This window comes from Falco rusticolus, chromosome 9, assembly GCF_015220075.1.
Source record: "Falco rusticolus isolate bFalRus1 chromosome 9, bFalRus1.pri, whole genome shotgun sequence".
Classification (NCBI taxonomy): Eukaryota; Metazoa; Chordata; class Aves; order Falconiformes; family Falconidae; genus Falco; species Falco rusticolus.
The window spans coordinates 38,456,627-39,400,780 of record NC_051195.1 but is presented as its reverse complement, the minus strand read 5'-3'; the positions used below and the strand labels follow the sequence as shown (position 1 = coordinate 39,400,780).

Here is a 944,154-nt window from a genome sequence, read left to right as displayed (position 1 = left end):
CCAGACACCGCACCCATGACCGGTCACCATACCCACATTCCTTGAGCAGACACATACAATCACAATCGATACTCAGGAAAAAATGCTTATTGGCACATTTTCTATTAGCTTCTCTTACTGAGAAACAAATTGGTTTAATTTTGTCACACTAGACTCTGCAAGCACATGAGCTTGCTATGAGCTGCAATACAAAGAAACCCTTATATTTATGCATCAGTGTCCTTACCTTCCTCACTCCCAACCCACACACCAAAACCAGAGAGTAGAACAGGACCACAGATCCCCAATATAAACATACACCCCAAGTCAGGGGCATTGCTGTATTTAATTCTTCCCTAATTGCCAGTGCACTTGTCTGTGCTAAATTTCAACCCAATCTCAGGACTAAGAAACCCAAGCACCTTCTCAAGGTAAAACACATACGGGACATAGAAAGCACAAGCAGAGCTGCAATACAGAACTGATTTTAAAAAGGAGCCTCAAATGGCTGATATCTCTGAATTTGGCAAGGGAAAAAAAAACCACAGCAGATTTTTGTTACCTTTTTGGACAGCACAACACATCCTGTTATAATACCTCTATGTACACACAACACTTCTGTTTCATTAGTTGCTAGAGGACCACGCAGCAGGTAGGACCTCACTGGTAGATCTGGTCAAAAATTAAAAAGAAACCAAATTAATTCAAGCCCTATCTACTCTGATTTCTAGTTTAGCCTGACTAGTAAACTAGTGCAGTAACCAGGACTACAGACAGTAAGGGCTTTTAGGCTTCTTTTCCAATGTAAGCTGGAACCTGAAGAACTCAAGGTGAAGCACAGACTTTTAGTGCTTCCAACACTCCTCTCAGAGCAGCAGCTCTGAGAGGAAAACTCAAAGCTTCCAAGTTCTAATCAGCTGTTCTGCCTTGCTCAACACTTCCTTGTGTAACAAGCAAACAGGTGATTTCAATCAGAAACTGTCATTTCCAAGGGGGTATGTGAAAATTTCTGATTTGCAGATTACTGGAAGCCATGTTTTTATTCTGAGTTGGGATAAACTTGAGCTAAGACTTCCTATAAACCAGAAACACTGCAAGTGAATAATGCTTAGGAATAAACACTGCTTGTAATTTGGTTTTGTAGAGCATCAGTGTTTGGGGCATTGCAAATGGCTTCTTCAGGGTAGCACTCAAAAATCCCACAAACACACCACAAAAGTTAACCTCAGCAATTTAGGTTTTACTGAAGTGTTTCGCAATGTCAAGAGATGAACTAGGGAGAAAAACTGTGATAAATGATACGGGCATCATTTAAAAGACAGTGTCCTGGGTTTATAGGCCACTAGTTCTGATAACAGAATGAACAATACGATTTGAGGTCAAATCAGACCAAAAAAAAAATACTTTCCTCCCATTATAGAGAATAACATGCCTGCTCCTTGAGCCACCAACTTTTTTCATGGCTTTTTCTAGCCAATGATCAGCATGTCTTTCTTGTGATTTTGTCTATGCTTATAGACAACTGGTTTCTGGTTTCAGATTATTCTTAGTCCCTCTGTGAATATACAGTTTCTTGTAGTTACATTAAAGCAAGCACATCTAGCTTCTGCTAGATGGAACCTAAATAGCTTATTTTATGTCCTAGACCCCTGACTGTTAAATGCAGAGTCTTAGCCAAACTTGTAGGAGTTCTTTAAAATCAGGTATTGGAGGTTCATTCCCACTTTTCACAGAGACTGAACAATTCTTGATATATAGCCTGTCAGCTGCTGCATCCCACAGCATGTTGCTATGGTTTCATTAACTTGAAGCTGAAGCCAATATCCCCATTCTTTAGAGCAACCCACTAAGGCTTGTTTAAATATAGGATGGAGAAAGCAACTTCTTCTACCAGACCTCAGTCTGGACCAGTGAGCAAATCAAAGCTCAAATGTCCCCCAAGCGCAGCTCCAGCCAAGTCACACAAACCAAGCAGTCTGCAGTGCAGTGATCTTGTTCCAGATGTGGTCAAACTGACTCCTAGGAAATACTGGGAAAGAGATTTTTCTGGCAGTGCCCTTTTCCGAGGTGCACTCTTGGTTAACACAGTGCTGCCATATATTTAGTACAAAGTCAGTTTTCTAAGGACAGTCAGATGCTCCTAATCAAGTTGAGATTTTCAATGGCTTCCCTGAGTCCCAGCTTCCCAAGAGCTTTGCCTGCTATCACCATGCTCATAGCACCTCATTAGAGCAATATCAGGATAACAATTCACCAGAATTGTGACAAGTCCAAGTCAGTGCTTTTGGAACCACCTTTGTCCAGTAAGATACTGAAACCAATGTAAACCAACACCTTCCAAAGGATATCTCCTGTTCATTATGAGTACTTTTTGGCCACTAATGTTACCTTAATTTGTTATATATCACATCACAGCATGGCATGCTTCTGAGAAAGTGTATGCTAGCTATTCTTAAGAGCAAATGGCACCTTTTTTTTTTTTTTTTAAGCAATCTATCTTTCTCCCACTACTATTCTCCACTGTAACCCTGGCTTTCAGATGTTGGGAGTTACAGTTACCGAATGAGATTACCTGTTCCTTGGATTCAGCCACACTGGAGCTTCTGCAAAGGAGCATCAGTCGTATTGTGTTATTTCCATGGGCACAGCCTTCACAGAAGCAGTTAAGGCAAAGCTCCTTCTGAACTTTGCCCAGGGAGGAAACCCAATGTCAAAGCCACCATAAATAAAGCAAGCCACATACCGAAACACACACCTACTTCTTTGAATTTGGAGATTTATGAACAGAGTTGGTATCCTTGCCACTTGCTCTTCTCTCTGCCTCAAGCTCTAGAAAATGTTAATTTCATAAGACACCCTGGTATCAATTACACCAGATAGATGGCCTACTCCTGACATGCATCAAAGTCAATGAGATAAGAATCTGTACCACCCTCTACTGCAGCATAACCAGCTTTTATTTAGCTTTTCCCTTGAGCACTGACGCTTGGCATTTCTTAACTTGAACAAAGCCATCTAGACTGACTGTTTCCAAAAGAGCAATTAGCTGTTTATATCCTGGTGATATCTGTGATTACTGTCTGACTTAAGAACCCAGGGCTTCACTTCTCGTTTTGGATCAGGCATCTCTGTACCCCAGGAAAGCTGTTTAGCTTGTTTGTCCTCACCTCCTATCACTGCCAGGATCTGGAGAATGACCAAGTACTTAAGCTGCAGTTTCATAGAAACTCACAGAACAACATCATCAGGCTGTATGTTTCCAACAACCTGAACCAATCCAACTGCTGGCCTCCACGGGCCTGCCCTGTCCTTGCCTCAGAATCCCACACACCTTCTTTGCATTAACAGAAAAGACACCAAGAAAGTTACTAACTTTCTCACCAGATCTGAGAGCAAAGACAGCATTATATGAGGACAGATAAAGGCCAGAACCAGAAAATGGGAAGGAAAGGAGGCCTGTGTGGCCAACTAGATCAACCTCAGTCATCACAGGAGCACAGCTTTTACAATTCTCAAATCTCACTAGCATCTGAAAGTTGGTGGGGTTTTTTTTTGCAAGCTCAAGTATAACATGCAGCATGGAAAGTGTGAATGGAAGGCCACAGCAGAGCCTCTTGATCCAAACAGGTTTTGCTATTCAAGCTGAACAGAGTCCATTAGGAAAGGACAAGATTAGACTCTTCAGCTATTATGAACTGATGAAAGTCTATTGTTGACTACAGCAGTACTCACAGCAAGAAATGGATTAATCCCCAGAAGCTGAAGTGGCAGACTGACAAGACAGGTCCTCTAGCTGGCAGAGCACTAGGACAGAAGGGATGCAGCTTGCCCACACAGCAAGTCAGAAGCAGAGCTAGCTAGCTGCCCTTCCCTTTTCCTGTACCCTCTTTCAACAATTTTAGCCATTCAGTGTAGTGCTTTCTAGGCTAAGCATCTGTTAGAGCTTATTTTGGCTCAGCTTCAGGTCTCAGTCTTGTTCTTGGGAAGGTGTTTTGCCAAACGAAATAGCAACCTTCTGGCTCCAGTGCTTGTGAGCAGATATTTAAAATATTGTTTTTGTCAAGGACAACTTCTTTTGATGGGCTGCGAAAGAGCTGAATTCAACTTGAGACATTATTACAAACCATTACGATCCCTGGAAGCTCTGGCTTGCATTTGATTACAGGGCAATGGAAATCAAAGATTTAATTTTAATGGAGCAGTCCTGAGCCTTTGCAAAAGTTCTACCCAAAACCCAGAAGAACAACTCCTGTGGCAACACAAACTGCACATACCACTTCAAACAATTAAGTACCATGCTCTATTTGCATAGCATGTGTCCTGTAATTTTACTTCAGTTGACAAAATAGATGTATTTAGCAACAATTAAGATACATTAAAATCAGTATTGTTATGAAACAATGATCAGAATTATGTCTTAGGAAAGGCTTGCTATTACACAGGAAATAAAATTCTAGTTCCCTTGCTGAACAAAGATGATAAAGGCTGAACACTACCTTACAAAAGCACTTTTAAAAACTGGACTATGCTACAAGTCATCTACATGGGCAGTCATGTTTGCTTTAAGCACTTCAGTTGCAACAGAATATTGAACTACAGTTTTCGCTTGAAGGCATGCTGTTCCCGTACTATTGGCATGCAACACAACAGCATAGAGAACTTCCATGAGAAAGCAGACTGAAAAAAGTATAGAAAAGTTTGCAAAGGAATAAGGAGAGGGGCAAGAAGTGTTCCAGCCTAACAAAGGCTTCTGCAAAGCTCTGGCTAGCATGCAGTCTCATCATCTCTGGAGAGCTCTGTTAGAGGATTCAGGCATCCGAGGGTAACAAGCACATTAAGGTGAAGCTTTGCCCACTTGCTGTATCCAACCATCAGCAGCTCTACAATTCTTAACCAACACTTTATAGATTACTGTGAGCCTTTGTATACCTGTAAAAAAGTACAAGGCTCCCACAGGACGGAGACATATGTTCCACACACTACCTTTTTCCCCACAGCCCTTGGACTTGCTGTAGGTGGTGGCGTGACTGATCATTTGACTACCATCTGTCCAACATCTGCTTTTTAGGGAAACCACTCTGCAAATATAATTAGCTGGCTCTAGGCTACCATTATTAATAATGAATACCCTGCTGTATATTGAAGCTATCACTAATGCTATTCCCTTAAAAAGATTTAGCATACTGACTCAGAGCCTGGGATCTCTGCTGGGGATGTTGTTCATTCCCATGTGCTTGGCCTTTCGTGAAGTTACATGCCTGCATTGCAAACATCGCCATACAGTGAGAGCTGTGGTACCTGAGCAGGTTAGCTTGGGTATGGAAATAGTACAGCTGACTGAGCACAGAAATGAAGTGGCCCCCCTGTGAAGGGCATATTAGCCCAGGAAGGCTACTGTACTAACGTGGTTTTAGGGCTTCTTGTACCTTAACTATTTTGAGCGTGTCTGCATTGCAATGTATTTGCCAACGTATTTGTTCTAACATATATAACACAAACATATGTATGTTTTTTAATTACTATTTTCTTCTTGACAGTGATGCTATATTGCCATCAGCTTTCAACACTCACATAGCCTAACGATTCCCAAAACTGTGAAAGTGAGTGAAAGCTTTTGCATATTGACAAAACAATATTTGCTTGATACAGTATTCCTATAGTCATACTTTTATTTTGTAACATGACTTAAAAACATAATACAAAACTCTAAAAGCGGATACTACCACTTAACTTTAGCACTACAGTAGCTTGTTGTAAAAGAAAAAGAAACAAAACCCAACGCCAAAAACAGCAACTATTGCAAGACTTGCAAAAAAATGATGTGTTTGGCATCACACTTCTGGTGGCAATACAGTAGCATGGCATCTGACACAAGAGAAAGAGTTCAGGGCTCAGAACAGCCATGGACAGAACTGCAGGTGCTTCAGTCATTTTAATGCCATGGGATTGCTACAAACTATATTTAGGATTCTTTCCTGTCCCCTAAAGGCATAAGTAAGCTCAGCCAAACCACCGACTATTCCTGATTTCTATCTGAAATGCATACTCTTTGGAGCTATATATCCTTTTGTGCCTGTATAGCTCCATCTGAACAGAAATAATAATCCAGATCCCAGACTCAAGAAGGCTACTGAAGCTTTCAGGTGCCATGACCCAAATTCTGCTTGCAAAGTGAGTTTCTTGCAGGCTCCCTCTAAATTCATAAATATAGTTCTGTGTCCAATAGCATGCTTCTATTTAACATTTTCTGCACTTAAAACCATAATCCTTTGTTAATTTTGGGAATATTTGGAAGATATTAAAAGCAAATTAAAACCCCCAGAAAGCAGTTGGGCATCCCTGAAGTTGATTGTTTATATGAATAAGCCATAAAACAAGATCGACCATGGTAATAACTCCCAATGATGACTTGAAAAAATTGAAAGCAGACCAGGAAGCTTAAATCTAAATGTGTTTTCTATTGATCTTTGCTCCTCAATGTGTTTAACGGTCAGCTGTTTCAGAAATCCTCTGGGGTTCTACTAGTTAGTTTCAAACAGGGAAACAGCAAACAGTACCACAGAGAGCAAGACGCTTTGCTTTTCAAGACAGTGAATTCAAACACTGCTGAAAGGTTGCAGACTGCCAGTCTCAGGAATGTTCTACAGAAGAAATACAGAGAAGCTTTTTTCACTCCCTCAATTTATCTACCACAATACAACTCCCAGGACAGAACGTCCAAGATCTAACAAACTAAAATAATTGCCTCCATGATTCTCCTGCAAAGCAAGGCGGTGTTGTTATCCGTACCTTACTCTGATGCAGAAAGGCTCTAGGCTATATTCAGATGACCAATATTTCACCCATGTCCCTACGTTTAGTGTTTCCTACAGACTAGTATCCAATACAGAACTCAGTGAAGGGACTGAGGTAAAATTTGACTCAGTTCCACTGGGCACAATGTACATTAACCTCTACCACTCTGAGAACATATGTTTCTAAGTCCAGTGCTCCAGACTCATTTTGCTGGAGAGATGCTGTGCAGCTCTTCAAATGAGTCTCTATCTTCTGTTCTCCTGTTTCTTATCAGTTCTTCAATTCTAAGAACTAAAAATGTTTTTTAAAAAAGTAAAAAAATAGAAACAAATGAAGACTTTCCCCAAAAATTAGATTCTTGCAATAAAACATTTTTTTTAGCTATACAGACAAGATTTATTTGAAACCATAGCAGCCAGCATGCTCAGAACAAGATAGGATGCAATAATGAACTCGAGTACAGTGATTAGAGTGCAGAAGCAAGAACAGAAAAGCAGGCTGCTAGCTCAGTCTCCCTTTCATTCCCAAATACTCAGAAATCTGCTAACCCACTGCTGGCCAGCTCTATCACAAGCTGATGCCACCTCAGTTCTTCGTTTCGTGCTTTCATCCTGTTTTCACAGGTTAGGGCTATGTTCAGATGGTTTGCATTAAGCATGTACATTAGATGCTTACATTAGCCATCTAGGCTCTGTAGACTATCCATTCAATCAATACTCAGAGTCACAATTGCCTGAAGAGGGCAACTACGAACAACTATATTAAACTTTAGCAAGGTGACTGACTGGCCTTCTGGAAGTACTTCTCTTACCATTGATCACAGAGAGAACATACAGGCTTTAGGCTCCAAACACGGGCAATCACCCAAGACAGAAGGTAGACTATGGAAATACTACCTATGCTTCTGTCCCTTGGCCAGAAGTTATTAGAAAAGTATCACCCAGTAACTTTTCTGTTACCTAATTTTTAAAATATCAAATGAGGTATAAGAGGAATTAGAACTGAATAGTAAGGCTGCAACATCTACCTATTCTTATCTTTTAAAGCAATTGAGAGACTTCTTACTAGGAAGTCAAAGAAATATCTTCTTCTGGGTAAGTTTCTCTTACCATTCAAAAATCCTTCCTTTCAGAAACAAGGAAGAGATTTGTTTCTCATATTTGCTAAACTGGGACAAGACATAAAAATGCAAAAGATTGTGACTTCCACTGTCTTTAACATAAGATGTACTTATTGAACCTGACCATTATGTTAATGAACTCTACAGAATATCCCAAGGTGTATATAGATGAAGTGTAAGATACTGGTACATTTAAAAATGAGGCAAATTCTGAACTTTTCAGGTCAAATTACACCAGGAAAAAAAAAAAAAAGGCTGTGAACTGGTATCTGCAAACAGAAATCTGACTTTTCAGAGGGGGCTGGAAATCTCACCTGAACAGCCTAATTAATTGTGTTTGTGCACTCCCCTCTCTGCCACAATAACGTTGATCAGAGCTGTAAAGCCTTGTCATTCAGCTGGAGCACAGTCAATTCTCTATTTGTGCAGACCAGTCCAACCAGTCCCATGTAGTACACTCAGCCAATGCTGTATCATGCTTTCTGATGCAGAAAGACAAACTGGCAAACAGAATATAGAAGGTGAATTTATATGTCAGCCCTTGGGGTATTCCAAATCTACAGACAGATTGGTTAGGACAGCATTTAGCAAAACCAGCCCTTGCAAATACTATAGTATAGTCCAAGCTTTTGTGATGAACAGGTTTGATATGAAATGCAATCAAATTTTGCTGCTACACCTGAGGTAGCATCATGAATTCACCTCAGCTAAAGAATTATTTCTGTTTGTTACCGGAAAACAGTATAAAATTATTGTTCTCCTGCTTAGGCTACTCAACCACTTCCTCCCTCTCCAAAGTGTACAGTCTCTGAGTCAGGAAATGCACTCTTCATCTTCCTCTCAAAGCTGTTTCCTCAAAGAGTAAGGTCTTTCCTGCTTTTCCTCAGTAGACTGTGCCTGTCCAATATACAAACCTAGCCACTACAATATCATTAGTCATATTTTGCTGAAGTGGAAACCTGAGATCTAAATGTTAAATGACTTCCCCAAAGTCAGTAGCACAGATAGGAGGAAAATACTCTCTAGTTGTTATCAAACACTTCACACTGAAAGAGCTAAAACACTGCCCAAAGCATGTCTCAGTCATTACTTCAGTTGTGTGGATGACTTGCCTTAACATTGCCCAAGATGCCAGTAACAGAAATGCAATGGGACCTCAGGTGTCTCAGCCTCCTACACAGAAACCGTCCCCTAGATTTTATTACCACTGTTCCTTTTCAGCTCCCATTTCTGTATGTAAATGCTTATCTTCTAACCTTCTCCCTGATTGCCTGCTTATTCATCCAGCACATCATGATGCAGCTGCCTCAAACTGGAAAAAGAACCCAGAGCTGTGAAGGGACAGACAACACTGGCAGACTCTGGTGACGTAAAAATTATATAATCCTTAGAGTTCACAAAAAAACATTTTTGCCATTCTCTCAGTAGCCTTCCCCACACCATCAAATGAAATATGTATTTTCCAGTCTAGCTACTTCACTTTTGCATGCAGATTCCATCTCAAGGCACCAAAGCAAATGTTTGTGCTGAGTGACGTAGCTAACAGTTCCAGTCCCATGGTCTAGCTCAATGCTTCTGGGGACATAGGCAATTTTGGTCTGGGCTCAAATGTATGGAAAGTGGTGATTTTAACCCACGCTGTAAAGGACACCAAGGAAAAGACATGCTTGTTGATAAAAGAAGCTGTAAAGTGATTTTAGAAGAATAAAGGACTGAGAGAAGAGATCATTTTTCCAACAAACAGCACACTGATACATTGTTTGATTACAAATGTTAGAAAATTTTAATATTTGAAATCTGCCTGCACAGAGCTTTCATACTTATCTGTTATCAGTGACATTACACTTCATTTTATTTGGAAGTCGGTAGGTATTCAAGGACACAGCACTGCTCTGTTACAAATGCTTTTAAGTCAAGCACAGTAGCAGCAAGTAACCAAAGGGACACTGTGTTAAAGGCTGCCTGCCAGAGATTACTTATTCAAGTTGATTACATGGAAAGGACAGCAGCACTGCCACACTTCTACCCTATACTCCCTGGGAAAAAAAAAAAAAAAAGCCAGGAGTCATATCTAGGTTTTCTTCAGTTCTCACTGCATGGGGTAGGCAGGAAGAATGTAATATAATATAATGACACAAGGTCTGATCTTGCAAGGTAGCGCGCCCAACTGTCTCACTAGGTCACTGCAAGCACATTCTTAGTTTTAAGTACAAGTAGTATATAAAACGCCTCTCACTTGAAAGCTGACTCTCAACATGATTTCAGTCAAAAGCAGAAAATAATCAGAACCATAGATTAAGAAGCAGGAGTGTCCTGAGAGGCTGGAGTTTGTGCTTTCATCAGAGACCCAAAACACCTTTCGTTACCATATATTTCAATAAAATTTGGGGTTGTACAGCACATTTTAGGATTGCACAGCCGTAACATCCATAAGTAAATCTCTCTGTGACATTATGTGAAACGGCACAGAAGAATTAAGGTAGAATTAGGGTAAAATTAATGAATTCCACCCCACTGATCCTACTTCATTAACTCAAGAAAGAAAATGGCAAGTCAAATACATATAATAAATATTACTGTGAAAAGTACTACGCACAAATTCCCACTTATGCTACTTACTTCGAAGCAGGCAGAGTTAAGTCCCTAATTAATTAGCACTGATTACAAAGGATGTGGTTTGTATTCTTGACTACCTAATTGCTTTAGTATCAGAGGAAAATAAAATTGCGTCTCTTAGCAATGATCAGTAAATCCAATTAAGCACGAAACACTTGCAGGGGCAGCGCCGGCGGGCGGGAGGGCGAGCTCGCGGGTGCCTGTCGCCACCTGGCGGGCAGCGCCGGCTGCAGCCCCGCCGCCACCCCAGGACGCCCAGAGCCGTCGGTGCCGACGGGGAGCCCAGCGCAGCACGTTCTCCGTCTGCGGCCGCGGGTGGGAACACGGAGCCGGGCAGGGGCTCCCGCTGCCCAGAAGGGTCAGCCCAAGGAGACCGCCCGCAGAACACCGGGATGAACGGCCTTTCCCTGGGGCGGGGGGACAGTACCGTCGGTCAGGGCCATCGGCCTGAGGGAAAGCACTGCCGGTGGGGCACCCAGACACGCCAGGTCTGTCTTCTAGCAGCCGCCACAAGCTCTCCCATCACTCAATGGCCAGCAATCTCACAGGACAAGAAGCTTCGCATTTCCCAAACAATCCTATTTCTTGTTATCCTGTTTCTTTTTCTCCATGTCCTATATATTTTTTTATTCTTATTTCATCCTTTTGTTTCCTTTCTTGCATTTTCCCTCCATTTTCAAACCTAAAACCTAGACAACAGTACACTTCAAGCAAGTTGTAAATATTTTACCTGTAATGCAACATAAGAAATATTTTTCCTTAGAGCAAGAGATGATGTTACTTCCAGTAACACAAGCAAGATGAGAAGATAAAGAAATTACACATCACCTGCAAAAATGCAGCTGACATGACAGCAAATGCAATAATAATGACTCAGCCACATGTAAGGACTACAAGAAGAAATTATACAAGAGCAGAGCTAGGAGGTTAATTATATTAATCACCAAAATCAGATGCAAGGAAACGTGTAAAATCAGAAGGCCCTGAGTTACCACGCTGATCCGTGCTCATGTACAGATGTGTCTCCTGTTTCTCCTCTAGGCAGGCAGATGTTACTGTAACAAGGTAGTACCTGAACATCTTAATCATCTCACTAGATGGACACTAAGTTTTCAGCAACAGGCACCATTAATGTGTGTAACTGGTAACTAGTGAACTGGTCCTTTGTGGAACATTAATTATTAAGATCTTTATTTTTCAGTAGCCATTCAGCAAGGAAAAACAGTTTCGTAGCTTGGGCACATCTGCTCCAAGCACTATCACAGGACTGATTTTCTTATCATTAAATTTATGCAAGCTTTGTACTAAGTGGGCTTTGTGTGAGCCAACCATTGATCTTTGACTTTCGAGATACAGGCTATCCATCTTTACTTACTGTATACACACTCTGGCATTCTGTCCAGCAGCTTGACATCAACATATTAAAAGAAGGTTATTGTAGCTGCCAGTTTTGAAGCACAACTGCAGCTCCATATTAAGAAGCCAAATTTTTAAGATGGCAACAAAAAATTATAATGGGCAGGTCTTAAATGCTTTGCTTGCTTCACCTGAATCTGCAGCTGACAACATCAAATTAAGCATCAAGGATAGCTTGATGCAAACAAGAATGAGATCAAACAGCTGTTCTCTAACAAGAATGCCTCACACATTTGACTTCTCAGTGACACATCAAAGCTCCAGGAACAGAAACATTTTAAAAGCTTTATGCAATTTGACCCAGGCACACCTACAAGAAACAAAGGCTGCATGATGAAAGCCCAAGAATAGGAGATCCAGTTTTTACTGGTACCCAGACAAGAAAGTGCCTTTATGAAGAAAACCTGTTTGTACTCCCATGCATTAGCTCTCTTTTGTAGCTTTGACAGGTGTTCCCCATTTCTGTAAAAGAAACAAATTGCTAGCACATGAGTAGAATGTATTATCTTTTTATTGAGCTGCTCCTTATATACTCAGGAGCCTGTTTTCAATGACTGAGTTGAAAGTACTAATCAACTGATGATGTTCACCCCTCAGCTAATGAAGCAGAGAAAACTCCAAATGCCACCAGTCATGATAAAATTGGTTTTTATGTTAAAACAATAACATAATTGGTAATCTAAATGTGGGACAGAGTGTGGCAGGACACCAAAGTGGCTCTATTAAAAAAAAAAAAAGATTACATCTCAGGTAGTAACAACCACTATGCTTTTTTATCTGCTACACCTGGTAAACAGCTACCTGGAAGTGCTCTCAATTATTCAAGCAGCCACCCAATAGACAAAGTGGTGCCAGAGAACTGATGCAGGTTTTGACTGGCATGGTTTCACTGGACTAAGCATTTTATCAGGAGGTGAGAATTCTGGGTATTTCGGTGTTTATGTATGTGCATGCATGTACATACAAATAGTTTACTTGTGGGAAAAGAACAGCTCGAGACCAAAAAAAAACCCCCAAGCACTTCAATGGTACCTGAAACTCTCCCTTAAAGTTTGTCAAGCTACTACTAAAAACTGCAATAAAGAGTTTTGAACCAAGAGACTTAGAGGTAAATCTGTTACTGTATTGCTACAACTGCTAAAATAACAGCTGCAAGCAGATGACCATGAAAATGAAGCTTCAAAAGAATTCACTCTCCTTACCAGTCATCAAAAGCACATGCTTCACTTTAAAAGCATACCTGCCACACCCATGCAGGCTTGCTGCTTGAGAGGGAACACACAAGGCACTACAAGTAATAGGCAAATTAGATCTAGTAAGTCAATTTGTTGGGTAACCATTAAACCCTGGATAGAGATAATCAGCATTTGTTCTCTACATGATACTTGGCACCTGCCTGTCCTTCTGTCCCTCATTGTCAGCAAATACCTGGAAAACAGGGCTAACAGCACCTTCCTGCCTCACAGGGCCAACACCCTGAGGCCTGCAAAGCCCTTGCTTACAGCACTACCGAATAACCTCCTTGCCGTGGTGGCAGCTTGGTGCCAGGCCTGCAAGGCTGCTGTTTACCACACCGCCACACTGCTGTACGGCAGCAGGACCTACCGCTGTGACCAGGGCTGCGCTGCCACCGCCCAAGCACCTCAGCAGCCACCCACGGCAACGCAGGCCTTGAAGCGCAACTGGGAACATGCCAGAGAAACACAGCCAGCTGAGACAGACCCGAGGGTACGGCAACAGCCCCGGGGTGGCAGGACCCGGGCAGCCACTGGGAGCGCCAGCCCTGCTCAGCCGACCTCCAGCACTGCCCGGGCAAGCGCTGGACGCGGCACAGGCAAGCGCACGCTCGGCTTCTTCCTAGTACCCATGGAGAGTAAGTGACAGCGCTGCAGCCAGTAAAAGGGTCTTCCCGCCCTGACTGACAGAAGGGGAGGGCGGTGCCAGCCAGTGAGATAGCAGATAGGCACTGCCGCGGGGGACGATAGAAGCCAATTGAAAAATTTCCCGCCCTCAAGAGGGTGGGAACAAGAGTAGCTCCAGTCGCAGACGATGCGCTCTTTCGCCAATCACAATCCTCGCTCATCGTTCTCCCCGATTGGTTAACATATGGCGGGAGGGCCTTAGCGCACGCTTTTCCCCAATAGGAAGGTAGTATTGTGTGACAGGCGTTCTGCTCAGCCAATTCTTGCCGGCGCGGCACCTAGTCCCCTCTCTCACAAAATGGCGGCGACGGCGCCTGTTCCTGCTCCAGCTCCGGCTCCTCCCGCGGCCGCCCCGGCGCAGAGCCCGACAGCGGCGCCCGCCACACCGGCGCCAAACACCACCCCCGCCGCTGCGCCGCCCCCGCCCGCTGCCCCGGTGCCGCCGCCGCCGGCCGCGCCGCTGTCGGCCGCGCTGTCGGGCCCGTTCCCGGGCGGCCGCGTGGTGCGGCTGCACCCGGTGGTGCTGGCCTCCATCGTGGACAGCTTCGAGCGGCGCAACGAGGGCGCGGCGCGGGTCATCGGGACGCTGCTGGGTAAGAGCCGGCGCCCTGCCCCTCCCGCCGGCAGCCGGGGGGCGAGCGGCCCCCCGCTGCTTGCCCCCTAACCGCGCCGCCCTCCCGCAGGCACCGTGGACAAGCACTCGGTGGAGGTCACCAACTGCTTCTCCGTCCCTCACAACGAGTCTGAGGATGAGGTACGGAGTGCGGGGCTGCCCCGCCGGGCTCCGGCCGAGCCCCCCGGGTCATGCCGCGAGGCCGGGGCGGGGAGGCTCGGCGGGGCCGGGGGCTGCGGGCCCTGAGCGCGGCTTGAGGACTTGTTCCGCCAGGGGCCGGGCATCCCCGTAACCGGCGGCTTCGGCCTGTCCCGTTCCTCAGGTGGCGGTAGATATGGAGTTTGCCAAAAACATGTACGAGCTGCACAAGAAGGTGTCTCCTAGCGAGATCATCTTGGGCTGGTAAGTTCTCCTGCAGGAACACGCAGGCGCTCGGGTTGGTCCCATAAACTCCCTGACATACATAATTCTCCTTGCCAGAGGTGAGAAGCAGGAGCGCTCATGCTTGTGACAGTAAGGGCTCGCAGCTCGTTACAGCCAGCTGTAAAGCTCCTGCAGCTCATAATAGGAGACAGTATTGGAGACTCGCAGGGTTTGGTTTTGTTTGTGTCTAGCAAAAGCATCACAGAACAGCAATGAGTTAGAGGATGCTTGCACAGCTTTGTCAGAAAAACCTAGCCACCTGTAATACAACCTGCACCGTGGATGATAACTGGCCAGAAAGAAGGGAGAACACAGAAGCGTGGTTTCAGGTACTGAAGGCCTCTGGAGGAATCGGCGATACCAGCTTGAGCGTACAGGAGTTCTCTGCTGAGAAAAGGTGGAAGTACTTGTGTGTGGGCTGCGAAGCAAGATCAGTGCAGTGTTACAGGAGCAGAGCCTGTGTCTGAGTGTGGATAGCTTTATTAGTCTTTTCATGCTTCTGTGATCCTACAGAATGGCTTAGTGCTGTTCCTGTGGAGCAGCCTTCCTCAGTAACCTTCTAATGGCACAGCAAAGTGCAGTTCTAATGACAGGAGGTTTTCTGTGTATGTGAGAAGCTAATTGCAGTGCAGCTAAAGGACCTAGATGAACAAGTTATACCTCCTGCAGAGAGATGTTTGATTTGTGGAAGATCTACTTGGTTGGTCCAGGTTTGTTTGGCATGCTTTGATTTAGAAATAAAGAGATGGTCCAGAACATAGTGACAGATAACTGAATCTGATGTCAACTGTACCAGCTCTTTATGGCTGGTATAACACTGGCTCTGTGCATGTTCTGTCCATGGGTGTACTCACCCTTGTGATTCCTACAATTTCAGGACAGCTGGCCATAAAACTACAGATTCCCTAGTTAAAACACTTGAATTTAGCATGCTTCTGCACCTCAGTGTTTGGAAATCAGTGCTTTAGGATACAAACCTGTAAATAACAAATACTGGGCACTTGAGTGTTAGAAGAATGGCTGCTTAGCGTGTGCTCTTTTGAAGGTATGCAACAGGTCACGACATCACGGAACACTCTGTCCTGATCCATGAGTATTACAGCCGGGAAGCACACAATCCAATCCACCTCACTGTGGACACAAGTCTCCAGAATTCACGCATGAGCATTAAAGCCTACGTCAGGTACTCTGGGAGGCTGCATTTCTGGGAGGGGAGCTATCTGATTTACTGAGAGAGACCGTGTCAGGGTAACAAGAAATGTCATGGGCTGCAGTGTCCCATTTTGGACAGTATAGCTGAAAGACAATAGCAAGCCAGGGATCATGGCTTACTTCTCATTGGAATGTCTTGACCACTGGGTGTAAGTTGAAAGACCTATCCTTTCAGAAGTTGGTACCTCATTGGGATGGGGAGGTGTGACTTAATTGTGTTCTGAACATCTTCGTGACATTTCCCAGGATTCATATTGCTAGTATTAATGTCACTACTCTCCATCACACTGAACACTAGCCTGTAGTCACGTAGTCATTGGGCTTTACTACTCAGCAGTTTATTTATACAAGTTGGAGGACTGCTGCAGGTAAAACATAATTGAAACAGCATCTTCTTGATCAGTCTTTCTTCCCCTTGACCCTTTCAATTTTTATCAGTTAATAATGCAGATTAAATATTAAGAAATGAAACTGTTCCACCTCACTGTTCTTCCCAGTACTGACTGAAAAGCTCTTCTCTTGAAGGAAAAAAAGCCGTTCTTTGTAACAGAAGTCTATGGCTTCATAACTGTGCATTTTCAAAAAGGAAGCTGTTCCACGTCATCTTTCTTAAAGCATAAATGGACTTCACATACTTTGAATAATAGGAATAATAAAGGTGTTGAGAGTGTTTTGTACTTGAAATTTTGTCATATTTATGTTTGCTGCTGAAGTGATTTCTCAAAGCATGGAGTATTTCAGGATAGAAGAACACCTGCTCTATAAGCAAGAAGGAACTGTAGCTAAGGAGACAGTACTTGACGCTTCACGCATTCATGCTGACAAATGTCAGACCAGCTAGGAATATTCTTGGATAAAAACGAGCAATTAATAGTATGCCAGGACTGACTTCCTGTCCTCGGTTATCCCTGGTCTTAAGATTGCTGATTTTGGTGAGAATGAGTAACCTGCTCATCTTCACACTTCAGTGCTAACAGAGATCATTGAGTTGTACTTCCTCCCTTAAGTGTGTCCATGCTGAAAACATTTTGTTGTTTGTTTTTTTTGACAGTGCCCCAATGGGAGTCCCTGGTAAAACTATGGGCGTGATGTTCACACCTCTAACAGTGAAATATGTTTATTATGATACAGAGCGGATAGGAGGTGAATGTTTTCTTCTTATTTTGGTTATAAGCTTCATTGTGACACTGCTCAAATGTGTTTGGTTTTGTTTTTTTTTTTTTTACCCTGGTAGAATTATCCTTCTGGGAATTAAGACAGTCTTGTTAAAGCTATCCTAAATTAGTCTGGTTTCTGTGGCAGTCAGGATTTTTTTCACTGATTGATTCTCCTTCTGCTTTCAGTGGATCTTATCATGAAGACTTGTTTTAGCCCTAATCGAGTGATCGGTTTGTCCAGTGACTTGCAGCAGGTGGGGTCAGCATCAGCCCGGATTCAGGATACCCTGACCATGGTGCTGCAGTATGCAGAGGATGTATTGGTAAGGGCAGCTTTTTATGAGCCAGCAGATAAGTTTGATGTAAGCTTGTGCATCTTTTCTTTTTATAAATTCTCCTTCTGAGCCATAAACTTAGTGTTTTACTCAGGTTGACATGTATGTTTCTTACACTTAGTCTGGCAAAGTGGCTGCTGACAACACTGTTGGGCGTTTCCTGATGGACCTTATTAACCAGGTGCCAAAGATCTCACCAGAGGACTTTGAGACAATGTTGAACAGCAATATCAATGTAAGTTCATCATCTGATTTTTTCAGTGTATTGCCAGCAATTTTTAAATTCTGCCATACAGACACAATTTGTCCATGATCAAAACTATCTGTCTTTTTGTACAAACATATTAATAGAAAATAGAGCCCTTTCTTGTCAGTACTTTGATGTTTTAAGAGCTGAAGGTGGATAAAAGAGCTCACCATAATAATCTTGCAAGCAACTGCAAATGAGAGAACAAGTTTTAAAGTATTTAGGATTTATGCAAGTAATCTGAAAGCCAGCACAAACTTTTTTAGAGCAACTGGACAATATGAATTACCAAGCTTAAAGCAGTATGGGTTTCATGGGTAACTGGTGACTTGCCAGCTTCCTTTGCCTGAGCTGAAGTCCTGTCTCCTTGTGTAACACTTAGGACGTTAACAAGGTTTTAGTGTGCTACCTTATTTCTGTAACAGGTTTTCAGAAAGCGAAAGCTGTTTCTGAATGTGGTGTTCACCCACAGTCTGCAAGACCAGAACTAATTTTTATTTTGCTTATACCCTTTGACTTGCCTGGTTAATATGGGTGAACTCGGAGTTAAAATTTCACAAGCAATGTTTCATATTCTGCGAATACCAAAACCTTCTTCCTGTGAGGGAAGCATTCCTCAGAGTAGGACATTCAGGACTAACGGTATTTCTAGTAGCTGATTCTGAACTGATTTACAAGTGTTAAAAATTCAACTCCCTGATAGGCTACCATCTTTTTAAATATTTCTGATCATTGGGGTTTTTTCCCTTCTCAGGACCTACTGATGGTGACCTACTTGGCAAACCTCACACAGTCACAGATTGCTCTCAACGAAAAACTTCTGAGTTTATAAAGAAACTTCTGCCACCTTACACTTCAAAGAATCTGAAGAATGAACAGATACACTTTGCTATGGTGGTTACAAACTTCCTTGGACCGTAATTTAATTACCTAGATGACTTGGTTTACATCTTTACTTCCACTGCCCTGAAAAATCCCTAATGTGGTGTAGGTGGTGAATGGGAATGGCTGCAGTTTAGCTGAGCCCAATATTTTAAAATGGAATATGTGAATCTTTTGTCTCCTGGGTTTATTTACTAATATAACAAAATACAGCTTTATTGTAAGAATGTATGAAATAAAAGTTCCATTGCAGTGGCAAGAATGGCTTCTGTCCAGAAAAGAACTGTTCTTATTTACTGTGTAATGAATTGACTTCTGAAAAAAAGAGGGGATAATATGGCATTGGGAAAGAAAACTAGAATGAATGCAAGTCAGTTCCAGTTCTGCAGACTTCTTTGCAAGTGTTTTTTTTCCGACTATTAAAGCACACTGAAAGCGTGCTGCCTTCTGTTGCACACAGTACAGTTTTCCACGGAGGACTACACAATTGTCACTGGTTTATTAGTGATGTGTGTGTGTCCTTCAGCAGAATACTGGCAGGGAGAGAGTAAATTCAGTTTACATTATGGTACCATTTCTATGCATATCTGAACCTCTGGGAAAGGAAATCAAGGTCAATAGCATAAACCCCTCATAAAGAGGGGGTCAGAGAATTAAACTAGCAACCGAGTTAATGGTTAAACAGGCCTGAAAAGTACTTGTGGCTCAAAAAGCATGGCTGCTGGAGTTTCCATCTTTGCAAAAGAAGAAAAGCACAGCAAAACTATGCTTGATGAAGTTTTGAGCTTAAAAGCTGGGTGTCATCAAAGGAATTTTCTATTTCATGACCTGGTACTGCTGCTAGAATGTGAACAGAAACTTGCCATTTTCTCCCCCAAACCTCCTTCATGTTAAATGAATTCTAGCTGAAAGAAAGCCAATACCGATCTGAGCTGTAACTTTTTACAGTCTCTGCTGATAACACTACCTTTAGGAGTCTTCAGCTATACTGAGGTTTTGTGTAAGAGCGATAGCATCCCTCCTCTACAATGTACCTGTTCCCACCTAATTACTAATAACTGTTTCTGATGCATCACATCTGTTTTGGTAAATTAATTTGACATGTTAGAGAAGCCTGCAAAGTCAGCGTTTCCCCCAGATAATTTCTGTGCTAATTTGCCAGATAAATCCAAGAATGGGACTCAGATTACAAATCTGTGGATCCCCCATGACTCTGCTAAATTCTAAGTTCTAATTGCATGGACAAGGTACATGAAAACTGAAGGTATAGCAAAGATTCTCATCTCTTTGAAAATGTTACTCGTGAGCATTAAGTGTTAAAACTTGGCTCTTGTTTTTTATTAGTCCAAATAAAAATGTTTTGTTTTCCCTTCTTTAAACTTACTACTCATGCAGTCATTTAATTATTTCACAAATTTTGAAGTCAAGGTGTTTCTAAAGTCAGCCTTGAAATGGGTGGATGAAAAAAAGCAAGCAGCAAAGCTGGGCAAGTCTCTCAATTACTGCAAAAAAGTTGCAGGGGGGAAAGCATAATATTCTTTACCTGATTTCACCTCTGCCGTAAACTCTTGCCATTCCCTGTTAGAAAAACTTACAAAATATAAGAAGAAAGACTTAAAATGCTCTACAAGTTGAATAGCTATGCTATTTAATAAGCTGTGGTGTACCAAATGCAAAGTTCTGAGAAGAAAGATTATTTGTGATCATTGACACAGAAAAGATATTGTGGCATTTGCCAGTCCTTGCAAGTACCTGAAGACTAATGTTGATATGTCGCAAGTGCCTGAGGTTGTCTTGCTAGGCAGAAAGATTCACTGCAAAGTGGAGGTGTCAGAAGAGGCCACAAGCTGTAGGTCTGGTCATATGCCAGACAGCAAAGTCACAAATGCTGGGGACTGGAGTAGGAAAAAAAAGTTTGCCTTCAAAAAAACTGGATCTGATCCCAGCCATTCTGTCCCTTTTTACTGGATGAATGGCACATTGTGAACCTTACCTTGACTCTGGAATTTTGAGTGCCTGATTTCAAATTTCAGTGGCCACTCAGAAAGGACAATATTGCAAACACAAATGTAATACATCATTTTGCTTGAATGTAGAACCTGGGGTATTTTATTGCCTATGAGGCATTCCTTCTCTAGAGTTTAACTAGACAAGAATTCCTAAAGATATTTTATTCTAATTGTTCCACTTTACAGAAATCTATCCAAAAACTTGAAGTTTAATAGAAAATCTGGTGGAAAAAAAACTTGGGAGTCAAGGAACATCACGAAGGATTTCAAGCTTTAACTTGCTATTGATTTGTAAGCCACAGATTTCTTAAATTTATTAGAGGACTTTTTGTTTGTCTAGGATACATTGCTCCAAATAACTTTGACAAAATCTAGCTTTAAATAGGCAAGATAGATTGTTCTCTGGGTATGCTTCTATATACACCATATATTATACTTAGTCATACTAGTGTCCTCACTAATATAATAAAAAACTTTGTTCTATCTTCTGTGACATGATCAGCTTTGTTCTTTTCTTAGCTTCTCTGAATGAGTACAACTCCACTGGGCATTACTGTATTACATGTTTATTTCTGGCAATGTGTGTGTTTTCCTGGTAAGCATTAGGTTTTAAAATACCTTGTTTAAATGGCTGTTACCAGCTCCTAGCACTTAAGTATGTAATTGTTTAAGTGATCGTAAGATCTTTTTTGTATCCTGGCTTAGTTGAGCTGATAATGGGTTTTTACCTCAGCATGAAGTTGTCCTCGGAAACTTCTTTTCTTCAATATATATAACAATAATCAGAACAGAGTTTACGGTTACAGTTAATTCTCTCGTTGCCTTTTGGTATACTGTGTACTTAGAAGGTTGGAGGAACATACAAAAGCAGTCCACCTTGCTGCCTTGGACCCTCCTCAGACACATAATCCCAGTCATCCCCAACAAAGGAACCAAGCTTCGGCAAAGCATCGGTGGTACAAAGAGGCAATGAAACCTGGTGTTTTTTCAGTGAGCATGGTGACCCCTGACAACCTGCAGTTTAATCAGTACGCAGACATTATGCCTTGTTCTGACACCTCCCTAGCATAGTAACACTGGGCTTGTTAGCATCTTCGAGCAAGTGCACGTAAAACCCGTAAGCACATGAAAAGCAGTCTGTGTTACTTACTGATTTGGATACTTGCAGGATAAACTATCTTTAACAGAAATGCCTTCTTAAAATTGCAGGAGGGAGCTGGTAATGTTCCACTATTTCTTAACTAATGACAGTCTCAGCAGTAGAAATGCGGTGGTATGCCACAATGGAAATTGCAGATCCCTGATGATAATTAGCTTCCCTGTGCTCTGTTGTGCTGCAAGGCTGCAGATGACATTTAGATGATTCTTCAAGAGATATTAGTGGATTGGCAGTACACAACCGTCACGTTTCCCATGACTGATATCAGGTACTTAGGATCAATGCTGCACTGAAAGTTTTGGTGGTGGTCACTATGACTAGAATAACATCTAAAGGGAATCCTTGCAGACTGTATTGTGTTACTTCACTGGTTAAGCCAAAAAGCAACTGAAATTTGACATTCTAAATTCACGAAACGGAAGAAAAGGGTTAATACTATGTGTTTCTCTGGGTAGGGAAAGAGGTTTGTGCTGCTAATTTGGTGTATTTAATAGATTCTTCATTGTTGCTGCCTTCTCTGGTTCCCTCTGTCCACTACCTTTACCTTAGAAGGGGTTTCCCTGAATCACAAATGCAGTTCTTTCATGTCTTGACCAACCATATCTTAAAATCTGTTTTAAATACACCAACTCCTTTGTCCTTACTAAAGTTCGTATTTCATGCTTTTCCTGGTTATTTATACACAGTCTGTCACAGGTAGCCATCATACTGTAGCCTTCATTTTACTAAGCATATTAAACTTTATCTCCTTCTGATGCACTGTCTATGCTTTGATCACTTAGATGCCCACTTAAAACTTAATTTCAGTCTTTCTTGAACTTGAGCTGATAAAGACTATACCCATATCAGCATATAAATCAAGGCATATAAGAATGCATTAATACTTTCCTGTGACAAATTCCTTGTTTGCCTCTTGGTGTCTGTCATATAGTGACTGAGCATCCTAATCTCTTTCCCCTGCTGTCATTTGCAGCTGAACTCCAATTTGCCAAGAAAATTACTCATTTAAATGCATGACCTGGTACTTTTTAATTAAAAAAAAAATATCTAGATCCAAGTATTTCTCCTGGTTTAGATTATTCTCAGTATTGGTGACACCTGACAGTTTTGTCAGCAGGTATCATTAGCTTATTCCTGGCTTTTGTGCCTACTCAGTTAAGAAAAAACTTGGAATTGATCCCAGACCAACTTAATAGAATTCTACAAATTCCCTACTCAACACAGCTTTTGTTCTTTCTGACAAGTTCTCTATCCTTGCTCATTCCTGCCTTCTGTAGTTCAACTAACTGTGGGTTCTTGTCAAGCCTTCTGTGGACATCCCAGTGGTTTATCCTGAATTCCTCATTTAGAATGTACACTCTATCAAACTGTCCCGGTATGTCCAGTGATTGAGCTCTGATAAACCATATGTTTGGTTGTAAGCCTTGAGAAGTTGAGATAAGACTAATTGTTCTATATTGTTAAGAATAACAACCCTTTTATTTTGCTATCTGAAACTAGATACTTTAAAAAAAAAAATCCTTGCTGCCAGAATTACAATTTCATTTGGTGATTATTTCCGTATACTTGGATCAAGGTCACTAACTCTGTTTTGTTAGTTGAGTCATTGAAGTTTCTTGGCAGAATACTTAAGTCTGCTGCAAGGAGGAAGCAAGTGGTTTGGTGTGTGATTTTGTGATCCTGTGGACATATGCCATCTATATCTGAAATGCATGATTTTAATCCTAAGGATTAAAAAGTTGATGCTGAAAAACATTGGACATGCTGCTCTGTTAAGCAGTATAGCAAAACAACCTGCCGTTCTCCTTCTGTGCTTTGAGGAAGGGTGAAGTTCCTATTTTTAGTGTGGTTCCACACAACAGAACTAGAGACACTTGAGGCAACTTGGTTGTGAGGTTTGCATGAAGTCTTGATGTTTGGACTACAGCGGGTGGAGCCGTAACATGACTCACTGGGTAGTGACTCCTCACTTGAGCAGCTAACCAAACACTTGGCTCTTCCTGAAAGTGAACTGAACTTGCTTTGCTCCTTGTGCACATGAAAGGTTAATTCAATAGCTAACTTCGAAGATCTGCATTTTAATTACTGCAGTCACAAGGCAGTGTAACAGGAAAAGTATTTTTAGTACATAATTTAGACTTGGATCACTGCAGTATCCTCTTGGTTTGTTATACTTTGACCTATGGTTCAAAGCTGACCAGATCTTATTGCTTACAACAAACTGTGGGAAAGTTGTTTTTTTGTTGGTTTTTTTTTTCTTAATTGTATCGCCTGAAACAGAACGTGAAAAGTAACGCTTCGTATTATTTGAGTGGGAAATAATGTTCCAACAAGGATACACAGCACAGAGAAGCAGCAATGAGTGAGCTTCATCACCAACAATAAATTACTGGGGGTGGGGGGAAGAAGTTTTGTTTCAGCTCTATTATATTCTGTGTATTATATATTAAGTTCAGGACTTAGTTAGCATGACTATGTAGTTAAGAGCCAAGTCCCTCCAGACCAGAATTCTGTCCAGTATCACGTCTTAGCAGAAGATGCAAGGGTATTACAAAAAAAAAAAAAAAAAAGAGGAGCAAGAGAGTTTGTCTCCCAACCTCACTAAAGTTGAATTTTTGTTTAGTGAGAAGTTGCTTTGGCTCTGCATGGGGTTTTAGAAGCTTTTCTAATGTGCTGGCTCTAGCTATAGTAACAAGCCAAGGGATTTCCTCAAATATAGGGTGTGAAATTAGAAGACCACAATGGTTCCACTCCATGCTTTAAAACAGTCATGCTAGATATTCTTGTGAACATGCAACGCATTTAACAGATTCTTCAGACATACACTGTTTTGTTAAAATGTTTTCTCTTGTTCTTTTCCCACTTGCTTGTGAAATGAAATTGTTCCTTTCCTGAAGAGCTCAAATGCAAACAGCCCACTAAATGGAAGTGATAAGGAATTGTATATTTAATAAATTTACTTGGTTCCCATGGAAGCAGGGATTTAAATATATACGCCTCCTGAAAGAAATTTGCTTAGCAGAGGTGAAATAAAGTAGACATACATTTGGAGTGTCAGCTGAAGAATGCTGTGAGGACTAAATTCTTAAAGCCGCTCCTGACATGTTCTGGCCAAACAAGGAAGAATAAGCTTGATTTTGCTGAAGACAGGTCATTTATTAAGATTCTTTATGTCGCTTTAGGTGCTTTTAATTTGAAGCGGGCAAGCATGGTAAATTATTACCCACCTATTTTCTGCTGCCTGCACTCAATGCTGCTTTACAGACACATAGAACAGTGGCTGTTGTTTCATCTAGAGCTCGAGTGCTGGGTTACAGGGGAAAAAATGCTTGCATTTCAATGGTCTCTGAAGTGCTAACATGTTTATCATAAAAAAAAGTAGGATGCCAATTTGAATAATCTTAGCTGGTGCATAATATCATAGATGGATCCTTCATAAATTTTATCTTGCTGGTCTGAATCTCTTATGAATAACCACCATGTAAAGGAAGGACTATGTGTATGTGGTGTCTAAGTATAATATGAATAAACATTACAATAGACAAAACCAAAACACTAAGTGCACTTCCCACAATTGCATACAAATAACTATAATTAAGATTTCTTTCTAGAGAAAAGTACATAGTAGTCAGGACAGTCTTACTTTCATGCCGTCTTGGACCTAGAGCCTCCAGCTCCACTGAAGTCTTTTACATCCTTTTTGTGCTACACACTGCTCTGGCGACCTAACCGACTTGGCTGACTACCTGCCACGTACTGCATGATGACCTTCATCTAAAGACCCTGGGTAACAGCCTTGATTTAGAGCTACATGCATTAGGGTGCATCAGCTCCATTGCACTGGGGGTGTAGGGGAACTCCAGTGTGGACTTCTCTCTCCCTTCCTTTCCCAGGTGGGCAGCTAAGGACTCCAGTGGGATGGCGACTACAGTCTCCGGTGGGATGGTGGCCAAGGACTCCGGTGGGATGGCAATTACAGACTGCCATGGGATGGTGGCTAAGGACTCCAGTGGGACGGCAGCTGAGGGCCCCCGTGGGACGGCAACGACAGACTCTGGCGGGATGGTGGCTAAGGACTCCCTTGGGATGGCAGCTACGGACACGCGCGGGCCGGCACCACCTGGCGCCTCCCGTGTGGATTGCCGCCCCTGACAGATCGCCAGCTGGCGGGTCGCTCTGTTTCGGTGGCCCTTGGCGGCCCTGAACTTACCTCTCAGCCGTTTCGCAGGAGAGCCGGGCACACTGCAGCTTTCCTTCAGCGAGCCGGGACAACCCTGCACAGAGAGGAGCGGGGCCGGGGTTAGCAGGGGGGCGCCTCCGGGAGCCTCTGCCCGGCCGCCTCGGCCCCGCCGGCCTCAGGCGCGGGGCCCTGCCCGCGGGGAGCGGGGCCGTGGGCCGGGCCGGGGCGGGCTCGGTGCCGGGGGCGGGGCGGGTGCCGCCCGGCCGCACAGCCTCCATTTTGCGGTGCAGCTGCGGGAGAGAGGCCGGAGGCTCCGCAGGTTTCCCGCAGGTGAGGCAGCCGGGCGGGGGCGAGGGCAGGAGCCGGCCCGCCGCCACTCGCGCGTCCGTCGCCTCAGCCTCAGCCCGCCGCCCCGCCACCTCCCCCCACGCCGCCGCGGCCCGGGGCAGAGCGCCCGGGGCAGGGCTCCCGGGGCCGCGGCCCCCGCCCGGGGCTCGGCAGGTGTCCGGCCGAGGGAGGTGCCGGCCCGCCCCGCAGTGCCGCACCCCCCGGCCGGGGGCCTGCCCTCCCGGTGCGGAGCGGGGGCGAGGTCCCGTTCGCCTCGGGAGGAATACCTGGCTCTGCGGGGCTGGCGGCCGAGGGAGCGCGGGGGGGCGACACAGGGCGGGGCGGCGGGCGGTGGCGGCCCCGCCGGGGCCCTTTAAGGGCTGCGGGGGCGGCCTCGGCTGGGGGCGCAGGTGTGGGCGGGCTGGACCGGGCCGGGCCTCCCCCACCCACCGTGTGAGGGGCCGGGCCGGGGGTCCCCGCGGGGTTCCCCGCGGTTGGCTGCTCCGCGCCCCCGTGCAGTGCGCCCCCGCTGTTACACTGTCAGAGCTACATCTACCCCCCCCCCCCCCCCCAAAAAAAAAGCCCCCCCGAGGCTGCGTGTGGGCCCGCAGCGTTGCGCGGGGTGTTGCGGCCCTCGCGCCCTCAGGGGAGCGGCCCGCGGGGGGGACCGGCAGCTGCTGCGCATCGCCTGCGGGGCTGTGCGGGGAGGGCGGCCTGCCTCCCTGCCTGTCTGCCGGCCTCCCTCCCTGCCTGCCGAGGGGTGCGCACCAGCCCCAGACGGCGGGGGCACGCCTGGCACTGCTGCCAGAGGCGAGCCCACCATCCCCAGTTGGCATCACGGCCATCTAGTTAGAAAAGACCTGACCTAATAGAAGCATCGGTCCTTTACTTGAGCCTTTATTACTCCTAATACTATTTTTTTTACAAAGAAAAAAGGGGAAGAAAAATCAGCTATATGAGCAAATGCAAAGAAAACAATTTTTTTTGTTTCTGTATTTCCAAAGAATGATAAATAGGAATCTAAGTGTTGTTAAGAAGGGGGGTGGTCAAATGAAATACCACCTTTCCCAGTGCCTTGGATCAGAAATGGAATCTTAGAAAAGGAACCAATACAACGAAAGTAAGGAAAGCATTAAACTCTTCACTGGTGCACGTTCACCGGAGGTTAATTTGCTAATCAGTGACACCACACAGCCTTGATGGCTTGTTGCTTGAAAATGCAGGGATACTCATGCCTTACAAAGGTTTTGGCCTGAATGTGTTTGCTTGTAGTTCAGAGATAAAACCAAACATTTAAATTTGTTCTAAATTAAGTATCTTACCAATAAGTCTAAAATTCTGTATATTTTAAGATGGTTAAAATATTTCTGGGTCCCATTTATTGTCCAAATTAACTTTTTATAGCTGTTGAAACAGCTGAGTTGCTGTCACCCGCTGTTGATTTTGCATCATGAAAAACATAGCAAGTTGGAAGTGGAAGTGATACGGTGCACTTCAAATTTTAGAGGCTTTACAATCCTGTCTTCTCAACGGTGTAACTTTAGTTGAATTACACGAAGCTGAAAAGCTGAAGAAGTTTCTACTTGTTTGTTTGGGTTTTTGTAATACTCCGTTTTGCTGACACAGTATTTTCCTCTTAAGCTGAAAGAGTGAAACTGAAATCAGAAGGAAGTGTTCCTGGTCATCTTGTTCCTGAAAGGAGTTACAATTAGTGTTAGAAGTCAGAAATACCAAAAGAAATGTGGTCCTGGAAGCCAAATTTAAAGTGCATTCAAGCAGCAGTTGGTAATATATACTGTATGAGTACTGATTTAATGTGTTTCTTCTTAGGGAAATAAATAGCCATTGGCAGTGTTTGTGATTAAAGCATAGATTTACAAATACACCTCATGTTGTTCTTCCCCCTTTATTTATTTGAAAGTGACAATCCAAGTTATTATCAGTGTGAGGCTGCATGGCTGTGCTTCTCTGTGAGGTGGTTTTGCTCTTATTTGAACTAACCTACACAAAATTTTAACGTTTTCCACATTAAGTCTCAAATGTTTAATTCTGTGACCACCTACTGCCTTAGTGATCCAGCTCTGTAAGAATTCTGCTTTCAGATCCGTTTGGTTTGGCCAGTGACTACCTAGAAATTTGAATAATCATTTGCTGTATTGTGTTAATTTTTTTATTTCCCATGTCCTTTGATTGTACAGCTGAGGTGCGTACTGCCTTAGACACATGCCAAGAGGAACTCCCAGGCCCTGATCAGGGGATCTGGCAGGCTAGTGTTAACATTTTTTAGCATTAGCATTTTTTTTTCCTGCCATTAAATGTTCCGTAACCTGGCTAATGGCTTCAAAACTCCCTGCCCAACAGGCTGGCAACATGATCTCTGTCCTGTTCTGCTCCTACTCCCCAAGCCCCTCTATTAAAAACGGGACTAAAATAAACAGTTACAGGCAGGAAACAGAAATACTCTATATGAATGGTGTAATGCTGGGTGATCGCCTGTTTCCGTCAAATTACCATTTTACACAGGATAGATCGGGTGCTGCTCTCCCTGCAGGAGCTGCCCCTGTGAGCGGAGGAGTGCAGGGCGATGGGAGGCAGGTGCTTGGTGTGGGATGGGGGCTCTGCTCTATCCTGACCCTTCTGTTTCTGTTCTGGCAAAGGGCTCAGCCCCCTCCTGTCGGCATCTCGCAGTGTATCCTGTATTTCCAAGTTCTTTTTGGAGGTTCAGGCCTCTTACCGTGTTGTGTCTATCTGACCCTAAGTAAGACTGCTAGTTAATTACAAAATTGAAGATGCTTCCCTTCTGAATCCTGCTTGCTGTGGTCATGTGTATGGAAAAAAAGGTTTTGTAAGCTTAATAGCTGACAAGCACTTCTGAGTAATTCTAAACCTACTAAACATATTGTTCAAGTGATTTAACAGGTAATTAGCAGGCACATTAACTACTACAAACTCATATGTAATGCATCGACAGTGAAAATACCTTGGTGGTTTTTTTTTTCACCCCCAGAATGTCATACCCGGGTTATCCCCCTTCTGGCGGCTACCCTGCTTTCCCTGGTTACCCTGTAAGTATGGCTCTCGAATGTGTTGCATTCCTGATGTATTTATATTCTGTGAATACCCCTTCTTACTACGCTCTGTGTGTGTGTGTAAATAGTAGCTGTCAGTTCATATACAGTATTCTCTAGAGATTATGGTCTTTGTTTTCATCTATATATCCCTGAGGATGACTTTAAAGTTGTTTCCTAGGAATTCCAAGAAGGAAGTTTAAGATATTTTTTTTCAAATGTTGACTGTTGTTCCAGAAAGATTTTTGATTGATTGTTCTTGTTTCAGTTTATCTTTTCCTTGTGAGTTTGTGTTTGGGTTTTTTTACTATCTCAGCAAATTATTTTTTTAAAGTATCAGTAGTTCTTACATAAATGAGGGTCTTTACATACAGGGTCAGAGGTAATCTCTGAACCAGTGTCTACCAAATATCCTGTGTACCCATATCCCAGGATTTAGAGATGCTGAACAAACTCCAGTGGCCGTTACTGTCAGGAGGAGCTTGGAATGCTTTACTCAAGTAGCCCAGCTTTCGTACGACACCAAGTAAATATTTTTCTGAGGACACTGTATATTGACTTTGACCCCCTATCCTTCAGCTGCAGGACTTTGTTCCACCTTCAGCTCATGACTGAACAGACTAAAAATTCCAATGAAATGTAATGGAAAGCTGGAATGTATCGGGTGTGGCTGGTACCTGCAGTCTTTTCAATTTGAAAATGCCTGCATCGTTTTCAGAGCTAGATGCAACTGTGTGCTTTTATTAGTATGGCACTGATCATGCTGTAATTGTGAGAATTTTATATGGTCCATGTTTTATGCGGTACAGAACTAGATTTAAGCTCAGCCTGGATTCCATTAAGATACTGAAAAGCTATAAAGATATACATATAAATACATGCAATAAATTATCTGATTATTTTGCTTTACAGTTTACCCTTGCTCCGTCTCAAACCAGACTTTCTGAACTGGCGAATTTCTTTTCTCCCCTCAAGGTTCTGCTGAACCCTCATGATCGTAGCTGTAATTTATTTTTAACTACATCTGAAAATATTCCCTTTTCGTTAGCTAGCATCTAAAATATAGCCAACTTCAATGGATTAATTTTGATTAGTTATCAACAGTTCTGGGTTTCCTAGTCTCACTCATGACACCCAAAGTGATAACCAATGCAAAGAAACCCAACATGAAATGAATTTCTTCTGCAATAGTGATAGTTAATCTGAGCTGGGATTTTCAGGATCCTGATTGTGGATTTGTAGTTCTAAATTCCATTAAAAACTTTTTGCTGAGTCTGGCAGAGGAAGGTTAGACTGTACCGCTGGGGAAGAGAATACTACATAGCTTGGGCACAGTAATCTGGGGTAGAAATCTTGGGGCAGCCAAACCCAAGGGGAATGTCTGAGCTAGACTTTACTGCTTTGCAGTTTATTTCTGTTTTCTGTGCTCAAGAATGAATGTGTACTGTATGTAATATGTGAACCATGTTTCTAAAGTTAGTTGGTAAAGATGCTTCGCAGCAAGTGAGTAATGAGTGCATACATTATGCTTCATTATGAAGCTGATTTTAAACACCTGATTTTTAGGATCAAGTATGTGTGACACAACTTGGAGGGTTTTCCCTTGGAGATCCTGGTCGATCAAGTAAATATTTCTAATGTACGTTAATGCTAATAGCAACCTTTGTGGTATGACTGGTAAGCCATACACGTAGCAAAACAAAGGCATATAGGTGTTTGACTTGTTCTTTTTATTTATAACCTGTAATAGGTGTTCAGTCTGACTCAGTGGTCCAGACTTAGTCATTGAACATCTATGCTTTATAACCTGGAACACAAAGGAAATGGAAAAAAAACCCAACACCTCTTATAAGTTCTTACCATGTAACATTTGAAAATACTGGTTGTGCAAGAGAGGCAGAAGTTTCAAAGATAGTAAGCTCTTAAAAGTCCTATAAAAACAGGAGTTGAGCTCCTAATGATTCGCAGAGAGCAAGCCCAAATGAGCTCTCCCCTTACTTGTGCAGGATAGCAGTAGCAGCTTTCCAGTAAAGGACCAGGGCTCCTGGGGCTGACAAGTCGAGTGTCACCCAGCATCACGTGTCCCCGGGGAGGAAGGCTAATGACATGCCAGGCTTTTGCAAAAGCAAAGCCAGCAGGTCAAGGGAAATGATTATTCCTCTGTGCTCACTGCTCACAAGGCCACACCTGGAGTACCCTGTGTCGTTGTGGCCTCCCAGCACAATACATGGACAAACAGGAGCGTATCCAGGGAGGTCTGCCTGCCTGGAGGAGAGGAGGCTAAGTCTTCTGCTGTGTAAGAAGGAGTGATAAAGACATTGGAGCCAGACCCTTGTCAGAGGTACACAGTGGCAGCTGGCAACAACCAGACGTGCTAATTTTAATGTGATTTGAGGAAAACATTTTTCACCATCAGAGTTGTCAGACCATGGAGCAGAGGCCCAGAGAGGCTATGGATTCGCTGTTCCTTGGAGATTCTGAAAATCTGACAAGGCCTTGCACTGACCTCATCTAACTCCAAAGCTGGCCCTCCTTTGAAGGTGGATGGGATCAGAGGCCGTCCAGAGTGTCTTCCACCCTGCAGCACTCCCTGACTCTGTATCAGCATCAGAAAACCCAACCAGAAGGCCCCCATCCAAGCTTCAGGAATTCTGCCGCTGCCACTTCAAGTGCTGAATCTAATTATATAATTTAGGTTTTTATAGACATGGACATTTTGGTAGCTTGAGGGTTTCTACCCTAACGTCCTGTTAGCAGGCGTACAGACATCCTGCTTTTGTGTTTCAGCCGACAGGACAAGAGTCTGTCTATCCGCCAGCTGGTCAATATTCCTATCCCGCTGTTCCTGGAGGATACCCTCCAGCAGGAGGAGGGACCTATCCTGCAGCACCACCAAGTGCTGGGTATCCAGGGGCAGCAGGATATCCTGCCCCAGGGGGATACCCTGCCCCGGGGGGCTACCCTGGAGCTCCCCAGACTGGAGGAATGCCACCTTATCCTGGAGGTAAGATCTTTGGTTAGAGTAGCCCTCGGGAGTGATTTCTGGCGTTGGCATTCCCTGTGCTTGGCAGCAGCGGTAAAGAAAAGCAGCTTTGTTCGGCGATGCGCGCAGGCAGCTGGGCAGGTCGCTGCCTAGCAGTGCGTACCTGCGTGCTGACAGCAGGGCCGGCACGGTTTTGGGCCACTGCACAGACACAGAGAAATTAATCTCTTGCATAGCTCTGCTCAATAACCTGGCTCGTGCTGTGTCAGAAGTCAAGTACAAAACGTTAAGTGTGCTGAACTCTTTATTCTCCTAGCTCCTACAGGCCCTGGCTTTGGTGTGCCTCCCGTGGGCCCCGGCTTTGGCGGCTATCCACAGCCGCCTGCCCAGAGCTATGCTGGAGGTGGACCCGCACAAATTCCAGGTGTGTCATATATGGGAAACCTGAAGCATCCACGGTTGCACCAAGAGATCCCAGGATAGGTAGTAACAAATTAGGCCCTTACCTTTGTTACTTCTAGCTGCTGAGGTTTGTATGCTGCACACCTCCTACCGCCTTTCTTGACAAGACCACTGAAGGGCTGACGAGAACCATCTCTATGGGTGCTGCATCCAAAGGGGGTGGCTGTCACTGATTAATGGTCAGGATGTAGTGGTTTAGGTGCTTATCCTTCTTCAGACTGCAAGTACCTGATAAGAACTGTGAAATCCAGAGTCCACATCCAGTGAGTACCTAGCTGTTTTGGTAATCTCAAAGAAATGGATGCATTTTTCAGATCTGTGTGCTTGTGATGATCCCTGGCACAGTGGGGCAAGTGGAAAGGAGAATGTGCACAGTCACTTAAAAATGCTGCGTTGTTTTTAATGCTTTGAGTGGTCAGCTACCATCAAGGAGATTTTCGTCCTGGAATGTGTCCGTCGTATTGGCAGAAGAGAACCCCCCCTTTTTTTTATGGTTGCTTTGTTAACTCTAGCAAGAACTAAGCTGCTGTTAAAATGATAATGATTGTACATATACATTACAGATAAAAAGAAAATTCCAGTACAAAAAAAATGTAGTTGTAGCTTTTGTATTCACAGAGCTTTTGATCACAAAATGAGATTCCTTCAGTTCTTTTTGCACCAATGAATTCTTAATATTTATCGTTTATATGCTAGTCATTTGAAAGCGTATAAAATGACTTTACAGGAGAGCACAGGACAGGCATTCTTCATTTGCCTGGGGTATCTTGGCTTTTCTCAAGGACAGCAGTGTTTAATAAGGAGAGATCCTTCCAGTTCCCACAGCACTGGTAAACTTAGTATTTTTAGAACTGCCTTGCTAGCGTATGTACCAGAATGCGTTTGTGCTTGCTTCTTCCCATCAGTCCCAAGGGCAGGAAGTTCAGTTACTGATCATGATAGGTATCATTACCTAGGAAACAGGTTTTGTGCAGTTGTAGGTCTGCAAATGGCTTTATTTTCAGATTAGATAGCATTTACGCCCATAAGAGGAGACCTAATTAATTCCTTTTGTCTTGTTCTTTACTTTCAGTAGGGTATCCTGGTGGACAAGCACCATCACCAATGCCTGGTCTGGTATGTGCTGTATCCTCTTCTATAATCAATCTTATGTGGCTTCTGTAGTTTTAATGCTTTTACAACTGGTTACCAACAACTTACAACGTGTTCTGCATCGAGAGTTCCCAGGTACCCGAACAAAATCATAGCTCTGTACCTGTGTGTACTCGCTAATCAAGTATATCTTCATCCATACAATGGGGTAAAAGCATCACCTGGGCATTGGTGGGCCAAAACCCACACAACTAATGTCGCCCTGATTCTGTGTTGGAGAAAAAATACCAAACTGATGGACGACAACTTCTGAAGTAATGGTTCCAAAGTTGTGGGTTTAATTTGAATTCATCTTGTGCAGGATAGCTAGTTACAAATGACTCGTTTATTTTCAGCCTGCAGCAATGGCTCAGGGTACCCAGGGCACAATTCAGGCTGCTCCAAACTTTGATGATAGAAGGGACGCAGAAATCCTACGCAAAGCTATGAAGGGGTTTGGTAAGTAAGCAGTAGAAGCTTAACTTCCCATTGAGCTAACTTCTTAATGCCATTTTGTTATTTTCTTCAATTTTTATTTAACCAGACATTTTTTCTGCCCAAGCTTTTCAAACGTCACGTTTCCAAAATGACTTGCATGTTTTGACAGACCAAGTTACATAGAAAATGTGGTAGACTTAACGGTAGTCCTTTATTATGTAACTGTGCCCAAATGCAAGATTATAAGATGCATATTCTCAGAGAGATTATTATGAATTCTTACTTGAAATTGCTCTTCTGTTTCCAAGGAACTGATGAGCAGGCTATCATAAATGTGGTTGCTAACCGCTCCAATGATCAAAGGCAAAAAATCAAGGCAGCTTTCAAGACTATGTATGGCAAGGTATGTTCACTAGTTCTTTGAATCAGTAAACAAACCCAAACCTTCAGCTGCCGCTTAAGGTGCGCGACAGCAGTTTAGTCCTGGGGGAGCAGTTTGGCCATTTTTAAAATGCACTTCTTCTGGTTGTACTCCTTGTGAGCGGGGCACGGCTGGTATTGATCGCAGTGTTGTCCTGATACCTGGCAGAAGCAGGGGTGGCGGCTGGCCCTGGCCCTGACCGTACGGGAAGCTTCTCTGCTTTAGATGCCTGACAGAAAACAATCAGGCTGAAACTGTCCTTGTATTAGCATCTGAAACGGCCGAGTTTTTTATGCACACAAAGTGCCGAAGTCTGGTTTTTCTTAAGAAACAAACTGAGACAGTGGTTGAGGATTGGTTAGTCAATAAAAGGCCGAGAGAATTTAATTTCCTCCCTCTGTCATTTTTGCAACTTAAAGGGAAATTTTATATTTGTGGCATTTTTCAAGACCTGACTAGGTCCTAATCAGTGAGGAGCTAATGGAGAAGAGCCGAGCTGTCAGTTTTGGACAAAGGGAAGTTCTTTGTAAGAAATAAAACAAAGCTTTACAGGAAAAACAGTGCAAAGGTAGAAATCTATCACAAATTCTAGCTTGATCTTTTTTCAGTGTATAATCTACGTGGCTAATACTCTCCAAAACCCTTTTTGTTATTATAATTGTACAGGATTTAATTAAAGATCTGAAGTCTGAGTTAAGTGGAAATGTAGAAGAACTGATTCTAGCACTCTTCATGCCTACCACCTACTACGATGCCTGGAGTTTACGTCATGCAATGAAGGTACGGTTTTCCTGTGAACAAAATAGTTTAAAACCATCGTAAAATGTTCATCTAAGAAAAAAAGAATACCTGATTCCTGCCTCGTTGAAAAATGCTGTAGCGGCAAACAAGCTTCGGACTGTGGGGCTTAAAACACTTTTCTGCTGCATCCCCCAGTTCCAGGCAATTTCTGCAGGATTAGCAACTCAGAGCAGCTGTCCATCCAGCAGAGGGTGAAATGCTGCAGGACAGAACTCTGTTCTCTGACGCTTCCGCCATGATTTTTGCTAAAACTTAGAAAGGGCCAGGGTGCCGTTAAAACTGTAACCACTGTTTAAATTGAAGGTACGTACCTCTCCTTACTAGGACAAACCGTTGTTACGGGAAGAGCTTTTTGGACTATCCCATTTTTTTCTGAAAGGACAACAATGAAAAAATATTTTCATGAGGTTAGATGATGCAGGTATCTGTGCAAGTATTAAGACTGCATTAGAGATTAGGTGAGCTCGTTGGTTTAAACTTTTTAACTTGGGTAAACTGGCACATCTGGTTTGCCAGAATTTCTTGCTTGTTTGAGCTGCAGCTGCGAGCAGGCGCCGGCTACTGGAAACAAGACACTCGACCCACGTATGTATGCAGACCTTCTACAGAAGACCATCTTAAACGAAGATCTGCCTTTAGTGGAGGCAATAGCCACTCTTGACTAGTTAAAAAAAAAGTTACAATACAACGTGACACTGGAGTGGATCTGTGTGAAGCTTCTGTCTAATCCTTGCCTGAATAGAGATGGCCATGCCAGTAGGATCTCATTGTACACAGAGCTCACAGTGAATTTTTTTTTTGGGGGGAAGGAAGCATCTATAAAAAGTTCCTGCTGGTGCTCCATGTTGAGGAGGTGGCCACATTTGGAACAGGGATCATGCTAGTCCACTAACCAAACCAGAATGTGTGTGTCGCGTTGGCTTTAATGATTACCGTAAGGCTCTGCCTGCCTCCAGTATGTTTCCAGGTTAAGGTTGCCAAGGAATTACCTTCCTAAACCATTTTCTGGATAATTTTGCCTGATGTCACTGTTATGGATGCATAATTTTGGGGTATTTTTTTGAACTGGTGCAGAATTGTATGTTTGAGTATATACAAGACTTGGCGCTTTCACACTGCCAGGGTACTCTTCTCACAATGTAGATCTGTATTAAGTTTTGCAGTAACAGATGACTGCTTAATTTCACAGCTGAAGAACACTGAATAGGTAGTGCTTTGTAGTTATGCCCTCTTTTCCTTTGCCTACAGGGAGCAGGCACTCAGGAGAAAGTGCTGATTGAGATCCTCTGCACAAGGACAAACCAGGAAATACGAGAAATAGTGAAATGCTATAAATCAGAATTTGGGAGGGACATCGAACAAGACATCAGAGCAGACACTTCAGGACACTTTGAACGATTACTTGTATCTATGTGCCAAGTGAGCTTTAGGTTTTTTTGATTATTTTTTGTAAGGTAATGGCGTACAGTCTGACTTTGATGCGTGTAGTCATAATGGCTCCATAAATAGCCTGTCTATGCTTAGCAAGAGCCAGATTTTTAAGAAATTAGCCCTGGGCCATTAATTTATTCCCTAATGACAAGATAAGACACTTCAGTCCCTCCTCAAGGAAGAGATACTTCCTATCTACAAATCTATGATGAATTGTGTGACCTAGTTTAGCACCCTACATTTATCTCAGAACTTGTGTGTAAAGACTTTATTGTGCAGATGTGATCAAGTGGTACGATAAAGCAGGGCTCCATGCTGCTGTTAAAGCAAGATGCTTTTTTATTTTTTGCATACATGAAAATAATTGGGGTGAATCTGGTAGGATAACCTTTGTGGTAGGTAGAACACCTGTGAGAATCCCTGTGAACAAGCCAAGCGGTACCACAGGGCAAAACTTCCCTCCCAAGTTACCCACAGCCTTCCCTCCCCTCACAGAACAGGATTAGGGAGGTGCCGCTATTGAAGTGGATGAACACTGGAGCTTGCTCACCCCATATCATTTACTAGGGATCCTTCCCTGTTGCAGAACAGTAACTTGCCATTCTCCATGTTTAGGAAGAAACATGTACTAATGCAGCTTCCCCCCTTTCTCCCCTCAATCTGCTTATTTGCTGTGCAAACTTCTGGGACGCTTCCCTCTCTCGTTTACCTCTACCTTTGTGAGAGTTCAGCTACGACTATTTGGATTAAAAAGTCAAAATCCACAAGAAAGCAAACCTTTGGAAGCTCATGCTGCTAACTTTTATTTTGATAAATGCAGCAGTTTACAGCAACTGACAACCACATCATTAAATATTATCTTAACCACTACAGATACAACAGTATTTGAGAGCACGTAACGCAGCCTGCTCAGCCAGTATATTTAGCAGTATCCATCCATGCACTGGGCAGCAAAAAAAACCCCAAACAACTGAACCCGAAGCACATACAATGTCACATAAGCCCTACTGACATATTACAACTATGGTAGGTGCTTTCTGGAGACATTCTTACATGAAATTAGTGAATTCTAAATAAAATAGAAGACCTGAGATATTTCAGGTGTGCATATTCAGTAAGATATTTCATGAGTTCGTTTGGGAAGATTCTTTGTAACTTGAAGCCTAGAAACAAATTGAGAGAAAGCTTATGTTATTAAGTAAAATGGAGAATTAAGTACAGTACTTAATTAGAACTGTGAGGTGGTATGTAGGGGTGCAGTTGTCTGAGTCAGTATATCTACAGTTCAAAGCATCCCCACAGCTGGGGTTCTGGACCACTTTGGTATTTGTTGCCTGTAAGAAATACTAAACCAAAGAGGAGTTTCAAAGCAGTGTAATGTGTTTCAAACTGGTGTTACTCCTGCTTCAGGCTTCCAAGATACATGCTTGGGGTCTACACTGCAGGCAGTTAAAGCATAGTCTTCTCTCTAATCTTATTTGACGTGTGTTGTCTTTTGCTTCTAGGGTAATCGGGATGAGACTCAAACTGTGGATTATCAAAAAGCTCAGGAAGATGCTCAGCGTCTGTACCAAGCAGGGGAAGGAAAACTTGGGACTGACGAATCTTGTTTCAATATGGTTCTGGCAAGCAGAAGCTTTCCCCAACTGAAAGCAACAGTTGAGGCATACTCCAGGGTAGGAGTTCTTACACTGACTAAGCTCATTTGAAATCAGTGATTAAGGTTCTAGTTGTTGTTACATTTCATTATTCATATATTAATCTCATTTATTTTGTAGATTGCTAATCGTGATTTATTAAGCAGCATTGACCGAGAGTTTTCTGGAAACGTGGAACGTGGTTTGAAGACTATTTGTAAGTGATAGGTACTTCCCTCCCCTTATCCCTTGGGAATTAAACCTTCTAAACATAATTGAAGAAGAATCCAATTCAACACTGGCCATACGGCAAACGAACACACAATCTGAAACTCTGCTAGCACAAAAGTAACTTCAAGTATTCAGATTATTCACTTTACACTTAATTGGAGAACATAAGCACCCACCCTGAAGTCAGTTTGAAACAAGAGAAGGCTACCCAGACTCTCTGGGAAGGCAGGCAGCCACACACCAAGGGGGGTCGCTGGGTACTGCTGTAGCTGCATGTTTCGGAGCTTTGCAGAATGGTGCGAGTCCCAGCGCAACGGAGCCGTCAGCGGCTGCGCGGCACCTCAGCAGGGGCAGCTGAGCCACCCCCGGTGAGCTCAGAACCATGAACATGAACCTGTGTCAGGCACAGTTCCCTTCCCGCTCCTTCCCCCGAAGAGCTCAGCATTTGCTGTGGGGAACTTCAGCAAAACCCAGGGCCTGTTGTGAATTCACCTTTCCCTGCTGGCTTGCTACAGTAAGGCAGTTCAAAGTAGCACAATTTGCTGATGGTGAGAATCAGAATCAGATTTACTAGTAAGTCTGCAGACACCAGCCCTGCCGGTGCTTACCAAACTGACAGCATTTCTGTAGCCGTAACGGCTAAGCAGAAACTTCCCGCTTATTCTGCTCAAGAGTTTTCCAGGAAAAGTTCAACTCTAAGAATCATGTAAAAGAACAAAGGCTCGTCACCGAGACTGAACAGTCTAACTCAGACAAGATCATTCTCTACCACTAAGTGAGAACATTTTACGGTCGTACTTTTCTTAATGAGATTCTAGCAAAGAACACAAGTAAAATACCTTGTATCCCAGTGCCAAGCTGTCCAAGGGGAATAACTTTTTAAATTACCTGTTTGTGAATTTAAGTCACGTGAATGATTAACTCATTTGGTCAGCTCGAAAATAAGCTGAGCACGACAGAACGGTTCCTGTAATCCACAGTAACCACATCTTCAGTGCCTCCCTCTAGTGAAAACCCCAAACCGATCCTGCCAGGTACCACTACACAGCATACAATACCGGAACTAATCCTAAAAATGTGCTTTATTGCAGTGCAATGTGCTTTAAATCGCCCAGCCTTTTTTGCAGAAAGACTCTACTATTCTATGAAAGGAGCTGGCACAGATGATTCTACCCTCATCAGAATCATAGTCACTCGGAGCGAGGTACGAAACTCTCTCCTCTCTAAGTGTCCCTTGTAGCAGAAAGCTAGCTCCTCGCACCGGCTGGTCCCCTCGTCCCCTCGCAGCTGCAGAAATCACCTATTGCAAGGAGGCTTTTGGGGGGTTCAGACTCAGATGAACGTGGTAATTTGTTCTAAAGCCAGCTTTTATATAGTAATTGCATTACCTCTGGCTAAGGGAGTAACAGTGCTTGTCTTCCTTCTGACCAGGGCTGCCTGTCCACGCACGCCCGAGGGGTCAGCTGGCAGTCAGGGCAGTCCAGTCTCACAAAGCAGGGACCAGCCACTGGACTCCGCTTCGGGGCTGCTGCCCCGTCCTCCGGGGTCCCAGCTGGCTGTGCGGTGCGGAGCCCGTGGGGGAGGAGACGCGGGGTGCCTGGGGGCTGAGGTCACGTGCCCTGTTCAAGTTTTGTGCTTTTTTCTTTCCCTTTGCATAGATTGACCTTGTGCAAATTAAACAGATGTTCACGCAGATGTACCAGAAGACTCTGGCTACTATGATAGCAAGCGACACAAGCGGCGATTACCGGCGCTTGCTGCTGGCTATTGTTGGTCAATAGAAGAAGATTCTCTGCGTCTTTTTGGTGGTTTTTTTTTAAAACAAACTAAAGGACATGTAACATGCTTTATGCAGACACTGACCATCCGTATGTGTAAAAGAATAATTTTAAACTTTGTATAATCAAATATGCCTTCTTGGTGATTCAGGAAGCTTGCTGCACTTACAACTGCCTTAATTTACAACACATAATATTCTTTATTGTATAATAAAAGATATATCTTGTCTATTAACACCTAAGCCTCAGTCCTTTTGACCCAGACTCCCCCATGATTTAACTTTTGTCTCAGCCAAACCTCCAGCACTCAAGTTTCTTGAAACACCTGAACTTAATGGCTGAAAAAACTGCAATGAAAAAAGCCAGTACCTAAATGCTAACGCTGCAGAACACGTGTGCATGGCCGTATGCCGTTGTGACCTAGACAATACAAATGACTACATGGATGTTTTCAAAGGGTTTAAAAGGAGCTTTGAATAGCACATTGGATTTTTCAGAAAGCCCCGGCAAATCTGCCCCTGCCACGAATGTAACAGAAGCTGCAAGCCCAGCAGCTAGCACCGTGCTTCCCGACAGCCCTGAGCGACGCGCTTCCCAGTCCCGTGTGTGTTACAGCGCAGCGGCTCGGCAGCACCAGTGATGGTCCCATCCATCGGGGCCCTCTACCTCAGCTTCCCCTACCCGTGTCCCGGGGCCAGCAGCTGCTTCTGAGCCTTCTCCCCTCCCCACCTGAGAACAGGCTACCGCCACACAGGCCTCTGTTTCCTCCCTTAAAACACCAAAAGCATAAAACGAGCTGTGCAAACTACTTACAGTTTTCCGGGAGGGAGGATGTGGATTTCTTCTCCCCAACAATACAAGAAATAGAGATGGCACCAGACTCCACCTTTCAGAAACAGTACCAAAAAATGAGCGCCTGCTTCCAGAACAAAGGAACCCACCAACACGCCCCCAGTACCCGACTATGTGCTCAGCACAGACACACAGCACGTGAGATCAAGTCAACAACCGCCCAAGTTGTTCTTGTCATTGCAGATCTGCCTTCACACCCAGCAAAAACTACTGCAGGCACCAGATAGCACAAGGGAATCCCCAAGGGAGCAAGCACCGCTGCAGCTGGTACCGCAGCCCGTTCTCTCTAAGTTACAGTGAGGTCTTCCCAAAGATTGTATCTGTGTTTTCTACACGTACACAACTCCAGCTAGTCAGAATACTAATCACAACTAAGAACTGAGTATCAGATTGTGAAAAACACTCTCTTGTGAGGCTGAGAAACTTTCCACTAGTGCTTACAAGGAGGAGGGTACCATCGTAATGTCCATCATGTTAAAATTTCAGTCATCCTTAGTAACGTGCATTTGTTCTGCTCTAACACGATGTTGTATGCAGTGTAAGCTTGTGAGTACGGGGGCGCTTCGTAACAAAACCCACCACAAACTTACCATTTTTTAACTTGTTGTTCTGCACACGAACTTTGGGAGGAGCGTCCGATTAGAATGCATCTGCAACAAAGTAAAATCAAACATTAAAACCCCATCAGCAACAGCGTGCCACTTACTATCTTTTATCTTAATTCTCATGCTGTCCAGCAGCTCGTCCTTACTCCGAGAACACACCGAGGAGCCTAAACCGTGTACCTGTGCTGCCTGTGGAACACGCCACCCCCCCACCACACTGCGCTGGCCTGGAGCGTCAGGCCGCAGGCGGGCGCTGAGCACCACGGTGCTGAGCAGCCTGCTAGGGCCGGCCAGCCCGTGTGTACAGCCCGCTGCAAACCCGCCGTGGCTGCCCCGCTTAACAGATAAAATACCTAGATATTGTCTATTTACAACAGAGAACTCAAAAGCAAAAAAACAAAAAAAAAGAAAAAAAAAAAGAAAAAAGGCAGGAATAACGTATAAATTAAATCACATTCACATCCAACTAGTTTGCTGCAAGCTAGATCTGACCTTCCAGGCTATTTTTGCAATAGCTTTAATTCCAAGACTATTTCTAAACAATTTTCAAGGTCAAATTAGACCTACGTATGCCAAATAAAACCAATACACAATGATAGGAGCCGCAGCCCATGCACAAAATTTATTGTGTGCTACTGTTTATAAAATACTTGAATAGTTCAGAACATGCATAAAATTTCCAACTTAGGGGTATGTACAGATTGTACTTTATGGCAAACAAACAAAGAAAAAAAAAGGGGGGGGAGGGGGAGGAGATGAACTCTAGTGACATAAGTTTCAAGTTGTGTTCCAGGGGATGAGAAGGACACGTAGCAAATGTCAAAATATATAACAAAGTACAGCGGTGATCAGTACAGTCCATTATTTGTGAACAAATTAGCACAGGGCTTCAATTTTTATTTTAACCAAGCAGTCCTGTAGATACCAAAATACATGCAGTCTCAAGTTTACACTTTCACTAACGCCTTAGCAGTTGAACAGAGCGATTGCTTACGCGCCGCTTTGCCTAAACAAAACGTATGTCCGATATAGCTTCAGTTTCCTTTACAGATTTAAAAATAATAAAAAGCTTGCAGCTAGTCAGCCCAGTGATTATTAGCTATTTATGCAACCGTAATACTCACAATAAACTAAAAGTACCCATAACATCTAGGTAACCTATAGATGTACATCATAGGTCTATATATTAAATATTTGCAAAATGAAAACATGCATACACAAAATACAATGCCAAGCTTTACAGACTTGATATGAATCAAAATTTACTTAAACAATGTACAAAGTTCAATTAAAAGTACCTTAAAATTAACACTTCCATATTTTTCTTACTTTTAAAATTAGTATATATATATTTATTTTTTTTAAAATTCAAGGTGGGGAAGAGTCTTGAAAAAGCTGGGCAAAAAAGTTTCTAAATTAAATATTTTTTTTTTTAAATCTGTGTTCAAGTAATAAACATTCCTACATAGAAATCTTCTGATAAGCTGTAACTAAAAAATACAGTGAATAGGATACAGAATTAGCAACATCTAAGGAGTAAACCTGAGGTCAGCATTTTACAGAATGACCAACTGACTTTTTTTTTTTTTGGCATTTTTTCCACCTATTTAAAATACAGTTTTTGCAGCCTCAGATATATTAAGACCATTCTAACCTATCATTTTAAAGACATTTCATGAAACTGATGTCCATTAATAAATAGTTAGCTCTTAGGGTTGTATCTGAAAGTCTGATTTAAAAAAAAAAAACAAACGGACAAACAAGCTACGTCTACCGAAAGAAAAATCCCATCTGTAAACTTAAAAGTGTTGACAACGGTAAGCGTAAGATGCTGGCCGGGGCGGCTTTAGCGGTAACAGCCCGGGTCCTTTCCCTGGTCTCCGGTGAAGCTCCGGCGGCGGCGGTGGGGGCGGCCGCCCTGCAAAGAGAGGGGCTGTTGTCTCAAAAGCGCAACGGTCTTTCTGGGGTGGGATCGAGTCGGATGGTTTTCCATCTCGGATCAAGTAGTCATTCCGAGCGATCCCCCTGGCTATTTCATCTGTTGTCACATCAAAAAGCAGGAGTCTAGGAATTCTCAGGCAAGACACAAGTGAGTAAACGAGAAGCTGACGCGGTCACTGCGCGTTGTTGTTGCCAGTCCCATTGTTTCCATTGGCATTTGCTGTGTTTATAGCACTAATACCATCTTGCTGGAGAGCATCTTTCCTTGGTGGCATTCTCTCATTGATCCTATCCAAACCTTTTGCTTCTTCAAAACTGCAGATTTTATGTTGCGGAGAGAATCCTCGTATTGCTTAACAAAATGCAAATTTGATATGTCAGTAATGGAAAAAGAAGTCGAAAGCATACACTTTTTGCTAACAAACGATGTTTAAAAACAGGTAAGAAACCAGCCAAAGATACTTAGGGCTCTGCATCTGTATTAGTCAAAGCTCCCCTAACCTGCTCTCCTGTTCAACGGCAATCAGGATTTCAGCCTGTATCGGAAAGAGCAACATATGGCAAATATTCTGCAGGTCGGAATCAAGGGGGTTAAGCCCACTTGATTGCTTCTGTGTGGCCAGCTATCAACACCGAGGGCTTCTGCTGCCCGGTGCGTCAGGCTTATCTTAACATCCCCCTTCTCCTCGGCGGAATGTCAGTAAGATCTAAGCAGCACGGCAAGTGCGGCGGAGGCAAAGCAGCAAAGGGCTACAAAAGTCGTAGTAGGTTTACACCCTGCATACGCATCGATGGCCTGATCCTGCAGTTTTCATGCAGGCAAAACTGCGGGATGTGGTTCAAGTTCTGTGCTAATCATGTGGATGATGGAAATGGGACACAACCACAATCACCGAGTTAGCACCATGGTTAACCAATGGCGTCATTTAAATACAGATGTATTTAAAGTAAGTACAGAAAACAGGTAGCGTTTTGCTACTGATTATTTCAATGAATGAGGGCTGTAGTTGAATTTACACCTGAAAATGGTTGACCACATAATAAGACTGAAGTCTTTGGGATGAAATAATTCTTTGGAGACTTAAGTACAGCTTTCCGCTCACAACAACGGGACCTCTTGCACGTGTGTGTGAGCACAGAATATGGCACTTGTTTATATTTTTGGAGATCTGACTTCCTTAATTAAAAAACCAAAGAATACAGTCATTAAATGGTGCTTTGCAACCAAATCTGAAAAGCCCCAAAGGCAGCTCTCGACTGCTACGCTGTTTGTCACTCACTCCATTGAATATTGAGCAAGAGGAAATCAAAGTCTCTCTGGAAAGGCAACAACCTGAAGTGGAATGCTCTGAGCACCAAATAAATTGATGGCATTTTCTCAATACCACTAAGAAAGGATGTATATCCAACTTATTTACCACAGAAGCACTGATAATCCATGGAATTTAATATGCCTCATACTGGCAGGCTGGCGTATATACTGGAAATAAATTTGGTCACCTAATTACGTTCAAAAAATCTACAAAAAAAACCCCATTACGTTTACATTATACGTCTTGCACCAGATGTATTATGAAAAGTTCTAGAAAAAGACGTTCAAGGCCATTAAAATAGACTGTATGAGAAAAGGCATGCATAAACAACCCTCCTTCCACATATAACCCCCCGCAATCAAACAAAACCTTGCAGTTGCAGAAAAAAAAAACACTAAACACTACCATTTTTAAGGACTTCAAGACAACACCACGTATCACAACATGCTATTATACAAAAACCTACTGCATATTTTGGAAAAAAAACCCAAACCAACAAACAAAAAAAGACCAAACCCCCCCCCCAAGAATTTCCCTAAAATATTAAAGATCATCATCCTAAAGCCAGAAATGAATGTTACATGTAAAAGGGATGAATCAAGGCAGTTGATTCATCTCTGCTTGTGCAAGTTGAAAGTCAAACACACCCACACAGAGCACTTTTGAATTCCCTCCCAGACACCACAGATCTCTGCTGGCGGCAGAGACTCTGATCATACCTTTTTCAGCCTCAATTGCCTCTACAGTGGCTGTACAGAAGTGAGCAGATGCATGCAAAATGAATGAGAAAGATGAAGAGTGTAATATCGCATAGCAGAAAAGGCAATGATCAATTTAATATCGTATGCTACGCCAGATTAGATTACAATCGGTTAAAATGATCGTTAAGGGTTTGAGGGGTTGTTTTCCAGTTTAAGTGAAACTTCTCCTAAATTTTACCTAATACAGTTTATCAACTAGAAGTATATCAAAGCAACACTACTTAACTGATGTTATTAACCGTACATTTCTTTAAGTTTTTTTGGGTTGTTTTGGTTTTTGCTTTTTTTTTTTTTAAGACAGCAACAGAAAATTTCAACTGATGTTAAAGTTGCGGTATGGTTTTAAAAAAAATACTATCTGAGACTATATCTGAAGATATATAAAATGCATTAGTGAGCTTCACTAAATTACCAGGAAGGACACTATAAAAATAACACTAGCAGTGTTCTAATAACAAGAAATTATTTTTCTCTTCATGTTTATCTCCCTGAAGTTTAATTAGCACTTCAATTCCTCACCATACTTTAAGCTAAAATGGGCACCTCTGAGAACTGAACCGTGAAATTTAAACCATGAAAGCCAAATCCAGCAAGTCATATTTACGAAGTGTCATAAACTGTTTAGTTGAATCAACCACAAAGTCTGCAGCAGGAAGAGGTCCGGATTTAACACAGTCTTGGTGGGTGAATTACTGTGACTATGAAAAAGTCTAGCTTACTAGTTGTTTTTCAAACTGAGTAACAACGGCTTCTGCTGTAATTTCTGAGGTGGAAGATCCTTCCCAATCGTTTTAGCTCTACAAGTCAAAGCTTTAACATAAGCTTATTAGAGCAGCAAAATCAAAACAACTTTCTGTTAGGGCAGACTTGCTAAACAAACCACTTTGGAACTACGACCTAAACAGCAGCTGAGTTTCAGTAACGGTAACAACTTTTTACCTCCCCTACTATGTGTCATGCCTCTAATACCATAATTTCAGAAAAACTTACAAAAAATACCATTCATAGTGGTAAACCTATTTGTGTAGTGCTTGATAGATACTGTTAACTACTAAAATCGTAACAGTATTCAAGCAAATGTTGGGGAAAATAGCTATATATGAAAATACAGCATCAGGTCAGAACAGAATTCTTTAAAGCGAATTAAGTTTATTACTTATCATTTCCTATCCAACAAAAACCAGACACAACATTTCAATTGCCTAAACTGCACCTACTCTGTGTTGTCATGCATCAATTGTGGGCACTCTGCCTTAACTTCACTGTTGCAAAAAAGCAATTTCCACTGAGATACCCTAAAACAATAAATAAAATGGGATACCTGCATTAAGTGCTACTAAAATAATGTGGAATACTTCAGGGCAATGCAGCATTTTAACTTTTACACACTGCACATTCCACAAGGAAAAAAAAATATTTCCTGCACTTAAATCTATAGAGACAGGGTGATACCAGAAGTAAATCTAAAAGGCACTGGGAAGGATATTATTTATATTTACATTAAGGGAAAGAAACTTTCTCAAATTGTCAAATTTAAACTAGTTTAAGAATTATTTTAGAAAGTCACCAAATACATACTGTCATATGATAATTTGCCATACAAATACAAAACTATGTAAAAAAACCACCTCTTTCCACCATTCCCTGTTACCTGTGATGTCTTTGTTTTCAATCTTTTCCTGAAAAGATCACGAATACTGATTTATCTCTGCAAATTATGTAGCTTGGTCATAAATACAAATTTCAAAATTTACTCCTAGTTCATTCTACTTGTAGTAGTATTATTCCAAAAAGATCTTGGAATATACATCACAGTTAAGAAGAAGGTAATTTTCAACTTGACATAAAAGAACAAACTGACTGGAAAATACAAGCACTTAAAAAAAACCCCACACTGTAAAGACTCAATTTGGAAAACAATTTTGTTGGATTCTCTTTTGCAGGTACATCTAAATGAAAACTCTGTTCCTTGCGACCCCTGGCACACCTCAAATGGCTATGGCATCGCAGGAACCCAACAGGAGTCCTGCAGTCTGCTCAGAGAATTCTCCACTGGGAGCAGATTTTAAGCAACAGGATTCAACGGCATTTCCATCCGCAGCACCAGCTCTCCCCCGGCTTTACCCGGGGGCCTGGGGCGACATAAAATCACCGCCAACTTTCAACATCACACCAAAACCCGACCTTACTGCCCTCCTCTAACTTACAGCAAGGGCAGCAATGAAAGGTAGGAAGTATTTGGCTAGTTCAAGTGTTTTCCATGGAAGTACTTACAATTTTTAATTCAGGCTTGTGTTTAGTATTTTGCTGAATAAGGCTTCAGGTGTTTTGGTTTGGGGGTTTTTGTTTTGTTTGTTAAAGATGTTGAACCATTTGGAAAATAATTTTGTTGGATTCGGTTCACAGAATACTCAGGTCAGAGAGTAAGTCACTAGGAAATTCTACTTAAAGAACAGTACTTAATATGGTATTCAGTATTTCGCCTACTATAATGCAAGCAACGTAAATAACAAAAATCATAAATCTACATTAAAAAAAATTAGAAATATGCAAAAGCCATGATTTCCCAGTCTGTTTTTATCCTAGCACATTAAAGCTATCTAAAAATACGCTATGATTCTTTTTTCCAAAAATACACCCATGTATTTCTGGAAAAAAATTAATCATATATTGACTTCCTCCATAGGCTGTTGTTTAGCACTTTTTTCCAAAATTATCTTTTTTAACTGGCTTGCCTTTGTTTAACCCTTTCACTACAGTTGGTTTGTGTGTCGCCCCCAGGCTGCTGGCCGGCAGTCGGGCTGCTGACGCGTTGCCCACGGGAGCCTGACCGGCGCGGTGCCCCGCTCTGCCTTCCGGCCACGCCAAGAGGTGCAGGGCCAGCTCTGACGGCAGATCTGCACCTGGGGCGGAACAAACCCTGCAAGCGCAGGGGCACCTTCTAAGGGCCAGTACAGAACGTGTTACTGACGTTGAGGGTTATAACAGGCGTGGATGCAAAAACTGCACATGCATTGCCTTAACAGTGACTCTCTCTCCATCTCTCTCTCTCCCCATATATCCATTTGCCCCGACAAAAAAATTTCAGTCTGGCTTTCTAGAGAAATGTAGATCCACACTCCAATTTCTTACAGCTTTCAAAGCTCCTTACAGACTGAACAGCAACCAGAACAACTAGACCTTTTCTCAACACGCCGCTGGAAAACAAGTGCTCCTGAGACTGACACCTGGGAAGCCCAGCACATACTGGACATTTCGTGACTTTTCAGGCAAACAAAAGAATAGAAGACGACAATCATACTGCAATTTATATTATGATAATTTATTTTCTGAAATCTAGAGGCTAGTTTAAGTTATTGATAGTATACTGACCAACACAATGCGATATAATTCAAAAAGTAGTTAAATATTTGTAGTGAGAAATCCTGCTATACCATCAGTGACCATATTTTTGCCAAGAATATGAATTCACTGATATTATGATGGTTTAGAAAAACATCAATAACTGAAATTTTATTTTCTTTTTGGTTTACTTCTAGCTTTGCAATTGAGCATTGTAATTTGAACGCTACTTTTTTAAGACTGAACCGATAAAACTCTTATCAGTAAAAAGGAGCTACTGCAATTTAAGGAGAAGTAACTGTTGGCATGAGTTAATTTGAACCACCAACATGACTAAACCAAATGAGGTACATTAACGTAGTGCATCAAGGAATACTGCCATCAAAAGTTCTAGCCAAGAAAAAAAAAACAAAAAACACACCCACAAAATTCCAAAATGCATTTTGCATGGTTTCCAAATGTCCCACATTTTCAGTAATGGTAGAAAGTCACATATTTTATGTTAACAAAATTTTCTAGTCAGTTTGATCCTCTCTGATATTTTTAATGCAACATGGATAAAAATCTGTTAAATGAGTGAGAGGAATGCAGACTCATTTTTTTAAAGCATAATAAAGTATCTTATTACACGATGAAAATTAAAACTAGAACATATACTTTTGGAATAGCTGGATGGATAAGGAAACATACACTATTTCTTGTTATAGACATTCACAGAACAACCACATACATACACTGGACATATAAACTTACTTGTAGACATTATATGCCCACTGAAAAATGACTTAAAATGTGACATTCACGTTTCAAAGCTATTCAAAACCAGCTTTGATAGCTTAATAGAAAATGTAGTGAAAGGCTTTAAAAAAAAACCTACAGAAAATTTGAAAAATTCAAATAAACAGCCTAAATCACAAAAATGAGAAAAGCAGCTACTCTTGGAAAATAGATTGTGTAAAAAGTGTCATTCATGTATCACAATCTTTCAATAGTTATAAAATTCAGTTGTCCCATACAACAGTATTGTACTTTCTAGTAAAGCCTGAAGATGGCCAATAAAAAGTCTTCGAACAATTTACATTAAGAGCGCTGCCAATACGAAGTCCAGTTTCAGACTGGCATATTTAAGTTATCCACCACTGTGAACTGAAACCTGGACTTCATTCTTTTAATGCATTTGATACAACCTCACAGCATTCTCCCTAAGCCTAGTTAATCATTAATGGGCCTTGTGAAAAATACGATCCAATGATTCAACAAACTAAAAAAAGAAGGAAAACCTTTTACAAAATATTCAATGAACCAGATTACAGGTATATTTTGTATAGAGTTCTTTTTATTTTCATGCAAAAAAAATATATGCACACTTAATAACACCCTTTTATTTTGATTTATTTACAAGCTTTAAATTCAATCCCTTTATTCTCAACTGATTTTATAACAATTACTGGATATTTTTCAAGTACATTATTGTTCAAAATGCACAGACAATGTGCAGCAGCAAATGCAGCAAACCTCAAAAACAAGGTGCTACAACATTGCTTCTACATCAAGAGACAGACAAGTGTCTGGGATAGTGGTTTAATTTTAACACTTATACAGACATACATCTATACCTAGAGAGAGACAGACAGATCTAAGAAAGCAGCTACATCTGCAGAGGAAGGAAACAGCATGTTACAAGGACAATTCAGGGAGGTCAATTATACATAGAACATTTGACAAACAACATAGAGAACAAACTTTGGCATTAATTACCAGGGTACAAAACATAGCACATTTCAGTCTATCAATGGAGTGTCATATGGAACTCTGCAGCCTGTAGCTGTTTGTTAATATTAATATCAACAAGTCTTTGACATCGTCAATGAAAATACTAACACATCTACAATAAAACCATTTTAATGGAAAGCAGACAAGTCATGATGCAAAATTACACTTTCATTTTTGTATCTGTAAAGATCAAATGCCTCAATACCAGATCTATAATAAGGTCACTCCACTTCAGGCATCTGTGCCACCTGAAAAATTGTAAACTAAGGAAGCTCAAAGCCTGAAAAAATATGGCCTGACACCGCTGAACTCATTTGCTTTTAGTTTTATACCCTGGTTAAGTATCCATTTCACATTGCCTGATTAACACATAACACTATGCTTGTATCAGCCGCTAAGACAAGAACTGAAAAGCATAAGAAATTCCCTGCATGCATTATGTGTAGTGTTAGCAAAAGAGTGAGATGTGCCCCAGTCCATCTGAGGCACAGCAAGTTGCATAACATCATTACCACTTTGCAGGGTCTGTCGTCCTCCGGCCAACACTCCACTAGGTAACATGCCAGTGGGAGTCAAACCCTTGAGTGTCAGCACACTTTCGCTCTCCTCCCTGGTGCGAGAAAAAACAGCAACAAAACCTTAAATATCCACTCATGAGAACTTGCATTGAAGTCAAATAAGGGATGGGGAGAGGGAGACCCTGGTTTTGCTGTGCTTTATGCATGTCAAGACTAAACGTAAATTCAAATTCAAACCGCAAGAAAGGGGAAAATATTTCTATTCCATACCAGGCTTTCCTCTGCCTAGGAGTTAAACACTGATTACTTCTGAACCAGATCCTGAGCAATTATTCACGTGCAGGCTCATTAGCTTTGAACACCTGCCTCATGAGGTACTGAACGTATCTCAGTGCTGTAAAACAATCCACAACTTTGTTCAAAGCATCTATGCTTCAGGAAACACCAACTTTAAAAAAATTATCACTATTTGAACAATTATGGTCTGTGGAAAGCTACACAGTTGGCTAAATGCAATCATGAGACCTCTACGTCTAGATAGGTAAGAAGGAGCATTTTCTTATAAATTATTATTTCTTATATTTCTTATAAAAGCTGAAATGAACTGAAATTACCAACATTAATGGAGTGCATCAATACGCCAAACAAGATTCTGGTGCACAATGATCTCTGCATCAAATGATGCACAAAGAAAACGTTTGGCATCCGTTATCCTGGAACAGAGATGTTTTCCTAACATACGTAAGAGGGGGTTTAGGAATTCAGACATCATGCAAGTACCTGAGAACAGAGAAGACTCTTGCCATCTTTCCAATTGCACGAATTTTGTTTCTGATTATTTCCTTCCGTGCGGCAGCTGTACCTACTTTCAATGGAATAAGAGAGAGTCTCAAGCTCGAGTATTTACAGGGTCACCATTTTAAAGCGCATCGAATTCAACACAACTGTTTAAGTCCAGTACTCTTCACAGGAGGCCAGTACCCAAACACTTAAGGGCACAAAGTTATAAAATTATGGCTTCAGAATGCCATCAAAACCACCGTCACCTCTGTGCCCACAAATCACACACAAAAAAAGTTCAGGATGTTCACAGTGATCTCCTAAAGTTAGCAAGATTCTAAATTACCGCCGCTAGAGTGTAGTAACTACCGTAACTCATTTGCCTAAATTTTACGCTTGAAACTCTTCACTGATGTCTGTCTGTATCAAGATGTGGGCATGCAGCCCAATACAGAAGCCAAAGAGCTATTAAGCCAGGAAAAAAAATAATTAAAAAAAAATGTTGCTATTTCTTACACAGCTGTCCAAGAGAAAACAGTAGTTTGCTTGGGTTCATGTCAACTCCCCAAAACTCATCCCCACAAAAAAACCCCCACAAAATAAAATGTCAAAGAATTGCAGTGTCACCTCCCTTACCACTTAAGTCTATGTTTCATAGCATTTTAGGTTTGCATCATTTGCAGAAATTACAACTACCAAAGATCTGGAGTAAATACTGCGTATTCCACAGAGCAGGGAGGTACCATGTGCCAGACAGAAGTGAAGACAAAACTCAGAAAGGAGCTTGCAATGGGGCAGGAGCTCCACCTTTGCTTGCCCTGACGTGATAAAAACAGAAGCTCCTTTCTCCAGCACTAGGTGCTGCTGGCTTGTTTCAATGTATGAAAGCCATCCTTCCCCTCATCCTCCTTCCCTTCTGCCAACTCCTCAATTCCACTAAAACAGTAAAGGCAGGTGAGGAGATACCCAGACTAAAATCCTTACTTCTCCTCCTGCCGTTGGAGAAGGAGAGTATTAATCACACCAAGATAAGAGTAACTTAAGTCATACTTTGAATTCAGCCACAGGGGACTAAAAAGCGAATGAACTCAGACAGCTCTGTTAGGTATTCCAGATCTTCCACGTATTACTGTTCTTCAACCCTGGGAGAAAGGCGCTCAATAAAAAGTTGCCAAACTAGTTTGTAAGAACGTAGGAGAGAGGATCACAGAAGTGGGCACAGGAAAGCTGTATATCCACAGATTTGTTTCCTTGCATTCCAAGAAGCAGCTGTGGAAGAAGCCTTCCTGCACCCCTGCTCCCTCGCTCTCAGCTGCCCCACAAGAGCACACAGGCTCCAGCCCGAGGGTGACCCTCCCCAGAGCCCAGCTGCAGGACCGCCAGGCCGCCTGCTGCACAGGAGCAGACAGCCGTCCCAGCCTGCACCACAGCGAACACAGCACAAAAGATAGGGCACGTAAGGGGAAACAACAACAAAATCACACAAGAAGGAAAATGTACAGTAGTGACAAAGAAAAAAGGGAGCAGGAGACAACCTTTGCATGAACACAATGGAAGAACCTCTGTGTATGACAAACACCTGCCAATCCATTTAAACAGGATGAAAAAGCCAGCAACTACCGAGTAAAGCTTTTTTAGACAAACAAGCAACTTTAATGAATTGCAGACACCAAATTAAAATAAAACAACAAACCTCACACAAAACAAAACAGAGGACTCAGGAAAAACTCTGAATAGGAGACTGAAGCATTCGCTTTTTACTGAGAAGAATTTATTTTAAATTTTAACTTCTAATTTTTAAAGTTCTGGATGTTTTTGCTTTCTCTCTTTGAATGCTATTAAATAACAGCTTGAGGATCTGGAACAAGAAGGGAGACTCGAGTTTTGAAAGCCTAGGGCCGAATGAGGGACTGCCCATCCTTCCCTACAAGTCCCTCAGTTTTCCTCCTACCTATTTGTGGGCTGCACTGATGCAGAGCTGTAACATGCCGGCTGGAAAGATTTCAGGCAGCGCGAGTGCCCGTACCTCACCCTAGAAAGTCCCTGTGCCTTAAAAAGAGAAAGGCTGGTTGGTTTGGGGTGGTTTTGTGGGGTTTTATTATTTGTTGTTTGGTTGGATTTTTTTTGTTTGGGGGTTTTTTATTTGGTTTTGGGTTGGTTTTTTTTTTTTTAATATGATCTTTCATTGCCCCAGCCCTCCAGAAGCAACACAGCCAAGCCAAAAGGCCAAATGTATTACTCCGGGTTGTAGCACTGCACTAACGAGGCCACTGAATCCTGGTTAGTTCAGAGAAGACAGTAAAGTGGCATATACTTGCAGAAGAATGTCCTGATTACACCCTAAACTGGAGGAGATATGACAAAGAACTCTCCCATTCCCGATGTCTGCACAAGAAACTCCGAAATGCTCATACTGTAGTACTTGAAAAAACTCACATAACCTTTGGAAATACCTCTATAATCTAATGCATTCCCAAGTATTAGAGATAATCTCTGGAAGTGACACATTTATACAGAGAGCAAGTTAAGTATTAGGTAAGTAATGGTCAGAAGAATTTTTCCGCACAGAATTATCTACCCTGGGATTTCTGGAAAACAGGGGACAGACCATTCAAGTTAGTAGGCTTCTTTTTATATTTTGTATCCAGCCATCTTCAAAACTGTCCATACAATCAAAAAGTACTTCTTTGACATCTCAGTTGAAGGAAACTAAAAGTACTATACAAACCAGGTTTTGGAACATCATATAAACACACTCCATGCACAACCTTACAAAAAGCTCAGAATAAAAGTATTAAAGAGCAAGACAGACAACTGAACGCTCCCTACACATGCAGGACCGAAGATAAAATTTTAGAAATAGGTAAAAGAATGAATTTCTACAAAAAAAGGAATGGAAGAGAGGAGGAGAAAAATTCATGCACAGAAAGACAGATGTCTTGGAATATGACTTCTGGTAACAAAATACACAAGCCTTTATAAACATCCCATTAAAATGGGTAGTAATAATAATAAAATGCTACATACGTCTCTCAACAGAAAGGTACTTTCTGCATTAATACTTATGCTGCCAGGTTCTATGAAGTCATATTTCAAAACATTCCTACTCTGTCTGGTCTGTACCTTTTTTATTGCCATATATGAGTCGCTCTTCAGATGGAGAGTCCAGAAAAAAAGGAAGTGAACGATGGAGAAAAAGGTGAGTGAGACAAATAAAATAAAGATATTTAACTTGGCAGCGGTAATAAAGAAGGAATGGAGAAGAAATGTGAAAAAATAAAATGGAAAATTGCAACACTTAAAAATGCATTCATCAAACAAGAAGTGGAATTGTTGAGTATATTTTAAAATTTGACAATAAACAAGTGAAAGCTTGAAAGTCAACAGTTAAAAAGAAAGATAGATTCCATTCACATAGAAAGATAAAGCGTAGACAGTACCTAGATGACATTAAGAGATGCATCAATCAAAGAAATTGTTAAAGGAGACAGAAGAATAAAATAATTCATTTTAGGAAACTGTAACTATTGTACTTAAGACAGGGCATAAGCAATCAACTGATGACTGTACTTAACACTGGACAATATAAATCCTAACGTCTCGGAATACCACCTAACCCTACCCTGCAAATGATTGGTATAATTGCTTTATGCTCAATTTAGAAGGATTAATTGAAAGAGAAACATAAGTTTCAGGATCACATTTGAGACTGCTTTCCAGTTTTCACATTTCTGGCAACAATCTAAATGACAGCAAAGTTGAAGTGGCTCATAACCAATGCACTCCAATCTAAAACACACAGCTGCTTAGCACCACGCTATCCTGCTACTGGATTTGAACACAATCATTATCAAACATTAAGAACAGGGTCATGTCTCCAATATCTTTATAAATGATCCCTCAGTGTTCCTCAAAGGCTGCTGAAGCTTCCCTTCCTCCTCCCCTATCACCCAACAATCCACCAAATCAGTTCTGTTACTGGATAAAATGAAGCAAATCTGAGAAACTTTTGGGTGTTACATTGAGCACTGCTGTGAAAACCCAACACCATACAGTGAAACATGCTAGGTCTTCATGCTAAGGTTGCTTCTGAATCACCATGCTACACACACTGCCCCTTCACAATCTACTGCATTGTAGTTCAAAAGATAGAAAGTTGTTATAATTCATTACATAAATATGTATTATACAATGCACACCTACAAGTTCACCTTTATCTTTAAACTCAAACACTGAGACTTAAACTTGTGTTTCATACTTTATGTATAGGGCTTTGCCGTAAGAAATACTGTATCTGACTTTCACCTACATCAACTCTGTATTGAAGAACAGTCATTAAGAGATTTAAGATCTTATAATTTATTCTAATTATTAGCAGTTAGTGTGTTTCAAATTTAAAGTGCCAAGAAATTCTGAGAACATTCCACAAAAAGTTTCAGTTTTAAATAGAAATCAGATATGAGTATTTGCAAAGGATACCATTGCTGCTTCTTGATCACAAACACAAAACCACAATTCCCTTCTCTGCCCCCACCAAAGTGTCATTATCCAAAGAAAAATTAGAAGGCAATTTTCTTCAAATTCCAGGTAATAATACACTTGTCTAAGTTAACGACTGTTTCACAAGCTATTACCATTAAGAAGATTTATAGATCTTAAAGTAACCCCTACCGTCAAATTGATCTTCTCCCTCTGTCATCAGCTCATCGTCAGAGCAAATGCTCAGAACATTCACCAGCATTTCTGTTACTGTATAGGAAAAAGGAAATCTTAATTCATTCCCTGTAGAACTTTAAATATTTCCATGCACACAGGATAGAACTAGTCACCAGCAACTATCCTGAATGAAGTTCTCACATCACAGTCATTGCTCGGTAATCTGGTTTCAAGAATAATGTGTTTTTCTTGATGCGCGCTTTTCTTGATGTCACAGAATTAAAAAAGCTAAGAAAAATAAACAGCTAAACATTGTACCACCTAACAATCAAACACAGCACAGCTTCTTCTCTTACAAGGAGTTCTTTTAAATAAGAATTATCTTCTTGTACATTAGTATTTTTACATTAGTGTAAGTATTTGAACTAGATGTTATGCAAAATTTACTTAAAAATGAAAACACTTTTGACTGCTCAAAACAAGAAAGCTATTGCATTCCTGGCACCTGCAGGCATATACCAGAAGCACCGAAGCAAAAAAAATTATGATACAAATATGGTGCAAGCTACATGTCTTTTTAAACTCCCCTTAAAAATATCAGCATAGTGGATACACAAACTTGTCTCAAAAAGTTTGTATTTTCTTTCTTCAGGAATCTCCCTGTTCTGCCACTCAGTCTTTCCCACGTATATCAGGCTCAACTTCTCCTCCCCACAGAGTTTTCAGAAATATTCCAGGAGTTCATCCAGATGGTTAAACCCCTGTAAATTGCTGTCACTAATTCATCCAACCGCTATCTGCTATGGTGGTATCCTCCATTCTCAGGGAAGGGTTACTCACTAATGGAAAAAAACCCCAACAACCAAACCACCAAGAAATTATCCTGATCGTGATCTGTTCAGTGCAGACCAGACCATACCGACACTACATTCTTCATCAGAAGTGGAAGCATGTATTTGTCCAAAGGCAAGACACAGTACAAGCACCATGATTCCAGCAGCCCTAAGCACCCAGCTGGTCAAGGAGCAACTTCAGTATGAATTATTTGTGTTTAACTGCTCACTAAGGACAATATAAACGAATCTAGAAGCCTAGGTTTATATGACTGTAAATTTATCATGTCAATTATATTTTGCAAATAAATGTAAAGAGCTTTCCAGATCTCTTTTATAAAAAGAGCAGTTCCTGTTATGGCATGATTTTAAACAGACCCAAATAGACTCTAACCTCATTGCTTTTGAACTGAAGACTACTGGGGGGCCCAGTGTCCTAGATTCAGAGTTACCAGCTCTAGAGGGGGGACGAGGGGACTGGGGGGGGGAAGGACCTGTGCTAAATTACCTTTTTTACAAGAAAAACAGAAAAAGTTGCCTTTAATGAAGGTCAATCTGTTGTATCAAAAAGTTACACTTTTATACAAACAAGTCTACATGGTTTATACCTATAACTATACAAGATCAATAACGTATATAACCTAGCATTTTGTAGAATACGAACCATTTTCATATCAACTTCAAATGAAGTTCAAAGGTACTATTTAACAATGCAGGTATACATCCTCAACAGAAATTACAATTTCTATTAACAGCTCTGCTTTATTACATGCAGTTTTGACTATCTTTGACTGAAACAGGTGAAGAAAAAACCAAAACCTGTAGAAGAACTTGTACTTCAGTCTATCCTTTCTCAGAAATGCCAAAAAACCCCTTCAAATCAGTTTAACAACTTTGTCAATCTTCTACCTGATAAAGACAAATACAGGTACCCATTTCCACAAAAATTATGCAGTTTGTCTCTCATTGGTAAATATATTTTTTTTAAAAAAAATTCGAAATCTTCCTCAACATCAGGCTAGGAGAAATAAGAAAGATATTAATCAGTATAAAACTTTTGCCTACCTTTTTCTCCAACAAATGGCAAAGACCATGTGAAAACATCCATAAAATTTGGTAGCCAGTAAGGATGAGGAGAACAATTGAACTGACGAATATTCATCACATTGTTTTCATATTTTAATACAGCAGCTAAAATAAAATTCAGACATTTTTAAAAGAATGTTATAAACTTTCAAACTCCACAAATATAAAGTCAGAGGTTTGGTTTAGCTCTCTTTCATACAATAGACAAAATAATCCCAGAGATAACTCCATTCTCTCTTTCACAGTACTTACAGGACAGATTTCTAGTGAAGAACTTTGGATTTTTATTGCACATGCTGCAGTCTAAGGTACTGTTACATGTCAATACAGTTCTATACTATCCTATTATAGGTCAATAATGCACAAAGATTTTAAGAGGTCCTGAAAAAGGTGTAATTTCAGCAACTGTAAGAAAATCCTAACTCAGAATAGCAGTACACCCAGATTCAGGTTTTAGTCTTCAGACGTGTCTTCCCACGTTGTAAGCCTGGAGTAAAACCATCGCAATCTGGAAGATCAGGGAGAAGGGGAAGAGAAACAAAATAGAAAAACAGAAGCATTCTAAAGCTAAATAAGCGTTGATTGCATTTTTCCGTACTTACGCTTGCACCCTTGCGTTACACTGGCAATAGCTGATGTGAAAAAGGATTCTTAAAATGCGATATCCACAGAGGTGAAAAAATGTAAAAAGCCAGTTGAAGCCATTTTTATTTCTCCTTTGCTTTACAATCAGTGCAAATGACATCTCATCTTTTCCTCTATAATCACTCTACATAATTGGTATGGGTTGGAGGGGTGGTTCTTTGGAGGTGGGTGGGTGAAAATGCAATGTATTTCACATAAAAGAGGTCTTGGGTTTCAACGGAACGCTGTTTCAACATTTGGAGATCATTCATTCATCACATACTTGAAATGCCAAACTTTAATGTCATACTCGAATTTCAGCAGGCTTTATTTTTAATTATTTCTGTTGTTGAACTTTGTTCTCTTCTATGAAAAATATTAATTCACAGCTAAGCTCTTCTCAATTCTGACTTGTAAATCTTTCTCCACGCTACTAAGCATGCTTCTCCCATGCTACTTTATGTTAAGCAGAGGATGGACAGAAATTAATTCTTTCTGGTTTACACCTCCCTAATAATATTTCCACTGGTGATGAGTACTTAGATGAGTACATGCTCTTTCTAGATTTCTCATACATGGCCATTAAGACCTCGTAGCATCACACTCAGACCCTCAGATACCGTGATACACAACACAAGCTACCTTATGCACAGGCTTCTGATCAGTGCTCGCTCCCTTCCTCACGCAGTTCACAAACTAAAGACAACCAGAGGAGTGAAAACTGACAGCACAGGAAAGCCTTGCCTGACTGGAAAACACCAGGTGATACATCTGTAAGTACTAAACAGCAACAACTTCTAGAAAAGAAACTTCTGCCCACACTTGTGCTTCTAGGTACTCTTAGAGGATATCATCATTGATGTCACCTGTCCTTCTTGATAACGTAACGCTCATTAGTGGATTTATTTTTTTGGCATTTAATTTCCTACCCGGCAAAAACCTGTTGATATTGGATGACTTATCTAGTAAGACATTTTTATTTTATTATTGCATGCAGTTATTAATAAGAAGTTCTTACCTTTGTTATTGTAGACGTCCAGGTAATTAGGTGCTGAAAAAATTGTTATTAACGATGGGAACCCTGTAGTTTGGCTTTTCCTGTACATTCTATAACTGCAAAGGCAAACAGATTATTTTACATCTTATAGGAATAAGCAATTTTTATTTTACACTATGAATAATTTCTTGAAGGATACAAAGTACTTACCCTGCATCTTGTGCTTCATGTGCTCTAATGATTGACAACAAATTATTATTTTGCAAAAATTCACAAACTGCTGGATAGCTGTGAAATGAAAAGAGCTATGAGTAAAAGAAAGTCTCTTAAAATATGCAGCAAGAGTCAGCATTGCAACATTAAACAGATCATAGCATGGCCTCACCTATAAAAGTATGAGCAGCCTCTGACCGTATTGTGACTGAAATGCTCTTGTGAATTTTCATTTCCAAAATCTTCTGAAGGATCTGACCACAATAAGTCACACATTGGTCCAAATGCTGGAGGCTCTTTGAATCTATCTAACTGTTTGAGAAAAGGCAACAGCACAAAGACTCTTTGAATATTAAATCAGGAAGTTTTACACATTTGTTAAACTACATATCCATCAATACCAAGCATTTTTAGAATAAATCCCAACCATATCAAAGAGAAGTAGTTTCTGTATATTTTTTCCTCTCCTCCTCACGAAATAAGGCAGAGGCATGCCAAAAGAACCAAACCTGTTAAGAGCAGTAAGATTTATTAGTTGTAAAAAGAAGGGAGATAAATTCCAGACTGATGGATATGTGTAATACATGGTCAAGTTACAGACAAGGAACAAAATGGTCCTTTTTCATGCACATGCTACATCTACCAATCTGGAGACACTACCAGGAATTAGCAAAGAGAAACAGTACAGAAAACAGGAATTATAAAAGAAAGGCATGAATAATTAGCACTGACTAGAAGAGACTAAATGTATCATCCAAAAAAACCAACCAACCCCAAAAAAACCCCAACCTAACCCCCCCCCCGAAATACCCATCTCCGTAATGGATCATTCAACAATGTAATGCAGACTAGCTTAGTCATCTTAGATTTCTTTTAAACAGGCTTTATTTCTCAGCTATAGCCCTGGTGTAACGGGCCACCAGCATTTTGGGAGATGTCTTTGTTTTCTTTTCTCTAGCTGGTTCTTTAGAGGTTTCCACTTGGAAACACCTGCTTTAGCAGCCAGCAACTTTCCTAGTAAGCAGAGTGAAAAGGGGCAGAGGTAAGGAGGACAGCACATTTGTTAACATAAAAGGAAAATGCCCTGCTTAAGTAAGTAACAGTCAATTTCTGATGTCCCAGAAATGAAATTAGATATCCCAGATTCAATGTAAAGTTTCTTTGATCTTTATGTAGCTGGAGTTTGTTCACAAGATGATTTTATCCAAGAAATGTAGGAACAGTTCTTTGATGGACAGTGCATTTATCTCACTTTACCTCCCATACCAAAGAAGATGACTTTGATGATACTAGAGAACACTTAACTCTTCATGACAGGTTCGAAGGGAGGTTTGGTGAGCCCCTGGTGAATTTGAGTCTAACGGTCCATAGGAATCCATTCAAATATGGAACCAGCAGTAGTGCCAAGCTCTCTCATGCCCTGGAAAATCAGAGCTCCCAAGGCTGCCACCTGTAACATAAGTGGAGAGGTCCAGATCTTTACAAATTCCTGCCAGATAATGGCAAGGCAGGTATTAACTGAAGTTGTTGTTGGAATTTATTCATTATTAAAAATCCAGTGGTTTAACATTTCCCACACGGGATGATAAACCCGGTTATGGAATATTTCTTCCAGATTGAAGAAGTCAGTCCATCAACTTCTGCAAGTACCTGAATTTCTGTAGATTAAACCATCAAGTTTCTAAACCTCCAGCAAAAAATTTGGGCCCAAAAGCTAACAGAAGCATTCACACAAGGGAGATTCAACTGTCTGCCGATTGATGTTTCCTGCAATACAGAAGGCTCAAAGTCTAGAAAGCATTTCTAAGAAATTTTCTTGAGTTACTCTTCAAGGATTTTCCTCATGACTTTGGCCAAATGGATAAAGACGTTAGAAATAAAATGTTTTGGTTGCTGCAAGCAACACACTTCTCTCCCAGACTACTTTCTCATAGCATTGGAACAATAATGTAGCCATTTCTTGAAGTAGGTAGGTCAGTTTGCAAAAAATAAAAATAACTTACACACCAAATCAGTGTCTCCTTCACTAGACAGTCTACCAACTGGCACGGTTCTCAAGACATCTCAAAATTTAAGGAAATGTCACTGCAAGCTACTCAACCCAGACTGCATATATCAAATCAGAATAATCAACCTAAGGGTCTCTCTACATCGGGACAGCAATAAAGTTAACAAAGGACATGAGTCAATTCAAAACCCTTATTACTGATTAAGTATTTCTGACTATGCTGTGACTATGGCAACACAGAATCTCAATACAAATCAGCTTAACATATTTCTAAATATGATTCAGGTAACCGAGACAGACAATTGTATTCAGGAATAAGAATCACTGCACCTGGTGTTAAAAACAGAAACAGGTAGTACATTTTTAAATACATACCATAAGAAACTTAAATCTAAATTAATTCCTAGGTATTATGCAGTCAGGGCTACTGAACTGAAGTGCACTGTACCTCCACATGGATGTTCAAATTCTGGAGTAGGAAAACCTTGGAGGTAGATTAAGGTACAGCAAATCAAAACTATTTTCCTTTTAAGGCAAAAGACCTTCAAAGAAGTTTCACATACAGGCACCAGTTTTAATTAATCTGTCCTAATTTTCCTGAGAACTGTCACATAGTAAAACCCTAAAAACAACGTGAAGGCCGGTGAAGAGTGGCAATCACCTTATGTATTACTAAAGGAAAGGAAATTTCAGCAGACCACAGAAAGGAAGCAAGGTGTTATAAAGACAGATTCCCCAGTAGCCACCCCCATGTATTTCAGGGCACTTTACTCATCACACTTTAGTGTCACCAAGAACTGAAAAGCTTGGTCATCTGTTGTAAATGAGGAAGAAAATTCTCTGTCCCCTTTCTTCTGAGTCCCCATAATCTTATCTGGTCAATTCCCTCCTTATAAATCACTAGGCTTAAAACCACATTCCTGTAATTTTGTTTCCGCCGAAGTCTTGGCAGCGTTAATGAAATCAACTAAACGGTATCTCTATGTTGATGGACATGTGTCTGAAAGACACTCTTTACCAACACTGTCAGAACACTTGTGTAAACAAAGTTCAGAGAATAAAAATCAAGATTACTGCAAGTTTCACAGACTTCTATTTTCCCAGAAAGAAAAAGCACTTGCAGCAATCTTTCTGGTTAGGCTTTACTGTCATAGTTATTATGATAGCTGTCCTCTGCTGGAAATAAGTTTATGCCAGCAAAAATAATAATTTGTGTAATTTAATCACCTTCCTGAGTGTCAATAATACTGACAAAAGACTTCATCCAGAACAAACTGCATCTGCACAGAATTCTTCTTTTTTTTCTTAGGCTATTCCTACACTGTTTATAGAGCTGTGGTTTCCCTTCTTATGCCAGATGATTATGCCTACATGCTTGCAGAGACTTCTCCTTAATAAGAACTTCTGCTAATAAACCAGAAGACTTGTAATATTATACAATTGTCTCGACTGTTTACAGAAATCATTTCGCACACTACACTTGTACAAGTATATGATATTTCCTAGATATAAAAAGAGCATTTCACATCACCCATTTAAATGCATTTACATCATTAGTGCATGCCAAGCTCTAATGCAACTGTTGAAGCTGCTGCCAACCCATGAATAGTGCCTTTTCCAAGTTACCAGATGATTCCTTAGAAAACAAAAAGGCCAAAAGATCAGTTCTAATAAGGCTGCCTTAACATTTACAAATGTCAGTTTCATCAGAAAACAATAGACAATGCAGATTTTCATATATATATATAAAAAACATACAGGCTTATATTTCATCCTAACGTAGTCTTGAGCATTACAGAGTACATACGAAAGTACAGGTCAAGATGACAGAAGTACCTTCTAATTAAATTTACTTGACACTTTGAAACCTGATTAGCTGCAAGAGCGAGACTAAAAGAAAAAATAATCACAATCCTATTATGACAATGGCTTTCCAAAGTGTTTTTCCAGACTACTACTCCTTTAACACCACTTTCCAGAGAGCTTTGACCATGTTTCTTTTCATCCACAATGCGAGAAGTGTTAAGGCCCTGTCAGAATGGCCCCCAGTTACTTGCTTTGCTTTCTTACTTCTCTTTCTCTGCACAATGCATAGTTTTATGTACATGTTAGTATTTGCTCTGAAAATGCAATGTGCCTCAATAAGTTTTCCCACTTACACCACTGAGCTTGTAAATGTGCTTCCTCTCTGTTTCTACCATTTTCTTCTTCTCTCACATCATTCTGCTTGGCAGTGTAATATCTGTAAGTGAAATAAGCTGACATTCCAGTCTCTGAAATGGTCCAGAGTCAGTACAAAAAAAAAAAAAAATATCTGGTGAGTTCAGAAATGAGATTCAACTGGACAGCAGCCTATAAATCTGAGGACAGGGAAAGGTAAAAAAGAAAAAATGAGCACAAGTGAAGCTAAGAAAAGGAGAAATACAATAAATGAAAATGGTAAAAAACAAAATGGGCCATCAATAGTTATATACTACAAAACCAAATCAGGAACATACTTTTTCCTTTTCTCTGATATCTAGATCTTTTTTGAAATAGGCCCCCACATGTCGCCTTCCATCTGTGGATAACTTCTTTCTTCCATCCTTACCTATAATCCCACAGCTTTCTTAGAACCACCTGTTTGTATTTGAAGCTGAAATCAACTACACTTCAGCAGTTACTAATCATAAGAGGAATGGTTTTCATTTCCAAATGCAGCAGTCCAGTTGTCAGCTAAGGTAACTAAAATAAGTCCAAAAGGAGTATGCAAAAAGGAAAGCAACTGAGTTTGAAAATTCCCATCTGATACAATCTTCACACATCAGCAGTCCATGAGAGTTGAAACCAAGTTATTAGAAACAGGTACCTCATGTCATCACAACATTATTGCCTTTAAATTCCACACCACCACCAGTGTTTCCACTGTATAGTTTTTAAAACTTGTTTTCATTCTTTACTGATATACTCAGCACATTTACCACAGTGAGAAGCACTCCACAGCTGTTACTCAAATGCCTACCAAATTTGCCATTTTAAACAGCAATCTGAATTTCTAATAAATACTGCCATTTCACACTCTTTCAAAACCAAAATCCACATGATCAAGATAGTAAAAAAAGTCAGTTTTCAAAGAAATATAAGAATAACTGAAATACGACGTTTGATACACCAAACAATTTTAAGACTACAATTAACTTCTACAAGTTTTGTCCCGAAAGCCAGGAGAACACCAGCTCTTACCTAGAAATAAATACAAAGCAGTATTTTGATTGGCTGTGAAGCTCCTTAAATGAACTATTTGTCTCAGGAAACTATGTGGAGTTTTTAAGGGGTTTTTTTGTGTGTGTTTTGTAACGGTCCCAGCTGTCCCAATGAGATCTGCTAATGGAAAATGCACTAGATAATCCAAGAGTTTTTAATTATGATACTGCTTAGCCTACATTTCAGTTCCTGATTTACACTTCCAAAAAAGACAAGAACAGAAAACAACATACTGACAGTTTCACAAAGATGACTTTGTATAGCATCATATAAATATCTGTATTTTCACTTATTTTCTGATACACAAAATACTCACTCTCCTAATGTCATCTAGTGTATTAATTTCTGGTGAAAGTCCACCATGAACACAAAGAAACTGTTGATTTAAGAGAGCAGCAAGAGGGAGACAATCAAAAGCTTCCATACAAGCATCGTAGACTCTTTCGGAGTACTTTATTTTACCTGCAGGAAAGAAAATATACAACATTACTTCTTCCATCTAATACGGATTTCTTAATCTAGTGGAACATAACTACAAGAGCAAATCTCAAATTGAACGCTTAAAAAAACCCCAACTAAAGCAATGAATATTTTGGGGTTTAAATGAGCATTTCCATGCTCCATAACAGCAAGCACATTTCCAAGACAGTCTCTTCCAGAACCATAAACTCCCTTCATTTCTCCTTCTGTTACCACAAGTGTGAAGAAACTACTTTAAAAAAAAAAAATCACAGAATTATTTTGTGTTATACAATTACACAGCACACTTCAGCGTAAAATACTACTGAGAAGTCTGATTTCTCATTTACAGTGAAAAACTAAGAACTGCTTACAGACGACACCACTTTTACCTACATCAGAGGGTTTTTACCAGGGCAAATGATCCATTTATCACTGAACCAATACTTACACAAGCCTCCAAATGGAAGAGCAGCTTACATCACCAAAAGAGTTCTCTTACTAGTACAGCTGAAATCAATTCCACAAATGGCATCTCTCAAGCAAAATGACAGACCATAGATCAGCAGGTTGGAAGCTAATTTTATGTTCTTAGACAGTACTTACATTCTTGCTTAAAGGTAAAATACTCTGTTAGGTGTCTGCATTCATGGTTGCCTCTCAAAAGAAATAATGTGTTTGGGTAGAGAATTTTCAGGACCCATAAGTACAGCACACACTGTTGAAAAACAAAGATATCCAGTAAAATACACTCGTTTATAAGAACTTTAAAAATTATTACCGAGAAATATTGATAAGAATGTTGACAGCTCCAAAAACAAGTACAGCTTACTGTGCCATTTTATAATACAGCACTACCTCCCCCAGTCCAGTTCTGGACGCAAGTTACCCATATTGCTTTTTACTTTTCTTAAGAACAGCTGCAGAGAATGCTGAAAAAATATTTCTATTTACTGGACACTCAATAATAAAACAAACTCAGCAGAATTATACTGCAGAGCACTTTCATCTAGACAAATAATGTATGTGTGCCTAAAACCTGATTTTACAATATGATTCTAAACACTGGCATAAGAAGGAAAGCAGACATTTATTCACAGAGATTGAAAAAAAAAAAACAACCAACCCACAAATCTATTTACATTGAAGTCAGCTATATCATTTCGAGACCATTTTTAAAATCAAGAATGGAATGAGTTAACCTTTTTTTTTTTCCAAAAAAAACCCGTGAAAGCTGGTCATTTATTCAGTGTTCAAGCAGCAAATTCAAAGATTCATAGTAAGTGTCCATATATCATTATTATTGCAACATCAGCAGCAAACAGCATTGACAACAGAGCTATAAACATGCACAATTTTTTCAGTTTAGAGTCTGTTACCACCCAGCAGTCTGGAATGCCCAAAATTTATTTCTTTAATTTCAGATCTGATTTTTGTATTTTCAACTGAGCACAGAAATCTCAAAGCCTCTGTTTTGAACTATACTGAAGTGACCTGCAAGTTGTTATTATTGTTCTCAATCAATACAAGCACCCTGAAGCTATCATTCTTCACAGTTATTTTGCATAGAACAGTAAGTACATGAAGGAAGAAAGAGAACAAAGGAACATTTTAAAAACCACAGCAAACATGGAGAAATACATCAAAAACTTCTATTGTGAAGTTTAGCTAAACTAATTACTGATTTTTTCTTATCTTCTTACTAAAAATATGCAAAATAGTAATTTTTCTAATGATACCACTTGCTTTCCAATTTTTCTATAACTCTAAAATATCCTGATATATTGCAAAGTCCCCAGAGTCTTTAAAACTATTTCCCAGCAGAAACCATAATCAGTTTCTTACAAAACAACTGATTATCATCAAATGAATACATGAATTAATTTAGCAAATTCTAAAATTGTGAACTGTTTTCGTTAAGTCAGTTTGTATGAAAAATTTATAAAAGCTGGCAACCTTGAAAACGTTTATTACAAAAAGTGGCAAAATACTGCCTTCCTTTCAGTGAATGGATACTACATTTGATTAAATTGCTGAGATTTACGTGTTCTCAAGCATGTTACCTATTAAGTAGAAAAATACATTTTTTTTTTTTTTTTACCTTTCCTGTATTGGCATATTTATTTTTTATTATCAAATACAGACAGACTAATGTCGGAGTTCTCTATGTCCTGTTACTTCCAGCGCAGAAAAGAATTTGCACACAGAAAATGAAGGACTCCATCTTGATCCCAGCAACTTGTTACACACAATCACAGTAGCATGCAATTATCCTTCCTATTAGAAGTGATGACATTTTTTAATGAGAAATGTGTTACTAGTAAAATATCAATGCAATTAAAGCTGTTTCAGGACAGACTGAGAAAGAATTTATTAGTGAAAAAATGAAATTGCACTGTTTGTACATGTTTAGAAAATTTCACCTTCACTTTTCTGTGAGAAGTCAAATATTCTCCCAAAAATATATTACATTTCCAATCACTACGAAAAATTTTAAAAGTAACCATATATGAAAACTCCTGGAGGTCAACTTAAAACTTCCTAAAAGTTAATTAAGGCAAAAACTTAAGTAGGAAAAACCAGCTGGTTTTCAGGTACTACATTTTTCCTTCTCAACAGGACCACAAAGCATAGCCCCACCTTCACGCACTGGCAGCAATGCAACTTCATTCAGATAAACTGCCATGTACTTCACTGATGTTCCAACAGCCAGAGTAGAAAAGAGAGCAGATTATCTCAATGAAGACAGACAAGCTTTTTAAGAATCCTGGAGTGATTCTGAAGAGTATATTTAGCGTATCTTTACACATTCCACAAGTATATTTAGCATGCCAAATATTACATTAAAAATTAAATTAAAATCATGTGAGGAAAAGAGAATTGAGACTGTTCTTACTAATATATTCAAGAAAATCCATTGTTCAGAAATTTTTTGTAAGTGTAATGGTTGAAAAGCTTTCACACCATGTTTTGATACATTAACATATAGTGTTGCTATGTAAATGTCCAGGTCTGGGCTCCCCAGTTCAAGAGGTCCCTTCCCACCCTGACCATTCCATGATTCTGTGATCTGTAATCACCAAGAGCAGGCTGAGAAGATCGAATTAATAAACAGGGAATGTCTGTTGAAATTTTTCCTCCTAAATGACTTTGAGGCCATCGCTCTTGCTGCATCTCCCGTTTGTCTACCATCCTTAACAACCCCAGAAGGTACTGTTCATGGCCTTCCCAGTATGTATCTACACATATTAGAAGAATGCAATTTTAATACAGAAATTAAGTATTATATACCATGACTTGCAAAATCCTATTTCAAATGGTATGCCACTCTCTTGGATTCGCTATCTATGAAGAGATCCCAAGCCGAGGCACTCCCAAAGCTGGCACCAGAAAAATAGTTAACTTAGAAATCATAGCTCTGAAACTAATTGATGTGAATAAGTGAGTATCTCTGGTATGTGGCATACTAAAACATGCTGAAAATTAAAAAACAAAAGCAAAAAATTAATTCAAAATACCTAAAAAATTAATGGCAGAAACACAGGTCATCCTTAGGGAATATCTGCAATTGCCCTCAGAATTTTAGTGAATAAAAATATTATCAATTTTTTTAAAATATTTGAATACGTAAGTAAAATGAATCTATGCAGATTAACAGCTACAACAAATTGAAAGAGCTTGCAGTCATGACTCACCTGGTCTCCAAAAACATACAAACACACCTTCCTGCATATTTACCAGAGAAGCAGGATTACGTATAATGCTATAGAATTCAACTTTAAAAAAAAATAAACAACTAAAGGAAGAGGAGGAAAAATGAGTAAGTCTGGTGACTTCAACAGGACAGTCCAAACGGCTGGTCAGTTATCCTCCTGTGAACAGGCCGTTGTCATAGGAGAAAGCACAGCAAGGGAGAATACATTCACATGTTAAATCAGACCTAAAATTTCATTTGAAAACCTCAGTGAAAGTGTGCTTATAGAAAAATTTAGGACAAAACAGATTAATATGTTCAGTTACCTCTATACTAAAATAACCTCTGTCTACATAGTCACCGAGGAAGAGGTATCTTGTGTTAGCAGGTGATCCTCCCACTTCAAACAGCTTCATTAGATCAAAGAACTGGCCATGAATATCACCACACACTGCAAGCAAAAATTTTGTTCAAATTAATTGAAAAAAAATCTAACAGAAAAGTTACTAAGTTATAGTTAAGTAAACAGCCACAAAGTACTTCTAATTAAGTGGAAAGGCAGGTATAAAGCAGGAATAACAGAAATTTGTGAAGCCTCCCCCTTCGCGTTTCATTAAGATGCTGTCCTCACTACCTCTGACAACGCTGATGATAGCCCTACTTGAGTCTAGCAGATTGTGGAATGTTTTTCCCACACAGTTAATGCACTGAGCACTGAGGTCTTAAAAGCTGTCAGTGGCTCTTTACTGTCCTCCCCATCCCCTCTGGTATCTTAGCAAATTCTCCTTGGTATGCACATTTGGAAACACCTGCTGCTTTGCAACAATTTCCTGTGTCCATGTAGGATTGAGAAAAAGCAGGGAGTATGCTTTTGTTTCTGAGTCAGACTAACATACCTTTCAATCTCATCATATCTTCTCTTTGCTCAGTTACTTTTCTCCTTCAAACAACCATGTTCACTATTTCAACAGTGGATTTTTCTTGTGTTTTTAGAATATGAGACAGGATAAGACCAGTGGTCAGCAACCTAAGGCAGAAGTGCCAAAGATAGCAGATGGGAAGACTTTGAAGAGCATACAGCAAAGCCAGGTCATCTCACAATTTAAAAAAAAAAAAAAAAAAAAATTTAAAAATTTATGGAAGAGACAACTGCTCCTAACTTCTCATTCCCACATGAGTTCCCAGCTCAATGGAAGTCAGGAGCTGCCTTCTTGCTTCTGCATTGAGGTATTGCTGATAACAATTAACAGGAATTTGAGAGACTATGTCTTCCATTGATGCAAAATGTCACTCACCAACTGACTAACAGCATCTTTCGACTTCTCAGAGTTTATCAGTGAATTTTTTTGGGGAAAAATATTTGTCTAATTTTGGAAGGAAATAATGGATATGGCACACCACACTCTAAAGGTTGCTATTACTTGGAGCAGACCATTTGTCATCGCAACCTACAAAATGCTAGACTAAACAGAATGTGTCCTCTTTCATGTCACTTTTCTTAAGATTCCTACTCAAACACTGCAAGAACATTCCTTCTTTTTCAGCTGCCAATATACAAGTAGCTCTGGGTAACTACCTGAATAAACAGAAGTATAAAAATTCTAAGCATATGGACAAGGACAACACTGCAGTTTTGAGCTTTATCTGGAGCTACAAAAGACTCAGAGTTCAGACTTAGTGGTTTCCACCACTTCAATCATTCATTTTTTTAAAAAAAGTCAGTAATAATGATGTACTGTTTAAATGCTTTTGTCTACCCCATACTATCAAATTAGAGCAAGCTCATTCCCTAAAAGAAGCTTTTCAGACACTATTTTTAAATAGGTTCATTTAGAACAAAACACATTCAAATGAAAGAAAATCTGATTTGAACACAAAAATCAAATTTATTTTCATTATCCTATATAACATATACGCAATGTGAACTATTTTCTGAGTCTGGATTGATTATAAATAAATGTACTAAAGGACACCACTTCCACCTTTCACCAGGTCAAACAGAAACAGAACTAGTTAAACCATTAAAATACTCAAAAAACCCCCCTAAGTGTTGGTTTTGTATCACAGTGGATCTGGATGGTAAAATAACCTCGCAACGCCTTCCAGTACTACTACCCTCACAAGAACATGGTTTTACATGCAATCGTCAGTCTCACCTACAGAGGAACTACGAAGGTGTGTTTTTCACTCAGAATTCCAGCTCACAGTACTTGCTTCAAACCACAGCAATTAGCTTCTCTTCACATAGATAGATTTCAGGAAAATTCTGAGTTCATTGTTCTCTGGCAGGTAGATGTCTTTATTCCCACTTACAACATTGCAGGAATCAGAAATCCGTATTTCATCAGTATTTAATTACTTTCTATTTTGTCATTTTAATACCAATCATACTATCTTTTTCCAATAGGTTTAGTGCCTTCATTTTGCAAAATAACGTGCAGCCTGTTTTTTCAGACCATTTGAGTACCATCAAGCAAATGCAGTTGTGAGGGATAATTCAGTAAGACTATAACAAATTTTATTTTAGCAATTTATAAGACAAACTCTACCACTGAAAAAATCTGGCTTTCTTAAAATTTAATTATGAGTGATATTATCTGGAAATATTACCTGTAATTGGAGCTTCAACTTCTATCATAGTTTTTTCCCTCCGTAATATTGCAGCACCCTCATTGATGATTCTAAGTGCAATTTCTTCATCTACTCGACCTTCTTTTATCAAATGGTTCTTCAAAATGTCAACTCTTGGTCTTCCATCTGTGTCGAACACCTCTTCAGATGTCAAGCGATGCGTTGGTGGAAAAGGGACAGCTAAAATTTAAAAAGAAGAAACAGCAGTTGCAACAACACTATTTTAAAAATATACTCCATCTAGGATCGGATCTATCATGGAACAGTTGCTATCTAAAGCTGCAGATTTGTCTTTCAGTCAACCAACTTGAAGACGTCATTAAAATCTAGATGGAACAGTGCTATATGTGTATGCATTTAAAAAAAATAACATCTATAATGTGCACATAGAAACTACAAAAGGCACAATAGAATTTGAGGAGTCAAAATTGCCTTTGCAAAGGGACATGACATCCATTCTCTCCAACATACTGCCATTCTCTGTAGACTCAACAAGTATTGGGGATGCAGAAGATCCAATTAATATCCACTCAGACTTACAAAAGGCATTTTAAAATAAACCCATCATCAAAGCCTAAAAAAACCCTTCACCAAACAAAAAAACCACTAAAACAAATCCAAAGCTAGCAAGAAGAGGATACAATACTGTTTAAAGGACTAGAAATAAAAGGACGTAATAGCCAGCACCTGGAAAGGAAGGTGGTCACCAGAGGAGCCCCACTAGAATCTGTGCTTTTTAATAAAGCCATAAATTACACTGAAAAGAAGGTAACTCATGGAGTGATGCAGCCTTCGGTTGACAGTATTGCAGACAATGAAGAATAGGGCAGGCTATGATGAGCTACAGAACTTGTCCATGCTCCTCAGTGGCTCAGCAAAATATGACACATTAAATATTAATAGATGCAAATTAATGAAGGAAATAAGTCCTAACTTTACATAGAAAAATCACAGATTATAAAATTATTATTATTCAGAAGGTCTTTACTATAGTTTTAGGAAAATACAAGTCAAAGAAACCCAGAAAACTGAACGTTAAGAATTGTTAACAAGCAGAAAACAAAAAGATGCAATTATGCCAGGATTCAAGGCACAATAATGGAATTCAAAATGTTAGAATGATTTCTGCTACAGGAGTAACTAAGTAGACTAGGATTCTTCAGCCTAAAACCATGAAGACTAAGGGGGGCTCCAACAGAGGTCTGCGACAGCATTACCGGAGGAGGTGACAGGAAAGCAGCACTGGTGCACTCTCAGTCCCTGAACGGCAGAAAGGGGCAGGACAGACTCTGCCAGCTTCATGTTCTGTACAGCCACTGAGTAAGCAGCAGAACAAGTTCATGCTATCAGAAAACCCTGTAATTTTGGGAGCCTACAACACTGCCATTGTAGGTTGAAATTCCTTCTTTGAGCTTGTCTTCCTTAGTTTCCTCTTGTGCTGCCTCTCAAAAGACTGAAGAGGTAGAGGGTCTCCATATACCACACACAACTTCAGAAATTACTGGAAGTATCAGAAGTCCTTGGATCCTGGCTTATGGTTCAAGAGCTGCCATACGCAACCCATCTCTCCAAAGAGGGGAGCAGATGAGAGGTCTGAGGCTGGGGACCAAAGCAGGCTCAGCAGCAGCCGGCTGCTTGAATGAATTCAAACATCGGCAATTCGGTTACTGCACAAATGAAATGCAGATGTGGGACATGGGAGAGGAGGATACATCCAAACTGCCACTAAGCAGTGCATCAGGGTATCACTGCACGCCGGCAGGATTACAGGAAATAAAACTAAACTGACTCCCCACCCCCCTCCCCTGCAAAAGCATTCTACTATTGAATGAATGAAATAAAAAAGGAGCAAACCCATTCAATTTCTTTCCATTTAAATATTATTTCAAATATGTCTAAAAAGAAAACCTGGAGAAACACACCTATTCAAAGATTAAGAACAACTACTAGTGTGAATACACTTGTAAATGGATTTTCATACTTTATTTTCTTACTCCTCAAAGTTAAACTTTACATTCCAAAAATCAATGCTTAAATACTAAAACATTCACGGACTTCATTTAAATTGACTTCTGAATTACTAGCAACACATTGCGACCCTTCTGTTTTATGCAATAATAAAAAATCTACTAATAAAATAACCGATGCATAAATCACATACATACATTAATTGAAACTGGAGAACTGCCTATTCCTCCTCTTATAAAAGTTTCTAAGTAGGAAGCAGCTGAAAAATGTGCCTTTGCATTACACAGTGTAGAACAAAACTGGCACTTCATTTTTGGACATGAAGTATTTTATTTACATAAAAGAAATGGCACACCTTTCCTTCCAGTCTCCTCTAGTAATGATTCAAGTTTCATTTTTGCTTTATTTTTTTTTAATTTATATTAATGTCTACATAAATTAGTTTTAGGCCATTACTTCCTCCACTTCTTTTAACACGTTATTTGTGGGCCCACAACCACCTTCAGCAATGCAGAGTTGAGCTCATCCGTTTCTGAGACCAGACAATTCATGAATACATCTCCCCTGCTTTGATCGCTGCAAAAGCTTTAGAGATCATACCTTCACAGAACCAAAATCAATCACCTCCAAGACACAGTTTTGCTGTGCTTCATTAGTTCTAGTTTTATTCCCAGATAATTATCTATCTAAGAGGAAAATGACCCTTTTTTGTTTCTGGAGGTTTTCTGGGTAGATGCAGGGTGCGGTAGAGAACAGTCTTTTGACATGACCGGCAGCCGTCCTTCATTCTCCCATGTGCAAGTCATTACTGACTTCTGAGGACTACCAGCGGCTGCAGCACTCAGACGGATGGCATCGACCTCTTCCTTATGACAGTTCAGAAGTATTTCAGGGGTTCTAAGCACATGGCAGACTAAATTTTCTTCTCTTAATAAAGTTCTTATGCCCATGTAATATAGTGCAGATTGGATCTGCACAAAAATTAATTCTATATTAACAAACGACAGCTTTGTCTATCAAGTTACATCTTCTGGGAGGCTATAAAAACAGATGTTTCTGTCCGGTGCCTGGAAAGAACTGTCTCAAATTATTTGAATTAATATACTTACGAAGATTCAAATTAAACTCTGTCTGTCCAGGGGTTATTCGTAGTGTCCAAAAATCACAAGCTTAGTATCAGAAGCAGTTAGGCATCTGTAAATTTATATTTGCCTCATGAAAAACTGAAGTTGTAAAACTAGTTCCTCAGAGTTTAACAAAATCCTTTTCACACAATACATGTATTTTCTTATTGCTCAAGAAGGTTTGGGGTTTTTTGAGAATAAACTTCAGAGAGGGCACAATAAAACACAGCTAAAGATTTTATCTGCATCACCCAGCTGAATAAAACACTAACACTTGCTATAAAACCTGTTTGTTTCTATTTTACACTTTGATTTTTGTCTCAACCATAGTTAACACTGTATTAGAGCTCATACCTTTAAAAAATATTACAAATAACATCTTTTAATAGGTTAAGGATGATAATTTTTGAGGCATGTAGACAATTTCTGCAAACTAATGGGTTTAATTAAACCTCTGATGAAGTAGTAATAGAATGTTACAGCCTAAGGAAAAAGAATTGCGGCATGATGTGTTTCAAGACAGAAATATAATCCATGTTTCAAAGTCGTTGTGCATAACCTGCGCTCTCGGGACTGTAACAGAATGGTAATTAAGAGGAATTACCCTAAGGAAATAACATGGTGTTGGTCATTAAAGGATTCCCTTCCTCCATTCCCAGCAAAGCTAAGCAATAGAAAAACATTTAGAGATGAATCTCTAAAGCAATACACACTGCAGTACAAAATAACAGTCTGTATCTTATTAGTAAAAGAATAGATATTAGTAACAAAGATAACACATAATCATTTACAACAACATGCAAGTTTTTCTGGAACAAACTGCTGCTTGCTAGTCAAAATTAATCAATTTCACTTTTGAAATATATATGGCTGACACAATTTTAACTATATCGATTCAAAAATTTAAACAGTAATGCTGGGGAAAAGAAGAAACAAGCCAGCAGCTTTTGGGATTTGTTAACAAAAAGGTTTTGATAGTTTTTATCACTATTTGTAATTTACATTTACAAAAAGAGTGGGGGTGGGGGGTGGAAATCACCTTTCCTTTATACTGCAGTACTACTTAGAAGAGAGATTATCAAAAGCAAAACCTCTAAACCTAGTTCTACGCTTTCTACAAGCCTCTGGGCACATTTATATCTTACAATAAAGCACACTACAGAGATCCAAAAGATAGCACCAATCTGAATGGATAAATTCAGAGTCCACTGTAAAGTGGTTCAGACGTAGAAAGACTACCTTAGCACGGCACTTTACCCAATAATCCCTGCTGAGAGGAGTATGGCAACTAACACAAACACGCAACTTCCAGACCCAAAGCAGATCTTGCATTGCCTAGTAACTGTGTACAACAGTAGCTGCTAATAAAATCTTAGATGTAGAGACTACAAATTTAACCCATGCTGATACATATGCCCATTTTAATAATCTTGGTTAAATCTGGCTTGTATCAGAGACGCTGTTGGAAGAGGCTCATGAAACAAGATGAGATCAAAGCCTCTAGGCTAATGGTAAGAAAAAGTATCAGGGATCAACCATACAAGGTACAGTACTTCCACAAGCAAAGCATTTTCTGCTCTTAACGCTTTAAAATGTATATAATTCTTTTTCTCTGACAGTGAAAGAAAATAGTCATTTTTCCTCTATAATCAGGAGCCCATGACATGTTCCATGGACCCAGCTTTGGCTGTAAAAGCATGCTCAACATCCCAGATCTCATGCCACGGTTTGGATTTCACAGATAAAAGTCTGCTTCCATTCCTAAGGTTACCAACACAGGCATTGTGTTTGTGAAGAATTTGTTGCTTTGGTGGTAGGTATACATGAAACAGTATATAATGCTTGTCTCCACTAAGTGACACCATATATCAATACAACCGTGGTGTTCTGTGAAATGATAGGCCAGTATCCTTCATTTTGTCAGCAGGTTTATTATGATAGCACAGTTGTCTGCGGTTTTTCTGTCATTTGGTCATGTTTTGTGGGCTCTTGGTTTTGTAAATGCATTGCTGTCTGCATACTGTCACTCAGAAGAATCACAAAGCCTAACACCTAGCACATCTTTCAGTCTGCCCCTGGAGTTTTCACACCTCTGCCAACATGTACACAGAAGAAAGAGATGTAGCACCCGTGACTGCTATGAGGACAGAATACATCCAATTACCCTTCAGTATTTGGCAGAACAGACTTGAAAAGAAAAAGCATAAAGACATCACAGATGGTCTATGGACCAGCAACCTTGAAAATATTAGTCAAGCACAAACACAGAGCAGTGTCTACTTGAATCAAAAAGCTACAATCAATAGCTGTCAAAAGATACGAGTTACTCTATTCATCCCGAACAAGAAAGCGCAGATTCAGAAAAGTCAAATTCTTGTGAATTACGTATTTTTCCTACATGCCACAAACTACCCCTTCACTCTAGTTTCTTTGAATGCATGCTGCCTGCTATATTAACAAGCATTCTAGAAGCAAGGAAAAATGATCCTGAAAACTTAGAAACCCTACAAAAAGAGCAGGCACTATTTATTTTATCCTTACTTACCACGTACTTGCAGTCTTAAAAGTTTCATAGAATTTTAAATGTCAAATGAAACTACTGCTATATCTAGTATGCCACAATGCACTCATCTTTTATCCTGTCTGTGTAATTCTTCAGTTAACTTGGTTATTGCTTTTGGAAGTATCTCTCAGGAAAAATATGTTTACTTGTTTGAAAAGTATTTAAAGATGCCTCTTTCAGTAAAATGGCCATAGTGTGTTAGGCCAAAAGATTATTTGGTGCTTAAACATGCTTCTAGCAATGATGGAATCATAGGTCCTTCCCTCATCATACACTCTTTTTTCCAAACAGGTGGGTTTAAGGCTTTCCTCTAGTGTTTCATCCAGACCATCACATTTATGATCACTGACAGAACTATTTTTCACTATTTTGTCCAGATCCTGAATAGACACTTCCACATTTTTTGCACCCACTGCACCTTATAGCTATGAATTTCACAATGAAGTATTTCACCTTTCATTTATATAAATTTCCAGAAAATCTCATTTAATACTGCATTTTTCTTTTTCACAGGGAGACAAGAATTACAGATGTTTCCTATTCAACTTCTCCATTAAACACCACTCATGATGTAAGCAGTATCTAACTATCCCCTATTCAGCTACCTCTTTTCCTAGTCACAGATTTCTCAGCTTTGTTGCTCCACCCTGCACGAAAGCCACCCTGTGCCTCTGAACATATCTTTACATTGAAGAAAATCAGGAAGGGGACCAAAATTGTGTACTGCTGTTCAAGATGCACATATAACACAAGCTGCATATAATGTCATGATGGTAGATTCTCTTTTTTCTAAACTGATCTTCTAATAATCCCTAAATTCCTATCAGCCTGTTTGACTGCCACTGCACTAACATTTTCAGAATATTATCCATACAGACCTTAACATTTCCTTCCTGTGTTCGCCACCCTCTAAGTTTAAGCAAGAATTGTTCCTTCCCTTGTAGAATCTACTCTGCCTTGATCAGAACAGCGTCTCCCACAACTTCTTTGCCCAGGCTCTCAGTCTAACAAAAGCTTTCTGAAACATCTCTGGAAATTTACTATCCTGAGTAAGTACTACTGTTTGCCATTCACTCTGTTTTTCTAAATAAGTTATCAATTCATTTAAAGAGCACAGATGACAGATGTTAACATTCCTCAACCATGGAAGCTTATTACCTGTTAACATCCTTTCATTCCTAACTCTTGATCCAAAAGAGAGTATTTCCTCTTCTGCTTACTGTAAAGGCTCCGATGAAGGAACCTGATGAATAGTTTTGCCTGGATCAGCCAGCTCACTGGCTCCTCCAAGATACTCTAACAATTTCTCTTCATTTCCATCTATGAAAACTGTTCCAACTCCTCTTTAATACTGTGTTTCCCCAGAGACATAGTCTACTGTTTCTTACAAGTGCTATGAGTCTGCTTAAATTAAACTTACTGATCTACAGTTCTCTAGTTCAATCTAGAGTTTTTAAAAAAATGCTGCTGTGCTCCATCTCTCTGACTCAGAAGATTAGTTATGCCACAGGCTATGGAAAATAAATCCACAATTTTGCGCCCCAAACCCCTATTGAATTATTTTAGAGCCACCAGATAAATAACTTCTGGTCCTGGGATTATTTTTTTTTTAACATCTGTTTTGTTGATATGTTCTGAAACCACTTACATTTCAATGAGACAATTCTTTGGTCCCATTCAGCAATAAGAACTGACTCGTGTGAAAAAGAGTCCATAGTTCTTCACGCAATAAACACACATGTAATTAGTTGCCAGATTTTTCTGCTCTGGCCTTACCTTCCCAAGCCTCAACTGCTAACTGGCCCTAGTGAAATTAAGGCAGGCTTCCATTTTTGGGTGGTGTTTTTTAGGTTTTGTTGTTATTTTAAGATTTGTTCAATCTAACCATCCTCTAAAAAAAAAAAAAAAAAAGCATTCAGGCCAGTCAACCACTAACTTGTCAGAATTGACTTCTACTCCATTGTCATTCCCCAAACAAAACTGTGATTTTTTTAATATATAAATGAATTGGATTAAAGTATGGCCTTTTAATACTCTCTTTACTCTGCTGCTTTTCTGGATCATTTTAGAATCATTTTTGACCAGCAGCACAAAGGCATTCTAAGTGCCTTGCAATATTTTTAAAACAGTCTTCATACTGCCTGTAAGCATTTACCCTTTTACATGGCCTTTTTATTGTGTATTTTTTTTTTCCCCCCACCAGACTTAAACTTAAATACGGCAATGATTTCTTTTTCTCCTACATGGAAATCATTGTTAAAAAGTAGCTATTAGTGTCTTAATTTAGGACCCTGCTCAAGGCTATGAATTACTTCTCTTTGGGATTCTCTGAGGAGTTGTTTCAATGAGCTACCATTTAATATCCAAAATAACCTTTGCCAATCAGACTGCATCATGACTTTTATCCAAACCAAAGGACACTGAAGCCTCCCATTTCCAGAAGAACAGACATCATCTCCAAATTTAGCAAAAAATCCATTAGCTCAGCATGACAAGGTCCTGTGAATACTTCCCAATGCCTGGTAACACCTGTAGTGGGCAAAGCACAATGCCAGGGAGGAAAGAGTACTTCCAAGGACAACTTTGCAGTGTAGCTACTCACAGGTGAGTCAGAGAAGCCCTGGTGCTCTGCCCTCAAAGGAAAGCTAATGAAAGCTCATCTCTGCCATGCCCAGGACCACTCTGTCAAACTGTCTGAGCTTACAAGAACTTCTTTCTGCCCGTAAGTGAAAAACACTTCACTACACAATAGCAAAACAGTTGTTCCAGTAGAAAAGACACAACACATTGACAAAAGTATGAAAGTCGCATGCACTGTGAGAAACACACTGACTGAACACAGCCAATTATCTAAAGAAAAACAGGCAACCCCAAACCCGAAAGAACCAGATACAGCAGTTAAATATGAACAGCAGTTTAAAGAAAAAAATATTTCCCTCCCTTGGTGATTTTGAAAGAACATAATAGAGGAAAACGCTATGTTTCATAAGACAGTAAAATCCTAAGTATCATTCTTCAAGGATGAAGAAGGTGCTTTAGAAAACAGCGTCTCAAGACGACAGGTACATTTTCTCATCTCTATTTAAAAAAAAAAAGCAGTAACAAAAGCCTCATCACAAGACACCTTTTGGGAACCAAAAGCCAAAAAATGACTTTAGATATTTCAATTCCATACTAACCGTTAATTCATAGGAAACTCTATAGGTACAAATTACTTAGGCAATTTAACTAAGCCATGGAAAGAAAATTTGAGCTTTTTACACATTTTAAAAGCAACCCAAGAACTTTGATGGTACAATTCATACTTGGGAAGGCACGCCAGACTAACACAGCTAGACTGTATAGACTGCATATTTAAAGCCATTATTACATTTATTATATATATGTCTAATAGGAACATTACACCTGCCTGATAACCTTTCAGATACTTTTCTAGATATATGTACTTCCCACTAATTGCTAAATATACAGGTCAAAACATAAGGGGGGATACATCCTAATTATTACCCTACCTTATACGAAAATATTAGTTACTGGCGATCCAATGATATCATAATTTTTTTCTTGGGTGAGGATCTCTTGCTGATTTCTGCCAACATATATTATTAGTGGTAAAGGATTCAATTTCTCACGGCCTCTAAAATTTAATGGTTTCTGTTATTTTTTCCCCTCTTCCAGTAATACAGAGGAAGAAAATAAAGCTAAAATAAAAGCATGAGATGACACAATTCAAATACCAGCAAGCATTAAGTCCTGAATTAACATTTCATCCCAAAAGGACCTGGTACGTGGAAAGCATGAAAGCTGAAATATAGACCAATACACGGATACACCAGATAACATCACTACATTTTTCTCTGTGTTTTTTTCTTCAAGAACATGAGATATTATAAATGAAATGCTCGACAAGGAGAGACACAAAGCCTGGGTGCCCAAGGATGTTTCTTCTCAGTAACAGAACCAGCACACAAAAAGTAACATTTTCAGAAGACTTTTACACTTTTTTCCCTCCATAGCAGATCACACTAAACAAAATAAACACGAAAAATTATTGCCTTAAAAAGAAACCCCAAACATTATTCCAGTAAATAACTTCACTAATAATAACCAATTATTAAGTGGATACTGGGGGTGGGGTGGGGGGGGGGGGTGGGGAAGAGGCAGTTTCTACAGTGATTCATCAGCATTACGGAAGTTAAAAGTATAAAACATTATGCAATCATTTCTACTGTTGTCTTAACAGTTCCACCAGCATGCCAAGTCCATACATTTCCAGTACAAAAAATTAAGGCTTCTGGGGCCCCTGGCATGCAATGTCCTCTTAACAAAAGCAGAGGGCCAACCGTAAGAGAGTATGGCCACTATCTGCAATCTGTTCATCATAGGGTAAGTAAATAACATGGTGAGCATTTCTTGGTATGCAAGAGGCATCACATCTGTTTGTGAACAGGAATGTGACAAAGTTGTCACATTTTCACACAGTTTCAACAAACGTATTTATGTCACATAGATACTCCCACTTAGCTATGACAAAACTGCAATCTTACACCTCTGGGGTCGCCATCTAAAAAAATATTTCCAACTGCACTGCACCTAAAGGGGGAGGGGGGAACTAAACCACCCCGTCCTTCATATCGAGAACACAGACAGCTTGGCACAGCTGTCCAGGCTTTCTCCAGATGCCAGTGATTCAGCATGATAGGTATGGACAAGAGAGGCCAACAGAAGGAATAGAAAAACGCTGCTATAGGAACATTTTGCAGGTTGTAACTGTGTCAGATACGGCCATCAAAGCCTGACTACCTATACAATAGTTCTGTATCCTAGGCACCCAGGTTCAAAGGAATACTGTAACCCCGCACTGTAATCCCGTTAGAATTAAGCAAGCCTTAACTATGATTTTAAACAACCAGATGCCTAAGTCACATTTAACAAGCTGAGTTATTAAGTGACAGGAAACAGCAGGTTTTCCAGCGTACTCTGAAGTACCTAATCACTTACCATTAGTTCTCTTGCATTGTGTGAAGAACTTAATTTCTTACAACAAACTGCTGTAACAGTTCAAAAAATTCAGCGAGTCTAAACACTAAAGTAGCACTACCGAGTACAAGTTTCCAGTAGACTTGTTTTAACATTTTCTACTTTTACTCTTGCCATTTGCTCTAACAACTCAACAGGTTAAGCAATCCAAAATGAGTAACAACTCACTGGGAACAAAGCTTTCCAGCTTACTGGAAAACATGCCGATTTCCAAAACAAACTATGGGATTCCAAGGCTTTAATTAGGACCTGCTGAAGACAAAGGCATCCTTTTCATTTCTCAAGACCCTCTGTTATATAAAAAAACCAAATGAACGGATCTCCACCCCTTTGAATTCAGCCAGACCCAGTGTTCCTCGGAAGATCAACCTTAAGAGCAGACATAATTCGCGTACAGCCATGAATTCCAATAGCCCAGGTCTGCTATCGCAAATGTCCACACTGCTATTGCCAACTACAGCTCAAAAGCTTTGAGAGCAAGATAAAATAATCTACAATCTAAGTAAACAAAACCTAATAATTTTTTGGAGTGCTACCTATGCTACCCTCTGAAACACCAGTTTAATGAACATATTTTAGGACACTTTAGTTGTGATAGATTATTCTCCCCTCAAATGCTAGAATGATATGCTTGATGTGCTTCAGAGCAAGTACCTTAATTTTATATTTTGGTTGCTAGACCACCTTAGTTTTTCACAGATATATCTACTTGAAAACGTTTTCCTTCTGAGAAGTATAACGTTCGACTTTTCACGGCTTCCCATGAGATTGTGCTACCACGAGAGGCCACGGAGAAATAGATCAAGGTGAATCTTCCCGGTCAGAGCTGGGAACCCGAGGCCAGCAGCCGGCAGAGAGGGCGGCAGCACCTCCCGCTGCCTCGGCCCCTGCAGTTCCAGGGATCTCCTCTGCGCAAGGGAGGAAAACCCCCGCAGAGGACGAGGCGCGGAGGGGACGGACCCCAGGCGGGGAAGGCGGTGGCCCCCGGCCGGCACCGCCCGGGCACTGCTGCCACCCGCGGCGGGGCGGGCAGCCAGCCCCTCGGCCCCACGGAGCCCCACGGCGGGCAGCCCCTCAGTCCCACGGGGCGGGGGGGGGGGCAGCCCCTCGGCCCCATGGGGGGAAGCTTCTCAGCCCCACGGAGCCCCATGGCGAGCGACCCCTCAGTCCCTCGGGGGGGCGGGGAGCCCCACGGCGGGCGGATCCTCAGTCCCACGGGGGGGCGGCCGCGGTCAGACCCGCAGCCCCCCGGGGCCGGCGGCGGACAAAGCCTCAGCCCCACGGGGGATGGCCAGGGGCAGACCCTCATCCCCGCGGAAGCCCACGACGGGGGCCGGCCGCGGGCAGCCCCTCCTCAGCCGCGCCGCCTTCCCGGGCCCGCTCGGCCTCCCAGCAAAGCCCACCCACGCCGGCGCGGGCACCCCACGCCTCCATGCAGCCCTCCCACGGACACGCCGCTCCCATCCCCACCTGTGGGCAGCCCGCCACCGGGCAGGCACCCGCAGGGCGCCGCTCCCCACGCGTGGGCCGCCTCCACGAGCCGCGGGCGGCCTCCGCCCCGACGGGCAGCCATGTTCGACCCGCAGCCCGGCGGGTCAGGGGGACGCTCACCCTTGACGGCGCGTTCGCTGGTGGCGTGAGGCGGCAGCAGCAGCACCTTGCTCCCCTCCTTGGCGGACATCGCTGGGCGGCTGCCGGGCTCCGGCGGCGGCTGCTGGGCGCGGCGGCGCCTTCGTCCGCCCCCTCCGCCGGCGGGCTGGCGGGGAGAGGGGAGCGTGAGGCGGCCGGCGGCGAGGCGGGGCGGGGGCGGCTAGAGGCCGCGGGCGGCGGCGGCCCAGCGGAACATGGCGGCAGGCGCGGCTCCCAGCTCCTCGCGTAGCGAAGGGACAGTCCGCCTCGGGCCCGGCATGCACCGCGCCGCCACCCCACGAGGGGACTACGGGAGCGTGGCGAAACTCCTGGCTCCGCCGCGATCGCGCGGCGCGGCCGTTAGGGAGCGTGGCGAAACTCCGCTCTCCCCCGCGGCCGGGAGCCGGCAGCGCCCCCGCCCCCGGGCCGGGCCCGGGCCGTGCCGGCGGGGCGGGGGGCGGTGCGGCGGGCGGCCCGGCCCCCAGCGGCCCCCTCAGCGGGCGAGGGCCGGCGGCCACCATGGAGAGCTCCGCGGGGCCGCCCCCCGAGCGGCGGCAGGGCTGGGGGCGCCATTTTGTCGGGCAGAAGGGACGAGCGCGGGTGCCCAGGCCGCCCCCCCCCAGAGCCACCTCAGGGCGAGGCGCCCCTCAGCGCTGGGAGAGGCCCCGCGGCCTCGGCCCACCTGTGAGGCCTGGGTCGGGAGACGGAGGGGGAGAAAGGCGGCCCCCACCCCACGGCAAAGCCTGGGCACTGCTTCGGGCAGGCCGCCCCCAGGGCGAAGGGGGCATAGGAGCATGGAGGGCCCCGACCCCCCCCGGGGCTGCTTGGGGACGCAGCAGGGCAGGACACCGCACACGGGGCCCCCAGCCCCGCCACGGCCCCCCTCGCACACCCACCGTGCACACCTGGCATGCAGCAACAGCCCCAGCCGCATGCCGGGCCTGAGAGCGGGCTTTGCTTTGGCAGAAGGGCTGGTGGTACAACTGTGCTAAACCTAAGCGAACCCGCTCATTCTTTATGACTAGCCCGTATTAAATGACTTATCTCTTTTTCTGTCAAAGTCAGTTCCTGCTTTCCTTTGTACCAGTTGTTAATTTCATCTTCTCACCTTCAGTTTAATATATCCTCAGTTGTGCTGGCACAGGTTGGCTGTAGGACTGCACTGGAGCTGAGATCACAAATTAGCTCGGTTTAAAAACCAAACCCAAACAAAACAACATCCCCCCCCAAAAACACCCCAGACCAGAAACCTCTGTATTTGGCATCACTTACCGATCTGCCAACAAACCCAGTCAGATCTAGCAAACATCTAAATACATACATATAACAACATTTATTAGTGTATCTGAAGAGTTGCTGCTTTGCATCTCAGCTAATAATACAGCTGTGATGCATTATTTGCACTGAGCTGGACAAACTATTTCATACAGTAAATCAGGAATTTAAGAAAGAAAAGCCATTCAGAGGTTATAGTTTCCAGTAAGGTCTTGGTACTTGCAAGGTCCAAGGGAAAAGGATGACAGCTAAGGCAAGCATCTGCCATCTTGAGCGTGAAAAGCTGTTTGGCTCAAGCAAAAATACATTGGAATTGATGGGTTACACAAGAGCTTGGCTTGACCTTGCCTTTTTATTACACAGTCAAGACAGTCCAGGCAAGAAACTTTGAATGAAACATCACTATCAAGACATTCAAGGAAGCAACTGAAAATTTCAAGGGAATTTGAATGATAAACCCTTGGGTAGTTTCTTGTAGAACTCCAGAGTTTTAGAAAAAAAAGAGTTATGTTAATTCCATGTCCACAAGTAAAATGTTTGGGCACACAAAAAGAGAGCTGGGATACATATAGAGTATCATGGAAGAAATCCTGGATGACTGTTTTGGATTTAATCACCAAGTTTTCCAGTAGCAGGAATTACTACTACCTTATACCACATGTTCTGTAAATGTCTGTCATTGTACAACCAATTTAAAGGGCCTGGTTTTTAAATAGAACAAAAGCTCACTTGCTTCAATAGCATGCATGTGTATCCATTCAGAATATGCAGCGAGCATGGCATAGGAAGGGCAGTAAGTAAATGTTGCTGCTATTGACTTAGCATTAGCTTAAAACAGACCTGCTGGAACAAGGAGCAGGGGGGATTAATGCAGCCTCTTATTTAGGATCAAAAGACACTTAGTAATAAATGCAGTTTGAGTATTTGACAGCATGAAACAGCACATAGATCCTTGTATTATGAAGAAATTCATTTGTCCATAGATTTCCAAACACACACGGAGCTTAAGACCTTGCTGAGTGTCGTCAGAAATTCCCTCTTCACCTCACCTGAAGTGCAGTTGCAAGAGAGATGCCTCTTACTCAGTTGCTCACTTCTCTCATGAGCCTGCAGCCAACATGAGTCTTGTCTCCTGGGGTGCGAATTAAAGGGGCTGATGCAGACAGAACTCTGGTTGAGGGAAAAGCATAGCATAATTTTATTTTGCTATGATGCTGTGCCAGAAGGAGACATTATCAGCTTCTAGGCAACATACCTAGTGCCCTGCATGCTGAAACACTTCCAGTGATATTCAGGCATCGCGTGACGAAAAGGCTCACACAGATGAACTCTTGCTGGGTTCCGCCCCTTCCCCCCCCCTCCCCCCCCAATTCATTAGATCGATGTGATAAATGGCGTTGTGTCTGCCTACAAACGACACCTCTTTAAAACATGAAAAATAATTTGTATGGCCATTTTTTGGATAACAACAGCTAGAAAGAGAAGTTAGCTGGCACAGTTATCGTGTGGGTTTGTTGGTTTTTTCCTAACATATTCCATCTTGCCTCATTAAAATACAGAGCACGTGCCTTTGTCTTTAGGACAATACCAAAACCCAATTAGGGAGAGAGAGAACTACAGAACACTACCTAAGCCCTTTAGCTTGTTGAAGCTTTTTCAAGCAGTATTGTCTCTAAATCTACTAGAGACTCTGGAAGGGGCAATTCACACTGCCCCAACATACCTCACGGTGAAAGCAAAGCTGATTGATTCAGTACATCTCGCGTCCAAGGAATCTATTGCTACTCACACCACAAGTAACATCATAATTGTAGGAACTTAGGAACACAATTATGAACAGAAACGTGGCCTTGCAGGTAGAAGTCAGCGTGCCTTTATAATCCTGACAGTTTCCCACAGATCTGCCATAAATGCCAGCCAAATTAAAGTATTTCTGAAAAGCAAAGTCACATTTTTACTTCCTGTTCAGCTTTGCCACCAAGTGGCCATTCCATTCCACACATTGTAATACCGAATTAAAAAAAAAAAAAAAAAAGGAAAAAAAAGGAAAAAACCCAATTCCTATTCTGACTGGATATTTCAAACCCTTAGCTAACAGCTAGCACTGGACGCTCTCTGAATAACTACTTTTGTAGTGGAGAAACAGTTCAGCAAAAGAAGCACATGGAATAATCAAGCCAATTCATCTTACCCTGTACCATGGGGAACAGAGCCATTTGGGATGCTGATGATCCGACTTGCTCCTGCTCCATCTCAAAGCAGTACACACAGAAACTGCATGCAAAAAATGTTTAAACAAGGTGTTATGTTAAAACCTAGACTTTTCTGACACCTCCCTCCCCTGACTGGGTACTGCAAGGTATAGTAGCAACTATATTTTAGTAAATCGTCACCTCAGACAACAAGTGCTGTTTATTAAAGTTCAGACAGAAGTTAGACATAAAAATGACTATGTGAAATTCTGTACCCATCTCATGCAGGAGGTCAGATGATCGGAACAGTCCCTTCTGACTCTTAACAGCAACATATCTTTTAAAACTGGCACAACGCGATGTCCCAGAATCATCTAATTACCCAACAAGAACTTTCTGAAAACTCTAAGAAGGAAATTGAATCACAGGAGAGGGAGATATATTCCAGATCCCATGAGAAAGATGCACAGAGCAAATCTTGCAGAGATAAACCAGGTCTGAGAGGGGAAGACATGCTATAAAGCAGGAGAAGAAGATGAGGAAGACAAAAACTTTTAAGAGGTTGTTCCATTTCACTGACACTAGTGACTGCTTGAAACTGTCCTTTCTGAATTGCCAGGAATGGTATTGTGGTTGGTATAAGCTGTGAGACTGCCTCAGAACAAACCATTTATTATTTTAAATACATTTTGACATATTGCTGTACTGAGTTTCAAATGAATACTTGAAAGCTTTCTGTTAAGAGGACACAAGACTTCCTTGCCGTCCCAAGCCAGTTTGTTACAGCAAACCTTACACTCTGTAACCCAAGGGCATCATTCAGAAAGGTTGAAAGCGTAGACTTAAACCATTATCACCAGCATCACAAAATCATTATCACTGCAACACTCTAGCTGCTGATGTCATCCAGCACTGAGAAGCTGCACCGACTTAAAAAAAGAAAGGGGGAAATAACCAAAGCACACACACACCCCCCAAGACCAAAACCCAAACCAAAATACCAGGTAGATGCTGGTGTAAGTTACAAGCTACTAAGCTACTTTACTATTAGTCTATCCTGTTACACTCCTTTCCCTTATTCCCTGATAACCTCCAAGAACAGGCTGTGGAAGTGCAGACCACATTTAAAAAAATTAGTCAAGGCCACAGTCATTCCTTGCATCATATCACAACGGTAAAAAAAAACAGGCTAAGGCAACCCAGCCTGTACCGCTTAGCCTGATTCTAGAATTTCGAGTGATTTTTTTTCATACAAAAACCTACCAGCCACATCTCTAATTTAAATCTCACACCTCTGGAGTGATGGTACCTCAAATTCTTCCTTAGGTTCCTCAAAACATCGCTCACTTGCTCTGCTTAAAGCTTTCCTTCCCCTGCCCTTATTATCTAGTTCAAACTTTTCCTTCCTTAGCCTTAAGTGATTGCACTTTCTCCTACCATCTGAGACCAAGCAATTCCCTCTCTTCATTTATCTTACTACCTTGATGATATTAATAGACTATGATCCAGTCACCTCTACTCACTCTTAAAAATTGAGTTCACTCTGCTTATTGCTGCCCTCCTTTGTGTTCTCTCTCATTTTCTCACAGCCTCCACGAGCGAGAGACTTAACTGACAAAGTATTCAAGGTAAGCAGGTCTACGTATAGGACCTTCCTAAAAAAAAACAATCTTGTTGCTCTGTAGCAGAAACGATGATGTAAAACAGTGGGGGGGGGGGGGTGTTTTGCTTTTTTTTTTTTTAAAAAAAAAAAAACCCCAGAACTTTGATGAAGCATGCTGATCCACAAATGTGACATTCTACAGATCACAGAAATCCCAGTAAGCGATTTTAAAGCAAACTGTGGGAAGAACAAATGCACAAAAGGCAGAGATACGAAGGCTCGGTTGCTAAAGAGTACATGTGCTCTTTTCTTGCAAACACATCTGGCCATCATTACCAGATAGCAAAAGTGCAACTATGCCTTCAACTTACCTCTCTGCGTCTTTCCCTAAGCTACTGAGACCAAACATCATTAAGTATTAGTAAGAATTAACTGTTCCATTGGGACTGGGCAGCTTAAGAAATGGTTGAACAAAAAATGACCCTCGTAACTGGAAAAACCTAACAAATAACAAATGCAGAAAAGGATATCCCAAAACAATCCCACATAAGAGTTTAAAAGCTTTTCTACTACATATTTTGCCACAGTAACTTAGTATGCAACTTGAAAATTACAAGACCACTGGAGAGATGTGGGCTTTTCCCCCCCATAAACTACGAGGAAGATGTTATGAATTGATTTTCTGGTCTGCACCACTGAGCTCTTCATATCAGCAACATCCTTGTGTTCAAATCTTTAGTTTATTGAGAAAAATCGGTTGAGACACACACACATACCTTCCTCTCCCCCTTCAGATGAGTAAGGTGTCATGAACACCTATTACATCTGCTATATTAAATAGCTTCTTTTAAGCCTCTAAGGGCAGTAATCAAAACCAGTCTACAGCACTGAAATGTTTTTTTAACATCGAGGGTTTTTTTTAATCTATCTGGAGATAAACTAGCTGAACTACCAAAGCAAATGGAAAACTTGGGCATTGTTTCATCTGATTAGCAACAATTAATATATAGGGTCATGAACAATTAGTTATTTCTCCTTAAATGTACTTAAAATTACATGCCTGATTTCTAAAAACTTGTAGCTGACAACGGTAGTATAATGATAACTTACACTTGACTGATATATTTTATACCTTAAATAAAAAAATCACTCTGCACCTTTACAAAAGGTGAAGTTCAGTATGCTGTGCTGGAACCACAGAAATCTGAAAGCTAATTATTTTCAAGAAATAAAACCTGTAGTTCCACAGCAAGCAGAACCCAGAGATTTTTTCAAATTGTATATAAGCTATGATAGTATGTTATACATTTTTTTCTCTCTCCTTGTATCTCACAACCCAACACCTTGTCAGGCAAGAGAAGTACAAATGTGCATTTGTTAGTTAAATCAGCCATACATGCAGCATTCCTGCCAAGTACTTCAAGGTTAGTAAGTCAAGATTTGTAGATCAAAGCAAGTTGCTTGCGTTCAGCTACCTTTTACTCTTCACATAGATACCACACGTTAACATGCTCATGCTTTAACGTGCTGCAAGCTACTTAAGGCGATCTGGAATAGTTTGGTGGTTTTTTTTCGCAATTAGCAGTTCTGTTCTTGGAACTCCCTTAATTGACAGTCATGTAACAATTAACTGGTATAAATTTTGAGTAAATAAACTGGAATGATTGATGACCACAGACTGCCATCAAAACTACTTTATCCAAGTAGTAAAAATTTTAAGCTAAAATTCAACACTATTAAATGACTATTAGATTTATTACTGAAGTGCAGCTTTATTGTACTCACTTTTCTCATGTATTCACATCTAAAATTATTTTGATTAGTGATATATACACACATAAAGGTTCTCAAGGCTGTGATTCACTGGTGAATCATCTGGGGCTGGGCCATCCCAAACTCAAGATAACCCTCCTTCAACAAACCTAATGTAAGTTAGTTTACAAATAGACACTTGATATTCTTATTCATGAGCATATTCAGCACTTACTCACTTAACAAAGAATACTGAAACGATTCTAATTTGATGCCAATAAGGAAGTTTGGGTTTCTTCAGCTGAACTCATCCATTTGCATACGATTCCATAAATATGTTTGCAAACATCATTCAGTGTTCTAAAGTGACTGTATAGCTGGTCTTAGTTTGTATTTTTCCTTTAATTAAATAGCAATCTTAAAAAAATTTCCAAGTTTGTTGTGGTTTTTTTTAAGGATAAAAAAAAATCCTTCAATGAACGAGAAGAATGATGCAGATAGAAAGTAATTCCAGCAGTAGTACAAAAGGATTAAAAAAAAATTTTAATCTAACATGCTTTTTTAAAAACATTTTCTGAAACTTTAAAGGTAACTTCCATCAGCAAGAGTAATGGTGGAAGAACCATCACAAAAGGAGCATTACAGATATCTAACTAGGCTTGAAAATGTTCTGGACTATGCAGTGCTAAAATGCTAGAGACAGTAAGCACAGATGGATGGAAATCTACTTTTGCTTTTTGCCACCCATAGTGCTAAACATGAGACGCCACAGCGGTAGAAGACTCCAGAACTTGAGTGAGGCACTTGTAAAACCCAAGCACAATTTTATCTTTGCCCTAGCTGTCACAAACACTAACTTAACCTACACTGTTTGCCCGGTGTCTGTCTGTTTATACATACAGCTGTGCTATGTAAGCGTTTCTGCAGTTTCCTTTACCATGGCACGAACATTATTAAAGACTCCTGTAAAGCACAGTGCCTACTCTCTGCACCAGTCAATCTTCCCTTCTCAAAAGCTTCAGCAGCAGGCTGGTCCAAGGACCCTCCCTGCACGGGAACCTATCCATTAAAAGGAGGAACGAAAATCCAGACAGACCAATTACTGAGTGTTCTTTGGAAAGACAGCCACATTTGAGTGAAGAGATGCAACGCACACATTTTCTTTCAATTCGCCTTCCTCACTTATCCATCTGTTCCTTCCCATTCCAATCCACCCTCTCTCACCCTTGTCTTTCTCCCACACCCCTACCCTGGCCCTGGCCCCAAATTATAACGGACACAAACCTTGCACAGACTGCCACTTGTCTGGAAACCTGCCTACACGTGACACATCCTACCCCAACCATCACCGGTAAGCCAATTTCAGCAATGAGAGCAATCATGGAAAATATCAGGGAGACTGTTCCTTCCCGCTTCCCAAATTTCACGTTTTAACATAGGTGCAGCTGCCTTTTGTTTAGGAAGGACCAGGCACTTACCTTGCACTTCTGTAGCTCACCTCTCCGAAGCAGCGTGCATTCTGGCCAACGCGCTAGTACTGCACACTCCAGCACACGCTCCATTTGAACAAACAAAGCAGGTCCAAGTATGATTTCTGTAAACAGTGTGCACAAACTCCATTGCCTTCAAGAGAAGGAACTGCACTAGGCAGGTCCTTTTCTATATCCAGAAGGATTGTATTTACACAATTGCTAGAATACCAGGTTAACCTTCCTTTTTTTATTGCTCTGTTTTGCCCCCTACACAGCTGGGTATAAACGTGTATTACAAACACACCGAGAGATCATACAAATATAGGGAATAAAAATTTTCTTTTTAGGAGAACTGAAATTAAATTATTTTAAAATGTAAGTATGAGGGTGTGTGTTTCATTTCACTTAATTCCACCCATTAACCTGCTCTGCAGCCAGCAACAGATACTGCATGAAGAAAGCCCTGCTTATGTTACATCAAATCTTGCAAACTTTATTATAAACTCTTAAGAAGGAACCAAAATAGCTCCTGAATTCCTTGTGGAAGCTCCCTCACTCTTCTTACAGGCAACAGTGAACTTTAATGAGCTATTAAACTAATACATAACTGATTTTTCTAGGGTTTAAATATTCAGTAAGTATCAAAGACATGTTAGCATAGTCAAATGAATTACTAGGTAAATACTAACTTACTAACCTCACCAAGACTTGCAGGCACAAGCTACAGGTGAAGTACAGGTATTTTTCCAGCTTCACATTTCCTCCCATGTTAAATATATTGCTGAATCTACTTGAGTTTGCTTCTATTCCGATATGCTACCATACAGCTTGGCATGGAGATATTTTGGAGGTTATGTCCCAGCTTCTTTTCGGGCCTCTGGCTGAGTTCACTTCATAGCCAGTAATTGATGTACACGGGATATTTACAAACCTGGCAGCTAGAACCGTGGTAATGGAATAAAAACAAGACTGCCCTTTAAAAGAAAAACTGGATACCGCCAGCTATTAAAACGAGTTGCATCAACTCAGGGTTATTCTGCAGAGCCTTATGGAAGTGTACTTCCTCCTTTCCAGTAGCTAGGATTAAAAGAAATAAAAAATAAATGCAAGCATGCACATTTTCTTAATTTTTAAATGTTTCATACTCCAATGTTGATTTTTGAAGTGGTGACTTTGTACTTTATTTTGGAAGATTATTTTTGTAGATAATTGAGTTCAAGACTACTTAAGCTTCACTCAATTTTTTAGAGCTGTAGTAAAGCAAAGTGTCAAATAGTTACCCATGTCCTCATCTGCATCCTGGGGCTACTGTAACTTTCTCTACCTGCTGAAGGCAAGAAAAAGCTGAAAACAAAGAGGGGCCACTTGTGCCCAGATTCCCTTTACTCCAATGGCATTGTTCTACCAACAAGAGAGAGAGAAGAGAGAACTGCAACAGGAATATTTCTGTCCAAATATCCACCTCTGCATTGCAGTCACTTCCTGAAATCATAATTTCTACAGCTAGAAACTTAGCAGTTGGCTATGCTGTGTCCATGTGCAGCCAGAGAGACTAACAATTCCTATCTGCTGGAAAACCATAATTAAATAGTTGGTTCAAGTAAAAATATACTCCATTGTTTTATATTTAGAAAACAAGTAAAAAATTAGTACTGTTGAAAGTTTCATGTTATTAACATTGAAGTAGTCAAAAGTCGGCAGGGCTTTTTTGGAACGAAGGGCTGGAAGAAGAGAGTGTTTTATTGTGGTCACCACTGTTAGTGGGGGCAGTTAAGTACAAAGAAGCACCCAACATAATCCCAAACATAAAACACAATTCAGCACGTCATAGTTACATGAGATTGTAACAACAGCAGACATAACAGAAATTATTTAGAAACAAGAAACTTAGAAATTACATTTATTAAAATGAATGAGACTCAATGAAAAAATTCAATGAGACTGAACAGCAAAAACCGATGAAATTCCATCAAGCACTGAGGTACAAAACATGAAATTAAAACGACGACCCCCAACACCTAGAGCAACAGCCAGAGCAGGTCACCAAGGAGTACCATGCACTAGAGGGCAGCCTGGAGCTTCACCGGCCGGCTGCGCCGGGACCACCGCGCTGCACCCCCCCTCTCACCGTGCGCATTAACGGAACCTTCCACGTGCTACAACAACTCCCAGCCTCCACACCTGAAGGCATTGCAAGAGCAGGAGCGCAGCTCTTACTAAAGTGACACTTCTCACCACGCCACTCATTTCTAACGACACTTTTGTATGAGTCCCATCTGTGTACGCTACCATCCTGCACATATTCCACAGTCTTCCCTCCAACAAAGAAGTCTCAACATCCTTTTCAAAGGTCACTTAATTAATGTCCATTATGATGTTAAAGTTAAGCACAGTAGTGACAAAATGCATCAAATCCAGGGATAAAAATTAGTCCTGCCCTCCAATCTAACTACATATTTATTACATAAACTTTGTTAATGAACTAGAATGAACAATTAACTGACATCTGTTAGCGCATAAGGAAATAAATCAGCAGTTTCAGGCCAACTGATGAGTAAAGCCAAACAGCAAAGAAAGCTCATACGCAGACAGGTAAATAGAACTATTTTCATAGATTTATTTGAAAAATACTTACAAAAAGCAAGTATGTTTGACACTAAAATAGTTAAACTTATTCTGTGTTTACATTGGTGTAATTAAGCGTGCAGCATTAACAGTCTTTTCTGTTTGAAGCATTGTTAGTTTGCCTTAAGGAAGTGGGGAAAATTCTGGTTTACTAATGAACAATGTCTCCCTGCCACTTCCTCAGCAGCAACTACAGCTGTGATCTCCGCCTGAGATCTCAGCACACTGTAAAACTGGGTTTGCTTTACTAACTGCCACCCTGCCAAGTACAGATTTACTGGAACCTGGAAGGTGCGTCAGTTGGGCTTTTTCCCCTAGGAAGGAACAGGAAAGAGGAAGGACAGGAAAAACAAAAGGATTGGGGTTTTATTGTGAAGAATTTACCAAAGCTGCATTTGATGAAAAAGAAGTCCTTAAAAACGTCCTTTTGTTAGTGGCCGTCCTCCTTCAAAACATGCACATACTTCCGAACTTACCCGTAAACCAAATCCCCTGAAGCTCACCATTCCTATAGCACTTTTTTGCTAGGAGAGGCCAGGACTAGAATATCTAAGGTTCCCCATCCAGACAGCAGTTCAGTAGTGTCAGAAATGAAATACAGTGCAATTAGTTTCCACATACTGTATAGCTACATTTTAAGACAAAACTGGCACAGATACTGATGGAAAGAGTTTGCTGTCTCCATGTAATCCACGCTCTGGCAACAGCTATAGTCTGTTTGCAGCGTGGTTTATTAGGGCACACGGAGTGGACAGGATCTCACCAGCCATTATTTTGCATGGTGCCAGCAGCTGCTGCTGCTCGAGCCAGCATATTTCTGTGTGCCTCCGAAGCAGAAGAAAAAGTCCCATCCATCACATGCACTGGCAGCATTCGCCTTCTGCCAGGCTGAGGCGTGTAGCTGTTCTGTCGCCAGTCGTCTTCTGGGGGCATATCGACTCTCCTTGGACCTGGAGCCTTAGCGCAAGAAGGAGGCACAGGACAACCTTGAGAGGCACCAGGATCCCAAGAAGGCTCACGTGGTGTTCTTAAAGTGCTGTAGTCTGTGCTGGCTGGCAGCCTGCAACTGATGGCATACGATTCATGCATCTGATGTTGTAAAGGCTGCTGGAGGAAACCTTCCTGTAAACTCTTGCCTGGCTGGCCAGCATGTTTCCCCCAAAGCGTCGTTCGTTTATCCGGTAACGTGGCTGTTTGCCTGGCAGGGTAGCTCGCGTTCAGCCAACGGCCAGAGACACTCGATGCTCCACCTCCTAAATGCAGATTAACAAGAGGCTTTTGCCCCTGGGAGAGGGTGCCTTTGGGTGCACAAGGGAGACTCCCACAGCTCAGTGCCACACCGGGGTAGTCTTCACCTTGGAAAGCTTCACCCCTGTCAGGCACAACCAAAAGCTTTTGGATGATGTTGTTCTGATCTCCTGAGAAGTGGGAGAAAGAAGAAAAAAAAAAAAAAAAAAAGGTTTGTTTAGTTATATTTTTCCATTTTATCCTCTCAGAACTTTCAGCTGTGGCCAACAGGTGACAGAAGAAAAACTAAATGTCTACTACATCCAGTTACTGTTGACACGCAATTCTGAATAAAAGCTAGCTGTACCCTTTCTAGCATTCACTTCTCTCATTGCATTTCCTCCTTGTCCTACCACAGCTGCTGTCACAGACTTAAGATTTTTTTACTAGCCCCTTGTGTCATCAAGGAGAAGCCCAACAAAATATTTCAAGGCTGACAGACCAAACTGGTTTTGATGGTTGCCACAGGGAAAGTAACTCTCATGCAGGAACTGGTTATTTCCATTGGCACAACTACATGTGTGATAGCTTGTGGAAGACCTCTCATACATGTCAACAAGGTGTTGGATCTAACTGCTACTTTTACACTGAAGAAAACTACTCACAAAAACATCAATACGATTTTACTCAATGTTGTCATAATGTTTCCATAAAGATTATTCCTTTTTGTTACGTCCACTTCGCACAGAATCACAGAACAACTCAAAAGGGCAGAGGAGAACAACAACATGATTCATCCTTCCAGATTTCTCGAGGAATTCGGGCAGATGGTGAAACAACATCATGAAAGACAAAAATCTGAAGAGTTGTTTTTCAGCAGTATTTCTGATCACGAAGGAGGATGAAAAGTCCTGTGATTACCTGACGGTTTACGTGCCTTGCCCACCATGCTGGGCATCAGTACATCATGGGGTAGGTGCTGCACCTGGTTTGGGTTGTGCTGGGGATCAAAGGGAAACACAGGAGGATCATGGGGGAAAGGAAGGGAAGTGGAGCTGGAAGAACGGTGGCTGGTGTCCACTGGCATTTTCCTCATATTTGGTGCTTCCTTTTATAAAATGAGAAAGGAGAAAAGAACATAAAATGATGAGTAAACACAAAGCTGGGTTGAATCAAGCAAAGACAGTGTTGATCCAAGGAAAGGAATGAGTCACTAGAAGAAAAACATGCATCTGTACATGAAAAAGAAACACAAATACAAATTGCATCAATCCAGTAAGGCTCTTATTACAGTGGCGGGCTACTCAGGAGGATCACTTGACAGGAAATATACCAAGGAGAAAAAGCCAAAATGAACACAAACTACACATTGGTTCATAAATGGAATCCAGAGAATGACAGCAAGCCAGCCAGCATGGAACCACCATGCTACACAAGCCATGAAATAAAGAAGGGTATTGCTGATCCTTCCTTCCTGTTTCCTAGGCAGGCTTTACTGAAAGCTCTGATTCCAGACTGAACAGATTTACCTGTTGCAGCTGAAGTATTTACCACCGCTGTACCACTTCCCTCTCTTAGGAGGTACCTATCTCAAAGCAGGGATGGCCGCACGGCATGATAACAAACCATCACCGACCTGAGCCCGGTGACAGATGGCTATGCTCTTGGCTGCTTCTGTAGTGGGAATAAAAACCTCCAGCAGAGAGCGGGAAGGTCTTGGACAGCTAGAGGCTTTTAATTGCTTCTGCCAACACCTCCAGGTATGTGTTAAAGCCCTCAACTAAAAAAGCATGCTGGAGGAGCAAAAGCTGAGAAGCTGACCTATTCTTAGCTAATGGTACACAGCAGAAACAGAATCAAACCAACCAGTCCAAATAACTGATTTTGCAATTGAGACTCTTCTACACTTCCTATGCAGTTAATTTCAAATCAAAACTTAAGCACAGTTTGCAAAAAAATTCAAGCCAAGCCACGCCAAAATTTGCCATTATATCTGGCTGGCTATGTTGCCAAACACTAACAATAATCTGTTACTGTTTTCCTCACTGGCAGTTTTAACTTGTACCTAAAACTACTTAACAGAGATAACAAAGGAAAAAAAAAACCCAATCTGTTTTTAATTACTTCCTGTATGTAACTGACTGCATGTTATGTACCAAGTCTTGAACTGTCTCTTCTTTACGCTTACTTTTACCTTCTAAAAGTGCTACCTGCTGAATATATCCACAAGATAGCAGAAACTTTCACATGGTTAGTGTTGTCTTTTTAAAATTATAGGTGTATAAGAAGCTTTCTTGAAAATACTCTAAGCTGAAGAAACTGTTTATACTGGATGTCTTTGTGTACTGACAAGTGGTATTAGCTCACATGCTTACCAGCTGCAGCAGGTACTACTCTGCAATGACTCTTGAAGAAGATGGCTTTTTTCCTTAAATAAAAGCTCATCCTTCTTCCAGAAAGAGGACAAAAGTTCACAAAGACAAGCTTTCATCACAGCTTATTATTCAGTTGTCTGCCATCTTGTTTGTTAACTACTAAATGCAGACAGAGAAAACAGCAACCCTACACACAGATGATGGCTCTTTGGAAACCTGCACACCATTCTACTTACAAAACTGTGAGAAGAGACCAAGGTCTCTTCTCTGTTTGAGATGACTGTCCCACTGAGGCTGCGAGCAATGCGACGGAAATTCTCTGCACTGTACATTTCCTCCTCTTCTGGTTCCCGGCTACGTTCTCTGGTATATGTGACCTGCAGACAATAGCACACATTTCAGAAAAGCTTCTCCATGATCTTAATTTTGTATAATAATTATAGAGAAGCGATCATTATAAATGTAACAGACTATGTTGCGATGACATTCCATGACCTTTTCTTCATTCAGGTACTACCTCAAAAACCTAAAGCAAATGGGTCTGTTTGGATCCGGTGATTAAAAACATCGCTCGTTATAGTCTTTCTTTAGTAAATATACACTGATTGTGTAAGTGAGATTCACTCTTTTATAGCTATCTAAAGCCAGGACAAAAAGTCTCTACTGGGATGAATCTACCTAAAGGACTGACTGCTGCAACAGGCATCACTGGCCCTGTGTGCAGCTGACAGCCATCCTATAACAAACTACTACAGCCTTCTCATAACCAAAAAAGCCCCACCTAGTATTATCTCATGAGGGCTGGAAGCTTGATAATCTTACCAGGAGAAATGATTATTCCTTCCTTCTTTTCCTCTCTTCTATATAAGCAAGACCATTTAAGCTCCCTTTAATGATGGAAGTACTATAGGAAATGTCATTTCCCCTTGAAAATACTTGTATGTTTTCATGTACAGGCACTGATATGTAACTACCTACCAGTTATTTAAACAGTTTCTCCCCAGAAAAGTAAGAAGAAAAAGCATCTTCTCCCATTCTAAGGAGACTAACTCTCAACTGTAGCAAATACCATATTATCCCCCAACGTCAAAATATGCAGTGACACTGTTAAAAAAACCCCAAAAATAGTCTGTGCCCCCTGCAAGTGGTAACATCAAGAAGCAGTTATGGTAAGTTGTGATACAAGGCAGCTCACATCAGTATGTTCAAAGAGACTAGATCTTACAAGTCTTCAGGGGTATGTTCCTCAAAGTCAGAATTTAGATAATTTGATTGCATGCAAACTGCATGTAGCATAAGTCACTCACTTTTTAGCCAATTAATCCTGAGTTAGACTGCACTTAAAATTCTCTATAACATTAGTATCAATGACCCCAGTACCTTTTTCATAACATATTCCACTTCTCCCATTTTTTTCACTAGCACAGGCCAAGCTCTTCCCACTTTAGCACATCTTAAGCAACAACACATCACCTTGGAGACAGAAGAGACAGTGGATCCACACAGACTGCGCTCGATCTCTGCTGTCGGGGTTTTCGACAGACCCATGCCAGCTGTAGCATACAGCTTCCTCGCATTCAGGTTTGCGGAGACTGGGAAGGAAAATGCTATGGTTAAATTCAATGCTTGATTGCATGTTCTGGCACACATCTGACTCCAGCAGTGACAAGTGGACTGCACACACAGAACAAGAAGCCCTCAGAGATCCTCTGAACATTAACACAGAAGCTAACTCCCAACATTTCAAGGGGAGACAGTCCATCAGGACACTCATGCCTGCTTCGCGCGCCTTTTTGCAGGTTCTGGGGAGCAGTTATTTGCACTATTTAAGAGTTAAACAATTTTAACTGCACACCGGCACTTGCTTGAGGCAGAGGTGAGATAGTTTAGGGGGCCTAAAGGGACAGAAAATCAGCTACAAGGAGCAAGTTACCTAAAGTTACTTGGGATAAACAAGACTCATCAGCTTTAAGTTCCCCACACATTCACCTGCTTGTTCCCACCCAATGCTACAGTTTGTCAGCCATTTGTTGTGCTGGTTAAACAGTTAAAAGTGTTATTTTTAACTAAGATTGCTACCATTACTTCACTTCAGTGCCATCCCCACCAACCAGTTATAATTCTAAAATTTCTCATGGAGTAATAGGCAGCTCAATGGCCTAATCAAAATGCTCACAGGGAATCTCTCTATAAGGGAATAAAGGTGATGTGCTGGTAACGACACCTTTTCTGCATTTCTGGCATTGGAGGATCAGGTCTTTGCTTTAACCTCTGTTGTAAAGCTTCAGGGATGAAACAGAGGCATTTTCACCATGATTCTGAATGCAAAGGTCTGACAAAACCAGTTGATATGGGGCAGAACGCTTAAGCAGCATTTGCAAATGAATAGGTAATCCAAGTTAAAAGTGAGAAAGACCTGTCCTAGACCCACTCTAGTGATTTTCCTCCAGTTCATCACAGTAGATGCACTGGTTCTAACTTTTTGGTTCTATACAGAATTTGCAGAACTTAGGAAGAAACACCTGAATGTCACAGCAAACCAGAAGTAAAGACCTCAAACACAAACTTCACTTCAGAAGAATACCCATATGCCATATCCTTCATCCACGTCATGGGAAAACAGGCAAGAAAAGTGTCAGAATAAGAAACAGGGCATTTGATGACAGAACTCTGAAGGTCCAGCTAACACTAAGGCAACTGGGCTTTATCCTGCTGGATTTCTATAAAGAGCTTCCAAAATCAGTAAGCTAAGCAGGAACACATAAGACCTTCTGATTCAAGTGCATGCAAGAGAGTATCTGACAAGGTTGCGAGTTAAGATCTTGCCTAACTGAAAGAAAACCAAAAGGACAACAAATGGGAAATGGCCACCTTCGGATGTGCCAACTGGTCTGTCCGTGGACTGCAACACAAGAGTTTCAGAGAAAACCTGAGCTGAATAAAAACCTGCTCAAAGAGTTTACTGCCGTATTCAACTCTGGTCACTGGCCAGGCTTTACTTGTCAGGAACGATGGAGGCTCCACCTCCATGGATGCAGGGCAAAGGAAAACCTGCCTTGTGTGTGTATGGCAATATATCTCTCACATATATCTATACCTATAATCACTTTAGTATCCATCAAGTTTCAGGCTGCTTTGTGTTTAACCAGAAAATTCATAACTCTAATGCTGTAGCATGGATTATAAAGAAATGTGCTTCACTTGTGCTAAACAGAGAATCAAGGCTGCCCTATCTCATGCACGAGATTAGATCAGCTTAAGTGGAACCAGACTGCTGTCATCAGACTCTAATTGAATGTCTCTAGCAACAGCTGGATGTTCTCACCAACAGCAACAGAATCTGTTTGTTTTCTTTCAGCACCAGCTAAGCCACAAGGTCTCAAGGATTTTAGTGCATACCATGTCCTCCCAGTGCTGCTTTCACACATAATTTTCCAGAACTTAAAGCAGGCAGTCCTTAGCAAATCACACCTTCAACTCTCACCAATCTGGAAACACTTTTTGAAAGTTATTCCCCTCAGCCAGGTACAGACTACATTCTCAAATACAATACAATCAGTTAAAATTCACAAATGTGGAGAACATTAACTTCAGGCATAGAAACAGTTTAATAAATTCCAAGGGTGATGCAGGACTTTCAAACAGCAAAATTCAGCAGCCTGACCTCAGCAGCTAGCTCCCTACTTGAGAACAGGATCAATTATTTCCGTGTTTCTCTTAACAGATGTTGCTCTCCGTTTGCCAAGACCAACAGCTACCCTGCAGCCTCCCCAGGCAGTGCTACTGCACTGCTTCTCCACCGAGTTAGGACATTTTCAGAGTCCACAACCTGAATCTTTCTGCATCTGTACACAAATTCATGCCCATTTAACTAAACCGACTGGAAAAATGTCTCTTCACCTACATTGGAGTACACAGGCAGGTCAACCAAGAAAAACAGCTGCATCGTTCTTACCTGATTGGTCAAATGGATACCTAGCACTGTCCTGTCTTCCCAAGAAAGGCCTAGCGGCCTGAGATGCCTGCAGACTAGTCTGATAGAGGGATTCCAGTTCTGAGAGCTCCTGTTCTGTGTCTTGATTCCACTGTGGATGCAGATGCACTGGGATCCTGCTCAAGTCATCTCCAACTGCTCTCTGATCAGAAAGGGCTGGACTCCTCCCAGGTACAGGAAGCCATTCAGCATTCTTATTAGCCTTCTGAGAACTGTAATACCTAGTAACATTATCCACCCAACGGTCCACAGGCATAGAGGCAACCATGCTACTAGTAGCTCCATCATCCACCTGTTTCATTCCTCCATCATGACAGTGCCTTTCCAGGTAGGGTGCAGGGTCTGCTATATTCTGTCCACCTCTTCTACACAGTTCTTCACTGTGAGAACAAATACTCTTAGAAGCAACATGTTGGGCACTAAAACCCTCCAAAGAAACTACCCCGTCCCTAATATCCACAGTTGAGTGCAATTTTTCAGAAGACTGGTTTTTGTTTTCTTGGTTTTGATGGATTAGCTGTCTGTAACCAGAGGATGAAGGGTTGATGAAAGATTGTTGTGTTAACTTTGCAGACTTCTCATCCTGACACACTGCAGCAATCCAGCCTTTTTCATGAGTACCTTTTGTCTGGGAGACTGCATGCATTTTCTGAAACTGCTCTGCCAAGGAGCGAACATGTCCCTTTGTACTAAAAGCCTCAGATTTGTAACCTTCTGCTGTGCCACATTCATCCTGTGAGGGTAATAAAATCTCATGGCTGTTTGCTCTGGAGTATTTATTTGTTTTCTGTAAAGGATCCAAGGAGCACTGCTGTGTAGGGGATGAAGTTGAAGGGGTCATTGCATGATAAGCCCCTAAATGATCAATGCTGGGCTGCACTGGAGAGCTTGCAAGTTTGGAACAAGGACTGTGCTGGCTGTCCTTTTCAGGAGATGCTGCTTGTAGTGGATGTGGACAGGGAAACAGTGTAGGCAAAGAGCCAGAGTTTACTGTGTTAGCCTTGGATTTGTACTGAGGTGTGAGAACAGGCGTTATGTTATGAACCTCTTCTAACTTGCTGCTACTGCAGCATTCCCTATAGTCTTTTGGCCCTGCGGCTGTGGTGTCAGCAAATTCCACGCTATGGTGGGCATCACTCTCAGTTCTCGCAGACCTCTCTGCCAACCCTTGCCTATAGGGAAAAGGGGGAACTTGGTCATGAAAATCAGCAGAAGCAGACTGGAAGTTTGGAGAGATCCTGTTGGATGGACTGCTTTCAGAAGGGGGCAAGGAGGAAGACTCTGGATATAATGATGAGTGCAATTCATGGCAGGAAGCAGGTGGGTGGAAGAAAGAACTGGACCCAAATTCCACTTCTTTGTTGGGTTCCAGTGGTACCTCCTGGCTCAGCAGTACTTGGAGCGGGCCAGTCTGTTCACTAAAACACACAGAAGGGTAAATGATTAGCAGTAGTCATTGCTTATGTTTATCCCTAGGGTACAGAACTTGCACTAGGTGACATATACCTCAACACACTTCCCTTTGCTAACTGTATGCTGATGAAGACTTCGTTAATTCTGTAGATACATACATGTTAGTCCTTTCTTCTAACCCTGATTACCTACAATAACTGATCTGAATCCATTTCCTATTTTTTAAAGAGTATTTTGCTACAGTTAGGCTCTATATAAAGTATTCTTGTACAGCAGCCTAGGCACTTTAACCAGCAGACTGAGCGTGTAGGTAGGGATAACTGTAAGAATAGTAAAAATAGCATTTATATAAAATAAAACAACTGTTTCCAACATTAACACCGTAGATACTTTTTTAAATTACTTTGGACACGTTCATGATCTGAACATGAACTGACAATACTTCCATAAGGTCCCCTCTCTCCAGGCAACTTCATGAAGAATGACTTGACAAATGGAAGGAACAGGTCAAAATTTCTGTCATGTCATCTTTGTATTCTGATCTTTGAGATATTTATCCAACACATTAAATAATAGTTACACGTTTAACTTTATTTTGTAATAATCTGTATTTTAAGTATACTTCTAAAAAAATAAAATGTATTCTTTTATATACCTATGCAAGACAATTATATCCTCAGGTCATACATGCCCTTGGCACTTTTCTGCATTTAGTTAGCATTTTAATATGCAGACAGAAAAAGCAGTACCAAGTCCACGTGCCCGTGAGAAAATGACAAGCTACAAACAACTCCAACAGAAACCTTAAGGGAACTGCAACATCATTGCTTTGTTTCCTTCCTGAGATGCACAGAATGAAAGTTATCATGAAGATCTAGTTGATATGTGAAGCAGAATGACCTTCTCTGTGAGTAATCGTAAACTTTGTGCTGCCTACAGTGCTGTTTATATCAAAGCAAGAGTACAGAACTCTGGTTATGAATAGATTCTGTTCATTGGCTGCAATATTAACGTTTGGTGGGATAGAACTTTTTGCAAAAGTAATGTTCTTTTCACAGAGCAGCAGTGATCAAGTTCAGCATTAACAAAATCAGTTTAGAAAAGTTCCTTTCTTTCATTTTCTTAGAATCTGTCAAAATGCATAAACTGGGGCTCTGCACTTCTGTAAAATAAGATATAATGGACTCCTGATTGACAAAAAGATCAGCCCTCATTACATATAATTCTGCTACTGCAGGAAAAGAAAAGAACATTATGAACTATAGCCTGGCAGGTGCCCAAAATAACTGAGTTTTAGTATATAGCTCTATGTGAAATTTTAAAAAAAGGAAAAGAGAAAAAGGATTCTCATCTGATACTCCATCTAAGCTTCTGATAATATAATATGTAAGAAAGGGGAGATGGAAGAAAAGTAACTGTTCAAGAAACAGCCTAGAAATTGGATAAGGATGGTCTAGTGCTAGGAGGGAATGGCATGGGAAGAAGGATTAAGCTGCATGCTGAAGAGGGTAGGAAGAAAGGATCAGTTACAGCAGAGTTAATTATGCTATAGTTAAAGTCAGTATGGAAGAAGGAATCATGAAGAGACACTGAGGCGGCTGCTAATCCAGGCTACAGGATGCTGGCAAGCACAGAAAGAAAATGAAGAATGACAGAGCATCAGGGAGAGTAGTCAAGGTGACAGGATCAGGATCTGGATCCACGAGTTGTACCAGTGCACCACTAGAGAAGTGGACTAGAAAGAAAAGATCAGCATACTTGACACTTTTCAAACTACAGAGCACTAAAACACACTGGGGTTGCTGTTCCCAACATAAAAGCAATTATAATAAGATTTTTACTGTAGTACACACTTTTACTGACAGAGTCCTGAAACTGCTCCTGATCATGAACAATTGCATGTTTCATCCTAACACGTACCCCCTTTTTTAGCCAGGTGGTTGTCTGCTGTATTCTTTCCCTTGGTGCATAAAACATGGATGCTGCCAGGAACTGACTGCTACAGTTCTCTGTCACAGATCACATTTTGAACACGTGCACATCAAACTGTTCTATAAAGACTGGGGCGGGAGGGCTGGGGTGGGAAAGGGGGTAGCTGACCATCTTACAATAGGGTTAAACCTAAAGAAGGAAGGAATAGGGAGCAACACTGTACGATTTTGACTATCCAGGGGAGTATAAATAGTTTGTTATTTCTTTCCAGACCGCACTGCTCATAGACGCAGCTCAGATCTGGGTCTAGGTGATATACTTGGACTACCTTGTAGACTGGGCCATGGTGCCACCCTGCGGTGCGTGGCAGGTTGGCGGCGGCAGCGGCTGCGATGGCTGTTGGTGCTGCATGCGATCCTGGAGGCTCCGGGCTTTTCGGATACTGATTTGCAGCTTCTTATCGACTAGGGCTCTGCTGTGAGTGCTAGCGCTGGCATCATGCATGGCAAGTCTTAGTTTAGCTAAAATGCAAAAGAAAACATAGCAGAAAACAAACAGAAAAAAGGAATAAAATTGAAAAAGAAAAAAAAAAAGAAAAAAGATGCAGCAAGAACATAAAACATGGACCATGCAAATACTGCCACAGAGGAGTTCACAAGGGATGCTATTGTTTCCATTAATGCACATTCAGCTTAGCCAGGTGTCCAAACACATTAATTGAAACTAAACCAAAATAAAGTAAAAAAAAATAAAAATTCTCCATGTTTTAGCCCAACTTCTCAACCCCTTCACAGAGGCTCTTTCCAAACCTACCACAATGATGCTTCATTCTGTCATCTACCTTTCTCCTGTATCCTCCATACCTGGGACTCCCTTTATGTGCAGGAATACCCAGCTGGGATTTGAGATTCAGCGTGTAACTTGCTGGAATGGAAGCTAACAGAGCTATCACAACTGCTGTATGCTGCGCCCCTTATTCTGCAGTCCGTAAGAGCCCATTTCTAAATGCAAATGCACAGGAGCTACCCGCTCTGCCTGCAGCCATTCTATACAGACAGAGGGGAGCATGGGGTGAGAGAGCCAGCCAGTCATAATGGAAAAAGACCGAAAATAAAATGAAATCACATAGCACACATTCTCAAAGGTCACAATGCATTTAAGCACTTCAGTGTCCTAATGCTTTTTTGCTTCATGGAAGTCAGGCACAGCACAGGTCATTTCTGTTAATCCAGAGGACTCGAGAGGGGGCTGCCATTTTCTTCCTGTGCTACAACCTCCGTGAGAAGCAGGGGAGTTTAATGCCCTTCATAATGTGGCCTGAGGATGGGGAAAAATAGTTAAGTGAGGACCAAGTGGCAGGGGGAGTTACCTACTAGGTGCTTGCTGAAACTCACCATTTAGCACCAAAAAAGGCACAGCAGCACCCCAATGCTGTTCCTGCCATAGCGCTGGAGAGAACAACAAAAATGGATGCAAACTTGGAAAAAACAGAGATGAAGAGGAACAGGCCTAAAACCCCCCAAAGGGAATACTTTTAAAAAGGAAAGGTTCTGTCTCCCTGCACGTTCCTAAAGAGCAGCTGAATCCCCGTATTACTACCTGACCATTTAATGCGACTCAATGTTTTAGACTTTTTTTCTATCATATTAGTAAACTGTCAAAAGCGCAATAGCTCAGGTGGTTAGAGTTACTTACATATAGCTTCGTTACAGAGAGCCAAAGCTGCAGCACAATCCCCCTTCTGCTCCTGATTCAGTGACTCTTCAAAGATTGAGTCTGCCTCCTGCATCGACTTCTCAAAGCCATCACTCCTCCCTGCAATGGGCAGCACCCTTCATTTTGGTTTCATTCATTGCAGAACCCTCACTTACCCTCATCCCATTCATGATTGCCAAGTTCTTCCACAGAGTCTTGCAGAGGCTGCACATATCCCAGACCACACCGCCTAACCTTCCCTAAGCAGAAGTATGACTTGAGCACCCTGATGTGCTTGACATCCACACAATAAAACAATGCGAACCAGATATTTTCCCTCAAATTCTGTTTACTTGAGAGTAACTTGTACTTGAGAGAGTTGTACTGGCTTATTGTATTATTTTCAACAGTCTGAATCCGAACAAAAGATGGTACAGACATATCACAGAGTCCGTTCAGATGACTTCTGTCAAGTAGGAATTAATCTAAATTTAGAGCTAAATCTAAACCAAAACATATCAGCAAAATAAATACAGCAGGTCAGGGCTTTCCTTTGTTAGGCCCCCTGCCAAAAATCATGTCTCTTGTTCAGATATCAAATTACTTCCATACAAAATGGAAATAAATCAAAACTGAGATGTCTGTGGAACAAAACTCAGACTTGAGTGTGAGTGTAAATGCCTGCATGAAATACTTCTACAAACACGTGTTCAGTGCATACACTCAACTGCTGAAAGAGACATTCGGAATACAAAACTCAACAGTCTTGCAGCTTTAGCAGGAAAAACACAGGTTTAAGAAGCTGAGAAAAAAGGGACAATTGACAAGATTTCTTTTTGCAACAATTTAGAAAACAGCCCTAGTGAAGAGAAGGATATATTATCCTTGGACACAAAAAAGAAGGATGTAACACTGTGTCCTGGCATCAGAACATCCAGTTCCAAGAGGAGGAAATGCCCATTTGGTGTCACCTATTTGGCACTATGCAAGTTATACACCAAAACATACACATTCAAATGAGGGAGGGAAAAAGAGAAAATAAAACTTGACTTTTTGTTTTGTTTAGGGGTGTGTTGTTTTTTTTAATGGAACATCTCTCTCGTTGTGGTAGAGAACATAAGTATCTTTATCAGCCAACAATAAATGTTTTCTCAACTTGCGGAACATATGCTATGGCCTGGCCTGCTCCCCAACACTCGTGCACAGATGCAAACACAAACTCTCTTATACTGTAAATGCCAAAGAACTCACATGAAAAGCAGATACTGCAGAGAGAAGTGAAAGTTGTTAGAGCAGCGAGTTAATCAAGCAGCACATTCAGTTTCACAATCAAGGCTACTGAAGCTTGTAATCAAGGCCGGTATACTAAAGTTAGCTTTCTTTGCATGAATTTAGCAGTTTACTTGAGGGGAAAATGAGTCACAAGTGTTCTGGAGTTCCGCATATACAAGCAAGCCTTCCAGGCAGTCAAGCAGTCTGTTAATATTAAGCTATTATATTACCTCTCTGACTGGGGTGGAGAAAGATTTAAAAGGAACAAACAAAAACTTTCCCAGATCTCAATTCAATGCCTGTAAACTCCTCAAACATTCTACTGAAGTCTTTTTTGATTAAGCATGAACCTAGTTTACTTCCTTTGTAACAAGGCAAAGCTAAACAATTTTTGCTTCCACCAACTAATACAACAAGATATCAAAGAGGGGTAATGTCTTGGAAAATATGCTATTTTCTTTCGGGTATGAGAAGCAGCCAACACAATATCTTCATGCTCAACAGAGGTTTACTTTTCAATTTTTGCATCACTAACTTTTACGTTACATAAGTAAACACTGACACTAATAAAAAAAGATATCCGTCTACTCTGTACATCAGAATTTTTCACCTGGTTACTGGCAAATCACAGCAGGACCGTAAAGAATAAGTGACTCACTGATGGTCAACAAAGTTATAAAAACATTCCCAGAGTCAGACATTCTCATAGAGATCATATTTTTCAGCTGCCATTGGCACAGTGACATTCTGGCTGCTAAGCAGTTGGCACGGCTGTAGGCTGCAGAGCACAGGCTGTACTGTGCCCAGAGCTGGCACTGCTGGGGGTGCGCCTCTCCTTCCTCTGTCCTGTAGCAGCACACCAGCACCTCAACTCTTACCTACAACACGTCTGAGCAAGCAGCATTGGGTTGCCAGGAGGCCTGGCAATGCAGGAAGCCACAGCAGGTTTCCCCAGTCATGCATGCATTTGTGGGAACAGTGCCTAGGTGTTCACTACACCTGCCCTGCCCACCAACAACCCCCTGTGAAACACTCTACAGGCTTCTGGCTTCACTCTCGACTGGGTCAGTGCACTTCATCCCACCTTCTCCCTGACTCCCCTTACTGCCTGATGGAGATTGAGGGCTAAAACAAAGGTGTTACACGTGAAACCTGTCATTAGGTTCCCTCTGCTGCAACTCCATTGTTCCAATTAAACTGCTGCTGCTGCCATCCCCTGCCAGAAACATGAGTCACGGAAAAGACAATCAAACTTAGGATTTGGCTTCTAAAAATTTTTTTTTCAAATCTTTTTCCTTAAAGAGAAGATATATAAACTAAACCCAGCTCACATTTTCAACTAGATCCAGCTTAGGCCTGCCACAGTACTTGTTCCCACACCTGCACTATGGCTGCACAGCTGGGCAGGGAGAAAGAGTGGGAAGTACAAGGGCAGGAACAAGCAGAACTGTTTAGGGCAGTGATGCTACCAGAAACAATCAGAAACAACACCATGGCCTAAATGAATGCTATGCAGCGAGTGGACCTGAGGTGTCTGAAAGGCACAAACAGCCCTGCTCACTCCAAGATGCTGGTTGAAGACTTACCTACTTCTAGATATCAATGTTGGCAATGGTGCGTAGCACCATAACAATGGAAAGGTGCAAATACATTACACAGACCTCTGCATTACTTTGTTGTCTCATTTAAGAAGGAATTTGGTCAAAATATCAAACACAGGTTTTTTGCATCCTACAGGTTTGAAATTGATAGTCTTTCATTAACTGAAGGTACAGAATTGTAACAGAGCGGAAGAGAGAGACACTTACAAGAGGAAATTCAGTTCAAAGGTTCAGAAAACTTCAGCACTACAGTCTTGCAAAATATACTGCATTCAAAAAGTTACCCTGATTCTGCAGTTCATCTAGATCCATGAACCTGCTGGGACGGGGATTAAAGCCCATTGCTGCCTCCATTTCCTTTTCTCTCTTTCGGCGCAGTTCTTGTTCATGTGCTCTCCTTGCCACCTCCTCTTGCAATTCATCCAGTTCACTTTTTAAAGGGACAAACATCTCCCCACCTTCAAAAAAAAAAAAAAAAGAAAAAAAAACACCCAACCCCCAAAATAATTAAAATCCCCAAACTTTTTTTATAGCAAAATCTCTTAAAGTATCCCTTAAAAACCACAGAAATAATAAAGAGGAATACAATTAACATTAGAAAATAACAGACTGACCAAGCAAAGACCACAGAATTTCAGATCACAAATTTTGCTTTGTTAAATTTTACTTTTAAAACCCTGCACAAGTCACTTGGTTTCCAGCTGCCTTCTCTGTGTCAGTGACTGGTAGAAATGCTCCAGTATTGCTTCAAGCTCCCCTGCACCACAGCCTATCCCTGGATTCACTGACCCAAGAAACAGCAACTGGAACAGAAAGAATCATTGGAAGAGATAACCCTAAACTGATGCTGAAACCTTTAGGCTTCTTACTGTGCTTATAATTTGTAAATAATGCTATGTCAAATTAACCAGATCATTAGCTTTAGTACATAAAAAGGATTCCAGCTGAGATGCTTTTCATCTAACTGCATAAGCAGATGAAAATGGGAAGAAAATAAAGCATATTGATATCCTAGTCAACACAGCAGAAATCAGTCATCATTCTCACTTCAACTATGACCTGCATTCAAGAAGCGTTTCCCCTCCTCCCTTTCCCAGACATTCCCTAGAATAAGGTATTTGCTCAGAATGATACATAATCAGAATGCATATCTGCAGAAAAGCTCAGCATTAGCCCAAACATCCTGTAAATATCCATCCTCATTTCTGACAGTTTTGGATTTTGTATAGCATTATGAGTTTGCCTCAGGACTTGTCAATCCTACTACATTATTATGAGTTATGCTTGGGAATGTACTTTCCACTGATGGTAGAGTACTGAGTTACGGGAAAGAAGAAGAAAAATACTGTTACTTTATCATTTAAGTCCATACCCAAAAAATATGCCAGAGCAACATAATCAAAGGAATATTCCAAGAAAATTTTCTGCAACCACCTTTGGTAAAATCTTGTAATTTATATCTTTTAAAACTGTGTTACATTCCTCAGTGTTTCTTCTCCCTTCCCTCATAATTTCACTGTGAACATAAACATCCAGAAAGTAAAGAACTCCAACACAAATTACCCTGCAAAACCACTGCTGCTGTAAAGTGTATCTTACCATTTCCCACGGGGCTGTTTGCCCAGCTCCCAATTGATGAAGCAGACTCCACTTCCAAGATGCTGCTACTGTGCGACTTTGGGATGTTACGCCAGGCAGGAACCAATCCACCTGCTCGCTTCGTATGAACATCCCTTCAAGAAGAGAGCAATTCTAGTTTACCATTTTACTAATCTCTCCAGAAGAAATTATAGCTACCTTTTTTTTTTTTATCATCACCTAAGTATTTTACTTGCATTTTAAAGGTTTTACCGTAAGAAAAACTTGGGAGAAACAGGGTAATAGAAAGTTAACAAGGGAGAGGATAACAACTCTATTCTCCACAAGAGTATGTAACGCGTATTAAAACTGTGGTCTGATAGCTGTTCTCAACAGATTCTTACAGCTGAAAATCTACTATTCTGGCCACAGTCTCAGCTTGTGATTTCCTGAAGCTTCCTAAGACAAGGAGAGAAACGCATTGTGCTGCCTATTTATTTTTGCATACAAATACTGCAAGTGTCTTACAAGACTTCAATGAATGCCTCAGACTGAAAATGTCCAAGATTTCTATACAAGACCATTGAATTCTCATTTTCTACAAGGCTTCTATCAAGCAATGGTTTAAACGAAACAAAAAGGTCTATGAGCCGTTCAAAGAACAAGCACAAAGTTTGATATTTTAGTTGAGTTTTTAAATCATAGACTAAGGGTAAAACTATTTCAGATGCATCATTTTAATCAACATTTCTCCTCCAACTGAACCCCATTTCTTTTCCTTCTCACTAGCAGTAAGCTATTGATACACTGACAAGAAAAGAAATCAAACTCACTCAGATTCCTATTTCCCTTCTATTTTTTCCCCTGCCCCAGTAAACCTGTACTACAATCTAGGAGCGCCATTTTGCATTTGTTTAAAAAATGTTCTACAACCTTATGTAACTACAAAAAAAGAAATCAAGACTTCAACCACTCCAAAAATGAAGTTTGTTGAAATCTACCTGTGGGTGCTTGAGCTTTCAGACAAGGGCATGTCCAGACTAACTGGGCTGTTGCTGTTGCGCTCACTGCTTTCATAACCAGACTCCATCCTCTGAATTAGACGAGGATGTTGATCCACCGTGTGATACTGGGTGCCCCGCCCTAGCACACCTCGCTTGTATCTGACATTTGACTGGTGTGATCTTGTTTCTTGAACAGCATGTTCCTTCACCTCATTCTCAATAAGCTCTTTACCTGTCAAGACAAAAGAATATAGCTTGGTAGAAGTTCCAAGCTTCAATACCAGCAAATTATCCACACACATTAGCTTCTCAACCATGCTTAAACCAGAAGCACTGTCTTTAATTTAGTGTAAAACTAGCAATACTAAGCAGAAAAAAACCCCAATATTTTCACAGCATTCCTAGTAACATTGAGCAATAATCTATTCAACGAATTTACTTTTTAATCTCTCCCCTTCAGTATAACTTACCGTATTGCCCCCCAGGTAACAATGAAGTCTGGAAAAAAACCACCCCAATCCTTTCCTCCTCATAACAATTTGTATTTGTACAAGATGATTTTACAGCATACCCAACTGTATTTCCAGTTTATATTTGTTATTGCACTCTGTCATATCTACTTCAGATGCTGCACTTTTTACATTATTTATTTTGCCATTTACAATTTCATGAGTCTAATAAAACATTTGTTCACAGAGGACAGGAGAACTTCTTTTTTTTTTTTTTAATTCTTCTTTATGGATTTCACTGCGTCTTCTCACTTGCCTCGTTTGTTCCTCTTGCTTCCTTCCCTGGAGCAGTGTTCTCCATTCACCTTCCCTACACATATCTCTTCATGCTTCTCAACTCTTTTCAGCCTTTAGGTCCTTGTACTCTGTTCATCTCTCTCTCTCTCTCTCCAAATTTCACCATCCTCACTACTACAACTCTACTGCCAGTCACACAAACCTCTTCCTTCTCATCCACAGATTGTCTTTCAAGCACTCTAGGACAGGAGCCCCGTAGCTCCAGTAGCACAACAGCATAAACCCCAGGAACTAGTAAACATTTGCTCTCCACACCCTTCACAGTTTCAGGAGTACCCTCCTTTTGACAGGGAGCAAAGTAATCATTAATGTCCATTGGCAGGGGCAACAAAAGACACCCAAAGATGTTTTTCACAACAGGTTTTATTACCTTCAAAACCAGCAAAGTTGAAGACAAAGTCTCTACATACAAGTTGCATAGCTGCTACAGTGTAAAATGGTCCCAGATGAATCATCGCTGGCTGTCAGGCTTCTACCCTCCCAACAAGAGCTCAGCACTGGCACACGAGGTACCTGCCACACCACAGTCTGAGCCATCATGCAAAAACACCATGATGAGCCAGAGAAAAAAAACAGACCTACACAAAAAGCCATTGAAAGGGATGAACTTTCAGACACTTAGCAGTCTAGCCTTGTGTCCATTTAAGCAACAGAGAGTAATTTGTCCCTTATTATTTCCTTGCATACGAACTTTAGCACACAGAAAGCAAGCTGAAATATCATACACTCAAGAAACACCCACACAAAACCAGCCTTCAAGGATACGACTCATCACTGACCTAAACGTCACGTTCAAAATTTCCTTTCCTACTTTACTCACACAAAACTGGATAGTGGAGTACTAGAAATGCCAAACATTCTGAAATAAATCTTTCTTCTCAAACTCTTACCTGCTTCTTCAGAGAAGGGGCTAAGTTGAGTGTAGCCACAATGTTTCCTCTTGTCTTTACTGAAGATGCTATCTATATTCAGAGACTCTCTTTTGGGTCTCCAGGTTGGCCGGTATCTGCCAGAGGAACTGGATTTAGACTCACTGCTGGTACTCTCCACTTCCCAGTCTCGAGTGTGCGCAGACAGGCTTTTTGAGGGTCTTGTTTCTGCCTGATCCATACTACTCCCTCCACGAGGGGAATTCTGGATGGTTTGAGAAATCTGCTGTGGTCTGCTGTGGATCATATTGCTCACTGTCTCTTTAAATTCCTTCAGCCTGCTGGTACTGCTAGATGGTTTGGAGGTAGTTCTGGGGGCTTGTTTCTCCTTCAAGGTTTCTCCTGCAGTTTACAGAGACAGCAAAAGCCACAAAAATAGCTTCAGATTAAACTGGCAGCCCTACTTTGCAGCATCTTCATGCAGACTTTGAAAAGTAAAATACACACACACATACACCCCCCACCAATAAAATTTTTTAAAAAACAACCAACCAACGCTGCCCAAACAAAGAAAAGAGCAAAGACAGAAAAAATACAGACAAAGATCTAAGGAACAAGGAGGGAAATGCATGTACACACTGAGGACCTTAAAAACATGCAGAAAGAGGTACTGATATTTGAAATAAGGTAACATCATCTCTTGCCTTCACTATGGTATCCTGATGACTGAGCCTCATCTCCTTTTCGCCGAGAGCGGCTAGAACTCCTCTTACGGTCTGCCAGCAAGCTCTTTTTGGAAACATGCCTCTGATTGCACTCACTGTCAGTCAGGTGCCCTGGAAGGACAGAAGAACACAGTAGAGATGACAAGAGCCTTGGGAGCAAGTGTTCTGTGTGCTAAGACCAGCAGGGCTCCCCTGCTCCTTAGGAGCTGTACATGCTCCCACACTAACTGGCAGGTTTGGGTACGTTTTTGTATGCAAAAGTTTTTGGTTTTGTCTTGGGGAGGGTGTTCTGTTTTTAAAGGTCATGAAAGAGCAATACAGCCCTTCCAAGGGCTCTGGTTAATAAGAGCTCATCCACAGGGAGAGGAAAAAGTTGTCTCTGCCTTGTTTTCTAATAGTCTAAGGACACCACTTCCTTGCTATCTGAATACTTTTTCAGTTTTAACGGCCATGAACACAAAACTCCTGAGAACACCTTGCTTGACGTTAGTTTGCTGAATGAAGACTCAAACACATGAATGAGTTACCATGTAATAATAAATCACTGCACATCATCAGCTGCTCTGCACTAACTAGCCATCCACACTCCCTTCGCCTGTAGCAAATACTAAGTAATCTGAGTTAGCTCAGTCTACGGTGAAGAAGCCTCAGTTGGCTCTCAAGGGCTAAGCCAGCTAATTCACATCTGCACAAGCGAAGAGCATACACACAGACCATCAACAGGGATCAGCTGACACACGACAGCGTTCCCTTACTGCAGCTCATGTGTCCGAGTGCTAATACTTTCTCACACACAATTTGTTCCCCATTTCTTCACATCAAATGTGAATTAAGAGTATTTGACATCACAAGGTTTCTGTATTGCCTTTTCATAATTTTATGGTTCTCACACATTCACAGTCCTAAACCTGCAAGCACAAACACACGCATGGCTTTACTCACGTGAGCAGTCCCAAGCAGAGATGCAGGATAAGAAGGGAATTTATGAATAAGCTACAAAGACTTTTCTCTAGCTTTTATATCACCAACTTTCATCTTGCATAGGATGACAGGAAAGGAAAATCCCTACTACCCAATCATGGATTAACAGCCCCCAGACTACATAGCTAGCTGTTCTGAGCCTTCCCTCTTCTCTAGAAATTAACACACAAATCAACAACATTTACAGCAGATTTTACGCATAAAATTGTACTTTCAACAGCTGAAAAAACAATTCACTTCAACTACAATTGCTACGACGATACTACAATAAATGAGTGGGAAGGAATCCAAACTACAAAAAGCAAGCTACACAAGTTTCACATTTCTGTTCATTTGCAAAGTGGAGAGTGATTTTTGTAGCCAAATTCTTCAGAAACAAGAAGATCATATAAAAGAAAAGGAATTAAGGAAGTAAAAGAGAAATGTTGGCAATGAAGACAGATGATGCGTAGCATTTAGGTGACTGAGCATAAGTCAGTGCTTTGGGAGAATTATTTTTCTTCACAGCATGGACTGTCACACATCTTTTAGGGACTGAAAGAACAGTCTTATCTTATACCTTGTAGTGGCTCCCCTCAAGATAAAAGAGGTTTATGTTTCAGCTCAGAGTGTTCAGCTTCTCTAGTTAAACATTTTCCCCCCCCCCGAGTTCTTTCAACCTGATAGGGAGTGCTTGGACAGCATCCTTCAAGTACTGCAACAGAAACAGTTAAAAGATACTTAGTGCTACCAGAACTAGCTTAGGGTCTGCATAGACTCATCAGAGCCCGACTTAGTCTTCTAGGATGAAGGTTGCTAGCTTTGCATAAACATTTTCTCCTCCTTTCATAAATTGCAAATTTTGTCCTATTGTCACTGGATGTTTAAACAGCCATGCAGGAGATGCCAAGAATCCAAAATCTGCAGGACAAAGGCTTTGTTGTCTTTACTTGGACCCTCCCAAACACAAACTAAATCCAACATAATACATGAATATAGGCATTACAATCCCAAGAATATTAGCTGACATTTCACCCTTTTTTTTTTTAAATTCACTAAAATAACAAGCCAGGGTTTCTGTCTGAGTGCCCAATCACATACTTAAAAGGTGTCCCTTGAATTAAACACCTCATCCAGCAAAAGTGGGATGGCTTTGTATGCAAACAGTGATATTCAAAGAAAAAGATTGTTTTCATAGGGGCTGTGTGCGTGTCTAAGACTATGTCAGAGAAGAGAATGAAATCAAACAGGTTAAGATAGACCGCCCCCTACTCCCTCCCACTGAAATCTCAGTTGCATGAATAGGGCAGCCAGAATACGCACATTTTTTCTCAGCAGCACAGGTTGGTAGGAGCAAGAGAGGGCTTATGCAGCCACTCTTCATGCCCCCATTCTGAAGTACCCGGGTGCCTGAGGTCATATGACCCAATGGTGGTCCTTCCCCGGAGAACGATGTGGGATAGGGTCCATAATTTTCTGGGCTGGAGTAGTGGATAAGTGACCATTAAATGAAGAATCCTGCTCTTGCCCAGAACGATTCAGTTGACAGGTCAATGTGGATGGCTTCTTTATAGCCCCACGGATCAGCATTTGATGACTGAGCAGTTGTATGAGTTGGCAGACTGACTTTTTTGGAAAGGTTTTGGGTAGGTAAAAAAAGGGGGAAATGCCCAGACAGGTGGCTAGCTAAGGGGACAGACTGACTAAGGCTAGCTAAGCTAAGGCTGAATTAGGGAAGATGAAGACAACTGAATTTAGGTGAAGAGACGGGCTAAGCTGAAGGGAATAACATAGGATAGATTCAGGAGGAGAAGAAAGAAAAAGAAAAGGACAAAGTCACTAAAAATGACAGAACAAAAGGCTACATGCTGAACTTACTTCATGCTTACATGTTTGCAACCATCCCCCTATCCTCCCTTTTGTGCTGATGGTACTACATGGCAAGTTTTGCAGGGAAGAACCTAATCCAATAAACTCCGTGCCACTTTTGCAGAGTATATAAACAATATTCCACTAGTATTTTGAGTTTTGTCTTCTTTGTACTCTGAAGTTCAACATAAATTTTGTTTCCTCATCACTCAAATTATGCTCAGCTTTCCCTTCTTTCTCACGCTTTACCTAGGACTATGACTGGAACCTACAGCATTATGAATTTGCTAAAACACTGAAAGTATTGTCAGGCTATGTAAAACCATGTATTACAGTTACTTGGACCTCTGATGAAGAGCCTAAGAGTACTAATGAAAAACAACTCAAAACATTTTTTCTGGATTTTGATGTAAAAAGTGTTTGCACCATAGATTGTTTCAAATGAACCAAGCATTCATATATCATCACAATACAAAAGAGCAACTATTCTGCAACTAAAAGGACAAAGTGGTACCATAGCTGTTAACACTCTGGTGCAACAGTTGCTGATTATATCTTCTTAGAAAAGCTACTTAAGGCACAAAAAAGTAACTTTTCAAACAGACTTGGCAGATCATATTTCTGATGCTCCAGAAGTCTAACCCTAACTCATGTACTACTTTTTCAGAAGTGATGTTCGAAGTTACTGTATGCAGACACAGGCTGACTAGGGTCACTGGGCACAAATAACAGAGACCTAAGCCTTCAGACTTCCAGTTAACCTCTTTTCAACTAGAGTGTTCAGGCAGGCTGTTCAGCTGCCTGAAGGAACATCTACACAGATTTGTCTTCAACTGCGGAGTCTCACTTAACTTGCTGGCACAGGCAGGAAATCATCTTACGTTCCTCCCTGGTGCAGTAAATACTACCAACGCCCACTTACATAGAAAGTCCTTAGTGCCCAAGTATGAGAGATTCTGGCGATGATTGCGCCTTTCCCAGGCAGCAGCAACTCCTGCAATGAAGTAACTGCCCGTAGATGAGTAAGCAGCACAGACAACGCTTACCAAACCATACAATGGCACTGTACAGACTCCAACTTACAAAACTGTAGAACGAAGGCATCAGGTAAGATTGTGGATAACAGAAAACAAGCCTGTAAATATTTGCCTGGCTAGATACGAGTCTACAAAAGCCAACAAGACATTTAAAATTATGCTTATTTTTTTGAATGCCAACAGTTCATTACAAACCAAAACCACTTAGGATACTGAACGCACTTCACTATTCTGTTATAAGTTGCATATAGAGAGACTTTTCACGGGAATCCACTGCAGTCATCACATCTAATGACAATGCTCACAGAGGTATAACGGTATCTGCTACCTGTGTCCCTGCTGCTTTGTGAAGCCGCATCATTCTCCACATTGTAGATGACTGTCCCCTGCGAGTCAGAGGAGAAGTGACTGACCACAGACTCATGGTGTGCCTGTTTATAAGGATAGCTGTCTGTAGAGGAATCTGTCCTGGTATCACTCGAGATGGAAGGTTCTCTCCCTAGGGAAGGAAGCAATGTCAAATTTCAATCTTTTGGGGCTATTATAGCAGTCAGGAGAGGCTAAAAAGAGAAAATGGAGGAAATTACATAGAAGTTAACAGAAAAACACGAGTATAAAACCATACACATTCAGACTGCAAGGACATAGTATCTAAAGGGAAAGGTCCTCTCCTTTGGAAGGGGGGACACTGTGATTCCTTCTGCAAACCTTTATTTCTTTCTCTTTGATAACACCAAATTTATCAAATCCTTTTATTATGCAAAATTAAACTACATCCATTGGACTGAAAGTATACATTAATACCACACTGAAGTTATTTTTCATTAATTTTCAACACTGTCGAGTGTAATTAAAATACAAAATACGTTGCTTTAGGGGAATACAAAGTTTAAAAAGTCAAGTACTAAATATTAATATGAGTAACAAGAACATCATAAGTTATAATAAATAACACATTTCCTCTATTATGAATCAAAAGCTTATCTAGTAAAACTTTATACTGAAATTGTATTATCTAAAAAAAAAAATAAATAAAGACAGTCCTTTTTATGTTTAATCACAAACGCTCAGCCTGAGGGTACTTCATGTTTTTGGTGAGAAGAAGTCCTGTAGCTGATGTCCTATTTAAGGATGCCTAACAACTTTCGAAATCACAAACTTCCCCCCACCTCCTCACTGGTTACAAATCTTATTGGTCTAAAGAAATACAAATTACAGCTGTTAAAGGAGATGACAGTCACAGAAAGAAAGGTGAATGGAGGCAACAGGAATCAGTGCTGTGGAACCGAGTACTAGAAAATTGTAAACTGCAGTCTTTATTCAACAGAAAACCAAAACCAGTTGGTTTTGAACTGAGGAGTTGTCTGCACTTAGCTTCACAACATTTTGTACAAGCATCTTTGACAATCTTCCCTCCATAACTTGTAGCATCACATCTCTATGTGATTAGATACATTTATCAGATTCCCTTGTCAAAAGTTCAGATACAATATTGTGATTAACAACTTAAGAATAAGCAATCTCTGTTCATTTTCTGAATCTGAATTATGGGCTGCGAGTATCTGACGACAATAAGGAATCCGGAAAAAGCTGCAGTTACACTTCGTGGGAGACAAAGGGCCATTCTGAAAACGGTATATTAGGGTAGAAAACTCTGGATATCAACAAGCCTAGAAAATAATTCACTTCTTTTGACAGGAAAATGTATACGGTATGATTTCTCATGGCACCTCGACCTACAGTATCTTAGAATTTCTCTCAAGAGCTTGGTATCAATGTTGAACACTGCAGACTACAGGAGTAAGCCCTGAGGACTCACCAAGTGTTTTTGAAATGAAGGAGCAGGTTACTCATTATAGCCCTCTGAATTTTATCTGAAAGGAAACACCTTTTTATATGTATTTTTGTATTCAGCTTCCTGAAGTCATTTTAGGACACAATAATATTAGATACTGCAGACACAATGAGCAGAAGGGTTATCTATGTATTTCCTGGAGATCAACCGGCAGAACAGCAAGGCAAATTTACAGCATGTATCGACCAGAAGCTTGTAGAAGTGCTCACAACTGACATATAGCACTGAGGCACTCCTCTCCTTCCTCCAGACTTCCCTTTTTTTTTTGGAACAGGAAGATAGGTTTATAAATCGCAAGGCATCTTGTCAAGTGAAGGTTATATTACCAGTGTTTTTATTTGCATTTATTTTTAAGAGGAGTTGAAGATTTATTTCATTCCTGGTAGACTGTCAACACATAAATAAGGAGACAGCAGATGTTCTCTACAGATTCACTGACCAGGAAGCATAAAGTTAGCTATGGGCCAGGAAAACCCTAAAATATTCTTGGATTTACAGCTGTATAAATAGGCTAAAATCCTGGAAGAAAGGTGGTATTTCTGGTTTTAGTCTCGCCTGGCTGTTCTTGGCAACTTACAAACTCATCTCTAATCTAGGATATTCTCTGCAAGCATCCAAAAATAGAAACAATCTTCTTTTGCAAAGCCATTAAACTTAAACCCAGATTTTGTTTTCACCCTATCTGGATTGCAATGGCATGTCTTTCTCAACATTTATCTATTCCTCTTTAAATGCGGCCTCAACCCCCTATGGTGTGATTAAATGTCCAAATTTATCCAGAACTTCAGTAAACCAACAGCCTGTTCAGACCACTACTTCCTTGGACATACCTTTCTAATTCAATGGACTACCATGACCACAAAGAACTCAGGAAGCAGTGATGTGTTGAAGGCCTCTGAGCTGTTAAGTGCTACATTTCCATAGCTGTAGATCTTTTCTGATGCAGAACAGACCATGAAAAATGAAGTAGTAAACATGATCTACGGGCATAAGCCTTTGCCAATCCCTTCCCCTTCAGTCTCCCACAAATCAGTTCAGATCTCTTGCGCTGCGCTGCTTTATCTGAGTAAAAGACGAGCCAAAGGCTGAAGATAAACTGCACTGATTCTGTCTCTCTTGTTACTTTTAATAAAACAGTATTTCTTCCCCCTTCCCCTTGCATCCCTTCACCATCCTAGCAAAAGACTCATTTATGAGATTTCCTTAATATTTCTCTCCCCTAACTTCCCTCCTGAGTTTAATTCTGCAGCTTCCTTAATTCTTACATGTTTGTACATCTCTGGTCTCGTTCCCTTCCTCTTAAAACTGCTGATGGCTTTATGAATTCACCCACTGAAGTCATCGGTTATTGTTCCTCTCCACATCCACACCACAGCAAGGCCTTCACTGCCCTCAGCCCCTCCAGTTTCTTTCTCCAAACCCTTCTGGAAAAGATTACTACCCAAACATCAACAGTTTTGGACTGAGAGAGCGGTTCAAAGGTGAAACACTGGAAGTCCTCTTCAGAATTCCAGATCAACTTAAGGACCGCGAAGAAAAACACACCCACAACAGAAGAACTTTCCACAGGCAGCCTTACAGCACCGAGGTGTAAGGCATACGGTCCCGACTGCTTACCCGAGTCTTCGCTGTCATAGCAAGTCCTGCTGTATTGCTGTAAATCCACTTGAGGGGGCAAGTCTTGTGCTGACACTGGAGTTCCTCTTGGATCTGCATACAGCAGCAGCAAAGGCTGATAGTGACCCTTAATGCACTTTGTCACAACATCTTTCCATTTTGGACCAATCTGAATTAACAATAACAATTTAAAAATGCACAATAAAGGTTTTCTGTCATTATTTTCTATAACGAGCTCTCTTTTTTCACCTCGTACTTCTTTCAGAGTTTGATTTTCCAATGACATTCTTTAACTCCTACATCCAGCACCGAACTGAACTCACCAAGAAAGCTCTAGAACCAACTCAACTAAAATCAAGGTATTCACACCATCTTACGGCTAAACAAATTCAAATTCTTGCTAAAAATACAACTACAAAAATAATGCTTCCCTTTCAGATTTTTTTTCCTACAAAAAGCTTTTCATTCTCTTGAAATTTTCTAACTTTGCATCAGTCAGAAAAAAGCATTTGTAAAAAAAATTCTTAATGCATCCATCAGCATAAACAAAATGAACAATAAAAGGCATCAACAGCATGACAGCAAATTCAAGTCAAAGCTAACCACTTTGGTGTGTATTTCTGCTGTTAAAGACCTTCTGCAAGCATTGTGATAGGCCAGGCAACAATTCATATAGTTACATGCACCTCAAAAATCTTCCCCATGTAGTAACACAGGTTTCACCTAATACACTGAGCATCTATTCCAACAGATTTGCTTCATACACAAGTATTCTACTAAAGCACTGCAGTACCTATCCTTGGCAAAGTTTTGCTGCAGAGAAATGTGACTGAACAAATGCAAGGATTAGAGTTTTCCCTTTGAGACTGTGCTTGGCATGACTACAGGAGAAAATTTTCCTCTCTCATCTTTGTGCTTCCATGACTAGAAGGAAAAAAAAAAGGAGAGTGGCGTGAAACAATGCCAAACAAACTAATGGGATGTAATAACAGTGTGCCAAGATGCCAGTACTGGTATCTTCAATGTCAAGGACCTCATGCTTTGTGAAAAGGGGGGGTGGGGGTGAGGGGGGGAAAGCACTAACAGAAGCAACAGAAAATTTGTCGTTGGCAGCAACTGCTAGGGAAGACTGGTATCTAGATACTTCAACAAAGAACAAAAAAAACCCCAGGCACTAAAGAGCTATACCACTTGTCAGCAAGGGAAAGAGTTGCATGTTAGTTGTGTGCACAAGCAAACTGTAGGTTTTCAAACAACAACATAAAAAGCAAGACTGGCAGCCAAGAGAACAGAACTAAGAATAGGGCTTCTGAGATTTCTGGTGTGCTTTTTTGAGAATGCTTTACTGTGCTTAGAAAAAGGAGCAACAGAGTTACGGATCTTGAGTGGAAAACCAGCCAAAATTTCTCAAAATCTGTAGAAAACAGTATGGATCTACACACAAGTAGCTAGCAAATTTCTAACAGATTATTTTCCTAAACATTACTTTCTCACCTCTTTGACATGAGCATCATCAAAGTACATCCACTTGCGGATTTTAGTTTGGAAGAAGAAGGTAGAATAGTGTTTTCCATAGTAACAGATCATTCCCACCAAATACAGCTCTGAGTGTTTTGCTCTGTCATCAGTTACTCTGAAGAAGAGCTTCAAGAAGGGAGATAAGAAAAATGAAAAGGAAAAATTAATAAAATACCCAGAATTTTACATATTGCTTTATGTTTGAAGACTTCAAAGTAATAAAGAGAGGTGTCAGCTTTTTACTTCAAAAGATAGAGAAAACAAGGCAATAAGCACTTAAGTAACCAACCAATGTTAAAGCAAACCCAGAGACAGACCAGGAACAGACTCCTACCGCATCATCAGATGCTCAAGAATCGAATCAGTCCTGGAGACTGGCTGTACTTTAAGGAAGACATTTACAATAACGACATAATACTTTTTCAGAATTTGAAGTGTGGTTCTATTCTGAACATTTGTATTCTGTGTCATACTTGCTGTTACTGTTTCAAACCTGCATTCCTCTTTGCTCTGTAGAAACAAAGCTATTCTGACAGTGAACAGCCACATTTATTCTGACATAAGCAAAGACTAATTTATGACACCACCATAGAAAAGATGAAGATGTCAGTAGGTCAAAAGAGCTAAACATACAGAAAAATTGTTTTCTGGCTATTTAATTGTCTTATTTAAAAACACAGGACTTTTTAGTGCATTACTGCTTTACTATGCAAGGATCGCAGTTTCATAACCACATTTCCATCAACTAGCACTAATTTTGGTACACTGTGCACTGGCCAACACATTTTTTTTATGTGTGTGTATATAAATATATAATTTTAACGTAATACCTTAATGGTACAATAAGACATACCTACAATTTGGTATACCAGTATTTCAGCTCTGAAGTATCAGCTAATGTAGAATAAGTGACTCCTCTAGGGGACAAACCTCTGGATCCCAAACACTACTTAATCTAATCTATCATTCGATCACACAGTGTCAGCCACCATCTCTCAGAGGCTGCTCAGTTATTTGTAACTCTGTTACACCCACACATCTCAATGAAAAGAGGATTTTAAAAAGTTTAAAAAACCCAAAAAACCCAAAAAAAAGCACAACAGCTAACTACATTTTGACTTCAAAAGAAATTGAAAGAGTACAAGTGTATTTTCACAGAAATAGCACAAACCTCGATCCAAAATTTCCTTGCACTTGAAAATATTTTTTGATTCAGGCAAGCTTCATTCTCTGGAGTAATTTTTAATTTTTAGTAATTTCAGAAATTCAATAATACGCAATTACACTAGTACTTTCTCTGGTTTTCTAAAGCATTCAGAAACAGGTCAGATCCTTGGATCTGGCCTCTTTCTATGGACACCGAAAAGATAAAGGTGGCAACTTCTTGTATTTCTCAATACACTACTACAGACTACCGTGAGAAAGACTGTGTTAGTAGGTAGTGTTGAAATACCAAAAACTCACATCTCCCAGTTTAAGGCAAGTGCCCAGACTGTGAATCACATCCTCAGCCAGATCAGAGTGGTCCGAGTCCCAAACCAAGCCAATGGTGATGATCTGTGGAGAGTTCATCAGCACACGACGAATACGGATCTTTTCCCCACAGTTACTCTGAGGATTTAAATAAAGAAAACACTGAATATAATCCTTCTCTTATTATAATATTAGGGTAAGGCACTAACAAGCGTAAGTTTCAAAAGTACAGCTTCCAAAGAGGTGGTGGTGAAACACAGCAGATATAATTGCTCCGTGTCAGGATATGAGCTTCTTATGTCACAGATGAGGAGTGTTATCAGGACTATCTGGTATTCGCAAGCTTTAAAATGAATACTGCTGATTCTTCCTCATGCCACTGATAACGATTAAAAGGTATAGCACAAAATTACGCTTACTTAAAAAAAGATAAGCAAGCATACGTGAAAGATCCCCAAAACATTCTTAGGAATCTGAGGGAAAGCTCACTTTCTTACTTTCTTTTGATCTGAATTTCAGATTAAAAGTTATTTTTATGGAGATTGATGCTTTATATGACGGCATCAGAAAAATCCTCAAGGTGCTGCTTTGCTGTTAAAATTGGGTGGTTGTTCTACAAGGTGCCTGAAGCATCTCATTTTAGACAGGATAGTTAGGTCAGTATTCACATAAATATGAGAGCAGCAGCTGGAAGATGAGGAGAGTAAATGGTGCTCTAGTAACTCATACCAGTTCTTTCATTTCTTATTTCCTGTTTCCCCTCACACTCCCATTTTTTATTTTTTAAATGACTGCCAGTGCTATTGATGGCCAGGATCCCCCTCACTCTCTAGCCAGATTACTTCTCAGAGATAAGCTTGCTTGTGAAGCTGACATTTCTCAGTGGTTGTTCCAATCTATCCTGTTGGAACTGTGGGCATCTTTAAAACATCATGAAAAAAAGCTTACTGTTTGAATTAAGAGATTATGACTGTAATTTTAACACACAGTACTTTTTTTTTTTTTTAGGGGGTTTTGGGGACAACTATGACAAAGTCCCTTTGCAACACTTGCTATACCTCTGTGACAGATCACAAAGGTACCTTTGCAAGATCTCAGAAAAAAACCCCATTTTTGTACTGAGAACAGTTTCTCATCTCTACAGAGACTGGTTTCACAATTGGATATAATCATTTCTGACACTACAGCCAGGGAAGAGGATCATAAAGCATTTATCCCCCCAAAGCAATCTAGAAAATTAGCCAGAATTTCAGTCCCAATTATCAATGAGAGACAAAAAAGAAAGATTCAAAAACCAGAAAGGGATGAGCTTAACAACAAGGCAATGAAGACAGATTTTTTTTTTTTAGTATTTTTTTTTACAGGTAGAGGACTGTGATGTTTCAATGTAGACAGGAAGTTTTAATATTAAAGATGACTATAATCACAAATATTTCGCAAGTGTCATTCAAAGTACAAGCATTCCTGTGGATTACCACACAACAAACATATCTTACTCTCAAATTGTCATTGTCTTCTTTGCTTCAGCTAGCTAACATCAGCATTTTCTGCAACAGGAGGAATACGGCACACTGATAAAGAGCTTCCCTGGCATGACTTATAGGCCACGCTCAGCTAAGCCTCGACAGAAGAACTTCGCAAATAGAACAAGGCAGCAAGTACTGGTAAGCAATTTTATCCAACCAACCATTTCACACTTAAAGGGCAGCTCACCCTGAGAAAGAATGTCCTTCTATTAAGATTTCCCATGCTTTGGATATTAAATAGCTGAACTCAACCTTTAAAATGACAATACAGTATCTTCATTTCTTTTATTCAAATAAGTGAGTCACTATTTGCCAAAAAAAAAAAAATATGTTTTGATGGAGACTTAAAGTGAACGCTTCAGTTGAACTATAGAAAGTTGGGGGGATAAAATGGAAATACTTGCACTGCCCCCAGGGAGCAGGCACATAAACCATTCCTGTTGGAGCCTGTACTGCTTCCCTGAGGACTGCTGAGGCATCTAACAGTAGCATTACATGAAGGAGCAGTTACGCAGCTGTTTCCTGGCCTGCCTATTAATCAATATGTAAAAGAAGTTTGATGATAACTCATTTTGCATATTTATCTAAAGCCCTGGACCTGGACACACTGAAATTAAAAGCCAAAACAAGGTATCAAACTCTTGTTTTAGAAATCTAGCCCTTATGATTTAATTTATTTTAAAAAATATATATAAATATTTACATTAAAAAAAAAAATCTTTATTTTTCTTAACCCAACTGATACACAGACTTAATTCAGCTGAATTTTGTCAGACTTACCGCACAGCAGAATAGAACATTTTTAAGAATAGCAGCCTGTGACTATCAACTTGACATATGCAGTAATTGTTTTTAAGTGGTTAAATGCCAGTCATCACTCACAACTATTGCCTACACTTTCTGGTCAATCTCTCCCACACGCTGAACAGAAAACCTTGCTCCAAACCAATACTCCCTCAAATTTTCTGTGATAACTCCTGCCTTTGGCATAGCTCTTGCAGATATACTGTGTAGCCTAACAAGCCTTTCACCATCAGGATATTCTCTGGCAGTGGAAAGCAGCAGTGCTTTTATCTTCCCCTCCCACCAACATTTTGACTCTATGCTGCAGGTACAGCAGTTTGGTCAACAGTTCAATTTACTCCACTGAAAGGTAGTAATGAAGGTGAATGGAAGCTTATCTAGGCAAAACAACTGATCTTGTACACGATTACAGTGACTGGTACAAAAGTTCCGCTATCTGTGCCAAGCATGGTACTGCTAACAAGATTTTACAAGAAATAAGTACTACTTTTCTCATGCCGTTATTACAGATGAAACACACTACACTCTACAGAAATAATTACTGGAGAAACTGGATGAACTGTGGGAATACTGCTCTAAAAAGTCTAGCTAATCAAAACCACCGTCAACATACAGAAATCTATAAAAAAACCATACAGCCTCCAAATTCTTTGTCATTTCCTTTTCTTTAGGTAAGATGCCAGAACTTTCATCATAGGATAAAAGCAGCACAATTGCAGCTTTATGTAATGCTAGTGTTGGAGACCTCACCCACCCTCAGTGAAGCTGAACAGCAAATCTACGATAGGTGCTTCTAGCAGCAACACAGGCTTGAACAGGAATAGATTGTGTGGCTATTTCCTGGGAGCAATGTAAGCATTTCCAATTTATTCCCCCTCATCACCTTTTTTCAAAGGTTTCAGAGTTAGAAATCACATTTTTAGTTTCCATCCAAACACTGTGTCTATTCTTGTTCTTGCTACTTGCATCTAATCAAAGAAGTGCTCAGTATCAGTCATCTTTCCCTTCCTTCACTGAATAACTGTGCTGAATTAAAACCCAAAGAACATTCTTACCTATCTTCTTCACCATTATGACAAACTAAACCTTGAAAATTCTCATGAGTTAAAAGGTACACATCAGTGTAATCTATTAAGCTTCTTCTGTCCTGTCCTTTCCCCCCAAAAGAAAAACTAAGGATACTAACTGGACAGTTTCGCAGGTCTCCCATAGTGCTGGCATTCTGTAGTAGCTCTCCAAACATATCTGGAGTGGGTTTCTCTCGTCTCTCCAGCATACAAATAGCTTGGTTGCTTCAGTATAGAGAAAGCATAGTAAAAAAAAAGTTTAGTAGTAAAACACAAACCCACATTAAGTAAGTTTAGTTAAATTTTACGAAAAGAACCTTAAAACCCACACCACTTTCTATATTTAATATTGTAGTACAGAAGAATCACATAATTGAGCGTGAATTGCTACACCTTCCATGATAATACTGCAGTAAAACTTAAAAATAGGAATAATTTATAGTTTGGCTTAAAATCTACATCTTAAAAGCAAGCTTTAGCATTTTGATAAATACTTGGATTTCAAAATGCTTTTCTTCAGTAACCACAACCCTAGCGAAGTAGCACAGTAAAGCACTTCCTTAATAATAAAACTAAGGACAAAAAAATAGCACAGTACCCAACTGATTTCACTGTCCAAGTTGAAAGAAAGATGACAGTAAGTACACAAGAACACTAGTGCTCAAAGCATGTTAAAGCTTAAATTGATTTAAAAGGTAAATAAATATATCACTTTTTATTGGTGGTTTTGAAAACCACTGCATGACATCAGATTTACTGAGATATTTAATATAAAATGTTGAGTACCATTAAAATACTTATTTTGCTGTTTTTCTAATAAATCATATTCTGATACACAGTGCCTGTCGGTAACCTAAAGCAAAACTGCAGCTCGATGGAATGGCAGGTAGCAGGCACAAGGGGGAACGCTCTACAATACTCCTGACACACTGGTAAAGTGGCAGCTTTTAACACAGGTCTGCAGGAGAACAGCAACTAGTAGTTTTCAAGACAAATTTTTCAGGTTCTGTAACTACATGTCTCACATGGGTGACAACAAACCATGAGAAATTTTCATCTCAATCAAAATTTCAAGACAGAAGTGAGTAACAGACTCCTGCCTTGATCAGATTTAAGGAGTTTTTAACTGAGCAGCCATCTACTAACAGAAGACTTCTCTAGCATTCACTGAAATGAACTACTACAGAGCTAGAGCTATTGCTCTGTGCACCATCTTCTTTAATGAGGGAGTTCCCCAACAACTAGAAAAAGCAAGAGCTATATATCCATCCAAGAAAAAGGATTTGAGGAACTACCGGCTCGTCAGTCTCGCTCCAGCACCTGGGGCGATGACAGATCAAATCCCCTTGGAAATCATCTCCAGGCATATGAAAGACAAGAAGGTGAGTCAGAGCAGCCAGCATGCCTTTACCAAGGGCAAAGTATGCCTGACCTACTTTATTATCTATCATAAGACGATGGGTTCTGTTGAGGAGGCAAGAGCAGTTAATTATCATTTGGTCCCTAGCAAGGTTTCCAAATCATCTGCAGCATTCCTGTGGCCAAATCAGGAGGTGTGGACTGCACAGGTAGAATACAATGCAGCCAAAAACCCAGATGGACCTTCAGGCTCAGAGGATTCAAACGTAACCAGCAGTCAGTTTAGAGTGCTGTTAACTCAGGATTTAATACCATGGCCGATGCTATTTAAGATTTTCATTAACAATCTGGATGACGAATCAGAACACACCCACATCAAGTTTACAGATGACAACAAACCGGATGGAGCAGTCAATACACAGAAAGGGAGTGCTGCCACCCAGAAGGATCTTGACAGATTGGAGGAATGAGCTGACAGGAAGATCATGAAATTCAGTAAAGGAAAAATACAGAGTCTTGCACCCTGGACAGAGCACACTCAGTGTAGCAGTACTGGCTGGGCAACGAACAGCTGAGGAGCAACATTGCCGAAAGCTGGTAGACAAGCTGAACATTATCCAGACTCTTTGCAGAGGCAAACAGAAAGGACAAGAAGCAAAAGATGCAGAAAGGGAAATGGTGACTGGATACAAGGAAAAAAAAAAATCCACACCAAGTCACTAAGTACTGGAACAGGCAGCCCAGAGAAGTCATGGAATTTCTGTCCTTGAATGCTTTCAAAACTCAGCTGCAGAAAATCCCAAGCAGCCTGATCTAGCTTTGAAGTTAGTCCTGCTTTGAACAGGAGGACAGACTAGGTCCTTTTCAGCATAAATTCTTCTTTATTTTTCTTTTCTTCTTAACTCACCTGCTCACATATTAAGGTCTTTCAAAACTTACACAAGTCCTTGCCATTACAGTTTTCAGATCCAGAATCATAAACAAGCAGACACACTGATCCATGCCTGAACTGCTATCTTCTGCTCCACTAAGCCCTCATGTTCTGTATCATAGTTATCAAAGCCCCACCAACTTTCAACTAACCATGTTCTATCTTGTGAAGGTAAAGATTGAACCACAATACCAGTATGGAGAGGGAAAGGGGGATGAGGGGTGGGGGTGGAGGGGGGGAGAGAGAAGTTCTCTTCCCTGTAAAAATCCCAACTCACCACAGTGAGGTTGTAGAAATATAATGTACCATCTGGATGAAAGGTAACGGGTCAGAGGTGGCACCACAGCTGGTACAAACACACTGAAGAGAAAGAAAACATAATACATTGACACGATTAAACAGGTATGTTTCCACAGGAACACTTCTGTTTGTATCTTTTTTATCATGGCAATGCATGTCTTAGGAATGCAAATTTGAAACTTGAGAACTGATGATTTGTATAAAGCCTGTATCATCACTTCACCTGTTCAAACAAGGTCATCGCAAACTTCTGATGGGAAACACAATGTGGTGCAGTGCAAATATCTTCCTTTGTCTCATCTGCAATGTGGAAGTGGATTCGCATTAACAGGTTTTCCTAGCCAAAGAGAGAAGAAAAAGGAAAAAACCCACCAAAAAAATCATTAGATCATTTCAAATGTAGACAAAAGTTAACATATAAATCACAAAAGCATGTCAGATACAATAATGTAAGTGTTGTTCACAGAGACAGAAGGCTCCCGCAAATTTTTTAAAGTTGCTTAGGAAACAAAAAAGTTGGCATTTCTTTGCTACAAAAGAAAATGGCTACCACTTCTGATTTGAAATGCTGTGTCAGGTAACCATTTACTTTATTTATTAGCACAACTGAAGATTCTGTCAGTGATTATTCTGTTCAATTCTCAAGCACCAATGGATTTGACCAAACATAACAGGCAGAGCAGCTCTGCAGTTTTAAAATCACTGGATTGCCACTAACTTCTCTTCATCTACCCCAAGTAACCCAAATCAATTTCTGTGTTCCAGAAGGGCTTTGAAATACGGCAAATAACCTACATTCTATCAAAAAGGGAGAGAACTAATAAATGAAGAGGCAGACTACATTCTGCATGAAACAAAAGCACTGAACATCTTCTAGGTATTATTTCAGACAGCTCCATCTGTTTCCAAGTTCCCAGGAGTTCCTGTCCTAAGAGTTCCCTCTCCTCCCACTGTTGCCAATGTTAATCTGGGGGTGCCAAAAGTCTACTGATGCCCCTTCCAGCAGCATTCTCTTCACTATCACTATGAGCTGCATATTTGGTTTATAGATCTGCAACAAGCAGGTCAAGATTAATTATTAGGCAAAATAGCTCTGACCTCGTGCAATTTCCCTTGAACTTTACTATCTAAGGTCTTCTGGCATTTAAATTAAATCTCTGCCTTTAGGGCTGAAAAGGTTAACTAAGTGAAAAGCTATGGAATTATCTCTGCCTTAAAGCTTAACACCTCAAAAGGGAGCATGTCCCCACTTTAACCATCCTTGCGCCAGTACAGTTAACCTAACAAACCTGCTGTGGGGACACCTACAGCAGTACGAGATGGGATATTCAGATTAGCTTTCTCAAGGACGAAACTAAACCAAAAGTTCCCATGTTCTACTACATAAAGAACCCCATTTGAGTGTTGTACTGCATAAAAAAAACCTATTCGATATAACTGTGCTCACAGGGGCTGCTGCGTAGGCTGATGTAATTTATTTCACTTTGAGGCTTTATTGCCATCATCTACTTATATTTTAAGTGAGCTCATTAAACTATATAATTTTCCTGTGTTAGTATTCTACAAACACAGGATACGCTGGGTTATTATAAGCCTGTTATCAGTCTGCTTAGTTTAAGAGAACTACAATAGCTATATGCATTTACCCTATTCCTGTGATTTCTTGCAGTGTGAGTGTCAAATTAGGTAGGTGTAGGAAAAGAAAAATTTAACATATAGAAAGGACTCTACTCCAATAGGTGCTTTACCCGAGAGAAGTTTTGCCTTGCAGTAGTAAATCCAATACATTTATATTTTGGTTAAGAATTAACATCTTTGTTAACAAACAAGCAGCATACACAAACACACTTGGGCCACCCTACGGACACCATCATTTCCAAGAAAGGGAGCAGCCAGTAGGTCGGTAAGGCAAAAATACCTCCTAAATAAATGAAAGAAATTTAGGAGACTGAAGAGGGAAAAGGAGGAAATATGGGTAAGAATAAAATCTTAACATAATGGATACAAGAATGAGTTTGAATATAAAAAAGGAAGCACACAGGTAAACCTAGGGATGTAAAATTTGTGTCAGAGCCATCTCCCAATCACACTATTGGGCTAACCAGACTAAAAAAATTCAGAGTGTTTACAAATACAGCAACAGAAATATCTGGAAATGATCTATTTTACTTTTGGTTACCTCAACTTACAAACATGAACAACTGTGTTGGGCTGTGTTTGGTTTATTTATTTTTACTTTCCCTTAGCCAGAGTTTGCAAAAACATGGTTTCAAAATAAAGGGCAAACAAAATGCCCTTTCACCCTTTTGAGGTGATCCTTGAAATGAGAATCCTGGATCATTCCTGCAGTGCAATTTTTATTACAATTCATATCCAAGACACACTTGAGAGTGCAAGCAGTACATACCCAAAGGTAACTGTAAAAATGGGTAACATTAATGTTTCCATTCAAAAATCATTAGTGATGACTCTCAAAGCAAATACTCATTCCCCCCCTGGATCACTTCAAGCTTGCGGATCTCTCCGTGGACTTTCACAGGCTACACATGCATGGAATTTTGGGAGGGGAGAAATGGAAAGACAAAAAAAAAAAGGAAAAAAAAAAAAAAAAAAAAAAGATGTGGGGCATCTCTGCCTGTCAAACCATCTTTCAGTTATACTCACAAAACATTCTGCAGCATCATCCATGATGCCCAGTTGGAAGCGTTGCTCATCCTGAAATGTCTTTGCAAGAGCAGTGCGCAGGGCATCAGAAGGCAATACCTTTTCACTGCTACACTGAAACTGGTTGAAGATACCCTAGTAATAAAACAAAAAGCTAGTTAAGTTACTGTATTTTCAAAACATGACTCAAGTTATCTGAAATCAAACAGCAAACCTTTAACTCACTTTGCTCAAGCAACACACAGATGTTTGTATTGTATTGTACAAGGGCTACAAGAGAAAATCCTGAGAGTTCTTCCTTTGGAATCATACGCAACTTTGTGAATTCCTTCCCTTCCTTTCACATATTCAAAGGAGGATGAGGAGCTTTGGGGTAAATTTCCCCTCAGCATCAATCCCCCTTGGACCTTCCACCAAATTTGATTCCTGAAGCAAATACAATGGACACCAAAACTTCCTCACTTTTTATTTCTATTTCTCCCTCTTCAGTTCACTTTTTCACTCCCAGTTCAGCAGCCTTCCTGTTACACATGCTGCCTTCTTTCCTCTTTCAAGCAACTCTTTCCAAATGTCTTCACCCTTAAATAGCCACAACCTGTTGCTTGCACTCTTTAAAGAATTTACCTTCCAAAAGTCCATGTGGGTATCAGATGATTTTCGGTTTAGCATGCAGAAGGGAAAAGGCATGACATGAATAGCAGTTCCTACGTATGACCAGCTGCTTACCTTTGCCATAAACCTGCATTTTCATAACTGTAATTCACAGGTCATCTGGGTAATCATTTGCAAGGACGAGTAGTTCTATAATGACGCATTATCATCTGAAGCATGGGTTATATGTACAAAAGTTCAGTACGTATTCCCAACTGATTAAAAACCCAGTTTTGTATGTGGGTGTGTGCATGTGAGATAGCCAAGAGCTCTTCTGAACAGATATTTAACTTTCATTTTGCCCTCCTACAAAAACAGGAACATAAATCTGTATGCAAGATCCTCAGCTTAAGTAAGAACTTCTAGCCCTTACTTTCATACAAGACCATTCTGTTGCCATCATCACTCTGCTCTACTTTCTACCTCATTTCCTATACGACCAGCAACCACCTTTATCAGTGTCAATCTCAAAATCCTGCTTGTCATTTCCTAAAAAACTTTTCCTTGCCATTTCCCTAAAGATTGCGGAAAAGCTCCATTCTTACTGCAAGAGAAAGAAGGATCATCTTTAACTGCACCACTTGGCTTTTCTGCCTTCTAAACCTAGTCAAACAAGGAAAAAGCCAGCCTCAAACTGGTTTGCCTGTTTGGTTCTCCTCCACATTTATACTGAGAATCTGTAGCAATGTTGGCTCATGTATCCCTTCCTCCCTTAATTACAGAATGCTTCTCCCCAGCATACTTGGGATCTGTATTAATTGGAAATAAACAATCTAAATCTTTCTCTATTCTTATTTGTTTCTTATCAGGAAATGAGAACGTAAAGGAGAGGACGTTTGCCAAATCACAATCTCAGCTGCTTTGAGGAAGCTGAAAGAGTGCAAAGACAGCTGTCACTGCACAGCCAGCAAACTAGGCTCTCTGCACCCCCCCCCCCCCCCTTTCTGGTCATAGGAATTGTACCTTTTGTAATGTTGACATATTATCTAATAGAGATGTAAAATGCCCATCTCCCTTTGCTGCTGTTTTTATTTTGGTAGTCCTTAAGGTGCTCATTCATGGGTGAGGGCCCACTGTGCTGAAGCCCATAGCTCTTTTCATATTGCCTTTATTAGAGTATAAAATCATGAAGAGGAAAGTAGTGATGAAGAGAAGGCTGTGAGGCAGTAAGTCTCACACTCCATGAATTAGGAACAACGCCTCTCCTCAGTTACCTTGTATATATACCCATACACAAAAAAATAATGACAGAGTCTCTGTACTTAACTACCTTGGTTTCCATTTCTGTCACTCCAATAACTGACCAAGTTTTGTTAGTAAACTTTCTCATTTCAGTGGACCTTAAAAAAAGCAGGGAACCTTAATTCCATCCTGCTTCAGTGCTTTACATTAAATAACTTAAGAGCAATTGAAAACATTGAGAGTGCTTTAGAAATGTGTTTATTCTGGTTATCCTCAATCTCACTTCATAGTTCTGGGAGGAGACAACTCGCCTAAGGCCTGGCACGCAACCTCACTGCAGATAACTGATGGACAGGACCTCGTTTTCTTCAATGACAGCTTAGAAATGGCTCTGCACTCTTGCAGGGGGAAGGAGAGAATCAATGCAGGCTCCAAACTAAGTAAAAGGAGAAGCAAGCAAGCAAACCAAAATTCTTGTTTCAAATCTCCATCTTTAAAGAAATAGTACATTTACTATTACCCATAATGTACCTACTAGTTAACATACAGAGATCAGGAAGGAAAAAGGGATCCTGATGATGATAAGCAATTGTTTTCACAAGATTCTGCATTTTAAATTCTTTTGTATCATGAAATAATTAGAGCCTTGACAATTACACCTAAAAAACTTACATTAAATACAGCAGAAAACTGAAATCTATTGCCACAATCACAGAACAAAAATAAGTCAGTAACACCAATGAATTCCATGAAGAGTTCTAATATGTAAAATCAGGAAGCAGAAGATCCCAACACTATATAACAGAATGCTTCCTAAAATTCATAATGGCATATCACACAATGACTTATTTAGATGGGGGGGTTGTCTTAAAACCAGTGAGTAATTGTGCATTTTAATCTAGTAAAGATCAAATCTTATGTCATTGCACAATGCAGTTTGGAACACAGTGCCTGTAGGAAGTCCCAAAAGCACCTCAAATGGAGTCAAAAGCATTTTGAACACAGTGGGGGTTGTTTTTTGTTGGGGTTCTTGGGGTGGGGCATTTGGGGCTGGTTGGGTTTTTTTTTGAGGGGTTGGGTTGGTTTCCCTTTTCCTGATTTTTCAAGATAGGTTCCTTGCTCACCTTCAGAACAGGTCTTTCTTGTCCCAGCAGGATGGACAGGTGTGGCATTTCCTGCAGTTTCATCACTACATTATCTAAGTCAGATCTCTCTCCTTAATTCCAGGTCTTGCCCTTGAGTGATACTGTTAATCACTAGCATTTGTTCCACATACAGATCTGAAAGCCAGCTGGGCGCAGACCAGGAAAGCACTGCTGATTCTGCCCCAGGAGTTTTCATGACACGCTTTCTCCAAGTGCTTCTGGAACTTTATGAGAACTTTATATATGAAACATTCAAACTTTGTTCTCCTTCAAACACTTCTTCACCTGAATTTTAAGATAGTGAAAACCCCATTAGTGTATTCACACACTGATGATTTCTCTCAAAGGCTACATTCCAAGACAAATGAGCTCAGCAGCAACAGGATGAACAGACACTGCTAAAAGCTTCAAGAACAAGGGAAGTGTCTCTGGTTTTACCAGTTTTTAGTAACTAAAATCAATGATGCAATACTAAAAACAATAACAAACAAACCTTAGCATAAAATCTGAACAATTACTAATATTGTAGCAGCAGCAGCACTGATTTCTACACTGATGAGCTATTCTTGGCGTGTTGGTAAGCTTACAAACCATGACAGAGAACAGCATGAGGACGGGATTTTTCAGACAGCAAGTATGCCTTCTGGTTACACTGCATTCCCGAGGCCTATAATAAAAAAGCAGCCCATCTCCCTCCATATCCTCTTCCTTACAGATCTTTGAAGGTCTGGAAAGGGTAGCAGAGACTGCAGAATTAGTAAGCAGAAGAGTCCTTCAAGAGGAATAAATTGACAAAGTCCACCTAGTTGCATCTACTCCTTCCCCAAGCACCAAGTCAAGATCAACTACAGTTACATAGTTGACCTTTCACCAGCTTGCTCTCAGAGGCATCCAAATCTGGAAATTCCTTAACCATCCAAGGCAATCTATTGTAGGGCCTCACTTGGCTTATTACCATTCAGAAGGCATTTTCCTAGTTTTGTAGATGGAAGCTTCGTGTCCTCTCTACCACAGGTCTGGGCTCCTGACATATGTCAGAACAAAAGCTTGCAGTCTGTGGTCTCCCAAAATAATCTCCTCCAGTTTGGGAAGTATGGGGATCAACAAATTTTCTAGAGCTTCAAAAGAAAACAACTTAAGGTTTGAGATAAGGAACCTTTATCATACTCCAGTTAAATTCATATTCAAGATAAAACCTGGCTTTCCATTTCAGAATGCTGAAATTCACATGCACGATCATAGAACACCAGAAGTATTCCATTTATTTGGGGTAAATCGAAATCTATAATGTGTACCTAGCCATACTGACAAAACAAACCCCAGACTTTATATACATGCACATAAGACTTTTTAGTCAAGCATGTAGAAGCAGGCTGGCATAAGAATAAACTGATGGCTGAAGACAAAACAGGCATCAGCTACTGAATCAGATCAGTGCCCATGCACTGTAAATTTGAGCTGTGTCCTTGGCAGCTTTCTGAGAACTAATTATTCTCTTGCAGCATTGTGCAGAAGTTCCTTCTGGATGGGCACATCACGGCAGCTCTAGTTGTGTGGTATTTCCTTCAAAGAACAAAACATACTTGTCCAAATGCTTTAGTATTCCCTGCATTAACAGTTCATGCATTTTAGCAAAAGCTACATATATTAACATGGCAAATCCTCATCCTTCTCACTGCTCAATATGTCAATATTATTTGTGCTGTCACTCAACTGTTTCTGGGGTTTTGTGTTTTGTTTTACGGGGGTTTTGTTTTTTATTTTTTGTTTAAAAACAACTTTCTCTTCATTTCAATAGCATGCCCTTCTTACTCCATTCCATTTGTTGGACTTTTTTTTTTTTCTTGTCTACAGTATCTATTCTCTCATCTGGAACACGACACTCTTCTGCTAGAGCATCTTGCTCCGTACAACAGCCTGTTTCAATAAAAATTCTGGCTGCTAAAGTCACTTTTCTCCCCTTCAGTCACATAAGCTTCTACACACAGTATTTCCACTAGCTCACATTTCTTCCCCACGTTTCTTCATGTTATATTCACCTTCAAGGGTGCAATAAATTCTAGCTCTATTTGGGTTTGCATCTTTGGGTCTCTTTCTAACCTCCAAGTCTGATAACAATCAATCTAGACTTCCATTTATTCCTTTCTTTTACAGTCTCTCTTCCATTTTTACTTGCGCTATGCTCTAAACATTAACATACGGTCTCCAACAGACTGTAACATCAGGCACCCCGGCTGCTACCAAGGAGTAAATAAAAATACACTTTCCACGAGTTTAGGAGGGTGGCAGGAAAAGAAACCCAAATCACAGCATGCCCACATCAACTAGGTGACAACTTATTAACGGATCTATCAAGATAAAAAAAGGCAATCATTATTTGGAAGCTTCAATTACCAGTTTATTGACTCAAGAAACTATACTTGCTGCTGGTTTATTTGTCAGGCAGTCAACTACAAGTGCCAACCAAAAAAAATATTTAAACAATAAAACTGATTATTTTACATTTTTTTACTACTGTTTTACCCCGAAATACTATCCTGATTTGGAAAAAAAGAACAAAACAAGAGGATGAAATCTTTGCAAGCAACTTGTTGTCTCAACCATATAATGAACTTTTCATAACAAAACCCTCCATTTCAATAAAGTGGCTAATCAGGACCACAAACTAGTCATTCCACTTCTTTCAAGCATTCTTAATACCCTATTGTTGTCACTTTTCACCTTAGACAACAACATCATTTCTACACAGAAAATTCACATTCTTCCTGCTTTTGTTGCACATGACAAAATTACAGAAAAGACCAGCCCTACTGGAATTTATCAATCAATAGAGCATTCTTCTTTGCGAACTACAAAAAACACTCTGTCCTATATCCTGGCACTATGGAGCTCCCAGTACAATCCCTGGAAGGAGAACAAACTCTCTGTGGCATGCTCAGTACAGTGGACGGATTTCCCTCTTCCTGCCCTCTTCCAGCTGTGATAGACAAACACCAAAGTAAAGTCATGCTATAGAAAAAGGAAAACAAAACAGAACACAGTAAACTTCAACATTAATAAAAAATTAAAGTTGTTCCAGTGTTACAGCAGGCAAACCACATAGTGCTAAGGACAGCTTACGCACTGAAAAAAACCCACTTAAATAATGCCACATCTTAAGAAACAGCACTTGGGATTCCAACACAGAGCCGGCAGCTCTCCCTTTTCTTTTTATAGCTGTTGATGCAAGGTTCCCTCAAAATAACCAACAAATGTACGTCTGGAACGATTTCAAGGTTCATTTTGTAGCCACATAAACATAGCCAGGTATCAAGGCAAGTTTTAAAACCACTTCAAGAATTTGTGTGATGGATGTCTTCAATGTGGTACAAAAATAAACTGTGGTTTGATATCAAGTATGACATCACTGTCCTATCATCCCTCATTTTTAAGAGGTAATTTAAAATTACAAGTAATATTTATAGAACTAGCTGAGCATTTACAGTAAATACTGTGCATGACATCAGAATCCCTAGAAACAGTTGCAGCAAGCCAAGAAAGTGTGGAAAAAACACAACTTCTATTCAAAGGCTAAATTTAGCCTAGTGGAGACTATCTTCCTCTAAAGTCAATGGGACAAGAATGCTGCCTTTAGAGCAATGGTTCAAAGCTGGGGAAGAGCACGAATCCCCTCTGCACAGCACAGGAGATCTTGGGTATCCTGTGAAGGGAATTTGGAGTGGAGGGTGGGGGCGCAATGCAATACTTCCCCCCAAGTATTAGCCCTTTTCCAGGCCAGCCTGAAATCTGAACGTGCCAGCATGCTTTGGAGATGAGTAAACACGTCCTGCCTCCACCTTGCTCGCTCTGGACAGGTATTTGGGGCAGATCCACCTGACAGCATGCAAGGCTAATTACCTCTCCCCAGACCCTAATGGGAGATTTTCACATGGTATAGAGCTCCAAATTCTTGTGTTCCCACTGGATCCAGCCATATCTTCTCCCTCATCTTAGCAAAGCCTAAGGCAAGATTCAAGAGAAAAAGGATGTCAAAGAACTGGAGGCTAAGCCAGCATTACCCTGGCAGGACAACAATTAAAGGCTTCCAGATAGAAGGGCTGGGGCAAAGGAAGAGGTGAGCACGGGAGGGAAGGCATGATCCTAATGCACTGGGACACAAAACATGCTCTTGGTGATGCTTGCAGCATTAGATGCATGTTAAGCACATTATCACATCTGTCTTTTACAAGCTCACACATAGCATGTGCCAGACTTTTTTTTTTTTTTTTTGGGGGGGGGGGCCTGAGCAGTTTGAGAACACTGATCCAGAGGGCAGCAGAGAACAAGTAAATACCTTAAACAGCGTGTTTTTTTCCCCCCATCTACTGCCTGCTTAAGTTTTAGGAAGATGAATGTGACCATCTCCACGGTCTGGGGCTATCCTTTATGCATACCTTCATCATGTAGCACCCCTACCTTTTCAGCTGCATGCAAGCAAAACAACCAATATTTCTGGTGTCTGGGGTTTTTTGGGGGGGCAAGGGAAGGTTTGCACCCCCAATTTCACTTACAGTGACACCCTTTATTACTCACCTTTACAATATTATTTGACTTGATTACAACACAAAAATGGGGGTGAATGTTCAAATATTTATGTACACACATCACTTTACACAAGCTAATGAAGGTAGAAACTTGTCACAACATCACCCAGAGAAAAACATGAAATTGTGAGTTGCTTTATAAACATAACGGAACCAGGAATACAACAGTTCTGTAACTTCTAAAAAAATTTCTATATATTTCTATTCCTTGTATAGTTTTTATTAGTATTCCTTGTATAGTCTGTAAACTCTCTAGAACAGGCTTGGGTAGAACACACTGAAGTTTCCCATGAAGAACAGACTGTAGAAAGAGAAAATACTAATGTTTTGGCTTGGATTAAAGCCAGTTGGAATTTGTTTATTTACTTTGTCAAGTATTGGTTACTGCCCATATTCAGAAATACTTGTCCAGATAACTCTTTACTTGTTTGCACATTTCTTCAGACTTTTTCATTGCACACTGAGTTTTGTGAGCTATAGGAATTCTGTACTCAACCAAATGGAAGTTTTCCAAAATGTGCAAAAATGCTAGAGGATCTGGTGCAACGTTACAGCTTTGTTGGAAACTAAGGGTTGTAACACCTTCTGACTAAGCATGGCATTGGTAAGAACTTGAGACAGAAAACAAACCAAAAAAAACCTTGCAGATATCTGGGTGCAAGAAGAGAGAGCAACAACTTTTTTCAAAGACTGCTTAATTTAAAAGATAAGCATATGGCTGCACGCATAAAATTTGTGAAATCTGCCACTCTACCTGTCACTTCCAAGTTTATAATAGCATACTGTACACTTCAGCAAGCCATCAAAACCAAGGATTTTATCAACAAAACTAAACACTCTCTGACCTAATGTCTGCTTTTAATACACATATTCAGAGATCCTGTCATATTCCAGTATTAATGTAGCACTTTCCCCTCTCATACTGGTACTACTAATCCAGATGCCTCTTTGCCCACAGTTCTTCTTTCAATACCAGTTCCACAAAGGTTCATCCTCTTCTTTTTCCTGTATTTTTTCCCCTCCTCTTTTTCAGTACTCTCATTCAGACAAAAAAAAAAAAAAAAGAAAAAAGAAAAAAAAGACTTAACTATTATCTTTATATTAAAACCTCTCAACTCTGCCTCAGAGTCCAGTCCACTTTCATTCACATGGCAGAACCTGTCTGATCTCCCGGTATTTCCTTGCCGTATCTTGCTACTAGGTTAAACACCAGAACAGCAAAAGCTTACATTCATGATAATTTCCTAAATCCTTTTCTTTCCTTTCTCATCTCAGCTACCAAAGATTCACTTGGCAACACTGGAGGGCATGATCCACAAATCAGCTTCAAATTATCTCACTGACCTTTAATGTACTCAAACCAGATCATGCCTATGTCTTGCTACTTCCCTACAAGGAAGGGGATATATTTAATACTCCATCTTCGTCAGGATAGCTGTATTTCTCACTTTGGATGTGCTATCTTGCTCCTAACCCACTGTTACATGCTCTTTTAATGATACTGCTGTAAATACCATCCTGTCTCCTCATTTCAACAGATAAGTCTTGAGACAAATTTCCCTTCAGAGAGAAGCCACTTATCTTCTCTCATGCCTTAACAATCTCCACTTTGCTGTTCTTTTGTAAGGGAAAGCCCCTTAATAACAGCCCAGGAACTCACCAGATAACTCATTTCTAGCCTGTCTCTACCAGAGCACCAGTAAAGTCACTTAACAGTACCAAGACAGCTATTATACTATAAATATTGCCTGTGAACTTCAGGTGATCCTAATTTAAACCCTGCATTCTATATTTTGCCATATTTATAAGACATGCTGTCTGTCCTTTTCGTTACTGCACACAGAATTCATGACACAATAAATTCTCCCACAATTAATTTACAGATTTAGTTGGATCTTACAACCCATTTGTGATCAAAGAAAATGCCTCGGTTCCAATTTCAGAAAGAAAAAAAACACTGCTCAGGAAGATTAAAGCTGGTATTTTCATCGTGTTTACATCACATCCATTTATGCCACAAGGTTAGAGGGAGCCGTGGGTTTGAAGTAGCAAAACTTAGAAAGGAAGGCACAAAAAAAAGCCAGAAGCACTAAAAATTAATGGGTAGAGACAAACTGAGATGTAGGATCACACTTTACTCAAGTCTGTAAGAGCACTCTGAACCAGAGCTAGCATCTAGATCTTACTGTCCAGGCAGCATCCATGACAGTCAGTTATTGTATCTACATCTGCAAACAGAACTGATGTTTTTTAAAGCAGAGACCACAAAAGCCAAGCCATATAATATAGACATCAATATTTACTGTAGAAAATACCTTTTAGTCTCACATAATCAACAGTTTTGAACAGAAAGGCTTAAAGCTAAATAGCCTTCTCCATGCTGGTGTTTAAAGGAGCTCTGAAGGAAAAGGTAACTTCTGAAGAGCATGCTAACTGTATACAGCATAATATTTATAAACTAAATGGTAAATTAGAAAAAACAAAGCAAATTGATGTTGTACCGGCTTAATTAATCTTCCAAACAACATAGAGGCTCACAATGATCTATCTGCACTCTACTGGTAAGAGGCCTTGTATCTGAAACTTTACCTACAGTATTTTCACAATTTATTAGCTTGAACATATTTTCAAAATAGTACTATGAGCGTCTATGTCATATAAGAGTATGTATATATTTTTTATACATTATGCATATATTTATATATACATAACTATGTAACATATAAGAGTACTATGAGAGGGCCAGTACCTGTCAGATTTACCTTTGCTCTCACATTTCCAGATGCAAGCTTGATTACACATATTAATCAAACATCAGAAATATTTTTTTTTTTTAAACATTGGTTTTAATTTGTTTCCAACTTTTACCTTAAGAGCACAGAAGATGCAAGAATCACCCATACATTTGTGCGTTGTGATTTGCCGGAAACTGCGGCGGAAAATGTCCAGATGCCAAAGAACCTGAAACACAAAAAGGGACACAGCCAATTTTATGAATATATAAAATCTACATATAAAGCTCTGACTTAAATTGCACATGCTAAATAATCCCAGAAGTACGTTAATGTCAGTGAACATCACTTTTAAAATGGGATGCCTTTTATCTAAGTGCAAGTTGGCATTTTAATGTCAAGTAGCATTCACATACATTAATTCGCAGTAGGACATCCCTCTGAATTTCTTGCCATATGCTTTTACATTAAAAAAACTCACTTCTTTGTCCATGTGGCAGTTCCATCTTAAACAGCACCTGCCCTGACTGCTCCCCAGCACTGGCACCATGACCAGCCATTGTGGGGGCTGGGCAGAGATGCCAAGGACACCCCACCAACTGCTGGGGCTGAAACTCGTCCACCCTCCCACCTCCCAGGCAGCCTCCTTGTTCTGTGTACAAAGCCCAAATGCTGGAAAAATGGAGCACCAACAGCATATACACTAATAAGCTCCTGCAAGTCAAAACAATAAATTACTACAAGCCGTTATGCCAAGTATTTATATGCCATGCTTACAGGCAGATTTCTAACCCTAACTTGTGTGGGCAGTTACACTTTTCTATCAGGAAAAGTATGCTGGTAAAGCCAGGTACATGGCCAGGTATGGTCACAGCACACATAACCAAGCAGGCTTTTTTATGTTCTGCTAGCAGCACCACCAAATGTTATTATTAAATTTTTCCACTAGGTCTGTGCAATCTTGGGCAATTATATAAAATCTTATCTGTAAAACAGCAACAACGCTGATCTCTGAGGTGTTTCACAGTCAGCTCATATATAAATGTGGTTGGTCCTGGCTGTTTCAGCTTCCACTTGCAACAACTGGACTTTCCTGTAAGCCCCAGAGCAACCAGCCTTTCAGGAGGCAGAAGCTTGCACTGAAAGAAGCCCTGACCTAAATCACGTCTGGCCAGATTCCGGCCAGAGCAGCGAGGTCCCGGCTGGCATGTGACTGGCTAAATGCTTCGTTAGCTTAAACAGAGGAATCAGACTTCTTATTTCTGATTAATTTGTCCAGAGCAACTGGCTAGAAAAAAAAAATTAGCACTCTGAATAAAAGTTGTGCTGGTTTCAAGAAGTGTTTCCAGATGGAACAATTTGTTAACTAAACCATGGCACACAAATGTTATCTAAAATCATATTTAAAAGTACGTTTATTGAATATTTAATCTGTAAAGTTTCCCAAAATTTCAGAATTGTCATAGCTATGTTTATACTCAAACTGTCCCTATACTTAAAGGCCTGGGAGGCAACATAAGCCCTGGAACCATCTGATTATACACAACATTCCTGAAGAACTACTGCAGACTTCACAAAAGGACAAAAAAAATAATAAATTTAGGAACTAGTCCAATTTTTCAATGTAACTGCCTTTAGAGTTTATCTTGAATGTTTACAGAAATACTTAAGAGTAAGGAGCAACAAACATTCAAAAGCCTCTCAGACTAATACTTAATGTTAAAAAATTAAGATAAAAGAACCCAGAACTATGTGTTTTATGACATTATTCCCATGTTGCCTTTTTTTTTTTTTTAATTCAGCTTTGACTGTGAATATTTTTGGTACCCTATTTCTCTTGAACTTTAGAAGGAAACAGTTTATGTAGAAGATTAAGCGTCAGGTCATATATTTTCATCTTCATGTATGACATGTAGCTGGTGTTAGGCTCTGGTCAGTCCTAACCTAAGTTCAGTAACGCAGTATTAAGAGGCAGCTGGGGATTACACCTTACAACTTAACAGATTCAATAAATACAGTACATCACTGGAAACTCCACTTTTCTTATCATTAGTTCTCTCTGTACCAAACCCTGTATTTCATGGCATTTTAAGCCTTATTGAGGGCCACCGGTGTTTGTATTACTTGCATCAGAGGAGTATCTTGAAGGCTGAAGTTAGTCGAGAACCCAATCATGCCCGTGCAAAAAGAAAAAAAACCCACACCATGACATAGTCTATGCTACACAGACAAGTCATATGAACAGATGTAAACTGATGTGGAGAAAGGGTTTAAAACCCTGCAGCCGGATGGACTGGATCTCAAACGTCAGACATTCAAAACATCTAAATGGTGACAATACCTCTACAGCAGCCATAACACTTCACTAAATTTTGACACAGGAAAAGGGTTTTGCTTCTTAATCAAAAGGTAAAGACTAATTACCTAAACTAGGCTACAAGATCAGCAGTTACAAAGAAAATTGGACTATATAAAAAGGATGTTGTGTATTATCAAACCTTGAACTTGACTGGTTCAACAAAAAAGTTAAAACATACTTTTAAGGAATAGACATACTGCAAGCTATGCAGTATTCTATTATTTTAAAATAAATTTTCTACATATATCTTCATCTTCAATTGACATATTACAAGTTTATACCAACAAGAGATTCAAGTACACTAGGTGATGACTATGCAAATGCTGTTGATCTCACCAGGAAAACCTGAAAATTAAAAAACAGCTGTTCTGTAACTCAACTAATCTGCATTTATAAATGTACCTTTATTCTATCTAGGCCCACAAACAATTACATAGTTGAGATTGGATATATTTGTTGCACAGTCAAGCCTAAGAAATACTGCAACAGACAGAGGATGAAGACAGAAACATTTTTTATTCTGCGCTCTTACCTGTAGTGCACTATTGAGGAAGCAACTGTTCTGTCCTGGTTCATTGCTGAGACCTTTACTGGGTGCTATTGAGGTTGTATTTCGTGGAGTAAACATGCCCTGTACATTCCCCCGACCCACAGAAAAGTAATTTCTTTTCCAAGACATCTTCCAGTTTCAACTGTAGAGTATGCAGATTTAGGCTGGTATTTGACTTATCAGCCCCTTCCTTTCTTTCACCAAAATTCAAAACTGGAACAACATCCAATCTTCTTTAAATTACAGTTTAAACAGAATTTATCCTTTCATCAGGACATAGGCAGTTTGCTTCTTTTAAATCCAGCTGAGGATGCTATTCTTCATTTGATGCTTATGTATGCAAGCCTCTCTTTTAGAAGCAGCTACATAGAAAGTCTGCAAACGGGAGGAATCCATGGTCATGCGAGTTCATCTGTTACATTGCTTCTCCCTTTTCCAAACAGGCAGTGACTTCAGGGAACAAATGGCAAATTAAGGAGGTCCAGGGATCGAGAGGAGAAAAACAACAGCTACCTCCTACACCCCCAAAACCCCAGCTTCTCTAATCCTTTTGTAATCCTCCTGCAGAAGATGGGAAAAATCCAATTAGCAAGGGAGCGGAGAAACCAAAACCAAAATAAAACCTTGGCAGCTCCCTTTCAGTTACATCTGTCTTAGGTGATGAAAAAGACATTGTCTTCACAGGAGGAAAAGCAGCAACTCCAAGGACTTGAGAGTGAAGAGCTTTTAAGAAGCAAAAAGTTTTCGATACAGTTCTAACTCTGTGCTCAATCTTTAGAAGTTTCTTCTCCTGATCCTCCTTTTGCAATCGGAATGCCCAGCCGTGCCAGAAAGCTTGAGAGAGAAAAATAATCAAAGGCTTGCGTCATTTAATTACTCTCTTGGTTTTGCGGTGTTCTGCCAAGACCAGTGTTGCCTCACCTCCCACAATACACTGAATCTTCTGAGAGAAAGCAAAAAATACAAACCTTCCTCCACCCAAAAAATAAAATAACATGGAAAAGAACAGAGAATTCTGAGAAAAGTATGTAAAAGCAAGAGAGCTGGAACATGTTGGAAGGATTAAGAAGGAAGTTAGATTAAAAAAATAAACCACAACATTCATGTGAACTCCATGGCAGCTTTTATACATATGCTTTACAATCCTGAAGCGTTAGATTTCTTTAAGATCTCCTAGTCATTCAAACAGCAGCACAAAGATTTGTGTTTCTGTGAACATGCACTAGCACACTGTCCACCCTAGAGCTGTGATTTTGAACTGAACTTGGAAGGCTGGGAAGACAAAGGCACATGGCTCACCCCTGACTCAGCAGCCCTCAGCTCCTCCAGAACAACACAGTCCAACTTTTCTTAATCAGAATCTATGTGTATTTCTAGAAAATCTTACTTCATCTAGGTACGTGGGATCCGCAATGTCATCCAAAAGACATTGATGCTTCTGAAGAAGCTGGAAGAATCATTCCATAGAAACTGTTCTTCCCACTACAACTTCTCTTTTTCCACTCGCCTCACTAAAAAAAGAATTTGATCTAAGAAATTCCTAGACACAGGAACCAAAACATTCATGGCAAAACATCTTTTAAAGCTCTTGCAAGTGTAGCCCACCTGCATCTACTTTACAGACAACTGCATAGTATTTTCCAGGGATATTCCTGTTGACATTTAAGATTATCCCACTTTCGATAGGCATAACAACGACTGAATGTACCTATTACAGTTGGTATAAGCAAGATGACTCTATTCCATATATACTGAAGTAGTAATTGTAGCATGAAGTCACTACAAAACAGAGACACAGAGTTTGTGCATCAGCAAAAATTAACTAAGAGAATAATTCCTTAAAAGATACCCTGGGTATCCATGAAGGCACATCTTTCACCTTCCACACAACTATAAATTCTTCACCTCCTGTCAAAACACAGCAAGAACTTCCTCAACATCTGCAAATGTGTTACGGCAGCCTAACCCATTCCCTTCAGTAATATTTTGTTTGTACTTCTATTAAACTCATTCTACAACTATTAATGAAATCTCAGCATTGCTGTAAGGCAGGCAAATAACTACATACAGATGAACACTCTTCTTGGCTGCCAGCGTGCTGTGCAGAATTTTCAGATGTGCTTGCAAGCCTGCAGACACAGACCATCACCATGCCAGTCGCACAACATTCCTGAGCGCTGAACGTATACAGGACTCATTTCAAAGCAATTTCAGCCTCAGCCCCCTTTCTTTGTTCAATCCCTTAATGAACCATGAGCCAATCATACTCTATGAGGTAATTCAATTTCAAGCAACAATTTAAGGATCGCAGTAAACCATCACCACCTGCAATAGGTGGCTAAGTCCGTGCACAGAGATGGAGCAGAACACTGTGTAGAATGAGCTGTGGCAAGCAGGCTCTGCTACCTCACAAAAACCCCGGAGCCAAGCACTCTGTCTTCTCCCTTCCACAGCACCTACAAAAAGACAGAAAATACAATCCAAAACATGCCCAAGATGCACAGCTGTGAGCAGCACCTACTGAGTGGACTTCAAAAGAAGATTCTGCTCTCAAAATGGCCAAGCTCTGTCAGTTATGTCAAAGTGAATACATTTTTTCTGTTAATTTTTATTGCCTTGGAACCAGAATCAGATTAGAGGCTTTGCAGTTTGCCTGTCACTGCAGCAAGACTACTGCAAGCTGGCCAGGACTCTCACAGTAACCGTGCAAGCTTACCACTCTCACTGCATTTGCACAGGCTTAAGGCTTAACAAACTGGCTTCCTACCACGTGTTTGCCAAGATCGCTCACAGGAGCAAGTTCAGTTTGCTCATTTGGTTACATGGCCTTTGCAGAGCTAAGAACAAGCAGAAAACACTTAAGCTGGTAACAAGCCAGTTAGGGCCAAACCAGAACTCTGGAGACAAAGAGCAGCTTCACACCTGGCCAGCCTCAAAAAAAAACCCCAACTTACCGACATTACATAATAGCTACAAAATACAATCCCGATCAATCTGAAATATATTTAAGACACTACTCACATGAATTGTTTATAGACCCACTTAGTTTCTGCTATAGCTAGTTTTACTAAGTTTTTTACTTAGTTTTACTGCTTTTACTTAGTTCCTTGCTTTTTTTTTTTTTTAGGAAAAAAGGCAATTTTGTAAAAACCAACTGTCATTACTAAAATATCCTGCTTAGTTTCCACCACCACTGATGAACCATCAGTAGTAAAAACTAACCCTCTCATACTTTAAACACCCAACAACCAATTGCTAAGAACACAGCAGTGATCTGTAAAGGACAAAGGCAGCTATTGCTGCACAAGCCTATCAACAGATTTTCTCAAAACATGCTACTTCTCCCAGATACCGTCTCAGTGTGTAAGCCTCCTAAACAGAACTAAAGACAAAAGAAAATTTACTTTCTGAAACAGAATCATGGTAACACTTTGATGACACATGCTACAAGCAGCAAAGAATTATATAGTTACAAGTGAGAAGAAATAATTTTCATATACTGTTTCTGATTACAGAAATTTTTGAGAAAGACCACTCCCTGACTAAGAACACATACAAGCCAACAGCTTTTTCATAGTACAAGGAAAACCCCTACAACTGAATTGCCACTGGAGTTTCCCGGCCTTCTGTAGCATTTTAATATTAGATGACAACAACTGCAGCTCCACATTAAGTCTTGTATTAAAAAAAAAAAAAAACCCACACACAAAACCACCACACACACAAAAATTTAAAAACCCACAACACACACATCCCAGATGACAGATTCAAAAGCTTCAGCTACTGTATGTTCCAGTGGCATCTTGGCAGGACTCCAGAAAACCAAGTCTGAAGTAAAAGACAAATGTATTATCAGACCTGAGAAAATTGTTCTTGTAGGAAAGAGATGGAATTTTCATTGCTGGAAATGTTACTAAAACAGGAATATGACCAAAATAGGAGGAGTGCCAGATGCAAAAGTGTAAATGATGCTCGTGGTTCATTACTTAAAACATTAACTTAGAGACACAATGAACTGAGACAGAAAGCTTAAAAACTTCTAAGGCACTTGAATTTTGTTTATCATATTAAGAACATTATTCACTGGAATAAAGCACAAAATTAATCTAGCCAGCGTGATTTAAAAAGCCAACCACATCCCTGAGAAGTTGCACAGCCTTATAACAATGTTATACAAATGTTACAATAAAGAGTAAACAATATATATAAGAATATATAAAAGTACATGAATGAAAAAAGAAAATCCAACATTCTAGACCTTCCCTCGAATTCATGCTGTTTGGCAACAGCTTTCTTTGGGAAGGAGAGTGGACTCCCAGCCACAGAGATGGGCTCAACAGACAGAAGGGCATGGGGCACCACTTCCATCGCATCTCCAGCAATGCAGCCCCAGAGCAAAGCTGGCCATGGTTCAGCACGAATTTCTGGCCTGAAGAAATCTGAGTCTGTCCTTGGGACAGCAGAGTACAACACTCTACGAGACACGTACCACTTTAACAGTTTAAAGTCCCTGTTCATTCTCATTCGCTTGCTAAATCAATCACATAGAATCATAACATCTCAAGTTGAAGCCTTTGTTCTCTCATGGGGTTCCACTACCACTGTTTATTTTAAGGGGGGGAAAAAAACCCACTCCTCTCTTACTGCAGTCTCACGTCTCTCCAAAAGTATTATGCTATTGCTTGAAGAATCATTCCAGGAACATGGCTGCAGTAAAACAACCCATTTAGGAAAGGAGATGCTTCTATTTAGCACTAGATATGGCTGAAACACCAATTAAGTATTTATCACACTGTTAAATAAGAACAGAGGTGCAATGTTTATTTTTCAGTACTTCAGTTTCTGAAGAAACTTCCAAAACACAGAACAAAGTAAACACTTCAATGTGTGAATGCATGTTTTTTTAGAAAAAAAGATCCCCACACACCCAAGACCCCACCACCTTTTCTGGTGGTAGGGAGTAAATTCATGGTGTTGAGGACAAATCGTCCTTTAACGTGCCACATCTCTGAAAGACTAAGTAGACAAGAAAGGGCTTTTAAGTCCCTTACTTTTTTTCATTAGAAAAAGAGAAAGAATTGTCCAAGACAACGGATCTTGGTGAAAGTTTTCACCAGATGGCTCCCAGCAGGGTGGCTTTTTTGAAGGAAACATAGGAACAATCCCCTTGACTGATCCCCATGGCTGTTCTCAGGGAAGACATACTTTCTCCATGTAGCTGAAATGATAAAAGTATTTGCTAATTTCTGCATGGGTTAAATTATATTTAATTGCAGAGCTATCAATATTAAGACCATCATTTACAGTTTAGACATCCCAAAGGATAGCCAGCTTTGTAAGTCAGTCTAAATTCAACCTTGAAGGCGATGAAATAAAAGAGGGACAGAAAAAGCTCCCATTACCAAATCACCATGAGGCTGAATGAAGAAAATAATGAACAGGACAGAGATCTTAGAGGCAAACATCCCTGACAGAAGGCAGCTGCCCTACAACCAAAGAGGGGATAACTTCCTCCTCCTAAGGATGTCTCTCCTTCTTGAGGTTCTTAGCTAGCCAGAAATACTGAACACATTTCTTTGTGCACCTAGACGATACAGCATAACTACAGAAAGGTACAATTATTTCCATTGATCTCTACCTCCAAGAATTATTTTATAGTGTAAATGGGACAACACAGGAAAAAACCCAACCTTTTGCTTTACACATGCGTTTTCCCAGTCTTGATTGCTATGCTGAGAAAAGAGGTAGGAAAAAAAAAAAGCCTGTGATGCTTTTGCTGTCAAGCTTACACCATTTGGCAGTCTTAAAGGAACAACTTAATTGCCCAGCCAACCAGGTGGAACCAGGAACTGCAGCATCTGACATCACCGCTGATGCCCAGGACAGACTCATATCGGTATGCCTTACTTTTCATTCTGCTGTTGTACAATTCCTAGTCTGTGAAGTGTTGTAAAGTAACAACAAAGGTGTATCAGAGACCTTAGGCTAACTCCCCCAGAACCACTTTAGAAAATACAGTGAGTTTGCATAAGGTTATGATAAAAGGTCTTACATACGCCAGGTAAATGTTTCCACTTACCTGATGCAAAAGTAATTATCCAAACATTAGGCCAAAAGTTGCTAGTAAAGACCACCAAAATTATCTTGGAGTTTAGATTAAAAACAAGTCTCCCCAAATCCACAGATGTACTTCTTTAGAAAGTAAGGGTACAGCAAGCCTGCGACAAACACTACAGGTTTCCCAGAAGACACAGTGAAGGCCACTTCTGAGAGACCTCCTCAAAACAATGGCAACTAAAACTGATGGGCATAGACAGAACAGTGAGCAAACTGGGGGTAATGCACATCCCTGGCTAAAACCACAGTGATTTTAGTCACTACCACTGAACTTGTATATCCTACCAAGCTCTAGGCAAAACTGTAGGCAGGTTACCAATGGGCCAAATTGCCTCTTGGGAATACAGCTCCCTGTAGTGGCAACGCTGGCATTTCTGAACTAGTAGACAGCTTACTGCTTCTACAGTGATTGGAGGGAGAAAACTGAACAAAATTTTTAATGAAGAAAGAACATGTTTTTATGCCAACTTTTCAAACCAACAAATAACCCATGAAAACAAAACCAAACCACTCCACGTTCCTGTTAAGTGCCCAGATCAACAAGGGGTGTGGGAGAGACCATGTCCTGCAGAAACACCCCAAAGTGAGACTCTGCAAGCTGCTGGGGTCAAGTATAGCTTTACACTGCATGAAGACATTCTTTATAGCAAGCAGTTCTCAAGTATCTTCACCAAAATGCCTATGGATTTTATAAAACTATAGTGGACTGTCTCTTAAAACAGTGTAATGAAATCTTGCAAACACTTACCTAATCTGAATCATTTGATTTTAAGCCTGACAGTCAGCCAAATCTATTTAAAGAGCATCTCTCACAGTAAAAAAAAAACAAACCAGCAGAAAGCCACTGGCTTTGAACTGCAGAAGGTTCGGTGATGGTGGAAAGCTGGAAATTTCTACCTACTGAAGATTGAGAGGAACATCTCTGCTTCTTCCCAGCTGCCTATAGGTGCTTCTCCAGGGTTACAAAGTCTTAGAAGTCATTTCTGTGGCCCTTCCTGAAAGAACATCCATCTTCTGTGCAAACTTACAACCACACAGGCTTTTGTTTGAAATGGTGGAAAAGTATGTCACTTAACACACTGTGCTACTTAGAGATAGTAGGGCAGCCGTGTCCAGACTTTCATAAAGCAGTTACAGGTACTCAAAGTATCCAGTTGGCTCTCAAATAATCAGAAAAGCTATGAAAACCCATCCAGTAAAGAACTGCAATACAACATGACAACCATTCAAAGGCAAATTACAATAGAAATTAAAATTTTAAAAAGCCAAACACACAGCTCTAAATATCTAATGCCAGTATTACAGCCTTTTCTGATCGAAAATAACTTAACCTGCAAGATCATCTAGAAGGTTCTAGGGGAAAGCATCTCTTCTTCGAGACTGCATTTTATAAAAGCACAATGTGGGATAATCAAGTAATGAAAGGCTTCTGTTTGAAGACAAACAATGAGAGAGATTAGGTCAGAACTAGAGATGCAAAGGCCACGTTATTTACTTTGTGTGGGGCTTACTGCCAAAACACACTTCACTCCCCAGATAACACTTTTACTCATATCAAAAACATGGTATTAATAACCACTGATCTCATGCATCATAGTACTTTCGGCACACGCATTTGCTGTGGAGGTTACCCGGAATGGAGGCAGACGAGCCCACAGCTTTGTGTCCTATTTCTGAAATCCTTCGGAAGCAGCTGCCCCCCTTTCTGTTACACAGCCCAAAGGATCTGTTATTTCAAACAACTTTTCCCTGACAGTTGAAGAGGGAAGGAATATATATAAAATTAAAGAAGTCTGTCCAGCCTGAAGTAAATTCAAACCATTTCAAAACAATTTGCACTCCCTTCAGATTTCCCCCTCACAGCTGCCCAGTTCTTTAAGACTGCTGTACATGACAATAAAAGCCTGTATCTTAACACACCCGGATTCCCAAAACACTTATCCTAAATTTTTATCTTCCTTTCTACATGAAGTCCATGTTTGTTCTCCCAAGCCTGTATTTAAGCACCCTACCTACCCGGTCTAGGCTTGGTGCTGGACATTTCACAAGGAGGGAGGGTGCGGTAAAACCAGTCTTTCATCCCACTCCGTATGGAACTTGCGAGGTTTGGATAAATGGGGAAAACATGGCAGCTTCAAATGTTATGCAAGTGCTCAAAAGCAGTTAAACATCACCAATCAATCCTGTGTAACACAGAAAATCATGACAAATAGGAACAGGGCAGGCTGTCAAACATATGGTGAAATGGAAGGTTCTAGTCTGATTCTAGCAAATGCTGAGCCAGCCTCCTGCTGCCAGTTACTCCCTTTCCAAATTTTCACCTTGGCTCTCCAACGGGGAGCTTCAAGATAAATTGAGTATTTGATTCAATCTCCACATAAACAAACACTTTCACCACAAAATTCTGTATTTCACAGCCCTCGGCTACTGCAACAAGATTTCAAGCCGCTTTTTCCTGTGGCATCTTATTCACAAGAAAATAATTGTCTCTCTTTCAGTAATACCACTGACCCAAGAAAACAAAGATTTTCTACTTTGGCTTGCAAATTCCAACCCAACAATGACTAAAGCATTCCTAGAAGCTTTGAGAAGTAGTCAGTAGTATTCAGCAACATAAGGCTTAATGATGACTGTTTAAATCCTAAAATCCTGCTGCCATTCTTTTCCTGACCTTGCAGACTTTCACTGCTGAACAGAAAAATTCTTCCTCTTCTCTAACAGCTACCTCGTTATAACTAAGAGTTCTCCTGTCAATCTTCACACTCTGTTCTTTCCTTAAACAGAAATCTGTAGCAATCAACTCCCAAATCATATACTGTTCACATTACAGCACCACAAATTCCTGTGTTTCATTAAACTCTCTCTCATTATACCTTGATTTCAGTAATGTTTGAAACAACTGAATGTGTTAATACCCACACATCCACATACAATATAAACCACAGGTAAGCAAGAAATGGATTTTTGCGGGAAGACAAGCCAACAGGACTCCGGCGCCATTAGTACTTCAATTTCAAAGGAAAGACAATGCAGATTAAGCAAAGGCAGCAACACATTGAGACTAGCCATAGACGTTTACCAAACGGATGGCCTTCGGGCGGGTAAGTAGGTCTTTCCAGTGATGTGTTAAAGACCTTGGTCAAATACTGCAATGTAGTGTTCTCTCCAGGCAGTGCTCGAGGGGAAAGATGACACCTAGGGCAGAAAGCAGTTTCATCAACACAGGCACATAATGGACTTTTTGATACCACTGGCCAGTGAAAACCTCCATAGCGGGTGGGCAGACACAATTCCTACCTCCCTTGTGATCAACAGCTGGGGCCAGACAATATATTTGATAGTACTAGAACAGCATTTACTCCCTCCCTCTTTTCTCTTGTCTCAGGATAATATTTGGTATTAAGATAATGGTTATAGCTTATTCTCAAACTATTAACTCGTGGTATTTTGTGTTTTACCTGTACCACCATTACCACATGTTAAGATGGCTTGTAACACTCATGTTCCTGCCAGACTAACAACATTTGCAGGTGCAAAATTAAAGATGTATAGAGGAGTTTGTGCAAACAAAGCACAGGCAGAGAGAGTAAAGAAAGAGCAAGCAGCAGCTCAAGTGCCTGTGCTGGGTCCCAGTATTAAATGCTTAGATCATTTTTTCCTGCCTTGCTAAAACTGGCAAGCAGCAGGAGGGTTGCTGCACCACAGAATATTATATAGATTAATACTTCCACATAAAAATATAGAATCATGCACCCAGCATCCACAACATGCTGATTATTCCTCTTTTTCTAAGCAGTCATCTGTGCTGTACAGCTATAAATAACATTTCAGCAGCATCACGAGTGTGCACACACATGCATAAGCACTTAATAATCTCAACTTGGGTTTAAGATCATTACTATTTAGTTTTAGAGGAATAAGCATAACTAACAAGAACAAGAGAGTTGGGTTTGCTTCATTTGGCTGTGTATACAGAGGCCTTTTCCCACAAAACCCACTGAAGACTTCAGGACCCGAGTAGGAAAAACATGTGCACGTACCACAAGAGAAAGCTTACTGAATCGAAACATTCCATCTCCAACAACAGTTAATAGCATATGGGAAGAGTAAAACAAACATGTTGGGGAAACATACCATGATACCACACACCTCACCAACAACCTGGAAGACAAGCAGAGGGAAGAGAGCTCAAAGCCTAATTTCTTGTTTTCTCTGGAAAACAGCAGACCAGCAGAAGAAAACATCTGATCAACGCACTTAGGGAAAGACAGAGGAAAAGACTTTGTGCGAGCTGATGAGGAATTGGGGTTGGGTTTTTTTCCCCTTTTTTAAACAGGGAGCAAACAGACATGACCAAATCTCAAAACTTTACCACCCAAACTTGCACATGGTGCTCTTGTCTTTCACTATCAAATCCAGCCTTTGTAATATGCTACCATGGCTCCCGCACCCCAGCACCAGACCTGGCCAACTGGCCATTGCTGGCTGAGCTGATGTACCATGGACATACCATGCCGCAGCCACAGCCCCAATCCATCATATGATCTCAAAGTAACTGGCCATTTTGCAGGGTTCCGTGTGTTTTAAAAGAAGAGGATAATGACAACTGAATGCACAACAGTCTTGGACTCACAGCTAAACATCAAATATGGGCAAGGCCACGTAATGATTCCTGCCTGCAAACAGAGGAAAGGAGCCCTTGTATAACAGGACACAGCTGAAATTTTACTTTCTTTGAGAAGTCCCTTACAAATAGAAAACTTACCCTGCTTAAATACTTCTGCTATGAGACATTCTGAAAGATGTACTAGAATAAGCATTTTGAAGAACAAAAAAACCCCTGGTATCTGTTTATCAAGCAGCTGTAAAAAAAAGCCTTCAAATCCAGTTCAACCTATTTCAACTGTGTGAAAGCTGGCATAGACGGCTAAACCAGGCAAAAGGTACTTTCTCTGATTTTGTATACAGTATATTTGTCAGAAATACATTTCAGAAACTAAAACATTACAGAATACGCAACAGTATACACAGATGGAAGCTTCATGTGTGCAAAGCAGATTGTACCCTATAAACAAGTTACCTGAAATACAGATCTTTCATTTTAAGTTAGAACTAGAAGGTGAAGCCATAAGATTTGCATATGAACTTCCACAAAACTCTGGCCTCTTTGAATTCAAAGTCTGAATTCAGATTTTTAAGTTATGATCCAAAGAGACTGTTTATGTAAGTCTTAACAGATGCTACCATAAAGAACTACTTCCACATTGAATTTGAAAACTTACACAGCTCTTTCCTTACAGATTTTATTATCTTAAAGTCTTGACATCTGCTGGGGAAAAAAAGCTGCCGTTCATTCTGTAAAATGCAGAAACAATGATACAATTACCTTGTATCAAAACCAGGCTTATGGAGGAGGTGTTATTGTTTTCATTTGGAAAGGTTATTTCATCCTCACCAGAAACGTACTGTGAAACTACCAAATGCAAAAGGGATTATTTTGTGCCCTGCTGTGGCCTGGAGAGATCCACAAAGCATGAAAGAAACTCTTGTTAAGTACAAGCAGCCTCTGTCCTAATGGGTCACAGAAGCAGAAGCTGTGCAAATGCAGTATAATACAAGCTGAATAGACCAGTTGGGTGTTGGGGTAAGAAAGAAGAATGATGTCAACAGCTTTGATTTATTTTTTCTCTGCCTGGTGATGAAATGACACTACTGAGTGGCACCAGAAGCTCCCTACAAAAAACCAAACAAACCAGGAAGTGCTCAAGAGGAGGTGTATATACCATGAAAGGCACCTTTCTATATTATTTGTGGGTTGCTCATTGACAGAAAAAGAGCATGAGAGGTAGTTTGCAAGAGTTCATCTCTTTACAGCTGGAAGAAGGCTGTTAAATATGAAATTGAAACAGAATTCTGTGGGTTCCTGGGGAAGTCATAATACATTTAAGCAACTGGTACATGTGGAGAGGAATAAAGCTTTTGTTGTTATTTCAAAGCAGAATGAAAAAGAGCAAGTCTGAGAGTATGTAAACATGTCCCCATATACAGAAATGAGGCCTGGCTCAATAGCACTGCAAAGTACCCAGCCAACAACAAATGCTAAAGCCACTGAGTTCAACACTGAAAGAGTAGCTAGAGAAAACAGCAGCCTTGCTCAACTTCAGACAATAGAATTTCAGCCTAGGCTGTACATAAAAGGATGTAAATAAAAGGATGCTTACTTCACAGATTTAGTTTCAGCAATGGTTCAACTGTTTCAATGCTGCTGTGGGTATGAGCTCTACTGAAAAGCAAGCAGCTACTTCTGTTACTCTTGCAGATCTGATCCTGCACCAATGGCTGAAACGGCTTGTGAAACTAAAGCCACATATCCTTCCAACAGTAACTCCCACGAGTGCTGCAAGGTTCAGCACAAAGGACTACACAGCTTCTGGCTTAGTCCAGACCACAACACATGAAATTCAGAAAGCACAGCATCCTGAACCGATGTTATATTCCGTGCACTCTGTTCACCTTTCTCCCCCCCTTCCCCCCCATAAAGAACTAAGTCTACAGTCTGAACTGATGTGTCCCATCCCTTCCAGCAGAGTGCCTCAGGGAACGAGGCTGCGGGTGGAACACATAAGAAGCTTTGGGGAAAGGTCTCAAGGCAAGAGACAACAGCAGCTGTAGGGGTTCTTCCACTCCATCACAGGCAGCAGGGGATGGGGAAGTAACTGGGTCTCAGGATGATGTCTTTTCTGTAACTGTTTGGTTTCTGGCTTCTAAATATGTATGTGATCTCTTAAGAGTGTGGCTGTGCCACATAGGACCCTTGGGAGCAGGGATACAGCCCCAAGTTCCCTTGTCCCACTTGGGGAAGTACCAAGGGTGTTCAAAGGAGAGCGCTCCAGGGACTGCGGGGTATGGCTGGTCTTAGATGTGGCACAAAACTTCTAAGAGACCTGTGGGGCCACTCAGTGACTACCAGGCTGGAAAGCAGGGAAATGGTGGGCAACAGGTAAGTTGCACACAAGCTTATTTCCATCTTGTTTTCCCTAGCTCTTTGGAATTTTCCCTTTTTAAAAAGCAAACTTTCTAGTACTTATTTAAATAAAATTTAGCTTTTTTGATGATAAAATCCTTTCAGTCTTTTGGGAGCTCCACAGGAGAAGGGTTAGACACATCCTCTTCAAATCTGTGGACTCCAGATCCTGTCATAGCAATCAAAGACAGTCTTCAAGGCTTGCTTCTTCCCACAGCCACCCCCACACCAGCACCACCCAGAGCTGGTCACAACACGGAGCCTTCACCTTCCAGTTGCACAGCAGAGTGGCATGCCACACATTGGCCACACCTGCTCTTGCCAAATCCTGTTAGGACAAGACCTGCTGATATTGCTTCAGGCTCGTGTCTCTGAGCATTGTAATGCTGCACAATAGAAATTGTTTTCCCCAGAATTCCCTAGACAACATGCTGGTGACACAAAAAAAATTGCTGAAGGGACGTAACTCTTGCACTTAACAGGAGGAGGGTCTCGAGAAGATTAGCAACTTGGTACAGAAAAAGATGCAGATCCAGAACGCCAGCAAACCAATAAAAGGACAAAACCAAACACTGTGGTGTTTAAAAGTCCACTCCCTCAGAATAACCACCCTTCAAGGAACGATCACCTGACATCTAGGAAAGCAACATCTGTAAAAGCTATCCTTATCAAGAAGGGTTACCACACCAGGATGGTATTTTTAGTCACCTCACTACACCACAATAAATGCTTTGTTGAGAAATCGTGTACAAATTTTTCCTTCAATACTTGAAGAAAGCATTCACACTGTTACTATTATTACCCACTGCTTAGCCAGCATTACAACATGTAACACTTCTTCATACACACCTGTAAGGGAGACAGGAAAAAATATTCTATCCAGACTAAAAGTCTATGCACCCTTCCTCTGTGATTAAGAAAATAAATAATAGACATGCGTGTACACATGTGCAACCAAGTGGCTGACCTGGAAAAATCTTACATTTCTGCTGCACTGGGACTGAAGTCACTCCATTTGAAGCTAAACTGCTCTAAGCTTGAGCCAAAACGTGCTGTGTTAGATGTATTTTCTTTGCTAAACTAGAAGGAAGCTCTTCTAGCTTTTTAGCATTCTCATTTTTTCCCATCCCCCCAAGTTCTCCAATTCCAATACACCCTGGTGACCCAGGTACTCATCAATTAGGACAGTGAGAGTAATGCACATTCTCTTGTGGAATTGAGCACACAAGAAACTTGCAGACCTTTTGTGGAATTTCATACATATCAATACATCAGCTAAAGATACTATTATTATGATCCAAAACACCAGAACCTGAAAAGCCACAACTGAAAAATGGATGAAATGACATGGCTGCGACACACTACTAATTGGAAGAAGTAATCTTGTCTCGCAGCTTACATCCATGACAACTCCCAGGAGAAACAGCAACTGATTAACATCACTTGGCACTTGGTGGAGTCAAAAAACCGCTGTACTGCAAAACACAAATGCATTTGTCCCAGCTCTCTTCATTTTGCTTCTTGATCACTAGAAAATTATTTTTCTTGACTAAAACAATATAGATATGTTTTTATCTATTCCAAAGAGTATTATGAACATATTTTTTTCTAACACATTGCTTTGACTATATTCCACATTCCCCCTTCCCACAGTACATTAGTCTCCCTGTATTTGCTTTGAAGGGCCCTTGGGTCTAGCACAATATTGACTTTCCCACTTATAAGTGCATTATTAAATCCTGCCCCCAAAAGTTGATGGTGCCAGCCTTTACCAGCCATTTGTTACATTATAAAGCAAGTGCTTCTGTTTTCTCTCCCTCAGAGAAGATGGAAACATACCAAAAAACATCTACAAAACTATCTGGTTATCCTCCAAATCACTCCTTTCCTGCCAAGCACGGAGAAGCTCAGCGGCAAGGCAGCAGGTGTGCCAAAACCATTGTTCATCGTGACAGCCACCACAGTCTGCTTCCTTCACTCCTCTGGCTGCTTGACATGTTCCTCTGGCCTGAGATGGGGAACCCTCTAACCCGGAATCTGCCTGTTTGGGTTTTTAAGATACTCAAGACTCTGAGATTACCGCCCCAACCTATAGGTATAACTGCATTACAAATTAACAACTTCAGAAAACACACACACACCGTATGTCCAAGGCAATGCTTCACTGTCGAAGAATAGCAAGAGGTTTCTTGAACCACCAGTTTTTTGGGAGGGCGGGAAGGGGGAAAGCAAGCCTATTTTCTAACTCCCACCGAGTAAAATGTACTACAAGAAAGACCTATCATCTCAGAGAGGCAATGTCTGAGAGCAATCACGAACCCAAAATCTCACAGCCACCTCAGCAGGGAAGAGGGCACCCCCCTCTCTCCATCCCAGTGCTCTGGGACAGGTAGTTAACACCTCTGCTCCTTGGCTTACACCAAATTCAGCTCACAAAATTAGCCCCCCCTTTTTTTTTTTTTTCCAGGGGCGGGGCGGGGGGGAAGAGGGGAGGAGAGGGGCTTGCTTTATTTCCTACTGATTTAGTGATTTAGTCAACTCATCAAGAAGTTACAGCCAGGGCAAAGAGAGCAGGACTTCCTCTTCCAGGTGTGGAGCAGCTGAGCCCTGCCTCAGCAGACTGATCAATCTCTATGGCAGCCTAAAGCACACCAGGATTACAAAGAAGTTATTCCTTCAGAAAAATATGGAATGCCTTTGAAAAGGCATAATGTTTATTACACTGAATGATGAGCAGCCAAAATGATACACAGACTATTTCCCCCTCCCCAGTGACAGGCTCTAGGACTAGATTTATCATTTTGTGGAATTAAAACCTCTGCTTAGTATCACCAAATGTGTGAAAACAGTTTGTGATTTTTTTTCAAATCTACAAATTTAAACAAAGATGTACTTCATGCTGAGCTGAAGGAGCATGAAGTTTGGAATAGCAGTGGTAGACTTCCAAAATTCACAAGATAATTGCTATTTGTTTTGGAAACAAGACACTTCACAGAAGGCAGGGGATCAGGAAACCAGCCAAAGCAAGATGACTTTCACAAATCAACACATTAATATAATAGAAAAGCTCTACATATATTTAATACCTCATTTCATTACCAACTTTCTAACACAGAATTCAACAAGTAGAGGGAAGCAAAACTGCATCTACATCATCAAAAAAGCAGCCCCCAGAGCTTCTGACTAGGTAATAGTATTAGTTACAAAGTAACAAGGATGAAAAATGAACTGCCAATATTCCTTCCAGCTGTGACAAATGTTAAGGTGAGAAGAGATTCTGACTGGCTTCACCTTCAAATTTATCACGGATACTATTAGTCAGAACCAGCTACAGCATCGCGGACCAGAGCCAGCTTATGGCTTAGAAAGTGCCTTTCACACAGGTAGCAGAACATAAAACATACACATACTAAACACCATTAGACAGAAAGATTGTAATATTGAAAAGCGAACTAATAACAAAACTGAAGCAATACTCTTCTTTGCATCTTAGAAACAAAGGCACTCTACATTGGCCAGCAGTATTTTCTACCTTTCAGTACCATATATAGGAGAGAATTCCTGTGACAACTTGGGATTCAATAAAATAAATCAGTCATGTCACAGCGGTGGTGGCACCACATTAAAACTGATTTAAGAATCAGAAAGACCTACCTTCAGAAGCCACTTTCTATTTACTGCGTGAACTCCATACTGGTATTGCAACAAAAGCTGGAGCTCAGAGCGGGTTGAGAAAACTCTCAGAGGACTCGCTGCTGGAGTAACTGCTCTGAGTAATACTTGCATGGAAAAATTATTTAAGGGAGGAGGAAAGAGCTAGAACAGCGTGGGAGGGGACAACCTGCTGTTTCGAACAATAGGAAGCTGTTAAAACAAAAAAACAAGGGCCTCCCTCAGCACAGGAAAGCCTCGTTTGAAAAGTGTTGCCCCCGCTGCCACCTACCAGGCAGACAGTTCTGCCAACAGAGATAAGGCCAGAGGCCCAGCTTACCGACAGTTCCCTTCGGAAACAGAGCCAGGCAAGAGAGAGGAAGGTTTTCCAAACCCTTTTATAAAAAAGATCAGACTGGGGGAAGAGGGGGAGATAGGGCTGTAAGGGATGACTTCATTTTACAGCAACAGCCTGCTTGTGCAAGGCAGGGCTGCCCTTGCTGCAACGAGCAAACTGGCAAGGTTCCTGCAAACTGCTTAGTTAAACACGAAGGATGTTTTCTCATAGGAGGGGCTGATAACCAGGAGTGACATCTAGCCATTTAACAGAAAAAATGCAAAGGACTCAATAGATGTCTTCAGTTTTGATGCCTTGGTTTAGAGCCTTGAGGTTACAATGCAAATTTAAAAGCAGTTTTTCAAAAAAACAATTATTGCAGGACAATTCCTGGAACCATCCCCTGTGGTTCAAAGCCAGCGATACTGATCAGGGAAAAAAAGTTTGTTCAGAAAAACAGCTTCCTACCCTGAAAACCTCCCATAAACTCAGTTATTTAAGCTCAGAAGCAGCATTACTACATGATTATTCCCAGACTCTCTTACAGTACAGCTCCAGGACACTGGTGCCATCCACATTCAGCATCAATTTGTTCCTCTAACATGATCACATTCATAGCACAGACAGGCAGAGTTACTGTATATCCAAGACCAAAATAACTTTAAAGAAAACTTTATAGTTATGTTACAAAAATACAATGCACACCATTGTCTTTCTGTCCTAGCACAATATAGTGCTAACAAACAGAATCAGATTGAAATATAATAACACTTTGGACCATACAAGGGATTGAAGATACTATCCCCACCGGGACCATTTACCTAATGGAAACAATGCAAAAAGGAAGCAGTTGGAATACAATTAAATCGGTTTGCCTTAAGAACAATCCAGTCTTGCAGGATAGAAGGGGCTGAGCCAAGTTTTAACTATGTCTTTCCATAATTATAGAGTTTTGGTGGGACAAAAATAGGAGTTAAAACAAGAAAGAAAAAAAAATACAGCAAAGGCACAATACTCTAAGCAATGTTTTACCTCATGATGCTTCTACGTAAATGTAAATCTTAAAGAAAAAAGTTACACGTGCAAATTTAAAATAAAATAATTTTATAACATGTATTAATAGTGGCTTAATTGTCAACAAAAGCCCAGTACAACGTTCAGTAACCATGCTGGGTTCAAAACCTGCTCCACAGCTGTGCGTGGTTAGAACAGCATGTTAACTCTGTAGCACTCTTTTTTCAAACAGCTTGTTTCAAGGAAGCCAAACCACTTGAAAGCAGTTTGCAACACCAGCACAGACCTTTTCCAGGCAAAAACAATGTGCCAATCCTCATTTTTATCATATAGAAAGAGTGACCGAGCCTTTCGGGTGTCTCGCACCATTACTTGGATGTGCGGGTTTCTTTCCATATATCCATACAAGTCTTACCAAGAGTTAGCAAGCCCGTTTGTTCAGGTCACATTATGTCCAGGGCTCAATGACCTGAGGTTGGCAAGCACCCTTGCAGACAAAACACTTGTGTCTACCCTCCCTTCCTCCTCCTCACTCCAAAGGATGAAGCATTCGCCTTTCCTACTCAGACATGAAGACCACAGAGATGCTCCTGTGGCTCCACTGATCTCCTTGCTGAGGTGGTATGGGCCAATGCCCTCACAATGGCAGGTGCACGGAAATCAGTAATACCAACAGTTTTGTAATACTGATGTTTATAAACTCCTATTTGCTTCAGCCTCAGTTTCCATGATTTCAGAACTCTTCCTCAGCTTTTTGCTAAAACTCTTCACATGCCCACACATACCTGAGTACCTGCTAGAAGTATGGATCCAATCGCGACATTTTCAAATACCTGCTTTGACACTACTCCACACAGCTCCTCAGCACGTGGATAGAGGAGACTCACAGGTGCCTGTCTAAACAATATCCAGTTCTTCATACTTAAGTGCATGTAAAAAGCATGAAAATTATTTCTAGAAGCTCTCTTCAAAGCATGATCAATTCTGCTTCCATCACACCTGAAATTAAAACTTTTCAAAATCCTACAGCAGCAAAGGACAGGTAAGTGTTTTACTGCTAAAACAAATCCCTCTGCCTCAGACAAAGTAAGATTTCACTCCCCACTGGTGATGGTAAAACAGTTCAGAGAGCAAGTGGGGCACCATGCCCCTTTCTGGAAGGGGACATGTCCCAAGCCAAAGCACAACAGCACTGTTACGCTTACAAAAGACAGCTCTGCCAAACACACCAGCTAAGCATCTGACTCACTGCCACCAGACTAAGAAAGAATTCAGAGCAATTACCACATCCCTGCACAGAACAGGAAGAAAGAAGAAAAGTGTTTCTACTCTTCTAACATTTCACCTAAATCAGGACAGCACAGCAACCCTCAAACAGCTCTGGTCAAGCACTGCAGCCCCTAGGGCTGCTAGGACCTGACAGCAATGCTAGCAATTATACAGCCATCCACATAGCTGCCTCCGACTGAAACAAGGCAGGAAAACTAGGCAAGATAAAGCAGCAGAAACAAGCCTGGAATCTCTCTCTCCCTTCCTTGTTTTTCTGCTTTGGTTCAGAGATCAGCAATCTGAAAAGCAAATGTATTTGCAAGACAACCCTATCTATTAGAAGCATGTATGCCTACAGCATATGTTCATGTTTGGCCAGATAAAGAGAGATTGTCTAAGAAAATGACAAAAGAATAAGTTAAAAATTTTTTTTAAGAAAAAGGTATACGTGACAGAGAGCTGCAATAACCACTCTTTCCACACTGAAAACAGTTCTTTTCCCAATGTCTGCAGAGTCATATGATTTCAGCTTCCTTCTGCTGTCGCAGATCATGTAGCTTCCTAACCAGCAAAGGCTATGCTAGCCCTTCCCCTCACCTTCGAATAAATTTCCACCACAGCACTCCCACTCACAGAACTGTAAATGTCAGCACATTTAGTATAGTCTAAACACCATAAATTGGTCTACATGGAGAAGTTTGCCAGGAATAAGAGCTACATGGTAAAAGATGCAATTTCTCGACCACCTTCAACAAAGAAGGGGGCTGCAGAAATTCCTACCCACCTTTCACAGATCACTTGTTCTCATCTGATGCTCTGTTCTGCAGATGGCAGTCTGTACAGGACCACATCACAAACAGCATCATGAAAACTATCAGAGTTAAAAATAACTAGAAAATAAATTATGAAGGGTGCTAATGTTGTAACTTCCGTTATTCAGAATACAGAGAAGTCTGCATCAAGAAGTTTTAACTGGCACAACACAGACCAGCATGCTACAAGGGGTACACAGGAGCCAAGAAATTGTAGTTAGAGCAGTTTCTTCTACAGGTTTTGCCACCAAAGCCAAGATACCATGTAGATGTGCTACGTCTTTGCACAGGTAACAATACAGCTATGCCAACCTGACAGTTGCTACCAGGGTGGATCTGCTCATCATCACATGCCCCTTCTGCTCCCTTTATGCTAACAATGGGCAATCTGCAAAACGAGCTAGTATAGGGCGGTAAGTCAGCAAAAACCAACTCTACCAAGGGAAATAAAAATAACAGGGTTTTTTCATCAGCTAGCTCACTCAGGATTCAGAAAAACAGTCCTGGTGAGCAATGCCTCCTGATAGCGAGGTTACATTCTCCCACCCAGATAACAAAGCAGACCCTTCATCTGCAGTCAGGCGCCTGTGTGGCACTGGGTAACACGGACTGACTAAAGGTGTGGTTTCATTTAACTGTGGGAAACACCAGACCTGTGTCAGTCTGTTTACTTTCCCTAGCCTCTCACTCCCACTGCTTCCGAGTATTGCACTCAGCTGCAAGCCAGTTGCATGAGCCACTTCAACCGAGAGCAGACACGCAAAACGGCCAAGCAAGAAGAGAGCAGGAGCACCCAGCCAAGACCCACCAACCCACCCAGCCCTTTTCCTGAAGCAGCCACAGTGAAGCTGCATCAAGTTAACATCCAGCTGCACTCCAGGACAGACCCTTCAAAACAATTGCTGCAAATTAAACTCCCTGGTTAATCTTTTCTAGCATCTTTGTTTAATTAAGTGCATTCTTCTAGGACAGTGGCTTTTAATTTACAATATGCGTTCCCCGCACTTTTAAGAAGTCTGAAAACAGATGTTTGCCCCCTTCACCGAAAAATTCTGAGATCAAAAAAGTTAATTCTGTGGAGTGGATACAAAGCAGTGACCATCCATGACTTCTTTTGGGGGGGGGGGGCAGGACAGTGGAGAGGGTGGGCTGAGGAAGAGAAGCTCATGTTCCCACATCAGCAGCACATTTTTCAAGAGGAAGGAAAAAAGCCAAGCAAAAAAAAATAAATATCTAACAACAGTCCAACAAACTTCAGGGCAACGTGTTCAAACATATTAGGCAAACATGTATGCTGTATTTGGCTGACCTTCTCCACATGGCAAGACAACTGTTCAAATACTATTTAGGGCAGGGGAAAAGCATAGCAAAATCTTGATTTTACTTTGTCAACACAGCTTTCTTTGGTAGAGTGGACACAGCCTTAAAGCCAAAGAGACCCATACAAAGAAAACCAATCAAAATCAATACCGCTTTCTCCCTTACCATCCGAGCTATTCTTTTACTAAAATCAAGTGACCTAGAGCTATTCAAGTAGCTTGTAAATTACAAGATGAGCAAAAAGCTTTTCTTGCCATTTTGCAATATTCCTAAAGAATAACCAAACATACCATTGTTTTGGTAGTTATCAACAGAGGATCAGAAATACTTTTCAAGACTATTCAGAGACTAGCTAATCATTGAATCACAGAATGGGTTGGGTTGGAAGGGACCTTAAAGATCATCTAGTTCCAACCCCCATTTCAATGTGACACCAGAGTTTTTGTGCCCTCCACTGCCCTTCCGTCTCCCAACTGCTCATTCTCATCCTTGTGCAACCCCTTCCAATATGGCAACACAAACACTCGTGTGGCCACAGAGACAACCTGGTCAGGGTAAACTGTGATCAGGTGGCAAGACAGGCCAGGGTAGTTTGAAGTCAGATCTGTTCCTCAATGTTCCCTACATGGCTCCACGGGTATTGTTTTGTGTGGGGTGGCTGTGGGTGGCAGTACCATTAAAATTATTTGAGAAGTCGTGGCCTGCAGTCTAAGCTAAAATCTACGCTAGCTTTTAATATAAGCTTAGGAGCAGAGCAGTTAAGTGGAAAGCATTCCTTAGTATATAAAGGCCAGCCCTTAGCTGAATTAGTTCCATTTCCCAACCTTATAGTTTGACAAAAGGGTCTTGCCTATTTACAACTTTAAGAGTAAAAACAGTTTGTATATACAGTTTGTATACACACTCAATATACACACTTAACTGAAAAAGCTGTCTTCTTTCTTATGTGTATGTACTACGAGGCAGAGTGCTCCTCACCGAAACCAGTCTTCCTTTTGGCAGATGACTCAAAACAAACAAAAAAAAGAAACACTGGAAGAAAAACAAAGCATTAGTAACCCAAGCACATCATTATGAACCTATCCTGCTAGCAGTTCAACTTTCTACATCTAGGAACAATAACGCAGTGCTTTGAACTAGTTTTACCTGTGGCACTGGGAGGTCTGGGAGTCTACAAAACAACCAGGGTTTAAAGGTTACCAAACACAAGGAGGAACCAAAATATCACTCTTTACCAAGGAAGTACCCCCACAAATACCACAAACAACTGCATTTCTTGTTCCTACTACACTCCTAAAACCAAAATGAAACCAATAAAAGCAACTCTGCTGCAGGCTTACTCCCAGTGACTGTGAACCACAGTGTGCTGCATTTAATCCATCCTGCTTTTTGTGACTTCCACCTCAGTATGTGGACCAAAGCCAAAATAATGTTTTGTAAACATCCTATCAAAAACAGACAGTAAAAGGTCTTCTTCACTACAAGTAAGACACCAGGTTACAGATGCCTGCTAATCAAACAATGCACTAAATTAAATTCCTTGGTCAAAGCCAAGCACATTATTTGAATGAGCGTGATGTCATGCTGCATCCAAAGCCACAGACAGCTCTCCTATCACGCATGTAGATGGGGCAGATCCACACACTGGTTTATGCCCTAAAAGGCACAGCACAAAATTTATTTCCCTGTAGGACAAGGAATTTCCTGCAGTTTAAATATGACCCTGAGACATTCAGGAATTAATTTACAGTTTTAGTAAGTTAGGAATCAGAAAAACAACTTTCCTATGTAAAGCACACATGTGGCATTGGACTAGTGTAACTGAAGTGACGAATCCATATCCACTTTTCCCAAGCGTCACCAAGAATATACATAATTTTGTGACCCTAAATTATGGCACCCAACTTGTAAACCTTGATACATCAGGATCTTAGCAATGCTGTGGTCCTTGACAAAAAAGCTCACAATGAAATCCTGAGAAACATATGCAAGTTTGCTTCATCTGCCTGCATCAATAAAACCAGTGCTCTTCAGGCTCTTCTCTGACATAAAAAAAGGAGTTGACAGGTTGGAGGTGAAAGATTCACTTTGGAAACTAACTCACAAAAGTGTGAAACCAAAATGAAAGTAAGCTCACAAGAAAGTTCTCCCTACCTACCATATTCATTTGTCCCCTTTGACACTCCAGTTCCTCTGCTTTACTAGTTTACCTTTGTATCACTTAATTTACAACAGAAGAAGCAAGATCACAAAGCCACAGTTATAGAGAAGTTAATTAAACTCATAACATTATCTTACACTATTTTAAACTTCCTGCACTAATTATTTTCCATTGTGTCTTATTTTTAGTGTTTGTCCTATGACTGAACCTTGGATGATTTAGATGCAGTCAGGATGTATAGCACAGAACTCCCAAGAGCATTTAAATCCATACTACAATACTAAAGAGGTGAAAACAAAGGTCAGTGACACAGATGATTCCAGGAATCACCGCAATCATGGAGGGAGGGGGCAAAACCCAACAGTATTTCAGTGTTTCAAAATAAATTTTAATTTGCCATTCACAAAAGTAAATCCTCTGTAAAAATCTGCCATCAGAATGAAGAAGGGAAGTAACAGCATCTCTTAAGTCATCTTCCTTTCCACCTTGAAATGCCTTCTAATCATCTCATTAGAAAAGATGCTATTTCTTCAAACTGCATGCACCTACAAAAGCTATTGCAGGTGCTTAAAATCCAGTGGCTTCTTCAATAGTATGTACAGACATTATGAGGGTTATTGTTTGTTTCACAGCCAGTGAAATGGAATTGACTTAAGATGCTTAAGTATCAGCAAGGAAGGTAAGAAATTGCTGATGACTTCCAAAGGAAACAATGAGCCACGCGCCAAAAAAAAAAAAAAAAAAAAAAAAATCTACGGAAAGTCCCATCCATGACAGTAATAGGTGCTGTCATGAAAAAATATACTTAGCAGTTAAAGAGATTTTCAGGTAGAAATGTAATTGACCAGATTTTACCCTGTAGCTTAGTCCTGCTACACCATGGATTACTTGTTCACCTTAGCCTGGCATCCTACAGCTGCAGCATGCCTTTGGACTACATGTCGGCTTCTGACAGAATACTGGTACTCTCTGCGTAAGTATGCAAAAAAATAGTACTAACTAAACGCTGTAGTAATGTGACACTCACTCTCTGGTTCCTCTCCCCCAGGTGTGAGGCATACACAAAGCACGTATATATATTAATATACCTAAATATAAAGACTCCATTGGTCTTAACCATCCTAGATTAACACGCTTCACCCCTTTAAAAAGCCCACTGTAAATACAAGTCAACTAGCTCGATGCATATTCCAGGACAAAAGCCATTGCAGCCCATCTATCCACACAAGATGCCCACTACAACAACTAATACAGAATACCAAGTAACGTATGAACATCAGCAGCTAAATTTAGAGCAGAAAAACATCATCCATTGCATACTGATTAGACTGAAACACTACCAAGGCAATAGATAAAAGAAACCTGCAGAAAGATGGATTCATAGGTGAGCATTCAAAACTAAAAATAGCACAGATTAGAACAAATACATATGGACATACATAAAAGTACTTTTCTTTATTTTAATGAGGAGTTACTCCAGAATCCTGCTCTGTAGATTTAGAGACTAAACCTGCTTTGGAATCTAGTGCAGAAATTAGATGTGGTAGAGACAGGCCTTTCCAATTCAAGCCTTCAAAGGAAAGTCTTAGCCTTCATTTTTAGCATAAGAATACCAAAGAGACCTTCCTCTACTCAAGAGTCAAGGCTGATAAAGCCTTGCTTTACTTTGTCACATCCTTCTGCCACACAGAAAATGAGAGGTGCCCTCCTGTCAACTTCATCTTCATGTGACAATTCCCTTGAACAGGAAATTTTTTCCCCACTATTTATTTCTGCCAATTTTAACCTACCTTGTGAAAAGTGAACCCATTAGGCCAGAAATTAGAACTGCAAATATTAAACTCTGTTTATCATGGAGATAGAATGAATGTTCAAAGAAAGGTTTATCTCTTCTACCCTTACTATAAAAAAGAAAAAAAAAAAAAAAGATCACAGACCAAAACCCACAACCACAGCCATAACCAATGCTTTGCCTTTCATCAGAATTAGCAAATGCAACTCCTGTGCACATGAAGATTTAAGTGCTGTAGATTCCATATGGTCTTGCACATTCCCCCACAACTGGCAAAGGGCATAGTCATTACTCTTCTCCATACAGACGGGCTATAATCTTCCCACTGGCAAGTAGGGAGAGCAGCTGTAAGACACCTTCCTCTACTCCAAACTCCAGCGTTTTTAACTACCTTGATTTACCAAAGCAGCACGAGTTAAATTTAACATAGCACCTTCCACCAAGGACAGTAGGTACTCAGCACAATCCATCACCACGAGACACAGAGACAGCTAAGGCAGTATCTGGTGCTCATTTACTATCTCAGCAACAGTTTAGACAAGTAAATACAATTGAAGTGTATAGCTTTTTTTGTATAGGCGTACATAACACTAACAATTATGTTTGCGAATAATGAAACACCCGGCACTCAGCAAATTTTCCCAGCCTGGCTTGCTGCAGAAAACCCTTCCTCTGCTTACCAGCAGCCAGCACACCACAAAGCCACCGACACCTGCTGCAGCGGACCCGCATGGCGAAGCCGTGCCCCCGCCCCGTCCCGGGAGCCGGCCGCGCTCAGCCCGCCTGGCCCAGGTGTCCCAGCACACTCACCGGCCGGCCCGGGGACCCGCCGCCGCCCCGTCCCGCGGCGCTCCCGTCCCGTCCCGTCCCGTCCCGTCGCGCGGCGCGGGCAGCGCGGGAGCCAGCGCCCCGCCCCGTGGCGGTGACGTCACCGCTCCCGCCGCGCACCTGATCCCCGGGCAGGTCGGGCCTTAAAGGGGCAGCGGCGGGGCCGCCCGGCCAGGCCGCAGCGGCGAAGATCCCGCGCTCAGGTAACGCGCAGAGCCCCGCTGCTTCCCCCGCGTGCGGAGCCTGGGGGCACCGGGCCGTGGCCGCGCTGCCCGAGGCCTTTCGAGGCCTCCCCTCCACCTGTGTGGGAAACGCCAAGGGCCCTTCGGCCCCGTTCCGCCCGCGGCACCGGGGCTTCCCGCGCCGGGGCCCTCTCGGGGCTGCTGCCTCCTCTGTAAATAATTCGGGAAAGCAATCCGCTCTCCTGGTAGATGTATTTATCTTTTCCCCTTGTTTCCGCAGCGCTTCTCAAGACCCGGTGACAGCCACCGCGGGAGGTGCCTCATTGGCACACCAGCCACCCATGGATGTCAAGAGCAGCGGTTCCTGAGCCCCCAAAGGCCACAGCTCCCCTCTTTTACCCCCAAAACGCAGTGCCAGTTTGCCCACCAGTGAAGGAAGGCTTGCCCGCTCGCAGGGGCACTCAACCAGCTAGAGAACAAGAACTACTTTTGTGCCAGATACTGTATTTCTGTCTGGAGAAAACAACCGAGTTAACACAGCACGAAACTGGTAACTGCTTAGTTTGTACCCGCAGCACCTGGCAAATGAGACACACTCGTAACTGGGACAGATCGGTTATTGCAGTCCTCTTACCTACTCAAAATCAATTGTCCCCTTACCCTGCTCAGCAATCCTCTCTACCAAGGAAATGTTCTCGACGACGAGAGACCTTTAAATCAGTCTGCATCGCTTCCACTTAGCTGGGCAGTGAACATTAAACGTGGAAGAGAGAAGAATCAAATGGAAGATACAAACACTAAAATTGCCTATCCAAGAAGCACATCTGAACAGAAACACAGTTGTTACATACTATGTCATCCTTCCTATTTATATCTAATCCATATAGAAAACGCTGTACTGCCATACACCCAGTCATGAAAACACATCAGCCTCACTCAAACCTCGAGGGGGCTGCTGGCAATTCTCAAGCTGCAGCCATGCAGGCACTTTCTTCTTTCTTTCACTGCTATTAGCATAAAGCCACCAGTCCAGACCAACAACTGGGACCAATTGCCATGTCCTACAACTTTTCAGGACGACTTCATACAAATCGATTAATCACTGTCTGCTCCAATTCCCCATCTGCAAAACATCAGCAAGTGATACTTTCCCAATTCTCATTGATGCTTTCAGTGATAGTTCTTACTTCTAGATACCAAAGACAAAATCAGAGGAAAGCATCACTCATTGTCCAACTAATATCATAAAGGTTTTACTTAACCTTCTACAGATATTGCCAAACAATTATCTGATCCTGGAAAAGCCCCCCCTTTTTTTTTGTTTCTCTGCATAGGTTCCACTATCAATTACACCAGCACTCATCAAAAACAGTGCTGGCCTTCAGAAGTGCAGCATTCAATGCAGAAGACAACAAGACAGCATTTTGGTTTGCATATGGGAACAAGCTGAGTTATGCTTTAACACAATATGCCTCATACACAAAATTTTGCTTCTTGCTTTGGTAACAAGGAAGATACAATAAAAGATATATTTATTAAAATAGCCAAATTGCATTCAACTCCCATTTTCCCCTACAGAAATTATTCCTTTTTTTCCCCCCTGATATTTTTAGGCGTTCACATGTCTGAAAATATTTACTCCATGTTTAGACCCTTTTTTTTTTTCCTCATTTTCTTGGGAATTTGTAAGATCTGTGTTTCTGCTTTACTAAGGTTAGTTACCTAAGATTACTAAATAATCAGGACTATCTTTCAGAAAATGGTGAATGTGATATGACATGTTTTCTAAAATATAATTTCACATTCATACTAAACTCAAAACTATATGTGGACAGAAATTATATGATATTCTTTTATTTAAACTATTTTTTTTTTAAAAAAGGGGGGGTGAGTAGTCTGAATTACGTTGATATTGATGGCAAGCCCCAATGATAAATACTTTTAGAAGTAGGGGATCTCATCCTCTGAGCTCTCAAGGCTTTTACTCAAACATTAAAATATAAAATTTCTTGCTTTTTCATCTTTCATTCTAAGCTGAGAAACAGTGTGGAACAAGCAAAACATTTATATATGTACTGTAATTTTAAAACCCCACTTAGAGTCAAAGCTAGATTGTCAGTTCATTAGTGCTAGTTTCAATTCAGCATCTCATTTGCTAAAATTTTAGCAGCAAACAAGCAGTGGGATTTTATTTTAAAAGTATATTTAGAACACATTATTTTAATTATTGATAGTATTAAATGTGGAATTTAAATGCACTCAAATCCACTCTTCCCTCAATAAAAATAATTCTAATCACTTTAAAATGTCACATTAAAAAAAAAAATCCCTCAGTTGATTGTTATCCATCCTGTTTGGTGCCCTTTTGATCACTGAGCTCCTACCCTTAGAGAAATGGCTATGGAACTTCAGTTGGATCCTGGAAGTTGGCTCTTCACAGCTGATAGACTGACTATTGTCTGTAGCATGTTGCAGCACTCTTGCTTATCCAGACTATTGTGTTGCCTTCCTGTTGCCTTCCCCTAGAACCAACTATTAAATTAAACCAACATATTTACACATATTACCATCCAACACAGCTATCGCCTGACAACTTCGAATACTCAACACTTAAAAGTTACAGCTCAGTTATGTTTTACACAGTGAAATCACAACAAAATCACTTCTAAGCCTTATTTAAGTAAAGACCAATGGATTTTCCTTCCCAATCTCAGTAGCCCAAATAAATTTGGTGTCTTTAAGGGTTAAGAGCACTTAGCTACTAAGTTTCTAACATAAGACTAACTTAATTTACTTCTATTGCAAGGAGACAGTTCAAACTCCACTTTACAGTGAAAGTGGGTATATCTAATCTCATAGTCCGTGTTTAAAACCCTGCATTGAAATACTGCTGAAGAGTAACAGAGTAGTATAGTTTAGCATGATGGTCTGTGCTCACGAAAGCTGAAAGGACTAGAAGGACTGACCAACTTGGTAGCTTTTATATTGCTCATCAGTCACCTATGATATTTTCAAACAACAATGATCTTATAATAAAGATGAGCCGCATCCCATTTCAGAAGTGCATCAGCACCCAGTGCCCTGCTAAGCAGAAACCCTCCTCCCCTTCCTTCAGAACTGAAACTCACTACTCAAACTTTAGACTTTGAGACATCACTAAATTGCAAGTTTGGACTATAATTCTGCTAACAGAGCCTTCACAACACCACACTTTAACTTAATGCTTATAATTAAAGCTTCTATTATGCATCTTGATGTTGTAATTCTACAAAGAGACAGACAAATACTAGGTACTTTAAAAGGACATCAAACAGCCTAATCCAGCATTCCACAGTGAGAGGCGTCCTTCCTTTTCTGAATAAAGTAAGGCAAAAGTAACTTTTGTTGGTCAAGAGTAAGTTATTTATCATCTTCATTAAGTCAAGCACAGAAGGTGCAACATGATGTACTATAAACAGTAAGACAGGTGGCCGTGCTTTTTCAGTAAATTTTCAAGTCCAGCCACACAAGGTAGAAGTCCATTTCCATGAAAAACTGATTTATTTAATGCATCCACATTTGAGCTCTTTAAGAAAAAGCTGTGAGTTTTCTGATCCATCTATGTTTTTCAAAAACAAAAGGTCAGATACAACATGAAATTACCCACTGATCAACAACCCTCTGCTGCTGTAAATTTCATTGCTACCCAGCCACTCTATTGGGGACAAGCAGCTCTATTGCCCTAACCTGGAGGGCTGGCATGAGCTCAGCACACACGGCTCGGCAGCATCGCAGCACTCCCAAACCCCAGGCATTCTCAGCTAGATCATTTCAGCCGCACCAAATGCTGGTTTTGCTTTGTATACCCAGAAGCATCAGTACTGCTTAGAGCTGGTTGATGAGGTTGCAACATCTTGTAACTTCTATACCACGGTATGTCTTTATTATACATTCCTCCTACATAGTAGTCTCATCCTTCCAATTCCAGTGGCACATGTTACTGGCATTGTCTCAGAGAATTAGCATTTTTGGCCTATTTTTCAAAGATTATTTTACCACCAATTATTCATGGGCAATAAACTGTTACATCGCATTCCACAACAGTTAAGGGTCCTCTCTATTTATTCCAAGTATCTGTATCACCTGCTAGATTCATACATCTAGCTCTAAATTTTCAAATTAAAAGCACCATTTCTGGCTCTCATGATTAAAAAGAATACCATTTAAATATGACCAGAGCCTGAACAAGCACAAACCTGTGAGTTCTCCCACATGTATTAGTCTGGAAATCTGAAAGCTAATGATCAATATTTAAATAATCTATGTCAGCAATAACTCCCCTTGCAGATAATATGAACATGCCCATCCCGCTAGGAAAGCAAGGTACATTATGCAGGAAAAAAAGAAGAGTTTACAGCATTTAGCCCAAAGTCACTGTGGGGGGGAGAAGCAAAACAGTAGGATAAGAGCAACCAGTGATCTAGCAGAAGAGAGAAGAGTTCAGATCATCCCCTCATATCCAAACCAATAACCAACGTATCTTTCAAATCACCCTGATCCTTTCCGTGATATGCAAAAACCCCTCCACCTCTTAAAAGCTCCACAATGCTTCCCTGCAGGATATGTTGGACCCCTAACATTTCCATATCTGACATCTGCCCTGTGTTTAAAGGCTGCTCACCACCTCTTGTCCAGCTGTCAGAGCTTCTAGTTTCCCTGATATAAACATCTCAAAAGGGCAAAGTAATAAAGACAGAAAAGAAGAAGAAAAAGTAAATTGGAAGCAGCTCACAGTAAGTTATTAGAAAGAAGAAATACTGAAATGATGGAATTTCCTTCACATTTACTTAAACAAAAAGCCCCATTAAAAAGTGCTTGAAGCTGCAACAAATTCCACTCTTGGGCGCAGAATTCAGGTTTGGCTGGCTATGCTGTACACAGCCTGTTGGCTCTGACTCATGAAAACACTTATTTCTCTTTGAGAAAATAGAAACTAAAATTGCTAAGCAAAGTAATTTCCAACTGCAATGATTAAAGACGTGTGTTCTAGGGTATTATGACAATGCAAATAGACATTTGAAGTATACTAACAACACATGTTACAGCCTCAGGTAACTGAGGCTTGCACTCATTTCTCAGTGGAGAAATACACAATGAAAATTGGGAAAGATTTTATAAACAAAACTATTACCAACACTACAGTCCTTGTTTTCTTAAGCTAATAACATGTTGAATCCCCAAAGTGCTGGACTGACAACTGAAGTAATTATGAAAATGAGAAAGAAATAAAAGTTGACTACTGACAGGCTTGTCAATGGGAAAAGCAAGCTGAAAATCTTGTACAGCATACCTAGTACTTATGTAGTGAGGTACCAACAAAAACCAGAGGAAGGCTACTGAGTTGGAGGACATTAGATGTGGCAGGACTGGCAATATAGAGGCTGTCTGCATCTGCATTTCATCTAGTGGATACTGTCTCAGGGTTTAGTGTCTCCAGGTACAAACTGGTCATTTTTTAATCAGTAACATTCCAAAAAGTCTGTATGTACTGTTCATCAGTCTTAAAATAACGTCATCATTCAAAACACAGCTAAATGGAGAAAATGCCTAATGAAAAACAACAGTCAGTTATCTCACGAAGTGGTCCAAGACCTACTCTGCATTTCTTGCAGCAATTTAAGATCAATTGTCTTGGCCCTGCCTCTCATGGACTGGCCTTACACTGCAACTTCCTACCCTCTTGAAACAGCCTACTATATACACACATATAAAAAAAGTATGCCTTCCAGTTCTCCTTCTGGGGCTTGCACGCTCAACTCTCTCCCCAGTTCAAATCATTTCAGTCTTTCCTATCAGGCCCCATTTTCTCGACCTCAAATGATTTGATTACTCTTCTCCCAGCCTCTCTTCAGCCAAGCTGTATCTTCCTGGGGCATTTGCCCTAACCAGATGCAGCACTTCAACTGAAGATTTACATGTAGATAAAAAAAAAGATTGCTCTGTATGTTTTACAGCCTACACCTGCATTTTCATCTCTCCTGATATAACATTTGCCCTTCTACAAGGATTCTGGAGAATTTTCACCTAATTACTTGTTTCCCTACCCTGTATTAGTGTATTTTATGATTTCTGTTAAGTGCAGAACTTAAATCTGTCCCTATTTATGCCCTAAGATTTTCTCAATTTTCTCAAAATAATTTTGCGCTCTTAAACTTGTGTCCTATGTATACGCATTCCCTCCAAGTTTTGGGGTCATTTTTAGTGAATCAATTTTGTAAACACACTCTCTATTCTATCATCAAGGTCATTAACGAAAAGACTGAAGTGAAGCAGAACGAGTACAGACCCAACAGACCGTGGCAAACCCACATTCAATACTACCATTTCATTTTGACAGACAATCATTAATAACCACTCACTAAGCACAGTCATCCAATGATTCTTGCTCCTACTCTACAACAGTTTCTTTCAGGCCACATTTCTTCACTTGTTTGTAAGATTACTGCATAAAACCAGTGCCTAAGAACCCACTAACATGAAGATACTAACATTCACACTCTTGTCAGTTCATGGGCCTTATTGTCATGTTACAGAAGAAAAATAAACTGGCATGACTATTTACTCTTCCTAAATTAGTAGTGGTTGTGACTCATCTTCTTGTTGCCTCCCAGAGGCTTATAGTCTGTGCAGTAATTTGTTCAAAATTTGGAAGATGAGAGAAATGGTCTGCCATTTCCTGGCTCTTTCTCCCCACTTCTTTTATTTTCAAGTCTTCTAGTACCTCAAATAGCAGCTAGTGGTACTGACATAGCTTCTGTTACTTTTTTTTCCTTTGACATGTCAAAGGATTAATTTCATCAGGTCCAGCCTAATAAATAACCTACCCAAGTACTAAGAAGTATGCAAAATGCTTGCTTCAGCTTTGCCATCCATCCTATATGTCTCTGTGCTTTTTATTTCCTGCTTGTGCTAACTGCTGCTCACTTATACTCCTCTTCTGCTAATGTTCCAAGGATATTTTCATAGTACTTACTTCAAGTACATCTTACAAAATTGTGCTGCCTACCAAAAACGCCGTATTACAAAGCCATGGATGTATTGGCAGCTAGAAGCACACTGCGGTGAGGGCAGCTCAGCAGGCAGCAGTGGTCCAGTGCTGCCTGCAGGCTGTGCAGCCCATCCAGAAAGGTCAAGACAAGGCCCTGGGAGAAGGAAAGCATACTTCAAAATGTGGTGGCCATTTCTAGCTCAACAGCAGTAAAGAGGAGAGATCTGCAGCAAGAAAGTAACAGGAACAGAACCAGAGCTCTGCAATCCAGACTTGCAATCACACCAGCTAGGGAAGACCAATTAGCAGATCGTTTGCAGCTTATTAGCATCACTTCTGTGTCAATTATGAAATCTGTTTCTGTACACCCAGCTAGGCAGACAGAGCTGGGTTGGGTGGGGGGGCCGTACTTTGTTCATATACTCATGCACATATACTGAATAAAGGATTGCAGATAAACAACAGGATTAAGCCTAACACAGATGATCCTGCAGATACTCTGGTTCTTGCAGCCTATTTGCTCTGATATAGTATAGCACACAAAACCAGCCACCCTTCTGTACGATCCTACATTGTTGCACCATTACATTTAGAAATGTTCGTTATTTGCTGTCATTGCCCAAAATTAAACTACATAATAGACTCTTATTATAGAACATGCATATGTGGCAGTTTAAGATGTAAATGTTTGATTTCATTATTTTAACATAGCAACAAAGAACAGGAAGAAAAAAGTTTAAAGACATCACTGATTCTTGTCAGATAACTAATACTTAAGTTTTCTTAAGTATATCGTAGGATATTCACCATGCACCCAAACTTTATTTCTTTTCACAAGAATTATACAGTGCTTACATAAAACTGAAAACTGTTCATTATCTTCTGTGTATGCTAAGCATGCTCATACCATTCTAGCCTTTCCCTTTATTGAAAAATTTCATCTTGCCATAAATACCAGAGACCAAAAGTAGGATACTGTAATACAATTGTAAATTAATAAAAATGAAGTTAGAATGCAAAAGTATCTTTAAAATTAATTTTCCCTAGGATTATCCAAAATTCATCTGACATTGTATAATTTCATAACAATACTTTATAAATAGCAGAGCAAAATCTAACAAGTTAACATTACAAGAAAAAGAATGAATATACTACTTGTGGAGGTTAAGATGGTAAATTAATACGTCGCTTTTGGGGACTATCTGACTTTATCTGGTTAAAAGAACAAATATTAATGTTTTTGAAGAAAAAAAAAAAAAAAGTACCTTTCCAGACATACACTCTGCTTTGTCCACCATAGGAGGAAACTAAACCACTGCTTTATCATGACTTAACAAGATACTGACCATCAGCTGAACTGCATTAACTGACTAATGCACTTCTAGTCCAATTACTCTAAGAAGCAAAACGTGTTAGTATAAGCCGCTAGTGAATTAACTATATACACTCAAGAGAATCTCAGACAAGATACTAACAGAAGAAAATTTACATTGCAACTGCTCAGTCACTGATTTACAGCTTACCACATTTTTCCTGATGTGGCAAAGTAATTTACAAGGACAAATATTCAGGCCTGAACTGCTGGGATTTTGAAGGGTTTTTTGTTTGCTTGCTTTTTGCCTTAAAAAAGCTAAATGTTTTGGAAACTAGTAAGAATGTTACAAATGTTACTTCTTTTTATTGATCTTCTTAGCAATATTGAATACTAATACTAATCACTATTAGACAAGATTTTACTGGCCAATTTGAAGTGGGCTGGCATTCAGTATATTTTGAAAAAGGCATTAAAAACTGTGTTTGATTTTCTTTTACATGAAGTAGATTAATTACTACAGCTCCCATACCAGTCATTTCAACTCAGAGCTCAAGAACTCAATGTGTTTGGGGAAATTTACATCGTAAGAGGCATGTCACCTTCCAGATGTGATTTGCACTGCTGCTTCATGCGTCACAGCTATTTCCATCAATACAAAAACCTGACATTGATGCAGGCTCCTAATAGTACCTTTAAACTTGGGGAAAAGTAAGAGCTCTATCTATCTAGTTCACATCTGCTACATGGTTAGCTTCTATGCCCTATTCATAACCATATTCAATCCAAATACATGTTCAGTTTAGCAAGTCTCCAACATAATTTGAATAGTTAGCACAGCCTGTATTCACAATGCTTGTTTATGCTTAGTTTTAGCTGCAAGCTCAGTTGCATCCTGTCTATATGGGCAGGACCCATAACAAGAAATAACTGCTGATTAATCTATGCCCAGAGAAAGACTGAACTATGCAGGTGAGCTTCTGAATTAAATCTAATTTCTCTCATATATAGATATGCACACCAGTTACATTAGCAAAATCATCTGCTAGCTCATAAGAATTCATTGTAATGTAGTTTCATTATGCTGCTTTGCATATCCTCCAAGAACACACACTCACACACCACACTCTCCCCATAGAAGTTAACAGATTTTAGAACTATTTCTGTAGGAAGACAGACAGCACAAGATCTGTTTCCTCTTCTCACTGAACTGGGGATGTGACAGTACTGGAACAGCCAGAACACCCAGATCCTATCCCCAGTTCTATCTACGCTAACATCCTCCAACAAGCCAAGCCTCTGTGCCCATCCGTTTTGGCTACTTAAGATACCATACCAAAATAAATTTGTTGAAATCTCTAGACTGAAAGACTCAGAATTCTGGTAAAAAACCAAAAGGTGAAGAACATGCTGAGAACTGAGTTCACCCAGATTAATTTGAAATTTCTAACAGTAAAAGGAACACTGAATGCTTACATAGCAAAGACAAGAAATAAATCCTCAAGCCTTTGCTTGTCAGAGGAAGCTTTGTTTCTGGACATCCATCACAAGCAGCAAGAGAATGTGGCCGTATAAATCAGCTGACCCTGATTCCAACACATTTAAGCTTGGGTAACAGCGACATACAATTTGACGGGGAGGCTGATGTAATAAATACCCAGTGGAAACCAATGCTGTAGTGGCCCAGTTCTCATTGCTCGAAAACTTTAAGTGCTGGCGTCTTTTCCATACTATCATACCAGCAATGGTTACTGTCTGAATGGGTAAGTTAAACCTTAAGACATTATTGAAGCAATAGTTTTGCATATTCCTTCCTGAAGTATTTACCAATAAAATGAGTGCACCAGCCTTCTCTCCTTTACATTTACTTCCCCTTTGGGTTGACAGCTCCGCAACTTAAAAATTGGCTACTTTGAAACTGTAAATAAAAATGTAATGAGCAAACTCTGTATTAAGGCTCACAAATGTTTGAAACCAGAACACCAGAGTTTAATTCTTCTATGTTTTCCTCTGTTATTTTTCTTCTCCTTACTGCAAAGGATCTGAAAGAGCTGAGTAAACAATGATCTCACTAGACTCTGTAAGAGGCAGATCTTGCATAAAGTGTAAAGATGCAAAGCCTGTCAATTTATTACCCATTTACTTATATAACAGATAGTGTTCATTTTTATTAGTACATCCTGCAAATTCACAGTATCTAAAAAAAGCATTCTAATAATTTGCCTAGCAATTCTACCTGCTTATCTTTTCTATTAGGCAGAGCTATAGTTCTGATCAAAACATAACTAAATATGAAATGAAGTGGCATACAAAACCTATGTCATTCATAACACAAAGCTTTCAAATGCTTGCAGAAACCTGAAGGTACCGGCAAACATATTTTCCTGTTATCTCATTCAATGAGAATAAAAAAGTCACAAGGCTGAAATTTAAACAGCATAAGAGAACAGGACTGATTCCAGCTGCAGAAGTGTCTGTATTTCCAATCCTAGGCTGCTGCCTAAAGCAGCAACAGCCACTGAAGTCACAGAAATTCTCTCCTGGGAGAAACTTCTGTCTGCAAGAGAGAGGTTACTGTAGTTGTAGAAGCAGGAGAACAGACATCATTAAAAAGATGACAAATACTGCTCTCCATTATCCTAGTCTAAATTCAAAATAATTTCTGCAGTACCAGTACACATTGATAAAATCCTAGCGCAACAGAGGAAAAATTTCCCTAATGACTAAAGAATCTCCAAAGTAATTCTGCCTTGAAAGTACACAAAGACGCCAGTATTTCCTCCAGGAAGATAGGTTTCTTTATAAAAATGTCAAATCGATTTTTGGCAGTGATCTGGTTTTCTTATTCCAACTTCCAATTTTCAAAATCATGACTTCATAGATCTTAATGTGCCAACAGGGCAAGAAGATAAACATGTTGTGACATTAAGTCCAAGTAAGCTTACAGGAAGGCCCTGGATCTGGCATTGTATTTTCCAAGGGACATACAGATGACAGGAAAACACATACACGTGTTTCCCCTTCTGCCCTCAAATTCAGAAATCAAGACATTTGAGTGAATGCTCTAGAGGAAGAAGAGTGTCATTTTCCCTCTCTAAAGTCATTTGGACAATTACAGCCTGCAAACAGTACTAAACACTTGAAGGAACTACTAAGTAATTAGACTGCAGGTGTGTCATTTAGTTTGTAAAGCCCAGATAAGAGAAAAAAGAAATTACTACACCTGTTTGACCATTAGCTTTTCCAGGAAGTTCCTACTAATATAGAAAGTTACAAGTGTCCATGTTTCAAAAGCCAGAATTCAAGTGACTAGCTTTGTATAGACCAATTTGTCTAGACGATTTTTTGTACTAGTATTAGACTAGTATTATTATGATTTTACAAGATCAGTAATAAAATGCTCTGTGAAAGCTGACTGGAAAACCATAAAGAATGGTTTTCCAGAACTGCATGGACATAAATGGCTAAACCCTCTGTAGAGTAATGGGAAGTCCTACATAGGAGATACTGTTTTGTTAAAACATACTTTTTGTTAAAGGAATACACTGTGCTACTATTCCCTTTCCTTGTGAGGAGGTAAACTGCTTGTGAGATGCAGGATTAAGGACAGCACTATTAAAGACAGAACTAGTAAACAAAAGCCTTCATGCCGCCCTGAGCTAGGGCACCTACCGACAATAAGGTAAAAATCCCACCTTTTATTAAAAGGGACTGAGGGTTTACCACCCTCCTGAAGATCCAAGTTTTTCTACAACCATTTTAGAGGAGCCCAGAGTTGGCCTTCACCAGTCCTCTACAGACTCAAAATCATCATCACCGCTTCTCATTAATGTGATATTATCAGGCAATGGAAATTCCTTTGTTAAGAGCTAAAGCAACTTCTCCTCACTCTGACAAATAAAAAAATAAACAAACTAAAAACCCCACACTAACCAAACAGGTTAATACTCATAAAATAAGGGGGGAATTAAAGACCCTTCATTTAACTTGATACACTTTCCTCTGTATTCAGTAGTTGTTGGGGGTTTTGCTTTGGGTTTTTTTTGAATATTTGCAGAATTAAAACTGCATGACTACACAAATAATAGAAACAGGTAGAGGAAAATGATTCAAGCATTAATTTATGTGCTAAAATTCTATTTATTGCCTACAGTCATCGTGGGGGAGGACAGATAGAAGATCATTGTGGGGGAAAGTGAGGGGCAAGCTGTTTCTTGAACTGCTTTTCAGTTGTTACCAACTGTGTGCAGTCCAAAACAAGCTGCTAGGATCTCACCTCAGCATTCACACTAGAAAACATCGCCAGCACCTACCTCCTATCAAAGTAATCTGGCAAACTGGAGCAGCCATGCAGAACACCACTACACAGTACCAGTGCCTCCGCTATGGCAATCAGGACCTGAACCTCGAGTTCTCCTTAAAAATATGTAAATGAAAAATCAACTATTTGATCTTCCTTTGATACACCGAAGGTAACACTGAAATGTAACATGGGTATTTTAAACAAAACTGTCCTCAGTTAAGTCTACGACCAGTTTAATCAAGAAAATATTACTACTAGGTAAAGAAATGATTTCTTCCTCCCCATTGTAACTTTAAGCAGGTATTAACCTCTTCATAAAACTATAGTAATTATACTATAGAGGCATAAATTATTGTCGTTTCTATAACTTTTCCTTTCTCATGAAATAACTCTGACTTTGGAGACAAAAGCTGTTTTATACAGTCTCAAAGAAAATTCTCCTGAAGAGACCTTTTTTAAAAATCGAAATGCTTCTTTTCTTTCTTGTAAAAGACTGAAAAGCAAATGACAATGCTGTTCTTTTAAAACATTTATGCTGTTGTCTGCTTAACAGCTGATTGCAATTAAAATTTATTTTTGGCCTCTTTCTGTCTTTGTTTATATCAGTAACAAAAAAAATAAGATAAAAAGAAAAAACCCAAGTCTTGCCTGTTGCTGAGCTTGTTGCTTCAACTAATTATACAGTGCATTGGTGCACCCTGCTTAAAAGCCATGATGAACTTATCTGGTAGGTCTGAAACTTTGTCTGAGTTTTATTAGGAGAAAGAGTGTTCTGGCTCCCTTGCTCTAATTATTGTTGTGTGCATTGTATCTAAGTTACGCTATATCCTACCAACAGCTAGAATTTGTTCTGAATATTTTGTAATATGTGTCAAAACCCTCTATTTCTTGTACAAAAAATTAATGCTTGCTTAGTCAAGTTCCTCCTAATTTATTACAATTTAGAACACAGAATTTCATAGTTTGGTTAAGTCCTTTTAGCAAAATGGCTTGATCTATACCAAATCTTCACAGAAATATTCTTCAGAGGAGTTAATCTGTCCACAGACTCGGCTGCGTCTCAGGATAATTGAACAGCAATTTCTCCGCACTCCTTTTCTTCCTGAGCTGGTGCCTCTTCAGTCTCATGTGATGCCATGCTTACTGAAGGAATTTACTGAGCGCTCCAAATGATCAGCTCATAAGAACAAAGAACGCTAAAGATGACCAGTGTGATCAACAAGTAAATCAGAACCACAGAATAACTGAGGCTAGAAAGGACTCAAGAAGAGGTCTCTAGTCTAACCTCATGCTCAAAGCATGACCAAAAGATCAGATCAGGTTGCTCAGGGCTTTATCCAGTTGGGTCTTAAAATCTTCTAAGGAAGGAGACTATACAGACTCTCATTCAAATGCATGACTGTCCTAACGGAGAGAAAAGAAGGGGGGGAAGTATTTCTTACAGCCAGTGGGAACCTTTCTTGTTTTAATTTATGTCCATAAATCCATAACATACTTCACATGTTTCCTGATTAAAGTTCCTACTGCTTATAAATAAGTGATTTTCACAAAACAAAGGAGCACATTAGTATGACTGAACAAATGAAGACATTATTATGTCCCATATACAAAAGGCCTACTGGCATTCCCATATCAACTCAACAGGCCAGCATCACACAGCAGTAGTGAATTATTTTTTTTTGTTAGAAATTTCTCTTTTTTGTAGAAAACAAGGAATTACCACTGAAAATTCTCAGAGTTCACCTCAAGAACAGCATTTCTGAGGTTTTATTGGAGTAATTATCAAAATTTGAGTGTTATTAATATTCAAGGCCATTCATAATTACAGACAAGATAAATATCATAATTGATTCACATCTTTGGATGACAACACGGACCCTGGCATTCAGCATTCATGTCTCTACTCAAATGAATTCCAGACAAGCTAGAATAAGAAGGGGAACAACCTGGAATACTGTTGTGCATTTTTTTATTGACACCATCAAAATAAAGTGAGAGGGTAGAGACATGTGGAAAGAAGCACTACAACCAGCATAACCATTTTCAGGCCTGCCAGAAACAGCTAAGTTTGAAGTAAAACAATACTAAACCAAATTAATATTTAATGTTTTCTGCTGTGAAAATGCCAGTAAAAATAATATCCAAAGATGTTTAAAGAGTTTAGAAATATTATTTAGGCTTTGGATTCTTGTTCAAACAATTTAACATATTCTATTTACTATGTATGCAGGAGATAAAATATCTCAAAAGTTAAAATTTATCAATAAATGAATGACATATCAATCCTAACTCCTGTACAAACAGCACATACAATCCTTATCAAAGGAAAAGAGCAATATAATTTAGTAATTGATACTTGAAGTAGTATTTTTCACAGCAGAATTAAGCAATTCAGTTGAGCATGACAATCCAACAGTCATACATTTTCCATGTTTTCTCTCCCAAAAACCTCACGTATTCATTTTTCACGATTCTTCTGCAAAGAAGATCTTGCCAGCACCTAGAAACGTTCCTGGAGCTGCACAGTCACAAAAAGCAACTTCAACTTGAAAATGTCACTCTCTATCCTTAAGCCTTAGCAGCTCTCTGTTCTAGCAGAGATGACAAGACTCTACCATCTTCTGTCTGTGCACACTGCCCGTTCCTACCAGAGCAAGAATCAAACACAGTGGAATTGCCCGGGTACCATTCCAGCCTGCAGCTGCAATACCAGACAAACAGGCAGAGGAAAAGCTATCACAAGTAAAAACTTAATAGAGAAAAACATAATGAAGAAGTGTTAAACAGCTTAATATATGTGATAATTATACAGCTGAATATGACTGCTATAATTATTAAAATTTAAACGGATGGATTGACAAAACACATTACTAAATTAAACTACCTTTCTCCCAAAAAGGAAAAGCTCTTTATGAAAATACATTTGGACAACAGAAGGTATTTATTCTCAAAAAATGGCTATTTCCATGTAAAACTTAGTCTTAAACCCAGCTATCTAAAAGGAGAAGATAATACAAATACCTTTTTGCTAAGAGGAAAGTTATATTCTCCTTGCCCATCCTATCCTGAAACAATGCATTTCAAAAGAAATGTCCATAACATTTTAAAAAGCTTCCCTGAAAAATTTGTGGAAGTTGCCTGGCTTTGAGAATTAAAAAAAATTAGGAGCACCCTAAAACCAGCATTTTCAATGAATACTGTTGCTCATCCTGCAGCCCTGCCAAGCTCACACTGCAGCATTCTTCCCTGGTTCTCTTAGAGAACAATAAATCAATCTATATTTAAAAATCTATCAAGCATCCATAATCAAAGGATCCTAAAGTTCTTGTTGGCAACACCTTTTTTTAACATACTTCAACAGTAGTTACATATTTTAATAGATGATACCTGGGGAGTTTATAAGTACTGCATAGATTTGTTGTGCGTAATAGTATCCGTAACAGACACCACAGAGAATGCTGCAGTTTACTAATCACAAGTTTTATGAAGCTTTGCTGTCTATTTATTAGCATGCTTCAAGTACAGTATAATGGAAAAATTTAGGGAACAGGCAGAACACATAATCAACTTTTTTTTTTTTTTTTTTTTAAACTTTCCCTCCCTTTCCCCCACCATGACCTATTTTCTTGAATAACATGCAGACCTAGAGAGGACATTAACCTGTTTCCACGTCACAGTACAGCTCACGTACCGATGTGCTGAGATGCATTAGTTGGTTTTTATTGATCCATTTATAAGCCCATTCTACTGGGAATACCAGCTGGAGGATGAGAAAGTCTTTTGCTATCCTCTGCTTTGTGACACACTTTACTGATTAACTATTTCTCAAAATACATTTATTTTAACATTTTGTTGAAATACTTACAGAAGATGCCTCCTCTTCAAACAGTCTCCCACGTCTGAATCACTCTTACATATTTTTAGTCCATTCATTATTTTCAAAAGTCAAAATATAATAAATCACACACCTTTTTTTAAAAACAAAAACATAAGAACTACACGCACCAGACATTATCTACTACAAATACTGGTTTGTATTTTACCAAGTATTAGAAATGAACAATCTAGCTTGTCTTTACTCAAGTGTAAAATGCTAAAACAAGTTTCATGCAAATAGAAGAAAAAAAAAAAAAAAAAAAAAAGAACAACAGCTAGTTTCCCCTTGATTCCCTACAGGCTTCTCACATGTGAACTGTTCTCTCCCCCAGAGTATACAGTCCATACTTCTGTATAAATCTTGTTGAGCCAAACTGCACCATAAAAAAGGATTCTAGACAAGACACTAACGTGTGATCATTATTTATTACAGTTCATTCTACCTGCTTCTGACTTTAGCATTATTAACCTTTGAACTGGCAATTGCTTACTGCTTATTTGCAATGTATATACTCATGAAAACCTACCTTTGTGCCAAGAAGTAGTTATACCGTTTTTTAATCTTGACTACATTTTAAAAATAGATCTCTACAATAAACTCACATTCACTGTTCCAATTTAAAAAGGATGGGAAAGCAGCTGAGCTTTAACTGCCTGAATTTTCGGCGCTGTAAAAGGCGACAGAGGAAAGCAATTCCAACAGCCAGGCTTCTAGCCTTCAGATTCAAGGACTGTAAGCTTGACCAAACCCACACATCAAATCAATTATGGCAGAACATAACAAGCCAGAGCCTACTGCAAAATAATTAAGCAAAAGATCACAAGTGTTCATATCCCATAACACTTTTACAGCTAACCACAATTCAGCAAAGTCCTATCTGTAACATAAAATGACATCGTTTCAGGCTTGGATGTCCAAAAAGAAGGAAACATTCACAATTTATAGCTATGAGTTTTAAAAACCTGATTTCTCCAATTCTCAAGAAAAACCCCGATTTCTCCAGTTCCCAAAAAAACCCCGAGGATTCAGATGTTTTGCTTTTAATGACAGAACCCCTGGGAAATGAGTGCAGTGCAGTCAAAGCAGTGGGAAAAAATGACAAAACAGATACAGATCACATCCTGTATACCAGAAATGCTATGCAAAGAAAGAAGATTCTGCTCTAAGTGGGATCCTCAAAGAAAGAGAGAGAAAAATATGGGACCAAGGATACATCAGACAGCATGATCATAAGCCTCATTTCATTAGTAACTAGGCAGCAAATTATTTTTATTGCCCGCAGAAGCATCTGACCAAAATCAGTTTTCTTCCAACACCTTTTGAATCAGTTGGCCAATTTCCAACATTTTGAAATAAAAAACCAGAGATCTCAAAAACAATTGTGTTCTATAGACTACATGAAAAGTGATGGTCAGGTAGAGGAAAAAGCACTTTTAGTGAGGGGAAAGTAGGAAATTTCTCCTCATATGTATTTGATTTGACAGTAGGTCAACCAGTACAGACTACCCACAGCACTGTCCGTTGTTAATGGAGGAGAACACGATTAAGGATTGGAGAAGAAGGGAGAAGGGATAAGGAGATAAAAAGACAATCCAAATACATACAAATGTAAATTTTATTATTTCTGCAGCTCACAGAAACTATGACCTGCAGACAGTAACTTGTTTTAATAGCCTTACAATTTGAGAATAACTTAGACAAGTATTCACATTTCTTGACCTCCTCCTGTTAAGTAGGTCACCTAGAAATGTCTTACCTCAGAATGAATGGGAAAATGGATTACACACTCCCATCTGCGTATTTCAAATATTCTGTTGAACATATTTTATGAAATCCACAGAAAAAAATTTCCATTATGCTTTTTACACCATTAAGCACAACGAGGATACTCAATGAACCACAAAGTAGACATGCAATAATGGTAATATACTCTGAAAGGGCTTCCACAGATAAATACAAACCTGGATACAACATGCATAAGTGTTGGTGGGATGACTCAGCTCCTAATGGTCTTTCATTTAAGTTCATTTTCTTAGCAGCAGCCTGAGGTTATTAATAAACTCCCAGTATGCTACTTAAAGCTGTGGATTCATTTTCCTGTTAATGGTAGCAATAGGTTCTTTGTTAATGGTTTTAAGATAATACTGGGTTTTGCCATATGGTTGGATTTGTATGAGGTTTTCTCATGAAAAGCCAGAGAGTGTAAGAAATTGTTGCTATATTTAACTCCAGTGTCCTCACACACACAGCACACAATTGGAATGGACACTGTTCTAGTAGTTACAAGTGGAAACGATGCTCAATATTTACGGCATGTTCTGTTTAAGAGGACTACAGGGACTTTAAACAAGAGAACATATGGATAGATCAGAGGATTGGTAATGCAATACTGAGCTTTTCACCTCTAGGTCATTGGTTCAAATCTAAACTGGTTGGTAACGAAGGCAAGCTATTATAATCTGACAGCTCTGGCCTTTGCAAATTGATTTGTCACGCTCTGTCCAGATCCCATCAAACACAAGATTCACCATTACAATTTGCATTCCTAAAAACAACTTCACCCCAGCAAAGTAAGAAAAATTTGAACTGAGACAGAAGTAATCTCTTCCTCCTCAGGCACCATCTCCAGACCAGGACCTAAGGTGACTGCCAGAGGAACAGTAAAAATTACACCATCAGCAGCACAGCACATCATTCTGCGGATAAAGATTACTTCCACCTCTCAGCTACCCAATTATAATCACTTCTGTACCAGTACAAAGGTTTCAGGAATTTTTATTACTAAAGACAACAAGAAAGAAGAGACACCAATATGCAGGTTTTAAAACTGAAATTTCACAGTGCTGCTCAACGATTTTTTTAAATAGATGATGTTCAAAGATCCATTTCATAATGCTGAAGGTTTTGAAGAAAACTGTCACAGTGCTCTATAAAAGGAATAGAAAATTTAATATCCATTTTGTTATGATGTATCTGTAGCCAAAGTGTTCCAAGGACACTTGTAGCAGCAACACTTAAGAATTCTATTTCCTGCAGGTGGTTTTAATTCAGAAACTGATCTGTTTACAAGTTACTATGAATGATATTAGGGAAGTCATGTTTTTACAGTATTTCTTCAGAAATATGTTAGAAAATGTACAATTAGTCCATAACAACACATAACATCCTGCATACTTTCATAACTTGAACAAAAACGGTTTTAAGCCTCAAAACCGTAAGCCTAGTCTCCTCCTTTACCTCATAATAGTTTGGCAACAATCACAACAAATGCCCTGCAGGTACCACAGTTCTCCACTTCACCAAGTGATAACTGCTACAGAAGCAAACAGAGATGCCACACAATACAGCACCTTTAAGATCACCTTTTCTTCACATATTTAGGACACTACACAACAAAATCTACTAGAAGTTTTACACCCCATGAACACAAAATGTTACTTCTAACATTTAAGGCTACAACAGAACACATACAGCTCACAAATCTTGGAAAGTGTCGAAAAAATAATAGCCTCCTGCCTTCCTTGCAGGTTCCTTGGTTTTTACTAAGATGTTGATAACATACTGAAGCTTTTCGTTCCTTCTCCAACTACTCCAGAAACAGAATGCTTACTGTAACTTCAGGAAAGCCACAACAGGTTAACTTCCCAAATGAATGATTGTACGTAAGTTCAACAAGCTGAATGATGAAGCTGGCATGTAGTCTATTGCTATAAAATCAGAGTAGCATAGCCAAGAGATGCCCTAGTTTGGCTGAACACTAGTCCCAGTCCCATAGGCAATGGCTGGTGAGATCCACCCAAACCTTTTAACTTTTTCAGGTCACAGAACAGGAAACCCTATGCATCAATTGACATAAAGGACAAAAAAGGAATAAACTTCATGCTAAACTTGCATGTCAAGAGACACAATAAAGAGACCTATATATATTGTGTCACTTCCCTGAGAAAATGTCCAGGATACTGCTAGGAGACAGTTCCTTGCAGTTTCACACACAGGGTGCAAGCCTAGGAAAGGAAGCTGCCTATGCCCAACGGCAAAAATCTTAAAGGCTGCCTGTTATTTGACTTGCAGTTAACAGGAACAACAGAGGAATCGGTTCAAGATGATCAAAATTCTTTGACAGTAACAAAATTTTTTGCTGCTGCTCTCTACCATGAAACATTGCATGTCTGTGCCAGGGAATGACCTTCAGTGACAGAAATACATGGTAACTTTGGAATGGTGACTGCAGCCACTATTGATAGAATAGAAAGAAATTAAAAGGCAAAGTTCAGACCAAGGCAAGAAGCAGACTATTTCAGAGAACAAATTAAAATAAACTGTTTGAATAAATGTGGGTGGAACATATGCTGGGAAACTGAAGGATGTGTAAGGGATTTAAGTTTCAGAAAGTTGCATGAGAAAAATGAAAAGACTAGCAAGTTCTACAGGTGCCAAGAGGCACTTTTATTATAAGAATTACACTTTTATTGCTTCTGAACAGTTAAGTAAGCAGATTTCTAAAAACAATAGCTATGACTTTATTCTTTCATCCTCCTACCTCTGTTTTCTTTTTGTATCACCTGCTGCATTTTGCATAGCTGCACCACAAGTTATTTGGGACAGCCACAACTGTTCTTTACATAGGTATGTTTATATAGTACTCAAACACAATGGAGACTAAATTCTGACCAGTGTGGACAGATCCTACTACAACTACAATAATGTGTCACCTAACAGCTCTGCTAGTTTTCTTTCATCTCTAGGTAACGAGGTTTATAAAGCTCCACACACTAGGAAATAAACACACTTTCTCTTATGCGAATTTTCATGGAGAGTACATGGAAGGCTTAATGCCTAATAACATCAGCAGAACTGGATAAAGAAGGATTTAAATTCCCATTATCCTTTTTAATGAACTCGTGACTATAGTCTCAAAATAGACTGTTAACCCAGAACAGAGAACAGACATAATTTTTACATGCAATGACTGAAAGAAGTACACCAAAATGGTTTTGCAGCTGTCCCTAGCACAAAAAAACCCAAATTTCTAAATTCTCTAGGATAACTGTAATTAAGTTTGTCTGTACTGCACAAATCAAGCACACCCTTACCCTATCCAAAGAACACTTGGCAAGAAAAAATCCTCCCCCAAAAAAACAGAAAAGGCTCCTCTTCAATCCAGTCTGAATGATATGCAGCATACTCGATTAGATATACACTTGATCAGGTGCTGGAATAGAATTTAAAGAGTACCCTGTCCAGTGAAAATATCATTATTTCTATTACTTCCTAAATGAGAACAGATTTCAACAGACTCATTCAAATATTTTTAGCCCATACTACATTTTTGGTAATTGGTAATTATTTTTAAAAGCTGTCACGTTCAAGTTATGTATTACCTCACCAGTTTAGTTCTCAGCACAGCAGCACTTCCCTCTAGAAACAAACACGTTTGGTTTTGCTGCTATTGTTGCAATTGCTATTGTTTTTCAAAACTGCTATTCAATGTCAAGAATATTGCAGCTCAAAAACTTTCAGTCATTAATTTTCTTTCTCAAGTCTGAAAAGCAGCACAAGCTTTGAGAGGTTTGTTTTCAGTACACTTTCTTTCAAACTGCATGAGAAATTACACAAGTATTTTTCCTCCCATTTCACATGCCTATTTTTTCCATGATTATAACACTCAGAATTCATGCAGAAATCTGAAAAGCTCTTTGAATTCTTTTCACACGCATGATCAACCACTACAATACCCACAACTTCACTCAGCTGAAAGACCAGAAAGCCACAGTGGCTGCAACTTTTTGAAAGCAGAAGGTGTGTATTGTTATGGTTTCTATAGAGGGCTGTAATCCTCACGAATCCTCATTCATAATCCTCCTACTGAATGAAGGGTTTCAAGCGAAATCAGATCCTGGAAAAGCAAACAGCCTCTGCTTTTTTTTTTTTATGCTTTTGCATACTTTGGACCTACATAGTAAATGTAATACTATAACTGAGCAGTTTCTTCCAACCAACAGCCTCTGTGCAGATCTAACTTTTAATGGCAGTTGACCGTGTCTACTCACCAACGCGAAGCAACATCAGTGATACTAATTTCAATGATTCCCTGCTGATAAAAGACCTTTTTAGCTTCCAGTATTCTTTTTCCCCTCATACCTGACACTTCGTTGCCCTCCTGAGGCCGAGCAGCTGCAGGCGGCAGAAGGGCCCTCCAGCTTCCCCCCAGGCCGCGGCTGCCCGGGCCCCCAGGCGCAGGGGGCTGCACCGCCTCGCACAGCTCGGGGAGTCGCCGGTGGGTCTCCAGACAGACGAAGCAAACAACCAGCTAACGGTTGTGGGCTTGGTTTTATTATTTTTCCCCTGAGGGGACGGGGCAGGAGGGAAAAAAAAAATATCCCAAATAATCCCGAGAAGGGACCCGGTACCACAGCACAACCTGCCCCGAACCGCTGAAAGGAGCGAGCCCGCCCGTCCCGCCACTGCCACAGCCCCGCTGCTGCCGGCGGCACAGTGGCTCCAAACAGCCACAGCAGGACCCACAGAGGGAACGGGGGAATGGCAGCGAGCCCGAGCCCGTCCCCGGAGCGGTGAGTCCCTACCTACCGGCGCCAGGTCCCGCCACGGCAGGCGGCATCACCTCCCCTCAGCCGCCCTCATACCCCGCTGCTATAGCTACGGGGAGCGCGGCAGCCGCCTCTCGCGAGAGGCGCCATCTTCCCGCGAGAGCCGCGGGCCGCGCCGGCGGTCGGGGGCGCCTTGTCTCGCGAGAGGGCCGGGGTGGTGGCGGTCGGTGCGGCCGGGGTCAGCGTTGGGCCACTCGGTCTGGCTGCTCCACCGCCGCTTCCTGTTCCTTCAGCCCGTGCCGGGGCTGCTTCGGAGAGCAGACGGCCTCACCCGCTGGCCTGGCCTGGCAGGGGCGAGGGAGCCGCGCTGTGGTTTAGCTAACGCTCTCGTTAGCCTACAGAGCTGCCCCCAGAGCCGGCCCGAGGCCTGGACGCAGCTGGGAAGCGGCTCAGGTGTGTGAGGGGCTGACAGGCCCGGTGAGCTGCCTCGCGCCGAAGAGGTGGTGGGGCCGGCCCGGGGAGGCCCCCCCCTCCCCCCCCTCCTCGGGCAGGTGAGGGGCCCCCTCGGGCCGAGCCAGGCCCCACTGGACACCCGCTGGCCCAGCGCTGAGGCACCTTTTTCCTGGAGCAGCTTGTGGCAGGACCAGTGTCATCAGCCGATGTGGCAGAGTTTGGTCAATAGAAACACCTTTTTCTTGCCAGAAAACAAATAGGTGTGGTGGTAGAGCGTGTATAATTTTTAATAATTGCAAAGTATGGACTGTGATAGCTGTGGGGTGTGACTGGAGCCAAAGGTGTGTCCAACAACACATTCATGCCTAGAAAAAGTTTCCTTTTCAGTTCATGTGAGAGCTGGGTTTCCTCACCAGTTAGAGCCGTAACATAGGTTCAGTATCATCTGTCCAAGTACTTCAGGCATGAATTAGACCATCTCAGGATCTGGGAAAATGTGGAGAAGATCTACAAATCTGTGTTTTGATTTTCTGAATAGTAGTGTGTAAAAATACTAAGCTCACGTTCCCTGAACTGCATCAGCTGCATATTGCACTACGGGATTTTTGAGTCACCAGTGCAGAGTGCTGGTAAAAAATACTAACTTTGGCATGGTAGTGGTTTTAGTAATATCCAAGAAACGCATTTCAAGCCCACTGAAATAAATGGATCCTTTCCTATGAATTGAGGATCACGTGTGTAGAGTCTCAAGATGACGGGGGGGGCTGGCATTTCCATGAGCAATTGGTATCTCAGTGATAGCACCCTGCAAAACCAACGTAATTAATTACTCAAATTGAAACATGAAGACGTGAGGGCTAATATACTTTGTTTTCTACCCTTATATTTCAGTGTTCCCAACATGTGAGAATCCTTAGAGGAGTGCCATCAGCTCTGTAAGTTGTGGAGGAAGTTTCTTTTTATCCAGTTGTTGAGCCCCATTTTTTCGTATGAGGAGTGAGTTGATACATAATGTTCTGTATCTAAAAGATGTATGTCTGTATGCCAGAATTACCAGCTTCTGATAAACCAGGTATACTGTCCGTGGTATACCAGATGTATAGAGTATGCCTGGAAGACTGAGACTACTGTTTGTTCTGCCCAGAGCAAACACTTAAAGCATACTGTTTGTATATACAGGTGTTTGCAATATTGTTTGTGCCACTGCTGTTAATATGGCATTTCTAACACCACTAAAATAATAATTATTTAAAAAAAAGTTTGTGCATTTGGAAGAATGCTTGTTTACTTGTGACTTCCCATCCCATTTCAGTCTTTTGCTTTGGGAATCAACCCAATCATACTGGGAGAGAGAGCAAATGAAGAAGGCCTCAAGCCTCTCTTAGGGACCAGAGATAATTAAAGAGAAGCATTTAGAGATAGTAGATATAATGAAGCCCTGAATCTATGCTAGCTTCAGGCCCATCAAAGTATAGCTGTTTTTATAATAGAATATGGAAATAATTACTCATCTAAGCCAGGCACTGTGGAGTTTGACTAAAGCACTGTTCAGTGTAATTGAATTTGTATAGCATCTGTGAGCAGGGGAGGTCCTGTGCAATAAGGCCCATAGGTTGTCCTTAGGCTGGCCAGCAGAAAGTTTCTCATTCGTTTGTTCCTCCTGCCAAGGGCCACTTAGTTTTCCCTGTAGTGAATGATGTATAATGAGATTGTTGCTTAAGGCAGGAACTTTCCCCAGTACAAAGGGCAAGTCTGCAAAGTCCTTATTTTACCCTATTGTGTAGAGGGATGTTTTGAAGCACCAGTAAAACATGAGCCTTGCAAGAGTTGAGACCTTTGTCAACCTTTTGTAGTATGGTTGTGCCTTCCCTGTCCAAATTTCCCCAAAAAAATTCTCAGTAAGCCTTGTTAGAAGAACAAAGAAGAATAACTATTTTGGTTTGGCACTGGAAGAAGAACTTATAACCATAAATTAATCTCACCTTATTTATGCATTTATTTGTTCACTATGGATTTTTGAAAGGAAAATATTCTTTATAACTCTGGCTAGAGCTATACCTATAACTTCTTCCTATTTTTTAAAGGGTGGTGGTTCCAATCTGCAAGTTTATTTGTGTCAGTTCTCCCTCAAAGTACATAATATGGAATTTTCTTTAAATTAAAAATAGACTTTTGAAATTAGAACTCTTTGCACAAAACATTTTGTGGTTTTTTGTTGTTAAACAAAAGGTCGAAATGAAATGAAACAAAAAAAATTTGCAGGTTTTCTTAAAAAAGTGGGAAAATTTGCATTAAAAGTTTTCATATAAATAGTGTTTCTAAAAAGTATAATTGAAAACTAAACAAAGAGCTTATATTTGAGAATTTGTTTATTAAGCTGAGTAAAGTTTAGGCTGCATTTAAGAGCACTGCTTCAGAGTGGTTTATGTAGTTCTCTTCCCTTTACTGCATGTGTTAATTAACACATAAATCTGAGCAAGTACTTGCATCATGTAAGCTGTACTGCAAGCAAATGATCATCAGAGACATGACACTTACTGCGTGTTAAATACATAGAGAGCAAGAGATACAGCATAAAGGCACTAATTAATTACATTAGCTGAAGAGACTTTTACTAGTAGCTATATGATGCCATGAATATGATTAGTAGTATCTCAAATCCCACAGACTCAGCAGTTTGCAAAAGTTGTAGAGTTCCACAAAATGTATGCCATCTTATTTCTGCATGTGTCTGCAAATTCTGCTTGATTATCTGTGGTCCTTGTCAGGCACATCTCCAAGACAGAATAGGCAACTTGTCTAAACTAGTTTGTAACCTGCAGTTTGAGGATTTGGGCATAGATGAGATTGCATATAAATGTATGAATGTGCTGCGAGCCAGCAGGCTGGCTTGTGAACTTTTCTAATACTCATTCAAGAAAAATTAGCATATGTGCTGCTGATGGGCAGTGGTAGACCCCATAAGGTGCCAGCGAAGTGCTAACAGCAGTTTGTTGTGCCAAGGGCAAGTCCTTTGGAAGTGGGGCATTTGCCAGCTGATTGCACCTGTGGCAGTCTTCAGTGGAAGAGTACATATACTTGCAGATCAGCTAGACAGGAAAAAAAACCTCAAGTGCAGGGAATGTTCAAGCCTTGCGCAGCACTTCCCATGGAGGGACAGCCACATGCAGATTTCTTTGCTCAATAACAGAATGATCGTGTTTGGGCTTTTGGCTGTCTGGCGCCTGCCATCTTATATTAAAGAAGTGAATACATTTTATGAAGTCATAGTATGATTAAAAAAAAAAAAAGTCAAACAAGCCAAAGCCCATATTCTCCTGACAGCCTGAAAATGTTCCAAATTTTATTTCAGAGAGTCACTAAGCCTAATGACAAAACCATCTCCTCTAAATGCTCTGTCAATAACAACATAAAATGTAATTCCCAGATGTTAGTTTTATGAATTATATCATCATCACTAATGGCAAGCTGCTCACATGAGAGACCATTATGAGATGCAAACCCTTTGATTAGGGAATGCATTGCAGCCAAATGGAGGATTTTCTGCGCAACACAGAGAAGCATACCAACTGTGCTACTACCTGCCAAGTATTTATGCCATCAGCTATAACTTCAGGCAAGATTTTAAAACATGTGGGTCCATATTTATGGATAATATTGCTGAGATTTTGTTGAACACCTTTATTTTATATTTAAAAATTGGCGCTATTTTTTATGCATTTTCAGTGTGGCTAGGATTCTTTATCATACAAGTTGCCTGACATGAAAGAAACATTTCAAAGCTTGGAAACTGTAAAATAATATTCCTAAAAATAACACTGTAAAACACTAAAAATCTAAGAACTTTTTTGTTCTGAAGGAAAGACCTGAATTTAGCAAAATTCTATCCAATCTGTTTTTCATGGGCCAGCCCCCCTCTATTAAATTGATTTTTGTTGCTGTTTCATGGAATATAAGATTAATATCCAGTACATCCTCTGTGAGGGAACTGTAGCATGCCTTTACAAGAGGATGAGCTCAATAATTTGTTAGTTCTTTTTTATCTCTAACTATGATGATCCTGCTTAAAAGCAGATGACTGAGTTTCTATTCTTTAGCTCATAGTATGTAGCGGAAATCCACTGTAATTAAATCTTATAAAATCCTCTTATTCCCAATATAAATAATTCTCTGACATAGGCGATTCCCCTGAGTCTACATCATAGCCCAAGGAAAACAAAGAGCGGGAGCAGTTACTTACTTCCTCTTAAATATTTGATAGTTTTGGACAAACTTCTGCCCTGATTCAGTAGCTGCAAGCCTCGCTGAAATTAATTAGTTTTGAGACATATTTGGATTGCTGATTTTTTTCACTTTTAACATCACTTTGAATAATGACTAAACTAGCATGTATCTTTAAGCTATGTAAACAGCAAGACAGTAGTTGTCTGAAGTGTTCTACAATATGTAGTGTTGTATTTCTTATTTTGTACTAGAAACAAAAGCACCTAAGTCCTGGTTGACAGGATTTGAGATTAAAGGGGTGCTGGCAAAAGAAGAGCTATATGCTTCGTTAAGCAAATTTACCAAAACTGAAGGATCCTCTTAGTTTACAAGTCTTAATTACAGCAATACTATTAATAATTTGCAGTGATACCATAATAATTCCAAGGACATTGCAACTTTTTATCGCCATTTAGGGTTTGAGGTAATGGAGTGCACAGACAAAAACTCTTGTCCAGTAGTACATTTTGAACCAGGGAGAGTTTTGGGTATATACCCAGTCCTTTGACCTACTTGCTGCATGATGCTGCCTTCCTTGTATGTGAGAACTTCGAAACTACACCACCAGAGAGCACTGTGCTATTTTCTGCACGGTATTTCTTCCCTTTCCCTGCATGTTTAAGGACTTTTTTATGTCGTCTTTTTTTTCCTGTGCTCCAGGAGAACCCAAATAATTGTTGTGATTATATTGGAATTCTCAAACATTTTGGTATCATTGCCCTGTGTGCATCAAGAGATCTTAGCTGCCCTGACCAACCTCATCTGGGACCTTCACCCCACTTATGGCCCATAAACCCTGTTTAAGCACAGTCCCTGGGCCTGGGGTTCTTGATTGAGCTATGTTGTAGGGGTGCTGGCCTGCACTCTTGTCTCCTTTGTGGACCTGACTCCTGTGCTGGAGCTAGCCTGTCTCCTAGATGGACTTTGGACCCACAGTGTAGCTTTTTTCCAGCCCCGTCTCCTTTCTCCTGACCAGACTCCCTGGATGACCACCATGCCTGATTCATCCCCTTGCTGTGTCTGGGATGATTGATGGATCCTGTTACCAGCACTCAGCTCTGCCTGCCACACTTAGAGGTGGTGGGTTTGTGTGCTGGTTGGTGAGGGCACTGCTGGTGCTGGGCTTGCCTGGGGCTCACCCCTCCTGGGAGCAGCCCATCCTCTCTGCACCTTGACAAGTTTAGCTGGCCCATGATCTGCAACACTTGCTAGACCATGACATCCAGGTACCAAACTGTCTTGTTTCTACTGCTCCTGACATATTTACTTCGAATGCATCATATATTTCACTTCAAAAAATGATGTAATTCTGTATTGCAAGTGTCTAAAATCCATGTTAGAAAAGCGGAGGCAATGAATGGTATATATTTGGTAGGAGAATATTTTGTTTGGTGTCACCTAGTTTTTTTCTGAAATTTTCTTTGTCTTTCTGAAATTCTGGCATTCTCTTTTTAGCCTGGATTCTTGTAATGTAATTAGAATGCTTTTAGAACTGGAAAATAAATCCCTACTTCTTAATTACAATGTGATTGAAAAAGCTAAATTAATTAAAAATGTTGGAAAACTCACAGCAACCTTATCTCCAGATAGAGATCAAATACAGAATAAACTAATAATTTAGTAGAAGGTGAGAATTTCCCATTTAAATATCTTTCACCAGTGAAATTTGCATGTGTTTATGTAGGCATGAGAAAAGGAAATCAATGTGGGAAATGTTTTTTCAACTGGATCCATTTTATCCAAAGAAACTAAAAAAGTTTTTCTAAGGATTTGTTTTCAACTCAGACTTCAAATACGTTGTAGGGACATGTCACAAAAGACAACCTTTTAAATTTTTGTTAAAATGTTCTTCAGGAGATCACAGTATCACCTTAATGTTTTTAAGTTTAGTCGCAGAACTGAGTTATGGATACTTCTTAATAATTTAATAACACATATAATAAAGTTCTTTAGCCAATTCAGCTAAGCAGGAAACTACTTATTCATTACTTCTGTAGCTTGTTATTATTAGCACAATTTTTAAGAGATCTCCGGGTAGCTCTGGCAAGTAGTCTTTTAGAGAAGTGTAATAAAATCAGGCTCTTAACTATCCAAACAGAATAAAAATCAAATATATGGTTGCAGGGATTTCTAGACAAGGAGGAAAACCTCCTAAATTTAAAGTACTTCAACAGCAGCTGTCTCTGTAAATAAGCTGTTTCACATTGTTTGTAAGAGGAAATTTTGATCTAAACAAAGCACCAGGACAGGGAATTCCAAACCGGTCTCAATGCAGGCTGAGCTAGGTAGTGAAACACCAGTCTTACATGTCATGTTACAGGGTGCAGATGTTCATGAAACAGAAGGTGCTTCATGTAGAAAAATAAAGTTCTTTATTGATTTTCCACAATGCCTGCCTTTCTTCCTGTATGTGTGGCATCAATAAAACAGTTACAAGAAATGGAATAGACTTTGATGCTGGGCATTTGGATAAGCAATGAACTGTGTTGGATGTCAAATTACTTCTGTTGTAATTGAAGCTTCTTTCTTTCTTGCTCTAACTATGGGCAAGTCATCTCGCTTGGGTATGCCTCTGTTCCTTCCCAACATATTGCCTTCTTGGTCTCTCTGTGTGAAAAAAACACCTGCTTAAGCTATCACCTATTTTATACTCTGGAGAACTGGGGAATCTTAGGTGACAGTGAAATACTTTGATCTGTTACACTGACATGCTGACTTGCTGTTTTATCTCTGATGCTGTTATGGTTACCTGTATCATTTCCTCTCAAAGTCATCATTCTTCACTATCAGTTTTGCAGTATTTATCCAAGCCACCTTGATGTATACCTGTCTAATGACCATCCCCATCACTCCCCAATCTTTCATCCCATGCTAACAGTCTAGTTGTGAGATCAAAACTTTTGTTATTGCTAATCCCCAAATTGATTCAGCAGCGTTACTTGAAGAGAAAACACAAAGGCTTTTCTTCCTCTTAGTGTTTTACTACTTTTTAATATATGACAAAACAGATTTATTATGGAGCAGACAGGCAGCATTTAGCATTGCTAAACAGAAAAACACTTCCTAGTTTTGCCCTTTTATGCCCTGGTGAATAAAAAGCTCCTTTCCCTCAAACTGTTTCTGGTATGGACTAACACCACAGCAAAGATAAGTTTAGAACCTGCTAGGAACTTGTCTGGGCTAAGGGCAAAAAGCAAGGAAGGGCTGACAGAACTAGAGTTGCACTTTTCAGCTCCTTGCTATCAACTTGCAAATAGAAAGAGCTGAGAAAAAAAGGAAGGTCTTGGCGGGGGGATTTACAGCTCTTCTGTTTCACCACTCCTTGGCACATTGACCTCAGTATGGTACTCGGAGGAATCTCCTGAAGGCATCCAAGGTATTGGGGTTCTGTTGAAGGAGGGTCTGTTGCTGAAATTTTGATTATATATCATGAGAGATTCTGGAAGCAAAGGGCAAATATCAAACTGAGGCACTTTGAAGGTCATCCGTTTGGCTGCTTTCTCATAACCCCCGTAAGGCATGGCAGTCCTGACATAGAGGAATACATGGAGTTAGCAGACAGAGCATAGGTAAACAGCAGGACTGACAAAATAAATAATCAAAGTTATCAGGATTGTAAATTCTACCATGTTGCAGTTCACTGGGCAAAAAATCCTTCCCAAGAACATGTGTGTATCCATTGCCTGTGTACTAAGAAAGATTTTAAACCAACACCCTCCTCTCTGCTCCTGTGCACTTCCTTCACCCCTGTTGCATCAATCTCCATCAAGCCATACACCTTTCACACCTGTTGGTACCCTGTACATGTAGGAGGTAGGCTGCATTATTGCAGAAATGAGGGGGATTTGGGTTGGTCCTGGATACCGATGTCCTGAGGCTGTGGAAGTGGGTGGCAAAATTATACAGAGAGGTTAACAGAAAATTGTTGCTGCCCTAGAAATATTTGTAAAACTTTCAGTTCTTATCAGAAGCAGCAGAAATACCCTGATTCTTATCCAAAGTACTGTGAAGTATATGGCTTCTGATCGTAAGTTTTTTCCTGAAGCCTTGAATTTTAAATGGCTGCAATAATAGACAGTGGCAAGCTAAATCTCCCTGATCAATGGGGCAAGAATGAAAAGGGAATAGAATTAAAGTCCTCTTACTCAGCTATATAGCTTTTCTGTCCATAAGTTGAATTAAAATCTCTAGCTCTTAATGTACATTCTCTTTGTAGGCCTCCAAAACATTTAATCCACAGGAGACTATGCTAAGCGAAATGCAACTAAAACTTACTTACACTGCACAAGACAGGAGGACTGTGGCCAGAGTTATTGTGTTTTCTCCTGCTAAATAAACTGAACTGAATAGCCAAGAAGACTTACCGGTTAAAAGACTTGTAATGGGGGAAATCAGCTTTGGGACTATATGACAGTAAGTCAATTGTGAGCTGACTTTTGTCCTCAGGGCTGATACCCATTGCTCGTTCCCAGGGGGAGATATAAGTTTTAAATACAGTGATTTTTTTGCCTCCTGCCTTTCCATCTATAAAGAGAGAAAAGTAAAACGCTGTAGTTAGACGACGCTTCAAATACACTGCTTTTCTGTATTCTGCTATTGAAGTTGAGATACCAGCTTTTTTTCCAGATTCTGTAAATCCTAGATCAAGTCTGAGATTTTATGGTTAGATTTCTTTTTAAAAAGACTGTCTTACACCACTTGAATCCTTATCCACAAAAACAGGTGTACCACAGTCTTAGAGCCACTCATCCATGCATTTGCATTAGAGCATATATTTTAAAGCTAATTTTTCATTATTCTCTCTGGTTGCTCAAATAGAAAGTTCTTACCCCAAGAACCAATGTCCTTACACCGTCATCTCTCACTACTTCAAGGGAAGCCTTATAAAAGGCAAAATGCTATCTAATTTCATAATTTACTTCTCTCTTTTTCTGGCTGATCATAGCAGACGCAGCCTCTCCACATAAACCTCACTATCATCATCAGATGCAACAAACAAAGCCCTGATTGTAAACTCCAAAACTAGGCACAGACTTGGAAGTTGGCCCTAACTGACCAAAAACCTTTAACCATCAAATTTCAGGGCCTTGGGAACCCACAACCATCTTTACTAACCTTTTCCACAGTAATCTATTCTTGAATGTTCTAAAAGTACTATCTCCCTTGTCTCAGTATTTTCATAAATTGTCATGTTCTTTGTGATTACATGAACAGACATTCACATCTTCCCCATCCTGAACCAGGATGTTAGAGATAAGTCTGGCTGAAACACTTCAGTATGGCTAAAAGCGGTTTGGAAATATGATGGGGTATCTCTCTGGAAGTTAAAAACCTGTCAGTGACAGAGCTGCACTTTGCTGTTAAGTCAGATACTTGATTGCCAGTAATTTTAGGTTAGCTTCTGGATGCTTCCATTAAGTAGATGAGTTTAGACAAGAGTTTTCATTCTGTGTGCCTTTTTTTTTCTTTTTTTTTTTCTTTTTTGTTTCTGTTGTGTATAACACCACCTTCCTAATAATAGCATTGGATATGTAGCACACTTTTAAAATTCTTATCCTTCATAAACTTTAAAACTTCTGAGCAGTGGCTTGTGCTTAGCTTGATTAGGGCAGATGGGAATAATAGTTTAATGGAGTTAGATATTCTGGTGCTTTCAAGGTGCTAAAATTTGTGTAGAAAACATAAATCCTTATGAAGTAAGTGGCAAAGACTGAACACTATTATTCTTATCTGAAACTTTCTTCTTTATCACACGTTCTTTGTCTTGCTGATTTTCTTCAAACCTTGCCAAATCCTGGGCTTTCCTGGTTTCACAGAATCACAGACATGTACAAGAATCTCATTTTCATTAAAAAAAAACAACAACAAAACAATTACCCCTATCTTTCTTTGTGAAGGACTTAAACTAAGTAGTTTAGAAGTAAAGTAATTGCTTAGGGTTGAAAAATAAAAGCAGTTGAGATCCATCTCTGCAGTAGAAGCTGTGGTATGATATTAATCCTCCTTCTCCCCACACACAGGAATAGGGTAACAATGGAGAAAAATCTCCTATAAGAAGATAGAGTATACACAGACTTCTTTTTCACAGGGATACCCAGAAATGTAAAAGTTGATTTTGATGTAAAATTCACATTCTTCCAGAATGTAAATGAAAAACCTTGGATTTTACAAGTCACTCATTCAGTCACTTAGGACAGTGGCTCCTGGTTCCCAATCAAGTTTTCTTTTTGTTGTAAAATCCCTTAGAGGCTGTTAAAAGAATGATTTCACCTGCTGATTCTCATACAAGAATGGTCCAGGCAAGGGAGGTGTTTCTGGTTCTTGCCTATGATTGAGCAACACAGAAGCATGCAAACAAAACTATCAAGATAAAGGCAGTTCAGCTTTTCTAAACTTCGCAATGGGACTTAGTTTGGAAGAATTCAAGTTCTAGTCAAATAATTTACTTGTCCATACGAGTAAGGTTGGCATGAGCTCTGACATCTTTAGCTATTTCTTGCAGAGAGATACTTGCCTTTCTCAGTACCGTCGCCTCCTTCTCTACCACTTCCAGCCGATTCCCCAGCATGCTCCCCTTCTCGGTCCCCAGGGCCTCCTTTGCTTCCAGGCCTAGGAGGAACAGTGGGATACTGGTGCTTACTGGAGCCGTGCTGCCCGGCTGTCACTCCTCCTACCATCCGCCCGTGGGCATAGCCACGAGTATCTTCCCCATAATGTCCTCCTGGTGGGATGAACTTCTGAAAGTGATCCTAGGGCACGAGAAAAGAGAGTAGGAATCCCTGTTACAGGACATGGTCCATTCATATGTGCAGGGTTAGGTCCCAGAACGTGAACTTCCAAGTCTCTGTGATCTGACCACTTTTGTGTCTCAGTTACAAAACCAGTGGCAGAACTTCATGCGAGTTATTCTCTATATTCAGTACAGGAGCAGTTGTAGAACAGCAGCAAGGGCAATGGAAGCACACCTTTTAATGGATACCTCAGAAGGGGATCTGTGTATTGTCCCCAAAAGTGATAAGTATGAATACAGGAGGAAGGGAAAGGAAGTACAGCTTTTGCCAGAGCAGGTAAAGGTCCAGACAGAGATACATTGGCCAACCTGTGGGAAAGCAAGCTGGACAAGAAATAGGAAGTGTTTTTATGTCAATGTTAAGATAGCCCAGCAAAGTCAGCTCAGTTATAGTGTGGGAGCTAAGTGTTACAGGGCACCAGAACAACAAGGTACCTGTGACAACATGAAAGCCTGGAAGATGACTGCCTGTATGTCTGTTTCCCGTACATATGAAGGTCTGCACGAAGAGGGGTGTTTGCACGTTGAGAAAGACTGAAGAGATAGCAGCCTAGGAAAATATGAAAGACTTCCTGGAGACCACAAGAGGAAAATGATAAAAAGGAAGAGTTTGTTTGTAGCAATATGTGCATTAATGAACTGAATCTAACCAGCAACAAGGCAAGAAAGAAATCTGTATCTGTCAGAAAAATCAAGTTGGTCTTATTTTCCAGGCCATCCGCTCTCCCCAGTCCAGGCTAGACAGCACAATCTGCACACCACATGCTGAAAGAGCAAACAGTCTGTGCAGGATTTATAGACCCTGTAGTGCCAGCACAAGGTCCAGTCTTTGCACACAGCAATTTTAATAAATAGTTGTGTGGAACAGAAACTGCTATATTCGGAAAAATGTTTTATGTATTGATTGTAGGTGAGATCAAAGCTTGACTCCGATCAGATAAAAAAAAAAGTCTCTCGTGTATTACAGCCCACACAGCTGCATAATGCAAGTAACCTGGCTTATTCCTGTTGGACTAGGGGACCAGCTACAGATGCCCAAAGATGTAACAAATACAGCTGAAGTGAAGGAATCTGTGGTTCCTCATGCTGCAATTCTGCTTGTATGACTGACCTCAGGCAGTCATTGGTAGACAAGAGGGCCAACCTTAGAGCTGGCTCTCAAAGGGTTAAGGATTTCTCAGGGCTCTTACACCTAGTACAGTTTAGCAAAAAGAAGCTTTGCAGGCTGTAAACAGGCTTCCAAGGCCAGCTGTTAGATCAGCTAAAAATAGATGAGAAGTGAAAACCCCACAAGGCTCAAGGCAGAATTATCTAACCCTCTACTCCCTGTGTCTCCAGAAACAGTGTCCAGGGTTTCACAGCAGGTCACCAGGCTGCAACCCAGGCAGGCAGCCAGCTGCAGGCTGAAGTGGCAGAGCTGGTGCCCCCAGGGTCTTTAGGGACTGCCTGTCCTTCTCCTAGCTGTGGGGAATTCCCTTTTTAGGAACAGAGAAGATAATGTTCCGCTGAATGTCAGGAAGCACTGAGAGGGGAGAGGATTGTGAGCATTAAGCTGTACACAGGAGCTAGCAGGGCAATCTGTTCAGTTATGCATGGGAGCTCAGCAGCTGTAAAAAGGCAAACTGAAAAAAGGGTATTTTGAGGGCTAGGGGTCAGAATGAGGTTATTCTCAAAATGTTAAAATATATATATGCAAGGTTAATGCTTCTACTGATTTGCTCAGTAATTTCAAAATAGGATTTCCATCTGTTTGCCTTCAGGTTTCACCCATACAGTGTGCCCTTCCTGAGAATTAAATCCTTATTTCTCTTTTCCTCTGGTTACTTACATGCACTCTCTTGCAAAAAGAAAAAAGGTCACAAAACATCAGCATAACATGAGCTACAATAAAAAGGGCTGGTTTGATTTTGTGCATAGCAGTATTCAATGTGACCAAGAAGGGGCATCATTGTCATCTGGTATTACTTTAAATTGCGGTATTATCACTAAGCAGGAGTGAAATTTCTCTGAAACGTGTCTGCCTCAGGAAAGCCACACCTAAATCTTACTTAGCTGCAAATGAAATTAGTTTTGTCCCAGGCTAGTTCATGATTCTTCGTGGACCCAGTGGGAAAACATCCTATGTTCAGCAGACATCTCCATTCAGATAGGGAAGACCTATTTTCCATGCAATATCCCAGACTACTCACCAGCTAGAATAAAAATACAATTCTCATTAGTTTTGGACACCACAATATATTGTCTTCGCTCAAATTAACAGGAGGCAAAGGCAAATTCATCTTTGTGAAGTCTTGAACCTCGGATTTAAATGAGCTGATTCTAAGACAGTGGAGCTCGGGAACGGCAGCCTCAGCCAGCAGTCTCGAGGTAGTCAAAGCTGGGTGGGTGCAGCTTTGTCTCTGGTACTTACAGCATGCCTCTGGCCCAGATGTTCAGAGTGAAATACACCTTACACTTGAGGGGAATGCATGTTCTTGGGCCACTGCTGACAGCATGTGGGGCTTTTATATATATGCGTATTCACATCACAAAGCCAACCTCTTCGTTAGGGCTGGTTGACCCTGGGGGTGGAAGTCCTAGGAGAGAAACTCAGGAGTGTCAAATGCGAAGGCTGCTAACCTTCCCTTGTTCACTCTGGGGGCAAATAACACTGCTCCTCCGTGGTAGAGTCTGCGCTGCCTGTGTGTTGCTGGAGGTAGTGGATGTTATCAGTCCCTTGCTGTTCCTAAATCCAGTCTAACAAGAGAACATTTGTGACAAGTTCATGTGATGCGTAGTCCCCTGGGCTAGCTAAAAAAATTGGGCTCATGTCTTTGAAGTCCTTAGTGCTGGCAAGAGCCTGATCCTACAGTCTGAGTGCCTAGATGGGTGAATTCTAAATTCTTTAGAGCTACTGCATGTGTCTCATGAAAAATAGATAATGAAAGATGATCCAACTAATGGAGCTGAGATCTCTAAGTACCTCAAGGCCCTTGACGTCACTGCAGGCAGTCCCCAGGAGGAGACACTGTGTGCTCCCCGTCAGCTCCTTGCTGTGCCCTAAAGAGAATGATTGAGGCCACCAAATGTGTTTCTATTTCCACCTCACTGATAAAGAGCTTCCCAAAGGTTTGATGCCTATGTGGTTACTAACACTTCTGAAGTTACTGTGACTGTGTCCTCTCAGTGGCAGCCACTCAAACGCTCCTTCATGGTGGGATGGGAGATTTAAAATTCAGACACTTGGAGACTCCTAGACTGCCTGCTGTTTTTATCCAAGTGTGTGCCTCCATCCTTAATTTGCAGTTGCATTGCCTTAAACCTATGATTCACTTTAAAAAAAGGGATGATAATAAAAAGTAACCTCAGCTGTTACAGTGTCTTAATTTTTTTTGAACAGGCTCCCCCAAGAGGCACAGCAGGCTGAGCTCCTGCTTTGTGTTTTGACATGTACTTCTGACTTGCTGTTTAATCTTAGGCAAATTATTTTTCACCTCTGTGCCTGAATTTACCCATCTAAATAATGGGAATTTTTATCTAATACTACCCAAAATTATTTATTTCTTACTTGTATATTTTAGATCATCCTTGCCACATTTTCTTTGTGAATGAAAGAAACTGAGTTTCAAAATTTTGGTCCAGTTTTCTCATAGTGCTCCAACAAACTGCCATGAAAAATAAAAGGCTCTTCCTCTCTGTCATTCTGCTGTTTCCACATCAGTTACTTCTTGAGTAAGAAGGCATCAGACTTATTGTTCGCTCCTATACAGCTTTGAGTATAGTCAGGACATCTAGGTCATCTGCACCAATCCAACTCCAGCACAGCAAGGCTCATTTTGTTAGACAAGTACATCTCAGCTGGCTCACTTCACTTAGGTCATAACCTGAGCCTCTCTTGTATCTCAGCTTGCAGTTATCCTGTAACATTTGTTCAAGAGGTTTAATATCCCCTGCAGAGCAGACTTCCTAGAAAGAATGCTTTTCCTACCATTTTCCATTTAACCCTACGTCCAGTGATCTTGACTGGCATTCTTCTAAGCATATTAACAGGCAGACAGAGCCATAAGTGCGTGCTTGTGCATTTAACCAAGTAGCTGCATGATAACATCTCTCTTCCTCTGTCCTTATGCTTTCCTTCACACACTGAATCACGTCTGGCTACTTAGCAGGTTAAGATCTCTGAGGCAGGTTGGTTGTATACTTCTGTCCACTCTGAAGCACCACTTTTGGTGGTGTAACATAACCACTTCCATTTTCTTCTTGCCATTTCTGCTTAGTCCTCTGAGTTCTTGTTCAGCAGCAAAAGGAATACAGGGTAACTCCTGCCAACTATCCAGGAGAAGAGTAACCCAATTCTTTAACCCTTTTTCACTTAAGTTCTGTTTTGCAATTGGTATATTAACTTTTCTGAAGAGACCTCTTGGCCTGAAGTCCAGCAGAAATTACTCGCCAACACATGTTCAGCTCGTTTTCATACAAGCATTGCCAAGATGTGGAAACTGCATTTATTTTAACTTGTGGGTGAATCTGAGAAAGTGTCAAGGTGGTTTTTTTTTCCTTTGTGGGTCTGGGGTTTTTTTGATGTACTACTGCTGATAATTGTCTGCTCAGATATTGGTTATTCCACCTTCGTAATGGTTTTCATTTAAGATGTGGTAGGTAAAGCAGAAAGAGGGGGGGAAAAAAAAAAAAAAAAAGGAGACAAATTAAGTCTTTCTATAAACTGTCTCCTGCATGTAAATCCAAACATGTAAATCCAAATCAGGTCACAGGTTATTACTAGCAGAGAGACTATTTTTAAGGATCCTCACTGGAAGAAAAACAGCATAACAGCAACACACAAAAAGTGTAACTATGGCTTTGTTTTCAGTTTCCGCTTGATGATAGTAAGAAGGTGTTACACAGAAGTTGCCAAGCGGAGGTGGGACCTTGAAAAGAGTTAGGGCAATAATGAGTGGGGCTGTAAGGCTAAGAAACATAGTTTTGCATTACCTAGATGTGTTTGAGGCCAAACAGATTTAGCGTTACGAAGTAGAGAAAAGGTCTGTGAATTGCTGATTTATTAATTGCTGAACAGTGAAGTGGGATTTAGGAGACCCAGAGATAAGACTGAGACTCTTTCTATGATTCTGGGTGATTTGTTAATCTTCCCCACGGTTCATTTTCACCATTAAAAAATATAGTAAATTCCCTCATGGTATCATTGGTCAGATGCTACAGTAATAGAGCACATAGCAAGACAGGGTTTCATTGTGGTCTTTAGTCAGTAGCAATTCTGCAGGTAGCAAATTGCATTCTGCAGCTCCACAGTGAGGTTGATAATACCCTCCGAGACATGGAGAGAACCACAATTCCCATGACACAGTGGCACAGCCTGGGCTGAGAAAAATAAATCCTTCTTCTGATTTACTAGACAGGGCTCTACAGAGCCCAGCTTCTCCAGCACAGCACTAAACAAGGAGGATGTCACATGAACTCTCCCTGTTTGGCAGGATATCACTGTGCTACAAGTGTCAGACTCGGCCCTCACTAAAAACATACCCTTGTACTGTATATTTGCAAGAGAAGAGGATCACAGTATTGAAAACAGCTATACAGTAGGGAGTGCATTTCGTTTTGCTCATATTGGGAATGGTCAGTCTTTTTGACTGTGGATGGAGCTGCAGCAGTGATAGTGGCAGGTGTTCACTTTTGCATGAAGATGTCTGATATTCATGCACACACAGAATATATGTTTTCTCCACTAAAAGTAAGGAGAGTGATCTGATTGTTCAGTGTGGTGGTTTGGCTGGAGGAGGAGGAGGAGAGAAGCAGGAGGGTGGATTGATGACACGTGACTGCCGAGATCTTCTCCCTTGTGTGGTTGATAGCTACAGCACGGGCTATTCTGGGACCCCTTACATGGTTTGGATTTATTTTTAATAACCTTTCTCTTTCTGTGTTTTTATATTACATTACCTTGCTGTTAAACTTTTTGGGAGGGGAAAGAAACAATCTGTACTCCATCCCAGACCTTTCTTGCCCTGCTTTGCTAAGTGTGTCCTGAGAATATTCTAAGACAGTTAAGAAATCTATGGTGTAAAAGCAGAAAACACACCACCAGCTTTAAATCCCATTACTGTCCCACAGCCTTAAAGGCACAAAGACTTCTTTGGGATGATGAGCAAAGGATGTAAAAATTAAATGAGAGGGGGAAGTAAATGGAAGTAGGAGTAGGAATTCTTTGCCATTATCTTCTTCCCACATTTCCTTTTTTCTTTAAGCCTTGTTTTCTTCATCTGCCTTTGAGCAGAGACAGGAGCAAGAAAGGAAAGAAACAGAAAGCTAATAAAATATTGCAGTCAAAAGGGCTTTTGATGAAAGTTATTTGGTGCTAAGGTCAGGTATTGTGCAGAAGGTCTGGAAGATAACAGTGAGCCACAGATCTGTTGGCTTTACCTGTCCAAGAGTAACCCGCTTTCCGAGAGAATGGCTCTGTTGCTGTGGTCACTCTGCTTTTCTTCTCACTGCTCTGAGTGCCAGCAAAGGTGCTAACTCATGCGGGCTGTGGTGATGAGAGCAGTTATCCATGGAAGCAGTGGATGCAGCCTGGCAGAGTCCTTGCACAGAGCACACAGGGCAGCCAGCAAATGTTAACAATTGTGTTTGTGATCCTGCTAAGCTAGCCCTGAGCGAGGGCTCTAGGGCAGACCGAACTCTTCCCGCACTGACCAATGGACATTTGTTATCTGTACCGTGGAGGATTTTAAAGCAGAGTACCAGCTGCCGTTTGGAGACCATGCCATTGTTCTCATATAGCAAAGCCATAAAGAAAATGCTAGGCTTGTTAGGGTCTAGTATAAGCCCCAAATAAATTTCTCCACAGCACAGTATCTTACAGTTTTGCTCAAAGAGCTTGGTAGCAGGGATGTTCTTACAGAAGGAGAGATTCACTACAGAAAGGGTATGGAGAGAAAGTCAGGCATGGATGAATAAACGAAGTAAGAAAAACAGCTAACAAAAAAGAAGCAATTGTAATCAGCCTCTGTAATGTCAATCTTGGAGGGACTCTGTGCATGTCTAGTTTGTCACAGCTCATTCGCTTTGAATTTCTATGATTGAACACCCTTAAGTGACACTCTCAAAATTTTGAAAGTTTGGACTTCAGCCTGTTTATTCCCCCACCTTATTATTTTCTCACTCCTCCTCACTGCAGCAGACTCTGACATACGAACTTGGCCCTTGTATGTTTTAGAAGCTCTGAGATTGCTGAGCATTTATAAAAACAGCTTGCATTTCTCTAGAATTTTCATCTGAAGAGTCCAAAGTTCAACACAGCATTCGTTGTCACATCCTTTCTAGGAGATAGCTCAGTGAAGAGATGAACTACCTAAAGCACAGAGATGAAGAAACTGCCTGAAGTCTAACAACACTGGATATGCTTGCTGTATCTCTGGTCTGTCATCTCAGATCTGTGATCTGACCTACTGTTGTAATTTTAATGACCTTTTTTTTTTCCAGGCATCTTTCCACATCCTTCTTCCCAAATTGTCATTTTCAGAACTGAACTGCAAAGATTTACTTATTGCTGCTTTTGAAAACATAAGAGGGCTAAAACATAGTGTGTTTTTGTTTGGCAGAATATTTTCTTCAGCTTGACTTACATTATTTTGCTTGAGTTTCCTCATAGATGCCATGAAGGCATAAAATGACACCAAATAACTTTTGAAGAACATCAGAAGATGAAATGCTACATCAAAATGCATATGAACCTGAAACATTTTCTATTTGTTTTACTGAACTGCTGACAATCATGTGAAAGGAGATTTTAATTTGCAAAAGTTTAAGTAACTTCAGAAGACTTTACACCAGCAACTAACTGTGGAAAGAAGTTCAAAGATTAAACAACAGTACTACCTCATGGGAAAAGTTAAAAAAAGAATGTCTGAATTTATTCATCATAACTGATAGGAAAATACTTTAGAAGAAAACAAATATAGCTTCTAGTAAATAAACTGAAGGTATTGCAGTGTCAGGGTAGATGTTCCTGTCTGAATTTTCATTTATGGAACCTCTTGCAGAAATGAGCAGAGTTTTCTGCCCAGCAGGAAACGTAAAAGCATATCCTAGGCTAAAAAGAGAACTGTACCTACTGGAGCTGAAGTCAGACCTGGATGGATCATTTCCATCTTGCAAAGAAGAAATGGAACAGATAAAAAACCAATTAGTCCTGCCCTGTGCAGCTCTGAACACCTGCCAAACATGCAGTCTTCCCTCATCACTCAGTGCCGAATTTTCTCACGCTTCTGCATGTGTGATACCAAGTATTTGCCAAAGGAAACTAATGCTGCTGCCAACAGGAAATAAAACTTATGTGTTTATATAATTTTGGCTTTTTCCTGCACTACTTTGCTGTTAGATTCCCCAGACCATGCACATACAGAGGAGAGCTTGGGCACACTCACATTTCTGTTACCCCTGGGTGCATGGAGTAACTTTTCATCTCCAACCTACCACAGAGTTGTCGGTGAAGGCATCAGGGTTATTCTCATAAATGAACTTCTCCACCCTCAGCTGACGTAATTTGAACATCTTGGATCCTTTGTTTGTGAGGAGAGAAAGCTCTTCTAGCATCACATCTCTGGGGATGCTGATCTTCTTCCCCAAGTTCAGCTTCGACACCTCTTGTGGCATGACTACAAAACATATGAAATGAGATGCTTTAGGAAGTGCTTTGGTCCAAGTCTCTTGTCCATTGCTTCCCAGCATCAGTAGTGACTTCTAAACTGCCAAATTCTCTTCTAAATTAAGTTTTTAGGAAATAACCTAGGCACCAAACTTTTACATCGATAACCCTTTGGATATAGATGGGTGGAATTTATTCTGGATTTCCAGGCAGATCTGCGCAGAGAATAGTTGCATAAGGGTGGGGCTGGTTGCATGTGTCCCACATCTGAAGCACCTCAGTCAGTGCAGCAGGATTCCTTGGTACTGCCTCAAAATGCATCACTACCTTTTCTGGTTACTGCCCTACGCTTGCCTTCCCTTCTCTGGAATTAGGTGAGTGGCAGTCAGCTCTTTGGACTGGGCTGACATATAATAAATAAAGACGACTGTGGTGTGCTGTGGTTTAAATATTGTCCTGAAACCATGGCAAGATTCCATTTTATTATATCTGTTTGTTTGTTTGTTTTAAGGAGTTTTTTTAAAGGGAAAAGTAGTTGAAGTTCTCTTGAAGTCTTAATACACTGGCTACTCGGTAAGTCCTTTTCCGTTTAATGTGGTACCACCAACTGTCCATCAAAGCAATGGATTCAAACATTTTCAGTGATCTTGCAGAAATGCAATTAAAGCTTTTCATTCAGAAACAAGCAACTTTTCCTAGGCTTTCTTTTTTCTGTGTTAAGCAAGGTTAAGAGCACTTACCACGTCTACATCTCATTTACAACACAGAATGAATCTTCATCCTTAAACTGGTATAAAATTTGTATAAGCCCTTTCATTTTATTAGACATTCTCTGAAGAAATTGTATTTTTTTTATGCAAGCTAATATATAGCACTATTTCCTAGCACAGGAAGAAATGCCCTTTAACTGAAAATTGGGGGTTTACTTACTTGTTTACTTGAATAAAAGATTAGGAACAAACAGAAAAATAGATACTTGAACCTCAGCAAAAAAGTTTCTACAGCCCTTTTTGGAGGCTGAAAAAGGGACAGCGCTGAATTATTACTGTTCAAAACCTCTAAAAACCTTCCTCATGCTGTCAGAAGTAAAAAGGATATCACAGTTAATTAAAAGTCACCCTACCCAATGCATAGATACTCTGTAGAAAGAAAAAGTCCCAAGTTATACCTGCTGAATAACCCCCTCTAAGAGACTTTGACTTTTTCAACTGATGAGTGCTGGAATCAAAGGAATTATCTTGTATGGAGAAAAACAAATTAGAGACAAAGGTTATAAGAGAGAGAACAACATAGAATATAACTAGGCACTGCAATATTGATAACCGTAAAAGATCATGTTTTCTTCCCATTCATACTGGTGTGCATCCAAATTAATACTGCAGGGGAACATGGGTTTACAAAGTGTAATCTAGGTCAGGATTTGACCTGAGTGTGTGTGCAATGCTTTTAAACAGTAAATTAGAATATGTAATGTGGTTGAAGGCTGAGCTTTAGCAATATTTGTGGCTCTGCCTCCTGGTATGTTCACTGTATGTCTTGCTGTGGGAATTTGGTCAGATAGGGTGTGAAATTTTAAAGGCTGAAATTCGGGTTGAAATCCAAACAGTTTTGTGTGCAGTTTTGCATATCTTACCTTCGTGTGTCAGCTTCCCAATGAGTTTAGTGGACTTTTTCCTTTTAACAGGAGCAGGAGTCCCTGCAAGGGGCATTCCCACAAAGGGTTCTCTGCTTTGCTCTAAACACACAAGGAAATGGAGAATGAAACACTGGAAAGGTATTTCTTGCCTCTCTTTTAGTTGCCATCTACAGTTAAGAGTTACACAGCCTTTATTTCACACACAGGTTCTTCTCTATCCCTTCCATGTGAAGGAGCTAGTGAGTGGCATCATCCCATACAGAATATCAGCAGGCCATTGTGGTGTTCTCTGGAGACTTAGCGTTATGACACAGAACACGGCAGCAGATCACAGCAGAAGCATTGCCAAGGTGCCATATAGCATTGTCATCCAAAACAGGCATTTTAATTGCAATATGGCAGTTTCCCAGCACCCCTATGTGCCACAGTAGTACTCTTACCATCTTGTGCTGCAGTAACAGAATATCAGTTTGAAAATTTTCTCTTATCATACTGTATTACAATACCATGCAGTTATCATTAGAAGGTAATATGTATTTTTGTATAAAAATTTTAGGTCTGTCCATGAGTTATTAGGGAGCATTTTGAATGATGTGCAGGTTTGGTTTGGATATTTAGATAGTCCTAGTAGAATTAGAATAGGTATTCATAAAACCACTAGGCTGCAAGTTCGGGGCGTGGGGAAAAAAACCCAACCCAAAACCCTAAGTAATTCCGTCTTTTATTACTGCTACTGTTTTGTTACAGAAAGGCTGGAGGAAGAAGGCAGAGGCAATTTGTTAAAAGAAAAGTTGTCCACCCAATTTGTTTGAAGTCAGTTGCACCTGTATCTTATGTATTGATCTTATACCATATAATTTTGGAGGGGCAGGAGGGGAGGAGGGAGACTTCTTCTGGTACAGTGTTCCCCATCTCTGTCCCCAGCTAGGATGAGAGATCTGTACTGCAAAGTCTTGGAAAATTAGGAGAAATCTCAGCAATTCCACTTCAGGCAGCTTCTCAGAGTCCTTCTTGGGGGTTATCACACATAATGTAAGTAGAGTAAATGTTTTGCTTTCACCTCATCCCTGTCCATGCCCAAACAACACACCATATAGGGGGACAGATCCTCACCTGATACAATACAAAGAAAAATGAGCAAAGACCCATTGGCTGCAGCAGTAGCGATAACTAACTTCCTCTGTCCTTGTGATTGTTGCGCTTTAGTTGCTTAAAATTTCAGAACTGAAAACATTGAACTGTGGGTTATATTTTAAAACTATCAAGCAAACAGCTACAAGTGTGTACACAGTCCTTGTTGTGATCAAGACATTTTTATCTCCTATGTATTTTGCAGTTTTATTCCACTGTTGCTCCTTTTGCAACATGATTTTCATGTGATGAGGTGGACATAACTCTAAAAGAAGCCCAGCCACAGCAAACCAGCTTCAACCACATTGGCAGATACTCTCTTGGATTAGTTTTTCTTTCAGATTTCCAAGCTTTTCTTTTTATTGAGATGCTGCCTATGTAGTTCACGTCATAGAAGAGCCCATCCTGGTGTATTCCCAAAGCAAGCGTGAGCAGGTGCAGCCATAAAGCATGCACTGCACATTCTCCTCAAGCAGCCGGACATCTGCTTGGCTATATAAAAGAAGCAGGCCCTGCTTGACAGGAAAGGGGTGATGCTGCCAGAAGGCAGGGGGGGTGGGAAGTTATGGCCCATCTGATGGGTCATAAGACTGGCAAAACAGAGGGAAATCATCTATATGCCTCAAACATGGACTCCCTGGGGCAAGGCGGAAAGGGCTGGCCCTGGTGGGGCACTGTGCTCCTCTAACACACCCATTCTCAAGGAGCAAGAAGGGCAAGTCCATCCCATTCAGCTGTCTTCCTTTATTAATCCAGCAGGATTGGGGAGTGGAGAACCTGCTGCATGCAATTGGTCTAGCATAAGGAAAGGGGCAGCAGTCTTTCACTATGGACAGAGTCCAGGGCTACTCTGGGACTACTGCTCCTTCAGCTACCCCACTGCAGGGAGGCTGCTGGAGCCTCAGTCCCCATCCTCCCCACTATCCCATACGTAAAGCCAGGGCCACAATCATCCTTGTCTCCCCTGAGCTATATCCCTCGGTTCAGTTCCTGTCTTCTTCTGCATCAGTCTTTGCAGCAGTCATTTCCTTGGTTTTGCTGCAAAGCAAACCAGTCTTTTCCCTCTCCAGCACCTGCTCTAAACTGCCCGGTCAACTCACCTCAAGCTTGCAGTGCCAGGCTCAGACCAGCTCAAGCGCCTGCCTCAGAGCTCGGCAGTGGGCTGCTTCCTCCCAGCCTGTCTCTGGGTGCTGCTGGGGAGCCTTGTCCAGCAGCCCAGCTCACCCAGGGTGCCTGCGCGCCCGCAAGTTCTGCCCAGCACAAAGTGCTGATGCGAAGTGCTGTGAATTTGACTCCTGAAGGCTGCTCACACAGGCATCCTGTGGTTATTAATAGCCAAAGGCCCAGAGGGCAGAGTCTCAGATAGCACTGCCACCAGCCCCTTGGAGAGGGAAAGGAAAAGGTTGCTCCTCAGGCCTTCTGCAGTCACTGCCTCAGTTCCCAGGAAGACCAGGCCCTCCATAGGTGCCTCTCATCTTCCTCCTCTCTGTTCAAATCAACATGCTGTTCCCCTTCATCCTTTATTGCATTTTAATGCAATTCATAAAACCTTCTCAGTATCCTGTTTATCAGTAATGCCTCTAAGGCTCTCTTGGGTCTTGCTCTGTTTAAATCCCTCTTCTGCCTCCTCCTCACTCCATCATTCAACCCAGTGTCCTCTACGTTCTCATATAGAATTCCTAAAATGCCGGGCATTCAAATAATACATCAGAAAGCACAGAAGAAAAATAATTGTATGCATGAAGCAAGATGTAGTAGGAAAACCACAAAGTCTAGAAAGCTATTTACAGAATTCTAGGAGGTAGCTGTGTGATGTGTATGGGAAACCCAGCAGAATCAAATAGCAAGGAAACTAATTTCCTGACTCCTGACAGAAATAGGGTTGATTGCCTGCACTTGGTGCAGCTTTGCATATGCAAATTACTCCCCTTCTTTAGCTCCTGTTCATTATGAGGTGACTCTCTGTTTCCCACTCCCCATACCCAGTTTGGTTCTGGTTCTAGGATGAAGGGAGCATATCTCATTTTACTGATTACTCAAAGATGCACATGCCTTTCATCTTCTTTGTAAAGCAGAAATCCTACAGAAAACATATTTCACATTGGACCAAAATAATTTTTTCTACTGAATAAACCTAGAGCCTGGTAGGGGGAAAAAACCTGAAACACAGCTGTGATTGTAGTAGAAAATCATCTCTGCAGAGAACTGCAAGCAAAGTTGCTATAAAGGAACACCAGGAGATAGTTGCTTTCCCTTTTCCCTAGATTGTGCAGTTGGTTTTGCCTGCACCAAATGCGTATAAAACTTCCTAGTGTGATAAATGGGTTGAAAACACAAGGCATTAACCCCCAGTACTGTCTGGAAGATCATTTGTAAAAGTGCTGTTAATATACCTATGGGCAATAATCCGCCTTTATACCCTGCTTGTAGATGGCAATCTCCTGCCTGAAGTTTCCCATTTTCCTCTTGCTTGCATCCATATAACAACTATGTATACTTCATATTATGCCTATAGCACAGATCATAATTTTTCTCCCTCATTCCTGTCTGCTTGCTGTAAGCTTTCCACTATCCAAAGGAGTTCTGCGTCCTTGACTGAGCCCAGCAGATACACTGGAACGACGTCCAACCTGGATCCTGCCCCCACACTCCGGAGTAACTGCCCAGAACTGTGCCGCTGTAAAACAGGTGTAGGGATAGCACAACTGAACTGTAAACACACTCTGTCTGCTCTGGGCACTATCACAGAGCTTTCTGCCTGCTGAAGGCATTTACATCTGCACAAAGCTGGAGAGCATCAAATACTAGTCACAACTGACCATCTGTCCATAATTCTCACCTACTCTGCACAAGTGCAGGTGGCCACAGAGGAGCAGGTCTCTTGGTATTGGCCAAGCCCTACTCACTGCAGGTTGTACGGTGAGTAGTACTTTGTTGCCACATTTATTTCTCTTGGATTGGTTTAGCACAGTGCTGAGCATTTGCCCAGAGTGCCCAGTGCCTGCTGTGAAGTCCAGTTGTGCTCTTTGGGGTGCTGCTCTCCTATTCAAGTTCTCTGTCGTCTAAATGCTATTGAACAAGGGAGCTATTGCCTGTCACAAGGGGATGGCATGTGGTGGGGGGCATAGTGAGAACAGACACGGTGTGCTGCTATATTGCTTAAAATCAGCAGCCCTTTGCCTCTCCCTTTGCAAAGGCATGAGGTACAGTTACCTCTTAATTTTAAGAAGTTTCTAGCTCCATTTGGATAGTCATCTAAGAAATGAATGTGATTTATACTGTGGGGTGAGAAGCTGAGAAATGCAGCTACCACTATATGGCACCCTCTTGCAGTCACTAGAGAGTGATGCTACATTCTGCCTCCTCTCTACTTGCTTCAAGAAGCTGTTTTCAGACCAATTTATAGCTGTTGTATTATTTCTCCAGTCATCTCCTGTGCTTTCCCAAGCACAAGTTACACCTCAGGGGAACACTTTGTGCCAGATAGAGGAACAGTTTGTGCCAGATGGATATCATGTGGAAACCTGCTGGATTTTGAGGCATGGTGTAGCTCCAAAAGGCCACGTAGCAAGGAAGTATGTGGTTGCTCTTCCCTGCCACAAACATGACCCACTGCTCCTCTGCTTCCTCCCACCCCAAGGGTTCACTGCTTCCTCCCACCCTAGGGGTTCGAAGCTGCAGGGAGACAGAAGCTGAGCAGGGTGGAAGGGGGGAGAGTGCCCCATGGCTAGCTGGTAATTGGAGGTGAGCAGGAAACGAATGTGAGCCATCTTAAAAAACTCAAGAGACATACTAGAGAAAAGCAATAGCAAGTTGAAGAGAAGGCATGTCTAGCATGGTATGTGAGGATCTCAATCAGTATATGAGCAGGCATGCCCAGCAGTTAGGACCAGGAATAAGGCACTGACAGCAATTCAGGGTGAGCCAACTCCAGGAGACCAGACTCCTGTGGTTCCCCAGCCTAAAGGGCAAGAGGCAAGCAGGCTTAGGGAAGGCCAAGGACCCTGAAGTCCAGCTTCAAGGCCTGATGGGAACTGTGGTCTGATGGGAACAAAACCTTTGTACACCAAGTCAAGGTCTCATCTGAGAGGTAGGCAGGGTGGTGAGGAACTGGAAATGAGAGAGGTTGAGCAGACATGTGAAAGAAAGTAAACTACAAGTAGAGAGTACAGGGCAGGATCTTTATCCAGGGCTCAAAAGTAGTATCTGGAAGCTGAAATGATCACATGGGGTGATTCTTTTATTCCCTAGTTGCTGGTGGGTGTATTTAGGTTCCTAGACTAATCATCAGACTCCTCAGAAACTCCAGTAGCAAAATCCAAGGTTTAGACCAGACTCTTGTCCAGTTTTTTCAGTGCTGTTGTGCCTGTGGCTGTCATCAGGCTCAAATTCTGAAGAGTCCTTGGCCACCTCCACTTTGAAAGATGATCTATACCCCTCATTCAGTGCTATGTGAAGCCTCGTTCTATCCTTGCAATCCTAATCCTCCAGAGGTTATTTTCATCTGCATGTGCATACATACATCGGGTGAGACACAGGACCTAAGCGTGCAACTGGAGTGTGCTGCACAGAGCCTCAGCCTTGAACCCAGAGGGAATATAAGAGAGGTTTTACCCTACTAGTATGGCACCAGGATTTATAGGGTGATTTGGATAAAGCAGTCTTGTGTCTGACACTTACGTACCAAGGCACATCTTTAACTGAGATTCTCACCTCCTACTCTACCTTCAAATAAAATTATATGTCTCCATTTTCAGTTACCAGGCTGAGAACTAAATCCTGCTCCTTTCTCCTCTATATGCACAGTTTCTCCTGGGAGAGAGAAATGCCTAGTTCCCTAGTCTAGAAATGTCAATCTTGGGTCTAGCAAGATCTTCATTTGTGCCCTGCCATGGTGCCAGGTTCAGCAGCTCAGTGGCTTTTTCCGCTGGGAATATTGTACCAACCTGGTATCTCTGCCGTAAGTAATAAGATGAACTCAGCATGGAAAAGAAGTTATGTAGGGCTGTTACTGGTATCTTACACACTCATGCTACTCAGTGCTCAGGGTTTAAAATCATTACAAGCCTTGAAACATGAGCTGTTTTAGTTTTGTTTTGGCTGAAGTGTGGAGTGTTACCTGGAGTGTGGTGAAGTTTGGTCTCTAAATTCAATTGTTGCTTGAGTACATGGAGTTTCCACTTAGGTCAGCAGGGTAGTACATGTGCTGCCTGTAGGACATTTCAGCACTTCAGGGAGGAGTTTCTAATCATACAAGGAGTTGTCTGTATCTCACTGTAACCACCTCCCTCTTCCAAATATACCCTTTGCTTAAGTGGCCTTAGGAACAGCCTGCACAAAGCTTTGCTTTCTCTGACTTGGATCTTCAAAATTAATTTATTTGCACTGCATTCTTGTGCACTTCATTTCAAATGGTCTGACTTCAAATTGTTGGCATCTGCAAAGTCATTTCAAGAGCAGGAGATGAGATCTGCCTCGTTACATGGTGCTAGATGGACATTAGCAGTAGCTAAGACAAGTGTCATCAGCAAGGCTGTCACCTGAGCACGTTTTGATCATGTGGAAGTCTGGCAGACAGTGTCAGTCTGGCAAGTAGCCTTCACCATTTTAATTTTCCAAAGACAGAGAATTAAACCCTGACCCTGCTCCCCTTTTTTCTTGGATCCCAGGTCTGAGCTGTGCTGGAAGTATTCATAAGCAGTGAATTTCAACATGATCGATTCTGTTCTAAAAAAGGTTGCAAACCTCTTGATTTGGCTTTTTTCTGCTTGTTTTTTATATTGAAATACATAATATATAATAGTTGTTATTTTAATATATTTCATAAACACCTAATCTCTTCCACTTTTACACAGGCATCAGGAAGATTTATCAGTAGTTTGTAGCCCCCACAACAGGAGAAACAGTTAATGCCAGGCTCCTTCCTGCCACTAAGTGAGCTTAATGCACTGTGAGATGTAGGACTGGGACAGAAATATGTAGGATTCGATCACAGAGCTGGAGTGTGCGTTGAAATAGCTGGCGTGCCCATGGTGCGTTACTTGCTGGGCAGCCTGTTTGCCTGCATGCCACATATGCTACCACTCAGGGATCTCCAAACTGCAGCAAGCTTCTCGCTGCCAAAACTCCCTGGTATGAGGCTGGCCTTCTCCTCTGGTATGTGGGACTGAGCAACACCATATGTGAACGCCAAAAGAGGATAGATTAGGAAGAAAGGATTTCCTAAGGTTTAAACCCTCCAGACTTAGCACCACATCAGGCGAATGCCAAAACCCCAGGTAACTCAGAGAAGAACGGTGGCAACATCTAGTGGCCGTTGAGGCTATAGGTCTGGACTGCCTGGAATACCCTTGCTCTGCCTACACGCCCTGTGCTTGCCCTGCTGTGCTCTTTGCTGGACATTTCTCCTTCCATCGGGTATGATTCTTTGGGGGTAGATATCCCTACTAGGCACCTTACTATTTTCTGATTTTAAAGTACTCTCTTGAGTAGCGCATTGAAGTCATCCCTACCCTGCTGCGTAGCTGCTCAGTAATCATTTGGCTTTGTAACCTCAGGGCTGGCTTCCGTGCCGCCTTTGAAACTCTGTTTCTCAGGCTCTTTCTGACATGACCTGCTGTGAGAAGAAATGACTCTCACTTGAGAAGGTTGTAGAGGTTAACAGGGAATTTAATCAGAGCCCTGGACACAGCAACTGTCCTGCAATGTGTCAAACCATCTGGAGTAGCTCATAATCCTCCTTTGTCAGCTTTATTAAGCAAAACAAGATGCAGTCCTAATCTGCAGCCTGTGCATCTGTAGACTTATTTCTCTGGGAGCTGTGCTTCTGGTTGGACAGAAGCTCAGGTTTGGCATCAGCAAACATAGCTGCCCCTTTGTGCGTTTCCTGCGTTTCCTGTCCGCAAATTGATCAGAAATATGCTGGATAGTTCCAAGACCCCCTCCAGACCACTGTGTAAGAAACTTATCCTTGCAATTAATCTGAAAAACATCCACAAAATCATACCTGGACAAGTGTCCAGAGTCTGCAGTCTAATCCTACAGCTGACCCCAGCATCTCCTGCAGTGCTCAGGAATTGCTGTGAGTTGCATGCATCTGGGAAATGCAACCTGTTATGCTTGTCCTAAACTGAGCACAATGGACCTCTCAGGACCTAGAAATTGAGTAGACTTGAACATGAGTTGGGTTGGGGTTAGAGTCAGGGTTAGGCTTGGAGCCTGAGGATACAATGGGATATATCTGATTTTGTGACTGATTTGGTTTTCTGATCTCTTGGTTAATATTAAGTGGAATCGTTCAATGTGAGTTTATATTTGGATTTGCCACAGCTGACAAAGTTGCTAGCAGATTTACAAGCAGAGGGTAGGGTTTAGGTTAAAGCAGGCTGAGGGACAGGGCTGGGACAGGCCAGCTGGGGCTGGCCCATGAACTTCTTCACCCTGTCAGTGAGTGTTTTATAGCTAGTAGTACCAAAGTTTTGGGTTTCACTTAGGTTTTTCCTTGCATAGGGCTTTATTAATGTATGGGGGGTTCAGTCCAACTTAGGTGTTTTTATTGCTGAGACATCCCGTCCTTTTTAGGACTCCTTATATTGTCTTGGCCTTAGTAGTTTGTTGGTAGTGCTAGCTGCATGTGCTGTACACATAGCAGTTCCTCCTGGGTGCCAAGCAAAGAAAGTGACAAAATGCCACATGTAAAGTGCATATCACAAGTTTATTCTTCTGCACAAATAGAAAGTGACTATAAACTGGGGGGGGGCGGGGGGAGACAAAACAGGAAAGGAAAAAAAGTATTTCCATAAACAAAGATGCCAATTCTGTTCTTCTTCTGGGGTCACATCTTCCACCAGAGAGAGCAGTACCGCTGGGCTCCCATTTTCAGAGCACTGTTGAGTCTTTTCTAGGAAGAGGGTCCGGTAGGGGATGCTGGATATTATAGCAGAAAGGGAGCATATTCATTCCAAGGGACAATCTTGGCTTGCACTATGCTCATGTCTGGCGATCAGTGACCCATCATCACACCAGTCTCTTCTGAGATTCTTCCTCTCAGCTGCTGCAGGATCTTAAGGTTATCTCTGGCAAGTGTTCTCATATGTTCAGAGGGAATGGATTGATCCTTCTGAAGCAAAGATGAACCCCCAGAATTGTCATAGCTGCAATGTGTAACCTGCAGCATTCTAGAGAGGAGGGATGATAGGCTGTTTTAAATCAGAGACCATGCATCTTCAAATGCTTAACAAGGGGATACTGGGGTTTGGCCTACCACTGCAGCTTATAGCTTAGCAGGTGGGAGCTAAAACTTGTCAAACAACTGTTTATGTCTGTGCTTGTTGAACAGCTGAAGAATTAGAAATTTCAAGAGGCTCAAGAAAAGCTTATATGGTTGAAAAGTATTCCTCGTAACCTCACCTGTGACCTTTCTAAGAGGCACAGCCACAATATTTTCATGAGCAGACACTAGCAGAGCTGCTTGAAGCCAGCAGTAGTGCAGGTTTCTTCCTTATAGCTTAGCAGATGCATCTCAGTATTATTTCTTATCTCATGCTACTTGCAGCCACAGGCCTTGTTTGGGATATGCCACAAGCACTGTAGGCCTCATCTGCAACACCCTCTGCTTCTGCAGATTAAGTCCTGTGTCAGCATAGGATCCAGAAAAGATCAAGAGGGGCTGAGATCCAGCAGACTACTTTGGCTTTGCTTCTAAGCATAGCTTCGAACCAAGGATGTTAGAAGTGAAATGCAGGATCCCCAGCCTCCTGGTTCTTTTCCTTGCTCTGATGTTTAATACTCGTTCTCCAGTCAAACCTAACATTTTTTCATCTCCTGCTCATTACATTATTAGAAATGATGGGCCAAATGCAGTTATTCCACTCACTTGGGTGCTGACATCTAACATTCAACAGTGTTTGGCCTTGGCTTGCATGAGCGTCTCCCAGAAATCTGGGGTGGGACCACTGAAATACTAACCATGTGCAATCTCCCTTACATGCTAAGGCCAGACCTCTCTTTTTTCTCAGCGGCAAAATGAATTTCCCAAGACACTCAGGTCCTGAGAGCACTCACCTTTATGGACCTGAGGGAGAGAGACACTGGAGCAAGATTCAGACTTTCTGAGGTTATTTCTTCACTGCAGAATTATCTTGAACACCCTTTCTCTGGTCCACACAACCCCTCTCTACACCTGAGTTCAGTGATGCTTTCAACTTGTGGTAGCTTGTCTGTCTAAGGCTAGTGGCTAAAACCATTAGCCAGTGACAGACAGCACTCCACAAGGAGACTAGGAACAAAGCTTTTGGAGCACTGCTAGTCCTCGAGTTCCTTCTCACAGCTTTCCTAGCAAAACAGAATATTCCTCCTTCCATATTTGAGAAGAATCACAGAGATTCAGCTTGCTACAGCACACAGGACTTTTTTCCAGAAACACTGGCAATACAATGCAGCACACGATGAGTGAGAAAGCAATTGTCCAAATTAGGTTTTGTAACATGGCTCCTCTCCTTCACCAGAGCTAAGTGGATTCTGGTGATGGGAATTAATTTACCCTATGGTAATGACTTGTCCTAAGACGTCCCCTCTGGGGCTTTCCAGGAACACACACAATCACCTCATCAGTTCAGGTCAGCTGCTCCCATGTCATACAACCAGGGGCAGCACCTCTTCTGGCTCAGCCACCCCTTTGCACATTAACTCAAGGCATTCCCAAAGGTTTTCTCTCCATCCTCTCCCATGGCTGATAAGTCTGCCAAGTGAGGTGTAAGTGCTGTCCTCAGCCCTCCCCAGTATGTACGTCCTGTGTTTCAGGGCCCCCAGGAATGTGCATTCTCCAAGGAAATGTAGAAACACCAGCTTTTGTGAAAAGAGCTATACACTGTAAGCTCCAGCTGCACGGAGGAAGGTTGGCTCAGACTTAGTGTGAAACCACACTAGCTGCACTGCTTACAGACTTGGCACCAGCCCCATTTGACCCTCCTTTCTTTCTCCCCAGAACCTATAGTTTTGTACATCCAAAGTTTGTTCTCAGTCTGGTCAGAGAACAGCTTCTGCTTGAAGGAGACAAGCAAGCCTAATGAGATGGAGGCATGTCTTAAACAAGGCTAAAAGACCTTCATCCAGCCTCCAGTACTCATTCCTGAGAGTCTAGCAAAAAGCTGGGCAATCTCTGCCCAGGAAGCTCCTTCCCTGCAGCTGGGGCATCTGCCATGTTTGGAAGCCAGTGCTTCAGGAGCAATGTTTTCTTGGTGTACTCATGGGATCACACTGTAAAAGTGGCTGCTGCAAAACAGGAGCACAGGTGGAAAGCAAATGGCAGAGGTGTGTGCGAACCAGAGCACAGATGGCATGCACACACACATGCACAGTCCCTACTAATATCCTGAATTGTTCCTTGGGAAAGGGAATTCTTTTTTCTTGTGTGCCTTTAGTGTAGGGATTAAGTCTGAGGCTAGCCTGGGCCATTCAAGGAATAACCAGTCCTGTTTCCCCAGCATCGCCAGCGAAATGAGCTCTGTATGTGTGTGTGAGTGCAGATCCTCTGCGAATCTCAGAGCACTTCAGTTCTTATCAAATAGATCCCAAGGATACTGAAATCATTTAGTATGAAATTCTACTTGTGAATTTCTGTTTCCCTTTCCTCCACTTCCACACCGAGAGCATCTGTAAAGGGGCTTCATTTTCTAGCTCATCACAGAGTTTTCAGCAAGTTTAATGTCATGATCCATTTCCAATCTAGCCACACTTCTGTCCTAAACTAAACAAAAAGATGATGTGCAATTCAATCCTGCCTCCTTTTAAAACCAAGTGTACCTTCTCCCACGCAATCCTCCTTTGTACTTACAGCATCTATATCCTCTTCCAGTGGGACTAATGCTGCAGGGCCTTCCTTGCGCCAATCAGCCACTGCCTGAGCTTAGCTTTGCCTTTGTGTATCCTCAAAAACAGATACTTCTTTCTGTGGTTCCTCCACCTTGTGATAGCCCCACCAAGTCCATTCAATGCCCCTCTTTGGCAAACTGCTCCCAGACCTGATAGCCATGTTTAGCACCAGCTAAGATGACTCTCCCTTTCACCCTCATCCCTGGTGACTGTAGGAGCGGGCATACACGGCCACCCTCCTGTGCAGGGCACACTGCCCACACGTGCCGTGCAAACACCGCCGCTCACTCTGCTCTCTTGCTTCCTCTCCCATGGCCCTCTGGAGGGGAGTCTGGGAGAAGTGCCCAAGGCAAAGCCCCACTTCTGCTTTCATTCCCTGCTGAACGCTGCGGTGTGCATGTGTGTGTGTGCGTATGGACTGACAGGCTCAGAGGAAAGCAGTCTAATGGAGAAGCTAGGGCTTCTGTGCTGTAATCCCAGCTCTGACCCTTTCTTCCTGGAAAAGCTCTTGCCCCTCAGTCTGTTCAGGGGTGACTCCAAAGCCCTTGGGAAAGGAAAACCACTGCCGCCTACATGTCCTCACATGAGGCCACCCCTGCCCTTCACCACCTCCAGAGGTGCATTTTGCTACTGTGTAGAAGTTCCCAGTCTCTGTGTCCTCTTTCCACATTCTTCCTCCTGCTGTAGCCATGGCCAGTAAGCCTTGCCACGAAGCTGCCCATCTGAGACTAAGGGGAGGCTGGGGGAGAGGGTGGTGCAGAAGGGGAGTAATTATTTTTTTTTGTCTTTTCTTCATTTTGTATCACTCATCCCAATGTACTGAGCTGACATGAATGACAAAACAAGCACTATCTCTGCAGGGCCACAGATGGGATGGGAGCACTGCCTGCCTCAGTGGTGGCCAAAGCTTGGCCTCCACACATTGGCCTGCATCCCTGTTCTTGCTGCTGAGAATTTGGGCCTGGCCACCTGAAACCGAGAGGCTGAGGCTGGGTTTGGGTAAGGCCCCTGGCCCGCCTGACCAGGCTCTGGGGAGCTCTGGTATGGCTTAGGGGACTGGCTGAGCTCCACCTGGAAGGGTGCCGGTGTAGTGGGGGCAGAAGAGGCCATTTCTGTTCTCCACACTGGCTCATCCAACGTGGTGGCCGAGCGGGGCACAAGCACAGTGGGTGCCAGGCTGCTTGAGGTTGGCATGGGAGCTGGAGTGGAGAAGCGACGTATCTCCTGAGTCTTGGCTGTTTTCACAGGGACCTGCTTGGCTGCCGTGAAGGATGAGCTAGCCTGTGGGCCTGTCTGACCAGGAGACTCCTGAATGCTGGAGCTTGGGGGATCCCCAAAACAGAACATGGCTGATTTTAATTGATAGGGCTGGTGGCGCATTAAATCAATGACCTTGATCCCTGATTTCTGGCCAGGTGCCTTTTTCACTTTGCTCTCTGCTTTGCTAGCCTGAGATTTGCTGGCTGCCAGAGGATAGAAAGGGGAATGCATTGGGTTGTAAGCTATTGGAGGGGGAGCACGGATGTTGGGTGAATATTTCCAGGATGAGGGTAGAGAAGGGGAAGGAGAGGGTGTCCTGGCCTTGGACTCTGGCTTCGGTGTTGTCTCCACCACATACTTGTCCATGCGGCTCTGGCGTTTGGCAAAGAGCTCTGCCCCCTTGCCTTTAAGCTGAGGCATGTCCTGGGCCCCATTTACCAGTCCAGCATCTTGCTGCTGAGGCTTAGGAGCCACTGGCGGTGGGGTCTTGAATTTGCGGCCAGAAGACTGCATGAAGTTGCAGGCCTCAGCACCCAGACTGAGGAAGTCCTCCTCAGGCCCAGACTCAAAGCCTGCCCCAGGGTGGTCAGCTTTAGGCTTCTCATCCAGGTTCTGCACCAGAGACAGGAGCTCAGGGTTGGGTGAATTCTTCTTCTTCTCCTCAATCTTGCTGAACATGGGTTTCTTGTTGCCCCGTCGGCGAGCCTCCTGCAGGATGCCTGTGCGGGGAGCCGGCACAGCAATCCTCTGCTCCCTGGAGGTCAAGGGCTCAGAAGGAGGTCGTGGTGTTGCTGGTGAGACAGCAGGAGAAGGCTGCTTTGGCAGGGGGGAACTGCTTATTGTGTGCTGTGACGGTGCTGGACTGATATACAAAGAAGAAGAGGCTGTTCCAGGGACTCGTGGTTGGGATGCCGCAGAGGCTACTTCTCCTCCTGGCTTTGAGGGAGTTGACAGAAAGATAGAGGTGGTAGATGTTCGGGCAGTGTTGGCAGAAGGCTTAGTGTCTGGAGTACTTCCTCCCCCTCTTGGCTGTGACTCCAGTGGTGGTGTTGGTCTTCCTGGTGCAGGGATATACAGAGATGTGGAGGAGCTGACTGGACCACGGTGTGTTGGCACTGGTGCACTGGCAGGTGTTCCTGGAGCCAGAGGTGAGAAAGGGGGAACCACTGTGCTTTGTCCACCTAGACTTTCACTAGGTTTTTTGGGTGCAGATGGCCTGAAGACGACAGAGGATGTTGCTGGGCGTTGGCCAGAGAAGCCAGGAGTAAAGGGTCGTGCAGACCTGTTGAACATGCTTGTTGAGCTTGCAGTGAAGGGGTCAGGCGTGCTTGGGGGAGGCAGGAAGAAAGTGGGGCTAGGGGGAGCCAGGAGCTGAGCTGGGGGGGTGTCTGGCTGCTTGCTGGGCACTTGCACACCTTCCAGGTGGATGCTGAGGGGCACACTGTCTACCTTCTGTGGCACAGGCATATCTCCGTTCACCGTGCCCTGCTGTGGCTGGGCAGCTGGGGCAGGCTGGGTGCTCTTCTGCACCGGGACTTTCTCGACTGTGTACTTCCCAGCCCGTTCCCTCTGTTGCTCAAATAATCGTGCTCCTTTACCTGAAGCCTCACTCAAGCCTTTTTGCTTCTCTTCCTTCTGTTCAGAGTCAGACTTGGACTTTTCAATGTCCAGGTAAGTGTTGTCCCAGTCTGAGTGATTAGTTAGGCTTCGGGCATCAGAGAAACCTTCCTCATCAAATTCAGACTCACTAGTTGGAAAAACTCCGTCTTCCTCCTCGTAGGAGCGGTCTTCGTCAACACTCCCAAAGCTTACCAATGTATACTTCTTAGCCCTCTGCCTGCGCTTCTTGAACATCAGCACCCCCTTGGAGTGGGGGTTCGGTGCATCTGTCAGCAAGGATGCAATGGTTCTGCACTTGGTTTTGGCTTCTTTCACGTTCTTCTCTTGGATGCTCTCGTGGCGGTGGAGCTCTGCAAAAGACAAAAGGAGGCAAGCTCAAGGTCAGTGAAAGGCTGGGTGGGCAAAGCTGGACTGTGATATGGCTACAAGTATTCTGGTGCCCATACCAGGAAATACACTGCCCTTCTTTGCTAATCGTGTCTTTAGGAACTGCTGATAGAAAGCCAGGTGCAGTTTTCTCTTTCCCTGCAAACACAACAGAAGTCCATGCAAATGTGGGGAGGGAACTTCCCCCCACTCTGATGGCTGGTCTCTGTTTCTTGGTCAGACCTGGGATTTCCTATTTCTGCAACACGTTGCCAAGAGTCCCAGGCTGTATCTCACAGTGTTTTTACTGTGCATGCCCTTGCTCCTGGGAATTTTTACCATTTACTTATGACCCTGAAGGTGCTTTTTGCAGACCTTCCTCCTACCATATGGAGGATTCCCTGGATCAAGTGATTTGTCTGGCCCTGAGAGTTTGGGAAGCAGCCACTGCTACTGCTAGCACCCGTGTACATAAGCAATGGGAGAGGTGTCCTGCAGGCACAGCTGGGCTGCTCCTGCTTTAGGCCCTGCAGGGCCAGCTACAGAGTCAGTGTCTTGCAGCAGCGTTGTGTGTGGGGCTGTTGGCTGCTCTCTGCAGCGGCCCTGCAACAGCAGGAGGCATGTTTTCACCCTTGCTGTGGTCCCTTGTGTGCCCTATACCCAACAAGGAAGAAAAGCATTTGCTCCTGAACAAGAAAAGAATGCCAGACCCCCACAACTGATCAGCCAGGACAGAAGGAATCCACTTAGACAGGCTTGCTTGGAAAGCCAACACCTGTTGGGACACTGGCATGGAAGTGTGGGGTAATAATTTTCCACCTGCTCTGCCAGCCCAGCGGTCAGTAAAGACCCAGGGAGGAACGTTGTGTTCTTTGCCTTGCTTGCAGGGAAAGCAGAGGGTGAACAAGATTCAGTAGCAAAACCAGTCTTGGCTGCCCAAAAGGAAGTATGGGCATGCCTTGAAACAGTGTTCACATGACAGAAATCAGCGCTAACCTCGCACAGAAAAAAACCCATATACCTAAACCATAAACTAATTTCTGATTTCTTTTATTTCATCCTTTTTCTTACTCCCATTGTCTTATTCCCAGCATGACAGTACAGCTGAAACATCCATCCACTGCCTGCATCTAATAATTTGTCAAAAAACTCTGTAGCACCTTGTCCAGCCCTGATATTCTCAAGAACAGTACAAAATTGTGCCCTGCTGAAGGGAGAAAGGAGAGGAGAGCGGCAAGCAGTGCTGGGCGATGGTGTTATCTTAAGAGATTATGGAAGCTGCTCAGTCCTCTCAGGATCTCACTTCTGACCATTTTATCACAGAGCATTCATTCAATGGGGATCTGCTAATGTGGCAAACTTACCTACAGTGGGGGTCAGGGAGCTTAGCTAAGAGGGATACTAGTTTTCCTGAGGGTTGCAGATGTGCCCCAAAACCTGGCTAGGCTGCACAGCTGTGGCAGGTGTCATCACTCCATACTGCACCAGTGTAACCACAGCAGAAAGAGCTTCCCTCTCTCACCCAATGCTGAAAATAAGGTGATCTGCAGAGCAGTCATCCTTCCAGGAAGCTCAAGAATACAAGGAAGACTCTTCTCAAGGTTTGCATCCATTCCATAGCACAGGCTGCTGCTTTGGGATTTCAGCAAGGCAACTTCTGAGGTTCCATTCCTCCCCTTGCACCCAGAAAACTGGAAACAGCAAAATCAATGCTGAAAAAATGGCTCACTATTCGTACTTGCACTTGCAAAGTGAAGGCTCTCTGCAAAACTTTCTTTACAGAATGACTGCACCTTGCTGAACTAAGACTGAAGCAGTGTCCACGTTTTCGTGGAGACTTAGTGCTCTTCAGGGCAGTCATAGACGGGCCCTCAAAGATCTGCTCTCCATGATGGAAATGAGCTACAGTCCCTGATGTTCTGTCCACTCCACTTGCAAATCTGCATGCATGGGTCTCTGGGGGTTGTTAACAATGGAGGAAGTAAGGAAGATTTCTTTTTTGCTACAAGCTACTACACCTCACCTGGCTCATATTTTGCTTCTAAATTTACAAGGAGGAAGAGCAGCACTACAGAATCTTAGTCAAGTGCAGAATATTTAAACTCTAGACCCTCAGTGACTCACAGGAGGATTTCTGGCATAAGGAGCTAACAGCTTAGGGAGCTACACCATCCAAAGTGAGCATGCAGCTCCTTCTGACAGCGGAGTACCATGAAAGCACTCAACTCTAGAGTCTTGGCTATGCCTCAAGCAAGTCTTGGTCCTCACTCAGCATTAGCATCCATGTACAACTTCCGTAGGGAATTGCTCTGAACTGTGCTCTGAAGCAGCTGGCAAGTAAGGCCTTCTGGGACCTGCTATCACCTCCCTATTTTCCTCTTACTTTCCTCCTCATCAAAGGCTAGAGCACATAAATTATACCAGTTCTCCCGAAAGAAAAATGATAATGCTATTCAAGCTACAATCTACCAAAGCAGTTTAAAAAAAAAAAAGAAAGAGAAATCTTCCTGAGATGACTTGCTGAAGGTAAAGAGCAAGAGTGAAATCAGAATAGGTAAAAGAACAGGGAAAGGAGAGGAGAGGAAAAAGGAGAGGAAGGGAAAGGGAGAAGGAAGATAAAGGAAAGGAAAAGAAAAGAAAAAGAGAGAAAGGGAAAAAGAAAAGAAAGAAAAGAAAAGAAAAGAAAAGAAAAGAGAAGAAAAGAAAAGAGAAGAGAAAAGAAAAGAAAAGAAAAGAAAAAATAAAATAAAATAGAAAAGAAAATAAAAAGAAAAGAAAATAAAAAAGAAAAGAAAAGAAAAGAAAAGAAAAAAGAAAAGAAAAGAAAAGAAAAAAGAAAAGAAAAGAAAAGAAAAGAAAAAAGAAAAGGAAAAAAAGAGAAAAGAGGAGATGTTTGTACCTGCATAAGGCTGATCCAAGCTTGAGAAGGCAGAGTCCAGACCTGGAGAGCTGGGCATGTCACAGAGCCCGTTTAATTCACAACTCCCCATAAACAGAGAGACAAGGAGAGAGAAGTAAAGCAGTTCCCTGCTGGAGCAGAACCAAAGCTCTAAGGTGTCCAAGCCCTTTGCTATCAGCTCCACAAGCCTTTTAAAGCCTCTCTTTTGTCTCATAAGCATTGCTGCCAAAAGCCATGAGGTCACTTTGTCTATTTTCGTCTTCCTAGCTTCATCACTGAGCAGTGTGATGGACATTGTCACCTGGCACTTAAACACCCTCCTTCTTTCCCCCACCCTCTACCCCCTGTGAGGAATAACTCCTCTATTTTATTTTAAAATAAGAAAATACACGCTATACTGTCACTGCTTCTGTGGTGCAAGCTTTAGGTTAGAAAGGTGCAAGCTTCAGGTTAGTGTTTCCAGTGCCTCAATGTCCAGCATTTCTGTGCTAAAGAGCCTTTCAAAGAGATGAGACTAACACAGTGCTCATTTCCAGCATGGACAAGCAGACAAGCCCACCTGAGATGAAAGAGACTTTCCTTCTCTGAAACCCTCAGAGATAACCCAGCTCTAGGTAAACATAAGGAAGAAAATAGAGAGGAGAGGCTTTCTTTTCCTGTGTATATCCATTTCCTTCCATGTCTGAGGAGAAGCAGTTCATGATACAGACTTCTGTTGTGTACCAGGACGGAGGAACATTTAAGAGAGGAGCTTTAGGATCCTGGGTGTCTGCAGCAAAATGGTATTGTTGAATTAAAATGGCAGAGCCTGTTAACTACACCACTGAAGAGTGTGGCTGTGCCCAGGGAGGGTGACGGAGCGTTTGGAAGCCAAGGAGTGGTGTTTTGGCAGCACCGTTCAGAGCTCCAGCACTGGAGACTGAGGTGTTGAAAGATAAGATGCTGATAGGGAGGACTGGGGTGGATGTGGAGGAAGGGAACAGAGGGTGCTGGAAGTCTACAGATCTCCGCAGCTGTGGCCTGCTCAGCATCTCCTCACACTTTGACTAGGTTTCATCTTACCGCCTCTTTCTGTACACGAGCAATAGCTGCTGTGAAAGAATCCCAGAGCCATGACCAAGGGACACTGCCATGAGATTGTCCCTCCCAGCAGTCCCAGCCTTAGCAAATCTGCAGCCCATAACTTGAGCAGACCATCTGCAGTGTTAGTGAGTCTAGAAAAATGAAGGTCTGACCATGCCTCCTGAAATGCAGTAGCCATCGCTGCATGCCAAGAAGATGGCTTCCACAGGCAGTCTTGCTGTAAGAGGGATCTGTCATGCTTCATACAGAGGCTCTTACAGCAAAAACAATTAAAGTGGTTCAGTCTCTTCTTTGATGAATATTTACAAATACAGGGAAAACATTGTAGAATCTTATATATATACACAATATGCAATTGGAAATGAAAATACAGCTCTGCAGTACAGAAAAAATTCTCTATTAAGAACAATCAAATGGAATAGATAAAAGATTAAAGTTTATAAAACTCTCCTGAATTCTGTTGGTGGGGTGGATAATTTCTGTAGAAGACTTCTTGTTAACTTTTAAATCACTTAGTTCTTGTCCCCACTAAATTCTGTTGGAATAATCCACAAAAAGGAAAAACTTCTCTTCAGCAAAGCCTATAAAAATTTTCCCATTAACTTAATCTAATTAAATTTCACTGAAGCGAAATTAATTACATTACTAATTACAGTAAAGAGAAGTGTAAAAAATATAAATCTTTTCAAGATCAGGCCTTATTTGAAGAAAGCATTTTAATGTATGCTCAGGTAAACTACCGAACAAGCAGGCTTACATGATGTCAGATAGCGTTCATGTTCACTCAGAAGGAAACAATGGTAAATCTTAATACCAAAGACCAAACTCTAGAAAAGCCATTACCACAGAAAATAAGCATGCTGCTAATTTCAGAGATAAAGAGCCTGTTCCTCTGATGAAATACTATTTGTCTACTATTTTTTCACACGGGATCAACTAGAATTTTGTTCTTCCAGCTATTTATGTTAGACAAGGTCATTTTTCCATGGCTAACATCACAAATATCTCAGTAAGTCATTAGAGGCGATAGATGTCTCATGCTTTTCATACCTGGAGTCCTTTCAAAAAAAGATTTGGATAAGTTATATTGGCCTTCTAAGTATTTCCCTGTTGAAAGCTTCAACCAATGTTTGAACTGCAACCAGTAAAGCAGAGAAGTATATATTCTTTTACTTAAAAGAAGTGGTAAAACTCTTGGGACAGAAAATGTGTTTCTCATTCTTGGGTATTTGCACACTTCCATCACATAACCTGTGCATGATATAAACATAGATATGGCTTCAGTTCCAATGTAGGATGCTACAGGCAAATAAATGCTTCAGTCCTACTCAGGTCTGCAACACTTAAGCATGTATTTGAGGTTAAAAACACAGTTAAGTACTTGTTAAACCAGTATTTGTTCTTAAATGGCTAGTGATTTTAAGAGCTCCCAATAAGACACTGCCCCACTGCAGTCTCCTGGTGTTAGAAAAACGGAAAACAAGCTTTTCTGCAGGTGAATTGACAGCCCATGGGAAAAAACATGCCCAGTCATTTTGAAGATTTTTGACTGTTAGCCATTCTGTGGCTCCCACACTGCTATTGAAGAGCTCTGCTAGGCAAAGAGTGTGTGGAAACAGAGCTGTACGTGGCTGCAGTATATTAGTCTCAGGGTACCCTGCTGGAGACTTGAGTAGCTTGTTCAGTCAGAAAAATCTCCCTCAGCTGAGTCAGAGTTTGCCTTTCTTCCTGAGCTGGATGGGAATGTGTCCTCAGTGTAAAAGGTAGCACACATAGCCAACTTTGTTGTGCTGACAGCTCACTATTCCCTACATAGTCTCCTGTGACAAGATTGCCAAAGAAGAGCTTTCTTTTGCCAGGACAGTACCTGCTGAATGCACTAGTGAATCTGTCTTTTGCAGTTTTAGCCTGATTACCTAAGAAAGGTTTAGGCAGTCATGCTGCATGTTTTTCGATCTTACCTGTCTCATGCTAATAGCTTTTGAGCCCATTTGCTAATTTTAGGAGTCTGAAGTCACAAAGATACAATGCTCCTAACAAGTTTACGTGCAGATAGGTGGCTGGACGGAGGAGATAGACCGCACCATAGGAAGCAGAAAGCCTGACTGCAGTCTTAATTACGCACCAAAAACCAAAGAACGCACACAACAGAGAGATTATGAATTCTCATTTTGAATATGAGAGACATCAGACAGATTTGCATTTACTAGACATGGGAGAAGGAGATACCAAATACAACACATAAATTAAAAGGACACCAGGATCTGTTAATTCTGCTGCTCACAAAATTGCTTGATGTCTGACAGCAGGATGCCACTGATTTATCGTCTCTTTGTCCTTGAGTGTTTCCAGCATCCACTCTCTAGTAATAGACAAGCATATGCTTACCATCTGGGTCTGTGGACTTGATTAATCCTGTAGCACTTGCCATATATTCTTGTTATCCAATTGATTTTAGTCCTTTTCTGCATCCAGTCAAGCTCCTACTACATTTAAAAATCCAGCCTTTCATGAGACAACTGTGTACCTTTCATGCCTCATGTCACCTGCTGATTGATACACAGCAATCTCCACTGAATCCTCAGGCCATCCATTAAAAATGGTATTATTGCTATTTCCTGTTACTGCTTGCTAGGTACAACACACTCAAGAGAAACAAAAAACATTTTAAAAGCTTCACTAGCAGGAATTTGCAGTTGAAAAAGCACATAGGAAGACAGTGGTTTTGAGGTCCTCAGTCCAGGTAACTCACCTCCCTCCCCTGTGTCCTGCACACACCTGGGTTTCTGTGGGAAGAAAGACCAGAGAAGAGCTGCAAGGTGTCCCAGACAGGTCCCAGCTCTGAATAGCAGCAGTTTCAGGGCTGTGGGGTGTCCCACAGCACATACTATCTGTTCTGTCTAGATGCAGCCAGAGGACAAGATCCACTGACAGAAGAGAGGAGGGTTGGGATTTTTAATCATCTGTCTCCTCACCCGTCATATAACATTGAGGTGGAGAGGACATTTGATTGACATGTTAGTGTTTAAAGCTCCATGGGTGAAAATATAGAGGTAGTCCTGTTAGATTCAGAAGCCCAGTGAAACACTACTACCAACTTAGCCAGTTAGCTAATCTGACATCATGAGCCATTAATAGTTATGTTTTCTGTTCTATTCTTAGCCAATTGTGCAGTCACCTTACAGTAGTCCTATCTCATCCATATTTCTCTCGTTGAAAAAGTCATGTGGAACCATATCAGATATCTTACAGAAGCCAACATATACTGTGTCCACCTTACTTCTTTAGCCATGAAGTCTTATCTTATTGAACAGGTCAAAGACTGTCTCTTTTTCTAGTTTTTATTAGTCCATGTGTTTTTTACTGATCAATTTGTTTTCCACAAAGTGTGCTCAAAAGAACTACTTTGTTCACCTAACTGAAGCTAAACATTTTTTATTATTTTTTTCCTTATCCCCGGAGCCTGTCTGTAAGAAGGGTGCTATTCTTGGTCTTTTCCCCTGAAATCCTTCCCGTTATTCCAGGGTATTTATCAAAGACTGATGATCATTCTGATAAAATTTTCACTAATTCCTTACATTTCACCTCTATAAAGAGTACGATTTAGCCTTGTCCTTTCAGTATAGTCAGTGTATCAAGATACGCTGAATCTACTCGCACCCGTTCCTGCTCCTATTTCTTTTATACAACGGGCTAAATTCTTGGTTAACGAAAGCAGCAGATACATTGATGACGGTGAAGCTTTACAGGTTTCACAACAAACTGATCTCCCTTCCTACGATGAACTGAAGTGAAACTGAAGAACAATGATTTGTCAGGTTGAGTTTTCTCCTTCCTAGCTAATTATCTCTCACTTTTGTTGAGCAATGACTTTGTTGTTTAATTACCCCTTGACAAAGTCCTTCTATGCCTCACCCTTTTATGCCTCTGCCTCCCCAATAACTATCATTTTGTCTTATTTCAGTGTTGTCTTTGAGCAGACTTGTCCCAACCTTGTCAGCAAGTCCCATGTCACTTTTAGAACTGATAGAAACAAGATGGGTCAGGGAGAGCGATTCCCATTGCCCATTTGCATTATTTCTTTCAATTCAGCTCTCAAAATCCTGGAACCTAGGAACTATCAACTTGGCTAAGACAGCCTGGGGTCATAGATATAGTTGTTTCAGTGTGATTATTGCTCTAATCACCTTGAGATCTGAATTACTGGCAAAATTTTGGCTTAATCCCATTGTTCCCCATCAGCCTGACACATCCAAAATCACTCCAGAAGTGCATGTGCAAGGACAAGCTATGTTAACTTAACGTGTGTGGCAGCACATTTTGAAAAATCCCTTGCTGGGGCCCTGCAAGGACCATGGAAGTGTGAGTTCAGAACTGCTGACACCGTTTCAGCAGCAGCGGGATGATGAATGACCTCTGACCATGTCCAAGGAACTATGACTCAGAGTCACAGTCCCTGCACTGATGATAATAACATAAAGAAGTAATACCTGAGTAACTGATAGTTTTAAAAAGATGCTCAAAATGACATCTCATATAGTGGAAATACTAGGACAAAAGAGAGTATCTACCTTTTCATTTCAGGGATCACTTACAGCTTTCCTCCAAACATCTTAAAAACCTGAAGATCTTTCCCCTTCCACAGAATATTATATGCAGCTAGATTTATCTTGAGAACCACATGTTCAGCTAAATCCATGTCTCGGTCAGGCTCTGGGACAGCAGGATAGCAGTGAGGTATAAAGGTGAAGCAGAGCAGAGCCCTATAAGCCTTCTAGTGCTGCAACCCACAGTATCTACTCTGAAATGCTGGACAAGAGTGATGCCCAAGGGAATGATGGTGGAAGTCTCCAGTAAGAGAGCCTGAGGAAAATGGACAATGACTTGTGACAATTTCTGAGATGGCTCAAGAAACAACAAAAAAATCATCCACACCAGACAAGACAGACAACACTAGCTTATAATCTGTCTTCTGCCCAAACAGTTAATACATCAGCCTGAAAATATCACCTCTGTGCTTTTGATAGAAGAACATAAACCAAAAGGCATAAGCTCAAATGCCATACTCAAGCCTAAGTCTGGAGGAAGAGGGCTCCAGATGCACGGTATTTATCTCACTGTTGTCTTCCTTAATAAATGCCTTCCAAGCTGCTGAGAATTCAAACCTGAATGTTAGTTATTAAGTGGGATATTTTTAAGTGAAGGTCTGTAACTAGACTGCATACACCAGTGTATGTAAATTGATTTCTCAAGTGGAGGCAATTTCAAGTTTAGCACATGCTGAAGTGAGATCAAACTCTCCATCTGTGATTTAACCATGGAGGCTGTTGTCACTGAGTAGCAAGAGCCAAGGGTTATTCAGCGTTGCTTCATACAGCTAGGAACAGACTTCCTGTAAGATCAATAGTTCAGGCAATTAATTTGAATCTCCTGGGCTGAGGAGAATGCTTTTCTATTGTACTTTAAACCAGGTAGGATGGGGGCAGTTGACTACTATCCTAAACCTTTTGGTCTTCTAGATTGTAGTGAATGGCAAAACCAGTAAGCTAGCCTAACCACCATGTAACTGTCATCATTGGAGTCACAACTGCCAAAGCTGAAAGCCAAGTAGAAAATGCGGTGCAGTAAGTTCAAACTGCCATTTAGGCACTTTCTCTCATTCACAGCTCCTGTGACATACACTGATAGTTACAGGCTGATAGATGGCTTGCTGCACACACCTCTTCTGCAGAGAAATGTGACTGTGGTCACTCTTGGAAGAGGTAATCTGTATGACCCGCTGATGAATAGGCCACTTATTTATAAGCATCCTATCTCATCAAGTGATGCTGCTGTACATCCGCTTTAAACAAGAAGGATTTCCTTTTCTGATATGGAATGCAGTAAGTTTGATGACACTGCACAGGCAGCCAGGCCCGTATAAAGCAGAGGAGGAAATTTCCCCACCCATTTTTCCCTCCCTTCCCCTACCGTACATGGAGAGGCTCTTGAGTCCTAGGAACTAAAAATAGTCCAGTGGATAAGTTTAAATTGAGATATTTTGAAGCACTTCTTGCACTGACACAAATTCCTACAGTGTGATAGCAAGTTAGGACTAGACTGCTGTCCTGTTGTGTCTGTCTTCTCCTAGCCATTGGTATTTCCAGTTGTGAGAAAGCCTAAGCCCCTTGTCCCTGGGAGACAATTTAGGATGGGGTGAAAATACAGTGCACCTTAGAGAAGACAGGTGGCTGAGGAGAAGCAGCAGCCCTGGCTACAGATGGATCCCAAGGCTCTGAGGGTGGGGTGAGCAGAGGAGGACACTGCAGGAGCTATGGGAAACCAAAGAGCGTCACTAGCAATTACTTGCAACAGCTGTAGTCTGATTCTCCCTGGCAAAAGCTCCTGCTTCTTGCTAACCTCCTGAAACTCATTCAGATTTTTTTCACTTGTATTTTCTGACTTGTTATCTCTTCCTTTCTTTCCACACTGTCCAAGCAGCACAGAAATCATCTCAGGAAGGGATGTAGTTTTTCCCTTTACAGTGATGATGAACTGAGGCCCTAGATTTCCCCAGTTTCCCTAGGGATTAATCACCTCTTTAAATAGAGCAAGTTACTGGTTTTGTGGGAAGGAAACAAATTTATACTTTTGTTTCTTCAGATTAGGCAAAATATTGGCTATTCACAAGTATGAATGCTGTCCTGTAGTTCCTTTAAAGTAAAGCAAAGAGTCCCTGTTTGCTGGCTGTTCTCTTGCCCCACTGAGCAAAACACCAGGACATATAGTAGCCGCTGGGCAGCAATGAAGACTGAAGTCCTATTACATGTAGGGCAAGTTCCCAAGTTCCCTACATTTGGGTGGTGTGTGGCTCCCCACACTGCCCCGCTAGCCTGCATCAGCAATACTGAGTGGGTTTTCAGCAGGCATGTCCAGGTCCTGTGTCCTGTGGAGAGCTAGGACGATGTACATGCTTATTCCACAGGCTGGAAAAAATGAGCCAATACCAATGTGCAAATAGGGCAGGAACTTTGGAAAGAGATGGGCACAGACCTCACTGCAAGGGCTGTTGCCTAAGGAGCTCTAAGGTCTTGTGTCTTTGCAGGGAAAGGAGAAGCACAGCTCAGCAACTGATGACATGCTGGGCATTGTGAGGTGGCACCATCAGCTGCTGCTCCCTCTTCCCTCTGCTTATCTTGCTCCATCCCACCCACTGCCAAATCCTCATCTCGGACTGTTGGTACTTGCCACCCCAGTGTTCTGCTCCCAGAGTAAAATCCTTGCCTAGTGTAAATAAATGAGCTCCATTTGCTCCTGTGTTACTGTGATGCAAGGCAGGTGTTAGACAGCAGTGTCACCTCCAACAATTGCCACGTGTGAATCCTTTTAGCAAAGGCATGGAAAGGAGTTGGTGGAGTTGATGCAAAAAAAAAGAAAATGTACTGGAGAAATGTCAATCCAATGAAAATTAAGAGAAAATGATTCAGTAACAACCATCATGGTAAGACTAAGAAAGATGATGGAGGAATATGGGAAGCATTTCCTCTTGAGGACAGTATACAGTCAGCCCAGATCAGATTTGCTAACATCAGAAACAAAGGAAAATCATACAGATAAGGGGTGGCAGGGGGGCTGAATCAACTTCCTTATGATCTGGAAAGCTCAGAGCTCTGGAAGGCAGGCAGCAAGGACAAAGGTCCACAAAAGCTCTGGAGATAAGATCCATAGCTCTGATCTTTTATTTCCTAAGTTTGTGAAAACCCAAGAGCTGACAGGCAGTAGCAACCTAACGAGATCCTTGCAGGGCAAGAGAGCTGTGAAGAATGTCAGTTGCTACTCTCTGTGGTGTGCAAACGATTACTATGTAACTCTGTTCTTGTACAGGGATTTCAATTATTCATCTAGAAATCTGATGTTTCTAGATATTCATCTAGAAATTTGATGTTTCCAGATACTCATCTAGAAATACTATACTTGCAATTTTGTTTGCCTGAGGCACAAGGACAGGTGGGAGAGGGGAAAAGTCCCTGTAGCTTCAAAATGACAGTGAAAAGTTAGAAAGAATTAATACAAAAGACAAGAGAAACACCCCAAAAATTGGCTATCAGAGCAGGCATGAGAAAGGAGTACATTCTAGAAAGAAAAGGTGAGGAACTATCTGGATAACAGTCCCAACAAACCAAAAAGGAGGTTTTCACATTCTTGTGGTGCAGCAATGGGAGCCATAATGGAGAAGGCGATGGCAAGGCATGGCGGGTGTGCTGAGCAGGTGCACTGGGAATATATTTAGATACTTAGTGCTCCAAAAAGCAAACATATGATTAGGTAGTCAGAATGGTCCTTAAATGTCTACTGCATATATATCAAGCCCCAGGCTCCCATGACTGATCATCCAAGTCACCTACTGTTGGTAACTCAGATTTTAAAAACTTGCCTAGCTTCTAACCCACGAGCTTGATTTTGCATTCCTGTTTAGCAAAACCCAGGAGTCTCCATGTTGCAGAGTAGGCTACTATGCTGTGGGTATTGCTAAGGAAAGGCAGAGAAAAAGAACTTTAAACTCTGCTGGCTCTGTGGGAGCCTGGAGCAGCTGTAGGAACCAATGCAAGCCCAAGCATCCTTGCCAAGGCTACATCTTTCTGGCAGGAGATGCTGTATGTACCATGTGCTCCCCATGCTGATAGCTCCTCTGCAGGCAGCCTCCCCACAGAGCCAGTGCAGCTCAGCAGCCTCTGTGGGAGACATAAATACATACCTGTGTTTATTCCAGGTATTCCAGCTCCTTAGCTCTGTTCACCACATAACGCACACCCTCCATCCCTCTTCCTTCCTTCCTTCTTTCCTTCACGGTGTTATTGGCTGCTGATCATTAATTTTGTTTTAATAGCATCTGTGCTCCAGCATGATCAGGACATAGAGTTTTGCTTTCACATTTACTGTCAAGATTCCTAACCCAAGAAAAGGCCAAACTGGCCATGTGAGTTGCCATCCGAGGCAGAGTAACTCTTACATAAGGATACCCATGGCCAAACATAAACCAGAAGGGGGGCGAGCAGAGGAGTGGTAATAGGAGAATAAAATGTTATCTTAGTCTGCAGTGCTTCTGGGAACCCTACCTCTAGCTGGCAATAGAGTTGCATCACCTTCTGCCATGGGATATTATTTTGCCATCAGAAATGCTCTGCATTAAATACATGGCTTTCCTGGGAGCCTTCTGTACTGACGCTGTCCATGGAAATAAGTCTCGATGTAAAGCAATTGCTCATCCACTGCTAGGACTATCAGGTGGCAGGGAGCAGCTGAACATGCCTTTCTCAACATTCACCTCATGCTTGTACATTATTCAAAGGGGGAAAAAATAGCTTCATCCTCAGGGAGGCTGGAATTGCTACTTTCTTTGCTGTCCTAAGGCAAGTGAGTGCTAAAGACTGGGATGAAATAGTACAAGGCACCAGGTCTGCTGTACCACCAGGCATAAGGGACCCAGGCAAGTCTCCTCTCAACACAGGGCAGAGCAGTAAGACGGAAGCTTGCCTGACAGAAGCAGTCTAGATTTGAAAGTTACCTTTATAGGATCCATTAGGCAGAACAGATAAGGAATGTTTAGCCCAAGGAAAAGAGAAAAGAGAGGCTTAACAATTGCCTTGCAATATTATCGGGCCTGGGGAAGAATGTCTGGCATTTGCAGCAGAGAATCAGAAGTTAGAATCTGTGTGCTTTATTTCTGATTCAGTCTAGTAACTTTTCTGGGTCTCTGTTTCCCACTCTGTCCCTCAGCTAAGTCACTTTTTAAAAACCTGCTTTATTTCTAGGCTCGGAAAAGTGTAAATTAGTCAATCCCACTGCACACTGAAGTACTCGTATGAAAACAAGTTTTTGATTACCTTGGTTTTAATATTATTGGATACACCACAACTGTAAAATCAGGTAACATGTTGTGCTGCCTTCATGTTTGGGTTTGAAATACTCCATGTGTAGCAGAAACCAGGAAAGATTCACAATTAAGATCGCTTCAGGTCCATCACCCATGTACTACACTACATTTTTCAGTACTTTATTCCACCTGGAAGGGTCTTGGCTAGCAGGGATCCCACTACAAGGAGCTGTTCCAGCAGCTGATTTACCAGCTCCTGCCCATTCTTGCTGGTAGCCCTCCACTGCTGATACCAAAAAAGCAATAAATTCTACCAGAGCTCACCAGCTGCTGCCCCACATGGACACTCTTGCTTAGAGTAAGTGCCTGGGCAGAAAACATCCTCTGAAAGTTGATATGGACAAATCCCTCTCTGAGCTTGACAGGGTGAGAGAAATAAATGAGCTACTGACACCACTTTCAGGGCTACAGTGGCTGAAAATTATATCTACTCAGTCCTTAACCATGCGTAGTACTACATGCCTCTGTGCCCATGGAGAGCTGAGCTGAGCTGAACAGTGGGGTCCTTGGGACCCCCTCAGAACAAGCGCCCGTGCTTGGACACACAGATAGCTTATGGGACAAACCGAGCTGCTGTGACATCTCTGAAAGGCCAGGCCTGAGAACTTTAACCCTCAACTTCTTTCCTGATGATTTCCCTTGAGACTTCTTCAGCCCAAAGTACTGAAGACACCAATGACCTCCACCCTGTTTCCACAACATAAAGGTACTATAGCACAGCTGGTTGTGTGGCTGCAGCTTCTGGGACTGACTCCCAGATCTCAGACCATTTCTCTTATCTGTTCCTTGGGACATTTTGGGTGGGGTAGCCCCCAGTGCAAAGCTGCAATAGGAAGCCCCATTCCCTGCAGGCTGGACTTGACACTGCTTCTTCCCAAGACAGAGAGGAGATAACCCACTTGACATTTGCAGGAATGAGGCTTTTGGAAGGAAATCAAGTGTAGAAAGAGGGCATGGGTGAGTGGTGGGGTGCAGAGGACTTACTGGCCTGCTTGGCTTTTTCCATGTAAGTGGTAGTTAGGTCTTCATCAACCGGGTGCTCCACTGGCCCCACCATGGGGATGAGATGGCGTTCTGCCCGGATAGCCTTGGTGGCATGGGGCAGGAGCATTGCCTCTGGAGAAGGCTCCCGTCCCTCTGTTGATGGTGGCCGCAACTGTCCCTCGCTCTCCGAGAAAGGAGTGTCTGTGCGGCTGCCAGGTGGGCAGGCAATCTCCCTCTTGGCCACCCCGCTGGAGCTGGTCACCTCGGCTCCCTCCTGCAGAGCAGCCTCTGGCATGCTCTCATAGCCGCTCTGTTCGGACAAGGACACCTCATCCTGAGGCCCGTCCGCCTTGTTGTTGATGCTATCGGGTGGTGAGCGTGGGCTCCTCTTGCGAGCCCGGCGGTGCTTCTCCTGGGCCACATTGTCGGCATCGCTGTCTGTCTCACCATAGTAGGCCTCACTGTCCGGCGGGGAGGTAAGGCTCTCCAGGTGCCTCTGTGACCTCCGAGGCTGCGAGGGCTGTGTGGTGGCCGGGGCTCCTGCCAGTTCAGGGCTGAGTAGCTGCGCCGGGGGGTTGAGCGGGGACGGTGGGGAGCGCACTCGCTGCCCTGGAGAAGGAGAGCGCTGGAGCCGTGGGCCAGTCTGGTCCCCACCAACTACTCTGTGGGGAGAAGGAAAAGCAGTGAGCAAGGTCTGGTTGGTGGGGCTGAGCTGGAAGAAAACTCCCACATGTGAGAGGGGGGTAAGGATTGAGCTGCTGTTTCAGGTGTCTTTTGGGTGGTACAGACACCTGAAATGCAGACACCAAGGGCAGACTCTTCTCTGACATCAACTACACACTCTCCTAATTTTCTGCTTCATGGCTCTTTGAAAACTAAGTGTTAAACACTTGAAAATCAGAATGCCCTAAGAGCACAAAAATCTGCAGAGCCAGCTTAATCAGCTCCCCAGGCATTTCTCCTGGGGAGGTGAATTCCTGTATAGCAAACATTCCCCAGGACTGCGGGATGTAGCCCCACAGCCTGCCACTTGCCGGGGGCACAGCTGGTGCCTCAGCCACCACACTGCCCTCCAGCTGTTCCTGCAGCTGGGACTGCATCCTGGAGCTTGTCAGCTCTTCGGTCCCGGAGGGGGGGGGGGGGGGCGGGGGGGGGCGGGGAGGCGCCCCCAAACTGCTTTCGTTCAGAGTGGGCTCCAAACAAAGAAGTCGGTGCTGTTTGTTTGTCCTGACTTCTACTTGGAAGTTATTAGGAAATACTTAAGAGAAAAAGGCCCGTATGTTTTCTGGGGGTAGGACTCTGCTGTCCTGTGGTGGGAGTCCAGCGGGATATGTGGCCAGCTCGCTGCGGGACTGCTTCGCAAGCTAGCTGCCAGTGCCTGGGTTTGACAGTCACACCAGCCAGCCCAGTCCGTGGTGGCATTCGCCTTTGCCTTAGGCACAGGCTGTAAGTCAGCTGGAAGGATGACTAGGGCAGGGGCAGGGCAGCCTAGCCCTTGCTGACTGCCAGGAGGGAGAACCTGGCTATGCTGATGCGAGAAGAGCCACCCTGTCCTCCCTCTCCTCAAGAGTGAGTCTGGATTTCAATGGCAGTTTGACTCAGACCACACAGATAGGGCAGGGAACTTCCCTTGCCAGAGTCACCCGGGCTTGTTAAGAGTTTTAAAGGAGCCTAAGTATTTGCCTCCTGAGCATGCATGCCGGGAAGCTAGGCAAACAGAATTGCCTCTGTAAAGCTGTGGAATTCATGGCTTGGATCCAAATCCTAAACTGTGAAAAATTTATACTCATGTCAAATGCAAACCTTTGTGGAATCTAAGGGTGGGACAATTTCTCTAACAGTTTATTTTTTTAATAATATATGCTGTTGTGAACTCTCACTGGGAACAAACTCAAAGCTCCCCAGGCAAAACAGAGCAGTCCTTCCTCTTCTTTAAATACTCGACCAGGTAACTGAAAAGCATTACTGCTTGTAGGCCAGTTTCTCTTGTTCCACACTGTCAGATGGCAGTCTCTCTCCCTGCCTCCCTCTCTCTCTTCACACCCACCCCGCACTGACAAAAATACACATATGGCCTTGCATGCTCCACAGTCATCCAGCTACCCCTCCTTTCTGAACAGGACTGTTGGTGTTTTCTCTGGGAACATAAATATGAAGTGGGAATAGATGTGATCAGAAAGCAATATTTGATGAGTTCACCACCACCCCATGGTGAAGCCAACTGGTTACGTTATTTCCAAACCATCCAGTGTTGGCTCCCAGAGGGCTGCGAGAAGCCTGCCTTTGTCACTTTGCTAATTCACAGTGTGCTGATTTTGGCCCATTGGAATTTGCCCAGGCACCTGTTGGCTGCAGATAGGCTCCCAATGGGGTGAGATAAGGCCTTGGCAAGGGACCAGGAGCTATTCTGGACACGTTGTTCAGGGCTCATACATCCCACCTAATCACAACGAGGGTATAGGGTGAGCACATCAGAAGGCACCAGTGCTTTCCCTGAAGCCAAGGGGAAGATCGGGCTTTCCTCCTCTGAGCACTGCCCACCTCTGCCCCTGCTTTACAGATGCCAGCAACCAGTGTGGCTCTCCCTCCCCACTGCTCACAGTGCTCTGTCTTTTCGGGGCTGTAGAAAATCACATCTCCCAGCCCCCTTCACCAAGGCCTTATTTCCTGAGGGTGACTTCTGTTTTGGCAATAGTGTGGACTAGCTGGGACCTCGCACAGCTTTGCTGCCTTTGCCTTTATATGATTCAGTTACAGCTCAGATGTAGCGCATGCATGCATCCAGCATCCTCATCCAGCATGCACTGATGCCCTGGGTTAGCTTAGCACAGGTAGAACCAGGGACATTACTGGGACCATTTTTGTGCTTAAATTTGAGCCTGGTCTCCAGTATTCCACTGGATTAGAGACTGCCAGAGATATTTCTGAGGATAAAAAAAGGACTCAGCTACACAGCTCTTATCTTTGTGGAAGTCAGTTCACACCCTGTCAGACTACAATGGCCTGCTGTAGCAAATACTTGGATAATCTTGTCTTGGCTCAATTATCCAATGTGTAGTCAAATCCATTTCTACAGAACAGTTATTTACCCAGAATGAACTGGAGTCTCCGTTAATTGCTGAGATGAACTGCCCTATGGCATCTGCTTGCCTGGAGCCTAAATTGCTCATTCTTTGCAGCATAGCCCTCACACTGCAAATATTTCCCTCCAGCCTGAGGGGCAGGGGCAGGGAGGTCTGGGGTCAGTTCAGCCCCAGGGCCAGGCACTCTGGAGAGCAGCACAGAGACAGTGCAAAACTTTTGGATGGCCACATTAGCCGTGGAGAAGTCCTTCTAGTACACCTTACAGTATAAAGAAACCAAAGGCTTCCTGCCTGCCTTCTCCCTGCTAGGCATGGAGAGCTGCTGCACTGGATGAAGCTGCCCTGCTGCCTGCACTGTCACAGCACTGGCACTTGGGAACAGATTACCTTTTCACACGGATGTTGAGCATGCCATTGGAGGAATCGATGATCTGCATGGCAGTAGCATGGGAGAGGCCAGCACATGACTTCCCATTGATAGATACTAGCACATCATTTTCCCACAGTCCTCCACGGCACGCTTTGCTTCTCTTCCGGATCTGAAAAGGCAGAAGAGAGAGGGCAGGGATGAAGGGAAGAACAGCAGCTATTTCATTCAGTTGCTTGTCTCCTGCTGGCCCTTCTATTGCTCTGTCCCTGACAGAATAAAATGAGGCCTAAGACTACTGTGCTGCCAAGGTGGAGGACCAGTCCTCTTGGGCGAGTCCTGGCTGTGCCTTTCGCTTTCTGTATTCCTGCTAATTCCAAGAGTCGCTTGGCTGAGCATAGGCCTGACCTGATCATCAGCCCAATTCAACTCCTTCAGTGCTGATGAAAGACTCAAGAGCATTCTACATGCTCTTCTCCTCTCATTCCCTATCTCCTAAGTTGTGTAGGGAGTCTGTGTTTCAGAGAGGGAACAGGAACTCTTCCTAGACTACCCCTGTACATGGCTGTGTGTCCTTCTGTACACCCCTACTGTGCTTCCTTGGTATGATCCCTGATGCTCACACAGAGCCCTTGCAGGTACCATCCTTGGGGAAGCTGACATCAGGAAGAGATGGTGGCTCCAAGACACTGCCTGCTGTCAAGGATTCCTGCTCTGATGGCTTTGGCCAATGTATTTCTGGACATCTGCATCAGGCCGTATGAGGTCCTGTTACACAAGTGTAAACTTGGAGTAAATCTTTAGCCTTAACAGGAGCTGTGCAGGATATGCATTGCTATATCTGAGAATGTGGTCTGGGTCCCTAGTTCCAGGCTAGTTCCTAGATCTGGCCTTTCATGGCCATCTTACACCAAGTGTTTCCTCTCTCTTTTGTTCCGTCATCCATCAGTCAAGCTTCTCACTGAAACCCCCAACCCAGCCTAGCCTTTCTGCATAAGCAAGCAAGCAAGCAAACCAAGAGCCCACTGAGCCCAAAACCACAGACCTCTTCCATATAGGCAAGAAATTAGATAGTCTTGTAGGACAGCTTGGCACCCATAATGCACTCATTTTGCACATAAAAGAACAGCCGAGTAAAAACACTGGGTCAGGGCCAATCAGGCCCTAGGTAGTAATACACTGGATTTGTAGACGCTTCTAGAATATTTTTTTCAGATCTCGCAGTTAAGTGGGAGACAAATCTGTGCAGAGCTGTTTAACAGAGGGTGCAGTACACAAACTGTGGCAGACCCCTGCAGAGAGGTCACACACAGCAGGGCACCTTCTCCCATATTTCACAGCCTTGCTGCTTGGGCAACCAGACTCTGCTATAAAATCACACAAGCTACTTTGCCCACACTCCCATGGCAGCCCCAGGAGAGACAAATGGATGTGAGAGGATTGCTGCCCTGTCATTGTTCTTGCAGGGGCAGGAGGGGAGCAGGAAAGGAGAGGGCTGGAGCCTTGCAGAGGTCCTGCGGCGTAGCTGCCCGGTCTTGGGGCCCAGGCCCACTGCACCCACGGGGTGTGCACACACCCAGGGCTCAGCTCTGCTGGCTCATATTGAGTAGGCAAGGGCAGCACTCCTCCCAGGTCAGCCTGTCAACAGGACTGAGAGGTGCTGGGGAAGAAGATGGAAAGAGGAGGGCTATGCTCCAGTTGTTTGTGTGTTCACTGGCACTTTATCATTCTGTAGCCTCTCCAGCTTGACCCCAAATTTTGCCTGCATGCTTAAAATAGGGTCTGGCTCATCCCAGCTGCCACATCCATCAGCCTCTGTCATTTTAGTCCTTTATCTCTCTCCTTGTTAATATAAGCCTGGAATGAGAACGTGTGGGTCTGTAATGAACTACTGCTGAAGAACCACTTTTCTGCTGTTACAGTATAAATGCTGCTTCCTGATACTCCCTCAAGGTGCAGCTGTTAACTGAGAACAGTTAGCAGACATGTTTTCCAGTACTGTCTACCAACACAGCAGCTAATGCAGAGAGTTAGGGAACTGAAGGAGGGTCTCCTGGTATTCCCCAAAAGGCCAACTGCTGCTCCATGGGCAAGTGCTCGATGCTTAGCACTGGATGGGAACACACTTGCTGAGGATCTCTCCCAGTTATGGAGCAAGGGAACTGGGGGTTAAAGGCTGTCAGCAGGTGCTCAGAGCATTCCTCACATCCCGTTGTACTCCTCCATGCTCACTGAAACTGAGGGGATGTGGGCTGATGACCACCCAGAGCAGAGCCAATAAGCTTCCTGCGATCCTCTAGTCCCACAGCAGTGCAGGACTTTGCAGGCAAGTGTTTGGGATTCCCAGGCAGGGAGGGACAGGCTGGGCTCACGACACTGTTGCTGCTTCAGGCACCTTTAGATCACATAAACCTGGTGGGACGCAAGCTGCCCCACTGGGGCTGAGCAAGGTGAGCAAGCAACGCATTTCTTTTGCCATTAGTAAAGGTGCTGGCTCTGGCTTGGTCTGTGCTCAGATTTTATCAGGGTGGCAGAAGGCCCACGCACTAAAGCAACTATGGTTACTTCAATACTGTTGCAGGAGCCTGCAAACTAGCTCTATATATAATCCAGGAGAAGACTCCTCCCTGTCTCCATTCCTCTTTGGGAAAAGAGGACTTCTTCCTGTGCTGGAAGAGACCTACAGAGCCTGAAAACAGCATGTAAATGTTCCTGGCTGTCCGTCTCCCACAGGTTTATAAACCCCTCCCTGGAAGTTTATGAACCTGCTTTCCAAGGGCAGAGGGACACAAAACTATTCACAGCGTCATTTTAGTGACAAACCCCCACCCCACCGCATTTGCCAGGGAGGAGAACAATGGGGCTAAACGCAGAAGAAAATTGTGCTGGGAGAGAAGGAAGAAAGCACTTCATATAGAAAGGACAGGACTTAATCCACAACCGTGACAGCAGGGTGCAGTGTGCAGGAGGCTGGAGAGCTTCTGGACAGAGACCAGCACAAGCCGGACAGTTTTTAATGACTGCCAGGACGGTTCTGCGGAGACATTTAATGACAGACAGCCCCTAGCCTGCACCTCTCACTCACAACGAAGGCAGCACTGAGCCTCTGAGGCTCCAGGCCAGGGTGGCTGCCCAGTCGGAAAGCCAGGCTGGCTGACCACCCTGAAGGTCAGGCTGCCCTCAGGCTCAGCCACTTGCTCCCCATGTCCAAAAGATGCCCTCTCCTGGGCACCCAGTGAGGCACGAGGCGTCACCCACAGGCAGCTTCTGCTTAGGCTGCAGACAGGTTGGAAGGTGTCACCCAGGAGCTGTTCTGACGAGATGGGAAAGGATGGGAAATACGGCATTTCAAAGAGAAATCCGCTCTGCTTCCTGTAGCAGATCCCCAGACAGCTTTCTTGTGCCAGTGAGAGGCAGCAAGGACGGATTCTGACAAGTTGTCAGGGCTAGCCCCAGACCTGGCCCTGGGGGGCTGTGCTCTTCCAGCACATACTGCATGGATTGACCTCTCCTTTTGCAGGGAGGACTCCACGCATTCTGAGCCTCTCATAACTAACTGCATGTTACACTTTCCGCCCCATGCCTCAGTGGACACACTCCCCCATGGCACACCTTGGCTCACATGGGAGGAATGTCCTGTTTGGATTTCAGCTGGGTTTAGGGAATCCCAGTTTCAGGGCCTCATTGATTTATGCTAGTGGAAATGCAAATCAGTGTGGAAAATGGAAACTATAAAGTCATGAAACACATTTACTCAGAAGGTTGTCCTTCTCACTGCCCTCTCAGCAGGACTTCTGTTGTGACAAAAGAGCTCTTGTCAGAGAGGTTTGGGTGTCTGCAGCACCTAGGTACATGTACGTACATGTGCATATCCTCTTTCATTACTGTGCCCTCTTCCTCTCATTGATCATATTGAACCAGACAGGAGGGAAAGGACAGAAGCAGCTGAGAGGAAAAAAGGAAAACGATGAAGGCAGCAAATGAGGAGGAAAGGAAGAAGGAAAGGTGGTGAAGGGAAGGCCAGTGCCAGGAGAGGCCAGGAAGGCCAGGGTTGGGATCAGACTCTTACAGTACATGTTTCCTTGTACAGCCCTGGGGAGACAAAAGGACATGCTGATTATTGGACGTGTCTTGGGGGAATTCAGCCTGGCTTTCGGGAACAGAATGCAAGAGAGGAGGGGGTCAGATGCAACTTGGCAGCATCTGTCCTTCAGTAGGGCCTATATTTAGACACTGGTATGTGGGGGGTGAACACACGCTGGGATGCTAAGTATAGAGTAATCCTGATAGTAACTCAGTGGCTTCACATCTTGCCTGAATACAGCCCAGGGAACCTGTCTTGAAACTTTGCAACCACTCTCCCTGCTGGTCAGCACCACTTCTTCATAAGAAAGGAAATACGCTGTGGGTGATCAGAAGCGGTTTGCAGTGCCTTTCAGGAATAAACTGTAATAGGTTCGTGCCACTTTCCCTCTTGCCTCCCCGAGGCACCTCCCACCTCCTCTCATCAGGAGAGCTCAGTCTTTAAGGTAGGAAGGCAAATTACATTATCAGTCTTCCCCTCATCTCCTAAAATCTTTCCAGCAACAATCTAGCAAACTCAGGCCAAGTCAGAGCTGTATACTCAGTACAGCTCATCTTCCCATCCAATGCCCTTTCCACTCTCTGATTACACCTCTCATCACACAGCTGCCCCCCTTCCCTCAGCAGCTACAATGCCATGGGGTCCAACACTCCATGGCAACCTGGCAGTTTAAATTTCATTCCCAGCCTTATGTGAAATGTAGTCCTGTCACAGGGTTCCCATGGAGAGGTAAGAACTGCCTTGTTGTAGTATAAAGCAGTATAAAGCATTACCAAAAGGGAATGAACTCGGGCAGGAGCCGACCAGCATTTGGGTCTGCTCCTCCCAGAACTTCCCACTCAGCTGAACCACAAATGCAGTACTTGCTAGATACAAGAGCAGAAACAAACACCCTCCACCTCTTCTTTCTGAACTTCTGTATTGACATCATTTTCGTTACTGGAACAGTTTGTTTCTCCTCGAAGGCCACGCTTCATCTTTACTTGTCCAAGGAAGGATACCCCTGTGGCTAAAGCACTACAGTGGGATTCAGGAGACCTGGATGACTTTTTGTGTGACCTTGAATAAAACAGTGAGACTGTGAGACATACATGACAGGAGCTTGGAAATCAGGACATTTTTCAATAGTCTTTTGCTCTGGCTCTTAAATTTTGTCTCAGCTGCCCACCTGAACAGAGAGATCCACTAATATGCTTTTTCTGTGCCTTGTCTGTTAGGTATGTGAATAACATCACATCTTCATGGCAATGCCGTATTCTTCTTGGAAGCTATTTTAGAGGAGAATATTTACTCTAATCCATTATAATTACACTAACCATTACAATTACACTTCTCTATTTAGTTCCAATAACTTCCTGACCAAACACTGTATTCCTGTTTAAGAGGTAATGCTGGATGACTTGCCTCTTGGTAAAGTAGGTCCAGCTCTCTGCAGACCTACTTCACAGGTCATCCACAGTGAAGCTTAATTAAGGAGTCTTTGTATAGAGAAAGAAGAGAGAGTACACACACTTTCTGGGGTGAACACAGCAAGGGAGGGTGGTGAAAGAAGGTCTCTCGGGTGGCAGGGCAGACTTGGGTGGCTTCTGGGCAAGAGGTTTAGAGATCAAGCTTGCTAGTGGCCGAGGATGCTGGTGCTGCCAATCGATTAAGTACACATGAGGCTACTGTAATACGTTACTTCCCAGAGTGTACTGGTGAGGGGGATAATGCTGTTCAGTGTGGGAAAGAGAGAACAGCTTCTTCTTCGGTGTACTAGTCTTAATTCTGATTTGTACCAGAGGATACAAGCTGATAAAAAACAAATGCAAGCAATCAGGGGTTGTTAGTTTTCTCTCTCTGTTGAAATCAAGTGCCTTAATACAAGCGGTGGGGGGGAAGAGATAAACAACTGCAAACAATTCACATTCTTTGTGCCTGAGCAAAGGGTTTAGCAAGGGACTTGTTGCTGCAAACAAGTATCTAGCCAGAGTTGGCTGCAGGTAGATAAAAAGAGGCTTTATCTCCATGGTCTTCTGTTACCTAACAGATTAGCTGAAAAGTGAGTGAAGTGTAATACCAGTGACAATAATGCCACATGTACCAGAAGAGGTACTAAAAGTACTTGATAAGCATTTTACTCTAAACAGAGTAAACAGCAGGATATCAAGGGTTTTTTTTGAAGCAAGGATTCAGAAGGAACAGGTATGTTTGTCAAAAAGCAGGAATCCCAGTGCCCACATCTAATTGCCAGGAGAAAAGAAACTGTTCAGAAGAAACACGCTTATACATGTCCCCTGTAAGTCCTCTTCTAGAGGCTCGGCCTTGCTCCTTTTAACATAAAAGATTTTAGGATCAAAATCTAAGGGAGTTAGAGCTCATTAAGCAAATCTAGCCACTAAAATGTCTTCTTAAAGAGACAGGCACTGAACTGGGACAGAAAGAGTGAGGCAGCCTTGAACATAGGCCAGAGTCATCCAGAGACATGGCTTCAGTCCTCCAGAACAAGGTGTTCTCAGCCTTAGCACTGCACACTGGTACTGTGCTCTAAAGGGCAGGGAGGATATACAAGCTCTGAATAAAACCCTTACTCAGAACAGAGGACTCTTTTCAGCTGCTACGAATTGTTGAACAGCAGCAGTCTTAAGTATAATACGCCTCCACAGTATTTACACTGAGACAGGGCAAACTGGAAGACATACCTACTACTATTTTGATAGAATGAGAACACAACAAAAAAACCCTTATGTCTGCAAAAAGTTACTGTACAGGAGCATTCGCCATATTTGTAAGTGTGGGTTACTGTACCAAAATGCAGCACCCACTAACCCTAAGAGAGCCTCTCAGGAACAGTCTGAGGAGGATAAGCACCATTGTTCTGCAGTGGCAAGCACAGGATCAGCCACAGGTACGGATTAGACAAGTACTCCATTCACCTGAAGGAATTTCTTGGGAACTTTGGTACAGAGACCTTCCAATGCTTTGCATTTTGTAGCACAGGCATCTTGTAGCAAAGGCATCCTGTAGGTGTGAACGTGCAGGAAAAAAACAGGCTCAGCCTTCATAGATGTGTTCAGTAGTTCTAGCAAGCAGCAGGTTGAATAATGCCAGCGAATGAACCTGGGCTCTGGACCACAACTGCCTGTAGCATTAAACGGTTGAAGTGATCCTTGGCACATATTTGGCTCAGGCCAGCTAATGCTTTCCAGAACAATTCCCAGGCATACTTTGGGAGCTAGAACAGACCATACCCAGAGCCACTGCCTGTGGGCAGCTTGCATGTGGCCATCTTGTTTGGGAGAACAGGTTAATTGCTTGGCTTCATTCCACTCTGTAGCAGCTAGCATCGGTGCCAGAGAGTGGTCCCAAGTACATTGAATGCACCAGGTATAGATGTAGCTTGTATAGTTTCACCACAACTGATGACAGTCATCTGTCAAGAGAATCTTCCAGGACTCCTGCCTGCTAATAGGCAAATAGGATGTGAAGATGAAACTGCTCAGACTCTTCACCTATGCAAGGAGGAGAGAGAAGGCTTTTCTAGCAGTGTTCTTCAAACAGAAGTCTTGGACAACTTGTGCAAGCAAAAAGCAACGGGCAGCACAGCTGTGGTCACACAGCAGAGGAGAAACAATTCAGGACAGTAATGTATGAAAGACCAGGAGCCAAGTTCACACTTTGTCAAAAGCATGATTGCCTCATGTCCTTTGGAGGGAAGGTCGGAAGCGAAAATAAAGAATAAACACAGAGTGAAGTGGCTTGGGCAGTGAGAAAGGAATAGTTCAATAAATGGTTAAAGACTATCTGAGAGTAAACAAAGAGTATAAATCAAGATGCTAACAGTTAGAGGGAATGGCATAACCACCGATCCAGTCCACCCACACGATCTGCTCTCTGTACTTATTTTGGGAGGGAGTTCCTGTGTAAGGTTACTTCCCTCGCAGGTTGCTCCAAGCCCCACTGAGGCACAAGGAATTGCAAACCAAACCATTAGCTGATACAACGAGCAATGATGATTTGCAACCATAATAACCTGGATTTCTGTTTAGACCACCTTTTTATCATTGTCCTGAGGGTCCTATCCCCTCATCTCTGTTGGGAAGGAAGAGCTCGGGTCCCCTTCCAGACTCTGCACCTTGCTCACTGCTGTCCCACTGCTGTGCAGAGCTTGCAGCTCTCTGGCCAGACAGCAACCGTGGAGCCCCCCACATTCCCCCAGCATGTGGTGACTGCCTGGGTCCAGCTGCTCCTTGGAAAGTTCCACAGGTGCCGCAGCCCATGTTCCCTCACTGGCAGCCAAGGATGGCACCTGCCTAAGCACTGACAGGCCATAAAACATGCCCAGGAGCCCTCCCAAAGCTGCCTGAGGCACTCCTTCCACAGCCTGGCAGACACATTTCACCCTCCAAAACCAGCGTTAGTGACTGATACAGACTAGGCTGCCAGCAGTGCTTTTTTAGGTGTGACAGTAAACATTTGTGAAAACAGAGGAAGAACAGCCTGCCCACTGAAAAGGGGAGAGGAAGAGAAGGTGCTTGCCAATCTGGAAGCCATCAGGCCTATTTGGGTTAGAGCTGGCACCTCTGGCAGGAATAATGTCACATGTCATGTGAATGAGACAGAGCAGCCAGGCTGTGGGTCACAGGGACCAGCGAGATGGCATACAGGCAGCATGGGTAGCTGGCAGAGGAGGCAGTAGAAACAGTGAATTGTCTGCAGAGAAACATACAGGAGAAAGTGGGGATATGTGAGAAAGAAGTAAAAAGGAGGTTGCAATGAACTGTCCTTAAATGACTAAACAATTCTTGCTTTAGAAGCTATACAGTCCTGCGTCACTGCTTCCCCTAACAATTCACTGCACTGCTGCGGAGTATTCGTACAAAACAGGGAACTGAAAGGAGCCTGTTGAGTTATGAGCGCTAATCCCCTGTTGTTTCAGGTGCCGTATTATTTAGTCCAGTTCATAAACTGATTGCAGAAGAGTTTCAGTTCTTTTTCTAGACTGGAAAGTTGCTGCTGAACCTCCCTGGTTAGTTGTTTTGTGCACATTTGGTCAGTGACAATGCTGTCCTATATTTGAGCAGTGCTGCTGGTTATTTGCCCAACATCTGTTTGTAGACAGCAATTATATCTTTCAACCTTTTGCTAGGTGAAAGAAGCCGTCTCTCCTCCCCTCTCTTTCTACAGCTGCTCTACTTTACATTCATGTTTCTTGAAAGTGTCTGGCTCCATAGGTGTGATGTTTCTAGAGAATTCCCACTTGTGCATTAGACAGTAACATCAGTGCCTTCCTATCTCAGTTAGATACGGCTACCTGAAGCTCATTTGTTTACATTTGCCTTTTTTTCAGAGAGGCATCATTTTCACTGGCTCCTTATCCTCTTGTGATGCAATAATATGCCCAGGCCTTTCTCCTCTACTATCAGTACCAGCTGGAAAGCCTCCAGTTTCCACTTATTTCTTCAGTATTACTCGTGCACAAGACTGTGCTGGAGGTACAAGTAGCTTCCTTGTTTTGTTTAGTAAGTGACTGGGTTTCTCCCTCATGGAATAAATCTTGTTTTGTAGCAACAAACAAACCTAAAGGCAAGCTTGCATGCACTTGCGCCATCTTAAAGCTGCCCTGATCATCTTTGTAAAAATTATTTCCCTAATATAGTTATATGTTATGTTTCTGCTTTGGTTGATTATGGGCTTAATGCTTATGTCCCATCTTATGACTTTTCTCAGATGAGCTATTTTGCTTTTTGTTTAAAGTGCATTTGATGCACATATCCTTATTGCAAAGAAATCCTCCAGGAACCTGATAGTATTGCTCTCCCATACTCACTTTTCAGAATGGGTGAACCTTCTTGTTACTTACAGTTTCTCTTTGCAAGAAATGCTGTACATGTCAGAACCATGTACTTTTCCCTCAGTCTTTCTAAAATAAAAATCTTGCCATCTGTGGATCATTTTTGTTTCTTGCTTTTTATGCTTATCTTTCTTCCCTGATGACTATTTCTGGCTGAAGATTAGTTGTGTTGTGTTGCTGTGTGCACCACAGCTACTGAGCTATACCAAATGAGCTTTATTTCGGTAAGGGGTAGTGTAAACTCCCACTGTACTTTATCTGCTTTGCCACGTAAGAGTTAAAAGGTTCATTAAGAATCACAATAAGCCGAACATGAATGCACACTAGTTCAATTGATTTCGCTTGAAAGGACATTGCTGTAACTAAGAACAAAACGGAGATTTTATTTTCCTTTTGTGGTTTTTTACTCTTTGTTTCTCTAGTTCTCTGTATTCCAAGTCTTCCTCGTTGCTGCAGAATTATTCATGTGCTCTGTTGACGTTTGATCCTGCTGTGTATCTGCCTGCTGAGCATATCGATGTCTGCTGTTCTTTCAGCTTACTCATTACTGAGTTGATATTTTAATACAACCCTAATTTAAAAATTATCTATTCTTTCCAGCTGAGGGCTCCCCAGACACTAATAAATTTTCTTTTGTTTCTTCTTGTTTCACCACTCTTACAATATCTGTTTTGATAAGACTGAATTGTTGAGGTACCCCTTTCATATACACATCAGTATGGTATCATTCACGTACACATCAGACATTTTTAGCACCCAGACACTGCAAATGATTGTTTGGGTAGAACAAAATAGTGTGTACTCTTGTAGGCAAGTTTAAGATGAAAGGAATAGACATTTACAGTCACAAATCTGGAACTATACAGTCAGTTGGAATTAATACCGACATTTCAGTCTTGCTTATGTTATTTCAATTTGAGCTTTTTCTTCAATATCTATTGGGCACTGCTGGAAGAAGCAAGAGTGTTTCCCTGATCCCGAGGCGGGCAGAGCTGCTTTGGCTCCACAAGGTTACCTGAACATGAAGTTAGTTATGTATGACCCAAGAAGCTGTCCACAAGTATGTAATTCCAGCATCTTACTCTAGGCATGTCCCTGAACCTGTCTAACCCACAGGGAGTCAGATGGCACGGAAGCTCTGTGGCAGCTGGATCCAGCATGTGAAGATCCAGCTGCTTTTCTACCCCTTTGTACCAGCTGGACTGAGGTTTAGAATTGATCCTTTGCTTGGTCAGATGGTTTAAACTACAGCTATGCATCCATCCCTTCAGTCGGTAGAAAAATGGGTTCACACTCCACTTTCAACATGTTCATTTACTTTATTTAGTTGCAGCCAGTTGGATACTTTGCACTAGAAAGGATGGTTTAAAATGCCTGCGCTTGCTGTACATTCTGAGTTAGCTGCAACTTGAAAAAAGACATTAATTTCAGCCATCATTGTGAACATCTCAGGATGAAACAAGCAATTGAGAGGCCCACCAATGTATTTGAAGAGCATTGAGAATAATGTTGAAAAAATTCTAATGTCATTAAATATCATCTCATCTCCAAAAAAAACCCCCAAAAAACAAAAGGAAAGAAAAGACCATACAGTGGACCCAAAGAATTTTCAGGAAAACCAAAAAAAAGATACCAAGAACAGCAATTAGTGATTGATTTTATCATAATCTCCATGTAGAGAAGCAATAAAAAGATGGTGATGATGTAAACTTTAGAAAGAAGAAAGGCAAGAAGACTCTATGATGTGTAAACTGATCATGGAAGATGATGAATTATGCAGGGCGTTACAATACAACATGAGTGACTCAGACAGGAAATCCCACCTTGTGCAACATTTAGTCTTTGGAATGCCTAGCTGCTTGATGTTATCAAATCTTCATTAGGAAACCATTTAAGATTTAGTCAGACAAGTAAAGCACTAGCTGCTCACAAATAATTACCTGTTTATGTGTGGGGTAAACCACCAGGGCTGTCAATTCTTATGAACTTCACAGAGCATGCTGATAATCAGCTGGGGTGAAAGAATTTCCCTCCGCATTGCATTACTAGAAAATGAGATGCATTGGTGAAGCTTACAACTTTCTCTGAAACACGTGCAGGAAACAAAGGGAAAAGGAAGCAGGACATGGAGTGACTGGTAACCTAGTCTGGTCTAACAATTCCAGGATCTCTACATGACTACAATGCATATCATTTATATATAACTTGTTACACTCGATTCATTTCCCACATTAGCTTTTTACCAATTTTTTTCATCAAGAAGGGTATACAGAAACAATTTGACTTGGCATCCAAGGGTAAGCATCTTTCCTTAGTGTTACTACTATGACTTTTCTAGTCTAGAAGTCGAAATTACCTAAATTGACAGCACTGGAATCCCCTGAGACACCAGCTGTACCTACTCAGTTATCTCCAGGCACCTTTCAGATATTCAAGCCTGTATCTCTTACCACATTGTCTCTAGATTCATCCATGTTCCTGTTCTGTCCCTCTCCATTCTGTCCAAACCTACAGGTTTTGCTGTAAGAACCAAAGCGCTAATATTTCTGTTCTGCTAAGGCAATCAGCTTACTAATAAACCCTCTCATTTGTCTAATCTGTCTCTCCATACACAAACAACACATTCCTCGCCATACTAATGAACATCGCGTTGTTATGTGACCTTATCTGTGCTAAGCAGGCTCAATCTCAGTGACAACTCTCCCTGACCACACTTCCCGGTGCTGCCCAGTGGCACTGATCTCCTGGATGGAGGCCGAACAGAGCAAATTGCTCATCCACATAAGTCCCAGCTCTAAGAAACCCATAGAGAAACAGACAATACTGCCCTGTTTCTCTGTGCTATATCATATGGCCACAATCCCTGGTCAGGCTTCTGTAGTGATGGGATCATTCCCATCTTTGGCTCCTAAAATATCCAGACAGACAGTGTTAATGATGTTAAGAGTTTTGGAAGATGCTTTTCAGGCATCATTTTGGCCCAGATTTCATCCTGCTGGTGTCAACTGCAGAAGAATGAAGAGTTGATATTTGAGCTCAAAGAGGCGAAAACTGAGATTCAAATCTCTACTCTCTGCATAGTGAGAGGATGACAGTTAGGTTACTCCATGACTCCTGGGGGTTTATTCTCTTCTAAGCAGTTTACATTCAGACATGATCTCACTGGGTTCCTGGTAAGGATCTGCAAATTCTTTCTTTGGAGACTTTTTAAATGGTGGTGCCCTTAAGACTGTGAGAAAGTATGGTCACCTGGATGCCATTAAATTCTGGACAGTAACAGACCTAAATATTAATTATAAAATCAAAGTCCTGCTTGAAAAACGATGTGTACTTTGAGCCTCAAATGGATTTGTATGAATTATATTTTCCATAATTATTTTTTATGCAATATCCCAGTATTGTAAAACACATATATATTCGTATTTCTAGGCTTAAGGTATGACACCCAGCTCTGGGTGAGAGCTACTTTGAGTTAATACCTTTCTGGAAGTGCTATTAATCCTTGAGCAGTATTCCATTCACTTAAGATGCAACTTAGCCTGGGTAATGGCTAGTTCTTGCCACTGTGCAGTCCTGAGTAATCTTTGTAAGACACTCAGTATCTCCTCCCTCTTCAGTCCCAATTTCCTGTCTACTGGGGGAAAAACAAGAGTCAAAATAATCCTAGACTCTATAGAGTTTATGTGGCCACTGAAAATCCCATTTTCCTAACAAATACTGATACAGATATCTGTTTCAAGGATATTGAGTCTTTCTCTTCAGCACTTGAATCTCTATGAGTATGTGCTGAAGTTGTTTTCTTGGAGAAAAATCTTCTTTCTCTATGTAAGAAACATCCACTTCAGGGCCAAGCTATGGGATTCCAAACCATTTGGCAGAAATTACAAGCAAACACTCCTTGACCTGGGGTGAGCCAAATGACACAGAACATTTCATTTTCAAACTCTCTATCAGAGACACAGTCTACTTACGGAAACAGAAGGAGCTGGGCATAGCATTTTTTCATTCCTGCTGCTGGGTGCCTTCCAGTCAGACATCCCAAGATATCATTGTGTCAAGGCTATTGCAGCTGTTATGAGCTTAATAAACAGAGGACTTTTTTCCTAATTTTGAAACTACTTGGTAGTCTTAGAACAGTAACAGCTGCTTATTAAAAGTAGTACAACTCAAGGTTCCTATTTATTCCTTTTTTATTATTTCATCTCCCATCCAAACAACTGCTTTTCTTTAACTCTTGAAATGGACCAATATTTGCTGCTTAGAGCATCAAAAATATTCACTTCAGACATTACTGAGAAAGTTTCACCAACAGAAGAGACCTAAGAAATGTGCATCTATTTTGAAATCTGGAATATAGTAACAAAGCATTAGGGATAGTTGAACTGAATTACAAATATGGCTTTTGTTGCTTCCATTTAATTTTTTTTCTTTCTTTAGCTGGACGTCTCACACAAGCACCAAAGCTTCCAAATTTGAGCCCTTTTTCCTGCTCTGTCACTATAGTTATCTCTCTGCTGACAAATGGGAAAAGCTGTACAGATTATAAAGTGTCTGAGCTGTACAGACCTGCACTGAAGCAGGTCTTCACCTGACGCTGGTCTCTACCTCAGCAGCATCCATTTCAGGACCCGTATCCCACCCCTCACCCTACCTGACCATTCCACCCAAGTTTTTCTTTTAAGATCTGCTGCCACAGTAAGGAGTTCCTGCATTCCTTAACAGTAGTGAAGATGCCAGACTCAGTAGGGATATCAGAGTTCAACAGAACAACTCTGCCCTCAGTTCACATCTCGAGGTCCTACCTTTGACACCTGAAGGGGTCTTTTCTGCTCTGAACCCCCTTGCAGCCGGAAACCCCAGGGGGCACCTCCAGACAGAGTGATGAGCATTTCTTCTTCAGCTCCCATGATTACTGTGCTTTGGATGTTTTTTGTCTTCCCAACTTCAAAACAGACTCCAGTTCTTAACAGACAGTATCTTCTACTCCCATCTTCACAGTTCCCACCACAACTCTCCAGTCCCCCAAAAGGCCCTCTGCTCACTTTCTCCTTTGAGTTCACTCACACACAGGAGAGTTGAGACTGTCAAGCCCAGCCTTCACTGCTCTGCTGGACTCTCAGCTGCTGCTCTGCCTATGATTAGACATTTGATTCTGCTCTTGGTAAGGGGCCAGAGTTGTCCTATACACGTGTCATGTCAATCTCACCCTCTGTGCCCCCCCACATACATGATGGATCTCTCACCGGAGCGTGGCTGAAAATAGCACACCTCCTGTCTCTCCAGAGCTTTGTCTGACACTCTTAAAGCTGGAAGCATTTCAGTGAAAATTTTATTTCCACTTCCCATTCCAAATGCAAACCCTGGAGTGACCCAGCACTCGGGATTCATTAGCATGAGCTTCAGGCAAGGATATGACACAGGCACAAACTTGTGTAAGATCAGGTGCACCTGACCCTGAGAAACTGAACAAAAACAGCTTGCAAGTGATGTGCTATCCACTTGTGTTTTCTCTGTGCAGCTAGTGTTACTACACAGTAGCACTATGTGTCTGTCCCAAAAACCACGGGCAGACTATAGATTTAACGTGCTCCCTCTGCAGCTTGCTGCTCCCTGACATCCCCAACAGCCACTCCTAATATTAGACACTGGAACCAGAATAGCCAGGATTAGCTACACAGATGGGATTCAAACAGTTCTCTGCAGGGCACCGCATAGTCCCAAATGGCCAAAAGAACAGCATCGCAGCTGGGTCACAGACAGACCTTTAACCTTTAAAGGTGATCTAGTCCAACCCCCCTGCCATGAGCAGGGACATCTTCAACTAGATCAGGCTGCTCAGAGTCCCGTCCCACCTGGCCTGGAGCATTTCCAGGGATGGGACATCCACCACCTCTCCGGGCAGCCTGTGCCAGTGTTTCACCACCCTCACTGTCAAAAATTTCTTCCTTGTATCTGGTCTAAAGCTACCCTTTTGTTGTTTAAAATTATTACCCCTTGTCCAATCACTACAAGGTCTACTAAAAAGCCTGTCCCAATCTTTCTTACAAGCCCCCTCTAAATACTGAAAGGCACAGTAAGGTCTTCCAGGGCCTTCTCTTCTCCAGGCTGAACAACCCCAGCTCTCCCAGCCCGTCTGTGCAGCAGAGGTGTCTGTCCCTGACCATGTCCATTGCCCTCTGGACCCGTTCCAACGGCTTCCTGTCTCTCCTGTGCTGGGGCTCCAGAGCTGTATGCAGCACTGCAGCGGGGTCTCACCAATGCCGACTCCTTCACTACTTTTCTTTTAGGACCCCGACAGACAAGACCTCCTGGCTATCCCGAGGCACCTTGATCCCCCAGAGTTACAGGAGGAATAAAATTCATGTTCCCCCTTTGCTACAGGTCTTAAAACATATTTTTCTGTTCAGATCCAGGGGACATACTTTTCCTTCCTCTGCACGTGTGTAGGTCTCAGTGACTAACAAACGCTTCACAGCTCGCTGCTGCACGCTCAAACCCTAACAGGCGAGGGACGCGGTTTTGCTGCGCCACCAGCGGCTCCATCGCCGCCCTTGCACCGCCGCGGGGCCGGTAGACAACGCTACCGGGCAGCGAACAGCCCTTGCACCGCCACGGCCACTGGGTGCAGGAGGGGCCCGGAACTCCTCGGCAAGGCCCTCCCCAGGCCGCTGGCTAGACGCAGGGCCCGCAACACCGAGGCCCAGCCGTGCCGTCCGCCCTAGCTCGGCCGTTCCTGCGGCCGAACACCGGTTCTCGGCCCGTGCGAGAGGCTGAGGAAACAGTCCCCACGGCTGTGCCCCCCGCCACGGCCGGGGCCGTCCCCGCGGGGCTGCCCGAGGCCAAGGGGCGGGGCAGGGCACGGCGGGGCAAGCGCGGCCTGGCCTGGCCATCGGCTGCGGAAGAGGCGGCCGGACCTGCCGGCACCGCCGCGGCCGGGCCCAGCGAGGGCCCAGAACGAGAGCACTCCCACCGCACGGGCCCGCGACGGCTCGGCCGCTATCCGCCGCCGGCGTGACGTCAGCACGGCGGGCGGAGGCGGTGCGCGCGCTGCCTGGCCGAGGGCGCCTGCGCAGCATCCGGGCGCTGCCGGGAGGGGCGCGGCGGCGGCCGGGGGTTGGCGGGGAGTGCGGACGTGGCAGGCGGCGGGCGGGGGAGTGCCGTGGCCGGGAACCGGAAGCGGGCCCGGCAGCAGCGGCGGTGAGTGAGGCCGCGGGGCGGCTCTCGGGGTCGGCGGCGGGGGACACCGGCCGTACGGGTGCCCCCGGGGCGGCCGAGCGGCTGGCACCGGGCCCGGCGCCTCGGTCGGGGCCTGGGCCTGAGGCGCTGCCGCTCCCCTCCCCGGCCCGCCGCGCCCGGCCTCCGCAGGGCCTGGGCTTTTTCCTGTAACGCGTCCCGGCGGGAGCTCCGTGGCTCGGTTTAGCGGGTGTCGGCCTGCGGGGCCTTCTCTGGGGCACGGGCTGCGCGGGGGGCAGCCGTCGGCGTCCCGCCCTGGTGCGGCGGGCCCCGGGGGCGACGAGCCGGACCGGCGCTCGCCCCCGGCGCGGTGTTTTGTGCGGGGCCGAGCGCGCGGTGAGGCAGGTGTCCCCTCTGCAGCGTCCCTAATCTCGGGTAATCCGCGGTCCTGCCCCCGGTTCCGTGCCGCTGGAGCTGCCGTTCGTTCCAGGCGTGTGGAGGGGGGGTCCCGTGCCCGGTGGCGGAGCCCGGCTGCGTTTGGCAGTACGACTTGGCGGCTGTCTGGGGCTTTGCGGGAGGAGGGAGGAAAGGGATGGAGGGGGCATGACCGAAATACAAGTGTAGTCTCGAAAAAGCGCTTATGTAAGGTTCCATGTCGATGGGCTTTAAACGTGTTTGTTTTATGGTGTTGGGGCTTGCTTTCTGTCTTTTGGAGCAATGCTCTTTTGTACTAGAATGAAATTTAGTTTCATTTCTTTTTGTTCTTGGGATGTACTTCAGTGTTTTTCAGTAGAGTCAGGTTGGTTTCATTTCTTTTTATTCTTGGGCTATATGTGTGTATTTTTCAGTGTATGCGTATGGTGTCTAAGCTCTGAAATCCTTATTGGAGAGACTTTGCAGCACCATCCAGACTGAGCCTCCTTGGTGACTGTCACACCGTCCCTGAAGTTCTGTTTAAATTTCCTGGCTGACGGAACTGGTTGCAGAAACATAGGTGAATTGCTTATGTCCACATCGGAAGTTATCCACCAGACTTAATATTTGTACTGTCATGTTAAAATACAGATCTTTTTCAGTTTGGTACTCAGTGTTGGTTTTTAGACATTAATGTGATAGTTCGATAAAAATATTTCTAGATCCTTTTCTGTAACAGGGTTCCTTAGGCAACTTTGCCAAATGTTGGGGGAAGGATGTTGAAGGAGAGACGTTGCTATCTGACACATATGCAATGTTTATGTTCTTTATTGGCAGCATAAAATCACACCACTAGAATGGGGGGTGTCTCATTGCTGATAAAGTCTCGCTTATTAAGATGAAGTTGTCCTGAGTAGGTTTAGGGAACTTGGCATTAACCTTTTTTTTTCTTTCCCCTGCCCTTCTACTAAAGTAGGTGTTCTGTTAGAAATATATGTGGTCTAGAGCCTCTCTCTTTAGAGGAGACTTATCTTCAATCACGTATATACACTGCCTGTGAAAGCATAAGCATTTCTGTCCAGTTTAGTGCATAAAAGTTTCTTGCTTCTGGAACTCCCCGTTTTCACTTGAAGCTGCATCGCTCAGGATTCTTTATTGCTATAGACAGGCTGTGGAGTGGACACCAATATAAAGAATATTTCTTCTCAGTGTGCTGTGATATTTGTTCCAGGTTCTAATTTCATGGCCAAAAGCTGAGTTATAGCAATGAACAGACATCTAAAGGGTTATTTCTTTAATGAGTCGTTTGATGCTTGAACCTCTTTGAATGTTTTCTCCTGCTACTATAGGACTATATTTTCTTCCTGTAATACTTATTATCAGGAGGGTCAAAAATCCAAGAAAGAATTGATGGTTGGCTAAGGAAGGGCAAGGTACAAGGAGTGATTAAAAGTGATCAACCACAAGGTCTCCGCAGAAAAGAGAAGGTGGATGTTTCTTGTTCTTTAGGTTTGAAAAGCATTATTAGCAATGAACTGGGAAGATAGAGCTTGTTCATTTATGTTCAGCAAGATTCTGTGTTACCATAGAAAACACTAAAAGACAGTATACACTGGGCGGTGTGTGTTAGGGAAAGCTGAATCTGAAGTTCTTTGTTTCTTACGAGTGATAGGAATTGCGTAATGCATATTTGTGTAGAGGAAGTCAGAGTACAGAAATTTTGAGCAAAAGATGGCCAGTGTTACAATGTATGTGAAGAAAACTGGTTTAACATTATAACATAGGTTTTAGTCTTATTCTGTATATCCCTTTTTACCTATTCTGCCTTCTGCCCTCTTTAAACTACTCTTGTAACTTTTCCTAATCAATTACACTTGTGCGAAGCTCACAGAAATGAGTCAGATGACTTCACATGTTGTAACATATATGTGGAGGTAGCTCAGGAAGAGAGAAATCTTTCACTGTGGTTTTGTCTGTGTCATTTTTTTCAACGACTTTTGTCTCCACAGCGTTGCTGTCCAGTTCAAAAACTGAGCATTTTTCAAGTATTTCCTTAGAGTTTTATTATAGGGAGAGAGAGAGAGATGTAAATCAGTCCAAACAGGAGACTTATGTCAGCAAAGAGTGTAAAATCTTACTGAAGTAAGAATCCGGTGGTGGTGACAGGGGTTGGAAACTATGGTAGGTTTAAGATTAGGTCAAGACTAAGCTGTTTTTTTGTAGCCAGTTTTTAACCACTTTCACTCTTCTAACTTGTGTGTTGTATTGGACTTGCCCAAGATGATGAATCAGTCTAACAAAACGGTGTTTAATGCGGCCTTTCTTTAGAGGAACACAGAAGTGATCACACCTTAGATGTGAACCGTGATTTTTATGTCCTGAAGCCTGAAAGACCCTTTCAATCAGTCTGGGAAAGACTGGACTGTAAAAATCTGTTCCAGTACTGTTGTGTAAAGAAGTTCTAGCAGCTAATATGTCCTCTCTTCCCCTGAAGGTGTTTTCAGTGAAAATATGGTGGCTTCTGGACTTTCAGTAATAGTAGATTGTAAAGTTTCATTTTGAAAACTGTGTGTCTTATACTTCTCATGAACTGTTAAAACAGATGTTTCTGGCCATGACTCAAAATGCACAGATGAAGAAAATATTACCTGTGGTGTGACAATTTGAGTATCTGCCCAGATGGAAGGACAGAGCACCACAAAAATTCAGTGAAATTGGAGGCTCAGTTCCAGTAGTGCCATTTGGATTGATGTGGACAAATGTATGGGAGACATTGGTTATAATGGCCTTAGTGCTTCCAGATCAGTTGCCTGTCTCAGACTTCCAGAATTTTCTGTAGAAAATCAAAACAGGAGTTTCTTCTATCTGAAAAGAAACAAGTGTTCCATGAAAGGACTTAGCAGAGGCTTGTAGAGGACCTAGTCAAGCTGTCAATGAAACAAAAGCAGAGACATCTGCCTTCCAGAAGAGTGTTCTTGGCTCCAGAGTCTAGTTGCTTATAAGAGTAGCACAACTTTGCTACTTCTCCAGAAAGTTGTAGAACGGAAGCGTTAAAAGCACTGTAGGCAGTACTCTGACTTGGTCTCTGAGGATGCTTTCCCATCTGTTGGAAACAATTCTGATTTCTGTGTTCAGAAATGAAGCAGACAATTTCCTTCAGTTTCAGCATACTGTAGGAGGCTATACTGTTGTCTTGGTGGTTTGGGGGTTTGGGGTTGGGTTTTTTTGTTTTGTTTTTTTTAGGGTCAGTCTCCCTAGAAATTGAAACAAACAAGACTTATTTCTCTGGGACCAGTAAAAAAGGCACTAGCATCGTTCCGAAGGAAAGTAATTCTGCTGTATTCTTTAGAAAGCGATCAAGAACTGATGAGGTGAAGCTTTTTTGTTTCAAAAGGGAATTAACAGTGAATGCATACCATAAAAAATGATGAATATGTAGTTTTCAGTGATTTGGGAGATTTGCTGATTGAAACAAGCTCATATGAATCACTGGTTTTTGGTTTGTTGGTGGTTTTTGTTTTTTTTTTTAAACAGTGCAGGTTTTATGGCCTTTTTTTGTCTGCTTTGTTTGGATATGAAGGAATCTGGAAACTATTGTAAAAGCTAAAAGATTCCATGCCCCCCTGCTGCTGGACACCACACCTCCCCCCCAGTATTACTGTGTATTTTTTTCCTCCCATCAGTTCATTGCTGATCTGCAGTGGTTGTCTTGTATAACAACATTACAGTATGAATTTTAGCTGCGTACCTATTTTGACCAAAACTTCAACTGCCTTTATGCAGAGAAATAGAAAACAGCATAGAGTGCTTCCTGCTTTGCAGGAAAATTATTTGTTATTTATGGTAATGACCACTTGTTGTCATAGTATTTTCCCAATAGCATGAGTCCTGTGTGCTTGAGCTTTGTGCTGAGTAGGAATGTGATGTTCAACAGCGTGTTTTAATATTATGTTTGGCTTAGTTTTGGTAATGTGTTACGACATGCAAAGGAATATCCTCAGGATTTTTATACTGTAACAGCCTGTTTCCTCCATTTATCCCTATCTGGTTTATGTATTTCTTTCTTTCTGTGATTCCCCCCCGCCATGTCATAACACAGCATAAAATTCTCCCTTTCCCCCATATGTCTTCAAGTGACCAAGTTCTAATTTATATGTATATTTTTTGGGTGGAGACAACATGAATGCTGTTTGATACAATTGACTTATACTGGAGGGGAAGGAAAACGGACTCATTCAGTGACAACTGTCTTAAGCCTTCTCAGAGGTGGATACTCTTGGCCCTGCCCTTTATGGTATTCCACATCAGTGATGAGCAAGCCTGCCACTAGCCTTATGTTTAGAGCAAGTCGAGCAACCAAAATAATGAAGCAGCCTTGTCCTCAGCTTCAACACCATGCTTGTTCTTGAGTCTTCTCCCTCCTTGACCCTGTGGGAGTATAGAGCAACATGAGCTTGTGCAGCGGTGGAGATGAGCCTGTGCTGGCTGCCACATGGGCCACCTGAAGGTCTGACATGTATCTGCCTTTTAGCTGGGGCACTGAGTTAGAACCATCTCCTTGGTGGAGCTACTTTTCCCATAAAAGTGAAGGAAAATATCTCAGAACTCTTTTCTTCTGTAAGACTTGCATTAAGTGAGCTTACATCTTGGTTTCAGTGTTATTGTGGAGAGAGCAACAAGCCATCAGATGCTACCCAGTCAAGCAGGAATACACACATGAGAGAGGGGAGGGCAGGCTAAAAAGCCCATAGTAAAAGATCATCAGGTAAGATTGCTTACTGAGTATACACTCACAACAGTAAGTCAGAAGTGGTTTACGAGGGACATGCTTGAGTTCTTGCCCCATTGTGCTTTTTTTAAAAAACAGAAAAAGCATGAAAGATCCTGTAGTAATTCCTTGTTCAAATGTTAGATCTGTTCAGGGATTTCTGTAGGTGTAACTTGTGGAGTGTCTTAATGATTATAGCTCAGGAGGTCCTGCAGGATGCTGCTGCTTTGCCTGCAGCTCTTCCTGGAGGACCTGTTTGTAGGAGCAGCAACTAGAAGCCAAGTTTCTGATGCACAATCCAATAGGCAATACTCAGGGGCAGGAAGAAGAGAAAGCAGCCCTCCTTCCTTGGCAGAAAGCCCTGCTTGGATGTTCCAAGATGTGTGGGTAGAGTAGCTTTCGCGCTGCGTTCGCCCTTCCCTTTACCCCTGCCTTTGCAGGAGCAGTGCTCCTACTTTACTGTTTGTGCTGAGCAGGAGGTGTTTGGGGCTTGGTCAGTGATTGCAGTCTGGGGACACTGGTTGCCTACCTGGGGAGGAAGAGGTTAACCTTCAGGAGAACTTGGGAAGGGACCAGGTCCCAAAGTCCAGCTTTTCTGGCCTCATGGCTGCTCAGGTTAGACGGTTCTGCAGAACTATATCAAAGGTGGTGTGGTAAATGATAATCTTTAGAAATTACTTGCTTGCTGTCATGTTTATTGTGTGTGATCATGTATAAAAACACTGCAGGCTGATCAAAAATTCTGGCATGCTGTTGTAAGCTGTTGCAAATGACATATGTTACTTTCAAGTGCAAATTACCATTAAATATCAAAGATAAGTTCCTTTTCTAAACAAAAGCCCTATCATTACCCTTATACGGCTTGATGAATAAAGATATAAAACTTCATTTATTTCCCTTCATATAAAATTTAATATCCAATTTCAGACTAAGCGTTAGCATTCTTAGTATTGACATTTGTCATGTTTACTAGCTATGGGAGTTTAAATGTAATACATATGTATTATGCAAGCTTCTGTAAATAATTAGATCGGTCTGTTGTGATATATGTATTTTCCCTTTATTTTATATATATGGATCTGAAAGAATTTCTTTCTATGTGGATGGTTCTTGCAGAGCTGTAGTTATTTTCATATATTTCCTGTACAGCTGTGGTGTCAATTGTTGAAATAATTCTTTGACATCATATTTCTGGTAATGTGAAGAAGCAACCTTAGCATTGGTTGGCATACTGTAGTCAATGTATAAGCAAAACAGCTCGTGTGTGTGTTATCCGCTTGAGTTAAGCTTGCAAATTCCTTGCTGGGATTTGCCTCCACTGGCTGGTGGCTGTTAGAGCTGTGCATCTCCTCTGTGTTAAGATCTACTATGTATCTTAACACGCAAGCTCATCATAAGGTTGGGAGCAAAATATGAGCGCAACATTAGTAATTTGCTTTACCTTAACTTTGTGTGTTTATATAAAATGGAGTTTTTAGTAAAAAATTAAATTGCTGTAAATACGCATTTCTTGACAGCTTTAGTGTGGATAGTCTTAGCTGGAGAGGGTAACAGTGACATATGGAGTGTCCAAAGGAGTACAGGGGATGCAAACTGCCGAGAAACAGACCAAGAGGGCATCTCCTGCCCATGAATTAATCTCTTCGGCTTTCCACAACTCAGGGGCTCTGTGGCTTATCTGTCTGTTTGGTACCATGGTATTGTAAGAATTGCCTGCTTGGTTTGGGGCCTCCCAATGCCATTTTTGTTTTTCTCTTTATAAAATTAGGCAATATCTTTATACAGTTAGTTAGAGGAATTGGGAATCTGTCTGTTAAGCAAGACTTCTTGCATAACCTTGCTAAGAAACAGTTCTCCTGTCTCTGATGCTCTGGTTCAGGTCTTACACTTTTGTGTAACTCCTGTAGTGACATTTTTGCCTTGATGCCTTTCCATTTTGAACATTTTACTGAGGTAAACATGCTGCTTTTGGAAGATCTTTGTTTTCTGAAATTTATGTACATAACAAAGGATTTAAATCATCTATTGTTTGAAGAAAAAATAAATCCAAACCCCCTTATATTGGTCCTGCTCTGGATTCTGTCAAATACTTTCAAGAAGCAACCTTTGTGGATGATGATGTGTGTTGCTTGTAGCAAGGAAACATGATCAAGTAGATTAAAATAGAGTTGAAAACTGAATTTGTTCAGTGTTACTGAAGTGTTATGTTAAGGAATCTCTAATCTGTGTCATGAAACCTGTTTTATGTTGGTCTGACATTCTGTGAGGTGGAAGTAGTTCATAAGGTGTCTGAGGAAGCTTGATGAGCATCTACTGTGGAATGGCAAATTCTGGCATTTTTTTTCTAAGAGTATGATGGCAAGTCTAGCCAGGATGAAGCAGTAAATAAGTTGATTAGAATACATGGTTTCTAAACAGAAAATACTTGGTTCTAACTAGCTCTTGTAAAGCATTTTTCTTACTTGAAAAAACTGCTGTGCAAGAGTAAATTACCATTAATGTTTTACCTTCCCTAGTATCTCAGGAGCTTGCATTTCTGTGAAAACAGTAGCGGAGTTAGCCAGTTCGGTTTTATGTCTGCTAAAAGCTATTTTCTCCCCCCCTTTTTGCAGGTAAGATTAGTTTGGGGATGTGAATACAATGAGTGTAAACCAGCAAGCTCACACAGGGCCTCCTTATGGGCAACCTCAGCCTGGATATCACGGATACCAGCAGCCTGCCTACGGAGGACAGCCACTGCCAGGGGTTCCTCAGTCGCAATATGGAGTTTATAATGGGCCGATGCCAGGATATCAACAGCCAGGCCCTCCACAAGGTACTTCTCAGTCAGAACTTAATGGTCAATAACCTGTGAATTGTTGCGTGCATGGAATTTTTTCTGTGTACTTCTTATTATTAGTCTTTATTTTGTAGTAGCAATTATCTTTTCTGCTGTATGTGGTTTATGTGATGTTAAAAAACATGTTCTGTACATTGTGGGGTTATTGCTCTGTCACTTGTCCATTTTAGTAGGGCTTACTCTTCTTTTAGTAGCTTATAAAATTAACATGTTGAAAAGCACAGCCTGCTTTTTGTCTGTATGTCCCTGCCCCTGTGGTACTGAAGCACCTGACTAGAACAGTCTTCTGATGAGGTTACGTTGAGGGGCAGCCAGTAGGGACTCTTCACAGATTTATGATTGAGACTGCCTTACATTATTACGTAGAAAGATCTGCACTCCATCCTGAAAGATTAAGACATACAACTCTAGGTAGGCAGAAAGTGTATTTGGAGCTATTTTCTCTAATGGCTTTAAAATCAATAGAAAGTTTGTGGACATGTGGCAGGCTGATGTGTTCCAAAAGTTCCCTGGTTCTGCAGGATCATATCACTTGTTGGTTTTGTTTGTTTAAAAAAAAAACAAACCAACAAACTATAGCAGGTCAACTCTCTTCTGTTTTCAAAAGAAAAGCATACTTAAAATTATTGAAGAATTTCAGGAGTTTTTCTTTCTGCGTACCCGAATTGCTTTGGGAGATTAATAGTGACTTTAACATCTGAAGTGTAGAGGAGAAAATACCTGTTGCTTTTAAGTAGAAGTATTTCTGCCTTTCAAAACGATCTCAGTTCAGCTGAGATAAGCACAACACAAACTTTCACTCTGAAATGTTTGCTTAGATTTCAGATCGGTATTCGAAGGAAATGAGCAATGTAGTTATGGTCTCCCCTCCAAGTACTTCTTGAATTTTTTTGCAATTTCTTGAATTTTAAACCAAACTCGGTGAGAAGGATAGAGCAATGAAAGTGCCTGTGTAGTTGCCTTGAAACTAACAAGTGGGAGAGTGAGGTTTGGGAGCTGGAGTTAGCAGAGTAGTGGCATAGAAGAAGAATTAGTGTGGTGCGCTAAAGAATGGGTTATTCAGTTGCTCCATCTTCCTTTTCTTTCCTTAATCCTCTTCCTACACTCCTCTCAATAAATCTCTTCAAACATCACTTTTAATCTGTGAGTTTTGAACTAATTTTAGAGAGGGTTTAAATTCCTGTAAAAGTAATGAAAATCAGCACTGGGCTGAGGAAAGAAACCCTGCTCCCTGGGAAGTCAGAGGCGGAGCTCAGCTGTTGAGTGCTCTGTTTGGCTGCTCAGTGTAGCCATTGACTAACCAGTGTTTCCTGTCCCATGGAAAGAATGGGAAAAAAATGGACTTGCTTCAGTGAGTGAGAGAAGGAGATTCAAGAAGGACGAAGTTTACTACAGATTTGTTGGAAAAGCTTCATCAGTGCAGCTATTCATAGAAAACAGGTTTTGGCTGTTAGCAGCGTGAAGAATGTTTAGGATGTTCGTGAAAAGAAACCAGTAAGCATCTGCCATCACGTACTTCAAGAACTTTCAGACTTTACAAGCCTGAAAAGCATTCTTTTTAAGGGAATTAACTTTTTTACTTCTGATTTTTTTTCTGGCTTGGCATTTCAAATTTTAGAACAGAAATGTGGTTCGTCATGGCTCAGTAAGGAATATAACTGTAAAGCTTGATAAACATGCATATAAACTTGTGCAGATTAAAAATGCAGATTTTGTTTGTGCCATCAATGGTTGAAAGGTAGTGTGACACTGAGGGCAACAAGGTGGTCTCATTTGGACAACAGAAATGTATTGCACCAGTCTTTAGTACCTCCTCATGGAGTTTATTAATCGGCAAAGGCTGCCCATGGTTTTTAGAGATTTCTCTTCCATCTTTTCCTAAATACAGTCTGCTATGTCTAGGAAGGGTGGTCTCAGAAGAAATCTCAGTTGTCAAGTTGTGCATTTTGGACCTATTGATGTAAATCCAAGATTCCTGTCTTCAGAAGGAAGGAATGTTAAATTTGGAGCACGACACAACAGCTAGAAGTTGACCTGTGAGGGGATGCTAAATATGACATCCAGGTGGAAGAGGCAGGCAAACAATGCATTATCAAAGAGAGCAGGCAGGTGATAGTGAAGACAGTGAAAGTTATCCTTACTACCTTCGTTGCTAACACATTATGTTTATTGCAGGTCTTTGTAGCAAGACCTGGTGTAGGTGCATAATGTAGAGAGAATTAATTTCAGAGGCACTAGAGTGACTGGAGTTTAGTTGAACACTGAGTGGTAAAAGGAAAACTGCCAATGTTACTCTGTGATCTCAAAGTAGTTGTCTTAAAGCTTTATTTTAAAAATAACAATAAAATTGCTTGGAGGACTGAGTGTGGAGAAGTGTTAAGAACAAGTGTCATCCTGTCAGGGAGTCTTTCGCATCTGATTTGTGACAAACCGTAGCTCTTACTAATGGGAACATGGGAATGCTGTGCCAGCGATGCTAGTCTTGCTTGGGACCAGAAGTGGTGTACTGTGCTGCTAGCCGAAAATAGCTGCTTCTTGCTGTGAGAATGTCAGAAGAACCGGGACCTGTTGGTTACCTTATGGTGAGGTCACGCAGTTGAAAGTGTAAACACAATTATCTGAATACCAGTGACAATTAGGCTGCCACTGGATTTTTTTATGTAGACTCAGTTTATGAAAATACTAACACTTGTATTAATGTTAATATATGAACTATGTTAGTAATGTTATGCATGGCAGCACAGTGAGAGGGAGTATAGCTCAAGGAATAATGTGGTAAATGTGGCATGGATTTTATGTGTGTATTTTCTGCACTGCAGACTGCTCTCAGCATTGGAAACTGTCTCTTGGTGCTTTCTCTCAGGCTCGATTTACTGGTATATTCTGTCTTTCCAGGTTACTTTCCTTCCTTGGGGTTCCCTGCAAAGGGCTCTCCTGTATCTCTCAACTCTGACACTTCTACTCTTGCACCTAATTTCATAGGTAAATGGGGTCCTTTCTGTGGGAATGTTTGTGTTGTGCTGCTGCTTCTGTGCCAAGTTCACATTTAATATGGGTATTTATCTCAAAGGTGTGGCTACCTGATTATTCAGGCAGAGGTGGGTGGACACTTCCCAATCTATTTGTAGGCAGCACTCCAGAAACATAAATATGATATGAAGAAATAATCCTAGCAGAAACCCCTTATGCCTGCAGTTTCATAGATAATGAATTGACTTGTGACTTGTGACTATTTTCAGAAGACTGTTTCAACACCTGAATTGGCCTGTTCAGGTTCTGCCAGGGAGAATCCTTAGTTTAAAAGAATGCAGTCTTCCACCTGAGAGCGAAATAAAACGTGAGGTTTGAAACGATAGCGTTGCAATGAAGAAAGGAAAAATCTCCCCAAGCACCAGGAGGTTGTTAGCGGAACTCATGAGATTTTTGTAACTTGTGCTTTCCTTCAAGGGGAAAAAAGTTTTTAGCTTCTTTGGCTATAGCATGGAAACCAAATATATGTTAGAAATAATGACAATCCCAAAATCTGTGACTTGAAGAAAGAAAAACTTGCAAAGCTTGGGGTCAAGATGTAAGAATTAGAAACACTGCAAGAAATCTTTGTTTCTGTTCTTTCCAACTAGTGGCATTTTGGAAGAGCTATTTCCAGCAGTGTCAATTTGTTCAGATGAGTAGGGTGTCAGAACTGGCCAAGAGCATGTAGTCTTGGGGCATTTCCCATTTTGCTGTCTGTGATGAGTAAGAACAATATCTCATAGGTGTTGAAGGGGAGCTTCAAAATTCCTCAAGAGTAATGAATCTTAAGCTCATAAACCACTAGATATTCATACTTGTTCCAGTGAATTTAGAGGGTATTTGGGCAGTCTGTGGTAATGGTTACAGAAGTATATTTGTGACAAGAACTAGAAAAAGAAGACTTCAGAAGATTTTTCTGAAGTAAGCATGTATTTGACAAATTGTATGCTTGTTAAAGTTGGGGGAGGAAAAGTTAATTTAATGTAAAAAAACCCCAAAACCGCCCCAAATGCAACAAAAAACAGTGTAGAATCCCTCCTGGAACTGGATTAAATATGCTTTCAAAGACAAAAGATAACAGAGCTAGTTTATGTGTACTATCAGAGAGAAGAGATTCCAAAATAGATGAAAGGATATCAAATTAACTGAAAAGGTGTCAGAAAAGACATACAGAAATAGAAATACCACACAACATACAAATAGTTAGAGATCGGGCTTAGCCAGAGGAACATTAGGACAAAGGTGCTATAACAGTAGTTTAGAAAAGAGAAGATTTAATGAGAGGAGGTATATAAAAATAATACAGCGTTCTGGAAATGATTAAATCCTGTCTCAAAATGAAGAACAGGAGGAGGTTTAGTAATAAAGAAAAAAAGCCCCAAGATTGCTGGTTATTCATACAAGGTCTATTAATGCCTTACTTGAATTTACATCCACAAGCTTATTAAGAATTACTTGTAGCAGATAAAATGAAAATATATGTATGAGTTGAAACCTCATGCTTTGGTGTATAAGTGATACTGTAGAATTGAGAAATGGTTTTTCTTATTTCCTGTTTCATAATAGTTCCACCCAAGAAGGTTTCAGAGTCCCTTGTAAAATTGTCGAGCCAGTCACCATCAGAGATGTAACAGCGTGATTGTGCTGCCCTGGTCTCATGGGGCAGTTTATTTAGTCCTCTGTATTTAACGATACCCCCCATACGTGAAATATGTCTCCTTGTGGTTAGCAGGCATGGTCATGAAGTGGTTCTAATTATCAGCATTTTTAACATAATATTACTAAAATGGAATTTTATAGTCTCTTCTGGAAGTAGATGCTGCGGTTGGTCTGCTGGTATTGTATTCTGTGGAGAGTGTGAAGACTTGTTTCTGAGGCAAGTATGTTGAGGCTGTGACTGAACCAGCTCAGTCTGAAAGATGAGAAAGTATTCGTTTTGCCCTCCAACCTTGAGAGGTTGGGATGAACAGTCTGTGGTGCCCCCATTATGTTACATATAAAAGCAGTCAGTTGGATATAATTTTTGAAAACTGAGTCTACTCACAGAACCTGCTTACCTTCCAAGCAGGGAAAATTGGCCTGTAATGAACAACTAGGTTCCATGTGAGTATTCTCCTTGGTCTGGATAAAAATAATTGGATTTGGAGGGGAAAGAATTTAATACCTTATTGACAAGATAACTTTTTTTTTTTCCCATGGAAAGATGAAATCGTCTTTTGAAAACCTTCCACAGTATGGATTTTCTGCTTGGTCTGTGTGGAGACGGTGACTAGTGGCAGGGGCTAAAAATATTTGTGCTTTCAGTTTTGCTAGTTCTGATATAGTAGTATAAATTATTTGTTGCTTGTGGAGTATTGATACATCAATTTGGCCACTGCTTAACTGTTTCTGCACATTTTTATTTCTTGAATTTTTTGTGGTAGTTGGTTTGGGTCCTTGTTTCTGTGAGTAACTTGTGATATTTTTTTCTTTTACATCTGTAGGTTCATTAAGAGCCCCTCCAACATCTGGAGCTCCCCCTCCAGCCTCTGGAGCATCTCTTACTTCTGGCCACGTGGCATACAGTCCGTTTGGACATGGAGATGTGCAGAATGGGATTCCAGCCTCAGCAGCCCCAATGCAGAGGTACACAGAAGAAGAGCAATTAATAACAAAGGCTTCCCTTGGCAGACCTGTGCTAGGTCTAGACCTTTTAGGATCTTAAGCAAACTAAATACTTTGTTCTTCCTGTGGTGGACATTGACTTTCTTTATTGCTTCCTTATTATTTTGGGACGACATTTTGCCGTAGGGGTATTTGTTAGACAATTAAGAGTATCTGGAAATTAAAAACTTCTGGAAGGATATAAGCAGATGCCAGCGACTGATCTGAAGTCAGTCTTCAGTTCTCCGAAGACTTTGTTGTGGTAGTCGTTCCTCATAAGGAATTTTCTGATACCCATAATCTGTCTTGTTTTAAACCAATTGCATCCACACAGCCATAGTATTTGATTTCTTGGCAATATCTCTGTCTGGAGCATGTTGCTGTCTGTCATTACTGAGTAATTCCTTAGTGTTGGGACTGTGTCCTTTTCTGTTCATTATGGATCCCTGAATTATCTTCATCAAAAGCTCTTAGGCATCTTCTCCTGAAAGATACTGCTTTTACCTCTGTGGTGGAAGTGGCAACAGTCCTTTCTGCTTCATTCCCGTTACTGGTTATGGGAGAAGGTGGCTGGGTTTTGCCGCCTTCTGATTAAGCTCAGCACTTGTCAGCTGGAGAGTCCAAATCCTTTGAGCACCACAGCATTTGTACAAAGCTGCGCAGGCCTTGCTGTTGCTCGCCCCGAAGGTTCTGTTGTAGTATCTCTGTTTGTTGCGATAACTCAAGTTGAATTAACAAAAAAATGTTACAAATGTTGAGTTTCTATTTTAAAAACTAATAGTTTTGGTTTTTTTGATGAAAGGGATTCAAATCCACGCAGGTTATGTAATTATTTTTCTGAAATTGAGCCACAATGCTTCATGTAAATAATTGAGACCTAGCTAGTGTTTATGTGATAGAACAATTTTTAAAGCACAGAGAATTGTAACTGCTTGTATAATGGGGAATCCAGTGAAATTTCTCATCTTCCTTCTCAGGACACCTGCTTCTCAGCCGTTTCTGCCAGGCTCAGCACCCACGCCTGTCAGCCAGACATCTACGCTCCAGCAATATGGTCCCCCCCCAGCCAGTGTACAGCAGCTCAGCAATCACATGGCAGGGATGACAATTGGCAGTCCTGCAGCCTCTGCTCCTCCCCCAGCTGGACTGGGCTATGGTGAGGTGCTTTTCATTTATGCTAGTAATTTCATAAAAGATTTGCTCGTCAATAATTCATTACCATTCGGTGATGGGAATTCTGAGTGTTGACATCTGCCATAGCAAATGGTACTTTCCTTGACTAATAAGGTCATCCTTGGGGAAAACAGAACTGAGGCTGTTGTAGGAGACAATGCAGGAAGTACTGCAAGGCATGAGTAACAAAAGAGAGTAACAGTATTTCTCCTCAACTAGGTGAAACACAGTAACAGTCTGTCCCCAAGTAAGCTGTTAAGAGAGTCTACCTGCTTCACCACCATTATGCAGCAGCCCAGTCAAAAATAAGGAGAAAGGGCTCAGTAAATCACAAAGGGCTGAAACTACTCTGTATGATTCTCTGCGGAGTTTTGCTGGAAGTTGAGAAGAAACTTACTTAAACAGTATAATCTGAATTTAGATATTTTGTTCTATTGTATTAGATCTGTGGTCCCACTGCTGTAGATTACAGGACTCTTTTAGACTAGAGATCTGTCTTTAGTATGTGTAAGCTGGTCTGCCTACACTGATATTTTTTTTTTTCAAATTGTTTTGGTAAAGTACTTTGACAAGCATCTCGTACTCTAACACAGTCTTCATAAGAAAATCAGGAGTAAGGGATGCAGATTTCTTCAGCCTTTTGGCAATGTGTTTGTCTAAAATAATCCTTAGAAATAGGACAGTGGTAAATACATAAGATACTAGTTCCAAAGCTCAGAACTATTCTTGAACTACAGGCTCCAAGTTAGTGTGGGCTTTAAGGTACAAACTTATTTCAGCTCAAGAAATCTGTAGGCAGATTTGTGGTGGTTCTTGTTTTGCATACTCCTGGCTTTGCCCCTTTTTTCTGGCCCTGAATCCTGTATTCTGATTTTGTAAAGTAAGAAGCTCAGACTTTGAGACAGAGGACAATGAAAGAACTATCAAGTTTCAGATCCCTTGGAGGAGTTTCAGCACTCTGATCAGTTTAGGAGGGTGTTCACTTAAGGTTTGTCTCTACTAGTACTGGCAAGTCCATCTGAAGATGAGTGGTAGACCTATTTAGATGATCTAGTCAAATAGGTTTTGCCTGCATCTTGTTTGTCTCGAGGATAGACAAAAATTATGTTCTGTCGTTTTCTTATCAGGTCCCTCAACATCGGTTCCCCCAGTCTCAGGAAGCTTTAGTGCAACAGGATCTGGTCTCTACACACCTTACACTGCGAGCCAAGGACCTCCTCCTACCAGTGTGTCTCAGGGTCTTCCTTTGGCACAGCCTCCGTTTCCTGGTCAACCAGTATCAACTCAGCGCCCGCCTACTCAAGTCCCTGGCTTTGCCCCACCTCCCTCTTCTACAGGGGTTGGACCTTCCTCTTACCCTCCCACCACAGGTGCCCCAAGGCCACCTACCATGCCAGGCCCACCACTGCCTGGGCAGACAGTTGCTGGACCACCGATGCCCCAGCCTAATCATGTGTCCTCACCGCCACCTCCATCAACTATGTCAGGGCCACACCCTGGGCCTCCCATGAGTGGTCTCCATGGACCACCTCCTCCCACTCATCCTCCTCAGCCAGGATACCAAATGCAGCAGAATGGTGAGTATTCCTAGTGTAGGAATTGTAAGTTACGCGTCTTCTCTGTGTGCTGCATATTGAGAACCGGATTTCAGATGTGCTACTGGTGGGGCTCGTGGCTGCACTGCAGAGCTTCCCTCTTGTTTCCCTGTGCTTGTGTCTGAAGCGCAAATCAAAGATAAACAATACGATGTGTTGTTCTAAGATATTTGTTGTACAGGTTTTAATCAGATTAATGTAACTAAAGGAATCCTACCTTGCTTGGCCAAAAAGTTAGTAATTAGTGCCTTAATACTACAAAAATTTGTGATAAAAATTTCATTATGAACTTTAATTTGATGTCTGCAGCCTCATCTGTTCAAAAGTAGGGATTTGAAATCCTGAAAAGCCTTGTTACCTTTTTTTTTTTTTCAATTTGTGGCCATATACAATGTGTTTGAGAAGAGTTGTTAAACGTTCGAAAGCAGTTGCTACTTTTTCTCCTTTGACAAAACTATGTATTTTTCTCCTTGTAGAACCTTTCACATTTTGTGTGTGTGCTTAGAAGTAATATCAATTAAACTTTATGAATTGATAACAATTTTAGCTGATATTTAGTCAATAACATTTACAGATAGCTAGAATACAGTAATCATGTGCAAGTGTGGGGATTGAGAATCCCGTCCCCCATGCAGCTTTGTACAACTGGCCAGATAAATGACTTAAAAATATCTGTCCAGATTGCTGTGCACCATAAAAACACTAATGGAGTAAGTTATGTTGGTATTCCATAACTGACTCAATTGTCTAAAGTAATGTGAAATAACATCAGGTAGTTAAAAACAAGAGAAAATCACACATTAACCTATTACTATAATTTCAGACAAGCCAAAACTGCCCTAGAGAACTCTTTGCACATCTTGAGTTTGAGGAATTATGGGTCATCCACTAATTTATTTGGCTGTTCTGTGTGCACTTTCTATTAGGCAGTTCTGCAATTTAACTTAAATGTTCATAGTGCATGATCTTAATGCATGTTGTAATCATACTCTTCTAAAACCAGTTATGTTAGTGCAAACACCTGTGTTTACTTAAGTCTGGTTTTAAGGAGGACTGTATCAGTTTATTGGATCATTGATAGAGACACACAGGTCTAAGCTGAACCACTGTGATAAATGTTTCATCCTAATTAGCTGAGAAGCAACTGACTTTATTTTTCTTGGGTTTTGGCAATGACAGGAAAAGTGGGCAGTGCCTAACAAGGAGGTGGCTAGTGTTAGCCATGGTTTGATTTTGCTGTCCCTTTCTTGTAAGGTTCCTTTGGGCAGGTGAGAGGTCCCCAGCCAAACTATGGAGGAGCCTATCCAGGAACACCAAATTATGGAAGTCCGCCCGGACCACCACCTCCGCCAAAACGCTTGGATCCAGATTCCATTCCTAGCCCTGTAAGCTTGCTCTGTTCTTACCAGTGTGAACTCTTCCATAGTGTCTTGACATAAAACAGAACTGACAATGACCAAAGCTGAAAATAGGTTTCTTGTTCCAAAGAACATCAGTCTGTTTTCCTGTTTGACTTTTCTCTTGTATATCTGGCTTCAGTCTTTTGTTATGAGTAAGCCCAGAAGCAATATTTTTCTTGGTGACTAAAGAAATGCACCACATATGCAAATCAGTGCTCTAATTCCTTGAGTCTTTTTCTGTACTATGTTACGTTCTGAGAATCCTTGAGGGCTTTGATTAAGCTTGTTTCTGCATTTCTGAATTCTTACTTAATGACTTTCCAAGGTGAACTGATTTCAGGTTTTGAGGTGACAGTCTATGAACTGTATGATTTGTGTTTAACATATGGCGAATAGGAGTTGATCGTAGTGCTTTTCCTTTCCCTTTTCCTATATTCCGTCAAGAAGCTGGTTAGTGGGGTTTTTTGGTCATTAAGCCATGACGCTACTTCAGTCAAATATGGACAACTTCTCAAATTGGGATTATCTTTGAGCCGAGGTTCTGAGAAAGGATACGCAGTGATGTGTAATGGTTAGCAATGTTGAGTAATACTAAGCCTGGCAGTATGATTGCTACTGCTCTACTGCGCTGTTCCTTCCACTGCTGCTGATGCGGTTCTGTTACTGTCTCAGAAGGCCACAGTCATTTGATAACAGGAAAACTTTGCAGGGCAGTGCTTACAGTTGACTTCAGAAATATATAAATAATTTACTCTTGAGTTACATCTTAGATCTGGACTGGTGCTGTTCAGAAGTTACGGCTATTCAGAAAAGATTATCTGTTAAGACTCCAGGTTTATGTAAAGTTTATGACCATATTTATTTTTTTTGGAATATAAGAAGTCTAATTGCTTGTCTGCTTTTCTTCTCTTCCACTAAATGAGATCTCAAATGGCTTGTGTTCAGTGCCTTAATTTTAGCATGTTCTTAAAGCATAAATCCCCAATTTCTAACCAAAATGAGCACGTGAGCCACTCCTCTGTTTAGCAATGTGTTCAGAGCCCAGGCCCTATATCCTGGAAAGGCTGGTTTTGGGAGCAAGGTACGCTGCAGAAGCTCATGTTTCTTGTTGCATGAAGCAGTGTCTGAATGTATCTAATTCCAGTGCTGCAGGTTTGAGTAGAGAGAAGTAACGCTGTTACTTTTTGTTTTATTATTCTCTTCTCTCTTTTTTTCTTTTTTGTGGCACTCTTTATTTTTTTAAAAAAGCAACTTAATGAGCTGCCACCCCAGCAGAAACCCAGGCACAGAATAGACCCAGATGCAATTCCTAGTCCCGTAAGTGCTGTATATATCTATGTCAGTTGTAGTCTGTGTGTTGGTGACCATCTGTGCATGCCTGAAACCTGAACTTCACCTCACTAACCCTCCATCGTTAATCCTTCATCCTTTCCTTGCTGTCTTCTGCTTGCCTTATCAAAATGAGTAACATTGCACCACAAGAGGTTGTTAAAATCTTCTCTTCTGTGATGGTGAGGCAATAGAAAAGCACCGTTTCAGAAACAGATCATGAAGAATGTCTCCCCTTCGCTTTGTCTGATCTTTAGAATATCTCCTTCATCAGATTCCAACTGGCATTTTCAGTGTAAGCCATCAGTGTAATTGTCCATATGTGTGTCTCTAGTTCACATACGCACAGCATGAGCCTTTAGTCATGTTTTCTACCAGTTTTGAGCAGTATTTGATTACTGTTCTTGTTGATATACTAGTACTGGGCTAATGCTTTGAAGTTCTAAAATTGCAGATGAACTGTTTTGTTTTGATGTTAATTCCTAATATAAATATTCTAGTAGATGAATATGAGGCATGGGGAGCTGTAAACATTCTGTCATTATCTGTGCTCATACATAACCGTTACATTTTGGATTTGAAAATTTTATGTTTGTTTAGAGAATCTTACCTAAAGAAAGAAAAAAGCAGCTACCTTTTGGATTAGAAATAAAAAATCACATTTCACTTTTTTACCCTTGTATCACTTCCTCCTTGTTTAGTTGAAGTTGGTCATGTAACGGATACCAGCAGCAAGATCACCGATGTCAGCCAGTGTGTAGACTTTTGAAATGGGGCTAAATTTATCCTAGAGTAGTCGCTGTCTGATGTTATGGGAGGCTTTCTGCTGGCAACTTGGAATATAGTGAGAGAGTGGAAGTTTTGCCATGCAAACTTCTGCATTTCACAATTTATTCTAAGCAGAGGCATGTGTGTTTGGTGGCAAAATAAGATCAGAAGAATGACTGCTAGCTTTAGTGCTTTCATTCAGGCACCAGTATGGAAATACAGTTACAACTATGTATAACTATAATTTTCTGTTCCTGTGCAAAGGTCAGTGGATATTTTAGTCAAGTGAGACTGTTGCATGCATTTGCATCATCTTAGCATATTTGCATTAATGAAGAAATTGAAATACTAAGAAATTTAAGACTTTTACTGGCTTTGAAGTTTTAAGTTTGATTCATTGACAAGTCTATTGAAACTTCACCTCCCGCATCCCCACAATTCAAATCACAAACTCTTGAGCACCACGGAGTAATGAAGACTTCCACTTGACCCTGCAAGCTTCTGTCCTTATGTCAGTTAGTGGTTAGAAATAAATACATACTATGAAAACAGCGGGAACACAACAGAAGGGAAAAGCTGGGTTATCCCTAGAACTTCAGCCTGAGGCTTACAGAAGTTTCTAATTTAAATGTGGCTAGGACCAGTGTACAGGGGAATACTACCAAAAATTCCTTTCTTGGTGTGTGTTTGGCTTTTATAAGTTCAGATCAGGCCTTAAAACACAAAATATGCTACTATTCAAAATACTTGGGGGAAAAATACTATTTGCATCTTGTAATTTATTGTTAACCATTAAGTACTATTCAAAATGAAACTGAGAGGTGACTGCTTGACAAAACTTATTTGCTTTAGACTTGTTATTTTTAGAGATAGTAATGTTTTCCTCAGGTCCCCCTTTCACTGCCTTACAGATAAGTTTTGGATTTTACAGTACTTGGAAACCAAACCTCCAAATATTAATCTGATGTCTTCCATCACAGATTCAAGTGATTGAAGATGACAGAAGTAACCGTGGGTCAGAACCATTTGTCACTGGAGTGAGAGGGCAGGTTCCACCTCTTGTTACTACAAATTTCTTGGTCAAGGATCAAGGTAAAATATTTCTCTTTTCCTAAACACACAAAATGCAAACCCCAAAGAGTCAGGTGACATAAATGTCTGTGTCTTGAAAGGAGAAGTTTGAAGAATTGTTTTGGTGGCTGGTGACGTATGTTTTACCAATAGGAGTTTAGTTTCAAGTCCTGTGTTGATTTGATCTCTATTTAGATTCCCTTGATTGCTTGGTAGCTAGTAAACAATTTGCAAGTAAAAAATGTTTTCCAGGGCAGGTACCTGGGACTAGCAATAGCAGGGATATCAGAAAGCAACAAATGAAGCCTCTTCTGTAGAGGCAATATCAGTGAAGAGCTGAAATTTACTAGCAGGATCATTTGCACTGGACTGGGAACTTTTTTTTACCAACTGGGGTGTCAGTTGGTCCATGGGCTTCACAGAGAAAGGATATTTCATCTCCTAATTTCCCATGCGTTTTTTGAGATTTAAAGCTCCGTTAAAACTTTGTGATCTGATTCTACAGCCAAAATTACAAAGTCAAACAGTAGAAATGTTTGAGTTGAGTTTTCTGCCAAAAGAGTGAAACGGGAATGGCATTTTAGAGGTTTAAGTTGATGTGAAGTCAAGTTAATTTGTTTTAAGGGCTTTTATTATATGTAATTGATCATAAAGAGGCATTTTGTTTGGAATTCAGGGTTTGCATAGATTGAAATTAATTGATGGCTTTAGATAAGCTCTTAGTCTCTGTGGCTTCACAACGTAGACAAAGGTATATTTGTTTCTGTTCTTGAATATGAACTTGTACTGAAATTTGTGGTGATTTTTCAATTTGTTTCACAGGTAACGCAAGCCCTCGCTACATAAGATGCACATCTTACAATATTCCCTGCACCTCAGATATGGCCAAACAGTCCCAAGTTCCCCTAGCTGCTGTCATAAAACCACTGGCTACTCTACCCCCCGAGGAGGTGAGAACCATACACAGAGTTACATACGCACTGTGTGCACGCAGAACTCGTCAGAAGAATGCTGTTAGATGTCAGCGGTTAACAGATACAGTGAGAAGGAATGTTTAGGTAATGAAGACTAGGTAAACAGTGATTCTCCCACAAGCACGTGGTAGAGATATGTAAGGGAGAAGAATGTTGTGTTCAAAACATTTAACAGTTACTTAACATTTATTATGAAATTAACATAATTTCAGCTTTTTTACAGTAACTGTCAAGCACTGTGACCAAATGACCAAAATACTAGGATGGTCACAAGTGTGTATGCTTCAGTTGATCTCGATTTCTTGCTTGGCCTAAAGTATTTAAATTGTTACTAATAACTGATGTTAAGTGTTTTCTAGGGTGTCAGGTTGTGGAATCAGAGGAGACTGTATCAAGCAGTACTGGTTAAGCTGTCTAATGCTCACGTACATGCCCAGCGCTGTGTGGGATGACAGTGCAAGACTTCAGGACTGGGCGCTGCTGAGCTGCACTTTTGTTTCTGCCCTTGCTCTGTACAGCACTTGCTTGCTTCTAGGTGTAATGCGTGGCTAGCTAGCCACTCTGGCTGTTGAGAACATGAAAGCTTCAAGAACATTGTAGAGCTAGAAATTTTATAGAATATTCTGAATACTGTGGCTACTGTGTGGTGTTAGCCTGCTTGGAGCAGGGACATAAAGATAAATATGCTTGTTAATACTGCAAACGTATTCAAATTTATGTGCCCTGTTAAAATTAATTTCAGCATCTGATGAGGAAAGGAATAGCCTCTGGGCTTTTAAGGGCATGTTCTTCCTGATGCATTTCATTAGTGTTCCTAAACTATGGTTTGGGTTTTGAAGAGTGTTTTGCGATAAAACCAAGTTGTGAAGTTAATTCCTGTGCTTCGGTATTGTGGCTGGAGTTTAAAAGGAGCACCGCAGGAGGATGTGGTCTTACTTGAGAAACCTGGAGGCTTGTGGAGGTGCACATTTTTAGAGAAGCTTTACAGACAACTAGTTGTTAGGTCTCCTGGTGTGTTGATGCTTTGAACAACCACTGGTGACCTCCAGAAAAAACGTGGCTATGGTCGGATAATTGCCCTGGAGATGTGTCAGTTCTAGCATTGGGAAGTTCTTTACAGCAAGGGCAAGCTCCCTGTGGAGGGGCCCTTCCAACAGATGAAGGCTCAGCTGTTTGCTGCAATAAGACTGTAAATAGATCTAAAGCTTAACATATCAGTAATGAGAGGATAAGTGTCTCATGAAAGTACAGCATTCAGATAAATTCAGAATGTATAAAAAAAAATGCAGCACCTGGTTGCCAGGTGCATACCTTTGCCCTGTGATAATGTACGGTTCAGAAAGCAAAGCTCTGAGGCTTCAGAAGTGTTGCTGTGCCATTTGGGAGTAAGTGGTCAGTGACAAGTGCGTAGCACTGCATGTTTACAACACCCTTGTTTGCGTGCATGTTATTGGAGGAGAGGCTGTGGAATAAAACGTATTGTGTGGAAGTACAATACCAACATTACCTGGCAATCAGAAAACTTGAAATTTTTGTTTCCTCTGAGGAGGTCAGCCTGGGTGATAGGAGCTGAGAAACACGGCTGCAGAACCATGGCATTGCCAATAAATGATTAGTGGAGCTGAATGAGAGATGTGATACATCTGTGGCATGAGGGGGGGAAAGTGATGAAAGCATTTGCTCAGCTCCTGCTCAATGAATATGTTGTCTCTTAAACATGATCAGAGGTTTAGGGTGACTGAGGGAGTTGACTGGACATCTTTAGTGTCAGAAAGCTTAAAAGTAGTTAAAAGTTTCTTTTGAGCTAGGTTCTTAGTTGTGAAGGGTGCTATGAACTATGAATGCAGCTTGTAGTTTGTACAAGTTCTGTCTTAATAATTTTAAAGTGCTTCCTGCTTATTCCAAGGTTGAGAAGCTGCAGAAGTTGTCTGTATCTTATCCTGGTTTGGTGCAGAAAGAATACATTGTCAGCAAGAGTTCAAAAATAGTATCACTATGTAACACTTTTGAGGACTTGCTATACAGTGGGGTTGAGACAAGCAGAACTTACAGATACATTGTATTTCATGGTGGACTTAAAAAGTAAATCTTAACAGCTGTAATGTCTTAAGATAGCCTGGATGCTGTGGTGTTGAATATATGGCATGCAATGACTGGCTTCTGTTTTGTCAAAACGCTTTTTACAAGGGAAAAATATGAGGTGAAGAGTTGCTTTTAAAACAGCCAGCCTGTGGTGAAACGTAAATTGTGTGCTCACTCCCTTGAAGTTACCGCAGCCGTTCTTTGCATGGCTTCGGTCCTTGGTGTTCACTTGGGATACATCTGTGTGGTGCAGTGTGGCACTCCTGCTAGAGCTCGTGCTCCTCAAGCAGGCACCGTGTAAGGTAGTGCAGCACCCTGCAGGAGTACTTGTGTGTAAGTAAGGTGGCCCATTAATGACTGCGGCCCACAAAGACCTGCAGTTTTCAGCTGCTTGAGTTGAAAAGCATTTACAAAATTCTTCTTCAGGTTTTTCCCACCCCCTGCACTCTCTCCCACAGCTAAACCCTATGCAATGTATGGGGAGATAGTTCTAAGCTCTGCAATTTGTGTGGTTGCTGCTTTCTCATCATCATGTGATCTTACTTTTAATTTTTTTCCCCTGCTTCCACAGACCCTTCCTTATTTGGTAGACCATGGAGAATCCGGCCCTGTCCGATGCAATAGGTGCAAGGCTTACATGTGCCCTTTTATGCAATTCATTGAGGGTGGAAGGAGGTTCCAGTGTTGTTTCTGCAGCTGTGTCACTGAGGGTAAGGTTTCTTCTGGAAATCGGTCTCTATTGGAGTGATCTTTGAACAAGATGCAAGCAAGTAAATGTGTACCATGTTGTGATCATATATAATGTATACTTGCTTTGATGTGTGTTTAGTCCTTAAAAAAATTCATTATAAAACATGTTCGGTGCTCAGTTCTGAAATTATGTTTGAATTAAGTAGGTGCTTATCCATTGCAGTATTATTGTACCAAATTTTTAACATGAGGTACTCGTATTGTGGCTTGAAAAATTTATTTATTTATGGTGTTTTCTTAGGGTATTTCAAACTAACATTTTTCTATTTATTTGTCATTTCTCATTTACTGAGATGTACATCTAGTCAATATCATCAGTTAAGATTATTTTTTTTTGCTCACAAAGCCTGTTTAAACACTACTTAGAGGTGAGTTTGCAGCTAAATATGCTACAGCTGAAGAGGAATGCTCAGTATATATGCCAGTTAACCTTAGTTGCTCTTCTAAATTAATATAAAACATGCTTTTTTTAAGCAGAGGTCACTCTGTGCTGCTCACAGCATGACATCTGTAGATTTGTTTTGAAGTCACGATGGAATGTAAGGTGCAACAAACTTCAGAGTGATGTATTGAGTGTTTCATTTGGTAGCACTAGTGGCTTTTAATGGACTGTTTGTTCTTATCACCTCAGTTATGCTGTACAACTGTTCGTACAAACCAAGGTGGGAAGCTGATGGGGGGTTAGAAATGGCCAACTTTTAAAAAAACATTTTTGTCTGGTGATTTCCAGCCTGCGTGCATTCCCTGCTCACTCAGCAGCTGCATGAATGGCTGTACCTGTGACAGCTGAGCAGGGGCAGGAAAGGGAGGGACGCTCAGACTGCTGATGAAAGCAATGCTGTGAAAGTACAATATAGTTGTACCTGATACTCGAGGACAATTTTTGTTCTCTGCAAAAACAATGGCGTAATTAGCTCCTACTGGATGTGTCCTTGGAGAGGAGAAGAGTGATAAGTGATATATAGTCTTTATGATATCACTTTGTTTTCTTTTGAACTGTTGAAAATGTGAATGTTTAGAATAATTTAAAGGTGGTGAATTTTATCGTTACAAATGATGTCATTTTTTGTTCTCCCCTGGAGCTATATAGGCAGCTATAGCTGGAATAAGTTTTATCACACTAGCAATTCTCCAGGGGGACAGTCTGTCGTGGTAGTTCTTGGGGCCAAGGGAAATGCTTTCTTTGTTTCTGCAGCTGACTTTTGTGGGTAAAAGCTTAGCTTAACTCCCGCTTGGGCTAGGTACCAGCACAAAAGTAATGGGCACTGGGCACGTGGTTATACTTCTGGTTCCTTCCTCCTTCCTAATGCTTTACATCACGCTGTAGGAAGTGCCCTGTCTATTCTGACAAAAGGATTATGGCAGCCTCTGGAAGACTTTTACTCTTGTGCAGCATGGGAAGGGAAGGGAGAAGCTGACTCATATAGCAAAATAAGGAGCTCAATCTTTCAGTTACCCTGAATTGAGTCAGGAACATTGTACCTGTACTTTGCCTCAAACTCCAAATAAAATCATTTGTTGCTACTTATAAAAGATTGTTACATGTTACCTTTGGACTAAATACTTCAGAAGCATCCTAAGAGTGTGTTGTAGTGACATTTCTGATATGAAAGGTCAAATGGGAATGCAAAGGACATTCAAGAAAAGTACAATAGTGGCTATACAGTGTGCCACCTGGTGCGTAGAATAGACTGGAAGCAGTTTGTCTGCATTATTTGACTTTAATGATGCTCTTAAATTGCATTAATATTTTTAGTAATACTTGCATGCTAGCACAGTGCTAGCTAGCTTTCCTGGAGTTGGAACAGCTGTTGTCCTGCTAGCTCTCTAGTCACTGTGGTTGTCATGGCTGTGTCAGTGAACTTGATTTTTCCTTTCCCAGTGCCACCTCATTACTTCCAGCATTTGGATCATACTGGAAAGCGAGTGGACTTCTATGACCGACCTGAGTTATCACTGGGGTCTTACGAGTTTCTAGCAACAGTTGACTATTGCAAGGTACAGTAGTATGTGTTTATTACTGTATTTTGTTTTGCTTTTAAATGAAAAATCTATTTTCCTAGAAGCAAGAATGACATGAATTGTCTGAGGCTGCTTTCTAGCTGGCAGAGATAATTAACAGCATTAATTCAGCTGACTTCATTATGCAAAATAATGTGCTTGTCTGATTACTTCCCAAAGTAGAGCAGGTTTTGATCACACATGACATCATTTTTATTATAGCTGCCTCTGTCATTGTCTTCTGGAGCTGTATCAGCAGCTATAGCTGCTGTTACCTTAGCAGTTCTGCAGGAGGGACGCTCTTGCAGTAGTCCTTGGGGCAGAAGGAGAAGGTAGGAGAGGTACAATTTGGCCTGAGAGAGTCTTTATCTATTGAAGTTAAATTTCAAGTACAGGCATAGTGGTTAAAAACACAAGAATAGTGTGGAAATAATATATTGTGAGATTATTGTCGTATATATATATAAAAAATATATTGTCAGATATTATTAAAATTAAAATACTTTAATAATAAACTTCTAAGGAATAGGAAAAATATGCAAGGTGTTTATTAAAGCAACTTACATCTCTGCCGAAGTAAATGCTGGGGAAAATAGATGTCTCAAGTGTTGCAGCTTTATACTGGTTACTTTCTGATGCCTCATCTTTACTCTGCGTTAACGGAAAAAAACATTATCTTGTTTCTAACAGTGTAAGAAGCATTTTTAATTCGAACAAGGTGTTATCTTCCCAGCTTTTTTGAAAGTTCTTCTGTTTTGCTTTCGTTCTGTGCACTACTTCTGGTATGACATATAGTCTTCAGAAGACTTTTCCCGAAACAAATTTTTCTTTCCCAAAGCAAACCTGATATTTAAGTAGAAGGGAAAGTCTGCAGTTCTCAGAGAGGAAAATATTTTGCTTTATGTTGATGAAATCACCTATAACAAGCCTGGCTGTATTCCGAAGTCTTGAGAACTGGCAGGAAACTTCCCTGTCTGCTTTCCCTATCTGGCTGAGTCATGTAAGTGGATGGTCTAGGGCACGACTCTTCCAAGGAGCGGCTGAGGGGTTGTTTAGTCTGAAGAAAAGGAGGCTCAGGGGACACCATCTTGCTCTCTACAACTGCCTGAAAGGAGGTTGTAGTGAGATGGGTGTCGGTCTCTTCTCCCAAGTAACAAGCGATAGGACAAGAGGAAGTGGCCTTGAGTTGTGCCGGGGGAGGTTGAGGTTGGGCATTAGGGAAAATTTCTTCACAGAACGGTTGGTCAGGCACTGGAACAGGCTGCCCCGGGAGGCGGTGGAGTCACCATTCCTGGGGGTCTTTAAAAGACACATAGATGTGGCACTTCTTAGGGACATGGTTTAGTGGTGGCCATGGCAGTGCTGGGTTAACGGTTGGACCTGACCATCTTAAAGGTCTTTTCCTACCTAAATGATTCTATAATTTATTTATAACCAGCCTGTTCTTCGCTCAGCAATAGCAAAATCAGTCTAGGGCATGTCATACCAGCCCGTTTCAAGCACAGTGTGCTTGTATGTCTGTTAGGTGGGCAGGGATGGGAGAATGATCTGAAGAAACAACTGCTGCTTACAAGTAGAAAAGTGCGTGAAAGCTGTTAGAGCTTTGACCAGCGTTCATCTGCCCATGTTACAGAGATGTAATGTGACTTCTTCCTTCTCTTCCACAGAACAACAAGTTTCCCAGTCCACCTGCTTTCATTTTCATGATTGATGTGTCTTACAATGCTGTGAAGAGTGGCTTAGTGAGGCTAATATGTGAAGAATTAAAGTCACTCCTAAATTACCTGCCCAGGTAGGTATAATGTGTAGCGCTGTAGCCAGTCAAAATGGGGAAAACTGTCACTTTTTCCCTTTTTAAAAAAGCTAGAAAATAAAAAAATACTTGATAATCCTGTCAAGCTTTTCTTCAGAAAAAGGCCAAGCAGAACATCTTTATGGATACCTTTCTAGGTGAAAATATTTTTTTCTTCCTTTCATTTTTCTCTTATCCCTTATTGTGTTGGGTTCTGTGTAATGATTTCACTATCTACTTAGATGTGAAGGCAAGTATGTCTCTTACAGGGAGGGCAACATGGAAGAATCAGCCATTCGAGTAGGCTTTGTCACCTACAACAAAGTGTTACACTTCTATAACGTGAAGAGCTCCCTGGCACAGCCACAAATGATGGTTGTTTCAGATGTGGCAGATATGTTTGTGCCACTCCTTGACGGTTTTCTGGTGAACGTGAATGAATCCAGGACGGTTATTGCCAGGTAATAGAAACTGATTTACAGTGTGTGTAGTAAATTACTTTTTTGGCAGATTTGAGTGTTGTGTGAATATTTGTCATGTTACTCACCTAGAAGTCACTCCATGTATTTTAACTTCCTATACTCTTTGAGGTTAAGCTGGCAAAGTAGAATGGGAATATTCATGGGGTAAAGGGCATATTTGGCTCCTAGTCTGGCTTAGCAGAAGGTACATATCAAGGGGATTTAATGCAGAAGGGCATTTCTGGGAAAAAAGAAAACACAACTAGAATGATGCCAAGGAAAAGTCCTGAGAATACTGAATCACTGTCTTTACAGTTATTTAGGCAGTTGCCTTAAACGGAGACAACGATGTCTGATTTTTGCTTCTGTGAAGAAAATCGAATGAGTGGGATAGAGACGATAAAATCTAGAAGAAAAAAAGAGCAATTATAAAAGTCTTGGCAAACTGTTTAACATGGTATTTGAAGTGTAATTAAACCATGATGTGTAGCTAACTACGTTTTGGGAACTCGACCTGGTGCTGCATGTTTTTAAAGAAAATTTCTAGCCTGTTTTGTAGTGCGTTAACAAGCAGAAATACAAAACTCTGGCTTTAAACCTATTAATCTTTGGCACATGGGATGCTTGGGAAACAGGCCAAGTGTCGCTAGTCTTTCCTAGAATTTACTTACCAATATATATTGGAATATATTAAAAGAGAAGTAATACAGAAGAGCTGTTGCAGTAGGCACCATTTGGGGCTCTACAGCAAGCACAGAGGATATGGGTGAGAGAAGGCAGTGAGGGCTGGCGAAGCATCATTTTTTTGTCAGAGATAGTGATGAGATGCCAGATCCTGTAAAAATTACTCAGTCACAGGCACTTTGGGGACTTCTGTTTAGACACCACAGTCTCGGGTCATCGATTGTAACTGTGTGGCTTTTCCAGTTAATTGGATTTTGGGTTTCCTCTTTTTTTTTTCTTGTTCTTTGCTAGTTTGCTGGATCAGATTCCAGAAATGTTTGCAGACACAAGAGAAACAGAAACAGTTTTTGCACCTGTGATTCAAGCAGGGCTGGAGGCGCTGAAGGTTAGTAAACGTGTTGTCATGGCAAATTGGTTTCAGACAGAGTACTCTGAAGTTCACATTCTGCTAACACATGCTAGTAAGACAATTCTGAACCTTTTTTTGTAAGCTGCCTTGTGGTAGATGTGCTGCGTGTAGGAAGTACTTGATTCATTCTTCCAAGTGCATGTGCCTCTGGATTTATCTGTTCCTTACCCAGCTGGTTTTCTTAACAATTTCAGCTCAAAGTACAAGATGTGTGGCTTACTCTCAGCTACCTGGTTGGGTTTTGCTTTGAACAGTTTATAGACACTACAAAAGTGCTGAAGTCTGTCATGTCTCATTGAGGAGTTCTATAACACGGTGTCTTTCTCATCCTGGGCTTGAAGCTCTGGTATAACCTTAAATAAAAGGAGAGCATGCTATCTGTTAAAGTTGCCCGCAACAAAGTGCTAACCACGTAAACCTTTCCAAAAGTTCTTCCACTCCAGTACTTCATCCAGATAATTACATGCATGTCTGACTCCAACCAACTTGCATATACTGATTGAATTGATTGCCTGTATGATTCCGTCCAAAACTGTTCACATGGCTCTATTTGTCTGTCATGTAAGTTCTTAGAAGTCTCAAACTCGATTTTGCTGACAATTGTTCAGTAAAGAAATAATATAAATTACTGATTGTTTCCATACTGCATGTCAGAGAAAATAACCTACTAGAAACATTGGCTAGTGTTGGCACAGGATATTGATTTAAAATTAATGATCGTTGAAGCTCAGCTTAGAAAATTCTCTGACATTTCTGTGACTCTTTTCCACACACTCAGTAGGTGCAAATTAGAGAAGAAAGCACTGTAATGTGTTTGCACAAAACCTTTTGTAGCTGAGTCCTGCTCACTGCTCTGTGCCCCCCTGGAGCCGGTCCTTTTCTCCCTGCCAGGGAACCAGCACGAGTCCAGTAAAACTGAAACTTGCTTTCCTGTAACTGACCAGTAAGCTGTGCTCCCTGAGTGGGACACTGCTGCAGTAACCGAGTGATCACCGAGCTGGTGCGCATGATGGAGCGCCTTCCTGACATAAAGAACTAAAGAGGTTGCTTGTTCTTGAATCGTGTTTTCCTTTACAGTTTTTAGAAATGTTTCTAACCTGCGCTATTGCACTCGCTTTCCTGCAGGCAGCTGAGTGTGCTGGCAAGCTCTTCATTTTCCACACCTCTCTGCCCATCGCGGAGGCCCCAGGGAAGCTAAAGAACAGGGATGATAAGAAACTGATCAACACAGACAAGGAGAAGGTAATACTGACATGCATGATACTTACATAACAGGTCTTGCATGATGCTTGCATAACAGGTCTATATTATACTTTTTACAAGCTAAAATAACTCTGAAGCAACGTTAAAAAAAATTATAAGGGTAGCACGTCATGTAACCATCCCAGCTAGTATCTTCTAGCATTGCACTTCTATCTTCTGTTCTCGGGCAGAGCTGTGTAGACTTCAATATCATAAGGCCAGCTCTGGTGCGAGGACAAGAAGAGACAGACCTAGATACTTATACAGGACAAAATACTGTAGCTGGGTTAAAGTAAACGTGCTGGACTTAACAGTTAAAGCAAGACTTTTGTAATTTTTGTAACTTTTGTAATACGCAACAGTTCGTTGCAGGCAGGGTCAGGAAGAATTTGTATGATCCTAATTTCTGCAAAAGGAAACCCAAAGTATAAAAGTATATTGACTGGGATTTTAAACTGGATCTCGCTTTCCTTTTCTTACCACAAACTTCTGATCTCGCCTCTGACTTCCTTTTTTAGACTTTGTTTCAACCACAGACAAGCTTTTACAACAACCTGGCCAAGGATTGTGTGGCCCAGGGCTGCTGTGTGGATCTGTTCCTGTTTCCAAACCAGTATTTGGATGTGGCGACACTAGGCGTAGTAACCTACCAGACGGGAGGCTCCATTTATAAGTATGCCTATTTCCAGGTAAGAGACGCATTGGCTCAGGCTGGTATTGGATCTAAATAAGAATTCCTGTTTAGGTAAGAGTTCTTTTTCATAGTGTGAACAATAGTGAACAAATACTTCTTTGGAAATGAATTTCCTGCTTAAATTTCAAGACTTCTACCAAAATGATTTTGTTAGCTTTATCTCTTTACGCAAAATATCTATTAATAACAAAAACAACAACAAGAAGAGCTATGCTGTTACCTTTCAGCACAATATTTCATTAGCAGGGCACTGAGCTCTGTATGATGGCCGATTTTTAGAGTTAGACTGCAGGAGACAGTATCTGGTTTTAAATTACTTTATGGTTTATGGAGCAGCTCTGGTTTATGGGAGTGTGAAACTTGAATTATTGCTTGTGTTCTAGCTGGAGACAGACCAGGATAGGTTCCTGAATGACTTGAGAAGAGATGTGCAGAAAGAAGTGGGATTTGATGCTGTAATGAGAGTGCGCACAAGCACAGGTGGGTGTTAGGATAAGTCTTACTAAATTGACCACTTCAAGCATGTCATATGGGAGGTAACAGATTTCTCACTGATTTAAAACATCTTGAGGCTAAGCTATGCAAAAAGCTCTGCTGAAGCTTTGAAATTCTAAGACTTTTGTCAAGACTGAGGAAAGATCCCTGCTAAAATCTGTCGTGATAACTTTTTGTCACTGATAACAGAATTTTCAGGGCTGCAAAAGCAGTCTGTCTTGTTTTTCTGTTGAGAATTGCGGTTCACATTGGCTTGGTTTTTAAATTTTTTTTTAGGTATTCGAGCAACTGACTTTTTTGGAGCCTTCTATATGAGCAACACAACAGATGTAGAGATGGCAGGTTTGGACTGTGATAAAACAATCACGGTGGAATTCAAGCACGATGACAAACTGAGCGAAGACAGTGGTGCGCTCCTTCAGGTGAGGCGGGAGGCTTTCTCGGAGAAAGATGTGAGCTGACAGTTCAGAATTGTCAACAAAACTGTGCCAAGGTGGAACCGAATCTCAGCTGGGGAGCATGCCGGTTGCAGACAAGGATGACATCACTCAGAACTGGGTTATGAGACACTCCTTCAAGGAACTGTTTGTTCTTTCTTTCTGCCCCTTACGATAGTCTTAACCTTTCAGCATACTTGTTCTCAGGGTGACCTAGACTACTTGAAACTACATTCTGTTTTCCAAGACCGGTTAGTTCCCTTAATACAAACTGCTGACATTGCTGCTTGTTATCTGTCATGGACCCTGATTCTTAGCATATGCTTTTAGCTTACCATGCCAGTCTTTTACATAATTATCTTACTCGTTTAGGCATCTAAGACCTAGTTTTTAATAAAGTATATTCAGACCCTGCCTTTCTTACTGCAGCAGGACCTCATTTTTCTGTATCCTGGCGTTGTTGTCTCTTGCAGTGTGCGCTGTTGTATACAAGTTGTGCAGGACAGCGACGACTCCGCATTCACAACCTCTCCTTAAACTGTTGCACACAGCTTGCTGACCTCTATCGAAACTGTGAGACAGACACGCTCATCAATTACTTGGCTAAATACGGTAAGGGTAAATATAGTAACAAGCGTTGCAACCTTTAACTGCTGTTAAAATGCCTGTTGTCATCCACTTGACACCTGTTTGTTCTCTTTCCATCAAATGCCAGGCGGCAATCCTGACAGCTCAGTCATTTATGAGGAAGAGCACGAAGTCAGCACGATAGTCTTGTTGCTTAGGATGAGGGTTACAGATAGATGGTGTGGGCTTATCCTTCGTACAAATTCTTGTCTTTTTTAATAGAGACGTGTGCTGACAGCTGTCTGAATTCATCCTTGTATTTACTTTTGGACCGGTTTAGTATGTTCTTGAAATGTTCCAGGATTTTGCTCTGGGAATAGGAAACAGTGGCCTTAGCTCATAGATCTGTGTTAAATATCATTCTTTTATGCCTTGTACCCCATTTACCCTTTCTAGTTTGCAGTAAAAGCCTACAAATCCAGCAGAGATTGAGAGCTATGTATGTTTATCACCGTTAAAATTTAAGGAATGGTCAATTTTCAGTCCATTAAAGAAGGATGGCCAGGCTATTAAAGGAGTTTTTATAGTACTCCATGTTTTTAAGCATGATGAAGTGTATTTTAAAGTACCTGGGAAATAAAGAGTTGAAGAATATGTAATAACACGGAGTAAATGAGCTTGTTCAGCTCTTCAGTAGGAATGTGTCCTCTCTCTTTCCCACAGGTTTGAAGGAGAGGGAAAAAAGACCTTCATAAACGATAGTTGTTTAGATTTACTTTGTGGAAGTAGTGTTGGATTTTGTTTACTCTTAATGAGCAATCACTTGATAGCTGTCCATCTCTTTCCTCTTCTGTGCAGCATATCGTGGAGTTTTGAGTAGTCCAGTGAAGACTGTACGAGATGCACTGATCAACCAGTGTGCCCAGATTCTAGCTTGCTATCGAAAGAACTGTGCTAGTCCCTCTTCTGCTGGCCAGGTAAACTCCAATGCTCTTGCTTGAATCGCAGGCTCAGGTGTTAAAAGGTGATGAGAGCTTCCCCCTACCTAGCCTACTCAAAAAAAGAAATTGCTTTGCTCGGCAGAAATTTGCAAAGAGAAGACTCGGGGATGTAGAGAGACTGCAAGTAAAACTGCAGTTGAGAATGGTTTCTTGGACACGTGTCTGGAGCCCAGGAAGCACTCCAGGGAAAAGTTCTATGTTCCTTTTGCAAGTCCATGATAGAATTAGACTCTCTGCTTTTACCCCTCACAGCTAAACCACACCTTGTTGGTTCACGCAAGCCTCGTTTTGTCCAACCTAAGCTTATTCAGCACGACAGCTGACCGCCTTTGTCTGCTTGTGCCTTGTAGCTGATCCTCCCTGAATGCATGAAGCTGCTTCCTGTGTACTTGAACTGTGTGTTGAAGAGTGACGTCCTTCAGCCCGCTCCGGAGGTCACAACAGATGACCGTGCCTACATTCGTCAGTTAGTCACATCCATGGATGTGGCAGAAACAAACGTTTTCTTTTATCCCAGGCTTCTGCCCCTGGTGAGTAATTCAGGGGTATTTGTACTACTAGAGACTTGCTGTTGTCTTGACTCGTCATAAGGGTTGGCGTTTGTGTTTCAGCAAGGGAAAGCGATTGGAGAAGGATTTGGGATCTGCCATCTGTTGGGAGATTTCACTTAATTCCACTCAGGGGCAGACGCATTACTGCATCTTGTGAATTTTCTGGGGGATTTTTTTTTCCTGAGCTGTGAGGATGACAGCTTTTGACTCTGGAATTTCATAGTCTTTTAAAAATCCTAAAACTTCTTGTAACTTCAGGTAGTAATTTTCATAGTTGCAGCAAAACTTGAAGTACTACTCTGACTTTGCAGTACCATAGTCGCTGGAGTAACACTAACAACTAATTACATTTCTACGCCAGGAGGCAATGGTGGAACTGCAGAGTCATTTCACAGAAGCCGTGTGTTCTCTTTGGCTGACCAGGGGTCTCTGATCTGCTTCTGTGTCACGTTCAGTAAGAAAACTGAGCTGGGGAGTGATACTTCAGTCCCAGCTGTTGCAGTCTTAGGAGTCTTAGAAATGAGAAAACCATTGGGGCCTTAGTGGCAGAAATTTTCAGGATGTTTTCAGAAGTTCTTGTTTCATAATCTTGATTTTATTGTTTTAATTCATTTCACTGTAAAGCAGACCAAAGCAGATGTTGACAGTGACTCCTTGCCACCAGCAATCCGGAACTCAGAAGAACGTCTCTCCAAGGGTGACATATACCTGCTGGAGAACGGGCTGAACATCTTCGTGTGGGTGGGAGTCAACGTGCAGCAGGGCCTGATCCAGAACCTCTTCGGCGTGTCGTCCTTCGGCCAGATCAGCAGCGCCTTGGTGAGCTGGATGGCGGTACGGGAGCCTAGCGTCTGTGATAGTGGCCCAAAACTTTATAAACAGTGAGAAGCCAAGTTGAGAAAATAGTGTTAAATTTTTTTGTACTAGGAACAAGAAAAGCACAGGGGTGTGACACTGGTGGAAATGTCGCTGTCTGGGCGTGTTGGCCGCGCTTTTCCCTAGCGTTATAGTGAGAAGAGCAGCTGATATGTAAATGAAATGAACAATTGACCTTTAATTCTGATACAGTGTGATTATTCTCTTTTCACTAGTTGAGGTCAAAGAGACTGGATGGTAGCGGGGGTATCTCTAACCTTACGTACTATGACAAAGCTGCTGAGTGTTTCTTGTTTAATGTTGCTCTACTTCGCCTGCTTAATGGGGATTGGATGTATTTCGTTCCAGAGTACCCTGCCTGTCTTGGAAAATCCCTTTTCAAAGAAAGTACGATCTATTATTAACATGCTTCAAATGCAGAGATCCCGCTACATGAAGGTAAAAATGTTGCCCTGCGTTCGTAGCTTTAAATGCCCTTCCCTTTTAGCAGAGCGGCTGATGCCTGGTAACGCTGCAGCGCTGAGCTTGGTCCTCCTAGTCTCATAAATGTGATTCAAACGTAAAGTTTTCAAGGATCTGAAAAGAGTTTTGATACTGGTTTTGGAGTTCTGTGCCTACCATAGTTATAAAACTAATTTTTTTCAGACCTATTGTGATATACTACTGCACAAACAACGTACACTTATTTTCCTTCTATTTAGAAGGGATTGACACCTCACGCAGCTTAGTTACAGGAGTCAAAGCACATAAGCCCGCATATGCTGTGATTCCCGTTGATTCCAGTTACCCGGCTTTGGATTTTTGAGCTGTTTAGCGCTCTGCTCTTTTTTTCCAAAAGCGTTAACTCTGCTAACAACTCACTGTTGGTTTTGTTCTTTTGGTTTTTTGTAGTTAATAATTGTGAAGCAAGAAGATAAGTTGGAAATGCTGTTCAAACACTTCCTAGTGGAGGACAAGAGCCTGAGTGGGGGCGCTTCATACGTGGACTTCCTGTGTCACATGCACAAGGAGATTCGGCAGCTACTGAGCTAGAGGAGGGAGCGGTGCTGGAGCTCAGCAGTGACATTTTGGTCTCCACTAATGACCTGATCAGAAGGCCCAGCGCCCTCAAAAAGGACAACATAGAAATCTGTACAATTCCATAATTTTTAATACACATTGCATAAGCAGAAATCCTTTCAACCTCTCCCAGTCCCGTAAGAGAGATGAAAAATTTTCCTGGTGAGGGCTAAAATAAAAAAGAAAAAAAAAGAAAAAAAAAAAAAAAAAAGGCCTTTGATACCAGGTCTTTTACCTGCATCTAAATTGTTTCCTGTGCTTGGCAGGACTTCACACCCCACCCCACCCCATGCTCGCTAATCCTGTCGTAATGAATGTAGTTTGTTTTTTGGGGTTTTTTTCAGTTCACTGTACATGATTCAACATCAGGTGAAAAAGCGATAACTCTTCAAAACTTCTGGTAGTTGCTGTGTGTTTGTATGGGCGCGTGTGCGTGCTCCAGGTGTGAAGAGGATGCGCAGTGGGGAGGACAAGAGGCAGGTCAGGTGATGGGAGCTGGAGCAGCCAAGCGCTCCGTGTCGTCTCTGCAGAGGGACCTGTGAGGTGGCAGCGCAGCGGGGTGCCGCGTGGCTGGCTGGACCGGGAAGCCCTGAAAAGGGAAAGAGCGGTAAGCCAGGAGGCAGCAGGGCCCTCCCGGTGCTGTAGTGTCTGCAGGTCTGTGAGGCAGTAACAGTTCAGAGAGCAGCAACCGAAAGCTGCTGAGCAGCGTGGGGGCAGAGGCGGCGCTTCCTGCCGGCGTGTGTGCTAACTCCTTTCCTTCTCATCGCACGGCGCTGCGTGTCCTACCCGACCCATGTTCCGTGGCCTCTCCTGCAGAGCTTACCTGTCCAGATGGTGGGGACAAAAGCCTCTTAACCTTAAGCAGAAAATACTTCTAACGAGGTGATGTGGGGCTGTGTAGGATCTAGATGATAAGGAAGTGGCCACTTTCAACCATACTATTGTGAATCGTAGCGAACAAGCTGGAATTTGATTTATACTGATGCAAATTTGAGATTCCTTTGTACCCTGGAACATAAGGGAAGGGGATAAGAAAACTTGAGATTTAGAGCGTACTGTAGTAGGTATCGCAGGTACCTAATTGCAGTTATTGAAAGCATCGGGGCCGTAGTGAAGAGTTTCATTACTGGATGTTTATACCCTCCCCCATTCTACCTACTGATCAGCTTGCACAAAACCTTTTTATAACCTGTTTGTTAAATTAAAATACCTCAGACAGATTAATCCATCCACTTTGGCCACTCTGCTGCTCCATTCTTCAAGGGGGGATGAGAAGACTCCTGCGAAGAGGGAGCAAGTGTAAATCAAAATCAGAATTCTAAGGGCTTTGTTTATTCACTTGTGAAAGGGGGCTTGTATATTTTAGCTTGAACGCTGAGCAAGTGTTCTTACCGTACGCAGGAGTTGAAGCTACCAATAGCACTAGAAGTGGAAGGAAGAATGTGGGTGGATTAGAGAACATGTGATCTGGGTTTGATATTTGAAAGTCCTTGTGAAGATCAGAAAAATATCTGGCTGTGGTTTTAGTTCCGTATCCTGTAGCATGTAGATAAATCCATTTTTTCTTCTAATGCTGCTAGTTTGTCTTCCCTCCCATCACTACACAGAAAGGGGAATATGAAAATTGTCATGGAGAAACTCTTTCAAGATGTAGTTGACAGAACCTTCAGCGTTTTTTGTATGAATGCGGCTGACTTTTTACTCCATGTATACTGCCTCCAACCAAATAAACCCAGAGGATTTTTTAACCGGGGGTGGGGGTGGGAAAGATCTTCCCAGGAATATTGAGGCACAGCAACCACAGGCTTCCACAAATACTAATTTCTAGTATTAATACTGGGGGGTGTGGGGGTGGAAATGAAATCATAAATGAACCTTTCATTTTTCTTCACTTGTTTTTCCAATGCATCTTTTAATTTGTAAAGAAATAAAAATATATTAAGATGTATTTTATGTCATTGTTAGTAAATAAACACTGCTTATTTTTCCAAACCCTGTATTTTGCGGGAGGGAGGAAGGGGGGAAGGGCTGGAGTCTAGCCAGTTGATCCTTTGCAGTCCAAACTTCCGCTGACCAAGTTCAGTTTTTTGTTTTCTTTTTTCTCCTTATTCACACCGAATGATAAACTTGGCGAGTCAACAGGCAGAAGGTGCCGCCTAATCTCAGTGTTGCTTTGCTTCGGTGACTGTTTTTTTAACTTTCTGCCCCATCTGACCTTTCACTTTTGCAAAGGGATTTCCCTGTTCTCAGACACAGCTGGAGTCTGGTCGGTGCGGGGTGTTGGATCTGATTTGGCAGGTGCTGCCCTTACCTTGTGACGGTGTGAACCGAAAGGCGTCCGCAGTCTTAATTTTTCAGAGAACTAGAGTGTCTGTGTCGGAGTTAAGGTGGCAAGGAAGCTGGGGCGGAGGCTGGTTTGGTTTTGTTCTGCTTTTGTGCTGTTTTGGGTTTTTTTTTTGTGTTTTGTTTTTTTTTGAGGGGGGGTACCAATTGCAAAAACAAGTTTCAGTGCGAACGGGCTGTATAACTTGGCTGTAGGCTGGAACGGTGATGCTGTACGATTTGCTGATAACCTTCCAACAACCTGTATGAAAGTACAAGACAAACATTGCTAATATCCAACAACGCCCAAGTTTGCTGTAGAGTATTTTTGAGGTTCTCCTACGCAATGTCTGTGATGTCCAGAACCTGCTGTCCTGCACTGCTGCGTGGCGCTACCCATGGGCCTCGTGCATCCTCTGCGGTAACTGAGGAGTGAATTGTGCCGGCGGCTGGTTTTGTGGGTGCGGGCCTGGAGGAATGTCCTTGCTGGGCCTGTGTCCATGAGCATCCCTGCAGCATGCAGGTGGAGGGGCTGGGGGGGCAGCGGGGGCGGGGGTGCCGCTGTGCCCCAGCACGTCAGGGCTGAGCTTCCCGAGGGAAAGCGAAAAGGCTCCGCATGTCACCTGGGCCTTGTACGACTGAGAATGTGCTCAGGCCCACGGCCCGTGTCGCAGGCTGGGCCGCTGGGCAGGGGGAGCTGCTTTTAAGGACTGAACCGTAAGCGGGTGGCACCGCCACTGCAATCCTGCCGTTCCTGGGGGGGCTCCGTGGCGGGGCCGGGTTCCCGTTCCCGGAGTGTCTGAGCCGCAGGGAGGCCGGGGGTGCGCGGGGCAGCGCGGGAGGGGAGCCTGCGGGGAGACGCAGGTGGCAGAAAAACCATCAAAGCAGCAACACCAACCCCCAACCAGGCAAACGGAAAAGGCCCAGAAAAAAACCCACCCACAAACCAACTGCCCCCAGAACCAAACCAAGACCCCACAGCAAAACAGAACAAAAATTCCAAACAACCCCCAAAACCCCAAATTAAAATCAAAACAAATCCCAAATGAAAAAAAAATCTCCCAAACAAATGCCCCCCCCAAAACAACCCAAAACAAAAAAGAACGAACACGCCCAAACCCCCCAAAACCCCAAACCACCCCCCCCCTCACAAAAACCAACACCCCCAAACACCCCCCAGCCCCCGTTAAGGTTCCCCACGCGGCAGCTGTCGCCCCCTGCGGGCCGCGGCGGGGCCGGGGCAGCGCCCGAGCGGGGGCGGGAGGCGAGTGCGGCGGGGAGGAGGGGCCTCGGGGGGGGCGGGCGGGGCCTCGGGGGGGCGGGGCCCTGAGGCGGGCATGGCGGGCGGCGGGGCGCGGCGGGGCGCCGCCGGGCTGTGGCTGGCGCTGGCCTGGGGCGCGGCGGCGGCGCTGGCCGCGGAGGGGCCGGTGGGGGAGGCCGAGGGGGGGGCGGCGGGGCCCGGGGCCGGCGCGGCGGAGCAGTGCGGGGCGGAGGGCTGGGCCCGGGCCGCCGTCCCGCCGGGCACGGCCTTCGTGGCTGCCGCGTCCTACCGCGGCCCCGGCAACAACGACACGCGCCGCAACCGGGCGCTGCCCATCCTGCTGTGGTGGAGCGGGAGCCTTTTCCCGCACTTCCCCGGCGACACCGAGCGCATCGACTGCCCGCGGGGCTCCTGCCTGGCCACCCGCAGCCGGCGGGCGGCGCGGCACCGCCGCACCAGGGCCCTCATCTTCTACGGCACCGACTTCCGCGCCTACGAGGCGCCGCTGCCCCGCCTGCCCCACCAGGCCTGGGCGCTCTTCCACGAGGAGTCGCCCATGAACAACTACCTGCTCTCGCACCCGCCCGGCATCGGGCTCTTCAACTACACGGCCACCTTCCGCCGCCACTCCGACTACCCGCTGACCCTGCAGTGGCTGCCGGCCGCCGGCTACCTGCGCGGGCCCGCCGTGCCGCTGGCACACAAGGATGAGTGGCGGCGGCGGGGCTACGCGCCCGTGCTCTACCTGCAGTCCCACTGCGACGTCCCCTCCGACCGCGATCGCTACGTGCGTGAGCTGATGAAGTACATCCAGGTACGCCGAGAGGGCCGCGGCTCCCCCACTCCTTTTGCAACAGGGTTCCTTTGTCACAGTTTTTGGCCAAGGTGCGGATCATAACAGCATGCGTGCTAGCAGCAGAAGCCTGTGGCGCGCTGTCCCGGAGCACATGGCACACCTTCCAGAAGCACGTGGCACACCATCCCAGAGCATGCGGCCTGCCTTCCCGGAGGCCTTCCCGGAGCACGTGGTGCGTCTTCCCGGAGCGCATGGCCTGCCTTCCCAGAGGCCTTTCCGGAGCGCGTGGCGTGCTGTCCCGGAGCGCGTGGCGTGCCTTCCTGAAGCGTGGCGCAGACTGCTCCCGGCCCGCTGGGCTGGTGGGAGGCGTTGGTCCAGAGTTGGCCGCTCGGGATCAGCCACCGGCCGGGCCAGGCCCGAACGAGCCCGGCCTTGCAGGCCAAGCGCTGATGCCTCTGGCCACTGCGCTGGGGATGGGGGGCTGCCCGCTTGCGAGCCCCGCGCCCACCCAGGAGTGCAGGCATGTGGCCGGGACAGGCCGTGTCCCGGGAATCTGCTCCCTGCCCGCCTCTGTGGCGGTTTGTGCTGCCGCAGCACAGCTGGTGAAGAGCAGCGGCAGGAACTGAAACAACATAGTTTGTTTCAAGCAGGAAAAAAAAGTTCAGTGCTTTTTCTTTCTTGAAAATTTGGAAGGGTAGTAGATAGGAAGAAGCAGCTATGGAAACTGAAATAATGTAGTTTATTCCAAGCAGAAAAAGAAGTTTAGTGCCTTTTCTCTCTTAAAAACTCAGCAGTATAGTACAGGGGAAGGAAAAGCTGCAGAAACTGAAATAACGTAGTTTCTTTCAAGCAGAAAAAACCAGTGCCTTTTGTCTCTTAAAAACTCAGAGGGATCGTAGATAGAAAGTAAAAAGCATCCGTTTTTATTCATTATCCAAAATACATTTTTCCTGGTTATTTCTGCTGTTTCTATTGGTCATGATCCATTTGTTGTGGAAGTTCAGCATGTACTCGGTAGCAAAGCAAAGAGAAAAGAATTCTTAAAATACAACTGTGTACCACCAAAGTATGAGGCAGATTCCAGATCGAGGGTGTTGTCTTTCATTTTTGGACAGCATTCCTTTTGCTCCCTGCATCAATTTTTCTCAGTCTAACAAATGGGATTTTTTTGGCCAGCCTGCTGAGACTGACAGGAACTGCATGGAATAACTTTTTGGAAAAGTACTGGATCTCCATTAAGTAGAAAGATGAGTTTTAAGTTAACATAGAGAGAGTTGAATGCCCTTCCTTACTTCTCAGTTTCTGATTTATCTGGTAATAAAAACATTTCGGGCTGACGTCTTCCCTTCTGCACGCTCCCCCACCCCCCACCCCCCCAGCCCCAAGCTGTAGCATCATTATGCTGGTTTTGAAACTGAGCACTCAGTTTTCTCTACAGCTGTTAGAACTGGAGTTCTAGGAATAGTCACAAGGGAAAGAACTTGGAGCAAAAGGGAAGCTAAACTAAGGTAGCTAGGAACTGATCAAAGCTAGGAATTCTACAAGCTCTGAAAACAGGCTGCGGGCAAACAAATCCCTTTGTAAAGATGCTGGTTGTTGTTTTAGGTTGACTCCTATGGGAAATGCCTGCATAACCGTGACCTTCCCAGTGAGCGACTGCGAGACACCTCTACAGCCACGACAGAAGATTCTGAATTTATGACTTTTATCGCCAGGTACAAGTTCCACTTGGCCTTGGAGAATGCCATCTGTGACGACTACATGACAGAGAAGCTGTGGCGTCCCATGCACTTGGGTGCTGTCCCAGTATACCGAGGCTCCCCAACTGTGCGGGACTGGATGCCAAACAACCACTCCATCATTCTGATAGATGACTTTGACAGCCCCCAAGAGCTGGCAAAGTATCTTGATTTCCTGGACAAGAATGGAGAGGAATATCTGAAGTATCTAGAGTATAAAAACCCTGGTGGAATCAAAAACCAGTTCTTGCTAGAGAGCTTGGAGAGGCGGGAGTGGGGTGTGAATGACATGACTCTGCCCAATTACCTGAATGGCTTCGAGTGTTTCATCTGTGACAGGGAGAACATCCGGGCCAAAGAGGAGCAGGAACACAGAAAGTCTCACGGGAAAATTCCAGCTCCCAAACCTCGCATAGCTCAGTTCAAGCACATGGGATGTCCTATGCCAACCCCCGGGTTTGGAAGCATTGAAGACCTCTCTGAAGGAGACAGGTAAGGTACCGATAATGTGCTTTTTGAAGGAAAAAAACCCTTCAAATAATAGCAGCTGTAACTTTTAACCATGCTTTGTACTTAAGGGATCTCTTAAGACATCTCCGGTCGCACTTTATATTCTGCCTTGTGGGTGCTACGGTAGCTCTGCTGGTACGGCGTGATGCTCGAGGGTGGAAGAGATGCTTGGGTGGTGGTGTTGGTTAGTGGTGGAATGAGCAGCATGAGATCCTCACAATGTTCTGTTAAAATGCTCTGTGCCCTTGGGCAGTGCTGGTGTCCTTTGTCTGCCTCAGCCTCTCTGTTTGGAGGCGGGGTGGGAAAGCACTCTGTAGCCCTCAGGTGAAGGATGCTCCGTACCTCCATACAGTACTGCGTCAGGAATGGCGCAGGCCTGGCTAACTCCTGTTGGCTTCAGAAGTCGGAATGCTCACCCAGAATACTTTATAAGACGACTTGTTAGTTTGTGTGACAAGATTCTGGCTTGTGTTGAAGGATGCCGTCACATTTATTTAGGAGAGGGACCACACAGGACCAAGGACAGTTGCGCAGCTTCTTGTCTCTGTTGCGCACAGGGATTGCTGGTGTTGCTGGAATCTCCCAGGCCCAGCGCTGCCTGGCTCAGTGTGAGCTGCCCTGAAGTCTGTCAGCAGGGAACTAACCGTGCTGACCCTCAGGCAGCTGCTTCTGACAGGCACAACACAGTTTTGTTCACACAGTCTGTGTGACGTATATACATGTGTTTGTACAAAATGAGTCTGTGCTTGGATTCCCACACCTGGAGTTTTGCCACTGCCCGCATTTGAAGTTGCAGTTGCTAGAAGGAAGGGTTCTTGCAGTCCATAAATCACAGGTGCACTTTTTGTAGCATGTATTACTAGTGTAACGTGTTTGGATCCCCCAGCTTTGTCGTTTTTCTTTGTATTACCTGCAGCAATTTCTGTCGTCATAGGCAGTTACTCAGGTGCATGCAATTCACTTTCTTAAAAGCCACCAGCCAGCCGTCACAAAGATGAACCCTCCGCCGCAGCAGACCTTGCCTATGTTCGTAGCTGTCCCCTAAGATTTCAATGGGCTGATGTCAGTCCTGCTGTAGTATTAAATTAATGACTTTCTGAAAATATTGGGACAATCTCATGCACTGTCCAGAAAGAAGTTGTCAATATACTCTATTCCAGTTTGTATCAGTTTACAGCTTTGTAAATAATTTCCTAGACTAAGGAATTGAATGCTTAGGCGTGTTAAAATGTTAGCAGGACAGTGTGTTGAAAATGTAGAATCCATCACTTCAAGTAGTTAACCCAGAACTAAGTTCTACATGGATATGAAGCACTAACAATTTTTTATGAGGTTATCCATCCACAAAAAAGTATGAAGAATTTTGTAAGTGTGGGGAATTACTTCATCCTATGTGTGGATGCTTTCAGAAACGGCCAACTGAAATTTAAAAAGGTAAATAAGCCTGAGGTTATTCGGGTTGTTTAGGAAATGTCTATTTTACAAAATGTTTGTAACGTCTGTCATTAAGAAGCATTTTTCATATTACAGTTAATTCTCATATTGACCAATCAGAAACTCGCGCTAGTAAGTAAAGGGGTCCATAATCCTTCGCTTTCTGTTGCTTGGCTGATTCATTGGAGCTTTTCTCACTCTTTGTAGCAAAATGTGTGTTTTCCTTATAGTGTACTGTGCAGTACCCTATCTATCAGAGTATTCTCTGCTTTCTCCTAGATTTTCTTTTGCTTGAGCAGCAGATGGCACCAGAGAAATGCCTTTGAAGGCCCAGTGTGGGTGCCTAGGCTGCTTCCTGGTGGGCTCAGGTGCTCGTATCCTGTGCAGTGGTCACCAGCAAGGAGTCTTGGACAGCTGGTCTGTAATCCAAGCTACACTTGCATCCCATGGCAGTTTCCATGACTCACTGAACCACAGTATGTTATTCTCCCCCTGTCTGTAGACATGTCAGGAAAAATTATGCCAGGGAAGCTTCTACACTGTCTGCTATCAGTGTTAGAAAGACACACACCTGTACCTGCCGAGGCATGATCAAGGGGTCTCCAGTGAGATACACAGTGGTTCCTATCCCATAAGCATCTGAGCTTTCACCAGTTTTATCTCCAAACTGGAAAGTGGTTACTTGGAATTTGAAATGGCACAACAGTAACCTAAAATTGCCACCAAAGCATTAGTGAAATGTGGTTATATTTTGTCAGACTTTGATGATATTATCTCAACAGTCTGATCAGTTTAGAAGACTGTCTACAGGGCCAGTCAACTGTGTATTTTGTCACTTTAGAGAACATTAATGTGGAAACGTGACACAGGCCTGGTGGGGTTACAACTGATAGGCTATATGCAACATACAAGGTCTGACTACAAACATACGATGTGACTTGGAGTCCTGGAGGCTTCTGGAACTCAGAGCAACAAAGGCAACTGGAGCGTATATATTTTTAGAGCAAGTATGCAATTGCAATCTGCATGCTCTGTAACCTGCATTCCCAGGTGTAATTTGTTTTTAGGGTTGACAACTGCGCTGAACTGACAGAACTGTTGCATTGGAATCTCTCACTCTGTAGCTATATGTAGCGAGAGCACACTGTTGTACCTTCACCTTGCTGTCCTTTAGCTCTAAGTGTGGAGATGTGGTTACTAAATCCTTACGCTTGCAGCCTCACTGGTATTTGGACTTCTGGGCTTCACACCCAAGTGAGCTTAAGAAGAAATGTCGGAGAACAACCGTTTCTATGTGTTAGGTTATGGGTCAGTCGCTATAACCTATAGAATTCTTGGCTGCTTTGTACAGAAAATAGTGAGTCATGGTGCTACTGGTGAGTGGAATAGCTGTTTAGTTGGTACCACAATCTCCAATTAATCTTGGGCTCCCACCTTTGTGAAGAGAAATGTTTGATTTCTTTAATTGATATTCATTTTCCGAAAGTGGGGCATTTGAGAGGATAACTGTAAGATTAAGCTTTCCAGTTACCTCAAGTTTTCACTGTGGTGGCATGAGAAATGAGAAGCCAGCGTGCCTTTGATAAAGGAGTATTTTGAAACCATCACAGTTTTGCTAGTTGCCATTTTATGTTGATGTCATAGTTTATTTACAACAAGAGAAAAACCAGCTTAAAAGTGTATCAGATTTGCCACATCTACACTGTAAGGTGTCTCTTGGAATAGAATCCAGTAACCAGCCAGGATTAAAGACAGATCTGGATCTCATGGTAGTAATGTTTCAGGTGTATTTAGCTGGTAGTTTCAGGGTATTTGTACAGTCCCATTCATCCTGGGCTACCAGATTTTTCCAAGTTACAGAATCGGTGTGAAATTATTTTCTTAAAAACCAATAATAGCAATGTAAAAAGAAAAACACCAGAGTGTTCTTATTTAATGTTTCTGGCAAAAGTCTTCACTTGAATACTGGAATTCCCTTCAGTGTTTTTTTCGTATGAGTTCAGCTAGAAAACATTTTCTTTTTTCTGTTACCTACTGCCTCTTAAGTCCTGTGTCTAGTACTTAATGCAAGTATACTCATTTTCCTAACGTGTGCCTTATTCAGTGCTGGAAAAACCAAGCAACTCACGTTGGCAGTCCTTGAACAAAGGTTGATGAATTTAGCTGGGAAGCAGTGTGATCTCACACTACGGCCAAGTGCTGCATTTTACAAAGGAACCTTTCAGCAGATTATTTTTTTTAAATGCAGAAGTAAGCCCCTGTTTATGATCCTTCACATTGTAATCTATGTTAAGAGCTTTATTTTGAGCTCTCTGTTGGCATATGCTGCAGAAATGTCCCACCATAGATGCTGCTGTTGACCACAGAAGATGCTGCTCCACAAAGAAAGCAACTATGACATGTTGTGTGTTTCTTTTGGTCTTCCTGGAGCAGTGGGTGAGGTTTCCTTCTGGGCAGTGCAGCCATGCTGGATTTAATCTACGGTGTATAGAGTGAATGCAGAAGGCACTGCACTTTCGCTCTGTGATTGGGAGGGAGAAGAAGCGAAAAGCTCTCTCTGTAAGTTAACATGTATTGGGTAACTCATGTGCACAGATCAAAAAAACCCCCTGATGTTTGGCCCTTCTTTCCAGAATTTGTGATGGGCTTACATGGCTGGGTAGCAGATGCAATGGAGAAGAAATAAATAAATTATTGCCATACCTTGATATAATACAAATGAGAGAAGTAGTCCACATAGTGATGAATGGGAAGGGAACTGCTGAAAGTTGCAGTGATGTAGTGTGTGCTATGAAAAGCTTGAGAATGTATGCATTGAAAAACAGAAAGCCTGTACTCGACCATCTAATCTGGAGATAGAGTCAGGGCTGAAGGATACAATGATTTTTTTTTTTTTGTCTCTGCCTTGTATAACCTGAGTTTGTAATGAGTAGCTGCCATTCCCTAATTGTTAAATGATTTATCTAGAAAAAAAGAAAAAAAAAATCTGATTATTAGGCTGTTATATACATTTGTGAACTTACTTCACATATGTGAACTTACATTTTCTGGAAGAATTTTCACGGCAAGTTTCTTTAAATAACTTTGAGCACAATGGCACAGTAAGAACATACTTTGTTATGACCATCTCTGGGCCTGTTTTCCTTTTAGGTGAAACAAAAAAAAAATTTATTTCAGTGCTATTACAGCTGCAGAACATTTAGGGTTTTTGATAGTTTATGCTGCTGTCTCTTTTTTTTGTTTCAGTTGGAAAGAGATGTGGCTGCAGGATTACTGGCAAAGCCTTGACCAGGGCGAGGCCCTCACTGCTATGATTCATCGCAATGAGTCACATCAGGGAAGATTTTGGGACTATATGCATGAGATTTTTCTCAAGAGGACGAGGCAACACTGACCCATCTTTGCAAGAGCTCGATTTGGAAACTGCATTGAAAGTTGAGCCCTGAGCATTCTTATCTCGCTCCAGATGTTGGCCTTGAAATAGAAGAACTCTTGCAGAGACTTTTTTTTCTGGTGCATGAAGTAAGTTTCCGTTACGACAGGATTTCAGCAGTGGAGATCTTAGCAGCTGCTTTGATTTGAATTTCAGCACTGTGGGTGAAGCCACTCCTGACTGGCAGGTGTCAAGTTGTAGGGCAAAAGAGGAATTTACTCTCCTTTTGCATTTGGTATAGTTTCCTTGTGGCTTATATGACTTCACAGGAACACCTCTTCAGACTCTTGCTCAAAAGCCCTAAGTTATTTCAGGGATATTTTTTAATCTGCAAAATATTAATCATTTTTTATAAGTATTTTATCAGTCACTTATTCTCCTCATTAAGGTCTACTTTTAGCTGCTGTTAACAAATAGATTTTCCAGTGAAGGAATTACAAAGTACAAATGTCTGTGGAGAGCAATTGTGCCTTATGAAATTGCAGCAATAAAGTCTCTTCTCCCCAAGTAAGCATGCTTCAAATTACTCCTACTTTTCAGGGTAACTGAATAGCTACGGGCAGGTCGTGCTCTGCCTAATTTTCCTCTTTTGCTAGCTGGCCAGGTGATACGTACAGTGGGATGAGAGACTAGATTATTTGACTGACAAATTTCAACAAAGTATTTCACACCAGAAAGTGTATTACTTGGTACTATGCAGCACTGCGGTAAAATTAGTACACTTTGGTTCTATTAAGTTTTCATCAGATCTGAAATTCCAGCTGTAATCTTGACTTCTTGTTATCTCCTCAACGGTAGCAGTTCAGAGGCCATTGATTTGTTCTTTTTGATTATCTGCTGCTTTCTGCAAAGACAAATGCATTGTAACGATGGTGCCTTTCCAGTGGTCTCTGCAGTTTGGGCGCAACCCTTGCAGTCCTGCTATGCTGAAGTGGACCGTCAGAACCGGGTGCACTGGGATGGTTTTGTGTCTCTGCCAAATTTTAACACACAAGTATGATCCTGGTCTGTGACTGGAGTTCCTAAAAGTATGTGATGACACGTGGACACATCTTCCTTGTGCATAGCCTGCATCACTTACAGATAAAGTCCGCTGTTCCCTGCATGTTGGCTACCTTTCTGAAATAATTGATCTTGCACTGGAGGGAGACTAATTTACTTAGTGTCAGGGGTTTCAAAGCACAAGAAAATACGGCCACACTGCAGTGATGTCGCTAATGGTATAATGGTGGTTTATTTCTCCCTTTTTCCTCCCTCTTCAGAAGTAATGACTGACTAAATAGCCAGTTTATCTGTGCCTAAGACATAATGTTGATGATCAAAGTCTAGAGTTTGTGGGGTAATCTTATTTTTTAAGGCACTTAATGCTTTGCTATGGGAAGTCTGAAGCCTTTTAGTAAGTTAGGAACAGCAGTGAATCTACATTCTGTCCCTGATTAAGTCACTATCTGTTGCTGTGCTGTGGATGGATCACTTAGCCTCATTTTTTTCCCCTCAAATTCCCATTCATAATGTTGCAGATACGGTATTATAGGTATAGTATCAGTATAGGTAATGATACGCATCTCGATGTTTACCTCTCAGGTGATACAACAATATCACAGTGTTAAAATCGGGGCATCTTGATAGAGGAGACTTCAGACCCATAACTATCACTTGATTCTTGTAAATGTAGAAAATGCACACGCTATACACTGATTTCACCTGGGTTTTTTAGGAGAAAACTGGTTTGTCTCTTCTGTAATAATAATAACAAAGGGTTCTTCAGCTAAAATGCATTCAGCAGTTTACATTCCCTTTTTTTTAGTTATCAGGAGGCATGAATGCCTAAGTGAATATATCTAAATTAATTGTCAAAGTGGATTACTCATATCAGATTAAGATTATAAATATGTGTATTCAGGACTGAAGTGGCCACAATGTGCTTGAGAAGTAAATTATGATAAAACAAATGAAGGCTGCTTTGCTTCTGAGTATCAATTTCTACTGAACAGTTCAGTGATATTTAAATAGATTGTTTGAATGAATGCCTTCATTTACTTTGGATACTCTTCCAGTTCATGTTTCTGTATAGAAAATCAGTCGTCTTTGTGTGGTTCTCTAATTAGTTGTATCTCAAAACCCTTTCTTACTCGAGTGTTTGGTGGGATAGTTAGGAGGAGAAAATTTGATCTTGTTTTTTGTACTAAACATAAGAAATAAGAACCTGGTACTAGCACATTCTGCTTTTGCTAATTTATCCTGTAATTTAAGTAGATTTTCTAGAAGTGTGGTATTTATAACCAAGTCCAGGTCTTTGTTACAATATTTGCTGTTCCCAAAATGAGACGTGCTACACTTAAGGTGTTGCCCTTGCAGGAATAACAGGAGGAAGAACCAACATAAGCAGGTGTATCATAGCACCTGCTTAGTTCGCGATGAGCGATGTCCAAAAGCCTCACTTTGCCTTCCCGCTCGGCAAAATGAGCGTGTTTGTCAGCTAACAGCAGCATTGACGCTATGGTGGTACAAACTTCAGAATAGCTAGCACACCAGGTAAAAACTTATTCTTTGGGACCCTGATTCATTGATTTGCTAGTTCCCAACCAAGTGTTCCTTTACTGCTCTTCGTCTGCGCTGCGTGTATTGCAGTCGCCAGTCAACAAGTTTTTTGTTAGTCCTACAGGGGTTTTTTTGTTTGAGTTTTTTTGCTATGTGTATGTACTTCAGAAGACTGTTGCTTTGAGCTCCATGACTGTTGCCAAGCATCAGTATTTCATATTGCCACATCCCTTCTTAACACCGGTATGAAAGCAGCACAGATATGAAAGTAACTTTATCAGATATTCTGTGGGTTTTGTCTGAGTTTTTCAAATGCCAACTTTCAGTTTGTAGTTATGAGACAGGAGTCAGTTGTAATAGCTTTCTCTTATGGCTGCTTAGTGCCTTCCTAGGTTTAACTATTTTTTACAGTCTTACTGGTGTTGAACTTCTCAAAAGGTAATGAGTATCAGCTACTGCTCCTTGCAGCCATGACGCTCACCCAAGCCTTGTGTTTTTCTTGTACCTGCATTTTTTTCTGTGGTAATAGATCACACTCGCTTGTCTCCCGTATGTCACGATATGTCTGTGTTTTATAAACAGTGTGTCTGTTGCCTACTTTAATACACTAAATGTGTTTCACTTATTATACATGGTGCACAAGGATTAAACTGAAATATTTCTTCCAGTGCTTAGTATGAATAGCTTGTGTTGCTGCCAGGCAGACTCCTCAGGGCGGGAGAGGTGGGAATCCTCCCCAGCTGGCGCAGGAGTTGGGTTTGCAGCTCTGTTCCCAGCTGCTGACTGACCTTCACAACAACCGCTTCTCTGCACAGCAAGGGCTGCAAAATGCTGAATAAAGGTGGTTCTGCCACCAGGGCTTTGCTTTCGTCTCTCCTGTTATTTGGAGGAGGCAGGAGGAGAAGCTGGGTCTCATACCCTTGAGGAGTATACAATTAACCTAATGATGCATTTGAAAGGATTGCTATATAACGTCCAAAGACTACTGCTAGTCTTAGCCAAAGTGAATTTAATTTATGATCCTAGTTGTCTTCCTACTAATGCGAGTATGTGAATGCAGACAAGGAGGAAGGTCACTGCAGCAACTGTTAGTATTTTGGGAAAAGGTTTCTGGTTTCTGCTCTTGACTACCAACTGGATTTCTCATTTCACTGCTTTAAATCCAAACCAGCTACATGGCTGAACGTCATCACTTGTGTTGTGACTGCTGGAAGGCTTACACTTTTCAGTCTGAGCATTGTATATGCAGCATCTTTCTTAATGACATTCTTACAGTGCAGGTGCCCATACTCATAAAAACCACACAACTGAGACTAGTCTGGAATTTTAGTGAAGTTACAAATATTGACGATGATAAAGAGATTACTTCTGTAAACCCTTTAGTAGACTTCTGCTAACTAGGGTGAGTCACTTCACTGCTTGTCATGCGTTTTGCCCGTTTACTGTGTGACTAGAGGGAGGATTTCAAAGTTGCCAGGATAGCATTATTCACTAACGTTAACGTCCTGAAAATAGCTGTCTCCTCATTGCTGCTCATATGACACACTAGTAGATTTTCTATATGGATGCTGTGTCTCAGAATTGACTTGACAAGCTAGGACATGTTTACGCTTTCTGAGAAGGGAGAGAGGAGAAGCAACTGTCTGACAGAAGGTTAAAAATCTAGCAATGCAGTTCATTGCATCGGAGAAGCTCAAGTTCTCATTCCCTTGCCAAAACTGTGATATCAGGTGCTGCCTGTTTTTTTCAGTAAAAAGCTGGCTATTTTATATACTGAGCTAGTAGTCTGTGTTTTCTGCCCTTTAGCAAGGGGTGCAATGTTTAGAGGAAGCATATAATCCCACTGAAGACTACTGATTTGATACCTAACATCGGTCATTTCTACAAATGAAAAAATAACTGCCTTCTCTTATTTCTGTCACTGTAGTAATTTTCAAACTGAAGGATCTCCGAGTCCTCTGTGATGGTAAGTAGAATGAGAGCCAAGCAACAATGGATGTGTATGTTTAGAGGGAAAGAAGAATAAAACCTGGAAAAGGTCTGCAACGTGCAGCAGCTGGAGAATCGCAGCAGAAATGCCCCTCTTGCACCTTGACAGTGGGTAGTTTTAACCGGCATGGAAGAACAAGTAACTCCTGAAGGACTGGGAACAGGATAAATGGCATCAACACGCAGCCGTCGGGGACATCACTGTTTAAGCAGGCTTTGCCATGTTAGACAAGCAGCCATCTGCCTCCCTTACCATCCCGCCATACGCACTCTTCAGCCACTGTCCCGAGAGAGCCGCTCCCTTAATGATCAGTTGTCATCCATTTGGTTGGATTTAATTAAGATTGTTATGGATCTCTAGGCACCTTTTGAGAAGTTGTATTAATTGGAAACAAACAGGATGGCAGGTTCCTTCATTCTGCCCAGAGACCTCTACTGACAGGTCGAAATTAATCAGGGAAAAAATCCTTTTAGTGATAGGAGCAGCTGAGCCAAAACCTGTGTCAGGCTTTAACAAACTGCACTTCTCTTATCATTCAGTGTCTCGGATCTGGCAGTGAGAGATACATGGCCCTGCAGAGGGATTAGGGAGGTGGAGAAGAACGGAGCTGCAGGATTTGTTCCAGAGCTCCGACATGACTGGCATCTTAATTTGTATGCTGTTACATGCATTCTTTCCCGCAGAAAAGACCCATCTAATGCTGAAGCATCTCAGCTAAAGATAGTTCTGGGGATCTTGGAACGGATCAGAGCAGATCACGATGCTTTGTGGCATCTCTGAGCAAATGAGGAGGCATCAGGTAATTTGTAGTGGAAATGGGCTGGATCTGAGTAGATCTGGGAATTAGAGATTAGGGATGGCAGCTCAGAACTAGTCAGGTGGATGGAATAACGCAGGGTGGCTGACCTGACTGACAACTCAGGATAAGGCAGGCCAGCATTGGAGGTGGGGCAGGGGGTGGCATACCAGAACAGAAATTGCATCTGTCATTGTGCTAATGAATGCACTTGTGCTAATAAGTGCATTAAGTGCTAATACTGTCCAAGCACAATAGCTCAGCAGGCAGGAGTAAATCTGAATCGACTGGAATCTTAGCAAACCAGTTAGTTTCACTACTAGAGTTGAAGTGGGGGTGCTTAACTTTCTAGGCATCTCCAATTAAATTGGAGTTTGAGGTGAGGGTGAGACAGCTAAGAATAAATTGTGGTAGGTGAGGGCATTATGATTTTGTATGAAGAGAACTGGAGCATTCAGGATAAATGTGGTGTCGTGGCTTAAACCAGTACACTTGGGTGAATATACTGGAATTTACCTGAAAGCTGGATTCAAGCAGTTCAGAAAGACATGGATATCAACCCTGTTCATTGTTCCCAGTTCAACTGATTTCTTAGTCTCATTCCCTAAGTGGGTTTTAGGCAGTGCCTGAAGGTTTTGCACAGTTACTCCATAAAGCAAAGAATCCATGGTGTAATTTCTCACCTCTTAAAAGATGTATTTAAGAAAACAGTCACATTTTAAGGGTGTATTTTATTACAGCATTGATAGCACTGTATTAATTGTGGCATGGCATTTACTGCAGCATCGTAACTGGCCCTTATTCCAGTTGTGATAGATTCTTGTCAAATCTAATACTAATAGTTTAATCTCTATCATTCATTTTGGTTTTGACTAGCAGAAATGTAGGCTAGGATTCAGCTTTAACTATGTTGATCCAAGTAAAGAAGTTGTAAATGCAGTTAGATTTTTAAGTGTTCTTTACAGTTGTACATTCAGCATTGGCAATGGAACACCTGCGGGTTTCACTGCTCAGTGTGTCGACGGAATTGGGTTTCTGACTGTCCCTTTAAAGCTGGCGCTTCCAGCCCACCCACTGGTGTCTCTGTGTCAGCCATCAGCTGTACAAAATACAGGCTATAGAGTGACCTGGCTGTTGAGTAGCATGCCTCTTCTATGGTTCCACATTCACCTTTAAAACAAATGTGTGCGTCTTGCTTCAGACACCTCTGCATATGTGTGCGTCTTGCTTCAGACACCTCTGCATATGTGTGCAGACACCATCACGTACCTCATTCTGTCTGCTCAGGAATGTCTTTGGCTCATGCTCTAATCCCAGGCTGAATGCCAGGAAAGGAAATAATAATGCAGACAGCAGTAACGGACAGGAAGCTATTACAATTCTCCTTGTGTAGCTTGCCTTTCTCTCTCTCAGCCTCCCTTCCTCTTCCCACCCCCATTTTTCTTGGAATTACTTAAGAGAGATCAGTTTTTGAAGGTGAATGTACCTGAAAGTGCTGCCACCATTAGCTAATTAATTTAGAAAAAGGGAGGTTGATTTACAGGGTGTGCAGTTCAGCTTCTCTTATGTCCTAGTATTTGTGTCTTTTTTTTTCTTGTTACTGTTCTTGTACAAGTCTAGTTAGTCATGGCAGCAAATGCAGTAGGGAAGAGTAGGTGTCAGTAGGGGTAACCAGAAAAGGCAAACCTAAGAGTTGCTGAACCTCAGGTGAACTGGTATACTGAGAAGTACTTCATGTCCCTGTCTTGAATTTGCAAGATCTCTTAATCTTTAGAGTTGCAGGATGCAAGCTCTCGAGCCTAATTTGAAGGTGTCAGCTTGCTTCCTTCTCCACTGGTAGCCAAGCTCGACGATAGCTTGTTTCCTGTCCCATCTGAAAAAATGGGAGTAGAGAAACATCCCTCTTACCAAAATGTTTTAGAACTTCCAGATAAACTGAATTTAGACCTAAAGATACAGGAATGGGCTCCTAAAGAGGGCCAAAAGCTCTCTTTTGTTTATTTGAAAATGTCTTCTTGTACTCTTTAAATTGGACTCTAAGAAAATACTATTTTAAAAGTAACACAAAAATAATGATAGAATGAGACATACCAGAGAATATATTGTCTGCAGATGCAGTATATTCTATTAATGATACCGAGAATATTCTGGTGAAGATCTGGTAATATTTAGCTTAAGGTAACAAAATTTCCAATGTTTTATTAACTTCCTTGACTAGGCAGAGGCAAGGGGAGTTCTTTGGGTTTTATGTCTGTAGTTAAGAGGTGGAATGTATCTTTGTCCAAAGCAACGCCCTGTGCAAAAAAATTGTTCCCAGCATCTTTGGTTTGGCATTATAGAGGTGGTTAGAGAACTCCAAGCATACAACCAACCCTTCCTGTGGAAGAAAACTGTTACTGCAGACATTCTCCAGTGCACAAGGGGGATTGCTGGTGCCCAAAGGAGCCTCGATACCATGGTAAAATGGCTTATTTATACTGTGACTACTGTATGACAAGCGCCTGAGTATGTTAGGTCCCCGGTGTCTGTCTGCTCAGCTCTACGTCTGCCTTGTCCCTCATGCTGTGAAGAAATCTGTCAGCACCCCTGCCCTTACCATGCAGCTGTGCCTTCTGTGTTACTGCCCTCTATTTTTTTTTTCCTGTTAACTGCCTTTTTTTCCCCTGTGTTACCTTTTGTGTTTTTTCTGTTACCTGCCTTAACTCCGCGCCACCTGCCAGTTCCAGCCCGGGACATGGCGGCAGGAGCAGCCTGCGGGAGCGGGGATGCGCCTCAGCAGTAGTAGGGCTTGGCAGACACCAGGTGCAGGAGCAACTCAGGGCAGATCCAGCCGCGTTTCCAGCACCAAGGAATGTTTCCATATGGCCGCAGTTAAGTTCCAGGGGAATTGCCTGTAACAACCGTGATTTCTCCTGCGCCGGGCTAGGCGCTGCGCGCCGCCGTCACGTAGGGGCTGCAGAAGCACGTCTGCGGATGCGCGTTTTGAGGAGTTGTCACTGGACCGGAGTTGTTGAGGAGTATCACGTTGCCGTCCCACGCTGAAGCGGTGAGAAATGACATTAATTTTCGTGGCCTCTGCCCGCGGCAAGGCCGCAGCGGTAGGCCTGACCGGGCCGGGCCCGCGCAGGCGCGCTCCCGCCAGGCGCTGCGCACGGCCCGCTCGCCGTACGGCCTGTCGCAAACGGACATGGCGGCGCCCGTGTACCCGGCCTGGGTCATCCGGTGGGTGTCGGGGCAGTGGCGGCAGAAGAAGCGTCCCCCCGTTATCCGCCCCACCCGGCCGCTGGTGCTGGCTAACAAGGTGGCGAACCGCAGGGAGCAGGCGGGAGGTGAGTGCGCGAGGAGGGCCCGCTCGGCCCCGCCCTGGGCTGCCCGCGGCTCCTGTGCCCGGCGGGGGGCAGAGGGAAGGGGCCGCGCTGTGCCGTGCCACACCGGGGGGACACGGGCTCTTCTGGGGAGGTCACTTCCTCGCGCAACGACCCTGGCTTTGCATCTCGTGATGCCCCGTATGCCAAGCACATGTGTAAAATACTTTGTTACATCTCGGCGTAGCGTTTCCCTTCAGAATTCAGTCCCGTGGCGGCGACGGTGCTGATGAGACCCTTCCTCTAGCATTGCTGTTTCTCACCTGCCTTTACCCCATCCTAAACTTCTCTCTGAAGATTTTGCGCTTTGGAGGCACTTAGCGTGAAATTCCCTGCACCTGAGATCTGTGTTGTGTCTTTCCCTCCTAGAGGCGACGTGCATTACGGAGATGTCGGTAATGATGGCCTGCTGGAAACGGAATGACTTCAATGATACCGCCTGTGCGGACGAGATCAGGATGTTCTATGACTGCGTGGCAAAGGCAGAAGTAATTAAGACCTCTTTCATGTTCTTAAAGACATATCATAGGGAAGGAGGAAACCCCCAGTCATATCTTGTGTGCCAACAGTGGCAATGTTCTCTGAACAATTTGATGGATGTTGTAATCCATTTGAGCTTTAGGAGAGGTGTAGGATGCTGTAGATCAAGCATGAAGTCCTTCCTTTTTGAATGCAGAAGCTAAATTAAAATTAAATTAAGTTAGAATTAAGGATAAAGGACTGTAGGAAGGGACTGGATGTTTGGAATGTTACAACTAAAGATGAAACAGTAGGCACATCCAGTCCTTTTTGCGTTGTCAGACTCTTGAAGCAGAGCTCACTTGCTGTCACTTGACCCTAACCTAGGCCGTTCCTTTTGATTTCTCCTAGGTTTTAGTCCCTTAAAGATTCAGTACTAATGAAGCAATAATTATCATCGCTTTCTGCATATTACATGATAGTTCTGAATGAATGAGGGAGAGTACAGTTTGTAGCTGTTATGTAAAACAGTGATTTGTGCAGTGCGAGATGTGGATTATGTTGTAGCTGTGGAGATGTACAGTGTAGGTGAATTTCCACAGCTGCTCTGATTCACAAAATTCACAAAGAAATAGCTGATTCAGGTGCCAGTCCAATACCTGCATTATCGAGATGGTGGTAGGGGAGAGTGGTAAGTTAGGATTCTCACATTCCAGTCTGTCATAAATCTGTAAGGAGTTTTTGAGCTTGCAAGGGTGAGGGTGGAGACAAGGTAGCAGAGGAATAACCAGTGGTTTCAGTAATCCTTGTAACAGAATTTTTCAGGATACATGAGGTAGCTACAGCTATTCTGGATTCTCTGAAAATTAGGAGTTCTTTTAGGCTGTTTCTGACTTTGAAGGCTAGGCAATTTCCTTCAAAAATAGATTTAATATTGTTTGGAAGTTAGAGGTTTTCTGCTATATGATAAACTTGAATCAAGTCAGTTTCAAAAGCAGACTAAAGGTAAGTATGTGTGCTAAACTTGTCCTTAAACTGGTTTCAGTTTTTTTTCAGTAACAGTACTATCATGTAGTAAAAAGTTATTTACTGTTGCTGTTTGAAAGCATGGATGAAAAATTGTTTGCAATTTACTTGGTAGATTACAAAGAATCAAATTGAACATCAGAAAGTAAAAACAAAAAAAACCTGAGTTGTTACTATGTTTATAATATTGTTAACTAAGAACATGGAAGAGTATCATCTTTGCAAGATGTCAGTCAGCCATTAACTACATCATTTAAAGGTCATCAGCTTTTGAAAGCCTTGTGATTATTGAGCAAAGTGCTGTTGTAAGTGTTCCTTAAAGAAACAGCATTCTTCTGAAAGAAATATGCCAGTACAGTCAGTAGTAGTCTTCGGGGGAGAGTGTCAGCTCTGCAAATCAACTGAGGTAATATTTTGAGGTTTCTTTTCTCTTTCAGAAGGAGCGCAAGGCTCAGAATAAGGAGGACACAGTGACAGCCAGGGGAAACCTAACTTCAAGCAAAGTGAATAAGCTCCTGAAGAGGTTTCCTCAGATAACACGTTATGTGTAATGTGCTTTACTAAAGGGACCGCAGATGAGCAATTAAAGTTGGAGTCTTTGGCGAGAAGGTGAAAAGCAGACTTGAGTGAGCGTTTGATGTCAAGTGGTGTCTGTCAGCACTGCTGTACGGATCCTGATTATGCCTTTGTTTCCAGAGCAAAACCCACCCAACTCAGCCATCAGCTGACCTTGTTCATGAGGTTCTCGGGTCTTGCGGTCTTAGGGTTTCTGCAGTGTATTGTTCAGCTAGCCACAGTGGGGAGTCAGGTCCTTGCTGTGAAATACCATCTTCTAGGAAGGCATGTAAATACCTTTTCTCACGGTTAGGGGGTGATTTTTCCTCAAGTATAAGCTTCCTGCCTAACTTCTGAGCCACTATCAAAAAGTGCTCAGGCCCAGACATTGAGCCAACTTAAAATTGATAGTAATCTCATGACTCATACGTGTATGTATACACAGTTTGGTTCCTCTCAAAATGTTTTTAATTCCTGCTGCTGTACAAGGCGGCTGTAGAATGAGGAAGAAGTCTGCAGCAAAATACCTTGTTAATACACAATACATTGGTAAGGATCAAATATAACTTCAGTGTTGAAGCTTGTGATTTAGGCCCTCTGATTTGCAGGTGGGACTGGTATGGTGCCATGTCAAATCGATCATGTTGTCTGTTCTATAATAAAATAATGCAAGACTTTGTTTGGCTGGGGCAACTCATAATCTTCAACAAAACGTTCCGTTGTTTGGTAAAAAAAACTAAAAGGGAAGACAGAGTTCAAGTACAGACTGATACTGAAATTGTGTAATTAATTGTTAGTTTTGATTTGGTTGGGTTTTTTTCACTGGAGGACCACAAAACTGTAGGCAGGTCCCTGTTGTTTTAGGATCAGTACCTAACTGGTAAGAACTCTCAGAGAACTAATGATATGAGCATTTATGTCACTAATTTTTTAGGGCATAAAGAAAAAAAAAAGCAGAGTAAGAAGGGTGTCAGACACACACAGGCTGTGATTACTCACATGTGACTGTAGAGTTTGTGTGGAGCTGAAGCCCCAGGCCAGTACCTGTTCATCCTATAAATACCAGTCAGGTGTATGCTTTCAAGTTACTGAAGCAATTTTTGTTTAACTGTTACTTACAATGGCTCATTAGTGGGTTATTCCACTGGGTAGCTTATTCTGTTGTTGCTGTTATGGCATAATTGGGTCTTTCAGAGGACTTGGGGTCAGTAAGAACATGATGTCCATGTACAGGTTTGGGAGAACGCTTTGGTTCTATGACATTTTGCATTTTCAGTGCAAAAGACGCTCTCTAAAAAGGAGAGCTACTTGCTGATTCTTCATTTCTGAGGGGGACAAGCTAAGCTGGGAGTGAGGAACTGATAATTTCTGAATTCACTTCTGTTGACGATGCTTTTTCTTTCTTTGTATTAAAATTTATAGTGCAAGTGTGGTTTTGTGCCTCTTAAACTAGCAGCTGTGCTGAATGTACCAAACTCTCGTGGCTGTGAAGATCTGTCTCATTATATAAGAGGCTGTAACAGAGAAACTAACACCTTTTTGTTCTGTTTTTTGAAATTTGGCGCAGCTCCCGGTAATCTGGACAGCTATTTTTGGATTTTACTCCTTCACAAATTCAGTTGTTCAGGGGGTTTTCTGACCTTTTACATGTCTTCTAGAAGCTTGAAATTACTATGCTAAGGTTTTCCAGTTCTCAAAGGAATGCATTTATTTGGAGGAAGAAGGAAGGAAAGAGAATGCTGTTCACATGCACCCTGGTTTTACAGTGCTTCTTTTAAAAGTACTCTTGCAGTTCCTCTGGCTCAGGATCCCATACTGTAACCAGAAAACCTCCAGTTACTGATTGTCCTTGGCAATTTGAGCTGCTGCTATTTCCCATATCTCACTCTTAAGCTTATATTGAGTGTTTAAACACGTTCTGTGACATGCTTATATTGGAGATCATTCATTCCATTAATAGTCCATGTGCATAACTGCAGTGAATGACACTGCCCTCTCCGAGTTCAGGGCTTGTACCACCCCATGATGCTGTTGCAGGGAATAAAAGAAAACTGGGTTCTGGTGCTGAGCCCACTGGTTAAGAACGTTGCTGCAGAGACCTGTATGTGATTGCATGGTGGGGAAAGAATTAAACAAAAGCTGACTAGCTGTTCTACCCTCCTAAGTCGGATTTAAAGGATTTAAGCAAATCTGCTGGAATTCCTTGATCTTATTCCTGTTCCTCACAGCTCGAGTATTATACTGGGTCTGGGTATGATTGCTGTTAACTACCTCTCTTCTTTGGGCTTTCGCTGAAGATCTCTTGGGGAGGAAGCACTGATTATTTCAGCTGGTCTTAATGAATAGTAGTCCTGCCAGTTCAGGAGAAATAGGTTGAGTTCTAGAGAGCCAAGAACGTTTTAGAAGATGGTACTTCATGTTCAGAAGGGTCAGTACATAATAATCTGGAAAAATCAAGACAGAAAGACTGTAGGAACTATGCTTATATCAGTGTGAGAAGGTGACTTGTGTTAAATAGCAGACTTGGGGATTTACAGCTACTTCAAACTTGCCCACACAAAAGAGTTCAAGGTCTGTTTTACCTTATCTTTAGATATGTTACCTATCTAAACTGCCATAGTTATATTGTTATGATTTCCTTCTTGGTCTTCCTCTCCACCTTGGGGAGGGCTGTGCAGCCATGAGAAGCTTTGGAAAATCTGAGCTCCACCTCTCTCAAGATGTCATAATGGCAAGAAGGAAATAGTTCCAAAGGAGGACCCATCACAGAGGAGACAACTGCAAAACCTGCTGTATCTTTGCACAGCTTGTCATTCCTCCAGAAACTGAATGCCAAACTTGGACTTCTGTGGCTTTTTGGTGCACCGATCTGTGCTTCCTGTAATATCACTGTCTGGGAAATCACTTTACCTAGGAAAGCCTTGCCTTGAGAGGGAAGCAACTTACAAGCTACTGTGAGAGGAATCCAGTACAGGCTTTTGCTAGAGGTTTTAAACACTGTTAGTATGTGTCAGAGGGCTAAATAGATGTGCGACTTATGGGAGCTCTGAAGGGGTATCAGCAACCCCTCTACTTCTGACTAAGGAGCACGTTTCCCTGAATGCTAGTAGATTTTTCTGTTGCTGCCTCCAGTATATCCTTTCCTTGTGTTTTCACTGGAGTAAGTGTTCTAAATTCCAACACATTCCCATATTTTCATTTTGCTTTGCCTTTTTTTGCTAGTGCTGCCTGAGAATTACAGCGTGCTGTAGCATCTAAGCTGTTTCCATCCCCTGTTGCCCTGATCGTCTGCCTCCCTCACTGTGAGGATATAGGAGATTTGCTCCTAATTAACCCAGTGTAATTCTTGGCCAGATCCAGCGTGTCCAGAATACACTGTGGTACAAATCCACTCCAGAAAGGTCTCCCTCCTGCCACTCAGTGACTCCCGTAAAAGGTCCAGCATGTAGTGAAATTTCCTTGCCTTTGACAAGTGGCTGAGGATGAGGCAACACAAAACTGGCATGTGATGTAAGTAATGGGCAATAACTGAGGGAAGAGAAGAGGCTTTTTGTCAAGCCAATGGATTTTTATCAGCCCATTCCTTGTTTTTATGCTGAAGGTGTCTTTGGAAATGCTACTCAGCAGACTTGGCCAGAAGTGAGCTCATTCCTTAAGGTGACCTTCATGTTTCATGCTGCAGAACACCAGGAGTTAACCCCTCTAAAATCAGAATATAAATATATGAAATGCTCAGACTGAGCTGAGGACTGACACAGGGCATGTGTAAAAAAATTTCCAAGACTGAACAGCATCAAATGGACCAGTTCCTTTCCTGGGTTTAATAATGTTTCAAACTTTTGTGGTAGCCTCTAATCTTAATTCATATGAAGGAGCAGTAAACTTGAAAGCACTAAAAACCCCCACAGGATTGTCCATAGCAATACAATAATGATCAACCCTCTGGAAAGCATCCTAGCCAATCGAGTGAAAACGACTTTGCAGCCCAAGGTCAAGAAGACACTCGATGGAAAAGATCTCTGGAGGCAGTAGGCATGGTGGTAAGATGCGGGGCTGAAAACTGGGAGTGTGTCCTGGAGAGGGCTGTGCCACCTGTGGGCTTTCCACAGGGAGATCTGGAAGCTGCTTTATCTAAAGTTTTCTGGCTCCCATTTACCTGGGCTCAAATCTGAGAGTCTGACCTCAGGAAGCTGCAAGCAGCTAATTGAGGAGGCAGCTGGGGGGGGTGGGGGATAAAGTCCAGATTCTTTCCAGCACGTCTAATCTCTGGCAAGTGTACGCGCACAAGCCCTTTCCTTCTCCGGCGTTGCTTCTGGAGGTTTGGCAGCAGGATACAGCCCCGGCTCCCCGCCGTAGCCTTTGTGCTTCAGGGAGAGGGCAGAGGCTGCCGGAGGAAGGCAGCGTTGCGGGAGGGGAGCGAGCGAGGAGAGGCAGAGACAGTGGGGTGCACGCTGTGCCCCACCTGCCCACGCTTGCCACCTCCTGTTTTTCAGGGTGCTAGAGAAATCCTGGGGCATGTTCTCTTCCTTCCTTTCTCTTCCTTCTTTTTCCCCTTTCCGAAGAGAAGAACCAAGGAGAAGAGATGAGGAGAGAAAGGGGAAAGTGAAATTCTGAGACGCTGCTGGGAACTTTGATCCCGTGCATCCCTTTCCCTGCATAGAAATGGAAGAGGCATCCCGCTCCCTCTGGGGCGGAGCGGCTAGTGCCCTGCTCCCGGAGAAACCCAGCTGCAGAGCTCGGGGAGGAGGCAGCAGCTGAGCGTGAATGTGATGCTTGAGGAAGCTTCTGCTCACTTTGCACAGGAGGGATGGAGGTCCCCAAAGTACTTGGGCTCCTGGTAAAGCTCTTAGGTCTGTTATCCTGTCTCAGATGCATGGAGGTAAGAAATGGTTATTCTTCTGTTTGTAAGAAGTCACATGGCTCTTTTAATATCCTTGCTGTAAGTGGATCTTGTTATTACTTGAATATCTTTTCCAAGGCATCTAGGCAGCTGTGGTCCCTGAGAAGGGCTAGGCGGCTCAGGGAGGGATTTATTTCGTTGTGCATATGGAATTTAGAAAAGGAAACAAAGCAGGAAAGAAGGATGCACTAGGGCTTGCAGATGCTTTGGCTCAGGTTTTCTATGTTTCTCAGGCACTGCAGTGACCCTGGCAGGAGAGATCCTTTGTTTCTGTTCTTTGCTGATTGACTGATTACCCCTATTGCTGTTGTGGACAGATGATTTATAGCCACACGGACCTGGGGCAGCGACTGCAGCACAGGCTGTTTGCACTAAAATTTGGAGATGGTCAGTGCTGGGGTATTTTGGAAGCTGCTACGGGAACTGGCAGCAACTGATCTTTCATTATAAGGGAAGTATATTGCTTGGACTGCAGCTCTTTCATTTACGGTCTGTCTCCAAAAGGAGCAGGTTCAGGCTTTCATATATAGCCTGTTATTAGTACAGCCCATCCCTCTATCGCCTGCAGGCTTACATGTGTGTGCAGGTGCATACTAAAACCTAGGAGTTGAGGGACCTGGATTGTGGCTCAGTCATATGTTTGGTGCAGTCACAAAAGTGTAGCTTGGCTCACTTTCTGCTCTTTGCAAAGAGCTTAGAGATCCTCGGACAAGTCCTTCAACCTTGTCAGTTCACAGGCCTTTATATGGGCTTGCAATAGCCTGATACGTGCAGGCAGATGGGTTTTTGGCTGAAAAGGATTTTCCAGTTAAATGTTGTTTTATCTGCGTGTCCCGTTGCGCACATGCACCTGAGATCTGATCTGCTGTTTCTGAAGCATGTCAGGAATTCATCTTCAATGTGCAGTGTCACGTTCTGACTTCTGGAGCTTGACGCTGGAGCTTGGCTGTGGTTGTCAACACCTGCTGGTCCATACTCACAAGCTAGATTTGAAAATGACATCTGCCATGAGTAGGTGTCATTCTTGTCAGGTATCTATGGGAACTATCTCTGCTTATTCCAGAAGTGGATTTGGTTTAATTCCAAATTTTACTGTTCCCTTTTCCAGGTGGAGGTAAAGCTGGGAGAAACAAAATTACTGCATTTTGAAATAAAAAAACCCAACCCAACAAGAACCATTTGCCATAGCTAGTATTCTTTATATGCATACCTCTGCTCTGTGAATTACAGCTCCTTGTTCATATAAAGGCATTATAAATGTTAATTAAAAAGTATTTAGAAATGAATTGAACTACAAGGAGCTACCAGAAGCCTGTACAGTTTCTTTTTTTTCACTCTGGGTCTGTGAAGATCTTGCACCTGCTTGTACACCATGTAATGGTGTTGAGTGGAGATCCCTATCTCTAAGCCAGCAGTCAAGTTATAACCACCAAAAACACTGCCTGTAAGAGGAAATGCAGTTTTGGGACCAGGCAGGATGCTGGAATTCTGAGGACTGTGTTTCATATTTTTGGTTCTTAGCTATTTAACCCCATTTGGATAATAATATCATAGGCCGTATCATCTTCTCATGTATTAGAAACAAAATCCTCAATAAAGTCTTGTTGGGTTTTCTTCTTTAGGTGTTATGCCACTTGGTATGTGGATGTTTATTACTATTTTAACACAGGGTTCCTTGGGGGCATCATCCCATCACATAGATATATCTCTATTTGCCACTGTGGCCATAGGTGGTGGCTTGCCCTACAAACGGAGAGAATTAATGGTTATTCATTATTTTACTCACTGGTAACAATGCATTTCTTCTAGCTTTTCCTTCCATAGGCATCTCACTTAAGCTTCCAATTCTGCTCGAAAAGAACAAGCAGAGCCCTGTAAGGTAGTGCTTAGATCAAGGGTAAATCTCTGTAGGCCAGCAACTATTCATTTTGCTGTTAGTGGGCAGAGCTGTGATTGGGTTTGGAGAGGAGCAATGGGGAGAGCGGGGAAGAGGCTGGTTACTGGGGTGTATTTGCCTGAAGCAGCAAAAGGCTGAGCTGCTTTTAGGACGTGCCCATGTTTATTTCATCGGATAATCATCTCTGCTTTTGCTCTGTTTTTTTTCCCAGGCTTTCCTGGGATCCCAGCCCAACCAAAACCATTTGCAGAGTGCAGGTAAGAACAAGAAGTTATTAATTCAGTCATCAGGCACATTCTTTCCTGCAATGGTGATGAGACCATAGGTACAATGAGCCACTGCTGTCTGGTTTTCTTCTTTTCTTTCCATCACTTCTTCAGTCTTTTCTCCTGCCTCAGTGTCTGTTTATCTCCTTCCCCAAAATGGCCAGACCGCTTTCTTTTCTTCATGTCTAATACTCTTGCAGTTCCCTATTCCTCCCACACTCTTTTCCTTTCACTTCTTTCTCTGCCTTAGTCTTTTTTGCATGCTCATGTTTCCTCTGCTCTAATAACTACTGAATTCTTGTACCCCTCCCCAGCTGATGCAAAGCGCACAGTGTGTTTTCCAGACACCTACCTGTAACTGCTTCTGATTTTTATACCTTGAAGTTAACCTACGCCTGTCACTTACCCCCTCTGGCCTTGGCAGTGGCTAGAAGGCAAATGGCATGAGACAAAGTTTCTTTGTGCCCTTGCTGTTCGCCCTACATGTCCTTATGGCAGAAGGGTTTTCTGAAAGTGTTGGCTTCTCTGTGTTTATTCAGTGAATAGGGCTATAACTGTTATCCCTTTCTGAGTCTGCTCTTCCCAGGTTAGGGGCTCTAAAAAGCCCACCTTCACACAGAATCTGGTTCTGGTTTCTCTCTCTGTTATTTCAGGATCATGAATGGAGAGTTTTCTTCTGTTAAAGACCATATTAAATTAATTGTTGCCGTTTCTTTACATGAGATATTTCACATGGGCACTGGCCTGGAACATTGGCACCTGCACTTCTCCCCAGCATAGGTTCCCTTTCCTTTCCTGTGCGTTGGCCATGTGCAGATAAGCCAGGCGATGTGCTAATGGGTATAGGGAACGTACCTACAGTGAAACACAGTGTCATTTCCCACCTTCCCACTTTACAGAATGAAATTATAGTTAATTTGAAACTCTTCTCAATTTCAATCGATTTAGACAGGCAATTAATCTTCTAAAGAGCCCAGGATCAAATTTAGAAGTATCTTATTCAGGTGCCAAAGCAGGTGGGGAAGGAAGTGGAGGAGTGTGTGCCAGGCTCAAGTGCTGCTCCAAATGAATACTTCTATGGAAATAAGTGGTAATGGGAACCGTTCAACTTGTCCATGTGTGGGCCCGGAGTTAACACGTTTCAAAGGTCTGTCTGGGCAGTTCACGACTTCCAGATTGGTTTGTAGTGCGTATTATAAGTGTTCTTTGGGCAGCTGCCTTGAAGAGTGATAGAATTGAAATCAAGCAAGTAGCAAAGAAGGCTGCAGACACGTGAGGTGTTTCAGGAGATCAGCTGCTATCTCCCAGCTTGTCTGAGCCCCCATGTGTGATGCCTTAAGTGATGCTGACAGCTCCCTTCCTGTGCCCAGCGTCCAGCGTGTGTGGCATTGGACCTCTCGGGTATTACAACGGCTCACTGGCGGTCACTGAGGCTGGGGCAGAGTGCCTCAACTGGGCAGAGTTCCCTGATTATGTTCAGCAGTACCCAGACCGTGGCTTGGGGGACCACAACCACTGCAGGAACCCGGATGGGGGAACTACACCCTGGTGCTTCTACCGGCTTGCATCAGGAGCCATCGGCTGGGCTAACTGCGACTGTAATCAAGGTAAGGGCTGCTGCATGTCTCTGCCGGTGCCCAAGCTGGACTGTCTCAGGGGGCTCGGGCCAGAAATGTGTGCTGCAGAGACTTGCAAGCAGCAGGTGGGACACCTTGTGAAAGAAGCACAATACAATAACTGTTCCGAATTGTCAAAATAATTAGGGCTAGAGAACAGCCTGTGTGGGAGAAGAACGTCTGTATATAGTAGGGGGTGGATTTAAGCTGCGGTTGTCATAATGCCTTGTATAGATGTTTTATTCTCATACAAGGAAGCTGCTTTTTTTTTTTTTTTTTTTTTTTTTTTCTTACTGTTAACTTATGCCACTTTGGAAACAGTTTAAGTTATGTGGAAAACAACCCACTCCTGCTCCTTAAGTGTCTGTATCAGAGCTCTCCTTGTGTAAGTGTAGCGGTTCAAATGCAACAGGGAAAAATCTTGTTGGCTAGGTTTGTAAGTCTTCTGTGGCAAGGCTGGTCACAGGCTTGCTTTAAAATTCCTCACGATGTTGACTCAAGGACTGCTGCTTACTTTGAGGCATGCAAGGGAGCTGAGCGCTCTCAATGTGCTGACTCCACTGTAACATTCTTGAAACTGTTGTTTGTCCTCCTGTCTTCTGGCCTTCCTTGCTTCTCCCACATTTTGCAAAACAGATGAAGTACCACTTTAATAACTGAAATTACAAAGTATTTTCCCTTGCCAGTGGAAGTGCTTTCAAAGGTGGCTTCCTTAAAGTGAAGGATACAAATGTAGTTGTGCTGTGTGCCTGCATCGAGGTGCTACAGACAGAAGGTGTATCCTTCTCCCAATACATAACTGAGTGAGGAGATGTGCTTTCTAAACAGTGGTAGATATTTGTGGTGCAGTGGGAATTGAAAGGGCATTTACACTGGCACTTGCTTTTCCCAGAGAGATTAAAGAGGATTCACCTGTTGTTACTGAACAACAGTTGTAGCAACAGTGAGTCTTGTAGATGAAGTAGTCAGTGGGAAATAAGTCAGTGGAGTGTCAGAAGGAATTAGAGCCTGCCATTTCCATGCATCTTTTCAAGGGAGCATGTAAAATTATCCCCGTTTCACAGGAGAATCCAGGAGCTGTGGCAGAAGCCAAGTTTCCTGCCAATATTTTACCATGGCTTTGAGAAGAACATAGCTCCAGCCATCCTTCTGAGCAGCTGTTGCTGGAAGCGGGAAGGTGCTGTGTCCTGCACTCCTGCAAGCAAGTCACTTCAGTGACAGCACCAGCAAAACAAGCAAAACAGGAGTGAGAGAAGCCAAGTGCGGTTCAGCTCAGCTACATGCAAGTCCAAGACGTGCCAGTCTAAAACCTCTGACAGAAGATAGCCGCTTGTTTTGTTTTGTTTTGTTCTCTTTTGGAAGGTGCTGTGCGGTTGGCTGAAGATAGTAGTGTGGAGTTGTACTTCAATGGACTCTGGGGCACCATCTGTGCTGACCACTGGACTGACTGGGATGCCAGTGTTGTCTGCAGGCAGCTAGGTCTCAGGTGAGAACCTCGGTCTGGTTGTGAGATTTACATGTTCACATGGCCTTTGAAAGAACAGCCGCTGTGGTTACAGCCCCTCTGGCGTACTGTGTTGGCTGGGGGAGTTTGTTTTGTGGGCTCGTTTCCCACTTACAAGGGTCCTTCGGTACTATTTTCTTTCTGTGGCTATGCCCAATGCAGCATTTGCAAGTTTTTTTAAAAATGGTAGTTTCTGCTCAATGCTCCAGACTGTGATGAGTGAGCTGTGAGTTTGTATCCCCTTTTTAGTATTACCAGCAGGAGCTACTGTAGTGATCTAATAGAAATTTTGAGACCATGCAGCCTCTTTGGGAAACTGGGATTTGGGCCTTCAAACTTGCAAACAGCAAGGGGAGAAGGTCCACAGAGAAGAAAGAGGGTGATTCAGATATTTGGGTGTTTGAACCTGTTGATGGGTTTGTTCACCACTTTCAAACAAGGATGCCATTTCTGACCAGATCAACTCCTCTGCAGTAAATAAGAACACAAAATGGGTTAGGTGGTGGGGAGCACTTTGCGTGGTCCAGTTAGACTGTAAGTGGCCACCCCTTTATGCACTCCCAATCAACTGGGCGCACTGGGATGTGAAATGGCACAGCTGGACTGGAGAGTCACAAGAACTGAGGGGAGCTTGTAAGTCAAACAGTGCTACAGCATTTCATCACTCTGTTGCGTTCTCTGTACCAGTGAGATCGGCACGGCTGGGAAGAAGAGTCATCCCAGACTGTGGCCTGTTCCGCTGCACCTGCAGTCAGCGAACTGCCACGGGGATGAGAAAGCCCTGCTGCAGTGTGGCTATCGGAAAGCTATGTCAGGAGCTTGTAACCAGGGGAGTGCCATGGTAACCTGTGTCCCTCCAGAAGGTAAATCTCCAGGGGAGGTTCACTCCCTGTTTCTTCCATTAATGTTGCTGATAAGATGTAAAATCTAAGGTAGTGAAGCTGTGGAGAGCAAGTCATTGGAGCATGTTCTTCTTTCACCTGCTATACAGGTGGTTATCTTCCTTCCAGTGGAACAAATTCGCAGAGTGGGCATACTTCTACAGTCACTGAAAGATGCCTGTTGCTTATGACAACATCTGCTTTTTATCAAACCAGGTTTTTGTCTGCAGGCAGCAAAGTCCTAGTCACCACAGCAGCCAGTTAAAGAGCCATCCCTGGACCAGCAGCACCCTGGTCATGGGTGCTTCTCTGGGATCTAGAGGGGACGATCTGGTAGGGTGGGATGAGAGCAGCCCAAGAGCTCCTCTGGCTGGTGAATGGTTCTACACCCTGAGCTGCTGGATGTGTTTTGTCTCTGTCTTGTTCTGTTGTGCTCTTTCCCTTTCTTGAAGCACAGGTGTAGGTGCCCCGCTGCGTTTAGTTGGGGGAAAGGAGAGCTTTGAAGGACGAGTGGAGGTTTACCATGATGGCAAGTGGGGTACCATCTGTGATGACCAGTGGGATGACGAGGATGCTGAAGTAGTCTGTAGGCAGCTGGGACTCAGGTAATTTCACCACTGTACGTTATGGAGTGGTAACAGAAGTATGCAGAGTGATGAACGTGAAAGCATGTCCCCTCACTATATATAGTACCAGCCCTTTCTATAGGAGGTATACAGAAAACCTGGGAAAGAGAATTCTGGACTGATCATCCTGTAAAGGGATTTTGTGCTTTAAATCCTGTCAGTTTTATAGGTTTATGCTGTGAAAAAAAAAAAGTTGGTGCATTCCTACCTAAGGTTTGTTTGTGTTTATCCTTCTTTATTTTTGCACACACGTCCTAATGCAAATCTTCTTGGCCTCAGTGACAACTTGTCATGGTGGTTTCCACATGTGAACTGCAGTTGCTTGCTTGGTTAAGTTTAAACACCTCCAGTTTCACTGACTGCCCTTATCCTCTTCAAACAGGAAGGCAAGAGAGAGCACTTCATTCTCCCGTGCGCCATTTAGCACTTAATGTGGGAGCTGTTGTATACTGAGCATTCTTGAAAACCAAAAGATCTCTCAGTCTTTGGGGGTTTTGCCTGTTACTGAGATTGCAAATCATTGTCCTTAGAACTCCCCGGCTGCCTGAACTGTTTGTGGTGCAGGCACGTTTTTGTTATGTGTTGGAAGGTCTCATTGTAAAACTTTCCAATAACATATTGTAATTAACAGCTAGCAACACTGTGTCAGAAATACAGATTGTCAATGGGAGGACACTGACCTAGCATAGGAGAGTCCCTGTGCAAGGCAGAATCTGCGGGGACAACACTGTGATTTTCCTTGCTGAGCATACATTTCTGTAATGTTTGCAGTGGGAACCCAAAAGCCTTGTCGTGGGCTCACTATGGGCAGGGATCTGGCCCAATCCTGCTGGATGAAGTGGAGTGCTCAGGCAATGAGCTTTCACTTGACCAGTGCAAGAAGAGTGACTGGGGACAGCAGAACTGCGACCACATTGAAGACGCTGGGGTCTCCTGTGACCCTTTCACAGGTACAGGTCTACAGTTCTATGTCAGATGTGGCCAGTCTTAGTCCCATATTACACAGCTTGCTCAGCAGATAGCCCCCCTGCTTCAGGGTCCTGCAGGGCTTCCATCTGTGGCCCCTACAAGGGCTGCCAGGTGTGGAGGCAGAGAGCAAGCACCGGGTGGGATCAAAGCCAGGCTTAGTGCGGCTCCCATGGCTTCCCACTGGTGGTACGGAAAGGCTGAGGTGAATCCTCCTCTGACAGATAGGCATGTTTTGGAGCGAGGAATGTTTGAGTACCCACTCCATCTGCGTCTTTTGTTCTTTCAGTCATGGGCTGTACAGAGGCCTCAGCAGTGGGGCACAGGCTCTTGCTTTCCTCCCCTGCCGAGCGCTGACCTTTCCTTCTCCCACCCCTTGCAGAGGGCACTGTCAGGCTGGCTGGTGGCCACAGCCCCAACGAAGGCAGGGTAGAAGTTTATTACAACGGTGACTGGGGCACAGTATGCGATGATGGCTGGACAGACCTTGGTGCACAGGTGGTCTGCAGGCAGCTGGGCTTCAGGTAGGACTGAGTGTGTGTGTGTGTGTGTGTGTGTGTGGTGTCTCTGCTTCCTCATTTCAAGGATTAGATTCCATCACCTTCACTGGGATAGGCTGGACCTTAATCCTTCAATGCTGTCTTTATTAGAAGGGTTATCACCATTATACAACTTTATTCAGGACGGATTAAAAGGTATCCACATCCTTTCCAAGGCGGGGGGGGGGGGGGGGGGGGGGGGGGGGGAGGAAAAAAAAAATATATCTTGCCTCATCCTGTTTTGAAAGCAGCTAACAGGTTTGGTACCATCTTTATGAAAAGCAAAGTCAGAAAGTTCTCTTAACATTCCTTAAGTTTGCAGGTGTATCAGCTCAGCACTGCCACCCGTTCTGCTCTGTCAGCTAAAAGATATCACCCATCTGCTCTGTCAGCTAGACATATCACCTGCTTCAGTAGTTGAACAAAGACTGTCAAGGCGAAAAAAGAGAAGTATTAGGGATTTTCATAATGCTTTTCTTTCAGTCTGTTGCTGAACTGTTGTCCTTCCAGGTATGAGTTTGAGGAAGATTCAAAATCAGGATAATGTAGTCTTGGAGCCAGTAAAGTTTTGGGTTTTCGGTGGATTTTTTAAAATATGATTAGGGTATACTTTGAAAATTTCAGCTTTATAGACTGAAAAAATACTAAATTCTTCCCTTTGAGTTCAGCTGCATACTGTGTTATCTCTTGTAGTGCCTAAAAGTTTGCAGCTTTCTGCATTTCATTTCCAGGTAGCCACTTCCTATAAAAAGTAGTAGAAATACTTCAGTGTTGATATTTTTGATGCCTTCTCTGCTAGCCACTCCCCAAATTGATGTACCTGGTGTCATGTCTGCAAAGCAGCCTCTGTGATATAGCTGGCCCTCTGTGCTGTAATGACCGTGCCTTTGGCGAGACACTAGCAAATGGACTTGTCTGGGGGCACCTCCCTGAAAGCTGAAGCTGGTGAGATGTGCAAGCTGCTTGGTCTCCATCCTGTGTGTGACTGAATGGTTTAGCTCAGGAGGCCACTGATATCACAGATGAGCTCTGCAGGGGAGTTTCCCTTTGGGTCTGAGCTTGGATCCGTCTGTGGGATTAAAGAGTTTTAAAGAACCTCATGTTACGTTCTGTTTCCTTCCTCTAGTGGCCCTGCTACCCTGGCCTCCGAAGGGGACTATGCTGCTGGCCAAGGCTTTATCTTACTGGATGATGTGGCTTGTGTGGGGACAGAGCTATCCCTCCTGGACTGTCCCCACAGCAACTGGGGGCAGCATGACTGCTCACATGCTGAGGACGTGGGAGTCCGCTGTTCTCCAGAGAGCAACACAGTCATGGATAGCAGCCTGGGTAACTCGCCTTGCCTCTTGCCTTGGATGGTGGGGAAGTCTCACCTGCTGGTCTGCCCCTTTGGAAGCTCTGACAGATGTGGGAGTCTTCCCTGTGCTGTTTCAGTGAGGGGGCTGCTTTTTGGGGAGGATTCCTAGGAATGAGCCCTGGCTGTCTTGGGGCAGAGCTGCAGAGCTGTGGCTCCACCAGTCCTATGGCCAGACCTGCAGAGAAACTGAAAGTGGAGAGAATTGTGTTGGTGGTCTCCAAAACAAGCCTGAGGGGCTGAGGAACGGTGGCTGCCTTAGCATGCCATTGCTCACTGCTGAGATGCCTCAGCCCCCTGTCTGCAGGAACACGGGATACTTTTAACTAGACCCTTGGGGAAACTGGTGTAGTTACGTTAGTGTCACACCTTGCCAAGACAAGAGGACTTCAGATATGAGGGGCTGTTGTGTGGAAATTTGCACTCTCTTGTGGGGATGGCACTCTTTTAATTAAAAATTGTGAATGTATTCCCAGTTAGCATAATTTCTTCATTTATACGAGACCTGATACTCTCCCCTTTCCCTGCTCCAGGAGACTTTCCAGTTTGTCAGATATTTTTTTTATTGAAGTAGACGGCATCCAACATTTGTGTTTTTCCTGGATGTAGAACTCTTCTCTTGCTTAGAATAATGTAATAGTTTTATAATTCAATGGATTTCTTCCCCAGGCATGTTTAAGCTTGTCCACTCTTGGCTCAGGTGTTAATAACTTTCCCTCTGTTCTTGTTCTCTTTAGTCAGCTTTCAGAATATGATTCATTAATGATTTCCAGTAAGCATTAAATAAATTAATATGTATGTAGTCTCCTGGTTTAGCACAGAGGTGAAATGTCTTCATATAGAAACACTCCTTTTTTTCTTTTTTCTTTAAGCTTACTGATACCTGGGATTAATTTTTTCCTGTGGAACCCAAGTTCTGGGCACTTCATGCTCTCTGGTGGTTTTGCTCACAGCAACCCATCTGTTTCATCCCTTAGGGCCTCCTGTGCGGCTGGTAGATGGAGAGAGCACCAAGGAGGGACGGGTTGAGGTGTTCCTGAATGGGCAGTGGGGCAGTGTCTGTGATGATGGCTGGACGGACAGAGATGCTGCAGTGGTTTGCCGGCAGCTGGGATTCAGGTAAGAGTTCTGGTAGATTCATTTACAGATCGAAACAGCTCTGAGGGTGATTGCTTCTTTCTGGACCTGTTTTGGGGGGCTTTGTTTCTTAGTTTTGGCATACCCACATGAGCTTGAGGGTCTGTGTGTGGAGCGATGCATAAATGTTATTTCTCTTAAAATGTGCTGGTGCATCAGGTTCACCTGCCTCCTGCTTACTGCAGATTAGCAACCCTCTCTCTGATTGCAGCGGTACAGCAAAAGCCAGAGCAATGGCTTATTTCGGCGAAGGCCATGGGCCTATCCATCTGGACAACATAGAATGCAGTGGCACAGAGCACGCCCTGGGGCAATGTGTCAGGCCTGACACTGGGATTCACAGCTGCTGGCACAGTGAGGATGCTGGTGTGATCTGCGACTATGTGGAAGAGAAGGTCCAAGATATCAGGAGAACAGGTGACGTGCCCATTTCCTCTGTGCAGAAATCTGGAGTGCCAGCTGTAGGATCTCACCGTGCTTTTATGCTTTTATGCTTTTTTCTGGTAGTTCTTCTCTTTGGCTGAAACATTGCCTGCAAAATATGCATGTCCTGTCCTGCACCTCCTATTTTTTCCTTGTTTTCATTGTCTCAGCCTTAGGAGCACAGGGTGCTCCAGACTCGTCTGAGGAGCTCCACCCATGTCAGGCCTTTGAGCCTGCAGAACTTCCGCACAGCCAAGTCACCATACCCTTCCTTAGAGCAGTAACTATGAGCAAACTTTGAGTTTTAGTGTACTGAGGAAATAGCTGTAGAGGTCCCGTTCCTGGCATAAGACTACAGATACTGCAGGTAAGCACCTCCACCACACCTGAGGAAACCTATGGGATCAAATCTGTGAATTCCACACGCACAACACAATACAGTCAGCTACCATGCAGATTAATGCCCTTGTGGAAGGTGAATGGTATTTGGCTCTGTGACAGCAAGAGCTTAAATACCTACCCAACTGCTCTAACTTTGCTGTGCAGGTCCAGAGTTTGGTGTGTGTGGGATGCGCCTGCTTCACCGTCGCAAGAAAAGGATCATAGGTGGAAACAAGTCTCTCAGGTACTACCCTGTAATTGCTGGGAAAGCCAGAACTGGTTCCAGCTTTCCTACAGGCTCTGGAAACGGCCTGACAAATGCTGAGTACACTAACACATTTTCACTAGTGATTTTTGAACTTCATTTGAACCAGTGGGCCTGTCTAGGGAAGAATCATAGAATCGTTTAGGTTGGAAAAGACCTTTAAGGTCATCAAGTCCAACTGTTAACCCAGCACTGCCAAGGCCACCACTAAACCATGTATTTTTTAAATACCTCCAGGGATGGTGACTCCACCACCTCCCGGAGCAGCCTGTTCCAATGCTTGACCAACCTTTCAGTGAAGAAATTTTTCCTAATATCCAACCTAAACCTCCCCTGGCACAATTTGAGGCCATTTCCTCTTGTCCTATTGCTTTTCATCTGGGGGAGGGGACCAACTCCCACCTTGCTACAGCTTCCTTTCAGTCAGCTGTAGAGAGCAATGAGGTCCCTCCTGAGCCGCCTCCTCTCCAGACTGAACACCCGCAGTTTCCTCAGCTGCTCCCCATCAGACTGGTGCTCCAGACCCTTCCCCAGCTCCGCTGCCCTGCTCTGGGCATGCTCCAGCACCTCAATGTCTTGTAGCGAGGGGCCCAAAACCGAACACAGGATTCGAGGTGTGGCCCCCCCAGTGCCAAGTACAGGGGGATGATGACTGCCCTGGTCCTGCTGGCCACACTGTTTCAGATACAAGCCAGGATGCCGTTGGCCTTCTTGGCCACCTGGGTACACTGCTGGCTCATGTTCAGCTGGCTGTCAACCAGCCCCTGCAGGTCCCTTTCTGCCAGTCAGCTTCCCAGCCGCTCCTCCCCATGTCTGTAGTGTTGCGTGGGGTTGCTGTGACCCAAGTAAATGCCAGCTGAGCCCAGGTGGGCCAGAGTGGATGGGAAGAATACAGCTCCCATGTGTGTGACACCTTTTACTCCTCTCTTTCTTCTTCAGAGGTGGTTGGCCGTGGCAGGCCTCACTCCGGTTGAAAGGTTTTCGTCAAGATACTCGTCTGTTGTGTGGAGCAACACTGATCAGCAGCTGCTGGGTGGTGACTGCAGCCCACTGCTTCAAAAGGTACATTTGTGAGTGGGGAGCCCTGAGGGATATGATGAACAAGATAACCTCCTACAAGGTTATCCTCCCAGCCCAGTGGAACCACATGATTAAAGTTTCTAAACCAAGACCTTCAGGTTATGATGTGTGTGATCGTGGAGCACTTATGGGGATGACTCAGTAGAGGCTTGCTTTATCCTTCACTGCTTACACCTGCCCTCTTAACTTTGAGGGTTTACAACTTAAAGGGCACCAGCATTTTGCCATTCTGTAGTGCTTTAAGGAACCGGGAAGACTTAAGGTCACAAGCCTGTTGCAACTATTGTAGCCCTTTTTGTAGGAAAAAAAAAAAAAAAGTCCTGTGCATTGTAGACAGTGATTTGGGACACCCTTTGACTGCAACAGCTGGCATTATCACATCTGTTAAAGAGGACCCACAGTCCCGTAACTGGCGGTACCTTATTGGTCTCATAGCAATGGAGACTTGTGTGAGTCTGTTTCCCTCTTCGCAGGAGTGTCAAGATCTTGAGTCTCTTTTTCTTCAGGTTTGGTGTTGATGTACGGCGCTACCTGCTGCGGGTGGGTGACTACCACACAGGTGTGAAGGATGAGTTTGAGAGGGAGCTGCCTGTGGAGCGGATTGTCCTTCACAGGAACTACTGGGCTGGCAGCAATGATAATGACATTGCCCTGGTCCGGATGCGGGGCAGAGAGGGGCACTGTCTCTCCTTCAATCGCCATGTTCTGCCTGTCTGCCTGCCCAACAGGAAAGAGAAGTCTGACATCAACAGGCAAGCCTGCATCATCTCTGGCTGGGGAGACACAGGTGAGTGATGGGGCTTTGAGGGGCAAGAAAGGTGGAGGAGCCTGGGTTCAGAAGCCTGCATGGGTCATTGATTTACATCTGCACAACTCAAGGGGATGTTCTTATTGCTCCTATTGTCTGTGCTGGCGCAGGGAGGCAAGGTGACTTTTGTGCCATTGTGCTTTCTTCTGATTTTAGGCTTCTTGAGCCTGCCTGTGGTGGAAGTTTGGGTTGCCATAGCATCCCTCTGCAATGCTGCCATCTGGCCACAGCCCTCTCTTTCTTACCCTTTCTACACTTTGCCCACAGCAGACCCCTTAGGCAGCAGCCTGTGCAGAGCTGGTGTACAAATCCTGCGGGAGGCCCCCATGTTTCTGTGACCTCCTGCCTTTTTCATGATGCTCTAGTAGTGAAGCGGGGACTTAGAGGTGGAAGGAATCTCCCTCCAACTGCCTTGCTCCATGTCCCTGGATATTGCCACAGGGACAGCTGGGCTTTGAGGCTGGTTTCTGTGCTAGGTTCAAGGCAGCCTGTACCTGTCCTCTTGCAGCACATTGCTATGGATCTTCCTAGGTAAAAGGGAGCAGGGAATATTCTAGGAAGTATTCATTATTAAATACTTTCTCAAGGTGATGTTTTAGAATGCTGGGCTTGGTGGAGTCCTGACATGGATGCAATAGCAAGGTCTGGAGACAGCTTTAAACTCTTAACAAAGCTTTATCACTGGCTGTCCAGTCTTCCCACATTTGAGCATCAGAAGTGCAATGCAGGGCTTGGGGCAAGGAGGCCTTTCTGGGGCTGCTGTGATTGCAGCGAAGCCCCACATGTTCAGAAAGACTTGCTGCCAAAAGGCAAATAGCCCCAGGAGCTTGTCTGCTGATTTTTGGCTTACCCATCCTTCCCAGCTGTCACCCCAAGTGTTGAACTGCAAGTATACATTTGCCTTTGGAGTCAGTTGCACCAGGTGCATGTGTCACTTCAGGGTGTCTGGGGACAATCAACGAGCAATTTAGCCATGTAACTCTCTTAAGCTGTACTGGAGCTTAATGGCTAGAATCCCCCCACGTGCCAAACCTGGCTTTTCCAATGAGAGGGGCCGTTACCTACTACCTTGTAAATTCACCATAAACCTTGGGCAGAGAAAGGTCATACTCTAATATAGCACATGAACCTTCTGTTCTGAGCAAGGCTGCGGTTATAGATTTGAGCAAATAGAGACAAATCTGGCTGAAGATGAAGTTAGCTTTCTTTGAATAATATTTGGATGCCTCTGAAGCACCTTTCAAAGCTTCTCCGAGAACTGAGTGGTTTACAAATACGACTGCATTTAGTCTTTTGAGAAAACACTGTCCTTGTTTTACGGAGGAGGAAGGGAGGCTCAGAGAGGTGAAATAAATTGAACAAGGTTCAAGTTACTTGTTGGCAGAACTAGAAGTAAGACTTGTTCTTTGATCTAACCTTTTTCTCCAACCTCTTCCCCATTTCTTTGATCTCACAGCTCTTTTTTGTGGTCTGGCTTGGCAGCCCTGTTTTCTGTAGGTCTGATGGTTCAGAAATGCTGAGCATGGCCTATTTTGGTGCTGCAGTCTTGACATGAAATGTACAAATACCTATTTTTGTTCAGAGCACTGTTGCTCTAGGTTGCTGCTGTTGTCTGTACCTAAAGGGGGCCTACAAGAAAGCTGGCAAGGGACTTTCTACAAGGGCATGTAGTGAGAGGACAAGGGGGAGTGGCTTTAAACTGAGAGAGGGCAGATTTAGATTAGATATTAGGAAGAAATTCTTTACTGTGAGGGTGGTGAGGCACTGGAACTGGTTGCCCAGCAAAGCTGTGGGTGCCCCGTCCCTGGCAGTGCTCAAGGCCAGGTGGGACAGGGCTTTGGGCAACCTGGGCCTAGTGGAAGGTGTCCCTGCCCATGGCAGGGGGCTGGAATGAGATGGTCTTTGAGGTCCCTTCCAATCCAAACCATTCTGTGATTCTATGAGTTGGTCTGCCTGGTCTGTTCTGTTCCAGGGAAGTCCTATTCAAGAACCCTCCTGCAGGGAGTGGTGCCTCTTCTCCCACGGGAAGACTGTGAGGTCCGTTATGGGCAGAAGTTCACTAACCGCATGATTTGTGCTGGAAACCTCTCTGAAGATAAACGGGTGGACAGCTGCCAAGGTGACAGTGGAGGGCCACTCATGTGTCAGAGGTCAAATGGACGCTGGATCATTTTGGGGATTACTTCTTGGGGTTACGGCTGTGGCCGGAAGGATTCCCCCGGTGTGTACACAAAGGTCAGCAAATACGTACCCTGGATCAAGAAAGTGACCAGGCTAAAATGAAAATGTCTGAGCTCTAGGAGCTTCAACATATGGTCCTTTTTGTCCTGCAGCAGCAGAAGGCTGTGGCTTCTGGCCTGGTGACTGATGAAGATTTATTTTCTCATTGGACACTGGTAAAAGACTTTAACGTAGAACTGGGAGAAAAACAGTTGTGGCTGATTCTTCAAAGTCTTTGTTTTCACTTTAGTCCATAACCTCTGAGCAGAGAAAGCAGGTGCACACTGCTAAGAATGATGAGTCTATGTTGCTCTGACTATCAGAGTCCTGTAATACAATCACATTTGTTCCTTTGCCCTGGCACACACAAATGGTAGAAGTGGAGAGATACCTGCCTCTGCAAATCTATTCCTGTTTTTGTAGCTTGCACAGTTGAAAAACGTTGCAAGGAGAGCTGAGATGCTTGGAAGATGGCACCAGGCTCTGGCATAGTGGAAAACTTCAGATATTTTTTTATAACAGCTCTCTTCAGTTCCAGGAATTAGAAGATTTGACCTGAGCTGAGGAACAGGCCAACAGCTGGGGGTTTTTTTCCTTCCCTGTTATGTCTCTAGGGGGAACCTTTTCTTTTCTGAATAGTAGGTCTGCTCCCATACAATCCCTTTAAAGTGTCTGTCCCTACTAAGAGATGTTTGTGCCTCCTGCTGTAATCCTCTATCACACATTTCCAGCTGCCAGATGCTTTGGTTTTATTGCTTCTTTCTCAATATAGTGGTTCTTTTGTGTTTGTTTCATTATTTTTTTCCCTTAAAGCAGCAACTCTTAGAATCAGTTGTTGGTGTGAGAGTAAATCTTCATTTTTAAGAGACAATAGGTTTTTTTCCCTCGTGATTACTATGAAGAACTTAAAAATGTGATGTCAAAAGGCTGAATAGACATGTTATTTTTCTTTAAATCCAAGTGTAATGTTAATTTCAAACATTCAGGTGTTGATTCATGATTTAACAGCTCTGCAGGAATTTTCTTTTGGTACCTTATTCACCACAGCTATTAGCTGCCCTTTATTTGTGATGTTAGTCTTTAATATCTCTGTGTTCACAATTGTCCCATGAAACACAGAAATACTCCTGAGGTATAGATACACCTCAAGCAAATTACTCACTCCTGCGTCCTATTCTTGCAGCCTCTGGGCTATGCTTCCTCTCTTCTCTTCTTTGCACTATTTCTCTTTTTATGCCTCTCAGCGGGAATAAACTGACTTAACTCGAGGGTATGCAGGCACTGACATCAAGCTGTAGTTCTTAGCCTGAACAGAAATAATGCTTTCTCTTAAGAAAGCAGGAGTTACTGAGTACTCCTTCTCATGCAAACAAATGAAGAGTTTCCTCTTAGGCCTTAAGCACTTTTGTAAGTTAATTTACTATTCTCAAGTAAGCAGAAAAGTATAAAAATAGATGGAAGGGCTAAGTGCATTAACAGTTGTGCAGTGCACAGTGACTTCTTACTATGTGTAGGCAAGCCAGAGAGAGGACAGGTCTGCTCAGGAGCAGGGGCAGTAAGCTTTGATGTATAACCAAGGACCTGAACATGGAATAGTAATAGACATACAGAACTTGTGCCAGATGTGTGTGTTTTGGATTTGCTTATGCACTGTAGGGTAGGCAATGATGGGGTTCAGGCACTGGCCTGCTGTCTAGGAGGTCTGCACTCAAGGCACCGAGGTGTTACCAAGGCAAGAACAGAAGGCAGAGCACAGCCTGTGGATTAGCAATGTCATATTACAGGGCATGTGGTGATGGGTTCCTTAAAATTGCCTTGGGTTCAATAAGTAGTGATTACTAAAAGCTTTAATTTGTCTCCTAGAAAACAGCTTCATGTAAAGGTGCTGACCTGGCTAGGTAGCTGATTTTTGTGTGTGGATGCTAAACTGAACAGTTCCATTTACCCTCTCCAGGGATTATAGGATAGTTGGGTCATCGGTGTTGCAATGGACTGTTTAAAAATCCTGCTTGAAAACTTTATTTTAAAAAAGGATTGTAGGAATCTTTAAAGCATGCAATGTTGGAACCCCTGCGAAGTGGCCTTTGAGACAGATCTGATCTGTTTGTGCCTCTTCTCGAGAGGCTGAATGTCTGCAGTGCAGCTTGTGCTGATAAGCCTGCTGAAGTGCCAGGCTTGGTGCTTTGGCAGCGCTGTGCTTGGCTCCATGTTGGCTCTGTTGTCCTACAGCTGCTGGCAGAGTCCCTAAGATACAAGCTGCAGACTGTTCCTTATCTCCCAGGAATTAAAATGACAGGAGGACTGAGGGCAGTTGTGTCACAGACCTCTGGTCTTGTGGGGAATTAAATGAATGCCAAGTTCCACACTGGCAGCAACAGTACCTGTCTGGGAAATATGGAGGGATTTGGCTTTTAGCTTCGGCCTCCCCCAAGCCAGCATGCTACGGCAGCTGAAACGGAGTTTCTGTGCCTTGGGTGCTGTCACATCTCTAGTTTGACCTGGTTTGATCTTTCAGTTTATACCCATAACCACAACAGGTACAGAAACACCCAAAGGACTGAAACTATGAGGTTATTTCCCTAAGCCTACTTAGCTCGTTCCAATTCAGGAGTTAGAATGAATTACCATGTAACATGAGTGAGACACAGGCCTGGCATTGACTTCTGAAATGCCCATGTACTAGTTCAAAGTATTTCTTTCTCCTAGGTCTTGTCACTGTGAAAGCTGTGCAAATCCTGTAATTAACAGCCCATGAGTCCTACATGAGCCAGGAGGAGGGAAGGAAATATCCAATCTCCTTCACCTGCTTTTACACCCTACTGGTACTATAGGCAAGCCTGCCAATACTCTCCTCAATTCTCCTGACCTGTTTTTCAGAGCACCACTGTTGCTCTTTACTGTTTAAGCTGGGACTGTGGCCCAAACCAAACTCACATGCTTTGCCACCAAGGCTTACTGGAACTGTGTGGTTGGATGAGCGGCACTCAGCCACCCTAGGACAGTATTTTGTACTTAATGTTGGCCAGCAGCAGATGTTTTGAAGGATAGTACATGTGAGTTTGTACCAAACAAGTTTTAACAACCTTTCCTTTTGGGGAATTTTGTTCTTGGCCCATTTAAATTAATTACTTGCATTACTGTTATTATCACAACAAATAAAAGTACAAGTGCTTGGTCCTCAAGGTGTTGTACAAACACTATGCACTATCCTTTTGTGATTCTTTTTTTTTTCTGAAGTGTGAGAGTTTATATCCCTAACTTTTAAAAAGCTATTTAATGTAAACAGTCTTCATCTTCCATATAGTTGTTTAATCCTGTATTTAATCCAACTAAACTCTCAGCCTCAATATAATTTTGAGAACCAATCTCAGAGAACCAATATAATTTTATTCTCTGTAGCACATAATTTCTTTTTATGGCTCCTGAATTAATTGCCTTTTGTTTTCATTGAATCCCATCTGTCCTTGTGTTCTCAGCTATCAGAGGAAATAATGGGCCTGGCTTTATATTCTCTGTTGACCATTACTCTAGAGGTAGTCCCTTTTCTAAAACTGGCTTCTCTGTCTCTCTTTAACCCAAACTGTCTATGTATCTGATAACATGCTGACAGTCTTGCCATGTCTTTTTTTTCTGCTGGATCTTTAAGCTTTGGTAATCAGAACTGAATGCAGTTTGCCAGGGGAGGCTATGCCATCTGCTGATTATTTTCAGTATTATTTTTTATTTCCCACAGTAGGAAATGCTGTATGTGTGTTATGTATGTATGCTGGAGCTGGCTTTAAACTCGCTAGTGTGCTCTTGGCGGCAGCCTGGCTACAACGGGATGAAAACCAGCCAAGGTTAAGTTCCCCTCGTGTCTCAGGCAGCTGCAGCAGCCCCTGAGTGCAGAGCAGTTGCTGTGGGTATGGCTGGGGAGCATAACGCAGCTCTGGGCAGGGAGAACCTGACCAGCTGTGTGGGGCTTTGCCTTGGCTGACATACTTGTAGGGCTGATACATTCATCAGTCTTTGCACCATTAGTCCGTTGGATAAGGCTAATGAACATACACTATTTTCAGGAGCTGATTGCTCAGTCACTGTTGCTGGTAGCTGCACTGTGCTGTGTGGATGCCATGAGACAGCACTCCCGTAGCAGCATGGCACACGCTGGTTATTTGAGAAAGGGAACGTCACTATGACTGGCTGGGAGCATTGGCAGGAGTAGAAATGTGGCTATGGTAAGGGTCTAAGGAGCAGCTATTAGTGCTCCAGGTACCCCTCTTTGAGGGGATACCCCAGTGCTTTACAAAGGCTGACCCAGTGCTGGTGTCTTCCTGACCTGCAGTGCCTGCACTGGTACCCTTACCAGCCCTGTCTTGACACCAGTCCAGGCTTTGGCCAGCTGAAGCTGGATTAAAGATTTATCCCTTTCCTGTAGCTGAGCACTGTTCTGATGATTTCTATGAATTATATTATATGCTGTAATTAATCAGGCAGCTGTTTATTAACCTGGACAGGATGTCGATTATCCTTGTAATCCTTTTACGCTTGTAGCAGAGAATAACAGATCACTTTCTCAAAGGTGTTAGTGGAGGCATTGGTGAGGAACCAGGACCATGGATATTTGCTATCTCAGGGGTAAGAGAGGTAGGCCTGCCTTTTGTCTGTCTTCCTTCCTTTCTGAAGCCAATATCCTGAAGTCTCTTCATCCCCCAAAAAAGCTGCAGTGATCCGTCAACCACTTGAAGACAGATTTTTGTGTGTATATTCAGCAATCAGATGACAGCTTTTGAGACATGAACTGTGCTGTGTGATTTAACACCATCTTGACAGACTTGCCGGGGAGTTTCTTGCAGCCGGGGGGAACAGAATGGCCCCTGGTGGTAACCAGCTTGGGACCACTCCTTGTGGAATGAGGCACTGTGACCTGCACCAATGCATATCTCTTGTGCTGTATTATTTGTTCAGAAAAATATTTAATGTCCCACCTAAAGAAATAAAACTCACTTGTGTAGTAGTCCACTCAGTCGTCTTAAAATCCCTTTCTGCTAACCAGGGGCTGAGCACCTCTGAAATCAGTCAAGTGCCAAAACTGTCATATCCCCTGGATCAACACCAATGGCTCACAAGGTGTGTTAATAAATGGATTATACTGTGACTGTGTGGGGCTCTGTCTTATTTTTAATAAAGGAATCTGTTCCAAGGGCAGGTTTTAGGATTTTTTCCAGCACTGAATTAAGCTAATTAAATTTCTGTATTAATGTTATTTTTAGGGCAGCTTTAACATGCTAAAGCATGTCATGAAGTAAGCATCATGTTAGCTACCATTACAATGAAATGCAATGGTTCTTCAAATGCCACATTTTTGGCCGTTTGGAACAGGTAAGTGGTCTCTGCAGGTTGATACATTGCAATTAGAACTTAACAGGATTTAATATATCAGCTTTATAATTTTTTGTTAGAGGCAATCATTCTGTACTAGCTATGAACAAACTTGTTCAGCATTATTTAGTTGTCTTTCAGTCTAGGATTCACGTGTCCCCACTCTAAGAATTAAAGCCAGCCTGTGGAAAAGTGGAAGCGGGAGGGAGATGCAGTTTGAATGAGCCTCCGATGCAAGAACACTGTTCTTCTCCCCCCACTGCTAACACCTGCATTGCTGTATGCAAAAAAATAATTATAAAAAGCATTTATGTTTGGAAGAGCAGTCCAGTTCCTTGCAAGGTCACTTCTACTGCACTGACTTTCCCAGGTCATTAGGGTTAGACTGGGGCTTGGTGTAGCTGATGCCTGCAGACTCCAAGTATTTTAGTGTACAATTTTTTGTGTGTGCCAACTCCAGCCTGCTGTTGGGAATTGACATGCACTCACTGAAGGAAGAGCTGCTTGTGGTTAACACCTCCCTCGCTTCGTGTCTGCCTTTGGGGTTTTTTACACCTACCTACATTTCCTCTCTTGTGCAAAACTGGGAAGCAGAGCGCAGGCATTTTAGCTGGCCTTCCACATGTCAGCAGGCACTGTTTCACCAAGTCAGTTCTGCAGCGCTCCTCTGTAGTCACTGCCTGGGAAAGAAATGAAGTCGAAACTGTGGTTAAGGTTACAAGACTGTCAAGTCTCATGTTTTGTATTAAAGCACTTGACTGCTGCCTTCATGTGGTGAAAAGGCTTGGGAGGAGTGTATGGCATGAGCTTACTTGTTTCAGATTGCCTGCTGCAGGATAGCTGGCTTTGGATTTTGAAACTGAAATAGGAATCAGGAGGAAACTGGGCTTTACTTTATGCAGTTTTCTAATAGGATAGCTACCATATTGGGAGAGAAGGTGGTGGGCATTCAGGTGTTACCACTGGCATTAAAAAAAATTCTTTCTTGGGCACAATTTCCTCTTTCTAATGGAGAAAGACAGTATACAGCTAGCCAGCCTTGGGTTGCTGGACTGGGTGCTGTAACACTCTTAAACTGGCATGGCTAGAGGGGGTTACTTAGCATCCGTAGGAGGTTTCTGTGGAATTGTGTTTATGTGCAAAAGTGAAAAGAGGAAGTAATGCAGAAAAATGGATCTTTAAGTACATGGATGGTCTAGCTAGAGTAACTTATGTTTAGAAAAACCCTTGGATTTAAGACGTGCTGAGGGAGGACAGGAGCAGACAAGAGAAATTCAAACAAATTGGTGAAACTCCAGTGCATCACAATGATTTTCCCTTCCCTGTTTTTCAAATCCCACACATTCTGCCAGAAATAAAAGGCACCTTTCTCTTTGCAGATTTTCAAAACTAGCCTGTCTCTTAAAAGCAAGAAGCAACTGCTTTGGATCAGCTTTACCAAAAAGAAGCTGTTGTTGCTCTGGTGTCAGCTAAGCAAAATGCCATGTTTCTCCGATCTTTATCTGCGCTGGCCTTCATACAGACATCAGGGCAGCTGTGGCTCAAAGGGCAGAGCTGGAAACAGGTGTACCTCAGTGCTAGGCTCATGTTCAGTTGCTGCCTGACAGAAGAAACAAATGGGCAAGAATTAAAATGGCAGCAAATTAATCCTGCTGGGAGGTGTTTGCTGAGCACAGTGAGGTTCCCAGCCCATGCCAGCCCTGGGGCTCAGGAGCCAGCAGCTCCTGTCAAAGGTTTCCATGAGAAGAGGCTGTGCAGCGGCTTGCTGTCACGTTTGCCTGATGTGCTAGCCTGGACAGTGTGCCCTCCTCACTGTGAAGACAGGGAGTGTGGGTGAGATGTACCATGGCACCATAACTGGACAACTCAGCTGAAACCACTTTAAAAGTTTATACTTCTGTGTTACGTTCTCAAAAGCAGAACAAAATGCCTTCAAACAACAACAAATCCCTCTTATTTGCAGTTCAACTAATGGGTTCTGCTTAAAACTGAGCTGTAGGTGAAGAAGGAAATGTGTTTCTAAAGGTTTGTTTCTTCCTTGCTCTTTTCCCCCTCCCCGCTTGCATGTACAGGCTTGCTGGAGATTACAGCAGTAGAGATTACAACCTCTGATTGTGAGATGGAGATCTGTTTAAGAGGGACAAGTGTACTATTCAGACTTCTGAACACTGTGGTTTTTTAGAACCAGTAACCAAACTCACCAGAGGAAAGCTCCTTTGCTTCAAGTTTACTATTTTGTTATCTCTAGCAAGACTCAGGAGATTCTGTGATTCAGCACAACTATACTGAGGTCTCAACAGAAACCTTTGTAACTCCCCAAATATTTAAGCCACAGCTAGGTTAAGACTAAAAATAACTTTGTTGTCCTATAAGGCCTGTCTTCACAGTTACATAGTTTTAGCAATTTGCTTAAACTGATGCAACTGTTGTTGGCACTTAAGGGTAATGCACTGTTTGAATCAGATGCTTCTGTTCAGGTGAGGCAGGACTGTCTGTCTACACACAAGATGCCTGAAGAAATAAGCAAAGAGTGGGCCACTACTCACTAAATTCCTACTACTAATATTATATTTAACCATCTTGAATAAATATAGGTCACTAGATTCAACACTAATGTGATGACAAAATTATACAAATCTACTTCTCTTCCTGCAAGAAGACATGGGACTTACCTTGGGAAATGCGTTAAGATTTTGGATGGTTAAGTTTTACAGGACTTTGTCACAGCAATTTGCAGGCACATGGCTGAAAACGAAGGTCTGCCTAAAAAAGGCCTTTAAGTCAGCTCACAAAACACCAGCTGTCAGTACCTGCTAAGGGCTGGTCACCTACCTAGAGAGGAGAACTGAAAATAGAACCAGCTGATTTAATCTGGGTATCTCTAAATCTCCTAATGGAGAATGATGCCATTCAAAGAGCTTGCCTCCTGAATACATCAAGGATAGGAGATATGCAAGTAAAACAGAATGAGATGAAAATTCTTTACCTGTAAGCATCCAGATAATTTTAAGGATCTACTGATTTACAGAGCACCCTGCAATAGGCACTACTTGCTCAAGTAAGTAGGTCTAGGAAAAAAAAATAAATATTTTCTCTCTTGCTTCTTACAGAAACAGAAAAGTGACTGAGAGGTGTTATCTCTGCAGCCCAGGTAATCATCATGACAGGCATAATGTTTTTGTTAGTGTCTCCTCTTCCTTACACTGATGAGGCCAGTTAAATATATCACTCAGAAAGCGCTCACCCTTAGCCACACTCATGACCACAAAACTTGTCAAAGTGCATTTTCTTAAATGGAGTGCTGCCATGTGGTTGTAGCAACCACACTTTTTGTAAGAGAAAACCTTATGTTGAATTGACAATTCGATTGACAGTTGAACCTCCTATTGAGTTCTGATGGGGGATAGCATTAATTAAGTTTTTTAAATGAAAAACCTCAGGTCCCTAACTCCAAGGTTAGATTATTTTTCTGAGGAAAGGCTGTGCAGAATATATAGACTATTTCACCGTCCACATAATATTGTATAGTGTTGTTCTTGCACTTCAGAATCACCTATTCTTAGCAATGTTATTCCTATATTTAAGGGCTAAGGTGTCTAATTTTTACATTTTACAAGACTTAAGTGCTGAGAGGCAGCTATAATGCAAATTTTGCTATGGCCAGTTTCATCTGAAGGAGCAGGTTTCATAGCATGTAGAAAGATTCTTGTCCTGAAGATGTGAGAAGCATGTAATACAGCAGGGCAAGTTACCTCTGAGTTTGCTGGATTACTTCGATTAGCCAAGATCTGCTCACATATATTGCAGAATAGCATATGTTGGTCTTGACATGAATGAATGGGCTTCCTATGTCTCCCTACAGTGATCCTTTACTGACCACCCAACTGTACCCTCAACAGCAAATACAGATACCTGACTTCTACAGCAAAGGCGTGTTGAGAGTCATCACTTGCAGGTTTTTTTCTGATTACCATTTTTGGTTTCTAAATCTGTAGGTTAATAGAGGAGGAATGTCACATTTAGAAACTTTCCTTGATTATTTTTTGTCAGACTGAAAATAAGCCAAGGAACCTGTTTTACTTAATGTCTGCATAAAAAGAGGCTTCTCAGAGTATTTAGGAAGATTTCAAGTCTGTAACATTGCTAGTTAGGGTAATACGCTCTCTAGACAAACTGAGTTATTGATTGTTGAGTTTCTGTAAATGGGATATCCAGCCTTCTCTCTAGACAAAGGAGAGAGATATTACTGCTTTCACACTCTTTTCACCTTAGCTGAGGAAATATCCAAACATGATATCAACTGGAAAAGAAAAAGAGGACTTGCAGTGTAACGTTTTTTTTCTTTCACCTCTGAGAAATGAAGAACATCTCTTTGCAGTTCCTTTTAGCTTCATTTAGCTACTCCTTTAATTTATCTGTGAACTTAGAGTGCATATTAGAGCCTGCCAGCCTGTCAGCTTTGGTAACGGCAGAGGGAAACAGCATGAAAAAGAAAACAAATGCTCCTGAAGGTTACTGTGGAAGAAATAGGAACATATACTTGTAACCTCTGAAATACAAGATGCCAGACAAAATACGCTCAGTAATCCCTGCAGGCAAGATCATCTATAAATGGCATCTTATGCTTTCTGAAGAGTAGCAGTTATGGTCATACATGAGGTCTTAGCTATAACTGTTGTCTCCTGCTTTATAACAGTATTTTTAACGGCTGTTGCAAAGCGTTCCCCTACTGACTCCGTTTCCATGTATATGTGTACGTACCAGTCACTTGTCTCACAAACAGTGAATTTACTTTTGAATAAGGCTTTAATATAAGGCATATGTTAATTTTCTATAAAGTTCCAAAGAGAGAACCTTGGACACCATCAGTTCAAAGTCTCCTGTGGAAAGGATTAGCCAAAGATTGGAAACTGCTCAATCCGAACGGAGGAAATCTATTTTCCAGGGCTTGTGATTCCTCAGGGCAGCTTTGCTTTCAGCTTCCCAGTATGCAGGGTCTGGGAAAGCTCCATGCATCGTGCACAGCCGCTTGTCTAGTTAGAACAAGGGTATGCGAGCTGTGTGCTGTCCCTTCTTTTGTGCTAAAGCAGTATTCGCTCCATCTGTTCTACAGGCCCAGTGTTGTGAAATAAATAACAATGATGGTCAGCTGTAATGTCTCTGGAGATGTTTACTATTAGTTATTAACTGTGATCAGTATATTGTGAAACAGTGATCTTCTAGGAGGCACAGGAACTAAAGATACAAGAATTATCTGCAGTTTGCTGTAGTGTCGTAGTGCCAGAACACAAGAAACTATTCTTCTGCACATCCATGTATTGCTTAGACACAAAGCCATATGTGTGCTTTAAAAATTTGCCTTTGCTTGTCATTTCTGAGTGCATTATCGCACGTGAAAAGACAATGAAATCTTTGCTGAGTCAGAATGTAGCTGAACAGCTGGGTCCCACCGCATCAGCAGTGATAAAATCTCTAGAGTGCTTTATTTTGTTATTAGGTCTGTGTTAGATTCAAGCCATAGCAAGGATGTGGTTTACTTTCTGTGCAATCAGAAATAAAACCACGCTGGATGTGACTTGTAGAGGACCACATGACCCACCAGTGAAAAACAGACACTTCTGGGGTGTAATGCAGGCTCTCTTTCATTTTTAGTCCCCAGTGAGAGCTTAAGACAGGAAACAAATGTAAATGTTGCAATTCTGCTTCAGGGTATGTGCGAGCGCTCATACATGTGTCTCTCATATGAAATGCTCCATTCTGAAAATTATGTATAACAGAGGCAGAGGGATTCTGCACAGCTATTTCTTTCTCTGAAACAAGGGGGTGGGGGGAGTACATCCCTGCAAGGGAGGCACCATCTTAGTGGCAACCTTGTCATCTCTGCAGGATTTCTTACTGATTTTCTTTCTTCCTAGCAGAGGACTGCTGAAATTGTCAGATACTATTTTTCATGGTCTCTTCAGTAGGGAATATAGTTTTTATCTGTTGGGAGACCACAAGGGAAAAAAATACATGTCTGTCTCATGCAATAAGTTGGCTGGAAAAAAAAATAGATGAGTGTTTATGAACACCTGTGCCTTTCCAAGCCATAGCCCTGAGGACAAGAAGAAGTGAGTAATCACACCTGTACTCCCTTCACATTAGCCAGGGGAACAACACACCCAAGTCTGGTCCGCACAAGCCAGAAGACACATTTTTTTCAGCCTCTTGAAATGCATTTTAAGATAGAAGTGCAAGTGTTTACCCTGCTTTGCTTGCCTCATTGCTTTTGTCACCTCTTCCATGCTTTCAGCCTGTGGTGTCTGCCGAAGTGAAAACAAGATTTCTTTGAAAATTTCCACAACTTGTGGTATCTCAGAGCTGGCAGAAGAAGGAATGGGAATGAGGATTGCTCCAATTTAATGCAGTTAAACATAAGTTGCTGAAGCCCCTTATAATTTGAAGCATGTCACATTAGTAAATCTGTACTACTTTTCTCCTCTGTTCTTTCTTGATGTAATGTGTTCTCTGCTGGATTGTGGTAAAAGCTAACAGTCTGTGTTACACATAATGTTGACAAAAGATACTGGTGAGTAGCACTGGGCTTATGCCAACACTGTATCTTCCTGCCCATTGATGCCAAGTACCACAACATCTAGGTCAGGGTGCCGAATCTCACCTGTAGTTACCTCTTCATTCCTTGGACACAATGTGTTTAGTTTATTATTTTTCTCTTCTTTCATCTCCTTTTCCCCCACCAAAATATACTTCAAAATTTAAGCTTTTTTTTTTTTTTTTTTAATTATTCGTTTAGGCTCCTGCAATCTTCTAAATAACTTTTTCCTCACCAGGGAAACACTTTTCCTGCAGGTGAAACCCTTCTTTCATGCAGTGTTCCACAACGTATTGTGATAACTTCATGTATCTGCTTTCTCATCTGGCAGATTCTCTGCAATGCCCTTGACTCAGAGTGCCCTTGATCCCAGCCTGCCAGAATTCCCATTTTCAGGCAGGTGTGTCTCTCTCAAATTACTGCTGGTGCTGCGCACTAACAGGTCATTTGGAAGTACAAATTGATCAGGCATCAATGCAGGACAACGTTTCTGCCTGATGTGAGACAACTTGCCACTGTGCTATGGCACATGGCCTTGTACCTGGCTCAAACGGTGTCCTGCCTCTGCTTACCTGCCCAGTGCACCTGTGGGATGTTGACCTTTGTGCATTGTGGCAATGCATGTGGTAGATTTCTTGGAAGAACAGCCTGTTACCGACCTTAGCCACCACCTGGGAAAAAGTCTTGGGAGAAGCACCAAGCCAGTGTCAGGATGTCATTTCCAGCCTGGCATTAGCCAACTGTTAACATGGTAAAAACCATGACAAGCCAGTTTCATCTCTTTATTCTTTTTCAATATTCAAACAGACAGCAACCCTGTGGCACACGGGCCTCACCTAGTTATATGAAATTTTGTACACACTGTATAAATTTGTCTTCATTGTCTTTTCAGTGCATGTGTCTTTTCATTTGCTTCAAAGTTGTTGCCAGCTGTATCAGACACAGGGAGTTCAGGAGAAAGCGCAGGAAGGTACAAAAAGCCCAGAGTAGGGTAGCGCTGCACCTCCCCAAACCAAAGCTGGGGAGGCAGCAGGGCAGGCATACCCTGCCAGGATGGACAGGCTGGGGAGTTGTGGCTGCAACACCAGCCTGGGAGCGTGGCACGCATGAACCTCTGCAAGTATGCATTCAGACAGAAATGGTGGGAGCAGAGAGCCTGAGAGCTGCTTCTTGGCAAAGAGCCTGGCACTTATCAGAGCACCCAGAAACAAATCAAGACAAAACAGATCCATCCCAACTTAATGACAGGATGCAATAAACAAGGCTTTCTTACCTGGAGTAGTCTTCCTCATCCTGTCTTCCCCAGCTTCTAGAGATGGGGCATCTTCTTGGAGTATTTGATTTAGATGCTTGACAGTGGGAGCATCATCCTTCTCCCCCATAGTCTCTTCTCTTGTAGTGTTCTTATCTTCTCTCTCTCCATTGGAGGACGCAAAGTGTCCTTGAGCTTGGGAAGTCCCAAATGCTGCTGCAGAAGATCCCTGTTGAATCTGGAAATTATTTCTGCATCTTAGTTTAAGAGGTGATAACCCTCCTGAAACCACGGAACAGAAGTCCTGCTGACAAGGAGCATTCATTGCTGACAGTCGCCTTGTGAGCCCAGATCAGAACCTGTACCCTGCACTGGCTCAGGTCACCGAGGTGTCCACATGAGCACCTGAGCAGATGCTCAGGTAATTGCATCATTCCTTAAATTCTCATAGAAGCCCATGTGTGGAAATGTTCTCCTCCCAAAACCAAACAGCTCCCGTTCTCCTGCTTGGTAAGACTGCAGTGAGCTATGCTTGAGGAAAACTATCTTGTATTGGAAGAATGAAGACAATCATCAAGTTTGCAGGCTGCACTGTGAGCGGCTGTTGTTTTGTCCTTGGCCATGACTTTGGGCCACTTTGGGTTGATCAGGAGGTCAACATTTCTGTTTGTTAGGTATTACACTGCATTTCCAGATAGTCTTAATCCAAGTAACTCAGTAGAAGGTGAACAAAACTCCAATTCTGGTAAATTCATAGATGAGAGGGTACTCTAACTAAATCTACTTGAAAAAAAAACAAAGTGATATTCCCAAACCTCAGACCACCAACAACGGAAAAAAGGAGAAGCAGCAGCTATGGGCTAGACGACGAAGTACCAAATCGTGTGGTACCAGCTGCAGTTACACTGATGAAGGTCCAGCTTCAGACATCTGTGGAGAACTTTCTATCAGTAGAGTCACTTTGCACCAGCTCAGCATTGACATACTGCAATAGTGTTTTGAGGATATCAAGTACCCTATCCCTGTTATCTTTGTGGAACCACAGCCTAAACATTTTGACTTTGCAGAACTAAGGGCAAAGCATTTTACTCTACTTGATGCTCTAAATCCCCAGGCCCGCTAAGTATCACTCTCGGCCTGCCCCTGCACTCTGTAGAAAGGGACTGAGCACAGTAATTACCTAATTGCCCAACCGTGTGTCATTAGCTTACAGGGTAATTACAACAACTATTGTTAATTAATAGTATTCCTTGCTAGCTGAAAAACAGGTTCCAGGCAATCCTTTTATTGTTACCAAGGAAGAGTCTCTGAATTTCAGAGATCCTGAATTGATTTAATAGGCTTTGATACACATATTTTTGTGTAACAGACTATTAAAGATAGTATCACCCATCAGATGTCAAGCCTTGCCAAATGTACGTGCGCACAAGTATAAATGAGCTCTGCCTACAAAATGAAAATGTATACAGACAGCCTGACGGCAAAAAATTCAGAGATAAAAGCACAGCAAGCCTATTAATGTTGTGAGAGTTTATTCAGCTAAAAATTATTTATTTATGTAAAAAGACTTGAAGTCAATACTTTTCTCATGTATCTGACTATTACCTCAGATACACTTTCAAGAGGATCCCTGAAAGGAATTGTGTAACTATTTTTAGAACAGTAGCTTTGGACAAGCCACACATTGTTAGATGAAGTCTGGGAGAAAAATTTGAAGACATGGAGGCTGTGGACTCTCCCTTTTTCTTTACTGGTAGGAAAGCCACTGCCTGCCTTTGCTCAAGGTTCTGGCCCTCCCCAGAAGTTACACTACACTAGGAGGCACTGAAGGATCTGACCTTTACACAAGTAAACATACCTTTTACAGTTGATGGACTTTTTAGTAATGTATCTTTGTGTTCAAGATCTGAAACTAGTAAGCATTACTTATGTAAGAACAAAATATGTAGATAGTCTCCCCTGAAGTCCAAGGGGCATTTTTTCAGATCCACTATGAGGGCCCATCAATTAAATAATTTTTTCGGATCAAGGACTATAGTGAATTAAGATGAGGAGATGGTGAGTGTTCCAGATGCAGTTCATTTTCCCTCACCTCTAGGACTGCCATTTCTTAGTATGTCATTCCTTTTTCCCCTAGATCTTTTTTTTTTTCTCTGTCATTTGCTTTTTTTTTGCTCTGTACAGACATGGGAAAGGAGCTGCAGGTCCAGCACACAGCTGTTTGGCTGATGCTTACTCAACCTACAGAGAAAACTTATCAATTCATATTTTACTGGTCAGGTCTCACAAAACAAAGTAAAATTCTAGAAAAAAGCCCAAACAGAACATCACTCGGGCCACTTTCAGAGCAGGTAGGATATGGGAACCTTACCCAGCCTCTGCAACTCCTCATGGAACCGCCATGCATGTTACTGTCTCTGTTCTGCTCTTGGAGTTGTTCAGACTCCAGCAGCTCCCCCGACACCCGCCTCCACCCCTCCGCCCCGGCTGGAAGGTGAAAGGCCTTTTTGGCCTGGCAAAAGAGGTCAGTGCAGTTTGAGTGGTGTTTTTGAACAAGCATTATTCTTTTAAGAGCCATATTCCCCTCACATTTTATTTCCTTTGTGTTCTTTCCTCGGTCTTCTTTCCTTTGTTGGTTTTTTTTTTATTTAGTGGAAAACGTTAGGGGGAAGTTTAGTATTGTTTTCACCTCCCATCAGATGATCGCTGCTGGGTTCTTTCTACCTCACGCAACTTCTCTGCAGTACGTCCTGGGGGCAACCCCCCGCCACTACAGCCTAACTCGCGCTCTCCCGCTGCCTTTGGCGGTACGTGCAGCCACGACGGGCAAGCCCGTGCCCCACTACAGCCCCTTCAAAACAAAGCCGCACTGCAGTCCCCGGGCGCATCCGCTCGCTAAAGAGCCGGCCCAGCCCAACGGCCCTTCCGGCGGGCCGCCTGCCCCGCAGCGCACCTGCTCCGGCCGCCGGGCACCCCCCCGCCCCCAGGCCGCCCACCGCAGTGCCCCGGCCCCTCAGCCTGCCCCGCTGTCCCGGCGTGCCCTGCGCGCCCGCCCAGTGCGGCGGCGGAAGCCGGAAGCGCAGCGGCGGAAGTAGGGCTCAGCTGGCGGGGGGGTGTCGCAGGTGAAGCTGGGAAGCGCGGAGCCATCTTGGTGCCCGCGCCGGGCAGAGACCCGCTGCTGCCGCCGCCGCGCCAGGACAGCGAACCGCCACCGGGCCGGGCACGGGGGGGCGTCCGCGCGCGGGGCCCCGCCGGCCATGGGCACCTAGAGCCGCGGGGTGCAACCGCGACGGGAGCGGTGGCGGCGGCGAGAAGGAGAAGGCTAAGGCTGCCCCCCGCCCCTACTCGCCGGCCACCAGAGCCGGGCTCTCCCTGCCTGCCGCCCCCATGAGGCCGGAGCCGCTGCCCGCCGCCCGCTGGCGCCGGTGACCAGCCGCCGAGAGGTCGCGCCGCCCCCGCCGCGGGCACCCTGGCCCCGCTGGGCCGTTTTTAAGCCTTGGCGAGCGGGAGGGAAGTTGTGTCCCCCGCCGCCCCTTCCCGCCCTCCCTCCGGTTCCTGCGCCGAGTGAGACAAGCACGACCCCGGAGCGCTGCCCCGCCGCAGCCCCCTGCTGTGCCCCGGCACCCCCGAACCAGCTGGCCCCGCCCCCGCCCCGGCCGGCGCCTGGGACCCCGCCGTGCCCGGCAGCACCTGGCCCGCCCGGCGGCCCGCGGGGGCTGGCGGCCGCCCCCGCCTCAAGTACAGCTCGTGGACATAAGCATTTTTTTAACTTTTTAAGGAACTTGGAGGGTTTTTTCCTTGTTATTGGTTGGTTGTTTTTTTTCCCTGCGATTTTTATGAGCTTCCCCTGCGTCGCTTTCCTGCTTCTCCCACCTCGGCCAGCACTGGCTCTCCGCTCCCGGCACTGTAGGATGGGGATCGAACCAAAACTGAGGCGTTAAGTCTCGCAGGAGCCCGCCAGGCCATCCACCTGTTAAAAAGTGAGCAGTGCTGTGCCTGCCTTTCTTCTTTTCCCCTCGCGTTGCCTGTCGGATGTGATGGAACTCATGTTCGCAGAGTGGGAGGACGGGGAGAGGTTCTCGTTTGAAGACTCGGATCGCTTTGAAGAAGACTCTCTTTGTTCCTTCATCTCTGAGGCAGAGAGCCTTTGCCAGAACTGGAGAGGATGGAGGAAGCAATCCGCTGGACCCAATTCTCCCACTGTCAAAATGAAAGGTGAGGTCGCCCAGCTTCATTGGGATGCTCCTGGGGGTCGTGGGGCAAGGGTGGTTGGCAGGCGAGGAGATCTTCAAGAGGACTGTCAAAGCTGGGAAGAGAAGGTACCTGTGGGATCATCATTGGGATGATTTTTGACCCAAGTGAAACTGAAAACATACAGGGGGTCTTAAGTCAAAGCTGTCTTTTGGGGAGATTTCACGTGCATGCGCTCTGTAGTATTGTAGTGCTGCTTTTCTGAGGAGGGTTTGTGGGCTTGCTCTTGGGAATCTGGGAATGGTTTTCTATAAACAAACTACTGACTTGGCTGGGAATAGCTATACATAGGTGCCCACTTGCTCTGACTGCGATACACTAAGGTTTCATTGCGGTTTTTGTACCTGCTGTAAAATTCCTTGTGTAGAGGCATGCGAGCCATCATTGTATAGAGCAGTCTACTTTCCTTGCCTGTCTCTTTACAGTTCTCTTTTTTTTCAAGTAAATCAGCAAACTTACTTGTGCAGTAGTAGAGCAAGAGGGCCTTAAGGCTGTCACAAAGAAGTCGGCAAAACCACAGTGTGCCTGCTTCAAGAGTTGTTGTATTTCCTTTCTTTTGATAGTAATTTATTTTTAATAGTAGACAGGAAAACAGATAATATTAGCAATTAAAAATTATTGAAAATTACCACATAGCTACTAATTCTTTGCTTGATTATTGTGTTGTGTTTTTTTCTAAAGTGAAACATAATTTCTCTTTTATCTTGATGCATCTTGACCCTAGAATTTAGGTGGAGTTTACAGCAAGCAGAACCAGATATAGAGTTAGCAGAAATTACACAAGCCCTTTCTACTTCCTTTTATCTTCTTTCTTTTCTTTCAGCCCAGTGTCAGTACTTTTCCTGTTATTGCTGACCTTTGTGACCATCACCTGACTTATATATGTTTCCCTATCTGGAACTGCAAAACTTCGTTCTCTTCTGAATGTTGGCCTTATGTGAACAGAGAATGTAATTTATATTGAGTCGTGCTGAAATCTGGCCATGGTATGCTGTTACAGCATATATATTTATATATATATATGTATGAGATAGATGTTCACTTGTCACTGGATTAGGACCAGAAAGTACACTTTCCATTAACCACAGGCTTTCTGGAGCAGCTCAAGTTTTAAATCTTTAATATGTTTGAGAACTGTCCCTAGTCCCAGGTATGTAACTACCTGTGTCTCCTGAGTAGTCAAGATTAGAGTTGAGAGTAGGATGGAAACTTTAAAAAAACCTAACCCGAAACAAGAGGGAGAGAGAAATGCTGAATACATGTCCAAGTTGGATAGCTCTCTTGGATCCTGCTGCCGGGACACATTTGTTTTGGTATGGAACAATCTACTGGTGTAAAGACGGGGAATAGTGTTGGCGTTGTGTTTTTTGAAGCTGTGAATCCAGTGATGCAGAAATAAGCATCGGGCACAGGGCCAATCATAAACTTCATGTTTTGCTTTAAGACTTGTTGCATATGTGTTGTGGCTTAACCCTAGCCACCAATTAAAGCACCACACTGCTGCTCACTCAGTTCCCCCCCTGCCCCAGGGGAGAGAATCAGAAGAGTAAAAGCATCAAAACTCATGGGTTGAGATAAAGACAGTTTAATAAGTAAAGCAAAAGCCATGTAGACAAACAAAATTAACCAAGGAATTCATTCTCTACTTCCCATCACAGGCAGGTGTTCAGCCATCTCCAGGGAAGTGAGGCTCCATCACCATTAACAGTTACGTGTCCCCCGCTTCCTCCTCCTTCCCCCAGCTTTATACGCTGAGCATGTCATATGGTATGGGCTATTCCTTGGGTCGGCTGGGGTCCACTGTCCAGGCTGTGTCGCTTCCCAGCTCCCAGTGCAGCCCCAGCCTGCGAGGAGCCCAAGAGGCCTTGGCTCTGTGGAAGCACTGCTCAGCAATAGCCACAACATCCCTGTGTTACCAACACTGCTTTCAGCACAAATCCAAAGCATAGCTTGTGCTAGCTACTATGAAGAAAAATAACTCTGTCCCAGGAAAAAACAGCACAATATGTTAACTTGCTGGATAGGGGCTGAAGTTTTGAAAATGTGAAAAGAAAGACAACTCTAGTTTGGCAGAGGTGTATGAAACCGGTTTGTTCAGATCTACAAGTCAGACTGATGTTTGAAAAGGTGATAGCTCTTGCTCAACTTCTGAGATGCTTTTAGCCGACTGTTCTCCACTGTATGATTGTGTGTTTTTCTGGGTCTTGGCCTAGTTCCTTCAGCTCTCTTGACCAATTTAAAAACAAGCATCAATTGCGTGCTCTGCTGTCATCCACTTGTTGCATTAAAATGAAAAATCACTTAAGTAGATTGCATGTATTTGCAGTCCTCAGTGTCTTTTGTGACATGAGAAACACAACAGCTAACGTTAATGCTGTGATACTTGTAATTATTTACACCATATTGAGATACGGCTGTTCCGTGTTCTGCGGACCTGCATAGGCAAGGGTTGTATTGCTTGTTCTTGGTTTGCATTTTTTAGGTTTTATCTGTTGAGAGACTTAGTTCCTTTGTACAAAAGTTTTACTTCAACAAGACAGACATTGTGATAGGGTACCCTTGCCTGCTTTAAGGCCTTTGCTAGCAATTCCCAGGCTCTGGCCAGAGTTATTTTGAGAAGTATGTGAACATGGATTTGCTGCCTAAATAATTATTTATCCACTCTACGAAGTCACATATGATATTACCAACATGGAACACTTGCAGGTATTTAGTGCACACAGTGTGTTGCCAGCAAGTCTGGTCTGATGAGGGATCTGTCATCATCTGGGATCTCCTTGGATTTAAGAACTCCTGTACCAATTTAATGATTTTTTAACACTTCTTTTTGACAGTGTTTTTGTAGTCAGAAAAAACAGTTTGTATTGAGAACTTGCTGGGTCCTGAGGCTGTCAGTTGCAGTGAGTCTTCTAAAATGTGATCATTCTGAATTGAGCTGTGTGGTTTTGTTTCCACAGTTTACCCATTTTGCAGTGGTTTGTGATGTGTTTGTGTATGTAAACAAAAAATGGGGTAGACACTGAGTTCTTAAGTGTTAAATGCTAAGGGAAAGCAAGAAGAACTGTATTCTGTTAGCCTTGTTGTCCAGTTTGGAGCTCAGCCTGTATTTTGATTTGGAATGAGCCAGACAAGTTATGTAATAGAAAGGATTTCCAGCGTTTTCAGTTGTTTTCACTTTGTCCTTGTGAGCGTCCAGTTCTTCATTAATTAGTTCAAAGAGAATTCCCCTGAGACTGATGGAAGTGCTGTTGGCTGGGGAGTCCTCTTAAACAAACTACCCGCATGCACTCTGGGTATGGCTTGCTTTCTTCTTGCACCTTTTTATAGTAGTCTTGGGTATTTTTAATATTATGATTGTTCTTACTGTGAATTTAACAATAAGATTTGGGGTAGCTTGTTGCAGATACATACAGTATTCACTGCAGAGAGTCGCCACAAAGTTGAGTTGACTTATGTGTCAGTCAACCCACCAGCTTGCTAGAAAGATGACTGAGTTTCTCTAATACAATCCTTGGAATGGAATTCTCTATGAAATCTGGTATCTTGAGTAGTTGTCTCAGAAAAACAGGACTGTAACTGGTTAATTTTCCCTCATCTAATTTTCACTATGGTAAAGTCCTCTTACAGTCCTTGTATATGACTGTCTAGAAAGGAGTTTTCTCTTTAAATGTAAAATTGCTAATGTGCAGGAGGAATGCATTGTGTCTGCTTTATGGATGCCCTTAGATCTTGAAACTGCTCTCAGTCTCCACTGATTCACCTGTTCTGAAATCTCAGAGTAAACTTCAGCAAAGCATGTCAATTTTGGGAATACCAAGAGTCCTCTTAGAATTTTGAACATTTATTTTAGGAATGACTTGTTCTCTTGTTAGACTGCCATGATTGCTTGTTTTTACCCCTTGGTTTTTTTCATTTTTAATGAGGTAGTGCTTGTAACTTATAATTGCCAGTATTAGAATTAATTGCATTGATTAGAAGCTTTCAGCAGTACTAGGCAGATGGGGTCTTCAGCTCTGAAGTTAAGGTGAATGGATGTTTTGATGAACAATGTCCATGCAGTGTATTCAGAACCGTCTGGTTCCCTGAGTCTGTTTGTGGCTCCAACTCAATTTCTTCCATATCAAATTATGTTCCACCAATTTGTTACCTTTCTACCAGTAAATGAATGTACCCATTTGCCTTTTCTCTGCTTTTCTGGACAGTATTTTTTTTCCCAGAAACCATTATAAAAGCCGTTGTGATAGTCTCATTTATCTTCTCACTTTTTAAAGCAGTTGTATTTTTCATTGGTAATTGAAATAAGTCTAGTGTTTCTGCAAATGTTTTGTTATCCATTGTCTTCACATAAGGATTTTTGTGACAGAGGTCTTAAGAGTACACTCATTATCTCTCCAAACCCACTGGTGGCTTTGTTTCTTCTTGAAAGCTTCTAAGCTCTTTCCCACCCTTATTCCTTTCTATTTCACAGTTTCTGAAGTATAAATGTTTAGCAAACACTTAAGAAGTTGCCATAAATACTGTAGGATTGCTAAATGGTGTGTTCGCAGTATTTTTGCTCAGTTTGTATTCATTCATTCACACCAGCTTCCACTGGAAGCGTGCTGATGAGTTGTGTTGAAACTATTCTCAACAGACAGCTAGTGAAAAAGCTGGATTATTTTTTTCTTTCCTTTACTGTGAGTTTGAACCATTGTAGACCGTATTGCAAGCCTCCCTCAGACTTAACTAAGGATTGATGCAGGCAGTGATCATCTAGAAAACGTTCTCATTATCCAGCCCCAGAGAGTTTATGTTCTTCCAAACTGTTAGGAGTGCCCACAACGTTAAGTTCTGGGCACAATGCCTCAAAAAGACAAGCTGTAAGAGAGGGAGTCACTGGCAGACAATCAACAGAGGCTGAGCTGAGGATATGATGGGTTTAGAGAGACAACCTGATCAAACTCTGAGCAGTGTCTACACTGGTAAAATGCAAGTGACTGAGTTTCATTAATTTATACAGACAAAGAATAAATGGCTTTGCAACACTTCATCCTCAGGATTGCCAGTAACTAATAAAGTTAACACTTGCTCAAGCAGTAATTGCAGAAAACAGCAGGAGAAATGTCTCTTTCAAATTCATACTGTGCTCTTCAGACTCTTGTTCTTTTCAGAGAAGAATGTTGGTGTCATCCAAAGTGTGTCTGCTCCTTGAGCCTGGTGAAGCTGGAGCTGAAGACTTGCCGTGGTTTGCTGCCATTTTGCTACTATTACTGTGTGTTATAAAGTTACTACTGATTTTCCCCGCCCCCCCCTGTGTTATTTGTGAGGTAGCTTATGTAATCAACTCACACTTCTGGGAGGTACAAGTGTATTAAGTCTTGTTTGTTGTGTTTTTTTTTAAATTTAGTACAACATGATAAATCTGTTTTAGCCCAAATATATTTTGAAATATCCAAGTTCACTAATAATCTTAAAACACAAAACAGTAACAGTTGAGCAAAAGTATTGTATAGCTCCCTAAAGAGTTTCTGAGATCAGATGCCTGAAAGGTAAAGGTGAAGTGGAGGCTTAGCTGCTAGCAGAAAATAAGTTTCTTTACATTTTCTCACCCTAGTAAATGAATTGCACCTGCTTTGTACTCTCTTCCATAGTGGTTGATGTTGACTTGCTGTGTAGCAGAGGCAAAAGCTCAAGCTGAGGAAGGGGCTGGCTGGGTTGTAATACAAAGGTGCAAAGGGGACATTGATTCATTAGAGTTGAAGACACCACAGAGAAGTTCCAGAGACAGTAATGTATCAAGACTGACTGGCATCATTAAATGCACTGCTTCAGGGCTGGGGTGCAGATTTCAGAAGCTGTCTAGAAGTTTCTACTAAACACAAAGGTGGTTTCAAAATGCAGTAATACCTCTGTCTTTTGGAAGGATGACATGTTGAATGACTCTCGCACATTTGTCTCTTCATTTGCATTTTCCTGTGCCTCTCTGAGACAATTGAATGTGTGTAGCCTGTCTTCAGAAATGGGTACTGGAGAAACCACATAAGGAAGCTATCAGGAGAAGATGCTTTTTTCCTACTGAGATTTTAAATGGCCAATCCAGTTTTAACTCTCTTGTGGTCTTATGGCCGTTTCCTTTCGAAGCTTCTCTTCCCCTCACAAGAAGTCTTGCACATTCTTTCCCTATTTTAATGCCTCATCTTTCTACTGGGAAATGTCACATTTTCTCCTGTCTCATCTTTCTACTTACCTTTCTTCCTGGCTTCCATGGATTTTTCTTTTTGTGTATGTTTTCTCCTTCCTTTCACCTTGAGGAGATCCCTGTGTTGCTGAATGACCAGAGATCACAGATGCTCTATTTGCATTTCAGGCTGATAGAAGCTACAGGGGTTCCTCTTCTCTGTGTCACAGTTACAGCATGTTTACTTTTGGAGAAGCAAGGATAAAGATTCAAGTTTGATCCTAGACTCAGGATTGTTCTCTCCCTTTGCCTCCTATCCCTTTATTTATCTCCCTCCATTTCTTTTCTTTCTTTTTTTTTTTTTTTTAACCTGTTCTTCATCGCTAAAAAGTGGGGTTTATTTTTATCTATTTTTCATCTGTAGGTAGTTAGGTCTGTCCTAAGGTAAAGCCAAAATGAAGAGAAAACATCTTGGGATTTCTCTCAAGCTACACTTCAGATTTGAAGTGTGTGGTTATCTGGGCAAATGTAATTCTACAGTGAAATGCAAGTGTCTTTTTCTGGTTGAGTATTTTACTCAGAATAACATATGTTAAAACAGCTTTTTCTTTTCATGCTTAAGAGTTTTTTTTTCATGCTTACAAGTACTTCTTATATCACTACTTTGAATGCTAGCACCAAAGGTTGTTTCTTTGTTAATGTACTTGAATATCTCTATGATCTGGTGCTATATGCAGGGAGAGCAGGCAGGAGACTAATGTGGTGTGTCTTACAGCTGCCACAGAGGGCCTTGTGTTTTGAGCTGTCCCCCCTCTGCGTACCTGGGGTCACTCAACAGTGAAGCAGTGGGCAATGAAGCTGGAAAAAAAATAATTCCTGCAGCTTCTGGAGTGTTGCTGATAAAGGCGAGGAGCAAAAGAGATCAGATTTTTTTTTTTCCGGATAGATTATAAAACATGTAGCAGATTATGTAGTTTCTGCCCTGTTGATAACCCTGGAAGCTTAAAATTAGATTTAAAATTAAAGCTTAGTTACTCTCAAGATGCATCTTTGTTTCTGGGCAGATTACTCAATTTCAGAACCTGCATTTTTTGAGTCTGCTTTTTGCTAATGTCCTACAACATAAACGCATTTCTGCGACTCTTCACTTGACCATTAGAGGTTTTTTTTGCAAGCTGCTGAGTTCAGAAAGTCATGGGAAGTTTCAAGAAGCCAAGGCAGGTCTGTTCAAGAGGCAGAGGTGTCCTCCTTGCTTCATGAATTGCATTGGGCTGTTGTCAGTTCCGTGTTCCACTTGATCTGGTTTGATGTTGCTTGTAGTCCTAGTATGGCGGCATGCTCTGTAAGTTTGAAGAGCCATCAGTTAAATGTGATTTAATGTTCAAGTTTACAACTTTGGAGTCTCTGTTCAGTTTGAGGAACAGCAACAAAGCCATAGCATCACCTATATGCAGGAAAATAGCACCTTTGGTACAGTCTGTGTTTCTTTGAGGGAGCAGAAGCAGGCATCAGTGATATGAACAGCATCTTTTATGCTGGTTATAAAACTGGGAGCAGAAAGCATCCCCCCTTAATTGTCTAGCATCCTAGTTAATACACAGTACTTTACTCCAGAGGAAGAAAGGAATGTATAGCTTCAAAGGATGTTTCACATACTTTAATAAATTTTGGAGTAAATGTTTGGCTGTTTAGAACATCTCTAATTAGTTTGGCTTTTTTGTTTGTGTTATATTTTTAAGGAACATTTCCAGAGTCCAAACCAGTTTATTCTTTAGAATAATGACTTTTAAAGTGCAAGAATATCTTTAAGGTTTCATTGCTCTTTTTAGACTAATAACTTTCTGTCACCTGTCTAATTGTAAGACTGTAAAGCAGTTATAAGAGTAATTTAAAATAGTGTTATGGCTACAAGTTATTTTTTCAACTTCATTTTAATGCACTTTATCTGCATTAATCTCTTTCCTCCCTCCTTCTGTTCTGTGACACCCTTTCAAACCTTTCAAATATAAAATTCATAGCACATATGTATGAACTAGCTAAAATATTAGGCCTAGATTTTTTTTTTTAAGATTAAAGAGCTATGATGCATAACATACTAAATATTTAAAATACTAGTCTAATTTCAAAATACCATATCACACATTCCTAAGTTACCTCCTCTGAAGCTGTGTAGTCTTGAGCAGCAAGTACAGGGTTACCAACTAGAAGCTTCTCATACTTTTCATAATTTGTGTCTTTTGATGCATTCTTTCTTCTTGGTTTCTTTGCCTGTAGGATGGCAGTAAAATTCTAGCAAGGCTGTGGATAGTTGTGTAGCATTTTAAACAGAAAATAGTGAAAGTGATGTCTCTGAGCACACTTTGTGATGGTGCTTTAAATGTTATGGACAAGGCATGTGGAAACTGCCGTTTTGTTTATGTTTGGTTCATCTATGTTTGTTTTCATACAGCTGGAAATGTACTATCTTTGAAAAGAACAAAACAAAGGAGCCCTGTCAAGCTGTGATATACCTATTACTTAAAATCTTCTGGAATTGCGTATTTTGAGAAAAATGATGCTGTGAAAAGTATGCGGTTGTAATGAAGTATTGTTGCTATTTCGAATCATGATCAATGTTTCTAGATCACTGCAACAAAAACCTAAGAAAGGAGAAAAGGTCAGTACTTACCAGTATCAATTAGGAGAAGGCTGAACATGTTTAAGATTTATACAACTGGAAAATCTGTGTATTGATTTTTCTTTATTTACCTAAATCTCTGCAAATTACTGAAAAAATTTGGAAGTTAAGACATCTTCTTCTCAGTAGAATAGGGAAGTCTGAAAAGATTGCAGAAGTAGCATCGTTAAACAAATTCTCAACGTCCTCATATGGCTGCTGCTAGCAGGGGACCTGAGTGTGATTTCTTGATGCTGCAGTGACTTTTATGCCTTTCTTCTGTCTGCTAGGTTTAGTTTGTGTCCATGAGACACACTGTAGAGCTTTCAACTTCTTTTTCATATGGGATAAGAATTGACGTATAAAAGAAAGGGATAAAGGACTAGGATGGAGGGAGGAAGAAAAAAAAAAATCTGTCCTCAGAAGAAATCCTGTCCCTTTGTGGGAGGAAAGCTGGATGCTAGAGGGGAGAATAGACTTCAGGGAATGAAAAAGAGGAAGGACAGAGACCCAAAGCAGTATAGAAAAAGTAGCCCAGACTTTTTACTAAGATATAAATAGGTAGTGTGATAAGAGAAATACTACCTAGAATTTGTATGCAAGCAATGAGAGTCTTTACTCTCAGACTACTCTCAGCAATGAGAGTCTGGAAGGCATCCAGCTGTACTTTTTCCTTCCAAATTAAGATACTTGTGAGGTGACCCATTGAAGCTAGTGGGCAGGTGTACATCTGGGCCACCAATTCTGGCTTCCTCCTCTGTTCAGAAAAATGAAGAATTTTAGTGGATAATCATTGTTCTTTGCCATTCAGAAATACTGGTAAACGCGAGTAATTTCTTGGCAGAGATCTGAAAATCAAAACACCAATGTTTTAAAACCCAATTAGTATGGTTCTTTATTTTTTCCCCAGATAAACTAGTGGAAAAAGTTAATGGCAGCTTTTTGAGTTCATTAGGCTTGAGATTGCTAAAGATGCTGCTTTGAACATGTCCTCCCAGCCAGAACTAAAGAAAAAGTGAGGCAGCCTTAAAGTGAGTGTAGTCAAGCTACCATCTGGACTCTTTTTTTTTCCGATAGATTCATTAAAACAATGCCTACGTGCAGCCAAGCCATTCTTAATGGCATCTCATCAATGTATGTGACAGAACAAGATTCTTCTTTGAAGTACAGAAAAAAATTGCTGAATTTGTGAGTATTGAGTATTGTATGACCTCATGGAATCTGTCTGTGTCTTGTTTTTGGTCTTTGTAAAGCTTCAGGTTGACTGTTCTGCGTATATGCTCGTGTTTGCCTGGCTTTGTGTATCATAAATTGTGATTCTCAACACTTACCCTTTAGTCCTTTTCTTTTAAATATCCCTATACTGGAATTCTTACCTGGTAGATCTGCGTCTGTCTCATCCTGTGGAGAGTGTACCAACACAAATCCTTATTAATCTGTGTAATTGAACTGCTTGAATGCCCAAGTTTCATGCTTTTAGGAAACACTGATTGCTGATGTAAAAATTATTGGTGTTTGACATTTAAGCTTCATGGCAGTCCTGCTTGTGGGTTAGTATGTAATTAACAGGTGTACAAATGAAATGACAGCTTCTTCTGAGAATCTAATACTTTGTGAAGTCTATAGGTTGTCTTTTAGTGATTCTCTTGAGCTGTTTACAGTTCCTGCTGTATATTGCATGTAATTGCATTTTCTACCTCATATTTAGGTCAATAAATGCTGAGATGGGAGAAAAAGGGAAATGCAGCTGTAAACTTATTTACCAGAGCTCTAGGTGAAAGTATCTATAACTTACACCTGCATGTAACTTTCATGCGTGGCTTGAAGAGAAGGTGATGTGACACAGAGAAGTTAGTTGTATTTGACCCGCCCGAAATGCCTTTGGAAGTTTTCACTGACTGATTGCATATAAAGCAGCAGTGCGTGGGGTCAGCTAAGCTGCTTATCCTTCTCAAGGACAGGGAGTTAGTTTCCCCTAGCTAGTTATGAGCAGCATTTCAAGACTTCTGTGGACATTTTCAGAAGATGGTTGGCTTTGCTTCAGTCTTGTGGTGGAGAGATCTCAGGAGGTATTATGCATTTGCCTAAGCAAATTCATGCAATGGGCTGTAGTTGATCAGTGCCTCACAGTTTTCCAGTGCTACTTTTGTTATTATTTTTGTGCACCGAAAGTGATAGGCACGCTTGTAATTTAACTCCTTCTCTCTAAACATTCTGTAGCTGCCTGCTTCATATATTCCTTGGTACCCCATTTTGTCTCCCCTCTTTTGTTCTCTCTATAGGTGATGCGAGGGAAGTGGGAAAGAATTTCTCTCTTGTTAGAGGAGGAATCTTCTCCAACCATAGGATACTAAGAAATGATCAGATGGGTGCCTTACTTGGAGTGAGAGGAGATGTAATAGCTGCGGGGTGAGAGCTTGAGGAGGGCTAGGGATGCCGGCTCTGGAAGCCTGTCCCCCGTAACTGTCCCAGTTCAGGCTGGTGGGGACTGCTGTGCTGCGCCTTTGAACAGCGGTGGGAAAGCTAGAACTGAAGGACATTGCTGAGTGGGCTCTGTAACCTCCCAGAAGCCATAGACCTAGGGTTAGATTTGGGGAGGTTTTTACAAAACTAAAGGAGATAAAAAAGAAGAGTCAGGTAAGATTTTTTTCAAAAGCATTTAGATATCTTACTTCATTTGACTCCTGTCTATGAAACAGATTTTTAAACCTCTAATGGTTTCCCGTTTGTGGTATTAAGAGGTGGTATCTTCGTTTAGTTCCTGACAGATATTTAATTAATTTTTTTTTACCCTAGAGGTGAGAGTGCCTCATTCTTGATCTGTTCTTTTCAGACAATAACTTTCCCATCAGCCCCAGAATAATTGCCCTGATCTCATTCTGATATGCTCAGTAATGCAGCTCTTCAGTCTTTGCCAGTGCATTTGTTTAGAGGCCAAGTGATACTGCTCTGGGATTTAGACACAGGCAAAAAGCTGGTTAGAGATTAATTTTGCATGTAATACTCAAGGATGGATACTAATGGTAGAGAGCAGCTCATTCAGGAGTAGAGGCTCCATGGTGTTTTGTGTGACTTCCTCTTGGCGTCTGAAAACACATCAGTACTTCTTGATAGAGATTGAGCCTCAGCTGTGATGCAGTCTGACTTTTCGATGATTGTTTATGTTCCATTGTCTATATTCAGAAAAATATCTTGTCCCTCTTGGTCTTTATAGTTTGTTTTCTTTTTTTTGTTGTAGCCTACTGGAGATAATTTTGAATTTTCAGCTTTTAGAATACCTTTTGTGGGGCAGAAGTAGGAGTAACTGGTGGTATGAGCCTTGCTTCTAGGGAAGGGGAGCTGTTTGGTGCCTGTGCTCTGAGTACACCATCCCGATTATGCAGTATGCTTTCTGCACGGGGTGAGGGAGCGACGAGTAACAGTGCAGGGGAAATTACTTGCCTGAAGCTGATCTGCTTCATCAGCTGTAGAGTTATTCTGAATGCAAGCTGCCCATTTTGTCACGAAACCTTGGCCAGCACTGGCATGAATACAATGTTCTGTAGCACTGTCTGCCTTGCTTTACAAAAATCTGCTGTTCATTTTAGGATTTCTAACAGCTGTCGATTGCTTGCCCAGGCTGCTCTTTTTTTGAAATCAATTCCTTTTTTTTAGGGAAGGAAATGGAAGGGTGTTTGGATTAAGAATTTTCTTGTCTGAAATAACAGGAGGTTTTCATGTTGTGGATGCTGTATTGCCTGCCTAATGCTGGTATTACGGTTGTGGGATCTCTGTCATGTTGGAGTGGGCGAGAGTTTAGAAAAGAGCTTACCGACATTTTGCTCTTGAGATGCAGAGCTTATGAAGAGACAAATAGATCTCATCAGCATAAGGCATCAGCATAACATCGAATACTTCAGTTTCATTGGCACAGCCCTGTGCAGAAGATTTTCACAGTTACTGCATAGGAGAAGCAGTAGAATTAAATGGAAAATACACCTTTCTGATCTGGATTTGACTTGTGTGTGGAGAGGTTCTGACATTTGTTCAGAGCAGATGTTTTCTGTAGGTAGTTGTACATGCTTGCAACAGAATCTTATGTGAACCATGAGGCAGAACTTAAGTGACCAGGATCTTGGGAATTAAGAGTTTAGTGACGGAGGAATGAGCTGATGTTTTTGTTCTGGAGTCACGAAACCAAATAATGAATTTTGGTTTAATCTTTATTTCCCTCCCCCATCAAACATCTCTTTGGTTACCAAATATAACTTGTAGCTTTCCACCTTCACCTTGTCCTGATGTTCTGAAGACTTGATTCAAGTGTTCTTGGTTTTTCTAGAGATCTGGTGTCTAATGTTGTAAGAGTGTTGTAGCTATGACGTTTTAAGGATGTAAGGAAGACAAATCTGAAAGGAAAGAAGGGAAACCTGTTCTTCAGCCAGCTGACCTTCGGAGTGCAGAAAAAGTTTTCACATGTGCAGCTCTTCTGTCTACTAATTGCAGAGGACCTTTGAGGCATGATTATACAGCTGGTTGTCTGCTTAACAATTAAAGTTTACTTGGGCATATTGAAACTCTTTAGTCATGTTTACCAGTGGTGAAAGGAGGAATAACGTGATGGGGTGGTTATTTTCCTTATCAACATCTTATGATGCTCTGGAAAGAGGATTCCTTCAGATATTTTGCTTTTTGAAAGCGTTCCTGCTGACATACGAAACTGCAGACAAAGCTGGGAGGAGTAGAAGCAAGAAGCTGCTCCAAGAAACTGTATTGAGAAGTTTGCCTCCATCTTTACGTACATTGTAGCCTCTTGCCATGAGGAGCTGTTTTTTGCCACATTTTTGAAAAAATCCTGTAGCAGAAAGCATTGGCCTTTTTCTTCCCACATAGGTCTGCTCAGCAGTACCAAGCACCCTAGATTTCCCCTGGTAATGCCAGTACTACGTTATTTGGTTAAATTGTAATTTCTCCCTATTGATTAAGTTGTCACATGAGTAACAGTATCCCCACTGGCTGTTGTTGCAGCAGGATTATGGTAGACACTGATACTTTGTGGTATGAAATAATGTTTCTGCATCATTTTGTGGAAGTTTCCAAAACAAAATTGTGTTTGGATTGTCTGGCAAGGTGATCTGAGTAGCTGATCTGGCAGTCCTTGTGTGGCTCGGGGTCTCATCTGGTGTGGCATGGGGGCTAGAAGGTCTGATTCTCAGGGAAGAAGCCTCATGGAGAGAGTGTGGGAGGAAAACCGAACCATTTCCTCACAAATCTCTGGAAATTCAGGGAAAGTAAATACTGCATTTATCAGTGTGCGCCATGCAGGCTAACATGAGAGTCCCTACTATTCATCTGGGTCTGCTTGATTGTTTTAGCTTTAAAAGGAGGGGCACGGGGAACTAGAGCACTGTGGAGAAAGCCTTTCTGAAGTTGCATCATGACTGCTTTGTACAGCATTAGAAGGTTTTGCTACTGGTAGAAGGTTTTTGCTAACAGGAAGAAATGACGAATTACTGTAGGGAAGGTTGAGACATGGCTGTGGGATTTTTGGCAACTCTTACTGATCTAAAGTCTTAGTGGGTTAGGACTCTTGGACCTTACACACAGGTGCTGCATTTTCTAAGTTTTAGTTCTCAGATCAATTATTGCTTAGCATTATAAAGCCTCACCAGTTTTCTTTATGTAGGGCTTTTTGGTGCCTCAAGGAATCTTGTGGAAGTGTCACCAGGAGTTGGCATAATACTTGATGACTTTATGATTAAAAAGGTGTAGCTTTAAAAATAATACTACAAAGGTGAAATACTTTTTATCTCAGTGTAATATTGAAACAGCAAGAGTTGAGCTGAGTGTGTGGGATCCCTCCTCTGTTAGGTGCTCAGATTCTCTAACAAAAATTGTGTTGGGATGCAGTCTCCATGCTTGATGTTAGCAAGATTGTGATGCCATTTCTCCACAGGTGAGCAAAGTTAAGTCAGCTGGGTTTTGGTTGTTTTTTTAACTCTGTATGCATGCAAAGAGTGAGTGTAGGAAACCACCATGAAATGGGTTTGTCAGAAATGTTTTTTTAAAGTAATTCAGATGACCTGAAGGGGAACTGCAAGCCTTAACAGGTTTAATTTAAAATTACTGACACTTGAAAAAGACCAGCCCACTCATCCACTCCAAATCCACAATGTGATTTAGTATTGTATTCTGCAAATCTACAGGGCTTGTGTGCAAATAAAATATGAGGGGTTTTTTGTTGTTGTTATTTTGATGTATTTTAAGGTCTGTCTTATAGAGGAAACTAATTCTTGCTTCCTAAAATGTCTTGAAGGCAGAAGTCATGGTGTCAGGATATGTTTATGCAGTCAGCCAAATAATATACTTCTCCCTTTTGAAGGCAAATGTAAATACAGCAACAAAAAGATAGTCTGAGCCATGAAATATTTTGACTTACATGTATGAGCTGTTTGTGATGTAGCGTTAAGCAATTTTCAGAAATCAAATTGAGCTGAAATTTGACTCTGTACTATGGCTTTTGCTGTAGATGACGGAGACTTTGGTGGTGAATTGGACACCCTCCTGTGATAAAACAAACCTTTTTGGACTGGATTGAAGAAAAAAAAAAAAGCCATTCTTAAAACATTGTGATGGTTGTAACAGAATTTGTGTAGTAACCGTTGCTGCAGTTTGTCAGTTAAGCGTGAGGTTTCTGGACCATAATCTGCCCATCTGGATTTTTATTTTTAACAGTTTTTGGCTATGAATCTCATCAGTCTTATCCAGTAAATGCTAATGAAAAAGTTCTGTTGCTTATTTGTCTTCTCAACTGTTTTGTACATAAAAATGTCATTCTGTGGCTTAGGGCTGATGTAGGCCTCCCCTCAATTCTTCTTTTTGCTTTCAATGTGGTCTTATATATGTCTGGTTTTGCTACCCTGTGACATTATTTTCAGTGTAATTTCACTGCTGCAAAATGGTTATGGGATCCAGATAGAGTTGTGTAACTCTAGCTGAGGAAATAAGAGGTATGAAAAAGTCTTGTAAACACAGATCCCATTAGAGTTTTTAATACTGTTAGTAAGCTTATGAGGGTAGTAGCAGTGGAGGAGGAGGAAGAAAACAGCAAATGAGAAGCAGACCTGCTCTTAAATAAAAACAAAAGATACTTAGTTGATAACTTTCCTTCCTGAGAGTTCTGCACTATTGACAGGCAGTAAGAAGGGTAATGTGCAAATTTAACAAGTGAATTACATAGGTAGAAAACCACAACTGAGTAACCCTGATAGTTCTTTGTTTGCTTTATCCTGTGAGCAAATGCATGTGCTAGTGATTCAAACTGAATTTTGATTTCTTCTCTGGAGCATTTTGCTTGTTCGTTGATCATTTAGTTCTCTCTAGGGCTATGTTTTCAGTTAGAAAAAAAAAAAAAGTGTGTGTGTGTATTTTCATTCTTGCACAGTGACAATACCATCCTGCCATACAACCCTAGTGGAGAAAGCTGTATTTTTAGAGTTTTTCCTGTGGCTAACTTTGCCTGAAATACCTGATGATTGCATTACAGTGCCCTGTCCTTGCTGGCTTTCTAGATCTGTACTTGCTAGCCTGTTATAAGAACATTTTAAAAATATAAAAACATTGAGAGAAAACCAAAGGAGCTCTCAAGTCAGAATGCTCCCCCCAGTCATCTTTTCTGAGCAAGCCTGATGAACCATCAATCAGCGGCAGTGTTTGTAGCATCCTTTCTCCATTGCTTGATCCCTATTTTTGTCTTATTTAACCTTCTTGGTCTGTCACAGTGTGTGAAAAACTCACACAGACGAATTCCACCAAAGGCTACTGTTCTGCATTTGTTGTTGGAGCTGGCTTTGTGAAGGCTTAGGTGTTTTGCAGGGAATTGGTTTGCAGCGGGTAGTATCGGAGAAACAAACAGCTGAAACCTTATTCTGACTTGGTACAGCAGGTGTTCTGGTGTAAAGGACTTGTTTATTTTCTTAAGATTGGCACTGCCTGAATACTTGAGGAACCAGGAACAGGTATCTTCAGACTGGTTTCCTTAGTCTGTAAAAGGAAAATAAACTACTTTTTAGCAGTATTGTGGTTTGCTTGATTTTTACAAGGAATGTTGTGGATTTTTTTCTTTCACTATAAATTAGCATGGAATTACTAATCTGAAGCAGAGGAATGCTAACTGAGGACAGCTGGGAGTCAGTATTTGAATATTGCACTATGTCTTCAGCTTTTCAGATGCTTCATTCTGCACGTAGTCAAGCTAGACCAGGACTGGGTATGGATGCAGGTCCTTGTGTCTGTTCAGCTGTCAGGGTCTGACGTTGCAGGGTCCTGGTTCAGTCTTGGGGTCCTCACCCCTGGGCTTGCCAGTTTGGTTTCTTCTCTTGAATTGTGTTTGGGGCAAGAAAATTCATTCTTGGTGCCTGTTCAGTATTTGGCATGTCTGCTGGGCTGCCGCAAAAGCACCCATTAGCTCTAATTGTGCTGAAGCAATTTGTGATGTGTGTGCTATGAACACAACTTAGACCAGCTACCGTGATTCAAGGGAAATGCGTTACTAATTGTAAGAAACAGAATACAGTCCTGAAAGAAGGCATCTTGAGTGAGATTTTTCTTCATTACCTAATGTGCTTTATTAGATAGTCAACTCTCGGCTTGTCTATCTCATCTTTCTTCTGCTGCATGGTGTAGCTTCATAGTTGCTCCAGCTGTTCATCTGTGAGCTGTTACAACAGAATTTTCTCATGCTGTTCAGTTCAGTTTGAACTCTTTTATCCCAAATATTCTCTCCCCTCACTCTGACCCATTTTGGCACAGGTGTTTAAAGGTGAATGCTTCTTCTGTTGTTTCAAGTGCTTTTATGTTATCTCTCTGTACATTTAAATCTGTTGCCTATTTCAGTTGGGGTGTTCATGGTAAGTATTTAGTTTCCTTCTGGAGCTTGGTGGTTGTGGTTCAGTACTTCATGTGTTCCAACTAAAGTCTTCATATGTTCCAAGTCTTAAGGCACAGACTAGAGCAGTTGCAATATTTCTTCTACTCAAATGGAGAACTTTTCCTTTACATCTCTGAAAACACAGCTATCGTTTTTGTGACTGCACTATGAAGCTTAGATTTTGTTGTGCTTAGTCTGATTTGCTCCTCAGAGTGTAATCCCAAGACTATTAGAGGATGCTCTTCATATTCCACCATTTCTATGTATTATGTACTTGTGCATTGTAGGTGTGCTGAGTTTTTTAATAATGTTGCCTGAAGTTTGGGAGGTTGTATGGGACAGGTATTAGCTACCCATCTCACAAGTCTGTGCTTGGAAGCCACAAAGGAGCAAATGGGCAGAAATGTACCCTTACTGCTTACATAGGCTGCAAGTATATCAGGTCAACACTTCTGACGAGATTCCCTTTCTGATCACTTCATAGGGCTGGGACCTACCTGGGCAAAATGTTAATGTGACAGAAAAATGACTGGTGGTGGGGTGTCTGTGACCCATTGAATCAGTTCTGCCCTTAACTGAACGCCTTGTGGACAGAGCTTTGGAAGAGAAATGCTTTTGAAGGAAAATATCTTATTTTCAAACTTTTGCAACATGCTTCTGTTACATACCATGTGTCTTCTCCTCAGTTCAGAGGTGAATTTTGTTTATTTTTAAAAACACATGTAATGTTTTTTATAGGATGTTGATTATGTGGTAAAATAAGCAATGGCCTAAATACCTTGGATCTAATTTATGTGAAATGAAAAGTAAATTTGTAATTAAAAAGCTCATGTTTCATTTTGCAATGTTCACCTTGGGGAACTTTTTTTAAAGTTACAATCAGAGTATTTGTCTCTGAGTATTACAGAGTTGAAGACAAAGGTGAAGTTTTCTGATGTTTCTTGCAGAGTTTGAGACTTGAAGGAATATATTCCTTTGGCCTGTACTTCTTAAAGACATCAACTCTGAGAATAAATTTCTAGGAAGGAAAAAAGAACAAGAGAATAAAGTAAAACCAACACCAGAATTTTAGACATAAATGTAAAAAAAATAGAAAACAGCAAGAAACCAAATAATTTTGAAGAGTTTTTATTTAGCTATGTTACGGTTAAATGTAATGCTTGCTCTGCTTGCCTGTATCTGAGAATTCTTAGCACTTTTTGGTTTTCAAGGGTATCAGAGAGAGAATATATCACTGACCTAAGAGACACTTTACTGATAGGCGCTCAACAAAATAAAATGAGCAGAAATGCTTAAAGTGCGTTCTACAGTAACAGAATTCTCTTTCTACATGGCAAATCCTTTAAAAAGCAATGTAATAGTTAACCATTTTAAAAACGATGTTAGTAGAACAGGTTTTATAACACCCCCACGTACCTCCTTCACTGGTCAAGATTGCACTCTGATTATTTCCTGTTAGTTTTTCTTCTCACTTTAGCTTTTGATACCAGAAGTGCTTCACTTAATTTTCTTCATCTCCTTATTCAGAGTACAGTCGTATTACTTTGTTCCGCTCTGTTACGTTTTGGACTGAAGCCAGCGGGAAAGGTGAGGGGAAATGTGAGATGGGGGCCAGGGGATGGCTATAAAATCAAAGCTATAGACATGTCTCTAAAAAGATAATGAAGCCTAACGTGCCGGTTTTCTTAAGGTATATATAATAAAAGCAATGCATCCTGTCTTTGCACTGTGCCTTGTCTGTTGCTGTGAGATTTGTTCACTTGCATTTGTATTTATTCAGTTACATAGAGTTTCTTTTTAGGATGTGTGTCAAATGAAAGTAACCTAATGGAAATAATGTAATTAGATAACAAATACATTCATTGCTTGGTCCAGTTGGTTTTCCTTTCAGATCCATTTAATAACTCTTTGGTATTCTCATGGCCCCTGTTTTGTGGATTATTCAAGCAGATTTGTCTATCATAGAAACTCATTTATTGTACTGAAGGAGTAATAGCTCAGTTGGAACATGACCTGTTTTTATGACTAATTGTTGACTGCAGCTTGTTACAACCTACCCTGTATTAGGAAAGCTTAAGCAATGTGGCTACTGTGTCAGTAAGCCCTGCTGGGACAGAAGTTGTTTCCACTGATGAAAATGCATGTTTGTGTGCATAGCTTGTGTTGGATGTTTTGGGGTTAAGGGTTGGGGTTTGGTGTTTTTTTTTGTTGTTGTTCCAGCAGAAATAATTATGTCTATGCCAGAGTTTTAGCTGTTACAAAATGGCTATAAAAATCAAACCTGTAATTTACATAAAACAGTACCAAAAGGGTAGGATAATCCCCATCAAAGCTGCGTGTTTCACATGGCAGTAAACAGATCGAGATGTGATTTGTTCAAAATGGTTTGGATATGCTTGATCCTGCTTCTCACGTAGGAGGTATAGATGAGATGGCCCCTCAAAATCCCTTCCTGACCTGGGTTTTGCTAGGCGTTTAACCTGTAAGTGAGAATGGTTTGAGGTTGCTTATGCTTTGCCTGTGACTTTATTCTTCCAAGACTTGAAATTATTCCTTTGTTCTGCCTGGGTCATCATGTCTGCTTCCCAAGAGGAAGCACTGATTTTTTGCTAGTTTTGCTCCACAATTTAAAATGATCTTCTGCCTTGGATAGATTTGTCTTCCAGATTTGTCAGTTTTGTATTACATCTTTGATTTCACTACTGTATTGTTTTTTATATTAAATTTGCAATCTTCCTTGCTGTCCTTAACTTTTCTTTCTGAGCAGAAGCTGTGATGCTTTCTCCTTTCCTTTATTAGCAATTTTTTTTTTCTTGCCCAAATTTATTATAGGACCGGAGAGTACCTTTTATCTGTTTTATTGATAATACCTTTTGATACATCTAGGTAAGAATCCACCAACCCTGGATTTGTGTACCTAGAGATAAACATTGAGAATGGTTCTCTCTTTGTTTAAGACTCAAAGGAGAGTATTCAGAGTCGATTTTAAGCACGCAACTCAGGCTGTCCTGCTGACTGTACAGGAGGCCTAAGGGGAAAAGACCCTCTGATGATCCCTAAGTGTCTTACCTTGGTTACATAGGGCACTAGCCCTTGGAAACTTAGGGCAGCTTAACTTCGTAATTTTGGTGTTTGTTTTGTGTGCCAAGTTAGCTACTGTGAATTCACTTGCCCTCAAAGTATCATTGAAAAATTATTTTCTACTTTTCAGTTATTTTCTACTATTTCTTTTCCATGTCTCTTTTTCCTTGTAGAAAATTCAGTGTTTTAGAAAGATGCATGGTTTTATAGATAAGGTCATTGCTTTTTAGATTATTTTTTCCCCCACCAGGTTTTACTGCTTTCACCTGATTCTGAAAAAGTCTGGGCCATGTGCTGTGCCCGTCCGACTGTGGGTTATGACACACCAGATAATTGGCCACCTGTCTTCTGATTACTGCTAACACAGTACAGCTGCTGAATCAGTTAATAAGTTCAACACCAAGTCAGCCTGTTACCTTAGTTCGCTGTGTAAAACCATTGAAATCGAGCTGGCCGACTTGTGCTGGAGCAGGTGAGGAGAGCTCATGTTGTCTTCCCAGTTTGAAGAAATGCTTTCTCAGGAGAGGTAATTTCAGTAACACTTGTCAAAGTATTTTTCTTGAGCTAGTTTAGTTTAGCATGAGCGAGAACAGCCACGTTATGTAATAGAGAGGTTGAGGGGCGATTGCAATGATCGTACTACTGCTCCTAGTACCAGTACTACTCTACTAGTACCACTGAGACCTAGTAACTGTGTGTGTGTCCTAGTCCGTTGCAACAGTAAAATATTTTTTAAGAGTAAGGTGTACTGATAAAATAATAAACAGAATGCATTTGCTTTTGTTGCTTTTGTCTGTCTTTAGCATTTCTAATCTAATCTTCTAAACCCAGCATCAAATCCTTGTAAAAAGGAATACCATGTAGGCTGCAGGCTCACAGCTCTTCGAAGAATGTGCAGGTGTTTCACCTGGTAGTGAAGTCTTTTTTGAGTCTTGTACCTTGTAGAAGCTGTTTAGGTTTTATCTCTTTTCTAGTGTTGTGTAATGAAAGACTTGGATGAAGTGCCTCTATACAGAAAGTGCAGTTAAAACCGCAAGAAATACCTCTGCTTTCATTGCTCAGAGGAATTTCAAGCGCTGAAGTGTCTCAGTTTGGACTTTCTGTGGTATCTCCTACTACTGTACTAGCAGCAATGATATTTAGGTTGGCTATGTTGCACTAATTAAAAACAGTATTTTGTTTTGTATTGTGACGAATTAAAAACAGTAAATTTTTTTAGTGACTTGATAAAAGCTGTACACCTGTTCTGGTTGTCAGAAGTGGAAATCTGATGACTTTTCTGCCAAAATCTTGTTTATTTGCTAGCTGTAGAGAAAGGGACGCTCTACTTTTCTGTCGTTTTTCATTTTACAATCTGCTACTTTCACATTTGTGCATGGGATTATAGCACTGTAAAACAGAGGCTCTGTCTATAACATAGAGTGAAAGTCACTGGTGATGGAGAAACAATCCTGACGGTAAAAGACTGACTCTATTTGGGAGATGGGTGTGCTGCCTAATGAATCTAATTTCACTGCAATCAAAAAATCATAAATGTGGATGTTTGAGAACTATTTCCCTTCCATATTTATGTAATCCTTCCACTTTGACAGGTCTGCTTGGTACTGGGGGAGTTGTTGGCTGCTTTGCTGTGTGCGTGTGCTTTCAAAGCCCTCTCCTTCCCTGTCTGTTTCCCAGCTGTTCCGACTGGAGGTTGTCTCTAGGCAGAGGGTGAGAAAGCACTTACTGACATCAGGGCTTAAGTTTTCCTTTGATATGTTGCCTGGAGGCTGGTGGGGAGGGAAAGCTGAGGGCCAGATTGGTTTACATTCTGGCTTCCAGTGGTGTTTTAGAAGCTGGTTAGGGAGGTGAAGAGACATAACATTGAATATCTGAAACTGAACCAATTAGGCTCTTGGCACCAGGGTTTGGAAGACAGAGGAACCAAGGCTGCTGTGGCGATGGATCAGGAAGTGATCTCAGTGAAGCACCGAGGTGCTTGCAGATAAGGCAAGTCTGGCATTTTGTATGGAGTGTAATCCAGCTCAGAGTGAAGCAGAAACATAAGACTCCCATAGCCCGATTATAAGAAATCTTCAGCTGCCCTTAAAAATGTAAAAAGTGAAGTTAGTTTGGTAGAAAGGCAGTGGTTAAATGTATTTGCATAAAGCTCTTGGTGCCTTCAGCTAAGACCCTCATGAGCTCAGTGTAGTTAGCACTGGACAAACGTGTGAATTCACAGCTGCTTCTGTAAAGAACTGGAAATATAAAGACAGGTATCATATGAAGGGTGGTGGCGAAGGAAATAAAACAAATACTAATTGAAATTAAAATCTTGCAAACGGTTGAATACTGAATGTTAACAAAAAAGTTGATACTAAGGTTACTGGATAACCTTTCCATTGCCATCTTGTGCATATAGACTGCAATAGTTCTCTGCGCAATCACCTGGTGTTCACAGGATGTTGCTGCCATATTCTAACAGAAATGTATGAAAAATACTTGGTTACCTTAAGTTTTGGTAAAAGGCTTCAGTTTTGTCAGGAGACAAAGTTGAAGTCACTGATGTCTGCTTGGCTAACGTAGCTTTCCTGACAAACTTTTTTGGGAATGTGTACCCATGCCCTTAGGGGGCTGAAAACGAACGTGAAGTTGGCAGGCAGTCCTTCAGAAAATTTCTGTGCTACTTTTTGTCTATCTGAATTGGTCCTTGAGCTTGGTGAGAGAAGTGGAAGAACTCCCTGCTCCCGTCTCTTTAGCCTCTCATGAGTTTTATTCTTTGAATGGCTAAGTGCATTTTGCTTCTTGTCTCGTTAGATGGGTTGGTGATCCCATTGGTGGAACTGTCTGCAAAACAGGTTGCATTTCACATTCCATTCGAGGTGGTGGAGAAGGTTTATCCTCCAGTGCCCGAGCAACTGCAGCTTCGAATCGCTTTCTGGAGTTTCCCAGAAAATGAGGAAGATATCAGGTAACGAATACTATTTCATTGATACTTCAGGAAAAGTTCTGTTCACTGCGAGAGAATTGTTGCCCATTTGATATCCGTTATATTTGCTGCTTCTGCTGTTCTCATGTGTGTTTTGTAATATGTGGATGGATTACTGTGTGATATGCTATGATACGGGGTTTTATTTCAGGGTGAGCTGCCCTGCACGCATCCCAGGAAAAGCATGTACACATGCAAGTTTTATGTGTAAATGACAGCAGAATAAATGCACCCTTTAGTTTGCCTGATAGTAACTATTCTGTAGAGTTTTGTCCTTACGTTATTCTTAAGCGGTCTTTCCAGTTTAAATCTATTGCTTGAGTCAAGAGCTTTAACTGGGCTCAGAAATTTCTGGGGAGGACTGGCTTAGGGTGCTGTGCAAGCCTTTTGTTGGTGCAAGTGGGAGAATCGGAATTTGCTGAGTACATCAGTGATCAGAGTGGATACAGTCAGGGATGACTATATTTCTTATGTTTCCACATAAATTGTGTGAGTACATAGTCAAAAACTCGGTGCTTTTAGATCTTTTACCCATGTGTTTATGCTGAAGCTTTTATACTACAGGAGGCCTACCCATGTAAATGCGCATTCAGAATTTTTTTGCAAAGTAGTGATATTACACTCCTTTTAGAAAGAATCATCCTGAAAGTTCTCAGATGCATTCATTTAATGTTCTGGTGTAGATGGTGCTGGTGTGATTTGTAAGATCACCTGTGGGGAATCAGAGCAAGCCAGCTGGTTGTACATGTTCATTACTCTGATGAGCACAGATCTGAAAAAATGGCATGTGAGCCTGCATGTAAATCTTCTGGAAGTACAAGGATTTTTTACTGTGGCATGCTAACGTTGGACCTTAAATTGATTTATACTGTATATAAAACCTTAATTTTAGGGTATGTATGAATTTGTATTTCGGAGCCTTAGTTTGGAATTCCTAGAAGAGCCAGTGGCAATACACAAACCCAGTTAGGAAGAGACTAATGATTTTTATGGCTGAATTGTGATGCAGAAGTGGCGGAAAAGAGCTGGAAACGTCAACAAAGAATTTAAGAAGATAATACTGTGAAGTTTCTAAAAAACTGATTGATCTTGATATGTTATGTGTATCTCTTGCAGATTGTACTCGTGTTTGGCAAATGGCAGTGCAGATGAGTTCCAGCGAGGGGAACAACTGTTCCGGGTGCGGGCTGTCAAAGACCCTCTCCAGATAGGTAAGGACATTGCAGCTCCACGTCTGTAGATATTTCAGATTCCCAAACCCATATCCGCAATGGGACAGCAGTGCTATGACTATGTCTCAAAACAAGCTTTTCTGTCATCCTAGACTAAGCTCCCTGCCCCATATGTTCTTTGTGATGTGGTGAGCTAAATACTGTGTTTATTTCAGCCTCCATCAGCTCAGCTGTGAAACTGAGTGAAAAGCCAGAAATGTTTTGAAAATTAGACCTTTAATCTGACTCAGCATTTTGGAAAAAAAACGTAAATGCCTTTGCCTCCGTAATGCTTAAATTCCACATTGATAAAGAGAACTTGGTTTTTTAGTCATATGATCAAATTAATGCCTTGCCTAAAGTGCATGTATGGCAGAGAGAAAGTTTGCAAGGTTTAATTATTCTTACAACAAAAGGATTGCTTTAATAATACAACTAAAAATACTACTTGTAGTATTTTGGCAAAGCAAATCCCTGTTTTAAAACAGTGGGTTTTATTGCTTCTCCTCACTTCTCATGTTCTTTTTATGTTTTATGGCTGTAGAAACTAATCTTAAAGAATTGGACTCTGGATTTTTCATTAAAGCCTTCTGAAGTAAAGAAAAACATTGAGCTGGCTTTTCCAGTGTCAGCTGTTAGGAAGGCATTATGTGAAGTAAAGACACTGGTATGTCAAGGTGGGCCATGTCAATCTAACGCAGACGTATTGGGTTTTTCTGCAAGTGTAAGCTTCAGAAATAGAATACTAATTGGCTTGTGGGAACTGAGCCTGGTTGTAATAAGAAAAATGATAATATCAAAAGCTGTGTAATGTTAAGGAGGAAAGTTCCTCTGTTTTCCTGTGATGAGGAATGGAGACTTCTATGGACCTGTTTATTTGCTAGCACCAGTAATACTTAACTCTCAGTGATCAGTGGAATGAATGAAGTTAGGTGAAGAACCCTCAAGAAAGAATGAAAGTGACTTGTACTGTAAAAGTTTGGGGAGAATGAAAGGAGGAGATAGTCATTGAGATAGCAGATTGCAGAAGACTGATGAACTGCTATCTGAATATGGGGTAAAGCATCTGAAAGGATTTTACCTAGTCTGTTGTCTACTGTAGTAACAGTAGCAGGAATTCTTGGGAATGGAAGTGAAGTACTTGCTCATACTTTAGGTATGTTGAGTTGTCAGTGAGACCAGAGAGTAATTTTGGAACATCAACGAAATTGAGCTAAATAGGATTAAACTGACTTTTGAGTGCATTTGTAAGCTCCTGATATCAGGACTGAAATGCTGAGAGACGCCTCTAAGGCATCTGCTGAACTTCAGGAAGGCAAATGTTTGAGAGAGGCAAAATGAGCTAAAATGTAACTGGCTGAAATTCTGTAATTCCTGGGACTTTCACTATGTAAAAGGGCAGAGTATTTAGTATACAGTGGTAGGACTATGCTCAAAACTTGTTTCAATAGTCAATTATAAGGCAAGGAGGTGTAAAGCAGTGTAACTGAGCAAAGGCTAGAAATAGTGCAAACCCTGTGACTGGGGGAGGAATAGGGAAAAAGAGGAGGTGGGAAATGATACAGGGGAGAGGAACTTCTGAAGTACACATATGGCAACTCTGCTTCTTGGCAAAGGATTATGTGCGTGGAAAGGGAAGTAACTCTGTTTAAACAGTAACGTTGTTTCCTCCTTAGTAGAGGAACTTTATCTAATGGAGGGATTTTAACTCCCCGCCCCCCCCCCGCCCCCCATGAGTTGCAGCCCCAAAACTAGGCAGTACAGGTGGGGTGGATATAATTTCAGTTGTCTGCTCCAAATGATTTTAAGGCTTGTGGTTGCATTTTTGACTTTCATATACTGACAAATGGGAAAAAACCCACAGGAAACGAAGCAGCCCTTGAGAGGGGATTTGATTTGGAGGGGGGTTGGGCAGTGCTTTGTGATATTGTGATCGATAGGACAAAGCTTGAAATGTGTTGTGTGCTCTTTTTGTCCCATTTGCCTTTGCAGTATAAGATATGTTTTTGATTTAAACATAAATGAGTAATCTTAATCATCTTGCCCACATGCAAATCCATATCCATAATTTCTGAACAATAGCACCTCTTCATCACATTCCAAAACCCCACTTTTTTATGGTGTTCTACTGTATATACACAAAGAATTGGCTTTTACAGACCTTCTCCTGCGCATTCCCTTTGTAGCAGTCATATACCGGGCTCCTTGCAATGAAGACATTATTGCTGTTCTCAAATAGGTGTGTTGTAGTTGCTGATTTCAGGCACTGACTTTCTATCAATCTCTTAATTTCTTTTTAACAATTGAGGGAGCCAGTAGCAGGTTCATTCTGGGTTCTAACTTTGTATCTCCTTGAGTAGTGTCTCGAGGTCTCTGTTTTTTAGAGATTCTCCTATCTTGGTTTTAAACAAACATGTCCACAATTGCCTTGCGTAGTTGCCTGTCTAAAAGCTTTTGTTCAGCTTTCATTTTCCTATTTCTGTTAGTCCTGAGAAAGTAAGAGAGAAAGTTCTTAAATTCTGTGCAGAGGTGTGTTTGCTGTAATTGTTATAGGGGCATCAGAACTACCAAATGTCAATGAAGAAACCCTGGAACCTGTATTGCAAGAAGTATTCTTAGCAGGGTGTTGTTAACTCATAGGTCACCTAATAAGCAACTGGAATGAAAAGATTTGAGTACCTTGGGGTATTTCAAATTTGTGCATTTCTACCTGAAATCATGAGGACTAATAGGACCTCAGAAAAATTAATAAACAGAACTGGAATTTCACAATAAGTGAGTTTCATGATAAAGTAAATATTAAATGCAAAAGACATTGATGTAGCTAGCCTAAAATTCTGAAAACCAGTGGGGAGCATACATTTCTTTTGAATACTTTTCCTGAAAGATTAAGTTTCAGGGGTAGAGCAGTGAGAAGGATAAGGTATGGACTGAAAAAGAAGTCATCTCTGTTTTGTAGGTCCTAGTCTAAGCAGCAGTTAATTATTTCCAGCTTTTATGTTTGATCAAACCATGTGTCTTAATTGAGTATCAGAGAGGACAGTGTGCTGCTCTCCCTTCCTCACTACATGATAAAACCTGCTTCATGGGTGCAGCAGATCACTCCTGGTGCTCTCTGTGCATAGCTAGTGTGTTTTACAGTGCAGGTACCTGACACATTCTCTGAAGTGTCGGTGCTGGATGCTTGACATATTCTGTGCCTGAGTAGTAAATCTGGTGCTCATAAGAAGTCTAAGATGCGCTTTCTGTGTAGAAAGCCTAAATGCATTCACAGAAGCACCAAGCTTGCTCTGTGCCCACAGTGCATTTAAGAAAAATGGGAGCCAGAGAGGTGAGACTCCTAGCAGAGTGATTCCTCTGGCTGCAGCTCATTCTCGAGGTCTCCTGGGGATGGAGCTTGCTAAGAATAGGGTATAGATTTTGTTTTTTTCTGGTGGGCTACATCCAGTTGCAGAACGAATGCTGCTGGTACATGCAGACATGTTCTTGTAATGTATTGTTATGCATGGAGTAGATAAGCCATTATTAGGCAGTGGGAGCAGGGGATGGGTGGAACAGAAGAACATTCTTGTGGTCTCCATGAGGTGGCCAGGTTGCTCACATATGTGGTAGATGTGATTCTTCACATTTAAGCAGGAGGGTAGGAGCTGTGGTCTGCAGGAAAAGGCAATAGTTGCACTTTGGCTGTAAACAAGTACAATATGATGACCATTTCTTTAAATGGTAGCTTTGGGCTAAAGCATTCTGGAATTGTGCCCCTCATAGTCACCTTTTCAGTCCTTACAGTCTCAGGCTTGTAAGCTGTGCAGCGAACTGAATTGTGGCGTTTTTGCTGGTAAAAGTAACCATTGATTTAATCCAGACTTTTTTCCTGGTATGGTTTCCTGTGCCGTCCCACAAACCGTTGTTCAGTGCAGCAAGGCTGGTGGTGCAGAAGAACTGGGCAGAGCTGCTTGAATTAGCGGTGTCAGTGGCAGACATGTTAATCAAGCTACAGTTTGAGTTGGAGCTTATGATGTGTCTGAAGCTTATATGATATGATGCTGAAGCCCTTACATTTTCTTTGTCACTTTTTATAACTGTTCTTCCCTCTTAGCATTTAATCAGTTATCTGTCTTTATTATACAAATAAAAAATCCATGGTTAGAGCCTGGTAAAAATGTGTAGCTGTGACCCATTCTTCTCTTAACACATTTTGAATACTTCTTTTTCTCAGTGAAACAGAATTGCTACAGTTTCAATTTCTGAAATGCTTAATTTGCTTTTGTGAAAATTAGGGCATTTTGGCATTAGCCTGAGATGCTTCTAGTATGACAGAAGGACTGGCTGAACTGTTTGGGTTATATTATCCAAGTGTGGAACATAAATTAGAACTGTAGCTAGTAATAAGCAGTGCAGTAATTTTGTGTGAATGCCGCCTTTTGTTTTGGTTCTGTTCCAATTGTTAAAATGGCTGAAGAATTTAGGTGGTATTATGTGTACTAATCAAATTAATCACCCACATCAGGAAGAGGATTTGAATTCTGGTGAACAGGAGAAATGAAAAGGTTAAGCAAGGTAAGAGCAAGTTTGTATTGGCACGGGGATTATATTTTGAGGAAGAAATAGCGCACGTTGTTTCAGATGGGATTTAGTCGGTCACATGCACTCCTGAATGCCATCATTATTATAATCTCACAATATCATAATAAAAACTTAGTAGCTTGGATTTATAATGTACTTCCCTGTGCTGACGATGAAGAAACTATTTCAGTCACCTGTCCCAAGCCATATTTTTTTCTCTTAAGGTAGATCGTTGAATTGAATTTTGGTTATGGCTTTGATACCCTTGGTGCTTTCTGTGCTTCATTAAAACTGAATTTCAGATCAGCAGAAAGGTTCTGAGGCTGACAGTCAGTGCTGTAGAGGGTGATCAACTGGTGACAGGGACCTTCAAGACAAGTAGAAGATTCATGCTCCTGATGTTTTTTTCCTGCTTGTAACACATGTGCCTGTGGATAACCGTTATCTGTAGAAGAAAGTGCATTATAGGTACAACTGGTATGCGTTGTACGTGAGTTTACATGAAAACAAGCCTCAATAAAGTTCTTTATCAGCCTGCCTGAAATGAGATTTGTGATTTGTTTCATCACAGATTAATGTGGCTGGATTCATTCAAGTGTGATTGCTGAGATTTCCCTTTTCCCTTGACTTTAGTCTAAGCAAGAGTTTTGTGGGTTTTTTTTTTTTTTTTGCTTTTGGAGTACAAGGTTTATAAAAATGGGATATTTGCAGAATTGCAAGGAAGTATATAATTTTTGAGAAATGGATAGCTTCCGAAGCCACAAAGTGAAACTAAGTGTTCAGGTGTAAGTGTAAAGTTTCCCTGTAAAATTGTGAAAGGTTAGTGACTTGAAAATAATTCTGAAGAAGTCACCTAGCCTGTTCTGCACTGTTGCCAGAGTTAATTAACATAGAAATCATGCCTGAAATATGTATAGTCTAGCTTTGACCCTGTGATCAGAAACCCACGCTTTTCAGTCATGGCTTTATCCAGTTCTTTTCTTCATTAAATATTAATAGAAATAAACATACAGGTAAATGAATGTATTGAAAGCTGCAAGTTTTGAACCTCTTATAGCACATTATGTCTTTCTGCTAATATTCTGCTGTAGCTGATGGGGAAAACACAAATGTGGGAGACTCTGGATCCATGTCCATTCCTGTGTGGATGTTGTTGCTAGACATGTTGTTTCAGTGTTTAAATGGCACGTACCTAGAGTTCTGTGCTAACTGAATCTGTCTCCCAAGCACTGGAAGGGTAACTTTGGACTTTTGAATTTTAACAGGCTTCCATCTGAGTGCCACTGTGGTACCCCCACAGATGGTGCCACCCAAAGGTGCGTACAACGTGGCGGTGATGTTTGACCGATGCAGGATCACCTCGTGCAGCTGTACCTGTGGCGCTGGGGCCAAGTGGTGTGCTCACGTCGTGGCGCTCTGCCTCTTCCGGATACACAACGTAGGCCTTTAAATACAGTTCTGCTCTCCCCTAGGCATCTTCTCTGAGTCTCTCCTTATTACAGTTTTATGCAACACACACTCTTTTTAGGGAAATTGTTCTTGGCACTCCTTTTGGTTACAGATTGTGCAAATGTGCGCTCACAGTTGCAGTCTGCAGAGTGAATTGTCTGAGGCTCTAAACTGCAGCATGTCCTTTGATAATGTGCAAATTGCTAAGGGTAGATACAGAGTCCTTTTTGGCTCCTTCCTGTTTCTCATTTACATGCTAAATTGCTCATTCTTTCTTCAGTTCTGCAAGGAGTGAAGGGCCACCAATAGTTAGTCTTTTATTAAAAGTCTTTGTAAATATGGGATTTGAAAGCTCTTTCTTTAGGTTGTTTGATCAGAGTGCAGAAGGAAAGTAATTTTGATCACTCTTGGCCTTTATGCTCACTAGTTCATTTTAACACGTACTGAGGCAGGTAAGTGTCATTTTGACCTGTAGATATCAAGCAGTCAGTTAAGGTTATGGTTTTATTTGACTGCTTCTATTCTGTGTGGCCTTGTGGAGAGTGAAAAATAGGTCTTTCTTGTTCCAACCAACTCCAGGTGAAAATGCGTAGAATCAACATGAAATACACAAGTTGGGGGTTCAGTCTGGCATACAGATTCATTTCCATTCAGTCTTTGGGAAGCTGAGAAATACATCTTAGGGAAGGATTAAGCTTAGGTGATTGAAAGGAACAGAAGATTTTTCTTCTGTCACAGAACATTTTATAGATAACATGCTTATGATCAACTCCAGATTCTCAAATAAGTGCTAATAACCTGCTGAAGCTTGTTAATATTTCTCAATGGACAATTTTAATAGGCTTAAATTGATACTCGTGAAATCATCGGAATATTGGTGTACTTTCTGTACTTAGGACTGGAGAGTTGGCAAAAAAATGGGTTCTGCTTTGAATTATTAGTCCTCATTTTAAAAGGTGACTGCAGAGAGTGAGGATAAGAGGGAAATTTTCATTTATATTATTTGCACTCAGGAAGTTTGGACCCTCTGTAAGATAAATATAATTCTTTTCCCTCCAATCCTTTCTTCTACCTGAAAAACACTAGTGAAAGGATTTTTTATGTTTGTATGTACTGATTGCTGACACTAGCAAGTTACAAGCCAAGGTATATTTCTCTATGTAGACAATTCAGTATCAGAAGCATCTTTCTTATCAAACTGCTCTTGCCTGTTGCCAGGTTAAAGTTTAGGTAGGTGCCATTTGGGCATTTTTTTGTTCTGTAGAGTGAAAAAGGTTAAGGAACTAGTGGTGGGTTTTATTATAGTCTAAGTTGTTCTGAGATACAGAAAGAGACTGATTTTAAGATTGAAGAAAAAAACCTCTAATGAGATAAATGAGGTGGTTGTGATTCTGTGAAACAGCCCCCCACAGAGCTGGTTGGTTTGCCAGAAGCTTAAAGAATAATGTCCTATTTTAGAGGTTTGTTTGTAAAATCCCTGCCAGTATTTGTGCAATTGCTAGCAACAACAGAACTTAAGCACATCTGTTAAAACAGTTTCCCTGAAAAGAAACTCTTTAAATTAAAACAGTTTTTATAAAGCCTAGACAGCTTATTTGCATGTTATCTGCAACACACCACATAATTACAGGAAAAAATATTGTCCATCAAGACCAAGCATGATATGCATCAGCATAGCTAACTGTTTGTGACACTTCATCCGTTCAGTGGACACAGCTTCATTAAGTCTGACCTGTTAATGGTGGTTTATATCTCCTTTTCTTTCTTCAGGCGTCCGCGGTATGCTTACGAGCACCTGTTTCTGAGTCCTTGTCTCGGCTACAAAGAGACCAGTTGCAAAAATTTGCTCAGTACCTAATCAGTGAACTTCCACAACAGGTAAATGGGGACAATTGATAGGACTGACTTTTTGTTAAACCCAGTTATCTTTATTCTGGGTCAATTTATATGATGTCTTTTGTTGCAAGATAACCAGTTATGCTATTCATTTGTGAGCTCTGGGAAGGCTTTCAATTACTGCCCTTTCAGGTTTGCCATTCTATTATTTGAGAATTGTCTACTGCCAAGTAAAAGATTAGAAGTGTCTGAAAAGGAGAGAGTGGTGGCTATTCATATTAGCATAAATATGTGCTTAGCTTGTGGAAGATCAAGCACAATAAAATAAATGCATGGTGGTGAAAAACTTAGGTCAGCACAAATCGGGTTGCTTCTTTTTTGTGTGCTTCGTTAGTGAAGTGGAGAAGACTACCCAGGGGATATGTTGTGTATGCCTTAGGTGGGCGCTTTCTAATGCACCCCACTGGTGACCTTTTGACTGCCCCCGCTGTAGCTTCTTGGTAATTCCTAAGAATCATTTGTATTAAGGAAAGTAATAGATACGAAATTTTGATAGTCAAAGGTAAAATCTGCTCTCTCGTTCCTTAAATATCTATGTTGTTCAAGGTCAGGTCATTTGTATCCTTTGCCCAAAATGCTTGCACAAAATACACAAGGATAGCTAAGTGATTGTGAAATGTCTGCTTTAAAAATATAAGGGCTTGACAACTTTTTCATGCTGGTTCGACCAGAGGAGGTTGAGAAAAAACTGACCTGCATGGGTATCTGTCACGTTTCAGTAGCATAATGTCTTAAGTAGGAGTTAGATTGTTGTCAGCATGTACCTAAAATTTAATTTATGGTGCTGTGCTTGGGACACTAAGATATTCTGTTGCTAAAATGTACTCTGAATTTCCTACAGAAATAGTAATCCTCTTATGAGAGGCAATAAAGGAATCATATAATACAAATGTGATATTAAAATACGACTTTTTTGTTGCTAAGAGTTCAGCACCAGTAGTGTGTACTTCTTGCAGCATTATGTAACAGGCACAGCTTTTCTTCTCTCCTTAAGGACTCGGAGCTTTATGTCACATAGTCTGGGGCTTAAAAAAGGAAGGTTTTGAAAGCATGTTTCCTCAATAGCATGTGAGTTATTTACTTTCAAATATTCCATGTCTGTTCCTTTTTACTGGGTTTATTTTGCTTTTGGTCATGTGTACCAGCCGTGCACCCAGGAACATCTGGATTATTTAATTTAATTATTGCTATCTTACCAGATAACTTGATGGATGCTGCCCAACAGAAAAGTTTGGGCGCTATTGGCAGATGCCTCTTAACCTGTGTTGTGTAATTCCCTTGAAAAAGGCAAGGCATGCCCCGTACTCTTTTCACCAATCTCATTCCCGGTCTTCAAGATTTCTGGGTGGAGATAGATACTCCGATACCTTGGGACCCCGTATTTTGACTACATGATGTAGAATTAGAGTAGGCTGTACACGTGATTCTGTTTGATCTTTGTTTTCAGCTTGTGAATGACATCATGATACAGTAATGTAATGCTGAATGACTTTCAAGTGTAAAGGGATGGTGGTCTGTAGGAATGCAGCTAGATAAGGAAGTGTTTTTCAAAATCTCTGTAGAAAGTGTTTTCCATATCTATAAAAATGTCAGTGATTCTGAGCAGCTGGAATTTATTACCCAGTTCTTCTCCCAAGAGCTGTTTCCCTCCGTGAAGCCAGTACTCCTATTCCAATTAAATATTAATATCTTGGCAAAAATGCCTGAAGGAGATTCACTGCAGGTCCCTGATGTTTCAACCTTAAGGTGTGACATTGCCTAGACATGTAACTTTTCTGCTTTGTGGTGACTTATAATTAGTGGGAAAAAGTACAGGACTAGCTTAATGTTGACTTTGTTCCTTCAGGTGGCTGAAATGCAAAATACCCTTCTGAAGCATTGTTATTTTTCCATCTGTATGAGATGGATCTGTATTATTTGAAAATATAGGTGTACTGAATGTGTGAATGTGCCTTGCTTTACAGTAAATGTGATCTTTAACCTCCGTTGTTGTGTGGAGAGAGGTGGGGGGATATCGGATGTTCTGTTGCATGTTAAGTCCTAACTATATGCCTGACCTGTTGTAGGTGTGCATGCTAAAGGCTAAATGGATCTACGGTTTCAGCTCAGACTTAGTTTGGGGAAAAAATGCTTTCTACTGTGCGTTTTTCTTTCAGAAAGAGCATATTAAGGGTATATCTACTTAGGATTTTGCAGTCAGGTCTGAGCCTTCTCTGCTTATGCTCTGACATGTCCAGAAGCTATGATTAGTTTAGTGCTGAAATTGCATTAGTTTACTATTAAGTCTGAGCTAATATTTAGATGGTCCTTTTGCTAACAGAGTGGTAGATAAGCTAAAGTCTGCCCCGAAAGTTGTGTAATGCAACTTATAGTTTGATCCTCTGTTCCCATTAGTTTGGGTTTTAGAGAAATTATTTAGGAAGGAGAAATAAAGAACATTCAAAGTGCAGGATAATGCTCACCTTGACTGCAGTCACTTCCATATCTCTCAAAATCAGCTACAGTATCACTCTCTGTGGGCTCCTACTCCTCAAGAAATAAGAAAGGAGATGATAACCTATGATGCTTTTGTTTACTTCTTAGGGTGTGGATGTAGGAAGTAAGCCTTACGTATAGGTTTGCTTTGAGAAAGGAGAGGAGAAAGTCTAACAGCTGTTTTGCTATCGTATAATCTTTAGCACCCTCTGTTGTCCTTTCTGAAAACATGACTCTGTGTGTTTCATACACCTGAAATTACCAGAAGCATGAAAATCCAAGCAGAACTTTGGATGGGTAAATCAGGATAAGACACGTGCATATTGAAAGTTTGCTTCATGTTTTCAGATTCTCCCAACAGCTCAGCGCTTGCTGGATGAACTGTTATCTTCTCAGTCTACTGCCATCAATACAGTGTGTGGAGCCCCAGGTAACCTTGAGATATATATGATTTCAGTAATCTGTGTCATAGATAGGAAGTGGATATATTTCCGTTGCTTTGCATTTCTGAACTGGTCTGTTACCATGTAGCTTGGATTGCGGGTGGAGGTCAAGGAAAAGGGCTAAGTACAGGCACTTGCATCTGTATATATGGCACAGCAACAGGCAGTTGTTGGTGTAATGGATGCCTTGGAGTGCACGCAGATGAGCGAGACATCAGGCAATGCATCTTTCTAACAAAAGATTTTTCTTTTATATTAATTTTTTATATTAATTATAGACTCCTGGAAATGTTGATTGGAGGGGACCTTTCTAATTTGGAACAAGGCTGTTTGCAACACTAGATTGGGTTAGCTGTGCATGGGCTTGCTTAGCCAAGTCTTGGTTACCAGAGATGCTACAGAGTATTCCTATTTTAGTGCTGCGTTATCCTTTTGGTCAAGATATTTTTTTTTTTCCTAATGTCTAGTACCAAATACCCTTATTTATCGTCTGCTACTACCAAGAAGAGTTCATCTACATTGTGTTTGTGATTCCAAGTAGTTATAGGCTGTTAATGATCACCCATCACCCTCTCCTTTTTAGATTAAATTAGCCCATCTTCCTTAATCTCACTTCATAAGTCATGTGCTCCGTGCCCCCAGCTATCTTGATGCCTCTCCCCTATATCCTCTCTAGTTTCTCAGTATTGTTCCTGGCCTGGGGGACCCAAAACTGGATACAGTATTCCAGGTGTAACTTTACCAGTACCAGGTAGAGGGGGATGGCTTAAGTTCCTTACATCTGCTAGCTGTGCTTTTCTTGATATAGCACAGTTTGCAGGTTGTTTTTTGTGTTTTGTTTTGTGTTTTCAGCGAAAGTTTGCCATTGGTTTGTGTTCAGCTTGGCATCCACCATAATCACCAAACCCTATCAGCTACTCAGCCATTTGGTTTTCAGTCTGTACTGATGCATGGGATTTTCTGTCCCAGGTACAAAAGCGTACATTTTTCCTCAATGAACGTCGTGAGGTTTCTGTTGCCACAGTCGTTGAATTACTCCTGTCCCACTGGTTGTAGTGCTACCATTCAGCATGCCAGCCATGTCTCCCAGTTTAGTGTTGTCTGTGGTTAAGGTAATGTTATGACAGCATTTTAAGATGGTTCTGAATAGTGAGTTCTGTAATGGGTGAAATAAACTGGGTAACTGCCTGTGTACTCCCTATAATCTCTGTGGTTGGGCACACAGAGGAAAATACCTTTGAAGCCTGCAGACTGTATATGTGTTGTTCTTTTGTCAAGATCCCACTGCTGGACCCTCTGCATCAGATCAAAGCACCTGGTACTTAGATGAATCTACTCTGAGTGACAACATAAAGAAAACCCTTCATAAATTCTGTGGACCTTCTCCTGTTGTTTTCAGGTAAACTGTTTCCCATTGAAGGGAAAATGTGATGTGGCATGTAATCTGCAAGCTCACTGTGCAGCCTGCACCCTTACGTGATGCCATGGACTGAAGGATGCTTCATTTCGTGGTCACTCCGTATTTTTGCATATCTTGTCCAATGTTATTTCAGTACAGCACACTGTATGTGCACAATGCCTTGCTTGTGTGGTGTTCTCAGTCTCATTATGCATTCTCTCTTTTAGGTTCTGCATGTCTATCCTATTTAAGGTGTGAATGTACTTCTGGATGTAGAATATATTCAGGATTTTGTGTGGCTGTACTTGATTTAATTTGTTCTCATTCTTGCTCTTCTGTTTTATCTACAGTGATGTGAATTCAATGTATCTCTCTTCCACGGAGCCACCAGCTGCTGCTGAGTGGGCCTGTCTCCTGCGTCCCCTGCGAGGAAGAGAGCCTGAAGGAATCTGGAACCTGCTTTCCATTGTGCGGGAGATGTTTAAGAGGCGGGATAGCAATGCAGCTCCTTTGCTGGAGATTCTGACTGACCAGTGTCTCAACTATGAGCAGGTATTCAAATGTTTGCTCGGTGGGAGGGGGTGGAATTCTGGGGAACCAGGATGAGCCAGTGACTGGTGCCGTATGCCTGTACAATCCACGGTTGAATAGTTATTATTTTTCTTAACAGTCTGTATGCTTTATGGACATGTGCTTCTCCACACTAAAAAGGTGTTACAGATTGCTCTTGTCCTGACTTAGTGATGTCCTGTTAACACTCTATCCCCAAAATACCTTGATCCTTTTAACATGAATATATGGAGTCTGGTCTCTTTTGTTCAGCATGTTTGATTTAATTTCTGTCTAGTCAAGGTGATTTATTTTAATGGGTTTGTTTCTAAACAAAGTACGTCATGTATGAGCTGTCATTTTGATAAAACTGAAGAAATATGTTGGGTGGTAGAATCTCAAATTCTTTTGTTATTTTTGTAGAAGATCTCTTTTGATGGGTTTAAGTAATACTTTTTAAATTTTTTTAAAATAATATTGGGAAAGAGGTTTCCTTTTACAGTTCAGGACACTGATCTCACACTGAAAAATAAATTGCAGTGTAAGTTTCCTTATTACTCTATCACATACCTCAGCTTTGAGCAGGGGAAAGCAAATGCTTCATTTGTCACGTTTGTTCACTTTTTCCCCGCTAAGTGTGAAGGCCTTTAGTAAAAGAAGCTCCTGAGAGTGTTTTGTTCTGTGGGCATGTGCCTTCTAACCAAATACATTTTGAGAGGTCCTTAGTTCTCACAAATCGTACTGCTTTAATGCTTGTCGTTATTTTGGAATGAAATGAAAACATGGTCCTAGCTGCAGATCCCATTTCCTTGTCGTTACAAGGTTAAATGAGAGCAAGGGATGAGATGCTGGCCACAACACAGCTCCACTGAACATTTTCTTCTGCAGATAACCGGCTGGTGGTACAGCGTGCGAACATCTGCATCACACAGCAGTGCTAGTGGGCATACGGGACGCAGCAACGGCCAGTCAGAAGTAGCTGCTCATGCTTGTGCAAGTATGTGTGATGAGATGGTGGTTCTTTGGAGGCTGGCTGTCCTTGACCCAACTATTAGTCCACAGAGGTGAGCAACAGAATTAGATCCAGTCTCTCTTTTATTTCTGTGATATTCAAGCACACTCAAGAATTTCTTCCTGTGCTTTCTTGCGTTTGTATCATTACCTCATTACCTGTTCAAGAGCGCTAGAATTACTTTAAACTTTAATTGCTATGGCTGCTCACTTTTAGCAACATCATGTAAGGTGAATAATTTGTTTTCTGAGAGCTCACTTTTACATACAAGTTTAATTCTGCATTTCAGTTTTCCCAGTGGAGAACATTTCTTTGAATGATAACACCAGCTACCAATACATTTTGATGTTTTCTAAATTTAACTGTTCAGCAGTTTAATGGATTTCTGTTTAGCCCCATCATTCACTGTTGTCTATTCCAAGATGAACCATTTTTTGCTTTCTCTGCTCTTAGGGAGTTTATTCTCTGCAATGTATTGGTAAATAGTGTCACTGGTATCTGATTTTCAGTCAGTGTTTTCAATTGTCTGAGGAAAAATTGTGTGGCTTCTACAGGTTTCTAAACCATATTGTGCCTTGGAAAATCACTGCCATCTCTGTTTAGCAATGGTTGAACCGTGGTGGAGGTACTGAGGGCTTATGTTGAGATAGTTGACATTTAATAATTTTTTTTGTACATCTGGTCTACAAAGTGGTGTGTAAAATGTACTGAATTAGTTTAATATGCTATAAATGCTCAGAAAATGTTTTTCAAAACAAATGAAAACAGGGTGGTATTTTCAATACAATTGCACGTTAACGGGATTTGCTTTCTGTGAATTGTTATGTAACATTCATAAAATGCCCTATCTATGTAAAGTACATCAGGGACACTAAAATGGATGCAGTTTTTGTCTTGTGCAGTTTACAGTATGAAGTAGCTAAATATAGGAGATGAAGATAAATCAAAAACTGTAGGAAACTGGGAGTGAGGCTTAAAATAAACACAAACATCAATCAGATCACATAGAAAAGCCATAAAAGATTTTGGTTTTTAATAAAGTATGAAGTTGTGCGGTGTGTATTCACATTTATTTGGCACAGTTCAAATTTGCTCAGATCTACTTGAGCTCATGCATAATTGAAACACTCCTGCTTGATTACCTATTCTGTTGGTGTTTGAATAGTCACCACGAAGAATCCTCTTCTACCCGTCCTTGCTGTTCTTTTGAGTGAGAAGGAGACTTGCTATCTCATTCCTAATTCATTGCATTCATCCTTATGTTACCTTTCCTGAGTAGTTCCCTCTTCTTTTTTGTTCTGAAAATCCTCCTTGATTAAGCCCTACCGGTCTGCTCCCTTGTTAATTCATTGCTTCCATGGACAGATAGAAGCAGTCCATTTTGTTTAGTCCCTTTTGTCCTAATACCCTTTACACCTAAACTGGGTCACCCCATTTTGATCTGACTTTTTGGGGTTTTTTTTTTTGCTTTTGATGGGAAATCTGAGAGGATTGAAGTGTTGAGCTTGTACCCCAGATCTCTGAAATCAGTGGCAGTAACAAGATGGCAGTTGATTGAGACACTGGTGCAATTTCTAGAAATGTTTTTTCCTCTTCTTGAATTAGGGCACCCAAATGTGTAATCCATTGAGACTGTCTTGCTCCTATGCTTAGGCTCTGTGTGAGATCTGGAGCTGGGAAACGCAGAAATACTTTGTTCTAACCATGGTAATGTGGGGCACGGGAGTAACTGCTGTGTAATTTAAGTCTATGTAATCCTACCAGCTTGCTGCTTCATCAGAGTTATTTAAACATCAATTATTTTTGTCTTGCTTGTTCTGTGCCTATGGCTTGCAACAGTTTAGTCTCTCGAGGACAGCCTGCTAAAGCCTAAATTAAATTGTTGGGCTCTAGGTAGGTGTGTCAGGGTAAAGAGGTAAGTGCCTGGAAGGCAAATTAGGTGGTCCTCTCTGGCATTGTGCTCCCCGGGGTACGTTGTTTAGATTGTACTTTGAACGTCTTGACTGGAGTTGTTCACAGGGTGGTTTCACAGCTGCTGCAAACTGTTTTATGAATGTTTCCAAGAGCAGTTCCCCATGGTACTCGCTGGTCTCAGAGTGCTGAGGCTCCCATCACTAATAGCTCACTTGGGGCAGAGAAGCAAACGGGGCAGACGCTATTTAATTTTAAACCTCTCAGTTTGTATCGTGCTTTCATGTTGGTATCTTCACATTTTGTTTCTGTATCATGGACCTGTCTAGGACTTGGTTGTTAATATACACCTCTTTTCTTTTTTTCAGCCTGTCTTCTTACTAATGCTGTCTATATTTAATTGATCAGAAGATGTTTCTGACCAAAAGGAGAGGAGGTGCTCTGTGGGTTAAGAGGTAGTTTGTTGCGGCTTCATTTTGTGTCCGCTTTCTAACCTGGCCTCTTGCTTCTTCTCTTAGGCGCAGGGACCTTTGCTCACAGCTCAGACAGTGGCAGCTGAAAGTCATAGATAATGTTAAGAGGGGTCAGCACAAGAAATCACTTGAGAAGCTCTTCCAGGGTTTCAAGCCAGCTGTGGAAGCCTGTTACTTCAACTGGGAGGAAGCTTATCCCATTCCTGGGATCACATATAGCAGCACTGACAAGAAGAACTCGTTCTGTTGGGTAAAGGCCATCCAGCAGAGGAGCTGCCGGTTGCAGTGTGCAGAAACTGCCTGTGAGTCTGGGAGAACCCATGGACAGGAGCCTGGGGGACCATGTCTGCAGCCTGGGGACAGGTTGCGTCCCTCTCCCCAGGAGCCAGCAGTCCGTCCCAAGGAACTTACTGGAAAGCGGAAAGTTGTCTCTGAAACACCACAGAGGGTTCTGAGACGACTTTCAGCAGAAGGTGATAAAGCTGTGTATAAGACTGCAGTGGGTAAAGCAAAGTTGCCAGTGAGCAAAGGCTTGACCAGTAAACATAGTGGGAAACGTCGCATGAGCAGTGAAGACAGCTCTCTGGAGCCGGACTTGGCAGAGATGAGCCTGGATGACAGCAGCTTGGCTCTGGGGGCAGAAGCCAGCAACACGTTCAGTTTTACAGAAAGCCCGCTGAGCAGGAGCTACAGGGATGCCTTTGAGGAGGATGGTGGGGTGTACTTCTCTGAGGGACCTGAGCCCAGTGTCAGGAGCAGTTCGATGGCCAAGAAATCGCCCAAGGATCCTGTGGGGGAGATGGGTAGCGGTGATGATGACCTGCCTTCTGCAGATGAGAACAGTGGTGGTGTGAGCCTGAAACCAGAAGAAGTGGGAGAGAACGGTGCAGCAGGAGGAGGGGATGACGGAGAAGAGGAAGACGATTACCAGGTATACTATTTGAACCCACAAGAGGTAGCCAAGGAAGATGATGACAAAGCTGAAGGGGGAAATGAAGAGGAACAAGATATATTTGCTGGTATAAAGCCTCTGGAGCAGGAGAACCGGATGGAGGTGAGCTGAATCTAGTTCAGAACACTGTTTTGCAGTTTTATGTATTGCGTACAGCACTGTCTCGCCACCCTTCTAGCTGTCACACTTAACCTAGTATGTTGTTAAATCAAGTGCTTAATTATAATGTCGTCATAACCCATTGTATCATAAGGATCTACAGTTTTAATGCAGTGGTATCACATATGTCTGTTTCCCACAAGCTCCCTATTTCTTTGCAAACTTCAAGTGTGTCCTGGTTTTAGCTGGTCCCATCTCACACTCCAGGATTTACAAATGTAGGCAAAACTGTGTGCTTTTCACCTTGTCTCACTCTTGGAAATGGCAAAATTGAGCTGAAATGAAAAATAAGTAAGACCGAGACATGTCCAGCAGGAAAAATTTAAATCCAACCATGTAAGCAGAAATCCTCTGGAAAGCCAGAGGCAATCTAATGGACTGTCGCATTCCTGTAATAACCTCAAAATATGTTTAGAGCTTGCACCTATATGAGCAAGCAGCTGAAATGGAGATGCATGGCAATAGTTATAGTCAGTCAGTTTAGGTTTTAGGTTTTTTTGAATTATTCTCTGATCTCTTGGAGCACTTGGAGGGAGAATGGGACTTAATCATGGAAGAAAACGCTTTTTAGGGGAGTGCTTAAAGGGATAGTGGTGCAGGTCCAGTCAGGGAAGACTCCGAGAGCATCTGCTGCTGAAGTTAATTGTGAATTGTGTTTGCAGAGTCTTTGTGACAAGTGGCTTGAGCAGGCTAGCTCCAGCCTGGGGGAGTGTGGTTTGAATATGACCATCTGTTCTTTCTTGCAGATCCTCTTTGCCTGTGCAGAGGCCCTGCATGCACACGGATACAGTAATGAAGCATGCCGCTTAACTGTAGAGCTCGCCAGGGACCTACTGGCCAACCCTCCAGATCTCAAAGTGGAGCAGCCACCGACTAAGGTAGAGAGAGCTTGTCTGGTTTTGAGGGTAGAGAGTAAGTTAGAATGAATATGTGGGATGGATACAACAGTATTCGCAGGCATTTCTCATTTGCTGTGATTCAGGGCCCTTCGCTGATGCTTCCCTCTGGGTTGAACTTCTCTGAATGTCATTAATGTGCCTGATCACTGTGCATGTATGGGTGAATAAAAGGGAGAAAGAAAATACAAGGCCATTCAGCAGAACTTGGAGTCTTCAGAAACCCAAGTTTACTTAAAAGCTTCTTCATTTTTGCTTATGCTCTGGAGAGAAGCTTGGTTTCTGTATTAAAAGCTGCAGCTCCTTTTGGAATCTGTTTTAATTCAATTGAACAAAGCATCCTGTTTAATGTTAGCTTCAAAGGATGTTTTGTTGCAGAGATACCTGCTATTGTGTGCTATGAGATTATACAGCAGCCATAAGAAGTCTTGATTTCTGTGCAGCTTTGTGCAGGTGACCCTGATTCCCTCCAAAACCTTAGTCTCCTTTTTCATAATGTGCACCACTGGAAATGTTAGAAGTTTTGCCGTTTCAAGATAGAGGGTTGGAGAGGAAAGAAATAATCATAAACTTCTGGAAAATCACTTGTCGTGGCACTAAGCAGTGTTTGTTGTATGGAAGGATTCCCTTGGAAGGGACAGGCGTGCAACATCTGCCTGCACAGCATCACTCCAATAGTGGACATATGTCTTGTCCACAGGCCAGATCTTCCACTCTGTCGTGCTGGGGTGAGATAAGGGAAGTAATGATGTTCATCGATAACCACGGGGATTTCTGATTCCTCAACAAAGGGAATACAATTTAAATGCGTTTTGTTCTTTCTTTTGTCTACTAATTATTGTAAAGGGTAGGAGGACAAGCATAGGATCATTTAGGATGTTTAGGAAAGTGTCCTATCACAAATTCCTTCTCAAACAGGGCAAAAAGAACAAGGTATCGACCAGCAAGCAGACGTGGATGGCAACCAACACCTTGTCTAAAGCTGCTTTCTTGCTGACTGTGTTGAGTGAGCGGCTGGAGTACCACAACCTGGCCTTCCGAATAGGAATGTTTGCTCTGGAGCTGCAGAGACCACCTGCCTCTACAAAGGCTCTGGAGGTATGAGACATCTTAATCAGGCAGTATCCATAAGCAACGTAGTTCTGCTTGAACACTTTTGCTTATGTCGTTTCCATTTCAACTCCTGAGGTTTGGTTATGGTTTTATATGCCCCCTTAAAATTGATTGCAGTGGGGCTAAATGGATTGTTAGAACAATTATGTATTAGAACCCATTAGCATGTGTTGTTCTGCCGGAACGATGATTAGAAACATCATTTCAATCTGACGTTACCTTCATTGATAGGATGCTCAGACCTCACGTGCTAACAGGCCTTTGATTTCATATGAAGCTATACGCTTGAAAATGTTTAAATGACTACAAAATCTTTTATGAAATTATTATTTTGATTAGAACAGCTTGCTTATCTTAAATATGTTTCCAATTTTCTTGGCTAATCTGGGGAAAATAAAGCCATTTGTAAATGGAATTGTCCATATTTGCATTGGTGGTTTGAAACTTACTCCTTAGGGTGAATTGGTGCAATTGTTACATGTTCAAAAATTGTTGCTCTTGCTGATATCTCATTTGTTGGCAAGTGAACATATGCCCTGTGCGGGCATATTATTTTGGACATTGCTTGATTACTACTGGGCTTCATGTTTAGGAAAAAAAGTGTCCAGTTGAGACCTTGTCTGTGTGACCTGCAGCTGTCTTGCTTTTCACTGCAGGGTTGTGCGGTCCCTGGAGGTGTGCATTGTTGCTCGGTATCCACCAACTACACTTGCTGCACTGATTATCTGTACTACTTATGGTCTGATTAGAAGAATGTGAGATTGGCAGTCACTTGTTACCTAAAAGAAAACAATCATTTTCACATGAGAAGAATAGAATGCAGAAATGGCCCGGAGTAGTGAAACGTAATGGTCGTCCTGGTGGCATGCGTGCTGCCACACCATGCCCATTCTTCTGTTAGACAGTCTCTGTGGTCTTGAATGGGTATATTACTTCACATAGCATACTTCCTTCCTACAATTAAGAGCAATCACCTTTTCCACTAACTTATCCAAACACTTCTCCTGATGTTCTTATGAAAGCTTATTGTTATTTTTTCTGTATGCAGCTCAAAAGTGGTAATTTGAGTTAAAAAAAATTGTATATAACTATGAGGCAAGATTTGGTTTAGATTTCAAAATCTGTGTTCAGTGTGGGGAGAATGGTAAAGGTGGCTAGGGTGCTAAGAGTTGCTGTAATTTAGTGATCAAATAAAAACTGTTGCTGTACTTTATGCATAGGGAGTAATGGTCCACTGCCCACAGGGCCTGTGCTGATGACAGCTTCTTCTGTTTCCTTGTGGGTACTACCAGGTGAAGCTGGCATATCAGGAGTCTGAGATTGTAGCCCTCTTGAAAAAGATTCCCTTGGGCACTAATGAGATGAACACTATTCGAGGAAGAGCTGAAGAACTGCGAGAAGGGACACTATGTGATTACCGTCCTGTCCTGCCTCTGATGCTGGCTAGCTTTATATTTGATGTCCTGTGCACCCCAGGTACTGTCTGCATTGGCTTGAGGGTGCAAAGGGCATGTTCTGAAATGCCAGGTCTTGAAGGGTTTTCAAAGAGAAACTGATTTCTGGATAAGAACAGCCTAGTCTTGATTCTTTACACACTGTTGCTTGCACTCCCCTCCATGTTGCTTTAAAGGTATTTTGTGTCCTGATGGAACCATCTCTCCTCCTGCTTACGTTTTGAAACAACTGGCAACTTACCACATTTCCACACTGTGTGTGTGTGTCCGTAAAATAGTTACAAATTACTGACTTTTACGCTGGTTATATTCAGAGAAAGGAACTGTGTCAGATATAGTGTGGCCAGCAGGACCAGGGCAGTGGTCGTCCCCCTGTACTTGGCACTGGGGGGGCCGCACCTCGAATCCTGTGTTCAGTTTTGGACCCCTCGCTACAAGAGGGATGTCGAGGTGCTGCAGTGTATGCAAAGGGCAACAAAGCTGGGGAAAGGGTCTGGAGCACCAGTCTGATGGGGAGCGGCTGGGGGACCTGGCGCGGTTCAGCCTGGAGAGCAGAGGGCTCAGGGGGGACCTTCTTGCTCTCTACAGCTGCCTGAAAGGAGGCTGTAGGCAGGTGGGGGCTGGTCTCTTCCCCCATATAAAAAGCAATAGGACAAGAGGAAATGGCCTTAAGTTGTGCCAGGGGAGGTTTAAATTGGGTATTAGGAAAAATTTCTTCACTGAATGGTTGGCCAAGCATTGGAACAGGCTGCCCTGGGAGGTGGTGGAGTCACCATCCCTAGAAGTGTTCAGAAAACATGTGGGTATGGTGCTTAGAGGCATGGTTTAGTGGTGGATTTGGCAATGCTGCGTTAACGGTTGGACCTGATAATCTTAAAGGTCTTTTCCAACCTAAATAATTCTATGATTCTTTAAATCTAGCATTTAAAAAAGAACACAACAGCCTGGTATTAGAAGTCCGACTTGGAAATATACCTGCCTTGTCTGCAGCCTTCTGAGTTTCGAGAGAGAAAGGTGCTGTGATCTTGAAACTGGTACAAGGCTCGGAATAGGACCTCAGAAGCTCTGCAAATTCAGAAAGCTGTCAGAAATGTCTTGTGCCTTGAGGTCCTGGTTTTGAAAGCTGAGCACTAATTCTATTGCCTTCTTTCAGTGGTTTCTCCTACAGGCTCTAGACCTCCAAGCCGTAATTGGAATAATGAAATGCCTGGAGATGAAGAGCTTGGTTTTGAGGCAGCTGTTGCTGCTCTTGGTAAGAATTTTCTCCAAGAAAAGTCTGTCTTCATCCATGTTCTGCTTACTGCCTCATTTTGGGTGGTGAGAGTTAGTAGTTCATTCCAGTTTGGTGCAGAAATGAAAGTGTGCGCCTATTTGTAAGAACCAGATGCAGAAGGATTCTCCATGCTAGGGCTGAGGTGCCTTTGAAAAAGGTGCGCTGTGAAAAAGGGACGGGGGATATGGGACAGGAAATGAATGTTGAAGTAGTAACATGAATTTTGCCTTTCTTGGTTGCTCATTTGTTGCGGAAGATGTATTGCCACCTTCTTAATGGAGATGGACAGTTTCAGAGAACAAAAGACAATAATTTCAGGAGAGGTTAGACAGTGATAGTGAAAGACTAGCAGAAGATCTCTCGAGCATTATCGTATAATTCAGGATCTTAGCATAATACTGGATTCTTGCCTCATTTATCAACTTCAGCGACAAAGCAGTGATTATATATACTACGTTGTCAATACTGTATGCCTGTTTTAAAGCAGCATACAAAAAGGAACAACAAGGCCTGTCCTCTGTTGCCTCACCTCTGAAAAGGGGAAGATGAGTTCTTTATGGAGTGGCAATGCTGCTTGGAGCATCTGCAGAAACTGGAAAAGTTTGTTTCAAGATAGAGTGGTGGGCTTGCCTGGACTTTTCCTGAGGCATATGTCTGGTTGGTTTGACAGCTGTAGCAAGCCTAGTATTCTGGGGACAGGCAGCAGCTCCTGTTTATTCATGACCTATTTCTGAAATTAACAGAAAAATAGAAGGCGGGGGGGGGGGGGGGGGGAAATCCCCTTTTGCCTGTGACAGTGAGGTGACAGTCTGAGGAACAGATAGTGCTCAAGATGTGGTGTGGTCCCATGAGCTTACTTGTCTCTTCATCCCCTCTTTTCTGGCCTGCAGGCATGAAAACAACTGTCAGTGAAGCAGAACATCCTCTGTTGTGTGAAGGCACCCGAAGGGAGAAAGGGGATCTGGCACTAGCCCTGATGATCACTTACAAGGATGATCAGTCTAAGCTGAAGAAGGTGAGCTTCCCTTGGAAAGGGGAAAGGGAGATGCAGAGCAAACCACGTTTGGGTTGTGATGGATTTGATAGTTTTACCAGTGAACATAAGTTACTGCATCGTGTACTGATGATTACAAGCTATGTTGTGATGTTTAAATTCTTCTGCTGATGCAAAATCCGATTGGGCGCTGCCCTGGAAGGGGCACTCTTTCCATAGGTCTCGGGTCCATTTGGGAGATTCATTCTCACTGCTTTTAATGCTTTCTCTTACCGGCTAAAGCAAGTCCTTTGTCCCAGGGGTTTTCAGTGTGCACTCTCTGTGTGATCTGGGGATTGCTTCTGTTTTGCTGCAGGGCTGTTGGCTTGCTAAACAGTGTATCTTGCAAAGCCTTTGTTTCTTAACCTCTCCCCTCTTTGATATACTAGTTCAGTCCACCTGTGCCTTAATCTCCCATGCAAGAGAGATAGTAAAACTCTTCCCCTCCACCCCAAACACTGCTGAAGCTTCAGGAAGAGTTTTATTAATCTTTTATATTCAGAAACACTTCTACCTGGTAAAGATATTATTAGTGCCTTTCTGTCTCCTGAAGGAGAAGCACTTTTGCTATACTTTTCTCCAGGGAATAACAGGGACACTGTGATATCAGTCATCTGCAACTAAATGCTCTGTCACACTCATGGTGTTCATCTTGTGTCGACAATGAATAGTAGAAATGGCCCATAAGATGTGGTCATGCATTGATGACCCCAATTATCTAATAAATAAAGACGAGAAGGTGTTATTGTAGGCCAGGAGAAGGCAGTTTCTGTAGTGGGTTTACCAGTTTCTCAGCAATGGTATGACAGGATTTTTTGAATGGTGAGCACAGAATTTTGGTAATTTAAACAAGAAAATCTAATGACTGGCAGAACTAAATATAGAGTCCTCCATTCCGTTCTTGATGTGCCAGAATTCTTTATTGTGAGTTTTGAGTGCTTTTCAAGTAAAGTCAGTGACTGTTTGAAGTGAAAATGGGGATATTACTGAGTACGAATGAATTTTTGCTTCCTCAGTAATGCAGACCACATGGCCCTCAACTGTGCATTGTACATCTTCAGTGCAGGAAGGTGATGCCGACTTCTCTTTTTCTTTTCTTTTTTTATTTTTATTCCTTTTTTTTTTTTTTTTTTTTTTTCCCTTGCTGTTAAAGATTTTGGACAAACTCCTGGACAGAGAGAGTCAAACTCACAAACCACAGACACTGAGTTCCTTCTACTCATCCAGCAAGCCTACAGTAGCAAATCAAAAATCTCCTTCCAAACACGCTGCCCAGTCCACTGCAGCTATCCAACAGCTCCCAGGGACTTCTGTCACTCAGCAAGCTGCTGTGAGCACTGCAGTCCAGAGCAGTCCCGAGAACTTCGTGGAGAAGAGCGCACAGGGTAAGAGATGCTTTGTAAGGGCTATGCTGAAACCCTTCTGTTACCTGTGCAAAACTGGAACTGTACATTTTTGTCTGTTTGGGGAAGTAGTCAGAGCGATTATATTACCATCTGGCTGCTTGGTGGTTGCTAGAATGTCATTCCCTCCCTTATCTGTTCGGCTGGATCCATTTCTGTATGCATTCTTACTGCATAGAAATTCAAGCTTTCAAGAAAATCAAAATCTTCAGCTTTTCCTATCTTGAGCCTGTTGTATAACTAGTTAACATAAAACTACTGTGACTCTGGTTTTTGGGTTTGTATCACAGAGGTGCAGGATTCCAGAAAGTTATACACTGAGTCAGGTACTTTCATGCAAGATAACTAATTAAGATGGCTGAAGGGCATTGGAGATAAACCTGGTTTTCTTCAAGCTATGCTTCTACTTTGGTGGCAAACTTCAAGTTGAGCAGCATTTGGTGGAAATCAAGTGCCCTCTTAACTGTCCCCAAAGAGATCAATACTAGCTGAGGATGCCTGCAGTAAGGTTAGGATTGCTGGAGCATTTTTATTCTAAAAACTTTCCCTAGTTGCAGCAAATTTTCCAGATCTTCAGTTATTAAGATTAAATGTCCTTGACCTGGTATCGGATGATATGCTTAACAGTGTAAGAAAACGGAGATAATCCTGCTCCTAAAAAGATACAAACATCAAAAGATACAGGATTTTTATAAAATTAGTGGTATTTAAGTGGCCACGTCTGGTTTTAGAGATAAAGAAACAAATGATGTTGTTTACCTTGTTCTGCCTATGCAGAGAGCTCTCAGAGGTCCCCCTGTGAGCCAGCTGCAGAGGCCACTGTCTTGAAACAAGAAGGAAAGGTCCCCAGTCGTCTGGCCCTTGGAAACCGTGGTGGATACAACGGGAGGTGCTGGGGTTCGCCTGTCAGGCAGAAGAAGAAACACACAGGTAGGAACGGACTAGTTCGTATGCTGTCTACTGCTGTGCTAGGCAGCCTGCTGGGGTTTCAGCAATTCTCTTGCTCTTTTGTTCCACTTGTCGCTTTTCCCATACTACAGAAGCAGTTGGTTGTCTCGGAGGCGTTTGGCATGGAGAGATAGGTTTTCCTCCACAGATTTCCTGCCCCCTTCCTTAGGGCAACTTACCGTACCTTTCTCACGCCAGATACATTCTGGGTGATGGATTAGGTATTGGAGCTGAATGGTTGCTGGACTCTGAGAACAGAGCACTGTGCTCCTGGGTCCAGAAACAAATTCAGAGGAGCTGCTGCCTCTCTACACTTCTCTTGGGGAGAAGGTGTAAGTTAGAGGCTGAGGATGTGATGAACCTTTGTGTAAATTGTGCAGCGTATACCAGAAGGATTTTCTTTGTATACGGTCTGTGGAACTTGACTTTATACTTCTTGTGGTTATACTCTGTCACAAAGCTTGGCAGATGGAGTGAGGGATGTTGTGAAGGGGGAAATAAAGACACATTGTCCTTGGACTCTTCTGCTTTTTAATCCAAACACTGCAAAATGACACTGATATCTGTGGCCAAACTGACTAATTTAGTCTCTCTTGATTTGCAAAGTTGGATGCCTGGCAGCTGTGAGGCTGACTGTCACTACTGGCATGACTGATCTTAGTTGGGACTGTAGGTGATGTGGGTAAGAGTTTACCTGTGCACATTGCATTTCCCAACCCTGGTGACGTTACTGTGTTGGTTCTGGTGTTGTAGGCATGGCTAGTATTGACAGCAGCGCTCCTGAAACCACCTCTGACAGTTCTCCAACGCTCAGTCGGCGGCCGCTACGTGGGGGATGGGCAACAACATCCTGGGGCAGAGGACAGGACAGTGACAGCATCAGCAGTTCTTCAAGTGATTCGCTGGGATCCTCCTCTTCCAGTGGCAGTAGGAGAGCCAGCGGGGGAGCCCGTGCAAAGACTGTGGAAGTTGGCAGGTAACGAATGATATGAACACACAGAGGCAACCTCTAGGCCTGCTGTCAGGGAGCTAGGACGTATGCATCGGGAAGTAACTTCCTTGGGAGAGTTTGCTTTGTTTCCCCTGGACCCTAAAGACAGGAACTCTGCTAGTGAACTCAGGGGTACTTGTTGCTGTCTGAAAGGTTCCTCTATCTTTATCTTCTAGGTATAAAGGGAGGCGGCTGGAGAGTCATGCTCCTCATGTCCCAAACCAGCCCTCAGAGGCAGCTGCTCACTTCTACTTTGAATTGGCCAAGACAGTCCTTATCAAAGCAGGTGGAAACAGCAGCACCTCTATCTTCACCCACCCTTCCTCCAGTGGTGGGCACCAGGGACCACACCGCAACCTTCACCTCTGCGCCTTCGAGATTGGGCTGTATGCACTAGGGCTGCACAACTTTGTGTCTCCCAACTGGCTCTCTCGAACTTACTCCTCCCATGTCTCTTGGATCACAGGTTACAGCAAAACTTTATTGGGAACCTTACTTTGGGGCAGGAAGGAAGGAAGGGAGGGAGGCAGGCTTATTGCCCAGAATGTTGGTGCTGATGTGCTGTGGTAGCCATGTAAGCTGCTGGCACAGCTGGCAGTAGAAGCTGAGCGCCAGTGTTTTACACAGTGGTGCTTGCTTTGGCCTGGAAAGTTCTTCTGACCTGTTTCTTCTCATTTGTACTGCAAATGCTTCAGTCTTCAAAGCCGTAGACCACTTCTCACACAGAGACTGGTCTTCAGTTTTCCTTCAGGAGTCTGCTGAAGGGAAATGTTTGTCAAGTCTGAACACGCTCTTTGGCTGTGTTCAGCATTTCACTTTCCTCCTCCTCCTGTTTGCACCCAGACCTACTACCTGCTTACTATCCATGGTTTCTAGAGCCTGAAAAACACCCTTGAAATGTCATGTTTTCCTGACGTGATGGAAGTAGAACAGCAGTCCAGGCTGTGGTTTGTGGGTACTAAAATCATCTATAGAAAATTCCTCCTCACTGCCTGAAATGCATCGTTAGCTTAACTTTAAAAACAGTACCCTCATGCACTGCTTGCTTATCGAGGGCTCTTGCCTGTCCTGTGTTTTGGAGGAAGAGCCTAAATTTGACTTGAAGCCCGAGGGGAAAAACTGGGGTCTGCCACTGCTCCTGAAGGAAGTGGGGAGTGCACCTCCTGTTGAGGGAAAGCTGACTGGAACTGTGCTGGGCGTACAGTGGTGTGAGAGTCTTCTCTCTTCCTCTTAGGGCAGGCCATGGAGATCGGTAGCGCAGCCTTGAACATCCTGGTGGAGTGTTGGGATGGACATCTGACTCCCCCAGAGGTGGCATCGTTGGCAGACAGAGCTTCACGGGCCAGAGACTCCAACATGGTGCGAGCAGCGGCTGAACTGGCACTCAGCTGCCTGCCCCACGCCCATGCCCTGAACCCAAATGAGATCCAGAGGGCTCTGGTGCAGTGTAAGGAACAGGTGAGCATCACGTGGGGGCTAGCTAGCGCAAGGCGATTCCTACTATCAAGGACGTGCTGTTACTTGTGGGATAGGCTCCTGTGCCACTGGACAGCCTTAATCCCAGTTCTGTGGATTTCTTATGTTTCATGAATAACTCTGATTATTCTGCTGCGTAGCTGTGATCTGTCTGCTCCCCATAGCATCAGTCATTTTAGAGTGCCTTTTACTTTTCTGCTGTTTTGCCTCCTTGCCTTTCTGGTTTTGCGTTCTTCACTTCTGCTTTTCTTTCCCTGCCCACAGGACAATCTGATGCTGGAAAAGGCCTGTATGGCAGTAGAAGAGGCAGCCAAAGGAGGTGGTGTCTATCCAGAAGTCCTCTTTGAAGTAGCTCACCAGTGGTACTGGCTCTACGAACAGACTGTTGGCGGCACCCCGGCCCAGAGAGAAGGTGCCACTGGCTGCAGTGCCAGTGGTGCGCGGGCTGCCTCTGAAGCAGCACGTGGGTTGACAGACAACCGGGTGACCTCTGAGCCAACCACTGTAACAGTGGCAGCTGCGGTAACCGCCGCAGCAACAGTCATGCCGGTGATCTCTGTGGGGTCCACCATGTACCAGCAGCACACAATGGCAGGGCCGGCGATGGCACATACACACACGCAGGGTCTCCACCCTTACACCACCCTTCAGACTCACATCCCCTGTAATCCCCAGTATATCGGACACACTATCCAGCACATGCCGCGCCCAGCTGTCTTCCCGGTCCCTGGCTCAGCGTACCCGCAGGTGAGTTTTGCCTGTGCCTTGTTCATTTACGGTGACTTTGTGTGGCTGTTTCCGGAGGGAGTAGGTTGGACTGGGGAGAGTGTGGGGTCAGACCTGCCGTGGCTTGAGATCTAGCCTCTGCTCTCGCTCACTGGCCGAGTTGTGGTACTTACTTTGGCTCCCCAGCTCAGCTTTTGCATAATGAGGACCCTTCTGTGGGTGCATTTGAAGTCTCAGGAGAATACAAAATATAATACAGCAGTAGTTTTTAATGTTTATTGCTTTAATGTTTCTCAGAAAGCTTGTCTTCTTGAGAGCTTGCAGGCTAAATAGAGACTACGGAGGGAAAACCAAATGAAAGTTATTTTAACCTCTGCCTATCTTTGAAAGTTCTGGGAGTGGTTTTCTGCAAAGTGATCAGATTTAAAAGGAGGAGCAAGCAGATGTAATGGTTATGTGGTGCAAGGTAGTTTCTGTGCTGCTGCTTCCTGTGCTTCCTTCTCCCTGTCGGATCGGACTTCCCGTGCTCTGGGGTTTGTGTGGGGACAGCGTGTTTTGGACTGCCTCTAAATGGTCAGACGAATAGACATGACTGTTATTTATCTTCTGTTTTAGGGTGTCCATCCAGCATTCATAGGAGCGCAGTACCCTTACTCAGTAACAACGCCATCACTGGCAGCTACAGCAGTGTCATTCCCTGGCGTGCCCGTCCCATCCATGACGCAGATTGCAGTGCATCCCTATCACAGTGAGACAGGACTGTCACTGTCTTCCAATGTAGCCAGTAAGTGTTACAGCTGTGGGCTGTGTGTAGCATGGGTTTATTTACCATGCCTCCTAGCTGTGCCCCAGTCAAGTCCTGCTGCTCACTGACCACAGGTGGAACCAGGGTTCTTGTGCTGAAATGTTCTGGCTAAATCCACTCCACCCTAAAGATGTGCACGCTCAGGGATGCATAAGGGGGCTTGACTCAGCTAGCAGAGCTTTAATTTCTGTTCAACTAAATTTCCAGTATGAGATTATTTTGGCCTCTCGGACTACAGTGTATTTGGATCCCTCCTGGCCTTTCTGACTTCTAACTTATTAGAGCTTTATTCCCCCTCTCCTTTGGAGCAGGTGAGCATAGATGATCTTGAGCAGGCTCTTGTGGTTCCTTTGGGTCAGATGAATCGAGAGTGCAGGCAGCAGGCAGACTTGTGCTACAGTAGCACTAATAGAGGTCTTTCCTGCCCGAAGGGAGTGGAGGCAGCCAGTACCTGAAACGGGGAACTTGTAGACGGGACAGATGTTTTGGCAGAACCACGTCAGTGGCAATCTGAATGATTGCTCACATGTTGTGTTGGTGCTAGAGTGGTGGTGAAGACCCATCTAGTAACGTGTGGCACTGGAACAGCAGATGTTGACTAAACTGTGGACATGCCTCTCGTTGCCGTGGGGTTTTGCACCAGTGGGTCGGGGCTGACCCAGGCTTTGTTACCCCCTCACTGGGGAGGCTGTAATGTTTGCCTTTTTGTACATTTGCCTGTTAGTGCTTCATAACTCACTAGGTGCTGGAAGACTGGTATGTGGGAAAACACTTAAGAGCTGTGTGGGCCTCCTTCATATCTAGATTATCAGGAGAATCTTTTCAGTTAATTTTATCTTGCATTTTGATGCCAAAAAGCCACCGCAAAAGCATGTGGGATAGTCCTAAAGGCCACAGGATCTGAAGAGCATCCTTTGCTGACAGCCTTAGTCCTGGGTTGTTACTGTGACTTCTAATTGTGAGAAACTGTTCCTGTACTCCTCAAGAGAGCGATGAATCTTTCAGAACTGCTAACTCATCCTGGAGCACTTAATGAAAGGAAAAAACAACCCCACCCTTTCCAGTTGCCATTGTTTGTCTTGCATAAACTTCTGTTTTCAGTTCTTAAGCTACTGTTTCACTGTTCCTGGAGTACCCGGTCACGTTGCGATGCTTGAGCTCTGGCAGCAATTCAGCTCGCTCTTATGAATTATTCTCCTTGGCCAGACTTCTAATGCAGCATGGATTTTGCCCCACTTTGTGGGTTGTTTGGCACTGTGTGTCTGCTTGGTGGAGGAGGTCAGACAGATCTTTCCTGGAAGGCACATTGTTCTCTGGTATTCAACTATTTAATAGTAAACATTTTAAATAATCAAAAAGAAAAAAAAAAAAAGAAGCTGAAGGTGGCAGGGGAAGAGGAGAAACTGGAAGTTGGAACATTGCCCAAGCTGGTGTAGTATCACCACAGAGAAGCTGTGAAATAAGGGTAACAATGTGCACGCACCTAAAGGCATCTCTGGTCTGGAATTCTGAAGCAAACCTTGCTTTTTCCTCTCTGTACCTTTCTTGAGAGGGAAAGTTAGATACACTGGAGCCCCTTGCCAGAGCACAGCTTACTGGCTCAGTGTTAACTGCTGTCTGCACAAGTTTAGGTGGTACAATGTAATGGATTTTCCTGCGATTTCCCTTGATTTTGCCCGTAGTAGTTCGGTGTCTGAAGGTGACAGATTCTCAAGTGTCCTTGCTGTTTTTACTGGTGATACATGCCAGTGGATGCAGTGGCTGTTCTTTCTAAGGCTGGACTGGTGGCTAGCTGCCAGTAACGCTCTTCCCGCACCCGCACGGTAGCTGGGTGGAGTGATAGCTGGCTTACAACAGAAGTGGAGGAAACCTCATGAAGTTGGACTTGATCTCTGAGTGACTTAATGCTGTTCCTGCTCAATGATTTTCCTCAGCAATTTCTTATCAGGTGTAGACATGCACATGCTTGTTTCCTTGGGCAAGAAATCAGAACCAGACATCTCATTTAATAATAGCAAAGTCAACACATGTATTGACATGTAAAACATGAATGATGTGCATACTCATGATATACTGCAAAAGAGATGGACAAGCATGTGACTGACCCCCTTCGGGCCCAGCTTGCAAACAAAACAGAGATATTCCTGGCCCGCTGTATTTCAGGTGTAAGTCTGTGGTTTTTGGTTGCTGTATTTTCTGTTTAGGGGAACAGAACACTACATTGGCAGGGGGCGGTCAGGTGAGGGAGATGGTGGCCCAAGTAAACCTTCTTTTAGGCTGGCGGTGGGTCCTAATGCTGCTGTTTTGCTCTCTTCAGTAGGAAGTGTCCATGCAGGATCAACGTTCCCAGCGATTCAGGGGGCTTCCTTGACAACTCTGTCCTCACAGCCCAACTCCCTTGTTACAGGGGGTTTTCCTGCCGAGGATGAGCAGCACAGTCAGCCTGTGAGCCCCCAGGGTCTGCACTACCTCCACTCCGCATACCGAGTTGGTAAGGACGGCCAAGTGGGTTTCTGTGGCCCCGTTGAGAGGGATTCAGGGCAGGGCTGCAGGTTTTCACTGTCATTTGGCAATTTGCTACTGCACCTGTTGGGGGCGATGGCATCTTAGGTACATGGGGAAAGCAAGTTTGTGGTCATAAGTGGAGGCTAAAAATGGAGGAAAGCTATAGAAGATTGAAGAGTAGCTGTCGAGTGCCAACAGAGTAGAAGAGAAAGCTAGGCGGGTTAGAGCTGGGGAGAGCCTTGCTTTTCAGCCAGTGTACGTAAAGGCTTTGAGGATGTGATTGTGCAAGTTGTGACTATGTGAAAAAGTGGAGTTCAGCTCCTGCTGCTTGTGGGTGGTGAAGGCAAACCTCTCGTCTAATAATTGGTTGAACCTTCAGAGGCACAGAGAGATGTGCCCTGTGCTTCTCCAGCTAGGCTGCTCAAGGCTGACGTGGAGGGAACTTGGATTTTGTGGAGAGTGGGTATGTAATTAGCATTGCTTTCCCAGTCACCCTGGTTAGGAGGAAAAAAGAGTCTCTGCCTCAACTGCTGTTGGTACCAAGATAGCAGTCTCGGGGGTTGTGATTAAGTTCGGATTGCAGTAAGCTACTTGTCATGGTCCAACCCAGTGGATACTTGGGGAGGGAGGAGGGAGCCTCCAAGATAAGCAAAGACAGCAACAGGGCAGCAAAGGAACAGAACCAGCAAGAAAATGGAAGAAAGGCTAACTAACGGGAGGTTGCTTGAGTTTTTTCTGTTGAACGCTAGAGAAGAAAGTACTTGTTAACCGGAAAGGGATGCAGATGTCGTTGGAAACTTAGCAGCGGTAAGCCAGTGAAAGGCGTTTAATGGAGTATCAGAGAAACGGGGGTGGAGAAGAGACTCTGGAAGATCAAGACATGTGCCTTCTGGTATTTAAGAACTGCTTTCATGGGAGGATTTGCCTGAAGAGCTGCATGGCTGAGGACTTTGCAGGCTGGCAATGGTGCAGCTCAACGTTGGCCTGTTGCCTTTGCAGCAGAGTAGATTGGTTTCGGTAGCTTCTCTGTTGCAGTTGTGTGTGCTGCTCAGACTGGGCTTGGCTCTGTCGTTGCAGTTATTACTCTAGATCTATGCCAGGGGCATTTTGACAAAAGGGAGATCCAGCACTGGTGGCAGAGTTGCATTGTTTCTGAGGTGGAGTGGTTAAATTTGGTTAATTGGTTAAATTTTTCTTTCCCCTACTTTGATAGTCTGGTCAGCCCTGGATAGTAAGACTGTTGTTGTAACAGTGCTGGGTTAACGGTTGGACTTGATGATCTTAAAGGTCTTTTCCAGCCTAAACAAGTGTATGATTCAATGGAAATTTAGAACAAACGCGTTGCTTTCAGGACACCTCTTGTAGTGCAGCCATTGGGGCTATCGGCTTGACCCTGCTGTAGGTGCCAGTGGAGTGTCTCTTTGCAGCTCTAGTGAGGTGTGATGGCGGTGCAGATTTCCCAGCCTGGAGCGGTAGATCCAGATGTTCTTGCAGATAGTTCCTGTGCTGACAGGCTCCAAGACAGGCCTTTTGTTTCTCTCTGGACTCTTTGCAGCTAGGGAATTCTCTGCTGATGAAGGGCAGGCCAATCAAGTTGTGTTGCAGTGAGTGAAATGCTAGACTAAGTCTTACTGGGCAGAAGTGCTGCTTGACTCTGGCTGCCCCTTTCTCACAGGGATGCTGGCTCTGGAGATGCTTGGCCGAAGAGCTCACAACGACCATCCCAACAACTTCTCCCGCAGCCCACCCTACACAGAGGATGTAAAATGGCTCCTTGGGTTAGCTGCGAAGTTAGGTAAGGCTCAGAGCAGTACTTAGCAGAAATCCACTTGCTGGGATTTGCACTATGGTGGGAAAAAGCTCTCCAAAGAGTGAAACTTCAAAGACTGGGTGAACCTGATACCTGATCCCATTTCTGAGAGTGTTTCGGAAGATCCCTGCTGCTCTTTCATCCAGGCAGTTGTCCCATTTCTGGGTTCTGTAGGCATGCTGTTGAATTTTGAGGCACTGGATAAAGTGCATGGGGTTGGACAGGGCTCAGAGCTTGTATCTCTTCCATTCTGTAACAGTAACTCTTGCTTTTCCCTTTCTACTGTCTTGCAGATATTCCTCTTTCTTATGTATATTTATACCTTCTGTGAAGACCTTTTATAGCAATAGGTGCTCAAACCACCAATTGTTTGGTTTTTTGGTTTTACTTCCACTTTGCTCTTGGATCTTTTTTGTCAGCTCATATTTTTAATTCTTTCATAAGCAGTGAGAACTTAAAAAAACCCCAACCTTTATAAACAGCCTGTCTGGCGGCATGGCTTCTCCTGCTGCTGCTGGGGGAGGTCCACTCTAGGCAGAGGTGGGGAAGCTCGACTGTCTCCAGCCTGCCTAAGGCCTGTGTGCTGGTGCATCTAGGCGCTTCCTAGATGAGCGGTCAAGTGGCAGTGGGAGGAGGTGCAGTGTGTCCTTGCCTCTGTAGTTACCTTGCCACATCAGTTTTCTTTACTATCCCCTTTAAAGACAGGTGAACTTGGGAATACCAGTGACTGAGGTAGTACCTGGTCTCTACTCAGACCTGATGGATGTATCGGAATGATCTCTTGTCCCCATGAGTTTGCTAGACTGTGTCCCCTGAGCCTGCTGGAGGATACATTACACTGAGAAGAAGGTGCTCTAAATCCAGGTTCTTGCTGGGAAGTACCTCATTTCTGGTGTGTCTCTTACCTTAACACTGTTGTTCCAACTTCTCCTTCCTGTGCAGGTGTAAACTACGTGCATCAGTTTTGCGTTGGCGCAGCCAAGGGGGTGCTGAGCCCTTTTGTGCTCCAGGAGATCATCATGGAAGCTCTACAGAGGCTCAACCCTGCCCATGTGCACAACCACCTGCGCACCCCAGCCTTCCACCAGCTGGTGCAGAGGTGCCAGCAGGCCTACCTGCAGGTAACGAGTGGGCTGTCTGCCTGCCTGGCAAAGCTGCCGGGCCATTGCCTGCCTTGCAGGAGCTGCCTCTGTGTGTGTGTGTGCGTGGAGGGGAAGGGGCCTTTGGTACTGGTAGCAGAAGCGGTCCATTGCCTGACGCGTCCCTCAGCAGGGAGAACGGGCATTGCCTGCCTGTGTGGAGGCTGTGTACAAAGGACCTCATTGTACTGCTTCTTCCAAGGCCTCTCGCCTCCTGTATGCTCCACAAAGGATGGGGTGGTTCTGTGTTCCCTGTCCTTTCTTCCTCACTCCAAGTGCTACCTGTACCTTTTAACTTCTGTACTTTTTCTTTGCTATGGTTTCAAGCTCCCTCTCCCCCTCTCTTGCTAGCATGTCTTTTTTTTTTTTTTTTTTTTTCTCTTGTCTGTAGCCTGTCTTCCCCTCATCACGAAACCCTGGCATGGTTGTCTGGTGTGCCAGTGCTGGCACTAATAGTGGAAGTGGCTTGGTCAGCTACCAGTATGGATGAGGTATCTCAGGATTTACTGAAACCAGGACAAGTGTGTTTCAGTGAGCCAGCTGGAACACCAGAGTTGCCCGTCCCTTAAAACAGTGTAAACAGGACGCCCCAATGTACCTGCTTCTCTTGAATGAATAACCAGAAGGGTGATTCTGTAGACCTGTCCAGTTTGGATTAGCTGTCCTATCACCTAGATATTTTGGAGAAATGACAGCTGCTTCACTTGAGCTCAAAAGCTAGATTTGCAGTTTTGGGGCCTTAGTGAGAAGCTGATAGACGTGACAGTGTTAAGCCTACAGGTATTTCATAGCCTTACTCATCCATACCCCTTAGCAAAGGAGAAGTTCAGTGAACATGCTGGGTCCCCACGTGTAGCCTGCAGGGGTGCAGTGTTAGCTGGCCCTTTTGTGCTGTACTGCGGCCCAGTTTGGTGCTCATGAAGGAGAGGACACCTGCCGGTGCCGTGTGCTTCGTTTCGGTGCTCTCTCTCAGCAACCACTCACCTGGGCTGCCTTAGGGTGTGCGGGCAGCACTGCTGTCCCTTTGAGCTAGCTCTCCTCTGTCTTGAGACCTCTCGTGGGGTAACAGGATCATGTGATGCGTCACCCTGGGAGCTCTTGAGCCCTCCTCTGAGTGTCACCAGCACGAGGGTGGTGAGCAAATACCTTAAGGCTCTTTCCCTGTTCCCATCCAGTACATCCATCATCGGCTGATCCATCTCACTCCAGCTGACTACGATGACTTTGTGAATGCCATCCGCAGCGCCAGAAGCGCCTTCTGCCTGACTCCCATGGGCATGATGCAGTTTAATGATATTCTCCAGAACCTAAAGCGCAGCAAGCAAACAAAGGAGCTGTGGCAAAGGGTCTCTCTGGAAATGACCACCTTCTCGCCGTGACAGCGGGCGGAGCTCCACGGACACACAACCCTTTGTCTCGCATAGTTGTAGTTCCATTTACACCATCCTTCCTTCTGGTGTCTTTTTTAATTTTAGTTTTAACTTGTTGGAAACCACTGATCTGATGTATTTATACCATGACATTCCTCTCCAGCACTGTTGCGTGTTGGCGCTCTGCTTTGCTCGCTCTTCCTCCTCCTCCTCAGTGGGCTGCAGGCTTTCAGAAGCATCAGGAAATGAGAAGGAAGTTGAGCTGGCTGCCCTGTGGTGTAGTCACCGCTTTTTTCCCTGAGCCCCTGGAGGCTGTCCTGCGAGCAGTTTGCAGTGTGATTACGCACGTGTTAGAGGGGTGGGGATTCTGTCTTAAATATTTATTTTGGCATTTATAAATATGTAAACTTTTTTTTTTTTAATGGGCTTCTCTTACTCCACACACCATCTCTTGGGAGAGGCTGGGACTGCTGTGCACAGCCAGTGCTCCCTCCATGCCTTCCAGCAGCTCCTGCAGAGAGGAGCTGAGGCTGGCGCAGCAGGGCCAGGGCCACAGCTTTCTGCGGCAGCTGCTGAGGGCAGAGGCTGCAGCTCGGGCAGTCGGAGGCCGGGACTGCGCTGAGCTGCCTGGAGGCTGCCAGAAGTGCTTGGGCTGTTTCTCAGGAGTGTCCCTCACTGGGCACTGCTGGCTCATAGGATGTTTTGATCCTGGTTGTTCAGAGTTGTACAATCGTGTTTCTTTTGGCTGGGGTATTACTCTCCTGTAATCAGTTTCTTATCCCTTGTCTCTTCTCGTTTCCTGATTAAACACTCGTTTTCTTAGACTGACTCTCTCTTCTCTCTGCTATGATGTTGACAGTCTGATGGCGCTGGCCTGCTGCGTGTCATGGGAGCTTCTGTGAGCCCTGGCAGGTCGCTGTCCTGCCTTGGGGAGCAGCAGTCCAGCGTGCGGCAGGTGGCCAGAGCTTTGACGCAGGCTGTGAGCCAAGGGTTTCTTGCTGCTGCTGCGAGGACATCCTCTGCAGAGGCTGAGGAATGTGCAGACCGGGTTGGCGATGGTGGCAGGGGAGCTGGTGGGATGTTCTGCCAACACTTCTGCCAGCCACCAGGTTCCTTTTCTGGTCTGTGCACCGGTGATACCACGTGGTAATGCAGAGCACTGCAGTGTGCGTAGCCAAAGCGTTGTGCGGAGTGGTAGCTGCTCACCCCTGACGTAGTTGTTAAAGGTGGCCTGTGGTCTGCTCCCATGCATTTTGAGAGATGTTTGGTGGACTATGCGAGATACCCAATAGGGACAGCATTGCAGAAAACTCATTTTGGAAAGCTTTTATTTTTATGCCAAGGAAATTTAAAAGGCTGCTGCTATTTGTAAGCATACAAGCACATGCATTTCAGGGCTTTTAAAACTCTTAAGTTGGATGATTGATGGATGTTAAGAATCCAATTTCTCACTAGTAATGTATTTTGCTTTTTTTCTTGGGTTTAGTCAATTACAACAGGAAGCTTTTAGTTTCCACGAGTTAGAAATATGTGCCTGTTTGTGTTTGATGTTTTCAGTGATGCTCTTAAATATAAACAAACTCATAGGCATAGTGCAAAGCAGAAGAACAGGCCCCTTTGGTGTAACTTTGTGTACTGCACAGGCCAGAGAGTGCAGGTGGCGTTCCTCTACCTCTGATTGTACAACAGTAACTATTTAAAGGTCTCCTTCCAGCCCTTGTATTCCTCTTTAAGGTGTCTAGTTGCATGCTAATTATAAATGCTCATGTTTGTAAGAATGTGTTCAGTTTCATGGTTTTTAAACTAGACTCCGTGTTGATTATGAGCTGCCTGTTACTGGGCAAAGCTCCTGGATGTGACTGGAGAGCACAGCCTGATGTCTGGAAGGTTTGTGGTCCTGAGCACCTTCTGTGCTCTCTAGTTTTTGCCTGTTCAGAACTAGAAAAGGAATTGGGAGAAAAACTTTCTAATAAAGCCTGATTTTTTCCGTTCTACTGCTTATAGGAGAAAATCAGGGAAAGAGAAGGGAGCATCTTTTAGAAGGAAAGAAGCAGAAGGGAAATGGGCAAAAGAGCTGAACGTGTTAAATATCAGGAGCAGAAGAGATTGTTACTGCATTGAGGATTTGGACTGATAAGGGAAATGAAATGGCAGAGCCTTGTCTGTGATATCTATTGGAAGACTATGCTTAGACTCTGAGCAAGCAAGTTTTCAGACTACTGTAATTAAAAACCATCAGGAGTACGAGAGCACTGTCATCGGTATCTTTGTTTTGGGAAAATACAGTGGAGCTGCTTACCATGAGGTTAGAATGGACTTTATCTGGAAGTGCGCTTGCTGTCATTCTGTGTAGTCCCCATAAAGATTGTTATGAGAAAAGAAATCACAATGCCTGTTATCACTCACTGTGCTCAAAACTCTCTCTTTTTGGTTATTTTATCCATTCTAGTCCTCACAGATTGCGCTGCTTCTGTATGCAGACCCTGTCAGAGTTGTCTTCCAGCAGCTGCAGAGCCCACACAGAGGAAGAGCACGGGAATCTCACCTCAGGCTGACACTGACCGAACCAGCAGCTCAGTGGTATGAGGCACAGGTCGGTAGTTTTAGAAGTTTCCAGTTTTTTCTCTGAAAAAAGTGAGCAGAGAGAGACGGGAGCTGTGTGGAGGTGCCGCACACTTACTTATTCAGGTCTTCCAGAACGCGCTTTCAGTCCTGGATCTCTGCATCTGCTAATCAGTTGTTGTTCCTGAGCTAATTCCTGTGGAAAGCTATCTGGGCGAGGACAGGAGAAAGAAGGTGAGAAAGGAGATGGTCATGTTTTTTTCTTGCCATGTGGCTGGGAGGTTCTTGAAGTAATTTTCCTTTATAAGGGGGGAGACGAGCCCTGGTGGCCCCAGAAGCATTAATCTACTATCAAAGCAGAAAAATCGTTATTACCCAGTGCAGTTTTGGTAGTGTGGTCACTATTCCCAGGAGTGGGAGAAATACTTAGCTCAGAAATTCTGGGAAGACCTTTCAGCAGAAGACCTGTAAAAGAGCAGAGGTCGCAGTGTAGAGTAAATGTTCTCTAGGTCCTCGCCCTTGCCAGCAGCATATGAAGAGGCTGCAGGAAAGGCCAGCGTGCAGAGCAGCTGGGCGCGTTACAGCTTTTCCAGTGTCAAAATGGTTTCGGATAGCTGAGAAGCTGTTTTTGGGATTGGCTACTGCCTCTTCCCAGGCTGGGCAGTGAATGCTGAATTTAGTCAGTACTAACGGCTACAGGTATTGGTCTGGACATGATATTGCATGAAGACAGATGATATGGTGTGATGGGAGAGCTTATGGGGGGTGGTTGTGACATTTGGTGAAGTCTAGTTCGTTGTCCGTTCCTTGACGGTGAGATGAATGAGGTCTTAGGCTATAGATGAACGAGTCTTAGCCTATATTTCTTCCTGCATCCTAGGTTCATGATGACTTGCTTTCACTTGCCGGATTTGTTTCCTCTAGAGACCACAGGAAATATACTTCCCCTTTAGCTGTCAGTGTCTGTGGAAATAACAGCTCAAGTCAGTGGGGAGCTGGAGAAGTCAGATTTGTACAGGTGCAGATGAAACCAGCTGAGAAGCGGCTGATGTTTTCCACAGCAAGATACCTGTAGGCTGGTTTTCATGTCCTGCTAGTGTTGAGGATCAAATTGCTTAACAGCCCTAATTAGGGCAGTGTGCTGAGGGCAGCCTGGCTCTCCGAGTTAACCCACTGCCTGCACTTGAAGTTCTGAGGGTGCTTCAGCTGAACGGTCTGGCATGGTGCATAGGGGTGTGTTCTGATGCTCTGCCCAAGGATCGCTACGTGCAGGTTAAAGCAGGGAGTGTCCCAGTGGTAGGATGCCTTAAAGATGGAGATTCCTTCAGTGTTTCACTTTATATATATGTACAGTGGGGGCCATATATCAAAAAATGTAAGGGAGAGTGTGTGAGAAGACAAAGGTAGATACAGTAAAAGGGCCTCCCCCCCCCCCCTTCTCTGAGGACGTTAGTGGGCGGCCATGTAGTGTCTTTACCCCTTGTCTGTATGCACTTCTATCCTCTATCTGGAGCAGCAGCATTGCTCGTTTCTAGAACTTAAACTACATAGGGATCGACAGTTTCTGAGTCTTTAGGGGTAAAATTTTGGTGTTAGTGTAGCTGGTAGAAGACACGCCAAGACTGCAGCTGAACTTCTGGATATTTCGCTTATTGGAAGGAATAGTGTGATTTATTTATTTTTTTTTTTTTTTTTTGCTCATACAGAAAGGAAAAAGTAAAGGTTTTAGTCGTTGCAAGTCTCATTCCTTGGAAAACATCTCACACTGCAGCTACACTTTTTCTGTGTAGATCAGGTGTGCCAGGTGCTGAGGGCCGGCTCCGCTCCTCCTCTCTGGGCATGTTCACCTACCACCATCCTTCTTCCCTGTGCACGTTTGCCTGTGGAAGCACTGTCCTGGAACACGAGTTAGCAGGACAGCATTTGCCTTTAGATTTCAGTGTCTTTATAGCCCACGAGCAAGCAGCGAGGGAGCTGTCTGATGAAGCGATGTGCCTAGCAACTGGGACGGCCGGAGCTGGCTGAAGCCTGGTTCTGTCTCATTTTGTTTACTGTCATTAGTATTTATTTGGGATCTATGTATTTTCTTTCTCCGAGAACCCATTTGGAAATAGCCTCCTGGGGAGCTGTTGAACCTAAACTGTTTTCTAATTCTTGGCGTGGGTTTGGTTTTTATCAAGCCTAGCACTGTTGTATTTTGGAGCAGAAAAGAGGCTTTCACTTTCCCAGCTTATTTAGCACTAGCTGGGCTATTGCTACACAGCGCGAGAGCGCACGGAACAGCCTTGCAAACCCCAGGCGATGGAAATGGAGTAAGCACTGATGTATCCGTGAAGTTTATCACCACCTCCTGGTATTAGTCAGTCAGCTGTAACATCACATAAATTTGAAATCGTTTTCCCTAAGAGTTGGGAAAGTTGTATTTCTCTTACTTAGGCAGTAAGGGAAGACACGGGAGAGCGTGTGCCAAAACAGAGAAGCGTTCTCACAGTCTGCTACTGGGGTTTTGTTTTGTGTTTTGTTTGGTTTGTGGTTTTTTTTGTGGTGTTTTTTTTTTTTTTTTTTTACCATGAGGACTGCTCAGCATTTGTTGATGACAGTGACTGTTGTATGATTTTGCTTTTAAACACTACTGATAAGAGTAAATGGCTCTCGACTAGTTTATTTAGAATATTTCGTATTTGCTCTTTCTGTGCCTGAATTTAAGTGCCACATGACATCCTTATGCTAAAGAGGGTCTTTCTTAAATAGTATTAACAGTATTACTTTTGCTTTTGTGTTGTTTTGTTTTAAACTGCCTCCTTGCTTGCTACCCCTCTGTCCCCAGTGTAATTCCAGCGTGGCTTTTGAACTTGTTTTTGATTCCTGTTTCCATTTTAAGGGCACTTGTGCTGGGGGCAGGGTGGTGGAGGCACCTGTCCCAGAGCGGCACTAACTGGGAAAGCTGGCAGTGCAGCTTGGCACCTCCTGTGCTGGGGTTTTCATTCCAGCCTATAGTAGTTAATGCTGTTTTCCAGGGTAACATCCAAATGCAAACATTGTGTGCTGTCAGAACGTAACTGTGCTGCGTCATGTGTCTTGTGTTGGTACAAAGACAGTGACTGGGCGCTGTAAGCAAGTGACTTTTTTTCTTGTTGGCGTTGCCTGCTTACAGTTCCAGCATTCCTAACTACCTGCTGTGCAGGCTGCGCTGCACAATTACTTTATTGCTGGGAAGGGATGTGAGCTGTAAGAAGGGGAAAATGCTGGAAATGCACTGGAAGTCTGTTGTATATAGTATATGGTACATAGATCGTGTGCGCTGTGAACAGGGCCCGGGTCCCCCCAGTTCCCTTCCCCCGTCGTGCTTTGCCTCATTTCAGTCAGCCAGGAGAGTGTCTCCGGCAGGAAGTTTGGGGCTTAGAGGGCAGCTATTGTGTAGGGCCTTAACGTCAACGCGTTGTTGTTGTAAAAGTCCTGAAATGCACCTTTCCCAGTGACTGGAGAGGTTCTGGGTGAGACCAGCCCGATTTATGATCCTCTCCTACCATAAGTGAAATAAAGTGACTGCTGGGGTGGTGTCACCACTAGGGGCTTGCTGCTTTACAAGCATTTTGGGGAGCCCGGGGAGCCAATGCCACTATATAGATGAGAATGGAGACATACATCTTGGAAGCAAACCACTCTTTAAAGCCCCAGATTGATTACTAAAGAATTTCTACATAGTTCTCAAGAGTAGCAGAGATGAGTGTTGGGAATACTTTTTTATATAGCAAAACCAGCTTGCAAAGTATTTCATAGAGGCAAGCATTTGCTCCTAATCTTAACAATGCTCGGTGTTAATGCTTCCCCCCCACAAGCCTTCAAGAAAAAGGGGAAAGAAACAAACTGTAGGTAAAGCCCCGATAACCGAAGAGGAGGTACCAGTGCTCAGTCCGTGTCCTACTGCACGATGGCAGGTGCTACTCCTGGCTGGAAGCAGCCTGCTAGAAACACTTGGGTGTTTGCTGCTGCTGTCTTGGGGTCTTACAGCTGTGCCACGTCAGCCAGGAGCCACACAGGCTTCACCAAGGGGAACGGGCAGATCTGCTTCAGAGTCATTTGGCATGTTCAGCCCTGCTTGTCATGGCTTTTCTTGCCGTGTTGCTATTGATGCAGCAAGGAATCCAAGTAATCTCTCACTCACCAAGTGTGAGGGCTGAAAAACAACTGGCTGAGTTTGATAGAGTTGCTCGTTAGATTCCTACAGCTGGACTCTCGGGGGGCATTCCAGCCTCCAGGAGCTGCAGGCTTCTGCTGCCAGGAGCATGGGCCTTTGCAGTGCTGTTGTCAATTGAAAATTCCAGGTTTTGATGCTCAGGTTTTTATGTAGCATTGACACCTGCTGTCACCTACAGAGAAGTTCTCCCAGTTCCCTTACAAGGGCTTTACCCTGTAGTACTTCCCGGACTTAGCAGAACAAGGTAGCAGCCTAATGTTCAGTGTCTTCCTGATTGAATTCCAGAGGTTGTGTGTGAGTGGAAGTTCCAGCTTCACATGCTGAGCTTTCTTTTCTGACGTTGGTATATATACGTGCGCTGACGGCTTTTGTCAAAAAAGTTTCCTACTGTTTGTTTTGCCAATTCTCACCTTTCAACCTTCCAGTTCTGACTAGCAAGGCGACCTGGCTACTGGTTCTGTTACAGTCATGTGCCTTTCTGATACCTGGGTCAAATGACTCCTTTTTACATGTGCCAGTTCCTATGCAGCAGACTAAACCCCATTTTTAATACATTTCAAAACAGTTTTCAGGTAATATTTTGTGCTTACTGCTTTCCTTGTCTCAGGTGTGACCTGCTTACCGTGAAGTTGTTACTAAACAGCTAGGTAAGAAGATGAGGTTTAATCCCACTGTCAAAATGAAGTGTGAGGGTAAGTGCCTCATGGGTCAGTTATCCAGTAACTGATGTATCTCACTAGAAAAGGTATTTTTGCGTTTTGATACCACAGAGCTTCTGATATTACAAGAGCTTAGAAGGGGGTGTTTGCTTCCACAGCTTTGAAGGGATGTCTGGGACGGGGTAGTTCTGCAGCAACGTGCTGTCAGAGGGAGTTACCAGATTTGAAAATGACAACTTCAGCTCAATCTGATAAGGACATCCTACCACATCTGACCTGAGCGGGCGATTTGTTTGCCACGAGTATAAGCGGTAAGAACTAGCACAGCATAGAAGCGACGCAGGCGGTGGGAAGGAAAGAACAAACAAGGAGAATACACCGCTGCCCCTTGCTGCCTTCAGTGAGGGACTACCACCAGCAACCCAACCCTGACATCTAGTGCCCCCCCCCCAACACTTATTACTAGTACCTTCATTATGTTTTAATGCTTAAACCTATCACCTCAAAGATGTAGCATAATCCAAGGTAAAGCAGGAAGTAATTGTGTAAGTGACAACCTGTAATGGATGAAGTGCAGGAAACTAATGGAGCACCAGTAGCGATGGTCCTGGGACTCTCCTCCTCCCCCTGCAGCAGCATGTGAAAATAGGTTATTTGTGAAGTGCTTGTTGGAGTGAGAGCTCCAGTGCTGCCACAACAGTGACTACGTAAACGATGTTTTGCTTCCAGTCAGTGTAAGGCTGCTTATCCCTGTGGGGCTGCTGCTGGAGCGCGCCCGGACAGGAGGTGCACAGCAAAGCTCCTGCTGTGGCACAGCAGCTGGGCACTCCTGCAGTACAGGGATGGCCCAAAAGCCATCACCAGTGGAAACCGGTCAGAATGAGCCTGTAGCTACAGGTGGTGCGCTGTGCCAGCTTCTGCAAGTCGACAGGTCTGCGGGCAGAGGAAGAAGAAGCCTTTGGACACCGTTTCTGTGGCGTTGCAAATGTAAGTTAAACACCTTTGCTGCCCTCCCACCTATCAGCTGTAAGGCCGGCAGTAGGCTTTTCAGTTTTTCTTACCCTTGTACCAGCTTAGGGTCTGCGACATAACTCCAAATCATCACAAAGAAGAAAAATAAGTAGTACATTTATTGAATCTCCACTTACTACTACTTCTAGCCTTTATTCAGACACTTGTGCTCAGCTTCGAGAGCCAAGAATTTCTTCATTATCATTCAATGTGAATGATGCTAAATGTGAATCCAGTGCAGGAAGTCGGGCTCTTCTCTCTAACAGGAGTGAGAGAGGGGTTTCTAGTCTTTTTGTCCTTTTTTTTGGCTGCACAAAATAACCCTTTCCAAGGGCACATGAAATAAAATACTATATTGCATACTATATACATTTACGTACAACGGTAAATGCACCATTCATTCAGAAATACACAATACCTAAGGCTCAACGGAAAAGCTTGGTTGAAGCATCTTCTCTCTGGATAGGAGAAAAGGAGCTTGTGACAGTTGTGGAAGGTCCATAATCCATAATCTGTGTTCATATGGATCCTGCCCCTCTGTTCTCTGGAACTGCAGCAATCTCCAAGGACCACCTGTGCCCAGGAGGGAGAAGCCTATGGCTCAGTGACAGAAGACATGTGCAACCGTGATGGAGGATCTCCTCTGAGAATAATTATCCAGCAACCGCAGGAGGCAAAGCACCTTAGTGTACTTACTTGACTGTGTGCAGAAGTAGTAAACTAAACTAAACAGCTCCCTTTGGATTTAGGAAACCACTTCTAAGTCCAAGCCTTCCCTTTATATCTGAAAGATTCTTACTTTTAACTGTTTTTTGCTTTTATCCTGGCATTGTTGGGACTGCAAGGGGATTAAAACAGGTGCTAGCTATCAGCATGAGGTAGGGGCCCTGGAGCTGTTGGAAAGAGAAAAATGTTTGTTTCTTTCTTTTTTTTAAGCTGATCAGACATGGGGAACTGAATTGTCTGCTTTCAGCTGTATCAACCTTATTTTACAATGCCTGAGCTTTGCCTCCCCCAGCTGCTGGGCTTGGACTAACACGTGCCTCCAACGTGCTCTAAGGAGACATACTGCTCCTTGGTCATCTTTTGAATTGTGTAACATCCCTGCAGAGAAATACTTGCCACAAATGGCAACCTTTTCCCTAAGATAACAAATCAATTCTGTGTGTGTGTCAATAGCTGCAGCTTTGTCTTATCTCCCGTGGCCCGTAGGCACTGGCCACTGTACCACACCAACAATGCTGCAGTGAGATAAGGAGAGCCAATCTTACATCTACTCCGGCTGTCTCGAAGAAGGTGCAGTCCCCAACAGCCACGCACAGTGGCACTGTGAGTAACCACCACGGCCACTGTGCTCTGCACGGGGAGGAACAAGGTGTTCTTGTACCTTGCTGTTGCCAAACAGACTACTGGATAAAGCTGGGGTTCACTGGACTAGATTCCCCTTTCACTAAGCTGCTTCTCTTCTCTCAGCAGTGGGCTCAATACCTCAGCTCTTAAGTCTTTACTTCTGGACTCAGAGGAGTAACACACGTTAACCCTCCAGCTACTGCCTGTTTCATACACTGAGAAGAGTATTTTAAACATAAAGTGTTACCCGTGCTCTCTCCCCTGCTTAAAGTAGGGCAGGCATTCCAAATCCTTCCTGTAAATAAAAGTCAAAGTGTAACGCACCATTCACACTCCAGACTGACTTGCAGGCCGTGCCCCAGGGCAGTGCCAAAGGCAGCAGCCCCTCCCGGGGGTAGGGAAAGGCTCCACATGCACATTCTCTGCTCTTGCTTGTTTGTCCAGTTGTTTTGGCTTGACAAGAGATGGCATCTTAGCACACGTAGGAGTACCACACATCCCAATGGCACTGGGGGCACGGGAGTCCCTCTCAGCTCCAGCTGGAGTTCTGCAGTTCCTCTCGGAGCCAGGTTGGAAGGGGCTGCCCGAGTCTGTTCATCAGCTTGGATAATTCAATGTTGTGCTCCCGGTAGAAGTCTCTTAGGAACAGCCGTGACTGTGTGAGAAATACAGACCACATTAGCATGGAAGAAGATGTTACCTTTGACACATGTTCCATAGATCACCCAGGATGGAGACGGTAGGAAAAGCCAGGCTGGTTTGTGGGGATGTTTCTACATCTCTTGCTTCCAACAGATTTGAGACAGGTACTCACCAAGGAATCCATATCGGGGTATTTTCTTCCTTTACTCTTTCCTAGGCATTTAGTCTTTCCTCCGTCTAGCAGCTGGCACCAAAATCCTTTTGCTTCATCAAATCTGAAAAAGGACACTTGTCTTTAAAAGATACGACCACATGCCCAATTCATAGCAGCACAACTTAAGTAAATCCAGAGGGTATTTCCCATTTTAGTGCCTTACAAATTGGGTTTGGGTTTTCTTTCTTTTTTTGTGGTATTGGCTCCTTTTTTTTTTTTTTTTTTAGCACTTATCTACTTTGACAAGAAATCCATTACAACCATGACTGTTTCAGCTTTATGCAAATTTCAGAGGTAACATGGTGTTACCAATATTTGCCTGTTAATAATTAACGAATGCTAATAATAATCAATGTTTTAGTGTATGTAAATTCTTTTAAATCTCATTATTGCTGAGAAGTATTAGAGAATCCCCTGACCATTTATAAAGAATCACTGTTTCTTTTCTTGCTAAACCACAGGTAATCAGGCAATGCCGGGAGCTGGGTCTGGGCTGTCCTGTCCCCTCAACTGGCCAAAGGTGAGCTCGAGGTGTAAGCAAGTCCCTCTACCAAACTCTGGGGCAAGCTGACCAACACCATTTATCTTCTGACCCTGGCTGACAGGTGCCAGCCGGTACCACTACTGTAAATAGCCTGTTTACCATCACCCCGTGCCTTTCGGCAAGCAAGGCTTTCAAGTAACTGACATTTCTCTAAATCTGCCCTCCCCTGGGCAGCCACATGCCCCCCGCCTGGAAAACCACTGCAGGAGAAGGGAATGGGTTCTCCCCTCAGTTCAAGGGCAGGGCAGGTGTGGTATGCCTGCGCACCACCTGCTCCCCGAGGCTGCCATAGCAAAGATGTAAAGACACAGGTTTCAGCTGCAAAGGACAATGTTCAGGATCTCCAGTGGGTTTGCAGAGTTTCCACTGAAGACTGGTAACAGCCACAGTTCACCTTCAGGTAGCGCTTACCTAGTCACGTTAAATGTACTTGCACTGTGGGCAAGATCACAGTAATGGCTGAGTAACGTCCTTCAGCTTACTAGCAGTGAGGTAGTGCCTCCACCACCACTTCCCCAGATAGCTCTGGGCACCTGTCAAGTCCATGTCTTCTGTAATAACAGGCTCTTTACCTCAGAACTGGGCGATATGTCCCTAATCTCCATCTGGTTGAAGACAGGAGCAGCCTGTCACACATTTTTTTATCATCCCTCCTCTACTTTGTCAGATACAGGTGTAACACAAAGTATAAGGAGTGCTAATAATTCCAGCACCTCTTCTGAAACCACAAATGAAAAACATAATTACTGCTGTGAGCAACTTCATGCTTCCCTGTGACAGAGCCAAAACCACCCCTTCCCCTATCATTTCTGGAAAGACTAAGCTACACTTCCAGCCTCAGTTTAGCACCACATGCTATCCGAACCTATTTCTAGGGTTAGGCATGCCTCTGAAACCTTGGCAGGTCCTGTAGTCAAGGGATAAAAGCTGTTCTCCTCATCAAACACTTACTAGATCACAAACAGAACCAGTTTTCCTACCTGAGGGCCTGGGTGTAGTTGAAGAGCGGTGTAACTCCCAAGAACTTCTGGATGCTGTCCATTACAGAGGCAGGGTTGTGTCTCAGCTCCTGCCCGTCCACAATGAGAAGCTGAAAAGACAGCAGCTGCCTTAGCCCCCCAAGAGCCTGTGCCGAACAACACCCGAGCGAGTGTCCTGGTCTCCACACTGCCCCTGGCCTTTGTCCCTGTGAGCAAAGGCTGCCAAAGCCCGCTAATTCTGGAGCAACATGGCCTGTTTGCCACCACAGATAGAGACGTTACGATACGGGCCACAAGTACCATAAACCAGAAACATAAACAGCCGATCATGACAGGCTTTGCTTGACAAACCTGCCCTTTGGCCAGACCCCCTGCAACTAAGCACTAAGGCCCAGCAGTAGCACGAGTTACAAATGGTCTCTGAAGACCTCATGTATTCTTTTTAGATGTCAGCAGCCACCGTGCTAAGTATTCTGTAACCTACGATCGCTCTCCTATTAGGTGTATGACGGGCAATAACAACTTTAGTGCTAATAAATTACCTACTCCAAAGAACAGCACAGAAAAAGCCACGTGACCTGAAGCCTGGGGGATGCAGGTGACCCCGACCCATTGTAAGTACAAGGGTGGCGTGCCTGGCTCTACCGCTCCTCACAGCAGTAACCCCCGGGCGTAGTAAGGCAGTGAGATACGAGCCCAAGAATATTTTCCCATGTCTCTCTCAGCCTTGGCAGATCTGTCATGTCCAGTTTAGGCTGCTGCTTTGGCAGAGAATTAGAGACTAAACGGGCATTTTAAGCCTTTGCCTGAATACTGACTGACTGAGGGTAACCCCAGCAGCAGAAAGAAAGGTGAAAGAAAACATCCTGACTCACACGCTGTTAGCTTATACATTTCTTGGGAGTTTAGAGACAGTAACGGTCTCGGTCCGCTTGTCGACTTTCTGTGAATGTATACACAAAATACAGAATCCTGACATCTCTGCAAGTGCAGTTTCCCTTCACCAGACAGCTCAAAGCTTCACAACGCAGGAACAAGAGGCAGAGCCCAAGACCCTCTCACTAAAGCGAGGAAAGGGCAGTCAGCAGCTGAGCACCTCCTGGGGCTGCGGAGGGGCCCTGGGCTGCTGGCTGCGAGATGAAAGGGAGGCAGCGCCAACGCTGCTGTTCTCGCCGACCTCTGGGAGGTCACAGTACCCTGCCGCACTCCGTTACTTTCACAAATACAATAAAGTGCAAAATTGGAGAACTGCAAATACAATAAAGTGCAAAATTGGAGTACTCAAGCCTGATTTCTTACCAGCTTATAACAGGAGGAATCAAGCGGTGGCTCTTGTTTCAAAAGACAAGGTGAAAAGAAGGGGGGGAGTACGTGCATGTGTTACAGTTCGCTCTCCTCTCCACTCAACCTACAAAAACCTACAAAGGGCTCCACGAGAGCCACTACTGCCAAAGCTCCTACCTGCCCCGAGGGGTAGTACGTTAGCCAGCGCTCTAGGTGTGTTGAGTACCAGCCAGGGAGCAGGCATCGGCTTTGCAGGTTGCGCAGTTCCTGAGGGGCCTGGGATTTCGCAGAGATCACTTGGTAGAAGGTGTAATTGAGTGCCACGGGGTCACTGTGAGCACGCTGGTGCTGAAAAACGTAAGCTGAATTTAAGAGCAGGAACACAAATTCCACCTTATACGTGTCTGTGCAGACGCCACCGTGTTGGCACAACCGCCCACCAACACTTCCGTATGTAACTGCCCACGCTCCGCAGGCGGCGGGCGTCGCGTCCCCCGGCCCCTCTGTGGACGTGGGTCCCTGGGCGTTCTGCCTCAGCCCACCGTCCCATCCCTCCAGCCCTCGCCCAGGAGCGGCAGGGAAGTTACCTGGTACCACGAGTAGGCTCGGTCAGCAGGGTTGATCAGAACAGTAATGATTTTGGCTCGAGGCAGCAGGGCCGCACCACGTTTTGGTACCACCTCTGTGTCAAAGTAATTGGCACTCTTCTCAAACATGAAGTCTGTGCTGGCGTTGGAGGGGATGGGAAAGAATTCCATGTACCTGCCAAACAGACAGGGTGCTGGTGAGCAGCATGGCCCAACAAAGAAACGGCACACGACAAAACGATGCCCTTGCTTCTCTCCAGCAGACGCTGTCCGCAGAACGAGCGCGCTTTGCCAGTAACAGCGAACGGGCACGCAGGCGCAGAGCTGGCAGAGGTGGGACTTGGAAAGGGGTGGCGGAGCACAACATGGAAAGCTGGAGGTGATAACAGGGTAAGAAAGTATTTTGCCGAGAGCATGTTCCCCGGGTCCTTGCACAGTGGAAGAAAAAGGCTGAGGGTCGCATCCTAGTTACAAGCTGTAGCAGAAAAGAGGTTTTGTCCCAAGATTAAGGTCAGAATCAGCTGCCTGCCCTGCCACTGTCTGCTTCTCTAAACCCGGCTAAATCATTAGTCTCTTTGTACCTCAGTCTGTAGCTGAGACACAGGGTAAAGAGCTCTGCTCGGCCTCACAGGAGCTTCTCAAATTAGTAACATGGAAGCTGTAAGAGATTCGAGTAATGGTACGGTAGAGGGTAATGGGGGGACAGGGCACTGTAAGACTGGTCTCTGCTGAAATTTAAGCTGTACAACAAACTCAATTTGCTGCTAAACACAAAGATTCTTGTCTTGCATGTGGTGCTACACTCAAATCAACTTGGATGACACTTGAGGGGATGCACATAAAAGCCTACGCTTTCTAGGCTGATCAGCTAGTGCAGCGGCTCTGTTAGTGCTTGACTCCCGTGAGCTTTGCTCAAGTACCAGCCATCTCCCAGTAGCTTTTCAACCGTCCTCTAAATGATCAGGGAAGTCAGACAAAATCTCCCACAGCTCACAGGCAAAGAAATCCCACAGCAGAATGGCTCACTGCTGTGCAGCTGTCCCTCAGAGCCCCCCAGGAGGGAGTGCGGTGCCACAGTCTATCCCAAATTAATGCTCTGAGCAAGAAACACCTTAAGAATTTCTCTGCCTGGGAACACAGTGGCATACCAGTGGCACAGTGATGCCAAAATTCCCCTGCCAGATGGAAACACTATTATAATTCCGTATTTTTACCAGCAAAGATCAAGGTATTCACGTAGACACTGGCACCGCTGAAAGGAACGCAGGGATGGCTCTGAGTCTAAAGGGCCCAGGACAACAGTAGGGATGTTGTCTCCTCCATACTGTGTGTCTTAACTCGGAAACCGCAAAGAACTTTTTAATGAGCACACTGTTGTCTGTTTTGCATGTCAAATGAAAAGAAGTGCCATGACAGCAGTGCATCTAACAGAGACTCTGAATTTTTAAAGCTAAATCATTGCCTACAAATGATGGTAAACAGTCGGTAAAATCAGAAACTACCTGTCCTGCTCCCAGGACTAAGCAGTTGGGTTAGCAGGGAAACGCAGAACGTGCAGAGCAACAGCAATGAAACCAGCTGTTCCGACACAGAGAAGCTACTGAGGTGGCTGAGGAGGACATACAGAGAGACTTGGGAGAAGACAGCATGGGTGCACCTTATCACAGAAGAACACGTGTCAGGGTTCTTACCAATCGATTCCTTTATGATAGTTGGGTCCATTAAAAAACTGGATCTCCTCAAAGGTGGATGGACTTGGGAAGTTACTGGTGACAGCTGGATGCATGGTCAAGAAGAAGTGCACAGCTGTTGTGCCTGCAACAGGAACCGGTTAACAGGACCTGCGTCACACATGACGCTTAGCTGAATGAAAGGCTTCACGTCTGCTGCCACCGGTCCCCAGGCGGGCACGTGCCCGTTGTGCGGGGCTAACCCACCCCTCAAATCATGCAGGTTTGTGGCACCAAGCACTTTGGAATTGAACTTGGCCGACCAGTTCAATCCCACAGTTCAGCTCATGCAGCTGATTTAAGTCACCTCCTTAGCCTGCCAGCAGTCACCCATGCCAGCTACCTGTCATGGCTTTTCTTTTCCCTGGTGGCACAGCCGTGCTGCCACGTGGCAGGACCCACACCTACCTAACGGGAGGTACTGCAGGGCAGCAGTGCGTTTGGGAAGGAGATGTGCTAGGGACAACATTAGTGTCCTCCAATAAAATTGAGCTACAGGTGCCTTGGCCTGCCTCTGCCGTAGCCAAACCCAATAATCCTGCTCGGCACGCAGCCATAGGGCTCCCGCAGGCCAACAAACCGGCCGAGAGAAGGGCTTTCTCACTGCACCGCTGCGAGCACCTGGGCTGCAATACGTGCTCATGCTGCGCACACGCCACCGGAGCTTCGCAGTGACACAGGCAGCAGCTGGGCTGGGACAAGCTGCTTTTCAAGGCCAGGGCTGCCATTTACGGTGTGTGGCTAGCAGCTGCTGTTCCGCGGCGCTACAGAGAAAGCCAAGGTTTGAAGATCAGGCTTTGGCTGACGAGATTTTGCTCTCCCCGGTCTAGAAGGTACTCCTCGATACAGTACGTACAGCTGTGTCACTGCCAGCCACAATGCCACAGCAGTTACGCAGTGGTGACAGAGGTCAGACAAAAGAGGATCTCCACCTCCCACTGACAGCAACATGGAGCATGCGGTGGGTACACAGAGATCTGTTGCAATAAAAGCACCCGGGGGCATTCATCATAACCTTGGCTAAGCGCGTGCGTTTAGTCCTGCTGACAGCTTCTGTTTGTGACATGCTAAGGAAGGTCAAAAACACCAGAAGACAACTCTGCAAACAGGGCTTTTCTCTGCAAATCAGGACTGAGCCAAGCAAAGTGCCAGGGTGCACAGTACTGACAGACTTGCCAGATTTAGGTTAGAACAAATCAGAGATTCTCTGAAGGGTCCTCCGCGGCCGTTTGGCAGCTTGCACAAAGGGCAGCCCTACAGATCTACGGCGCAGACCTTTCCAGCTCTCCTCTCTGGAGGAATGAGATGGAAACTGCAATCTATCTTTAGATAAAGCATTCACATTACCAGTTTTCTGAGGTCCCACAATGAGGAACTTGGGGAGTCGATCACATGTCTTCTCTTTGGACCAGATATCCTTGTGCCTCTTATCATCACAGGGGTTCTGCAGCACAAGGGACAGGATTAAGCATTACCACAGGAGCTAATGGAAAGGGGCAGAAAAGCTAGAAGGCCAGTCCTCTTGGGAAGATGCAATTAGCATATGAAGAACAACTCTCAGCCACACTGCTGCTCTGCCAGGCATCAAGAAGAGTTAAGTAAAAACATGGGGGAATGTTTTCAAAAGCTCTTAAGTGACACGGGAGCCAACATCCCTCTGAGAGTGTTAACCACAGGCCTTGCCCCGTGTAGCCACGCTGGGCTGGGCCATCACGATAGTATAGCTCAGCATCTGTGAACTTCTGGCAGACAGACAACTCTATCACCTTCAGTTAATTTCATCTGCTCATTACCATGCAGAGAGCTGTGGCACCGGGATAAAATGGAATAAGCATGTTTTTGTTTAATGAACATGAATTCTGCGGTGTGAAATTACTTTAAGATTAATCACATTAACATGCTTGCAAGCTCCTCTAGCAACAAACAGGGTTCTTCCTTGCACACATAACATTTCACAGCGGCTTGCTCTAATATAAGCCCTTTAATGACCCAAACACCCGCAAGCCTGCCCCCCGGTCACTTATGACAGCCATCCCTGTCCCCATGCTCACACCGTGACTGTGTCCTACTGCTCCTCCTCCCCATCCCTTTCACCCTGTGATTTGCCACTTGCAGCCTCAAGCCACAAAAGCTAAACATAAAAGCTTTATGCACCACCCCTCCGTGCCCTCCAGCAGCAGCCTTGCCGCACTTCACATTCTCCAGTTCTTGGAAAACCACTAGAAGCAGTTAAAGCTGCCTTCTCACCTGCCACAAGGGATTCTTCTCCTGCGGAAAGATTTCGAAGTACTTCTTTGCAAGTTGGACAGGGGGTAATGTTTGCAGGCGAAGGTTGGTCCAGCACTGCACAAACTTGACCAGGCTCTCGAAAGTGTACAGTCCCAGGCGGTCATTCCCATAGTTAGACAGGTGGGTCATGAAGATGCTGATCTGAAAACAGGAAAGATGTGGGATACTCATAAATCAGGTAACAGTACTGTTTCCTCCTAGCCGGACTGTGCTGTCGGCAAGAGGCCATTCACATCTCAGACTGCCCTGATGAACGTCCATCTGCCAGGATACAGCGCTGCTTTGATGAAAAACAGAAGGATGTAGCCCTTGCGAGACAGGGGGAACTCGGGAGAGGAGGGACACAGACCTCTCAGCAACCCCCGGGAACGGTGGTAGGGTGATATCTGAGCCCCATATGTGAGTCCAGAACAGTTTCAAAATCCCATTCAGGTGGCTTTGGGACATTTATGGGACCAAGAGTTAGTCAGTGAGTCCCTCCTAGTCAAAACCTTGCAACTCCTCTTTCCTGGGAGAGCAAGAGGCTCCCCCCCCACCCCCCCAGGCACAGCCAGGGCAGCTCCTCCAGCAGCAGTGCCAGGGCAGCAGGCTGGGGCACGGCAGTGCAAGGGGCACCTTCCACAGCAGGTATTTTTAGGCCCACAGCCTGTCGGCTGTCATTCACTTTGGAGCTGGCACCTCAAGTGTAAAGCAACAACTGGCAATTCACACTTGAAAATACAAACAAGCGTACCTGGGGATCCAAACAGGGACTGCAAAGAGACACTGCACTAGGAGCAGACACCAGCTGATGAGGCTTTAGCTCCAGCACAGGCAGCCCCTGAAACATGCCCTGCCAAGCCTGAGGATGTAAACCCTCGGGCAAAGTGGCACCCATGGGAGCCCCCCCAGCACTGCAGTGTGCAGGAGCTGTGTGTTATCTCTGCCTTGCCAAGCCATCTCCTCCCTCAAGCAGATAGGTTTCTCTCTAACCTGTTTTTCAGTATTTTAACTTCTGGAGAAAAGAGTGCAAAAGCCTGCTGTCAGCTTGACTCTGGTGTGTGGCTTTGACAGCTCCCATGGAACTGGGCATCCCAGTGCCTGTAACACAACGGCACTTTGCCAGGCACAAACTGCAGCAAGGCTACAATTTAGCAAATAGAAGCAGAACACTAAGACCACTGGAAGAATGACTACAGGGATGATTTCGCACTCCCCACCCCGTGTCTGCTAGTGCAGGGAGTGGAAGGAACCTCATGTGCAGTAGGGGCACCCACTGCAGCACAGTTCAGGGCTGAATCCTGGTGATGCCAGGTAAGGTCAGCAGGCAACAAAAGGCTTCCCTGGCGGGGGGCAGGAATGGCTTTCCCACTCACACTAGGGGAAGAGCAAAAGAGGGGAGCAGGATGGTCTTGGGATGAAGACATTTGCTGGCACTCAGGAGGTCTGCATTCAGTTTTCTGCCCGGTGTCACCATGGACCAGTCTCAGTGTGATGGAAGGTACTGACAGAGAGTAGCTGTTCATACCTGAGCCATCCCCAAGATGTTGTGAAATTAATTTGAGCCTGTCCATAAGGTGCTCACACCCCAGGGTCTTTGGGTAGGCAACAGAAAGCAGCGGTAGGACTCTGGGACACACAGAACGTAAGTGGAATTACAGATTTATCACGTTTCTCTGCCTGTGCGATTTTCCCTTGTGGTTTCCCACTGAGCTGACAAAGAGGCCGTGCCAGGCTCTGGCACCTACACTTCAAAGAGCAGTGAGTGCTTGCTGCTGTTGTGCAAAAAGGATGTGCTAAATACAACACGGAGCAAAGGGCAGAAAGATCTGTGTAACTGCAGGGCCACGTCACGGAGCACGTGAGGCAGCAAAAGGATGCATCTCCTATTTTGCCCATTTCTAGGAGGCACTGGGAAGGTGGTGTGACAGCAAAGGGTGGCTCAGCCCTTTGACTTGGTAGCAAAACATTTAGAGGAAAATTCTGCTGCATGAAGCGCCTGGCTTCGTTACACTGATGTTACACTGGCACAAACCAAGCAGTAGCAGGTAGCAAACGGTAGCAGGGAGGACACAGGTCCCCACCTGGGGCTCCTTCAAGACTTCCGGAATGAAAAAAGCCCACACGTGATCCACGTTAGCAACTGCATTTCAAGACTTGACTATGTTGGGTGAAATGGCTCACACAGGTAATGCTGTCACCTGCAAACAGTCCCAAGGAACTGGATGGAGAAGGCAAGAGCCATTTTCCAGTACTTCTGAGCATGCAGTCACGTCCCGTAACACACACGCACTGTTTAACGAGGCCTGGCAGCTCGCTCTGCCTTGTCACAGCTACTGCTGCCAAAACAGCTCCGAGCACTGCTTCTGACATAAGCTACACTCAAGTCCCTTCTCTCGCTCTCTCCCATCCCCACCCAGTGACTCTGGGGACTGGCTTGGTAATAACAACAGCCTCCTCTCCCCCTCCCTTCCACTGTCAGCACGCCATGATTTTCCCTTCCTTCACACTGAGGAAAGATGAGAGAAAAGGTCACAGAGACCCCAGAAGACAGAAACAGGAGGATACAAGCATCCTTGCAGCACCTAACAAGCAGCTGCGGGCGCAGCAGTAAGCTGCCTGCATGGTGTGAGCAGTGCACAGCCTGTCTGCCAAGAACCCACAGCTATTCTCCTTCCTGACATCAGAAGCTCAAACATCTTCTGTTTGCACTGTGGAGTTAATCACATGCATACAGGCTCGGAGACTCCTGCGTGTGTAGATCCACTCAAGGCGGGCTGGAAGCACCAAAAAGGACTGAAAGCGCCTGGCCCAAGCCCGCTACGGATCACTGCTGGGGCCACGGGGCCGGCCAGCTTCCCATCAGGTCCGTGAGATGGCTCTATCAGTGAGAGGAGGAATGCAAGGGTCTGAGTCGCTGTGCAAACACGAGCAATGAAGAGGAGCTTAGAGCACAGCACTGCACTGCTGACAGAGAGAGAAATGCTCTACTGCCAAAAGGAAGCAGAAGTGTAAACATTGGAAACATGTGAAGGGACCTGAAAGTGTTTTAAAAGTCATCACGAAAAACCAACAGTAAATCTTGCAAGTAAGTTCATCCTGTACCCCAGGCCAATCTTCCCAAACTTTTGGGTCGCAGATCACTGCCAGCTGCTTCAATCATCGCATGCTTATCAGTGAATTTTAATGGGTAGCTCTAGAAACTGTTTCTATGAATTCCTTGCCACAGCCTCCTAGACCAGCAGTGATCTCTGGGTTACAGTCTGGCAACTGGTTTTGCAAGAGAAACGTAGAGCTCCAAGTTTCACAGTGGCTATTTCTGCAGGCATTCTTTAAGATCTGACAATTATGAAGCGGGACAAGGTGGAATTCACCCAACACAGAGAAACTGAAGCTCAGAAAAGCAATGGCCACAGAGAACAAGGCGGTTCCTTTCCATCAGACTGATCATTCCATACATAACGCAAGGAATAGCCGCCTCCTTACTACAGACTTCTGTTAAGCAGGTAGATTTGCCTGTTGTGTGTAAAGGTAAAAATACCATCTCAGGTGACAGGGACAGAGGGCTGGCTTCCAGATCTCCAGGACAGAAGTTTGGCTCCCAGACCTGGAAGTAAGAACACCCACAGCCTTCAGCTAGGGCTGTCAGCCCCATACCTTCCGCAGGTTGCACACCAAGCCAGAGCCGCCGCAGGCTAACCTTCAGAAACACAGGGGCTGTTTGTAAACTACAGCCTGCCTGTGTGTAAACTACAGCCTGCCTGTGTGATGCACCCAGTGCACGTTGCAAGGGTCTCTTCACTACCACAGTTCTGCTCCTAGGAGTGAAGAGGCACTGAACACTAGGAAAAGGAAGAAACAAGAAATGAAATCAAGCTCACTGAGGGGAAAAAGCTTGATTTTCTGATTCACTGAGCCTCTACAGCCCCAACCAAAAGTGGCTAAAGCTGGTATTCAACCCTGCAATCGAGATGCAAAAGGAGGAGGAATGAAGGAAAACATCACGGTGAGCAAAGTCACTGACGTTACACAACAAATCCCACGAACAGGTGCTCAGTGACTGGGACCAGTACTCCAGTGACTCTAGTCAGAAAGAACCTACTTTCTCTCAGATCTGCTTGCATGGCTCCTTGCCCACGCTCAGGCACTGGTGGGAAAGATGTGTGAAGGAGAAGTAGGAAGTCAGAAATTTGGAAGTCGTAAGAAAAGAAGAGATTAAACATCATTATATTCAGGAGTGGCTACAGAGGTAGACATTCTAAAATCGCCATCTCAGCCTGGCAGGGCCATGCCCATTCAGAGACAGGAAGGACAGCAGGTGCCAAAGCAGCTTCACTGAGAAACAAATCCCCATGGGGAATCAAGAAAGTTCCCGTATGATCAAGATGAGCAGCATGGCTTCCTGCTGCAGCCAACAAGCAGGAATGTCAGGGAGCGTGACCTGTGGTTGGAGAGAGCTACGAAGCTTCGTCTCCTAATTCTATACGTTCAGGATTTTCTGAAAATGACTGCTTTTTTCCGTGTCTCTTACCACCTAAGTTTGTCTTCTCAGCTTCAATGGGAAGCGAGAAACTCCTGTGATTTGCCATCCCTGTCTAAGAACTGGAAAGGGACCGCACGGTGTTGAAGGTACGGTGTTAGCCTGGTGGCTTGATGGAACTGTCAAGTACTGAAAGGAGGAAAGAAACACCTGTATCAGACCAAGATCCCCCAAAAATGCCTTAGGGTGGTGACAGCTACATCACCAAAAAAGCACGCGGAAATGGTTTCAAGTGTATAATTGAAAAAAAGGGGAGAACACTTCGTAACGGAAGCCCGGAGAAAGTGATTACCGTGAACAAAACTCATCAGTGAGCCAGGGGAGAAGCCAACAGGCAGCAGATGTGTGTGGAACAGAAGGAGCCAAGGCACATCTCACTTCTGATTCACGAAGATGCAGCAGCCTAGGTAACACCCACTCTACCTCGGGCCACGCTCCGCACGTCACCCTGGCTGGTTTCTATCTGTGGAGTGTTACACTTGTCAACACTCAATAGTGATGCTTCCTTGGCAGTGCATAAAGCAAAGCAGCGTTAACTAGCAAGTACTTCCTTGGCCCTCTTTTTCACACCTCCTTAGCATCACGCTGGAGATACCCACACCGTGACGAGTGGTTATACCAGATCTCCCATAAGATCTAGTCCTTTTCCACATCAGACACGTAAGCTGCACCCGTGCCCCGATTCCCCTCCTTTCAAATGGGCTTACTGGATTCAGGAGCACCGTAAGGAAGAGTTCACCACCACGAATGCTCTTGTCCAACTCCTTTGAGCCACCGGGATACTCATTATAGAAGATAGTGTGAGTAAAAAGACCACATGTCTGTCGAGGCAGAACCTGGCAATATCAGAGAAAAGCAAAGTTAGATAAGGGGCAGATGCAACAGAATCTACACGTGAAAGTGTCAAAGCAGCACTGTGTGAATCAATACAAAGAGTAACAAACATAAGCAATATGGGTTCAGAGGACCCTCTTGATATTCCTCCCAACCATTTACTCATCACAGTGCAAACAAGTCAGAGGGATCTCAGTTTAGCCTTGTGCTTGGGTTTGCTCTCCATTCAGTACTGAGCTCTGAACTGCACTGAGAAACACAGAAACTAGCTCTAGCCCATTTTTTTTTTTCTCTTTGCTTGACTTAATGATTTTGGAAACACTGGTGGTATTAATGTCTCTGATGCAGGGCACTAGGAGACTGTCCCTTGGGCAGGGAATTAGGCTCTGCTCACCATGATTCCGTTATGGATGAATCCCCGCCGGTACCGGGCAGGCCGCAGGTGTGGGTATTCCTCTGTGCTTGTTACCTGGATGCTCCAAACGGACTTCCATGCCTCATAGAGTTGTGTGTGGACAGGATAAACACCAGAGTGATGGGGGGCTACAGCATAGCCCAAGTCTGTGGGAATCCCATGCTCCTAGAAGCAGAATACGCAGCTTGATCACCAAATATTTGATTAATGTCCTTAATAAGGATCATATTTAGCAATGGACTTCAAGTGGGGCAAGGTGATAGAGTAACATGAAAACTCTCTGGATTGGGAAACCTGAAATGCTGCTTGTACTTCTTATTTTATGCGTCCATAGAAATAGAAGGGTGATTCTGTACCAGCAAGGACGTTCAGCACTGGTAACAGCTGCTGGAAGAACAGTCCTGTAGCTCGCAGGTGTGACAAATCAGATTAATTCACAAGCCTCAGGTCACGCTCCTTGGTTGCTATGAACTAATCAATGCTGTTAAGTGGCATATCTCACTCCCGCTACGTCTAGGTCCGAGTCACTAGAGGAGGAAAACAAAATTTCCTTAACTGATATAGAAGGAAAGGAAGACGATGACTGGGATCTGTCTAGTCCCTAGCAATTCAAAGAAAAGCAGGCGTGAAGCAAGAGGCTATTGAGGGTGAAGATACGGGGCCTGGAGCTATACTAAAACGACAGAAATGCCTGAATTTCATGGGTTATAATTCCACTGTGTGGTTCTGGTAACAATATGAATGATGACAGCTCTGCCCTGGTGGTGTACAATAAAACCAGAGCTCCCAAATGAAGCAATAACCTTCTCCTTCTCGCTGCCAGCCTGTTTTACGTTAAATACGTGGAATTGTGTTCTGTGCTTTGTCTCTCTTTGCAAAAGACTGCACTGTTGATTAACCAGGAAAAGGAGGAGCCTAAATTGTTTCTATAATACTGCAACTGTGCTCTGAATTCAAGATTGTTCCTAATGTGCGTGTTTCATGGGAACACAAGACAGCAGCCTGCTATTCCCAAGGGGATTACCATCAAAAGAACCAAACCAGAGGTGAGGAGGACACTTCTCAGAGAAACACGTATGCTATACTCAACTCTGGGCTGTAAGCATCAGACAGACATTGTTCCAGCAGTGCAGGATGTTCAAGGCTTCCCCCTCCTCTGCCAAAACTGAGGGAATTTCCCCTGCACTTCCCAGATAAGTAATTTCCTTCAGCATTGTCTGGAGAGGCCAGAAGCAGGGCTGTTAGCACACAGAGCATTTCATACTACCAACCAGGCTGACTTCCTCACAAACCCACAGTGAATAAGGATGGAAAAGGAAATGCTTTCTCCCTGCCAGAGTTTGTAAATTAATTGGATTTGGATGGTAATGCTACAAGTTCACACCTCAGCAAACAAGAGCCTTGGGATTTGCACCCTGGAAGGCAGCGGAGCTGCCTGGGGCCATGCAGGTGCCAGGCCAGGCTCCCCCTGCACCGAGCCACGCGCCACCCCTGCCTCTGGGCTGTGGGCAGCAGGAGCCACCTCCAATTTAAACTTTCACAACTGCCTTCCTTACACGCGGCTGAGTTACTAGGCAAGTGTTTGGGTTCAGCGGGGTCAGAAAAGCTATTCCAGAGGAAGAATGTTTAAGGGTCAGTAAAGTAAATAAACTGCGATGCCCCTTACCACAGCAAACTGTTTGTTGAGCTTCATCTGCTCGGCCAGCACGGTGACGTTGTGGAAAAGATGAGGCTGCATGTGACTCCACATGTGAGGGAACCACCAGAACTCCTTCCTGTGTTTGAGCAGCATGTCATCCCCTTCATCTTCCTCATCTGTACCTAGAGAGAGCAGGAAGGGAAGTGCAAAAACAAATGGCAGCAGAGGGGCTCAGTGTTTCAAAGCAGTGGCTAATCCCCTGCAGTGCCGCATCGTTCCATCAGAGCATCAGGCTCTCTAACGCGTTACACGCGCAGATGCACCCGAACGCAGGGGCCATACACAGGCGCCAGGACACGGGGGTGCCAGGGGCTTACCTGTGTGGTAGAATTTCCCTGAGAAGCCCAGGTTGAAGGTGAAGTTTGGGACTAGAGTTCTCAGCTTATTCTGGGTGCTCAGTAAAGCCTGTTTGAATGAAAGAAAAAAAGAAATGTTCATAGTCAGTTGCTCTGTAACGTCTCCCAGTGCTCTACTGGTGCCCAGCTCAGTGTGAAGAGGCATCAGGGGACGGGACTAAGGCATCGCTGCCTGCGGATAAAGCAAGGTAGCCAAGTGCTCCACATACACAGCCTTTACTTGAAGTAGTCCTGCTGTACACTAAATGATGCCTTTTTAAAACCACAGCCAGATGATGCTCTCCACCCAGGGCTTCTGCGCTAAGGCAAAGGGACACAAATCTCACTTCCATGCAGCAGATCCCTTACTCTTTCCAGGTTCAACCTGAAGGCTCCCTTCCCATCCTGTGTTGGTTGGGACTTTGCCATCAAACATCTGCCCTTTCTCTGAGCCTAGGTGTTAACAAAAAGGAGGATGGGGCAGCACGTGGTGCACAGTGGAAGATTAGTCAATATTGTGAACAAAACCTAAGTGATCCAAAGGGAGGGGGGGGGTTACTTAGAACGGAAAGGTGGATTCGCAGAACTACCCAAGCAAAGAATCCTGCCCTGGCAGGGAGGTACCCTGGGCTTTGTGTCCCTTGAAAGCACCAAAATAATTTTGTAGCAGGGAAGTTTCCTAGATTCTGGAAAAAGACTTGGGGGAACTGACATTCACAGTCATCGCGTCTCCTACTGGTTCTCTCTTGCACTTGTCCCTGCTTTAAATGTCCAGATTAATTGCTACAGCCAAAGGGAAGGAGCCTTGTGCCACAAACCCCAAGGTCCAGCAGTGTTACAGAGTAAGACAGCAGGCAGCCTTGACAGAAAAAAAAACCAAACAAGCCCAGAGGCTCAGTATGCCACAGACAAGTAAGATACAAACTAATTGTAGTCAAATCTCTTCTGCTGGAAAACAATAAAAAGACAGAAGCCCTGAGATGCATGCTGTGCTGCTACTGGCACGCTTCAGGGAAAGTGTCTTTGGGGCAGCTCCTATGGGAGAAGTTCTTAATCAAACAGGGAGCTGGCAGGAGGGCTGCTGGCAGGGGACAGAGTGCTCCTTGCCCAGGCAGTTACTTAGATTTTAAAAGCTTTCCTAAGAAACCAGCGGCTCAGTGGCTGCACCAAGGTGAAGGTGATGACCTCTTGACAGCAGACCTGGGCTAGATGCAAACAGACAAGCAACCTGGCATGTAACACCGGGCACAGCATGCAGGCTTCTCAAACCGCGCAGGCAGGTGGCAGATCCTTCTGCATTGGCAGCCCTTCCCCAGCCCCAAGGAGCACAAAGGAGCACTACAATGCTGCCTTCAGCGTGGCTCACACTCTACAGGTGCTGTTTAGGCACTCCGCTCCCTTGGTGGTGGGTCTGTTCGCCAAGGCAGACCCTCACTCAGCGGAGAGACCCGCCTCGACACCTACTGCTTAAGGATACCCTGACAAATCACTGCCATCACTCGTATTTCAAAACAGTGTTGACCAAACACCAATCATCACCCAATGTAAAAATGATGACTTCTGTAATTTACTTCAATCACCCAGCCACTGCGAGTGTATCCTGGGGCAAAGCAGCTGAGCGGTTTTACTCCCAAGGCAGGCAGCCCATGACCTCTCACGCACAGCAAGGTGGGAAGAGCAGACAGATTATTCCTGCAGCGCTGCAGACGCTCTCAGTGCCCTCTCTGAGGGAACCAATCCTTCGGGCTTTTCCCTAGAGACAGACCTAATTGCTTCTTCCTCCCCCATGTCCACACAACAGTGATATCAAATGCAGTCTGGGTCAGATTTCAAAGATCCCAGCTCCTCCATGGCCACATGCCCATCCAACAGTAATATTTAGAGATACGTATGGCACATGACATCTCCAGAACCTGTCACAAACCCAGCCAGTGCTTTTAGAAGGTGGCATGTGAGCAGCACTGCTGGCTGAAGCCTCCTTTGCTGCAGAAGATCCAGACCAGGCATGGGAGGTCAAGTCCCCTCACGTAACCCCGTAAGACATCCCACACATCAGGGAGCGAGACAAAGGGCTGTGCATCTCTCCACAGAGAAGCAGCTGTCTGCCCAGCTGGATGACAACACCACATCACATTTGGGACCAAAACCTTGACCACATTGCCCGGTATCTTAGAGAGGAAACTACCACCCTCGTCTCCAGAGCTGTCCCGAGCCTCACCGCTTCTCTCTGCTACCCTGAAAGGCACATCCAGTTCCTCAGGCTCGGGTAGGAAGGTGGTGGGAGGAAAGACAGTGGTTAAGAGGCTTAGCATTCCCCTGCACAGAGGGAGATTTAAAGCCTGGCTGGTGTTACCATGACAACACATCTGTCTGATGATAAATCCCAAAAAGCCCTGCTCCAGCAGGCAGCAATCCTTTGTGTCCAGGGAGGGACCAGGGAGAAACTGGGGGGGGGGGCGCAGAAATGCTGAAGCTAATCGCATGCCATCCCTCTGCCGATGCTGGCTCCTTTTCACAGCCACATCCATACGGTGGCACGGCACAGGTCTGAACAAGTGTCTTTCCCCTGCACAGGAGATGAGAGACTAAAGGTGTCAAGTAAAATATCTGGAAATTTGTTTAAACAAATTCTGCATTTGCTGTTCCCTAGCACACTGGTTCAAGGAGGTCTGTGAGCTGTAGTAAGGTGAGACAACACAGCCGTGGGAATGGGCCGGGAGGATGGCCCTTCTCCCTGCTCCGGCACCTCTGCACTCTCTTGCTCTTTCATAAAGCAGGATGAGTATGGCAGCACCACCAGTATCTTACAGGTGACTCAAGTGGCATTTCGTTTATATCCGAAATATGCCCTGAGATTCTTAAACGAAAGGCAGTCAAGAAATGTGGCGTAGGCTACCCATTAAGATATAAAATAGCTAACCAGATGCAAACAGATCTTCATGTGCATATTTTAAGAAATTTAGCTGCTGACGGGGTACAGGACAGAAGGCTAGCATTTTAGCTACCCTTATCTCTAAAAAACAAAGCTGCTTCTCCTAAAAAACTGCCCCTCCAATCCCTTCAAGTATTTCTGGTTTATATTTTCTAACTATCTTCCATTCCAAAAATCCTTCCCCAATGCAGCCAAGCGTGCCAGCTAGCCCAAGGCCCCTCCCCAGCTCCACTCCCTGTTGGAAGCTCAGCAAGGCTCCCCCCGGGAAGGCACCGATGGGGTCTCCAGGCGATTCCCACCACTGGCCACCAGAACTCACAAGCCACATCAAGGCCAGACCCGCTTCACGCCTGTCACAGTCTATCAGAGACCATCCTCCGCACCCGACGGACCTTTTGGAGGCCTTTAGTGCTTCCTTGGGGTAGCCGTGCTCAGGCCCCGGTGACGGACACTGGCGTCCCGATGCACACTGCTGGACTGAATGCAAAAAAGGTCCAAGCTGCAGTCTGATGTTTGATGCTCATCACTTTAAAAAGGCTTTTCTATAATCTCAAATTATGATAAATATTTACTTCTAAGCAAACTTTAGGGGAAAAAAGTTTAAAATTGTCTTTTGTTGCAGGACATCAGAAAATTAGATGTGATCTCACTGACGGATCTGCAAAGATGTACTCACCTACAAGCTCTTGATGCCACCCAGTTAGAGACAAAAACCCTCTCAATGGGGTTAAAAGTCCAAAAGCAAGGAAAACATCAGGGAAGCCACGGCACTCTGACTGTACCCTCTTGAGGTTGCTTCTAATCCTCCTCTACGACAGCACAATGTCCTCGGCACCGCAGTAGCGTGGGGCTAAACCGGCATGCAACTCTGCTTTTTTAGCCATGAAATTTTTAACTGCCGAAAGTGTTTGCAGAGATTTTAGCTGTTCCAGACAAACCCCAAATATTACCTCCCCTATCTCGGGTCCCGCTAAAAAGAGGCAAAAATAAAGGAGGGAAATAAGGTTGAGAGTCAGATGCTGGGAAGAGAGGATACCAGGAGTCTGGAAAAGAGTGCATGGACAAATGAAGAGAAACAGATGATAGAACATGGAGGAAGAAAGCAAAGTGCCTTGACAGCCCCTTCTCAAACGCTCATGCAAAGCACGAGGAATGTGCTGCAGAAATACCTTCTTCATAGGAACTGCCCTGCGGATGCTAGGCAGCACACTCCGAGGAGGATTTGCTCACCGTTCTCTCAGGGAGCAGTAGCACTGGCAGAGCTCAAACAGTGCTGCCAAAAGGGAAAGCATTCGTGGTACCGGCATTTGTATCTCCCCTGCGGTGTTAGAATCGGGGAGTTAGAAACTGCTGAGTATTTTCATTTCTGGTAAGATCATCCTCTACAATTTAGAAAGACACAAGCTGGCTGACAGCCACCCTCACTAAATTCTCTCTCTTCCACCCTTCTCATTCATACCCCAAAATGAAATGGCTGTCCTGCCTTTTCACTTAGCCTGCTCTCAGACTTGCCAGCAACAACTGCTTGCTACTTATGCCCTCGTAGAGATTACCAGCAAAAGAGGCAAAACCTCATCTACTTAATCTTCTTTCTTTATACCTAAAGACGACCAGGAAGGATCTTAAAAGCCCGATCCTTGTGCATTAGAAACGGCTTGTCTGTGTTGGCCAGTTCCACGGAGGTTTTGGTAAATTCCGAGGATTTTGATCTTGAAAGAGACTGAATGTGGAATAATTGAGAAAAGAAGGGATTCTGAGATTTTGTTTCATTAATTATGTGCAGCTAGTATGTGATAAACTTTACAAGGGAGAAACATTTTCCTTATGCAACTTCCAACTGTTTCACTCCAATTGAGGACTGCAAGCTCCTGCTGCAGCCTTTCAGCAGAAAGAGAAACTCCATCTTTAAAGTGAAAGCAAGCACAATTCCTTTTTTTCCGTGTTAGAAGAAGAAAGCTATTCAGCTCTCCTTTAAGCGTCACAAATAAAAATATTTCTCCTCTCAGGAATTCTATCATGGGCACGCATTTGAACAAATTATATTCAGCATTTCTTTTAATCGCCACTTGGTCTGGGCAGCTCTCTGAACATGGACCTGCATATGACAAACAGGCTCACTGGGACAGCAGAGTCAATTTTACACCCTCAGACAACATCCAATCTTCAAACCGCTACCCTGACCACTGTAATCTAAGCTTTAAGATAAGGAGCTGTGTGTTGAGATAACAGCCCTGAAACAGAGCTTTCATATAAAAGGCCACAGAAAATGCCAGCTGTTCTGTCACTATTATATCCCCTTCTCTCCCCATGGCGAGAGGCTATCAACAAATCCATGTAGTTATTTCTCGCTTTTAAAAAATAAAAATTCATTAACCTCTTGTGGCTCTGCAATCAGAGAGCTTCTTTTAAATGGATAAATCTGGGTTTTATCTGCTTTGCCCGAATTCTCTGCTTACTGATCACAGATTATTCCTCCATTTCAACCTGTTAAAACCCAAACAAAGCATCTTTTGGAATTATCTTGTCTGGGTTTGTTTTTAATATCACTAGAGCAGCCTTTGTTTCCAGGAGCTTTGGCCACCTATCTCCTGTTTTCTCCCACGGGTATGTAACCTGTCCAAACACTACGGAGGTGAGAATCCCTGCCAGTTTGGACTAGAAGGTGCAGGGCCTGCTTAGGACCAAGATAGGATTGTGATCCTCCAAAAACAAACAGACAACAAAAAAACCAAAAACCAACCCCAAACCAACTTTCAGAGTATTTCAGCATCTCAAAACACAAGGACACTGCAGTGAAATGAAGACAATTTTAGCATTTTCTTTTAAGTATTACATACAGCTGTTCCATCTTTCTATACCTGTCTGCTTGGAAACACTTCTATACCTGTTTGCTTAGAGACTTATGGTCAAAGGTGGCTCTGAAGAATTACCAAGGAATGAAGCAAGTAAAATAAAAAACGGCATGCAGTTAGAGCTGCTTCAGGCACACAGCTTCAAATGAATTGAAAAGATAAGCTAGCTCCAAACAGAATGCAAGGGTTTCTTTCCCCCCAAGCTAAACTTGGAATCAGAAGCAGAATTTAGAATCTCAGAGACCTGAAAAACAAAGATGAACTAAGATATGCCTTGCATGGATGCATAAAACACACAGAAAAGGTGGTAAGTCTCCTAGTGAGGTGGAAGAGTGCTCTTGGGAACATGTATGGGGTGAGGTGTGGGTCAGGCAAGGGAACATTTGTGTATTTTGTTCTCTACCTGTGCCTCAAATGCTCTGTGCCCTTAGACGAAAGGTTAAAGCCTGCTTTGCTTGAGGTTGTCTGGGAAACATGCTAAGGCGGCTGCTGTTGCAGGCTTACCGTCACTGGGGCTGGTGCCCAGGGGACTCCATCCAGGAGCTCCTCCATCCATCTTAGGGCAAGTGCTAAACGGGAATCCCAGGTGAAAGGCCTGGGGTCTTACGGCTCTGGGAACAGCCTCAGCATGCCTGAAGAAACAGGCAATGCACCTGCCCCAAAAGCTACAGACCAGAACTGATGGGGAAGATACGCAGGCAAGTCCTTGGCTCCACAAGGCAGCATATGCACACATATCACTGACTGAGGAGAACGCTTTATCACGTGCTTTCAAGAACACAGAGAATCAGAAGGGGCACTTAGTTTCTAACCTTCTTCCTACTTGTTTTCTCCTTTGCCTGTCTCTCTTCCCTCTTCCCCCCAGAATCTCTCTCTGTGCCCTTCCCATATCCTTTCCTACTAGGTCACGGCATTACTCAAGGAACTGCCAAGGAAAGCAAACCACTAAGATAGCATCTCTCTTTCCCAGTTGTGAGGCCACAGAGCCAGTTCTCATGAAGGCTTGGTCTGAGCGCTTTGCCCTGTGGTAAATGTTTGGATGTTCTCTGCCCAGGGATGGCGGTTGCTGGTGGAGGATATGAGAGGGGTGTAACGAGGGGTGTTTCTTTTCCCCATTTGTTTATGTCCTGAAAAGCTAGACGGCTAAAACGCAGACTAGTTGTTTACACTGCATGGACTGGCCTACAGTTTGGCAATATAATATATACAGTTTAAAAAAAATAAATAATAATATAATAAATACAGCTTTTCTATTCTATCCTAACACAACTTGCCTTTTCCTTTTGAGAGGCAGAGTTTACAGCTACAGATAGCTGGACAGAAGAAAACTGCATATGCCTGTTCCCTGTGTTAAGGAGGAGATGGGATAGACCACCACAGGCATCCTCCTCTCAAACTCAGAGAGGACACCTCCAGGTCCCAGAATGAAAAATGCTCCATCGAAAACTGGAAAACTGTTGAGAGCATCACATATGGTGTCTCAACAGCTTTGCACGCTACTTCTGTTTCAGATAGGAACAACTGCAGCAATCAACTTCCTCTCCAATTAAACACAACCTTGACTTTCCTGGCATACCACACACCCTAGAAATCTGTCTGGAGCCTGCAGTTATTCTCGGGATTTTACCTCTACATCAGACACCTTCATGCGAGTCCCCTCTTTTCCCACAAATATATCATCAATGTCGACGAGGATATAGCGATCAAGTGTGAGACAGAGGCGCTTGCCAGTCAAGTAGGCAATGGCATCCACAAAAATGAGTTTGTGCAGCCAAAAATTGAGGTTATTGCCGAAGAGAACCCGCTGGATCCCATCATGCAGACCCAGGTCCTGCACCACTGTGGCATGCAACGCTTTGTGGGTGGCCAGGTGAGGAATGGACTCCGAGGACTTCGTGCTGGCCAACAGCACCGGCTCGTAGGTGCTGTGGTTTGACTGGAACACAGTCCAGTCATCACCCGGCAGGGGACCCTGCTCCACCTCATTCGCCCGGGTGACGTAGAGCAGGGGAGCACTAGGGTTGATGTGATAGTCCCGCAGCCCCAAGTTGGAATGTAGGAAAAGGGGAAAACCCTTGAGCTGTGCACTGAGCAGGCTGTTCTCGTTGGCTTTAAAAAAGCCTATAATCCCCACCCCATACTCTACACAGTATTTGTCCAGCAGTTCTCGGTTCCAAGCATCAAGGTTCACATATTTAAGGATGTTCTCGTAGATAATAAGAGCGTAGCGTCCTCTATCTTTGTCTGTCAGAGTGGGCATATCCCCTTTGCCAGGGGCGATCTCTGTCCTGTATTTAAATCGGCTAGATTCCAGGATGGCCACGATTTCCTGCCCCAGCTGGGAGTAAATGCTCTCCACAAAGACTAGCACCACAGGGTCTGTGCGCGAGGTGTCCACAGATTTCGTGAGCCTCCAGCTGGCTTGCGGTGGGATCAAGACGCGGTGCTGGTTGCTGCAGTCACTGAAGGGCAGGGGTGGCGGTTCCTTGATTTTGGGACTGTTAGTGACGTAGTACGCCAGGATGCACATGGAGATCAGGCTGAAGGCAATGAGCAGCAGGATCAATCTGTGGAGCTCCAGCTGTCGCACGTGCCGCACTACTTTCCACAGCTGAATCATGGTGAGGCGGGCTGCCCACCCCCTCCTCACACTCTGCACCCACCTCGCTCTTGAGATCTCCAGTGCCGCTGTGGCAGTACCCAGCGGCAGCTCGCAAAGAAGAAAGAGCAGCTGCGGAGAGAGACAAAGCGAAAGCAAACAGCTACCAGGCTAGACTCCCAGGGATCTGCCATTTATCTCAAGTAACCATGGCCCTCAATTCCCATCACTCCTTTGTGTGCTTCCTCCTGTTCCCCTCCTCTCACTCAGGAATGTCTTTTGGAGGAGCGAGGTTCCCTGAATCTTGTCTCCAACAGCCAATCAGTCTGTCATCCTGCACGCCAGCAGCTTCAGCGCAGCCTTCCCAGGTGTTCTGCTTCTCATTTAGCTGTTTTGCATTCACATGATGGCACCTTCTCTTTGCATCCTGCAATTTAAAAAGAAAAAGTCAATTCTCAGTATGGATTCACGGTATTTAATGGGTTTGAGATGAAGTGGCAGGATCAGCAGGTGCGAGGTGGGCAGCATCACTCGCCTGACAGGAGACAGACCTGTTCCCTGGGACGTGACGCACGCCGTTCATGCAGGAGCTTGGCAAAACCATCGTAAGGGCTTTTGGAAGAAAGGTCCAGACAGCACACAGGGACTCAGCACTTGCCTTGGGTGAGAGTCTTACATGCTAGAGCCAACAGAGCCGGGGCACCCGGCCTCCCTCCACTCCTCTTCATGCCACCCAACAGAAAACATGAACCCCTTTTATTCTAGCCTGCATTTCAAAATTAACAAGAAGAGGAGAGAGCCCTCACATCCTCTGTCTTGCCCTGTTCTCACACTGATGATGTGCCCAAGTCCTTGCCAGCGACTTCCTAGGCTCTTGGGATATGGCTGTCCCAAACCCAGCACGATGCCTCAACCTCCCACCAGCTCCCTTGCCCCACAGCTCCCAACTTCCATGGTTCCCACGCGACTTGTCCCGGCAACTTGTGTTCTTCCAGGGCTCTCAAAACACGGCTCTGGAGAGGCATGGTCCCCTCAGGCATCATGGAGCTGGCGGGGCACGGGCTGCCCATACCCTGCACACCTAACTCCTATCGACTGATTCAGTGGCAGGTGGAGAGGAAACATCTCCTGAAACTTTCCTCACCCTCCCTCATATGTCACCAAAGAGCAAGAAGCCAGTTTTAAATCACCAACAGCATGATGGAAATTTGGGTTGGTCTCAAAGACGTGAAAACTTCTTGTTACAAAGCTCTCTCACCTCCCGCTTTGTGTTTATGACAGCAGGCTATTTCACCATATGTTGTTATTTTTTCCAGATAAAATGCTCAACAAAGCCAACAAACACCAAGGCATCTAAATAAAACATAAACACCAGGGAAAGCAACTAAATTGCTCCTTGGTTTAAAAATAAAAATCACTGTGTAGTTTCCCTTACCAGAAGCGTGGTGCACCTACAGCAACACCACTCAGGTGTTGGGGTACAGGCACATTTTTGGGGAGCGCCTGCTGCTGCTCCCAGTACAGCGCAAGGACACCCAGAATGCCAGATGTTGCTCACCAAGTCAGTCATGCCCAAAAAGAGCTCTCTGTAAAAAGTTAAAAAATCCTTTTTTCTCTCCAAGCCTTTTCTACTCACGCACCCGCACTCCTGCGGACACGTGCTCCACCACGTACAGTCCCTCCAACCACCTGCTCGGCTGGCACAGCTTACAGCACCAGGAGGCACAAGAGCAACAATAACAAAGTACTACCAAAACAGTTCCTCATCCTTTCTCCCTTCCTCCCGTTTTTGAGCCTTTCTGTTACTGCCACTTTGATAAAACAGAGTCTTAGAAGACTACTTTGTCCACGAGTTTCAGACAGACATACGGTTTTATATAGCAAAGTCAGGGTTTTAACAACTCGCTCCACCAGAAAAGAAACTACTTGCGAGACAGATGCTTATTTTGTCATGTGCATTACTAAACAGAAAAAAATCCTTCTGAGCAAGGGAAAATACCAGTTTACAGATGAGGCCAAAAGCCCCACTCCAAAGACTCCCACCAGGCTGTTTTCCAAACTGCTGGTGCAGCTTGAAGCAAAAACAAACACACAAACAAACCAACCAATCAACCAACCACAAAAAACCCAAGCAGATTTTATATGTAGAGATATAATATTGGTAGCTTTGTGATGGCAGATGGAAAAGAGTCAAGAGTGCTCTTTACACGAGCCTTACAATGGTCCTTAAATACTACCTCAAATAACTTCTATGCTATAAGCTCAGCAGAGCAGGGACCGGCTTGCCTGGCACACAATGACACCCTAGCCCCGATGAGGTCTTCAGGATAGCTCTAGCCTGTACATGTGAAGTATATTACAGAAATAATTTTCCACTGGAGAAACTGAGACACAGCCAATCTTATTGAAGGTCACACTGCCAGGCAGCAGATGAATCAAGACTGGGGGAGGAATTATCTCTGTTCCCCAGACTCCAAATGGATCAAGTCACCATTCCCAAACGGCCCTCTGTAATGACAGAGCTGGCTTTGGAAATCCAGCTCAGTGACAATAAGCTGTGTTTTCTTCTACAAAGACAACCCGTCATCTTTTAGTTTTGTCTCTACATGCTGTTAACTTTTTATTGGAAAGCATACAAAAGAGAGAAGGGGAGAATTTATTATGGGAAGATGTAAAAAACAGAATTCAGATAGTCTTTTTTTGTTTGTTTGTTTTGTTACTTAAGTCACAACTGATTTTGAACGCATGACTCTCTGGACTGAGTGCAGGATATGGTTTGTAATTCCAGTTCAAGCCAAGTTTAGTCCCTGTGATACACTAGGACTGCCAGCATATCAACACAGTACCCCAAAGCACGTGCCACCTTGCAAAAGCAACCAGGAAAATAACTTTTACACCTCTGCAATGAGCTCTTCCCATCCCATTGGCCCTGCAAGGAATACCCCGATGTTACCACCTTCAGAGCTCCAATGTCGCATTGATCTGCAGAGAGGCAGGAGCCTGCGGAGGCAGAACGCAGCAGAGCACAGAGAGGTTAGATAGAAACACATAATGCATGCTCTATCTTTTTAACAAGGTGAATTCCCTCTAAGACAATACATACACAGCTCCACTGCACATCGCCTGCTATGAGAACTGGTCTTCATTCTACTCCTGTGCAACAAATTTACATAAAACATTCCACTCAGCTTCCTACATATTCTATTTTGACTGAAAAGACTGAGAATTGCAAGTTGGTGTCTTCCCAAATAGCTCACATCCTTTTGCTTTTTAATTCCATTGAATAAAACAGAACAATTATAGACTATTTTGGATTCAAAGGTTCACTGTCTTAACATGTAGTAGACAAGAAGTTGTTTTTGCAGGAGAAAATAATATAAAGAGAGACTTCAAAGCTCCGGAGCCCATGCGCTGCCTGCAGAAATTTCCAAGCAAGTGTTTCTGGGGTCAAATTTGTAATCCAAACACCACAGTAACAGTAAGAAATCCAAGAGTAGGCTGATCTATGCAAAAGCCTGGCTAAATACTGTCCTACTTTTACAACTCTTTACCCCCAAGACACCCACCTTGAAAACACTTCTCTTCCCTGGTTACACTCACTCACCTCTCCAACTTCATTTTTAGCGTGGAACTGAGTCTTTATTTTGCAAAGAGCTGTAGCTTCAGTTTCCTGGTTATCAGTTTAAAGATGAAAATCACAAGACAACTGGATTATTCTCTAGAATAAGGATGAAACCAGAGTTTAAGCTGGGCTGCCACACCTGCAGCGCCCAGCTGAGGGGCAAGAGGGAGAGGAACCCCCTTTGCTGGGCACTTCTGAATCGCAGCAGTGTTTTGATAACAATGACTCCATTCAATCCTCTAGCGAAGCTCCCAAACAAGCCCCCATTTGTTACATGGGTGAGCTCAAAAAAACAAATTAAAAAAAAAAAAGGCCTGTATCAGATTGCTGCTCAAGAATCTGTCAGCTCCGATCTCTTTAACAAGGCTTCACAGCCAGAGGGCATGCCAGCTGGCACTGTATGCATTTAGCTCTTTGGGGACCACATCAGCTGGTTCAGGTTCAAATGAAATGGAAAAAACCCCAAAACCAACAAAACAAGTATACCAACTAAAATTTATATTAAAAGGTGAGAGAGCTGTCAGAAACCACCCATATCCAAAACACAAAGCCCAGAAAGATCTGTACTGGAGGAAAAAAAACCAGAAGGGGAGAGGGGCGGAAATCACACTGAAAATGGCTCCCTCTTCAAGGAAAATACCTGTGTCCTCCTTTGAGGTCAAACTCCTTGGAATCTAACACCACAAACCCCCAAACCCCCAAGCTTATAGACAAATTAAGGTCCAATCTGAACTCCTGCCAGGACCGCCCGAGTGCAAATTGCAGGAGGCAGCAGCACAAGCAGGCAGCAAGGATGGAGCGTTTCACCGGTGCAAGGGCGCAGGCTCAGCAGGCTCCCGTCCTGCCAGGAAAGCCTTGCGAGATCACAGAGCATCAGCTGTAAAGGCAGCTATCTCACAGATCACCAGCATTAAGACAAAGGCTTTATAAAACTTAAGATGTTCTGTTTCCTAGTGATATACAGCGTTAATGTGAAACATAAACCATTTCGTGAATTATCAGCTGCTAAGCCACACAGCAACTGATGCGATACGAAAGGAAGATAACTACCAGAATTGTGTGGCTTTAATGTCTGATCTCCAGATATTTCCAGTGCTTGGAAATTATTGTGGGGGATCAGAACAAATGCTGAAGACCAGCACTTATCCAAATCAGTGACCAGAATACATATATTTGGGGCTGCTGGTACAGTCACGCCAAGGCACATGGAAGATAACGGGGGTCATCTGACACCTTTATCAACAACTTCTACCACACAAGCTCCTTCCCAGCTGAGCTACTGAAGGTCCTACCCCCCTAAAAAAAGTGTCATGAGTGCATTTCCCCAGCCCTCTTTATTATTCATAATATAACCCCTCTCTCTGGAACGTACAGCAGCAGGATCTTGCTTTTGCCCACAACAGCTCTGATTCAGAGGTTTTTCTCTCGTGCTTCCTGCAAGAGGGTTGTTGCCTTGGCCCCCAGGGGTCTGCAGTAATTGAGTTACACAGTCATCAGAGAAGGAATCCAATTGATTTTCCAACCCACTCCACTTTAACGGTGTCATCATGACACAAAATTCCTCGTTAGGCTGCTTGATTGCAGAGACACCGCAGTCCCTCCCTTGCCCATGGCAGTCTCTGTATGCCAGGCCCGCAGGTGCAGCCCCCACCCCCCCCCCCCCACCCCCCCCAAGGCGGGGAACCTGGCAAGTCACATCACCAGAGCACCGCAAGGCATGCAGCAAGCGGATCAGCGGAACCTCAGGAGAATGAATGCTGGTTGTATTCCACACACTGGATTAAAAAAATACTGTGGAAATGACAGCCACGTTGTAACGCCACTGCCAACCCAGCTAATTTTTGGGCTCCGGGCGTGTGTTTCAGCTAGCACCCACTGCCAGTCCAACCCTGCGGTGAGAGCTGCCCAAGGAATACAGAACTCGTATCCAAGAGGCAAGAAACACAAATGGTGCCCACGCGGCTCCAACAGACAGGCTTCCAGCCTGCGGCCGGCGCTGTGCCTGCTTCGGTATGTCCCTGCGCTGGGGCAGGGCTCTTTCCAGACAGACCTGTGGGAAGCTGGAAAGCTGCCAGCCGGCCAAGCAGGCTTGAAATGTCCTGGTCTGATACAAGAGAAAAGAAAACCTGTGCAATGAAGTATTAATTATTTTTTTTTCTTTTATTCTCATCCCTAGGCAGGTATGTAACTTCACACCTTCTGCAACAGCAACAAACTGTAGTCCCTGCTAAACAGATCTGCACGGAGCACCTCTGCCCAGCCTGGGGGAAACCCAGCCGCAGGCTTGAATTTACCCTTGCAGCGGTGCAGCGATGTCTGAAGACACCGTGGAGGCACAGACCTTGCAGAGGCTGGCTCCCAATGCCAGGCCAGCTCCATGGGGGGCTGCACAGGGATCCCGGGACTCCTGCAAGGTTCTTGCTGTCGGGACACATGATACATCCCTTCCACTGACAGCCTGGTTTGCAGCAGAATTTTGTATTCTTACTCCTTTACAGTACAAAGAACCAGAAACAACGGATTTAGTCCTTCCTGTGTCTGTGACAGAAGTGTGGCCCAGCACTCCCTGCTAGAAACGTAAACCAATCTTTTCCTTTGAAAATGACAAGTTCCTCCTTACAAAAGCTTTCAGGAATTTCAGCACCCTGCCTTCTGCCCATCAATCTACAGTCAATACAACTGACCTGACTCATTTTCAAAAGCAAGGGAATGTCAAACTTTTACACAGATGTATTCCCACAAGCTGAATAGCAGCACCACAAGCCCCTACATGTTTCACTGTCTCAGCACAGGACAAATTTGGGAAGGGAAAACAGTTGTCTTGTTTTCCTGCCTAAAGATCACATGTACAAATCAGGAACCTGAAGAATTGTTTAAAAAACAAACAGAAGAACAAAATTTCAGCCTCCAACAGTTGCTGACGTTACCTACTTGATAATAATAATATGTAGCTTGGCAGCTGCGCACCTTTGCTCGAATGAAAAGGAAAGGCTGCAAGTATCATGGCAGTGGAAACGCTCACATGGGCCAGAGCTTCCCACCAGCTGAGGGGATGAAGCTGACCTGAGGGTGCACAGGTCTCTGCGAGGCAACAGCTCACAGGAGAGAAAAGAGGCACCTTCCTCAGAGACAACCAAAGGGGCATGCCCACTCCTCCATTTCACGTGCTATGGAACCTCCAACACCCAGGTACTGGGGCCCCCCAGAACTGCACAGATTCATTCTGGCCTCACCCTTCCTTCTGGCCTGTGCCCTCCCTGACACATGGCTCTACGCACACTGTGACCCAAGCCCTTTTCCCAAAGCAGGTGATAACGTGGGACACCCACTCCTTTCTGCAGCCAACTACTCAGAGCTGCAGGACGAGAACCAGCACAGGTTAGAGCTTGCCACACAAGGCACTTCAAGTTGCTCCCCAGTCCCACACATGTGGGATGGGAGTAAGTATCTGTTACCCCAGACGGTGGGAACACACCATCTGCAGCCCCCTTACACCAGTAATCGGCACATACACTCTATCGTGGCAGAACATCTTCCGCTCCACTGTGCGAACAGGAAATAAATGCAGTTCCTTCCGCATTAGATATGGACAAGGATCTCATTTCCATTCCCTCACACGCCCTCCTTATCACAATTCAAGATGAATGATCCTGCTGCAGAAAGAAAAACATCTTCTCTGCTGTCTTCTGCTAAGTGACTTAACCAAAGGGGGAAACACAGTCAAACTGTGGCAAAAACAAGACAACTCGGTGTCAGTCAGAGTTGAAGTGTCTTAATATAGAAATGTACAGTACGGAAGTTTATCTGTAATTGCTATGAAAGCAGCCTAACCGTTCTTCCTTTGAGCTGCACTTTAAAAATTTCGCCTCAGTTAGCAAGGGGCTGATCTTCTACATTCAACTGCTTCCTCCTGTCAGGTAATGCATCTGAGCTAATCTTCTTCTCCCATCTACTTCATCTAGGAACATATGACAGTAGGGAGCAGATTTAATACTGTTACGCTGAAAGTTTGTCCAAACTGACACCAGAAGAAAGCTGTAAGTACGCTCAACCAAAGCATAACATCTGAGGAAAGCTCTTGTGCTTACCTGTTCTGTATTTGCACCAAGGCCCGTACAGTCAGGATGTGTTGGCCTTGCAAAAGCACGTGTTCCCTGGCTGCGTACAGTGGCTGCCTCCTGCCTGCCTTCAGCTGAGGTCTCCTGTGCAGCACCAGACCTCCGCCCGGTGCAAAGCCATCAGCGATTCTCCCAGCCTTTGTAGCTTCTAGTATCCGGCTCTATGACCTTGCCGTGATTGAAATCAACAAGCCTCCCGCGCTCAGAAAACAAAACAGTCACATTTTGGCTGGCTGGGCTACTGCAAGACAGCTTTTAACACAGTGCAGACTCACTTCAGAAAAAGGGGGTACAAGTGACATAAGCATGCTATAAATCTGGCCTAGCAAAGGCAACATGAGTGAAAACAAGCAACAAGAAGAGCAGAGTAGGTGGAAAAGGCATGGCTTGAGGTCTGTGGAGATCACGCAGGCTGGCTGAGACGGTGGTTGGGAGGCCTGGGTTTTGCAAGACAGGAACAAATGCAAAGAGCCCTACTGCCATCAACCAGCCTTCGTGGCCACCTGTGCAATGAAAACCATCATCTGTTTTTTCACAAGCATTATGGCAGGAATAGAGCTCAAGGGGGGATTCTGCAAAGATGACTGTCAGGGCCCCGCATACACCATCAGCCCCCAAACATCCTGACCTGGGAACTCACCCGAGCTCAGGCATGACCTGAGGTACGTCAGAAGAACGCTCTACCTTCCTGACCTGCCCTGGGGCCTGCCCGATGACTCCGGTCTCATCCCTGGCCTCTCAGGTTGAACCTGGTGGCTGTGACCGACCGCCTCTAGCTGTCCTGTCTGCGTATTGCTGCTGAGGATGCTGCCTGTGCCAGAGGGGGAGGGTGGATGGAGACCCCACACATGGTGGGTGAGGGCAGCCCAGCCCACCGGCATCCCTACGGCCGTGACGGACTTGGCAGCAGCTTCACACACTCGTTAGTTTTCAAGGCATGAAGGCTGCGTAAGTGACAGCAGGACGGAGTCTGCTAGAGAAACAGGGTGATAAAAAGAGTTGTAGCTATTGTTAGACTTCCCTGTCTTAATGTGGGTGGAATTATTTAATTTTCTCTCAAACCATCTGTGTTTGTAATTGTTAGAAAATCAAAGCAACACAGGCAATGCACACTTATTTCCACACTGCGGTTTACATGATGCCATGCTCACCACCATTTTTAAACAAGAATTTCAACACTGTACCTTCTCTTCCCCCTCACAGAAACCTTGTTTTCAGACAATCAACACAGAGAAAACTTACTATTTCAAGACATACATCTGAAATATATTAATCCATTCTAAACTGTACTGTAATTACATGCCACTAGCTCTTAGTCTTCCTCCCATTTTATAGACTTAATTGCTAAAGCGGGTGCTACAGTCTTACATTTTTAATTAGTCAACTGATTAGGAGCAGATTTTTTTCAGCTATGAAGCTGCATCTCTAAAATACTCCTTCATGCAGAGTAAGTCCAGGACCTCATTAACATCCTAATTAACAGTACAGACAAACTCAAGAACAAAAGCTGCCATATTTGCAATCAAATCTACCCTCTGATAAAACTGAATTTTTGCCAGGAAAGCTCAAGAATTTTGCACAAAATGTTCATCTTCATTAGGGACTGCAGCTGAAGACAAAAAGGATCTGGGTACTGCAGACTGCAAGGTACCCAGCTATGGGGCTTGGAGGCTAACTCAAGCTAGCTTGGAGACTTCTTTGAAAATTTACAGGAAGTAAAATTCCCAATAAAATGCGTCAAGCTACTGAAAACGGGCGCTCCTTTATAATTATTAACATGGAAACTATTTAAGTTTTGAACTAAGAAACTGTTTTTCCCACAAAGAAATTTAAAGTTCACTTTTTGTTTCTGATAATGGAAAAACATATGCTTAACCTTCAAGTCAAAATTAATGGGCTTTGTCTCACATGCCACTTTGCAAGCTTGAATAAGTATTTATAGGATTAAACAATTATGAAACTATTACTGTTTCACACATAGCAGGAACAGACAAGGTCAGGTATTACCAGAAGTGGGACTTTAAGAAAACAGAAGCATTCAGAACACTGTTTATTATGAAACTTAGTCTAAAACAATATTAATGTTTTCAGGGTTTCTTCTTCTTTCTTAGTAAAACTTCAGCTTGGTTCAAACAGTTAACTGAAAACAGAAAATCCCAATAATAATAATAATAAAAAACCACAACAATTATCACACTGCCTTGTCTCAGTTGGAATGGAAAGAACGGAATTGGCAGAAAAGTGAAATCTTCTCCAGGTAGAAACGTGCATCAGCCTGTATGGTGAAGTCTTTGGTGGGAAAGGGAACCCCCTACTCCTGGCCTAGCCTGGCAGAAGGCGTTCAGCCTATACAATGTACTGCAAAAAACGCATTACCTTGACCCACCCACCACTTGCATACAACAACGTAAGCACTTACCAACATGTGGTTCTACTGACATGGTGGGTCTTGTGCTTTTCTGTGATGTTTTTGTGGTGAGCCTTGTTCCACAAACAAGGACACGAAAATGCTTTAGTAACAGTAAGCAGATCATCTCCACGATGCCTCCGTGAGCTCGTCCAAGCTAGGGAAATGGCAGCCGGAGCACCACAAGTACCGCTGCAGTGAGACCGGGCAGCAACAGCACCGCTACAGAGCGCCGTCAGATGTGCCCAGAGCCCCGTGTTTTCTATCCCCATTTCAAGCAACTTGATAAAACCAGCCAAACTTCGCCTATGCAGCCAGGATAGCTGACGGCACCTGCTGTAATACAGGCACTAATTTTCACAGCCTAGCAATTACCTTGAGATAAAACATGGCTGCTCTTTAATAGCCTAGAGAAAATAGTGAACTAAGTGAAAAACTCCACGCTCAGAATGGGAATTTATTACTAATCACTGTATAAAGAGCTAAGGCAAACAAAGCTCAAAACAGTGGCAAATACAGTCCTTTGTCCTGCCATACATCCTATCACACATTAAGAGACATGATCCAGAACAACAGATATAGGAAAGCAAGCATACAGAGGCAATTAGTCAAGTAAACAATTTGGGAATGACTGCTGGAAGGAACAGGTTCGCGAGAGCAGAGAGAGGGAGGGAGGATTTGGCAGCGGAGACTGGGAGACTGTTCCAGGAATAGGAGGCAGCATGAAACAAAATGCAAAGCTCAGAGTAGGAGGAAGAGATAAAGGGAGGAGTGCACAGGGAGTCAGAGGGGAGTAGGAGAAAAATGACAGCTCACATTGCTCAAGGAGGCAGAAACATAGCGCCTAAAGACAGAATTTGCCTGAGACGTTAGGTCTAGCTTGCCTACTTTTAAAAGACACAGGTTCTTTAATAATCAAAAGAAGCAGGGTCTATAAAAGGCTTAACAGCTCATCTTCAAAGCCCAGTTCCAGCAGAAACACACTAGCACGCTTGCAGCTTACGTATTTAATGCTGATGGAGGAGGGCTCCTACAGTCCACAAGTCTAAAATTCACCATGTCTTGCAATATTCCAGAGACACCACAGCATTATTTCATCTTTATCCTGAGTAAAGCCACTGCTGCTTGGGTTGTGAAAATCTAATACACTTGCAGTGCTAACTGCGGTCATCCCTTGAGGCCCTTTGCCCAGAGAGGCACTGGGCAGCACAGGGCAGCAAGGGCCGCGTCAGGCAGGAAAGTCGCCTCTACATTCTCCATGTGCTTCCAGCCCCTCCAGCTGTAAGCTGTTTCCCAAACAGAGACAAAAGCTGCATTAGCTAGCTGACAGTGTAGATTACCTGCATTAAAGAATACCCACAATAAGACATTAGAAACACTGAAATTTCATCATTACTGTTGAAATCTCAAGTACAAATGTGCTAACTGATCTCAGCGAGGTAAGAGATACATTACCGTTTTCAGACCACTTAACACTAAAATCTCATGCACAGATGTGACGGGAGAGAAACCACCACATCTAGAGCATTCAAGTAATTCAAACTCGACTTTGCATCAACACTACAACTAAATAATTAATGTTTAGTAGGCTCAGATTAGATTAACACTGTACTTTCAGACAAGATTTTTTTTTCTTCTTTTTCTCCTCAACATTGCTGCAAAGGAGAGAGCAAAGGTAGTGGGAACATCGAAACGCTGAAATTTCTTATCTTCTTCACTGTAGCCAAAACACAAGAATTAAATAAATCTTAGCTAGACAGCAACTTTGAAGAGCTGTAATTATGTTACTAAAAAATACAGCATGATAAACATCTTTTAAAATTTCAGACATTAATTTTAAAGTTAAATACTTAAATTAATTTTAACTCTAATTATTTGGTCTACTTAACTCTCACATAATTAATTTGGTAGCTGGAATATAAAGATTACAGCTTTTTGGAACACATGCTCTGTTTTCTTACACAACAAAGAAACGAAGCCTCTACTTGAATTGTAAAATTGAATCTTCATTATGAATCTGGGTTAGTCTTTCTGCAATAATTTGAAATGCTTTGACTTTGTACTCACTCTCCCGTGAAGCACCAAGTGACTCGCAGAACATCTGTGCAAAGGACCTGTTGACATCTTGGTACCTGTAGCAAGAATCCTGCCCTGGTGCTTTTATGCTTATTTTTGCTCATATTCCCCTTTGCCTGCTGTTTTCCCAGCCGATGCACGTGAGGCGGCCAAGCAGTGTGGCCAGGCAGCCTCCGCGCTGGCGGGGGCACGGGCAGGCGGGCAGATCCACCAGCACCCCCAGCCCTGCACATCCTGCTCCTCCAGGGCCACGCTGAGCTGCCGGTTTGACAAATGCACGGGCCACTGCGCTGCAGGGATCTCTCCGAGGCAGCGCGGGGTGCTGAGCCCCGGTGCTCCTCTGCTCGGCGGGCAATCCCCCCAGCAGCAGTGCCAAGGGCCGTGCCGAGGGTCATCCAGCCATACGCCGCCCTCCTGTGCCAACTCCACAGCTAAGACAGAGCGACTGGTTTCTAACTCACTGCTTCACATGTAAATTAAGGACCCGATTTTTTCCGCTCATCCACACACCGGTTTTCCAGCGCATTCAGAAAGGAAGACTCCATGGTCAGGAGACCAACACCGGGAACCGCCAGATAAATTTCAGTGCCCTTTTTGGCATCCTTCTCCCCTCGCACAGCTACAGACAGGGCAGAAGGAAGAGCAACATTATCACGGGAGAGGAGACAGGGCAGGATATTAAAACCATCAACTTACCCTTTGTGCACTGAAGCACAGAAATAGGTTCAAAGACCATCTCTGAGACAGTGAGAGCTCTGGGAGGGAGACAGACATCCTCCTAAAAGCTAGGGATTTTGAGAATAAGGCTGAGTTCAGTCCTTTATTCCACTTTTAACTTGACGTGGTTACACATTTCCTGAACCACATCTGTACAATGAGAATCATGCTACACAAAGATGCTGAGCACCGATGCGTCGACGGCACTCTGTGAACATATCAGAATGAATTAGTAGCCTGATGTTATCTGGGTAACACACAAAATTCGAAACAGCGATAAGGGCAGGACTGCCACTGCTTGCTGCTCTTCTGCAAACACTCCAGAGAAGGAGATTTCAGGTAGACAGAAGGTGAAAAATCCCCTAGCAGTTTGCAATTAGCAGAAGGGTCGTAACTCGGCTTGGTTTGCTGATAACATAGAGGGCGTTCCATGGAAGGGGGGAAAATTCTCTTCCCCTCCACTGCGTTAGCCAGGCTCTCATACGTTTCTTTTTCTTCACTGCTGCTATCTGCATCGAACAGGGGAACCACGCTCACTCAGCAAGGGCCACCGCAGAGGTTGAACTCCTGGCAAAGGCATTTAATTTATTGGGAAGGGGGAAGACAGTGAATTTATTTTGGGTCAAATTGCTTATATGACAAATCACTTTGGACTCTGCAAACGCTAGGAATACAAAATAAGAGGAGATATTTGAGTCGTTTACTTTTTTAGAGTGAGGTCCACTTCCCTTCAGGATCGCAAACAGACTGATGCCTTTCCACCAAATCAATGAACACAGGCTGAGACAATGCCACGCACGCTACCCCTAACTACCCTACCACCTCTGAAAGACATCTTAACTTCTACCCCCCCTCCTTAAGAGAAATCTAAACCAGAACCACCATACTGGTACCAGTGGGAGACACCGAAGGTCTGCATTATGTGCTCTCTCACATTCCCCACCCTCCCTGCCCCAGGAAAAAGATTTGGCCATTACACAAACCTACTCTACAGTTGAATTTTCAGTATAAAAATTGTTACTTACTCTGAAATGAAGCACACAATGTGGAACAGCCACTAAGCACCACAGAAAGGCTGAAAAGCTACAACCCACTAAAGCAGGGAGAGGTGAACTTCTCCATTTGGTCTTTTTTAGTTCCAAAAAGGAGGGTCTGCATAACCTCAGCTCATACACGGGGGTACGAAAAAACACGATTATGCCTCCTTTGTTGTACAATACCTAACTTTACAACCTTTTGTTCTGAACAAGGCATCACACTGGATTGAAAGCTTTTGAAATGGTAAGCAACAAAACCAAATCCCTTTGAGGAATATTTTGCATTAAAGATGGCTTCAAATTTGCAGTGAAAGATTCCAGCACCAGCCGTATTCAGAGAACAATGTGTGCTCTCTCCCTGCGAGCCCCTGGGCCTGGCTTGCTGGCTCTGCAGTGAGTATGTTACTGCCCTAAGGGAGTATTAGATAATGAAGAGCTCAGAGTTTTCCTTTCGCTTCATGCCTGGGCTCATCCTAATGTGTGTAAGGAGGCTTAGTTTGCAGACTTTCCTTCTCAGCCTCTTCCCCCTCCTATTTTCCAGCAGCCCAGCAACATTTTTTATAAATGAGCATTACCAATTGCCTCTCTTGCAACAAGCTCATTGAATCCCATCACCTTTTTTAGAGCTTTTCAGAGACTAAAACAAGGTTCCCAGCTTTCAAACGCACCGGAGTGCTTTCACTGCACTAGGCGACTCCATCACAAAGCATTGGAAAACAGGCACCCCACAGGGGGATAACTACTGAGGTACCTGCTCCAAGCCGGCTCTGCACTACAGGTGGTACTTCATCCTGCTAGAAGAAAACTTCAGCAGGTTCCAGGCGTGCGGAATGCCGTCTGCCAACGCAGGCACAGCTATGCACACCGATGTGGCAGCACCAGGCTGAACGGCGGCTCGTGCAACCTGACCTTAACTGTGGTTTCAGGCAAAGGGCTGCGTCCGATCACGAAATGCCTCTGACACGCTGTAACATTTTCCTGGGTGCCTATAAATGGCTGTTCTGTGACGAAAGATAGCAGTGGGGTGAACGACTTTTGGATATATTTCATCTGAGGTGAACAGACGACACCATCATTTCTGGATGGTTTAAAACAACAGAGAATGTTGTTGTTGAAAGATAATTTGTATTTTTTCAGTAATTTATTTCAAATAATCAAAACAGAAAAGCCACATAGGAGGTTGTCTGGCAATTCCAGCAATGAGGTAAGACCCAAGAATCTTGGAGTTAGCAGCAGGTCAACCTTTGTTACTTCAGTGTTGGTTAAACACTCCTGTCAACACAGACCTCTTCATTGCCTCTTTGGGAGTCTTGAAATGAATGCCCTACAGAAAGGCCAGATCCTAATACAATATGGAAAAAATTTCACTGCAACTGCAGCTAACCTGAACCATATGACACCACCTAAGCAGAGACCACCACCCTTCCTCATCCTTTACGAGCTGAAGCTGGGAGTGAAGACAGAGACCAGAGAAGGGAGTTGAAAATTGTGTCTCCTCTTCCATGTGGGCACACTGTAGAGGGAAGGGTTTAGAGAGCAAGAGCTACATCTACACAGTCACCTACAAAGCAGCCTAACCATCTGCCAATGTTTGTTACTGTAAGAGGGAAAACAAAGACCCTTAATAGAAGGGGCCCTGTGAGAAGTTTCAGGCCTGCGCTCCCGGCCAAGCTCCTGCTTCCTAGATCTGCAGCGTTTAGTACAGATGCTTCTGCAATTTGGCCATCAGCGTGAACTCGACTGGTTAATCAAAAAACATTTTAAAAGGCCCAAATTCTGTTTAATGTGCTTTGACCAGGATAATGGCAGCTACATCTCAGCTCGACGATCAAGACATTTCTTAATGACCAGAAAGTCCTCAGGGTTCCAAGTGAATCTTATTTCCCAAGGAACTAAAAAATGAAAATCAAACACATTTTTAACCAAAAGGTCTTCTTTTACTAGTTTGTGGTGAAAGGAAAAAGAGTTTCTATAAAAATTTCCATTTCTAAGCTTTTAAGTTGCTAACTATTAACCGTACAAGTAGCTTTGCTCTTGGGATGCAAATGAGAACTTGGATTGCTGTGTGACAAACCACCAGGAAATGTGGAAATGTTAATCCTTAGGGAACATGCAAGACATCATCTGATTTTTAAAATGTTCTATCTGCAATGGCTCTAGTCTTTACAATTATTTCATCAGCTACCAATACTGCTGATGTCTGTTCATCTTCCAGTCAGGTACCCAAGACATAAAGTTACTATGAAGGGTCCAAGGAGTATCTATTTATAGTGCAGCACGAGCAGTAGCCCAGGCAAACACATGTGGCTCTCACCAGCTTCCTTGCACTATTCGGGTGCATTCATGAGCCACCAGCTCCTCACAGGCCTGATTTCATCCTCCTCCAGCACATCTCAGAACCCAAATTTAACCCAGCAGCAAGGTCTGATACAGAGGCATCCTATCAGTGAGGGAAAAGGAGAGCAGAGGGAGGACAAGAGAGAACTAACAAAGAGCCTAATGAGCAAGGAACATAGCAGGCGTATCAGTGCAAGATACAAGCCCTGCCAACTCCACTTAGTGCGCTGCCTAATGCAGTCGCTGAAGAGCAGCTCCTCCATCCTCCTCTCAAAGCTCTGTCCTTGCAGATGACGACTGGTTAACAAGCAGTCAAATAACAAGGCATGAAAGAAAACTATGTTTTCTTGCAACAACCTAGGTAACAATTAGATAAGGAAAAGCAAAGATAAGCACAAAGATTCAAATTCCTACCTTAAAAAGTGAAATCCTCAAGTGAAGTTTCTCTCTCAGAAGGGGTCTGACAGTCAGCAACCCAAGGAAAGACATAGAGCCAAAAGGAAAGCAAGAAAGCCTGAGTGAGAGCTGCTCTTCGCAAAAATCATATCTAACGTGAGCTGGCCTTTTTGGAGAAGGGCAGCTGGGCTGCACAGTTGGTAGATGGCTGAACCATGATTAGTAGCAGTGTCTGCCTTCCTTTCACTCAGTGTTGCCAAAATCTCTCAGACCATGTTGTGGGCCTAAGGATGCTGGAATTTTAAGTGCAGACAAATGAAAAAAATGTAAATAAATTCATGCTAAAAAAGAGCACATCACTGCTGAGCATTAGCACCATTACCCGCTAGCTAGTAGATCATGCTGCAGCTACAGGTGGGTGGTGGGCAAAGCAGAGTCCCATATAAACAGTCCGAAAGCACAGCCCTCTTCTTCCCAGAAACTATCTTGCCTTGCAGCTCCTCTCCAAAAAGCTTCCATGTCACTCCCTGAAATCCCACGAACAAGGAGAGGAAAGTAAAGAAGACGGTGTGGAGAAGGAAGGCAGAGAACCATGGTCCAGTACTGGGATTATCATGGCTCATGGCAGATTTGAAACGCTCCTTCAGGGTAGGGATACAGCTCCATCCCCTTCTCCTCTTACACACTGTGCATCTAATCACGGCAGGGCGTTGAACTCCATTTGCACGGCAGACAATGGGATCTGGCAGCAGTTCAAAGGCATTTCTAGCGAAGTGACTGAACAAGCTCGGTGCTGGCGTGGGCAGCCAGGGATGCAGAGCACCCCGCTTCCCTCCCCTTCGCTCCCCAGGCTGCAAGGACAGGGGCTGCACCGCGAGCAGCCAGTTCTCCTTTTGTTCCAGCGGCAAGAGGATCAAGGAGGAAACCAAAAAGGTACCTCCACGGAAGAGGAGCAGCACCTATACCCACATCAATAAGGTAGAGGGAGGCGGGGAGCAGGGGAAAGAGGAGGGGAAGATACAGGAAAGAGAGGCAGGCAGGCAGAGGGAGGGCAAGCGGGTGGGCAAGGGGGGGACAGGGGAGGAAGGGAGCCCACCGATAGCAAAGCCTGAACTGTGGCAGCAAGCTGTCAGAGTGCCATCTTCTGAAGCTGTCACAGGTTTATGGATGCCTCCAGACTGACAAGCTGACAAGACAAGGGAAACTACACTCAGCAAATGCATTCAGCGGCGGTGAAATGCTCTTCTTGCCCTAACGTGGCTTGCAGTTTCACCCGCTGAACTGATCTCATTATCTGGGAGAGGGGCAAACCCACCCAACCCAACAGCACACCAGCTAAATATACTCGGACACTATTAGTGGAATCTGGAAACTGGAATAAATCTGCAGAGGGACACAGAAAAATCACCTTCTTGTGTACCACTGATAAAAAATTAACATGTTAAAAGATCAAATGCATAATTCTGAGATGATGTTCTGTCTCTAAGTATGTTTGGTCACAGTGGTGGTGGCAGAGAGAAACTCTCTTTACACCCCTGACAGACTGGCACAAGAGGGGCTCCCTACTTCAGAAAACAGTGTCCGAAAGGAGCAGAAAGGCAGGGAGGAAAGGAGGCGCTTCTGACCACAGCAGCATGCTCTGCTTTTTGAAGATGCAATGCCCTAGGTGTGTTCAAAAGTTGTATCCTTTCCCAGCCATGATTGAGGAGAAGAGGGTTTTCAGACAAGATGACACACTAGCACACATCTCTAGAGGAGTTATTTTAACAGGAGCTGACAGTGCACAGCAAACACTTCTGTAATAAGACAGTGAAAACTTAATGCGATGGAACATTACAGGGTATTAGGAAGAGCTCTGGAAGAGGCCTGAATCTCAGTGATTCAGGTGCTATCTCTGTTGGAAAGCAAACAAAGCACCTCCTTATCCTGCCAGTAACAAGCTAAAAAGTAAAATCAGAAACAAGGGTCAATTATCAGGCTCTTGGGGTTACCTACTATGACTTAACCTGCTTTTGCAGAACGTCTGGTTTCTCACAGCTAAATCGACCAGGTAGCTGCCTAAGGTCTGTCTCAAAGATATTTTCTACTTTCTCATTGTTCCAACAGGACAGGAACAAGATCCGGAAGCTAAGGTACAAATTTTTTTTAAATGGTTTCTTATAAGTAGATGAATTTGCATTTGAATTAACAATAAAACTAAATCAGAATCGGCATACTACTACGTATCCTTTCTGTCCTGTAATGGCACAATGATTGGCTCAGTGTTGTTTAATCCTAGAAGATACACTACAACAACAGCAAATCATTTATTAATTTATTTAATATGAAAACTGAAAAAACCACTGAATTTTTCAGAAAGAAAAGCTCACAGACTCAATAAAGATAGTTATTGCTAAGTGGTGAATAAAAGACAAGGTGCTGAAGGATAAGGATTACACACATGAAACTAGTGCTGCTGTCCTAATCAATCAGCAAAAGTTAAATGGATGGTGAGTACCTTTGAAAAAGATGGTTTCCACATCTAACGGAAAAGTCAAGTCTTTATTCTCCCTCAGTTAAAAACATCTTCTCACATACATGTCATGCTACAATGCAGCACTGGAAGTTTGCAAGGCTCTTTGTGAACTGCAGATAGACGATGCTGACAAAAATTTTCATTTACACATAACCTAAAACCATTTATGTTTTTAGCTTCCAGCTCCCATCTATGCCAATAAACAAACCCTTTCCATTCAAGCTGCAGTATGCAAAAAGCAGATGTTGGAAATCCCTCGATACTCTACTAATCACAAAGGCAACGTACAATCCTGACTCCACACATCAAAAGAACTGATTTTTAGAATAACCAAGATTTTCATAATGAGCTTTCACCATACACTTCATATGTTTTTCTCCAGCCTCCAGTGTTTTATAGAGATTTGGGCTTATTGGACACTTGCTGGTAGTCTTGTCAAATTTATTCACTTAGAAAACGTTGAAGAGAAGAATGACTGCTGCTCCATGTATATGAAGACAATTAACTTTTGCTCACTGCCTAAAGGCACAACTTCAGCATCTCTCTGAAAGGCTAGGCTTCCTCTCCTCCATCCTCCCTACCCACACCTCACGTACTTTCCCACTCTCTCTCAACTCCCAGGACTATTCCACACTGTCCCCCAGATCAATGGCAAGCAGAGAAAAAAATAGCTCAGTTGCTGTTGAGCATCACTTAGAGGCAAGTACATCAACTGTATCCTCATGCTAGCAGGTATGGGTTTAGTGATGTTTCAGTGAGTCCTAACTACCCTGGAATGACGCAGACTGTAGTTCTGCTCGATGTCACTTCGTGGTGACAGTCTCCCAAGTGCCCTGGAAACAAAGGGGGAAATGCTGTGTGCTGCTACCAGTTCAGGGACAGCCTCCCTGGTCACGAAGATTGGGATAGGACTCTCTCTGTAACATTTCCTGTGCTGGCTGTGATATACCATAAAGCCTTGGAAACCTTTACATGATCTTTGTATTCGCTACTCAATGTATTTTGAGCGTGAGCAGAGGCTCAGCAGGGCAGAGGTTTTCCACCAGGAACAGCAGAGTGTTTCGGAGGGGTTCCAGGAAAGGGTACCAAGAAAACCAAGCCAATCATCAGTAGTTTTCATTCACTGTAAAGGTGTCAATATGCTTACTGTACAATGTTTGTATACCTGTGAATTCCAAGAGATTTTAAAAGTAACTTGTGTTAGGGTAATGGCCAGGAAAACATAAGCCAACTCAAAATGTCTAGTTTTGCTTCAGATAAGTCTCTCTTCTGTCACTGGCCGAAATCATGTGCCTGCTGCACCTTTCTGGACTAGTCTGTATCTTTCCTCTACTTCTAACACCCACAATCTGGAAAATCCATCTGAAAACCAGAACCAACTATCTGGATGAAGAGATGGGCCTTTTATAGTCTCTATACCTAAAGTAAGAATGGTGGTTGCTATAAAAATACTAACAGTAGTTGCAGTTTTTCCTCCTTACCAGGGTCACACTGTGTGATGGTGTAATTTCCAGATGTTGGTTAGACCCAAACCTCTTGCTGTGCTTTGTCTCAGTAGCTTAAAAGGGTATGTGGTATCAAGGTAACTATGTTTCAGATAAGTGGCCTTTGTTTGTAAAAAGCCCTATCTTTGAAAAGTTAAATAAATAAATAAAAGAAAAGTAAAATCTCACTGTCCAAGCAAATATGGTAAGAGACCTATACTGAAATCCTGGCTTCATACCCCAAGAGAGACTCAATAATCCTCCCTGACGTCTCTCATCTACTAGGCTAAACAAGAGGGTGTCCACTCAGCCCTTTACAATGACTTTAAATGGCTAGGCAAAACACATCTTTTCATGCCCTGCCATGTCAAAAGGACATACACTTTCCTACTACACATTTTTCACAATATCTCAAGTTTAGGATGCTATTTACACAGATTGCACTTGAGAAACAGATGGGGCCTCAATGGCTCTGGAACTACCAAGACATAGCAAGACATGCGTTTTGTTCAGTTTATATCCTTTGGAAATTTTTCTTTATGAAGCCTTATTTGTAAACCACCCCATATGGCATGAACGCATTGGTAGTGCTACCCCTGAGCAATTCTTAACCTGCAGACAGAATCGCACAACAAATCCAGTGCTTTTCACAGTAGTGTGCCAAACAAACTTCTCAGCCAGTTCTGCAGCCTCATACACACACATCTCTGTGCACAGGTCTTGTCTCCCAGGGCTCTGCCCACTGCTTCACTTTACAGGTAGCGACAACACACAGGAGTGCTGTAACCTGGACACTCTCACTGAAGCTAGTGAAAACCAAACAGGTTTGCATGCAAAATTCACTGGAAAAATACTAACAAAGGTTGATTGCTACTGAGGCATTTCAATACTGCACTAAGTACCGGGGAAAAAAAATTAGTTCCCCCATCCTTCCTCACCCAAATATCGATAAAGAATCTAGATTACCTTAGCTCTTCTCAAAAAGATACTTGGACAAAAAGTAGATTTTCTGGGGATCACCGAGGGAGGAGGGAAAACTGCTCGTTCTCTTGAGCAGCCTCAGAAGGTATGGGAGAGGATTTAAGGGTGCATTTAGCCCAGCTGATAGCTGTTTGTTAAGGGAGGAACTGTCCTGAATTTCCCCTGTAACAGCGGTTAACAGAGACCCACGCCACAGCAGGAGGCAGACTACAATGCGGTGCGACTGTATGTCGCTGGCCTAAGAAGCCAGGTGAACATTGCCAGAACTGAGGCAGGGCTGAGGGCTGAGAAAGGAGATAGACCCTGCACACTTGTGTAGGTACCACCTGTTCAGCTCCAATAAGCTCAATTTATTTGCACAGATTTTGGTAGATCTCTAGCTGGCTCGCATGTTTGTGTTGTCACTGCTGACATCTACCCTACCTGAAATTCAGTTGAAGACAGCTACGTCATATCATCTTTTTTTTGGCCTGCCACTGAAATAGAAAACAAGTGTGGCTCTTGAGAAGGTCTAGATGTGCTTGATCTTTGGATTAAGGGAGGAAAAAACACCCCAAAGAAAAAACAGTAAGAGGCTTGTATTCCGAAAAACATACCTGTGACTCTTGCATGAGGAGAGAAGTGAGCCACCATCCATCCCCCCTGTTTGGAATGAAGTGCCTGTCTGAGGGATAGCAACAATTTCTGGGGCCAGAACAAGCATATAAGGGAAATCCCTTTCCTCCCTCCTCAGTGAAACAAAGGGGCTTTGTTACATATACCAGTTATATCACTAACACTTGTGAGAGACGACAGCACACACAGCAAGTAACCTTTCCTCTGTCCCAGTAAGAAGCAGGAGGTGTCGTGACTCCGAGGGCACTGGTCTCTCATGGGACCTCCACGCGCCCCTCCTGCCTACGGTCCAGCACCCCCATTTCAGCTCAGGCCTGGGCCTTTGCTCCTTGCCTGAGCTTTGCTGCAGGCGCAGTGTCTGCAGCCCCATCTCCTGAACGGACGGAGGCTGCAGGCAGCTTGCCTCCTGGAAAGACCCCCAGCTCCAGCTCGCACCCTTCGCCTGTCTTTGGCCACGTCTCCTGGGTCAGCTTTGGAGCCATGCTGTAGCTTTGTCTCCAGCCCCATTTTTCCAGCTCCCGGACAGAGCCTCCTTGCTCCGTCATGCCTGGGACCATCTGCAGAGCCTGGTGCTGGCGGCCGGCTGTGCCTGCGCCGGGAGCCTGCGGGACTGTGCCTGTGGCGAGGCCCTGCCTGCGCTGGGGTCAGCCTCCAGCTCCGGCCCTTGCTGCGCCCTCACAAGGGGCTGCTGCACAGGGGCTGCACCAACAGATTTAAAAATGTCAGTGGAAACAATATTCATCTCTTGTAACTGTTGACGGGACAGGTCCTTCCTGGGAAACCCTCCAAGCTGTCCATAATTACAGCCTGAGCTGATTTCCCAGCCCTGAAGCATGGCCTTAAGCCAGACCTTGGCAGTTTGGTGAAGGCCTTGCATCAACAGCTTTAATGCCAGATCCAATAAATATAATCTGAGAGACTAACAGAGTTTTGTAATATATAAGCACATGAATCATTGTGTGGAAGAAAGTGAAAGAAAGGAAGAACACGTGTTTGCATTTATAGGAGAAAACTTAACGATAAGGTGTTACTTTTCCTCTTCCATGTTAAAGCAAGAAAAAAGCTCAAGGTATTAGACACAGCATTCCCCAACTGTAAGCTTATATTCATTTAAGATGCATGGTGAGAATGGTGAAAGGGCCAGTTAAGCCATTCAACTGACAAAGAGATGATACATGCGTAAGAGAGGAACGTGCCCTGCCAGAGCACCTCAAGTTGTGCCCTTCTGCTTTAATTCTGTCTCTGTTCAGCTGTGCTCACATTTCTTATCTCACAGAAGACCTCCAAAGCCCACTTGGGGACAAAGGAAGCTTGTACGGAGGAAAGGATAATGAAGTTAGTAGGTGTTGCTGTGCAGGTTGCTACCCTTACGTAGTCCTTACACTTAGTAGTGCCTACAATTTGAGACACTTCTTTCATTTTTGTATTCCTCTTTAATACTCAACAAGCTCATCTTCAGCAACAGCCAATCCTTAAAAATGATGTAAATAGTAACTGGCAAAAATCCACCACTAACTTGCCAGTTCTCTTTAACTTCAGTCCAATAAACTAATTAAAATGTTTAAGACCAAAACCTGGCCAAGCATTAGAATTCATCTCTGTTGCATAAATGTGGCATGATGTCATGAAGACACACCATCTAAGCAAAACCAGCATACTTCTGGAGAGGTTTCGATCACAGGACCTCACTGATAACGATTTGATCAACTCTACAAGTTTCAGAGGAACTGGTTACTATAACCTGCCCCAGACAAGGAGCTGGAGAACTACTGACTGCAAAGAAATACCTGGTAAACAAGTCCTTATTAGAACCAACTGTCAGAGCAAAATAGGCACAGGAATCAGAAAAGAATGAAAACACAACAGAAGAAAAAATGAAAAAAAAAAAAAAAAAGTTATTTGTGCCTCTGCTATGACTAAACAGAGTTGAGGTATCTCACAGAAAAATAAAGCTTTTTAGGAAAATAAACGTCTCTTGAAAAGTAAGCTACAGGCATTTTGTGGCTCGCACTCTTACTTTCTCTGTTATTTAACTGTGGGAAATTATTGGCACAAGCATCTCACTGTAGGAAACATTAAAACATTATTAACCAGTATGTAAGCATTGCTAAGGATGAACGAATCATGGGTTAGCACAAGGAAAGCCCAAAGTCTGCTTTTAAATTAGTAACAGTAACTTACAGTTTCCAATAACTCTGCTTTCACATACAGTGAAATGCATTCTGCGAGGCCTGCCTACCTGTATATTCTACTGCACGGTTCCCTTTCCATCTGCTGCCATTTCTACATTTTCGCTGCCTCCCCCCATTTCCTAGCCTTTTGTGTCAATGACATCAAAGGTGCAGCAGCAATTTACGGTGGCTGTACCTGAAAGCAAACATTCTTCTCCTTTTGCTGTTAAAGCTGAGACGTCACATATACATCCACCCCATTAATATTTTCACTCTCTCACTTTGTAGAAATGTGTGTCAATTTCTCATGTGATTATTACACCAAATGCCTCTGGAATTACACAACTATTTAAGCTGGACAGAATGCTTATGTGATCATTACACTCATTCTACTCCATCACAGATTTTTGTTTAATTTATTCTGTTTCTACCCTTGAGAACTTCTACTGCCACTCTACTCCCTCACAACAATGTATTGCAAGTACAAACACCTTTATCACGTGTTTCAAGTTATTTTTGCTCCTTTTCAGAGACTATTAAATTGCACCTGCAAAACTGACAAGACCTTTACCGGAAACAAGATTTACTATTTGAATCCCACTGGAAGAACGAGCTATGGAAACAGGGGCACACCAACTACATAGGTCCTACCTCTTTTCAAACCTTCCAGAATCCTTTTATCCAAACCCATGCCTGAGGACCCTTGTCCAGAGAACTCATTAGGCTTGAGAGAAAGCACCGAGCTGCAGCGTGAGTGGGGCTGGGAACAGGCTGCCAAAAGAAAGCGGGAGCTGCAGGGAGACCAGCCCTGGAAGAAATCTATCATTTGGGCAACGGTATCAGACTTGTCTATGGCTTTCCAGGAAAATTAGGGTTAAAGTTTAGCTTCCAGTTGACAGACAGCAGAAGTTTCAAGCTGTAGCGTATGTAGGGCTCGAAGAGCCTGAAGCCCTTGTTTTAGCATGTCCACCTTTCCTCACCACCGCGGTTTCTGTACACTAGAGCTCAGCATTAAATACTAGCTCCCGCAATTTCATTTTTATAAACCCAGTCCACTCACATAAGGGATGGGTTGTTCCATCCTCCCTTTTTTGCCCTCTGATTTTCTGCCCAGCTGAAGCCATAATGGTCTGCTTGCACAAAGCAATCTGAGACAATTCTGTAACTAAGAACACTCTTCAGGCATGAAAAAGTATTTCATCTGGACTTGTCCAGCACACACACAAACCCAAATAATCTCTGTTCCTCCCAAGTAAAAAACCTAGGAACCTTTCGATGGAGGCAAGACTTGATCACATCATCCCTCTCTACTGCACCGACTGTAGCAACTTCCACTCTTAAGATGAGATCAGCCTTTTTCCAAGTATTGTAGCACCTGAAATCCATAAATGTCACAGAAGCCTCAATCTCTACAAGTTTTGCATCAGGCACCTCAACAGGACCGGCTTTTTCTGCTACATTAGAATGCAGTATTCAAACATGTGTCCTAAATAAACTCCACAAAAATTACGCTCTGTCACTATTCATCCAGATGGAACTGAGGGGAAAAAAAGTAGGACTCCTTTCCTTCAGCACAGAATTTAGAGCAACCTAATATTGCTATTTTTAATTACATTTATGATATTTCCTGTGGGTATAAATCATGAATGCAGTTCTAGTATGCTGGGAGCAACGTAAATACAGTCATTCCCAAAAGGTTCTTTACAGCTGTTATGCACGGGTCAGAGATTCTGTGAAATGCAAAATCTGAAACTTTAAAAGCTTTTTAGCCCACAACCTTCCCATTCCTTTTCAAAGGCAGAGTTAATGGATACTGAACAACACTGCCCCAAGTTTTGTCCACAAGGTATGGAAGCAGTAACTCAAGTAATATTTAGCAATAAGCTACCACCCAGTCCTATCTCACTCAGGAACTGCATCACAAACTCCTTTCTGCTCCAAATTAACTCGTCTGCCACTTCATGCTGACAACTATGCAACTGGAAGGCAATAGACATGGAATTGTTTCCTCTGCAAATCATTTTAAGGGGGAGGAAGGAAGAGTGCAGCCTCACACTGCACCATGCAAGCCTAGGTGCCACCTCCTACCCGATTCCTTCCCTCTCGTTTTGACACAAGACTTAAGTAAGCTCTTCCCCTTACCGATCTGGAGATGTCAGCCCATAACAATGCAAAAGCTTCTGCACTTACCTCTGATCACAGTCTGGTGAAGGAAAAATACTCATCGACTGTTTCTCTCAGGAACAAAGTTCTGTTTTAAAATAAATAAAAAAGAAACAAGACTTTAAACAGTGCTCCTCTCACACTTGCCTAATGTTAGCCCACATCAGTGTTCGTAAACATTTACTTAGCAGGAGCACCTTCCCCTTCCAGCACCAAGGTAATGATTACATTACATTAACTGTGGCGTGAGGACAGAATGAGGCCATGACAACAGCCTTGCTGGCACTGATGAGGCAATGACGTAGGGTTGCACTGCAACCTGGAATTGTGCAAGAGTGAGAAAGAGTGGGGCGAGATGAGAAAAGACAAGCCCATGGAAAAAAAAAACAAAAACAACCCAACAACCAACCAACAAACCAGGAACCTGGATTTAGAGGTAATTCACAAAGGAAAAAAAAAAAAAGTTCACACAAGAAGGAAACACTGTATGAGCTGAGAGAACTGGACACGCCAGCATTGTCCTAATGGGATTTCTCACATCTGTTCATTAATATTATTGCCTTTGAAACAGCCAACAAAGCAAACTGTAAGACACTACCTTTCTTTAGTCTTGGCCACAGCTAAATCAGTTCAGTAAAACTTCAGTGGAGTGACAAAGTCTGTGTAGTCTATTGCCAAAGCCTTTAAAAGAGACAGGACCATTAGGTTTACTGTGAAACAAAAACAAACCACTGAAGGACGGAGTTACACCCTTCCTCCACCCCTCTACCTGGCTAGCGATCACACAGATGAAGTACTTTGTGAAGTTAACTGAATCTCAGGAAACCTCCGTGTGCGTACACACGCACGGAGCAGCCTGCCAGCGAGAGCGTCTCTGCGGAGCCTCGAAACCCCGAGGGAGGGCACAGATTAGTGCAGGATCAGGGCAAAAAAGCTAATTTTACCTCTTGGACAGCCTCTAAAGGCAGTTCTTCCACATCAGCTGTGTCTCAGATACAGGAGTACTCTCCTGCAGCTTTCCAGCTCACAGACCTTGAATCAGCAAAACCTCTGACCTTTGAGTTTTCAATAATCTTTAATACCTCTACAGCCAGTTAGTAAACAAGTAAGAACCACGCTTGTCCTGCCTGTAAATATAACCAAGTGCGCCCCGCCCCCTGCCCTCCTCACAAATTTGCAAGAGCAAGATTTTATCTCTTCCTTTTTCCTGGTTACATGAAGATTAGTTGAGGAAAAGTGCGCTTACTCTTCCTCAGCCTCCCTTGGCAACACGACTGTCCTCTTTTTTTTCTGATCCATAATCCTTATATTTCTTCACTAAATAGTTTCAGAAGGCAGCATGAGAAGACCTGCACGCCTGGCCTCGACAGATCCCAACACACCAGGGTAAACATCAAACAGCCACATGCAACAGCAAAACAACTGAACGACACGAGGGGCAACTATCTGATGCACTGCAACAGGAACAGCCAGCTGGGGAAGTGTTTCTCACAGAACTGTGTCAATCCAGTGAAACTCTGAGAAAAACAAATTAGGAGGTTCATAATCAGTGGAATTTATATGATGGCAGCAGATAAGACTCTCCCACAAGAAGTACCACTAGGGCAGTGGGCCTGACCCATGCAAGCAGGTACACCAACATCCAACTAATTTATTGCATTTAATGCAAGTTTCCCACCGGGTTGGCTACCCCCTGATATTTCACTGTGAAGTATCTTCGCTTTCCAATGCAAACTGTTACCGAAGCGGCAACTTGACCAAGATGGAGTATTGCTCTGGGCTAGTTGGTTTTACTTTCCGTAACACAGCAGACTTGAAAAAACTCAAAAGGATCAAGAAACCACAAATGGAGGTGAGACACTCAGAGAGGAACATGTGTTACAAATAATTTTCTCTCCAGCTTTTAAAAATGCCACTTGCTTACACTTACAGAAGCTCAGCAACAGCTACATCAATGAGGTCAAGAGACTTCTCCCCTTTGCAGTGCCACAGTTCTCCACTAAGACATGCTGCAACCGATAGAAATAGAAACACAACTGGGCAGGGTAAGAGGGGAGACAGAATTTAACACCAGGTGAAGGAGGAATTTAAACAACACAATAATTGATAAATAGCCAGTGATGAAACACAAAGAACAGAGTGATAGTATCAAGCAGATAGATTTTTTCCCATCAGTAGAATATGACTGGAATCAGCCAAATCTGATTTCACTGGGTGATTTATCTTAAAGAACCTTAACCTAAATGAGCAGTTTCAAGCCACATTAAAGGGATGACACTGCTGTCATTTCCACAGAAAGCTAAGTGAGATGGCAAAAACCTTACCTAACAATTTCCCATTTGCCTCCTTCATATACTCATCTGCCTATATTGTCCATGAGGAGCGCATAGATTTGTGTTTGGGAAGCACATAGCACACGTTAGCACCATCACCCACAGCTGCTAAACACCACCTCCCAAATGCTTAACCAACAGGGCAACACCACATTGCATCCCTCGGCACCAAAGCATTCACTAATGGAAATAAACCTCTACCTAGCACTCAATTAAACGATTTTGAAAAGATGTCATTAACTCTAGGAGCATCGTACCTTCTCCTGTGTTTGTATTTAGTTTCAAATGCACCAGCCATAACAGCGGAGTGGGAAAGCTCAGGAGCTTGTGCGCTGGCTGTGCAGGCTCCTGCAGGACTGTCAGCGGGCGTGCTGTACGGAGCCTTAATAAGCAATGACATTTGTATTGCTGACAGTTTTATTTCTTTAAACACCAGCCACACTGGAAGTTTCACTTTACTTTTTACTCCGGAAAAAAGGCCAAACCTGAGTGTAACAGATGCTGTCTGGAATGCCCAGGACACATGTGTGTGGTCCCCCTCACCATTCTGAGATAAAACAGGTTTCAGGAAAATGAGAAGGGTGCTTAGTTTTTCTAAGCATAAACCCCGTAATATTTACACTAATCAAATACAACAGGGTCCACTTAGTCAGAAGAACAGCATTCACACGGGAGCCCAACCAAGCAGAACTGTTTTCCCATAAAGATCTTATCCCCAGTGTGGGTAAACAATCCATGTCACACTAAACAGACAACCATTATACTCTGTATGTCTCTGTAGTAATTAGAGCAAAGAAACGTGGCAAACCTTAGTTTAAAAATAATAATTTTAAAACCCCAAATCAGAAGCACAGTAAAAATACACAGTGATAAAGCATACGTTGGGAAAACAAAGACGTTAGCTCGATACAGTCAAAATAGGAAAAGATTTACACGGACGTGAGCAGAAAGTAGAAAGCCCTGCTCAGTAAATGGTGGAGACTTTTAGTACATTTCCGTGAAAGAATAAAACAAAGAATAAAAACTACAGGCACCTGAAGTTTGCATTTCCTCCCGGATAACGAATACTTTATAACATCACTGAAGGAGTTGTGTAGCTTTACTGTTCAAAGCTGCACAAAGACAAGAAAAAGACAGGGGTGACTTTTAGTGGGTACAGGGAGGAAGGATGAATTTACTGTAGCAATCAAATAGCAAAAAACCAGGAACACGTGCATAGAGAAGGGGGAGAGAAAAAGCATAGAGCTATGTGGGAAAGAATGAAACCAAGGAACAATCATCAGAAAAAGCCACCATCAGGAACTGCAAATGCTCACTCAAGAAAGAAGCACCATGGAGAAAACTGCATTTCCTGTCAGGATCTCCAAGGAAGTGAAAGAAATGGAAATTAGGTAGCAAGGATATACTTGAAATAGTTAATCAAGGACATTTGCCATCAAAACAGTTTACCTGGACACATACAGCTCCTGTATGGTTCATTCACGCGCATCCAGCAGAACTGGTTTGAGAAGGGGAAAGGTTTCTGAGACCCAGTGAAGCTCTTAAGTGAATTCCTATTTCTGATAAGAGAAAGCAGTCTCATTTTCAAAGTTCTAGAAGCGATCTCTTAAATTCCTCCCCTCCTCTTGTACGATGGGCTGCCTTCAACATAATTCACCAGAGAAACTTTCACAGCAGAAGAAAAGGGCAGAGCCATCTGAGGAAGGAGAAGCATCAGTCTGACAACGTAAAGCAAACGGCTTAGCGTGGTTCATCATCCAGGCAATGTCCTACTTCAGATCTAGCACGTCCTTACGTGGCATAACCTTGTCTGCACAGAGGAAAGGATCCCTCCCTGTAAGCCTATGCATCATACGGAGGGCATGTGGCCCAGACCCTGTCTGCCATCAGGACTGCGCTTGCTTGCAACCGTGCTGCTCTGAAATGCCAATGACCCTTACTGCTCCAGCAGTCCAATTTTTGGAAAGGCCAATGCAGGCAGTGAAGTGTTAAAACCGTAACGCTATTTGTGTTTGCCTCTGTCCTTTTCTCTGCTGCTATCAGCTAGCTGTATGTCTCCCAACAAACGAAAAAGCAAATAAACTGCAATCAAGGCCAACGGGGAAGAAAGTATCAGTAACAGCCTTCTTTCCAGTGCTGCAGCCCAGCAGCTAAAATCATGCCATCTCTGTGAGAAGAAATTTGGGAAAAAAAGGGGGGAACGACTACAAATAAAATATTAGGAAAAGGTCTCTCCTTGTTCTCTTTTGCTTTCTGCTCTCATCAGGTGGGTAGGAAGGAAATAGCTTTCTCAGCTGATGTACTTCCATTGCTATAATTCTCTCTTCCTGCCCCTTGTCTTTGACTGTTCCTCAACGAGCAAAGAATGGTCTGGAAGAAGGAAAAATTATGATTTATGTATTAGACAGCTAGATCTTAAAAGACTGTCAGTTTCCATTCTGCCACAGAGCCACTGCTTCCTGACAGCAATGCTGTAATTAAGTTGATAGCATTGAGCATTCTCTGCATTACTGGGTTAAAGCAGCAGAGCACTGTATTTAAACCTTTCACCCCATTCAGATCATTTAAACAATTCTGCTAGTGGGTTGTTTAGGCTACTCCTCCCCCAAAGCATTCAAAATTAAGAGCACCCAAAAGAACTAGACATGCCCAGTTTGGTAACAGTCTTTCCCTGGTCCTAATAAACCATGGCTCTCACAGACAAAGCAATGCCTTATCTTCCCTACACCAGTCACAAAGCCATTGCTATCTTAAGAAAAATAGCATTAAAAAAAAATAGCAAACAAATAACAAGATTAATGAAACACAATCACGTGTTAGATTTATGGCCTGAAAACACCCAGGAGGCCAAATCCCACAGGAATAAACTTGATGCCAACAGAAAGCTATGTAAAGGCTTTATGCCTGAATGGTGACCCCCAATTTACAGTGAAGTTGACAGCCACCATGGAGAATTTCAAGAGGAAGACAGTCATTTATCTCATTTAATTCCTCTGTTAAATAAAGCAAATTAAGTCAGAAACCTGCTAACTTTAAGCCCATGTAATTCCTTCTCTACGTTTTTCATTTATCATTGTCAATATTTGATCTGGACAGTGTTGCCTCTTCGGGCTCCTTATGCTTAGTCTTATCTCTGCCTTTTATCATAAAGTGAAGTGCACTCTACATTGCAGCGGAGATTCCTCCAACATCTAAGATTATGTGGGGGGAAAACCCCAAAGTACAAACAGCTCCTTACTTAGCCTCACAAATGTGCCTACAATGTTATGAACCGGTAATTCTAATTTACGATTTACCCCCGCACGAAGGAACTGATTAAAATTAACACTGTTCATTTTTCATAAAGGGGAAAACCAATAAAGCCAATAATCTATACCCAAATAAAAGGTATAAAGCACATGTTTGATATGACTGTAAAGACACACAGCAATAAAGATAATAGATTTTTGCCCACAATTCAGTTCTAATGTGCTGTTTAAACAGCTTTCCTTGCATGATCGTTGAGGTTCATAGTAGTAACTTCCAAGATGTCCGGTACATGGCCATAGCACAGCCGGCTGTACAGAAAAGATACATACTGAGAAGAGATACTCCATCCAATAAACAGAATAAAAATTACAGATATAGGGCTTCTTCTTGGATGCAAATGCACAAAGCTGAATGAAATCCAAAGCTGGAAGAATAAATATGGTATGTTGAAGCCAAATCGTGAAAGGACAGGACTTGCTACCAGATGGGCTGTATCCACACCTGTTCAATTAGTAGCATTTTGCCTTTTTCAGTAAGTGAGAGGAAGGAAACTTGTATACATGGAAACGAGAGAGAACAGGTAAAAATAAATCATGCTTTCAGGGGAATGAGGGGAAAGAAGAAACCAAAACTTCTACTCAGTTACCTTTTACGTGCTTAGCCAGTGTTCAGCCCCAAATTCTGCCAAGCCAATGCTCAGAAACAGACATGTATCTCCAGGATGTTTCCCACACTTTGGGGTGTGACAGCTTTCTCTCTCTCCACACAGTTTTCTCAAGCTCTGCTCCTCACTGCCGTTGCTTTCCAAAACGCCTCTAAACCCGGCCGCTGATGGTGAAGGCTGCAGGTGCAGTCAGCTGGTGAGGAACACGCAAATGTTGAACAGACTGTTCCCTCCTCCCTAGGGGCTCCCAATCACCACCAAGGTTGGCTACAGAAATGTTCAAATCGTCCAAACCTTCCCACAAATGGAAACAGATACCTGATCCATTCACAGAAGTCCCCACTACCACATAAGCTTGTCTGAAAGAATATTTAAATGCGCTACTTTACTCTGCCTGCATTCCCTCTTCCTTTTTATTTTCTGGGATGCAGAGGTAAAACAACCTGGTACGCAATCCATTTTAAAAGACTATAAACAATGCAGCTGCTTGATCCTATTGTTCATTATGCCTGGAAAAAAAATATCTTTCAGTGAACCAGTAATTCTCTTTCTCCTCATTTTCCATGAGACAATACTACAGATTGTGGCTACTGCAAGAGTGGCACCAGAACAATGCAAGGAGTATCAATTCTTTCAATGCTACAGGTGCAAGGACTTGGCCACATCCTTTCACTTGGTCTTTTGAAGTCAACAATCTGACTGTGGTTGAATTGTCAGGAAGAATGGCATCTGAAAAAAGGTACACATGATCAGCCAACCTGAGTTCAAGGAACACCATAAATGCTTTGAGATTAGTAGTCCAAAAAGCCTGCAGATTCTCTAGGAGACTGGGTTATGATCAGGGAGAAGTGTCAGTACTTACAGATTGACTCATGGAAGCGTGACTAAAGCAGCTCTGTGCGGCATTGTTTGAGAGTCATTGACCCAGAAAGGCACTAAAGCAAAGCTGTACAGAGCACTCCTGATGCCGGCACTCAGCTCCGTGCTCTGCTGCTGGAAGGAAAACGCTGCGCAGAGCTCCATGATTCCATAGTTCACATCAACAGCTAAGGGAGCTTTTGTGCTTGCAACGAAATGAAAATTTCTACTTCCCTTCTTAATTTCCTTTCCTACCTCAAAGTTAGAAGCTCTCTGCTGCCTGCCTCCTTCTTCCCCCATCTTATTCTACACCCTTTCAGTGATTCTGAGTCAATCAGTGATTAAATTTCCCTGTGCCTTCATGCAAACGTCTGACTTTCCTGGCTCCACTGGAACACCAGTGAAGGCCCTCCTCTCACTCCCCTCTCATCCCAAGAGATCGAGGCGTACAAGCTCTGCCTGAGCATCACTTCTGTGTGGAATAAGGCCACACTTGTGTTTTTAAGAGAGGCATCCAGCCAGCTGGAGGTTTCTTTATGGCTTCACTAAGTGCAAAGCCTTTTAGACTCGTAGACTGAGCCAAAACCCTGACCTACTATGCCCTTGCGGGACCAACAGTATTCTTCCACTACTTGAGAGAAAATACACGAACTGTCAGTTTAGAAAGCATGCAACGTGCCAATTCAATATTATCACTTAGGATGCTATCAAACAGTGTTTCAGAAGATAGAACACAGCAGGGTCTGGTGCGGGGGACAACTTTTTTTTTAAGACTTGCAATCAACTCTGCTCCATTTTAAGGCAGGTAGAAAAAAATACGCAAAAGGAGAACGTTCAGTTTGAGTTTTAGACCACATTTACATGTCAGCGTGAGAATCTGATCCAATGCCTGTCACAACCATGAGAAGTATTTCCACTCAATTCAACAAGCACGGGGTCAGGATTTAAATTTATATTGTGCTAGTATTTTTACATACATTTATGTATATAAACACCATGCTGTACAATACTATAATTATTTTTTTGGCATGGAACTGTCTAAGCATTACAGATGAATCACAGCAATGGGTTGGGTTTTTTTAATAATATTTAAAAAACTTCTTTCTCCTTTGGGACCCAACCATAACCCGTTCTTATCTTTGTAATAACACAGATTTTCATCTCACTGATCTTCTCCCCTCCTCAATACAAAAAGAGAATTTGCAAAGCGCATGACTAACCAAACCCCTTTCAGTTAAGGCTCACTCTGCTTAGGTGTTTTGACACTCCTAAGCTATATTTTTATACTCATTTTTTGAGAATGCACTTTCCTTTTGTTTCAACAGATTTACAATAGACAAAGTCAGAGACAATGCCCCATCTGAGTTACTTCATAAATCAGCAGAAACGTCGAGGGAAAATTCCTTTTTTTATCCCAGCAGTGCAAACAGAATTTGCCTTTGTCCAGCCTTATTTACCAGACCATCTTGCTGGTGAAGTGCATAACCCTCGCCCCATGCCCTGAACACATCCATGCTCCTGGGGACCTAGGCAGTGGCAGATTATAAGGCTTTTCATGGGAAACATTCTTTTCTCGCTCCTTCCTTTAAGCCTAACTACCAGTCCAACCTGAACAGTATAAAACCAGACAAAAGAGAAGCAATTTCCCAAATGCCAACACTGAAACCACTTTGTACTTGTAACCACCCTTTTCTCCAGGCAAAGGCTCTGCCATCTCACCCTCACCCAGACTTAAGTCTGACTCAACTGTCAAAAGAACAACAGAGATGTTTAAATACAATAGCACTTAAGCCTTGCGTCAACAGAACAGTAGCAAAGCTCTCCCTAAAAGAGGGTAAGTATAATTTTTCTGATTTACAGGACCACAAAACTGAGGGACCAAGCACATGCTCAGCAGCCGCAGGAATGGAGTCCACTGGCTCCCAACCCCTGCCTATGTGCCCCGGCAGCACTATTTTCTGCCCACCCAGAGCACCCCCCCAATTTTTTTGGCTGGCACGGAGCACAGGCCAAACCGTGCACTCCAACTTTTCTGGCACAGCCAGGGCTGGGACTGTAGCACTTGCAAAGTTGTGTCTTCCAGGTGTCATTCTTTGTCACCACAGATGTTAATCATCCAGCATTCAATACAAGGGCACCTTCAAGTGTTTAAAGGAAAAATCCACCGTTCTTTCCGTTTTCCCTAGCATCTTCTTGACAATTACAGCTCACCCTCAGTTATATGTTCCCCCTACCAAAGAATGTCCCACACTGCAGCACAAAATACAGGAAAACATCTTGTCAGTGACAAGAAGACTGATACCTCCTTACCAAGCAGGACAAGAACAGTTCTTTTAACAAAATGAGATTTTACAGGTTATCAAAGCCATCTCTTCCCCATTTCAATGGCGGCTGGACAAGAGCTTTCTGTCCCTCTGGCTGCCTTTCTTGTCTATTTCAGCTGGACTCAAGCTAATAAGCTTCTCATTAATGAAATGACTATGCCAAGGTACTAGCAGATGGCCCTGTGTTCCAAGCACTTCTTCCCATTCCCTCCCTCCCAGAAGTCCTAATCTATACACAGTGTAATCGTCACAAAAACATATGCTCCCTGTCACAAAGCTTCCCTTCCATTATCTCTGTACTCCAGGGGATTGCCCTCGAAACCTCAGCGACACAAAGCGACTCCCTTCCTACTCAAGTTCCAGTTTCCTGTAAGGCTTTAAACATGTTCACCAGGTCCTGGCCAGAGTGCCTGTAACATGGCTTATATCCATGCTAATCTCTCTGTAGGACTGTCTACATCGTAGCCCATTACTAAGCAAAAAGCACATACACATATATCTGCAAATGAAAAAAATACAAAGTAATACATGCCTCATATTTCTTACACGTAATACTTTGCCACTGTTTTATTTACAGGTCGCTGTAACAGTACACTAACCTTTCTCCGAGATGAAAAACCATCCAATATAATTCATTACATTGGTTACCAGTAAATCTCTTGTGCAACACTTCCATTTAAACGCTGAGTCAGTCACTAATTGGGTACCACAAACATCTTAAAATAATCTGTTTGCTTTATCTGCTGGCTTCCTCTCCCCCATCTATTTAATCAGATTATTGTGATTGATGAATTTATTAATACGCTCATTGTATCCTGAGAGCACAGCAACTTCTACAGAGAAAGTTTCAGGAAGGAAGAGCAAGTATCTCCCTTTTGCACACACAGATGGTCCTGAGCAGCGGACGAAATGACCACTGTCGCCTGCCCAGCTGTGGGAAGGGCAGCACAGAGGTTCTTTCTGGACACTTCGGACCACTCTGGCTGCCTTTGCTGGAGCTCCTCAGAGAAGGCTAAGGGGTATGATGGGCACAGGCCACCACAATGTGAAGGGTTGTTTTAGCTCTCTGAATTGACCCTGAACCTTCTAAAAAATCGTGTCTTCCCAGAGGGAGAGAAAATTTTATCGTTGGTTCTTCTCTTCATTTAATGCCAACAGTACCAAACAGCTTTTCCCCGCTGCAGACAGGGAAAAACACTAGGGGAAGGCAGAGAAGCTTCCCTTTAATCTTTGCTGCCTCATTTTCAACTTTGCTTTGAAAGTCTTCAAAGAAAGACCTTTTCTCATACTGCATAACACCTTAAATAACTCCTGATTGTCGAAGAGAATAACAAGCTTAGTAACTCCAAAACTATCAACCTTACCAAAGGTGCAAGAGTTAAAAAGCACATTCATTTCTGGGCTAAAACGAAACCCAACAGGTTAAATACAGGCAATGGCAGACGAGAAAAGAGAGTGAGAAATATTATTTAGCCAGCAGTAAAAATAACTTAATTATGCTTCTGCAGCTTTTGTCATCCAAAAATAAAAAAGCCAAAGCACTTTGAGAGCACATCTTCTCCCAATCCTCTTAAAACAGTAAAGGAAAGAAAAACAAGGAAAAACGGTAGCTACAGAGAAGCATGCAACAGCAGTGCTCCAGCACCCAGAATCTATGACCACCTGAGGAAGAGGATGTTATCAATGACCTCCGCCTGTGCTTACTAGTTGGCTGAAACCGTACTCACAAGTGAGACAACTCTGCCTTGAGCTGTAACTTTAGATCTTTCTAAAAACGTCATCAACAGGATGAAAAACACATTACTTCAAACCATGGTAAGACACCAAATTCCTAGGGAGAACTCTCTACCTTTTGCTGTCTGCCAGAGCAACATCCAAGATGACACTGAGCATTTGAGGTTCTTGGCGAGCATCTGTCAAGTGGAGAATCTGGATGAGGATTGCTTTGGGAGGATGGCCAGCCTGGTAAACAGCAGCAAGCAAACAGGAAAGGCTACTTGTTGGAGGCAAAAATGCACAAGGCTTCCAGAAACTAAACACAACATACGTAATTAAAGCAAGTTATTGCAGTTATGCGGCTTCACTCATTTGGAAATGCATTTTCCCCTTTTTAGTGTCGGACTGATGTGCTTATTCATGCAAACTGAAAGGAAACATGTAAACATTTTTAAAAATGCAAGGAGAAAAGTGTGAGAATGGAACATTAGATATGGCATTATCTTGCAAATCCCTCCAGATTCCTCTCTGGTCACCGTGTGGGCAGCACATTCCCAGGACAGAGCACGGGGTGGGTGGGAGAAAAGAGACTGTAAAGCTATTCATGCCCTGCATTTTGTCTTTTCCCGCGGAGGTTCATTAGTGACCTAGCGGAGCGCTGGGGAGGAGGGAGGGCTCCCTGCGGCAGGAAGCTCACGCACTAGGAGCCCCCGATGCCCGACGTGCCGGGGGCGGCCGTGCCAAGGCAGCGTGGCTCTCTCCCTGACTCCCTGCCCACACAGGGCCTTTTAATTGCTCTGCTCGGGCTGCTAGGCCGGCTTTGCAATCTCTCATTTGGATGTACCATAGGCAATCATTCAGGAGGAAAGTTAATCCATCACAATGAAGTTCTTATAAACCGGGCAGCCCTATCCCCAGCCCCCGCATACATAAAAATACAAGTTACATCATCTTCATCACCAAGACTTCCCCTGACCACACCGAAGCTCAGAGACGTATGCAACAACTCCCCAAGACAGATGAACTGAAGAGGACAGTGGACAACCCGCACTCGCGGCTATGCTGACAAACGAGGCCAGGGGCACCCAAGGATGGCAAAATAAAGCCTCCACATATTGCATCACACCCCCAGCCGCTGCGCGCACGGGAACCATCCTTGCATTTCCCTGCCAAGGCAAGCGTCAGGAAATTCCCCATCACACAGCACATTAATTTTGACAACTGCAGATGCTGTCAGAAATAGAAAGGCAGACCCCCAGCTTGCTCGGAGAGGACTCTGCCCAGGGTTTTTGTCTCGGCCTTCCCCTGCCAGCACAACCCCCTCTTTCCCATTCACCAGCACCTCTGCAGCACAGGGCAGCCCTATAACCAAGGCAATGCGAGAAAGCAAGGCCTGTCTGGAGCTCAGAAGTCAGGGATAGCTTTTGAAGCTGTGGTATGAAAATAAAGTGCAATTGCTGACAAGTGGATGACAAGCCCCCAGTATATAGCAGACAGGTACTGGTGCAGGCTGGCTGTGGACAGAACTGCACTCATTAGTGCCCACAGGGCAAGAAGTAAAGGAAAAGGGTGGGAGGAAACACAGCTGGAGAATTTGGATAACTGGTTTATCTGTGTAGCCCATCATTACTGCAGATATCCCTCCCAGCAGAGGGATGTGGAGATGACAGCGCTGTGATACAGCCCTGGCCCTTCCAAAACATTCTCTCCGCGAGAGGCATGGCGATGCATTCGCACACGTAGCCTGTGGAAGTGGTAAAAGAGAGCGCCTGGGGTCTTCTGAGTTCAGGGGTAATTTCTGTCCCAATTTCAGACCAGTAACATCTGGGGCTCAAGGGGCTGATGTAGGATGAAGAATGGAATAAAAGAGAGCAAAAATTACTCTGCCATGCAAGAAGAGAATGGCATAACAAGTAGAACTGAAACAAAACAGAATGACAGAAGTTGCTGGGCTGTGATCACAGTGGGCTATAAACCAGGCTACACCGCATCAATCAGGTAGGAAAAGATTTGTCATATGCAGAGGATTACATAGAGCCAAATAAAAACATTCTCTCTCTAATAAGAGAAAAATGTAACCCAATTTGTATGGAAACAACTTTCATATACAAATCATGGTATAAAACGCAGAACACAAATTCAGGAAAAATGGCACGTAACACTGGCGTAAAGCAAGCTGTCAATAAAATCTGGTAAAATTGTAACACTGGTGAATAGAAAATATAACTGTTTGAACTAATCAAATGTAGCAGTAGGAAAAGATTTTAAAGATTTGACATACTCCAAAGAAGCAGAAATGGTGGCGCAGTGGGTTTTTGATTAATAAACCTGACTTCTGTAGCTTGCAAATGAGTTGAAATGAAGGCTATTTTTTTCTGTGCTACATTCACGGAGCATCCAAAACAGCTGGCACCTGACCTGTGATGGGGACTCTGTGCACTTTAGCAATACAAACAAACTGTAATCCAAACAATAATTCCATACGTATGTATTCCCCTCAGAAGAATTGCATTAAGAAGAAGAAACATGATGATACCTTCTATTTAAGCAAAGTACTAAACAGTCAAAATTATAACTGCTCATACTTTTATTTGCACGGGGTCATAAATAAATTACTGACTCAAAAAAGGGGGAAAAACTAGACACCTTCATGAAGGCACGCTGTGTGCTCAGCAAGTAGTGACAGTAAAAAAATGCAGTAAAAATGCAATTTCAGTTACGTTGAGATGTATTAGGAATTAAAAGATCAGCAGAACAAGAATTAACATGTGCTTTCCACTGTGAAACACTGTTCAGTTCTCACCACTTTATCCTAAAACAACAGAAAACCATTGAAGTAATGGATTGAAATTGCTAATTGAAAAAAAAAACCCATAAAGAAATACATCTAAAGTCTGTTGGTTTTCTTCTCTCTCTTTTCTCCCCCCCCCCCCCCCCCCTTTTTTTTTTTTAAATCCAACAGGATGTTTTAAGAGGTACATGAAAAATCCAAAACAGTCAAGAGGAGAGACTGGACAGATTAAGAACTATAAATTTGGTTTCCTAATTGAAAACCAAAGGAATACATAATGAAACCCAGGGGCAAAAATCTAGGTAATATGAGATTATATAGTTTCACACCATACACAATTACCCAGTAGTGCTTCCTACAGCATTAACACTAATGTTAAGAGAATTATGGAACATTAATATTTGTAATAAGCATATTTGAATTAATAACAATAGATATCAATCACAAAGCACAGAAATGTTCCTGTTTCAAGGCAAAACAGAACAGTAAACATCTAGGAAAAGTGTAAGACAACAATCTTCTACAGAACTTTTTTCTCAAACAGAGCTACTGTTGATACGGGGAGGATTTTGAATCTTGATGGACAGATGTTCTGATCCACTACGGGCAATGGAGAAGACATACCAGGAGCAGTATCTTCTGCAGGAAAAACATGTTGTAAATTATATCACTGTAGCTACAGTGATAAAAAGTCTTATGAAGCGTGCCACGTAAATGCAGAACAAAGAAGAGCTTATAGTTTAAGAAGAGAGACAACAGAAAGATGTATAGGCAAAACTGCAACAGAAGATAAGACAACAGTAATCCACAATACTGGTCTAACTTTTTAAAAAATCAAGTTATTTGTAGGCATTTTGAACATTTCTAGAGACCTTCTTAAATACCAAAGGCGGAACAGGAGGATGATACTTTGACTATTTATGAAGTACAGAATGGAAGCTGTTGCCGTTGACCTGAGATAAAGAAGCTATATACTGCTGCAAAAAGGAAGATGCATTATTAATTTGTTGACATATAAGCAGATCCCTTCACTTTAGGATCCCTTTCATTCCATGAAGCTGTACCAGTGACAGAGATAGTGACCACCACCACCAGTGTCACCGGCACCTCTCATTGTTCGGTCCTGCAGCAAGTATGGGGAGACAGAAAAGGGAATTTTTGCTATGTGCCATGTGTTGTTTACCACTGCGGCGAGTGGCTGGTGTCAGGCAGGCACAGCTTTAAAAAAAACAAACATAAAACTCCCTAAAGTACCACCAGCAAGAAAAGAAACACTCTAACCCTGTGCTCTCATGTTTTCACCTTTACAACTGTTTCAGCTTCAAAAGAAGCCCATGATCTTGCAGCTTGGTTGTTCCACCTCTCCTGGCTACTTTCTCACCTAAGTGACTCAGCTAGTACAATGTCTTGTGGTCTCAGGGTACATCAAGGGCTGGCTGCTCTGATAGAGAGCAAGCAGCCCAGAGCACTTATGGGGGGTGCTCCCACCATATCTGAACAAGGTGGGCAGAGCTCAGTGCTAGCGACAAGGTCCACTGACAGTCCCAACCAACCAGAGTGATGAAATGCATCCAATGGCCACCCGAAGGGCCAGTCAGGAGGAAAAGGAGATGGAGCCAGGGACAAGACACGACAGAAGACACACCATCTACAACAGAGGTGCACTGTCTATCCAGGAGACAAGGCTGGAGGCAGAAGAGGAGACAGGCACACCTACCGCACCACTCTGGCCAGCACTGAGCTTGAGGCAGTCCCTGGACCCCTGGAGAAACAGCACACAGGTGGGAATGAAGCCTCTCGGGACACTGGTGCCCTCAGGGCTGATTGCTTAGCTGCTTTCTGTAACTCTGAGTGCAGGGAAGAAGGGCTGCACACCTCTGAAGGGACGGACAGATGATGTGCCAAAGATGTGGTATCAAGGGAGGTTTATAGTCACACATTCTACTGTCCCCACGGGAACATAGAAAAAATTGCAGATCTCTGAAAGCATTTTTCCCCATAGGAATAAACACACAATTACAGATATTTGAGAGCAGTTTTTCTACTAATTATATAAACATATTCCTGTCAAAAAGTGGGGAAAACTTTTTTCCCACTTCAGCTGCACTGGAGTGCTCTCCTGTAATCACTTTTTCAGCCCATACTGGCCTCCCTATACCAGTGCAATCTCCACTCAACTGTATCTTTAAAGCTTTGAAGCAGTGTTGTGCCTCCGGCAATCACCATCCCAAGTGTTCCATACACTCCTGACAAAACAGGGGATACAACTGCATGCCCTTCTTCAAGGGTCTGCTATTGCCTCTCACACCCTCTCCAAAGCCAGGCCAGGGACAGGGAGCCTCACCTGCTAGAGATGGCAGTCTGGAAGTCAGAAGGAAGAATAGTGAGGAGGTGCGACATGAGCAGGGAATAGCAAACCTAAACAGATGATAAAAATCTTCTGGACCAATGCCTTCCACATCAGCAGCGCTGGGCTTGCCTGCACTGATACTCCTCTTTAAAATCTCCTCTGTTTCGCTGCTGCCAGTGCCTGCAGGGGTTGCAGCGTGAAGTGCTGCTCTGTACCAGTTTCCCAGGTACAGCCATTACGGCCGTAGAGTGATTCCAGTGGGAGACAGCCATTTCCCTCTTGCCTGGCATTCCCTTGCTTTAAAATGCTTGACAAACATGGTTCAAAATTTAAGACCGTAAATACAAGCTTCTCTGCATGTTGGAGGAAAAAATCCAGGCCCAAGAATTTTATTTCACACGTTCAACTAGGCCATGAAGAAAAGTACTACGGAAAAATAACAACCTTCTGCAATTTGTTGGGTTTTGCCACATAAAACTGCCATAATTATTAAATTCTCAATTAAAAACCATACTCCTAAGCTGTGGGGTTTTTTGTCAAATAGCTTAAAAACATAAAGGTACACAAAGTTGTTATCAACGTTCAGCCAACAGTTACAACACACTGACCTCTACCTTAACTCAACACGGCTCTAACTTCAAAGCCTGCTTGAAACTATTTAAACACCCACCTTATTAAGCATAGCAGGCACGCTGAGGGCTCAGACGGAGCCAGCAGGCTTTATGCGAAAGCCAGTCTCTCCAGTGCCTCCCCCTGATTTCCCAGGCTAAGCTTACCTGTTCTCCAGAGCAGGACTTTCCTGTCACACTTCCGCAGAGAGAAGCGGAGTTTCCCTGCTCTCTCATCCTTGGACTACTGCTTTTTATTGCCCCATCCCTTCCCCAGTGGTGGGCTGACCCTGGGCGAATAGCAGGTGCCCACCCAAGCTGCTCCATCACTCCCCTCCTCAGCTGGGCAGGGGAGCGAAAATGAATGAAAAGCTCATGGGTCGAGATAAGGACAGGGAGAGATCACTCACCAATTACCGTCACAGGCAAAACAGACTTGGGGAAAAAAAATAATTTAATTCATTACCAATCAAATCAGAGTGGGATTATAAGAAATAAAACCAAATCTTAAAAATACCTCCCCCACACCCCTCCCTTCTTCCAAGGCTTAACTTCACTCCCGATGTCTCTGCCTCCTCCCTGAGCGGCAGAGGGACACACGGAACAGGGGCTGTGGCCAGTCCATCACACGCCGCCCCCACCGCTCCTTCCCCCACAGGGACGGGGCTCCTCACACACTGCCCTGCTCCAGTGTGGGGTCCTTCCCACGGGAGACAGTCCTCCACAAACTACTCCGATAGACTCCCCCCCCCACGGGCTGCAGTTCTCTATTAACTGCTTCAGTGTGGGTCTTCCATGGGGTCAAGCCCGGTCAGCAAACCTGCCCCAGCCTGGGCTCCTCTCCATGGGGCCACAGGTCCTGCCAGGCGCTGCTCCAGCGTGGGCTGCTCACAGGGTCACAGCCTCCTTCACCATGCTCTGGCATGGGGTCCTCCCCAGGCTGCAGGTGGGTGTCTGCTCCACCACTAATCTCCACAGGCCAAGGGGGACAGCCTGCCTCACCATGGTCTTCCCCACAGGCTGCAGGGAAATCTCTGCTCCAGCACCTGGAGCACCTTCTGCCTGCTTCTGCACAGACCTGGGTGTCTGCAGAGCTGTTTCACATATTTTCTCTCCTCTCTCCTTCTGCAAGTGCTGTCATGCACCATTTTTTCCCCCTTCTTAAAGAATATGTTACCCCAGAGGTGTTAGCACCATCACCGTTTACCTTGGCCAGCAGCAGGTCAGACTTGGAGCCGGCTGGCATTGGCTCCATCAGACACAGGGAAAGCTGTTGACAGCTTCTCACAGAAGCCACCCCTGTAGCCCCCCATTACCAAAACCTGGTCACACGAACCCAACACATCCCCTTTTTAGTAAGTGCAATGGAGGCAAAGCACGTAGCTTCTTTCTTTCACGTCACAGGCTTGCACCCTTACCCCCACAGCTCTGCAGGCACCTCCACAACTGCTGAGGGGGGGGACCAAAGGCTGGGCTGAAATCCAGGCGTGGCTCTCCTGCTGTATTCCCGGCGGAGGTGAACGGAGACCTGTGCTACCAGGGACTGAGCTGGGGGGGCTCAGGGGGTGCATGCCTGACGGCGCCTGCTCCTGCCATTAGAGGCTGTAACACTACGGAGAGGTTTTTAAATAAGCAGCGCACAAGGAATCTAAACCTGCAGAGGGACAAAACAATAAAGGAGCTTTTGCAATCAGTCACAAAATTAATGATGAACAGAGCTACTGTAAAAGGCTCCATCTCGTAAGACGACAGGCAAGTAGTGGAAAAGCCTGGACTGCTAAAACCCTTCAACAAAGACTTTCTGGAACTTCCGGCATCTTTTTCACTGCATTTGTTACTGATCGTACATCTTGATTGACACTGAAGCAAAAACACCACATCAAGAAAATTATCTGCCATCAGCAACGGTTACAAGGAAATGCTGTAGTTGAACCAATGTCAAAAAGAGTTTAACTGCTTAACTATCAAATGCTTAACATATTTTAAAAGTAAGGCAAAACTTTCGACACAATTTCTCAATCATCACATAAAGGCTGCCATTAGTAACATTTGGATCTCAAGAGCGTTCAGTAGTATGTATTACTGGTATCTGCCAGCAAAAGAATGTTTAGTAGCCTGAAAAATGTCCAAGGGGTAAAATTACAACAGCTCATTTAAGATGCAGCTATGAGACTGCACAATCAAGAGTGCAATCCCACAGCAACAATCTTCCCAAGAATTCAGTTTATTTTTTTTAAACCCTTCTCCTTTCTGTCTCTTACGGGTCCTGGCTGCAGTTATGAACCCTAGACTTATACTAATCACTGTGTTTTCTGCATCATTTTCCTGCTGGTCCTTATTGCTGTGACCAAATGCTTTAAATCTCTCCTGAAAACCAGAGTATGGATAGGTACACTGTTCACTGAGACCCTTTACTCCAGTCTGCTGGACTCCAAGGCACAGTCTTTTAATCAAATTATTCTTAGGGCTTATGTCAAGTGGGAAATGCATCAAATTCTTGGCTCTGACAAACACAAAATAACTCCCCTCCAATGTAGAAGATATACTTTCCAGAGTAATGTTTTCAGAACTGTCTTGCCTAAAACCCATAGACTTTGCACTACTAAGTCATAATTTGCTTTAAAAAATATTAGGCTTAAACATGATTTTTTGTAAGTGAGAAAGAAAAAGGAGGACTCTGGATATAAAGAGTCTGCAAGCACATGGGGAAACCTGTGTTCTGTGCTCACAAGTTAACCAGTACTTGGCACAGGAATTGCATTTTTCCACCACGAGCTGTCTTCCCTGCTTCCAATGAAATATATTTTAGTCCAATCTACAAAAGGTATATACTGTAACTCAAAGTTTAAAGATCCTTAAGCTTAAGCACCAGCAAAGGACTCCTATTTACAGTCTCCTTCTCCACTCCCTTCTCAAAGCAACTCTTAGCCTCTGAGTGAGGTAATTCTCTGCTATTTTGCAATGATCTGTTTTACATTCTGGATACTTGCTGTGAAACCTCAGAGGATCTGGGGGATAGATGGGGAGTAAAAGCTGGATATAAGAGACCACTTCAGCACAAATATCCCAGATCAATTACCAATATAGAGCCACTGCATTAAAAGCCTCCTGTTTCTGAACCCTTCCTAAAAGCCCCCTCAAGACCACAGTCCTATTGGATGTACCAACAGGATAAATTACAAATGGTAGGAGGGAGAGGAAGAAAAGAAGAATCCTAAACATAAGGAACTTACCTACTGAAAGGTAAACATATTCAAATAAACAACCACAAACACAGTAACATCTACAGACTCAAGCTGGAATTTGGGTACAGATTTCTGGTACCTGATCTACAAATCACTGAGAAGTCTTGACCACTACCGTCTGTCTTAACACGCTGAAGCCTTCTACAGCAGAGCTTTCCATAGCATCATTTGAAAGCTGTGAGTTACAGCTCATCTTGCAGCTGTAAGACACAGCTTCTTTCGACACTTGGAAGACATACAGATAAGGCAGGAAGGGACCCCAGAACTTACAGGTTCAAGCAGTCCTCCTCGCTTGGCTGCAGTGCTATCTTAAGCACTTTCTTAGATCAGTTCAGAGTTGAACTCTGTTTTCCCCTCTCTCAGACATGCTTCTATCCCCTCAACAGACTGTCAGAATCGTAACTTTGGCAAGGAACTTACCATGTATCACTACAGGGATAATTTCCTTTTACCTTCTACTATCACACTGGAGTGCAGTGCTCAGCCTCGCTAAAAGCTTGGAGGGCATGAATAATGTAAGATGACTCCACTGAGAGGACCATTAATGCCTCAGAAGCCTTCACTGGATCTCTCACCAGTTCTCACTTGCCCTATCCTTCATTTCCTTTAAATGTTACAGTACCAGCGCTAAATGAAACTCCAAGCTCTCCCAGCTGGCACCTCCCCACCAGTGATGCAGGGGGGCTGTAGCCTCCTGGTGACACCAGCTCGCTCCTCCACCTTCTCAGCCTGTTGTCAACTGCTCCTTGGCTTCCTTAATCTTTGCCTTCAGCACTAAAATGTTACAACCTTGGTTTAAGTAAAGCCACTTCAACTGCCTTTGAGTTATAGAAAGACCTAACAAATGCAGTAAATAGTGTCCCTATTTGGAAAAAGTACTTTTTCCTTTCAAGGATGGCTGAAATCCAACTGAACTATTCATCTTGTAACATAACATGGACATCAACCTTACTAGAATGCCCATGTCACGTTAAGCTTGGGAAAATTTGGCAATAAAATGAGTTGTGGTTACAAGAAAATCCAGCCAGGTGCATGCACAGAGGGAAATGGTGAGCCTGAACATTACCTGATGAGCCACAAACTTGATACATCACACATCTACGAAATTACACACAGTTCTTAATTTAATAATTCCAAATCAAATCAGGAAAACACAACCAGAATTACAGGAAATACTGAGATCTTGGGCAAATTGCCGTCAGTGTCTGCTCTCAGTTATGCTATCTGTAAAATACAATCGATAAATGTAACCATTAAGTAAATGTAAAACATGATTAGTCCAATTCTTAAACAGAAAAAAAATTAGGCAGGGACTTGTTTGGTATCATGTGTCAGGTATCTGCTTTGTGCTACATTTCAACTATAACACAATTTCTGAATGCTGGAGAGGCTGGAAAATGGGCGCTGGAAAAGCACATTACAGGCAAACAATCTGAACGCAGAAAATCCTTAGGTTTGCATACACACAATTAGGATTTGTATCAGCTTTCCCTGCATGCTCCAACTGAAGTAACAAAATACATAAAAACAAATTGCGAGGACTTAGGGAGGAACATCTTACCCATAGCTATGAACCTAACACTGCATACAGAATAAAACGTCCTTGGCACTTCAGTTTTCAGTTAGTTTGGCAAAGCCCACGCAACAGGAGTTTGAAGCGATGCTGCGTGCAGGCACCAAAGAATAAACCAAGGGAAAGATGGGGAATCACAAATATTTCCTGTGGTGATAAAACAGTACTAAAAAAAAAAATAAGAGAGGAGAAGCTTGAAGAGCAAAGGATTACTTAAAACTCATCTGAATCTGTGGTTTGAAATATTTACTATCTACAGAGGCATCTTGTTCCAGCCTTCAGAGGGTTAACCCAATCCTTCTTCTGCAAGCTATATAGACTGAGTTCTGTGTTAGAAACCACTAGACACCTATTTTGTATACAATTTTTAGTGTTTAGTGCAAGACATCTGTTGAAGTTACAAAATGGCCTGTAGCTCTTTAAAATGTATAAATTTGCTTTGGTCATTATATTACCCGATGTTTTCCCAGTACCATACAGGATTGCGTCAAGTGCTTTGAAATGAAAGATGCTGTGCAAATGCAAAACATTCCTGCAATACACTCAATTTCGACATGCTATAGTAGGATGGCTTCTTTATTGAGACATCTGCTAGGAAACTGATTTGGCCACATCACAGTGAGTGATAATGAGTGCTGTTTAATCAAGATAGTATTAACCATAAATTTTAACTTGTGTCAAGTAGCTTAACGGTAAACTACTGAACGCTAAACAGACGTGGAATTTACACAGGTCTTTCAATAAACAAGTTCTAGAGTGAACTAAAATATACAGCCACAAATAGTTGAAGTCAAGCAATGCAAGACTTGAAATCACAAACTTCATTTTCGATTTTAAAAAAGTTCACTACTGGAATGCTCTTCATCTTTGAACTAAATACAAGATCTTTAACAGGAAAAGTACACCCAGATGTGCTTATTAGAAGATAATAAAAGGTATTTTAATTAGTTTTGGGGGTTTGTACATATATGAAATTTCTGACTTAGATGCTTGATCCTTATCAGCTTTTTACATTTTAAATAGCTAAGCATCAGTGAAATTTTGGCCTCAGCACTGTAAAGATGGCTCTGAATAACATGCCTTTCCATTGTAACCCCAGATTATGTGGTTTCATCCATTAGCCTTTGATTTTGACAGTCAACACGCCCACTTACTATTTGTCAAGAGAAAAATACAACATTTCTGGCACCTTGACTCAAAACTATTAGGAACTACAATACTGATGGTGAAGAGCCACCACGCTCTTGACAGCAAGCAGAAGCCTTTATTGCAAAAGCATAACATAGTGACACATATTTCCTTAGATACTCACTCTTAAAGGAAGGTTCCCGCATCTAGTATTAAATAATGTAACTGACTTGTGTGAATTTTAAATTAAATGCAATTTTAAATTATTCTACAACATACCCTGTTAGTGAGTGTGTTAACAGCAGAACAGTACTTACTACAATGTTCCCTAGAACATGCAGTTCCTAAGAAAAGGAAGTAAAGGATGGACACGCACACACACAAAATCACAGGGAGCAGCTTGGTACTGCAAATTATATGTTTTGCAGGAAAAGATGACCCTTTAGTTCTTAGGACCAGGATAGTGGGGAACAGACAAAATAAAACAGTTGAAAAAATGAAGCAATTGTATTTAGGCTTGCATTAGGCACCCACATATGAAGAGACTCTTCACTACAGACGAAAAAAGCCAACCCTAGCAAGATACCCATACCAAATCATATGCTTCTGTTCTCACCCATCTTTAAATAATAATGAGAAGGGGCTGATCTATGGAAGTATTTCAAAAATTGAAAGCTTCTTAGGCCTCCATGCAGCAGCAGATGTTGTACAGACACGCGTACTTCAGTTCACAGGGAAGCGTCTTGCTGCCTACAGGAGGTACCGTGCCCAAGAGGTGCCTTAACATTTACTTCCTATTCCATTGGAGCAATCAAACCTGCCGTGTCCCTTCCCCACAAAGCCAGGATGAATGCTGTGACAGAAGAACACGTTTCTTAATGTGACAGGCACACAAAAGGTGTCTGCGAGCAGGTGGACAGAAGAACGTACACCTGGTTTTGTACTGCACGAGAACACGTGCACAAAGTGGACGTGGGTCCTAAATGATACAAAAGCATGTGTGAAGGGCTAAAATGATCGTTGTTAATGTCCTTGTCCCAGGCATTTCATTTGTGGAGCTTAGAAAGAGACGTGACTTTCAACACAATCATTTTATTTAACACTAAATCCCCACCATTAAGCAGGACTCGTTCCTTCCACTGTCATTTCATAATCACACCGGCTCTGCCGAGAGTCACACACTCCCCATCCTACTCCTACTCTTGACCTGCGCAAGCTGAAATCTCAGTGAGGACAAGGTGGCCAAGGTTTTCCACAGGTCTAATTCTCAAAGCAACAGCCACCTGGGGGGGGGGTGGTGCGTGGGGAAGAAAGAAACTGTGCTGTTGCTGTGGAAACAGAGCACAAAAATACTCCTTTTAGATCAAGTACCTCTTGGAGGATCAAGCACGCCGCCGGCCAGTGAGTGGAACTTGCCCTGGCAGGCAGGCAGGGTTCAGGATGCCAACACAGCTCAGATGTCTTCACCATCACTCAGACTTCAGATCTGGAACAGCTTTTCCAAAGTGAGTCCCTCACCACACTTGGAGAGGAAAGGTATCTTGTTTGTGAAAACAATGACCATCGCATGAAGGCCCTGACCTGGGAAGAGGGTAATTTGCACAGCTTGGTTTTTTTGTATCTTTGATAGATGTATCAAAGCCACATCCTGGGTCCTGTATTAACAAAGGACCCCAGACATGCCTGTGCCTGCCCCAAGTTTACAGGCTGAACTCAAAAGCAATGCTGCTTTATGGTAAAGAAGAAAATTAATCTACATCCTAGTAGAGTTCTTCTAGTCCTTGTTCCCTAAGATATGAAAGGGAATAAAAATAATGTGAAAATATAATTAAAGACTACATGATAATTGGCACACAAAAATGTCTGACTTAAGATCACCTGGGCAAACCTGAGATCAGACTAATTTTTGAGTGACTTGACTTTACAATCATTCTTGAGAACAAACCTGTCATAGTTTTGCTCCTCTCTCCATTCCATTTGAGATCCCTTAACTGTGTAAGCTGTTCACACCACACATACGGTATGAGACTGCAAGCGTCTAATACAAACCACTCCGCGAGAACACTGTCGTTAAAACCAGCATTAATGAGAACACCACATACACGAAAGCCAGCCCCAGGTTTTCAGGAAAAAAGGAATTGCCAAGCGCCAGCTTTAGAACTCCTCATACTGTCAACTATCAGGTGAAACCTGCAACCAGAGCTATTTGATACTCTAAACCACTGATTTTGCTAGGACATTTTAAACATCAGAGATGGCAGAGGGTTCCAACAGGTTAGAAATTTGTTTAGTTTATTGATGCTACAATGCCAGCAGACATTAATTTCCCCAACTCTGAATCGTCCACACTTCCTTCACATCCCCGCAACACATCTCATATTAAAAGCAACGAGACACTGGCAAGCTAGAAGAATGATTTATTTTACAAGGGTGTTGTGAAGCTTAATTCATGTTTGTAAAGCCCTTTGTATTGTGCCTTTCATCTGCTGTGGGAACCTCACAGTATTATCAATAAGGTCTTTTCTACAGTAGAAAAGCTTTGCTAAAATAGCTATACTAGCAAATCTGCCTAGGCGAGATGCGGTTTACACAGGCAAAAAAGTTACTTTGCCAGAACAGCTAATACCACTTCCCTGAAAAAAACAAGCTGTCCTGGCAGAAGGACATTTTTGGAGGCATCTAACTGAAGCTAGCATAGAATATTGCATAGCAGTTAAGGGTGACTGCCACAGAATCTGAATGAAATACAGTTATGCCGGCAAAACCTTGCAGGGTACCTCTGAACAAGATTACTTTGGAGACTGCAGATGAAGGATGTGTATTTACTACTTTCACAATCCCAAGCCTCTGCATTCATTTATTCACGTGAATGAGCCAGAAGCAACAGAGCCCTTTGTAAAGAGATCTCTTCAGCAGCAAATGCATTTGACTTTACTGTTTTATACAAAAATTGTTGGGTGGTTTTTTTGGTTTCCTTTAAGAAGCAAGAAACCAAAGGAATAAAGGCAATTAAGGTAAAGCCTTGGTCAGATAATATTCTGCCAAGTAGAAAAGAACAGAATATTAACAGCACTAGAATTACTGCCAAGAAACTACTTATACAGCTGCAAAGACCACAGGCTGTGGTACAAGAAAACAGTTCACACAACAGTTATTAACTGTGCTAGTACTATTATTTTCTATTCAAGACTCTAGTTTTCTCACTCAAGTTTAAAACAACATCGAATAACCAATTGTTTCTTGTGTCCTAACAAAGGTGGAGAGGTGCCATCATGCCAGGTTCCCAAACGACTTGCCATTTTTTCCTAGTCCTGTTCAGCCTTACTCTGAGCTGTTCAGGCTGGTGGCCTGCAGCTGCCAGCTGCAGTGCATTTATGTTTTGCCTTTCAACATTTCCGCATCTTGCTAGAAGTCTGCAGCAAATCTTATCACCTAAGGGCTTGTTTACACAAGGAAAGGAAACTCATCTGTTTCACACCTCCAAAAGGCTTTTCTCCAGTGGATACCTGTATTTATTTTAGAAGGGTGTCTCTCCATATCCATCTGCAATGGCACACAACTTTCTATCAGCCACAGCACCAAAGCTATGCACTACACCTTAAGACTTTGGCAGAACCGTGTTTCAAATCTGTGGTGGGTTACAAACGTGCTAAACACTTTCCACAGACTGATTCACACTGACATGCTTGAACTTGGAATGGAGTTCAAAATTCAAAGACAGAAATTGCCATAGTTAGGGAAGTAATCTACTTAACAATAAGGAAAATTTGATTTCCATATGAAAGATGGTTTTGTTACCAAAATTTAAGCAGGTGTATTCAGTTGCTTTCCACTGGAAAATAAAGCTAAATCCACTTTAAAGCAAAACTAAACATGAAACTCAATCTTCTCTGCTATTGAGACAAATCAGAAAAAGACTAGCTACTATAAATTCATCAGTAACCTATTATTTACTACATAGCACTGTAAGAATACACAGCCCACATACCAGGACTACCTGATGCGATGTTCTATTGCACCTCAGAATTATTTATGTGTCCTCTGAAATGATAAGCATAATAATAAGCAGTAATTTATAATCACTGCATGTTCTCTCAGTCACCGTTGTACCTGTCTACACAGCATGAAGAACAGTGCTGACCTAAAAAAGAGACTCAACAGTTCTGGACTAGGCTTAAAAAGCACAAAGTTCAAGTAAGAGCCAAAATAATGAAATCTTTTTGCAGATTGGCTAAGCTACAGATCAAAGCTACAGCACCAAAAGGCTGGGCTTTCTTATTTCCAGTTAAAAAAGCATTTTCCTGTCATGAGAGCATTAGAAAAAGCTAGATCATGTTTCCTTTTCCCACTAGCATAGCTTTTGCATGTAAGCAGCTGTTCCTAATCAATGAGAATTAGATATTAAAACCTGATATGACATAAAATTTAATGTCACAGCCTTCTTTCAAAATATAAAGACATTTTCCCCACTAGCTCTGTGCCACAGGCCAGACAGCACTCAATCTGCCATACCTACAGCATAGCAAGCTCGTACCCCTCCATCCTCCATGGCATCCTCTGTTGGTATCACTAGAAGGTTGGCCTGAAGATCAAGGATGGAATATGGCCATTAGACAGTAACTACATTTCTAGCTGGGAAAGTTCATCCTTGCCTTTGGGATACTCAGCAGGAAATTTTAAGGTTAACCATCTTAAAGGCAAAGCTGTCTCACCCCTCTGCTTCTGTCCGTTCCACTCATCTCTTTTAGCTCCTTCCCATCCCTTCTTAGCTCTCATCTCTCTTCAGCCTCTGATCACGTTGACTGATCCCTTCATTTCTTCCCAGGAAGAAATTCACAGGGAATCTGCAGGGTTCAGTGCGTAATCTTTCTGCGTGCCCTGGGTCCTGCCCACACAGAACTGCTCCCTTGCTGAGCACATCCTGGCAGCGAAGTTTAGCGAAGTCATTTGGAGCAAAAGTCTAGTAGCAAATATGTGGAGGCTGAGGCCAGGCTTCCCAGTGGAAGGTCACCTACTCTGAACATCCCCCGTCGCTGACAGAGATATCCCACATTTATCATTCCCAAGTTCAAGTACACTTCAAGGCCAACTTTGTCTCTCAAGCAAAAATGGAAGAAAAGACAGACACTCAGGCTGAGGCTTTTTTCCTCTTAGTTTTCTGGAATTTATAACTGCTCCAAAGTTTCTGCAGGGGTAGAAATGAAATTTAAAGTGCTGAAACGACGATGACTCGGCATGATCAGTTGTTCTGTTCTACACTGAAGCATGAAGCCGCAACCACAAAGGAAATGCGGTGAAATGATGAAGAGCTCACTTCAGCGGAGAGAGCCAGCTGAAGCACCCTGAACGGTATGGGAAGACAGGCTCCATGTTTTCAGCAAGCTCACACAAATAAGCTCAAGCTGTTGCTTTTGACCTTTGATGCCCTACATAATTTGTGTCCTGAACCACTGAGATCAGGAAAAAGTCTAGGACAGGTTAAAGACTTAGCCAGTGAAGAGCATTTACATCTCGATGCTGAACTTCCTAGCTCTAACAGAATGGAGGTTCACCAACATTCAGAGCATGCTAGGGCTTATGTACTCACACTTTGTGGGGATGATGGGAGGAAGGATAAATACAGAAGAACAAAAGGTTTTTTTGATATGTAATTTTTTGCAGCTCTCAAATCACCTTTGTAAACAAAGTTTGAATTAGACCCAACTGCACCTAAAATATTTATTGTAAAGGAACAACACAATTTGGAAAAAAACACGGAGAATTGAAGATATACTAATTTTGCACAAAGGGCTGCAGTACAAGCAATATAAATCCAGATTTTCCTGCATATTAAGTATAATTTTAAAAGTCAACCGTAATTACATGAAATTTTTTGCAGTAAAAAAACCCCAAACAAACAAATAGGACAAGCAGAACTCTGGGAAATCACCCAGCCCACCTAGGAATCCATTTGTGCACACTGTTTCTTTGAATGTAAAACATTGGGCTTCAAATGCAGCTGCACCAATTTCTTCAATCTCCATCATCTAACTATAAAGGCAGCAGAACCAGTCTCTGCTTACACACGAGGTATCTATGACAAACTTATCATTCCTAATTGAGGAAAATACATCACAGACAGCATTTAGAAAACTAGTTGCCTTTTGGCCTCTGAGAAACAGCACTGAAATTCCAATTTGTCCTCTTTTTAACACGTGCATGTATTTTAACGTATGTGTGTATTTTAACATAAACATACTTGGATGCAGTTTTATCACTTCTTTCACAAAGGAAAAGAGCAGTCACTTTTCAGCTGAAAATTGGTCTGAAAAATGTTTCCTTAAGACTGAACGTGCAAGACGCTTTAAATGCAGGTGCTTCCTCCACCAAAACATTAGCACTTTTAACACTGATTCTCCACAAACATTTTATTTATAAACAATTCTTTCATAAGAAGTTTTTTCTTGCAACAGCTGTAAACCAAACAGTTCAAGATCAAAACTGCACGAGGTGTTTCACTTCTCCCCACTTCCCAGAGATGTGTCAGAGCCAGCGCCTCGTACAGAAGAGTACCTCTAAACCAGAAGATGAACCCATAACACGAAAATCTGAATGTGACCTTATAATAGCCAATCCTGAATTAATTTTAGAGTCCTATGATTTGAAAAGGTGAAGAAAAAAAAGAACTAAATCAGTGCTGGGTAAATTTCATGTAATCATCTGAATGGCTCTATTGTCTCTTTCACCGCGCTAAAGTTTGCTTTGCTGTTGTTTTCATCTTTCCTTTTAAAATAGCCTCCTGCAGCTATAAGCTAAAGATCTTCCTGGAGCTTCTACGCGACAGCTGCAGTATCTTAGCCATCTGTTTAATTTATATTTGCTAATGCAGCTCCTGCTGTTTTCAAGTGACAGCTTTTTTCTCTGTTATTACCCCCACACGGGAAATCATTGCACTTGCCAAAGTTTCTCTGTAGTCTCAGATGTCAAATCAAGTCTGGTGACAAAAGGTGATGAATGAGACTCCTATGCACCGCCCTTTTATTTTGGTAAAATTATGAAAATCTGTAAGGGGACTTTATGTTATTTCTTTAAAGAATGATTATAAACAAAAACGAAAGGAAGGAGTACAGAAACAAAGAGGAAGATAGTAGAGGGAAATCATACCCCTTTCCTCTCAACATTGCGATTCTGTGGGAAGGCTGAGGCTGGAGGATCTCCAAGATACTCTCAGAGGCAGAATATCCATTCCATACCCATTGACTACAGCCATGATTCAACCTCTTCAGTCATCTGTGCCCACCTACCAAGCAGAAGGTTTGACTGACTACTGACTCTCCCTTGCCTGCAACCAACATGCCTCCTAACTTTCCTGGAGCGCTCTGGATCTCAGCAGTATTCACAAGTCAATGAGAAGTGATGGAGCCCCAAGGCCCTCATCGCAATGCCAGTAGTTACAGCCGTGCTGTAAAGCCTCCTGTGGGAAGGTGCAGGGCCTACACTCCCTGTTATTAAGAAATGGTGGATAAAAGCAGAACTTGACTCCTGAAACAGCAGTCAGCCTTATACAGCAAGCACAGATGTTACCGTCCCTGTAACTCCCCTAGAGCATGATAACAAGAAGATTAAAGAGCCTATCCCTGCTGAAAAATGACATCAGGTTTAATATAAAACTTTGAAATTTAATGCAGATACCCTTGTCTTGCTTAAAACCGTATCAGCTGAATCACAGCCAGCTCTGCAACACCCATCCCAGGTGATGCAACCTCCTGTGTTACAGGACCAGAACTCCGTACCTAGCCCCAGCTGCATTAAACACAAAGCTGCATATAAACCAAACCCAGAAGTGTGGCCACTCTTCTACTCTGAATTCCCTCTTTCAAACAACTTTATTAACTGGAGAGGCACATAGAAACACGAAATGGGCACTTCCCAAAGGGCTGGAAGACGCATGTTTTCTGGTGCCAGAGAGAGCCCAGTACAGCAGCTGATACGGAGCTAGCAGGGGTGCATGTTTGAGGGAACACTTGGGAGACAACAAGTCATAATCTCATATTACCACTGTTCCCAGAAGATTCTGATGAGAAATTAAATCTACTGTTCTGACACTCTAGAGTTGGCTAACATCAAAGCGACCCACAGGATGGAACTTGTCAAAGCTCCGTATCTAGTGCGCCATCACCCCACCAAGCTCTGGAAGATAAAGTCACTTGAAGCAAAATGAACATTTCTGCTTTTGAAAGTACAGCAAGCTAGTGCCAAAATTTAACTGGTGTACTCTGTAGAAGGTTACTGCTTCATCTTCATATCCCCATACTTGTATAACTGTGGTACAAAAAGGTCAATCTTTGAAGAACATATTGGGAAAAACAGAAAAGCTAAAAAGAATAACCTTATACTTAATACACCAACAGCTACACCATACATGAGGATGTTACGTCCCTTCCTACCCAGGAGATTCTGTTCAAGAGCCAGACAAGTCAACTCATAATTTTCATCCTGTATCTTAGTCCTTCCATCTATAAATACATGTATATGTTGATGTACTTCATTATAGTATTATTATAAGGTACTATAGGCTAGATATCCAATACAGATTCTAACACTTGTATAACTCAGTGCCAATACCAAGAAAAAAACAGCCCCTCATCTCAAGGAGTGTACAGGCCTGAAAATCTGAAGAGTCACCACTCAGCTTCAGTTGTTTACTTGTACTTTATGACATTTGACAAGTAATGCAATCAAGAAAGCATAAAATATTAAATTATTATAATGCAGATATAGATTAATGTCCCAAGTCACCAAAGATTTGTTTATGAGTTTCATCAACACATTGAACCAAAGACCCACAAAGTATAAATTCTCTCCCAGTGTCTCTGTCTAGCAAGCTACACAGGCCAAAACTACCCTTTACATAATTCCTCCTTACCTCAAGAAGCGTATGTGCAGTCTCAGGAAGGGCTGTGTCGTACCAGACACAGACTGAGTGAAAACACCATGAACCTGGGGAGAGAGAGGAAGTTTTGTGTAAATACGCGTACCTGACAGTGTAAAGGCAGTAGTATTTTCCAAACTGCAAACATTCTCCAGCCAGCGTGTCCGATTCACTTCAGTACCTGAGCCATGGCAGGTTTCAGGTCAGGATATTAAAGCAGTGCTGATTTTAGTGATTCCTTCAATCAGGAACAGGAATAACTGAACTGACTAGAAATTATCCCAAGTTGCAAATAAAATAAAAAAGATTCAAGAACTATAAATAAGGCATACTGGTCTTATCTTTTCCAGCCAGATTGTTTTGTTTTCCTCCTCCTTACTGGGCTAAGAATTACTGAGCGTTACTTAGACTAGCCTCTGGTCACAAGCTCCTGAAGGGAAGAGGAAGCTCGGCCACGTGCCTCTGCTCAGCCTGTTACATGCTCCCGTACCTGGTAAGCAGAAAGGCTAAACCAAGGACATGGGACTCCAGCCGAAAGGAGAAAACTAGTACACAGCAAGGTGCTCTCCTAGGTAAGCAAAGATGTCTTGCACAGCATGACACGATGCTACTTAAGACCCAGCGTAACAAACGTCACGAAAGCAGGTGCAGGAAACAAAAACTGCAACGTAAGACAGCAACAGATTTTACAGCTAACACACTGGGTTAATCGCTTCTCTGCAGACTACCACAGCCCAAAGGCAGAACAATACTTTTCTACCCCTCAGGCGCAAACACAAGTACATATTAGAATCATAGATATATTTTAGTTGGAAAACACCTTTTAAGATCACAGAGTCCAACTGCTTAACAGTGCACCCAGCGCTGCCATGGCCAGCACTAACCCATGTCCCCCAGCACCGCACCGACGGGGGTTTTAACACCCCCAGGGCCGGTGACTGCACCCCCTCCCTGGGCAGCCTGGTCCACGCTCGGCCACCCCTTTCCGTGGGGACATTTTCCCCAATACCCAACCTAAACCTGCCCTGGCGCAGCTTGAGGCCATTCCCTCTTGTCCTGGCCCTTGTTCCCTGGGAGAAGACACCGACCCCCCCTGCCTACAGCCCCGTCATGCAGCTGTAGGGAGGGCAAAGGTCCCCCCTGAGCCCCCTCCTTTCCAGGCTGAACCCCCCCAGCTGCCCCCCATCACACTGGTGCCCCAGCCCCTTCCCCAGCCCCTCTCTGGCTCTGGGCATGCACAGCATGGCTTCCCATAGGAGGTTACATTATGGTAAGCAGTGTGACCGTTTCAAATCTGACAACATAGTAAGTAAGGGGGAAAAACCTGACACTTGTTACTGGAAGAAAATTTGCTGCTTTTTTTTTTTTTTTCTCCTTCTTCGTAAAATACCACTGCTATACAAATTCTTAGTGCATGCAAACCACACAGGCCTACAGGCTTTCCTGGAACCAGAAAACAAAAGAGCAGCTCTGCCTTTCATACTACAGAGATAAAAGATACCTCAAACTGAGTACGTTTGTTTTCGGAAGAAAGCCATTATTCAAGGGTAGACAAATTTAGGAGCAGAGTCAGGTACAGGATTATCTGCCCTCTCAAGCTTTTCCAGAAATGTTCTGAACATTGAGCATTTCAGGAGAAAACATCTGAACTAAACGCTTTATTCTTAGCTCGGTCAGATGCCGCTCGACAGAGCCCTCAACCAAACATGAACAAAGCCAGCCTCCCTCGTCCAGGACAGCGGGGCATGGCAATAGCCAGGTAACAGGAAGACCTGAGCCCAACGACCCTGCTAGATGGAGGCAAAAGCCCCATGTCTGCCACCTGCTTTGCAGCGCTCTGGGTTCCAGGAGGAATCTTAGCTGGGATACAGAGACAGTCCTGTGAGAAACCCCATCGACAAATCCCTCAAAGCAGAAGGGACGTACGATTTGGTACAGTTATCCCTCCTGGAACTGTTGCTATCATCAGCTCCACAGCTCTAAGACTTGCAGAGCCAGAGTTTCAGCCCCTATCTGCAAGTTGTGGACCCCAGCTGGCTCCTGAATGCCAGCCTCCAGCTCCTCCAGCACCAGCTTCCCAGCGTCCCACGTTCAGAAGCACAAAGCAGAGACATCAGCAGTGGTGCTGAACAAGGCTGGGAAAGGCTCAGCAGGTGAATTAGCTCAGGGTCTGAGCCTTGCAAAATCCTGTGCACTGCTTCCAGGTCTGAGCCCAGGATTTCTGTATGGATAACTTGTTACCTGCATAATGTACCCAGGGAAAATAACATATTAGCTGTAAAAATTAAATAAAAGAAAGGCCGATTTAGTGTCTACATAGTAATTCAGAGGTCAAAAATTAACCCATCATGATTACAAAGGCTATTTTCAACATCCTCCATACAGTGTTTGAAATCCTGTCCTCTTAACGTTTAGCTCGTTTGTACTCCACTTCCCAGCATCCTCAGGCATTCCCGAAAAGCCACTTCTGTGAAGAGTATGAAGATGACACTCTCAAGGAAATCAGACTTGTCTCTCTAGGGCGTCCAATATATGCAAGTAATATACTTAGTTAAGCATGGCTGTCCATACATACACCGCACTTCAAAACCAAACCGCTACAGACCATAATACTCACCACCCTGAACCTGAACTCTGAGCTCCAACAGGTCAGAGCCTTCCCCAAAAAGGCTAATGCTAGTTTACTTTAAGCACAGAGGCACATTCCAAAGAATTTAAAAGTTTTCCCTTCCAGAAAACCAAGTTTTGTTGCTCATCTGAACTTTAGGTGCCCAGATTTACAACGGAAAGGCAAGTACAGCTGCTCACTGCTGATAAGGCCTCGTGCTACTGGCATCTGTTTATCTCCACGATCCAGAGTAACAAACCCACGTACTTTAAACAACCGAAGCAACTGTTAAGATAAAATATGGAAATGGAAAGATGGGTCCAGAGACCACCTCCTATATAACCCTTCCCCGTGAATAAAGAAAAAGCACATTTGGGTAAAGATATTAAAAGATCCATACTGTCTCTGAAGATCAAATGCCAAAAGCAAAGAATCTCAAAAACAATTTCCAAGTTACTACATGATGGCAACTCCTGATGACATCTTGTTGGTTCTCACCTGAACACCGGGGCCAGCACGCCTGCCAAGCCAGTTCATGTCTTTTGACTGAGGTCACTAAAGAGCTTCTTCGCGTACAGGCAGCCCATGCTGCGCTGCTCAGGAGCAGGGGCATCGCAGGGTGACGTGTGGGAGCACGGGTTTAGTGTTTGCAATTAACCTCAAGCAACGCCTGATTTGTGCGGGAGGCAAAGCACAGATGGAAACATGAGTTTAAGGTCTCGGGAAGTAAGGAAGAGGTTATTGGTCTTACGGGGCTAGGCCCAAGAGAGAGAAAATACGAAAGGCGGCAGAGGAGGATGGAGCAGAACTGCTTCCACCTACAGCCGTGCCTGCTTGGCCTGGAGCTGTTACCGCTGCAGATGATACTGAGCCCAGGTGAGTGTGAAAGCCCCTGCCTAAGAGGACGTCACCGCGCACACATACGGTTACACAGATACCGCTTACAGGAGACGAAACTGCAGCTTGCCCTGCGCTCACCCGCAGCATAACGCTGCTCCGTCGGTTATCTGCTAGCGTATTACAGAGGAGGAGGGTTGGTAGCTTCACGGTACAGTGCCACGAGCAGCATAAACCAATGTTAGTGGCTATCGGCAAAAAAGGGGGACCCACATCCCTGGCTATTCATAGCACGCTGATCCAAATAACTAACCCACCAAAAAATGATTATCAGTTGCTCAGATCTATGAGCTGATCAAATACACCCTCCAGCTGCCTGACGGCAGGAACTAAACCAGACAGAAATGACACAACTGTGGTAGATGAGAGCAACACCGACCTTTCCAGGGGCAGCACACTCCGAGATCCCCTTTCACAAACCAGGATTATTAGACAGTCTAGAGGGGAAGGCAAGGGATACAGAAACTGGCTTGAGAATGTCCTAGTTCATTAGATAATTATTTTTGTGTGTATATATGTGTGTGTCTAGTCCTAAATCTCAAGAATCACTATGCAACTGAGACACTGGATATTTCCATCTAGACTTTTAAACTGCAAAACGGTAAAAAAACCCTTCTGAATAGCTTCTAGGAGTCAAAACCCTGAACAAGAGTGAAATACAAGCAGCATTTTCAAAAGCTCTCCCTACTGTGCCCTCCTGTTTCTCCTACGGCATCTCTCTGCTGTGAACTTTTATTTTAACTTTTATTTAAAAGAGAAGCAAATACCACTTTCAGATATCTCTTCCCCTGCTTCTCTTCTATCTTTCTGCTCTACTGATAGAATAAAAATCACAGCTGGGGAAAAGCAATACAGAGCCAATAAAAGAGTGGAGAGGGATGTATTGGTATAGAGTACTAGAGCTCTGGAACAAGACTAAAGGAAAGGATTTCACAAGGACAAATCTGAGACAGCCAGCAGCTGGCCTCAAGGTACACACGGCACAAATCTATCTAATTGTAGGGGGCATACCTCATGTTGCACCCAAATGTGACTCCATCCCACACCACTTTGCTATTCCTAGCCTTCACGGTAAACTAACATCAAACACCTCTCCAGAAATCCAAGGTCAGAGAGAACAATATTTACATTAAAGAGATTAATCCTACTTTTTGTCATGCCTCCTGTGCTATATTTTGTTTTATGGTTTTTCATTTCGATTTTGTGTTCCACGTTTGGGTTACGGCGAGACAACAGGAACTTCAGTCATTATGCATAATGTAAAATACACAAAACAAAATGTCTCAGCTCTGAGAATCCAATGCTCTACATCTACATACACAATGCAAGCACCAATATTATGTGCAGGATGCTTAGGCACACACAAAAAATCAGGCAGAAAAATTAGTCTCAGACACCGACCAAGGTAATTTTAAGTATAGAGCATGCCAGATGCAACTGAGTGACTTGGACAGGGATTACAGGCAAAAGCAAATGCACACAACCTGGAATTGTCACTTTTTTCCCCCAGTGAAACCCTCACAAGTATTTAGCAATTATTCAAATCTCCCCATCCCTGATGAGCAGTAATACCACACATCTGAGTCTTTTAACTAGCAGCCACATGGTTTATGGAGCAGCCGCTCTGCCAGGTGAGGAGAAATGATTGCCTGTTGTGCTGACCTAGCAAAGAAACACATTTCCTCTCAGCTGGAAATTGTTCTTACACAACCAGTGTTCTCAATACACTAGAAAATAGCTTAGATACCTGATATCATAGATTTTAATATACTGACTGTGAATATGGCCATCAAAATCCCCACTGCCTCTCATTCCTCACACACTTAATATATTGATTTAATTATATGCCTGTAATTCAGTTTACATTTTACAGGAGGCAAAAGGTAGAGAGATTCCACTAAATGACACTTGAGATAAGAGAATGAGCAACTGGAGAGCCGATGCTCATTCTTTGCATATAGGCCAGACTGTATTAAAGGGCTTAAAAATTCACTTGACTAGAGCAGGCAGGAAGCTTTGGCAACAGCTACACTAAAATTAATTTTCGAGACTTTAAGGTTATAAAGGTAACTAGCAAAGTATGCATCAGTGAAGAGCTGTGTTCGTAAATCCCTGGACAGACGGCTTCAGCCTGGTGCTCCGCTCTGGGCTCTTTCCCCAGCTGCAGTGAACAAAGCTTCACCCATCCTCACCGGCCGGGGCAGCAGGGACACGAGCGGAGCTGAAGCACAGAGGTCAGTTCCACGCTGCACCGCCTGGGAAGGCTTTGCGCCGACACACAAGCACTGCTCACTGAGGAAAAGGTAAAGTAAAACATCTAGCTAACCGAAGGAGGTTTAGAGCTGGATACTCCTGCAGCTGCCTGTACTTAAATAGCAGCCAGGAGGCTTTAGGGTGAGATTAGAAAAGGACAAGCTCTGGCTACTGTTCAGGTGAGAAAGGAGGAGGGAAAAATGAATCAAACAAGTCTGAATCTAAAATGAGTGAGACATTAAAAAATTTTCCAAGAATAATTTAACCAAAGACCAGATGGAATGAAGCAGAGAAGCTACCAGATGTGTCCTAACAATAAAATTTATTGTTCCTGTTGTTATTATGTGAGTCCAATTCTCATTAGGGAAAACATCAAAATAAATAAATAAAAAAAACAAACAAAAAACCAATCAAGTAAAGGTCAGTCGGGGGGGGAGGGGGGGAAGAGAAGGAGGCATTTCAGAGGACAAAGTACATCTAAATATATCAGTGCTGAAAACTGGAAGATCTTTTTTCAGAAGTTGAAACCTGTCAAACACCCAGAAAAATTTCTCTCAACCTCTAAAATTATTAGCATAACAATCCTCACAAACAGAGCGGGAGAGAAAGATTGGCGATTTCATCTCGTGCAAACTCATAAGCGGGTAGGAGTGTATTTTTTTTTTCATAGAGAATGTAATACCTGAATCAAAAAACCCCAGCAGGTTAAGAGAATAAATGGAAATACACATGCAAGACTCGATGCTGATGCAGTTTCAGCTCACCCAGAATCACGACGTTAAAACAGATGCTCACCCTCTCCCCTATCCCTTCTAAGTGGTCACATGAAGCTGCGTGCCTATTAGGAAGCCAATCCCCAACTACAGTATCATTCCGTGTCCCAGTGGGCTTCCCCCCCTTTCTTCCTCCCTATATCACTTTCTCTCAACTCCATCTAACATGGATGACGTATTTATGGTAAAAAGAAGCTGCCTCAGTAGTGTATTTGAAAACGCACATTTTTTGCAGTACTCCAGACAAACAGGTTCACACCAAAAGTCCTGCACCCTGTATCATACCACTAAAAGTCATGGGTAATTGGGTCCACTCTGCATGTATCCCTTTAGTGAATTCCTAGCTTTGGGGACAAAAATACTACTACAATCTTACCAATAAACTAATTAAGGAATGGGGTGGCATTTTCATACATATTTCATATTCGTATCTCTATTTTTATTTTGTATTTATTGACACACACACACGCTTCCTGATGCAGGAATTAAAAATTCCCTTTTACCACGCCAGTTGCCAAACAGCTAACATACTACCGTCTTGGAAGTGGCTCACACAAGAGAAAAGCAACCGCACAGTAGGAAGACTCCAGCAGGGAGACAACAATCCAACAACGAACAGGACACAAAGCATCAAATGGAAAGTGAACTCTCAAGGAGCCAAGACAGATGCAAAAGCTGTTGGTGGTAGTGTGGAAAGATGTATTTGTTTAGCAAGTTTAGGAACACAGAGAAGGTGTGGAAATATTTACCAGCTCAATGCTCTGAAAAGACATACTGAAAGGAGCTCACAATCACTTATGCAGCACAGCTTTTCAAAAGGACCCAGAACAACTTTCCACATATGACCTTAAACAAACTGAAATGCCACTCGCTGAAGTGTGCCACCAGTATTAATTCCTGTGCCGGTACAGTCCTGACACACACTGGTCTTAGCAGAAAGCCCACAAAAACGCCTTCCCTCTCCCAACAAGTATATGTTTGTGGACTGCTTCTGGTTGGAAAAAATGGCTGAATTTAAATTCTAAAGTCATAAAATTTACTAACCATTACTTCCAGAAGTAAAATCCACACGCCTATCAAACAATGCCAGGTACTCACTTCTGCATAACTCTCTAACCGGACATCAGTCAAAGCAACCCCTCCAATAAAAAGGACAAGCTTAAGCCTTTCCGTGTAAGCTCAAAATTCTCCTGATCCACTTTAAAAACCACAGTTTTATCTTGCATGAAAAGTAATCAATCACAACAAAGACATATTTTCTGTGTAATATTACAGTGCTATTGTTTTGATTCTTTCCGCTTTGTAGCTTCATTTTATGCGCTTCAGCAGTACCCTCACCATCACGTTTCAACCTGGGGCCTGTCAAGATCCACAATTCCACGTATTTGTTATTCTAAGGTACCTTACTCAGGAAGCTGTTTTGACACTGTGCTAATAATACAGCGCGTAGGCAACCAGTGCACACGGGGACTGTTAGAATCCCACTAAACACGGACTCTTCTGCGAACTTCAGCATCGCAGCCAGGAAACCAGGCAAGTCAGACTGCAGGAAAGAAATTCCACTTCTCGTGTGACGTGGCACTAAGAGGAGCGCTAAAAGAAGTACACACGAGAGGAACAGGTTATGCCAGAACATGCATTATATTGATTCCTTCCTTACCTTTCCCTTTACATCGCAGAGGTTACATCACCCCTTGAAACACAGTCATAAGCAGAAGCAAGTCTTGCACATGAATCTTTCTTTCCCTGGGTGCTCTGGGGAAGCGGGAGCATGCACTCAAGTGAGCATTCATGCCTCAGCCAGCTTGAGGACAAGGCTCTGCACCGAAGTCCTTAAGACCTTCTCACGGCTGCTGATTTCATCCACGGAACTGAAAGAGCATCTCAGCAGGACACTGCCAGCCTCCTTTTCAGCTCCCTCTCGCTGACTGCCAGTCTCTGGCAAGTGAAATGTCAAGAACCAGGCAGGGGCGGTGTTTGGAGAAGGAGGGATAAGAGATTCTCACCATCCATCAACCTCAAAACCTATTCAGCCAACAACCTGAATGGAACTGGCATTTCATTCTCCATGGTAACAAGAGATGGAAGGAGGTTGGAAAAAGAGAGAGGGAGGACAGACCCAGGAAAATCTGATGTTGAAGAAGCAGGGAGAGCTGTAAACTTTGCAACTTTTCATTGCTGTGCAAGTTGCATATAGAAGAGGGAAAAGCCCTTTCCTTGTCTGCAGTTCCTGAGACTGTCCCTGTCCCACAGCCACGACGAGGTGCCCTTTCTGTGAGCAGCCTACTGATGTGGGGGGAGGAAATCCTTTATTCCGCACCCGTCCTCCCCAGAGGAAAGACAAATGCCTTCTGAACACTGGGAAGCAGGGAAAGCCGCAGATTATAGCGCCACAGAAAACAGAACTGCCCCAAAGGGAAAAAATACTGTTGCTCCCTGTACAGTGCTTCATGTCTACAGACCGAAGGCACTGATGCGGACTCTGTCTGTGTGCCAGCACTGGCCACAAACTGGAGTGGAGAACTAGCATCACCCTCTTTGCCTGCTTTGCACCTCACATGGAAGTAAATGTTTGTCACATCTATTATGCTGAATCACTTAGATGCACAGAGAAACGGCGTTTTCTTTCCTGAGGCACACCAAAAGGAAGGATGGAAGCAGCTAGACTTAAAATTCGGGCAGCACCTTTGCCGAGCTCGCGGGAGCTCTGGGTAAGTCAGTTCTTATTAACATTTCAGGCCTGGCCATCTTCTGAACTTTTTTTCCTGCTATTTTACATTCATAACTTGAGCTGTCACAGCCAGAATGTGCACAACAGGGAAATTACATTTGGATTCATGCACGTTTGTGTTCCAAGCTGGCCCCATGCAGCTACTGAAAGAGTCTCTGGCTAAAGCACTTATGCAAGATAACCAAACAAAGGACTGAAAAGCTCTGCAAATCCTGGCTGCTGCTGCTGCCATCTTATTTCTTGCTCAATTCTTTACACAGATTCTTTCCCGAAGGACGCATTCAAGACTCCCTCCCCCACCCAAACCCACCACCTCTCAATTCTGAGTTTGTTCTCACTTTTGTATTGCATATGGGACACGCTGTTGTGTGGTGCTTCTTTTAATAGCCCTATCTATACAGTGAGCTTTTTGTTAAAGGTGACCTGCAGAGTTGTTTTGAGTTCTCCCAGTAGTCCCCATGTATCAGCAAATATGTTTAAAAATCAGAGTTGTTTTCTTAAAAAACTATCAATTTTTCTTCATTGTTCCCATTTGAATTTTGGACATTCGGGTTTTGGTTTCTTACAGAAGTCTTAACATGCCTTACGGGTTGTAGTGTCATGAATGGTAATACATGCCCCTGTCCACTGAACTTCAGCCTTTTTCCACCAACAACCATTTCAAAGCCATGTGAACACATTCTTGCTTTTGAAAAATACTTTCCTCCTCTGAAAAAACATGTTTAATTTTCTCCTTTGTCTTCCAAGAATCTGAACCTTGGAAAAACCAACAGGGAACCTCAGAGGGATCAATCCTACAGTCACATCAGTTCTGCAGCTGCTTTCTACTGTTCTCCAACTCATCCTCCCCAGACAGCCTTTTCCTTAGATAAAGCGGGGCTGGGGGGGGGGCATACTTACCTTTTGAAATGTACTTCAAGTCATGCTTCAGAAGTTCTTTCCCTCTCTCCTGAACATTTTAACAGGAAAAAGAGAAGTGAGACTGTTCCATTCTCTATCTCCCAGCCAAAGCCAACTGAACTGGGAGTGACACACATCAGCTGGAAGATGCAAGCCTCCTACAATCTAAATAAGCAAATAAACACTGTTAAATGCATCCGCACGAGCAGATGAATTCAGTTCCTTTCACTCACTTCTGAAGGTATTTCAGAATTCCAAGGAGATATTTCTATCCCTTTCAAAAAATATTCTACCCACATATACTAAGATGAAGATATTTAACATAAAAAGCTTTTTATATTCCTTTCATAGAACAATCTCAGAGTACTTCGTTACTGTGCTTTGTTATGGGAGTACAAAAAGGAAAGAAGGTATTTTTGCCACTTGTCACAAAGCGGGATCATCTTCTCTGCACTTGCTGTTCACTGAGTTTCACCTTGATCCTCTTGAAGGTTTGAAAGCATTGTTGTTTATCTGTAGCTCAGGGAAAGGATTTTCTTTCTCTCTGAAGTTGATTCTAATGTACTTCAAAGACCTGCCATTACTAACATCATCCACTTGTCTTTCTGTGATCCAGAAACCGTACCCACAGAAACTAAGAGCTTTCCCAAATCCATTCTAGCAGCATGCTTTAGGCAAGGGGGGGAGACACTGACAGTGTTCCCAATATTCAGAAATGTGCCAAAAAGCATTCCAGGAGCAGAGAGCCATACCAACCGTACTGTCCTACTGTGTGTTTTCCTACAGCCACTAGAAGGGGATCGTAGATGTGTCTCACCAGTGAGATACACATTTTGGAAACAAATGTACTATGGAATTGGCTAAAGCTAGCATGTTAAAAGGCACCCTACCGAGAGGTACTGAAGTGAGGCAAGAAGCATGCCCACACAGAATCAAGGTCTTATTCAGCTTCCCAAACCAGAAGAAAAAAAACAGTACAGCAGAGCCAGCATTCAAAGGACTGCCCACCATGTGTGCCTGTCACGCCGTAATAAAAGCTGGAATACAGCAATAGCCTCAGGCTGGCAAGAATGAAGCTGACTTCGGTTCTGATCGAGTTTGGTGGTCTCCACACAGCTCTCACGTTACCAAAGCGACCATCTCAACTGGCAGCAATTTTACAGAGGAGTAAACCAGTGGTGAGCCTGGACCAGTGGTCAATGTCATTAGTGGGATGGCCCTGGCAAGAGCATGTCATAGCATCCTGTGTTGCACCCGCACGAGAAGCAAACACAACTTCTGCTGCCACAGCTCTGAACCCAGAAAGAAATCCACTTTTTTCAAGTAGATGCCTACTCTGAAAACCCTGTCGTGCCTACCAAGGAAGTTACCATGCGAAGCAACTAAGCTGTAGCAGTGTTATGATTTAGCAGTAGCATGCTTCAGCTATTCCCTTAAGTACCGTATTAAAACAGGGAAATGAGCAATCCCATTCCACATTAAAAAAGAAAATAAATACATTAAAACTTAGCAAATATGCCAAGTTTTGAGTTAAGTATCCATCGATCAATCAACACAGCCAAGACTGAGCCAGAACTTAAGGACTGTCCAAGAGAAGATGTCTTGAAAGGTGTTATAACACAACAGAGAGATACCCCAGCCCCAGATTGACTCGCCTGACACATGGCAATGGTGGAGACCAAATATTCTCCTGTTCCTGCTCACAGCCTTGACAGACGCTCAATCACATATTCCATATCTACAGGTGTTCACAGAGACTGATACTATGCCACAAATTAAAATAACAGCGAAAAACCCTAGCTGAAAGCCAGAACAGTGGACGAACTGGCTGCACAGACATGAGTCACTGCTCACGGCAATGTTTTTCTGGTCTTCAATGCCCTCTGCTTTCATATAAACCAGAACCCTTCAGACCCAGAATAATGACAGCAGAGAAGGAAAGAGGGCATTCAGCAAGTTGACAGGGCAAAAGACTCCAGTCCAGCAGTCTCCACCCAGGCCAGCAGCTACCCCACTGAATACCATGGGCAACAAAAAAGGCAACATCTCAGGCTTCTACGCCTCAGAAGCTACAATGCTGATTTATTATTTTCTTAAAGGAATTTTTACTTCTGGGATTAAACAACAGATTAAGCATCTGAGGAATAAACACCTATTTTGACTTCAGGTCAGAAATCACTCACCACCACAGAAATAATTTATGCAGTAGTTAGGTCAACAGCTTTGCAGATCCTGTCAATGTCAAAAGTTCATCTGCTGTGGGAAAGGAACATTAATTTTTTTAATTTGACATTCCCAATTTCTTCCCAGCTAAAAGACAATTTCTAATAAACATGGCAAAAGAACTACAAATTTACACCTAACCATCGTGGAATAAAACTTGTATTTTACCTGGCTGACAGGCAGAAGTGAGAAAGAACAAGCAAAAAAGATAGACACTCAATGATAAAGGTTCAGAGGACGAAACAGTAAGAATACTACCTGTGAATCTTTCAAAGCATACATTACAAAGATTTCTGGAAATAAAAAAAAACGCTAAAAAACATGATTAGAAAGCACACAAAAATGTTCCAGAAGTCCAGACCTCAAAAAGTTCTGAGGACAGCATTCTGGAAAGCCAAAGCATCTTGATTTAAATTAACAACCACGGCTGAAATATCTCAGAGCGATTCTCAATACAAGGCAATCCAAGGCAGGAATGAATACAGAGCGAGTACACAGACCGGGCTGACCCAGTGACACAACACATGTGTCGTCAGTAAAAGAACACACTGTACCACTGAATTACCAGTCATTTCCCACTGCAGACACACCACTCGAAAATGGGAGGGATGGACTTAACGCATGCAATTTTATCAAAACATATTTGTCTAATAAGTGAAATGATACTAACTCCATAGCTTACTAACTTCAAGTGTGCCACAAAATTTATCAAAGAGAAGACTTTAATAAAAATATCTTCAAAAGAATCAGCATTATTTATTCAGACTATCCCCATAACGGTAAAAATCTTCTGAATCCCAATTGGATTAAAATTTTAACATACTTTAGGTTAAATATCTTTTTTCCCTTTTTTAATTAGTCAGAGTGTTTTAAAAACATTCCATATAATAGGAACTCATATTCAACATCATCCATTAAACAATCCTTCTACTACTTTACAAACAAAAAGATTAAATGCAAAATCCTTTGCATCATATGAGTTTCATGTTCCAAAAGAGACAGAGAGCAAACGACTACAAGAATCCTAGCAATTTGTACAGCTAACACTATCTGAAAATACCACACAAAGTCACCTCAATCTGTTACCAAGAGCTTGCAGCAGCACTGAACATTAATGGCACATGGAGAGGTGACAGCTATCAAGTGGTGAAGGATGAGCTTTTAGAAGAGCATTTGAAGCACACGTTTTGAACTCTGAAATGTTGTATCTGCAGCAAAGGTTTTCAGTATTTCACATGCAAACGTCTCCATGCACATGAATACATGTTCCTCTAAAGTGAAAAAGTTTACAAGGGCACAATTAGCTGTTTTCACTGAGTATAAATCAGACAGCTGCCTGTAATTGGAACCAGGAGCAAAAGACATATAAGAAATGCTTTCTTCTTTGCAGATGTTTTTCTGAGATTTAAGAGCAAGTCCTACTTCAAGTGATGCAGCTAACTCTATCCAAGTCTACATGGTCTATGGCTTTAATGGATAAATTTACATGTGAATAGTTGGTTTCTTTTTCTTTCTTTTTTTTTTTTTTTGGTTGTTGTTCCCAATTTCCTCTTGGATTTTACCTATTTCATATAAGATTAAAACAGCTACAAAGATTCTGCAAGCCAAATTAAGCACACCATGATACCACTGCAAATACAGCTATCTTTTAACGAGCCGCAGGGGGGGGTCAATGCAACTGAACAAGCACTAACTGCTATCACTGACAGTGCAAAAAAGAAAAACGCTACCCGTTCATTCTAAGGGGGGTCAGAAAAAGCTGCAAATTATAAAAAGTAAGTTTTGCAGATGAAGAAATCAGATACAAGTTTCATATGACAGAGGCATGTCCAATTGTCTATTTCTGTCTACATTTCATAATGCTACTGAAGTAGAAGTGATGTCCAACGTATGCTTGGGACACAGGACTACTTAAAGCACAGCACTAAGCTATGCCTTGAAGGCCCATCAGTGTAAATAATGCAAAAACAATGAGTTTGGGGATTTCAGGTGGGGTGGGGTGGCGGTGGATGGGTGGGAGAACACATTCTAACCAATCTTATTTTCCCACTGTCAGCATCTCAACAGCTTAACTATTTATAAATGAACCTGTCTCTTAAGAACAAACTGGTTTCATTCAATTCTGTATCGTTCCGCAAATAACAGGACAGTATTTAGAACAGATGGCACAATTTAATTCAGCCTTTCTGTTACAACTAACTGCTCCCACGATTTCTAAACCACTTTCCAGTTTTACACACAATGAACCCAGCTGGTACAAAACAGAGAAACTTCCCCTTTTGGGGGGGGGGGGGGGGGGGAACCAGAATCAAAACACTTTGCAAACATGCCAGCTGACCAAAACACTGCAGATAAATATAAGAAGAACCATAAATTACATATTTTCATGCACCCCCTACTCCCAGGATACCCAACTAATGGAAGAACCAGCTGAGGTACCAGTGCAGATGTGACCTAAGAGGCCTCAGGCACAGACAAGTAAGTAACTTCTGCAACTTTCAAAGCAACACAAGTTCCCAGCTGCCGACTTCTCTTCCCCAGTGTAATAAGATGTAGCACAAATTCAGCTTACACTATGATGCCATATTTTGGCTGGAAGGCATAAGAGATGTGAATTTAACAACGTGTTAAATTGGAGTGTAGCACCTGTGTCTTACTGCCAGGCTGCTTGATTTCCCCAGAGCCGGAGCTGTGCCTGCCACCTGCAGCTGGGCAGCCCAGGCTGCCTGCCTTGCCTTGCCAGGCAGAGCTACCTGGGTGCAAGGTCCCAAACCTGCCTGCAGGTCCTCGGCACTGCCGCAGCGGTGGGGAGGGAAAGCACACTGTGAATGCCACCGAATGCTTCGGAGAGAAAGGTTAGTCTCTGAAAGAAAATATTTGACATCATTTACAAGCATCTTGCACGTTACCTCCTCCCACTTGTCTGTGCTGATCTAAGAAAGGTGGGCATGCATTATAAATCAGGCAACTGCTTCAAGTGACCACACTGCAGAGAGAGGCATCAACACCTAGTACAAAAGAACACATTCGGGAGGCTTCCTCTCCCCTACAATATGCCTTAAAACAACCCTCTCTGCTGCAGCATGCACTCTAATCAAACACCTGCATTCTCTCAAGGTATCATACTGACAAACACGGGTAATATGATGTGTAATGAAAGGGGATAAAGCCTTGCTTCCCAGAAAATATCAGACAGCTGATTCTACCAGAGGAAAAAAAAGGAGGTTGAAGCTCTTACTAATGGCTTAGTAAGTGCCTGATTTCTAATGCTAAAAGCTTCCTGCACTTAGGTTATGAGTTTGGACGGAAGAAATTATGAAACAAAAGTATGTTACACATTGTCTCGCAGGCATGGTAACTTCCACCCCTTCTGTGAAGGTAATTTGTAGACTGCAGTTTTCTGCATTCCAAAATTTCGCTGCTCCAAAAGCTGATAAGAAAGGAGACATGCTGAAAACATCCCATATTTCCTAGGCTGACCTTGCACTCACTGCTTCCCCACACGAACGAATGCCAATATACTGCACCAATCCTTCTGTCCTGATGCCTTTTCTCTCTGACCTCCAAGTAATATACCTAAATATTCTGTGACTGCTTGGAAAAACCTACTGTGTTCCCACCCCCTCAAACCATTCCTCTGTAAACCAGCTAATCTTGAAAACACAATGCTGTCACCTTCCTCTTGCAGGTTCCTGCCATTGCTGTCACTATGGAAACAATCAGAACATCAAGTATGTCAGTAAGCATGATTTATAAAATATGAAAGTGCCAAAGGTAAAGACTCTACATAAAAAACAATCAAGACAAAATTAGCTTGTTAGCATGGAAACATTGGCTTTAAAGGATTTTCAAGTTCAAATGAATTCCTAGGGCAACACTGCAGCGAGCTATGTCCAAGGAGAGAGCTGCCAGTGCAGCATCATGCACGAAGTCACACAGCCAACTATCCACCAGGACACAGTAGTGTAATTGTCCCTTTTCCTTCCATTTAAAACACAAAAATCAGACAGCGATGAAAAGTCAGTATATCCCCAAAACATTACACCAACGTCAGAAATATCATAAGACATACAGATATTTGTTTCTCTGAGATTTAGAAATAAAGGCAGGCCCTTGCAGCTTGCATTGCCAGTATCTCAACACCACATCCAGTCCTCTTCCCCTCCATTCATCAGCTTCATTCGCGTCCGCATCAGAAGCAAAGTCATAGACAATTATTCTTAGCTTCCCAACCAAACAAAAATTTTAAACAATTCTTAGAGAAACATCAGCTGTAGAGCGTGGTTGGACAGCTATTCTGTTGTGGTGTAACAGCAGAGCGCTTATTATCGCCGTAAGACGGGGTTCATCCAGCCCTGTATGTGCAGAAGCAGCAGTTTTCCCCCGCTCCCAAACCTCGCCACATACTTCACTTTGACATGTTGACTCAATTATAGAACACGGGAGCCTCCAGGGAAGAAACAGAGCTTTTTGAGACAACTCCCTCTCTACCACACACACATTCTCTCTGTGCTGTTTTAGAAGCTTGTTTCAGGGAATGTTTTGCCTTTCATCATCTCATTATTCTCTCTTTCTCTCCCCTCGCTACATCACTGCAGTGCACCTACTGCCCTATGCTGCTGCTTTTCCTCACCTGTACTGGCTTAGAAAGTAAGCCACAGTTCTGCCTCTAACACAGCTACCCCAGTTACAATGCAGACAGCAAAAACAAGAGGAACCCCTTCCTATGGCAAGATGGACCATTTCAGATTCAGAAAAAAAGAGCGAGAAGACAGGTCAAACAAATTGGAGCCACTGAGCACTACAAGAGAGGTACAGCTGGAGCTGTGCAGCACTTGTAAAGCATGGAACCAAAAGAACACACACATATGCTTTTCTTAATTATTAAATGGTGAATGGTAACGGTAAGGTCCGGGTGCTATTTCAGGTAGGGGAGACAGTTTGCCCCCTGGTCCGTACCGGACAGGTGACCCTGGAGGCTGCTTTGCTGCCCTCAGGACGTGGCTGAAGGACTTCTGCACATCTACCGCCTGCAATGCTACACACACACAGAGCAAATCCCCTTACATTCAGATTCTCCCAAGCGGCTCAGTAAAAGTCTACAGTATTCTTGACTTAAACCGCTTTTTTTTGACTGGCTATCTTACTGGCACTTGGAAAGTTACCACATTGCTCACTATTTGCCACAGTACCAACCAGCCACTTCAGCAGCAGTTCCGGCACTCCAAGATGGAGATACTGCCTCACCTGAAACATCTGCTTTTGATTCCCAATTTCCAAAGCACGAGATTACATACTTGGTCTGAGATTCCCTCTCTTAGATTGTGGGAGTTAGCTGGGAGAACCCAGGCAGGAGCTCCAAGGAGGGAAGGACTGCAGGATTTGGAATCCTGCGATATCAACAGGGTAAGGAAGAACAAAAGAAGTTATAAATTGCAGAACTGAGAGGAAACGTAGAATAGAGGACAAAGTAAGCTGAATTAATTAGTCTTCTGTGGTAGCTCCCCTTCCAAAAAAACATCTTCCAGAAAGAGTGCATTTTGATGAGCTGCTTCCCTGGTAGTTAATGCTGGCATTAGTTCACAGTATCAGGAAACTGTATTGTACAGAAAACAATTCAGAGCTGAAGTTCATTTTGCTCAAATATTGGACAAGATTAAATAAGCCATTCCACCCCTTTTGAAAAGTTTCAAGAAATCCTAAATTAAAATATTCATAGAAATAATCAGTCTTTAGAAATTGTCTCGCACACTGTACTGTGCGAGTTCAGATCCTCTTCTATCTGGCTCTTTTTTTTTTTCCTCTTTTCCATCAGTCATGCATGCCCGGTCCCAATGATTCCCATTTACACCTCAAAATTAATAACAAGCGTGGCCATGAGTTCCACAGATGGATTTGGGCATAAGAAGAAGTACCTCCTGTTAGCAGTTTAAGCTTGCTTCTGCTCAGCTCTTCTGAATAACTCTTTGTTCTTGCACAACGAAATGTAAAATAGGAGGTTTAAAATCACCTGTGCTAAAGTATTCACTGCTTCCAAAATGTATTACTTCAGATTTGCCACGTCTTCAAAAAAGTTTCAAGGTTTTAAACTTAAAATCATATTTATATAGTATGGTGCTACTTCTCATTTGTATACGTACCTCTCTACCCCTCTCTTTTTCTTGCATCCTTTCCTGCCTTATTATACAATATGGTACCTACAGAGTATTTTTCAGCGGTACCATCTATCCTGCATTTCAAGAGAAATGGTACAATTGTGAGACCATAATTAGGCTAGTTTAATCAGGTTGATGCTAATTGCAATGTGACCTCTAGTAAAGACTGCTCTGAGGACTCCAAACAACCACCAAAGTCAGTGCCACAACACCAAGCCGAGAAAATCTAAGTGATAAACATTATGAACTTCTGCATTTACTGTGTGACTTCTGCTGGATCAGTTACACCACCAGATCAACCGGGGAGATCACTAGCAAAACTCCCAGACATACACGGAGGGAGCTTTTAATCTTCGGGCATTTGGAAAGGAAGCTAAAGAAACAGCAAACTTGGTTTAACTAATTTCTGAATAAGAACTCCACACCATTATTTAAGGTACCTGGAGTTTACTACATACTGACTTCCTACCTTCAAAATTTAATTTCACCTTTTCTCAATGCATTCTTCAGCAGTCAACATGGTGAAACTCTCCCACCCTCCACACACCTTCAGAAAACCAAGCGCAAGACAGAAGAACTGCTTTAAGTGAAAAAATTTTCCTGTGATGGTGGATGTATCAAAAAAGAAAATTGATTTTACCAGACACTGGAGTACTTTGTATCAATGGAGAAAAGGACCCCAAAAAGGGTCATTATGTCACTATAAATATTATTCCCTATAGCTCTGAGACTGATTACTTTCAACCCCATTACTTGGATATAACTTCCAATGATCCTCTTAGCAGGAAGTATCTTAGAAAAAAAATCAGAATGCTAAATTTCTCCAGTTTATGGGAAGAAGGATCTGGGCAACTCGGGACAAGTTTAATTTTACCAGCTATCTCAGCAGAAACACTCAGTGCAGCAAAGAAGCCTGATGCATCATGTACACAAGTTGTCAGAAATATTGTTTTCTTAGGGTGACTAGAAGTATAATCACAGTTAATCATCTAACACAATATTTGCACATTTAACCAAACACATTTGAAATCCCTCAAGCTGGCCAACAGGTATTAAAGGCTGAAGAAACCAAGTGTATCTGGATCTTTGTAAGATAAGAGATGGATATCCCAAGTGTATCTGGATCTTTATAAGAGATGGATATCAGAGAACTGAGAAGCTTCATGAGCAGTTATCAATGTGACAAACCAGTACTAGTGTGGAAAAAGAGGAGTTTCATTATCTGTGATTCCAGTGAATAAGACAGAAAATTTTTATGGGTCTTGCTCATAAAAGGACATACGAAGGAAGCAAATATAGAAGTGAAGCAGGTAATCCTGTTTAACGGAAAAACGTACCTGGAGTCTGAAACACACAGGCGTTTAATTTTCTCAGGCTGTTCTTGATTAGTATATCCAGAAAATAAAATTGTATCCATTAGCTCTTCCCTCTCTGTTTATCTGATTAGTGAACTAAATACTACCTTCTTACTTGGGGTTCCTGGGAGGTTTGTTTTAACAGAGGAATGACACTGGAAAAGCCACACCACTGAGTAGCAAACATTTGCCATTTTCTTTGCCTTTCATGTATTTTCAAACAGCACCCTGAACTAGAAGGTACTATTCATACACACAGCCCAGGGTCAGCGGTACAAAGCACAGGTGGCAAGGAGGGACCAAGGCACTGCAGGCAGCACCATCCAGCTGCAAACGTGGGCTAGTCAGCACCGACCACGCCTCAGCAGCCTGGACCGGCTCCCGATACTCTGATACCCTACAACAGCGCACCAACAAGGCAAGGAAGCCTCAAAAGATTTATTTATTATGGAAAATAACAGCGATTCTTAGTCACGTAACAGGCATCTTAAAACAAAATAAACACAATCCAAAGCTTCCTACTGACTCTGCGCTGTTCAGGAGGCGGCACGTAACACTACCCACGTCCGACCGCAGCTGTGTGAGAGCCCAGGGGGCTCTCCAGAGGAATCTACACCAGAACAAGTATCAACATCTACACATAAACCCAGGCCCCCACTACACTGTATCCCCCAGCTATTTTAAATGCCCCTTCAGGTTAACGTAAGGGGAAAAGACAATCTGTTTGGTAAAAATGAACAAGTAGCAAAAAACACAGAATAAAATGTAATTTATTGCTCAATAAACACATTAATTCTGTGAATTAATTGCACTGATGACATTTGTGCCCCTTTTCTTCAGCATCAGCAAAGTAGTTACCCTGCTGAGAGAACAGAATCTCCAAATCCAGTTGAGGTTTGCCATTCATGTATGGAAAGAGTAAATATATGTCATGTGATTGTCACTTTATCACATTTTTAATGCAGTTCTGGAAACTGGAAATGTTCAGCAATAAGCACAGCCTAAGAAGTTCGGCAGAACAAAATGAAACACCTGAAAGCATGAATGTTGGCAAGGGGCTGTCCCTAGGGACGGCTGTGGAAGGATGGCACTTCTCAGCAATTTTTCAAACCCAGCATAAAGCTTCTACTTTGTGGAATCTCTCCTGCTTTTCCTAGGTCACGGGAAATTTCATCTCCGCCAGAAAATTCGAGGGAAACTGAACTGCAGATTCCATTAACTTGAACTCTGTGACAGCAGCTCGGCTACTGTGAGTCACAGACAGCTGGGAACAATCCTGCCAGCTTGGGAGGGACACAGAATTCAATGCAAGATCCACCCCCCACCCCCGTACTCTAATCCGCAAACGCCAGCACATCTGAAAAGAATCACAAGGATGCTACTGCTCACTGGAGAGGGAGATGTCAGACCCCCCCCCAGGAAGGGCCTGCAGCAGGCAGCTGCTGCTACCACAGCCCACATGCCCGGAGCTCCTCGCACAGGAGCACTTCACATTCAGACCCAGCGTGTCTAACGCGCTGCTCCGAAACTCTGCCCCGTGCCTGAATTTCTGGTTTGAGTGAGGATCTAAAAAGGGGGCTTAGAAGGTTTTCCTGCTGTAAACTTCGCCACTACCTCCAAACCATCGGTTCTGGGTATGGAAAACAAGGAGTAGCACACAGTATATTAATGTAAGGATTCCAAAGATCCCTCTACAGATTCCACAGGTAGCAAAGGTGCTGTTGAAGCCTTCCTCCATCATGAATTGGAGCGCAAAGAAACAGACACCACCGAACACCAGGAATGAGCCATCAGCTTCTTTTGATACCTAAAAGTACACTGCTAAATCCAACAACGTTCCAAACGAAGAAGTATTTTGTACCCCTGGTCTTATCAAGCTGTCCAATTAACAGATCTGGCTTGTGCGTTACTTACTGCCTTTGCTAGCTCTGCAGAGTTACTGCACGTCCGCAGCTCTGCCCATTACACGGTGTGAGAGAAGGCACACAGTAACTCGTTACTGACAAGGGGAAAGAAGCAGCTTGATTCAAAACCCTAACCCCCCCTCTTTTATAAACGTATCACATTTGGAAACAAAGTTAAGGGAGTTAGTTTGAGGGATTTGGGTTTTGTTTGCTTATTTATTTTTAAGGAATCCATACCTTCTAAAGGACAACCACAAAACCACAAATACCCTCAGTAACTGCCCTAACACTTTTCAACATAGAAGCTTTGCTTGCTGTTCAGGCCTCGCCTACAACAGCAAGTTTTAGAGAAAAAACCCACAATGCTATTTCCAACTCAGTTGTACTACTGAGTTTCACATGATTTAGTTGCTAACAGTAAAAAGACCAAAGATGCTTAACCTCAAGAGTATCATGGTAATTGCTGAACTAAACCTTATTGGAAATGATTATTCTCTACAACCCCCCCGATACAGAAAATTATTCTTTACGATTATTTAATACAATTACAACCTCATAACTGTAACTTCTTCCAGGCCAGATACTTACATCTACCTGCTACCTCTTACTATTAAGCTTGCTCCCTTGCTTGCTAGCAAATCCTTCTGCATATTGTTCCTCCCGATTGCTCTGCGCCGCTTCCTGACAGCAGGAACACGCCAAACACAACTGGAAACTCTAATTCAATCCACACTGTTGTGCCAAATGGCAGTCAGGGACACACTTTGACACAGAACTAGTTTTTGAGCTGTATACAGTAGACTACTTATTTTTGTGTCCTTCTGTTAAGAGATTGTAAGTGTCCTTAGTCAGGAAAGTTCTTCTCATAGATATCACACAGAAAAAGAATCATGGAACAAGATCTTGCTTTACCAGGAATATTTATCTGTACACAAAAAGAGAAAAAGAATCTTGCCGTGCCTTGTATGATTTTGAAGAAAAACCCTGAAATTTTTTCGTAGACATCTTTGAAATCATTACAGTCCAAAAATAACCCAAAACCAAGACAAATTTAAAAAAAGGAAATAAAAAAGGGTAACGCCTTTTGGACATTAAACTCCATGAAACATTCCTATAAGGTCGGAAACACAATTGTGATACAATAGTGGCACATGACTGTGGACTTCTGACACGGATAGACAAATCTTGAAGAGGCTCCAGATCAGACCAATAGCAAAGTATACTGTGAAAACATTCCTGACTTTCAGAACAAGTGGATTCAAAAAACCAGTTCAAATTGTAATTACAGAACGTAAGCTCTTCCAGCCTCTTTCCTTTCAACAAATACCCATATCACTTCTAAGCGGCATTTAACGGCTTCTTACAAGACGACAAGGCAATACTTAAATCATGACTTTTAGCATATCAAGAAATTTTAACTGTATATATAATAATAACATTTCTCTTACTATGACATAATGATACCTCTACTAAAAACTTCACTACAGGAAAAATTAAGCAAACAATAGCAGTATCTGACAGAGTTTATATCTATGTATCTAAGTAGGTTCAGTTTTTATCAAGTATAGAAGTCCACCTTTGTAACAGGATACACAATATCCGCTTTTCACCTTGAACATTCCAAGGTATTTTTCTTCATAAAGTCAAGATACTTGCCATAGTTTCTTGTACATAAAAAGCTCTTCTAGGCTACTAGTTGGAAGTTTCTAGAAGGTTTTACCCACAACTATCTTTGGTTCCTGCAATATTAAGCTAATGACTCTAATGCAGAGTGGCTTTACAGGCAGACTAACAGATAACACCAGTATTTTCAAATACAGAACATGTACACGGAAAATTGCCTGCAGAAGACCAATATACACACGGCATCTGACAGCATAGTTTTACAGATGCTCCTGAAGAATGATCTTCAAACTGTATGCGTGACATCCCCATTTCTGATGGTTCATGCAGTCTCATGGAAAACAGAGTAATACAGGCTTTACAGGATTACATATTTACTTTCATCTACCCATCCCTGAAGTACTAATACTCTCTTACAAACAAAGTTTTGTTTGTGTGCAGATAAAACAGAAACATTTCTCAACCATCAAGCACTCTCGGTGTTTTTAAAAAGTTCCCTTCTGGGATAATCCTCTGTGGCTTTGCTCTATTCACTGCCAGCTGGAAACACGTGTAGAACGACGCACCCACCCCCACCCACAGCACCTCTGCATGCCTGGCACACGGCATTTCACCCACCGAAGGGAAAGGTATCGAGAAATCCCTGCTAAGTACCCGCAGCAGAGCAATACTGTTAAACTTATCCCCATCTCGTAAGCAGCCTTCTCGATTTGATAAAAGCCTGCCTTCTTTTTCTTTCAGTCAATGCTCAGGTGCCTTGGCTACTTGCAGGACAGCTGATGAGATAGACATTAGATTTCATGAAGAATTCACACAACTCCTTAGGTAAAGGGTAGTCAAGCCCTCCTCTCAGCACCATCCCTTCCTATGCTGGTCACAGGGTAATCATCATATTTTATTACTGTTTATTTTCAGGGTCTCAGACACTCTCCAGCTCTAAACTCAGACCTGTATAAGAGATGGAACATGCCTACCTTTCAGCTTCTCTACTCTGCAGCTGAAGAACGCCACACAATTTGCACTAAACCAGAATTTAACAGTGCTTTGGTGGCTGACACTCACTATTTTATGAGCAGGCAGATTAGATTTTCTGCATCGCAAACCTAGATACAGTTTAAGGCGACAGGTTTGGCGAGTCTAAATTAATCAGTTCCTCTGATGGTAAATCTGCAAAGAGGATGGAAGTTTTAAGTACTCACCTTTCCAGCAATACCTTTGTTCAGAAGCCAGCACACAGAGCGAAAGCCAACAATGCCTGGCTCACAAGCATACCCTCCAGCTTGGGGGTGGGGGAGATTAAAATGGGTCTGGATTAGAGACACACAGGGAAAAGATGAAAAAGTACTTTATTTTACACACATACGAAGATCATTGCATGCGGGCTGAGCAAACAACCACTTTGTTCTAAACATGAATTATTGAACAAGACAGTGCACACACTACTGTGCCTCCTTAAAATCACGGCAAGTGAAAGTGAAGACAGTATTTCTTAATCACTGAAACTGATCCCCAATTACATAAAGGAAAAGCAGGAAAGGGAAGAATATGCCAAGAACCTCCCGGCTTGTTTTAAGAGCCCACCAGTCAGAGAACTGCAACTTCCATGACCATAAGCATCACAGCACCAAGAACGTGGCTTTGAATTTCACATGAAGATCTTTCTTAGTAATGAAAAAGTTAAAACACACTTTCAGATGAAGTCCTTGATACCGGAGCTCAGACAGCCCCTTAAATCTTTGTACGGATTGCATGTAGAGACCACGTACAAAAATGCAACGTAGCATCATAAATTTGCTTTCTCCTAGCTGCTGTTTGAAAACTCGGGTTTAGGGGTTTTTGCTTGACAAAGGAAAATCCTAAAACCGGTATGCTCTCCAAATTCTTTAAATATTCTCCTCAAACTGATGCCAGGGCTGCCTTCCAGCCAACAGGAGTAAGCCAGCAAACACCAAGCTAGCAACGTCCTTCCTCTCACAAGCCAGCAACTTGGGCAGCAGTTCCGTGCGACGACTCCTCGCCTCCCTTCGTCACACCAGAGCCCAGCAGGCACCTGACACCGACCCAGACAAGAAGCCACTGAGAAGAGCGGTGAACCTGAACACCTTTTACTATTTACCCCACCACACAAGCCAAACAGAGCGGCTTATGGCTGCTCTCCATCCTCTCAGACGCAGTCAAACTGACTTTCTAGCTGCAATTTAAAACGTACTTTGTCTTATTAAGGAAAAAAACCTCTGCTGTCCTCTACACTGAAAAGGTCTCGCTCCTGTTGGTACCATCCCATCAATTGCAGGTTGCCCGCACGTAACACAAATAGTAACTCACAGTCTGGGAGCTCCCCCACCACCATTCGCCTAGATGCAAACAGGAACAAAACAGTGCAACTTAACATCTGGTATTAGTTTGCTGCCATTTATGTGCGCTTTTTAGGTAGAATGTAGCAAGACAATGTTCTTGAAAGTCATTCCCAAAGCTTATTCATCTTTCTTCTCCCATTATATCTTTTTACGTTGTTTGCCCAACTGTTCCTTTTAAAAACATTTTTCCAAAGAAAGACAGCATCTAAGATTGGTATGCATTAATGCAGATTAGAATCAGCAGGAAGCATTAGGAAGGCAAAAATAAAGAGTTAAAGAGAGGCTGCCAACTTGCCTTAATACCTCAAAAGCAAACATAAATTGAATGGGTAAAAGAGACTTACAAAATTATTCAACCTATTTTCATCAGAAAGCTGACTCTTTGATGTTAGATTATTTCCCGATTCTTTCTACCGGTCTTATATATTTGTTCTTCCAACCTTTCCTTTGGGTAGACTATTCCATACTTTAATATATTTCATAATCTCATTCCCTTGTTTCTAGTTATGCCCCTTCTCACCTTACAAAACTAATTAGTTACTATCTTTCAAGCATGCACCTCAAATATTTGTAGACCTTTATCACGTCTCTCAGCTACACTTCTAGCTATCACACAGCCAAGGCAGGCATGTTTGCCCGTCGATCCCTTGGTCTGTACTCATTTGTCATTCCTCCCTCAACTCCTCAGCTGGTTTACATCTGTCTAGAAACAAGATATTTGGGCCCGCACACTTGGCAAGTTAACTCTCACAGTTGTTTGAGAAGGAACTTCTCCTTCATTTGTATAACCCAAACCCATTTTGATTTGGTTTTTGCTGCCACGACACAGCTGCAAGTGGATTTATCTGTGGCACAGCTACTCACCCCAAGTGAGTGCTTGCACTCTGGTGCTTGGAAAAACACTAGCGTTTTTCCAGTCTTACTCTTCCCCTGGTGCACACGCAAACACATTTCAGGTTAAACTTTTCTTGACTGCATTCTCTGTTGTGCCTCCCAACAACTGATAAGTACCTAATTTTGAGACTCTGTCGTTATTTCTAGTATCTCTAGTTTATTCTCTGTTTGTGTCTTCATCTGCATCTGATTCACTTGCAATATTCGGCATCTCAGAAGTTTTAAGAAAAAAAACCACCATGAATCTGTAATAAGGGTGTTAAAAACATACATTTCTTAGCAAAATATGAGACGAGGTCTCCACATGCCTAAATGTGGTGGTGTTCAGCACTGTTGTGTTTACATTTCTGTGACTTTCTGTTGAGAATTTCCTACTCTCAACCTAAATTACCTCATGAAAAAGGAAAAGAGCAAAACAGACAACCTGACACAGCTTAAGCCAGGTATGACACAGTTAAACCAACAGCACTGTCAGAAGGCAGCAGGGATCTCCCTCCCTTCCGCTCCTGTTCCCACACACCAACCAGCCGCACATTGCTGTGCCGCCCTGTGCTGTGGTGAGCCAGGTAGTTTCCAGTTTGGGATTTAGTGTGCTGTGCACCTGCACAAATGCTTCTAATGGGACTCCGCACCAGCTCATGCAGGGACAGGAGAACAGTGAGACCGTGTGAGACCTTATGCCACGGGCTCTGGTCCTGTGTTCCTGCTGGTAAGCAACACCCCAGCATAAGAAAGTAAACCTGAAATCCTGTAAACTGGGAAATCTGCAAAAAACTGAAGACTTCCCAAGCACAGAGGGAAGGAGAATCCTTCTGAGCATGTGAATGCTGAAGATTTCTGCATAGCTGAGGGGACAAGATGAATTGAGCACAAGGTAGATCTGTTAAGGATCTGAATTCTTTCAAGGATTAGAAAAAAACCCAGTGGAGTAAAGGAATACAAGAACACATTGTTTATTGGAGCTTTCTCAAAAGATTTGGTCAAGTCCTTCACAAAGGGCTACTCAAGTCACTGTGCAGGCAAGAAGAACAAAGTACTGTCACAAGCGGGAAACTGGCAAAAAGAAACAAAACAAGAATCACTGATCAGTTTTGAGCGTGGAAGAAGGGTATTTGTGGAGCTCTCAAAGATTAGCATCTATTTTCTTTCAGGTTGTTATTAAATAGTTGCAAAAGAAAGCAAAAACCGAAATAAAATTTCAGCTGAACACAAGTCTCAGTGAGGTTGGTTGAATACACAGAATAATGTGGATTAGTTTAGGAAATTCTAACAGAGCACTGCTGGGTAGTTTGGTGCCACAGCAACAAAGAAAATGAGAAAGAAATAAAAAATACGAAGAGAGGGATTATGAGCTATAGAATACCTGTAGTTACTCTGCAAGAATTTATGTTGTGTGTCAGTGAAAACAGTCATTTGATCAGCGTGGTAAAAAAGTAAACAAGACATTGAGAAAAAGTAACACTGACATTACATACATTAAGGTTCTTCAACATACCCTTTCTTAACACATTACCTTCACCTTGACTGAAAGTGTATTTAGCAGAAAGAAAAATCCTGAAGAAAATGCAATGAAAATTACCAGGGCAAAGAATATGCTTAAAACTGAAGGGAAACTATACAGAATCTATTTAGGTACTCTTGAAATCACAGCCAACAGGCTTGGAAAGAAATCCTTTCTGCTAGGATCAGTGATATCTAAAGCACTGCTGGACATATTTGCCTGGTATCTCTGATAACATCTTCCATGACAGAGCATCCGAAAGTCCCTAGGCTATCCAGCCTACTGCTTACCTGTTTGCGCTGCTGGAAAGTTTCTCCTGAAGTCACCTTTAATTCTGCAATCTAAGCCCTTTACTCTGGTGTTACCCTGTGTGAACACAGAGCAGAAATTGTTCTTTTTCCTCTTTGCAGCACGCTTAAAAAATGCTTAAATTATTTTAACTTATCCAGCCTGAACAATCCTCATTGTTTCATCCTTTCCTTGTAGATCACATTTTCATCGCCATTTCTTTCTCCTGAGCTGCTTCCAGTTGGTCCTCATCTTTCCCGAAGCACGGCGTGCAAAACCAGCTGCAGCAGCCCAGCATTCTGGTACACAGTAAAGAGAATGATTACATGTCTCGGGTGCTGGGCTCCTTCCTACACAGTATTTGCACTGTTGGCTCTTGTACAAGGTATGATCCATTACAACTTACTTCTTTCCCATAAGCCTATTTATCTAGCCTTTGTTATTTGCTGGTAAATCTTGCCTAAACAAGAAGTTTACTTTAAGCAACAACAAAACACAGTAAAATTAAAAGTCAAGTTATTGGAAGCGGAAGGGAGGAATTAAGGGAAAAGCAGCTGTGCATACCCATGCAATCCATTATCAGAGAAGTATTTTAGTAAAAACTAGCAATAAATATGAAAATAGAAACAACCTTAGTTTCTACAAACACAAAGGAGATAGGCATTTATACAGTTTGGGTTTTTTTAACCTTGCCTTTCAGTGAGATGTTTGTACTTCAGTGTTTCTGAAACTCTCACGCATAATTACACAATTGTCCATTATGGAGATTTTATCACTTTCTCCAAAACAACTGATCATCAGGTAATACTGGAAACAGAACTCCGTATTACACATATTTCTCTGACTGGATACGGCATTCTCATAATTTTTTTTTTACCCTCGTAATTGCATTTTATGACGCAAAGTAAGCCAAAAAGGAGACTGGGTTTTATAATAAAATGAATCACAGCATCAAAGAAATAAAGTCATGAAATGACAGATAGAAACTTTCTTTTATGTATTTGTGCATGGATGTGTGATTTCTCAAAGCTATCATACAATATTTATGGTGAGACCTAAAAACATCACCTAGGAGGCTGTATTTTGTGACCAAATTGTTGAGAAAGCATCAGAGCATTTGTTTCAACTATATTCTCGCTGCTATTTACATTACAGCACACACCGAAAGGCTTCAGCCAAGGTTAGGATTGCTATATATTATGTATCTATCCAAACACATACAGTTGTGTTCTTGTGTATCTGTACATATAATCAGATTTCTGCATGCCTAACAAAAACCAGTCCCTGTCCCACGTACTTTTCAAAGAGAGAGAGACAGCACACAAGTATTACCCTAATCTGACAAAAACAGAACTGAGGCAGCAACGAAGTAAAAGCTATAAAAGTTCACATGAAAAGCAGAGCAAGGGACTTAGGTCAAATTTTCCCAGTTACAGTGTATTCACTCCAAAACAATCGTGCTGCATTCCTTTCCCTAATCACCAAATAGCACAGATCTAAGATGCCTGCACCCACCACTCATCCACAGTAATACCGGTGGCTAAACAACATGGAATAATTCTCCAAGAGAAAGCAAGAAATACTTCCTTTCTGTACCATCCAGAGTTTAGGACACCAGTACCACTGTTTTCCTTCTTCCGCACGCCGAAGGCGGGCACGGGCAGGGTTGGGGAGAGCCACTTACTTCGCAGCTGAAGCAATCTAAGAGCTTGGTCACTGCAGTCCACCTCTAGCAGCTGGTGAAGTCACGAGAACTAAAAAATTGCTTTAGTTACTTCTCCCTCAAAACAAAAGCATCAAGGAGTGCTATTAGAACAGCTGGAAAAAGAAAATACCACACCTTAAGTTAAAGTACAGCGCTTCTGTATGCGAATAGGTTTCACAGAATCGAGGATTAACTGAACAAACATTAGCAAACCTGTCACAGATGTTTTCATCTACGCTTGAAAAAAAAGCATGCAAAAGGAGGCAAGCGTGGCACACGAAGTGAGCATGTATTTTCACGAAGAAATCGGAAACGCTGCAGGAAATGATGGAAAAGAGAACAGCTGAACCAGAAACTAGGTTAGCAAGGGACATCTCCCCAGAGCCCTAACAAATCCATTACAAGACCCTAGGGAGATGTTAAAAAACAAGGGGCTTTTGTAGCGATGTTTAACACTCCTTTATGCAACACAGTGCATATATTTACCACGAAGAGCAATTCAGCACACTGAAACTAAAAATACAATTGTACTGAAAGAAGTTAAGACAACAAGACAGCATTTGATCAAAGAGGCACAAAAGGTAACAGCTTACAGAAGGGTACAAATGATGTGAGAAAAACTGATACAGGCTTATTTCAAAGAACAGGGAAGAAACCACAGAGGGAGCGCTAGCAGAAAATACCACGGAGGTTATACTGGCAGTTTAGTGAAAAGCCTAAAGCAGCACGACAGCAAAGCAACAAGCAAACACAAGAGCCAAGTACCAACGTGCACAGTAGGCACACAGGAAAAACATCTAAGCGGGTACTTTTATGACCTATTTTGTTCTTTTTATATTAATGATAGCTTTCTAATCACTTTACGTTTGTATCCAGGCAACAGAACCAACCGTGCATGTAAGAGATCAGAATGTTATTAATATATCTTTAAACTGGGGCAGATGACAATTTTTTACGGAGGCAGTGAAGAATCCCAGGCCTCGTTCTCTTCCCACCAACTGGGGAAAAAAAACCCACCCAACATCCCACTCACGCTCCAGATAACACGCTCTGCTGCAATACGGCAGCAAGCTACTCCCATCACACAAATTATCACGTGATAAGCGCCAATTCCACTGCTATCATGTGATGCAATTACTTCCAGGCAAGGGACAGAAAAATATCAGAAAAGTTGGCAGGAAATGGGTAATTGGGACAATTCATGGACTCATCGACTTGCTTTCCAGCACTCCTGGGAGTCCTGAGAAAAAGGGGTGGACCATGGGCCAGATTAACTTTGCTGCTGTCATGAACCTCCTCGCCTTTGAGTGAGAGATTACAGTTCTTGCTCTCATCCTGTATCTCTCACACACAGCTTTCAATCTAGCAACATCAGAATGATTTACGTAAGAAATTGAGAGAGTCCTCCCAGTGAAGGTAAGGTAATGTGTGCGAACAGCTAAATGGCAATGGGATTTTATGGCTCATGCCAGAAAGAGTAGCACACCGACCTCAGCTAAATACAGAATCCATCCCCTCCATCCAAAAGAAATGCCTGTATGCTATTAATATCACAAGATGAAGCTCAGCTGTATAAATAAACCCTCTCATTTCAGCTAAGTCTTCATCATCTCTCTGGCATCCACCACCTTCTCCTCTTCACAACAAAACTCTCAGGAGGGCCTTCAAGTGTAGGTTTTTCATAGCAAGCCGGCTGCTCAAGTACACTGGACAGGAATGCAAGTCTGCTTCTATTATCTCCTCTTGGCAAGTTAACATTTACAAACAATTAGTTTGGAATTAAGGAAAAAAAATAAAAACACCAAACAATGAGGTTCCGAGGAAATGCTCAAGTATTTGCGAGTCAGCACAGTTTAAAATGGAAATGTATTGTCTGGAAGTCAAGGGGACCTGCGTTCTCTTTCAAGAGGCTCGCTGACATGCTGCATGATCTCAAGCACATCACTGGATCTTTCCCACATTAAAAAAAAATAAAATCTCCTTATATGACCTTCCTTGGTACCTTACTTTGAGAATTAAAACCTAAATACACTGTAAATCCTCCTATTATTATTACTGCTGTTACTATGGGGGCTGCAACTGTCGTCAGCAAACAGGCAGGACATAATTTAATTTTCTTCAAATATTTATTATGCGACAACATAGCCATCTGTTTAACATTCACTATATTTAGTTTCTGTCTTAAAAAACACAGGGAAAGAAAATACCAGCTTCTGCCTCTCACTTCCACATATCCTTTCCAGGCACATGCACACCAATACACGGCCAGTATCCTTTCAACTGTAACACAGAAGAAATTGCAAGAAAGCAGACAAAACTTCAGCTTGGATAAAAACAATTCCAACCACAAATTTATTGTTCAATATATCAAAAACAGAATCCCTAGTTATAGCAGTTATTAAATAAATTTTGATTTCAGCATTGAGGGCAAAGGACAGGATATGAAAGAAAATGGTGGGATGAAAGGAGATAGCGGCAATAAAGCACTGTGCACAACGACCATATGCTAAAAGAGGGCAGATATAAGAATATTAACATCCATAAAGAAAAAGTAACTTTTTAGTAGCATTTAATTTCTCTCCAGTAAATACAAAATAAACTATCATTCTTAAGTTTAACAGCTGTTACACAAAGGTGCCTTTGGCATCTAAATGTTTTCCGTCTGGACACTTTTATGAAAAGGCGTCTCTCCGCTTGCAGTGTATTCTTCCATCAGCCTGTATGCAAAAATCTTTATCTGACATGCCTCATGTCACATCACTGGGACTTTCAGATAACACAAGTCAAGGAGGTAGCAAAAAATCTAAACTAATCAACACACAGAGAGTGAGTTAGCTAATGAGGGGAAAGAAAAAAAAAAAAAAAAAGAAGGCACCAGCTAAAATGCATTCATCTCCTCTTCTTCTAGTCCAATGCTGAGATCACGAACTGCTCCCAACACACCTCAGCTCCCGGAAGCAGCATCTCCTACCACATCAGTCCCGGTCCACCGATGGAATTCCAACACACAGAGCCCAGCCTTCACTGGGAGTACACCTCAATTTTCTAGAGCTATTTACAAACTACGATACCACATCGGATCAGCCATGCCTCGCTCAGAGACCAGGATCTGACACTGCAACAAAAGAGGGTCTGAAATTCAGGCCAAAACCTCCAGCACACAGGTGAAAATGCATAAGACAAATGCATATATGCAAAAAAGACGCTCAAAGTTATGATGCTTGGATTGTTTTAAACAGCTTCTTTTCAGATCTTCTATTGCTGACAAGTCTTCCTCTGTTTTCACACAATCAAAAGATGTTGTAATAGCAATACGCTGATATCATTAATTAATTTACTGGCATTTGATGGTTGAATGGATATCAAACTGTAACTCCCTAACACAGTGTCAGTGTTTCGTCCATCAACTACACTCGTTTGCTGATGTGTCTTTTCGCTCATGAACTGTAGATTCCAAATACGTGAAACAAAATAATTTTTCAAAAGCTGGGACTAACAGAGCCATAAGGATCTAAATATTACCTTTTTGCATAAAAAAACCCAAGGAGAAACCAAATCATTTCAGAGAAGTACTGACTGTTTTGAAAATACTTTTGGGTTTACGACTGTAAACCACCAACTGAATTTCCCTCACTCCAGCCTGTGGCATCGCATACTTATCCAGCGGCAATCTGGCCACCAAGGTGCCTGTAGGTAGCCCTGCCGCCTGCCGGTGCCCTGATGCTTCCAGGGAGCACCAGTCTACAAAGAGCGAACCGAAACGGGGCTGCTCTGCACCAACATGGCCCAGCACGGCCACGGCCTTTTTATCTGTAAATGACAAAGCAACAGGGCCAGGCTGCCGGAACACCTCCCGGTGTACCCAGATCCAACCTGGATCAGCAGCACAGAAACACAACTCTGCCCACGTAGAGGTCACGCTCCCATGGAGCAAGGGTTGAGCACAGGCCTCTAAGCTCTCCTCAGTTTCTCAACCAGGACAAAGGTTTAGACAAACACAACAGCAGACAGACTTCAGTCCAAAATGAGATAATGGGGGCCTTTTGTTTGATTTAAACATGACTTGAGAACAGTTTAAAGATGTGCCACTGTCTGCCTGATCCGTCCAAACAACAATTAGGTCTACTCTCTCCTACAGTTCTGGAAGACAGCTCAAATAAAAATCATAATCTATATTATTCCTCTATCCTGTCAAAAGCCTGCATTTTTTTCAAGTAGCCTGCCTGCATTGCAGTATATGTTTCTACCTAATATTTTACCACTAAATCTGAATAAAACACCTTGGTTTTAGTGGGATACTCATAACGGCTTTGTGGTCTTGTAAGAATCATAGCTCTTCAAAAAACACTGCAAAATTATAGAGGACATAAAATTTCATTCTGAATTTGGCCTAAAACTCATTCACTTCAGTATTCTACCATCTGTACTGTCCAGTTCCAGGTATGTCAAAGACTAGCAGAAGAAAGCCTTAAAGACAAATTTGCAAAAGAGCCATCGGGAAAACTAGCCCTTCGGATTACCATCTCCGCTTAGGGATACCTTTGGCACAAGCAAGCTGTCTGTCCTTTCCAAAAGGCCTTAGAAGTTTGGGTTTATGTGCAGGATTTGTCTATATAACACTTATGTGTATGGAGAGTAGTAATTATCAGATGACTTTTGACCCCACAAAGTTTTGGCATCAATGATGTACTGCAGCAATAAGGTCCACTATCTGGAACTGGACTAATCTGTGCACTGAACCAAATATTCTTCCTCTGGCCAGAACTGAATTTGTCACTTTCCAGTATTGCTGACATTCTTCCTTTCTGATGACGGCAAGCTATCTATTCCTAAACCACTACTCAAAACAAGAAATTGTCAATATCTCTTTTACAGATAAACTATTTCCTAAACAGAAAGTACTCTGCAAAGGCAGTAATTCGTAGAGATGCTGTAATTGGTACGAAAGCCACCCACAATGCATACGCCGCATCTTCTGCATCCGAGATGACGTTTCTCCCCACCAATATTACCCTTTCCGTGCCCCTGCACTAGGGCTTAAAAAGCAGAGACCAGAGCACCTCCCTCACAGCTCAACAATCGGGCCAAGGAACAACGGGACCCAAGTCCCGCCATGAAACTACCATCAATACCATCATCACAAAGAACAATGGTAAATACAGAGTCTTTAAAGGGCTGTTGGGTTTTCTGAGCACATGTCAGCATAACTGTAGTATACTAAAGAGACACTCCTCCGTTGATGATGGGAACAAGCATAACAGCTGCACAAATTAGCTATTCACTGGGACGTTCTTCTTCTGAACTTGCCATCACACAGAATTCCTACCTGCAGGACATCAAGTTTGCAGCAGTTGATGCCTTCATGATGCTGTTCTACAGAATTAAGAAAGTGGCATGAATAAAATCCAGCAACCTCAAATTCACTGGAAGAGGTAACTTAGCTAACTGACAGAAAGGAAGAAATATACTGGACAACGCACTCAGAGATGTCGATACAGTAACTTGTCCTCTTCATCCACCCCAAATTATCAGAGCGGGCTGAGGAAGGCATTTGCTTACACTTTTCACTGCCACTGAAAGGATCTTCTGTCCTGATCTGGCCAGGACTACTGCAGAAGCTGGAGCCAAACCCCCATCAGTGTGCTGGCTAGCTTCCTCTCCATCATCTGAAAACCTCAATAGGAATCATGTGACCCTCTGCCCAATTAAGAAGCTTCACATAGCCAGTAATTTATCTTTTGCAATTACGGGTGGCCCTGAAATAGATTAAATATCTTGCTATCCATCTTCAGAAGTACTCTTACTTCATTTCAATTTTTCATGAATTGACAACTGGAAAACACAGATGGGTATCTGAATACTGTTAAAGAGATCTGATATTATCTCCCTGATGTTAGCCATCAGAGCTTCACTTGGGTCAGAAAATCTCTCTATGTATTAAAGGAACAATTCCAGATGATTCAACAGTTTGTAAAATATTAAATTAAAGGCCATCTCCAATAGGCCTAACAATGAGATCACCACTAATTCTGAAATGACAGAAGCTTCTGCAATGCTCTTGAGTCATTAGATGCTGGCAATGACCAACTACCAATGACACAGTATTTTTAGGACATATGAAAAAAGGTCTTTTGATGCTTTAGAGAGGGGTTACAGAAAAGGCTGCCGTATCATCACAGAGAGAAGCCAGAGACATTCAAACTGGTCATACACCAAAACATCAGTGAAACAGCATTTTTCATGAGTTTTGTCACATTTACCTAATGCTAAGGAGTTAAATATGATGAATATTTGCCAAGTTCCTCCTTGTCAACACAGGCTGGAAGTGGAGATGGTCCCACTTGCCTGACTCTGCTCCCTCTCTGAAACAGCAGAGGTACAAACACGGCAGCTACTGCTGCCCTTTCCAGTGCATACACGCTTCCAGTGAATCCGTGACACCACACAGTGTCACCTACTTGGTAAACCTTCATTTGAGCAGGTCCCGTGAAAAAACAAGAGTATGTGATCTACCCACAGACACTAAGACAGGACAAAGACCTGCCCTGCGTATAAGCTACTGCCTTCCTGTTTCTCTCCTTTCATCACTGAGAATTCAGCTTATCTCCAAAGAGTAGTTTGTCCTCTACTCAATTCAGCTGTTTTTATCTTTCCCTGAAATAGTACTGACAAATAACTAAAAATACTTACTTGCTAATTAAGAAGTCAAGGAGGGAGGGATGATAGACACAGCAGGCACCTTCCATCAATGCATATTATGCAGATGAGATAAAAGGCAAGAGCATTTAACAAAACGGCCTCAAGCAAATGCCATTTTCCATTTGATCAAAAAAAAAAAAACCCAAACAACCCCACAAAAAAAACTTCTAGCACAAACTAGCTAGAGCTTCAAAAGACCCAAAGTGAACGCTGGGTACAAAATGAAAAGGTTGCTTATAAATCAACATCTCCTTTAAGTTCCTTTTAAAAACATTTTAAAATCGACTTCTCCGCGTGGATTTCCCTCTTCTGCCTAAGCTTCTCCTCCAAGCCTCAACACCTAGCACAGTAAGTTTGTTCATTAATATGGAAAACATGTATCCAGTGACTTTTTCCTGTGGGTGTTGCTGACAGAGGTAGAGGAATGTGACTCACTTCCTGTTTGTTTCTTTTAAATCCATCCGCAAAGTCCATGGCTGTCTCCCACCTCGACCTTCTGCTTCGGAAGGTGTGCTGCCCGCTCCCACCAGCGGCCCCCCTTCTCCCGTAAGGGGCAGGGGGCTCACAGCCAGCCCTGTGCAGCCCTCCGACACGAAAAGACCCCACAAGCCATGGGTCAGCAGGCAGCAACGCCAACGTGTACTGTGTCCCGCGCTTCTCGTTATGTCTGTCCTCCGACTACTCCAAGTAGTAAGCATCTGGACGGAAGGACTGCCTCTTCCCTTCCATAGGGGAAATTTCCTAGGGCTAAATAAATAAAAATCTCATTTAAACACCTATTGCGACTCTGAGAACTAACAAATTTCCACAAAGTTACAAACGAGGCAGACACCTGAAGATTTGCACGCAGGTTGCCAGCAGCAGTCTTACAATAAGGTGGCCGTGTAACAGAGCAGAGGTGAAGCAGTTGTTTTAACACAGAGGTCAACTGATGGTTAATTTCTCTGGCCTCGTCAGTGTGAGCACACGGATTTGAACTAGGTGATACGGAAAAACAGTTCTGCTTTAATTATAGTGCCTAATGAACCACTGATCACACAGAGGTTTCTGTTCCAGACTGCTTCAGAATGAAGTATCAGATCACAGGACTGCTCAGCTATGTCACCAAGTGCAATGCGATCAGGGCTAATGGAACAAAAGATACTCAAGTTCACAGAAAACGCAGCAACTCCACTGACAGCCCCCAAATTTAAATCCCTAGAGATATAAATTACAAAAGGAGCAATCCTCCTGGGAAAATAACGTGGAATTCTTGATGTAGAAAACAATAATAAAAAGTGGTATTTTTTTCCCCCCTCAGAAGGGAACTTGGGGAAGCGTAACTACTGAACCCAACTGCACGGCAATATGCCACTGAGATGAAAAGGGAGCCGTGTCTCTCTGAACTATTGCTTCAGTCTTGAGTCTAAAAGGATTTCCCCACATTCACTCACAGTAACTTGTTTTGTCTAAAAACTTCGTGTGTTAGCTGTTATGTCAGAACACATTCCGAAGCTGCACGCTTCTTCACAGGCAAGCCAGACTCAAGGTGGTCAGTGATCTGGGTTGTCAGGACATGCAGTAGACTGATTAGGAGAGGGACTTGATCATCATTTGTCCTGCTACCTGTGGGATCTGCTGCTCCAGCAGTGGATTCCTGCTCGCATCCTTGCTCTGTCTCTACACTTCATGGCCTGAAAAGCACCTGTGCCACTGCATGTTATTCTTGCAGTTCTTTCCCCTAAAGACACAGGGTAGAAAAAGAGGCTGGCTTGATAAAGAAAAAGAACGTACCCCATCTGGACAAGGTGACTGCAAAAGGAAAGGAAATTACTGAGTCATATGCTGTATATCAAGCCGTTTCACAGGACCTCCCACCCTCAACCCCTCCACTTCTTTTTTCCCTAAAAGCGCTGAGATTTATGGGGTTTTATCCCTGCATGCTAGCAAGCTTCACTATCATTCAGGCCAAAACACTAATGCTGTTGTCACAAAAGAGAAGGACAACATACAGGAAGTAATTCAAGGTATGACTTTTTTTTGCAGCTCATTATTCCCCAAAGACGAGGAGAAAAGTCTTGGCGAACGCAGCAAGCGCAGCTCCCAAGATCTAGTATTTCGAGGCTGCAAATTGCACATACCACTCTGTAACAGCAGTATGAAAAATTAGTAGATAAGCAATGCTTAACTCACACTGTTGGGTTCCAAAAGTTCAATTAATGCCAGTAGATACAAAAAAACCCCTTCAATCTGTAGCATGTTTTCTTCCTTATAGTAATTACAACAGAACATATATAAGTGGTAGAACTAAAAGAATGAGTTTGAGAAAATTAAATTTCTCCCCCTACATTTTCCCAATCAATGCAAGTCAGAAAATATTTTAAGGGGCAGGCATTAAGGTTGTACAAGAAAAACTGATTCTGATATGTTCTATCTTATGAGTGCCCTCACAAACTTCAGAGTATCTGAATGTGGTGGTGTACATCCATACCCATGCCTCTGTGTGTGCCTCTCCTGCCTCCAATTTCCATGCTAAAACAAAATCCTGAATGATGAATTCCACTACATAATCATCCCGCTGATAACACAAGGGCAGAGCTATCACCTCATCGGCCACAGGGCCATCCTGAGCTAACCATAAGTTATAGCAACTATAGGTGGTTGTTTTCTCAGTGTCAAGAACTATGAAATGGAAGCAGCGTTGCCAGATGGTTTTAGGTACTCTCTGAGACTCAGGTCTTCAGATGCAGAGACCTGGATTCCATCCAAGGCACAAGAAAAGTACTACAAACCTTTGTATCTACTTCTTGCCATCTGTATCTTAGCTATTTCATCTTCTTTTTTCCTCCAAACCCTGTCTCTCCCACCTAACCTGTTATAATCTAACCTTCTCATGTTCCTCGTGACATACTTGCCCGTCCTTGCTGGTCACCTGTCAGTTCCCTGTCTAACGTTTCCCCTTTGGCAGCCCCAGCTGACAGACACAGTACCCTCCTGATGCAGTATTTTCCATTTCATTAGCACCCAAAAGCCTACTAGCACCTCAGCACGCCCACTATTTCTACAAGCCCCATTCATTTCCTGGAATGAATCCTTTTTTCATCATCTTTTATTTAACAGCTTACTTTCCCACCACTTAACAGCTTCAGCTTCCATCTCCTCTAAGGACCAGTCCGTGTGCTGCCCTGCCCCAGCGCCCAAGCCCTGGCTGCCCCAGTACAGCAGCTCCCTCCCATCTGCTCTATGCAGGGGCTGCACAGTCCAGACTCGGGGACAGGGTCTCAGCTCTGCTGCAGCTCCAGTGCTGTGTCCAACGGGAACTGTGTCCTGGGAGAAACCAGGGTCAGCCCCAGGCTCACGCCTGCTCAGCGGGGATGGCACCTTCAGTGTTTCCAACGAGCTCTACAAGGTCTTAGGCAGGCTGAAGCTACATTTATTCCCCTGACATTGTAGCTCTCAGCTAATTCTCATGGGAACATAAAACAGTATTTTAGCTGTAATGAAATACCAATAAACACACATTACATATATTTTATATATACGGTTCTATTCTTTTTGATAGTCAAAACCACAGTAACAGATAGTCTTGTTCGTTGCAGTTCATACTCATTTCCCTATCCCCCTATCCACATTAGCGAAAAAGGCACCAGCCTCAACAGACAGATTCTCTATAGTGCAGACACAAACCCACTGTGTTGCTTAGTCAAGTTCCCAATTCTCATAATTCTTATCCACCTACTAAAAAAAAGCGAGACTACTTTTCCCCTGGAAGGGAAATGTAGGTGTGGTGGTAAAGACTAAAACTACAGTAGAAAATGCTGCAATCACTCTAAGTACTAGCTCAAAAAAAAGACACCATGCTTCCACCGTCTCCTGATAAAAATTTACGTGGCAAAGTGCTGAAGCTGACTCAGGTGTATTTACAAATGCTTTAAATACTTTTACCTTTTGCTGAAAAGTTGGAAGTTCTTCCTAGGCAAAGGCAACGTGTATTATATACTCTGAAAATATACAGCATGGTTTAGTAAATGTTTATTATTACTTACTCACTGGAAGGGAGGGAAAAAAAATGAAGCAAAGTACAAAAACCTTCCGAAGAGAATCAGATTTTCTACTTTTCCAATTTGCGTACCTGTGTTGGGAGGGTCTTTTGATAAAGCCAGTGGCCAACCAGCACCCACTATTTAATTGTGATGAGCAGCATGACGTCGTGCGGTAAGAACAGCTCAGAAGGCTGGGAAATGGCACTTGCTAAAAATCAATAGACACCGTTAGGGGCGGAAATCTTCACAGAACCTCAGATGTACGGACATCACAGATCTCTACGCAATGAACTTTCCCCAGATAAAGCTGCTCTTTAGAAGAAAGTTAAGTACCATTGTGCAAAGCACAGCCTGTGCAAAGTCATATGATGAACAGCTCTTCTAACCAGAAATAAATTGCTTTAAAAATGCAGCTTTTTATTGGAACTGACTTTTGGGTCTCCTCCTGACAGCTGACATCTTTCTCCAAAGCAACACAGCAGAATGTCTGATATCTGTAAACTACTTCAGATCTCATAGTAACAGAAGGAAAACATTACATTCACTGTTTAAACAGCACAATCAGGAAGCGCTCTTCAAGAAATTGCCACGTCAGATATAACAACTGGGTGGCAACTGTTTTGTCATCGCCAGCATGGAGCCCTCCACTCCCAACACCATCTTTCAGAAAAACAGCAGCTGGCACATAAAGATCAGAAATGTCAATATTGATTAAAGTCACATTCCAATTTGAAAATTCTAAAGCCATATGAAATTCTCAGACTGCTGGGCTTTGGGAGGGGTGGGGGGGAATGCTGGCTTTCGAAACTGGTTTCTGATCTCCTGGAAAATCCAGATTGGTAATGCAGCAAAAGCCAACATCCCAGCAAGAATGAAAGTTCCTTACTGCTGGTGCTCTCAACCTGGCCACACACATCCCCCTTTCCCACAGACCACCTGAGTGCCAAAAGTCAGGAGGAACAGGGCTTACCTTGAATTAAGAGCCTGACACACTTCACTAGAGTTAGAAGCAGAAAAATATAGCATAGAATACGGCAGAAGTAATCTTATGACTGCCTGGCTCTTGGAAGGACCTCGGGGCTCTGATGAATGTATTTATTGCTATAATCTTGAGCCAAATGCCTAAGGGTGACTGCTATTTCAAATCCTCTAAAGCCTGCAAAAACAGATAATCCATTGTTTAAAGATTTTAACTAAAAAAGACCAAGGCTGCAAAGCCTCAGGCAGAAAAGAACAATGAAACACTAGACAGGAGAGCACTTTGCATTAGTTTGCTGCCCACATATTACTATGCTCTGCACACCACACAAGAAATAGCAGCAATTGGACCTTTGTGCCCAGAAAGAGCTTTTACTGAAGAGGAAAGAGAAGGGGGATTCCTCCGCCCAGTCTCATAGCTACCTGCTCCCAGATGCACTACACACCAAAGGTTTTAAGCCTCAGCAGTGATTAGTTATGCCCAATACGAGCTGCATTAAAGTACTTGGCACTTGCTCTGGTAATGAGGCCCCTTTAATAAAATGCCTCAAGCTGAATACTTAAATATTGCAGCATTCAAAAAAATCAGTAGTCATTTATAACCTCTGCAGCTAGAACATTTAAAGCATGATGATGCTGCGCTACCAGCATAATGGCAATGCTGACCTTGTGCAGGAAGTTTGCCAAGGCAAAGGAAGGCACTGTGCAACCTGCTCCCCAGGAGAGACACCACATCTGAGCCACCGTGACAGGGGAAGAACTACTGCACTCACTGCCCTCACGTACTGCTTCCTAGGATCTGCCATTTCCAAAACAAATGAAAAATAACAAATATTTCTGTGAATTTTTGACATTGCATCTCCTCATCCCTGTTTCAGATGCCTTTGGGCGACAGAGATAGGATGAAGAGTCTTTCACACCAGTATCGTCAACGCAAAGCTAGATTCGGATCGGTACTAGTCAAAAGCCCTCTTTCTACTTTTTTCCCACATTCCCCTCTGATCTCGTATTCCCGCAGTCTCCGTGAAGCCAGCCTTACAGGCAGAAGAAAGGGATAAGAAGTCTCCTCACATTCACAGGATGGACTTCACTGCAGGAGCCAGTCTGTTCCCGTAACTGTACATGAAAGAAAACATTTCTTTCTGCTTCGCCTTCCTTTTCCTTCCAGAATCAAGCTAGATGGCAAGGCTTTCCTAAAAAAATATTACCTAAAGCATAAATCATTGTAAGAAAGCCAAATTTAGGATCTGAATGTCAGACATGTCCTGATGTCTGTGCATACAAGGTCATTCCCATTCCATTTGGCTAAGAGCCTCCTCATCTTATTCTGGCCACCTCGGAAGCCCTGGCATGTGTGCTCACAAGCCTTGAACCGCTTCCCCAGCTCTCTCAGCAGCTGCACAGCTACACTGGTAAAAGGGCATGACTGCAAAAGAAGATGGAACTCCATCCAGCGCCAAGAAAAGTTACAGATATCCCAACAGAGAGTCAGTCGCAGAGGCTGTGCAACACCAGTACCAAAGGTGCTTCCATGAAGGACAAGAAAACCAGTAGAGCTGTCAACACTTGTTTTCAAGCTTGGTGCCACCAGTCCCATCCTGATGACTCAGAAGGTTTCTAAATCACCAGCCCATGAAGACCAACCCACCTCTGCATCCCTGCCTAAGGGATCTGCCTTCTCCAGATGAAGCCTAATGACAGAAGCAAAAACGAAATCTTGCATTAGTGGTTACATGCTACATCTCTGTACGAAGAGGTGTTCACCTGTGTCTTCATCTATTGTTAAAAGTTTGCTCATTTTTAAAACTACTCAATATAGACTTTAAGACCAAATGGTTTACAGACATATCCTTCAAGAACAGCCTTGCTTCCAGTGCAGACACTGTATCAGTTTCCACCGCTTCATCTTTCAGCATCGCGTCTCGCCAATCTTTACCCTTGCACAGGATGCGCTTCAGGAAGATATAACTGCAGGAAGGGGAAGGGGCCTGAGCACTCACAACAATTTCAGTTCACAAACATCTGTCCAGAACAGTATCATGGGTCAGACTGTCAGTGGCAGGGTGCTAGGAAAAGATGTTGAGGAAAACCCAGAAACATCTCTTTTTTTTTTAATGTTTTTATAGAAACATAATTAGTTTTCTGACATAACATGTCACATCTTTCTGCTAAATTGCACAGGAACATAAATATAATGCAGCACTGCTCATCAGAGAAGCTGCAAGCTGCCAGAGTAGGACGCAAAAAATAGAAGCGCAGAACCTCTGACCCCAGGTCTGGTACAGACCTTGATCAAAGCGACTGTTTTCTTCTTCTCCTGGATGCATCTCTTTTAGAAATGACTACCGCTTCAATTTCTTCAATCTTTCCCTTCACAGGAAATCACAGATATAAAAATTAATCTGGTGTCCAATTAAATGTGGAAAAGAACAGGCAGCAACAAAGGGCTGCAGTTACTGGCAGCTCAGCTCTTACCATGCTGCCCGTCTCTGATACCCGTGTGGAGTTTGCCACAACCACTGTTATAGTTAAGTGTAGCCTAGATAAATTTGGTATTCAAAATTTTTGCAGAACTGATGCAAATCACCGTAAGCCTCCTCTTCAGTTTACACCATATGAAATTGCACTTTTAAGGCGACCATCTGGCACCTGTTTAGGTGGTCACACCTCTCCTCTCCTCCAAAGAGAGCAGTCCTGGCACCCCATCCTATCCCCAAGGCACTCTGTGGTGTTCCAATACAAAAGCATTTGAGCCTGACTGGGTTTCTTACTGATCAACTGAGAAGTAACTTTTTCTCTCCTGGAGCAAAAAAAGGAGGTTTGTTTTCTTCTGGTTACTTTAATTTGCACATCAGTTTCCTGCTCCTGCTTGCTGAGTGGTTGTGCCAGTACCGAGAAGGGTCGGTACAGGACCAGACTGCTTTCCTCAGTGGTAGCATCAGCTTAAAAGCCAGCCAAGAGGAGCGTGGTCAAAGGGCATCTTCACCCTGTTTTCCTTTAGCAACAGGAAAAAGCTGGGACTGACGTATAAGTAAGATAATTATACAATAGCTCTGCAACATGCAAAAGAATTAACTGTAACAACCTCAGAGAAATGTTACACTCAACACCAACTGCAATTACGACAACCCCTGAACACTAGCTTGTTCTTAACCTGCCCACATACGCAAGGCAAGACCGAAAGGGACTTCCGAGCTCTGTCTGCTACCGCAGGCACCGTACCGTCACACGCGGTTAGTGAGGAATTTGCATTTAAAGGTAATGCTGGGAAAGGCAAACATCAATATTTTGAGGCAAAGCAAGGTATTCCTGAAGAAAGCTCTGTGCTTGTATGTTTATGTGGACTTGAGCCATGGAAACATGCCCTGTTGCACGCACAGTTACACGATACTAAACTGTGGATGCTAACACAGGATAACAGCACGTTTTCATGGCAGCTGTGACTCAGGGAAGCAGGCTTATCCACATCGTGCTTTGACGCGAGTGGCCAGATCTGAAACAGGAACATAAAGGAAGGATATGGATGAGAGCCTGCAGACAAAACTAAATCAGGAGACAGTGACAGATCTCTGCTTATGAGGGAGACGGTTATGACTCAGCCACCAGTAAAGCACACGCAGTTTGAGCTGAAGTATCGCTAACTGAATCCATAACATTTAATTAAAAAGGAGTAAACCCCAAAAAACTACAAGTAACAAATGAAAATACAGTATTAGTAACTGAAAGTGGGGGGGGGGGGTGGTGGTGGAGAAAGGGGAGAAGCTTGATGTTTCAGAGGTGTTTTGGGCAACGGATCAAACATGGAGACTCCCAGTTTATGCTAGGCTTCAGTGCTGAAATGAATCTCCCTCTTCACAGCTGCCAGACTGGGCCAGGATCCCACTTTATCCCACTGAAAAGACAGATTTGACATTGTGATAGCTCACATCGTTCTCCTGAACGCGGCTCACAGCTGATGAAAGAGGGAGCTGTGGCAGTCCTCATGCACGGCCACTCTGTGTTGATCGATGCAACGTCTACACTAGTTCCTGCCCACTGTTTTTAATACCTGTGAACCCTCGGTAACTGGAAGGACAGGCAGCTCACCAGCAGTATGGTGCTGATGATTTCAGCTCTGTAGCTCCGCAACAGAGACAAACGATGCCACTTCAAAGGCATCTCTACACTTGAGACACACACAGAGGCGATGTCCAGAAGAGAAACGCAAACAAGACGCAGGCGATGACAGATGGAAGAGGATGACCTTTGAAGGAGTCAGCCAAGACACCAACCTTTTTGAAAATTTCTGCCTTTAATTAGATTGCACAGAGTTCCCGGTCTTACTGTGCTCCTCGTTCACCTTGGGTTGTCAAATATTAAGAGATATTCGACTTGCTGTGAAATTACATTATTCATCTCAAGAAGGGATCTCGACACGATGTGCCACTGCGTCGGGCCGCTCCAAGCCTGACCTCACCATTTGTGCAAAGTTACAACCTCCAGCAGCGTAAAACCCAGACTGGGCAGGTGAGAAGCCTGTCTCTTTACAGAAAAAAATGTTATAGGCCATTACCTGACATTTTGATATTCAGCTTGCTTCCAGAGCCAACTATCATCAGAGCAGTTAAGGTTGTGAACGGAACAAAGACCTACTGACGGCTGGCGTGGCTGGCCAGGACCAAGCAAGGTCCTGGTTACCAGTTACAGAGGAACCCTGGCTGTTGAACAACTTCACCACAGAAGCAAGGGCAAAGACAATCAACAGCTGCAGAGCACGCCATAATGTTCAGCATCTGCAAAAGCTTTCAGAATGAAGTGTGAGCGGCACAGTCACTGCATCAGCATTAGCTAAAGAAAAAAAAAAAAAATCCAGAGAAAAAGTGCTCTAAAGATGGGAAAGGTAGTTAAGATCAGAAGAGACAGATTTATGTAAACCAGTTATCAGTGAAGGTGTTAGAAAAGCTACACTGAAAGAAATCCAGGATTAGGAGTAAATTAGCATCACTCTGGGAGGTGTTCAATTTACCTTCTGCTCAGATCTCTGTCCCGCTGACATTTCTACATCTGGATTAACACCTTCAGTTTTCATTATATTCAGTGGAAAAACAAAAAAGAGCTTTCTGAATGTGATTCACCTCACCAAACGTGGACATCTGCTTCAGGGTGAAGCGTGCCCCAACGTACCCTCAATATAAAGGGAACTTACAGTGCCTAGCTCAGATGTGGGCGCTTCAGCTGTAGATCTTCATGCGTAGTCAGATGAGTCCAACTCTCATCATCCAAGGTATGACAGAAGTGACCATTTTAAAACCCCTGACATGAAATTTCCCATGCTTTAAAGCAGTGGGTAGGGCTACAGAGCTAACACAAAGCTGTTCAGCAAAAGGCTCTTAAAAAAAATAATTATAAAACAGTCAGGTTCTTTTAATATTTCTGCAGTAAATCTCAAGTTTCCCTTCTGTTCTAAATTGATCTCTACTACTTGGAGTCTATCACAGCTAAGGCATGTCATCCCACTGTCTCCTTTGAGGAATTTATACTAAAGCGATTGAAAAGTGAAGAGTTAAGATCTGTTGAAGAGCCCTAAAAACCCACATGTAAGCTCTGATTTTACTTCAGAAGTATTGCCAAGCAAATTAGCATTAATTAGAGACAAGCTGAAAGACCAATAAAATATTAGGCTAATGGAATCGTCTAGAACTGTTAAGACTAAACACGATCAAAGAAAAACAAGTTGCTTTGTCACATAATCTAATGGTCCTGACACGGAAGCCTCCCAACATGACCCACTCAGAGGAATTCCATACTCTTGGAGAGTTTCTGATGCAGAAATGAAGGATGCAGGAAACTGGAGAAGCAAACAGAGGAGAATGAAAGCATGCAGCCCCAGCACCCTGCCCTAAGAGACTGACCAGATGGCAGGCCAGAACTACAAAAAGAGATTAAGAAAGGATAAAACTGTCATTTTGCCATCCCTCTTTCCTCCTTCTTTGTTGCATCAGCTATGCCACCCCAGCTCCCAAGGGCACTGCTGAATACAGAGGAAAATAATGTGTCAATAAATAAAAGCAGCCGCGATCCCTAGCCCTGGAGAGGGCTAGGACTTGTTGGCATGTCATCTAATGCGTGCAGTTTCATGTTGTACTCTCTCCCAGGCTGTGGAGGAGGTACCTGCAAGCCCTTGTCTCCTCGTTGAGTTACAGTCCTGGGACGGCAATTAGGAGAGTGGGAGAGGAGGGACAGACTCTTCTGCCTCTTGCTTTACAGGGGATGCCCAAGACAATCTCTTCTAGTGGCAGACACTTCCAAAGGGGGCTGAGGGGCAGAATTCAGAGTAAGGCACTGCAATGCAAGGAGAGAACAGATCGGACTAATGCAGTGCAGCTGCATTCAGACCCCACCAAAACCTTAGGTCACACTCCCTCATTCCCATCCCACACTCAAAACACGTGCCAAAGCACTGAGGGTGGTGTCTGTGGCCTGACACACACACGGCATGGAGACCAGTGCTAGGACCCATGCAAGCCCCTACACTGAGGGGGGGACAAAACGTGTCTCTGCTTTTCACCCTCCTTCGAATCTGGATGTACAAAAAACTCCAAAACAACAACCCGAACATTGGTATCAAATCCCTGTTAGTTTTAATGCTTAACTTCATAATCTGTATATAATGACACATACTAAATTCACTTCATGAAAAGAAGGCGTGCAGTAGCTCAGGCTCAGCTAAGGTGCTAACATTTCAGCCTGAGAGCAGCTGCAAACACTGCTGATACTCAATGCCTGCAACCCCAGCAGGCAGAACAGCGTCAGTTACGTACAGCTACACAGACTTGGAAGAGACAGGCATTTCTGAACATCTTCGTGCTGGCGTTAGTACATAAACAAGTGCTGTGTGAAGCTGTCCTTAATTATTTTGCACTATTTTACTCAAAAAAATTCAAAAGCAGGCTGAGTCTACACATAGAGATAAACCCTGACCAGCCCTCTTGTTGTTTGGAGAGTTTGGGCAGCTTTAAAAGCCAAGCAAACACCAATTCCCACTCCTGTGAAAACAGATCTTGTGACGTTGCCCAGTGTAAGCCACAAAAATTTTGTGAAGGTCCAAACTACATTTACAATCTTATCAACCCCCCTGCACTCACTGCTAGATCAGTTAACTTACTAAAAATATTACAGCAGGCAAGAACGTGATGGAGGATACCCTTCTGGTGCTGAAGATTAATTCATCATTCACATCTAGAGGTTTCTACTGCATTTTTAATAGGGCACATATGGATTGAGTCTAGTGATCTATATCACTTCGTTTCTGGATATGGGCCTATATCGAGAAGCAGTCCCCAAACAGCAATTGCGAGAGGCCTGAGACCTTCAAATATCACTATGCAGAAAGAACAGTTAGGGCTCTGATGTATGTGCTCCAGTAAATCTTTCAGTGGCGATTTAAGACATAACTGTGCTCCACAGCTCCGCTGGAGATTCCTGCCTCTGGAGCTGGACCAGCAAAGCAGAGAGGCTGGACCACGCAACCTATGGTCTCGACGCCGGCGGCTGAAGCAGAGGCACGTATTCCCTTCTGATTTTGCTGTAGTGGGAAAACGAGCAGTATTACGGGCATGGGGGCACAGGTCAACACACCCCGCCCCGCCCCCAACCTCCAGCCTTTAAGGTTTCCAGAGCTGATGCCAGAGCTCCGGGAGATGGGGCAGGAGCTACACCAGCGCACCGCGGCTGCAGACCGTGCTGGTACAGGCCAGAGGTGAAGTGCCTCGGCGCAGGCATAATGAAACACAGAGCTTCACCTCTCCGCATTACATGCAATTAACCAAAGCAACTGCATTCAGGGAAGTCACAGTGAATTTTATAGAGACAGCTAACATTGCTCTGGGCCTTCTACAAACATGCTCCCAGCATTAGCCTACCAACCCTGCACTGCTCAAAGCCTGTCATCGGCCAACAACAGCAGCTCAGATGTATTTGTATTCAATCACAAAGGCTGGAAAGACAGCTAGAAAGGGAGAAACTGAACTTAAGGGACCCTCGCATCAGCCACGGCTACAGAAAGGCTAGAGAAACAGAGAGTGCAAACTGGAGCATTCATCCCAGTTATTTCCAGAATCCGGGACACAGCCGGCACTCGTGCCCAGCGCAGCCGCTGCAGACTGCTCCTGTGCTGCTGCTGCGGCATGGCTGCTTTACACCCGCCAACTCCACTGCAACTGCCTGTTGAGCTGGAAATTCGATACACAGCAAAGGTTGCTGACAGCCAGAGGCTGCCCCCTTGTCTATAAAATATCCTGTAATAAATTACATTACAGACTAGGGAAAAGGATTTGGAAGAGGGGGAATTAAAACACAACCTTATGAGAGCTAAAATGAGACCAATTAAAAGAGATTTGCTACAAGTGCTGAGGGATTTTGACCTGAGCTGTAATCAGGGATGGATATGCATTCCTTTAAAAGAGGAAAATGAGCGAGAGATCATGTGTAAACAACTCTGCCAATTAAACCGAAATGGATTATCTTATCTATGCAGCTCTGCTCAGAGAATCACCGCATATTCCCGATATAGCAAAGAGATCAGAGATAGGCATTTAAATCTCTGAAGCAAGGCTCAGCGAGGAGATAGGCTGTGTGGTTCAGGACACATCGAGGTCTCTGCTGAATTCGGGTACCTCCTGCCCCTCCCCTCCCCCCCCTCCCCCCCCCCCCCTTTTTTTTTTAAAATCATAGAATTATAAATGCTAATACAAAGCTAGGCTCAGGCATTTTTAGCAGGTCACCTACATGAATTCTAATGCAGTTCAGAGCGAGGGTTAAGCATCGTTACAGTAAAACGCACGCAGCAGATAGCACCATCACTGCACTACTGGGTACTGCTGAAAAACGCGCAGCTTACCAGTGCACACGCTCATGTCCTGCTAAACACTCGCGGGTATTATTCCATACCTTACAACAGCTCAATCTTTCTGTATCACAATCCTATTTTGCTAACACATGCCTCAGAGCTCCTCTCTCCTCATGGTCAGCAACGCTGGAGGGCTGGACTGGCCCCTGCCCTCCACTCTGACACCAGGTCTGAGAACCTGTACCAAACAGCTCAGGTCATTTCTGCAACTGGAGTGAAAAATTTGACACGGACAGATGTACCACTGCTTCTGCTCTGTAGTGCATTTTCACTGCTTTTTGAAATATCCAGTACTTCCTAGTTCAAAATCATACATACGTACAAAAAAAAAGCGCACTTAACAAGGGCTGAAAAAAACACTGAAACAGAGGAAGAAAAGACATGTTAGGAAACCTCATTCAAGAAGCAGCAACAAGGAAAATAGCATCATAGACTTAGGGAAGAGCATAAACTAAAAGGGAAGAAGAAATTAAAAGAGGAATTTGAGATGAGGAAGATTAAGAAGAAAGCAGCAAGCATACAAGAAAATAATGCTGAGACATACATCCTTGTTCACAGCTGCCGAGAGTGGAAAAGTTTTAGAACATTTTATGCTGGTTGCCAGATTCGAGCAGAGGTTTTTCCACTGGCTCAAGTCTGGTCTAGTGGAGTCGGGCTGCTCTTGGAACCAGCCTAGCTCTTAACACAGCACCATCGATTGCTTCTGTGTAGCACAAAACACAAACTAAAAAGCCTTCCTAGGTCCAACCTTCCAGGAGCAGGATCAGTAACCTCAGTGCCACGAGAACAGCCACACTGGGAAGCCCAGCGCAGAACCACCACCCAAAGGCGCTGCGGACCGTGTCCCTCGGGTCTCTGCACAGCAGCGCTCCTGGCTTGGCCCCAGAGCCACCGGCTGGTGCACGTGGAGAGCCAGAGCTCCCGTGGACAATGGGGCACGTGGAGGCACCAGCCCGGTACCGCTCGCAGGGCTGATGATGCTGAGCTCGTCATGATTTCTGGCTCTCAGAGTGCTTTTGTACACAAGGTATCCTGTCGTACAGGCACTACATAGATTCTCCTGTCATCCAAAGCTTCCCAGCCCAAATATCATGGGGAACTGAGCTGACTGCACGGAAACTGTAAATTAATCAGAAGTTTCTAGTTTGCTTTTCTTCGCGATAAAGGACGAGGTTACACTTCCTAACAAGAAATGCAAGTGCAATTAACAGCTCCAAATGCTTCTTTGGCAAGATTGGTCCACACAGAGCCCCAGTGTGGCACAGCGTAACTTGTGGTTAAATGCAGTGGTTAAATTCAGATATGTGACATCTGCCCACTTCTAAATCGGGCAACACCGAGTTTATTCACTCTTGCATAAGCAAACAGGGGTGTCTCACGCTTTATTTATCACTTTACCACCGCAAGTATGCTCTACCGAGCAAAGGATGCGAGATACTACGGGCATGACTCCTCGCGTTCCAGCAGCTTTTCCTAGGGAGCATCGCTCCCGCCGCGCCTCCCCACCGCCAAAGCCGTGCCTGCTGCTGGCCCCAACCGGGCAGGCGGGCAGCCCCCGGCCCCGGCCGCCGCACCACGCCGCCCCGGGGGCGCCGAGCGCCGGAGCCAGGCCGGGAGCGAGCTGCGGCACGGCACCCTGCGCCCAGCGCCGCCCCACAGGGGCTCCGAGGGGCGGCAGCCACCAGGGGAAGGAGTCGCTGCCCCGGGCCGCGGGTGGCGGCTCCCCGGGCCCCCCGGGCCGGCGCGGCGGGCCCCGGTGCCCCCGGCCAGGCTGCACAGGTGGCTGCGGGGCGGGCGGCGCCTCGGGGCGCGGGGGCAGCCGCCTCCCCGCCGCCCGCCTCAGCCCAGCCCCCGCAGCGGCTGCCGCGGCCGCCCCGCCGCCCCCCGCCGGCGCACAACTTCCCCCGGCCCCGCCGCCCTCCCCCTCCTCACCTGCCGCGGCGAGGCCCCGCGGCGCAGGGCACGGCTCCCGGCGGGCGGGCGTCCCCCCGTCCCCGCGGGCAGCTCTCAGGCCGGCCGCGGCCCGCCGGCTCCCGGCCGCTGGGCGTCCCTCCGGCCGCTGGGGGAGCCGCCGCCGCGCCGCTCGGCCGCCATCTTCCGCGCAGGGGAGGGGCGGCAGGCCCCGCCCGGCGGCGGCGGGACCGCGGGGGGGCGGCGAGGGGCCGGCGCTGGCGGTGGGGCTGAGGCGGCCCGGGGGGACCCCGCTGCGTGAGGGCGCTCGGCGCTGCCGCCCGGCGGGCGGGCGTGGGGCCCCGACGGACGGACACATACACAGAGACTCACGGTGCGGGTCCCGCCTTACAGAGCCGAAGGAGCTCAGGGTGCGGAGGCAGGACGGGATGGGGAGCCACGGCCCGGGGGAGCCGAGGGAGCCCCCGCAGCCCCGGCCGGCGGTGAGGGGCGGCGGGCGGGGACCGGCGCGACCGGCGGGGGCCGCAGGTTGCCCCTCGCCCGGGCAACGCGCCGCTTCCCTGGCACCGAAAACCTCAAAAAAAGCAATGCAAAATGTAGATTTGCCATATAGGAACCTATTCTCCCATTGCAAAGTTGGAAAAGCTGGAAAGTCGTTGCTTTTGGACACGTTTACCAGGTGCAATTGCACCCGAAGCGCGGAGGGCGCTGCACGCCTGGGAGGCCCCGTTTGCAGGTGCAGACCGAAGCGAAGCGGTGCGAGCGAGCACCGCTCCGTGCGCTCCCGCCGCCCCCCCGGCACGGCAGCCCCCCGCCCGCCGCTGGCACGCGGCAGCACGCACTGGAACACGACGGCGTTTCTGCAGAATGAACCTGCAGACATGCGCGGTGCTCCCGCTGTCCCCGCGGCCAGCAGCCACCCCGAAGCCAGGGCGGCAGCAGCAGGTGGTGGCCCGGCCACCACAGCCCCAACAGCTGCACGAAGCCGAGCCAGCGGGGGATCTGCGGCAGCCCGGCACCCGGCGGCATCTGCTTGTAAGCGTTCATGGTCTGGTACTACCTTCTGTGAAAGTGGATTTACCGTTTCAAACCAGAGTTTGATATTCCGGTATAAGAATATGTTTCTGGGAGTTCAGCTCTCTCCCCTGTCCAACCAGTCTCAGTTACACTGAGGGAGGGCAGTCATCGAATCGTATAGCTGTATGCTACCGTACGCTACACAGGTGCAACAGTATTGGCTTAACATTCCAATTAATCCTGCAGTGGAAGAAACCACTTCTTCCGTCCCTCCAAACTGCTCCTCCCTCCTCAAGCCACGGGAGCAGTTTACCTGCCTTCCCTCTCATGTCACCACCGCTCTCAGCCCCTCTGGCATCATTGCTTCTGTAGCTACCTCATATGTAACTTGCTCTGTGCACTCACAAGACACATTTAAATCACTTGTGCTTCTCCACACCAGCCTCCCCACACTCCCAGCCTGTGCTCAGCTTTACTACTCCCTTTCCATCTTCCAGGCTACCGTATCGCCCAGTGCCCATCCCACACAGTACATACTCTCCCTGGTGACGTTGTATTTCTCTCAAGCAACTTCTCCTTCTCGAGGTTACATAAACAAAACAATCCTTCCCTGGATAGTCAGTAAAAAACTGAGTTATAATGAAGATTTCCATTTGCCCACTCCTGGTAGAAGTTTTCATGGGTCAGGAAGCCTGTTTCTTTCAAAAGGGAAGGTCGAAGTACAATGCTGTGTTAAAATAAAAAAAATCAAACGTGTTCCTGTTTATATGGAAGCTCAGTGGAGCATCTCTAGTAGGTATGGAAGATTTTTACTGATACTGTAAGATACTGTAACAGATTAGAAAGTGTTCAAACTTGCTGACTTGAAATATTTAAAATTATTTCAGCATTAATACTGTTTCGGGATGAACAAGGCTGCAATCTGTTTACAACTCTTAACATTTTAAGACAATATCTCAAAGATAGGGCCTTTTTTATACAAGAAAAATATGATAAATCCGAAGCAATGTATTTCAAATGACACATAAGCAGAACGTACTCTTCTCGTATAAGTACTTCTTTCAGCTTGTTTTGAACTTCTAAACACGTAGTAACGAACAAACAAATCATTGCTTTCTGGAACAGGAACAACCATACAGCAGTAGTAGCACTGCTACAACTGTATAGTTGTATGTGTGTGTATATATATATATATAGCCTATAGGATGTTCCTGTGTAAACAAGGCCACTGAAGCACAGCCTTGATGCCATTTTTGCAGGCTGTCTTCTCTTGGTATGAACACTACACTTCTCCACAGAAACATGATGGAGAAATCAATCACGATGACACTGTATTTCATCCCAACAAGAACTGGCCAAACCCCAACTCTGCCAATATGCAGGCGTATGATGGATTAACAAAAAGGCTCTCTGTGAATAAATGTCATCCTGCCCATCCACTCATAAGTAATTACAGTAAAATGATATTTTTTACTATATGAATATATTAATATGTAAAATAGTAATATACTTTATGTATAAAAATATACAATATAAATTACTGTATAAGATAAAATGATACATTAGCCACCTTTCCCTCTTCCCCCCACCTATCTGGGCTTTAGAGGACCCTGCTGCAGTACAATGAACTTTCAGGCTGAGATGATACTGATTTAGTTATTTGCATCCTGTCACTGTGGCCAGGCTGTCTTAAAAACCATGAACATATGCATTTTTGTTTTCTAACACTTGTTAAGTATTGAAAAAAAATGCTTGCTTAAAATTCTTTAAAAAAAACCCACCACCAACACACCAACCGGTAAATTCTTATTCCTTACTGTCAGGCAGGCAAGGCATTCCTGCAGATGAGGAGTTCTCAGGCATTAAGGGGGAAAAATTCATAATGCCCCACTCAAGCCACTTTAAGTGCCCTCAAGGACGACCTTTCCCAACTCGAAAATGAATTTATACCAAACCCAAATAAACAAGCATTCCAGGTGCATTAGTCTGCAATCCCAAACCTTTCAAATTCTCAGGAAAAAAACCCCACCACCTGTGAGGTAGAGCAGCGGTACCCCCCAGCTGCTCTGCATCACTGCTCATTAGTCTCTTCCAGCAGATTCTCGGAGGTCAGTCTCGTTATCTGCAGGGACAGCTGGGGACACAGAAGCACCTAGCACACAAGTGCTTGCCCACGGTCTCCCCGCAGAGCCACAGCAAAACCAGCAACAGCTCACAGATCTCCTGACTGCTTGTCCACCACTCTGTCTGTCTACGTTATCAGTCACACAAGTAAAAGGTAACGGTTTTCATTAAAAAAATAAATGGAATTTTATTTCTGTTCTGCTTATACTTCTCCCCACATCTCATAGGTTCTGTAGCACAGGAGCATCCTGCTGGGCTTTGTGTTGCTAGCCCGGTGAGCGAGAGCAGACCCATTCCAGTTTAAAGGTAAATCTGATTTGGGCACAAATAAAAGCCACCATCAATCATAGGTCTCCCCCAGAGTAAGCAACCTACGTGTACAAGCATGCATGTGCACGCATTGGGAGAGAGGGGAGAGCTTAGCAAACCGTGCTCAGCTGCTTCTCTTCAGAAGATGGCAAAACGCCACCCAACGGGATGAGCAAACCATAACCAGATACAGCATTCTGGAAAATAAGTGTCTGGGAATACTGCTGCGGCTTGATAGCTCAGCGCTGCATCTATCACATTGCAGAGAAGCACCATTCCCAACCCTTGCTGCCAGCTAAACCACAGGAAAAACAGGAACCCTTTCTGGAGCAGTTCTATTCCATTTTTCAGTGCTCCTGGCCAAGACGGACTCACAAAGCGCTTGCAAGTGGTAAAGACACATACAGTACAGCTTAAATGGAACACCACCACCTTCTCTAAATGTACTTAAATCACACACATACACAGGAACTGTCTGAAATGCCTCATATACATGCTACATAAATATTCCTGACGTAAGCATTAGCCCAACTATTGTGCTTTCAGTAAGTGTTTAAATTACTTTTGTCCTGGGTAAAAGAGCTACTAAGAACGTGGGAAATCATCACTGACTTTATGAGTACCTTCCTAGTGCCTATCAGATCATACTGCACCATTTCTTTCAAGACCATTAAGATATGATTAACTGCTTCAGGAGAGACCTTACCTGGTGAATGATGCTGCCTCAGATGTCAGAATGATAGCAGAACCTCTCTTTGCTACCGCAGTAATAGCAGGAGCTATCTTCTCTGGCTAGGAACAGATTGTCTTCAGCCCCTGTGAAGTAGGCTGTAAAACTCTTACCTTCTCCCTTTAAACACTAAGGACAATTTTCCTCCTGTTTCATCAGGCAGCAAAAGCAATCATCTCTTTAAGCAGCAGCAACTGACACCTATTTACTAGGTAATTGCTGCAGTTAAAGGGGATTAAGCACGCTGAACTCTCTTTCCGAGGTAAAGCAAAGCCTCATCTCATCTGCAGCCCTTCCCAGATGCACCTGAGAAGGGCTGGGGGTGCGGGATGCTGGCCAGGCCTGCCAAGGTGGGCGCACAGATGCCAACCAGAGCCCCTCAGCCTTAGCTGCAGCCACCATCAGAATGAGATGTGCAACCCCAGGGCAACCCCAGCAGCAGCCATGCCGGACCTGATATGCACGCAGCTGCCGCAAGGCCAGCAGGTAGATGCAGAAAAGCACCCGAGCACGTGGGTCCCACTGCCAGAGCCATGCTCCCTGGCCCCTGGCAAGGGGTTTCACAGGAGCAGCACAACTGCAGGCTCAGGGGGGACCTGCAGCCCCCAAGAGAGTAGCCTGAACAGTACAAGGTGCGAAATGAAAGAAAAACGCCAAAGCAGCGAAGGCCGGAATGGAACAAAGCCCACCCAAGGGAGCACAAATGAAATTCTAGGAACAAGGGCACTAGAGAAACACAACAGGCTAAATCCAACCTCGTTCTAACTTGCGTTAGGAAATGATGCTTACGCTGCTGGAGCAGGCAGATGTGCACGGGTGAGCGGCTGATGCGTGCCCGCAGGAGCACCCTGCCTAGGACACAGCACGGCAGCTCACCAGCCAAGAGCTGCCACCCAGCCTGCGTTTACACCAGGCAAACCTAATGGCAAGGCGGCTTCTCCCGCAGTCTGAAAATACCAGCGAGGAAAACAAAGACTGAGAAAGGAAGTAACAGCGCAGGCTGGCCAAGGGTTAGGCTGTCGGGAACAGAAGCAGCCATTCCCGATTACCCCATGGTCTGTCAGGGAAGTGCCATAAAGTTCATTTCAACAGGTTCTGTTGTCCCTTTGTTTTTATCAATGCCAGTTATCTTTTCATCTTAGGTATGGTACCACTTACCTTTTTTTCCTTTTTAAACATGATGTTTTTAAATCACACTATTTTCTGACCCCCCCAAAAAAAAGCTCTGTGGATTGGTTCTTGTCCCAGAAGTGCCAGTTCCACACTGTCCCATGGCTTAAGAGAAGAATGTGATGCTCAAAACTTTGCACTGTTTAAATGTTATTTTATTAAATATTTTCAGTTCAAGGTTTCATTGTAACAAAGCTATGAAGATTCTACCAACATTCAGACCAAACAAACAAACACTAGCTAACTTTAATTATTTCTATATCATGCAAAAATTCTGCATCAAATGCCTTCCATTTCCTGTTTAAAATGTGATATTTATAATATATATTATATAGATGCTTATATTAGCCCCATAAGAGAACATTAAGAATGCTAAAGGTGTACAGCTGTGTTTGATAATGGCCATACCAAGCTAAGGTTTTCTCATTAACTTAAAAGGAAACAAAACAAACAAACAAAAAAAAACCCCAAAAGAGAGTTTGTCTCCAAGACTGTGCAAAACCAAAAAAACCCAACAGTTCTGTTCTTTTTAAAATTTTCTCTGAAAGATGCAGATACTTAATACAGAGGGTTTTCTTTTGTAATTATTAATCATCAGGTAAAGAGACAAGGAAGATCAGACCTAAAGAAGGCATGCATAATGTTTTGTATTTATCTTTTTTAAATGGCATCAATGTAATCTCCTGTTTGCTCTCTCTTTGTGGCTTAAAAAAAAACCAAAACAAAACCTGAATAAAATATCAAGGCTTTTCACTTTCCACTTCACTCACTGCTTAGTGCTGTCTTAAAAATGTTTCGAAATAATGAAATCTAGTGTTTGCCCCCCAAAGGTCAACCCCCACACTCCTCCCTGGGGTGGTGGAGGGAGGGAGGAAGAAAGAAGAAAAAAAAAAAAAAGCGTATTTGCTCAGACAAACCTGGCAAACCTGGCTGGTCTGTTCCTTCGTCAGGGGTTAGCTGTCTAATCCTGGTGTGGGATAGCACCTCTCTAACAACAAGAGCCGAGAGCTACCTGCTGCACAGCGACAGCTCCAATTTTCTGCATGCTGGTAAACAAGGATTAAAATTCCAAATTGGCTTTCTTCTCTCCTCCATAGTCTGTAAAAACGTTGCCTCACGATTAGTATGCTGTCAATGCAATCACTTTACCTCCCTCGCAAAATCCAAAAAAAGATTAGGGATGGACAGAAGCTCAGGTAAAAGCCCATCCCACCTTCTGCAAGACATGCCTTCCCTTGGTCAACACAAATCCTATCAGGTCTGCCAGAAAGGCCAGTTTCTTCTTGGGGCTAGGCTCTCTCCTTGGTAAGGTCAACAAAACACTTCCACATTCCCCACCCAACGACTAAAGGAATTGGACTCCTGCAGCAAAGGAAAGAAAGGAAGATGAATTGGCCCAAAGGACAAACATCAGATCACATGCGCTAGTTCCCTCTCCCCTCTGCTTCTCCAGGTGTCCTCTAACACCCACAGGCAACAAAGGAAGGTGGCCTGGAGTCCTTCCTACAGTTTTTGAGGTTCTGATCTGATAGTTTTCTGTGTTACAACATCACCGTAAAAAATAGAAAAATTACCCAAATAAACACTAGGAAACATGACACTTACAAACATCAGATGAGTTAGTGGTGGGGAGAAGCACCTGGCTGGGGCTGCTGGCTCCCACTGCGATTTTACTCGGAGACCAAACAAATCAAACAGGAGGCCAGGTAACCCCTTTAGTTCTATGGGTGCATATATTTCAGTATAAAAAAACACACGCTATTTATGCCTCATATAGGAGTGTATGTGCAAGTTTTCATGAAGAACATAACACTAAGTTTTTTGTCTGCTTCCTAAGGAACACGTGTTCTGCAGCACTGTGGATCCCAACTATACTACTGGAAAGGAAAAAAACCAACCCATAGAAAATCGCATACATGTACCCTCTTCCTCTAAAATCTCTGCTCTTAATGCAATGCTTTTGTTTTGTTTTGTTAAGTTAAATAAGCTGGCTTCAAACCTCCATGTTTGGCCAGGTAGTGGTTGTTTCTAAAACGGGCATCTCTGAAAAGCAAGCTTCTATTTAAGTTATAATCACTTAAACCCATTTTTTTTAATCCCTACTTCAACCTTTAGTTTAAGATCAACAACCCATTTTGTTTTTTTTTTTTCTTTAAAAGAAAAAAAAAAAGGAAAAAAAAAAAGAAAAGAAAAGTCTGTTTTGGGATCCTGCAGCCGAGCAACCAGCTTTCCATAGCGTTCTTGCTGTGCAGAAATCAAAGAAGGAACAGGCTGAAGTCAGTCTGCCAGGCAACAGGAGGAGCAGCACCTCCTCTCTCTCGAACCCCAGTCTTCACACTGGCTCCTCTGGGGTCTCTTCGCCACCTCTCACGGTTGAAGTCGCAGCACAGCCTGAATGCGATGTTAACCTCCACCACGGCCTTGCGGAGCACAGTTCAGCCATCTGCTGCTCAAGCTGCCTCCTTTTTTGCTCTCCCTCTCTCTTTCTCTCTCCTTCACTTTTGCTTTCCCCCCTCACTTCATTTCTGAAGATGTTCCAGCTGCTGCATTTTCTTAGCCCTGGGGGAAGGGGCATGTTGGATAATCTGTCATTTATTTAGCATTATTCCTGTTTTTTATTATTTTATACAAACAGCATGTCTTTTTTTTTTTTTTTTTTTTTTTTTTTTTTAGATTTAAAAACACCTTCGTACAGCAGAAACAGACACGATGGATCCATGGAAAACAACAGAAAGGCAGCGCCCGGAGCATCAGATGCATGCAGGGTTTCGTGCATTTGGCTGCTGCCTGTTTGTAATTTGTATTTTTTTTTTTTTAACGTCAAAACAGACATGACCGTTGCTGTCACTCAGGCACTCCAGAGCTGCTTGCTAGAAGATATTGCCTCCAGCTGAGTATCTCCACAAGTTGCTGCAGTCAGGAAGAGGTAGTGTCCACCCAGAAAGGAGAGGGGAGAACAGGATGGAAGATGGAAGGAAATAAAGCCAAACATTAGCTGTACACAGTTAATAAAACATGTCTTCTACAGACCAATTACTTGGTGCAGGCAGAAACCCTTCCCAGCGCAGCAGAGGCTGGGGCCCGTGCGGAGCACCTGAAGACCAGCGGCACCCGCTCTCCCTCCAGGCGGCCCGAGTCGGGCCAGGAAAGCCGGCTGCTGAGGGAAACGAACGATGGAAAGCCGGCTGCTGAGGGAAACGAATTATGGAAAGCCGGCTGCTGAGGGAAATGTACTACGTGCTTGCCTGGAGCAGACCTGGGCTGCTACCTAGCAGCAACATCCCAGAAGCTCAACAAGTTTCCCAAGCGGAGAGAAAAGGCTCTGGGCCTGAGGAACAGTTTCTGCCTCACTTTGGCACTTGCCAAAAAACTTGGCTTTTGCCTTGAACTGAAAGACCCTTCCCGCCTCCCCCCCGCTGCCTTTTTTTGTGAGTCTTCAGTAATTTTGTCTCTAAATATTCTCAATATTTATACAAATGTATGAGCTTTTCCGCAATTTTGCAAAGTTGTAGCCCTAGTGACTGCTCTTAGCAAAGGCTCCTCCTGGCTAATCCTCTTCCGTCAAATTACTGGATTTATTTTGATCAGTTTTCAGTTTGGGGTTTTTTCATGTTTGTTTAGCATTGTCCTGCCATGAAAGTACAGCCAAAATCTTCCTTCTACCACTTCCTAGTTCACAAGTCTTTGTCACAAACTTTCTTACTAGTCTTCTCTCTTCTCGGTTCCTACTCTCTCCTTACACAGAAGCCTTCTGATTAACCTCAAACTTCTTTTATGGCTGCAGTTTCCTTTTCAGATGACTTACCCGAAACTGAACTCTGCCTCCCAGGTGAGAACAAACCACTGAGTGCTGTTAACCCTTCTTATTCACCTCACGCATTCTCCATCCTCACCCTTCACTGCACGTTGGCCAACGCCGCTCCAGAGCGATTCAGTGTGTTCAGAGGGGGCTACCCACACCGACCCCACTCCTGACCGCACGTGGTTACACCTCCTTCAGAACCCAGAAAGGCATGCAAATACTTCAACGCCAGTTTAGTTTCTAGTTTTTTTTTTTAAATTATGTTTTAACCAACATCTTGTGGTTTGGAAACGGCTTCTGCTCTGCAGTTTTCAGCATCCCTCCTGCACATACTTTCGGAGGAGGTGCAACATTTCAGCAGTCAAGTGAGGGAAACACCCCTCTCCCGTGGCAGCTAAGGCTCTCCATTCCTAAGCTTCCTCAGAACTCCTAGACACAGTCATCGAGCCATACCGATCTTCAAGTCAATAATTTCTTCTGCATCTTTTTTAGTCTAAATCCAGGACAGAAGTCTTCCTCAGCATCTCCGTGATGAAAACTGATGCGAGGATATTTTCTGTTTCCCTGCAAAGGCTTTATCCTTCTCACTGCCTTTACTCCCTGGAAATCCAGCTGATTGCCCAGCTCTCTTGAAAGCTTCCCTGCTTCTGGTGCCCCCAACTGGCTTTTGCTTTTCAAATTCCCTCTGTGACCTCTGCAAATTGCTTGTGATAGTTCACATTCCTTTCCATTGCTTTCATAGGGCTGAACCCCTCACAACACAGAAGAATAAAAACTGCTCTTGGCTTAGTCCCAAGCAGCACACAGCACTAGGACTCAAGCAGTAAGTATATTTGCGTGGTTCATCCTCAAATGACCACATTTAAAAAAGCTTGTCTCCCAGGTGTCCATGTTTTTTGTGTTTGCTCTTAAATAGAAAATCTTCAGTAAAAAGGTCCTAAGATTAGGAAACTTAGATCTTTAAAAGGAATGAGACACATACTTCAGCATAAAATGAAAGGGGGCAGAAAGACTTTGTACATCTAACTAGAAGAAACCAGTAAGGCAATAAACAAGAATGCCTAAATGCTGCAGAAGCAGATGGATCTGCTGTCATTTAGGATCAAGCAACAATCGTTGCTTCATGTCAAACTCTATAATCAGTTTCCTCCAATGCTGAAATGTGGTGAGCTAATTGGGAGATATTTTAAATCCTCCGATACTATTATCAGCTTAGATTTTTTTTCTCTGAGTTTTCTCAGCGTTGTACACTAAATACCTTCTAGTCAGAAAATTGGTAGTAAAATGTATACGAATAAATATTTACCCTTATGGCACAGAAATTGTTCTGTATAGATTTTACAACGATCTCTCTAGAGAATGAGATTCCTATCAGGAAAGTTCTCCGAAATCGCCCCTAGCACGTAAAGGTAGATCCCTGACAACTGCAACACAGCAAACCTGTGCACAGCATGAGATACTTTTCCTCTCTGCTCTGGATTAGCACTCCACCTGGGCACAGAGCTAAGCGCCTGGGAGGAAGCACTGCTGCTACAAGGGTAGTTGTGCTCAGCAACAACTGTCTGTCACAACACTTCAGTTTGTCAGGAGTGGCAGGTAACCCTACTGAGTCTACAGCACAGGGCTGAGAGAAGGGAACACCAACTGATCAGCAGAAGTTCCTAGCCTACAGACGACTAAAAACCTCTCTCAGCCAGCTAAACAGCCTTGAATAGTGAATTCCCACATACGGCACCTTAGCTGGGTGTGTGACATACTCCTTCCCTGACAGTCCATACCCGTATTTGATCCTCACTGGAGAGGTGCTGCAGGAGCTCCAGAGCAGTGGTAGTGGACGTTCAGCCACTTGCCATCCCGGCGGTGCCAGACACGGGTCTCCTCAGACTGCGTGGTGCGGGGCCGGCCTTGGCCGTCGATGTACTGTGTCAGGCGGATGTACGCGATGCAGGCAGCATCCTCACCGATGACGTGGACGTGGGGGTTCAGGATGGTGGTATGTATCGGCTTGCTGTTCTTCGACAATACTGGCAGAATACGCAAAACCATCAGCTTCACTTTACTACAAAGAAGGAACAGCCCTCCACATCTTCCAGCCTCTTTAGTATTCTACTCACCTTCCACTGGACTCTGGGATACAATAAAAATTGCTCCTGCAATTTTCCAGGCAAAATCCAAGCAATTCTTTCCCCTATCACCTGTTGTTCTCCTTAGGAACTGCGCATTATTATTGCCTAGAATTCCCTGGCCTCCTTTGCTCCTGCTTCTTCTGCAAAGCATACTCGCCACTTTTTCAACATCAGTGCTGCTGTTTCTTCAGTTATAGGAAAAGATCTTTTAATTACAGAATGTTGTGGCAAAGGAGTCAATAATCAGAAGATCTTTAAGCTAGGCCCGCATTAAATATGAACAAGCCTCAGAGAAGTGTAAAAATCACTCCAGAACAGGCTTTTGAGAGAGACAAAGTCTCTGCATACTTGTAGTGCTAGGAACTGCCTGCACTAAGGACCTTGACAAAACCCCCAAAATAAAGCAAACTGAACAGCTCAGGACTTGGATTTCAATTATCTCATCCTGTGGAGACATCCAGGAAGGGAGGTACATCCACCAGTATCAACGACAGCTTTTCTCCCAATTCTTTTTCCTGCCCCAGGCTGACAAGGTGACCCTCGTATCCCCGTAAACAGGCTCCTTAGGTGTTGGAGATCTGAAGCCATCCCGGGCAAACTCCAAGGCAAAGGCGTGACCAATTTGTGCATGACTATATGTCTGACCGTTCGGTATGTCTGCTCTAAACATACATGTTGTTTCCATCAAAATATGCTCATTTTTTTCCATTTCCATATCAGCAGGAAATCCGGTGCCTCACACTTTTAAAGCTCCTGCAGTCCATGCTTACAACATATTTGCACCAGGCAAATGGTATGCCTGCAGTGAAAGGATCTGGGGGTTACAATTGGAATTGTTGCTGAAAAGGGCTTTTGAGAGAAAGCAGGCTGGCTTTTACGAATGCATCGTAGCCCATGCACAATCATATTCTTGCTGGTTCTGACAGCCAATAAAAACAAGGGCAATTTCCCCCCCTCAAGACGTGGCATAAAGGGGGATTAGAGAAAAAGCTGTCGGTGTTACCAAATCTACCCACTCACAGTTCTCGAAGTAAAACTTATGGAAATCCATTCCTTCAACCAGGTTCCCCAGTGCTTCAGGTTCAAATGAGGTCAAGCCGGGATCACAGATTTTTCTGCAAAAAAAACCACCACAGGCTCACAGTCTGCATTTGAGCCCAAGGGCCATTTACACAATGAAGCACCGGTGAGTGCTTGGCTCACACCCTGCACCCACCTAACTATGTCCCTATGCCAGGGAATAAGTTCCTGGAGGACTCAGTCCTACCACAACAACATGGAGTTGATGCTGGTTGGCACTTCACAGAAAAGCAGCCTTTAGGCTTCTGGCTTTTATTCTCTTTCTGCCCATCTCACTGCCCTCCCCCCTGCTTTTCTTACAAAGCCAGGGCATTTTCCCTTTGTTGCTTCTGTCTGATACCCAACTTCTACCTGACGTTCACTTATGAGAGCCTTACCACATCCCTACTCCTAACTGATGTAGGCTAAAAACGATGAAACTTTTTACCGTCCCTTTTTACCCGCGTGACAGCTCCTCGTACCCAGGAGCCAGAACATCACTTGCACACCAACTGGTAAACAACTCAGAAGACATCTGTACTTACGTATAAGCCTCAAAGTCTCCATTGTTGATAGCTTCTATCAGCTGCTCTGTTATCTTAATGATCTCTTGCTTACGCACTGTGAACAAGAAGAAAGAGCAATTTAACTGTGTGTAAGGCTTCGGTGGGAACACGGGGCTAGTGGGTGCTTCACACAAGCAATCTGCGGAGCACCATGACTAGATCTCATAGGATGCTGCTCCCTGCATTCTGGAGATATGCAGTAATGACAGCCATCAGCATGCGAGTAGGGGGGCAGTGGGATGAAAGGGGAATGGTGATCCCATAATGCCGGGAGAAAGGAAATGAAGATGTCATATTCAATTTTTTTTGTTCTTCTAGAAAGGTGTAAGGCACCGGAGGTGTCTCCTGAATGACAGCCTGAGGTGCTTCTGGCCAGTCTGACCAACAAATATCAGTGAATCTGCCAATGTAAAGCCCTTGATTGGCAGCTTAAGATGTGGAAACCCTTCAGCACAGTAGTCACACACAAATGGCCACCACACAAGATCACACCAATTGGAAAAAGTCTCCCACTTGCCTATCACCATCACCAATACCTCAGCTATTATGAATGCTACAAACAAGCAAGCGGGACATGTAGGGATGACTTCTGCAAGCCAGAAAAACAACTGTAGCGGGATGGATGGGTTGGATGAACAGGTCCTCGCTATGCCCTGGTGCGTGCTCCATTCCTCAGGCAGGTAGCTTCCACCGATCCCTGCGATATGGCTCTTTTCAGCGCTTTGACAGCACTGCCGCTAACCCAACACAGCGCACTGGACTTCTGGATGAATGAGGACGAGGGCCACCTGTCTCCTGATGTTTGGCTCCTCTCTGGCCAGCACCTCTGCACCCTCCTCCCTTGGCTTCCCACAGCTGACTGCCCAGGTCCCATCCCCTCTGAGGTGCTCCACCACCTATGCTGATTTCAAGAGTTCTTAACACAAAGTTTGGGGTGGTTCTGTTAGATAACACAATTCAAGTTCTACGACTGTATGCGCACCATTATACATGCCTGAGCCTACATATGCACACCCTCACATCCCTTCAGCCTTCCCCACACTGTGCCTGTAGGCAGAATATCCTGCACATTATACAAGCACTTAGGAGGCTAGCGTTACCTTCTGTGTTACCAAGTAATTTACAATTCCTACTGTGGAATTTATGTCCCCTTAGGCATCTAAAATGTAGGTGTCTGAAATGGAACCAGCCACTTGACTGTTCCTCCTTTAGGCCCCGAAAGAAATAGGTCCTTCTGGAAGCCTCACCTGAGGCATCTCAGATGCCTGTCATTAAATCCATTTAAATCCAACCTACCATCTTTAGATGTCCAAGTCAGGGAAGCTAGATTCCACTCAAAATGCCAGAAGACGCTAGTCTGAACAGCCCTCCCCTGCAAGCTCCCATCCACATGTGCATCTCATCCCACCACTGATAAGTGCAGCTGAAGAGCAACAAGGTGATAATCTCACTGGCTGCCAAAGATGTCTGCACCCACTCTGGAAATCAATTAAGAGAATTATACTCCCCTGCCAGCCACAGAAACACCTCAGACAGGGGACAACTGGCTCAGAATTTGAGGGAGCTTGTTTTGCCACTCTGTATACATTCCCACATGTTGAAGGATGTATATAGGGAATGGATCAAAACAACACAGTGGGCTGTGTCTAGTGTGAAAAATGTCCTTACAAGCAAGTCTTCTGGAATTGCCTCTGCATGAAGCGGGGCTACTTGTTGGACCTCCCTTCCATGCAGAGCACACACCAACATGTGCAGCGTCTGGAAGATGGAGTCCATGGTAAAGGCTTGTTTGGGATGAGTGAGGAAATGTGCAGACCACGGGCACCGTGTACCAAAGGAGATCTGCGCCCCCTTCCCAAGTGTCACTGTGCAGCAGCATCAACCCTGTTCTTCAACACAAGTCCATTCCATCAGACCGTGCTCATCTTCTTGCTTATACTACATGTCCCAAGCTCCAACCAGCACACAGGAGGTGATGATCCCTTTTTCCCAAAGGACAGAGAGCCTCAGGATGTCACAGGGGAAAGCACTCGCACCTGCTGCTCCTGATGAGTCCCTGGGTCTCCTAACTTACACTGTGGAGAGGCACAAAAGGGATTAATCCCGATGAATCCCTGGGTCTCCCAACTTACACCGTGGAGAGGCACAAAAGGGGTTCATCCAGAAGAATCCAAGCATCTTCTAACTTAAACTATGGACAGGCACAAAAGGGATTCATCCTGATGAATCCAAGCATCTTCTAACTTACACTGTGGAGAAGCACAAAAGGGATTAATCCCGATGAATCCCTGGGTTTCCTAACTTACACCGTGGAGAGGCACCAAAGGGGTTCATCCCGATGAACCCAAGCGTCTCCTACCTTTGCAGAGGCACAAAGGGGAGGCAGGCATGCACCAGCACGGATATAAAAGCGTGACCCAGGGCTGTGCCGCTGCCTCGGGCCAGCACCGCCGCGGCAGCAGCGCCGAGCGCAGAGGCTCCCGGCACGGGCCCTGCCCCGCCGCGGCCGCCGGGGGGCGCCCCGCTCCCCCGGCACGGCGGCACTGCGGCGCCCCCCAGCGGCCGCCGGCGCTCCCTGCAGGGCTCCGGAGCGACGGGGGGGGGAAGAGGGGCACAGAGGCGGAGAGAAGAAGGGGGGAGCTTTACATCTACGGTAACTAGTACTAGTTGCACTACTCCACTACTGCTACCCGGCTGCTAACTTACACGGTGCGCGGTTAAGTACAAAGGGAACTACTGGAGTTAGCAAAGGCTCCGACCGAGCACGCTCTAACTCCAATGTCTGCCCTGGGCTGTCCCAGGCAAGAAGCTTCTCTTCACAAGACTGTGTAGCTGCAAAACAAATGTAAGCATTAAAATAATAAACAAACAAACAAACAAAAAAACCCCAAACAAACCACAACAAACCAGAAAGCAAAATAAAAACCAACAAAGAAGTACAGACAGACAGGCAGAGCCCCAGCCCCGGCAGGCACCAGAGCCATCCGCATCCTGGGCACCGCCACCCGCCCTCCGGCCTGGGCACCGGACTCTGCTGGGGGCAGCAGCCCGGGCACAGCGGGAGCCGTGCTGCTGCTGCTGGGGGGGTGTGTCTGAGGGTGACCCAACCCCGGAGATGCAAGTGGAAGGGAAGGGATGCGGGGCACCCACATCACTGCAAATCTCAACTCGGGGTGGGGGGGAGTGGGGGGCACGCTGCTCCGCTTGGCAGAGAAGCGATGTGGCACTCCTCAGCGTACCAAGCAGGGCCCTTTATCAGCAAGAGGAAAGAGTTCATCAGAAAGCAGTGATGGACAGGTCACAGCAAAAAGGACTTCAGAAGAGGTCATTTCCCTTCCGTTCTGGCTAGGCAAAACACCGTTCCTGCTGCACCTCATCAACCAGCAGGTCTGACACCCTTGGAGCACTTCAGAAATCAGTAACAGAGAGGCTCCGAGCGCTGCGTCATATGAGGTGCTGGTGCTGTGTGCAGGAACCCAGGGCAGGAAGGCAGGAGGAGGAGGGCATCCCTGTCCCTGCCTTCCCAGACTGACCGGAACAGAATCAAACACTCCAGACCTCCCCGACTCACATTAAGGACCCTTCCATTACAGCTTTATAAAGATACTATACATGTATTTAATAATAATATTATAATATTTTTTATTTTATTATATTAAATTTTATTATGTGATTATTTAAATGTATGATAATTATAAATTACATTTATAATACCCTTTCAGGCAGCTAGTACAGTATGTCTGTGTAGAGGAAAGGCTTGGAATCCCACCTAGACTTTCTCCAACCTACAAGCTTTTTTCCTATATATTTTCAGTTTTTCAGCCACAGGCTCCTCCATGGAGGTAGCAAGGTCAGGAGGGATCAGGCAGATGGTACCTGGCAGACTGACCCCGGTACCAGCTGAGCGAGCCAGACAGACATGCAAGGTAAAGCTCACAACAGAGAAACGCCCCTCAGAGCCACCATTATCCATGGGTTTCCACTCAGAGGACCTGACAGCAGATTTGGAAATGCTACAGGGTCTTCCAGCAGCAACAGCCTCTCTTCCAAAGCATCCTTCAAGCATTCTATAAAACTGGGTTTTGTTCCTTTTGCACTTCCCGAGCACCACCCACACCTGGGGTGCTCAGAAGCTCTTGAGAAGCGAGACCGACCCCGGCCTTGCATTCCCCCTCTATGAGCTGACCTGCACCACTGACCCCATTTAACCCAAGGAAAACTAAGAGATGCAGCGACTTGCCCCAGGAAACCCCAAAAGGCAGAGTCTCCGCAGAGAACTCCGTGTCTCGCCCAGATGAAAGCAAGGGAATGAAATTAGCTAGGATGAGGTTCTGTTTGGGGTGGGTTTTGGTTGTTTTTTTTTCCAAAAAGGGAAGGAAAGGTTTGGAAATTTTTAGTGTGCAGAGGAGGGTATTTTGCAGGAAGGGAGATGATTTCTTTTTGTTCTGGAGTACTGGAAATGAAAAAAAATCAACATTCTGGAAGGAAGTTGAGGAAAGGAAAAATTCAGGGAAGGAGAAATGGGAAAGGTGGAGGGAGGGGTGTGAAAAAGATGCCGTGAAGCACTGCACCCCTGGACTTACTGGCTGAGAAACAGAGAGAAAGCTGGGACTGCATGGACTCAGTCTGTGTTTTGCTCTCACTGTGCCTCCGTCCTTCAAGCACTGAGCTGCCGTCCCCGGTGGAGAGAGGGGGAGCTAGCATGGCAGGGAATTAAAACACAAACACAAACAAAACACGCAAGTTCAGTAAATAAAAAAAGAGAAAGGAAATAGGAGAACATTAAAGAAACCACGATGCTGGGCACAAAACATGCAGAAGTATCCTCCAGGGCAAAGCCAAATAGACAGCTCTACAACATGGATCTGCTGTGCCATTTACAATGCCAGACGGGCGGGGAGCGCTGCCTTTAGCCCCACCACGGTGGCAACAACGTGTCCCTGACGGATCAAGACGATGTCTCCTACACCACGGCAGAAGAGATCTGTATAACCTGCCGTCTACTGCAAATAAGAAGTTGGCAGAGGAATTGCAGCAGCACTTCCCTTTTCCCAGAGTCATGGCTATGCGGAATGCTGAGAGCTCCAACACCCCCAAACCTTTTGGTCTATTTATAGCTTTGCTTGAGTGCTTGCTCAGCTTAAAACATGGAAGGGCAGGAGTTGAAAAGGAATGCTGGTGAACACCGCCACACTTGCAACTGAAGCACTACAATCAGCAGAGCTGGCTGGAGCACAGGCCGTTACTGTGCAAGCTCCTTCCCTCCCAACCGCCGTTCAAATACTCTTCTGTTAAAATCGTAACAAATTTTTCTAACCTCTGCCAAAACCCCCCACTCGGTTTTCACCTGCAGCAATGCAACCCTATAGCATTCCTCACAGATGGAGCCCTGGCCGGCTGCTCTCCTCCCCGCTCCCGTCCCAGCCCTAGCCCTCCTCTCCTCCCAGCATTCGTACCCCTGACTTACAGGACCCACTGGCTCAACTGGCTCAAGCCTCGGACCTCTCCTAAGAAAAGCTGCCAAAGGAGATAAAGTTCTGGACAAGTATTTCTTCCGGATGGACATCCAGTGAGAATTAGATAAATCACGTTGATTACCACATTACCAAACCCATCCAGTTTCTTCCCTCAGAGCTAGGTTCCTCAACCACAGATTACTCTGGCAAAAAGGTGGGAGCTAGCATGCTGTCCTGTAGGAGTTCAGATCCCACCTCAAGCTGTGCACGGCAGATCCCTGCCACTCCTCCGAAGAGGAGCCAGCAGCTTCTAATAAGCCACGGGAAAAGCCTCAGGAACCAGCTCAGCTGGCAGAGGTGACACTGCTGCTGCACCACAGGGTCAGCATTGATTTTTCCCTGGATATGTAACTCAGATTGACACGGGGAATGAGAATACCTCTGCCTCAAAATGCAAACTATTAACAACACATCTCCCTCAGAATGCAAACTGCAACCACCCATCCCCAATCTTGCTATTAGGAAAACGTCTTCTCATCCTTTAGGGAGGCCAGGAAAAGGACAGCTGCTCAGACAACACAAGCAGATATGGGACTCGTAGAACTCTTCAGATGAAGGTGCTCCACGCACAGAATATTTATGATATGGTCACTGAAAGGTGTGAAATCTCTTCTCAGCCTCTCCCTCTACTGATATCTCAGTCAAGGACATGAAAAATCACTTCCATTCAGAGAGGACAGGCTGAGAATGATCTTCATCTTAGAAATGAAAAATAGACCCAAAGAGAAAAAAAAGTAAAGAGAAAAGCGTGTGTATGCCACTACAGAGATTCCCAGAAAGGGGTCAGAAGGGAGACTGAGTGGCAGAGAGGCTTCAACTCCCTGTAATCTACAGGGAAGCACAAAAACACAACCCGACTCCAAACCTCAAGGGATTGGTAGGGATTTTCCATGCCTAGATATGGCGATGAACAGATCACGATATTTACAAGAAGAGAATTCCAACTCCAAGACAAAAACAACTTAGCTCAGGGCGAACAGTGTTTATATACCACAGAGGCCAAGTCAGCTGGTTTCCCAACGCTTGGTCCCACTGTGACAGGAATGGCAGCGTCATGGCGAATTTATGAACTGAGTCAGACACGGAAATCTGGGAAGCAAGTTCAAGGCAATGATTGAATCTCCAGGATGCCCTGCCTTCGCTTAACTGTATCAGAAATAACAGGCAAAACACCTACCTTTCAGATCCTCATCTTCGGTCGTGGTGTTACAGCTCTCTGTGGAACCCTGCGCAGCAGAACACAGCATTACCAGGCATCAGCAGTCGGGAGCATCAGCAAATAGTTTGATTTGTTTGTGAAGAAAGATGAGGAAAAGCGCAAAAACATTGGCAGGGATGGCAGGGAGAGTACGATACAAGGAAGATTTGGATGGAAGCAGGCCAAATATTAAAGCACAACTTAACAGCGTCTCTGCTCAGCTTTTGCATGTTCAAGCCGTTCAAGCCGTCCACCCAGAACTTCTACAAGGGCAGAAACTACCGAACTCTGTCAAATGAGATCAAATGGGAGTTGCTTCTGTTTGGAAGACGAATAGCCTCAAGAAGCTAAAGAAGGGCTCCTAGGCTGTCTCAGAGGAACAGGTCTCCATTTCCAGAGGGAAAAAAAAACAGGTGTGTAAGTGCCTGTATGTTCTCTTCCACCCCACACAGAAAAGAGTGGTGGTCATGCACCACACCAGGAAAGAGATGATAATATCTGAACAGTTGTCCCTACTCAGCCTCTTCCAGAGATCCTCAGCCCTACAACACAACCCTCCCAGTCTACTGCCAGCAGTACTCAGGAGCATGCTACAAACTAGACGTTGGAGAGGTAGAAACCGAAGTAAGACACACGAAGACGAGAACGAAGAGAGAGAAGCGGAGGTTTCTGTGGCAACTCTCCCATCCCTTACCTTTATGCCATCTGTAGCATTATGGACAACAGTTGTTTGAGGCTCCTAGGAAAGGATGGAAGAATCATTAAACTCCGGTTCCAAAGCATTCTCTCATTTCTTTTCACTCCCCAGCAAGTGGAGAAAAGGTGACTGACATAAAAAAAAATAAATCAAACCACAAACTCCAAACAGCACACGTGTGCTTGCGTGCGCGCGCACACACTTTCTGCACAGGTTTCCTGAAGAGAGAGGCTGCACTAAAAGCTGCAGTCGCAAGGAGACAAAGCCCCCAGCTTCCCTGCAATTGCCCCTAATTCCCAATTTGCTTCCCGTGAACCTGGCTGGCACAAACACCAGATGGCAACCGAGCAGCCAGTCTTCACCCGCTGCAGCAGTTCATGAAGTAATGACCCCTCCGCAGCATCCTCGCCGGGAGATGCTTCAGAAGAGGGAGGGGGGAGGAAAGGTTAATAGTGGGCTGGGGCCTTTGTCTCCCAGTATTTTGGAAAGTTTGCTGGGTATTTTACCCTAAAAAAGGGACATTCATAATTTCCATAATAAAAAGGGGGTAAACCAGGCCACTTCGGTATCGCTCAGAGAGGAGTTGCTAAGGGAACCGAGCAGCGAAAAAAGGCAAGTTTTTCTAAAAGTCTCCAAAATGAGATCCAATTTCAATAGCAACAACAATCAATAATTTAGAACGGCTCCCTCAGTATCAAAACAATCATGAACAAAGCCATGAAGGGAAAGCAGAAAATTATGAAGTGTCCCCAGAACCCTTCACACACATCAAATCTCACCCTCCCACCCTGAAAAAATGCCAAATCCAACTCTCCAGAGACACACAACAAAGAGCAGCTAACCAGGCTACGGGTGCTAACTAGCTCCTGCACTCATCCCTTCATTACCGGGACAAGACTTCAGGATCCTTCTGCTGTCGCCCTTGCAGGGTGGCTCAGCCAGGGCACCAGGGACCGAGCGGTGCAGTGACGTACACTCACCCATCTGCCACCATCACCCCTTACACTGATGCCTGACGTTCCAAGCAAGCGTACTGAGGCAGTTGACACCGAGCTGTGCCGCTAAACCTACTAGGCACAGGGCACCCTATGAAGCCCACTGCACGCAGCCCAAACAGAAAATGCGAGCCCCACGAGTCAGCGAGCTGCAGGGGATCAACCACAACACTAAGCAGGCCAAACGGGCCGTCAAAAGATTCCTCTAAAAACCCTTTTGCCTGCCCTTTCTTCTGTGCTGTCCTGAAGTCCATCCTCCATTTTCCTGAGTGTTGGAGAGTGGATGGAGCTTGCCACACTCTTCCTCCAAACCAGCCTCCCCAAAGCCAGCAGGAACAGTTGAACGGGACACACAGAACTATAGAGGGATGGCACACGGGGAAGTCCAGGCAAGCCGCGATCCCCACATCCAACCACAGCTCCGCTCAGCACCCCCACCCCAAAGCCTGTGAGGCTGTGATCAGGCCCCACAGCAGCACAGGGACACAGACAGAACGAAGCCAAAACACAAGCTAAAACAGAGCAGCACAAGCAGCACTCGGGACGGGGTGGGGAAGAGAGAAGGGGAGAGGACAGAATCAAAATTAAACCAAACAGGAAAAAAAAATAGCAGTTGGGGAAGATACCATGGACGTCTGCACTGGGGGTGTTTCTTTTGCAGTGCTTACTGCACTGGTTTTGTTGTTGCTCTGTGGCTGAGACAGAAAAACACGGGTTTAGTTTCCCTGCTGGGGAGCAGAGGCAGCAAGAAAATGACAGTATTGCTTCAACCCCAACCATCTCCTCAGACCCTCCCCTCCCCACAGGCTCGGTCACCAAGAACAGGGAGGAAGAAGGAATGCTGCCCGTGCTGCTGGACATCGCCCTTCCCTCAGAGGCAACAGATGTTGTAAGGGATGTACCATAAACCCAAAAGTGCACGGGCTGCTCCAAGAAAGGGAAACGGAAGGGAAAAAGGCAGCAGTAGACCAAAGGGATGGGGAGAATCCTGCAGCGAGCACCAACAGAAGTATTTGGTGAAGAAGAATGAGAGATGGCAGCAGTCCCGAAAGAGACTGCAGAAGTGAGACACACACTCTAGCCATGGTACAGTCTCTAAACAGGGGGCAAAGGGTGTCGTGCCTGAGGAGTCCCAAAGTGTACAGGAACAGTCCTAGGTATGCGGTGATGCTGAGAGTCCCAGGGAATCTACTGATGCAAGAAAAAGTGTGGTCAGCCCTTGAGAAGGTAGAGAAAAGGTGAGCTATGGCAGGCGGTGTCCCTGCTGTGACCTGAACAAAGAGACTTCAGGATCAAAATACGGAAAGGGATGGGACGCAAGGAAAAGGCCACATAGTTGCCCCAGCAGCAAGTCCTCTGGCTGGTGCCCAGTGGTTTTTCATCTTTCCCCTCTTCAGTCTCTCTTGTAGCTGTGATAGAAGAATAAAATTGCCGTTTCCTGCATTCACACAGCACAACAGTGAGGCAGTCACCAGCTTGCTGCAAAGAAACGTCCCATTGAACCACGTACGTCAGGAGCGGGCAAAGCCTATGTTTGTAGGAAGCCAAACCTGTGCCCACTACTATACAGTTCCTAGCCCACAAATCCAGTCAGTTGTTGGAGAATTAGGCCACAGTTATGTTGCCATATAACCCCCACACCAGGTATATAGCTCTCCTGCTGCTGGACACCAGCAACAACGACCACATCAGCACCGCAGGAGCCTCGCTCACCCTCCTGGGCTTACAGGTGAGGGTACCGGACGGGAGCTCACCACGCTGCCAGCTCCTTGCAGCTGCTCTCCATTCCACCATTCTCGGGCAGGGCAAACTCACACCGCAAAACATCAGGCCCTCATCACCTGGTAACCACCACAGGGAATGCAGAAGTCAAATGCTGAGCTGGAAAACGTCTGCCAAGGGTTTAGTTATGTCAGCCAGAGACAGATCCTATGAGGCTGAGACTTCACACACACCTACTAACACTTCAGATGTTCTTCACAAGCAGCACACCTTGGCTTAGCTGCCCCTTTTGGAGAGGGAAAGAGAAACAGAAGAGGAAGATGGGGCAGGTGGAGAGGGAAGGAAGTAGAAGAGAAAGGCTAAAATGAATTTTTTAAAAATCCATGGGAAAAATAAAAATCGAGCATGACACACCCGTGCCCAAAGCTAAGAAAGGAGAAACACTTCACAAGTTACTGTTTATTGCACTGCCTGTTCCTATACATCCCCTGTCCTAAGACTCTGGCCTTCCAAGAGCTTTGATTCCTGCACATGCTTCCAGGCAGAAGAGATGACAGGCCGCTGTGGCTGTAAGACAGGAGCAGATCAACCTGAAAAATGAATCCCAAGCTATTTTGTGGCACAAACACAAACCAAACTTCTGGCAACGCCTGGGTCCACCCTCCACACAGCACCAAGGCTCCCATACTTCTGCAGCAACAGCGATCCTAATGCAGAGTTCTACCTTCCAAACCTCTTCCAGTGAGAGGAGTACAGCCCACTGGGATAACAAGATAAAGTTAGCATGAAAGAACCTATACAAAAATACTATTTTTTTTAAGGCTTTATAACTGAGGCCAAATGGGAAAGGAAACACCCCAAAAACACCATCCAGGAAGCCACTGTTCTGGAAAAAAGTGGACAACAGCTTGTTCAGTGTGGCATGTTGCCTTACAAAGCACAATCCCACACCCACCCAAAGCACACAGCCTACCCTCCAGGCTGCACTGAACACCCATTCATCCATCACCCTCTTCCCCAGCCAACAGGCTGAAAAACACCAAGTGTGACATTTGCCAGTCCAGAATCACATCACATTTTACTCCAGGACAGTCCTAAGGAAGTAAGAGGCAGATGCTCAGCCCTAAGGACTTTTCACAGCTCTTTCTCAGATGGAGGTAACCAACATACCGAGCTTCCCACACACACTCGTGTCTCGTGGCCACCTAACTGACTGCCCTTCCCTGGGAAAGACCGGCCTGCCCTGCCCAGAGCCCCAGGCGGCACAGCCAACTCTCACCCCTCCGCCGGCCAGCCAACATCACTGTCACTGGGTAGGCTATGATCCTGGGAATTCACAGCAGCACAGCTCAAGTGAAAAGAGGCCGATTCACCTAAAAAGGTACCAGGCCCTTCTTAAAATTTGTGTAACACGATTAGTTTTGGCACAGCAGTTGGCAGCGCTTCCTGAGCTGGACATGAGACAGACAGACAGGCACAAACAACACAGAAGGTGCAAGAGAAAGAAAACAGCCCAGTGATCATATCGCTAGGGACCCACATTTCTAGCCAGCTAACAGAAAATAAGTACCAACACATAGGCTGTCTCTGGTTATTTAGCTGCCTTCACTGCTTCCATGTTTTCTGAGGCCGACACCAGGTTTACATATCCCAGCTGCTTTAAAACAACACGCAGAGGGGATTTAAGAATTGCTGGCAGTGGGCAGAAAACAAGGGCAAGAAGGGCACAACCATCTCCTGCCCTGGTGTTCCATAATGGCAGGGCTGGTGAGAAGTCAGTTCCCCGTACCAGACTTTCCGAGCAGTACTTTGGGATTACTCCTTTGTGTGTACACAGTTTTAAGCTGTCATTGAAGGAGGAAGAGGAGAAGTATCTTCCAGACAGTACTGCAGAAGCAAATTATTCTGCTTTCTCAGTACTATAATATGCCCGTTCCCACCTGCAACAGGGGAGAAATATTTTCTGTTCTTTTCCTGTGTAAAGGAGATAATGCCGTAACTCATTTTTGCACTTTAGTTAGTGTTCATATCTCAGTGTCAGAGACAAAGGCATCATCTAATGGGCTGTGTACGCCTCCTTACAATATGGCACTGGCCAATTTTCTCTTTGCTCCCTTGAGAGTGGATTTGACTACTTTTCTGGCAAATTCTATGGATGTCAAACATCTGGATGGATGAAAAAAGGAAAGGAACAGGACAGGGGAGGCAGTTACTGGGTATTTGGTCATGCTGGGATACATAAACGAGATCAGGACAAAAGGAAGTTTTGGATTATAAAGGCTCTGACAAACCTTTTCAGTAAGTATGCTAAAAAAAGAAGTGACCGGCAGCTCTGAGCTGCCCGGCGGTGCTGTGCCCACACATTTCATCTGAACAGTGGAGCCCCATCAGTCTCTGCCACATTTGGAGCGACTCCCAGTTTGTTCTACACTGCAGGGCTCCCATCAAGGATGACGGCACCAACACCAGGCAAAGCACCTGCTCCTCTTTTTGGCACCTCTGCAACAGAATGACAAAGCCCCATGTCCAGGCAAGGCACGCACCTGCTCTGCTGAGCCCAGGAGAACCTCTGCCTTTTTCGTTTCACACTCAGAGCAGACAAGGTCAAACTGCATTGCCAGCAGTTGATTTTCTGCGTAAAACGGGAACTGTACGACTGACCGGGGGCCAGACGACCACAGGGCCCTTTGAGTGAGGACATGGACCTTTCAGTGCACGATGATGCCCCCCTGCCACCCGCCCCCCTGCACAGACATGCTATGTAGGGTGATGAGCACAAGCCGAGCGTGCATGGCATGAGAATGGCGGACGCACGAATCGCAGGCAGCTTACGGGAGGTGCTCACCATCAAATGCACACTGGAGCTCGACTTCCTTTTCTGGACACACCATTGAGAGAGGGAAAGAGAAGGGAAGAGAGGAGATGAGAAGAAAAGCACAGAAACTATTCACATATTAGTGTGCCAGCAAGGGCCCCCCTGCCAATAATGCTCCCCTTGGGGCAGGTACAGGCAGCAGCAGAAATGCACAGACATGCCAGAAGGTGCAGAGAGACGTCACCGTTAAAGAACACGGCTACACACCAGGGGAAAGGGCAGGGCTGAAGACCCCCATCCACTCAAACACTGAGGTTAGAACATAGGTGCCCCACACACTGCTATAAGGAGAGGAGAAGAGAGAGGAATACATAGACACAAGATGTGGGATGCAAGGGGGTGCCTCTCTGTGCTCGCCCACCTCACAACACCGTGCAGCTTCCCCACCCGCACTGAAGGGGCAGGTGGCAACCCCCCGTGTGTTCGCGTTTGGAGGAAGCGGAGGCGTGATTGCAACTGCACCCAGAGGGTAGGGAGGAGGGCACGACAGGAAGGGCATCCCCAAGGGCTAACAGAAGACGAGGGAACTTCTGTGCACAGCAGGAGGAAGAGAAAGGCTCCCTCAAACAGAATCTGGGGCTGACTGGAGAGGCAAGGTGCACCCACACTCAGACATAGAGGAAAGGCAAGAAAGACAGAGGCACTCAACAGCCAGAACACCTTGTGCTCTCAAATACTGGGAGGAGAACAAACAGGGGGCAATGCTCAGATACTACCTGACCTTCTTGGACTCTGCTGTTCTTCAAAGGCATCTTCTGTCATCTTCAAAGACACCTTCACACCAAAGACTGCACTCTCCAGTAAACCAGGCTCAGCATGCATTTCTCTGCTCTCTCACTACACCCTTAGTGCCATACTGTCCGGGCCGAGCCTGGCAGGCCTTTCAGCATGACAATGCTACCCTTTCCTCCCGCTGCCTCCACATACACATTCCACCTGCCCTTCTCCTTTGGTACTATCTAGGCTATTTCTCTGCTGTTTACTACAGAGCCTAGCCCACAGAGTAGTGTAGGACAGCACGTCCCAGCCAAACCCCACGATGGCTTGGGCTCAGCTATGCAGGTCTGGACTCCTGCACTCCATGGCCCACCTCTGGGGCAGCCCTTGAACTCAGGACAGGCCATGGAGTTGTACCTCCCCATTCACACACTTACTGAGCCTTTGCAGCTTTCATCCTGAACGTTGCCTTCATTCCTGCTATCCCCACGTCAGAGCTTAAGCACGCGTACAGACTGGCACGTCTTCAAGAGCAGAAATGCCCACATTCCCCTCGCACCCAGAACCACATCCCTCATCACACCATACGTCCTGCAATCATACAGACGCTGCCCAAACAGACTCAAGCTAGCAAAGCTTCTGCCTCATCTGACCTTTAATTCCAGCACGGACAGCCTCTGAACACTGATCTGTTCAGCATTTGGCTCGTGACTCTCCCACACCATGGAGGCACAACACAGGGCTTCCCACTCCCTGCTTACAAACCTGTGATTCTGCTCACCTTCACTTAGGACAACTTAGCTTCTCCTCAAGCTAGAGCTAAAACAGGATGTGCTACCAGTGCATGTTGGTTAGATCACCAACACCCAGAGGAATCCTTATGTCCAGTTAACAACAGGGCATTTTTAACTAGGAGAACTGGAAAGACACACCAGCTGAGAAACTGCTCCAAAACCGCAGTTCTTATTTTTAATGTAAACTGTAAGTTGCAGGAGACAGACAGGCTGTATGGATACTGCAGGGAAACTTATCTCTAAGGAGGGCAGTCTCATAAGTTCATAGAGATTTCCAATGAGTTACAGAAACGAGAAAAGGGACAGAAAATGTGGAGACACAAGCAAAAGGTTCAATACAAGAGTCAACCAAGCCACACAGAAAACAATCACCCTCCAATAGCAGAGGCACAAGTAACACTGGCACAGGAGGAAACAGAATCCTCTGCAGATCAGGATTTAATTAGAGTACCATCTAAATTTAAAACAGCATTGGTCTATTAACATGGCATGATGTATCATGGAAATCCCAGAAAGCGCATTATTACTGGATACTATACTAACAGGGGGGAGAAAAGCTGGCTAGGCAGTATGAAAGGGGTGGGGAGTGAGGTCCGTCTGAAGACCAGAGCATGAAAGTACTATTACAGCTCAAGACAGGCTGGATAATGCCAACATGAGGCACCAGCAGCAAGTGGTAAAGCATCAAAACTTAATAGGTCAAAACATACACAAGGAAATTACTAAAACCAGATCAGTCTTCCAATCTCCCCTGTAACAGCTGCAGTAGAGCTGTCTGTGGCACCTTCCCAAGGCGACTAGCTGAGCAAAACTTTTCATTCTTCTTGTAATGTGACTGCAACTTAGCACAGTAAGGAAGGTAACAGAAGTTTGTAAGACAGAGTTCTCTTTCCCTTCCATAACACAGCATAACACAGGCCGTGCAGAGGTGCCCCAGGGAATGCAAAAAATTGTTAAAGGCAGACACAGAGCCTATGTAAAGTACCTCACCAATCGCTTTAAGGATTTCCCTACATCTGAGTGACAAAACATCCTCCCAAAGCAGTATGGACAACATTTTCCTCTCAAACCCAGAGATGTACGTTTGTTAAAATTTTATTTCTGTGTGTGTAAGAAATTCAGGTGTTCATCTCAAAAGAGGAGCAGATTCTCTACAGTGAAACTTAAGGAAGACGCTTGCTTAAGGTAAAATAAAGAGAAGCCAACGGGTGACAGAAGACAACCTGAAGAATCACTGTCCCTTCAGCACAGAAGCAATGCTAGGGATGGCAAGTGCAAATCATTCTGAGCACCTGTAGAAAATAGAACACGTGCTAGAAGATGCGATAGGAGGCACAGTGATTCCAGGCAAGGTCCCACTCAAGAGTTCTGCATGCTTAACATGGCTATCTTTTTACAACAGCATTTTGCTTTTCCATCCTCTACATGTAGTTCTTGCCCAGTTTGATACTGACAGTATAATTACGTTAAAGTATCATGCTTGCTGCAACTCATACCCCTACAGAGAGTATAGTCATTTCAGGACTTAAGGTAGGAAAAAAAATGTTGAGCTCAAAGCCGATCAATGAAAGGCAGCCTGAACTAGCAGATTTGAGGTCCTATTTCTACTTCTGCTTTAGTCCTTTTGTGTGATGCTGAGCAAATCGTTTTGTCTTTGTCAATCCGTCTTCTCTCTTGCCCTTTGTCAGCTTGTCTATTTAAATTGTAAGCTAAGAGGCAGGGATTTTATGCTTAGGCGTTGCTACAGTGCTAAGCACGCTGGACCCTTGATCTCAGTTAGAGTTTCCAGGCATTACAACAATGCAGTGAAAAAAGTGAATGCATCAAAGATGGGTAGAATGTGTTACTGGATGTCAGCACTTGATCTGAAGCACTCCCCAAGCATCTTGCATAAAACAGTTCAGCATAAAACCGTGCTGTTCAGCTGAACTTGTGTTCTCCTCATTTAGCTTCACCAGAATGATCTTTAAACGGTATAGCTTTAAGATCATTAAAACTCCAGCTACAGAAACAGGAGCATTGACTCCTGTTGGTGACTGCGTGGATGTTACTTGACCCTCACCGATTTCCAGACCCTTGCAGATTTTTCTAATGATGCCCTGTTGGTTCACCTTGTGGCTGTGCCCTCTCTACGGCACGCTTTCCCAGACTGCCTCCTCAGCAGTCGGGCCAGCTTACGGAGCATCCTGCCCTCCCCACATACTGGGCAAAGGGCAGGGCAAGTGGGTACCCACCAGGCATGAAATGTACACCCACCCCAATATTCCTTACAGATGGCAGAAAAAATGGTAGTTGGTGCCTCTTCGCAGTTACATAAGGTGAAGGGCAGGTTTTACATTTAACCTTGTCACACCAAAAATTTGGATTTTTACTCTTTCAGCTACAATATTCTGCTTTTACTTGGAAAGAAACCAGTGTGCATGCAGCAGAGAGACAAGGTAGAAAATCAACAAATTTTGCACAGCACTGCAAGTAAATGCTGTTAAAATCTCCTGCAACCCATTGCATCCTGCACAAGTTACTATTTACGCAGTGTTACACTGGGCCTGAAAAACATTATTGATACTATTTTGTATCCCCTAATCACAAACCAAAGTGCTCAGAAAAAAACCCCAAACAACCTCAAAGCAAAGAAGGAACTAACCAAAAGCTTATAGATGAACTAATTTTTAAGTACCTACAATTACATACTAAACTAAAAATAGCACTTTTGTTCATTAACAGATTCTGATTATTAAGATGGATCTGACAGGCCCTGCTAGAACTGGAAACACATCCTCTCACACCAGTAGGAAGGGAAACTCCCCTTTGGGGAAAAAAGGGAACATGACTAGTTTAAAGTGCTGCCCAGAGACAAAAAAAAAAGCAATCAACAGTAGGACTTGTAACACTAACTACAGGGAGCCCAGACCCTGACAAGGTCAGAGAAAGGACATTCAGCATAAAGTGTCCTTAATCTTCACCCAGGTGTCTGCCCCAGCCCATTCCTTAACCCCTCCCTCACCTGGCACTGGACGGCAAGTCCGGATGACAGGCAGAAAGGGGAACAAGAAAGCGAGTAGATTTGACATGAAAACTATCTAAAGTAAAATTTAAAATTGCAGCTGCGCAATGTTGCTCATACATTTAGAATCTTAAAGAAAATAATACCTGGGACCTACAGTGGTGGCCAGAAGATATGTGGTATGTTACATGGCTCTGCAATTCGTCACCCAGTATCTTCTAGCCTCACTTTCTGGATTTGAAAGCAGAAAAGCATGTTCCTTGGGGATAAAACCTGGGCCTTCCTTGTTGCTACTCCATCAGCTTGGATCCAAATTCTGCCTGAAGAAAGTGAGTGCAGCGCTACCAAAGGTTTGGTGAGCAGGGACAATTTAAGATTCAAGGCAGTTTAAATCATTCATTATTTAAGATAATGGAAAAGTTCTCAAGTGCCAAGCTGATGAAATATCTACCAATTAGCAGAATTAGTACTTGAAATAGAAGCAGCAGTGCAAAATGAAAACCAGGAATGCTTCAAATAGATTTTGGAAAGGAATTTGCTAGAGGAGAGGGTCACACACATGGAAATTCATCAAAATAACCATTAATCAAAATACCAGCACGGACACACCTACGTTGGAATAAAACCCATGTCCTGCCTGTCCTCCCCTCCTGATTTAAGCTTCCTCCCACCCCTTCCAAAATGGTCTGATGCAAGTAAAACACTCGCATCCCCATTGCTTTAGCACGTCAGGCTTCCTTCAGCAAAGGATTAAAGCCAGTTCCTAAAGAAACAAAATTTGTGGGTTTTTTTCTTACATATCAGCTCGGCACGACTCACCTAGATGCTCGTATCACCACATATGGTTAATATATCATTCCTCTCTCATTTATGCTAAATCAGCAACAACGTGCTGCATCTTGCATCAGATATTCACCAACACACATTTTCATGGAGTTCTCAGGAATAAAGCCTAAGAAAGATGTACAGACCTCACTCAAACTTGCCTAATACTATGTAATAGGAATTCTACTGTATTTATCAAATAATGCAGGATTCTAGCACAGGCAGCTCTGAATACCAGCCAAAAGAATGGGAAAGTTACCTTCAACAGAAAGTAAATTAAGACAAACTGGTGATGTTTTTTTCTCGATGGGCTTAAAGCCATTATTTTTTGCTCAAGCATTATCATCAGATAGTGGAAGAAATACTCTTTCCATTCTGATCTGCTGTGCCGATGTATGTGGCAATACACATGGAGCATGGTCACCCTGGGCCAGATAAAGCCAGCGAAGAGACTGAAACACATCTCCATAAGGAACTAATTTCCAAGAAGGTTTTAAGAAACCCCAACCACCAAACAAACCAGGAGTCTCTATACCTGGGAACATGAGAAAAAGCCTAACCACGTGGCATGTGGTCAGCAGCAAGCCACAGTTAAAAATACAGCATGCAATGCTTGTTCTAAACCTACAATTGATGTAAAAATATTGATATAGAAAGCAAGATTGAAAAGGATACCACAAAGCTGAAAATCCGTTTGGTGTTCAAGTCATGGTATCTGTGTTCTGCACTATGGCAATGGGCAGAAAATCATAGTCTGCTGCAAGTAATACAAGACCAGATGCTCTCAACCAGTCATGGGCACAAGTTACTTGTCAGAACTATCTAGGATGAGAAAAAACAGAGGGGCTAAAACTACAAGTTTCCTGCGTAAGGAACAATCCATGAAAAGCAGGTCGGTCACAACGGTGGGGCCATCAACCAGTGACCAGCACAGAGACGGCTGCGCAGCAGCCACGTGTGCCAGTGCTGCTCCACCAAGCAAATAGTGGTAAAAGGCTACACTTCCATGGGGTGACTAACGGGAAGCAGCCACCGTATACGTAGACAGTAGGGGTAGAGAAGGAGATAAGCATGTAACCACAAATATGCTACAACAGAAGTCTTAAGGATGTACTACAAATACAGACAGACCACTACCTGTGTTCCATCTTGTCCAAACTTAGCAATGGGGGGAAGCAACCTGTACTTTTAAAAGTCTGTGTTATGGAGCAAGAGGGTTACTCAAAACACCAGCTTTAAGAAGAAACAGACGCATTTTAAAAACAATAATAATCTCTCTCTCTTATTATGTATCTTTCTGAGTTTTAAAGCTTATAGAAATGAGGACTCAAAAGCCACACCTGAAGATAGATGCTGCTTCAGGAAAATGGGAAGCTTAAAGCACTCTTCTGAGGACCCTCAGCCCAGACTGAAAGCATGTGACACCCCTTGTGGGCACAGCTCGGGCTCATGCTGCAGAGCAAGACTGCTCTGACACTCAGGGCCAAGGAAGTTGCATGCCGAGCCTTGACTGCAGGCCTCCAGCGTCACGCAGAAGAGGTTCCAGAGGACAAACTCATTAACCATGTACAGAGAATGCTATGCTGTCCCATCTACCTTCCCCTGTATCACAAGTATTCAGTTAAATATATCAGGAACAACATATACAGCAAAGAGTTGAAGAATACTTAAAATCAGCTAGAGAAGCAAATCCAGCTTTACCCTCTTCACGAAGACACCGTGTTCTCAATGAACCAAGCACCACAAGCTTTCTATGGAGCTGGAAGTCTTTAATATACAGGTATCCTACCTGCACTACACGGCCAGGAAGCTGTGCCTCAAAACCTGCGTACACTTCATCTGTCCATTTCTGGAAGATTTTTATCCAAGTTGTAGCACTCCCTGAGAGGTTGCTGGAAACCAAGAGTCCTGAGAAGAAAGCCGTTTTTTTCTAGGTAGGTGACAAAATCTAGGTAGGCATGTTGTTATCTGCTGCTTTTCCAGTTGCTTCTCCTCTGCCACATTGGGATTTTGAAGCAAGTATCTCTTGGTTCTCAGTTCACAACATCTGGGATCGTCCGCTCTTATTCTGCTGGGATTTTACTGTAATGTTTTCCATAGCAATCGATGCGACAACTCAAACACGCTTGCTGTGTTAGTCTGCATGTGTTCAAGGCATGTCTGTACAAGAGGCAGGCATGTGCAAAGGCGCAAAAGCTCACCCTTGCAGGCACATTTCAAATATAAGAATGAATCCTAGGGCAGTGGAAGAGCAGTGCCACATAGAATTTTTGTCAAAAAAACCCGAAGACTTGGGTGTCATTAGGGCAGAACTGCAGGAACGGAGGTTTTACTAGAGCAGTCCCCAAAATAAACACGACTCCTCTGAAAACACCTCTTTTCCCAGCAGACTGCCTGTATTTTGAGCCTTCTGGAAACAGCCTTATTACAATGGGAAAGGGCTAAGAAAGCAGGAGAGAACAAGTGTGCTGGCCCTGCAGTGTGCCTGTCAGCGCCCAGCATGGGAGAACAAAGATGGTTTGCAATGCAAAACCAGATGAGCTATCCTGCCTAATAGCTGTGGCAAAAGATTTGGACTTCAAATGGAAATGCAAGCAAATAAAACAAACCCTACTTTCCCAGATGGGGAGCAGTTATCCTTTGGAACAGCTAGGGGAAGACAGTGCTGTAGCCCATAGGTATCTCTCCTCCAGTACCAGATGGCAAAGGGGTCCTACCTGCAACACCACACTGCCTTGGGGATGGCCTGCCTGACCTCCAGAACTAAAGGATGACCACACACACAAAGACTGAAGTGGAAGTGGGGAAAAATAATTTCCCTCAGAAAGGAACAGGAGAGTGCTGGTCCCTCAGGGGTATGGACCGAACTAACACAAGACTTCGCTTCCATTCTGTCCAAACATGAACATCTGGAGGCTCCTCCTTCCCCACCCCTCTTCCCAGCTCAACCTTCAGCATCTGCCCAAGGAGGGAGACAAAGAGATTCCCATGGGGCCTGCCAGGTATCAGCAGTCACTGACAACCGCTCTGTGCAATTCCAGTACTCAGAAGCATTCTGCACTAAACAGAACAGACTAGGCAGAGGTATGTGTCACACTTGAGCAAGTCCTTGGTCCTTCTAATCCACAGCATTGACCAGTGCTCCATACTTCAGAGGAAGGGGAAAATGAATTCTTGCTGGTACAATAGTGCACTTAGCTGGTTGTGTGATGTAGAAGGTGCATGTAAGGAACATCTAAGATCCCACCCAGGGCCCCATAATGATACACTGAACATAACAATCCCAGCTGCAAGACAGGGCTGTGGTTTTACCCTGGAAGGGGGCAGGCACCAGAGAAAGCGGCTGCCTTCTGTTCAGGTGGTGGGAGAGAGAGTAAAATGGGAAAGCAAGAACTTACCTTCACTCCATCTGACTTCTTGTTCAGCAGGCTTTTGGCAGCTAGGAAAGAAGCATAAGTAGGTCAGATTTTGGTTTCAAGACTATTTATTCTCTCTCTCTCTCCCCCCACCCCCACCCCCACTTCCCTTAAAAATGGATGGGACTTCAGAAGGACAACCACCCTGCTAATTCCTCTCTGGAAGGAACAGACCTGGTAAACAAGCTGAGTCACTCATTAGATTCATCCTGATAGCAGAGGGTCACCTGTCCTGTTTACTGTTCACTTACTTAGGCAAAAATACTCCCATTTTCACCATCTCAGGAAGACCAAGTCTGAAATGTGACTTTAGAGCTCCTCTATTTCAAATGTCCACTCACACACTGTGACTCCATCCAGAAGTGCCAGCAGTTACAGGAGGAAAAGCTAAAGGAATCTGCCAGATACCCTTGCAACAGGATAAAGGCTTTACCCTCAAGTGCAGCCATTCACATCGCAGACTTTGCTTATAAAGGGGGCACTGATAATGCAGAGGCCTCCTCATTGCTGCTATTCACCGTTCCTCTGGGGAAACACCTGGACAGCTGAAAGGAAGAGACTGGAAAAGTGCAAAAGGCAGCATCCGACAATCATTTTTTTAAAAAGAGAGAGTGAGAAGAGAGACAGAAATGAGGCTGAATTTCCCCACTGAAAGATAAAGATGCTCTGCTGTGCTCAACTTGAACAACTGGCACTAGCAAGGGAAGCGGGAGCATGATAATGCCAGATTGGGAGCCCACAACAACTGCCTGCTGGAAGGCACGCTTGGGACTGCGACGGAGCAGCTCCATCTATTACTGGGAACTGGTATGTTGAGAATGAATATCAACAGCAAGACCCCAGCTACAGCCTTAACAGATACAAACTACAGCTGAATACATTCTTCATGAGCAGGCAAGTTGTTTCAATCGCTGCAAACAGTGTTAGAGACCTGCTGGACTAACACGCTGATATGCCGCTCCTAAGCAGCTGCTGGGAAACATGGGTTTGGGTACCTGACCTGAATTTTAGGTCCAGCAAAGATGAGGCCTAGAGAAAAAGCAAATCCTAAGAGAACGCTCACGTGGCTGTTGAAATGCTTCACTCCCAAAGACGTGCCGACCAACTCACGCACAAAGTGCTCGGTCTCTGTCTAGAAGCAGCAACGTCAGGCAAAGATATTTTTGTAATATCCAGGAAAGTTCAAGTTTTATGTCAAAAGCATTTTCCACCCTGCCTTCCTTACCACATGACCCTACAGATACAGATTAACTAGACAAAATTAGCTAGTGCAAATGACTGCAGCATCTCCTCACAACAAAGAGGTGTATTCCCATTTAAATTTATTACTTAATCTCTGAATTGGTCTTCCTAATGCGAGTATAAAGCTAGATCAGGGTTTTGTCTTCATTCTTGCTCTCAGAAACCATCCAAGAACACAGGAAGAACCCTACGCAGAGTTTTTCTGAATATGACATGTTAAACAAATCACAGTGCCCCAACATGCACACGTGAAGGTGGGCAAAGTGACCCAAGCAACTCATCTGCTCTGCAACAGTTTCTTTGCTGACCAGACATTTACTACAGCATTGCAAAACTCAGTCTAACAGATAAGTTCTTGCCACTTTCGCGGCATGACGAGGAGCAGCTTGATTCCACATGCAAGTGAGAAGAACAAGGCAACCATGGGGTCAAAAGGAGTCCAGCATTTATACCACACATACACCAAGGCATCTCACGCAACAACTGCTGAAAACAAGAAACTGTAACAGCCTCACAACACTTGAGGAGGAGTAAGGGGTTCTGCAATTTAATTTTCACAAATGGGACATCCTTGAAGTAAAGAGAAAAACCATGAGAGAAAGGCAACAGTACCACTATATGTCCCGAGAATGACCCAGAAAGAAGCTGGGAAGCAACATTTTTCACACTTTCTGCAGTTCCCTCAGAACCACACATTATTTAGCTTTATGGACAGAAAACAGCTAAAATCACGTCCCATGGTGCTAAAGCAAATTCAGCTGAGACTCACTCTGTGCAGCCCAGCCCAGCTGACCCAGTGTCCCCAGCGCAGCCTGCCCATCTGGCCCCCCTCCCTGCTTGCACCCCTGCACCGCACGCTTCTCCCGCCAGCCTGCCAGCATCCCAGCGCCGCAGAGGGAAACTAGCTCTGTGCTGTATTTAGTGCATGCATCATCCCGGGGTTCACAAGGACAACTGGAGAGCCCATGAAACGTGTTCACATGCAAAGATGACTGCCGACACCTCAAACAAAAGGGAGGCATGCAGATCCACCCACAGATCAACCTGAACGTGTTATGAGACTGAAATTAAACGGGATGCAGGTGGAAATTCTGCAGCAACCAACAGACAAGACTTCCCTTAAGAAGAATCATCATATGAGAAGACAGGCAGCACCATCCAACATGGAGCTCAGCAAAGAGACAGTAGGAGGGGGGAAATCCAAGGACACACGAAAGCAGATCCTTTACTGTTCAAGAAATGGCCTTGTACTCATGCTCTGCGGTTTTCCAGCCATGAGACAGTAGTATTCATTTTCACCATCCTTCCCACTTCCTCTATGTATTAAAGGGATTAAATTCCCTCTTCTCAATGCAGTTAAGAGTTCCTCGATAATGAAGCAATACAAAGGCAAATGCTGCTAACTCAGTAACTTAAAAGAACAGTTCTGTTCCTGGATTAGGAAGACACCCTCCAATTAATCTGAAGAGAGATACAAAAGGGCTCTCCTGCACACACCTCATATACCCCTCCCTCTTCCTACATTTCTGTTTTGGCTTCCATAGGAAACAGCCTGGGCTCTGGACCACACTCCTGGCAGAAACACAAATCCCTAATGCTGAACTCATCAGCAATAAACACTAGACACTCTGGATGTACCAGAGCCAGGGAGAGGTGGTGGAGGAGGCAATTTCCAAGAGGAACTGAAATATCCACTCCAAACACAGCCATGGATAGTGCCTCCCCCCCTGCCAGCCCCACTTCTCCCCTTCCACAGCGAGCAGCCCTCCGCCCAGCCTGCCCTGGGCTTGCCCTCTCCTGGCTCTCCAACCTCAGTAATGTATCTCGACTCGGTTAAGCTTCCAGAGAGTATCTTTTGCAATGCAGGGATAACACTGAGGTTGCTTTTACTAAGCCTGATTAACCGATGATGCTAGTCCAACAGACTGGCTTCTAAACACAAGCATTTACACCATGAAGAATTTTGGACTTTGCTGAGACTTGATTATTAAAATAAAAACCTTAATCGTACCAATCCAGAATTACCAATGACATAGAGTTGTGGCTTGTCATCCTCATATTCTCAGCTCAAAGAAAAACAGATTAACCTAATTCTCAACTAGATGTCACTTCTGGGGCCCACCACAAGCCAACCAACAGTCATTATATAGCCACAAAAAGGCACCGTTGGCTACTATTACAAACAATGCCCACAAACACAGTGTAACGTCAAGAACTTCTATTTATTAGGGACAAGGTAGAGCAAAGACTGATGCTGAACTCTGCCACAATGGCTATTTAGACATAAGTCACTCTAGCAGTGGCCATATGAACAGAGCAGAGGGGAGCTGTTGCCTTGCGTTCTCTGCCCACACTTTGGCTTCTCTCAGCATTCTCCCTTCTCTGAGATTCTCCAGTGACTTGCTATGGGAACTTGTTGCAGTAGCAACTGCACAGGAACACTATGCACTAAGTGAGAGACCAACACAAAGACAACCTACCTTTAATCGGCTCAGAAACGCCTCTGTACAGGTTACACCAAAGATGCACAGGCATATTCAGCCCTTCTTTACATACACAGAACACACTCTGCTCCCAGGATCTGTCTCCAGCCTCTCTCAACCTCACCTACCCAGTTAAAACCCCCAAACCGCACATCAAAGAGTTAATAAGGGTCTGTAGAGGACCAAGGCATTCCAGCTGTAGCCACAAGCTGCCATAACAGCTCCCTCACAGAACTGACTTGAGCAAGCAGTGACAATTCCCATGAAAAAAGCTCAGCATCAGTTAAAGAGAGAAGTTGCAGGCATAAAGCTTAATTACCTGCCTTAGGATGTGTTTTGAACACAGGGTAGCACACAGAACTTGTGCTGACCCACTTGAGAGATGGGAATTTCATAGAGTGGGAAAGCTTGCTGAGCAACAGCTCCCCAAATTCACAGCTGCAATCCAGCTTGGAAAACAGCGTCACAATTTCATGTAGTCTACTTATAAGTCTTGCATAAAAATTAACTTATGGACAAAAGCCACTTCTGAGCACTTTGTGAAAATGGCTGTTGCTAAGATGAAAGCCAATTTTATCCATCCTTTCACTCAGTTTATAGCAGTTTTATCTACATAAATGAGTCCAGGAGCCTTTAAATACTGCAGCTAGTAGGAATCTCTGAAAACCCTGCCAACTTTTCTCCTAGTAATAAATTTACATTTCCTTCTTGGAAGATGATTTAGGTGTTTCTTGCATTTGACTTAATCAATTCATTTACCTGACTGTACTTCTGTAAGTGAATGCAGATCAGATCAGTGTTTGCTTGGACCGCCTGAACATCAAGAGCCACAAGTGAGCACCCACATCATCCTGTCTCTACCCTGGTGTGACTCCAAAGATCCCACAGCAAAGTTCAGATTGCAATGCTCTCTCTCGCAGCTGAGTGAATACCTGCCAGAGTGTGGACAGCAGCTACAACCCCCTTATTATAACGAGGTCTCAATTTCCTGACTTATGCTGAAAGGAGGGCAACCATATCTGCTTTTAACAGCTAGCCTACAGCTAACCCCAGACACAACCTTTGCAAAAGAACCACAAACAGCCAACATTAAATTGTTGAATATACCATAAGCAGGGAAAGGAGCCAGATCAAACTCCTTCATCTTTAGGAACTGACCTGAGGCAAAAGGCAACTAGCAAGCAACAGATTACTCACAAATGAACAGAAACTTTTTTTTTTGCTTTGTAAAAAGTAAGATATTCTGATGGAGAAAGACAAGAGTACTGCTCAGACTCCGAGCATACCATCTGCCCAAGCTAAACCCACACTGCTGAATAAGGGAACTCCACATTACAAAATGCATGACAGAGAAGATGGTAATGACAACAGGATTAAGTAGGTCTTCTCATATTTCCTGCAGATAGTACTATCGCGCCTAATTAATTGACACTGAGGTCACATAAGCCTTCATCTTCCTCTTGCTTCAAAACATCTGTGCAGCAGCTCTTAAAAAGATCTCACCCACAGACAGGAGGAAGCTTCTCTCTTCATAAATCTAGTTCCCTGTCTGCTGGGAATGGGACTTTTCAGAGGCCCACAAAACACTGTCACCCAATTAGAGAAAAAAAATCCCTGAAGGCCTTTAGGGAAAGAAACGCGTGCTATTTCTGAACTTTTCAAGTGTAGTTAGATGACCTGTCAAGACAGAAGAAGTCTGAGCTCTACCCAAAGCTCCCACATGGACTTTCTAACTTTTTACTTCCAGTTAGCATGACTTATTCTTCAATTCCAGCAGATTTAGGTATTTCAACGGCAGCAATTAAAAAACTTAAGTAAATTAGAAAATAACAACAATAAGAAAGTCAAGCTCATTTTACAGAGTCCTGCAAAGAAAACAAGGGTAGCTTATCCCCCGCTTTCAAAACACATCAAAATATTAGGAATTGCTACTATCCACAGAGGCTATAAATGCTTTGCATCTAAATTAACACTGTTTCTTTCTGGACATCTTTTTAGAGGGTCTCATTACCTGGGATCACAGCTTAAACTCAAAGCAGAACCCAGTGTCACTGAGAGCCCTGCACTCACTGCGGGCCACCTAGGATTTCCTTCTCTTCAGCTGTTAACTGAAGTGGATCCAGCAGCTTCAGCCCTTGAGACAGAGAAGAATGAGCAGAGCAAGCCTTTTCCTTCTTGATACTAGCTCCGGGAATAAGTGGATGTGTAGGTCACACACCATTAAGGAGAACCCTTCTCTCAGGCATTTCATGTACGTGAAATCTGGGCCACAGGAGATCTTCTTACCCAAGCACTTCTGCAGCTTCATTACAAGTGACAACATTTGCAGTCTAAAAATGAATCTAAAACTGCTGCTTTAGAAAAATGAAAACCCTGACTATTTCAGAATCGTGTGAATAGATCGAAAATGGTTCACACCAGCAGAAAGCCCAAGAAAACATGAAGTCTCATACAGTCAGGCAGAAGCTCTGCTGTTGTGCCACGGTTCCTCAAACGGTTATTTCAGAACCGGCCTCAGAAAAGAATGTATAATTTTTAAGTCCTGTAATAGCACAATCCTGGAACAATGGAGAAAAATAGTGTCCCTTTAAGGCCAAACTACCAGAAATGCGGTAAAGAGAAATTGCTGTAGCCACAAGAAGTCCTGACATATTGGCACAGGTCCACCTGAAAGCAAGAATCGAGGAAAAACCGTTCTGAAGTTGCTGAAGGTTGTCTCTTAACTGTACCTTGATTTCACATCCTTTAATTTTATTTTTTTTAAATCACCATACAGCTGGTTAAAAACGCTGCCTTCATTTCACAGAAGAATGTATGCATGAACGCGCACTGTGAATGCTGGGATGATCGTTTCATGGCGGTTTTCATTCCAATTAGGAGGTTATTGTAACATGACCCAGAATGTAAGTATTGGTATCCACCATCAGTAAATGGCCAGATGAAATTAATACACTTCCGTTTCATTCATCATCACCTATAACCCATACAGCAGACTTGCACTTGAAAGTAACTGTAGTCAGGTGTAATAAAAAATATATCTGACTCACGCATTCAATGACTGCCCTTTTTAAAAAAGAAAAGAGAAATGGCAAAGAAAGCAAACAATCCCATAAACCAAAAGCACTTGCAAATAGAGGTTTTCCACCCAAATGGAAATGAACACAGATAAGACTGCATCACCTAGATGTGCTGAGCCAAGACAATCATCTTCCAAAAAGCACTGATTTGCATGCCGAGATTTGCATTTTCAGTAAGTGCACTACGTAATGCAGTTGGGTGGGAGCCAGGCTACCAGTTATTAAGCTTAAAAGGATGAAAACCACTTCTGAGACTCCAAGGAAGGCTCTAATAGCTAGATGCTTCAGACCCATTTTTGATGAGTCAAAGTAATACAATACCCGAGGAGCTCCTGTCCCTATTCTCACCAATATTACTACCTGTCCTCTGTCCCTGCCTCAGGTCTAAAGGAATCACTGCTACCTCGTAAGAGTTCTTGACTCCTGGTTTCAGATGGGAAAGCTAACAAATGCCAGACAGAATTTTCCAAAAATAATCTGATAACAAAATATCATGAGAGGATTGTGGCAGCTGACTTCATTACTGGTTTGTACCAGACTACAGCACCATGTGCTCCTCTCTGAACAAATTACTTACTACTTCACACCAGTCACCAGCCACAGCGAAGCGACCACCGCTACTCCATGATAAATTGAGAACGTCTCCTCCCCTCCTACTCAACCCCGAAATGGTTAAAATATCCCCTGACTCGCTCACACAAGACAAAACCAAGGAAGGGATGGGAACAGTGAGAACTTACCTGAAAAATTTCGAGACACAAGCATCGTTGTGAGGATTGCACCCTGTGGGGAAGAGAAAGCAAGGGTAACAGGCAGTGTCACTCACTTCAGAAAGGAGCTGGGCTGACCCGCGCAGAACACAGCGTGCCAGCTGCCAAAGCAGCGGCATCCCAGTTCCACCCTGCAAAGTGGTAGCGCATCCAGGATTCCCACATGTGGCTGCTGGACCTGACACAGGACCACTCAGAGTCCTGCCCTTCTGGAGTGGCAGCTAAAGACCTGCAGGGTATGCCAGGGAATCTGAAATGGCACCATGAGTTAGAGCTGCTTCCCAGCTCCCCAGCAGCAGAGAGCTGCTACCGCACAGGCCAAAGGCTTGGCCCGGGCTGCAGGCAACCGATACACTATTACTGGGAGGCTGAGAGGGATCAGAACTAAAACCCCCAGGATTTAAGAATTAGTTGCTTCATTTCGACTCTCTCGCAGAAACTAGAAGGGGTGATAAGGTAGCAGAAGAGGCATGGGAAACTTACAGCTTTGGAGAAAGAAACTACCCAGCTCCTCAACACGCTGCTTTAGTACCCGTGTGCAGGACCACGTAAGGTACCTCACTAACGTTAGTGAGCTAATCATAAAAAAATATTGTTCTTAAGGAAACATTAACCTCAAATTCAGATCATTAAAAAACAAACTTAAGGCAAACTAAGAAACTAACATATACTTACTTTTAGCTTCCTTCTAGCATTGAACTTTCTCAAGCATTCCACAGTCTCCTGCCTGTGCATCATTGAAGCGACAGTGGATCGTTGCTGAAAAACAGGAATGGCAAACCATCAAGAACATCCCCAACCAAACCCACTCGCACACAACTGTGACATGCAAATGGACATGGCCAAGCTCTCACCACTGCATGGCTGTGAAACACTGCAACCTGTTCACAATTTCAGACTTTCCCAACATAGCAGACATTAAATCAAGGTTGACAGCCACAGGACTGTGCCCAAGAAACAGTATGACTGAGCTGCAGGGGCGTATCAATGCTCCCTGTCTCTCAAGCACACAAATGGATCAGGACCGTAAGAAAACAAAGTCAGATGAACAAGCATACTTGTAGGGGCCTGAGTTAGAGGCACTACGGAAAAGATCTGAGTTGCATTAGTTACAGCTCTAAGGGGAAATTCCAAGCAGTAAGTGAACACCACTGAGCAGTAGCCTTCCTGGACATGGCAACTCCCTCAATGCAAGTGCTTGACTAGCAGAGGCCCTGGCATCTTTGCATCAGTTTTACATAACTGTTTTGTTACATTAGAGGCTTTGCATAACCTTTAGCCAGTGATGCACACCTGTCACCCACAGTAGACTGGGATCCCATCAGCTGCAAAAAGACAACTTTCCAGAAGTGTTGCCAGTCATTGAGAGCACATGAGGAAACCACAGACTAATGCCAAAGTAGCTGTTGCTCTTGCATAGAGCCACAAGCCTGATTTGCCTTTACAAGGACAGTGGGTGAATTACTAACTTGGCAGAGCAGTGCATACAGACCCTCCACCGCCTTTCTCCCCCTTGGAAAAAATTCTGTAATACCCAGAACAACTGTAACCTGTGCTCACATTCAGCTAGCTTCATCGAAGCCTCTGCTTTGATCCTGTTGTCAAAGCTGGTCACCTGCTACAGTACACATGGCAGCGTGAAGGGAGAACACAGCTAAACTGTCCTCTGACACCTTTGGTGGTCACTGTTCATCCAGCCTCTTTGGGAGTGACAGTGATGTCCAGTCATCCAACGTGGGCTTACAAGAGTCAGGACACGTAATTCAGGAGCTCAGTGATGCTAAGAAGCTCAGTGTCCCTGATAAAACTTTTAAGATTTCCTACCACATTTACTTCATAGGAGTAACACATCTCCGGAAAGAAAATGTTATGTTGCATACAGAGAGACTGCCGAGCAAATGGAAACAACAGACCCAGCAGAAGGCAGGTTGGGTGAAAGGCTGAAATGGCTGCGAAGTGAAATCGAACTCCCCATAACTCAGAGAGCAAAAGCCTCTCTTGGGCTGTTCCATATTATGTTGCCACAGGGACCAAGCTATCGTAATACATACAGCTTTGGTTACAGGCATTGGGACAAAAGTTAAATGTACAGGAACTGCTATTGATTACAAGCATGCATGGAGAAAAAAACCAAAACCAGATGCAAACTCTCAGCTAGCGTGAAGTTTTGACTTCCAAGGAACTTGCATCACTTTACAGCAGACACCACACTCCTGTTACACAGATGTTCACATAAGTAAGTTTAAATTACTAATTCTCAAGAACAAAGGAGCAAAGGAACACACTAGACATATCCTAGAAAGCAGAAGCATGCTATGGTATTACAAGAGCATCTGGTCAGACTTAGGTAGAACTAAGGATATAAGTACACCATTGCTGCCCTCCCCATGCCCGCTCCTAGCTGCATTCTGGGACTTCCTTGTCAATTTTGCAAAAGATGAAAAATGTGTGGGGTCCAGCAAGTCAGAAACTACACACACACAAGAGCAAAAGGATACTGCACTGATTTCAAGTTTCCAGCCAGTTAAGCTGCAGCACAGCAGAAATGTTCCAACATTGCAAAGATGCAATGCCATAAACTGAAGTAGAGATAAAGAACAAAATAATCCTAAAATATTTTGTCTGATGCCAAGCTCCAACTGACATTTTAGGATTATATCGATTTGAAGAGGAGATGTGGGGGAAAGCAGAAACTATGGACATTTACAAAACTTCTAAATAAGTGATCTTTTTTTTCCTTATGGTGGCAATTAAAGCACCACAGCATGACCAAGGCGGCTTATTGAAGGCCAGCCTCCAAAAAAAAAATAATCACAATTTGAAATATTTAAAATATTCTTGGTTCCTCTGCAGGTAAGTCTTCTTGACACGGGAGTTCGGGGTACACCACAAATCAATCTGTGATAAAGGGAAAAACACTTACACAGACCCATGGATGTTTGAGAGCCTGGTCAGCTGTGATGCGCTTTGCTGGGTTTATCGTCAGCATCTGGTTGATCAAATTCTTTGCTTCGGGAGTCACAGTGTCCCACTCAGGTGATGGGAACTGAAAGAGGAAGAAGGAACAGATGAAGAATTTAAAATTTCTACTAGCAGAAAAGATTCTCCCTCTTTACACAGCTGAATTCCAGCTTTTGCCCTTTTGGTACAAGGGCTAACACATTTGCAAAAAAACATCAATTTTTGTCAAAAACCATACTGAACAAAAATTGTACAGAATCCAGCAAACGAATGGTACCAACCAGCAGGGCACACCTGTACCATTCACCAGATACAGGGAGGAAGATTAACAGTTTAAAAGCTTTTAGGAATCATACAGAACTTTGGACTTCTTTCACAGTTAACAGTCAAAAAAGTAGTCACAGATCTTCTTAACCAAGTTCTGACATGAAAAACACAAGCACTGCCTTTTCCACCCCACCTTGCTCTTTCTCTAGCATGCTAAAAAGCCGTAACAGCATATGCAATATCACAAACACTTAACTACAGCAAAAGCTCATGAAAGCTGAAACCGCTAACAGAGAACATCAGAACATCCCATCAGGTATACTTTCCCCACCATAAAGCACAATACTCTGGAACAATACCAGTCACTTTGGTGTAGCAACCCACCAGTAAGTCGTTAGCAGGCATCCACCATACCAGAAATCATTACTTGGGGAGCAAGAGAGATGTAATAGTGGGTGGGAATACAGAAGCATGGAAACAAAGTAAAGAATCTCTTTAGCTGCTGATCGTCCATGAAGGGTAACTGCTCGCTCCTATAATTCCAGTAATGATAAAGATATTTACACCATCCTCCAGATGCTTGCATGTGGTCTAGATGACAGCATGCTGAGATTGAATGCAGTACGTCTCACTTATGAAGCTACTGTACAAACACAGGTGAACTCAAGAACACAAATAAATGCGCTGTTGGATCAAGTGCCCTGTCCTTAAGGGAGGGGAAAGACTGATCCACCCCGAGAACATTTCCTTATGGGACTACAGTATTTTGAAAAAGTTTATCCCATCTCTTTTCTCCTGCATTTTGTGCTTTGCTCACTTGGGTCATAACAATACACCCACCATATCTGATTTGCATATAATCTCATTTCTGCATTCTCAGGCGTCAGCAAGGCATTACACAATTTGTTTGGCAAACGCCACAAGAGACTACTAAAAAATTACGATACTGCGCTTTCCAACCAGGACGCTTGCCCCCACCCGACCTCGGAGGTGTATTCACGGCAACACCTTGCCAAGCCCCTACCCAACAGCACAAAGCCCAGTGCACAGCCAGCACCTCCTCGATGGTCAGGAGAGGACAACAGACCAGTGCAGCGCACACAGACCCCTCGAGGAGGCGGGTAAGGACACCAGGGACAGGTACGCCAGGAAAACGAGTGGTTTTCTACCAGGCAAAACAGGGGAGGAATCTACTGGAACTTGCTCATTATCGGTAAGGATTCAAAAACAACAGGTAGGGAGGAGGCATCAGGCACTTCACTCCTCATGACTTACAGGAACAGTTAAGACATTTAAACCTTGAAGTGCTTTGAAAATCCCCATTGATACAATTAGTGCAAAACCACTTCAAATAAGAACAGGCAACACAAAAACAAGGGGGGCAGGAAGGCAAGAGAACACAAGTCCATTTCAGGCTATCAAGTACCAAGACATCACTTTCCTTTCACTCAGGAAGCCACTGCGCCAGGACAGGGGTTAGGCAGACCTTTGTGCTCATCAGTACAGCTGTTCTTGTGGTCTCAGGCACAGAAGATGGGAGGTAACTGGGGGGTCCAGAAGAACCCTTAACTTTTTTTTTTCCTGTCCTTTTTTTTTTTTTTTTTTTTAAGTACAAACCACAAGACAGCCTCCAAAATGAACTCCCCAACTTCTTCTTGATATTCATGCCCACGGGCTTTGAGCTAGGATTTCCAGGAGTTTACTCTTCCCCCCTGAACCTCTCCTTACATGGACGAATTTATGTCAAAAATTCAAGCTGCGTTATCCAAACCACATTTTACACCACCTTTGTTCTCCAGTACTGACCTCCTTGCTATTCCTCTCCTTCAAGCACTTTCTACACCTCAGTTTTGCCATGCTCAGAGAACTGTTCCATGAACTGCTTGGCTCTTTACCAGAGCCTCCAACCCACCACGCTGATCCCCACCACAAAGCCACCCGCCGTTCAATCTCACTGGTCTCCACGCTTTCCACAGCTGGAAGAAATTCCACTGTGGCACTGAGGAGACCAGAGGCCACAACTTAGGCTATTATTCTGCAGGATACTTCCCAAAACTTTTAATTCAGCCTTGATAAAGACAGGCCCCTTCGTTCTACCTTCCCTCTGCTCCCCTGAAAGACCTAACATTGGCTATGTCTGCAGCACTTTGTGACAGTTGCACTAGATGACACCATTTCCCACCACCAGCATTTCCAGCTCTGCAATTCCCTAATGACCAGCAACGTCTTGGTGCCCACTGCGATGCTTTCCATATATCCTTTCAGTAGCCCCAAACAAGGCTGTATCCCAGGCAGTGAAGACAACGAGGTGTATGAATGCGCCAAACATCACTTTGCACAGTAGCTTGAGGCCTGCTGCTGGACACCAAGTAAGATAGTGCCATGTTTTGGATGGCTTCTACACCCATGCAGGTACTCAGCAAGAAAGTGCCCTTACGTCATAGGCTCCGGCTTTGATCTGCTGATAGAGTTTGTGCTGATCTTCATCCCAAAAGGGAGGGTACCCCACTAGTAATATGTACAGAATCACTCCTGGGAGGGAGAGACACAGATACACTATGGTTAGGCTAATACGCCAATTATTCCTTCAGCCCCTCTTCCTTCCCTCTTGACAGTCCCCAAGGCAATGACTGCTCTATATCTTCATTTGCCACCATATTTAGCCTTCTGAGGTAGAAAAAGACACTAAAAACCTCGCCTCTGCTGAACCTCACCCTGGCACTTCATGTCCAGCTCTTAACGCCAGCTGCCAGGAGCTAGAACGAGGTGGAGGGTGTCCTTCTACCCTCCTCCAGCTATCGTGGCTGGTGAGCCACAACTCCCAGCTGCTCTCAGAATAAAACGAAGCCACATTTCCTGGGGTTGCTGGGCAGCAAGGGGCTTTGTAGGAAGGACTACGTTTTTAGATGCTTACTGTGCATGGTCTTGGGACCAAAATGACGCTGAAAAAGCTAACACTCCTGGCCTGCAGAGAACCATTTAGTCCATGTCAGGCAACACTGATACCACATATCTTTAAACGTATCAGTCCCAGCTACATTTACACTTCATTTTTTCTTTTTTAAAAAAATCAGCTCTCTTCAGTATTTCATCTTCTACATAGCGTATGTAGTATTGCTACAGTTATCCCAACAACTGACGCTGCAAAGCATAGACAGGTCCTATGTCTTGAGTCTCAAACATCTGATAGATAGCCTGAGGAAAGGATTAGGAGCCAGAATCAGATGAGTTCAGGCTCCAGCACTAACTCCATCTACACAAGGTGCTTATCCTCAAGCGTGCCTTCATCTCTCCACCCAGTAAGAAGGAGCACCGTGCACCCTCCCAGCAACCGGTTACAAGAAATTGCTCTTCTACGTGAAACAGTGTTGTTTAAATATAAAACATCTTGACAGAATCTTACCACATGCCCATATATCCACTGGTTTTCCATAAGGATCTTTTCTTAAGACTTCGGGAGAGAGGTAGCCTGGAGTGCCAGCAAACCCTGCCAGGAAATGGATGACATGAAGTGCTTACAGTACCCAAGCAGAAGAGATCTTGCCGTATCACAAAATCCTCTACTGCTAACCAAAAAATTCCAAAACCCATTTCCCACCCTTCATTTCGTATTCGCCAGAGCTACCTCTCGGTAAACCAACAGAAAGAGGAAGGGGAAAAAAAAAAAAAAAAAAGAAAAGAAAATCAGATGGGATCGAATGTCTAGGCATTACAGGAAAAACAGAAAAGAAAGGGGGACTGTGTCTCCCGGCTGGGCACAAACTCATATGCCAGGCCTTGTATCACTGTTACATATAATGGCTTGGATTTTGAAAACGCAAGACACATACGGGACACATCCGATTGCCAAATGGCATGGGGCAGGCCAGGAAAAGCAGCCATCTCTCCAGAATCTTCACAGCACTGCAGAGTCTCAGAGCTGATGTTTAACCTGTGAGAAGGTCTCATTTCTAAATCTGTTTTAGCTAAACAAAGAGAAGGCCAGACCCAAATGTGCCTGAGGAAGGCCAGGTCAAACACATTTCTGTAAAATGACCAAACAAAATTCCAGATGTCTACACTCCTGAGCATTAGGGAAATTCAGAACAGGGTCTAAACTTAGCAGCTGCATTCACCTCTGACACTAGCATCTACTGTAAACTGAAAAGAAAAAATAGAAAAATACATAGCCAATTTTTTTTTCTTTATCCTGCTCTTTCCTCTGTTGCACCTAGGCTCGTGCCCAAGTACACAGAGACTGAGGTGCTTGGAAAGGAAGCAGCAATGCCAAATACACACAAGCGTGCTGGAAGAGCTGAGAAAATGTACTCGGGGAGGGTGCAACTCAACCAGCCACCAGGAAAGAGGGGAACAGAAGCGGGAGAGCTCGAACAGTCTTACCAAACCAGGCCTGCTGCTCTCCCTGGACTTCTATAGCCAGTCCGAAGTCAGCCAGTTTGACAGCAGCACCCTTACATTTACTTGCCAGTAGTAAATTCTCAGGCTGGGGAGAAGAAAGAAAAAAAAGGGGTGAGAATGAAAGACTGACATCCGTCGTTAAAACCTCCTACCTCAGTATTCACATCATTGAATTCAATCTGCCGACTGAATTTAAGAGGAACGTACTAAAGCCGTTCAGGTGAAGACAGAGCAACAGCAACACATGGCCTTGACCTAGAGTGGCAGAAAATGCTCAAGTCTAACACAAATCCTCTGCGGGAGCCAGCCGCCCCCAGCCCAGCCCATACATTACGTGCTGACACCAGAGGGCACTGGCAGTACGCTTCCTGCAGCGCCGAACCCAAAATTTGTTTCTGTCATCCCCGCAGAGAGTAATAGGGGGGGAGGGCAGGAGGGGGGAAGATGCAGTAGATAGATTCTGCAGTGATGTTTCTCCCCATGAACATTACACAGTCCCCAAGGCACTGGAAAAGTAAATACGATGCTAATAAGGGCTGCCAAATACAGCGCTGTAATGTGGGAAGGCATCATCTGGATAGGCAGTAGCTTTCATTCCTTACAGAAAAAGCCTCAGCCTCAAATTGGCATAAGCAGCACAGTGGTGAGCGTTCTTGTAAGCTGTTTTTTCATGCTACATATTTGCAGCAGTGTAAAATCTGCTGTCTTGCTGCTACGACCGTCACCTATACAACAAGCGGCCATGTCACTTCCCCCACGTGCCAGGAAAGGCAGACAGACTTTTGCCCCTCACATTCCCACCTCTCCTGAATCTCACTTGAATCATAGTTCTTTTGTGTTCCAGCAGAGGACTTCAGCAGAAGGCTTAACAACTCCAAAACCTGAACTGAGATCAGCAGCTTCCTTTGAAGCGCCAGAGCAGCTAGTGACATGGGACCCTTGAAACCCCAAAGCCTTTAAGGTGGTGGCTATTACAGCTCTGTAGGAAACTCAACTTGTAGGCAGGCAGGACAAACGTCATTGCTCATCCTACCCCCTTCTGATCATCTGTGCAATTTTTATCAGCTTGATTTTTTAACTGAGCAAGATGGAAGCCTGGAAATCCAGAAACAGGAGCTCATCTCAGTTCCACAAATCCGATGAAGGTCTTTTCTGCAGCCTGCTCACGAGTTTCATCCCACAACAACCCTCTATCCCTGTTCTGCCTGACAGGAACAAGGTGTTTTGCTCCTTCACCTGCCTTAAAGCACTGGGAATGTGCCTTGCTTCTGCTTTGAAGGAAGGGAGAACGGCCTTGCCCATCACAGTCCTTGCCATGAGCAGCATGGAAGGAGGGGGAACTGGGTCTCAATACATTTGGATGCCACTGGCTTTTAACTACATGGGAAGCGGAAAAGATTGCATTAATCAAGCTAAGCTGATGAAAAATCGCCAGTGCAAACAAGTCACTAAAGCAGAAGACCAATGAAGTCTTCTGAAAACCCCTCCCAACTTCAGATCACACCTGGGCTTGGCTTGACTAACAAACAGTGAAATTTAGGCCAGGCTTGTGCTGGCTAAGCACTATTTGCTTCTAAAATCTAGCTAAAAACACCTTAAGGCTAATGATGCTTATCCATATGCATGTTTGCCAACATATGGGTTGTCTCAGGTTTCACATACTTTTTGGTAAGGATGTGAATGTATTCCCTAATTTCTTACAGTCCCTATGGGCAGCTCAACATTTGAAGTTCTTTAAGAGCATGTCAGCCAAAAGACAGGCTTATGAGAGGGAGGTACAAAAGACAAAACTTCTCTTGAAGCAAGCTCTGCAGTTATTACACACTGACCCTGAAGGCCAAGCTTTTGGCAAGGAGCTAAATATTAAAAAAAGAGCATGGGATCTTTTATTGCTAGAAGGAATGGCTACTCCTCAGGCCTGTATAGTTTCAGAGCAAGCAACAGAAGAAACACCAACTGCAGTGGGGAGTGCCTAGCAGCTGGTCAGTTCCTAACAAGTTCACAGCTTTCGCACAAACAAAACTCGGGAAGCAAAACAGATAATATCTGAACACAGGATGCAAAGGAAATCTTCAACCATCTGTACTGGAAAATTGCCGATTTTCACAGAGGCCCTAATTTTGGGCAGTAGTGCCTCTTGGAGGCTGACTTCTTGAGAACAGGTGTCAGCTCTAATCCAGAGCAGCCATTCTGCAGTAGATCACTCGCATCTTTTCACAGTGCTCTGAATTAGAAAGCCAAAAGTGTTGCATGGGAGTTTGCCAGAAACACTAAGGGTTAACAGCTGCCCGCGAGATCAAAACACCAGGAGAGCACTGCCACCGAGCTTGCAACATGCTTTTACCTTGCTCTCTGCAAAATATTTTTATAGTTTTCCCCTTATGCATTGTATAACAAACCAAAACCAACACTAGTAGCAGGTGTCATCCTGCATTAATTTAACTGGACCACTGGTGGCCATCACCATTCCCACTTTAGACAGAGAGGGCTGCAGGGCAGGCAGATCCTCCCACAAACCTCTTCATTCTGGAGCCTGCCCAGCTCCCAGTAGAGCTGGCACTGTGTGGGAAGGGAGTTTAAGCAACTACACTATGGGGGCTCTGGGTCTATAAATGTGTTATAATGTGGCAAATGGTTGATTCACCCAGTGTTTAACTGGCCAGCAGTTTTGGTTTTAGATTAAAAGTGCTTCTACTGATGACAGAAGAAAGAAATGACATGAAAAATTCTTGTTGTGCATCTCTGCCCTAGCCCAATGGCATGTGTTTGGCAACAGTGCGGAATAAAAATATACATGCTCTGTGCAGACAAACTCATCCTGGCAGATTGAACAGAGATTGCCCCAGGTCTCTAGAGATCTCTTCAATGGCAGACTAGAAAGTGTCCTTCATTATAATGAATTCTACCCAAGTTTCTCTGAAATCCTACTGCACACTCCAAAGTTCACAACTACTCCATGCCGGAGCTGCCTCAGAGAGGCTGAGAGCTGGCAAGGCTCACAAAGACCAAAAACTTGCTCCAGAGTTCAGCACACCCTCTAGAAAACTCCGAAGGAGCAAATCTGTGCTTCAGGAACCCCTGAGCCCAGTTCAAGTAAAAGAACCCTGCCAGCTGGCAACACAGTATTCCTGTCTTGCCTCTTCCAGTGATCCCCTGGCTGCTCTCCTCAGCCTCTGTGGCACGGAGAAAATATTACCTTCAAGTCCCTGTGCACGATATCATGCTGGTGAATATGATTCACACTCTCCAGTATCTGGTGAATACAGTGGCTGCAAGATAAAGGGAGAGACACACAAAGTTATGCACACACACACATACACTTGGCATCTCATCTCATCACAGAACTATTTCCCTAGCTTTTATATTTGTACCAGGGAGAGTTCAAGACCCCAGGCTGAACCCTTCCACTGTGCACGCCGGCTGCCACAGCTCAGGGCTGTCACAGCTGGACACCCCCAGCCCCCTCAGCAACAGGATGCTGAATATCCTATCCATAGCAGGACCACAAAGCCTCTCTCCTACCTCCCATCATCTCCTTCCTTCCCTCCCCATCACACCGAGCACCTCACTTGCTCCTTCAGCCAACAGCGCCCACCCGACACAGGAGAACTGAGGCACCGGTGTCTGCAAACAGATTGGACTGCTTGCTAAGGTTGGGCGAGCAAGAGGCAATCGCTCCAGCAAACATTCAGCTGGGCTAGTCCCGAGCAAAGAATAAACTTTTAGAGAGCAGCAGCCTCCCCCAGAAAATTCAGGATGATGATTCCTGGGTGCCTGCCAGTTTGCAAAGCTTTCAGAGCAGCATCTCAAGCACTTTACATATACAACGCGTGCACACACCCACTTGCTGGGTGCCTTTTAAGTACAGATCCTACTTAAGGGGTTAGTGATCTGAAAAGCAGGCTCATTCCCTGTTCAGTGCAGTGTGCTGCGCTCCCCCAGCTCACAGAAAACCCTGTCTCTGCCACTCACTGCTGTAACCACCGGGGCAAGAGCAAGATGTTATTTACACCTGTTGCATAAGGACAGTGCAACACACCCATGAGTGAGATTCCTGGTTGAAAACGTCTTATCCACTAAACACTTACTCAGCTCCCAAGGGTGAGTGTGGAACAGAGTAGGGATTTTGACAACTATGGCTGGATAGTAAGCACCCAGATGTGGGCAACTCAGATGGGTCTGTGTCCTCACCCCGGGATCAGTTAGTCCCCTCACCGAATTCTAAAAATCTCAGGGGAACAAATTTGAAATGAGTGAAATATTTGAGGGAAGAGAAAGCAGCTACGGGAAAAGACGGGGAGAGGGTGAGGGGAGGAAGAGGAAAGGAGGTGCTGCACCCCCACCCCTCTGGAGCTGGCAGTACAATCCTCAGGGTCGGAGTCCATGAATATCTCCCCGCTCCCAAAACAAAAATGTATAATTAGAACGGAGTCGAGTCTGAGCGAGAGAGATTTTCTGGCCAAAAATGGCAAAAGTGTGAGGTGTCCCAGGCGAGCCAAGTGCGGCGGATTGGCACGGACCTTGCTCCCTCGCTCTCCCAGCCTGCTCTGGAATTCAGCTCGGCATGGGGAGAGAAAGGGAGGAGTTTCACTCTGTCATCTTGTGGGCACTGCGAGACCTGGCCGGCTGACAGTCAGAGGGCTGAGCACCCTAAGGAAGGCTCACAGAGCAACAGACAGTTCTCCTTTCCCCCTAAGCCTGACATTATTTTCGCAAGCAGTGTCGGTCACAGCCAGCTCAACGATTTCAGGGAACAGGCACTGGCAAGGGGGACAGGGGGAAGGATGATGATCCTGAAAACTTGCCAACTTCAAGGCAGAACGGCTTGAGTAACTGTATCTGTCTGAGATGCTGTGCCTACAACATCCATACACCCCACGGAAAACATCGAGATGGCTCCCAGAGCTCTCTGCCGGGAGGTCCACCAGAGATGACCAGCCCGCTGGCCATCAGCAGACGGCTCACGGCAGAGCGCATCGTGCAATGCTGCATTTCAAAGCACTGTGCAATGCCAAAACACGAGGCTGTCTGTACCACAGGGAAAGCAACTAAGTGCCCACAGACTCCACAACAGCACCTAAACACACACACCGGCTCATTCTCTTTCCTTCCTCGCACTCAGTACCGTCTCCCTCGCAGTGCCGCCTACCAAGCTCACCTGCAGCAGCACCCACAGCTCCCTTCTTACCCCTCTCCACTCATGGCTCCCCTAACGCTTGCTGGAGCAGAAGACGGGTGCAGAATAAGCAGGGGTGAACTGTCACTGTCAAGCCGCTCTCAACGCTGCTAAAGCAGACCAGGAGCTGCCTAATCCCAGCTTTGACTGCAAATGCTGCACGTCCAGCAGGACAGATGGCTCCGAGAACACCCTCAGCTATGGCTGCACAGAATATCCACCCTGCACGAAGAGCAAAGGGACGAGCACAGGCCACTTCAGGCAGCTCACATGTGGGAGAGAGGGGACATATTCAAAAAGAGAAGGGTATAACTCTAAATCTTTTAAATTTTAAAACATAAAGGTTGCCTTCACATGTACCTTTTCTCACTGTACCAACCAGCTCACGGTCAGAGAGGGCTTCCACAGAAACACAGCCTTCAAAGGCCTCTCTCCCCCTGCCCCATAAACCATCACCTAGACACAGACAACCTGGATGGGTCTTCCCAACAGCAATGGCACATCACTGGAACCCCTACCAGAAGGCAGGGGCCAAGCGGGCCCAGCGAGCAGGGTTATGACAGCCACAGGACAGCTCTCCCCTAGGTTGGCCTCAAGCTGCAACAGCGGAGGTTTAGGTGGGATATTAGGAAAAATGTCTTCACAGAAAAGGTGGCCAAGCGCTGGAACAGGCTGCCCCGGGAGGTGGTGGAGTCCCCATCCCTGGGGGCGCTTAAAAAATGCAAAGGTGCAGCACTTAGGGACATGGTTTAGTAGTGGACTTGGCAGTGATGGGTTAATGGTTGGACACGATGATCTTAGAGGTCTTTTCCAACCTAAATGATTCTATGATTCTGCCTTTGCTCACTAAGGACACACTATCACCACCCACCAGAAAGGTCAGGCAAAGTTGCTAGCAATGGCTGTCCCAGCAAAGAGCACAGCATCTGCAAGTGGCAAGGACTGGAGCTGCAGTGAACCAGGCTGATCGGTGACAATAGTTTATGCTAATAGCAGAAAGAGGAATTGTTTTTTCCAGACGGAGAGCAAGAGTGTCAGAACAAAGCTGTGCACAGAGCAGGAGTCAGGAAACTCATTGCATTTGCCAGCACACGTGGCACATACACAGAAGGGTCTGGAAACAGTCTTACCTGGCATCTGCTTCACTGTAGTATTCTCTGGCAACAATATCCTCAAAGAGCTCCCCACCAGTAACCCTGAAGTGCAAAAGAACAAGGGAGGTTACAGAGCCTGTGCACCTCGAGCTCTAGGCTGCGTGGGATGTACACAGCCACCCATCCTGGGCCCTCTCCCTGGGGACCTGCAGCACTGGGGAGCCACGGCAGAGCCTTACCCCCATGGCACCAGCACTGGTACACCCGTGTGACTGACCCCTCGCACTGCCGTTTCACCAGCAGTGTGCCAGGGCACTGGTGACGCTGGGCACGAATTGCCTGTGCACCTCTAAGGAGCTTAGTATATGCTAAGCTTGGGCAGAACATCCCTCCTCTGAGCCCCTCCAGGCTGCCTCAGGGACAGAAGTCAAACAGCCTCCCTACACAGGACAACCATCCTCTGCCACCCCACATTGACATCTGCTGCCAGGAGCCTTCCTGGTCTATCCCGTACCACACAGTCAATGGCTTTTTGTCATGTAAGCCAGAGGTATCTACAGGTCTCAAAAGAGAAAGAGAGAATTATACTAATGCAGGTGCTTTTTATTCCGTTCTTAGTCAGCCATCCATGTGCCCGTATCGCTGGTGAAGCATCAAAGCCAAAGAAAGACACTTACAGATCAAAGACGAGGTAATGGAAACCTTCTTCTGAGATACTGTCATGGAGCCGCACTGCAAAAACATAATCAAGAAATGGAGACTTACAGGGCACACCGCAAATACGACACTTCACAAATCAAACCCATGCACACCGCCAAGTTCTCCCTCAACCCAATCAGTCTATTAATTCCCCATGCCCTTCGCTTTGTGTGCTCACTTAGTGACCTATTTCCTTCCGTTATCTCAAAGGAACAGATGGGTGTCCTTCACATACACCCACCCCTCCCCAGCGTCAAAACAAACTCTAAATATCTTTGACCTCCTGTTCGTTCTCCTTCTCTAACGCTTCAGTACCCTCCTTTCACATCTGCCTACTCTTTCCTCCACGCTCACGTTTTGCCATCTCTCCCCATCTGTTCTTATTTCCCAAAACAAACCCTTTTCAGAACCTCCAAACAAGCCCCCAACCCAAAACCTGACTTCTGACCCCACTTGCATGTCAGTGTCACTGATCTCCCTTCTGCCTTTCACCTGTGAAGCTGTGAAGTTCCCTCCTTTTACTGCCTTTTCCCCACTTCCTTCTGACTTACACCCCAAATCCTTACCCAAAATTCAGAGTCAGTTTCTTGCCCTCATCTTTGCTGACCTGTTTGTTAACTCAGACATACCTGATCACATTTCCCTCCTCCAAATTTCATCCTCCTTCAGCTCCTTACCTATCCCCCCTCCTTCTGCTCCTATTGCCTAAATTAGCTGTCATCTTTTCTCCTTCCTGGTCTCCTTTAACCTGCAGGGCTGGGGTTGCCCCCATGATGGGCACTATCGCCCGGCACTCTGGGGTCTTCTGGGACTCAGTCCTCCTTTCCTCTTGTTACACGTGGGCTGTCTCTCTGTGGCCGGCGCAGTGCCATTTCTTCCTGCCTGAATCACAATCTCAGTTTCTTTGATGCTTCTTGGACACCTAGGCACTAATTCTAACCCAAGAGGAGGAACCAAGCCCTGAATTTCATAGTGCTGCCTACTCCCTCCTTTTTGCTTTTCTCCCCTGCTACTTCACTACTTTCCCTGCCAATCAGAGCCATAAGCTAGCAATCCTGTTTGACTCAGTTCCTAAACCTTCACACCCTGACTAGGACGAGTTATCCTCTTCACATGACCCTCTACAGCCTCTCCCTATTGATTCACCCAGCTAAAGCACCTAGCTGAGACTAGCCTGGGTCTCGGTCACTGTAACACCTTGTAATCGAGTATTGACCAAAGGAGCATTACAGTTCTCATCCCTATGAGAAAAATCTCGTTATCCTGCTCTATCACAGAAACGGTACTTTTGCCTCTCTTCCCTGTCTTCCATTCTCTTCCACGTAATATGCCAGTGACCTGTTTTGACTTTGCCCAACATGATGATTTTCTCTCTGCCAGTATCAAGAGGTCAGTTTGCACCTCTTACTGGTGGATGGCGTCAGCTACCATCACCGCCTTGGGAACGTTTCAAACTAGCACTTGGCACACGCTCCTACCTCATATGGAACTGCTTTTGCAAATGTTCCCAATGCTCTCCTCTAATCCTCCTTGCAACTCTCCTCTGCTAAGGTACCCTTCCATGTGCACGCAAACACACACCAACTCAAAACTGAGAGTAGCGTGGATGTGCAGAGACCACTGCCAGTACTCCTCCTAAAAGGATTCAATTCTTATTCTTTCTGCCTGTACGTTCTTATATTTTTCCTGCCTTTACCCACAAGCTATCTGAGCTGGCCCCTTGACCAATTTCCTTTCCTTAGCACTTCCACCACACCTAACCACAGGGGTTTGGGAGGAGCACTCCACCCAGCATAACGCTGCAAACAAACGAGGATAGTTAAGACTACCAGTAGAGCAGGTGTTTCAGGTGCAACATGCCGTTCCTACAGCATGAAGACAGAAGCACATCACCTTTAAGAACTGCGTTCCTCAAACTATCCACTGCAAAAAAAGAATTTTTTTCCAAGTAAGCAATTTTAGTTGGCTTTGTAATAACTTGATTGCAATACAACTTGGTGTTTACAAGAAAACTTGCCTCTTGAGCACTTGGCAGAAACCAGCAGAGGTGGCATTACAACAACGCAAGCAAGAAGAAGGGCGTTTCCTAGGAGAAAAGATCTCCATTCAAGGCTGGAAACAAGATAGGAAGTGGCTGAAACAGACACTTGGATTCCCAGTACAGGGCACTTTTCACTGCAGTGCACAAGACTATTTGAGGTGAACGTAGGAGACAGGCACATGAAGAAAAGCTGATGCCCAGGACATGGGCAAAAGTGTGTGCAGAGACCTTATGAAGAGGGAACAGATGGAGAAACTTCAAGGAAAGCTGAATATGCTAATAAGGTCACGTGTGGTGATGCTCAGTGGGCATGAAAAAGCATTCTCCTTCCTCTGGCACCTGAAAGGTCACCAAAGTACTGCAAGCAAGACCAAGCAGGGAGGAGAGCAGCATGAATGAAAACCTGACAGAGAGGGAGTGCAGCCACCAGTTAGCTCAGAGCAGTGGCCACGGAAAGGGACCAGCAAACACGTCTGCAGGTAGAAGTAAAAAACACCGAACAGTAAACTGACGCAAAGATGTGGGCAGCAAATTACACCAGAAAATGAAACATAAATGAGCTGATTGGTGCTATTTCTTTGTCCTGAGAAAAGCAATGTTGTCAGATACGTCATGAAAAGGGAAGGAAGTAGCAACTCAGCTGGCAGAGACTGACAGAGGCAGCAAAAAGAGCCTTCAAGGACAGTAAAACACTATTTGCGTCCTTAGGTGAAGAAGCATGACAGGAGGACAGAGACAGTTCATAAATACTGACACCGTACATCACCCTAGGGCTGCACAGCAAAAGAAGGACTTCGGAGGCAGGACGCAGGTCATTAACTTAACAAGGGAGCTGCCTCCTTGCAACGGCCCAGAGCGATGCTGGCACAAAATCTGCCCTGGATTTAATCTGCTGAGGTAACAAAGCTCAGGGAGTAACGACAGAACAGCCAAACCCTGTAAAGCTATAGGAAAGATGACAGTGACCCCACCACCCTGCACAGGGATAATTAGCAACAGCTCAAAACATTAGGCGTAAAGTGTGGAGGGGGGCAGCAATGAGAGGAATCAAAAAGGATTAAGAAAAGTCTGACTATACCAAAACCCTCGTGACTTTCAATTCTGGTCCACACCTGCTTCATACCGATGCTGATGGGAAGAAACAAAAGCAATATCCTGTAGCAGAACAGCAAGAGCACCCAGCACCCTTTCACCCTAACATTTTGCTTACCGACCCTCCTGCAGAGCCACAAGAGCCTTCCTGACCAGCAAGGATACTGCCATTGGCAGCTCTGATGCCACGGTTCATTCTGCTGACACACAAGTTACAACGCTCTGCTTTCTAATGCAGTGCTAACTACCAGTGACTGCCAGCTTAAAAACATGATCTGCTTTTTCCAAAGCCATTCAGCCAGCCTGTGAAATGGTGTATATTCAGAAATAACTCCACCACCTTTAGCTGATGTCAAGAATAAAAACATTTTAGAAGTTTTTTGGCCTCCTCTCTGCTTTGGTTCATAAATACGACGCACAATATGTTAACATTCATCTTAAAGATACACAAAGGTCAGATTCCATCTGATACCTCCACCTTCCAGACAGTGTAAAGCCCTCTTTGCTTTATAGATGTCCTGTGCGAGTACCCTCCAAGTGAAGGCAGGACACAGGTTCCCAAATGGGGAAGTTCCAAGATCCAGTTCCAAGAGCAGGTTACAGGAACCCACTGGGCGGGGCTCGGTTTCAGACTTCTTCCCATGAAAAGGAGAGCCTATTTGTTCCACAGGCTGCTGGTCCTGACACACCATCTAACATCTCCATGACTACCACAAGTTCAGCTTCAACCAAGCAGCTGAGCAGGCTGCTCAGACCCATGTAACCTGCTGACACAACAGGGTAAAAAATACAATCATATGTAGATGCTGGAAGGTAAAGGATTCCCAAAACCTGACTATCTGTGATAAGAAAAATGGAGATTTAAAGAGAAAAGTATTTATCCAGTTAACCTTCTCTTCAAAAATATCACAGAACCCTTTTATTTGCTCTCATCAGGGGAGCAGCGACATCCACGTCTGGTGCAGCAAATGCACATCACAAGAAGAATCGCAAGTCGCAGCAACAGGGAAGTTGCACAACAGCAACACAGGGTCTCCCAAAACGCGATCAAACTGCAAACAAGTCCAGCACCTGCCAAGGAACTTGATCTCACTCTTTTCACCAGGAGACGAGGTGGATGATTTCTATTAACTGATCCTGTTGCCCAGAAGCAGTGATTCAAACCATATTTCCTTCCTAGCCAAACTCTTAACACAGGGATCCTTACAGATGTAGGAAATCTGTCCCTGCCAACAGCACGCACAGCCAGGATCGCTGATGGCTGTTCCCATGTCGAAGGTCTCTGATGGATGAAAGAGCACGCACTGCAATGGTTAGCAAGAGCAGACGAGGAGAGGGGAGTGAGAAAGAAAACAGAAGCAAGTCAGACAATGAGGCGCTAAAGCAGTTACAGGATATGGTGAAAGACTTGACCCAAGGTTTTGGTCAGAGCGCAGAAAAAAGTCCCATACACACAAAGAGCAGAGGGCTCGTAGAGTTCACAAGCACGTTTAATTTTGTAAGACTGTCAAGTCCTACAGATAACTTCAGAAATAATTAAAAAAACACAGCACCAGTAAGCGATGCCAGAACAAATGCTATCGAAAGGAGCAGAATCAGTTACAGACTGTTAGGTGGAAACATCTTCTGCAACCATCGCAGCTGGTCCGTCAGCAGAAACTGCATCACCACTCGGATGAGATCTCCAAGAAGCACACAGAGCCTGGGAGGAATAGGCAGGAGTTTCTGCACAGCATCTTGATGACACAGTGCACTCAGCAAGACGCAAAGAAAAGCCCAACTTTGTTCATAAATAGTCCTGAATCTGGCACTGTAGTGGTACTCCACGGAGGGTAAGCAGAGACTGCTACCTAAAACTCTCCCTCCAGTTTTAAATGCACACCTGTCAGTCTGCGCGGTTCAAGAGCTGTGATGCACTGCTACAGACAAGGCACAACCTAGCTAACTGCTTTAAGCATCCTTTTCTTCCCTTGGTCTCCTCTCCAGCCTCATCCTATGTGAACTGGTCTTACCTGTATGGGAAGCATCTCCCACAAAGCTGGCCTTTTGGAAAAATAACTAACAACAGAAAAACAGTGAGACCAAACCACTCCCTTTCCCCAGAAACTCAGACCCTCTGCATCGCCTGATGCAAGTTACACACATTATTTTTTGTCTTGTGGGGGTATGTGCATCAGGTCCGAGGCCCTAATGCAATCCAGAGCATTTGCAAAGAGCCTGATCCACAGCAAGTGGCTCAAGGGGACGTGCTGCGGTTACTGAACCTAACGGCAGCTGGGTACCAGGAGTTCAAGCACTTTCTAAGAACACCTGCTGTGAATGTTCCTTTTCTCTGCCTGCTGTCTTCAGAGCCTCGCTGGAAATCTTGCCTCAAGAACAAAACCTCAAGCTGATACTTCAAAGTGTTTCAAAATCCTCCTGCACATACAGAATTTATTTTAGAAAGAAATCATATAAATAAGCTATGATATTAACTACAGAAAATGAAGCATTTTAGTGAGAAACAGCAATACAGTAACAGTCATACCACGTGGTTTGCACTCCCTGCCCGAATAAAGCGACCCTGTACATGCAGCCACAGCTCTCTGATGCCCGAGCGTGATACAAAGCAACTGAGCGTAGAGAAAGTCTCCCTCACAACAAACTGCATCAGTCTAACAACCAATGCAAATTGCTGCTGAGTCACACAAAGCAAGGCTCAGTGAATGCAGAACTTGAAGTGAATCATGAGGGAATCAGAAAAGACCTTTAAATTTTTGTAAAAGTGAACCTGAACTACAGGAACATAAAAAAACATTGAAAAGCAACAGGCACCTCATTTTTAAAAGGTCACATGTAAAAGGGCAATGGATACTGGTGTCATAAACATAGGTTATGCCTAGCCTAGATGACCCACACCTTATCTCCGCTCTGCCCAGTGTGCCGAGTATGATTATTGTTTTACTCTTAAGTCAAGCGTAACAGACAGGAGCATTTACGTGCCCGCCACATACGGCCCAGGATGAACACTTCCCTGTATCCCGTATCCACAGCAAACGGGAGCAGAGCTGCCCGGGGACGCAGCCCATGGCTGGGGCAGGCACGCTGCTCTAACACAGGATGAGTTTTGGCAACCCGCCGCAAGTACATCTCTGCAGGCAAAGTAGTCACCGATGCCACAGCAAAAGGCAAGTACACAACCAAAAGAAGAATTTCCTGGGATAATTCCCAGCATCTTCGCTTTGCAATTACTCACCTCTGCTTCAGAAAAGGTAACATGGGCTGAAATATGCTTGCTCCCACGTACCAGTGGCCTTTGTGTGTCTTTAGGGATGGTGTCAAAGCTACAGGGTAGGGTGATTTGTCTGCTAAATCTAGGTTTGCCCGTGTTTCTAAGTGTAAAGCACTTGGTTATTATGGGAACGTAAAGGACACTTAGCCAACTACCTCTGCACCAACACACATCGTGCGCTGTCATTATATAATACCTGGGGCTCTCAGATTAAGTTGCCTGTGTTGCAGTACCTGCAGCACAGCCAATACAAGGCAAGAGAGATTTCTGGCTGCCTCCTGGGTCATGGTAATTGAACACAGTAACTCTTTCACACAGCCTTAGTAGTGCAAACTCAAAAGTGCTCTGGGATCTTCTGGACTGAACAACACTACTTAAAGGTCAGCCACTCATTAGAAACAGCCACAGCTTCACTTCTCAGCACTTTCCAACCTGACATCAAACATTTGCCTCTATCATGGAGAAAGGGAGGAGGTAAAAGATACCAGGAGGGGCATATTTCAAGGGACAGTGCACGCCAGAAGCATCAGAATAAAACTGGAGATTAAAAGCTGCCTGATGCCCTCTTCCATAAGATACTCTCCAACATGCCAGGAGATGTTGAAACTATAGATACAAATACACACGGCCCGGCAAACTGCAAACTGAGCACTATCATCCACTGCAGCACATGTGAGAAGTGATCTGATGCAGATGGCTACCACCCACTCTGCGCTTCCCCAGCTGCTCACCAGCCTGGGCAGCCAAGATGGGAATTGTCCGGCCACCTCCGAGCCTGGCCGTGCGCCAGGCCGCTTCCCGCGCGGTTCGCCATCACTCAGGATGCCTGTCCCACCAGGAGCCACCACCAACCTGTGACTGCCTGTGAGCTGGGTGCTCAGCTCCCACCCCAGCTGTTTCTCTAGTTACATTAAACACGCAGAATTCAGCTGCAGCTGCTCAGGCTGCTTCCAAAAGGACTCTCCTTTTAATTAAAAATTTTCTATTAAAAAGCATTGAATTGTGTAATGCAAATAATCCTCTAGAAATCATCTGTTCCAGAAGCTAATGACCAGCTTTGTTAGAGCAGTAACTAAAGCAGCAGGACAGTTAGCTAACAGGACACAGCATGCTGCTGTTAACCAGTCCCTTCGGAACGTCGACTCTTTCCCTCCTCCTCCTCCTTCCAAATCTGACACAGAGAGGTTACAGTATGCTGGATATAAACTAGCTTGCTGCAAACTCCCCAAGCCCGCAGCATTTCACACCGATTGCAGTTTTAAAGCTCCAGAAAATGGAAGAGAAGAAGGGCTTGTTAACACTCCACTCGGGTTCAAGCAGAACCGAGCTGCTGCAGGCTCTGCAAAGAGACAAGGAACAGTCCGAAGGGAGCAGGAAAAGGCACACATGCACACAGAGGTGGGGGTTTTCCCCCACACCACTGTTCTTACTGTAACCTTTATAACACTCTGGCCCTAAAAAATGAAGTAAAAGCAGTGCCTTTTCTGCCATACATGGTGCCAAGGCAGAGGGAATTCCCTTAGGCACAGAAATTCACAGCCTAGAAAGAAGCTGAAGGGAGCACAGTATCTTTCCTGTTAAGAAACTGGTCCTTCTGCAGAGGTAAAACCCAAAAAGTTTTTTAAAAAAAAAAATACAACCACAAAGATTTTTTAAAATACGTTTCAGTGCCAAGTAAATGTTATTTCTCCTTGAATTTTGCGATGTCTGTATTGAAAGGCTGAAGTTCAGTGCGTGACACACGACACTTAGTATGCCCTACTTAAACATTACATGAGCCAGAAGAGTGCATTAGCAGGAATATTTCCTACTTTACTGATAACAGTGCAATCACAGCCATCCAGAATTGTTATTAATAATTTCCGATAATCCACATACCAGATAAGCAAAGTACTGTTGATAACCACTAGCATTATATGAGAGCTTTTTCTAAAAAAACCCCAAAATAATAACAAGCCAACTTTATCAGTATGTCAGAGAAAACGCACAGAGAACACCCTCTCTATTAGAATTAACAAAATAAAGGTAGAGGTCATGACAAATTCTAGGGGCTCAGACTCTGCAGCTTTGCTACACACATTGCTGCCATCAGGGCCAAATCAGCCTTTGGTGTTGCACAGCATCGCTCCCGTCCATGCAGGCAGGTGTTCTGCCTGACATCCCCCCAGCCTTGCTGCCTTCACCCGATTTTCACAACTCCTTTCTCACATCGCCCAGGACACTCACTAAATGCTGCCACAAGGGAAGCTCTGTTCAAAACGCAGGCTGTGCCTGCAGGATTGCACCAGAGCGCAGCTTCCCCCTGTTCTGTTCAGAGCTCTGGCAAGGGAAACCTCAAAGGAGGCTCCTTCCATTTCCTCAACGCTGTTGTAATCAGAAACAGGGGGAAAGAAAATTAAGGGAATTTGCCAACTTTTGCAGTACCTTTGAGTCTGACTGCACCAAGTCTGGCCATCATCCCACTATTTATAATTTTTTTTAAGGGATTGCTTGCATACAGATAAATCTCACAGCTGAAGAGATGAACAACAAAATCCAAATCCCTCTCTAGTACAGAACACGAAGTCACACAAAATAAATATATTCCCTGGCAAGGAAGAAAATGCAATTGTTACTCCATTCCCAAATTGAGGGTGATTATGGAGAAACATTTTTCTTAAAATTACAGGAATATAGAAATTGCGGGACAGCAGCTTTAAAGAGCAGGCCAGGCATGGGAGCATCCTACTTGGAAACCACTGAGTTTCCATAGGACAGCAAGCACAGCCAAACCACTGGAGAATCCCCAGCATTTTAACTATTCTTTGTGCATAACACCCTTTCTGTCCCAATTGCAAAGGCAGTCTGGATGTCTGCAGCCAAATGAAAACAAGGAAATGTGCTGTTTACAGCAAAACACAGCCTACTTTTTTTCCCCCTTGTTCACTAAGGAAGCAATTCAAATCTCTTGTTAAGGAAAAGGTGATAAGAAAACATTCCAAGTAGCAGCAGGGGGGGAAAAGTGAGGGCCTGCTTACCAAGAGTAGCATCTTAAAATGAAGAAGGAGCGAACCTTCAGTTGCAGCTGATACTGCTAGGACAATAAACCCAGTATTAGGTCTGCAGACACGATCAATGCACCCCATTTCCCACCCAGGTTAGTTATGAGCACTGTGGGATTCTCCAGCTGGGCTGCACGCAGAAGCATAGCATCCTTCTTGGTCCTTGCAGCAATCCGCACCTTGATCGTAACCATCATTTAAGGGCACACAAACAGGAGACCTTTTTTTATACACATCCATCAAAATCACTCCCACGAGACAGAGGTACTAGGAGGACACACCACTTGTCAAAGGAAATAAAACTGAACTGGGTCAAAAGAAATTCTTCTAATTCACAGGAGATTTCTATACCGTCTTCTCTCCATGTTAAATAAGGACGTGTCCAAACTTCTGGTTTATCCTGAGAGAAGCCAACAGATAGAAGTTAAAATAAAAAGAATTCAGGTGCAAGTGCATTTTGGAGAGAAAGTCAGAAGCAGGAAAACCCTGAAAAAGCAATAATTCTGATAGATGCTGAGGACAGCGTTTCACTACTGCTATAAATTCCCTCAAAGAAATTAATTCTGAAGCAGTTCAGCAAAGGATATGAAGGCAGAAATCAGAAACAGCATTTGGCTCTGGCTCTTGGGCTACCACCAGCCTCTCTTAAAATCACTATTTTTAATTATTCTAGACCTAAGTGCACAAGGCTCTTCACAGCAAATCCTGCCATGAGCTGGGACACAATAACCAACCAGAAGTGCTCAGTTTGAACTACAAACAAAAGATACTCAAGAACTACTTTTGTACTGTTGGGTTAAAATTATATAAGAAAGAGGAGAGATCATTTGGTAACAGATCCAAAGAGGAAGCACATATTTATACCGCATAGCAAAGAAAATTTAGAAGTAGGAGGGCAACACCTAACACAGTAAACAAAATCCATGCACGGCACAGACTTCACGGTACGCTGAACAAGCCACAAATCCTACTCTTGTAGGAGAACACAGGAACGCTAAGGAGTTTTGAAAACTATGAATGAGGATTTTTACCAAAATTTTTGCATCATTATTGCTTTGGGAGTCTTAGGACAGGAAAGGTCACATTCGGCACTGTGCTGAACTTCCCAGCTGCACTGAACAAGCCTGCAGGAGGACACCGGGGTTCCCAGCCCCGTCACTGCTCTAATATTTGATGGGTAGCAGCAAGCATGGGAGAAAACGGAATTCTCCACAACAGAATCCCTATGTAGTGAATAAACTACAGGACTTAAAAATCAAATATACTGACTGACTGAACTAAGCAGCAGACCAAAAGAGCTGTTCCAGTAAGAAAGAGTCAGTATTTCAACAGACGGCAAGTTTAGCTCTACACGGAGCAGAAGGCAATGGCGAGGGTTATTTTATCTTAGCCATTGCACAAGCTTCAGTGGCACAATCAGGAAAGGGCCTGCGCATGAACGGTCAGAGCTATGAACGTGTTATAAAAACCTGCTTCTTTCCTGCAAAACAGGGACCAAGAAGAAAGCTTTATCACTCGCTTCTAGATGTTCCCAAATACAACCGTGTCAAATGCCTGCAAGATTTATAAGTAAGTGAATTGCTGGAACAGTACGTTGTTCAAGAAGTGGAATTCCCCATAGAGCCGTGTCTCTTGCCAACTTCCACAGGCATTTTATCTGCTTACTGACAGTGGGGTTTTAATGATGTTGCCTTCTGCCTCTCTTTAACACTCCCGCATCCTCCGTAATGGGTGCATCTTTTCTGCCTTTAAAACAAGGTGGAGTGAACAGATCACTGATGGATCTCCATCCAGTTCTGCTGTATTTGGTGACCAGGGCTGGCACGTGGTTTCTCTGGACCAGAATCCACAATATGCTATAAAGTTATCAAGAGGGGGGAAAAAACCCCAACAAGTTGAAAGTTAGGGAAAGAAGCCCTTCTTCTACTGAACTGAAGTCAGAGGCAACCAGGTGTAATGGCACATTCAAATGGACGGTTTGCAATGAGAACACGGTACATTCCATGAGTCAGAAATCAGAAAATTGCCTCGAGTCAACTTTCTCCTGTCCAGACTAAAAAAACCTTACTGCAACACTAAGCTTTTACAAGGATTACTCCACTGTGATTACCTTGGCCATAACGTGCACCTAAAGACAAGCCAAACACCCAATTACAGAGCAATAGCCTATAATTAGGGCTAAGGTTTGATGAAAGCCTGTTATGGTAACTCAGAAAGCCGTCATTTCACAAAAAGCAACAGCCAAAGGACATATCACCACTATTTTGTACCTAGAGTAACCTTTATTTTATCGTAGTGTTACGGTCATCGTGTGGCCGTTCAGAATCTCCACAGCAGAATCAACTGTCTTGCAGCAAACGAGTAAGAACCACAAATTCAGCGACAGGTTTGCTTTATATGCTCTGTATAGGCAGGAAAGAAAAGCAGCCCACCTCACAGGGTCCTAACTTTCAGTACTCGGCCCGGACTCACTAGAGGCTCAGGTCACCATAGAAAGAGCAGGACATGCTGCAACGTAGTTTGCAACAAAAATAGTAACAACAAGATTTAATGGGGAAATTAAAGCAAGTGCAAAATCTGCAGAATTCTTCAGGATTGCTGCGGTGTTCCTAGGATAGCTCACACTGGGCTTGGTGAGGCATCGCACCAAGTATTCATCTAGGAGAGTTTACAACATCGAATGGCAGTAACTAGGTGATTACTAACTGCTAATACACATTTCAAGGAAAAAAACTACTGCTGGATCAGGACAACATGTTTCCCTTTGATGACAAGGTAACAAGACCCAGGAATAGGAAGCAGCAACGCATGCAGCATCTGGACTTCAGCAAGGCCTCTGACAGCAGCTGACATGCTATTTCCATAAGCAATTTAGAAAAAATGCATATTCAGAACTAGCTTGTAATGGTGTATACAACTCATTGAAAAAATATACTCAAAATTGATCACTGTCAAACTGGAACAATGCAACAAGTGATATCTTCAGGAGTCTGTCCAGAGTCCAAAAGTATTCAACAGTGTTATTAAGTATCTACCTGATACAATAGATATGCCATTGCTATCAAAGATCACATTACTGTGGGGGGAGTTGCAACCCTATTATACTATCAGAAGATAAATCAAAATGGTCTTGAGAAATCTGGGGGGAGCCCACAGAGTAGATATCTCTCTCTTTGTTTTAATAAAGACAAATGTAATGTACGCTTTGACAGGAATCCTCATCTACACAAGATGGAAAAATTATTTGCTTGCCAGAAGTTCTGCAGAAAGTCTGGAGAAATAATGCGTCAGAAAGCAACTGTGCATCAACAAAATATTTAAATGGCATTTAAATGGCAAGTTTCACAGGCTGATATACAGAACGAGAGTATCTTTGGTAGGACAGGTAAAGCAATTCTTCCTCCCCAGTCAGCACTGACATGGCCTTAGTTAGAATCTTATGTCCACTTTTGGGCATCACATTTCTAGAGAGATATGAAGCAACTGGAGAAAGTCCAGCAAAAGAAAAAAGGGGAGGGGGAAGAAAAAAAAAAGAAAGGAGAAAAAAAAAACAGAAAGAAAAAAAAGACTAGGAGTCTAGAAAACATGACGTATGAGAAAAGATTGAAAGAATTGGGTTTGTTTAGTCTGAAGAAAAAGATGACTAAAAAGAGACATGATAACAGTCTTCAAATATGTAAAAGAGTGTTACAAGAAAGGAAAACTACTTTCCACATATACTCTGGATATAACTAGAAACAACGAGCTAAGCTAGCAGCAGAGTATGGTTTTTCTAATGTCTGATAGAAAACTTAAGCATTTGAAAGACTGCCACTAGGGGCTGTGGAAGCATTAAAGGTTTTTAAGAACAAACATGCCTGGAATCAGCCAGGTACGAAAAGTTTTCACAGGACTGCTGAATGGACTGTATGACTTCCTGAGGTTTTATTCCACACACTTTGATTCTGTGTTGTAGGCATAAAACTTAATTCCTTTATTGCTATTTGCGACCACCCGTTGAGTTTAAAATGACTAGTCTCTTTATCTTAAAAAAACCCAAACCTGTTCTTTCTAGGCAGAGAGGAAATACTCTGTAGAAAATGCAAGAACCACCGCCATTCCCCCAAACAGTCTTTTCCGAATCACAATACAACAGGAGACATGCGCTGCCACTCATCATGGATGAGGCACAAGCTGCAGAATTGAACCAGGAATGCGGTATGTCTCCCGTTTTGGTTTTCCTCTTGTGTATAAGAGTTACTCTGTGAGAGGCTTGGCAAGAAAAGGTGTAAGAAATGATAAAAAGAAGAGATGATGACAGCGAAGGTAAGGCCAAAGTAAAAAGTGACTAAACCAAGGCAACAAGACTTATGGGGCAAACGAAGCTCAGTAACTAGCTAATACGAGTTTTAGTCATTCTGAATATTGCCAAGCAATACATTTACCGACCAATATATTTATCAGTGCAAATGACTGTAGCAGGTGGCCACCACTACTCTTTATGTCATACCTCCACAACTACACTCAGATGCAACAAAGCTCTTTCTGCTGAAGAGCTGCTACTAAGGTGGCTTGGCATTTTGTGAGGTCCTGAGCTTGTGGAAACTGCTTCTTCATCACATATGGGACAGGCTGCAGGTGCTAGTCCACAGGGTATGCTGTGGGGCACCTTTCCCCTCCCAGGGTTTCAGAGGGTAGGAGCAACTGATTACAAAGCTGAAAGCCAGGAGACCAGACAGATGTCCTTAAAACATCACCTACACTGACACACAGGGTTACGCAGAAGACAGACAATGTAATGCATCACAGCTTTCCCAGACAGGGATATTTAACAGTGGCTTGGTTGAAGGCAGCAGTTTGGTATTTCTTAATGTTTTCTTAAATAAATTAACTCGAATTAGACCTTAGCTAGGATCCTAGAGGCTTTATTTGTTTAAAGATCTAAAAAGGGGATTATTAATGGTCCAAAGTTTTTGCTCAAAGAAACTTCCAGCAACATGCAATTTCTCTAAAAGAAACCATATGACAAACTTCATAGTGGAGCTACAGAACTATATAAAAATCCATATCCTTTCTCTACATTTCATTAAATAACGTAGTTTTGGTTCAGAGTTGTGCCTTCTTTTGCCTCTTCCTATTTTCCTAGACAAAACTATTCCACTATTCCCTTTACTTTTTTTTCCCTCCTTTTTCCTTTTTTCCTCCTCTTTTTTTTTTTTTTTTTTTTTTTTTTTTTCCCCCCACTGCCAAAATGGGCAATTTCTTTTTGGTCTCTTGTTTTTGGAGTAAGTGGCCACTGTAATGAGAAGAGCTGACATATTAGCCCACCCTCCTTTAACTCTGGGCACGTCACTGAATACAGCATTTAAACGTATATATTAACAAGTGCCAAAAAGGGGAAACAGAAGACAGGTGCGGGGAAAACAAACACAACAGCCCACTCCCATTGCTGAATGTCAAATGAACAGACAAGTCATGCAGCACCCAATAAGCAGGGACAGCTCTGCATGGGCGAGCACACGGGACCACAGCAGAGTTTGGTGAACACCTGGGCCAGGATGCTAAGGAATGGGACAGAGTCATATGCAGAATTTGTCAAAGAGAGAAAACGAGGTGATTTCAACAGGGAAGTTTGACAAGTTGTGGTGAACATTCAGAATACATCTGCCCTCTGACAGCGTGCTAGATGAGACACACTACTTCTCTCTCACCCCCATCCCTCTGAGCCCAAGGAGGTTTACCAATATTTGGATGCTTTAGAAGTCGACAGATTCGAGCTTCACGTTCCAGTTTCTGGTGATCTGAAAGAGAATAAGAAACAAGGCATTAAGTACCGCAACTCTGAACTAAGCTTTTGTTCATATTCAACAGAGAAAGGAGCACAGTGACCCAGCAGAAGTCCAGAGAGGTGGGATTTGCTAGAACATAACTGTCTCCCAGAACCTCACAGCCGTTTCAGGCGAGGGCGATGCAGCTGGGGCTGCAGGAGGACCTCCACTCCTGCTACAGGGTAGCACTAAACTGATATTCCCTCCCTGGATTCCAAGTGAGTAGCTGCAAAGTCAGAGATGCTGCTCTTCCCTCAGTCTCACAGATATGCCAAAGGCACCTCCAGTGACACCCCTTCTGAGACTTTCCCCCTTCTCCAAGGCTGGAGAGGAGGAGAAAAAGTTTCTGAAAAAATAGTCCACATGAAATAGGAAAAGGACCTGATTGCATTCCAGAGAAGCACTGGGGAGGAAGGACAGAGTCAGAGGGAGAAATACACAGCTCCTGCTAGTGCACGGCCATCACATGAAGTAGGGAACTCCGCCAGCTCCAGTGAACTGTAAAGGTAACCATACTTCAGTACCCGTGGATGGACACGCTGGCGAAATGCTGATCAAGCACTCTGAGATCTCCAAGCAAGCATTTCTGCCCAAACGCTAAGCATGCTTATTCCAGCCCAAAGGCAACGTCTGTTCCATCACAACTGTCCTCTGGATTAAAGGAAAAAATATCAAGAAGAGTAACAAATGGTTTCTCCTCCCTAGGAATGTAACACACATGAGCGCCAGGGATGGAGAGGGAGCTAAAGCAACTGTGATCACCTCAGCCAAGAAGCAGCGGGGCTTTTAGCCACTGAGGGTCAGCCAGGAGATCTTTCACTACAGCAAGGACTGAGTCCTGAACTTTCACTACAAAGCCCCCATCCTCGCAAACGAAATGCTCACATTGGACAAGCACAGATCTGCCGAAAGGATGTGAGGGAGGCAAGCCATTTAGGCAGCACTGGCATCTGCTAAACTCTCGACTTTTGGGGATGCAGATGCCTAGAATGAGGCAAGCAGCAAGGACTGCCCTTCCTCCCCAGTCCAGCCATGGAAAGAATATAGCAAGGGGAAGCAGCAGTCCCTGCCTGCTCTTGATACTTCTTCTGTAGCAGATCTTTGGCAGACAGCCTTGAAAACACACCTTCTCTGCACCCCCTGTGATACACAAGTCTTCTCCACAGGAGTAAGCGTGACCCTTTGCTGGCTGGGCTACTCAGCAGTCACTGGTAGGAATGCAGCATCCTCTGATTTATAGGAAAGCCACTGGAGACCCACTTCAAAGCCACACTACACTGCTCTGCCTGAGAACACAGCATGTGCAGCTCCCTGGTCCTTGCATGGTCTTCCCTTCCCATCGTAAATGAAGGCTTTGGGCAACTGCTCTCTTCCCCGTGAGATGAAGATGGAGACCAAGCCAGATCTCAGCTCAGAACACCCAGGCTGGGAATAGCAGCTCAGGGCATTGCAGGTTTTCTGTCTTCTTTCCCACTGATGAACTGCAGAAAATGTCCCAATTAATACTTTATAGGGCTGAGATGTGCTTACATCCTCATCTGCTACTGTTCAGGGATGGGGGAAGGTAAATTACTTCTTTCATCTCTCCTTCCCTCTCAATCCTGGAAATTATTGTTGTTGTGGCATATATTTTAGAGTTCTGTGCCAGAACCACTCTCCAATAAAGTAGCAGGCAGCAAGAACGTCTGGAGAGCTTCCACACTCCCCAGGCCTTGGTGCAGTGCAAGCTCTTTCTCACCTGCATTGCTGGGGAAGGGTAGGGCTGCCTTGGCTTCGTTTTCAGCAGTATCCCTCACAAATAAAGTTTTGCAAAACACGGCTGCAAAGTAGCAAACTGTGCCGCATACTCTGCACTTGAGCCAGATTCTCACAGCAAGACGAGAGTTTAAGATAAACTATCCATAGCCCGGCTGCACGCCTGGGTCTTGCAAATTCCCCACTTACCCTCCCAGCTCTACTTGGAACTCCTACAGAAGGGGATCCTTCATCCACCCAGATCACGTTGCCCTCGTGCACGGTTACACTTGCTGAGAATCTGTTCCCAAGTACAAGGACACGGGGAAGCAGACAGCAAAAACAGCTGAGCAAAGGGGGAAGGAGAGGTAAAAGCTCACCACGTGCTACTCAGCCACCAAGTCCTGACAGCCAGGACAGACAGCTGACAGGAGCAAGGCTCAAACAAAATGACATAACCATCAAAATGCCATGGGAGATGTAAATCAAGAGCAATTGCTCCCCTGAAATCCTACACTGTCGTGCAGAGGGAGGGGAGCGGGCAGGGCAGCTAGTGATCATGGGCAGCAGCCACACCAGAACTTGTGACAAGAGGTCATCACCCCAACACCCCATCCCTCCAGCACCACACAGCCTGGCCGGAGACCAGAGGAGGAGTACAGCGCCCTGGTCACAAGGTACAGGAAACTATTTCTGGTCAGGGGGAAAGCATACCACACTCTTCTGTCTCCAGGGCAACAAAACAGGCAAACTCAAGCACAACCCGCAGAGAGAAAGCACACTCCAGCCCCGGGAGCAGCAGCCCACAGCAGCCAGCCGCTGCAACAGAGAGCAGTGAAAGGTCAGGCTGGGTGGGTTTCCTGCTGCGGGTCCTGGAGGATCACAGATTCTGTTCCCACAAGATCACCCATCCTGTTGCAGATGGTACCAGAACGCAGCCCAACCTGTGACTCAAAAAGAGCTCCTCCCCCCCCCATCCCCAAAGACAGCTCCTTTGTACATCCTCCTTCATCACCCGGTGGCCCTTTGGCACAGTGATCTGGCTCTCATACCAGGGTGCAGTGGCAGAGTCGATTTGGTACTCAAGGGGAACAAGCCGGTACCTAAATGCATGAGGAACGAACACAGAGCTGCAATTTTTCTACCTTCCTCTGGTCTAGCAATGGTTATTCCCAGTAGAAGAAAGAAAAAACAAAATTCTGCAAGCCCAGCAGAACAGTCAAAGGCTGGGATTTAACACATCCTTTATACAGGGTCTTGGGGTCTTGCCGAACCTTAAAAATGCAAAGTATTCTTAACCGTATTAGAATAACAATGAAAAGACAACATGGGTTCAGACCCCTCTCTTACCAAGAGCTTGCAAAGGAAATAATATCTCTGCCTGGAACATCAGGCCTATTTCCCACCTTTTACAAACTATGAAATTCAACTACCCATTTCCATAACTTGCCTAAACCACACGTATCCTTTAGAAAACACAAGTGTCCACATTCAAGACTCCAACTGACAAAGCCATACATCCATAGAAATTACTCCAAGTGTTAGTTATCCTTCCTGTTAGAAAACTTAGCACTGCCATTCCTAGCCTGAATTCAGCTACCGCCGGCTTCCAAATACTGGATTGCATCAAGCTCTTTCCCTGCTACGTTACAGAGCTGTCTAGCCCTGAACCATAGCTGATGCTTAAAATCTAAGTACAGGATGTTACAAACACTCATCTAATATTAATTTGCTGTTTTCCAGCCAAAAAAAAAAAAAAAAAAAAAAAAGAGAGAGAGAGAATCTTATTTGGGCAATTCTTCTATCTACAGTCTGAAGCAGTGAGTATCTAAGACAGAAAAGTGCAGTCTATGTAGCTCTTTCATCGCAAAATTTAAAATATAAATGCTTAAGGAAATGTTGCTTAAAAACAGCAGGAGAAAACTTTCCCATGTTTGATACACAACCTAAAGTGTGAAAATCAGTTCCTTTTTATTAGTTCTTTAGATAATCTGATTTCTGCATCTTGATTCAGCATATGAGACTACATTTAAACCAAGTACCCTTAAGATCATTGCTCTGCAAATACTGCACTGTTCTAGGAAGTTAATATCAGGTTGCTTCAGTATATACCTGATAAAAAACTGCCTGTTCACAGAACTGGGATTTCTTTGGGTTGGGTTTTGATTTGTCTAGGGATTTACTTTAATAGAAAACAAGAATGCTTGTGTTAGCAGCATTTGTGAGAGTTAAGGACCTGCAAAAACGAAACTGCTTCATTTTCTACAAACGTGCAGTCCCTTCACTGGGACAGGACTGCTTGTGCATGATGGATGGACAGGAGTGCCTGTACACAATCAATAACGTCACAGCTGTAACTGGCTCTAACTGAGCAGGCTAAACCAAATCAAACCCTGCTTGAGTACAGCAGACCAAAACCACAACAGTTTGGCCTGTATGTCCTAAATGCATCAAACTTCAGCAGATAAACGGTATAACATGATGTAAAAGAAAGGTGTACTTCACAGAAATAAAAAACAAAACACAGACAGCTTTACTTCAAGAAAACCTGGCAATCTCCAGCAGGGTGGGGAATATGGCTAGTTTTATATTGATGTGCATTTCTTACTCTTTTGTCAGAAAATCCTTTCGTTGCCTGACCATTTCAGTCTGTTACACTGAAGACGCAGAGATGGATGAATAACCTAAGACCCATCTCCTGGGCTCCATTCTTCCCCAGGGAATCAGTTCCTGATTTTCTACTCCAGCCACTACACTCACAGCTGCTTTGCAGGAGGTTTTTCCTCAGGAGGTTTTTTTTCCTCCAAGGGTACCCGAGGCCTGGAGGAGAACATGTTCAGACACACAGGCAGGGCACAGGACATCTACAAATCCCAGCAGTCTAGAGCTGTCAAGTGAGAACATTTATGTAACAACAACAGCAGCAGCAACAACAAAGATGAATAAAAAGGTCAAGGGTGCCTAATCAGCCTGTTGGGAAGCTGCGCTGAGGAGAAGGGGCTGCCAGGGCAGCGCAGGGAGACCTGTCTGCGTGGAGCTGAGGTACGCCTGCAACAGGCAGAGTCTGGAGCAAGACACCTGCAACAAACCCAAAGAGGAGACGAGTCCCAGGCAAACCGGGCGAGGGCCAAACCTGGGCTGGGGAGCAGAAGACCCTGCACAGGCAGCACAGCACGAAACCCTCCTGCTTTCGGACATGGCTGCCATGCCCCGACTGACTCCCGCTGCCGAGGGATGCGGAGAGGGGTTTTGTCTCAGCTGCAGGCAGCTGCCATGTGAACACAAGTTCCAGCCAGAGCCTTGCCACAAGCTCCTCAAAGGACCGGTGTCTCCAGAGAGATGTGCCCTTTGCGTCCATACCTTCCACCTGCCCAAGGAACACTGACATTCATTGCTCTAGGAACACACAGCGGCAAAACCATGCTCATTTCAGTTAGTTCCTTCTCCTAGCCAACACAAATAGGAGACAGGATTAAAAACTAATTGAAAGAGTAGACAAAATAGTTATTAAAATAAAGCAAACCAAGATTTATCAGTGAAAGTAATTAATTTCACACCTACCAGGAAACAAGGCGGAAAAGGTGAATTCTACCACAGTATTTTCAACAAGCATTAGAAAGACAGTGCAGTTCCATGTGCAAAGGAGCACACCCACAGCAGCATTTACTGGCTTATTTTACCAAACTGCAGCTATACTGAGGTCCTATGGCTAAAGCTCTCTCTCTATTCAGTACACCAGCTTTAAGCAGAAAAAAAAAGGGGAGGATGATGATGAGTTTTGGCAGCCTAAAAAGTTTAGCCACCCTAATGGGAAGGCAGATTATTTCCTAAATGCAGTAAAAATTGATGCAGCAACAAAGCCAACACTTAGTTGTGAATGATTCTGTTTGCTGAGAAACTTGTGTCATGCAGGAAGAAACCTTGCTCCTCCCTTTACCAACACATCATCTTCCTGTTCTCGACTGGAATATACAATCTGGCTGCGCAACACTACAGCCCACCTGTCTTCATCCTGCACTAGGACCATGCTCTATCGTTGCTGTTAAAGGAGGCTTGAAGCTATCATTCCTGTGGGAACACATTCTAGATTACATTTCTGAGAACGGGAAGAGTCCGGAAGAGGAATCAAACCCAAGGCAATAAATTCAGTTTGATTGCTGTCATCATGCCAATTCCGGGAGACAGTCAATTGGTGCCAGCTGCTAAGATACCATTTGAGTCGCTTCAAGACAGAAATCGAATTTGCATCAAATACATTCTGTAGTGTGAGATCAGTCTAAGCCTTCAGGTTCCTTCATGCTTTTCTTTGCCTGTTTAAATTTAAACTTCCTCTTTGAGACATTCCCAGCAAAAGAGAGCTAACTGCCTCATCCCACACTTCAAACCACAGAATTTCCCCCATATTCTATTATTTTTCCCACAAGACTGTGCTACAGAACAGCTGAGATCTCTCAGGACTTCCAGCAGGGTGGCACAGGACAGTATGCCAGCTCCCCCAAATTAAACATGAATACCAGCAAGTCTCAGATCACCACTACCTCTCCTTCTGCAGAAGTTGGTAGAGACAAACAAACAAAAAATCATGCTAGGCCTCAAGAACCACCAGAAGCCCCCACAGATTCAGCATATCCTTTCTGACAAGAACTAAGAGCAGATACCTAAATAAAAATATATAGAAAATAAGCATATAATGAGACCTCAAAAACAGTCCCCTTCCCTTCAGCTATTTGCAGCTCAGGACTTTGACGTTTCCACATCAGTGTTTCTACACTGCCGTTTCAAAGACCAGCCAAAGCTAACGAATCTGGAACAGCATGCTACCCCCACTGCAGGTGACATTTCTGAAGGCCACAGCCTGTTCCCCAGCCTCCCAGCGCAGGACGGCCCCCGTGGCACGACGTGCCAGGCGTGAGGGCAGAGGGGCACCCATCCCCTCCCAGCACCACCAGTGCCTCTTCTGCAGCAACTGTGCGAGAGTCACCACGTCACTGGGGGAAGACAGAGCTGGAGCGAACAAGGGAGGATGGAACGGCAAAGCTCTGCCTCTCCCACCCCACAAAAGCTAGAGAAACAAGACAGCGGTGAAACCCTCATCACCTGCCTTCAACTACTGACAAAGAAGGAGGGTGAAGCACCAACAGGACACAATAAATAAATACAAGGCTTCTTTCAAGAAATGCCAGCAGACGTACTTTCTGACAAAGCCTTTCCTCTAGCAAAACCACTAATACTATTACCTTGTAACAGCCTTTTCCCACACACTCCCAACCTTCCAGAAACAAACAATTCCACGCATAAAAGTGTAATACTACTCCTAGAAGTACATACACACACAGATCTTACAACCAGCCACAAAGCTCACACAGCTGGTAATAAGCTGTGCTTCCACACACTGGTATCTGCAAACCCCTTGGTATTACTGTACCACAAAACCAAACCAAACAAAATAAAATGAACAAACTACAAGAACTTAGAACAGTTTCTGCTTTTTTGTTCAAGCAATGCAGAAAAAATAGACTATCAACACCGCAGACTACAAGTCAGGCCGGTTTAGGTAATTAATTATATTTGAATCTCCAATAAGCACCCTGAAGAGCGGGCCAGCGAAATTTATTCTCTTTTCCAATATTTCATTACCTTGTATTTACTTTGCAAAGATAATCTAACTGAAGGCAGATATGAACATGTATACAACAGTGGCAAAAGGAAAGAAGGCATTAAAAATACCTAAAAGAGAACGCAGTTTCTATGCTCGGTGTCAAAGCTGCCATTTCTTTTCATATGCGTATTTCTCAGCTTATCAGCAAACAACTTGTCCAATATTTTTCTTTGGATTATCCAGCAGGTTAATGTGGTAAGGGAAGGAGAAGTCCTGTCCTCTTGCTTTCAGCCAGAATGCACACCCTGATTATTACCATTAGTAGTAGTAGTACTACTACTACACATTATAAAGCAAAAGCAAAGCAAGCCGCTGTGCGCATTAAGAGGAAGCAGAGAGCCTGGGCTCTCACAGACACCAGCAACTTTCCAGGAACTTCAAGAGTCAAAGGAGGTCAAATTACTGAATCAGCGCAGGCTCACAGCTATAGGTGAGAGTCATCTCAGGTACAATTAACCCCTGTTTGTTGACATCATTAAGTGTGCTCAAGCCTGACATGCCATTCCTTGCCTACAAAGGCACAAATAAAGCCAGATTGGGTGTTTTCTTTCTCTCTCAGACAGAAAGAACTCCCACCACTCAGCTCAGGTTCTAGCTGACAGCAGACCCCACAGTTTGGCCAAGGCCAGCACTGCAAAGCAACATGAACTCTGAATGCAGGTGCATGCACCAGAACGTAAAAGGCGAAGGAGCAAGCACCCCAGCCATCCGCTGCAGGCACAGCCCTTGGCTTCAAATTTGAGATCAACTCAGAATCTGGGCAAGGGATCTCCTTCTGAGCTTGCTACAGCACTCAGAGCAGGATTTTGATGAGACACCCCTCCAGAGCATCTGCTGTCCACGCCTCCCCCGACCCATCCCTCCCCACGAGCCACAGGCCCCCAAAGCCCCTGCTCTTCAGGCTGTTCTGAAGGCTCTTCCCAGTCTTGTTCAGCAAAAAGCAACAGGCCAAGGAGAGCCTAACAGATTCAGCCTGACGCCTTGGTGTCCACACAGTCACTGCGTTAGCAGGGAGGAGGATACATGTCTACAGAACAACTAACAGAGGCCAAAGCACCATTCAGGCCCCAGTCAAAGCCTTCAATAAGCTCTCACATGAGGCACATGCCATCGCCATCCCTTACATATAAGCCCTGCTTCTGGTCCACATCTCCTCTCAGGATGTACCGGTTCCTCTTCCTGGAAAGATAAATGTCTCAATCTCCCTGGTCATCCTTCCCATGTTGCCAGTGGAATATACAAGGCCTGTGCCAATTCTGCTTTATTCTGCATCTACTTTTCGCATCAACTAGTTACTTCAAGTTACTAAAAACAAATGAAGTTTCCAAGAGCCTCTGACCTGAATTTAATTCCCCTTCTTTCTTGCTTCTTCCCATCAGCATTTTTCATGCCACTGTGATGGAGACAAGTCATAGATGGAACATCACTTCCATGTTTGGTGGCGAATGGGTGGGAAGGAAACGTTCCACCACTGAAGTTATCATCCCAACTGTGTGCTGGGTTAACACCTACGGCCACAGACACCAGTACCTACAGTCTGCTACAATCATCAAGAATTCTACCAACTGACAATGGTCAGAACTACCCACCAATTCACCAACTCCACCTGCTCCATTGGCTACTGCAAAGAGTGCCATTTCTTGCTTCTATATAACATCTCCCTTGCTTAAGAGTGGGATGAAACACAGGGGAAGCTGGTGCTGCAGTGGGAGGTACTGGGCACCACTCCTGCAGCAGCACACTGTAGCTCCACCTTTCTCCTGACCTGAAGCAACAAAGATCACCCATCACCAACATTGACAGGCAGATGTAAGTGCAGCAAAAGGCAGGAGTTCTTTTATCTTGTTTTATCTGCTGTGGCCAGGCAGCGTTAACTGCACCCAGCCACAGTCCTGACACAGGAAGAAAAGTGGTGTAACTACACTCCCCGCTAAGCATGGTGCAACCGACATGCTGGCCAGTCCGGCAGGGCACTTGCTAAAAGGGCCCCACCGGGACTGTGATGAGTGTAAAGCTGTACTTTTGCTTTCCTGGGGTATACCGGCATAATGTAATCTCAAAAGCTTACGAGAGCCTACATCCCAGAGAAAGGTGGAACTGTGGGATACAAACACAACTAGCAAAAGGAATGAAGTTTTCAAACTATAAGATGCTGAGCTCCACGGCTCTGAATGGTCAGACTACTTCCCCTTTCTGCACCAAAACAGAGCAGAATGAGCACAACCCTCTGTTGCAGTCAGATCAGACCTCATATCCTGTAAGACCTTCAGCTCAGTCCTCGTTTAGCCTATTTCTCAAAACGCAGCCCCCCACAGCACCTGCACCCCAGCCCTACACCAGAGCCCCCATTCTTCCTTCCCCCTGCCCGACATGCAGCACCCCCCACCTCTTTCCCCCCGCAGGACTGCGGTTCCCCACATTCCCCTCCATTCTGCCTCCTTCAGCTCACGCTTTCCCCTGCGCCCCCACATCCTGCAACACGTGTTCCCCCAAGCCCCCACCCTGCCCCACCACTTACCCCCAGCTTCCTGCAACGCACTGGGGAGACGTACCCCTTCCCTCCCCAGCCAGGGCTGCCCTCCCACCCCCGCTTTCCCATCTGCAAGGGCACCATATTTTTTTTTTTAAACTGCATTTTACAAGTAAATCACGTGCTCAGCTGCTAGTTTGTGTGCAGAGCCAAAAAACACTCCAGCGGGTGGGGGCGGGGAGCCGATGTATTTTTTGTTTCATGTGACCAGCAACTTCAGGGAGACCAAAAGCAGCGTCTTCCCCCCAGAGCCTTCCTACACCGCCAGCCCCTTTCCCCAGACGCTCTCATGGCAGAGATGCAGACAGAATGCACGACAGGAGAGTCTGGCATCTCTTGTGACCACAGCCAGCCTTGAAGGCAGAGAAGCGGTGAGACACCAGCCTCACACCCCAGCTGATCGTCTGAAGGCTTACGTGCAAGGAGCTGACCTTTCCTACAAAACAGCAATGGGTTGTAGAAAACTGGTAGGGTGAAAAATTAAAACCCACAGTATTAAAGGTAGGGCAGAGAGAAGGAGCATGCTCTGCAGCTCTACAGGTGTTGGGGTGGTTCCTCCTACCCCGATGGAAGGATGAGAGCCCCAAGAAACGCTGCAGTGCAGACAGCATCCGATGTCCTGATGTGGCAACTCGAGAGTCCACCTGCATCTGTGAGCACGAGGTCTGGGGCTGTGTTACGGAGAGCGGGCGAGGGGCTCCCGCGCACAGAAAGGCTGGAGCTGGGGGTTTGGGGATTACAGGCAGGAAGCTGCAGTTACAATGCCAACCTACACACACACCCCTAACTATACTTTTTGCTGACAAAGGTGGTGGTGGTGGTAGTGTGTTTGTGTGTGTTTCACATCTAAGAGGCTGGCTATAGAATGTGGGTTTAAATAAAGAGCATCCCAACATGCTTTCGCTGAAATTAAGAAGGAACAGGTGATTTTTGAAATAAACATACAGTGTAAGTTTTAGAGGGGCTCCACACACTTTCTGCAATGAGATGGGCAAGACAATATGCATGGTGGTATCTCTTAGCTCACAGAGAGCTGTGCATTTATGTTTTTCTTAGGTACCCTTTGCACAACACTCTTAATTGTCGCTATACCTGCAGACCACAAGCAAAGATTTTGGAAATATAGGAAATCTGGCAAATTTCTAGAATATAGACATTTAAAGGGGGAAGGGGGGAGAGGATGATGTTAGAAAATAAAACAAAAAGTCCCCACAGAACAACTACTTCCACAGCAACTTTTTACAGCATCACAGGGTGGGAGGGCACCTCTGGAGATCACGTCGCCCAGGCCCTGCTGAAGCAGCTCTCCTCCAGCAGGCTGCACAGTCACGTCCAGGCGCGTTTGGATGTCTCCAGAGAAGGAGACCCCGCAGCCTCTCCGGGCAGCCTGGGCCAGCGCTCCGTCACCCCCAGAGTCGGGAAGTTCTTCCTCATGTTCAGGTGGAACTTCCCGTGTTGCAGTCTGTACCCACTGCCCCTTGTCCTGTCCCTGGGCACCACTGGGAAGGGTCTGGTCCCATCCTCCTGACACTCGCCCTTAAGGTATTTGTAGGCATCAACAGGATCCCCCTTCAGTCTTCTCCAGGCTAAAAGGCCCAGCGCCCTCAGCCTTTCCTCCTCAGGGAGATGCTCCGGTCCCTCATCATCTTCACAGCATCTGCTGGACCCTTTCCAGTAGCTCCCTGTCTCTCTTGAACTGGGGAGCCCAGTATGGACCCAGCACTCCAGGGGTGGCCTCAGCAGGGCAGAGCAGAGGGGGAGGATCACCTCCCTCCACCTGCTGGCCATGTTCTTCCTCATGCCCCCCAGGGTCCCACTGGCCTCCTTGGCCACAGGGCCACTGCTGGCTCACGGGCAACTTGCTGCCCCCCAGAACCCCCAGGCCCCTCCCCGCAGAGCTGCCCCCCAGCAGGTCACCCTGCACCGCTGATCACAACCCTTGGAGCTCTGCCCTTCAGCCGGTTCTCAATTCACCTTGCTGTCTGTTCATCTAACCCACGCTCCCTGAGCGTTCCTGCGAGGATGTTATGGGAGACCGTGTCAGAAGCCTTGCTGAGGTCAAGGTAGACAATGCCCACCACTCTACTCTCATCTACCCAGCCAGCCATTCCATCAGAGAAGGCCATCAGGTTGGTCAAGCATGATTTCCCCTTGGTGAATCCATGTTGACTGTTCCTGATAACCTTCTTTTCCTCCACGTGCTTAGAGATGACCTCCAGGGTGAGCTGTTCCATCACCTTTCCAAGGATGGAGGTGAGGCTGGCCGGCCTGTGGTTTCCTGGGTCCTTCATGTCCTTTTTAAACACTGGAGTGACATTGGCTTTCCTGCAGTCCTCAGGCACCTCTCCTGTTCTTCACGACCTCTCAAAGATGATGGAGAATCTCTAGATGCATAACAAATCCCTGAAGCACAAGAGTTTCCTCCCCATCTTTAAAGAGATGGAGGAGAAAAGCAGAAGTACTGAAACCAGAGACCATGCCAGTGACAAATCTGTGAACAAACTCAGATCTTTGGAATCGCGACTCTCACAACCACGCTGTTCATCCTTCTGCAGAAAGAGAAATGAAGGCAGAAACAATGTAGTTCAAATCTAATGGATTTTGAGTAGTCTCCCAAAGCAAAAACTGTTAGGAGCGGCATTAGTACCACTGCGATGCTTCATCATATGTCACTCTGGGAAGCACGAAATCCTACCTCAGTGCTATATACTAGGACTTAATGAGGTTTTATTATAAGGTCCAGTGTTCAGAAGTGGAAAAAAACCCCCACACATTAAAAAATTTTAAAAACCAAGGTTTTGCCTGTTTGGGTAGAACCGACACACAATAAAGCCTGTGCTGCACTTGACAAGAGCACAGTCTGAGAACTGCTTGCTTCATGTCAAAGTTCCAGATCTGGCCTATCTGGCAAGCACAACAGCTTGAAAGTAGGTGCCCTGCCCCATCGCCACGCCTGCTTTCAGATTTCCAGGGAAAGAGGCACTTGACTTGTGTCTTTTCCAAAAAAGCAGCTGTTATGCTACAGTTTTGATTTATTCTCTGGCTAAGTTTATTTCTTGTTTTGATTAATGTTTAATGCTGCTGGCTAGATCAGTTTAAATCTTGTTTGCCTGGGGGCATTCAATGCTGCTACATTACCGTAATACTAATTTTAAGGCCATCTACAGCTTTTTCCCCCCTGCCATGTCTTTTGCTATTTTTTGGATCTAAATTATGTGGCGCATTTTGGCAATGAACTCCACAGCACCATATCAAGATGACAGACCTATCTCAAGAGATGGCCAGATTTGCTGATTAACAGACAACGTACCCAGAACACCAATCCTCACTGATTAAGTCCACCCCATATACTGATCAACAAACAGAGTGAGGACAAGAAGTTGAAACAGTAGCTCTCGTGTTATCTCAAAGCATGCAGACCTGTAATTGCTGCCTATGCCAAGCAAAAAATGAGAGGGGCAAGGGAGGTGTGTCAGAAGGAGAAAGAAAACTGCAGCGAAACAGTTACTGAAGCACTAACACTGGCATCTACAAAGCAACTTTCTCTGTTAAGATTGGCTTTTAATGGAGTCACAGTTAAGAAGTCAAGTCAACGTATCTTAAGACTAAACCCTCCTTTTTCTACAGAACACATAAATAAGGAATAGCAACAGAGAAAGCTTCTCCATGCTACCCACCAGACAGCCTCAGCTCTGGCCTAAAAGGAGCACTTCCACCCTACCAATGTTACTTTGACCCACAAAAGTTGAATTTCAAACCAAAAAAAGGCAGCAGAGCATTGCATCCCATGGCCAGCACCCGAGGAGCCTCCACAGTCCCATACAAGCTCCATGGAGCACAAAGGCTGGGGATCCAGAGTGCAGCACTCCCTGTTCAAAGAGGTTCCCCAACAGTCACTATTCCCAGCAGAGAGCATGGTAAAAGAAAATCTCCTTATGCCTCCTTCTTTGCCATCTCTGCCCGGACAGGTGGTCCAGCCAGATGAGACCTGGGACCCTGCTCATCCTATCACCAAAACTGCTATCTCCATTTCAAGGTGAATGCTAGCAAAAGTGACCCCTGCCCCCTCCTCGGCCTCTCTCCTCCTCTTCAGTTCTTCTGGTAAGCAGTGTATTAAATACTGCAGTCCTTCAGCAGGCAGGCAGAGGACAACTACAAATGTCTGAATATGGTATACCATAAAGATACTGCTGCAGCCCCAGCATAGAAATATAGCACTCATACAGCTCTCCGGAAAGCTGAAGAACATGGGGATACAGAAGCACAGCACTTTACCTAAAAAAAAAAATAAAAAAAATTCATCTGTGCTGTAGGACTAGTCTCTGCAGCAAAAAGAGGTTCCCAGGTCCCGTGACCCAGCAGGGGAGGGAGGCAGAGGCAGGGCAGGCGGCACTGTTTAGGGCTTAGGAACAGCGAGTCTCCCAAGCTGCTTATATCCACCACAGTCAGGATCTGAAGTGACAGCAGCCAGCGGGCACGAAGGCCTAGAAAGCGTGTCCTCCAGGCCCTAGTAAATGCAAGCACAGTATGTGCTTCTGAAAGAAAAATACTAACGGTACTTGTAGCCAGGAGTACAGACAGGAGACAAAGATGACTAAAGAAGTGTCTAGAGGGATGCCAAAGCCACAAGTCTGGAGCATAAGAGGGGCAGAGAACATACCAAAAAGAGTAGCACAAAGAAAATGGGATCACATTGAGAAGAGAAAGCCCAGCTCAGAGGTGGGACTCTTTGGCCTCAGTGAAAAGGAGCAAAGGACAGCAAAGTGGCTGCGCAGGGCAGGCTGCCCTCCTCCACATGCCATAAACCCTCAGCAGCAGCCTGGAGCATTACTGACCATGACACAGTTCCACAGAAAGTAAGCCTGGCAACCTCTGACAAGCTTACCAACTGTTGTGATCACACAGTAATCAGTTTTCTATTTTACAATTATTTAAAGAATTTCCTGTACTTCACTCTCTCTCCACATTTGTTCTTCCACCACACCATGAAACACGTTTCTCTGTTCAGCTGGAGCAAAGCCACCAGACCCTCCAGTCACCACAGCCACGGTGGCGCCCAGACAGGGCATTCAGCCTAACACCACCAGCCACCATCCAAGAGTGACTGTGCTGCTGGCTGATCAGCTTAGGAAGTTTCTACCTCCGGCCCATCTGCTTGTTGTCACCTCCTCAGCCGAGTCCAGTGCCAGATCAGCTGTTTGGGTGGCAGCCCTATAAGCAGGGAAGGAGAAGCAGAAAAGGGAATTTTAAGTCTTCTCTGAAATCAGTTGAGCTTCCAAGGCAGTTGATAAAATTAACAACCTTAACAGAAATTGCCCACTGCAAACAGCAACCAAATAAAGCTGCTAGTTCCCAAATGGCTGATGACCAAGCCACAGCTGCGAGGCGGGGGGAGGAGAGGGGGAAAGTGCGCATGAATCCTTGAGTGAGTCACTTGTTCCCTGCATCCCTGCTGGCCTAGATAAATGCTGCTGCCAGTTGATGATGGGTGCCGCAAACCAACTCTTTAAGCCCACAGCATCCCTGCTGCTCATCTTCTGGTGGGCACAGAGCCCACACTGAACAACGCAATCTCTGCACAAGTGTGCAAGTAGAGGTAGTCACAATGGCTGTTAGGTCTCCAAGGTTCCTGTACAGCTCTGATAAGACTTCTAGGTCTCCTCTTGTCCTTGCTTCTACTTTCAGAAGTCCGCCCTCAAGGACTGGGATCTCAGGCAGGTAAGGATGCAAAATACAAAGCTTCCCCTTCTAGACACGGAAAAAATTGGAAAAAAAATGTGAAAGCAACTAGATAATAGAATTAAAATAGCGATGAAGGCACTGTGTAGGAAGTTGCTCCTCATCCCTGTACTGACATAAGTTTGTTTACAGCACTGACTGCTCACCTGTACCATCCCAGCAACACGTGCTGATGGATCCCATCAGGAACACCTTACCTCAATGCTGAAGTTTAGGAAGAAGGCAGCAGTATGCCTCCTAACTACCCAAAGCACAAAATGCATCAGAATTAATAGCAAATCATTATCAAGTCTAAATCACATGTGTAACATCTCCCCTGCAGATACACCAAGGACAGGGAACTGGTTTAAAACAGATACTCCAGCTAGTTAGATCTCTACAACTCCAAGCCTCAAGTGCTGTAATACTGAGGCACCACAGTGGCAAATCCTGCAGTAAAGTCATTCAGTGTTTTAAGAATGGAGGGTCCTGTCATGCCTGATGCAATCCCTGTGGGAGTGCTGTTAAAGTTTTAACTGTTCTCACCCACCCATTGAGTATGTGACAGATTTCTTTACCCCAGTTTCGTAAGTGTACAAACACATTGAAGCAATGGGGAGAGAAAAGGAAAAAAAACTTGAAAAAAGCAAGAGTCTCAGTTTTCTGCATCTGCAGTGCTGGTGTACACACTGGATGCTGAGGACCTCCACAACAGAAGCTGGCTAACTGACATTCACACCGAGAAGAAAGGGTCAGGCCGCAATCTCTGTTTCAGGCTAATGATGTTAAATTTTGCAATTTGTAAATCCCATCTTCTCTGTCACACAGTTCTGAAAACTTTCCCCGATTCTTGGTTGTGAAATGGCAAAACACACAGGATCCCCGGTAAAATACGGTTGTTTCCACAGTTCTCATTGCCTGAGGCAGCACTGGCTTCTCCAAACCATCTGTGTAAGTAGCTCAGAGAATGCAAAGAACTAAAAGAACAGCTTCTCCTCTGCCCAAGTAATCTATTCCTCTGACCTGAAGACGTATCTTTCAGTGGTTTTCCTACTCCCTACAACAAAAAACCCCATAATTTAAGACGCACCTGCAAAGCTTCTTCATCTGTAGCTTTAAAGACACGAGACGGAAGAATTACAGCGTTGTCATCCATGGTTAAAAGCAAGGAATATGCACAGGAGAGAGAGCAGCATGAGGCAGAAAGTAAGATGCTGCCTGGGACACCTGCCTCAACCAAGAGTATGGTAACAGCAAATCCTACCAAGTGTACATACACGCCATAGTTTCTTAAAGGGTCATTGATATAACCTAGTATCAAGGAAAGGTCAGCAGTTTAAACTACTTGTGCAGTCTTTCTACAGCCTCCTAGACAGGCAGGGTTACTCGAATGCTTTGATGCCAGGTTTTCCTAAGGGAACTGCAGCCAAAACAAGCACATCTGAAGGCATTTACTGCAATACTAATAAGTGAAGAGGGGAGAGATGATCATTTCTGCAGCCTTCGACCAACACAGCTCACACCGAGAAACCACGCAAGGGAATGACTGAAGCAGGGCGGTCAGGAAATGAAGTGCTGCCTACCCTACCCTAAGATAAGCAAAGCAAACCGCCGGTGCTAGCCACCAGAGCACTCTGTCCCCCCGCCAGCTGGGTACTCCAGCCCACCGACTCTCCTGAAGCACCAGATGCTGCCACTCCTTCCAAGCGCCGTCTGGCTAGCAATGCCCCCGGGCCCAAAAAGCTGGCCAGCCCAAGACATGTTGTATTCACGAGGCCTCTAAAGTCTCCTGAAAACGTAAAGACGTCCCACCATAAAAAGGCCTGTCTGGCAAACATATCCTAAAACTTTAGCAAACCCTTCCTGTAGAAGAAAGCAGTCCAGGGACTAAACGAACTATGGAGAGCCAGAGGAAAGCAGCTTCCCAAACTACTGTGCTCCAAAATATCAAATAGAAACACAGCAATGGAGAAATCAATCAGTGGACTTGAAGATCTGGGCAGACTTCTTTATCTTCTTCTATTGGTCGCCTTGGTCGATCCAATCATACCCTAGTGTAACCTCTGCTTAACTGCCCTGAGCACCTGGCTCTTGAGCACCGAACACAAGTCACGTGCTCCTGTGTTTATACATCTATGCTAGAGGAAAATTTACATCAACTGGCTCAGGTCCTGCTTGTGCAATCGATCACCCTTTGTCATATCTGAGTGGCAATTCTTTAGCCAAAGCCTGGGACCTGGGGCAAAAGATTCCTCCCTTAGCTGTCAGGGATCCCAGCAACTCAGGAGACAAAAGGTCTCTGGAAGTCACTAGGATAGTTGAGCCTGTGTGAAAGAGTGGGAGTCCCTGTTCTTCAGGGAAAGAAACATTTTTTAGGAGGAACAGCCTGATACTGTTCCATTGCTAGCAATTATGCTAGGTTTTAAACAGCAAATGTGTTTCCTTTTAGTGACCAGAGTTTGATTTAATGTCCAATTCCAGCACAGATTTCTTGCTTTTGAAGTCCAAGTTCCATCCCTTACACTCCCACCATCTCACCATACTTGTGGACTTCTTCCTTACTCCACATTTTAACTGAAGAGATCTGTGTTTTTAAAGAAAACATTTTTTCATTTTGAAACATAAACAACCAACTGAAAAGTTGGGAAGGTACCCGAAAGACAGCTGAGGGTCACTGCTTATGACTTGTGGAAGTCAGGCAGACACATGGCATTCGGCTGTCTCCGCTTCTGCGGGCACCCAGGGGACCTGCGAGTGCAGTGTAGGCAAAAGCCAGCAGCACCCTGCCACAGGAGCAGCAACTGAGGACAGCTCGAAGCTGGATATAAAAGAGGGGGTGGGGAAAGGCTGCAGTGAAGACCTAGTGACATATCAGGACAGGCAAGGAGAGCAACCAAAGAGAACAGGTCGTGATCTGGCAGGATGGGAGCTGCAGAAGGAGAGAGAGAGAGAAAAACCAAGGCACCCTCCTGCCAAAAGACTAAAAAAAAAAAATATTAAAAATTAAAGAAAAAGACAGTTTCTTGAAAATTCTCTTTTGTAACATTGCAGTGACATGTAAACTACTGCTCTAGCAGCCACAAAAACGCCAGATGAATGCAACAGAGGCTGGTTTGCACAGGGAGGGAGGGAGGAAGATGTACTTGATGGCATCCTCCAAAGAACCACATGGTCTCCTCCAGCACTGCTCTCCTTTGCTCCCTCCAGGAGGTGCACAAGGCAGAGCTGGAAGGACAGTCTTTGATGGCAGTAAGACACCCTTTCCTGTCCTTGCTGCCTTCCTAATAGCAGTGTGTTTGAGGTGCAAAACAAACTGACCAAACTTGTAAGCGGTTTCTAGATTTCTTTTCCGAAAGGTCAATGTGACAAGCTCAGACAGGCTTTTATGGAATCTGCTTGCCAAATCCAAGACAGCACTTGAGAACATTCTCGTCAAGTCCCTTATGGATCTCTCTCTGATGATGAATAACCTTTGGGACCACAGAAACAATTCACAGAGCAGGGTTCAGAGAACTTCTGTGTTACAATTCTTTTATTTGATCCACAATTTCTACCTAAAACTAAGATTTCTGTTGAATTACAAGTCCTACTTTTTAACAACACACTTACCAAACATATGAGTAGTATCTCTGTACACATCTTGGTGAATATTGTTTCTCCTTCTTCTGCGTAGCTTGCCAGCATACTGTGTGTATCTGCAAGGGCCAGACAGTGTGGCACTAGAACAATAAGCCTTCTTCAAGAGCTTTTAGTGAGCCCACAAGCTTTCTAACCTGCAGGCTGGTAGCTGCCTGTTGGTAGAGTGCCAAGACAAAAATGGGATGTCCCTTCACAAGGACCAGAGGCACAATCAGGAACAAGCATCTGAGCACTGTCCAAACATCCAGGACTAACAGCACACTGTCAAAGGTTTTTATCAAAAAAGTTAAAGCAAGGTTTGATTCTCCTGCGTTGTGGACATGACACAGGTTCCAGTATGAGAAGCAAAGATCAGCATATGGAACAGAAGATGACCTTAAGAGCATGCCGTGACCCTAACAAAAATGAATACACAAATTACCATCTGGAATTAAGTTTCACATAAGGAAAAGGGGCAATAAGCTGCCTTTTGTAAAAGCCCTGCAGCCCCTGCTACACCACTGATAAGAGTGAAATAAAACAAGAGATCCCATCAGCAGCCTTGCTCTGAGCAACCGCTTTTATTTTAGCGAGGCAGGAGGGGAAGGGGGAGCGCCTTCATTAGTCACTGATAGGATAAGTTGTATTTACAAAGAGTGCATTAGTCATCCAGTGGTTTTGTTCCAGGGGGAGCAGAGGAGGGCTGTCTTGCCTTCCACAGGAGACAAGGCCTCCATGCCCGAAAGCATGGCCACTGCACACTGCATCCCAGAAAGCGCTCCTGATGTGCGAGGTCCCCGCATCCCTCCACCCAGGCACTGCCTTCTGCTCTCTGACGGATACCGACAGGAAGACTCAGGTGGAAAACAGATCCTTCCGATTAGTATTGCCCTACACTGCCTCTCGGGGCTCGGTTTATTTAACACACATCAAAACAGCACCGCCAGCTCTGGTGGGAGGAAGACACAAAATACTGAGGCTGCAGCTTCTCTCGTAGCTGTCACTGCTCACATGAAAGCTCATCCACAAAGGAAAATAAGAGTGCAAGGCAAGCAATTCAGATGTATTGCAAAGACAGACGCTCCTCTTTTCCTTCCTAAAGTCACAGCAGGCTGCAGAAAGCCTAAAATTCGCAGAGACCCTACCCTAGCCAGGGCAGTTTGAAGTGTCTGGACTACAATGTACTTCTGCACAGCTTCTGTGCACGCCCCAGCTCTCCGAGCACTCTCATCCCCAGCGGGCAGACAGGAATGGTCCCTTCCCGCACGCCTCCTCCCAGTGTGCTGGCTATGGCCATCGCAAAAGGCTGCGGCCAGCAGGACCTGCCGCTCGGTGCGGAGGGCGCACCAAGGAAAGGCAGGGGCTGCGTTTCTGCCGGCACCTGCAGAGAGGTTCAAGTGCTTGGGAGCTGGAGAGTCGGGAAGGCTGGGGAATGCAAGACTTGTCACAGAATAAATACGCTGTCCCTTCAAATGCTGAGCTGTTATCAACTCTTCAAGAGCTTCTGAGCTGTGGGGAATCTGCCTCCAGTTCATCTGAGAAATTCTGGGAAGTTCTCGAACCACTGAGAAGAGGGCTGCCAGCTTAGTGCATGTTTTACTGCTACTGTCCTACAAATCTATTCATTTCTGTTATAAAAATAAACCAAAATCAAACCTATAACCACACTCACGTCTGCCCTGCTAACAGTGGTTTTGCTGCCTCCTCCCCCTGCCCAGCCACTCATTCATCTTCACACAAAATAGCAAAGGGATTACGCAGATGTTGCTTTGCTATCCTGACCTTCTTAACCTATGCCCACGTGCCACCACCGATGTGCATTCACCATCCCATCATCTGTACGTCAGAGGCTAACTCCCTTCTGACTGCAGCCTCATTCAGAAGCTGGGTGGTAATTCTCATCTGCTACACAGAGACAGGAACGACCACCCTCCCTGCATGAGTGGGAAGCAAGGTCCAGAGCACAACATGGTAGTTGTAAACCATGACTGAAAAGGAGAAGGACAACACAGGCAGCACACCCAGAGCTGTATCTGACTGAGGGGCAGCAGGAACACTGGAAAACTGAATGCTCAGAGAGGAGATCCACAACAGGGACAGTGTAGCGCAGCTGTGGATGTGTGCCTGGGGGAGAGGGAACCGCACCATGAGGGACACAATTTCACTTGTGCACCCAGCAGAAGCAGCAGTTCAAATGGAGCTGAGGCTACTGCAAAGGAGAAACAGAAGGTGGCTGAAGGTTTGCATATAAGCTGTTCTCTGCCTCTGGGTGCAAGTCTCTGTCCAATCCAGAGAGGCTGCACAAGTCCTCCAGAACAGGTCAGCAAGGATTTGCACAGTCATGGCTCGACCACACAATGGACACAGGGAAGTTGCACCCTAACCAGCAAGGATCAACTACCTTCACTGTCCAACACCCAGCTTCAGAGAGCCCGAGATGCTCAGAGCAGCCTAGAATAAATCCATGGTGATGTCCAGAGCAAGGGAACAAACACCCTTATGATTCAGAACAACCGCTTGAGAGATCTACAGCTGGGGAGGTTCCAGGTGAACAGGACGAAAGACTCTGAAACTTGCTCAAGCAAACTGGAGGAAGCATACAGCAGACACAGGACCAGGTGGCATGGGAAGGTCTCTGGCCAGGATGAGAGGGTAACTTATGTGTGGCCATCGCTGCAATGATCACAGCCAGCACTGCTGGTGAGCCTTATGAGAGGCTCATAAGACCAGCAAAATGCAGCTGTTAAAACCTGTCCACCATCACCCAGAACATACAGGGAAGCAGCAGGTCTCTGTTAACAGGTCAATGTTAACACTGATTCCAAAGATCAGCCCAAAGGTGGTCTCCAGCTCAGCCCTGCCATCCTCACAGTTGTTCCCTACCTTCTGCAGCACTCCAGGCATCTGCCCTGGGGAGCTGCAGGGCTGACACATCCACAGGGCAGAGCAGAGTCACTTTCCCAAGAACAGTTTTCTCTGAAGCTTCAGAAAAAGAAAATAATCAAGGCCTCTTCAAACCAAAATCCCAAAGACAAACCAAAATTCAGCTGCTAGGACTTACAAACCAACGTAGCTAACAGCTCCCAGAATTTTCCAGGGTGTGCAGCCATAGTTAGGAGCGCACCTGCCACAGCTGCATTTCCATTCCTTTGGCAGGAAAGGTGTGTGGAGAGGCAAAGCACAGCATGCTGCAGCACACATGGGGGGTTACTAGGCTTTTTGGCCACTTTCCTAGTTTTTAGATCCCTTTTTCACATTCCAGTATTACGAAAGTCACTGTATTTCCCCATGCACAGCAAAGCACTAACTTTCTTGACCTCCAGGGCATTAAAAACACCAGCATCCCTAACACACCACAGTTAGCACAGACATAAGCTATCAAAATCCCAGGATTTCCACTGCCCTCTGTTTGCTGCTCTGCCCTGAGCAGACAGATGCATGCCTCTCACCAGCATCTTTCACCCACCTGCCTCCTCACCTCGACCCAGAGAGGGGACAGAAATCACACTTCGCTAGGATCTGAAGATGACGAATCCAGCACTGTAGAAAAGCTGCTGCCTGCAAAGACTCAAGTGGTCACACAGGTTTTTCTCCATAGGGTCAGGGGTTGGAAAAGTTCCAGGAGGCTGGGCTTTAGTGAACGAGACCCGGTGCAAGGGGATACCATAAGCAGCTGTTCGCTGGGAAGCCAAGACCTTTGCTTTAATAGTGTAGCAGCAGAGCGAGAGCTGGAGTAAAATCGAAGCGATAAGCAAACTGCATAACAATTTCCTCCCGAGCTGGCACTCACAAGCAGGAGACAGACACCCAGCTTCTGATATTGTTCCTGCTGGGCACCTTCTGTCCTTGCAAAAGAGCCTCAAAGCTTTATGGAGATGTCTTCTCTGCAATCAAAGGTTTAATCGCAGCATGAATAGACATACCCACGTTAGCGCTATATTCGCTAGCAGGAGTAGTAATAGCGGGATTCATGGACTTTAATGCAAATTATATGGGCCTGCTGGGGACCTACATATGTGCCTAAGTCGCTAGCCCCCACTGAAATCCACATCACTGTGACTTCAGTGCTATTATCTCTACAGTACTGAGAATAAAGTCAGTGAAGTATGTCCTTAACGCTGCAATCACACCTTCTGCTACACTGCCAGCAGAGAGACCTAGCTCTCCCTCCATCAGCTTCAGCTACTCAGTACTCGTATACAGACCAGGAGAAGCGGGATAAAAGGAACTGACAGAAAACGGGGAAAAGTACAGACACAAGGTGAGAGATTTCTAATTATGCCTTGTTTGTCCAGTCCTGCATGCTTTTCCACTCAAACACGGAACACATCCAGAGACAAGTTCTACAGTAGTAATAGTAGTCGTGGTAATAACAACAGTAATTAGTAGAAAGATGTATCAAAAGGGAAAAACACATGAAGAGCAGCTCCAGGAACTCACAGCACATGTGGGTGAAGTGATTACACTTCGTATCTCGCAACTGCACTGCCCACATCCAATTCCATCTTCAGTGCAATGAGCAAGCTGCGTCAGGTCCCCGTCTCCAGTTCCGTGGGTGCACAGATTTACAAATACACACACCGTAGCTCCCATTACAGTGGTCTCCGAGCACAAGCTACCGGCAGCCACAGGTGCCCTGCTCTCCACTAGCTCTGCACTTCAAAACTAGCACTACAGGGGAGGAAACAAACAGGAGCCACCTCTGCATAGGTTTTAGAGCCTCCAAGGGAATATCCAAGTAAATTCCATCACACACAGGACTAACTTATTCCCACGGGGCTGGTCCCCCACCTCAGCTTGATGGCAGTACTACCTCCGCATTCAAAAACATGGTCACCCATTTCAGCTGCCCTTTTTGCATCATATCACCCAGCAGATGGGACAAAACTGGTAGTTACTTTCTTCAACTTACATCCCAACTCTCCACTTGAGCATGCTATCCCTAGGTCGGGTTAATGTTCTCCCAGATCTGACAGTCAGAAGCACTTTCAAATTGTACCAGAGAAGAGATTGCCAAGAAAAACAGGCGGCCTCAAACACCCAGGACTTCATCCTTTCCCCTCCAAATGGTACCTATCAGAAAGAAAAGTGGTTTCCAAAAATCTGTCTCTGATGTTTTTTAAAGATCGGGCCACCCTCAAAGAACACATAAGGGAATAAAAGTGAAGGCACGGAACTGGAAGAGGCTTTGGACCAAGAAGATCAGAAGAATGACAGTAGCTGAGCCATAATCAATGGGACTGAACTCCAACGAGTTAAGGATGTGCTTGCTGTACCACCAGCACACTGCCAGGAGCTCTGGAGTCTGAGCCTTACTCCAATTACGAGCTATGGCTGGCTACCTGAGTCCACTGGACCAAGGAAACTGAGAAGCAGATCAGGCATAATCACAGAGCGCTACCAGCTTTGGATGTGTGTTTTGGTAATTCTGAAAGAACAAGGTCCACAAGGGCTCAGGCGTACTGCTGCTGGAAGAAAAGCAAGCCCCCATCGGTTGATTTTCTGTCATTTCTCTTCCACAAGCAAACCCCTCAAAATACATTATTTAAAAAAGTTATCTACCCTGTTAACAAAAGTAACAAACAGTGGAACACACTCCTTTCTTCCCTTAAAATTCTCATGATGTAAATCTGTGAAGAAGACACCCTGAAGTTGGAGACACACATGCTAACAGAAAAAGCACAGAACACAAGCTGGAACCCTGGGATGGGCCAACTAGTTCATTTTGCAGGATCAGAGCTGCCTGGGAAAGAGGGCTCAAGAAGGAATGGGCAGAAGAAACCACCTGATTCGGTCTGCACCACCACCAGCCCACTACTGGGAAAGCACCACTGGCCAGTACTCCCACACCCACTACCTCAGCACGTCAGGAAAGCAAGTTAAGAAGGAAGCCTAAGAAACGCGCAAGATTATAGAGACCTACAGTGTCACTGAGAGGGACCAGCGACCTTACCCAGGAATTGAACAGGAGCCTTTAAAAACTCACCCACGGGGGCTGATTTTCTCAATCGCTACAGAGAGCTTATATAGAATAACCCTGTTAGTTTGTTCCAGGAATCTTCCAGAGGGAAGGGAGGGAAAGGCAGTGTGGTGATAAGAGCTGAAGAAAGACTGGATATTCCCTGAGAAGTGCTTGACGGCATACATACCAGGGTAGAAAGTTAACAGCCTGCCCAGCTTACTTTTGTCACAGACAACGCACGCTGGTCCGCCTGCATGTGTAAACCCACATGTATGGAGGGCATTCCTCCCAGCTCTGGTGCTTGATAGCAAAAAGGTTTGAATGACATCCCACCAGGGTACGGAGGGGACATCATTCTGTCTGACGGTCCAGGAAAAGCTATATCTTACGATGCACAAAGGCACAGAGGCAGCAGATGAGGGGGAAGGCCTAGGGAGATTAACATGTTTATCTCCTCGCTTAAGGCTCTTACCGGCCAATGGTTTCAGCCTGATGGCAGCAACAGGACTAAAAATAAGAACTCAGGCATTACCAGTGACTCACCGTGTGGGCAATGACACTGCGAGGGATCACAGCGAAACCTGCTCCCACTCCTGGAGCCTGGCTCTCAGCTTGTAGGAAATGACTTCCCAAAGAGCCAAGGGAGGCCCTGCGTAGAGATCTCTTCATTAAAGTGATCCTGAGACTGTGCAACATTCTCTTCAACTGTGCAGTGGCTTTATATAGATAAATCAGACCAATCTCAGACCCAAATTTTGGGTTCTGTACCTGCATCTCAGAGTGAAACCGAGGCTTGAAGTGACAGATAATGCCATCTGATCACGTCCACACTTTCAGAACATTAAAATTCCCCACAAGAGGCGATGCCAACCACTGCTGGTCTTTGTTTCGGTCCAGATCACATCTACCAGTAAACACATTTCACAGGCATAGCAATTCCTGCGTGTTGCATGAGAAGAGTTCGCTCAGCGAGGACAAGCACACACCAACAAAGCTAGCACCACAGCAAGACACCATTTAGCCTGTAGAACCTCCCACTTCCTCCAAAAATCCCATAGACCCTTCAGATGGTATTTTAGTACTTCAGCTGTATAGAGGTGCAGTGGCATCTCCAATTCCTCAGCTAAGCTACTGGAACGGAGGATACCAGTGGTACAGCTGTATGAGCTAAAGGTCCCACTATAGCACCGACTCCCCTCGTGTTCCCTGAAAGGCCACAGCTAAGGTAAAGCCAAATTTTTTAGAGTATCTCCAGGAGGGGGGAAAAAAAAAAGGGGGGGGAAGGGGGGGAAAGGGGGGGAAAGGGGGGGAAAGGGGGGAAAGGGGGGGAAAGGGGGGGAAAGGGGGGGAAAGGGGGGGAAAGGGGGGGAAAGGGGGGGAAAGGGGGGGAAAGGGGGGGAAAGGGGGGGAAAGGGGGGGAACGGGGGGGAAGGGGGGGAAAGGGGGGGAAAGGGGGGGAAAGGGGGGGAAAGGGGGGGAAAGGGGGGGAAAGGGGGGGAAAGGGGGGGAAAGGGGGGGAAAGGGGGGGAAAGGGGGGGAAAGGGGGGGAAAGGGGGGGAAAGGGGGGGAAAGGGGGGAAAGGGGGAAGGGGGGGAAAGGGGGGAAAGGGGGGGAAAGGGGGGGAAAGGGGGGGAAAGGGGGGAAAGGGGGGGAAAGGGGGGAAAGGGGGGGAAAGGGGGGGAAGATCACTCTTCTGGCACTGTTTGCAGTGCAGATTTGTCCAACAGCAGGTACAGGAGGTCCCTTTGCTGTAACGCTGGCAGTCGCTGCAGTCCCATCCTTTCCCTGCCTGTTTCCTAGTGACCCTGCATCCTCTTTGCTTCTGATGCTGGCACAAGCATTCGTGCAGCAGCGCACTGAACTGGATAGCTGAACTGATCCATCATTAACCTGGTTCACCATGTAACTATATAAAGAATTTGTGCTGGTGCAAGGAGGGAACAAACCGTCAGAAGAAAGGCTGCCTCTTGCAGCAGCAGCAGCACACGGCTCACGCTGGCTGTGAATGTTCGTGAAGCTATGGGGTACAATTCCACTGTCCTTTGCTATGATACTCCAAAAATTAGTGCCCACAAGTGGTTTATGTCAGACCACATGATATTCTAGCATTCCGACTGACTTAGCCTACTCCTAATTTCTGATCCATTGTAAGAGAAAACCATTCTTCAGAGCTCCCTCAATATTCTCCCTTCATAACTCCTGGCACTCATGTAAGAGGTCATCATTTTTGAAAGTACAGAATTAAGATCAATCTTTACTATCCTCTCATCACATACTGAAGAAAAATCCTCAGTTTTGCAGATCAAAAAAGTAGAGTGAGAATAAAGGAATTTACTTGAAAAACACCAGGAGTCAGCAGCACAGCCAGGATTTGTGGATCCCTAGAACCTGCACTTACAAGAGAAACCAAAAGCCCAGTCATGTAATTCCAGGATATCACATGAAATCCGGGATACAGCAAGGCAAACATGACATTGCTATTGAGACAGCACCACTTTAGAGATGGGTTGTTCAGCAGCTAGTGAAACACACTGATTTCCCAAGGAGCAATTATGCAGTTGGCTCCTTACCGTCAGAACCAAGGACCACACCACCGAGAACAGAGAGCACTCGAAACCTGTCAGATTGTCTACTGCTCTCCAACAGGGACATCAAAACTGGAGTGTACCGACTCCCAAATGTACACTTAGCTCCCATCCATTCAATATACTGGAGAACCCAAGGAGCAGCACCTCCTCCTGCGTCTGCGAGCGTACAGAGCAATTATCTCCCTAGCTCCGGCTGGTCAGGAACTGGCAGGCCAGAGCACCGAAGAATTTACATGCTCTGAAGTTAAAACGAGTCTGCGAAAGCTCCCAGTTTGTCCTACAAGGACAGAATGGAGACCACACATTGAGAATTATTCAAGTATTAGAACGATAGGACTCTTCACTCAGTGACTAAAAGAAATGGAAGCTTTAAAGGGAAAATAACTTAGCCACCATTTCTAGAAAAGCACATCACTGATTGCTTACAGGAGAAACTGTTTTTATTACAGCCTACACAGAACTCCACACTCTAAGAGAAAAATCACAAAGTGGCATCAGAGGAACAACAAAAAATTGAAGACATGTTTGGGGGAAGCAGCTGCACATTGCCATGGCAGGTATGGGAGGAAGGAGCTTCAGAAGGAAGAGCCCGGCAGCGCCAGCCTGCGCTGCTGCGCGCCAAGATAAACCCGCCTTGGCCTCTCAGATCTGCAGCACAGGGAAGACAAGATAAGCATTCAGTCCAGAGAGGGAAAACACCCAGATTACCAGGAAAAGAGGGGATTTTGAGGAGTTTGTTTTGTTTATCAAGCAAGCAGGTTTCCCACGTAGAAGGACCTGGGACAGCTCGCTCTTGGAAGCCCAAGGAGGAAGAGAGCAGCGTGACTCAGAAAACCAAACGTCTGCAGCTCCAAGGTGCTTTTCCAGTATTCTCTGTCTCCTGCCAAGTTTAAACATATTCTGCCCTGTCCAAGGCAGCTATTCTGACAAAAGGCTGTCCTCCTCATGGACTTTTGGTTGCCTTCATGATAGCAAGAGGCATCCTTGAGTCTTAACTGCTGGCCAAAATCAGTTTGTAGCTCTATGGTGATTAGATGCTCCCAGTAACATAATTTGGACAAGAGAAATAATGGGTCATATTTGGGAAGAAATACAATACAGACCACAGGTATTTGTTTTGCATTTTCCTGTGTTCACCAGTGCAAGTCAAACCTGTCTGCTTCCTTTTGTTCCTCACACTTTTACAAGAGCTGTAACCGCCACCAAAAGGCAGCTTTATTATTTCTTCCGATTTCACACTGAAGCATCATATTGCCAACATGTTGACTGTCTTCACCATGTCTGAGTTAGTCAATAGGATCAATCAGGTTCAGTTCCAATGTGAGATGCAGTCTTGTTCTGTGATTCCCCAGCCCATGACTGTAATACAGTGGTCCCGTTAGTTAGCTTGGGATGTACTTTGAGATCCTTCAGCATATGCAATCTTTTTACCAAGATAAAATATTTGCTCCTGGTTTAGTTCATAAGATTCTGCTTAGTAAAGCTCCAAGGGCATCAGGAGACCATCTCTAATTGTACGCCTCTGAAGAGACTGGAGCAACCCAGAACGTGACAGCTTATTAGCAAATATTTCACGTGTATGTTATAGGAAAGTTCCTGCCACTCAGGACCTAAATTGTTAAAGTCTCCATTTATCACACAGAAAATATGAGTTAACATATAGACAGGTCATGACTATGCATCAAGAAAAGCAATTAAAATAAAACACAGATCCAGATTGTTTGTACTGGCTGCAAAAAGAACACCCAGCGTTTCCTACAACACCTTACAGCACTGGATTTTCAGGTGCTTTAAACAGCATTTAATTTAGCCTAATAGCACTAACAATAAAAGGAGAACACATAATTTTGCAGAAACAAAATCTGAGATTTAAAATAGTCTTCATTTTGAAAGACTGAGGCTCAACATGACTCTCTGCTTTTCCATAGATGCTGCCTGCCCAACAACCACGTTTCCTTTGATGAGACTTCAGCTAGAGAAGAGGGGGTATTGGGTTTTCTGTCTGAATTTAATACCAAAACTGAACACACACCTGAATGCAATGACTTGCTTATCATCATACAAGCTGAGTAAGGAAAGATCAGACAACAGATAGCTCACCATCTTTTACCCTCTTTTTAAGGAAAGGGGCAATATTGCCTCAGAGATACTCATTCGCTATAGGCACTTCTAATAAAGGGCACTTTGCCCTATGAACGGCACCTCCTCTTCAACACCAGCTACTTACAAACTAAGCGCTGATATCCAAACTTGAAATGCATCTTGAAGTGGCACCCTGCCATTTATACTGACCCACTCCAGGCAAAAGACATTCCAGACATCTTGAAAGAGATGGCAGATTATGACAAACTGTGCCTTGTCTTCCCCATGCTCTTCTGTACACTTTTCAAAAGCCATGGGAAGAGAGGAGGAGATGAAGTGGCAGCTGCTGCAAAGGACATTATCTTTTAGTGAAGGACTCAGAGATGTGAAAGCTTTCCTTCTCTGCCAGCCACCAGTTAACCCAGTAGCACAAGTAATAAAACTCTGGGCTGCAGCACTGAATGACCAAGCTGATGAAGAGATAGAGGAAAAACATTTATATAGACCCAGTAGGCATAACACATTTAAAACCAAAACCAAAATCAAACAAGCAAACAAAGAAAAAAAGCTAATACTTCACTTCTGTTCCAAAAAAAAAAAAAAAAAAAAAGTGTTACAAAATACCTGGAAGTTTAACAAAATAGCAGAAATAACATTGTCCATGCAGATTGGTAGTGACACCACATCATAGATGTGATTACAGAACAAAAGATTAAATGTCTTATTCCAAGGAACACCCAAAAATTTGATTTTCAGTAATACTGGGTATGCCAAGATAATTCATGCCCAGCAGAACCCCTGGTGCTCAGCGCTTCCACCTCTAAAACAGACAAGCTAAGGACAGCCAGTGGCAATTATAAAGTCCAAGTTTTAGCACAAGCTCACACTGTGGTGTTCAGCTTTGCAATTGCTTTTTCCCTTCCCTTTGTTAACCCCATATGAGAACATATTAAAAGCATAGAGGAACCTTCTCAGTTTGGCTTTTTCAGTAAAGAAATCCCAATCTTTTCAAACACTACATTCTAAGAAAACAGAGCACAGGCTTGCAAATATCCTTGCAATTCTGGGTCAAACTCACAAATCTTGGCCCTGTGGCAACGTACAGCAGGAGAGCAAGACCTGGAAAAGAAAAACCTGGCCAAGCCGTATGCATGCAAACCTGGCACCGTTCAGTGTTTCTGGCCATCAGGGCACAAAACGTTTTGCACCGAGAGCACATTTCTCCTCCCACCTACAGAGCAGCGCCCTGGGCAGCCCCACCAGCCCCCCACCAGCCCCCCACTTGCTCCTGCGCACGCCGGCATGCTGCCTGCGCTACAGCTCCAAGCTCCACCGGGGATGCAGCAGCTCGCCACGCAGCATCTTTCTCAGCTCCGTTTTAACCCGAGCCGCCAGCCAGCGCTCCTGCATGCCCTAGGCACCCACCAGTTTCCAACTTCTGTAGGTAAAAAGCTTCAGAAGTCTGGCTTTTTTTTCCAAGCAGTTGAGTCTCTCCCACAAATGGCTCAACAGTCCCTACAGTAGGGCTGGAGTGCTCGGTGGCAAACACCCCAACCTCCCTCTTCCACGAAGGGCTGACATGTAGCTACATAATGCATACTGAAAATTGCATGAGCCCCCCCAAAGCCCCTCCAGCTCCACACAGAAGATGCAACTGCTAGAGGCTAGGGCACGGTGGTCAGAAATGCTTTTGTTATAGCACATAAACGGCTCGTTTGAGAACAGACACGACATCCTTCAGCTTAGCACCAGAACTAGGGACAGAGGAATCACCACTGAGCTAGCCACTAGCTAGCCACCTAAGGACCACTAAGCTTCAAGAACATGATCCTGCCACAGACACCAGTTAATAGGAGGTTGCTTTATTAGAAGATGAAGTCCAATTAAAATCCTAAATGGTCTGGTACCATTAGTTTTATTTGGCAGCCAGGGTACAGAACCAAGAAATCAAGTCTGTCTCCAGCAATCAATGATGCCCTCAAGAATGGAAGAAGAAACATCCCCTTTATGTGAAAATCTCCCCTCTGTCCTAAGACCTGCCCGCTTTGTCCCACAGCATGGAAGTTCTCCCAGTATACAGAACCTATGACCACAGAAAGCTGTAATTCTTACGAACTTAGTACACACAGAAAAATAAGAGAATACCCGGAAAATCCTTTTCAATGAAGATGGAAGAGCTGGTCCTGTATTAGGGGAAGCTCTTCCAAGTCTGCAGAGTGGCATGACAGGCCGTCCTATCTCAAAAGGAAATTATCAGAATGGACGTGTGGGTACAGTATCGAGTGGGAGGACACTAGGTAGAGATAACGGGAGCTTTCACTTCTCTAGACTTTCCCTGTAATGCCTTACTATTTATTCATATGAACAGACATCATCCATGCAGTCTTCTCGTGCCAGCTCCTAAGCAGGAATGTGGGGTTTTTTTGGTATTTCAAATCCAATGTAGTCATTGCCAATCCTCCTCTCTCCCTAAGCAGAATTGTTCACATAGTGAAAAGCAATGCATATTCTTCCCAACTAAAACAGCACATGACGCGGAGGTGGCAACACACTAAAACATAAACATAACCAGATGAATAATTATGTAAAAACATCACTTCTCTACTCCATGCAAGTGCTCTGTGTTGCTGACTCAGATGTGTTCATTTCAGCAGACAAAAAGCTGGGTTTCACTACTACTACTCCCGCTGAGGCTTGGGAAAGCAAAGTCAAGCCTACGCCAGTCTCAGCTACGTTCGGTCTGGGAAGCTCTTTAGCACAAGAAGCCCCAGCCCTGCAAATTCCCAGTGGGAAATGCAGATCATGGGCACATTTGTAGGAGAATAATTAGTTTTGCAGCCAAGACTGTGCTCCTCCCCCACCCCCTAAATTAAATAAGCCAAGAAAGAGTACACAGCCATCCAGTCATTCTTGGAGAATCATTTTTCTGACTAGGTCTGCACTTTAAGGACGCCATTTTTCATTATTGTTAATAGGTCTCATTAACTAGAAGCTCTTAAGCACAAGACCATTACTAAATGCAGTTTACATTGCACAAAAGCAATGCCCTTATTGTGGCAAGGGCAGGAGGGAAGGAAACAGTTTGCCTTTCCATAAACACCAATAATTCAAAACCAAGTACTATTTGCCCTTCATTTGGGTTCACAGTTACTCCAAATGAATTGACAGTTAAGAGAAGAATGGCTTTAAAGATCTCCAGTTTGCAATTAAGGTGTACCTCATGACTTAAAAATGAACAACATTTCATTTTAAAACACAGCAACTTGGGGGGGGGGGGGGGGGGGGGGGGGGGGCGGGCGGGCAACATCACCAAAAAAAGCCCAAAAAAACAACTCACCTCCTCTTCTTTACTTAAGAAAAAATTTCAGAGCTTTTTGGGGTTAGTGATCACATCATATATTTATAAATACGCATGACCACATCCTTAAATTTCAGGCACATAAGCAACTTAAAGGAACAAATACATGTATTTTTAATTTTCCCCCCTCAAACAGCCAGACTCTGGATAATGAACTCTCACTTCAGCTCAAAGTCTGGAACTGTGTGTTCTTAGAAGCTTAAAAGAGAAGGCTGTACAAGAATTTTGCTTGTATGAAGCTACAGAGCTGCTGAGCACAGGGGAAGCTGGCATGCTTCTTTCTAGAAGAGTCAGCCCAGGCAACAGTTAAACCCACTCTAGGAGTCAGAGAAATACCTACCCAATTTGTTGCAGTGTTTCTGCGCTCCACAAAACCTGCAGGATCACCAGGGCTTTCACCTAGCAACACAGCTGACATCCCTACAACTTGTGCACTGAACTGGCTAGTAACTTATAATACCATTTTCCATGGAGAAGGCTTGACATCATACTTCTTCATGCCTTCAATTCAAATATTGCTTAAATCAACCTGAGCGCCTTGTCAGGAACAGACACCCTGTTTGTTTGGAGGTGACCAGTGTATCAGCCACAGAGAAAAGCAGAACAACATTTATAGCTTCAGTGTAAAAAGTTACTTCCAACCACATGCCACATCCCAGGCAGTTCACAAGACAAAGGCTGGGAGGACTGTGCGTCACATCCTCCTTCACAGTATTAACATTCCTCCTTATAGGAGGTAAAAACTGGGGGTGGAAGGGATATGCTTCCTAAGTGTCTTTTGTGTAGACCTGCACCACACAGAACTTCTAAAACCAGCATCATCAGATGCTACATTGCTGGTTCTTGAGGCTTTCCTTTTGCTATCTTCTCCCCTGCCCTACTCCACTACAACCAACTAGCAGAAAAATTCTCTGCAACCTGAAGGCCAAGAAAGTTACATGCAGTAGTGCTAGCATAGGTCCATGTACCAGCACAAGTCTTCAACACCATCACACCTTATTCTGACATGCTAAAGGTTAAGAAAACAAAGCTCAAGTCCAAAGACAAACGCAATTTCCAAAAGCCAAGAAAGTCAAGCCATGATGGGCAGTACTGTCAGCTCCTAAATTTAATATACACTCATTGCCAGACGGCTAATTCATTTTTTCTCACATTCCATAACCAACAGTGGCTGAAACCTGCTAATTCAGGTAGAATAGCAACAATTAAACTTGTAACACGCTAGAACATTAGGACAGCCAGATGGCAGAAAAGACAGACCCAAAAAGAGAGTGGCTGGATGTCCTTTCTTAGTGGTTTGTTGGGGGTTTTCTTCCTAAAAAAAAATAAATAATAAATCAAGCTATAGGATGCATCACTCCCAACGCTGGAGTCAAACCTCCACCCCTTCCCCTATCTTCCACTCTCCTGCTTCAGTGTAGGAAAGGGTGTATCTCCAAAGGGAAGTTGTATTCTTCTCTGAAGTTATAGAGAAAACAACTGTCTAAAAAACCAAAAAAAGACATGGATCTATGTTTCAGGGCTGTTCCAGTCATCCTGTACAAAGGGGAGAAGGGATTAATCTCCCAGTGCCAAACACAAACAACCTGAAGAAGTCAGTCTGTAAGCCCTTTACTTTCTAAAAAGAATTCATCTCTAAATATGCCAACTTTAATTACACACAAGTTTCTCATCCTTTTTTCCAATCTATGATATTTGTCTCAAGGCAGCAAGTCTGAAATGAATTATTGAAAAGATAAATTTTCAATTCGTTGCATAACCACATTTGTCTCTTATTACAGAAAGGGCACACAAGAACATCTAACTAGTTTTCACAGCACACTTTGATTAACCTTAATCACATTCCACCTCTCCCTAGTAGTTTCATTTTCCCTCCACTCCCCCTCCCCTTATATGGCTGCTCCTTCCAACACCTCCACAGCAGTTTCTAACTGCCTTCTAAACAAAAACCTGAATCACACTACTTGAGAGCAGTATCCCCAGCACGCATGCTATTAAGTGTAGAATAGCTTTCTGGTCACTCCCTCCCATTATTTATTCCCTCCCCTGAACCAGCTTTCAGTTAATGACAGGTCTTCATCTCTGCCCCATAACTTCTCATTATTCCTTCTGACGAGCTAACAGTAATCTTAAACACATCCAAGATTTTATTCCTCCCTGGGTGGCAAAGGATGTTCTACTCTTGAAGACTTCATATTAGTTTGACATTATCGTATGATCAAGAGGGCTTACAGCAGTACACCTTGTGTGTCTACAGCTGCTTCCTTTGGAAAGACTTCAAATGCCTTAACCATACACTAATGTGAGTGTTTACAAATTCTCCAGGAGGTAGGAAACCTTTGCACAAACAGACTGATTAGTTAGCCAAAGAGACACAGCGAGTGGGGAGCAGGAATGGTTTCCTGACAGCATCCCATAATCTAAATTTTCACAATTGACTCAATTACTTACTCAGATCCTGAAATGCAGCCAATTTTAGAACTTACCTAAATTCTTCTCATAAGACTGCTCTTATTTTCACTCTTGGGTACCATTGCTGATCCTAGAGGTTTAAGTTTTCATTTATGCCAGCTTACTTCCATCCGCTTCAAAAAGCAACCCATTGCAGATGCTACTGTCCCTGTACTTAGGACTGATACAAAGAAACGATTTTTTATCTAAGTGATCTCCTTTACTTTTTCTGATTAGTTTTCACAAACACACGCAAAAAAAATAAACATGTGCTGTTTCACCTCATCTGTACAAGAGCCTTCTGTATCAACAGTAATTACATCTAGTTTTCAAACCATCTCTTATCAGTGGGAAAAATAACAGAAAGGCAGAGTCCAAAGGCATGCCCAACATAACATGTTTCAGAGCTGTAATCCATAAACAATAAGAAAATCAGAGGGAAAATTGTACAAGGAACACACCAAAATTTTATTCCTATAACCAGCAAACTAGACTACAACTCCTCTTAATACTACATGTTTTAGCCCACATTATTTTCCTGCCAAATGCCCACAATCTTTTTCCTACCTACACTCTTCTTATCACTGTTATAGCAAAGAATATGACTTGGGCTCTTTTCCTAACTCGTGATGGCTTATTGCCAAGTGTTCTAGAAAGCACTTGAAAATTTGCATCTCTCTCAGTACTTCCCAGTGTAGAACAGGGCTAATACTTCCCTGCCCAGTAGCATTACTGGGAGGATAAAGGATGCCTAATGAAAGCTACTGATCCTTTGCATAGGTGATGTGGGGAACAACAAAGCAAGACCGAAGGTGCATGGCTAAAAAAAATCTGCAGGGACACTCTTATGGTGGTGCAGAGGAGCACAGTGCAGCGGAAGGACCTTCTTTCAGGTAGGGGAAAACAAACTTTGGGAGGATATGAGGTTGGGGGCAATCAAATGCCTCGAGAACAAGACTAAACACCCATCCCTTTCCACAGCACAGGGCAAATGCCTAACAAAATCTTGGGAAAAAAACCTACCCGGAAGACATTCCTGGCATTGACTCCACATTTACCAACATATGAACAGAACCCCTAAGGCTGTGCAGTGCAGGAGGGGCGATGCAGGCTCCTTCTCATACAACCCCGACTGCCGTCACTGTCCAGGCTGTCCAAGCCTACAGACCTACTGCATTCAGCTCCCAGTTTTCCAACAACACATCTATACAACGTGGCCTTTGAATAAAATGCTATATGGTAGTGCAGCCACTGGTCATCAAACAGTTGGATTTCTTTTGAATATACCGAGGAAATCTATGTTTACACTGAAATGATGGAAGCTTGGGAGGGAAAAAAACCCACAGCATTTCTGCATGCTCCTAATACTGGCGTTCAGCAGAACACCATTTTTCACTGCACAACACACGCTGGGGGGGGGGGGGGGGCTGTGTCCATGCAACAGCAAGCCTATATTCATTGCTTATTTTTTAGCTGTTCCAACCAGCTGAGAGAGGGAAGGATGCTGGAAATGCTGCCTTGATTTGGTATTTGAGGGACAAGAGTGAGAGAAGTAAACTAAATGGAAAATCTTCTTGAGGGCACAGATGAATGGTTCCGCACCCAAGTGCTGAATGACTCCTCTCCAAAAGAGATAATACCTCTGTCAAAGCACGCTCTTCTGACAAGAAAAAATACCAAGTCTCAGAGGATTAGAATAATTAAAAAAAAAAAAAGGCCAAACCATCTATTTTAAGACCAAGTTCCCCTAGTGATACTAGGTTAACTTTAAATTAAGCAGAGCAAGCTGTAAATACAGAGCAGGCTACCAAGAAATTTCAGTGAGAGAAGACTTAAAATGCACGTGTAACACCTACAGCAGAGTCGCCAAAACACTTCTATACAAAAGGGCAAAACGCACCACATACCAGTAAGTCCATGTAGCAATTAGGAACACGAGGCGTGGGAGAAAGAGACAGCATGGCTGCCTCCAGCTCCTGAAGAGTCCAAAAAATTGATCCTGTGCCTGCAAAGCGCTCAGGTACTTCTAGGTATCGTATAGAAGCCAGACAGCAAGAAGACATTTTAAGAGGAAAAGCTACCACTCACTAAAGCAACTTTAAATGTAAGGATTACTTAAAAACATACACAGATAACTGAAAATGCTACATAGTCAGGAGGAGTGTCTCCCAATTTTTCTGTAACCAGGCTCCCCATCAGGCAGCTGGCAAAGCTCTGCATTGCATGGGCACAGCTCCCAACCCTCTCGAGCCTGCCGCCACCACCCCTGCGCCGCAGCCGCCTGGCTTCCTGGTCCCAACAGCATCAGCCCTGAAATCCAAGGCAATACTCCCCACTATCTCAATCCAAAGCCAGTCAGGGGGCTCTGCTCCCCATGCCCTCTTCCAGGAGCGCGACACAGGCACGCAAGAGCTACCTCCACACCACCAGTCTGGTGCACTAACACAGCGCTCCACGTGCACTTTTCTCAGTCTCAGCTGCAGGAGATCCTGGTTCCCGGAGCTACACCCAAGCAACCACTTCCATGGCTGCTCCAAGAAGCCCATCTGGAAACCAAGTGCCTTCCCATTCCCACTACTTCAATAATTCGTTACTGAAGGGTTCTTCCGAGCTTGGCTTCCTGATCCAAGGGATGAGACAGAAAAGGAAAGAGACCTGCTGTGGTACAGGGAAGGGAACAGACACCTCCAGAGAAAGGGGCAAGTGCTCCCTAAGCCAACACCAGCACCCGCACACTGTGTACCATCAACCCACGGCCTCATTCAGCGGGGCTCTGTGACTTGCCCGTTACATTCATGCTCTGCTAGCTACAGCTGCCATAAAGATCAACTTTTTCAGGTGTTGCAAGCTGCAGATCTGGGGCAGGAGAGGTGTTCAAAAAGAATAAGCACACACCTTCTCCTCTAGTCTAGACCAGGCATTTGGCAGCAGCCCAGTGCAACTTAATACATCCAGTACAAGGAGCAAATTGCCTGTTAGGGACAGCCCCGTGCACCCACAGGCAGTTCTGCAGCACTGACATCGCTACATACAAAAAAGGGTAGAAGCAAACTCCAGTGCAACCAAAGAAAGGATTTCTTCATTTTCTTTTCTTTTTTGATCCCCTCCCCCCCACCCCGGGCCTCTTCAGTTGCAACATAATCTATCTCCCTGGAAGCTCAGTGTGATTTTCATGGGGAGCCACGCTGCACAGTCACTGTGGCTGTCTCCCTAATCACAGGTGATGTAGTGGGAAGGGAGACGTGTCCCCCATGAACACCCTTACAACAGAAAAATCAGGCATGCTAGCAATGAGTTGACAGTCCTTTCTGCATCTCAGTGCCATTTTCATCACCATAACTGGCCACGGGTAGAATATCCCAGGAAGCAAACCCTAAAAATAACTTCTTACAAGTCAGCCAGTCCCCCAGCAAAAGGGGAGGGAACATGCTTATACATGGTTAGCGCAATTTGATTATTACAAGGGACAACGAATGTCCAGGCAAACAGGAGGCAAAGAGGAAACAGGAGGCAAAGCAGGTGGTGAATCATACACCAACCTCTCCTGCATCACCAATGACTGTCAATAGGAGATGCTTGACCAAGTGGAAATAAAGACACCAAAGTAGAAACTCAGAACCAAGTCTGCTGAGAATACTTTTAAATGCAGTGAAGGAAGGAGCCTTGCCTACTAAGCGCCAGAGCGAAAAGGAGCATGCACTCTCCCCAGCTGCAGTCACCTTTAAGGAAGGTCCTGGAGCCCTCTCCAGCTCTGGCTCACGGAGCTCCACATATCCCTGCGATCTCTGTGGGAAGGCATCACGCTTCCCAGCTACTTAACCGGAGAAGGAGAACTTTCTTCACCAGAATATCTTCTGAAGCTTGTGGCTGGGGAACCAGCAAGCAGTCCTGCAAGTGCCCCTGGACACGGCTGATACCCAGGCAGCCTTTCAAAGGGCTTCTGCACACTGGAGAAGCAGAGGGGCTGGGGGAGAGCAGAACAGCAAGCCAGCCATCCCTCAGCCACGTGCTCCCCAGCCAGCCTCCCTGACATGTGCTTCAGGGGCTGCAACCCTTGCAGAGCTCCCCCTCAGACAGCGTCTGCCCCACTTGCAGGAGGGTACCACAGCATGCGGCCCCTCTCCTCCTCCTTGTACCAAGGCACTCAGCAGCAGTCCCCAGCCTGCACAGCTGTGACACTCCAGCCGACTCCACCTGCAGGCTTCCTCCCTGGCACCACAGCATCCATCAAGCATCTCCACCGGTCACTGGCATCACCCCTTTGCACCAGCAAGCAGTCGCTCTGACAGCCCATGCAATGGAGGAGGGCACAGTGATAAACTTGCGACTCAAGAGGCCTCTGTGCACTTCTGAGTCATGTGCAGAAGCTCACAAGCTCCGAATTGTAACAGGACATCCTGTGTGAGAAGGGAGGGTGCAATAAAGACATCCTGACAGTATCAGCCCTAGCAAACACCTGGTTAGGTTCTGTGGAAGAGTGTGAAGGGGAAAAGTGTGACAGGATTTTCCAGTTCCAAGGCTGCTGCCCATTGTGCTTTTCTACAGCTTTTCCAGCTCCTGAGCAGCTGGTGCAGACACAAGCACGGAAAGGAAGGGGCTCCTAACATCAGTGCTGTGCTGCCATCCCTTTCACCTCCTCCTCCTGCAAAAAGTCTTTCTGAACAAGTTTCCCTGTGCTGTGGGGAGGACCCAGCTACAACTGCAGACACCAGGCTCGCTTGTGCTCACTCCCTCTTGATTTACAGAACTTCCCTGCTAACAGCTGCATTGCAGATGAACCCTCTTAAAGTGGACATGCAGTAAGCGAGACAGTAGGGCACAGAGCTGCTATGAAGGCGATGCAGCCATACCAGCAACCTCTACGCCACACAAACAGCGACTGCAACCTGTGCAAGAACTCCAGTGACCCTGTCTTGATTCCGCTATGCAGAGAGGGTCCTGAAGTGCCCAGCTTAACAAAGAGAAATCCCATCAAGTGAGCTCATTTCTGGACACGAGCTCCTTTCTTCTCTCCCCATCAGCTGATCATATCAGGTGCCCGTGGATTTGGATGAACAGCTAAATAAATATCGGACTACAGCTGGTTAGCAGACAAGGTAACAGTGTGGCAGGGAGGAAGGTCTCAGCAGTGCCAAGTCACTGCAATGCAGGATCCAGGAATTCAGAGATGCAGAAGGAAGAATATAAATTCCTCTGGCTCAGTCGAGCTGCATGTTTTCTTGTTCCCAAGCTAGACCCCCCAACCCCTTCAGATAAGATAACTGCATCTGTGAGACCCGCGTTGTTTCCAAGGTGGGGAAGGAGTTTTAGCTGTGTTTTTCAAGTAAGAAAATAATTCAGCAGTTAACATTTTATATTTCATCAGAGAGATGAGCAGGCTGAAAAGCCTAGGAAAGCCAAGAAACTTCTTGCCCATTTGTGAGGCGGTGGGAGGGAACGCTTTTTAAACTTAGCTTCAGGACTACTGGAGAAACCAAGTGTATGCAGCCACAAAAAGTTAACGAGGCATAATGCGCTTCCTTAAAGCTGGGCAACCAGCTCTGCAGCAACATAAACTGCTGGCAGCAGCCAGAGTCACCTGGACTTGTCAGCAATATTTGATAATGGTTATCAAAAAAAGCAAGCTACCTTGTTCCTCTTTTTTCACATCTCTGATGCTGAACTCTGCTGTCTGGAGAAGACAAACAAACATGTTACGAGAGCTCGACTCCCAGTCTGCTGCTGTAGGAGTGCTTGCACACAAAGGACGAGCTGACCAACACTTTACTTCTCTACATCATCCCTTATTAAGTGCAAGAGCAATTCAGACAGGCAGAGAAGGCTGTGGATCACTGCTCTGCACTGATCAGGCAACACTGAAAATTTTAATCTGGGCAACTCCGTAACAAGCAGTAGACTCAACACTGCTAATCTGCAGAGCTGGCAGATTCTAGGCCAGATGACATACAAGTCAAACAAACCTGGGCAGAGCTGGAAGTCACTTTTCAGTCCTGCAGTACAAAAATCAGCAATATTTAAAGTAACGCAAGAATTATGAATCACTACTTTAACTTACACTGAAGAAGCACATCCGTCACGACTGAGCTTTGTCTCTGCACTGGCACCGGTTATAAAATAAAGCTGCGCAACTTCAGCTCTTCTAATCTCTCTGACACAATCCTCCAACACAATCTCAACAGAGGACATTTGATACCCCAAGCTTACATCGAGAGGCCCCGAGGCAGGCAAAATTAAACTTAAGAGCATACCAATTCTTTGGGCAAACAACAGAAATCACTCCTTCTTGGCATCGGCAGGCTATACTCTCTATTAGCCTCCAAGAAAAACCTTCCAGCAGGTCCCTCTGGGTTACAGCGGGCACTAAAGACAACTTCCTTCTTCCACATCTATTTTTTCCTCCGGCCACCCAGGGTGATTTCTTGGCCCATCACCCAAGAAATGTTATATATGCATTGACACAAGGGGGTAGGCAGGCAGAAAAGGAAAAGAAAAGAAAAAAAAAAAAAGAAAAAACCCTAGGTACACATGGACTTTTTCAGAATGGCAGCTGCTCCACTACAGTAGAAATACTAAGTGTGTTTGACAGGCACTGGAGACCAATACAAGAAGAGGTTTAACAAGCTGTTTTCCTTGCAAAAGCTTCCATGGCACCCATGCTATTTGAAATGTGCATCCAGTAAATGTGTCCCAGAGAAAGCACTGGACTATCCCCTCTGAAGTCACATTTTAAGTCAGGTGTATGGCATGAGGTCTCCAGCAGCAAGCACAGCAGCAGGACCAGCACGCACATCTCCAGGGCTGCAGGGAACTTTACACACTGACTACGTTCTGCTGCAGACAAGGAGACCTCTCGCTCAGAAGCAAGACCACCAAATGTAGACCCCTCTGGAACGTACGGCAGATTTGGAACAAAGCAACAGGTTCAGGAAATAATCTCCTTCTAGAGAGGAGTTGGGATAAAACTCACCTTCTTGAGCTACCTTATGTTCAGTCCCACCTGTAAAAGAAGAGGGCTCAGCGGAAGGAAAAACAAAAAAATGGTTTCTAGCTCTTCTCCCTCCTTTTTTCACCTCAGACTTTAGGCTGTGTCACTGCTTTTCCTTTTCTCACTGCTCCTCTGGGACTGAGAAAACCTCCTCCTCCTCCTTCAAAGGAGAGATGTCTTCAACGTCAAGAAATGACATCTCTCTCTTCACGGCTATCACTTACCACAGTCTACACCAACTGACTTAGCTGAGATGACACAGTAACAGCAGAAGATAAAGCACATCCAAATACTGAGTTACTCTACTAGAAAAGCTGCAGCCTACACCAGCTAACTCAGGTCCCTGGAAGCGGAGCAGTGAGGGAAGGAAAAGGAAAGAATCCTTTCCACAAGCTTTCAGGACATGGCTTTGAAGCCTTAACATCCTTGTTTTCACTTATGGCCTGTATTCACAGGGGCTTAAATAAACCCTCTGGGATTTGGGCCAGTGGGAAAAACCTATACCATTAATTTCCATAGATATTTATGTCTCATTCCATAAATAAATATTTTAAGTTGAAGAAGCCCTTATAGAAAGAAACTGGGTTTAATTACCACAATTCTATCTAACCAAGTCTGCAGACAAACATTTAATGCTAGCGTGAGTATTGCTGCTCACAGGTTTGCCAGGCACAACCAGCTAAGTCTTTCCTGAAGCAGCCTGCAAAAAGGTACCTACCATGATAACTTGCATTACTGCAAACAATCAAGCGGTACCACCTTTTGAGCTATGGGGCACTGAGATTTGGGGCACCGAGGGCAGAGACCCCCTGAGCTCCTTGGCTCCCCAGCCAACAGCAGATCACTAATTCTCCTAGGACCAGTCCTCACAACGGTCAACCTCCACGGCGGAGGCTGCAGCACAGGGCACTAGCAGGACTTCTCTCAGACTCTGGTGGAGGGAAAGCTGACCATGCCCAACCTCTCCCACGCTCTACCTGCCCACCACCTGCGCCTTCCCCACAACGCTATCAGCTCTGATACACAGGGACAGCTCGAGCTCTGGGAAGGGAAACCAGCAGGGACAAAAGCAGCACGCAGGGTCAAGACCAGTACTAGCCCTAACAGTGCTGACGTGGGTTTGCATCAGACATTTTTCAATGAAACAGCCTTGCTTTACTGAAACACCACTGCAGGCTGGTTAGCTTCATGCTGGATAGCGTGAAACCTGCAGGCAACACTGGAACTTGATTATTTGCACCAGCTCTGGTAAGGGAAAGCTCTAAGCACAAGACGGGGAGCTAGAGTTATTTGTGGGTATAGGGAAGAGAAAAAAAGGCTGAAAAAAAAAGAAGAGACCATCTTTTCCACTTCTTACATTTCATCTGCCAAAACAATGCAAATCATGGTAATTTACCTCGCGAAAGCAGGGCGCATTCACTCCCTCTTCAAAGAGGGAATCTGTCAGAGCAGTGCTGCTCAGAGTTCAGACTAGAGGAGGAATGCCAGTCTGCATTCCACCCCACCACCCCAGTGGCTATAGGAGAGCAAGCCTGGTATTTCTCACTAGGATGCTGTCCTTCGTTAATACATCATCACCCGCCCTCCTCCCCTCCCTTCCCTCCTATGAGAAAGTTTAATCCTTTGGCTCACACGCATCTGGTAAATTTTTCAGTCCCTGTTTGCCACTGTCATCATGGCAACAGCCCCCAGAGATACCGCAGCAGCTCTGCCACAGCAGGCAGGCTGGCTCCCTGCCTTCGCTGCCACGCAGCCTTCGGCTCAGTGTGCCTACAAAGAACGATGCCCACTCCCAGGCTCACCTTCACAGGCACCTTTCTTACTTAGAGATATGTTTGCATGGGTTTGAGTTTGGGGTTTTGTGGGTTTTTTTCAAATTAACTGTGTCTTCATTCCCACAATGCCTACTCTTTTCCCTGAGACAGCTCTCGGCTCAATTTTTGGGACTCCAATCACACAAACAGTAACACTGCAAAGAGAGATGCTCCCTTTGCTGCCCCAGAGAAAAAGGGTCTTGTGTTTAACAGCCAAATCACCTGCACCTTCTAGCAAAGAGAAAATATTAGCTAGCACCCTTCTCAGAAGCAGGACACTAACCTGGAGTCGTCCCAGTGCCGCTGTGAGCAGACTCCAGCTATAGGAAAGGCAAGAGAGCCCAGGGCTGCGGGTGCCTGGACGACAGCTAACTCAAGATGTGAACTTTGGATTGAAGCAGTAGGACAGCAGGTCACCACTTTGGAGAGAGATGCAACTCATGCTCTCAGGAACATAACACGAAAGTGCTGAGAGTACAGGATCACATCTATACGCGCGCACACACACATTCTCTGAAAGGTCATCACATTTACTCTACTCACATCTCAGAGACAGGGAATTCTCCTTCTGACTGCCAGGAGCAGAGCAAGACAGATCCCAACACCAGGAATAAAGCCACAGTTATCTCCTCCTTTCCTGACCCCACCATAAAAAGGCAAGATACAACATTAACCAGCTCTCCTTACATCTCTGAATTATTCTCAGTCATCGGTAATTAGCTGCTTGCACCAACCACCATCCTCCCCAGTCTGCTCATCTAACAGGTGGGAGCAACAGGAATCCTGCAATATTCTCTGGGAGGAAAGCAGGAGGGTAAAGCAGCATTACTAAAGGGATATTTTCAATCAAAGCATTATAGATTAATACAATTACTGATTAAAGTAACCAATCCACAAGAGACAAATGAACATTCAAAACAAATTCAAAATTAAAACAGAAAACAAGGGAGCTGGAGAGTAACAAGTAGAAAAGGCTATGAGGAATTAAAACCTAACTATAGACTGTTTCCCCAGAAAGCTAAAACCATGCTCCACTGATCTCTGGCTACCCTCAGTATTCAAAAATCTTACTTCTAAGGTACTGCCAGCACACTTCTTCAGAAATATTCTGCCACTGTTCTCCACAAATCATGCAGCCAGTAATACCAGAATGCTTGGGGAGTTGTAAGAAAAACAGAGTGATCTTTCAATAGACAGTAAATTTAAGAAGGTACAAAAAGGAACCTGAGGTCAGCCTAACTCACAGGACCCCACAATTTGAAGCATTAAACTTACTGTCATAAGGGCCAACAGGAACTACAGTTGTTTAAGTTACAGCTTGATATTTCCTCCAACCACTAAAAAAAAGTAATAATCTTGTGAGGACCTCAAAATTTTAAATATGCATTTGCCCTTCAGAAGCCGATGCACCTCTGCTTTCCCCAAGCTGACTACACCAAGCACTGACATCACATCTGTTGCAGGCAAACACACAAGGTGAGATACTCCACATTTCATTTTACAACACTGAAGGTTTCTTTCCTGTGCTGGTGATCCTGGTGGCGGCTGATATTGCCCCCTTCTCCTGGCCAAGCCAACAGCAATAGCTCACTCTATAGTCAAACAGTGGCAAATAAACATTTTTTTGGTAAAGTCTATTACCTCGGTGAAAAATTATTATTATAATTGGTATCTTGAAAATCAGGAGGTTTCAAGTACAGAGGAAAGAAAAAGAAACACCTGAAACATCAAAAGAGGCGACAGGCCAGAATTAATGAAAAGGGGGGCGATGCCCTGGTTGTCAGGGTTGTGAGGCAGATAGATGGTGTTCATAGGTGCCACAGTGAAGAGATACTTCTTTATATTAGCGCACTTCCCTTTTAAAAAATTGTCTTCACCCAATTTGCAGAGACAGAAAAACTAAAATACTTCCAGGGCATAGAAGGGATCAAAAAGATTTTCATAGCCCTCTCTTAAAACTTTAGTGGTGCTAAGCCACTGGCTGGGGGCGGGGGGGAGAAGCGCTCTTCAGAAATTAATTTCTTTATGATCCCCAGATGAGTCCTCCTCTGGCAGTGATGGCTTTGGTACTGTCCAGAGAAGGATTACATTTGGAGGCAGTGAAATTTCTACGCTAAACCCCAAAACCAACAAAACCCCCCATAGCTTTTGCACTGGATCTTTCTACAAGAAATCCAAGTAGCTCGCCCTGCCCCAAATACCTACAGTGAGCTCGACATCCCGCTCTCACTGCAGGGACACCTGGAAATATTTCAATCGTGGCTCGTGATCAGAGTAAATGATCTAGAGCCAAGGGCTTCAGGACACGTGCGGGACTTATCTAAGCCACTCTCTGCCGTACACAAATCCAGTTTATATTGGGAAAAACAAGAAACCTGACTCTCTCGCCAAGCCCCTTTCTCCACCTCACGTGGAGCATAGGAATCCTGCCCAATCTGGTGGCCCACTGCCCCCCCATCCTCATTGTTTAATTGCTGAAATTTAATACTCAATGTGACCACTGAGAAGACAGACACGAGCTGAATCTCTGTATGCTCTGTTCCAGCTCCTTTATAAAATATACAGCGTAAACTGAGAGGCAGCCTGGGGTAACCCCAACCACCACTGACATCCACAGCGGGAGGAAGCCAGCTTCTGGCCATCGCGAGCGACAGCAAAAGCAAGGCTCCCACGGCTCGCACCCCGCCAATCTCTGCTGGCTCTCACGCCAGGGCGCTCTCCTGCCGTATCCATGTGCTGTGGCAGGCGAAAAAACCAGGCTGACCCTCGGCGGCCCCCCCTCCCCAGGCTCCCAAGGTCAGGGTCTCTCCTCTCACACACACCCCTCCTACCCTCCAAACACCTCTTCCAGTGTAATTTCTTTCCCCTGGTGACATACGCCGCTCGAGCCCCTCTTCCCCAAGCAGGGGGCTGCAGGCGGGAGGTGGGGAGGAAGAGGAGGGGGAGGCAGGCTGCTGGCGGGAGGCAGAGGGCTGCAGTTTCTGACATCAGCAGAGCAGCCCCCCCGCCGCCCCCCGCTGCACGCATGTGTGCTGCGGTGCAGAGCGGAGAGTTCGGCCGCTCGCTACCCATGCGCCCACCGCTACCCATGCGCCCACCGCCCGGCCCATTCCTCGCCTGCAGCCCCCAGCCCCTCACGGTGCCTGCCAGGCAGCCCCCAGCCACACGCACCACTCGGGGGCCGGGGGGGCAGCACTCTCTGCTCCCTGCATCCCTCCAACCCCTCCACGTGCGCAAAGACCTCCAAAAAATCCCCAGCCGCCGCTGCAGATGATCTCCCACAGACGCTCCCTAATCACGGCATCTCCCAGACTCCGGGCAGGCAGCAGAGGGGAGGGGGAGGAGCAGTGCGGGTGCGGGGAAGCTCCTGACACTCAGCCCAAGGCCCACCCTGCGGGAAGGGCAGCTCCTCTCCCGCACCAAATGACCAGACCTGATCTGGCTGCTCAGCAAGTACAGCTGAGCAGACAGGGTTTGATTTGCCGTCCTCTCCGATAAAGGGCGTTTGTCCCCAGCTGACAACCACAGGCACGCAGCGAGGACACCTATTACAGGACATTTCTACACGGGTTCAGATTTGCGCTTCAGCCATCTGTGACGGGTGTGCTGGGCTCCCTCGCTCTGGCAGGGATCTGCCGGGCTGCAGTGCACCACCGCTGCACGCATCCAATTCAAGCGGGTGTGCTGGAGCCCACAGGGGACTTCAAACCTGGCAGCCACAAGACAGTCCTAACTCAAACACCGGCGAAGAACATTTACAGAGCAGATCAAGATAGAGGTTAAGGACTGACGTTGCTCAACTTCCACTGCCGCATTCAAGCTCAATGTTTCAGTGGCCAGGGAAACTAGTATTGACACGTTCAACAAAACATAGTGTAAAGCCCCAATCAGTGACCACTGTGGAACTGAAAGCCAGAACAAGAGCGAGATGTATGAAAAAAAAGCTGAGTTGGAAGTGCAGAGAGAAAGCTTTTATCCTGTCAGGGTTTGATACACAGAAGTAATTCCCTGCTCCTCCCACAATCCACATAATCTCCTACTGGAATAACAACAAAATAACTCTGTAAACTGCAATTTTTTTTCTGATTCACAGATTTGGAAAGATGGAGAGCAAGAATCCACCTCTGTTCCACAGGCAAAAGCAAAGACACAGTAAGGAGAAAGCAGTGAAGCTGTCTAACTTCCAAGACAGCTGCTTTTCACTTTTTTAATCCAGAGATGTCACTTACAAGAGTTGAAAGACACAGATTTTCAGCAGCAAACGAAATTTAACAATAGATGTAATGCACAGAGATTTCTCCTACCCCACACGTAAAAAAAAAAAAAAAAAAAAAAGGCCCCAAAATCCTACACATGGTGATAGGATCACTATACACTATTGATATAAACATCCTAAAAATTACCACAGGACAGAGCTCTGCCTACCCCTTTCCAGCGCAGGACTTTCTCAAAAGCATGTGCTGGAGAGTCAAGTCCTGCATATTTCCTTATTGCTACTAAAGCTACTGCTTCTCTCTTGATCCTTTTGATCGCTGCAAGCAATTTTACTTTATTTGAACTTTGCTGCCCAAGAACCGAAGCACTACTTGCTATGAATTTTCATGTTTAGGAAGTATTCTGGTGACACCCACAAGACAACTTCCAAAAAACTACAGTTATTACTTCCCTCTACCCGTAGCTCTGGTAAAAGCCCATGCGTTCAATCCCATAGGAATTTCACATGACTGAAGCATTGTATTTCCCCCATGTGTAATACCCGCTGCTCTTATATGTTAGCTGAACGCTGACTACGGTGAAGTCTGTTTCCCCTCTCTTTCCACAAGCATTTGGCCCCTATTTAACGTTAAAGGTCCTAGCATACTCTTTGTTGGGCAGTCTTAAGCACCAAAAAATGATGAATAACAGCAAATACTTTATTAAAGCAGAAATATAAATTTTAATCTAGACCAGCTCTTACTGACAGGATTTATTAAAACAGAGAGAGAACAGGCATCCAAAAAATCAAAGACAACAGGGAAACAGAGACTCTCCTCTCGACATCTGACTTTGTATTTCACGAAGTGTGAAGCTTTACTAGACTGAAGCTGTTCAGACTGCCCTTCACAAAGACCAGCACCACATTCATCCTCCTTGCTTTCACAGAGAAGCCCTGTAACAGCACCACACCTCTTCAACTCTTTACTGCTTTAAGAAAACAGTTTGATAAACATGTCAAGTAATATATAACCATTTAAATGCACACAATTCACCCTGAAGTGTTCCTCTTCCTCCTTCTCTGCTACCTACGGCAAGCTATTCAGCACTTCCCAGACAGCTATCTAGTAGTTCGTCATCAACAGTCTTGAAAAATACAGGTAACAAGAAGTACTGCAGGAGGAGAGCAAGGTTTTGTTACCACTCCCCTGTACATTACCAGAGGAAGCACTATACAGCAGGCAGAACTTCAGCAAAGTAGTGATGGGCAAGACTTATTTCTCAGCAGCAGCCAGACACTGACTCTTGCGGAAGCCATCACTACATCAAGCATCTACGCAAGTTCAAATTCTGCAAATTTCAAATGTAGCTACACTTGAGTTGGAGAGGCGCAGGGTGTCCCCACATGAGGGAATATTCTGGCGCTGTGACCAAGCCCAGAAGAAAGTCAACAACATGGGAGGCAGGTCAGGATTGGGGGGGTTAACCTGCACAACAGGCAGGCATGCAGTTGGGCGTGCAGGACAGCCCCCTGCCTATGTACTGCTGGACAGAGACGTGCCCGTGTCCCCCCCGGGAGAAGGAAGCATCAGGCAACATATATCCAGGATACTGCAGAATTAACACTGTGATTCTCCTCCTGTGGGAGACAGCTTTCTAAAATGCATTTTCGTGAGACTTTCATTTTCAGGTTGCTGAATTGAATCTCCCTAATCATTGATTTACAGCTGCAATGTCTAAATAGCACACATTTTTCCCTCAGTGCTTTAAAGACCTATTCCGAGGTGAATTCACTATGTTCCTATGAAAATATTCAGTCCCATTTTGCACTAACCACTTGAGCCATCAGCAAACACAGCTGGAATAACTGAGGAACCTATGTATTCAGCTGAAGTCACCATCCACTTCTCACTGTAAACGCAGATTCTTTAGTCCTCAGATAAGACTTCAACAAAACCTGATCAGTCCCTTGGTTTTTACACTCTTCTGTACTAGCAGAAACATCTATGTCCTTCCTTGGCTTTCCCCACACTCGCACTCCACCTAACCTACTTTACCTACCTTTGTAAGTAAATCATTGCCAGCTGCCTCAAGTTATGTAGCTGACGATCAAGCTAGTATCCTCAACGTATTTTATTTATAGGAAGATATGAAATCTAGAAACTAAGTAGTAGATCAAAACATGGCCTGTATTCACCCATACTTACCTGTCCTCCTTGCTGGGTCATAAAACTGTCAACACCTTGACATGAAAAGCAATTAGAACCTATATATTTTTCCCTCTGTAACTGACTAGGTGCCCAAAGACTTAAAAACTGACTTAATCAGTTCTTCTGGTACTTTTGGACTTCTGCTAGTACATTTCTGAATTCTGTTTAAGCTATATTCATTCTGCAGTATTCCCCATTTTTCTTATTTCCAGACTTAATTTCAATGCCACTTCCTTTGTAAGGAAACGGTTTCTCATTTGCAATGGGTTTATCAAGCTACCCTCTCCCTTCTCTAAGCAGGTTTGTGTCCACCAGCATCTGAGAAGATGGCTCTCCTGAACTGTAGTCTTTGCTACAGGATGGATGGGGAACTCTGCGGAGCAAACACGGCATTAACAGCTACCAGCAAAGCAAAGCCACCCTTCAAACCTCTCCCATATTAAGTTGAACTAATTTTGAACTCAAGAGATTGGATATCCTACCTACATCAGCGGGCACTGTCACCTGACCATGGAGAGGACACCAATTCCCACAGGATCTGCAGCCACCTCCTGAACAATCTGGGGCTCCACTGGCTGGTCCCCAACATGACCTCACTCAGGCTAGATATCAAAACAACACATTATCACACATGCTTAATTCCACAAGTCAAACCCACCCCCCCCTCCCAAAAAAAACCCCCACAACTGACCACAACTTTTACAGCACAGCACACACTACTTCTCCATGCATTTTTCACCATTCTTTAAGCAGTCTTCTGCTCTTATCATCACATTTTGTATTCCAGCAAAAAGGCAAATACATATTCTATTTTTCTCTTTTATAGGGATTAGGCAAAATGTTCTTCACTTCTAAACCATTTATCAGTATCATTTGCCTCCTACTCCTGCTTTTTTTTTTTTTTTCCCATTTCTGTCAACCCCCCTACTAAGCCATCTATTCAACTAGCAAGTTAGTCGAGGGCCTAATAAATTAATTTTTGCCAAATCTGAAAGCCTTCTAAGCATTAGATCTTGTTGTGTTCACCTTTCCTACAAAGAGTTGCCTCTGGCACCTCAACTTGCTGCACACTCTGCTTTCAGCATCTTTTACTGCAGAGTTCAGTTTCTCTCACTCTCCCCCGTATCCACCCTGCCCAGGAAGCAACTTTAATCCCTGTAAGGGATTCCCTACACAGCAGAAGATAAACATTCCCTGCATACTGCAAGGTACACTACCCTTTGTGCATACATACGTCCCTGGAAAAGAGAAGACCAAGAGCTTGGGGGAAGAAGAGTTAAGATTTTTTTTTTCTTTTCAGAACACTACAGTCTGGTTTCAGGTTTTGGAAGTCTCCAGGACTAACAAAAGCAAAAAAAATAATACTTGTTCTAATTTGTTGAAGTCAAATTTGCAAGATTTCTTCATCCAACCTACTTCTGCCTTACAAGACAAATCCGTTAGTTTCCAAACACACCACGTTTAACTGCAGCATGAAAGGAGCAAGGCATACAGCGTCTACCCTTCAAAAAAAAAAAAAAAACCCAAACCCAAAACATCTGTTCTGGTAAGACAGATCTCCTAGGTAGGAAACACATTCAGCAAAATCAGTCTGCAACATTTCTCTTTATTATGAGTGATCGGTACACACACACGTAAATAAACCTTCTATAAACATACCTCTAGCTCAGCTTGCAGAAGAAAGATCTCAAAGAGAAAAAAGACAACATCACTTCACAGAGCATCCGTTGCCAGATACAGGAATCTTTCTATCATCCTACACTACCTCCTTTCAATCTCCTCTTTGCCACACACCTCAATTATTTTGTAACGCTGAAATAACGACTGAGACAAGCAACTTCAGAACGCTTAGACTTATTAAAACTTCAACGTCAGTGAAGTATTTTCTGTTAATAAAAGGAAGAAAGGTACGTCGAGACACTAACCTCTGGCTGACAGTTTTTTGGTGTTGATGATTTTTGCAGCATATTCCTGTGATGAACTTTTCTTTACACATCTGCGGACCACAGAGAAGGCTCCCCTAGAAGAAAATTAAAGAGGGTAGGAGCTATGAAACTGAAGACGTGAGTACAGTAGCAGCAATTTCTACCCCCAGAGCTAACCAGATTAAGGACAGGACAGAAGACATACAGAGGAGGGAAACCACACACGAGACTCTGATGAACAGCACATCTGTCTGATCAACAAAGAGAACCTAGCCTAGATGGTACTTGAGCCCCCCTGAAGACCCCTCAAGCCCCCTCACAGACAGCACGGTAAGAACAGCACACTGTGCAGGGACAGAGGGACCAGACGGACACAGAAACACGACATGAAGGGCTTGATGAACAGGAAACAAGCAGCCCAGAACGATGCTGCAAACAGTAGCCGGTAAGTCCGTCTCCCAAAGACAGTATCCCCAGCAGTTACATCACACAACCAGGACTCATTTCTCCCACGTTCAAGTGCCAGCTCGGTCACAAAATCGCTGCAACACTTTGCAGAAGTTACTAGTTCTCTTACATCTCTCTACCTACCTGCAAAATGGGGATAAGTGTGCACCTATTAAGGAAGTAGGTAGGAAACTACAAGGCTTTGAGCATTTTCTCAGGCTGGAGCTATTAATATAATTACAACTATTCCAAAAAGCCACTTGGAGAAGACATCAGAGAGAGGGGGAAGAAGGATTTCTGTGAGGAAAGATGATGATACAACGGAGACCAAGGTGAAAAGACAGGGACTCAACATCTCTAGGACTACACAGATGAGTGCTTGAAAGCAGTCGCTCTTTTTTTTAAAAAAAAAAAAGAAAAAGAAAAACACCACCAAAAACACAACCCAAACCAACAAAACAGGGTGGGAAAAGAGTAACAACTGGCTTGACAGGAGAGATCTGAAAAGGGGAAAAGGGCAAATAAGAGAAAACTGGCAGAAAATTCCAAGTCCTTCAGACCAGGAACATGAACCCATGTCTATGGACAAATGTACATATTAAAAGTGTAAGAAAGGGGAAGAGGAGCTGCACAAGGGCCCCACAAGACAGTTAGCCCTACAGAGCCTAAAATAGCCTGAATCCTCCTGATACTGCGGAGTCCTGCCTTTTTCTCCCCTTCCTCAACCTCTACATACAAACCAATAAGCAGCAAGGTGAGCACCAGCACCGGGGCCCGGGCCCGGTGACACACAGCTGCAGCATCGTGGGGAGGGACGGGGACACGGGGCTGGAGAAGAGGGATGCAGCAGAGCCCAGCGCTTGGTGCAGGGAGGGAGGGGGAGAGCAGCAGCAGCAGCACCCAGGAAAGCACTGTACCCACCATCCCACCCCGGCCACTGCCACGCTGCTTTCCTGTCCCAAGGGGTGCCCCTGCAGAGCCCTGGTCCTAGGGTGCAGCAGCAGGTCTGCCAATGCAGAGACAAGTGCGGAGCGGCAGGGAAGGAGGGAGGGCAGGAGAAGCGCGGTGCAACAGCAGCCCGTCCCTTCGCAGGGACGAGGAAGCGGGGCGCGGAGCATCGCAGAGCGGCGGGCACCGTGCCGCGTCCCGGCCGGGGGAGCGTGCGGCGGAGAGGCGGCGCGGCAGGGGCCGGCGGCAGCCGCGTCCCGAGACGGGCAGAGGGGACCTGCCGGGCGGCAGGAGCGGCGAGCAGCCCGCGGGGACACGCCGTCCGGCGGCAGGGATGAGCCGGGGCCGCAGGAGCACCTTTCCCTCCAGCGGCGATGCCGCCGGGGCGGACGGGGGGTTGCAGAACCGGATTACAGCCGCCGCGGCTAATCCTCCCTCCGGCTCCCGGCTGAGCCGGGCGGCCGGCGCGGGAGGCTCCGGGCAGCGCCGGCGGGTCCCGGGGCCGGGGCGGGCGGCGGGGCGCGGCGCGGGCTCCGTACTTGCCAAGCTCCTCGTAGAGCTGGTACTCGTCGGTGAAGCGGGTGCACGTTGCCGTGGTGGCCATGTTCGGGCTGCGGGAGGCTCAGCGCCGCTGGGGCATGGGGCAGGGCGGCCGGGACGAGCCGTGCCGCGCCGTGCCGTGCCGGGCGGGCGCGCTGCCGGGGCGGGCTCCCTCCTGGCTCGGTAGGGCGGCGCGGGCTCCCCCCGCGCCCGGCTCGGCGCTCCCCGCTCCGCCGTGCACAGTCACCGCTCGCCGGGGAGGGGAAGGAGGCTGAGCCTGGCCAGCACCGCGAGAACTGGCTCGGAGACACCCCGCGCCGGCCCCCTCCCTCCGCCGGCCCCGGCCCGCCGCGGGGTGTGGCCGCCGGGGGCGCTCCCGGGGCTCCCGCAGCGCCGCCGCCCGCCCGGGGGGCTGCAGCCGGGGCGCGGCCGCCGGAGCGGCCACTGCAGTCGGTTACCCCCGCCCGCGGAGGGAGGGCGGGAGCGAGGGTCGGGGGCGGGCGGCTGCGGTTGCGGCCCCCGCTCCGCTCCGCAGGCGGCGGGGTCCGGCCGGAGCCCCCGATCGCCGCACCGCCGGGTGTGCCTCTAGTTGCCCGCCGCGGGGAGCGCTGCGGCGGCCGGGGCGGGCAGAGCCGCGGCCGGGTGAACTTCCTGCGTGCGACGGGAGGGCAGGGCAGGGCAGGCGGGGGGGCGCCGCTCGGACCCCGGCGCCCGTCGGCGGGGCTAGTGGCGGGCGACCGGCCCCCCCTGCCGCCCCCTGCGTGCTCCCCGGAGGAGGAGGCGGAGGCAGGTCACGGCCGCCGCCGCCCGCAGTCAGGCCGGGGCCCGGCGCTGCGTTCACCCTCCCGGGGCAGCGGGGCGCGGACCCCCAGCCCCCTGCTCCCGCCCGAGCCGTGATGCGGGTGGGGGTCCCCGAGGACGGCCCCGCCTGGCGCCGGGCAGAGCGGTAGGGCGCGGAGCCCTGGCCAAGTGCGAAGGGCCGGGCGGCGGGACGCGGGCGTGGGGCGGGCAGGGCAGGGCAGGAGCCACCCGGAGCCACCAGCCTCCCGGCGGCGGGCGGCAGCGCCTCGGCCTCTGCTGCCTGCGGCGCGGGCTCTGCGGCACCGGCCGGGGCCTTTTCCCCTTACTTAAGTGAGTCTCTCCCCGTCTGAACAATGGCCAAATCTGCTTAATACACGGATTTATATAGGACAGTCACTGACCCAGCCAGAGCGCGAAGGACTGCGCCGGCCTCGCCGCGACTGGCAGCACGAGCTGCGTTACGAACGCGCTGACGGATGAGTGTACCGTAAGCCAGGGATCTGAAAATGAACAAGTACTTTAGACACCGTGCATCCCTGCTCTGTGACTGAACTACCAAAGCACCGTGTTATTTTAAATCACGTGAAAAGCAGTGGCAGCAGCCACCAGCATGTCTCTCCACACGCTCCCTGTCTCCAGGTTAAATGCAGCCAGCCCAGTGCTGCAAAGTCTACACCGAAGTGATGCAGTGGGCAAAAAATTCACCCAGCCTATGCAGAAAGTAGATAGCAAAAGTAGGACAACCTAACAGTAGCATTACAACAAAGCAGTACTTCTAGAAGGTGATTATGAAACAGCATTCTGCGCCTTACACCATGCCAGCATTTAAACCTGGAAACCTGCTGACCCAGCAGAATGATTCAGAGAACCACCAAAAGATCTATCCAACAGGTGCCAATCAGTGAATCTGCCCCCTGCCGAGCTAAAATTGCCCACCAGCCTCATTTGGTGACCCACCCAAAGAGTTGCAGATGAGGAGGACAGTGATGTGACAACCCATAGTCCTTACCAGGGGAATTGACTGATAACACGAAACTCCAGTGGGATATCCTAGATGTGGTGGTGAGCAATGCTGCTGCCACACAGGCACTGCACTTCCACCATCCAAAGTGATGTTAGGTGTTCTTTGTGCAGGAAAGGTGAGCTGTTAAGTTTGTGCTGTGGTTGCACTATCAAGATAGATGCAACCCAGTCCGCTATGTTAAAAAACCTGGAGCGACTGGAACAGGACTCTGATGTTTAAGACTGGATTTTAGCTTGCTGTGCTGAATGAGCAGCCAGAGGGAGAGAAACTAACTGTGCATTTGTCCTGTGTTCCTACAAACCAAGGAAAGATGATGAAGATGGAAAGGGGTGCGAGCCACAACAAAGAAATAGAGCCACGGGAGAGGTTTACCTAAAGCTATGTGCTAAACTGAGTGAGATTCTGCAGTTGAAAACTGTTTTAACTGGACTCAGAGTGTTCTGTGCCTTGCGCCAAGCACCCCATCGTATTTCACAAGCCCCGGTTGCAGTGGTCTCATAAAAAGACATGATGAACATAAAAAGAGGGAGACAGAAGAGGAAGTTTCTCGTCTTCAGGTGTTACAGGGAAAAGGGAGGTCTGGAAATCAGAAAGGGAACAGGGAGGGAAGTGTGGAAAGAAAAGCTAGCCATGTGTTATGCATAGCAAGTGCTACGGGAACAGATTGCTAACTGAAAAACTTGTGTTAAGTGACAAGTGGGATATAAATTGAGTGACAGACTTGATTAAACCAAGTACTGAGTGGGAGACTAAATTACAGGAGTAGAGTTTTCTAAAGGAATGTAGACAAAATGAAGCAGGAGGAGGGGTGGCAATATGGATAAGAGTATTGTGTCAACAGAAAGAAATATTGATGTTCTGGCTGACACAGCAGTCTACTTGTACTGAGAGTAAAACTGCAAACAGAGGTGAATCTTGAACGGTTCCTGGTCAGAATAATGTTGTAGGGACCAGAAAATACAGTAAAAAATGGGTTTGAGAGAGCCTGTGTGCTGGTAACGGGAAATTCAGCTAATGAACAGTAAGTGAGATGCTGACCTCAGTTATGCAGAATTGAAATCTGGAGTTAATGCGTTGCTTTTCTTATTAGCCAGCTGCAGATTTCACATTAGCAGAGTAGCAGTTTTGGTGTCTATTTTTTGAAGTAGCACAGGTTGGCTTATACAGTACACTGAACTGTCAGGGATCTGCAAGGGATTAATCTGATTTTAATAACTGGAGCTGAGTAAGAGGCACTAAAGAAAGTAAGTAAAATACAAAGGATTTAATGCAAAGCCCATGGGCATAAATGAACATTTCCTCTGATGTTAATGGCCTCTGAATCAGGCCCATCTGTCCTTGGAGCCTAAGCTTGGCTTTGGCATGTTGAAGAATTTATGTGGGAAGGCCATAACACAAAAGTGTTGGTCTTTAGGGAAGCAGAGTGAAGGACTACAAAATGAGTTCACAGAAAACAACTGAAATTCAACTCACTGTGGAAATGGGAAGGATGCTGGAGAAGGTGCATGACGGCATCTTTCCAGCAAGGCTGAATAAGCCCAGGGGGCAGCATGTATCAGTGTGCTGAATGGAGCAGCACTGCTAATGCCAAACATGAAGAGAGTGCGTTAACAAAAAATAAAGGACCTGGGAAGGTTAAGAATTGAAGTTAAAAATCAGTCTGAGAGGGTGAAGGCAAGAAGCAAAAAAGAAATTAGAAACAAGCGAAATGAGTGGGCATATTTTCTAAATAGACATTCTCTGGGTTTCTGCTGTTAACTCGGGGTCCCACAGAAAATCAAGTAATTTTCTTCTCTGTGCCTCTGCTGTCTAGTCTGTCTCTTCAGAGTGAGTAACTCCAGGTAGGTCTTATCACTCACAAGGCATTTATAAGACTCAAAATGCAACCTGCCCAACTCTTTATGTAGGGCTTCCTGGCACTTCTTCAGTATACAAAGTAACATATGAAAATACAAAATAAACCACCGAAACCTCCAGAACTGTGTGAAATACTGCATCATCTTAAAATGGGGAATTTTTTGACAGGTGAAGGTTAAGTGTTAAAATTCTTAACAATTATTTTGCTTTAGACTCTACAAAGAAAAGTGCAGATACCTAAATCAGGCATCATTTCATCATGATTGTCCACAGAGTTGCTGTCATGTGCACAGAAAAAAACCCCTTCTCTTCATATGCGATGATTCGTGTTGGCTATGCAATACAAGATCTCTCAATTATTATTTATTTTTTTTTACTTAAGCAGTTGTTGAGTATCTACCAGAAAAATCAGGTTCCTTTAATGTGCCTGGTTGTTCTCTTCCTTCTCCCAAACTGAGGTTCATTTGTTACCTCTGAAAAATCATTACTCAGATAAGCCTAAATGGGTTTCTAGGTGTGGCTGATAAAAAGTAGCGTGCATAGAAGGAGAGACAGAGAGGAACTTTTTAGCGAGTGAATATAAAATTCATATTTGAAATAAACATCAGAGTTCTGGAGAGAAGCAAACATTAAATTAACCTATTAGTACAGACTATTCAGCCATCCATCTAGTTTAGCGTCTTGTCTTCGGTAGTGACCTATTCCCGACAATAAATGTGAGGGAGGGGGAACAGGAGGGCATTAAAGGAAGACAGAGAAGGGAGAAGAGGAAGGAATCAAAACAGGCCAGAAAAGAAAGCCATATAACTATAGCCCACGTGCATACTGCGCACTACTCAATTAGAGTGGCTTTCCTCCTGACCCCACAATGATGATCAAAATATGCCCTGAAGCACAAGGATTGGTAGCCCTTGTAATTTTGATTGTAGCTTGTGTCAGTGCATATGCTATTCTGTTTCATGTCAACGTCTAATCCTTTTTGATACTTACTAAGCTATTTAAGTCAATAATATCCCATGGCACTGAGTGTCGCATGTTAATTACATGGCTCATAAAACATATAACCTGATATCATCGCAAATTTGTTCTATTTTAATGTGACTGAGTGGTTGCTCCTGTTAGGAGACAGCACCAGCAGGTATGTCCAAATGGCCAGCCCTGTTCTGTACCTCTCTGCTCTTCAGTGCTGTGGGTCACTGCCCCCAGGGCAGTTCAGACACAGGGCTGGCAGGGTCTCAGTGCCTGGGTGCCTCTAGACAGGGCCCTGTGTACCCACTGGCAGACTGGTTTCCCAGCTCCCCCAGTGACTCATGGGCATGCGTGCCTTTCACTGGGATTTTTGCAGGCCACCTGGATGTGAGGTATCCTCCTCTCAGCTTGAAGTGCTTGTGACTTTGGATTTCAGAAGCGGAGGTTGGGTCCCCAGCTAGGAAAGGGAAGCATTCAGTACACTTTCAGCACATTTAGCTGCCGTAAGCTCACTCCACACAGTCTTTTCTCTGAAGCCTTATCCTACCTTTGCTGAGGGATCAATATCAGGTTTATTGACCAATTTCACAGCCTGTACTAGATTCCTGCACAAGTACACATGATACAGGCAAAGCCTGGTGGAAGGTAACACATGGACAGTCTTGAAAATCTGAGTACTTCACCCACAGACCCATACAGAAGGGGCTGCAGCAGCCTGATTTTATGTTTCTCATCTCATGAAAATCCAAGTTCCTCCAACACTAGCCTGAGCTCTAGGCTAGAAACTGAGGGCGCTCCAGAAGAGTAGGCTTTCCAGCCTCCTCTTTGAAGCTTTCTTTGCTAGAGAGACACCGCTGAACAATTTCTGAATGCTGAGCTGCAATGTCTACTGGCTGCTGTCTTAACTGATCAGTTCCACAAAATATTTACGCTTCTATCATACCTAAACTAGTCTTTGAAATGTATCATTAAGACCCTATAGAAATCACCAGCGAAGATTACAGAAATCAGAGAAGTGTTCTGAGCAGTAAGAACAATTCCCTCTAGTTCTATACCTATAGCGATATTAATAATATTGCATTCAAAGAATGTCAAGTTTTCATTCCTGTCTTCTTGAAACTGGCCAATGTCAATTGTTTATCAGGGGAAAAGCAGGGTTTCCCACCAATTACACAGCAACAAGGTCATGTTCCATGAGTTCTTGTAATACTTACCCAGTAACAATAACTGGTGTGTTAAATTCACCCTGAGATGTGCTTAGCCTCAAAATGTTTCATGTTTATTGCCTCCCTCAGTGGCTGGATGACAGAAAAGCAGATTTTTCTGCTTCAGCAGAGCAAGTGAACAGACCTGCATGTCCAGTGCCAAGTGTAGCTTAATGCTGTCTCTAGACGGCTGTGCTGTCACTGAAGGGTTACTGTGTGGTATACGATAGTGGGGAAACATCCTGAACATTCAATTGAATATGGCCATGGTGGTGGAATGTCCAGGGGCTATTTTAAGATTCACACTGTTTGTTTAAACAAGATTGCGTGACTCAATGACTGTTACATAAAGGATGAACACAGATTTCTCCCTATATCCCAGATACTTCCACCAACTCAAACTATTGTAAGGCATGATGCATATACCATACCAAACGCTACCGATTACTGAATGAACACTGAAAACTAGTGCCACATCCTGGGGTGGGGCCTTCCTCTGCTTTTAAATAAGGTCTCTGTCAAGGGGAAGGATAGTACTGCAAGAAAGATGACTGATGGACAGTCCTCATGAGCTGAATGCTGCCTTTCATAGTGTTGAGAAGATGAAGAACAAGGAACTCCCTCATTGCTGTGGGTTACCTGTAACCAAAAGGAATGAGAAATGAGCCATTTGGTTTTGTGGATCAGTCATTGCTACTGCTAAGAAAAAAAAAAAAGAAAATACTTCAAATTTAGTGCCAGTTATAACAAATTTTGTTTCTTTGCATTGTAAAATGGAGCACAGATCACTGGGAAAGCCTCCAGTTTCACTCTCACCACCCAAGTAATTGTAACATTTGGCCATTACTAGCTTTCTTTGAATTCAACTCAAATTAGAGATAAATTTCATGTATCTCACACTATCGACATCTTGGGATTCTTTCTTCTTGTCATCTTGGTTGAATTTATGGCACAGTCCTTGGGGAGATGCTAGACTTTTTCCATTACCTTCCCAGTTAGGTCTTAATGTTAATGGCTGTGGATTATTGTCCTACAATGAAAGTGCTAGACACCAAATCTACACTCAAGTGTATGTAGACACTTGAGATTACAAAGAAACCAAATCATGATAATCTGCCATCATACAGTATCTTGAAAGATCCGACTCAGACTGCAGTTTCTTCAGAACAAGGCATCTGTCTGGTCTTGTTTGGTAAAATACTGTGCATGTCTGGCAGCATGTGATAGACTTATCAGTTTGAACTGCATAAGCTCTCAAATCAATAACACCCTAGCAATCAAACCAAGATCGAACTTCAATGCTATCACAAAAAGAGAAATATATTTTAAAAAATATAAGGATTTGCTTTCTTCCAACTTAAATATAACTTAACAACATTCCATAAAGCTTGATTATTTTTGTCAAACTTGCAGTATGAGAATCCTGAGTTTTGAAAAGCAGCACCCTGTGCTCCTTACCCAAATGGGAGTGCAGTATTATAATATGCAAAATGACAGAATCATCCAGCACTGGGATTCTCCATCCTTTTCCCCCTGAGAGGTTACTCCAAATCTGGGAGACCTCACAAACTACATTTAATCATCACAGCCTCCTGGACCATTATAAACCATGAAGTTGTATACTTCCACATCACAAACGTCACTGCCGTAATTGGCATGAACTGGCCTCTCCTGGCAGCCTCAGGAAGTCAACATTTACAGAGCCTGTGCTTTCCTGTCATCACCAGGCAAAAGTTCTTTCAACTTGGGACTAAGGCAGGAAGGGTGTATTTTTACTAACAATGTCCACAGTACAAGGGAGTAGATGCAGAAGCCATCCGTCTCCAAAGTATTTCACCATCACTTTCACTAGCACTAAACTCTCAAATAACACCTGTTAGTAGAAAATACTGGTTTTCATTTTTTTCATCTCTGAATCCACTTTGTCCAGTGCTTCATCTCCTCAGTTTAAACAGTAACTGTTTAAACATGACCTTGACATTTTTAAAGGAGCTTGTAAAACCTCTCTGCTGTAAAACAGCCAGATTAACATTTCTGCATAGTTAAAAAAACCAAACACTTTAACCAAAATTGCCTGAATGTTTATGCAAGGGGAGAGATGGCTCACAGGACTCTTCAAAGAACATTGGCAGCAATTTCCTACCCTGAGTAAAATAAATTAATTAACACACACATCCTGTTTAACATCAAAAGAAAATCTGGCTCCAAGGAACAATCCAAAGGAGAGAGCCTGTGAGTGTTTACAAACACAGCCTGAGCCAACGAGCACAGCAAGAGGGTATTTGGGAACCACAGCGAAGCCTCCACCCAGTAGCTGGACTCTCCACTTTCTCCAGCATTCCGTTCTGCCTGCAAGTGATGAACTGAGAACACACACTGAGAAAGATGGGCCTGATTTCCCAGCCAGAGCAAGAGTAAAACAGTGATTTACACTCCCCATTAACAGCCACAAAACCTGTGGGAATAAGTGAAGTAATTAATGCTTTATAATGAGAGAAATGAGGCAGAGAGTGGGACAGTGACTCTCTCATGACCTCATGGGAGTGCAGCCACCACAGAAAAGCAGAACTCAGGTCACTTGTCCAACATGAACAGATACAGACATGTTCCTGTTGATCTTGATTCTGGGTGAAGGTAATGCAGTGGAGCCACTCTGAATTAAATGTGCAGCTTTCACCAGATTTCTCCCCAAAACTGTGCCTTCAGTATGGAGTGCCATTCACAATTAAAAACTCACTAAACCTTTGCTATGCTCCTGTGACACTTTTCCATGGAGCAGCTGTGAATGTTACTGCTTTCTACACCTCCTTCTGAGGGCTTGGTTACTTGTATCTTGTTGATAAAAATAAAATGCAAAAGAAAAAAAGATGGTTCTTGACAGGTTAAAAAAATTACACTCAAGATCTGTCAGGTTGGTTTGGGATCCCCATTAAGAATCCACCACTGTGAGTCTGCAGTGACACAGACTTCCTGCCTTTGAAGGGCAGGAGGCAAATACACCTGACGGCACGGAAACACAAATATTTGCACATTCAGAAGCCCTCAAAGTACCTAAAGGAATTTCTATACTGCAAAGGAGGGTATTATTTTCTTGTTTAATGACCTTATGTTACATTTGAAAAGTACTACCAAAAAATACATTACAGCAGCTAGATACTAGCTTGCAGCTGATTGCTTCTTGAATACTTGCAAGTCACAGAAGCGCATGAAAATGCATGAGGCAGAACCATGTTTCTGGTCACGAAGGTCTGGGTAAGGTGTCTCATGCTGAGGTATGCATGTGTACATGCAACCAGATGGTTCATAGCCTGTATGTATGTCTGTACTACAGTCCCATAAACGGAAACAAAAGTAGAGAAATATCATAGACTGTGCAAGGAAAGATGAAAGGTGTTTTTACATATACATTCTGAGACAAAATAAAGTCAGAATGTGTAAAGGCCAAGGATCCAGAGAGAACATGGAAGAACTGACTTAAAGTGAGCTCCTTACGGCAAAGAAGGATAGGCTAGTGGGTGCGTCAGAGAAAGAGAGACAGATCATTTTATGTTTACATGAGAAAATAAATGCTGTCAATACAATTATGGGCCAAACTTCATTTAGCTTTTATCCCTGAGTGCGTTTGGAAGAGGATGTGCACTCTGATCCCACACAGCTGTAGCACTGGGCTGTCATTCTCAAGGGAAGAGCAAGCTCCCTGTGGAAATCACACCTGCTGGCTGTAAATAAAATTCACAGAACTAACATCTGTCTCATCTTTGGCATCTGTCTGCTTTGAGGCAGGCACGGAAGGCGGTGAAAACACAGTCTGCACCGTCCCTGGCTCCACTGGATGGCACCCAAGCTCAGGGCTGGGATGGTGTCAGCCCAGGCACCAGCGTAATTCATTTGACAAACGCATGATGCCAGTTGAGGATCTGAAAATCCTATTCCTAGCTCACACTTCCCTTCAGCAAGGGACAACAGAGGAGTTAAAAAATTACTTGTACTGCATGTCACTACAAATACCATTACAGATTGAAACACACAAGTTTTACAGGCACACACAAAACTTCTGGAGCTCCCATATATTTCTCCCATATATTTCCCTTTCTCACAGTACACAAAACCATGAAAGATGGTCCAAACCAAGTGGCTTCAAGTTTCTTCCTTAACAGTCAAAAAAAGTTAGCAGAAAGGAGGAGAGCCTTAGCTGTGCTGTGTGCTGCACTGTAAGAGTTTTGATCACCAATCAGGTAAACGAGATGCTCAGACATCCTCAAGAAAGCCGGTGGAGAGACAGCTAGTGGCAGCAGCTGCCCTCGCCCTGCGGAGCTGTTGCCAAGTCCGACTGTGAACAGCGGGCAATGCTCACTGCAAAGGTAACTTACCTGCAACCCCAGTGAAGCTGGGTAACTGAACTCTCCCAGGTGTGAAGACACTAGCTGCCCAGATGTCTAGACTGCCCGAGGATGAAAACCACATCCACAACAATCATTTTAGAGTATTTAATCCTGTGGTTTAATTAGCTAAGAAAACACTCCCAGTTGAAGGGGTTATAAATTACCCACATTGCAAAACTATATTCCTGTCAGTCAGCTTCAGGTGTGTGCCTGTGTCCTGCTCCAGACATTACAACTTCTGCTTCTGTTGTCCTGCGCACTTTTAAAACCCCCTTTGTGCTCACTTGCCAGCGTTCCCTTGTTAAAGCCTAATCTTACAATAGAATCTTAACGCAGGTGACCCTGCCTTCTCATCATAAATCATTTCCTCTACTGAACGGTTACTGTTCCTTCTCGGAGCCAAACAGAGCTCTTTGGAGATCGGCTACTTATTTGCACAGGTCAGCAAGTATTTAAATAGTGATATACAACAATAACATGAGACAATAAGCAATTGCAATAATAAGTTGTGCCTGGACATCATTACATATGCAGAACTCCTAACCAAGGCAGAAAACTGTTTAGAGAAAGGACTCAGAAATTGTTTCTCTCTCCCTTTTCTGTGTTGTTTACCTCAATGGAGAAATCAGATACCATTGTTATGATTCAATTTAGTAGGTTTAAAGAGATTTTTGGCACTCATGAAATTATCTCTATCACTCAGTATTTTTTAACTGTTTAAAGGAGAATTGACAGATATCCATGAATATATTTGAGGAAAATAGATGATTTATACAAGATAGCCAAGCACCTATTTTCAAATGTAATTTCTAAGAATCTATTTAAACCAGTCTTTTAATACTACGTATAAAAACGAGGGGGGGGGGAACACAAGAGAAAATGTGGAAGCATACCCCATGATCCCATCATAATTCACTTAATATTTTTTTCCTGAAAATTACTGCAGATTTAACATCAGGCTGGGCTAGCTATGAGGTACTCATTCCTTTTGGGTCCACCTCAGAAAGCTCCTGCTGCAAAACATTTCTAAGCATGAGGATGTACTACAACAAACCAACCAGCCTATTTGTTATTAATTTCTTGTATTTTTCAGAAAATAACAATGCTATACTGTGTTTATATATGCACTGTAACCCAAAAGTGTATCTTTCAGCACCCAGCCTAAGTCTACTGTGAATTAAGATTTTACAGACTGAAGGTGCCACTTTCCTCTGTCATGTGTCACACTACAAGCAGGAGAACTTCTAGCCACTGGTTTTAGTAGTTTACCTAGACAACCTTTACTGGAAGCCCAGCCTCCACAAAGGGTATCTCTATAGGGTCCCTCCAAATAGGCCTCTACTGGATGAGGGTCGTAAGGGAAAAGTCAACATGCCTATGTATTGAGGAGGGGGAAAAAAAAGAAAAAAAGAAAAAAAAGGAAAAAAAGAAAAAATGCTCTAAACATACCTAAAGTAAAAACAGTCAAAACTGCAGGAACTGGAGGTGGGGGGCGGCGGAAGCATTTACTTAATTACTCAAGTAATGGCCCCACTGTCACTGAGTACAGGAGGTGTAAAGAGCCAGACTAGATCCGATGGGGAGGTAGGTCCAGCATAAGAAGAATTCTTGAAACAAGCAGCACGCAGTTTGCACTTGAGAAATAAAGCTGAGCATGGTTACTGTAATTAGACGAGCGCACACTGCCCCCAGAAGGCAACATCCCACACTTTTCCACTCTTGCTTTTTGCTGCCACTTCTCATTTGCCTGCACTAACATTTATTGCAGATAAATGTCAAGTAATGCTCACGGGGAAAAAAATCCCAGCTTCATGTATGAAGTGATGGACTCCGAGCTGATCATTACTATTCACAAACATGAAGGGCAACAAAGATAGCCAGATATGTGGAATGCCACTCTAACAGAGAAGATTAAGTAAAGGGGGACTGTTCAGATTAGAAAGGAAACAAATGAAAGTGATGTGAAATTTACATATGAAATAACAAGGGTATTCAGAGGAAGAAAGAAGAGGAAACAACTGTGATAAATGCCATAAACATATACTTTCCATTAAGAAGCTAGCCCTGGTACTTTCCCCTGGGCTTCACCAAACCAGGTAGCTTTCTAGGTGAGTATCAGTCTAATAGGTCTTACAACAACAGGGTGATGTGGTCTTGCAGAATTCCTCACATCCCTGCTGCCACCCTGGGCTCCCCAGAAGTACATCGGGGCCAGCCTTGCCTATGGAAACACACTGCCCCCCAAGTGGTCCGCCCAGACCCTCACCAGCTGGTAAGCTGCACTCACCACCATTCCCACCCCATAGCCTGAGCCTTGTGGTGGTGTGAGTGGCATTGACCAGGCAGAACTGAGCCCCAGACCTTCCTGAAGGACTTGGGTGAGATCTCACGATCCTAAGCAGGGCTCTGAATGCTCCCTCTGGCCGACAGCTGGGCCTGCACAAATTGATCGCAACCCCTGCAGAGGTACAAAGCCCTTGAGCGAACCAAGGGAACCCATCCTCAGACATCGAAGTGGCTGCCACCTGGGCAATTTTTTGCACAATCTTCTCACTTGGTTTATATTTATTGATAGACTATTTTCCTCTGAAGCCTGAAAGAGCTTTAAAACCTTTCCCAACCTTCCTCTCTGCAGAACACACACATATCTGCAGTAATGCAATTCCCTTTGCCATTTCTGAACAGACTTAAAATGTTAAATTCTGGTCCCGTAAGACACTTGGCTGTAAACAGGCCTTGGTGCTTCCATAAATCCACTGTTCAGTAATAGCACAAGCAGCACGGTTTGAACAGTGATCCAGAGGGATGCCTGGCATATGTGAGCTGGGCATGATAAAAACTAAAACAATCTAAGAGGCCCAATAGCAAGTACCTTCCAAACACCTGGAAGAGTGACGGAAAACACCTGGAAGTGACAAAAGCACCTGAAAGACTTGTAGAAACACCAGGATGCAAGTGTGAACCCCACTTGACACCAGACTGCAGGACAGCATGGGGAGCAGGGGCCCTGGGGGCGGCTCAGCATGGTCCGTGTCTGGCTGGGGGAAGACCAGGCCCCGGGTGGGCAGGGACCCCTGCCCATCACGCAGACTAGTTGGCATGGCACCTGGCCTGGCTTGCAGGCTGTTTGCTGCCTGCTGCTCAGGTGTAGCCAAAGCCACAACAGGAGTTATTTTTATGGGTAAGGTACTAAAAATCTTACAGGGTAGAGACTTTGAGCTGTACTTGGCATCCTTCTCAGTCTATGAAATTTTACTCAACAATTTTACGGACAGAACCTATTCAAACTTGGTTAAAAATTTACACTGACAGAAATATTTAAAATAAGATCAATGGGTTTACGCAGGCTGTACAAATTCCATTGGTCTAGATTTTCTGCTATCCTGACAGCAGGTCAAGATTCCTGCAAATCCGAATTCCAAGCTCTGCCACAGTTCAGCCCCATGCACAGGCTGTAGTGCAGATGATGAGAACTCAGCACCTACCCACACCACAAGGCTTGGTATGGCTCTAAGGGATATGAGGGAACATCTGGGTGTGGTGCTCGCCTTCCTTGAACAAATCACCCTCTTCACAGTCTAATTCCTGCAATGCCCTGGCAAGTAATCAACAAATCCAAGTAGAACTGGGAATCTCCTGCAAGACGCTTCATTGCAAACTCAACAAGGAGGAGGAACTGATTAAAGAGCAAAGGGATAATACAACATAAGACACAGCACATTTCTGTGGCAACACCCAGTTTAAATGTCACACAGGCTGTGAGAGCTCATCGTTCTTGAAAAGTTATTTTCAAATAAAGGATCTGTTTGTGAACTAAGGCTCCTTGCGAGTTGTGACCAGTAAGACAAGATCAACACCATCAGACAATTTACATTGGTAAACATGGGCCTGAAGCTGTCAGATTTTCAGGTGTTGGCTCCACGGTGGCCTCAGACAAGCCCTACATTGGCTCCACGGTGGCCTCAGACAAGCCCTACACTTCTTGCTTCTATATCTTTATTTGCAAGATGATGCTAGCACTTCTGTCTCATATAAATCACGTACAATGCTATCACTGACAACTGATATATAAAGAATGAAGACTTGTTAATAGTCACTGAAGTTATGCCAACTAACAACCCCGCAAATTCATTCTGTTCTTGCTGTGGGTTTAGCATTTAGCTAATGAATATCAGTGTGTGGGATTAACCAGACAAACCTGTAGCCAGCGAGAAATGAATACTATGCAGGGTGTGCATCCCTCTCAGCAATCCATGATTAATACTTGTTTCTACTAGAGTTTATGCTTTTCATAAACTCCAGAATAATAAGCCCCGATTTACTCAGGGGACTTAAGCTTTCTAAATTTGCTACTCTGGAGGCTGTGGCTCCCCAGGTGGCTTGCAAAGGACAAACAAAAATTTGGGAGAAAATCACTTTTGCTGTGTTGAACCTGAATGTGCATCCCCATTGCAAACAGGAGGAGGGGCTGTTGTTTGCAGTTTGGAGCTCCCAGGGCTGTTTGCCATGGCCAAGGGAAATGTTTACTATAGCTGTAATATGTTACGTGCTGTTGATTTTAATTGCTTTTCAAAATGTGAGGACAACTGTGATAGTTGGAAGAGATGGGTGAGCTGCACTAATAAGCTGTGTTCTGCAGCAGGTCTGGTTCACACTGTGGTGTGCAGGCTTCTCTGCAGAATTTTGCCAGTACCCTGGGGAGCGGGAAAGGAAAGGATCTTAGGCATGCCCTACCCAGCCAAAGAAGTAAGCCTGATTAACTGTCTTGGAGCTGTATCAACAGAGGCCTATGTCCTTTCTTATAATGTCCTACAGTAAGAGCAGCTAGCTATAGCCATAGAGCAACAGAACTACCACATTAAGCCTTGTTGTGAGTAAAAGCAACAACTAACACCGGATTTGGCGAAAGTTAATTGGTCCAACTGAGAACTGCCGTGGCAATTACCGGCTTAGTACTTGCGTTAGAAATGGGTAGCCAGCAATGCACCTTGGTTGAGGGCTCAGAGGGCTTCCCCAAATCTTTGGGAACACTCCAGTTCCAGGCTAATGTCCATCTGGAAGCTGTTCCCAAAAGGTTTCAGACCCCAGCCCCAGCTGGTGATGTATGAAGGAAATTCATTGCTTCCTTCCGCTAGGCAATTGGTATTCTGGGATTTTGACTCACCTAGAAGTGCGTTGGAGGTGGAGTGGGGGTGCTGATTACAGCTGGGTGCTTTTGAGTGATGGGAAATGGTGCAATGTGCTTCATCCAGGCCCTTGGAATCCAAGTGCGTAGGCTTCTTCCTGGGGCTAGCGTAAAGTCTCAGCCCCAAGTGTGGAGTGCGTTCCTCACTAGCAAGAGATGAGCCAAATGAGAATGACATGTCAGAAGGTTAGGAAGCCTTGCCTCAGCAAAGCTGTACCGCACAGACCCCACAGCCAGCTTCTTTTTGCAGCTGGGAGCAAACCTAGCACTAAAATCAGAAAAACACATGAGCAAGGCAACCAGTAGAAACTGGCAGATTCAAATAGAACAATGGAGCAAAGCTACTGCTCTCATTCTGTTACTCCCAGATGACCAGATGTTTTACAATAGATCTGGATGTAAACATGATTTTCAGTCATGGATACCAGTTTCTGTTCCTCCACAAGAGCTAGGTGTGACTTCTCTGTAAGCAGGTTGCTTAGCTCAAACTGCTGCATCAGAAATTACATGTCTATTTAGAAGTCCAAGTGGGTCACAAATACAGACCGATTTTCAGGAACGCTTGAGTTCCCAGTAATTTCAAAGCGATCTGTGAATGCTCATTATTTCTGAGGAAATAAATAAATTGGTCTGCTTTCATGTGCCAAATATAAATTCTTGGAAAACTGACTTCATACATTCTGGTTCACCTCTTCTTTGACCTCACTGAGACCTGATTTCCTCTGGATTATGTAAATAATAATGATATGTCTCCTTGTAATTTGGCTGAATAATACTAATTAAATATTAGATATGATTAATTGCTGTTCTCCTCACACATCAGGAATAGGAAAATCATTAATTTCACCATTTCTAAAGATTTTGGCTTTTTAACTGTTTTAATTTGACAAATAGGTGGCACCAAAAAACCCCAAACACTTGCAGTTACACACCTTGCTGAAATTGTAGCCAAAGCCATTGCCTTACTGACTTGAACATTGTGAATAAACAGGCACTTTAGATTTCTTTGCATAAACAACTTGACACAGGTCTGAAGAAACAGAGACAAGTCTGTGCGGCCACCTTCACCACCCAGCCCTGGGTCCCAGTGCAACACAGGGCTGTGCCAGTTCTACCTGCCGGGCCCCACGCACCTCCCCTGCCCCAGGGCCGAGCTGCCTGCGCTCCCGGTAATCTGGGTTCAGGCTGGTAAGCCAGGGCCTGCCCTGCTTTTGCTCGGGAGTGAGGCTGAAGATGAGACCCTCTGCCTCGGTCCTTGCCAGGGCTGTGCTGAGGGTAGGCATGTCCCTGGCCTGGTACCTCGCTGCCCTGACCTCAGGCACGCTGCTACGGGCTCACCCGCCAGCCAGCTGCTTGCCTGCTGCTTGCCATGCAGTTCGAACGGGCACAGCCCTGCCTGCCAGCTCACCTCCCTGGGGAAGTGCCCGCTCCTGCTGCTCCCTGGCACCCCAGGCTTGGAGGCAGCCCTATTCCTTCTCACAGAGGCATCAGAGACGCAAGAAAAGGATTTCCTGATTATTTTTTTATCCTGGACAAGCAAATATATTTGACTGCTTTGGGTGAACAGAAGCCCCTTCATATGTCTATGCCTACGATGACCTAACAAACTTTACTGTGAATCAGTCCAAAAGTTTGTGTTTAGACGGAAAGTTTTCCCAGAAACTGCTTTTACCAGACAGCTGCCTGTCTGACCCTCATAAATGAACGAACTACACTGGGAAATACACAGAAAGACTTTCCGTAAACTAAAATGGAGACTGCTGAGTGCCTTCAGCACCAGCACACACCACCGGCTCCTTGCCGCACACAGCTAGCTGGTGTACTGCGGAGGTCTGTAGAGGTGTCACGCGTACAACCCCTGACTCACCGAGACAGTGCGAGACTGTCTGAAACAAAGCTGCCTTGCCCAGTACTCTAGCAGGGCTTGGGGTAACAAATACAGCGCCCTGGCACCTGGGCCACAGCAGCAATGCTAAGAAACACCAACCAACATTCACGTTGTAGCATCCAACCCCAGTTAAGAAACCCAGGAGAGAAAGCAAAGTTGTAACTCACTGTTGTAGGCAATGCATTATATACTATCTAAAGAAGAAAAGACAGGCAGAAAATCCTCTTCACTGCCTCAGTGAAGGCGATACTGGTTGTCAGTTGTGGTGGTGTGCTCCAACCCCACCATCCCGACCTAACAATGCATGGCTGCATTCAGCTCAAAGCGGAGCCGGGCGTTTGACCTGAACAGTGTCCCTATCTCGCAGAACAGATAACAGGTGCAGTCTAACAAGCAGCCCAACCAAGTGATGTTCAGGGTGAGCTGGTGTGGCTTCAGTGGAGACCAGGAAGATCCCTGCACATCTCTAACTGTACATCTGTATCTGTACAAATCCTCCCTGCTCCACACTGAACCATCAGGCCCAAGTGACCTTCCCAAATTGACAGCTTGTTAAGGACCACTTGAAACAACACTAATTGACTTAGTTCTACCTTGCTATGAGTATAAAATCTGGCATTTACTTTTTTTTTTTTTTTTGAGGACGAGAGCTTTATTTATGGATGGGTCGATGGACCTGGACCTCTCTCCTCCCTAGTCGTAGGTAAGATATGTGCCTCTGACCACGCTGGATGTTACCTAGGACAGCATTACTAACAGAAGTGCTATACTCTTAACTTGTGCTTGATCTTTGCGATAAGTGTATTTATCAATGTCAATTCTGATCTTGTTAGATCTGTTGCCTTAATAAATAATTTATTTTTTCAACTTTTCAGACCTGTTTCAGTGAAAGTCCTTAACTGGGATCTGACAGGCAACCACTGACTCTGATGAGTGGCTGTACATATAACCCTTTAGACTTCAATCCGTTGACTGAGTCTGAAACTAGGACTGGATCTAGCCGCACCTCAACTCCTCTCTGAGAAGGAGTTCAGAAAGCAAGAGGATCCTCTCTGACCATCATGACCCAAGAGGAGGGCTGCCTCCCCCCGGCCCCAGCCACTCATCAGTCATTAACGCAACAGCACTATACTGCACAGAGGTAAGGGTCAAAAAGAATCTACTACCAGATAACCATTTAGACACAGACACTTAGAAATGTTACTTCACTTAGCTTGTGCTTTTTGATGGAAGGCATTGGGTTCTCTGCTTGTCTAGTGTTTGTACAGTTATTAGCATAACAGGGCTTTGCTCTATAATCAGTGTTCCTACAGCTGTTCAATAGCTGCAGCATTAAAGAGCTATAAGAAAACTGCCCAGTGCAACCAGCAGATAACCTCACTGGTTGTCACAGGGCAGACTAAGGACAGGATAGGGCAAAGACAACAACTTTGAAAGAAAGGTAAAGGCAAAGAGTAGGATAGTTTTGTGCTGTGCCTACACCTTAAGTGATCTGAATAAAAAAAGAAAGCTTTTGAATAGTTGCTTTGTCTTAAAAACCAGTCATTAATTACCATATTAACATAAAGGAAGAATGATGGAATCTAGAATGACCTTTGCTTTGGATGTAGTTTAATTTTTAAAAAAGCTACTCTTCCTTTAGGGCAAATACATTAGTCAAGATTCAAAACTTTATGATATTAATGGTGTAACCCAAAGCAAAAAAGGAGTTATTTCAGGCCCATGTGTACCTGTAACACACTGAAATCATCTCAACCATTGCATGATGATTGATTGTTGAGATTTTCCATACTACTAGTTTTACTCTGATTTACTAGTTTTCTTCATTTATACTTTTATAACACATTTTGGTGTTCCTGAGGCCAAACTTATTTCCAGTGTCTTCTCTAACTAGTCACAGTTCAATGATGTGACTGATTAAAAATGGATTACACTGTATGGGGTATTTCCATTATGTCTTCAGCCTAATAGCACTGGTTTTCTGACTATGAAATAATTTGGTTTCCTTGAAGAAGTCCAGTGACAGAGATGAAAACAAAGATTAAATTATCCAAACACAGATGCTCAAAAGTAAACATACAAGAACCTTAGTATAAGGATTCTTAGAAAAGTAATGCCTTATTTTGCTTGAGAACAAATATTAAGAATATCAGATTAAGAGGACATGCTGAGCCTTGGGGTTTGTCCCAGGTTATTAAAGGAAGCCACTTCATAAAATCCTGTTTCTTAAAAAAATTATTTTCTCTGTGAAACAGCGATAGGCTTTTTGCCTCATTTCATAATTTGGGAAAGCACTCCAGACCAATAGATGTGATTGTCAGAGAACTTCTTTCAATTTTGAGCCCAAACATACTCAAGACTACTGGACACTGTCTGTACATTCTGTTCAAGAGGTTCCCCTAAGTGACATTTCTTGCATAAATAGCTTCTGCCACGAAAACACCAATGGAGACATACATCTTTTCTACTCAGGCATCTTTGTGACCTAAATAATTATTTGAATCTCTTCAAACAGTGGTATGCCCTCCACTCATTTGATGCCCAGCTCCCTACAAACTCACCTACACATACGCTTGTTTATTGCTTTTTGTTTCCTTGGATCACAGCATCACAAGAATGCTCAGGGTGGGAGGGCACCTCTGGAGATCACGTCGCCCAGGCCCTGCTGAAGCAGCTCTCCTCCAGCAGGCTGCACAGTCACGTCCAGGCAGGTTTGGATGTCTCCAGAGAAGGAGACCCTGCAGCCTCTCCGGGCAGCCTGGGCCAGCACTCCCTCACACCCAGAGTCGGGAAGTTCCTCCTCATGTTCAGGTGGAACTTCCCGTGTTGCAGTCGGTGCCCGCTGCCCCTTGTCCTGTCCCTGGGCACCACTGGGAAGGGTCTGGCCCCGTCCTCCTGACACTCGCCCTTGAGATGTTTGTAGGCATCGATAGGATCCCCCCTCAGTCTTCTCTTCTCCAGGCTAAAAGGCCCAGCACCCTCAGCCTTTCCTCCTCAGGGAGATGCTCCGGTCCTCTCATCTTCACAGCATCTGCTGGACCCTCTCCAGTAGCTCCCCATCTCTCTTGAACTGGGGAGCCCAGTATGGACCCAGCACTCCAGGGGCGGCCTCAGCAGGGCAGAGCAGAGGGGGAGGATCACCTCCCTCCACCTGCTGGCCATGTTCTTCCTCATGCCCCCCAGGGTCCCACTGGCCTCCTTGGCCACAGGGCCACTGCTGGCTCACGGGCAACTTGCTGCCCCCAGAACCCCCAGTCCCGTCCCCGCAGAGCTGCCCCCCAGCAGGCCAGCCCCAGCCTGTGCTGGTGCCTGGGGCTGTCCCTCCCCAGGGGCAGGACCCTACACTGGCCTTTGTGGAACTTCATCAGGTTCCTCTCTGCCCAGCTCTCCAGCCTGTCCAGGTCACACTGAACGGCAGCGCAGCCTTCTGGTGGGTCCTCCTTGTCTCTTTATTTTTTAGCTTTTCACCTGAGTAAAGGCTGCACCCAGTGTTAGCAGACTCACCAGCTATGCGCAGAGGAAGGAAGGAAGCCTCCTCCCAGCCTTCAGCTGTACGCTTGGCCTTTGTGCTCCTCTCACAAATGAGAAGCTGCAGATAATGTGGCACATGAACAGAGTTTCACTGGGGAAGAGATCGCCAACTCAACAGACTGATGTTTGTTCAGCCAGCCAGCCAGCTAACATTTCTGACTATTAACAGAATCTGCAGGTACCTACATCAAAAGATTGTGTTTTAAGATGTCGATTCAGGGAATTTATTTGAATAGATTTGTACAGGTTCAGTTGGCCCTGAAAATAAGTAATGTCTCTACAAAGCATCGCAAGAATCACAACAACAGACAAACCTTAAATTAGTGGGCTGGATATTTAAAACAATCCAACAATAATTAAAGTGCTTACGGCCAACGCACGAGTCAGTGCCAGAGCTGATACTAAAATTTACTTTACAAGTCATGAATCAAGAATCTGTCCAAGGCATAAAACTGGCTTCTACAGTAAAAAGAAGCTTATGTGTTTTCAGAGACAGAGAAAAGATTAGAAACTGTTCTGATCACCTAACTCTCAGTTACCAGCCAGGTCAAAACATAGGATGCCACACTAAGTAGATCAAATACCTTCACCTATCATGACAGTCCTAAAAGCACATGAAATATATAACTGTCATAACAGATTCTGTAACAAATCTGGATAACCTCTTGTTATCCAGCCAACTTGAGTACATGCATCATTTATAACTAGGTATCTGTGAATTTCCCCACTGATCAAAAGCAATTTTTTTATTAGGTCCTCAGCATTCCCTCATTCTTGTCTTAGCTGGAAAAAAAGGAAAACCCCACACTGACACTTGAGAGAGCAGGAAAACAGGCACAACAAAGCACAGCATTGCTTAATTAATTGGAAAAGGAATAAGAACACCTGTCTCGTAGCTTTTTGTTTACCAGGTCCTTCCTTCAGTACTACTTAGAGTGTGTAGTTGCCCGGCTTTTCCAGTTAGCAGGCATCAAGTAACCAAGGAATAGATTCAAGCAGGAAGATGAGGACGGTAATCTTTGATGTACACTCTGTTTGTGAATAGCATCTGTGTCCCCGTGTTTTGTCTAACTACAGTTAAATTGTCACTTAGAGGTATAAGCTAACTTTATATAAACCAGATTTCAAGTGACTGAATCCATTTACATTTGAAGCTGCAGCAGCTTCATTAAATGGGTTCAGCATTCTGCTAAACTAACTGTACCTTTCTGCTTACTGACCTTCTCCAATGTAGATATCCCGCAACAAAGTGCCATAAATGTAAAAAGGCTGAACACAGTGAATATGTTCTTTGCATACCTATGTCCTAAGGCACTTTCTGCCTTAGGAAAAGAAAAAAAAACAACCGAAAAATACCTCACAATTCATTACTCATTAAAGAATTTCAATGACTCACTTATTTTAAGAGTATGATCCACAAATGGTTGGTCAAACAGGTAGGCATTCCTTCTCAAAGACTGATATGGTATGAAAAATTACTTAATCATACTACAGTGGCTTCTGAATGCAACTGTTTTTTGAGCAGCCCATGACCCTTCTTTAGTTCTATAGGAACATGCTAACCCTCACCACAAACAGAAGGCCTGAGAATGGGTGTAAGGATAAATTAATTAAGTAAATAAAGTTCTAAGTAGCTGATCAGTTGAGCACAGAGACTGTGGTTCTCCGGAGTCACTTACTCAAGCCACTGTCAGTAACGAAACTGGAATGCAATATCACATAGCATGTGAATCAGCATTGTCAAACACGCTCACCTTTACAATGACGGCTGTGTACAAAGGTGTTAGCCTGCAGCCAGAATTTCTGTCTCTGCAGAAGAAAAGGAATCATTCATTGCTTTTCTCATTAGAGTTATCCTTCTCCGATAACACTGAAGCTCAAATTTCAGTTTCAGACACACTAAAGCACAAAGTGTTGATGTGTCTGAGACCCATTTCCTTACAATTCCATTAACAGTTTTCAAGAATAGATTTGGATTAAATTACTGCACCACCACCATTCTTCTCAGCAGAGTAGAAGGTGGGAGTAGACCTGGTCTTCTGGTTGGCTTCCATACAGATTGAGAGTTCCAAATATAGTTGGCACATTACCAGGTTTTCAGCATATTATGATATACTGCTACTCTATATTCATGAAGTCCCAAACAGAAGAATGTACTTGCAATATATCTGTCTCTTCCCATCTGCAACAAACTAGCTCTGTGAAGGTTAAACACTACTTAAGGGAGGAAGGAGATAAGACATCCTATAAAGGAAGCCTTTAATCAGCAATAAACACAATGAAGGAAAGTAAGATCATCCTGTTGGAAAGCAGTGTGAAAGGAAACATGGAACCATTTCCTCCTAAAACCACACACTCCCCATGCTATTCATTCCCAGGCCAAGTATACAGCTGCAGCTGCTAAGAGTCCTATTATCAGTCACATTATAAGGTGAGATCAACTCCTACTGTTTCCTATGGAACTCATACGAAAACCTGATAGGAAGCAAACTGAAGGCAAAGATGTTTCAAAAGTTGGAAGAGTTTCCAAAGACATAGCTGCTCTTTGGTGCCTTTTCCCCAGCTGTACTCATGCCATAGACAATAGAAATCTATGCAGGCAAGGTAAGGCCACTTTACCAATTATTTCTGTGAGTGGTGCCAGAGAATGGAGTGGAAAATGCACTACAAACTGGCAGGAGGAAAGGCCATCTTCCTGTCTAATAAGAATGCTGCCTGACACAAATACTTCATTCAAGAGCCTGATGGCTGCAGAGGTTAAAATGCCCCAGAGACGGAAGGACACTGAATAACTCAGGGTTTGGCAAATTCACCTCCCGATTGTTGCTGGTTGCCAAGAAAATTCATTCTGACTCACAAGCAGCCATATGCATTGTTCCACAAAAGGATATGAATGTGTGTAGTACTTGCATGGATGGCCCTTAAAAGTAGTTTAAAATTTCCAGCAGTTTTAGTAGATTTCTATCTGGCCTGAAGAATAGTTCTGGTTTGCAGAGGAGCCTTTCTTAGGCTCTCTGAAAACCACTTGTCCAAAAAGACCTGGTGGGTGGCCTGCCTGGGAAAAAGAGAGCGAAAGCACGGAAGCGGAGGTGACCTGCTGATGTGTCAGCAAGGAGTGGCAGGCCTGAAAAAGACAGTACGGAGCCAAATTGGGATAGAGGCATATAATCAAAGGCTACTTTGCTCCAACAGTTCTGCCCTGCAGAGCTCTCTTTTTATTATTCTGTGCAGGTGGAACCCTGAGGAAACACCACCTGACCTTCTCAGGGCTGATGCTTGGTGATTGACAGTGCTGTTGACAACTGTCAGGTTATTGCATCACAAAATTTGGCCCCTTAATTGCTAAATTTAGTTCTTAATTATTTCAAAGAATGCCTGACTCTGAAGATCTGCACATATGTTTGTCAAAGATTTACAAAGGAAATGTTCAGACTCTCCTCTATTAAAAACACCTTTGGCTTTGCACATCTGAAACATCTATCTTGGACAGCAGCATGCTCTTCACATAGTCAGTTGTCAAAGTACACAGTGTGCCTAATTGGTAAGTAAGTTTTACAGTCCACTAAATGGATAGGTACAGTGAGAAACTGAAAAATTCTGGCTTACCTAAAGGAACAGAACAAGATGGTAACAAACAATTCAGATCTAGGTGATAACATTTTCCTGCTTTGCTTGTTACTACTTTTTTAGATCAACTAGCAGAACTCTTCAACTCGGTCTCCAGAAACAAACCTTTTCATTCCACATGTGTGGGATCTTCCCATTCTACGCTGGCCACACTGGAAATCATAGGCTTCTTGCCATTCAGAAAAATAAAAATAAAACTGTTACGTTTCAAAAAAGTTGTCTGCATGTCAAAAGTTTCCATCTACACTAGTTTAGTGGTTAGAACAAAATTTTAAAATCATATCCAATGAGGATACGTCCTCTGCACCTGGTAAGGTGTCACTTCCCTGGAGTCCATGCTCCAGCTGTTGAGGTCTGTCTACGTAAGGACCCCAGCTTGCTAAAGGTATTCAAAAGGATGGCAAGATAAATGGCCAGGACAGACCAATATAAAGCAGGGATCAAAGACGTATCTGCATCCTCTCAAAAGCTGGAACAAAAAAGATTGAAGAACCCTTCTCTCTTACTGGCATGAGCACCAGGCAGGATTTGGAGCCCAGAAACATTGCCGCTCTTTGTTAAGTAAAGGAGCTCAGCCTAATTTCTTGCTGAGAATTCACTGCTTGTTTTAATGTCCCCACAAACTATTTGGCAGCAGCACAAAGGTTTCTTCAGACAGCCGTGGGATATTACTGAGCACTTCATGCTCCTAGCAATGCAGTAATCCCCTAACCGCTGTGTAATTATGGGCTTTGTTGAGGTCCAGTGACATATTTGTGCATTTATAAGTGCTGCACCTTGTTTCATAGGTCAGACTGACACACACTGAGGAAAAAACCTAATTTCTATTCAAACTTCTACCTTTAAAGGTGGATTCTTTAATAGTGGCTCATACCTGCTGGAGGTGTAGTTCACCCCCAATCTGCTCCACTTGTCCTCCCCTTGGAACACAACCATTCCCTGCGTTTGCTTTTAGTCACCATTAAAGCCCCAGTGCTCAGTTAGAGAACTGACTTGGTGCTCTTGAGATCACAGCAGCTAAACATTGAGCCTTTTGTTCCCACTGCCCAGCGAAAAGAGGATGAAATTCCTGAGTGGATGATTCTATCTTATTTGATCATCGTTTATAATTTCTTCCTTTGTTTCCTGTCCTGGACTTCCCTGGGAAAGAAACAAAGCAGCTTTCCCTGCCTGGTGTGTGATTTCCCTGCCCTTCTGCTGACAAGCCAAATGGCTGGTGCTGACTGGTGATATTATTACACTCTATGCAAGAGGCAAAGGGGAAATGACCTGTCAGCACTCAAATAATAAAACTCACAACTGCCAGATTTCACTGATGATTACTTACTTGCATTTCTGGGGTTTTAGGGCCTTTTTCACCCTGGAAAGCCTAACGAAATTTCAATATTCAGGAATTAAAGACTGATTCTACCAACTTTTTGTCATGGAGGTGCTTCACAAAAATCTGCACTAAAATCATGGGGATGACTCATACGAATGTCTGCAGAGGCAAGCACCATTCTTCTGCTCTAAGTAGTAAGTACGTTTACTGAGTGCACCATATGTATTGTCTGAAAGATGGCAGGTTACATCTGTAAATATGGGCATCAACCGAGTTGACAAAAATTTTAAACAACGTGAGTGACAAACACAGGTCATCTTCAGATGCCTAAATTTGTTACAAGTGCCTCATTACATGTTTAATGTCCCAGCAATAGAAAGACATGGGAATTACTTGAGATGTTATCAATCCTCTGAGTTTTTCCAGTTCATCACTATCTGTTCCTTTCACGTACAGATATTCCAGAAGATTTAAGGAATTCTGGCTCAAGCCTTTTTATACGTAGACAGAAAGATAAAATATTGTCTAAAAGGATTTTAGATTATTTTTCCAAAAATCTCATGTATAGAAAAAGAAAGAAAAAAGAAAATAAATTTTGTAATCAGAGACTAGCATGTTAAATAAAACTCAGAAGGCAGTATAATAAAGAAGTGATATTCTGGACAAGTACGGGCATTCCAACCTGCTGGTATAGTAGAAACTAGACTAACTTCTCTACAGTGACTAAAACCCCTTGAGGCTTAATGTAAGTTAACCTCCTTTTCTTAAGGAAGTATGTTCCGCATAGGTTTTGGCAACATTTTACTTTTCACACATGATGAATTAACCAGCAAAACATCCTGCCCTTTCTCACACAGATGAAATAAACTGCATGATTTTCCATAAGTTTTTCTTCTCAATAGAAGATTTAAAAAAAACCAACCAAACAAACAAAAAAACCCCAACAGAGCAAAACCCAACCTAGTCTCCACTGAAAACATGTTTAGTAGAATATTCATTCTTATAGAAACTGAGGGGAGATACCAACTTCTAAAAGGTTTTTTGGGTGGGATTTTGCATCTCTGTTGTATCTGCAGTTTTGGGTGGTTTTGTGCCCCCACTGACTAGGCGACTAGTGACTTTAGTCAGTCACTACTCCATGTCTTTGTGGCCTCTACAGGAAGTTGGATAAGAAAGGCACAGGGCTGAAACTCATGGCACTCCCAGAAAACATTTCTGATTTTCTCACAGATGGTCTGCAAGACATCAGGCCAGTCAGCATCAACCTGCTGCAAAAAAATCTGAGTCTGGATTGGGTTTATGCATCACCTCTCCATCTATAAAACAAAAGGAGTGCCTTTTTAAAATAGAAAGTCTCCAGGGCAGGGAGGGTGACTTAGCAAGTAGCTGTAAAATCCCTGGCAGGTTGGAAGCCTGATTTCAGCACTGGCATCTAAGTAAAACCTTAAAGGTAGGGCAAGAGATAATAATAAACTTTGCTGCAGCTTCACTTTGAAGCACCTGGCTGCTATCAGTGATCACTCTGACTCTCTTGTCAGTCTGATGGCTACTGCATTGCTTATAAAGAGCTAAGAGTTAAGTCTAGTGATGGTAGTTTCATATTTTACTTTTTTTCATGTGTGTATATGTCAGATAACTGATAGCAAAACAAGTGTCAAAGGCCTCTGATCCAGCCCCACACATGCCCAGTGGAACAGCACTACGGGTATGCAGCCACGAATGCAATTTTTGAAGATCTATCCAGAACAGGAGAGGCAAAAGCTGAAATTCTGCCTGCCTGCGAGTAGTAACACTTGGATAAGTGGGGCCTGATTCAGTGCAAAGGAAAATGCTAAGCATTTAATAGAATAATTTGCATGTTGGCCTTTTATTGTTTTATTCTTCTTGTGCGACTCCTGTCCTCTAGAACCTTAAATAATAAGTAAGTTTTTTATGGGTCCCTGTACCATCAAAAAACCCACAGCTCTATTTGAGACAAGTTATTTGGAAGTGGTCAGGCAGAATGAAGCTGGAAGAGAAGTTGCCTGGAAATATAAGCTGTAAACCTCTTTGAAACATTGTTGAACCCAGGAAGAAGAGAAGACCTGGGGACTGTCATGCAGATAACTAGATCTGGAGAGGTCTGAAAGAAAAGGCCATAGATATAGCCAGTGCTGAGTAACAGGTGTTCTAAAATATGTATTTCTGTTATACAGAAGAATTTAATTTTATCTTCTATGTTTGTAATATTGCTTCTAACTCCAGAAGGGGTGGACAGTGTGATTCTGGTGTAAGACAGCGTATATAAAACCAAATCGGTATTTCTGCTTAAAATAAATGTGCTATTTTAAATTACCTGTATATAAAGTCAGCCTTCATATTCTCTGCAATCCACCTTCAAAACAGCTAAGGCATATTCTTATAAGTACAAGGAATCAAGAACTGTTGCGTAGATAATGATCTTGACATGAACGCACTTGTAGCAGCAAAACCAGTTTCTACAGGGAGATGGACATTCTGTGGGTGCTGCCATTGAATATTGTAATTTCCATGCAGTTGCTAATATGGGAGCTTCTCCACCCACTGACAGTTTGCTGAAAACAGGTGTTACATGATACTCAGATACTTATTTGATTTTTTGCTTCCATTTCAAGACATTTCCCCTAGTTCAAGTCTGGGCCAAAAGATACTAAAAAAACCACTTCTTCACAGATTTAGGAAATTCGTATGCTTTGTCTTCCACTACAGAAGCAGTTTTCTGTCATTTGTTCAGTGATCAGGTACTAGAAATAGTCAGGCACAAATTAATTCTTGTTCTCTTCTGGTGATCACCTGCAAGTTTTGATGGTCATGCCTTTTCTGGGATCACTGAAAGAGCAAGCCTTGTGAGCCTTTGCTGAGGATGGTATCATAGCCACCCACACACTTGAGCTGCTGCATGTTTCTGTTGCTTCACTTAAACTTTGGAAGTGTTAATGAGAAGCTGAAGTGCTGTGCCCTAGCCAAGAGTATGTAAATCCCAACGAGTTCACGTTCCAAATAAAAAAGAAAAAGTAGAGGAAGTTGTGGGTGAAAGGAAGCACTGGTAGCCCAATTTCATAGATGAGAATAAATCTGAAGAAACACTAAAGGTCAGCTTCAAGGGGTACATAGACACAGCAAGAGCTTCAGAGGCAGTCAGACTAGTTAAAGTCTTGAACTATTCAGCAAAAGAGAATTACCTGCTCATAGGGTCAAATTCCAGAACACAGTTTGTCTACATCTGTCACAGCACTAGCAAAACTAGCCAGCTGCAACATGGTCTTTTACCATCACATACCAAGTTAATTTCAATAAGTAGTTAGCACACCTTGCCCTGGCATAGTCACCAATCCCCCACAAGGTTTCAAAAGTTCATCTACTGTCCATGTTGTTTCTTCAACTTCTTCAGGCCAGTCCACCCTGCTTCTTGCCTCGAGCTTTATCCAGATTCCTCACTCTTCCAGCTCCTCTTCCAGCCAGCCTCTCCTCATGCAGGTCTCTCTTCATCCAGAACTCCATTTCCATACCCCTTACAGCTATTTAACCACTTAGCAGGAACCAGCCACAGCTGCACCTTATCCACGTCCACCAACCCACCGCCCCTGAAGCCAGCCCACAGCTGTATATCATCAATGTTAATTAACCTGCTTTCATTCATCTATAATTCCTCCACATACATCCATAACTGGAGGTCAGATCTAGGCAGGTTAAAATCAGAACACATCTCTTGCACCTGTGACAAACAGAAGCTTAATACAGCAACTAGCTTTGGAGATTGCTGTTTGGTGCTGGCTTTTTCCATATAGCAAATACTCTAACTGGCTGATTCTTTCCAGCTGCATTAAGTCATATCCCTTGCAGGACTCATCCATTCTCTTCCTGGAGAAGACCTAGCATTTTTCCTCCTTAATTTTTAGCAAGCTACAGTTTTAGTGTCAGAAAACATCTGAGCCCATGTGTATTACAGCATTGTTGCTATGGGTAGCTAGCCAAATCAATACACAGTCCAAGAGGAGGCCAGCAGAAGTCTATTTTCTGGCTATTTTGATGAGTGTTGAGTTCAAGTAAGAATCATCCCAGGTTCAAGATGGAAAATCCTATGTATTCTGGAATCCCTTGAAACTCACAGCTTTCAACTACCTGTATTCCTTGTCCTATTAATTCTTCTATCTTCTTATTGCTCCTTCCCTTCTCCCCAGTGTCCTACAGATACTGGATATTAGCTCCAGCCACAGTTCTACAACTGTGGGTGAGCCTGACTGCCTTGACACCTTGCAAGAAGTCAGTGGGACAGTCTGTCTGCTTCTTCGCAGCAGTTCTGCTATCCCTGTACCACACAACCCATTAGTTTTGCTTCCCAGGGTGGCACTGACTGACGTGCCTTATATTTAGCTTCTGTGAGTCTCACGATGTTTCAGAATGTCCTCAGGTAAACTTACTAACACCTCTGTCAAACCCATGAGTCAAGCCAGACAGCTTCTGCTGTCTCACATGCTAAAAAGATTAGTCCTCAATAGTCTTTTCTGATCAGAAAAGCCTGCGTATTGGATGAGACAACCACACTTAGCTTAACATGTTTGCTTGTTGGAGCTTTTCTCAACCAAACAGCCAATATGCCTCCAACAACCAAAGGAGAGAAACAGATGTTCCTACACAGAGCTGCAATACCCTACAATGCAAAGAGAAAGTGGATCAAAAGACCTTTTCTTTAGCTAGGTCTGAGGACACAGGATTGGACAGCCTAAAAGACAGAATTAACTTCTCATTGCTAGGGTGCCTTCCACAGCCAACCAGAGCCGGAAGAAGCGCTGCAATCCCAACAGGTTGCCAAAATGTATCAGGAGAGAAGATGGGATTTCTGTCTAGTTTCCACTATGCTACTATTGTCTTCCCTCTCCACAACCCTGCAATCTCAGTTATCCACAAGAAATACAGGTCAAGAGAGTGAGTAACTTATCTTGGAAGTAGTGGCTTCCATGACACTAGGGTTTGGATGTTGCCAGGATCAAAGATCAGCTTGGCCAAATACACTGAGCAATGTGGGCATCTATGAGAGGTCTGCTAAAAGGCAGCTGCAGCTGGGGAAGAGCTAACATTCAGTAGGAAACAAAACCATGAAAAGCAGGTGTAAAACAGTAAGATATGACATAGAAATCCGGGAAGGCAGACTCTCTCCTGGATCACAGCTCATTTGGCACTTTCCCTTCAGCCATACCTTGCCTGTTTGTGGGGTCCTTTCACACAACCAAGAAGGAGGTGGGGGTTCATGAAAGGCAGGGTACCTGGGGTACAGGGAACTGGAGAAGTGTAGTGAAGTGTCTGTGGATCAAGACAGAGGATAAGACCCATTTCCCTCCTTGATGGATCAATCCCACTTGCTCTCCAAGCACTCCTTAGGGAGCTGGCTGTTGTGTCTCTATCCAAATCAAGATCTGAAAAAGCCAGCAGGAGCAGCTTTCTGCAAACCACTGTCGTGTTTCATGTGTGCATCAGTCATCACAGCCCGCTTTCTTTCCAAAGAGCTCTCAGTCCCTCCAGTCCCAAGAGGAGACAATGATCTGCACTCTGTTCACACCCTGGGGATGTTCCCAGGTTCACAAACCTCTTCACCCCCCAAAAAGAGCCTTTGAGGAGTCCTCCCTCAAAGCTCACACCACCTATTTAGTTGTTAACTCCTCTTACCTGGATGCAGGGCACGTCTGCATTAGTACATGCTCATTATTCTGTTACTTGCTTTCCGGTTTTGCTCCTAACTTTCAAAATGGTTTCTGAAAGATTTGGCATCTCCGTTGCCTGCCTACCTTAATGGGGAATTTGACTGGCGATGTTCAAACAGGCAAAAATCCCCTTGTAAGACCCAGGCATGTTTTCACAATCATTCTGTCTGCCTGACCGAGGTGTTGGGAAACATCTCAATTACAGTGTGCGCAAGTGCTCTGTAAAAGCAAACGGCTCCCTAGCTTTCTCTAACGTGTTAATAGGTCTGCTATAACTGTAAAAGGGAAAAAGCTCAACAGGAAAGGCAGACATGACCAGTTCCTTCCTTAGACAGTCTCATTGACTTCAGCTCTGCTACTCTGAGCCACCAAAGGCAATGAGGAAGGGAATTCAGGGGAAGTAAGCTGGGGCAATGCGCTGCACAATACGCGCACAACTGACATGTTGCAGAACGAGACATAGGCCCAGGCAAGTCAGAGCATTGCTCAGGCCTGTGAACAGCAATCGGGTGTTGCCAAAGTTCACAAGCGGCCGCAGGCAGGTCTGTAGTGGTCACAGTATCATCTGCGTGGTGTGGAGTGAGGACATTCCAGATTAATCCCTAGCTCATGAGACTTACCACGATCACCTGCGCAATCTTAGGGCTCTCTTCTCTTTCTCTCCTTGTTCTTGTGCTTTTCGCTGCGACATTATATCAATAACACAGTGTAATGGCAACAAATCTTTCCAAGCTCACTTTACTACTAGTTTTTTTTCAAAGTAGGAAAAAAAAGCTTGTCCCATCTGTTACTTATTATACCTTAGCTGAATTAATTAGCTGTCTATTAAAGGATTTCTAAATCATAATTTAGAGCTTATACTATTACAGGGCTCTTCAAAGTCATGTTTTCAATAGGCCATAGTCTTACAGTTACGAGACAACTGGTGTGTATTCATGAGTTACTTGGTACAGCCAAGTGCCCCCTAGCTTGCTAAGCATCCGTCATCAGTAGTCTGGAATTAAAATACTTTGAGCCCCTGATATCGATTTTATATCCTTGTCTAGAGGGAACAAAAATACGAACAGGACTTCAGTGGTATTAGACATGTTTCTTAACCACCTGGTGATGACCACCAGTAGTCCTGCTGATGCCTCAGAACCGGAGTTCCACTCTGTTTCAAAGGACCTGAGCTTTACTGAATGAAAACACAGTCCCAGAGACTGAAATTTTGATCTTGCCTTGACATACTCATATATACAGTGCACCTGTAAAGGAAATCAATTTCATTCAGATTTGCAAACCCAGGAGTAAGCACTCTGCACAGGTATTTGCTTAGCTAATCCAGCCAAAGGAAAAATTTGCCTGAAGGAACATGTCAGCAGTTTGCTGAACAAAGGCTGCTTGTGTTCCAGACAAATTTCCAGATTTTTTCTGGTTAAATCCCTGACAAATACTCTATAGACTAACTTCAGTTTATAGAACAGGTTCAGACTATGATGGTTCATCATTAATCTAATTGTTAGATAGATTCCCAGCTCTACGTCAGAGCTGAGAACATTCAGTACGTAACTGGACTTTCCTTTTCTGAAAGTTTGCTGTTTATTTGACCAGAAAACAGTCATTAAAGGTCACTTTCGTGAGCACGAAGAAAAAAAACTTGAATCTTGTATAACTCATGGTTATATAATATATTTTTTGTGGCTGAAATCACAGTGGCGATTTGCTATTTTTGTTGCCCCATGACAGATGCCAATCCAGCTACTCTGTTCTCCCTCCAGGCTCAGGCTCACCTCCTCCGGTGCCACCAGGAGGTGAGCCATGCAGAGGAACTGAACGTTGTAGGTAAGCAATCTGCAGTGAGCCAGATACTTGGGTCCCCCAAGTCTGCATAGCATCTAGATACTGCATTTGTACAAGCAATGCAAAGCTGCAGAAACAGCTCTGACCTCTCCTGCACTGGAATCATTCCTTTCTGTATATAAAAAGAAACAGGGAATGAGTCAGAAATGGGGAGAGAGAATATGGGAAAAGGAGAGTCATGTTTCAGACCAGGAAAAGCATAGGGACAGAGCCCAGCTCTGCAGACCAGACCTGAGCAGCTGTCCCTGTCACTGCTACACAAGCACTGCAAGCTGAAATGGTTCCCTGCAGCACACAGCTAAAAGCCAGAAAGGTGCCCTGTAACTATTTGAGTGAACAGTAGAATTGCACCCCCAAAGTTGTTGTGAAAGCAGCAAATCCTTAATCACTGCTTGTCAGTTATCCCAGCCTGCCTTGCCCTTCCTTGCTTAATGTGGCCTCAGGATTCTGGCAAGGAAATTTAAAAAAGTAAATCACATCTTCCTGCACGAACTATTAGTGTTGCAGCATACTGAGTGCCCAGGTAAAACCTTTTGCACTTTATTCTGTATGTAAGAAAATTTATTTTAAATGATAAAATCTGTTTTTACTCACTCCTTGTGAACTTGGAAATCAAATCTGTAAGTGTTGGGTTAGGCTTTTTCTCTGTCATGCATTCCCAATGCCTTATTATTGTAGAAGAGCAGGCAAATGCTGAGCTGAGAACATTGGTTTGCCATTGCCTGAACGGTCACAAAGTGCTGAGTTTTGCACAAAGTAACTTTTTTCTTCAGAGTTTCTCAGCAGATCTGAGTTGTTTGCACAGGTTTGCTATTCTAGGGTTGCTTACAAGTGCTGAACTGTAGAGGATGAGCTTGTAATTACATGAAAGATAGGGAGTGCTAGAGGGTTGTTAGGTTTTTCGTTGTTTTTCTTTTGGTGTTGTTTTTGGGGTTTTTGCATGGTACAAAGTATCAACTGTACTAAAAAAAAACACAATTACCCAAATCCCCCAAGCCCCCATTAAAGCTAATGCTTTAACTAATTCTGTTTCATTTCCCCACCATCTTGTGGCAAACATAAGAACTGTAAACCAAAGTTATGACATTTCCATTTAAACTGCTAGACGGGATAAAAGAGTGGAATTACAACAATTACATGTTAAGTCTTTAATGAACAATTTCTTAACCTATCTACAATTAACTAAATAAAAAATCTTACAAGTGATAGTATTTTTCTTCTGATGAAGACAGTATCTCTCAATTGTCTCTCAACTGCAGGTAAATTCTGCTCTCATTTGTGCTGTGTAAACAACATAGCTCCACTTAATTAAATTCCTGTGGTATCCTGAGGAGCCATAATTTGCTACTCAATTAAAAGAGCTGAACATTACAGATCAGATGCAAACAACTGTCTTGTTACTTTATGGAAAGGATCTCATCCTCAAAAAATGGAAGATTCAGCACCCTTTATGCATTGTTATGTACATCAACAAGCACAAATTTTGTCTAAGGCATTTCAAAGCAATTTGGGCATTTAAAACCCCAAGATGCATATCAAAATATCACATTTAAGCAAGAAAAAAGCAGCCCTAGAATCATTTACCTCAAGGATAACTACAATAAGCAGCAAAGTTAGAATTGACATAAAATAAGCAGAGCGTTCCCATGGTGAAGTTCTTGGAATTCCTTTATAAAATTTCAAAATATTATATTAAAAAGGATTTGAAATTCCTGCTTCACAACGGACAAATATATGCCTGTGAAGAACCCCTGCCTTGTACATGGACACATGCTTTCAAAGGGATATTTTAGAATTATGGGTGCTGAGCTAGTCCCTTCTGAGGTATGCAAAGACTACAGTCTTTGTCTCATAGCAAAACCTGTCTCAGAATCTAGACTTTTATTTTTCCTTTTAAAGGTATTTAAGAATTTTTTATTACCCAGAACTATAAAACCTGTGGCTTCTCCATCTAAAGATGATGTCGTATTAATGTTGTCCACAAAAAATTGCTGTGTCGATGCTGTTTTCAATTGCTATACAGTTGGAATTAATTATTATGACATATGGTTGCTCCAATCTGTGTGATTCACTGAGTTCACTGTCTAGCAATTTGGTGGTCAAGCTCTGAGCAGCTGGTCTGTGAATGGGCATCACACTGTAACATTCACCTTTCAACTCTTTTTGCAGCTCAGCTCCCTTTCTGTGAGCCTCTTGCTTCTATTGGCAAGCCTCATCTCTTTCCACGGTCTCTCTCATACCAAAGTGCTGTGCAGCTCTGCTCCTGTGCCTTGCCTGTTCGATGCATGCATTTCCACTATACATTTCCACACTGCTTTTTTTCATTGAACATTTTCAGGGAATGGTGTTTGGAATACTGTGGTCTTCCCACAGTATTTGCAAAACACGGTTCACCCAGTTCCTAGTGGGACCTGAGACTGGATATGAGTAAACAGAATGTAACCAACCCTTCACATCAACCTCCTAGTTTACATCAAACTTCTACTGACTCCAAACATATTCTGCAACGACAAAATGTTTGCCCCTAATTTTAAAAATATTTACAAAAGGGAGTGACAGGTAAGGGGGGAAGTGACCTACAGATAAATGTCTTCTTGGTTAAATCTGCCATTTAAATAACTGGCCAAGGACACTCCCTCCCTCACTGTGCTGTAACACCAAGAAAAGCTGTGTAAATAGCTGGTAGAAGTGCAACTGTACAACCTGCTTGACAGCCCCATCTGGCTGTGTCCATAACTGTCCATACCTTGGAAAACGTAAGAATGACACTGGCTACTGGTGATACAGCGCTGGTCAGTATGCTCAGGACGGTAACATTTCTGTCGCTGCTGGTGGCAGTCTTTGCTTTTAAGTTCATCTGCCATCTCATTTAACTTCAGCCTGTGGAGCAACTTCTGAGGACAGGCTGTGTGTTCCTGCTAGTGCCCACCGCCCCAGGCTACATCCCTCAGTCTGGTGCAGCAAAGCTGACAGTCGAGTATGCCCTCCCCCTGTGGCTGAGGAAAACCTGGACCCGTTTTTACAATCCCGTGCACTACAACTAGGTCAGTGAATCACATTGGTGACTCACTGTGGTGTCTGTTGATTATAAGCACTTATGTGGATGCCCGTTCCTGAAAAACACTGCTGCAGAGGCCAGGACTTCGGGAAACATGATTATAGGAATGCTGGTGGTTTTGAATTTGAAATGGGATTGTAACAAAATTAACCAAAATCCACAGAAAAGCAGATTCATCCCTGTCAACTCATTCTCTGGCTCTACTGACCAATGCCCAAGAGAGGATGACAATCTTCAGCTGGTAAAAGTTTGCATCACTACTTTATCATGACATGGCATCACCCTGCCGTGATATAGTGTATCATATGCTGCATCAATCAGGACCTGATAATAACCACAGGGAGAAAACTTCTCACCTCAACTTCTTTTAAAAATATTTTTCTTAAATGAATGACATTTTCAAAATACAATATTTTGTGGGGCCTATGATTTCCTATCTGAGTCCATGCTTTGAGCCTTTTCCCAATGATCAGGAAGGTAAAAAAATATAACTGAGATTCTTTACTGCTCAAATGTCAAGGAACCTGAAGTAATACAGCAACTGTAGAAAGTCTTGCCATGAAATTGTGAAATTTGGCAATACTGACAAACTGGAGGGTGGCTTGCTGCTCCCTCATAGTTAGCTCATAGGAGCATCCAGCCAGGCGAGGAGGCTGAGTTACCACACCAACTCCTTTGGGCCCACTTCGTGACATGGTGTCTATGTAACCGCTCAAATGTTTCCATGGTTTTATTAAACACGACTAGACTTTGGGCCTTTGAGCCAGCATGAACTCAAAACTCGGGTTTTTTGCTTTCTTTATTGTAACTGTCATAATTTCTGAAATTAAAATCTGATTTTTCCCCTTCTAGGGTTCCCTGGGTCTGTGCACCTGGGGTTGGGGATGCAACCCCCACCTGGATTGCTGATTTGGGGAATTCTTCATATTCCAGGTACTCAGCCTCAGGAGAAAGGAGTGGCTGGCATGACTTGATTGTGACTGGTTTGATTGATTAATTCACTCCTTTCCCAGGAATACGGTGCCTTGTAACTGGGTTTGGGAGCAGGACCTCAGACTTTCCTGTGTGAGTGAGAACTGTGATCTGCTTTAGCAGGGGGTTGGACTCGATGTTCTCCAGAGGTCCCTTCCAACCCCAACCATTCTGTGATTCTATGTCCATAATGTAAAGAGCAAAAAAGAGGCAGTCTGAGTAACACAGTGATTTACAAACCAAATTTTGCAGAATAGTTCTGATTTGCCTGCTGCAGTCCTGACTGCTATCGTGAAACTCTGCTAGTCAAATCCTTGGGCTTTCAAACTTGTGACAGACACATCACTTCCCCTGCAGACCACTTCCACTTATTAACAGCAGGAAATTGTCTCTGAAAGAGACACGTGCTTTGTTTGGAGAGCCAGCTTTGGCAGCCTGTAGGAAGGAACACTTCCTCTTTAGACCTCAGAGCTCTTCAGTCCAGTTCTGCCATGCAGGTTCTTCTGTTTTGACCACTGTATCTACTTCCCACTGCAAATAACCAGCACTAAGATAGGTCCATCATTGTAACATTCACTTGCAGAAAGCAAGCGCTCCAAACCATTAAAATGTGACACATATACCAACACTCCTTTGGAGCTACACTGAGTCTGCCTGCATTAGCCAAGTAACAGGTTCTTTATCAGTGTATCCTCAACCACACTGTTACTAAGGGTCTACTGCATCCTGAACACATCTATGCACCAGGTCTGTTGCAATTTCTGTAGAGCGTGAATTCCTCTTAGTAACACACTGATGTCAGAACTACCAATGACCAGTAGTGCCTGGACAATGGTTTGGATGACAAAACTTAAGTCAAGCAAATTTGGAACACGCTCTCAGCAACAGACTTGCACACGGGAGGGAGGAGACACAGTCCCTTAAAAGGCACAGTCTCTAAGCCTTAGCCAAAAGCTCTTTCCTAACAGTGAAATAATAAAGCAATTAATTAAAGGCACCTCCTATAATGCCACTCATGGCCTAATGTTACATCTGACAGCTGCACTTCTATTACAACAGCTTGTTTTTACTGGCTGGGTTATCTTGGCCAAGGTCTGATTCAAGCCATATGGAAACAAAGAATTATAAAAACTGTGTAATGCTGCCAACACCTTCTGTAAAAAATATTCTCAGGGGATGGGAAGGGTGTTCTAATGTGTAGTGATTTGACCTCTTCCTCTCCATTTCTGTGGAAAGAATTGACAGCCTGTGACTAAGATCAATCATACAATGGTAATAACAAGAAATAAGAAAATCTCCACTGTGAAAAGATGGTGGGGCAATATTTGGGAATAAGTCATTGATGATCCAATGTCTGTTCTCAAAAGAAAGGATAGTTGGAAAGCAACAAGTGGGTTTTTGAATGAGACCTATGAACAAAAAACTTGAATATGGATATGAACATAAGATTTAAAGAAAATCTTATCCATCCTTCATTGAGCTGTTTATTGTCTCACCTTCTGGTTTTGCTTAGCTGTCATGACTGTGAAAGTGAATATGGAAGAGGGCAACAAAGATTTCCCCAGATACAAACCCTCTGTACTACATATGTTGCTCACTGCATTGTAGCCACTCTACAAAAAATTACTGGTACCCTGAATGCCTGGCTGCCCTAATGTCAGTGACAGTACTGGCACCTCTCCATCTGTTGCAGCATTAGCAGCCTGACTCTGTGGTATTTATGTTCAGGAATTTTGACAACTTTATCCTCTAGATTTGCATGGCTGTGTAGGCAAGCTGCTAAAAATAATCAAATTGTTTCTATTCCACCATGGTCAATAGGTGATAAGCAAGAATTTGAGGAGAAATTCCTAAAACTGCCAGGGTAAACAGTATTATGCAGAAGTATAAACACTGATTTTTTTCCCCCAGTTAAAACACTTAAAACGCATAAACCCTGGTTCAGAAATGCATTAAACAGATTTTTCATTTCCAGCACGTGACTTATAGACAAGTCTGAAAAGATGTTATTTCTTGAACCAAGACAATACGCATTTTAATTACACAGTACTTTCATACTATACTGACTTGAAAGTAAGGTAATCTCACGTCTAAGATGATGTTTAATTTTGGAAGATCAGTGATGAATAATGAAGAAGAAATCATTAACGTTCACTTTGTTTTGCTGCTCCACAGTTCTCCTGGCCCTGCAGTCCCTGTTCTATATACATAGGGGATACTCCCCAGTCTTGTCCATAGCCCCACACAACTCCTTTCCCTCCTGATGCCAATGGGCTCTGCAGAGCTGGTTAATCCAACTCGCTGTGCCACCCTGCAGCCCCCCAGAGCTCTAGACTGAGGTGATGCTAACAGAGAAGGGGGAATGTAAAAGAGTCCCCCTGACTATATAATATTGACTGAAGAAGGTCAGGCTATTTATATACACTGCTATCCTCCCCAACAGGGATTATAAAATCGACATCTTCACAGGAATGGGAACGGGCGAAGCAAACAGGACAGTTTCCCCTTATTACTCCCTCACCCTCCATCTATTTTCAGATTCATCCTGTGTGGCTGCTAGGTATTTAGCAGTAACTCCCTAGTCATGTAATTATAAATGGCCCAACAAAGGGCTTCAGCTAACACACTGTGCTGCTGGAATGGCATCTGCTCTTAAGCACATGTTGTTTGGGTTCCCTGCAGAAATCCATTCTGCTCCCAGGTAAGCCTAAAATATGCTACCAAGAGACAACACAGCTTTGTTAAGAACAAATCATGTCAAATCATGTTTCCTTCTTGGGGCAGGAGACCTACTGACCTCTCAAAGAAGAAGTAATAGATGTATTTCCAGCACAATCTCATGTGATATTTTCATAGGGAAACTAGTGAAATACAGTCAGCCTGGACACTGCTATGGGCTGCTGCTACTATATGAAAAAGCACACATAACAGTACTCACCTGTGTTTTGCTGGCAAATGGAGAACCCATTTAAGTCAGTTCCCACCGGCCTGGTACTAGCCAATGTTTTCATTAAGAATGTGGATGATATATTGGAAATCACAGTTATAACATCTATCACAGTGCAAAACTGGGAGGAATTGCAAGCACTCTGCAGAGAAGGACAAAATTTCAAAACTATTTTGATGGGGACAGGAGAAAGTTTGAATACAGGGAAGGAAGAATGATAACACAAAAATTCAATATGTACAATAATTGCTTACTAGCAAAAGAGCAGTGAAGTATTTGTGCAAAATGCCACACACTGAAAAGGGATCAGTAATATGATGACTACAAAAAAGGCAAATCTCAGCTTGCCCTAAATTATCAGTTTTCTTGTTGATTGGAGAATGGAGGTGAAAATCCAGTGCTTCTGAGCACTGGTGAAGAGGGGTATGGTATTGCTTTAAAGACAAACTACATAAAGATGTAGACAAACTGCACGAAGTCCAGAGAAGGGCAACATGAATGATAAATCAACTAGAAAACATGTCCTCTAAGGAAAGGTTGACTGGAGTGACAGAGTACAGAAAAGAGACAACTATTAAAGACCATGAGGAAGTAAGGTAAGCACAAAGGTAAAAGGCTTCTAATATCTGAAAGGATGTTATAAAAAGAATAGCAATGAACTCTTCTCCATCTTTAGTGGTAGGGAAACAAGAAGTAAGTATAATATGCAGAAGCTGAGAGTTAGTACAAACACTGCAATACTATATAAAAAGCTCTTCAAGAAGTTAGGCGAGGAGGTTTAAAGTCCCATTCACCAGAGATTTGAACAGAAATGTGTCTCAGGAATTTATAATTCTTTCTATCCCTTTATAATTAATACTACCTCAGTGAGGATGTTACGTGACCTTTCAAAGCTCCCTTTCATTTTCACATTTCTGGGATCATTTTAGTCATACCAGAAAATATAAGAACATAAATGTGATGACTTCCCTAAGCTGAGACAGACAAGAAAGAGCCAAGAGAGAACACAGATCATGAGACTAAATTCTCTGCTATAAGCAATACCTTTTCTTCCCACTATGCATGCAGCATAAGCACTGAGCAAATTGATATGTATTCCGAAAACTTTCAAGGAAATTCCAGCTTCCTCCTCCTTTTTGTACACTATACATCAAGCATTAAGATTGGTAACTTAATGTTACCAGATGAATTGTGGGACAGTTACAGAAGTAATTCCAAACAAGCTCACATTTTTATAGGGATTATGGACAGAGAATGTGAAGCTGCCTTTATCTGCCAAGGACACCTATCCCTCTGTGGTACATGTAGACCTGTGAAAAAATATATAAGTTCTCTGTGTTAACATTTATAACTCAGTCTGCCCATCGTGAAGAGAAGAGCCATCACAGCAGCGATAACCTAGAGCCATACCTAAATATCACTTTGGGCATGGAAGCAGCTCTTTGCATTCCTTTTCTCAGTCATTGGCAGCGTAGCCTTTGCAGGGTGGCCTGCATGATAGACAAGTAGCAGATTTCTTGTCCTTGTACACTAAATGTTCTTCAGAGCAAACCAGAGAAACCTGTTTTTTGGGTTTTGTTTTAATTGCCGTGGAGTCAATGTGGGTTGAGGTTTCATTGTGTGGGGTTTTAAAAACTAGTTTGTTCCTTAACCAGACCTGTTCAATATTTTCAAAACAGCAAGAAGGGTGGAATAAAGATTATCATTATTTAACATGCAGGGCTCAAATGCCAGTGGAGATCAGGGTAGAACTTAAGGCAATCTTGGCAACCTAGAAAAACAATTAAAAAAAAAACCGAACGCAAATCTCTTTTGGCAAATACAAGACAATGAGCTTTAACGAGAAGATGGCACTGGCTGGGATACTACTGTCCCGGCAGCAGTTCTGTGGGACTAGATCTCAGGGTTATAATTGTTCACAGAAGATGAGTCAAATGCATCATGCTACTGTGAAAAATGCAGGCATTGCACTGAGGTGTCTACATTGGAGTATGGCCTGTAGAACACATGAAATAATACTGCTACGCTATCCACTCAGGCACTCGTACAGCCTCAGCTGAAACACTGGGTGCAGTTCTAGGTGGGCCAGTAACAGACAGCAGGAGACCAAGGAATGCATCCAGAGGTTCAGCAAAGACTGCCTGTGAGCAGATCAGGCGCACTGCATCAGTCACAGAAAAACAGAGGAGAGGTGATGCCATAGCAGTCTTAAAGTACCTGAAGAGTATAGAAATAAAACGTTTAAATGCCTGTGGTAGACAGGACAAGAACTAATGGATTTCAGGTGCAGCAACTGTAATCCAAATTTTCATGAGAATAAATTGATGCGGAGCATACATTGTTTCTATTATCATGGTTTTTTTTAAAGCAGGTGGAAAAATGCCATAAATAGAGTGAGCCTGCTTTTGGATGCAGGGATGAACTTAAGGTTGCTGTGAATAGGATTTGTTTTATAATATAATGAAAGAAAGAGTAACAAGAGACATTGTTTTGTATTTTAAGTGGCTCATCCCTGAGCTTAAGACTATTACAGAAAACATATCCAAAAAAGTGATGTACAACCCTCTGCCTCTCAGACGACTTCCTTCTCACAAGACCATGCGGATGTGAATGTTACCAATTCCTGTTATGATATGCAGAAACATAAAAATACTAACATGGGAAAAAAGAACCTCAAGCAAATCATCCTCTTCCTCTTTAATATTTGACACAAGTTCCTTCTGTCCAACAACAAAAAAAAATTATCTGGATAATGCCTATTATGGAAATGGAGAAGTGTTTGACACACTAACTGCAAATCTTTCTAACAAACATTACTCCTTCCAGAAAATAATTCCTTGCCTAATATTATAATCCATTATGCAGCCCGAAGCCTCGGTGAGACACACTGCCTTCAGATACCTAGGGATTAGTTAATTTTTTTAATTTGCTCTGACTGCAGGTTTATCTAATTTCCTGATGTCTCAGTCCCTATTTCCTGGGAAAACCAGAAGTTAAAAGCACGACTGTCAAAGAAAAGTCACAACACGGATACATCACAATGCACTTAAAACAGTCTTTTCTTTGCCAATACATCAAAAATAGGGAATGGGCTAGACAGTATGGCTGGAATGTATGGAATCAGCTACTCCTATTACACACAGCTTTTAAATTAACAATGCTTTAGCAGCATTTTATTTTGCTTTTATTTGCAAGACCCCTTCATTAGTCATAAAATCGCAAAAGGATCTGAAAACCAGGAAAAGCACCACTCCTCACTTTCTTTCATTTAATAAAAGTGTCTGCTATAATTGTTAAAAGAACTTCAATGACTTGCATAAGGTAAGAGATACTTGGATTTAATATACAGATTTTCTATGTGAGAACCTCTGACATTCAAGATCCATTTTTCCCAGCTGGAAGTATTACTATAATGAAGATGCTTATGGGAGCATTTCTATGCTGACCGAGGATTCAAAATAAGAAAAAATAAAGTATATATAAATCTCATCCAAGTTCAGGGTTCAGGATACTGGAATCAAGGGGTTGAACCTCATCTACTGATTATAATCCTGAAAAGAGCGGGCTGCAGAAGAGAAGGAAACAGAAACATTTATACCATCTGCTAACCAAACAGCTTTACACAGTGCAAGCACTGCAAGGAGTAGAAGAACTTGGATTCTGAAGGGAACATGGTCTGTAATCCTGCAGCCAGGGAGCTCTTGGGTGCTTGGCCTGACAAGAGAGACCACTTAGTGCAAACAAAGCTTCTACTGCCTAGAAAAATGTCTGAAAAGACAGTTATCCTTCATTCAATTTGATGAAGACAGTTGTAAGACACGAAATACTGGTGTGGTAATATGACAAACTTTGCACGTCTTTCTGCATCTGAAATAACCACTCTGAATGAACTTTCCTGTTTACCTCTTCAGATTGATCGAAGTTTGTTAACATACAAGACATTTCAAACATATGCTATGTCCTTAAATGTAGGGATATTAATAGACAAATTGCTGAGCAGGAATGTTTTTTTAAACAAGGCCTCCAAAGTAATAAAACACAGAAAACCAGATATGGTTACAGAGGACAGACCCAGCAACCTCAGTTCTGAAAACAGTGCCAAGAGCAATACTGGGGATGTTGACTCATGGAGATCTGCTCAAATTCCCCAGTAAACTACTGCACATCTGCATTAGATGCTGGAAAAAAGCCAGACTTGGAGATCTTATCTTCTTCTTTTATGAAACTCCTTAAAATGACTCTTGGGCAAGCTCAGACAAAAACTGAACAGAGTTTAGGAAACACAGAACTCTGTTGGCTGAAGTGGTTGAAATGAGCTGAGGGCAGGTAACTTCTAAGCATGCCAGAAGCAGCCCAGTAGGTCATTTGTGCCTCTTGAGATTCACTTTAACCCAAGTTAATTTGACAAAGGCAAGGCAAAGTTGTTTCATCCAATATAAGCTCAAATAGAAAAAATCAGATTTTTCTCAGACTTTTAAGAGCATACAACTTTTGAGAGTGTACCCTCGAATGTGGCTTTCAATGCAAGTCTTTCTGAACAGAGTCTTAGCCTGAAACATCTCTTTTTTTCAGCATATTACCAGTAGCTAAGAATAAAGGACATCACAAGGTCATTGATAATATTAACTGGAACAACAGCTATCATGAAAATCCCCTGCTTTTGCATACAGCAGGAAGTCTATTTTAGCCCAGTAAAAAAGGGGTTGCACTGTAAATAGGTTTGGTTGTAGCATTTACATTGAAGGTTTTTTTGGTTTGCAAATATTTAATGACTCAGTTCTGATTTCTTCAGATGTAGTCATTGGGTCATATGAACATATCATAACATTTTGACAAATACCTGAAAATTATCTGAATGAAATCTCACAAACAACTGTGCTTCTATGTGTTAAAGTATTTGCAAAGTTGATTCAACAAACTCCTTTTGTCCTCAACTCATTTTTCTCTAACATTCATATTGTTATAATCATAAATTTATATTAAGCAATGCCAGAATTGCACTCCAGATACTTCAAACTATCACACTATATTTAATACAGAAAAAAGACTTTTGTAATCAATACTGAGCTTTTCAAACTAGTAAAGAAAACTACTTGACAGCCTTCTCCATATGCTCATGATTTGTGGGAGAATAATTTTCTTTCCTGGGTTAAGCTAGGTCTCCAAACACATCCATAAAGTATGCAACTTTGCCATGAACTGCATAAACAATTAACAGAAAAAAACAACAGCTGAAGGCAAATCTGAGAGGAAGACTATTTCCATGCCAGAAGAAACCAGTATAATCACGGTTTAGTTCCATATCAGTATCTGTAACTGTGCCAGTATGGGGGAAGAACAACAAAAGGTTCACAAAGCCATTAATTTTTTCCATTCCAAAGATTTTCCATTCAAAATATGATTATTTAACTTCTTTAGGATATTAAAATCAAAATTTTAACATATTAAACTGCATTATGTGGTTCATATTCATTCCTCATTCTACTGACATGCTCAAAGAATTCTCAAATAAGAGAAGCCAGATTTACCCTTGTAAAACCTATTATTTTTTCATTTTCTGAGAACATCATCTTCCAGTGTTCCCTCTGTTTTAGCTACCGTTTCAAATAATTTCTGGGAATAAAGGTAAGGGGGGTTGGTATACTATACTCTGAGTTAACCTCCTCAACACAAGAGCAATCCTTATTAATTCTGATTCTCTTCAGCAGCAGCAATTTTAATTGAGAAGCAGCATTGTTTTTAACATTCCCATACTTCACATTAAAGTTCATTTAGAAGTTTCAGATGATGCTTTATCTCCTAACAGCGCTACTTCTTTCTGAACTACTGGTTTGATTATACACCCCTCTTTTTCATACCTCATTTTTCATATGTATTACAAGGAGAAAGCAGGTCCAAGGCAGGTGCCTCTCCAAAATTAATAGAGAAGATAGATACAGAACGTTGGTTTGCAATCACAACAGTTGTGTAAATTTCCTAACTGTATTTCCTAACACCGTGTAAATCCACTAAGTTAATCAAATCAGTCATGGGCTTGCCTTTTCCAATAAACTTAAGGCGGCACGATTCTTTTGCTTTATTTTACAACACTAACCATTTTCTGAAGTATTTGTAATGATATCTTCCCTCTGAATGCCTGTCATAATTCATATTCCAGTTTACTGACTTCATTTGTCAAAGACTTTTGTGTGACTTTAGTGGATTTTCAAACCTCACCATGCTGCCAAAATAATTCTTTGGAATGGAATGGGACAAATGTTTTTTGAAACTTCTGTATTTTGCTCCAATTCCTTTTAAAAGAATTTAGATTAACTGAAATCAAGCAAGCATGGATACAGGCTCCAATACCACCCTGTCATACCAATACAATGTCTCTTTGAAACAGCACAGGTGTCAAATGGGGCTTTAATGCCACAGAAGTGGGCAACTAGAAAAGGCAGGCCAGATGGAAAAACGTGAACCAGAATCACAGAGTTCATAAAGGGGTGCCAATATATCAGTCAAAATCAGAGGTGTAAATTAAAAGGAAGGGCAAAATGCAATTTGGCTGGTGGTTAATAGTCATTAACAAACTGAAAGTAACAGAAGAGAGACTACAATGCATGGTGTGCAGTACCTATGCAGAGGAAATGAATAAAGATGACCCTACAAGGCTGACAGTCACATTCAGTCTTAAATGCTACTTAAGTCACATCCTACTTTGTTTGGAAATGCAACCCACAGTTATGTAAAGCAAGACAGACTTAGCGTCAAGTCATGATTGCGTAAACTTATTTACAATAGCGTAAATAAAGGAAGCAGTGTGAAAAATATGTTGAAAATCTGACTGATGTTAGGCAGCCCTCTCACTCATGCTGTTGCAATCATTTCACTGCTGTGGTGATCAGCAAACTTGCATAGGGACAGATATGCCTAAAAATTGTTTTTTGCCATCAAAAATGTTGAATATGCAAATAAAATTTAGCTCTCTGTTGGATCTGAGGAATAAGACATGTAATGAGACAACTAATGGGGTTGCAAGCATCTGGACTATACTCATCTGTGGATTCAGGTTCAGATAAGGTGACACCTGAGGAGAGGCAATGTGGTATGTCCTTCTAAGGAGATACGCTAACATGCTTCAGGAGAGCTGTGCTATTTCCTATATATTTGAAAAGTCAAGAAGTACTATGAAGGAGAGCCTTACTCTTCAGATCCTCAGTTTGGTACAACTAAATCAACTAACATTTCACTTATCTAAGACTTGGATTTTGAATTCTTTGAGAACTGGATGGAAAATGCAGTCAGTCCTTGCTCTGGCACAGTACCTCTCTATACACCTTGATGATTTTTATCATCACTCTGCCCACAAACATGGGGAAGGTTGCTTACTAAGCTGTACTTGCACAGTATTATATCCAATTTTCTTATCCAGATCTGGCATGTCATGAAGTCTATTGGTAAAATAGTTATACTTTAAGATCTGATTTACATAACTTTTGACATCAATAGAAACACTGGCATTAAAAGACACTGCACAGCAGACCCATGCTATACATGTAAACATCTATGAAACATCAAAAATACCTCATGCAAGGACATCATCTAAATACTTTTCTTCTTCTTCCCCCAATTCATATTACTGAATTTCAGAACTTAATTCTGCATCCTTCATATATAATAAATTCAAAAGTAGACTTTAATGTTTTTATTTAAGAACAAAAATCTACACAGCTGTATGACTGCAAGTGTCAGAATCTATTTGTGCATGCCAGCAACAACAAAATAATCCTATAGATTAGCTCCTGACAAGGACAGTAAAGCATATAGGTGTTCAATATTGCTAAAGACAAGAGACAGGTCTGTTGCATGGGTAGAACACAGAGTTCCAAGTGATACAGGAATTCATGATGTTTAACTTTGTCAGTAGGACCCTTCCTGCAGTGTCAAATAAGTGTTGGAATTTTAATTAGCATGTATGATTCTCAGAAAGCAAGGAATTTTAATGTACATAAATTCTGTGCTGTTCTTGGTGAAGAAAAGCTAATGAAATACACTAGTTTAAGAGTGTATTATTACTTAATTACTTTAGAGTACATTTTTATCATTACTGCTCCCTGAGAGTTGCAAGAGGATCAGTATTATATGCAACCTAGGAATACATCTTTAAGATTTACATATTTTAACTTTACAAAATTTCAGATGAAAAGAAATTTTCAGATTGCACTAGAAAGTGTTACCAATTACAAGTGAGGAGGATTTTTTAATGATATTTCTATATCAGTAGAAGTCTTCATGCAGGTATACCACTATGCTAGAATGGAAGAGGATTAAATATACTAATATATTTTATTTTCCTCACAAAACTACTATGTGCTCAATCTGCAAAGTATTCCAAATAAAAATTTCTATAATGAACTAGGCCAGAGGCAGGGATTTTCTAAAGAACATGAAAAACTGGTATGATAAATCTCATTGAACTCCAACTCATTCAGAAGCTCACTTGAAATAAGCATAAAGGATTAATGCAAGAAGTGTGACAATTTTATCTTTTGAACCTCTAGCTTTAACTGTATAATTTGCATGCATACTGAACAGCTTTCGCGTGAAATATGTGAGATCTGTGAAATAACGGACAGGGAAAAATACAGAATTATCAGTATTGACCAATCCTTGTTCGAAGAACATTAGTCCAGCTTTTCAGCTGGTACAGATACTAATCATAGGAAGGAAATCCTTATCAGCATTGGAAGAAGGGGCATCATTATCAGTCAAACAGCAAACACAATATCCTATTCTTTTCTCTTCCTCATAAAAACTAACATCTCCAGAGAAGAGGAAGTCTGATTCAGAATTTCTACAGATTTTAATGACTAAAAAAGTCAGGAAATGGGAACGGTGATACAAAAAGTATCTCCTTTTCATCTTCCTAGGGATGAATGCAGTTCTCCACTTGCATGAGTGCCGTACTTCATTGCAGGACAACGCATGTGATGTGTGCCAACACACTGTACATACTCTCCTTCCCTTGCAAGACACATCAAAATGAAAATGAGTGACTGACAGCAGAAGAATTGTTGAAATCCTTCAATCCCTTTGGGTACTTGGCACGTGAGACATGTTTGTTAACTGAACTTTGTAAATATTTAAGGGTGTAATGATAGGGATTGACGCACCTTTCCAGCTCAGGGGCAGGAATTCTACAGAAGTTTTCTTTCTTTGCTGCCAACTCACAATATCTATCATCATAAACCAAAAAATAAAGACACTTGAAATTTTCTTAAAACATGGGCTTTGGTTACTCTAACATCTGTATTCTGTGGCAGTCTTATTCCAAATAGTTGAAATTACAGATTTGTCCACTGTTTCACAGTGATTGGGTAGATACACTGTCACCATTACCAGCTGCTGAACTTTGCCTTCCACATGGGAAGCTGTTTTCCCTAACAGGGCTCTTTTTTTTTTCAGGACACTTCAACTTAAATTGAACAACATTTTGCTTGAAAGATGCAGGATCTATGAAATATCCAACAGGGAAAAATATAAAATTATCAGTACTGACTGATCCTAGTTCAAAGAACAAAGTCCAGGTTTTCATCTGGTGGAGATATTAATTATAGGAATTGACAGATAATAGCAGATAATACTGCTGAAGCTGGGAAGCAACAAACGGGACTGCTGATGCTAAGCATGCATATATTTTTTAAAAAAGCTTGAAGTTTCATTTCTCAAGTGTTGTGTTCTCCAGACAACTAGCATATAAATATATCTTTGGCAGACAGTAACCATTCCAGCTAGAATACCAACACCAAGTATCAGTGGAAAGTAAACATCTCCCCATTTACTCTAATGTCTCAAATGGAGGAACTGAGTTATGTACTGGGCAATCAAACACAAACCCCTAATCTCCACAGAAATTAACACTATATCATACCATAGCAAAGATGATTTCTGATAGACATATCATCTTTCAGACTGGAGATTTCAATTTGTCAATATTCCAACACACATCTGAAATCTGTTAGGTGGGCAGATGTCTATAAGCAATGATCATTTTAAAAGAAAAGAGATATATAGGAATTGACTTTGCAGCTGATGGAAATAATGTGGGAAATCTTTCTAGTACTGTCATTGATTTCTCTTTCCAGATTTAATTTTTATGACCCTGATCTAGCAAGCTGAACTTTCCATACCCTAGTTTCTCATTTGCTGTCCTTCTAAATAGTGGTGTATTAGTTGAATTGTGATTTTTTTGAAAGCGTGACTTTCTATGCATTTAAAAAATGCTTAAAACAAAAAAATCTTATTCTGTTTTAGGCTTTTGAAGGACACAACCCAGACAATACGTATAGATTGCAACAGCTTTTTAAAAATACTTGGGGAAAAAAAAAGATATAGCATGTTTTTGGGTGGTCAGCTTAAGATACTTTTCATCAAACTTAAGTGCTAAACCAAGAAACTTTAAAAGGAGTGAACTGAAGCACCCACATATAAAAAAAATGCAGCACTTGTACGGTACTCAAGGTAATTCCATACACTTTATGGACTTGTATTACCTGTTAGCATGTCACAGCAGTTTCACTAGTTTTTTTTTTATTCTAAAAATAGACCACACATATCAAGGTCCCTTATGTAATCTTACAAATTACTCCACACCCAAACTAAACTAATCTACCACGAATGACCCAGAATTCCTTCAACTCCATTAGAGACAGCAGGCATGCCAGGAAATGCAATGTCCTACGCGCTGTGGGAGAGCAGTACACTTGGGACTCACAGACTGTTATATTTCAATCTTCATGAGAAAACAAATCTGTTCCAATTACTAAGTCTTAAGGATTCCTGTAACAGCTTGTGTTTACTAACAGGAACACATTAAAATGCCATGAAAGAATGTGGAGTATGCAACAACATGAAAAAAACCAAATATTTATCATTGATTTTACATTATAAACCTGAAGTTCCCAAGAAAAGGCTTATATGGAAGTCAGAGAAACATGGGCAACCGAGAAGTCTTAATTTCAAGGGGGTTTACTGTTCTTTAGGAATTTTTCCAAAACTACTCTGTAGTCTCTAGAACAGGAGGCTACTTTTCTTAATCTTCTCTGAAAGAGAGAAATAATAGTCAAGGGAACTTATCACGATGGAGCTATTAAAAAGTGGAAATAATGAAACCAAACCCATTATGCACAGCCACACACACTGCCCTCAGGGCACTGCAATGCTTATGTGATTTCACTGAGGATACCTGTAAGTAAAGCCCTGGAATGGAACTCACAAGACTTACATTTACACCCTGGTTTCCCACTGACCTATAAGCAATATAATTTAAATCTTTTGGGGTCTCCTGCTGCAGCTAAGCCATTTGTTTATACTCTCGTCTGCCCACAATACCAGATGTAATTTACAGCTGGTATCCCCCACAAAGGTAGTGTGTTTATTGGGGTGTTTAGTCTAGTCCATGTGTTACAGAAATTTAACTTTAAGACTATTCAGGAGAAGTTTAAGACTTTGCATGGAGACTTATTCTTATATTTCTGAGTGGGGTCAGTTTTGGTATAGATGAAGTGCTGGCAGTTGCCTAGAGCAGCTGATTAGTAGGGCACAATTGGAAATGAGTAATGACCAGAGCTGCAAGCAGTCAGGTGTGCTCCTGTGGTTGCCTTTAAAGGAAAGATCAGGGTGTGGGAGATGACAGCTCCTGCTGGCAGTGAGGGGAGTATATCCCCTTAGTTACACCAGCCTCTGCCATGGCTTTCCTTCCATCCCTCACACACACTTCGGAACAGCAAAAGCAGCAAGTTGGTCTGTCCTCCAGTTTAACCTGTGTATGCCAGTTTTATGGGCATGGGTTTTGTTTGGTGTCTTGCTTTTAAAAAGGGCAAAACAAGAGCTGATCTGCTAGCTAGGAAGCATTTAAGCACTTTAATTTTTGCTGAATGAGAATGGCAAATAAAATACTACTTTTATTTGTAATTTTTGTGATAGAAATTTTTAATGGATTAACTGGAAACCAGGCTGAAACTTGGATGACCTTGTTCCCAGTTGATCTCAAGGGGTTGAAAAGAGTTGTCCATCTTCATTATGGAAAAAAATATTAAATGGTATCCCTATTGACCAAAAGCACCACAGAAAAGTATTTTGCGGCTGTGACTATTGGTGCTACTTCTTCCCGCTAATTGTATTCTTATAACTGGAGCTCTTACTATTACAGCTAATGATTCTGTAAATGTAACGTGCAATACCACCATCTTTACATCATTTACAATGATACAAAGTGTATCATTGATAGCTATGAATACAACTGTTTGAGCGTCACAAGCTGTGACGTCAGTGGAACTGTGAGGGTTTACCTAGTGACATACTTTGACTCAGTATTTGTAAACAATCAGCCTAATGACTACTGTGATAGTGAGCTATTTCATCACAGCGGAAGATGTTTACCATTTCTCTAGAAATTGTTCAAATTATTCAAGTAACATTCATATGTTAGCAACAAAAATGCAAAGCTGCTCTCTTCCTATAATGCACTGATAGTTTACTTTTAAATACCTGACTTTTAAAACACAGTGTGACAAGCACAATATCTGGTAGTGCCACAGTATCTTCTCAAAATTACTGTCAGTTGTCAAGATTGCACAGCCCTGGGCTATATCTTTGCTCATGGGGAACAATAGGCAGGAACTTGCAGATACAACTGGTTGAGTTGTTTTTGAAACACTGAAAGGTAAAGAGGTAAGTTGTTTACATACTTCTAATCACAAGTTTTTGTTGAGTCTATTTAATAATTTGAGACTGTGGACAATGTGACAGTTTCTTTATTCCACCTGTGAATACCGGTTTCTCGCTGAAATGCTATCTGGGCACTGGGTACTGTGGCAGACCCCCCGGTGTTCCTACATTTTCAGCCCAGCTGGTAATGTGAGCCATTTCTGTCATTTCTGAGCCCTATCTCTACTTCAGCAGCCATAGAACAGCAGCAGCAGTTCCCACTATACCTATCCTAGAGAACTATGTTGGTTATTGTCTGCAGAATTATCATCAGATAGAAATGCTCAGGTATAGATGGAAACCAAGACACACCGGAAACCTTAACTGATCCAAATTTTCATGCTTTAAAACAAAAAAACCAAAGCAAACCCCCAAAACAACAAACACCTGCAATTCTTTTGTAATTTGATAGAAGGTAATAACTCGACCTTACAAAAACAGACTGAAAGATGCTTGTTAGGCTTGCAAGTTCTGATCCCCTTCCTCTTGTAGTCACCCTCTACTGTGAATACATCGGTGATTTAAATACCCAACTCAGCAGCATTTAACATATAGCTAGCAAAGTAGTAAAAGATGACCTTCCTTTTTGCCCCATCCTTGTGGAGTCACACAACATGCCATTCATAGCTCCACACAGCATTCAGACCAGAAAAACAATCTATATAAACAGCCACATGATTGCCACGAGTAGCAAACAAGCTGAGAGGGGGGAAGCAAAACCCATGAGAGATGAGGGGAGCTGATGAAAGGGAAGTTGAGTTAGCAGTCTTTGCCTCCCATAGTACAAGGGATCTTTGTGGGAGTATATTCTGGGCTGTCCAGGAAGATTGCCCACAATGAGATAGGTGGGGAAAACGGTTGAACGTGGCAAGCTAACTGTTCATAGGACAGAAGGTAGGAGGAAAACGGACAAGTCATCAACACCTTTCACATAAATTTTACAGAGAACAGCACCCACAGACATCCATCTTAGAACACATCCTATTGTAAATACATTCTACAGTAAATATGACTAATTCATAGTCCTCCATCACTCAGCTACTTTGCTCATACTACCTTGCTTTTCCTCTTCTCAGTTACTGATTTAATAAAAAGCTTCCTGCACTATAAAGTCAACAAGCAATTTTATGACATACCTCCCCAACACAATACGTTACGTGTACCTCAGCAAACAGAATGACAAGAAGCATGTACAGCTTGACTAATTTCAGGGGTGATATACAAAACTTATGTAGGACAAGGAAACACACGTGCTTTAGGTGAGATCTTAGCTTGCCCCACTACCTTTATGCCTAGAAGCTGGATCATTGCATCACTGGGTTGGCACTTCAGCAGACAGCAGGACAGTGCTGCTCAGAGGACCTGTTTGAGAGCCTTGTCGTAAGAGATGTGCTGGAGAACTGGAGATCAACAAGACATGCTCTACAGATTTGTGACAGTGGGGCAACTCATAGAAGAGCAACTTGGAAATGGTTGTAACTTGGATGCATGTGCAACAGAGGTTTGAGTGAGGTTCATACTTTCAAAGCTGTCTACAGAGCAATCTACTGGTACTGCAACTTGTCTAGACATATCCCAAGAGGCTTTAAGCACAAATCTTCAGTGCTGCCAGCATAGCTGTGGCAGCTTCAGCTCCACATGCCCAAAAGGGACTCTAGGTCTAATGATGAAAACTGTATGCCCCTACAGCTCTACTAGATGTAGCTAAGTTAGCAAGCGTAAAGCCACCTTAGGAATACCTATACCAAGTGGGCTTCCCATCTGGATTACGGGAAATTTCCGTTAACGTAAACCTCATGCAAGCTGTAAGGCATACAAATCAGTAACATCCTGTGAAATGCATGTTTGCTGTTAGGTCTTTTCAGTTCTGCTCTAAAAAAGCCGTGTTTCTTCATGTGTGTGAAATCTAGCAAGAACTGGAGATGCTGTGTGACAGCTACATATCTTTCCTCCAAAGCCCACTCTTTAAAATATTTTTCATGATAATTAAGAGGTTACCTGCCTCAATCTTCCTGTATTTAAATGCTCATTGTGGTTATTCAGCTATTAGCAAAAGACATCAAAGAATTGTTTTGGTTTGAACTGTTTTATTTGAAAAAAAAAATTTAAAAAGCCAGCCCAAACCTTACCCTTTTCTTTTTAACAAGAAAATATCTTAACTAATTTCAGCTGCGTTTACAGTCATACTTCTTGTCAATATCAGTTCTAGATTACACCATAACCCAACAATGACTTTGAAGTCCACAGGGAATTTACTACAGCACACTGGGATATTCTTATCATACTTTAAAAATCTTTAAAAACTAAACAAAACTAAACAGTTCCCTCTTGTTTACACAGAATGGGTTCAAATATGAGGTGACCAATGCCCATGCAATGTCAGATGGGAGGATGCACTGGTGAGTTCTGAGATGTTGCAGACTAGCAGTGAGAACACACAGGGCGTTTTATTAAGAAATTCATACTACTAGCATTCCCTGAAACACATCCCTTTGCACGTTTTGACTCATTTGGAAGGGTCAAAATAAACAGTTTCTATAATAGGATAAAATATGTTATGCACCTTGCTTTTTAATGCAACACCAGGTAATTGAGTCCCTTGCTTTAGAGTTTGAAAATTTGTCATTCTGTTATCACAGGCTCCTTATAAACATATTGCAGAAACCTCTCTCTGCATGTCTTTGGAGTAAGCCAGGATTTCTTTCCTGTGAGGACATGATGTCATTTCAACCCATGACTCTTGCATGTCAGGTATCTTTTAGAATGAATATGAGAAAGATAAACTTCTTTCATTTACTGTTGCTTGTGTGGCAATAACCAGCTACGCCTTACTTTCAGGTGAGAGCTGTTTTGTTGATTTATCTGGAACTCCAAGAAAAGACACTTCCTCCCGAACAGACCCCACTGGCAATAGGTTTAGTTCCTATCCTACCAGTCCAGTGCAGTGGAGAGAAGAGCTCTAGCCTTCCTCCATGGAACTGTTTCTCTTTAAATCTTTTCCAAGTGTGTCAGATGGTTTTGGTTTTTGTGGAATAATACTTCAGGGAACATTCTGCTCCTTTTTGACAAGAGCAGCTGTGTAAGAATTTTTCTTTTTTTTTTCTTAGAAGGCCTTCCTGAAATTATCTCTGTGAAAGGACTAATGTTTTTTTCTTGAAAGCAGTCATACATATTTATTGTGCAGACAAAATGATTCACTTTACTACAAAGTCAACTACAATTTCATAATGTGGAAGTCATTCCTGCCTGGTCACCTCCAAAACTAAGCAGGTTTCAGGATGCCTGGCACCTTCTAGTTCTTGTAAGGTCAAAACTATCAACTTTTTCTTCTCGTGTTTTGAAACTGGATAAGCATTCAAAAATGGAATTTGGAAACAGAACTAATTTCTGCCAAGCTAGAGAAAATGAATCAAAACCGGACTTCCATTTCTAACACTTTATTTTGAAAGAAGGACAATGAAAAAGAACTAAATTTGTATGAAGTTCATTAGAGACAATGAACTTGTCTTAACTTTTAATATCATCCATTCTCAAATACTTGACTCTTTATCCATGAAAAGGATGATCAAAGGATTATGAACTCTTCAGGAATATCCTGATCAAGTGAATCACATCTCAGTAAGGAACTTGCCATATGTTTACTTTCTTCCGTAGCTGCCATCATATGCCTACCTTTCGTTCACATTCACGACCCCCCTAGCAACCCATGGGAACTCAAAAAAGTATTAGGAAAGTGCAGTAAATGATATGAATAAATGTCTGTAAGGCTAAAGATGTGGTTGTTTCCTGCAGCTTCAAGAAAATTAATGTTCCCTGTCTTTGCTATCTGTGGTACTCCTGATAATTGCTGAGGGGTAAATATACCTAGTGGGCCTGAAAATTACTTTTCTTCTGCCCTGAAGTCTGAAGAAGAGGTAGAGGGGAGATGGTTGAGCTTTGCTTCCATTTCTTTGGCTGATCTGCTTGTTTTCACACTGCTAGGTGTCAAAAGTTTTGAGGGTTTTTTTTTGTGGCAGCTGGAATTAACAGAATGAAGACTTGTACTGAATAATCACCCAGCCTTCTTCAGGCAGCAGTCTGGGAAAGTTCTGGCTTGAAATTCAAGCACTACAATAAAAAGCAGATTTCTGTCCTTCTCTTCACCCTGACTGCTTATGACCCTGAAAAATTTTCTTCCCCCCCTGCATTTATAGATAAGAAGTTTAGGCAAATAAATGTGTGAGGCAGAGTCAGGTAAGATGCTGAAGATGAACATCTTCAGCTAGATGACAAGTAATATGGATGACAGAGGTCTACATCTGGTGACTATGCCTACTGCCACACACTTCAGAAAGCAATCTCGTGACTAGAAAGGGTTCCATGAAAATGCAGCGATGTTATCTTGCACCCACAAATAACCTCAATGAGCTGCTTTCAGAGAATGGACTGACAATCATTTCTCACCAGGGTGAACCATTGGGGAAGAATCTACTAGCAGAGCCTTGTTTGCTACAGGAAAGAAATATTGAAGAAAGTACTTTCTCAGGAAGTGAAAGAAACAGAAACTTCCTGCTGCCACTAAACATGGTGTTCTTGTTTATGTAGCTGAAGGAAATGGGGAAATTGCCCCCATATACCTAAAAAGACCTTTTGGTGATAGACAAGCTTCTCAATATTGACCTTGAGTCTCTTCATCTTCATCCCACAAAGCTGTGTGTACCCTGGCTAAAACTCTTACAGTTAGGTGAGACAGCATCTATTTTTTGCTTGCTGAGCAGTCTGCATAAAGCAAAGATGTTCACTGTAAGCAGATGAGTTTTATAAAAGCAATGTAAGCAGACATCAAGAAGTAGTGCCAGCTACTCATCCCCTTGCAAAACTCACTGAATGCTCACAAACCATAAGCACTGACACATGCTTGAATTCTGAAGCAGTAAAAACCCCATCTTAGACATTTTATCTTCAACTTGCAGTCCCAAGGAAAAGGTGAAATAAGCCTGCCCTTTCAATTCTTAATCAGATACATAACAGTTTTAGCTGTTCATGATCCCATGAGGTTCAGAAATAGCAGAGTGCAGGAAGCCGCAACAAATCCTATTCATGAACCAGGTTTAGTACAAGAAGGGACAATGCCTTTTGTTTGCTTAATGATTTTTCACTGATATGCTGTAAAAAAATTTCCTTAAAGCTAAAGTTAGAAGGGATTTGTGCTGCCTAGTTACTTGGCAATGTAAGACCCTGCTGATAAGTGTTCAGCTACTAACCCTTCCCCATGGCTTGAAATGAGTAACTGCTTCAGCATGATAGCTGTATCTTCAGAGCTCTCTAAAGGCTGGGAAACAGGTAGTCATGTTATAAAATCTCAAAATACCAATGCTACTACATTTTTCAGTTTTCTTTTGCCAGCCCCTAAAAGCACAGTTCCTTGGGGAGCCAGAGCACTTGCAGAGGGACTCCACGCCTGTGATGCTGCAGCTCTTGCCAAGTAGCCCAACTCATCACCTGTACCCTGGGACCATCCACGCTATGGCAATGCAGGTGTAAAATACAAGCATTTCTGACTGAAGAGCATTTTTCAAAGCTTTTAATTTTCTGCACTGTGTAAGTCTTTTCAGCATTGTAAAGTGAGAACGATACACCTAAAAAACCCAAACGTGCTCGCTAACAGGTTGCTTGGTTTCTATAGCTGCTCACGGAACAACAGGAAGAAAACGTGCTAGTTGAAGAAATACCCTAAAAGCAACACTTAAAATAAACAAAATTTGAAAAAATCAATTAAAACCGACTTAACTTAGGATGGGCTAACATCAAAAACATTAGTGTATGTTTGCACAGTACAAAGGCCAACAATTATTTATTTGTTTTAAATAAACAGACACTAATATAATATACATGTGCAAAATATACCAATATACTTTGGAAACTGGATACGATGCAAACAATTTCTTTTGTTGTTGTATGTTTTTTAGACTGTCAGAACATACACAGCCTAAATCATCACATCTGAGGGGGACACAGAAGCCACAAAGAAAGGTGCTGACAGGATTTTACAGATGAAGGCCTCAGGAAAGATTCTGTTCAAAATGGAGGTACAGTCAACTAGTGAACTTCAGCATAGGCAGGCTGCTCTGTGAGCGAACCGCAGGGCACAGGGATTCAGGAATTTCATAATGACTGGCTTTTCTGGTTCCGTACATAGTGAGAACTGGCACTCTGCATTACATTGCTGGCACATGGTCTCACACAAGGCCACAGACTTTGACAGCTCCCCTTACTAACTGCATATGATTAAACTGCTTTGACTATATTATCCCCTTTTCTCATTTCATTAGAAGTGTTTCAACATATTTCTAGTTTAATGCCCTGTATTTTGAACCTTGCTTTTCAATGGCCATTTCCTTCTCCTCCCCTTTGCCTGACTAAGTCACCCAGCCCTTCCTCTAGCTTTCTCTCCTGGGGTAGCATACAGGCTCCCTCACTTCCTTCATGATCTAGTGGAAAATTTTGTTTTAGAGGGTGGAGGAAAGGTAAAGGAAATGGAAGGGAAGAGACCAGGTTTTATTGGTGTGCTGTGCACGATGAGTGCATTCTTTATATGACACCAAGAGAACTTCTCGATCACGTTCCAGAGTGAAATCTTGCCACTGTTTGTCACATTAAGTAATACACTATTCCTCACTCTGATGGAATGATTTACTCCTTTAAGAACAAAGGGGCTTTGACCTGCAAGCCCAGTTCCAGCCAGTGGTCCACGTTGGTACTGTTGTGCCCAGGGAACTGAATTTTGCATGCTTATGTCCCCTTCTCTGCTGTGGAAGCTACTGCATCACCCTTGACAAACCGCATCTTCTTGCTAACATGGTATATCTGATGTTTAAACACATTCTCAACGTTAATGGAGGTACTTACATGTTGACAAACTCCATCTACATCCACCTGTTAAATGAGCTACCTAACATTTAACGTGCTCCATAACCCCAGAAATCAGCTCACCATTACATACAGATTACAGAGGTTAACTAAATGGTCCCAAACATCTTCCTGCTGCAAAATCCAAACCATTTCTATGCAGCTAGTAGCAATTTTAACAGTAATGCTAGCAGGTCCAAAACAAATGTTGCCAAGAGTCCTACTAAAAGTTCTCTAAAATTAAATCAAATGCAGGTAGATATTATTTCATAATTACAAATATGAAATCAGGAAAACTATAAAAATATTTCTATGAACAACTAAACACGAAAAAGATTTACAATTCTAAGCACTGTGTCATCGGCTACATGCAGGATCACAACACCTATGCTGCCTGTTGGACAACTTCAGATTTGAAGCTGCGAACTTTCACAGCAGATTCTGGCATTACTTTGTAAATCCAGGTGCCAAAATTTTTTGCCACAAACCTTCACATAAATGACTGTGTGGATGAATGACATTAAGCATCTGTTTTGAGGACTTATTTTTCTTAAACTGTAAAGTTGGGGGTGTGTGGGGAGGTCTATATAATAATGGGATTTAAAAAAACAAAACAAACAGAAAACTCTGGAGTAGATAACTTAGTATCTACAGTAGATAATTCTGTATTGGACCTTGCAAAAGCCAGTAGGAAAGATCACATGTGTGGAGCATCTTCGCTTTAAACTTTGCTGAGGTTTGTTCAATTCTATCCATAAAGACTTTGTTTAGAAAAAGCTGTTCTGAGTCACTGTGCACTTCTACTGGGTCACGAGTCCTGAAAGGAAATGGACTGCAAATGCCTCAGTGCATCCCTTCAGCTGCAAAACTGAACTAGCTGAAAAACCTTGGACAGGTTACAGTGATGGTGTCTGTCTAAAAGACAGCTTCCAAGTGGGATAAGTAATGGGATTGCAAAACTGCAGGTGCCAAGCCTGGTATTTCCTGGAGTGCCCACAGAAAGACAGACTGCACATCTGAGTTGTGGTGCTCATCTTTCCAACATGCCTACAGGATGGTGACCAGCTAAGTGCAGGAAAAACGTACAAGCTTAGAGGAAAGGAGAGGAATTATTCTCCCAATGAGGTAAGTGGGAGAAAGTCATAATTATCCATGTCTGGAATATGGGATGATGTGGGTAATATCCCTATTCTCATCGATAGTTCAATGAATTTCCCTGTGGCCACAAACAGTCACGACTTTAGTTTTATATTCCACACACTAGAAAGAGATTTGGACACTGGCTCAACACTGACTCAGTGGGCAAGGTGCCGTTTACTGAATCACAAGTACCACTTCCTGCAGGACTGTTTTTGCCCGTAGTATTTTGAAGGAGTGCTTGGCTGGTTAGCTGAAAATCAACCTCACAACTTAAGACAATGAAGTGGTAGAACATGCACAGTTTGTGCAGCGTTTGAACAAATACACTGTCCCATCCCATTGACTCTGAATGAGGTTATTCAAATATAGTAGGGTTTCATACAGGTTATACGATACTCATTTTTCTTAGGAAGATAAACTTTAGTTTTTTCAAATGAAAAACCAGAAAGGATGCCTATCTATATGCTTGTCTTGCTTTGTGACCTTCTTCAACAGTGCTGCAAAGCACATCATTGTAACAGAACAGACATCTTAATGAATAGGATGATTTTTCCTTGTCAGGAAGTCATGATAGCTAAAACTTTCTGAGTGTGTTGTATTTCCATATCTTAGGCTGTAAATCACAGACAAAACCAAAACAAGCAACTCTTAGGTCACTGTAATATTACACATTTTGAAAACAAATAAAGTTCGGGGGGAGGGGGGGGGGGGGATTTTGGTACTACACATGGTACTATTATCAGAAATTACACATATAATTTCATGCACAGATCTTGCACATGACTGTCCCCAGCTCATTAATTTATTGCCAAGTCTCTGGTCAATAATGCTGGTAAATGTACTTTTCTTTTTGATATGCAACAGAGTGCAAACTCTTCCTCTTGGTGACAGACTGTTGGCTGCAAGTAGCTAAATGGTTAATTCCTAGTAAGGGTCCGTGGGTTTATCATGAGGGCATACTTTCCTGCCCATGCTAACCACTTCAGCTGTACATGACCGCAGAGCTGTTTTTGCAACTCAGCCAAGCCTAGGCACTCTCCTACAGTTTCGTGACTCTCCTGCTATGATATCCATTAGCAAAAGTCTGGGCAAGTTGTGCTTATAAAAATACTTGTTAAGTACTAGGAATATGCACGAAATAAAGCTGTATTCAAATCAGGAGTAATGGAAGCTTCTGTTCAGATTTCTTATTGTTAGCCCAGCTGTAACTATTCTTTGGGAGCTTGTTTAAGATACGTTTGACTACTTGCATGCCTGCCAAAGAAGCCAATATTTCACAGAGTATTTGCTTTACTTGGTAGTAAGTAGTAAGTCAGTTTTCATTCTAAGAGTGACTGAAAATTTATTTAGTCTGGACACTCAATTAACTAGATTTTTGAAGACATTTGTCCAAGAGGAGTGTAGTGGTACAAGAAGACAACTGTATAAGCCTGACCGTGGGCTGCTAACACATTCAAATTTCCTTCTTATGTTTAGTGCACAAGGGCCTAGGACATTATTTTGCTGTTACTTTAACAGCACTGATCCAATACTGGAATGATGAAAACAAGAACCATTGGCAAACTTGAAAAATCAAATCAGAAATTCTCAGATGACATAAGGTGGGCTGTGTGTGTGCCAGGCACTAAGATCTGAACCAAATATTTTGCAGTGGGTATTTTTAACTCATACAGGCAGCTGTGGATATTTTTAACTCATACAGGCAGCCCAAATAGCTCCATACATTCACAATATTCCTATATACCCAAAACTTCAGCTCCTAAGTAGATTATTGTAGAATTTCCCGTAGCCACAACCCAACATGGTGCTACAGAAGATTGCCCTGCTGTGGACTACAGGTTTCAGCAGAGGTGAGATGGCAATAGTACTATACAAGAACTCATGATTTCACTGTTGCCTTCAGTCACTGCATATGATATACCGTTCCAAGGCTTTGGGATAGAGCATCAGACAAGGACATACTCCTACTGCTAATCACCTGCTTAAAAGCAATGCTTATAAACTTCTGTTTTGTCAAGTAGTAAAAAAGAAAATGCGATGTTGACTGCTCAGCTTTCTGGCTCCTTCTCTTCCTATAAAGACTTCTTCAAAAGAACTGTTTCTACTGCTTCAAAAGTCAAATCTCATGTCAGTGTTCAGAGAACTACCTGTCAAACCAAAGGTGCCTCAGCGTTCCTGATGAGTCAGCTCGTGGGACTCTACTGGCTGTAATAGCATTGGTCCATCTCACATCTGAAGAAATCCTCTCATAACAGGAAAATCACACTAGGTATTTAGGTATCTATTCTTATTTTCACTTTCATTAAATTGCTTGAAAAAATCAGTGTCATTTATAAATAACCAAAGCATAGCGTATAATATTTCTTTTGCCTTTTGAAGCGCCTGTACTACATAGATACGTATTAGAGCTTGTATTTATATTTTTGATAGGTTTTTGAAGACAGTTAAAGTTTGTTTGTGTGTCTAGTCTGAAGTTACTTACACAAACTGTTTCAAGTTATAATACTTCATATATATGCTCGCACAGACTTGGATGTCACATGCTCTAACTGTGGTTCCCTTATGCTCCTTAAATTATTTTTGTCTTTTCTGTTTTTCTCTGGTGGTTTGTTTTTTTGGTTTTGTTTTTTTTTGTTTTAGGAATCAGTCCTCAAAACTTATCACAGCTAGGGAGAAAATGTCAAGCATGCCTATAGAAGGCAATGTGGAGAAACACAGAGGTCCAAGTGTGCCAAATGATCTTGCTGCACAACAGAAAGCTGTGAAACTGTAGCTGTGCAGCACTGTCAGTTTAATGAGCCACACTTTCAGGAATTATCTCATGTTAAAGTAGTGACATGCTTTGAGGATTAAAGCAAACACCGCTGCCTGGCACTGAATACTATTGTGGAATCACCTACTAATATATCACCAGACTGTCAAAGACAGGATAAATTCTTTTTTCAATATGAATCACACAGTGGGAAGAACAGAAGGAATAGTATTAATCACCTAAAACTATCTGAAGCAAGTGACCTAGTAGCCTATATTGCCTTTATTGGAATTTGGCTTGAAAATCATCACTCTTATGAGCTTAATGTCCATATGTATCAAATCTAGGCATGGAAACATTTATTTTTTTTAAAAAAAAGGTGCTTCACCTGGTTCAGCATGCCTAAGGCAGTTATCTGCCTTATATCTGATGTGCTCATGTCCCATGAGAGCACCCCTAAAAGCATTCAACAGGTTCTACAGTACACAACATCACGCTTCTGCAGAACCATTGCAAAACTGACATTCAGTGCCTGCACTAGAAATGTCCTTTCCTCCCTTAAGACTAATATCAAGTTATCTTCTAAGAGCAGGAGTTTGACAAAACAGCCAGCAGTAGCAGCACCCACTTTTTGCAGTTACCCTGAAAGGACAGATTGGGATTCCAGGCTCTTGTCAGCCTAAAGCATGAATTTCTAGCTTTTGCAATGAAGAGGGTGACCTAGAGCAGGAGTCAGCCTCCATCATTTCCTGATGAGAATGAGGTCCTGCAGAGCAAGAAATGGGGCATTTATGAGGCCCAAGAGACAACGAGTAACTACGTAGTTTTCCAGGAAAAGCTGTTCCATTGGCACATATGTTCTACAGTGGGCTTTTTGTATAATATTGTGGATACAAGAAACAGTGATGAGTTATTATGGGCCAAATGCTGATCCCTGTTACACCAGTATAAACTTGTTATGCAGTAATTTGGCTTACAGATGCATATTTCAGAAGAGGGTTTGGGTCCCTGATTTAGTAGGTATTTTGGTACCCAGACCCATTCCATTGGAATGGGCAGCAGACAAAGATCTCCCTAAGCTAGTTTTCTTTTAACTAATACTCAGTGCAGCCTAAGGTAGTTTTAAGTAATATTCAGTACAGCATAACACAGTAGCCTAGGATTTGTCCTGACATTCCTTACTCCCACTGAGTAATGCTTATTCATAGAAGTAGTTCCATATAATGAATTGTGTTACGCAGACTATATTAGAAATTTCCACTTATCTCAGGGGAATTCACACAGGCTGGCAAAAGCTTTCCTAATGGACGACAACATGAATGTTTATCACCAGGTGCCAGGAGGGAAAATCCAATTCTTTTCTGTAGTCTGTCTTACCTTGACAATATCCCACACTTTGCAGTACTGGCAACTCCTTTGCACATTGACCGCTTTTCAGCTCACCAAAGGCAAACTTAACAGTGGAGTTTCTCCTCCAGCTCTAGTTTAGGCTTTCTCTAATCCTCCTCTGTCCTTTGCATGGAATGGAAGCTATTCAGAGCCAGAGCTCTGCCATTCTCCTGGGCTTGGGAACTCCCTTTACACATCACTTCGCAGATTCCACAGCTCTCTCCTTCACTGCTTCTCTTCATACTCTTCTAACTCATCACTTCTTTCCTTGAAATGGCTCTTTTGGTTCTCTTTTTCCTTCACTTTACATCTCCCTTGGAAACACCAACTAATTTGCCATCTCTGTGCAGGTGATGTTACCCCTCTCCTGTAAACCTTCCTCACTCTGTCAGAGAATAAATCTGCACATCTCTCTGGTACCATCTTTTGTAAGACCTTTCATAAGATCAAACTCAACTTAATTATAACAGAGTTCCATCTTTTCTGGTCCTTTTGGGTCCAGGACCACTGTCTTCCACCTTCTTCCTCTGTCACTGAAAGCAATACAACTTTTCAGCCTGCCAGAAGCCTTGACAAATGCAATTCTGCTTCTCTTGTCTGTGCTCTGAAAAGCTCCTGCAAAGTCTTTTCTTATGGAATTCTCTTCAATCAAGTCATCCTGTATCATCTGCCTGTTCTTCACTGAGTCAACCATACATAATTTGTTTTCACTCTCAGAGCACCTCATGACCTATGCTATCTAGGCCTATCCTCTTGCATTCATCCTTTGGATGCTGACTCCTGAATAACCTGCGTGGCCAGCCTCCACTGTCCATTTACTAACTTTTCTGATGTTAAGTCCATAGATAAGTGACTTTCAACCTTTTCCAGTACAACCTTCATTTGCTAACGTCTTCTCCTGCCATTTCTGACAACTACTTATTTAATAACACTTCTTTCTTACCCTTCTCCTGCTAAACCACTTTTCTGAAAGGTAAACGACGCTTAACAGTGCCTCTTCACCCCCTCCACCTTACACCCTGCCTTTCTGATCCTGACTACAACAGTACCAGCATGCAGCCTAAGATGCTGAGCTTTAGAGATTTATTATCATGGATTCTGCTCTACACCTTGCCTTCTCCATCTCCTCTATAAATGCCTGTCTCACTCACTGCTTGGTCTGCAGAGACAAGTGAGCATACTCCTGACACCACTTGGGAAGCCAAGGGAAGATGCACTCCAAAGTTGTTTCAAAAACTTCCAATGAAGGAGGCTCAAATATCAATTTGAGATGTTTTTTCTCAAAAAACCACATATATTTCAGAAGAAATAAAACATTGTCATTTCCAGCAGTTCTAACCAAAATCACATAATTACCTAAGTGGTCTGTATTGCCAAGGAAGAGCCATGGAGACAGAGGAGGGAGACAGAAAGTAAGTATTTCTGCTTTCTGGCTGGAATATCCTTGGTGGTACTGATGATAGGTCACTATAGGTCAGACCTCCCTCTGGAAAACTTTGCAGAAGGATGGAATAAAAGGCCTCTTTTGCAAACAAAAAGTGTTTTTTAAAGGTTTGGGGTTTTTTGTGTTGTGATTATCATATATGAGAAGGCTCTGTAATCTCTCTTTGTTTATTTTTTTGGTCCTCTGTCTATCAATAAACGTCGCAACTGCCATAGACAGGATAGGTGTTAAAGTTCCTGCAGCAAAGAAAGCACAACTTTCCTTAGAGATGTATTTACTTTAATTCTACAAACTTTAAATAACAATCTGCAAACAAAGATTAGGGAAAGTAGCACAACGTCTATACTAGAAATTAGTTACAGGAAGCTAACTAGAAAGAAAAGGAAGACTGCAGTCAAAACATCCAAAAGAGTGGGAGGGGGAGAAAAGATAAAGACTATTATTAGAGTACATGAGGTACACGCTATTATTAGAGTACTTGAGTTAATTCTGTTTCCCATTTCTTAGTACAGACAGTTTCTTTATAAGCTTATGCAGGAAGAATGCTGTTGTTCAACAGCAGCCAGGAAGCAACTTATTTTTCCTCCTTTCAAACTCTTTTTCATCTGAATTGTTCGACAGGTGTTCACCTGCAAGTGTTTTGAGACTGTCTGACACACTGGGCAGTACTGCCCTATGGGCTCTCTAAACTCCCGGTTTTTTTGCATTTGGTATCCTTTTCCTTCAGCTGTCAATTCACAGGGGTGTCTTTTTCTTCAAAGCTTTTTCAGTACTTCATAGAACAGTCCGTGACTAATGACTACAGAGTTATTTTTCTGTAGCTTGTATTTATTTAGATAATTAATGCTTTACAAATTTATACTGCTGCCCACTGTTATGGTACCTGGATATTCACAGCCAAAACAATCCAGCATTTCAGGATCGTAGCACAATTCCGTGCCGTGGCTGCCAGCAACCTGCATCTCTGGTGAGCAGCAAGGGATACACTCAGCCCAGCTGCTACCCTCTGGGCAGACAGGGCTCCCTGCCACTGATCCCACACCTCTGGATTCTACCCGAGAGGTACAACACCTACACACCATGCAGGCCAAACTGATAAGAGCAGGCAGTGTTACACCCTACTGAGAGCAGGAACAATTAACTGTCTCTCTACTAAGACATCTGTTATGGTATTAGTGCTGCTTGGAAGGGCAGCCTGTAAAATCAATGTTTCCTTCCCCAGAGGTAGGAACTGTCTGTTAGTTTAAGCATTTATCTTCCCTCATGAGTACGAAAGCCAAAGACAGAGAAGGAAGGAGTGGAATCCTAAATGATCTTCCCAGGCAGCCTCTCACGGAGCAGTGCCAATTTTATCACCAGGGCTGTATTGCACAGAGGGTTAGAGTATGCTGCTTCCCTGGATGCACCATCACTGGGATACAGCATGCAGAACTCATCTCTCAAAATTTGCTTTCTTCCCAGTTTTTAGCAAATCTCTTTTTTCCCAGAAGCATGCCAACTGGCATGCTCTCTGTTGGTTTTCCTGTGGAATGTAAATCTGATTGACTGACACACTGCAGAAATAATATTCCAAGGCAGCTGTTTCTGTAAATTCCCAATGTTATGATTTCAATATGCTGTTCCAGATCAGTAAATGGCAGACAGACACAGGATTCCCTTGAAAAATAGGGAACTATTACTCTGGAACTTAAGATGACCTAAAGAAGCATGGCTTAATCCCTAAAAAACTGTATTTGCTTTCTGCCTTCTAGCTTCACTCTCAGAGGTCTTCTTTTCTGGGTTTCCTCCAGTGCTACCAGCAACTAAAAACCAAAGATAGCCCTAGACCTAAACACAAACAGAATTTTAAGTTATTTAGGATCTGGGTGCAACATCTGTAGCTCAGACTAATCTTTGCTTTCAATATTAGCTGTCTCAACTAAGCAATTTCACAAAACAGATCGGTGATTTTCATAATCAATAGGTTTTTCATAATCAATAGCTGATGATGAAATCCTCAGGTGTGTTTGATCATTGCTGTTCAAAAAAATATCTGTATCCGGACAGCTCACTGAAACAACAAAACATTGTACACAAAAAAAGAACATCAAGTAGCTGCTTTCTACGCATGAATGAAATGGGCCCAGTGATAGGGGATTTCACAGGTGCTCAAGGTGCTCAGCCTGTACCGAGAGTCAACTACCAGCACCGTCAGTCACTTTGAAGAATGCAGCTGGAGTATCCAACAAAACTTTGCTTGAGAGGGATTGTATTGATCTAAAACTTCAACCACATCCTCTCCAAGTGTAATGAAATAGCTGAGCCAACAGCAGTCGGTTGCTTGTTGTGACTGAAGCAAGTTTGAAAGGTTTTGATTACAATGGCTTCATTCAGATATAAAGGCTGGCTACTCTTGCTGCTTGTAAAGCAACAAGTAGTACCAACAAGCACCCAGAGAGACTCCATGGCCCTCAGCTGATACACTCTGCTATTTCAACCCATGCAGATAACATAGATCAAAAATAAACAGTAGGCAGCAAGGACAAGGAACAAAATTTTAAATAAACAAAGAAACGAGTAGCTGAACTGTACCTAAAGGAAATGAGATCACCATTTGCTTCAGATTCCAACCACAAACAACTGACAAGTAATCAAGAGTCATTAAAGTACAAGAATTTTTATGAATCATATTGGACTTAAAATCAGCTACTCTGGAAATTCCTGGGACTCATGCAAGCTGTAATTTGAGAGAATAAGATTCAAGAGCGAGCTGTACATTTTTAACTTTATGAATGGTGACAAACATAACATTTGAAATCTATTGGCTTATTCAGTCACACCTGTTATCATCTTAAGAGCTAGAAGTAAACTGATCCAAACAATTAACCTAGCTAATATCAAAGGGGCAATATAAAATGTTTTACTGTAAAAGTGCAAGTGTTTTTAACAGTGAAGCTAGAATATTCTAAAACAACTTTATACTTGAAAATCAAACTTGTAACATATTTTATGGCTGCCTTGAAGAACTTTCTGCCATAATCCAAAATTTATTGTAATGCAATGCTGTCTGATTTTGAAGCCACATTCCAATACAAAAAGCGGTTGTAAATAAACTATATCCTTTATATTCTATATCCATAGTTGGGGCCATTTAATTCAGTGACAAGCTGTTTTGTTTAGAAAAAAACAACCCAACAACAAACTATTATCATTACAAGGATGACAAGTCATGTCAAAAGGATCTAGGTGTTTTCTTAGCTTTTGTATTCTTAGTCACTAACTAAATACCAAACATGAGGCTTAACCCTGCTCTTTTATGTAGATGACAGAGGTTTAGGCACACATAACTGCTCATATGCAAATGCAGACCTTTCTACTCTTAATCCACCAGGAGCAGAGAGGACTTGCAAATAATTTTTCTATTTCATGGGAAGCCATGTTGGCAAAACAGACATTTTGACTAGTCAAAGGACTAACAGAGATATGAGTGATATTATTTGTGATACAATCCAGAACGTGTTCCACACACCACCAGACTTAAGGCAATACAAAGCTTCAGGCATATCTGAGCTGTGACCCTGAAAGTGCCTTGCACAGAAGTGACTGCTCCCCCTGCACGAAGCCCCATTACCTTCAGCAGGGACTTGCAGAAACGCCTGCTCACAGAGCCAGGATTTAAGGTTTAGGGCAGATTTCTAAGCATGGTTGTAATTTCAAGCATGTGGAGATTCCTGTTAGGCTAGTGAATGTCCCTGACTGAGAAAATCTATGTGAAATATCGAGGCACCGCAGTAAGGTAATTTTTTCGTGATAGAACAGCACTTCTGTGGCAGGTCTTTTTACTAATATTTACAGGGTTACTTAGCTCTCCATGAATTCTGTCCTTTTTGGGTTGACTAATGGACCACCAGAATCAATGTGTGGTGGATGGTGTTTCTCTCTAGTTTTGATGTTTTATCATCAGCTGTGAAAATGAACACTGGAACTAATAATACCTCTACCCTGGCAACTTCTGCAAACAATGCAAACCTCACAATCTCTTTCAGTGCACCACCATGAGATAAACCCCCTCTATTTCTTTAAAAAGGTTGATGTCCTCATCTAGTTGGAATGGAATGTTATCTTTTCTAAATTTGCTAAGTCAGGCTGGCCTCCTAGTCTGAAACATTCAATTTACTTCAACTATAAATTAAAAGAATCAGCAGGATTTTTATCAGCAATTGAAAAATAAATCACAGAATCACAATAAACCAAGAGATTCCTGACTGTAGCTTCAGGGTTGGATCCACTGCACCTGACCTCTGTTTGAGAGAAGTACTATACAACTGCAAGGGGTTCACAGACTTGGATCACACGAGCAGCTGGTAATAGGTCTATAAATTTTCTTTACTTTATGCTATAACGCAGGTACCAACAAAAGAAATAAAGCCCTATTATTAACATCCCTGACTATGTAAATGAGAGAATGACTTTAGACTTTTGTGAATTATGTTGTCTTGTTTAGATGCTGTACTTCTAAGTGGTTAACTGTCTTCTACAAGGCCACTCATAACACTTCCTGTAGCACCTTCCTTCTTCAGAAGTCTTCCCCTCTACCATCCTGCCCACAACCCTTCCAAATTTATGTAAGAGACCAAAGTAATGAAACCAGACACATAAAAGGAAAAAAGAATTAAAGAGTGAAAAGCAGAAAGGAGATCTCAAAATATAAAACTTGTTCATGGGTCTGTACAAGAGTTCTTCTCAAGCTCCATGGCCTGTCATTAATCAGTATCTACTGGGTAAATAGTTTCCACCAGGGGCCTTTCAGTAAGCATTTCGTTTTGTTCACCATTCTTTCCAAACAACTTTGAGTTATAAAGACCTTATTTTCCTCTGAACTATTACAATCTTAATCTAGAGAGATGACATGGCTTGTAACAGGACCCTTCTAAACTCTCAGGACAGGCAGTAGTGAACAAATCCTGAGCCTGAAGCTACCAAAAGCCCCTTGGTAGCAGAACAGCTACTATTTCACCCCTCTCATCCCCTGGGTCTGTGCATTTCCTATCTGTGCAGGTGGGTCCAGCTTTGAGGTCAGGTGAAGATCCTGCCAGAACTGCCAGGCTACAGATTTTACAAGGTCTCTGCATTAAGGCAGGGCACATCACAAGGATCCAAAGGTTTACTCCACCTGAAAGCTCACTTCAGGTCTCATTCTGCCACCCATCAGCCAGCTCAATGAACTCAGGCACTGGCAATTATCTCATCAATTGCTGCTTCCCTAAGAGTTAACGCTCACAGAGATCATGTGGTTGTGTTTGCTGTGAGATTACTTGCAGTACCAAAGCATACTCATTTGCAGCTAGCTTGGCTATCTCTCTTCTAAACCATAGTTCCAGTTCAATCATACAACTATATTACCACTCTAGGTGCAAATATTCAGACCAGAGGAATTTGATGGCACTAAAGCAGTACTGCAAACATGCCAGAGTTTCTGATCAGTAACTGTTACCAGTCCAAATAAAACAAAGTGACACCACAGCCCAGGTTGCTTCTCCTCCTGTCCTTTTAGATGTGTTTTATCATTGAGAATAAATACAGTATTTCAGTAAAGCCTAAGTATATAACAAATGGTACAAAAAGGGAGTTTTGGATCTTGCTTTGTCTTGTGTGCCAGAGCAAAGACAACAAAAGTTTTTGGCTCTTGGACCTGGGAAACAGGTACGAAGCTTCAGGTTTTAGGGGGAAAATGATGAATAGGGGACATCTACACAGCGTGGTCCAAGGTTCAGAAAGGTCATTGCTCACACTTCTACAGCACTTCTCAGGGAACAACACATGTGAAGGAGGAAACCCAGATGCTCTAGGGTTGACTCTTTTTCCAGAAATAGAGTTTGAGGAAGCCAGCAACGCCTAGCACCTCTTCCTCGGGAGCATGGCGGAGGAAGGCGAGGAGCTGTCCAGCTCCGAGAAGCCCTCCTCTTCCTGGCACCTTGTCCCTTCCTTACTCTCCCTGGTGAAACAAACCACAACCCATTTCTTCATTTATTGGTGTATTAAGATTCATTAAGTGAGTAAATGTTCCAGACCACTTTTAAAATCTGCATTATTTCCCTCTCCGGAATTTATTCCCTAGGATAAGTTTCCTGCATTGCCACTCCTCTAAAGTGAAAAGCGCACGATGGGGATTCTGCCTTGATACTTTCTGTCCTCTTTCTTAGAGGATCTATTTGCTTGTGATGTTGATGTATTCAGTCACCACAACGACAGCGGAAAATTGCTCTCCTGCAATTCAGAAAGATTTGTTCCTTACCTATGTTCATTTTTTGGCTTCCAGCTTGAGCTGTTTCTCCTGACTCAGTTCCTGCCATTCAGTGAAGTGAGTTCAGGGTGCTTTCGGCAGACATGAGGTCGGTTCTGAAGCGAGCTTGACGACCTGAACAGAAAGTAACATACAATATAAGTGGCTGGTGCCCCAATAAAGGAATGGTTATACCACAGACCCCACAGAAATAGAAGGTGGGGAGGGAAAAAGAAAGCTAAGCCATACTCATACCAGTGAAGTTAGATGTCAAACACAGAACGGTGGTCTCCTTAGGACCTGAATCATCCAGTTCTGAAAACATGCCTCTTGAGGGAAAGTCAGGTCAACTCCTGCTCTGACCTAGCCTCTGAAAAAAATGCTTTTCATCAGCTACACAGCCTATGGAGCCCTCTCTCAGCTCGGTCACCTGCACTAGCTGAAGCTAAACCCTATGAATATACCCACAAATATTGTGTACTGGTTTGCTGTTACTCACCACATTGCTACAACAACACAGCATAACATGAAAAAAACCACATTTGACTGGGCTAGGAAAGACTACCTGTTTTGCTACACTTGCATTCTTAGACAGACACCTGTCAGTTCACATCTCCACCCATATCTTATGAAATGACCCCTCTTTGAAAGGCAGAAATTATGGGAAAACCATGACCAAGTTCTTGGAAGCAGAAGATTGCTCAGGGGTGAGGGAAGTGCAAATTGCTTTGGAGAGGATGAGTTTAGCCCCTGCTGTGAGCCCCCTGTCCTAAGAGATGCCAGCTGTCTCTAGGGATGCACCGGGCTGGCCCCTAATGTCCTGTGTTTCAGCTGGAGGCGGCTCTCTGAACACACATTCGTCGCCTCAAGCAGACATCCTGGCCCAATACCCCCTCCCAGTGGGCTGTTTAACTCACACCTGAATCTAGTTACTAAACTATTAATTAATAAATCATTAGCGCTTCTCTCGTTATGGGTCGCACCGTATGAACAAAATACACCACGCACGTTCATTTCTTTAGGCGTATTTCAAGTCACTCATCTCGTAGCTCTCACGCACATTTTTATTTTTTGAATGCCCCTGAGAGGTTGCTGCCTGCCGCGGGGACCCCGAGGAGCCCCTTCCACCAATCCCACCCCCAACGAAGCTGGTGGCTTGCCAACTCCCCTCGCCCTCGAAACGTTTTAAAATCCCCCCCCCCCCCAGCCCTGAGTCAGGTCCGCGGCCGTGCCCGCATGGCGGTGAGCGCCCCCGGTCCCGCCCCAGGTCCCGGCGGGCGCGGCCCCGCCCCGGGGCGGCAGCAGCGGGCACAGCCCCGCCTCGGCACGGCCTTTATAGCGGCCGCCGGCACCCGCACCAGCACCAGCGCCTGCTTCTGCCTCCGAGCCTGCCCGCCGCGCTCCTCCGCCGGTAAGTGCCGTGCCCTCCAGCCCGGTTCCGGGAGAAGCCGCTAGCTCTCGGTCGCACGGGATGCCGCGGTCGCTTTTGTAAATGGATCGCAAACAAGAGATCTGTGCTGCGCTGTGCCGTCTGCACGAGAAATCGGCGGCGCTGGTGCTGCTAAGGCTGGGCCTGGGAAACTCGTTAGAGTTGCAAATGACAGGTTTGCAGAGCTGCCAGATATGCTAAAAATTATGTTAATATGAATAATGTTTAAGGGAAAATGTATCTGCTGATAGCACAGTTGAATCTGAGGAGGGTGCATGTCCAAGTATCTGAGGTAGGATTTGCTTTCTTGCATTATGAAACCTCCTTGTAAGTAAAGGATACATCTGGAGTAGTGTTTTGGTCTGGGTCATGTCAGCTCTTTTTCAAACAAATCCAGTGATCTTTTGTATTCCCCATGTTTTGGATCTTACCACTGAATGGCCTTAGAGTACTGGGGCTGTATTTTTTTCCGAATAAAACTGAACTGGGAAATGCACTCCAAGTATCAGCAGGCATTCAATCTGCAGGACCAGACATAAGCTAGGGCGATGTGGAAACCTCTGAAGCAGGTACAGTGTGGAGCAGGTCTTTAGCACCAACTGGGTTCCGCATACCCTCTCCTACTGCAATGCATGACTTGCTGATGTAAATTAAGTTTCACATGAAACCTTTTTTAAAAAAACAAGTTTTCTAGAACTGAGAACAGTTTAAAAGAAATGATCCCATGACTTGCATTGCAATAAAGAAAAAGACATACCAGTACTTTACAGCTTTCTTCCCCCATCATTTTTACAAGTTATTTTTTAAGAGTTACGCTTGTGAAGACTGCTGTACGTGCTTGGCTACAAGATCTAGCTGTGTATAAGAAATCAAGACTGAATATGTCCTAAGCCTCTCTACCACTGTAAATAAGGGAGGTAACATCAAGACTAGACTTGCAGGAGTTTGCAGTGGTCAGAGGCACTCAGTGAGGTGGCTAGGCTGATGCAAACGCCTAGCCTCAACAAGGTGCAGTCAGCAACTACAGAGGTAATGGAAAACAGAGGCTTCCCTTTCATACCCTAAATGCAGATGTTCAGTGCTTTTGTTGCATGGTAGTAATAAATTAGTTAAATAGGTACAAACAGCTGGACAGCAACTAAAACCATCTGCCAATTCCTTAATGGTGTGAGTCCATGCTGCAGAAACTGAGTATGGATTTTTCTGATTTCCTTCCCTCTGCTTCATTTAAACTGGTTGTATTGCTAAAAGTAAAAAAAAAAAACCCAACAAAAAACCCCCCCCACACACAAAAAACCAAACCACCACAACAAACTTCAAACTATAATCTCTAACTTATTATATGGAAATAATAAGCAGATATTCCACAGCAAGTCAATGGTTAATTCTTCTGTCAATAGTGTTGTGACTTATTTTTGAAGACAGTAGAAGCAAGAAAGCTGACACTGCAAACTACAACATAACACTAAGTTCTTCTTATTTTCAGAAACAAAATAATACCGATAGAGGAACGAACTGAGAAGCTAACTAACAACATGAAGTTATTCATCTTCCTCACAGTAACCCTGGGCACACTTGCCACTGGACTAGATTCTGTAAGTTTTGAAATGGGGGGGGGGGGGGCGGTGGGGTGGTGTCACTTGGAACCACTTGTGGCTTGGATTATATGTCTGCTTTGGACAGTGTAGGCTCTTGAACTGAATTCTCCTTTTTGCTGCCTTTGCACGTACATCTGTTCCACATACACCTCCAAGAAACATGTTTTTGAACCCTTTGAGTTTTCTTTTGATTCTGTTCCACCCTAAGATGTCTGCTCGCATTCAAATAGTGAAGATATGCCATAATGAAGAAGTCTAGCTTTTCTGTTTTTGTCTTAATGGGATTTAGACCTGGACACTGAGCACCAAATGCTCACTGGTCTTTCACAGAGGTGGATATTGGACATTAACTAAATTTCCACCTCCCTCTACTTGAAAGTGTGACACTAAAAAAGGAGCAACAGATAAAAATCTGAATATTTTTTACTAACAACTTGTATGATAGTTTGTCAGCAGAGCCATTCACCAGCACTGTTAATTGTTCTAGCTCAGACAAGCACACTTGACCTCTGGGAAAGGTATACCAAAAGCTTTATCTCATTTAATTCCACAGAGAAAGAAATACCCAGCCTGGAAAGCAAAGGCAGGACTTGAAGTACAGGGCAAGAATCTGTTGCATAAATCTACTGGCTTTTATTCCACAGTACAAATGTGAAGGTCACCAAAATAAGAGGCAGCTGGAGGATACTGCATCTTTGCTGCACTGCTTAGTGGCTGGGAGGTGGAGAGGGAGAAGTTCACTTCCCTGTTTTAGGGACACTTGCCACTGAGTGACACTTAGGTCCTTATAGCAGCAATAACTGCAATGTTGACCTGATGCAGCAGACCAGCTTGGTGAGGCTTTTCTGAGATTTTTGTGGTTTGATGTTTTTTTTCCAAACCAAGCAGAATGGGGAGCCATTCTGCTTTGCTCAAGTAGGGTGCCACTTATCATTCACATCATCATTCCACAGCCGGTTCAGCTGGTAACTACATGCAAAAAACTGTTAAAGGTATGCAGTAGAGAACAGAGCTTGGGCCCATAAAAGATAATCAAATCACATAAAAGAATCTGTTTTCCTAAAATACTTTTTTCTTTTCCTTTAGGCTTATAGCAAGAAGCACTACAAATTGCCATATAAACACAGATCATATCACAAAGGTAAATATCTGCCTGTTCTGCTTGAACCTAAAAAGAACTTGATCCTGTAATTACATCTTCATACAAGAAGGAAGACTCTTAATGATGCTTAAACACCTAAAATTTAGTTCGCAATTACATTTCACTTCATCATTCAATGTTTTGTCTCTAATTAGTGATGCCTTTTACTTGCAGAATGCCATTGTTTGAATGGAGGAACCTGCATTACCTATTACCTCTTCAGGGGAATTATCCGTTGCATATGCCCAGAAGGATACACTGGGACTCACTGTGAACTAGGTAGAGTATCTATTTTCCTTAATCCTAGCTTAATTGATTGAAAAGATCTAATGAATATGAAATGCTAAGTGAAAGTATTACCTATAAACACATGACTAGATATCCTTTAGCATTTTATGCTAACAGACTAAGTGAGGAGAAACAACTAAATATTGGCACAAAAGCAGGATCTCTTAATTTTTTGTGTCCCTACCACCTCACTGATGTTGCCTACCTCACAAGCACTTTAGTTAGATGTGAAAAAAGTGAACTTATTTGGGAGTGTTCAGGAACAGAACTGATTATATTGTCAAGTACACTGAAACTACTAAAGAAAATAAGCATGCTTTAAAGCATAAGATACTTGATGCTCAAAATACATATTGAAAAATTTTAATAAGAATACATTATCACTCAATATTTTGCATCATCTGTTTTCAAGTGTAATGCATGAACTTCTTTCTCATTGGAAGAATCAATGCAGAAGATTTACTGTCTCAATAATATACATATTATAAACAAGAATATGCTGCTAACAAAACACTTTTCTCAGATGTTGACAGCATGTGCTACACTGAGGATGGGGAGGACTACAGAGGAATGGCAACAGAAGATGAGTGTCTGCCATGGGACCTTCCCTCTGTAATCAGGAGGGCTCCCTTCCATGCTCACTTGAAGAATGCTTTGCAGCTTGGACTGGGAAAGCACAGCTACTGCAGGTAAGAAAAACATCAGTTTCCTGGGATGACTTCTATTGTCACAGCCCCAGAAGCACCTCAAGTGATAATCTAATAAAACACTTACTATCAGAGAGGTGAATTTTGACTAAAATCCGGAATGTGACTCTGAAGTATTTAGTGTTCTTGCTTACCACCGAAGCTGATTGTACTGCAAAATTCCCTGTACTGAAACAGCAATAGTTAATTAGTTTCTCTGGCATATCTTGCAACAGAACACTTCTGGCTTTTCAGGACAGTTAGAATTCTAAGACACTATCACGTTTTAAAAAACTGCCTTTATGAAAAGAACACTTCCTTTATCTTCTAGAAACCCAAATGGAAGGAGCAAGCCCTGGTGTTACACCAAAAAGAGATTCACCATTCGAGAAACACCCTGCAACATGGACAAGTGTGGTAAGTAATATCAGCCTCAATACAACTGATTATTTTTTTAATAGCACAAGGTTGATTCTTAGTTGTAAGAATATCTGAACAAAATTTCTCCTTCCATAGGACCTGCATGTGGTCAAAGGAGCATCAGCAAGTACTTCAAGATTGTTGGTGGAAGCCAGGCAGAGGTTGAGTCTCAGCCTTGGATAGCTGGCATCTTCCAGACTAGAAGGGGCACTGACCAATTCCTGTGTGGTGGCAGCCTCATTGACCCCTGCTGGGTGCTTACAGCAGCACACTGTTTTCATGACCCGTAAGTTTAGTTCTGCATCCTTCTTACTTGCAACTTCCTTGTGATTTCTTTGTGTGACGCTTGCTGAACAACCCTTCAAAGTGTAGCATAGTAAGAATGCGCTTTTGATTGAGTAAAACAAGACGACAGCCATAAACATTAAGCCTGTGGGAGTCCAAGTCTAGCAGAAGGAGCTAGCAAGATACAAATGTCTTGGTGGATTATGCAATTTAAACAACTTTAGCCAAAATTGGAGCCAGGGTTTCATTTCACCTTAGCTGTTTGCAAAACAAAAATTGTGCTGAAAGGTGACAAGCTGTTGAGCAATACATTTATAAGTGGCTTTTGTCATCTTTCCTTCAGAAAACTGATCCTCCTGACCTCCTGCAGAGGATTCTCATTGCCAATGTCTGGCATTGGTAGCAGCTAGCTAGGGGTGCATTTCAAAATGCCTGAACGCCTGTCTTAATCCCTTCAAATGGAAAATCAGGATGATTTCCTTTAATGTATCAATTTTAAAGCTGACTAAATTTTGCTTTTTCTTGTCAGCATTAAACACAAAAAACCCTGGGACTGGATCTAAACTGTTTGACCCCTCTCTCAAAAACTGGTAGTCTTGATGAATCTCTTTACTCTCGCTCAGGTCAAACCCACTAGATAAATCCAGGTACAAAGTCTACCTTGGAAAGTCCATGCTGAACATTACTGATGATAATGAACAAGTATTCATGGTTGATGACATCATTTCTCACCCAGAATTTACAGATGAGACAGGTGGCAATGACAATGATATTGGTAAGTGTCATCTTAATATGAGCCTTTTAAACACTGAGGATAGGTGAAGGCTACATATTTGAGGGCATACATCTTCTAAAAGTAGAACCAGAGATGAGATAAAGGGGAGCAGGAACTAGGTAACTAGGTATTTCTGAGAACTAGGCCTGTGCTAAACAAGGTTTTTCTACTTGTATAAACTTTGTGGTACATCAGATGCATTACCTGGCACACAGTCAACTATAAGCCTGTCTTATCTCTGGACCTGTACAAGGCATGGCTTTACCATAAGCACTGGTGGCAGCATCCCACTGCTACCATCTTACTCTCTGTCTACAGAGATAACACTGTATGTATAGTAAATGGAGGAAAAAAATGCATGCACAGTATGTTTCATCATAGTAGGGGAATGTTATACTGGGTACCACATTAGCCAAAGTTATCCTGAAATAAGAATTAATCCAGATTTCTGTAAATCTGTCTGGCCAATCCCTAAACTAAGAAAATCAGGAGGTGGGTTTTTGCAACTTGGACAGAACAGACTTGTCACTTGCATTCAACACTTGGGACTCTACCACTCCTTCAAAATTCCTGCTACTAAGGGAAAAAGACTCAAAGAATAGCTTCATAAGCCCTTCTGGTGAGAAGTTGAGTTTAAACTGCCCCCTCTTCAGCAGAGCAGCGGATGCCACCCTCTACAGCTGTTCAGGAAGTTGAGGTTTTAAAACACCTGAAGATACACTTGCAGAATAATTTTCTCTGAGCTATTGGGCTGTATCCTTCCAGGAAGGAAGTTCAAGTTGGAACATTTGCCAGTTTTAGTGCTGGGAAATTAATTTTGTTGTTACTAAATAATGACCTAGTGTCCTTCCAAAAGGAATGAGAGAACTTGTATGTAACCAGAACTAAATGTAATTACAACTATTCCCATTAAGTGTACCAAATACTACTATTGTCAGATAACTTAAGGGGGGGAAAACTTTGCTTACAAATCTAAGTATCTTCTCTCTCTTGTTTCTCAGCTTTGATAAGGATAAGAACATCTACTGGGCAGTGTGCAGTAGAATCCAAATATGTCAGAACAGTCTGCTTGCCAGAGAAGAACCTTGACTTACAAGAGCACACCCGGTGTGAAATATCTGGCTATGGGAAACAAGATCTTTGTAAGTGAATAACTTCTCTTTCCAATGTTGTACTTCCACAATGTGGGAACTGGATGTTATTTATACCATGATCTGCCAAGGATTAAAAAAAATATTTCATTCTATTATTCCATGTACTTCCTGTGCTTCCCTAAGGTGATCTTTGCCGTCATCTTCTCCAGCTGTCAGTGGCATTTTTCCTATCTGATGTTTCTCACACTTGTTAAGCATGCAAAGTAAGCCAAGATGCAAACCACAGCAATTTATTCATTCCTGATGTGATAAGGAGTAAAAAAAATTAAGCTGTTAAGGATTAACCAATAATTGTGCAGAGCTTCCTTCAAAAACTATCAAACTCTTTCTCTCTAAAACCAAATGCAAACTATAAAGCTCAGTAACACTTGTTTTTTCTCTTTAAAACCTCTTCCTTAACAGCAAAATTGAGGCAGTACTGCATAAGGTGGAAGTAAGCGCCTCAAATCAGATCTGGAAGGGTTATGCTAATTTTAAGTGCTGAATGTGTGCATTATGGTTTGTTTGGTTGGTTTTGTCCTGGATGGTGAAAATAGTTAAATACTCTTTTGTTTGCAGATGACTATTCTTATGCTCAAAGACTGATGTCAGCCACTGTAAACTTAATATCACAGAGAAAATGCAAATATCAATACTATGATGATGTCAGAGTTACTGACAACATGGTCTGTGCTGGAGATCCCACATGGATGACTGATGCATGCAAGGTAAAACTGGTTTGTTCTATATTCTGTATAATTTTAAATGCATAGACACTATATGAATTGGGTAGTGGCAACTTGTCATCCTACTAGTCAGAAGAGGCTGTGTTTGTGTAGCAGGAATTTAGTACGTTCAGTAGTGTGGCTAAACACATGGAAGAAGGCTGGGACATAGTTAGGTGTTACCCCCTCCTCCAGACCCTCCTTTGGAGGTGCAAGAAGTGCAGTAGCTCAGCCACTGTTACTCCTCAAGGCCTTATTTACAATCAATCCATTCAAGCAATGGCTGGTAGATATGCATCAGTTCCAGTCTCAGCCTGCACTTCCTTAACGCTAACTATAGCTCAGCGAAAGGATAAAAGTAGACTTGGGGGCACACTGACCCCCACCCCCCCCAGTTTTCTCAAAACTAGATTTACTTCCCTGCACTCTTACTGGGCAGAGTGATTATGTGAGCCACTGAAAAGAACAAGTGTTGTCATTAAGTTTACAAGTACCTTACAGACAGGGAGGCAATTGATTCTGTAAGGAACTGGGTGTGTTGGCTTTGACCTTGTAATCACTAGCCTAGTATCTGTGACTATAAACTTAAGATGTTGTGTGCAAAGTAACCATTCTCTCTGTGCCCTGCTAGGGGGCATCTAGAGAACTCCTTACCTGACAGACTGTTCAAGTCACAGCAGATGCTGAACCTTCTGCTCCATCTATGCATTGTTCTCAAAAATCAAAACTTTAGCTCATAGGTATTTACTAGCTTTTTTCACTCTAAAAAACCTAATCATAACATGCTCCCTGTTACAAACTCTCCAATATGCAGAAAATGGTCTAATATGCTCTTTCTGTTGTCAGGGAGATTCCGGTGGCCCCATGGTCTGTGAGCACAATGGCAGGATGATACTTTATGGGATTGTCAGCTGGGGAGATGGCTGTGCAAGGGAAAACAAGCCTGGTGTTTACACTAGAGTTACTCGATACCTTAACTGGATTAACTCCAATATGAATGCAGTTACTACCAAGAATCGTTTTGTTCCTGAACCAAAGTGACCTTTTGTCTACAGCTGGACTCAAATGCACAAGATTTAAGCCTATACTGATGCCAGGACACTGAAGTCCTGAATGACATGAGAGGCTTTTGTTTTAAATGCTTGTGTGGTCTGCCACTCCCATCGGTGCTCCTGAGGCAGAGAGATGGTTGATATATTATCTTACTTACTCTGAATTGCCTGAAAACCACTCAGTGGGAAGCTGAAATATTTAAGTCTTAAATGAATATTCCCATGCACGATACTATGCAATATTGTTATCTGTCCACTCTAATTTATGAACCAGCATTGGTCTGGAAGTATTGGTACAGTTTTAACTTATTTGACTCAAGTCTTCATTTTATACATGGCCTGAGTTTAAAATCTTTCCTTATCACACTGAACAATACTAAGATTCAGGTCTTGGAAACCTAACTTGTTAAGACCAGTACTGAGAAGAGTGATCAGGTTTAGCATCAGAAGGTGAAAGAAGCTGAATTGGCATTATTATCACTAATGTGTAAAGGAGGACCAAACCCTGCTTAGACTGACACAACACTTGGTGTGCAGGGTTCATTGCAACAGACCCAACATATAGTAACATCTAAGGATATCACCTGTAGCTGTGTCCGTGTTACAAACTCTTAATGTGTTACATTTAAGAACTATGCTGCAAGAAGGCAAATGGAAACCTGACTGACTTCCAGGTCCCATTTGAAGGTGTCTGGGTCACTGGAAAGCCTGATTATGTGACCCTTTTCCAGTACCTCTGCACCCAGGAGAGGATTTAAGGACTGTGCACCCACTGAATGCTGCAGGTGCCAAGTCAAAACTTATTGCCATTAATTTTATTGATATTATATGGTAACTGCTTCTTTTTTCCCCCCAAGACTTATGCTGATTTTATTTTGAAACTTTTTTTTTTGTTTTATAGATTTGTGTTATTTCTATGAGGGCTGGAACCTCACCCTTTATTTAATTATTTTTACTGTCTTTAACTTATTGTTTGTATTAAAGATGTTAAAATATCATTAAAGAAAATCCTATTATTCTTATGTGTCTGTTCCTTCTCTCTTCCAAGGGGAAGGGTATGATTTCAAGGAGAGCTGCTATTATTAAGTTCTAATCTGAACCATTAAGTCCCTTGGTAAAACACAAATGTTTGAAGTTTCTGTTTATAAAGCATTTTGTATGAGAAAGTAATGTCTTCTGCTCTGGGCTAGAGTGCTAGAGAACTGTGTGTGCAGTACCAAGACACAAAGCATAGGTTCAACAACAGTCATGACGATCCAATATCTGTGCTGTGTGCTTTAGGACTGCCATCTAGTCCTATAGATTAACTGTTTTCAAGTGGTTGCAGAACATTCAGTCAACATGTAAAGCAAAATATCCTATGTAGGCTTCATCCCAAGGGACTAGTTTTAGTGCTCAGGAACTGCTCTGTAATAAGATCCAAATCATGGGGGGGGGGGGGGGAGGGGTGGCAGTGAGGGAAGGACCAAGAGATTAGTTTCCAAAGTTCACGCTAGCTTAGCTAAAAAGCTACTGCATGTGGAAGAATGTGATCAAGCAACACCAGGGGAAGGTGCTAAAAGGAAAGCAATAGTTTCATCTTTCCTCAGTACTTCTTTATGGGCACTAATTTTTGAAAAGAAGAATTTGCAGTTGACCTTAAGTACTGCTAAGCAATGTCTCAGTAGAAATTATATCTGAACAGCAATATTTATTTATATCTGTTTATTTTTTTCTTCAAGAAGTTCAGTTACACCATGCTAAGAACAAAGAAATACTTAAAGCCAACTGCATTTCTAATTCTGGATGAAATGTCACAATTGAACACAAAATAAGTCCTTGCAGACGATACATTCTTTTGTTTGGGCAGACAACAAAGGCAGAGAATATCATCAAGCTCTTCTCTTTTGGGTGGTTAAGGGAACACAGTGAGATCCTAGCATTGCTTCAACATCCTAAAGAGCATGCGCTGCCTGCTTTGATTTTGTTTCTTTTAAGGAAGCTATAAGGCAGGCTGAAGATATTACTATAAACAGTGTTTATAGCAAGTTTACAGAGAAGAGTCTGTATCACAGCATCAAGATGCCATGTATGTGTGTGATGTTTATAACTGTGAAAGTAAAAGGCTTGCATGTACCGTAAGAATATCATGGAAAGTATTAAATGACTTCCTACACTGAGATGGCCATCGAGGAACAAATTAGCAGCCCATCAGCAGGCTAATTTCTGAAGTTAGTAGTCCCATCTACCCTAACCAAGTAACATAGTGAACCAGCAAGGCTCTTGTAGTTATGGTCAAAAGATCTCAGACTAGCAATTTCGCTTGTCATTTTTTGGCCTATTTTTAAGAGTTCTACCCAAGTGTTTTGTTAGTTATCCATTTCCTCTCACAAATGCAGAATTTGAGGTCAAATTACAGGCCGGCTAGCAAAATTTAACGGATTTTTGTAGACCATATTAACCTTTACTTTCTTATTATAGTTCATTTAATAATTCAGGAAAAAATATACAAATGTGTATGTGCAATCATTCCTTACAGAGCTCTCATACAAACCTTTTGGTCTCAGTCACTACCTGTTTAATGATGAATGACTACAGATTTCAGAAACATTTCAGAAAAGTCTTGAGCAAGATATTTGTTATGACCTACAAGCAGTGCTCTGGTCACAAAGGAGCAGAATTGGCTCTTTTGAAAAAGTACTCATAATAACATTTTGGTCAAATATTTTTTTTTCAAGTTATACACACCAAAGGACGTAAAAAGACCTCCAAAGAGAGACAAACTTATTTTTCCTTTTTTCTGTTGGTTTTTTTTTAGATGAGCTAGCTAAGTTCAACTCATTGTTAGATTGATTGATGTCTTCATCTCTTATCAAGGCAACTGTGAATTCAGAGTTGCTCAGGTACAAATTCAACTATAGCAATCCTTTCAAAAATCAAGGGAAAATGCCTAAACTAAATTCTCTCTTCCCAATAAGCACACTGATATTTGTGAGAAGTATGCTACATCTTGTAGCTTATTGTGGTATGGTACTCAAACCTTACACGTTGATGATGAAATGATAGGAATAAGAATCTTAATGAAGTCTTGCCCTTTAGACTCAAGACTGAAGCATGTAACATGGACTATTTCCAGCTCTGTTATTGTTGAGTTACATGTCTTTATAGTTCTATTTCCCTTCTGTAAAATGGTGGGACAGTACTTCCTTTCTCCCACAGATCTGCCTGAGTATGGTTTGTCAGGAGGATGGAGAGTTGGCAACTGTGTGAATGTACTGTGAGTAACATGCTGACATCCCAGTCTCATACAGGTTCAGCAAGCACTACTTAAACACAAAATGGTTACCGACAACACTGGATCCTGAACGGTTTGCCAATACAATTTGTGGTTGGGATCTGCAAACAGAAATTTATTACTAGAGGTTACCACCATGTGTGGTAGTTATTCAGCAAAAGTATGCTGCTTGTGGGCTGCTGATTCAAGTTTGTGCACAGAAGTAAAATTGCCTTCTTTCTAGAGAACAAATTTGAGATCTCCTGTGAGAGACTGTGAGACTGGAGACCGTGCAAGAAGAGAAGGAAGGCACCTCTTCACTGCTTTTCTAGACCGTAACTAACAGGACAGCCTGATCAGTGTTGCCAGAGAGTATTCTGGGCTCAAAGCAATAGTAATATAGTTTTAGACAAAAATGTACTATGTTTTAATCATGTCTTTTGGGATGCTACAGCTTTCTCACTTCAGTATTTATTTCATTCAAACATTTATCAAAGTACTAAAGTCAATGAATTTCCAGCAGGTGGAGAATACAAATAGCTTCAGGGAAATTGCATATTATTATCACTGTAATGAATGGCACGTTAGTAATCAATTTCTATGGGCTTTTTATATGAATAAAGTTAAGACAATTTAAATTTCAACTTACTCCCATTGTTATGAATATAAGTAAGAATGAAAAAAGAGCGATAAACAAAAATTGCCCTCAGGTCTCTGTCATTTTGAAATTCAGAAAGCTCTGGAGACAGTATAAATAAAGACAGTCTTGAGAGCAGAGGAACTTTAGGTGGTGTTTTGGATGTGCAATCTTATTTATTCTTTAGTTTATGTTAGAGAAACTGCCCCAACAAAAATGAGATCTTTAAACAAACATACAACATACATACATCTCTGCTTTGGCTGCTCTAATACTTCATAGACCCTCAATGTTCTCTGCCTGACTTCGGCCCCGCAATTGCACTATCATCTAGCTGGTTAGTTATCAGAGCCTGGGAGAAAGAAGGGCAGAAGATGAGAGCAGTGCAACTTCCCGCAACGAAATCCACAAGAAACATTTTCTTTCCCTGCTTACAGAGAGTGCTGGTGAGGATCAAGAGAAACAGTCTGGAAAACTGCATGGAGCTTGGCAAACACCACTGCAGAATGACAAGAGAGATACTAGAGAGAGGACATTTTTGAAAAATATCAGATATTGGGTGGGTACTAACATACATGCAAGACAAATGTTGATACCATAAATCTGCTTTTAAGCATATTGTTCCTTGATTTCAGATATGTGGCAGGCAACAGAAAGGAGTAGAATGGGAGTCCAACAAATACTTAGAAAAGGCTGAGAGGTAGGCATCAGCCAAAGAGAAGAGATCATACTCTCAGAAGCCTTAGGAGCATAACTAATATGAATTCAAGTCCCTACTTTCCTCCACAGAAGAAACATAATAACCACTGAAGATAAAGCAGTATCTGATGTGTCCAGGGCCTAGGAAGCTGGTTTAACCTGCCAGCTCTAAGAAGGAAGTGATGCATCCCGGACGGACCAACCGCTTACCTTATATGGCTGACGCTTTCCTCATGGATGTGAAACTAAAATGTGACTCACAGCACCTAAAAATAAAACCTGTTTTAAATAAACTAAGTTGTGGGGAAACATGATACACAGTCACCTATCTGTTGCATATGTTGCACCACTTCCACGTGGAATTGTATGCGTGGGAGGATTTTGTTTGTGCAAAAACCTGAGCTAAGAAAGAGCAATATGACTATTTGGTCACCAAGTCTTCAGCTCACTTCTGACACTTAACCAGAGCACTTGCTTTGGGGCAAATGAAAACACAGCTTGTCCATGAAAAGAGAATCAAATCGTTCTGCATTCAACAGGCTTGTAATCTGAAGTTTCAGATACCTTTATCTCCAGCCAAAGTAAAAAAACTAAGTGACACACTTGAAACAACACATGTTCATTAAAGAGCAAATCTGGGTTCACACTTGGTCGGGCATACTCCTTCCCACACATTTATACCTAAGGGCAATCTGAGCAGAATTTGGATTGTGTTGTTTAACCTTTTGGCAAGTGAGGGAAGTGGAACTTTAAAAATGCAAGAAATTTATGGAACAAGTGCTATGTACTTCATGCAGAGTAAAATGAGATGTAGACCCACAAGTCAAGCATGAAAACATATGCAGACCCACATAAGCAGCATGTTCAATTCCTGCGCATTGTTCTGTAGCTACAGCCAACTGGCTGACTTTCAGATTTAGGCTGCATCTGCCTGGTATGATACAGAGCTGGGAAGGACTGCAGGTATACCAGCATCCGAACAGAATTCAGAATGAGCTTAACAAACCAGAATTATCCAAAATGAACAATCTAATAAAGACAAACAGGAATAACCAAGCGCACAGATGTAGATGAGCAACAACTGGTGTTAGAGCAGATCCAGAGGGCACAGCAGACCACAAGCTGGGTTTAAGTCAACAGTACTCAGTGAAAAAAATGTGCACATACTGACACATACACCAGAGCGCAGTTTGTAAATCGAGGAACTATGCAGATACTCAGCTGTGCCTTGTTTTGAGCATCATTCTTCTTGATGAGAACACAACAATAATAATCAATGGTCTAGAACATGACAAGGAGAAAAGACTGAAAAAACCTGACTGACTTTATCCAGAGAAACAAAATCTACAAGGGACGTTTTCTTCAAAGGGGAAAAGGCTGCAGCAGAGAAGGGAATAAACTGTCCTCTGTGTCTCTGGGAGGTAGGGTGAGAAGCAGTAAGCCTGGCTGTAGGAAGGAAAGCTGAATCAAAGCATTATGAAATTACTCTACTGGTAAGAGTAGTGAAGCATGACAATAAATGGCATTGAGTGGTGCTGAACCTCCTCTGGTGGAATTTGTCAGAACCATTTAGACAGAGATAAACCGGTTGTTTAGGGCTCTTGCAGTGAAACTTGAAGAGATTTTGAGAAATCATCTAATCTCAGGTTCCCTGTTTTATTACGAACTAAATGAACAAGCTCAGTGACTGAGATGACTACATGAAAACACAGACACCGTAGGGACATTTAGGCATAGTATTACACAATTTACCCGTCTTTTTTAAAAGTGGCTTTAGAAAAAATGGCCCCTGTGAGAGAAAATGGGGTCTGGATTTCTGAATTAACAATTAAAGGCAAACTTCTTAATGGTAGACTAACAACTGTAAAAATTTTTGAGCAAACCTTTCAGTGACTCTTATCAAAATAATATTCCAGACAGAATTACAATCAAATTAATTGCTTCCATGTCCCACTGGGCAAAATATTTTCGATGAATAACATGTGCAAATGGCAAGAGTGTAAAATTATTATCCCCCATTGGAAAGTGGAAACGTTATTTCTCTACTGAATAACTGGAAAGTGTGGATAACTGGCTAGCTGAAAAGGGTCACATAGACATAGTCCAGCTGGCTGGACAAAAATGCACATCGCTCTCAGCTTATCTGAAGTAAAGCAAAATACACTGTCTTTGGCTGTCCTTGTTACACAATAACAGGAAGATTTTGGTGGGAAAAGAATGTTGCAGGTGGGAACAGAAAACTACAGAAGAGAAACTAGGGGTGGGCTTGGTATTTAGGCAACTAACCAATAATGAGCTTAACTTTTGTAATATGTATGAGCTAATTATAAGAAGGCATAAAAGGTGACTGTAAGAGACAATAAATGAAGTCTGCTGATCACTCATATTGAGTGACTGTGCCTTCCCTCCGTCGCAACAGGAAAGTGTTTTGTATGTAATGCTATGACTTGGCATCATATGTATGAATTACCTCAGTATTTTTCAAGCTAGAGGCCTCTGGGTGTGATAAAACCTTCCAAAGAACAGTACTATCATAAGGAGGCAATCATGAAAGAAGCTGAAAATCACAGGCAACCACCAGACTTTGCCAGTTACAGGCTTACGCATTTTAGGATCTGATGCCTATCTGGTGACAGCGGAATTCCAGAAAACCAGATGGGCACATTTACAAATAAAAAACATCCACGGGCAGTTTCATAATTTATTAGAAATGAAGCAAGATATCTCTGCTAGCCATGGCTTGGATGTTCTAAATTCAGTATATTCATAACTTCAGCCACAGTAATTAAGAACCACCACTTATTAATTCTTCCCTAAATTTTCTTGTGTTGTGGCACAAAACTTTAGCCTAAGTTAAAACAAAACATTCCCAAGTGACTTCAATCAGACAGAACATCACTACAGCTGTTGAAATTGCAGCTGTTCCGTGAAGATCACAGCACGTACTTAGGATTACTAAAGCACATCAGCACCCATGATAAAAAAATCTTCACTACCGTTCCAACTCCTTCATCTTCAAATGCACCTGCAAAGTCTGACACATTGCAAATTGATGTTGGGTAAGTTTTTTATTTTTAAACACGCTTCCATGCTATACTAGTAGCAGTCCCAGCCATATGAAGAACTGCCTTGAACAGGTACCTTTGACCATCTCAGTCATGTTTTGCTCTAGAACTTGCTAGCCAGAACCTGAGCCAACATTGCAGAACAAGCAGCTTTAAGTAGCTACCATTCAAAAATTAATTGATTTGTCTCAGAAATGATTCTGACTAATAATCTTCCAGAAAAATGTGAGAAACTATCGGACTTAAATCAGTGACAGAATTCAAGTGCCATCATTCAAGTGCCATCATTCAAGTGGGAAGACCGTTTTACCTCCTTATGTGGTTAACAGCTTCTGATTTATTTCTGGAAGGATCCTAGCTGTCACTTTACAATTGTGATTGTTCACAGAATATGTCCTAGGCATCCTTGTTTGGGTATTTGACATGGCTTTGAATGCCAAATAGAGGTGCAGGGGCGGAAACTGAAGTGGAAGAATCCCTCAAAAAAGCAGGGCTGAAATTTTCATCAGGTCTGTCATGTGAAGACCGGGCACAACAGAAATATTTAGTATAGAGGATCACTGGAGAGCCTGAATTTAAACCTGACTGTTTCATTTTCTTTAGACACCTTGTCTTTGGGATTAAATTTCTTTGGTCACAGGCTTCACATTTTATGTACCATCTTTAACAACAAATGATTGCTAATTACATTTCAAACCAGATGTAAACAGATACATTTGAAATCTTTTCCCAGACAACCCATTTTCATCTAAAATAACTGCAACTAGGTTTATCCTACATATTATATCTTCGGGCATTTAAAGACACTTCTGTCTTACATTAACTGTATCCTTCATTTACAATAGGCTTTCTTTAGGACACACAGTATCAAAAGCTCTTTTGTTTATTACATAGGGAAGAAAAGCAGAGAAATTTATCATATTCTGTAGGTGAAACCAGGCTATGGAAATATTTTTAGATGGTCAGCTTGACTCAGTCTTAAAATTATGTTAAAGGGACTTTTAGAACACTCTAGGGGGAAAATTACATAAGCTACTAGCTTTGCTCTAAAAATTTTGGAAGAATTTCTGTTTATACAGTCATATTCTAGACTTAAAATACACATATATCCTTCTGAAGCATGAAAACAATTGCATGGACAGGAATAACACAGACTGTTAGAGGCAAATGAGCTGTCAAGCATATAAGCTGACAAATGGTGAGAAGGAGATGAAGATGCAGTGGACTCCAGCCTCTCAAGGATGCTAGTTTATGAGTGCTTTGAATTGCAAAGCTTAGAACTAAAGTTTGTTACCTGACTGTGATCTATTCAGCAGTCTTTTAATTCAATAAACTTGCAATAATAACAAAAATATTTATTACTAATTTCAGCATTGAAAATGTCAGGAGGCAGAAATGTTTAAAGACCTCTCAGGAACTAGATACAGCATTTCAATGAAAATATACCAGACCAAAGTGTCAGGCTAAACTACCTATGCTGGCATTGATGCTGATAGACTCTGTGTCAGTGTAAGAAAAGAGACAAGTATACAGGTATTACAAAATTGTATAGTTTTCACTACATTGGTTTTATAGTTTTGACTACACTGGTTTAAATAAGCTAACCATCTTTCCCTGTTTGATAAATTTACAGCTACAGAGACTGTGTGGTAACAAGGCCTGAATTTCACAAATACATGAACTTTTATGATAAATTTTTTCCTATCAATCATTCATGACAAAGGCTGAAGTTTTTACATATATCTATGATGTATTTCACTGACTTAACATCAAAGGATCCTGCAAAACCCCAGCATTTAAGCTCCTGCATTCAACAGCTGGAGAAGGTGGATATATCAGCTGTTAAATCCTAGTTTCTATAGGGACAATCAAGATCAGATGCTATTTAGATTGGGTTTTTTTCATTGTCTGGGTATCTGTTACACTTTTCCAGCCACTACAACTACAATCACGGTCTGTGGGCTCTTCAAATGGCAAAGAGCATTGCTGTAGGAGCTTTCTTAGAAGGTTACCAGTACCCCAGCCATGTTGCTGGTTTCACTGCACAGGAGCCAGTGGCTCATTGTTGATAGTAAAAAAACCATGAGCAAACAGAACTGTTAGGCTTGTATTTTTAGTTATAGAATCTTGCTATGAAAACAAAGATGCATCAAGGTAGTCTTTATACAAATTCAGCAACAGAAATTAAATTTAAAACCCCTCAGATCAAAGATATGGGTAATCAGATCAGTTTGGAGATTTGTGAGCTATCAGAGAAATAATGAAAGGGGGAATGTAAATATAGCACTGAGGAAAGCCTCCACCCTCAAAAAGACACCTTTATTATTACGAAAGAAATTGACTTCTTAGTTCAGATTTACTCCTACTTGTTAGGGCCAACTTCATCTCTTGTTTTAGAGGAAACAATCTCACACCTATAAAGCTCCCAGCAGATAGAGCATCTTCCCTGTTGTTAAATGCCACTGTTCTCTATTAAAGCTTTTATGAACATCTGAAGAAAAAGTAATTATGTCTTTCATTGATTGGCCTAGATACACTCAAACTTTGATGGGCTGCATTTGCCTTTGTTCAAATCTATTTTTAAGTTATGTGCCTGCAAGAGATATCCCAGGCTGTGAGGAGCATCTCGTTTCCTCACGCTACCCAATGTACACAAGCGCCACTAGATGGGGGAGCAGCCTCACAAAAAGGAGATACCGTCGCTCACAGCCAGTGCACACTTTACTGAGCCGCTGCGTGTAAATCACACTGAAGTGGTTTTATTTATAGCATAACCTTCGCTCCCCATCCACCTCAGCACTTATGAAAAGATCAGCAAGGGATAAACAGTAGGTACCTGTCCATTTACATATATAACCCTGCACTGCTTACCATGACCCTGCCAAACAAGACTGTGATTCCTCATTGACATTTATAATCTTGCATCTTCCCGATTTATCTAGATTTCAGGCAACACTAGCACACTTCTTAGCAGCAGAATAGCCAGAATGCTGCCCTTACAAGAATCTGTTGTCACAACAAAGCCTTCATGAACAAAAAAAAAATCCAGTTATTTCATGTCACACTCACAGGAAGAAGGCATGAAAACAGAGGGAAAAGTGTTCAACAAGAAAAAAAGCTCAAGAAGGAAAAAAGAAGAAAACCTGCAAAAGCACAGTACAGTACATTACCATTTTCCTTCTTTGATGCATGAGTTTGACTAAAATAGCATAGGCAAAGATAAACTGGCATATAAAATACCAGCAAACCTGACAACGCTATATCTTACATAAGGAGAATAACAGTTTTAACAGTTTTAAGTGAGAGCGATGCCAGGCGTGCATGTTGTAATACAAACCGCAAGGGGAGGGGAAGATGCCTTTCCCTCAGGACATCCCAGACACCCACAGTGATGCGAGACTGTAACCCCTGCCCATGAAAATATTAATTTTCATATTATTATGAAAATACTAACCTCAGGCCATGTGGCCACGTCTAAATATGAATCAGCTCGGTGCCCTGGCCTGAGAGTTTCAGAGTATTGCTGCTTCTCAGATGGAGGTACTTGTGAGGCTAGAGGTGGCATCCCAAACATAGAATCATAGAATCAAAGAATCACAGATTCATTTAGGTTGTAAAAGACCCTTGAGATCATCAAGTCCAACCGTTAACCCAGCACTGCCAAGCCCACCCCTAACCCATGTCCCTAAGCACTGTGTCTACGTGTTTTTTAAACACCTCCAGGGATTAAGGTCTTCCTAGCACTAACAGTAAGCCAGTTTTCTCCAGACCACTTCCATTACATGCTACACACAGAGACAAGTACTTTTTTGTACCCGTTACAACAACATACTGCCATTTGCTTTGAATCGGTTTAATCTCCTGGGGTTTGGGTGCTTTAAGTTTAACTTCAACACAACACCTACAAAGTTTCTATGGGTGCTTGGAGAACTCAGTCCTTAGCTACATTCTGATGGTAATAGTACATACACAGGTAATGGTCAACATATTTTTTTACAATTTGTCTTTCATGAGTCATCACATCTGACATCTGACACTTTCAGGCAGGGAAGCAAAATACTGTCAAATGACTTTTGACAACATGCTTCCACCAGAAGGTGTATGAACATTTTCAGAACACAACTGCTTTTACACTGAGTAATTATTGTAATCTATTCAGGCATCAAGGCACAGCTAAAAAGACAGTTCTTAACAGTTTGTTCAAGAAGTTGTCCCAGTTTGAAAACAAAAATGGTATTACAATATCAAAATAGGTGACACAAAGATTAACATAACATCCAGCCAGAAAGCACTTGCATATGTTTAACAAATAAGTCTGCACGCCCCTTTGCTACAGGTATCTGATCTCTGTTACTATTTGTTGCCAAATACTATGAAGCCCATGACCCAATCATTAGGAATCCTTATCATTCTGAATCTGGGAAATATGAAGCTGTTAAAACACCTGGGACTGGAAAACATATATTGTAAGGTCAAGAAACTTTTTCAGGCTCTGATTTATCACATTTACTTTTTTTTTTTTTTTAATACATTGCTATAAGAGAAATAGTAAATATATGGCAAAGATAAAAAAATCCTACTTCATCATTCCACTAAGGAGCACTTTGAAGATTATTTTCCCCTTGACATATGAAGAGAACTCAGTATTGCTCAAAGAAGCAAATGCTACTTTTCTAGATCAAAACTAAAGACTTATTTCAATCTCATTCTGTAGATATCTGACATCAGTCAGAGTGCCTGAGATATCCTGCATTTCTCACAAATCACCTGCCCCCATTAGAAACTGGGTTTGTAATGTTTAAAGTTTGTTACATGCTCAGTTAGACTACTACAAGAGCACAGCATACAAAAATTATCCAGTTTCTAGGTTACAATTGATCTTCATTATGGATCAGTTACATTCTAAAATTATGCCAAATCACTCCTTCCTTTTATAGTCATTTCTGCCACAAGTATATGATATACCATGTTTTGAAAGCAAATGAGATTAAGCTGAGGTGATTGAACCAGAAGTTAAAGGAGGAGGTAGAAAATTTTCATAATCTTCAGTAATTTTCAGAGTTATTTCTAGAGTGGATACCTTTTGCAAAAAATGGTGGTTCAGATGCCAAGGATAAGTAAGTAGATTTTTTTTTTTTAAAAAAAAGGATAAATTCTGACTGAAAATGTGAAGACAATTTAATGTAGAAGACATTTTTCCACAGCATTCAGTTACAAACTAAATGAAAGGTAACAGTCAAGTAATTATTTTTCTTCAACAACATGCATTTGACCTATTAACATATGCTACATAAACTCCAGATGGCATTACACAGGAAAAATCTATTTCATGCAAAAGATGGGGATTAAGTAGCTGTCATTTCCAGGCCCTGCTGGAGAATGAAGTTTAAGGAAGCTCCTACTGCTACTGCCCAGGCTCACTCTGCGGGGCAGCCTTCCAGTGTCTGCGAGACGGTTATTAAAGACACAGCGATGGGGGGTATTTAACATGTATCGCTGGGGCACTGAACAGGGTCCAGAGAACTGGTACCTTCTAGCATATGTATGAATACAAAATTCTGCACCTTAGTGCAAATATGCACTTATTGGCTCCTATAAGTTAATTCATCTGTCAGTGTCTTTCATCGTGGACAAATCCTGATTTCCCAGCTCTCTGAGATCAAAGCTTATTGTGTCTTTCACAGCACTTACATAGCTAGTAAGTTCTTCAGATTTTTTGCAAGACAATGCAGTTACATCACTATTCAGCTATCAAACCTTAGTATGAGATGGTCAGTCTAGGAGTAGTTACAGACACTGCAAGAGCTGGTGTGTACCTCCTGTAGTCTTTGGACGTAGACCTGGTCTCTTCAGCACAAAACCTACTCTAACTTGTGTGCCTCCTTTCTGCCTCTGTGTTTGTCCATCTCTAAAATTAGGTTTAACAGTTGCAACATTTCTCTTTTCACTGGATAAGTATTTCTACCTTTACACATAAAAGGCACATCATGCACATATATATAGAATAAAATTCCTTACTACAAGAAAGTGCAGAATTCCATCAGGAGAAAAGGTACTATGTGCCATGGAGAGAAGATTATTTTCTGTAAATCTGGTTTTTCACTGTCTTTTCTTTTATCAAAAAACCCCAAGTATCTCCTTCTTATAATCCTTTCACAGGTAATCAGGGAATTGTAACAACTCATTTCTTTATTCTGTTGTGAATGTATGTTGTTAAAAACATCATCTTGCTATAAAAGAAACAACTCAGTTCAGGGGGTTTTGTTTGTTTTAATAAAGAGTCAATAAATCAACAATCCTAATATTAATAGAAGTAAAGCTAGCCTTAAAAGCATTAGTCAATTTCTCTCATGTCTTAAATTTGAATTTCCAGTTCTTTGTTGTTTCCTTAGAATTATCTCTTCGGTCAATAAGGAATTTTGTGAGCTCTGTAATCACACATAGAAGCTGTTATTGCCACGAGTTAAAATACAGGTAAGTGAAGCTAAACTTCAGGTAAGCAAACCGCCTTCAGGGAGAAAGGCAAGTGTCTATTCCTTATTTAGCATACAGTTGAAATGTATTCATATGCTAGTGTTCAGTCTGGCATACAATTCAGGAAGTAAAGTTGTTAAATGGGAATGTTATCACTCCCCCTTCAGACCAAAGATACTGAAGCCATTTTATAAAATAACTGGACAGACAAGAAAAAGGAGGGAGGACTCAGAGGCAGCAAATTAAGCTGGAGCTACACTTTGGCATAAAACTTTTGAGAATAGGTGCAAATTTTGCTCTGCCAATGAGCTGTAAAACAGATGTGCTCCAAATAGTGTGTTTCATGGGCAGGATGTGATATGCAAACCTGGATTTCTGACAACAATTCTCAGAGAATCTCTTTAATTTATGGCTATTGTAGACAATTGTTAAGTGTAAGAAGGAATCTATAATCTATGGATGATTCTTTTCTTCTCCGGAAGCTCTGCAGAGGTAGGATACAAGATGAGGATAACTTTCCACAAGTTTTATTAGGGCTTCTGAATGGTTGGGTAACTGGAGAATGTTGGGACCCTACTTCTAAAGCAGGTATAGACTAGCACAAACTTGTACAAACCAACCACCAGTTCTAATACTATATTTCAGTATTCACAAGTCAGACTGTCTTGGTTAGCTAAAAAAGAAAACATTTTTAGGGACAGAAATTAATATCCCAAGCTATGAAGTTAATACAGGATGTGGCAGAATATTCGCAATGCACAGGCCCAGTTCACTAAAGATCAAAATGTATTTGTTAAGGGAGCTTTTATATATGCAAAAAAAAATATTAAAAAATCAGACTATTCACAGCTTAATAAGAGGAAAAGCGGTGATTCTTTGTCATATTTTTCTTTTTGATGCAAATTATTCCCACTGTTCCAACAAGGTATAAACACATATATAAATCAAGTATATACTACCCTACAGGACATTTTCAGTCTAGGTCTATAAACAATATAGCTATGTCAGTTAAAAAAGCACATAGAAAACACTTGCATTTTGTCATGAAACATCACAGCTTTATTTTAGTTGTTGTAAAGGGGTTAAACTGCTAAAGAGGAAAGCAGTGCTTCAGCAAATGAACCCAATTTTCTTTCCTAACTATACAAACTGTTGCATACATTTTTCCCTCCAGTGATCTCATTTTCATTGTTTCACACTACCATTCTGAATAGTAATTTGGCTTTGAATAATTCCCCTCATCATAATGCAGATGTCAACACCGAACGACACAGGCACAAGCTACAGAGTATGCAGCAGCTCTGGTTCAAAATGCACTCTTGTCTGCAGAGTGCAGTGGAGCATGTGGGTTTTATTTTTCAGCTGTTTCCAAGAGACTGAAAATTCCACAGGCTACACAGTCTTGACTAATTTAGAATGCTGCTTGGAATACTCCTTAGCTAGAAAAATACATAAAGAGGGAGGGAAATTACTCCATTTTACTTTGCTGGATAGATTTGACAGATAGGTAAATAGCAGTATCTTCCTAGGGAGCAGAGACTAAGAGCATAAAACGTGTCAGTCCAGGAGAACATATTGATTCATTATATTAATGAGACTCAAGAGCAATTTCATCATTGAACAAGACTAGCAATAGGGCTATTTCCCTGCCTCTGTGACAGGAGAGGAATAAAACTAAGCTGCAGGACTTGCTTGACTACTCAGAACTGACATAAGTCAGGTAGGTGTAGAATAGATTATCCTGCAATTGCTTTAACAGCGTGGTGTTGGGGAACCAAACACCATAGCAGTTGTTAGTCAGAAAGGAATAGCTAAACATATTTATTCAAAGGAATTGGTGATTTAAGTGTTTAAAAAGTGTAAATTAAATGTTTTTAGAATCTATTTTTTATGGGCCTCTCAAGTAAAAGAGCATGCACCCAGCAAGGGAATAAGGTAAGGTCAGATTTCTCATTATGCATCCTTTTCCATCTCCTCTGCATGGGTCTTCCCCCAGCTTGAGACAAATTCAGAAATTATATTTGTGTTGCACATCATTTTTCAAACAGCTATTTTACCAAAAATAAAATCCATGCTAAAGAGTCCCTCATTAAAAAAAAAAAAAAAGTCCTAAAGTCCTCTGTAAATCCTGTTTGACTAGATTATATCCTAATGAATAAAACAGCAGGACTTTAAATTTTTTTCAGGATCAAGCCCAAATATTCAGCCCTGTCCTCTTCAATGCCAGCAGCTCCCATTGAATCTCACAGGCAACGAGTACCTGTTGCAGAGGCAGATCCTGTCAACTTTCTTTTACCCTGAAGTCCAGACTGACATGAAATAGAAATATACCTCAGTGAGATCAAATGCCTGCAAAGACAACTCTCAGTCAAGAGATTCAAGACACACAAAATGCACAAGTATGAGCTTCCTATGCAGTTCATATTTTGCAAACATTTGCAAGTCACAGTTTGAAGGCTAGGCTGCATCTTCAGCAAGAGGCTGAGAAGGAATGGAACTGCTGTAGCAATAGTGCTCTTTCTCTGAAGAGCCCCTCTGGGGCTTCCCTCACTTAGATCTGTCAAATCTCATTGCTATGAGCATATGACTCACTCAATTAGACCTCAGTTTATGCACTTTCCCACTTCTGCCACAGTCTATTTCATGTATTTGCAGTGCCGCAATTTTCCTGTAGCTCTTTGCTGTGCCTTGTTCGTGGGGTTTCAGAAGGAGCAGATGGTGGCAGCAATACACATTTTCTGGGCAGCTGCCTAGCAGCTCTGCACTTACCCACAAACACATGAATCCATGACATGACCCTGCGCACGCCAGATGCACAACCTTCTCCCTCATTAGCTAGAGTCCCATGAGTCAGCGTCAATATCTGCTAGAAGATTCATGCTCCGAGCATCGACCAACTGAGCAAAGGGAATATAATTCAACAAATCTCTCAATGCCTAATTAGATAGTCCTTGCACTCAAGTGAAGCCTACCAGAAGCAAACAGCCAACACTGTCAGCTTCATGTGGACTGGTAACTTGTCACCAACTAGGCTGCAACCTTCCCCTGCTCCAAGCGGTGAATGGAGCCCAGTCACTGACTGAGGCAGGAGTGCCTGCGGTCCCAGCTTCACTTCTGAAACCAGTGTGCACTCAGAGTGGAAGCCTGCCCATCATGCAAAAGCCACAGCTTGTCTCCAATGTTTCTCAAAGCAAAGTGCTACATTTTGCGTAGGTTCTTAGATACAGTAGTGACTCTCATTTCAATACAAAGTTCAATATGAACTAATTGTACTTACAAAATCACATCCTCTATTGACTGTAATTAGACAACTTAAGCATTAACTTCTTGCATTACTTTCATGCTTTTAGTAGTTTTACTTAATTTTGTGACACATTCCTAGGACTAATGAAAATACAAAATTAAAAAAGCTGAAAACCGTAAACTCAGGGAAGACACATTAATTTATGAATCTGTCTGGTAAGTGTCGTTACTCCTTCTTGCACAGTACTTTGCAAGAAGGTAGTAATTTCTATGGCTCAAACCACTTCATTGTTTCATTAGCACTTATATTGATTAGTTAAAATGACATGTGAAAAACCATCAAAGCATAACTTCTATTAAATGGTGAATTTATTATCATCAGCATTGCCTAAAATTGATACCTTAATTGAATTTGCTGCGAAAGCTGCACTACCAAGCCAGGTGAACAACACTGCAATGTCATGTATTCTGTACTGAAATGGTTGCTTGTATGTTCAGAAGGAAAATAAGCTCAGCGGTGCATGAAGACATAAAACTCTTCAGGCATTTAGACTAATTAAAGCAGGTAATTCCAACACAAAGGAAATGGGCATGGAGATGAATCTCTATTTGGAATCCATAAAAGCAGTTAATGCATTAAAAAAATGGCATTTTGGTTGTGAAGACGGTTGTTCACATAAAAACATTCTGATACTCCCAGATAGCCATTATCAGTATTTATCAAATTAAGAAACAAGTTAGAAGGTATACAAACCAAAAGAAAGGAGGTATTAGATTTCATGAGTGGTCATTCCCATGTGGGACTACCATTCTTTAGTACGCTGCTTGATGACTGGTTGCAAATACCGACAATCAAAGCAACCTCCCACTGTGAAAGGTACTTTCAGCTTCTCCTTCGGCTGACATTGATCTTGGTGGAATTAGGAGGAGAGTAATGACAGCTTTGAGAAATGACTATGATGCAAGCCAGCATGCTTACAGAACAGCTAAGTACTGATGTCAGAAGATGATTTGCAGCAAATACACGGGTTGCTCTTTTTTTCCTATTCTCTGTGTTCAAAGAGGCCAAGGGGTGCTTCTACATCCCTGATACTCACAAATAAAACCACAGAGTGCTTCCTAAGATAACTTTATCCTGGTCTCACCAAGGCGCTAAATGCTTATTATCATACTGAGAAAGATCATGGCACAGCAACGGTTATCAACTACAATTATGTGTCTCAGCTGGGGCTGGTGTGTCAAGTATATAAAATAACTTTAACATTAGCTCTCCATTTCACTTACCATTCTCTGGATGCAAAGATATGAAGCTTGAACCTGAAAAGTTTTTGTCTTCCTTCACCTCAGCATCGCTCTCATAGTCACAAATAAGACATGGTTTGAAACAAGCAGCCTAGCCAACAAGAATCCTGTACGGCAGAACAAGCTAAATAGTTCTCTGTGAGTTTCTAGCACTAAATGAAGCACCACTGGTATTGAACAGTATGTTTAGTTAGAAATAATACCATTCATCCTAAAGTGGGATAACAAAAGCTATGAGAACTTGTAATGATAATTGGTGTTTTGCTTAAAGCCCAGAGTCAAGGGATTTAAGCTTTCAATTTACAAGAAAAATTGTATCCCTCATGGTTGCAAAAAGAAAAAAAAAGGTGAAATCATGACTTAGGCGTTTCCTTATACAAAACAAAGAAAGAAATGAAACCATCCTATGAATCACAAAGAAAAGCCTGTGATTTTACAGGATGACTGGGGACAGGAGAGAAGGGATACAGGAGTCTGCACAATATTAATATACTTGACCTCTGTACAACTATATTTGTGATGCAGTGTATTATAAAGAACATCCACAGGGAAGCCTAAGCAAACAGAAGACAAATCTGAGTGGTTATAATATTACTAAGATTTGTATTTCATTTTCACACGCTGCACCACAAGAACAAGAACACAGAACTAGACCAGCATATCTTAATTCTGTCCTGCAGAATCTTTCAGGCTTCCAAAATTAGTGTTATTTTCCCCTTGTAATGAAAGCAGGCAAAGATTTTCAGTACTTTTTGTCGTACTTCAACCCCAGTCGGCAAGCAAGTACCATGCAGCCGCTTGCTCACTCCTTCCCCTGCCACAGTGGGATGAGGAGGAGAATCAGGAAAAAGGTAAAACTCATTGGCTGAGATAAGAACAATTTAATAATTGACATAAAATTAAGCATTATAATAATAATCCAATAATTGTAATTATTATGATGAAGAAAAAGAAGAAAAGGAAAGAGAGGGACAGAGGAATAAAATCCAATAGGAAAAAACCAAAACAAGTGATGCACAATACAATTGCTCACCACTCACTGACGGATGTGCAGCCAGACCCCGAGCGGCAGTCAGCCCACCCCAGCCAGCACCCCCACCCCAGTTTATATACTCAGCATGACGTCCTATGGTATGGAATACCCCTTTGGCTGGTCCAGGTCAGCTGTCCTGGCTGTGTCTCCTCCCAATTTCTTGTGCCTCTCCAGCCTTCTGGCTGGCAAGGTCTAAACAACCAAAAAGTCCTTGGCTTTATATAAACATTACTTAGCAACAACTGAAAACACCAGTGTGTTATCAACATTAATCTCACACTAAACCCAAAATACAGCATTGTACCAGCTACTGAGAACAAAATTAACTCTATCCTGGCCAAAATCAACACTTGTAATAATGCAAGGGTTCAGGACAATCTGATATGAGTTTCTGCTCTAATATTTGAATATGGATTATAGGTATTTACTGTGGATTTTCATCCTACATCACTCTAAATCAGGCAGAGCATGGTTTTCGACGGGCTTTTCCACACATCATGGCAGTAGCCCTACTTTTCAACCTGTAGTCAGCCAGCAGGCTGTAACTTCGTCTTTACATACCTCCTTCTGCCTGTTTCACAGAATTTTCACGTTACCCAATAATTTTACCAAAGATCTATGTTCCATAAACTAGGTCTATGTATTACCCAGCAGTATCACTGCAGTCTCTTAAGAACCCTTTTTCTTCATGTGCCAGCAACTTTTAAGTCTTAGAGGAAAAGTTTGTTTTCTAGGCCTTGTGTAGCAAGAAGGATGTAGCAGACTTCCACATCACTGGTTTCTTCTTCGTTGAAAAGCTGCCTTGCAAGGACCTGATACATACTACTAGAATAGACCAGAATAATACGTCAGAATATGAAAAAGTATGGGTTTTCTTTTCCTCTTGGAGGCTAGGCAGTATTTCACTCTACACTGTCTTCAGCATGATGAGGCCAAGCACGAAGCTGAGAATTTTAGCTGAGGTGAAGCCACACACACAATTGTATAACCACACTGTTTCCAGTAGCCAGGCTAAACTGCCCAGACTTAGCAGGGCACCTCCACGCTGCATTGCAAAGTACTCGGCATGCAATGACTACTACCAGTGCAGAGGGAAGAAAGACACTTTGACAAGTCATCCTCTTACCACAACCTCGCTGGCTCAGAAAAGAGTGACTGAAATAGTCTTTGAAGTTAGATGGAGCAGGATGAATGTCTCTGGTGGTTTTGGGCATATATTCAAAGTGTTCTGAAAACACAGCAAACATAAAAGGTTACCTTGAAAGCAAACAGGAGTCAGTCCACTACAAAGCCTCAAAAGCACAGCCATTAAGAATCTTAATGTCTTATTTGGGAAAGCTGGTAAGTGCCAAATCAATGAAGATATAATTTTGGATCACTATTTGTAGGTAAGAATGCAACAAAGATATTCTGATCATTTTTAAAAAACAGAACAACTCATAGAAGTAGGAAAAAAAGCAGTCTGTTCTTTTATGCCAAGATGCCACTTTTTGAATAATCTGTATTCAGCCTGAGATCACAGAGGATTTCACAATTCTACAGTGAAGACGAAGGAGAAGCTGAAAGCACGGAAATTAGATACAACTGCGTGTCACAGCATGGAAGTAATATATATATACGTGAGAGGTCTTTTCCATGGTCCTGTTGAAGAAAGCAAGAAGACTAGGCAACACTAGCATCTAAAATCTTTCCCCAGACCTGAGAACCGCAATGGATTTCACAGAACCATCATCTGCACGTGCTCTTTTCTTAGCTAAAATGAAACTGATCGGGTCCTCTGATACAACTGAAACGACTAAGGGATAGATCTTCGTTATTTCCTGACCTCAGTCCTGATTTTCCCATCATCAGATGGCACAGTTTTAGGGTTACTCAGGCTGGCATTATGTGAGAAAGCCCCAGATGGATTTTACAGCTTCCAGATAAGCTCTTTGGCTTATCCTGGCACAGCCATTGTGCCAGTATCTGAGAGAGCTGTGATGTAGAGCTGACTGCCGTTTCTGCAGCAACAACATTTGCCAATATTTACTAAAGAAAGAGGCGTGGCAGATGGCTACAGATGAGTCATTGGTAAATAATGCAAGAATATTTTTTAGTTAACCCTGAAGCAATCCCTTGGGATTGCTGAAGAACCCTATGAGACACACAACCGATTCCAGAGACTTAGATTTAAGGAAAGTCTAGCTGCAAACATGGAGGTGGAACTTTGATTTGAGGTAAATTTCATAGTGATCCTTTGTCTCATCTCCATCTATGCTTCCAAATATTTTTTTATTAATTACATTTGCAAATATTTGTAGTCCTTGAAGTCAGAGGGCACTCCTGGAAACTCAGATCTGTCTCCATAGTACCATTAACTCATAAATAATTTCCTATACATAAGTGAGTGTTGTGTTTTTTTTCCCTAAATTAGACATTGCAACACATGCATACTCAAAATCAGACATAATGGCAGTTAAACCACTGAGCTGAGCAAATAGCTTGTGTCAGTGTGGTTTGACTCACTCCTTAAATAAGAAAAATCTCTTAATTTTGAGTAGTAAGAGGACAGCATTCTTATCTGTTGAAGTACATTCATTTTCTCTCCTCCAGCACCATTGCGTAGGCTTTGCTTATGGACCCAACCTTAAGACAGCATAAGCAAAAATCACAAAGTCTAAACAAATATATGCAAGTCAACAGTCAAGGAGTGGATTTTATGGGGAGCCCCCATTCATTGTGACAGAAAGATTTCAACATAAAGGCAAGTGAAGTCAAAGTCAGATAAATGAACTGTCAGTTATGATTCCTCTTCAGAAATACGGTGTATCTTCATACTGTTTCCTTCAGCGGATTGACACGTATTGCCCTCCTTGACTGGTAAAACCCAGCCACCATGGGCTCAACAGTATGCTATATTTCCATCAATTCACATCCACCTGGAACCACCTTTAACAACAGAAATCAACTAGGCACAATATGACTTACTCGTTTTCTTATGTGTTTGTCTCATCAACAGTATAGATCCATATAACAGAAGCCTATGTGGAAATTTTCAGAACCAACACAAACACAATTTTAACTAATTGATCATTTAAGGAAGCAGTGAAAGTTTATCAGAAATGGAAGCGTTCCCCCTTTCAGACTTCCACCCCTCACTTGTTCTTCACTCATTGCAGGTTTAGATCTGAAATTTGGTGCTGCTGCTGCCTAGCAGCATGTACACAAGGCAGCAACAAAAAGGAGTTCTACTGATGCCTAGAAAGCCCCAGCTCCACATAAAGTGATTGCAAACTTAGCTAAATGAGCTGGCATTGCTCATCAGTCATCCAGAATTAGTATTACACTGATGAGTGGCTGAAGAACACAATGGCTCATTACCAGACAAAATATCAAAACAGAGCCAAATATTAGAGCTCTACAATATTTCCTACAACCAGAAGTGAAGCATTATATTCTGCAGGTGTTAAGGTGCACCACTACTCCGAGTCCAACAACTAAACATCTGTAGGAACTCTACTCTCTTTTGTCAGGACTAATGCCTCACAGAGCAAGAAATCTTCAGTCATCAGTGAACAACAAAAATCATGACGAAGGAACACAAACTACAGCTCCATTTCACTGTTAACTGTTTTTTGTTAGTCATCTTTCCTGTCCTTACCCACCTACTTTGACAGCTGTGTACAGGCACATCTCTTGTGTGCATGTGCCACACATTTACATGCTATCTGATGCTTGGCTTCCTGTATGAAATGGAAGCAGAGATTCTCCTACAAGCATCGTGTCTATTCAGAATCATAACTTGATTCTAAGGATCTGGAAGAAAATGTCACTTCTTAGAGTCATTGTGCCATCTCACAAACGGAAAACAGTATCTCCTAATAAAGTTAAAAATATATTTCCTGAAGCTGATTTATGAACATTATTTTTAAATTTTTCAGCTTATGATGTCCAAGCACACTCACATTTCTCCCCCCAGAATCAGTCTTGCTATTGGTAATTGCATCTTTCTCCAGATGACTGGGAAATTACAGCTTAGTGGGTGCAGATGCAAATTACTATACAGATAGTGCTCTGGTTGGAGAGACAGAAATAGTGATGTATTTGCTTTATAATTGGCTGGCACTTGCTATCAACCATGTAATCCTCCACCATGACATGCTGATTAATGTGCACTGTAATTTATCAGCCAGCTGTTCCAGGCTGGAATTTTCTGCCTTGTAATCCCTGCTCTAAAAATGCTGTATTAAAATGCTGTTGCTACCTGTTAGACTATAGTCTGAGAGTTCAAAGTGCAGAAAGCTCCTAATTCATCAAGAGCAAGAAAATAAGATACCACTAATTTAAAAATACATCTATTTAAACATACATTCCTAAAGAGCAAAATGTAGTCAGGCAGGTTGCTAAAACTGCTAGATACTAATGATCATAAAGCCATCTGTGCTACACCTTATTTGTGGAGACTCCTGCAACAGATCCTCTTCATAAAGTGTCCTGACAGCCCAGCAGCATTACCAGTACAATTACAAAGGCATTAGATTAGACAAAGCTACAATTTATGGCAAGCAAGCACAATAGAAGGAAGCCAACTCCACAGCACTGCAGTAAACCTACCCAATTTCAGCAATGCTTGTCAAAATAAAGATCCTGAATAGGACTTAGAACAGAAACCTAAGAAATTTAGGCTAGTCTGTTCTCTTTTTCCTTCTGTTTAATCTGTTGTGAGATGGAAACAAGCAGCAACATTGTGGCCTGCAACAATAACTAATGCAAGAGTTGCATTTCTGATGCAAGTAATTTTATAGTACAATGAGAATAGCCATGTACCAGACAGTAGTCTTGTGTAGACAATATTTAGTAATTTTGTCCTTTTTGGTTCGCTTTCCAGCAGTGCTCCAGCTTGCATGTTTACATGCATGTTTACAACTCTAACCTTCCAATACTTCGGCATCAATAATCTTCAGATTTTGCATCCTCGCTGACTTCAGGTCAGATACTGTTGGATACTATGCAAAGAGAAATTACATTAGTGTAAAAAGTAAGAAAAAGGATATAGTGGGAGTTCTCTAAAGAATAGAATAGCTCAAGGAAAACCAAAATAATAAAAAAAGAAAAAAATATTGCATTCTGTTACAGTCTGGTCACTAGGAACCACCACACATAAGAGAGGCAGAAGTGAGAAAGGCCAATGCATCAAAATTTTGCTTGTGGCTAGTTCAGGCTTTCTAAAATTGATTTCCAAGACTTCTCTCTTGCTATGAAATAACAGATAGGCTCTTTAATTGCAAATTTATAAGCTTAAACATGTATTTCAAAGCCATTCATCACTATGGCATTTGGATGGCTTCTGAGAAATATGCCAGTAAAGCGAAGCCATCACTCTGGCCACTGCTTTCCTGTTGTGTTCAAAACTGTCACAACCATCAGCAGAGAACAGTCAGGGCCTAAAGCAGAAGAAATTTTGTTCTTAGGAAGGAAAAAGATAGACCTGAACAGACCATACATAATGTCACACACCCAAGACCCTGCAATCTGCTGAATACTGTCTTCAGGGCAGAAGAAAGCTAAGTGAGCTCAAACACATTTAAAGTAAAAATTAAAAAAAGCCAAACTAGTCATAGATGGTTGGCACTTTGATAGATCTGTAGTAATTAAAATATGGGAGAGTTTTAGCTCTAAGCTGTTAATAGTGGGAAAACAGAGGACTGACTGCCCTGGCTGTGCCAGGCAACTGCTGAAATTTAACATATACGGTAATTTAATTGCAACATTACTACAGGTTTGGGGAAAAAATAATTCAATCCTGGAAAAGCCTTTTCTTCACTAGAAAAGGTACAAGTAACATTTCAGTGTAGCATTTACCAAAGGAACTACTACTCCCCTGCCACCCTTCCCAAGACTGTATTCTGTTTTCTACGAATTACAAAGATGAAGGGGGAAAAAAAAAAAAAAAGAGGAACCTGAACAACTAAAAGCAAGTTTGTGGTTGGTTACCATCTATAAATAGCAGTATGTCTAGATCCATTAATTCAGAACGCCCTCAAACATAACACTGGTTCTTGTTTCTGTACTTCATGTTTATGACACATGAAGATTTCCCAGTTGTATCACAAAAATTTCTAGGTAGGATTACACCAAAGATTCCTTTGATTCTTGACTCTGCAACTGCATCATAATAAAGCATCTCAACTGTCCTCCACAAAACTGTGTTTTCAGAGTTTTGCACTAACTGGAGTTTGGAAGAAAGTAAATGAGATATCATAAATAATTCTGCACATTAAAGTGACTGTGTCAGGATGGCAAACAACTGAGCTTGTGCATCTTTTGCATTTGAGCCTGAGACTGCTGCTTTGGACACCAGGAGTGAGGACGCACAGTGACACATTCTCTTGGTGCTGCAGAGATTGCTTGCTGCCCCAGCACGTGCATTGAGAGCATCTTAGTGGCTTCCCCCCACAGTTCAGTCTTACGTTTGAGACACTGAAAATTTTACCATACCCTTTCCTCTGACTAAGTCACCTACACAGTGTACCTTAAAACTTTTTCACTTCTTCTCATGCCTTGTAGTAAGCAACATCCTGTCCTTCTACACAGGCTAAGTATTGTGTGTGCTCTGACACAATACCAGTCTGAAGGCAACAGAAAGCACTGGCATTGGCAGGGTGTCCCCAGTCAGATCAAACATTCTACGTCTTGTTTCCAAGTCACCAACCCTTCTATTTCTGTATAAGCTGCATGATCACTGGTGGCATAATGTAGTTGTGGTGCCTTGCTTTCTTGAGTCTCCGGATGCTTCACATCTGTGGTCTGTCTGTTACACTGACTAACAACTCATTCTTCATGTAGCTTAGGATGATCTAATGAAAATGCACATATTTGGGGATAGTCACAGTTGCATTATATGCCCACACTGGAATTTGCCCTCTTCTGACTATACAGATCCTACACTTTAAAAAGAACATTATATTATACTTGAATAGCACATTTCATAAGTTTGACATCATAAACAGTGATGTTTGATAGGTGCTTCTCATTTGCAATATGAAATATGAAGTACCGCATTTAGAGTTAAATCCATAGTAGTAGCTAAAAGCAATGCAAAACACAAACTCTGCCATGAGTATTATTGGCACTCAGTAACCTTATCTAAGTTTAAATGAGCAATATTATTTATATAACATAATTGCAGAGGCACTAAACACACTGTGCAAATGCAAGCAGAGGTGTGTACTATTTTATCCCACAAGAAGTGGAGAAAACCACTTACAAACTTCCTTGTTTAGAACTTGAAGTATTCTTCAAATATTACCTCAGAAGGCTCTGCTAGCCAGTGTGTGCTGCAGAAGGTTATTCTACAGTACCAAAGCATAGATTTGCCTGCGCTGTTACAGTAGGCATCCAAAAATCCCCCACAGGACCACCCCATATACAATGTTCTCTCTGCAGAAAATGGATTTTTTGTCTGCCTTTAGTAGTGACACACAGAAAAAGGACAAATACATTTCTGTTTGGGCTTTCCTGATCAAAGCTGCCTGCATTTATACAACATGTACTTGCACAGTAAAGTCACCTGCTTTTAGGACACACCAGAATTACTGTGTGCATAGCTGTTTCACTCAACATTTTCCAGAATGCCTGACAGTGACTGTGCCCAGGGTTTCTGGAAGTGCAAAATGGGATCAGAGCTGTTGGACACTTACAGCAGCATGCAGCTCAGGAATTTTATATATTCTCTGGTATATCGGCATTTTGCTTATTCAGAAAAAGTGAAATAGGACAGGGTCATTGTTATGTTTTTAATTGTTTGTTAGTTTTAGCCTGAACCAGAATTACCATTTTTATTTATGTTTCATCCATACACAAAGAAGCTCAGGGTTTAACACACAATCAGACCCATTGCACGCAGGTGATATCATTAGTGATAAGGTTTGGTGATAACTGGTGACATTGCATATTATATGCTGGAATATTTATTTACATGTGGGCCTGCTCGCTTACATTAGTTTCAAAGCAGCTGAACAGAAAGCAAATTAACAGGAAATAAAGAAAAGTATAAGTGAAAGAAAACCAGAAGAGACATTGAAGAAACTTCTTCTGGGACACATAGAAAGACAGTGTTGATGCTGGAGTACTACGACTCAGCAGTTTTTTGGATTTGGAGCTCCAAACTCAAGCAGAATACGCTTTTGTCTCTCAGCTCAAAAAATTGTAGATTCAATTCAAAATATCTATATTATCCTCTACTTACTGTCAGGCTTCCCACTATACGAGTTGTTCAAAGATTTGGGACAAGCTAGCTGTCTTAGCAGTGATTCATATAAACAACAAGAAAAATCATAAATAGCAACAATTACGGTTGATAGCATTTGGCGCCGGTGCCAGGAGGAGGCTGCCTGCCAAGGGGAACATTCCTCACAAGTTAGTCCTACAACGTGCTGGCAGCCAGAGCGCCTGGAACAAATCCGATGTTCCGCTCAGTCAGGCTGCTCCCAGGGCACCAGTGTGGCAGGGCAAAACAGGGGTGTTTCAGGGAGCCCCCCAGGGTGCATGGAAACGGAGGCATTTCCTTTTCATCCGCACAAGGGAGGCTTTGTGATAAGTGGAAGCATTTTGTTAAAGTTTCTAGTGTAAGGCCCAGGAAGAAAAAAACACACTAGGGGGGTCAGGCTCTGCTTCTCAGACATTTGTTTTCATCTGTTAGCATGCCTTAAACTGAACTATCCCCTTTTATTTAAAATATTGTGTTTCACAGTGAGGAACATGTCAAGATTTTTAGCATCAATCTCCATGATAGAGCTGACAGCCAGCACAGATGATTGTTTCAGGATGTAAAGTGTATTGTAGCTCTTGGATTTCTAAGCATCAGATTTTGCGTACTGTAGTAGGATGGGGCACTTGTAAGAGAAGGGATTTAAAACCAAAGCAAGTCCATCTTCAGTGCAGTTCTTTCTGGAGTCTCCAAAAGTTTATTGAGTAATTTCTTTAAATCCTTGACTTCCACCAGAGAAAAATGAAAGCCTGCCTTTTGAAGGCTGAGCTGCCTCTCCATTTTTACATATAGCATTTCCTGATACCTTTTTAATGTATGGTAAGAGGTAGGAATGTGCTTGCCTAATAACTTTGTCTCAGATTAAGACAGTAGATGCTAGTGCCATGCCACCTTACTCCATGAGTACAGCAGTTACATGAGTGTCTGTTAAGATGCTTATTGAAGTTCAGAAGAAATTAAGTATCTTCCGTCTCCTACTGCTCATTGTAGCTGTGAACATTTTTATTTCACACTAAGCAAGCACGGAGTTCTGTATGCTGACAAGTTCAGACAATTTCAGATTCTCTGAGTCTGCACAGCTCCATTTCCAGGATGATTGATTACATTTGACTTTCCATGACCTTCAAAGAGTATTCTAAGAACAATTTCTGCGAGTAGCTAGAAGTTGTAATTTGTTCAGTAAAAGATGGCAACTTCTGCACAACATATATTATGTTCTGTGATGTGCTTGATTTTAACTAAAACCAAGAAAAGCAAAAAAAATTTAAAAAACCCTTTTATGTCACTATCCATCTGTCTTAAAATTTAGGTGCGTTAATTATCACCATCTCAATTCAAGTCATAAGCTTAAAGATAAAGATGGGGCATCTTTTTGTCAGAAGACACTAAGAATCACTGAAATTCTGTAGAACTTACAGATTTAATAACCACAAATTTATTGATTTCATACTCACACTTCCTTTACTTACACTTTTTTTGGCTATTAAATACATAAAAGGTTTCAGCCTGACACTAAATAAAAATTAAAAATAGGAAAAAAAAATTCATAAACGGGGAAGTAATTTTTCAGAAGTTTATGCACTCGAAGGAGCTCGGTTAGGGGAACTTGCACTTCTCTCCAGCATGACAGCACAACAATGGTGATTTCTCCAAGTGCCCAGGTTTGGAAAGAAGGCTGCAATGTCAAAGTGTGCTCAACATGCAAGAGCCTATGACATGAAACTTTCTTCTATCCCTGTCTCAAAGCCTATTTATTTGATGCACTGACTATTCTGAATGCAGGCATGTTATTCTATTTCATTGTGGTTTTCCTGTATTCCAGTCTCTAGTTATGTTACCTTGAAAATCAAGACGTGATTTGCTGACTCCTTTCTTGAAAGGAGATTTTGTGATATTTTATTGGTGGAGAATTTTTTTACGCAAGACATCAAATGACCTGACTGCATGATTCATACTTTTTTCATAGAAAAGATGATTTTAAAATATGCAAGCAATGTATTTTAGTTAATTAAGCACATCTATATCACAATAAAAAGAGTATTATATGCTGGCTGATGTTGCAAACATCTTTGCTAAAAAGATTTCTTTGCAGTTATCAGTATCATCTTAAATACAGGAGGAACCTTTAAATGTGCTTTAAAGCCCTGAAAGCAGAATATTGAAAGAGTCTGGAAAAAGATGTAGCCTTTTTAAAACTAAAGAGAAGAGGATTTAAAAGGACTGAATAGCTTAAAGGATTAGCAATGAAAGACAGACACTTTCACACATAAACTTGTCTGAGTTCATCCAAATTCAACAGCAACTTAGGTCATCAAATTAAAAGAAGCTTTGGTGGTTCACTGGAAGCAAGTCTGTGGCTCTCAGCCCAGTTTCTAGAGAAAAGATACTCATCAAAACCATGCCTCTATTTGGCATTCATACTGGGTGTTTCAGACAAGACCAAGAAATGAAAATACACAGAGCAGTTCTCTTAAAATATGTGATATTAGCAGCCTAGCTAGAATAGCAGGTAGGGAGCACAACCTCCCTTTTCCAGTTGTGGATATGCAATGCAATCCATGAATAAAAGCAGATTTTTATAGTATCACTAATGCAGAATTTTCTAAAAACATGTAATATATTCAGTAAGTGGGAAGGAGAGTTCATGTGATTCACCACTGAATTCCTCATTCCTAAACCTAAACTCTCTTTATAGCGTTAACATGACATAAATTCACAGTGTTGTAGTGGGCTTTTCTTTTGTCCTTCCCCACAAAACTGGCCCCAGAAAAAGCCAGACTCCTTTCTGTCAGGAACACTATAGGATTGTCTCATGCTTTATAAGACACCACTACACTACACACACAAGGGACATGGGTGGGCCTCAAATGCTTGAGCAGACAGTTGATGTCAACAGCACTGAAGTCACTATGATGAGCCATGACCAGCACTGCCAGGCCAGGGGGGAGCGTGCAGGTCATTGCCCACCCATGAGAGAGTAGGAACTCCACAAGTGATCAGCTCTCTTTCTTGCTCCACAGAGCTGCCAGCAGACAACATTACTGCATCCAGTTACGAGCTCAGCCTTTTGCATTTTCAGCTTCATGGGCATGCATATTTCTTCAAGTGTAGAAAACAAAGCTAGACACTGGGGGAAAGGCACAGATTTTCTGAGAAGCTACAAATCAGTATTTCTCCAAGCAAAAAAGGGGTGGAGGGAGAAACATTTCCTTTTTCCTTAGACATTGTCTCATATACAAGAATATGAAAATTCTAGATATGTTCACATGGCGGCTGTAAGCTTATTGTGATCAGTAACCCCACAAACACAAGCTGCATTTTCATAAAAAATAATTCTGTACATTTATTTTCATCAAAGCACTCATGGACTTGGTGTCAAGTGCCTTCTATTCATGATCCAGTTCTCTCAGTCTGCATGATCAAATTAATTCTGTGCCTAGAAATCAAATAATCTCCTTATGTAGCTGTTAAGAATATACAAATGCACACACATTATCAGACTGTTTGCCTCTTCTCCTTTAAAAATGTGGGACGGACAGGCCCAGAGCACTTTAGCTATAAATGCTTTCTGTGTAGTATTGCATGGTACACTTGCCCTGACCAAACTCAGGCTGGTGGTAAAAATAACCCTCTCTTGAAGAGCAGACGTTAATTTATCTACTAGGGTTTCCACCTGTTAACATTTTTCAGAGAGGGGCCCTGTCTGGAAATAACTCTGTATTTCATGATGAACTCTGTGTGCTTTACTGGACAGAACCAAGATGTGACTCATTGCTCTGAGATGTGTAAATATTAAATCTGTTGCAGCCATGATGGCTCAGACTTGTCTGATACTAGACAGACATCAGTGGCAGAGCTGAAAAGATACCACAAAAATCTGGACTCAAGATTTTATTTTACCTGAAAGAAATGTTTGCACTCTGAGAGTAATCTCAAGAAATGAATCACTGTAAGGAAGACATCACTGAATAGAAGCAGCAGGCTTTGCTTTCTAGAAGATAAGAAAGTGTTTGCATCAGTCTGTAGGATGTCTTAGTGATTTTTAAGCCATGCTTCTCCCTCCTGCTGGTCACAAGATCATACTAATGACCGCTGGGAGCGTCACATTTTCTGATCGCTGTGGGAATGACTCAAGTGTTCTTGCATTACAAGTTTTGCTCTAAAGTTATTATCAAGTTACCTGCAATAATTTTGTGAAAGATTTCAAGCAGGGGTGGGAAATGGACATGTAGCAGGACATTATTTATTAAAGGATATTCCTATTATCCTAGCAGATAATAATTATAATAATAATAAGCAGAAGGCTTATTACTCAAACAATAGTCAAAATCAACTCTTCTTTGTACTGTGCTCCCAGTACTTTAGGCAACTTATAATTTTTAAGTCACAATGAAATAACATTTATTTTTAAATTACATAAAGTTAATATAACAGTCTCTGTACTTTTCAGCATTGTGTCATGACATTCTAGGACTCCTTGAATCAAACTTGTCTAAATAAATTATTTGGCTACTGGGGTCAGAAAATCATGGCAGTTACATATCAGGGAACATATTAAGGGCACTGATTCTGGTTAACTCAGAGATTGCCATTATTATTGAGAGATAAGACAGACAAAGTAATTGCAGTATTTTGGGTAACTGTGCAATAATTTAGCACTAGTATTGTTTTGCAAGAAACAGAAAAAAGGTGCAGTACAGATAAGCATAACATGATGAGGTTTTGCTCCTGCCCTGATCATACTGCGGGTAAGTTAAATGTATGTATATAGAAAAAGAGCCACAGCAATATATAGTCATTCATTTAGCGAGATCTGCTATGGAAGGTAATTGAAAATGGTTTGGTTTTGACATAAAAGATTCCATATCAAGGAAGATATGGTAGGGCAGAATGGGAAGAAGGATTGATTTGTCTTAGAAGTGTGGCAGCTCATGAAAATTTCCTAGCAGTGTACAACAGCAAGAATCAAGACGATCTCTAGACAGAGCACCGTTTAGCTGTATACAGCTCAGTGAGGAAGACAGGAAACCAGACGGAGGGCAGTACTGGCCGTTTACACCGTGGCAAAGTGGATACTGCACCGACACAAGGGCTTAACCCTCACTCCTCTCACACGTATTGTTTCCTACAGTTACTAGCAGTATGACCTCATCAATACTTGCTCAGCTTGATACACAGCAGGCGCACTGATAGTCATCACTCGTACAGAGCCAGTACAAGGTCTTAGCACCATATAAGACCTATAGCTACTGAGGGGTTGCGTGGTGCCCAGTCTTGTGAATCAGTCAGTTCCTGAGTTATCCTCAAGGGTTCTGACCACTGTACCAACCAAGGCATACTCATCTAGGAATTAACAGATGTCCCATTTCCCCACCTTTTCTTGTCTCCCCCAAAATAAGAAATGACCTTCAACCACTGTGACACACAGCAGCTGTGACAGACAAGCAATTCACTTTGCCATAAACAAGACACTACAGCTCCAGCCTAAAACATTCTGGCAAAGATACTGGTACCAAGACAGCATAGCTTTCCAAATGGGACTACAGGCTATTCTGTCTCTGCTATTTGATGATCATTCGTGACCCTGAACTACTCTTCAGCGTTGCAGGGAAAAAAAATAGCAACTAAAATTTCAGAAAGAATTCAATACTGAAATGTATGTTCTTTCACAGGGGCAGAGCAAGTCAGTACAACAGAAAAAACCTGGCAAAGCTTTCTTAATAATTAGCCTGAGAGAGCTGTGCAAGCATCATATTTTTGTCAACAGATAAAGGAAAACAGGAACAAACTGAAATTTTAATTTCTATAGCAGCTAATCCCCCAAGGCTTTTCTCAGGGCCAGGAGAGTTCATTTGTGCTTGTGCCAGTTGTACAGCCAGTGACATCCGAGTGAAAGGGAGCGGGGGAAAGGGATTCTTCTCCATGTTAACTATCACACTTTGGTGAATTTTCTTCTTGTATGACTTACACTGACAAAACAACAGAAATCCACATCTTTCCAAATAAATAATGCAAAAAGCCTGGCTTGTGGAAGTCTGAATCTGCCTTTAGTTTCCCACAGAAAAACAGCAGCTCTATGCTTCCGGTCCACATGTCTTATTTTAGATTATAGAAAGTATTTTCACAGATCACTTAGTGGGATGAAAAGTTAGGATTTGACATTACAAGATCCCAAATCTCTTTTTTCCACTAAAGCAAAAAACACCTGATTGTCAAAACCTCATAGCTTCAGTTGCTGTTAAACTGGATTTGATTTTGTTTTACAGCAATCTTCATCAGCCTTACTATTTTTGAGTCTTTCTCCTGTTTAGTGTATGACTGATAGCAAGCATGGATTTACAGATTTCAGAAATTTAGAACAATACTGGCAACTATAGTGGATCATGTTGTTACAACAGCTGGTGGTCTTGAAGAAGATGTAGCTTGCAATAAGCATGCACTACACTTGCAAGAAATCTGGAAGAAAATATCTGAGTTGTCTACACATTGCTAGAATCAATGGTTGTTCAAAAGACTGTCGTACTCTAGGGATTCTATACAATAACTTAGTGTCCTATTTCCTCAGCAAAAGACACCTGGTTCCTTTTACACTAACAGTTTCATTACTTCTGAAAGTGTCAGTTAAAACCCAAACATATCTATTTGGGGTTTTTTGGTTGGTTGGTTGGTTGGGGTTTTGTGGGGGTTTTGTGTGGTTTTGTTGTTTGTTTTTTTTAAAGAGATATACCAAACCAGATTTTTGAATACTGGTAAGAAAAATTGGCATCTTCTGCTTTTATTCCTATAGTACCTGCTCATTCTATGCCACTGTGGGAAAGTGCTGTTTATTCTGGTTCCTGACTGGCTATCAACAAATAGTCTTTACAAAGGCTCTCATGTTGCATCTTTCCTAATGTACTTGAGCTCTTTACTGCAAGGAACTAATGAATGGGAAGAAAACCCTCCCTGGCTTGACCTTTCTGAACAGAATTTGTAGCATTAGCTGACAGAAATAACATTTTATTTATAAACAGGTAAGATCTGAGATAGCTACCAACATGCAAACACAGAGCGTTCCAAAGCCACTTCATAATCCCTTCTCAGAATCAAACTGCTCTTTAAACAGTACTTTAAAAAGTATGAACTGTCTTCAGCCATCAAATGACCCAACACTTCAAAGAAATAAATCCAAAAAACATCATAAAGATGATTGATTTATTTTATAGTCGTCTAGCTGTTAGCTTTCTGCTATCACACAGCTTTAAATCGAAGATGGAAATGGTGATACACCTTCCTTGACAGTTCTCAGTAAGGGAAACACCATAGAACCATCAAGACCCCAACCGAACCTGGGAACTCCTGCAGTAGTGTTTATATTTATGAACTACAGCATCCTGCTTTGAGAAGCTTATTTCCTAAGGGACATAAGGTATTTTCTAGGAGTCACCACCTCTGAGATTATTACGTCTCAGAAGCAATCAGAGCACCAGCAACTTCCTTTGCAACAGATTTATAGACAGTATCCACAGTACAAAAATAATTAACATTAAATAGGGGAAAATTCTGAATCCCTTCCTAGGCCTTGCTGGCCACTGATACAGCTCAGCTCAGCTCAAAGTAAACACATTAGTAAACATTCAATGCGGACAAACAAAAATAAGTCAGATCCTGAAAAGTCATGTAGTATTGTAATTAAAGGTAGTGTTGTAACTAAGTGTTGTGACTCACACTACTTTCTGGGATTTCAGAATTAGACTGCCCCATTCCTGAGCTTTTCTCCCCAAAATAGATATGGAAACTAGACATATGCATTTAAGAGTTTGTATGACATAAGGAGCATCACATCATCTCTATCTGGAATCTGACGCCTAAAGTTAAGAATTCAAGAGCAGCTGTGCATATTACTGGACTAAAGAAGTTAAAAGAATTAGCTTAGACTATCCGGAATCAGCAGAAGAGAACCAACAGTGAACTCAGATACTAATTCAGCGCTGTATCCAAGGCCACTGGCTGAAACCCATAATATCATTGAACTGGAAAGCTAATTGAGACCACCTTTTAACACATTTGAGTGCATTAACAGTAAGGTACTTGTGTGATTACTGTGTTCTTGTCAAATCACATAAAATAAACACACATAGAAACAGGGCTCTCAAAGGGCTCAAAAAGAGCTGTCCACAAACAGCCTAAAAATATGACTTAGCAATTTCCAGGCCCTATAAAACAATGAAAAAATGTTTATTTTAAAATAGTCTCAGTTCTTTCTTTTCTAAAATAAGGACTTATACCATGCCAATCCCAGAGAAGAATACTACACATTAGCTAATATCTAACCCACCCTTTGAAAAATAGGTAGTGCTGAATGACTTGCAACAGCATCAACAGATGTAATATCATTACCTGCAGAGAAGACAGAACATCCACAAACAGGGAGATCAATCTACCAGCAGATAAATTGATATTAATATTTCTGCTAAACAATCTATTACTTTCAGTTACTTAATAATAGTAAATTTTAGTAGTAATCAGATAGGAGTATTCAAAGTTGATAATGTTAAAGCATTATGTGATGTATTTGTATCTCTTGTAGACTACAATGGGAATTTTGCGAGCTCTGCAGTTTTGTAAGTCCAAATACTTCTGAATGTCATTTTGCCAGTAAGTGATTCACACAGCCTGTAAAAAAAGACGAACCTAATGGGATTCTCATATGTAGTGGAATGCATGCATCTAAATCCTGATCCAGCATGTACTATTTCATGGCAGAAATGAGCTTGCTCAGCCTTTCAGGTGACAAGAAAAGTAACAGGAGAAATTCACTGCCACATTACAGGGATGAAAAAAACCACCCTAGTCTCCTACCTTGCGTGGGAATTCCTAAGTAGGGAATTATACCTTTCTCTGAAAGTGTCAGGACTGGCCACAATCTGAGTGGACTTGACAGGTCTGATCTATATAACAACTGCTACCTTCCTATGAAAAGTCTAAGTATTTGTGCTCCTAGGAAAATGTAAATAGAAAGTACTTTCTATTTCTTATATCACATAAAAGTATCTTGGTCTGCTTCTGGAATACTAAGAAGCCTGAACTCAGTGTGGCTGTAGGGTGTTTGCTAGGAATGAAAAAAGAGAAAAGAGAAACAGCCTGGAGATTTTGAAGAAGCTCTGGGGCACGCATATGGAAATGTCTGCATTAGCATTAACAGTAGTGCCAGATTACCTCTTCCCTGTGTATATTATTCATGGCTATCTTCTGGCAAAGACCACTGCAAGAAAATACATTTCTAAGGTGTCAGCTGCCATCTGACATCTGCAGTTTAATTTTGCAGGTCAGGGGGGCAATGCCACCTTCTTTCCCACGTATTGCCCTGTTCGAAATTCAGCCTGCAGAGAGCAGAAGGGGAAACTGCAGAAGAAAGAAAAAAAAAAATCCTTTGATTATGGGTGGGGTGGGAGAGCCACACAAGGGATATAAAGGGAAGAAGCACAGTTCTCCATTCTGCAGTACTATCAGCTGCATGGTTCATTCCCTGGAATGGTCCTGCAGTGTCCATACATTCAAATGTACTAAAAGTAAGCTGTAACTTAACAGTACTTGACATGTTTTATTGCAGACTCAAAGCTGATTGTAGGCCATTATCACTGTTTGAAATACAACTCAATTTATGTTTGCATGTACTTTTACTTTATTTTCTTCTCAGTAAAAAAAAAGTTATTTTATCATAATGGCTACTTCTTTCCTTAAGATACCTTTTTGTCTCAGCTTGTCCCAGAGTTGAATCTTTCCTAATGCATGCCATCATTATCACTGTTGTCTTCTTTTCTCATGTTTTCTATTCCTTTTCTTTTCTCGTCCTTTCCTCTTCTTTTTTAAAATTAAATATATTGGCAGCTTTTGATGTTATCACAGAACAACCAAGCCTGGGACACTATGGACAGGTGCTGAGCAGGATTCTTTACATAGCTCTTCTGTGACAAGGGACCTCAACCCTTAGCCTCTGGCACCTGTTGCTCTTCTGGTCCTACATTTACTAGGGAGTTGCCTCTCTGTTCCCTGTACATCCACACTCCCTCTTGTTCTACTCCTGGGCCTCCCAACTTTTTGCCTATATTCAGTTCCCGCAATTCCACTCCTGGATTGGAGAGACCCTGAGCAGAATCTAAGCTATGCAGATTCAGCATATTGGGTTGTTTGTGCGTTAGGTTAGTGGTTTTTATTTGTTTGTTTGTGGATTGTTTTGTTTTATTTGCTGTTTTCCTAATGTTCTCTTAGAGACACAAGTCAAGTTCAGGCCAGAGTTGCAACTCTACTCCTTCCCACTTTGTGGGCGATGGTGAGAACAGAATGGCAGCAGGCAGGATGGGTTGCTGACACTTCCTCCTTCCCTCTACAGTGCTATAGACCATTGCATGAATCAGTATGAGCTGCAGGATTTCAGTGCAAAGGCCACAGTCTCCCACTCATACGGCATCTCTGAGCTTTTCTACTTGCACCCGCTATTAAAAGCTGTATGAAAAAAGGAAACACAGGCCTCTCACTACTATAATCAGCATAACTGCTTTGAATTTTTGTGCTGTCATAGGTCATCTGTGATGATATTATTTCTTAAAGAAATACCCATGCTTTTTCTGCATTCACTTTTTTTTTTAAGAAGAGTAATGACACTTGTCTGCTAGCGTGGAATGGGACATAAATTTTCTTAAGTAAAGCCTATCAACAAATACAAACCCACAAATCCAAAGACCATGTCATCTGTTGTGTTCTGCAGCTGGTTAGTACTGTGGACATAATAATCTCTCACATTCCATGTAAGAAAGCCCTCATGCAATGCCATCTGTTCCTGCACTGGCAGGTTTACTTCCTACTATAACATGTGGCAATTAACATTTATATCTCATCTTGGCATTAGACATCTGACATGCAATCAAAAGGGTCCCCAGATTGTCAAAGCCCTTCCTGTTTCCACTTGAAAGGTACTTGCTTTTAGGGTTTGAGCTATGTAAATCCATGAACCATGATTCTCTTTGTACTTGAGATATTAGACTGATGTTAATCCCATATTTTGCAACTAGACAGCTAGAAGGAGAACCAGACTCCAGCATCCAGTAGCGAAGGTTACTGTGTTATCCCCAGGATTCTCTCAGTTGAAAGATTTGGAAAGCAACTGTGCCAAGATGATACACTTCATAGCCACGGAATATCACCACGAGCCCTCAGAAGAACATTGCCTGTACAGAGCTTTACTGACAACAGCTAGCACAGCACAGGGCCTTCCCTGCTGATAGTCACATTTGGAGATACACTTAGTGAGATTATTTTTAACTCTTCCTGAAAGCTATAGAAGCACTGGTTTCCTACAGGGGCTGAAGGAAGCTGACGTCCCAAGGGTTTTGTGCTGTAGATGCTTGAACTGTATCAACTCAGATGTGGGGGGATTTCTTGAAATGTTTTGCTTCAGTCTAAACCTATATTCTTCCTCTCCTTTATTATTACTTTGAAATTAAAATACAGAAGGTATGTTTCCTTTGCTAAAAAGGAAGTCTATCCTCACTATCATTTGTGGGCAGAATAAAATCTTCTCCTCCCTTCATGAAAGCTGTCAGATACTAAAGGTAGTCCTGTCTGTAGAATGCTGATATGATTTTCCCAAAAGAAATTTTCTCCCCATCTCAGTCTTTTGTTCAGGGACTGTTTTCTTTACCTCATTTTCAGATCTAATTTTCCCTGGGATTCTATTGCATTCTGTTCTCTCTGCCCTCTCTTCCAGGCTCCAAGAGAAATGCAAACCTAATGAAAGACACATGGAATTTTTAGGCTACGGTAGTTTGAGACAGTTAGAAATTGGAAAGAAAACAGGTTTGCATGAGGCCTTGGGAAGTTGTTTCCAGGCTTTTTTGGAAGAGAGATGCCACAAGTTTACTCCCAGGTTACTTGAAGGAGACACAAGGATTATGACACAGAGAGTGTCATAAGTACGTAGATAAGGTTCCTGGAAGTACACAAACAGGTATCTTAAAAATTTTTTTTCTTACAGATCATGTTTTGAGGGCTAAAAGCACACGTGGCAGTTAGAGGTTTGTCCAGCAGGCAGTCTTTGCCACGTGACTAGATGCAAGCCCACTCCATGACCTGACCCACAGCTGTGCCTCTCAGATCACTGTGTCCATGGCTGTCCATAGGGTCAGGACACGATGATGCAGCGTGCATTCTTTTTTCCCTCACATTATCACTGAATTTGAAATAGGAACAGTGCTGTGTTTATACAATATGTATTTTTGTAGTAACAGAGATGACTCTATTCTAGCAGAAGAAAAGCTCAGTCACACAAAAGAGGAAGTAACACCAACAGCAGATAACAAGTTACTTTCATATTCCACATCATCACCCTGAAGTTTCTTATTACTCTGACACCAATTTTGGTCCTTCTTTCTTGATGTGAGGTGTTAGAGCAGAATCATTTTACAGGAACAACATAAAGACACACAACGTCTGGCTGTATTTGTCTTCTAGCACACTATCCCAGCTGTAACAGTGGTCAACAGATGATGTCTATGAAGGTACAAAAGCAGGTCAAGAATAAAATAACAATTCCAAAGTACATATCCAGCTGAAAAATCTAAAGCTGAGGATCTTCTTGAGCCAAAAATAGTGTGTCTGTGTTTAATAGATGCTGATGGGATTATTTACTGAGAATTTGTTCAAATAGCTTTTGAACATTTTGGACTTTTGAACTTTGTTCCATATAAACTTTTGGAATCAATAACATCTTTTTATGATGATATAGTGAGAACAGATCTCTACTTAAGTTATAAGCATGTAACATTCAGAACCCCATATTTTGTCATTTACAGCTATGGACAGAACAACTATTTTATCTTTTTTTTAATCTCTAACTGAAGTCTGAGCAGTTTAAGCATGTACTGCAAGGGAAAGCCGTTTACATCTTTGCAAACTGATTTTCAGACTCTGTGATCATGTACAGGGATGGAAGGTGAAAAGGAGAACCAAATCAGGTGTTAGGGTTTACCTTTGGAGAGGTAAAATACATCTTTCAAACAGCAACCAAAGCAACGTCTTCTTACAGAACAAAGTACAAAATTTCTGCAGTTAGACAGAAATAACATTATCAAAGTTGCAACATTTCCTATTTCAGACAGTTCTGAAAGCTAATGGTGTAATTTAGTAGCACTCCTACTAAATCCTTCACTTGGTGGCACATTAGCTGAATCACTATGACTCAACTTTAACATTTCAATCCTAATTTGAGAGACTTTTGACTTGAAATTTAGAAGTCCTTCCCATTACAACTTGCACATGGTATCTTTATTTTGGCAGCAATGGCAGAGGAAAGGCATGAAGACACACAAGAAGTTGTTTAGAACCTGCAGAGAGAAACATTGATGCTTTTGCCTAATGACATATAAATACTATGCTGTCATATATGCCACCAGAATATACCACCCTAAAGAAACTCAAAATCAATTGTTCAGACAGTGAAGTCAGTTTCAGAAGTTTGAAACATAGTACATTCGAATGTTTTGCTAACAGAACACAGGATACTTCTTTTAGACAGTCTGAAAGAAAAATAGACTCTTCTACCTCCACCTTCACTTAAGAGACTCTCCCAGGACAACAAGCACCCTTTCTCTTCCACAGCCTTTCTTGCCTGAGCTATTCTTCTAGAAAATTCACAACTCTTTCACAATGAGTAAGGGAAAGTAGCCTACAAATTAGTTTCCTTCATAAAAAGCCCACCTCCCTAAGAGGGCTTTTCTAATGGCATTTCAATTTATAAGACATTGACTTAATTTTCCTTGATTATTTCTAAAAGCCAGATTTATCCTCACACTAACAAAAGATCCCAAACCTTGTCTAGAATGAGCCAATGAGGGTACCACTTACAAAGTGTTCTGTAAACAGTGGCTCACTAGAAACATGAACCACTTTGCAGCCTCTACTCTGTCAGACTTGCCCTTGCTGGTTTGTCTCTTTACTCCTTTGGCCTGTAGGCCACTGCTTCTCTCTGTGCCTGGCTGACACGCAGCTACCGCTACTTAGCAGTCAGAAGCCTCGAAATCTGCAACAGCTAAATATAAGTGAATCTACCACCTAGTAGTTGGAATCTGTTGCTCTCTACTTTGTTGGGTCGTTGGTTTTTTTTTAAAGGTCCTCCCTATGTTAAATGCATATTAAAAGCTCTTGTTAAGCCTTTGAATAAGGATTTGCAGAATGTGGCGTCTAAATATAGGTGAATTTAGTTGTGTTGAGACAGTTCTGGCAGAATTTCAACCAGATCTTGTAGCAGACCCCACTAAGACTTCTCACAAGCCTTCTTATGGGTCTTCCTGATAAATCTGCAAACGCAACAGATTTGTATTGGCAGAATATGGATACACATTTGGATTTGGGGTAAGTGCACTATTACATACTGAAAAAAAAAATAGCTGCACTTCTGTTGTTCAGACCCTAGGCAGTTAACATTCAACAATGCTTCTTTCTGCTGTCACAGTATTTATATTTCATTCCGTTATTCTGACTAAAGCATTACAGCAGTTACCTTTCTGAACAATTTCCAAGAAGCTCGTGTACTCCCAGCTATTCTGTCCCTTGCTGTGCTGGGGATGGCTTCCCAGACTACTATGGCTGCTTCTCCCATATTTGGAAGTTGGCCTGCAGTACGGAGATCCCTTGTGGGTTTCTGTTTAGATTCCAGAGTCACTGCTGCACATTACCATTTCCTTCAGCTGATGTAAATCAAATACAATATGAGTGAAAAATGCGAGCACAGGCTTGGCTAACTGCTTTGTGAGGGGAAACTGTAACGAATGCAGAAAATTTGTCTCAGGAGAAAATGTTTCACAAGTGCAGCATGCTTTGCACAGTGTGACGTTGCTGAGGCTATTGACCCTCATTTGGCAGCAGTCTGCGCGCACTTCACCGCTGTGTACCACATTTAATTGGCAATACTGACACAGTATGCAACTGCAAAGAATGACACACTCACATGGAAGATACCGTTGCTTTTTCTAAACACAGAGCCCAAAACCTAAACAAGAATTTCATTTCACCCCTGAGATTCTAGGGCATTTGCAGCAAACTTAGTAACCCTTCATTTTTGCTTCTCATCTTCCAGCAACTCCAAGATGGCAAAACCCAAATATCTGCTAGCTTCAAAAAAAGTTAATTTTTTTATTGAGTGTTATTTTTTGTCAGTGAACTGAATAAATGATATCATATGGAATGTAATACTTTAAATAAGAGTGATTTTAAAATATTTTAACAGAACTAACAGTTTAAAGCCAAGCTCCTCTAGGACAGGTTTATGAACCTCTTGTTCTTATCCTCTGAATACTCACCTGTGTAACGGGGTAAAAATCCAGCCCACTAACACTTAACCCCTAACAGGAAAGCAAGGCAAAGGACAGGGATCTTCTCTATGTGTAAGTAATTCACAATTTTGTTCTTAATACTATGAATCTAGCTATAGAAGAGACTAAGAAAAAGATGATCATGTTTTCAGTATACTTCAAAAAGATTATAAAACAAATCTTAGGGGTGCAACATGTCACAAGGACAATTTTTTCAAGCCACCAAGTGTCACATGGATCAGTGTTATTCTGGATTTTTCCCTTTGCAAGAGGGCAAAACTCTCACTACAGTCCTAATCATCTTTAAACCTGTGAGAGGCACAGTGCTGAATACACTGTTCATTCTGTGACTCCACTGCCTTTTTATGAGGAACAGAGAACAAAATGTATACATTCACAGAGCAATCTTACAACGGTCCTACCAAATTCTCTGCAAGTACAAGGTCCAATTATGTGACACTAACTCTAGGTTCAGGATCTCAAGGCAGGAAGAAGGAAGTATTTTTGTATTAGGTTAATTTTCTTTCTTTACTGTAATTACTTGAAGCTCCTCTGAGATCTGAGACACTAGAAGAGTTTGAGTCAAGATGAATTAATGCATATGGCACAGACATGAAAGTCAAAAGTATGTCAATGTGACTTATTCTGTGGATTTATACCTCCACTGTACATGGAAGAAGTTTACACATATATACAGAAATTTGGTGCTATCTAGCAACTTCATTTTTAAATTATTGCCTAATGTGGCCATTTAGTTACTTGCTGATTGCAGTGAACTCCTATATCTACTAATAAGGTGCTGCAAGTCTTTAGTATGCATGCTAAATAAGATAATTATTTAAGCCATAAAGAATCTATGAAAGAGTTAAAGACCTTCATGATTATCCAGTTAAAAAGCAATTGCATAGATGCATGTATTCAAAGAGTTCATTATCACCAAATACAGTACTATTTAATTTTAGCCAGTGGCCTTTCCAGAAGTCTTGGCCAGTCTGAAGGCTTTGGCTTTGTGGTGAATTGGAATGTACACAAAACTGCAGAAACTCCTGAGCATGTTCATTCTGCAGTAGGGATATATATAATTTATACGACTCCAAAGCAGCAAAACACTTAAAATTTCAGACTAATCTTACACTTACCAATACACACATGCTTTCATACTTCAGTAAATCAAATCCACTATGAGGAACTACTAGGAAAGGAGTTGATACATACAAACATCTAATATTACAGGGTGAGGTGCTGGGAGGGGAAGCCTGCAGAGGCACTGATAAACGTATAGGCAAGAGAATGCAAGTATTGCACATGTCATCTTACAGGTTGATTCGGATACAGGGGTCCTTGAAATTGAATTGAACATAATTACATGCAAAAATACTTAATCAAGAACTGAGTATCAAGATGTGTTTTTGCAAGGCAGATAACAAATTTGAGAACTTACTGTAGGCATCTCAGCTGAGGTACATCTGTGCATTTCAGTGCAAAGTAAAACAGGGAAGCTTAAACTTATCAAAAAGAGTGATTTAAACCAACCTTCCCCTTTTTAAAGAAATGCGCAAAGAGCATACAAGAAGTCAGTTGCCACATCTCAGCTAGTAGATGCAGTACCTCTGTGAACTGCTTGATCACAAGAATCTTACTGCTCCCAAAAAGCATATTTTTCGAAAAGAATCATGGTAAGCTGAATGACAGCATCCACATAGGTTTAATATTCTTAGCCCAAACACGTTTAACATCTTCAGTTTATTTGCCTCAGTTTCCCTGTGTCCATGTGACCATAAATATTAACCAAAATCACTAGTGGTAAAATGAATGTTTAGACTGGTAAAATGGTCACCTACTATAAATAAAGCACTTAGATTGTTTATCAGATAGTCAATTATATTGACAAGGTCTGAGCCAGCATACATACACTCAGAACACAAGTATACATCTCTCATTGCCTAAAAATGCTATTTCAAAGAACACTTCCATAACAAATGTGATATTTGGTGGAATATATAGGAAGAGTTTTAAAAATTCTTTTTCCTGAAAACTACCTGTTGCTTTTTGAAAAACTAAAGTCTATCATAGGTTCATAATAATGTTGTCACAAGACTAGAAAGGCTTGAAGGACTATACAAAATCATACATGCTTTACATATACATGATAATATATTCTCATCTGGAATTATTTAGGAAAAGTAGGAAAAACTGTTTTTTTGAGTTAGCAGTTTCTAGGACAAGCATTAACATATATATGCACACATATGTATTTAATATGCTCATCTTTTCTAGATGATTTATGTTCTTGAAAACATTCCTTGAATTGTTTTTACAGTTGTGATACTTCACAATAAACCACTTAGGAATGCAGTGTAGTTAATAAAATGCTTTGCGTTCAGCGCAGTTGGCACAGTAACTTAAGATGATGAAAAAATAAACTACATTTGCATTCTTGGTTTCTCAGTAGATACTACATAGCTGTGTAGAACTACTAGCAAGAAACTCCTTGACGGAGATAGTGAATTAGTAGCAGCATTCTCTGCAGATCTAAGCCCCGCTGCATTTTAACAACACAACACACCTACAGAAGGGCAGCTAGGAACCAAGCAGTGTTGTGTGATGGAACAAAGTTCATATTTGGGAGGTGGCTGACAACAGTGATTTAAATTTTCCAATCCTAATAGGCTGCTCCCATCTAGCTCTGATAGTGACTGATGATGAGTCATTACAGAAAAATCCTGAAACATTGGTTTCTTGCAGTTCCTAGAACACAGCCAGTCACTACCCAGAACTAAACAGAACCTAACCTAGTTTCATGGCAGGACTCATCTTTATAATGGCAAGGCACACTGACAGACTGTTATGGTGAAATTAAACTGTCATACCTCCTTGGTAATCTGTTCTTTCTTTCCTCTAGGTTGTCATTTATTAGGTGTGAAATGTCTTCCTTTTGTGCCAGTCAGCTATGAGTATAGTACTACCATTCCACAACAAAACCATGACAAATGTAAAATTTATGTTTAAGGCAGACATGACCAGAGAAAGGGGAAAAAAAAAATATTTTTTGTTTTTTAACTTCACTCATCCATTGCTTACTCCCCAGATTACCCAAAGTCAATGCTTGATGAGAGGAAGTGCAGAATGCATGGACCTTACAGTCTATGTCCACTGATCAACAGTAGCCTCCAATCCTCCAGAAGCTAAAAAGAGACTCTAATCCCTAAATTTCAACATATGCTTAAATCTTCTTCATAGGACCAAGACAGTAATGCAATTCAGTTTATGCAACATATGAATACAGCTTTTCTGTAAACTTTCTCAGGCAGCTGATGAGGTGTTACTCAGAAAAGTCAGGAGTTGGTGCAGCCAAGGAAAATCAGTTCATTCCAGCGAAAAGTGATTAATCACGGACAAGTGCATCTGCCTAGAAAACCAAATCTTTCTCTGCTGTGGTAGCTAACACTGAAAATAACCACTGTAAAACAGGTTGGTGCTTAGAGCTAACCAGACACATACCCTTCAATGAGGTATTCATACTAGCAAAACCACCTTATAATTACAGACACCCGCAAGTTCGTGAAGCTCTTTGAAAATAGTTCTGTTCCACTGCTCCTACCACTTGGAGCTGCAATGCCATGTACCCTGACTGCAGGACACAGAACTCTCTGAAAGATACTGTTGGAAGAAGCTGCATTGCAGCTACATTGTTTGTAAGCGCAGTGTTCTCCCTTTTTCTATCAAAGCCTATTACCTCTGTATCTGTACATCTCACTTCAGTGGAAGCAGAGGATTTCTTTGCTTCATTAAAGACTTCATTACGTGTGAGAAAAGGAGAATTCATCTGATCATCTGGGACAGAGACACATTATGGCCCTAAAGTCAATGTAGATTTTCGTAAGCAGAAGAGTCTGGTGACATCAAGTTCTCTGCAGATATGGATTTTACTGGACTCAGCTGAGTTCTTATGGAACAGTAAAAGGCATGGAAAGAGCGACTTAAAAGCTAATCCTTTCATTCTAACCACTTTAACTTACTTGAGATGCTAATCACCACTGTCATGCTGATAATAGATACTGCTTCTTAACAATACTAAGATTTTGAGCCCGTGGAAAGGAGGTTCAGCATCTCTTTTTTTCCTCAGTGGAGAATCTATTGTCGCATGTGTAATACCATACTTGAAGAGGACAAAAGAATTCATACATCGCCACGCTGGGCTCAATAAATGGAAGATACTGGGATCAAATCTATTGTTACTTTCTAACCATCTGTTACGACCTGAAGAGTTAATGAAACTGTATAAACTGGAGATGCAATCTCACAGTAGTAGCTCAATTAATGTATAATTACAGACAGAATAGTGCAAAGGGCAAAGGAAACTGATTTTTTCAAAAAAGTACCTGCTGCATAGCTGTTACTCATATGACATCAATGTGACATCTGGATACTGCAAAGGAAAGAGAAAACACTGTAAATGTGGTACTAAAAAAGAAAAAATCCCCCCAAAAGCAGTGCTACATGTATTGCTGTTAGTTGCATGGAATTTTGCTGGATGTGGCTTCAAAAATTAGGTAGCCACAGCAATAGCAGGCAGAGAACTTCAGGGATGGGCCTGCATTATGGTCATGTACTACAGGCAATAAAAATTGATTTTTGCAAAATTAGGCAGAAATAACACCAATTAACCCAAACAGTGAAACAAACTTAATACCGACACAGCCCCAAATACAGACACACATATTTTGGCCCTGTAGATGAGTAAAGTTTCAGAAGGTTACCAAAGTTGTCCATCTGTTCTATATTTTATTTTGACTGTAGTAACTATACCTATTAGAGCCATCAAGATGGCCTTTATAATGATCAGATAACACTTTTTTCTTTAAAACATATGCATGCACATGCATATTTCAGCCAGAACTGAGCATCAAGAACAAGCATACAAGATCCCAAACTTAAAGCAATTAATTTTTAATCAGAGAACTTTGCTTATGTGCAAGTGCCACAGATGACTAAATACATGGTTTATTAGGTTCACATACTTTCACAAAACAGAATTTAGCAGATTATTAGTTCATAACATGGGCTAATTGCTTTCTGTAATTCCCAGCTGCTGCACATTACTATCCAGAAGGATTTTTATGCATGCTCATTATTACTGATCCATAGTATGCTAAAGAGGCACTGCTGGGAACGCGTGTACCAGAAATGGTTAACTACACGCTATTTAGCCAATAGCTAACAATGTAAAATACTCTTACAGTGCATAGTTCAAGTGACTTGCGACACTCATCACTGCTGAGAGGTCAGTACTTTAAGGATGTTTTGAATGTCAATAACATAATTTGGCTACCTGTTATCAAGCCTCTTTCCAAACAAAACTGGATTGTACAAGATGGAAATTCATCGTCTGACTTATACTATTGCAGATTCAATAAATACACACAGGTAAACACAACTCCCAGCATACTAAAAGAAAAGAGAACAACAAAATACAGAAATTCAGAGCTAAAGGCATTACAAAGATTTCTAACCCTGCACAAAATCTGTTTTTCTTAGCTCTTCAGGCCTACAACCTGTAACTACCCCTGTAGCTCCAACTATGGCAACTCCGGTACTAGAAGCCATAGACCAATCCTTGCACGGACCAGAAGCCTTACTCATGTAATTGCTCTGTCTATAGGTCCCGGTGCCTGCTGCTGGGACCAGCTGCATTCAAAGGCTGCCCAGAAAGCATATACCGTTTGCTCCGGAACACTGAGGGGTGAAAGCCAGGCTGACAGGAACATTGATTTATAGCTGAAAATAGCAGCACCAGGACAGAACAAAAAACTATCTAAGAGCCAGGAATAATTTTCCAAATCTAATTCTGTGCTCACATTATCATGGAAGAAGCACAGACCTCAATCCCTTGCTCCTATGGTTTATTTTATTACTGTGAGTGCTCCCAATGTCACACGAGACACCGGGCAAGCGATGCCAGAGAGCAAGGGCGGCCCAGCACCCTGCATGAGCTCTCACCCTAAGTTTTATTAAGCCCGGCTACGACATTTCCAGGCCTCAGGGCTGTGCTCCTGCCTCTACCAAGGCGGGAAGCGGGCCACTGGCGGCGGTAGGCCGCCCTGTACCGAGCGGCGGGGCCCTGGCCCCTCACCCCTGCTACACCGGGGTCTACAGGGGTAGAAACCTATAGAAACCGCCAGCCGCCACTCACTCTCCCCTTGCTCGGCGCTGCCGGGCCGCCTGGCAACCCCGCCGCCGGGGCGCTGCCCTCTCCCCTCAGGAGGGGCGGGAAGCGGCTTCTCCTCAGCGGGGGCGGAAGCGGCTGGGACCGCGCCCGGGGCGTGCCGGCCCGGTTGTGGGCGCCCTGTGGACAGGGCGGCGGGGAAGAGGAGGCGGGTGACGGGCGGCGGGCAAGGGGCAGCCTCTTTCCTCAGCCACCCCCTCCCCGGACACAGCTGCCACACGCACCCGCCGGGGCAGCTCGCCTCAGCCCAGCGGACGGCGGCGGCGGGGGCGGCGCGCAGGGATCCCGCCACCCTCGTACCCAGCTTTCATCGTCTCCTTATATGGACACCAGAATGTCTGATGTCACCTCAACGCTGGGAAACCAGCCGCCCGCGCAACCAAGCTTAGTTGGGAAGGCGGGAGGATGGTGCGGGAAAGACTGGGGGGGTGGGGGGCGGAGGGAGGTGCTGGAATGCTGACGGACGCGGCGTTGCGCCACTGGGAGCGGCGGTGGCGGCTCGGCCATTGGGTGAGGGCGGCCGAGGGGGCGGGGAGCTGTGGGAGGGGTAGGTTGTGGTGGTTGAAAAGCCGCCGCCGGGCGGAGGAGCGGTGCCAGTGTGGGGTGGGCACTACCAGGGGGAGGCAGGAGGGCAGCGAGTTCGAGTCCCGCCTCCGCCAGCCTGAAGCGGGAGTCGCTGCTCCGGGCTGCTGCGATCTGCTGAGGGACGAGGGGAAGGCCCGCGGGGGTGGCTGTGTTCTTCTTTTTTTTTAATTTATTTTATTATTTTTTTTAATCTCTTTCGCGGAGGCCGCGGCTTTCTCTGCGGGGCGTCAGCCCGCAGGGACAGAGTTTGCCAGGAGTTTGTGCTGACTTCGGGCCCCGGCCCCCCGCCCCGCCGCCGCCATGCCCGTCTTCCACACACGCACCATCGAGAGCATCCTGGAGCCGGTGGCCCAGCAGATCTCCCACCTAGTCATTATGCATGAGGAGGGAGAGGTGGACGGCAAGGCCATTCCGGACCTCACCGCCCCCGTGTCGGCCGTGCAGGCCGCTGTCAGCAACCTGGTGCGGGTGAGTAGCGGCGGCCGGCCCGCCTCCTCCCGCTTTGCCTCACGGCAGCAACTTCGGCCGCCGCGGCCAACTTCGTGGTCCGGCGGCGCCGGCCTGGCGCCTACAGGTGTGGCTCCGCCACCTCACGGCCGGCCGCGAAGGGGTTAACCCGGGGAGGCTTTCTGGACCTCTGCGGCTCCTGTCTGGAAGCCGCCGCCGGTTGTTCCCGCCCCGGCCGGCGAGGGAGCTCGGCGGGGCAGCGGGCTCCCGCCGCCCTCCCGTCGGGGGAAGTCCGCCTGGCGCCCACCTGAGGAGCGGCGGCAGGGCGGGGGGCGCCGCTGCGGTTCGTACTGTCCTGAGGCGCCGCGCAGATGTCTCTGACAACGCTCGGGGCTCTTCTGCTGTCTTGGAAACTCCTATTTTAAGTGTATGCGCTATAAAAGGCAAAATACTTGCTGTGATACTCTTCTTAAAAAAAAAAAAAAGAACAACTCCAAACCTCCCAGGCATTTGACTGGGATTTTTATCTTGTGAAGGCAGGCAGCTGGCGGCCGGCGCGGGAGGCGAGGCGGGACAGCCCTGCCGTTTGCAGGCAGGCGCTGGAGTTATAATTTTCTCCGTTTGTTCCATAGCTCCGGGTGTCGGTTAACGGTTAGCTTGTGGGGAGCTAAAGGTGACCGAAAATCGAATCGGCTTGAGTCTCTCCACTTCTTGAAAGCAGCTGTCCGTAGAGTGTGTCTTGTAAGGCTGGAGTATTGGCAGTACGGGCTTTCCAGTTTCAGGTGCAAATGGCTAATAAATTGGAAATGTTTTAGTTGTGTTATACTTTTGTACTGCCTCAAAAGAATAGCAAACTGTTGCAAGGCAGAAATGTCTTCTTTCACTGCAGCATTGCATACTCTTCGAATTCATGAAGAATTACCTGGTAATACTGAACTTGCACTTCTGTTAAGTTCATTTAGTGCTACTTGGAACTAATTTCTGAACATCAGATGTTACTTTCTCACTCTGAATCACGTAAAATTCTTAGTCATTCGTGGCAAGCAATAACCCTTGCCAGCGAAATTTACCTTAATGAATTGGCTACATATAGTTAAAATACTGCGTCAATGGTAACTGATGTATTAGTGCACATTTGAAATAATGAGGCTTGTGGGTATAAGAAGCTGTCAGGATGACTAATGCACGTGATGTATTTATCAGCTTTTGGCCTGTGGAACTTGCTATTGCTAGAATAACATGACACTTCAAGGTTTCACAGTTTATTAGAGTGTAACAACTCTTGGTCCCCATGAATTTTACAGGATGTACCATCTGGAATGTGCGCTTTCTACTGACTTTCACTGAAACTCTGGTTTGGGTGAAAAACCAGTCAGTCTGCAGCAATGAACTGAGGTAATAGGTGTGTTGGCTGTAAGGGTGTGAAGCCTGAGTGTATGGAATACTTTTCCTTGAAAGGAAAACTTTAAAATAACCTTTTGCCTCTCTGGCCTCTCTGATGTTAGCCTGTATCACTGGATTGTGTGGCTATTCCACCCTGAAACCTGATCTGATAAAGTAGCATTTATTAGAGAAATGTAGAAACAGAATTAATTTCTTTGTACAGCTTGCTAATGCCAGCTCTTATTTCACTTTGGACTGTTTCGGAAGCCTCTGCTAGCTAGGTAGAAGGAAAGGCTGTTGAATCATTTTTCTGTGTTAATTCACAAAGAACAAATAGAAGTGGTGTAATCTGAGATGGTACTTAGAGGGAAGATTCCCTGATCTGGTAGAATGCAGCTTTGACTGCATTAGGAAAAATAAACTAAAGTTCTGTTTACTGTCTGGAGCAGTGTTTTCAGGGTGTCATTCTGAAGCGTAAAGGTGATTTGTGAAACTGCAGTGTCACAGGAGCAGGAGTATTTGTGCAGATGGGTTATCTAATTGCAAGCCTTCTGGTGGCTTCACAGGTGACAGCAAGGATGGATTTGCCAGTACCACCAAGACAGTGATGTAGCTGCTAGCTCTTTCTGTTGCTTGCTGTCTGCTCAGGGCTCTTTGCATAGCATGACTGTCACAAAGTAAGTGACAGTAAGTACTGACCAGCAGAGAAGTTTTTAAGATATAACTTGACACACACAGCAGCACCATTCTCTGGCTCCCCAGCCTATAGTAAGGACTCCACAGTTTGGGAGGTGGAATATTTGATTCATAAAACTATTCCATCTGTAAGTAACTGATGGTAGCAACTGTTCGAAGTGCTGAGACCCATTCCTGTGCAAGGCCTAGGAGATGGGTTGTGTGGAGAAATGGGGTAGGAAATGAGAAACCATACTGACATCTTTCTATATCTCAGTTGCTAACCACAACTAGCAGGTCAGGGAAATCATCGGTAAGGGTCTCTTAGCTTATAGATAGCCTGTCTGGTAGTCATGGTTTATCAGATGTTTCCTTGAAGTAGAGCACTTTCACTCAAAGTAAAAAAAATGTGGTCTAGAGTAAGATTAAGATTAACTGGGATCACACTTGATGAGAGCAACACCCTGTAGCACTAGGTCAGTCATTCGTGTCAGAGGCTTCTGTTGCTTTCTAAAGTTAAGTCTCTTAAAACTACCATCACCTGAAGCCTACTCCACCTAGGGACAACTAAAACAACACAGGTTACTCTCAAAACAGGTGAAACTCCATGCTAGTATGTAGGCAGTGACATAAAATGTAAAACAAACCAACGAAAAACCCCACAAAAACACCCCCAAAACTTTTGAAGGGTTGCATTTGGTGTAGCTGTAGTCAGCTGCCCTATCTCATCCTAGTGGATGAAGTAGTAATCACCTGAAGCAATCTGCATGTTCTGGGTGCATATCCATGAGCTTCTGTCAAGTGAGAGGTTGCCTGGGGTTGCAGGGCCATGCAGAAAGAGCTGTGTGTTCTCCCTGATCAGGCTGTGAATTGCTGACCAACACCTGATTTCCAAGCTGATTGTTTGCATCTATAACAATGAATTTGTGAAAAATACAGCCTTCCTTGAAATCCCTGTGATGATTGCAGCAGCAGAAGTCAAATACATGGCTAAACACTTAGAATGAGGAGAAATGGTCAGACTTGTGGGGAGTGGGCAGTAAAACAGCATCTTCATCCCTCAGTTTTCTTCTGGCATAGCTGACTTGCCTGTATCTCATGGTACACAAGAGGAGTGAGCTGTTGAGGGCAGCTGAGTCTTTTTCTTGTATTGAGAGAAAAACTAGCTTGCAGTATTTATGTATCTTGGAATGGGATGGAGAAAGAATTTTCTGCATAGCACAAAAGATGGCTCTCAAGGGATCATAGCAATGTTCTGAATTTTTTCTTGATGTTTGAATCTTGTCATGGGATGTGTATAGGTCAGTGCCTCCCCATCTCCAGGTCATTGTACTGGAGTATCTTTAAGCTGAAAGAAATGGGTTGTTACAGCAGTTCATCTGAACTCTACAGAAATCAAACTTAGTGACAAGTGAATGGGAGTACTAGACAAGCCCTGATGATCTCATGAGAGAGTAGGTCTTTTTGTTATAGGTGTCTAGGTCTTTTCTGTATGTACTAGAAACTTGTGGTTAGAGTTAGGAGAAACTGTTTTTAAATAATAAACTTCCTTCTTTCTTGAAATAGAACATTCTGCTTCAGTGGACCTACAATTTATTTAGGGATAATTTAGGATATTGTGTGAACTGTGACCATATGCTCTGAGAAAGGGGATATAAACCCATTAGGGTGTCTGTGTGGGAGGGACAGGAAAAAGAGATTAATTATTAATTGGACAGAAAGCAACTTTGTAACAACCAAAGACCATCACAAACTTCTTTCTTGCGTTTATCTGTTAAGAATCATCTTTACACAAGTGATACATTAGCTTCTGAATTGAATGGAGTAATCCTTGTTTTGTTGTTAGGCTCGGATGCGTAATTTATACTAGTCTCCTCCATGAGCTTTAAAAGGAATATTTCATTCTTTGTTTCTTTAAATGTGCATCAAGATGGTGAATGCCTCCACAGGCAGCTTGCTTTTTGGGCATAAAAACTGAGGATACCCTTGTGGAATGGATAACCTTAAAGTGGCATTTGGACTAAGAAGTCCCATATGCCAGCAATATGGTGTATACCATTCCTGCTCTGGAAAACTTGACCTATGCTTTCTGCTGCATGAGTGAATTACACTAGCGAGGGAGGAGTTGTTAAACCCATATTAAGGTTCAATGTTTAGCGATTTAGTCTTGTTCCTGACTTTAACTTAAGAGTGTCTTGTAGTTTTGCTTTGTGGTTTGGAACAAGATGACACCCCCCACCCCCCCCGCCCCAGTGGTATTGGATTGTGGACATGAAATTCCTTTTATAGAGTTTAATAAAACAATGAACCAAATACATGTTTCAGTATGTTCTAGGTTTAGAAATGTGTAGCTTCAGAACATAAGTGGGGTAATTTTCAGGTGTCTTCCCCTTCCTAATAGAGTTGAAATTTGGATTGATGAAGCAAATCTTTGAGAGGATGTATCTGTAGTTAAGCAGTGATTTTAAAGATGCAATTGCAAGCATGTGGTGTTAATGTTACTGGAAGTGGTGGCTGAAATCATTAACTAGTTGTTGCAAATGGTAGGGTCTGTCTCTTGTTCCAAATCTGCTAGAAATCTTAAATAAAAACCAAATGACGCTTTTTTGCCATTTTCCAAAGGCAAGAATAGGCCAGTCCTAGTCAGTCCTTGCCTTGAGTGTTGCTTAATTTTGGTAGTGGCTTCACATTTAACTAAGACAAACTTGTTATCCCCACTTCTCTGTTGTACAGCTTGTATGTGTTGTTCCTAAGCTCTTGTTTCTGACTGCATTTTTTTCTATTAAATCTTATTAGCTTTGTATTTCTTCACCTCAAATATGAAGACTAAGTATCAGTCTTCTGCTGACATTTCTCACTTTGAAAAGCAAGTCAGATTGGCACACTAGACCTTTAAGAAACATTGCAATGTAATGTTTTCTTTTCAACAAAAATTCTGTTCTACCACTTGCTCAGTCAAATGCTGAGAAGCAATTAGTCTTATATAGAACTTGCTGCTGTGGCCACAGTTCTCAATTTCTGCAAAATGGTAACCTTCCTGGAATTAATCTTTAAACACAGTGATAGGAGTTCTTGCTAAGGAGCATTGTTGTTACCTAATTTGAAGAGTGAAGTATCTTTTTTAACTACTTAAATGTTATAAGTGCATCAACTATATTGTCATGTTAAATTATATAATTTTGTGGTTTTTATGACAACAGGCAAGAGAGAATTAACCCTAAATCAAGCCCTGTAGTTGGAGTTTAAAACAAGAACTTGTGTTGATGCGTGGCAATACACCACAGATTAGCAGCTATTGCAAGTACCTGCACTTCAGAAGATAGTTTCTGGATACAGGCTGACTTGCTGCATGGAGAGATGGAATGATGAATTAAAGGCTGGATCTTTTCATTCACAAATATTTCATCAATAGATATCTATTTAAAACATGAGCCTAGCATGCTAGCAGCTCAAAACTGATGTGGTGGGGAAACTCCATGTACATAATATTTGGAAGTAGGTCTAGTTTGTCCCTGTATTAATTTCAGGCTCTAGTGCATCTGTAAGAATATGAAAAACTGGATAGAGAATCAGTGGAGAGAGCAAACCTCGCCTTTGTTTATTTTACCTAGTAATTCAAGTCTACTGAGGTATGACTTGTACTTGCCCATATCCTGAGACTAGAACCAAAGTTTTCTGGGAGAATATAAGGAGCAACTCACTTTGGAACAAATCTCTTACTCTGAAGTAAATAATATTCTGATACTTCAGAATAATTATTTACATTGTTATCCATTGAATATTATGAATAATACTGACTGATGAAAGGGGAAAGAAGGAGGAAAAAAAACCCACCCTCAGCTGCTGAAGGCTTTTCATGATGACTGAAACTGTCAATTCATATTGACTCTTAGTTGATGATGATCTCTTTCTCACTGAGAGAGCACATGTTGGAACAGTTTCTCAGTACCCTGACTTCGTGGGTAGGGTAGGAAACTGGTGATTCATGTCAGGGTTATCCAGTAAAGAGCAGGAAAAAAGAAACAAGTCGTTCCTGTAGCAAACTTCTGTGTCTTGTTGCTGTTGGCTTAGAATTCCTATGAAGAGACCTATTGTAAGAAAACTGCATTGCATTTTCCATGAATGGTTACACCCACAGAACAGAGAATGTAAGCTGATCTTTCTCAGAGGATCAGTTTTTTCTTTGTGCCAAACTTTCAGTGTGTCTTGGGGACCTGGATTTGCCGAAGGCAGTTTTTCTCAGTTAAGACTGAGGTAAAGAAGGTACCGAGTGTCAGCCTTTTCTGTGTTGTGACCACCCCCACACCTATTCAGCAGCGTGAATGAAAAGTGAAAAAAGGACATTTTACCTAGTCATGATTTTGCTACTGCTGTACTTCCATAAGCATTTTTCATTGTCCTTCATGTCCCTCACCAGATTTAATTCTGTCTAGACTTTGAAATGGACTCCATTGCTGCATGCTCAGACAGTGTCTCTGTATTCCTCCTGAGTCACCTGCATCATCCATGCAGGCCTCCTGCCACCTTTGCTTAGCTAACCACTTATCAGGGTGAACCATCCCTGAGCTTGGAGGAGGTGATCCTTCAAAATCACCCAGCTGTCCAGAACCTGTCTTATTTCTAAGACTGTATCCCTTGGAATCTCTCTCTCCAAGTAGATCCCTGAAGAGGCTGAAGTCTGTCTACAGCTCAGGGTCTGATTAGTCTTGTTTCTTCCTTTCAGGATTCTGAATTCCACTGTCTCACGGTCACTGAAGCTAAGGTTGCACCTGACCTTTGCATTCCTGACAAGTTCATCCTTGTTTCTAACAGCAGAGTGCCTTCTGTCTTTGGCTCCTCAATTTTTATCTATTTGCTGATGAAAGATGATATTTAGGGCTTACAGTATGTGATAGAAGTACAGTATTTCTCATGGCAGTGAAGGTAAGCAGTTTTCATATTAAACTGATTTTCTGTCATGGCCTAAGAAAGTTTGACTTGGGCAACTATCATGCTTAATCCTTGTCCTCAGGTACATGTCGTGCATAAATGAAATGATGAAAAACAGAACTGAGGAAAAAGTACTGATTTGGCTAGTTGAGAAGCTTTATGCTCAGATATGTTTGGGTATGCTGCAACTGTTCTGGTCTCGTTGCTCTACAAATTAAAGTTGTAACACTTTTCAGTCACTTGAGTAGATACAGTAAATATTGTATGGTAATTCCAAAATTGTCTGAATTCCTTAACTGTTGTAAAAGGTAAAGACTACTTCAAGGTGGTCTGAGTTCAGGCTAGCAGTAGGCAAAGACCAAAAGCCTTGTTCTGTAACGAATGTAAATATAACCTGATTTGCAGTTCATAAGGATATTCAGAAGTACTTGGTATTCTTGTGGTGGTGTTTATCCAGCAATGCATCTTTTTTAAAAGGTGATAGAAAAGATGGCATTTTGTCTTTTCTTTTTAATGGGCACACACTGATGGCAGTACTAGACTGTTCTTTTCAATGTTTATTTTGTTTGTGGGAATAGTGATGTACAATGGTATTAAACCTGAACTGCATTTTAGTAGCCAAGTCTTTACATGAATTAGACAACCCTGTCCCTCCTTAAATGCTGAAGAGTGCACAAGGAAATAACTATAAAAATTAATTTCTTAAATGGGTGTAGTCACAGAAGTGCCAGAGTAGCAGTATGAGAAGTGGTGGTTGTTTTTGTAACCCCTGAATTGATGAGGAGCACTCTGGACTGTACTGGATAAGTCGCAAATGTCACCTTACTAAGCCAGCTGCCAGTAAGCCAGGCAAACAGAAATGACTGCTCTTCCATCTTTAGTTCTTTTAAATTCTCAACAAATATGTGCTATGTAATGTGGGGAGCAGGTGCATCAAAATGGGAAGCTTATTAAAGGCTGAGCCAGGAAAGTCCATATCAATTTCCTTGCCCATTCTAATCTCCCAGCTGTTTTCTGGCTATCAGCTCTTCAGTTGCAGAAAAGTCTGAAGACTGCCCTTGTCAAGCAGGGAAGCTATTAAAAGCTGTCATCTGGAACTTGAATTATTCCAGCTGAGTTGCTTCCTCTGCTGTCTTGAAACATTTTCCTGAGTTTAGAAGAGACTGTATATTGCAACTGTTTTTGAGGGGGGAGGCATTAATAAAACTTTCTTTTATGCAGGCCTTGTTTTGTTTGGCTGCACAGATCCTTCCATGGAAGGAGCAGAAACAGACTTCAGCCAGAATAATAGTCAGTACTTGTGAGAGCCAGTAACTTGTAAGTTGCAAAAGTTTTTGGATTAATTTGGCTCCTGATGACCACAAACTTGGTTATTTCTTGAACAAATGGACTTACTCATGAGTAAAGTGTCTGTCTGTGCATAGGCAATGAATGGTTAAACCGTTAATCTCAAAATGGGATATAGTAGTACATAATTGAATAAAGTGATTAGTGCTAAGGTTTAGTAGTGTACAAGCTGGCATGCTCAATCTTCCTATTTAAACTCTACAAAAACCTTGTCAGTTGCTAATGTACATCAACGTAGTCATCTCAGCTTGCTTAGAGGTTTTTGTTACCAAAGTGTGTGATGTACTGAATATTTATATTGAGAGTTATCACTTTAAAAAAATACATGCTGCTTCAAGCATACAGTTAGAAGTTATTGGGAAGGTTACTTGCTTTATGTCTTTTGGCTTTTTAAAAAAAATCTTAGTTTTTTGTAACTTTGCTCAAGATATCTGATGTTTCCCATTTCAGCCTCTGAATGTATATACAGATGTCTAGATATCCTAAATATCCTTCAACTGATTGAAAGAAGACCTACTCTCAAATATAAAAACACTTACCTAAAAACCTGTAAGAGTTATGCAATAATTTAGGTAAGTAAACAGGTTGGTTAACTGACTGGTGTAGAGGACTACACTAAAAGTCACTTTGACAAGACTAGCTGTCTTTGCAGCTTTTACATCATAATAGTTGTGCTGAGTAACAGAGTTGGACAAATGGAGTTTCTCTCGAACTCTGGAGTAGTAATGAAAAGGTCACTTATTTAGCTTGCCCTGACACAATGACAAAAAAACCCCTGGATTGTGAAGGGCTTAGTAGTTGCCAAACCACGGACTTAACTGTAGCAACTAAAGAAGTGATGCCTGATTCTTTGCAACACTTAGAAAAAGTTCCTATTTTCTCAAAAAAATCAAGGGGTGGGGAGTGGGAACCTCAGTAAGTTTTAGGTAGGTTTCAGCCTGACTTTCTCTGAGGAGGGGGAAAAATGTAATAGCTTGGCATTTCTTTTATTTCTCTTGTTATTGCTGGAGAAAACCTGCATTCCTTCGCCCTCTGAGACTCCACTGACACTTGGGCTGTCAGCCCAGCCAAGCCCACCCCACCTCCCCATGCAGCAAGAAAGAGTGTATTTTTCTGTTGATCTTCCCCCCACACCCCCCTTTCCCAGCTTGGTATCAGTGATTATCATACTTCAAAGCTATAGAATATAAAGTGTTTTATCCCTCAACTGCAGGCTAATTTCTGGCATAAGTTGTGCTGGCAATTTGGGGGGTGTGTGTGCAGGTGGAATGTCTAACCGTTCTCCAGTTATTCAGGACAGTGAAATGCTGAAGAGACTTTGCAACCCTGAAGCAGTGACTGTTACAAAGAGTTGTTTCTTAGCCTTTGTTGTGTCAGACTTCGACTTACTTGTCTGGCACTTTTTTTTTCTTGCAAAAAGCAAACTTGCCTGCCTGTGGCTTACTAGTTTGAAAAATGTTGGTGATTCAGATAACTAACCTTGGTACTGTGTGACAACGACGGAAGTAAGCTGTGGAGGGGTTTGTAAGCTTAATGAATCTAGCTTCTGCTTTCACAGTTCAGTGTAATTCCTTTCTTCAGACAGGTTTTCCAGTTTGCTTGTTAGCTGGCCCAAAAACATGTATTTTCTGTTAAACATACTATAATGGTTGCTCTGAGGACTGGTTCTCTTCTATTCCATTGCTTTTAAATGTGGAGCAACTTGCTGAAGTAGGACAAAATGTTGGGAACAATTGTTGCTGACTGTTACATAGGAGATAATTTTAGTCAGATTTGCAGCTGCTGTTTCTCTTTTCAATCACGTTCTCATAGCAGGTAAAGGACCTGCATCTCTAAATGTGTTTACCTTACAAAGATTTAAAGGATTTTTCAGTAATTCCTGTTAAACTTCTAAAACTATTTTAACAGTTAGACATGGTACCTATAACTTCTCAAAGTGGTAGTAATGATACTATCAAGTGTTGGTGGCACTTAAATATCCTTTTTCTAATGTGGAGTTGATTTGTCAACCTTTCAATGTGACACAGCAATGGTTTGTTCTTACATCAACTGGATTATATGTATTTGTACAGTGGCTGGCACAATGGAACTCTAAAATGCTAACAAAATACAGTGGAAATAACTGCTTCTGTTCTGAAGAAGTTGAACTTTCTGATATCTTTTCATGATTTAGTGTAAAACTTATAAAGATTAATTTTGAAGACAAGTTTATAGAGGCTTTATTTCCCTATAACTTCAAATTAACAGTGATTAGGATTATACCTTTCGTGTGCACAAGGTGAAGCCAGGCTTTGGCCAGCTTTGCCAATCATGGGAACTTCATGAAATAAGCAGTTGTAACCTAGATATTTGTATGCACTGGATTGTAACCTTTGTTTGCTTAATTACCTAATTTCCCCCCTTTGCTTTTAATTGAACATAGTAGTAGCTTCATGTTACAGAGGTACACTGACAAAAGTCTGTGCAACCCCTCAAGCATGTTCAGATGCTACTGTCTACAGCAATAGGGTTAACCAACTCCATGGTACAAAGACATGTCCTGCAGATTTTGGTATTATATAAACTAAGCTTTCCAGTAGGAACAAGAGTAAGAGTAATGTTTTTATAATGCTCTGATTGGGTGAACATGGAATTATAGTTTAATGTATATTAATGTTAGTCAAAAGCACTGTTTTAGAAGTAGGCTGGCACCAGCACTGTTTTGAGTGGAAGTAGGTTTTAATGACTGAATGTAGACTGTAAAAGAGTAAAAAAGACTGGCTAAGAGTAGGTTCTATTCTAGATGGCATGGGAGATAATTTTTTCTGAGTGAGAAATTAGGTCTGTAGAATTAATCAAATGATTAAAAATTCCTAAAGGAATCACTGACAAGTAGGAATTGGATTACTCTTTATTGGTTATGTCATCCTTTAGTAGGAGATGCTGACTACATTGGTAACATCTGCTGCTATGCTATGGTTTATTAACTTTTACCAGAAAAACATTTAATCTCTTCAAAGAATACTTCTCTTTTTCAGGAAAATTATATATATAATTAAAGCTTTTTTGATGTGTCAAGTAGTTTGTTACCTTACCAAATAGTAAGCTTGAGTTTTATGCAGCTGTTAAAATTAGTTTTTAATAAGTCTTCATTTAACTTGCTGAGTGGCTGCTTTATAATATTTGCAAATTCTTTGTGATGATTCCCCACATAAGTGGGCCATCTTTACATGCTGAATTCCTTGCAGAGCTGGTATAAGTGGTAGTGAGCACTGAAGGCCAAATCAATCTGAAAATAATCACATAATCTCAAGTTTCTGACACACTTAAGCTTTTAATGGTGCTATAAATGAGCATGTCCCTTGGAAAGCAGCCCACTATTTCTGGTTCTTACTCTAATATAAGTAGATATTGTAGCTAATTAAAATGTTGCATTTAACATGTGAGCAGTGATTTACACCACTAACTCATTGTACATTTGAATTAACTGTTAGTCAAGTAAAATGCACAGTTCCTCTTTCAGAAGACTCTCAAAATGCTACAGAAGGTAGGTGATAACCATACAATACCGTGTTAGTATGTATTTTGCTGGTGAAGAAACACTTACCGTGGCAGGCCTTATGCCAAAAGAGGAATGCTGTGAGTTTCTGTTGCTTCATCTATTAGTGAGCACACAAAGATATTTTGTAATACAATATTAAACTGAGTGAAAAATTTTACTTTATTGGTAAAGGTAATTATAGATGAGTGTGTTTTGTCTAAGGGAAACAGCAGGATTGAACAAAATCAATAAGGGACAGAACTTTGTCTAGTTCCTGCATTTGCAGATGGACTTAGTAAATAGGTAAAGGTAGCCTATCTTACATATTCCTTCTCTGCCTCAATAAATTGTGTAGTGCTAAACCCATTTAGCTTTTGTAACTCACCAAGGTAATGGAGGTAGATACCTGCAGTCTTGTCAAGCAAGTAAATGAGCCAGCACTGATAGCAGGCAGATGAGAACAAGTTCAGTAATTTGCAACAGTGTCATGGGAAAGGTGGAGGGGGTGGTGGTGGTGAAAGTTTCAGAATTGCTGAGAATGAAGGGTGGTATGAGAGTGGCTTTGGCAAAATGGTTACATTTAGAATGCCCTAAAAAGCAGGGTCATGTAGTGAACAGACTTCTGATTACCTACTGATAAATGCTTTGCCTCTGTCAGGTGCTAAAAGTGAGTATTCTGATTTGTTGTTTCTTGAAATCAATGATGATTGGTATTCCTCCTCCCCCTGCTATCAGAGGTGTTCAAAACTGCTTTCCTTTCTCATATTTATAAATTTTGTCATCCTGCAGGAAACTGTTGCTGTCTTGAACTTAAAAAAATAAAATAATTCTGTTACTCTGGAACCACTGGTGCTAAAGGCAGGAGCTCATAAGGGACAGTGCTCCCTTTTCTCTCTATGGAAGAGGGAAAATCAGTGTTGTGCAGTCTGGTATTCAGAATTCAAGTTTGCATATAACAAATAGAATATCTTAAAATTCAGTGCCTGGTAGCCTACCTACACCTTGGTTTGTGTTATTACAATGCCTCATGTAGTTAGTACTTGTCAAATTAGCAGTGCTTTCAAAAAGTTAAATGGGTTATCAAAAGTAGCAACAGATCTTGTAGTTGTTACTAAACTAGTAGTTTAGTTACTAAATATCAAAGTAAAATTATGGCATCTCTAGTGGACATCTGCCTTGCATCTGATTTGGTCAGACATCTTAGAAACTTGGGAGGAAGAGACTTCTCTACTGTTTGCACCTGAAACTTACTAAAGTAACAGAGAATAAATTTCAAATGAATTTTTTTTTCTTCCCAGTTCTTTGAATATTTTCTGGGCCAACACATGGATAACCAAATACTGATTTAATATTGTTGTTACACAGACCACCGCCAACTCAACTTAATCTTCTGGTAAAGGAAACAAAGCCTAGGAAGAAAGTCTGTTACTACCTATGTGAAACTACAGCTTGGGTTGGTTTAGAGACTGGCTGTACAGTACAATATTGATCTATATTAGAAGCACAGATTTTCACAGGACAGTACTGTACCTAGAAAGAAATCTTTGTTCCACTTGATAAAATTTCTGAACTTCCTGTGGTGAGGCTTTTTGTTATTACTCTGTTACCAATAAAACCAAAAAGGCTTAATCTTAAGTAAACTTTCTAGATAGTTAACATTTGGAAGGCTGGGGTGGAACAGGATGCATCTCAGTTACTGAAGTGGGGGGAGATCCTAATCAAATAAAAATCTCTCCAACATACAGATGTAAGCAGATTGTCAAAGATAATGCAAACCTACCACCAGCATCATGGTGTTTGGCTGCTAGCTTTTCAAACAGGCATCTGAATAATGAGAGAATTTAGTTCTATCACATGTATTATCTTTCAGTATGGTACTAATCTGTGTATACATCATCATCAGAATTTGTGTTAAGAGGTGCTTTGAAACTTGGTGGTGATTCACAGGTGTAGAAACGAAGCTTTTGCAGTCTGCAAGCTTTTTTGGTATGAGGCACTAAACTTTTTGTAAGATAAAAGTAGCTAGTTTCAGCTGTGAATCTGTTGTAGAGGACAATTGCTGTATCTTATTCTTCCAGGTGAGTTTTATATATGCTCTAAGGTCAGAGCTGACTTACTTGACTGAAGTGGTGCTATAATGTCTTTAAAGTAGCTCTAACTCAGAAGTACTGGTTTAGAAGAAGTAATTCTTTCCTTGATAAAAGAACTAATTTTGCAATTATAATGGTCCTGTAAAAAGTCTCACAAGGAAACAAAAGCACATACTGTTTAAGTTGTGCATCCTGTAATTAGTGAAACCACCCAAGCCTCAGCTCTGTACTGTTAGCAGCATGAATAAAAGTATTTTCATACTGGAATGATGTCACTTTGTTTTCCATATGGTTCTTGTTACATAGCTACGTATTTTACTTGGACAGCAGGATTTCCTTAGCCTCAAGCCAATTGAATTTGTCTTAATCGCTAGTGTAGACAGGTAGGTCAGTTTGCTGCTATTAGGGACCAGATGGCTGGAGTGTTCTAATTTAGTTTTGCTATGCCTGGAATGTAGTCTCCAGGGTAATCATGAGAAAACCAGAGCCTGTGTACAGTTTCCATATTAACTAAAAGGCACAGTGGATAGGCTCTGATTCAGCAGTCTCTTCAGGTTCGTGCCAGGCTTGAAGGAAAAGTGGTCTTGTTGACTGATGTCACTGATAGTATAAGTGTGTTGCTCATTTGGCTTAAACTAGAAGCAGGAAGAGAGTTCAGCTGCATATTTCTTTGAACTTATTTTTCAGTCTCTAATTGCATTGGCCTGTACCCTTCCAGAGAAGTAGAAAAACTTAAAGCTTCTTAAACCAGTCTTAAACTCACTAATTGCAAGTGATGTATCAATCATGTTTTTAAATCAAAACAAGATGAGAGTGGAATGATGAAGAAATGGGAAATTTGCTCTGTTAAATGCTTCCAAGAGAACCTTTTGAAGGAAAAAAACCAACCAGGTTTGTGTTAGTTAGTTATATCTTGTGACAACGGACTTGTTTCAGTAGTACTTAATAAGGATTAGATTGTGAGGAGTGGTGACCTGTAAACCTGTTCTCTTAGACTTTTCTTAAAACACTTCAACACTGCTTGTCTCTTATTCAGTTTGCAGAAAGTTTTATCTTTACTGGAAGCTGTTTGTCATCTGATGATAAATTTTCTGAGTCACTTGTGAAATCTAGGTGCAATCAAGAAATGTTATGTTGTACCCCAAAGCTGTTTGACTTGCATCTGGCAAAATTTTATTCTTTGCTGCTGTGCCAGGATGTATGCAATTTATGTTTTGCTAACATCTGCCGCATGGATTATGGTAGCTGAGGGTCAGGGCATGGTAAAATGACATTCACTCCAACAGTTGTATTTCTAAAGGAGCTGAGCAAAATAGCTTGAAACACCAACTGGATCTACTTGATACTGTAAATAAAGACAGAACCAGGGTTGCAATCAAAATGCTGTGACGGACAAGAATAAAGGTAAATAGCCAAGTCCTGCTTTTGCTTTTGTGCTACCAGAGTTCCTTCCCAAAAGCTTTCTGTGTAACTTGGCTCCAATCACTGATTTTGTAAAGAGGAAAACAAACAGCTGTGAAGTAGTTACTGAGCCCTTGCCCCTTATGAACCCACTGAGACGAGCTGTCTCTGAACTCAATTTGAGATAAAGCATCTGCTTTCTAGGCCTTCAGTGGACAAATCTTTCAGAGTTCATCCCACCCTACAAGGCATAGGATGCACAACTGTACCACTAACTCTAGTTGTCATTTTCCTTACATTGTCATGTGTACTTGAGTAAGACCCCTCAGTGTGTAACCTGAATTCAGAATGCTTTTGCAAAGGCTTAATTCTCTGCCCATTTTGTATTTTTTAGCCTGGGCTGAAATGTACATAATCTAGGCCAGCAAGGAGTAGCCATAAACTTGGTGTAGCTTTGGCTTGCTTTGACCTCTCCTTCATGGATTGTTCATGGTCTTGACATCTAGGTCAGTTTAGCTTTCTTAAAATGCAGGATGGGGGAAGGATGGGCAGCTTTGTTTTAAAAAGGATTTTGGATATGGCTATGCAATGTAGAAAGTGCTAGCAAATACTTAAGGGTTTTTTTTCAGGACAGACATCAAAAATTGAGAAAAGTTGCAGAGCACTTCATGGAAATGCACTGATGTATAACAAATTTTTAATGCTCCTGTTGCCTTGTCAATATTCTTCCTGGAAGCTTGCAGAACATGTATGTGTAAACCATCAACTGGATTTTACTGTGAGATGGCTTATGGTAAAGTTGCTTTTACAGTATATAGACTAGATCACTTTGAGTGGTATTCTGATTTGTCAAGCTAAATTCATACTGTAGCTTTTTTCTTGGGAGAAACTGGGGTCTTGGCTAGTGTTAAAGCTAGGGCTGTATGTGTTCACTTGATGATGTGGGAGTATTTTTAGGCTCCTTGCTAAACTGACAGATGTTTTAAATCAGCTTCTGGAGCATTGCAAGAACTAATTCTTCTAAGGTTATCTTGCTTTTTTAACTGGGGAAACCATATAAGGTGCAAGGAAAAGTCTACTTCAGACATCTGGCAAATTGTCAAATTGGTGTTGTCAATATAAGCATAGAGAAGAAACTTTGTGGGTTTATTTTTTTTTAAAACAAATACAACAAACCACCCCTAAACAATAAGCTTTGGACTCTCAGCTGAAATATTTGTGTGTTTTATTCTATATGATACATGCAGTTGGTACTCTCAAACTTCTAGAAGTTAACTAGCTATTACTGGGTGTTTGTGGTGTCTTTGTTTAAACTTGGAGAATTGCAGATGCTGAAACTATATCCTCTTCTCACTGAACAGCTATATCCAGCAGGCTAAGAAGATGGGCAAAGGGACTTGGTAGGGTGCTCATGTCTCCTCTTCCCTGCAGCAGAAGCAGACATGACAAAAAGCTGTGAAACTGGTTATAAGGGAAAAAATCAGCCCGGTCAGAAAGTTTTCCTTATGCTTTTCCATAGAGGAAAATACTCCCCTGCAGAAAGCTTAAAACATACTGATCTGTCAGTCAGTGGCAGATAAGAGTGCCGAAGACCTACAAGCAAAGTTAAAAGCCAAAAGCAGTAGGAAATCTCAGTCTCTTGGCTCTTCTAGCTGTATTCCTAGAAGGCTTCTCAGTGGCCATGTATGTCCTCTGACTTGTGTGTCCCATTTCTTTAAATTTCTAGAGTTGCTTGCCTCTTGCTCCCTGTTGTTGAGTGGCAGGGAAGCAGCTCATTCTTTATTCAACTAATTTGCCTCCAGTCTCCCAAAGAGCATGGAAATGAATATGGATGGGTAGAAGTTGTGACTATGTAACTGTCTTGGTAAACCATTTTACTTCAGAGCTTGCCTTACTCTGTGCTGCTCTAAGCAGGTACGGTGTTGAAGTTCTGATCTCTTTACTGTGTTAACCAGTGCAGTCTCTTTGGAACCATGAGTAATGGCCACTACAGTATTACTTAAAAGCAGGAGCTTTATTTCATGGAGACAAAGATTAACTTAGCAGGTAAGAATATCAGAAACCCAAGTAGGAATCCTGGGTTTTTTTTCCTTGTGTGTGCTGCTGGATAGAAATAAAATACAAGTCTCTCAGATAATTGTTCTGTATTGGCATGAAGCTTGACAAGCCTTCTGTCTTAAATAGGTAATGTGTAGATATTGCATATTAATAAAAAAATCTTTGTTCCCTTGATATTGGAGTATGGAGAAGGTAGTTGAATGACTCTCCATCTTGTCTTACATTGCAGCATGTCTGAAAACTGCTTAGGCTATAAATTTCCGTCTTGTTTTGAGACTTCGCCTGTTAAATGGTCTGTGGAGCATGTTTTTTTTTTTAAATGCCATCTCTATACCTTGGCTACAAAGGCAATTTCTGGAAAGGTTAATAAGTAGCTATGTAAATATTAAATGCTTTGAGTCACAAGGTTATATATTTAAACAGATTCTGTGAAGAGTGTGCCGTAATGGTGCTTAAAATATGGTAAAGAGCTAGTGCTGAGGCTACTGGAGGAATCAGTATTTCTGCTTTGTGATGGACTTAGAACTGTCTGTGGAGTTTAGGACAGTTTTGATGTTAAAACTCCCCACATAACACAGCATAAGAGTTTATTCCCATTTTCACTTTTTCATTTGAAGGCTAAAGATCCTGGCTAGTCATAGAAGGAATGTACATATGTATGTGTAAATATATATAGTGTGTGTATATATATATACACACTGATATTTAGTTGATAATGCTTCCTTGAGTTGTGAACCTAGGTATATCCCCTTATAGAAGAGTCCTGTGATTTCTAGGCCGAATAAAGAAATGTTTCTGGTATGGTCTAATAAAACTTGAAGTAACTCTTGATGCTTGATGCATTGTAACTTGAGCAGAAGCTGTTTCTTGCTTCCTTCTGACTGATGAATATAAAATAACAATGATGAATGTTAATGACCTTTAAATTGAAGCCCCACCAGTTGTAAACTTATTTTCATGTGTTCTTTAAAAACTGTATGTACTCAGATACACCTTTAAAAAATATACTGGTGCATATGCAGATTGGTACAGCTGCAAGAGACAAAGTCTTGAGGACATGGTTCTTTGGAAATGAAGTATTACTCTCCATTTTCACCTGGTAACAGCCTTCTGTCTGAATGATGTGTAGTCCAAAGTTTATGCAAATTTACTCCTTTTCTGTGTCATCTTTATCATGCATGTGTGCATACCAACATGTGAGAAATACAAAGAATGTTTCATGAGTGCAATGGGAATAAAACAAAGCAGGCATATGGTCATGTAATCCTGTCTCAAGTAATGGGGTATGAGATACCTCAAGGAGTGCAATTATAAATGTATTTCCTTGAAGTTTAGGAGTCAAAGCAACACTGCAGTGCTGTGTTCTAGGAGGGGGCATGACTGTTGATGAGCCTACAACGAACATAAGAGACAGAAACCTGTCTTAAAATTTAAGACCTTTAACCTCCTCTCTTCCCTTTTTTACTTAAAAATAATCTGTGTGGGTACCCATGAGCCTAGTACTAATAGATTTTAAAAAAAAGTAGGCTAGGTTGACTTTGTGTTTGATTCAAGTAAAATACTTGGGCCAATGTACTTCTGTAAAGCCCCTCCAAAAAGGACCAGACTAGGGAGATCGGTTTTGGCAAGCAGCTTAAATTTGCAAGGAAATGGTGCTTCTGGAATGCTGTACAGCATGAGAATTGGCAAGTGCTGTGCCTACTGGCACACTACAACTTACGTCCAGAACCAGAAAAGCTTTAAATACCAGCTGATAGGGATTTTCAGGGCTATCTTGTCTAGCTTGAGCAGGCCTGGCAGCTCTTAACACAAGCTAGTGTCTGGGTTAAAGACCTTCTGCTTTGTGATGCCTTCCTGAATAGCTTATTCAGCTAGAAAGTACAGTGAACAAAGGAGCTGGAAATATTTTGTCAAGTTAGTGATCTCACAGTTCAGAGAGCCACTGCCAATTATAAAGACTTCTATTGTGTAACAGAAGAGCTAGTGCATAGAAAACTCCAGATCTTACTCTATCTCTTCCTTTATTAGCTTCTGTATAATTATTTTTGCCTAGAGGATGCTGTGGATGTGGGGTGTATTCTCAGTATTTAACTACATATTTCTGATAGACTGTTGAATAGAAAAATGGGGGTAACTTTTTTAACTTGGAACACTATTTTTGACTGGTGGGGATTAGGGAGGAAGGAAGCCTACAGAGTTCACAGTAATTAAGTTTTTACAACTAAGTGCAGCAGACAAATATATTGCTTCTGGGGAGAGTGGGAAGAGGGAAAAGTGTGTGTATCCCCCAGTTAATTTAGTAGACATGTTGGCAGGAAATGGTGTATGATTTCTGAAGCTAGATAAAGGTAGACTAACCACAATATACAGTGGTCTGAAAAATAGATGCAGCAAAAGCAAACCCAGTGAAAGGAATTAGTACAATCATTAGTACAAATCAATTTTTAATTGCTATTTGTTTTCATCTAGGCTTTACAGTGAAATTAAGTATGATTTTTTTCTCCTGCAGGTTGGAAAAGAGACTGTGCAGACAACAGAAGACCAGATCTTGAAAAGGGATATGCCACCAGCATTTATCAAGTAAACTCATTTTATTGTAAACCTTCTATTGTAGGTACATTAAACCTATTCCAATGATAGATCATTGTTACTAATTTCTGCTGTACAGATTAAAAAATACTGTTGTTACAATAGCTCTTTTGGGTCTTGAGGCTGACCTTTGTCAGGAATGACCTTTCTGGCAGCAGTGAGTTTTCCTGTTAGATTTTGTATATACAGCTACATATCTAGAGTATGTGTTCCTCTAAAAAAAAATAAAAAATCAGATTAACAGTGGTACTTACCTGTGTGCTCTTGTAGTTTTGTCCAATGGTGTCAGAAATAACATGATCAATCTTTTTTTCTATTTACTTGGTTGGTGGAACAGTGTGAATTTGTTAGTATAGGCAGCTGCTGCATGATATAACTGCCTGGAAATCTAAGACATTTGAGGAGTGGTGACTGACACTTAATTCCATGGCTCTGTGTCAAGGACAACTGACTTTCTCCTGCTGCTGTCTGAAGTCTTAAGTCATAACTTCACTACTTGTTGTGGAATTGCCAAGCTTCTTACTGCCACCTGACAAACTTTCATTGAAGTGACTTTGTCCTACAACCTACTAAATGTAGTGACTTCATTAGTGTTGTCCAATGTGTACAGAATGACTGGATATTTTACTGTATTCCCAAACACATTTGATGGGTTGACTTTGGCTGGATGCTAGGTGTTCACCAAGCTGCTCTATTGTTCCCCTCCTCTGCAGAGTGGTGGTGGGAGAAAATAAGATGAAAAAAAACCTTGTTGGTCAAGATAAAGGCAGTTTAATGAAGCAATGGCAAAAGTCACATGCACGGAAGCAAAGGAGAACAAAAGATGTTACTCTCTACTTCCCATCAGCAGGTGTTGTTTGGCTACTTCCCAGGAAGCAGAGCTTCAGTGTGTATGTAGCGGTTGCTCTGTAAATGAAGAATGCCCCCTTTCCTCTTCTTTCTCCTAGTTTTTACATCTGGCCATATGTCATATGGTATGGAATATCCCATCCAGCTTACTGGTTTGGGGGTGGAGAGATAGCCTTGATGCTGTGAGAACACTGTTTAGCAGTAGTCAAAACACAGGTGTGTTATCTCCACCTTTCCAGCTAACAGTACAAGCACAGCACTCAGGGCTGAGCTAGATCCAGTACCACAGAACAGGCACATACTCAGAACAAGAAAGCATCGAGGCAACTAGCAAAATGCTAAAATGGAAAACAGATTATGTCTAAAATTAAATTTGTTAGGCAGTAAAAAAAGTATTTCCTTTGTTGCATTGTACATTAACAACATGAATTAACAAAAATAATGCCTAGGACCAGGCACTACTGGTGTAAGAGTCACAGAATGAAATAGCTAAATTTAGTGAGGTACAGTTTCCAACTTGAGACCACCCAGTATGTCAGTCAAGATGGTGCTACTGATTGGGAAACTTTCTAGGGGACTCTGAGGAACAAGAGCTTTATAGGTCTGACATACCTTTTGAGCAAATCACTAGACATTCTATACTAGAGAAGAGAATTAACAGAACCCAAATGCCAATGCTTTGTTTTGGGTGAATTGACAGCGTTTCCATGGAGGGAAGTTCTGCCTTATAAATCTGTTGGTGTTAGGAATACCATAACAGGGATAGGGGTGATACAGTATACACAGGTTTCTAAACTTTTTGCCAAAGTCTGAAGGCTTTTGGGAAAATTAAGTAGCCACAGGGTAATAAGAAGGGTTCGTTCTTATTAGTGGAAGGAAAAATTCCTTGGGTTAACCCTGACAATAGTAGGAGGTAGGCAGTAGGACTGTACAGGTCTCTGCTAGGATTGTGCTTTTCACCATGTTTACAAACTCCCTGGAAACAAGTATGAGCTATGAGGCAAAAGTACTTGCTGAGAACTTGAAGTCTTACACAGGGCAGTGAGATTAATGGGTGACTGAGAAATTACAGCAGGACCTTATTAAACTGAGTGACTGGATATCAAATGTGAATTAAATTATTTTGAAAGTTTGAAATAATGAACCTATGGGAGAGCAGCAAGTCTAGTATTAAATAGGATGATTGACTCTGAACTGACTGTTACCAATAGTGAGCAAGGTCTTGGAGCTGTGATATATTGGTGAGAGCATCCATTATATGCTCAGTAGTGGTCAAAAAGTAAATGAAAATTAGGTTTATTAGCAAAGGACGAGACCAACATGTCACTATTTTTTGCTCCTGTAGCTTGAATACTGCATGCACTTGAGGTCCCTAAATTTTAGAAAGGCTTTAGTAGAACTGGAAAAAGCTCATGGAAGGACTTTGAGAACAAAGGTATGGGATTACTTCTGTATAAGGCAAAGCTTAAGTAGGCTGGAACACTTCAGCCTGGGAAAGGTGACAGGAGGACCTGAGACCCTGACAAAGGTCTAAGGAAGTATGAGTAGCATGGAGGAGATGGGGATTGGTACTTCTTTTGCTGTGCAAGAACTTGATGGGGGCATTGCTTTAAGCTGATAGTTTGTAAACCAATAGGGAGAGCTGCTTTGGACAGCAAGTCACGTACTGTTGAAATTCTTTATATAGGTTTGGAGGTTAATAGATAAGCACTTAGAGGAATCCGTTGTGGGTTATCAAATAGACAAGCTGCAGGAAATCCCAAGAACTGAAAACAGTTGAAGGATGGGAGAGCGCCCAGAGGAAGTATGATAAATGCTTATTCTGTGCTTAACTTTGTTCAGGCATCTACTTGCAGCTACTTTTGGAGGCAGGATACTGAGCTAAATGGGGCCTTTGAAACAATCCTTGCAGTATTTATTATGCTGTCTTCCTGGTGTGTGATCTTGTTTGGCTGTAGAGGGGGTTGATTTTTTTCTTTTAATTTTTTTTTTTTTGAGGGGAGTGTTTATGTATTGAAATGAGACCAAAGCTTTTTTCTTGCCTCTTAATGAGTTGTATATAAACATATAACTTTGATTGTGCTAATTTTCTAGGACATGTGGAGGTTTTAGTTAAATTCCAGCTTCTTTTTCTTCACCTAGACAAGTAAGGGATGAAGGAAAAGAGATGTTTTTTAATTGCTGTCTGCATCCAGCCTTTGATCAACACTTAGCAGTTTGTGGAGACTGAAACAGTTAAATTACTGTAGAAATGTAATACAAGCACTGCTGAATAGTACCACTTCAGGCGGGGTGCAATAAATTTTTCCTGCAGTAATTCATGACTGCTTTTATTGTGACATAATGAAAAATGGGAAACAAAGCTACCTGTTACAGTAATGTAACCTACTTCACATAGCGCTTACTATTCTAGATGCAATAACGTGAATTAGGAGTATTCGGTGGCCTTTTATGAATTGTATTTGTTGGGTTTTAAGTATCTGGAGTTTATATCGAAATAAACTACTATATGTTGACGGTTCCTTGTTAGTACTATGGAGTGTGTTCTCACCAATACCTTTGTTGTAGGGACAAGTGACAGTCACAGGTGAGCTAAGGGATTCTCACCTTTTCCAGTGTTGAAGGACAGGATTTGGATGCAGGAAGTGAAACAGATGAGGGTGGTGTGGTTTTTTCCTCTTCTCTTTCCTGAGAGGAGGGATTTTTGTTTCTAAACTGTTAGTTTGGGAACTGGCATTGCTCTTTAAGGGGGTGCTCCAGCAGAATTTGTACTGGCACGTGAATGATGGGGTAAGGAGCAGTGCGCATGCACTAGCGCTGCATTTCCCGATGGTATTTACTGCATTCAAGAGGACCACCAGTCTTGACAGAACCACTGGTGGAGGATGAGGGAGAAGATCTGTTTATTCTTTTTAAAGACTTGGGGCTTGGCTTGTCCTAAGCCTAGTGCTGAGGTTTCATAATGAGCATGTATGATGGTAATCTGTATAAGTTTTTTGGTAGGAGTGTGATTGTGCAGCAAAATAGTTTTTTGGCTTCTGAGAAGCTATCATGCATCCCTTTGCTTGCTACTGACATAAACCACGTTGGAACTATTGACCTAGAGTTAAAAAATGCTGTTCTTTATCTTAATTGTCTTAATCACCAGGGAGTATGAGTAATGCATATAATTTACATCAGATGTTTTGCAGTGTGTTCATATTACTTGTTCTACTTCTTTTGTAAGGAAGGAAAAATCTCTAGGCAAAGAACAGAGTAAAACCCTATTTGTTTACACTGAGAATTTGTCTGTGCTTAACTTGCACACACAAACCCATTTAACAAATCAAGCAGTAATGCTCGTCTATATTAACATCATTTTGGTAGCCAAGCTGGGGCTGCGTTGCTGGTAATTGTATTAACAAATTGACGTTAATGTACAATATTTGCTTTTTAATTTGTATTTCTAGAACTGCAAGTGATCTAAACTGTAGTGAGTAAAGTCACTACAACTTAAGCGATTAGAAACTGAAATGAGCACTGTTCAAGCATCAAAGGCATGGTCTGGTGTTTTTGGGCAGGCAGCTCCAGGAAAAGTAGAAGTCAGTCTGAAAACCTAAAACGGTAGCTAAGCATAAGCTTCAGTGTTTTCCTCGCATTTCATAAGGAACACACTAACAGGAATGAAGCTGACTGACGACCAAAAGTAGTATGGTTGGAAATATCATGACCTTTGTCTTCTCCACAAAGAATTTGGCTGGTGTTAACATAGCTTTGTTGTAATCATGGCTCAAAAAAATATTTTTTTTATAAACGTGGGATTTTTTTAGGTTGTGATATAATACAAGGAAGAAATGATAGCAATGAACTTCTATTCAAAACTTTTGATTCTTGTGGTAGACCAAGCAGTTCATTGCAGTCAATATTTTTAGTGTTTTTTGATACGGTTTGGTGATTGTTGGTTTTTTTTTTAATTTATGTAATTGAATTACTTTTTTCCCAAAAATCTGATCTTTTGTTTCCTAGCATGTACGTTTTGCAGAGGATGGAGTGTGCCTGGTTTTTAAACACTACTCTGCTTTTTTGTACATAGTGCACACTCCTGATGTCTTTCAAATGCCTTGGGAAATTTATACAAAATGGGCAGTGTACAAGTAAAATGCAAGTTCGCCTCTCAGAGCAAACTCTAAAAACTGTTAAAGAAAATGCTGAATCTTTAGAAACTTTATTTTTGTTAATTACAGAGATTTCTGGGGTAATACACATTTATGTTAATTCCCTTCTTTACAAATGAAAAAGCCAGCCTTGAGATAATTATTAGTGTTAAACAGATGACCATGAAATTGAACTGGAGGAAATTAAGTATTTCTGAGCCTATAGCTCTGAGCTGGCTGAACAGGTGATTTGTTTAATCCCTTTCTTGGCAGAGTTGAAAAGAATAAAATTGAGAAGCAAGCACGGAAATCTAATTTGGTGAAGTCAGTTGACTTTGATAATACAACTAAGTACACTGCATAGTAATGAGCAGACCGTTCCCACTTTCTGCTTGAAGTTCTCCTGTATTTTCTTACTCAGTTATGAGTTACCACCATCTGATGTGCTGAGCAGATGTCTCACTAATGAGCAGGTTATGATAGGGTCAGATGGCCCAATTCGATCTACTCTAGGGAGCCATTAGCTGAAAACTTTACTTTCTGAATAACAATAATGTTTTCCTGTAATACGTGTCTTATTTCTAGCATAGTTAAATTTAGATGTAACCATTAAGTTCTGCCATTTGTGTTAATAAGGAACATAAGGGAGAAAATGTGGTAACTAACTTACCAATAGTACTTAACTGAAAGTATGGTAAAAGAGTGTGTCCAAGTGGTCAGTAGAAAATGGGCTAGACAGTATTGCTTTAATAAAAGGTTTTAATGTTTGTCAGAACCTAGTGTAACTTGAATGAGCACATGGCACTCACGCATAGAGCCTATGTATTAGACTGCACTTAAATTTCTGTCAGAGAAACCGGAGAGAATGGAGGCAAGTCACAGTGAGGTCAGTAAGTACAGTCATGAGTAGCATAGCTAACGTGGAAGTGAAGTCTAAATGTTGTATTTCTCTAAGCTATCATGAAGCAATTACAACAAGAGAACAAAACCAGAAGCTTTTCAGTGTTCCAGTTCTTGGTATTTTAAAATTGTTGTGTTAAATGGCTTGATGGACTAATTTCAAAGCTCATTTGTTTATCATAGTACCTTGTGTGTTACTGTAATTGCATAGTGTAATGTCTTGCAAAACTCCCTTTTTTAAGCCTGAAAGTGCAAGCTGCATTTAAAGTTTATACCTTATCACTGAATCGTGTGGCTATTTAAAATGCTGTTTCTGTCATGAGTTTTAATACTCTGAAGAACTGGACTACAGCTTCAATGAACAGGGCACAGTGTCTTGGTTTTCTATGGTTACTATGTTCCTTTGTCTTAATGCATAGCTATCATTTAATATTTATTAATAGCAAATGCTTATTGAATGACAATGGAAATATAAGGCTGATAAAGGTTAGCAAGTACTTTGATTGTGAAGTCCTAAAAGAATAATTGTTTTTTCCCCTGTCCTTGTCATTAAGAATGAAAGGTATTTTGCTATCTTGGGACCTCTCCCTAATGACACTGTATTGACTGCTGCACGTGGGATGCTTTAAACATTCCCTGCACTGGAAGATGGCATGACTTCTGAAAAACTGTGTCATACAATTGCTGGTTACTTTCTTGTTAAAACACGTGCAATGAATATTCTTGCTCTTTAAACTGTAAAGGTGTGGAATGATCCGCTTGCTTGCAGTGCTTTAAGTAGGAAAGTTGAAAACAAATCCAGCATTTTCTCAAGTGTGTTGTCGTACAGACCGAAAATAATCAGCAAGTTTTGTCTGATGACTTTCCACAGAGTGGAGAACGCCTGCACCAAACTTGTTCGGGCAGCCCAGATGCTGCAAGCAGATCCTTATTCAGTACCAGCTCGTGACTATCTAATTGATGGATCAAGAGGCATTCTTTCTGGAACGTCAGACTTACTTTTGACATTTGATGAAGCAGAGGTAGGAATCCCAACATGACTGACATAGATATCTGCGCAATAGTATTATAAATTCAAATATCCATATAACAGAATTAGCTAATCTCAACTATTGAGTAGATGAATGTGGGTTTGGTGGTTTCGGCTTGATTGGAAGCATATTTTGCATTGCTTTCTGTCAGAAGGAGCTCAGGCTTTTTGCTGTTTTGTTAAGAGCATCTTTGTTTGACATAATGTTTAGGCATTGTTTGTGATTGTTCTTTAAAAAGGCCAGATCCCATCAACCCTGTCTTAGATCTTCCTGACACTTTCCTGTATTCCCTTCACCATACCCATTACTAATCTTTATATTCTCTGTATCCCTTCACTGAAAAGCCCTAGGCTACTGCCGAACATGTCTGTCTGACTCATTAGCTTTGGCAGTTTAATTGGCTTTGGGGCATGGGAGGTAATACAAACTTGGACTGTCTGGCTGGTCAGCCAGAAGATGTGTTCTGTTAGATGTTAACAGTTGCTACATTTTGGCTGCTGCACAAGCCAAAAAGTGGCTCTGAGGTGCTGTTTGTCCATCCTCATATGGACAAAAGTGCCAGAGTTGCAAGGAAACTTAAAAGAGAGGTTTTGTGTGTCTTTTGAAAACATTTTGAAAACGTTTCTTTGGTACAAGTCTTGCTCTTGTCATCGTCTTTCTGGGAATGTGGAGTCTTGCTTGTTTCTAAATATCATGCTACTATAAGGAAATTAAACTCACACTGTTAGAAATGCTGATGTTAATTCTAAACTGTACCCATGCAACAATCTGTTAATCTATGAAATTGTGTTGCTTTTCCTCTAGTTCTGAGTAGTCTAACATGGATCCTTGTCTCTCATTTAATCGGCTTATGGTGCTGTTAGCATGTCCCTCTGAAATGAGGAGAATGCTAGGGTTTCTCTGTTGCGCTTGTGATTCTCATTGCTTTAAGTGTTTTTTAATAGATACTACAAAGTGTTATGGGACAGAATTGCAAGGAAGTTAATAGCTTTTAATCTCTCTGCTTCCAGTGTTGAGGAAATGCGTTGACTTCCGTGGAGTTAATGGTTTATTGAACTAGTCTGACAACTGCATGTTAACTGAAAGAAAAACACTGGTCTGGAATGATTGACTTCTCACAAACACAGAAGTTGGCATGTCTCTGTCCTACCATGTTTCAAGATAACTAACATTGGGACAAAACTGAAATGAGTTTTAGAGGAAACTATGATCTGTTCTAGGGACTGAACACTGCATGTGGTTGATACAAATTAAATGGTAATTAACTCATTCTTCAACGAGAATTGTATGTGGTGTTGTCAGAAATAATGCTGTTCAGGAGATTAAAAGATTAACTGACAGAGAACTCTGTTTTGGAATCAAGTATGAACTGAAAAAGTTAAGCTGAAGCAGATGTCTAGAGGTAAATAAAGCACAGTCTTCACAGATTTTTCTGGAAAGCTTAAGATGTTGGAACTACCTTTCCCACTGGAATGCTGTATAATGCTTTATCCATATGTACAGCTGTATGGTGAATAATACTTCCTCTGAAAGCTTGGAGTCTGTTTTCTATGTCGTGTTGGTTTGTGATTTAAGTTAAATATTCTTTACTGATAAAATTGCAATGAAAAACTTTGAAATGAAAAAGCATACCAGCACACTGAAACGCACTTCCTTATAACCTATTTTCCCAATGCTATCCTTCATTTAACATACAAAGTGAAAACACTGGAAGCAGGATTTTGCATTTCTGAGTAATAGAATGCTGATTAAATACTACCTTTGTCAGTACAGCACTGTTGAGTAATGACATTTTGGGTAACTTAATCAGTATCCCAGACCTTTGTGATTGGCTTGTACGTCACGTTAGCAAATGCTGTATGTATTCCATTCTAATAACAGGCTTGCATTTCTAATTCAAGTGTAACTTGGCTTCATCTAACAAATGATGGAATGTTCCTCTTTTAGGTCCGTAAAATCATCCGTGTCTGCAAAGGAATATTGGAATATCTGACTGTGGCGGAAGTAGTAGAGACTATGGAGGATTTGGTGACATACACAAAGAATCTAGGGCCAGGTTTGATTTGCTACAGCCTATCATAAACATACTAAGTATAGTCTTTTCCACTACCTTTCCCCCCCCACCCACCCCCAGCACCTTCCTCACCCAAGTTTCAAGTGTTGGGACAGTGATAAAGCAGTTGCTTTGAATGCATCTGTTGGAAAGAGTTTTAAACTAGAGTGTGAATGATGACTATTTTCTGATTCACATTCTCTCTTTAAGAATGTAGATGAATCAAGATGTGGGTAAATACTACACAGATATGATGTGCACTGTGCTTTTGCTACACTATATTATATGAGGGAAGTAAGCATGCATTAGTAAGAGTAAAACAAACTGAAAAAGCTGTGTAATTAAGTGCTCACAGCTATAAAGTCCATTAAGCTGATAAAACATCTGTACTAAGTGAGATGGTTAGGCCTAGCAGGAATTTCTTGGAGTAGGCAAAGCTATGTGTCATAATAGCATCTTAATGAGGTTGTAGAAATAGCTGTCTTGCAGTATAATACAAAAGCCCAGGTACTACAGTTCTTTTTGTTCCTTTTTTGATGCTCCTTCACTACTTGTTACTACACTGTGTTAACTCACACTTTCACTGGTGGAAATTAAGTGAAGTACTGGGTTGCTACAGAGGAAACCTACCATTAATCTCTGTCATCTGCTACTCCAAATGCTTTAGTTTCAGCAAGCATAAAGTAGTTCAGGTACTTAACAAAAGCAATGTATAAAATCTAGATGTTGTGGTGGTATTGTAGGAAGATGTTGGAATTAATGTGACACTGAACTAAAGAATGCTTCTATAAACAGAGAAGGAACCTCATTAGTACTTTGTACATATAAATAAGAATAAATATCTAGTGTAAGAGTAGCTCATAAATTGACTAGCAGCTCATCCTGTTTTTGACATATGTACACTTTACCTTGTTTCTAGATGTGAAAAACTTTTAAGTTCTGTATGAAGGTATAGTGTTCTCTAAACAAACTTTTTTTTTGTCCCATGGGGAGTCACCTTCAACTAAATAGAATTTGCCTCATTTTGAATAGGAAAAGATGAAGCCAAAAGGGCAATCTTCTCTTTCCATGAAACTTATTCTTTGATTTGGTATATACAAATCCAGTTTCTCTGTGGTTATTGTCTTCTGTGTCTTTACAATGGAAGTTTCCCCAAACTTCAGACTGCTTTATTTGGCTTTCATTGAACCTTACAGACATAATTTGCTATTACATGCATACGATAGAGGTAACAGGTGATGGGCAAGTGTCTTAATTTCTGAGTGAAATGTAGGCTTGTACCTTTATTGCAAATAATCTTTTCTAGATTCTGCTGTTGTGAATAAGTAGCTAGTCTTGTGCTTCTGGCATGCTCTGGAAGCACTGTCTTTGCCTGAGCTAACCTGTAGCTCGTTTGCTCAACACTTACAGCCCAGGCCCACAAAACTTTTTATGCCTGTAGTCCCTGTTCCCTTCAACTGTATCAATGGACATCTGAACATAACTGTTAATGTGAGCTCTATATAAATAACAGGATTATGAGTATGTACACTTAAAATCAACAAGCTGCTTATAGGTTTTATGCTGGAAGTAGAGAGGAGAACTTGATTACTTATTTAGGCTTTTGTCATTTGAAAGGAAAGGTGGTTCAGAGGACATACATACTGGGATTCTACTACTTTTCAGTGTTGCCATTAAAGCTCATTTACCCTTTTTCTTATATTGAGACGCCTAAGATGCTAACCAGCAGAAAAGTTATTCAGCCAAAGAGTATAGATCTTTCTTCCAATTTTGTCCCCTGTAGCAGAGAGAGTAGGACCACAGCAGCAGCAATTTAAATCAGCTGAAATTTTTATGAAGCTGTGTCTGAAGTTTCCACATGTGCTGTGTGGTAAACCTCACAAGTCTTAGCTATTGAAAACAGATTTGCTCTAGAATAAATTGTATTCTTTCCACACTTCTAGAGCACTGAAGTATTTCTAGCAGAACTGAAGTATAAGTAGATACAATTCTTGAATTATGGTAGAACCTCAAGGCAAACAAGACCCTGATGTTTCCTTTTTCTGCCATTCACACTTAAGTCTTGGATCAAGTCTTAATAGATAAGGAAAAAAACCCAAACATTAGCTTTCAGAGTTCATGAAGTGACTTCATGTCCTAAAGCAGTCATTTCAGGTATTTTCCTATTCTATTGCTGAGATTTTAAATCAAGAATTTTGAGGAGACCATTCTGCTTTGCATAGTGGCTAGGTTTTGAATCAGTGGTTTCTCTGAAGCATCTGGAATGTGTTTTAAGTAACAGCTACTAATATAAAAATTGTTTTAAACTTCAGTATAGTTGTCATAACTCACTACACTTTGTTCTTGTTTAGAGAAAGCTCAACTGTTGCAAATTAGACTTAATATTACATTTCTTTATTTATGACTATGTTAAATTACTTTAATCTGTAGGAATGACAAAGATGGCCAAAATGATTGATGAGAGACAACAGGAATTAACTCATCAGGAACACAGGGTTATGCTGGTAAACTCTATGAATACCGTGAAGGAGCTATTGCCAGTACTTATTTCAGGTATTTTTGGCTTTAATTTTTCATATCACTCTGAATTGCTGTCCATTTTGAGCTGGAGTTCCAATGTCTTATGATTATTAAAAGTAACAGCCTTGACGTTGCAAATAACTGTGCTTCTTGAAATAAAACTACAATCTCTTTGAGATAAAACAGTCCATGCAAAAAAAAATGTACTGCCTCCACATAAATGCAGTATGAGATCAGATTCAGCATGGATCGTAACTTGCATGTACCTTTTTTGAATCTGTGGTATTTTCACAGCTATGAAGATTTTTGTAACCACGAAAAATTCTAAAAGCCAGGGAATAGAAGAGGCCTTGAAAAACCGCAATTTTACAGTAGAGAAAATGAGTGCTGAGATAAATGAAATAATCCGTGTATTACAACTCACTTCCTGGGATGAAGATGCCTGGGCAAGCAAGGTACGTTTCCCACCTGCATTTGTTTATAGAAGTCTAATTTTTACCTACTGTGTCATATGCTTGTAAACTTGTGTGTTTGGAGACTGTTGAAGTACCTATTTGTGCATCGATTTTGTAACATTTGTATGATTATAATCTCTTCAAGGTCAAAGAACATTTTCAGAGATGATTGTATTAATGTATCTTTCAAAATTAGCTTTCTCTCAATAAGCTAAGTTAAAGGATCATGGCATTTGAAGGTGGCTCAGTGATTTGCTGCAACTGAATGGTCAAACAGAAGACAGATTTGTTCATTGTTTAGTTTTGACACTACTAGAAAATCCTGGAATACAGTGTATACCTCTCAGAGAAGGATTTTTTTTCCCTGTGTGTAGCTACCCTATATAACCATATTTGACAAAGTTAGGTATAAAAGTTATTGTTCTACATATTAAACTAGTTTTGTAGCTAGGCATTCATAAGTGAGATTACTTGAGATTTTTCTCCTGGCCGCTACTAAAAAGATAGGCTGCTGTCATATTCCTTGTGCAAAAGGCCTGAAGTTGAGAAATTTTAGTGAATTTTTGGGGGTCCCTCCTTGAACACCACTTCCTTTTCCACCTGCCTGACTTCTAGTCTGGACATGGGAGTAAATTTCAAGTGTTTGCCTTGTCTCAAATAAATATATGTTAGACTGAACATCCTTTCTGGGTTAAGTATGATGTCTGTGTAGCTGACACATGGACAGTATTTGTTCCTTACAACTCGGTGTTAAGTGACTGCAGCCACTTACCTGGAGTTAAATGGTGCTCTTAAGTGATACCACTGAAGATATGTCTAGGAGACCATAAAGCAGATCTGACAGACAAAATCGTAAAAGTGTTGTTGTGAGCTTACAAATAAATGTAGCTGCATAACTGAAATTCCTACCTATTTTTTGGGTACCTTGAAGTAAATTGCTGAAGGGATATTCTGAATGGTTAGTGCTGTGAGCAGCAAGGAACTGTAAATATATATAAAGAAAAACATTGAGACCTCAAGCTGGATGTATTAACCAGTGAAATCTTGCAGAAAATCTAACGTTGATGTCATCTAGGCATTAAAATCACTTTGGCCTATATTGTTTGGCACTTGACCCTTAGTTTGCCTTTTGAGTTATTTTGTCACTATCACTTCCTTATTATGACTACTTTATGCATCTTTGTTTTTATTCTCCTGTTTCTTACCCTTTTCTCACCTTTAGAAGGTAAGCTTTCTTCCACACCCTACACATCTACCTTGTACTAAACCCCAGAAAGCATGTATGTGGGATTTTGTTCTGTGTGCAGACTGTGTGCTGTGCAACTTCTTATCTGTGTGCCAGCTGTGACACCATACTTACATATATACACGCAGGAGTTTTAAAAGGACCTTAGTAGCTCTGTCTAGCTCTGTGTAGAATCGGCTGTCGCTGAGAGAATGGTAACCGCAAGCTGAACTGGATTGACTGTCTTTATGAGCCTGATTAGAGTTACCCCAAGATTTCAGGGCACATTCTTGCTGAATGCTTTTGTGTTAATTTATGTTACTAGTCTCTGTAGCTACAAATAAAGGGTCCAGTCATGCAGGAACAAGCTTTCTGCATGCCCAGAAAGCTTTATAAATCAGGAATTTTGTCCATTCCATAGTATTTCGCCAGCAGGCTTCCTTCAGTTCAAATGGTTTGTGTTCTTCGGGTCTAGGCCTAAAACATCAGTTTTGTATGTGCATTTTTTCCATTTAGTTTTATTTTTTTATTTAAGCATTCCTGTATTTTATGAAATACAAATATGGTTTTATTTTACACAAGAAATTTGGAAATCTATGTGGTAAAAAAATGACTGTTGCAAAAAGCTGGCAATTTAGTCTTAGGAAATGCTTACTCCTCTTGCTAGTGAGGCAGATCAACAAAGGAATTTATTAAGAAAATAGTTGCTGTATTGGCAGTATTTCTAAGTGGAAAGTACTGGTCATTAGGCATCATGTATAAATATGTTGTGTGGACTAGTATAATCAAAGCATCATTCTGTTCCGAGTTGAGAACTTCTTAATTGTGTTTTGGTTTTCAATTAATTTTAATTGACAATTTGAAACTGTAGCAATGGGCATTAATCAAACAGTTATGACAAAGAATTTGAGATTAAAATTGCAGTGGAATGAAGAAACAGGAACTCATTTGCTAATGGCACCTATCACAGACCTTTTCCTGTATTTGCATATGTATCTAATGGTTGATTTACTCATTTTTTCTGGAACGGAGATGGAGGAGCTCTTTAATTCTGCTTGAGATTACTGCTGCATGCATTTTGTGCCTGGCGGTCAGGGGAAAGATAATTTTCCCCATGCTTTTCCCCAAGCAAAGTAAGGTGTGCTTGGGGATGTACAGCCTTGAATTTTTACTTGTGTGGTACATGCTATTGTTGATGTTGGAGTTTATTTTATGTTTATTATTTATCTTTATTTGTTTATACATTGAAGTATCACAAAATCTACCTAGGATAGTGGAGAATGAACAAGTGTCTGGAGCCAGAGTTGCAGGCTTTTTTGCAAACTATTTTGTTGGTCTTTCAGGACTCTGAAATGCACATTACTGTTAATGGATTGCAATAACCTCTGTTTGCACCAACACTGATTTTTTTAAAAATAGTGTGCTGATTTAGAATTGAAATACCGGGCAAATACTGATCTCTGACAAAATCTTGGAGAGGAAAAAAGAAAGTAAAAAAATCTGCAATTATTTCTTCTGTTCATAGTTTTGTTCCTTTTTTCCTTGAAAGTCTCATTTTACAAAGGAGTTTAGCTTACTTTGTATATTCCTAGTGTTTGTTTTTAAATAAACTTGAAGTAACACTCAATTCAAACATCTTCCATTTCTCTAGAAATGGAGGGAGTTTAAAGTTGGAGGAAGCTGGGAAGTATCTTGCATCTTGCAGCATTGAACCCAGGATGGTGACTAAGCTATCTGTTCTGCCAGAAGGCTGGCTTTGCCCGTTTCCTTCAACATTGCCTTGTTCGGTAATGAAATGCAGATATCAGTAGGCTAGACCACTTAATTGAGTCAGAGGTTGTGTTTTATATTCAACAAGGCATTGTGCAGGATTTATTTTGCTCCTTCTCAAAGCAGTGCCAGTCCCACCTACTCCCTGAATAATTTCAAAATTCTTGGTAGTGGCAGAAGTGATGCATAAAGGTATCTTGAATAAGTGCTTATTTGCTTTTGGGAGCTGATTTACAAAACACGAGCTTGCTCTTTTCCCTTCAGAAAACATTGCCCTATTGGTTTAACTCGATTAACTTAAGTTTTTGTCTCATCTGAAAAGGTAATACTGCTGCTTTTGTTAATGAAATTCCTTTTGCCAAAAGGGGAACTGTGGGGAGAGGACGGAAAGAATGCTTTTTTACTGATAAAATTACTCTATATGAAACTTTTTTGCAGGATAGCTGTAGGTTTTGGTTTTTTTTTTTCTTACTAGCAATTGATATTCTGCTGGCAAATCCCAGGGAGTAAAATTTTAAACATTTAGCTGTTCAGGAAGGAACAAGATGTTTAAACAGCTCCAGAAATCAGGAGTATCAAGACACTTTCAAGCCAGTAAGACCTTGAGCAAGTTGCTTTGTTTTGTTTAAATCGAGTATTTCTACTTTTATCTTCCTGCTTAACAGCCTGAATTGGTGGGTAAGTCCAGACATTTCAGGATTGCTACACCCTTGTCACTTGCAAGGTATCTGACACCAGACACAGAACAAACCGTCCCACTGTGGCAGAAACAAAAGTGCAATGCCAACAAACCTAGCGAAGGATGTGTTCTAATTACCTATGTAAAAGCTGTCTCATTGCAATGAAAACTCCTTATCAAGCTAAAGCTGAGAAGGATTCCTTGCTGTCATAGTTTGAGCTGTGAAGATGAGCAATCTATGCTCTAAGAGCAGATGTCCTCTAACACTGGGGTTTCACCAGATTTTTTTAAATAGGAAAAAGGGATGGTACCGTGCAAATGCAGAGGCACACAGGAGGGCAAGCTGTACGCTGCAGAGCAATCCAGTTATATAGCTTTCATGTGATAGGGCAGATGGCTCCTGTTATTGCTTGAGAAGTCCTAGCAATTACAAAATCATGAGAGTAAAAGCTAAAATGCCCTTGATCTTATCCCCTGATAGACGAATTTAGGTTCAGAGGCTTCTGTCTAATTTTGCTGAAACTGCAGCTCTGTGGGCAGCTGAGACGACACAAAAGCCTGTTAGTAGAAAGGGAGGGGCAAAGACAGTTTTCCCAACACACTGGTTTGCTCAACCATCCCACCTATCATCTCATCAGCACACGAGGCAATAAAAATTCAGTTAGTTCTTTGTTTCGAATGATTTCTGGGTAGACAGGCCTGCAGTAGACCATTCATTGCGAACTAAAGTAGCGTCAGCCCATATATAAAACAACAGAAAGCTGTAACACCTACCTTCATAGCTAGTAAGGTTTTTACATACATTTGAATACTTAAGTGATTATTTACTTGTCTCATCATCATCTATTAAATGCATAATTCTCAAGCTATGGAGATGATGACTTTTAAAACAATGTGCCCACCTCCCGCCCCTAGCTGTGTATCCTACCCTTTGGAAGTTTTTTCAAAGAAGGTCCTGGCCCAAGCTCTGAGACCCAGTTTCTAGATTTGAGAACCAGCCATCCAGGTGAAAATGATGCTGCTTTTGGTGATCTCTCTCAGGCTGTGATTCAAGAGCCCTTAAAAATATCCAGCAGAGTGTTTCATGACCTTTTAGAAAGTTGGTTGCTGAATTACAGCACCATATGGATAGTTGACAGACCAACTTGTCTGAATGAAAATGCCAAAACGTTTACAGTGATGTATCTTTGAGGCTAAGCATGCAGAATGAACAACTCCACAAAAATGTGGCAGTTCTTTAATGTTGTCAGGATATCATGTGCTGTACCAGTTACTGACCATTGATGCTAGTAGGCTCTTTGTAAGAGTTGGACATGGACAGTTCAATTCAGTTAATGCAAGAGCCAGGCTTCTTTTCATCATCTGTACGCTAATCAAGGGACGTTAGATGTATTTCAAATTATTTTAATACCATGTGTGGTAAAAAGCTATTTTGGCTTTTTCCCAGCTTTCTACTTAAGGTACTTGTTATTCTTTGCATCGATGGAAAACTTCTGGCCTCTAGTGGTCAGATGACACATGAACAATTAACAGTGTGCAGAGAAAAGAGAACTGGATGGTTTTATCTCCTTCAGTGAAAGAGGTGTTCGATAATAGCAGCATAATAGTCAAAAGCAACAGCCTCTCTGATGCTCCAGCAGAGAAGTTCTAACTTTAAACAACCACATGTGAATAGATGTGTTTGTCTCCTAAGACATGAAACTCCGTATTTGAGAATTCCAGGAATTAGCTGGCAGTTTGTTCCTCTGCAAACAGCAGTTGTTTGACTTTAAGCAGCAGAGCAGGTGAAAAATGCAGATGTGCAGCCTTTTACACTGAAGTAAGTAGTAAAATTCACTGGCCAATTTTCATTTTTTTAAAAAGTTTACTCACCTCATTGTTGCAACTTTTTTATGTGCCCTGCTGTACGTTAAGGAAAAAAAAATGAACTAACTCCAAGATGTGTGCTTATTAGAGCTCTGACTTTAGCAATTAAAACACTAGTAAAGGAATAGAAAAATCACTAAAATTGCATGCATATTTTCTGCATTTTGAGTGAAATTAAAATGTCTGTCTTAATTGGAAAGAAGTGATTTTGACCTGCTAGTTTGAAAATGGGTTTTGAGCTGCTTATACAGGTGTGTTTCTGTAAGCAGACTCTGCTTTATAGAATTTCTGTTTGCTTTGGCTGTGTTGACTGTGCTTTGATTTTTTTGAGAATCATTTTGGTGGTTTCTCTTTTGTGAAGGACACTGAAGCCATGAAAAGAGCTTTAGCCTTAATAGATTCAAAGATGAATCAGGCAAAAGGTTGGCTGAGAGATCCGAATGCACCTCCAGGTAATATTTTAAAAAAAGACCCCAACAGCACAAAGTATTTTGATTTTTAAAGGTCTGAATAATTGTGTTGCTTAAGCCAAAATTGCCTTTAAGCATTAATAACCCATACATAGTGGATCATGCTGTAGGAGCCTGTATTTATTCCTTTCTGTGGGTACTGGAGATGGACAAGTTGTGTCTAATGACCTGGAAAGTGTGGCTTCTTTTCAGTTGCCTATATAATATACTGTGTATAACATACATGGTTTTTCTTTGCATCCCACTAGTAAAATCAAAACCCTGTAACTTGCATTGAACAGTATTTAACTGCAGTCATTGCTAATACTTAACATTCCTCCTTTTGTATTTTCAAATTTGTGTAACCTCAGATTTGCCTAACAGAATCTCTTTAAGCATTTTTCTTTCAGTCTCGACATAAGATTTTTAACATGAAAATCTGCCACAAATACTGTAACTACAATCACCTTTACTTAGATAAAGGTTTTTCGCCTTTGTGTGCCTCTTTAAAACATATAGAACCGGATATAAGTCTGTTCTATTTGGACTTTGAAAGTCTGAAAGACTCTCTCTGGAACTGAAGCCAAAATAATATAGTTGTAGAAGTTGGACGTGAATTATTGTTATCTGTCGAGCTGCCGCTTATACTACTTCTGACCTCATTCCCCTTGCCACACTCAATTCCAGAAGCCTCAAAGTTACTTTCAAAGCCTTCTGTCATCACCACTGACAATTCATGAAATCAACTATTAAAAATTCAGTAGCTAAGGACAAATGCAAATATATTTGTAGAACTTGCTGCAAATCAGATTTTACTGGCTGTGTTACTATGGAATCAGGGTGGGTTGCAAGTAAATGGAATGGTCTTGCATCTTCTTTAGCCAAAATCAAGTCAGATGCACAGCTGAAGTAAACTCTACGTGATCTTGCCATGTTGCTCTTCCTGAGTTACAGATTCTATGAGCTATGATAACGGAATGATTAAATTACTTCAAATACATGATGCACATTAAGGTTATGCTGTATTGTTTCAGAAATATTGTCACATTGTAATTATCACATTAGGTGTATATCTCATAGTTTTTGATATATGTATTTTCATGGCTGAACCTAGTGCAATTAATGTGATGGGACATGATGAGACTAGCAGTTTACTGATACATGTCAAGGAATGTCTTGCTTGTTTTACTAACTAACTCTGCGTCTTAGGTGATGTTGGTGAGCAGGCAATCAGGCAGATCCTTGATGAAGCGGGAAAAGCAGGAGAACTGTGTGCAGGCAAAGAACGCAGAGAGATTCTGGGAACATGCAAAACTCTGGGCCAGATGACTGATCAACTGGCAGACCTCCGAGCAAGGTAAATCTATTACTTTTAACACACAATCTTCCAGTACTGTTAAAACAGTTTTTCTGAACTTGCAGTTGTGTCACTCCCTCACCTGTAGGAGTGCAGGCCAGTAGCTATATTTTGCCTTTTTTTACTTCAATCTTTTCTGAAAATTTTAATATGTTCTAATATGTGAAATCTTAATTATGTAATACGATGAGCAAAATTGCTCAGGTAGATAATTTGGAGTTTTTTTAATGTCAAACACATAACCTTCCTCCAAATTAGGCAGAAATGAAATTTTAAACTCCGTTAAATCTGTTCTCCAATGAGGATATACCCCAATAACTATAAGATAGATGAATATTCTAGTTTTTAGGTGTTTGTGGGGATGTTAGACTACAAGCAGTAGTTGTTGAAGTTGTCAGGCACTGATAAATTCTACTGAACTCCATGTGCGTTTCTTGCAGAGTTTTATTTAACCAGAGCCTGTTATCAGTCTTCTGCCTCCTCATTAGAAATTGGTTATTCTTTCACAATGGTGTTTTGAATTTAAGGGGTTTTGGTTTTGGTTTTAGGCAGCAGATGAGTCTCTTTAAATGTACTGTATATTTTTGATGTTGGGTACTATGGCCTTTTGTTCTTTGGCCAGAAAGTAGGAAGCATGATAATCCCTTGTGAAGGCATGAAGGCAATGAGCTAAGAAATAACTATTCCATGTAATTTGAACACTATAACCCTTCCTTTGAGTATAAGGAATTTTTCAGCTGCTTATCAATGTAGTAAATCGTTAAGCTAGAGTTCTCTAACACTGGTTTCTTTATTTTATTTTAACACTTCTCCCCACCCCTCTAAAAATATAACACTCATACCCCAGAAAACTACTAATTGCGATCCATTAGGGATATAGGTAATGGTCTTGTGGTATTATATTTTATCCTAAATGTTAATGTGTCTTTCAATTAAAGAAAGCAATGCAAGTTAGGATGTTTTTATTTATTACAATAAAAATAAAGCTTTTAGGTCCTGCATGGCATCCTTGTCTCTAAACTGGGGAGACAGTAGCTGTGGGTGCCCCATCCCTGGCAGTGCACAAGGCCAAGCTGGACAGGGCTTTGGGCAGCCTGGGCTGGTGGAAGGTGCCCACGGCAGGGGGTTGGAACTAGAAGATCTTCAAGGTCCCTTCCAATGCAACCCATTCTATGATTCTATGAAAATAAGCAGCTTTTCTGACGTAAGGCTCTTGTGAAGCGCAGGATGTGAGCAAATGCAAAGTATCTGGAGAACTGTGTTTTGAATTACCTTAAGAACAGATTCCCTGCCATCACTTTAAATCCATAGACTGCCAGGCTCGCAAGTGTTGCAATGATACGTACACAAGCTTGGAACAGTTCTATAACTTAATTCCACGAAGAGTGGTTAGTTTGCTATATAAATGCAAAACAGGCCAAAATTTAGGAACACTGGTTATAGTCATTAAACTGATGTATATTAGTTATAACAGTGGTAATGGATGGGAAGCTGGTTATAGTTTATCTTGGATTTCCAGCTGATTGATCTGAGAGAACGTAAGAGCTGCTGTGTACCCGTATTTGCACGGAGTGTTGGAAGTTAGGCTAAACTCTTGCTTTTCTTGTAAGGTAGCAGCTGGTGTCAGCTTCGTATTGTGTGAAATATTTGGAGGTGGAGCAAGAGACAGAACTAAGAATTACTAACAAAGAAGTTTATTTGCTGGTTTAATGTGTAAATAAATTCAATGCAGCCTGTGAGAAAAAAGATTATAAAGAAACATATCTTGAGATTCTGGCCTGACTGTGTAAATACACCTTAGCATCTCAGAGGCATGCTTTTCATCCTTCCAATTACTATGGTCTTTTTAAAGTTAGTAGTTTGATAAGGTTAACATGCTCAAAAAGCTTTCCAGTAGTTGGGTTATTTTGGAATGAAGTATGAGATTTCTTACGCAAAACTAATGTTCTCAGGCATATGTATCTGAAGTTATCTTTCTATCCAGCGTTTAACTCCTAAGCATTTGAACAAACAGTGGTAGTGCTCAAATTGTTTTTTGCAGTCCTGTAAATTTGTATTGCTAGCTCCCTTTTCACCATTTTAAGAAGTTTTACTGACAGCCCATAACCTTTAATCTACTTTGTCAATGTGATTGAGGCAACTGAGGCATCTTGTTTTCACTTACGGACTTGCTGTCCTCCCTCAGGTATGGTGACATCACTCCTGCATGTTCTGACTGACTTGCAGCGATCTATAAATGAGGAGATAACAGGCCTTGCCATGGGTACTTTAATGGACCTGTACCCTCAAATAACCTTCGTTTGGGACACTTGGAATATTCATTCTTCTGAGGATGCTATAAGTCCAGTTCTGGAAATGAGAAAATATGCTATTAGTTTTAAACTCTTCTTATTGTGGTGTTTCTCCTCAGTTATTTTTGTTTTCCCACAGAAAAAAAATACCTGATTGAATACTGTATCTCTTGCAATAATTGATGGGAAAGCTCGTAAACAGGTTTTGTTGCCTCATCATTAGAAAAGAGCTTTGTTCAATCCTGAGCTGAATCTGTGGTGCTCTTTTTGTCTCGGGCAGAGGGCAGGGTGCGACACCCATGGCTATGCAGAAAGCACAGCAGGTCTCTCAAGGTCTGGATTTGCTCACTGCAAAAGTGGAGAATGCAGCCCGCAAACTGGAGGCCATGACGAACTCGAAGCAGGCAATTGCTAAGAAGATTGATGCTGCTCAGGTACCACTAATGATTTAATAAATACATCAGAACATGATTGCATTACTGTTGTTAGAGCTGCTATACTGAACTATGGTAGTTGTTTCCAAGCACAACAATTACTTGTTAGGAAAAACGTATAGGAGATACTTGCTTTTACAAAGAAAAATCTTAAATTCAGTAGTTTACAGGGTGCTATGAGTTTTTCTACAGTTTATGATCATTTTTTTGTAATTTTTCTAGCATTGCTAAAAAATTCAAGGTTATGACATTAAAAAGAGGAAACACCTTAAATTTGGACATAAACTGATCTTTATTAAAGAAAAGAGGAGTTTCAGACTGCACAGATTTACCTGTGAGCCCTTTCCTTGGGCAATGTTTTGGGAGCAGAGTTCAGGATTTAGAACTTTGTACTCATGACAAAACCAAAACAATGGTAATGAAACTACTTTTTCTTTTAGTTGATCCTTTCTTTTTGTAACTCTTAAATTTCTCTTAGTGGTCAGCCTATTACCCAGGGATGATGTTGGTCATAAAATAATGAAATTCTATATATACCTTATCTGAATGTGTATATGTCTATATAATTATAAATATATATATAAAATACATTAATATTATTTATAATATTGAATAAAATGATGAGACTTTTTAGGAAAAGCTTTGTAAAGAGCATCTGCGTTTTGTTTTTTCTTTTACTGAAAGCCAGATCATGAGTCTCTAGAGCCACTCATTAAATTTTACTTCTGAAAAAACCGTTGGCGAATGTTGGAGAGAGAGAGAGAGAGAATGTAAAATCTTTCAATAGATACCATCTAGTTTGACATCTTTTTCAAAACATAGGATCTGTCAGACAACAGAACAACTTCATGGTATCTAATAAATTGTTTTTGAAATGTATTTTCTGTTAAATAAAGTTTTGAAAGCTGTATTGGTATTTATTTTTGTTTAAAAGTCTCTATAGAAATAATGTTACTATTTATCTTCACTCGTACGCAACTTCTTTCTTTTAAGAATTGGCTTGCAGACCCTAATGGGGGCAGCGAAGGAGAAGAATGTATTCGGGGAATTATGGCTGAAGCGAGGAAAGTCGCAGAATTATGTGAGGAGCCTAAAGAAAGAGATGATATTCTTCGTTCCTTGGGTGAAATCTCTGCTTTGACAGCTAAGCTGTCAGATCTGCGACGACAGTACGTATTATTTTATCACCATTGATTTATTTGAATTACTTTCATTTGCAGCTCAGAGTGCTGAGCAAAATCAGATGATTGAAGATTAATTGGAGAATATATTTTCCTCTGAAAGAGGAACTGGGAATGGACATCTTATACTTCTGAGTTTCTGTCCTGCATTTAGTAAAAACTGAATGTGAAGAATTTTACACTTCCTGGAGGGGGAAGCTAACTTTTTAATGTTCTTTAAGAAATTCAATTTATAAAATATGGTATCCTTTTTAATGCTTCAACCTAATGAATTCTATTCCAAATCCCAGCTTGCACTACCCTCCTCAAAAACAAAACAAAACCCCCAAACCCCCCAAAAACACCAAAGAAAGTAACCAGAGTGGTATTACATAGAAAATATTTTCTTGCTCCTACCTGTGGAATATTTGACAGGCAAACTGAAGCCGAAAGTGAGCTCCTTTGTACTGTCAAGGCAATTCAAAGGAATGAAGTAATGGGAAATTTAAGTTGGTTTATACAGACAAATGTCATCACCTTTTTTTGCTAAGCAGTTCACTAAATGGCACATTGGAGTATCTACCACTTCAGTCAGTGTCAGTGTTCTAAGCTGCAACTGCAAACTATATATAAGACATGATATTTCTGTATCAGTTCTGCAAAGAGGATGCTTGAGAATGGAAGTGGAGAAACAGTTATTGTATAAACTGTGATCTTCATCTATGACCAGCTGCAACATGGAGAAAATTTTTTCTTTCTTCACCAGCTGAAAACTTTAATCAAGATTTTCATGAGATTTAGCTGCTTGAGGCCTTGATGTGCTTACCTCTTTTCAAGTTTATATATAGCCTTGGGTCTGTTGCTGTATACTTTTCTGCTTGTAATATGTGTGGCATTATTGCAGTTGCTAATAAGACAGCCACGAGTATGAGAAATCAAAGTCATAAATCAGCATTATCAATGACAGTACCATGCCTTCCCCCATCTCAGGGCTCTGTTGAACATACGTAATATCCAGGTACCGCAGCAGAGAAACATGAGGTAGGGGTTTATGGATGACAGATCTGCGTTATTTGCTTGGAGACTGAAGTGTCAAATTTTACCTTATTTAAGCAGATGAAGTACCTTTCGTTGTGCCTTCCTGCTGAATTTGGGATAAGCTGTAAATGATCTTTATGCGACTATCCTTTTTTTTCTTTTTAATCCTTAGTGGGAAAGGTGACTCTCCTGAGGCCCGTGCATTGGCTAAGCAAATAGCTACATCACTTCAGAATTTACAGTCCAAAACAAACAGGGCTGTAGCAAATACTAGGCCAGTTAAAGCAGCTGTCCATTTGGAGGGAAAGATTGAGCAAGCTCAAAGGTGGATAGACAATCCTACAGTTGCTGATCGGGGAGTAGGTAAGTGCTTCTGCATGCTCTTCCCACCTTGGTTTTAACGTATGTTTTCTACTTGGCTTTTCTCCCCCTCTTCCTGCTCTTCTGATGACTTGTAATGATGTGGAGATGAATTGCAGTGCTTGGAATTTCCAAGTGCTCTCTATTGGAGTCAATAGGCTAGTTATGTAGGAGTACCTGACAGCCGTCATGGTTTAACTCCTGTCAGACCACCCTAGTTCAAAAAGATGCATCTCTAGCCAGAGTTGCTGTAATAAGCAAAAGGAACATAATGAGAATTGAATTTTTCTATGGGTTTGAACTGCAGTTACTCAGTGATAAACTGCAGAAGATCCTTTCCACTACCTAGAAAAGTGTTCTTAAACCCAAGAATTCTGAAGCATCGCTTTCTTCATGGTGCATCCAATTTATGCTTTTAATTTTTTGTTTCACTGTCTGTTAATGCAACACCACTTCTTGCATTGTAGGCCAGGCAGCAATTCGGGGTCTGGTTGCAGAAGGCCGTCGTTTAGCCAATGTCATGATGGGACCCTATCGTCAAGATCTGCTTGCCAAATGTGACCGTGTAGACCAACTGGCTGCCCAGCTGGCTGACCTCGCGGCCAGAGGGGAGGGAGAATCCCCTCAGGCCAGGGCGATTGCTGCTCAGCTTCAGGACTCGCTGAAGGTAAAAATCTGCTCCTGTGCAGTGAAACACATGACATGCTGAAGTATTTGCACTCCTCTGATAAAGTGCTTGTGTGTGTGAGGCATCAATAAAAAACAAAGTGCAGCAAACCCCCAGTTGGTTCACCTGAGATGCTTAAAGCTAACTTTCTGCGGAGGCCGTGATGTCAAGCTGTAATTCCAAATGAACAATTACAGAAGTAAAATTTAAGTTCATTTTAAAAGAAGATAGCATGCTAACATTGCAGATTTGAGGGGCAAGGTCTCAAATCGTGCTGTTCATAGCTTCTGATGCCACTTCAAGGAGCGGTACGTAAGCTTCTTGTATTTCAAATTACATAAAGAATGAATCATTGATCATGCTTTTAAGATCATTGTATCTTAATGGCTGCCATTGTTTTGGGCTCTTTTTTTTTTTTTTTTTTTGTAGAAGAGGTTTTATGGGATTTGAATACCTACAAACTTAATATTCTTGTACTCCTTTTTTTTTTTTTTTTTTTTTTTTTCAAAGGACCTTAAAACACGGATGCAAGAGGCAATGACCCAGGAGGTTTCTGACATTTTTAGTGACACCACAACTCCTATTAAATTGTTAGCAGTAGCAGCCACTGCTCCCTCTGATGCTCCCAATAGAGATGAGGCAAGTATACCCAGGTGGTCTTTCCCCCGTGTGAAACTTCAGTTATTGTTTAATTTTGCCTGAATTGGTCTTTTGAAAAATGAAGAAGTATTTCGAAAAATGGATTGATACTTTTTTTTCTCAAGCTTGTGATACATGCTTATTAATTCTGACAGCATAATGATTGCCATGCAAATCTCTCAGGACTCTTGGAGATTGCAAAGTATGCTGTACACCCCTGGAAACTGTATTGTCTCTGACTTTGGTAAATGTCAAAGATTTCTCCCTGTGATGTTTGTACCACGTTGCCTTCAGCAAGCTAAAAATTCTTGTGCAAAAATCACTGACATACCAGTTAGGGGACTGTATCTCTCAGCATTATATAAGCTGATTATAATAGTCAAATTTATGCCAGGATTGATCAACAGATTTAATCTGTTCTATTGCTGGATAATGTTGCCTGTACTTCAAAGCTGCTGGGTGCATAGGAAGTGTCTAAAACTCTGACTGGCAGCTCCGTTTGGCTAGTTGATTTAAACATGGTCACAACGATTCCTAAGGCCTTGGGGAATTTAGCTTTATGACAGGATAGCTTTTTGTCGAAGTATTCTGTGCCTTGAATAGCTAAGGACTGTGGAGGGAGGGAGGGTTTTTCCAATGCGAACCTTCAATTTTTTAGGGTAAAACCCCATATCTGTCTTTCAGATGTAGTTACTTTTGAATTATGGATTTGTAATGTCGGTGAGCTAAAATGGTTTTAACGCGGTATGTGTTAAAGCAGTAGTCATCAGGAATTAGTGACCTTAATATCTCGAAGCTGTAAAGTGTGGTAATATGCTTTGTTGCCCAAATGAGTTAGTAAAGAAAGTCCAGTAATGTAAAGATTAAAAAATTAGAACAGCTTCAAAGCTTTTGTGTCCTCTTTCATCCTCTCAGGAGATGAATTAAGTTTGGATGTTACGAAGGTGTCTCTGGTATTTGATAATTTGAAGAAATAGTATTCTGTTAGGGAAGTTAGGCGTTTTTAATGGCTTTTCTCTTCTGACAACTAGGTGTTTGATGAAAGAGCAGCAAACTTTGAAAATCATGCTGCTAGACTGGGAGCTACAGCAGAAAAAGCAGCTGCAGTTGGAACTGCGAATAAAACTACTGTGGAGGGCATTCAGGCGACAGTGAAATCGGCAAGGGAACTTACCCCGCAGGTTTGCTTCCTTTGTCTCGAAGGGCTTATGTTAAAAGGGCTGGGAACAGCTTCTGTGGACTTTTCTTTATGCCTCTGTTCTAGAGAAATGTTAACACCAGCAAGGAACATAGTGCTGACGCCCCTAAAAGGGAATGGCAAATATTTGTGTATATGATACCAAGCAGAACAAACTGATTAAATGACATGCCTAACTCTTCACCTTTTGGACAGAAGTGTTACTGACTTATCCTTGAACTACTTTGAAGCTTAGTAAAATAAGTGGAAAAAATGCTCTTCAATTAATTTTTTCCAGATTAAACTTGCATCTCAAATTTTGGCAGTGTAGGAAGTATTATACTTTAGTGCTTTCAAGAAGTGGTTTTAAGATATATTACGTGTAATTGGAGTTCCAGAAAAAAAGTATTTGTATCAACAAATTCCTGAAGCAGCATAAATCTTTGAGCAGCTAGATGTTGAACTAGAATCAACGAACTAGTTTTCCAAATGAGGACCTACATGTGCAGTCCTGAAAAAAACCCAAGCATTTCCAAGACTGTGTGCGAAGTCATTACATACTGATACTTCTATAATTAAAAATGGTTTCCATTGGCAGGTAGTATCAGCTGCTCGTATCCTCCTGAGAAATCCTGGAAATCAAGCTGCCTATGAACATTTTGAGACCATGAAAAACCAATGGATTGATAATGTAGAAAAAATGACAGGTAAACTAAGAATTTTTGTTGAAGATTATGCTTGTGGCTAACTAGCTGGTATAGATTTTCTCCCCGTTCTGTTTGGATTGATGAAACATGCCTAAGAGTAATGACTGATTAAAAATAAAGAGAAGTGGGAATGAGCTCTCTAAATCCAGAAATATGTATATGTTACAACATAAACAAAATAGCTTGCTTCATACATGTTAATTTTGAGCTGCAGGGGAGCAAATTTGGCTTTAGTTCTTTTGTGGGAAAAACAGAATGGCGTTACTCCCTCCTGCGATTGCTGTGCTAGCAGTGTATCACTGTAGAAACTGGGGGGGGGTTTCCTGCAGAATCTTGGTACGTTGAATGAGGACAGATAATTAAGTGGGGGTAAGAAAACATGCTCCGAATGATGCCAGCTTGATGAAAGCAGTGAATAAAAGAAAGCTGCTGATGTGCTGAATCTTGCTGAGGCACTTCAATGTTTCAGTCCTTCCAAAGTGCGGATCCTTCGCACTGGTCTGCTAATCTGACTGTATACTACCTCGTTCTCCAACCCCCTAATTAAATCGTGGGTATTTTAAATCTTACTGCCTTATCGCTATATATCACCCTTAAGTAAAACTGCAGCCGGAGGGATCTTTCCTTATGAATGAATGGGAGAGGTACGGAAAGTACTGAATATGCTTAAAGACATTTGGTGGGAGGAAGGAATCTCTGCTGCATATATGGTGTAAGCCAGTTCTTGACTCAAGCAGCATTCTGTGGTAGATGGGTAAGAGCTTGGGAGGTCATTGGTGGGAGCAAGCTTGAGCATGGTTACTGTGACAGAAGTGCCACATAATCACAAGTAAAACTGCAGTAATACATTTGGTCTGAATCCCATGACCCCTTCCGCCACTCCCCACCCCCTGAGTTGGAAATACTTACTTTTATGGCTGTGAACAGTCTCTGGAATACCAAATATCCCTTTCCACAGATGAAACCAGAATATTAACGTGTCTAACTTTTATTCTAGGGTTAGTGGATGAAGCCATTGATACTAAATCTCTGTTGGATGCATCAGAAGAGGCTATTAAGAAAGATCTTGATAAATGTAAAGTTGCAATGGCCAACATGCAACCTCAGATGCTGGTAGCTGGTGCCACCAGCATTGCCAGACGAGCGAACCGCATCCTACTGGTAGCAAAACGGGAGGTTGAAAATTCAGAAGATCCTAAATTCCGGGAGGCTGTTAAAGCAGCCTCTGATGAGCTAAGCAAAACTATATCACCGATGGTAATGGATGCTAAAGCTGTGGCAGGAAACATTTCTGATCCTGGTAAGGGTTCAGTCAGCTGATTTCAGGTGTGTTGTTTACTGGCTAAAGATGATGTGAAGTAGTGCTCCTTTTGTCTTCTACAGCTGTGTGTCACCTTTTACGCAAATATTGTGTACGCTCAAATCCCAGAATGGTGAAATCGGGGTTGTACCACTAACTGCTGAATCCTCCTCTTTTAAAATGCAGTCAAAGACCTTTGGCATATTCAAGGGAAAAGGAATCAGCATTCTAGTTAATTATGTGATTTCATAATCTTCAGTAGAAGTTTTGTTACGAGTTATCAGCAGTACTACTTCATATAAGAAAATATTACATAATTTCTTTTATTCTAAAAGTTGTTTGGGGAATTACTTTGGCTTTATCTTATGCATGTTGCATATGACAATAACATTTCAAACATGTAAATTCACTATGAACAATTTGGTAGCTTTTAAATGTATTTTTTTCCCAGATATAAGTGTACTTGGCACGGTATGATATAGAAATAATTTTCTGGGGTAGTGTTGTAGTTCTAAATATTACAAGATGGTATTAAACTGGTAATGGGATTTTTGTTAAGGTTTGCAGAAGAGTTTCTTGGATTCTGGATACAGAATTCTGGGAGCTGTGGCCAAAGTCAGAGAAGCCTTCCAGCCTCAGGAGCCAGATTTTCCCCCTCCTCCTCCTGACCTTGAGCAGCTTCATGTAAGTGCAGCATAGTTTGTAATACAATACACAGTTGTCACTGACATGTGGATTGCATGCTGACACTACTTGAGTATATTTTTATTGCTTAGAAATAAAATGCATTGTCTGGCCAGCCATGCATACAAGCAACCTTAATAAGTCTAAAAAAATACCAATCCAGCTTTCAAAAGAAGAGATTTAAAGACTGTATTTCCTTTAACAGGGCGCACTTGAAAAAAATGGATGAGGCATGGGGCCACGCAATCACATCTTGCCGTGACACTATCCTTTACTCAATCTATATACTATTCCATTGCACTAAGTAACATTTTTGCCTTTCTTAGCTGACTGATGAACTGGCTCCTCCAAAACCACCACTTCCAGAAGGTGAGGTTCCCCCACCCAGACCACCACCACCTGAAGAAAAGGATGAAGAGTTCCCAGAGCAGAAAGCAGGAGAAGCTATTAATCAGCCCATGATGATGGCTGCTAGGCAGCTGCATGATGAAGCCCGGAAATGGTCTAGCAAGGTAAGATGTTGTTACAGCTGTCTTGTGGCAAAAGGAATTTTCTTTTCTTTTCTTTTTCTTTTTTTTTATTTTTTTATTAGTGTGTTTGGTCCAAAGTCAGCTGTCTCAATGACAGAGAAAGCCTTTTATAGACCAAATAGTAAAAACACTGCTGAAGGAGGAATTGGAAACCCTTTCAATGTTGGAGTGAACTAGGGTCAAATGTTCTAATACTCAGAATTGCTCGAATGCTTCATTATCATATCTCTGTGAACGCAAATATGCCTTGTACGCTAAGCTGTTTGTGATCCTTGGTGCTGGTATTGCCTAGAGAGCCACTAATACTTACGCCTTTCTCGGCTGACAAGCTCATTGCTATATCTAAGTGACTTTGAAAAGTCTGTATGGATGTTGCAGATGCCAGCTGCAGGAATCGTGAGCTGGTTTGTCTTAATTCCAGAAGGAGCTGCAAGTTACTTTGTAGTTAATCTGGTACATTTATGATTGGAAAAATGACCATATATAGATAGACTGGTCTCATTCTTTTTTGTAGTGAGTCACACTTGCTGTCAAGGTCAAAATCGAAGGATTTAATTTACCATTTCAGTGCTATGACAAAGCAGCGCGAGCTCATCAGTATTATAAACGCTAATATAACTTTTTTGCTTACACTCTTTTTGTTCCCCCAAGAGCTACATTCTACCTCTGGCAACAACTGAGTAAGAATTTCCGAGATTTAGGCTTCTGCAGGTATAAATTAAAGGTCAGAATTTGGCTTTTACAAATCTCCACTCTTTTTCTCTGCCAAAGTAGGCGGTGAATGAGAAGATGAACTTGAGTGGCTTACAGCATCAACCTCAGTGCTTTGTGCTTTGAGAACATCTCTTTTGGAAGGACAGATAAAACACTATGAAGTCGTCCTGCAAATCTGTTTGAGTGTCCCTTCCATAAAACAAAAAGCTCTATTTTCCCCATACTTCTGGATATACCAAATACCTATTTATCTTTCTGAAGGGGTAGTACTGGAACGTATTAGTCATCTCAGAAGGTAGTTTTGAGGCCAAAAGCCTTAATTTCAGCTTCCTAAAAGTGTTTTGATGTTTGAATCATAAAATGGTAACAACAATACACAATAGGTTATAAAATGCTTTTACTAGATACACGCTAAATTACTTACACATACTATACACAAGCTAAATTAAATAGCACAACTGTTAAAATATTTATCAGAGTCAAGCAGCAGACCTTAAAACTCCTTGATTATGAAAGCTCTAAGCTTAGTGCCTTTAGTTTTATGAACCACTGTTTTCATTGCTGTTTCTTTGATTTGAGACCTACGTTTGTCCTTTTAATTCTTTTTTAGAAGTCCCATTTTAGTAATGAGTACAGTTACTCTGACAGTAGTTTTGGGGGAAGAAGTTCTTTTTAAAAACATTTTTGTAGTCTCTGAAGTCACTTACTGGGTGGAAGAGGGACTGATGGACAGTGGTGCTGAGGAATATGGGTTAGACCTGGAAAGACGGAAATGTAAGGTCTTGCTCATACTAAATCGCACCAGACTGTGTGTCAACTGTCTTCTACTTTTTTGCCCAATTACATTAGTCTGCTGGGACTTCATCATGTGTTACGCTTATAGTGGGGACGAACAAGTGCTTAGTCTTAAAAAAAAATTTGATAACATTCTTCATTCTTGTAAGATTTAAAATGGATTTAGTTTTTCTCTATCTTTACAAAAGCTCTGCTGAGTGGATTCTGGGCTTTTGTGTACGCCATGTTTCTCCTGGAGCACAAACTGAACACTGCCTATTGCTTTAGCTTCCCCTGCCTTTCCACTCATCCGGATAAATCACAGAATGAGGGATATTTGGAAACTTTTCATTAGATTAAGACATAAACAGAAGTTGTCTTTGAAGATGGGTGAATTTGGCAGTATGTAAAAGTTACAGCTTCCTTCCAAAGCTTCAATGTGTTTTTATTCGTGTAGATGTTTTTTCTATAAAAGGCCATATCTTAAGCAAAACACAGCTGAAAACACGTAGTTTTTGGTAGGGGTAGTTTGACTTCTATCGCTCTTGGCTTTAGTCAAAAGAAATACAGTTAGCAAACTTGTAGAATGTTTTTGTATTGAAATGTTGCTGTATTATAAATGTCTGTATTGTTATAACACTTACCTCTTCCTTGGGATCTATCCTAACACAATATATTTAATATATTAATATATTTTATATTTATAATATACTTGCATCCTCTCTTTTCTTTTTTTTAAGGTAATGGATACAACATATTGTGGCAAAACAGTATCACATGCTTCATAATCCTCTTATTCTACTGATTCTGTACCAGTCTGGTTTTAAGAACTGTAATATCTACAGCATTAATAGCATTCAGCATCACCTCCTCTTCCCATAATACTTTTTTTCTTTTCCATATTATCTGCGGTAGTTCAATACTCGCTTCTACAGTGTCCCTTGTCCCACCTTTTTTTTTCTTTTTTTTAAACCCTACAGCAAGCAGCGTCCGTGTTTTTTCTGTTATCATGCTGCGCTCTCTCCTTGCAACATACACATGAACGGGTTTCCATACAAAGCTTTCTATCGGCACAGATACCACAGTCATCGGCTGCTGTGCCTGCTTCTATGCAGTCGAAACGGCTTTCATGGAAACGGAAACTCCATTCATTTCACCATTGTCTTGCCAGTAAAATGTTGTTCTCCAAGCCAGCCTCTGTCTGTAGAAGCTGTACGCTCCGATGAAAACTGTTGCTGCATCTTTGAACTGTAACTTCTTAAAATTTTTGGTAACTTCGCTTCACAGGTGAAATGTTTGTTTCCTTCCGCTCATCTTGTATTCCTTCCCCTCCTCCCTCTGACCTGAACAGAGAGCTGCCGTATCAGATCCTGGGAGACCAAGAGGATGTTTTGGTCACTAAAACAGCTCAGTTCATGCTCTTCTACCAAATTCTGCTTCTTGTACTAACTGTCCCGTTTCTCCACCCTTGCTGCCACCTGCAAAGCCTGATGTGACTGTGATTAATGAAGCGGCTGAGGCTGGTGTAGATATAGCTGAGGAGGATGATGCAGATGTTGAATTCCCTCTCCCCTCTGACATTGAAGATGATTACGAGCCTGAGCTGCTGTTAATGCCAACCAATCAGCCTGTTAACCAGCCCATTCTGGCTGCTGCTCAGTCTCTACATCGGGAAGCAACCAAGTGGTCTAGTAAGGTACTCCTGAGTCTCCCCGGGGACTGATCCGTGTGCATCCAGCCATTTGGAACGCTGACACATTTGCATCACTCTTGATCCCTGCTGGGCCCGGCCATTCTGAATGAATAAGTGTGTCTGCACTTCATTCTAAGGACTGAGAGTGGCTTCACAAGTTGCTAGATCTGTTTGTCAGTGCCGGATTGAAGCTTGATTTGGGTCACTTATTAATATTCAGCGGCTTCCTCTCCCTTTGCACCTGCCTGTTCTTCTCTGTTATGGCAGTTTTCAGACTGTTGTAGGGGTCGTCTTCCCTCCCCCTGCCCCGTTCTTTTTTTCATTCGTTTGGGCTACCTGGGAAGCCATGGTTAATGGTTTCTTAATGACTTCCAGATACAGCAGAGTATACAGCAGTCAAGAAGTCATTTAACGTGTCTGTTGTGCTTTGCTTCCATTGATGCCAGCAATTAAAATACCTTCCAAGGAGGAATGGCTTTGTGTGGCAGTGTTTATGGAGGACGACTGACTGTCTGCTGGCTTGCACTTGGCTGTATTGCAGTTGCTGGTCTTGAGAGAATTCTTTTATGAAGAAGCTGCACTGAATGCTGGTAGCTGCTGAATTGAGGGTGTGTTTATATGGAACCCGTGGAAATCTAACTGAGGTTCAGACATTCACAAGTAGCCTGTCTCTTCTGTCTGAACACAAATGTTTGCAAGACTGGTCACTTTTCATATAGCATGCTGCAAAAGATAAGGTTGGTGTCCCATAACAAAAAAGGGTTAGGGATGTGTGTGTATGTATGTGTATATGTGCGTGCATATGTTGACGTAGATAGACATACTAAACTATTCTAATAAAAAGGGCTTTAAAATTGTTCTTGTCCTTTTCAGATTCTGATGCTTGGATAACTTGTTAGAGGGCTTCGTAAATGACACTGGTCCTCATTTCTTGGTCCTCCTACGTGAAAACATGGAAAAGCTTTGTGTTATGTCATTTGTATCCTGTCTGGTTACACTAGCAAACTGTTTAGCTTTTAGGTCACGGTAACAAATAGTTCAGCTTTTTGTCGCCTGTATTTGTAAAATATCTGGGATGACTTGAATTTGCTGGTAGTGAGTGAGGGAGGTATGTCCACAGGGATAGAGAATACATGTGCTAAGCTGGGTTCTCACTGTGTACTCGCTGCTGCGAACTGCATCGGTCATTAGTTGTGCAATTATGCTGAGGAAAGAGCGTGCTAATACTTAAACTCACTCTGCTGATATTTCACCCACACAATAGGGATGCTTCATGGCACCAAAGAGTTCGCTTTTGTCCCTCCATACACTAACAGACTACTAACAACTGATCCTCTGGGTCTGCTTGTCCTTGCACTAGGTTTCTCTCTGGAACAGTGTAGAAGGAATGGTTTAGCCTCAGTCCTACTTAATCTCTCAGGAGTATTTCTGTGACTGTAATTTTGATGTACAGGAAACCTGGATTTTAATGAAGAAATGTCTCTAGATTATCTTTTGAGCACCTATGTTCTTCTCTCCTGGAAGCTTTATCTTAAAGGGGGAGATTTTGTCAAAAAGGAAGACTTACTTTCAAGAAATAACCTTAAAAAAAAGTAATCGTTGCATCTCCCTGTGACAAAAGTTTTTGTATGTTACAGATTCTCTTCCATTTGTCCTTTAGCATTATAGCAGCATAGCTCTGATGCTTTCACTGCTTCAATTTCAGATGTCACTGGAAATTTTATGCTTGACTGTTATGACTAATTATTTAACTTAATTAGTGCTATTTAGTTTAACAAGCTATTTAGCACCTTTTTTTTTTAATTGAAAAAAAAGCCTTTTATGGGAAATCTGGAATTTCAAATGCTAATAACATGCTTTATCTTAAAACCTAGCCAGCAGAGCAGTAACTCTCATTCCATGGACAAACTAACACTTTTTTTTTACCACTTCTTTTCCAGTTTTGAAGCGAACCTTTTTTCCTGAGTGTTAGAAAGAAAAATGTCAGAAACCTATAATTAGTACAGATCTTTCCTGTTCCTTGAAGAAACCTCTTCTGTCACAAATGGTTCTTCCATCCTTAAGTTCTTGAAAGGGTTGCTACCAAAATGTACGCTGCTGTTGTCGTGACGTCTGTGAAGCTTCTGCCCCGGCATGAACACTAACTCGTGTTGTTCTCTTCAGGGTAATGACATCATTGCTGCCGCTAAACGAATGGCGCTGCTAATGGCAGAGATGTCGCGCCTGGTGAGAGGAGGCAGTGGAAACAAGCGCGCCCTTATTCAGTGCGCGAAGGATATTGCTAAGGCGTCGGATGAAGTCACTCGATTAGCCAAAGAGGTGGCAAAGCAGTGCACTGACAAGCGCATAAGAACAAACCTCTTGCAGGTAATGGGTTGTAAATGCCTCAAATACTTTTTTCTGTGCCTTTCCTAGCGTGAGCGAGCACAGGAGTTGTGGCAGTACATCGTGTACATCCTGGGCTTGTAAAGCTTTGTCAGGTTCTGTGTCTGTTTTTAGATCCCATGGCCGTATATATTCTGTGAAGTCAGGATTTGTTTACAGGTGAGTGGAAGATGCTTGTGTCCAAAGAGGTTTTGAAAAATACTGTGCTAGGAACACTGCTCTGACCTAAGCCTGTGTTGCTTTGTATTTCATCTACTCACTCCTTCGTGTCAAAGGGTAGTAGCAGAAATATAACACTCCTTAGTTTTGCAGTCTTAGCTAAATATACGTCATCCCATTCCTAACCAAGCAGACCTTGGAAAGAATATCTTGAAGAAAGGAAAAAAGTTGGCTCCATCCCAAAAAAATCCTAAAGCATGTAAAATCAGATTCAAGTATCCTACCAGTATTTGTCAGACAGTCTTAAAGGTTATAAGGTTGCCTCCGTGCTTATTCCTTATCTGGTAGTAAAACAAAACAAGAAACTATATCTGAAAACACAACAGATAATGTATGGCTTCACTTTACAATGCCAAGTGGTTTTTATCCCCATTCCTTCCTTAGGTCTGTGAGCGAATCCCAACCATCAGCACACAACTGAAAATTCTCTCCACTGTCAAAGCTACCATGCTGGGCAGAACCAACATCAGCGATGAAGAGTCGGAGCAGGTAAGAAGTGTAAAAATTGATGGTAGCGTGGAATTGCTGATCAGTTTTATGGGGAAGAATATACAACACGTACTATCAGCTGTTCTGGGAACTCGGTGTTTGGAAGCTTACCTCACCTGTTCAGTGAAGATAATTTTAGCAAAGCACCTTGCTTTCTGGCTCAAAAGCTACAGTTTAATAGAGGAACACAAAATCCTTCCCAAGCCAAAAAGCTTCTCTGGTTCAAACTTTTATACGAACAGTTGGTTCGTCTCCTTGATTTAAGTAAGAGTGAAAAGCAAGCCAAGGGGAGAACTTGCCTTCCAGAGCGGGTTTGACGAGGGAGGCGTAGCAGCACGCTCTGGTGGGTTGTACTTCAGCTGATTCTCCAGCAACATGGCGAGCGCTTGCCGTGCACTTGTGTTACCTTCCAAATGCGTGTTTTCCGTTGAAATCCTGCAGTTTGGGCTTCTGAGGGAGATGATTCCGCTTTGAGACACTAAGCTCTTATTCAGATTTTGAACAAATACACAGTGAGAAATGGGGAAGTCTTGTTCTGAGTCAGGGATAACACTTGCTGGTTTCCAGAGGCTAGTGGTTTCATTTCCTTCTTCATGGTTTAAATCGGCAATAAACTAATTTAGATGTTTGTACTGGGAGCCCTCGTGCACAGTGGGTGTCCATGCTGCTGTCCTGCACATGGCATTCACTGATCTACTGGCGAGTTTTCTTTTTCTTGACAGGCAACGGAGATGTTGGTTCATAATGCCCAGAACCTCATGCAGTCTGTGAAGGAAACTGTGAGAGAAGCTGAAGCAGCGTCCATTAAGATAAGAACAGATGCTGGATTCACTCTTCGCTGGGTCAGAAAGACCCCTTGGTATCAGTAAACACCACAGGAGTATCGTTTTCTGTAACATAAAATGCCTTTTTTTTTTGGAAACAGAAGAGATACAGTCACGGCAGCAGGTGCTGTATACGTGAGCTTAAGATTAGCTTATGCTGATGCCCCATTCTAAGGGTGTGAATTATAAGAGAATGCATTTCAAATGTCTTCGGAACGCGTTTGATATCAAACACCTCAAAACTGCTTCCGACAGTAGACAGTTCTTATCCTTTATCTTTTTTTTTTTCCTTTTGAAGAGTCTCTTCATGAGTTCCGTACTCCCAGAAGCACATTTCATTTATGCACTGTGTATTCCAGTAGTTCCCACATGATGATATAAAACGTGGACCTCACTTTAAGCTTAGTGATGAGAGTCTAGGACACGACTGGTTACTTGGCAGGTTTTTTTAGGGACGATCGATACAGAAACATTCAACTTTTCCACAGGATTTTAGCTGGCTGTTCTTAAACCATGCAGAAATGATGGAAGGTGTGTGTGGGTTCATTTAAAGGAGGGGCAGCAGAACAGTTGTAAACTGAGGATTAAAATTCCATGTCTGAAATGGTATTTTTTTGCTTTTGATTTTTGCATGGCAACAGTACTTTTGACAAAAACTGGAGCTGTCTTTGTCAGCCCCCCATCACCCTGTGGGTAGGCGCTCCAGGGCTCTTGGTCCGTACTGAAATGCGTCGCCAGGGATGTTGGTGGCACACTGTTGGCAGCTTGAGCCTTACAGCTGGAGACCTTAAATCATGGAACTCTTCCCTTCTTGCTCAGTTCAGCAACGCATTGAGCTGAAAACTCCTGGTTCCCTTAAGGTAGCTGCATGTCCAGGACCAGAATATGCCCAATGCTCCAATGCTGGCTCTTTCCTTTTGAAAACCAAATGAGCACAAGCAATTAATTCTTTTTTAACTCTTCCCTCCATCTAATGTTACTCCAGCCACTCAAGGCGGGAATCGAAAGATCGTCAATTGAAAAAGAGCTTTTGCTTCACTGCCCTTGTTTACAACAATGCATGAGCTTTCTGAAAGCCAAGCGCTGCAGGGCCATGAAACCCTTTTCAGGTAGTCTGATGGCTACCAGCAAACAGTGGTTCCTAGGGCTGAACGTACTGGGGGATTTTTACTGGTCTTGACAGCGGGAGTTTGGAGGCTCAGAATCTTTATCAAGTTCTATTAATAGTGAATCGAACAAAGTGTTTACTGTATCTTTAAAAAACCCCAGACAAAATGACAATAAAAAAACCCCAAACAACCCTCCAGTTACTAAAATAGTCTTGGGGGGTGTTTTTATCCTTCCGTAATTGAACATGCCTTCACACATATGAATATATATTCACACACACATTCTTTTAATTGCTCTGCAGCCTCTTTTGGCATTTGACAGAACGGAGAATTATTTTAGCACGAGTCTCCGTACACGTGCGAGGAACGCTTTGCCCAGACCCGCTGCCCTCTGCATTCCCTGGCAATCGTGGCACGATCAGACCCACTCTTAACAGAAGTGCCCTCGTGGAAAAACTGCTCAGTGGCAGCAGCTGGAAGGAAGAGCCACCGGGCAGGTGCCTGTCCTTTGCTCCTGGCAGTGTCACTCTGCCCTGGGCTCGCTCCCTGCCCCCGCCTCGATGCACTGATGGCTAAAAAGGGAAGTTAAAGCGATTGCGATAAATCTGCCTCAAACGGAGCCGGGCAGGGGCAGTGAGCGCCTGTAACCGGCTCCGTGTGCTGGCTGTTAGGGAATACGCGGTACCTGGGGTCTTCCCGTAGCGTTCCCTTCCTGCGGTTACCTGCAAGGGGAAGAGGGAGGCCGGGGTGCCAGAGCCTTAACCTGAATGTCTTGCATTTGGTTGGTTTATACCAGCTCTCTAACAGAATGGTGATCTAGTAATTTCTATTTAATAGTAAATAACACTGAATAGGTAGAGGTTATTTTGAAGGGATTTTCTAAATAGTCTTCCCGTATTACTTTTCAATGCTCCTCATGTTTCCCTTCCCCGCCCCCAATTCAGGCTTCTCTGTGAGATATTTTTTTTTTTAGCATCACTGTTTAGTTGCTTGACTGATATTAATGCAATATTACTAATGCCTTTAATACATAATTTTTTATGCCAAAGATCAGTTTTTGTTTCTTGAGGAATGTTTGCAGGAAAGTTATGAATCATGGTTGCCTTTGATATTCTTCCAGAATGTTTGCTCTAAGTTCTTGAACTGTTTTGTAGCAGCTAAGATACTTGTCCACCTTATGCAATTACTGCTTTTTTGAACACTATTGGTCTTCAGACCTGAAATGCAGCAAAAAATCAAAAGAGACCATGAATGTCACTTAGAAATGTTTTACCACTATAAAACTTTGTTTATAAACCAAAATGTATTGTATAGTCTAATGTTTTCAACTTTTCTTTGGTTCTGTTGAAACAATAAAAATGCATTTGTACAAATGTCAGCTTGTGACCCTTAATGGTAATGGAGCAGTGGGTAACGGTGTAGAGCAGCAGCAAGTCAAAGCAGCAGAAATACTAAAGCAAAACAACAGTTATTTCTGCATTTTTCTGAACAGGAAAAAGTGCAACATTTCTCAACCAGAAGATTAAAACAAGTTGCTTCTGTCTTTTGTGCCTGTAAAACTGGTCATTAAAAAACTTAGTGGAAGTGGTGGTCCAGGAGGAGAAAATGGGAGTTTGGGCTTTGCCTGACCGGGTCGGTAAGGGAAGGACGGCTGCTCTGGCCAGTGCCTGGCTGCTCTGAGTTTTACTTCACAAAGAGAATGCAAGGGCCGTTAGTGGGGAACCAGTGTGCTCCTTCCCTCACCCCCTCTGTACGGAGCTCTTACAACCACTTCTCACTGAAAATTCTACCAGCCCGTGTAACGTTCTGACTTGGTGGAACCAACGTTTGTTGGCACTGTAGGGCCAAGCGTAGTCCCCCGGTGCCGGAAGGCATCTGGGATTTAGCACGAGCAGCTAAAATTCAGGTTTCATACTGTTCAATTTCATCCGTGTTCTAAAAACGACACGATGCAGTGAGACTGGGAGCGATGAGAAACCATCCTGGAAGCGTTTAACACACAAACATTTAGGGCAGCTGTACTGACAGAGGTAGAATAGGTCTTTGAATTTCACTGGAGCCTTCAGGTCGCTTTTTTCCATGAGTGGTTTTCCTGTGTTTCCGTGCTTACCATCGAAGTACCACGAAGCTGCACTGCATCTGGGGACTGGGTCCCTTGTGCGTATAACCTCCCGATCCACCAAAGCTCAAGGAACACACATCTGAGTAATTTCAAAGTAATTAAACCTTTTTCCACATCTTGGTTTATGAAGAAGATGGCAATACAGAAGATCCATACTATGATTGCCTGATGGCTGCAGAACTGAAGCACTACAGTATATCTCGTTCTCGCTACCCAACACGTGGGCCAAGGCTCATGAGTTTTTAGGGTTCAATTTGGAAGCGTTTCTATTTTCTAAATTAATATATACAGAATATATAGATCATTCACATATGCACACACATATATGTATGTGTGCATATACATACATGTAATATGTACATGTACATCAATGTATATATGCATTTGTACCTAACCATTAGTCCTCTGTTGCTACTATCTCAGTTCAGTTCCTGGTTTCTGCTAACAGCTCCTTTTTACTATTGTCAGATACCACTGTTGTCTAAGCGGGTTATCTCCCGAGAGGATTTTACACATCATTCCCTACGAGATGTAATTTATCTTTTCCTCTATTTACCACAGCTTAAGGACTGTCTTGGCTTTCCCACTGAAGAGCTTAAAATTAGCAGCAGAGATGAACTACGTTTTCCAGGGGGAATCCTGGAGCCCTTAGCCTAGAGGCACGGATGGGAATGCTCTAGCACAGCAAGCACCAACGACAGAGCAGAATGAAGGACATCCCCGCACCACCCCCGCTGGCCCGTCCCCACTTCCACCTGCTCTCCAGCCTCCATCTCTTTTTCAGTAGTTATTTAGACAGTTCCACCTTAAGCTTTTGATCCTGTTTTCTCCTGCAGGGCTCCAGGGCCAGGCCACAAGTCTGAAGCAGCACACTTGGGGTTTTTTGAGGACACTTTCGTATTGACAGGCACAGAGAGTAAGAAAAGCCAGGGCAGAATGACAGTGGCAAGGAGATGGTTCTAATTCTCAACACTACGGGGTAGGTGAACTAATTTCGCCTCCTCTTCCTGTGCTATTATGCCCTGCCACTCACAGATATTCTGATTTAAAAACCTTCTTCTGGACAATCTTTTTTCTAAAAACATTCACAATCACTTCAGCACAGGTGAAAATATGGCAGGGAAAACCTCAAATTATTGTATACGGATTACCAAATTGAAGTTTAATTAACATTATCTATTTAATTATGGACTATAATACCTACTGTAACTATTTAGAAAAGTCAAAATAAGTAAAACCAACAAACGTACAGTGACATGTATCAGAGGCTGCACTGTATACAGTTGCTGCAGCATGCCGGGAAGCTTTCTGCTGATGATGTAACACATACATCTGTAGCAGATACAAATTCACTCTGTAAATCCCTTTTGGTTTACAGTTTCTCTTTGTTTTATACAATCATTGGTTAAGCTGTCATTTTTCCTTCATTAACATCTGAACTTCCATTTGCTTTTAAGATGCAAGAAGTGCTAGTTACTGTAGTTGCAGTCAAATTTTCATTTATACAACAAGAACTGATTTTCTACTATATTCCCAAAACCATTTCTCAGCCCCAGATGGTCCCTACACACCTGCACTAGGCTCCTGTGCATCCTTACATTGCAAAGTAAGCTCCTAGCCAGCCAGGGCCCCCGTGCAACAACACTTCTCACACACCCATAAAATTTTACTCTTCCTTGGTGCTGCTGTTCCCCCCCGCGGGGCTGTATCGGAGCCCCTCGGGCTTTACAGCAAAAACCAGAAGTGAACAAGACACCATCAGAACTACTTAAGCATTTTCATCTTGTATTTATCAGCTTTGTGCAACACTGAATAATAAATGTATAACCTCCCACTTTATCATATTTACGATGTTGTGGTTTATGGGGTTTGTTTTGTTTTGTTTAGTTTATTTGTATTCTGGCTAACAAAGCAGCCCATAGAGCTTAGAAAACTTTTGTCTTCAGAGATTAATTTACAAAGATACAAATACATTTGCTTTGGATAAAAAGTTTCCTTTGGCAAACTTGCTTCCCAGGACAAGACAGACTTTGATAAACAAAAGCAAGTCCAGTGAAAAGTCCCAAGATTAAGTACACTATCACAGCACATGGCCTGCGAGAAGATATCAATGAAAGCGTTCAGTCTTGAGAGCCGAACAGGAAAATCTTACTGTATCGTCACTTTTAGATAACTGAGGACAAGAGAAGATGGAGACATTATTTTTAAGATGCAGAAAGGGCAAGAGGCAACAGCCACAAGCTCCATCCAGCTGGGAAATTCCAATTGTGTATTAGAACAATTGCAGTCACAGCAGTCAAATGTTATAATGGGCCCCAGAGGTGCAGGGTCTCCAGCCCTGAACATGGCCCTAAAAGTCCCCTGCCTGAGGCAGGAGTGGCTAAGTAACCTCTCCAGAGGTCCTTTCCAACCTATTTTCTGTGATGAAAAACAAAACTTTGCTGTGAAGACCTGCTTGAAGTAAGGAATTTTTAATTATAATAACCAAAATATATACACAATAATGTGTATTTTACATACACCAAGGGGAAAAAAAACCCACCATACTGCATTTCAAAATTCATTTACTGCAATAATAGAGGCAAACAGTCAGTAGTAAGGTTAAGTCACTAATATTAAGAAAAGTCACAATTTGTATGTAAGCCAGAGGAAAGCCACAGAAGCTCAGTATTCAGAGACATGAATTCAAAGGATTTCATACTACCCAACTCATCTCAACTTCATTACACGAAAATGGAGTCTGGATCGCAGATCTGGAACTAGGTTATCATCCAGCACCCATAAGCTTCAGATTCCCCTATTTACATCAACTGCTTTGAGATATTAAACTGCAAGGTCAAGGTAAATATTTTAGTTCTCACAACTGCAGCCTAGTTTCGCTAAAATTACCTTAATTTCCAGACCAAAATGTTATTTTGAATTGTTCTTCATTTCAGGAAATGTGAACACTGAATTAGCTATAACAAACTTCTAACAGTTTCAAAGTCAAAGGTTCATTTTTACTTCAAAAAACTCCATAATAAAACTCTTAACAGAGGCTTAAAAAGGTCTTTACAAAATAATCTCCATCACACTTACAATAGTAAGAAAATTATTCTGGTTGCTAGTTTTTAGTACATAGGAACTGTTTTGTGTGATCTGCATTAAAGATGGTTATAAAAACAGTTCACATTTTATGTTTAAAAGATGGACCAACAAACATGTCAAGAAAAGCAGATTATTGCTGTTTCTCAACAAGTCCTTTTTAATAAGAATATGCTGCCTTGACAGGCAAAGCGTGTTTGACAGCCAGCTGGGACAGGATAGTTGAAGGAAAGAAGTAACGATTTGCATACCAAAAAACCCCACTTCTTCGGCGACCACTTTATACGTGGCAACTGTACAATTAAAACTGTTTTAAGATCATGACTGTGTCATTCCATCCATCTCTTCAATGACCGTGCTGATCATCTGAAAATTTAAGTTTGCTTGAAGTGACACAAGAAGGCAGAATCTGAGCAAGTTCTGGACTGACATAAAACAAGTCTAATGCTTATCCTGTCATCTGTAACTATGAAAATACTAGATGTTCTTCAAAGCATTTTTCACCAGGTCTGTCGGAGCAACAGGTATGGCTGTACAGAGAAAACAGAATATGTACACATGGGAAATACAAAATATATCAAGTTTTCTATTCTTAAGAGTAGAAAACAAAATTAAATATGCCAACATTCAGTTTCAAGAGGACTCAAATAGATCTAAACATCCATACACATTTTTTTATAATTTTTTTAATACATTAAGCTCCTGAAATATATTCTTTGTGGACACAAATTGACAAGTACAAGCAAAAGGAGCTCACAACTGCTCATAGGATGTCATTCACTATACATTTTAATTAGCTACTGATTCTTTAACTTATGGTAATACATTATCCTACACTAAACAGAGATAAATAAAATAAAGCAGCAATAGTCTATATATCCGAGGTTTAATATGCTGGTTTAATATGCTGGTACATTCTCCTCCCGCCACCAGGCCCCTCTAAACAGAGCTGTAAAGTAAGAATAACAGAGTGCATAGTGACTTAAAATCTTCTAACCAACACAGTGAAAGATACTCCTGCCAATCTAATAAAAAGAATAAGATGCTAGAGGTGGCTACGCTTTACTAAAAAAGGAAAAAATTCTTATTTGCAAGAGTCATTTAAAAAAAAAAAAAAAAATCGATACAGGAAATGAATTTTTCCATTTCTGTGTTAAAATTGTCCCAAGCACTGTTGTACATTGTTTACATGAAACCCTGTATTACTGTTTCACAAAGAACAGCTTCAAGGTTATCTAGAAGAGCTAAATCAAGTCACTCATACAAAACAGAAGTCGAACTCAGGAGGTTTTAATACCATTTGTACTATTTTATCAGTGAGTAGAAATAAACAGGTTCTGGTAGCTACTCACCAATTTTAAGTGCAACGAATTCTTCTCGTATGTAATTTTAACCAAGACAGTTAACACTACTGACTTGATTTAGTTAAGAGTAAGTTACCAGTAGATGTCAAGAAAAACCTCCCAAGACAGAACACTACACAAACACGCTATGCAGCAGATGCCACGTGTCAATGGACCCTCTTTGCTTTCAAAAATTCATCCCCCGTATGATGAAGCACAGGGGCCACCTGTGCTCTTCTGCTTGTTTTAAGAACACTGTTTTCTGTCTGAGGGAGTTGGCCAAACAATCAGCTGGTTCAGAGCAGAGATAAAACCAAGCATCTAGTTCCTCCCTTAGTTTGCCTCTGCTGAATTTTTTATCCACTCCAAAATTACCACGAAGTTAAAGGGATCTGCACTGGCCAACAGCCCCACAAAATCAACACTCCTGAGCAGAGGCAAGCAGGCCGCTAGAGCCGGTCTCTTTCCCTGTGCTGACAGCAGGTACATGAAACTGAACTGGACAGCAAGAGATAGCTTCGCACATCAAAGCAGGAAGTGGTGAGGTCTCAGCATTCAAATCAACTAACATGGAAAGTATAAAGAGGACACCAGAGCTACACCTTTGGCATTTACTCTTTCCTTTGAGCAACCCACAAACAGAGGTTGTTTCTTCAGATAATCTACTCTGGACAGGTAAGTGGATGTTTCTGTCATAGGCGCTGCTGGATAATCCGTTACCATCACACTGCCACCCTTCACATTTGAAGGTCTTGAAAAAAAGAAGAAAAAGAAAAAATCCACATGGCAACCCTACCTGACTGCTGTCTAACACTGGGAAAGACTTTTCCTTTTCCCTGCTGTGAGACTTACGTGGCAATATTTTACACAGCATATGTAGGGACATTTCTTCTCATGTAAAAAGGATCCTGGTCTTGTAGTGCGCAGCCTTCCCAAAATACCACTTGTCATTAAGTGCATCTCAGTGGGCCTTAACTGCCCTCCCACTTAAGCCTCTGGGATCTGGATCCTAGGCTCAAATGCTGTCGGTCACTCAGGTGCCGAGAGGAGTTCTGAGCAAATCCGAACGGTATTACAATCACATAGACTCCCTTGACTATGCTTTGTTGCATGACATCCTGCTAAAACGTCCTACGACTGTGTAGTTCTCAATAAAAAATATAGTTATCCCAGCATCTGCTGAAGCTAAGCAACAAACCCACTTTGTGGTTATAAATTATCACATCCTGTTCCCCCCACAATGAGATTGTGAGTTACTTCTGTAGCCATAAGCTTCATACAATTTCACTCTAAGCAGTCATAAAGAAATAAAAGCAGAGGAAAAAAAATCTGCACCTATGACTCGAGACTCTGCATAAGCCATCGTGGTAACTGATACACCACTGTCAGAGACATGCAGCCAAACAGTGCCTTTTTCCTATTATTTGGCCATGCTAAAAAAAAACCACCAAAAAAACCCACAGAAAAAAAGGCGTTTGATCAAATACGACATTTCATTTTTAAAAAAGATGCTATCCACTGCATTCAGAAGCATTCTGTTACAAAAGACTACTAAAACTTTACAGTAGCAGCTAAAGATATCGAGAATATTCCTCTGAAATGTCAAGTATTTCTCTTCATACTGGGTATTTATGTACCTTGACACTACGAGTTCTTCTGAAAAATGGAGAAATATATGAGAAACTACCCTGATGAACGATTCCAAAAAGGCAAGATGCGTATTTCTTCCTCCTTGCCTCTCAAAAGAGAATACAGTCTCTTCTACAACATCCAGTGGTACAATACAGATCCTCAGTTAGGAAATACTTATCTTAAAATAAAAATAACTGCAAGTATATTTCATATTTAAGATACTCAATTATATTATGTATTTAATTTCTTTTCAAAGTGAACCAACCTCCATGATATACCGTTTCATTTGTTCTACTGAAATTCTTAAGCTATACAAAGATGATAAAATACTGGCATATAGAGAGGTTTTATTTAGTAATTAATCAATACCAATGTTTAACACCTTCTTAGAAGACAATAAACTTCTTCCCTGGCATACACGTGCACAATTGGTCAAACAATACAACAACATGGACATTACAACAGGGGAACACTGTTCATGTTCTTTATCTACTGTACTGTAAATGAAGTTTCATCATATCCAGTATCACTAAGTTTTCCTACACTTGAACATTCACTGAACAACTGAACCAGGGGAGAAACATGATAGAGTCATTTTTACATATTTGCACTGACAATTATTACCCCATACCAAAAACTCTAACATCAGATATCTTTTGGGAACAAAGTGGAGAAGAACTTGATGACTTCCACTGCTTTTAAGTCTAGAAATTGGTTTTGCAATCAAACTGCCACTTTGCGGCTGCCTGCTCCACAATTTAAACTTCAGAGGAAGAGAGGAAAGTAAAGGCATCTAAGTTGCAGCTGAACTTGATATAAGTACGTAAGTTATGTTAGAATCAACTTACAAATTCATGTTTCTATACATCAATGCTGTGGCTGCTCAGGATTGATATTCATAGTCCTGTAAATTTCTTTGAGAAACAGCAAGGCAGTGTCTTCAGATCCCCTATGAAAAATGTTAAAAACATAATTTCAAAATCATAATTAAAAAGCATTATTTTAGTATGGTCCATGTTCTAATTGTTTTAAGTCACACTTCGTCCCATTCCAGCTCTCTTAAAAAGTTCACAGAACCAATTGTCCCAGTACTTAATCTTTCAGGCGCACAGCCTTACCTCTACTAACTTCAAGTTACAATTCATCAGTTTTGCATTATCTCTGCTCACAGCCCTAGCTTATGCATTTACCTTTTTCTACTGCCTTTTCCTCCCCACCTTACTACATGGCAACTCAAACTCCCCTTTTCTATACACTTTGACATTATTCATTTAGCTTAAATCTCCTCAAATAATCTGTCACTTTTTGTCTGCAGAGAGCTCCTGATTATATTCAGCACGGAAAACATTCTGCTTGTCAAGGCTTTCTTCCCTTACTTGCTCCGCTACATCTATTAGCTCAATGTTAATTAGCCTTGCAAGGTTTATCAGCAATATTCTAATTCTTCTCTCCTAAGCAGCTGGCGCTTTCTTGTAAACAAACTGTATTAAACACCCATAGCATTCCTCTCTTCCTTACCACTAGGAAGTAAGGAAGTTCTCAGATAATTCTGGTATTAATATAATCGAAGTGCCATGATTCCACCAAATTGCTGTTTTCCCTCCTCTTTCTGAAATCAAAGATTTAGGCTATCTGAATGTAAATTTAACATGGACATACTTAATTTTCTTATTCATCTATAAAACGTTATTTAAATACAAACAAACAATACCAAAATGTATCAAACAAACAACCACTGTAAAAATAACAAAGTTAAACAGGTGAATTGTAACAAAGTTCCAAATCTGGAATTGTTGGATAAGGGTAGCTCCTGTGCTTTTTAAAAGAAATGCCATAGGAGACAGTAAAGGAGATTTAGATGGTCAGAACTGTGATCCTTTAAACGTGAGGAACAGCATCCACAGAACACGAGTACAGACTGAAATGTGCAAGCTAAGATACCACAGATACATTCCACAATTGAGCTTAGAGATAGCGACCACATTTTTCGATGGCCTCCACTACTAAACGCCCAAGCAAACAAGCAAGCAGAAGGATCAACACGGAAGCTCCTATATTCTCTCTAACACACAACGCGTTTCATTTAAGGCTTTCCCCACCACCCCCCTCCAAAAAAAACCCAACAAACCCACATTCTCACATTTAGATCATTAAGCATAAGCATCGTGCTTATCTTCCTTGAATGACAAAAAAAGAAAGCTATGGGTAAAAAGTTTTTAAAAACCTGGGCACGATCAGCTGCCCCTTCTGGAGAAGAACTCCCTGTGGCTCCCCTTCCACCTGCACAGCAGCACTGGCACCCTGGGCCACCGAGCGCTCGGGGAGCCCTGCCAGGGCTCAGGCTCGGCCGCGCGGGCACAGCCAGCACTGCAGCCTGGATAATCCCTTGCCTGGCAGCTACTGATCTTAAACAACGTAAGCAATATCGACGTTATACGATCCTTCAGGTAATGCTTTCAATTCCGTATTTTAATACTCTGGAAAAATGCCTTCTTCTGAAAATTATTAGGTATTGAAAATCAAAACCTTCAAAAGCAGCGTAGAGCACCACTTGCCCGGCACCTGCTAAACTCAAAACAAGACTAGTCGTGCCTCCCTCGCCCAGACTGTTCTGCACAGCTCAGCAACTGACACCCAGCTTGTCTATCATAGAACGACAGAACGGTTTGGGTTGGAAGGGACCTTAAAGATCACCCAGTTCCAGCCCCCCACCACAGGCAGGGACACCTGCCACCGGACCAGTTGCCCCCAGCCCCATCCAGCCCGGCCTTGAGCACCCCCAGGGATGGGGCACGTACCACCTCTCTGGGCAGCCTGTGCCAGCGCCTCACCACCCTCAGGGGGAAGAATTTCTCCCTAGTATCTAATCTCAATGTCCCCTCTTTCAGCTTAAAGCCATTCCCCCTTGTCTTGTTGCCACACATCCTTGTAACAAGCCCCTCCCCGGCTTTCCTGTCGGCCCCTTTAGGTGCTGGGAGCTGCCCTAAGGTCTCCCCGGAGCCTTCTCTTCTCCGCGCTGAGCAACCCCAGCTCTCCCAGCCTGTCCTGGTAGGAGAGGGGCTCCAGCCCTCCGGTCATCTTCGTGGCCTCCCCTGGACTTGTTCCAACAGGTCCATGTCCTTATGTTGGAGGTGTGTACATTATTTATATATAAATATAAGGTGTGTTGTCATTTTGCCAAATACAGTTTACACATTCTTTGCTCTACCATTCCATATCTTGTGTATTTTAATATGCACTTAATTTCATGACAGTAATAAAACTTATACAATGACATACCGAAAAAAAGAAAAAGAGAGCAACTAATAAGGGCAAATACAACCGATCAATAGTTACTGCTATTCCTATAAATGGAATTATATCTCCATCTAAAACATGTAAGTACTTTTTTAAAAAACGTAGTAAATCCAGATAAGGCAATGGTGTACTATAGCTCTCACTATATGATGACACTGAACTCTGCTTCTTGTTCTAAAAATTGTTCTGCATATGAGCACGGTGAACCATAACCATCCAGATCTACAGGAAGTTCCACTGTGCCTTTTTTCTTCCTTTTTTTTTTTTGTTAATGCTTGAGAGCAGAGCATCAATATCCAGCAATGTCATTCCAAAATGAAGAGGTAATAAAGTTTTACTACACACTGTAGTCTAATACAACTGCTTCATGAATAGTTTTATTTGAAAAACTACAGGTGTCAAAATGTTCACAGAGCTCTCCTATTCTGCAAATAATTGTAGCTAAAGCTGTGTGTGTGTCAAAGTTTAAGAGACTAGTATGCAATGTCTTTACAGTAAACAGGACAATAGATTTGTTTACTTCATGCTACCACAGAATTTTGTTTTGAAATTAGCTTAGCTAGTAGTGACATCTAGATACAACAGCCAGAGACTGACGTTCCTGGGCAGTCATTATGTCCTGTTTACCTTAATATTCAAACCATCTCAATTATGTAACACTTGAGCTTCTAGAGTGTAACAAATTTGTCTTTACAGTATGCTTGTGTGGGAAGGCAACATCTTTTCAAATGAGAAGCCATTAAGTGGTGAGGATCTTGCATCCAACTCAACAGTCATCTTTTCCAAATGCTTCAAAAGATTACAAAGAACCAGAAAACTCAGGTCTCTTAAGTGATATGCATATCCATCAACCACTGCAGCAACTACTGTTCTGGTAGCTTTGTAATTGGTTGGTCCTTTGGCAATGTTTAACTTCTCAAATCAGTAGCCTGAAAAAAATAGATCTGTGTATATAAACTCAGTTATTTTTGTCAAAACGTACTTGAAGGGAAACACTAGGGTGTGATTTTTGACAGAGATCACCTGACTTTTCCTTATAAAACACGTGAGGCAGGAAACATTCTAGCTATTATATTGGTCACAGATAAACAACAGGCAATAGGACTAATATAAATGTTAGTAATGATTCGTTTACCACTTCAGGACATATAGTTACATCAGGAAAGCAGTATTTATAGAGTATTTCCTCTTACCAGTAGCACAAATGACTCTGTAAAGCGAAAAGATATTCATTGAAGCTTTCTATTGGTTTTTCTTGTAGAACATAATCAATACGACGTCCTCCATTTAGCATTCCAACCTTCACTAAAAAATCCTCATCTTTTGGAGGGTCTGGACTTTCAGTGATCTTTTCAGCTAAAATTGAAGAGTTTAAATCTTAAATCATTTTCAAGCACGGCCTGCTTGACTATAATCAAGAAATATCACCGGTTTTCCCTGCTATAGTCTCCAGGTGCTTGCAGCAAGGCCTCAACTGACACTACTGCATAATTCAGAAAGATGACTGGAACTATAGGCTTATTTCTTTCCTAACAGTTTAAACAGAGTTTGCTTGAAGAATAGCTCACAAAGTAGTAGCTGAGCAATTTTAAAAACAAGCCCCACTGTTTATGCATAGACAGATCCAGTCTTCCACAAAGCAAATAACCCGAAAAAATGTATTTTTACAGCCCCCTTGCATACAGTCAGTCACTACCCCCTATTTAAACTGGGAGGAATGTTTTGTCTCTGTAAGTATAGCTAAAGCCAGCACTACTAAACACCAACAGATAATTCACTGCCAAGAAGCTTGCCCTTGGTATCATTAGAGGTAATATTTATATCCAACTTTTATTTTTCTCAACAGCATTTTTTCTATTAGGGCACATACTTAAACGTGTCTTAGCTCACCCAAAAAACTCAAACTACTACTGAATAAATCTCACAAATATTTATTTGTATGAGTTTGCCCTGAGAGGAAAGGAAATAACTGAGCTGGCAATATACCCTTCCAACACAAAGCTGAAAGGTTATACAAACTCAAGCCTAAAATATCCTTTAATAAAAGCTGTTAACTTTTCCTTTCCTAAAACACAAAACCCCACAGAAGCAGATCTTGCATTTAATGTTAATACTCCTGTATTGGGTTTGCACAGCAAGATTTTGGTAGCAGGGCGACTACAGGGGCAGCTTCTGGGAGAAGCTGCTAGAAGCTTCCCCCATGTCCAGCAGAGCCCGTGGCAGCTGGCTCCGAGATGGACCTGCCACTAGCCAAGGCCAAGCCCATGGGCCACAGCGGCAGCACCTCTGGGATAACATATTTAAGAAAGGGGGTGGGGATGTGTGGAAGTCTGCTGTGGAACAATAGCAGTGGAGAGAGGAGTGAGAGCAGTGAGGGACGGTGCTGCAGGCACCCAGGGCCGCGCGGGGGGGAGGCACGGTAAGGTTTAGTTTGATTTCTCATTATCTACTCTGATTTGATTGGTAATAAATTAAACTAATTTCCCCTAGTTGAGTCTGTGTTGCCTGGGAGGGTAGTTGGTAAGTGACCTCCCTGTCCTTATATCGACCACAAGCTTTTTGTTGTATTTCCCCTCCCTTGCCCCACTGCGGAAGGCACTGACAGAACCGCTTCTGTAAGCACCTGGCATCCAGCACAGAGGCCTCCTTAACAGTGTCAGGAAAAGCAAATGCAAGCAACCATTAGTATACTCAAGTTTCTACTAATCTGAGATCAGTAAGTTACAAAAAAAAAAAAGTCCACAAACCTTCTACCACTTGCTTTTCTTCTTCCTCTTTAATTTGGTTAGCTACTTTCTCCAGTTCTGCTTGTAGCTGAGTTGAAGATGTATGAGCACGTGCAAATTCGTTAAGGGTCTGCCATGCACTCTTCAAAGAGCTAATAAAACCCTGTTTCAGATCAGATCCCATTCGAGAGAGAGAGTCTTTCAACTCTAAGGAAAAAAAAAAAAGGAACATGTCATAGTAGAGGAATTTAAAATGATAAACTAAAACCAGAATGATGAAACAGTGCTCAACAAATATCCCAACTGTTAGGAGAAACAGGTCTGCTATGTCACGAATGTGTGTTTTTTTGGTTTTCTATTCTATTCAAAAAGATCAGGTGAAATGTAATTAATACAGAGTTGATTTCTCTCTGAAAGAGTCAATGAGTTAAAACCTACTAGCATATGACACAGTCCAACCACCTCCAAATCCAGAAGCATCCACAAAAATAGCTACACCAGCCAATTCCTCAACACCACCACCACCACCCACAATCACTCTTAACACCCTACACTAAAGGAGAAGTACAGCAAGACTAGTTTCAAACTCCAGCACAGCAGAAGAGACCAGAAGAGCTGCTCATGTCTCCTGCAGTAGCAGTGAATTTCAAGAAGCTCTCTCAGACAACTCCAGCCTGTAATTCTGCTACAGCTCAGTAACTGTGTCACTGGTAACCAAGCTGCCATTCAATACTGGTGGAGAAACTTGGAATGAAGGAGAGCTCTTAACAACTGGTTAGAACCACATGGGTCTGTTAGATCCAGGCTTATGGCTATTCCATGGAACATTCACCTGCAAAGGAAAACTAATCAAGAGCAACAGACCATATTTTTCTCCTTTACTATATACACTTTTTGAGAGTTGTAACCTAAAATATTCCTTAACAAGTACTTTGTCTAGTCTAGGAAAGCAGACTCGTTATAACATAACATTCCAAACTACAGATGCTGCAGAATTACTCCATCCAAGTGCCTGAAAACAGGCTTTCAGGAGGGCTCTGTGAACTTTTGTACAAGAGTAATACTGTCAACTGAACAGCAAAACTGACTCTCCTTATCAAATATGCAGATTTAAGTATAGCACATTAATCTCATGTGTACTTGTGAGCAACAATGCCCAACAGTGGCTGTGGAACCACCTTTTTCCTCAACATTTCCAATACTGAACAGATAATGGTTAAACACTTCATGGTGGTCACTGGGGACAAGATAAAAGAAATCAGTACATTTACTTTGTTTCACTTCATCCTAGAAATTAAGGTGAACAGGTGATGTACAGCAATTGTTAAATGGAACTTTGATAATTAGAAGCTCAAATCTAGAGAAATTAGGATTAGTACATGTGAATGCAATTGCAAATGCCCAGCTTATGGGGCTGGGAGGAATGCCCTCTGATGTTTAGGAAAAACATGGAGTCAGATATCCAGGAATATTCTCTAGTTTCTTGAAACTTTACAGCATCCTAATGCATCAATTGAGTAAATTAGGAATGAGATCCATATATGAAATAAGTTTTCTTTTTACCCAGATGAAGTCTTTTTCTGCCTTTATGATGCGGAATGAGAACTGGTTTTAAATCCGTGTCTTCAATGATCATTGGCTCTAACCTGTAAGCTACTGGATCAAGCTGTTAAGAAACAATACGTTGACATTTAGTTATCTTAGAAATTATTCTGATTATCACATTTCAGTTAAAAAAATCCCCACTTATGATTAATAGGGAACATTTTTTTAATTCTGTTCTATTTAAGTTTACAGAAACTCAGACCATGACCATTTAGTTTAATGCAAAATTAGGTAAGTTCATTAACTACCTAGGTCTTGTTCTCCTACACACAGATTCTAAATAAGAAACACAACCGTGAGAGCAGCAAGATTTTCTTGCACTCCAATGACCTCTACCAACATGTCACTGTAATTGTTAAACAAAATGGGGAGAGTACAAGTGTAGTGGATGCACTGCAAAGCCTGTAAGGATTCCTATGCATCCCAAAATCTAAACTGGAAACTCAGGAAAGTCCTGTAAACAGCTTATATACACTCTATAAAAATCTACAAGAGTGGCTTGAAATTAATGGGGGAGGGGGGGGGGGAATATCAAAAAAACCCAACACAAACTCACCCAAAAGTTCTTTAAGCTCTGAAAACGAACAGGGCAAATATCGTCAAGCCAGCCCATACCTAGAATGCTCGGTATGGAACCTACAGCCAGCTCTACCTCACTTTTGCAGTAAAGATCACAAGTACTTGAAACATGTATTTCAGTTAGGGTTTGTTTTTTGTTTTTTTTTTAAACAAAGGTGTTTTGGGAGACGTACGTAGGGGAACAGGAGGTGGAACACTCAGTTTAGAACATAATATTCTGCATTGTCGTCATCTGCATCAACTAAAATCAAGTCTCAAAAGTAGTGCTTACTCACTGGATGATAGATATTGAAGAACCCCTTACAGGTAGGAAGCCTGTAGTTTTCATCAATCTTCTCCACACCTCTCACAGTAAGGAACACACCAATAGGAGAACCAAGAGCAAAGAAAATATCTGGTTCAAAGTCCAATGCACTGTAAACCACAGAAACCTGCCAGACAGAAGTCAGATACATCATCTCTCAGGTTAGTTAATATAATGCTAAGCTAGGAAGGAAAAACAAGTTGTGTATTAAATCAACCACATGCTTACAGTACTTCCAGGAAGCTTCAGCTGCATTCCCCTCTTCCATAACACCATAGTACTAGCACATATTAATACTAAAAATACTAAAAAAATTTTAAAGAAAAATTTAGAAGTATGAAAAACTAAAAAAACAAACAAACATACATTTAAACCAGGAACTCTTTGAGGTTTGGGTTTTAAGTTAAGCTTGAAGCAAAACTTAAACATAACAGAAATGGATCAATTTAGGCTACCATGTTAACTGTAGTGCCACAGAACCATTCAATATTATGGCATTCACATAGTTCTGCTTCTGGAACAGAACAGTGTTTACAGCTCACTCACTGATGAAAGGTAAAAAATGATTTGTAGTAGCATCCTTGTTATAATAAGTTTTGCTTTTCAGTAATCTAACCCACTCTGCCAGCCCTCCCTCCTGCCAAAAGGGTGAAGTTCTACATAGACGTAACTTCTGTGCTACTTCCCTTGATTGTTGTACAAAGTCAATTTGTAATCAACATTTAAAAAAAAATAAAACCAAGCAAAACGACAGCATTGTTCCAAATGAACCATTTAAGTTATGTATTCTCACCTGGCCAGTTCCAATTTCAAAATACTCATAGTCAATGTTCACAGAAGAAACAGATGCACCAACTGGAAGCTTCCTCTTTGACTGCTGCTGACCAGACTCTGAAGGGGAGACAGAACTAACTGTCTCTTTTGCTTTCTGAGCATCTTCTTGAGTTTGGAGTGTGGCAGTTAGCACTGCTTTCTTCTCTGCTACTGTTTTCTTTTGTTCCTTTTGAGAAAAATTTCAAAATCGGGGGGAAAAAAAAAAGTTTATTTCACAGTTGTTAACATCATGGATACATTAAAAGAACTTTGACAAGTGCATTCAAGAATAAAGGTTACTCCACAGTAAGGAAATCAGATACATTTACTTAACAACTTTTTATTTCATTCCTGAAAGATGTATTTACCTGCTTGGCTGCTCTATCTTTTACAAAATTAGCTATTTTCTTTCTTGGTCCAAGAGGTATCCCCATTTCCTTCAGGTCATCAACTGTACACATGAGCTAAAAAACAAAAACAAAATAACACACACACCAAAGTATACTTCGTAGCTTCTCTAGTAACATATACAATCTTTTATTGGCAATGATTAAGAATTAGGTAAGACATTTTACAAAGCTAAAGTTACAAAAAATTTAAGAAGATATGATACAAAGTGCCTTACCATAACTGAGGGTGCATGCACTGTGGGAACAAAAAAAAAAAAAAAAACCAAACCACAACAAAACAAAACACACCCACACCCCAAAAAAAGTCATGTAACATTTAGTCTTCATGTCAGGCATTTTCTTGCCTTTGCAACTGCTTTCATGCTTCATGGTACACTCACTAAACTCAAAGGAAAAAAAAAGAAAAAAACCCAACCCCCCAAAAAAACCAAACCCAAACCATAAGCCTCCATACCCTGGGGAATCCCCATAAGTCAAGTGAATATTATTGTACCAGAGACTCCATGTCAATTCGCTCCTTCTCAAACGTGCTTGCATACTCGGACAAACTAAGCATTTCCAGAGTCTTCTGCAAAGTAGGAACATCATCATCTACTTCAGGCTCACAAAGGTCATCACCAGAAGTAGTAATTGAGGAGCCCAAGGAACTCGTATCTTCAGTCATCTTAACAGAACAGCATAGAAACAGAATCACATAATCTAACGGTGAAAAACCAACATGCAGCATATAAAAGCAAGTTTAATTGCTTTCTCTTAAAAACATTATTATGTAAGCTTTGTAAATTTATGCCCATTTTTAGTACAGCAAGACACAGACCAGGGGTCCTCAAACTTTTTAAACAGGGGGCCGGCGCGCGGATGAAGTGGCAGGCAATCATCTGTGGCTGCTTGGTTTCCCCTGCCAACCCCCGGCGGGGCAGGGGCGTTCTGTAAATACCAGGGGCTGGACTGAGGACCCTGGGGGCCGTATCCAGCCTGCGGGCCATAGTTTGAGGACCACTGACAGACTTTCCACTAGTAATAGGCCAACAACATATATATTTAAAAATTAAGAGATGCAAAAGGTTTCTTGAGCTTTTCAACACTCAGGAATACTTCCTTTTACTCATCAAACTGGTCACCGTTTCTAGCCTGAAGACAGACAGATTCTTTCCCTCTTACACATACCCCCTACCATTCAGATACTGTTAAGACCAAGTTACATGTCCGTAAGGGTCAAAGCTAATGTTCACAATCAAATCCCATTACTGACCTACCTGGAATTTGAGAGAGAAGCAAACAGTTTGTCCTGAGAACTGACAATATTTACAAAACTGCACATTTCCATTAACACGTTAAAATGTACTATCAGGACCCACAGCTGTGTTTCAGCTAATAAATCCTGAAAACTTAAGGAAAAGCTGCTGAAAATATCCGATCTATTTGCCTGGAAAGACCAGCATGCAAATTACCTGTTTATCATGAACAGCCATATCCTTTACAGTCCCATTAACAGCAGAGAATGGTCCCGTATTTACTGATGAAGCCAAGTCCTTCTGGTTAGACAATATGTCAAATAGAATTAAGGAACCTGAAAACAGGAATTAAAGGATGCCTTGGGAAAAATATCAGATTTTCCTGTCCCTAAATCCCAAGCAAGATTTATATGCAATACTAATATCAACATACAGATTGATCAAAAAAAGATGGTTGAATTGAAACTAAAATGCCCATATATTACCTTGAACACAATCATTCTCAGCAAAAGCCAAACTTTTTTTTTTTTAACCCCACTCATGATTTCTGTAGTTGCCACAATTAAACTGTCTTTCCTTAAGTGTCTTAGGCTGCTTGCCAAACCGGAGGAAAAGTTCCAGCCTAAACCAGTATGTTGTATGTTATAACACTTATCTTGTGTTCCAAAAAATTATCTTCCTTTTGCTAAGTGATGGTTCTGAGACACAGAGGTTACCAACCTAACAGGATACAAGATAACCTGTCAACTTGTAAACACAAATTAGACAGTAAGTTTTCATGAAGGAAACTAAAGGGGGGGTGGGGGGGTAGAGGGAAATCCACACATTCACGAAGTACTACTCTTCTCTTGGAGCTTGATAAACTTAGCTATTGAGAGCTATTTGACTTTTAGTCAACTATATTTTGAAAGACAGCCATACCCTACCAGCTAATTATGCTTCTTAAAGAAGGTCCCATTTCCCTAAGCGTACAAACACTGGTTTTATCCCAGATCAGTTTGTAAGATGATTACCTAAACTGTGCCCAGCCACAGAGACTCCTCCTTTGAAGTCTGGGTTGCGACTCATGAACAGTGCATACAAACGATTCATTTCCATCCCCACTTTATCCACAATCGTCTGACAGTAGGTGGGGCTATTGTAAAACAGTATGTCAAGGAGCGTTTCGTTGGTGAAGTGGCGCAGACGTCCAATGCTCGGCAAAGTGATCTTTTTTATGTTCCTAGTAACACAAAATCATTAGAAGCATGAATGCCTTTAAAGAAATGCAGGTAAGAAGTTTCTTAACTTTTGAAATAACAGGTAGTAGTAGAACTGCAATGTAAATACTACAGATATGGTCTCTACACCCATTAAAAAAATGAACATACAGCCTTTTGGCCTTGTTGCATATTCATACATGAGCACGATCTGCTGGTTGTATGTACCAGAGAGATACAACTCCTCTTTTTCTCTCCAGGCTGAAGGGATGCCTGAAATGATCTCTCCTCTGTTCCAACACTGCTCTCATATAGTAACAGGGAAGTTCCATGAGCAGATTGGTCGAAGTGGAAGAGAAAAAGAACTTGCATATAAAAATTGAAGGTGAATTTGAGGTAACGGGCAACGTAATACTCTCTTTTTGAAGAAAAAGCTTGGCATCACCATCCGCCTGCCTGAAATTAAGACAGCTGCAACTGAATTGCCAGAGAACTGAGACTGCCTTAGTTAGCATTGCCTGGTTTGATTAACAGAATAAGGATCCTTCCTCATGATAATGCAGCATTCAAATGCAAATAAAAGACAAAGAGTCTAGGAAAGCAATATGACTTGACTGAGCTAGATAAGCGGTACAGGTTGCTACCCTCACAATTTCTACTTCCCCATCTTTGAGCAAGAGAAAACAGCTTGAAATGTCAAGTGACAGCAAAGGGATAGGCACCAAGAAGTGATCTTAAAATAGATCTTAAAATGCCTTAACACTCCTACCCAAATGCAGATACTTCGTTTCAAATAAAAAAAAATTTAAAAAAATCTTAGCTCAACCGCCTAATGGTAATTCAAGTACTACTCTAGGACTGGAGAGAGGGCTCAGTGCCTTTCTCAGAAAGAAGACACTGATGTCTCCCAGTGGGACACTCAATCGGACTGCAGGAAGGTACAGGAGAAACTCCATTCTAAACTACACACCTGTTGCTGGACAATACATCTCCATGCTCACCACCTCATACTTAAAATTGCTATCTCTACATACTCACTCATCATCCTGTATCAATGCAGTACTGAAAAATCATGTGTGGATATGTATCCCGTCACTCAGTGTCATGAAAACAACAACAACAACAAAAAAATACTCCACATGCTTTTCCAGCTTCCCCTATATTCCTCAAAACGTTAACAAAAAAACCCCAATTATCTTTTGTAACCCAGTCATACATTTATCTAGCCTAAAGAGCACATTAACTGCTCCTTTTATCCACTCTACAAAAACTGTTAAGATGTAGCTTGTATAAAGTTCTCAACATTAAACAATATACTCACCTGTCTACACCTGTTGCATCTCCGTGCAGAGAACTGTGCCAGTGAACTGGGAGGAATTCCACCCTGCTCACTTTACGTTCCTCTAAAGATTTCTTAAAGTGAGTTTGCAACAGCTTCAGAGAAACAGTCCTAAAATCATCAACTGCAGAGAAAAGTAATGGAAATTCAATACTAGCAGTACTCACGTAATACACAATTACAATTTTTTTTTTCCTCCCACTCCAATTTCAGACATAGTCAAAATACAAACGAAGGAAACTGCAAAGTGGAAAAATCTTTTCATTTATTACTCCTCTAACCATAAGAAAACATATTTTTAAAAAAGTTTATTTCCTAGCAAGCTTCTGTTTCTCTCACAGTGAATGCATTTTTACTCCATGACCAGACATGGCCTTATTAATTTACTCTGTTGGACTGGAGTGTATTTAAAAAAAAAACCAAAAAGATAAAAGCAAATAAAACCACACCCCACACAAACACCACCACACACACACACCACACAACACATACAGCCGCACCACAAAAGACAACCACACCACAAAACCCACAGCATTCTGCAAGTCTGATATTGAGGACTAACTAATAACAGTTAAAGCTGTAAGTCTGACAAAACACAGATTCAGCTTTTAGGAAAAATTCTACCAGAAATTGAACTTCTTAACATTAGAGACTTTTTTTAAAAAAAGAAAAAAAAGAAATGCTTATCTGAATATGATAGAGACTGACATTTAAACAGTTAAGAATACAACTGTTAATTAAACAAATGAAAATTTACCACATTCAACAATGCTTCTAAATCTCAAGTCACATACGGGACCTATGCCATGAACCATAAAGACCAGATGGTCAATTTGGGACATTTCTCCTGTAGAAAAAGAAGAGGGGGAGGGTGGATAAAAATATCACAGTATCAATATGTACTGCGGTGGTGAGGTTTAGAGTCAAGCAACTTTAAGATATACTTGTTTTATAAAGCCTATTACATAACATGGTTCAGGAGAGAATATAGCCCACAGGACCCCTTTGATATAAAAAAAGCCCCAAAACAGCTAACCTCTTTCAGACACCTTAGATGAAATCAACAGTGCATTGCCACTCCATCCACTATCATCCAACTTTTGCACAGAACCGAAGCAAATGCTCAAGGTGCAGACCCATGTACAGTAACCACATACCATCAGGAATTTCATCATGGTCATCATCAATTCCACGTTTTACAACCCTTGGTCTTGTCTGACCATCTTGACTGGTGCCCCATTCATCTGGTGTGGCAGAAGGTTGGAACTGAACTATGACCTGAAAAAAATACATTGGACAATTATAAACACAAAAACCCTTATGATCCATATCGTTAATCTAAAAGCATCGCATGTATAACATACTCCTTGTTTGACCGCTTTACCTTGCATCTGAGACTCAACTGTTTCCTTCAGTTAGCACATACGCAAAAAAACAGCCTTAGAAAACCCTAGGGCTCTCCCCTAGTGACAGCTTCACTAAAACTAGACTCCAAAATAATGCAGATGATTCTCATTAGCGTGAAAAGCAACCAGACATCTTGAACAAAAGCAACTACTAGTTGAAGAATCTGGCCTACTCAGTAATTCTTATCACTTTTAACTCCTCAGACAAGTATTATTCAAGTTCCTCTTTCCTAGACCCCAGTATCCACTCTTCCCCAGCAGATTACTGTTTATATGAGGAAACTGAATGCTACCCCTGTCTACAATTATTCTATCGGGGGGGGGAGCAGTGCTTTTCAGGGAAGGACAATGACATTCAAAGTAGCCCAGAAACCCTAGAAAGCAAGTTCAGCGGTACAGCTGTTTACAAGACTGACACTGACTCTATAGTCTCAACTCATATTTATGACGCCAAGTGATTTAAGCATGCCTTCTCCAGCTTTTTACTGGACAGAACTCCTTCACCAGCATTAAGAAGTGCTTAGAGTAGGAGCAACCATGATCCTTTCTGGCTCTTGGATTATTTTATTTATTAATTACTGCATCTGTGATAAGTGAATAATTAACAGCATTAGTCAATAAGGCTGAAGTCCATGTTTTAATCACAACAGACTGTTAACAGAGTATTTAGAGTAACTAAAGCTTTTTTAGCTATACTTAACTATGGCCTAAAAATAGTTGCAGTGGAAGACTTCTTATAGCTTAAATACACAAACTAATTACCTTATAGTTAGATTAATGCTCTTCTCCACATGAAAGGTCTTAGTTTAAATTACCTTCCATTTGGCACAGACTGTCTGAGGTTAAACTAAATCAAATTGCCTCCCACTCACTACCAGTTACACTTAGTTGAAATATTTACTATGCAAACCCTTCTTCTTTGGTTTCAGAAAGCATTGCTTTTTAATCACGTGACAGCACATTGAAGCAAGCAGGAGTTCAGTGGTCTATAAACTTTATCATCTTTAATGCAGACACATCCAAAACAATCAACAAGTACATTTAAAGCAAGACTCCTAGACTGCATTCAATTTATGCTTCCATCCATCTGCTCATTCACCCTTAATGAATTCTGTGAGAACCAATTGCCAAAATTATTACCTTGGGATTATGCATAACAATTGTCTCCCCATTTGGGAATTCAAGTCGCCGATGCCACTGATTTGTAGTTACAGCCCTTTTATATTCTGCCTGAAACAGTGAAGAAGTTACAGAAAATCAGCATGCCTTCTCAGGCAAACTATTTTTTGGCCTTGTGCATCACCTGTAATATTAAGGTTATAATTTACATAACTTATACAGAAGTGTCATGTGAAGCACTACACAAGTTGATTTTAGGTCACAGTGGTGCAGGACCTATGCATGAGTGGCCTTCAAGCCACTCCCCTTTCAGGATTTGCTGACTTGAATTCCAGAAAGCACACTCTGGAAATCATTTTAATGAAACACAAAGAAGTATTTCCAAGGTCACACACACACGAAGAACTTGAGAGTTCTTTGAAGTTTATGTAAACGTAATACTAACCTCTAGCTTATCACTAAAGTCCTCAGTGTAAGGCACAAACCGGCTATCCTTGTCTCCCTTATAAAACCACATGCACCGTCTCACTTCAGAAGGCTCTTCTTCCCAGTAAACAGCTTTCCTTATTCTGTCATACAGGTATACATCATAGCGTCCCCCATCAGTGCTTAGAACCACACTCTCAGGATCAGGCTGGACTACGACACAAAAGTCACACTCGGTTACAATACCAACACATACAATTCTCTCTTGCCCCAGCCCCTGTCACTTCCGTGATGACTATTAGGCCAAGACAGACAGTTCTACCGTGGAAGAGAAGCTTCATAATATCACGCAAGCATTCTGTTGCTTCTAAAATGCTTCCGCATACTCTGTACACAACAAAAAAAAGCTTTGAACAACTTTCAAATATGAATACTTGTTCCAGAGCTGACAGAGTTTAACAAAAAGGCAACTAAGACACAGATAACTAGAAGTTCTATGTGAAAATGCGATGGTACATTTTAACACTGACAGCATCAAACAGCAGACAATGTAAGTGAAATAAATGAAGTGGCACAAAGTAAATCTTCAAGATATATTTTAACATTACTTATTACTGCCATACCACACGCTCATAAGTGAGAGGCATTACTCTAGTATCTTCTTTCTAGTCCTTCTGTTTACCTCTTGAGTAAGATACAACTTACCAGAATTATAGACTTCCTCTAGTTTTGCAGAATCCAGAATGCTGAACGGCATCCATACTGGCTTGTCCTCCACCTCCTTACAGTAGAACCAGTGCGGCTGAACTGGTTCATATTGGTTCTGCAGCAAAACTGGAGGTGCCTGGACCAGTGGGCCTGCAGGCCTGGGAGCTCGGACCTGTGACTGAGGCTGTGGAAACTGAAAACACATGCAGGCTCATTACCTCAGTCTCACGTAGTTTTTACAGAACTGATCTATGTTTTGCTCCAAGAGAACACTCTGAGCCTTAATTCTTAACATTTTTACCTCCTCAAGAACATTGCCTATAACATTTCTAGAATGAAAGGTAAGTTGTCCACTTCATCATGTTTTAGAAAACTTATACCTTTTCAATTTGAGACAGGATGCGAATTTCATTCCTACAAGTACTGGTAAAAAACGTTATGGTCTAAGACATTGACTATCTAAAACCAGTAAGATTTAAAATATTCTCTGAAATTTTCAAAACACAGGCTGAGTTTATTTCTTACAGCCACCAAATCTGGCATGAAAATAAAAACTCATTCTTCTCATTATTCATTTAGACATAATTACATTTTTGCACAAAGATTGTCAATTTCAACAAGTGGCCACTTCAGTAATAGCTGTCTTCCTGCAAAGTTATCAGGACAGGCAGATTTCAAATGCAAATGTAGCCTCAGTGATGTAAGAAAAGTAATAGATTTTGAAAGGGACTATAGCCTACCTAAAGCTGATTTCATGCAGATTATACAAAGACCCCAGCACAACTAAAAGCAAGTTATGTCAGCAGCAGCAACTGCTTTGGTCAATACATTTAAAAAAAGAAAAAAACTAATATATTGTACAATATATAAAATCAAGCAAACAGAAATGCTGAAATTCTTTAATATATAAGCCAGATTGTTTAGGTTCTACTGCCTTTCCTATGGTTTTTTGTCATTATATAATCTTTCTATTCTTTATTCACAACAGCAGCAACATAGCAATAGCTCAGAGAAAATAAAAACCATTTTTGTTGTTTTCAAGGAAAATTTATCAGGTTATTTACTAACCCGTTCACACTGTAATAATGCTGCTGTGAAGGTAAAAAGAACAGAGATTAATGGTTTATATCACACAAAATCCTCAGCTGACATGTTTCAAAGGGTTTGCTGACAATTTAATGTGACTTAGATGATAATTTCAAAAAGTGCTGGCTTCACCAGCAAAATCAGCTTGAAAAGAGATCTTTAGCCCATATCTTGCAATCAGCTGAATGACCCAATTTATAGCAGAGGCAGAAACAATGCAGCAGCACAGCTGAAATGGCAGCAAACTCGGCAAGAGACAGAAGAGAGCAACAGAAGTTTACAACCTGGTTTTGTTTCTGACACCAGAGGCTCAGGTAGCTACAGCCTCAGGGTACACTCACTTCAAAGATCAGAAAGTTTTCCCAATGCAACAGCTCTAGGCTAGTTCTAGTGAAAAGATTTTGCTATCAGAAATGGTTCAAGTCTTTTCCTGGGGTTTTGTGGTGGGAGAAGAAAAATCTTCAGAAGATACAACATGCAATTCAAAGAGGAAAGCGACTTAAATCATTTTATTCTGGTATCGGGACATTGGGAATGATTTACATACCTGTGTCAACGACCCTGGAGGTGTCTGATACATCTGGACAGGTGGTACAGAGGATGGGGGATGAGCAGGCACATGGCTCTGTTGCAGCTGTGGTGGAGTAAGGTACGGGTTAGCTCTGCTGCTCAGTGTGGTGTGCCGATAAGGGTTATACCCCTGCTGAGATGTTCCCTGGGGAAGAGTAGACACATTTGCAGGTGGTGGAGAACTCTGCTGAGGAGTCTGATAAGCCGTGATTCCCACCTGTGAAGTAGGTGGTGCACTGTAAGAGGACTGCGACTTAGGAATATGTGGTGAAAAGGCATTTTGCCCATCCTGTGACCCAGATACAAGTGGAAGGGAAGTTGGAGGCCTGGAGAACGGTGATGCTCCAACTGGTGGTGCAACAGTTGTTAAGGGTGGCTGCCCAATACTTCCAAATGGATCACTGCTACTAGGTACTTGAGAGAAATAGTTGAAAGTCTGTGGTGGATTGGGGCTGGCAGAAGTCTGACCCAAGAAGCTGTCCTCTTCACCAACATCTGCAGAATCATCTGCAAAAACAAAGAGATCACTACTGATACTGTGAGAGGTTCAAACCAGTGAAGTCTGTGTAGTCAAAACGTTCTGTAACACTATCAGCCATTATCAAAACCCTGCTGGCTCCCATAAAGCCGAAAGGATTACAAAGCTTACGTATCCTTGATGATTAAACACATCACAAAATGAAACAAAAAGATAGAGAGTCTTCAAGACCATTTTAAACAGACCATAAAAGTTACTCAGTTTACACAAATAAAGCAACAAAAATTAAAAATCTGACGTTAGACTGAAGTATGACTGACATCAGGACGCTCCCAAGCCAGCCTGGCAAAGATCCCTGCTTCCAAGGCACTAAAATCCCTTCCAGTTTCCCTTATGCCCACTGAATGCAAGAACAGCCTTGGTTTATTTCCTTTCACCATGAAACAGGGTTCCTAAGCATATGGGTTTACGCTCTAATTTTTATACTTCCAAGATCAAATTCAAAAGCAGAGCTTAAGGACATTCCCAAATAGGCCAAACCTACTACTTAACCAAACCATTCTCGCCCGCTCCTTCAGCGGAGCCCTCACAAGGTTTCTCAATTGATTTGCAAGGCAGCCATAATTCATCACTCCAAGTCATCTGGCGAGCAGGACTTACTCCAGTTCTCTCTAAAAATCCGATTCTAGACTGGCACAAGAGCTAAATGTCTGGTGAGGAAAAATAATTCCCCATTCTGCATAACTCTAGGAGAGGGCTTAGAAAGGTACAAGGCCATGACTGCCTCTTCACATTGAGAAAATATATAAACCAGGTCCTGGGCAATCAGAGCTTTCTGCTTTGCAGTGACCTAGTAACAAGTGGAAAAAAAGTTGTTTGTCATCATCATAAGTCTAACAGTAAACTCAGCTAAACCTGTGATGCTCTGAGCATCACTGTCTGCCTGCTAAGGGAACAGCACCTTGCAAGCAGCCAGTGCAATTTGCAGAAGTCCTAAGTGTATTGTTATCTATTCTGGCAATCAAATAATCCCCAAACCACGGGGAAGAATCCAGAGAGCTATCATTGCTTTTCTCCTACTTAGTCCCCAGCCAAAGAGAGAGATCAAGCACCTCTGCAGCTACAAGCAGCCGTTAACAAATGTCTCTATCCACAGCCAACATAACTAATATAGAGCATCAAGGGAGCACAGGGGAATCTACAGAGCAATCTCCCTAGGAAGCTACTGTTCTAATTAATTAATCATAAAAGCAGCAGCTGCCATGACTATTTTAACCATCTCTCATTTAGCAATTATTTTCAGACAGTGTCAATTTGAGGCATCACCTGTATTTATCAATTTCTCTTACTTTCACCTATAGCATTTCATCCCACTTTGAGGAAAAAAAATCCAAAATTTATGCATGTTAACCAACGCGTGGAGAATACTAAAGTCATTTGTAAGCAACCACTGTGAAGTCAGGCCTACAGGTTATCTCCCAACTACAAGCACAATAGCCATTTATACTAAATAAAAGGTCTGAACTTCTAAACAGTAAAATTGTTCTTCCTTTCACATTTCATAACCATTATAGAATAGAGAGAAGCATACTGCATACCACACTGTCAATTCTCAGCTTTCCTGGTAGCAGAGCAAGCAATTCACCCCACCACCATCTGATCACAATAAACACATCACAACATGCTGAAGAGCTTTCAAGGTCTTTACCAACTGCATGTTCACAAAACACCTACTATTCTCCAATTTCAACTGCGTTTCAAAGATTTAGTCTAACTGTATCTTTCCTTGCAAAACAAGGTTGACAAGGGTTCTGCCAAAACAAAAATTATACAGCCATACACACACACACACACTTCTCCAGCACATACATTACTTTCTAATTTGCCTTTTCCTAATTCTGCAAAAACTATGTTCAAACATAAGCACAGACCGGCAGAAAAACAAGTACTTCATACAGATTCAAAAATATCGTGAGTCTGCAGCTTTGACATACAAAGGTAGTACTCTTCCCACATACAAAACAGTATTTTTCAAAAGTGACTGTGTGACAGCCTCCTGTACATCTCTCCTTATGTAAGGCGGAATCTTGTCACTCACAGATTGTCACCTGACAACCACAAGTGACATTAGTCCACTTCCTCATTGGGAACACCCCGCTCTATCTACAGTAAGCATATCTGTTACCTCACCCACACCTGAGCCACAGAACGTACCTTCTATCATCAAACTGCAAAGCACAAAACACTTGCTACTTTCTCTTGGAGATACAAGAAATTTATGGCTGCACGCAGCTTCCTAGTGTTGGCTGTCAGATGTCAAACAATTCCCGAGATGAATTCCTATTACATTTTAGACAATTTAAAATTCAAACTCAAGAGCTTCTTCCTTCTTGTTTCCGACTTTGATTCCCGAACAAAAACGGTCCTACCCAGCCAGATCCCTATGACAGCTGGCTGGACAAATGGTGAGTTCAATGGGCCACAGAAATGGAACACTGAACAGGACATGGGCCTTACTTGGACAGACATGGAATGTGGCACAACCTTCGGCACTGAAATTCACTCCAATTGCAAAAGTATGAATCTTCATCCAATCAAATCTTGAGTGAGATGAAGAGTATATTGTTCACCATATCAATGAAATCCCAGCAGATTTTCTCCCTGGCTAGCTTTGAAGCCTTCAGGAAATTGCCGCATGGCAGCCATCTGTGCTAAGCTACTAGCCAGGCTAGCACTTAAAAGTTACTTTTTTAAAAAAATGAAAACCAACATAGATTCTCAAGAAAGAAAAACAGTAAGGATTGCACAATGGAAATAGTAAATGTATCAGCTACCTAGATACCTCAAGTAAATATAAATATTATTCTAATGCTTTTAACCCTCCCCCCAAAGACAGGCAATCGATCTAAAGAAACATTTCAGAGCCATACTTGGCAAACACTTTATTAAACTTACAGAGAGGTACTCCACCAATTTCCAGCTATATTAACACTTCTCTTAGCTGACAATTGTCAGCTCAGAAATACAACAGTGTTGGATTTGGGACTCAACATGCACAAATGCAGTAAAGCTTAAAATATCTGATTTCTAGATGTACTTCTAATATTCAGGGCTTTAATCTCAGACTGAAACGAATGGATTTTGCTGGAAATGCTCTATCTGAAATTGTTTGAGCATCAGATTTTAAGCTGCACATGCATGTACCTGCAACCATTATGGCTTTAGAATGAAAGTATGTTAAAACCACAGTTTACTTAGACAAGAAAATTTAAGATACCTGCTTAACACGCTATTTTCACACAAGCGAAACAGAAGATAACATGGAAGAGGAGTTTAAAAAAAAAGTGAAAACACTAAGTACCTGAAAGGAAAGTTTAACTGCCGAATCAAATACGCTAAGCAATGAACCGAAAGCACGATAATCACTCCCCCCTCCTCAGACACAGAGCTAGACCCCGAAGCCGTAAGCATTGCGCACACGCCGGGAAGCGGCCCGCAGGCCTCCCGAGCGGCCGGGCCTCCCGCAGCACCAGTGCCCGGCGGCGGGCAGCGCGGCCCGGCCCAGAGCCTGCGGGGGATGGAGAGTCGCACCGGCACGTAGCGGCCCAGACCCCGGCCGCACCCGCAGCACCTTCGCCACGCCCCGGCTCAGCACCCCAGAGGTCCCACCGGCCCCGCGGCCCGCTGCCCCGGCCCGGAGAAGCTCCCCAGCTCGGCTCGGCCAAACTGGGCTCCGCGCCCTCCTGCCTCCCCAAGGGCGCCCCTCGGCGCCCCCCGCCGTGCCTACCGGCTGCCAGGAGAGCGGGGCTTGGCGGGATAGCTGGGGCTTGGCTGACCGGGATGAAGGGCACGGTGAAGTTGAACTCGGTAGCGGAGGAAGAGAAGAGCAAGTTGGTGCTGCCACCGGTAGCCCCCGGCTTCGCCGCCGCCATGGCTGCACCCCGGCCACGTCCCTTCCCCCGTGGCAGCCCGGCCCTTTCCGCCCTCACCGCTTTGCCCTCCCCTAAGATGGCGGCGCCGGCGACACGCCCTGTCGGCCTCCCCGCGTACGAGCGGGGAGAGGGCGGGCCCAGCCCTGGCAGCGCCGCCATTGCCGCAGGAAGAGGAGGAGGAGGAGGAGGAGGGCGGAAGTGGGGAGCCCCCGTGCTAGGCTGCTGAGCGGGAGTTGGCGGCTGCAGGGCGCCGGCCGCCTGTCCTCGTCCCCTGCGGCGAGGCTCGCCCCCGCCATGCCGTGCGTGGCCGACTGGCTCAACAACCCCTTCAGCATCGTGCAGGGCATCTTCGGTAAGCGCGGGCCGGGCGCGGCCGGGCTCCTCTCAGCAGCCACCCGCCCGCCCTGAGGGCGCCCGTAACCGTGCGGTGGCCGGACGGGGCTTTCCCTCACGGGAGGGCGGCGGGCCGGGCCGGGGAAAGTGGGGACGGGGAAGTGCCCGGGCGAGCTGGGCATGGTGGTGAGGGCGAGTGGCCGCTTCCTCCTTCCCCGCCGGGAGCGGGCGGGAGCCGCGTTCCCCAGGCCTCTGAGGGGGCGCGCGGCCGCGCCGGCGGCGGGGGGTCCTGCCCGAGGGCGGTGCGGGCGGCTCAGCCCGGGCGGCGGGGTCTGTCTCGCCTCGGCAGGCCGGTTATGGGGGCGGGGGGGGAACGAACACGGCATGTTTGGGGTTTCAGGAACAATGCACGCTGGCTACGTGCGTTACCAGTGGTAATATTGCTAGTGACATCAGCTGGAGTTGTTGCTGTACTAGCCTTGATCTTAATTAAAAGCATGTTGAAATAAAAATTTCCTCAGTGAACATAAAGCTGAAAGTGGTACCTCACCTCCTCCACTTTCTAGCTAGGTGTGCTGCAGCGTTCCACAGCTTTTCCGCCCTTCCCAGAGTGGCTGTGTTCATTTTGAGCTGCCTGAAAGGGTATAAAATGCAGTCGGTGCAATTATAAGAAGCATAAAGTAATCTAAACTGCAGTCATTTGCCCACAATATAAGCAAATGTTTAACTCGTTTACTGCGTTAGGACAATGCTGAATAAAAGTTTCGTTACTTGATGCCAATATGCCCATAAATGTGTTTTGTTTGTAGCCCAAAATGTTCCAAACTCTGACTGGGAGAAGAAGGTAACCGAATACTTCAAGGAAAAATTAAAAGAAAATAATGCTACTAACTGGGTAAGATTGTTTTATTCTTTTAGAGTTTCAATAGAGTTTACATGAAATGTTAAGTTTCATTCCTTTTACCTCTTCGTTATTGCAGTGACATGTTTTTGCAAAGCTGTTCTTTTTCCTGATGAGTACGCTTCCACATGTTAGGCCTAGGCTTTGTGATACGTAATTTACATCTCGGTTGCTTTCATCTGTGTGTAAGGCAAAGGAGTAAAATCCCGACTGAAACCGGAGAAACCGATCCACTTGGCTTCAGTGCACTGTTGTGGCCCGGGCCGTAACTGCTGGTGGCTGCCGGTTTGTAGTACAAGCCAGTAGATGGCAGGAGCCGACAAATACTGTCATTTTTGAAAGCGTTAATGCCTGCCCTGGCTGCTGTGGAGCTGCAGTGTTCGTACACGCCAAGTTTCTGAACTGCTGTTTATAAACCCCTTCTCTCATCATCTTTTATCGTGGTGCTGCGAACTTTGTGTGGGGTGAATAAATAGCTGCTTGGGCTGCTTCAGGTTTTAGGAAAAACTACTGTCTGCTAAAACTGCCTTATTGGTCTGGATCAGGCCTGCTTTTTGCAGTTCAGCAAGGAAGCTGTGCTTTAGGTTTAAAAATAAAGCAGCGTACTTGAGTTCAAAAGCTGATATGGTGAAAACGGCATTGTGGAACACTGCTAAATGGCTTAGAAACTTACATCAAATCTGTTCCGATCTAAAAAAAAAAGAAGGGAAATTCTTGGGTTTATTATTTCTCTGTTAGTGAGAGTATTCTGTAATTAATATTTCTGTGCAGTTTAAATTGACATGTAGGTGGCAAAATAGTGTTAAATTTACAACACTAGGAGGAATTCAAAGTGCATTTTCTTAGAGATGAGAAGCATGAGGGAATGTTTGTTTGTTTGTTAAAATGATGTTTCCTGTAGGGCTGCTTCTGGGTTTTGTTGTGTTTTAATGTTGGATGTGGGGGATTTTCAACAGAGTTTATCTTCAAATTCAGAAAACTGTTGTTATTGCAAGTCACATTATTTAAAGTTACACCACATGCCTCTGCATTGATTATTTTTTTTTCCCCTTCTGTTTTTCCATTGTCATGTAAACATAGGTCCAATGTGGACTTGGACATTAACACACAGGTTTCCCACAGGCTTTTGTTACAAGAAATTGTGCATGCAATTGCTATGGTACCACTGGTACATAACAGTAGGAATAAGATAAGTAATACATTCTATTTAATACTGCAGCAGCATTAATTCCCAGTTTAAGAGTTAGTTTCAAATGTTTTCATATGTTTTCAATGACTGAAATGCATTTATTTTATAGTCCAGTATCAGGACTAAGACATGAACAGAACTGGTGGCTTTGGAACTGGAAGAATTTGGGAACTGTTAAGTCTCTGATAATTGCAACTGTTACCTGTAACAGCTATTGCAGAAACTTTTGGCACTGAGATGTGCACATTTTGTTACTGCTTGGATTAGGGCAGGCGATATACTCAGAAAATACTACATACATTACCTGATGAGGCACTGAATTGTCAGAGGCAGTTAATCCTATCAACAGCAATATGGGGGTTGAGGCAAGTAACTGAACAGTAGGATATATCAAATGATCGGGGGTAAGTTGGTGACAGCTTTTCTGTTGGTTTTGGCTTACTTCGGAGCATTTTGTAATATGTACCAGTTGTTTAGAATAAGATCTTTTTTTATAGGTTCCATCACTGAATGATGTTCCTGTACATTACCTAAAACCCAACAGTTTAGTGAAATTTCGCTGCATGGTTCAAGATATGTTTGATCCTGAGTTTTACATGGGAGTATATGAAACAGTTGACCCAAACACAAATGCACGTGTAAGTGAAATAATGATTTATTGTTTCAGTAAATGTTCATCATCTTATCCGTTCTAGTCCTCACATTTCTCTAGTTTCTGAGTTAAACCTACAGAGTCTGTACACTATTTAAAAGCAACCCTGTATGGCTCAAATGGCATAAGTAAGACATCACTTCTTACACTTCTGTTGAGGAATGGAAACTACTGAAATAGTGAAAGCTTTGGCAGTATGTCTTTGAGCACTTTTGACTGCATTGATTTTGTTGCAAGGAATTAATATTCAGGATGCTGTCAGAAACTGAATGATTGCATTGCCTTTCCCTTCTTGACAGGTTTTGCATTTTGGTAAATACAGAGATGTGGCGGAATGTGGGGTAAGTTATACAAGTTATGTGAATTTTGAGATTAAATACTAGACAGAAAGATGCAGTTTATACATGCAGTATAACTTATTTCATACTCACCAGTGAATTCCTGGAGATACTGCTCTTAGAATGCCCATGAGCCTGAGTTAAGGATACTGCTTTACAAACCCGAAATTAATTTTGTGTTTTAAGAGCAGTAGGCTTCAAGCTGTTTCTGTTGTATTTAAAATTTGTTTTGCTTGGGGGGGGGGTGGGGAGGAATGGGGGAAGTGCTCTTAATCTTGAAACTTTCTGCTGTGGAAAACAATTTGCTTCTGGTGGAGCAGCGCAATTAGAATTAAAGTATTTGAGATACAGCCTGATTGGATTCATTGTTTCATGAATATGTAGTCTTGCATGTTTGTTATAACTTCTGGCTGAGTAACTGAATCTGTGGGATTAGTTTAAAAAAAGAAAACAACCTCTAATCAGATTTTTAACCAAACTTCTATTGGTATTCTAGCCTCAGCAGGAAATTGATTTGAACTCCTCACAAACAGTCACCTCAGAGAGACAGACTTTATACTGCGTTCCGGTGCCTGGTGAATCAGCGTGGGTGAAAGAAATATCTTTTTTTGGTTGAGCTAGTGCTCTGTTACACAAACAGTGATGTCCAACTAAATCATTAGCTTTAAGGAGATAAGTTTATTGGAAGTTTCTTTTATTTTGAGTGAATCAGGAGAGGTGGTAGGTGTAGAAAAAGTAAAAAGGAAAAATTAGTCACGTGCTATATGCAGAAAAGGGATGCAAATTAATTTAGGAGCATTGCTTTTTCATCTGTTGGGGATTTAGACTAGATTTTCATGTTTGCTTGGGAGGGTCTTGAAAATTTCTGTTAATTTCTATTTGCAAACGTTTAGAAAAAGAGAAAATTCAATTGAGCCATGGTATTCCATTGGCATTTTCTGATTAAATTAAGACACACAGAGAGATTCTCCTACAAGAACCTGTAAAGGTGCCTGGAACTGACCATGTTAAGACAGTAAGTCCTGGAAAATTGTAGTTATGTGGTTTGACCACAGTATGTCACTTTCTCAATGAGTACTTAAGACATTACAAAATGGTAAAAAGATAAGAGTTTGATGGTAAATCTATGATGATTTGATATTTCATATTTTGAGTTCAGAAAACCGCTACTTGTCAGTGGCACAGAATGCCAATGCAATTTTAAAACTAAGTTAACACAATTTTTGTAATAAAATGGTTGATAAGAGTTAATCTTTGAGTGAAGCTTAAGCAAAGTACTGCAGCAATGGAAATTTAAAGTGAGCCAGACTATTATGAAAACACAATTTCAGTGTTTTGCCCATCATGCTAAGAAAAGAAAAGGTATATTAGCTCTTTCAAAATTCATTTACAAGTGTAGTATTGCTAGTATCTTACAAGTATGTGAACGCTTTCTGTGTGTTTCTTTTCAGAGTAATAACAATAATTGTATCAGATATCCTTTGAATATTATTATAATGTCTGCTCTTCAGGGCTGAGATGTGGGAAAGAAAAAATTCTTGAGATTTTGAGTTGTACCTGACCACAAGCATGTTCTGTGGCTGTAAAGAAACCTCCTTTTTTTAGGGATTGATAATGGGATAGTACTCAGTGGTTTTTAGTTTCTGTTTTCAACAAAGCCAATGACTGCTGTACGCTTAAGCAGGTTATTCATGTATCTAAAGAGGTGACATCTAGATGACTCTTTGAATCACTGTTTTAATGTCTTGCTCAAAATAGGATCATAGCAGTTTGTTTAAGTTCGTTTGGTTTTACTTTGCTTGAGTCTGTCGTTCTCCTTAATCTGCAATTTTACGCATACATTAGTGCAAGCCAAGCACGGGTTAGTCCTTCAACTTCCTACACACCAAGTCGCCACAAGAGGAGCTATGAGGAAGATGAGGATATGGATCTACATCCATCTAAACAGAAAGAGCAACATATGGGTAATAGTAGTTACTGATAAATAGTTATTATGATATCTTTCCAGAATTTGCAAAAATTTCATTTTCAAAACTTGAAATAGTTTGAATCAGTAGTGTTGTTGCAGCCTTTGTAACTAATTTGGTAGCTTTGTTGAAGTCAGCAGTGGTTTAGATTAGAGTAGCATAGAAGAGCCTACAGTGTTGCATGTGTATTACATGACTTGATATTGTCTTCTAGAGTTAATTCCTAACGTCGGTATTTTGTGCGGCAGCACTTGTACATTGCCTTCTGTATGTAACAGCACACAAAGAATTTATAGCAGCAGGCTGAAATGTAGGGGTTCCTGTTTAATTTCCCATTCTATAGCAGATTTCATGGTAATCTGGGGAAAGCCATGTAATCTTGGCTCTCACACTGTGTGTATGGGTCTTAATTGTTTAAACTACAAGTCAGTTAGGTGCTGCTTTGCTACAAACTGTAGTATCTATCTAAAAAATGTGTTCCAGCCTTACCTTTTTTCTGACATGGTTTACTAATCCAACTTCATGAAGGAGCCAGGTTAATAGCAGACAGTTGTGGCATCCTGAAGAAAGCTATTAAACTGTTTAAGAGGATGGTATTTTGAACACTAGCAGCGTACAGGTGGTGTGCAATTCTTATGTTGTAATTGGTCTGTGAACTATTTGTTTTGATCCTCATCTGTGGAGGTGCCACTTAAACTGGCACTGGGGGTTTCTTGGAGATTTTGGCAAGTTTTCTTTTGAACAAGAGAAAGTGTTTAGTTTAAAATCGTTAGTCCTTTTAGAAAAAATAATTGTAGAAACTGTTGCTTGCTTTTATTCTATGTCTATCAGGTTCATTAGTGGAATTCACGTTTTTCCTTTTGTATTCTTACCAGGTTGCAAGGCAGTTTAGACTGTTTTGTCTTCATACTCAGACGAATCAATTGTAGAATAGATCTTTATAGCTTTGTTATTGCTTAAAATTGCAGAGATTTTTACTATAAACTCTTTTGTGGGTGCACACTTTCACCTTTAAGAAATGTCTATAGTTTTCTAGACGTGAGGTGCAGAAAAATGTTACCTTTGCAGCCCTATGGATTTTAGGGGAAAAAAATATCATTCACGCGGTTTAAACATCACATTTTGAAAATGAGATTTGTGGCCATGTTTGGGTTTCTAAAACACATAGATCTTTACCAATACTCACTCACACTTGATAATATAAAATATGCATCTGTGAGACTTTTCTATTCTAAGATTCTCTTCTGTCAAATATATTGCTTTATTAAATATTTTTGGCTGAGATGTCATGTTAAATTAGCTTAATTCTGTGTTGCTCTCTGAAGAAAGTTGTTCACTTTTGCATTTCTGTTTAAAGAGCCTACGAATCCTGTATTTTTCAGGCAGTGGAGGTGATATCCATGGGTGTGTGGAGCCAAAGAGATTAGAAACAGAAGCTTCTGCAGGTCATCATCTCATTTCTCCCAACTGCTCTCCTCCACTTGACTTAAATTTCCATTGCCAGGAGAGAAGGGGCCAGCATGTCTTGTAAAGGTAACAGAAGTGGAGAGATGATGAGTAGTATGGCTGTAGCCTCAGTGAGGCAGACAGAATCTGAAGTTAGAATGTAAGTAGTTAGTCTTGCATTGGTTTATAGCACAGAAATTGTTTCTCGAGTCCAGTATTTTGTTTCTACAGATAATGATACTGTTCTCTCACTATTACGTTAACTTTTCATGAGCACGGAATTTAAATTGCTGAAATCCTTCAACAGCATTTATTAGGGTTTGCACCTTCTCACTGCACTTACTCTAAAAAAATTGTCCATTACTAGATGCTTGAGGGTATAGCTGGTATTGAGTCCTGATGTTTTGCTTTTAGAATTTGTCCTCTATAAACAAAAAAAGTTGTGATGGAACAAGCGAAAAAACCCAATACACTACAATTCTTGTATTTGAAATAGTCATTGATTCGCTAGTATGCTATATTGACTATGAAACCCCCAACACAAAATTGCAGTGCTGTTACTGTGTTGAGTGCTCTCTTATTCAGCAAATCTTGATAAATCAGATGAGAATACAGTTGTTTACATTTGTGTAGCAAAAGAATGCTAATTGGAGAAAACATCCAGTCATAGATGCTTGGTTTTCCAATGTAAGCTTACTGACACTGAGAATGAGGAGAGACCTTTTCACACAGACGGTTCTCAGTCTACATTTGAGTCTCCTGAGATTTTTTCTTTTGTCTGTGTTTGTGTGCAGTCCTGTATCTGACCCATCTGTCTCTGTATTTTAATGTTTTCTCTTTGTGGCAGGTCTATGAGAGCTGGGATACCTTCAAAGTCAATGATGTTCTGGAGGTGTACGGTATTTTGTCTGTGGACCCAGTGCTGAGCATAGTGAACAATGAAGAGAGGTAAGGCTCCCCTGCTGCATGATCCTGAAATGAAGGAAATTTTTATTTCAAGGAGCAAAATATTTTGGCTGTGCTCTTAATACAGACAGGGAAGTGTGTAAATTCATAAAAATTATGCCGAAGAGGTGAATTTCGATGTCTAAAAAAAGCTTGATGTGGAAAGTGTTAGAACCACCGTCCTGTAAACTTGGAAGGCCATGGTACTCTGGTATGTCCATACCCTTGGATACACGATGCACCTTTATTTTTGGTGGTTGTACAGTCTATAAAGCAGAAAGTGCTCCTATAGCTAAACGTTTTGTACCCTTTTATTCCTATTAAACTTTCAGTGAACGAGTGAATAGTGAACAAAGTTTTCAAATAAGCTTTAAAATTGTAAAATATCCTTTTGAAATAATTTGTAAGTCCATCAAAATTACCACTATACGTGGTTCTGAAAAATATTTTTTTTAAAAAAGTTGCATGTCTCCATGTGAAAGTGACCAAAGTTAGTAAAAATTGGGTTGATTTTGTATCATCACGTTATACTGCTGATAGAAATTTCCCATTTCTTCTGTCGTTCTGCAAGTACTTGCTTGACAAAATCCAAACTACAGAAGGATGCAAGAAATCAATTTTTAAAATAAAACTGTGGACAGATCTAACATAGGTACAGCTGATGTCGTGAACCATTGCACTTTATTCCTGTTGGCAATTTTGTTTGTTTTTCTGATAAGTACACTATCGAGAGTGCAGTGTGAATCATCTAGAGTGCCAGCTTCTTAAAAATTGCCTCAGCATGGTCAGCTGCTTTTGGTTATCATCTGTCTTGACAGCTAATCCCAGACTGACAGCTCAGTTGGTCTGTCATAGGTGGTTGGGGTTTTTTCCTGCATGTCATTCTATCAGAAATAGACAAAATGGTGGCATTTAGCAATGTTTTGCATGGAAATACAAGAAACTTCTTTTAATGGAAAGAGTGGATAGTCTGTTGGTGGACTGCTGAAGAGGGTTTGAAGTTACAAAGCCTTTCAACTTGTAAAACTGGTACAGGTTGAATAAATTAGTACAAAACTTTACTATCATCTGGTATAGTCACTTTAGGGATTTTTAGTTTCTACATAACAAAGGAAAACCACATGGAAGACATTTTTTAAGGCATCATCAGGGAGAGCAAAACTTGTGTATCCAAATCCTTAAGAGGCAATACCTTCAGGTTTGAGCAGAGGTACATTAGGATTTCTTTGCTCCTTTTTTTTCAGTCAGCCAGTGATACAGCTGTTCTGTGACAGTCTAGAAAATCTTGTTGTCAGGCTCCAGAACCCAGTGGAGTATGAAAATCCCACGTGTATACACAGAAAAATGTAATAAATCATGATCTTATTTTCTTAAAAGTTTAGACTGTTCAATACATGCTGGACAGGACAGTGTCTAACGTTTTATTTGAAGCTACATCTTACGAAACAGTGCAGCAAATAATACATGTGGTTTTGTTGGGGGGTTTGGTTTTGGGGTTTGGTTTTTGGGGCTTGGCTTTTTTTTTTTTTTTTTTCTTCAGAAAAGTAAGATCTGATTACTTTCTGGAAATAATAGAATCCGAAATTTTTTGGTCAAGCATGCTTTGGCATTTCTGTATCATTATATAATTGTGATTCAGTATTTGTGGTGTTTATGAAAATCATAAAGAAGGTAACTTGAACAAGGGAGGCGTTACCGGGAGCTGGGAGCGGATGTTGTTTGTTCTGATGTGCTGTGTTCTTGGCCTGGTTCCAGCTGCTCTTAGTCAGATGGAGGGAAATTTGTGTGCAGTGTTTCTAAGTCCAGTTGTGCTGTGCCCTGTCCTAGGGATAGCTCAGCCCTCGACCCTATGGAGTGTATGGACACAGCAGAAGAACAGAGAGTACACAGTCCTCCAGCCTCATTAGTCCCCAGAATCCACGTGATTTTGGCACAGAAATTACAACACATTAACCCATTACTGCCTGCCTGCCTTAATGAAGAAGAGAGTAAAACCTGTGAGTATCCGAACTGGACCTCTCTCTGTGTACATGTAAATGTGCAGTTTCCTAGTACGTGTGAACAACTGTTTTGCTCGCCGACAAATGCATCAGTGGGAGGGTTTGAATTTAAATCTTGTTAAATGGAGGAAGCGTTCAACACTACAAAACTGGACAAGATGCAAGTGTTTGTGATGCTTATGCGTTTATTTTTCAAAAATAAATGTGGTTTATATGAAACTTGGTTTTGCATGCTACGTGCCCAAGGATTTTACCAAATTGTTCAGCCGTAAGATTTTATTTCTTTTCAAATGGAGTAGTGAATTGCTGGAAAATTAGATTTCCAATTTAGTGTAACAGTGAGAATAAGAAACATACCGACAACATAAAGAATTGTAATGCTGTGAAGAAAATTAGGCAATTCTATGCTATTGTTTGTGGCCTATTTGACTGTTATTTTTTCGTCACTGAATTATTGCATGCAAACCTCTATTTGATATTTATCATTTTCTTGCTTGTGTGCCTTGTATTGGTTGTCCTGAGCTGCCTACGTGTAAGGGGGAGGGAGTGTGTGTCTGCCTTTAATATAGTATGGATAAGTTATCAGTTTTAGAAATTTGGCTCCAAACTTTACAGCCTTCTGCAAATGCATTACATAATATCTAATAAAAAAATAAAAAGAAAGCATTTCCAAGGTAATGTTGAGTGACTCAGGTTATCCAAAGCCAGTAATTGTCAGTTGGAAAATGAATGTTTATTTTTCCTAGACTGCTTTGGAGTGACTTTTTCTTCATCAAACTGTAAGGGAAGGTAAGATTTATGTAGAGGGAAGAGTGTGAGGAACAGCACATTTTCTGACATTTGTTGTCTTCTGCTCTTTTGTCAGTTGTTTCTAATTTCATGTCTGAGCTGTCACCAGTGAGGGCAGAGTTGCTTGGGTTCCTCACCCACGCCCTTTTGGGAGACAGTTTGGCTGCTGAATACCTTATCTTGCATCTCATCTCTACAGTGTAAGTATTCAGATGCTTGCTGAGAATTTATATATTCATCTCTTAAAATAAATCTTCTTTTATGGAGTTCTTCACCACTTTGCAAATAAACGGCAGAAATAGCTTAAATAGTACTTATTCCAGTAGCATAGATGTGGCTCTTAGGGGGCATGGTTTTAGTGATGGTCTTGGCAGTGGTAGGCTAATGGTTGGACTTGGTGATCTTAAAGGTCTTTTCCAACCTAAATGATTCTGTGGTTCCATGATTATACTTTGGCCAGCTAGAGTTGTCCTGTCATAATAGACACAAATATTTAATTGTCTGAAATAACAGTAAGTTTTGTTAAAAGGCCAGTTTTGTGGCAGTATGTCCTTTCAGCGTTCCTTTGGGAGCTGGACAAAATATTCAAAACACGCTTTTAAACAGAGGTGTGAAAACTTCTTTTTATCTCTGGCTTCTTTTATTGAGTAGGACATGCAACTGACTTCTCAAAGATGGCATTTACTAACTGCAGTAATTATTGTTTAGGTATTAAAAGATACTGAAAGGTACGTTCTGAGAATTTGTTTAATTAAGTGTAGACATATGTTTTGTGGTAAGTTCAAGTGACCCCAGTTAGCATGGGATAGAAATATGCTGCCTGAGCTGATGCTGTAGCTGAATGTGCATCTGTCTTTGCGGCTGATTAAAGTGGATTTGCTTGACATTGTCACTGGATGAAAGAGCCATCCTTTGACTCATTAAAATTTCAGGTGTGAAACTTCAGGCAATATGTTCTGATTAGATTAAGTACAGTTGTCAGGCTCTGATTTAATTGTAGTCTTTCTTGAAAATGAAAATGGATTCCATCTTCTAAAAGAAAAAGTAATTTCTTGGTAAGTAAACCGCTTGTTTTTATGGTTTTTAAGAATTTCATTTTGCTACGAAGTGAATAGTACAGCATGTATTTGTTTCACAGAAGTATTTACAGAGCTGTAATTGGACTCGGCATCTTACTTTTCTTGTACCTCCAACTGATGTATAAAAAGCCGTAACACATTTCTCAGCCTCAGCAAGACAGGTGGTATCAAGACAGATCGAACATAATGCTATAGCACCATAATTATGAGCTGACGAGATTTTTGGTGGGGTTGTTTTTACAGTCTGCCCTGAATCCTTGTCCCATGTAAATATAAGTACTTCGGTATCAGTATGCATTTTTTTTTTCTTTTCATTCTATGCACACTTCATTCTACCTAGTGGGACTGTGAATGCTTTAGCACTTAGACTAGAATGTGTTTTCTCTCTTGGCTGATAACACAAAAAAGCTGAAATTTGACAGGAATGGGGAAAAGATATACAGTAAAAAGAGGGAGAGGAAAGCTGAGGGCAGGTAAAAGAAATGAACGAGTATGATAAGCAGGGAAACCGAGATTAGAGGACAAGAAAGGAAAGGATGAAGTATATTTATTTACTGAGTCATGATAGAGAACAAGGAGAATAGAACATTTAGAAGGCACATTGCAGGATCTCAAGCACTATAAATGTACTGCTTTTGTGCAATGCTGCAAAGCCTTCCAAAGCAGCCTTCAGCCTAACTTAGCTCCTTGGATGCTGGAGAAGGAAGAAAAGGTGGCTATTATTTATGTATGTATTGGTATTGAAACGCTGCTAGCTATCAGAGATACTGTGCAACACTCAAACTGATTGACACTTGTATTCACCACATTAATGAGATGCTTGCCTAACCCGGGTTATTTTTGGTTTAGTTATGCAAGACGAGATGTGCTTCCTCTGGGAAAATTCACAGTCAACTTGAGCGGATGTCCAAGAAACAGTATCTTCACAGAGCACATATACCGCATTATCCAGCAGCTTGTTCCAGCAGTAAGAATTATGGCATTATAGTCCTTTAATATTTGTGGTGGTAGATGTTGGACTAATTGTTCCTACTAAATAAACAATACTTTAAAGGCAGGCTTCTTAAACAAAGGCTTCTGCTGGGCACGTGGAGGGCAGATAAAAATGGAGATACGGTTTGCTTATCAGTTGAAGTCTCTATTTACCTAGTCATCGAGGATGCATGTGGAATGATATCATCCCCTCGTAGGTATTAAACTGACAGAGAGATGCTGCATGCTTTATTTTGTCTTTCTGGATTGATATGTTTATAGACATTTAGGTCATTTAATTATGGTGTCATTACTGTTTATTCCCAAGTTTGTGGATACTGTTTTGCAGAAAATTCATAGTAATTCAATTTGGGGTCATAGTAATTGCTGCAATAAATCATCTGTTGTTTTGCTCCTCCTAGGTGTGGAATACAGGTGATATGAACTTTTAACAGCATTATTTTTCTTTGGAAAATGTGTATTTTAAGTATTTAGCATTTGGACATTTGCATTAATGTATTCTATATTGCGGTAACAAGTTTTGGTTTACTGACTGTGGAGGTTCAGGGTTGTAGCTCTTGTTAATGGAAGCAGTATTTACTAGGGAAGCTGGAGGAGAGGAAATGTGCTGATTGGTTTCTTTTCTTGTTGCAGTCCTATCGGCTACAAATGACCATTGAAAACATGAACCATTCACGATTTATCCCGCACAAAGACTACACAGCCAATCGCTTAGTCAGTGGAGTATTGCAGCTTGCCAGCAACACTTCCCTTGTAGTAGACGAGACTCAGCTTGAGCAAGGACAGCTTGACACAACAGGTAGATGTTGGTTGGTTGGTTGTTTTAAAAAAAGTGAATCTCATCTGGAAGGTTGAAAGTTGATACATTTAAAGACAGTGATGCTAAGTGTGTCCCGGAGGTAATTTTCTATTACAAAACTGTTTGTGGCTTCCATATCCTATTTCGTTGCTTGAACTAGCTTCCTGCTAGTGTGCAGCCCTCTCAGGCAACTTAAGGCTTGATGTCTTGGGGTTTTTTTTTCCCTGTTCTATTTTCTGGAAGTTCCTGATGTTTTGCTCAAATGCTTGCATTGAGTCAGGATCTCTATCCCAGACCACAGATGACCAATAAAATGAAACAAGATGGCCGTTGTTTGGTATAGCTTTGCTTGCATTGTAGAGAACTCCCGACAGTGTCTTTGTCACTTGGTAGAAAAGGCGAATAATTTGAATAATTCTTTAGACCAGTATACCTCTGATTCATTAGAATGAATCAGGCCTTTCACTTCCCTGTGATAATGAATGAAGAAGTGGGGGAAGCGTATGCTGCTTCCTAATTCTTTATATTTCACTGTATATATGGAAACCATCACTGAAAACCGAACTAAAAACTGTAGATAAAAAATAGCTATCACTGTGTGGAACAGCATGATGATTCTGTCTTGTATGCTGATGTAGCACTGCGTGGTATGCTTTCTACAGAGCTTTAGACAATTAATTTAACTATAAACTACATAGAAGAGGTGAGTTGCAGTACCTATTAGAAATTCAGTAACTGGAGAATGCATAGAACAGATATCTGTGGTGATTTCAAGGAAAGAAGAATAAAGAGTCATGGGAAGTGACTTATTTCAAAATAAAAATGCGATCTTGAGAAACCTGCTAGAATGTGTGATGCTGTAAACTGTCGGGTCTCCCTAGGAAGTACCAGTACTCTGTCCCATTCAAGCACTTAGTCTGGCAGAACTAGTGAGGTTCAGATTTCAGGTTGATTCTACTTAGAAACATTATTATTTTTTTTTAATTACTGCTATTAGAAGTTGTTTGTTCAAATTATGCACTTGCTTTCAAATCTTCAGTAATTTTTTCTTCCTGTGCTTTAGTAAAGTTAAAAATTTTCCCTAAAGAAAACAGTAAAATAGTAGAAATCTTTGCATTGTTTAAAAAAAAAAAAGGGGGGGAGGGGGGGCACACTAAAATTTACAGAAAAATCTTGCTGTGCTGGATTATAGGTTTTCTAAAATGTTTGTCCTTAGTATCTAAAACCCCTCAACATTTAATGAAAAGTAATAAGTATTAAATGTTGCAGATAAAAAAAGGCTTGTTAATTTTATTTCATTTCTGTTGATGTGATGATGTTCTCTACTGAATGTAGAGTAAAAAAGTAAGAATTTTTAATTTCTTATAACAATGTTGGGAACAAAATTTAATCATAGGCAGGAATAAGTATCTTCAAATCTAGCAGTTGGTTTGGAATGCTTGGAAGCTACAGCTTAGACATTTCAAGTAGGAAAATGTCCCAGAAGTAATCCATAATATTAAATTTGCCTTTATTTACAGTATAGTAAATTAATACTCATCTATTGTTATGTTTTTCTTTTTAATAAATATGTTGTTTGATGCAGTAACACTGCTGAAGAGAAATTCAAACTGTCAGGTACACGTCAGCATTTCAAAGGGAAGATTCCAAGAGTTAACCAGTTAGTTTGTCTATTCTTAACTTTTATAAATTTCAAATAACTTAGTTCCAGGTAAAGCAGTGACTTCTATAAATATTTGGCAAAATGACAATGAGTATGTTTCTCAGCTGTTCTGGTCTTGCTAGCCTATCTAATGTGTTCTTCATCCAGCAAGAGTTGTTTGGTTTGGGGTTTTTTTTGTTGGTGGTTTTTAATTGCAGTTCATGTCAGGTAATAGGTAGTGTTTTCTTCTCTTTTGAAGAGAGGTTTTGTGGGGTGTTTTTTCCCCCACTGTAAATTGTTATCTGGCTTTGTAGGACCTATGGAGAGCTGTTAACACATACACTAGGCCAGATAAAATTTAGGCTTGAAATCCTTCAAGAATTCTTAATTTTGGTCTTAAGAAATGGTTGTCTCGTATCTGGAAGATACCAGATACAGGAAGAAACAGGATGCTTGCAAGGATTATTCTGCTAGCTGCTCATTAAAAACAGATTGGGGGGGGTGGGGAATCACGTCTGCTATTTGTTTAGGTCCAGTTGTCAGAGAATTTATTCTTGCTTTTCTAGGTGTACATAACGTGACAGCACTGGGTAATCTGATAACTTGGCAGAAGGTGGATTATGACTTCAGTTACCACCAGATGGAATTCCCCTGCAATATTAATGTTCTTATCACTTCAGAGGGCCGATCGCTCCTACCGGTATGGCAAGGTCTTCCTGAATTTGGGGAATAACTACAGTTGGTAGCTACTTACTTCGAGCATGTCATTCCAGAGACAAGTGAAGACAGGAAAACGGTCTTGTGACTGAGCTGGTCATGACACTAGCATTAGTTACGGCCTTCTCACTTATGGCTGCAGCCAGGCCAAAAACCTGTTCATCAGAAAACTAGGAGGCCAACCTTCCCTCCCCCTTGGCTGAATCATGGTGATGGCAAGGCAGTGACCGAAGTTCTTAACAGACATCCCAGTAGTGGGGAAAGCCTGCAGATACACTGCCGCTCTCCAAGCCTTATTCTAGCCCAGTCGTTTCTGAGGTGATGGGCGCAGGAATAAAGAGCAGCGGGTCTGGCATTGACCCTAGAATAAACGAGTAGCCTAAGCTTACAAATCCTTGATCTCTTGCATTTCAGCTTTATGAACTGAGTGTTCGCTCTTTTGCCTCTAAGTGAAACTGGCTCCTGCTTGAGTAAGGACTTCACGCTGGTTTTTAAAAAGGGAACTGTTAAATATTGTCTCACCTTAAATTTGGGAAATAGTGACTTCTGTTGCTTTAGAGATTAAATCAGTCTTGGAATAGAAAATGGAAAGAGATAATATGTAATTTTATTTTTCAGTCAGATTGCCAAGTCCACTTACAACCACAGATAATTCCACCAAACATGGAAGAGTATATGAACAGCCTCCTAACAGCAGTGCTGCCTTCTGTGTTGAACAAATTTCGAATTTATCTAAGTTTATTGAGGCTGCTGGACTACAGTATATCTGATGAAGTGACCAAGGTATGGAGGACTTCACCAATGTTTGCAACTCAGATAGAAGGCACATTAATAGAAAGTGACTGTACTTTCCCATTGCTCTCTCCCCATCAGCGATTCTCCTGAAACTTTTCTAAAAACCCAACAGACACATTCTCTTGTCCTGAACGTGCCTTCAAAGATCTGTATTGTCGAGTATTTCAGTATATACTTCACACGTACCCTGCTTTCTAAACCACATTTTGAAAACTAATTATTTTTAAAGACGAGAAGTAGCCTCTTTTTTATTCAGGCTCACTTCCTGACAGCAATGAGTTGAAATGTTTCTCCTGAAATCTAAGGGTAATTATGGCATTTAGCTCCTTAAAAGCTTATCTCATAGCAAAGATTCTTTTTTGCCACTTAATCACGTGCTGTATTGTTTCTAGGCAGTAGAGGAAGACTTTGTAGAAATGCGCAAGAATGACCCTGAGAGTATAACAGCTGATGATCTGCACAGAACTCTGCTTGTAGCAAGGTGGGTAGTGCTGTTCCTCACAACTTTGAGACTTTCTAGCAAGCTGGTAACAAAGGCAATGCTTGTATTCTGCAGTTTGATCGCAGTTGCATGAGACTGCTGGCAATCCAAAGGTGGACTCTCCTCTTCCTTTGTTCCTCTTGTCACAGATTCTTAATTAGTGACGTGTTTCCTCCCCCTTTCTTCCCGGGCTTTTGTAAGATACTGAAAGAAAACTGGGTTTGTACTGTGTTAGCTTATCGAACCTGACTGTGAACGGTTCTGTTCTGTGAATTGTTCTGTTTCTGCTCATCCAGGTTCTTGTCTCTCAGCGCGGGGCAGACAACGCTGTCAAGAGAGAGGTGGCTGCGAGCAAAACAGCTGGAGGCATTACGCAAAGCCCGGCTTCAGCAGCAGAAATGCGTTAACGGGAACGAACTTTAATAGTGGATGTCGCCGTGAGAATTTGTCTAATCCTAGATGGAACCCATACTAAGATTGGAATATTGTTTATACCAGTTTTTGTAGATAATTTATACCAAAAAATTATGGATATTTACCCTTGCAGTCTGAACACACTTAACTCTGTTCAGCCAGTTAAACGTATTTTATGAAGATTTTTTGGAGCCTGTTTTGTAATTGAAAATTGGTAACAATGAGCAAATTGTTTGATATTAAACTTTAATACTGAAGTTGCGTAAACTTATTTCCTTTAATGAGAAGAAAATTTAAGCCAGAGCCCTTCATACACAGCAGTGGTAGGCTCTATTCTGGAGTAAGTTTGTGCTGCAGTTCTTGAATGGCTGAATTCTGAGGCTGAGAGCTTTCAGCTAGCCAGCAGCTGCAGCTGAAAGCAGCATTAGCTTTAGCATCTAGAACTGTGTGCTGCTGCTCCCACAAGCTAAGGCATGTTGCATTTGTAGCAGCAGCATAACGGTGATTACACCATCGACAAAAGAAGTGATTGGATCTTGTCTGTGACATGGTTACAGTTTGAAATACATCTTTATTGTACTTAAAGATGACCATGACTAACTTCTCAGACCTCGCTAATGAGCTTTATTCAGGGGTAACTCCTCTTTCTTTCTAAAAAAAGCATTGACTGGAGAATTGGTGATGCTCATGTACTCATACGAAACATTTCTTTCTACATTACCAGTAATGCAGTGTGTTTAAAGTGTTTGAATAATATCAATGAAGCATTAAGAATGGTCTCTACATACTTATTTGTACTGTAGTTTGAGCTGGTTTTCAGAGGTAATACTGCCCCTGCTGTGACTTGCAGAACTAGTTCAACAAGGGTGGTTTAAGCAGTGAACCATTAAACCAACATGGAGCTGGAGTAAGCCAGAAAGACAATGTGGGAGCAAGTAGGGCTGTCCTGGTGGAGAGAGCCTGCCGGAGGCTGGGATGGAGCTAGTTCTGGATTTTGCTTCAGTTAATCTTCTGAACAAGAAAAAGGGGCTTCTGCCACATTTATATAAAGGTTTTATCAGTTTAAATGTAGTGCTTTCTCATGCCTAAGTGTGCAAAGAGGTGTGCCTCCTTTTTACTGCATTTTTCCTCTTCTAATCACAACGTTGGTTTTGGCTGCACAGCCAGCCTGGAACCATCCTTTTCTTCCCTGCACATTAATAATAATTTGAGTATTTATTATGCCATCTTAAACTGGAGCCGAGCTTGATGCCCTTTCAGATCACTTGCAGCTTTCTTTGAACACTAAAATGAATATTCATGGTTTCATCTGACTTGCACTACGTGACTGTGATAAGCAACTAACAAATGTAGGAAGAAAATTAAGTCTCTCTCCAAAAGGGGGCCTGGTGGGAACACTTAGCTGGGTTGTGACATTGTCTTTCAGTGCTGCTCAGAGGATAGTTTTGTGCATATATAGTCTCATGTAATCCACGACTAGCTCCAGTATTTCATAAATATTGGATGCAGTTCATAAGCTGGAAGGACACAATACTTCTTGGATCACCAAGTAAAAAAAGCAATGAACCAACAGAGCAGATCAGGAATTAGTTTCCATGAAGATATACCCCAGACTGGTGCCTAAGCCTCATCTATTTCAAAGAAAATAAAAATAAACGAGTGACTTGATAGCTATCACTACCCTTGCCCCACAGGATGTTTTAGACTGTAGAGGTCACTATGGAAGTATTTGTA

The 944,154-nt window shown here is 42.7% G+C and overlaps 17 protein-coding genes across 69 annotated transcripts; 10 read left to right on the top strand and 7 right to left on the bottom strand.

Moving 5' to 3' along the window:
- The first annotated feature begins 14,131 nt into the window (after positions 1–14,131).
- EIF3F (eukaryotic translation initiation factor 3 subunit F) lies at positions 14,132–19,177 on the top strand. The gene is made up of 8 exons (XM_037400301.1): positions 14,132–14,441; positions 14,532–14,602; positions 14,784–14,863; positions 15,930–16,067; positions 17,148–17,239; positions 17,440–17,576; positions 17,710–17,823; positions 18,590–19,177. The coding sequence occupies exons 1-8, from the start codon at positions 14,147–14,149 to the stop codon at positions 18,665–18,667; spliced, it is 1,005 nt and encodes a 334-aa protein (XP_037256198.1). The 5' UTR covers positions 14,132–14,146; the 3' UTR covers positions 18,668–19,177.
- A 7,113-nt stretch (positions 19,178–26,290) lies between these two features.
- ANXA7 (annexin A7) lies at positions 26,291–41,010 on the top strand. Of its 2 annotated transcripts, none has more exons than XM_037400300.1 (13): positions 26,291–26,395; positions 29,400–29,457; positions 32,248–32,464; positions 32,760–32,867; positions 33,981–34,021; positions 34,393–34,495; positions 34,783–34,877; positions 35,562–35,675; positions 36,945–37,115; positions 38,633–38,803; positions 38,906–38,981; positions 40,087–40,199; positions 40,654–41,010. In XM_037400300.1, the coding sequence occupies exons 2-13, from the start codon at positions 29,401–29,403 to the stop codon at positions 40,774–40,776; spliced, it is 1,389 nt and encodes a 462-aa protein (XP_037256197.1). In that variant the 5' UTR covers positions 26,291–26,395; position 29,400; the 3' UTR covers positions 40,777–41,010. The 2 variants fall into 2 exon arrangements, with proteins under 2 accessions (XP_037256197.1, XP_037256196.1); XM_037400299.1 differs by having other exon boundaries at positions 33,978–34,021.
- On the bottom strand, positions 37,899–85,841 carry PPP3CB (protein phosphatase 3 catalytic subunit beta). 8 transcript variants are annotated; one of them, XR_005106192.1, is made up of 16 exons: positions 85,409–85,840; positions 73,082–73,282; positions 70,798–70,922; positions 67,384–67,495; positions 66,635–66,780; positions 61,240–61,379; positions 61,065–61,142; positions 60,876–60,970; positions 59,213–59,338; positions 57,330–57,407; positions 55,782–55,808; positions 52,659–52,743; positions 51,873–51,970; positions 42,216–42,275; positions 41,587–41,659; positions 37,899–38,290 (listed from the first exon to the last, which is right to left on the bottom strand). XR_005106192.1 is itself a non-coding variant. In XM_037400292.1 (15 exons), the coding sequence occupies exons 1-15, from the start codon at positions 85,476–85,478 to the stop codon at positions 44,345–44,347; spliced, it is 1,590 nt and encodes a 529-aa protein (XP_037256189.1). In that variant the 5' UTR covers positions 85,479–85,841; the 3' UTR covers positions 42,827–44,344. The 8 variants fall into 8 exon arrangements, 7 of the variants coding, with proteins under 7 accessions (XP_037256189.1, XP_037256195.1, XP_037256192.1 ...); XM_037400292.1 differs by lacking the exons at positions 37,899–38,290; positions 41,587–41,659; positions 42,216–42,275 and adding exons at positions 42,827–44,523; positions 46,204–46,233 and having other exon boundaries at positions 85,409–85,841; XM_037400298.1 differs by lacking the exons at positions 37,899–38,290; positions 41,587–41,659; positions 42,216–42,275; positions 85,409–85,840 and adding exons at positions 42,827–44,523; positions 46,204–46,233; positions 71,368–71,498 and having other exon boundaries at positions 73,082–73,188.
- A 10,472-nt stretch (positions 85,842–96,313) lies between these two features.
- Positions 96,314–198,753, bottom strand: USP54 (ubiquitin specific peptidase 54). Of its 13 annotated transcripts, none has more exons than XM_037399611.1 (24): positions 198,633–198,703; positions 158,215–158,330; positions 149,001–149,852; positions 146,246–146,338; positions 135,817–135,951; positions 133,376–133,489; positions 133,130–133,212; positions 130,682–130,787; positions 127,157–127,303; positions 125,669–125,818; positions 124,175–124,343; positions 121,031–121,201; positions 116,816–116,947; positions 116,133–116,513; positions 114,434–114,668; positions 113,454–113,587; positions 112,139–112,312; positions 108,982–109,101; positions 107,615–107,807; positions 103,903–105,359; positions 101,421–101,539; positions 100,184–100,324; positions 98,494–98,680; positions 96,314–97,763 (listed from the first exon to the last, which is right to left on the bottom strand). In XM_037399611.1, exons 3-24 carry the CDS (start codon positions 149,145–149,147, stop codon positions 97,105–97,107), a joined length of 5,247 nt encoding a protein of 1,748 aa, XP_037255508.1. In that variant the 5' UTR covers positions 149,148–149,852; positions 158,215–158,330; positions 198,633–198,703; the 3' UTR covers positions 96,314–97,104. The 13 variants fall into 13 exon arrangements, 12 of the variants coding, with proteins under 12 accessions (XP_037255508.1, XP_037255509.1, XP_037255507.1 ...); XM_037399612.1 differs by lacking the exon at positions 198,633–198,703 and adding an exon at positions 175,326–175,351; XM_037399610.1 differs by lacking the exon at positions 198,633–198,703 and adding an exon at positions 165,814–166,059.
- Positions 198,754–206,282: 7,529 nt separating this feature from the next.
- On the bottom strand, positions 206,283–222,774 carry MYOZ1 (myozenin 1). Of its 2 annotated transcripts, XM_037400266.1 has the most exons (6): positions 222,610–222,758; positions 220,376–220,477; positions 218,571–218,752; positions 209,823–210,057; positions 207,673–207,832; positions 206,283–206,836 (listed from the first exon to the last, which is right to left on the bottom strand). In XM_037400266.1, the coding sequence occupies exons 2-6, from the start codon at positions 220,449–220,451 to the stop codon at positions 206,605–206,607; spliced, it is 885 nt and encodes a 294-aa protein (XP_037256163.1). In that variant the 5' UTR covers positions 220,452–220,477; positions 222,610–222,758; the 3' UTR covers positions 206,283–206,604. The 2 variants fall into 2 exon arrangements, with proteins under 2 accessions (XP_037256163.1, XP_037256164.1); XM_037400267.1 differs by lacking the exon at positions 220,376–220,477 and having other exon boundaries at positions 222,610–222,774.
- Positions 222,775–229,217: 6,443 nt separating this feature from the next.
- Positions 229,218–270,826, bottom strand: SYNPO2L (synaptopodin 2 like). The gene is made up of 4 exons (XM_037401043.1): positions 268,676–270,826; positions 253,977–254,128; positions 250,507–251,168; positions 229,218–235,611 (listed from the first exon to the last, which is right to left on the bottom strand). Exons 1-4 carry the CDS (start codon positions 268,778–268,780, stop codon positions 233,273–233,275), a joined length of 3,258 nt encoding a protein of 1,085 aa, XP_037256940.1. The 5' UTR covers positions 268,781–270,826; the 3' UTR covers positions 229,218–233,272.
- Positions 270,827–270,967: 141 nt separating this feature from the next.
- SEC24C (SEC24 homolog C, COPII coat complex component) lies at positions 270,968–310,121 on the top strand. Of its 6 annotated transcripts, none has more exons than XM_037400159.1 (26): positions 270,968–271,070; positions 271,895–272,040; positions 278,841–279,043; positions 281,963–282,049; positions 284,563–284,704; positions 285,700–285,878; positions 287,023–287,472; positions 288,745–288,875; positions 290,139–290,207; positions 291,968–292,079; positions 292,881–293,008; positions 295,686–295,824; positions 297,747–297,862; positions 299,533–299,657; positions 299,927–300,118; positions 301,094–301,187; positions 302,337–302,453; positions 302,972–303,142; positions 303,531–303,627; positions 303,919–304,064; positions 304,553–304,691; positions 305,505–305,623; positions 305,998–306,177; positions 306,826–307,017; positions 307,423–307,512; positions 307,966–310,121. In XM_037400159.1, exons 3-26 carry the CDS (start codon positions 278,869–278,871, stop codon positions 308,104–308,106), a joined length of 3,531 nt encoding a protein of 1,176 aa, XP_037256056.1. In that variant the 5' UTR covers positions 270,968–271,070; positions 271,895–272,040; positions 278,841–278,868; the 3' UTR covers positions 308,107–310,121. The 6 variants fall into 6 exon arrangements, with proteins under 6 accessions (XP_037256056.1, XP_037256054.1, XP_037256055.1 ...); XM_037400157.1 differs by having other exon boundaries at positions 306,823–307,017; XM_037400158.1 differs by lacking the exon at positions 271,895–272,040 and having other exon boundaries at positions 306,823–307,017.
- Positions 310,122–311,792: 1,671 nt separating this feature from the next.
- FUT11 (fucosyltransferase 11) lies at positions 311,793–322,836 on the top strand. Its single transcript, XM_037400127.1, has 3 exons — positions 311,793–312,530; positions 314,118–314,743; positions 319,442–322,836. Exons 1-3 carry the CDS (start codon positions 311,793–311,795, stop codon positions 319,587–319,589), a joined length of 1,512 nt encoding a protein of 503 aa, XP_037256024.1. The 3' UTR covers positions 319,590–322,836.
- Positions 322,837–328,112: 5,276 nt separating this feature from the next.
- Positions 328,113–330,426, top strand: CHCHD1 (coiled-coil-helix-coiled-coil-helix domain containing 1). The gene is made up of 3 exons (XM_037400165.1): positions 328,113–328,284; positions 328,690–328,808; positions 330,243–330,426. Exons 1-3 carry the CDS (start codon positions 328,143–328,145, stop codon positions 330,354–330,356), a joined length of 375 nt encoding a protein of 124 aa, XP_037256062.1. The 5' UTR covers positions 328,113–328,142; the 3' UTR covers positions 330,357–330,426.
- Positions 330,427–331,153: 727 nt separating this feature from the next.
- LOC119153558 (neurotrypsin-like) lies at positions 331,154–356,360 on the top strand. Of its 2 annotated transcripts, XM_037400164.1 has the most exons (17): positions 331,154–333,870; positions 333,962–334,400; positions 334,923–335,239; positions 337,369–337,414; positions 338,794–339,030; positions 340,402–340,525; positions 341,231–341,406; positions 341,882–342,029; positions 342,822–343,000; positions 343,399–343,540; positions 344,682–344,884; positions 345,887–346,028; positions 346,258–346,463; positions 347,016–347,094; positions 348,055–348,177; positions 348,702–348,982; positions 350,976–356,360. In XM_037400164.1, exons 3-17 carry the CDS (start codon positions 335,168–335,170, stop codon positions 351,284–351,286), a joined length of 2,469 nt encoding a protein of 822 aa, XP_037256061.1. In that variant the 5' UTR covers positions 331,154–333,870; positions 333,962–334,400; positions 334,923–335,167; the 3' UTR covers positions 351,287–356,360. The 2 variants fall into 2 exon arrangements, with proteins under 2 accessions (XP_037256061.1, XP_037256060.1); XM_037400163.1 differs by having other exon boundaries at positions 331,154–334,400.
- An 11,189-nt stretch (positions 356,361–367,549) lies between these two features.
- Positions 367,550–430,708, top strand: ZSWIM8 (zinc finger SWIM-type containing 8). 4 transcript variants are annotated; one of them, XM_037400555.1, is made up of 27 exons: positions 367,550–368,643; positions 392,275–392,428; positions 393,563–393,657; positions 399,486–399,658; positions 401,440–401,547; positions 404,389–404,470; positions 405,762–405,882; positions 406,233–406,434; positions 407,320–407,495; positions 409,873–410,881; positions 411,685–411,816; positions 412,753–412,932; positions 413,604–413,639; positions 414,240–414,423; positions 415,555–415,653; positions 416,565–416,689; positions 417,861–418,092; positions 418,888–419,040; positions 419,812–420,034; positions 420,226–420,515; positions 421,284–421,507; positions 421,790–422,272; positions 422,867–423,035; positions 425,374–425,547; positions 427,237–427,356; positions 428,314–428,492; positions 429,686–430,708. In XM_037400555.1, exons 1-27 carry the CDS (start codon positions 368,466–368,468, stop codon positions 429,887–429,889), a joined length of 5,505 nt encoding a protein of 1,834 aa, XP_037256452.1. In that variant the 5' UTR covers positions 367,550–368,465; the 3' UTR covers positions 429,890–430,708. The 4 variants fall into 4 exon arrangements, with proteins under 4 accessions (XP_037256452.1, XP_037256454.1, XP_037256455.1 ...); XM_037400557.1 differs by lacking the exon at positions 413,604–413,639; XM_037400558.1 differs by lacking the exons at positions 425,374–425,547; positions 427,237–427,356.
- Positions 430,709–438,411: 7,703 nt separating this feature from the next.
- On the bottom strand, positions 438,412–575,311 carry NDST2 (N-deacetylase and N-sulfotransferase 2). 3 transcript variants are annotated; one of them, XM_037400560.1, is made up of 16 exons: positions 575,190–575,311; positions 522,499–522,572; positions 490,782–490,842; positions 463,144–464,542; positions 455,715–455,802; positions 455,365–455,519; positions 453,678–453,863; positions 453,157–453,285; positions 447,889–448,071; positions 446,989–447,085; positions 445,603–445,726; positions 443,912–444,086; positions 443,502–443,672; positions 442,041–442,150; positions 440,475–440,577; positions 438,412–440,315 (listed from the first exon to the last, which is right to left on the bottom strand). In XM_037400560.1, the coding sequence occupies exons 4-16, from the start codon at positions 464,134–464,136 to the stop codon at positions 440,190–440,192; spliced, it is 2,640 nt and encodes an 879-aa protein (XP_037256457.1). In that variant the 5' UTR covers positions 464,137–464,542; positions 490,782–490,842; positions 522,499–522,572; positions 575,190–575,311; the 3' UTR covers positions 438,412–440,189. The 3 variants fall into 3 exon arrangements, with proteins under 3 accessions (XP_037256457.1, XP_037256458.1, XP_037256459.1); XM_037400561.1 differs by lacking the exons at positions 522,499–522,572; positions 575,190–575,311 and adding an exon at positions 491,353–491,398; XM_037400562.1 differs by lacking the exons at positions 490,782–490,842; positions 522,499–522,572; positions 575,190–575,311 and adding an exon at positions 464,667–464,776.
- Positions 575,312–580,655: 5,344 nt separating this feature from the next.
- On the bottom strand, positions 580,656–702,310 carry CAMK2G (calcium/calmodulin dependent protein kinase II gamma). Of its 17 annotated transcripts, none has more exons than XM_037401364.1 (23): positions 702,012–702,310; positions 700,078–700,172; positions 647,163–647,222; positions 631,976–632,030; positions 631,335–631,400; positions 628,225–628,297; positions 625,011–625,113; positions 624,034–624,117; positions 623,068–623,162; positions 620,326–620,448; positions 618,078–618,161; positions 617,373–617,415; positions 609,813–609,853; positions 601,045–601,077; positions 597,104–597,172; positions 595,480–595,524; positions 594,765–594,813; positions 592,655–592,768; positions 590,778–590,903; positions 588,051–588,126; positions 587,467–587,561; positions 586,099–586,344; positions 580,656–583,077 (listed from the first exon to the last, which is right to left on the bottom strand). In XM_037401364.1, exons 1-22 carry the CDS (start codon positions 702,074–702,076, stop codon positions 586,112–586,114), a joined length of 1,827 nt encoding a protein of 608 aa, XP_037257261.1. In that variant the 5' UTR covers positions 702,077–702,310; the 3' UTR covers positions 580,656–583,077; positions 586,099–586,111. The 17 variants fall into 17 exon arrangements, with proteins under 17 accessions (XP_037257261.1, XP_037257260.1, XP_037257264.1 ...); XM_037401363.1 differs by having other exon boundaries at positions 580,656–583,428; positions 702,012–702,309; XM_037401367.1 differs by lacking the exon at positions 597,104–597,172 and having other exon boundaries at positions 580,656–583,428; positions 702,012–702,309.
- A 74,017-nt stretch (positions 702,311–776,327) lies between these two features.
- Positions 776,328–785,469, top strand: PLAU (plasminogen activator, urokinase). The gene is made up of 11 exons (XM_037400995.1): positions 776,328–776,374; positions 777,879–777,987; positions 779,077–779,131; positions 779,306–779,410; positions 779,943–780,108; positions 780,437–780,522; positions 780,622–780,811; positions 781,434–781,585; positions 782,587–782,727; positions 783,298–783,446; positions 784,290–785,469. The coding sequence occupies exons 2-11, from the start codon at positions 777,928–777,930 to the stop codon at positions 784,482–784,484; spliced, it is 1,299 nt and encodes a 432-aa protein (XP_037256892.1). The 5' UTR covers positions 776,328–776,374; positions 777,879–777,927; the 3' UTR covers positions 784,485–785,469.
- Positions 785,470–834,599: 49,130 nt separating this feature from the next.
- On the top strand, positions 834,600–894,900 carry VCL (vinculin). 3 transcript variants are annotated; one of them, XM_037399598.1, is made up of 22 exons: positions 834,600–835,075; positions 854,967–855,037; positions 861,800–861,950; positions 863,907–864,015; positions 866,443–866,565; positions 866,827–866,987; positions 872,889–872,979; positions 874,186–874,333; positions 876,905–877,058; positions 878,052–878,227; positions 879,429–879,619; positions 880,084–880,283; positions 880,794–880,922; positions 881,954–882,103; positions 882,698–882,806; positions 883,804–884,106; positions 884,666–884,790; positions 885,117–885,302; positions 888,295–888,504; positions 890,665–890,868; positions 891,490–891,594; positions 892,317–894,900. In XM_037399598.1, exons 1-22 carry the CDS (start codon positions 834,908–834,910, stop codon positions 892,461–892,463), a joined length of 3,411 nt encoding a protein of 1,136 aa, XP_037255495.1. In that variant the 5' UTR covers positions 834,600–834,907; the 3' UTR covers positions 892,464–894,900. The 3 variants fall into 3 exon arrangements, with proteins under 3 accessions (XP_037255495.1, XP_037255493.1, XP_037255494.1); XM_037399597.1 differs by lacking the exon at positions 888,295–888,504 and adding an exon at positions 841,836–842,035 and having other exon boundaries at positions 834,965–835,075; XM_037399596.1 differs by lacking the exon at positions 888,295–888,504.
- Positions 894,901–897,057: 2,157 nt separating this feature from the next.
- Positions 897,058–924,979, bottom strand: LOC119153316 (SEC23 interacting protein). 3 transcript variants are annotated; one of them, XM_037399599.1, is made up of 19 exons: positions 924,796–924,979; positions 920,508–921,037; positions 918,872–919,067; positions 918,186–918,379; positions 917,762–917,851; positions 916,373–916,493; positions 915,973–916,062; positions 915,198–915,339; positions 913,691–913,899; positions 912,894–913,012; positions 911,936–912,106; positions 911,401–911,496; positions 911,013–911,219; positions 910,191–910,346; positions 909,295–909,397; positions 907,753–907,938; positions 906,199–906,361; positions 902,557–902,657; positions 897,058–899,263 (listed from the first exon to the last, which is right to left on the bottom strand). In XM_037399599.1, the coding sequence occupies exons 1-18, from the start codon at positions 924,938–924,940 to the stop codon at positions 902,576–902,578; spliced, it is 3,000 nt and encodes a 999-aa protein (XP_037255496.1). In that variant the 5' UTR covers positions 924,941–924,979; the 3' UTR covers positions 897,058–899,263; positions 902,557–902,575. The 3 variants fall into 3 exon arrangements, with proteins under 3 accessions (XP_037255496.1, XP_037255498.1, XP_037255497.1); XM_037399601.1 differs by lacking the exon at positions 897,058–899,263 and adding an exon at positions 899,271–899,682; XM_037399600.1 differs by lacking the exon at positions 897,058–899,263 and adding an exon at positions 899,821–900,827.
- A 105-nt stretch (positions 924,980–925,084) lies between these two features.
- LOC119153317 (minichromosome maintenance complex binding protein) lies at positions 925,085–942,677 on the top strand. The gene is given in 17 exon segments (XM_037399602.1): positions 925,085–925,292; positions 926,083–926,168; positions 927,861–928,001; positions 928,315–928,356; positions 928,850–928,951; positions 930,188–930,317; positions 931,703–931,807; positions 931,810–931,853; positions 932,614–932,714; positions 934,539–934,708; positions 935,577–935,700; positions 937,429–937,546; positions 938,206–938,371; positions 940,580–940,713; positions 941,349–941,513; positions 941,918–942,006; positions 942,303–942,677. Coding segments are annotated over 17 exon segments (1,902 nt in total). The 5' UTR covers positions 925,085–925,234; the 3' UTR covers positions 942,430–942,677.
- The last annotated feature ends 1,477 nt before the right edge of the window (positions 942,678–944,154 follow it).

What these genes read in the sequence shown, in the direction of transcription:
- EIF3F (XM_037400301.1), top strand. Translation starts at nt 14,147, where the DNA reads ATGGCGGCGACGGCGCCTGTTCCTGCTCCAGCTCCGGCTCCTCCCGCG. An exon ending in GGTCATCGGGACGCTGCTGG is followed by an intron (nt 14,442 to 14,531) that starts GTAAGAGCCGGC and finishes GCCCTCCCGCAG; the next exon opens with GCACCGTGGACAAGCACTCG. An exon ending in AGCGAGATCATCTTGGGCTG is followed by an intron (nt 14,864 to 15,929) that starts GTAAGTTCTCCT and finishes GCTCTTTTGAAG; the next exon opens with GTATGCAACAGGTCACGACA.
- ANXA7 (XM_037400299.1), top strand. Translation starts at nt 29,401, where the DNA reads ATGTCATACCCGGGTTATCCCCCTTCTGGCGGCTACCCTGCTTTCCCT. An exon ending in CAAAGCTATGAAGGGGTTTG is followed by an intron (nt 34,496 to 34,782) that starts GTAAGTAAGCAG and finishes TCTGTTTCCAAG; the next exon opens with GAACTGATGAGCAGGCTATC. An exon ending in ACGTGGTTTGAAGACTATTT is followed by an intron (nt 38,982 to 40,086) that starts GTAAGTGATAGG and finishes GCTTTATTGCAG; the next exon opens with TGCAATGTGCTTTAAATCGC.
- PPP3CB (XM_037400292.1), bottom strand. Translation starts at nt 85,478, where the DNA reads ATGTCCGCCAAGGAGGGGAGCAAGGTGCTGCTGCTGCCGCCTCACGCC. An exon ending in CAGCGAACGCGCCGTCAAGG is followed by an intron (nt 73,283 to 85,408) that starts GTGAGCGTCCCC and finishes TTTAAATTTTAG; the next exon opens with CTGTCCCTTTTCCACCAACG. An exon ending in GGCTGCTCATACTTTTATAG is followed by an intron (nt 61,143 to 61,239) that starts GTGAGGCCATGC and finishes TTCATTTCACAG; the next exon opens with CTATCCAGCAGTTTGTGAAT.
- USP54 (XM_037399613.1), bottom strand. Translation starts at nt 149,147, where the DNA reads ATGTCTTGGAAAAGAAATTACTTTTCTGTGGGTCGGGGGAATGTACAG. An exon ending in CTGTCTCTTCTGTCTCCAAG is followed by an intron (nt 100,325 to 101,420) that starts GTGATGTGTTGT and finishes TATTGTCTGCAG; the next exon opens with GTCACATATACCAGAGAACG. An exon ending in CAAGGCACGTAAACCGTCAG is followed by an intron (nt 97,764 to 98,493) that starts GTAATCACAGGA and finishes CCCACTTCTCAG; the next exon opens with GAGATCAGAACAACATCATC.
- MYOZ1 (XM_037400266.1), bottom strand. Translation starts at nt 220,451, where the DNA reads ATGCCCCTTGCAGGGACTCCTGCTCCTGTTAAAAGGAAAAAGTCCACT. An exon ending in TGGGAAGCTGACACACGAAG is followed by an intron (nt 218,753 to 220,375) that starts GTAAGATATGCA and finishes TATGTTTTGTAG; the next exon opens with TCATGCCACAAGAGGTGTCG. An exon ending in CCTTCACCGACAACTCTGTG is followed by an intron (nt 210,058 to 218,570) that starts GTAGGTTGGAGA and finishes CTCGTGCCCTAG; the next exon opens with GATCACTTTCAGAAGTTCAT.
- SYNPO2L (XM_037401043.1), bottom strand. Translation starts at nt 268,780, where the DNA reads ATGGGAGCTGAAGAAGAAATGCTCATCACTCTGTCTGGAGGTGCCCCC. An exon ending in CTCAACATCCGTGTGAAAAG is followed by an intron (nt 251,169 to 253,976) that starts GTAATCTGTTCC and finishes TTCTCCCCACAG; the next exon opens with AGTAGTTGGTGGGGACCAGA. An exon ending in GGAAAAAGCCAAGCAGGCCA is followed by an intron (nt 235,612 to 250,506) that starts GTAAGTCCTCTG and finishes TGTCTTTTGCAG; the next exon opens with AGCTCCACCGCCACGAGAGC.
- SEC24C (XM_037400158.1), top strand. Translation starts at nt 278,869, where the DNA reads ATGAGTGTAAACCAGCAAGCTCACACAGGGCCTCCTTATGGGCAACCT. An exon ending in ACAGCCAGGCCCTCCACAAG is followed by an intron (nt 279,044 to 281,962) that starts GTACTTCTCAGT and finishes CTGTCTTTCCAG; the next exon opens with GTTACTTTCCTTCCTTGGGG. An exon ending in CAGATTCCATTCCTAGCCCT is followed by an intron (nt 288,876 to 290,138) that starts GTAAGCTTGCTC and finishes TTTTTAAAAAAG; the next exon opens with CAACTTAATGAGCTGCCACC.
- FUT11 (XM_037400127.1), top strand. Translation starts at nt 311,793, where the DNA reads ATGGCGGGCGGCGGGGCGCGGCGGGGCGCCGCCGGGCTGTGGCTGGCG. An exon ending in AGCTGATGAAGTACATCCAG is followed by an intron (nt 312,531 to 314,117) that starts GTACGCCGAGAG and finishes TTGTTGTTTTAG; the next exon opens with GTTGACTCCTATGGGAAATG. An exon ending in GACCTCTCTGAAGGAGACAG is followed by an intron (nt 314,744 to 319,441) that starts GTAAGGTACCGA and finishes TTTTTGTTTCAG; the next exon opens with TTGGAAAGAGATGTGGCTGC.
- CHCHD1 (XM_037400165.1), top strand. Translation starts at nt 328,143, where the DNA reads ATGGCGGCGCCCGTGTACCCGGCCTGGGTCATCCGGTGGGTGTCGGGG. An exon ending in CCGCAGGGAGCAGGCGGGAG is followed by an intron (nt 328,285 to 328,689) that starts GTGAGTGCGCGA and finishes TTTCCCTCCTAG; the next exon opens with AGGCGACGTGCATTACGGAG. An exon ending in ACTGCGTGGCAAAGGCAGAA is followed by an intron (nt 328,809 to 330,242) that starts GTAATTAAGACC and finishes TTTCTCTTTCAG; the next exon opens with AAGGAGCGCAAGGCTCAGAA.
- LOC119153558 (XM_037400164.1), top strand. Translation starts at nt 335,168, where the DNA reads ATGGAGGTCCCCAAAGTACTTGGGCTCCTGGTAAAGCTCTTAGGTCTG. An exon ending in CCTGTCTCAGATGCATGGAG is followed by an intron (nt 335,240 to 337,368) that starts GTAAGAAATGGT and finishes TTTTTTTCCCAG; the next exon opens with GCTTTCCTGGGATCCCAGCC. An exon ending in GCAGCCCACTGCTTCAAAAG is followed by an intron (nt 348,178 to 348,701) that starts GTACATTTGTGA and finishes CTTTTTCTTCAG; the next exon opens with GTTTGGTGTTGATGTACGGC.
- ZSWIM8 (XM_037400555.1), top strand. Translation starts at nt 368,466, where the DNA reads ATGGAACTCATGTTCGCAGAGTGGGAGGACGGGGAGAGGTTCTCGTTT. An exon ending in TCAGTGAACTTCCACAACAG is followed by an intron (nt 401,548 to 404,388) that starts GTAAATGGGGAC and finishes TCATGTTTTCAG; the next exon opens with ATTCTCCCAACAGCTCAGCG. An exon ending in CCATGTCTCTTGGATCACAG is followed by an intron (nt 420,516 to 421,283) that starts GTTACAGCAAAA and finishes TCTTCCTCTTAG; the next exon opens with GGCAGGCCATGGAGATCGGT.
- NDST2 (XM_037400560.1), bottom strand. Translation starts at nt 464,136, where the DNA reads ATGATTCAGCTGTGGAAAGTAGTGCGGCACGTGCGACAGCTGGAGCTC. An exon ending in TGAAGGTGTCTGATGTAGAG is followed by an intron (nt 455,803 to 463,143) that starts GTAAAATCCCGA and finishes TCATTCAAACAG; the next exon opens with GCTTTACTGAGCACCCAGAA. An exon ending in TATCATAAAGGAATCGATTG is followed by an intron (nt 444,087 to 445,602) that starts GTAAGAACCCTG and finishes TCTGTTTGGCAG; the next exon opens with GTACATGGAATTCTTTCCCA.
- CAMK2G (XM_037401364.1), bottom strand. Translation starts at nt 702,076, where the DNA reads ATGGCCACCACGGCAACGTGCACCCGCTTCACCGACGAGTACCAGCTC. An exon ending in TGTGTCTCGAAATTTTTCAG is followed by an intron (nt 609,854 to 617,372) that starts GTAAGTTCTCAC and finishes CTTCTTTCCTAG; the next exon opens with CTGCCAAAAGCCTGCTGAAC. An exon ending in TTCTCTCTGTTTCTCAGCCA is followed by an intron (nt 590,904 to 592,654) that starts GTAAGTCCAGGG and finishes TTTGTTTTGCAG; the next exon opens with CTACACAGTCTTGTGAAGAG.
- PLAU (XM_037400995.1), top strand. Translation starts at nt 777,928, where the DNA reads ATGAAGTTATTCATCTTCCTCACAGTAACCCTGGGCACACTTGCCACT. An exon ending in ACACAGATCATATCACAAAG is followed by an intron (nt 779,132 to 779,305) that starts GTAAATATCTGC and finishes TTTTACTTGCAG; the next exon opens with AATGCCATTGTTTGAATGGA. An exon ending in GGATGACTGATGCATGCAAG is followed by an intron (nt 783,447 to 784,289) that starts GTAAAACTGGTT and finishes TTCTGTTGTCAG; the next exon opens with GGAGATTCCGGTGGCCCCAT.
- VCL (XM_037399598.1), top strand. Translation starts at nt 834,908, where the DNA reads ATGCCCGTCTTCCACACACGCACCATCGAGAGCATCCTGGAGCCGGTG. An exon ending in AGAAGATTGATGCTGCTCAG is followed by an intron (nt 877,059 to 878,051) that starts GTACCACTAATG and finishes CTTTCTTTTAAG; the next exon opens with AATTGGCTTGCAGACCCTAA. An exon ending in TAATGTAGAAAAAATGACAG is followed by an intron (nt 882,807 to 883,803) that starts GTAAACTAAGAA and finishes CTTTTATTCTAG; the next exon opens with GGTTAGTGGATGAAGCCATT.
- LOC119153316 (XM_037399599.1), bottom strand. Translation starts at nt 924,940, where the DNA reads ATGGCGGCGGCGAAGCCGGGGGCTACCGGTGGCAGCACCAACTTGCTC. An exon ending in TTGTTATGCATAATCCCAAG is followed by an intron (nt 916,494 to 917,761) that starts GTAATAATTTTG and finishes TATTTTTTTCAG; the next exon opens with GTCATAGTTCAGTTCCAACC. An exon ending in GATGCAACAGGTGTAGACAG is followed by an intron (nt 913,900 to 915,197) that starts GTGAGTATATTG and finishes TTGTGTTACTAG; the next exon opens with GAACATAAAAAAGATCACTT.